General features: G+C 43.1%; 13 protein-coding genes, 3 long non-coding RNA genes and 1 pseudogene across 94 annotated transcripts in view; 11 read left to right on the top strand and 6 right to left on the bottom strand.

Moving 5' to 3' along the window:
* Nucleotides 1-196214, top strand: part of ERC1 (ELKS/RAB6-interacting/CAST family member 1) — a 302166-nt gene extending 105952 nt beyond the window's left edge. For 6 of the 15 annotated variants that reach the window (XM_068661239.1, XM_068661249.1, XM_068661232.1 and 3 more), the window contains 12 exons: nt 8177-8314; nt 9638-9778; nt 10898-11038; nt 24269-24462; nt 35129-35140; nt 52714-52849; nt 71916-72047; nt 86269-86429; nt 132879-133023; nt 160483-160584; nt 177115-177303; nt 189173-196214. In XM_068661239.1, coding sequence (XP_068517340.1) covers nt 8177-8314; nt 9638-9778; nt 10898-11038; nt 24269-24462; nt 35129-35140; nt 52714-52849; nt 71916-72047; nt 86269-86429; nt 132879-133023; nt 160483-160584; nt 177115-177303; nt 189173-189310 — 1629 coding nt within the window. In that variant the 3' untranslated portion in view covers nt 189311-196214. Of the gene's footprint in view, nt 1-8176; nt 8315-9637; nt 9779-10897; nt 11039-24268; nt 24463-35128; nt 35141-52713; nt 52850-71915; nt 72048-86268; nt 86430-117065; nt 117210-132878; nt 133024-160482; nt 160585-162219; nt 162287-177114; nt 177304-180177; nt 180331-189172 lie in introns of those variants that run through there. The other 9 variants (XM_068661291.1, XM_068661283.1, XM_068661266.1 and 6 more) reach the window with 6 other exon arrangements.
* A 3932-nt stretch (nt 196215-200146) lies between these two features.
* Nucleotides 200147-205485, top strand: LOC137844640 (uncharacterized). Its single transcript, XR_011089979.1, has 2 exons — nt 200147-200522; nt 202122-205485. It is a non-coding gene; the product is annotated as an uncharacterized lncRNA (long non-coding RNA).
* A 4400-nt stretch (nt 205486-209885) lies between these two features.
* WNT5B (Wnt family member 5B) lies at nt 209886-277581 on the top strand. Of its 3 annotated transcripts, none has more exons than XM_068661106.1 (5): nt 209886-210133; nt 262098-262246; nt 262898-263145; nt 268922-269214; nt 277011-277581. In XM_068661106.1, the coding sequence occupies exons 2-5, from the start codon at nt 262167-262169 to the stop codon at nt 277467-277469; spliced, it is 1080 nt and encodes a 359-aa protein (XP_068517207.1). In that variant the 5' UTR covers nt 209886-210133; nt 262098-262166; the 3' UTR covers nt 277470-277581. The 3 variants fall into 3 exon arrangements, with proteins under 3 accessions (XP_068517207.1, XP_068517199.1, XP_068517192.1); XM_068661098.1 differs by having other exon boundaries at nt 209994-210206; XM_068661091.1 differs by lacking the exon at nt 209886-210133 and adding an exon at nt 244293-245111.
* On the bottom strand, nt 242459-244336 carry FBXL14 (F-box and leucine rich repeat protein 14). The gene has a single exon (XM_068661117.1). It carries the CDS (start codon nt 244334-244336, stop codon nt 243134-243136), a length of 1203 nt encoding a protein of 400 aa, XP_068517218.1. The 3' UTR covers nt 242459-243133.
* An 8368-nt stretch (nt 277582-285949) lies between the features above and the next one.
* ADIPOR2 (adiponectin receptor 2) lies at nt 285950-330197 on the top strand. Of its 3 annotated transcripts, none has more exons than XM_068661080.1 (8): nt 285950-286131; nt 307461-307696; nt 320352-320471; nt 322334-322505; nt 323145-323331; nt 324413-324600; nt 325811-326004; nt 327456-330197. In XM_068661080.1, exons 2-8 carry the CDS (start codon nt 307529-307531, stop codon nt 327585-327587), a joined length of 1161 nt encoding a protein of 386 aa, XP_068517181.1. In that variant the 5' UTR covers nt 285950-286131; nt 307461-307528; the 3' UTR covers nt 327588-330197. The 3 variants fall into 3 exon arrangements, with proteins under 3 accessions (XP_068517181.1, XP_068517171.1, XP_068517177.1); XM_068661070.1 differs by lacking the exon at nt 285950-286131 and adding an exon at nt 296250-296322; XM_068661076.1 differs by lacking the exon at nt 285950-286131 and adding an exon at nt 303713-303869.
* A 4421-nt stretch (nt 330198-334618) lies between these two features.
* CACNA2D4 (calcium voltage-gated channel auxiliary subunit alpha2delta 4) lies at nt 334619-440319 on the bottom strand (the record flags this gene model as incomplete). The annotated part of the gene is made up of 37 exons (XM_068697036.1): nt 440145-440319; nt 439775-439856; nt 433474-433590; nt 431910-431969; nt 430109-430271; nt 427816-427947; nt 427279-427339; nt 426524-426674; nt 424937-425011; nt 423719-423808; nt 414967-415080; nt 413861-413939; nt 411863-411996; nt 409161-409238; nt 407991-408071; nt 405795-405869; nt 404308-404394; nt 400901-400972; nt 397174-397235; nt 396620-396687; nt 396436-396481; nt 394872-394969; nt 393204-393297; nt 392223-392318; nt 390638-390765; nt 387604-387684; nt 351197-351258; nt 350109-350123; nt 348782-348826; nt 347864-347926; nt 344837-344907; nt 344033-344108; nt 342491-342543; nt 341470-341525; nt 340212-340232; nt 336465-336582; nt 334619-334751 (listed from the first exon to the last, which is right to left on the bottom strand). Coding segments are annotated over exons 3-37 (2877 nt in total), but the record flags the coding sequence as incomplete, so codon positions are not given.
* On the top strand, nt 337638-339746 carry LOC137850032 (uncharacterized; annotated as a pseudogene).
* On the top strand, nt 353785-371544 carry LRTM2 (leucine rich repeats and transmembrane domains 2). Of its 5 annotated transcripts, none has more exons than XM_068661041.1 (5): nt 353785-354627; nt 363603-363733; nt 365099-365261; nt 368880-369473; nt 370843-371544. In XM_068661041.1, exons 3-5 carry the CDS (start codon nt 365195-365197, stop codon nt 371295-371297), a joined length of 1116 nt encoding a protein of 371 aa, XP_068517142.1. In that variant the 5' UTR covers nt 353785-354627; nt 363603-363733; nt 365099-365194; the 3' UTR covers nt 371298-371544. The 5 variants fall into 5 exon arrangements, with proteins under 5 accessions (XP_068517142.1, XP_068517150.1, XP_068517134.1 ...); XM_068661033.1 differs by lacking the exon at nt 353785-354627 and adding an exon at nt 362482-363113; XM_068661049.1 differs by lacking the exon at nt 363603-363733.
* A 19601-nt stretch (nt 440320-459920) lies between the features above and the next one.
* On the bottom strand, nt 459921-504033 carry DCP1B (decapping mRNA 1B). Its single transcript, XM_068661011.1, has 9 exons — nt 503804-504033; nt 503165-503205; nt 500710-500837; nt 480886-480952; nt 478483-478618; nt 471042-471170; nt 469452-470291; nt 462715-462957; nt 459921-460879 (listed from the first exon to the last, which is right to left on the bottom strand). Exons 1-9 carry the CDS (start codon nt 503954-503956, stop codon nt 460799-460801), a joined length of 1818 nt encoding a protein of 605 aa, XP_068517112.1. The 5' UTR covers nt 503957-504033; the 3' UTR covers nt 459921-460798.
* On the top strand, nt 489888-965852 carry CACNA1C (calcium voltage-gated channel subunit alpha1 C). Of its 49 annotated transcripts, XM_068660900.1 has the most exons (50): nt 489888-490418; nt 560482-560804; nt 564236-564340; nt 763434-763573; nt 771592-771731; nt 791151-791312; nt 793887-794083; nt 815887-815990; nt 822657-822829; nt 844582-844656; nt 846653-846743; nt 855159-855185; nt 857282-857442; nt 858244-858469; nt 864635-864842; nt 865654-865774; nt 867744-867858; nt 868961-869081; nt 869199-869268; nt 876339-876471; nt 877799-877928; nt 881619-881678; nt 885489-885595; nt 886622-886709; nt 887154-887261; nt 887947-887999; nt 888107-888253; nt 889033-889234; nt 889693-889851; nt 892042-892152; nt 909696-909779; nt 929631-929663; nt 932591-932719; nt 936288-936353; nt 939839-939930; nt 940744-940909; nt 941786-941913; nt 943609-943705; nt 944989-945091; nt 946845-946946; nt 948338-948465; nt 949562-949711; nt 950722-951074; nt 951967-951993; nt 953376-953504; nt 953980-954089; nt 955907-956010; nt 958463-958786; nt 958984-959116; nt 959346-965852. In XM_068660900.1, the coding sequence occupies exons 1-50, from the start codon at nt 490289-490291 to the stop codon at nt 959375-959377; spliced, it is 6477 nt and encodes a 2158-aa protein (XP_068517001.1). In that variant the 5' UTR covers nt 489888-490288; the 3' UTR covers nt 959378-965852. The 49 variants fall into 49 exon arrangements, with proteins under 49 accessions (XP_068517001.1, XP_068517053.1, XP_068516707.1 ...); XM_068660952.1 differs by lacking the exons at nt 815887-815990; nt 844582-844656; nt 951967-951993 and adding exons at nt 816349-816452; nt 881815-881874; nt 908988-909071 and having other exon boundaries at nt 949577-949711; nt 958984-965852; XM_068660606.1 differs by lacking the exons at nt 815887-815990; nt 881619-881678 and adding exons at nt 816349-816452; nt 881815-881874 and having other exon boundaries at nt 958984-965852.
* Nucleotides 965853-966143: 291 nt separating this feature from the next.
* On the top strand, nt 966144-985432 carry IL17RA (interleukin 17 receptor A). Of its 2 annotated transcripts, XM_068660999.1 has the most exons (13): nt 966258-966405; nt 970112-970166; nt 970674-970698; nt 972880-973026; nt 974257-974381; nt 975492-975618; nt 977489-977536; nt 977628-977785; nt 978888-978965; nt 979402-979487; nt 980437-980543; nt 981619-981660; nt 982213-985432. In XM_068660999.1, exons 2-13 carry the CDS (start codon nt 970134-970136, stop codon nt 983721-983723), a joined length of 2487 nt encoding a protein of 828 aa, XP_068517100.1. In that variant the 5' UTR covers nt 966258-966405; nt 970112-970133; the 3' UTR covers nt 983724-985432. The 2 variants fall into 2 exon arrangements, with proteins under 2 accessions (XP_068517092.1, XP_068517100.1); XM_068660991.1 differs by lacking the exon at nt 970112-970166 and having other exon boundaries at nt 966144-966405.
* Nucleotides 985433-989041: 3609 nt separating this feature from the next.
* On the bottom strand, nt 989042-990868 carry TMEM121B (transmembrane protein 121B). The gene has a single exon (XM_068661021.1). The coding sequence runs from the start codon at nt 990738-990740 to the stop codon at nt 989187-989189; it is 1554 nt and encodes a 517-aa protein (XP_068517122.1). The 5' UTR covers nt 990741-990868; the 3' UTR covers nt 989042-989186.
* Nucleotides 990869-996813: 5945 nt separating this feature from the next.
* On the bottom strand, nt 996814-1005569 carry HDHD5 (haloacid dehalogenase like hydrolase domain containing 5). 2 transcript variants are annotated; one of them, XM_068660549.1, is made up of 8 exons: nt 1005349-1005569; nt 1005035-1005238; nt 1004841-1004953; nt 1003298-1003427; nt 1002813-1002846; nt 1002252-1002426; nt 1001744-1001932; nt 996814-1001173 (listed from the first exon to the last, which is right to left on the bottom strand). In XM_068660549.1, exons 1-8 carry the CDS (start codon nt 1005433-1005435, stop codon nt 1000828-1000830), a joined length of 1278 nt encoding a protein of 425 aa, XP_068516650.1. In that variant the 5' UTR covers nt 1005436-1005569; the 3' UTR covers nt 996814-1000827. The 2 variants fall into 2 exon arrangements, with proteins under 2 accessions (XP_068516650.1, XP_068516658.1); XM_068660557.1 differs by having other exon boundaries at nt 1003334-1003427.
* A 288-nt stretch (nt 1005570-1005857) lies between these two features.
* Nucleotides 1005858-1008872, top strand: LOC137844320 (uncharacterized). Its single transcript, XR_011089878.1, has 2 exons — nt 1005858-1006370; nt 1007309-1008872. It is a non-coding gene; the product is annotated as an uncharacterized lncRNA (long non-coding RNA).
* A 2942-nt stretch (nt 1008873-1011814) lies between these two features.
* Nucleotides 1011815-1029647, bottom strand: ADA2 (adenosine deaminase 2). 3 transcript variants are annotated; one of them, XM_068660516.1, is made up of 10 exons: nt 1029466-1029646; nt 1028426-1028751; nt 1025451-1025676; nt 1019223-1019433; nt 1017577-1017704; nt 1016404-1016494; nt 1015965-1016073; nt 1015050-1015207; nt 1013978-1014180; nt 1011815-1013084 (listed from the first exon to the last, which is right to left on the bottom strand). In XM_068660516.1, exons 2-10 carry the CDS (start codon nt 1028736-1028738, stop codon nt 1012976-1012978), a joined length of 1548 nt encoding a protein of 515 aa, XP_068516617.1. In that variant the 5' UTR covers nt 1028739-1028751; nt 1029466-1029646; the 3' UTR covers nt 1011815-1012975. The 3 variants fall into 3 exon arrangements, with proteins under 3 accessions (XP_068516617.1, XP_068516609.1, XP_068516626.1); XM_068660508.1 differs by having other exon boundaries at nt 1029470-1029643; XM_068660525.1 differs by lacking the exon at nt 1011815-1013084 and adding an exon at nt 1013204-1013337 and having other exon boundaries at nt 1029470-1029647.
* Nucleotides 1013269-1034419, top strand: LOC137844298 (uncharacterized). 3 transcript variants are annotated; one of them, XR_011089867.1, is made up of 9 exons: nt 1013269-1013398; nt 1016930-1017025; nt 1024728-1025488; nt 1026328-1026405; nt 1027526-1027636; nt 1028276-1028389; nt 1030467-1030595; nt 1030648-1030817; nt 1031159-1034419. It is a non-coding gene; the product is annotated as an uncharacterized lncRNA (long non-coding RNA). The 3 variants fall into 3 exon arrangements; XR_011089868.1 differs by lacking the exons at nt 1028276-1028389; nt 1030467-1030595; nt 1030648-1030817; nt 1031159-1034419 and having other exon boundaries at nt 1024728-1025250; nt 1025354-1025488; nt 1027526-1028264; XR_011089864.1 differs by lacking the exons at nt 1028276-1028389; nt 1030467-1030595; nt 1030648-1030817; nt 1031159-1034419 and having other exon boundaries at nt 1027526-1028264.
* A 12023-nt stretch (nt 1034420-1046442) lies between these two features.
* Nucleotides 1046443-1146659, top strand: CECR2 (CECR2 histone acetyl-lysine reader). 3 transcript variants are annotated; one of them, XM_068660477.1, is made up of 19 exons: nt 1046443-1047032; nt 1094136-1094230; nt 1114321-1114504; nt 1115251-1115390; nt 1115866-1115970; nt 1116638-1116687; nt 1119062-1119231; nt 1119969-1120046; nt 1124834-1124990; nt 1128936-1129065; nt 1129352-1129389; nt 1129489-1129580; nt 1129850-1129976; nt 1131415-1131848; nt 1133067-1133195; nt 1133368-1134178; nt 1136286-1137669; nt 1138573-1138678; nt 1138949-1146659. In XM_068660477.1, exons 1-19 carry the CDS (start codon nt 1046808-1046810, stop codon nt 1138952-1138954), a joined length of 4461 nt encoding a protein of 1486 aa, XP_068516578.1. In that variant the 5' UTR covers nt 1046443-1046807; the 3' UTR covers nt 1138955-1146659. The 3 variants fall into 3 exon arrangements, with proteins under 3 accessions (XP_068516578.1, XP_068516587.1, XP_068516596.1); XM_068660486.1 differs by lacking the exon at nt 1119969-1120046 and having other exon boundaries at nt 1046444-1047032; XM_068660495.1 differs by lacking the exon at nt 1094136-1094230 and having other exon boundaries at nt 1046899-1047032.
* Nucleotides 1146660-1153433: the final 6774 nt, after the last annotated feature.

Genomic DNA, 1153433 nt, shown 5'->3' with positions numbered 1-1153433 from the left:
TTATTTAATTTGCATTTTCAATATTGTCCGTTCATATTAAAACTTGTATGCTTTGCAATATAACCAATATCTGTGGGTTAGAAAGAGTGCCTCCTCCTGCATCCCTCTCTTCAAAAACCTCTCTTGTATTGGCCAACACACCGTGGAAGGATTTTTACAGTACAAAGACCGTTTCTGACTAGATTGGGCTATTGATATTATTAAACCTCCTCAGAATGAAGTAATTTCTTAAGTAAATTTAACTGTTTTACTGCTGTCTAAGGACGTGACTCATTGCTAATGTGTAATTTTTTCTAAGCAAATACTTTGGAACCGAGACAATGTTTAAGAATGTGTAAATTAGCTCCCTTGAAAATGTGAATTTCAGGTTATTTGCCAACTTGCGAGTCAGCCTACAGTCTGTAGGCCTTCATTCCTTCTATTGTTTTTTTGTTTTTGTTTTTGTTTTCTGACTTGAACTCTGCAAGATTCTCCTTAGAAGCTTGTAAGGAAAATGCTTCTCAGCGTAAGTTTTCAGAAACTGAAAAATTTGGTAATAAGATTGTGTTGGAAGGTTCGAAGGAAATTCAATCTATTTACTAGCAGGACAGAAAGACTACAAAGACAATAGTTACATTCTGAGAGTATGATCTGAAACATCTGGTTTAAATGCTGCTTGATATAGGGAATACAATAGCGCAGGAAAAATTCTCTTCTATTCAGATGATGCTATAATTGTAACTCAGCTTATGGCGACAGTTCGTTAGTTCTATTTTGCAGGGATCTGTCAGCAAACCGGTGCTACCAGAGGGTGATTAAGTATGCAAGGGAAAGGAGGACAAGAGAAAACAAAGGGATGGAAATGTCCTCAGAGATTATTTCTGTAAACATAGATGAACTGTTTTTCTGGTAGATATAAATATACTAGCACAGCACCTTTGTGTGGAAAAAAAAAAACAAAAACAAAACAAACAAACAAAAAAACACTGAAAAGAGAATAGTCATTTGGATCAGTGTCAATTGTTTGTGACCCCTTCATCACAGGTACAAAATAATTAACTGTCTATACAAGTTATTAAGTCAGGCTTTGTTGTAGCAGCTCTTCTTTCTCCATACCATTCTTTTCTCAAGTCAGTATTATTGCATAAATGTGAATACAAAGTCAGGTCAAGAATAAAACATTGATTCGATTAGCAGTTCCCTGATTTCTTTTTAAGCATTGTTTTCACTTTGTAACCGTTTCTTCCTTTAGAAGCAGAAGCAACATGCCTGTTTGTGGCCCATAGATTTATTTGATGTTGTTTGTTTGTTTAAACAGAAACCACAATAATAAGTTCTTTGTGCTTTCTAAGCTGCATAGCTACAAATTTTTTTGTGTGTAAAACTAAATACTGTAAGATCATCATGCTGATTTCTAAGGATTTTCATCAGATGAGAGTAAAAATGACAAAAAGATTTAATCTTTTGCAAAAGCAAGCAATTGTTTTTGTTTTGTTTTGTTTTGTTTTTACTCCACCCATGGAAGTTATTCTGAATTATAACTGGACCTGGGTAGAAGTCAATAAGAACGTACCCCTGAAGTAGAAGTGCCCTGAAGGTAGAAGTCAACGTGATGTACCCCTGTGCTGGAGTTTCCCAATCTCAAATTCTTTTTCAGTTGTGTCCTCCTCCATGCTCTCCCCATCCCTTTTATCCTGTTTCTCTTTCTTACGCCAATACAGATCAAGGTGTTAAGGAATCCCATTGTACATCCCAGAATCTCAGTATACTAGTTTCAGCAACATCAGGGCATTTTGAATTGATATTCTGATATCAAAGAGAGCGATGTTCCAGGTAAGCACTGAAGTAGGAGAGTGGTAAAAAGAAAAAAAAAAAAAACACCTTACCCGTGAGGCAAAATAAAAAGTAGTCATGTCTTCAATGAGTAGCAAGAGGAACGTAAATTGAACAAACAGATTTAGCACTTAACTGAACATTCACCATCTCTACATTTTAGTGTTAACTGGTACTCCAGAATTTGATCTTCAGAGAAAACGAAAGAGAGAGAGACCACCACTGGTTTCTTGCATTTTTAGAGTGTCTTTAATTGACTTAATGCTTCACGGATTTTATGAAATTAACTGATATACAAAGTATTCCGGAATCAGTTTTAGCTTCTTCATATTTATTCTTGTTCAGGAACAAGAGCATTACTTTACAATAGTTTAACTGCATTTATATCCATTGCTTAAATCATAAAGTAAAAAGAGCATATTGAATGCGGATGAACTTTGGAAGAAACTCTCACTTGTGTTTGCCAAAACATTAGTGAAAAAAAGAAAAATTTCTTTGATCTACACTAAACTTCAAAACAGGTTAAAAATCTCACCCTTGGAACAAGACATGGTATGCCTGAAACCTCAGCGTAGCACATTGTTGCTAGTCTTCAAAATTTAACCATAAAAATTAATAGCAAGAATATTACTTTCAGTCTAAATGATACAACTCGGTGATACAACTGATATTCGCAAATGACATACATTATTTCATTCTGGATTTGAATAGCAACACCTTATATTGGAGGTTGAAACAGAGCCAATACACGTACAAAAGATCAAATTTTGTCTCCATCCACAATACAAAGACAATCATAATGATGAGGTTTTTAGTATGACATCTATAAAACTAGAGCTTAATCTTATAAAACTGACCATTAATCTTTGCTTATGTGCTGTCATTTTGGTCTCCGAAAGTTACTTTAAAAGCATAGTAATATTTATAAAACTCATAGTATATTTTTCTTTAACAGTCTCTTGGGACTTGAGGTGACCAACACGTTTTAGGAACAAAATTTTATGAGTTCAGTTCCCTCTCAATTTTTTGGTATAAATGCCTTACCCCTTCTGAAGCAACATTTTTTTGCATATGTCAGACACAGTGATGTGATCTTGTCTGTTTTAACAGTTCTGTTCTCATCTTGATTCTGATGCAACCCCACCTTTCTCAGCTTCTCAGATATCATGAGATTATAGTAAAATAAAATACAACTACAGACTATCAACTTTTTGCAATGGATGAGTATTCTTACGTTGCCATTGAAGGGAGCGACATCTCTTCAACCAGAAAGAATTGGAGCTGTTTTATCATCACATGCTTGCTAAGCTGCCAACTCTGTCTCCCACACTATTTTTTTCTCCTCCATGTTGTTATTCCTGACACGGACAGACTCACCTCTGCCTGTACTTGGTGAGATTCCATCTTATTCTAGTCAATGACCCTGAAGCTGACCTGGCCAATAGTGCTGTTATAAAACTATGGAAGAATTGTTCAGAAAACTCACAACTTATATGAAGTTTTCATTTGTTTGTGCAGCTCTGACATAGGAATAGAAGAGAAAACTTCTCGTCCCACCTCGTTATTTAGGTCCTCTTTACAGTACCGCTTGCACTGCATGAAACCTGGGATCAAAAAAGTGGGAGGCTTAGCAGCCCCCTGAGATTCTCATGTACATCTGCTCTTGTAATACAATCAAGGAATATTACCCTATATTACAGTGATTGTCTTTTATATATTCAGTGTACACTAAGATGAAGATGAAATATTACTGATGAAAGCAATCTTGTTGCTGAGCTGTGTTGGGGAAGTGCAGAACATCAGCATTTTCCCCTATTTATTCAAAAAAGTATGGTGAAAGATTTGTCTGTAGGTAAGTGATATAGCTAGTTATTTGATATCAGAGTTACAAACAGAATACGCAATGAAATGTCTCAAGATTGAAAAGGACCTTGAATATGCAAAAGAATGATCTAACTTAACTGGCTCTTAAAACTTTTTTTTTTCATCACTTTGTTCCTTTTAGAAGACAAACAAAATAGCAAAGAGAAAATTAAAAGTTGGAAGTGAAACATAAATACTGTTAAATCATGTTTCAGTCAATGAAAGAAGCTGTAGAAGCTATTGATCTTTGAATAAAAACAAACATTTTGAAGGAGGAAAAAAATATTTTCCAGTAACAGGAAGCAAGAGAAAAAGAAATTGAATTACCAATTCACAAACCCGCTGTATTTATTCTGATTCAGAAGTCACTGGCACAGTAGAATTCAGCTTCTCAAAGTGTTGTATTTATCCACACCTCAGGGTTTATGGGGGTTCTACAAAAGTTTTTCTTGGCTGAAGCATAGTACAAAGGATCTACTAATAACCTGTAACTAGAGGAATTAGGGAATGTAATGGTCTGTATGAGTCTTAAACTAGATATGTCTAATTTAATTCCCTGAGCTGTTGTTTGTTCTTTGCGCTTGTATGGGGGTTTCAGTAGGACTGCTATTTGCAAAAAGTTGAAGCTTCCTTGCCTTTGGATAAGCATGCCAGAGGCAACTTCTCTTGCCTCTACTCGTGTGCTTCAGGGCCGGAAAGTGAAATAATTGGTTTCACAAAACTCGGGAGTAAATCATCCAGGTTGAAACAAAATAGTGCCTGACACCAGGTAAAATTGGAGAAAGATTTCAGTAAATCATTATTGATAAAGAAATTGCTATGCAGATCAGATCATTCCAGTGTATGTATGTATACAGTAAGCTTAGTGTTTTTAAACTTCTAGAAGATCCCTGTCTCTACCCTTCAAAATAAGTATGTATATGAAGAGTAAATATTATTAATAATCTAATGATATTATATATATATTTCCTATTTTAAAAATTTTGTACATAAATATGTATATTTCCTAGGTTTCTAGAACATTTCAGGGAAAATTTGTCACTTTGTGGTTGTTTCAAGACTAAACAATGCTCCTTCAGTTCTTGTCCCTTTCTGTATTCCAGAGGGCTTGGAGATTCCATTGCATTTTATTTCATCTTTCTTTGGGGAAAAAGACCCTATTTTGGTCATCTGCTTTATTTCTATCAGAATTTGCTTGGTGTTACTTTTTCATTTTTTCTGTTGTATAGGAAAAGAGGATGGTAAAACAAATATGAGGTACATCATATATTCTTTTCAATGAGGGATCTCAGACTACTTGCAAAGTTATAATAGCAAAGTCACTTATATAAACTGACTACAAAGGCTAAGCGTAGAATATTAGTTGCTTTTTTCTTCTGATTATATAATTTTGGATAACCTGTAGTTTAGCTATTATTTGTTTCAGTGGTGCAGGTTTGGGAGAAAAATGGAATAAAGAAATTCAGTTATTGTTCATTGTGAGGAGCTGGGCTTGTTCAGCCTAGAGAAGAGGAGGCTCAGGGGTGACCTTATTGCTCTGTATAAGTACATTAAAGGAGGCTGTAGCGAGGTGGGGGTTGGCCTGTTCTCCCATGTGCCTTGCGACAGGACGAGGGGGAATGGGCTGAAGTTACGCCAGGGGAGTTTTAGGTTAGATGTTAGGAAGAATTTCTTTACTGAAAGGGTTGTTAGGCACTGGAACGGGCTGCCCAGGGAGGTGGTGGAGTCACCATCCCTGGAAGTCTTCAAAAGACGTTTAGATGTAGAGCTTAGGGATATGGTTTAGTGGGGACTGTTAGTGTTAGGTCAGAGGTTGGACTCGATGATCTTGAGGTCTCTTCCAACCTAGAAATTCTGTGTGTGATTCTGTGTGTGATTTTGTAAAGGAAATTTTGCATCTGGTGTTGTGTAAGTGTTTAAATTTGGACTCATGAGTTGAGCCAGGTTTCTGTAGTTGAAAGGCACATCCTTGTTGGGAGCCATTAGTTATCCCATGCTGCAAAAGGCACATTTGTAGGTAGCTTTTTTTTTTTTTTTTTTTTTTTGTGTGTGTGTGTTTGTTTTATTTTTTTGTTTGTTTGTTTTTCTTGATAATGCCTAGGTATTAGTGTGACTTGGAACAGTTTATTGTACCTGCTGTTCCCTGAAGGATAGAGCAAGAAAACATCCACTACTTCAGACGGCAAAGCATGTATGTAGACAGAAAGGATAGATAAGTTCATCCTCTTTGCATATAACCTTTTTAAAAATATATATGTACATGTATATATGACAGGGTGCGGTTGTAATGGGAAGATGCTTCAGTCATATACAGTACTATTACATAGCTGTCATTTTACTCTCATCAGAGTAACTAGTGTTTGTCACACGTGTAAATGCATGTTGTGCTTGTGCAAATGGTTGTGCTCCCTAGGCAAGCATGTAACGTAGCTGGGTGTGAATTATTTAGCTGTCTCTTGTGTGCAGTTTGCTCACAGCAGAAAGTCACTCTGCACTCTCCCCTCTCCAGCCACTTGGAGCCTTTGCTGGAGTGTTTCGCCTCCAGAAGTAAACACAAGTCTAAGAATAGCTCACGCTTCTTTGTAGTATATTTTCATGGCTGGCTGTCTAAACAGCCAGTCTGTCTAGACAGCTGACGACACTGCAAGCTCCGAAGGTCGAAAGCAGCCACGTAGGCTCCTCTCAGGGATGTTACCTAGTTGGTAACTGCATGTGTGGGCACCGTGAGGGCTTCCATTCACAACTGCTGGAGTTCTCTCAGGCTCCGTGTGCTACATGCGTATGCTATTAGGGCATTAAATAATAGATAGGAGTGCATTAAAAAGTTGGAATTTTCAGTAATTTCCAAGTCACATGAGATATTACTAAGTTATGCTTCTTTGGTGCTCTTCAAAATTTATGAAGTCATTTCTGTTGTGCTCAATTTAAAATTTTAAGCATAGTTTGGAGGCCTAATACTTTTCCTCTAAGATAAAATGATGAGGAAGATAAACTGAAAACAATTTTAGTACATTCCTTAAAAACTGGGTGGAAAAACAAAACAAAACATGTATGTCATTCCACTGCTATCAGTAATATATAAATTGTGTATAAAGCTGGATCATAGATTTACATGTGCTTACATAAGAAAAATTAAAAAACCCAACCCAGTATGGAGAATCTTATACCAGGAGATTTCTTCAGTGGCTCTGAATAACAGAAGACCATTAGCAAGGGTTTCCCCAAATTAGGTGGTTCTTCCTTTCTTCCTCCTAGCTTCCACATATAATAAATTCCCATTTTTGTGACTAAATGTTCAGCCTCTTGCAGAATCTTTTAAATATATCATTACTGATCTAGACTGTTTCACAAAACAGTTGTCCAGAGGTGATTTTAACAGAGAACAAAGTAGTAGCTGATGGCTTTAAATACCTGTTTGCTCTTAGATCACGATGTCTCAGTTCTTCCAGGGTAGAGCAGCTAAAAGTGGGGATATCTGATGTGTTTCCCGTAACTGAAGAGCTTCTAACTGCTGTTAGACAGGTGAAGCAAAAAGGCTAGTAATGCTTTCAAAAAGTTTACTAAATAATGGACTAGATAGTCCTTGGGGTTTTCTTGTTGTATAAATTGATTTCAAATAATATCCTGCTACAATTGTTTTGAAGACAAGCACCTTACTTGCCACATGTCATTCTCCAGTGTATGATTTATGTTTGCTGATGCAAGAAGAACCTGTCAGCAATAACAAAAGAAAGAAAAATCTATACCCACTTTAATCCTTTGCTGATAAATCTGTTTTCGACAGGCAATGATAATGTGCTAATGTGTCTGTTCTTTGTGATGCGTGTGTGTGTATAATATGAGCTTACCTTTGGGTCTTCTTGGTCTGTCAAAAGATATATTCAGATCTCATAAATCAATTGAATTCTATTCCTGGAGAAAACAAGGATGATATATTTTCTACCCAGAGAATGATGCCTGGTGTTAGTATACCATATAGCGAAACACTTTAAGATGAAAAAGCAGCATACCAGTATTGTGGAGAATGCAGTGTCAAAGGAAATACTTAGGAGAATACTTAACAGATTCGTAATGATTAAGAACCTTTTTGTTTGTTTGTTTATATCTGCAATAATGCTTTTCTCAGCTTTTATCCTTTCATATTGTTATTACATCAACAGCTTTTCCTTAATATCAAACCTAATTGTTTCCTTCAATCATACTGTGCCCAACGTCCTCAGAAATTAGGTATAATACCATTTCTTCATTTCAGTTTATTTTCCTTGATGAATATTTAGACTTTCTTGCCCTGAGTTCTATCCCAGCTTCCAAAAAAATTGCTGATTCTTTCTTAATATTTGATGGTTTTGATTACATTGCTTGATGTTTCCACGTAAGATTATAAAAATGATGCCCTCACCTACTTCCTTTGTTTTAAGAGCATTTTTTACAATGTAATATTTTTGGATGATTTGAATGGTTTTGATCACTATTTTCTTAAAATGTAATTTTCTTCTTTAAGATTGAAAATCTTCAAGAACAGTTAAGAGACAAGGAAAAGCAAATGAGCAGCTTAAAGGATCGAGTGAAATCTTTGCAGGCGGACACCACAAATACTGATACTGCCTTGACCACGCTGGAAGAAGCACTTGCAGAAAAAGTGAGTTTGACGCCTAAGCCCCTGAGTGAATAAAGGTCCTTCTACTAATAACCTCTCTATAGGCAGTTTTACTATGTGTTTGTTGGGCTCTGCATAAAAGAAGCCTTTTGTGCAATACCAACTCTTCTGTCGGTGACAGCGGAGGCATCAGGAGTGATGTTTCTGCTGAGGTGCATCTCTCACTAGAGGGCACTGTAGGATATTCTGAGTGGCAGCCTGGGCTGCCGTCCTGTACAGCATCCCACAGTGCGATCGTAGTACTCCGAGTAAGGCTTGAGGACAGAGCTGAGCCACAAGCTATTTCTCCAGTCATTAGCTACTTACCATATTTTTTTCTTTTTTGTGAAAGAAAAATGTGTTCTTTATATCATCTTATATGCTTGGGTCCTGCTCATGCTGTCCTCTGTTTGCATGCTCTTGTGGGATGCGCTACATTGCAGCTGTGCATTCATCTGCTTTTTTCCTTCTTTCTTTATAAAGTCTGGCCAATATCTAATTTCATTTTATGTTCGTTCCTCAGATATTTTAATAATAACTTTAAAAATAAAGTTTAGCTATATGAAATTAGTTCCAAGTATTGAATCAAAATGCATAGTTATCCTGATGTAGCTGTATTTCAGTCTCACTTCATTTGCAGCTTTTTTATTCTCATTGTATTTTTGTATGCTTGCCCAGTTCTCAGGAGATAGCTGACTGAGGGAACAACCTTGTCTATTCTGTTTTGGTGGGGTGGTTCGTAGAATTACTGTATATTTTTTCTTGATCCCTGGAGAACCAGGGCTACAGCACCTGTCAGATTCTATAAATGTTAAAGCTATGGTAAAGCTTTGACTGAGCTTGGGGAATTCACTTGCACCTCTTCAGCTTCCAGGATAGCCAAGGCTCTGTTGGTATCTGGTATATAGAAAAGTTGTTTTACTGCCTTTCTTACCATACATTGATCCTGATGTCACATAGGCACTCCACCCTTTCTATCTGAAGGGCCACAGGCTTAACTGTATGCTTCAAAAATAAGACTTAAATAAATAAAGAAGCAATACATAACATGTTCTAGTCTAGGGTAATTTTATTTATCATAAGCAGATAAATTGTGTTACGCTGTAGCAGTAATGTGAACTTTTAGGTACAAAAAGCCTGATTTTTTTTAGCAATGAATCCATAGATTTTTCAAGACAAATTTTCTCCTTCTTGAGGATGTGTTATACAAAATAAAAATAAATTGCAGTATCCTACACTCATCATTATGTAAAGTGTTGTGATAAGAAGCCTCAGAATTTGAATGACTAAGAGGGATTTTCCTCACAGAGTACTTTCTTTTGTCAGGAGAGGACCATTGAGCGCCTAAAGGAGCAACGTGACCGAGATGAACGGGAAAAACAGGAAGAGATTGACAACTACAAAAAAGACATTAAGGACCTGAAAGAGAAAGTTGGCATTTTGCAAGGAGATCTCACAGAGAAAGAGGTTAACCAGTGAAATGAATCTGTTGTATTCGAGTTGTTTGTTCTATATGTATATGTTGTATCTTAGATGAAGAAAACTGTTCCTTTATAGTAAAGGTCCTTCAATAATCTTCAATAGTAAAAATGCATCGTTAGAGAATTTTTCAAATCATAAACATTTCAGAACGATCTTTTTATGGATAGCACACAGTCCCATTATTAGCAGCAGTTAATTATACCGGTGAATATCCAGTGGTCAATGATAGCATTTACTGGAGCAGTGCTTATAGAAGACTGAGAACAAGCTTGTTCCTAGCTAAATACAGAAGGGGAAGGACAGAGGTAGATCAAAGCTGTGGGCACAGAAAGCATACAGATAGTAGATAGTGTTTATGCCTTTTTGCCAAAAATATAAGTAGTTCTTTTGACTCACAAGAGCCTGGTTTTGGTAACTAGGTTAGTTGTTGTTAATGAACCAACTGGCTAGAAAAGATAGCCTGACTATATCAGAGATACGTCTAAGTATTCTGTTCCTTTCTTGGAATAATAACATTCAAGTCTACTTAATATTATTTCAAAACTATCAAATTAAAATGATACAAAAAAAATGCATCTACAAATGCTACAGGGAAGTCAACATTTACAGGAAAACAAAATAATCAAAAAATAGTTCAGAAAGCAAGAAGTTGAGATTTCTTCTGGGCACAGGTGGCTTAAATCAGTTTCATCCATAGCAGCTCTATGGAAAAAAAGCTTTGAAAGTTTTAGATACATGACCAAATCTGCTAAACACATATGACTTTTGAATATGGTTTTATTTAAAAGCTTTTTATCTTACATATGACTATCACTGAAGAGCTAGTTCTAGTTTGCAAAATCTTTGCAAAATCTTCCATCTTTAAAAATGATTTTGGAACAAATTTAGACAATGTTTCATTTTGATCCTGAGAACCTGAATTAAATCAAGCTGTCTTAAGTCAGCTCTGTGAACATCCAGTGAACATCCCAACAAAATACATAGTTCTAAGTTGGATCCTGAGCATCATGTGAAGGGATAGGAAGAAAATGAAGACAAAAAAGAAACTAGCTGTTACACATAGAAAGTATTTACTTGATAGCTATTTTGCATCTTTTATTTTAGACATCGTTACTGGATCTGAAGGAACATGCTTCATCCTTAGCTTCATCGGGACTGAAGAAAGACTCAAGGCTCAAGACACTGGAAATTGCATTGGAACAGAAAAAGGAAGAATGTTTGAAGATGGAAACTCAACTGAAGAAGGTAATCTTACTTCATATTTATGTATGCAAAATAAACATCAAGTGTTAGACAAATTGTCCATGCCTACACAGAAGACTTTGGGTTTGTGAGTTGCTTTTCAGCAAGTACTCTGGAGCTGTGTCCATGCAAACCATATTGCAAGTTAAGCCTATCAGAAAGTAACTTTCAGACTGGTCCTAATTTTGGACTTCATTTTCATGCAACAACAGTGCTATTGACTGTGTATATTTTAACAGGTACTAGAAGTTAGACACATAGTTTGCTTCAGTACAGTTCCCAGTAGTAATTGTACCATTAAACTGGTGTAACAGCTAACATTTTAACGTTTCACTTATAAATTATCAGCACATGTAGGTGTTAATGTGATAAATACAGGTGCATGATTGGCACATGGGAATGTGTAAAAATAAATGAAAAGAATGTCACCAGTGAAGTGTCTAATCTTTTGTTTTAATCTCATTGCCAGTCTCAGTAGATAAGCAGGAATATGCAGCTTAGCAGAGTAGTACACCATTACAGGCAAGCTAATTTATTTGAACAGAATCTTGCGAGCATTCTTTAGTTTAGATGTGAGTAGCCCATATACTATATTTTTAAGAGAAATATTAATTTGATTTTAACTTAGAAGAGTAGGTAATAAAAAAAACACAAAACAGTAAGTGAATTAGTGATAATGGTTTTATTCATAAAATTAGAACAAGACAAACATTTATATTTGTATATTAATACAACACTTGAAAGAAATTTAAGTTTTAGATTATGGAGTCCTAGTTACTTCTTTATACCTATCCAGGAAAATGAGGTGTGCGTGTGCTCTCTCTAGTCTGGAACTCTGTCCTAATTTTTCAGATTAATATGAGATTAAATGTTGAGGCAACAATTAAGAGCTGTTTAGCAGTACTTTTGTGTGAGTGCAAGGTGACGCAACAGTAATGCACATAAGAATTCTGTGAGTGAAACTCCATATATACATATCTAGACTCATGTTTTCACAGAAATCACAGAATCACAGAATTTCTAGGTTGGAAGAGACCTCAAGATCATCGAGTCCAACCTCTGACCTAACACTAACAAGTCCTCCACTAAACCATATCACTAAGCTCAACATCTAAACGTCTTTTAAAGACCTCCAGGGATGGTGACTCCACCACTTCCCTGGGCGAGTGGAAAAAGAAGTTTTCCCTTCTTTTTAATTCTATTATCATCAAGAAACAGTTCTATTGTTCAGAAATGTACATTAGCGAGAATAAATAGTTGTTGTGCACATTTGATCATTCTTACAGGTTGTTTTCAATGTACTGCAGAATGGGTGAGTGCTTCAAAAGTCCTGAAGGACCCTTTCATTTGAATTGCAGTTTCATGCCTTGTCAGTGTGTTACTGATAACGAGTTGAGGAATGTATTATTGTACCTAAGATTAGCCAGATGTTCTTATAGTATCTGGATAATAGTAATAGTTTGTAGATACACAAATGCAGTGGAGAATGTTGTTACAATTACTTAAACAATAAATATAGTATGAACTGGAAGAGTACATAACAAAGTTAGATAATGAAGAAACAGTTGTGGAAATTCAATTATTTAGGGAATGTGGTTTTATATTGAGCATTTTTAAATGTACTGCTTTTCATTGCTTCTCCAGAGATCACTTTATCACTATATGCACTAAGTATCTCTATAGTATAAGCAAGCACCTGTGAAGGGTGAGCAAAATCTGGTGAAGCACTGCTATCTAGAAGATGAATGTGCACTTACTTTGCACTGCAGTGACAGCTCTACATTATAATACTTTCAGGCCTACCTCTGCTCATTCTATTTTAGAGAAGATTGTGCTTAATAACTGGTGTCCAGTAATGTTGCATGAGGACACTGAGCCAGTTCATAAGACCCTATCTTTTTATAATCTATTCTCTTTGTTTCAGGAAATAATTAGGAGAATGAATTATTCTCCTTTATCCTAAGGATGAAAATAGGAAAATAGTTCAAATGTAAAGATCACTCTTAACTATGCAACACAGCTGTGGTACAAATAACTGTATTCTTTATTTGGTTCTGAGAAAAATGGTATACATTCGTTATATTGTCAACGTAGGTATATTCTTATCCTCATGTCCAAAGAAAAGATATGCAATCTCAGTTAGTCAGGATAGTTTCAGTTGTACAAGCAAGAAAATACATAACATACTACTACCTAAATACAGTATAAAGCCCTTCTGTAATACTCGGGATATCTCCTCTGCTTCAGGCATTACTGATCACTGGGACATTCAGGCAATTATTTCCAGAGTGCCTAAAATGCTCTCTGAAGTCCTGCTGAGACAAAAGTATCAATATCTTGTTCAGTTTTAAAAATATTCTGTCATCCTTCTGATTCAACAGCTGCATCTTTCTGATTCAAGTGAAAATTCAAAGGAAAGATTTTTTGGTGATAATGTCACTCTAGTCTGGCTCCTTAGAAAGGAATTACAGCTACAGGACCCCATTGTGCTTTCATGTAATTAACTATCTCCTGCTTTCCTCATGTTGGATGAAAGAGCCCACTTCTACCACTGATCCTCCTTGCTTTCTAGAATCAAGTTACTCTTTCTCTTTGTTACAGCAGAAAATATAGTTAACAACCACTTGAATATGTTTTATAGTTATGAGTAAGTTTAGGTATTTCTTTAATAATCTTTTCCCAGCTGTTTTTAATTTGCCAATGGTTTTTGTCATTTGCAGAAAAGTAGAAAATATTTTTAAAGGGTTTCTCTCTTTAAGTGCATTAGCTATTCAGGCAGTTTGACGTTTTCAAGGTGGATTAGTTTCTTGTCATCCTTGAAACAATTATATGATAGATAATCCAGCTCCAATTTAAAACTTTTATAAAAACCCAGTTTTACACATCTGCGTTGTTAACCATTGCAGATGACTGTCACCTTTCTACTAGTGTCTACACAAGAGATTCAGTTTAAAACTGAATTAAAAATGATCAGAAGAATTTTATTATGTTAAGTTTTATTGCAATAACATAGTGCCTTTTTTTTTTTTTTTGCATAAGACACATGAATGAAGGACACATGTGTAGCTCTTAACGGTAAATGGCAAGAGGCTTTTCCTTCTAAGTTCTTTCCCTTACAGTATGAATAGAGATATGTCTAATAGCATTGTTGGTTCCATTGTCTCTTATTTCTAGTGAACAATTTGAGTACTTTCAGTTAACTTTATTAGTCTCAGAAGTTCAAAAGAGATTGAACTGGAGCACTGTTAAACCATGAGGTAAATAAGATTTGGGCAGTCATTGGGAAAAAATTCTCGCTAATCTCTAAAAAGTGAGCCTTTAAGAAATCATGAGAAGTACAAGCTTCCACCTTGTCTGTAAAAGATATTTAACATTATACTAAAGTGAAATATTACTAACCAAGTGCAGCACAGGGATGCTGAAAAGTCGCTGATATTATTTTTCTTCCCATGTAGGCAGTATCCAATTTCTGATTCTAGCTGTCTAGTTCTTACCGTTACTCTTCTTTTTCTTACTAATGACTATTTTGTAGCAAATAGAACTTGAGTGTTTTTCATATTGTTTGGAGGGGTTGCTGTGGTGTAATAACATCATGTTTATGCAAATCTCTGTGCTAAATGTTCTTACTATTCTACTGCCATTGCCTCTGCGTTCAACCTACCACCAGGAGATACTATAGGATATTCTGCATGCTGAAAGCTAGCTATAAATCCCTGTTGACTTTACATGGTTTGATGTCATACATTAAATAGTCTCCTTTTATGCTGAGATGGAGTTATTAGAGGGAAACCGAACATAAGGGGGTTCTCTCCAAGCGTTTCTTTCTAAGATGTTTTTTTTTTTTTTTGGAAGTGTGTTGGTAATATTTTTTAGTGACAAAGTTTTCTTCTAGTTGTGTTGTCTTCAGGATGTCGTCTTTTCCTAGCCTTTTCTTTCTCATCTTTCACAGACAATATGCTTTGTTTCATTTTGTTTTTCTAATCTGGGAGAGACCTACTAATATTACAATTTGTTCCAGCAAAGATGAGCAGGTCTTTGTTGCCAGTGCATAGTTTCTCTCCCTCTAGATATTTTGCTCATTTGAAAGGGATCAAGAGTAGAGAAAAGAAAGAGTCCCAAACCATATGTTAACAAACTTCCTCTTGGTGCTGTTCTGGGGACTTTTCATAAGAGAAATGTTAACAGTGATTCCCTGCCAGGAAAATACCTCAAGATTCAACAGGCTCGCTTGTAGGATTTTTTCCTGCTGTGGTGTTCTTCCTTCAAGTTAAAGAGGGTAATATCTTTCAAAAGACAGGAAAAACAGACTAAATGAGGTATTGACCCAAATTGTATTTTTCCCAAGATTTGGTTTGGTTAGTCTTATATAGGCTCTGATGCTGTTTGTCATTTGTCATCAAACACTGGACTACATTAAAGATTTGAGGACTGAAGAAAGCTCTTACAGTAAGAAATCATGATTGAATTTAGAATTTGCACAAGGGTACCTTTCCATATTCTCCTTATTACAAAAGCTGTTTAGTAATGGCTGTAAGGCCACTGTCAATTCCATTTAAGTTTTTGTGTGTTGGACGTGTATTCACCTGTGCTTTCATATTTGGGCTACCACAGTATATATCGGTGAATTACTTAGTGCTGTGGGTATGGGTAATGTAGTGGGATACAAACAAATGCAATGGTACATCTGACTAGTCAGGCTCAGGAAAGTCTTCTAAGATGCTTTTACTTTTTGGCTGTGTTAGTAAATTCATTTTGCTTGGACAACTTAATGTTGTGCCAATGTTTTTGTTTCCCTTTGCTGCCAGTGATGTCCTGTAGCTTTTCTTTCATCTCCATTGCCTGTGCATTTTCAGACCAAGAAAGAAGAGGAATTTCCATGCAAATTAAGCTTATTGTGTGAAAGTATTCTGAAACACCATGTACAGAAGCACATTAGAAATAATAATTAAGACAGAGCAAGTAAAAGATTCCATAAAAAAAATAAATCATTAATAAGCTCACTGGTATTATGTCAGTTTATTTTTGGATTGTATTACCAACTTTCTGGTTGATGTCAAAGAGCACTCCTTTCAAGGAGTGTTTGTATAATAATATCTTGGTGCTGCAGATTATGTAATCCAAGGTGTTTTTCATCAGAGGTTTCTTTTGTGAATGCATGCATAAAACATCATGTTACGAAACTTTCTGAAGGCTGAAGGCTGTTACTTTTGACAGTGTTCAGGGAAAATGTAGCTGTCTATCCTGACAATAATTATTGGAAGGTTAGAAAATTCCCAGTGCTTTTTCAGTGCTTTTTTTTTTTTTTCCCCAGTTTTTCTGGCATTCTGTATTAAAAATTGTTTTAGTAAAAGGGACATTAGTATGCCTTTATGTGACTAGATTTAGAAAAAGAGTTGAGTGTGCAACAGGGTAAAGTAGTTGCTAGAAGTATCAGAAATAACAACAAAGTGTCAACTAGAGCATAAAAATACTATGCTGCATTTTGAAATTTTTATTACGCATAAAAAAGAGTCATTAATAAGTATTCTAAGGTATTTGATGCATACAGATTAGAGTAACGTCCTTAAATGATATATGATTAGTGTATATGGCTTTTACATTATTTAGCATTTCATGACAGAGAGTTTTTTTTTTTCCCAAAGGTATTGTGCATTCAGGTATGAAAAACAGGCACTCAGGAATTTTCTGTTAAATTAATACATTTATTCACTTTCAAGGAATTTGCCATCCTCTTCTGTTATAGCTTAGGCTATAGGTACAATCTATTACTAAATGTGTTTAATGCATCCTATTAAATTGATTCTATAATTAATTATGATTTTGTAAAAGCTGTCATTTGAAATTGATGTTGTTTGATTCAATGTGAGACTTTGTCTGATATTGTGTCTTCTTGAAAGAATCTCTCAGCCATAACAGTTGAGTGTTTTCAAGAACAAAATATATAATAGATTGGTTTTTAATCTTTCTTTTTTTTTAGACCAGTATTTTTTTCTTATGGAAGGATATGGTCCTTATACCAGGCATGTATTAGGCCCCTGTTTAAATCTACCTAAACTGGCTAACAGTTAATTGCGTTGCCTATTTGCACGTGCTCAGTAGAGATACAGATTTAGCAATTGAACTTCCCAGAGGTTATATCTGCATTGATTATGCCCTGGCGTGGAGTGAGAGGAAGAGCTTATTGTTTTCTCTCTTCATTGCCATAATGCCTTCTATGTCTGGTCATTTGAGCGAGCAGCAGTAAATGCTAAGTAGACTCTTCAATAAGTAACTTGCTGGTTCCAAGCAACTGCTTGATACAAATACAGCAGAAGCAAGAAGCAGCATCTCATTGTGCAGAACAGGTCAGGACAAATAATCTGCTAGGATTGGAAGCCAGTACTGGAATTTAGCCCCTGGGAAGAGAAAAACAGATTGGATTTTGCTGAGGGAATGAGTAGATAACATTACCAGGAAAATTGTATTGAACCTGGGACTCAGGGAGCACGTGGTGTGAGGACGGGGTTGTGTCCCCAAACCTGAAGAAAGTGGAAAGGAGAAAGATGGGGACACCTGGCAGATCAGTGGAATCTGCCTGGGTAGGAGAAGAGGAATTTGAACCTGGCCAAATAACATTGACAAAAGGTTGGAGAAATGAATTATAGCACGAAAGGATTGTACTTAGTGCAAATAGGCAGGAGAATCTGTGCCCAGGAGAGCATATTCTTTGTGAAATCTTTAATAAAATGCAAGATTTCTGAATATTTCCATTACTCTAAAGTCAGAAAATACAAAATGTTTGAACAAACTATGTGTTATATTCCCGCCTATGATATAACCAATAAAGAAGCTCAGGTACAAGTGATGCATTCCCTTTAGAGAACTGGCAGAAGCTATGGGGTGTTTTTTAAAGTACAAGCCTTGTTGATGGATGATGATATTATCAACATCATCTTAAATAATATTAGGGAGGTGTTTTTCCCCATGTGTGATTTTATCGTACCTAAAAAATTAAACTTACCAACTCTATCTCCCCTTCCAAAAGTCTTGTGAATATAACATTAATTTTTAAAAATTAGACATCCAAAAACTAAGAAATGGCCATTGCAACACTGTGTGGCCTTCCTAATTTTTGATTATGAGGTGCTTGCTTTAGTATTTCATAACTAAAATGTTGTCTACCAGCCTCTTGCAATCTTCAGTATTGTGTGAAAAATATCATGAGAATGAGCCAGAGGTATATAAGGAAGAAGATTGCCATTTAGAAAAAAAAAATATATATGTATATGTATATATATATTTCTAATAGTAGGAAAGTATTAGGTGAATATCAGGATTCGCATGATAGAAAACTGGGAAAATACATTCTTTTGGAGTGTGGCTTGTATACTTCAGAGTAAATAAGGCATAGAGCCACACACTGAATATCAACCCTCCCAGCCCCCCAAATCCTCACAAATACTGAGTATCTGCTGATTATTTGAGTAAATCTCTTCTGTGCGTGAAGAGAGAGAATGAAGCACTGTTTCTTAAAATATGAGGTTTTGGTCATGTCACTAAAGCCTGATTCAGAAGAGGAATGCATAAGGATGTCAAAGTATGCTTGCAAAGACAACCATAGTTTGGACATTTCCTTTCTTTCCTTGTATACTTTTTGTGTTGGTGGAATTTCCAAAGAGAGCAAATTGATAATGTTTGGTATCAACTATGGGAATTCGTGTCTTTCTAATCTCTTCATAAAAATGCAAGTTCCCATAGTTGTTTTCTTTTTTAGAGTAATGGGTTCTCTTGAGACATCTTCCTCTCATTTAGACCTTCAGTCTTCTTTATAAAATTATTCCAACCAAATGCTTGCTTTTCAAGTGTCAAAATTTTACATTCACATTAATAAAGATCATAAAGTTCCTGGAGGGGATTTAAAAGACTTTGTTAAAAATAAGATAAAAAACCAACTTCTTGTGACAGACTAAAGTTTTTTTCTGGTACTAAGTATATCAGAGAGTTCACTAAGCCTTTTACTTCCAGCACAACCCTTTTGAAAAACCATCACAGTATGTTGTTTAGAGCATTGAAGCTAAAGGATTGCTTTCAAATATATAATTTTGTTGAAACGAATAAAGGCATGGTGGAAGTCAGTGCAAATTTTTCATCATTTAAATTGCTGCCATCACAATAGGAAAAAAATCATTATATGTGCTTGTCTTTTTCAATAAATAGTAATGATATTTTTTTCATATTTTTGTATGCATTTACTGTTTTCAGGAGATGTGATGCACACTTGGAGGTATGAGGGTGAATTAAAAAGGGATTTCATATTCTTGGGAACTTCTACTTTGTGGCCAAAAGTTCTTGGCAACATTTGTATGTGAAATGTTAAACTGAATTTACTGTCTCTATTCATAGGTAAAAGTAGAAAGTGCTGTGAATTATTTGCTGTTTGATTTAGCTAACCTTTTAGGAATATTGATTTGGAATCTTAGTCATAATGTTTGGAATTTTTACTTATATTTTAGGACTTTAGAATTAGATCTGTGCTATTGTTTTCTTCCTTGCCTCTGACATACATTAAGCTGTGTAAGATCACCTTTCCTCTTAGTAAAGAGTTTTTTGGCATGAGAAATACAAGCTTACAAAATTCTTTTCAATGTGTTTCGCCTTCTTCTCCTCCCCATCTGCAAATAGTGGTTATTTCTGTGAAAAATTGTTCGTCTTTGCTCTAGATGCAGAAATTGGCTTTATACAATGATTTTCTGTGGAAGCAATAGAAGCTATAGTACATTTATTTGAGGAACAATCACTCTTTCTTTTATTCTGTAGGTACCCGAAGTGCTCACCCCATCACTTACCACATTCCAGATGGGAAATGGCTAGGAGCAGAAAAGCAGAAAGCTGTTAAACCACCTCTTAGTTTATACTCACTCTTAAGAACTTTGAGAGCAAATCCAGAGTGTTAAGATCAACTATTCTCAGTCCCGAACCACTTTGAATTTGGAATTAAATTTACACTGAAAGGGATGAAAACTGCTCAGATGAGCTTTGTTAATCATAGTTTAGCATAGTTTAAGAAGGTGCTGCATTTTGGCTAAAATTTGTGTGTGTGTTTCTCATACAGATTAATGTAGAATGAAACATACAAGCTTAAAACACTCTTGAAAGTAGGTTGAAATCACCTGTTGGACTCCATGCTGAATCAGATGAGAAGAGCTAATGACAGGGCCAACAGTAATAGTAACAGTGGCTTAAAGTAGCTTGTAATCAGGTGAACTCAATAGCCTGTGTAGACACACCTTCACTCATGTACCTCGTTTGTCAGAGAAAAGTACAGTGTTTCCTTCACCCTAAGCAAGTTGTTTTTTCAATTTATTTTTTAATCATATATTTATACATTTTCGTACTTGCTTGTAACTATATTAAGAGGCTGCAGATTTACAAGCAAGCCTCAGTCAGAGCTGGAAGCAGACCTATCAATATGTACTTTTTATGGTCTCTTAATACAGCAGAAACTGTCTTAGTTCATTTGGCACTTTACATATCTATTCTGTTTTGAAAATGGTATTTGGAATTTTTGTACCTTTGGTGGGCACGGGAAGTTTTTTGTGTATGATTTTAGATTTTTTTTTTCCCACTATGAATATAGGAATTCATTGGTTCTGTTCAACTTTTTTTTTTTAATATACTGCTGAATTATTTCACACAATGTTACACTGGGAAGGCAGCCAATTTCATCTGTTTCAGATCTTGATGCGAGTTTGTGGGAAACCTCCAAATGCATTGGTTTTCTCTCCTATACAATAAATGAATCCAGTAGGATTGTAGATATGGTCGTGTAACACGTATTTTGTACATAAGCCACAAAATGGACCAAAGTCACTCAGTCAGTAATTCACAGCTCAGGAAGTGGTCTCCAGTTTACACCATATCACATAACATTCTCTTTGTGTTAGGTGAAAGTATCCATACTTATGTGCATTATATACAAATAACATGTGTTACGTGTCTTAACTAATAATTTATGTCGTGTAAATAGCTCTTTCGTTCTATAAGAACCAGACACACTGAGTTGTTGGCTAATTTTCTATAAAATAAAATTGATTTCCTCTTCTCAGTAGTGTCTCTTGGGTTGTTGTGGAGATGCTTTTATTAGCAAGGAGTAATATAAATCAGAACTGTCTTGACTGTAGAATTGCATTAGGTCTTATAACTTCTTTGGAACTAGAGAACTCTGTAATCCATGCTAACAGCCTAGCTTTGCTTTTTTATTAAAAACACACACACACACACACAAAAACAACACCGTTCTTGACTGTCTGAGTATGTATTTTGGATGACTTTAAAGAACCTGGAGGAGTATTTGTTAAAACAAACAATTTGAGATGTTGGGAACATACCCAAATCCAGTATAGAAGAATTCAGGCTGTGCCTCTGGTGAAAAACTAGACTTAACTCTATACACAGTGTCTCTTAGGAAAAAATAGATGCCTTCAATAGATTCATAGACACCCCTCAAAAACAGTATTCCCAGTTCCTGCAAACCAGCAAGCAGGAGAGAATGATGGAGTTTTTGTCTGAAATGTAGGTATAATTGAAAAGGAAATGAGATCAAACATTTCAGATTTCTTGCATTTTCTTCTGATAAAGCATTTCAGGAACACTCAACGATACTCTTTCAAAAACGAAGTACATTCCCTGATGCCTGTGGCTGTTCAGTGGAACTGATGCACTTGTCTGTCTCATTGCTGCAAAGTCTTCCCAGCCTCAACATTGTGTTGGCAACACGTTATTTAGACTTCCACTTGCCTCATAAACCCTTGGAAAGTGCGCTCTAATTCATACTGCTTATTTGGCGGTAAGGAATGTGGAAACGTAGGCAGCCCTAACTCCAAAAGGTTTCACAAAGTTCTCAGGCTCACCAGGGACGCTCTTGGACCTGGAGCTGGCTCAGCAGCTCAGAAGCAGGATTTTCAGACTTGCAGCTCAGTGACAGAGGAGTGGGGAGGTTTGACATGGAAGTCTCTCAGAAATGGGGAGCCTAAACACGGCCTCCAGAAAGGGCTCTGTTCTTCCAGGATCGGTGGTTGTTGGGCAGTCCTGCCCCAGAGACCTAGTAGTTGTCAGGCATTTTGTTCTAGGATAAAATACTGTGCAGGTTATCCAGTTATCTGGAACTCCTGCTTCAAATAAAACAAAGCCCAAACTGTTTAGCATAGGCCCTCAGGCAGGCTGCTGCATGGCCAAGGCTCTGCAACATGAAGTGCTCTGGCACTCCTCAGCTCTGGTGAGGCCGCACCTTGAGTACTGTGTTCAGTTTTGGGCCCCTCAGTACAGTAAAGACATGGAGATGCTGGAGTGTGCCCTTTCCAAAGAAGGGCAACGAAGCTGGTGAGGGGTCTGGAGAACAAGTCCTATGAGGAGCAGCTGAGGGAGCTGGGGTTGCTTAGTCTGGAGAAGAGGCGGCTCAGGAGTGACCTTATGGCTCTCTATAGGTATCATAAAGGAGGCTGTAGCGAGGTGGAGGTTGGTCTACACTGAAGTTGCATCAGAGGAGGTTTAGGTTGGATATTAGGAAGAACTTCTTTACCAAAAGGGTTGTTTGGCATTGGAATGGGCTGCCCAGGGAAGTGGTTCAGTCGTCATCGCTGGAGGTCTTTAAAAGACATTTATATGTAGAGCTTAGTGATATGGTTTAGTGGAGGACTTGTTAGTGTTAGGTCAGAGGTTGGACTTGGTGATCTTGGAGGTCTCTTCCAACCTAGGTGATTCTGTGATTCTGTGTTCCAGTATTCAGGCAACCCAGATCCTTCTCACAGTCCCAGTAAAGAGCGGCATTGAGGCATGCTTCTGTCCTGGACCACTCTGCTCTGAGATTCAGCAGAATTTCACTAGAACAGGGTGTGGGCTTTAACAGTTTTAATTAAAAACAGGAGATTCCAAGGTTAAAATGCTGAGGCCAGTGAATAGGTATTTTCCTTCAGTCTCATTTTGCTGAATAACTAAACTGCTTTCTCCAAGTGTGTCTTTGCTGTTGGTTGGTTCTATGGAAGCAGCAGCTTAAACCCAGACGTTTATGTTGCTGCAGTTCTGTCCAGTTGCCTTTAAAAGTAACAGAGTCCTATCCTGTTGGATCTAGTCTTACTGTGCTTTGGAGCAGAACATTTGCAGCTTGTAAAATAAATTTCCAAGCTACACAACAGGGGGAAAGGTCAATAGTTTTATGTTCTGTTGTAGGTTTGTTCCAGGGAAAAGCAAGGCCTTAAGTTCACAGGCAGTCTTGGTTGGCGGAATAGCTCCGCCAAACCTGCTATTCACTGAAGCAAATTTGAGCAGTTCTGAAGGAGCTTTGATTAATATCATATAGCAGTTCAAGATCCACAGGCATAGGGGGAGGGAGGGAATGTCTTACAAAGGTATGGTTTGCCCAGCTCTCCTGATGCAAGCTGACAACTACCCTTAGGACCCTGAAAAGATAGTCCTCAGTTTGCTGGTTTAAACTCAAGCATAAATACTGCCTTTTCTTTTCCTTTGCTATGTGTGGGAACCATTGAATTCATTTTCCTAATAAATTAGTCATTTTTACAACAAATCAGGCCACTTAAAATAATTAAATTAATTAATTAAAAGAGTCTTAGCTGGAGCCATTTTATCCTCAGTCCTCTGATGCTTCTTGTGCTCATAGCCTGATTTTAAAACATGCTTCCTAAACAACTAGTCAAAGATAATTTCATTATGTAGCCATATTCATATTAATCTATATTTCTGAGATAACTAACAAGGACATCAGTTCAAGAGCACTGTCTGTGCAAATCTATCTGAAATTTCACATACAGATTTAGTAATTGGAAGCTATTAACCTGTGATTTGTTTTTCTAGATTATCCAGTTTAAAAAATATCTCAGATATCTAATTCTATGTTTATATCACTGTTATAGAAGTGTATTTTAGGAATTTTCTTTTTCCTTCCTTTCAAAGAGATTTAATGTTTTTCATGTGTTTACTTTTTTTTTTTTTTTTGTCAGCTCTGTTTCAGTTAAAAATCTCTTAAAATTTTTGAACTCTCTCTATATTTTTTTAAACATTTCTGAACTTTTCTCTTCCTGGAAAATATTTCCCATACTTAAAGTGGTATATGCACACTATGCTCATTTCTCTTTAATAATTAATCTTCTCATTTTGAAGTAGATATTGTTTTGCAGTCATTGTAATATCTGTAAAATATGTGTGTGAGTAAATTGTTTTTCCTGACTCTTTTTCTCACAGGCTCATGAGGCAACTCTTGAGGCAAGGGCCAGTCCAGAGCTGAGTGATCGTATGCAGCAGCTGGAACGGGAGGTAACACGGTATCGGGAAGAATCTGGCAAGGCTCAGGCTGAAGTGGATCGTCTTCTGGAAATCTTGAAAGAGATGGAAAATGAGAAGAATGATAAGGATAAGAAGATTGCAGAACTGGAGAGGTGAGAACGGTATAAAGTTACTACAGTCACAAAAGAGCTGCCTAAAGTTAGAGATAACGTGTTCCGTTTTTCTTGTCTTAGAAACCTTGGAGTGTCTATTTTGGGACAGTCTCATTAGTATTTTTCTGCTTCAGTACTTAATTTTAGTAGTGAAAAAGCTTCTTACTGGGTGCTCTTTTTAACTAGTTCCTCAAAAGCAGAGCTGATACAGATAGAACTAGAGGGGTAGATAGAACTGTCAGGGCGTGGAGTTGGTAGGAAAAGTTGCCAACACTGTAGTGTATTTGAAGAACAATTTATTCATTTTGTTTAATAAATTCCTCGGGTATGGTTCTCCCACACACACAAAAAAAATCAAACAGGAAAAATGACTTTTACGAACTCATGATGGTTACCTTCTTCTGACAGATGGCATTGAAACTCTTTGTTATGGTAGAGACGCAGGTAAAGTTTGGCTAATGTAAAGCCGAATTAATAGGTTTGGTTTTGTCCAAACCAAATGTAATAAACATTTTCGATCTTTGTGTTGGAGACAGGATATTGAGATATTTTTTCTACTCTTGAGTGTCCCAAACAAAAATGGTAGTGTATTATGATTCCATGACATTTGCATCACAATCCAGTAGATCTTGGGAATGACCTGAAACAGATTATCTTCTCTGTTATTTTCTTACCTTCTAATGGTTCAAGAGAGATTTTCTAAGCAGAAATACCTGTTTGTTTTTTTTGTTTGTTTGTTTTTGTTTTGTTTTGTTTTTTTACTCAACCATTCATGATAAAGAATCACTTACTTAGAAGAGAAAAATGGAAATTTGATTATTCCCCTTTGCATTTCCCTTGTGCCAGAATAGTGTCCGAGAAGTGAGAGAAATTAAAGAGAAGATATTTCAGGTACTTCATGAGGGCGATAGTGATTTTCACTGAGTTGATGATAGTCAAATAATGGGCTCCTCTGAATGATTTGAAAAATTCTGTTCTAAGAAGCTCTGCTAATAGAAAGGCCACCCTAGGGATCTGAGATTGTTTTCACAGTATTCAGAGAAAGCATTAACAGGAAGGTGAGATTTTAACTTCCGCAGCATCTGCTGTGTGCCTTCATTTTTCTTCCTTCATCTTGTGTAAGAAAATCTCAGTGATAAATCCTGTGGGGAGAAGATCCTCTGAGTCCACTAACTTCTAATAATTTGCTCATACTGCAGTGAAACTACTGGACTGAATGGCTTTACTCAGCTGTATCTTTCACTGTAGGATGTATTCTTATTTTCTTGAAAGTTATAGAGGAGTTTAGCTTGTCAGCTAGGTTTCTTCTCTCTTTGTGGTTGTACGATCATCTTGTTTTGTTACTTCTTACACCTGTGGTATAAGTTCAAACACTCAAAAATGAACATAATGAACTTCCTAGCCATCTTCCCTTTTTTCTGAATGATTTAACTTGCAGCCCATTCCATATATCATGTATTCAGAAGAGCATTTGGGCAATAGATTGGTAGAGAAGGTGCATTAAGTATAGCTAAAGAAAGCTAAATAGTAGTTCCAAGTCATGTTTTCCTGCAGGATTTTTCAGTCCCTTACAGGTGTCTATCTCAGGCATTGAATTCCCGATGTAAGTATTACGAGTTGATGAAGGGGGTCAGGAACAACAAACATCAAAAAGAACTAAGGTAGGGGGAAGAAATCTGTTCTTAGTGATTTAATTCTTTATGTATGCAGAAGGCATTACTGACCAGGAAAAGTGAGTTGGAAATATTAATCATTCCTTACAATCTGATTCCTAGAGGAGAATGGAATGGCAGGAAGAGAATTTTCTTATGCATGGTTTTAATATGTCTGACTGTTTATTTTTTTTTTTAATTATGTTAGCATTCTGAAATTCCAGTCCAGATTGGGACTTTCAGTGTCAAAAACTGAATGAATACATATAAGTGGCCTATAATCAAAATAGCTTAAAAGATAAAAGATAAAAAGATAGCAAAGAAGAGAAACAAAGCCAGACCTTTTTCTCTTTTATAGATAAAAGCACTGGCACCCAATCATTAAGGAGTTATAAAGGCCCTTTTTCTTTGAAAAGATGAAATTCCAGAGATCAGCAAAGCAGTTACTAAGTTTTCTGTGCTACAGTGGTTGTTTGTTGCTGCTTACCAGTCACAAAACAAAGTTATGCTATGTCAATGAAAGCATAAAACCCCAAAATGACTGGATATCATTCCATAACAACTTTGAGGAATACTGTGACTATTCAGTGCTATCCATTCCTTCTTACCAACTGATCTCTGCTATTATTAAAAAATATATAGTGAGTGCCCTCTTCACTTCTTAGCTTGTTTTCTTTTCTGCCAGTACTGAGATAGAATATTTCTTTTCTTTTGCTTCTAGTAATTTTAACATGTATTTCAGCTATGTCAAAGAGGAGACTGCTTTTGTTATCATGTGATTTACTGCAGCCATGTAAATCAAGGAAAAAAAAATCTGAGAATATCCATGTTCTTTAACCACTGTAAGTGGGAATGGAAAGGGTCCTCAAGATCTGGAGACCCAAGGTACATATTGGTAGTGTGGTGAATTAGCAAAATAACAATGATTTTTCAGGTGGAACTGCAATATAATCACTTTATTTATGAATATCATTTATACTACAAAGTATCATTTCAGATACTACATGACTACAAAGTGAGTACATTCTCATCTGAATAATTGCTGAGCTTTCTATTTTGCCTTAGTTCTTTTCAATTCCCCCCCCATCTCTGTTTTCTGAACGCTTGCTTTCTACTTGTGAGTTTTTACATAAAGCAGAGATTTTAACATGCCTATTAAATATATAGTGTTTTTTTTAAATATATATAGATACAATATAGGTGTTTACCATGCTTGTTTGTAAATTATTCTTTCATGCTAAACGGATATATCTAGGCATGTTATGAGGAAGTTCTAGGCCTACAGTCTTGGTTTCTAGGCAAGAATTGATAATGTTGCCTTGTAAGAGTCCTTCCTAAACCAGTCCATGCAGAGTAAGCTAGAAATCATGACTTCTAATGCCTCTACAGCTGTTCAAACTCTTCTGTGTAAATAAGAACTTTGATGCTTGCAGAAGCATTTGTCAGCAAACAGGAGTGAATATAGCTGTGTCTGTTAGGAACTGTTATTTTACCATGTAGGGCAACATGAGAAGAAATAAGTCGCATTCAGAGAGTAACTGTAGTAATGAAAATGGGATTTTTCAAAAGAGACAGTCTCTCCCTGGAGTTTTTCCTTATGCTAGTTATATGTGACAACTGGACTAGGAGGAGAAGAGAAATAATAACATGGTTTTGTCCGTAGAAGAGAAGAAATGAAACACCTGTTAGAGAGGTATGTACAGTGAAGCAGAAGGAGAAAAGGTAGGAGGAGAGGAAGATGAAGTGGAAAGCAGAAGGCTGTCATTATAAACCTTTTCAATGATTGCAAAACTGCCTTTAGTTCAGATTAAAAAAAATAATAATAAAAAAAATAGGGAAATGCTTCCACTCTTTAGTAACTGTTGCAATTACTGGGTGGGGGACTTTGTTTTTCACTTGTGAATGGGAGGGAAGATTTCCAAAAATAATGTATTAAATGTGGTGCATGCTATGCAAACTTTTGAAAAACACTTTGGAATCAACATCAGATTTGGAGCACAAACTCACTAATTTATAGTCTCTGTGGGCAGGATTTTGCTTTTTTTGTATGGGGAGGTGGGCCATAAATTTCCATTTCTTTTGTGGGTGAACAGCCCGAAAAGTTTTGGTTTTGTCCCAGTTGTGGTGGTGTAGAGGTTTTGTAGCTGTCTGGTTATTCACTTTTTTTCTAATGAACTGTTTGCTTTTTGTATTGCCATTCCATAACCTCCTGTCTCTCTGTAACTTTTCATTTTGTGTCTTGTTTCCTTCCTCACTTTTTCTTTCCATTTATATTGTCACGTCCTGGTTCCACGAGTTGTTTTGTTTTGTACGTGTGGGGGTTTTTTGACTATGCCTTTTCTCAGAAAGCACGCCTCCCGCAAATTGCACCCTCCCTACCAGGTGTCGGTCCCTGCACCACAACACGTAGGGGGGTTTGTGTGGGACTTCCTGGGAAAGTGAGTGCTCTGTAAGGCTACTGTTCCGTACGGGGTGGAATGTCACTGCTGGCTGCTGCTGCTGCTGCTGCTGTTTGGGGCTGCTGCAATTACGCTTGTTTTCTTAGATTAAACAGGAACTAGTTATGCCAAATACAAGCTCTAACAGTCTCTGCGTTCAAGTCCTGCCATGGTGGTTATGACCACAGTCCAAAGCAGGGTTGCTGCTATTCTTGATTTAAACTCTGTAGAAACTGGTACTTTTTAGTCTAATTTTCTGCTGTGTTTTACCTTTGGTTCTAATCTCCGATATAAGTTCTGCTAACCATCTAAAACACAAGTGCTCTAAAATGTGCCATTGATAGAGGTCAGTATTGCCTCATTCTTAAGTTTTATTGTGGTTACTGTCCTGTACAGAGAAAAGAAAAAAAAAAGAGGAGAAAACAAAAAGTATGTACTTAAGAGGCAGTAGTAAATACATATGTAGATGTTGTTTCAGAAGTAAGCACTGTATGTATGGAAGTCATGATAGCAGTTACAGACTTCAACCTGATTTTAACTTGGTATGCTCACTGTATTGGATAGGTAGTCCTGGTAAGCACATAGGGCACTACCACTTTTTTTCTGAAGGAAACTTGACTTTGACTGGGGACCAAAAGAAGACAGTGCCCACCTTTGGAGTACCAGCAGTCCCATTAAGAACAGCTGGAGATGATGACTTTTAAGGGAGAGATTTTGGTGAGTTTTTCTAGAAAGAATTTAAGGATGCCTTGTTCAAGAAGAAACCTTCAATCTTTTGATATGTACAGCTTTTTTGAAGCTAAAAGATACTCCTCATCTTAAAAATTTCTTCTCAAGAAAGAATAAAAGATTCAAAAATGTAGGGCGATACAGAAGGAATGCTGAAAAACACGGACAGTAGGAGGAAATATCTTACTCTGTCTATAAGATGGCAATATGTTTGCATCTGTGGATGGTAGAGGAGGAGAGAAATTAACTGCATGTTCCATCAGATTTGTGGTTTTCTAGACTAGTATGAAGAAAACTATAGTAGTAAATTGTGCCCTAAGCTTATCTTAAGTCAACAATTTGAAGTTGAAATACATATTTTCAAACTACTGCTTATATCTTGCAATAATTGTCCAGGGCTTTCAAGTTGCTTCTGTGCATTTTAAAAGATTTTTAAAAGAGAATTTCTAAACAAGAACCGCATCAGGGCATATAAGGAATTTAAAATGAAAGGGATGATATCAAATCAAAGAACAAGAAGGTGTTGATAAAGTCATAATCATCACAGTTAAATTTAACCTTAAGAGATGGTATATCTATAATTCTATGTTATAATATGGGAAGGCTCATTAAAGTAATCCAAAAATAATGTGAACTCTCATTCAGGCACAGGAAAAAATGAAATAATTAAGTATCAATTTAAAACAATTAATGCATTTGGGTACCTTAAATCACAAAGGCAAATTGAGTATTTTTATGTCATGGTTGAATGGTGTGAATACAAAGCCGAATTCTCTGTTGTTAATTATGCTTTCAGATGCATGCATGTGCATACTAGTGGTGGTTTTTTTTTTAACTCTTTTTCTTCACCTCCTTCAAAATTTAAAGATTTTCATCTGCTTCCCATCAAAAATCACTAGATTAAGTGAATATTAAATTTCTTAGTTTAATCACTCAAAATTTCCGACATTCCAAAATGAAGATTGCCATATAACATTAATTCACCTCCTTTGTGAGCTTATATATCACAGTGAAGTGACACAGTCTTCAACCACATGAACACATTTTTCCATAAGAATGTTGCCTTTGGTGTGTAAAGGGCACATCTGTAATTGTCCCCCAGAAAACAGGGTGAGACTGACACCTGTCATGGACAATTTCAGCAGAATTTGTTAATACCTGAGAAGAAATTGAGAACAAGGTCTTGTAAAGAAAGAAGTAGTTAGGCCCATAATTAGTACAGCTCCATCAATGACCACACAAATCTGTTGAAAGTAAAGATTTTCATGATTTCCAAGTTTGGGAATGAAGAAATCCTTTCTTTTCAGTCTTGTTTCGTCATCATACAAAATGAACATTAGGCCTGAAGTCCCACATGGAGTTTCACAAGGGATAAAATAATAGATTTTATAACACCATAACTGCTGTAAACAGATAAGGATACAAGACACAAACAGTTTTACTCATAGGTACTTAAATTCAGACATTTGAAATTATTCTGATTTTCAGAAAGCAAGTGTCTGCCTTCAGAAAGTCAACCTTTGTTAAGATGCCTTAAGATCAACACTGAAATCACTTTTGAAACCTACTTCTATGAAAGGATGAGAGAGAGAGAGAGATTGCCAGTAACTGTAGAGAGGATCAGATAAAGAAGCCCTCACAATGATTTTATAGTGACTCCTCAATCCATCCTCACCTTTTTCTTATAATAGTATAAACTTTTCTCATTTGTTATTTATTTAGCTGTCCTTTATTTCCCATTCTCTCCCTTTTCCTTTCGTTTGTGGGAAACCGAAACTTCGTGTTACTGCAGAAGCAGCTGCTTAAAAATACACAGCCACAGAACCCAGAATAGTCCAGCCCTTGGCACATCAGGAAGTCAGAGCTGATGCAGGCTATGGCTGAATGAGCTTGCCTATGGTACCCCATCACTGAACCTCCTAATCCAGTGTTCAAGCATGAAATTCCATGTTCAGGCAGGCAGGAATGATACTCTTCAACTGAGCGATTTGTCTCTACAGAGCTATGTGCAGACTGTATCCTCGATTACATTCAGCAATGGCCTAAAAGCATTAGTTAATCTGGTCTTCCCAGACTAAGCATCTTATCTTGTGCCCTCCAAGGAGGACCTTATGCTAAAGCAATATTTATAAGGAGGGAGAAGCATCCATTGTGAGCTTTTTAGAAAGCTTCTACAGCTTTACTGTAGCATTAAAGTTCTGATTGTTTTTATCATTAAATCAGGGTTGTTATTAAGCATTCCCTCTCCTGCCCAAATCTATTCACTGTAATGAATATAGGAGCTGTCATCAGATGATGCCTGCATTATACCAGTGATGGGTTTTATTTAGCAAATACCTCCCAACACAACTGGTAGATCAGTGGAGTGTAAGAACTGTGATATAATTAAAATAATTATAAAATCAGAGGAGAAAGAAAATTATGTAAATAATGAATCTAGTGTGGGTATCAGTGTTTCATTGTTACCTGCCTTGGCTACACCTTTTAAAAAGCTGTATTGCATTGTTTAAGTCAACATCTTTAAGCAATCTGAGGGTAGCCGTACTCACAATGCTAGTATGTAAAGAGTAAAAAAAATATTCCTTTTTGTACAACCGACACAGTAAGGATAAAAGTGAGAAATCCTCACATTGTCTTGGAACACAGTAAAGGCAAAAAGAAAACCCGGTAATAACCATTATGCCAGTGAAATAATGTTAGTTCTCCTAGGGACACCCAAGCTCACATTTGTGCTCATGTGTGTGCAAAAAAACCTCTTTCCCTCTCTTCTCCATCCCTCTAAATATGAGATAAAAAGAAAGGAAAAGACCAACCATCATTCTTTTTTACCAAGAAAAGGATTCAGAAGTGGTAAAGCATAAATTGCCTTTCTACGTCCAAACCGACACAAGGAAAATCAAGTGTGTATTCTTGAAAATCTGTCAGATTACTTTGAAGGAAATACGAAGTAGTAAATGTACACAATCACTCACTGCCAAGTAGAATTCAAAGGTTGACTAGAAATCATTACACAAATGTCTCCCTAAGTACATCTGAAATTAACAAGGCAGAGCTATTCCACACTTAATAACACACAAGCTCAAGGAAAAAATTATAGCTGGGATGATAAACAGCTTTTCAAATATATACATTAATTAAAATACTGAATATTCACACTTCACGACCTTTTGGTCTGTACCCAGAAATCATATTTATATTGGCTAGATCTTTAAGATTAATCAGTTAGCATCTTTAAAGAAAATGGATTTCTCTGAGACTACCAGTTGATGTATTGTGTCCCTGTATGACGATTGCATCAGGGTACGCAATTAATGGGGCTGGGCTGAAGAGCTGCTGCTGGATCTTGTAAGGAATGCTGCAAATGTGTGTTCCTGTTCAGAGTGAAATAGTGCCAACCAAAAAGTACTTCTTCACCGTGTCATGAGTGTGTTTCACCCTGCATTGGGTCTGCTTGCTTGGGCTGCTTCTGTGGGGCAGGTGCTTTCTGTGCTGTGCTGATCAATTTCACTGATGTGGCCCCTGCACTGGGGGCTCCCCTGGTCTGCTGCAGATCGCCCTTCACTGTCCTAATATATTGCTGGCGACTGTAGCTGTCTGCCTCATTGTTAGTTTGAGTGCCAGCACTGTTCCAGATTTATTTCTAATTGTAATGTGCTTTCAAAGGCATCTGACACATTCCTCATTTCTGTTTGGATAAATATTGCGATTATCCTGAAATCCTATTTCATATATTTTTTTAATATTCTGAACCCTTATAAAAGCATGAATAAGGGACTAGTGATTACACAAAATGTGTTTTTCTTACTAAGAAATAATTTATTCCATAGCAAAATGAAGATGTAGCAATAATTACTCTCCATTTAAATACCGTGCAGCTGGCTAAATAATATTTCTGTACTGTAGAGAAAATTGCAAGTGACCTCAGCACAGCTTTTCAGATACTGTTTTGCCTTCATCTTATGCCAACAAAAGACACTACCTTCTAATGCCAGTTGCAAGAACGTTGTGGTTAATTCACATACTGCAGAACTATCCTGAATTTTATCCTATAGTTTTTTTCCGCTGTTATTTTGAAGAAACAATATCATAATATTATCGTAATGGAAACAGTAACTACAAAGTGTCCCTGTAACACAAATGAGAATTCTTAAGCTTTCATAATCTGGATTCAGTAACAGCTATAAAAAGAGACAAACTTTTTTTTTCCCTTTCTTATTTAGTCCCACATCTAGCCAAGCCATTGTTTTCACTTTTCTGTTCCCTTTTGATAAATTTAATTGACCAGACATGGTTCTATAGTTCATCCTAGAGAGCATAATCTTGGATTTCAGTCAGAATTACAGTTGCACCATTTTCTATATAAATTAACTGAGGCTCTTGGAACATTATGACTTAGTTGGAGATCAAACACTGAGTATGTAGTATTTGGCATTTTCCAAGTCTCATCTTTCCTGAAGTCCCCAAATAACACAGCCTTTAAAACAGCAATCCTGGAAGACCTCATTTGAAGAATATGAATTTAAAGGCCTAAGAAATACATCTTTACACTAGTTTATACGTTATGGAACAACAATACACTTTGAAACTCACTTTGAAACTGCTGCTTGTACAAATTCGACATCCAACATAGCTGGTTGTAAAATTTATGCCAGAGGTAAGGACTTTAAAGTCCATTTATGTAGTTCCTTATAGCCAGAGTAATAAGGCATACAGCAACTAGACTATTCTATAGAAATATTTTCTCCAGACAATAGCCTATCTTTAGGCCTTTATAAAGAGAAATCTGTCCATCGGTAAAGCACAACATGTGCTGTAGAAGGCAAATTGATGTATTGGGCAGCAGGACGTTTACTTTTTTTCTCTTCTGGTGATTGAAAAAGAACAAAATTTAAAATCAGATTAAAATAATATGTGTTTATGGCTCTTTGTTGACTTACATTGCTGTTATCAGTGAAATTGACAGCAGATGCCTATGAAAAGATATTGAAGATATATGAAAAGAAGCAATAATGAACCTATGGGGTCTCATGTTTTACAGAGAACTCCAGCATTTTGGTTTGTCCAATCCTGCTATTGAACAATGTTGGAGAGAACTGTCAAAGATATGCCTGTTCGGTCATTATTGTTTTTAGATTGCACCGTGCATGGGAGAGTTGAGACAGAACGTTGTAGGAAGAGGCAGATGCTTCCTTTTTTTGCCATTGGAAAGGTGACTTCAGTGTCAACATTAAGAAAGATGAACTTTTAGCTTTGACAGGTCTTCAGGACTTGAAGACTTCATGTATTTTTTACCTTCTGTTCCCTTTTGACAAGTCTGGGTCATCAGCAGGAAAAATAAAAAAAAATGTTTCTTGATTACAGAGACAAAATAAGCCCCTGGAAGAAAATGGCATTAAGGAACATCTTAGGGCTCATCTCAGACAGTCACCTTTGATGTTTTTGAAAAGTTAGCAAGAATTCTGGAAGAAGGATACTTGCTAGTGATGTGATGTAAATCCAAAGTTTTCTACAGTTGTTTTTTTTTCCCTTTTTCCAAGAATTGATATGTGTATTATAGACTTATAGACTATTTTGTCTACAGAAAATTTCCTTTGAGTGAAATGGTGTAATCTAAGTGTCCTTTTCTTCTTTTTTCTTTCTTTCTTTTTTTTTATTTTTTTATTAGATGTCTATAAAACATGCAGCTCTTTGTGTTTGTGAAGGATTGTATGTCTTTGTGTCATTGCCTTATGTAGATCTGCTTGTTTAGTCCTGAATTCTTGAACTGCCTTATCTCTGGACACTGTTTTCACAAACTCTAACTCTTTTTCTTTCGCATCTCCTTCCTGGATTTGCTGCTTCCTTCAGTCTCACGTCAAGGTCAGTATTGATTTTTAATAATGGTGTTTATAACACTATTGTCTATTAAGCTAAATTTGAGATCTCACAGAAGATTGCACATTAATTTGCATGATCCACAAAATAAAAAATCAGAGATTTGGTCAAGTCCATGTAGGAGGATGGGTTGGATAGGGCAGATGTTCAGAAGAAATCTGTTCTTGAAGGAAAAAAATGTATTAATGCCACTGTATATCAATGTTGTAGTACACAGGGAAGAAGTGGGAGAAGATTGTAAAACAATTTAAATATCTGTGGTTTTATCTGTCATGTCAAGAAGAAAAAAGCTTGAATATCACCATATTCTCGGCCATGGTATGTGCTGTTGACTGCAAAACTAGTTGCTTTAAAATACTATTCGGTGTGCTTTCTTAACTGTTGAATTTTTACCATTGTATCTGTGTCTGAAATCTTGTAGTGTTGTTGTAGAGCTAGTTTTGGTGCAGTTTCAGAACAGAAACTGAAATTTTAGAAACTTTGATACTATAATTATTGCATATTCAGTGTGTTATCAGAATGAAATTAAAGATGATACATAAATTAGCAAGAAGATTACTTTGTGCCTTCAAAAAATTGATAAGCTACAAAAAAAAAAAGAAAAGACAATCAAGAGACAATGTTTTGAAATCTTGTGGCCATGAATGAGATTTTTGCGTCTTTTTTTTTTTTTAAGCAGTCATTGAACATAGATTCAGAATTTCAATAGAGGTGCAGCTAAGGAACAAACTTCTATGATCTATTTAATACAATAAGCCAGAGTGCATGACCTTATAACCCCTAGTTACTTTTAAAACAATCAAAAATACCATTTTGGATTCTTGACTTTGCTGATTAAGTTTGTTTGGTAGAAAGCATCCATGACTCTTGATGAGAGAATGACTAGAATTGTTTCAGGCACTGTCTTTGCCCAGCAAGCCTCTGTTTTAAAGCCTAAAGTTCCAAGTTACTGACCGATGTCAGGCTTTTCTATTCCTGATTAGCACTGTGAAAAATGCAGTGGTTAATGGAATCCCACGATGGCGTGATGCTGCTGACGCCTTTAAACTGTGTCAGTGTTTTGACCTTGGTTTGGCACAGATGGTGCACTTGTGGCCTTGGCTGCATATTTTCCTTCCTCCCACAAACTGGAAAAAGATTGGAAGTTCATCATGCTGTTGTCCATCAATACCTTCTGTATTTAGTGTGTTGTACTGGCATACGTGTTATTTCTGTTGAGAGGAGAACCATCCTTGAATGACCCTCTTTTTTCAGTTTCTTGAGAACAGAACTGCCAGGAAGCTTTTCTGCCCTGTGAGCATTCTCATCATGAAATGCATACCATGTTTTTTCTTGCATGAGTAGTAGTAGTAGGGTAGTGTGAGTTTTCTGGTTACCCCTGAAGATGGAGTTTGATGAGCTTTGTTTGGCTGATGGAGTCCTAAATTTTATAAAAGCCATCTGTCAAAGATATTTCGGCTTCAGTACTATAGGCTTGTATCGAATCTGCACGTATACTGGACTTTGTGGTAAGGAGGGGTTTAGGGTGTTCAGGTGATTTTTTCTTTCTGATTCAGAACATACTGTAAAATATATCCAGAGAAGATATGACTGCAGTTTGAGGTGGCCAAGCATTAGGATCTTTGGAGAGATGGAAAGTTTTCTGACTGATGTTGAAGAGATTCTCCATTCAGTCCACATAGTTTCTTAGTGGTTTTACTATTGATACATATTTTTAATTGATTGCTATGATGGCTAGTTGCTGAGGTTTTCCTGTATTTGTTAAAATAAATGTGGAGTGTAAGGGAATATGTGGAGTGACTGCTCTTGGAACAACAAAATCCCTGCTGGCCAGAAACACAATGAAAAGATTCTTCTAAGGACAACAGGAAAATTACAGGGGTTGCAGAACTTTTTCTTTCCTATGCATTTAATTGTTTGCCTAATTACTGTTAGCTGCAAGATATGAAGACATAGTTTACTTATGATTCTAAGATTCTATTCCATGAAGTTCCATTCTATACTGAAAGCTACTCTGGGAGCCATAACTTCATTTTCCTCCTAATGGTGTAACAGCCCTTATTTTTTCAGACATTAAAGCAGATGTGTCTTCCTGAAAAAGAACTGAATATGTGCAAAAATACAAAAAAAAAAAATTAGGTATATGTGCTTTCTAGAAACAGGAAGAAATACTTTGAATGAAGAATGAAGAAGAACAGCTTTGCTTACTGTAACCAGTGCAAAGCCTCTGAATTGTCTGATCTATTAAGCTCTCCTGTTGATAAACTCATTGCATGAGAACAGTAGTTTAATCTACATCATCATTGCTGTTGTGACACGTATTTACTGTTTAAAATTCTGAGGGTCTAGAGTGGATTTCATAATGGTTCATAGTAAATAAAATAGACTTAGAAGGCATGGGTGTTAACTCAGTTTTCTGTAAGGATTTTTTTGCTAAGCGTCTGTTGATGAGAGTTTTACTTGAAGAACTATCTAATGCTGAGTTCCAGAGAAAAAAAAAACAATAAAACTATTCTGGTGTCATCAGCCCCGGTAGTGGAAAAATTAGAAAAACACCATGAAGTCATATGCTACAGTACTTTCAAGCAGTCCTTATGGATACATGTCACAAAAGTTGAGATGGTATTACTATAAAATAGAAAAAGATAGCAAAATATAGAAATCCAGACATTTTCTGGATTCTTTGCTATACCAAAGAGAATTCGATGCAATAGGAAGTAATAAAAACTACTGTAAACCTTATTTCCACACAGCGGAGTGGTTTGGCGATTAGATAAGTGCAGGCTTGTGGCATGGATCCAGATAGAAGCCTGTTATGAGTGTCCATGTAAAATTAAATGTCTGCGTAGCAACTCAAGGATATTATAGCCTTATAAAATTAAAGTAAAAACAAAGTACTAAATCCAAAGAAATGTTTCAGTCCTTTTTCCAGAGTCCTAAATTTCTGCTACATATCTAACCACCAAAGCGTAGCATCCTTCTATAACAAAATGATAGATAATATTTCATAGAAAGTTATGCAAATTCGGAAAATTCAGGATACTACTCAATAATTGTAAAATAATACGAAAATGCTGAGTAGTTGATTACAGGCATACAAATTAATAGTCTAAGGTGCTAAAGGTTTTTCATTCTTATGGAAATAACCTTTATAAACTGTGTCATATACCGTATCTCTAGGAAGCTGTGTTTCTGTGTTCTGAGAAAGTGCCAGGGCAAACTGGACCAATTTCACTGGAAGTTTGGCTGGCTCTTTAATTTCTTACCTTCAGGAGACTCTGGTCTTATTCTGCCATATACCTGGTCTGCTGGTCATATACCGCAGCAGGAAGCGATAAAAATGTCAAGCATGTAGAATCAGCAGTGGTTAGTTTTAGGTCAGCAGAGTTTTGTTTTCAAAGGAGTTTCCATTTAAATTTCCTTGGTTGTCTTTAAAATGTAATGACCTCTAATAGTTGCTTTCAATTTAACATATTTTTCCTTTAATTCTACTGAAATCAGTAATGGCTTTCTGGAATTCTTTATGTAGAAAAATACTCTTTACTTGTAGACGTTCTCCATTCCTTTTGAGTGAGGAAAAGAAGTACAGCATCCACAAGATGATAGTGGGAAACGAAAAAATGAAGGAGTCAGACTTGTTGGCTGTTAAGGTTGGGTAGTAATGTGTAGAGCACAAAATGGAACTATGTTTTTTGTTAAAACAGTTCACTGGCATAGTCTTTAGCATTTGCTTTAGGAATAATGGTTATCAGAATTTTCGTCATCCATTTGAAGAGGAATCTTGCTTTTCTGACAAGGGCCTTTTTTCTTGCCTCATTTCATCGCATCTTAACAAAGCACAATTATCCACAGCTGTTCATCATCTCAGAATTCTCCCTTTTCTGCAGTCTTGTATGATCTGATTTCTTTCCTATTACCTGCTGAAATCAATTTAATTAATTAGCCAATGAGTTGTTTTTCTTCTGTGTTATTACTGTTTTCAGTACGTGTATTCCCAAAGCATGCAGCTTTCCTGTGGGAATTAGAACTGAAGGAGCACAGAAAGACATGTGGCTGCATATGGCACTGGCGGGATGTTCGTATGGCAACAGTAGGCTGTGAATTCTGAGGAGCTCTGAGTCAAATGCAGTTAGAGCAGCCCCTCATAATTTTATTTATATATATATATATATATATATAACAGAAAAGATAGCTTCCTACCGTACTATTTGAAAAATCAAAATGTGACATAATTTAGAATACATTTTAAAACATGTCTTTATGTTAACTGTAAAGTTAATAGATTGTCTAGCATGTCATCATCAGAAGATTAGCTGAAATTATCATTCAAACTTCATGCAACATTAAACATTTTGACTAACCCATATGTGTCACATCACATTTAGTCAAAGGAATAAAATCTGAATGTTATTTTTCTTCTTTAATGGCTTACTTCTGTGCAAAAAAAATATCCTTGAAAATGGCTATATTTTTATTTCTGCCATAACTCTGAAAGGTAGGTAGGTATATGGACAGATAGTGACTCTGTGTTTTAGATTAGTCTTGGTACAAATGTTTGCATTGCTGACTACCAAAAGCTTTAGCAGATCCTAAAACACAATAACAACAAGAAAACACAAAGGTACAGAGAACTCAGTTGGGCAGATCTTCTTAAAATGTTACTGAAGAAGATGAGAAGTTTAGTAACTTTTCATCAATTTTTACTGATAATCACTGATTTCAGGTCTTCCAAGTCCCTGAGCCTAGAGGCAGGATCTGCAGGAGTAAAGCATTACTCACAGAAGTGGAAGACCAAGTTACAGACTATTTAAGCAAATTAGGAATATGCAGGCTGATGGAATCAGATCAGATACATACAAGGCTGCTGAAGGAGCCAGCTGATGTCATTGCAAGGACTCTTTCTATCATCTTCAGAAGCTCATGGCTGTCAGGGAATGTTCCTAATGTCTGGGAAACATCATACCTATTTTCAGAAAGGATGAGAAGGAGGGTCCAGAGAATTACAGGAATTACAGGTTAGCCAGTGTCACTTTAGACATTGTGAAGTTTTTGGAGCAGATCCTCCTGAAAGCTGTGTTCAAGCAGCTGAAGGACAAGAAGGTGATAGGGAGCTGGCAGTATGGTTTTACAAGCGTAAATCATGCCTGACCAACCTGATTGCCTTCAATGATGAGATTACTGGCTCAGAGGGGAATCAGCACTGTTTAATGTTTTTTTAATGATGTGGATGATGAGACTCTGTGTCCTCAAAAATTTCAAGGATGATAGCAAATGGCGGGGAGTGGTTACAGGGAATATATGCTGCTGGAGGGCAGGACTTGCTTTATAGGGTGACCTTGACAGGCTGGAGAAATGGGCTGGCAGAAACCTCATGAAGTTCAATAAAGGTGAGTGCAAAGTTTTGCATCTGGGGTTGAGTAAAACCTACATCTGTACATGCTGAGGACCAGCTGGCGAGAAGGCTGGTTTGAAAGGAGGGACTGAGGTGTGGTTGAGGACAAGTTGAACAAGTCAACAGTATCACGTTGGTATGAGGAAGGCCAAATGCATACTCAGCTGTATTACCGTGAGCATAGCCAACAGGTCAAAAGAAGTGAGTGTTTCCTTCTACCTTGTACTTGTGAGGCTGCACCTGGAAGACTTTTTGGGCTTCTGAGTAGAAGAAAGATGTTGGGATAGTGGAGTGAGTCCAACTGGCAGGCCAGCCACGGTTGACCATGTGCTGGAGCATGTGACATATGAGACGAGGCAGAGGAAACTGGCAATATTCAAGCCTTGTGGGACATCGTGCTGTGGTCTGTTGGCTATCTAATGGGAAGGTACAGAGGAGACAGCCAGACTCTTTTCATGTTGCTCAGTAATATGACAAGAGCCAACAGACACAAATTTCAAAACTATTCCGAAAAACATAATAAACCAAAAGCCTTAGTTCCTTTAGTATGCAGTGTTTAAAAAAGAAAAAGTATGCCTGTTTAATCTGAATTTTCAGCTGGTGGTATTCTTGGTTATGCTGGATGTACTTGAATTCCTCAGCTAATCATACCAAATAAATACCAGCAGTAATGTTGTTAATAGCTTTTTCTTGTAACCGAATACTACGTAGATATAGACCCTCACTTTACTTTTCAGTGTGTATTCTGTAACTTTACATTGATATTACTGGCAGAACATGGTGGCAATGTCATATAGAGATCTGAATAAACAGCTAAGAAATATTTGCAGTACTAACTCTTTGTAGCAATATATATAAAGAATATAAAAGCAAATATTTCTTCATTATTTCACATAATATATTTTAAAGGATGATAATATCATTAATTAGGATAAGGTGGTTTTTGTTTTTCCTTTTAGCATTGCTTGCTGTCTGTTCTCCAGCAGTTTGCATAGATCTTTTTAGATCATAGAAGATGCAAGTAATTGTTGTTTTTTACTCTTAGTTTAAGATATTCCTTCTTCCCTTTCTCATATCTCTTGCTTTCAGCACGAATTTCACATTTAATATGGAATATGCAAGTGCTCAAAGGGATGGGTCAAAGCACTCAGTAATTGATTGTTTGTTTCCTTTGCCTGCTTCCATGATTTTTATGGGTATACTTGGATCACATGAACAAATGACAGCTGAAATGTATCTGAAGGAGTCTAATTTGTATTATTTAATGCTTAAAGCTTCAAAAATTATTGTAACTTGGGCAAAAACCTTATAGGGTAAACAAAATCCTAATATTTAGAGGATTGTTTTAAAGTATTATTCTGTTGGTTAAAGTTTAATAGGATGAATAAATATGTGCTATGCCCAATTTATTCTAATTTTTCTCCTAAGTTATGATGTGATGCTTCTGATAGCAGTCTATTTTGGTTACATTTCCCATGCTACATTTGAAGAACTGTTTTAGAAGCAAGGCCTTGCAACTTACTTTCAATTTGTCAGGAGTGCTTGATTTGGATGCCAACACCTGAAATACATATTTCAGTAGACACATTATTGTTAATATCATTAAACATAGAGGATCCCTCAATGAATTGTCTTAGAACTGCTTGGAAAAGTCCTGTCCAAGGAAATGAGATGCAGCAGCACTTTCTCTCCTAGGGTTCCTAGTGTAGTCATTCTCTTCTGATGGGATATAGGTAGTGATTTATGTTCTGCAATGTGAAGTACAGCATTGCTCCATCCTTCACTATCCATGTCTTCTCCAGTGCAAAAAGCTCAAAGAAAGAACATCCTTCTCTTGTCCAGAAACAAGGCAGTTGTTGTTTGTCCAGTTATTTCTTTGTTATTCATAGCACTGGTAAAGATGCGGTTGATAAGCTGAAGTTACTTCCAGGCGACTTTGGGTGATGGCAGATGCTATTGAAAACAAACAAATATATAAAAACAATAATTGTCATTTCATTCCAGAAATTAATTCACATATTCAGGACCTAATAGTGTTTTACACAGTGCCTAGAACACCAGTTCACATTTTATAATTCTACTGCTTGCTTAACAAATTAGAAAACTGTTACACTTTTGGGTACCTCAGACTTTTATTGAATGCAATTTTTTTTATTTGCTTCCTTTCCATGTCTCTGAAGAAACTGCAGATCCCCAAACTCAGAACCATTTCTGCTATCAAGCTGAAGTTTGTTTTCCTCAGAATAAACACCTGCTGAGGAAAAAAATAAAAATGGCCTCACTGAAAATTAGCTGCAGTTGAGATCCCGTCAGCATGGCAAATCAGCATGTTTGCCTTATTTCCTTTGACGGATGTGAAATAGTTTCAGGAGTGCTTATGAACTGCTAATAATTTTCAGTTATAGATATAATCTTCCCTATATATATATATATATTTCAGTTGGACAAAAATACATCTCTTACTATTTTGAAAATATCAGCAGGGAAAATCTAGCCCTAATCCAAGAGATAGTGATTTTCTGATTAAAGTGTCACGTCTTTTTAATTTAATTAGGTTAAAAGGAGTGTCCACTAATACATTCATATTTATGCTTATTTATACCTACCTGCACATGCTGAAAGCTATCAACAACAAAAAAAAACACCAAAACCTTTTAAGGAATTGTAGTTGGTTTCTTGAATTGTCTAGAGGTGAAGGACCATATTTTCTTCTGCATCTTAGAATAGTGGAGGATGCTTTTTGAATAACAGATAAAGAAATTCTTAATATTATTTTGAAGTAGAAAGGTTATTGAACGCTTCTGTTGTCTTTCTGTATCCCATTTTGACCATAGCCTTGATAATTTTTTGTCAAATTTTCAACACTGGTTATAGTCTCAACCTGCACCATATAACTTCATATACAGAGACACTTAATTTACAGAAAACACATGAGATTCCTATTAGGAATATTCCTTTTGACAGTAAAGGCTTTTCGTTGATCTTTCCTAAGATTATAAGTGTTTCCTGATTACTTGGAAAATTAATTCATTGAAGGAGTCATAAATGATTCATACCTGCTTGTAACTCAGTGACAGGCTGCATCAAGGCAGTTGTCTTAGTAAAGTGATCAAATGCAATCAATTCAAATCTTCATTTTGTCTCATTTGTCTCAAGGTCACGGAATAAAAAATAGTTCACTGGAGTAATATAATTTTCTAGATAAAGAATTGATCTTCCTCAGTAGAAACTCTAAACCAGAGATAACTTAATTAACAAATTTCATGATCATTAAGGATATCAGTGACGATATGCTTTGGAATCTGGAGCATGGCATGTCTTGTGCCTGTGGACTCACTTCAGCAGATTTTTTTCCGTGCTCATGCAGATAATGTCCAAATGAATGTATTTATTCAAAATGCTCATGGACGTACTTGTTCTGCAGAAGATCCACTTTTGAAGTGGTAGAAGTCCTGAAATGCACAGCCAGTAACATTGCGCACACACATTACCAAGACGAGAAACCTCTGATGAAGAGATGCTCTCAAGTGTTGCTTGCAACACAGGTTCTGTACTCACTAAGTTCTCCACAAACTTCATGGCATTCACTTGGCTCGTGAAGTTCTCCTATCTGAACTCCAGAGACCTAGAGTTACAGACTGAGAAGACAGTATTACAGCTATATCAGAGGAACAAGAACTAAGCCATATGCACTATTTAGATAGGCAATTGAGCCCTGTATGTGGTGTATCTGTTACAAATAATGCTGCTGTTCCCCATTTTCTAAGCAATCAAAAGTCTGTAACAAATGATCTCTGTGGGCACTCTTCATATTAACCTGATGTGAGCTGTCAAAGCCAGTGCTACAGAATGTATTTCATATGAGGAGTTACCTCTTAATAATAAATCTCTTTGTTAAGCACCAGAAGGAAATATGCCAAACATGCAGTCCTGAGACATTGTAGTCTGCATTGCATACCAGCAATCAGTCTCACCCACTGGATACCAAAATAGAGCTATATATTCCCCATCTCAGATTCTGATGTTAATGAAGACCCTGTAGCAAAATACAATTTGATGGCCATGATGCCATTGCTTTGCAATCAACCGTATCATTTTTGCATACTTTTCCCAGTATGGTCTCTGAGCATGGCTGAGTTTGATCTTGTCAGAAGCGTCAGATTTGGTGCTGCTTCTTTGTAGCCAGCAGGATAAACACCTATCCATTTACATCTATAGTGAGAGTCTGCTTGGAAGATTCTTCTTGAAAACGATTTTGTCTTTAATGAGAACAGATGAAGAATGTTATCTTTATTTGGGCATCCCAGTACAGTAAAAATCAGCAGGCTTTTAGCCCTGAAGCAAACCGTTTTGTATTTTTTTCAGAATGGTCCTGCTAGCATCTCTGTTCTCACATCATTTCCATGGAGCTATTATTAACTTTTTTCTTCTCTACACAGTCAAGATTCTGAATGTTCTCATGCTTATTTTTCTTTGATATCAGAAATCCTTTTCCACTGAATTGGTACATTCCTTTTGCTTTATTTTTTGTCCTTAACAACTGCTTGTTTTAATATCTTTCATTGTAAACTGTGTTTTCAATAGCTGTCAGCTTTAAACTATAGGACGTATTTTGATTCTTTAATGTGACCTATTTCAAAATAACAGGATAATATACAACCCTTATCCCACATTTATGAAAGCTTTTAGAAGAGGACTTTTCTTTATTGATAGCTTGTTCAATATATGCTGTAAAATAAACACAAGCTACTCTAGCGTAGTTTTTTAATGCTTTGCTTTTAGAATTTTATTCCCCCTACATTATATTTAATTCTTGTTTTTGTTTCAATGACTGATTTTTACATTCCATTTTTTTATTTTTATTGTACTTATCAGGTATTATTCTAGTAGGAATGAAAAGATTGCATGCTCTTATGAGAGAAAACAACTGCTCTGTTTTGATTTGTTTTCTTTTCTGGCTAGTGGGACTGCAGTTAAAAGAGATGTGTGTGATCTTAGATCACAAAAATACCCTCTGAAACCTCAATAAAATGCCATTCATAAGGAAGATTTTATTGCTGTTTAGAAAATACTTTTTTCAGCCAAATCGTGCAGGTCTCTTGAGCAGAGAGTGACTGGCTGTGTGTGATCTGTTCACAGGGTGGTTGGCTCATGATTTGGAGTTGAAGGTAAAAAGAACAGCACTTTTGGGAGTTCTTCCTACACTGCTAGGGCCAAATTCAACTAACTCAGCATGTAGCAGGGAGAAGGAATCCACACTGAGGCCTCATCAACCATTTTACAAATGTCATTTTTGGCTTTGCATCTGTTTGCTCAATTAACAAAAGCAGAAGAAAAAATACAACAAAACAAACTTATTTGTTGAACTACTGAATACTGTTATTAAGGTCATAACAGGTCATAAGGTCTTAAAGCATTAGTATTTTTCTTAACAAAGGTGTACCCCTATCATTATTTTACAGCTCTGTTTTAGGGTTTGCTCTGAGTTTGTACTTTTTAAGCTCTTAACTTCAATAAAAATTAAAGCATGCAAGGTTTAAGGTTAAGGGTAATTATAGAACTTGATGTTGAATTAATATGACATTTAATCTCTGAAACCTGATTTCAAATTTATCATCAGTTATGAAATTATGGTATGTGTTTATTATTTTCATCACAAAACTTACTTCCTACTAAGTAGATTTTGAGAGTTTAAATAGTTGGGAAGCTGCACTTTAGTTTTAAAAGAGTGGTGTGATTACGTGTTGCAGATTATATCTACAACGATGATAGAATAATAGATGATAGAGATGAATGAAAACATGCAGTGCAATAGATACTTAGCTGAAGCTTTTTGATTCAGTCTTCTCTTTAGCATGTTGTACCTGGCCCTGTCTAAAAGTGAACATTTGTGTTTTTTTTTAATTCATTATGGACTTGTTGAACTAAAATGAAGGATCTCCTGTTAATCTCTGCTGTTTATCCCTCGATTATAGCCAGTTCATTAAAGCATATTTTTCTTTTCTTCCAATTGTTTTGAGAATACTAAGACAACACTTCACTACTGTTTGTGTGTAATTGGGCTGCTACCTCCTGACTGGAGAATAGCCTGCTTTATTCTATGTTTTTGTTCAGTCAAGAGATTGAAAGGAAAAAATCTATTTTCTCTGAAATGGAATAGCTTGATAGTGCTTAGAGTATGCAGTGGAGACACATGTGCTTCTCATCTTTAGTAAAATCTCTATTTGTTCTTGTATTTATTACATACCTTTCTTTAAATTCACTGGCTGTTGATGCTGCATCATTTCATGAGGAAAATTATTTCCATGTTTCTATAAATGTGTGTTCCCTAGAGATCACTGAGAAATAACATTTCACAGTGGAAGCACCTGTAACATTCAGATTTAGTGTGTGTAGTTTTGATTACATTTTTTAGTTTTCTGCTAGAATGAGTCAGAGAGCTTAGAACAACAAGATGAAAAGCAAACTTTAATACATAATATATATTGTATTATTTTATTAATATGTATTATGTATTAATGCATATCATAATTATGCATTGTATGGAGAAATACAGAAGGTTGGTTGTGTTTGACAGTTGATGCATTTGCCTCAGAGAAGCTTGGACCTGAGTTTGAAGGCCTTTCGTTACTCAGAGAAATAGTGTTCCAAGGTAGCATGTTGGTGCTGTTATCTCTGCTGCAGGCTGATAGAGTGATCTGGTTAGGACTTGCTTACATCTTCCCATGAAACATACCATATACCATTAATAACTTGTGCTATCTCACTTTTTAGAATGTGTTATCTATAAGCTTTGTGTATTGCTTGCGTGTCAGGTAGTGGGTTTCTGTTAGAGGTGGTTTTAAACAATATAAGGGTTTTAGACTGTGTTTCTGATTATACAGAGTTTCTCCAACTTTTGCCTGATCTATATGCCATGTGCTTCGCTTTCCCTATCTTCCCATCAGCTGTTTCTGGAGAAAAAAAAAAATTGCTCTCTTTTTTTTTTTTTTTTTTTTTTTAAGCTAGAGACAGAGGTGAGATGACTAGCTTGCTGAGCACCAGAAAGCATCCATTGATACCATGTATATGATTCATAACTTTGAGGAAGGAAGACAACCCGTGTAGAGTTGAGATCTTCATCTAGTATTTGACTTCCCTACCTATTGTTTCAGACACTGTTAGGCCCCTGTTCTGAAAATTTGGGGTAAGGTGGTTTCCCATAGCCTTCCTGGTGTTCTTGCCCCCTCCAGTGCTGATCTGAACACTCACTTTGTTTTAAAAACCCAAATTTCCTAGCTTCAGGAAATGAAGTCCACCCTCTCCATCTCTTAAAGCCACCATGGGACTTCTTGACTCACATACAGCAGACCAGTTAAATTCACAGGGTCTGTTAATATTTTCATTGGCATGTGTTAGCTTGTCATATAAATGTCACAGAACAGCAAGAAACAGTGCAACAAAATGATGAGAGGTTGTTGAAGGAGACTCACAAGCAGAAGTCATTGAATGCTGGAGTTAGCCCAGCTCTGCATCTGAACAAAAGCAGCTCATTGAAAGTATGTTGACTGGACTTTTATCTCAGACACAAACTGGAATAGAGTTAATAACATTAGACCAAGCTGTCTGAAAACTGTAATCAAATTATTGTTTCCTTTACTTCATAAGTTAATGCACCTCTTTTTTAACAGTAGTAGAACTACTCTAGAAGCTGGGATTGTTGATACTGCCCTACAAAGCAAAGGACCAGCCACAGATAATGCTTAGGCTCTAAAGAAAAAGTCCAGATGTACTAGCTTTCATATAGATCTTCGGCAGTATGTTACTTCCCTGATCCTAATTTTTCAATAAGTAAGATAGGGAGCTTTGTTTGAGCTTTGGCAGCTTTGCTTTGACTGTCAATCAGACATGCAGCTGTGGTGATGAGACTATGTGATGTGGTCAGTCCTGTTTCCTACATCGCTTATTTAGCTTTCATTTATCATTTTCTTTTTCTTGAGGTTAAGCAATTAACCTTTCCAAATGCTGCCATTTTTCTCTGTGGTTAGGTGATCTTGTAAGGTAAAGTGAGTTTTAAGCAACTAAAAGCTAAAGCAACACCTTTGAAAAAATTTTTTCTTATATTCTGTTTTAAGTAGCATTTTTGGGAATAGTTCCTCCTTTCCTTCTATTATACTTTCCAAAATGTAAACATTTTTATTTGTGCACCAAAACTGTACACACAAAAAAATCAAATAAAAAATCCCACACCTCAGCTATATCACTGTGCTTATGATCTTCATTCATTGCATACAGGCATTTTACATTTTTTGTAATGTTGATTTTATACATATACATATATATATATATATATATATATATATATATATATATATATATATATATCACCGATTTGAGATATATATATATATATATATATATATATAGCACCGATTTGATTACGCTGAGAAGCAGTGTGCTTTAAAGCCAGTGAAGTTCCTCTGTCCATCAGGATTAGTAGCTGCAGCAACTGTGGACTGTCCTGTGGGTGGTGGTAATGCTACATCAATGAAGGCTCTAGCTAAACACGGTATTTCTGACATGGCTGACTGACAGTATGTCTACTTTTTAATGTAGAAATATTTTCCAAGAACCAAAGCAATATGAATAAAACAGGCAATATCTTTAGATGTGCATGAAATCAGTGCATTTTTTCTTAATACTTGCATTCATTATTCAGAATACAGTATGTATGTGCATTTTATTTTGAAGATAAGCTTCTGTAGTGGTTGTAATGCATTGTAAATGTATACTTACACTTGGATTAGTACAAAAGCAGTTGTGGTTTAGGTATATAACTGAAGGACAACATTAAAACTTAATTAGAAAATTCAAAATTAGCTTCTGCATACTTTCAGTTAAGATTTTGTCACCTTCTGTTTCACAAGAAGAACATCTGAAATTACCTCAGAAAAGACAGCCAGATGAGGATAACAACTTACGGTACATTAACATGTAGCATGAAAAATCCATATGAGGAAAGAATTAACAGCTATATATGCTGGTGTGCATAACAGTAAAAGATGATGAGATTAGTATTAAAATGCAAAAATATTCAATTTAGCATGGAATAAATTCATTTCATTAAAACCTTAATAAATAATAGGGCCTGTAAAGCAATTAATCTTACCGGAATTGAATCTTAAAGGAATGAAAAATATTCCAAAGCACTTGCAGGTAGTAAAGTGAATTAGATCAGTCTTCTTTCCACTTTTCAGGAATACTTGATTCTCCATTGGTTTTCCATTGCTTAAATTATTCTCCCCATGTAAAAAGTTTTTGAAAATGTGGAATCTTCTCATTTGAAAATTTTTATGGTTTATTTTGAATATTTTAATTCACTTCCCATGGTGTTTAGGATAACAGCAATTCCTCATTGCTAGAAATTCAAAAATTTCACAAAGAAAAAGCATGGATTTTTGTTTGTTTGTGATACAGCTTTATCCTTCACTTAAGAAAATTAAATAGAAATAAATAGTTATTTTCATTGTCCAGTTTCAGAAATTTTACTTTTTTTTTTTTTTTTTTTTTTTTTTTTCCCAGCAGGACTATCACTTAAATTAGGCACCTAGAATAAAAGGTTGTAAAATTATTAATTCTGAAAATCTTGGCCCATCTTTAGTTGAAAGACTGCGGGTTGTGGTTGTTTTTTTTGTTTTGTTTTTTGTGTTTGTTTTTTTTGGTTGTTTTTGTTTGATTGTTTTTTATATTAGAAGCCTGATTTTGATTCTACTTTGTTTTCTCCGATAGATCCATTCTACCAGTGCTTGGCAAGACATATTGCAAAAATGGAGAAAGATTCTAAGCACTGGAAAAGATTTTTTTCTTTTGAGTGCAGAATATTTTTAGGAGCCATACCTCAAAAAATGTTGTTATCCAAAATTTTGGTCTAGCAATGCCACGACTACCCGGCAGTGAGATAAAGCTGTAGATACGTGTATCATTTGAAAGGTTCATTCTCCAACTTTTTGTTGCTTTTTGAAAAAGGAACAGAGTGATGGTTGTATCCTGAATATAAATTCAAGTTTCCAAAGAATATGGCAATTACAAACATTACTATGAGTATTATAAGCACTAGGTAATTTCAAGACTACATCTTTTAAACTGCTTTAGGAAAGCTTGAATTTGTCTCAGAATATCTACCTAATTGTTAGGAAGACATTAATTTTGGTTCAGACATGAGAAGGTATACATAATAGCACAGATCCTTATAATTACTCCTTTCTTTGAAGTGCATATTTTGTTTGAAGACATTTTTGGACTGTGCAGGAGATGATCTTCCCTATATGTGTTTTGATCAGGGTTATAGCTTTATTAATATTGTTTTCTCTTATCTAACCAGTAGATTACAGTAACAAATACGATATTTGCAGCAGATGAATCACATTTTGCAAGTATATCAAAAATACTTACTTCCCTTACTTTTAATTTAGATGTTGAATAAAAATCCTTATGTGGAGCTGAATGTGTCAGGCTTGCATATTTTCATTTTCTGTGTTAACTTAGCTGTACTTTCTCTGTTTATTTTATAGGACAGCTAGAGCCGTGTATTGTACAAGCTGAGCTGGTGCCAACATAATATTTCCAATAAGTTGTTTAATCACTGAGCAAGTCTGCTTTCAAACTGGGCAGTGTGCCCATTACCAGTGTGTAGCACTGGGTTAGAGCAACTTAACAATTACACTAGTAGTGTTTAAAAAGCATTCTGACTCGAATCAGCTGTAACTGTTGGAAAAGGTAGTTAAGTATGCCAATAATTTTTTAACATCATCAGAAAAGGAGTTTCCTTTTTTCTTAGTCTCTGGAGGATGTCAGCACTTTTTCTCACTAATAGAAGTTTTTTTTAGCACCAAGGAAAATTTGCTATCTTTGCAATTTTTCCAGCTCCGGTTGCCCTACATTGCAAAAAGCAGAGCTCAGTGTTGAAACTACATTTCTGCAAGAATTTAAAGCACTGAGTAGCCATATGCCACATAATTTGAATATATATATATATATATATATATATAGTGGAGATATGTTCTTGATGATACTGTTGTTACGAGTTCTGGAGAAAATATTAAAGCAAAGTTGTTTGTGATCTGTTCTAAAAGTATTCTGAAATACAGAAGAAACATTCTTCCTTCTCTGTGTGGATAACATACCAGATAGGAAGCTAGTATATCATTCTGCTTTCTAAACAGTAAATTAAAGAGCTGTCTCTACTACTTGTATGATGTTTTGGGGAAATCTTGCAACCAAAGAATCTGTCTTTTATTCCAAAATCCAAACTCCAGATATAATTATGGAGAAAAGGGCTGAGGAAGCAAAGCTAGCCTGTTTTGTTTTGATTGGACTAAAAGTTTAAACTTAAGTTCCCTGTGGTCAGGAGGCTGAGATTAAAGGGCCTGTAATTAGATTCAATACTCCATGTGTCTTAATGCCCAGAAAGGCCAAACCCTGTCTGCAGGCAATGGTAGTTGCCAGGATCATCAAAAATAATTCATAGATGCAAGTGAAAAGGAAATTATCGTGCATTCTGAAATAGTTTGCTCTTACTTGCTCTTTCTTGGACCTTTTTGTAAAAAATAATAATAATAATAATAAAATTCCTCAAAATATTTAGTAAACAAGTAGAACTTGAGCTTGAAAAGAAATAAATAGCTTTAGTTCTGGAAACAAACTGCCTAGGTCTTGTAGGTACTCTTCTATGTTTAAATCATGTTGCAGTAGTTTTTCCTTTCAATCCTCCTATTATCCTTACATTAGATACAGTGGTAGCCAAAGCAAAACAGACTATTAGATGTGTGCATTTTTTTTATATGCACATGTGTATGAACAGAGAAAATATTTCTGTGTAACCCATACCACATAGTCATAAGAGGACAAATGTGTCTTTTGATTAATAGGTTATATACTATATAATCATTTTAAGGTTCTTTTTGCAAAATTTCCACATTTAAGTTAATAGTAGTGAGTAAATTGAAGCGTTCTTTAGGTTGACTTAACAGTTGAGGTTAACACTTGAGGATAAACTTGGTTTTTACAATGCGTGCAAACAAAGTCACCACATTTGAGGGTACCACTTCTCATCAGTACAACTCAAAAGCACCAGGCCTGACTGGAAGTGTACGCTGGACTGCATTCTGAGTATTCTTCTCTTTTACAGGCAAGTTAAAGATCAAAATAAGAAGGTAGCAAATCTGAAGCACAAAGAGCAAGTAGAGAAGAAGAAGAGTGCACAGATGCTGGAGGAGGCCAGGAGACGGGAGGATAATCTTAACGACAGCTCCCAACAGCTTCAGGTAACATAAGAATTGAATAAAAGTAGTATGGACAATCAGCCATAGCTACATCACTCCCATATCTATTTTCGTAGCTGTTACATACGAGTTTGTTATTCATTATTTAAAAGGACACATCTATCCCACAGCACTTCAAAGAAAGAAGCCTCCCCATTTTCTTCATAGCTTATTCCATCTTCAGAAAAAGAAGAAAGGTTTCTGCCAACTCGGTTATGAAGTGTATCATTGAAATAGTTTGATCATTTTGACATTGAGTTTGGTGTGATGTTTCTTCCTTCACTGCTCTTCTAATAGCATTTTTCTTTAGCTATTTTGTGTGTTTTCCAAGCTGATATTGCCTTATATTGGTGCCTCTTCTTCAGCAAATGAAAGATAACCAAGTAAGTATTTTTATAGTAAATTGAAATTGTTGTGGGGTAATTGAAGGACCTTGTTTTCTGTGTTTACTCAGCCTTGCTTGACAATGAAACCCTACTCCATGAATTCTCAGTATGCTTACTAGACAGTTTGCATTATTTTTGAAATCATAACATGCTCCTGCCCCTCAGAACTAACTGGTTATCTCAAATATATCTAGGCATATGAAAGTCACCACTATGAAACCAAGTGAAATATTTTTCAGTCTCCTCTATGTTGATGTCAGCTCTAGATGGTTTATCAAGCAGTTAAGTTTTCAAGTGTTCTCAGAGAAATGTTAAACTATTACCATGAAATAAAACAAAGATCCCATGATGCCAAGAGATAATAAATATTTCGCCTGTGATTTCTTGAATTTACAAAAATAATTTTCCTATTGGTAAGTGAAAATAAACATGGAAATCATAATCTACCTTTAAGATCTTTTAAAATTGTTTTCTAAATCCTTAGAGAGCAAGCCTTCTCATAGATATTTTCTTTGTTATCCTACATTAAATCCTGGTTCTTGTTACCAGCTATGTTTCTTACTACATCTACGCTAAGGACGTAGAATAAATCCTAAGAGCTCACTAGCAGAGGCAAATCCCCTCCTTAATTTAAACAGATACTTCTTTACTCTGTTCTGTGGAATTCCGGTGGGGTGGTTTCAACTCTTCAAGAACTTCTGAAAGAACCGCAGAAACATGTGTCCATGTGGAATGCTCTCAGATGCAACATTTTGTGGTTTTCCCCCTCAGTTCAAGTCCTACATGTGCAGTGCACTGAAATAGTTAACTTCCAAGTGTATGAAAATGATTTCATAACTACAGACTTTTATAAAAGGCTGGGATGTGGGTTTTCTACATCTGCTAATGGGTTTTGTGGCTGTAATGCTATGGCAATCCACAAGGCTCTTGTTATGTGACAGCTTCAATTGAAATAACACAATCCTCCTTGTATTAGCAAAATATCTTAAAATTTCTAAAAATAATCTAACATTTGTTTAGATTTCTAATCTGTATTGTATAAATCTATATTTTAAGTTTGAAAAGGAAAGTAGTACTTGACATCTGTCTTTCAGCTCTATGCATGTTGTATTTATCAGGTGATACTATTCCACAAGATCTTTTTTTTTTGATGTAGTACTTCCAGTTTCTAAAATGCAAGGCTTTCTGTTACACAAATGGAATGCATTGAAAAAATAGCCTGAAATTTGTTCTCTCACAGCTCCTGTTAGCATATTAAAATTGCCCTTCTTTAGAACAATAAGTTATGTGTAGTTGTACAAACACTTTACATAGAAATGGACAGACAATGATATTCGGGTTACTGAACTTTAAGTCCTGTTAAAATTAGTTAAGTTTTAAGACATGTTTCTGATACTTCAATGAGATTTTATAGCTTTGGTGACAGCAGTGAGACAGCTTTTACTCGGAAATTGTCACGTTAATGAACGGCACTGCTTTGTATCAGAGTTGTTTAAGAATGTACACTTGTCCTTTGAATGTACTATCCAATTCTTTACTTGCAAAGTGTTTTAGCAGTAGAGATATCATAGATATAAAACCAGGAGTAGCATAGATAGCATAAACTTGCTGTAAATATTTCCTCTTTTTAATATCAATGTCAGAATAACCATATTAAATCTAGAAACTAGACACATAACAGTTGTCTCTTTTGAGGAAGCCAAGTTTGATTTTTTTTTCTTTTTCTCTAGTGTTATTTTGTTGTAGGTTGGAGGTCTAAAAGGGAAGGTAAAGTTGAGAACAAATATGTCAAAGTGTGTAATTTCATTATCTTTACCCTTTTACATTCAGGTTTTTCCAATCAGATATTTCTATACAGCAATATGCATTTTTTCCACTTTGCTTAGGCTGTGTTTTATTCTGCACTGGTGTCTTCAGTAGTTCTGCTGCTTTCTCTATAATCATATGTAAGTATTTCTGAGATAAAAATAGATGTTAACAAATGCAAATAAGAACTTAAGATTGAAGAAACATGTGATACTACAAATTAAAATGAATAAGTTATCATGGTGTTAATATTACTTGACCTTTGCTGGTTCCTTTTCTGCTTTTGTGAACCTAATTGTCCCATTTGGGTGGGCTCAATTTTAAAGAGTCTTTCCCCATATTCAACATAAGGCTGAAGGGAATGCTTTCATTCACGGATGAAAAAGGTCTGTATGCTCTAATGAAAATATCAGGCTATGGTAAAATATGGAGTGTTTAATGACAAGTGACAGGTTCAATAAAAACTCCTTCCTTTAGAAGAGCCCTCTGCTTATAGCCTCCCTCTCTCAAGGATTTCAACATTTTGGTTTCCTGGAAGTAAAATTTACCCAGGACCACATTTCAATTTGTTAGTTATGGAGACCTGTCTTCTCTAAAGACTCTAAAGGGCACTGCTTTCTAATTGATTACAAAAAATTAAACCTGAGAGGAACATAGATTTTTTTTTATGCAACCATTGTTGGCTTTGGGGTCAGGACACACAAGCACCAATTTCAGATAATTTTGGTCTTGGTGGTTTTGGCTGGAATTAATAATAAGACATTATGAAATGCTTAAAAATATATGATCTGCATGTTCTTTGGTTGACCGTCTGCAATCCAGTCAAATAAACACGCTCCCAAGCACATATTCCACTCCTCCTCTCTCTGTCCCTAACAGGCATGTGGTTTCTTTCTTCCTGAGTCCAGTAACAAAATGTTCGTTTATTCAGAAAGCTCTGATGATGGAAATTTGGTATTTTGGGGAGTGGGGGAAGAATGAAAACCATAATGTCTCAATTCTAGTGAGCAGGATAAATGGGTTTCCAAATTTGTCTTTTCCTCCTGGGTTCCCTTAAACCTCAATTCTCCAGGGATCTGAGAGGTTAACGAGTGTCTGGTCTATAAACAGGATAAAAAAAGAGGCTCTTGGGCTGGTGTAGAAAATTTTTGCTTCAAGAAACTAAAGCTTGGCTATTGTGAAAAGGAAGTGATATGCTATCTTTTTGTAGAGAGGTAACATTTACTGAATTTTCAAGATACTTGAATGGGAACTTGAAACTAATATTTGGAAGGTAGTATGTGTATTTTCGTGTGCTATCCCTCCAGCATCTTCCAGAGTTTTCAGGAGGAATTTTCAAAATATTTTGTGGCTGGAGTTGTCTACTGTTGTATCTATATTTCAGCAACTATCCAGCAATCAAGCAAATTGCTGCTGATGAACTGCATATCCATAAGCTGTGTAAAATATATTTGGATGCTTTAATACACAACTGTAACACTACATAAATTTAGTAATTGTTTTTTTTACACACCTACATTTGGATAATTTAATATGTAGTTCATAATCCACAATTTATATGCAAAGAGGCAAATATATGCTTTTTTTTTTCTTGTGATTATATAATTCCTTCATGTATTGAGTATTCAATAAGAAGAAATATACTTATTGTGAAAAGAACTGAATTACAGACTAAACAGATTTGGAGTTTTGGGGGGGAACCTTTTATTCAGTTATGATTTTACCTTTATAAAATGGAATAGTAATCAAATTACCTTCTCACCAAATGAACCTTCTGAATTTTTTACATATCAGGAACTGTTTGTAATGAGGCACCATAGCATGTACATACAGTTGGTATAGAATTCAAAACTCTGGAAAGCCAAGTGAAGCCCAATGCATTTGGTCTTAAATTACTGGTGAACTTCATCCTCACATGCTGTGATTGAATTTTGAGGGTAGGTAGCTGAAGTGTTTTAGTCTGATCTGTTGATGGTAACATGGCATGATGGAGAAGATGGTTTGTCTTCTTTCAGTTGTTAGTAAAGAGAGATCATGCTTCCCTAATTAATCAATTAACTTGCTTTTGGACAGTATATATAAAGCTACTGAAGAAACAATTTAAACAGATTTAAAGAAAAGCTCTCCAAACTTGAAGTTCAAGATTTCCTCCATAACTTAGTAGGTATCATCAGCTTTGAAGCAAATTGGTTATGCTAGGTAAAATGGTGTTACATGTTTTTCTAGGATAAGTGAATTTCAAGTGCTGAGTTCCTGGCTAATTTCTCTTCCATATAGACCGCTGACATATCGAATTCCAACCTAGCCTGCCAGCTAAGTGGAGTGTACTTTCTTTATCCGTTGGATAGTACAGCTCAACATGTTAAGGCCCATGAAACTGTCAGATACTCAATTTCAGCCTGGTAGAAACCCATTTTTCATGCCATCTTGCATCTACAGGTTTTATTACAAAAAACAATCTGACCTATCAGACGTATTTTCTCACTGAGCTCAGGCCCACCTTTGTGAATTACTCAGATCAAAATGTTCTTTCTCTTTCTCTTCCTCTCCCAGTACTTTTCAGGTGCCTCCTCAGAAAGAAGTCTGGGCCTTAGTGGATCCACTGTTAGTGGATAGTTCTCAGTGTTGCCCAGCTTTGAAGGTGTCATTCTTGCCTGGGTCTGACTAGACGTCATTATCACATACTCAGGTGTCTCAAATCTCATTAAATGGTATATTCAATTCTAGGTTATCCTTCTGTCCTCTAGAACAGAACCCCAAGCACATAAAGCATTGAGAGAATGTGAAGTCCCTTTGCAATTCAGTTTTTAAAAAATTCATTGGCATTTTTGAAGGGCTAACTTTTCTTGTTAGTCACTGTATCATTCCACAGCTTACCACAAAGGATGGAACTTAACATTGTTTTGAGTTCTTTATAATAAAGCAAAACCATGATTCTAAGTTCACACATAGTCTGAATAGGATTTGTACTGTCTGGCTTCCAGTATTACACAGAACTTTTGTTAATGAAAACACAGCAGATATGAACAAATACTTAATCTACAGGACAATCGTGCTTCATAAAAATCTTAATGGATGACTGTATGCAAATTATTTCTCCTTTTAGATTTGGGCTATGCAATGGTAGCCAGTAAGTAGCTTGGGGATCAATTGACTCTCCATCCCTTTTTCTGACACATTCTGTGACAGCTGGCTATGCATTAGAAAACCAACTATGCATATGCAGTAGCCACTTTAATATGCATCATGCTTTGTTAGTGATGTAACATTCCAGTAGTAATTTTAATTTCCGTCAGCTTTTACAATATGTTACAGAAAATACAACATTCCACAAACATTGATTATTTGTAGGGTTTTAATTTTCAGCACACTGTACAGTTGTTGTAGACACAAGCAAACATTTAATCCTGGCAGATGCCTGGAGAAAAACTAGGTCTTGTTCTTATCATGTCATAACTCTCTCTGTCAAGAGAGCTTTTCCTAACTTTCCTAGATGTCTGGGAGAGGTTCCAAAAATGATGACCTTTTAGCAAAGCTTGTCATGACTTAATGTGAGGGGAAGTTTCTATTTGGGGATTACTTTGAATTTTAGCCTTTTTTCATGAATTAAAAATTCATAATTAGGCATGCCTGGATTCCAGTTGCATCAAAACAGTAGTACACATAAAAATGAGCTTCTAGCTAAATGGGAAAATTCTATTTTCTCTTTTGAAGTCGTGAAGCACAACTTTATTTCAAGGAAGATCATGAAGACTTGCTAACATTGTCAGAAGATAAACAGGAGAAGGTAGCAAAAACATCTTGATAAACAAAAAGGAGTGAAGTCAAGTTCTGCAGCATCTGCTCAGATGAGGTCCCATTATTAGGAGCATTAGTACTATTCAACTCTTGGACTTTTACACACAGATCTGAAGGACTTTGTAAGACAGTGGGTCTTCATTTCCTAAAAGGAAGCTCATCAAGACAACCTGTAATGCTCATTAAGCCTCAAGAGTATTTATCTGTGTCTGTTTATAATACTAGTTCTCCCGGTTTTCTACACAAAAGTCTGATATCTGTATTTCCAAATCACTGCATACAGACAGAGTATATGGTAGTGTGAGTGACCATTAAAAAGTGTAAATTTATCGTTTTTATATTTAACATTTTTTTCTGATGAATATTTACAAGGTCTGAATAACCTTATTGTTGCTCTTGTGTGCAGTATTGCATGTTGAAGCAACAAAAGAAATAATATACTTTTGAACAGAAAAATGATTGTCTCAGGAATGTATTTCTCTGTTGCAATACAAATTGTTTGTGTTAAGGAGGGAGATGTATGTTTTTCTTCCCACTGAAATTGATTATACATTTTTGAATATTGGAATACATATATGGCCTTATTCTTAGATTTGCTATGACAGTTTTTATAGAGATAGAATCTGTCATTTCTCTATAATTGACGTTTATGCCATTAAAGAATTGTTAAGGAATTGCCTTCTTCTGTATTTGACCAGATGAGAGCACTCCTTGCAGAGTACTTGTTACTGTAAAGTTTACAGAAACTAAGCCCGAGAACAGACTTGACATTTAGAATGGATCAGTGTCTCCCTGGACAGACACTCCACCATCTGCTCTGTTTGTTTTCACTTTACAGCTTAGTTTACCATACATTTATTATGTTCAGGCTAGATGTAACACACTGCCTTCATTTTTTTAAAAAAGATGAACCATGTTACTCTGTCTTCTTATATAATGTAAAAATGCTCTGCAGTTTTGAACAGACAGCTGGAAAAAAGTCCTGAAAGTCACTACTTACAACTTGAATTAGGCAGTCTCCCAATTATTCCAATGTTTCCTTAACTGCAAATTGAGATTTGTAGTGAGAGAAAGCTATTATAAGGCTTGAGAGTTTTTCATAGAGGAAAGAGGACTCCCTCCATCCTTACGTTTCTCTGTGATCCATCAGGAATATTATTCTCCAGACACACTTTCACCCAGTCCTTACTGCAGAAACATTAGGTGTCAGTGGAAGAAGAAACCTGTTATTTGTACTCTTGTTGCCTGTTTGGCAAAGAGCAGCATTGGTACCCATTATAATATGCCAGAAACTAAGTACTGTGAAGACTGGACTGCTGAGTGTGTGCCAGCAACCTTAACCACTAGATGTTTTTTGCAAGTTTTTTTTTTTTTTTTTTCCAAGATTAGTATCTGAGTTCAAACTCCTTTCCTAAAAACTGTCAGAGAGATTAATGTAACTGTTGACAACATGGTGTGGTTCCTGTGAGGAGGTCTCTCCTGAGAGCAGAAAACACTGAGGGCCAGATTTAAGCCAAACAATAGGAGTACATTCAAGGGGAAAAACAGCTCTCTTTTCACTTTGGTGTTTTATTTCATGAGCCTGAGAAATGGCAATAAATTTGCATTTTCCCTTTTCTTTCTTTCTTTTTTTTTTTCTTCATTCTTTCTCTGTTAGGCTTTTTTTTTACTTGCTGTGTTGAAAATTGTTTCTAACTCATCTCTGCCTGGGAATAAAAAATGTTCAATTGCTGCCACTCATTTCATAGTCTGGTTGCTGAGTAAAGCTGCAATTCTGCCTATTACTTGGCTTGACCAACAGAAAAGAAGTGGGGATAGGGTGATGCTGGGAACCTAAACCAAATGTTCATAATTTATTTTAAAATCATAATGATATACATGGATTATTTTTTAATAGGGTCTGTACCTGTGGCAACAAATGCTTCGGCATTTCCTCTGATGGATTTCACATAGTAATAAACCTGATTCATTTCATCCTAATTCAGTATTATTCCTTAATCTTGCTTAGCAAGGTGCCCAAATTGCTGTCGTTCTTAAAATACTCTTTGTTCTCCTGTAGAAATAACCCTATTCTGCCTTTAATGAGCACTTTCCCTATTGAATTTTACTCTTTAGTGAAGTTTTACACACTCTACATACATATATGAAAAACTACTCTTACTGTGATGTGCAAATATTATCTGGCATTGAAGCTTAGGCTGCAAGTCATGTACTTGTAATTGACAGAAGGCTGTGAAATACTTAGCATCAGTCCTTTCGGCTATTGAATTTTGAGATACAGAGGGATCTGAATACAGGTGGTGGGAAAAAAAAAAACACATCTCTGTATCACGTAGTCTTTTACTGATGATTAAAGCATTATCTTCTTAACATTCTAGAAAATGTCTGTTCAGTTAAAATTTGCCAGCAAATTCAGTTGAGGATGTTGTGTTTTTTTCCCCACAGAATCATTTCATAAGATCATTTAGGTTGGATAAGACCTATCAATTCTAACCCTCAGCCTAACACTACAAAGTCCACCACCTCAGCATGCCTCTAAGCTCCACATCCACACATCTCTTAAATACTTCCAGGGATGGGGACTCCACCACTTCTCTGTGCAGCTTTTTCTGTTGCCTAACAACCCTTCCTGTGAAAAAGTTCTTCCTGATATTCAACCAAAACCTCCCCTGACACAACCTGACATCACTTGTCAGCTGAAAAAGGAGACTAACACCCACTTCACTACAGCCTTCTTTCAGGTATTTGTAGAAAGTGATGAGGTCTCCCCTCAGCCTCCTCTTCTCCAGACTGACCAACCCCAGTTCCCTCAGCCACTCCTGAGTCTTGTTTTCTGGTCCCTTCAACAGCTTCAGTGCTCTTCTCTGAATGAATTCCAGCAACTCAGTTTCTTTTATTGCTGATGCTTTAATTCTTAAGTCTTGGTGTCCTTGAGGTCAGATAGTTTTCCAAAGCCAGGCATGAAGAGAGGTAGTAAAAGCTAACGGAATTTGGTGTCCCAACAACCCTCATCCGTGCCCTTCTTGTGCAGAGCTTTCTTTTCTATGCCAATCACCATGGTTGGACCTCTCTCTTCCTCCTTTTGAAGAACCATTGAATGTCCTTAAACTGTAAATAATTGTTGCATTATAAGTTCATATGTCTTAATGTCCTAGATCTATATGGTACAGTTCTTGCTTTATGTTGAGGTAATGTACCTGGTCAAAATGGCCAATGTAACATTTTCTGTAAATGAGGCTAAATTTCTGAGTTACATTAATTAATTCTCAATACTTACATAAAAGATAAACTGTATAGTTCCACAAGTATCTCATAACTATAAGTCATCAATAAATTGGCAAGTGAAATTCAGTTTGAGAACGTATTAATATGTCAGGAGAAACAATCTTAAGTATAGGTGTGCAATGGCAGGTTCTGATCTAGCTGTGTTAATACTTGACAACAATCTTGTAATTAGAATAAAAATTTTCATGAAAATATTGGTTACCAAAATTATTAAAATAAAAAACACACAACAATGTTGAGAAGTTCTAAAGGACAAAACAAAAAATATCAGTATGCCAGTAAGTACATCAGCAGTGCATTCACCTCTTGAATAATGGGTAATGATGTGTGCTGTCCACCTCAGAAGGCACATAGTGAATGTAGAAAAGTTAAAGAAAAGGAGAAAAGTTACCAACATAAGAACAAGCTTCCATTCAAACAGATATTAAATAAATTTAAACACTTGAATGTGGAAAAGAAATGAGTGAAGTCAGGAGCCAGGGAGTTTTTTTGCAACGTTGCAGGCTGAGAACAACAGATAATTTTGGAATATTTAGGACTAAAGAAAAATAATAACTATTTTTCTCCTTCCTCTGATCTACTTCAGGCATTTATAGAAACAGTAAAAATGTCTTACAAAAATGAAGAGTATCTCAGAATGTGAAGAATTTACACTTTCTCATCCTTTTGGTTTTTATACCACTGAATTGCTGTGGCAATTTTTCTGCATGCTGTGGTGCTGTTGCCTGTTCAAATCATACTATGAGTGTAGCAGTGAAAATATACCAACAAGAAGCTTTTCAAATGCTTCAATTTCAGTATTTTCAACTCATGATTTTCTGATTATGTTAATACCTAAAATTCCAGTTTTCATCTTTTTCAGTATTGTGTTTTTATCTGCGGTATCTAACTGGTTTAGTGTTCCATACTTGCATATGAATTGACTATTGCCACGCAGCTAAGTAGTCATTTAGTTCTTCAGTCTTTCTTGCCTATTCTTTTTTTAAAGATTCTGTTACTGTATCCAAGTCAGAAAGATGTACCAGTGAGCAAGAAACATCTTGGAATTCCACATCAAGATGAGGTCATACCTAACTTTGTCATGAAGATTATAGGCTGAAAATCATTCTTTAAAGGGTTTCTGGTTAGTAGCATAATTCACATTGACTTAGATGACCTTTGACCAGGATTCAGACAGAACAAAACTTAACTAAAAGTCATCATTTTCTGTTTTCTCAGAAAAGAACATAAGAAATTCATTTTTTAAATGAGCTGTTATGTTTTTCTCTTTTCTTTACCTAGTCATTTTAAAGTTGAAAAACTGTTTATTTTGGGACAGTATTAATCATTATTGTTGAGTTGCTAGCTATGTGTAAAACTGCCTGTGTAATAAACAATAGGTTAAAGTACATGACAGATTCGTTTTTTAAATACATAAACATGTTCATTTCCTGTTTTCAAATGTATCCTTAGATTTTCATGTGTGATAAAGCTGATCTGTGCAGTTATTGGTAAAGAAGAAGAGAGAAGAAAAATAAGTTTTTAATATTTTAAGCAAATATTTCCCTAAATCAGTATATATGTTTGGTTAGCAGCTGAATTCAGCATGTACTGAGACAGATCTTTTCCTTGAAATTAACTTCATTTGGTGCATCTGGCATCCAGAGGGATTGCGGGTAGGCTGGGGTGTTGCGTTCCCAGATGGTGTGAGACCCACTGATGATTTAATTCTGACATGTGAAATGGTATTGATCATCTCTTGTTTGAAGCTGGGGAGGTAGGAGAAGGCCTGCATGGGGTGAAAGTAATTACAGCTTTTTTACATTAAGTAAAATGAATAGTGGTTAGCATTTGCATCTCACTAGACTGTTAGTCCTATCCAGGAACTGATGGCTGCTTTAAAGGAAACAGTTCTGCAGTCAGAGCACAAATACAATAGCTATTCTACTCTGATGAAAATCAAGGAACGGGTATCAGAGACTAAAATGAATGTGCGAGACAGGAGGTAACTTGCAAGAATTCCCTTCTAACTTAAGAAAAACAAGAGAGTTTCAGTGGAATCAACTGCTGGGTAAACGTTTCTTCAGTGGTGGTGTGTTACTAGCATTTTTTGTCAAATGTTCAGCTATGTAAAAGAGAAAAGAGAAGCGTGCTCTTGTGGCTGGCTGTCCAAGCATGCTGCTTCCGCTGCTTTTTTCTGCTGAATAATTGAAAATGAGCAAAGAAAGGCAGGTTTTACAGCTACTGTGATATATTAGTACAATTATGATGACAGGACTGATGTTGTGAAGGAGAGTTCAGAGGAATAGAGGTATATCAAGGGAATAACTTACGGGTTCAAGCTTCATATTAATAGTGCGGTTAGTTAAAACTGTCGCTGTTTTTTGCTGTAATCTCATATGTATTTAGGTGCCTTGAGTCATAATATTGATTTGTGTATGAAGAAGAAATCTTTTTGTAGTAGCATTTCCCCAATTAGCCTCTCACAGAAAAATAAAAGAGAAACGTATTGCTTTTGCTCACTTCAAAACACTTTCACAGTAGTATTGTCAGCCTCAGGTCTCATTCCAATAGTCAGTGCAGTGACCCACCATGGTTTTAAAGAAGCATAGACTCTGTAGGTTTTAAAAAATACAAATGTGGTAATTTGCAACAGCTGAAGTAAATGTTAAAGCTGTTGGCACCCTACATGAGCTGCTAAATGGTAAACCTGGTTGTTAATATTGGCGAGGTTCTTTAGTCTGTCTAGGTTGTTACTAATGAAAAGTACATATACAAAATCAACATACCTGTCTGATTACTGCGTTTGGCATGCCAGACTTGGAGTAGTAACAGGAAAGAAGTGTCAAAAGCGTGGTAGCTATCAGTAAGAGAAGTTGCCGGTTTCTCATAGATTTAATCTCTTATGCCTTTCCCTTTTAGGCCTCTCTGTGTAATGCTGTCTGTTGGGCCTTTTCTTCTCCTTCCTCTCCATCCTCCTTCAAGTAGTATATAAATAATCTAGATTGCAGTGGAATTCCACTTCGGTTTCAGAGAGAGAGATTGGAAGTACAGAGCTTTAAGGTGGACATAAATAAACTAATATTGATTTATTAGATAATAAACTAATATTGATAAGATCCTTTGTTACTGTAACCCACAAGCTCTATGTATTTCGGATTGCTGTTGATGTTGAACAAAACTGCTGTATATATACTGGAAACACTTTTTGAAAATAACACAGCTGTGAGTGGGAGCACATAAAATATGTTGGAAGAAAAAAAAACTGAATGGCTGGCACCATTCACACATTTTGTGTACATGTATAGTGCTCAGAAACATTTCTAGCCCCTTTCAGGAAATAATGATAGGTACGAGTTTTACTAAGCACTTCATATGTGTTCAAGAAACAGACAATGTGAGAAGTTTCTCTTAACTAAGTTTTTTTCCTTGCGAAGCTTTCTTTTGATTAACTTTTTTTCCTACCTTTTGTTTCCCATTCATTTAAAGTGGATCCATTAATAGCAATATGTATCTGGGTATTATCTGTTGCAATGTGTCTTTACCATTGATATTTTTCTTGGCTTTTTTTTCTTCTTCCACGTGAATGTGTTGTAGGGAACAATGTGTGCTTGTTTTGCCCTTACAATTGTACATGTGTTACATACAGAACACTATTTACATCTTGATATACTTCAAAATTGTTGCTTTCAATATCTTTTAGTGTTAGTACCATTGTATAGCATTCTCACTTCTGTATTTGTTTTACTGATTCTTTGTGACATAAATATTTAAGAACAGAAATAAGTGCACATAACTTCCAATAGATTAATTAGTTCCGTATTCATTTTCTTAACGTGGAGAGAAGAGCATGGTGTGTTTCTTTTCTTACAGATGCCTAACACACCAGTCAGCTTCTACGTAAGTAATCTTAACACCCAATATGCTTTCCATCATAAACTTGTCATGATGTCTTACAGACATATTTTACTATCTACATATTTTTATTTTTTCATTAGTAGCCATGAGGACTTCCTTAAGAGCTGTGAAGTAGACATTCATGAGGACTTTGTGCAGGGTGGAACAGACGTATGGCTGTTTTCATTATCATGCATTTTATAAAATATGCTCAAGCACAGAAGTTAGTGATTTTCTTTCAAGTGATTGTCCGTACATGTAACACTTAAATTGTGCGATCATCCCATGTACAAGAGCAGATATTGTCAGCAGCATCTTTTATAGCTCTGCATCACTCTTCTGTGTCCTCCCACTCTGCAGCAGTGATACCCAAAGGTCAACGCTGTCCAAATACCACTCCAGTTTTCTACTACCTTTCTCTTTCAAAACAAAAAAATCACAGGCCATTTCTCATAAACTGTTGATTTCCTTTCACAGTGAATTTTAGTGCACTAATTCAATTATACTTATCATTTGTGTGTTGGAAATAATTTTTCATCAATATTCTCTTTCTGCTAGAAAAATACTTTTTGTTCTTTCTGCAACTGATGATCCGCAAGTGTACCTGTGCTCTAGATGTACGTGTCTTCTCTTTTTTTTGTTATGGTACTCTCAAGAGAATGTGTTCAACCCCTTCTGCTGTCCCTCATGTTTGTAAAGCTGTGGCTAGCTTCATCACACTTCCCTCTCAACCCCTAGTGGAATTAAATTCTTCTACTGCAATTTTTCTTCTTTTGTCTCCTGAAGTTATTTTTTCTGCATTTATGCAACTTGTCAGGCTTGATTTCTAATCCACATGTCTTATTTGGCAGACATAATTTTTCAGTTGTCAACATATGTTGTCCTAATGAATCGGTCATTCTTCATCTCAGTCCCTGATCTCACCAGTGATACGGAAACATTGGTTGAGGATCTCCTACTTGGCAGTTCTCTTCAGCTCTCAGACTTCTCCTTTCATTCAGAAACTCACGGTAACTATACATGTATATGCTGTTGGTATACTTCCAAATAAATCTTTTTTGGCTCACTTTGTGAGAGACAGGGACTTGGGAGGCAGCTATATGCAACACTGATACTAGCATTAGAAATTCTAGTTCCCATTCTGTCAAATCCACTGTTTGCTCGTGTCCAGCAATATATAAAGTACCAGCATCTCTGCTACTATGTTTTCAGAATCTTTAATATCAGGTCTGTGTTTATTTGTGGTTCATGAACATCCTTGAACAAAGCTATAAACTACCCTAGACATGCTTCCCTCATTTGGAATTTACAAAGTCTTCTTTTATTCCACTCTTCAAGACAGCATGTTTTTTTCTTTTATTGCCATATTCTTCAGCAAATGATAATGAATACAGAGAGAAACAATTCACCACGGGCATCTCCTGCTTTGGATGAGTTGCACAAGGACCCCAAGTGCTCTTTTTGAACTGTATTCTATGATAACTACCATTCAGATAATGTACTATGGTGTTCTGTCCTTCAACATTTACCCAATATGTATATGCTTGAAAACCTACTAAGTCAAAATATTTTTAAATCAGTGTAACAGAGATTTTTCCGTTTGTGAGCAACATTTTTTTTTTACATGCTTTTCTTGTTCAGATACTTCTAAAAGTAGTTTCTCAACATGTGGAACCAAAAGAAGGAAATTCACCATGTACTTTTGAGCTTTAAAGTAACTATGATTATTTGCTTCTGAAATCAAATGAGACTGTAATACCATCTTTTGGTACTACAGCATTGTATGTTCACTTCAAGGTTCAGGTCCTTCTTGAAAAGGCCTGCAGGTTTTTACAAATATTTTTTTCAAAGAAAAAAACAGTAAAGATTCATTAACAAATTGATTATCAATTGCAAAATTCTGAAGTTCAGCCTTCTGATTTTGTCATAGCATCTTTCCTTCTGGGTTTGGCAGTGCGGTAGTGCAATCAGCGCTGCAGTATTGTGTTCTTCATTTCTCATCTATGAAAGCACAAAAGGCAAAATCTGAATGATTACACATATTATGGGTTTATATGAGAATGGTCTTGCCCTGACTAGGTGATTGGCTAGTCCTAGAAATATTTTTAAGAGTCAAAAGAAGCAGTTCACTGCTTTCACAAACTGTTAACTTATCTTTCCCAAGAGCTAACTGCAGAAATCCGTTTTAATTTCAATTCAAAGAGTGAAATTAAGCAATAAAGACTTCTGTGAATCTAGTTCAAGACACGATTACGAAGAAGTTTGCCAGGATACCTCAGACTTCATTGAAGCTAAATGCTTTGGTGAAAACTTCCATCCTATTTCATGCATTTTCACAAAGCTTCATGTCAGATTACACATTACATGAATGCAGAAAAGATTAAATTGATACATTCTTTTAATATGCATCACTTGGACATCCTACCACTTCCTTCCTGAAGTGAAAGAAAAAGCCCAGAAATGTGTGTCAGTCACACCTCCTTTTCCTTTCAGGCCTTAAGACGGACACGTATTGGAATGGGTTTTGCTTACAAATCAGCTACGGGATCATAGTAATTTGTAGCAAAAATGTGTACTGGAGCTGAACTCTTGGCAATCCCACAGTGTCAACTGGGTTTTTTATTTTCGTTGTGGTGTTACCAATGAGCATAAAGGCAGAGCTATCTCCCCTGTCCTGGTTTAATTCCCTCTCTGCCATGGCCTCTCACACTTACGGAACTTGGGAACAGAGCTAAGGGAGAGTCACTGAGATGTAGGGTAGGTAATACATCTTGAAGAATCCAGGTAGTCTACAGGTAAGTAACGCTTTTTTACTTTCTTTGTAGTCACACGTGTAAGCTTCATGAAAGGAGATTGCTATGATCTATCATTCTGCAATTTTATTAAAATAAACTTGCCCTCTTTGTCATGGCTATTGTATATATGAAGCAACACAAGTTGTACTCTAATCCTCTACTTCAGAGGATCAATCCATTTTACCATTGGGGTTACCTACTTCAGCAGCATATGAAAAATCATGACATGACAGTTATCTTTTTTCTGCATTTACAACCTTTATTATCACAACCTCATCATCTGGATAGGGCGTATTTGCATCCTGTTCACGTTGAAAGACTTCTGATCTCTGTTCCATTCTAAAACTGTTATTTTGTTCCTATTTGGTAGGGTGGGGTGTTTTTCTGTCTGTTTCATTTTGTTTTGTTTTTGAGTTTGCCAGAACTATTTGTAGAATCAAAAATGAAAATCTTCTATTTCCATAGAAAACTCACGATGTAACTTAGTAGGTAATGGTCATTACGATTAGCCATATTCTTTCTCCAAATGCTTGTAACAATAAGGATAAAATATTTAATGTAATTAAAAAGAGGAAAGCAGCAGCACAGGTTGAAGGTTAACATGAGCCTATCATGTTTTAGAGTTTAGAGCCAAACAGTTGGGAAAATATTGCTGGTATATTAAAAGGCAAATGCTCTTATTTACTTTTTCTCTATTTGGTTTGAAACAGCAGCTTGTATTAAAAATAAAAATATCAAATACTGATTGCATGAAAAAAAAAAAAGAGTTGGAAACAAATTAATTATTTAAAAGTCTCCTGAAATTATTCTGCACGTTGGAGTCCTTCTGGTGTCTGGCTAAGCAGCAGTCTTATGCTCCACCCAGACATGGATGTCATTTTGTAAGGTGGATAGACCTATTGTGGCACCAAAAACGTAAGCTCTCAGAGCTCTTTTTTTTTTTTTTTTTTTTTAACTTGCAAATCTTGAGCCTATATGTACAATCACATTTAATTTATTATATATGACTACTGATTTTTCAGGTGCAGGTAGTGCAGTACTGTCTTGAACAGTTTTGGTACCATCAATTACTCTTCCCCCTGTCCCTAAAGGATTTGTCTGTCTGAACAGAGCACTCTACTGTGTCAAATTATCCTCTTAAATTTTTGCCTGTAATGAGGAAAAGTGGGCACACAGTACACGTTATAATGTTTTATTCTGCAATGTTATTTTAAAAGTTTCCATTTTACATGCAGCTGTTCAAATGAACCATTCCCATTTCAGTTGTTTGAAATGGAGAGATGCACTTTCACACTTCCTTGTCTGTCCATGAATAATACATCAAGAAGTACAGCTGATATTTCTCATGGAATGCAGATTGGCAAGTAAATAGTTTTCATGTCTGGCACCGTTAGTATTCTGTTCTGGGTGTTTTGTAAACTTTTTTGAATCTTCAGTTAGGCTAATCGTAACCATGAAGTGGTTCTGGAAGACTTAAGCAGTGTTTCAGAAGGATTCAGAAAGTATGAAAACATGTTCTGCAACTCTGATTTTTTGAAATGAAAGTCTCTCCATTTGTTTCTTTAGAAATCAGCAATTACTTGCCCTGTGATCCACTTTGGAAAGTAACCAACAGCGGAAAGCTGGTCCATCTGCAAAGTGTAACAAATTTCTTCTGCCTTTGCTAGTGGTTGAATGCTAGCCTTCATCTACATAAGGGCAGGGGTGCCAGGGGTCTTGCGTTAGTCTGATACAAAGCTTTGCATCTCAGCTGAAAGGCTGTCTTCAGAAGTGATAGTCATGAGACTGCCAGAAATGATGTTCATATGACAGTATCCCTGGTATCCAGAGTTCTAGGAAGCAGCAATTAAGGTATAAGGTTCATTCTTTAAACTCCAGTGACTGATTTTAGTGTTACGAAGGTTGCAAAGTTAACTTCTTCCAAGCTAGATGTCTTTTTTCCTTATTCTTTATATGGTGTGAAACATGGAGAGAGTGGAAACTTTCTGTAAGGACAGAAAACTAAGGGGTAAATCTGGCAAAAAGTGAAATGCAAAAACCAAAGAGAAAAATATTTCATTCCTCCACTGTTGCTGAGATGGCTAAAAAAATCTTTGTGTTAACTTAAACATGCGTTAATATCTGATCTGAACCATATGATCTAAACTGATCTGCAAGATGAGAAATGCAGAAATCTTCTGTCAAGCTGCTCCTTTCTGATGGATTTGTTAAGCAGCCATGCTCCAAGACGTTCACATATATCTGTCAGGGTAGCCTGTTCTGCAATCTTTTGTCCAAGCCACTACAGCAGAGGCAGGAGACAGACATTTATTTCCTTAGCAATGTTAATAAGGAGGGTCTTCTAGACAAATAAGAATGCCGTTTAGTTTGTATATAATTTTTCGAACTTATTTTGCGTGTATAAACCAATTGAACGCTATATTTTCTGAGGAGAGTTACAGTTTTCATCACTGGTCTTCGTACATGGGTTGGACTTCCGAACCTGCAACTGTGAAGATGCTCTTAACTGAAGGATGTATTTTAAGACTATCTTGATACTTGGATGTCTGAGGTTCAAACTTCCCAGATGAACCCTTCATACTTCCTTATTAATGAAAAACTTCCTTAAAGACTTATGTGAACAATGGAAAACTCCGTTGGGTTAATGTTTACTTTTCTCCCACTTAACCTGGAAATGGCAAATTGCAAGACTGCAGTGCTCTGTTTCCCTTTGTACCGTGCCTGCTGCTGAATGTGTGAGCAAATGGGCAATTCTGCGTGCCTGCTGCCTTCCCACCAATTCTGGCTACTCTCCTTCTTTGGAACTCCATACTAATCTTTATTTACAAACAAACCTTGCTTAGCTACGCTGTGCTGCGTGATCTGACAAGACTGGTATGTCTGATGCAGAGGGCAAACACTCTTGCATTGAGGACCTGCTTTGCTAGCTTTTTTCCTTCTCTTTACTGTGATCTTCCTCCTATTCTTGCATTCCTTCATCTTTCTTTCCCTTGTGTGAAGATAATTTGCCTGCAGTTGCGCCTTGGTAGGGAGGAGCACATTTTGCTTGGCATAAAACTTGGTTGATTAAACGGCTGTCATTCCAAACAAGTCTTCTTCACCTAGTCTCCCGTCATTTTCCAGGACAATCTACGTAAAAAGGATGATCGGATTGAAGAATTGGAAGAGGCACTCAGAGAAAGTGTTCAGATAACTGCAGAGCGGGAAATGGTGCTAGCACAAGAGGAGTCAGCCAGGATCAATGCTGAGAAACAGGTCTGCAATCTCATAAAGTCAACGGTAGTTCTCTTAGGAAACTAACCAGACAGTAAAGTACTGTTTCCCTTGCTTTACTGTGAAACACAGATGGTTTTCTTTGATGATCAGCTATCTCTGTTCAAATACAGCATAACTGAACCCATAAAGTTTGCAAAGCATTCATGATGATTTGTTTTTTGTAAGTACTATTTTCTGGAAAATAGAAATATAAGGTATCCTGTGCTTTAAGATATTATTTTCTGTAATAATTCTTCTGACCAGTCTCGCCCATCATGTCTATCTTCCTACGTGTAAAGATATTTACGCTCACTGTCTTGTTCATTGCACATATTTGAAGAAGCTTATTTTTATTAGCATGGCCATATGTGTGGACCGCAGCCTCATGTCATTTACAGTTGCACAGCTACTGGATAGAGAGACAATTCTCTTGATTTAAGGCAAGAATACACAGAGAAAACACAGACACGTGTGTTGAAGCCGCAGGTGTAAATTTCTATGCATTAATTTATTCTGTGCCACAGACTGGATAAAAGTATCATGTTTGTGTCAGATTTTTAACCTCCATAAGTAGTCATTAAGAAACCACAACATATGTAGTGAATAAAATTTCTGTGAGCTTTTGATAAAGCTTTTGAGTAGAATAAGCTGAACCTGGCATTCTTACTGTGTGTTTTGTGAACCTCTTCAGTGTTTTTCCACAGTTACACTGTTCCTCACTTGACCATAATTAGCAAACAAGGAGCATTTGGTCAGTTACATTGCAATGACTTTTTCTGTTTGTTATTTAAATGAAAAAGATCAGACTAACCGCACTTTAAAACCTTTTTTTTTTTTTTCAACATGTATTCTTATATCACGTGCTTTCCAAATTTATTTGTATTTTAGTTAATATCCAAGTTTTCAGGAAGGAAGCAACTCTTTCACTTCAGGCTAGAATTAAGCTCAACTGTTTGCTGGTAGAAATATTGAGGATAATTCTGTTTTCTATATCCTAAGATTCTGGATAACCTTATGGAGTTCACTTTAAAGACTGCCATCTTTCTAAACTTTTTTTTTAAGTTGTTATAGAAATGTTACCTTGGTAGTGAATAGGACATCAAAGAATAGATCTCCTTGTAAGAAAAATATGTATCTCACTAAGGAGCAAGTTCTATGCTGAGATGCCAATTAACCAAAATAGCATGCAATTTGTTACCTAGGGTGTCATAATGTTTTAATTTCTTTGTTAGAGGACATTGACGATTGTACTTTTGGGCACACAGAAGCCATGTAGAATTCAACCTTTTGAGATGGCTATGCTATAGACGCAAAACAAGATGCATCTAAGGTTTAGTGAGTTTATGAGAGAGAGTTCTGAAGAAGGTTGTAGGCTGATTTTGTAGGTATTAGAAGTATCTGAAGTTAGGGAAATAATTACAAAGGTAAATGTAACTTGTAAATTTACACAAATATAATTATGGTGTTGGCTTGTATTAGTGGCTGATTGATTACAGGTCATCTCAGTATTTAAAGTGAAGGGTGGGTGAAGTACAGTTTGTAGATGATGAGTAACTTATATTTGATTCCCTAGCAAAGAAGCATGCTACTAAGATTAACGCAGTAAAAGCTACAGACAAGTTTACTGCACAAATTGCCTCAATCTGCACAAGACTTTGCAGACTCAGAAACAAAAGAAACCCAGACAAAGAATTATAGCAATATAGTGCAATTGGAAAACGGGTATTAGAGATATTCCATAAAATAAATTCTGCAAGTTTTTCAAAATAACCTTTGTACAAGGATGTTTGAGTCAAAGATATCAAGATTAACAAAAATGTGAAATCTGTTCTGTCCTAGATGAAAAGAGATGAAATAATGAGGAACGTTTCAGTCACGGGATGGAAAGGAGGGACAGGAGGGACTCATTTTTAGCCTGTTAGCATGAGCTCCTTATGGATGTCTGTCCACTGTGAGCTGTTAGCAGCAGGTTTATTGTGGAGAAGAGATAAGTCTGGGTTAGTAAAACAGGAAACTGTTATAGAAGTGAAATTTTATTTATACTTGAGACATCCTAAAACTAAAATATAGAAAGAAATTAGTGCTTAGGGAATATCCACAAATTTCAGTTTTGTCAGCAAGGAAACTTTTCAAACAATTCACCAGCAAAAGCCTGATGCGAGGCAAACAATGAGGTCAGATGGTCAGAGCTTGGAGAAAATGGGGGACAACTGGTAAATAGATTGAATGGGTCTACAATGTGAAAGATGAGGCAAGGCAGGGAACTGTGCAGTCTGAGGGTCGATAAGTCATGAGGACCACTGAGAGGCTGTGAGGACAGGAAGGGAGCCAAAAGGAGTAAGATGTGTGGGAAAAGATTGGTGGAATATGGTGGCCAATAGCATCGTAAACAGGAAGGAAATGTAGTAGTTAGGATGGAAGTGAAGAGGAGGAAGAAGGGTGGCTTGAAAGTAGTGGGATCAGAAGAGGAAAAACTCTAGTCCCTACCAACGCTGATTATGACAACTGTGTCTTACTCCAGCAGAAGAACTAAACCACCAGCTGTGACACATTGTACTTTATAGAATATGCCCAACAATGCAGCACAAAGGAAAAGTAACCAGTGTTCAGTCAGCATCAGGAGAGCTAATGGGCAAAATGGGGTACGATAGGATTTTTGTTTGGTTTTGATTAGTCAAGTAACAGATTGATAGTAAGTGTCTGTTTTACACCTCAAAAGCGAGGAAGGAACTTTCCTTCAAATATTTTTCATTTCTTCAATAACTTAAGAGAATGCTTGCTTTATGTTCTGGTGAGGTGGTTTTTTGTTTGTTTTGCTTTGTTTTTTTTTAGAATCGTGAAACACTCTTAGCTTTACAGTTTTACAAAGGCAAGGCTTTGTTTTGTGTAGGATATTAATCTTTTGATCTCTTCAAGTGATAATAATAGGTTAGAAACATTCTTAGACCAAATATGAATGGTGTGTGTTTGAAATTTTAATATTGTCCAAAATGATTATAATTTGCTTTTAATTGCATGCTTTTTCTTTCCTCTCTTCTGTTTATCTTGTTTTCTACCATTCTGCCACTTCACTGCCTGTCTGAAGCTGTTTAATGAATCAGTGCATGAGGTCAACCATTTTGGCTTTAAGTGGTTCAAGGTATGAGGACATCTCATCTGTGTGTACCTCTACCCCAATATTTAATGTTGTTCTTGTAGTCCTGTGTTGTGTAATCCTACCCTCCTTCATCTTATGATATGTGGTTTCCTGCCACTTTACAGGCTTCAGATTTGAAATACACTGCATGTGAAGCTACTCAGGATTTCATGGTCCTCAGATACCCATTTCAGACTAAAACCTTGCTCTTTTTAATCCAGTGTTTGAGAATATCCTGGCCATGTGTGTGAAGGGTTAGGGTTAAGTGTGTTAACACACAGTTTATATTTGGCCAGATTTCTCCAGCTGACAAAAGCTTCATGGATACGAAGGTTTGAAAGTTCTTCAACAACTTCTTTATTTCCAGTATATTCAGCTGGTTTTGTTGTTTCACATGTTGAATCCTATATGTAAATATTACTGTAAATTACTTATAGCTATAGACTGTGCCTGATCCCATTAGTTCAACCCATTAGACTGAAATCTGAAAGTATATGGGTATATGGACACCTCTTTTTTTTTCTTTTTTTTAATAGTCTCCATAAGATTGCAGTAGGAGGCAGAAATTTATTGTATATATCGTCTTAATCATAATCAGCACCATTCCCAGAACAATGCTTGGAATGTGTTTCTTCATGAAAAAAATAAGGCTTTTTTGTGCAATAAAGTGAAACAGAAGTTCAGATTTTATAATTCAGTGGCAATAATAGGTAGTGTCAGGTCCTTGGCTCATGGAACACAGTATTACAATTACTTGCATTTTGATCCCTAATTACTGGAGAGCATAGTTCACAAATAGAGGAAATTAGCAATTGTACTAATCTAAGGTGCTTGTGCCCTCCCTCTCTTTGTTCACTTTTATCCCCTTGCTTCAGTGACCATCTCTTTCGTTTTACCAGCCTGAGTCCTGCTGGTGCCTTGTTGTGAAATGGAGGAATGACCTAATTCATTAGTAATTATCTTATATTTTGGAATGAGTTTTTTCACAGGGACCTATTTGCTAATCTCATTCATGGATCCCCACACACAACAGAAGCACACCTGAGGAGGCATTGAATTGTGGGAGCAGGACACAGAAATGGAACCAGGAATTGCTTAGTATTGTTTTTACCAAAATTGCATTAGTATTATTGCCAAAAATGTTTTTACCAAAAGCCGTTATTGTGGCTTTTACAGTAGGCTGATATTTCTAAGAGTGTGATGGTGTACTGCCTGACCATCACATTTTATCACCTGTCCTATTTTATTTCCTTCAAATTTGAAAAGCAATAGTTTCAGAGCTTTCAGTAGTATCACTGCTGATAATATTGTAACTCTGTTCTCTCATGAATATCAAATCCTGCTTAAGTGCTATCTCACTCTATACAGTGTCAGCTAACACCCAACTCCGTACCCTAAAAGGTTATGGCAAATAAACACATGAAAGATTAGCCATTGCTTATTCTCTGCTTTCTTCCTTAAGTAGTTCCTTAAATTGAAATTGCTGAGTTAGCAGTCTGATTTTGACACCTTCCATCAACGTTTTTTGAAGTTACAGTTCTCAGTGGGAAATTTTAACTTAGGTTAAGTATATAAACTTATAGCTATAAATAGCTTTATCTGTGGTCATACCCTGTTTCTTTATCCTGCACATGGCAGGTTTCTCTGCCTAGCCTTTTGAGAAGAAACAAAACACTGAATATTGTAATAGTAATGTATTGTTTAAATGTACATTCTTACACTAATTTGTTCCTCCTAATGTCTTTATAAGCTATTTCAGCAGGTTTTAATCTTCAGTCATGCAAATATGATGTGTAAAATATGTTGATAACAAAACTATTGAAATCCTCTGTCATATGTGCCCACTTTGACTTTGCATCTGTTTATTAGGAAAATATGGAATTGGTTAATAAGTCAGTCAGCTAGAACTTCCTTCCCAGTTCTTTCATTTTTCCCCACCTCCTGTTCATCAGGATTTCCCTATTGTAAGTACAGGGTCTGCAGAGGTTTGAATATACAGTTCAGCCTCCAAGAGCCTTTTCTGTTGTATCCGTAAGGTTCTATACAAAAAGTCTACCAAAGTTTTGGATGATCCCCCTCATCTGCACTTGCCATCAGACCACCGTTCTGATCCTGTTTAAACTTCCTAACATATACTGCTTTAACTATTTTTCTTGTAAGAATAGAAAAAACATTTACAACATAATTATTATGTATTGGACCCTAACATTCAGCACTGACTATAATCAAGTATCTTCTAAAAATGCGAAATAAATTTAAACATATCTCCTTTTTGCTGTGCTATTCTGTTACTGGAACAGATCTAAAATATTTTCTAAAATATGTCTAATGTAGTAGTTATTTCACAGCCCAAATTCTTGCACATAGTTACTTCCTATAGGTCTCTGTAAGTGGAAAATATAAAGTGGAATTTCTCACGAGCTACTTACCTACAGCTGTTTTCTGAGCACAGTAGAAATGTCAGAATCTTGTCTCCTCTATAACAGATGCTGGATGGTTTGCTTTTAACTAATGTTTTCATCTGTTCTTCTCTATCTCTTATTGAGAAGTTTGGTAAACCAAGTGATTGAAGATCAAGGCAGTTATCCAAGCTATGGTTTGGGGGTGAAGCTGCTGGAGCCTGTTTGCTTCTCATCGATTTGTCTAAGCAGTCTACACTCTATTTGGCTGAACTCTTGAATATTTTCTGCAAAACTCCTTTCTATAACAGTCTGCCAAACTCAATCTATTTTGTGAGAGTATGTATATACATACACATACAAAGTCGTATGTGTATTTAATTCATATTAAGTTAAAATATGTACTAAAAAGTTAGGTTTAAATTTCCTGTACTGATATAAATGGTTTTTAGAACTTTTTAACAAAATGATTAGCCTGAAGTCTTGCAATTGTTTTTAAAGATCTAGAATGTTTTCATTCTTTTGTCTGATTCTTTTTGTTTGGTTAGAGGAAGTATTTTGGATACGTGAGGTGCACTGTGTCCATGGTAAAAATGGACACAGTGCATGGTAAAAATGTCCATGGTAAAAATGACTGCCACCAGTGACAGTCATTTTTAGACATGAAGCTTCTCCCTAAATTTACTTTGTCCTCCCAGAGTAATTTAATGGATTGTGTAGCCCCTTTACAAATATCCAGATTGGTATGAAGTCACACTGCATACATGGGAGGGGTGATTCAGTATGTCAGGGAAATTCTAGAATTCCTTCTGATTTCAGTAATGTACTTTTTAGGAGGTGTTACAGAGTACAGTTTTTATTCTTGTCATAGGTGTGTTCAGCTGTACCTATTTGGGGGTCTTTACGGATTTTTTTTCTTCAATGAATAATTAACAGAAAATAATATCAAATAGAATATCATAACCAAAGACTTTGGGACAGAAATCTTTTTCTAACATTATAGGGGAAAAAACAACCCCAAATCTTTTAATTTTGTTAAACTTGTTGCCCAGTTGCAAAGTGAGCAAAATTTGATGACTTGAGGATACTGAAATTATAGCTAAATTTGATGAATTGGGGACACTGAAATTATAGCTAGCTTCTGTTCAAAATATACATTGAGCATTTCTCCATTTAAATCAGTATTTCGTTTTAATGAAATGAGAAATATTGATGGAAACTGTTTCATGGAAATTTGGTGCAAAGAGGAATCTTACCAATGGTTTTGTCTGGATTTTTATTCCTTTTAAATTTTTAATAGACAAGTATTGATCTCAAATTATCTCCTTTAATATAGTCAAGCATACTAGAGAAAACTCCATCTTGCCACCACTCTACCTGATAAAGTATTTTCTCAAGTGCCTAATTCTACATAATATTGTATTTGCTCTGGCTCAAGAAAAAAGTCTTTTGTTGCCTTTAAGTCTGCTTTGAAAGAGAAAGTCATGCAGATTTTTACAGTAAAGCTCACTTGGAATTGTAAGGACTGGAGCAAATACTTGCTTTAATACTTGCTTAAAGCTAGGGCTGTAACTTTTCCAATTGGAATTTCTTTTCCATGTTCCAGTTGTGATCTTACACTTGCATCTAAGGTTGCAATTTAATACAATAATATGTAGATTAAAGCATTAGAAAAAATCATAAGACTTGTATATTAAATTTATAAATTAGAAAAACACACACTTTTTCGTGACAACTGATTTTTCACCAAAATACATTAAATGCAAGAAAAGAAATTGTATTCATTTCTGGACCATTCTCCTATACAAAAAAAAACACAAAAGAGTGACAGAGAGAGATTTGAGGTTAATTTAATTGAGGATTCTTTCTGAAACATTTCCTATTGACGCAAAAGCTTCCAGACGTTGCTGTACTGCTGTTTATCATCAGATTCCTTCAAAGCCTTCAATGAATTGTAGCCTTAGTTCAGTTGGCTCAGAACAGTGGGATTACTTTTTAGTTGCTGTGGCTAGATTCTGATCTTTGTTTTCTATTAACTACAATGCTAAAGATTTGCTTCCTCAAGTTAGCAGAGGTGGAAACTTTCCTGAGCTTGCCAATGAGACTGTACTTCTTCAGTTAAACTTTAGCCATATGTTCAACCTTCATGTAAATGCATGTGCTTTCACATAGTAACTGTTCATGATCCTTAACATCTTCTGGGAAGAGTGTTGAAGCTGAATGGTGAATTAGCATACCATTTTTCACTACATGTAGTGAGTTAATACATCATCCCAGAATTTTTCTCTTTGGAGAATCAATCTGCAACTATATAAATTGACAATCTGTGCTGTGTAGCACAGCATTAAATATTTACTTTGAATATTATTAGGGTATGTCTAAATTTAAGTCTGCCATGGTGACATACCCCAGTTAACATGAAACTATCTAAAATGCAACGAAAGGAAAGCCGGTGTGGTTTGCAGACTCCTTGTGAGCTTAGATCCTTTGGTAATAAGTCTGAGCTGAAAGGCTTCCTTTGGCCCAGTTACTACTACTACTACCACCTTAGCAGCAATCACAGATGTACCCTAAGAAAGGTCAAGCTATTTTGAAGATGTCTTTGTTTAGAGCTGTGCTTGCAGTATCATGAATTAGCCACTTTTCTGAAGGGGTTGTTTGGATTAACAAATAGTGCTAAATTTGTATGTGCAAAATTCTGCAGAAAGTGCTAAGTGTGCTAAATTCTACTTTGTCTACCTCTGTAGTGATTTTTAAATGGTACTAACGTAGTAATTTTTAAATCCAGTTTTTAAATCCAACTTTTGTCAAGATTGTTTGTTATCTTTCGAAGTAGTCATTGCTGCTCTGTTCTCAAGGGACTGGAGAACTTCATTGTTAGTCATGAAGATGAACACAAGACATATGACTATATGACTGTAGATCCACATAAAATAAAATTGGTCAGCTTCCTTTGGTATGGTTGCAAGGGTTAAAAAGCATAGTGAATATACTTCATCAACTGAAGGTTCTAGCTCAGTAAAATGTAAAAATACAATTTTAACCTATTATAGTCTTCAGATGATGGAGACTGCAACAGGCTTCTGTCCTTAACAGAAATCTGAATTCAGTCTTTCGCTTTTTTTTCCTAATGTGACTCATTTAGTGTGTGTGTGTTAAGCAGAGAGGATTATTGCTTCCTTCTCAAGAGCTCTTGTCCCAGCAGCCGGCCATTGCTTATTTATATGGCTTATAGCCCTCATTTAGGAGATACAACTGTCAAAGCTACCTCCAAACATCCGAACAGGACACAGCTGTGACTTCCTCAGTCCTAACGTCTAAGCTCAGGAGACATTTCTCTTTCCTAAACATATGTGAGCTTTGATTCCTTCTCCTTCATACCAAGAACACAAGGCTCTCAGAATATGAGCAAAAATCACTCCCGATGGTACTCAAGTACTCCTGTGTTTCTGTGGGTACTACAGGAGTGACTTTGTAATGTCAGATATCCTCTGGTCAGTCTGACTATTAGTCTTCATTGCTTAGAGTCATCAGTGACTCAAAGACTTAAGAAGGATACACATTAATGTAAAGAAACACGCAGTTCATCTCTAAAAGTCTTGTTGTATATAGAGTTTATCACTAAAATTATTGCTGTATATTACAGATAATCAGAAACCTTGCCTTGTCTCAGAACTGATAATCCACCAGCCAGTTTCTCAGTTTTGACACCAACTCCCCTCTTTATTGTGAAAAAAACAAAACTGTTCTTCTCAGTACATGCAGTCTGCCACAGCCCTGTAATACTAGACACAGTTGACTTTGGCAAAAGGGGTGCTGCAAATCTGACATCCTCTGGGATGGAGGAAAATGTGATATACAGAAACACTGTAACCGTTGCACAACATTCTGCTATGTTTATTTCCCAGTTTCTTTAGGCAGGATCTCAGCTAAGGAATTCCAACATTCAAAAAAATTTTTTTTCACTTGTCTGTGTAGGATCTCATGGTAGTGTTCATTAACAATGACCATGTGGAGCATGTACAGTGTAGGGAAGAGCATTCTCTTTACGTGATGAACATCTGCTCACCTTAGGATATCCTTACAGTATCCTTACATTTACAGAATAAAAGCAGAGGTAAAGCATCTTAACCTCACATACGTGCTTCAAAAGGATTAGTGACAATGTGACAGCATTGTCGTGACAGAGAGGCCAGTAGCTGTGCCCACTTTCTCTGTACGCCTTCCAGAATATGCATGTTCTTGCAGTGGTAGTGAGTAAGAGGGGCTTGATGCAGAGCCAGAGCTGTGCATGTGGTAGGGGCATTCTGCTCTGCTGCCAGTGTGGCAGAGCTTTCAACAGGTCTTCCAGTTGATGGCTGTCGTTAATATACAAACCAGAAATAACATTCTAATTTTACTGAAAACTAAGATTTCTCCTTTTACTGCTTACTTATTTCTCTCATTCTCCCCTGATATTTTAGCTCTCAAAAAGCTATACCCATCAGCTGTCCCAATAGCTATAAGAATGTGAAAGTTGTTCCCTCGATTCAGAATAGCCAAGAATTTAGTTAAGTGTCTTGGTTATGGTCTTTAGGAGTACCTAAAGCCACCCTACTGCTTTAACAAAAATGGGGCTGTGATGAAACCATAATTCATTTCCTTCTATTTTGTGTAAAGGTTTATTAGCTCGTGATTTAAGCAAACCATCTGGTCCTGCTGGCAATCCAGGTTATGTCAGACTCAATGCATTCTCCCTGTAATATGTTACTTGAGGCAGTTAAATTACATACTTAAGTCCCAAGTCTGGCCTGTGCTTTTTCCATGTCTTAACATCTGTTCTGGGAAAATTTTCTGGTATCCAAACAAGTTTACATGGAGCCAGAACTCTTGTCTTTGTCTTTCTTTGCATGTCTGTTTCTTTCTTTTCTCTCTGTCCTGCAGTCTAATCAGTTCAGCTCAGTAAAAGATAATGCAGAAATTTGCAGTCCCTTTATCATTTCATTAATGTACACAGTGAAATGAAAAATAGCTTAAAAACTCAGGATCTGAAAAAAAGTTGGAGAGGGTCCTCTGAGACACTGAGTAGAACTTCATGAGAAATGTTAATTATTTTTTTCAGGACTTGTAGTATTCTTACTACTGACTTGCAATTTCAAGACCTTTTGTTTTGGTGGCCTAATTCATTTTGGACAGAAGTACAGATTTCTAGTACATTTTGTCTTGTAATGCTAATCTGTTGTTTATCCAAGACAGGCCTATGTTCAGAAAGCCAATAATTTTAAATATGTAAGTTAGCTTCCTGAGGTGGTTTTGAAAACAAGATCTTTAGTGATTGATTTATGAAATGCTCATTGAAAATAAATTGTTCCTAGTGGTCCTTGTATCTTTGTTTTCTAAAATTCCATCTTTTTGTATTCTGCCTGGAGCTTTTGAGATACATTAATGAACATAAACAACTATGTCATAACCCACCTGTATTTATACTGGAAGAAATACAATTTTTTTCCCTAAGTCAGAAAAATGAAAACGTATCTATTTTTTTTTCAGTAGTTAGACATTAAACTGTAAGTTTCCCATGTATCACTGCATCTGAGGTACCATATCTCCAGTTTAGGAGTATGCATGGTTCTTAGTCTAATAGTCAAGTCCCTTTGTCATGCCCTTTGAGACCTTTCATTAAAAGTCTTCTTCACTTGATCATAAAAGTATTCAAATACTTGACCAGAAGGAGAAAAAAAAAAAAAAAAAGAATAAGGAAAGAAATATAACAAGAATAACAGCTTGGACCATCTGCATGATTGAAACCCCATATACATTTGAACTATGGATTCTTTCATGTCATTATACTATCATTTCAGCACAGAGAGAAGAGGAGTGAGAGTATGCTCTTTACACATTCTGAAATAGGAGCTTTCTAGGCATTGGACACAAGCTTACCTTGAGTTAAATTAAAAATGTCAACAGCATGTCTCAGAAATCTCTGGTTATTGGCAAACACTTTCTTTGTTATTTAATTAGATGCTCTCAGGGGAAAAAAAATCAAGGGTGGATTTAAAGTTTCATGTATAGGCTAAATTAGACATCTATTGCAAGGAAGTTGCTTCCAGTGATTATTTCTGTATCATTTCTCACAGGACTGCTTACAGGGACATATAAACAGATCTGCACTAAGATTCATAACTTGCCACATAAAAAGTTTTTCTTTTCTATAAGTTTAATGGAAATGCTGCCATGGAATATCTATAGCTTGATGAATTCAAACAATGAAGTCTTTATTGTAAATACAGACATTACTACTTCAGTGAATTTTGTCCTTAGTAAGTAGCATGACAAATGATGGGTTCTAGACAGAATGGAAGGTAGTGACAGTTCAGTAAGCAAAGTTGTTGGTGCCACGTGAAATCTACTCGCATTTTGTCTGTTCCCAATATATGATTAGATCAATTTTATGTTAACATTCACAAACATAGAATAAAACCTCAGAATGAAAAAATTACCAAATGGAGTGATTAGAAAAAGAATATAATACCCACAGAAGTCAGTACTCCAATTAATATAAGCCTTTGCTGAAGGGTTTGATCTTGCCACCCAGCAGTGACTGCCTTGCCCTAGCTATTGGCCTCCAGCCTCATTGTGTGTTAGTAGCACAGAGCTGTTATGCTACAGATCTGCATCAAGCAAACGGATCCTTTGGTGTTAATATCACAAATTTGGATGACTGGGAATGGAATGACAGATGGCAGAAATCTTTCAAACTTCATTATGGAAAAGTTGTTGCTTCAAAGATTGTTTTATCTTGGCAACTGACAGATTGACACAAACCTTTTAGATTGTTGCAGTTGGCTGGGGACTTGTTTATTTGAGGTTGCTTTTTGTTAAAAGCGGAGGATTTTATAGATGCCATGCCTCTTCTCTCCTTGATTTAAAGGAAAATGTTTATGTAGATAATTCTGATCCAGCCATAGGAAGTAGAAGTTGATATACTAGTACACCTTCACTTGCCCAGCATGTTACTATTTTTCTCTTTCTAGGTATCAGTTTTCTTCCCAGAAGTACTTTTGCTATTCATTGTTTCTGCAGTTTTTCTTTATGTTCTTTTCTAACTTTTCCCCATTTCTTTCTACAGGGCTTTCTCTTTGTTTATTTTAAAAATTGACAGAGGTTCTGGTCTTGTTTTGCACAGGAACAAGACAGGAAAACTTGGTTATTTTATGCATGCTAGCCAGTTTTGACTATGCATCACTGAAATTCCCCTTCAGTCTGCTGATTGTTGGATGAAGTATTGGCTGTACATTTTGAATAGTTTTTGACAATGACATTTCTTAAATTTTTCTTAATTTGCTGGGCACAAGAATTTCTATTATCAGCTGCAGTTTAGTGTAAGTAGATAGGCATTTTGTCTTAAGCAGTGTATGTCTATGTTAGATTTTATGAATATTCCAATTCTAAATTACAGTTTTGCTTTATAAATGATTGAGGATGATTATCAATGTTTGTCCTGAGCCAATAGCTCTGCCTTTTGGAGTGTTTGATTTATTACAGCAAGCAGTGGTATATTCCACACCTTACATCCTCTAGTACCTGTATAGTGAGTAATGCTCCCAACTCATTGTAAAACCATGTAAATAGAAATTGAGCTTAATATAATTTCAGTAATTCACTTCTAGGTTGAAGCACAAGTTGATTGTTGTCTGGGGATATGCAATACAATGCTGTAATGTCATACTAAATTTATATGAATGTTTGATCGTGTGCAATAGTAACATCTGAGTTTCTCACATTTGAAACACATTATAAAATTATTTATGAGTGATTGGTTATGATAGATAAAATCTATAAGGATGATGTTGGTGAAAGAAATCTCTGTGACATCTAACATTACTATAAAATTATTGTTAAAATACCCAATTTTTTTTATACTACATATAGCTATGCTTCAGCATTTATTGTGATTTTGCATGTTAAAGTGATGAACTGCAGCTGTGACAAAACCTGCTCGTAGTACAGAACAAAATACAACTAGATTCATCTGTGCGGCATCTATTCTAGAACCTACAATTATGATAATTGTGAACCTTTCCCATCTTGTAATAACCTGGAGATAAGAGCGTTGTTCTTTACCTGTGTGCTATCAGCAACTCTTTGAAGGTAATTTATGTTGCTAAATCACAAAATGTGGTTATAAGCATTGTTCAACATTTATTTTGAGGAAAGTATCCTTACTTACATCTGCATGGTATCCCAGTCCTCTCCCTACTTCAGAAACATTGTTAACTTCATTCTTAAAGTACATACGTAGCTTCTTTTTAGAAGTTACTTACAGTAACATTTTCAGAATATTATCCATGTGTTCTGTTTAATACCTAGCAATTTTCTGAGCTAATTTAATTCATATAGATCATCTATTTATCCTTGTGGTACATTTTCTAAAATAGAAATATTGAAGAGTTGAAGATGTGTAATACGGTATCATAACGGTAATGTTCCAGTCAGCAGAGCATATTAAGCCACATAATATAATGCTGCTTCCGTCAAGTGTAGATGTAGTTTCCACAGTGCTAGATGATGCTTCTTCTGGTCTACAGTATTATGCAGTGTACATGCATTGGTAACCTCAGACTCTGATTTAGTTGTGACCTTTAAGTTCCAGGTGATCACATCGTACTTTTTTTCTCTCTTCCTGCCTTCCTCAAAAATGTTTTAGGTAGAGGAGCTGATGATGGCCATGGAGAAGGTTAAGCAGGAGCTGGAGTCTATGAAAGCAAAATTGTCCTCTACTCAACAGTCTTTGGCTGAGAAGGAAACCCATTTGACCAACCTACGAGCAGAAAGAAGAAAACATTTGGAGGAAGTCCTGGAGATGAAGTAAGTGTTTCTTACCATTTTTTGTAAGCATGTTTTATTGATATTTTTGAATTCTTCTCTGATCCCCAGTGACGTAAAGACAACCATTGTACGAGTATGCCTCTGTAGGCAGCTATCTATATAATCAGTCAAGTCTTCAGAAGTGACTTCTGACTAGGGATTATCTACATTACTTTCATACTTCTGTTGGGGCTCAAAAACACATCTTCCTTCTGAACATTTGCAGTAGAAAGCTATTATCTGCACAATGGCATCTTCAATGTTCCTAAACAACTGTTGTGACCCAATTATTTTAAGTCTTATGAATGTGCCATCTTGTCTAGAGTGGCCTATGATCTACTTAAAGGGAAGACACAAGTCAATGTAACAAATGATAAAAAGGAAGGAGGGATGAGACAAACATATTGTCAGATAGTTGCAATGCTGAAATGATACAGCAGATGTCTAGTCTGCTAAAGTGGTTTTCAGACTCATGTGGATGATTCATTAGTACTTGAACTGAGACTGAATTTCTCTATCAGACTTCTCTTGTCATCTTTACATAAGGAGACCTGAATAAAACCAAGCTTTGAGATGGGGAAAAGCGAGGAATTAGACTTCTAAGGCTTAAATACTTCCTAATTTCTGACTGTGCATTATAGATGAATAGTTATCCTTAGTTTAGGGAGACATGAATCCATTTAGTGCAATGATGGATAGTGCTGCCAGCAGTTCATTAGAAACACTTTCAGTTGTTTAGCCAGCCCTGAAGAGAAGGAACATTTTTATTGGCAGGACCAGCAGTGGTTCCTCCACTGTGGTTTTTGTGAGCCATTATTTATTTATTTAGCTTTTCTATACTAGCCTCTTTCCTTTTCTTTTTTCTTTTCTTTTTTCTGTTTTCATTCCTTTTTTTTTTCTTTATTTTATTTTTTCCTTTTTTTTTCATTTTTCCTTTTTTCTTTCATTTTTCCTTTTTATCTTTCATTTTCCTTTCTTTTTTTTCTTTCCTTTTTTTCTTTTCCCCTTTCCCCTCCTTTTCTTTTCTTGGATAGAAAAACAGCTGTTACAAAATGGAAAGAGAGGTGGCTTAGATCTTGAAACTCTAACTTAGGAGTGCTCTGCAAAGTGGGCCAAGCTTCTTCAGCATCATATTCAACTACTACAGTCTGATCTAGACCTGGCATAGGGACATTGGAAGACTGCAGTACTTGAAAGCCACACTTCTTATTTTTAATAAAAAAGTTTTATTGAGCTATAAATTTGACTGGCTTGAGAGTTGGTGTACTGGGGGATGGGAAGAATAGCTCTTAAGGTGATGTGGGAATCCAAAGCAACTGGAGATATATCCCATATCCAATCACTTGGCAGTACTTTCTTCTGCCAAACTGCTCTGCCAAACCTTCTCATTAAAATATAAATGTATTGTATAGTATATCCTGAAATGTATTTCAAATTGTGTAGCTCCAGCGCTTTCAATATAACTACTCACTTCTTTTAAATGATGACCTCTCTTAGCTAAGTAAGTTATTGTTGGAAAGCTATTGTACTGAAATTTAGTATTGGGAACTGCATAAACTGGTAGATCCATTGTACCTCAGAAGGAAGAAGAAGAACACTGGAGAGAATGGTAATGCTGTCAGCACATGGACGGAAAGATGGAAAAAACATTACATTTGTATAGTTAACTAGCTAAACATGTTTTAGACATAGCTGATCTGTCTTAAAGTTCTATAAAGCTGCCAAACGCATCCAAACTTCAAAAACTCATGCTCACTGAGAGGCTCTGTTGCAAACAAGTCTCTAGTGAGGACTCCCAGTCAATTAAATATCTTATATTTATATACAGGAACCTCAGTATATTCTTTGTTGCCACATTTTCCCAGTCCATGCCTCTTTTAAAAAGTACTCTTCTCAGCTGTTTTCCAGTTTTGCAGAAGTTTCTAATGTTGACAAAATGTTTTCTACTGTCTCAATTAAAAAATAACAGCAACTGAATGATTAGTCAGTTTTGTGAAGCATTTGAACAGATTTTGATATCCTTAACAGAAAACAGTAATTGCTGTACATCTACTTTTCATGATTACCATAAAGCAATATTGTTGCCCAAGTTTTAGGGCACACTTCAGTGGAAGAGTTTCAGATACTTAAATGCAGCTCTGATTAAATTTGCAATTTGTTAGAGGTGTAAGTTTAACAGCCTGGGCCCTACAGTCAACTAATGAGGTAGGGGAGAATGAGAGGAATATACAAGAAGAATAGCTTAGATTATGTTGCTTTAGGAGATTCTAGATGTGGACTGAAAGAAAATTAAAGCAGCAAGATTACTCCAGAAAGCTACCTTGGGGTTGTACTAGGAAGTTGTTAGGTATTATGTTAGTGATAATATACATTTAAAATAGCATTTCTTAGAGTACAACTTGTGTTTACTACTGACTCTGTAACTCTGAGAAGATCATTTCACACTCTTTAGGGACTACTGTGGCATTGGAACAGCAGAAATATGAAGTATTCCAAGGAAGAAATTTCACTCCTTAAAGAAGTACTATGTATTTTGAACACCTCTGTCTTTAAGTCTAATATTTTTATTTTCTTTAAAAAAAATAATCTTTGTTATAAATAATTATGAAGCAGCTAGATAATGGTCTCTCTATTGATATCAACAAACATGATCTACTGTAAAAAAAAAAAACATTAGTGAACTGCTAGGATTTTTGTTTTGTTATGTTTTCTTTAAGTTCTAATGTTTCCATCATTCACAGCAAATCTTTTAAATTAGGCAGGAATAAAGTGCTGTCTACAGAGAAATCTCTGTTCTTTGTCCCATAAAAACCTGCTTAGGCTGAGCTGAGTTATAAACTGTTGAAAATCACCAGTTTTCCTTTCCCTTTTTTTCTCCTGGTGTTGTCAGCAAATTTTGGCAGTGTGTGAAAATAACCGAGCACAAACATTCTAATCTGGGGCCGAGTTCATGCAATTGCCAAAACTGTAGCAGTGGACTCTCTACTTATAGGGAAGGAGAACAGACACTGTGTCTGCATGTAGAGAAGAGACTTTTTTATTTTATTTTATTTTTTTTGTCTAGGCAGGCCTTTTGTTTTGGTCAGAAGGACCAGAAGATTCTCCCAAGTCATGTGCTTCAAGGTCAATAAATCCCAGTTGGAGCATTTCTCAATCTGTTCCTTTAGAAAATTGTCCAACAGCCCTTTCCTGAATTATGCCCTTTCTTGCTAATTGAAGTCTTTGCTAGCTCTATAATTCAAGTGATGCAGACTTATATAATGTAGTTGGTGTGTCAGAGTTGAATCCTTGATCCTGCTGGCGCACATCACAAAGTGTATTACTTATCCAAGAATAATTTACTATTATCTTTTCTTTTTCTTTAAAAACAATCAAGGATATTACAAAGGAATTGTTACAATGGAACATAATTTGTTTCAAAATCAAGCTCTCATAAATGTGTTAATTTATTTGAGTGGTCTTTTGAATATTTACCACGGTACTATTTGATTACATGAATGCATTCCATTTTTTAGCCAGATAGTGTTTAACTTGGTACAGAGGGTAGGTGGTGATCAGAAATGAACCAGGGCCGTGTAGCTTAATTAAGCTGTCTATTACGTTTGTTTTTTATTTTATCCATGAGTTGGAAGGCCTGCTGAGAGCTACTGTTAAAAACAAGATGCCAGCCTAGGCAGTGTTATGTTCATCCTTCTCTCTGCTACAGTTTTCCTGTATGTCGTGCAAGTCTGCTTAAAATATTTGGTAGATGGTTGATAAGTCCACACGTTCATTTTCTGGCTGTCAGATAAGAAAAAGAAGTCAGCAAAAGCCATGATTGTTTATCTTCGAAAAAGTTCATCCTCTCAGCAATAAAGCAGTATTGTCTGGAGGTATGAGTAGGAGTTTGAAATTGAAAGTGGTCCAAAAGCAACTGATTAATTGGCACAGAGTTTATTTGCCAGAAAAGTAATTTTTGCTGGTTCAAAATGATGTGTGAAGTAATTCAAACACAGCAAACAGACTCAACAAACAAAATTTTTTCATGCTATATATATCCATGATGAGCAAAACTTGAAAAAAAAAAGTATCAATGTCCATCCAATAGCTTGTCAGCGCACTGGAAAATGTGCTCTTGGAAATTAAAGACGTGTTTGAGTCACTGTAGAGTCGTATTTTATGCCTCTGGTCTTATGACAGTTCTCCAGAGGAGAAGAGTGATTCCTAGTTGCAAAGGAAGAAAGGAAGTATGTGTATGTTCTACGTATATAAATGGTTGTCTCTGTAGTTTGAAGTGAGTTCACATTTGTCCTGTGTGCTACAAATTAGTAATATATTAACCTCGCATTTGCAAGGTATGGCTTTCTAGGGCAAGCTCAAAGTCTTCATCATGTTGAACTAGACTGCAAGGTCTATGAGCCACTTGGTATATCAGGCCAATGGGCAATCACAGCAATGGTGCCAGCGCTCCTCCTGTAATTACTGTTGCAATTTTAAGTAATCTCCAGTCCCACAGGGGGCACTCCATGTCCATAGGATTTACTGTCTGGGGCAAAGCTGAACAAGTGCATGGCAGCAGCCTCTTCTTTCCTCTCCAAGCTTAGATTTTTTTTTTTATTTTTTTTTCAATAAAATGCCTATTTCAGAGGAGGACACAAAGTAAAAATGAACATAAAAAATATCCCATTCCCATCATTTTATCCTTTTTAATTCCTGAGCATAAAAATATATGTTTATTTTATTTTGATATACTTATCCAGTAAGATTTTGACTTTTAAGCTGTAAAAAGTTCAGTTGCAGTAGTCAGAAATGTGAAAAAATGCCCATTTCTAATTACTGGAAAATAGAGACATTAAGATTGAATGACTGGAAATAAAATGAACTTGGAACTGCTGTTAATCTCAAAATGAGTCCCACAGAAGCCAGCAGGAAAGCTGAAACGCTACGTGTAGATATGTTGTATGTCTTGTAAGGATAAAGGTTACTGAAGGGCCAGAAAATGTATTTTCATTTTTTTTTGGCTTCATAATTCTCCTCACTATAGTGAACCATTAAGCTCTTCATAAACATGACAGTAGATCTCGGTTACCTTGACATTTGGTGGGTTCTGCTGTAATTATTTCATTCAGCTGAAAGCTTGATAGAAAACAATCTCTTATGCACTTTCCCTCTTTTGGCAAGTAAGGTTTTGATGTCTATTATCCTTTCTGTCCTGCTGCACTGTCAGGGAGCCTTCAAGCAGCCTTAGATATCAGTAGGGTGGTAATATCAGAGGCAGCCTGCCACTTGGTTTTCAGTGAAACCGACTGTAGAATGTCTTGAATCATGGAAAGAAGCAGAAAAGCTCAACCCATTTATGGGCACCAGTACAAAGCTCTTTGGTCATATGATTCACGTGGGTGAGAGAACTATTAAATGTAAATCTTAAGGTTTAGCAGAAAGGATAAACTGCAAAGTAGAAAAAGAAGTGAGACCTTTAGTGAAGCCTGTGTAAACAAGGTGCCCCATATGAGCAGAGACAGAATTGGATTGTTGTGGTTTCCTCTGTTTCTTTAACTATCAGGAAGTTATGTATGTCTTTTGTAACTGGTTTGTTTTCACTCTTCACCTTCCTTGAAAAATTTTTTCTTCTGTGGTTTTCTCAGATACTAAAATCTTGGCACTATATGCCCCAGTCCCATTCTGTCTTATGATAAAACCTCCATATCTCATTTTATCTTGAATTCTATGGTCCCCCAGAACAGTTTTATATAGAGAAAGTACTGTACTATCTTAATGAGGCATGACAGGCCTGGAAGCAGGACCAACTGCTGAAAAGTACACCAGGTGGTGTTAAAGGGGTTTGTTCCATTCAGTAATTCCTATGGCTATTAATGTTATAGGGAGGAGTTGGGGAAAGAAGGTCCAGTCATTTACTTCCTGAAAAGTAAGTTACACTGTGCTGTTGTTTCCATGCCTTTCCACGGGAGGTGTTTTTTCTACTGGATGTTTTCCGGGGTCTGGGTTGAGTCTAAGTGATCCCTTGAGTAGTTCTGGGAACCCAATTTCTAGATGGTGCAATGAAATTACACCTCTTTCAAGACAGAATGCAAAAACCATAGCATATAACCCCAGTGTTAACAATACACAGGTTTCATTATTTTTTTCTTTTCTACTTAGAGATTACAGTATTCTTATAGAAATTAGGATGAAAAATCTCATCAGTAGAGATCTTTGGCATACGCAGAGAGTACTAAAATGTGTAACATTTTAGGCTAACACAGTTCTAGCATTAGCAAATGAACACCCTTCCTGTCTTTTCTCAGTTTTCTAATTCATTATTGCAAACCTAGAGCAGGTGCAGCACAAGACAGTGTCTTGGAAGTCATAGAATCATAGAATCATAGAATATCCTGAGTTGGAAGGGACCCTTAAGGATCATCAAGTCCAACTCTTGACATTAGTACCCTGTGTTCTTCATTGTCCAACGGACTTTACTTTGGGGAAAGTTTGTGTTTACCATAACCTGCGTATTGTATAGATCATCTTATCTAAAAGAATAAAAATAATAATCCCTTTTTCTAGATATAATCACTCAGCTTAACTAATGTTAAATTGGCAGAAGAATGGAGTCAGTGACAGATTTGTTTTGACTAATGTATAAAGCAGATTGCTTGTAAAATAGCTCTGAGGGCACCAACATACCACCTTCTGCTAGATAATTCAGCTTTCCTTTTCAGTAAAAAAGCACTGTTCCCCTTGCTATATTCTAAAATACACTTTCTGTAATGAAAGACAATCAGAAGTTCTCTTAGAAGTAAAGGTTTATCTGTTCAGGAGAATCTATGTAATTTTCCCTTGGGTGTATGAATGCTCCACTCCAATTATTTCTAGAACGGCACAAACAGAAATGGACTTCCTGGTTTTCAGCAGGTTTTTTTATTGTTTCTGTATACTTGATATATACATATACAACAAACATAAATATGACTGTGGTCTTTGTTTTAAAAATAAAATATGTATGAGTGTTTTTTTGGCACAGGTTTGGTAGCAATAGTACATTTCCTATGCTAGCTGTTTCAGTTGCATCAGTGATTCCTGTCGCCATTCCTAATCCAGCTATAAGATTCTGGGGCTTCTAGGGGTGTTACTGAGCTAAACCAAATCAGGCGCTTTTTACTTTCTGTTAAAGTCGAAAGAACCATGAGCTCCTTAGGGTGCTTTTTACTCTTTTATAAACGCGCACTGTAAATAGTGATGCATATAAATCAACTCTGTGAGCACTACATATTTCATTAAATACAGTCAAGTTGTGGGTTAATAGAAGTTCCAAGTGAAAATATTATGGTATCTCATTGCATATATTGTAGATTTAATGTAGTGTGAACAATAGTAGCTTTGAGCCATTGTAAATCCCATCCGGACATCGTCAACATAGTTCAAAATACAAGGAGGGAAATCTCAAAGGTTAGATGTGCTCATATGGCCACTGTGCATATGTAAGTCATTCTTTTATTGTTTTTGAAATAGCAGTGAAGCTTTGCGGGATGTAGGTAAGGCAAAGCCTACTAACTTCATGTTATTTTCTGTAGTCGACCAGAAATTCCTTTTTCAAGAGAAGTCAGGTCAATTTACTTTAATTACAGAAATAACCTCTAAAGCAAATAATTGGTTCCCTACAGTCCTGGAGGACAAACTGAGAAGAAATGGGAGTCATATAAGAAACATGGGGAAATGACCCAAATTGTTGGCAGCCCCTATAATCTTTGAAATTGCTCTGAATGTGAATATTCACTATGTAATATTCAGTATATCTTTTTGTTTTCCTCCCTTCTCAAACAGTATATTTGAAATCTTTAAGCAAAATAAAAAACATCATTTGCAAGTCTAAAGAAGTTCTGAGAAAATCCCATAGTGAGAGGGTTTGAGGGCTTGTTGGTTTGTTTGGCGGTGTCTTGTGTGCAGCACAAGGGACTATCATAAGAGGAGTTAAAAACAGGAAAATTGACCAGAACTGTTTGCTTGGAAATCCTAAGAGAAAACAATAAATACCCTAAAAGCATCTTTTTTAAGATGTGCTGTTGTCATTGTTTTATTCAGGTCTCTCAGTCCAATATATTGCATTATAGTTCATGTAGATTACAGGAGAGAGAGAGCCATCTTTCTTAGTACTGGGAACTAGGACATACAGAATTGTAGGAAAGACTGAAACATTCAACAAAATGTTGTATTTGGTGTTCCCTAGATCCCTTTTATAGCCCCTGCTCAAGCACAAAACAGATAATGCTATAGCTTTCCATAAACCCTTATTTCTTTTTCAGTCTGCTGGCACTTTACAGCTTTTTTTTCTCTTTAAAACTTACGTCAAGAAAGCATTGGAAACCAAAAGATCATACTAGTTTATATCCACTTTGTAATCTAGGGATCAACCTTTTTTATGATCTTAGAGGTCTTTTCCAACCTTAATGATTCTGTGATTCTAAGTTGAACTAAATGATAAGGTAGTATTTGCTAAATAACCTAGAAAACAAGTTTGAACATTTAGTTTAATCTCATAAATAAAGCTCTGAGGCCAACAATACTGCTATGAAACTGCAGGTAGCTTTAAGCAACCAAAGGATTTCATTAGTCTACCTTCAGTTCCTAGCTATATGTCGGAGTAAATAAGAAATATTATTTGTAAATACTCAGAAAACAGAAAAGTGTTAAGTAACAGGTAACCTGAATTTGTGAAGATTAAATCATGACAAATCAACAAGGTGTCTCCAATATGCCATTGGTAATACAGTAGATGTGATATGTTTTGACCTCAGGAGGATTTCTGTCATTATCTCTCAGAACTGTCTCATCAGCAAAGTAGGGATTATGTTCCTGATTAACTACTATAAAGTGAATAAGCAGGTAGCTGGAAAAGAACAATTAGTTCATTGTCAAAATGGAAACCTGTATTACCTGATTTTCTTAAAGGTCTCCTCCAAGTCTCCTACTGTTCAAAACGTGCATTAATGATGTGTCTGACAAGCCAAAAGACATATTGCCAAAATGCCAATGTGGGTATTAAGGCACTTTGGAGAACAAGACGAGAATTCAAAATGATCTCACTAAACCGAAGAACAGGGTGTGGGTAGGGTGTAGAATATTGTTCCCTGAAGGTTTCTACACACAAATAACACCAACCTATCACAAATAGCTTAGGTATGGTTGAGCATGCTTTCATGAAGATGAAACAGAATAGAGAGGGTGTTGTCTTGCAGATTCTTTAGCACAGATCATATACTTCCCTGAGTTGATGTCTATAAGAACCAAAATTGTCTCTTGAAAAATATATAGATTATATATTTGAACTTGTTTTACATATCACGCTGAGGGCTCAGTTCTCTCTATTAATACCAGCTTAGGTTTGCAGATTCAACTTCTAAAGAGAAATTTTGTCCTAGCATGTAATCCATTTTGAATATTCCTCATGTAAGGGAAACTACTTTTTTTTTTAGATCATTCACTTTGTTGGTTAAAGATAGCTAAAAATTCTTTTTCACTGTCAAGCCCTCAGTAGGCTGGAGATGTGAAAGGGTTAAGCCTGGTTAGCTTATAAAGAATGCCAGGGATATCTTCTGGTATTTGGAGAAAGTCGTTATGACTTCTGCTAGCCATATTATCTTCTAAAAATATCAATAATGCTAGTTTTAATAATAATACTGTGAAGTTTAGTTCTTTTCACTGAAGGATCTTGCTTATCAAAGTCTTATTTTTCATAAAAACAGAGAAATTTTGTTGTTGTTTCTCAAAGAAGTAAACTGAAGCCAGAAACACGATGTGATTCCTTCACACATGAAGGAATCATGTGGCCGCAGAATTCCAGTGATGTTAGAAATCAAAATCTTATTAGGTTTCTATGTTTTTAAATAACTTGAGACAAATGATTAATAGAAAAAGCTGTGCAAGTATGATATATAAATCCTCCTTTATTTCTCTCTTCTAGTATGTTCTCATGCAAATCCTTTCTACATCCTTTTTTTTTTTTCTTTATTGTATGCCTGTACCTAAAATTGAGTATGCTTATCTTACCACTTTAGTGCTGTAATTGCAGAGAAGCAAGCTGTTCTCTTTTGATAAGCTGATCTTCAGACTTGTCTTGCTTGCTATATTCTCATTGTTAGTGAGGCTTTGGTCTTGAGTTTGAAAAACCAGATGAATGTAGCATGGAGATGTTAATTTAAAACAAAAACAAATAACATTTTTGCCTCACCTTGAAAAATATGAAGCTGGCTTTGGACTACAATTTCATAGGTTTTGTGACAAATGAGGCATGAAACAAATTGGCAAACCTGCAATGTCCGAAGTACAGTGGTACAGTGTGCTCTCTAATTCCCAGCCCTAAAGATCTCAGCAAAGGTCGCAAATTAAACAAAGTCAAAATTAATCAAGTCTACAATCAAAATATGATCATTAAGGCTTTCGTTTACTACAAAGAGGCATTTGTGAAAGAGGCACTGGACCAAGTTCTTTTGTGCAATAAGGGAAAATCAACGGCAAGGTGTCAAACAGAAAAATGAAACCCTGCAGGTGAAGCTGTCTTTGGAGCCAAAAGAAACCAGCACGCAGAAATGCAAGTAAACTGTTGAAGAATGGAAAGGGTGTTTGGTGCTGAGCTGCAGAGTGTGTCAGCATTGCATTTGGCCCAAACAGAAGGAGCCTGTGGGCTAGAGTCAATGTTAATCAAACAGCTATGGAGCCACGCAAAATCACTTCAGGCAACCTCTTACCAAGGCTTCACTCCAGTGGTCTTAACTGCTGGACCTTTTGCCTCCTTTACAACATGGAGCACTGGAGTTTCACTTCCTCGGTGTGGGAAGCTGAAAAGTACAAAAGATGCCTAGAGAAACCCTAGTGGACAACACATTTCTTTATACTCTTTTTGCCCAAATTTGGGGAAAACTGTGCTCCAGATGGCTTTGTGATGTGTATGTTTATATCTCCATTACCTCAAGTGTATTATTTATACAAATGCTACATTTCTTATTCCATTTTATGGGCAAATATGCTCTCAGTGTAACTTAAATATAACAAAGTGTAAGAAATTCTTATTTTGTTACCTATTTCTGAACCAGAACTTGCAGACCTTTATTAAAGGTACAGTTTTAGGGGGACAGAAATTACTCTGGGCAATGATCTGGTTTTTGTCTCAGTGATATGAATAACAAAAAGCTTTATTCCCATACATGGGAGGTGCATTATCTTTTAATAGATCTCCATTCTGATTTCTTTTTTTTTGTTTGTTTTACTGTCTAATAAAAAATAGCAATAGGGAATGAATATGTAAAAAGTAGAGCAAGTTATGCTTTATTCATACCAATAAGTCCTAATAATGAAATGCATTTTCATTAGAGTGCACAGAGCTTAGCCTGATTGCTGTTGTACTTTTTCTTTGTGCAGAAACTCAAGCATGTGTCACGCATAGCTTGTGTTCTGTTTGACCTGTGTAGAGTATGTCATTTTTATTTTAGAAATGAGTACAGTTAATTTGCTGAGATTCTGATAATTTTGCTAGAATGCTTTAATGATTATTTAACATGTTTGCAGCATAGAAATACCCATTTAATTACTGTCAGATTATAGAATGAGGCATGGAATAAAACCCTGTACTGTTCTTTCAGAGTTACTTTACTCCTTGTTCCCACTGTCAAGTCATTCATAATTTGAAGCCGTTGTACCTTAATAAGCAGAACTTTTGCCTCATAAGTTTGTCAAGAGATGCCTGCTTGGAAAAGATGGAGAATTTGGCTTCTCATGACCAACTGCTACAGATTTTTGGTTAAAATTTGATCTCCATTATATATACTGATATATCTGGAACATGTATTGTGAAGGACAAAATCTAACTTTTTTTTTGTTGCTCTTTTCCCAAGGAAATCCTACAAGTCTCTGAAAAAGTCTTTTAAAAATATTAACTGAAGGAACAACAACAACAAAAAAAATCACATTCCTCTTAGCAATTCATGCACTGAATTGACACATTTCTCTAGTTTATGTCTTAACTGTATGTTTTGCTTTGAGGTATGAGTTAGGATAGTCTAGTGCAAGTATTTCATTACCTAACTTCTCAGTTCTTCCAGTTGATCTTGGTGGCAGCCTCATGGGACTTGGAAATACACACCTAAACTTTTAATGAACAAGAGTTTGGTGATCAAAAGAGAATAGTAAATCTTCTCTCCTTGTGACCTTAAAATACCTCTAGGAATAGATTTTTATATATATATATATATATATATATATATATGCAACCTTCTATAATTTTAATTTATGCTATGACATTCAGTTCTTAACCATGCTACTTTACATTACAGAGCAATTTCCATCTGAAAATCTTAAAAGTGCCATGTTAATTCTCAAAATGCTCCTCTGTAAAAAAATGCAGTATTGTTTATCTTATTTATGGATAAGGAAAACTCAGCATGGAAAAATTAAATGGCATGAAAAACCATTTGGGTTGCTTTAGCAGAGTGACCTCCAGACCGCACTGAAGACATTTTACTATGTTCCAAAAGGCAATTTGCACTCCAATATAAAATTTTATTTACTAGGAAGTGAGGGTTTTCTGCCATAAATATGGTTTATATTCCATTGCAGGTGAATAAAGTAAAGTTATTAAAGTGTGTAGAAAGGGTAATATTAATGATAAAAGGTTTTTTTGATTAGGACAGACACCAAAAGATGCACACCTGTGTTGTTCCCTGTGGTCTTCTGCCTACCAGTGACTGTCCTAAGTGTGCCTGCTCTTGAAGAATTAATTTCTCAAGACTTCCACCACTGTACATACAAGATAGAAATGAGCTCCTTTCTCACCCAATTTATATCTCTGGGGTACCTATTGATAACTTGGTTACTGGTTTTAAGGAGAACAGTACTGCAGATCCATTGTCTGAACCTTGGTGTCTGTTGCCATTTCAGGTGCACTAGAATATCCCACTGGACCTCTAAGTGCCACTCCAGAATGGCATAGATCTTCCAGATATTGTGTGTCACACTATCAGCCTCTTGTGAATGTCTCACATATCCTGGGACAGCTAACATGGCATTAGATACCATTATTTGGGTAACTGAATCCCAAAGCACACACCAGGAATGACTGAATTATCACCATCCCTACTGACATCAGTTAAGGGACAAGATTACAGTCTGGTCAGACAACTTCTCAGCACCAAAAGAGGTTATCTTGGAGTGATAACCAAATGTCTTAATATCTCCAAACTTGACATCTTTTTCTGTAGTTACTATACTTTGTAGTTTTCCTAAAGGTAGTCTGGAATTGTGTTCTAATTTAATTGTCCAATTGCTGAAACAACCTTTCTCCTGCTCACACAAAGCTGACTGTTCGATTTTTCCAGAAGAACCTTCTAATCCCGGAACTTTGGGTGAACATTATTGAAGGCTTTTAAAGGCAGGGAGCAAAATTACGAATTTTATCAAATGATGCATAGAAAGCCACTATTGGAATGAAATTTTGCACTAAACACATTGTGTTAGTGAATAAATGGACTGTTGTGATTTACATTCCCCATTTGACAACTTTTAATGTTGTGATTATATAAATAAATTTCAAACCTTATGGTGATGTAGCCTAGAATTTGTAAGTGCATGACTTAAAATTGAAAATTCAAAATTGTAAGAGAAGGGATACAATTTTCTTATCAAAGATATAGGGGTAGGATGGTCTTTATACTCTTTAATCAAGAATATTTCTAGAAATAATGATGGTACCCAACACTCACAAAATTCCACTGTATAATTCAGCATACTAACTTGGCAAAAAATGTTCCAATTTTTGTGAAGTTGTTTTTCTTCTGGCTTAGTGCATTGAAATGGCAATCCGTGTTCAGAAAAGTCTGAGATGACACAAGTCAAGGTAGTTCTTGTGTCTTGTGTACTGGGGAAAGACTGACAGCAAGCTGTTAAGTTGCTTGAAGTGCAACTTGTTACAAAATAAGAAATGGCCCTTGCATTGAGTGAATGTTTCCTGGTCTTCATTCATTCATGGTTTCTTGTGATGAGATCTTAGTTTTTAATAATCTTTTCATTTTTCACAATCCCATACTTTCTGGTTTCCTCTCTTCTCTAGAAGGTCTATGCTACTCTTGACCCAGTTGGACTTGTGCCTTTCTCCAGCTTCCTCCTGTATCAGTAGTGTATTGGAGATAGAGCTGTGCTTTCTGTGCTGGAGCTGAGCTGCAACAAGTTGATCCCTCCATCATTGTGCATCTGCCAGTCAATCTTTGTTCTGAGTTGAGCAGGTTGATTAGACTGATTAAAGTAGGTGTCTGGATTGAGAGGGGTTAAAGAGCATCCATCTGTTCTGGATTTACTACTGCTTCAGTGGAGGCAGGAAGGCCAGGAATTAGTGAGTGGCTTAGTCTTTTCTCACTGTTGGCAGCTGACAGGAACACTGATGAGGTGATAATGAACTAAAAAGTCTGCCCTGTTGGCTGGGTGGGAAAGGGACCCAGACAGTGGGCAAGTCTCACTCCAGTTCTTGCCAAGATTTTCACGTTTTAATAGAATCCATCTAAAGTAAAATTAACAGGTATACTTTCCTGGACGAATTTCAGTAATGTAACTTATCACCAGCGGATACTAAAGAAATATATATCGTGTTATGTGCAGCATGGCAGCTCTGTAGGGTTCAGGCACCAGACAGCCCAATCAAATGGAAGCAATGGTGGAAACAGGGCTGGAATGTTTATCAAATGCAAAATAAAATGTAGCTTCCTTTAAAATACTGTATGAAGTTCTTCAGGAGATAATTCTTCCAGTTTAGTTTGGACTTCTTGTGGTGCTTTATTAGAAATTTCTTGACCTTAATTTTTAAAATATTCAGATCAGGATTTGCAGATGCATTCCTCAGGCACTGTTTTGCATTTTCACTCACTGTTTTATGTGCTAAAACATGTTACTTCTCTGACTTATTCTTTAAATTTGTCTTCCATCAGATCATATTCCAATTTACCTGTAACCTCACAATATTTCATTTTTGATACAAGTCCAGCTGATGGCAAGCATGAGCATTCATTATAAGTATACATTAATAAATGTGGATATATTAGCATATCAAGTTGTAAGAAGCACTTTCAGATAACTGAGGAATACAGCATATGCACTCAGTGGACTTTGTAACATACAGTGTTCTCAACTTGTTGCTGGCAGACTTAATAAAGGTTCGAGATTGTACAGACCTTTAATTTGTAGAGTCCACAGACAGTGAATATGAAATCTCTTAGTATGGGGTTTGCATTTTTCTTAGAAAACAATGCTAAGAGTTTCGCAATCAGAGTTAGAAACTGTTTATTCCATAGTCAAAGTGTTTGGAAGGCAAATTCATGCTTAGAGGGTAAACCTCTCTGACCTTTATGCAGAACACTGAGGGGGTTGCATACAGGGAAGATCATGACCCCAGGGTCTCCAGTGGCTGTTGATTGAAACCTTGTGTTTCAAGAAATAAATGTTTAAGAACATTTCCTTATAAGACCTGGGCTGCATACACAGACTTTTTTTATAGCATTTTAACTCTTTTGGTAAAAGGTGGTGTTTTGTTTTTTTTTCCCTACTCCCCTTCTGGCCCTAACAAAACAGGCTAACTCAGCACAATCATTTGTACAATCCTTAGACTGAATTCAATTTTGTTATTATAAATATGACTTGTATTAGTATATATATATAGCTGCTTTTCCTAATTCCGTAGACCCAAATTGTCTCTGTATGTCTATACGACTATGACAATATTTACACTTATCAGACTGTATGTCAGTTACTTTGGTATGTTTTGTAGGTACCCAAATTCCAATGTTGAGAAAAGTTAACTCTAGTGGATGGGATTGGAGTGTGAGGGGTGTTGGGAGTGGAGGGAAATATGTAAAGACCTTATAAGAAACTCACTTGCTTTATTGTTAGCAATTAAATTGAGGACTATTTTCATACAATTTATTTGATTCCTGTGTATGCCCCTCCACAGGAAGAAATTCAGGAATTCCAGAAATTCTTACTTTATCAGCCTTGTTCACATAGACATTTACCAATTTTAGCAAAAATGGGGAAGCAAATAGCCCTGCTTATGCCATCTAAGCAGCAAATCACTTTCAGATTAGATTTGTCCTTTCTTAAATGGTGAAGTATATAGCTTTGTTACCTATACCACTGCATCTCATATGGTGTACAGTCAGTGTTCTAACAACTCATCAGTACTGAAGGAATAACTCTTTTCATGATGCCTCCTTTGTAACATGAATGTTGTGATTCAGAAGAGGAAGGAATTATTTTTAACCCAAGAAATTTGGAAGAAGTAGCAGGGTTAGCATTTACAAACAAGTTAATATACAAGTGAGTATATCTGTTTTCTCATTCTTTTGATTTTTAGGGAATTTATTTGTTCAATAGCTACCCTATTTAGCTTTTAAATGGCCACTGATGAATCCCTAAAATTAGTCTGACCTCTTGCAACTATTTCTCAAGAGCCTCGCTCAAATAGAGCCAGCAGTTGTATTGGGTAGAGTTGCTAATAAACTCTGGCCATGTTATTTCTTTAAATCTTTTTTTTTTTTCTTCTAACAGAATGAAGGGCTGTCAAACGGCATTCTTGAATCTGTCACAGAAAAGAGTTGGTTGGTTTTTTTTTGTTTGTTTGTTTGGTTTTGGTTTTGATCAGGTCAGTATTGTGAAAATTTCCCCCAAAATAAGTTGGAGCAGTGGGTTCAAATATTCTTGTCTGAACAGAATTAAAATTTTCTCATTCATTCTGGAATTACATAGCATGGAGACAAAATACTAAATAGAAATGTTTGCCATAGACCAGCCATTTGTGCACACTTCAGAATGACTCTGATGTCCTGTTGGTCCATTTATCTGCGTGAGTCTTAACTTCTTCACCTTCCTCTATGCAAGGTCTGGGGCAGGGGAGGAAACACACTCTGGAAACTGGAGACATTGCATAAAAAGTAAAAATTCATCTCCAGGTTTCTTCTAGGCAGTATTCAGGCATAAGGGAGATCAGCTTTGTCTCCTATCTAATCTCCCTTTCAGTTTTCACTGTATTGTGGGGTTTTAGCCTACAGGTAATGTCTTCTAACTCTCAGGAGAATTAGGATAACAATATATTTTAACAAAAAATTAAGTAGAAAAGCAGACATGCCTTGATTAAAAGCACTTCTTAGTGCTTTAGGAAGGAGCTTATATTGATGAATATCGCCAAACTTTCACAGTCCATTCATATTTAGCTTTCTATATTTTTTCTCTCAAGGAAACCAGAGCACACTGTTTTTAAACTTGATTATGGGTTAGAAAATACCAAGTAATTATCTGCCCAGAAATCATTTTTCATTCACTCCCCCCCCTTTTTTTTTCTTCTTTTTCTTTCTCATTTTCTGTTAAGCGTACTCAGGAGTAAGGGTGTGTCAGAGTTGCTGGTCCTGCCCAGTAACCATTCTCTTCTGCTATAGTTTCTCACTGTTGCTTAGTGAATGCCTCTTTCCTTCTGGAAGATTGTCCTCAGAAAACAAGGTGGTTGCTCATCCACAGAAAGCATCTGGATAGCATGAGGTTATGTTTCATGAAACTGTGTACAGCTACAGAGAAGCAATTTAGTCTAGGGAACATTTCCTTTTGAGTAAGTTTGTACAGAAACTTCTTTGGCTTCTTCCAGGACTTTATTGACATTGCTGTCATCGTGATTAAGTTTCTTGGTATCACTGATTATATTAATGACATAGAGCCAAAATCACTGTTACTTTTGGCTGACTAAAAAAAATGTATTTGGGGGAAAAAAAGAAAAAAAGAGTACTGCTGAGACTGGAAAGTTGATTGTTGTATCTTTGGTGTCATATTAGAAATGAAGCTTTTTTGTGTTTTTTTTTTTTTTTTTTACACTACAATTCTTAGTATATTTCATGGCAGAGCTGAAAATACGAAAAATAGGATGAGAAAGCTCATGGGTTGAGATGAAGATGGAGATTGTTTAACAATTACTGTCAGGGGCTAAACAGTCTTGACTTGGTTTGACTCTCTCACTCCAGACTCCTCTACCCACCTCTCTGAGTAGTGCAGGGAGAGACGTGATGGGCATCCTCAGCAGAGCTGCTCCCTGCCCCTTCATCCCTCTCACTCTTTTACCACCCTGCTCCACCATGAATTCTCCTCAAGGGGCAGCATTTCTTCTTGAAAAAAAAAAAAAATCTGCTCCAGCATGGGTTCTCCACAGGCTGCAGTAGGTATCTGCTTTTGCAACTGGAGCACCTCTTCCTCCTTTTTCTCTGACCTTGGTGTTCACACTGCTGTTTCTCACTCTTTCTGGTATGTATCTTTCTGCCTTTCCTCTGCCTGTCTGGCATTCCTTGCCCTTTTATAGAGATGCCATCAACTTGTGTGATGGGCTTAGCTGTGTCCTGTGGTGGATCCATTGCAGAGCAGGCAGGAGCTGGCAGTGTCTGGCACAGAGGCAACCCGTGGCCTCTTCTCACAGAGGTTCCCCCTGCAGCCTCCCCACTGCCAACACCTTACCATGGACACCCAATAGAGCAAGAAACTATTTTTTGAGTTTGTATTTATAGGGGAAGTTAGGGCAGTATAACAATGCTTAACTAATGTAGTACTGTGCCGCTTTCTGAGTGAAGAAGGATGTGCTTTTAACAGGAAGAGCGTATTCGTCACCTTGGACTCTGATTCTTCTTGCACAGATGTTGACAAGAGGACACAGATGTTTTATAGGAGGACAGGGCTACTTGTGTGGAGGCTGCACTTCTCTGATAAGTGGAGGACTGAGATGAAGATGAGCATTTTCTATTTTCAGCTCAGATGATCTTTCCTGTGGGCTGACCCTGCATTTCATGCTGTATTTTGCATTGTTAAGTTGCATGACGTGGCTAAAAAGGATCAGACTCCACATTAAGAGTTTAGTAGAACGTTGCCAGTAGAAAGAGCTACTCTGTCTTCACATTTTCCTATGGTGTTTTAAACATCAGATTCTACAGCTGATGGTTTTGTTCGGTCAAGCATATAGCTGTTAAAAGTTATAGGAACTGTGTGTGTGTCTCTTCTCAAGCACTTCAGCCATTTCTATGCTGTGTATTTGCAATGATAATTTTAATCCTAATTGTTAAGATTCCTTCTTTTTTGGGAGGATTATCTTATGTGTCCTTTATGAATGAGTGATGACTGTAATGTTTGTTGTGTTGTATTTATGTAATAGATACATTTTGCATAGATGTATAGCCAAGATTGCATAGATCTCACAGTGATATTACAGGGTAAATGATGTAATTTCCTTCAGGAGATTAGCAGTAAGAAGAAAGGGCTTTTTTCCAGCTATTTCTCTTTCCAGAAGCTACAGAAATCTGTTCTCTTAGTGGGAATTGAGATATGGCATTGCTTTCTTTCAGCAAAGCAATTAAAATTGCCTGAAGTATTTTCCAAATATTAATCAAGTTACTGCAGTTAGGAAGGTATGTATTATCCCTATATTGTTTGTAGGCAAATCGAGGATAAACAAAATTAATTTCAATGATTTGACCAGTGTGTCACAGGTGTATAGCTGATCTGCAAGCTGAATATCAACGACCTGCTCTGAAAAGAAGAATATAGCTTCCATACTGTGAGGCAAAGTTATCAAGAACAAGACAATGATATCATTTTGCTGCTTCGTTTTCAGTGACTTCATTTTCAGTATTGTGACACTGCTGGTTTTCACATCTAGGCGAGGATGCAATGCATTAGAGAAGGTATAGAGAGGGCAGATAAAATAATGAAGGGAATGGAGAAGTTGCATTAAGAGGAGAGACTAAAAAGGCTGTTTTTTCAATTTTGAGACAAAGTAAGTTTTGAGTAAGATCATGGAGATGCCACCAACTTGCCTGATGGGCATAGCTGTGTCCTGTGGTGGATCCATTGCAGAGCAGGCAGGAGCTCATGAAAGCTTACCTGCAGATAAGCTTAGTGCAAGACTGTTGTAAACCAAAATTTGCAATAGAATTGGGCTTTACTCAGTGAAACTAAAGTTTGGTTTAAAACCCATCAAGGCACCTCTTTATGCAGCAGATAGTGAAGTTTTGTGTTACAGAACACTGTAGAGGAAGTGTCAGCAGGTTCAAACATGGTTTAGACAGCTTCATGGACAATAGGTCCGTAAGTGGATACTAGAATGAGATTAGACAGGGATGTCCCCTATAATATCCTTAATACTATAATCCTCAATGTTGACAGAATATGAGGTGAATAGACCACAGAAAATGATTAGTGCTCTCCCTAAACGGCATCTCAGTTGCTGCTTTCAAATACAAAATACTGTAGTAGATGGATCATTCATCTGCCCCATTATGTCATTTCTCATGTTCGTACATTCTCATAAGCAGTAACATTTTATTAACTTGTACCACTAGAATCCAGACTTACATCACTGAATATATTAGGAATAAAAATGTAATTCAAATGCCAGAAATTCAAAATGAGATCTTTCAATTGCTAGTAACAGCAATACTAATGGCAAATGTCTGTTACTGTGCTAATGAAGATGAAAGCTGAGATAAAGCTTTGGAACGAAGTTGCACAAGTAGATGTATGTATACATGCTATGCTACATTATAGATTGCTTGAGAATGGAAAAAATAATACAACCAAGAAAAAAAAGCACAATGGTGATTGTCACCATAATCTGAGAGGTGGCAATTATAAAAATATTAGAGAACATTGAGGAATTTTAAAGATCGTATAAAAAAATCATTGTAAAACATTGTGTTTCCCTTTTTGGCACCCAGATTGGCTAATGTCAATATAAAGAATGCCAAAAAGATTTAAAGAGGAATATAACAAATGGAAAGAGAAATGAAGATACAGGCAATAAGGGAAGATTAGTCTGTTTAAGAAGCAGGAACTGAATACTAGTCAGAGTTATAGTATTACACATTGAAAGAAAAGTTCTTGCTAGATAATATGAAATAGAGAACTAGAAAAAGATCAAAATCATAGGAAAGCTGGAATAGATCTGTGGAAGTATTGAAATTAAGGAAACAGCTTTGAGCCAAGTGGACTTGGAATCAGTGGCATAATTCAAGGAAGATGCTAAGGAAATCATATTTTTCTACATGAAAAGACAAGCAGCAGAATTCTATTTCTTCTGTAGGTAGGTATGGGATAACATTAAAAATCTGCAGATCTTTTTTGTCACATGGCTTTAATCCAGCTTCTCTTAAGAATGCCTCATTATTCTATACAGTGCTTCTGTATATTATCAAGTGTCAAAGTGGATCAGATCTAAGTTTTTAGTTGGATTTGAGATTGCTTCAATTACCCTGTCAATTAATTTAAAAAAAAAAAAAAAAAAGGAAGAAATTAAAAGAAAAAAAAGGCAAGAATTGATTGGAGGAAGCAGATTTGGTGCTTCTTCAGAAGTGCCTCCAAATAGTTTTCAAGCAACTTGATCACACAGTGGTTCTTTTCATACGAAAAGTGATACTTGCTTTAGGTTTCCCTACAGTGGAAATATCTGATTCCCTTTTGCTACGACTGCAATCACTGATTGCATTCCTCCTTATTGTAACTTTATCTTACTTTACCTCAGATTTTTCCATTAATTTCAGGAAATAAGAGCCTGACATGGTAATGCTTGTGAGTGAAGTCTGGTCCTTGGCATCCTGGTGTTTGAACTTTATGGATTAAAATTGTTGACTCCCAGCAATCAAGTGCACTCTTGTTGTGTCTGACAGGGAATAAGAGGGGACTAAGCCAAAACCAGAGCCCCCAGAGTAAGCGCATTAGTCCTGTCTTTTCCAAACTGAATGGTTTCCCTTCTAAACAGACTCTGGAAAAAAGCTTAGTAATTCCTTAGGGAGGCAAGTTATAAAACTTGAGATGCAGATATTTAAATCCTATGAGCAAGCCAGCAGTAGTGGAATTGGCCGTCAGAACTTGTAAAAATCTCAACCAATCTCTTTTATTGTCCTGTGGCTGAAGCAATGAGACATCTCAGTTTTTGCAGGGTGAACTTTCCCCACTGTATCCTGTTTGCTACTGTTTATATGTATGCAAAAAGCAATGTGAGTTATATTTTTGTAAAGTCTCTTTAGAGTGGAAAAGGTTATCGCAGAGGTCGTTTCATCTGCTGAAGTGTAAGAACATGAGAATTTACATCCATGATACTAGAATGGCTACAGAATTGACTGGAGCCCAATCCTGGATCTATACAATTTTAGTACTTAAAATAAGTGGTGCTGCAGGCTGTATTTCAGCTTCTTGCATACAGTATTTTGAGCTGTGTAATTTTCACTGTAACTTGTTGAGCATATGGAGGACTTCCATATACATGCCAGCTGAGAGTTCTAAAAGTATTTCTCTTTCTACTGGCATACTAATCTAGATTATTCAGGGAACTTCATAAGAAAAAATCTCCTTCCTGCTGTTCCTCTTTTTATATATGACGCTACCACAACTTGCAGTGTAACGTGACTTTGGCTAGAAACATCCTTTCTAATCACAAACCGTGGAGTAATCCTGAACTGTAAACCTCTCCATCTTTTACATCAAGCCTAAGAAAATCTCATGCTAAAGCCATGGGCCCCATTCTAGTTCTACTTGGAATTCTGATGACAGTTCTTGAAGTCTTCAGATAGATGCAGTGAACTGAGGAGAAAATTAAACTGCATTTTAAAGTGATTATATGGTATGGTTGTCTGTAATGGCAATGCATTGAACTTGGTGAACTTACTAAAATAGAAATACACAGAAAAATTGAAGTGAGTGGCAGCCATTTAGTTGATAAGACATTAATTTGATCATTCATGTGATCCTCCTTTTTATGCAATAACCTGTGATTTAGACAAAGGATGCTAATAGAGAACCACAAGAATTGTCTATTGTTTGTTTTTTGTTTGTTTGTTTTGTTGTTGTTGTTGTTGTTGCTTTGTTTTTTGAGAGAGAAACATTCACAAAAATCATTATTACTGTAACTTCTTAGCATGTCTTATAAGGTCTTGATCTGATCAGCATACAATCTGCATTAAATGAATGTACTTCATGGTGGGACAGTGCTGTTAAAGTAGTCCTAAGGTCCTTTGCCAGCTCAGATATCAGTTGTAGACTTTAAATTTCAGATATGTTGGTATTGTCATTGATTATCCAACTGCAAATGAGGCTCCTCTCCCTCCCCCTTTTGGTTGATTTTGGAATCTTATAGAAAAAAGAGTCAGAAGTGTTTCATTTTCATTGATGTGGTCATCAGTGTCATTGATGTGGTCATTCCTTGATTCAAAAGGAGAAATATTTGTGTGCAAGTTTGGAAAGAAAGGAGAAGAAGGAAAACAAATTCTAGAATGGAAATCAGCATGTAAGACTGTTGCTCTTAAAAACCTGCTAGAATCTGTCTAATACAATTCTGTATTTGTAACTGCATCCATTTTTTTATATTAATATACAGATTCATACATTTCATAGTTGAATGTTGCAAAAATGCCCTTTGGCATTTATGAGGTCCACTGCACTGGCTAAGAATTTGACTACTACTCTTCAGGTCTTTCATCTTTTTACTGGCATTGGCTCTAACTTTTATTGGTTTCCTTATATCTGATACAGTTGTTTTCAGAGTGCAGGGGCCTAGCGTTCAAACTCCACCTTTGGCTGGATGTGCAAACTAGGCTTTGGAGGTTTTCTGCAGAGTCCACATGTTCTTTTACTGTTCTTTAATACAAACCTGTCTTCTACATGTTTTTAAGAGGGCATTCTGTTTACCTGGTACAAGCTTGTTTAAGAGCTTAAAAATCATAAATGCACAACCAAAACAATAAAAAACCTGACATACCATTTGTAATAGCTTAACGTGAAATGAGGAATTTTGTTGAGTATTGTCAGTAAAGATTACAGTTTTGTATTTCCTTCTGCATAAAAAGGTCACATCCTAGAATACTGATAGCCTGGTTACTCCAGCAGCTGTCTTTCAGTGTGGGTTTGAGCTTTCTGAGACTGAGGAGGGACCATAACTGAATTTCACAGTTCCTGGGCAGTGTTATAAAACGGATTGCTGTAGACAGCCACTGTAGTGGTCACTGCCATGTCCTTCCTCTGTCATCATTCAGTTCTCACATATATGCTGTAAAAGAAGTTGATTTAGGCGGTTGCGCACAAATGCCTGTCTCAAATGTGTATCCTCAGGAGCACTTGAGGGCTGTGAATCTGTCTTTTACAGTTAGATCCTCTCATGACAATAATTTTAATTCCTAAAACAGGAATGAAACAAGTTCTAGATCTCTCTCCTGTTGATTAAGGTGTTTACCAGTTTGTTACATGTCATTAATCCCATCATGAGGTGCATGACATTCCTCTTTAGCTGCCAGGGGAACCTGTACACTTAATTTGGGGCAGTGAATTCTACTCATGGAGCAAGATCTCCATGAGTAGCTCCTCCAAGATTTGAGGCATTGCAATGCCGAGAGCGATAACAAGAAAATGCCTTTTTAAGTGGGCCAGAGAGCTTTCTGAAGACCTTTGGCATGATGTCTGCTTCACAGGTGCATTCCCAGAGTGCTGGGAATGACCATGAGCTTGAAAAGGTCCAGTAATAATATTAGTCTAGTTTTTCACATGGTGTTGTTAGAAATCATTAAATTAGTTAATCAGTATTAAATCTCATTTTTTTTTTCTAATCAGTCCGTTGCATTATTTATTAATTACTAAAATTACTGCTATGCTTAAGCGTTGTTACCCTTTCAATATTTTTTTTCTAAATACTCATAAAATGTTACTACTTGTTCCCTATACTGTTTAGGCTACTCTTCTAATTACCCATTCTCACGCCCTCTATAGTTATTAGACATATCAACTGTTGCTAAAACAAGATGCACGCTGGTAGGAACATATGCTGAACTGGATTTAACAAGATGTTTGTTTTTAATTAAAACTTTCAATGTACATGTTGAGGCTTACATTTAACATTTGTCAAATATAATAATAATAATAATAATTTAAGACATATCTAGTTTGAGAAAAACAAAAATATCTTAAATGTTTGCAGAGACTTTTTTGTAAAAAGAAATAAATTAAAAAAAAAATGTATGAAACTGCCTGGGAAATGAGGAGGGGCTGAGCCCTAATTTGCCACGTTTCAGTCTGAAGTGAATTTTTATGGCAAAATTCCAAACCCTGAAAACCATGGGACTTCAAGTAAGCGTTGACATTGATGTAACCTGAGCAGTACAAATGAAGTTGCTTTAATACTGTGGATGTTCAGGAGCAATGGTTTCTGATGGAAAATACAGAAGTGCAGATAATGTACAGGAAGAGCGATTATGAACTTGCTTCACCAAGTCCTTCCTAAAGAAGTTTGCAAGAGGGTACTATGGTTGTTGGTGACTGCCATCTGTGTTGCCTTTCTTAAGCATGCTGTCCAGGTAGGAAGTTGTAAGTCACAGCCTAAAGGCACAAGTAATGCCTTCTGCCACTTTAAGGGCCTGTAAAGAGTTTCTTTAATTGCAAAAGATGCCTGAAGTCTCACTCCGTTATATGCTCCTCATTTCCTTCCTTTTCCCCTAGTGCCAACTCCGCCTACTATCCCCCCTCTCCCACCCCGAACATTTCTGCGTGAGGCTTCGTGCAAGAAGTGTTTTTTTATAGAGTTCACATACTCAGGTGTCTGGAACCTGCACAGGCTCAGCCTGTTTAAAAATCCTGTAGATGATCTCATTATGTGGTTTGAATAGGCTCTGTGTGGTCAGCATTGCTGCCAGCACCTGAGGGAGCCAGATCTGTCTCTCCCCATTACAAACACATAACAGGCTGGATTCAAAATAGGCTTAGTGTGAAGATGGAGCCTCTCAAAGCTGTTGTGTGCAAGAAAAGTCTGAAATTCCCCAAGAAGGAGCTTTATTTGTGCTCAACGCAGGGTGTACTGAAAGGGAATCATCTCTGTGGCCGGGGAATGGTTTCACTGTATGAACGCTATGCTCAGGGGGCAGCTGAGCCATTTTCATTACTGATAGCACCTCAATCTGTTTGGCTCTTGAACTGATTCATGTTTCTTACATTGGATGTTATTGGCAATAATTCCTTCTCGCTGCCTGCTTTCCTTCCCTTCAAAGGGCAGGAATTCTCTTTTAACTGAGAAATTAAACACTCTCTGGAGTGTTTTAATGAAATCAAAGTTTTGTCTCCGAGTCATCAGTTTTACTCTGTCTCTCAATCATCATCCTTATACTCCTCCCCAGAAAACCCCAAACTAATCAACTTAGCATTGGGCATTCTGAAATGTTTGCTGAGAAAACAGCTCTGTTTTGACAGACAGCAATTATAGCACCTGGGCTATAGGCAGACTTTACAGCTCTTCTGGGGATCTCTTATGAATAGTCACCATGAGGCCAGCACAGCCTTGTGCAAACAAGCTTTGTAACCAAATTGCACTGAAAAACCCCCTTCTTCTCTACCCACACCCTCCCCTCCTAAAATTGCTGAGTAGCCTGGACATTCCTCCTTTACCTATTCTGATTCTGGAAAAGTTCTCAGACTTTCTAAGAAAACGCTATTTAGAGTTATGGAGAGTTACCATGTCATTTAGGTGTATTTATTCAACGTCCCATACACATATGGGTGGGTATCATACACACACAGTATTTGGATCCACTCATTTTATGTTGTTGGATTTTGATTTTTTTTACGACTGTGCAAACTCCACAGAACCTACGAGAGCTTTTAGCGATACAATTGCATGGAAAATTAAAAAGAGAGGTTGTCAATGAATATAAACACAGCTTTTGACTGCCACCTTTGGGGATGCAAATTGTCTGATCTTGTTTCTCATGGTTGAATTGCTCATTGGACATAAACAGCATTTTGTTTGAGAGAGGAAGAAATGCACTGTCTGAGGTCAGGCAGACCTCTGCCACCCATTCTCATTGTTCTCAGAGAACATGGGATTTCTTCTCAACTCTATTTTTCTTCCTCCACTGCTTTGGTTTATGGCTCCAGCACTCCTCATTCTGGAGGGCTTAATAAGAACTATGAATTCTCCCATAGGTAGCATTCTTTTGCTCTTTTCAGTAGTCTTTGCTATTGGAAAAGGAAAAGAAAATGTCTACAATTAGGTAGCTAACTCAGGACATCAAAAGATTGTGAAATGCTAATTTAAACAAAATAATATTGACTAGCCATATTAATGAAAAACTGCCATTAACTTTAATGTTGTAAAGCTGCTACAGCATGATAGCCTTCTTGTTCTAAAACATGCCTTTTCCCAGTGAGTTTTTTGGGCCATTACTCAAAGCAGTATTTTCTAGTAGTGTGGAATAGGTTATATTTAGAGTGTGTATTTTATTTCTGCTTCAAGAGCAGGCTCCTTGCTCTATTTTTAAGTGAACTACTTCAAAATCTTTTGCAGTGAGGTGTACAAGACTGAAAGCGTGAATGACTGACTTTTCAGTGAAGAAGGTGTCTGTTCCAGCCAGGTTGTTTTTGCTTTTCTCCCCTCGGTGTGACCTCTGCTATGAACATGCAGTGGCCTCTGTCAATGTCCTGATGGGGAAGAGAGTCTTTCATAGACCCCTGAGCACACAGTTCTCTTTGCAGTGAGACGAAAAGGCGCTGATCTCTCCAAGGAGCACAGTGACGGCTCTGGAGCCACATGAAAGCTAGTCGTGTTAATCCCCTTGCTATGGCTTGTGGTGAACTTTGGTTACCAAGCTACACCACGGGTAAAGCTTTCATAGGACACACTCATCTAGAGAAAAAAAAGAGTCCATTTGGTATTTGCTATAACCTAAAAAATACCGCCAACCTAAAAAATACCAGGAAAACTGTGGTAAATTTGGCATGTTTCTGAGCATTTCACAGTATTGCTGATGTGCACGCTATTGTTGCACAACTGAGCTCTCAGATCTAAACACCAAAAACAACTGTCTTGATAGAAACAGATGTGATATTAGTTACATTTGAATAGAAAGTTATATGAGTGCTGCCGTAAAATGGAGAGAACGGAAGAGAGATTCCTCACTTGTACAATTTATTCTACGTAATTACCATAATCTTAGTTACCGTTACTTTGTCTTTACCGTATCAGTAAGCAAAAAAGCAAGGCATGAGAGGAAAGAAAAAGTATAGATTATATTTCCTTTTGCTTCTTGACTTTGTTATGGTTTGAACTTATGTTGATAATAGAATATTACTGGGGAGAGCTTTCAGAAGTAGGATTATACCTTTCTAGATAAAACCTAAAAATAAAAACTTGCTTTTTCACTCAGCCTTGGAGGCCATTCTGTTTGTCACAGTTAAAACTTTGCTGCAAATGATTAGCTAGAAAATTCTTAGAAGTATGCCAGTGCTACTTTCTGTTTCATCTGATTTTGTTAAGCAGTTTAAGGTGCTCTCCTGCCAGTCGCTGAATATATTGCTGTTACGATAAATAAACTTGTTGAGATGGAATGACATATAGACTCTTTGGTCAAACCTATATATGTTCATTTAATAAAAGACAAATAGAATGCATAAAGCATAGCTACAAGTAGTGTTATGATTACATTTCTTAACTTCTGCAAGTTTCACTTTGCAACTTTTTTTTTTCTGGTTTTATGTGTATTTTTAAGTAGATAGCTGAAATGGTGGAAATTTTTCAGTAGTATTTAGTGATTTTGAAAGCCATTTAGAAGGCAGAGAGAATTATTTCTCTTAATACAGCCCTTACTAAATTAAGTCGATGGAAATCACAGAATGAAAGAATGGTTGAGGTTGGAAGGGACCTCTGGAGGTCTTCTGGTCCAACCCCCCTGCCAAGCAGGATCACCTAGAGCATGTTGCACAGGATCATGTCCAGGTGGGTTTTGAGTATCTCCAGAGAAGGAGACTCCACAACTTCTCAGGGCAACCTGTTCCAGAGCTCTGTCACCCCCACATTAAAGAAGCTTTTCCTCATATTCAGACAGAACTTCCTCTGCTTCGGTTTGTGCCCATTGCCTCTCATCCTGTTGCTGGGCATCACTGAAAAGATTCTGGCACCAACCTCTTGACTCTTCAGATACTTGTGTATGTTGATCAGATTCCCTCTCAGTCTTCTCCAAGCTAATCAGACCCAGCTCTCTCAGCCTCTCCTCGTATGAGAGATGCTCCCTAATCATCTTCATAGCTCTCTGCTGGACTTGTTGCTGGAGCTCCATGTCCCTCTTTTAGTGGGGAGCCCAGAGCTGGACACAGTACTCCAGGTGAAGCCTCACCAGGGCTGAGTAGAAGGGCAGGATCATCTCCCTTGTCCTGCTGGCAACACTTTTCCTAATGCACCCCACTTGCAAGAGGAGTATTGTCTTTGGTTTCAGAAAGAACATCATTCATATATGCTGTGGTGAAGAAATGATGGACTTTTTTTTTTTTTATGCCAGCATTCAAATTAAAAAGCTTTTTAATTATAAAACTTTGCTGGGTTTGGTTAAGTAAAAATAAAGTAGTCAGCTTAATTAAGATTACTGGAAAAGCAAAGTTAATTTGTTCCATTTTTTCTTCAGTTCAATTAAGCCCTTTTGGGTATTTGTAGTATGACTAAATTACTATTTCACTTGTTTAGACATCTTTTCATATTTCTTTGGATCACATGTGAATTGAACAGAAATGTTTTGCCTTTCTTCTTAGAAAAGCACTGTGGCATTCCATATCTCTCCATTTACAACATAAGAAACTGCTGAAGATGTTATGTGTGTGTTAGGGGTGGTACGCCAAGATTTTTGGTATCTAAGAACACTTAAAGGAATTGGCTAAAGGGAATTTTGGCTTCTTGAAAGTTTAATAAATATTGGAATTCTGGTGAAATTCTAGAAGTTAAGGAAATGCTAAAGTTGTGGAAGTGTTGCAGAATAGGAGGCAGGATGACTAACTAGCTGTAAGTTGATTAACTGGATTAACTGTTACAATTTATGAGCAAAATAATGAATAATCTGATAAAGAATTCTTATAGTGTAAAGAAATAATTAGATAATTAATATCAGTCAACTTGGTTTGTGTAAAATATGTCATGCCAAAAACACATAATGTTCCTTTATTATATCCAAAGTTTGCCTAAAAGAAAACAAACCATTTGTTCAATACAACTAATTCTTGCCTTACATTTGAGTTCTCTAAATGACCAATTCTACCATCATATTATTAGTTTTGAATAGACAATATTCTTAAAGTGAGTGTTATCAGTATTTACCATTTACAATTAAAATTAAGTAGAGCTATATATGTTTGAGCTTCCTTAATATTGGTACTAGTCTTGATGCTAATAATCATTTTATTAGTGAGCTGTAAATAAGTGTAAAATAACAGTCAGTAGAAACTGCAGATGATAAATAAAACATAACATTACCTAACGTTAAAAAGTCATGTATAACAATTTAAATTGCTTCTTTTAATGTGAATGCATTTACACAAAGTGCGTCTGAATACTAGGGATATGAATTGGAATAATATGGAGATATTATACACTGTTTTAAGAGGAATGGCTTGGAAAAGATATTGGGATGTTATAGAAAAATGCAGTGTGATATTGGCTGCAAAAGAAATTTGGCTATATAAAAGTAGGATTAATGACTAGGAATAGAATATGAATTTTACTTTTATGGTAAGTTCTTGGTTATCATGATATTCTGTAGAGTTCTAATGTCTAGAAAGGAAATAATAATGACATTAAAACAATGTTTATTCCAGCAAACAGTCAAAACAAGGATCAGTATCTAGCAAATGAAGCCAGAAAAAATAGGATTAGCAAGAGACCTGACTTTTTGACACTGGCAACGACTAACCACTGGGACAAACTCAGAGGAATAACAGTTAATTCTTCATGGCTTTCTGTCGCAAGTGGTTGTCTTTCTGAGGTTTTCTTATCCTCCAGAGCAAGTCACTGGGTTCAGTGGGAGTAACTGAATACGATGTAAGTATTTGTTCTGTACAGGAAATCGTATAGGATAAAATCTATGAATAAGCCTTGATTCTGCTTGCTGTAAGCTCTGAAACAATCTACAACAGTGAAGGATATCCTTTAAGTACAATAAAAGAAAATAAGCAGGTGGTGGAAGTAGTTTTCTACATAACTGTTTTCACTTGTAGGAAAAGTAATCATGAAGCAAATAGCTTCGTGAGGGTTCCATCCTGGACAAATCTGATGAGTTTAGTATTACTTACATCTGCTTTACCGATCCTTCTCTTTTCTTATCTAGATTGTTTTTTCTACTTTGACCATTTCAATAGCATTCTTTACTTCCTGTGTTTGAATTCTCCCCTAAATTTCCCTAAAACTCTCTCTCCTCTATCACTTTCTCTTACAGTCTCATTCTCTGCAAGTCATCAAGTCTTTTAGGTGTGTTTCGGTATATGTAAGCTTTATGTTCCTGGCTGTTTTTTATGAGGCAGCTTCTCAGGAAATGTTACCTTGTTATGTTTACAATTTTAAGATTTGAAAGAAACTTGACGGGTGAAAATAATCAGGATCTCTTCCACTATTTGCAGAGTGATTCTACAGAACGGCCATAGCCATGAAATGCTTGGAAGGAAGCTTCCTTCTCTTTTCTTATTCACATTCCTCATTGAATGATGTGTGCTGAACAAGTATACCTGTGTGAAACTTTCTTTCATATGATCCATTATGGATTTGAAGGAGCAAAGCCGATTTTCTTCTGTCCAACTTTAGTAGCCACAATTTGTGTGGACATGGGAAGCCTCCATTTGCAATTTTTCATGTTGTTTCTAAGGAGAACAGCAAAAATACATCCAGCATGTGCCTAACCAAGGCACGACAAGTCCAAGGGACTCTAAGAATATAAGTCAGGTCAGTGACAGCTTGCTCTTCTGCAGCCAACAGGTCTATGGGATTTCAGTGTTAAGAAAGAGGGCTCCTCAGGATAATTAGAGCAGAAAATACCCAGTGCTTTGTTTCTTGGCTTAAAGTGAGTTTTCTGTTATTCTTTCTCCTGAAAACGTAACTTGTGGCATAGGAGGCAACATTACTCTTAGGTGAAACTGTGAGTTTTCAGAAGCCTAACAATACCATAATCTGTCACCACTTGGGTTGCTTTCTAGGTGCCAAAACCAAAAGTCAGATCAGTGCCCTAGACTGCAAGGAGAACATCCGTGTTGTAACTGAAATTGCACAGCAGGTTCTTCTGCTTGCAAATAAGTAATACTGTAGGTGAAGGATCTGCTCACTAGTAGAGAAACAAGTGAATTACCTTTCAAGTTTATTTGCTGTCTTAACGTTTTGGGTCAAATTCTGACAGCACAGAAGAGAACTAAAAGCTCAAGTGGAAAGAGAAGTAACAGCTGGAGAACGTGTATTTCTTGGGTGAGGAAGCTATGGCTGAAGAACAGGATTGTATCAGAAGGTTTACTCCACAGTCTCATCCCCCGTGATGTGTTGCGGAAGGAGGTTGTTCCTCGAGGCAGTATTTAGTGTCGAACGCAACAGGCCTGGGGCGAGCGCAGGCCAGCGTGAGGCAGCGGTGGGGCTGAGGCCTATTGTTTCTTTAAGTGGTTGCAGGGCTGTCCAGGTGTCCTGATTTAAAGGCTGCTCCTTGAGACAGGAAATTGTATCTTGTTCTGAGGTTTACTGTAATAAAGTACATAGTCCTAGGGGAATGTGCTGCTGGGTCCATGAATCACTTTATGGGCTGGCTGTTCTGACCTCAGCCCTGTGATTTATTCATGCCATACCGCAGCAGGAATGGCAAAAATGTAACCAGCACATGGTCGTCCCGGCCCCCCCGTCCAACCCAGATGGGCTTTAACTAGAGGCTGCCATAAATCCATAAAGTGAGTTTGCTCGGAGCGGGCAGTTTCACTTGTCTTGCCTGAGAGCTCTGTGCTGTGTGTCTGCGAGGGGTTTGGCGATAGGGGGATCCTCTTACTCCTTGGGCGTTTCTTCACTGCTTCGGTGTTGTGACCTTGTGTAGTGCTTTCAGCCTCTTCTGTGAAGAAGTGAAAATCATGGTGCTCTTATTAAAAAACAAGGCAGCTTTAGGTGTGCAAGATTTTGGTAATCCCCTTTTTCCTTAAAGCTAACAATAAATAAATAAGAGAGAGAGAAAAATAAAAAAACAACACCTGACTCTTCAGCTCAGGATGTCACTGTACTGTGTATTTACAGAGGCGGTTAGATGATGTGCTCTTTGTCAGACCACCAGTGATAGGCATGAAGAATAGATCTTAACTCTCCGCTCCATTTCTGTTTTAAATACTTAGTCATGTTTCTATTTCAATTGACTATGCTTGTTTATGTGTTCTGCAGTTAGCAGTTGTTAGCTTTAAAAATCTCACACCTGTGTTAGATGTGTTGGTGGTCTTTCCATCTCAGTTTTTAAAAGATTTCTTCTACATAAAGCATCTTTATACTTTTTAATACATTCATTGATCCATATACCTCAGAAAATGCTCAGATTTTTTTCCCCGGTGTTATGCAAAATACTCATTACTTAAGGATAGTCTCAGGATCAAAAGTTGTCCATATTACCCTGCCTCAATTATTTTCTGCCATTGTTCCCTGTGAATCTCTATACAACTGAGTGTAAATCTCCATTGTGTATTCTTGTAACAAATTTGTCTGTCTTAATTTTATCATTTAAAATAGTTTAGACATTATAAGGAACCAATAGAAGTCTAATATTTTGTAAATAATACTATTAGAATGAAGAAGCTGTAACCTAGAAAGCAGTCCTCTTCTTTGCAACATGCTCAAATGTCTGCCTTAACCTTCTCATCCTGAGATCAGCCTTGGAAAATATGTTTAATTCTTCTGTAAAGCAGACAGAAGTTAAACAACTCGGAATTTAGCAAGAATTTTTATTGCAAGAAATTAACCTAGCCACAAATCTTACACCTAAGCAGATGCCAAATTATACTTCTTAGCAATTGTACAACCAATTAAAGGGCATCTTTATCAAAACAAGCAAGAATTTATTTAAATGGAAACTCCCATGCCTTCTGTTATCTATATGCAGACAAGATTTCTGGAGAGATGGACTCTGTGATAGCAAGCAGGTTTAAGTTTGTTTTAAGGTAATCATGTTCTTTTCTATTTCATATGCTTGAAATCTGAGTTTTTTACTTTTTCTAAGATACTAGAGGTCCATTTACATGTGATAATGTTTCTTCAATGAAGTGATTTTCATGGGTGCTTCATGTAGTTTTAAAGTAAAGGATAAACAGAACTTCAAATCTGCTCAATAGAAAAGGTGTTGTGAGCTGGAATATGTGCTAAAATGGTGGTGGTTTGCTTGTTTGTTCTTCAAATTCCCTCACACATGAATGACTTACTGTCACTTTCAACATGTTGCTTAATTTTTATGCACTTGTTTCTCATTATAAAACATAGACAATAACAGCTTATTTTGAGATTATTGACCTTCATTAATTTGTTTATAAAACCTTAAATCTGTACATGAAAAAGAAAGCTTTGTACAACATCATATATCATGATGAACAGGGATCTGATAATAAAGGGTTGTCAGGAGTCTATTTTCAAGGTTTAGATCAGGCTTAACAGCACTTATTCTGGAGCAGAACATGCATACTCAGTCTCTTAAACTGTTTTACAGCATATAGCTTCAGTTTCTTCTCATTCTTCCCCAGAACTGGGACTGGATAGAGATAAAAACAGAAGAAGACGGTGGGATGCTTCCTACATACTGTTGAATGCCAGCTGCTTTAGTGTAAGCATCTGGAAAATTGTTTATCTTCAGAACTCATCAGAATATATTGTAATGCCAATTCAAACAAATCTTCTGCACTGAGCGTCTGCAAGTAGCTGCACCTACCTTGGTCTGGAAAAAGAAAGGAAATGAAACTTCTCAGGCCTCTTCTGTTGCAATTACAGAACTAAGCATATCCAAATTTTATCCATAACCACTGACAACTGCTCCATTCCTGTCCTTGAACCTTTCAACAACTTCTGTTTGCTTAGAAACACTTTTTTTTTTTTTTTTTTTTTTTTTTTTTAGCACTAATACAGCAGTCATTGAAGCTACCACGAGCAGAAAGCAAAGTGATGCCTCAGTGTTGAATGATCCATCATCGTTTTTTGTCTGATGCTGCTATCCCTAGCCATATCCAGGCACTTGACAGTTTTTATACTCCCTTTTCAATCCATCCCCTGGGCAGCAGCAGCAACAAGAAAAGCCTGAAGTACAGGTAGTAAGTGTTAGGATTAGGATGGAACAGATGTCAGCATTAGTGCTGCCGTAGTTACTATCACCAAATGCTAAGACACCCTTTGCAGAGGTAATGTAAACAATCCCATAAGCTGTGTTTGACCTGAGAGGAAATATATCTTTTAGAGATGAAACAAAGTGGTTCTGGAAGAAAGGCTTGCACAAGCATACAAAAGAACCCTCAAAGAAGGAGGAGGAATTTAGGAGAGATGTATCCAGGTTGGTCATCAAATAGTCAGCAAGTAATGAAAGCAGTTTGTAACTCTAGAGAGAAAATTTGTTGAAGAGCAGAGGAAAATTAAGTTGTTTGTGAAAGAACAACAAAAAGAAGTAGCTCTACACATCTGGTATGTAAAATGAAACCAGATGTCACCAGGATAATGGCAATTAATGGATAATAGGATAATATGCGCAGCTAGAATGTGTGTAGAAGTTGTTCAGGAAAGCTAGAAATGGTAGGCATACATTAAAGATACAGGAGATTCTGAGGAAATTTAAAAGAAAAAAAAAAAGTGACAGTATGAGGACTTAATAACTTAAGGACCATAAAAGGAGTGGATGATAGCCTGGTATTGACTTTAGGCATAGACGTGTGGTAGAGGTAAATAGCAATGGAGAAACATGTTTTTCTCAGACATTTAATTACTGGATACAAATCAGAGAAATTGCTGCACTTCTTGACAAAATATTTACTTGATCATCAAAAAGTAACATTGTTAAAGACTTCAGGATGGTAATTAGTGTTGATGATGCTAGAGAGGAAATCATCACCAAAACCAACTTCAGCTGGAGTGACCATGAATTGAGTATACATATATTTAAATTTTTAAAAGCTGTACAAAATACTTGAAAAAATAAGAGTATTTGCAAGTAAATTGAACAGAGGAACTCAAGGATTTGAGTGTAAAGGAAGCAGGGAATTTATAAATGAAATGTCCAACAAAACTTTGAGGTCTCAGTATCCCAAACAAAGAGAAGAAAGTGTAAGGAAGAGTTACAAACCTAATTGACTCTTATCTGCATCCAAACAAAATTAGGAGTGTGCAGCAGTATGCACATCACCTTAAAAAATAACCAAGAAAGAGAGCTGTTTTTTGGAGGCAGACATTATAGGAATAAAGTGAGAATTGTCATAACTGATGTTGTATTATATTATCCAAAGGAAATTAAATAATAAGACATTTTATATGTATGAAATAAAAAGATCAGGAAAAGAAGTGGAACTCACAATGCAGTGGGGACAGGGCTGGGATTAACAGCAGTATGCATATCATACTGAAAGTAAATGAATGCCTTCACCTTAGTTTCCAGTGAGCAGGCTGATAAAACATAAAGAAAAGAAGGCATGATGACATATTGGAATGAGTATATCAATTATGGAAACAAGACAGATGCAAAAGTAAGTGATAATTACACCAACCAGAAATAACAGTCATGATAGTCATTTAGCAAGGAGGTCAATTCTCCATCAGTTAAAATCTTTGATTCAAGTCTGTAGGTTGGATAGTTTCTTCATCCAACTATGTTGTAAGTCATGTCTTGATCTTTTCACAGGATCAAAGACCACACCAAGACCGCAGTATTGCAATCATTGTTGACTGACACAGCTGAAATTTCTTTCTACCAGCTTTCACCTGGAGGGTGATTCACACAGACATAATTAATTAAAGAACAATTGTTTTCACTTTAGCACTTCTGGTTGTTTGATGTGTTATAATCAATGTGAATACCATGATTCACTTTTATTCTTAAGCTTGGACTGTACTAGTCTTGACGCTGTAGCAGTGTCTTGAGCTTCAGTTCCTTTAGGGATAAGGAACCTGTGGACAGATTTTGGTTTCTCCTATTTAGCCAGGGTGAAGTTATAACTGGATCAACAGGTTTCAGGGATACACAGTCAGTAGTGCTGACACCAGGGAGGGAGCAGGAACCTGAAAATGGGAGGACAAAACCATCTTCTTCAACAAGAGCCCTGTCTTATGTCAGCTTAAGCTGATTGTGAAACCACACGCTAAGCCAAAGCTCAACCTGTACTTTACTGTGTCACAGGAAAGAAACAAGAGCTGCCTTTCTTATAACGTAATTTTTCAAAATCTGTTGTACATATTCTGGTGGACTGTATTGCCTGGATAGAAATTATACCTTAATTTATGCTCTATTTGGACTGCTGTTGAACTATAGAAGAAGGCAGACAGTGCAAGGAATTCCCTCTCAGAAAAGTCAGCTCTGTGGAACTCAGAAGCCTTGTGCTTCCTCTCTGGTTTCTACATCAAAGGCTGGTCAAACAAGGATAGTTACTACCCTTTATATGGACAAATCACTTATAATATCAAATGTCAGGATTCTAAAATGTGCCATCTTCAGAATCCACCGCTCTTCAGAGGCAAGTAGGTAAGGCTCATACTCAGTCAGTCTAGCAGCTGTGTGTAGCAGCCCCTTTCTCACTGGAGGAATTAATAAAAATAGTTTAGTAAACTAGGAGTTGACTGGAAAATCCCTTTGCAAAATCCTTTGATTTTCTTCTGGAACCATTGGCAGGCACAGACAAGACCTGTACTGAAATTCTGAGTACTCAGAGCTCAGACGTGAGCCTGACTATGATGCTTCTACGATTCTAAGCATTTAGTATGTTAGAGAAAAGTTGCATAGAAAAGTCCAAATATGATATTAGCAACTTTTTTTTTTTTAACAAGTGCGGCACAAGTGATAATGCTACCTATGTCTAAAGGCAACATTTGCTATTATCACGCTATTCGTGCAATAGAAAATTAAAGGAGCATCTCTTGTGACCCCACAACTCTATTCAGAAAGAATGTATATGTTTATCTCTTGTTTTCTAGTTGTGTTCACTTGTATGTGATGACATTGAAGAGAACAGTGAAAAGGTGTAAATTCAGGAGGCTTCAGTTTGCTAATGGCAAATGACTTCTGATTTTTTTTTCTCAGTTTATCTGAATTCTTTCTTACAAAAGACAGTTCTTACTATCATTGTAATTTGCTATTTTATATCACAGATACTTTAAATGACATTTTACATTTGAATCTATCACATTTTAAATGTCTCTGATAGAAAAGCAGTAAAATCTTGATCAGTGTTTTCTGTAGGATTTGAGTAAGTATGGCAGCTGTGAAAATCTAGATCATGGGGTTGAGAGACTGTTGAAATGCTGTCCACACAAGACAAAGGTAACTTCTTGATTCAGAAAGGAAATACAAGAATGAAAGAAATAATATTATCCCTTTGATTGAGGGTGTATGTTTGTGTTTGAAAAAATAATTTCCCAAATTAATTGCATTTTTTTTTTTTGCCATTTCCAAAGTAATTTCCCAAATTACTTTCAGCCTGAGGTTTGAATACTGCCAGCTGTAATTAAAAGAACAGGTAGTATATTGCATTTTTCCCACCTTATTGCAGCAAGGTGTTGCTACTGTTTCTTTTAGGTAAGTATTTCACTCACTAAGGGTTTGTACTCCTTCTTTGTGTTTTTTGTATGGCAGCATCTTAAATACTGATGAAATTATAGCTGGTGCAGCATTTGGCAGCTGTTTTCAAGTAAAGTTCCGGTCTGTTAGTATATTAAAATGGTGTTCCCTGATCTTGCTGTCTGTATTTGTCCATGTTGTTTAAGAACCTAATTTTAGTATCTAGAACTTTGTGTGAGCTGCCTCCTACCTTAAGAGGTACTGCAGGTGCAGTAAACAGAGTTGCAGGATGCTGGGTTCCACTTGCCAGGGGCTCAGAGTGTCATAATCTGGAATTCTCTCTGTGTGGTCCAGAGCAGTCTAAGTTTCTTCATTTTCTGAAGATATTCTGTAGCCAGACAAAAAAGTGGGAAAAAAAACAACGCTGAGTTTAGAACTATCATTGTAGATGCATTGACACAGTTTATTATGAAAAATATGGCATTAACGCTAGGATAACCATCCCATTGGGTCAGATGTTTTGTGTATTATATTGGTAATTACTTGTTGATAGTTTATCAAATGTCACTCAGCCAAACAGTATTGTTCTACTAAACTTATGAAATTACTACATACTGTGTCCTAACACTTCTATGTTCTAAGCTGCTGCCTAAATGTCTGTCTGTCATAAAACTGGAAATTTTATCAGAATCTCTTTGTCTGATAATTTATGTTGTTGTTACTTTGAAGGGAGAGGTTTTTTAATTCATATGATATTAATATAGTTCTTATTTTAATGGTGATTTGCCGTTTTAAGTCTTAAAAATATCTGTGATAGAAAAACATTAGAAATTCGATCAGCATTTTCAGTAGGCTTTGAGTAAATGCTGTGAACTAAAATCACACAACTGAAGCAAGTACTGCCCAACTAGTAGCTCTTTCTTTCTGTGGAGACTGATGGCAGAACAGCTGGAGACTAAACAGTTTATAAAATAGCAGAACCTTTCTACATCTAAACCTTGCATACTAAAGGCATACCAAGCATAATTACAGTTTATCCTAGTATACCAACTTGAGAACCCTGGCAGGTCAGTCATTCCTCACAGAAGAGCAACAGTCTCCGTTGAAGGAGCTGACTGGATTGCTGTGAGCTTGTAGAGCTTGTACCTGCCTGAGTGGGTTTAATGAAATCAGGTTTCATATAATTAACCCAAGTCCTCAGTGGCATTAAGATCAATGCTGCTGCTGATCTCAATACTGCTTTTAAGTTATTTCATTTGCACTTTCAGAAATATTCTATATAGGAATGAATCTCATAATTTGGAATTATATAGATAATATGTTTGTAACATTTATATATGGAATTTGTGTTCTTCCTGAATTATGAAACAATATTTTAATGAATATTTAAAATATTTATGCTTTGAAGCATCATTAAGTGTTGATTGCAGCCTGTTACTCCTCTTAATTATATAGCTAATAATTATTCCTATGTTAACATCCTCAGAACTGTGCTGTATAGTTTAAAACCTCTTTGTAAAGTTTATTTTCTGACAGTTTTTACCAAAAGGATTCCTCTCCTTTACTAGGAAAGAGCTGTGAAGGACTGCATGGTCTCCCGAAACCAAGTGCTATAGGGAACCATTTAAAGACATCTTGATGTGATTATTATTTGTATGCCAAAGAACAAGCATGGCTACTCTGGTAGTTAAAACACTTAAAATGTTGCTGATGAACCTTTTTTAATCTTCTTTGGCTCATCCTGCTACAACTCCTTATCTAGGAATCCAGCATATTAGTCCTGCTGTGCTGAGGGTTACTGAGTAGTTAGAAAGTCTCACGTCCCTGTTTGCAAAAGTATGCTGTGGTTCTTGGTAACTAAATCTGTATGAGCTGCAGTTTGCTATTTTCCAGGCTCATTCAAACACCTGGTCACTCAAGCTGCAGATCTCTTATTTATCCTCACCCAGACCCATATGAGAAATCTCATCTCAGCTGTGTTTGTCTTTTTCTAGGGCCTCTGTAAACAGGTATATGAGATGCTAGCACCTGCCATTTTTACTAAAGTCACTGCAGCTGAAGCGTTCTTTAAAAATAATACTCTTCAGCATCTGAATTTAAATGTTGTATAACTTTAAGCCCTGTCTGCTGTGCTGCAGAGAGGTTTAGAAAATACTGATTTGCTTAATGCCTTCTAGTTCTACAGTCTTAGTGATATGTAAGTGTATAATAGTACATTGTTCTCTTTTTTAGCTTTCATCCAAAAAAAAAAATGTTTTCTGTGGCTGAGGGACATTCGTAAAGCTTTACCTTGAATCAAGACCTGTAGTGAAAACCAAGATGAAATTTAAACTGTTGCCATCTTGTCCTGTTATTTTCCCAAAGACAGACATTCACATTCAAGAGATGTGTCTTTGCATACTGTTCTTTGTTGTGTTTTGACAAAAGTACATGTATTAGGATAGCCAGCAGATGCTATGGGACTACCTCATCAGGAATGCTTTATAGGCTTAGAATATTTCTCATTGGAAGAATTCAATCATGGCAATTTTCAATGACTTCTCATCTCTGCAGTCTTCACTACCTTCCATAAAATATTTAAATCCTCTGAATCTATCTATATCTTAGAGTTGGAGTCATTCATTATCACCATGTCTTTGGTATCAGCTGTGAGAACTCTCAGACCCAGCTGAAATGCTGAGAAAAGGGAGACTTTTTGGGTGGGTGAATCAGAAGTATGCCAGAGGACAGCTATATTGCCATATCAAGCTTCAGAATATATCCACCACTGTCTCTTAAGAATTGAATTTACCTGTCTTGGTCCAACTCCAGTCTGTAGCAGTCATAATTCCCATTCAGTGAAAAGGCTTCAGCCTAATTCTATTTTCACTAGATTTTCTTGTTCTCATAATACTATGTTAGGCCACTTTAAAGCCTCCTTACTGCTTATGAGTGGCAGTAAAGCCTTGGCACAGGCTACAGCACCTGCCCAAATGGGGGGATAAATAGAATCATGCGCTCATTTAGGTTGGAAAAGACCCATAAGATCACCAAGTCCAACCATTCACCTAACACTACCAAGTCCACCACTAAACCAAGTCCCTAAGCACCATGTCCACGCAACTCTTAGAATACCTCCAGGGATGGGAACTCCACCACTTTGCTGGGCAGCCCCTTCCAGTGCCTGACAGCACCCTCTCTGTTAAGAAATTCTTCCTCATATCCATCCTAAACCTCCCCTGCTGTGACTTGAGGCCATTTCCTTGCATCCTATAGGCAGTGTTCCCCCTGCTGAGTTACAGTTGCTACAGAAATACCCGACCTAACCTACGTTATTTTAAAAGATCAACCATCTTGGGTTTTGCAGCAAGTACATGCTTTGCCTACCTCTTAGGACATTTGCAGTGTTGTAAACTAGAGATACACTTTGCAGACCAAGCAAAGGCTATACCACTGGCTGCTACCTAAGCTGAAGTTGAGCCTATACTACTGACTCCAGCACTTCTGACCTAGGTTTGTTCTTGTGCTACTACACCCTTCTCACAGCAGCCCATTTTTCTTCTTCTTACAACCTCACCTTCTCTTACCGTAAGTTCTTCTGGCCTGTGTGGGGATAGCAGCACTTGAGAAGGGAAACTACTAGAAATTAATATCGCTCTTCAGACACAAAAAAATTATTTTACTTGGTGATATTTGTTCTTTCCTGGCTTCTGGAAGCATTGTAGCAATTCCAAGTTCTGCTGAACATCATTAGCAGTGCACCATTACAGACATGTCTCCTTTTCAGCAGAGGTGACAGTGAAATTTATACTTCTCCCTTATTAAAGATTATCCAATTAGCTTGTAGAATTAAAAAGTACAGCTAGTATGCATGTATCACATCAGAGGATATTTTTCTTATTTTGGTTCAAACTTCATCTTGCATCAGTTCCAGAAAAGATTCAGAAAGACACAACTCCTTTCTCCCCACTTCTTGACCAACAACCCCATTTCACATAGTAGGATGCTTGTTTTCTAAGCCATTGTGATTAGTATTATGCAGCAATGAATTGATAACAGATCGCTTCTCATATCTCATTGTCCTGGTCCTGGAGTTTTCATTTAAGTAGAGATGAGCAACAAAGGATCTGATTGCAGAAGGTATGCATTATATGCTATTTGAGGCACCTCAAATTTCCATGCCAGAGTAATGGCTACATAGATACTGTTACAGAGATATTCTTGGCTCTGGTCCTGAATCATCAGCAAGGATTGTGGATTTACTATTAAAAGAATAAGTGTTTCTTTAGAATCAAAACAGATTACTCTAAAGAAAGTGAAAATTACCAGAACTCCGAACCAGTCTGTCTTTCCCAGGACACTGATAGCCAGAAAAAGCAGAGGTCGTGTATCATGTTCTGTCACTTCATTCTATTGATATTTTTCATGTTTCAGGCAGACATCCAAAGCTGGATACTTTTCCATACAGCAAAAGCAACAGAAACAAAGTTGCAGTAATAGTGCAACCATTATCAATTGTTCCCACACCTCTAATCTTGACACTGCAACTGGGATTCTGAGGTGCACCTTTTCCTTTCTTCTTCTCCTCATTTCTGTTAGATCACCAGAATATCTGTATTTCTCCATATAATAAATGTATATATCTTTCAAATATTCTGAAACATCTAAAAATGCCTGACTTTGTGGTATCATGTCATGAAGTACAAGGAATAATTTAAGGTGCTGTGTTTTCTACATACAGTCTAGGCAATATCCAGGTACCCTCTAAACAGGATCTGTCAAGTTTCTGATGTGTTGGTAGTCCACCTAAGGCAAGCTTGCTCTGTTAGTATGTACAAGAAATGCTTGTATAAATCCAGAGATGAATTCCAGACATTGAAAGTCCATCCTGTATGTCCATTCTGCTGTCAGATAGTGAAAAATTTTGTCTGTTGAAATACACACTTTTTCTTCTTGAAATGCATGGGGTTTTTGTTGTTGTTTTTACTTTTACATACATATATACTGGATATATAGCTTTAATTGAGATCCTTAAAAGAGCAAGTATCTGTATATGGGTAACTTCAGCAAAACTGGTAATCACTGGACCAACAGAAGGGACAAAGATCAAATCTTAGCAGTGGTTTGATTTTTTTGTTGTTGTTTGTTTGTTTGTTTTAATGCTCTGCCTGTGCAGAGGTCTTCAGCTTTAACTGGCATAAATATTTGTAAGAGCAAGGTCACAGACTGGGATCAGAAGGAAGCCAGGTCATACATCATCATCCTCTTCTCACTTAATCTGTAATCCATAAGAAAAAAGTTCTTCTTCCATTCCCAACTATCATTGATGTGAAAGCAGCAGTGAACTTTCTCATCAACGAATCTCATCTATTCACCTATTGTCTTAGCAAAACTCCACACCTTTCAAGTGAGAGATGTGTATTTAGTTTTTTTCACCTGTAAAAATAACAGGAGTTTTTTTCAAAAGGGATATCTCATTCCTACAACTCCTTAAGAGAAGCTGCTTCAGAAACTAGTGGCTTCTGCTCTGGTGCTGTGGAGTGCACACGCCGTTCACATAACTCTTCTTTATCTGTGGTCCAAAGTGGTGTGCTGGCTACTGCTGCACTCGGTTAAAGGGTTGCAACCCTGAGTTTCTCAGAGGCTACTGTCTTCTCAGATCTGTCAGCATAACTGCATGTGTAGATGTTGCTTGGTCCCATTCTATTAAAATGATGTGTTGAGGGTGTTTAAAGAGGAAAAACTATTGTTCGGACTTTTTAAAAGGGCAAGGTCAAGAAGCAAATATATGTGCTGTTATTCTTACAGTTTGGAGGGGGGATTAGCATTTATCCAGGACAGTAAATTCTTCATCAAACTCAGCTGCAGCCAATGCAAACTATCTGATTACATCCTACTTATTTAGGTATGCATCTCCCTATATCCTTGATTTAAGCCCTGAACTCCCTGATGGAACTATTTCACTCCCCATTCTCAGGCACACTGCAGTAATAGATGCATCTTTTCATGCAAGGTCATAAAAAATGAGAAGCTTTCAGCATCTAACATAAAATTTTCTGTATTCCAGTAGTACCAATTGTTTCTCTTTCTAAGCCATCAGTTTCAAAGTCCTGTGGATATATATATTGGATATATATGTTTAAGACATCAATATTAAATGGTAGCAGCGTCCATTTGTCCCATTCTTTTCAAATTTGCTCAGTCATCTCTTCACTCACAGGGAGCCTGATGAGTACTTGTTGCAGCAAGTATTTTTGTTTTGTCACAATTAAAAATTCCTAACTAAGATTAAAATTAAGTTAAGATGTTTGGAAAGAAGATGCAGAAAGGAAATGAGAAAGCTGACTTAGTCTCCTTAAGGATTGATAATAGATGAATTAGAAAAAGCAAATTAAGTGTCAATACTACCCTCAACCGTGTGCCATTGTTACCCGAAGTCACCAGATTGTGATGGTGACGCTTGATTAAAAAAAGATCTTGACAACAGAAGGATGTAATGGTATAATTAACATCAATCTTAATTGTTTACACTAAGCTTCTTTAACATTCACTATATCTTTAATAAACAACTGTTTATGCAATAGCATTAGCATAATAATTTCTGTTGACATGATTAGCAGAATAATTTTAGCACCTTTGGTTATTCTTTAAAAAGTTTCTCAAATTATCAACATTAATATGCTATTTTTTATACATAATGAGGTCAAAATTTGGATTATTTGGGAATTTGGGATCTTTACAACTTTAACTCCATTTGCAATTAAAGTTTTAAAGAAAAGGTAGATATGAAAGGTGTAAGTTCCAAGTTCCTCTTTCTTCGTATACTCCTGCCTGATGCCATATTTCAAATGGCCACAAAAGGTTAGAAAGGATTTCTATTCTATCCCTTCTTCGCAAGGTGAATACTTCTGTTATGAGAGGGGGGACAAGCCACCCCTGTTGGAGAATAAGGTCAATTTTTTCCTTTATGTCCTGTTGCACATCTTTACTTAACCACAGCACCTAAAGGTGAGAATTAAGGTCAAAGGGCAGAAATAGTTGGTTTTCCTAACATACAGAAATCCTTTGAGTTCATTTGAGAACTGCTCTTTTATTGACAGGGTTATTATCTGTATCTCCCCTCTTTCCAGTATCTACAAAACGTTTCCGAACTGCAAGGGTATTTGTGAGAGGTTTTTTTGCAATTGGGTAGGAGTGTGATGAGTTATTTCTAGATCAAGTTCTTATATTACTAAGGATTTTTTTTGCTTACAGCATTTTTGCAAAGCTGAAAAAGGTTTGTGATGAGAGCAGGCCTACCTTTCCCTTCCGACATGCATCTGAAGAGCTCATCACTAAGTTAGTTGCTCACAAAAAAGTCAAAGAATAGATCAAGCATCCTTGAGGGCATCTATTTCAACATCTGTCATGTAGCACAAAAGTGTCTGTGTTGTTGTATGCTTCTGGGAATACACGGTGTTGCTCAAGTGATTTCAATAAACTCGTCACATGCCACCTTCCTTCTAAAATAGCTACATGAGTAGACAGCATAACCTAACAATAATTTAGCACGGAAGTCTTACGATTAGTCAAGTATTTCTGTGTGCATTCTTAAAATCCATTCTGGATATGTTTAGAACATTATAAAGAATGAAAATGTTATCTGAAGAAGCAATAAATGGTTGTTATTAAAAAAATTAGGAACTGAATGCAGAATTATAACTTTATTATATGTTTTTCTTATCCTATAAGCACTATCATCTTGGGGCAGGCATCTGGGTCTGACTTCCAGCTCCACCAATGGACATAACCAGGACAACCACATTTATATCTGCCCAGCAGAGTTGCACGCTCTTACAATGTCTATGGTATATGGTATGTCTATGGTTCTTTGTTAAGTGCTCCTACTTTTGCAGGATAATCATGTATCTGTGTTTTTCAGACAGGAAGCCCTTCTTGCTGCCATCAGTGAAAAAGATGCCAATATTGCTCTGCTAGAACTTTCATCCTCCAAGAAGAAGACCCAAGACGAAGTGGCTGCACTCAAGCGAGAGAAAGACCGCCTCGTACAACAGCTCAAGCAGCAGGTGGGTAGAGGAGGGATAGGAGAGAAACCAGTTGGTAATTTGGTGTGACATTATTATTTTGGTTGATGGAAATAATAATGCATAATCCCTTTGTCTGTTGGGACAAAAAGTACATGAATAACAATTTCAAACTAGCTACTGAGCATGAAGACTTTAAAACATGGTGGGAATTAAACAGCCACCATAATCAGAGAGGTTTCCTTATATCACTGCTTTTGTCGTACACGTGCTACACTATGTAGGAAACTGTGAATGAAAAAGACATTTATTCTTAACTTCCGTAGACTCAGGGAAATTGAGTGATACTTCTTTTGGTGTTCTATATTTGCCTTGTCAGGGAGGAAGCATAAATGGATGAAATTTGTCCTTGCCATAAAGGTCAAATTGAACCATATTACACCACACGGTCTCTGTTGTGGTTTCTAATCTGTGACAGAAGCTCATAAAGGAATGCTGGTTACTTGAGTGGAATCTGGGAGGCCACGTGAGTGGGGAGATCAGTCCATTTCTATTTCTGTCCTTCTCCTGTTCCTATGACCTCTCTGTGTTAGTACAACAATCAGAAAAACTATGTTTCCATTCAAGCCCATAAAATGTTGTTTCAGTATTAAATGCAAAGTGAAAAATATATTACTGATAAAACACTGTGGAAGCAGAAGGCAACGCTGACAGTAAGAGATCCAGGATCTGGGTAGATTTTAAACTTCAGCACTTTTGTTGGATTCTTCTGTGTTAGCGCCATGCCACATTCCCTGTAAGAACATGTAATACTGATCTTGTCAGCCCAGTATCAACTGTTTCAGTACCATTGATTCCATCTTCAAGAAGTTTTATCATGCACAGCATTTCATCTGTCAAACAGATGATTTCTGTTGAGGTCAAGAACACTAAGACAAAACCAGGTCTCTGCAGTAATAAGGGATTTCTCTGTGTAGGACTTGTTCTCCAGGCCCCTCACCAGCTTGGTCGCCCTTCTCTGGACCCGCTCAAGCACCTCGATGTCCTTCTTGTAGCGAGGGGCCCAAAACTGAACACAGTACTCGAGGTGCGGCCTCACCGGAGCCGAGTACAGGGGGACGATCACCTCCCTAGCCCTGCTGGTCACACTGTTTCTGATACAAGCCAGGATGCTGTTGGCCTTCTTGGCCCCCTGAGCACACTGCTGGCTCATATTCAGACGACTGTCCACCATCACTCCCAGGTCCTTCTCTGCCTGGGGAGTTGGGCTTGTTCAGCCTGGAGAAAAGGAGGCTCAGGGGTGACCTTATTGCTCTTTACAGATACCTTAAAGGAAGCTGTAGTGAGGTGGGGGTTGGTCTGTTCTCCCACATGCCTGGTGACAGGACAAGGGGGAATGGGCTTAAGTTGCGCCAGGGGAGTTTTAGGTTGGATCTTAGGAAGAACTTCTTTACTGAAAGGGTTGTTAGGCACTGGAACGGGCTGCCCAGGGAAGTGGTGGAGTCACCATCCCTGGAGGTCTTTAAAAGACGTTTAGATGTAGAGCTTAGGGATATGGTTTAGTGGGGACTTAGTGTTAGGTCAGAGGTTGGACTCGATGATCTTGAGGTCTCTTCCAACCTAGAAATTCTGTGATTCTGTGATTCTGTGTGCTTCTGCTTTAGGAAACACAGGTAGGTTACTGGCTGTGTATTTTTAAGATGGCAATTATTTAAATTTTAATTTTACAACAGTAATTGTATAGTTTCACAACAGCTTTAAAATGAGTGGGAGATACAGTGTACTTATTTACTTTTGAGCAACAGTTGTAATTACTTTCACTTGTCATCCAGATGACTTTCTACTAGAATGGGATTCAGAAGTGTTCGCAGCAATGTAAAGCACGTATTTTCTTCTTTTAATTGTTGGTAGACGTAACAGCCTTAGTATATGTTAATACTTGTTCTAAGAGAAATTGGAAATTTTTATTAGCAGTTCTTGTCCTGAGTTTAAATGCTAGCTACTTCGTGCAACTTGTCCTTCTGAGTTTCCTTCTGATTATCCTTGGCTGGTAGACAGAATGATCTTTAGGGATTTTTTTTCTACCAAAGATTGTGTGTATGCAATTTATTTATTAATGTTGTGGTTATCTGTAGTGACTTAGGTTTCACTTAGTTGATTTTTAGTATTGCTGTAGTTCACATCATTATTTTTCAGTGATGGTAAGTCCCATAATATATATGGTTCCTAAAAAGACATTTCCCTTAAGGATGCCCATTTTAAGTGCTTTTGTGCATAGGCGTGGGATAATTCATTTCCAAAATAAACTTCAAATGCACAAGAGATTAACCTGAATTTGTCCTTGCTATGAAGTGAGACCAATTCTGGGCTGACATGCTCTGTTTTGAAACAGTAGCACTTCTTCAAAAAATCTGTTGGAATATCCAAATGCCTTTGAAGCTTCTTGTTCCAGAACTGCCATCAGCTGTAGAGACTTGTCATTGTTCCTTCTCTTAAAAAGAACTGTGAAGAAAGCAAATTGTAAATCGTAATCTCCTCAAAACATGCCTGATATGAGTATTACATATAAGGAGTATAAGAACAAATACAAAACCACATATAAAAGCACTGCAAGGTACTGTCCAGTCCATCCCCAGTCCCTAAGGCAGAATATATGTTTATATAGAAATAATCTGTGCTGTATTTAAACTCTACCTGAGAGATATTTATTTGACCTAACAGAGACCTGACATACACTCCCTAAAATCTATCCTACATCTTAAGGTTGTAAGTATCATCTTTTATCCTTTTTGTGTGTATGCCACCTTCAATACTATTGAAAGAAAAGCTTTTCAAAGTTACTTATCATGGAACAGTAATTAAACCAACAGACAACTCACCAAGTTATAGGGGATGACATCTCATTTATTTGTTCAATACCTGCAGCTTTGGTATGTACTTTTTCTGCACTGAGATCACCAACTCAAATCGTACAGAATTTAACAGCTCCGGAAGTAGAAGGTGGTGCAGCAGAGAGGCTATTAAATTTTCCATGATCCTCTTTACAGATATAGTCAAAGGGAATTTCATTTTTCCACATTTTGCAAGTTATCAGTGCACTTGGCCCTTGTGGCCCTCTTCGGTTAGTGCGGGTCAGACAGGTAAACAGCCTTGTATTTTGCTGTGCTTCTTCATCAGTAGAAATTCCTAAATTTCCAGTAGAAATTGTGAATGAAAAGTCGTTTAAATTTACAGATGTATTAAACACAGCTGTTCAAGAAAGGCAAGTGATCCTAGTTAATCAGGATCTTCTGGAAGACTTTGAAAATCAATTCTGGATCTTAATACATTCATCCCTTCAGATTCAGATCTGGAATTCTGACCTTGCTAATTCCTTCCTTGTGTTTTTAATACTATTTCAGAACTGTTGACCTCCCTGATAATCATGTTATATTTCAGTCCATCCCATTTCTAGGAAACGCTTACAGTTTGTTGTGGGAAAGCAGCTCTTTCAGTTGGCTGGTAGGCACAGTTGACTAAGAGGTTCCCGTTTCCATGTATGTAGGACGCAAACAGAAGTGCTGAGCAATATCGGAAGTGGGTGGTTTGTGTGAAGAGTTACACATACTGTGGTACATACCATAGACCTTATTTCTGAACCCAACTGCAAACTGGTAAAAAGCCTTTGAGAGAGATAATATTTTAGAAAAGTGTTTTTTCTGACTACCCTGCAATAACGAATGTGAATGGATCAAGTTGCCTATGCATGGGGTTCAGATTATACCTTTTCATTGCTTGTGCTGATAATCATTGTGTGGCTACAATAGCTTCTGCTGTTAGTAGACTGACTCACTGTTAATTTACCTTTCTTAGGGTGTATAAATATGCAATTCTTTCCTAAAACATGAACCGTCTATTGATAAGCCTCAATTTACATCTTAAAAAATAATATCCAAGTTCTTCAGCCCCACAATTTCAAGTGATTTTAACTCACTTAAAACTGTAGGTGAAGATGCACAGATTAATCAAGAAAAGGTTATACCAACTCTGGAAGATTCCATAGTTGTTCTTTGCTTTAATTCTCCTTTGTCCCTTCCCAACATTGTCACTTTCCAAGCCACTTGTGCAGGAAGGGTATTACTGTGAAAGAGAAGGAAGGAGTACTGCCAAAGACATTTTGGGTCTTTAATTTCTTTAAGTATGTATGTTAAAGTTTGGATGAAGAGAGGCATTTCAGAAAGAGGATATGGCATCAATGTTGTTTTAATTTAGAGTTTCTAGGCTCTGAATTGCAGGAATGTGGCTCAATATAGAGACCGTTTCCTAATGAGGCACTCAGCATTGACCAGGCTTTCCAGTAAATGGAGCTGCCTGTTTCATATTGGTTGTCAGTTTGTATGAGGGATTTCCTCTATCATCGGAAAGGGAGGCCAATTGCAGGGCGAGGGTCACCAGCTAATGTGGTCCCAATTTACTTCCTCCCAAAGTACTTTGTCTCCTTGACTAGCTCATACTGAAAGAGTGGTTGGGAGGCTGCTTCACATGAGGGGGCCAGAGCTGATGCAAGAAAACAGAGCTGAAGGTTACCTAACAAAGTCCAGATGTAGTGTGGCGAGCGCCAGCCAGTGTGCTCAGATTATATGCCATACAGAAGTCCCTGCAATGTGTGTCATGCTGGAATTGAAAGAGTCCCAACAAGCTTTGGCCTCTTTTGTGGCAGCACATCTACCACTAATCTGTTAGAAAAGAACCTATTTGCCATTTATTCATCTTCTAGTCAGGCTAAGTTTTAAAAATCAAGATATATTTGTTATACCAGTGTGAAGTCCTACTCTTGTAGATTTGAGTTTTATGTGGAAGGCATATATGAATGGGCTGAGGTTTTCCTGTCTGTGGGCTTTGAGTCTCAAAAGTTTGGGGTTTTCTACAAAGAGTTATTTGGAGCAAAGATTGTCATTTTCTGTGTTTGTGCAGTGTCTAGTACAGTGTCTAGCACAGTGGGGGCCCAGCTTCACCGACATCTCAAGGCACTACCATGCCATAAATGTTAAATAATAGTGTTGAAATTGTTAGGAGGTTTTGAATTGTTTCAGTGTCTGTTTTCTGAGCTTGAAGTGTTATTCACTTGAATTGTTTTTAAATAACTTTTTAGGTCCCTTCCAACCTAAACGATCTGATTCTGTGATTCTATTATATATATTTCACAATTATTCCCAATTCTTTTTTAATATACTGTTGCAGAAATTATCAGAAACTAGCTTGATTCAGTTTTATTGATGATGGAATCTCAAAATTTTCATTCTAAGTGGTGTGACTCCAGATTACAGTGCATACTGGATTCCTGGGTACATTTGTATTATACTTCCTTTTTTTAACATAATTTTCAGATCATAGAATCATTCCGGTAGGAAAAGACCTCTAAGATCATCTAGTCCAACCTTTAACCTAGTACTGAAGTCCACCACTAAGCCATGCTACTAAGTTCTAAATCTACGTGTTTCTTGAAGACCTACAGGGATGGTGGCTCAACCACTTCCCTGGGCAGCCTGTTCCAATGCCACACAACTCTTTCAGTAAAGAAAATTCTCCTGATATCCAACCTAAACCTCCCCTGGTGCAACTTGAGGCCATTTCCCCTCATCATCACTTGGTGCTTGGGAGAAGAGCCTGATCCCCACCTTACTACAACCTCCTTTAAGGTAATTGTAAAATACAATAAGGTCTCCCCTGAGCCTTCTTTTCTCCAAGCTAAACAACCCCAGCTCCCTTAGCCACTCCTCATAAGACTTGTTCTCTAGACCTTTCACCAGCTTTGTTGCCCTTCTTTGGAAATGCTCCAGCACCTTGATGGCTTCCTTGTAGTGAGGGAACCAAAACTGAACACAGCATTCAAGGTATGGCCTTACCAGAGCCCAGTACAGAGGGACAATCATTTCCCTAGTCTTGCTGGCCCCACTATTTCTGATACAAGCTTTCTTGTATCAGCAAGAGATGCTGTTGGCTTTCTTGTCCACCTGAGCGCACTGCTGGCTTATATTCAGAAGGCTGTTGACCAATACCCTCAGGTCCCTTTCCACCAGACGGCTTTTCAGCCACTCTTCTCCCAGCCTGTAGCATTGCATGGAGTTGTTGTGCCCCACGCCTTTATGCTTATTGAACTTCATACATTTGGCCCATTGGTCCAGTCTATCCAGATCCCTCTGCAGAGCTCTCCTACCCTCGAGCAGATCAACACTTGTGCACGTGGTGTCATCTGCAAACTTGCCAAGTGTGTACTCGATCCCCTCATCCAGATCATTGAAGAGAACTCACCCCAATACTGAGCCCCAGGGGACACCACTAGTGACCAACCGCCAGCTGGATTTAACTCTACTCACCACAACTCTCTGAGCCTGTCCACCCAGCCAGTTTTTAATCCAACAAAGCATACACCCATCTAAACCTTGAGCAGCCAGCTTCTTTAGGAGAATGCTGTGGGAAACATTGTCAAAAGCCTTACTGAAGTCTATTTAGACCACATCCACAGCCTCTTCCTCATCCACTGAGTGCATCACCTTGTTGTAGAAGGGAGATCAGGTTCGTCAAGCAGGACCTGTCTTTGATAAACCTATGCTGACTGGGCCTGATCCCCTGGTGGTCCTGTAAGTGTTGTGTGATCACGTTCATGATAATCTGCTCCATGAGCTTCCCCAGCACCAAGGTCAGACTGACAGGCCTGTCATTTCTGGGATCCTCCTTCTGGCCCTTCTTGCAGATGGGCATCACATTTGCTAGCCACCAGTTGACTGGGACCTCCCATGATAGCCAGAACTGCTGATAAATGGTGGAAAGCAGCTCGGTGAGCAGTTCTGCCAGCTTTCTCAGTACCCGTTCCATTTGGACCCATAAACTTTTGTACATCTAAGTGGAGTAGCAGGTCGCTAAACATTTCTTCTTTGATTATGAGGGCATCATTCTGCTCCCTATCCCTACCTACCATCTCAGAGGACAGAGTTCTTGGAGAACAACCGATCTTGATGCTAAAGACTGAGGCAAAAAAGTCATTAAGTACCTCAGCCTTTTCCTCATCTCTTGTCAATGTGTTTCCCCCCACATCCAGTAAAGGATGGAGATTCTCCTTAGTCCTCCTTTTCTTGTTTACGTGTTTATAAAAACATGTTTTTAATTGTCTTTAACAGCAGTAGCAAGATTGAATTCAATTTGGGCTTTGGCCCTTCTAATTTTGTCCCTGCACAGCCTCATGACATTTTTGTAGTCCTCCTGAGTGGCCTGCCCCTTCTTCCCAAGGTCATAAACCCTCTTTTTCTTCCTGAGCTGTAGCCACAGCTCTTTGTTCAGCCAGGCCAGTCTTCTTCCATGCTGGCTCATTTTTCAGCATGTAGGAATGGCCTGCTCCTGTGTCTTTAGGATTTCTTTCTAGAGAGGGTCCACCTTTCCTGGATACCTCTGCCCTTCAGGACTGCCTCCCTAGGGACTCTGGCAACCAGTCTACGTAACAGGCTAAAGTCTGCCCTCCAGAAGTCCAGGGTGGCAGTTTTGCTAACCCCCCTCCTTACTTTTCCAAGAATCAAAAACTCTGTTAATTCATGATCACTGTGCCTAAGTTGGTCTTCAACCTTCACATCATCCACAAGTTCCTCTCTACTAATGAGCAAGAGGTCCAGCGGGGCACCATCCGTATTTGGCTCACTCACCAGCTGTGTCAGGAAGTTATCTTCCACGTGCTCTAGAAACCTCCTAGACTCTGCTGTGTTGAATTTCCAGCAGACATCTGGTAAGTTGAAATCCCCCACGAGAACAAGCGCTAGCAATTGCAAGACTTCTCCCAGCTGTTTGTAGAATATTTCATCTGCCTCTTTGGCCTGGTTAGGCACTTTATGACAGATGCCCACCAGGACATCTGCCACATTGGCCTTTAGTGCTTTCAGCTGGGTGGAGAGAGGATAGGGAAACACCTCTATTGAGTATCCCTTCTGCCTGCAATGAGTTCCACAGCCTTTTAAGCACATTTTGAGTTTTGGTTCTGTACTTTAGCATGCTTGCAAAATCACTTACCTAAGCTTCTTCCTTCATATTTCATAAACATAGTTTCTTCTATCACACAGGTTGTTAATGAAAAAATACTGAATAGTACTGTGCTCAGGACAGAGTTTCATGTAACACACTTGATTTATTCATCCATTTTGTTAGTGAACAGTTGATAAGTACTTTGGGGTATAATTTCCTAAACAGTTTAGTGCCCACGCTTTTATATTTTAATCATAGAAATTCATCTCACCTTAAAGCAGAACCAATTATGCCAGTAATCTGTTCTTAAATACTCTTAGTGGAGACTTTCAATCTTGAGAAATCTTTTCTATGGCTCATCTGTCTTTATCATTATAATGTCATTGTGCATCTGTAATTTTCCTTACTGCAGTTTAAGCACATTACTACTTTTTTTTTTTTTTTTCTATCTGGTATGAGCATAGAAAGAAATAAAAAAAAAGACTTGTTTCATAGCTATTTTTAGCAGCCCTTTTGGTTTATTGATGGTATCTCCTCTGTGTTTTTCTTTAAATTGGGCAGTCTCAGTTCTTCCAGTTTTCATATGTCTTGTTTTCTAGATACCTGATCCCTCCTGTTGTGCTTTCTCAGATTTCATTTAATTTGTCTATTTCTTTCTCCAAGTGTGGTATCCAAAATTGGACGAAACTCAAAATGAGGCTTTTCCTTAGCCTGAAGTTGTTAGTGAGTGTGTCATGTGAGACAGTGTCAGAGACCTTAACAGAGTCTTCCAAAACCCCACCATTCCCCACAGGTTCCCCAAAATAACCATTAATGGCTTTCATTATAGTAGATTATACTATCGTAGGAAAGAGCTTATCAGGATTAGTAAATTTGAAGACATCTGATTTTTCTGAGTACCATCCTGTTTGTTCTTTTCTGACCTAAAATGATATTATCTGGGTATTGAAATTAATTTTGTTAGTCAACTGAGTACAGTCTTTAGAGAAGAAAGACAGAGAAAAGGCATGAGCATTCTGATCTTCTTGGCTTTACTTTTGATAGCTTTCACTTTTGTCAGAGTGGAAGATAAACCATTGTCTTTGGCTTCTTTTTCGTTCTAATCTACATCAGTAATGTCTACTTTTTACCCCTCAGTGCTTCCATTTCATCTGGCACCTCACCTTTCCTGTTTTACCCATATACACTCTTGTTGTTCAGTTACTCTCAACTTTGTGAAAAAGTTCCTTTCTATCTTAGCAAAGGGAGATAAGAAACCTCGTGCTATTGTAAGTATGGGTTATGTGCTAAGTCTGCTTGCCATACAGAGGAATCTTTGATATGTGTTGTTCCGTTCTGCTTCTGTCTCCTTATCATAATCACTCCTTCCTCTGGAGGCGAACATGACTTGAGGGGCTTTACTTACCATTCCTGTAAACTGAGAGAAATTATTTGGTCATGACTAGTAACATTCAGCATTTATGCAATATTTAATACATATTTAATCTAGACTTTCAAGTCCCAAATATGTTTTTTCTGTACTACTTTGTGCTTCTTTCCTGCAAAGATTTTGGCTGACTTTCCTTATGAGGCCAAGGTACTGTAAAGATTCGTTTCTCAAGTAAATGTGGTTCGTGGGATCATGAGGAAAAGGAAAGAATTTTAGATTCCAGAATAGCTTCTCCCCCCTGAAAATACTCGTTTTCCACTGTTGCTTGTTTCCCTGGAAACCCAGCACACTGACACTTGACACTTCTCTGCTGTGAACTTTTCCAAATTGAAGTTCCACTGGTTAGCGTGATTTCTCTTTGTAACAGGAGAATGTAAAATGGGTCAGAGGCAGCTGACAGGCAAGCTTTTTTCTCTCCCTGCCATGGAGTTGTATCAGAACTACCACACTTCTGTAGGTTTTTATTACCACCCTGCTGATGAAATAATACAGATTCTGCAAGTTATGCAGTTAGTCTTTGCTTTGCCTTAGCTGCACTGATTTGAAACCATGTCAGATTATCCTAGCAGCAAAAGAATTTCATCTTCAGGTGATATGGATACAATCCCAGAAGATAACTGCTAAATGTAGCTGTTTCTGTGACAGAACTGCCATTGTTCTCCAAGAGCATCTGAGAGTTCTTGGTGGTGCCATATTGCTCACCTCGTTTAATGAGTGGAGGTACCTCTCAAATCATGACACTGTCAGAAGGGGACTTAGGAAGTATAGAGGAAGACGTATTTAAGTTATTTTGAGTGTGGTAGTGGTGACTTCTTCGTAGCCAAGAAAACAAGGTAAAATTAAATGTTTGAAATAAGTGATGAGATCAGGGAACTTGGATCCATCTTCCTTTATTGATCTTTTTGCCACAGTATCTGCATGCTTGCACTAACAAGAGTGGAAATAGATGAAAAAATGGGGAAATAAAACCTATGTGATAAGAAAGGTAAGAACAGGCAGAAGGGTTTGAAGGGAACTTTCACATCAAAAGTTCCTGCAAGTATTGGGCAGAACAGAAGGTATTCTTTGAATGCTAATATTCTCCAAGTGTTGTGTTAACCTGCTTGAAACAGCAAAGGACAGATACTTTGCTAGAAAATTTGTAAGTAGTGAAGCATTTTGTGAAATATTGCCACTTGTAGTGGAATTATTACCTTAATAGTGCAGTTACAGCTTCAATTACACAGTCAAGGACATGTAGAGTCATGGTAAAGTGACTTTTTTCATGGTCTTCTACCACCTCAATCTGAAGAGTCAAATGCAGCTTTAAAAAATTTGAATCTACTGTCTTTAATATACACAGATGCTGAAATATGTAGTTTTTATAGTATGGTTTTAGCAGTTACGATGGTGTAGCTGGCATATATGTGAGCAGACAGAAGTGAGGGAAAGCATTCTGTGCACTTCCTATTCAGGAAGCTATTGGACTAGAAACAGAAGAGACTTCTGGCTGAAGTGAATGTATATCCACTAATTGGCTCTCATCAAACATTGCCAGCTGTCAAAGTTAAGCATCATGGCTTTTGTCGAAGGCCTGTAATCCACCCAGATTATCAATCACGGCACTGCTTGCTTTGCCAGTCATTGCTCCTCGGTAATTGTTTCTGTCAAGCAGGGACTTCTGCCAGGAACAGACCCGAGCAACCTGACAACAGCCGAGCAGGCACAGAAAGTGAGGCTCTATCATGCCCTTGAACACAGCCTTGAAGTACAACATAAAGAAACTACCTTCTCCTTGCCATGTGTTCCAGACTTTTTTCCCATCATTTTTAATCATCAGTTACCACAGTAACAGCATTCAGTGCAGTGTCAGCAGTCTTCTGTGACAGCATTTCATCTTCCTGTGGTATTACATATACACTCATTCCCCTCTCCTTCCTCCTTTTACCTTTACCCTCTACCTCTTGTATTACTAAATAATGATGTATGTTCGAGCAAGTTCCTTGCTGTAGCTGGCCTCATGGTGCCAGAGAAATAAACTGCCTGTTGGCCCTGCTGTAAACAGCCATGCCTGTTCTCTGCTTGTGCCTTGACTAGGACTTCAGTCAGCAGTTTTTAGGGCATTGCAATGGTGGCTCTGTAGGTTTGCTTGGAGGCCAAGGTTCATTTCCTCACTGAAAGACTGAGGTTTATAAAATTGCTTTGGAACTCAGATGACAAAGCAGCGCTTGCTACCCATTCTTTCCAGACATTTGTAACATTACAGAAATACTCTATGGACTGATATTTTTCCCAAGTTTGATATCAATTTTCAAAAAAAAACTCTTTCAGTCTATTAGAAATATTCCTCCATTTTATTGAATGCGTTAAGATTTTCATATTATAGTTTTACAGCTTTTTAATTCACTAAAGCTTTGCACAAATTAATATACATTAATAGGATAATTTTTGACAGCATCCACAGCCACATTTACAGTCTCTCTCATTCAAGGATTAAAAAGTCCCATCCTAAGTTATTGAAGCATCGCTGTCCCTGGCTAGAAAATCAGGATTGCTGAACAAATCTAGATTAACAGTTGAGAGACCCTACATCCCATTTATGTGCCTTCTCCATGAACTGACGACCAGCCTGATGGTTCTTGTCATCAGTTATACTTGTCAAGCCCGCACTGGGAAGAACTGGCTTGTGAGTTGTAATAATGAGTTAAGAACAATGGATGAGCTCAGTGGCTCCAGAAGACTCTACTAGGAAATCTAGTTTGGGACCTAAAAATAGTAATTCCTTAGTCTGTGAATACTATTTCTGGACACTAGTGCAATATAGATATAGTCATTGTCATTTCACATTGGAATTGTACTACATGGTGATTTTCTGTAGTTATCGTGGCACAAACCACTAATCAGACAGGCATTTTTTTGTGGTTAAACAAAGAGAAGATATTGGAACAGATCATGTGTTTATTAATTTTTGTAAGACTTCTGTGCTGTAAATTTTATGTTGAAAGCAGTTACCCTCAGTTTCTGACAGTCTTTCTGTTAGCTGAGGAATTCATGAGATAGATACAAAAGCTTAGAACCAGCAGTTTAGAAGCGCTCGAGATTGCCAATAGTCCTCAATTCAAGGAATAAAATTATGGGTGCATCTTCTTTTGCTTGACTGTTACAGCTTGTGCGGTAGTTGGGAAGGGTCCATACACAATGACTTCCTGTTTGCTGTCCAGTGGCAGGATGTGCCTCAGGGATAAAATATTTGAGACTTTCCAACAACTGGTTCTTGTGGCTGGGCTGGTTTGGCATCACAGTTTCGGTATTTGGATTGATGATGTTTGAACGCTGACCGGAAAAACAGAGAGTTTATGATTACATTTAAGTCTTGTCATTTAGACACATTGTTTACTGAACTCCGAAGTTTTGATGACAAAGAGGATGAGATCAGATCTCATCCTGATAAAAACAAACCCAGGAATATATTGTGTGTGAATAAAAAGGGATTTAACGCTAAAATTTCAGTTCTAACAAAGGAAAATTTAGAATGACTTGTAATGCAGTAAAAATACAGTGATTTTCCAAGATGAGCATGTGATCATCCCTAATATTTAATTGATTTGATGTGTCTTTTTCTATAATAATAATTCTTATTAGTTTAAGCTGTTTTACCTGGCATCAGCAATTGTCTAGAAGACACACGTCTTGTTAACTTCATCTCCAGTCAAAATGTGCCAACTTGGTACGTTATGATTATCTGTTCCTACATTTACTGGTATTATTCCACAGGGAAGACACAACACGTTGAACAGTTTCATACTTATGCTGTAAAGCAAGACTTTACTTGTGGTTACTTCTGTTTGGATGAAAAGTCTAGTGAACGTGTCACTTCAGTGTTCTCTCTTAAATAAATAGCAATTCGCCTTTCAACTGTCTGAAACCCACTTCAGTGGGTTTACTGATGCCTTTCTGTCAGTTTAGAGTTTCAGAATCTTTGCTACAGGCACAGCTCGCATAACAAGTTTTTACAAAATTTAGTTCATTTTTACAGTTTTTTTCTAGCAGAGTATTGTAAAATTGTATTCTGGAAACTTGTCTTAATCATTACTAAGTAAGGTAAAACATCATTAGTTTACAAACTGTGAGGAGGTAAGCTGAAAGGAAAAAAATAGCAACTTTCTGTCTGTAGCATTAAATGATTAAGGATCAGGCTGCAGGAAAAGTGATGGAAGTCCCCACTTCTTCAAATATGTTTAAAGAATTGACAAATAATCAAAAATGACTTTGAAGAGCAGCCTTGCATTGAGTTTCCAGAGGATATTCCTTACCAAGGGGTTCTGAATCTATTAATTGTGAAAGATGCCATTGAACAGCTGATATCAAATTCACATATTGATAGTTGGTAGAAAGGTAGAGGCAGAAAGCCAAAACTGTTTTACCAGCTTTAGTACTGGTTTTAATTCATATAAGAACTGTAACTGGTGAGGTGATAGATAATGCAACATGTGTTCCAAAAAATTTAAGGAGAATGTGAAAGTCAGAGATTCGTGTTGACTGCTTGTCTCATAGAGATGAACAAAAGAAGTAGAAGATTTCAAGTAGATTGCAGATTAGCAGTTGTACAAATTAATATGCAAGTAATTGTGTTCTTTTCTTGAAGGAAGGAAGACTGGTGGAAAGAATTGTGCGCCTAGAAATATGCAATGAAAAATAATGATCTATAAGATAGCATATGTTGCATATTTGGGGTTTTAGCTGGGGAATAACATAATAAATCAGTGAGTTTTTTGCTTGCAAAAGGAAAAATACATAGCCGGCAATAGAGAATTGTAATCCCCATCATCAAATTAAATCAAAATTAAGTCTTAACTCTACAGAATGTACTTCAGCTTCAGTAAATAGTGAGCTGTTGATGAACAGCGGTCTTGGATGTTTTTCAGCTTATGCCCTGCAATATCTCTGTCTACAGGTTTTTCATCATATACTGTATTAAGCTCCATGAAATTCTGAAAATAATTCCCCTTTCTGAATCAATCCAATTGAACCTAGTCCAGTACACTGTATCTTGGGCTAGTGAATAGATAGTGCAGAATAAAATAGAAGTTTCATATTTCAGTTGGAAAACTGAGATATATGCTGGCAATTAGATCTAGTTTCTTGATTCTAACCCTTCACTAATTTGCATACTAAATTGGTAGAATAGCATATCAGGTTTATCAAAACCAGTCACAGAATTATGAAATTAGGTATCAGTTACTTATGATAGAATCTGCAAATGGACGGGTGCTGATGGCTGCAGACTCCCCTCAGTTCTGTTAAATTCATGCTATTATGTTCTGAAGAATCAACGTCTTAAAAAACCAACTTTATTCAGGTTTTGGTGCTCAGTAAATCCATGACTCTTATTCCTTGATATGTACAGTATGTTCTCTATGCCCTGCTCTCTGAGATGAAAAAATATTCATGACCAAAGAAAAGGCATGCATTTTTTCCCTAGCTATCATGGTTTTTCCACTTGACATTTATAAATGTGTGTAAGGAGAGGATGGAGATTTTTTTGCTCCTTTCTGACTTGGGAAGCTGTGAGGATTCTGTTAACAGCTGCCAACTCTGAAAGATAAGGATGAGAAAGTTGATACTGATGGAAATCCCGCTTCCCGTTCCTCCCGTGAATGCATGTCTGTGGACAATGCTGTCAAATACGAGGTAGTGATTTTGACAGATTGTGTTAGGGCATTTGTGTTCTGCTGTCTCTGAGTGGACTTTTATTGAACACAAAGTAAACGAATGGCTTCTGTCCTGCCCTTTCTTTGCGTTAAAACATGATACCAAAAGTTTGAGTCTTTTCAGTACCAAGAAGTGCTTTTAAAGATTGTGAGTAAAGGCAAATAAGTCTCAAATTCAGATAACAGAAAATTACTATCTGAATTTACATGGTGAAATCACACATTTATCATATGGAGATAAGATCAATGAGGTCCTAAAGCACCTTCAGTTTCATATATGAGTAAGTTTACCTTTGCAGTAACATGTCACACAATTTTAGGTTATCAATAAGTGAATATTGGTCTCCCAACTTCCATAATGCTTTTGTCTCCAAATGAATATTAAGTCTGATCTTAAGTATCAGTACTGGTGCCTGGGGGAAGTAATGGTCTTTTATCTTCAATACAGCCCTGGTTAAGGGATGGCTGCTTTATTAGGGGTATTGTTCTCTTTGTTTGATCACAACTTTACAATCACAGAACTCAGTCTTTTGTTCCCTTTCAATTAACCACCGATTCCTGTCTTTCCTAGAGTGAATACAAATATTTCCTGTAGTTGAATAAACAAAAAATAAATGGAGCTCTCACAGCTGACCCTTGCCAAGTTCTTCATAGGATTTGAACAACCTGGGCATCTCTTGTTTTTACAGCGGAATTTTTACTAAGGAGGGAACTTTAATTTTTTAAACACTCGGTTTCACTGTTACACCATACTTGATCCTTTTAATGGTTTAAGAAATGAATCTTCCCACTTGTTTCGCATTAAGCTGAAACTTAACTGTAATTTCTGACACCACGCCAGTATGCCCTCCATCTCCAAAACACTATTAGATAAAACCTTGGCCTCACCTCCTTTGTTTCAGCTCGCAACCCAAACTGCTGCCAACTGCTGACATTAATGTTGTTGGGAAAAAAAAGAATAGTGAAAGCAATATAGAGATCCTTAAGAAAACATGCATACATAAGTTGTTTAAACTTGGAAGACTGCATGGGTTTATTTGCTCTGTGGAAGTAATAAGTACTGTACCTTCTTGTTCTATATTTTTCTTCTCTTTGTCAGGAAAATATTTATATGCACAAATTTTCATTTTGTATCTCTTCTGTATCTCACAAAGAGACAGGCACGATATCAGTGGGTGCTCCCGGACTGGAAAAAGAAGGATCCACAGACTGGGGGATATCGGGGAGCACAAGCTAAGGGTAGTTCCTCATTATGCATCTCTATCCTTTTCATTGCTATCAGATAATGAAAAGATTTCTCTTTCTCTTCTCGTATCTGCTTTCCCATCACCTCTCTAAATTTAATGACTTTGCACTAAAATGATAATTTGGGAAAAAACAGCAAAGGTATGATCTGCCTAGTTTTTCATCTTGTTCCACAGACCTTTTCCTTTTGCTGGTTCTGTTGGAGAGATAGAATTTTCTAAGATTTTTCTAAGCTTTAGAGTGTGCTTTATGGTGCCCAGTGGGTGAGCCTCTACTGCTGTCTCATGGCATAATATAATATAAATCAGAGAAAGACAACAGGTTAGAAATAGAGAAGGCAGTGGCAGGAATAATGTATGAAATGTATACACCTTAGAGAAACTTATCTGACCAAACTGGCGTATTTGTGCCATGAATTTATTTTTCCTTAATAAGAATAATTTTGGCACAAATGCAGTAGAAAATCTGATTGTTTCTCAGGTTTTCCAGCTAGTACTATTAACTAAGCATTGATGCAGACTTAAAAACCAACCTCTGCAGGGGAAAAAAGAAAAAAAGTTTTAATTTATTGTGATTCCCCTTGCTTCTATAGTGCATGCAATAGCAGGGCAGATGGACAGGAATCATCTGTGCAACCTTGTATTGCACATGTGCTGCTGTGTGCTTGGGCAGGAATTCTGCCTCTGTGGACCAAACACAGGGACAGTGTAGATGGACAGGAATTCTGTGTCTGCAGACCACACGCACAGATGGTGCGGACAGACAGGAATGTAATGTCTGTGTGTTTGTATGAATCTTATGAGACAGGGCTGTTCTACGTGGATGTCAGCCCTAATAATTGGCCATACAAAGAAAATTCTTAGCATTAATTTAGATCGGGGCAGCAAAGCCCTGTTGGCTGTCAAAGGAAATGCCCTTTCAACTCTTCCCTCCATGATATGGGGAATTTTGCCTAGGTTGAAAGATGAAAGTGAGGCCAAAAAAATAATAGCATTGTTTTTCTTCTTCTATCTTTCACACAAAACAGCTTTTTAAATTAATTTCAGAACATGCAAAATGGCCTTAAAGGTTTGTAAATTATTTTTTTTCCATAAATGTTGCTATCAACACTGTTTATATCATGTAGACACAGACACATTCATGTATACACCCAGAGCTAGGTTCTGGGCTGTTACAGACAGTCTGTGTTGAGATGATACTGAGCAGCTCACATCGCTTTAGAATCTAGGAATTTGTATCTGTACATAACTATTTTTTTGCCAAGAACAGCATGCATAGAGGGGGTTTGCTATTAACAACTCTTTGAAGCTGCAGGCAAATGCAATTGAAGTGGTGAGTCAAATAACAGTGAAAATATGTAAGGCTGAAAGAACTGTGGTTAAAACACTAGTATATACCTTCAAAAAAGAAAAACACCTGGAAAAGAGAATACTTTTACTATATTTACTGTAAAAACACAGTCACAACAAACAATGATTTGAAAACTTTCAAATTATATCAGCTAAGAAAGGTATAAGTACTTGAGCAGATGGCCTACAAATGATTTTGTCAAAGCAGGTGATAATGACTTAGGTTTTAAGATTTTACAGTAGGATGCATCTTCCATATAAAGTCCTAGGTGGGACTTTGCCAATCAGTTTTCATAAGTACCACTGGACTGAGAAAGATTCTGAATGAAATTTGTTGAAAGACTATGACACAGAAGCAGAGTGAGTAAGTCATTTGGAATTATACAGGCAGCTGTGTTAAGTTGAGCATAAGCAAGTGGGTTTCCTTTGGAAAGGAGAGCCAAATAGAAAAAATAATGAAGGAAAGAGGGATGAAGTTATATGGAAGAGAATAAAATGACCAGGGTGTGGAGATAAGCTGAAGTGAAAAGGGAAGGAGAAATTTCAAGTTATAATAAAACAAAAAGCCCCATTATCTATGTAAAACAAAACAAACAAAAAAAAACTTTCTCAGTTTTCAATAGAAATATTTGTTCTGTGCGATACTATGTAGGTAATTTAGAGTTTTTGCCTTCAGATATTTATAGATTTTGTAAGACAAACCTATCTCTGGTGCTTAATCTTGTTACTTAAATTGCCCAAGTTTAAAGTAATCACTTTTTTAAAATCTTGGAATTAATTAGCATAATGAGACTATTTTTGATTTTTTTCCTTTGTAAAATACATGTATCACCAACAGTTGTTAGCAATGCTTATGCTCTATGTATAAGCAAACTGTGCTTCACCTTATTTTTCCCACAGATGATAAAATGGAAAATGGGATTTTTAGCTTGGGCCCACAAACACACTATGAGAGGGGGGGAAATGAGCAGGAGAAGTACAATCAGGAGTTCTCAGCAGTTTCAGTAATGAGGACCATGACAAAGAACGGTATTTCCTTTCACATTACTATAGAAGTAGCATTTCATTTTTTTCTTGAAGTCAGTTGTCTTTAGTGGTGTGCATCAAAGTAAGTTAAAGAGACTGAATAAACTGTATACATTAAACATTCAGGAGACACATGAGTTAAACATGAGTCTCACTGCTCTTCATTTGAGAATTTGTAGCAATTTGGCCTCCCAGAGTCTTAAAGAAAAGGCATGGAGAGTAGTATCAGAAAACTACAGAACATGGAGAGTACATACAAACTATTACAACTTGAGCAAAACATACTAGCTTGGACCAGCTTTTATCCTAATGTCCTCCAAAGCAGAGTTTAAATGACAGCACTATCCATTTGTTTATCCAATCTGTAGTCCCCACCAAGTAGCTTTTGAATTTATCGACCATTCCAACCAAATTTGATGGAAGGAAAGAAGTCTCAAAGATCGTGAAACTTACAGGAAATTAATTAACATCCACAGCTGGGTAGAAGAGAAAAAAGTCTAAAGAAGTGCTCCCACACAGGGAAAGGCAAGAAGAACTGCGCCGTGATGTATTTTGTTTGGCTATAGCATATGCATATGCCTGGGCATTCAGAACATACATACTTTCACACTGGTCCCAGTTGACTCTTGCCTGGAGACACCATGGGGGAGGAGGACTGGAGAAAGAGATTATTATAGGGCTGAAGGCCATGCTTAGAAGACGTAGAATACAAATCCAAAGCACGCAGATTTCATTAGCTAGCATAAAATGAGTAATAAAGTGGACTCCTATGCTCTTCAAGAGTAGCCATGCTGTCTGCAAAAGAAATCAGTTCTTAACTGATGAAAGAAGTAATGAGGACTACACAATAGATGAAGAATGGATGTAGCAGCGTGATTTAGCAACAACCAGTTGATGTTAAGCTGATCTAAATAAATGAGTCGATTTTTGCTTTCAGGGCATGTGGCAGCAGAGGCAACAGCTCATACTTTCTCTGGCAGGAAAGGCACAGTAAGGACCTTCTTCTCTGCTCTGGCATGGAGCTGAGATCAGACTTGCCCTGATAGACAGGGCAGGCTCGTAAAAAATACCTGCTTACTTTAAACCTAGAATGTAGAGGTTGTATATGCTCACTGCTGGAAGATATATAGAACCAGTTCTCTGATTTTGTCCTAAGAATTAAAACAGCAGTTCATTTGGTTTGCTTGCTGTCTTCAGATCAATTTCAATAAATAATTTTGGGGGGCTGTGTAGTATGAGGGATCCAGTGTTCTTTGGGGATATTGTCACAGGATGGCATTTGGCCTTTAGATCCTGCTTTAAAGTCACCTAGTCTGTATAAATTAGGTTTACAATATGATGGTCTTAGACTTCAGTCCTTGTTGACATGTCTTTAAGGTATAGCAAAACACACCTTACTGATCTTTCTGCCAAAGACCCTTATATGTAATGAAAAGATGCCAAAGAACAAAAATACGTTTTACTCCTAAGCAGTTAGCCATGAGATGGGAAGGGTTTTTTTATTATTATTATTTTATTCTTCAAGTTTTTTTATCTTTTAAATCTGGGTCTGGTAGATTCCAGGCCTTGTGAAACAAAGCCTGGAGAAAAAGAGGCTCAGGGGCGACCTTATTGCTCTCTACAGGTACCTTAAAGGAGGCTGTAGCGAGGTGGGGGTTGGTCTGTTCTCCCACGTGCCTGGTGACAGGACGAGGGGGAGTGGGCTAAAGTTGAGCCAGGGGAGTTTTAGGTTGGATGTTAGGAAGAACTTCTTTACTGAAAGGGTTGTTAGGCACTGGAACAGGCTGCCCAGGGAAGTGGTGGAGTCACCATCCCTGGAGGTCTTTAAAAGACGTTTAGATGTAGAGCTTAGGGATATGGTTTAGTGGGGACTGTTAGTGTTAGGTCAGAGGTTGGACTCGATGATCTTGAGGTCTCTTCCAACCTAGAAATTCTGTGACTCTGTGTGATTCTGTGAAATACAAGAGAAGCAGTTATATTACCACTGTTCAGTCAGACCTAAACACAGCTTGATGTGTCTCTTATAGAGAGTACAAGAGGGCTAAAAGAACAGATGGAATAATGATCGTGTGGATATAACACAATAATGCATCCTAAGCACAAGGTCTGATTTGTGTTGTCAGTCGTACCACTGGTTTTCTCTGTACCAGAGAGGATCCAGAGCAATAGGCTTCAGTGAACTTTGTCAGCAGGCAAACCTGTAGCTGGTTATTTGTTCATCTCCTAGGGAACTATTTAAGCTCCAAGAAACACATTCCTGTACAAGGAAGGTTTCAGTTCAAAGATTGTTTTTTAAATCCGTCCACATATATCTGCATATGTCAAGCCTCAGAGAGGACTTCCTATCCAAATGGTCTCCATTAGTTTAGTTCAAAGTGTGAATATGAAGTTGAATATGAATTCTCCAGAACGAAGTTGCTCTGTAATTATTGCAGGTGGGGAGATGAACAGAAAAATGAAATAACTAAATAGAGAAATTAACTGAGCTGATAAAGTCGTTCACTTTATAATGTAACATTGCTGTAACATTGCCAATAGTTGATGGAGAAGCCTTTATCGCGGGTAGAATCTGTGTTAAATCCTGTGGGCTTTGAAAAACTCCCATCAGCTGCATGGAGCACTTGCTCTTTGTCGCCATCGCTAAAACAAAGATTCCGGGATGTACAGAATTTCAGTAATGAAAAGGTTTTTCATTTGCATTTAGATGAACATTGTGTTTGTTTGCTGCTAATACTGCAATTTCAGTTGCAAATATGAAACATAGCCAAAAGGAAAGACAAACCTTATTAATGATGTGTCTTTTAAACATTATAAATAAAAATGGCAATTCAGCATGTACCGTATCTTCACAGACCTGAAAAATGTCTCCTGGACCATTAAATATTATGAATGTAAAGGGCACATTCAATAAAATACTTGATGCAGTCTCTCGGAGACCCCATGCTCAAGGTGGATATTATGCCCAAGGTAGTTATGCACAACATCACGTTGTAATGACAGGTGAAGAGGGTTTGTTCTCATTGTTTCTGGCAGCCAGATTCCAGCAGGGAGATGGTTGGGTATTTGCAGGGAGTATGTCTCAGTGCGTGTTCTCAGAAAGGAAAAAAGGACTATCTGAAAGTCTCTGCAGGAGCATGATTTCCAGTTACTGGATTTTGCTAATGATCTAGAAAAATATATATATATTGCTACATTATTAATAGAGAAAAAGTTTTCAGACTGTTGCAGTTCTGTGTGTTTGCTCCCAGTGAAACATCCAGCTCTCAGAGCTGAATCATGATTCTATGAAAGAAATGGGATGACTCCTTTAACTCACTGACATACTCTCTCTACCGCATATCCATTTGTCACAAGTACAGTCATTATATTAATGTTTACTTAATGTGGGGCTTTTTTAAGCTCCACATTAAAGGATTAATAAGGCTTGTTTAGACTGGTTAGCAAAGCCAGAATTACATTACTCAAGTATTTTACAAAAAATGAGGAAGCAGTCACTGATGTCATGGTTTCCACGGTGTCCCATGGTGGAGAAGCAGATTTGACAAGAACTCTTTGAGTAAGTTAATGCAATGTGAGTATGAAGCTGCCTAAATTAATATAGGGAATGCATAGCTTATGAGCTAGTATCTGATGTTTATTAGAGGTCTTGTCCAGAGATACAGGAGTATGCTGTTCGTTCAAATAAAATTTGGTTTCAAAAACTTGCCAGTGTCGTGGTTACCAGAACACTAGCTATCCCACTGAAATGCTTAAGAAAGCTTTGTATTCTCATTGCAATGTACAATGTAGTACAAGCTTTCAAATAAAACTATTCTCTAAAATATAAACAATGTCTGAAAATAAAATTGTAGTTTTCAAATTTATGTGTGGAATTCCACTATAGAGAGCTTGTCAGTCCTGGGCAGCACTCCTCTAGGTTTTACCAGCAGGATATGTATCTGACTTTCCTACGTTGTGGATCAGTTTGAGGTCTATTTTTTTCTCTTATAGTAATTTAGCTGTGATAAAATCTATTAATTTGGTCTTCAGGACACAGGTGCACAAACATGCTACTGGTGTAGCCTGCAATGAACATGAAATAGCTTACTCTTAGGAACCTGCAGGTGAGTTTGTCTGGAAGCAGTACATCCATGAAGTAGGAACATAATAATACTTAAACAAAATTCACCATGGCTACAGTTTTGGCAGCTAAAATATTATACAAGTGCTGTTTGGAATGAAAGCTTTCAGGTGTTGGCTGCATTAGAACTGCTCTACTCCATGGTATTTTCCTTGTTTACCCAAACATTTATTGAATATAATGCACAGGCAGAAACAAACTGTATGATAACCAGAAAAAGTATGGGGAATATACAGTTAACAATAAGTGTGTAGTGCAGAACCACGAAAAAACAGAAGAAAAGAGCATGTTTAAAAGCAGTGCTAATGCTGAGCATTCACATTTACGATTAAAAACAAGTTTATCTCATTTTTTCTCAGGTGCTTTTTCTTTTAAAATAACCACCTGTTATAGCAAGGAATAGGGCAAGGGCTGAGGTTAAATAATGACTAGAAGCAGGAAGGGCATTAAGGATATGTGTATCAGAGAGGTGAAAAAAGGACAGCAGAAGTTCTGGGAAAAAAAAAAAAAAAGTGTGAGGGGGTGGCAGGCATGATCTGACTGTTTTCAGCATAGTCGTATATAGTTAGAGAAAGCTTTTGTCATATGTTATGCCCTAGACCTGCAGTTCACTGTATGTGGCCCTCAGATCTCTTATGGCAAACTATCTGGATTTCAGTTAGGAGCCTGAAATTGCATGTTGGTTCTTCAGTAATTTTGAGGATTGACGCTAGTCTAAAGGGTTGTGGGACTATTATTTTGTGCAGTGATTACTGGGAGACTGAAGAGTGATTTCTAAGGCTTTGACGGGGAGTGTTTCTTGTGTGTGTGTGTGTATTGTGTGTGCTTGTTGTTGTTTGGGGTTTTGGTGCTTTTTTCTTTTTGTTTGTTTGTTTTGTGACTGGAGGGGAAAGAATAAGTTTAGGAAATCCACTCTGTCAAAACAGAAAGAAACCTTCTGGAAGAAAGCAAGAAACCTACTGAGTTTTGTGGGGTTTTGTCTCTTATTTTCAGTCTAGTGTTTCATCTTCACATGCATGAAGAAGGTACCTATAATGGCAAATGATACTTTTTAAGCAAAATTTGGATCTGGCGTCCAGTTCTTATCATCACTAGTTCTGATTACAAGCTCTGTAGGTTTTAGACAAACGTTCTCCTGACACAACTGATTTGTCTGCATTGCTCATTTATTTTCTCACAGGACGCAGTGGTTAAACCACTTTGTTGTTCACATTTTTTACAGTGATGTAGAAATGTTTGCCCTAGGATCTGAGCCATAACCTCATAAGGTGGGAGAGGATTGTATAATAGCACAATGACACGCAGTTTAGGACTGCAGGATGTTGGAGTGGTTCCCCACAGTAAAGTAAATGGTTTGTTTTTAAATCATTACAACAGCCATATGCCAGTACTCTAGAAATTTCCATCCTTGTGAACATTTTTTTTTCTTTCTGGAGAGAAGCAATAGGAGAAAATTCAGTTCATGTATTTCCAGTTATTTTGAAATCTCCCAATTAGAAGTTCTCCCAATTAGAAGTTAGAAGTTCTTAGCATTCAAGTCTAAAGCAGAAACTTTTTATTTCCATGTTTGACATAGAGAGAATTAGAAAATTGTTATGTTATATTAGAAATATGTCTGCAACACTGCTTAGAACTTTAATGGTGGAAAATAACTTGTAGTATACACCAGGAAATAAACTTTTTTTCTTTCATTTCTGAATTTTTGCCTCATTCCAAGGATATATATGTGTCAATTAGTTCCTGTGGAGAAATCACAGTGCTGAATTTGTTGTTTTCTTGCCAAGATATTTGTATCAGACACATGCTCTCTTAGAATAACAGCAGAAACAGTGGAAGCTTAAGTTGGATTAAAGGAGCAACGTAGAAAACTTCCTTCTAGGTGAACTGATTCTGTATGTTTGTCATCGGGGTGCTGGAAACGTTGGTGGCTTAAATATTTAAAGGGCTGTAATGGAGCTAAGCAGCTAAATATTTGTGGAAAGAGGAAGTATTTTGGAAGTGAGCTTTTTCCACTTTTGAAAACTTCAGCCTTGATAACTATAAAATTATTTGAAAATGAAAAGTCCAAGTACTAAGAATTACAGCATAATTTAGATTTTGCATACCGTCTAGTCCAACCACCTGCTCAAAGCATGTCTGATCAGAGCAGACTGCTCAAGACCTTGTCCGGTTGAGTTTTGAGAATCTGCAAGGATGGAGATGCCTGTTCTAGTGCTGGATAATCCTTGTTATGAAAAGGGTTTTCCTGATCTCTAACTAGAACCTTCTGTTTTCTAATTTGTATACAGTCTCTTGTCCTGTCCCCTCCAGGAAGAATGTAGCTTTCCTCCTATCAAAATACTTAAGGAAGCCTCCTCTTTCTCAGGCTAAACCTGTCCAATTCTCTCAGCGTCATGTCATGCTTTCTGCTAAATATTAACAGTAGGATATTCTACTTGAAGTTAAATGTCAGGGGTATGCAACCTCTTAAATTCCACTTCAGAATTTTCTGTGAGCAATGTTGTGCTTCAGATGATTAGATCTGTATATTCTTTCATTCCTATATTGGCACTAAGACAGGTTTTTTTTACGTGCAAAAGCATAAAGCATGCTGCCTCTGTCTGGGAGTAGCTATTTTCTTTTGTCACAAAAGTTAATGTTTTGTACCAGTCTTCTGGTAAACTTCTGCTTCTTAACAGATCCATTCATATACACATTGAAAGTCATGTGGAAAGTTATTATCAAAATGAAAAAATTCCAAAGAAAGGCAAAATCATTTAAAATCATTAGGTCTCCTTGCAGAGAAGAATTTATTAAATATCCAGTCTTAAATGTAATAAAATAATAAATATAGGGAATGTACCTTGACAATAAACTGGTTGTATTAATGTAGAACACTTCAAGTAATGATTTATGAATGATGAGTCAGACTTGGAATTCAAAACTTGTTTGACAAAACAGAGCAAACAATATAAAGATTTTGTGTGATTAAATTGCTTATTGCTTAAGCTCAGTTTGTTATTAGTTTTTGTTAAATTAATCCAAAATAAAATCAAATCCAGATTCAAGCCCTGGACCTTCTTTATAATGATCTGAATACAGTCAATTAGAATCTACGTTCTCTAGCTTTGAGGCTCATTAAAATTATACTTTTCCATGAGAAATTCATTCAGTTATGAAGAGATTGAATCAACAACTGGCATTTTACAGTGAGCTTTGAGCTTTCATTTAAGACATTTAATTTTAGTAAATCTTTGATGATTTTAATATGTCTAGCTATACATAATTTACTATGTATCATATCTAACACAGGTCTGGCTAGCCTTTCTGGCTTTTTGTAATACAGGAATTTTACAAAGCTCAAAGTGGGGCTTCATCTACGTTATAAACTAGGAAATGCCATCTTTCCATTTGAGGTCTGCTCCAGATGTGAGAGCCCAGTGACAGTGGCAGCCAGACAACCTCAGCTGAAGCAGCTGACACGAAGGCAGCAGTTCATATTGCAAGACCCAAGATCCAGCTGTCTTTTGAAATCTACTTGCAGAGTGTTATTTCTGTCTGAATGGTCCTTGTAAGCAATGTGTGTGTGTTTGTAGGTACCTGGGGACCTCCTTTCAGGATAGTTGTATACTAACAGGGCTTCGTGTCGCTAACTTTTTCCTTTGCAGACACAACTATGTAGTGTATTTTCATGTTCATTGAAATTGCTTAACTAGAGTGGTAATGTTAAGGTAGTATTCAATTTATTTTACCTGTGTTTTTTTAAACAATATATTGCCTAGAAATAAGGAGAACAGGAGAACCTTGTACTCAGTCAGTTGTCCTTGTGCAAGGTGAAAGTGCCCCTTGAATTTTCATTTGTGTTTAAACTCATACAAAATGTATCTTCCATATATATAGTAGTCAATAATTCCATATGTATTTTATATTTTGTGATTAATATATATGTATATCTTCTGAATCTTGACATTTCCTGTGAAGTTGAAAAAAAATCTAAGAAAACTAAAGAATCTCATTTCAAATTTTGTTAATTCTTTGCTTGACTACATGCAGTTTGTAATTTTATACATCTTTATTACATCACCTCTTCTTCCCAAAGACTAATTTATTAACTTTCTAACTTCCTCACAGGAAAGCTTTTTTATTGTTCAGATTTTTCTGAGTAATCTCAGGATTTTTGTACTGTCTGGTATATCAACTGAAAATGGTTTTGCATATTTAGATTAAATGTTTTTTTCAGTAAATAGTCAATATTCAACTTTCCTACTATTATCACCTTGTTTACCTTTTTTTTAAGCTGACTTCTTTTGTAAATTACTTAAGTACATCCAACTGATGTTTTAATTTTTTTTTTTTCTCCAAGTTGGTGTTTCAATCTTAATCCCAAGATTCTTTAACAAGTAATTGGTTTTTTTCTACACACATCTGCAGCACCAGTTTTATTAGGTGAAGGTCAGATGAGCCAGTTAATTGCAAAACTAACTTTGCCTCGCAATGAACTAGTTTGAATGTGTTTCCTGTTCGTGTAGAAATAATTACTAATGTTTTGTGTGTATATTTGAATTTTTTTTTTTTTTACACGTATGGATTTTGGATATACAGGATAGCCTAAATAGCTTATGGTCCCTTTAGTCTCTATGACCACGTTAGGCTGAAACTCTTCTGTTTCTTGCATAGACTCAGAACCGTATGAAGCTGATGGCTGACAACTATGAGGATGACCACCTCAAATCCTCATCCCATTCCAACCAAACCAACCACAAGCCCTCCCCAGACCAGGTAAAGTGTCTCTCTTTTTCTCTTGTCAAGTAATTTTACTATGGTGGCTGATTATTTTGAGTTATATGTAATTTTCCCCAACATGCTTGCAGTATCTTGGAACAAAAATAGCATTCCACAGTGCAGTTATAAAGCAGAAACTGATGTTGCTGTTGTGCCGGCTTCCTTGAAAACTCCCAAAATGTGAACAAACAGTTCCTGGTACCAAGCTGTTATTAAGTGGGTGGAGAAGAGGGGGCAGACAATGAAAGAGAAGAAAGAAATGCTACTGTCTTAAAATGCAAGACTGGAGTCCTGTGTAGCATATTCAGATTTTAGTAACCCGGGTTTGCTGCTTGAATGTGTGGAGTGTCCAGGACTGTTTCTTGTCTTCAGTAGCAGGAAATCATGCTCCAGGATCAGCTTTCTGATCTATGCATTGCATATGAGCAGTTCCCTTCATTTCCCATGAGGAAATCCTGGCCTCTGTGCCAAATGAGCACAGACTACTCCCTCACAAACTCAATGGGCCATGAACTGAAGGAAAATCAATTTACCATCTCCAAGGCAGTGAGGAGCCTCTTGTGTCATTTACGAAGCACAGCCGTGTGTTTGATAACTATCAGAAAGATTACCTATCCCTTGGGTAGCACAGAGAATGCCAACGTAATTGCATATCCCATGTTGTAATCTCATCCATTCCAATTTAATTAAAATATTAGCGATCATTAATCACTGCCTTGACAAAATGAAGGAATGTTTGGCACTCCTCTTTACCCTCTGGCTGAGCTAGAAATTGTTGAGAACTGAGGGAAGGCATCTCATTCTAGACCTTTAAGCACCAACCTTGTGAAATACAGAAATTGAGTAAGGTACTCAGTTATGAGGAAAATGGAGGGGTGAAATATATATATATACATATTTTTTTATTATTATTATTATTTTTTTCAAGGTGAAAAAAAACCACAAATAATTAATATTTCTCTTTATGTCTGTATCAGAAAATAGTAAGGGATGCAAAGGAAAGCAGAAAAATTCTCTTTTTCAAAGCAACTTCCTTCTGCATCTTGTTTTAATACCTTCCTCTAAATGATAAAGAAAGAACTACAAATTGAACATCTTTAACTTTCCTGAAATGTTTTTGGAAAATGTTGGGTTTAGCTCCTTCAGGAAAGTGCAATTGTTAAGGCTACAAATTAAATTGCTTTCCTAACTTTGTTTGAGATGAAATATTAGAATATCTGTTGTTTCTGAATTGCAAGTGTGGAGTGAAATGAAGCCATTTCCACGGTGTGACTGTAGTACATGCTTGCAAGTGAAGGCAGTGTAGCATTAACAGATTAAATGAAAAGATTAAATATTTAAGGAAGTTCTTGCAAAGGCCTCAAAGACAGGGCAGCTGGAAGGAGAGGGCAGGAGGAGGGTCCAACTGTACTTTCCCTTTTGCATAGGGGCATTTTAAAGGTTAGCAAAGCCTACAAGAAAGCAAAGCAAGCTGTACCTCAAAGTGTACCTTTGAATATTGCATAAGGAATTAAGACCACACTTTTTACTACTATTTGTACTTACATATGTGCTTTAAATACTAACCAACTCTTTATTTCATTCCCACGCTGCTCTGGGGCTTTTCTCCCAATGTCACCTCTGCACCACTAGGATGAGGAGGAGGGTATTTGGGCATAACCAGTCAGATGCTCTTAGCTCAGCCATTTTGTTCAGAACGGTGAGAATCAACTTCTCTTGCCATTAGAAAAGTTTCCAACAGTCACTCTGCCATCTTGCTGCTGCGTGCATTGTGAAACCGGGGCGTACCCCTTCTCCCTTGCTTGCATAGTCTCTGCATGTGGGTGTTTCTTGTGTGTTTATTTGTCATTTGCGATTTTCTTCTTCTAATAATCATGTCATTGTTTCATGATGTTGTGGGGAAAACTTTCCCGGGCATGTAATTGAGTTTATATGCAAAGCAAACTCTTAGTACATATGAGAGAACAGGAAATGTCTCTCATAATTTATCATTAACTTCATGGAGGAAATGTTTTCAGTAAGATTCTTTTTCAAAGTAGTTTGCACTGTAGCCAAATCTATGTATGCTTTTTCGATTCTGGTTGGTAAAAAATTTGCTCAGAGATAATGTTCCTCCTGCAGATAATGTTCCTCCTAAAGGTTTTAAGCATGTTGAGATCTGCTGCTGAGATTGCTGCCATGCAGGCTGACCTAAATACTCACAAATATTTATCAGCTCAGAACAGATGATTCTTGATACTGACTCAGAATATAAATTGTCTGTAAATTTGAAGGCAAAGAGTAACATCCCCTTAAGCTTCCCCTCTTCCTCCCATATCTTCCATTCTTTCAAAAAAAAATGGGGAAGAAATTGGTAGCTCTTTGTCATTTAAACTGCGTTTTGTTTCCCTATATCTGCCCCCATACTTTTATCTTTTCTGCTGTCAAATTGTCTCTGCAAAAAAAAAACAACACACATTTCCGGAATAGAAGTCAGTGCACAGGACAGAGACATTTTCTAGCAAAGAAGAAAACATGCTTTCCTGTCCAGGAGCCTTGATTCAGAGCTGCAAAGATCAAATATGGATTATAAGGCTACAGTGCATAGAATTAATTTAAGCCTTGTAGTATCAATTTTAAAGCAAAATAAATTTATTTAAGTACTTAAAGTATTCTAAAGGATTGAGAAGTGATGATATTAGTTTAAAAATTATATGGAACTTTTTCATGTATCCTTAAGAAAAAATATTCCACATGAGTTTCTTTGTAGCTTTTCTCAGAATTTGTTTTTTCCATATCAATTATTTGTAAGAAAATTCTTCTGAAAAACTCTGTGGAAATTATTACTTTAAATCAGATTTGTAAAAAATAAAAAGAAAAAAGAAAGAAAGAACAAGTTACTCTCATCTCTTCACACTTGCTCAATTAACTGCAGGGTTATATGTCTGTCTGACTATAGATCAGATATGTCTTTTCAAGTCAACCATCTGAAAATTTAATCCAACTGTGGCATTGTCAAACTTGAATTTCATGCCTTGGGGTTTGAAGTGAGAAAATCTCTTAGTGAAAAAAACTATGCTTCATTAATTTAGACTCATTGTTGATTTTGCATTCTTTTTGAATCACTGCTCTTGTAATGGTTACGTGCTAGTATATGATGCTAAAGGTTTTAGAGAGAATGCTTGTAAAGTTTTGCTGAAGCATGGCAATTAAACAGGAATGATCAGGTAAGAAAACGATGAAAAGAAAGAAGACACTTGCAATCAAGGTAGGGATTATTCTGATTTTCATTCCAGAGCAAAATTGAAGATTATATAACAAACACTGATAGAAAGATCTTTATCTTTTTTTCTCCCATCTACTGATTCATCTATGAATGTACCTGTGCTAAGAGAATGACTTCTTAGTTTACTGAATTAATAGGTGCTCCTCATACCAATTAAATATGGTATATGCTTTTGCTTTGTACTTGAGGCATTTTCCTTAGCTTCCACACTATGACAGCAGAGCAAGGAAAGAGTGTTACAGAATATCCTAGTGAAAATAATGAGGCAGCCAGCATCCTCACCTAACAGGCATCCCATCTGAGAAACACGTCAGTCTCAAGTCTGTCTTGCATACATCAACAGAGAAAAGCATAAAGCCGATTGATGCCTCCCAAGCCTGTTATTCCTAACAAAGTACATGTTTTTATCATGATATTCCACGTACATTCAAAGAAAAAACTTCTCCTTCCCTTTGTAAAGAGAAGATTTTAAGCCATGAAGTACTTAAATCTGCATGTGTTAAATGGAATGTGTATGTTACAATGACTTTCAAATGGTGCCTAATACTGTAAGACTTGGAGATAATTTTATTTTTGCAAGATTCCTTTAGGTCTGAAGATGCAATCTTCTCTGGTCAATGCTGAAGATAATGGAATCCACCAAAATATGTACAGTAACACACTACATTATTTATATATATATATATATATATATATATGTGTGTGTATATATATATATATTACAAAAGGCCTTTTCCCTTCTAAATTCTGGAATTGACTGAAAATGTTAATGCTAAAAATGACAGCACTATCAGATACAGCTCCACTGAAATGCAGTATTACTTCTAAACATATGTGCCCTACCTGTAGTTTCATAGAATGGTAATTTACAGTTCAGTGTAAATACCAGCCTTTTTCTGTAGGACCGATTCTCTCATTTCCTTTCTGTCTGAATTTCTCATGACTCCTTTTATTCCCCAGATGGAGCTCTATGCTTCTCTATATCCAAGCATATTCGAATGTGCTTTCTCATGAGGGTACCCCTTTGTCTTTCTCAAATACTAAAATGGTCTGGCCAATGGCTTAATCAGTTATTACTTTTATCAAAATTAAAAGGGATTTAAACTTTACGATATCAAATACATATTAACGATATGTATGTATGCATGTGTATATTCCTGTAAACATGTGCCGTGCATATGCTATATTTGGGAAAGAAGCAGCAGAGCTTCTATACATAAATTTCTCAAGCTGCTCTACTCATCTAGCTTTCTTGCTAAGTACAGCCATGCTATCTACTATGTGAGAAAGTGTGAGCATGGTTCAGAAATCTGCTTGTGTTAACTCTGCACATCAAAAAGGAGAACTGATTTTGTTGGATGGCTGTTGTGGGTATAGGATAACATAAAAGCTGTCAGAAGAGTGAAAGGCAATCAGAATGAAGGACACGTGGAAAAGCAAGGATAAGTTAAAAGTGCTAAGAGTAAGAATACAGAAAGAGCAAAAGTGAAACTCTGAGAACTGAGACATTTATTCCAGTTTATAATTTATACATACTATGTCTGTGTTTTTGAGCGTGCATGCCGTTATATAGCATTCCTCTTCCCATATTCCATGGCTCTGGCTTGCAGTAGAAGTTGGAACCTAAGAGATGCCATCACCATACAATTTTGGAACTCATTCTGTGTAAGCGTTTTCTAATAATGATTGCCAAAAAAATCTGAAGTCACGGATATGCCTGCTAAGGAGCAAAACATTTGGCTTTGCTGTGCTTGAATTCCAGGAACAAAATCTGAAAATTAATTTCATGCTTATTAAAGTAACAGCGTAATAGCCAAAGAGCTAGCATTAAACTAGAGCACATAAAATTTTCTTTTTCAAGATGATGAAAATATTAGAACATTACTATTACTGTAAGAGAAAAAGAAAAAGAAAAAAAACTTTGCAAGACAAAAGACCTCTTTTTGTGACATTTTTCTAATACTTGAGTTTCACAAATTTTAACACAGAAACAATAAGTACTGTGAGTCGACTCCTGAAGACATTAGCATAATTTAACACATCTTTTTAAGATTTCAGAGTTAATGTCTGTGGTGGAAAGAGGCGGGTGACAGAACAGGAAAATATTTAAATTGTTTTTGAGAACTAAAAACCAGTCAACTCAAGTAAATTTTATAGATTTCTTTTCAAAAAGTGTAAATTATAATGGTGACATCAACAGATTACGTATGTATTGCATAGCAAAGGCTATATTTTTAATTTTGTAATTGGCTTTGCTTAAGGTTTCCCTGTAGACAAGAGTCATCCAAACTTAAGAACTGGGAAAAAAAAAAAAAGTCATCAATATGTTTAATGGGCTCCTCAGTAGAAGAGGGACATGGAACTACTGGAGCAAGTCCAGAGGAGGGCTACTAAGATGGTTAGAGGACTGGAGCACCTGTTGTACAAGGACAGGCTGAGAGAACTGGGCCTGTTCAGCCTGGAAAAGAGAAGACTGAGGGGAGACCTCACCAATGTGTATAAATATCTGAGGGGAATGTGTCAAGAGGATGGAGCCAGTCTCTTCGGTTGTGCCCAGCAACAGGACGAGAGGCAACGGGCACAAACTGAAGTACAGGAGGTTCCAGCTGAATATGAGAGGGCAATTCTTTACTGTGAGAGTGACAGCTCTGGAACAGGTTGCCCAGAGAGGTTGTGGAGTCTCCTTCTGTGGAGATACTCAAAACCAATCTGGATGCCATCCTGCGCAATGTGCTCTAGGTGATCCTGCTCAGCAGGGGGTTTGGACTAGATGATCTTCAGAGGTCCCTTCCAACCTTGGCCATTCTGCCATTCTGTGAAACGAATTGTTTGCTTTTTTTTAAGGTATAGTTTCTCATCATTAGATTATAATATTCTAAAGGACATCTCTTGTGAATAAATTGTTTCCAAAAACAGTATTATACTAAATAGACATTTGTGACTATTCAAGGGTAATGTAGCTTGAATGACCTTTCTGTGTTCCTTCTGTTAGGATAAAGGTATTAAAAAGTCTTGAAGTAAAAACAATGGAAAGAGTTATGCTCCCAGAGAAGTTGATACAAGCAGATGAAGACAAAAAAAACAATTGAATGCTCAAGCTTGTAAGCCATGTTTCTGGTGTCTGCAGACCAATTTTCTCTCACCCTCAGGAATGCCCCAAATGAACATTTATGACTTCCTTTTTCTTTCTTTTGAGGGGGGTATTTATTTATTTCCATCTGACAGCTGAAAGGAAATGCATAAGCATGGGCACCTAGTCAGTCAGCACACCTAGGTATTCAAACAGATTTAGAGGATGATGGCAGAAGTAGGAGACAGATGACAGTAGTCTGAAGAGCTGTGGCTAGTATGATGGTAGAGTAAGAGGGACAGAAGTAATGATATTGAGGGAGATTGGATAGGACATCTCAGGACTTAAAGCAACCCTTACCACAGTTGCTAACCCCCATGAACTTATTGAGAACACTGCAGAAGAAAAAGTGCCTGTACTTTGAGAAGCTTGAGAGGAATACTCATTTTTTTCATGCACTCTGGTGCTTGAATAAATATACTGATTTTCTTCAGCAAAGGATATATCTTATTCATGATGAGATCCATTGTCAGATGATTACATGGACATTCATTCACTGCATAAATGTGATCTTTCTCTCAACATGAGGCACGTTTCATGCTTGCAGCATGTAGAGGGCTGCTCATCCTACTGTCACAATTCTTTTAGGTTCTCAGTCTTGTCACTTACTACACTGTGACCTAATAAGCTTCTCTGCAGATGCTTTTTAAATAAATTTATTTTCAGTATAGTCTTTTTAATTCTTAGATCAAAAAAATCAAGCTTTCATGCCTGACTCATATTACAACATACTTCACTGGACACGGTACTAGACCACGATTCAGAAGATAAATTCTTTCCTGGCATTGTCTCCTACCACTCGCTTCTTTTCTTTCTCTCTGTCTCAAATTCTGTAATCGTAAAATGAGCTGAAGTTTTTGTGAAGTGTAAGTTCTGCTTGGGAAAAGTGCTACATAAGTGCTAGGTAATATTATTACACAATGTCCTAAAACTGTTGTTACAGTGGTATAGTGGTGATTCTGATACCTCATTTTGAATTTGTTCCCAAAATTGTGTTAGATTTGTGTTCAACTTGATTTATTAATAATTTTATTTTTCTTTCCAAGATCCTATTCCTTCACAAAAAATGTATAATAACCCATTAACCCATGTGTTAAATATTTGAAGGAGCTCCGATTATAGCATACTGAACAAAGCTCTTTAGACAGCTCTCTCCCTTTTCATTGTCATCTTTTGTTTTCCAAAGGGTTATTTCTTCCTCCATAAAAATCTACAAATTAATTGTGTGGTGTATCTGTATTATATCTGTTATAGTTCTTTCATATGTGTAAAATCACTGTGAAAGAATGTGCCTTGCCTTAGAGACATTCACTGTGCAAAATTTGAAGGCGGCTACATGAAATAATCTTACTTTATTTAAACATTATCGCTTGGCCTGACTGAGAGATAAGATGCCAGATTTGTTTTGTCATACTGTAACAGTCAGGACTCCTCACTCCCACTTTCCAGATGGGCTAAACTTGTAGCAGTAAGAACCCTGGTGCGATGCACTCCAATAAGATGATGTAACTAATTAATCCTTACAAGGGTAGCACTTTGAATACAGTTGTCCTGGTTAATCACAGGACCTGCCTTCCATCCCTGCTTTTCTGGAGTCCTGTTTATGTGGGCGTCATTGTTAATTATGAAACTGAAAGACTTCTCTGCCATGAAGCTCAGGCAAGGAGGGTAACAAGGAGGGTGCATAAACTGACAGCTGTTCACTCAAGAAGTACAGTTCAAAATCAAAATGTTTGGTTTACCTATCAAACAGTTATCTATTCTTTTCAAGACTTTTCAAGCATTTTGACTGTAATGACTGAATAATGAAAAGCCTTTTGCAGTGACTTTCTCATTTCAGTGTAAGTAACGATCCCATCTCCAATTTAAGTGACCAATTTAAGAGATAGTGATATCAACCTTAGTATTTTGTTATATGATTAATGTTCTGTCATCCCAGTTTGGAAACCATTCCTTTCCACCTTCTCTCTTATTCTGTTCCTGTACTGGCATGCAATCTTTTAGCCAGTAAATAGAGTATTGTTAGACTGGGATGGGCCAGCCTGAGAAGAATGCTATCCTTAAAAAGGCATTAAGTTCTGCTCCCAGTCCTTTCCCTGGGAACAGTTCTTTTGTTAGCTTGGTTTTTTAACTATACTATTTTGCTATCTTAATAACTATTTTATATTGGAAGAATATATTCTCTGTCCAAGAATGTTTTATCTACCAGCACAAAAGAATTGATCTTGATACACTGTTAGTCTTCTTTCTGATCCCAGAAAGATAAGACTAAGATTTCCAGATGGAATTTTGTAATCTGCAGTTCTGGGATGAATTAAGCACTCACAACAGAGGTGTAACTGGATTGTATCACTGTCTTCCTATTATTCTTACAGATCAAAGTAGAACACAAATAGATACTTATATTCTAAAACATTCAAAACAGATGGCTGGTTTCTTTTTGTAGAGATTTGAGCTTTTCAGCAAAACAATTGCAAAGAGGCTATCATTCATATCTACCAAATCAGATTATTCCAGGTCTGTGTCTTATTTTCTTTTCTGATTTACAGCTCAATATGTTCTTCTACTCACAGCTTGTTCTTTGTAGCAAGTAAGAATTCTATACTCAAACATTTTTATTTGTTTCTGGCCGCTTCCAGGAGAGCGTTGTCACTTGCAGACTTTTTTGATAGTCTGTACTATCTCCCAATTACTTAGTCATTTAGATTTCTTATAGCCTTCATCCACATGCCAGTGTGCAACCATGGAGGAAGCTTCTTCTCACTGTGAGTATGCTGTTGGTAGCATAAAGGAGAGTGAAGTTGAGCTCTGGCACTCATAGACAGGATAGAGACAGGAGTGGAGTAGCTGCAGCCAGCAGGGGTGTGCCAGTGCAGTTTGGAGAAAAGAAATGAGGGAGGATGAACAGCATTAGAGTAGAGAAAGAATCAAGCCCAAACCTGCTCTCCAATTTATTAACTATGAAAACAAGCTTGAGAGAAATATGACTAAAATAAAAACTGATAAGGGCAAGTAGCCAATCTAGACGCTGTATTTTCCTGGCTGGTGAAGTTTGTAATTACTGACAGAGATGCCAGGTTCCAACTCATAGTAGTCTCACCACAGGCAATCCAACTACATCTGTTAGTTTAATGCAACTTATAGAGAAGAATTTATATAGATATTTATGTGTGTATATTCATATTTATTGATGGAAATTTGCATTTGAATGGAGAGCAAAGAATTCCACAAGGGAATCTTGACGACAGACAAACCAGGCAGACTGTGGCTTCATGTGGCTTTGCTTTGAAAGTGTCATGTAGCAGGTAGAGAGCTGAAACAACTGAATGAAGACTCAGTGTTAGAGAGGGACGAGACAAAGATTCGTATCGCCCATGAACAGGGAGGTTATAGTTCATCTGAACAGGAAGAGCACTGATTGTGTTCTCTGGTAGACTACTTAAGAAATGCCTTCTGTTTTCCATTAACAATGTATCAGACAGCAGGGAGACGAAAGAATGCAGTCCCTGATACATAAGCATTCACATGGACAGATTCTCCTAGTATATGTGATAAAATTTTCGGCTTTCAAACAAAAGCATTTTAGCTGCTGTTTCCTTTTATCTCTTGTAATAGGAAGAAGTAATAGACAAACTACAGCATATCAAGGAATATATGTGCTTTCTTGTTCACTCTTAATAAGAGAATGAGTGATAGAAAATTTTAACAGATTAAAAATACAAGCAGGTTGATCTTACATATTCTCAAGTTGCAATATTCTTGTGATGAAGGAATCTGAATAAAATGTGGTCTGTGAAATCAAAACTTTCACTTCCTTAATTGCATCTTCAGAAGTTTGATCAAGAGGATGCTTGTTAAGTCCACGGTCTCATTGTACAAGCTGTGAGCACATTGCTTGTTGAACCATTTTCATTTGCTACAGGAATACTTTTTTTTTTCTTGATGATATCCTAATTTTCGGTATCCCAAGTTTGACTACCCAGTTTCACAGCTTTCTGTAATCAATTTTATTATTGAAAATTTTCACCTGGTAACTATCAAAACTTACAGGAATGACACTCTCAAATTAAGTGGATATTGACATATTAAAAAGCATTGGAAGATGTTAGATTCTCTGTAGACCTTACTCTGCTTTGTTCCACCTGTTTTTGGGTTGAGTTAAGTTGCTGGGTTGATAGATTCCCAAGAGATTTTGAAAACAAAAGAAAACTTAGACAAATAAATAGAACATTTGAGTTTGCATGTTCTGATCTCATCTTGCAATTAAGTCACAAATTTCTCTCCTTTGACTCAACTAGGAAAGAGACATATGGGCCGTTACAGAAGAAAGAGATGCCATGTGTGCATAGAGCAGTTAGTTATATTTAGTGGGTGAGGATTTCGGTGAATGCTCTTGCTTTTGAAAGCAAGGGACTGGTGAAACAGGTAAAATTCAAGCTGGAGTCGCCGTATGTAGAGAAACCCTTCAGCTCTGCTGAAGTACCCCCTTGCTGAACTTTAGTACTTCCCAATGTGCCAATTATAAGCTTCACACAGTCCTGCCAGTGTATTTCAGTTCTGATCTGTAGTAGTCCCTGCTATTCCGCACATGGTTCCCCACAAAATTTTGCTTCACAGCCCATGTAAGCAAAAGTTGCCAGTGTTATGAAAAAGCACTTCTGGATTTGTTATGTAGAAAAATATTTTCGAAATATTTTTTCAGTGCTTTAGGAATCCTACCAACCCACTGCAATTATTTGATTCACCTACATTATGGCAAAAAGATTTTACTTAAATGAGAGAACAAAAAACTACTTTCCCTGTTTTGTGCTTTTTCTATTCTTCTGGTCTGGATTTTTCCCAAGATGAAGAGGGTGAACTCTGGAAATCATTAATCCATGGGATTTGTTCATGGTGTATAAAAATTTCAGAAAGAATTTGCTTTATAAAAATGACTTCCTAATTGATTCTGTCAGAAATGAACTGAGTAAGACAGCTCTGTCAAAATAGCCAGAATCTCTTTCACCTCCTCACGCATGTTGTTTTGTTTTGTTTTATGAGGAGAAAATGATGAAGGTTAGATTTAAATCCATTTTTGTCTCTAAAACAAATCTAAAGAAAACTGAGCCTGTCCTTGAGCCTTTGTATTGTGGTCTCTTGAAGAAACCAAGTATCTCTGTACAGCAGTGAACTGAGCTGAACTGAACTGAGGTCAGGCAGAGTCTTTTTGAGAACTTTCTTCTGTTTCCATTTAAAATAATGAAGGGAAGACATCAGTGATAAATTGTTCTGAATTTGGGAAAGCTTTGCACTTTCTGAGCCAAATTCATGCCTCATAAAACTCCACTGCATTCAATGGTTGCACGATGATCATAGTTGAACCCTTGCATTTGTTGCCAAACAAACACAAATGGTTTGAGCAGGGAAAAGGCATAATTCAATTTGCCATGCAAATACTTCCAGACTGTATCATTCTGTTTCTTAGTTTATTTCCATATCTTACAATACGAGAAATTTTGCTATATTGGCAAAATTTTCTTTTATGATGATATCTGTAACAAAACCCAGATACAGGAGACTTTTTTTCTTTAGGCATCTGAGGGCCCACTATGATCTGTTCCATCTTTTGTTGGCTTTTTCAGGTCCTCCTTGGAATAATTTCTTTCTAACAAATCATGTGTCTATTTACTGAGACTTCAAGCCCATCTTCTGTGTAACGGTAGTTTGAGAAGTACATGTAAGTTTTGTTGGGCAGTGTCTGTAAGCAACGAAGGCTAAAAACTGGAGCTGAAAATAATTTGCTGTGCTTGCATGATAAATGTGCTAGATAAGAGATAAAGGGCTGATTTAACTTGATTCTTTTCAAAGCCTATTTGCTATATCCAGTCTGAAGTTTTTAAGGTGTCATCATTGTCATTGGTTTTGTGCCTTTGCAGAATCTACAAAGCACAGTCAAGGTCCAGAGACCAGGCTAGCACGCTAGAGCATTTCTCAAAACAGTTAATTCCTTGGAAACTTCCTGATTCCTTCCATGCACACTTATTTCAAACACTTTTGCAAATCTAGTTATATTTTGACCTCACTTTATTTACTTTGACCCTGAGATTATTTATCAGTTCCATTTTCTTTTCTTCATTTTCTTCTTGGTATAGCTGTTCTTCAGAGATTCTCTCAAATATTTATGGGTAAGTGGAGAAAAGTTTACTGAATTATTTGGTTGCAAAATGAAGACCACATATCTATATTACTCTGCCTTGTTGCATTCTGTAGTGAATTCAAATGCATGCAACATTATGTTGCAAGCAGCATAGGCAAGCTAGTGACATCAGTCGTGCCAGTGCCAAGTGTATGCATGGTACTCTGTATTAGCACTGCTGTGTCAAGATGTTACTTTCTTCTTTTTGTTTGCCCAGAGGATTCAGAGGTATGTTTCTGTAAGAAAAAGGATTACGGCTGTTGATCCATATGCATGATTCTGAGGGGTGAGGAGATTCTGTAAGCAACTAACTTTTTTCTAGATCAACTGATGCAAATGGAAAAACAGACTGGACACATAAAAGACTTCCTTCCACTCCAAATGGGGAGCTGCAGATTTATTGCAAAGTAGAAATTTAAAACATATTCTCTGAAATTAACTAACTAAAGTTAATTAGTTAGTTCTGGCAAAGAAAAGTGGTTGCTTCCTTTGGAGAAGAAGGGAATTCTAGCAGGGAGAAAGGTGACTGGGTCATTAGTCCTTTTGCCTGGAGAACCAGTAATTTAAAGCTGGTGGTTGTGGTGACTGAGTCCTATTACATGTTGATTAAAACCATACTTTACTCTGCAGACATTTACGGATAGTCAATATCGCATTTGTCTCAGTTCGACACTGCTGCACTTATACCACCCATTCACTGGCTTTCTTTCTCATATAACTACCTACGTGTTTTTGCATATTTACATTAGACACTGTTCAGACAAACTTTTAGACACAACAGTCTCTGTATCGAAGGTGTATTCATCTTTCACAATAAGCGTGACTAAACATTTAGATAAGTATTTCCAGCCAGATTCGGTTACTAGTACCTTTTCTTATCTATGCAGCGCATATATGAATTTAAATGCAGACTTTTATCATAAAATCTTTTAAACACAGTTGCCTATATTTAAGCTGACCATTGTACAGCAACAGCAGAACTACAGTTGAAGAAGCAGTATTAATTTTATTTAAAGTATTAATTTTATTTAAAGTGTATTTTTGTCATGATGGCTTGCAGAGCTACAAATAGACTCCCATTTGTCATGCTCAAAGGTTTTTGTGTGTGTGTGAAATCTCAGAAAAGACTGGGCATGTTGTTTCCAAGTTGGATTTGTTTGGAAACACCTTCCCAAATGTCTGTTTCTGTTGGTAGAAGAGATGCTTTGGTTTTGTATCAGAGATTTGTTAAGGCATTTTGTGTCTCCACTTCAGCATTGTAGTGACTGCTTTTTTTAGTGAAATGAACTTTCACACATAGCTGGCTATTTGCAATATTCAGAACTAGGTGGTACATTAAGCAGACTTCATTCCATGCTTTGATGAGGATGGTCCAAAAGTATCAGTGCGCCTAATGAAGATTGGCTGCTTCAGAAGAGATTCCTGGGCTTGGTCTGTCTACCCGTTGTTTTCTTAGAAAGCTCTACAGCTCTGAGCTGAACATGGGAGCATGATGTGGTTTATGTGTCCAGTACTGCCCTGCCTTTCCACTTAGCAAGTGCTCTTACACCCTCTTGAGATAAGACAGTGGCAGCTCTGCTGCGTGGGAAGCACGGTGCCTTTTGCTAAGTGTCTAGTTCAAAGTAGATACGGCAGGAACGCAAATAGAAGGGCATTTCCTACTTGACTGGCAGGGTTTAATGGATCCCAAGTGAGAGAAATGATTGCTCTGTGAACAGCTTTGGGAGCGCTGCTAGTTAAGAACTTTCACACGCCTCATTTGGCCTATCTCCAGAAAGGGAGGAACGTGCTGCTTAAGGTAAGGGGGAAGGGTACAGAAAGAACATCCCCAAGCAATCAAATTCAACTCTTATATTAAAGTCTTCCATCACTGCTTGCCAGATAGCTCTGCTTTCTCTTTATCACAAAGAACAGTCAGGAAGGTTGGCAAGTCCAGGTCTTTACAGAGTGGAATTTGCACATTGGATGGATATTTGATAGAATGTGTTATCTGTAGGAGAATACAAGGCACCTACTGTGTTGATTGGTCAGCTTTATTAGACATTGACGACTTATTTTCCACATTTTAATGAAACAGTATTTTTTCAGGGTATGATCTTCCATCATTCTCCCCCCTGTGGAGAAACCGTATAGTAAGGAAAGACATCAGTCAAATTAGAAATGTCACAGGGTTTTTTTTTACACCTGTATAGGCAGTGCGCGTTCAGATCATAATCCATGTGATCCACATTATAAGAAACTGAGTGTAAATTCACCAAGCAACCAAAGCTGATGGGTGCAATTGGTTAAAGACCATTGTACTTGGTGATGGAAGTGAAGTGTGACTGTGCTGATGTTGCTAAAATATCCCTTCCTACTGCCCTATACAAGAGAGCAGTATTCTGCCCTGCTGCAGTTTGCAATCTTGATACACCAAACCATATTTTTATACGTGTACATATCTGTAAACAGATGTTGCCCCGAGGCCACACATAGTGGTAAGGTTTATAACAGGGCATGCGAGCTTACTCTCTCTGCAGGTTTCTTGTCTGTCCCTTCAGCCTGGCTGCTGCTGGCTTGTCTTCGCTGCTGCCACCCTGATGTTCTGCTGTTGGCTGTCGAGCGCAGCTGGCTCTCTGCGGGACAAGGAGTTTGACATTAGTTAGCTGCTTAGCCACCGCTCTCAGATCCTCTCACTCTACAGAAATTAATCCATGTAGAACAGTGTTAGAAACAAAATAAGTGAGCCCTGACAGCCTTATTAAAAGGGCTCGAAGCCAGGGTCTTTGTTGAAAGTGGTGCCAGCACCCTGTTTCTGTTGACTCAGAGATTATCTCACTCCTTATTCATTAGCGGGGTCAGAGGTGTCCTACTGAAAAGATATCCCCAGCCTGTTAGCAGAGAGCAGGTGCAGCCCCTGCCTGGGAACACAAAGACAAGTTGCCAGCACTGTAGTAAGGCTTTCCAGCTCTTGTAGCTGGTGCGCATCAGTGCTTATAGCTTCAACACCTCATTTTATGGAGTGGAGGCACAGTGCCTGGTTCTTCTTTAATTTTTGATCAGCTGCAAACCTTAGAGCCAAAGCTTTGTATACTGCACTTTTGAATATATGCCCATGAATACCTAGAACAATATGAAATCGTTTGGGTGGGGATATAGTGAGGGTTTCCACATATGTATTTATCCATTTGAACTCTATTTTTTAGTAAAGCAAATGAAAAATGGCTCTTCTGATAATTTTTGTGGGAACTGGATGATGCCAGGGCTTGCAATGAGCAACTAAGTTTAGATTCAGATTAGGTAATATATAATGAAATAAAATAGTACTTATTAGAGTTCTTTGATTTTATGTTTTTAGTCTGTTGTATAGAATCTGGCTTGCAATAGTAATTGAAAGTCATCACCTTTTCAAAACTAATAGAAGACTTTCTGGTTAAGATACATCTCTCCATTTTCTACCATAGAGAGATGTTTATCTTAGAAACCAGCAACTTGACATCATTGGAAATTTCACTCTTTGGAACATGTTTAATGCATACTTATGTAACAGTGAAATGGTTGTTTTTAAAATGAGGGAGAATCTAAATTGCACTGGCTTTTACTGTTGACAGGCACCTTTTATCCAAAAAAATATATTTTCTTTAAAGAAGGGAGTGGAAATAGCTGACTGAGTGCTGCTGGATAATCAATAGACTTAATCCATTTAATTCATACTGTTTCATTTTTCACCCCGTATCATCATTATTTCATATATCAATAAGATGGCTGTCATCTTTCTCTGCTCCTGATGTCCTTCATTTCTTTCTGCCTCAGTGCTGGATGGTTATGCAACTATATGATAGGAATACTGTGGGGAGGGAGAGTGTTCAGGTTTCTTTAAGTATAAAGTTGAACAAGTATGTAACCTTGTCCTTGATCTTTTCCTTCATCATTGCTTGTGTCTCAGACAGTTCTTGACTACTTCTGTTCTTATTTCAGACAATTCAGCCCCTCTTAGAACTCGATCAGAATCGCAGCAAGTTGAAGTTATACATTGGACATCTGACAGCCCTCTGCCATGACCGTGACCCCCTGATTCTGCGTGGACTCACCCCACCTGCTTCCTACCACCTGGATGATGACCGGACAGCTTGGGAGAAAGAGCTGCAGAATATGTCCCAGGAGCAGGTGAGTTTGTCATCTGAAGATCTGAACAAAAGCCTGCAATGTTGGTGTAGGTCTTAGTGATGCACCACATCAAAACGTGAAATCATTCCTTAAGTCATGAAAACAGGTAGCAAAGACCCACTGTTCAGTTGGAGGAAGGAGCCAATGCTTTTTGAAATTGCCTTTAATATTTATTGTGGAATTTTATTTGCCTTTTTTGCCTCTTTGAGGACATATATTTACACACAAGGGAAATCTAACCCCCTAAAACAAGATACCACTTTTGCCACGTTTTACCTGTTAACAGATTTTAGCTGTACTTTATAACTTAACATAGCGATAGGGATCTTAAATCTTTTTTAGAGGACATTAATCATTTATATTTGAATTGGCACATTTTTATGAGTCACACACTTTACGTAAATATAACCAGTGTTACCATCTGCAATAGTATGTTCTGTCAATACTTTTCTGTATTACCACCTTGCCCAGATACCTGAATTGAGATTTGGACCCACTGTGCTAAGTGCAACACACCCATGCACATGTGAACACACACACATACATACACACAGAGTGATTTCAGAAATCCAACACTGTATTTCCAGAAGTTTTGGAATACAGAACTGAAAGGGTTTAATAACAGCTTCTCTGATGAAGTCTCTGCAGAGACTGTCAATCTAGCTATAATTCAGCTGCAGAAATAATCTTCCTTTCTCCCAACTCTAGTGATGTCTTGCCTTCCTTAATCCCTTCACTGGCAGTTTTTATCTCTTGTTTTCATACTATAATCCATCATTCTCCACAACCCTTTTTTCTCATTCCTTCCTGTTTCAACACTTTAATTTTTGATCTTACTCCTATACTACAAACATATTAGTTAAATTAATATAAGAAGTTTGTACCAGAAATAGATGTGACTAATTCTATACTATTGACTCTGACTTTGGATTATAATGCCAATTCTTTTACTAAATTATTCACTTCCATGTATATGTATGTGTGTATATATATATACATACACCACACCCAGTATGTAGATGAAATAGTGCAAGGCCAATGTAATTAAAAGGGGATTTGCAGGTCAGTGAACACTATCTTGAGTCTAACCTGAATACTTCAGCTCTGGTTTTCTTCTTCTGTGATGTTTAGTGTTTCCTTCAATTCAAGGCTGTATTTTTATTCAAAAGTTTGAGACAGCAGCTCGGAAACTAAATTACAGGAAGCCAACAGGAGCACATCTAACAGTTCAGAAAGAAGAGCAGACCTCTAGAGATAAATATGCCTGTAACAGGACCTAGATGGTACAAGACAGTTGGTCTCTGTCTTTCTACCTGTCTTCATACATTTCCTTGATTCAACATGTGCTGTGTGCCTCACTCAATATCTACATTTGTCTCTATAGGCTTGGCACATTCCTTTTTCCAACGGACCCTGCTATCCCCTGTGCACCAAGTCAGCATTTTTTTGTCTCTGGGATTTTGTACTCACTGATCCAGGATTAAAAGGTTTTCAGTATAATGCATGCCATCATCATATATTAAAGAGGTACAGCTTCTACATTATAGATCAAAACATGAGGCACATGATTTTGAATCATCATGTCTTTCATACTGAGATGAATCAATGAATGTAAAACCGGTATGGGAGGCCATCTCTGACAACAAAAAATAAAGGCTGTATGTGGGCAAAGTTTGGATACACCTGAAATTGGCTAGTCTGCTATCTGTTACAGTCTTTGAATATAAGACCTGTGTGGCTAGGTGCTGTCTTCTATTAGGTCTGTTTGGAATTAGACTCAATGATCCTTGTGGGTCCCTTCTAACTTGGGACATTCTATGATTCTATAATCAAGAGGCATAGGTGAAGAAAATGGAAAAGGTTTTCTTTGGCAAGTCCTTCTGAATAAACAGTCTACCCAAAACAGTTATCTGTTTTTTTCCAGTTCTGTGTACTGGTCTAATAAAAGGTTATTTGAACTGTGCCAGTCTACTAGCAACATTTATGGGTTAACCAGTGAAGAAAGCATTCAAATGTAAATTGTGAGAAAAGAAATTATCTAAGTTGTCTTTAGATTTTTCTGTCCTCTCCCATTATTGCCTTAATTCTGCATTACTATTCCCCCAGTTGTTTAAAGTTACTATTCCATTTGTGATTGCCATACATCATTAATATTTGCTAAAATAAAATGTAGCAGTCTCTTCTGCTTTCCCATGCTCACTTAGATTGCATTTAACAAGCTTCAGTTGGAAAATACAAACTAATGATACATTTCAATTTACAAAACACATTTTTCATTTATCTTCTGTGGAGCCTTTCTGTTTCTAACTGCATAATTTCCTTTGTGTTTAAAGTATTCCCATGGGAGGGAGGGGTAATTTCTCCAGATTTGCAGAAGCCCAAGACAGAATACCCATTTTGCATCTTTGGAATTTTAATGAGTTTTGTAAATGACTTCAAATCCAGTGCATTAAATTCTCTCCTGTCCCTTCTAATATGATCTGTAGATAATGCTTCACAAGCTTCAGTGGGAAAAAATTAATCCTCTTGAACATTAAGAAGTGTTACCATAGTTAGGGAGGATACATTTAACTGAAAACCAATGACACTTAAGAGTGATGCCAATGTATCCACTTCTCACCAATTAGATTATATAGTAGTTTTGTTTTTTTCTTTTTTAACAAATAGCTGAGAATTCATTTTCATGCTGTTGCTTTTAGAGCTGTGATCTCCCACTCCAGCAACTATTATTGGTGAAGGTTGGTCCTGCTGTGTTTCAATAGTCAATACTCTTTAGATTGATGAGTTTCGTAGTCAATACTGTTTAGATTTTTCATACCTGCTGGGCAGACCTGGGTACAAATAGTAGGAGTTTTCTGTGGCTTCTTTTGGTAGGTAAAACCAGTGTATGAAGTAGATGGAAGATTTTCACTCTTCTAGCACATATGCTGTGACCCACGGAAACTAATGTACAAGTCATTGTTGGAAAAGCATCTGCCAGCGTCAACACCGTAGTTCAAAGGGGATTACGTTGCCACATAAATAATTTTGTGGATTCTCAAAGTTTGATTGATAATTGGTACCTTTCATGTATAATAGTTTCTTTATGATACCATTGAGTTCAACTGTATTCCTTAGTGACTTCAATTGATTTTAATCAAAATCTGGGACCAGAATGCTATATAATTGTTTGAATTAACTTTGTTGGCATTTTTTCAAAGACATTTTCTAAAGCTGCATTACTGTAGTAAAATTTTGGTGCACTTTTAATGAAGTCCTGAAGGCAGTATTTTATGAGTATATGGTATCTCAAAAACTAATCTAAACTGGGTATACGAGACTAAGTTGTGGGCAGTAGGGAATCTACGGTGCTTCGAACCATGTCGTTAAGTTATTCATGTGGTGGAAAATATTACTCTGAGTCAGTTCTGACCCAATATACCCAAACATTTTAGCCAGCACTGTTGCTGGAACTGTCCTCCTTCGACTAGTTCATGTCCTGTTCAACTTTTCTTATTAAAAAATTGGAGTTACCAGAAAGAAGGATGAATGTTCCAAATCTTGACACTGAGAAATAAAAATTCCATTCATTCATTATAAATAATTGCATTATCCTAGCAATTTCTATTAAATATAATATTTTCTTTCACTTTGCCCTAAACATATCATTATGTTAATATTCTTGGGCTCTGTAGAACTTCGACTACGTTTCACATTTCAGTGGGTTGCCTTGAAGTGAGGGATTTTGTTCCTATATGAAAGGAAATGACATTAAGAACGTAATGATATGTTCCACATTTTTATTTATAGTTCAGTTTTTGTTTTTTTTCTTATCTTTACAAAAGGGGAGAATGGAAAAGAAACAGGAACTTGCTGAAAACCATCATTTAAATATGTTGGGGCTGTGCTGCACTGTGGCTGGAAGGCAGCAGTGTGAGAAACTTAAAAGACAAATTAATACAGCAACCAGATAGACAACAGTATTTATTCCGTCAGTAGCTTGACCAATATAAAAAATGTTTCTCATCACTTCAAATCCATCTGAAGGTCATTATGAGGGGGAAAAAAAAATATATATATCAGAAAAGGACTTGTCTGATTCAAATAATTTTCTTAGCCCTGCAAGTAGCAGGGGGTGGCATTTGCTCCCTAGCTCCCTGCCATCAGTGGCTCTTCCCAGCCATGTCCGACATACCCAGGCTTCATCCTGGCTATTCCTGCCCACCCTCAGGCACCACTTTTTCTGTACAATAGACCTCTTCCTGTTTCCCCAGAGGTGTTTCCAGCACCATTTGTATTGTCACCTGGGCATCATCAGCAGCCTGTAGGAGCTGGGCAGGCTTACTTCCATGAGATACTCTCTCAGGGGACACCTGCAATGGAAGGCAGTCTCACACCACTACTGGTCCAGTGTTGTACCATAGCTTCGGCCATGAGCTGAGAGAGGGAAGCACTTTTGAAAAACTTCATTGTCATAGAAGAGCCCTTGTAGTAAAGCAACATTATCTCCTCTCCCCATGTACGAGCTTCAGCCAAAGCACAGACTGTCTAGGGATTCCTGGTTACTAATCCTCTCCTGAGAAACTGGGAATTTCTCTTCTTGGCTGCTCAAAATAGAGGAAGGAAAAAGGTAATAATGTGACTTCACTGTATCAGTGAAAACCTGCTGCATCAGCTAACTAGTCATGGCTTAGTTCCAAGGAGCAGCATAATTTACATCGTACGTGACTCATATTTCGCTCTCATCAGAGTTAATGTTAAGCTTTTTGTACAGAAGGACACCAGACTGCATATACGTGGCTTTAAAAATCAGTTTTAAAATGGCATATATGCCTGCTGAATTTTTCAAGTATTAAACACACATTTTGTTATACAAACAATATCGTAAGTGGGATAAACTTAACTCTGTATTACAAACAGCTATTCTATAAACTTCCTGTATACTTCTTTGTTCAGAGTCGTCTCGTGTTCCTACTTCTGTATCATCTATGAGAAATTACTTACTTAGTTTCTGTAAAGAAATTACTCTGTGGTTTTGCATTGAGTAATTCCAAGTTACTACATTACTTCAGAGTTTATCCTGTGTTCCTTCTTGGACTGCTCTTCCATTAGCTTGTTATCTCCCCCACCTGATTTATGTCATTTATTTTTAATTTGTAATCCTATGGGAATGCATAATGTATGTTAAAGTTAAACAGCCCACTTCTGGTCTCTGTTAGAAATTAGAAGTAATAATTGCAACAATTTATACGCTGCTTTAAGTGCAAATGCATTTGCTGAGGTTAGCTGGGAAAATAATGGATACGGGAACTCTCTAAAATTATTACATTATGTAGCATCGTGAGCCTTTATATTAAATTAATGTTTTGGGTGAGGATAAGAACTTGGAATCAGTGTCATAATTCTTAAATACTAATCGAAGTTACAAACACTATCCATAAGTTGATTCTGATATAACAGTGTCCGTTTTTATTTGTGCATGGAATCAGTATAATTAATGTTAATTGAGATATATACTGTCAGTCAATAACTCTAATTATTCATACATTGGAAAGAGATCTAAAGAGAAAAGCATTGCTTTCAGGATAAGGTCAAGTGTTCGGTGGGACAAGTGCCTAAAATGTTGTGTGGTCTCACTTCAAGCAGTTCCTGCAAGCAGATGGAGTGACAACCTCTGAGCTATTACCACATTTGTTTAAGGACAACTCACCTCTCCATGTGTTTTGTTATTAGTAACAGGTTCCGCTACTCCGTGCCTCTCTCAGATGCTGTGGTCCTCAAGGAGTTTTTCTGCAGCCTCCACTGGCATGAGACATCGCTAGGGGGTTGTGGTTTGCTTGCGTAGAGGGACAGCTGGGGAGGTCTGCGGGGTGTCCTTCATGCGTGAAGGTAACCACACGCAGGAGCAGCTGCGTCCTTGTGTTGCTTGTTGGCCTCACTGGGTTGAACAAAAACAAAATATTCCACAGAATTTTCTTTCTTGGAATATCTGTCAGAAATTTCCGAGCTAACAGGATTCTCCATCACTTCTTAATAAACAAAAGTCCTGAACTTCCTCTTAAAGAGAAATACGTAATGTGAAACAAGTAGGAAGAGTTCAAGCTCTGATTCTAAAATAAATGGATTCATGTAACTTAATTTCATTTAACAACCTGCTGCTTTGTCCTCTCCTCTGTTTTTAGCACTCGGGAGGTACAAAGCAAAAAAAAACAACAACAACAAAAACTGGACCCTAAGCCTTCTAAGCTTTTTAAAGCAGTAAGCAAGGACTTAAAAGAGTTTTCTTTCAGATTTGTCTTGTAGATAGGTGAGTTTCCCTGTCATGTGATTGCTGCTATCAGTCACTGCCTTGAATAAACCCACAGAGTCTCCGTGGAGCCCTGCAGCCCCATTCACCAGCAGAGGAGGGAAGGGGCGAGGTGTAGGTACAGAATGAAGCGGGGATTACAGACTAATTGCAGTGCCTAGTCATCTTGCTGCACAAGAGCAAGCTGACATATAAGGTAATGTTTAACAACCGAAACCAGGGGAAGTTGCTCCCTAACTGCTTTTCACCATCCCAGTAAGATGCCAAACTGTGAGTGGCTATAGATGAAGGCAGAGGGGTTCACCTGTACCAGGTACGTGCAGTACAGCGGCGCCTTGCCCTCACCACTAGCCCTGTGACACAGGCAAGCATTACTCTTTGTTACCTGCAAGGACAGGATTCACAGGCAAACTTCTCCAGCCAAATGCAAAGTATAACTTACAAATACTTATTTCATTCCTTCTTCCCATTTATTTCTTTTGAAATTTCCTAACCTACCAAAGAAATAATATTTCTGCTATTTGCAAAGCTTGGAAATGCTCAGAAATGCAGGATAAATCACATGTACAGTTTTTCAAATATATGCCTCAGTATCCCTCAACAAATTCTTAAGGGTGTTTTTTTCTCAAAACAGGTGGTGAAATCTATTCAAATGTGTTTAGATATATTTAAAGCATATTTTTAAAGTTTACATGTTACTCTAAAAAGGCAAGCCAGAATGTTTGCCTCGAAATCTCATTTTAATTTTTAAATGAATATTTTTTAAATATTTTGATAAAAGATAAAAGAAAACATTTCCAGATAGAGAAAAAAAATAAACAGAAACTTTTTGATATAGTTCTGAAAAAAAATGCTTAGCAGACTGGGATTTCTGTATTCCTAACCCATTCTTTGGGCCATTTTATAAGTCTAGCAAAGTTGAGAAATAAAGGGTAGTATATACACGTAATTGGCTCTCATTACTCCAAACATTCGTATTTAGACTGATGTGTCTGGGAAGATGCAAAGGCTGTTGACGTTTGCCCCAGGTACACTGTAGTTTAACTTATTTTCAGACAAAGTGAAGGCTAAGATAAATCAGTTGAGTTTCTTTTTGTTGCTTACTTCTGTTACTTTAAGGTCTAACACTATTCTTCAGAGTAGCCATAGTCTGATACAAAGTCTGATGAACTTTGGGGAAAATGTGATTACAGATCCCAACATTGTAGCCTTATAGAAGCCCTGCACTTAATTTGCCTTTGTGCTTCTCTCTACAAACAATTCCTTTCCTACTTTCAGCTTTACTGCCCATAGCCACAACTCATCCACATGAGATCCACATTTTTTTATTTGCCTTTTTTTCATCAGTGTTTGTGCAGAATTATTGGGAGGGAAATAATGCGTTGCAGAGGGAATGTCCTCCGTATAAATAAATATAGCAGGGTCTTAGCTTAATGTTGCCTTGCATACATAATAGGGTAAGCAAAGGCCACTGGAGCTCTGCAGAGCAGCACCGTGGTTCACCTAGTACACGGGTAAAACCATGGCATCGTATTTCTTAACTATGAACTTATTTTCCCTCTGAATGACAATTAATCTTTAAATAACTTCCGGAGAAGTACAAATGCCAGGTAATTTCATGGTGAATGTATTTATTTATTTATTTTCACTAATGGAGTTTAACTATAAATGGCAAAGTGTTCCTATCATGACTTGCTCTAAACCCAGGAAGGCAGCAGTGGTGAAAAGTGTCTGAATCTGTTGCAGGCTATCTGCAAGCTTACATTCCCCTGAGACACAGAAGGTCCCTTCTGTTCTTCTGTCCCCAGATAAAGCATAAATGCTATGAAGCACTTTGGGAGTCCTTGCTATCCCCTTCTTTCCAAGTTGCCTATTTTTACTTGTCATCAACTAGGAAAGTATATCTGACTTTCTCTTTTTATGTCATTTCTATGAGGCAGGTGTATGAGTCTTATCATATCCTGAGCTGAAAATACCAACTGAAAAAGACTGTTAACACTTCTTTATTTTCATAGAAAAATGGCATGGCACTCTTTATGTTTGCATTCACAACAAGAAAACCTAGGTAACCAGGAGAAGAGCTGATAGTAATAATTTTAAAGAAATTCTCTAAATTTTGGACTGCCAAACATCTAGGTGAATCAAGTTATACCACGGATGTTCCCCATTAAGAAGCTTGTCTGAATGAGGAGTGACGTATGCTGGTCACAGCTGTTTCTGAGAGGAATGATGTAAACAGAGATGACATAGATGATACAGAAATGCTGTACCAGCCACACAGTCAATTAAGATGACTTTGTTTAAGTAGAAATCTCATTATTAAACCTAGATGTTCTGAAGCTAGCAAACTTGATGCAAGGCTATCATTGCTATTTATTTCAAAGATGTTGCATCACAGACATCTGCGAGACAGCTGCACAGACTTTCTGTCTATGCTGATTTACAGAGTATTATTGCTTGCCTTCAGCATTCAGAGCAGTCTCCTCTTGATGGCCCACAACTTACTTTTTGAGAAAGTTTTCTTCATCTATTTTCTTCATCTGGTTAAGTTTGCTACTTTTGTTTGATTGCATTTGATTTATTTCAGCCTTGGTGGGGGCTTATGCTGTTGGCCTTCTCTTGATTTTGTAAGAAATATTCGTATTATACATACATCCACATAAATGAATTATGCAGCAAGAAACTGAGAAGTCACTGACTTTGCTGTGCTGCTTGGCTGAGGACAACAGCCAACAGGACTCCCCCTTGCCCACCAACCTCCTTTCACTTCTGCAGGTTAATCCCACCGAGGTACTTTTAAGTTCTGTTGATGTTGTACATTTTTTTGTCCTTTCTTGGGGTTTCACGTGGAAGATTTGGCTGGCGTACCTGGAGGACAGATCTCTGCTCAGAAGGTGGTGGTGGAGCATGGCCCATGGGGAGCCCGGGCTGTGCTTTCCCTGCTAACACTGCCCTCTCCTGGTCCTCTTCTGGTGACTTGAGAGCCCAGAACAGGCTCCTGCAAGGGGACGGATAAAGAAAAGGAGAATGACATCATTTGCTTCTTCTCCCATTGCCTTCTGTCTCCCCTGTCCTCCACGACCTTCCACCCTTCCGATGAATGGCACTGAAATCTTCACTTTGGCCCCAGAAGCCAAGGAAGCCGTGCCTCAGAGTCCTGTACTGAAACCAGCCCCATGAATTTCCCAGCAGTAGGTGGTTTGCAGGCTGCTGTTTCTGGGCCCACGTGAGCTGCTGGCGTTTCACTAGGCTGAGCAACCAGAAACTCGGGACGTAGCTCCTCAGACCGCATCTCCTGGCTTCTTACGTGCAGTGCCAGCTCTTTCAATCCTGCTTGCTGAGTGGACCTCTCCTAGGCTTAGCCACCCATTGCAGGTTTCCGACTAACAGCTCTGCCAGGCTGCTGGAACCAGGCTAATCGCAGAACCGCAGTGTGCCATTCCCGAGCCGTGCTGGGTTCCTGCTGGATTCCCTCCCCGCTCCCCCGAGAGCCCTCACGGAGCCCCGCGTGCTCCCCTCCCGCTCGTTTCCCCCCTTCCCCGGCTCATGTCATTCTGTGGAGCAGGATCGGGTTGCTCTTGCATTGTGATTCTTGGCATCAGCCCCTCTCAGATTCATATAGCTGTGCCGTGAGTACGGCAGCCAGTAGGAACAAGGCACATAAGAGCACATTAAACTAACATTCAGCACGCAAAGCCCAAATAATTTACTATATGCTACCCTGCCTAGTAAAGGGAGTAGTAGAGCTGGCCTGCCCTTTTAATTTCCTTTCTCTCACTTTTGTCTATAGAAGTGTATGCCATAGCTTCCCTAAAAAGCATTTGTATTTATTCTGTAGTCATTCTTAGGCTGTTTGGTTATACGCAGTATTTCTTGCAGGAACAGCGTAGCAATCTTACGCTTTCCTTGATACCACCTCTAAGCAGAGACATGCTGTCCTATCTGAACAGAATTTTAGCTCTAGAAATAAAACCTTTCCCCCTGCATTGTGCTCTTACTGAGGTAAACTGATCTGTTGTCCTACCATCTGACCATTGTTCCTCATTAAAAGCCCCAGCAATCAGTGTTACAGAAGTACAAAATATGCTGGTGAGCAGGTATCGCTTCACAGATGAGAAATTCCAGTGTGACATTCTTTCCGTGTCACATACGAACACCGTAGAGTTCCAATAAAAATATTAATAACTTAAGAATAAGAAGTGTTACGGGGCTGAAGGGTGGTAATATAAACTCAAAAATATTTAAAGGAAGGTTCAAAACCAGATAAGGTAATCACTACAGCTGCTGAAAACAACAAAGACGTTTAAATGCAACAGCTTGCAATGAACTTCAGAACCCAATCTAAATATAGGTTACCTGCTACAAATATACTTGTCTTATGTTTAAGGAGAATGAATTAGAAGAAATAAATAAATAATAAATAATAAATAATAATAAATCAGAGCAGGTTTTTTGCTGTATGGTATATGACAAAGCTGTATGCTTGAAAGCTTATCCAATCTATTTAATGATATCGTCTGGGCTAGTAAGAGATGCTGCGTCTCCTTGCTCTGTTAGACCCTCAGACCATTGTGACTACAGTAATCCCTTAATGCTTGCACAAATTACAGCCTTACTTGGGATTCTTCTGCACAGTTCACAGGCCAGCATGGGCTTTATCAATTGCTGGTCAGATAAACAGGTTACTGAAGGCAGATGTTTCCTGCTCTTTGCTAAGGCTGCAGGCCCCTAATTCTGGCAGGGCCGTTAGATTCAGAGCTAAAAACTATGTTCACATAAACTCCAGCGCGTTGCATGGTGTGGTTTGTAACGCCATTTGTTGGACAAACAGTTTGTAGATGATACAAAAAGCGAATAAGACGAAGTTTTGAAGTTTCATGTCTCATTCTGAGCCAACGACTCTGAACAAAGAATAATCCAACAGGAAGTTTATAGTCAGTAAACAACAAATGTGTATGCTCCACCACAGTTCGGTATGGTACTCTTATGACTGAGTGAGGAAGCACCATATCTGAAAGTGATTATTTCCACAGACAAATTAGAATTCTGGTTGTCGCTGAGTGCACTTCGTACAGTTATGTAACATTTCAGTTGATGTCATATAGGAAGTAATTCCTAAGTAATTGCATCCTGTTATTCATGAATAAAAGTCAAACTATTTAATATACTAGCAAAATACTATATTTTTTTTTCTGGAATACAGTTGCTTTCAGGAAAAAAAAAAAAAAAAAAAAAACATTCTACAGAGGAAGGTTTTCTAATATTTATCATAAAACAATCTACTTGGGAGTAGTTAAGCCACTTAGTTTTCCCGTGTTGACATGGCCTGTACTGGGAAGGTCACAAATCTGACCCGCAGACTGGAAAAAGTGACATCAAGAGAGGGGAACTTGCCCAGTGTCTGCAGGCTGATGAGGGAGTCACCAAGGAAAGGCGTCAATCCTGGAAGTGCCCAGCATGGAGCACTCTGCTAGCTGCCTTTCTGAAGCTGGTGTTTTGGCTTAGAGCTGCTGGGCAGGACCTGTTACACAGTGAACGTGTTTAATAGCAGAGAATGATTGTGCCTCTGTGTGTTTCTTGCAGCTTCGTGACGAGTTAGAAAAGGGCGAGAAGGAAAGCGCAGAGCTGCAGGAGTTTGCCAATGCCATCTTACAGCAGATAGCGGATCACTGCCCTGACATCCTGGAGCAAGTCGTCAATGCACTTGAGGAGTCATCATGACCTTGGCCGCTGGCCCCGCTGGAGCAGCACACCAGTGGCCAAGCCCAGTCAGTCCAAGGAGCCATGAGAGGAGGGTGAAAGACAGAAAATGGAATAGAAACTTCTGGTGCACCTTTTACAAGGAAAACAAAAGAAAAAGAAAAAAACAAAAACACAAACAAACAACAAACTCTAAAAACTACATGCTCTCTAGGTTCTTCCAGTCTGTGATTAATCAATCATGCTTGTGTTCAGCTTCTCACTGCCTTTCTACTTTAGCATCCAATTCCCCACTGACTTTGTTGATGGTATTGTGACTTTTGGATGCAGCTAAGCAGAGCTCTTCCAAGTCTCCTGAGCGAAGAAGAGGGGATCCACTGAATGCAAGCAGCTCTAGTTCTCCATAAGGTTGCAGAAGGGTAGCCTTTGCCTTTCATTCATTTATTGCTTTTTTTTTTTTTCATAAAAGCTGAAAGCCTCAATTTCATAGTGCTAAAACCTAAACCTGAGTGTGCTCTGGTTATGGCTCACAACTGGCCAGTATCAGCTAGCTAGCTCAGGTCTCACTGCCTGTCTCAATATTTCTTATGTTCTTAAATAACAGAGAGAGGAGAGGAAAGGAAAGTTTCCCAATTTGGCCCTGTTAGTCACTTCGTCTGGCAGCTGGGAAACAAGGTAGGCATACTGGTACTTTCTGTTTACTTAACTCTGATTTTTATTGTTCACTGATTTGACTCTGAAATGCTGAGTGGGGCATATTTTCATATAACTGTTTTCATCCGTTGGCTTCTCGGGTTTTTGTTTGTTTTTGAGCTGAAGTTTCTCATCATAGGTCTGTACCTCCTAAGTTCTTATTTTATAGAGAGCTCTCTCCATTCAAGCAGGTGTGGTCAATAGGTCAGCTCCCAGGATCGACTTGTATAGTTTGTCCATTGCTATTTTTTCAGGCCACAGGTTTGTGAACACTAGCTGCCATGAGAATAGTTTCAGGCATTTTGTACATGAGCAGATTGCATCACTTAGCTTAGAAGTATAATTTTAAAACTAATTTAGGTAAATTGGTAACATAGTTCTTACTATAATTATAATTTAATTTATTTTGGTTTAGCTTAGGTTGACAAGGAATGAGTTTGAATTCAGAGCAATAACCCCTTCTTATAAAGAGGAGCATCTCTACTGGGGTTGGCACCCCTCTGAGTAGATAGGTATAAAATCACAGCTTTAGTTAAACCAGTGCAATTCTTATATGTATATGAGAGGCCTTACTCTTGCTCCCAGCCATCTTTGACACTCATTAAAGCCCCTGCTGATAGGTAATATGACCTGAAATAGCAGGTCAATTTGTCATTGTGGTAGCAAATCAGAATCCTATTTTATGAAAAGGACTTTCACATTCATTCTTGGACTCTGCGTTAAAGGGGAGGCACGTTTTTTCTCCTGGTTGCCAATGGTTATGTGTTTCTGAGGGCATCTGCAGGACAGAACCCTTTAACATGTCCCCGTGTGCTCCTTAAAGAAGGTATTCTCCTTGGGCTTTCTCATATTACTTAAGAGAACAAGGGGAGGGGGAAAGGAGACCAAATATCAACACAGCAGTGGATGAAATCTTGGCTTTCTAGTCACCAGCTAATTATAAACCCTGTGACTCCTGCAGCCATTGCCGTAACTCTAACAGATTTTACAAGTTTTAGAAACATCAGCTGATTATAGCATTCAGAATCTCTCTCAGTAAACCTCCCATTCAGAGCCCTCAGTTTAATTCCATAACTTACTTTATTTTGAGCTTAAGCACTAAACTGCTATGCTAAGTAAGATGTTTCAAACCCTTTCAGAAAAACTGCATTTCTTATGTCTTTCAAATCCATGGCACAGCTCCCCTGTAGGTCCTTCACGCCGTAGTTTTATACTTAGAAGTGACTGATTGATTGCTTCTAATAGAAAGGAGACCAGCAAAAGTTTGAATAAGTGAAGCTGTACCCTGCCTTCTCTTCAACCACTGAAAATTGGGCAAAACTGAAAACTTATATACCCATAGATTATATTGAAAACTAACTGATTGAAAATAAATCACACCCAAATTCATTCAGCTGTAATGATTCCAAAGAAGCAACCATGGAAGCATCCATAACCATGTCTGCTGGGAAGAAATATCTAAGTCTCCAAAGAAGAGGTGGTTCACACCTTTTCTGTGTTTTGAACTGCCAGCGCTTTGCAAATCGGGACACGTAGCTTTAGTCCTCGGTGTAGTAATAGCCTGTGTCCCAAAGCTTTTTTTTTTTCTCATGGAACAGGAGAGTAATGGGAACCTGAATGTTTGCAAGGGGGAAATACCGGAAGGTATGTAGACAGTGACTGTACATACCACTGAGCCATGCCTCATACCAGAACCACCCCTTTGGTCCTATTATTTGAGTCAGCACGTTTTGATAGGAGCAGTTGTTTTGAAATCTTTCCTCTTGCTTTTTCTTCATCACCCCTAATTACTCACTCCAGGAATTTAATGCTGCCTGTAAAACCATCAGGGCCATCAGCCTAACATCATCACACCACCACCACCACTCCTGACTATCTCATTAACTTATATGGTCAAATCTCCAGCTGCCCTGGTTCCCTGCTGTAAAACAATCCTTCCTCTGTGAGAAGCTGTGGAATTTCCCTTATCGATGGTTCAAATGACTCCTGCTTGTAAACCTCTTACTGAGATGTTCCTTGATAGCGTTTCTGCTGCAGGGGAAGGGGGAGGGGATGGGAGCAAGGGGTGGTCATTTCTGGCTGTTATTTCAATTGCATTTGTTTGCTGCGTTGCCCGTACATCACAGGAAAGCTCCCAGTTTCAGTGCTGGTTCTCGTGCATCCTTAACTCAGCTGCCAGCCTGAGGCTCTGTTTCTAGGTTGGAGAGTGCCTCAGCAAAAGGCATGTTGCTGTCGTGACAGCATGTTTAGGACCCATGCATCTGAAACCAGGTGAATCTCACTGTTTACACATCTCCCAGCTCCATCCCTGAAAGGATTTGTCAAGCCTGGCTAGTTTTCACACTGGCCATTTGGTCTTTATCTGCAAGCCACACACCTGCTGTTCTTCCCATCTGGATTATTGGGCCTTTGTAAGTTTTCTCGTTAACTACTGTTATCTTCTGGGGCTTCTAGACTTACCATCTTAAACATTGATCTTAGACCTCAGTAAAGTGCTTTCAGGGAGAGAGCAGATCTCATTTGGGAACAGACTTGATCCGACTTGATCTCCATTGAACTATTTCAGATAATCTCCCTGATCCTGTGTAGATAGAGATCTTGTCACAGTGAATAGCTTGGGGAACTGTGGGATTTGGGAGATGCTGCTGGTCACTGCTGAGCATGGCCAGTGAAAGCTTTTCCTTTTGCTTGTATGGAGTGAGTGCCACACCGCTGGCCTTAGGGTAATTAATGGATTTGGTTATTGTAATCCATCAAGAAACTACATATCAGAAGGGCCATATGTGTGCGTATACCATGACACTCATCCAGTTGCCTAACCCTCCCCAGCTCCTTTAAAATCTTTTTATCCAGGTGTCAGCAGCCAGGGAGATGCAGACAGTTTCCTAACACAACAGTCCTACACTGCAGCACTTCTGGGAAATTCGGGGCCCTTCCTGCTTCATGGGCCCCCATCCTGTTCCCAGTGTGCCTGGGGAAACTTGCTTGTTCTTCTCCTCTTTTGTGAACTTCCATTTGCTCTGGGAGTTGTGAAAGTCTTGATTGCTTTGATTTTTTTTTTCTTACAAGCTGTCATTTATAAAGAAACAGGGATTTAAGGACTTGAGAAGCTGTCTGTAGAAAATTAAATAGGTAATTTTAGCTGTGTTTGGGCTAAAAAATAACTCAAGCCTGAAGCCCATGTACAGTGTAAAAGCTGACACCCCAACCATGATGTTGATGATATCCATGAGCCCAAGTACATATTTTCCTCTGAATCAAGCCTCATTTAAAACACTAAAAGGACATTATAACACTAGAGTTGCAGTGTGAGAACATTAGCACTATTTGTGATTGGAAGAATTGACTGGAGTGCTCCCAAGCGAAACGCTAAGCTTCTGGTATTCTCTCTCATTTTGACTGCCTTTAACCAGCTATCCCTCTAGAAAATGCCAAACTCTCTCTGGAGTATCCGATTTTTGCCAAGTCCAGGGGATGGAAGGCGAAGGTCATGCGATGCACAAGGCTGTTTGTTGCAGTTTCCAGTTGCACTGCTGGAATACACCTTCTCTATCAGATTTGCTGGTACTTTGTGGCTCTCAGTATTTTGCACAAGGGAGCATTAATGTCATAAGCTTGTACACGTAACCCTGTTTTTTGAACCAAAGGGGCACCTATTTTCATTTGCCCTCTAATTCCACCCATTCTGCTGCTAATGCTCAATTTGTTGGGAAATTTCTGCAACTGATAAAAGGTTAACAGGGTTGAGTCCCCACTCCTGTACTAATTGCCAATCAATGCCACTGAAGGGCTCTTTACAAAGAATGTGAAGAGCTGTGTGCTGATACCATTGTAAGGCAAAAAAATTCACTACGTAAAGTAACGCATGCATTTCTCAGTGACACTGATGAAATAAAAAGGGAAAGAGTACAATCAAGGCATCTGACATTAAAAGAAGCCTCTGCTCAGCTCAACGTCTGCACTGAAACGGGGAATCGGGGAGGAAGCAGAAGGCAATGGATAACTAACACTGCCCCAGTGAAGCTGGTGGGGTGGAAGGGTCAGGCGAAGGGCGGCCTGGGCGGCCACCGCTGGCGAGAGCAGCCCCGCCAATCAGTCTTGTCAGCGCGGTGAGGAAAACGAGTGTCTGGGGGGATTTTTAAGCAAAATGATGTTTTTAATTGTTTTTTTCCACATACACGGGAGGAACCTTACACATCAGCAAATCCTTCTGAACAAAATGGCTGTGTCCACTGACTATTTAAAAAAAAAAAAAAAAAAAAGAAAGAAAGAAAAACTGTTTTGAAACTTTTTAGTGTCAAAAGCATAAACACAGAAATCCTGACTTTTTCCAGTGTGTGTGGTGAGTGCTGTAACCCTGTCATCAGTATCTCTCCTGACTTTTTCAGGGGCGTTTTTTCCTGTTTTGTTTTCTGCTTGTCGATATTGTCTGTGTGGTCCTAAGGCTGGGGCAGTTACCAACAATGTGTGTCTGTTGTCGGATTAAAAAAGATAGTAGTAGAACCGAAAAAGATGTGTTTTAAAAATATATAAAAAAATAAGTTTCATCAAAAGGAATTCAAGTACAGAAGCAACAAAGCCTTGACTCCTCCTCTCAGGATTGTACAGAAAAGGATTTGTGGGCTCAAAATTATAACCAGTGGCCTTTTACAGGCTTTTGAGGTCCAGGAGAGCTTGGCCTCTTCAGAAATGTTACGAACCCTGTATTGTAAATTCCCTCTTTCCCAGTTTTATACTGTACGCGCTACGTGTGTAATACAGAAATGGGCAGAATGAAGGAGTATTTTGGAAATCAGTCTTTTCTAGTAACAGTTGCCTACATTGGGTGTCCCTTAAAATATGAACCATTGATGTAAATGGACCAGACACTTTGGCCAAATTTTCACAGTCTTCTGGACTGCACCTGTAAATGCCAGGGACACATGCAAGATTGGCTGGAATAGTTAGGAGTGGAGTGTAGGCCCATTTTCAGATTTTTATCTCCTTGTGTCCAGTAATGGTCACATATCCACAACAGTTTATGTTACCTTAAAGGACTAGCAGCTGCCTTCTGCTGTGGTTACCTCAGAGCTAGAAGGAGCAATGTAAGGATAAACTAGCATGTAATGTAAACAGACATAAAAAACAAATTGCTTTGCCTATGATATAGGTAAAGTACTTCATTAAATTAATTTATTTTTTCTTTCAAATTTAATTATATGCCACTTGTCGTCATTTTGCACTTCCAGTTTGGATCTTGAAAGTCAAGTAAATTGATTTTGCTTTTAAGTAGATTCTTCTGCCTTGGGTTCTTGATGCTCGTCTGGTTTTATTGCTCAAAACATTATTTTTTCCGCTGGGACTGACCAAAAAATTGATCTCTTCATCAGTCGTGTGTAGTCTCTTTTATTATGAAATGTGGGTATCATCTAAAATCCAAATTTGAAGCCAGATTTTACAAGTCAGCCTCATTCCTTTAATCTCCCTCACCTTGCCAGCTCTATGTGGACACGGCCAAGCCTCAGTCCTCATGAAGTATGGCCACCCCTTGCACTTCATTTGGCAGCACATGGGACGTGCCCTGTCTTCTGTGCCTGCTCAAGGGCAGCTGGCTGCACCTGGCCCTTTCTGAGACGCTTGTTACAGTATATCTGGGGAGGTTTGGGTGGCGAATGCCTTTATCTGTTCAGAATCTGAAGGAGGATGAATCAAATGGGACCATGAATGGGGGAATAACTTCTGTGCTAGTCTAACGTGCTGCTCCAAGCCCACTACAAGAGTACATTGCTGTTTCCCTCCAAGACGGTAAATGATGAGGGCCACACAGCGGGTTCTGGTTCGCAAAGTGTGTGTTTGGGGGGAGGCAATCTGGAGGATTGCCCCAAGGATTGAAAAAGCTGTGGGATGCTCCATCCAGTCTGCAGATGTGGGTCCCTCGTTTGCTTTGGAAGAGACATGTTGCACTTTAGTGGAGGGGGAGACAGGCTTTGGGTATGGGATCTAGTGTACTTGAATTCCTTTTTGAAATAACAGCAGCGGGAGACATTGATGTCCGTGATGCAAGTGTGCACGCTGCCTTCAACTTGTATGTGTTTTATCGCTGGAGTCATGTTACTGACAGGATAATGAAACTGCAAAGAAAATGTGTTATATTCAACTTTGCCTTGATAATATAAACACTTTGTTCATTTTTTCTTCTTTTTTTATTCACAGACTAAGTTCATCAGGAAATTATAAAATTATTTAAAAATTCTGTGCCATGTCTTCATTTCAGTGACTCTCGGTGCATCTTGCTCGGTACCCTCCCTGCATGGCAAGGATCACTGGGCATGCAGGAGGTCTGGGCGACTGCGTGGCTGTTCCTCGAGAGCAGGCTTGGGGTCGGATCTGCTGACCCAGATCTGGGGCAACCCTGCTGGGGGGCTCAGCTCCACCCTGCACCTGGCGGTGTGGGTGGGCATAGAGGGGCTGCTACAAGGTAAATGTGAGCAAGCATCAACGTAGGGGTGTCCCAGATACTCTGGGACCTCATGGGCCAGGTAAGTGGAGATAAAGCAACCATGTTTATGGTGAGCTCTTCCCTTTGTCTCTTGCTTGTTTTCCAAATAAATGTGACTTCAACGTTGCTAATGAGTGACTGAATCCCAGATGTACATCGAGCGTTGAGCCAATTTCAGGATCACGTCGTATGGAGTAATGTGCTTGGAAAGACTTGCTGTGCAAAGGCCAGCAAGGCTGCCTTAGGCAGCAGCATGCTTCACAAGAAACCTGAAGGTGGGTCCTGTCCCTGCGGCACCAGCCACCACTGGAGAGTTGCAGCTTTGTCACCTGAGGTGGCCCGTGCCCCCCTGGAGGAAACAAATTCAACTGCACTGGAGGAAACAAATTCAACCCAGTGTCCAGCTTCCAGCTGCATTTTGAGGACACAGGAGATTGCCTGAGTAATGTCACTGTACAATCTCATTTTTCTGGCATTTCTTAACTGTTCTAAAGAGAATAGCATTGCAACACCAGGTCCCAGTGGTAGAACAATGTCCATTTTAAACGCACTCCACCAGATTCTCTGCAGCTATCCCAAAGCCCAGGGAGACAAGACTTCCCCACGTCAGGACACTTTCCAATTAATTTCTCTTTTAAAGTCTCTCCGTTCCTTCCCCCTTTTGTCTATCCGTGCAGCAGATTGTTTGCTGAGATTTTCTGCTGGCCTTGTCCCTTCTGCTCACACTAGATTTATCATTTTAAGGGGCTCTTAAGGTCCCAGCTTGCTCTTTCCATCAGAGTGACCTCGCACGTGACAGGAAAAGGCGCCCTGGTCCCAGCACCCGCAGGGTCCCTTCCCGCCACTAATTGGATCTCAATCACTTGGTCTTCAATCAAACGCCCAAAGCTGCGTGTGGAAAAAGGATACACGGGGATTAAGGGTCTCAGGAGCTTTGAAAGGAAGAGTCCATCGGCCTTTCGGTGCCTAGTCTGCTTAATGTTCACTTAAGTGTCTGGCTGGGAAGGGGGTTCGCGATTCCAGTCAGGCCAGGGTGTGCCTGGCTTTTGCAGCAGAGCCCAGATCAGCTGAACGAAACCACATGCCACATAAATTTAACCGATTGCTGTACAGTGGGAGAGCTGGCAAGCCTGCAAGCGCTCCTGGTGCCGTTTCTGAGGGGCTCATCCCCTCTAGCAGGACAAGGGAAAGGTGAGGGTGGTGCCGCCAGCAGCAGAGAGCAGGCCCGAGGCAGGACGCGCAGGGCCCGGGCTGCTCCGTGGGCTGCAGCACCACATCCCCACAGGCTGACTCATATCTTGGATGGCCCGTAACAATAACATTGTTCACGCTACAAAGCGAAGATGCCAAATCCCTTTTGTGCGTTATCAGGTTACATTTCATGTATTCTGCAGTAAAACGCAACGAGGCATCTGAATAAAATTGTCCGTGTTGACTGCTGTCACTGTGACAAAAAACAGGCAAGGCTGCAGTGAAGACGGAAAATGGTCGGCCCTGTGATCAAACACACACCAGTGTGCAATGTTTTCCTCTCTTGCTTGGTGGGCACTGCAAAGGTGGGTTACGGGGAAGGAAGGGCTCCCCTCCTCGCTGACCAGCCTCTCGTATCCCCACCCATGCACCTTCCTGGCGAGTGTGACACTTGCCCCATCTCATTTCTAAATCACACCGGTCAGGGAAACAGCTGAAGCCACAGCAGCGAGCAGCAGGGAAGAGCAATGTATTTAGGATCTCCTGTTTTCCTGTTTCCAGCAGGGTCAGCTGCAGTTGTGCTGTGTAGATGCTTTTTGCTGCTGCAGATTGATGCTGTAGGGACGCATCAGCCGGACTGCGCGTGTACAGGATTACCCAAAACAGTAATTGCAAACTAATTGCCTGCGCTAATGAGGTGATCTGCATATGGCAAGTGACCTTTAGAGCAGGATTTTGAGATATCAAGTAGCTGCTCTTTTCACTGGGCTTCAGGGTGTTTGGAAATCATGGGCAAATGGCCAAAATCCTCCTGCAACTGTCTCTAAAGGCCTGAAGAAAGGGAGCATGCTCCAGAAAAACAGATACATTGTAGCTGCATATAATAAACATAATTGTGAACAACAACAGTTCCTTGTCAAGCAAGCAGAGCCAAATATCTTCTGTTGGTAGACTCCATTCCGGAATGTTCTGCTGATCTGTCATGTCCGTGTGGGCCAGCCAGGACCAGCAAGGGTGTAGCAGTAGGGTTATAGCAAGTGATTCTGTGGGTGTGGGCCTTAAATCCATGTGTTTTTAAATCCCTGACCAGCCACATTTACCAAAGGGTTACAATTGCAAACATTGGGACTGTTCTGGATGAGTCACACAGAAGTTAAATATTTAGGCCCAGGATCCGCAGCCCCTTTGCGTGTTGCTCTCTTCATGGGAATTCAGCTCCTGGAACATCTACGAACGCAAACCTTGTGACAAGGCGAGTTAAGTCACTCGGTTTCTTTCTGCGTTGGGAAAAAGGAAGGGTTGCTGCCCTAGCCCAGAGCCCCTCCTAAAAGGATTTTTGTTCAGCTTGAGTAAACCCTTCATTTTCTGTAACGGCGCACCATTTGGAGAACCACAAGTCTTGGAATGTATATGAACGCACTTAAACTCAGTTATATAACACATAGAAACTGTTTTTAGCTTTAAACAGCGTGTCATCTGTAGCTCAGTGCATTGACGTGCATGTGTGCATGTATCTCTGCGTATCTGTCTACATCTGTGTGATAGTATATAAACGGATATATATACAGCTGCATACAGACAAACGTGTTCAGAACGCTAAGCTTGCAATGCCAAAGGTCTGGAAATTAAAACGTCTACATGACTCCATGCCTGATGGGTCCATGATGCAATTTTCAGTGATGTATTTACACAAGTGTTTTCTTGCTGAACCTTTCCTTCATTAAGTGTGCAGGATGCACTGACTTCTTCAATTCAGTAATCACATAAGCCCTAGCATTGCTGTCATCTGTGCTTTTTCCAAGGCCACCGGTTCTGCGTTGCAAGCCTCTCACTGCTTTGATTCAGTAAATTGTCCCTCACATCAGTGACCTCCCAGACACCAAGTAGGCTGTTCCTATAACGAAGGAATTGCCTCGGAGCCGTTCCACACTTTTCAGGAGACATGAACTCAATCTGCTCTGACTTGACTCTAAAATGAACCAGATCCTGACATTTGGGAAGACCCAGACTTCAAATTCCACAGCTCACAAGTGCCTGGAACAGGGGATTTACTCTGGCACAGCTAGCATATATATATCATCCAGATCCAGAGCTAAATTTGGGAACATCTCTTCTCTCTGTGCTTGTGTTCCTTTGTTCAGGCCAATGAGAAAAATCTTTTTATTTGGGAGATATGTGTATCAAGTACTTATTTGGGTGTTTGTCTCAGCTTAGTTTTGCAGGTATAAAAATGCAATCTAATTCCCTTCAGCCATACCCCTGGATGTACCCAAGCCTTCACTGTGTTTCAGTGAAAGTTTCATCTCTTCCTCTTGGCAGAGGTGTCCAACCCCTCTCCACCAAACACCTAGCAGGGATGTGCAAGGCTGCAAAGCCCTCCACAACTCAGCAGTGCTTGTGAGCAGCCCTGATCCTGCCTCCACACGTGGGCACCTCCACACCTGGTGGGTCTTTGAGAGTGAATTGCCTCCACCTGTTCCCAATGGGTCTGGCAACTGAAATCCTCCTCTAGCAGCTCAGCTGTTTGAGTCTTGTAAGGGAGGTGAAGAGTTAGAGGGAGAGTTGGCTTGATGTTAGTGTGGTGGTAGTGATGTGCTTTTTCTGTTTTTTCCTTGCTGGCTCCAAAATCCATTGTCTTTCTCAGCCAGGCTATTCCAGGTTACTCCATCCTCCTACAGAGCCTTGCATAATACATATGAGGCTCTGCCTACTGGAGTGACCACTGTCCCACAGAGGGAGCAAACTTTTGCATCTGCTTCTACACTGCTGTTGGTAGGAGCAGTGGTATGCTCTGTCAGGTGTTTAATGACTTGAAGGACATGTGAAATACACTCATGTGACTTAAAGACTGAGTGTGGAGTGCAGAAGGAGGTAAGTGATTTCAGCATCTTAATTTTTGGTCCTTGTTGGACTTCAGTCTGCATTTCATGCTGCTGTGGTTTAGATTGATAGAAATTATTAATGGTAAATTAGTATTTTGGTGGTGATAATCATTGAAGTTGGAGCAAGCAAAGTGTGGCTACCAAGGTTCCCTTGATTTATTGCCATGTTGAAATCAGGAGTATGTTGTGCTGATACCCTGGGCTGCTGTAAAGTAGCATGCTTCAGCTTCAGGGTTGTTTTCCCAGCCTGAGCAGTAGCTGCATGAGGCTGTTTTCACAGGCACTGGGGCTCAGCAGCACCCATCCGTGGCACCCACTGGAGCCAAGGGACGCTTGGCTGTTCACAGGGAAGGTGCTTTGTGCATCGCTTACTGCGGATAAGATCAAATGTGAAAGCACAATAAAACTGTCACTCCACCTGGAGCAGGCAGCCTGCAACCTGAGCGTTATCAGCACTTGCTTGATATTTAATAGTAAACACTCCAAGACACTTCCAGCCGCAGCAGAAAACACCATAATTTTTACCAGAAACTGTAAAAATCATTCCTCTTTTCTCCTTTTAGGAAACATAGCTTTGTGTTGGGTTATTGTGGATGGGGATGGATGCAAAGCCCTGGCCAGAGAGTGCAGTTTGTGGCTGGTTTTGCCTGTCCTGGGCAGAGCACACCCGGAGAAGACTGGCTTCATTGAAGGTCAGTGCTCAGTAAAAGACGGGGATCTTTATTGAAGACGGGAGTGAGATTTCTTGGCCCTCCTTTAGCTTCTTCTTTTGTGTTAAGTGAGGTGATTTTTCTTGGTTTTGTTTTCTTAAACACTTTGCTACCACCTCAGCTACATTATGCTACAGAGATATTAATGGGCTTGGCTCTGTTCCCAAGATGTCCTATTTACTGTGCTTGGCGTGACCGGCGAGTACTGGTGTTTTTGCAGAGTCTCAGGGCTCCCAGAGATGTAAAATGACCCGGGATAAGCGGGAAGTCATGCTGTTACCTTGATTCGCTGCATACGAGTAGGTCCTACAACAGAGGATTGTATGGACAAACAAGAATCTCCACTGAGAATGATATATGACCGTGGCAAGGTCTTCCTGCTACTCAGCAAGCGAGGAGAGGACAATGGTAGCTGGCAGCTACTGTTCAGGCTGACGTACTTGCCTTAGATTAGCACTGGGGTAAGAGCATGCATTCTGCCAATTGCTACAGCTCAGCTAACTTGCAGCAGTTTGTGAAGGGGCAGTAACTCAATCACTTGCATTGTCTGCTCGGATGACAGGCTAGCAAAATGCTCTAAGGCGGTGGCTTCCAACTCTTCAGTACTGTCAGCTTTTGGTGTGTCTCAGAAAACAACATTTATTTTTTTTTATCTTAAGTTTAACAGTTTTGAATTTTAAAGTGGAGGGGTTTGCCGGTTACTTCTGAAGTTATCGGATGGGCATAACAGATGGAGGAGCTGCTGCCCCGGAGCAAATGGTGCTGCTGGTGGCTGAAGTGAAAACAGGAACCAAACTGCTCAGTCCTCTCTGGTTTCTGCAAACTCTTTTGTGAGCTCTTCCAGTTACAGAGTGCTGTAAGGCCCCTGTTTTTTCCAGTGATTTTAGAGATGCGAGGAAAGGCAGAGGAGCGCCGTGGCAGGACAAAGTGTTTTGCCACAAAGTCGATGTCAGACGCAGAGCTCCTGGTGCCACATCAGCCCCTGCAACCTTCCCCGGCCTGCGAGTGACCCAAGTGGGGCGTAATGACTTCAAGGTGGCAGTGAAAGGCTGATCTGCGCCCTTCTGGTTGGAGGCTTTAATTTGATCCCATTGTGCATGAAGTGATGACTCCTGAAAACAACAGCGGCGGCACAATTATTTATGTTCATCTGTCAGAAGAGCAGATCAAAGCGATCTATAGAGCTGCAGACAAATATCACCACGGATGACCCAGAGGCTCCCTTTGTGTGAGGTGACAGACTGGAGTGTGACTTCATTGGGAAATCAGTCTTAGACTCACACAGCAAAGTCACCCCAGCTAACGCTGACCCAGAGCTTTTCTTTGCACTCGCTCACAGCTGAGTAGCGACAGGGGTTAGAGACGATGACGCCAACTTTCCCTGTTTTTGTTTTTCGGGGAAGAGACCTTGTTCAGCACAACAATATCGCTTGTGCTCATCATTACGTGTGCAATCTTAAGATGATATCTCGGCAAGTTCAGACGCGATGGAGACCTTTTGAGCTGCGTGGCTGCGGGGTGTGTTGCAGCCTGGCACTGTGCAGCGAGGCTGTAAGGGATCATCTGGGAACCTCTGACCGTGCAAAGAGTCAGGGGAGCAGCAATTGCTTCGTGCCCTGCTCAGAGCCACCAGATTCCTGCCTCTCAGGTCTCTCAAAGCACATCCTCACTGAAGTGCTGATACCATTAACTGCTGGCATCGCCTCAGCAAGGAAGAGCCAAGGGAATTGAAGGTGATAGAGGTCAAATCAGCAAAAGAAGTATTTGAAGGTCACTTTCCCCTCTTTGTCTTTGCTAGGGTTCTGTCCACACATACCTTTTCACTGCCTGACTTGCAGATGGTGACTGATGCTTGGAGTATCTCTTCCATGTGCTTGGAAATGTTCCTACAACTCTGGCAATGAGTGATGCAGTTGCCCCTACAGCCCAATTTTATAGACTCATTAAGTATCAACAGAGAGAGATCTGGGCCCTCTGCACCACCCAAAAGCCCATTCATTCCCTACAGGGCTTTGTGCACAGGTTATTCATGCTTCTATAGAATAGATGATAAACCAGCCACAACTTGGAAGTGTTGAACATGATGTGATGATCTTTCATGATGCTTGTCTCTTCAAAACACAGCCCCAGTGTCCTGCAAGGGAAAGAAAGTCCCCAACTGCATGTACCCAAAAAAAAACCAAAAAAAAAATCCAGCTCTCATTGCTGGAGAGAGGCAAAGAAAAATGGAGGTTCAGTGAACTTGAAAGCCTCAAACAAGAATCAAATCCACCAAACAAATAGCCTCCCAAGTGAAAACAAGATCTGGTGCGTGTGAGCTAGCATCATGTTTTGGGGCATGAATCACAAGGTTTTCTTTTTTTTCCTCTTTGGCAGGTGTATATAATTACAGTCCCAGGATCTGTTGAAGTATTTAGTGATTTTGGCTCAACTTCAGATGCCGTGGCTGGTGTTAGCCAGTAGGTGTTCTGTGCATCCTGGAAGATCAGTGCCTCGAGCTGCAAATTCATTCATGACTTTCTTGAGGAAGTTGACCAGAGAAAAGAAGGAACACAAAAACAATTTAACTTAAACTACATGGGACAACTCTGGCTTTAATTTTACCCTTACAGGGATAAATGACTGCAATCTAAGCTGGAACTTGTTTTAAGTCTTTAGCTCGTTGCATGCACAAATACACGCTGTGGGCACAATTTTCCTGACTGAGCCCTTGAAATGTGCAGGGGGAGCACCAGTATCTGTGTGCAACCCTTTTGTCTAGTGCCTGGGCTCTTAGACACAGTCAACACCACATCTGAGTGCCTATGAAGAGAACCATATTCTGCCACGTGGTTTCTTCTCCTCGTGTCTTGTGGCTGCAGTGGTGCTTCAGTTGTCATAGCACACAAAATAGGCAGATGAGGAAACTTTAATGCTGATGTTTGTGTAAGCCCAATACTACCACTGCTATGCATACTTGTTTAAAAACCACTGTGTCTAAGAATTGTTTTTATGTTCCCCTTGGGCTGAGCTGTGAAGGTGAGGCTATTAACCAAAGGCATTTGTCATCAAAGGGCACTCTGGAGCCAACACAACGCAATGATTTTCACACAAAGGCTTGATTGTCATTTGTTTGGTTTGCAGGCAGCCAAACCAGCAGCTACGGAGATCACCCCAAGCCTTGCTTACGCTCTTCAGCTCATCTCAGGGCTTTGTGGGACCCAGAAATAAAAGCAGGCAGCGTGCTGTGGTTTTGCTGGCTCTAAATAGTGCTTGTCCTGGGGCTGTGTGAGCTCTACCCAGGGGCAGTTGTGTGCCCAGCAGACGAGCATCACGTCCCTCCTGGCCACCCCCTGCATCGCCACCCTGTGCCACCCTCCCCATCTGCACGGCGACACATCCTGCCCACCCTGCACTGCCCAGTTCCCAAACACCCTGGTGGCACCAGTCACACCCTCCTGGTTTGATGCCATCAGCACATTCCCGGCTGCCTGCCCAGCCAGGATGCCTGCCCCAAAAGGCAGCTTGCATCACCCTGTGCCAACAGTGGCGTGGAGAGGCTCTCAGCAGGGTGAAGGGGAGGATGAGGATGCCCACCAACCTTGTACACACGCAGCTGAAGCAACGGGGAAGTCCCTGTGGAAAGGAAACCTCCATGGGGCATCAGGCCTAGGGATAGGGCTGGGTACAGCTGCTGTGGGCTGTGACACGGGGCCTGGGGCCCGGGCAGGGAGAAGAGGCTGCCCTGTTAGCCCCAACCTCTGCCACTACCCACTGATGTGAGCCCCTCCGCTGTCTCTGATGGAGCCCTGGTGGCCTTTCCCCCAAACCAACAGCGAATGCTCAGCTGTTTGGGGACATCTTGCCAGGTTCATGGGACATCAGCATCACGGCACTGATCTGGATGGAGGGTTTGATGGAGTGGCTGCTTCCTGGGGTTGGTCCTGTTGTGGCAAGGCAGTGCTTGCTCCCCCTGCATGCCCCAGTCTGTACACACGTGTGCACACCCGGGTGCATGGACACGTGTGTACATACACACGCATGCGCTGCTGCCCCTGCTGAAGCCATTGGCGTGGTTGCTGTCCCAGACCAGGTTTAATTATGCTGCGGAGCTCGTTACCACAGGAAGCAGCCGAGGCCAAGAATTAAGTAAGGCTTGAGGAAGGGATTGGCCATTCGGACAGACAACAAGAATATCCAGAGTTGTCATAATTCATGCCGATAAAAATTTTGGAAAGGATGCACAACTCCTCGCCTCGGGGTCTAAGCCAAGCAGAAGAGGCCGAGAGGCTTGGTCCGAGAGGAGGGGGCTGGGGGCAGATTACCTCACCGTCTGGCTATGGCCGTGGCCGTGGCCTCACGCCTCCGCTAACCACGGAGCCCCGGACCCCCAGCATGGGCTCGGTGCCCCGTGCTGGCCCTGGGGACACCTGCCAGCCCCCGTGTGCCATCCCTGCCTGAGCCAGCAGGCCCTGTGTGGGGAGCTGGAGCCCGCGGTCAGGCGAGCCGGGGCTCCTGGCCGGGGGCTGCCGAGGGGGGCAGTTACACTTTAACCCGCCGAGCCCACGGAGCCCGCTGTGGGGAGCGCCTGTCTAATGATTAAAGCGCTAAACGAGGAGGCATGAACTCTGCGTGCTCCCCCCGGCCTTGCTGCCGGGTTACGTGGAGCCAGGCGAGTCAGGCCTGCGCCGCAGCCGCCGGGTCCGGCTGGTTACGACCGCATCCTTTAAATCCTGGTGTTTGGCAGAGGGTGTCTCACTGTTTGATTTCTAGGTATTTAAGACCTAATAAACGTCTCAGTTCGCCCTTTCGTCCAGGGATCAGGGGAAGAAGAGAAAGGAGCCAAAAGGAGAAGGGCTGCAGCTGGAGGAGGGAGCGCTGATGCCCTGGCTTCTCCTCCAGCCCGTGGAGCTCAGTGTTGAGAAGCGCAGCTCCGGGTGCTCAGACCTCTTGTGGACACCTGAGGAGCTCCCCGGGACCCCACCATCACACCGCCAAGGTGAGGAAAGGCAAACGTGCATCAAGCAGTTGCTGCGTTACCCTTTGTGCCCTGTGCTGGTGGAGGGGAAGAGCAGGCTGAGCGTCCACCTCCGAAGGCAGCAGCTGCTGTCCATCCTGCAGAGCCCCCGTTCGGCTCCCACCTCTTCTCAGCCGCGTGTCCCTGAGTCCAGGATGGATTTTACTCGGTGATGTCAGGCCAGATGAATCCCGGTTTAATTGACCGTGGGTGAAATCGTGCTTTGATGGTTAATGTTATACTCGAGGCTGGGAAAACTACTGCAGGATCATAGCAATTAGAGCTGGAAATGATTCAAGTCATCTAATTTATTTCCTCTCCCCCCCTCAATTGTCTCTCCTGGGGACGGGGGCAGTAACGTTCCCAACAATGTGTCCCCCCCATGCCTTGTCCGGTCCTGTCTCACTGACTCAAGGAGCCTCTGGAGCATCCACGTGTCCCCGGGGGATAACTCCGCAGCTTGAAAGACGTCAACACGAGGAAATGTTTCAGAAGTTTAGCCTATATTTCCTTTTGTGGAGCGCCACAAATTCTCAGGTCGTGAGCTTTATGCCTTCGGGAAACTGGCTGCTTCCCATGAGGGCAGTGGCTGGGAATAAGGTGGTGGTTTTCTTTGGGGTTTGCAGGGGCAGGTAGGGAACATGGGGTGGGTCAATGAAGGTTTTCACACCTGCGAGGCAGGTCAGATCAGGTAACTCATCTGGAATAAGCCCTCCTTTGGCAGGAGCTGCAGATACTTTTTTTTTTTTTTTTTTTTTTTCCGTTTCCAGATTTTTATTCCATGAATTCCACCTTGACTCATAAAAATCTCACTGTGGGAAACTTGTTCAGCTCCTCTGAACAAATTCACCTCCTTTGACTTGCTCCTACTGCTTCCACTGATGCTGCCACAGGAGAGTGGAGCGAATGTTAATTAAAGGGCAGGAAGTGTCCAGTCCATCCCGACGAAAGAAGCGTGGCAAGGAGAAGTAGATACTCCTTGAAAGGTGTCACAGGACAGGCATCAGCTCGGTCTCCACTGCTCACCAACAGCAGAGGTCAGCCAGGTGAGACACGACACCCACTGCTGTAGGAGAGGATAAAGGGTGACCTGAGGGTGACCTGAGCCGTAGTGGTGCTTGCGATGTCCAAGGAGCTGCGTGGGTTAAGGTACTTTTCGCAAGCACTCGGATGTGAGAGCTTCCCTGGGCGTGCTGTGACACCGTCTCCCACCAATATTAGTCACATCTGAGGCTCTGGTCGTAAAGTCCAAACCGCAACCAGCTCCAGTTGTGGACACGGCTCATTATTAAATCAGTGAGGCTTAATCATATCAGGACATCTTGCAGAGAACATCTGGACGACATCTCCAGCACCGGAGGCTAGACAGGGGCCCCTCCTACCGGCAGCTATTGCCCCCGGTACCTCGCGAGGATCAGATCTGGCCAGGAACAAGTGCCTCTTTCCTCTTCCATCCTCCTAGGATAAACTACGATAAGATATTCGAGGCCTGGTGTTTTGCTGGAGGATAACGCAGACTTTTGGGGAAAAACAGATGAAAAGTAGACAACTAACTGCTCTCCTGGAAATAAAATTAGCAGAGTGATTTCAGCAGAAAGGACAGCATGAGGCAAAGCAGTAAGTGGCCTGCTGTCCTCACCCAGCCCCATGGGGAGCTGTGACCAACTCATCCATGATTTTTGCCCTTAGCCCTGGCAGGGAGGGGTACCAGGTGCCCTCCCTTGTGAGCACCCCCAGATGTGGTGCTCATTACATACCTCATTACTGCTGGCTGGGGACCTCTTTCCTCTCTTCCAGCCCTTCACGTGGCCAGCCAGGGGCCTGCTCCCACCCAGTTTTTGAGGTGCACGCCCCCAGCTGTCCCTCCTGCCCTTCCTGGCACCCAGCACTGCCACATGCCTACGTGCCTTCCTGCTCTTCTTGTCCCACCAAAGCAGCTGTGGAGATGGTGAGGAAGGAGTAAAACTGCGAGAAGTCCCATCCTCCTCATGGACTGCACTGAAGCCAGCACGATCTTGCAATAAGCCAAGATCTTTCTGAATAACCCACGTAGCTCCTAGCTGCAGGTTTCAAGGAGCAAATCTATCCAGTCCTGGCTGTCTGCCTCTGCCGCTGGTCCTGCAGCAGCTCTGCCTTCCTCCTCTGCCACCTGTAACCCTGAGGCATCTCAGGGTGTGAAGCAGTGCCAGCCCCGGGATTCCTGTGACAGAAGGCGCCAGTGAGGATCTCAGGCCTGCTAACCCGCTGTGGCCAGCTGTCCCTTGTAATGCTAAAACTGCAAAAGCACATCACTCAACAGTGTCACCAAGCCCCGGGTCATGATGCTCCCCCTCGCACCTTCAGGTGCCCAAAAGAGGCCCCTGGTGTTTGCTGGTTCCCCTCAGGAGCACCCTGCACCTGCTCTGCAAAGCTTGAACGTGCAGGCTAAATGCTTGGCAGACAAGCATCACAAAGCAGCTTTACCTCAGAGGGAGAAAAGCTGGCACCTAAAATTTCCTGCAGCCAGCTGCAATTTCGGGACAGCGTTTCCCCTCTAATTAGTTGGTATTTGCTCTACCAACTATTATCTTCCTGGTTACGTCGTGCTGGGGACAATGGTTCCTTATTTCCTACCACAAACACCAGGTTGCTATTTACCTCCAGCTGTACCTCCTCTCTCCCCTGCTCACATTAAAGGGAAGCATCGCTAATGACTACCGTGATGGGAAACACTGCAATAGCAGGTTGTAAATTAAGACACCGAGAGCCTTCAATTAGCCGCACCGTGCATCCTGGAGTCAAACCCTCACCTGCTCCTCTAAACACGCTCACGCAGTGTTTCCACTCCGGACACCAAGGGATGCTCAGAGCTGGCTGCAAGGAGATGCTCGTGTATGGGTACGTGCTGTCGAGCTGTGCCGGCTGGGGCAGCCTGGCCCAAATTAGAGGAGCTCCAGCGGGCCAGCTGCCTCCCAGATGTACCCCCGACACCCACCCAGCCCTCCGTGCGCCCGCGGGGGGAGCAGCGAGGCGGGGGCTGGCAGCTCCTCGCACTGTGCGCCAGGCTCCGCAGCCCCAGACCTCGGCTTGCTGCGGGGACCAGAGGTGGGGACCCCAACGCAACAAGTGCAACTCGTGGCTTTGCTCACGGCTGCGGAGCTGCCACCCAGCTCGTGTAATCCCTGCCCCTGTGTGTGTGTGTGTGTGTGTGTGTGCTGCTCCCCAGGCCGTCCCGAGGGCTGGGCACCGCTCTGCCCCACCAGTGCCAGCGCGCACCCATCCTGCCCGTGCCCCCGCGGCTTCTCCCCGCTGCTTTCCGCCAGGAGCAGCGGGGGCAGGAGCCGGCTGTGAACCCACCGAGGTTTTACGGGCTCAGGGGGAGGCAGAGCCCGCTGGTGCGACCCGCTGGTGGGGAGCCAGCCCCACCGAGACCCCCGAAATCCGCCTCCAGCCCCTCTCCACCCGCACCGACCCTCGGGGAGCCACCACCAGCAGCAGCAGCGGGCCGCCTCCCCCGGTCCCCTCGCATTTTGGCGACCCCCTCCCTCCAGTGAGCCCCCCCGGGAGCCCCCCGACGGCAGCAGCCCCCCGGGCCGGCCCCGGCGAGCCCCCTCCCGGCGGCGGGGCGGGCGCAGGGCGCGGGGGGCGGGCGCGGGGCGGGGGGAGGCGGAGCGGAGGCGGCCGGAGCCCCCGGGATCCGCCGGCACCTCCCGGGCCCGGCACTCGCCGCCGCCGCCAACTTCGGCCGGGAGGCGCCCTCGGAGCCGCGGCAGCCCAGCGCCGGGAGCCTGCCCTTCCCCAAAACACCTCCAGCTCCCGCTCGCCTTCCTGCCTGCCTGCCTTCCTTCCCCGCTCCCCTCCCGCAGCCGCCGGCGGGGGGCTCAGCGCGGCGCGGGGCCGCGGCCCCCGGGGCAGGTGCGTCCCCTCGCGGTGTCCGGGGGGCTCCCAGCCCCGTGCCCACCTGCCGCCGCCGCCCGGGGACATGCAGGTAGGGAAGGGGCGGCCCCGGCAGGCTTGGGGCGGCGGGGGGCTCCGAGGGGGGCCCGGCACGGTGGTCCCCGAGCCCCCCGCCGCGGGGGCGCAGCGCACGGAGAAGGGGACGGGGCCATCGGGGGGCGCCGAGGGGAGAGCGGGGAGCGGGTCGGGGACGTCGGCGGGGCTCCGGGAGCCCCTGGGCTCGGCTTGGAGGGTCGGGGGAAGGTGCCCCCGGGGCTCGGCGGGGTTGCCGTGGTGGGACGGGGGCGGTGCGGCGGGGGGGAGAGCTCCGGGCCTCGCCTTGGCACGAGGGAGGCTGGTGGGGCGTGAGGGATGCTCCTCGGCGTGGCAGCCGCGGCCGTGCTGAGGCAGATGGTGCTCTGACGTGAGAGGAGAGGCGCTGGCAAAGCAGATGCTGCCCCGGTAAGACGGACCTTGCTGGAGGGTGGGGGTCTGCTCCCTCCCCGGGGTGGGCACCGGCTGCCCCCGAGCCCCCTGCCCGCGCCGTCGGTCTCGCCCCGAACCTGCTGCGTGGCACCCGCACGGGCACTGGCGCAGCAGGAGGGGTGCTCGTGCACCCCGAGAAGCAGGCGAGCAGCGACGGCCTGCCTGGTCCCAAGGTACCAGGGCGTGAGCATCCCAGCTGTACCCGTAACAAACATCGTGTTTCGTGAGACTTGTTTGCTTTTTTTTTTATATATATATTCTGGGAATTATGGTGCAATACTTCCCTTAGCGGTACAGGCAGAAGAACTTCCCCAAACGTCTTGTCGTGTGCTGTGACATGCTTTGTTGCCCCATGTTTTTCGTATTTTCCCTCTGCCACCAGTTGAGCATCCCTGTCGGACTCTGTCCAACTTTTCCCTTCCTCTCAATGCTTTCCTGCACGTACTCTGCAGCTCATGTTCATCACCACTCTTGCTCTGCTCTCTGCATCCTCGTACTCACCTGTTCATCCTTTTTTCATGACAGTGCTGTTGCTCACCCGTGTGCCAGCATCTGTGTTTTTGCTTCATTTTCTTCATAGCCAGAAACTCTGGTGCACACACATCACATTCCTGGTTTGCACATTTCTCATAATCTGCTCTACCACACGTGGGGACTGCCTTTTGCACCAATGCCTCCTCTGCTGACTACACATCAAGCACTCTTTCCCCGTGCTCTTTATTTGGGCTCAGGTATCTCCTTCCTTTACACTCGTCTTCTCTGCATCTTGCTGTTCTGTGCCTTTACCCCATCTGGTACGTGCATGTTACGAGGTCTTCCCCATCCTTTTCCCCAGGCCTCTGGTCTGCAGGGGGGCACCAGCACTCGCTCCCGAGCCTCGCGTTGCCTTTCCTTCCCATTCTGTCCTTCCTTCCCACGTTCACCACGGTGCATTAGCGCGCGGTCTGAAGCAAGCCCTTTTTCCCGTGGTGGCAGTTTTAACGCTCAGGTGCGCTCCTGTCTTGTGTTGTGTGCACTGTGTTTTAAAAGCAGAACAAAGTTTGGTATATGCTCTTCTCGGGAGAGAAAGAAGAGGATCCTCTTCTTCACACGAGAGACAGACTCCTCTTAAACCGATGTCCCATCCAGAGGCACACGGGTTTGTAGGTGAAGCTTGGGCGCTGAAGGAGTTCAGGTGGAATTTTTTTACTCCTAGTGCACGCCGTATGGAATAAGTTACCACGTGTGGCAGCAAAGCCAGCCCAAGCACTCTTTTTTTCCTTCTTCTCGAAAGAAATTAGCCAAGTATATGAAGGGAAAAGCATGAGGCTCAACTGCCAGCTGAGGGTAGGAGGCAGAGTTGGACAGGCGAGCTGGCCGCGGCCCAGCCGTGGATTTCCTGTGCTCCGAGGCTCCATCCCTCACTTGCGTTTCTGTGCCCAGGAGTGTCGGCGAGAGATTCCTCCTTTTTGGAAGCGAGTCCCTCCCTAGCTCATTCGGTGACTTGGGGAATGTTTCACCTCTCCTCCTGGTAGCTTTAAGCAGCCCCTTTGTCCTTTCCTCCAGCTCTATTGTACGTAAAACCAACACACCTCTGTTCGGGGCATGCTGAAGCTGAAATCGTTGCTGCGGGATCCCAGCACCAAGAAGTCATCTTTCTCAGCCCCTTCCCTCCCAGCCGGCGAGAACTCAGGAGAGCAGCTGAAAAAAACTTGAAGTCTTGAAAGAGCTGGGTCTGAAAAGTTGGGTTTTCTTGATTTATTGCTTTTAGGGAGTAAGGTATGCCCCTTTTCAAGAGGACATACATCTCTTGAAAAGGCTTTTCAAGACTTTTTCTGCAAAGGCCAGAAACATAACTTTTTAAGAAAAAAATTCAAGTTCTTGTGTACTGAAGTTTCTAGGTGCTTGGGCTCTTAGCGAGCAACCAAACGTTGTGAAATTTACACAACAAATAAATCAGCGCAGTCACCTTTAATGCTATTTGTTCTTTCCTCTAGCCCAGTGGGCCTCTGTGTTTCTGGACTGCTTCAGACCTCGAGCCTTTTGTCCTGAAGTTGTTGGGCTTGGGTTTCAAGGCGCGCAGGGAAGCCAGTCTTTTCTGAAGACTGCATGATTGCTCATCTAAATGAATATAAATTGTTTCTATTCATAAGATCTTTTTCCTAATGGCTGATCAAAGTTCAAGTGAAAAGCATTTCATCATTTCAAAATTAATTGGACACACACACAATGAGCGTTTCAGAGAGACTTTTAAGCACAGTACTTTTAAAATCAGGATGCGGATAGCCAAGGCGTGTTGTCATGTAGGACCGCGCAGTCCATGACTTGCTTCCATTTTTACAGAGGAAGGGGTGGTAGCTTGGTGAAAAGAGGAACACGGGTCCATTAGAGCTGAAGGCAGTGCAGACGGGAGTCAGGGGAATTGTTCCCGGGCAGGAAACAATCCTTTCTAATGGCAGGCCTCAGGAATGTGGGCCTAGGAAGCGTTTCAGAAAGAGAGCCGAGCGGTGGCTCGGTGCGGTACCTGCGTGCTCTCGGTGGTGGGAAGTGGCTGGTACTTGGAGAGCTCTTCCAGTTCAAGAAGAGAACTGCACAAAGCAGCGTGTTGCTGGTGTTTAAGCAGTATGCATTCACATTAGCAATAGGCAACATCTTTAACAGCGAGGTGATCACCCATTGGAACAAACTACCGAAGGAAGCGTTAGCTTCTCCAGCTCTTAAAACCCTCGGATAAGGACCGACCGCCTCTTTGGAAAACACGCTTCACTCGCCCGTGAGTTATGGGGCTGTGGAGATAACTGGATGAAACACGCATACAGAGCCATGGGCAGCACCGGGCCCTGCGATCCCCTGCCCCTTCCAAGCCTTGGCTTGCAAATCGACGAGGCTTACGCAAATCTTCCTCTGCCGTGAGGGAGGCAGAGCAACAGGGTCGCTGAAAGCAGATTGCCGCGTTGCAGCACAGCTGCTTCACAAAGTAGGGATGCTCCCGAGTCCCTTGTAATTACGCAGCCTTTCCTCGCAGAAGCACTTTGCAAGCTGAGGCCGTTGTACGGCGCAGCCTGCCCTTCTGTGGGGATCCTTCACTTGTCCTTGGATGCTGTAAAACACGCCATGAAGCCTGTTGGCTCGCAGCGAGGCTGCAGACAGCCTGGAGAAGGCAGTGCTGTGTATCCCCTCGAGCCCTCCGGGCCGGGAAGACTCAAGTTAAAATTTGGCTGAGTTTGCAAGACTTTAACTCCTTCTTCTTTCATTAAGTGTCACAAGCAATTGCTAAGCCTCTTCCGTCATGCCTTTTTCCCTCAGAAAGGTAGCTCGGCAGGGCTCTGGCACCTGGACGGCTACACCAGCCCTGTGGCCTCCTGGCTTCTCCTTGGGTGTTCTCTGGTGCCTTCCCCACGTGCGCAGCCCCAGCTCCTCTCCATCGGTACCCAGCTCGTGGGGCTGTGGCTCCACGGCTCAGGCTGCGGTCTTGCACACCTCTTGGTGCAGATGCCTGGCTTCCCTGGGGAAGCAGTGTCCGTGCCAGCAGCTCTCCCACACCTGCCCATCCAGACAGCCCACGTGGAGGAGCCCCTGTCTATGGTTGCAGCCCCCCGGCAGGGTTATTGGGGTGTCCTCCCTGGGGCCAGGCAAAGACGGGCAGTAGGAGCTGTGTGAACCCTGCCTCTTCCCCTCGGTCTGTTTACCTGTCTAAATTTAACTCCCCAGCCGGCTGCATCCCTCCTAAGCCGACCTGTTCTCTTGTGGCTGAGCTGTGGGTCTGGCTCGTGCTGCAGCGTTTCCTGGCGGCCTCGGGCTGGCGGTTTGCTGCTCAGTCCCTCTCTCCAGCAGACGCTGGTTCTCTCGAGGTCCTGGGCAAGCCAATCCTCCTGCTCCTGGCTTTATTTTTAATTCTGTCTGTGCAGAAAGCACCTCAGAGCCCTCAGGGCTGGAGGGTCTCTTGCTCTGTCATCTCCAGGTGCTCTTTCCTGCTCTGTTGATGCTGCAGCGGGCTTTGGGAAATCTTCCCTTGTCCCATTGCAGCCCTCAGACATTTTCATTCTGGCTGTGGTTGTTCCCAAATGGAGACCCAGCATGCTGAAGGGCTTCGTGGCCATCTCTAGAGGGACAGTGCCTCTTTTGGCCCCCGTCGGGACCGAGGCGGGTGGTCGGTCAGTCCTTCCTGGTGGATGCATCTCCCTTATTTTGCTTGGTACAGACCTAGGCTTCCCTGGGCTGGCTTTGGTCCCAGTTTGTTTGGGAACCTACTGATGTGCACCTCTGCTTCAAAGGAGCTGGCGAGAGGGCAAAGCCGAGGAGAGGAAGCGTTCCTATTTCTGTCAGGCTGGGCAGAATTAACTTTCTGTAGTGTTTCAGAGTCTGGTACAGTAAATATGGCCTGACCTGGCAGCCTTATTCATCTAAATGAAAACGGCAGGATCAGACCATTAGTGTCCTGCATAACCCTGCAAGAGACCCCTAATTGATCTCTGCTTTTCCGGGCATGCCTGGTTGTCGTGCAGTTAATGCTGTGGTCTACCACATGAGAGAGATGGTTTGAATCCTGGCCTCCTCTGTCACTCTTTGAGCTAACCCGGTGGCCTTCTGTTTAATGCTCTTGTATTCAGAGGAAAGGTATTGAAGGCCAAGCTTTCCAGCAGTGACTAGTGATTTGGGGTATCCGACTTGAAACGCCGTCCAAGGTCCCGATTTTTTCCGAGGCTCAGCTATTTCTGATGCTTGGGCATGCTTAAGTAGCCTGGGATTGATTGCTCAAAGTGACGGGTCAGTTTTGCAAAGCTTTGTCTCAGGTTCTGGAGTGGCATTAAGAAAAAAAATTAGATAAAATAATGCACTCTTTAGGTGATACTAGCAGGGATACTCAGGTGGGGGACATCATCCCAGAGTGAGAGTTGTCCATGACCAAGGAGCTCATGGCACTGTTGCATGCAGAGACTTGAAAAAAGTTCTGGCTGTAATCTTTGGCTTTCAGTAGGTCATACAAAGGGTTTGATAGTTTTTCTTTTAGGGAAAGAAAAGGAGAGCAGCATTGTATCTTTGTGTGTATATATATATGTATATGTATAAAATATATAAAATACATATACAGTTTAAGTTTTAATTTGTTGGAAGGATTTGGGGAAAATATAATGTGCTTGCTCTAAACTCTCCCATCTCAATTGGACGTGGAGATTGAAGTGGTTGGGTGGAGCATGTGTTTGGGGTTTATTTTAGTCATTAAGGGCAGAGGGTTAACAAAAGTCATACCAATACTGGTATTTCAGTGGTCTCCCTAAATTTATCTTCCAATTGTTCTCTTTTCAGTTTCTTGGCTGTTTCAGCATCATTGTTTCACTGAGTCCCGAAGCACTGTAGCACCTCTATTATGTGCGAGTCAGTTTGAAAGCAAATGAACTGAGAATATCCCTCGCTTAGCTGTTAAAACCTCTCTGAGCTTTGTTACACACCAAAGAATGGCGAGAAAAACATGGGAGCCCAAATATGTCTTCATTAAGAGAATGTTTTTGGAAAATATTGTTGTGTGGCTGTCAGGTTCATTAGTCTCTGAGGTGTTCCAAAGTACTCCAGAGCTGGCTGTAGCCAGAAAAAATGTTACTGTGCAAAAGAAAACGAAGGTGTTAAGGTGGTTTTGTTTTGTTTTGTTTTGTTTGTACAGATTGAGCAGTGTGGAAGCTCCCTGATTATATTCTGTGGTCCAGATTTGCTATAATTATTGTAAATATCACTGCTGGCAGAATGCCAGGGTTTTGTTTGGCAAATAAGTTGCCATTATCATTCATTTCTGTGTCGCAGTTGGGAGGGTTTGAGTATCCCGTGACCATCATCACTGTTGATTCTGCCCATCTTTGGGTGCTAAAAAACGAGCTGGAGTCCTACCATCGTGCATGGAGGCGATGTTCGTGGGGTAGCCCCATCACCCTGCAAGCTGTAGTGGAGGCTTCAGGGTTTGAACCAGAGTGTTGCTGCTTGTTCAAGCACAGGGTGTGTACAGAGCAGGTTTCTCCCTGACATCTGCAGCCCTGTGTGACTGCAGCTGTGGTTCCACCTGCGGAGACCTCGCCGCCCGCCGCGCAGGTAGCGCCACGTTAGTGCTTGCGGGAATTATGACCAATTGCCTGTCATGACTTCTCCTCTCTTTTCCTAACTATTCCCCATTTCCACCCATTCTTAACAAGCTGTTCGGGAGTTTTGCCAAAGGACAAAATGAACTTCTAATAATTCTTTATTAATGGCAAGAAAGTTTTCAGCTGGGTGAACTCGGTGAGCGCAGCGCTGTTTATGTGCAGTTTTTACTGGAGCTGCTCGGGCTCTTTCAGCATCTCTGCTGCTTTCCAAGGAGTCTGCACAATCCTGAAAGGCTCGAGAGCTGGCTGTCTTCTCCACAGCACGCTGAGATGATCTACGAGTCTGCATTTCTGCATAACTACAGTTGTACTCCAACAGCATAAGAACCCACTGCACATAATAGCCTTTTTTTTTTCTTTTAACTACAAGACATGTACAACTTCTGTATTTTCTAAGAAAATGGCACCATTTTAGGTCAGACTTGCCTAGATGGAACAATTGACTCTGATCAGCCTCTGTCTGAATTTGACTGCTTTTGTTAGGTCCCGTCCATGGCAGAGCATGGCTCTGGTGAATTGGGAGAAACAACACCTCCTGCTGTGGCCTTGCTGGGATCTCTGTCAGCATAACGGTGTTAACCGGGGTGTTCAAAGGCATGGGACTGTTTTTTTCTTCTTCCTTCATGACCTAATGAAGTTTTATGGGGTAAACTTGATAGTCTGGATCAGGCCATAATATAGATGCTAGGTGACATCTCAAGTCGAGCATAAAACCAAGCTATGAGCAGTAAGAAAAGTGGTTATGTATGTTTAGACAAAGTTAGTTTGTTAGTTAAACCTAACTTTGGCTTATGGACAAGGCCAAAGTAGGAAATGTATTTTAAATATGTTAGAGATAAGGCTCTGTCAGTTCCTTCCCACTTTTGGTAAACCTTCTTGAGATCTGGGCTGGTGAACCTTATGGTTCGTGCAGTCCTTCCTGAGATGAATAAATTGAAGGTGCCGCTCACCATCACAGGATGGAGGGGTAAGAAGCTTTGCCTGGCACCTGTACAAGCTCCTGCACCTCCCTGACGGAACAGGGAAGTTGGTCCTCTTATTTCCCAGCTGGTCCAGTAACTCATTATCCCGCCTGATAAAAGGTGGTGATTTTCAGTGGGCCCCGACCCCTGCTCAGGTTATCCATTGAGCCTGTGTGCAAGAGGACATTTGTATGCCAGCCTTCAGGGCATGCCAGAGCTGGACCAGGGATGGAGGAGTCTTAGGAGGAGGATATGTTCCTGTGGGATTGCAAGAGCTCAGAACCAGTGCCTGTTCCCAAGGCATGGATTGTCATCCAGAAGGTCTATCAACGTAGCAGATGCTGGTCTGATGCTGAAAGCCACGGAGTCACTTCACAAAATCCATTCCCTGCTTCGTTTCAGGCAGATGCTGCTGCCCTGCTGAGCACTGTTGGTATTGAAATCTCCTCCTAACTGAGCCTTGCTTATCCCATCAGCTCTGCTGCCCAAGCGGGCAGGAGCCTTTGGCTTTTACTGCCAACGGTGTTAAATTCATCACTTGGTCCTCCCACTCTTTTCTTGGTAGTGCTTTCTCTCAATACACCTCAGCATCATTCTAGCTGCTTTTTCAGACTGTCTTGTTCACTTGTAACTTGAGGCCTTGTGTCTGTGACTGGTTGCTGAGAACTGACTCAATGTGCGGCTTTTGTGCCGTGCAGACTTGGTGTTCGTGCCCATCACCCCACTTGTCAGAAGCAGCAGACATTTGTGGTGTGGGTGCCTTTTTGGTCAAACTTCACAACCCTTTGTTGGTGGTATACTGCTTTCTCTTACTGTCCCCGTTTCTGCAGGAAAAACTGGTTGGTTATTTCTGCATGGGGCAGAAATTGCTGTTGGTTGTGTGTATGCTTAGAGATGTCTTCAGACAGAATGAACACATCAGCAGTGTTCTGGATGTTTAGAGCTTTGCCTTGTGTTTGTATTCAAAGACAATATTAAATAAGTAACAAATGATTAGAGGTAATTTCTGGAGTCCCATTTGCCTTTTCCTTTCCAAAGTTTCGCAGGACAGACCATTGGAAAGTGGTCTGTAATCCAGTGTGCTGAATAAGAGGTGGATCTCTGCAGGGCATCTAGGAGTATCCTCAGACCCTACCCATCATCTGCGTGTAGAAGTGGGTTTCTGCTTGTCCAGTGCTCATCTGACACCACAGACCCTTTTCTTGAAACCAAAATCTGGAGATTGTTCTGTAATATTTTGGACTCTAATGTTCCTAAACAAGTCTGGGTGAAGGTGTGCCAGTTCCTGAGCTTCTGTGAGGTACCTCTGGTGAATCTGCCCACTGGGACCTCCATATGCTTGGAGCAAATGCCCAGTCCTCACGCAGCATCACAAACAAATATGGAGCAGGCAAAGTAAAGAAGCTTTCATTAGAAAACATGCTTCGGTATAAAACAAAATTTTCAGAAGAGAAACATATTTTTCCATAGTGATGTTTCAAAACTTAATGATTTCTGTTTCCAATTGACGTTCAGACTTAAAATGATATTTAAGTTGAAACCTGAAACAAGAGTTTAAATTTCAGGTCAACACACTGAAATCTTTTGTTTCGGATCAACATTTCTTGTTGAATGCTTTGTTTCTATTTTCCCTCGCATTTTCAATTCAAAAGCGTTTGGAATTGTTCATGGCATGAAATATTATAATATTTTGACCTTTCATCTTTTTTTGGGATGAAGGCAAATGTTGAAATCCCAGACCTTCTTGGGGAACAGAGATTCCATTCTCTGACCAGATCCACAAAAGTATATTTCCACTGGTTTTGCTGGCTGGCTACTTCAATACTTTGTGTGTGATGACTTGTAATTCACTGCAGATTGAATCTGCAGTGCGTCCACATGGCTGGTCTGGAGAGGCTGAGGGCAGTTAATCTTTCTTGCTCTGTTTTGTGCTTTCAAATTAATATCCAGATTTCTTGCCCAAGATAAATTTTCCTTTCTAACCAGTGTTTGGTAGGTCAGTGCAGTTTCCTGATACACAATCCATGCACAAAGTAGGACTCCGATGCTCTCTCAGTGCAGCTACGAGCTCTATGAAATCAGGATGCTTTCAAATTTGAGACAGCTTCTTGGTTGTCTATTGTTTGCAATCTTGCAAGCTGCCATATATCTTTCTGCTCAGAAGTTACTTTTTCCCCTTCCCACCATTGTGGGGAATGTTTTCCTGCCGGGCTCTGCGCGTTGTGTCTCTGAAGCAGTTTTATGGTGTTCCTCAGAAGCATGCTTTTGTAAAGTTGCCTCAAAGCATAATCCAGAGAGAGCCTCTGACCCAAGAAATGTTTTTTTTCTGTTTGGCTTTGAGGTGTTATCTCCACTCTTCCAAAATGCAATTGGCTCCATCTACATCCCTAAGCTGTTTTGTTTGGAGCAAAGAGAGCTCAGAAAATCAGGGGAGGCCACACACATAAACAACTGTGTGTGAAATCAATTAGTCTAAACGAGCAGGAGATGTATTCCTGAAGGAGAAAAGAGCGGTTCTCACAGCAGCTTCCCCTGTGTATTGCCTTGGCGGGCCTGCTACAAACATTACATCACTGGAACAACGATGAGCTAGGTGAACGTTTTAAACTTTTCTTGTGATCTTGGCCAGTATTTACAGGGGTGTTTGATTGTGTTTGAAGACTCTTCCATGCCCTTTGAGAATATTTTAACGAAGGAATTTAATAATGGAAATGCTCGTAGATACCATGTTAACATGCTAAAGCAAACGTTACTGAAGGGACCTAACTCTTGATATCTTCAAATATTTGCATCTGAAATTTGATTCTAGGAATGGCACTCATCCATTCTGGGATAGGAATCCGTGTCTGTTTTTCTGGTGTATTCAGTTATCAGAAAGCTTCAGCAGTGTGCACACAAGCAATCTATGGGAAAAAATTGCTTGCAAGAGTTCTCATAAACAATTATTTATCTCAAGTTAGAGGAAAAAAAAACTTGTACTGCTTCTTAAAAATCTGAGAAGAAAAAGAAGTTTCCTCAAGTTGTGTGTTTCAAACTACTATTCCTCTCTTTGGTTGCACGGCTGTGAAACAGGACACCGATGTGGAAGGATTTCTAAACCTGGTTAACTCTTGGATCGTTGTCATGTATAGTGCGAGTGCCCAACTTTCCCTGCCAGAGGAGAGTTATTCATGTCTCAGCATATTGTGGTCCTTTGCTCTAGGATACCCGAGGGTCAGTGGTTAAGATCGCATCCCAGTTCTTCTCTGCACCTCTTTAAATAATAGCCTTCTTTCTCTGCAGGCTGGCCTGGGGCAGAGATAACGTGTCCTAGGAGCAAAAAGCTATGTTCAGCCCTTGTTGACTGAAGGAAGGCTGTGGAAAGGAGACCCTGAGAGAGCACTATTTAGGGGAAAGGAAAGAAAGATTGGGAAATCTAGGAGACAGCTACTCCACTCAACTTCTTAAGTTGTCACAGGAGAGGCTGAAGCAGTTCAACTCTGAAAAATCTTTTTGTCTTTGTGCTTGTGGTGCAATTCAGACATTTAAGACTTTTCATGGCCATGAACGTTCCCTGGCCCTATCCACCTCCCATCCGGGGCTGAAGAAAATCTGAGAAATTGCTTTGTGTTTTGCACTGAGTTCTCCCTAATGAATCATGCTCTGCTTAGTCCAACCCTGAACTGCAAGTCCCTCTTTAAACAAAAAAGGTTCCCAAAGGCTTACAGAAAAACCGCCCACGTTAGGGAAAGCTGCAGGGTAAGGGTCTTGACTGGGTTCTCCTGTTCATGCAAGCTTGGGGTGAAGTTTTGGCCTGATTTCTTTTTTAATTTCTAATATGTAATAATAGATTATTGTCCTGATTTGAAAAGAAAGTCCTTCACAACTAAAGTTTTGGTGTCTGATTTTGTCGTTTGAGCTCAAGAGATTTACCAGCGTGGAAGTGAAGAAGTCTCCATGGGTTACTGCACTGCAGCTGGGAGCCCTTCTTGAGAGGGCTCAAGATGTGTTTTAAAATGTGTTTTATTGGCTATCTGATTTGCCTGAGGAGATCACCTCTTGGGGCCCTCAGGGCAAATGTGGACTTCCTAGAGCTAAGCTGTCTTTGTGACCACAGAAGGAAAGACTACCACGGCCCTGTGGTCACCCCCAGAAGCATCTCTCCAGTGAGGTGTCTGCTCAAATGCAAAGTCACTTGCAAGTTAACCAGCTATACACCACTGAAATCCATTTTCCTCAGGCACTTCTACAGATTCCCAAAGCAACCAGTGTGCTACTTCAGGCACCTAAATATCGCTGTTAAGGTGGCTAATTGTCCCTTGGTTTCACACCTATGAAAGGGGAGTCCCAGCATGCTGCTTCTGTGATGCTCATGTGGTCCTTGCTCCCTTTTCTCTTGCAGCAAGCTTGGGAAGCAAGTGGAGATGGTGGTCTTGTCCCGTCTTCTCTCTTCTTGTGGGAAACACAAAGAACGCTCAACCGCACAAATAAATTCAACTGCTAATTTCCAGGGCCTAATTACACTTCTTGGGTTTGCTGCCTGACCTGAAAATAAAACGCCTCTTCCAGAGTTGTTTTATTTTGTTTTGTTTTAGCAAAGCAAATAAACAAAAGTCACACTACCAAGTGCAGAGGATGGCCTGCGCGGTTCGTTTTCCTTTCTTCCTGCCTGGGTTCTGCTCGGCCAGTTGTGCCCCAAGCTGCGCTTTGGGAGGGGCGTCCCACGCTAAATATATCCGCGCTGCCTGTGAAATGCAGTATGGGGCACTGCGTCATTTGGTGGAGTTTACTTGGAAACTAAGGTGGGAAGCCAGCTTTTATTTTCAGCCTTGGGTCAGATGCATTGGTCAGTTGTCTCACCCAGAATTTTAGTCTCGATCAGGAGCTTGTCCTTGAAAAAGAGACATGGGACCTGCTCTCTAAATAAAAAAACAAGCTAATCGCAGCAACAAAATAACATTGGAGCAACCCTATTTTTCTTGTTCAGCAACCAGATTTAAGATCCAAGAGCTTCTTTGGATAGGTCTCATTAAAACAACCAAAAAAATCATGGCTCAAATATCATAGTTTATTGAGTAGAGGAGTTGGTGTAATGCTGAATGCTCTAAATATATCAGCAAGGACTCCAGCTCTGGCAGCACACCGACAACTGAAGTCCTGAGCTTTTGATGATGTTGGGTCAGAAATGCGTACCTCCAAGAAAATACATGATGAACAGATGCAACTTGGCATCTGAAGAGGGTTCAGATTTGCAGTTTCTAGTTCTGACTTATAGCTTGTCTTTCTTCCATGCTTCCAGACTGTGGGAACACCGAGGTGCGGGTCCAGCACCTGAGCTAGCTTTGGTGCATTTGACCTCAGCAGGGTCAAACTGGTGACACAAGTCTGCTGGGGACTCTTGGGGACTTGCCCAGGCGAATAGGAAGGTGGAAACCCTCACTGTCCAAAGCTAGCCAGGAGCTCCTGCCCGCGTGTCTAACACATGGCAATCAATCTCTGGCTGACGTATATATTTTTCTCTCTCTTGCCTGTGCTATTATAAATGAGAGGAACGTCAGTGCCTGTATACGGCTGTCTTACTAAAATAGGAGATGAGTAGACCGTTCAGTATAAGGCTTTATATTTATCCAGCGGGATAATGATGAAGTAACTCCTGTCTTGTGCTTTATAGTGCTTGGCACGCTGGGGCCTCTGGATGTTCCTACAGTGTGAGCTGAGCTTTGAAGCCCAAGGCCATTCAGCTCTACCTGCATAGGGCACTGGGCACACGGAGATCCTGACCTGCAGCAAGGGATCCCTTGGCTCCCTGATGTGCATTTCATGCCAATGACAATAAAATCTTCCCAATTTGTCTGGGAGGATTCAGTTGTGAGGATGAGAGCTGGGATTTCTGGGGTTTATCCCTGGCTCTGTGGCTTCTGCTAAGATGGAGCGCCTCTTTTCCTTCGTGGGCTCCACCTGGCACTAATGGCTGTGAGCAGAAGGGAGGGCAGAGGATTCCCACTACCACCTGAGCCTGCCCAGCTGTAGTTTATTGTCTCTGTAACAGAGGGGTGCTGGGAGAACAGCTGAGAAATACTTCTCTTCAGCTTTTGTTGTGGGCTCTGTGTCTGTCCTGTTTTCCTGGCTGCCCAACACGCCCTAGGAAAAAGGTAGGTAAGTGAACAGTCCTAGCGGGTATTATGGTAGATATCTGACAGTTTTCTGTCTCTTCATATCTCCTGTGCTTTGTTCAAATCTGTATGGCTTCTGGGGCCTGTATCAGGGGGATGGCAGGGCTGGGGGAAGTGGGTTTGCTGGTGGAGGTGGGCAGAAGCCACGAGCAGCCGTCCCGTGGCCGTGTGCTCCACCTGCTGCACCGTGGGCTGTGGTGTGGGCTGAATACCCATGGGTTTTGTTCAATGGTTATGTGGAAAGTAAGCCTGTCTGTGCGGCGTGTCAGAAAGGTACCTTTATTTGGCGAGGAGGTACCGGTTGGATGGTGTCGGCGTCTCTCTAGTCCACCTCAGGTTATTAACTAAGCCATAATAACGTGTAATTAACCCTTCAAAAATAAGCACTGCTCATGTATGGAGCTTGCTCCCTTCCCTTTTTTCCCCTTAAGCCCTTCTCCCTACCCTCATAGCCCTTCAGGATGACAAGTGGCTGTGTGCCCCCGCTATCTAGCAGCGGTGGGCAGGCCTCGGCCTCGGGTTTGTGAAGAGGCAGCCATGGCTTTGCCCTGAATCCCAGCTGTGGACAGTGACATTGGCTGAATCCGCTGGTATGCCCGTGTGGAGGGCAGGGTGTGTGAGCACACCGAGAGATAACGCCGTGCTCCGAGGGCAGGGTGTTGTGTCCTGACAGAAAATCTGCTGATGCTCCAGCGGGAGCGACTGAGAGTGGCTCTTGGAGCACTGGAGGGGTTTGGTTGGTGCTTTGGCACAGCAGTGCTGCCACAGGGGCAAGAAACATCCTGCGAAGGGCAGCCAGTCTGGAGGTTTTGAGTTCCCAAACTCAGGATCCCAGTGTGCCAGAGGATGTGGTGGGCAGGAGAAACTCACATCTGCTCCTCTCCGCCAGTTCCACTGCCCATTGTGAGTGTGAATGTCAAACAGCAGGGTGGATGCTGGCAGCCCGGCTCTCCCTTTGCCTGCTGCACGGCTCTCGTGTTTCCGTGCCTTTGAAAGAACAGCTGACAAGTCGGGGTTGCAGTTTTTGGGAGCGGTCTGGCTTTAAAGCAGCAATTCATTCAGCTGTGCCAGTGGGAGTAACCATGAGCTTCTCCTCAGCTTGCAGACATTTAGTGCCAGGGGATGAGGAGGGGGGTGAAGGAAGGATAAAGCAGTCTTGGGCTGGAAAGAGCAGGGACAGAGGAGGAAATGATCAGGGAGAGGGGAGGTGGTAACCCAGCTGGGATGTGGCACATGGGAAGGGTGCAGGTTTGGTTATCCATCTCCCTGTACCTACACCACACTGGCAGGCTGTGGTGCTGACCCCAGTGTGAAGTCCCACGTAACCAACAGGCAGTGCTTGTATGGGGAATGAGATAAGACAGATGGTTAACCCCACCGCTGTGAGCTCTTCTCAGTTGTCACCTACCTCCTGCTCTGTATTTTCTCACCCATACTTACCTGAGGGCTGTCATCTCGTTAACTAAAACAGGGCTTTGCTCATATTCTGTGTACTAAAACTGCAAAGAAACCCTACAGCTGCAGAAGGCAGAGCAGGAGATATTTTATATTTCCTTCATCAGTACTGAACCAGTGTTCCAGGAAAATGGAAAAAATAAAAAATAAATGGGTGTTTTGTCATGGGAGAAAGTCTTATTTAGGGGATATAAAACTTTGTGTGTGACCAGTGAAGGTCTCCTGGCACTCCTGCTAATCCTGCCCAGGTCTTGCTGTGGCGCACGTAATGCAAAACATATAATAATTCCTTCTGTAGTTTCGGTCAATTTTTTTTTTGTGTTTCCTGAACTGGTGTGCTGTGTTCATCTGTCCTGCTAAGCCACTGCTGTGTCCTGCTCCAGCAGTCCTACCTTAACGGCTTGACTGGTTTGCTGGGTGGTTTGGAGCCTTTTGATGGAAGGCGCTATTTAATTATCAGCGGTGTTATGTTCCCAGAGTTCACTACATGAAAGGAAAATACCGGCAGTCTGTAATTAATCTAAGCTAATGTGCCACTGTTTACACTCCATCTCCCAAACCAGACAGATGTAAGAAGACACCCAGCCTTCATCTGGGATCCTCCCAGGTTATTTCTGAGCTATCTTTGGAGAACTGCCGTGAACATATCTGCCCACCCCGCAAGTCCCTCAGAAATGAGTACCTTTAACTTTTTTGAAGGAATGAGTGGGAGACTTTGTTCTCTGGCGGGGAATGGGGTTTAATGCCTTTTCGTTTGCATTACCACAGCTGACATTGGCTGGCATGGCGCTGGAGTACAGAACCTCTCCAGCAGTCGTGAATTTTGCAGTGTGAAAGGGTCTGATGTAATAGGCGTCGCTTCCTCCATTGCTCCCCTGGCTCTAGGTGACTGGAAGGCTGCTGGGCGTGGGGACGTGCTGGCTGGCCGTGGGTGCAAGACGCTTGATTCTCTGCTGGCCCGGCCTTTGGTTTGAAAATAAAATATCCTGTGTTCCTTTCCGGTCACTCTGCTACAAGTATTTAGCAGAAAAAGGTGATGAAAATGCTTAGAGCTGTGGAGAGACTGAAAAGATTATGCATCTGTAGTTAGAGTGAAGGGTAATAAAAAGCAACGTGACAGAGGTATATAAACTTAGAAGTACAGAGAAGTAAACCAGGCATTCCTGTGTGTACTTTTACGCAGTACAAGGTTTTCAATTGAAACAAAACATCTGACATAGGTAAAACTTACTTTTTTCTTGCAGCACATAAATAATTGAGAGCAAGAATTTAGTAGAATTCAGAAAGCATTGGACATTTATATGGATGAAACTCTTACAGTTTATGAATTTTACTCTAGCTGTTTCAGAAGGTATCAGGCCTCCTGTTCCTGGACAGTCTTCCAGCTGCAGTTGGTTTAACTGGCCCCATCACGTGTTGTACCTTCCTTTGTCTGACAGTGGACGCTAGTTCAGAGCCTTGCATTCCCGAGCATCTCTGCATCAAACGGGCACAATAAATGTGGCTGGAATCAGAGGTGACCACGAGTTTCTAATCACCTGAAGGCTGATACGCAGCACACAAGGACGTTGTTTTTCCCAGACCATAGATTTGAGATGATAATTATCCACCATGTCCAACCACCAACTCACTTGGCTCCGCTACCTCTTTGCCCGTCATCCATCCCAGTGCTGCAGGGGATAGGTGACCTCTGCAGGTCTGAGGCACAGCAGAAAACCTGATGACAGCAGGACCTATACGTTCCCCTCCTCTTGGGGAATGATGCATTTCAGGTGTTACATCAGCACCTTTTGTCAGCAAGCTGTTTCATTCAGACTGAAACGAGCTGTAAGCAACTTAATCATGTAGCAAAGGCACTCCTCGGGTTTATATTTTGTTGTTATGTCTTTGGGCTCTGTGTCTGATGCACAGTGACTTATATCTGCAGATATACCACTGCAGGGTAGTCTCTGCAGTGCTGCTGCACGGGGCACTGTGTGCAGGGGGATACTCGGGGTAGGCTCCTGCCTCCATGCCCCAACCTTTTGCTGATTTAGCCAAAGTAGCCTGCTGGCATCACTGGCCTGGAGGGAAGAAAGCTTTGTAATATCCAGCAGAGGGTGCTGATAAACAGCCTGAGCAATCGGGTACTTCTGCATGTTGGTTCTCCTGCATCTGAGCACCAGTTTTGGGTGGGTGCCTCCAGGCTAGCAGGTGGAGTGAGCCAGTGGGAGCAGGGCTGCGGAGTGAAATGGTTGGTGCCAAAGACCTGGCATCTGCACAGCAGCACAGTGAGGTGAGGGGCTCCTGTTTTGGGCTGGCTTCCTTCTGGTCCCATGGGCATGGTGGAGGTGTGTGAGGTGTCCTCCTTGAGCATGTTCGCTGGTTCGGTTTGATCCAAAGGGAATCCAGTTCAAAGGCTGCTCCAAGTTGCAGATCACACATGGGTAGTGGGAATGACGGAGGACTTGCTTAGGAAGTGAATCCTGGTTTGAACTAGGCTACTGGCATGCTTGTGGCTCTCTCTGTTGGTAGAGGTCAGGTCTACTATGGAGTCCCACCCTCTTTGAGATGCAGGTGACTGCAGATACTCCATCTGCTCTCCATTCAGCAGTGCAGTCTGCAGCCCCTGAGTTCTTGAACCAAGTTTATGCCTGAACTGAACTCAAACTCTCCAAGTGCATCTCAGTCAAACCTTCCAAGTTTGATCAGATCTTGCTGTTCAAGCCACAAAGTACTACGCTAAACTATAACTTGGTCCCAGCTGTGCTCAGAGGGGTCACAAACCTTTCAGTGAACCTGGGCTGCATTTGTGCCAAATCCCCAAACCAGGTGTATTTTTCATGTGCTTTTAGGACTGTGTGTTGTAAATGTCACGTGGCTCTGAAATTTAGTCCACAGAGCAAATGTAGTATGTGATCGGGGCACTGGGATTAGGGAAGAAGAGGAGGAATTTTTCTTCAGGTAATTATAGGCAGCTGAGTTGCCTGTGGACAAAAATGCTGCTAATGCTCAGCACCTTTAGAGTACTTACTTGCCTTGTAGCACAGGCATCCCTGCAGTCCTGTACATCAAAGGGTGTAATACCAGTCTGGTCTGTAATCCAGCACACTCTTGCATTATACAAAGATCATAGGTCACAATTATATCAAATGCAGAAAACTTCCCTGCTGTCTTTAGAAATCTCTCTTATTTTCCCTAACGCCTTTTCTCCTGGAAAAAAAAATAATCCCAGAATACTTAATAAGCGTACCTAATTAACAGTACCATCTTGCATAATTCATCCTTAATCTCTCTTACATGGGGTTTTCCATCAGCAGCTCTCAAAGCACTTTACAGAAGAGATTCTTCTCACGATGCCTGTTTTGTAAGTGGGGAAACCAAGGTAGAAGGGCAAGGTAGAAGGGATGTGTTCAAGGTTATGTGGCCAACCGAAGGTGGGGTCTGCAATAAAATTTCAGGTTCTTAGTTCTGTGCTCGGTTGGAACTGCTTCTCCAACCGCTGAAGTGCCTTTGGGTCTGGGTGAAACACAGCAGCCATTGAAACAATTTGGGACAGAAAGTGGAGGGAGGCAGAAATGCAATTACGCGCGTAGGAGCGGTCACGTAGCCAAATGCCAATGTTTGTGTAAAGCGACGTGTTGTCTTTAATAACCGCAAGTGTGGTCAGGCACCCATTTATTTCCTCTGAAAGACAACACGGCGAGCAGGTCAGCACCCTCTGGCATCATGCTGAAACACTGGGGCAGTGTTGACTCAGAGGAAAGAGTTACACTGACTAAGTCACCCTGCATTGCTTCCTGAGGGACCCTGGGTTTTCCTGGGAGTATCGGCGAGACCCAGCACTGCCGTCCTGGTGAGATCAGATGAGCTCGTGACCTGAAGTGGTCTGGCTGCAGCTAAATGGAATGAGATGCTGAAAAAAAGCACAGCTCGTTTTAAGGGCTAGAAGGGTGTCAGTGTCGTCCCCCCTCCCCTTTTTTTGGGTAAGATCTGTAATTCAAGATGAAATCATTTGAAGACAAAAAAAAAAAAAGCCTTCTCTAACTAACTTGGTAATAATAGTATGGTTTTAAAAGTACTTGTTTAGCCAGTGCTGACTATATGCTTACACAGCTACCTCTGGCCTGGGAAAGATGAAAACCACAATGGCTAAGTATAGAGGCCTCTAAAATATCTTCATGTATACAGTGCCTGAATACACAAACAGAACTGTTCTCTTCTGTCCACGGGAGCAATATTTTCCATAGGGTCTGTATTGACAGAGGTTTCCCCCAGAATTATGCTTATTTATTAAAACAAAAATCCTGTAGAACTACTGAGCCCCATTTCACAACCACCTTCAATCTGATACAAGAAATGTAATCTCTTCCTGAATAAAAGCAAGCACTTTTTTTTTTTTTTTCATTTTGTGGTGGAAGCAGGCTCCTGACTAGGAATTGGGTTTTGTTTTTTCTTCTTTTGTTTTTAACAAGAGCGGGGAACTATTGCCTGGATTTCAGCCTTGGCTCCTGAGAACAGCTGGTGCATGCAGGAGAGGAATTCTCTCATCCTTGAAGCATGGTGGGATCCACGTACTGAGCAACCAGGGCTGCAGTGGATGCTGAATGCATGGAGATGATGCATTTGCCTTTGCAAAGAAAGCATGTCTGTACGCAGTGTGAAGCTTGCCGCTGGGATAAATTCCTGCTTGCATTTAGTATTTTGCAGCCTGTTTTCTGGAGTACAAATCTGTGCCTCTTGTGGAGGCTGATCCCTCGCTGCTGCGTGCCTCCCTTCAGGTCTTTGACTTAAACTGCCACGGTTGCTTTTGGGCAGCTGCGGGCAACGCAGCTCTCTGTTCCTCCTCTGCGAGTGTTATACCTCAAATATGTTCCTGCTGATTCCCAGCTGTGGGCGAGTTTCATACTGACACGACATATTCTTGTGTAAACGACAGATTTCCCTGAGCTGGGCTTAGCGCCCCTCGCTTTGCACGTAGCTGTAGGCAGTGCGTGACATTGTTCTGGTGGGAGCGACATCCCGTCTGAGGCAGGAGGTGGTAGGAGTGGCACACTGAATGCATGCCCAAATTATGTGCTCCAGGGAGCAACACCTGGTTTGTGAGACATGTGCAGATGTTGCGTAGGTGGTCCTCAGATGCCTGGAAGATTGTCCTATCATTTCTACCGTGATTATCTATTCTGGCTCCGGATCGCTTGCTGGCATACCAGCAACGCTGGAAGCCCCCCAGCTTTCATAATAATAAGAACTTGTCCTTCCTTTTTGGGTAAAGCAGCTTCTTCAAATGTTTGTAACAATACGCAGCTGAATATATAGACAGTTCTTTCAACACAGAAGCCCCGTCTGACACAACTTGTCTGTAGTTACAGCACTCAAGCTGTGTTTTGAAATACTTATTTCTACAAGGACCATTCTTTGGGGAAATGGTGTGGAAGGGGAACAGAAATGAACATGCCCCAGGACCTCCTCCAGGGTTGTTGGGAGGTTCTGACGACTTCCCGAAGTTGTGCCCTGGGCATGGGGATATCGGTGATTATATTTGAGTTGTCTCTGGTGGCTTCCTTGCAGAGATCTGAAGTATTTTTTTTGAACTTCCATAGATTAGCTTTTCAGTTCTCGTAGATACATGGTGGGACTCTCAATCTGTGCACGAAGCAGCTGAGATGCAGCCAGGTGGCAGGACTTCCCTGCAGTCAGGCAGTGAGCTTGGAGCAGAATCCACACTCTTATTTTATCTCAGAGGTGCAAGTCACCAGAAAATAGTGGTGGTAGTGCAAGCAGCACAAGTGCATCCATCTTTTAACCACTAGTGGTCCCTGGGCAGGGGCAACTAATACTGTCTCTGGTGATTCCTGTGGAGACTGCCACAGATTAGTGGGGCCACAGTATGATAGATCACCAAAAAGAAAGATAAAGGAGCAAGGCTTACAGGAGTCTGTAAGAAAAGGTAGTGGGTGTGCTGTGTTGGAGGGGGAATACTGAGTTACCAACGTGTAGTAGGAATTGTTAATAATTTGCAATGGCAAATTGTAACAACATCTTTATATAATAATATTGTAATATAAGAGATCTTCACAACATCCCTGTGAGGAAGTCGCTTCACATTGTTGGGATTCTGGATTCAAACCTTGCAGGCCACAAACATTTGGGAAGACTCAAATAGTTTCCAGACATGTTTTATCATATATCTAAAAATTTACCTGTGTGATGTAAGACACTAATTAGGCTCTTCACAAGACAAACCCAGCACCGGGGTGAAGCATGTTGCATTGGAAGTGCATCAGCAGACAGGTGAGAAGGAAAGGGAGTAGTGTGCAAGACCATAAGAGGTTGTCCTAAACAGAAGAAGAGAGGTAAAGTCTTCTCTGCTGTCAGTTGTGGAAAACATTTTAAAATAAATAAATAAAGCTTAATCTGCAGGGAAAATGAAAGACTTCACATGGGTTTGGAGAAGAATTAGAAGGAAACTGGAAGTGGTTAGGTGGGGGGCTGCAGGCTGTGCCTCGACAGCAGAGTTTTAGGAACAGGTGAGATAAACTTTGTTAGGAATGATCCTAGTATACTTGATCCTGCCTCTGTGCAGGATGTTGGACAGTGATCTCTGGAAGTCCCCTGTGTTTCAGTGACACTCTAAGAAGGGCTTTTCAAGGTTAACCATGGACAACGGGCTATGTATAAATAGACTGGGAACTCCAGGAGGGAGGCTTGCCTGTGGCGCTTAGAGCAGCAGGCTGGGTGAAAGATTCACTTTTTAGGGAGCAGTAGAAGGTGGCTGTCTTGTGCCTGGTGTTCAGTTCATTGGGGTAAGAAGCTGGAACCAGAGCTGACTCCTCACCTGACCTTACTTTTCTTGTAACCCTAGTGAATCATACGGGTCGCATACTGTACTAATAGCTACTGGTGATTCTGGATTCCTTATCTTTGGGTGCTGAAGCTGTCAAGCTGTCTTGGAGAGTGGACTCATCCGTCTTCTGAAAGTTAGACACATACAGAGTATCTTGAAGCACATCAGCCTTAATGAGCAATTTTGAAAATGCAAGGCCATTAGCCTCTTTCTTTATCGTACCATCTTAAAGCTCTTCACAAAAACAGTATCTGTGTGGACAGACAGAACGAGAGGGAGGTGAGAGACCTCATCCAAGAAAAAAAAATAAAAAGGCAAAACAAATGACATTTAGGCAGTATTCAAAATTGCAAAATCAAAATCCCCAGCTTAGGCACCACCTAGCTCCTGGGGGCATCTAAATTCCACAAATGCCTCATTTGCCTTTTCCTCTGTGTTTGTTTGTCTGTCTGTTTTTTATTTTAACGCCCCTCGGGTGCTGAGAGTGTTGTACTTACATGCCTGCCCAAAACTGCTTGGGTCTGATCACGATCCAGGAGGAGAACACTGTGGCCCCTCAGCCTCCCCAGGCGTTTGCAGAGCACACCTAGCACACGTGGACGTGATAAGATCGGAGACGGTGGCGGCTGCAGCTTTGTTCTGAAACATCTTATGTACCAACCAAATGGTTGGAAGGCTCGGGGATCAGAACCTGCTTCTGTTTCACTCAACAGCTGCCTTACGCAACACCCAGAGAGGTTTCCACAAGGACAGACTGAGAGTAAATGCTCGTGGTCTGCAGCCATTCCTTTCCTTGTGTACTCTTCTCCTTGCCACGAATCCCAGATGACCATCTGTACCACAACGTGGCTTAGAGGGGAAAGATAAAGACTGGCCCTTTCTCCTGGCCCTCGCCTGAGGGCCAGTGCTTAGTACCTTCTTGGTGAGGTGTAGGTTTGGAGTGCCACAGACGGAGGAAGGAATTAAAGCAGGTCTCCTGCTTCTTTAGGCTATTGTTTAAAAGCAGGGCATGCCGCTGCTTCCTCGGGGTTTGTTTTGTTTGTTTGTACACAGGTGTGAGCGCAGCAATTTGACAGTAGAGGAGAAGCACCTAATTGCATGGGTTTGGATCGTGTGTGAGTGAAGGCACTCGCTCAGAGCTGCCGGGAAGGTACATTGCTCCTCAGGCAGGAGAGCCGGCAGCGCTTCTCCTCCGGCTGCCCCTTGCTGAGTGTGCTGACAAGTGGCTCGGTGCCCAGCAAGAAGTTGTTTTGGAGCCTCTGAAGCGTCTGACTTGTGTGTCAGCTGTGAAAGCACCAAGGACCCTAACCCTGGGTCCCACCCTTGGAGCAAGGCTCTGGAAAGCTGGGTGTTGCACTGCACGCGCCTTCAGTGCCAAGTCATTTTTGGAACTTGTCGTAAGGAACTTGTGCAAGACCTCCTGCATAATGGGTTTGCAGAGCCAAAGCCTAGCCTTTACAGCCTGTCCGGAGGACCATATCACTGCCTGCTCTTTTTTTTCCTTTTTTCCAGTTCAGCAAGGCTCTCAGGACTGGAATCAGTTGCTTTTTCTTGAGTTATTATTAAAAAAATAACAACAAATTTTTAGTGTGCAGCGTTGCTTCTGGGAGAAAGAATTTCTGTTAGGTGCACGGTGCAGAGTAGGACTCTGAGCCTGGGGTCTGGCTGTAGGACTGGGAGGAGGCTTGCTGCTGAGATGAGCGGTGGTGGTTTCTCTGGATCCAGCTGCAGTGGTTTGGTTTCTGGCTGAGTCTGTCTGAAAGCGGCACAGACCAAAACACAAAGAGAGGGAGGGTCGTAAGTCCCCCCATTCTCTCTTGATAATCCCTTAAAAAATAATTGCAGGCCTAAACCTCTGGCCTCCAGCAAATTTTCCACTCGATTAGAGGCTTTTGTGAAGCTGGGGAAAGGGACACGCAGACTTGCACATTGTGCCGCTGCCCGAAACTTCCAGCTGGGATTTTTTCCATCAAAAGGGGATTTTAGTAAAACCATTATAAGGGGCTTAGTCACAGAAAAGCAGTTGAGCTGAGACAGGGGTAGATTAGCTTTAACATGCTTGTTTTTGGCACTAGGGACAGGGTGGAAGTTACACCCAGCCGCTCACATGCAGCCTCCCCCTGTCTGTCGGAGCTCCTGGCAGGTGTGTGAGGGAGATGTCATCCTGGCACGCCGCGTCCAGGCGGACGGAGACGAGGGGAAGGGAGCCAACAGCCCAAACGCAAGTTCTCGTGCAGTGTGGTCTCTGAACCAAAAGCTGCTGCCATTTGATCGGCCTTTGGTGTGGTCTGTGCGAGTGTGCTAATGGACAGGTGCCCCTAGGGATGGAAAATCGTGATGGGCAATACCATTTGCAGCCTTAAGGACCATGTCCTGCCTGCGCCTTTGATCCGCATGGGTGGTCCCTCTGAGTCACTGCAGAGACAGTTGTGGTGAAGATGTAGATAGAGCAGCTGGTACCGCTGCAATCTGAGCTGTACCTGTTGTTGTGACTAGACGTCTGCCTTCAGGACTGTCAAGGCACCGCTTCTTGTCAGCTCTCTTTGTTTTGTGAGCTGAGCTGTTGCCTGAAATAAAAGCTGCGATGGCTGGAGAATCTGAAGAGAGGGCTGTTTGGTTGGAGTAGTTCCTGTTGCTGGGAGCTCTTCTGCAACCTACGTTTGTGCATCAGCACTTCTGGGGCTCTGGGTGGCAGACCCTGCTACGAGAACATTAGAAAAATGCCATGTGCTCTTCATGTGTTTCCGTCATCTTCCTTCTCCAGGGCTACATTAGGCTGGAAAGCTCATGTCAGGCTTTGCTGCTCCAAGTGCTAGGAGCCAGCAGAACTGGAGGCAGAGAGTGGATACCAGACATTGCTTGGCCACTTGCTGATTTGGGACATTACCTTAGTCAAGTTGCTTCCACCCCGCCTTCACCATTAGTGACTATACTTCCTTTTCCGATGTCTGTGCACGGCATGAGCCATGCAGAAGCTAATTACTAATTCTAGTAAATTATTGGCTACAGCTGTTTCTGTAAAAGACACCATAACTCTATCTGTAGCAGCAGCGTTAGAAGTGGGAGGGGGGAAAAAAAAAAGCAGTTTAGGTGCTAAAAAGGTCATGTGCGTACAGCCCTTGATACTTTAATCACTAAGGAGGTAAGCCACTGAGCAGCTGCCAACAACATAACCAAGCCCTCCACTGAACTAACATAATCCAACCATTATTTTGATCCTGATCTGTTTGTATTCCCATACTTGCATGCTTTATAAAAATAATCATAATTTTCTAAGTGTGAAGCTATAGAGATGCAGAGTGGCCTGGGTGGTGTTGGAGACGGTGCTACTGGACCTGGAGCCTGTGAGGAGGCTCGCTGGTGGCTTGTGCTGAGGCAGAACCTCCTTGGATGGGGCGAGGTGGTGCTGGTCCTGAACCAGGTGGGGCTTTTGCTGTGGAAATGAGTTTGTTTCCAGCTGCAGCCAACCTCGGCCTGGACACACAGGACTCAAACAGGGGCAAGGTGTGCTGGTGGTGACCTGGCGGCTGTCTCTACAGGAGAGATAGCTCTGTCTGTGTGGCTTCACATTTGGTTTAAGGTGTAAACCCACAGCAGCAGCATCTGCTGGAGGCACACACCGCAGCTCTCGCTGGAATGAACCACAGGGAAATCGGGCTGGTGACAACGATGCCAAACTCTGTTTCGTGGCAGAGCGGTGCCATCTCAGAGTGGTGCCCTGATGGCGGCCATCTCACCCACGGCACTGGTGGTGCCCACACAGCCACCGGGCACCCTCAGGAGCCGCAGGTGGCTCCCTGCTGGCACGGGTGCCCTCAGAGGGGACGAGGCGTCCCCGACACCCTCAGCCTTCCACGGTCACACGCTTGGCACCCCACCCGCGCTGGGGAGCGGCTTCGCCAGCGTGTGCTAGTTAGTTAGTTAGTTAGTTAGTTAGCTAATGAAGCGGCGAGGCGCGGGGGCGTCGCCTGAGGGGCCGCGGGCCGCGGAGGGCGGCACTCGGCGGGCAATGCTGCCGCCTGGCGGGGCGGCGCCGCGCCTGCAGCCCCCGGCGGCCGCGGGGTGGCCGTGAGGCGGCGGCGTGCAGGGGAGCCGAGCCGGGGCCCTGCCGCCACCCTCGGCCGAGCCGCAGCTCCCTCGGACGCCGCCGGGGGAGAGGAGGAAGCCGGCTCCCCGGTGGCACGAGCAGCCTTAGGGGACCTCCCTTTGACATGTGGCGGATGGGGGGGGTTATAGCGCCGAAGGGTGCGTGCGCTTCGCTCTGAAGCTGGGGCGCCGGGAGTGCAGCTGTAGCTGTCATGAAAGGAGATAATGGCAGGGTTTTATTGCTGCTGAGTGCTTGGCGTTTTAGTTCACTGAGCAAGAAGAGAGGCCGCTGGCTACATGGCTGCGAGCGGCGTGGCCTCGCAGCGCTGTCCCTATGCCTGTGGTGCCAACCCGCTGGACTCACCTGGGGGTTGTAAAGTTTGGGCACTTGGGGAAAAGGGGAGGAAGAGGCTGAACCCCAGATAAATAAAATCTTTCAATAGGGTTTTATTGTTTGTTTTGTTGTTGTTGTTGTTTGTTTATTTATTTTTTCAGCTTGGAGGGGGCAGGGGGAGTTGTTTCATCTTCAAATCCTGGAGACACAAGAATCACGGGGAGGAAAATGACAAGGAATTGCCATTTCTAGGTCTGACCGCCTTAGTTTCTGTGGCAGAACAAGAGCTTGGTTTATGTCTCAGGAACACTCTTACGGAAATACGTGCTTGGAGCACGTGTCCCTGATACTAAACTTCTGACACCCCTTCCCAAACACACCCAAGATTTGAGGAAGTCTTTTAGGAAAATCCCTTTTCCGTTCATCGTTCTGTCGCAAGGACAAATCGGACTCAGACCTTTTGAAATCCTTGCAGTGCTGTTTCAGGTTGGGCTGGCGTTTAGCTAATGCATTCGGTAGATTTAATTAAAGAGGGGGAGAAGCACTTGTATCACTGCCAAACGTGGCTGGAATCTAAGTTCTGGCATAGGAGCCCGGCAAACCCTCTCCAGCTCTTTATTTCGTGCAGCTTAGGGCTGGGGAATTCAGTGGGACGGCCTTTCTGGCTGGCCGCAGCAGGGAGCATTATGCAACCCGACCAGCAGCTCTGGCATGGTGCCTTGCTCATGTCCTTAGGGGTCCTCAAACACAGCCAGAGCCACCCAGTTGGGTTTATCGATTATCTGTTCTCCACAGAAGGCGCTGTTAAATCGCTGCTGGCTGAAATACTGGGATTTAAGGTAGAGGATCAAGAGAGAGAAGACAAAGAGTGTGCTTTGCTGGAAGCAACCCGTGCACATATGTAGTGATGCTGCCAGACTCAGGGGACGCTTACCTTGGAGCTGTTAATGGCAGCCTCTTTGAACTTCTAGCTTTGGTTCCAAAAACTTTGGGTGTCTCGGTCACCCAGCTCTCAGTTTAACTCTTGGCTGGCAGGCCAAGGGCAGGTTCAGTAGCTATATTTGCATGGAGACAACCTCTTGTCCCAGCACGGACCCCAGGCAGTTTACGTTACACCTGTCCCCGGTCCCCCATGATTTATTAACGGGAAAACAAAGGACCCCAGAATCACCGCAACAAATGGATTCAGCCGAAACTGTAGCATGGGGCTGGAGGGCGTGCAACGTATAAATCTTCCACGCATAGGCCTCCCATATGCTAGTCCAAGGGCAGTAGGACCCAGGTGGAGCCTCCTTTTTTTTTTCTCCCCATCTCCCCCTCCCCACATGCGGCCTTGGAGGATGGACAGGAGAGGAGCCAGCCACAGGCTGTGGCCAGGGGCGCAGCTGCGGCAGCAAGCAGGGACCCCACGCACAGCAGCGCTTCGCTGCAGCTCAGGAGCCCGCATCCTCTGCCACCAGCCTGTGCCCATCTCCCCTCCGTGTCACGCCTGCTTTGCTTTCTGCCACCACCTCACGCTTTCGCTGGGCTCAGCACAGTGTCAGGGGCTGAAGGGCTGGGGCAGGCAGGGCAAAGCCGGTGGGGCTCTGAGGAGCGCGGGGGCACTGTGAGCACGGCGACACAGACGGGAGATTTCCAGCTGGCTTCCAAATAGTGTTTTTTTTTTATTGCTTTCTACCTCGGTTGCCAACTGAGTCATGTTCAAAAATTCGAGAGTGGCTGCAGAGTGAGAATTAAGTTTCCCTGTTACCCTGAGGAGTCATATGGTAATTGGTCTATGGTTGTTGGCAATGGGTTATTTATTTTAAGAAACCCTTCTCTTTACTAGTAAACACATGCGTTCTCCCAGCTCTGGCCTCGCCAGACAGTAAGGCCTGCATCTGTGCCCGAGGAAGTGTCATTCCCGGGCACCAGAGCACGGCAGGCCGTGAGGAGCGCTCGCTCCTTCTGCGGGAACAGCCCGCGGTGCCTCAGCGCTGGGCCTCAGGGAGGCTTCGGTTTCAGCAGTGTCCTTAGGCTTGGCTTCCGTTTAAATAGCACACTGAGCCATGTGGGCAATGTTTTGGGTTGTGTTTTTCTTCTTTTATTTTTATTATTTTTTTTTAAGTGGGGAAAGGAAGTTTGGCTGTTTCTTGTTTGTTTTGTTTTTAGGGAAGGACAAAAAACTATCCTATTTCTGATTACAGAACTCAAGAGCACATGCATTATAGGCATTTTTGACCCAGATATCCAACCCATCTGAACGTGGTCCTTAATAGATAGCATTTCCAGTCAAACCCAGCAGAAACAAACCATATAGGGGATCTGTCCTGAGAGCTCTGTCATGCTCCGTCCCTCGATAGAACTGCTGCCTACCCCTATTGGAATTTAAATTTCAGAGGTAGTGGGAACCTGATCTTGAATTCCTGTTGTTTACAGTGCTCGTACATCCTCTTTTTCAGTCAAGAAGTTACTGTAGACTTTTTTTTTCCTTAACTCAGGAAAGAAAGACCCCACACCTCCCTGCAAGTAAAGGAAGATGGATATAGTGTCAGGCTCAATTAGATCCAATTGTGGTGGCTTTCCCTACAGCGAACAATGCAGCTTTTGTGATGAACTCCCAGCAGAAAGCTTGGAAGTTGGGGTGGGGGGAACAACAACAACACCCCCCCCCCCCCCAAAGCCCAAATCTGGAGATAGCCTAGGTGCCGGCCCTTCTCCTCAGGGTGGGGAGGAGACAGCGCGCAGCTGTGGCCCCCGTAGAAAGAAATTATTTTCCCCTTTGAAATGAGGCACCGGCACACGAGGGGAGAGAGAGGTGGCTAGAGCTGGAGACAAAGAAGTGCAGATAGTCCAGCCTCAGCCCAAAGTGTCTGCGGACGAGGAGGTTGGCGTGGAGGCCAGGCCGGCCCTGCAGGCGCAGGGGACCTCCTCTGGTGGGGCGGCCGACCCACCTGGAGCAGCACCCGATGCGATGCGCCGGGGCGAGCGGCATAGCGCAGGGGGAACAAAGTGGCCTGCTCAGTGCTGGAAGTGCTTAAAATGCAAATGTACAGGAACTTCAGACCATCCCCCTCCCTCCTCGGCATAGAGGAAAGCAGCTTAAATACAGCCAGGCCTGGAGAGGAATGTTAAAAAGAGGGGAAGAATCACCCTCCTCCTTTCCATAGGGACCCTCACACGGCAAGATTCAGTATGCATGACTGAACAAGCAAGCAAGGACAGCTCCTCTTTTAACTTTCCTGAACAATGGCTCCAGCTTCTTCCACCATTTCGCATTCTGTCTACCCCAACTCCTCCTTTAAGAAAGGAAGGGGGCAGCGGGGGAGAGAAAGCCCTGCTGCAGGACTTAGAGGGAGAAAAGCTTTGTTTCGTGCCCTATAAACACCGCTTAAGCTCCATCTCAAACAACAATAAAAAACCCACATCGTGGAAGTCTAAAAGGGACCCTGTCAGGTTAAAAGTCATACATTAAAGAGAAAGATTATGGTATAGTACAAAGGATACCTTCGATTTTTTTTTTCTCTGTTAACATCCCCACTTTACTTTCTCTTTACTTTCATCTTTGCTTGGGCAGTGGAAACCAACCGAGCCATTTCAGATTTCCCAGGTTCTGATGCGCTTGCAAGAGCACAGTTTTAGGTGATTGTCATAGCTGGGAAGCATTTTTATTTAACGGGTCTTCCACAGGGGATGGTGAGGGTAGGCCTCAATTTAGGTACAGAAAACCTCTGCCATCTTCCTGGAGCTTTAAAGAATTAACAAACCCAGTCCTTCTGCTCCCCCTTCCAAACGTCAGGTTTCCCCTACCACGAAATATTTAATTTGCTTGACAGCAAACTTCAGCACTTGCAGCTTGTCTGACCTCAGACGGAGCAGCTGCCTTCATACCGAGCAGTCCTACTCGGCTTCTCTCTAGATGCTGAACGCTCCCGCAGCCAGCGCTGGTCCTACCAAAACCCTTCCCTACAAACTTTTAATTATGATGTTACTCAACATCCTGCACAGGAGGGACCAGACTCTCCACTTCCTTTCCCTCAGCGGTCACTCCTTGAAGCGAGAGCAGCCCCAACCCCTCTGCACAAGCTGCACAGCACGCTTACCGAAACCCAGGCAGGTCGATACCTCTTCAAAAAGCACAGACAACACAGATACGGCATTTTTTTTTTTTTCAAAAACATACTTCATATTTCCTCTTTTATTATATAAATATCAGTTTAACCTTTTACTGTAAGAATATAAAATGTTTTAAGAGGATCTTTGTTATTTTTATACAAATTCACAAACAGTACAATTAATCCATAGGGGTCTCTGGGTTTGCGTTAACTCCATGGTCTGGCCTGTTACTGTGGAGGATTTGAGATTTTGAACACACAAGAAAAAAAAAAAGCCAAGATATTGTTCTTAAAAAAAAAATAAAACCAAAAAAAAAAGAAAAAAAACAACTTACTCTTCCTCTTTAAAATAATAATAATAATAAAAAAAAATCTAAAGAACCAGCTCCATTTTATTGACAGAACAGAGATAAGACAGATGAACTTCAGTCTCCTCCCCTTCACATTACAGCCTCGGGGCCTGCAGGCCTGCTCTGCTCCTCTCTCCACTCACAAACAGGAAGCCTCACATAGTGACCTTTTGTAGGTGATTTGGGAGGGGAGGGGGAAATATTTGCATATATCTCTATATATAATTATTTTTTTTAAAACCAACTTGCATTTTTACACATTTCTGTTAACAGTAGCCCAATCCTCAGCATGGATTCTCATGTTGCATGTTTGTGCTAGAAGAGTAAAAAATGCAGAAGCACAGTTTGGGTCCCCGGTCCCCAGTGAAGAGGGACGGAGAGGCACAACCAGAATGTGAGGGTGGGACACAGCAGGGTAAGCTTAAAAGCAAACAACAAATTAAAAAAAAGGGGGGGGGGGGGAAGAAAAAGAAGAACAAACCCAAGGGGCGTTATTCCAGTCTAGGCACAAAAATGTTTCAGTCTCAAAATCTCTTTCCTGTAAGAATTCCAGGGTTTTTGAGGAGAAAAAAAAAAAAAAAGTAACAAATTAAAACGAGGTAGCCAGACATCATATATATATTTATATATATAGAATATATTCAGCAGAAAAAAAATGTACTTAAAAATCCACAAGAACAGCAACTTCAAATGTCTTTAAAAATAAAACCATGTGAGAAAACGAATACTGTAAAGAGGAGAATGAATGAGGAAAAGTGGGATCAGTTACAGGATATAAGCAAGGGATAGATGGGAGAGTAAGAGGCTGTTTTTGTAGCAGTAATTTTTTTTATGCATTTCAAAATAAAAACAGGTCACAGTATCTCAAATGAAGCAGAAATGAAGCTGGAGATTCTTCCTTAAGCCCCCTGGGCCGAGGGCAGCTAGCCACCCCTTCCACCCGCTCGCCCCCAATCCAAAAAGAGGAATGGATATGTAGCTGGATATGTCTATCCCTGTTGCCAAGAAGAAGGAGGGGAGAAAGAGAGAGAGAATGATGAAAGGGAAGACGAGTCTCTCGGTAACTCTCAGTGTCCCCCAGTAGATGGGAAGGTTTAAGAGACCGGGGTCTGTGTCCAGTCCCTACAGAAACAGGCGTAGGAGGAAATGGCATCTTCATCTCCAGTATAGAGAGATGGGAGAAAGAACAGAGTGCCTAGGCTTCTCCCTTCACCATAGTGCAGGATGACATGGAAACAGACTGACAAAAGGAGAGGTTGTAGCTATCCCTGTTCTCAGTGCAGTGGAGAACTGGAGTAGTGGGAAACTGTATCCACCCACAGCAGAGAATAACAACATGGAACTGGAGATTGAAAACAGACCAAAAAAAAAAAAAATCAATGTACCTAGGGAGCAGTATTTCTGTCACAATTCCCAGTTGATGGGGGAGGGGCAAGCGCAGAGGTGGAATGGTTGTTTGTTGTTTTTTTTGGGGGGGGGGATTTTAGCTTTTTTTTTTTCTTTTTTTAAAAAAAAACAAAAGCTGTGTCTGTGCCCAGTGCAGGATGACTGGGTGGCCAGGTACTTTAGTGTAGCTAGGAAGCCTTTTCTGCTGTTGTTTGTTCCCATCTCCATTCCCACTCTCCTTGACATAAACCAAAAATAAGCTACTCTCAATACATGGCAGAACAAGGGTCTCGATCTTTATCCATCCTTAGTGCACGAGGGGATGGAAGCAGGGAGTGGGGATAAAGAGGGGTGTCTCTAGCCCCAGTGCATAAGTGTGGGCTTCTACCTCTTCTGTAGGAGAGGATGCTGGGGGGTGGGTGTGGGGGAGCTCCGTTTCCCCACTGTGGAGCTGGAGGCACGACCTGGGAAAAGGAGAGGTGCTCTCTCTCTTTCCTCCTGCCCCCCCCCTTCCTCCTCCTCCAGAGCAAGGGTCGTTAGGCAGCAGAGAAGAAGGGTCAAGGATATATATACTCTTTCTCCGTGTTCCTCCCTCCAGTGCCAGGGTGCGTGGGTAGCATGGCTCTGTGCGTGCCCCTCTCTCTCTTTCTCTCCTCCGTTGCAGCAGTCAGTCAGTCAGTCAGTCTGTCTGTCCGTGAGTCCCTCCAGAGGAGACGGAGGTCTCGGGGCACCCCCCTCCTCTCACCTGACCTTCTCGCTCTCAGTCATTTCCCAAAGTCCCAGGTTGAGCACCTTGAGGCAGGGCAGCTGGGTGATGCGCTCCAAGCCCCGCTTGGTGATGCGGGTGCAGCCGTAGAGATCGATGCCCGTGAGCTGGCTGAGGTGTTCGGCGATGAGCTCCAGGCCCTTGTCGGTGATGCGGACGCACTGGCCGATGTTGAGGGTGCGGAGCCCGTGCATCTGCCGCACCATGCGGTTGATGCCCTCGTCGCTGATGTGGCAGGAGCAGAGGGAGAGGGAGCGCAGGCCGTCCAGGCCCTGTGCGATGTAGGCCAGGCTCTGGTCCCCCACCTTGTCGCAGAAGGAGACGTCGAGGCCGGACAGCCGCAGGCTGCCCATGGCCAGGTGCATGATGCCCGTGTCGCTGATGTTGTCGCAGGAGCGCAGGTTGAGGCTGCGCAGGCTGCTCATGTGCGACAGGTGCAGCAGCCCCGCGTCCGAGATGCCGCCGCAGAAGCTGAGGTTGAGCTGGCGCAGGCGGCCCAGCCCGCGGGCCAGGTGCTTGAGCGAGAGGTCGCTGAGCTTCTGGCAGTCCTGCAGCGTGAGCTGCTCCAGGCCCAGGCAGCCCTCGGCCGCGCTGCGCGTCATGCCCGCCAGGTGCCCGATGCCCACGTCGGAGAGGTGCCGGCAGGAGCGCAGGTTGAGGCTCTTGAGGCGCTGCAGCCCCCAGGCGATGAGCAGCAGCCCGGTGTTGGTGATGTTGCTGCAGCCGCCCAGCTCCAGCACCTCCAGCCCCTTCAGGTACTGGGCGATGCGGCCCAGGCTGCTGTCCGTGATCTGCTTGCACAGGCTGAGGTTGAGCGAGCGCAGGGAGCTGATCTCGGCCACGAAGGCGTGGCCCAGCCCGTTGTCGGTGAGGTTGTAGCAGCCGCTCAGGTTCAGGCTCTCGATGTCGGCCATGCCCTGGATCACGTAGCTCAGGCTGCGGCGCAGCGACAGGATCTGCACCCGCCGGATGCCCCGCGCCGCCAGGCTGGGGAAGAGCGACGGGTTGGCGCGGCGCAGGTGCAGCTTGGCCTCCACGCCCCGCCACACCGAGCGGTGGTAGGCGGCGTCCCGCCAGGCCGTGCACACCTGCGCCGCGCGGCCCTTGTCGCGCACCTCCAGGTAGCCGAAGATCATGGCCAGCAGCTCGGGGAACAGGCACGAGATGTGCGTTTCCATCGCCCGCACGGCCGCGGCCGCCCCCGCCGGCGCCGCGCTCCGCCGCCGGGCCCGGCCCGCTTCCGCTCGGGGCCCGCCCGCCTTCCGCTGCGCCGCTCTCCTCCTCCTCCTCCTCCTCCTCCTCCTCCTCCTCCTCCTCGCCGCCGCCGCCCTCACATCGCCGGCCCGGGCGGCGCGGCCCGGCCCGCGGGAGACGCTGCTGCGCGGCGCGGCCCGGCCCTGCGCCCGCCTCTACCGCCGCGCCGCGCTGCTACCGCTGCTGCTGCCGCTACCGCTGCCGCTGCTGCTGCTGCTGGTGGTGGTGGTGGTGGTGGTGCCGCCGCGCTGCTGCTGCTGCTGCCGCGGCGCCGCGCCGTGCCGCATCGTGCCGCCTCCCGGCGGGCCGCCCCCCGCGCTCCGGCCCCGGCGCCGGCCGCCGAGCCCCGCCGCCTCCCTTTGTCTCCGCGCCGCCGCCGCTCACAGCCCGCGGCCCCGGGCCGCCCGCATCCCGCGGAGGAGGCGGCGAGGCGGGGAGAGGAGGAGGAGGAGGAGGAGGAGGAGGAGGGAGGGCAGGAGGCAGGCAGGAGGGAGGCAGCGGCACGGCCACGGCCCCGCCCCGCCGCTCCGGTACCGGCTCCGCCGCTCCGGGCCCGGCCCCGCCGCCGCCTGCTGCTCCGCTGCGCCGCTCGCTGCTGGGCCCCGGCGCCGCGCTCCGGCCGGGAGGGAGGGAGCGGGAGGAGGAGGAGGAGGAGGAGGAGGAGGAGGAGCCGGCGCTCCCCGCGCCCCTTGCGCAATGGTACGGCCCGGAACACTCCGAGCCGTCGCCCCGGCAACAGCGCGGCCCGGCCGCTGCTCCCCCCCCCCCTCCCCGCCCCGCTTTTAACCCTCGCGGCGCCGCCCGGCGCACAAAATGGAGGCGCCCCCCCCCCAACGGGGGTGTGTGGCTGTGGGGGGCTGGGGGGGGTGTGAGGGGCTCCGAGGGAATCGGGGAGCTCGAGGGAATCGGGGAGCTCGAGGGAATGGCTGCCCCGTTGGGGGCTCCTGCGGCTGAGGGGCTCGCAGCGGTGTCCGGGGAAGCGCCTGGGGCTGTGGGCTCGGGTGGTGGCAGCCCCCGGTGCCCCGGGCACCTGTAACACCAGTGCCAGGTGCTGCTGCACGCCGGGCAGGGCTCTGCAGGATGGTGTCAGGAGGAGCGGGGCTGTGCCGAAGAACTTCCGTGCCAAAGGGCTGTAAAGGAAAAAAAAATAAATAAAAATAAAGTTTGTATTTGTTCAATACAGCAGGTCACATCTTTAGTAGTGCTTGGATTGCCACAATGCTCAGGTCAGCCTAGCTACCGACACGCTTTCTTGAACTCAACACGTTAGGCTCTGTGACTAACCTGAAGGAACACGCGCCTCATCCGAGTCTGTCTGCCACAGGAACACCTGCGGCTGCGGCTCCACGCAGATTGCACATCGGTAGGCTCTTGTTGACCACCCGGAGGTTAACTGCTTTGTTTTCGCTCTGCCTTCTTTCCTTTCTGCTTTAAGTTGGAGGCCACAAGAGCTGAAGGACGGCTAGGCCGTGATCCGGCAGCGCGATCCCGGTGCGTACAAGCATCGCCGCCGACATTAGGCTGTGGTTTGGCAGCGCACGCAGTCCAGCGGCAGCGCTCCGAGCGTTGGCTCAAAGACACTCCGGCCGCACGATGCGAAGTGCTGACCTGGTGCTCATTCACTCTGCCTGCTCCAGTCAGCTCGCAAAGTTTTTGACAGGTTAACATTTTACTAGCAGACTTTATGCCGGATCAGGTATCGCTGTATGCAGCTCCAGCCAGATCAGGTATCGTCTGCACCCCTGCAGCTGGCATAAAGCCAGCGCAAAATTGGCGCTGGCTCCGTATCGTGTGCTCTGGCTCGTTCAGCAGAAGTGTGATCATGTGCCTTGGCCTGATCCCGATCAAATTTGTGCTCCTGGGTGATCCAGCGAAGTGTAGGTCTGGTTTTAATGATCACAGAGACACGGCTCCACGCAGACACTGCACCAGGTATTGCCTGATAGGAATTTATCTTTGTGGTGTTTTTTATGTATTTTTGTGCTGTCAAGGGTGGTGGTTAACCACCGGGTTAGCGTGAAGATGATTAGGTGAGTATTGCTGAGCAGCAGGACTGTAAATCTCAAACACTACAACCAAAAGGGAAAATTTAGGTGAAGTGAGGAGCAGGCGAAAGGCGCGCGTGTGCTGCGCCTCGCGGGCTGCGTGGGGCTGACACGGGGGGAGTCGTTCAGCTGAAGACAGGGATCGCTCACAAGAAGGATGAGTCCCGTGGAGATCAGGCAACACGTGAAAAGAAAGCAGCGCAAAGGTGGTGTTGGTATCTCTCGGTGATTGGTGCATTACTCATAACTGGCAAAGCTACAAGCAAGTTATACAAGTCATTCCGAGAGAGTGCTAATGAAGTCTTTTACCGTATTATCCCGAATTTGGTGGCAGAACCTTACCATGGAAGTCACGCTGTATTTCCCATCTCTTAACCTTTTACTTTGAAACCACATTTGGGGGAATCAGGGAAGGGCATACTGTAAGGCATGAAAGTTAACACAAAATACTTTTTACTTTATATCTGACCGTGTTGTGTCTTTAAGCGCCTGTTGTGGGTAACCAGCAAGAGTCAGAAAGAGATGATGCATTTTTTGGAGACCCTGAAGTTCCCTTTCTCACATGGTGTATTTCAAGTGCCTGTGCCTCCTTGTGAGCAGTTAAGATTTACGTGTTAAATGGAATTGCCCTGGAATTTGGATTCCTAATCCTAATCTACATTTTCTTTTTGTGGAGAGTAAAGACAGAAAATATTCTTCTAGTAGACTTTTGTTTGCTTTCTCTAAGTGACAGATGTTTGGAAATAGAGGCATAGAAAGAAAAGTAAAAGTACATGAAAAGGGGCAATTTATCACATGGCTGTTCGGTTGGTTTTGCGTTTCCAGGAGTAAAGAAATAAGTGCCATGTTTATCATGATCTCATGGTACAAATAGGAGGTGGTAATCACCATGTGATAAACTGCATTTTATTAAAAATCTCTGCCTGCCTCATACGCGCTCTGACAGCTAATCTGTCCCGCTGGAACCATGTCTGACATTCCAGCCCCTTGAGCAGCTCCCAACAGCCGCTTTCTCTTTTTGAAAGCACTTGCCAGATAAATGTTTCATTCTTTTTTTCCCCAATTACACCGGTGTTCAGTGGAGGCTGGACAGTTTTCCTTGGCGTTGGTTCAGGAGGATCTGCATAACTCGCTTGTGGCTTCAGTGACTGGGAGCAATCGGTGCCGATAAAGCTGCACCATCGCCTGTCCCGTATCTCTGATTGCATGGTTGGGCATAACGACCACCAGGTCTTTCTGCAGTTCCCATCTCAGTGTCTTTCTGCTTGTTTCTTTTGCTTTTCAGTTCGCAGGATGGCTTTTTTTTTTTTTTCCTGTTCCTCACCTAGCTCAAATTGGTCATTTAAGAGACAACAAATACATATTCCTTCTGTCTCCTTTTTCTTCTGCCACCCCATTCCACATGCTTTGTGCATTTTTACAACTTCATCCACAGAATGGAAAACTTGTGAATTTATTCACAGGAATCTCTTGGCATTTGGCTTTTCCTTACCAATCGGTGGTGGCCACTGGGATTGCAGGAAAGAAATGACACAAAACTGCTTAAACAGTAAGGCCTGGGGTCTGCTAGCCCTTCTCCAGGGCTAGCAGGTAGGAGCCCCAAGGTGATCCAAGGCAGGTAGGAGCCCCGAGGTGTCCTTTATTCATGCCAGAGGCTTAGGAGACCTAGGCTGTCATTTAAAACGGCGGTGCTTTACTTCCCACCCTTGAAAAAAAACAAGGCATGGATGGCCTCAGCCTCTATCGTTTTGTTGCAGAAGTTGCCGGCTTGTGCTGTGTGGGGTGTAGCCTGATAAAATCCGTTAGCTAATTTCCTGTGACTGGCAGGCGCTGGGTTTTTCAGTCTTTTTGTCCAGCCCACCGCTACATTACTTCTCAGTTTGAAGTGTTTCTCCACAGCCCAAGCTGCAGTGGGGAAATTTCTCCTTTCCAAAAAAATTGTAACTGGCTTAACAAGCAGTTCAGCTGACGCTGGTTTGGGACCGGTTCAAGCTCTAATGTCACCGGTTCGCTGTCAAACATCCAGGTGGCTGCAGTTGTTGGAAATCAACTTCACAAGTTGGTTTCCAAAACTTTGTCAGATTTGAAGTGTGTCCACAAAACTCAGCTAAGCCTGGGACAGCCCGGTGTCTGAAACTGGGTTAAAGCTGATCTAGTGGATCTGCTTAAGAGGTAACTTGGGAAGTGGCTTTGTTACAAGGATAAGATCAAGCCCATCCTTGTGCACTGCTGATAGCTAAGCCACGATACTCTGGCTCAGCAAAATGAGGGTGCCAGCAACCTGTGGCAGAACATGCTGCCGTCAGGGTTACGCGCCGAGTCAGGCTGGGTGCTGCTACAGAGCTTTTCTGCGCTTAGCAAAGTGTCAGAGGAGTAGGTGGGGTGACTTAGAGGCTCCTTTCCTTCCTTGAACGTGAAGCAAAACCGATCCCCTGGAACTCTTCTGTGATATAACCAGTAATTACGTGACAAAGATCTCTATTAAGGCTTGCACATTTAAATGTAGGCAGAACAAGTGCAATGTGCACATTTGAGATATATAAGTATATATACATATATTCTGTACTCATACACACGTTTATAAATCAGGACAGGGCTGTTAGTGAACGGATTCCCTTTGGGATAAAGAAAATGTAACTAGTTAAAGGGTTATGCAGAACTTGTAGCTTTAGGATCCGCTTGCATTGCAGGGCTTTTTCATGAAGCTTGTGTCATAATGAAGCTTTCCTTAAAAATAATTTTAAAACAATGTGTTTACTGTACAATTATCATGTCTCTGATATGGTGAGGTGCTGCTACATGAGTCTGCACTTTAGGATTACGCGGTTTCTCCTGCACAGGGTAACTCTGCTCTGCCATGTATTTTCTGGTGTCACGGATGGCGTTGCCAAAATACAGTGTGCTGTGAATATGTGGTTAGGTGCCAGGGCAAAATTCAGAGTTGTCTTAGTGCAAACAGCAGCTCTGACTTTGAGCCTGTGGAATTAGCTGGTTTTTAATTTAGGTTTTGATTTTACTTGTCAGCCAGTAGCCGACAGGAATACAACTATGCTCTTCTGGGGAGGAATGCTCAGAGGATGTAAAGCATGGGATTTCTGGGTTCTACTCCCAGTTCTTCATTAAAGTATAAATGAAAGGATTGCTTGAAGAAGCAAAATAATTATGGTCCAGGCAGTTGCACTCGAATGCCGGGTACCTGCTGTGCACGCCTCATCTGCCCTTGTGCGCCAGGACTGCCTGGTGGCTGGGGGAAGCCACTCATGTCACACCCTGTGTAGCTGCCACGCACCTTGGTACACAGTGGTTAAATCATCAAAGGGAAAGTGCTCTGGCAGGGCAGGATGTCAGATCTCAAACCTCAACGCTTCCAGTTCCTTGCACTAGCTGCTGTTGCAAGTGCTGGGCTTTGCCGTTCCTGTATTAGCAGTACCAAAGACGATCAAGATGGCAGAAAGTATCCGATGTGATCGTTATTATTAAAAGCAGCGGCAGAAAAACAAAGAGGCCTTTCAGGTAGTACTTGCTTTCGTAAGCCATTCCTGGGGATTGAACTCTGAGACCTCTACAACTGGAGCTAAGCCGGCAGCCCCTGCAGCCGCAGCACAGACGTGCACGTCCGATGCACTGCGCAGTACCTGCTACAGCAGCGCGCTTCCCAAGCCTCCCCCTGGCAGCCCTTCTGTCCAAAATCCAGCAGAGAAGGCAGAGAAACGCTCAGGGTGCTGGCAGAGATGGGAGAAAAGTGGGTGCAACCCAACAGGTCCACACACAGCCAGGGTAAAGGTAGCAGAAGTAGCCGGCTCGTAAGCAAGGGTTATGTGGCCATCGGGGGGGCTGGGAGCTGGTTCCCCCCACCAAAAGCTCCAAGGAAGAGAAGGCATCGATACCTGGGCTGGTCCCTCTCCAGGGGCACCTGGGAGCAAGGTCCAGGGCAGGGTAATGTATGTTCTTAGATGTAACCTCACAAGAAGGTAAGCTCGGCCCGGGGAAGGTACGGTTGTAGCTGTACGGTTCTTAAAACACGATATTTCTGTACCCAGGGATTACTGCAGTGTTGGGTTTAACTGTTAACTCCTCCCTCTCTGGACTGCGGCCACCAGCACATTTGCAGGTAGTAAATAGCCTTCTAAAATTGGCAGTTCACTAGAATTGGACAAGGTTATGTCACCTGCCCTACAAGCATTGGCTCCGAAGTAAGGTTTGGGAGGAAAACTGAAAAGTAGGGTAGTAGTGTTTTGGAAAAATGCAGTGAAAATCAGAGTCGCAATTTCAGCCCCGCATAGAACAGAAGCTGCAGGTGAGAGTTACAAAATGCAATTTCACGTGGAGTGCAGGAGAAAGGTGCAAAATAATGTTTTATACAGAACGAAGGATTCGTAGTAGTCCTGGCCAAAGGAAAGTTACTTTAATATCATGTTCCTAGAAGTAACAGTGCAGAAACTGTCGGTGCTAAATTTGCCTGATTTTCTGAAAGTCTTTTTTTACTTTTTTTTTTCTTGCAACCCCAGTAGATACATAGAGAAGTGGTAGCAAAAGGAGGTGCCTTTCAGAACCTGCATTCACTCCGGCTTCCACTCCTGGGTACATGCAGACACTCTAAAACCTCACTCAAGCCGCCAGAATTACCAAAACGCGTTATCTAGCAGTGCATGACAAAAAATCTTGGAAATTGTCTCTGAAAAAGCATGGAGGTGAAATTAAGGGGAGACATGAGCAGGCTGGGGTGAGCGAATGGAGTTCATGGTGTTGGAGGTGGAAAATCAATGGGTAAAACAAGGTCTGTTGTTTTTTACCTGCTCTCCCAACTTGTTTCTGTACCGTTCAGAAAAACACCAGAATCCTTGGCCTACCATATATTTCTTTGTTAATTAACCTTCTATGTAGCCAGACTCTGTCATATACAATGAGAACACAACTTTCCTTAATCCAGATGGTTCCCCATTAAAAACAAACAAACAAACAAACCAACAAACGTGCGTGCACAGGAGAACACAAGTTAGAAATATTGCTTTTAGTCCTTTTTTTTTTTTTTTTCCAGCATACAAGCGGACTGAATTATGTGGAAAAGCAGCTTACTTTCCACTATTTCACCCCTGAGATCTACTATTTTCCTAGTCTTGTTGGTGTTGTTGTTCCATGCTTTTTGCCAGCAGACCCAGGCTGTATTCTTTACGTTCCTCTTGGAACAGGGAATCTTTTCGTCTGAAGATTATTCCTTAATGCCCCGAAGCAGGAAACATAAACAACAAAAAATCTTTAGATATATTGAAACCTGTGAAAATATTTATAGAATGGCGATGGTTGCCAGGACGTGGGAAGCGGCAGGTAACTAAATAATACTCCTTTGCATATCCACAGTGCCTTTCGTTTGGCAGGCTCGGAGCTCTATGTAAGCGCTTAATACCTTGAGTTTCGTCCTGTTCCTGGCTGCTCTGAGCCGGTTTTAGCCCCGTTGCATCTGCGGCGAAACGGAGGCCCCGAAGGTATCTCCACGTGGATGGGAGGTACGTCCCTGCCTGCCTGGGTGCCGGGTGCTTGGGCTCGCGCTGCCTGGCGTTGGGTGCCCAGAATTACAGGCACGAGATCAGGTTTTGGAAATCCAGGCCCCAGCTTCGTGTGCTGAGCTCCTCGCGGGACTGGGGCTCCAGCCCAGATCTGCTGGCTGCCGACCCAGCGCCGAGCTGTAGGGCTGGTCCTTTGCTGGGTTTCGGTGGATCCTAGAGAGCGCTGGCATTTTAGCAAGTCAGCTGGCAGCCTCGCCGTGTTTTGTTTCGAATGGTTCACATTCTTCCATCTAATTCCCACACTGAAAATTTCCAGCTTCCTATTTTCCCCTAGCTGTCCCAGCAAGACGTATTGAATATGCAGATGTGATGGCACACACTCACACACGTGCTTTTCCTGAAGCAACCCCTCAAAGTTTGTTCTGCATGTTTGTTTTACTCCAGTTCCTCTAATCCCCAAAGTGACATTAAACAGATTTTTTTGTTTAACCTTTGTATGAAATGCTCGCTCTCCCTTTATTTGCAAGGATATGCGGGTTTAGTTACATTTTGTTCTATTCCCCTGTGCGTGGAGGAGACCCTGCGTAAATGAAAACATATTATAATTGCTATGCACCGCACACAAATTTCTCTTCAAACTTCTCCCATGCATGCTTTCTCTTGAACATATTTATGAATGTGCACATCGCTATATTTTCAGGCACATTCACATGCTAACTAACTCTGCTTTCTCTGTATAAGTGTTCAGCAGTGTAAGTGCCGCTCACCCAAAGCCATTGAAACGCATTTCAAAGGCCGGGAGCTCTTTGGAGAAGCAGGGCCGGTGGCAGAGGAGCTGGGGATGCTGGTAGCCCATCTGATAGTGATGAATCTCCCCGTACAAACACGGCGCTGGGCTTGACCGAAGAACTGCACCCTGTCAGCACGAGCGAAGTGAAGACAATCAGAAAGCTGGCTTCTGCTGGAAGTGAGGAAGTTATTTTGCTGCAACAGCATAAATCCTTAATAGGATTTCTTGCTTTCCCTGCAATATAGAGACTCAGGCAATTCCTCCTCTCCTCCTACAGCCTGCCCACCGCAGGGGTGGGTGCGTATGTCCTCATTCACCAGCTTTCTGTGCCCCACGCCTGCCAGCGAGCATACAGGACAGCACACACATCACATCACCCTCCTGTGCAAGGCAGCGTGCTCACCTCACCTGCAGGACAAGCAGCCCTTACCTTCCCTGCAAATACCCTGTTTTTTTGCAGAACGCACTGCAAGGACGTCGTATTTGTCCAACAAAAGCAAGATTGCATTCCTGATGAAAGCCGTTCCACCTACAGTCCTGTGAATGTCCTTTTGTGTGGTGGGATAAAAGAGGTGGTTTTAGTTTTCTCTGTTTGAGTGGCAATTGGAAGGCCTAAGCCCACTTAATTTCACCTGTTGCATGATTTCCTTTTAGCTTGAAGGGTGGAGCAAGCACATTTCTTTCTTTGGAAAAAGCTGTCACCTGTAGACTGTTCTCTTGCATATGGAAAGTTCTGCCTGGGTGTCTCTGTGAATATGGAGTTAATGATAACTGTGCTTACACGGTGTCGCTGAAGGATCTTTACAGGTATTAGAGCCTGTAGTGGATCACAGCATGCACAAGCAGTATCACGATAGTGGTCTGAAATATATCTACCTTTCCTTGGTCAATAATGAGACCTCATTTCGGATTTGCAGTTAGAATTAAAATGGGGTGGCCGAGCAGGTCAGCAGCAGAGCTGGGAGGACAAGGTCCCGACCTGTCCCCGTGCTGTAGGCACCAGACTCAGGGGCTGATCCCCACCTCTCCAGCCCAGCTGAGCTCCAGACAGAGCCACCACGTCGAGGGCTGCTCGTGCCAAAGCATGGGCTCTGTACGTGCTCCCAGCTGGAAATGCTGCTGCTTTCCAGTTCAGTGCCGCACATTAGGCGGTCACAAGCACCATTAGCGTACGGGTGTGATGCAGCCTCAGCGTGACCGGGAGGGGAGGCAGGCTGTCCCCATGGGACCCGACCTAATGGCCATAGGAGAGGACTAGATGCTCGTGGATGCTTAGCGCAGCCTGGGGTCAAATTCCCCGGGGTACATCCTGCACGGCACTTTCTGAGTAGATGCGGTGTGAGATAAGCACCCGCGTTTTCCAGAGGATTTAACCCTTGGAGTTTTGATTCTGGTGGTTTATGGCATTTTTTTGGTGTGTCAAAAGCAGGAAAGGGAAGGCTCAGTTTTCCACAGGCACTTCTGAAATCAGATTCCTCGTTTTGAAGCTGAGCTCCTGGGAGGATAAAGCCCCCAGCAGTGGAGTTCAGGATGTGCGAAGGGTAGCGCTGCGCTCAGAAACACTCGGGATGGGTGGAGAGCCAGCCTGGTGGCAACTCGTGCTGGCCTCTTTGTTGATACAAAGCAAGTTTTTGCTTTTGATAGCCCTGCTGGGCTGGCAGAGCTGTGGGAGGAGAAGACCGGTTCTGCTCTAGTGTCTGTACCAGCAGCGAAAACGTCACAGTGCAGTTCATGCTGAGGAGAGAAACAGAAAGAAAAAAAAAAACACATAGCTTTTTTTGGAAAGCTTTTGGATAGCTTTGGCAGTTAAAGTATCTATATAATATGCTTTGAAAACTGAGTCAAATTCAAAGTCATTGAAAAGGAATAAATTCGAGTAAAGTGCACCAGTGGCTTGGGTTACTTTTCCAGTTCTGTTCTCTTTCTTGCTCAGGAAAGGATTTACAAAGCAGCAAACGCTCGTTGCTACACTGGAAACCTCCTCTCTTCCAAGTAGGTGATTTTACAGCAGTGCCTTCCAATTGAATGCTTTGTTACTATTCTTTTTTTTTAAGATTTATATTTAATTACTTTTGTTGTTGTTGTTTACTACCATATTCTTGCACGTCAGGCGTTGGACTGATTCCCCAAGGGCTTTGGTAGCAATATTGGGCTAAGTATCTCCTGTCCGAGATGCTGGTGCTCACCCTCTCTGCTGTGCCCTTTCCAAAGGCACTCGGTTGTGCCTCATCCTCATCACAGCCTCATCACAGCTGCATGCTGTGAAATTGGTCAGGGATTGGAGCCACAATCCCCGAGCCTCCAAGGCATGGAGCTGTCCTTGCAGTGCCAGCGTGGCTCCGTGCGAGTTCACGTCGGGCGACAGTGGCACTGTCTCAGTTCAGACCCCCAGCCACACATTCCTGCCGCGCTCTGTCAACCAGCCAAGGCAATTATATTAAGTAAAACCTGGTCTTTTCTTTCTGTAAGTTCAGTTCTGAACCTTTTTAATGCCCTGCCCTCGCTCACTGTGGGGCAGATGGAAATCAGTACCGGTACAGGACCAGGGGCAGGCAGACGGGAGCCTGGGACTAGTGCCGATGTAGATCTGCGTATATCACTGCAGAGCTGCTTCTATCTGCTTATGCCATCTCCTTGCAAGAGCAGTGTCCTGCGGCACAGGGCTGGGATGAACTCCCGGAGGTGGGAGAGAGGTATTTATTGCCCCGGTAATGCCGCCAGCAGGACCATATTGTCAGGCTGCAGCCTCAGTCTTGGCGTACCGAGCTTGAAGGGACGAGCTGGCGCACGAACAAATGGGTGTGAGCTGACCGTGAGTGCATTCAGGCTGGAAATTGGAGAAGGAGTCACAGCTTTTTCACATGGCGAGATTGCAGACAGCGACCCCGCATAAAACAAGCAGCTTTCAGGATGCTCAAAAAGTTTGCGTTATGGGATCGTATAATGTGTTCCCAAAAAGAGGCACAGCCCCTTGTTCCTAATATCCACTTAAAGTGGAAAAAAGATTAAGAAAAGTTTTTAAAAAGTAGTGATTTATCTGAACAGTTTAATTAAATCAGTGCAGATCTTACTTTTGAAGGCTTTGCTTTTGGTTTAAAGGGTAACTAACCTATACAATGCTGGTGTACTGGTACAACTCTTTCAGATTAAGTTTGCATGAAGGCACGTTTTGCTGAGCATTTATATCTGCAAACTCTTCCTTTAAGAAGGTAATGATATTAAAATAGCATTTTAGAAACAATCTTAAGTACACTTTTTTTTTCTGCAGTTGAATTGTACATATGTGACTGGTGCTAAAATAGGGGTGAGATATAAAACAATCTTTTCCATACAAATGTATACGCCGCCTAGTCTATTGCTGAGACAGTTTGAGCAGGTTTAGCTTAAATCTGTTGCATCCAGAATTAACAAGACATTCCTACCCTGGATGGAAACGTCATGTGAAGAAGATAGATACGTTCTGAAATTGGTTAAATCGGTGTAATCTTCTGATATAGATAGTGCTTTATATATAGTTTCAGCATTTTCTGCCTTTTTTTTTTAATACTCAAGCTTAATAAGCATGCTTGGAAAATGTTTTTTTTCTTTGTTTTGGAAACAGCGATAACTATGTAGATGATTCAGTTCACTGGGACATTATTCCCAAAATGTTTTGTTTATTACTTGTGGCTTTGAATGCACTGCACTTGAGCAGGAACGATGTTTAATTGAGGGCAGAAGTATCTGGTGGTCTGAGGAAAAAAAAAAAAAAAAAAAGTATATTTTAATGTTGCCCCTGATTCAGCAGAAGGGGTAAGTGTGTGCTCACCTCTAAGCGCCTGGTTTAAAGCTGTGCTGAATGGAGATACGTCAGCACCAGGTAGACTGGTTTGAACCTCTTAGCCAGCCCCTCCCGTACCTCTTTTGCCCCTCGTATAAGCTAAGGGAAAAAAATGTTTCTGCTAGTGCTGTGGAGTCTAATGTGTGGTGCTTGGCAGTTCTAGAGCGGAGGAAGAGCCGATCATTGATGTTATTCTCATTAGACTGGACTTTGTAAGAACGTCTTTGAAGATGAATAGGAAGGAGAGCGAAATTAAATCTGATTAGAATTTATTCCATGGCTTACTGTTTCCCTTGGAAAGGCGTGTATCGAGCTTTGCTGGGAATGATTTAATAAAAGGAGCTGACAGGAGGCTGTTGATCCAAGTCGGATGGATCCGGTCCTTCTGACCTATGTTGAGGTTCTGTGTTTCCCCCTGGCCTTTCACTCCCAGGCGGCTAAGAACCACAGCAGCAGCAGCTGATCTGTGTTTTAAATCCTCAACTGCCTTTGCCAGTTAATGTAATTATTCCAGAGCGTGGGACACGCTGAAAAGGAAAATACACTCGGAGCAAAAATGAGGTCCAGACCTGTGGGATGCAGAGACATAGATCCTTTTGGGAGGGACTGGGGGAGCCACACAGCGCCTTGGGGAGGATGAAGGGTGCTCTGTGCTTCACAAGGTCAGGGTGAGGAGGGAAATGCTTAAAGTCACCCAGCTGTTGCCTTCCCCTGGCCTGTTCTGAAACCTCTGCAGAGAGGTGGCTTTGACTTGTCTTGCCATTCATTGCTATGTTGCTTGTGCTGTCGGAGAACTTTGTTCTGTTGTCCTGCCTGACTTTCAAGGAGGACCAACGTACCTGGTTGTAGGCACCATAAGCTGAGCCCTGGCCTCCTGGGTCTGCTCCGGGGAGCCTGGGGAGCTCTGAGGGAGAAATTGGGTGAATCAAGGAGCTGAGATGGGGTGTCTATCTGGCAAGTAGACCGTGACATTGCGTGCATGGTAAATAAGCCACGGAACAGCCATCAGATGATACTTACTCCTTTATTTAAAGACATGCATTTGTAAGATTATGGCTACGTGTAGTGGAGCTTGTCTAATTTCATGCAGGCTTGTCCGTGTAAATAAATGACAGTAGGAAGGTTTTGGTTTGACATCAAAGGGTATTTGATGCAGCCCTATACACTCTGGGATTCTGAAAGTTGTGGGAACAAAAAGGGCAAAATTTGGGCCAAATCGTGTCTCAGCCACGAGGCATTGCAGCAGTCTGAAGCTGATCTTGCTTCAGCACAGGCAGCTGCTGCGGGTGCTCCACAGGTTGCGGCTGAGTCTCCTGCACCTTCCTGTGGACCACCGGGTACAGGTCTCCAGCAGCCAGGCTGGCTTAATGAGAAGCTGTTTTTACATCTTCTGGTTTCAAATGGTAGAAAGATTTGACACCTGGCCTCTTTTGTTGTTTTTGATACTTCTGCTTTTCTTGCTGCCTTCCTCCCTTCTTGCTCTCCTTGGTCCGGCCCTTCAGGGAGACGGCTGTCGCCGGGGCTGTGAGCCTGGCAGGTATATCTTGGCATTTGTGCCCTACACGGCGTGGTGACCCTCAGACCGAATGTCATTGGCCCGGGGAGGCATGGAAAAATGAAAGAGCAAGGTAGCGGTGAAAGGAAATCTGGATCTGTCAGCAGGGGTGGCAGGTGATGAGATGCAGAAGAAGGTAGCACATGAGCACATTGGAAGATAAAACCGAGCTCGTAAGTACCGAAAGAAACCAGTGGGGCATAGACAGGAATAATGTGCCCTTCCAGCAGAGACAGACGGTGTGCAACAAGTCAATGTCAAGACAAAGAGGCAGGCCTGAAGGACTGATGTGCTGGGGTGCTCTGAGGAGGTTTTATCACACCATCTGTAACGCCCCAGCTGGGCCTGGGCCTGCGGAGGTGACTCTAGCTGCTGGTTTAAGTAATAATTGTGATACAAATGAAGTAGCACATTTAGGTCAGGAAATGTGGGAAAAACCAGCATGGTGGCACAGTGCTAAGGGTCAGCAGCAGGGGAGCAGAACAGATCCCAGACAAGCGTGGGGAGGGGGATAAAAGATGGTGTGGGATTCTGGGTGAAAGCTGCAATTTAGCTGCAAGGGATTTCTTACAAAAAAAAATCTACACTCCCTCTAAAACTGGTTGAGCTGAATGGGCAGGTGTGTGACTTTAATGAGATTCCTGAAGTCTTAGTAAGACCTGTGGTTAAAACCAAGCCTGGCTGCCAGAAGCAGACGTGTGGCAGGGCAGTGCGGTGCATCTCTTGGTGCTGTCAACACACGAGTCCCCGGCGCAGAAACGGAGGGCAGGGACTGACACATGTAAACCCTCCTTCCTGGGAATGGTTCCCTACACATCTCTACTGGCTCCTCGAGTAGACGAGACTCTACTTAAGTGAATATTTTTCCCATCTCGAGTAAGTGCCTTATGTCAGCCTAGAGGGAGAGAGCAGTGAATGTTTCTGGATGCACTGGATGTTGCAAGGCATGAGAAACAGGCATTGAACCACAGTCAAGTTGCAAAAATAAACAGGAACTTGAAAGAGGCTCTTGATCATAACAGGAAGAATGCATGTCCAGTTCTCCCCAGTCTGAGAGAAACTGGGCCAGATGCAGAAATGGTGAGCATTTGCATTGCATGGAAAGAGACGTACATTTTCCTTCAGCTCTCCGTATGGCACTCGGTAAAGGTCTGTGTGGCACTTGGGGACATCCCAAACTTTAAAAAAAACACTAAGTATAGCACAAGGAGTTTGCGTGAATAACTCTCCGTTTCCAATTTATCGGGGCTGTCTTCCAGGGTTCAACTTTTTCACAGTCTGCCAAATCTTTGGGAATGATCTCATGGACGCGACCTCCCATTCTTTCCTGGAGCCTTGCAGCTTCACTCGGGCGCACGCGGCACGAACCGCGTTGGGAAAGTGGCGGTCGTTCTCCAGCCGCGTCAGCGTGGCTTTCAAAACTCAATGCACAAGCTTCACACATGGCTGTCGCCTCTGAAAATTGAACAAACAGGGACATTAATTTTAGGCAGCACGGGAGACAGTTGCCTAGGGCAGCAGGGGCTTGAATGCAGCGGGGTGCCAAGGCTTTGGAGGATCACCTCCCTCTCCTGCCCAGCACCTCGCTGGCCCTCTCCATCTCAGCGCCCCAGCACCCTCCTGCCCCTCAGCCCTCTTCTGTGCCAAATTTCGCCGATGTCTCCCACCCAGCCTTGCTTTGGCAAATACCTTTGCCAAAGCTGTTAGAATCAGCCCTGCGTTGGGGCTTGAAAAGTAACTCAGGCCTTTTATTTATAAAACCGAAATCTCATTTTAAAGACTTGCAGGGCGGGTAGAAACAGAAAGCAGCGAGGTAGGGGGATCAATGGCATTCTTCAGACCGCCAGCCGAATACTTCGCAGCTTTTGGTTTTGGTTTGGAAGCTGCTGGCTGAGGCAAAACGCCTGCAACAACACCTCACCTGCTATTACCACTTTATCTGGAGTCATAAACACGGTCAGTGAAGAAATTATTTCCAGGACCTTGAAGACGACTCACTTCCGTAACCCACAGCCACTCTCGCCAGCGGCAGACTCGAGCAGGAATTCAGTTTCAGACATTTTCCACTGAAGCATCTCCTTCAGTTGCCGCCTTTGACAGGATATTAGCTTGGCTGGATAAGTGATCTTATCCCGTACAGCAATTTTTGAGTCTTGTGTTTCAAGATAAGACGGAAACATGCCTTGCTTGTGCTTGTTGGTGGTCAGGGCACTGCTAGTAGTATTCGCAGCGCTTTGCTGTCGTTAATCATCAGCTGCCTTTGAATATTAATAACTGAGATATTTATTTAGTGCCGCGTGTTTCTAGACCAGGCTCCCTGTGAGCATCTCACGGGCTTTACTGAAGGGTTTCCAGTCTGCCCATGGCAGCTGGTGGTACATCCACGTTGTGCTCCGTGAGGATCGGGAAGCACATGGGCAGGTGCCATGTGGCGTTCCTGCCCGGCAGGGACACGGGACGCCTCGCTGCTCCTCGCTCCTTTCTCAGTACCCATGAGGAGAGGTGGTGAGGGCGAAGCTCAGAGGTACACCTCTCCCGTCGTGTCTTTTATTTACATCGTGCATCTTGTGTCTGTGCGTGAGACAGCGAGGGCTTTGTCTCTGTGTTTTGTTTTGTTTTTCGCCCTAATCCTTCCTTCTGGCTGTGTTGGAATGGAAAGGTGGCACGCGCTCTTCTCCGCCAGCAAAAAGATTTTCTGTATCCGAGGCTGGCTTGGAAATTCTTTAGGTGACATCACGCCGTGTCTGTGCAGACTCATTGTTTGTCATGGAAAAGCCATTCATCCATACACAACTTCCTTCCTCCCCAGACTCCCAGAGATAAACTTTCCATTCTGCCTGTTCCCTATAGAAACAGACCCCAAACACGTATGCCTGGCTACGCACACAGACACCTCGCCATCCCTCCGCCACGCTGGGGGCTGCGGGAGGAGGGAGAGGGAGGCTACCCAAGATGGGAATAAAGTCACCCTGTTTTCCTCGGCCGTGGATCCTGCTGTGCCCGAGCGGCAAAGCTCCCCTCCCGCGGAGGCAGCGGGTCACACAAGGCTTTTTTTGTCCCGCTGCTCATTCTGGCGCCGGCGGCCGCACATCTGCCTGCCAGGTGAGGCGGCCACCAGCTGCAGGTACAGCACATCTGGACGGGGCAGGCAGCAGCGGGTTGTGCCGCCAACAAACGCCGCGATTCCACCGTGGCGGGCGCGAGGAATTCGATAGAAAATATACTTGGGCAGCCCGAGCTGCCCAGCCTGGTGATTCACGTCTCGGGCGGCGTTGGTGGGGAGAAATGAAAGAAAGGGCTGGGTGCTGCTCGCGGCTCTCAGGCCATGCAGGAGGGGACCCCCGGGGACCCCCGCATCCAGCTGGGGTCACCGCGGCGGGGGGGAGGCTGCCTGGGGATGGTGTGGGTGCAGTCGTGTCCCTCCAGGTCCCCAGTGGGATGAGCAGAGAGGGGACCAGGGGCAAAAGGAGCCTTTGAAGCCTTCCTCTCGCCCACCTCCCCTTGTCCCTAAGGCCATCAGGCGGAGCTGCTGGCCCCCGGCCCCTCACCCTGCCCGGGGGGCGCAGGGCTGGGGGTGCCGTGTGTGTGTCTGTGTGTAGGGGGGCGACATTTCCGAGCCGCCCCCTGCATTACAAAGGCGGCGGGGCCGCTTTGATGCTCCCCGACGGCTCCCCGCACACCTGCCGCCGAGGGGCACCGGCGGGGAAGGGAGGAGGCGGGGGGGGGGGCACATCAAAGCCGGCCACCACCCCCATCCCAAAAACCCCAAATCCCCCCCCAAATCCCACACATCTCCCCCCCTTGAGCGGCCCCGGCTCCTCGGGGGCTGCCGTCGGGGGGGCGCGGCCGGGGGAGGGGGCGGCGGGGCGGGCCGGGGGGCGGCCGCCGGCGGCAGGGGGCCGTGCTCGCCGCGCCCCCGCCGCACGCAGGCCCCGCTGCAGGGCTTCTCCTCCGCTCCTCTCCCTCCGCAGGGCGCCCCGTCCCGGCGGCAGGCTCCGCGGGGGCTGCCCCAGAGCCGCCGGAGCCCCCCGCAGCCCACCATGACGGGGCCGAGGCTGGCGCTCGCCGCCGCGCTCCTCTGCAGCTGCACCTCGCCGGTGGCCGACGCCAGCTCCTGGTGGTGAGTTTTTTTTTTGGGGGGGGGGAGGCAGCCCCAAAATGCTTTTGTCCCCGGGCTGGGGGGCCGGGGGTGGGAATCGTCCCAGGGAGGGGGGCTTGGTGGGGAAGTTGGCTGCTGGCTCCGTCTCGGGTTGCTCTCGCTGCTGCTCGCTTCTTGCGAGGTCCCCCCCCTCCCTCTCCAGCCCCTTCCCTGGGTTTTGGGGAGGTGGGACGCGGCCCCTCTCCCGCAGGAGTTTCAAGGGGGGCTTTGTGCGGGGCTCTGGGCGAGGGGGGGAGGCGTAAGGAGGGGCTGGGTAAGGTTTCCGAGCCGCTGCCAAAAAGCAGCCGCGGAGCCCCTTCCCCGAAGCAGCGGGAACCTCCCCGGGCTGGAGGCATCGCCCAGCGGCGGTCCCGCACGGAGCGGCAGCCCGCTTTCCCCTCCTGCGGAGAAAAGAGCCGAGCTTTCCCTCTTGCTCCCCTTCCCCATCCCAGGTGGTTCAATTCGGGTTTGGAAGGAGCCCGTGCTTCCCTCCTGAGCAGGGCTCCTGCCTGGCACAGCACGGAGGGAGGCAGCTGACAGCCGAAACGCGGCCGGCCTTCGGCAGCTTGGCTGGGGAAAGGTGCTGGGGCCTCCCCCGGCAGCCCCCCGTTGGACGCCCTTCTCTCCCCGCAGGTCTTTGGCCATGAACCCCATCCAGAGGCCCGAGATGTACATCATCGGCGCCCAGCCCGTCTGCAGCCAGCTGCCGGGGCTGTCCCCCGGGCAGCGCAAGCTGTGCCAGCTCTACCAGGAGCACATGGTGTTCATCGGCGAGGGGGCCCGCAGCGCCATCAAGGAGTGCCAGTACCAGTTTCGGCAGCGCAGGTGGAACTGCAGCACGGTGGACAACACCTCCGTCTTCGGCCGGGTCATGAAGATAGGTAGGAGCGCCCCGCGTTTGGGCCACGGCGGTGGGGGCACGCTGGGTGTCCCCCTGCAGCTTTCTCCCTTCCTTTGAAATTGTGTTTGGGAGCCAAGCCCCGTTAGCGCTGCTCCTAAAGCTCCCTTTAAGGAGCTTTTCCATGCCCTGGTGCTGCCCGCACCTGAGCGGAGGCAGCAGCACACCTGAGCCGCAGCTGGGGCAGGGGGCATCTCCCCTGGGGGGGGCGTGGGGAGGTGAGGACGAGGGGGCTGCTTTTGTTCCCTGTGCTTGCTGAGAGGTAGGGAGGGAAGAAGCTGGAGCCAGGAACAATGGACCCACCTTATCGTCCCCAGCATCTGGAGTGCCCTTGGACGGGGAATGCAGCCCTGAGATGCGGGAAATATGGACTCCCCGGCTTGGGATCGCCCCCCTCCTCCCTTTTCTGCTGTTTTCTGTGTAAACCGAAGGGATTTTTATAATTCCTGCCCTGCTGGCCGAAAGAGGCGCATTGACAGGCCATTGCTGCACTTGAATTGAGGTGTGACCTAGCTGCATTGTCCCGGCTCCTTTTGAAATGCAATCATCTGATGGCAAGAAACTGAGAAATCCGGGCTCGGTTTGATGTGTCCGACAGCCAGGACAATAAAGAAAAGGTGTTAAAACAGCCGCTTACACACACACGCACACGCACCAGCCTTTGTGTGAGGGGGTTTTGTTTCCCACCCACAAAGCTCTCAATGAAGAATCCAGGGCCAGCGCTATTCCTCACTTGTAAAGTCGGGGAAAACACTTAATAGGGGATGGAAAAAAAGACCTCCTGCGGCCCCAGCTGCCCCCAGCGTTGCTTGCACCTTTTTGGCCTCACTCTCAAAAAGCAGCACGGGGAGCAGAACACCCGGAGATGCATCTTTAATGCCTCTGGGGCATCAGGGCAATAGGGCACTGGGGCAACCGAGTCCTGTGATCGCTTCCATTCGCTCCTGAAATGATGTGGCATCATCCTGGAGAATTTCAGGGGCTTTCCCACACGTGCTGCTCTGTCTCTCAGAATCCCTAATCCAGCCCGTCGGAGCCGTTCAATTCCTCCCCTCCTGCCCATCTGTCCAGCTCACACCCCAACAAATCCCTGCTTCTCTGGGATGCTCCCCTGGGAAGCGCTGTTTCCTGACACATACTTTCAGCTGCTGACACACATCCAAGGCATCTGCGCATCCTTGATCTCTTGCTGCCTGATACCAAGGGTGGTGGCCAGATGAGGCTCTGTGCGATCCCAGGCTGTTAAAACTTGTGCTTCAGGGCACAAACACTGAAATTTCAGCCATCAGAGGAAAAGGACAGCAAATACCCCTCCATCTCTCCCTTCTGGTGTCCCTCCCTCCCATGTAACTTAAAATCCCAAAAAACAGGGCACAGTTCAGATTCCCAAAGAGATCCTAGTGACCCCACAAGGATGCATGAAAAGAGCAAACCTCATCCTCTTCCTCAGTACCTTCCTGCAGCCCCAGCTAGGTCCGATGGATAAGTTCAACCCTGAAAAACAGAAAGAGAAAAAAAAAAAAAAAAGGAAGTAAGTGTGATCCGAAGGGAAAATAAAGATCAGAGCTGGAGGATGAAAAGCAGTCAGGAAGGATCAGCGGGTGTATGAGAAGAAGAGAAGAGCATGGATATTAGAAGACAGATGATAGTTCCTTTTTAAAATGGATTTGATGCCATTAGCTTAAATTGAGAGTAGATTTGGGGTTTGGTGAGGAAGGAGGCGTTGTGGTTATGTGGTGGCTGTGTCCAGTAGTCCTGCTGTTTGGTTTGTGCGTGTGTACGCCTGTTTGCTAGGAGGACTGTTGGACCTCTGGCAGGGATCTGCTGATGGTGGGGTCTGTGAGGCGATGGCCTGTGGTTGCCCCTGTTCCAAAACCTATCCTAGCAAGGAGTTTTGAACCTGGCTCCTCTAGACCCCCTACTTTGATCAGTCAGAGTGTGTTCAGAAGGTGATGTTTGTTCCCCAGTGCAAGAAAATTGTCACCAAAGGAGGCCTGGAGTGCTAGAGGGCTTATGAAGGTTCACCACTGTTGTCTAAGTCGGCAGTAAGTTGCTGCAGAGGGGGATGCTGCCTCTGGTTTTACGTTTTCTGAGTTTGTAATGGAGCATCGCTCGTCATTTCAGCAGGTCCATTTTCCGCACTAGCGAAGAAAAACCCTCTCAGTCTCTCAGGTCACGTCAGCTATAAAGTCATTCTTCGCCGGGTTCATTCACACCGTGTGCCTGTCTCTTGTTTTCAACCCCTAAGCCCTAGTCCTGGACCAGAGCCCTCTTGCTGTACGCTGTGCCAGCAGCACGAGAAGGGGCTGGAGACCAGAATATCTGCGAGAGTGCAAAGGCATGCCAGAGAGACATGGAGGGGGGGGGAAGGAGATAAGGACCCAGAAGGTGTGCAGTGTGCCAACAACCTTAGGCTGCCCACCCACTGATGCAGGCATGGCATATGTTATGTGATTTCTTGAGCTGCTCTCGGTTGTGGGAGGGGAGGGGAGGAGAACCTGCCCTGGCCAAGTCCAAAGCCTGGGAGAAATTCGGGAGAGCGTTCGCTCAGAAACCTGGAAGATTGGTTTCCTTTCCACCTCACAGAGCTTGGCTCAGCTCGGAAACGGGAGACCTGCTCGGTCTGTGTTTAATCATTACACCTTCATTTTGTGCATTTTATAGAGGCGAGGCAGGCCAATGATAGAAAAAATTTTCAGGGGCATCTGTAGCACAGAAGTCAGCTGCTTTCTAACACTGATATTTCCTCGTGTTTGTGTTATCGTGAGAATTGCCCTTAGCTTTTGGATGTGCCCTCTGCCTTGTTCAATGACAATACACTCTGATGTACAAAAATTATCCTTCTGAAGTTGCTTCGTGTCCTGTCCGTACAGATTTTAGACTGCATATGTGTGTATATACGCACCTATAAGTTACATACAGATACAGTCCTTAATTCTATGTTTATATGGGAGAAGACAGAGCATCCAAAAAGGTAGTGTTAGTATTTTCTTGGGGGAGAAGAGAATATACAGACTGTAATCTCCTTCAGCACAATCCTAAGTGCAAGACTGGGGTTTCCAGGTTAGTCCAGTCCTTTTTGGAGCCAAAGATTTTTATCTCTTCTGCCTTTTCAAATGCAAAAAGGAGAAAAGGAGTCATAAAAGACCAGAACAAAGAAATACTTTTCCTCGAGACAGGAGAACTTTAGGGAATTAAAAAAAAAAAATCATTTGAAACTGCATTTTTTCCATAAAAAAAAAAAAAAAAAAAAAGAGTAACACATTTTTATCTCTTTCACTTCAGTCGCCCCTCTGGGGTCAGTCCTCCTCCCTTCTTCCAGCTCTGGAAGGTCGGGTGGCAGGCGGAGGAGGGCAGCAGAGCCCCGTGCTCAGCCCGGCCACCAGCCTCCCTCACCTGGCAGCACCAGGGCTGCAGCCCCCCCAGGGCACCCACTGTGCAGGAGACCTTCACTGTGACCGCAAGGTTAGGGTAAAACACAGCACAGAGATGACAGCGGGGTGAGTTTCGAGAAGATGAGCTGACATCCCGATGCTTTTTCAAGGCTGGGTGTGTGGCAGGAGAGCAGAGACAACACAGTGAGGGATCCAGCCAAAAGCTAGGATTTATCAGCCCCCAGTTGCCAGCTACCAATTTTCTTTGTATTAGCAGGGGATGCCATACACGCATCCAATCCTGCCTCCCAAATCAAAAGGACATCAGCTGAGCACCGTGGTTTGTTCCTCCTTGAGTGCAGCAAGGAGGGAAAACCACTGCTGCCAGCCTCCACGTCTGGGCTGGAATCACAAGCAAGCCGTGAGGATCCTAAGCACCTGGAGTCACACAGTCTCTTTGAATAAAGCGCAACCCTGGGAGCTCCTCTGTGTGATGCAGGTTGTCAGTATGAAGGCTGGTATGGCCACAGGGCTCCCACCACATGGGCACAGGCTGGTAGTGATTAAGTGCACGTTGGGTGTTACCTTAACACTGCCCATAATGTGCGAAAATCGACACTGGTTGCTGCAGAAGGACCACGCGGCCCCTCTGAGCTGGATTATCTCGACCAGGAGTCACTCCTCTTCGCTTCTTGGACCAGGAAGGTGCTGGGGGCATAGTCCTCTTCCTTATGACCTGCTAGTGAGGTCCTCCCTTCAGTGCTGTGTGTCCCCTCACGTTTAATCAGTCCTGGTGCACGTGGCAGAAGCCCTAAGCATACAGCCCTCATTTAGGGAAAAATAAATAAATCCCAAGGTGTTCTGCAAGGTGAGTGCCGTTCACAGCCTCACCTTTGTCTTGGGTCATTACCGCTAAGCTGGTGATAAGCTGCTAATAATTGCAGATTGTCCGCACATGCAAATTGGAGCAGGAGCATACCAAAAGCATCAGCTGGGTCCTCCTGCTGGGGGAGCTGGCATTGAGCGCAGGTGACAAACTGTTCTCGGGGCATCTGCCCTCTAAGTCATCCTAATTTGCTCGAGAGCATCCAAAGGTCACCTCTTGCTGGGATTTGGTGTAGGTAGCTCTTCAGGATGGGGTTGCTTATTCCAATGAAGCTTTGGCAGTTGTTCCCTTTATCACCTGGAAGCGTGGTGACGCACGCGATGACTCTGGAGGTGTTGGTTTAGGTATTTATTGCAGCGTGTGGTGATAGTGCAGGTGTGGATTGCCTCCCCCCTCTCCGACCGGGGCACTGTGCTGCACGCTTGGCCTCGTGCCGTGTTCTTGGCTAAGCCGGTGCCCCGGGCAGGCTGGGGCTGAACCAGGAATGGAGCAGGAGACCTGCTCCAGCTGCTCGGCTTGGCCTCTGAGCAGCACTGAGATGCACTCCAAGCAGGGCAGCCTCCCGTACACGTGCAAGCGGAAAGTCTTTTCATTTATTATTGGCTACATGGGAAAGTTTTACTCCTTCCAGCACTGCGGTTCTCTAGGTGTTGGGAGAGCCTCTGCCTTGGCGTTTCAGTGTAAAAATGGTTTCCTTCAGTTTATCTTGAATCAAGTCTCAGCTGGCCGTATTTAACCAACGTGAAACTAGATGAAGGTGAGGTGCCCATAAAAAGACCTTGTCCTGGTTGGATTGAAGCAGTTAGAGAGAGGTATCTGGCTGGTGGGGAGCACTCCCCTTGCACCGCTCCAACCTCACCAGTTGTTCTCAATGATTTTTGGCAGGTTCAGTGGCAGCAGTTGCATTTTCAGCAAATGAATAACCCTCTTGTTGCTTGAGAGGTTCCTCCGGGTTAAAATTGGAGCATGCTGAAGGGTTGACCTGAGGCAGAAGGGGGAAGGAGGCTGAGCAGTCCCTGCCAGTGGTGGTGCTGTTTCTTTTGGGCAAGGCTTGGGACTTCCACGGCTATTATATGGACAAACATAAAATAATAAAGATAATAATCTTTGAGGAGCAGCACCTAAAAATTCACGGAGAACATGCTCTTCCCAAGGACACTTCTCCAGGCCGTATCAGGAATCTCAGCCCTTTCCCTGGTGTGTCCCAGAGTTGGTTTTGGTTTTGATCCTGGTCACACACAAACTGCCAGCACTGGGCAGGCAATCGCCTGGGGCTGCTATTGTGGAATGAAAACAAAAGAGGGATGTGTTATGGCAGCTCCCCCTCTACCAGAGCAGGGTGGTTCTCCTATGCTTGGCCACCCAGCTCGTTTTAATGCACTTCCTCATGGTTCAGCACTTCCCACTGTCCTGAGCCTATTTGGTTGCATCCTGATGTGCGTTTTGTTTGCTAGAAGGGATTTGCCTGTTGTTAATTTCCTCCTCGTGTCCTCCTGCAGGTAGCCGAGAGACTGCTTTCACCTACGCCGTCAGCGCCGCCGGGGTGGTGAACGCCATCAGCCGGGCTTGCCGCGAGGGAGAGCTCTCCAGCTGTGGCTGCAGCCGGACTGCCCGGCCCAAGGACTTGCCCCGAGACTGGCTGTGGGGAGGCTGCGGGGATAACGTGGAGTACGGGTACCGCTTCGCCAAGGAGTTTGTGGATGCCAAGGAGCGGGAGAAGAACTACGTGAGGGGCTCGGAGGAGCAGGCGCGCATGCTGATGAACTTGCAGAACAACGAGGCTGGTCGCAGGGTAAGACTGACGCTTCCCTGTTTCGGAGGGGCAGAAGCAGAGGTTGTGGGGTAGCTGGATGCCACGTTCCTTGGAGGTTTGGTGAGGGACAGGCCAGCCATGAACTCCCTTGAAACAGTGTATGGTCTCTTTTCCTCTATTTCTACAAATAGCATGGACAATGCACAATATGATGTTCCAGCTCTAAAGGCTGGCTTCCATTGACAGCTAAAGCCAGTGAGTTTGGGGTCTTTTGAGATACTGGATGGCACGTGTGCAGGCATGTAAGCCCTTACTAAATAAACCAGGTGCTCTCACTGCCCACTTTCCAGGTCTAAGTTTCAGAAATGTGCTTCCCAGAGCAGGGTGGTCCTTCCAAAAGGACAGGGTGATGATAAAGAGGACAGTCTGTTGGCATGTGGAGTTTTTTTCTACTGCCATCATTAAGATTTTGGGATACATAAGGCCAGAAGCAAACATTGAATCAGGCTGCCTGGCTGTCTCTTAAACTTACACCTTGCTCAGACTCCTTGATATTGGCAAAATAAATAATTTGCACCGAGGCAACAGACCTTTTCTGAGAAGATGCACAGTTTTGATCTGCAGACCTCTAGAGATGGAGAATCCATCACCTCCTTTTGTAGCATGCTACTGTCATTAATCACCCTTGCTCTTTCAACACTGTACATCATTGCAATTTAAATTTATCCAGCATCAGCTTCCAGTCAGTTCTTTCTCTGACTTGTACAGATAGATTGAAAAACCCCTTGGTAAACAGAATCTCCTCTCCATAGAAATATTTATCTGCTGCGGTTTATTCACCACTCTTTGTTTTGACAAACTAAGTTGAGAACTTAAGTGTTTCTCGCTTGCAGATGTTTTCAACAGTCATCAAATTATTTTTCCATCACTTCAGTGTACCCTTTCCAGTTCCCACATCCTTTAAAATTTGGATACCAAAATCACCTGTCGAGTTCTCGTATTGGTCTCAGTGATGCCGTAAACATAGGTGAAGTCGTCCCCTTGTAATGCATTCAGTGTCTGTGCATCTGCTTTTCATGCAATTCCTCCTTCTGTGATTAATAGCCTGCAAGGTGTAGCATCATTCATATGCAGTACAACTCTGTAATCCTGCTTCTTTCCAAATGTAGGACAGAAATGCCTGAATGTTTTTGCTTTCTCCACAGAATGTTTAAGAATTTTATCATTCCTCTCTAGTAGCAAGCTGTTCTAGAGTTAATTTTGTTTCTAATCCATGTTAAAAAATCCTATTAGATGTACTTAGCCTTGCTCTTTTACACATTCTTAACTAATATCCTTAGTTTCCTTAGCAATTTTATGCCATTTCTAACTTCTAATTGTTACTGAATTATCTTCCCCTTTCCCATTCATGTGTTGCTTCTCTGCATATAATTTCAGCTTCCTTTTGCCACCTAAGATGTTTGCTCTGGTTTTTGATTGTGGAATTGATGTGTCAGGTTGAGGCTCTGCACATACTCTATACTCCTTTTGCAAAATCAAGCTGAGGTAAACATGCAGGAGGTGGAACATGGTGGACTTGAAAGCTCTGGAACTCAGTGGTTTTTGGTTAGGGTATTTATGTATTTATTTTTTATTTATTTAGGCTTGGGAGGGCAGAGGGTCAGCATTTGCTTAGAAAGGATGACCATCCCTCCATGGAATAGTAGCCTAAATGGGATGTTCTTTGCTGCATTACGTACTTTGAACATCTTGTATGTCTGGAGTCATGAACTTGGATTACTACAAAAAAATGTCCCGTGTAAAATAGTTTGAGGGATGGCTAAACTGTTAGTAATGCCTTACTCAGAAGATCACGTTAGAAGATACTTGCTCTGCAGCATGGCTGAAACTTCACCATGTCTTGTTATTCTTGTTATACGAGGAAGAAACTGAGCTGTGATTTCTAACTATGGCATGGTTTTAGATAGAAGAAAGCTTTGTCCTTTTTTAGGGATGCAGCTAAATCCAGTTCTGTCCCGCCTTTACTACAGTGCAGAAAGTTGAATAAGCTGTGCTTGGGGTGCTACAGTGCACATGCTTCTCTGGGCTCTGCAGACAAGACCCTCAAGGTGATTTCTTTGTCTCCAGTTAGTGCAGGACCGGGACAAAAGCTTTCCTAAGGGCCCAGCAGAAGACAATGTTATTTCAAGGTTGGTTTTGGTAGACGCTGAGAACAGATGCCCATCGAAAATAACCTTAGATTAGACGAACAGAAGTCATTTTAGATTAAATTGAATGGAACTATAAACCGGTGTGTAATTAAGCTGGTGGATTAACAAACTCTGATAAACTAAGGGAGCCGGTTAGTAAACTCAGCTGAGGAGCTGAATGTGGAGGAGGTCTGGAACTTTTTCAAGTCAAAGATGCTAAAGCCATTACAATTGTGCATGCCAAGCAAGAGGAAAAAGCTTGTAGGAAGAATATCCAGACCTCACTGAATGAATAACTACCACAGAGAAGCTGTTAGGAATAGACTGAGAGCTTACTGAGAATGGGGGGAAAAAAAAAGAACCGATAGCAAATAAATAACAAAACGCTCTGTCTTAGAGGTCAAGAAGCGTAAAGATGAAGTGAGAACAGTAAAAAGCAAGCTGAGTCAGACCTTGCAAAGGGTAGTAACAGAAATAGCAAAAGGGTTTTTTAGCTTAGTAAATTGGAAAAGATGGGAAGAGAAAAGACTGCTGTTCAGCGAGAATGGGGCTGAGTTTAAAGACAGAGTAGTTTTGGTCCCTGCAGTAAAGGAGTGCTTTACCTGGGGCTTCAAGTCAGAATGGGGCATTGCTCGTGCCCTGTGTCTGCTGCACAGCGGAGATGTCTTTTTCTGTCCTCAGCACTCCTGCCTCAGGGAGTCAGAGGAAGGCATGAGGAGGCAGCTGTTGTGTTCAGACAGGTAGCACAGGTGGAGCTGAGCAGCAAGTACTGAAGTTTGGGGCCAGCAGACCTGGGATGGGTGGGATTGTGCAGAGGGCTGCTGACAGAGAGGCATTTGGGTTTTGATTGAATGATTCAGGTGGGAGTCAACCGGTAGCAGCAAAGGGTTGGAAGAATGGAGGGCTCTGGAATAAGTGGGACTAAGATGTTGGGGTGGATTGAGTGGATCAAGATTTTGGGGGTAGGGAGGAATGGAGATGCTGGCATCAGGAAAGGAGATGAATATGAATTGATCTGGCCTGAGGCAGCTCCGAGATGGCATTGCTACAGGTTCCAGGGCTGTCTGGTCAAGATCATAATTTGGCCAGTACAGGGCAGCCTTCGCTCTTGTCTCTTAGAAATATGTTGACATGGCAGTGAAGGGAAATTGAAATTATTGTCACCAAGATGGAAACAAAAATCAGGAAGCTTGAAGCCCTCAAGTCACAGGGAGTGCCCATTTTTTTGTCTGGCACTCTGAAAGGGCTGGGACCTGGCAGCATGGGCAGTGTGACCTTGGCAGCATTTACACAAGGGTGCAGGGGAAAGGATAGTTCAGAAGAAAAGGCAAAAAGGGAAACAATTTGACAAGAATTTCTCAAAGATTGATCACTTGGTCATTTAGAACATCAGTGATTTCCTGAAGGCAAACCAGATCCAATAGGTCTTGTTTAGATGATTTTCTGTGAGACAATTTATGTGTTTCCCATGTGGAAACGTGGTTAAGTTGGAAAAGATAAGGAAAAATACAGCAACTGTGGGATGAATGAGAAACTGGTTCAAGGGAAGATGTCAGTAAGTTGTGTGAAAAGATGCATATTGATCTTGACAGAGCTTAATTAGCAGAATTCTTCAAGGACTTGCTTGAAGGCCAACGCTTAATATTTTTGTTTCTTGGCCTTGACACAAGAGATCGAATGGGACGATGAAATTTGCTGACAATGCAGAGGTGGAAGGTATTATGCATATAGAGGAGAATCTGAATTTTGTACAGCAACTAGTGACATCCAATAAAACAACATTAAAACCGTCATTTCAAGGTCTTGTGTGAAAAACTTTTTTAGTCATTAGGAAATAAGTAGAAAAGAGTTGGATGCAGCAGTCAGCTGCAGATGTAATGTGGCTCGTAAGGTGGCAAATATCCTAGAATGTACTAGGGAAAGTCTTTTTGAAAGACACAGGGGAATGTTAATGCCATTGTACTAAGATCTTGTAAGGCCCCAAAATATTGTATGCTCTCATATTCCCAAGTAAAATGACCTCAGACTAGAAAAGGGTTGTTATGGTTGACCCAAGGGATAGGAATCTTTTCTTAAGAAAGCAGGCTGGAATAGCTTGCCATGTTTAGCCTAGCGAAGTGAAAGCTGAGAGAGGATATGACTGATGTCTGTGTTAGTGGGAGAACTAATAGGGAAGGAAAAGTACTTTTTAAGCAAAAGGCCAATTTGGCACAATGGCAAATGGGCATAAAGTGAATACATTTAGGCTGGGAATTAGAAAAAGATACTTTATCATTGAAACAGTGATCAGAATAATGGTGCCTGAAAACCAAATTGCTTTTAAAAGGGCACTCAGTACTTTTAAGGAAAATGTTAGTTGAAGTGGTGCCTACAATAGCAAGAGATCGTACTTAGTAACCAAGAAGGCCCCGTCTAGTCCTACATTCCAAAATGTTAAGTTTTCACTTCTGAGATTCTGGTTTTGGGAGTAGGAAGATGCATCTGTAACTCCACGTTCCTGAAAACGGTGCTGCAAGAAAGGGGTGAAGGAAGGAGACACAGCAGTGAGCATTTGCTAAGTGACCACCAGCTGCCGTCCCTCGTGCAGCCTTTTCCTGACTTCCCGGCCAACATTTGAGTTGATGATGCCTTCTGATTTTTGGCAGGTGCCCTCACTTGGTTTCATCTAGGTGAGAGGGTTCTCCTTGAACCCTGAGGAGCTCTGATGGCAGGAGAGAAGATTGTCCCTGCTCTCAGTGCTTCTTGGAAGGAGCCGACAGGGCTGGGAAGGAAGACGAGCCGTTGTAGCTTTCAGGCACTCCTGACCCCGTCACCCTTTCACTCCGCATCGCGGTCCTTGTGGTAGTGCTCCTGGCTTTAGTGCCCTTGTTTATTTGCCTTGGCTGTTATCTCAATACGCTCTTTCCTTCCATCTGTCTCTTTTTTTTTCCAGTTGGGCTCCATTACCCTCTCTTCTTTCCCCCCCGTTCCTTATCTGTCGCCCTTGTCTGGCGGGCTGTGGCGGTCAGTCCTTCCGCGCTATTTACCCAGCCAGCATATGGCAGGCCTCAGTCATCAGTCACTCAGCCCCGTGCCAGAAGAGCCTGGAAGGGGGTCTGGCTAATTGACCACATAGGAATTCCCCCCATTAATTCTCTTCCCGTTCCCATTCTAGCGAGGAAAGAATTGGAAGAGAACTTGGGCTGATGGGAAGGGGCTTTAAGCCTTTCCATTAGAGGCATTTTCAACCTGCTTAAGTGGCACGGCCATCGATCAGGCCCTGCCTTCAGAACTACACGTGGGGTCTGTTATTCTTTACCTTGACCCTCGCCCAGTCAGAAAGGAGCTCTCTGATTTCCTCCGCTTTCTCCCCATCCAGGCAGCCGAGGGGGAGAGCCATTTGGAGGGTAAAGCTGCGGTTACCTCGGCGGGACGCTGATAGTGGGAGCTGTGGGGGGCTGAGCGGCGCCGTGCTTACCTGTGATAGCTGGTAGGGCTGGCGTTCCCCCGCACAGCTATTACCCACATGGGCCAGATGTTTTGAACATCAGTTGCTTAAAGCCAAGCCAGAGTGAACTCAGTCCCATGACATTAGCTGAGAGGGATCGAGTTGCAGTGTTTTTCTAAAGGAACAAAGCCCAGGATTAGGAAGAACCATAATACTTTATAAAAACATATGCAAGGGCAAGGGAGGCATGAGTGGCCTGGGATTTGACAGAACCATAACCAAAAAGTGCTAACATAAGCTTATAACGAGCAGGCTGGCAGTGCAGCGAGGATATAGTAAGTGTCTGGGCCTCGGGAAATTCAGCTGTAGCTCTGTCTGGTGGTAGTACAGCAGGAGTCCTTAAGTGACGGCGTGGTTGGTCCTCAGCAACTACAGCGTAGTCCAAGGCGAGCGCTGAACTCCCAGCCCGTAGCTGTTGCGCTGTGCTGTGAGGCATTGCCTCAGTAAATTGAGCTCCGAGGAGCAGAACTAAAGCTTCTCTGTTTTAAGGACTCAGCCCATTGACTTCCTTGGGAGCTGGGTTGGCCTCCATGTGATTTAGCCATTAAGCCCAATTGAATCTTCGCTAGCTGTCAAAAGCACTAGGTGTTTGTTAGACCGGGAGCAACCGGTTGTGTCAGGAGAACTCTGACCTCTCCCTGCTGGTCCAGAACGCAGTCATACGCAGAAGGTTTTGTTTGTGGGATCGCCTTAATCACCTACTCCTTGGCAAGGGAATGCGGAGAGCTGGGAAACTTTCTTCGGCGTCAATGGGTGAGACAGAAAGGGAGCCTCAGTCTTGGGCTGCTTTTTTCAGCAGAAAGCCTGCTAGAAGACGTATTGCCATCTCCTTCAAAACATTCTCATTTTTCTCACGTTCCTTGATCACCCCACCCCAGATACAGCTGGCGGTAGTTTTGCAGCCGATGCCAAATAACGCTGTTTGGCATGCGGGATCTGGCAGAGGCGCTGCCCTGCAGACATGCAAGAGGCAGGATGGCCATGGGAGAGCAGATGTGAGCCTCATACGCAAAGCGTGAAGAGCTCGGGAAGTCAAATGCTGTAACACTTGGTAGCTCTGACTGAACGTGCATGCCAGCTCTTCACTCTGTAAACTCTGTAAGTTCCTGTTGGTGCTGACAGGATCTCACATATCTGAAATTAATGGAAAGAACAAACCTGACCTGCGCTTCAGTTTGTTTTCGTAGGTTTTGAGCTTTGTTATTCTAAAATGTTTTCTTATTTTCTCTCTCTCCTCCCAGCTAGTGCGGGAGGAAGGACTGTTTTCCTTTACATCGCATGCTTGCTCTACTGAGGGTTTAATGCTCATTGGCCTAAATTCTTAAGACTCTGTTAATTTTAGTTTTCTGCCTTGCTGCACAAGATGCTGCCTTTTCAGGGGTAGGATGCATCTAAAACTCCCATAGACCTCTGAAAACGGAGCTTAAAGTATCTCAGAGAAGACAGCAGTGAGAGGTTGTGCCTGCTTTTTGGACTGCGTGTCCTGCGCAGCGCTGGTGGTTGTAGTGCAGTGGAGTATTTGGACACGAGATGGCGCAGATCTGCAGCCAGGCCTCGCTCCTCGAGCAGAGGGGCTGAGGAGATGTGAAGGCATTCATCTCTCGCACATCCACTACCATCTCTGCTCCTTGCTCTTCGAAAAACAAGGACTCCTCTGGGAACCGCGGGAGCAAAGATCCCCGGCAGAGAGAGGGGATTTGTTTCTGAAGGATGCAGATGTATTTCTAGAGCAATAGCATCAGTTCCTGTTTTAGCCGACAGGAAATGAACAGGTTCCCAGGTGTTAGTATCAGCTATGAGGGGAAAAACATGAAGTGTGGTGGTCCATGAGATGCGGGGAATTCGCAGAAACACAAGTGTAGGGCTTTCCTGTTCCTGGCTGTGCCATCAAGCCAGCAATCTGCCGGAGGAAAAGGTGGGGTGGGGGAGTTCTGGTTAGAGGCAAAGTGACCAGACACAGAAATACTTAGCGAACAGGATTGCAGCGGGAGGAAGAGGAGACTTTTGTCTGTTCTGAAGGGCGAAACAACAGGAACGGGGGGGGAGGGATAATCAAAGCAGTTATGAAAATGCACTGATGAATTCATGATAATGAATGCCAGCTGCCGGTGTAGCACGAATGAATGCAGCGTTGCCTGACCGCGCTCCTTTCCCCGCAGGCCGTGTACAAGCTGGCGGACGTGGCCTGCAAGTGCCACGGCGTGTCAGGCTCCTGCAGCCTCAAGACCTGCTGGCTGCAGCTGGCCGACTTCCGCAAGGTGGGCGACCTGCTGAAGGAGAAGTACGACAGCGCCGCCGCCATGCGGATCAGCCGCAAGGGCAAGCTGGAGCTGGTGAACAACCGCTTCAACATGCCTACGCAGGAGGACCTGGTCTACGTCGACCCCAGCCCGGACTATTGCCTGCGCAACGAGACCACCGGCTCGCTGGGCACTCAGGGCCGCCTGTGCAACAAGACCTCGGAGGGCATGGATGGGTGCGAGCTGATGTGCTGCGGACGGGGCTACGACCAGTTCAAGAGCGTCCAGGTGGAGCGCTGCCACTGCAAGTTCCATTGGTGCTGTTACGTCAAGTGTAAAAAGTGCACAGAGATCGTTGACCAGTACGTCTGTAAATGAAAAGAGCCACCAAAGCGACAAATCTATATTATATAAATCTATATAAATATATTTTATATTTGTATAAATAAACAGATGATGATAATAATTAAAGAAGCTTATTTAAGAGACATTTTGGTTTTGAAGTTTCCCCCCTCAGGCCGGCAGGTTTGCCAGCCCTCACGTTCTGCTGGGGAGCTTGTCTCTGAGTACATCTCCCCTTGGGGGCTTCAGGTGGGGCAAAGAGGCTCTGGAGGTGCCGACAAACCGAACTCCCTCTGCACACACGTGTGCACACACACACGTACACATACCACCACCATTTCATTACAGACATAAAATCAACAGGAAGGAGAAGGGTGGGTGCTCTCTGCTGTCTAGGCATTACAGATATTTTACAGATACAATATTTTGCATTGTTACTGGATATCTGAGATTACAGGCAGGTCCGCCATAGACCTGGTAAGCTGAGTTTCAAGCCCTGCTGCCCCACTAAACCCACTGGGGATTTCGGAAACAATTCTTGATCCCTCTAAAGGGCTTTGTCACATGAGAGGGAAAGTTAGCCAAGACTCATGCTCAAGAATACAGCTTAAAATCCAGAGTCCTGTAAACCATTCCTGGATGCTGGACAGCCGGCAATGTGGTGGTGGAAGGTTTGCATGCTCTTGTGAGGAAGGACGGTGTTATCTGTGGCTGGCCGGCACACAGCCTGGGAGTCCACCTGAAGCCATCCCCTAGCTCCTTGGTGCCGCCTGGACAAAGGGGAGATCTGTCCAGCTCAGTCTACATGGCTATATACAAGAGGGAGAACATTTTTTCCTTTAATCCCATGCTGAAACTTAACTTTTCATTGTAGAGGAGAAGCTGCCAGTGCCCAGGGACATTTGTGAAGGAAATATACTTCGTATTTTTTCAGTGGTCAGAAGTTTTGCACGCGCATGACCGCTTAAGCACTCCTGGTGCTGCTGCCGTCCTTCCTCTCTGAAGTGGATGCGGTGCTCACCTTGTTCAGCTCTGTTAAACCCTCCTCACCACCCTCCCAGATGTACAGTTTTTCTTTAACATTAAACACACCTCGATGAGATTTCTTTCCTTCTGTTGCTTGCGTATATGTGTATTTTTGTTTAATTCTTTTGGGGAGTCTTTTATTTTGCTGCTTTGTATTTCAGAGTCTGGAGGCCATGCTCTTCCCCGGTACAAACTATCCACAGTTAAGTATGTTCCCAGAACGTGGGCATATGGCCACCAATGGAAGTCTTTTCTGTGCTTTTTGCTGGTAGTATGAGAGCATAATAAAATCGTAGTAGGGCAGAAGCCACCACCAAAGCCTGCTAATCAGTGTTACCACTTTGGAATTTCAGCAGAATCCAATTCATAAAGCAGGGAACAAATGCTGTTCCTAGCACAAGACGTTTCCTGTGCCTCTCAGCATCTGCAGAGTTCATTTGCAGTCAGAGAACAATCAAGAGAAGCCAGTCCCAAAAATACAACGGTTTGCTAATGTACACCCTCTTTCTTACTGACATTCCAAGGTGTTTTTTTTTAACTGTAAATTTTAAAATGCAGAAAATATGCCAATAAGCAAAGAGGCAGTCATGAAGATTATTATTTTTATATTAAACCTCTGTTTCTTATAAAGCATTGCAGTTTTACAGATTCCACCATTTCAACCACCAGAGAAGAATTTATATGTACCTTTCATACTTCAAATATTTGAGGACTCCAGAAAAGCACAAGGAAGAAAAATTATGTTTAATAATTAGGAGCTGTTGTTTTTTTAAACCAATGTGTCCAGTTTTTATTTTATTTTTTTTACTCCAACAGGCAATATATTTGCTGGCATCCCAGAATGCAGTTTCTTGGAATATAAACAGTGGCTTAGATTTATTTTATTATATAAAATCCAAAGCCAGTGGTATTGTAATTCAAAGTAACGGAAATAGTTTTCCATGCATGGAAAAAATGTGAGTGCAATGGCCTGATCCAACTCCCATTAAACTTCAGTGGGAGCTGGACTGAGCCCAAGATCAGATCAAATGTGTGAGCTATTCACTCCTGGGATACTATACATTTCTAGCCCAGTAATAAAACTTGCTCTACCTTGGATACATCTAAAAAGACCTTTCCTCCCACCACCCTCACCTCATGTTCTTGTCCATCCTCATTGCATCAGTCCTTAAAGGTGTCAGCTATTTGTATATGGCACCCTTAGGCATTGTTAATGTGTCTAATAATTCAAAATGATTTCATTTGGCCTTCCCAATAAAGACCACACGTTTAAGGGAGTCCCAAATCTCCTCGCAGTTTGGCACCACAATTAATTTTGTGGGTGTAAACAACTTAGGGAGCGGAAAAGTTGGCATTGTTAAGGCTGCTATTCATCTGGGTGTCCCTGGACATGTCCTTCTTTTTCCACCTAAAATTTTGTCTGGATAGAAAAAGGATGATTTTGGCTATTTGTCCCAGAACTCTGGATCTCTTGTAGCCTGCCTGGAGCCAGTAGCTCCTACTGGACAGGGGCTGTATATCAATACAGGAGAAGTGACCATCAATTCCTCCTCCCACACACACTTTTTTTTTTTTTTACAAGATCTAGGTTTCAGTCGTCTCAACTTTCTGTCTGTTTTGTATCAAAAAAAAAAATTTGATTGCACTACGCAATTAAACCTTGATTTATATGGCACCCAGACATCAGAGAACCTCCTTAGGGTGGCAGTAAGTATAAAGTAAATCAGAGCACGGCCAGTTGGGTTTGATGCAAAGCCAAAGAAAGTCAAAGAGAAGACTCTGGCAAAGCTGCTGCTTTACCATGAAAGTTAAAAAGTGGTGGGTTTGAAGCTGTGTATTGTTAGATACACAAAGCAGTAGGGGGATGTGGGGATGGGGAGCTAAGCTTGATTGTGAGCTCTGCCAATTGCCTGCTCTGTAATCTTCAACAAGTTAATTTATGTGCATTTTAGTCTCCAGCCTCCTCCTATATAAAACCGGGAGCGGAACACCTCCTTTTTCTGTAAAGCTCTTTGAGAAATACTGATGAATAAAGGTAATTGAAGGCCTACTCCATACACTCCCTAACTCTGGCAGTCAGTACGTCCCCATGGTGCAGTGATATGGACAAAGAGGCTCAGCGGCACCCAGAGGGTCGATGTCCAGAGGTGACAGCTGGGGGGCTTGGTGGGACCCTCAGAGAAGTGAAAAAAATCAGAACTTATTTATTTACAGCTGTTGAATGTCCTGTAGTAAGACTAAGGCTCAGAGAACGTAGCCTGGTTTCTGAATCAAATACCTGTCTACTTAAATTGTATTTGCAGTTTCATATGGATAAGATATTCCCACAATATGCTATTTTATAGCGTGTGCTGGTTACTGACTGCCACATTCCAACCCTGAAGTCGCTGCACTTCAAGGCTGATAGAAATGACCACCCGTAAGTCATGTAAAACTAAAATATTTTGGAGTTAAAGGCACTATGCAAATACACGGTTATTGCAAGTCAGTGCACATCAGCTCCTAAACGGAGCAGAACAGGATGCAAATCTGTCATCATTTTCCAACTGGTTAGTAATATATAAGTTATAAAGTGAATGAATGAGGCCTCAGTATACTCTGCTGCAAGGTAAGCTAAGCAATAGCTGACCCCAGAACAAACGGAAACTTTCATTTGATAGTAATTACGGCAAAAAGGTAGTGGCAGGGTTGTGAGAAAATTTCAATGCACCTTTTAACACCACTAGGGTCGAGGTTGTTTGCGTTGTTTGGAAGTTCCTATTCTTTGTCTCCAAGATGTCGAACGGAGAGACTGCTGCCTTTGCAGCTCAGCAAACAGCAATGTTGAACCCAGACGTGTTGTTTAAGTGTACCTCACGCTGCCTATATGGACCCGAGTTTTATAGCCCTGGCAAAGCACAAATGAAGCAAATCTTGGTCACTCACACAATCAGACATGCAAGGGTTTCTCTCTGCTCACTTGATGCTGTCTGGGGAGAAGCCTAGTAGGTTTGAATTACGCTGTGGGAGCAGTTCCTAATCACCTGTGGCTACAGAAATACAGACAGTATTTTCATCAGCTGACACATACACAGAACATCCCAAGGAGACCTTGGGAAATACCTTCCAGCAGCTAAAGGGCATTTCTCAAGTGTCTGTCACAAGGTTGTCCAGAACCAGCCGCTTATATGGACATTCATTGTTGTTTATTTAGCTTTTGTTTAACTACATTAACTACATTTAGCTTAAATAGTTTCTAGAAGGTATTCTAGGAAATAAAGTTCACCAAATGGCAGGCTCTGCAGGACCTGTCGTGTAACAGACGGGGCAGATGTGAACATCAGACTGTTCCCACCAAAGGGAAGACTTCTCATCAAAGATAGACTCCAGCTGTATCAGGACTACGGGTCCCAGAGGTGCAAGCACCTCCTTGGTCCAGACGTGTACCCTGGCCATGCCCTCCTTGCCAGGGCCGTGTGGGCACCTCTACCTCATGCACAAAGACTGATGGATGCACAGAGCGTGTAGCCTGTCCCAGCTCCAGCACGGATAGCTGGTGGCTTAGGGACAGGGCCATTTCATGAGCATACCAGCTCTGAAGTGTAAATATAACCAACCTGAAAGATAAGCAAAGCAGATTTCTGTGGCCAACAGGACACAAACCAGAAAGGGACAAAAGGAATCATGATCGGCCGTTGTAAATCCCAAAATAACAATAATAAAAACCCACGGTGTAATACAATGATCACAGTATGCTCCTGCCTTCCTGCCGAATTCCCCATTGTCAGTCTTCTGCAGGGCCTGAAGCTGTTACTATTCCCTCTTCTTTCTTAGCTCTGTTTAAATGACAGTTGAAACCTATTTTTGCATGAGGATACAAAAGGGCACGACCTACTCATAGAATTTCCTCAAAGACAGAACAAGGGAACAAACAGTGGGGTCAGGAGTTCTCCTGCCTCTGTGAGCCGGGAGAAGCTGTTTCTCTGTTTTTTCCCCATACTGGTGGGCAGCCATGAAATGGAGTAGTAAGTAGATCCTGCCCTGTGCTAGGGTAAACCAGGGTAAACCAGCTCTCTCCAGGGCATTTGAGCTTTCCGTAAGACCTACAGATTTAAAGGATCTATTTGTCTATTTGGACTTTGCCACCTGTCCTCTATAAAGAGTCAGCATTTCCTTGCAAAATGGAAAGCCAAAGTAATTTTTTAAGCCTTTTATTTTATTTTATTTTATTTTATTTCCAAGCAGATGTAACACTGCAGCCGTGTCTCTCCATCATGAGCATCCCTAGAAGAAATGCTCTCCAGTGAAGTACTGAGCTCTGAGCACTGCCTCAGCCTCCAGGAGCGCAGTGAGAGAGTGCCTGCAGCCCTCTTTTGATGTGATGTGACATGATGGGAGGCCAAATTGTCACAGATGCAGTTCCAACTGGTGATGCCAGAGTCATTTGGACTCAGGTCTCTCATACGGCCAGTGAGGCAGGGCCATCCATCTGCCCTGGACACCTTGGGCACCCTGAAGGTTGACCTGAAGGTCCTCCTGGGGCTAGCGATGCCAGCAGTTCTGTCCTGAGCCAGCAGAGAGCAGGGCTACCTACTGGCACACCTACACCAAGGCATCCCCATAGCACTAATAAGAATGTTACGAAAACATTTTTTTCCTTGATTTATTTCCGTTGTTTTATAACATCAGAACACCAAAGATAGGCTTATCTTAAGGAGCTTGCTCTTTACATTTAAGAGAGAGTCCCACTTTAATTTTCCTTCCCAGTAGACAGTACATGTTGGGAGGTCTCAACAGCGCTTAGGAAGGCACTGGGAAGTCACCTCTAAGACATCAGAGAGTTTTCTTTCTCTGCATTTCGTTTTTAAAATTATTCTCCTTGCATGGGTTGGGAATGGTGGGCTGGATTTGGGCCATGCTCAGACAGCAGGCTACCCTACCTGCGATGGCCCAGTGGTGATTCAGGGGCCCTGTTAATCTGGAGGGAGAAGCGTGGCACTCAGGTTGGCCACAGAAATGTCACAGCTACCTCTCCACGCTGTGTGCCCAAAGGTATCCAGGTCTGATGGCCCTGTGGTGCTGCCAACAGCCGTCCCGCTGGCTGTTTTGAGCTTGGCTCCTGCAGCAAGCACCACCCTTCGGCACAGTGCCACAGCATGCAGTGAGCATGCCCTCGTGCTTTGAGAGGGGAAGATCTGATAGCTAGTTAATTGTTGTAAGGAAATGCAAAGAGAATGAGCAGGCACAGCTTCACTGGGGGACGGGGAGATTGGGACCCCCACCCCAGGCCTTGTTGTCCCCACAAGCACTGCCCCACGCTGGTGTCACATGGATGCAGCCCGCCCGGGGAATTCAGACAGCAGCCTCTCAAATATGTTTGCCAACAGATGAAGCAGTTTAAAGGCTTGCAGAAATAAGGCATATCCTGTAAAAAAAAAAAAAAAAAATGTACAGGCTCTTCCGCACCCTAGGGCAGTTTTATTCTGAATCACGATTTGTCTTCGGCTGTTCCTAGAGTGCCACACGGTTGTGTCAGTGTCCTGCATGACTGCCAGAGCATCGTGATCAGGGCAGGAAGAGCAGGGTGGGGCATCACCATGCAAGGGCCCACTGCAATTACGCCTTTCAGGGGAAAACAGAAGCCAAACCAAACCAAACCAACAGGGGTGGGGTGGACCCAGCGTCACTTACTGAATATCACAGGCACCGTGCTAGAGCTGACTGTATCCCCAGCCTGGCTTACAGTCTGTAGGAGCTGCACTAATAGCCGGTATCTTTCTCTGGCTGAGGAAACACCTCGGTGAGGGTTTTAGAGTGTCAGCCGCACTGCAATTCACTGTGGTTATTCCGGACAGTCTGAGTTTCATTTACCACAGGCAAATTTGTTCCCTCTTGCTCAAGAACAGTAACAGAGTTAACTAATGACCTGCCAACTTTCACAAAGTGCAGGACTGTGTAGTGAGGACTAAAACATTCAGAGGAGGAATTAAGGTGGTGAACATTTTATATTAATGCTGTGAGCACTAGGAATTATCTTTAAATGCCCAAGAAGTGCATAACTCATTTTTTAAAAATGTGTCTTTCTGAACGAGTAGTTTGCCCTGTATGGCAGAGCACAGCTTTGCTTTTTGATTTACAGGCTTTTGAACCAGAATAAACCACTTTAATTCAGTTTATTTAATATTTAATGAAACAGCGTTCCTATCTCAATTTCCCTCTTAACCGGCTGAGTACGCATTGAGCTATGCTGACAGGAAATGACAGATGAAAATGACATGCAGTTTTTACATGCATTTTTAGTCGCTGGAGCTCGCAATATTTTAAAATCATTAGCGCCATTTTACAGATGAAATACTGAAACACGGGGCAGGAAATGCTTCATCTGACAGGCAGGGGTGGAGCCAGGAGCAGGCTCTGCAGCTGCTGCTCGCTGCCGTGCAGCCCTAGGGCTGTCAAAATACATTCAGATTGATGATAGGAGCCGTAAATACATGCAATAGTGCCATTGTGGTGCTCAGTGACTGCCCAGGTGCCATACAGACCCTCAAGATCGTAATGAATGTGTGAGTTGGGACGTATTTTAAAGGAGGCAATAGGGAATCATGTTTTTGTAAACAAGGTCTTAAGGAATGGGCGATATTTATTTTATGTATTTGGGGCCAAAGTGTTTGAAACGTTAATTTATGGGGATAATTTTGCTTCCATTAACTGTCTTGTTTACGCTCGATTGTTTGCCATTAAATTTCTGGGTGTGGATCCAAGTTTGTAGGCGCGCGCCTCCGAGGAGCACTGAAGCGAGCGGAGCCACAGAAATTTCAGCTAGACGAGTCCTGCCAGATCATCCAATTGTTCTCTTCAACAACACAAGATCATCCTCTGGCAGGCCGTTTCCCTTGTGTTTTGACCCGTTTGGCTGTACAGCATCCAGGCTGAAGGTTTCCACTATTTCCCCCAAGGAAGCGGTTTCAGAAGGCGTTATCTTAACAGGGCTTTTCCTGCCATTCTGCTTATGCTTCCCACTGCCTAACAAAGACACCTCGTGTCAGGCATGCCAGATGCATCACAAGAGCCGGGCTTTCCAGAAACCAGCATCGGGTTTAGGGATATGTGTGCGGGGGGTGTTAAAATGGCTGTGGGTGCACGCAGCGTTGTGGTGGCACTTCTTAAACACTGCATTATAGCCCGGATCCCTTCAGCCCAATGGAAGAAGGTGCCCTCAGCGCCTGGTGTGACCCATGGCGGGCCCCTTTCCGCCCCACCAGCGCCAAACCCCCGAGGGAGCCATGACGGGCGGCAGCCATGACGAGCGGCAGCCCCTCCCTCCCCGCGCCCCGCCGCACCCTCCCTGCCATAGCAACGGCGCTGAGCGGCGAACACCCCCCTCCCCGCTCCGCCAATCAGAGCCGCCTCGCCGCGGCCGAGCGCCTACATTTCCCAGCACGCCCCGCGGCCGCGCTAAGCCCCGCCCCCTCTCCCCTCACACCCCAGCCCCGCCCCTCCCCGCTCCTTCCGGCGCGCGGGGCGCGTCCCCTCCCTCCCCTCTGTCCCCTCCCGCCCCGTCCCCTCCCGTCCCGTCCCGCCCCGTCCCGCATTGGCGGCGGCCTCGCGCGCTGCTCACGCCCGAGGGCCGGGAGGAGGCGGCGGGGCCGGGGCCGGGGCCGGGCCGGGGCCGGGGGGCAGCGGCCGTTGCCAGGTGAGCGCCCGGGGGGGGGGCGGGCGCGGGACGGGCCCGGCGGGCGGCGGCTGGGCCACGGTGCCCCCCTCGCGGTGTCCAGGCCGGGGCCGGCCGGTGAGGCGGTGGGGGGGGTGTGGGGGGGTGTGGGAGGCCTCTGGAGGTGGGAAAGCCGCTGCCACAGCGAGCGGTGCGGGCGGTGTGCTGGGTGCTTGTTGTATCTGTTTTAACCCTAATTAGAACCTCAGGCAGCTAATTGAGTGCGTTTAGAGAATGGCTGTGCTGGTGTATTCGTGAGAAACCCCTTAATGGTAAACTTCAGCTGCACCGCCTGTAAGCCAGAGCGACTCAAGGTAAGGCACCGCGCACCTGTCACGCAGCAGAAAAGCTTCCAGGTCTTATCCCTTACCTAAAGGGACTTCTCAGCCCTAGTGCTGCCTGGAAGCTCCTCAGGTGGCTGAGCTGTCTCACACACCATAAATTCGCAGTTTACTCCTTAAAACAGGCCTGGTTCCATGAAGGCCCTCTGGGCGTGTGTGCTGGGCACAGTCTGGTCTCCCAGAGTTGAGGTCCCAGCGTGTAATTTAAACTCCTGCCAGCCCTCCCCTGCTGTAGCTGGTGTTAAATTCCAGGCTGTGTGCTGCCCCTGCTCCTCGCCGCTCCTGGAGGTCGCAGAGCTGCGCCATGCAGCCACCCCCCTCTTCTGGAGCTCTGCTGTGAGATCCGTCGGCTTCTAGGGGCTGTTTTGTGGCATTTCAGAAGTGAGACGCTTTCTTCACAAGAATACTTCACGTTTGGGTGGTAGCTGCTGCAGCAGAGGAAAATATCTTTATGACTATCAGAGCGAGATGTTGTGTCACGGAACGGGTGCAGCGCGGTCGTGAAACGCAGCCTGTTTTCTTTTCTTATCTGCAGCTCAGAACTGTTATTCTTTAGGCAGAAAGGGAAGTGATCGTGTTTTGGGTTTGTTTTTGTCTCTTCCTGTAGGGGTGCCAGGCAATTCCAGTTATGATGATGTTAGGCTGTGGTTTGTGCTTCATAAAGAAACCTGTTATGTATGCAAACTTCAGCTGTACCGTGACACCTCGTCCTATGTGAGGACTGCGAGTGGGGGTTAGCAGGCAACTTGAGAAGAAGTTTGTTGTTGTCTTGGAAGCATAATGTTTGTTGATCATCCGGAAGCGACTCCCTTAACAAAATGTTGTTAAAGAGCCTGTGGATAAGGCTGTTGGCAGCTTCATGGTGAAAACCTGTGAGAACAGTCACTAATGCAGAAACTGAGTTGGAGTTGGTGATGGCAGAGTTAAAAGCTGCATCCAGACTCTACCCGAGTTTTCCAAATCAAGCTTTCTGTGTACACATCAGATACGAAAACATAATCCAGCGTGAAGGAAGAGAGTGTATTTTGGCATAGTTCTTAACAAAGGCTTTCAAGGCGAATATTCCTTCAACAGATTTTTGTTTATGATGCACATGTTCTCAATGACAAATGTAAAGTGTGATGAGCATAGGAGCTTATACAGGATCGGGTCCTGAACTGAGCCAAACAAAGGGCTCTCCCCGCCCGTCTTTGCACCGATGGAGTGCGGTTGGTGCCATGGAACTGGTGGCCTCACTGCAAGTCTGCCCAAGTGCCTTGTGAGCCGTGGTTTGGGCAGTTGTGGGTGAGATTCAGACTTGCAGCCTGACTCCTGGCTGCAGGATGGGAAGGCTGGGCTCTGAAAAGCCTGCGCTGGCTCTAGGCGAGCGGTTCTGTAGATTTGTCACGAAGGAAAATTAATGGGAATTGGCAGGGCATGTAATGCCAGTGATTTTAATGCTTGGACCTCTGTTGCCATCTTATGCTTCCAGTTGAACGTCCCAGGAGCTGTGTCGAGCTTCCCCGTACAAAGATGCTCAATGTGAGGCAGTCGAAATTTTGCAAGTTTTACAGGTTTCTGGTTGTGTAACTGCGTTGTCCGAGATGCTGCGCAAAGAAAGCAGGCTTGCTTTCGTCAGTGGAGATGTTGTCTGTACATGAGGAAAATCTTGATAAGGAAACTTCAGGCGGTTGTTGGATTATTATGCTGTTATGCCATCATCAATTCAAACGCTTAAATAGCAGTAGTTCTGAAATGGAAATAGCAATTCCGAGTATTTATGGTCTGAAAGTGTCTGTGTCTGAGTCATTCAGTGAATTTTCTGGCAGACAGTGTTGGTAGATTTTAAAAGACGCTCTTACACAAGATAATGGTAGTGATTGCAAAGAAGTATTTAGGACAGAGTTTACAGAGAAGGCGATTACTTCGAATTGTATCATCCTCTGATAAATCTTGTTTTAAATGAGTGCCCATCCTTTCTGCAAGGCGTTGTGTTTCCCTGGTTGCACCTAGCATAGTGACTGGCTGCCTTTGCTTTTTAAAGTGATACGTTTGTCAAGGAAAAGTCCAATAAAGAAATTGGTTTGTAAAAAAGCAAGAATACGGTGATAAACTTAGTGCTAGTTTTGCTTCTGCAGCAAACAGGCTTCTGAAAACATTTTTAACTTCTGCTTGTTTGAGTATGTTCCGACTACCAGAACACTTTTATTCTTAGAAGTAGGATGCTGCAGGTCAAGATGTAAAATAATAAAAAGCAGAAGTTATCTCCACGTAGTTCCTGTTGCAGTACTTTGAAAAAAAATAACCTTCTGTGTGTGGCAGTAGTTTGGTGTATAAGCCTCAGACTTTTATCATTAGGTAATCGTGAACCTGAGCTGCACTTCATCCTGCCCAGTGAGTACACACACTTTCTGGGAAGTTTGATTGTTTTGATGTCAAAATGCTTGTCTTGATCCAGTTTAAAGGCAAACATCAATGTTTCCTTTCAGGGCTCAGTGTCAGTCTCTGTGAATGCAAGCAGCTGCTGTCCCCTTCGCGGGGTGGCGGTAAGCAGGCAGCCTCTCCTGGGGAAGGAGGTGCCACAGCTTACACCGCTGCTTTGTTGGAGAAGTAGCAAATAACTCAAAGCAAGGAGGTGTGGGCAAAATTACTGTGTTTGCAATTTGGAAGAGGAAATATATGTTTAATACCAGCTTGTCATCTGGTTTAATGATTCCAGTTATGACTTCTTTTGAATTTTCACCCCCGTATGGAACTGCCTGTCCCTCGCTGTTTTTTTGTTAAGTGGCATCTGTTTGAGCCCTGATGTGGTCAGGGTAGGAAGTATTTTGAAGCCTTTTCAGTGTGTGTGCATATTAACGATCCCTTGAGCAGATGAAATATGTTGTAGGGGTGACAGGTAGAAATTAAGCTAATATTTGATTTGTTGCATGTAGTCACGATTGCTCTTGTGTTCCAGTGTCACAGACCTCTGCTGCCCCGTTAGTGGAGGAGGGGATCTCTCTTCCTGGCCTCAGCTCTCTTTGGCCTTATGTGAAATGTACTCCTGCCACACTGCTTCAGGACTTCATCGCTGCAGACTTGCTTGCAGAAAGGTGTCTTCAAAGGTGTAGGTAGGAATAGGGTTCACAGGATACATAATTGTCAGCGTAGGGAACTTGCAGCACGGTTCAGCTGGATTTCATTAGCTGGGAAAATGCAGTGGAGTCTGCTGGGGTGTGCCAGCTGCTGTTGCTCTGAACAGGACTAATTAAGCTCTTGTGAGAACAGAAAATAGGCTCTATTAACAGAAAGAAAGTGTTGGAATAGGCAGTGCTGTAATCACCAGCTCTCAGATACCTTTAGATAGCAGTAAGCAAGACAGCAGACAATTTGCTCCCAGAGTGGGCTGGAAGTCCAGTCTGAATACCTAAAATGGGTGTTGCAGTGTTTGGGGGCCGGATCTAAGCACCCTGTGAGCCTCTTTGGGGTGCTGCTGTGGGGAAGGCTGCTTCCTTTTTTTCCCTTCCTTACTCTATCCTTCCTGGCAGGGTTTTATCTCAGCAGTTAGTGCTCATGTTGCTCCATGTGATGCTGAAAGCTGAACGCACGCTCCATACAGGTGTTGTAATGTTGCAGCATTGTCTACTGTTGTTGTCTCTGCAACGTGAATTGTTGTTTTGCTGAATGCAGTCATGATCATTTGCATATAGTCAAAGGCACGGTTAGATCGACTTACAAGTATGTGAAAGCTGTTTTTCATAGGTTTTCACTCCGTTCCCCTCTCTCTCTCTTCTTAACCAAATTAAGTGTTATTTTCCCCAGCCTGTCCAGTTCCATTTGATTAGGGGATTGCAGAGACTGCTGCTCCTTGTTTGAAGGCAAGGTCAGTTGTGCTGCCCTGGTTAGGTCTAGAGGATGGCAGCTTTTATTCAGTTACATCACGGAATGCATTGAGCAGGTCTCCTGCGGTTTTTAGTTAAGGCTCCTTTTGCTGCTGGGAATCCTTTGCGGATTTCTCTCTGTTTCAGTGATAGCATTCTGGCGAGGTTGCTGCTCTAGCTCCTTACTTGTGGATATGCTCGGTGCTTGATGAGTAAAATTTCCTCAAAATGTCTCTGTGTGGGATTTAGTAAATGGGACGTTTATGGATATTTGAATAAACAGGCATCCTTCTGGAGGGAAAGTGCCACATACCTTCGTGCTGCGTGGAACTTTTTCTTGATGTGGTTGTGCAAACTTTGATTTCCTGTACAAACTACTCAGTGGGTGATGCTGTAACAGGGGCCTCAAGCCAACATGTCTATGTGCTGTTCCTGAGTTTTTGAAAAATGGAGAACTTGTGATGAGAATGCTTTTACTGCCTGCGTTTCATTATTCCAGTCTTCTGAGGGCGAATGCACCTCTGGTTTCTTAGATTTAATGAGTGATAAAACTCCTCCCTCACTAGATGCACTGATACCTGCCTCCCATGTAGACGAGTGCTAGAGCTGTGGGGTAAGGTGGTGGTGGTGGAGCCCGGAGATGTGACAGAACAGCGTGTTTTGCAAGCAGTGCTTTTATTTGCTTTCGTTGAAGTGGTTGTTTGTCTCCTTACGTATTCCGGAGAACAGCATTAATAGCCTTGCAAGGTCGATAACAGCAATATTGTGCTGTTCTCGGTATTAATCTTTCAGGCAATTTTTAATGGAATGTGACTGTAGAAATAAAAAGAAGGGCCTATTCATAATTATCCTTAAAGTAGCTGCGTGATAAAGTGCCAGCTGTTGGCTTTCTGCCTGCTGTACCTCCAGTGGGGAACAAAATGGATTGTTTTCCGAGGTGGATGTGCTGAGAGTTGAGGAAAAACATAACAAAGTCAACAAAAGCTTTACGTAGTGGCTTTCTGACCTTTATGTGGTCTGAGCGAAGAGGAGAATGCTGAAAAAGGCTCGTGTCCTCATGCACTTAAGCATGGACATGAAGATTAACAGCTCCCTGACTTCCTGCTCTGTGACCTTTTTAATAAATGGCAACCATATTAATTCTGCAGCGTTATAGGAATAGTTCAATAATGAATGGGTTGTAAAAATCTGTTCCTTTTTGTGGACTTCACTAATGCAGCGAAGGAAATTGCTAGGTTGCTTAGATTTGATTTGTAAGATATTTATTAGGATTTTTTTTTCATAGCTGCCTTGGCGTTCTTGTATCAACTGGGACCATAAAGAGGGCAGATCGATAATTAAATGTTAGATTTTTGTAACCAGGAGGGTGTAATGGTTGATTCAGTAAGCAAAGATGTAGTGCTAAAATAACTGAGAGGAAAAAAAAAAGATAAACACCTCTCTTCTAATTTGGACTTGGCCCTATAAGTTTAAAGGCAGGGTGCTCCCTGTGCCCTGCCATAAAGGCAAACTCAGAATTTCAGATTGAGCTGATCCTTGATGGAGAGCAAGAGAGGCCGGCCAAGTTTCACAGCACTTGCAGAAATGTTTCTGTCCAGAATACCCAGGCAGCGCGTGATGCTGTTGGAAATGCCAGTTATGTCAACTGATTTGGAAGGACTCCAGTGTGCAGGTCAGCGGGGGGGAAAGGAGGGGACACAGGACCGTCTGAGGTGATACGGGAAAACAAACCTAAAAAAACTCAGGTAAGGTCAGGGCTGATGTACCAGCACTGTCCCACGTGGCTGTCAGTAACCGGCTCTGCTTGGATTTTGAGAGCCGAGCCTTGAAGTGCTGTGGGACGGGTGGTACAAGATGCTCTCAGAAGGACGCTGCTCTCTCATTCTTCAGTGTAAGCCCTCTCCAGCTGACTTTTTCTGCACTGGTTAAGCGGTTCAAAGCAGCCCCTTGTTACACATCACAGTAAAGTCATTGTGAAAAACAAAGCATGATCACAGAACTCATGACTGTTTTCCTCTGAAAACTAATGTCTTGGCTCAGTTTCAATAGTTCATTATTATGGAAGTGCCTGAGGGCTTGTGTGCCTGCAAGACTCACATGAATGTTTCGCGCAGGCTAAGGTCATCCTTGAAAAGGTACAATTCCGCATTCCTCTACCTTTAGCAGTCCGGGCTGGCTGTGCAGTAGTGAGATTTCAGGTGGCACCGAAAGAGCTACCTTTTTGGTAGGTTTTATTCTGTGGAGAGATTGAAACTCCCTTCAGATTTGGTGCTGCCTTCTTGTAGGTGCTGGCCTGAGCTAACAGGATGTTTTGAACGCTTTCTCATTTCAAGCCAAAGGGACTCGTGAATGAGGTAGTAATTTAAGCTATGTCTTTGTTATAAATGAACACTTAAGCACATTGTTATAGTCACAGGTGACAGTGGTGGTATTTGGGGTTGACCGAAGCATAGCTGCATAATTCCCGTTGTAGAATGACATTTAGTCACACCAGTGATGGCGTAATTGCAAATTGCTGGCACTTAAGATGAATTTCTAGGCAGCCATAAAAAGGAAAGGTGCAGAAGATGTGCATTACTGCTGCTTCTTCAGGGGATGTGACAGGTCACAGGGGAGCCGTGTCAGCACGTGGCGTGGCTGAGGCTAAGCTGACATGCAGGATGTGTTCACTACAGCTGCCTCTCCTCAGCGACTGCCCAGCGCTCTCTGCCTCTGAACTTCTCCTTGGATTGTGCTGAAGACCTTGGGTCATCTCGTAAGTGGTCTAGAGAGTTGATTGCACTGGGAAGCAAGTGGTAGGGAAACCAATTCTGCTTTCCATGTGAAATAGTGAAGGAAGCCATGCGACGTGAAGGCTTCAAACAGGCTGCTGGGGATTAAACTTTGTGCAGGCGTAGGACCAGCACTGCCTGACCATACTGTAAGAAGTGCAACGTTTGAGCCAGCTTTTCTCTTCGGTGTACGATGTGAAGTATGGCTGAAGTGGGTTGGATTAACTCGTAAACATTCCCTCCTCCGCTGGAGTGCAATGAATGTCAGTTTGAAGCTGGCTTGGGAGCGCTTTGTGCTTTACAACTCCAGCGACGCGAGATGCTAAGATAAACTCAGGCTTCATTTAGTGATGTTTTTAGGCTTTAAAATGCCATCAGACAAAGCAGAGAAGAATGGAAGGGAATTGCAGGAAAAGCCTTGTGCATTCCTCGCTGTTCTCATGCTGCAATATTTGTCACAGATCTCTCCCAAGCTATGATTTCAAACTCCCATGCGGGCTAAAAGCAGTGTTGTCTATGGTTTGGTGAAACTCCTTTGTCTCATTTTGCGACCTGAAACAGACTGACGTGTGGTTTAATCTAATTGACAGTAATAAATCAGTTTTAACAAGTACTAGTTTAGCCAAGACTTTGGATAAAATGATAGTTCCACCGAACATTTTATGAGGAATGAGATGGTGAAAAAATCCCTGCTTTGCTCAGTTTTGTGCTGATACGTGTGCACACTTATTTAGCTGTGACTGTAGACAATGTTATTTAAGTCGAAGTTGTTATCGTGGTTGGCAAGCCTACAAAAAAGAAAGGGTTTTAATGTAAACAGAATGCATGCATTTCATTACCCAGTGTACACATTTGATAGCTGCTCTGCAGCACACAACCTAGGGATTTTTTCCTTTCTGTGTAAACTTATTTAGGTTTAAGCTAACTTGGAGAGACAGCCTCCAAGTTGCTTTCGCATCCTTCTTGTAGGAATTTTGGACTATAACCCCCCAAACTTGAATACAGAGGCCGAGAACCAGTGACAAATCTGAAGTGAGAGAACTGATCTTGCTCCCTCACAGGTAGCACAGCTGTTTGTCAGACAGCAGCAGCAAATTTGAGCTTAGGAGTACTGGGTGCTATGCTTGTGCTTTTAGGAAATTCTGTTTTAGCTGTTGAAATAAGTTCTGTGTGTTACTCCATAACAAAGGTTTCAGATCTTTTTGTTTCAGTGCTTTAAGTTGTGTTTCTCAGGACTGGGGCTTGCAAGAAATGTGTGCATGCTCTGAAATGAGGTGACTTTTAGTAGGACAAGCTTGGCTTCTGGCGTGGAGTTGATAGCTGAGGTGGATGCTAGGTATGTGTGTGAGAGTGTAAACCAGTCAGAGAGGGCTTGAATTAGCCACTCTTTTCCATTTCAGGAGGAAAACTGCAGCGATGTGTCAGGTACTTGGTGGGATGCTGAGTTTTTGTATTCTTGTTTTCTTTTACCTTAAGACTTTGCTCTGCCTTGGAGCAGCAATAGAAATAGGTGAAATCAAATTACTGAGTGACAGTGTGCACACTATTCATTGAAGAATGTAAAAATCACAATTGGCTGTCTGATCTGCATAAAAGAATCAAAATAGGGGCACGTTGGGTGTTTTGATTCAAGTCTCTGGAAAAAGGTGAGTCATTCCAACAAAACTTGGAATTCGGGAGTAACTATAATGTAAGCCAGGCTGGGTCAAACCAGAAATCCCTCTGCCTTAGCCTCAGGATCCTACCTCGCTTGTGGAGCTGCTGCTGAAGCTTCTCAGCTGTGAGCCTCTAACCCGTGCTGCAGAAATATCTGCAAACTCATGCTCTGCTTGCTCAGTTTTCTTGTACTCGTGTCCCACCCATGCACAAAGTGACAAGACTTCCTGCTTGCAGCGGGGAGACAAGAAACTTTGGGCTGGTTTGTGCACAGCAGGTTTTCACCTTTCCTGGAGATGAGTGGGTGGTAGAGTGCGGGTGTGTTTGTGGTAGGGTTCCCTTGGTGCACCTCCCTGCTGCAGGAAGGAGTCCTGGCAAGCCTGCCTCGTACTGAGGTTTGACTGTGCTTTGTCCCTAACCTTTTCATTTATGCCTTTGGTGTCTGAAGCCCAGCCAAGTTGTAGGATCGCCTCCTGGCCCCAGCCAAGCTGGTTGCTTAGGGGTGAACTTGGCAAATGAGATTCTGGCAGCTGTAGGGTTTTTCTTTTCCCTTGGCCAGAGCACCATAGGATGGTGCCTGCTGGTTCTTGGGTGTCTTTGGGGAGCTATTGGTATTGGTAGGATGCTCTGCCTGCTGCCCCTGAGAAGTTTCCTGTTTGACCCTCATCCTTTTGTCCGTGGGGTTTTTAATTTCCTGTTTTGTAATCATTTGATTTCTTCCTGTTTTGTTGTTGTGTGCGGTGGTGGTTTTGTTATTGTTGTTTGGTTTATGTTTTAAATTAGGCTCCTTCCTGTTGTTTCGCTGGGGGAACTCTAAGGTTTGAGTAAGCATGCCCATTCCCAGAGAAAGCAAATAGCTTCCAAACATGGATATAAAAACAGCGTACAGAAAACATGCACTGACATCGAGGGGCTTCTGGAGCTAGTGCTGACTTCACGTGCCTAACACCCCTTGATGGATTTGACCAGTCTCCTGATGAATCCTCATTCTGGAGCAAGGATTCACAGGGTTTCCCCATTTGCTGCACTGAGAACAGCTTTCTGTGTTTGAGGTTGCCGTCTGCTGACTCTGGGACCTTTGCTTGTCTACATCCAAAACACCAAGTATTTTCTGGTGTTGTAGACGTGAAGATTGAGAAAGCTTGCGCTGTGTTGCAATCTTACCGTGCTTTTCAGTGGTCAGCACTGGTTTTAAAATAAAACTTCCCGTGCTATTGCGAAGCAAGTCCTCTCCCAGAGTGTTTACCAAATGTGTAAAATGTGATGCAGAAACACTTGAACTATTGCCGGTTAGCTAGGACGTGATAAAAATAGATCTCAGATTTTGTATTTCTTACGTGCAAGGCTTGTGTCACTTCTTACTCCTGTTTCCCTAGCTACAACTGCTTGTCTACGTGGGTCAGAGCTTGGCTGTTTATCAGGGCGGGTCGGTTGTCATCCAGGACTGTGCTTCTGTTCTGATATGACTAAATTTGCAGCGTGGTTTGCTGACTCTCAGGATTTGCATGTCTCTCAGTGCCTACTTTTTCCCCAGAAAGCATCCTTACAGCTACTGTCAATACGGTAAGAACCCTTCATACCTTTCCTAACAGTATCCCTCGAGCCCTTAGAAGTGGATGAGGCAGCATTTATCCTCTTTTTCACACCTGACCCCCCTGTATAGAATTCTTGGCTGGGTTTCCACGTATGTCCCTGGCACACTGAGTAGCGTCTGGATGCTCTGTGTAGGGCTCAGCCTCTGGTGAGAAGCTTGGCCTGCGTCCTCTGGGTATTGATGCTGGCTGGCTGTATTGCCTTTCAGTCACAGCTGTGGATGCTGTAGCTTGCCTTTGCACCAGAACTATATTAAATGGCTTGTCTCTCTTTTGGAAAGATACCAAGCTTATACAGGAATGGGATCCCTCTGTTAGGTGTTGTCAGTATCCAGTATTTTCACCCCTTTCCAAAACAGTTTATCCGAGCAGTTCCACGTGTATTAACACCCCAAACAGATGCAGTTGGGCTAGAGTAAGAATACCTCCAGTGGCGATTGGAAAACTAGGACAAATAACTATTCAGTAGTTTGCTGACCCAGTTCTTGCTCTCTGCATGTGTTCCTCCTTTCTGGGCCCTTGTCCAGAAAATCAACCCAAATTCCTACCCTTCCTATTCTGAAGAGTTTGATTGCTTATCAACTTGGCCACGCTTCCTTCCTTTTCATAGGGCTTCTTAAAGGAATTGGGTGTCTGCTGTGTTGTCTAGGACTTCTTTCTGAAATTAGAAAGTGCAGATAGTCAGTGACTGCTTAGCTCATGGCTTTTTGTGTTTAGATGTTGTCATTGGAATACAGCAGCAATCCCGAGAGCAAACACTTCTCCACCCTGCCAGGTACAACTCTCCTCCCAGCATGTGTGGGTTTCCATCTCCACGAACTGAACGAGACCCTTTACAACTCCAGCAAACACTCTAACGCCTGGAGCAGCTGTACAAAACCCAACACTACCGCCTTGCTCATGTTTTTTTTTGTGGTTTCATTTCTGTCATTGGAATATTTACAAACTCGTGGAAGGACCTTTGGGACAAAACAGCATTGCCTGGGTCACTCTGCTCCAAGGATTTCCCTCTGGGGGCAGGGTACTACCGTTTCAGAGGGCCCACTTGGGTGCTTGTCCTGGGGCTCTTTCGAACTTTGTTATTGTGTTGGGAGTTCTCCTGTAGTGCTTTAAAGGCAGCTAATGCTCTGCAGGATTGCAAAATAAGAGAAGGGATGGAGGGCTCCACCCTCATTGGTACATCCGTGTTTATGGGCAAAGAGGAAGCTGTGTGTGTGTAAGGAAAGCCAAGGACTTGTTAGTAGGTTGATGGCAATAATCTTAACAGCCTGACTCAAGGTTCATTGGGCTAGATAGATTTCGTAAAGAAGGAAGAAGAGTGAAGTTAGAAGACTTAGCTACAGGAAAAAGTTGTCAGATGTGGCAACGTGCTTATGTTTTTTTTCCTTTCTCTGTTATGCTCACCCTTGCACTACTGCCCCAAGCCTTAACGCCCGCAGCTCTGGGCTGCTGCAGAGGGCACCACCAAGTCAGCAGCTTCTGGAGTGCCACACTGGGAGGGCTGTGACGGTGCCTGTTTCTGTTTCCTGCCTCTGAGAGGAAGCAGAGGTAATTTTGTGAGCTGCAATTACAGTCATGCCATGTTCTGTCCGCAGCAAGGACAGCCTGGGTGTCTTAACTTGAAGCTCTCTGTTCCATGAGAAAATTGTTTCATTTTTATTTTAAAGTAATACATTTTTATTACTGTGAATACTAGCTGCTTCATTTGTTTTTTTGTTTTTTTTTTCTTAACCTCACAACAGAAGATACAGGTTCAGTGAGGACAGGGAGGTGTCTGCTGCAGGTAGATTTGCCGGAACAAAATTTTCTTTATTTTGCTTTAATGGTGCTGACTGCCATCCATGCAGTGTTTCTGCCAGTCCTTATTTTACTAAACAAGTAGTGGAGCTCTGTGAAAGGATAGCTTTGCAATTACCTACTCTGATGTGTGGAGTGTGTATTTTTCAGTATATAGGTATGAAGGCTCCCTATCACCGCAGCTCACCGGCAGCACTTTTTCTTTTGTGAGTTGAGACTTGGGTCTCTGTCCTGCCCTACAGTTATACCAGCTAAAATTCTTATGCCAAGATGGTAAAACAAACTACAGCAAGATGAATTTGTGTAAGTGTGCTTCAGTTTAGATCCTGACAATGTGTTTTGAGTTCAAGCTCCATCTCTACTTCAAGGCCTTGCACATACTCAAATAATAATTTAGATTCTTAGAGTTTTAGCAGTAATCTCATGGAGTGTCATAAGTTATCCGTGGTCTTTTGCTCTCTCTCCTTAGTTATAGGACAGTAGAAAGTAATAAATGATTAACTTAACCTTTCTGCTTTTGAATTACATCAGTGGTGTGTTGGGATATCAGTGTCCCTGGTCTTGTTGCGAAATTTGAGATGATGGCCTGCATTTCTTTCCTGGTAATTGTGTTCATCTGAAAAAGTGCTACTGGATAATAGGGTGTCCTGAAGGTTCACTTAAGCTTATTTCTTAACTCTCAGAAAACAGGCTGCCTTCTCTGTCTGTTGCATTAAGTACATTAAGGTACATAATTAATGAGTAACTTCACCTGGTCTTAGCTAGAACTTTGCCTGTTTGACTAAGTCTGCTTCTAATTGATGCAAATTAGGTGCAGTCTAGCTTCAGTGGATCTATTTTTTTTTCCTTGTGTTCCTGGATGTTAAGAAAGTGTCTTCAAAAAATGCTGTGCTGCTTTTTTGATCTTAGACTGATACAATTCTGTGGGTAAGGAGGTTGGTTATTCCTACAGTGTTCTAACTTTTTTGCTGTGGAGAAGCAGCAGATTTTTAGCATTGTCTTACTTGTTGCAAAACTACATCGTATTTCTAAAGGGTGATGAGTATGTGCTGTTTTCAGCTGAGAAAATGCCATTGTTGAGCATCAGCAAACAAATAAGGTTTTTCATAATGTTTTTTAAATCCAGGGATGTGAATATGTTTTGCAGACCAAACCAGCCAGCTTCAAAACAAAACGCGGATGAGCAAGCTCATAACACTGTGACAAAGCCTATCGAGATGGTCAGCAAAACTGGAGAGCAGCTGCTCCCAAAGACTGGGAAGAGTGGTGGTCAGCATTTTGCGAGCCAGCCTCTGAGGTCCTGACCAATATATGGAAGTGGGTAGTCTTGGTCGAGTGTCGGGTTTGCTGTGCCATGTGTGGTCTGCAGCTGGTTGACAGGTCGTAGTAAAGACTGTGGTGGACACATATATGACAACTAAATGGTTTGGTCAACAGGCAGCATTTTCCTCATCTGCTACAGGCTGACAGCTGCCTGTAAAACACCGAGGTTTTACATCCTTGGTGCCTGGTCTTACATGCATCCTGCTGGGAGTGTACAGCCTGAAACGTGTATTCCCCTTGCCTTGGGTCTGCCCTCAGACCCATGTGGGTCTTCACAAGGCAAGAGATGACAAAAAAGAGAGGCTGCCTCCATGAGCCCTCACCAGGGGGCCATGTGGCCATGCAGCTTGGCCCAAACCCGACCTGGCCTGCCTCACAGCTTCGTCTTACTTGGTGTAGCTGGGACAGCAAGTTCACTAACTAAGGCTAGTACATGCTCCTTTTGCTCATCTGTGTGTGAAAAGAAAACAGTTTTTAACAGATTGCAGTAACAAGCAGCTACTCTCTGCAGAGTTATTTACACGGCCATAAATACAGGATGAGCAGGACAGCAGAGGCCGCGAGCAGGACAGACAGGACACGGTGTAGAGGAATAGAGGCACAGGATAAGAGAGAAGGCACGGGCTTGCCACCGAAGACCCCTGGCTATAAACATCTCTCTAAAGGTCAGTTGAAAAAGGCAGGCCTGAAGCGGCACAAAACTGGCTTTAGGGGCTACAAACCCAGGAACTAACATACGGAAAGGGCACCATATGCAGTAAGTTTAGGTGCAACCGAGAGCCACAGACCAGTGAAGAGAAATGTGTAAAACCGCGCTAGCAAACATGCAGAAAATAACCTGCAGTGGATCTCAGAGGCAGGAAACAGAAACAGGTACCGTCACAGCCCTCCCAGTGTGGCACTCCAGAAGCTGCTGACTTGGTGGTGCCCTCTGCAGCAGCCCAGAGCTGAGGGCATGAAGGCTTGGGGCAGTAGTGCAAGGGTGAGCGTAACAGAGAAAGGAAAAAAAAACATAGCCACATTGCCACATCTGACAGCTTTTTCCTTTAACTAAGTCTTCTAGCTTCACCATTCTTCCTTCTTTACGAAATCTATCTAGCCCAATGAACCTTGAGTCAGGCTGTTAAGATTATTGCCATCAACCTACTAACATGTCCTTGGCTTTCCTTACACACACACAGCTTCCTCTTTGCCCATAAACACGGATGTACCAGTGAGGGTGGAGCCCTCCATCCCTTCTCTTATTTTGCAATCCTGCAGAGCATTAGCTGCCCTTAAAGCACTACAGGAGAACTCCAACACAATAACAAAGTCCAAAAGAGCCCCAGGACAAGCACCCAAGCGGGCCCTCTGAAACGGTAATACCCTGCCCCCAGAGGGAAATCCTTGGAGCAGAGTGACCCAGGCAATGCTGTTTTGTCCCAAAGGTCCTTCCACGAGTTTGTAAATATTCCAATGACAGAAATGAAACCACAAAAAACCATGAGCTAAGCAGCAAGGCGGTAGTGTTGGGTTTTGTACAGCTGCTCCAGGCGTTAGAGTGTTTGCTGGAGTTGTAAAGGGTCTCGTTCAGTTTGTGGAAATGGAAACCCACACATGCTGGGAGGAGAGTTGTACCTGGCAGTGTTTGCTCTCAGGATTGCTGCTGCTCATCTGCTGCCGCTTACATTCTTGTACAACATCTTCTCTATAGAGGGGAGAAATGAATGGCACTTAGCTTACAACGAGCAGAGCTGTGGATTTTCGTGCTCCAAAGACACTTTTTTTTTCCTAGTCACCCAACAGCTTTTCTGTGAATTGGGTGTCCTTGATGCAGGAGTTCAAAGTCTAGTTCTTTGAAGATGAAAAGTTGTCTGATTTCAGTCTTCCACCTGTAGACAGCCTGCGATCCCAAGTGTTACTAACGAAAACCAAGTGCATCTCTTTACCGTGGGCAACTGTGAAGCAAGTTGGTGTGTGCTTGTAAGATGCCTTCAGAATAAAATCATAAAAGGGCACAAAGACTGAACGTTTTTTCCCTTGGAGAAGCTAAAACATTTAACAGAAAATGAACCAAAAGCAGTTTTTCCAGGCCTGGGCTGTGGCTCTTTGTGGAATGTGATGTGAAAAGAACTTGAACTTCTGTTCCTCATTTTATGGAGCTTTGGTGACAATTTTCTTGGCTTTGGTTTATTGAGGAGTCCAACTAATTTACAGCAGCCATCCCGTCTGTGAGAGCTGGGCCCTGTGCGCTGGGGGTGGGCCAACCTCTGACATAACACTTTAACCCAGTTACAAAACCGGGGCCCAATTGGCAGTACAAATTGGGCAAACCTTGTAACGTTGTAATAGGATCCCCTGAAATGGATGCGTTTAGTTAATGCAGGCAGGCTCTTGGCTTGTTCCCTTTCTTTGGATCCAAACGCATCAGAATGTGCTCGATTGTTTGCCTCTGCAGCCTGCTGTGAAATAGCTTAGGCTGCAGTGTCCAGTGACAGTTTACAAGTCACAAAGATGGCTTTTTGGCCACTGACCCCCGGCGGGAGTCTAATCTTTGTCTTGTAGATGCCCCTTTATCTAGGGGAGTTGCATCCAAGAGAAGAGGAGCTGAATTGCCTCCTCATTGTTCCTCGCTTTTGAAGATGACCCCCAAAGAACTTTTACAGCCTGATTCTTACATTTCTGTCAGGGTACATTAAGAAAACAAGGTTTCCTGTGATTTTTCTTCATTCCCCTCATTCATATGCGCCTTTATTTGGTTTATTTTAAACCTTGTATTTCAGGAGAATATTTGGAAGGCTGCAGATCTGTACTCCTTAATTGAAACAGATATGGCTCATCATCAAAAGGCTTTTTGTTTTCTTAAAGGGAGGGATGGGAATTAAAAAAAAAAAAAGCTTTATTTCAAGTTATACTCTTGGATCTTTCAATATTACTGCTTGTAAACTTTCTAGCTGTGGTCTTCCAAGGGACAATTCACAAATCTGCTTAAAATGTATGGAATTTGTATCTCTTCTGCTTTGCTCTATCCATGATGAAGAAAGCAGCCAAGCAGTGGATACCCCGTACCCATTAAGTGACCTTGTGTGGGTTTGCTAGGCCACACATATGGGGGAAGCTCAACAACACTGTAATTCATGTGGCGCAGATCTTTTTTGGAGTTCCTCTCCCTCTTTGCTAGATTGTGTGCTTTCACCTCCACCAAAAGAAAAACCCATGCGCAACCAACCAAAAATCCTACAGCCCCAAACAACCAACATGCCAGCAGTTCGCTGATAAACCCAGTTAAATGCTGGTGCTGGGAAGTGAGGGAACCTGCTGTATGAGTTGGGTGACAGGATGATGCCAGTGTCACCCGAGAGTCATTTAAGCCATTGTGTGATGCTACCGAGTGCTGTTGGAGTTGCTGTATCATTTGGGAGGGGCTACTCATGTCAGAACCTCTCTAGCAGATTACAGCTTTCATGACACATTGCATGTAGACTGATCTAATTAGTGTACAACATCGCAGTTAAAATAGCCAGAATCAGCTAGATTATATGCAGAAATCCCCTCCGTTACCCCGTTCTTAGCACAGTCTGCCCATAGGTTGTTGAAATAGCAACTTGTAGGAGACCTCTCATGCACTTAAGCCCTTCTTTAAAAATTAATTGGTGTTGTGAGACATGGTGTAGCCTGAGATTTCATGGTGACCTTTCGTTCTTGCAATAACGAAGCTCTGTTGGGGATGATGAACTAATATTATGAAGATTAGTCCTGTGATGCCCATTAAACATTGCTCATGCTGGTCTAAGGGTTGGCTGGAAGAGGATGAGCAAGGAAAGGACATACAGAGTGGATGTCACTACCTTCCCAAACAGGAAGGCTTCTATCAGGCTATTGATCAATGAGACAGGAATGGAGAGAGATGACATTTTCCTTCTTTCAAATACTCCAGCTATAGACAGAATGAAATGGCTCGTAAGGGATTTCCGTGGTGTTCATGGGAGGAACACGCTGGAAGGAGCTGGATGTTGGAGAGGTTGCTTTGCCTAGCCAGCGGGAGGCAATGTGACCACCTGGGGACTGTTTAGGAGATCTGTAACTCCTTGTGATAATGTTTAACTACAAAACAGCCCTTGGAGTGCTTTGTTTGCTTGCTACTGTGTGGTGGTGTTTAGCTTGGGTAAAAAGCCAGTCCTTGTGGCAGGCAGTTTGGGAGCTTACAAGGGCTGTATGACTTACCTTGGGGAAGGTTAGTAAGCTGGCACAGGCTTTTCTCTTGAGAATATCCAGGAAGGATTTACGAAGAAACATCATCATCCTGTGGCACTCAGGCTTGTGTAACTACTTTTCCCCTGTCATCTTGAGGAGTAAAGCAGTGTCCCGAATATGCTCTGTGACTCTGGATGTTGACGACTCTGCCATTGCACAACTGCGGTGAGCTGCTGCAATAGATTTGCCTTCTGAATTTCTTTCCAGCAAGATGACAAGTTTCTGTCTCCAGCCTGAAACTGCTGCTGGCTGTTGTTGCTGTGGGGCTGACCTTTTTAGAGCTGGGGAGGAGTGAGCAGCTGGGGGTGCTAACCACTTGGGCTATTAGAGCTTGGTGGCAGCAGCAGCATATTGGGGCAACGGACTGGTGGAGTGCTGCGTTTTGCTTTAGAGCTTGGGGTAGTATTAAAGTCGTGAGTCCTTTCTGAAAGCTGACTTAGCCTTTAGAAGTTCTGTATATTTTAAAAGAAGTAATATATATACACACCAACCTCTGTAGATGCTTTCCTCAGCTGATCTGAAGCGCAGCAGGAACTCAGTAGTTGATCTAGATGCTGATATTATGCTTACTATATATGCAGTCATTAAGTAGTTTTAATTGTACCTGGCAACTTCCTTTTTAAATAGGAGCTAATTTGAATGGATATTTTTAAGTTGTTGCACGCTGCAAAAAAGTTAAAGGCCTTATATTTGAGATTTAAAATCTCAAAACAACCTCTTCCAACACTTTGAGTGTTTTGTCGTTTTTTTTTTGTTTTTTTTTTTTTTATTTTCTTTCTGTGAACTGCCCAGTCTGAGGGGCAGAATGGAGCAATGCGCCGCCTTCATTCATTCACAGCGCTCTGCCTGTCATCCTCTGGCTGGGTGCTGCTGACCCCACTCAGACTTCATGCTTAGACTTCCTGTTTTCGTAGGGAAAAAGTCTTTCCAGGCATTCAAGCCCTTCACTGAACCATGGAGTCACAGAAACCAACAGTAATTAAAGACCATCTTGATTTTCTTGCTCGTAATCTCAGCTTGCTTTCCTTCACCTGTGAACCAATAGTTTTTGGTTGTTAGCACTCTTCTCTTTGCAATTCATGTTGCACTCAGGTATGTGTTTTTGGTTTTTGTACTACAAGTTCTGAAGGCACTAAGTTTGGTTTTGGACTATTTGGGTAGCTTGCCCTGCATACTCAGTAAGGATATCCAGCACTGAAATAATCCTGCATCAAGGGCAGCATGGAAGCAGCTTAACTGAACTGAGTGAGTCCACTGTGATGCCAAGACACGATGACTTCTACTCACGTGAAGCTAGAGTTCATCCCTCCTGCTGAGGGCAAATCTCCCTGGCAGGAGGTGAAACGCGTCTTTTATTTTTAACCCTAGTGATCGCTTGGCAGCAAGTGCTGGTTCAGTAAGTCTTCAAGGCCTGAGTTAAGCAGTCTCTTGGCATTCGTGCACCTTCTCGTATTAGGAGAGCCTTTCATAAGTCCGTTGGCCAAGCGTGGCTAAGCCTGCTGCCTTGATGCTGTGTCTCTGCCTTTGAGCGTTGCTCCCGCAATGCCATAGAGGTGTAGGCGAAGTAAGGCCGTGCTCTTAGGCAACGTAGCAGGTAATGCAGCGCGCTGCTGGCTCTGTTGCTTGAAGCTGGCAGAAGGAAAAACTAGTATAACTCGCTGGTGAAATGGCTAATGCAAACTGAGCAGTTTGCAACCTGCTGTGGCCAACCTGTTTGAGGTGCTGTGGAACTTGGGCAGGGGTGTTTGCTGCGCCTGTTTGTTTGCAGATGGCCATTTGCTTTTGCAGACTTTTTTGCTTTGTGGTACAGCGCACTGTACTGAAATTAACCTCTATTAAGTTACCTTTTAAATGTAGTTACCCAGTAAATTTCATTTTTAAAACATAGCTCTTATTGCATGCTCTTCCTTCTTCCCCTCGATCAGTTTTGGCAAGCTGCAGTGTGGCAGTGTCCCCGTGTTTCTTGCATAAAAACAGAATTGTGAATTGGCCGCTTGAAGCATCACGAAAGATTTCAGTTGTTCTGTAGCCGGCTAAATATTTGCTCTTAAAATCCACGTGCTCAAATTCTTCATCGGGCTTTCTGTGTAACGCTGTTAAAACCATGGCTTAATTCTTGTGGGGTGAGAAGTCCCATGGCTCTCAGGTTTAGCAAGCAAGCAGATGTGACCATTTCAGGTGTTAGCTCTCCGGGGGAGGTCACAGACCCCGTGGCGGAGCTAGCAGCGAGGTGGGCACGCCATCTGCTCTGCTGGCACCCGGTGAGCTCCCCGTGCTGGGTGCTGGGGTGTGCCGGGGCTCTGCAGGCTGTCACCTGCTCATTAGCAGCTCTCTGCCCTGGGGACTGCCAGGCAGCTGCAGGGATGTCACGTTACAAAGTGCTACAGCAAAATTAACGATAGCACATCTGACAGAGCTGAGAATTACCTTGCCATGGTCGTATGTAAAAGAGATTAATCCCTTAGAGGAAGGGGGTACTTGCTTTATTGGCTTTTGGAAGTGACATTTTACTACAATACCGCCAGTATCAACCCCCCAGCTTATCTTTTTAATTGGTTCTCCATTCTGACGAAGTTCAGCATCTATTAAACGCTAAAATTCCAGTCTAATTATGCGCTCTGGCAAGTTCAAGCTTGTTAGATGGGTTATCTTCATGTTACGTTCGTCACATCGAAGCACTTAAATGCTCCAACAATAGAATGATACCAAGTGAGTATTAGTACAAAACGAAGAGCTTCTGATTCAAAGTGACTCTGCAGTCTGTCTCTGCCGAGCACTAACTCATCCTGCTGGTTTCTGGCATTCTGATTGAAAAGTGCCCTGGCTGCTGTGCCTCCCAAGGCAGCTTCTGGCTGGCTGCTGCAGTGAGTGCCACGCAGTGATGTACCAGATAAAGAGGTAACCACTAAGCCTCTTAGACAAGGGCTCAGATTAACAGGCTGGCAGCAGGTAATTTTCTGCAATTTTAATTAATCTTTGGCACCTTAAGTTAAACGTATCCCATATTCTTTTTGCGGTTTTATAAGTGTAAAATATAGTTAATTTTCTGGGTAGATAGTATGGCTTATGGTTTTCTGGGGAATTTATCGATTCCCAACAGATGGGATGGGATGAACGGTGTCTACAGCTTTCTGGCGTAATTCCTTGTACAGGTAAAGGTACAGACCCACTCCCAGCAGTAACTGTGAACATGTTAGTTCGAGCAGTGGGAACAACATGATGTCCGTGTACTTTTGCCCTCCTTTAAGTCTGGCTAAAGCTAGTTGTTCTTGAGCTCTGCTTGCTACCAACCACACAGCTATACCAGTACTTAATGCCCTGGTTTTAGTGAAACCTAGCCCAGACGATTTGAAATGAGTCTCATAGCCACAAAAAGCTGATGGCTCTAGAATGCCTGTGACAAGTAACTTATTTATAAATACTACCAACAGTCCAGTGTTTGCAAGTTAGTGAAAAATAAAAATAGTTTGTAAAAACACTGTTGTGCTTCTGTGAATGTACTGTGAATCTCTGGAGCTCGCTTTCTGTCATCTTTCAACTTAATTTCAGTTAGGATACTGAAGTGTTAGCACTCGCAAGATGAGAATTCACTTTACAGCAGCGTAGAAGTCTATACAGATGGTTTTGTGGGGATTTGGGCACGTGTAAAGGCACTCGTCACAGCTGTCTATCAGCTTTTCGGCATGCTCTTTTTCCAGCCAGTTTGTGATCTCCATCGTAACTTCAGTTTAGTTATATGAACTGTTTGTCTTTCAGAGTCAACGCATCATCAGCCAAACCGAATCAAGAGGAGGCAGGATATTTGGGACGGCTCCCAGCATCTCATGAATGAACTAACGGAACTCGATAATGCTGGTTCTCCAGAGCCGGTCCTACGGCTCAGAAAGGGACACATGTCTGGCTCAACAACAACCCAGGCAGCCTCGGAAGATGACAGCTCTGAGCAGAGGCTTCTTCTAGTGGAGCCACCTTTGTCTTCTGACCAGGAAAATGTAAGTTCTGCGACTGTTAAGTTTGCTGGGATAAATGAGTTTTGATGCAAGTGCTTCACTGCTTTAAGTTACAGGACTGCAAACAGAGAGTTCACAACCACTTTATGCCTGTTAAATAATTGTAGCAAAACCAGAAGGATGCCAGAAATACTCAGCTGAACGCATGAGAATTTAGGTGACAAGCCTGGGCATAAGTGTAAGTGTAGCAGCTTTGTGTTGCATATTCGTGCCTCGAAAAATGGAGGTCATACTAGTTTGCTCTCTGCTGAGACGCAGCTTGTGTCAACAGATTTCTGTTCTGCAATTGCCAGTTAATTGCAAGTGAAAGGCGAAGATAATATTGACTCTAGCTGAATATAATCTGAACCTTGGCTAATTGCTATCCTCTTGGGGATTAGGGCAGAAAAATCTGCTTGCAAGCAATCTTGTTGGAGGAGTGACTGTACTGGATTAGACCAAAACTCCCCAGTGCTTACTATCTTGTCTCTGATGGTAGCCAGTAACAGACTTCTAAGGAGAGGACAAGGATGGGGAAGCATGCTGTGTTGCTCCCCAAGGACGCTCTCCCAGCTTTTAGCAGTAGGATGTTCACAGATTTTCTGAGCCAGTGGCAATGTTTTTGAATTTTTGGTGTGCGAGCCTTTGGAGAACTTAGGAGGCACAGCATCCTGTGGCAAGGCATTCCGCAGCTTAATTAAATGTTGTCGGGAGGTAATGTCCGAGTGCTGGACAGAAGTACCTTCTGGTTAGAGTTTCAGAACTGTAATTAGTGCTTCTCCCAGGGTATATACAGATGAATATCGGGTCAGTTAAGTAGAAGAAGCATTCATCTTAGGCTTACTATTAAATTTATCGTGGTTTAATGAGCTGACAGTATCGGTTTAGTTACAGCAACTGTTATTTAGCCAGCAGCAAAAACATGGTGATGCGATGTAACAGTCTTCAAGGCAAAAGAGTTGGGCTGTTGCTGTAATTGCATTTGCCACGGATTTGGGTTGTGTGCATGGACTGCAGTCATGGTTTACTTGACATGGTAAGTCTGTGTTAGGCTGTCTTAACCTTATTAGTCTGAGAGCCCTTACTGAATTGAGTGTAAGGTGTCTGTGTAATGAGAGTCAGGTATTCATGGCCAGGAAGCTGAGCCAATGGGTGTACAGTGCAATAACTTCTACAGACCATTCTCAGTATTGTGATAAAAGGAAATAAACAGTCTTTTTATTTGTATTAAGTGGAAAGTCATAAAATGTCTAATATGCAAAGTGTTAGTCAATAGTTGAATTCGCTAAGGTTAGAAAGGAGAAGAGTTGTGCTAGCAGGTATCTTGAACAGATGTGCATTTCTCTGATAAAGTGTTTGGTATCATCCTTTGTGAAGTCTGTTTTCATTCTTATCTCTGACATTCCTGGTTGAATAATATGAGTTACCTGGAGATTGAATAGACAAAAGTAAAAGTGCAGTCTGCAATTCATTCTATACATTTGCTTAGCTAAATAGACATTATTTCACTGAGTAAGTATTCATTTTTTAGAATTTGAAGTAAAATGGTTAAAGTACTTTCATTCTCTCCTCTGCTTTTTCAGGCATTCTTAGCATGATTTTGTCCTTATGACAGAAGTATATGCTGCTTTTATTTTAGTTCACTAGGAATATTTAGCTCTTTTGTTTGCTGTCTTCCCTCTTTTCCAGTCTCTTAAAATGCTGCCACAGAAATCTGTTTTTGCCTCTTAGACGTGGCTATTCTGTCTTGAACTGCAACACTTTCTCTGCCCTGTATGGCCTAAATTTTATTTATATATACATATATATATATTTTTTTTTTTCAGCTTAAAGCTGTATTCCTGTTCTTTGTGACTTCTTGATTTTTAGAACTGTGGTATCTTTTAGACATTTTTTCCTTTTAAAAAACTGTATTCTTGATGCTTCAGATAGAGCATCCCAAAACTCTTTGCTGTCAAATGTACCAATGTTAGCTTGCCAAATGGCCTTTATTATGTGGCATACTGCAGTGTTCTAAATAATCTGGAAAATGCATTGTGCTATGTATCTTCCTCTGTCTTCAAAAGCTGTTGTTCAACACAGCTGTTACTCAGAAGCATTGATATACAAGCTAGGATTTACTTTTTCCACTCTACCGTACATTTTGGCAATGTGAAACTCTTTTAGAGAGGACTTCAAAAAGATGATTTTGTTCTGGTTTTAAAGAGGCTCCTGTTTAGAGAGCAGAACTGTAAGGTTACTGCTCGGCTGTAGATGGAACAGTGACCCATGAGGGTTACAGGCACATAAGCTAAGTACAGCCTTATAAAGGGACTCAAGTGGTGCCCAATATATTAGTATTTTAATTGCCAAATACTTTCTGCTTCGATGTGGTTGCAGCAATCTAGGAACTCCTATGCTGGTGAAGGAGAGTGGATGAGAGCTATATAGTGTATCTATCAGAACATCCATTGTATTTTACTAGGCTTTTAAATGTGTCTGCTTAAGACAAGCTAATGATATTGGCTTTCTTTAATATTGCCTTGCAGGTGTATATTAATCGTTATGGTATTTCCTTAAAATTTACTGTGCATAAAGCTTGAGGCACTAATGTAAAATACTTGTATTTTTGTCCTGTGATAAAATTGTTTCCTTTTCCTGTTGCTTGCGTGCTAACTGTTGATCCTATTAGCCTATTTATTTCACTGCAGCTCTGTTATTTATATTAAATCCGCCACAAACTCTCCTACAGGATTCCATTTCTTCTGCCTACTTGCAAATTCACTTTGTACTCCGCTCGTAGGAGGAAGCTATCTGAGCTCATAAGAGGTGGTAATTGCTTTTAATGAATTATTTTAGTAGTCTTTCCTTAGAAAAGGAGGTTTATGGATGCGTGTCGTGTATTTTGTGCAGAATTACTTCTCTACCTCCTCCACGGCTTGCAGTATCTGTCTCTCTGTAATTTTGATGGTCCAAAATATTGGTCCTCTTCAGAATGAAGCATCTTTATGGAAAAAAAATATAGGCGGGCTTGAGAATTCTGATGGAGTCCTAAAAGCTAAAAGCTGTTGAGGCCTTGGTGTACCAGCAGATGTACCTGGGTGGCTGCATGGCTGTGAACTAAAATAGTACTAAAGATTCTTCCTGTAAATTGTGGCATTCACTGAGAGCATGTAGCAGAGATTTATCACAGTACTGAGCATGCCTACCCAAAATAATAGTAAAACAGCTGCATCCATTTACCAGTGCTGTTAATCTGCCAGTTTTACAGTGATGCTTACAAGAAGATATGGATCATATAAAATTAATATTCTTTACACAAGAACCTCTTAGTCTCCTTCATCCATGGTTCTGTTCCCTCCTAGAGTGCTTATACATTCATGGATTATCTATTCTTTGAAACAGATACTCGAAGGTGGGGTAAACTTCTCACGAACTTGTTTAAACATGCAATTAAGTGTGGTGCAGGCGAGTGGTGTATGCTCTGTACCTTTGAGAAAATGCGACTGTGTATCTGGATGTGAAGGATTTGGTGGTGAGAAGAGGATCAGGCAAGCTGCAGTAAGTCTTCTCTGCCTTTCAGCAACGCAAATTTGTTGCATATATCGTGTATGTGCGCAACTAAAGCGTTTTTCAGCAGGTGCTTCCCTCCTGTCACATGCTGGATTGCTTAGCCTGCCTGACGGCATCTTTTCGCCTTTCCTAGTGTGTCTCAACTGCCTGCATAATTCCAGCAGTGATAGTTCCCAAAGAAATCCCTCTTACCGTGGCTTTGTTACGCTGATGTAATCAAATATGGGTGACTTTTATAACCTGATGAATAGGCTCTTTATGCAGCCCTAGAAACCTGTGCTTGACTTTCTCCTTTTCTACTATAATCTGTCAGTGACAGGAGGTGAACAGAAGAACCATTTTCTCTGCCTTGATTCCATCCGTCAGGCTTTCACGTTCCTGAACGTTGCTCCCTTTCAGGCACTTGGGGCTGTGTTGTGCTGCTGTGCAGCACAGAAACGTGCCCTTGAAGTTGGGACAGAACGCCCTGGAGTGTTTGATAACAAACAGTAAGGGTTTGGGAGGAGGTACACACAGCTCTCAAGTCATCTAAAGGGGCAGAAGAAACTTGGGCAAATACTCGTCTGGATTGCTTCTCAGGGAGCATGGGTTTTGACTTCAAGTGGGAATTACTTGACCCCTGACAAATTCATGGTACCAGCGTGTGGCTACGAGAGCCTTTCCAGGGGGTGAAGACCAAAGTGATGTGAAGGAGGAACACAGAAGGATATACCAGGTTTTCCAGGTATAAAAGAAAAGGTTTAGAATAATTGGAAGGTGAGCAAGTAACTTGGGGTTTTAACTTGAATTGCAGAACGTAGAGCCTTTTCTGTTACAGAAGTATATTATCTACAAAAATAGTTTCGGTTAGTGACAAAGCCATGCTTGCATATTCATGGCATTGTTAACTTGTCGTTATGATGGATGCTAGCTGAGTGAAAATGATTCAGATAGTCTTGAAGGCCAAAGCTAGTCTTAAGAATAGTCTTTCTGGAACTTACATTCATAAATTTTGACTGTCTTAAGGTTTTTTTTTTTTTCCTTTATAGACCTGCTTGCAAGCTTGCTCAGTTTGAAACCACTTTACTTTCCGTCTAGCATTTACTGTTGTTACTTGGAGTTACGATTAAAAACTCGGCTGCTGCTTCTGCCCTTGCTTTCTTCCTGCATTGTGTTGCAGGTTTTGTTGTTAGAGATCGTATTTTGAGTGTGTATGGGAGGGGCCTGGCGTAACAGAACTCGAGGTCCTACCAAAATGTGTTTCTTTCAAAGCAGATCATACTCAAAATTGCTCATTCTGCAGATTTCTTTGACTTCTCGTGTATGTCCATTTTCGCAGCTCTTGGGAAGGAATGCTGCTATTTGAAAGCACGTGAATTGGCATTTTATTTCAGGTCAAAAGATCTTAACGTCTGAATTCTCCTTCAGTTGCTGTTCTGAGCGCTGGAAGTAATGCATATTTTGCTCAGACCGCTAGTCACTGGAGCAAGTACTTGAATCTTGTATCTGTCCCTACCAATATGCCCTTTTTTGTACAGCAAAACACTTCTGCATGTGCAGAGCGGAGTATCTCCGGGTATTCCTGTTGGAACAGTACGAAGACGTGGTGCATCTATGGAGATGGTTTCCAGGCACCACAGGCTTGAATTGGTTGGATGCTGATGTATCCTTCACTGGGAGTTACTAATGGGCCTGGTTTATTAACGGGCTTTTAGAGCTTGAATGTCAGCAGGGGAAAAAAAATAGAAATGTTGACTTGGTCAACCCTGAGTGGACAGGTTTCTGCCCAGAAGGCTGGTAACATGGGATACAGCCGTGACCGTGTGCCTGCCCTGTCTCCCAAAAAGCTCTCCTGAGTTGTCGAGAAGGCTGCGGTAGGTTATGCTAGCTGGGTTCAGCTGTCTCCTCCTAGTCTGGGGAGCCTTAGCTCTTTGAGAGGGGGAGTACTGGTGCTCTGCTGAGTTTGCTGCCTGTCAGCTGGGATTGGAACCATTGCTTGCTGTGTCCTGTGTTGAAAGTAGGAGAGGGAGGGAGTGGTTTTATTTATAATTCACTGGTACAGCTGCTTTCCTGGACAAAGGTTAGATTCCACAGTTTTTCCCTTTGTTCTCGGGGAGATCGTATCTGCCTGATTTGGGCAGTAATGGGGGAAGTGGCAGCCCTTCAGAGCAATAGAAGAGAAAACAGTATTGTACTGGTGGCTTAAAACCTGCATCTTAAAACCTGACAACTGTTTTAAATTGCTTGACTTTACTTTAATGTTAAGTTCAGCAATACACTTTCAGATATTTTTTTTCCTGTGTTTTTTCCCCCCATAAATCCAGCACACTTGTTTTCTTTTTTCCTCCTGTCAGGATTAACGTGATAAAGGAGCAGAAAATGGCACAGGAGAATCCTCTGCAGTAGATACAATTTTTTGCAGGCTTTTCTGTGAAGCGTAGTGATGAGGACATGTGGACACTGAGGTCTTTGGTCCATGTCAAGTACTGAGCATCGCTATAAAATCAATAGTTGCTAGAGCTTATACATTCAACAAATCCTATTCATCTGGGGATATTTAATGAGGGAGCTAGTTCGAATAAGGGTGTGCTTGCTGAAGCCAGTGTGACTTTGTCCTGTTTGCTAAACAAGTGTTAAACCTTGGTGCTTGTTTTTAATAGGTGCCAGCAAGCAGTCACCCGTGACCAGTTGTATAAAACTGTTTCCAAGTGCTATATTAAATGGAGTGTAGCTTTTATAGGAAGGTGACCCACAAAGGAAAAATACCAAGCTACAGGAACCTCCAACTTAATGTTTTGACCAGTAGTCTGCAAGGGTCTTTGGCACCGAGCTAATGAATGACTTTTTTTTTTGGTATGGTGACAGCAAAAACAGCTTAGAGGGTGATGGTGGTTAGCCTTTTGGACACTTTGGTGTGTGGATGTTTACAACCCTGCCAGATGAGGAGAGGATGTAAACTCTAAGTGACAAAGCTGTTTTAAAATAACCCGGTAGGTACAAAAGGTAAGGGGAGTCAGGGAAAAGTGCTGTGCTTTTCCAGTTAATTACTTATAATCCAAAGAACATAAGCTGACAAAACTCTGGGAAAATGTGCAGCAGCTTTTTTTAGGAGAAATTGTGTGGCACCGCCTATCACTGCTTTCCCCTTTCAAAAGGCCAGTTGGTAAAAGGTCAGCTGATGGGATGGGCACACAGGAGAGTTGCTGAAGAAAGCAATCTGGATAACTGGGGGAAAAAAAAAATAGCCTTTTTTATTATAGCCTTCAACATATCTTGGCCATTATGCTCAATGCTCTCGAGTTACTGAATCTGGCACGTTGCCCCAAGAAACATTAAATGACTTGAATGTCATGTTAAACACTATTAATCATTCATCCGATGAGATCAAGATAAACAAGAGCAAGATCTCCAAGTTCATGTCTAGACTTTGTGACTTCAGTTTAATATAGGAGATAACAGTGGTGTTGTAAATGAGGCAATGTATGTTTTCTAACTTTATTTTAAGAAGAGAATTGTATACAAGTACTGTGTTGTATAATGTCCCATGACTGAGTGTTACTCAAGACGTTTGCTTTATTTTTTTTAATTGTCTTGCTCATGAGACAATGGTGTGTTCATACTAAGGCAGGATTCTGGCTGGACACAGATCAAGAGGAGAGCAGGGGAGCATCTGTCAGCTGCTGAACGAAGCAACAAGAACTTTAAAACAGATTCAGACAGCATCGTGCCTTGGAAACTCCTGTGATAGTGGTTTTAGGGCCCCAGTGACATCTCGATAATGAACTGGCATCACAAACAATTGAGCTTTGAGACATGGGGTTTCATTAGTTCCAGACCTCAATACCTGCACATTGAGAGGTATGTGTGCAGCCCTCAAGTAACTGAGGGGTGACTTTGAAGAGGAACCTGTCACAGCACAGTTCTGCCCTTTCCAGGGTCTTGGCGACTTGTATTGCAATTATTAGTATTGCAGCTTAATAAACAAACAAAAAAAAAACCACAAAGCTACCAAAGTTCTCAAGGTGCAGTTGTAAAAGCTGCTGGAAGTTTTGGGAATATAACAGCCTGTGGAAGTGGGTATTAGCATAACTTTCTGTAATCCACGCTTGCCTAGGTTATAATGCTTCTTTCTAACTGGTTAACAGTACAGGAGGGAGTGGAAATCATCTGGCATCCAACTAGTAAGCATTGAACTGAAATGTGGCCATGAATATGATCAACAGTAAGCATTCTGTAGTGGATCAATATAAAATGTTGCTGCTGCACTAGCTCGAACTCCTTAAATCTCTTGGCTATCTGGACCATCTTAATTATTTAAGGAGAAGCTCACCTAGCAGAAATGTGAGCCATTTCTGCCAGATTAATATTGGGTCAGCAAATCACCCCAAGGGTCGAAGGAGTGCCAGAAGCAGTGCAATGGAAGATGGAGATGAGGGGGATCATCACTTTTGATAGAATAGGCTTTTTCGGTTGCTTTGTCTGACTTGCTTCAGTTTGCACGCTCTAATGAACAGATGGAGGTTTTGCTAGCAAAATTGCAGTCTAAAGTGGTGAACGAAAGAGCTTGCTTGTCACTTGTGCAAGGTAGTAGATGTGCAGATTCTCAAACTTTCAGTAAATCTTTAAACTGATGTTAAGAAACTACAGGACTCGGTAAGCTGTACTTTTACCACTTGAAGTCTGGAGAGCACAACTTTCTCAAAAGTAGGTAAAGGGTTTCTGAAATCTTTCGCCACTGCAGCTTGACTCCTGACAGGCTTTCCTGTAGCGAGTGTATTAATAAACAGAGTATCTGCTAACAGTTAGGAAGGGGATAGTACAGAAAATGTTAATCTGTGTGAGAAGGGTAAGCTGTTGTAGTAGACAAGAAGTGTATTGATTTTACCAGAGCAGGTTTTACTGTGTTTCTCTGTCTGTAACAAGATCTTTGGCTATGTGAACTGCCTTTTGGAAGGTGTTCAGGCAACAGATTCTTGTCCTTAATGTAAACTTCTGTTACAACACAAACAAACAACTTTGTGCTAGTGCTACAGAAGAATAAGATTTCAATATTAAAATAAACTTACCTCAGGATAGGCGCTGTGCAGCTGAGCTCTTAGTGAGGTTTCTTGCTCTTGCTTGCTTCACTGCTCTAAGTCTTGTTTTTGGCATTAAGCCTTTTCCACCCCTAGCAAAGGACTTTGAAATTCTTGTTTAGAAGATGATCTGTCCCTGGAAGTGTGCTGCCTCGGCTTCTGGACAAAGCAGTATAATCAAATCTAATTTCCACCTCTTTCTTTTGCCTTCTTGTCCATCACTGCTATCACACAAAGAATCTGGAGAGCTTCCCAAAATAAAGTGCATATGGATCAGTAAATCAGTAAAACCTTTTTCTTCCAACCATTGTCACTCATCCTTCAGTTTTACTTTATTTTCTGGTTCAGTTTATTCAGCTCAGGCTGCATTTATGCTTCTGGTACGTAATTGATGTATCATTAGGTATCTGTACTATGCTGGTAGGTTGATCACTATGAATTTGCAAAGGTGGTCAGTTTAAAATTAGAAGGATTGCTTAGTATTTCCATAGAAGTGTCTGGACCCTCTCAAGTATACAGAAGCCATGATTTCTGGTTTGTGTGGAAGACTGATTCCGGGCATTGCTATGCATGTGTGGCAGAAGAATGACAGCTGACAATTACTCATTCCAAGAGATTGAGGGGTTTTGTTTCAAAATCAAATGTTTCCAAATGCTCTAAAGACTTGCTTCTTTTAAGAGCATTCTCAACTTCTGATTAAGTTAGACAGTGCAAAAAAGCATCTGAAATGTTACCCAACTAGAAATCCTCCTAAGCAACAACGTGGAAGGTACAAAGGCAAAAAGGATTCCACAAGTACTTGCTTCAGGTTCTACCCTACTGCATTAAAAAAGTGTTGTTCTGGGTTCCAGTTTAATGTAAGTTGTCAGGCAAGTGGGATTATTTACCCATTGTTTTCTCCAGTTTTAAAATACTGATTCGGTGGCCAGAATTTAGAAATAGTTGAAAAGAGGTCCTAAAGCATATGCTTGCTTATGTTATATTCCAGAAGTATTTTTGCATTTCTGATACAGTCAGCCAAAGGAGAGAAAACATGGAAATCATAAGATACAAAGGAGCTCGTCCCATTGGAAACCTTGCAACGATAAGCCCTCTGAACAGAGAAGTGGTATCGTTTTCTTCAGTTGTTGTCTGAAGAATCAAAGGTCAATAGACTCCTTCAGACTTCCAGATGAAAACTGGCGTTGGTGTTGCACTCCAGCTATGTTTCCAGCTTTCCAAAAAGTGCAGTTTGCTGTTCTTTCTAATGGCACATGGGGGGAAGGAGTTGAGAGAGGACAGATGTTCCAGAACAGACCTCATTTTTCTTCCTTACCAAGAAAAGGACTAAGAAGCTGAGCTTTAGCTTTTTCCTTGAATGCTAATTTTGCAGCTTAATGGCAGGAAGGAGATAGTAAAATCAATTCCATTTTCTGGCAGTAATCTGGACTGTATATATATGATATGAATTCTTTTTATCACTAAAAAGCTCACTAATGATTTGTTTGTAGGCACGTTGCCAAAATGCAAAGATTTTGGACTAGTTCATAAATAGCTGTGCTCTTCGAGCTTTACAGTCTGTTCAAATTAAACCTTCCCATCATTCTAGAAATGTGAGTATGTGGAGAGGGGGAAATGAACATTTTTTTGGCTTTGAGTCACTGGACAGACTGCAATGAATACAGGCTTTGATTCAGTAAGGGAATGGACCTTTTTTCCTTTAGTCCACCCGGATTACCAACTTGATTGCTCCGTTCCAGCTGGTCATTGTGTGGTGCTGGGGCAGAGACTATTAGGGCAGCTGAAGCCATAGCAGTGCTTCTTGTAGCAAGTGCATTGGGACGTGGATACCAGCCTTGCTTTTCTATAAGGGATTTTCTTGGAACCTGAAGATTTCTTTGATTTGTAAGATTACACAGGTTATCATAATGAACATCTAATCCAGACCTTGAGTAAATGATTTATGATATTGAAACTGAGAACCCTAACAGAAAAGATCCATCAGCAGAGAAGGCCAGTAAAACTGGTGGTGTGGGAAATACATCTTAGAGTCAGAATGAAACCAAATTTGTTTTTTAATAATATGCTATCTAGCCCAACAGGACTTGTGCCTATTTTAGAAGGGTATTAAATATAATTGCATCCGTATTGCCTGATGGCTTTCTCACTAGAATTAATGGGATAAGCTAGGCAGTGGGAGTGTACCTACTGCTGCTTTATACTGCTCTAGGATTTGCCTAAAGCTGATCAATCTTTATATCAATCTTTTGGTATAAGCTAAGAATCGTATGATATAAAGTTGCCCAGACTTGCTTAGAGGTGGGATTGGCTGCAATGATAAATGAAGGTAAGTAGATAGTAAAAGTAATGTGGTTCTATGTGCAAAGATTCACTCAGTCAGTTGAGTTGCTCTAATGTGGACAAATGGAGAGTCATACACAGCATACAAAGGACGTATACTATGTATTGTATAGTAGAGATCCGTGTTCTGGATAAGCAAAACTGCGTCAAGAATGATGTGGTTGGGGGACCTCTTTGAAAGATGAAGCTTCAGTGGCTGCTGCATTGCTCGTGACCCTGTGCTGGTGGGGATATGAGCAAGTAATAGCATGTTATTCCTCCCTCTGGGGGTGGGGGAGAAATAAAATTGAAGACTCTCCATAGCTTTCTGTAGGTTTAAAGAAGTCTTCTTTCATTTATTAAAAATTTTTTAAGAGGCTTATTCAGTTTGCTTGTTGGTGGAAATAGAAGACGTTACTCTAAGGAGAGTCTTACTCTAAGTGTAACGTGTGACAAATGCACAGCAAGATCTTCTCTTCACTCGAAACTCAGGGTGCTGACTTCAATATTACTAGTAATAATTAATGAATTGGTTATGTGAGGTTATATGCTTGATTTCCAGTCACTTTAGACTGCATTATTGATAACGAAATGTTAATCTTGATAAGGGACCAGGAGGGAAAATGAGTGTTTACCTTGTGGTATAGGGGAAGCCAGTCTCCATAAGGGTTGTGGGGCTTTTTTGGCTTGATCATAAGATGTGGCGGCTTTCTACGTCAAGCCTGAAGTGTACAAAAGGCTCATTCTCTCTTTTCTGGCTTCCCTTGTTTACCTTGGAAGCTGGAGCCTTGAATGGAATCTTTGATGGGCTGTGAGCATTGATGAGCAAACAAGAGCGTAGGACTATTCCGTCCCCACCCAAAAAAAAGAAAACTATAGTGCATCTGATGTTGTGGCAAGGCAACATAGGGTAGAAAATTACTATACTAAATAACTCTTTCCTGTATAGTTATTAGTAATGTGGATCAACTGACTTGGTGGCTTTGTTTTCACAATTCTCTTGATATGATCTCCAGAAGCCCCTTCCTTCAACCTCAACTGTTCTGTGATAATGGATGTTGGGTATTTCTCTTTAATTTTGCTTAAAACTTGGATGTCTGTTCGCAGTAAACTGCATTTACTTGATAACTTGCCTTTACCTAGCTGGCAGAAGTAGCTTAGTAGTTTCTAGAATAGCTTGAATTTCAGACAAATGAGTGAATGTCCATTGCTGGATTACGAGCTGAGCAGAAGTTTCAGTTAAACACAATAGATCTTCAGATTCAAACTAAAAATTGAAGTAAAAGCATTTATAGCAAGGTAAATGGATTTCTTGCCTTGCCTTGCTTTTATTATCTTAAAATGCCAGATATGTTATAGTGGTATTAAGTCAGATGTAGCGGCATTGAAACATAAAATAGGTAGTAAGCCTTCCCTAGGGGTGGGTTAGACGGCAAGCCTCAGGCTCCATATCTGGGCTTCAATGAAGCATAACTTAGAGGAACATATACTTTCACCAGGTTTGGAAGAAAGCAGTATAAAATGGATCAGGCATGTGAGTTGTTCTCAGATATATGAAAATGCAATCTTGTTTTTTTGGCTGGTTATTTTGAATTCCTTCCTCAATGGAGGACAAGGAAACAAAACTTCTTTATTTGCCAACACCTTTAGCAATCATAGTTTTGTATGGAAAACAACATCTTTCTCTGTTCGTTTTCCTAAAAGCATTTTCTTTTTTTTTTTTTTCTCCCCAGAGTTCTGAGGATAATAACCACAATGATGAGTCACCTCAAGAAGAAGAAGGATTTATGGGTATGTCACCTCTTCTACAAGCCCATCATGCTATGGAGAGAATGGAAGAATTCGTGTGTAAGGTAAGGGCCTGTGGAAACTGCCAAGGTAACTTCCTTGTTCAGGAACTTCCAGTGGACAACAGACTGTGTGCAAAAACAGTGCTGCTAATGTGAGAGAGAGCAGGTACACACCATCCCTGAATGGGCATCTCTCGTTATAACTAGTAACATTGCAACTTCCCTTGATCTCAGTCTATCATAAATGAATAAATTGGAAAGCATGGAACAATAGGGGTTATAAAAGAGACTCTAAAGCTGATCGTGCAACTGAGGAGCCTCTCTTGAGAAACACCTGTGAGTGCAAAGCAGAATAAAAGCCTTCTGCTTCCAGTGTTTCTGGTTCAAGGCACTTTCATTTACAAGGTCATTTTTTTCCAGGCTTCTTTAGACTTGCAAATATTTTGCTTTCCTGGCACCATTTGCATCCATTGTAGAATAAGCTTTGTCCCTGACTCGAATAGAAAATGAGGATGTATTAAAACTATATATGTCAATCCATTGTAGATTTTGTAATTACTGACCTTGGCTCAAGTTTTGTTACTTTTTAAAGCTACGGGGTGTGTTCTATATCAGTCCCTGGACCTCCTTTCTTGGTAAAGGAGGTGCTATCCCTTTATATGCTTATTCCTACTGGTTTTATGAACTACTTTAATATTTTTACAGAGGGAACCAAGTTACTTGTGGTGTGTTTTTTGTCTGCTATGCATCTTTTTTCCTTTTTAGATGCTTTGTAGGGTGGATTGTGTAAAAATAATTTTCTCCTGTTGTTCCTACCTCAATTGAAATCCTTGTTTCATGAAGTAAACCAGTTATTTTTTTCTTGCTGAACGTATTTAAGCACCTAGTCTGTAACTGGGATGGTTATTCTAAGTATTTTAGTCTTGATTTTGCGAAGGAGTGAACAGAATGGACTTAAAAACTCTAGGCTCTTGATGTTGAAACTGAAATAAGAATGTAGTTTTTTCAAACTTAGTGTTGCAGGATTCTTCAGGCTCGTTCCTGTATTACTAGCCAGACGCCAAAACCAACGAACACTGCAGAAACAACCCCGGTACATAAAGCACTTCCCCGCTACCCCTCTGCTTGGTGGTGCTGCTTCTGAAGCCAAACTGAAGACTACATGTATCTTAAGCCACTGAAGCAGCGCTAACAGCCATGCACACTTTGTTCATTTGGAACCAGCTACAAGAATAGATGTGTGCATTTACATGATCTCTTCCTTTAAAGAAGAAATCTGATGGAATTGAGTCATGGATCTGTTGCCCTAACTGACCTGTCACTGTTTGTTCTGGGAGTGTGGGAGAACTTTTTTTCCAACTTGGACAGGGGTTTGGACACTTCTTGCTGGGCTCTTGCCACTTTATGTGTTCTGCCCTATATTAGTGTTGACGGGTAGCCTTTTTACTAGACTGCCCCCAAATGCCAGCAGATACACAGTCAGGTTGTCTTATGGTTCACAGGACAGGTTTTCACTTGTATTTATTTTTTGGAGAGAGCTACGTGTAGGCTTCTTCAATTAAACGGAGAGGTTGATATGTGAAAATCTGCTTCATAACAGAACATGGAAATAAATTAAATGCTTTCCCTTCATTAGCAGTAAAAAAAAAAAAAAAAAAGCCCAATAGATTTCTCTTCTGAAGTACTGCAGTGCTTCTCTTTCTGGTGGTGCAGCTCAACTTCATGGTACTGTTTTGAATAGGGAAGTGTGACTGAACAGTTACGTTTCAAGAGTAAAGCCTCTTCCCCAGAGACATCCCATCAGACCCTTTTCAGTTTATTGCACTCCTACATTAACTCTAACACTTCTACTAATATGGGTTTTCTGACTTTTGCCTTATTTGAACTCAGTTTCCTGTATTTAATCAAAACCTTCACTCCTCTAGGTATGGGAGGGCCGATGGAGAGTCATTCCCCATGATGTTCTACCTGACTGGCTGAAGGACAACGACTACCTGTTGCATGGACACAGACCACCCATGCCTTCCTTCCGGGCTTGTTTCAAGAGTATCTTCAGAATACATACAGAGACTGGTAACATCTGGACACATCTTCTAGGTACTGTCGATTTGCCTTCTTGCTTTGAGAGCAAGATAGAAGGGGGTGTGGGGTGGTCAGCATTATCATTCCATTAGGAACCTGTTAAACTAGCTTGGTGTCCCTCTCCTTATTTTCTTCCACCAAGGCTGGATGGGGTTTGTTAATGCATTCATTTGTATTGAATGCCATATATAAGGAATTTCCTGATCACTAAAAGATTACCAGTAGATGCTCTTTATTTCCAGGTGTGTAAGTGTTAACTGAGATCCTTCTTGCCACGAGAAAACACTTGCATTGCCGCTTGTATGAGTGGTTTTCAGCTTGCAAGGAGCCTTGAAGGGAAAGGATTTCTTCAAACTATACCATTCTCATTATGCAGCAGACTTTTTTTGTTGTTTGAGAATGCACAGCCAGTTGTCAGGCATCTTGCAAAACGAGTGAAAATACAGAGTCCATGCAAGTCTATATGGCTTCAGTTTGAGACAGATGTGGTTGGAATACGTAACTGAAGTATGGAGGAACTTTATTCTACATGTATGCTACTGGTTGTCATGTAGTTCCCCTGCTTTGCACTCCTGTATGTTAAAGTCATGATTTTTGAAAGAAAAGCTCTCAGTATGCACGAACTTGACACCTTTCTGCCGTATGTTTTTTCAGGATGTGTGTTCTTCCTGTGTCTGGGAATATTCTACATGTTCCGGCCAAACATGTCCTTTGTAGCACCTGTGCAGGAGAAAGTGGTTGTTGGATTGTTCTTCTTGGGAGCCATACTCTGCCTCTCCTTCTCATGGCTCTTCCACACAGTTTATTGCCACTCAGAAGGTGTTTCCCGGCTCTTCTCCAAGTAAGTGCCTAGAGGACAGAGCGAGCCAAATAGGAAACAGTTGGGAAAACAGGGCTGGAATTTATGCCTGGCTCCCCAGTGTAGGAGTGGTTCACTGCATGACTGCTCTGAAAATTTTGGAACAGAATTGAGCAGAGATTCACTGCAGTTTCTTCTAATCATTCTTTGTTTCAGCATGGGTTTTTTTATGCTGTTTCTTTAGTCTTAAAACTGTTTCCTTTTCTACTGTTCAGCAGGTGTGCACATGCATCTTGCTGCTGTAAGTAATACACCCAGAGCTTAGTTGTAGGACTTCGAGTTTTTGATGCAACTGTCACTGCTTGTCCCTTCAATTATTCTGGGTACCTCTGAATCTTAAACTTTCTTCTGTAAGACAGCTCTGATAAGTATCGAGGTATCTTGGTCTTTTGGTTTTACTCCACATTCTTCTGTTGGATGGCTGCTAAGGATCTCTTATTTCTTAAGATTACTCAACATGGGATTATGTAATCTGCAGGACCACCTGTAAAGTAACCCGGCAATTAAAATCCCATACTACAGAATTAACCCAATTTTCTCTTCTATGAGCATTTTATCGGGGTTTGGTAATAAGCAGTGGCTGTGGGAATTCCTTTCTTCATTGGTCCCTAGAAAAGCAGCTTGTTTGAGAAATTGTGACATTATTCCCCAGTGGTCACTTAAGCTGATGCCTAACAAACCCTCACTTGTCAGATTCTAAAGAGTTTGTGTTGGCTGTGCTCTCACAAAGTACTGTGCCCTTCTTTGTGTTCAGAGCATTTTGTGCTGCTTTTTTTCCTCACCCAAAGCTTAAATTTTGAGTTTCCTTCAAAAGGCCTTGATCTAAGACCTGCTGTATGTATTTCTGATGACTGTTCAAAACTGACCTTACGTGCTCTCGAGATGATACATTGCTGTAGGAGGGCACTGGTGGAGGAGCTGCAGTTAGGAAGTTAGTTTGCAGTAGTGAGAAAAACTTGCTTTCGTGGTGAGTAGCAGTCTGTTGGTCTGCTAGAAAGAGTGTTAGTATGGGAACTTCGAAAGGCTTACATTTCCTGTCAAACTGATTTTTGTTTCCTTCTAGGCTGGACTACTCTGGCATTGCACTTCTCATAATGGGCAGCTTTGTACCATGGCTGTATTACTCCTTCTACTGCAACCCGCAGCCTTGCTTCATCTACTTGATTGTGATTTGTGTCCTGGGCATCGCAGCCATAATTGTCTCACAATGGGACATGTTTGCAACCCCTCAATACCGGGGTGTAAGGGCAGGTAAGACCTGAAGTTAATTGTTTTGCTTCTAGTCTGCCTTCTTTCCTTGCTTTCTACTTGTCACTGGAAAAAAAAATTCACTAGGACTTAGAGCTTGGTTTTAGAGACAGATAATATTCTCTGATTGGGAACTTGATGGGTTTTCTCAGTGTTGCTTATAGCCAGGTGGATGCACAGATAAGGGCTGGTGCGAGTCCTGGAAGTGCATTCCTGAAATGGACAGTAACACGCAGTGAGGAAGGGAGTACGAAGCATTTCTAGCAACTTTGCTCTCAAAAAATGGTTGACTGCTTGGTGTGTGTATGTGTATATGCCTTCTGCTATTTGTTTTGTAACACCAAGCTCTGACACTAGTAAATCATTCAATGATTTCTATTAATCTGAATAATTTGCCTAGATAAAATAATTATTTAGGACCAAAAGCCTAGTTTTTCTTGTCATGGGATAGAAGGAATGAAAACAAATTTGTTTTCATGTTCTGGGGTAGAGAGTAAGAGAAAGCTGCCATGGGCAGTTACGGAATATGAATACAGCTGGTTTGAATAGAAATAGTTCTTGTTGCTTAATCTGAGTGTCAGTAAATCCAGTTTTCTTGGACAAGCTATTGGTGTACCTTCAGCGAGTTCAGCCTTCTATACTTCAAATAATCAGTGGGTGATGGGTCATGATTATTTTCCTCCCTATTCCCCTTCCCAACCTTTTTTCACCAAGATTTCTGTACTTGCTGATGAAATCTGAGTAAACAACATTCTCCTATATGGCAGGCGAGGCTCATGTGATGTTTTTCTGTTTACTGGGATCGTTTGCACAGAATATGATAAATAATGTCTTTGTTTCTCCTTGTTGTCCTGCTCTTGATTTGCTGAAGTGTGACATAATTCATGTAGTCTCAGTGCCCTCTACAGTCCCAGCTGTGTAACTGGTGTAATATATGTTAAAGCTGGCAGACACGATCATTAAATGAAAAATTTTAATATCTGCTGGAACACTTAATTAAGTAGCTTCTGGTATATGAAGGAAATCTGTGCATTCTTTAACTTCCCTCTGTTAAAACTACCTCAGGGACCTCCAGCTTCAAGAGTTGTCACCTTTCTTCTGCTTTGGCCAATACTGAGTTTTCCTTCCACTGCTTTTTTTTTTTTTTTTTTTTGTCTCCCTTCACTGCCAGTGTGTTCAAAGCTGACTCTCCCACATTTTCTTTACCTCCCAGGAGTATTTCTAGGTCTGGGTCTTAGTGGGGTTATTCCCACCCTGCACTTTGTCATCTCTGAGGGGCTCCTGAAAGCAGCCACTATGGGGCAGATAGGCTGGCTGGCACTCATGGCATGCCTGTACATCACTGGTGCTGCACTCTATGCTGCCCGCATCCCGGAGAGATTCTTCCCTGGCAAGTGTGACATCTGGGTGAGTCTACGGAATGACTGGATGAGGAGACCAATGTGAAAGCTGGTTCCCCTTGAGGCTGGAGGATGTTGTATCAATGGTGTTTTTTTATTAATTCAAGTACTAAACCACTGCACCAGGCACACAGATCTTAAGGGGCCAAACAACTGCGGGCTCTCTGAGCCCAGCCTACCTAGTGCCTCTCATGTGGAGTTATCACAGCTCTGAGTTAACTGATGCCATACAAGTTCAGCCCAGCACATGTGCTAGATAGCTTTAATAGATGGGTGAGACACTTCGCAAGCCTTTTTGTTTCTTTCATATCTTCACCATGTCTGGCTTCTCATTTTGTGAGGCCAGGGGAAACACTGGATAGAACCGATAAAATTTTGGAGGGATCTCTGGCCCAGAAGAAAGAAAGGTGGTGTGGGTAGGGAGGAAAAGCTGGGAGGAGGGCTAGGGTCATGAAGACTGTGTCATAGAGATCTGTGGGAAAGATGCAAAGAAAAAAATTGAATGGAGCATGAATAGAGATTAGAGGGAGGCAGACCTATGGGGAGAGATGTCAGGCAACTGTGCTTCCATTAAAATAGTTTAAGGCCCTTAAAGATGATCAGAAGTGAGAGTAAGGCCTGGGTTGTTAGTAACTTCTGCATGGCCCCAGTTCACTAGGTGTAAACATCGGTGATGTATAATATAAATGGCCAAACTAAACCTTCTTACAATAGTAAGATATGATCCAGGAGCACTGGTGTACCACCAGCTCTTTTCCAAGCTTCCCATGGAGCCTACAAATACACATTTATGGAAATTTTTGGAGCATTACCCATATTGGTATAGCTTCCCTAGAACAAGGCTGTGCTTTGTCAAGTAGCCCCTTCATGGTTTTCATTCTGCTCTATTATAATCAGTAGCATCCTGGGCATTCATTGAGAACATCTGGTTGTTTCTATGTTTTCACATAATACCATTTTTTTTTCTGCTCTGTTTCTTCGTGGCAGAGAAGTAAAATAATGTTCTGAAAATCTAGATGGTAGAACTTATACCTGTGACCAGAGCAGAGTTTGTATGCGTTAGCTGTATGAGGTAGCCCTGTTATCAACAATGAGTCAGTGTTGTTGAGGAACTAATTAACATGTTATTTTTAAGACTTTTGCCCAAAGCCTTGAAGTTATTCCTGTCCCTTAATAAAGATATGCTGTAGCCTTTATGTAGTGTACGTGCTGATTGATCAGCTGATTCAGATGACTGAAGGAAAAGGGCGTGGGGATGTGCGTGTGGAGAACTTGATCCTTCCTCTAATGGTAGGAGAGGGCTGGGCTTAACACACACCTTACTTCTGCAGCTTGTGGTTTGAGGTACTGCTACGTGTTACTGTGTACTTCAGCTGAATGTATGGCTTTTTTGGAGATGGGATAGCCCCCAGTTACTCAAAGTCCCCTGGCTGATCACAAGTGTTTTGTCTTCCGCAGTTCCACTCCCATCAGCTGTTCCACGTCTTTGTAGTGGCTGGCGCCTTTGTGCATTTCCACGGGGTGTCGAACCTCCAGGAGTTCCGTTTCACGGTGGGAGGAGGCTGCACAGAAGAGGAGGGGATGCAGTAACACCAGGCTTCAGCCCAAGGTCGTAACCAAAACAGCACCGCACGCGCGGTTGAAGCATACAGGCTAGTGAAATGAATACCTAAGAAGAATCCAAGTTTCAGCTGATGGAGCACAGAGCTTCATGGGGATTCTGACTAATCAAGATAAATTCTATACCTCAAGCAATGGAATGAATCAATTTGAAGACCAGGAAATTCTGAAACCCTAATTTATTCTTGGGATCTACAGATTGAGCTACAGAGGACCCTTTCCAAATCGGCTTCTGTTCAATGCCATATTTATTTGTAGAAGTGGGGAGGGATAGCTTAGCAGTTTCCTTTTTTTTTTTTTTTAAAAAAAAAAAAATCGAGGTTAAATTTATATCCTCTTGGAGGGTTTGGGAGTTGATTTTAGATGCTCTTTTGGGAGAAAAGCAAATTGTAAATAAGATTTCTAACTTTCTGTTTAAATAAATTTATATAAATGTTTTAAACAATGGGTGGGGGGAAAAGGGTTTTTGTAAAGAATGCAACATGCAAGTACCACACACTGTTTCAATTTTGCACAAAATGAATGATTGCAGGAGGACCAGGTAAAATTCCCAGGAGTGAAGCATGTTGGCCCTGCGTTTTTGCCTGGTGGCCAGCGTGCCCTGGGCATGCCCCTGGGCAGCATGGGGTCCTGGCCAGCACTTGGAGTAGGCTCAGTACACGTACACGAGGGTTGTGAAGGCTGGATCAGTCATGTTGTCGTTTGGGTCACAGCGTTAGCCAGTTCTACTTGAGTAACTTGAAAGATCCATCTGTGCTCTGCTTAACTGTGTGGGACAACTGCCTTCCAAGCTTGCTCGGCCAATATAGTTTTGGATCTTACAGTAAGCTGTTTTGGTTCTCATCATCCGAATCGCAGCGTGATGGGATAACTGCACGTGGGACGGCGAAAGGTCCGACTCCATCAGTGCCTGCCTATTCCCAAAGGCCCCTGCTGAGTAGATGGCTGCTGTCTGAGTGAGTCCTGCCCTGTTTTGTCTGAACAACCGATGGTAACGCACTTGTCAAAAGATAGTTGAGCATGTGAGGGGAAACAGAGATGGGGTTAAGATTGACTGGAAAGAGGAAGCTGTGCGCTCCAAGGCTTGGAGTGAACAGTTACTGCAGACCTCAAGCACATTACCTTCTCATGTGTCAGGCTCCATATGCCAAGGAAGTTTTTGCAGGTTTTTCTTCTTAGGAGGAAAAATCCACAATCGGCCCAATGCAGTTCCATTTTTTTCCTTAGGTCTGCTTCCCATCTGCACCTTAGCAATGGGACTGCTGGTATTTCTTAAACCCGAAACGAAGAGTTCAGTTGGATTGCTGTGGAGCAGACACACCTCCTCTATAAGGGGAGGTGTATGCCCTGCTCTTGCTTAATTGATGTAGCTTGATCTTTGGAGCCTAGTCAGAAGCCGGGCTGAAGGAGAATCTTTGGAGTTGTAAGATGAAACTTGAACGTTTTGTTTGTTATGGCACAGGTATTGCTTGGAGCGTTTAGTTGGAAATTCGGAGCAATTACCTCTTGTGATGAGTTAAACAGCTCATAAAATGCTGTAGTTCACAAAGAAGGGAGGTAAAAGGGTGTTTTTTTTTTTTTTTAAATAAAATGCAAATTTGAGTTTTTTTGTCTTTCAAGGGGAAAAATGTAGATTGCAAAGATCTTTTAGTATGCTGGGTGTTACTGAGTGTTTCGGGGAGTTACTCTGCCTAATGGAGTCAAGTAGAAGCAGAATGCCTTCGTGAAGTTGACTGGTGGATATTAAGGCTTCACCCCTCGACTGGAGTCTTTGTAAAGCCTCTGAGAGCAAGGTCGGCTGCAGGAAGAGCTGCTGCAGCAGTCTGAGCTTAGAGGGACGTGTTCTCAGTAGGATCGCTACGCTGGATGCCAGTAGGGCCAGAAGCAGCTTATCACAGGTCGGTGTGGTACAAAGGTGAACTAAAGAGCAGTATTAGCTGGATGTAAGGGCTAGCAGCACTGGCGTCCCTGACAAAGGCGTGGAGCTGCCTGGCAGGAAGCAGGCTGGTGCCTGAGGGAAGCAGGGTATGGAAGCATATCCGAATCAGAGCCGTCTGTACGGCTTTGGGATACCTCTGTAACAGTACCAGCAGAAGCGGCCGTCTCCATCCCGGCTCATCCCACGTTCACTCCCTGAAGGGTGATTGTAACCTGGTCCTACACAGCACAGAACTACTACAGAAACACAGTACTCCACCTGCTATTCTGAACCCAGTCAGTCTCTCCCTTCAAGAAGTTTGTGTGTTCCAATAAAAGCAACCTAGCTGTGCACTTTTCTGTAGCTCTTGCTGAGAACTCTTCCCAGGTTGGCACCTGAATGCCTTACTCTCAGCAGTCAGAGGCTTGCTTGCTCTGTGTGCAGGTTATTGCCATAGAATAGTTAGGACCTACAGCTTCTTTCCTTCCCCATTAAATAGTGGCCTTGTTCAGTATATTTCTTTTTAAAAATTGCTTACTGTTGAAAGCAATGAAGCACATTCTGGGGTTTTGATGGTTGGGGACTCCGGTGATGGTTCCATGTAAGATGGGATCTTATTACTTGCTGTATTCTTAACTTCGCTAATAAAAGAACCAAATGGAGCACTGTCTAGCTGGGGTTTTTCTTCGCTGTGTGTGAAGCTTGAAGGAGTTGTGCTGGCTTCCTTCCCTCCCGCTGTTCACAGGTAAAAGTCCAGAAACCAAACTGGTGCCTAAGGGCTTGTTCACATAGCGTTGAGCTGATGCTTGCTGTCTGACAAAGATGTCTGTGGGCCATGCTGCCTTTTAGTTGCAGTGCTAATTGGCAGAGAAGCAGGATTTTCGTCTAGTTTAGGCTCTCACTTCGTGCTCTCTGGAGTCACCAGCTCTAGTACAGTGCCGGCAGTGGCACGGGGGAGGGAGGTGTTACTGGGTGGGCCTGGTGCCACCATCTCATCAAGCTGCTCGGCGCTGTCAGATATCCCCTGGCACACAGCTCTTCTGAACTTCCCCAGGGAAATAGCCTGGGGCACCGTTTCTCATGTGAGCTCGTGAGGAGGAAAAGGGGGAGGGATGGAAGAACAAGAGCGGGGAGGGAGGAGGGCAGGTGCTGGTGACTTCAGCTGGGGTGGGCTTTTGGGTCAGCTGAGCTTGGGAAGAGCTCTCCTGGAAGGCTGGGCTGGAATTAGTGGTGCAGAGGGAATGTCTCCCAGGCTGTACCCACGTAAGGGACGGATCATCTGGCACGCAGCTGTGGGAAGGAGCTGTGTTTGGCTGGGGAGGGAGCGAGGCTGACCAACAGCCCTGTGCCTGGGGCAGAGCCTGGTGCTCCTCCTGGTGCTCCTGCATCTCCCTCAGCTGTCAGCAGCCATCTGTGAGCTGCCTCAACGAGATCCACCTGATCCTCCTCTTGGGTTGGCTCACACTGAGCCTGAGCATCCACAGCTGGGCTGTTTATCAGTCACTTGACACAAGATGGGTGTTTTGCAGAGCCTTGTGAGAGAGACAGCTCCAGTAACTAACCTGTGTCAGCTTGATGTCTCAGGATGGGTATTTTTTATAAATGCAAAGCAAGTTCGAGGAGCGTGGAGAGCTTCTGCACCAGATTACATGAGTTGCACTAAAAAAAGCTACCATGTTTGAAGATGAATTGGGTTTATTTTGTTTTCAAAAACTGGAATGATACTTACGAGTTGCACAGGCAGTCCTAAATTGTATGTCCTACTTCTTCTGCGTGTAGTTGTGGCCGTGTGTTGCCCTCTCCCTGGGATCATTTGCTTCATTCATTGCGAAGGGTGGGCTTGGCCTGAGCATGGACTGAAGCACTGCAATCGGTGTGAACATCTAAGGCCACTGCCCAACTTCTTAAAAGGAGCTGGAAGTAAGTTAAATGTGTGATCAGGACAAAGGAGCTGAGTTTGTTTTGGTTGAAGCTGTTGGAGGCTTCCCTGCAAAACCAAGTTGGTTTTTTTTTTTTTTTTTTTTTTTTTTTTCCTTTTTATTGTTTTATTCCCCTGCCTGCTGTGTGCCATCAAGCAATCTGTTCGAGCCAACCTCTCCCGCTGGTCAGTGCTTCTATATTTGTCTTCAGTGCTCAAGTCCCAATTCTCAAGGCTGATTTCCAGAAGTGCTGAGCGCCAGCTGATGTGCTTTGGATAAAGTTCCTTAAAAAAAAAAAAAAAAAAAAAGCTCATCTCCTTGGAGGAGATCCCTAGATCTGAATTGCTACAGCTGGAGGACTACCAGCCTGGATCTCAGGGCAGCACCACGTGTGAGCATCCCCGAGTATTTCAGCAGCGGGCAGCACCTGGGCAGCCTCGTGGGGCCGGTTCCTGGGTGTGGGCCATCCTGCTCACCCCAGGAGGGGAGGCTTTGGGGACGGGGGCTGTGTGTGGGTGAGCAGTTACCCGGTGTGCGGCCTTTGCCTGCTCAGCCCTCATTCTGGTGTTTCCAGAACGAGCTCAAATCTCCACATTTGCCTTTCTCTCCTCCTGTAGCACCGGTGTTTGAACACCAGAGCTGTTGCTGCTTCCGAGCCCGGAGGCGTTTGCCCCGGAGACTTGAGCTGATCTCATTTTTTAGCAGCTTCAGCGCTGGCACAGAACAACCGGGCACAGAGGCTCCTCACAGCTGGCGTGAAAACCGAACCGCTCCAGCTGTAAACGAGATGAGAAAAATCGTGTATGCCTGGCTGTGTTCCCGGAGCAGCGATGGGTTTCCCTGACAGAGGCAAATTATTAGAGGTGCCTTTTGTGTTTGGCTCCAGCCGTGCTGGACCTGGGCGCGTGGTTTGAGCTTGGCCTTGCAGCTGGTCGGAGCTGGGCTCCCCTGGAAAAAGCATCCTGGAAATTATCCTGGGGCGCTGGCCGAGGAGGTGTGTGTAAAACCCAGCGGGGCTGTCAGGTGGGTCCTTCGCCTGCCCTCCTGGCACATATTGTGCCCTCTCCCAGCTGCAAGCAGCTGGTGTAAAAGCTTTTCTGTGGCATGAAGTCACCTGTGTCTGGTCATACCTGAAGGGCCAGTCACCTCCTTCGCTCCGTCACGAGCTTGGTAGCGTGACTCGAGGTGGGGAGCGCGTGCTGATGCTCACAGCGTCTGATGCACCCAGCTGTGGTGGGGGGCACTCGATGGGACATTTCTCCCATCACCCAGCACCGCCTCAGGTTTGAGGTAGGGCACACAGGCAAACCTCCACCCTTAGTTATTAGTTTAGGAAATAATTGGGTTCTCACCTCTGCCCTGTTCCCTCCAGTGCACTGACTGTCTGGAGAACCTGAGCTGGGTGTGATTCACGCCTTGACTCTCCCAGCACAGCTCCGTTCACGGGACCACGTTTGCTGTGGATTAATGCACCTGAAATCAGCCATGGCAGGGCAATGTGTGCTGACACAAATTTGTTAAGCTGCGTGGAGCCGGGGCCGTTATCCCTTCTGACAGCGAGGTCACCCTCGCCAAGGGCAGCAGCACCGAGCCCTGGGGAGCTGCTCCTGCCAGCGGGGAGCTGAGCCCGAGCTCTGAACAACTCGGGCTTGACAGAGCCCCTTCTCCTCCTGCACTGTCTTCATCTTCCTCGGCTGCGTCTGACTCTGATAAGGTCACTGGAGCTGCAGGATGGAGACCAAACCCCCCTCCGGAGCCTGATTCACTCCCAGTACCGCAGTCACTCCTCTCCTCCAGCAGGGAGAGGAGTTCCCGGGAAGTAGGGCTGCGTTTAGCACCAACCGTGACGTGATGAAACTTCAACATCTATAGAAAATACACTTTTTTTTTTTTTTTAATGAGGTGGTACGGAGCAGTTCATACAAAAAGAGAAGAAAAATGGGTGCTCCCCACCCCTTGTTCGTAAAGCTCTGTGACAAACGGCCTGTGTCCCCTGGCTGGGAACACCGGGCTCAGGGCAGGGGCTGCTCACCCCGGACAACCACAGGCAGCCTCCCTGAGCAGGGCAGCGCTGCTCCGAGGGAACAGTGCCCGCACCCGAGCTGCTCCTGCCGTGACTCCAGCAGGCAGGGGGAACCTCCTGCTCCTTCGGCAGGTCACACACGGCCCCGTCCTCCAGGCAAGCCCACGCCTGGAGATGTTTCTGGATCAGATACGTGTCTGAGCCATGCCGGCCACCCCTGCTGTTCCTGGAGCCGCAGGGAGTCACACAGGGTGTCCCCAAAGGTGCCCCTGCCTCCCGTCCTGCCGCAGCCCCATCCCTCGCTGTGTCCCTGCCGCGGGCAGTGTCACCGCAGGAGCAGTGCCAGGGGCAGGAGGAGCAGTGTCAGAGAGGCGCAGAGCTCGGCAGCACCGCCGCAGTCCTGGGCGTTTTCCTGGGGGACAAGAGCAGACAAGGTATCAGCGTGCATGCTGCCAGGGTGGCATGGTGCGAGTGCTCCCCTCGCTTTCAGGAGGGAGAGCAGGGGCTGCAGAAGCCATGGAGCACAGCCAGGAGGAAGGCGTGCTGAGGGCTGGTCTGAGGAAACCCAAAAGCCCACCACCACCTGAGCTCAAGCCCTGCCCAGGTGTCACTACTGTGATGTCCTCCTGCGAGGAAGGGGGATCCACCAGGCTGCGTCTCTGGACGGGCACACCATAGACACGATGTGTGCGGGAACAGGGGATGTGTGTGCACAGCTGAGGTGCCCGGGGTGGAGGAAAGCCCAGCCCTGTGCTCTCCCACCTGCCGTACCTCGGGGTGAAACGCGTGGCACGTGTCCGGGCGCCGCCTCAGCTTCTGCGAGCGCATCCGGTCGCACTTCACCGAGGCGTTGTGTGCAGCGTGGTTAAGGACACGGGCAGGGAAGAAGGAAGGGGCACAGAGACAGGGCCCTGGGGCATTTCCCCTGGGACAGGGGAGGACCGGGGCCAGGCGGCCACCTCCCAGCTACAAATGGCAAAATAGCACAGCTGGGCTCCACAGCTGGACTGTTGCCTCCTCTCCCTCACATCAATTCCATTCCCCTGCCCGCCCTGGCTGGCCCACAAGCCGGGCCATGCCCTTCACCCCTTCCCCCGTGGGAATTACCACGCGTTTTTCCACCCCAGCCACCCCAGAGCCCCAGGGCCTGCAGAAGGATATATTTGACTTCTTTCGCATCCAGCAGCACGGGTGGGAAGATGCTGCAGTCGCAGGCGGCATCCGTGACGAGGAGCAGCAGGTTGCTGCTGGCGATCTGCTGTGCCACGAACATCCTGTGGGGAAAAGAGAGCACCAGAGAAATCGCAGCCCTGGCATCGCCTGGCCCTGCTCACCCTAGCAAAGAAGGCCAAAGGAAATGGAGAAGCTTGGCAGGGGAGTGTCAGCAGAAGGCAGGAGAGGAGCAGCGCACACCTTGCTGTCCTCGGGAAGCACCCACCTGGCTCAGTACAACTCCACCCAGCAGAAAAGCCAAAATCGGAACCAAAACCCAACCAAAAAAAAAAAAAAAAAAAAGCAAAACCCAGCAGGGGCCCTCCCCAGGCACACGGGAGTGGGGCAGCCTGTCTCAGAGGAGTGCCTGAGAAGGCCTGGCTTCACGGGGAGCTGTGCCAGCACCCAGCCAGCGTGCATGTACACATGTGGCTGCAGCACGTCAGGCTGTGTGTGCGCTGAGCTCCTCAGGGGGCAGAGTGCTGCTAAATTTCTCGTTATGTGAGTGATGACTGGAGGAGCTCAGTAACACCACGCATTACACCTGTGTGACGGGACTGGCCACCTGGTGCTTAGGCTCCCTGCACAGCTTCGGTTTGCAGCCACAAGGTTGTCAGTCCCTCCCCGTGAGAGCAGCAGAAAGGGCTGGTGATGGGCACGTGCAGGCGAGGATGTGCCTGGATGCAAGCCTTTGCCCGAGGGCATCCGTGTGAGGGCTTGCACGAGGGGCTGTGTGGGAGCTGGAGGGCTCCTGTGGGCAGGGCAGAAGGGCAGCCACGTGTTTCGGCCCCGTGTGTGGCTTTGTGCATGAGTGTGCACGCACGAGGGGTGAGTGGGCAGCTCAGGTGGGGCTCTGCACACAGGAGGCTGCTGTGCCCGTGGGTGCACTCGCCGGTGTCACCCCCTGCCTGAGGACTCGTCCGTGTCTCTCAAACCTGCCCTCTGCTCCCCGACGGCGCACAGCGAGGCCCATTTTTCATCCAGCTGCCGAGCACAGGCTGTTTTCCTGACCTTTAATTCTTTCCTGCAGTCTGTCCAAGACCCAAGGCAGGTAAGGCTTTTCTTTTCTTTACGAGGGATTCCAGCCAGATCTGTTTGGCCTGCTCTGTGCGGGTCTGTGTCACAGCCCGCTAGGAAAAGCCGGGCCAGTGGAAATTTCCTCCTCCTCTCCCCCTTCCACGCGCGATTCCTGACGGTGCTACGCAACTGCTGAGAACGGCCTCTTTTCACAATGACTTTTCTGTTATTTTTGACTGCTCGTTCTCTTAAAATGAAGACGGAAAGCAAAATAGGGTACCCACGTTTTGCTTGCTTTTGGTTTAACACTTTTTTTTTTTTCCCCTAATCCCTCCTTTTTTTTTTTTTTTTTTTTTTTTCTGTAGGAAAACAGAAAAGAGGGAAAATAAAAAGGGGAGAAAGGAAAGCTGAAAGCATTGCAAAAAGGAAAATGTTCGAAGGAGAAAACTTTTGCCAGAAACGTGAAAAAACAGAAAAAAAAAAAAAAAGCTCCTTTCTGAAATCTGTGGAATGGAAAAGAGACTTTTTTTTTTTCTAAACTCTCCCTCCCTCCTCCTGCAGCCACCTCTGCTTATTAGCAGATGGCTTTAACTCTTCCTTCTCTATCGAGAAGCCGTGACGGGGTCGCAGTCCCTCCGTGCTGCCCCCAGCCCAGGGCACAGCAGCGGGCGACTCGTCTCGGGCCGTGACCGTGCTGTGGCGGCGACGTGGCCTGGGGATGGTGTCCGAGTGCCACCAGGGCAGCCGTTTTTCCTTACTTTTGGCAATCCCCGCACTCGATCAGCCCGTTGGTCTCCTTGATGGCCGGCTCGTACACGAAGACGGGGTACTCCGTGTCGCAGGGCTGCAGCGTGTCGTGCTTCTTGTGCTTGTGAGCTGCGGCGGGGGCGAGAACAGGCAGGGTGAGAGAGCTGTAATGGGGACATCTGCCCTGGGACATGGGGGACTTCAGCTCTGGTGACAGGGGGGCCCAAGCCAGGCAGGTGCCCAGCAGGGCTCAGCGGAGTGAGGAGCAGCACCACGGGGCGCTGCAGCCAAGCCGGCTCCCACTAGGTGGTGTGGGAAACCCAGGCTGTGCGAGGGATGCTCCCGCTATTCCCCATCCTTTTTCCCCGCAGAAACTGGGGTGTGGGGCTGCTGGGGGGGTCCTACCACACCTGCTGCCTTCCGGAGACCCTCCTGAGTCCCTCCTGCCTGCCCCAGAGGGCTTTTTAAAGCGTCTTTAAATAGAAAACACTGCCAGCAGACGGGGCTGGCCTGCACCCACAGGGGAGCAGAAGGTGGCCGTGAAGGCCCGGCCGAGCCTCCCCAGTCACCCTCTGTGGGGCTCCCACGCTAATTTTGGGATGAGGCTGAGCTGAGCTGCCTGGCTGAGCCTCCCCGGAGAAGCAAGGGCATCATTTCTGGGTGCTCAGCGAAGTCCTTGCCTCACTCACTCGGGCCAGCCCAGCAATTACTGTCTGCAGCTGGAGGTAGCAAAGGCAGCTCCTGCCTCCGTGGCACACAGGGGAGCGTCTCTGATCGAAATGTGAGGCTGTGTGGATAGGGGAGAAGCGGCTGAGGCACAGACAAGAAGCACGAGGACCATTTCCACACCAGCTGCAGGGGCTGGGCACGGAGGCCTCGCCTCACGGCCCCCAGGCCCAGGGGCTGCAGCCCCCCTGACCTGGGGACCACCAGCTCGTCCCGAATATTGGTAGAAAAATGCAGCCACACAGAGGTTTGGGTCGGTCAGTGTGTGGTAAAAAGGCATTGGGAGGGCGTCCATGGTCCTGAGGGGTAATTTGCACCATGGTCAAGGCCTCACTGAGCTAAGGAAGCCTCTCACCATCTCCGTTCCTGCTTTGATGACAAAAGCTGCCAGTGCTTTCCGGCTCAGAGCAGCTACTGGCTGACCATAAACTGGCCAGTGAAGCTCCTGAAGGACTAAAGGTGGCTGAAGAACGGGGCAGGAGCTCTTTCCTTCAGCCTTAATTTGTTGTTCTAGTGGGAAAACAATGCTTTAACGCCATAACCTACAGCCAGACTGCCACAGGCACAGCCTGTCTTAGGGACATGCATGTGGCCAGACCCTGTGTCCATCCCTGAGCCACCAACTATCACGGTCCCGCTGTGTCAGCCTCTGGTTCGCATGGCAGTGCTGCCCAGGGCTGTCACAGCAGCAGACACCTTTTGGGGCAGGCTGTGGCATTTCTTGCTCAGAAGGACAGCTGTGACAACCACAAAGGTGACCTGAGATGGGGCCTTAATGAGAAGACAAGAGAAGAAGATGCCAAACCCACGGCCAGGGCACACCTGGAGCCTCGGCCAGCCCAGCCCCACTCACAGCCCCGGCCTGCACCAGCCCTGCTTCAGCTCCCGCATAAGACCAAGGCCATAAGTGATGAGAAATGCACCAGGGCTGGCCCCTGTAGGGGCTCTTCATCCCCTGGCAGCGTGGGCTGAGTCCCTAAGAGGAGGACTCACAGACGCCGGCAATTAGACTGGCTCTGGGTTAACCTCATCACCCGCACCACGCGGTTACATTGGCACACGGCCCCTGCACAGACCATCTTAAAGCAGTTTCTTGGCACAGGCTAAATGAAAATAAGCCACTTTCAAATCCCTGACTTCTGCACGGAGACAAGACCCGAGACAGAGATTATGCTTAAGCCCGCTGCCACTTAATTTGCCTGGAAGCAATGCAGCTGCAGCAGTATTGGGGAGCTCAGAGGAGCCCGGCAGCACGCACACCATCAGCAGCTCGCTGGGGCTGAGCTCTGTGCGCACAGGCTGGACATCAAAACCTTATCAGCAGCTCCGAGAGTCTGGTGGCCGGGGATTAGTAAACAGTCGGAGGAGCTGATAACAAATTGCAAACTTTATAGCAAAGCGTGAGTTAATTCCTGGCTGTCATTGCTACCATCTGCACTTCCAGAAAGACTTTGTTGGCAACCAGTCCTTCCGAGCAGCAAAGGCAGCCGCCGCTCCTTGCTGCACACAGTGCAGCCCAGATTGTGAACCCTTTCCCACTGCCATAAATCATCAATATCTGCACCGAGTCACTGGATTTACTCGGGTACGAAGGAGAAAAAATCTGCCGCTGACAAATACAAAATGCGGATTTCAGTTGATTATCCTCTGTGCGCTTTACCATGCAGTCAGAAAGAAACTTTTCTGAGCTCCAGAATTCTAGAAATATTCCTTGCTAGGCTGCGTGCCTTGGCTGGAAGTATTTTGGGCTTAATTAAAGGCCTGTGGTGATGTCCATAGAAGCAGAAGCCCTTACAAACACAGAGGGAAAAGAGATGCTGAGCAGTGAAAAAGCTGTGGCAGCAAACGTCTTCTCACCATCCCTGAGAAGCAGATTTGCATGAGGAGTGCAGTCTGAATCAATCGTGCCCATGCTCCAGCCTCGCCTTTCCAGAAAGCACGAGAATTTGGGAAGCAGAAATAGGAGCAGTGCTGCAGGGCCGGAGGTGCACACAGCAGGGGTGAACATTAGATCCCCGACTGTTAATTCCTCCGTACATAACCTCAAATAAACATACATGTATACTTAGTTTCTCTCCCAGAAAATGTCTCCTCGCCATACGTTTTGCATTCGCCAGCCTTGGCAGGCAGTCAAGAAAATGTTAACATCCCTGGCACAAATCTTCAGCCTGTTCTTAACAACACGTGCAGCCCGTTCCTTCCAGCCCCAATGGTTTCCTTCCACCCTGCCACTCCCTCCCCCACGCACGGACCCTTGGTTTTTCATCCCCAGCCACGCTCTCCTCCTCTTCCTCTCCTTCACACAGCAAGGCACATTCCAAGTGTCTATTTCTCTATCTCTGTCTCACACATACGTCTTGCCGGGCAGAGAGCAAACCAGCAAACACGAGCTAGATATGGAAGCAGCGAGATACAAACACAGCCGCAGTCTGGACTCTGTCTGGAGGGATTTCTAGCTTGCCTGCAAGAGTGGATTTATGAGCTACAGCACATACTTATCAGTTAAACTGCTTGAAAGTAATTCTGCGTTATCCTGGAGCTGGGCTGGTATTCATCAGAGGGGCTAAGCCACGGGGTGTGGAAAAGAGGACTTAAATTGCCTCTGAATATCTGAAGGCGACAAGACCCAAACAGATTTTTCTGCAGGAAGGCACAAGTTGCTTGTGGTTTTGGTGTAATGCCTGAAAAGATGGGGGCAGCCGGGAGCTGGAGTGAAGGCCAAACCTTGTTCCAGTGGCTAAGAGCCCACCTGTGCTGTGGCCACGAGGGATGGTCTTGTTTGTGCCTGCCAGAGGCTGCTGTGTCCCTTCTTGTGTTGACTCCTCAGTGAGAGACCTTTACCATCACCAGCTCAGCCAGCTAAACCAGCAACAGCATCTCCTCGTTCCTTGCAGTGTGGGGAAATGGAGCCAGGCACTGCCATGCAACCACAACACCCTACTCCAAGTTCCCCAAAAAGCATAAAATTGTCACTCCTAGCCAAAATTTCTAGCTAGATCCTCCTCTTCTGGCTACACGGTGGTTCTACTTACAGTGATGGAAGACAGCCTTGGCTGGAGGCGCAGCACACACACACACACACAGTGAAGATGGAGCCACGTGGCGGTTTCACACGATGGCAGCACAGAGAAGAGATGAATTGGCATGCAGCAGGCATGGAGGGGATGCAAGAATGATGAGGAAAGCACAAGAGGAAATGGTGATGAGTAGTGGAGCAGCAAGAACCCCCTCCCTTTCCCCTCACATCTCCTCTAGCAAAAATTAAATCCAATTGCAGCCATCCAGCATCTGTAACAGCTCTCTGCAGGGACACCATGTCTGCCCGTGTCCCTCCTGTGCTATTGGAAGCGCTGTACTTGCTCATCTCTCTCTTCCTCACTGATTTCTGCATGGGGACACTCCCTTCATCCTGATGCAAGTTAAAGCAGCAGCCAGGGCCACACAGAGGAGATGTGCAGCTCCTAGTGCCATGTCTGGAGAGCCTCTCTGGAGGAGCTAAGTAGGACAGACAGCACCCAGGCACTGCGCTGGCTCTCTGACTACAAGGACTGTCTGCTCTCTGAAAACAAGTGGTTCCCTGTTACACCAGGAGAACTCAACCCCCCTGTTAGCAGGGAAGGGTCCTCTGTGTCCACTCAAAGTGCCGTTAGTGCTGAATAATTAGCGAGGAAGAAATAATTACGTCTACATTGCTGTGTAGATGTGCAGTCTACACCTGTGCCTTAGGGTCACCTCTGGGCCACTGATGTCCCTTGCCTGTAGGAGCATGTGCCACCACCTTCTGTCTTCCAGAGAGGGTCCAGTGGGAAAGCAAAGACCCTCAGTGCGTTATTTGAGCCATCCAGCACAACCCAGTGGGATGGCTGAAGAAAAGGATGCAAGGAAGCTGTTCTCAGCTGAACCTTACAGGCTTTCTGGCTAGCTCCACGGAGCCTGCTGCTCCAGCCCTGCGCTGTCCTGTCCCTCGGGCCATCATCACGAAAGACTGGAAGTCCTTCCAAGTGAAGGGCTTTGCGGTGATGGACACACTTACAGGGTGAGGTGCTCAGGAAGAGCACGCCCTGAGCTGCACAGGCTTCCCCCCGATGGCTCTGCTGCTTGGGCAGCTTGAAATGGGGATGGGATGGAGATGGGTGTTGGGAGCTGGAAGCTGGCGTCCAGTGTCCACAGAGGGAGATGTGATGGGCTGGCAGCTTCTGCATGAGGTTCGGCTTCCCCACGCAGTTCCTGCTGCCACCAGCAGCTGTGACACTCGCGTGCTAAGGGGTGGCTGGACTCCCGCGTACTCACCGTCTGCCAGGTTGTCGGCGTGCCAGAAGCTGCTCATGTTAAACTCCAAAAGGAAGCTGTCAAAGGAGCAAGAACAGAGGATGCTTTTTCAGCAGCCAGGAAGGGTGCAGGTGGCAGGGAGATGGCTCTGTGGCCTGGCAAATACCAGCTCTAAAATGTTTATTGTGGATTTTCAGGCAGAGGAAGTCGGAGATCATTTTTTTCCAATTTTTGTTTGTTTGTTTTTTTTGATTTTGGTTGCTCAGCGTGACACAGCATGTCTCCGTATCATGGGATCTATTCTGTGGAATAACTGAGCGGGCTTTTTCACAACAGACACACCGTCTGGGTACCTCGCCAGAGAAGGGATGAACGTGGCAGCCCCGGAGGCTGAAGCTGGATCCAGTCGCTGTAGAGCCACCCGAGTGGGCACAGGCAGCTTGCAGGGAGCTGGCACTAGCTTCAAGGCTGAATTATGCTGTGCCAGTAAGCTCAAGGCCCAGGATCTGGGGCTTTTCAGCCTCTCAGGCTGAGATGCTCAGGGTCAGGCTTTCAGCCTGGGCCCAGCAAGCTGAGCAGCTTTGGTCCCAATTTGAGCTTGGTCCTAATTTGAGCTTTTACTCTCACTTCCCCCCACAGAGTTTGAGGTGAGCCTGAACCCAGGGCTCGATCCAAGGCATTCCCTCCCCTCCCCATCTTCTCCCTTGCCTGCCACTCAGATCTGAGCTTCCTGGCTCACAAATCGTGGGCGAATGAGACAGGGAGGAGGACTTAGCATCGAGGACCTGCATGGAGCCTCCAGAGACCCAAGTCCTATTTCTGACTCTGCCGCTTTGTACTGAGTGACTTCAGGTAAGTCCCAGACCTGCTCAGGGCCTCTGCGTGTGTGAAATGGGAATAGTAATAGCTTTCTGCCTCCCAGGAGAGAGGCACCGGGCTGACTGTCACAAAAAGGCTGACAGCAATGTCCTGCTCGTGGCCTTCTCAGCTCTCACCCCAGCTGGTCTGAGCCTCCCAAATACCCATATCTTTTTGTACTCACATGAGGAAATCACTTATCAGCCATTTCACTGCAGCTAGAAAGGCATAAATTGGCTGGAGAACGAAAGAAGAAATGAGGAAATGAGAAGAAACACCATAAACACCATAAGGACCTGGTCAGAAGGTTTATAACTGTTAGGCAGGACCCCACGTTTCAGACCAATTCCCTCCACTACTCAGAGCTCTCCTAAAGACAGGCTGGAAATTCAAGGTCTGGGCATCACTGGAAAATGCTCAAAATACATCAAAAAACAGCGGAGCTGCCTTGCTGCTAATAATATTTTCTCACCCCTCCCAGTCAGGGTCAGGGAGTTTATCACAAATGCGTGAAGGACTTTGAAGATGTAATTGCTCGATGAGTTCTCTCCAGTATGGATGACCTTGAGAGCTCAGAGCAGGAGAGAAATACGGCTAAATGGGACACCACCAGTGCAGGATGCTTTTATATTCCAATTGCAAGTGGTGTTTCTGGGACAAGCTACAGCATTGTCCAGGAGTTAGTGCTATCTGCTATTGATTGATTACACTGAACTGTGCTTTCATCCAGCTTTTCCTCGAGATGGCATGACTTCTATCATTTTTCTTCTTTTCAGCTACAAATTGGAAACCCAGCACAGTCCCAGGGCCAGTTGCTCAGCAGAGGATCCTGCTGGTTCTTCTCTTGGTAACCATGGCTAAGTTTCATCTCTCCCCCTCACAACTCACACCCATGCAGCCTCGAGCCCAAAACACAAGGCACAAGAGAATGTTCAATTGCTGCTAACTGGCTTATCTTCAACCAAAATAAGTCAGCAAATAGTAAAATGGTTGGGGATGTGACTGATTTTTCCTTTGAACATTGTATTTATAAAAATGGACTTCTTCCTTTTTGAAGATTTTGCTTAAGGTGAAGAGAGAGGTGAAGTTTGGAGGTTCACCCTTTTATTCTCTTCCCTGTTCACCTGGATTTGGTAGCCCATATTTTTTGACTTTTTTTTTTTTTTTTAGTAACCAAAATTCTCAAGGATATGATCAAGCAAGTATTTTAATTAATATCACATTGTTTTATCTATCCAGATTCAGTATAGCCATTGCCAAAACTGACATATTGTTAAAAAATGTGAAACATTATTAAAAAGGAATATTTTCTCAAAAATTCTTTTCCTAGAAAAAATGATGATGTCATGCCATAAGATGTGACTCTCCCTCTTGGGCTGCTGAGAAAAACTACACCCTGTGCAAGTATTTCTGCTGATTTCAGCTGCAACCTGGTGTCACAGCTTATAGTAGAAGAAGCCTGGCATAGTATGGTTCCTGTCCTCCTGGTCTTAATTTTCATTAAGATCCTACATGCCAATAAAGAGCCAAATTGGAAACCTCTGTCGGTGGCCACCACTGCCTCAGAAACCTGACTTGAATGAGTCTGGACTTTCCCAGCACTTGAAGATAAACAACTATGAAGTTTTTTGGGTGGATATGCTACACCATAGTGCTGGGGATGTCCTAAAAGAAAGCCTCCACAGACAGTCCCAGCAGGGAAGGCTGGGTGCAGAGAGATACGTACACTGAGCAGCGGCCGGGCACCGCTGTGGTGGTGGTAGGGTATCTTACACATCGCTTGATAGTCATACATCGTCACCCTAGAAGCAAAACAAAACAAGCAGGCAGTCAAAGGCAAGCAACACAACCACCTGTGGGGCAACACAATCACCTGTGGGGCAACACAACCACCTGTAGGGCGCCCACGCCAGCCTGCACTGCTTTTTCCTACTTGGGCCCGATCCTACAAAAAGGTTTCTGCGTGGAAGAACTAATGCAGTGGCCTGCTTAAATGTGTCTTGTCTGTTTAGCCAGGGCTGGACTGTGAAAAGCGAGAAATACAGGCCCTGGATTAATGCAACTGGGTCAGCACAGGAGGAAATATGTCCCTAATTACAGGTCAGGAGCAAAGCAGAGTCTGAAGTTGAAGAATTGTAATTGTATCTACCTCAAGTCCCTCTAGTTCCTAATTTCAAGCCATCAGAAATCTGAATTGTCTTTTGACATGCGCTGTGGGGATGCAGTGGGGTGACCAGAGGTATTTTAGGAGAGAGAGAAATGTTCTCAGCCAACTGAAATGCCAGCTCTGGAGGCCTCTCAGGCAGCCTCTCCTGGAAAGGCTTTGCAGGTGGGAAAAAAACAGGGTATGGGGTGATGATGGTCAAGCACATCAGGGAAGAGGGTGGGCATCTAAAGGAGCTCTGGAAGCAAATTAAGTGCCACATGTGTCCACTCGTGCATCCTGCCCTGCTTACAGGAGGAGCCTGACGCGCTCTGCCCCGCACACCAGCTGAGGAAGGAGGAGCACAGAGCAGGGACCCCCACTTACTTCTTGAACATGCCCATGTTCAGCAGCTGGGTCATTACTGAGCCATCCACTGCACCAAGAAATTTTCCAGTCTGCAAACACAAGAAAGGGAAAAAAAGAAAAAAAGCAAACAACAAAAAAGAAGCTGTTAGGCATACATTTTCCAATTTTAAAGTAAAATTTCTCTTCTGCTCCAGCTGATCCAGTCTGTCTAGAGGCCTAATACACACCCCAAATCTTACTTACATGCCTGCATTAGAAGTGGAGTTTGTGGCCCTCTGGACCCATTTATGTTTTGGGGTCAATAACCTCAAATACAGTCCCAACCCTACATCCAGGAACCACTGCTTTAGAGACTTCTTCAAACAGATGAGAGTTCTGGCTTTCCCGATTACTAAATCATGACAAATCCATTACAGAATTTCTCAGAATCTGCTAACTCCACTGCCTGGTTTACAAGCAAGTAAATAAAATACTCATAAATAATAAAAATTTAGATATGAGCTGCCGTGTCTCCTCCTGGTTCATGGGGCTTGTCACAGCAAACAGCTCCCATATGTGACAGAACTGTCCATGCAGTCCGTGGGGACATCTTACTGCTCCTCGGGTAGGTCCCCAGTCATTTAGCTTGCATTACCAGATGTCAGAGGACTTAATTTTTCAGGGTGGAGCATTTCCACTGGAAAAAACATACACACACACACAAAAAAAACTGGGAAGTTTACCTAAGGTCATATGGTAATCATCTACCAGTAGCCTGTCATGGTTATGAGCCTCTTCCCAACAGGCCTTAGAAGGTGTTTCACTGTATAAATCAGTACGTAACACCAACTCCCCTTCGAGCATTTGGATTTTAATCATCCCAGGCAGAACTGAAGGGGTCTGAGCAATCATTAACTTTTCTCACCCCTTTTCTCACCCCTTTTCTTACCCCATTTCCACAACCCCTACTCGGCTTGGTGGGATCTTGGTCTTCTAGCTGCCACACCACCCCTTGTCCCTGGAGTCCCACCAGAGCAGAGCTTGAAGAAAAGCCCTGTAAGATGCCCCAGGGAGAAGGCAGCAGTCCTGAAGCTTTTCGGGAGCCAGTCCCGCATCCCAACGGGTCCCCAGAGGGCAGGGAGTGGCAATTAGCCCCATGCAGCATCACTCAGCTTTCCAGGCTATGGAACACAGGCTTTATTTAATGCTGCTGCTGTCTTGAATTCCCTACAGGGGTTAAGAGTCTGGACACCAGTGGTGCCACTGGGAAATAAAATCAGTAATTGGATCAAGATAAAGAAGTCATTTGGGAAGAAAAGCAGTGGTGAACTCTCCAAGGTCAGGGGAGGTAACAGCTGGAGATGACAGCGCTGGTGCCTGCCCAAACGTCTGATCTCAGGGGCATGTGGATAATGTTTGTAACCCAAATCCACTATAATGCCACGTTTCTGCTAGTCAGATCTTTCAGAGATGAGCTTTTTGAAAAAAAAAAAAAAAAAAGAAAACATTTTTCATAAGATGCAGGAAAAATAGACAGAACCCAGGAGGGCGATGCTGAGGACGAGCAGTAGTCGTGGTACCTGTAGGGTGCAGTTGCCTTTATCTTTGGACACGTGATAGGGCTCAGTACAGCACCTTGAACGTGCCATGGAAGTCAGTGGACAAAACAGTGACTGCTGACCCATACTGAACACGCAGCAGGACCTGGCCTGCCAGAGTAGGGAGCCAATACGTATTTGCAGTATTTCTCTTCCTTACTCTTCAACTTTTATTTGCTTTTTTTTTTTTTTTTTTTTTTTTTTTTTTTGGCACAAGAAGTCATTGACCAGGCACCTTTACTGAAATATTCACTGTGCCAGGCAGGTCACCTTCCTGTCAGAAAAGAGACTGTTTTTTCCTTGCAATTTGCCCCCTTTATATGTCTGTACCCCCTGCTGGTACCATGGTGCAGATTCACTTTGCTTTGTGAGCCTCAGCAGCGCCCATTTTGGCCTCTCTGAACTTACTGTGTAGTGCCTGCAGGATTCACAGTCTCACTTGCTTCTTTTGCCATCCTGCTATGGGTATGCTCACCAAGACAAGTTCAGATGTGAGACTGTGGGACTCGCAGATTTTCATTCTAAAAACCCTGTTTTTAAAAACCTTTAAAAACCTCTTCTTTCTTTTCTGTCCCAGCTCCTTTGAGATCAATGACGCTACTTCATGTTCCACTCATAACTACAACCTCTTGAACAGCCTCTTGTGAGGGACCTTGCTACAGGTTTTTTGAAAAACTGAGATATGGTAGGCCATTCATTCTCTGTTACCATTTTTTGCCGACACTTTCAAAGAAGTACAGCTGATAAGACAGATTTTCTGCCTTTATAGAAGCTGCACTGCTTGTCCCAATCACATCCACCAGGTGTTTTATTATTTTATTTTTAATTACCATTACAACTTGTTTGTTTCACCCTGAAGTAGGTAATTTCTCACATCACGTGTACTGCCTTTTAGAAATACGCACACTGTATTTGTTAACTCCAGTGCTACACAATTTCACTGAAATTCACACTTCTGTTTGGACCAAAATGCTTCATTTTCCATTTGTTCTGTAAGCCCATTCTTGCCATTGACATACTGCTTTGTTGTTTATGAGGCTGTTCTCACACGCCACCTTTTGACATCCAAATCCATGGCATTTCATTGCTTTGAAATGCACAGGTTTGTGCTGCATTTACCAGGGAGCAGAACAGTACAGCTAAACCACGCAGTGACTGGTGGTGTTGATTTTACCCAAGGTGAACAGGGTGTCTCGTCACAAACTACACCCCTTGAGCACTACAGGACTGCTTGTGGAGGCACTGGCAGCAGGAAAAAAGGAGGCAATTTCCGTTGCTCATATTTTTATTAATATTCTGAGTAATTTTGCTTGCTCATTTTACCTCCACGAGTCCACTAAATGCCCCAATTCTTCATCGTACCCTGGCCACCTGTCACACCAGTGCACCTCACCGATTTTCACCAGCTCTGCTGTGTTCTTCAGGAACACGCAGAGCACCCTCCCCTCCTTCTCTTATGCTCTCTTACCTCTGCAGGTCTTTTGGAAATGAGTATAAAGCCATTATTATCAATGAGGAAGCAATTCAGAACCTGTGGAGATGAAAGAGAAGCCACATCAGAGATGGCACAGCGGTGGCTTCTGCTGCGCGCTTCTGTCTGCAGCCTCGGCCCTGGCACTGCCACGCCTCACCCCTTCCCTCAGCTAACACAGCCTTTGGGCCGTTGGTTTTTCCCTCTCTGTCTCCACTTTGTGGTATTTAGCTGTTTGCGACAGAGATGGTCTCTAGGAAATGCCAAAACACATTTAGGAAGACATCTTGCAGGGTATTTGGAGAGCACCTCTCTTTAATAATAAAGTATCAACTATTTTCCACCTTCAGATTTCAGAGTTTTGTAAACACTCATGAAATAAACATCTCTTCTGGTCTTATCATTTTTTATTTTGATTTTGTTTCTGGAGCAGGAAATGGAGGCACGGAATTTAGACGAAAACCTTCAGGCCTCACAAGGAAAAATCAGGACCCTAGATGAACACAGGAGGATAATTCTCTGGGGATCGCACCATCCAGGACATGGCATCTCATGTCCTGTCTATGCCCGAGACATGCGGGGCAGTGGCATAAATACAAAGAGGGTTGTCCAGCCACTCTTTTTGGCAGACCAGCACAGTGGTGGGCCAGCCTTAAAAGAGATGGTCTCTCCTTAGAGTCGCTGGCTGGAGTCCACACGTCCCTGCTGGGCTCAGCTGACATCTCACAGCTGACACTGCTTCTCGGGATAGACCTAAGCTGCAGGTTTGTCTCAAGAGCACGAGGTCCTACCCTAATAGTGCAATGTTTTGAGAGATGAGAGGCAACACCTGATGTCTGGGGAGACAAGGACCTCCAGCAAGCAGGTGGTCAGTCATCCCACCACAGGTATGGAGGAGACATCTGGGAACCTTACCTCATCCTGGCAGCTCAGTGGGCAGGCACCATCCAAGGCACTGCACTGGAAAGAAAAAGCAGAATTGAATCAGGGCGTGCTCCCATCTTACACACTCCCCTTTGGGGCTGCTCAGCCAAAGCGCCCCGTAAAGCCCTGCAAATTCGCTGGCATTTTGAGCAAGCCAAGAAGCAGCCCCAGGTCAGCCAGGCAGTGCCCGTGCACGGTGTCTGTGCTTGGGAAGGAAGGATGGGGGCAGCAGCCAGCTCTCCGGCTCTGCTAGCAGAAGTTACTGTGCTCTGGCAAGAAAACAGCGTGCATTTCAGCAGCTGCCAGTATCTGGTCTGAGTACATGGTCGTTTAGATCAGGATTACTCTCAGGCGGGGATTTTTTGCTGTTGTTGCTGCTGGTTTCTTTATTCTCCGGACAGCTAATGATAAAATAGGATGTGAGTGGTGCTTGTGCAGCCCCAGGCACCGTCCATTTGTTTCATTTAGGATTTGGGTACCGGATTTGACATCTGTTTCACAACACTGAACCGGGTGGGGACAGGAGGGGTTAAGTGGTGAGTAACACAGCCCTTCAGGTGCTCATTGATTTCCTAATTGTTCTGGGTTTGCGGTGGCTGCCCGTGTCTGTCTCTTTGTGTTATTTCCCAGTGCTATTTTCCCTGGCAGCTGAGGAAAGGAAGCTGACACACGATGTTGCCCGATGTTGCCGTTTCTGTACATGGGGTCCCCTTCCTGCCAGAGGTTTCCCAGGGTCAGGGGAGGATGCTGACGCGTGGCGCAGCCTGCCTGCTCTCCCCCACTCTCCTTTCTTCCTGCACAACCCTCACGCAGGAGTCCCAGCCCCCCTTCTGGAGGATTCTGAATGCAAAGAGGTGAATTTGCCATTTCAAACCACAACAGAGCCGTCACTCTGAGCCAGGCTTTGTTTCTCATTTTGAGTTTTGCAGACCAAACTCGATGTTTTCAGGTTTCCATCCCCCTGCTCGATTCCAAAGGAGGGTCAGTGATGGTCAAGCCTGTCTGCAGTACTGCTGGCACTCCAGCTTGATCTTTGAGGCTCGAGGGAGGATGTTAAAACACATCCCTCTGTCCACAGATGCAAGCACAGCCTCGCATAGCAGTGGCTCTGGACTTCATCCCCAGTGGGGTCCCTCCTTCGTCGAGCAAACACGGCCACAACGAGGCAGCATTCACTCCCTGGGGGTTCACACGTACAGCCTGCAACAGGCTTGGGCTGCCTCCAGTGAATGTAATCAAGGGACAGTGCCTGCCCCATGCTGGCACACAACCCCACAACCACAAAGCGATGCCCTTGTTCCATCTTGTGCCTACTTACATCGGTGTCATTGGGCTGGGGACAGGGGCGCAGCGTGGACGTCCAGAGCAGCACGGCACGGCACGTGTGGCAGTGGGAGAGAGGAAACAAAACCTGTTAGTCACCCCCCATAAGCCTGCAGCCACGTCCTAGGAAGCCAGGCAAGGCATTTTTTCATATGAGCACCTCTCAGGACCACGGCATGCAGGCACTTGGCACACCAGCCTCCTTTCTGCTCCTCTAATAAGCATCCCCTGTTTCAATTAACACCTGAAACAAGCCTGCGCGTGTGTTTGTGTGAGAGCTGCCTGGGCATGGCCCACGGGGGATTTTTATATTTAAGCTAAAAAGGAAGTCTTGTAGCTCAGGCGGTGTTTACGTGAGGTCCCTCTGCCTCCCTCCTGCCAGGCTGCCTCCTCCTGCCACCACGCTGGATGCTCTGCCCCTGGGAGCATCCTCCTGCCTCCCTGCCTGCACAGCCCCCATCTGTTGGCACTTCCCTCTCCTGATCACCGAGAGCTGCTTCTGCCCTGTGCTGCTCCACTCCTACCACACCCAGAAGCAAAACCTCTGCGGAAAGCCCCCGGGTGGTAACAGGACAGTGCTTCACCTTTCCTGCCTCTCGGACCAGGGGGCTGCTGTAATTATTCCACGTCTCGTGGTCCAGCAAGCATTCAAAATTAGCACAGCACTGAGAGTTTATCCCCGGAGCAAATCATTTTTATTTTGGCAAGCTAGCAGCATTTCGTTACCATTACCAAGATGATAAAAGAAGGCAGTAGATTTTTTTTTTCCCCCCATGTGCCCAAAATTTCAGATTTCCATGAGGTTTCTGGAAGGCTGAGCGAGCACAAACGTATTTCCACAATTAAATGCCTCTTATGCAGAGGAGCTAATGCCAGGCCAGGATGCTGACACCGTCGGCACAGCTTTTGTGGAGCAGGCTCCCAGCTCACGCAGCATTTGTGCCACCGAAGGATTAGGGAAACGTGTGACTTCCGACTAATCTACTTGGGAGATCTTTTAATATGAGTTTCACTGCAGCCCTCACCAAAATGGCACCGCATGTGATGTAACACAGCATCCACAGTGCCCGCTGGTGCTCCTACCTGTTGCATGGCCGCCCAAAACTTGCGTTGGAGTAACTCCAGCTTGATCTGCACACCCACCGCTACGGGAAATGAAAGGGGCAAGAGAGAGAGGGAAAGACAAACACGAGTTAGGAAAGGAGGGGCAAAGATTTGCTCGAAGTAATGGGAGGGAGCTGTGATTGCGACCTGCTTCCGAGTCAGCAGTGAGTCAGGCTGCCAGGTGAGAGTCAGAGGTTTGGCGAGGCGGGGGGGAAGCAGGCACCGACTGTACCCAGGTGCTGACACCTCCCTCCCACTGAGCACGACGGAGCTACAAACACATTAACAGCATCAGCAACACCCCCGCACCCTTCCCCCTCCTAAAAATCATCAAAAAAAAAAACAAAACAAACCCCAAAAAACACACAATGAAAGAGAGAGCATGAGAGCTTTCATCTTCATATTTTGTGGATTTGTCCAGCCAGAACTGACTTTATGGCTCATCCCAGGCTCATCCACACAACCCGGTGTCAATCAGACAAAAGTAGGGCAGAGTGAGGAAGGGGTTCAAAAACCCGCCTGTCTCAAGGGGAGACCGCAGTGGTTTAGGCTGCTCTAAAGCCACCCAAAAAGCACAAAAATATCAATGCCCCTTGATGGCTGGAGCCGCTCAGGCCCCCCATCCAGCCTCCTGCACGCTCCTCTACGAAAAAGTGCATGTGTTTCTTAATGAAGAGTGTCCTAATTTCTCGGCTTAATTTCTCTTCTATTCCCAGCATCGTGCTCTCGAGGCAAGGCACAGCTCCACACCAGCAGGAGCCGCGCAGGGTCTCCCTGGCCGAATAACACAGCTATTCCCTGGGTCGGCTGCCTGCAAGCACAGCTCATAACCAGGGCAGTCGTGCGCATCCCGGAGCGGTGATGGGGAACAACAGGGCTGCGTGTCAGCTAGGTGAATCAAAGAGCTTTGCAGGAATTACAGCCTCCAGCAGGACCTCGAAATAGCAAATGCAGTGGCAGTGAGGGAGAAGAGGAGGCACAGCAAGGAGAGGTTTGAGCCCGTTTTCACAGCCAGCAGTGCTTGGCGGATGAAGCGTCGCTGGTTTCTGCAGGTTTCCTGGCACCGGCCGGGATCGCAGCCATGGTGCAGCAGCCCTGCCTTAGGTACCGGTGTCGGTGTCCTTTCTGTCACGTTCCCATGGCTGGCATCTGATTTGGTACCTAGCTTTAAATAAATTCACCACGATCCTTTGCAACATCCATGCTCCTTGTGTCACTGCTCTCTCTGCAGGTCCTTGAAAGCAAAGCTGGGGGCTGTTCTGACGTGCAGTCGAGTTTGCCTGGACAGCACCCATCAGAGGGAACCGTGGCAGAAGGCTTGCCCCACGCTCCTTCTGGCACCACGGCTCCATGACATTATGAGCGGCCCCGTTGTGCCGCACGACAGCGGCCACAAAGAGGAGACCACAGCTGATCATTTTATTCCCACTACTGTACAAACGACCTGTGAGACCGTGGCTCCTCAGCGAGGAAAGGAAACACGAGGCCAAGCAGTGCTGCATGCCTTGCATACAGATCTGTCACTACATCACACAGACGAACTACCGGGACCTGTGCACGGCTTCCCAGCCAGTGCCACCCGCCGCACTGCCGCAGCCGCCTTCCTGCGGGGTTGCCCAGAGAGAACAGCCTCCCCTCCACCTGCTCGTGCCTCCAACGAGCACGTCTGCCTCATTAGCTCGTCCTGCGCTTGTCTCTCATCCTGCCTGCCTTCCCTGCCTCGTCTCTTTGATTATCCATACGCTGTCCTCACAAGGAGCGTTCCTCAGGATTGAATTCTCCGGCCTGCCGCATCGCACAGAGGCGTCACAAAGAGGTGCAAGATGACACCCTGCGGCCCGCTTATCAAGATGTGCCTTGCCATTCATAAACCTGGTTTTGTGGATGTTTAAATAAGAGCTGCGGCGCCAATGAAAGGACGTGCCAGAGCAGCAGCATGGCCCCGCCGGTGCTTGTCATTTGCATTCCCTGCTCCCCGTTTCTTAAATATTCCCATTTTCCTGCTCAAGTGGACAGTGGGCTGCCCCTCTCAGTCTCAGAAACCCAGGAAACATGTGCCTTAAAAAATAACTTCAAGACATTAAAAATAGCAAAAAGCTGAAATCCGAGGCAGCCTGCCTCTGCTACTAAGCCACACAGGAGAGGCAGCTGAAGTGGCTCGGCAAAGCAGTAATTCTTGCAAACGCTGGCTACCGAGGTCCTCAGCCAGCAGGAGAAAGGCAAGCGAGGGGTTTGAGTTCATCAGGGCAGGCTGCGGGATCCTGAAGGAGAGCGGGGACGCCTCACAGAGGCCGTGGCTTGCATTGGGGTCCCTCCTGCACCCCTTCACCAGCGGGCAGGGGATGCCCCTGCCACTGTGACACTGCGACGAGGCATTGTGGCTGAGCAGCACACCCAGGGGAGCGCAGCGCAGGTGTAAACGCTCCCCTCTCTCACCTGTTCCCCTCACTACCAATATTCCCTGCTCCCTGCCAGCATCCCTCAAGTTCTCCCTGAATCCCCAGGCCGGGATGTGCTCCATCCAAGCACGGAGGTGCTCCGGCAGCCGGGGCAGGGTGCCTGCAGCCCGCTGGGGTGAGGTCCCCGTGAGACGTGCCATGCCCATGAGGCAGGGATGGGAAGGGGGTCCCGCTCCAAACGCCCCACGCTTCCTCCCCTGCAGGGTTCCCCGTCCCTGTAGGACACGCGGCAGACACGGCGGCGCATCCCTTCGCCCGCCTTTCTCTCCGGGCTCATTGTGAGCAGCCATCACATCAGGAGGGAGGCGGGGAGGAGGCAGTCCGGCTCGGCTCGGCGGCTCCTCTCCAGCCTCAGCGCCTGGGAGCAATATCTGCCCGGCGAGGGGCTGGGGCAGCTCCCCCCTCCCCAGCACCTCCTCGCCCCCCTCGATCCCCTCGACCCCTCCGGTCAGCGGGAGAGGGAAGGGAGCAAGGGGGGGAGGAGGGAGATGGAGAGGCTGAAGGCAAGCGACCGCTGCTTCCCCAGGATGGGCTGAGGGAGATGAAGACCTCCCCGACCCCTTCCCCTGCCCGGTGGGGATCGGACCCTGCCCGCCTGGCGGGGTGATGCCTGGGCACCCTGGGTGCGCACCGCGGCTGTCACAGATGTCCCCCCAGCCACCGCTGCCCTGCGCTCAGCCGCTCCCGCCTCTCGCTCGCCTCCTCTCTCCCCCTATTTATTATTTACAGGGGATTACGGCCCCTGGCCCACGCCGCCCCCCGAGCACGCAGCTCCTGGGCCCCCTGCGTGGGCCGGCCGGCTGGCCAGCGAGCCAGCGGGCTCGTGCCAACTAGAGCCCTCCGAGAGCTCAGCTCGCCGGGGACTTGCTGCTGGATTTGGCTTTGGGATTGTACAGGGTTCGCTGGAAGAGCTGCCCGTCTCACAGGAGGCTCCGTCGCAGCCCGGGCACGGTAAGTAGCACCGTCTCCCCGCCGTGTTTCCACCCCAGTGAGAGCAGGGGGCTGCCCACTGGCAGTCAGCAGCCTCCCTGGGGAGGATTGCAAGGTCCTGAGTGCGAGGCCGAAGGGCAGTGGTCCTCCCGAGGCTGCCGGTACTGGTCCCAGTCCAGTTCCAGGGTGGGCAGCTGGAGGCAACTTCCCCCTGTTATGAATGGCACCGGCATCCCTCGCCGGGGCTCTGGCAGCTCGGGTGCAGCACACGCGATGTGCTGCGGTCAGCGGGTACCCGGCAGGTCCCTGTGAGCCCTGCTTTTTGTGTCCCCCCCCTTGGTGCTGTGGGTCCAGCACAGAGGGTGCTGCTCACCCGAACTGCGGTGGCTCGGCTGACTGTCATTTAGGTCTCAGCCGTCTCGGTAAGAGCAACCTGAAATGGAGAAGGGAATGGGGAGAAAACTGCACAGGTGACGGGTCCAGCGGTCAGAAAACAGGTGTTGGGGTGAGGGGGTGTGCATCCGTGTGCGTGTGCATGTGTGTGCATGTAGGTACAATTTCACAGCCCAGGCTCACAGACATCAGCACAGGACGCGAGGGGAAGGCTGCCCTATCACAAGCGGAGCCAAAAATAAGTCCCCACGCTGCTTCCAGAATCCCCGCAGGCTGAGCGTGTGATTTCTGAACTTTCGGGAGGAAGGGGGGGGAAATGCAGCACAGGGAAACTTCGCAGCCTTTCCCAGTGTTGCCACAGAGGGCAGATCTGCCTGGGAGAAAAGCGGGAGAGCTGCATCCATCCCAAAGGAGCTGACGTGGAGCCTCCTACAGATTTCGGCTGAGGCGGCGAGCATCTCCGCGAGCGTTAGGGTGTGTGTCTGTGCCTGCACACCACGCGTGCACGGACACGTGCACACATCCACCCCGCACGGGGCACCCTGCCCAGCTCATTGCTGCCACCGCATCTTGTCCCCCTGATCGAGGGGGACGTGTAAAATCAGCCCTGGGCCGGGCAGAGGGGATGCCTGGTGCTTGCTGCTCGCGGCTGAGGAGCCAGGCCCCAGGGCCACAAGGTGCAGCATCAGGTAGAGCCGAGGTGCCAAGCCCAGCGCATCCCTGCTGCATCGCTCTGTGTCCGTGCCTGATCCGCCAGTGAAGGATGGCGAGACACACGGAGACCTCGTTTTGACACGCTAGGAAGGGAGCACGGAGGGACTGGTCACGAAGCAGGGGCCGTTTCTAGCAGCGGTGAGGAGGGGGTGCCTTGCCGTGGTCACGCAGCGTTTCTCCTCTCAGCTTTGCCACTTGGGTCTGTTTCGGGGGGAGGCTCTTCCGCTGAGCGCTCGGGGCACACAACATTTGCAAGGGAATTTATTCCACATGAGCACAAGGCTGGAGGGAGTTGTCTCCCCGGCAGACAGCAGTGCTGCCTCTCTTGGTGCGGCTTGTCCTCTCGGAGGGATGATGGCAAACCTCGGCAGAGGGGCGGTTTGCAGGGAGGGAGGGGGGAAGCCCTCTTATGTAAGTCTTACACCGGATCAGAGCTTCACCCTTGCCTCCAGCCAAGCGAGTGCCACATGCTAGCAAGGTGTACTCACAGCTCGGGTGTCTCCATCCAGCTCCCTGCCCATCCTGTGGCTTTCCTAACCCTGACGCAGGGCTCTCGAAGCTCTCCAGAAGCAGAGCAGCCTGCTGGAGGCAGGAGTGCCACCCCAGCACGGCAAGGAGGGGAGATCCGGCAGCAGCACAGGGGCACGAAGGCAACTGGGTGGGTGCACCCAGAGAGAGGCAGAGGCCGGGTGTGAGCATGGGACAGCAGGGGAAAGGCTCGAGCCCACGGCAGGGTATTTCTGGGCAGGTCTTCGGAGCCTGTTGCGGATTTAAAAGAAGGCCCAAGCAGCTTCCCTCGCTTGCCATCTTTGGTTAGGAGCAGCTGCTCACAGTGCTTGACATCTGTCCCAGTGCCGGGTGGCTGGAGCAGGAATTCGGATGACCATACTGGGATGCTCCTGGCAGCACGACGCGAGGAGCTGGAGCCAGCACCCTGGGCTGCTTCTGTCCCTGCTGCAGGCTCTCCAGCACCAAAACACTTCGTGATGCATACCTGGGTCCTGCCGGGGCTTTGCTGGCTGACAAAAATGCTTTGTGTGGCTCCAATAGCAAGAAGCAGCATTTCTTTCCATATACCAGCTCAAACGCAGGCTGGATAGGCTGAAGGGCAAGTGGCTCCTTTTACCTGTGAAGTGTGGGTTTACATAAAATATGGGTTTATTCCCACTGCAAAAACCAGCACTTGAAAGTTAGGAAATGTCAGGATTCGGGGCAGGGCTGCAGCCCTGACTGGTTTGATCTCTCCTTCTTTTCACGGGGCTGATCATTCAGGGCCCGGCGGTGCTGGGGGGGTGCAGCAGGGGGGTGGTTATCTTTTTGGTGCCGAAGCGCGTGCCTCTTCTGTTTGTTTACCGCCTGTCATCCCAGCCCCGCGGGCAATACATCAGCGTGCAGCGTCTCGTGGTGCTCTGAAGACGCTTGCTGCTGTAGCTGCCTCCCAGATGATGGAGAATTTGTGCTGCTGCTGAGGCAAGAGGCTTGTTTGCCTCGCTGCGGAAGGGGAGAGAGGCTTCTCCCCTCGCCAGCCCGCGAAGGAGCAGCAGGTGCAGGACTCGAGCGCGGGGCCTCTTGGCTCTCCGTGCCACTAATTCCTTCAGAGCAGTACCAGTTTGCTGGCCGGGCTGCCAGCATTTTGGAAAGCAGCTGTGAGCACTCAGCAGTTCTGCAAAATGGCCCCTAGGGTCTCGTGCTGGGCACCCGCAAAATTAGGAATGTGCAGACCGTGGCCAGCTGCCAGCGCTGGGGTTCAGTATCTTGTGGTGACCATACAAAAATAGCCTTGTTTGTTACCACATCTTCATTGCTGGCCCTAGTATCACGCGTCGCTTGCTCTGAAGACATTGCCCAGGCTCAGCAGGCCCTGCAGCACGGGGCTGTGATGGGTGTGCTGGCCCAGCCGCGGCCGAGGATCCTGGCTGGGCTGTGAGAGCTGTCACCACATCTCGCCGAGCTGCGGGCAGTGTTCCCGGCTGGCGCACAGCCTAAGCGTGTCCCAGCGAGCCTCGGGCACCCCTGGAGCTGCGGGCAGCAAGCTGGATCCTGAGCAGATTGCAGGGACTTTGCAGGGATGCCCCTCGTGGGTGCTCAACTCACCTGGGGTGGCAGCAATCCTGCACCACCTTGGCTTCCCCACTGGGCACCATCTCAGCTCCCAGAGGGAAAAATAACAAGAGTCAAGCACCAGGAAGGGCAGTGCTCGGGGGCCTGACACATTTCGGCACAGAGTCTAGGAAAAAAGGCAAAAGCAGCACCTGAGTGACTGCAGACAGGAATGGCAGCAGGTCAATGGGCATGGGACACTTTGCATGCACGGTGGCTTGCAGAGCCTCACCTGACCGTAGGAACTGGGAAGCACGAGGAGAAAGGCCGATGTTTGGAGCACTTTGCTCCAAATAAGACTTAGCAGGTGTCTTGGCATCGATCTGGAAGACCTCTGATGTGGCACTTTGGCTGTACTGGGGGACAGATGCCTGTGTCTCCAAGGACACGGCTGTGAATGGAGAGCTACTTGCTAACGAAACTTGTATTTCCCTACCTGGCTGTTAAATTGACACACCTCCATTTGCTACTCAGAGCATGTAAATGCATCTCTCACCTCAGACAGGCTGATACCTTCCCTGTTATGGATCTGTTATGGACCCTTTGACCCTAATAAGAGATCCGAGGAGAGCTCTGGGTCATCTCGAGATTTCTGAACCCTTGGAGAACCCTTGGCAAACATGGGCCCATCCTTTCCTTCTTGAACACAAGCCAGAAAAAAAAAATCCATGCAAGAAAGAAATGAATTTTGGTTCCCGAGCACCACCCAACTGAGAAGTGTGAAAGGGATCTGCGTGTGGGGCGGGGAGGGAGATGAGCAGCTCCGAGCGGGGATTCTCCCACCGAGCCGCCTCCTCTCCTGCAGCCTGTCCCTGGGGCACGCCACCCACCCAGCACCCAGCCGCTGGGGAGGCTTGGCAGGAAGGGGGGGAGGCATTTTAAATGCCAGGGGGGTGAGGGATGCTCGTGGGGTGTAGGAGAGGGGCTGGGAGCCCAACTGTGCCTCCCTCTCATGTGCTGAGTCGGGAGTGGCCGCAGTCCTTCTGCCAAGGGCGGTGTGGAAGGATTAAGGGTCTGAGCTACCACTGGCCACGGGATTAACCCCTGTAGGAAATTAAAGTTGTAGAGAGGGCTCTTCGCAGCGCAGAGAAAAACTGGGATCTGGATTAGAACTGGCAGAGCTGGTGACAAGCCACCACCCACAGCCAACTGTTCCCGGCTGGATCAGAAAATGTTATCTCAGCCTTCATGCAGAACCCCCCCCCCCTCCACATCCCGCTTGGTTATCAATTTCTGCCAACAGCGTGAGAAGAACAAAAACATGGCTCTGTGGCAAAAAAAAAAAAAAAAAAAAAGAAAGAAAAAAGAAAGAAAAAAAAGAGGAGGAAACTGGGCAGCCAGCTCACGTGTCTCTCCTCTGAGCCCCCCTCCCACTCCCGCTTCCCTTCTCATCTGCCTCCGTGTTGCTGAAGGAAGCGGGCACGTGGTCTGTCGCATTCAGCAGTACTCAGAAGATGCTGGCACACACATGGCTGGATTTCTTCCTCTCAACTGCCCCCTCAGCTCTCCTCCTGCTGCTGCTCCGGGCCTCCTCCATATGCCGCGCTCTCGCTGTGCTGGGACTTTCCTGTCACTCTCGCCTTGGATCTCCCGGTCTCCCCACCTGCTTGCACAGCCTCCCAAGGAATCCCACTTCTCCGCAGCAGTCTGGGTCTTTCCCACCAGTGCTACCCCCTGGGATGCTCCCTGCTTGCTCAGAGGCTTCCAGGAGGATGGAAGCCCTTGGGATTTCCAGCCCCTCTGACCTTTCCCAGCCTTGTTATTGCACGTTGGCCAGGGAGACTTGGGATGCAAATAATGTTTCCAGGTTAAGGCATGGGATGAGGAATCAAGACACCTGGCTCCTCTCCCGATTTCGGTGCAGCCCAGACAGGCAGCTTTGGGGAAGCCCTGTCAAAACTCCTTTATTTTGTGTAGCTTTGCTAAGCCCGACACATTCCTGCAGGATAGGAGAGCATTCTCAGGCTCATGTGATTCCGTGCAGGCACCGCACTTGGCAGCTCAGAAAATCTCGAGCTGGGAACTGATGGGAGCCCACGATGAAGTATCAAGGGCTGGGCAGCTGATATTTCAGACAGCCAAATTCAGCAGTCATTTTTACTTCTAGCACAGTTTACCCCTACATGAAATGGGGATGAAGTTGACCTTTCTTGGCAGCATTTGGGGAGGGAGTGTTGTTGTTTTTTTTTTTAACACCAACCGCATTTGCATTTCAGAGGTGCCTACACATTGTCATTTCAAAGATCAGAAGCTTTTCGACCCCTTCACATCCCAGGGAATAGGGTGGGGTTTATTCACACCGAGTCAGGAATGCGGCAGCTTCCCTTGCAAGGCTGAGTGGGTTTTGCATGCTTTGTACTTACTTTACAGCTTTCTGTGTGAGGTGTTTTGCTTTGCTGTGATCGATCGCTGCAAGTCAGATGGCACCGTTTCTTGTGCAGCTGGGTTTCTGGTGCGAATTTACAATGTGCTTTCCATTGATTGTGACAGCGCAACGCTAATAAATCCCGAACACACGTGTTCGTAAATCAGCAAGCCTTGGAAGTGAAGCCCCCAGCTATTTAGCTTCCAGGCTCACTTGGGGCAGCGACACACGCTGGGCGTTTCTGCAGCGCTGCTGAGCCTGGTGCCACGTCTGGGTGCTTCTTTTGCAGTCCAGATAAACAACAAATGGGGAGCTGCTGCTGAGACAGGGAGGTTCAAGGTGAGCTCTCATGGTCAATAATTTGCTGGACTGACCTAGGTCTGTTGAGGGACCAAGAATGGGCACCTTGTCCACGCCATCTAAACCCTCGCGTGGTACTGCAGGAGAGTACAACTCCCCGCTAGGATTCATCAGCCAAGTTACAACTTCCAGTTGCTGTCATCAGATGACGTGGCTGATGCATCTCCCTGCCCTCTGTGTGCAGACTCTTGCCCTCCGAGCACTGATGGAAGAACAGACATACAACAACATGCTTTAAGCACTGGGCTCTGGGGTACCACCGTCCCCTTCCATGATGGGCGACGGCAATAAAACAGGAATCCTAAAAGCAACAAGAAAAGGGGGGAAAAAGGATAATCTTTAAATGTCCTCCATGCCCTCCCTTGCACTGGTGGTTTTCCGATAAAGGCTAGAGCAGTTCAGCACTGGAAAGGGACTTTACCAGCAGTCCTCAGGGAGAGCATGGGGGAGGGATGAACGTCTGCTTGTACTCGCTCATAATTTATCAGTGGCATCTGTTGCAGCCTGTTACCTACCCTTTCATAATATAGGTCACCCACATGCCCTGCCGGTGCTAGGCAGCCAGACTGTTAGAGTCTGATCCCCTAGCCGTGATCCAAGCGTTAGTGCACAGGACTGGGAGAGAGGATCAGGGCCAGAGGTTGCCGGCTGGCTGCTGACGGAGCCCTGCTTGTGGCTGCGGCTCATCCCAGGGACACGCTGGGACAGTCCAGCCATGGTAAAAGCCATTCGTAAAGCAGATGGAAAGCTTTGGATGGAAGGTGTCGCTGAATTTGGAAGCGTTACTAAAGCAGGATGTGGATGCAGGAAACAGAAACCCTCCCCACCCTCACAGCATGCTCCTTGGGACCCTACTTACAAAATATTAAAGCTTCAGAGTGATCCTGCAAACATTCCTGGAGTCTGGGCAGGGAGAAGGGACGAACACGGCGCTGATAGCTCCTGCTGTACCCTCCATGCCCTGGCAAGTGCTGTAGAGTCCTTACAACCTCCCCAGCATCCCCCCCAGTAAAGTTCCCTGCTTAAGCTAATTAGGGGAATCCTCGTTAGCGTCCTCTGGAAGTCTGACAGCAGGCCAAATGTCCAAGCGGCACTTCAGCTCAGTGTATTTTTGGCCACTGGAGCCAACGGCAAGAAATGGATGATTTCATTCTGCTGCTTTGAGCTGAGACTAAAAAAAGTTGTGTTTCACTCTCCTTTACCAAATGGCAAGAAGAAAAGGCCACCACCAGCCCCGCGGGGAACTCTGTTCATCTCTCCAGAATCAGGAAGAGAGAGTCAACTCCGAGCACGTGGAAGAAAGCTCTGGACTCCGTGTCCCACGGATCACAAGGCATTCAGCTGGGAAGTTGTTCCAGGGAGAAGAAACCACCCAGTAAGCCCAGAAGAAAGATTAACGCTGGGCTTGTAGAGCCCCGGGAGACTTCAGAGCATTTGGAGCTTCAGCCCTGTAGGTCAGCATTAAGCTCCAAACGCATCAGTCCCACACCAGTGCAGAACGGATGGTGTGGGGCCTCTCCTCTTGGGCTGGGGCACTCCTAGGTCTGGCAGAGCCCCCACTGCTGGCAATGTCCCCGGCTGTAAGGCTGAAAGCACCTGGAAAGCTTTGGGCCGTGGGCAGGTGCTGGCTGCCCAAGGACTGTGAGGTTCCCAGTGCTGCACTTGCATCTGGCTGGTGCTCTGCAGACCAGAAGGCATCTTCTGGACCACCTGACAACAGCTCATTAAGTCAGAATTCAAGACAAAGCAGAGAAAACCTTTACCAAAAAAATAAAAAAAAATAAAAAAATATATATATATATCAAAAATCCTCTCTGCCTCCTCACTCTCTCCTGGTTGCAGAATATTAACCACCAGGGGCACAGGTCCAACATGCTTATGGGCAATGCCTGCCTGACAGAAACTGGGCTCTTGGCAGTAACATTTCTATTTCAAGGTAAAAGTGCAGAAGCTCACCGGCCCTTTCAATTCAGCGTTCAGGAACCTCCACCTATTGCAGAGCTAGTGCCCTGCCTCCTGAGCATATGCTGTGCTTGGAGCAGCAGGCGGTTCTGTGCAAGACACGGATCTCCATAAATATGGGTCACAAAAGTCTGAAGTGTGTGCGCCAGCCCAACTCTGCGGCCGTGTTTGTGGCTGTAAGCTAGATTAGCGACTCTCTCTGCATATGCATCTGATGCTGCTTGCCTTTAAGCCTGAGCAACGTGTTCGAGTGCACAAAGGCGTGGATGCTATCTATGGGGCAGGGAGCGCTGTGTTTGTGCGACAGGCTTTTAAAATAATCCTGGGCTCATGGAGGCGCCTCCATCTTTGTGCATGTTGCAGCGCAGGAGCCGGCACGAAAGCCTGAACAGGTGTTAATCACTATGCACTGCAACAAATTCTAAACATAGGGAAAGGGCTTATTTATACACGGCTGTTCCTCCCACCCTGCACGCGGTGCTTGAGCCCTGCTTCGGAGGAAGAGGCGCAGGCGAGGTAGCGGGGATGAGCGCAGGAGCTGGACTCTGCCTGCCAGAGCAGAAGGGAGCAGGGGCACGAGCCCGGACTCCTTCAGCACCCTCCTCCTGCCTGGGTACGCGGGTGCTGCCCTCGGTCCCCCCGGGGCTGGCGTGGCAGAGCAGCAGCAAGCGGGGGGAAGACGCCAGCCCCAGGACCGAACGGGGGCCTGGGCTGAGTGAGGGGGGCTTGCAGAGGGAAGCGGTGTCACGAAGCACCCAAAGGAAGCTGTTTTTATATATTTATATATATATATATTTTTTTTTTCTCAAAAGCTTAGCCCCCCTGCTTGGAGCTCAGCCAGCTGATACAGATGGGGTGTTACAAAACAGAGCCAAAAGGCAAGAGCGCGAGGAACAGAGCTATCTATAACCCAGACAAAGTTAGATGGAGCGAAGGTGGGGACGAGGGAAAGACAGAGCGTGGCAGGCAGCCCCTGATGCTGAAAGCCAGGACGTGCTCGCTCGGCAGCAGGATTTGGAAGCGAGCGAGTCCCGCGCTCCAGCCGCCAGATAAAGGCTCTGTGGCTGTCAGCTTAACTCTGCCGTTTATTCCTGTGCTGTAGGGAGTTAAATAGAGCACACGGAAAGCCTGCTGCCGGCAGCCAAAGTCACGCAGGGAGAGGGGAGGAAGAGGCAGTAACCGTGCGCTGCCCGGGGAGCCGGGTGGAAGTGGCAGTGGGCAGAGCCCCTCCAGGTAAGTGCTCGCGGCTCCCCTTCGCCCTTGTTTTAGTAGCGGCAGCCGGAGAGAGGAGACTTCGGGTGGCGTTCAGGGCAGAGCCATCGGTACGGGGGAGGCTGGAAGCGAGCAGAAGCACTGGATGGGGACAGCTTTTTGTTGAGGTTTCTCCTTCAGCAGGGGCTGCAGGAAGGTGCCCGGCTCAGTTTGGGGAGCGGGGGGCTGCCGTGGGTGAGGGGTGGATTGATTTGGTGCCGCGAGAGGCATGCGTCTGTCTGGTGCACTGGCATTTGGGTAAAGGATCTAAGCAGCCTGGCAAGATGTCCTAGTCCAGGCGCCGAACCTGCTCATCTGTCTCACCGAGATGCTAATTTAAATACCTCCTGGTGGTTTACCAAATAAATCAGTCACAGGAGCCTGGGGGAGGGGAGCAGCTGGCACGTGTGTGGGGCGCGCATCCCGGTGGGAGTGCGGTGCCCATCTGAAATAATGGCTACGGATGCTGCCAGAGCCCCTCAGAGGGGATGGAGGATGGTTTGTCTCTGTGCCCTGGTTGAAACGTGTCCATGCAGCTGCTGCTGCGAGGGTGGGTGGCATGGCAGAGTGCCCGTGGGTCAGCAGGGTCTGTGGTGTTTCCCCTTTTCCTGCCCGCCTCTATCCAAAAGGGAAGCGGGAGGGTAGGAGGGACCTGTTGTCAGTCACTTATTGTCAGGGGAGAGTTTATGGTCTTTGGGTTTCTAATTAGACTGAGCATTTTTCCTTCTTCTAATTAAGCTGTGATTCCTCTCTTCTCAACACTCCCACTCAGTCTCCCCCGCCCCAGGTCCTCCCTTCTCCTCGGAGGCTCGCTCGCTCCTCAGCTCCCGCGGTTGCTGCAGCATGAGATCCCCCAGCTGAAGCTGTGCTCTGCTCAGCCCCGCTCTAGGCACCACATCCATTTCACCTTGAAATGGAGAGGAAGCGCTGGTGGGAGATGCTGGGGAGGAGGGAGGGGGAGAAGCGGCTTGGCAGCCACCAGCGACCAGACCTTGTGAGCCCGAGTGTGCGTCAGGGCACGGGGTGCACAGGTGGCAGCGAGCAGGGTCCCCTCAGCCATTCATCAGGCTGACCTTGAGCATCAGGCTGGCAGAGGCTGCTCAAGCACAGGCTTGTCTCTTCACGGATGAGAATGAGGCCTCATGTCTGTGCCGTGAGGGTAAAAGTGAATTCGTGTTGTGCCTTCATCGTGCTGCGCCTCCTCATCCCCCAGCTCTGCTCCCAAAGCGGGGTTAGGCCTCAAAGGCAAAGCTAGCTGGGGAGGGGAAAGGAGAGCGCCGAGCCCAGCCCTGGATCCTGTGGGCAGGGAGCTGAATCCCACCCCTTCTGCTCTGCTCTCCCCTCCAGGAGCAGGCAGGCAGGCTACGAGGTCGACTCCTCCGCTCCGTGGGGCCGTGCGCCAGGCTGGCTGGTGGATGTGAAGCCACGCTGGAGAAGACAACCATGCTGCCTGCGAGTGCCGGCCAGCGGTGGAGGAGCAGGTTCCTCATGAGGTGGCAGGAGGCTTGCCGTAAGTAACGTCTACTGGGGTGCTCAGTGCGACGATCCTCTTTGTCAGGGGAGTGGAGAGAAAATAGGTCGCGCCAGGGTTAAGAACAGGGGAGAGGGACAGCTAAGAATGGAGATGTTTGAACTAATTCCTGATTCCTTTAGAGGCCAGGCTAGCTGGGAGGGAGAGCGAGGCTTTAAAGCTGAAGATGGGCTTAAAGTGGGACAGTGAGTGATGATTGCTGCTGAATTCCAGTGGGCCTGACAGGTGAGAAACAGTGAGACAGATACCACCGCACACGGATCTACCCCGAGCGCTTCGCGGATCGGCATCGTGTGAGCTGCAGCCTCCTCTCCGTGCTGGGGCTGTGCACGTAGGCTGCTGAGCCAGGCTCCCAGCTCTCCGTGGCAGGAGAAGTCATGCCAGATTTCAGAAGGCAAATACGGGATGCAAATGCGGAATTCTCCTACTAGGCGCTGCCACTTGTCGTGAAAATCAAAGAGCAAATTAAGAAGAGACGCTTCAAATTAAATGGTAAACCCTCGGCCTCTGCAGCTTCCCAGTGGACCGGGGCATCTGCTACAGCATTCTGAGCGCAGAGCAGAACTGCTGGGGTGATGAGGGCCTTCGGGGGATGTACCGAGCTTCTGAGAAGCACCTGGGGACTACTGCAGAGGAAAGGGAGCACTTGGAGAGTGCACATCACTACTGCATGCCCAGGCAGCTGGGCAGGCCTGTGGTTTCTCCCTTTCCTGCAATCCCATCAAATTTGGGGCTGCCGCTGTAAGAAGCCAGGGGAATTATTTCCTTCTCCAGAAAACAGGCATTGCTGTAATCCATCCTCACAGCCTGGGCTGCTGTATGAATTATTTACAGCGAATGCTACTGAGTCCTGCCTTAATCTGATATTCCTGGATCAGCTTTCTGCCACCTACCAGAGTCACCAAACACCACACAAAGTAACTTCATCTTCTCCTAACACAAAAACAGACACTACTCATCCTTCTGCAGGGCTGGAAGAGAGCTTCAAGTTCTGCCTATTGCTTCCAAATCTCCCTTGGAAAGCTGAATCCTCACCGGTGTGATGAATTTCTTGGCCTCAGCTCACGTTCTAGAGGATGCATCTCTCACAGGGACCTAAAACAAAATCAAACTTTCCCCTCTCTGTGATTTCAGCACAATGTTTTCAAGAGCACAGCGCAGTATATGGGTAACGAGATGTTTTTGGCACATCCTCGATGGCTGCAGAAACTTGGCCTAAGTCCAGTTCCTGAAGATAACCACGGCCAGGTGCCTGAGACTTTGTTCCTGACCACCACTGGTGGCACCCCGCAGCCACGCAGCCGGGGGCCGGTGGCAGGCAGGTATTTTGAGAGATAAGCCCCGAACAGAACGCCACCTGGATCGCTTTACACAGCCTGCCCTTGCCTCTCTCAGTATACAAAGAAGCTCAGTGTTATCTCACCATCGCAGCTGTCAATCTATTATTAATGCTGTACTTTTGTTAAGCATCCAGGAAAAGATGGGGTCACTCGAGTGACTCATGTCTTTCCCTCCCCTCCCCACTCCAGCTCTCATTCTTTTCATTCTTTTCCTGCAACAAGAGAGCGCTGTGTGCTGAATGGGATGAAATATCGCCCAGCCAGCCAGTACCTGCACTGCACAGGCTATCAGCTGCTTTCATGGCAATCTTTGCTGCTAACCCCAACCTCTGCATGACAAGAAAGCACAGAGGTGCCCAGGATGGGGATCTCTCTTATATTGCACTATAAAGATCTATAATTATCATTAAAAGAGCAGATTGGCATGGCCTGGGCTGATGTACACCTGAGATCTCAATTGTAGGGCAGAAAAAAACTCTTGAAGGAACTGTGAAAGATGGATGAAAAGAGAAAAAAAAAGCAGAGACATTCTCTCTGAACACTTCTGCCTTGGCCCTTAATAAAGTCACATAGCTTAGGGTCCAAACCGTGTAGTTCTCCTTAGGCTACCAGTCCAAAAATCTGCCAATTCTCACAAGGATCACTGGGAACACAAAAGGAACTGACACGGGATGACAGGACTTGAGGCAGACTCAACTCCAGAGACAGTGGCATGAGGGAAGAGAGAAGAACCACGACTAACCCAGAGCTTTTCCACAGCACGGGTCTCCAGCAGCTCTCTCTCCTACAAGTCTTTTCAGAATTCTCCTTGGGTCAAGAAATGGCACACCTGTTTGCTGGTTATTGGGGAAAAAAAAGGCAGGAATGCAGCAGGGCAGAGGAATCTAATTTCCAGTCCAAGAAAGAACAGCAAGACAATAAATGCATTCATTTTAGCCACCGTTCTCCCCTAAAGATTACCAAGACCAAGTGCCTGCCTTCTCTGAAGAGGAGTGATGGGGCGTGAAGCAGAGACAAGCCTACTTCAGTTTTAGTCAAGTATTCAAACTCGTCATCTTCAAAAGCACAAGGGAGCTGAATTTGCTTCCCACATGGAAGCAATTAATCTCAATTCCACAAAAGGAATTAGGATGAAGGATGCAAATGTTTTACATCGTCTGCTTCAACAGAACTCCCACTCCTCTAATGACAGGAGGCACAGAGCTTGCTTTCTTCTTGCTGATGCTTCCTTGTCACAGAAAGGGAAGTTTTAAAAGCTGCTGGCTCCCAAGGAGGGTTGACAATTAGAGCCCTGACACTACTCACGGGACCCGAACCCATGTCTGGAACAGTGATCCAAAAACTGCTGTCTTGTGAAGTTCCAACCTTACGTTTGAGGCTTTGTAGGAGAAAGAGGACGCATGCTAACCCCTTTCCAAACACCCCTTTCCTCAACTACCAGCCTGCAATGTTTTCATCATTTCTCCCTCGCTATGGGTAATTTTGGGCAGGGGAGATGCTTGTGGGGCTCCTGCTGTGGGACTCAGAAACTACTTTGAGAGCAATGGCAAGTACGAAGTGTTTGGTGGCTTAGGGTCTCATGGTTACTTCCTAATAGCTTTCCTGGTCGTACCTTTGTAATGTAATCTAATTCATATAAAAGTCTTTTGCCACAAGACCCACATAAGATGTTGTGGATATGAAGAGCAAATGATTTAGCGGCTAACTTAGACTTGAGCTTGCCATCACAAAGATTGTGATCCAAACCACAGGATTAAAACTGAGGTGTTGGTTGCTTAATTTTGATTTTTCTTAAAAGTTTTTCATTCATGTTTATTCCTCAAAAAAAAGAGCTTCTTAAACACATCCTAGTGACTTGTCTCTCGACTCCGACTTTTTAGAAGTAGCTGTCCTTTATCAGAGGTGACATCTCCCACTGCTCTCTGCTCCATCCTCTCCTAACAGGATCCAGCGCTCCAGCTCTGGCAGCAAAGTCATCTGGGATGCGCTGTCCTTACCTCTGTGTGAAACTAGGAGGATATTTATTTACTTGCTCAAAAAAAAAGGCTCGCAGGAAACTCGTGCTGCCGGGGTGCAGGCCAGCCATAAAAGATCTGTCTGTGAGGAAGCTTATTTCCCTCGGGGCACTGTGGCGAGGAGTCCTGCTGGGGGGGTCATGCTGTAGCCCCAGCTGTGTGCAGAGAGGCGATGGGTGAGGATGGGGAAGCAGTGCTCTAACACGTGCGCTCTCTCTCCCTCTCCCCTGCTTTTCACCTAGCAGTGCTCGGCTGCTGGCTGTCGCTGTGTGCTGCAGAGTCCTTCTTTGCCTGCCCTTCCTCCTGCAAGTGCAACAGCGGCAACCTGGAAGTGGACTGTAGCGGCTTGGGCCTCTCCTCCATCCCCTCAGACATCCCCACGAACACCAGGACCTTCCTCTTTCTCAACAACAAACTCAGCATCCTGCCGGGCCCGGTGTTTTCCAACCTCTCTGCCCTGCAGAGGCTGGACCTATCCAACAACTTCTTGGACCAGCTCCCTCAGAACATCTTCAGCGACCTGGGGAACCTGACGGAGCTGCAGCTGAGGAACAACAGCATCCGGGCCTTGGACAAGGACCTGCTCCAGCACACGGCCCTGCTGCGCCAGCTGGATCTCTCCATCAATGGCCTGGCCCAGATACCCTCGGGCCTCTTCGACGAGCTGCCCGCTCTCCGCTCCCTCTCCCTCAGGTCCAACCGCCTGCAGAGCCTGGACAGGGTGACCTTCGAGCCGCTGACCAGCCTGCAGCAGCTCCAAGTCGGGGACAACCCCTGGGAGTGCGACTGCAACCTGCGAGACTTCAAGCACTGGATGGAGTGGTTCTCCTACCGAGGTAGGTGCTCGCGCAGCGGGAGATGCTCGCGGGAAGGGAAGAAGCACGGGCCGGCAGATCAGGCTGACCTGAACTGCAGATCCTAGCAGACTGGCTGTAAAATCCTTAAAACAAGCATATTTGGACAGGTTTGTGTTTCCAGCTTTCCCCCGAAGGCTAGGAGGGTACCCACCATCAGGAATCCTGCCGGACTGACACGGTTTCAGGAGCCGCGACTCCAAGCAAAGTGGCACAGTTTGCAGGAATGACGATCGAAGGCCTGACCGTCTGTCACTGCACCCATGAGTAGGGAAGGGTCTCAAATCATGTGGAGGGCAGCAGTCAGCTGTCACATCCCTGCTGATCACAGCCATGCTGAAAAGAGATTATCTGCGCCTATGGCTAGGCTGCAGTCTGAAATATGCATGTGTGAGAGCAGAAGCAAACAAGGATACGAGTGCCACTTTCCTCTTCTTTTTCTTTTTTTGACTCTCATATCACACAACCCATTAAAAACATAGAGTTAATTTTTTTTTTCCCTTTCAAAAGAAATTGCCCAAACTCACCCAAGCATTTGTTTCAACATCTGTCACTGTTTCCACTGGGGGAGGGTGGGTTAGTTGTTAGAAGATGGTGCTGTGTGTCCGCTGTTATTTTGAGAAGACGGAGCTCGGTCCTACCTTTTTGCTTTAATTTCTCCTTTTCTAAAATGATTCTGCTGACACTTATGTAATTCAGCAAACAGCATTAGGCTGACTTAATAGATGGTTTCAGAGAGATTTCATGTATTGGTCTGGAAGATGTCTACACAGGTATCGTGAGCCATGAGCCGTACTCTAAAGTCCCACCTAGGTAGATGCATCCCGGAAAGCTGCCATGGTTCAAGCCATTCCAGCAATGGAGTACTAAGGCATGCAAAATGTCTCTAAATGAGGCAAAACGATCATTTTAAAGGGTACCTCATGTGCTCTTTCTGTCTGGTGCATGGAGGTGCAGCCATTCCTCCCTCCCTCCACCTTTCACAAGCACTGTGGACCTGGCAACAGACGGAGGTCTGCAGCACTCCTTAACTTCAGCCTTAGCCCTGAACTCTAGAAACATCCTGTGCTAGGTCATGGCTGCCTTTTGGGGTAGGGAGGAGCTCTTTGACTACTCTTTTTGTGATGCATTCACACATCAGGCACTGGATTTATGGCTCCAAGGCTATAACAAAGCAGTTCCCCACTTGAGAATTGCAATGCTGCTGTGCCTGTCAGGCAAATCCCGGCCAGGTGCGAATGGAGTCAGAGGAACTTATCTCACCTGAGGCTCTAGCTCTGTTTGTTGGTTTTAAATGCTTTACTGCATCAGGATGAAGCTTGGTTCACTCCTGTTCTCTCTGTTGGGACAGGTGGGAAAATCGACCAGCTGGCATGTACCCTGCCCAAGGAGCTGAAAGGGAAGGATATGCGAATGGTGCCCATGGAGATGTTTAACTACTGCTCACAGCTGGATGACGAGAACAGCTCTACCGTGCTGGACAATACTGGCCCACCCTGCACAAAAGGCAGCCCGACTCCTTCCAAATCGAAATCGGGCCCAGAAGCAGAGGTGGAGCCCAGTGTGGGGTGCCCTCAGAAGCAGCGGTACAGGCCTGTGAGCGTGCGCCGGGCTATTGGCACTGTGATCATCGCAGGGGTGGTTTGCGGCATTGTTTGCATCATGATGGTGGTGGCGGCTGCTTACGGCTGCATCTACGCCTCCCTCATGGCCAAGTATCACCGGGAGCTGAAGAAGAGGCAGCCACTGATGGGTGACACAGAGGGGGAACACGAAGAGCAAAAACAAATCTCTTCCGTGGCGTGAAACTCTTCTAGGAAGGAAGGGACAGCGATGAACAAAGGTACCGGAGAGCAGTCGAGCATGGGGTCCTCCCAAAATACATCTTCCCAGACAAAAAGACAGACTGTGCTATTGCTCCACTCACCCAAGCAGTGCAACATGCTTCTGGGGGGTCAGGGCACCTGACTCTAATCTCTGTTCCTCTGCCCCAGGCCCATTTTGTGCCCTTTCACCCTTGGGCCCAGACAAATAAAGTAGAGTCAGACCTCGAGTGCTTGCTGTGCCTCATGCTCTCGCACAGAGCTTCCCTCACATGCCTGCTGTGGAGGCAGCTGGCACCTCCTGGGAACCTGTGTCATCCTCTCAGCTTCAGTCGTGAGCTGTCCTCTGTCCTGTCAAGAGCTGGCTGCAAACAGAGGGAGCAACTCTGTGAAAGCTTGCGTGAGGAGCAGGACACCCAAAGTGTCCGTGCCTCATCGTTTAGGGTAACTGCTGCTGTGTGATGGTAACTTGCTGCCCACAGTACGGCTAAGAGCGCATCAGAAGGGAGGGAAGGTCCCTTGGGGGTGATAACAGGCAGAGGGAGATTGTCCTTGGCTCTTTTAAAGGTGGAGATACCACTAACATGCTGCCGGAGAGCACAGTGTCCCTCTTGTTGCTCCTGGCCAACTCCAAATCTGCCAGCAGCCACATCATCCATTCCAGGTGCAGGGACACAGAGCCATCCTCCTGTACACGCTTCCTGACTCGTTCTGATCCTAATGCACACGCACAGCCTCAGCTCCACCTCATTTGTGCGTGCAGAGCCACATGTGCACACGCTGATCTGCCCCGTGCATGCAGCCACGAACACATTTAGCCACCGTACCTTACTCTTAGCATAACGCTGCGCAGGACCTTCTGCTTCGGATAAAACCCATGAACTCTGCCACTGAGGAGCTACCACAGAACATCTCACCATAGTGCAGAGCCAGTGGAAACGGGCAGGAGAGGACAGGGAGAGGCAGAGTTATTAAGGTCAGAGCATGAGTCAGTGGAAATGACTACACAGCATGAAAAAAAACGGCATTTTTGTTATCTTTTGTATGTTTTCTGCGATAAAAAGAGAAGGTAAAGATAGGAAGCCTCCATTCGGAAACGTTTGATAGGCACAGCAGATGTAGGCCATCAGGAAAGACACAGAGGAGAACGTGGCTCACCAGCCTAGCTGGTGAGAGCGCTGCTGAGGGGTCGTGTGGGCGCAGGGGGAGGTGGCAGGAGAAGAAGAAACGCAGCCTGAGAGCCAGCATTGCTGGTGACTTCATTGGGGTGACTTCTGTAGGGTCCTGAAGTGAAGGCTGAAACCTGGGCCACAGCGTGGCACTGGTGAGAGAGCCCACGATGGGGCTGAGGTGGCATGCAGCACAGCCCCCAGATGCTCACCTCACCACCGCCGTGCTCACCACCACCCACAGCTGCACGAGCGTGCCCATGCACACGCCTGTGCGTGCAGGGTGACTTTCCCCAACCCAGATCTTAAAGCCCGCAGACTGCAGTGCCTCCTATTAGTCTCAGCTCTTTTCAGCCTGACAGGAAAGGGGAAAAAAAAATAATAATAAAGAAGTGAGAGGGGGAAAAAATGAAAGGAACCCAACATAAGGACTCGTTCTGTAGCACTGGAAGTGGGATAAAATGCTGTCTCCAGGGGAGAGCGCACATTGCCATGGTAACCTGCTCTAACCCGTCACAGTGGGTATTCCTGGGCGAGGAAGATGACACCGGAGGTCGTGCATCCGCAGTGCCTGGGGATGGTGTGATGCTCGCCATCAGGAACCAGGCTGGCAGCGAGCCCAGCTTGGCAGGGGGCTTTTGCGAGGCACCTGTGCTCAGAGGGCAGCAGGCACTGCAGGTGGGCCCTGCCAGGGCACGGCAGCTCTTCCTCCTGCTCCAGCTGGATCCCCAAGCCTTCGGACACCTCCCAGCCCCCCTGCTCGCTGCTGCTGGACCCCTGTGGGAGCGATACCCACCGGCTCCTCACCCCTTCTCGTCCCGGACAGGTTGTTGTGCTGACCCATGGGCACGCCGTGCCAAACCTTTAATCAAAGCCTGGCGTGGCGAAATCCCTCCTGGCCTACCCAGGGCCAGCAGAAGCAAAGAGACTGGATGCTCTGGACTGTTTTAGCATCACTTCCCTTTGACACGGGGCTGCACAGGACAGAGGAGGATGCTCTGCAGGAAGCAGAAGCCCAGGCTGCCCTGGAAGAAGGCCTGGGAGAAGCAGTCCACCCACGAGCACTTGCACACAGCGCACCCCCCTCTCCCAGCACACCGCTCGTGGGGAAGAGGAGGAGGAGGAGGGGGGCTGGCGAGATGTGAGGAGGAAGGACTCTTCCCCCATGCACTGTACAGGCACTCAAACCATCCCATCTGCTGCAGCCCCAGCCCACTCTGAAGGGCAGAACTGGTGCACTGCAGCCTCCTTATGTGTGTTACTGCTGCTCCACATTCCCAGCAAGCTGGGACTAGACTGCCTGCTGGATCCAAATCCCCCCACCGCCTCCCTCTCAGGGGAACTTCTCCCTTTACCATCCTGGACTCCGCAATCATACTTGAAACGGGACTTGAGTCAGAGCGGTATATTTATAGATCTATATTTTACTTGCATCAAATAATGGTGAAACATTGCACAAAACCAATGGGATCTATGTGTGTGTGTGTGTGTGTGTGTGTGTGTGTGCGTGAGCAAGAGAGAGAGTGAGAGAGATTGTTTTTAAGGAGATAGACTAGAGGTGACATGAGTAGGAGGGAGGCAGGGGACAGTGCAGGGGCTGGGGAAGGGGGAAATCCTCCTGACTCTGCACCTTCCCAGTGACCACCTCCTGTCCCGACCAATTTTTCTTTGTTGCTAATAATATTTTCTATATCTTGTGTTGTGGGGCTGACGACGACCTCGCCCATCCTTTCCTATTTGTTTTCATTTCGAAGGCAGAAAGCCTGGATTCATCTCAACCCTAGGCGAGGGACTGCTATGTTTAGAAACCCACCCAGGAACGAAGAAGACAGGGAAGGGGAGAAAAGAGTTGCTGAGAAACACGAAGGCTGGATGCTACGGGGAGTCCCGCTGCAAAGCAAGTGGAAGGACAAGGAGCTGTCCTCTTCCACGCAGAGCAGAGTAACGGGGTTCCCTGGGAAATGCCCTCTTTGTACCACTGCTGGCAAACAGGCTCTTAATCTCTTTCCTAGCACCCCTGGGAAGCAGGGGCTCCCAGTGCCCCTGCAGGCACGGCTAAGCATGGGGCAACCCCCAGTAAAGCCACCCTTTGCCCCAGGCAGGGCCACCGATGCCAAGAGGAGGTACCTGCCCTCAGGAAAAGGTCTTGTGGAGCAGGCAGGTCCAACCAACAGGCCGGGGCCGTGTGTCCCTTAGGGGCTGGCAAGCCCACCAGAAACACCCCTTCTGCTCCCCGCCACCCCCTGGCCCCACACACCCACCTGTGGTACAGGCAGGCTCATTTCCTGCAGGGAACAGATGGCACGTGTAATTTCTTTTTCTTTTTGTTACTGTTTGAGGAAGAGCAACAAGATTTTCTAAAATGACTGAATGGAGGTTTCTTTGGCATGAGACAGATCATTTTTAAAGGTATATTATATTTCTGGCTTGTTGTTACAGAAGAATAATAAAGAATGTATTTTCCTATGCTCCTTCTTGTTTAAATGAGATCTCTGCGAGCTGCTTTCCCTCTCCCCTGCTCCCTGCTCAAGCAAACACCGCAGGGATACTGCCAGCTAAATGAAAAAACGCTGAATTTCCCCCCATGCTTGCCTGTGCATGGTGCCTGAACGTGGAGTGAACATGCAGATAACACTGACTGCGTTTGCATGTGTGCTTCAGTGCCAGGCAAGCATCTGCCCGCAGTCAGGGTGAGGCTGGAGGACTAAATATGCAGGCAGTCAAGGTGAGACCCTGGATCTAGAAACACACAGGCAGGGCTCCAGGGACACAGGCAGGCAAGGGCGATTGTGTAACAAGGATAAGATACTGTGGCAATCAGCTCATTACATAAAAGTAGAAAGGGCCAAATTAATCCCCAGTGTAAGAATGCGGAAGCCAATGGCGTTATATTCAGGTCAAATTTGATTCCAAAAGCTTTTTTTATTATTATTTTTTTAATTAGAGCGTAATGTTCAATAAAACCTGCTGTAACAAATAGTGAGCGATGGGTTCCCACCTCTCCAGATTTCTTACCCTCCTGAGCAAGGTTATTTTAAAATGAGTGGAAATCTCTGTCTAATCCCATTGCACCCCCAAGTACACAAGCTGTCACCCCTAGAGCTAAATGAGTCTCTCCACCAGCTGTTCACTAGCTAGGTTTATCACACGCAGCTAAGATGTTTAAATTCCCTCCTCATCCACTCCCGGAGTTATCCACACACAAACCATCACACACTACTCCTGCAAAAAACCTCGTCCTGAGGCACGTGTGCCACCATACTCAGGCTGATCTTCAGAGAGAAACTGGGAGCAGAACCCAGGTACTCCTCATCTGGTAGCAGCTGAGGCATCCCTCCTGCTGAGGAGGTATGTGCCGTGAGAGGATCACCGCTGCTGCTTAACAGTACGGGGTCTATGACGCATAGTTTAATCTAATTTTACTGTGCAGGTACAGGAGCACACACAGATACCACGAAGCAGCTCCTACAACGCCAGAAATGTAGAGCTGAAAAGGCAAAGCCAACATACTCATCTGATGACTCCAGGCTTTTCTGGTTCACAGATCATCCGGGAGCAGCCTATGATTTTCTGCAATTTGATTATCTTTCATTTGGCAAGTGTATTTGCCCCCTCTACATATCTACTCACACACACATATAATTTCATGTAGATAAACATGCAATTAGGTATATGCATGTATAAAATACATGGGAAATATATAAAATAGAATTCCTCCTCGGCATCTTGATCATTGGCAGCTTGATCTGGAGGCTTGCACAGCGCTTGCTAGCACTGATTGGGAGCACAGGTCAGAGGGTCAGTTGCTATCCACTGATTAGATAAGGGCAAGTCCTGGCATGGGATTTCTGAAGACTGCAAAGCCTTCCCTCGGAGAGCACTGTGTGTAATGCAGACAAAGGATAAGCATTCCCTGATGATTAGTTACAGAACACAGCTGAAGTAAATAAAAAATTTCCTGTGTCATTTTTGGGGAGCTTCCCACAACAGTAGCAGCCCTAGGAAGGCAGGGACAAGGCAGCATCCTCACGGCTTTTCTCCCGTTAGAAGGTGGGAGAGAAGGAATCAAAGGGATAGACAGACCTCTCCTTCCTACAGTGGCACAGTGCTGCTGCCAGGCAGAAACCAACTTGCAGGGCACCTGGAGCCAAGGAGAAAGCAAAGAGCGATGCTAAGAATAACAACCTGTCTTGCACGGAGCTTCTGAGCCAGGACAACGTGCAACTCCTTGCTCGGGGCGCTAGGTCGAGATCTAGCCCTTCAACATTTGCTTTTTCTGTGCTCTAACTTGGGAATAAACTTGTTTGCTAGAACATCTGCAGAGAGTCAACACATAAAGGGCACAGGAAGAGCGACAAATGTAGGTATTTCATTTGAGAAAAAATGCACAGACGCTACACTGAGATATTCACCCAGCTCTGCATAAAGCTCAAGGGAAATATCCAGAGTAACAACAATGCTTTGCATTTCTATAGTGCTTGCCTTTGGCAGCTCTCTGGGAGCTTGCAAACATTAATGAATTCACAGAGGCAGAGATTCAGAGAGTATAAAGGCCAGAAAGGACTTTAGATCATCCAGTCTGACCTTCTGTGTATTGCACGCTACTGGGAAAGTGTGCAGAAAAGAACCACAAACGTTATTCGAGGGTGGCAGAAAATGCCTTGCTGCGAAAGGCTTAAAGAGCTCAATCTGTTTAGCTTATGAAACAGAAAACAGAGAAGTTATCCTGTAGAAAGTCCAACAGGGTGTGTTTACATGCAGCTGAGTCGAATTTTCCAGAAAGGCATCTACATTTGATTTGAAAACATTCAAAAGATGAAAAAATAAAACTCTCTTCCTTTGGTACCTTACTACAGTAACTACTCATGCTCACTGTTAGCATTCATGCTGAATATCTCACTTGAATCTGCTTGGTTTCAGTTTCCTGTCACAGGTTTTTGTGATGCTTCTCTCTGGTAGATTAGAAAACATATGTTTAGTAACCAGCACCTCTCCCTGTGAAGGTACCTTATACACTAATCACATCACCTTCCAATCTTCTTTTTGGTAGGATAAGCAGATTTTCATTCAGTTCATTTTCACTATAAAGCACTTCCTCAGCTCTGGAACAATAACGTAGCCCTGTGCTGCACTGCTTCCAGTTTTTCCTCCTTTTAAAAGTACGCTCCTCACCCATCAAACTCTGTGACCTGTCTTGTAGGTAATACGTAGCTATTGCCACCCAATAGTAAATACCACCTTTCCCTACACCTACCCACCAGCCGTGTCTCACAACACACTTGCCAGGCTGTGTGAGCATTGTTCCTACTTTGAAGATGCCAGCAGAAGGAAAAGCTACTGCAAAACCCTGGCAGTCGTTTTGATGGAGCTGGTTAATTGTAAACTGGTTCTGATCCCACTCATAACCCCCTTTATTGTAGTATAGATTCACAAAACTCTCCAGATTTCTACGATTCTTGGCAAGAGGAAGACCTAGCGTTTTATCTAAACCGATGGTCCCCCTCCAGCAGTCCCCGCTTTCTCATTCACTCCTGGTCTCACATGGTACCTTTCAGCCCTCTCCCCCAGGCCATAAATGTCTTTGATCCCCCGGTTCCCCCTCCTCCCTCCCGCTGGTTTTCCCTCTCCTGTGACTGATCATCCCCGCTCAGCGGCTGCCTCTGACCAGCTGCTTTTCAGATTCGCCCTTCTCTGATCTCCTCTACTGTCACTTCTCAGCTGCCACACACGCACGCCAGCCCCCACGTCCCCATCTGCTTTTTAAAGGCTTGTTATCATAAGCTGGGGCTTCTCACTCCCTCCTCTTTACCCTGCAAAACCCAAATCAATCAGGGGAAACCATCACGCTGCCAGAGGCTGCGGGAGGGTTTTAGGTCAGCCCCGGCCAACCTGCGGCCTGCCTGGCGCTGAGGCCTCCAGCTGCATCAGCAGGAGTTATTTTTATTCCATTGTGACCAAAATCATGGAATACGTGAATTAGATGGCAAAAAGGCCCAGCCTGGCACCCAAAGGGAGGGCTGTGGTGAATGGGGAGTACCCTGAACGACTGCTCTGTGGCTTACGTGCTTACATGGGTCCGTATTGCTGAATGGTGAGACCAAGGACTTCAGCTGGTCTTCAGTGACAGAGGAGGGGCTGCAAGCTAACGCAGCCTCACCTCTCCATTATAAGCACCATCACCCTCTTACACACTTTCCAAGCTTCACATTGAACCCATGTGGCTTTTTACCTCAGATTCTGCCTGGAGAGTTTTTCTGAAGCTCAGTAACCCTAATGGCTAGAAACCCTCTTCAAGTTTTCCACCCTAAATATTTTCACGGCCTCCCCATACTACACTGTTTTCATACTAGCAGTGCCCTTCAGTTTAAATGTTTCCTTCAGGATGCATTATTACAGCAAGCCTGTCTGCTGAAGCCCTGGTTCCACTTGGTTAAGCAAGCCGGGCTGTCACAGGCTCCTCTCACAAAGCTTCCCTTTCCTCTCCTTCTGTCTGCACCTCTCTGAGGCCATACGCCTCTGGCCAAAACTGTAACATAAACCAGAGAGGTCTCACAGGGCTTTGGGCAATAGCACTACTACTTGAGTTATTGGAAATAACTCACCGGGTGCATTTTAGGATATCCTTTCCTTCTTCCACAACTGCGTCACACCACCACTTGCCATCATCCTCCCATCAGCTAATAAAGTTCTCAGCATTTTTCCTTTCAGCTTTCTCGTGACATATTTACCAACTCTTTCCTGAAGAGATTTTTAAATTTTTTTTTAAATCCTCAATTTGGAAGACAGATCCTCAGAACACGAACTTCTGAGAGCCAAAGGTTGGTGATGAACAGGGTGGGGAACAGCAGGACATTGTAAGCTGCTGGGAGCCACCAAGTCTGCCTGGCTGCCTTTTGGCAAGGATCTCAGATCTTCTTGTGGTAGGCAAAGGTTCCCTCATTTTTTTTTTTGGGCATCAGGGGGCAAACACAGCCTAAACTGAGGACTCTCACTGAGATTTTTCAAAATGGACCCAGCAGTTCCCAGAAAACAAGGGCTGCCTCTAGTCCTGCTCGCTGTGCTCTCTGCCAGCTCTTACAGAGTTCCCAGCTCACGGATTTCCAATATTAGTTCTCAAGCATATGACCTTGTGTGTCGTACTACTGAAATTCATTCTGTTCCTGGTACTCCTGCCAAGGTCAAATAAGGCTTGCTCTATGATATCCTGGTCCTTCCTTGTACTAGCAATGCCTTCTAGTGTTGAATCATTGGGACACTTCCTCACTACCTGCTCCTATTAGCGTCAGGGTCTCAGGTTAATGCTGGCGGGGAGTGCTGCAAGTGACCTTGTGCTAGATGGACAGGTGACCTTGCTGTTGCCATCATTCCAGACTCAATTCTACCTCTCTGTCCCTCACAGCTCCTCTGTCTTTCCTTATCTTCTCTAGTTTAACAAATTGTTTCTTATGGGGCACTGTATCAAGTGCCTTACTGATACACAAAGATCAGACCTTTGAAATTTCTTATGCCTTCCAGGAAAACAATCATCTGAAAGGAAGCTAATGGGTTAGCCTGGCATGAGCTAGCATTGTTGAACACATATTGCCTGACTCCCTTTTCCCTAACCACATGATAATAATTGCACTTTCCTTCCAGATTTCCTCTAAAGCACTACAAACATTACAGAGGTCACACGTAGAGGTCTGAGACTGACAAACTTATTTCTCCCCCTTCCTTCATCCTGACTGCTGAATTTTCACTTTTCCAGTCGACATGGAGACACAACTGTGGACAGAGCTGAAAAAAAAAAAAAACAACCACCCTTGCTATAAGCTTGTGTTTCCATGTGCCAGGGAGGGAGAGCATCCAGGCGCCAGCACTGAGAGCACTCATCAGCTTGGGCAGCTTGTTCCCAGCACTCAGACTGCTTCTTGCCCCAAGGACGACACTGCTGTCCTTATCAATAACTCGGGTGCAGAGCCCTCTTTTACTCTCACACCTTTCAGGCCTCCACACCCAATGCTGGGCCCGTACCCACTGCATTCAGCACCTCCACCACCCCCCATGAGCCCTTGTACAGGGCAAGCACAGGCAGAGAAAAAGAGACTTGCTGCTGGTAAAGCCTCTCTACAGCCCCAGAGTGCAGTGTAACTGCATTAGGGAGGAACGAGGAATATTTCTGGGAACATTATCGGGAATATTCCTGTGATGAAGCCCTCAGCAAATCGGTCTGGCCTCCTAGCTGACCCTGCTTTGAGCAGGAGGTTGACTAGAGCCCTCCTGAGGTGCCTTCCAGCCAAAGTATCCTATGATCCTCCGAATGGGACTTCTGTATCCCAGTGAGAGAAACGGAAAGAAAAGGTCTTATGAAGAGAAAGGCCTGGCAGCAGGAGCCTCATTACACAGCCTTGTGATGGGGAGATGTGTGCCTTAAGGGGATGGCGCAGCAGAAAAGCAACTTAGGAAGGAAATAGCGTGAGTTTGGTGGTAAAAGTCATACATCTTAGGAATAGACTGGAAATGCCTCAGACCTGCTAAGTTTCCATGTTTCTCAACCCACAATGCTTGTTTGCTTGTGCCTTGGCTGAAATTAAGCCAAATCACCTCACAAAGTATTTCCTATAACCTGCTGTACTATAATATTTCCTACCCTCATCCTCACAGTCACGGACTGCTTCTGTGACCCTTTTAGCATCTTCTCACATGACTTTACACCTACAGGCCCTAACACAGCCCATGACATCAAGTATATCCACGCCAAAGCTATGATCCTTGCATGGATAACACCACTTTAGATGTGCAGACACGGGTTGTTGTGGGGGGAAAGGGGTGAGTGAGGCAAAGCGCTGGCCTTGCTCTCACACAGAGCAGCCCTATATGCCCACCACAGGCAGCACGATATGGGAATCACTCCATGAAGATAAGCATCTGTGCCTGCTCATAGCTGTATGCGCAGACAGGTACCACAACCACACAGCACGCTGCAGAGAAACTGTTTGCATATGCAAAACCACACAGAGATGCACAAATGCCCTCGCACATTTAACATCTCCACGTATTCTATGTGTAAGATGCTCCTTCAGGCTCACGTGGCCCTGGGCGGAGATATAGGCCTCTGACCATCCTGGCTAGGTAGGAGTTAATGCAAGAGAGGATGGGGAAGAAATTAAAAGAAAAAAAAGAAGTTGAAACCCCAGCACATGATTCTTCTCCTATCACATCTGTGAATCCTGGAGCGCGAGAGTAATTGTCTGCAATGAGTCAGAGCAAAAGGCACAAGGAAATGGTTGCCGTGGCAACCCTCGCACTGCTCTAATTCGGCTCGGAATTAAAATGATATCAAATAATTTGCAAGCAAAGGGAACACGGCGAAGGCGCCGGGTGCCAATCTAAAAATCCAGCTATATGCAAGCCTCTCCTGAGTCAGTGTCAAGGGCTCTCTTCCCTTCAAGCATGACAACCATGGCAATCAGAGGAGCTACAGAGGCGGGGGTGATGGATAACCCTAGGCTAGAAGATTTCTTCTACGCACAGGCAAGAACAGGCTCCTGGGCGGGAGCCCCAGCCCGGAACAGGCTCCAAGGCTGGGGACATTTGAGGGCTGGATGTCCCAGGAGGGCTCATTCCCAAGGCAACAGGCAATGTCACACACACCGGGAGGCACTGAAGACCTCAAAGTCTACGCAGAGAGCATATGCAGCATAGAGGAAAAGGAAATTGCTGATGGATGCCCAGCCGGAGGAGGCAGAATGCTATGGAAAATGTCCCACATAACTATTTTTTGCATTCTTCTGAGGATAAAATAAACATATTTGGCCCCACTATCTGTAGGTACCGTTTACATACAGAGATGTGGAGTTTTGAAGGCGGATGCTTTCTTTCTGCCTGTTCACTGACCTGGCTGGAAGGTAACTAGCTCTGAGTAGGGAACTCTGTGGTCCCAGCTCCAATTCCAAACCCTGTCAAAAAGCTGACTTTGTAATAACAGTCCCTGTTGAAAACAAGGCAATTGCCTTACTTTTGTCTGGCTCATAGAGTAGCTGGGGTCTGCCCCAGAAACACTGAGGCCCCAGCCTTTTTGCTTGCAGATCTCTCTGCACAAAGGCTCAGTACATAGAGCAGGACACCAAGGATGGCAGGCAGGCAGAAGGGTGGATGAGGGATGCAGGAAAGCAGCGTGAATGGAGAGAGACTGGTTTTGGCACACCAAAATGGGCTGAAAATGAGCCAGGTCTTCCTTCTTTCTACCCATTCTACCCCTGGATGCAGGGGAGATCATGCCCTTCCATAAAGGCACCCAGGCGATGCTCTGGGAGCTTGCAGAAGTTTCTTGCAAAGTTCCTATGTTGGGAGGATGTTGGTACAACATCCAGCATTAAAAGAGGGACAGCGTGCCTGCTGTATATGGCAGCACACGCTCAGGAGATCAGCTGCTCTCAGACTTTGTATTGGCAATGTCACACTGGTTTTCAAGCCAGTGTAGTAAAATAATTTTAATTCTCTAGCTTGGATGCAACTATTCCAGTGTAAAAGGTGCTCACGTTATTGCAGCTTATTTCCACGCATTTTACATCGCTTTCACAGGTGCAACTGTCACTTTCTGGAGAGGAACTTAGAGGGGGTTGAAATGTTTTATCCACCCAACAACAAAACCGTAGGAATACAGAATTGTGTGTAGATGAGTTTGAAAAGATGCCACAGCAACAGAACTGCTGAAAAAGACACCTGCATCTCTCCTCTCTGCTCGATGGTAACAGACAGCAGGTAGCCAAAATTGGGGACCGAGGGAGAGGACGGAGAGACGTCAAGCTGGCCAGTAAACGGTTTTCAAATGAAGAGCTTCCGCCAGACTGGCAAAGGCTGGGTTTTAACCAGCAGTCTAATGGCAAAATTACTTTCCATTACCCATTTTCAGACTGGCTGATTTCAAATACTTCTGAGAAAAAAAATCTAAGCTTTTTTGAAAATCTACTCCTGCTGGGAGTACAGAGTTCTTTGGAAAATACTGTCCTTAATACTGTCCTTACTCAATGTCCCCAAGCCCTCTCTGTACAGTAGGAACGATATTTCTCTTCTTTCACCCTTCTTTGGGCTTGTCTGGGCTCTCCCCATACCCATCTGTATATACTGCTGTCATTACAGGGTAGTAATGATCACAGAAAGATCCCCCTACCTGTTCCTGCTCTGGCCAGCAGCCAGCCACTACGTAACTCCAACAGGCAGAAGGTCAGGCAATAAAAGAGACGTTGTACCCTGCCCAAAGTGACAGCTAACCTCCCGTGCAGATTCCAGCAGTTTCACTGGGGCTTTAAATCACTAAAAGCTTCTGTCAGCAGCTACATGTGATTTCTGCAGCGCACCCCCTGAGGACCATAGAGCCCCAGGCTACTGACTCAGTGGAGGGAGCAGATGACAGTGCTATCTGGGGCAGGACTTGGCTTGGGGAGAGTGCCATCGCAAGCCCTTATTTTTCATTTCCAGAGAAGTTAGCGCCAGAGCAAGGCACTGGACTGACATCCCAGGAGACTGGCTGCCTGCTAATTAATTATAATTAATCATCCAGGCATTACTTAATGTTTGCAGAGTGCTTTGAACTGCCAAAGCACAATAGAGCAGGTAGCTAACATTAACTCAAAGTTACAGCTACAGTGGTGGGTTTGCCTGCGTGGCTTCCCCAAAGCCCCAGCAGCTCTGAGAGCACCCAAATCAGCGAGCACAAGCAGCTCCGTGGTGTCCTCTGAGGGTCCCTCCAAGCCTCCAAAGGTCTGCAGGATGCCCTGGGTGCAGGGTTTTGGCTGGGCCATGCCAGGCAGACCCAGGAGGACGTAGGCCCCTGTGCCCCACTCCATCGCTGCCCTCAGCCCTGCTGGCTGGCTGCTCTCTAATCCCAGCTGACATCTCCCTTGCTCTCTGACAGAGCCCAGGCCTATCTCATCCTCCTGGCCGCTTGGTTTTTGGAGCTTGCCTTTCTCTGCCTCGGCCGGGGACTGCCATCCAGCTGCCAGCAGGAAAGGGGCCCTGTCACCGGCATCCTCCTGGCAGGGGGCACGGGGGGTGCCCCCAGCCCACAGGCAGAGCTGTAAGCCCTAGAGCTTAATTCTTCACTGCACGCATAGTGAACATTTCAGAGCGCTTACAAAGTCCCCCCAAGCACCATCGAATCAAGCAACTGCCAGTAACAATCAGTGGCAGAATGACAGGCCAGTTCAGACAGATTGCACTTTTATAGGGGCACTTAAAAAGCCTTCTGCTGTCCCCCCTCTACAGAACGGTGACAGCATTTATCCAGAAAGGATAAATACCCAGGTATTTGGCTTCCTGGGATCCTGTGCTGGGAATCAAGCTGACTTCTGGTAGTGTCCTGACTCTAAATGAATGTGATTATCATGCCCACTGAGGGCTGATGCCATCCAAATAACAATAATAACAATCTGCATCCCATTCTGCTCTGATTGCCTCTTGCCGTGTCTCCATTCGCTCCCCTTCCCTCACCTCTCCCCTGTACCCAGCATGGGGATAGGATGCTTTTGCAGCACTGCCCACCATCATTTGTGCTGCAGCCTCTACCGCTGGGTAAAGCCCCCCAGAACCAGGCCCGAGCTACTCACCATGATTATGTCAGTCTGAGGGGGCTGAAGAGAGCCCTTTATCCTTCCTCTCATAGTTGTTACCCTCAAGATCAAATAGTATTGCAATAGGTAGCATGAACACAATGTTTTTTTTTTAATGACTACTGCTATTATGTAAGATTCAGATGATGAACCTTGTCACAACTAAAAAAATGCAAATGGTAATATAGATACAGAACCACTTTGCTCCCAGATGCCCCAAAACCAAGTTGTAAATGTACGCAAACCCTTCCACTCCCACTGAAGTCAATGGGGGATACAGCTGGGGCCTGAAGGATTTTGGACCCTTTGGGGGAAATTACTTTCCTTGGTGCTGTCATGCAGCCCATGCTTTGGATGAAACATGAGTATTTTTCATCAACACATAAGGAACAGGGAATGAAGAACACCCAGCTGAATGCATCACGTGTGAAAATAAGCAGAAGATGCTTGTGGTCAGGTCACCTAGCATGATGACTTGCCACGGGGACCATGGTACCTCTAAGGAACTAAAGCAATTGAGAATTCATTTCTCTCAGCTTCTGTGGTTACGGGTGAGGAAACTGGTTTGTTCTATATAATTTCCACAAATGACAGAAACTTTACCTTAATACCACTGTTTTGACAGGACTTTTCCCTATCCTCTGCTGCTTTTCCCACCCTCATCTTCCTACAGCAGAGGACTCTGCCCCTTCACAGCATGTCCGCACAGAGTCTATTCCGCATTCAGCATAACTGAGAGGGTGGAAATCTCCACAGGGGTTTTGAAAAGTGCTGCTGACAGAAGAAAAATAGCTCCGTCAGGGGCAGCTCCTCCTGTCACTTGTTCTTGCTCCAGCTCTTCCACACAGACGTTTCCTTCCTTGTGTTTACGCTGAGTACTAAATCAACTGTTTGTGTGCCTCTGCTTTAACTCACAGCTCAGGAAAGGAAACAGAAAGAATCATGAAAAAGGATATTTAAAAACAATTTTTTTTTTCTCCTCCCAAATTGAAGCCCAGAAAAATGCCCCAGTGGTACATAGTCTCAATGATATCTAGTTCTTGTAACAGTGCCAGCTAGTAGCAGTTTTGGGGGCAGTTTCTATGACCCAAGCACCTACTTTAAATAAACTGTATTGAAACCTCCTCTATTTCACACGGGTCTCTGGACAGGCTTCACGTCACAATAAATTTGTTTGGATTTGAGACAGTGTTATAGCCGTTAACAGCACTATTTCATATCACCACTCCCTCAGTTTATAAGTACTCTCTCATTCCCCTGGTGATACTTAGCACCACTCTCAACTGCAACTTATTGAAAGCCCGGAAATTAAAGAATGGTTCATCAGATGAAGTTAAATTGCTGTAGTTTAACTGAGCAGTAGATTGAAGGCCTTCCATTGCGTCCTACCTAGCCTAGGTACAAGCAGCAGCTGACTCTGTGATCTGAAGTTATCTGCAATATGACCTTGTCTCTACTGGATATTTCTTTAGCAGTTGGCATAACCTCACGCTGAGATAAACGTTGCACAAATTTTCTTTAGAGAACATCTACTGTAATGCTACTCAGTATAGAAGAAAAGTCTGTTAAGAATGAAAAGACAGATTCCAACATAACTGGAAATTCAAAGTTGTTGTTCAGCATCTGCTCTGTGCAGTCATTTCTCCCACCAGACAGGACTCCATTAACACTAACCATTCCTTCACAGGTAGCTTTGCATCCCTGCATGTTTCTGCTAATAACTGCTCCATTATCTGTTCTGCCAACCTATTCCCTTACTGTTTCCACATCAAAAAAAAAAAAAATCCACTCAGATTTAGCTACAGTTTTGTTCACACCAATACTCTTACACAGCGAGTTTAGTTTGGGTCTGAAGCCAACACTATTGATTAAAGTTGTTTTGTTTTGTTAAGTGGGTACTCTGATTCACTTCTGAGTTTATTGTACTGTTGTAAAGCCTGAAGCAATTGCTACAGAAAATGGTAAAGTTTCAGAAGCTTTGAGGTTCTGAGAGAAATAATGTGCTCTGCAAGTACTCCAAAAGTAGATGCAGAGTATGGCGAAGGTCTGTTAAACAGGGTTCAAAGCTCAGGTGCAAAGCGAAGTTCAGAAATCTGTATGCATAAATTGGAAGTCCAGCAGCAAACCCATTTCACCAGAAAAAGTTATTTTTCGGTGGAGAAAACAATAGAGATGCAGGAATGTGCATCTCTACATCTTCCACAACCAAAAGTGTGTCCTGAAAGTGGCTCTAAACCTGCATTGACTTCTTAGCCAACTCATGCTCCAGGGAAATGCAGTCTCAATCCACAGAAATCACTGACGCTGAAGATGGAAAGCTTGCATTCAAACAGCCCATTTCCCTTGCAAAGGCATGTCAGCCATTTAGTACCTTTTCCAACATTCTCTGTTTTGCCTATTTTTCAACATGACAATCTATTGTGGCTCCCATCACCTCCTTTGAATGACAACCTAACAGCTCTCAACTCCCACTCTCAACATACGACGCTACCGTTTCATTCAAGATAAAAGAAAAACCAGGATTTCCTACCTGCAGCAATACCCATCTTCCCATCCACCGATACAGCCACTGCTGTGCTCACTGTCACCACTTTTGGAAGGCCTCCTCCCTCTGTCAAGACATGAAACCAGCAGGCTTGGTTAGCTTACATGCAGCAGGATTCACATCCAGATCAGTGCATACTTATGCCTCAGCCCTGAAGGATCCAAGAATCTGGAGGACTGCATCTTTCAAACCACATAAGCAACCTAAAAGGCTAATGACTTGACTTGTTTATCTCAGGAGAAAAGCAGCATCTTTGGCATAAAATGTAGAGGACTGGCCTCCTGCATTTTGGGCAGGCAGAACTCCTCGTAGCCTGGAAGATTGCTTTGCTTCACACACCAGCTAAACTCTGTAGGCAAAGGAGAAGCAGGACAGGGAATTCTGACATTGATCCTTGCACAGCAAAGGCCAGGCTTATGCCCCCAGCTCTGTTGCCCAAGTCAGGCTGGCACTACAAACTGGAGACAGACGTGATACTCATGGGTACTTCAGAGTGCACTCTGTTTTAAAAACAGTCTTTTGGGATAGATTCAGCTGCCTAAACTTTGTTATGCCCAAGGGCATCCCTTTTATCATTTAGCTGCTGCTTCAAGTGTCCCTGTAGGTCCTGTGTCACATCTGCCAGCCCCACGCGGATCTTTTGGATCCAACAAGGCATTTAAAATAGCACGAATGGAGAGATTTAAGCAACTGAACCCCACTTGCTGTCTTTGCTAGTGCAGTTGTTTCAGCCTGCAATTGCCCATGTTACATTAAATAATAATAATACAGAAATGGAAAGCGATTAGATTAGCTTCAGCTGGAGCACCTCTTCTGAAACTGCCAGGGGACAGTTTGAAGGTCAGCACAATCAATTTAGCCTACAACTGACTACTTGCTTGCATGCTGTATGGAAAACTCTTGCTCAGCCGGATGGATCAGGTGTTCTTTCCTCTCCCAGAGCTACAGCATTTGTTACTGTTTTCCATTTCTGCCGTCATCACTCTTTTTGGTACCCAGCATGTCCTGAGCATGAATCAGTGGCTACTGCAGTTTAGCCTCGAGTCTCTTTTTTTTTTGTTTGGACTGAAGCCAGATTAGCTTGCTCAAGGATGTCAGAACTAGTAAAGTCCTCATGAAACAAATACCCAGCCAACTTAAGCTCACATGCCTTGAGCCTGATCCTGCCTTTATGGTGAACCCCAAATTTCTTGCTCACCCTGAGGATGAGACAAATAAGCAACATGCTCATATTGTCCCTTAGAAAAACAAAGGAACAAACAAACCCAGCACACACACAAAAAAACTAACAAACATCACATGACACATCTGGACTGCATGAACAGTTTTATTTGACTTGCAGAGCTTTCCCTGCTGTCGTCTTCTCTCTGGGACTTCTGGACACTGGAGGGAGGTACCCTGGATAAATTTTTTGATGACCTGCAGCCATTCCCTGCTGCACTCCTCACCAGCATGGAGGTCTTTGGGCTCTTCCCTCTTATATGACAAGAAGAGTATTGGCAATGCACCCCCCTGTCACACCGTGGGCATATACCGGTCATGCGGAAAGCATGGAAGGGGTACTTTGGGATCTAATCAGCATGAATTTCTTAAGAAACTTGGTGGCCTGTTCTGATCAAAAGGTGAGGCACCTCTGCTTCTCAGGATGTCACATGAAGGGCTCAGAGTCTGCTCTGACAGTGAAGCACAGTGGCTCAGAGGAACTGAATATTATTTCCAGGCACTTCACAGCCATCTTGTATGATTTCATGAATCAGTCTAATCCCAGCTGCTCATGCCTAACGAGACCAATAATCTCCTGCACATTTTAGAGAATAAGGTCTTCAGGGGCAGGCATTACTTCTTATAAAGTGCCTGTAGGGTTTCCAGGCAAATGGGGTCCTGGACTTGATTGAAGTTCCTGACCAATAGCAATGTAATACAAAAAGGAGAGGCAGCTTTTATTCTGTCTTTATCCATGCAAAACTACCTGTGATGGCAAATAAAGCCACATCAAACCACAATCCCAATATTTAGCCAGCAGTAGTAGGGCCTGCTAGGGTCTAGATGATAGCTGTCCTAGGGAGTCCCACAGGGTGTTCCTGCCTGTTTTTCTAAACCACACTGTATTCCAAAGAGCAAATGCTGTTGCATGCAGGGGAGTAAAAGGTCTCTCCTGCCATGCTTTCTCCTCCTCCTTCTTTCTTCACTTGCAATTTGAGGGAGATGTAAGGGTGCTGTGCAGAGAGGGAGGCTTGGGTGGAAGGTTTCAAGTCCTTTCTCTTCCCATCCCTCCCTCTTTACATCCTGGTTCATCTCCAGCCTCCCAGTCTGGTTTTCTCGTTGCTGCTTGCTTTCCCACCCACCAGCCTCCCACCACCGTGCCACAAAAAGCTTTAACAGCTCAAGTGCTGAGCTCCCTGACAGAGACTGAGTGCTAGGGGCCAGGGAGGGCACAGAGGGGATTTCGCCTTTTGTGTAGGAGTCTCACAACAGGATTTTGTTTTGATTTTTTTTTCCTTTCCAGGCTCTTCTGCTCTCTTCCAGCCTTTGAGGAAGTCCTGGCTGGCTCTGCAAGCTCACAGGAACCAACACCCTAAGCAAGAGACGCTGTAAAGCCAATCTTTGCTTTTTCTCTTGTGTTTGAGCTCCTTTGCTAAGGAGGAGGTGCCATATTCTCGTAGCGCGATGGGAAGAACATAGGGCACCAACGAGACACCCTCACCAGGAGAAAACTATGGACAAGCACTCCTCCCTTGTCCCTAAAAAACCTGTCCTGTCCTGCCATGGAAAGCGGTGATGAAAAAAAAAAAGGCCACCCTCTAACGTCACTTCTTCCTGAGTCCCTGCTGACTCCTCATCAGTCCTGACTGTGACTCTGATGGTTCTGACTCTATGCCTCTATGCAGGGTATGCTGAATGCCTCAGTAATTCCTACTGTGCAAGAGTGGCAATAAAGGCTTTGGGCTAAGCGTGGCGTTGGAAGCTATACGTGAAAAACCTTTCTTCTTCTCTCCTCTCGTGTTCAGGCTGAGGTTACCTGCATCATCTTCCGAAACTATGCTGTAGATGAAGCTGCCGGGGGGATGCTCAGCTGCCCGGCGATACCACAGAGGGAAGTGGTCCATGGTGAAGATGCTCTCCTTGTCCTTCCGAGTCAGGAATTTCCTGCCAGCACAAACCAGAGAGCAGCTCTTCATACACTGCATCCCCCTGGGGCTGGCCACCCCCTGGAGCCACTCAGAGCACCTCAGCACCTGCGGGACACCCGCGGGCCCCATGTAACCCACAAAGGCAGGAGCCAAGCTCCGCGCTGGGAACCGCCGTGTCCCCTCAAGCTCCCCGGGGGCCATTCGTGGCCCTCCAGCCGCCATTTTCTGCCGGCAGCCCCGGGGCCATCGCGGCCGCCGCTCCGCCGCCGGCCGCCCGCCAGGTGCCGCTGTTGGCCCGGCCGAGGCCCTCGGCGCCGCCGCTCCGCCGCCGCCCCCGCGGCGAGGGCACGGGGCAGGGCTGGGGGTGAAGGAGACGCTAAGGGCGCTTTAGGCTGCCTGGCCGACGCGTCCCCGTGGTTTTCGGGCTCTCCTTTTGCTGTATGTTTTCTGACAGAGCGCTAATTGCTCATTTATGCAGTGCCTTCCCGTCAGGAGATTCCGAAAGTGCCTCTCCTGTGACAGACCCCTCATTGAGATGTAGTGACTGCGAGCGTTGGGAAGCACTGAACAACTGTGTGGGGTAGGGAGTCATCATGTTAGCTTCCTGTAGCAGGTGGTTTTTAATTCCTCGTCACCAGATCCTGACTACGCTGAGTTATCCTCAGAAACACGAGGACCGTGGCTGTCAGGGAGTGCACATCAGGCACAACGGAGCTCCCTGCCGTGAATATCCAATTCGTATTTGTAGAACTGGGAGACAGCGAAACACCTGGCATGAAGCTGAGGACCACCGCCATCCTGTTTTGTTCCATCTGCTGGTGGTGCCTCTGCAGCCTGGCCTTTTTTTTTACAGAAGTGTGGCCCAGCCTGCACATTCAAAACTCAACTAAAATGAAAACTGTGCCCTTTCCACGTCAAAAAACTCCTCTGAATATGTACTTTTGCCTTGAGGGAGAGGACAAGAGAATGAATCGTATATGACAGATGTCAGTCACATCACTTAATGCATCACTGGAAGGCACTGGGATGCTATGATGGGAGCAGTGTAAGAGTCAGAACAGAATAAAACTGGGAGAGAGGAACTGAGACAGAAAGATCAAACCCAGCCAAGCTGGAACATCACCAGGGCGCTGGAGTGCAGAGCCTTTACACTGCAAAATAGTCCTGGGGGTATAGAGTAATTGTGGACGTTTCCTTGCTTAGATGACTGAACTTGGGCCATAATCGAAGTTTTCCATTTTACAGTGAAATTAACGCACTTTGGGACAGTGTTTCAGGAAAAAAATCCAGAGGACCAGAGAAACATAAAGGGCCCTTACCCTGCCTGCATAAATCAGCACCCATCCCACCAGGGTCTTGCTCCTTTACTTTCTATTTCTGCGTCCCCAAATAAATTTCTAAGCCTGGTGTTAATTTCATGGTGCCCCTTCAGAGACGCTGAGAGAAATCCCTTAATGCAGAGTAGGGACTTACCTGTTGGAAAGTTTCTCAGAGCCCACATACAGAGCACTCCTCATGAGTCCAGCTCGAGTGCCCAGAAATGCCATCTCGACCCCTGCCTCAGTCTCCCTGTGGAAAAGAAATATACGAGCAGAAGCAAACAGTTCTCAGAAGAGCCATCTTTCTGCCTGAGTGATGACTTTAGGCTTAGACCTGTGCCTAGATTGACACCTTTGAAATGTGCTCATTGCATTCTTTTGAAAGGAGGATGTAAGCTGTTGTCTTCCTGCTAGCCCTGCTCTAGGCTGCCTGTACGTAGGTTGAAGCGAGGAAAAAGGACTGCAGAGAGAGAATATCTGTCTCAAAACAAGCACAGGATGGGCAGGGTAACAGACTGGCTCTGTAGATTGATTTGGATGTGTCTTGCTGGAATTATCAAGGGCACAGATGGGAGAGCTACATGGTAGAGAGCCTGCTGCAGTGTGGTGGTATGGCACAACCTTAAAGTAAGAGGTGTGTGTTGGTGTTGGCTGTGTAAGGGTGTGTGCACTGGTATTGGGGTATCCTAGCACAATTGCTCCTGGTTCAAGCTCCATCAGTAGCAGGGATACTGGTAACTGAAACAGGGACAAGAGTCCCATAGCCACACATCTGTGTAAGTTGCATGTTGTCTGCTGAAAGCAGATCTTTGTTCACTGAATCACTGCTGGCCTCCAGTGGAATTCAAACATGAACGGCATTAATATTCTGTTACCAAGAAAAACCCTCACCAAACTAAAGGCTTACGTGAGGAGGCCCAACCTGCTAGAGTCCACTTCTGAGAGATGCTTTTTGAGCTATTTGTAAAGCTATTGAGCTATTTCTAACAGCCCTTTAAGCTGTTTCTAAAGTTTCTTTTATACTTTGAAAGAATCTGTGACTCTTTCAGGCATAATGTAAGCCCATAGCATCTGGATATGCAGGTTCAATGAGGTTCAATGGTGTTTTACCCATATTTGCTTCTCATACACTTACAAGGACATATTGAGGGCTAGTGTTGTCCAGTAGGCTTCCATGGGTGCAGTGACCACGGCATCAAACAGCACTTCCTGGACCAACTCCTCATCACCTAAGGAGGAAGGGGAACAAGAATGAGGAGAGGAAGACATGTGCCCCTCTAGATGCCTTAGATATGGAGCATCTGCCTGGCCCAGGGCACTGGAGCTACATGGCACAAAAAGAGACCTCCCCTTGCAGCGCAGAGAACATGACCTGCCAGCCTGGATGGAGGAGAGCAGAGGAAGAGATGTAATTGCTAAGATCATAACAATGGTTCCCCTGCAAGCTCAGAGGAAGGATTTAGGTTTGAAAGTATCAGCAAATGAGAGGCTTTTGATTGAAGTTACTCATCAGACTTTTGCTCTGGCCTTCTCCTTGATTGAACAGTCTATCTGTAGCCATTGCCTCAGATCCCTGCCTTGACTTTTCTTCTGGGTGCCCCATAGTGAGGACATCAGCTACCCCATTCCACTCAAGGAGCTTTCTTCAAAGCCCCTCGTGACTTCTTGATGGCCTCTACTCTGTTTACCTTTCTCGAGATACCATCCCGTGCTAAACGGCATACTCAAAACTCCCACTTACTCAACCTGCTTCTTTTCTATACCACCCTGTTCACCAGCAGATCTTTCCTTCCTCAGGCCGTGTATGCCTAGGATGTGTCCTAATACTATTTCTTTTTTCCCCACAGAACTTAAAATCTGCAAGGTCCTCTACTCAGCTCTCCCAAAACTTCCTTTCTCCTTCCTGTCTTCTTCAACTGCTACATCTCTTTTCAGTCTTTTCAAAGCTCAGCCAGGAGGGGTCTGTTCACATGGTATAATAGAGAAGCAATTATCGGATTACATTTGTTTTTAGTTTTAAGAGATCCAAATCCTTGTGTCAGAGGTTTCTGAAGCATTATACACAAAATCTTGGTTCAGCACTTGGCACGGCTAAGAAGGCTGAAGCCATGGAGAGTGAGGTGAGCCGAAGGACATCCTAAGGCTAAATTCCTGCAGGGAGCTCCCATGCACAGCTGCCCACCTCTGCCCCTCAACAGAGGTCCCACTCAGCTGCTTGTGTGCCTACACTTCACCTGGAGAGCAGGACCTGCTACAAGGGGTGAGGATAATCATTCTGTAGCTTTTTTTTTTTTTTTTTTCCCAAAAAAAATCAATTACTGATCGTCTTTGGAAAACAGAATTAATAACCTTTTTCTGAAAGACTCCATCTGTCTACACGGTGCAGTGCAGCCCACGGAGGATGCTAGCTGGGGCCCTGGGGAGCAGAATAGTGACGGCAGCTTTCTGGCTCCTCCTGCCAGCCTCTAGCCCAGCTGGTCGATCTGTCTCAAGCATGGTGTGCAGCCCCCACCACACCCCACTCAAGCCTTTCGTCCGTCACTATTTCCTGTGCCGAGACCTTCAGTGAAGTTAAGTTATGTGACAGCTTTGAAATTAAAAAAAAAAATCCTCTGCTGGAGACAAGGAGGTGGATCCTCAGCTCATTTCCACCTGTGAATTCAGCTGGGCTAGAGTTCAGCCCTGCCTGTGGGAGCAGCTGCCAGGGGAGCTCAGTCTGACACCAATCAGTTTCTCACAGTCCCCGCTCGCCCGTGAGGTTACAGAAAACCCCAGCAGGGCCCTTCTGATGGCCAGGACTTACATTCCAGGTCAGGTTCCTCTCCTGTGAGGAAACGGATCACAGCCTCCAGCTGGCTGAGCTTACGGTGGTCGGGATCGATGTCCGTGATGCAGTAAATCCTGGTGGGGAGGGAGAAGAAGCCCCAAAGGGAAAAAAGAATCACAGTCAGATAAACGCTCCACGACAATAACAACTGCAAACAAAAATACAGTGAGAAAGCTTGGGCTGCAAAGATTTTGCTGTAGCTGCATGCCACGGCCACACAAAGCCTAACAATGTGGCTCTGAGTCAACCCTACCAATAAAACCAAACATTAATTAATGGGACTGCTGCACTTAGTAGGGCTGCTGGTGTGTCCTCCAGCTGAAGTTCACAATGCAGCGTGGTTAGCAGTCCCAAATCCTTCCTGCAAGGTCATTTATATTATACACCGAGTAGTGTGTGTACCTGTGTGTCTCTACACAGTAAAGTGATGGAGAGACCTGAAAAGCAGGGGGCTGCATGCAATGTGAGTAACATTGGTTTGGGAGTGGAAAAAAGGAGGCAGAGAAGCCATGTGAGATGAGGAATGAGCTTGCAGTGTGATACGGTGTCAGCAAAAGCTTTCCCAATGGTACACAGCTGTAGGACACGGTTCGGGGAGAAATGGGAGAATGTTTTTCAAGTGTGGGTCTCTGTATGATAAAATAAACCAGCCTTCTAATCCTGCTTCATTTTTGACTGCTTCACTGTCAGGACAAGGGAGAGGAAGGGGTTATGAGAGAGAATTACATCTCATTAATGGACTGAAAGGAATGATTTATGAGCAAGGCCGAAGAGTAATGAATATGTAAAATGTGGTAAGCTGACACCCCAAGCTAGGAGTAGAAGAAGGAGAAGTCACTGCATGTGTCTCAAATGCTCTGCCTATGAAACTTGACAGTGTAATGAGAGGTGTGAAGGGCTGTGGGGCTTCTAGAATATAGTTATTTTGGCTTTGGTACAGGCTGGGTTCATGTGCCTGAGTGTAACTGAATGTTGGGTTCATGAAAATCCCAAACCTCACAGCAATAAATGGAAAGTGCCATGCTTTACCCTGTTTCATGTCCAAACCAAGCAAAACCATAAATTATGCATGCTCTTGAAACAGCGGTCATAAATCACCCCCACGTTCACTAGAAATTAGGTCTAGGCTCAGTTCAGAGGAATGCCAACCAAAAATAAGCTCGGATTTTAAAACATGGTTCAGTGTCTCGCTAACCTTGCTGCAAAATGCACTGACAGGTCTGACATACTGTGGGTTTTGCAACACAAGGAAGAACAAAATGAGTTTGGGTACAGAAGACTGAGAATAAATCTCAGGAGATGTTTCCTGCTGGGGACATCCCAGGCCTTGGTGGGATCTCCCAAGGGAAGAGATGGAACTGAGTTCTGGAGGCACTGCTATCGTACCCTGAGGCCATCAGCTCTTTCTAGGTGCAGTCCCTGAACAGCACAGCTTTTCCTCTGGGCCACTGAGTGTGGTGAACTTGAGCAAAGCTGCTGGGAACTTTGCCAGAAGCTCATGACAAAGTCCAGCGTCTTTGACACGATTTCCTCCACTTACCATTCATTCGCTAAAGACAGGTCTGGCTGGAGCAGGTCGTGCAAACCTGAAATCAGATCATACGCTGAGTATTCAATTAGGTAGCAGACAGAGAGATACAGGCTGGGAGGGAGAAGGGAAGCAGTAAGTTTCAGAGCAGCTACCTTGTCCTTTGGGACAGCAGGGCTGTTCCAGAGCCACCTACCTTCCTCCACAGAAGTGTTCCCCAGCAGAATGTACTCCCCGTGCCCCCTGGATAGCACGACCCCCAGGCTGCGGGCAGGAGGAGAAACAGGGTTTGTCAGCAAGGCGGGGTGTAATCCCAAAACGTGACACTGCATTCCCTGCAGTGATGACCCCTAAAGGTGTTAATTCCCTCCACAGCTATTAAAGAAAAGAACAGCATCGAATGAGGATCAAGTGAGATCTGACTGCAGCCCAGGAGGCTGAGGAACCTGTCTGTAGGGCTGAGACGTTTTTGGTGACTACATTTTTGGCCAAAGATGTAAAGCTCAAATCAACAATAACATGTATCAAATCTATGACAATTTCAAAACATTTTGGATGTGGGAAAAAAAAAAAGTTTAGCTAGATTTTTTTTATCATTTTCAGTTTATGGGATTACGGGAACAAGGCAATCAGTTATTCACACTGCTCTACTCATGAGTCACGTTTTATGACCATTTTAAAGACCAGTCTCCCACCCCTGATGGCAGGCTTCTTGTGCATTGTATTGGTGACGTGTGAGCCCATGCTCACCTGAAGGGTGTGCCACTGATGTCCGTGAAGAAATAATCATTGGTGAGGAAGAGAACTCGCTTCTGGAATGAGAGAAAGAATGAGGGAGTGAGAGACCAGCTGACAGACCCAGGTAACAGTGGTGATGGTGACCTGGGATCCACATCCCCAGGGTTAAGCAGAAGCAGGTGATCATCACCAACACTTTGCACCCCTCTAGGACTGTCCAGAGGCAGGGATGAACATGTGATATTCAGCATATCCAGCAACTCGTGACTTTCAGGGTGCAGGCAGCCACCCTGTCTTTCCATCTAGGTCTCCAGTTCAACCTTTCTTTTCTCTAGAGGTGAGCTGGGAGGAGAGGCAGGATGGACACCCTACCCACTGCATCAGTGGGCAGCTGGGGACAGCTCTCGCCACTCCTGTGGGAAATGCTGAGATTCCTGACACTTCCCTCCATGCCAAACGGGGACAAAACATTAACATATTCCAATTTTGTTAAAAAAAAAAAAAAAACAAAAAAAACACCAGCAAAAGAAACAATTTACATTTTCGAATGAAACAAAAGTGCTGATTCAAATCCAAGACATTTTGATTCACACGAAAATATTTGTTTCAGACTGACATTTCAACTCGAGACATTTCAGATTTTTGAAAGCTGCTTCAGAACCTCAGCTGCTTGCCAGACTGGTCTTTTCCTGTAGGAAAGTGTTGATTTCAGTGGAACTCTTTTCCAAAGGAGAAAAGTTGTTGGAAAATTTTTATTCAACCCTTATGGCAGTATATGAACCCTAATATGTTTAAAATCCCAGCCCCAGCCTGAAAACGAGGTGAGAGGATGTGTGTGGGAGACAGGGAGTGAATACAGAAAGCTCACTGTTCCCCAGGGAAAGCTGCACCTCCTCGGGCCGTGCAGCTGCAGAAGAGGTGCGATGCACAAAGGGCAAAGCCAGCGCCAGCTCCGCAGCGTGCCCTGAGTTAGTGCACATGGCAGATGGGGAAAGGAGATGGGGTTATTTTTTGGTGAGGAGGTGGCAGGCAGCTCAGCCCCTTCTCTCCCTTCTTTCTCCCTGCATGGCAAGTGCGTACTGCAACACAACTGGAGCAGCGGGGGCTGAGGCTTGTGGGAGGCAGGCAGAGCTCTCTTTCTGCAGGATCGGGGAAAGCACAGCCTCCCCAGGACAGCTGTAGGCATCACCGCTCACCCATGGGAAAGGGGAGCAGCAGAGCACCCCGGAGCCAAGCAGGGCCGAGGACAGCCAGGCAGGACTGCGCCACGTGTAGGTCAAGTGCCCGCATTGTGGCTGTTTGAGGCAATCACTCCTGACTAGTGGCCTTATCACTGGTTTGCCACAGGCCTACCATTTGTCCCCTAGCAGAAAGCAAAAGCAGATTTTGCCACCAGATTTCTCCAACGACTGCCCTTTGTCTTTGGACCTTATTTTCCCTCCTGCATCTCACTCCGCTCTCAATACCTCCCCGAGATCAACCCGTGGAATTTCTTTTAAGTGGCTGACAGAATAATTCCTATCCGCTTCACTCAGCCCTTCTCTCTGCTGACTGCCTCATCCTCTCTGTTTGCAGGCTCTGTCAGCAATTTCTTTGTTTCGGCTGCTGCTCTGCTTCATCAGCTACCACAGCACTGGTGGGAATTGCTACGTTTTGCTTCATGTCCCTGCTCCGCGTGTATTCAGATAATAGTAAAATGGTGACTTGCTCAGCTTCAGTCTCCTATTATGCTTCATAAAGCTTGCAGACTAAAACAGGTAATATCTCTTACCAAGGCCACTTTTTGTAGTCTTCTTTTTTTTTTTTTTTTTTTTTCCCTGGGTAGGGGAACAGAAAGATATCCCTAAAATACTGAACTAAAAAGCCACCTTTGAATGACTCAGAAGGTATGTTATTGAGGGTACACAGAGAAAAGATGAGAGAAGAGGTTAAGTTAGAGCAATAAGCAATCTAGACTTACAAAGAATAGATCTTGCTGGAAAACCCTGATTGCTTTTCTGACAGCATAACAAAGATAATGGATGAAGGGAATAAGGGACATGCAATGTATTTGGGTTTATATAAAGCACTTGAAGCAGCTTTTCATGAAATTTTATTCTAAAGACTTAATTAATGTGGACTTAAATAAAATGTGAAGTGAACCAACTGCAGTACTGTAGCCAGAAAGAAGCAGTAAACAACAGTGCATCAGGAGAAAAAGATCTCTTGAGAGGAACAGACAGACTGTATCTTAGGAGCCATTATGTACAGTGATCTGTAAGATAAAATAAATCACTGTTTCTCTGTGTACTGAGAAAAAGTTCCAACAGCCCAAAATATTAGAAAGATGGGACAAAAAGAAGTGAGATTTGGGTTAAAAAAAAAAAAAAAAGAAAGAAGGAAAAAAAAGGAAAAAAGGCAACTGGAAAAAATAGCTAAAAAACATGGAAATTGGGGGGTTGGAACTAGGTGAAGGGGGATCAGAACCAGATATCTTTAAGATCCCTTCCAACCAAACCATTCTGTGATTCTGTGAACCAGAGGCAGTAATTCTGGGTCAACTGTGTGATGGAGAAAAGTTTGAAGGGAGAGCAGAAAAGAAGTTTGGGGCTTCCTGTTCAGAAATATCCTACTGCAGAGAAACGAAGCTCTCTACAGAGTAACAGGGAAACTGTGCTCAAATAATTCAGTGAAGCTCTGGTACTTGGGTAAAAGAAATGATACAAGAGACAAAGGGAATAGAAGTAATTGCTGAACTGATTGGACTGAAACGTGTGTAAGTATTTCAAATGCAGCTGTTGGGGAAGGGCGAATCCATTGACAGTTGATAGTTATAAACACCAAAAATAGAGACAGATAATTTAGTTATAAGGTCTAGCAATACAACCATCCAGGGGAAACAGAGGGGTGTCTTCACTGGGAAAGAGCATAATTTCAGCAATGGCTGAGTACTTGCTTTATTGGAATTGCATGGGAGCAGCTCAGCCAGCCTGATGGCTGAAAAAAAGCCTGTCTACAAAAGATGGAAAATTTTCCTCAAATTTGGAAGACTTCTGGGCAGTTAAACTTGCAGGACTCTGGAATACTTCCTAAGAGGAAATGATGGAAGCCAAATTCTTTGGGAGAATTAAATAAACCCGAATGAAAAAGTAGCAGTGAACCTAAATGTACAAGTCCATTTTGCACTGATTCCAAGGCAAGATGTATAACCCTACATTAGAGCTGGTAGGGAACCTTCAGAAGTCTCCATTTCACTAGGAGTTTTCAGAAGACGCTTGTAAATGTTTGCATAGAAATATAATATCGGACTTGGATAAAGAAAATCTCATTCTGACAGGGTGAAGAACAGTTTTCTTGAATGCATTTGGGTAAGGAAAGGGAGTCAAAAAAAAAGCCTCCAAACCTCTTTCTGTCTAGATCAGCTCAACATGTCTTCCCCTCCTCTAAACTCTTGAAGATCTCCGATTCATTTCACAGCCCTATAAACAATGTACAAGATGATTTTTCGGCTTTGCCTGGACAGAGCAGGGAGCTGTGAGGCGTTTCCAGCACCTTTGCACAGACGGAATGCCGGTAGGTATAAAGAGCACTTCTAACGACGTTCTATTTTATGCCTTTAGCACATGTGTTATATATGCGGTGAAACAATAAAATCCTCACACTCTGAAATGCTGAGCATTAAAACCACATCCTTCATGGTTCTTCAGCATCCATTTCCCCTCCCTTCCCTCCACGTGACCCGAGCCTGATAATTTCTTACCCCCTTATCCACAGGGACCTTCACATCCATAGAGAGGTAGCCCGTTTCCCCATTGATCATGGCAGTTCTCAGCTGCAGAGGTGAACGAGATCAACATTAGCATCTCTGGGCAGAGCAGGACAGGAATTAATAGAGCTGCTTGACATTAATATACAGGGGCTGTGATAGGAAAGAGTGACGGTCATTTTTTTTTTTTTTTCCTCTTCACAGCTTTCTTGCTTCTTTTAAACTGAAAACCTGTTCTCAGTGGTCAGGATCCTTGTTCAGTCAGTAACACGGAATAATAATGGCTTATGCTGAAAGCTTGTTGATATGTCTTTTGAGCTAAAGGAAGGGACCTGGAAGCTATGAAACTGACAGTCCACATTTCAGACTTCACCATTTGGCAGCCAGCAAGTCATTAGCACCGTGCTCCGAGAGCCTGAAAGAAGAGACACCTGAGAAACCCGCTGGCTCCCCCAGACCGAGTACAAAGCTCTTTGGCATCTTTTAAAACTGATTTATAAATTATAGGCTGCATTCAGCACCACTTCTGAGTTCAGCAAAGCAGCTGTTTAACACAGCAAAGCAAGGCTGTGTGATAGCCAGGGAGGCAGTGAGAAGACCACTTCATTCAATTCAGGTTCCAAAGGCAAAATGTAATTTTCACAGTGACTCCCAGCCTCTTGCAAGAATGAGCCAGGGAATTTTTCCATAAGTGCAGAGGGTTTGACTTCAGGTCCAGCCTGCCAGAGCATATCAGCCTATTGCTTCAGCCTGGATAGAAAAAAAGGTGGGAAGTAGCTTATTCATTCACACAAATTGCTTCCGTACTTCCAGAGACAAGCTTCCATTCAGGTGCTGGCCAGACTCAACTGCAGTTGCTTTACAAGGCCACAGCTCTATTTATTATGGCTGTTTGATGTGGGTTATTTACAGACCTAGAATATAAAGCCTGTGTTTTCCAAGGCCCATGTCTTGGAAATCAAAACACGGCCTGGTTCTGTAACTCCTTTCTTGCTAAGAGAGTTTGACCTCCTGCCAGAGCCACGGCATGCTCTGTTCTGGCCTGAACAGCCTGCGGCAATTTCTCTGGGTTCTGGGTTTAGTTCGGTTATTGCTGTTTCATCCAGATCTTCTCGAATGCCAGCCATCTTTCCTTGCCCCACGAGGCAGTGGAGAAGTAAACCAGTGGATATGAGATGTCCTTGGATCTCCTCAGCTCCAGCGCCAGGCCTGTGCCCAGTGCTGAGGTGACAGTGTCTGTAGGTCAGTGGCACAGCCCAAGCTTGCTGCTTCTTCCTCGACAGCTTCTCCTGCATGGAGAACTCAATCAGCCACAGTCCCGGTGTCTAGGAGTCCCTGTAATGCTCAGTCCTCATTACACAGGACACTCCTGGCAGCGGTCGGCCTTCACTTTGACAAATGTGTAGCCGAATTTGGATGGAGGGGTTGTTTGCTGCTGACTCCTTTCCCCTGTCTACTCATGTGGTTTCAAACCAGCACAGACATACGGTTTACCTGGGAGCTCTCATAACATCTAGGTGTTTGGCCACTCAGTCTCAACTTCTTTGCAGGCTAATTTCTTCTTCAGATGTTCTGTCAAGGCTGCAGAAACTTGTTTGGGTGGCAGCTTCCAGACTGCTGGGCAGGACCCCACAATCCCTGGTCCCTTCACGCTAAGAATAGCCCCGTGTAACTTTAAAAGCAACCCCAAACTTCCTTGCTGCCCAGCTGCAAATAGCACTGTTGTACATGAATTTCTGTTTTACAGACAGTGCCGTGTTCCCTCCCTTTTTTCTTTTCAGCAGCTGGCTGTATTACACATCATTAGCACTTGGGCATATTTTTCCAGTCTGATTTTGCTGCTTATCAGTGTTGCTGAGATTATACTGCAACTGATGTTGAGTCTGTCATTGATCTAATACCATAGCTGCAAATCTGAGTGTTGAAACGTTGGCATCTTTCTGCTGCAGTGGGTGTATCTTGAGAGACTCTCAACTTGCTGAAGTCACACTGCAGATATCAGTGACTGCAACCTTTCTTTCTTCTGGAAGATGCAGTACAGGAACACAAAGTGGCTTTGTTTTGTATGCCTCTTTTGATGTATAGTTTCACTCTGGATAATTTTATTCTGATTGCCTAAGGGCAGAAACCTTACACTGCATCATATCTGCATTCAGGTATCAATGCTTTTTTTTTTTTTTTTTTTAAATGTTGTAAAATAGCAAACTGTAGAGAGGAATATCTCTAAAAGCATCTTCAGTGGCAGAGCTGCTAGAAGACATTAGTAAACCCAGAAAAAGACATAGATAACCTGTCAAGATCACTGCATGTAAAATCTCTTATTTTTGTCTTACTTTCTGTGTCTCACACACAGTCCCGTTGTGTTTTCTTTCTCAGTCTGCCACCCTTCCACTTGCTGAATTCTGCCGGTGAGACCCTTTCTGCTTGCCCTGTGCTTGCAGCAGTAGCTGCTGTAATCCTCTTGCTGGACACTTCGCTTGTCCCACCTGTTTGTGTGATATGTATAGCATCAGATCCCTTTATCTCAGCAGTCTCCCCTGTAATCCAGAAACATGTCCCACAGCTAATTCTATCTTACTCCAAATTAATTTCTTACCATAGCATCTTAAGTAGCTATTCTCTCCTAATTCTTCTGAGTAAAAGAAAGCCAGCTACAGAGGAACCTCTCTGCCTTCTCGTTGTATCTGGGTACCCAGTTCTGAAACACTGCAACATGCAGCTGTTGGGGTGCACACTGTTTCTTGCTTACTACTTTTTAATAATTTTGCTTGAGAGAGTAAAAAAGGGATTTTCTAGCCATTTCCCTCTGTCTGCTATTGTTTTCACTGCTTCCAAAGATATGCAATAAGGTGTTTTCTGGAAAACTGTTTTTGTCAAGTGTTTATGTTCCTTATGCTTTTTGTCTATTACCAGAAGTGACCACAAAGCTTAGTCTCTTTTGGAACTGCACTTTCTTTCTTGCTGCAGATCTCATTAGTTGAGCGGTTTCAGCTCTATCTCACATACTACACAGATGGGCAACATCATGGGATGCCTCCATACTCCTGAGCTATTTTGGCTTTGTGTTAAGCTATGTGCAGAGGTGCAGCTGCCAGCACCGGCATGTGGGCCAGGTACAGACAGACCAGCTCCTTGGAGCATCCTCCGACTGCTTCTTTCCTCCTGCCAGCACTTTCTCTCCCTGTTCCATTGGAAGGAAAACTTGTACAGAGAAGGAAGGCAAGCACTTTGTAGGTGAGCATCAGTCTTGTCCTCTTGTAGACTACCAGTCTCTCTTAGTCAAGGGCCAGTTCTGCACAGAAAAAACAGGAGTGCCCTTTCCTTCCCCCTCATTCCATGCAGGCAACACAGTAACCGAAAGAAGGGGCTACAAAAGTCTAAATTCACTTCCTGATACTCACTATTTCATCCTGGTCTTCCCATTCCACTTCTGAGAGATCTACACTGTTGTAGTTTGGCTTAGGCTTCAGTTTCTTTCCTTCTTTATACTGGCATTTATTAAAAAAAAAAAAAAAAAGAGAGAGAGAGAAAGAGAGAAAATAGGGAAAAGAAAAACACCCCAGTAAATGGTAGATAACTTTTTAAACTAATCCTTTAAGAACTTAATATTAATTTATAATTTGAAAAATACGCATTTTTCAGTCTCATGTATTCTCTGACTGGGAAGCAGTGTTTGGGTGCAGGTACCTTCTCAATCCCATGCCACATATCTCTTTATGCAAACAGTGCAAAGCTGGGAGGGTTCAAGTGGGAAAGGTTGTTTCAGGAGCAAGGGACAAGCAGGAACATAGGTGAACTTGCAGGTAAAAGTTACAGCCTGGTTTGCGAGAATATTCAGCTAAATAGATCGGTACAATATGCTTGCCTCCAGGAAATATTTTTTTTTCCCCACAGCTAAGAGTGTAATCCCATTAACACTATAATACCAGCAGGAGATCTTTCCTGATGGGAATTAAGCTTTAGCTTCGCTGACAAAAAAGTAGGCTTTTCACCTCAGGTTAACTGATGGAAGAGAGCTATTTCCCTCTAATCTTACTGGTGAAGAAAAAGGTGTGAAGTAGACTAAGAGAGGCCAATTTCAGGTGGAGGATAAAGCAACGACCTTGCCTAGCTTTGCTTTGCCTCATCCTGGCAACATGATGTGAAAGTTCTCCTCACATAGTGAAGTAACTACCCAAGTCTGAGGTCTCTCTGTGCAAAGCTGCCTTTATGAAGACAGCTGGTGTGAAGCCCTTGTGGCGGCAATTCCTCTTGCCAGTAACCACATTAACACCTATAAGCTGTGCGCATGGAGATTTGTGCAGACAGGCACGTGTATGAAACAGAAAACGTATTGCATGCCCGGTAAGAAAGCCTGTAGTGTGTTTGCAGATATGTGCAGGCTGGAGTTCCAGGTGGCACCACGAAGGAGAAACGCCCTTGTGTCCACTCTGACCCTCAAGTATTTGCAGCACATTGGTCCCTAAATTGTTTCTGACATCCCATGTTACCAGGATTTGTGTTACTCCACCTTGCTAGCCTCAAATTCCCCAAATTTCCAACGCTACAGCTGCTGGGCAGCTTCTAGTGGGGAGATACCCATGCTGAACCTTCCTGTAGGAGATGTGCCTGAGTGAGGGGATTTGGTTCTCCAGTGGAGCCTTGCATGCATGTGCCCACAGTACAGCAAGTGCCCAGAAATACAGCACCCACATACAGAGAAGGCAGGCGGGGTACCTCCTGCTTCACACACGTGTATACATAATATGCACCTATGGGTGTGGCATTGATTTCTCTGGCCCTCATATTCCTAGGGCCCATATATCAATAAAACATGAGAAATCAGGATCGTCCCTGAAAGCTGGTGTTCCCGAGTCAGCAAGGATTCCCAATTTACTGTTACACGTACCAGAGGACGGAGGTCTGGGTGAGAAAGGATGTAGCCGTTGTTGGTGTTCAGAAAGGCGTAGCCGTGGACACCCAGCTGGAGGAAGAGAATAATTAGCTCTGCTTTAGCTAGAAGCACCGCTGTGTAGTGGCTGCTGCTGATACCCTGGCCCCATCAATATTCAACAGGATTTTCTTTTTAAAGATATCGACCAGCAGAAAACAGGCTCCATCCCAACCCTTTTATCCCTGCATTTCTGGCTGCTTGGAGAAGACTGGCTGTGCTCGGGTGCACACAGGGATGGGCAGGTAGCCCATCTTTGCACGCAGGCAGGGAAAGACACCCTCTTAGAGCCTGACCAGCCTCCTTAGCAAATACCACCAAGAGATTTCCATGAGAGCAATTATTCAGATCAAACCCATACATAATACAAATTCCAGCTAAAGCCTGAGTTGCTGAAAACCCATGGATAGTCCATGCTTGCCAAAATATGAGGTGTCTCAAGGAAAACAAGAATGGTGAAGTTTTCTATCTTCAAAAAAAGCGTAGCAACTTTATATTCCTATAGAAACAATCCTGGAGGGATAACAACAGGGAAGCAGGGAGGTAAGTCTTTCACAGTCCGCCTGCACTTTTTTGGAGGGAATGAATTACATATCACACATATGCCAGATCAAAACTCTGGACTTTATATGAAACATTTTTTTTTTTTTTTTTTTTCAATCACATATTGCTCAACTCAGTGTGGCAGAATGAATCCAAGGCGTTGGATCAGGACTATGGCAAACTTCCTTGTTGGCCTATTAAAGATGAAATTTCCCAGCCCAATAAGTGGGATCATAAATGTATGAGCTCTCAAGGGCTTTGGAACCAGTCCTTTGTAGCACATATGCCAAAGGATTCAAGCTGAGAATATGAGGTTTATGAACCGGTCTGGAACTGAAAGAGCTTCTGGGAAGTCATGTCCTGCCTCTGATGTAAATAAATCCTTCAAATAATTTTCTCTTCTTCCATGGCACTACTTGGAGGAAAGGACAGTGTCCCTTCTTGGCTCAGAATAAAACTTATTGTGACATATGTCTTTTGAGTGACACAGGGGAAGGAAGATGAAAAGGTATTACTAGTATTCTACAGAAAATAAACGTGTATAAGAATTGAAGCTCCTAGACAAGACTTCCCCAAGCCTAAACCAGCTAGCTTTTGCCTGCTGAGCACTTGCACCCTGATGCTCTCGGTTCCTGGGTTGCCTGAAGGGCCATTTTCAGCAGCTACATGCAAATAGTCTGCAAATCCTGAATCCAGATCTGGAAGCACAGCGCAGATGCATAGCTTCTGACAGCACTTGCAGTCCTGCAGGTCTCTAGTGATCAGGTTTTGGACAACTGCCTAACTGGTAGTTGTTGTCTAATAGTTATTTAAGAGAAACTGAAAACTTGAAATGATGGCTCAAACTGCCTGATAACTTTGGCAATCCTCAGATGTGCTTGGTCTCCTGGTATGGAGAAAGATCGAGCAAAAGGTCACTGCACACAATTAACAGCAGAAACCAAACTAAATAGTGCATCTCTGGGGTGTTTTCCTATGGAGGAACATGAACATACATGTATATATATTAAGATATATTGATTACAGAGCTACAAGTAACTGTTGGACTAAATTCTGGACAGCAAATACACTGTCTAGGTACAGCAACAATGAGTGAGAGCCAACCTCCTGTACACTGTCCTGCCAAGAATTCTTCATGCTGATGTGGAGAAAAAGACCTTCTGATACGGCAGAACAGTTCGGTCTCTGAAATGAATTCAGTACTGTTTTTCTGCCAAGAATATTGACAGTGAAACTTGTTTATTTTTTGCCAGCTGGTATGGCAGCTGTTGTCCACTGGGAACTGGCAATAAAACATTACTTCTTCTGAGACAGGCTATCAGATCCATATCATCTCTGAAGGATCCAAGCTGGTGACCACAACGGTGCAAAGACTCTGTGACCAGTGGTGAATCCACTGGATCATCCAGTCCTTGTGTTTCTGAAACAAGCTAAGCCTTTCTAGTGGTGAATGATTTCATATGTATTATATGCACCACCACATCCAACCGCTCCTGCTTTATGCTCATACTTCTTCCTACAGGAGGAGGAATGATTTTTCAGAATCATGCCCGTGGAAGAATGCCTAGTGACTTTGCTGTGTACAATAAAATTGCCTTATCTCAGTCTTACCTTATACCGTGGAGCAAGTTTTAACAACTCCCTCAGGGGCACGTCAGAGCCCACCACACCCAGCAGTATGCCGTGAGATCTCTTGAAAACAAAGGAAAACCCATTTTCAGAAGCAAAACTTCAGTAGTGTTCTGCCTGAACACACACTGTTGCCTTCCTACTGACCTTTCTTCTGTTCTCTCTAAGCTTACGCACATTCATTCAAAGCCAAATAACATACTGTTTGTGGAGAGAAGTATTTCTACTACCCAATACTAGTCTGCATTTTTGGTAATGATTCAGAAGTAATATAAAATGACTGGCAACAAGATTTGATGGCAAAAATCTGCATTCAGTGTGTGTAAATAACAAAAAGGACAAGGCAAGCATGCAAAGAAATTTAGCAAGCAATTGCTCACAGGACCTAGATGAAGACTTTATTCCTCATACAGCAATGGTGAGGTAGCAGATGCCATTTTAAAATGATGCTGAGAAGCTAGAAATGGTACAGAAAAGACTGTCTAAAGGGTTTCAAAATGCGCTTATCAAAGACACCAAATTTTTTCAACCTTTTTATCTTATCAAAAGAAAGACAGGGTTGACTGTATTGCAGTGTAGAAGATGCTTCCTAGGAGAAAATACCAAGGGCTATAGGGTTTTTAATCCATCAGAGAAAGTCATTATGATGGGAAAGTGAAGCCAGACAGACTCAAAGTGGAATTTGGACACCAGTTTTTAACAGGGAGTGAGAAACCACAATGGAGAGCTCAAGGCTGGATGCCTTTCTTCAATGACACTTTTGCCAAACACAGGTTATTGGGCTCATGAAGGACTGTCTATGTGAAATGTAGAGGTCTGCAATAAAATGTACAGACTAGACAAGGTAATGATCCCTTCCAGCCTGAAACTTTATGAGTCTGTGAATTAGGCTGGGTTTGAAAATGGAAGGGATAAAAAGAGGGAGAAGTGTCATATTTAAGAGGTATTTGGAAGAAATAGCATTCAGAGGAAATGGCAGGCTATCATTTCAACAGACAAGTTATCATCTGCACATCCTGTCCAAAGTCTGCCATGGTCCCTGAAGGCCAGGCGGTCTGTCAGAGGTGCACTGGCTCTAAAACCCAACAAAGGTCTGCAGCAGCCCTCCAGCTCTGCTGGCGGGAGGCAGAGCAAAGCCCACGTAGCACTCACCGTCTCGTTCTTCTTGCTGAAGACCGGCATAGCCACCGTTGTCATGAGCAACAGACTTTGAGCCTGAGATGCAAAGAGCTGCCACAGAACAAGGAGCCGTGTGTTAGCAGGTGCAATACGGCAGATAACCCGAATGAGAGGCGCTGGAATTCCCAGGGAGCCCAGATGTTGGGTACAAGCAGACACCTCCTCGCCTCCCACGCCCCTCCGAAAACAGATGGCAGCACTTTTCAGTACTCTGTATCCAAGAGGCTCGTGGGATGGATGCTTGCTCATGTGGGGTGATGCGGATGGGCTGAAAGCCAGCGAAATGTGTTGAGAACCTGTAGAAATGGTGGCACCACGTATACCCACCATGAGCAGGAGACATTAAAGAGCTGTTTTGAGGAGGAGTCAGTAATGGGTGTGTAGACATGGGTGCTTATGCAACAAGTGTAAAAACCACCAACACATGGAGCACAGAATGAAGAAAAACAACACAAATATGAGCAAAATCACAAACAGCATATTCTATATTGCAGACACATGAATAGCACGAATGAGAAACAGCACAGGCAAATATTTAAAGGGCACAAATACACACACAGCCTGCTTATATAAACTTGTCACTCAGGCATCTAAGCATAGGAAAGACGGAGGCAAAATCATGATACAAACAGGTACAACACAGTGAGCTGTCTCTACAGCAGACACAGGACATGCACATGCAGTGGGGTAGCAGAGGCTCCCAGTACTGCAGATGCTCTAAAAACACACAAGAAAGGAGGTAAAACAGGCAAGACACATGCACAGAAGTCTCCCAAATCTGCCTAGCACTAAAAAGGGTTTATTCCCTCAATGCCAGTGGCATCTCCCTTCCATTTCTCCTTTAGTCAAGTAAGCAGCAAGGCCAGAACTGGCCACTATCTCCATTCGTGTGCATGCTAGGAGCCATAAAGCAGCCTGCCAATGATCTGTGCAGTTGCCTGATGGAGATTTGAGCCTGGTATCTTGAGTTATCGGTCTGGATGCTTCTGAGTGGAAAATTCCCATTCACAGCAACACTCCTGCTAACACACACCAAGTAACTGTGTCCAGCACTTACCAGACACGTGGAAGAAGAAATCCAGTGAGCTAAGCTACTGCACAACACGGACACCCTTACTTTGGACCCACAGCACAGCTCTCCAGTACATCCAGCACTGCCTGTCCTCTTGCTGGTGTAAGAGGGCTCCTTGAGAGCTGCAGCCCCCCGCCCCCCGATGTACAGGCCAGCTGTGGCTGTGAGCGCTTGCACCAACACACCGACTGGCACAAGGGGAACGGCACGCTCACAAGACACAAGGGAGCAGTTACCTCCTCAGACTGTGGCAGCTAGTGAGAGACACGGATGAACAGACGAATGAGTACATGAATGGAGGAATGAATCAAAGATGGGGAGGTGGGAGCGGAGGAAGAGAATGGCACGCCAAGCCAAGAAGAAATGCAGCAAAAAAAGTGCAACAAACAAATCCCTGCTGCTGCCTTGGTAAATGTAGCACCCCACACCAGTGCCAGGGATGGCATGTTTACTACTGGAGTAAACTTGCTGGGGAGCTGGCAGCATTTCTGGAGGTTGTGCTTAGCACACTCAGTACCATTTTCCACCTCTTCCTTGGGACCACTCCTGCAGCAGAAGGCAACCCCACATCACCCTCACAGAGCCAGTGTGCCATGACTGCAGCCCCAATGGTCAGCCACAGCACAGAGGTTGGGGGCAGCCTCTTCACACCAGAGTCTCCTGAAAATATTTTTCCCCCCCCAGGAAAGCATACGAAGTGTCAAGGTTTGTTTCTGGAGTAGGGGAACCTGACTTCTGGTCAGCTCTGTCACAATTACATGGAAATCTGTCTGTGGCAAAGATGCCAGCATACATTTCTGCAGTGTAAAAAGGGATGGAGATGAAGATTGAGGAGCACCTTCTATCTGGGGAAGTGCAGGGGAAGGCACCTTCAGTGATGATCTCCTTTGTCCTTCCCATTGTTTCTTTGAATTTCAAAGCTGCCTTGGCAATAAAACACCACGATGGCACTAGTTTGTGGTCCCAAGGCCTGAAGTCTTCCCTTAGGCCAGGCAAGGGGCACTGGGAGCCCTGACTCCCTGGTCCCATTTCCCTCCCAGGAGGCAGCACATGCCCTTTACACAGGGGCTCTGCAGGGGTTGACCTTGCATCCTGCTAGCCCAAGGAATGAGGGAGTGACAAACTGAGACCTTATCTCTGACCGGCACTGTGCAGTTAGCTGCTGGGCTGAGGGAAATACATCTCTGTGACCCATATCCTGAGCCGTAAATAGTCCTTTGTGTGAATAATCCTTTAGAAGGTTAGCCACCTTTTGCAGGAGCACTGCTTAAGTCATGCTGTGTCTGTGTGATTAGCCCTGGGCTCCTGGGTCACTGCAGGTCCAGACCTGAATCTACGCATATCTCAACTCCAGGAGCAAGCAGAAAAGAAATATTGCCTGTCTCAGCACAGCCAGAGACCAGTAACTTCTATCAATCAACCAGCTCCTGGTTTTACGTAAATGTCAGGACTCCATTTAGGTTCTGACACACATAAGACATTGAGATGGGAAGCTGGAGCAAGTTATATGCCTGCTATACTAGCTGAATGCCTAACACCTTTGCCAGTTTGGCTCATAGGCCCTCCTGTTTGCTGACTACAGGCTTGTGCTGTGGGTTCTTACCGCACTGTCCATGTAGGCCTCGGTCCAAATAATGTCATGGTCATGGTTGATGACCATGGGACGGCTGAGCACGTGCAGGTACTCCATCACGTTCTCCTGGACGTCTGCCAGCGTGGAGATCTGAGTGTAGTAGCCTTCATGGAGAAACAGAGCTGTGAGTCCCTCTTCTGACATATCTCCCATATTTATAAATAAGTGTCTGCACAAAGTCAGAAAATGGGGTGCCAAAGCCTGCATCTGCCCAGACAGTTTAGTCTACTTTACAAAAAGTGCCCTGATATGCTTTGTATCCACACTTTTCTGTGGATACAACTTTCTGGGGAAGTCTAGAGTTTCAAAACACTGTCTCTGTTCTTCTCAGGACACTGGACCAATGCTCAAGACCAGAGTCACAATATAATCACAATCATGACACACAGGTGTAAAAGGCTGGTTTAGGTCTTAGGCAAAAATATCCACTAACCAGGCTGCCTATGGTCCCAAAATCCAAACATATGCAAAGTATTCTACCAGGCTGCCTGCTTTCCCTGTCCAACTTCTCTTCCAGAGTTAACAGTACAACAAGGAGTACAATGGAAGAATGTCTTCAAGTTATCAAAGGACTGTCAACAATAGCTGGTAAGAAATGTTAAAACAATGCAATATCCCAAGGACTCTTGTCCTGCTTCTCACCAGATGGATCTGATTGGTTGCACTTGTAGCACTGAGTATGCCAGATACATGGAAAAATGATGTTATCACTAGGAAATCACTGCCATGTGAAAAGACTCATGATTTGATAAGCCTTGTGATGTGGAAACATTTTGTGTGCTTGAAAATGAGGACTACAAGAGCTATAAAATGTGTTGAAACAGAAGAGCCAAAATCAGTGAGCCTTCCTTGGAGATCAAGTTTGCTAAGTGAGAATTCAAGTGCTAAGAGCATATTTTTTGTTCTCAAGGAGAATCCATTCTCACATTTTATGGTGAAACAACAGCACCATGAAATCCCTGTCTCTAATGTTATAGCTGCATGTGCTATCTGAAATCCAAGTATTTGTTTCATCTAATAAAAAATAAAAACGTTACATGTGATTCATAGCACTAACAGATGAACCTTGGACATCCCCAGCTCACGTACACACGGGCCAGCAATTCTTGTCTGTCGCATATTTTCAGTAGCAAATGTACCAATGCCTTTCATAGTCTACTGGAGACACTGCAGAGATGGAGAGACAATACTCCTAGCTAATCAGCCCCCAGCTTCTGTCTCCCTTTCCTTTCCCCGTTGAAGAAGGATACTGACGTAGGAAGCATTGCAGGTTGCTGTCCATCTACAGATACACCAAGGCCAAGTCATGCCCAGACAGGGAAGACTCTTTTCTCCCCCTCTTCTTTCACCTTTGTGGATTCTAATAGAGCTAACTGGACTTTCTAACTGGCCCCAAATGCATAAGGATGATTCACCTACTCTGAATGGACTTTCCTATTCATGCTGGCTACAGAGGATATTGGTTTGGGGGCAGGATTAACAAGCTGTCCTGGTACCTCGGTGAAACCACTGGCACAAAAAGAATTTGGCAGGGGTACAGGGGTTAACCCACAGACATTGTGAAAAATGCTGTAAAACCCTTAAAAAAGATGTTTGTTTTACATCTCAGCCAAAAGACATCAGGCTTGCTGACAGAGGTTTAGACAGCTTGTCAAAAGCCAGCAACCGGGACACAATAAGCACAGGGTCTTAGGTGGACCACAGCCAGCATGGATCTCAGTCACAGTGTCCCTTGGCACCAAGACAGGAAAATGTGGTGGCTCAGCACTAAGGACTTGTGTTAGTTGGACACAGGCACACTCCACGCAGACTAGCAGGGGCTGCTTTTTCCCTAAGACATCTTCCAGCTGAGGGAAGCTATGCAGAAACGGGCCCCAGCTATGGTGGGGAAGCCTTGGAGGGGCCCAGGGCCCCGTGGCTGAGGCCTACAAGTGACGTGAGTGACTGGGGCTGATGCCAATAGCGCACCTTTGTTGTTGCAGGCGATCCATTTCACGTTGGGGGCAAAAGTGACCTCCCGTCCGATGAGGTAAGTGAAAACCCGGACCTGGGAACAAGAATGCAAAGGTAGCCTCAGCAGGCCGCCACGTTTGACACCCTGCCATGCGCTGGTGGTGCAAGGCAAGAGCTCTGCCTTCACGCAGAGATGGAAGCTTCTTGCTCCATTTGTTTTGCATTTTCTGGGCTGGAGCTTCATTTCCAATTACAATAAGCTCGGAAAGCCAAGTAGCACCCGGGATCATCTGCATAATAAGCCAGGGCTGCAAATTCTGTTTGATTTTATGATAGCAGCTCTGCCAGGCACTCAGCAACCACATGCAGAGAGGTTTATAGCTCACAGGAATCCTTCACCCAGGGGAACAGCTGGCCACGTGAATCATTTAAAGCAAGTTTCACCGTTTCTCGTGTTTGACCAACAACAAAGGAGTGAATCCCGAAATAAACAGCTCCAACAGCCCTGTGCTCTGGTCTTTCAGCAGGCTGCTTCTCTCCCTTTGTGCATTGCTGTTAGCTAGGATGAAGTAAACAAATAAATCAGGAAGGCTTAGGATGAGCCTGGTCTATCCCACTTTCACAGTCTGCTCTGTAAATACAAGCCTGTAACCGCAGACCTCAAAGCAGATAGGGCTGGAAGGTACCTGGAGAGATTCTGTGGCATTCCCCTGCCCACCATAAGGACTGGTAATAGCCAAACCTTTCCCAGACAGGACCAATTACACACAGTCCTGGAGGGGATTAAAATTCTTTGCAGAAGTGTTTTGGTTTTGTTTTAAAATACTCAGTTCAGTCTTTATAATCTTATCAGAAGAACGCTTTGCTTGCCCACACCTGTGGCAAATGATGTGTATGAAAAACAACCTGCCCTGACCTACAGGTACCCATTTGTGATCCCAGCACCACTAAAATCACTGCAGCAGGCTCCTGCCTGGCTGCTTTTTATTGTGTTTACAGCAGGATGCACGCGGGTGCTGGATGCTCAGCTCTGCCAGCATCCTGGCTCACCCTCTTCTACTCCCAGCAAAGCAGGATAGCATCTTTCCTCGCCCTTTCTATTTGTCACTTCCCAGACAAACCTTCCGATCTGGCCAGTTGTACTTTTCAAACACAGCTTCATAATCCTCCACAGCTCCGTCTGTGATCAGCATGATGGCTTGGTTACACAAGCCTCCTTGACCGGCGTCTCTGAACTGCAAGCAGAGTGGAAGAGCATTAGTTATCTCAGCACAGGCCCCTTCTGTGTCACTGCAGCACATTTATTCATGATGGGCCGGATCCCGACTTCCTCTTGCAAATCTCATGCTGTGTTCAGAAAGATCTCTGCTTGAAAAAGGACAGTGTTTCGATGCTGCATATATTATTATTTTTTTATTATTATTTCTACAGCCTTTCCTAGCACATGTGGACACAGGAGGCTTTACAAAAATAAAATAAGAAAAAAGAGCTGTGGAGGAAGGGTTTGATTCCCTGCTGCTTCACAGCTTGTGCAGTCACATTCATTTATGCAAAATGGCTGTAGACTGACCATAAACACTGCCATTCTGATTTGACAGCAATAACTGTCATTTTTTATGGCAGAAAATGCGAGAGGAGGGGGGAATCAGACTCTATTTCAGGGTAAATCCATCAATCTGTCAAAAAGAGCAGAGAAAAGCAGGAAAACATGAAAAAAGAAGGCTGCTGCCATCAGCACCGAAGTAGGTTATGAATGTATCCGACAGAAAGACCACACGCTGTAATCAGAGAGGACGTTATCTCTGCATAAGTGGCATTTAAGGTAGAGGTATGCTAGGACTCTGGTGCAAACACCAGTGCTCTGTTTCCAGAGATGCAAGGGGAAGTTGAATGGGTGTGCTCTAAAGCGCAAGCCAGCAGCAGCCTCCTTAGCTGGGAAAAACAGCCTTTGGCTGCTGCTTATCTACAGCTCCCAAACGCAGAGCCTGTGCCTCTCGTGCCCTCGGGTACACTGGCTGCGGAGATCTGAGCTCCCCATGCAGCACCAGCAAAGGTGTTGAATTAGCAGCCACCAGAGGAGGTAGCAGAAGGCATCAAGGAACAGAAGCGAGGACTTTGCTGTGGCTCCTAGCTCTGTGTCAGCCTGCACTTCTTTCCCTTGCACAGAGCCTCACTGCTTCCGTGAGCAAGGAAATGGGATGGAGAGCATATGGGACACTAATTGAAGGGTGACCAGGTTTACATCAAACTGCCGCAATTTTATGGGGAGAGCATAGACATATCTTATAAATCAGGAAAAGGCTTCCAAGTGGCAAGACCAATTGCATAAAATGAAAGTGAGCACTGGACAGAACAGCATGCAGGGTGTGAGCTGGATATTGTTAGGTGTTTCAGGTTTCAATTCACAAATCTCTCCTGGTTTTGTAATGCTATTAGGACAGAAGGCAAGTGTGATTGCCAATATGGTTCACTGTGGTTCATCTGCAGATTAACATCATAACCATCGATACTGGGAAGCCTCCTGCAAGTCCAAATTTCCTCAGTCATTTCACCACTCCTTTCATTACCTCTGTGTTTATTCCTCTTTATAAAATACCAGGTTCAGTGTTAATGTCACCACAATGTCTCCATCCACTGCCATTTATGTCAGCAGTCCTGCCTTCTTCAACATTACACTTATCATCAGTGAAGTACTTGTTACTCTACTCCAATGATCGTGGATTCAACAGTTTCTGAACAACCAGTATTAGATCACAGGTATGATCCCATCCTTCCCTGTTGTATAATAATCCCATTATTTGTATTGCGTAGCAGAATTAGGACAGATGATCATGAGAGAGAAGAGTGATGCAATGTGGTCATATCCATGTCTTTCTGTATACAGCCCCCACAGTCTGATATTTCCAGTGGTATAGAAAGTTTCTACACCTTGTACCATGGAAAAAACAAAAACAAAAACAAAAACAAGTGCCAGCTACAGGGTAGCTGGAACCCCAGGAGGGCCAGAGCAGAAGTGTCCCCTGCTCAGCAAGGAGACCCAAGGCAGAGGCTGGGAGTATGGAACAGGAACAAGCACAGGACGTCCTTAGGTGCAAAGGAAAGGGGAAAAACTACTGACAGCCACGTGGGATTGTGTTAGAGACCACCAGATAGGAAGATGACAAGGAGTCTTGGGTGAGCTATTCCAGGGCACATATCAGCTGTGTCCAGATTAGCAGAGAGGACAGCCTAGCTAGCATGAGCTTCCATCACAGAGGCACAGAGTTATGGTGGTGCAGGAGGTGCTGTCAGAATGAGACTCAAATCAGATACGCAAACCCTGAAGTTACAAAACCAGCTGTTTTCATAACATGAACAACAGGCTGTTGCAATCTACAACATGCTTTGTTCAGGTGATTATTAGATTAACACTTAATTAAGGTCACCCACCATTTTATCAAACTACTTAAGACATCTCTTCACGTAGCTTGCTTTAGACCTCATAATACTGAGATACTGGAAATTAGATGCTGTATCAGAACCAGCAATCTCCTAATTACAGGAGTAGATGATATTTTCAACAGGGAAAATGAGATCATCAGTGTCATAGAAATAGAGATTAAAAAGACATTGAGAAAACAAATGAACAAGAGGTAATCCCTGATTTTTAGGTCCTTTTGTGGCTGACTGCAGCTGTAGCAAATGATCTGGCAGCACTCACATGAAGCTCTGAGCATAATTCTCTGCTCTGATTGAAGTCTCAGGAGCGTGAAAGAAGAGCACGGTGAGGAACAAGATGCCTACAGACCAGATGTCTGAAGAGGTGTGGGCTAGAGCTGCGGTTGGCGAAGGAGGCAGGGAGCTGCGTATTCCCCTGTATAGCTTCAGTCGTGTTGCCAGGAGTAACAGACATGATCTAATTCATTCAGGGTCACAGTCTCTTGTACTCCCTGTTTTGCTCATTGCCGTTTACATTGCAGCTTTAGCCTGGCAAAGGCAACGGTGGAGAGATACAAACATCAGCATAGCTCTGGTATATACGCACCCCGTATCTGTCAGAGTCCTGAGGGAACGGGCTGATGGAGTTGCCAAGCCTCTCTCCATCATATCTGAAAAGTCCTGGCTGTTGGGTGAAGTCTCTGATGACTGGAAAAAGGGAAACATCATTCCCATTTTTAAAAAGGATAGAAAGGAGGACCCGGGGAACTACAGACCAGTGAGCCTCACCTCTGTGCCTGGAAAGATCATGGAACAGATCGTCCTGGAAGCGATGTCAAAGCACACGCAAGACAAAGAGGTGATCCAAGACACCCATCACGGCTTCACCAAGGGCAAATCCTGCCTGACCAATCTGGTGGCCTTCTGTGATGGAGTGACAAGGGAAGACTGACCAATGTCATCCACCTGGACTTCTGAAAGGCCTTTGACACAGTCCCACATGACATCTTGATCTCCAAATTGGAGAGAGATGGATCTGAAGGGTGGACCATTCAGTAGATAAGGAATTGGCTTGAAGCACACACCCAGAGGGTGGTGGTCAATGTCTCTATGTCCAGGTGGAGGCTGGTGATGAGTGGTGTACCTCGGGTCTGTCCTGGGACTGGTACCGTTTAATATCTTTATCAACAACATTGATGGCTGCATCAACAGAGGGATGGCCAGCAGGGGAGGAAGGTGATTGTGCCCCTCTGCTCTGCCCTTGTGAGGCCCCACCTGGAGTGCTGCATCCAGGTTTGGGGTCCCCAGCACAAGAAGGATGTGGGGCTGTTGGAGTGGGTTTAGAGGAGGCCACGAAGATGATCAGAGGGCTGGAGCACCTCTCCTGTGAAGACAGGCTGAGGAGTTGGGGTTGTTCAGGCTGGAGAAGAGAAGGCTTTGGGGAGACCCCATTGCAGCTATTCAGTCCTTAAAGGATGCTAATAAAAAAGATGGAGAGCAACTTTTTGCTCAGGCAAATAATGACAGGACAAGGGGGAATGGTTTTAAACTAAAAGAGGGGAGATTTAGATTAGAGGTTAGGAGGAAATGCTTCACTCAGAGAGTAGAGAGGCACTGAAACATGTTCCCAGAGAAGCTGTGGATGCTTCATCTCTGGAGGTGTTCAGGGCCAGGTTGGACAAAGCCCTTGGGCAACCTGATCTAGTGGGTGGCATCCCTGCCCACAGCAGGGGGGGTAGAACTAGATGATCTTTAAAGTCCCAACCCAACCTTCCAACCCAACCAACCTCGTGAGAAAGTTAGCAGTAGAGAAAGAAATAGAAAACCATTGAAGAAGAAATTAGAAATTAAGCAAAAAGGCATGAGTTGATCTATAGGAAATTCTGCACTTTCCATATCCTGATAAATATGCTGCAGAATCCACGTCCAGAAAGATGTCAGTGGAATCAAGAAAAGACTTATAAATGCTCAGATAAAAAGCAATAAAGTGGGTAAAAAGAGCACATTGGCAGATAATAAAGAAGCACAGGGAAACTGCCAGGCAGAGATGCTTTATAGCCTCCATGCTTCCTCATCAAAAGGACAATATTGTAGTGGCTGGGTACAGCCTGAAATGATAAGAAACAAAGAAAAGAGAGGATTACATGAAGGATCACAAACTAGTAGGGTTAAAGAAAGTTAATTGAAAGCATTCAGATAATCTGTGCTCAGCAGGAAGGGAAAAGAATGGCAGGAGTTGCTGGACTACTTGTCTTGTGGGCTGAGACTTGACTGGGACTCTGTGAGATCCCAAAGGACAACAAGAAATCAACAGAAAGTACATTTTACAAAAAGGGAGTAAACTAGATGGGTAAACTCTCCTTGAGCATCTATGAATGAATCTAGAAGAATTAATCTAGAAGAATGACTGGGACTGTCACAGAAGGAATGTCCCACACAGGTTGGACATAAGAGGCTAAAAACTCCTATGATTTCTTACATTGGACAGGTTTATTCTTTCTATGACATCAGTTCTGCTCATGTTATGCAAATCCTTACATCTCACCAAAAGCCAGTTTATTAACAGTTTCACCTTTTTTTTTTTTTTTTTTTTTTTTTTTCCCACTTATAGCTATTTTGGATTGACCTAGTCATTACTAACCTCATAATTTATGTCAGGTCTGAGTGCAGCAACAAGTCAAAGTACCATTAAAACCACCTGGTGTTGAAAGCAGAAATCATTCCATGGTGGCTTAAGAGAGCAGAACCTGGGGTTTCTTTTCCTCCGTGGGGTCAGAAAAACATCATCCTTCAAATCACCTGCTTACTGAGTGCATCCTGAGGAAGGAGGACCCATGAGAGTCACAGATTCTCTACTGCCTTACCCTAAGTTCATATAAAATGAATATATACTTGTATATATGGCATGTCTATAAAAATATAGAAATATATTTACAATTTGTTTGCATTGGAAAAAATAATCTGAGGCTGAAATAAGGAAGAGGAGGGTGAGCACTGGCTGGAGAGGAATACCACAGAGGCGGATCAGCTGGACATGAATTAACAATGTGACAGTGTCTGAGGAGAGGTAACTGTTGTCTTCCGTTGTATTAAGAGGACTGTGGAGCGTTAGACAAGGAAAGTAATTATTCTGCTCCGCTTAGCACTTGATAGCTCTCAGCTGCAGCACTCAGTGCTGTTGGGAGCACAATGTTTGAGGGGAGGTGGAGCAGAGCAGTGGCCAGAACAAAGCGGTATAAATCCTGCCAGAAAAGAGGGAGAGGCCAAGACATGCCCAGCATGTGGGAACAAAGAAGAGAAGGCAGCAGCGAGATAGACTAAAACTTGATAAACTAAAAAGCTGGAGAGACTGCACTTGGCACTCGAGAATTTGGAAATGCTCTGCAAATGTGTGCTCAGCGCCATCGTTGCCCTGCGATGCATATTTCATCGAAACTACTCGGTGTGTGACTGAACTGAAACAGAGTGCCAGTGGCTCACGGAGCATGGCAGAGAGGCAGGGGAAGCTCTGGCTAGCTGTACTCCTGGAGCTGTCGTGCAGATTGCGTCAGAGATTAAAATACACCCTGCCTACCCCAGGGCATAATGGAGGAAAACAAAGACGGCGAGAGGTCGCACTCTTCGTCAGCCCCTCTCTGCTGCTCATCCCTCACTGAATAGGTCTCTGCTGGGCTATTAATTCTACGAGCAATTGGGCTAAGGAAAATTACCAGGAAAATTTTGCAGTCGCTTTCATTACAGATATTATTACTGGTTGTCTGTTGTAATCAGCAAAGCCTGTTTCATCAGTGTGATGTAGCAATTTCCATTCGCTTGCGTACGCTCCCCTGAACAGCAACAGGAGAGTCTGTGAGGAGCAGCTACGGCTACAGGCTGAGAACGTGAATTATGTCTGACGGGAGGGGGGTGGCTGATTCCTTCTTCCCCACTGCCCTCCGGCCCCACTGCTGTGGGCCTTACCTGCAGGGCTGCAGCAGGACCACGGGGTTGTTTCAGGACACACTGATGCAAACCCTTTTTCTCTCCTATTACTGATAGGGATCTAACAGGCTCTAGGGGAAGATTTCAGAGAGTCCTTAAAGCATGCATGCACTTGCAAAGGGTGCCCTTCTGCCTCAAAAAGGCCAGCTGTGGTGCTGGCAGAGCCTGGGGTGCCCCAGCCCTCTGTGATGAGCCCTTACTGGGACACCCACAGTATGTGAAGGATGCTGCAGGACAGCAGGGGAGCTTCTACCCTGGCATCCTCCATGCACACTGCCTCTGGGGCTGCCGTGTGTGCACTGAGACATGGTCTCTGCCTCTTCTGGATGTTATTAAGGGAGACAGAAATCCTGGGATGAAGCTGAAAGTGGCTGCAGGAGGTCCTGCAGACCTTCTGCTGCATGTGCAGCTCTTCCACAGCTGGTTGCAGATGAGGCTCCCAGCTGATGGCTTCTGTGGCTGTGGATTTAACCCTCTGTTTGCTTAAGAGGAGGCAACCAGAGTCCATGCTAGTGAATGAGCTCCCTTCTGTCACACTGAGAAAGCTGCAACCAGCGTTACTAGGAAAGGAAAGCTGGGCAGCGGAGATGCATAGCCCTCTTTCACACCTTTCTTTGACAACAAATTCAACAGAACCCCTATTTCATGGACATTCATGCTGCCACTGAATGGGCAACAGCATCCTTCTGCTTGCCAAGGAGCTTCTGCAGTCCTGCCTGCACGACAGTGCCAAATTCTTTAGTCACTTTAATTCCTGAGGTCATAATGAGAGGCAGCACCTCACCTTCTGAGTAAATGACATCAGATGATGTTTGTTTGTTTTTGTTTGTTTGTTTTTAATGGTTCTGTCTAAGAGAAATTTTGACCTCATTAACTGAGGAAGAATCGACAAGGATAAAGATAAGTGATGGCTACTTAAGCTGTTGAGTGCATTTTTGATGCTGAATAGAGAGGAAATTTTTCTCTACCTGCCAGCAAGTTTCTTGTCTGTTACCACCATGGATTTATGTTGATCCATGGAGCTGCACAGACACCATTCTCTCTGGAGTATTTTTGTGCCAGCTATGTCAAAAGAGGACTGTTTTTTCTCAGTCTCAGCTTTCCCTGCATGTACTTTCTACTTCCCAGGGGCACGCCTGGCTCAGATTGATCCAGGTTTTGTAATGGTTCTGCCTTCTGCAGGCTTGAGGATTGCCTGCTCTAGTGGGTGAGCCATGCAGGACAGGAAGGAGGTGTGAAGTCTCCTCATTACTGGGACCAGAGCAGTGCCTGTACCAGTTGCTATTTCAGCTGAGACAAGCAGCTTCCTTTGGGGCTATGCTCCATCCTTCTCCACTGAGATCTTCACAGCCGTGCTGGTTGAGAGAGCCAGCAGTAGAGCTGCATTAAGCTTCTTTAATCTGTTGTCACTCTACATAACCAGTGACATGTTAGACATTAAGGAACCAGTTTTCCTCTGGTGGAACAACTGTTTTAATATTCTTATACCACTCAGACCCACGTAGGCTCTTCATCTTTGGTTTCGAAGATAAAATTAATTGTGCCATAAAATGCAAGGATACATTTAGATTAATCTAGCAGAAATTCTGTGGTCATCTAAGCAATTATCTTCCCCAAAAGATGTCAAACCATTACTGCTATGCAAGCCAATACCCTATGAATGCAGTGACAATGCTACATTACTCTTCTCAGGTTGCCATTAAATCCATTATGCTTCTCTTACCACTGACAAGTCAGCTCAGCCACCACCACTGCTGGGTTCAACTCTGATCATGCTTGCACTAGCATAGATTTGGAACACCATCGCTATCATCAATTAAACTTATAGTCTGTACAATGAGTGAAAGTGGAGAAACTTTCCCAGGATGCCAAGTCCTCTATTACAGCCCCTCTAACACCATCCCAGTCATTACAGCCACTAGCATCGTACTACACACACATTTTTCCCAGCATCCAAGGCATGGACATCTATACACCTACACCACTACAGATGGGTCATTGAGGAGGTGGGGGCATCCAGCAGCTCTTGGACTTTTTTTTGTTATCATTCCTTCAGAAACAGAGTTATGTCACATATCTACCTCCTGGCAGAAGATGAAATTGTTCACATAAAGCAATTAATTATTTTCAAATCTTACCAGAGCCAAAATGCTCCCAGCCCATGACAAGGTGGCACATTACAGCAGTGATGGTGAAGAGGGGCTGATTGCTTGGTGCCACCACAGTGGCACCTATTGATGGGGTCCCCACACCCAGAAACGCTGCCATCCTGGGCAGGTTCAGCAGCTCCAGGGCATCACCCACAAGCCAACACCTCCTTGATGCCTGGTCGCTCTTACACACTGCTTGCCACAGCTTTGAGACCCATGAATACCACTCACGTCCCTCCTGTGGCTGCGCTAAGCCAGAAGGGGGAAAGCAGGGGTGGGCAGGGGCAGATGTGCCCAGTGTGAGTGTTGGCACCAAGCCTCTTACCTCTCTCAGGATTTTGAAGGACTCTGTCAAGGCCTTGTTCACCGTCCCCACTCCTTTTGCCTGTAGTTCGTCTACCAGCTGCTTGAAGTGCTGTAGTGAGAAGACAGAAAGGCAGCAGTGAGCTGCAGGCAGGGATTGTCCTTGGAGGGGGGAGAAAGGGTGACCTGAAGAGCCCGATATGTGGGCTGCCATCCTGCACTGCGATGGATCAAGGTGGGGAAAGGTCAAGTGGCTGCTCTCTAGGCAGTGCCATCGTGTTGCACACAGCCATGGGACTGCATTTCTCAGCCTGTGGGCAGTGAACCATTACTGGTCCATGAAATATGACGCAAAGGACAAAACTATTAGAAAACAGACTTTCCCTTTTACACCCCTTCAGGAAAAACAAACAAACAAATAAACAAACAAACAAAAAAACATTCTTGTGTATGTGAGAGCAACAGGATGGGGAAAGAGAAAATCAAGCACCCAAATTATAAGTGGCTTTGGTCTGGTTGCAAAACACATCATACTTCTCAAGAAGGACGGTGTCCAAAAGGTTTGGGGTTCCTTTGGGAAACACTGCAGGAGATGTCACCTCTGGAGTCATGCTCCATGGCCCAGAGCTAGGCTGGGAAAGAAATTTGGAGAAAAAGCTGGCTGTTGAAGATGTGGAGGGACGCATTATCTCTGTGGTATTAATACAAAGAGGACAATGAAGGAAGAAACAGTAGGAAGAGCTAAAAATACTGTTTGGCCCAGAGGGTGGTGGAGCAGTCAGATGCAGGCTGACCACCTCTGGGCTGCAGCTGCTGAACCCTGCTGGGCCAGAGCAGCAAAGCCCCCTAATCAGAGGCTGTTTGCTGGAAACATGCCCTGGAGAAGGGTCAGGCCAGGCTGAGAAGACGTTCACTGGGAGAGGGATGAGGATGCAGGGTTTCAAAGGTGGAGAGACTTTGCCCTCTGTGCACTGAGCGTGGTCCACTCATGCTCGACCAGCAGTGGCACAACACATAGCCACCAGCTAACCCTTGTGTCCTGGCAGCATTGTGTAACCAAAGATGAACCAAGGACCCAGCACATGACTGAACTGGTGCTTGTTTCTGAAAAACAGACCCACGTGCCTCTAGGAGACAGCTGTTTCTTGTCCCTAAGGTTTCATGTTGCAGCATCTTAAGCCCACATCCTTATCATGTTAAGGGAGCAGACTGGACACATCAGCAGGAGCCTGGTACTCACCTCTCTGTTATCTCTGTCTGCTTGCACCAGGATACCCTTAAAACAGGGTTCAATAAAATGAACGTAATCATTGTACTGCAAATACAAAATGAAAAGAAAGGTGTTGTAATGGGAGAAAATTCACAAAGTGGGTTCACGTCCTAGGTGGACATTAAGAACAGTATCAAGCATAATGATTTTTATAGATGTTTCCCGTTAGAATTGTTTGTAGTGATCATGGCAAATTATATTTTTGATAAATCCCATATTTGTTTAAGTATTGTGTTAATTATAACGTTTACTTCTGCAAATACAAAATTATTTTTTTCCATTCAGACACTCCATAAATCTCCACACTCTACAAGCTTGTGCCCCTAGCCCTGCTTCTTATACTGTTTGCACATATTTTTTTGACTTCTGGAGACTTTGAATCCCTGGTCATCAGCTGAACCTTGTAAATGGTTTTGTAGCCTGATATCTGATGCCTCTGGCACACAGCTGAATAATAACATATCGAGTTACCCCACATCCACTGAACTGTGATAATCAGTGGTGTGTATGCTTCCAGCCTGATATGTACCTGAGGTAAGAGATGTCATTGCAAACCTTTTCCTCTAAGGTTCAGAGGAACATGTTTTGCCACGGGCTAAGAGGGTACAGATGATTACCGAGGCTCAGCTGATCAATAGGAGCTTAGGTCGGGCTATAACCTGCCTAAGCCAGAAGGTTCTTGGTGTAACAACACAGTGTATATTTCTTGCCTGATCTTTCTGTGATTTTATTTTATTTTTTAAAACAGTTTTACAACTCCTTAATGACTTCACTTCCTTTCTCTGCCAACCCAGTTCACTCCTCCATCCACCCAGACATATGAAGCCAGAGCTTTCACCGCTAGAATTTCTGACCATCTCACACAATGGGAAGCTACGAAGGAAAAATAAGCTTTGTATCTTGGTGATTGTGCCCTGGCAAACTTATATGGAAGGGCCTGAGAAAGAGGTGGTGCAAGAATTCGTTTTAAGGAGGCCAGCATACACACTGGAAAGTTTTGCTTTCTCTGGTCAGTGGTGCTAGTTCTGCATGGGCAACCAACCCATCCTCATCCTGGCAGGGTTGTGAAAAGGGAGAGAGTAACACCAAGACCCTGACCCAAGAGCTTTGCGATCTGACTGAACTGAATTGCAGCGTTATAGGGTGCTGGGGCACAAAAAAGTCATATGGCAGTGATTTTCTAGCCTGGAAATATTATCCTGAGGATTGCTGGACCCAAGGATAGTGTTCTGGTATTCTCTGCTAGGTGAATTTATAAGCTCAGGTTCCTGTTAGCTCAGGTGTCTCTCTATAGCACTTCGTTATCTGCTGCAGTCACATGCCTAAGCAAGCCAAAAGGTGCAGCTGACACCTTCCACAGGGGGTGAGATGACTTGACAGTCACCCTGCTGACCACACAAAGCTGACTTCCAAGGGGTAATTGGTTTTAATCCCCCATCCAACATAGGTATTATGCATTGTCATGCCACCTTAATGTCTGCAGCTTGCTAAGTGGACTGAGGGATCGATACGAGGCACAAGGAAGACAGCTCTGCACTGGGAATAGGACATACTCACCGCAATAATGTTCACAAAATCGTTTTCCCCCAGAGTATCTAAAATGGTGACGATGGTGTGTTTGGCAATGGTCATCCGCAGGCCCTTCATGCTCCCACTGACGTCCACAATGATGACGATGTCCTTGGGAGAGGTGGCTGCTTGGATGTACCTTTATAAAAGAGGAATGCGAGGAAGCACGGTGAGTGTGTGAAGAGGAGGATCTCTGGGTGTACTGCTGTAACATGATGCAAGCCCCAGCATAACACATGCCGTGAGCACAGCTGTCCCACAGGGTCCAGCTGGGCACTCGATGGGGTCCTTCCCACCCACCTGCCTCTCCTGCTGGCCCCAGCCTCGCTCTTCCCACATGGACAAGAGCTGGGACAGCTGCAGACATGCTTCAAGGATCAGCCAAGAGTGACGATTGTTAACGCATCATTTAGCCATGCAGAACAGACTGAACAAAAGCTCTGAATTTCTGTTTCAACAGCCCCATCCCTCTGGCTGCAGAATTCAGGCGGATAGGGCAGGGGGAGGACGCACAGGTGGTGTTGTCCATGTGGCACATCAGACGCCTTATGGAAAGCTGGCACTGGCCAGTGGCAAGGCAGGTTTGCTAACTGGGCATCGCCTTTGCTTATGTACCCCTGTTCTGGCACAGGAGCAGCCTGGGGCAGTGACTGCTGGTTAGCAGCTTGCCAAGTGTCACCTTAGAGAAGAGGGAGAGGGGAAGACAGACGGGTGCTTTGGCCACGTCCCTCCAGTATGCTTACCAGCCACGATTCCTGCAGTCGAAGGAGATGACCCCGTTCTCATCTGGTAGCCACTTTATTCCTGAGGGGAGCAGCAAAGGGAGCAATCAGCACGTGCACAAGTAGGCATCAGCTCCCTGCTGATGTATTCAAAGCACAAGCAGAGCTGCATGGCTGTTGACAGTTCTCAGCAAGCTTTATTAAATTTCTGTTAAAGAATACACCTCAGTGCTGGCTGCTGTCTCAGTACAATCTGGTAGAGTTTGGGGAGCAGTTGAACTTGCTATAAATGTTCTGTAGTTCCCCCAGTTTTTTCTCTCCCTAAGGACATCTGAGAGCATAAGAAGGCCGATGCAGGGAGAGGGATGTGCCCTGTGTTCCCTTCCACAGCATGCAGCAGGTCACAGAGCTAGGGCCCTCAGCCATCTGACGGAGGGGCCACCAGGCCACACCAGGCCACACTGGAGGATCCCCAGGCTTCCCAGTTCGGGCTCTGGCACAGCTCAGCCCCTGTCCTGCTTGGCGCTGAAGGAGCGAGGTTGCTGGCTGCTCTCTTACCTGGGTAGAGCCTGAAGAAGCCCGTGGAGCTGCCGAAGTACTGCCAGGTCAGCGTGGGATCCCTTTCGAAGTTGTCCACGAAAATAGGGTTCAAGGCTTCTGACATATAAACGCCGTTCAGGATGTCGGGGTCTATGGGGGAAAAGGAGAGAAAATGGGAAAAAAAATGCAAAAGAGGGGAAGACACCCCCCAACCCCCTCTAGGATGTTGAGGGGAACGTGAACAAAGAAAGCCCAGGTAGGAGTACAGCCATCTGTGGAGGTGTTTCCTCCTGTCCTGCACAACAGTGCGTCCCTTCATCATAGTCCCTTCCTTCACAGTGACTCTGTCCTCTCGGCAGCAGCTTTCCAGAAGCTGTGGAGGGAACTGAATGCATGGCTCAAGTAGGCCTTGGAGGGCAGGTCACCCCTGGTGGCTACACGTGTTCCCAGCTTGGCCACACATCATTATGCCTGATACTCTTACATCCAGGTGGAAGAAGGCTCTGAGAGCCTCAGGATGACCAGCAAGCACCGAGTACAGCTGGTGCACCATGCAGGCAGGTCTGAGCTGCTGGAAGGCAGCTGCCTGACGCACCACTAAGTGGAACAGCCTTCGCATGGTGCTTAAATAAATGCTAGTCCCCATGATGCAATTACCAAAGACAGAGGAGCCCTAGGCTTCGCATGCTGTTTCTGTTTCTCCTCTTTTTCCTCATGTTTTTTCTCTGTCTGCCCTCTCCTTCACTAAGCTTGAGCTGTCCTTCCTTGCCCCTGGTCTCTTCCAAACCAATATACAGCTGCAGACTTGCATGAGCTTGTAGGAGGCAGTGTACATGCAGCGTCTGTGTTGACTCATTGCCTCAGGGGGCCAGGCAGAGCAGTGGCAATAGAGAAGGGAATTATAGGAAAGTGGTCATCACAGGATTAGCTGTATTAAAGTCAAACAGGATGGGGCTTTGACCCACCACTTCCTGCTTAGTCACTTCAGTAAATGCAGTTTTGGCCAAAGGAAGGGCAAAACTGAACTGTGGCTCCCCAGCAACGAGGCCAAAGTAATTCACACAGGAATGGAGCCAAAAGAGCTGCTGAGAGCAAGGTTTGCTGCGCCCATGGCCGTGAGCTGCCAGACCTGCTCCCAGGAGGAGCCCCGGCACATACGAAGCCTCTGCTGCTTCCTCCGTCTCCTGTTTGTCCTCCAGCCATAGCAAGAGCAGCTGGACGGTTTGTGTCTAGCCATACAGACAAGAAATCAGATAGCAGGGCACGGCGTCCCTGCTGTCTCTGACAGCAGCCATTTGGCCACCTTTCTGTGTGTCACTGCAGGCAGCAGCCTACCTCGTGTTCAGCCACAGCCAGCTCTGCTGCACGCAGGGTTTTAGTGTCTGGGGCTCTCAGACCAGATAAAATTAATCTAAAATCTGGCGAGAAATAATGCTCCCTCTATTGTCCCTCTAAATAATGTACCAGTTGTGAGATCAGTCAACAGCGCCTGCCTTGTCTGGTCCTGAGGCTTAAAAATGAGCTCCATCTACAAAAAGAAATAATAGAGCTTTTTTTTTTTTTTTTTTTTCTTCTTTCAGTAAAGAGCAGTAAATCTAGAACAGTTGTAACTGGTGCCTCAACCTGAAGTTTCTGCATTGCACCCACCAGCTGAAAGAGGGGCCAGTCTGTGGTACGTGGCTGCAGCACTGTGAATGTACAAGGGGGAGAGGAGGAGAGGACAGACTGTGCACAAGTGAGTGCCCCCCAGGCTCCTTCAGCTGCCAGAATGCCAAAGGCTTGTTGAGATAGGAAGATATCCCAGAACAGTCACGTCGCAGCAGCAGTTGTGAGCTGCGTCCCCTTGTGAATACAATCACTGGGAGCTCAGAGTATTCCCATGAGGTGTTAGGGCCTCAGAACACAAAGGTGAAATAAAATTTTCTCAGCTGAAATCAATTTTATCATTAACACCTAAAGACCTTGATAGATCTGACCCTTCGTACAGAATAGCAATTTCCAATAAATTTACATCACAGTTCATTTCACAGCTCCTTTGAGTAGATGGACCCTAACAGACTATGCTGCCTGCCTAAGACAGAGGACTGTGCATCATTAGAGGTCTCCCAAGAGCCAGTTATACCTAAGCCCTCTCACAGTGACAGGCTGAAACACAGACATGATCATGCCTTGGAACAATGCCTTTCCAGGCTTTTTTTTTCTTTTTTTTTTTCTTTTTTCCTTCCCATCCTTCATTTTGGTGTTATTACTCCCTGGTAGTTTCCACAGCAACATATTAGCAGCGTGAAAGTAAAGGCCAGTGGTCCATTACCTTTGTTGTAGACATTGGTGGGGAGCTGGATATCGCTGTATGTTGTGTTCACCAGCAGGTTATTGAAATGTTCATTTGGCTCCAGAATGAATTCATCTCCAAGCTCCACGTAATTGTCATTTTCATCCTTCTCATTAATCAGGAGGGAGTTGTAGTAATCAAACTGTTGATGAAGACAATGGAAAAGGGAAAGGCAATGAGAGAGAATGACATACATTTTTATCAATATTGCCTGGAAAAAAACAAAAACCAAAACACACTGACAACACAAAAAATGAAAGAACACTTTAAACAATAAAAATGGGACATCTGGAGAATCTGGGCTTCGAATAGGATCAAGATGAGCAACAAATGATAGCCATTACCAAACGAAAAGTGTAAAGCTGCCCAAATGATGGTTTCTGCCCAATTTCTTATTGTCAGGTACCCATGTTACTTGCAAGCATGGTCATAGCCAGCAGCCGAAGAGCCACCTAAGAGCAAAGGGACACAGTGACAGATTCCCATGGTCCCTCAGCACTATTTGAATTTCTAGCTGGAGAGGTGGAGTATGTCAGTGTATCTGGCTCCCAGGTTTACTCCAGGACATGCCTACGCTGATCCTAATTGTCCAGTCTCTACAGCTGTCGTCTACTGGATTTAACTCCTAATGCATGTCCAGCCAGGGTTATCCCCTCACTGTGACTCCAAGCAGCGGGAGCTCACCCAGAGCAAAGGACAGAGTGGAAAGTGCTTGAAGACAGCACCATTTTCCTCTGTGAAGTCCCAGTGGGGATTTAGCATCTACGGATGCATTAGTATCTCAAGGATAGTCTCCACCCTTGGATAACAGCTGATTTTATAGTGTTTTATTCATCTTACCTGAGGGAAATGATATTTAGGGATATTCAAGCATTACCAGTATTCAGGGGTGTGAATAGGGCCAAGAGCCTTGACTCACTGTGAAAGTAGATGACCTAAGTAGCATGACCATAAAGTGATTCTTAAACACAGAGGTAAAAGAGGCAAAACTGATAAGGTAGCTTGGTTTCAAGAAGGGTTTTCATTCCTTGCCTTTTCCAACATTTACAGTTGTACTTGCAGGGGTAGCTTGTACTTCTTCTACACACTGAGTGTTTGTAGTATGGATAATGGACTTCATTAATCAGAGTTTTCACTCCAATTTCCTTCACGAGCAATAATCCCTTAGCTTAGTTACAAACAGTTATTAAGAGAAAGCCAATTATCCTAATTGCATGGACAGAACTAAACTGTCATCCAATGGGAAGTCCTGATGCACGCATGTCTGCAGGGTAGAGAAAAGATGATTGGAACTGGTGAGAAATTCTTCTCACTTGGATTCATGGTTTGCTATGGGAATTTGTAACATTATGGCCTTTGCAACAACACCCTCCTCATTGCTCGTACACCCTTGATTTTTAGCTCATTCTCCAGGGAAGTAACTCAGGAAGCACCAGCTAATTTGCACTAACGTGTATAACAGAGTAATAACTCTGTTGTGCCATCAGGGTATTGCCAATAACATCGTGCAGCCCAGTGTCTTCCCAAATCCTTCCCATTCCTGGGCCAAAGGGACTAACCTCGTAGGTGTTGCTAGGCTTGGGATCTTCCAAGGGAGTTGTACTTGTTTCTAGACAAGCTGAATGTCCTGAAGACAAAGAAACTCTTAACCTGGCTGCTAGACAGATGTTAAGCATGCTATGCCAAGTGTTAAAGGTGAGAGGGTGCTGCTAGACCAGCCTTTGGGCTGGTCCCTCTGAGGATATGAGCCATATTTTGTCACTGATGGTGATAAACTTACCTCCAGCGAGGAGTTGTACTCATGGTTCAGATCTGCATCCTCTGCTGCTTCCACCAACCGCTAATGCAAACAGATAAAGAAAGAGGAGGGATGCTGCGGGAAGTCCCCAGAAACTTTTTTACCACTACCAGGAATTCACACAGTGAGAAGACGTGACCACTTCCCTTCACTACAACACAGTCACGGGGCTAAAACCCCTCTTCTCTACTTCCTTTCCTGCTGACCTGCCATGCTGTGCCACAGCTTTACAACTCGGAAGGTGTATTCACAACTATTTCTGGCTGAGTGTATTCACACCTGCTTACCCTGGAGTCCCTATTAGACCCCAAGCGATCTCAGGCATCACAGGGCACACTCACAGGACACACACACACACAAGCAGAAACATGTCCAATTAGACAACAGACATATCTCATTTTCCATGAGCCTTTCCAAAAAGCCGTGGGAAAAGCATCCCAGACCCAGCCTGATGTCAGTATCTTGTCAAAAGAAAACGTCTTATGGGAGTCTCAGCCTGCTTTTGTTACTGAAACACCATGACTTGATTTCATAGAGGGCTCAGCGAGGCTAGGGCCATTTATAAGCTTTTACCATCTATGGGTGCCAGTATAAGCACTAGTATTCTCCAGCAAGATGCTTCAGGGCACCAATTCTCACTTCGCACAGACTGGGGAGGAATCCAGCTAAACATGCACATGTTTTCAGAGTTACACAATTAGTGACAGTCTCAGCAAAGCTACTTTTTGTTCCTTCACAAAGGGTAAGGCAATCCAAACACTGGAAAAGGCTGGCTGTGAATTTAATGTTATGGGCCAAAGCCCTGGCTCAAACTATGCCCACATTTCACTTTGAGAGTTAAATGATGTGTTTCTGGATGGCTTTTCCACATTAGATGCCTTAAACAGTCAAGGCTCTGTGACTACAGAAATAGGCTTTTTATAGTGGGTAAATATAAGGGAATACGATAGACCCTTAGATGCAAGAAGTAAGAGGGGCTGTAACGATTACCTGCTCTGGCCTCCGACACAGCAACATCCTAAGTCCACTTGCCACCTTCTCCGTGTTTCCCCCTGTATGCAGCTGGAAATCCAAGCGCCTTCCTTGCAGCTCGTGTTCAGGGGCTGCAGGAATTTCCCCTGAGCCACACACACAGCCGAAACAAGCTACCAGTCTTCAATGGCTAGTGGGCATCGTGCAAGGACGAACTTTTTTCCCACTTGCAATAGGCTTTTTTCCCCTCTCGCTCTTTAAACAGCTACAGAATTAAACATCTTTCCTCCTCAGAGCGTTCGTTCCCTCATATTTATTCCTAGACTTTGTTTTTATCTTATTTCTTACTCTGGGCTGACGGAGAAGCCAGCATTCCCTTGTCTGAACGCCCACGCCCTCCCACCAGCGTCTACTTAAAGCTCAGCAGGAGCCAGCTGCACCAGCAGGCGCTCGCTTGGGCGAGGAAGTCCTCGTGCTACCTCTGCGCCCACGCGCTCCTGGTGCAGGCAGGAGGGGGGGACTGCCGTGGGGCCACCAGGAGGGGACTTCCTTCCTGCAGCCCCCCTGGTCGTACCTCAACGGCTTCGACCTTCCTGCGGAGCATGCTCTCCATCTGCTCCGAGAACTTCTTCACCAGCTCCAAGCCGTCCACCTCTTTGATCTTCAGAGTCGGCTCCACGTCTTTGTACTTCTGCCCAAGGGAAAGCAGAAAATGCTGCTGAGCAGGAGGCCCACAAGGAGAGGGTGAGACTATTATCGTCAGCTGGGTATTGCCGTGGGTAAAGAAAGGTGCCTTGAAGGGTCCAGACTGATTTACCACCTTCTCCTATCCTTGTATTTCCTCCCTTTATATGCTGTAATTTGGGAGTATGCAAATCATTGACCAGAACACAAAGCACTCTAATTCAAAGCAACCGATCCAATTATGAGCTTGTGGTTGTTGAAAAAAATGGTGTACCTAGGAATTGTGAGCATGGCTACTTCATGCTGTCTCCACTGGGAGAGACACCGTAAGGAAGAGGACCTGGATCTGACAGTTTCAGAGCTAAACAGTTTCTTCTGGCCATGTACATTGTAGGCATTAAAAACCTGAGAGTACTCCTAAACTGGATAATTGTAATTTACTTCTCTATGCCTGCCCTTTTGAGACTGCATACAATAGTCTTTATGTCTTCTTTTCAAAAAAGTCCTAACACTAACAGGGATAAGCAGAAAGAAGGGGGCAAAAGACCTACAATGGTCTTTTTATTATTTTTTGATTAACATTAATAATAATAATAATAAAAAAGACAGAGCCTTGTCTTCCTGGCAATGAAACTGTTCAGTGGAAGTGTAGAGGCAAATGAATGGATTTCCCTGCTCCCTCATCATCACTTCTCTCTGCGGTATGTACACATCCCCTCCATCTCCACGTTGCATTAGCAGCAATTTCAGGCAGGGCTGCGCTTCTTGTGCTGGTACAAAATGAGGAGATGAAAAGGGTGAGGGGATGGCAGGGGCTTTAGCAGCACTTTTCAATTTAGAAGTGAGGGGGAAAGACTTTGCATGTCTTAAGGATGAGCACGCAGAGCTCCTTTTGCTCAAGCAGCTCACTGACCATCAGGGAAGGCAGCTGAGAAGAAGCAGAGTGAAAAATGCCTTGAGGATGGGGCAGGCTGAGGATGTCAGACAGAAATAGCAGCAGCATCCCGCCTGCAGCATGCACGGCAGAGCTGCTAGCTCTGCCTGGTGTGATTAACAGCGAGGGTTTTACTGGATTAAAAATGCCAGGCCTCACATCCCCTCTGCTGCAGCCGGGTAGCTCGTACAGCAGGGGATGAGGAGGAAGAGGTCAGGATGAGCACAAAGGTTAGCCCAACCACGCCGCCGAAAGAGGGATGTGCAACGGCCCCCTGAGCCAGGGCCCTGGCTGATGACGAGACCGCAGCACACATCCCAGCTGGTGCCTGTCCCACTTAGCTCCGTGTCATGGTTTCATCGGGAGGGAGGTGATCCCTGCCACGCCACGCTTTAATCGGGCCCTCCTCGGGGGGAGGAGAATAATCTCTCCTGGGTGAGCTGGCGAAGGGGAGGCTGCACCAGCACACGCCTTACACAGCGACCTGCCGTTGTTTGCCTTGAATTAAAAGAAGCGAAGCTCTTGCCTCTCAATTATATTTAATGTGCTTTTGACACATTGACAAGTAGAGGTTAACAAAGAAAAAGCAATCACAAGCAAGCATGAGCAGCCTGCTAATATCATACACATCTCAGCCCTGGGAACTAGCCAGTGCTGGGAAGGTGTGGCAAAAGAAATGTTCCCTGCAAAATTTCAGTTGGCTATTGCGAGGGATAAACCTGGTTTGGGCTCAGATCCCCTTTGAGCTTTTTTCCTACAAAGGATCCAGCAAGCTATTTTATATCTATATTCCTGGTGCTAAAGTCTCCTGCTATTAATGAGTATTTATTGCAAGAGTTCCTAGAGGTAGGCAACAGGACACCTGTTATTTCAGTGCTATCACCAGATGCCATGGCAGAAAGATGGTGAGCATCAATGCTGGTGCTTGTAGACAACCAAACACAGCCCAAGTTTAGGGCTCTGGTTATCAGATCACTGTATTTTATGGCATGGGAATCAGCCACAGGCTAGGGAGAACTGACTGGAGAGATCTGATGTAAAGAAGGGACCAAACATGCAACTGAAATAACAGATCTTCTCACATACATCTAGCGCCTTACTCCCTTAAAAGAAGGAGGACAATTCATTACGCTTCTCCTTCCGTGGGGGTGGCAATTTAAAAGCGGAAGATCCAGAATTCAGAATCCAAAGTTTTATCTGTGAACTGAGATGTCACCAAATATATTTTCTCGTTCCCACCTCCATGAAATTAAGCCCATTGAAGTATGTAGTGTTGCATTACTCACTGCTAGTGAAACTATATTAAGAGTGTGAAAGACGTTCCTTTCATCTTTACCCAGAAAAATGTCTTGACTGTACTTATTTGTCTGTTCTTTGCCATGTAGTTGTTTGTAGTGCTTTCTAGTAATTACACAGCTGGAGCAGAGCCCTACTGTCCTCTCTCAGCCCTATCCACCAGGGAAAGCAATTGGCACTTCAGCCTCAGAAGCAGGCAGGAGTTAATTCTCAGAAACATTTATAATGCATCATTAACATTGCAGGGGGAGAATTAACTTTGGGGCCCGCTGAGGCCAATTGGTGTTTGTTTCACTCAGAGGCAAGCCAAGCCCTGGGGAAAAGAGGAGAACCACCTTGGGGACCTCTTTTCATGCCTGCAGTTGGTGGCCCCAGGCCTTTGGTGACTCTGGTAGCCAACAGCAGCAGCAGGACAGAGGTGAGCAGACCTAATAACCCACAGGTTCAGGCTCTGCTTCACTCCAGCTGTGCTTCCCTCTGCTGTCCTAGACCCCATCCAACATTTTGGCACACATCCATCATCAAGGCAGGCTGATGTGCCAGACAGGCATACAAACTTGTCTTGATCCCTGCTGCACAATGGTCAAGAGAATGCAACAAATGCTTCAGCCATCAAGTCAGAGCAACTCTTAGGCTTTTGCTACCTCTGTGAGGTTTAATTTGATCACATCTTGTCTGCTCAGGACTGAGAGCCACCTGGGGGCTTTCTCAAAGCTCCCTGGTCCAGGGTGAGAACCCACCCTCATGGATTCAAAGACAGCTGCTGGCTCACCAGGACTCTGTGAGCAATAAAAGCTGGCAGGAAACTGAGTGTTTGGGTTTGCAATGTGACATTTAGTTTATTCTGAAGGAAAAAAAAATAACACAGAACCCCCAGAGGAATCCAAACAAACTGTGTAAACCACAACAGGAAATTTATGCCAAATTAAGAGAAGGTTTACATGCAAAACATTCAGGTAACTGAGGAATTACGGCTCTCAGAACAATAAACCAGTTACACCATACCTATCAGGCACAAGGGAAACATAAAGTCAACTTTGAAAGGTACTGTTTGTTTGTGTTTTCTCAAAGAGAAAATACCCATTGATTTAAACAAGCCCCAAGGAAAGAGCTGTCTGGCGCTCTGCACTGCATTCCCCACCCTTGTGCTGGCCCGCACATACTAACCCACAAAGAAATATTTCATGTGAGCAAGAGGCAATGGCCCCAAAATGAGAAAGACATTTGGGGAGCACACACATTTGGATTTCCAGGGTGCATTCATCTCCCCCGGCTGGACTTCTCTGTAGTCTGTGCACCAGGGCAGTGATCCCCATAAAGCCATTTGGAGTCTGCAAAGGTTTATCTGTGAGAAGCATGAAGCATGGAAAAAGCTGCCTGTTAGTAAGAAGTTGGTCTGCAGAATTGTATCAGGGGCTCAGAGGGAGCCCTCCTGGGCAGTCTCTGGTTTGCGATACTGATTTGTGAGTTGTCCAACTCAGAGCTTGCTGAGGCTGATAGAAGGACTGAAGATGTGGGTGCTGGTTGTTCCTCCCCTCTTTTCCATTATCCCATGAAAACAGGGAGAAATGAAAGCTTAAGGAGGGGGACTTGAAGGGTGAAAGGTAAGCCTGACCTCTCTGAACTGCTTCGGCCAGGGTAGGGCAGGACGTGCATTTGGGAGATGACTCTTTGATGGAGTGTAGACAGAGGTAGGCTGGATCAAGCTCATCTTTCCCCCCCTGCTGGAAGTGGTGACAGTGACTCACTGGAGGACATTTTCTCTCTGAGTCATGGGTGACACTGTCCTGTTTTGTGCTTTGCACAGCCTCTGGACCCCACTGTCTGCCTGTGCTGCATCCAGGCCCCAGGATATGCTCTTGCATTTCAGACATCTTCAACTCTACGAGAAGGAACCTGGACTGGGGCAGGCACATGTCATTTTATAAGGCCAAAAGGTCTGTCAGGTCACCAGGAAAAAATAGCTTTGCTCAACTCCCCTCAAGACAAACGCTAGGTTGGATTTGGCTATATTCAGACTTCTTTTTTCATCAGTTTTCTTCTCTTTCAGTGAATTATACCAAAAGCTGATGGTTACGATTTTTTTTTTCCTCCTCCAAAATCCAGTTGCTGTGACTGTCACTCCTAGTGGTTCTGTACCAACCTCCACAGGTCTCCTGCAACCCCTACCTCCAAACAAGATCAAGATCCCAAGAGACAAAGCATGCAGTGTGGACAGAAGGAGGTAAAAGGACCCAGTGCATCATCTCCAGAGGACCAATGCAGCACAGCTATCTATCTCAACACCCGCCTCTTTGTGCCATGGCTGCCATCCTTCGCCTCCACCATTAAGTTTCAGTGATTAAATTTCAATTCATTTTCAAGCTACAACCTGTTCTCCATAGCCCCAGTGACTTCTGGACCTTAAAAAATGCAAACTCTCTCTTAATCTGCTAAGAACTGTACCCACAGAAATAGTGCAGGCTGGCTGTGTTCAAGCAGCAAGGAGAAGACAGGGACAGCAGTATTTCTTCAAAATATAAAGTAGCACCGTTGACACCTTCCAGAAAAAAAATCTGGTATCTGCAGTCTTTGCTGGACAGCAAATACCTATCCAGCATGAGGCACAGATATCTAACTATCAGATAACCCTAACTTGGGCGTCCTGCACACCAGAGGTGCCATAACATATCACTTTGCCTCTAGCACTACCACTTGGGAAACCTATGGTAGAAAAGGCACTGCATATACACCATCAAAACTGCTAAAACCCAAATGTTTGCTTGTGCCAATATCACAACCACATCTGCCTCATGATTAGGCCATTAGGTACCCATATCCAGGCTGACAAATTTTTGTGGTATGGTTGCGCATTCCTCTTACGGACTGGTAATCAGCATAGACCTTTGTGACAAATGCTGAAGGCCTTTCTCAGCTGAGGCTAGCAAAGATGATGCTGCAGAAGCCTCCCCCTTCCTACAGGGAGAAAGCAGCACCGTGAGGACAGGGGAACAGGGGGGTTCATCAGCAAGGCAACTCAAATAATAACCAGATTTTTATTTGCATATGTACTGGGATGTGGGTGGTATTAGGAAAAAAAAAAATAAATCAGATGCCCAAAAGGACTAAGAGGCAATGCATGGCTTGTGTTGGCCAGAGAAAGACAAAGGATCTGGAATTCCACATGGGGTGGAGAAACGTGTGCTCAGGTGTGTTCAGAAGCCACCAGGTCTCTGGAATAGCAATCATGGGGGCTGATTAATACAGCCTGCCGCAGCTTTGGGCAGAGGTCATTAAGATAGAAAGAGGAGCAGCCATTCACCTCCGACTTAAGGAATCAAAGGCTACAGGGCAAATTCTCTATGGGTGCAAACAGGAAAATTTAATTAAAGTCCCTGGAGCCACAACCTTCAGAACAGCGGTGTCTGTTTTTCAGGACGTGTCCCTCAGAGACCCTGTGCAAAGGGTAGTTTTAAAGACAATTCAAAGAGGGGAAAGTGCCTTGATGAGTCACTGGTGTGGGACAGAAGAGGAAGCAGGAATAAACAAGAGTATCTGCTGGAGAGCTGCAGGAGGGGACAGTGGGGTGGTGACGAGCAGATGAGTGATGAGCAGGCAGAGAGGGACTGATGGGAGGACTGAAAGGCCAGTATGAGAGGGAGTGAAGTGATCACAGGGAAAGCTTGACAAGTACTTTGAAGAGTTTTTTTTTTTTTTTTTTTAAACAATTGGACAATTTAGGTGGCATTTGGCCATAGCTGGTGAAGGCAGGAAAGGCATGAAGTAGATCACCCTCTCTGCAGTTCAGCATAGCTATGGGACATTTCTTATCATGGATATGAACCCACATAGTTTTAAAAGTTAGCTAGAGAACTGCATGCTTGCCTTCTTCCACCCCAGATTTTCTGTGGAGGGAAATAGGTTGGAAGTTTACATGGGGAGAAACAGCAAGGCCAGGGAAACCGTCACAGCTGTCGCCTACCTTCTGCAGCAGGAGAGAGCCTGAATACTTGGTCACAATGGAGTACAGCTCCCCACCAAAGGCATCCGCCCAAGACTTCACCCTAAAAAGAGGAAAATCAATATTAATAATGCAAAGGCAATAGGACTGCCTACTTCTTCAGACAGTAACAATTCCATCTTCCTAAGTATGAAGCTTCCTTTATTTCTCTGAACCTCTACAGTGAGAATGATAACACTTTTTCTCCAGCCTGCTTGTGAGACAAGCAGCAATAGAAACAAGAGATGGTGATCTTGAATATTCAGCCTCAAGACACTGGCCAGCAGGTAGCACCATGAAGTTCTACTTGTCTCGGCCACTGCCTGCTGACTCAGAGTGGAATCTGTCTCACCTAATTCTAGAGGTCCTAAAGTTGCATATTTGGTCTTAGATATCGTCTGGTTTCCTCTGTTTAAGTAAAGCAAAATAAATAGCTCTCTGGAGACACTTATCTTCTCTGATTACAGACAGAGCCTAGAATGAAGGGGCAGACACCAAACGTCAGGACAGCTGAACAGAAATAAGCATCAGCGCTGAAGGAAGTTCTCAGGACTCAGCCCTGAACTCAGTTGCTAGAGCTGCGTGGGGCAGAGGCTAACGAGGCAGATGAATCCACTGCTCTCAGAGGAGATACTACAGCTTCATAATGCCAGAGGAGATTATGCACCTCCTCATTGTAAAACGCTACTCGCATTTGTGCCATCCTGTAAATAACTGATGATAGCAATACCACATGGAGAACATAAGGATGCTGAAGAGCAGCCTGAACACTGAGCCATCCAAATGAAAATAGATGGCTCTCATAATTGACAGAGCACTTCATCAGAAATCTGTTACATGATTCACATTAGGCAGTTCCACCTACATGCAGTTCCTTCAGCAAGGATTCACTTAAGAGAGATTTATTTAATGGAATAAATGGTCTTCTCCGCTTACCAGAAAATACCACTTATTTATGGGCTGCAGAGTCTTACCTAAGGCTCTAAGTGGATGCCTCCTGGCACCCAGCAGGCTTTAACCCCAGGGCCTGATGGCCCAGCACATCACACCATTTTTATGGCAGAATAATATTCAGATATAAAGATGAGCTCCAGAGCAAAGCCAGTGCAGTAATAGCGGAATAATCCTTATCCTAGGGAAGTCTGCCTGCTCAGGGTCCTCAAGGGCAAGTGCAGACTGATGGCCAGCCACGGGTTGGGATTTAGAGCTGTCTCTGTAAGACTTCTGCTCTCAACAGCACCTCTCTTCGCTGTCTACAAAGGGACCACAATGCAAGGAGGTGCCCTTTGTAACCACTCCTTAATTGGCAACAAGGCGTTCATTTCTAGCTGCTAAGCCTAAACCAGCACCAGCTGAAACCAGTACAACTCCATTGTTTGGGCATCATGGGATGCGTCTTACTTTGACAGCCAGGGCTTTTATCTCTTCATTTCATTCTTAGAGCAAAAAGAATACAGGAATTTGGTAGGAGACCAGGATTTATTGCTGCTTATCAGACTTATTCTACCATACCCAGAAAAAAAGAAGAGGATAACACACAAAGACACCCCATGGGATGCTTTCCTGACTGTTGTAGTAACTGTCTTATTGCCTGAGGATCTATGAGCCAACATTAACTTGATGCCCCACCAGTAGCTGGTTTTACAGCTTTTATATATGAGATGTTTTGTGCTGATATTAACTAATATTCTCCAGATCCCTTCACCTTCTACTGCAGAAAGAGAGAACCTAAACATGAAGCTTGAGACAGTAATTTTATCAGGGAGATTTATTTTTACCTGTTTTCAAAATTAAGAATAAAATATCAGTGGTATGTGGTCATGCCTTTTTTTTTGTTTTGTACTGTGTCTGTGGCCATGCATGTGACCCTCTTCCTACCACCCCTAGTAATTTTTCTACTCCACATGGTGGAAGACTCAGGGATATTAGGTTCTGACTAGTGGGTGTAGTTGGGCAGCTTCAGCAGAACGATGCAGTTATTGAGGCAAAAGGTTTGCAATATGAGCTTAGCAATTAGTAATCAGTAGAGAAGCCAAGCACAAGGCACAGCTTCAGGGAAAACCAAGCCCCTCTGCTCAGGGAACTGCTTGGCTGTAACATCGTCAAATCCTGGTGCCATGCATTTAACATGGGATTCTCAGCTTTCATAAAAACAGGAAACGGGGGTTTGCGTTTTAGCCTTTGAGGCTATGTTAAAAGAAGCCTAAACACGTGAATGTTGAAACACGCGGCAAAAGCAGAATTCAAGGGAAAGAAAGAAAGAAAGAAAGAGTTCAGGATTGGCATAATGTCTAAGCCAGTCTCCAAAGTGTTAAGTGCTAGCTTGAGCATTCAACTCAGCAGTGACTCCTGTTTGTGACTTTTTTTTTTTTTTTTAACATAAATAAGTGAGAGAAAAGGTCAGTCTACAATTCCGCTGGCTCCATGAGCTCAGGAGCAAATGGATAGAGGTGGCTGGGGCAGCCTCGAGAGGCCGAACCACACTGATATTCACCTCTCCCACCAGCATTTCTTGATGTGCCCAGCACGAACAGGCTGAGCACCCAGCCCAAACCACTCTCACAACTGCAAGCAAGCCCATGCCACGGCCAATTTATAAACAAAGCGGTGTCTGGAAGACAAGAGGAGGTGATTCGTATGGCAAACTTGCACCCCTGAAGCATTGCTAGCAATTGACCCAGCAGAATTTTGCACCCCTGGAGTTAAAGCCAAGTGACCTTTGCAAAGACATAAATAAGCTGGTGATGAACCGAGTGCCGTGCCGCAAAGCCAGGCGTGACTTAGGAGCAGAAGAGGCTGAGTTAGCTTTGTGTCACTTCACAGTGATTAGATTCAGACGGTGCTTAAAAGCTTTTAGTTTTATGTCCTCAAAATGTCCTTGTGCAATCTATGAAGCAGGTCCATTTTCTGCTGATTTACTCCCTTTGCTCCTCTGGCCAACGTGCTCTTCTCCTGAAATTTTATTTGAAAAGGGCAACTTCTGTGTTGCAGTCAAATTCATGACTGGATTTGAAACACCAGGGATTAATTCAGCTGTTGGTCTGGTTTCGGTACCAGGAGAGAAAAGCTCTTTTTCCATTGTTTATTCTTTATTCTTGTACATGAGTAAGTTCCAAATTGTGCAAAGTGACGCAACTCTTTTCTCAGTAGTAAAGGGCTATCACATTATTACCAAACACATCAGAAAAGGATTTGGTCAGAGATTGCCTGCCTGTAATCCCTGCACTTGTATTCAGTGGCGAAAACAGCAGAAAGGACAGGCTGTCTTCTTAATGCCACAGATTTCAAGGCCAAAAGGTATTTCCATGCATTTACTCTGGGCACAGAAAATCTTTTTTATTTCCTCTTTTTTTTTTTTTTTTTTTTTTCTTTTCCCCCACAGTCTGAATTTAATTCTACATTGATTGAATTTTATTCTACAGTTGAGGTAGATTTCTAATTTTGTTCTACAATAGAGACAGGATCTTGTTCTATGGAACGAAGGGAGAGAGGAATATTTTTAGGGAGAAACTGCCTCTTTTGCTGGGAAGTTCCCTTCAGATGGATCCCAAAGTCCTGTCTCCAGGGCCTGTTGTACAGCACAGTGACACCGCTGCAGTTTGAAGGCCGTCATCCCCAGCTGCACAGAGAGGTGGAGGTGTGGGGTTGGGTTGGGCACCGCTCTGCACAACCTGGGCATCCCTTCTGTGAAACCCAAATGAGAAGCATTTTGCTGAGGCATTTTGGTAAGGGCAGCCAAAATGAAGGTGGTGGCAAAGTGTCCTGAGAGCCCCCTGGTGCAGCGCTTGGTAATCATGTGGGCCATACTGGTGAGCACACCTGCAAGGGTCTTGCTGGGACTTTTTGAACACAAAATGCTTTCTCAAAGTGCTGACTCTGGCTCCGGAGGACTTGGGTCAGTCTAGAGGACATAGCTCTTTCTGAAACTTGATGGCAGCAGTCTCCTCCCCGCACTAACCCTCTTCCCTGTGCAGACCAACCCATCCCAGCCATAGAGAAGATGCCCCCCAAGCACTTTTACCAACCACCTTGCTGACGTTTTTAATCCTTACAGGATTTAACTTGCCTAAATCAGCTTAACAAGGTGAGGTTTCCACAAGCTCAGCTTGCTGGGCCCTGCTAGCCTGCTGGCGGGCACCGAGGTGGAGCAGAGTGGCAAGACAAGGTGCTGTGGTCCCCGTCCTCTATTCAGCCTCCCTGCTAGCATTCATTGACATGAATTTGAACACATGAATAAATACGAGCGTGTATCACGCAGGCCGCATGTGTGCACCAGTGAATCCTTGCTTTTTTCAGCCCCCAGCACAGCAGGCTAGCACAGGGATCAGTACCAGTGATATATAACAGTAAGAACCGCAGACCTTGCTCTGCACAATCTGGCTCAAGCGTTCAGGAGAAGGCTCATCACCCTAACACGCCACACCTATGGGTCCCCAGGCCATATCCTGGCCAGCACGGTGTCCCCGCAAGCTGCCCATGAGAGCAGCCCTCAGCACAGGCTCTCAGGCTGCCTGTGTTTGCCTTCATGGCCAAATTACCTGGGCGAGGGGTTTGTGAACATGCCTGTACACTGCCTTTGCCTTCTACTGCCCAATGCAGCAAGTGGAGCATTAAAGGATGTCCAAGTGCTCATCTAAAGCAGATGGGTGTCACTGCCCAGCTTGGCGAGCAGAGAAAACGATGCTTCGGCATCAGCGCTGGAGCTGGGAACCGAATCCATGGCTCCGATGCCCGTGTCCTCTCCAGGGGTCATCACTGCCACCATTCACAACACCTCGAGGAAATGCCAGCCCCCTCCCACCCCACGCCGCAATGCGAGGGAAGTACTCACGTCTCCAGCGGTATCTTGGTCTGGGGCCGGGTGGAGGGCAGGAGGCAGAAGAGGCAGAGCAGCAGCGTTGGGACGGCCCCGCGCCCCATCCTCCATGCGCCGACCATCAGCGAGGGGACCAGCCAGCGGGACGTGGGGGGTCCCTGCTCTTCCTGCCACCCCAGGGGGGTCCCCGCGCGGCCCCCGCCATGCTGCAGGCCCGGCGCCCCGAGGAATGGCCGCACCGGGAGGCAGCTCCGTGCCTGGAGCCGCAACGGCTCCGTAATCCCCCGCCAGCCCCTTAATCCCCTGGCCGAGCAGCAGCAGCCGCAGATTTAGGGAAGTGGAGTGGGATAAAATCACCCGGGATTACTCTGATTCCTGAAGACGGGTCTCGGCTTCTCCAGCTGGAGGTCAGGGCGGCCTGGTTTAAAGGGGTCGCATCCATGGTCCTGAACTCCCCCCCCGACCTTTGATTTCTCCTTCCCGTGCCACAGGGTGCTGAGTGCCCTGCTTGGGCACCTTGGCAGTGTCCAACACACGCCCAAGACTGATTCATCATCTCACGGTGTCTGGAGGCCTCATTCGGGCCAGGGAAGGGGAGATGAATTGGGCAGCAAGGAAGGACTGTGCCCATTAATCACCTCCTAATGTGAGCGATTATTTATTAATAGCCACACCTCTCCATTTGGGCAACACTCAATTGAGATTGCCATCCCCTGATCTGTGTCTGGGGACCGATGAATTAAAGGAGGCCGACGGCTAAACTTGATGAAGAACAGAGAGCAGCAAAGTGCACGCTCAGATGAGGGGCACGCTTCAGAGGCTCATTATCATCACGGGGAGTATGAATTATAAATAACTGTAGATTCAGCAGTGGAAAGATTATAAATGATGAGAGAGATCTGTTGAACAGCCGGTGGCTATGTTTTCTTCCGTTTGTTAGAATATCTTCCAATCACCTTTTGCACCTTTAAAAATGGTTTGTTTTACATGAAATGCAAAGCCGTGATAGATTGTCAGGTTTCTCGTAGGAATGTGAATGGGTTAGCTGCCTGTCAAACTACTGAAGGAAAACCAAGACCCCAACTATAGATGTGCTACTGAGTGCAGCGTTGGTGCTACACATTAAATGGGACAACAGAAGTAGCAGAGAAAATACAGAGAAGGGAATAAAATGGTGATATGTGGAATCGAGGTTAAATTGTATGATGTAGAGGCTTGAAAGCCCAGGGTGAGCAATTAAATAATTACAAGGCTGACTCACCCCCGGATAGTATGTTTTCTGCATTTATTGCAATCTTTACTCCAGACTGAGTGTCTTTTAAGTTACAATCTTGTTCAAGCACATATTGTGGGCCCGAAGGGCTGAAATTTCCAGATGATGGTCTTAAATCTGTGCTGTGCAAAGGGTTACATGGAAAGGCTGAAATGGCTCTTCTAGACCTTAAAATCTACAAAAAATCAATTTCTACACACATAAACTCACACTCTACAGACAGTGCCCTCAGGGTACCATGTGGCTGTATAGCAAATGGCAACGTTAGCAGATGAAGGTAATAGACAGACAGGTCTGGATTTTACCAATGCATTCCTTGAATGTCCAAAATGTGCTGTGGGGGCCCTGCACTGAACAGGGGCCAGCACAGACATGGACTACCTCCCAGAGGATTCTGAAGATGAGGCCAGCATAGAGAAATATCTTCCTCCCGTAAATACTCACTGCGGACCAGGGCTGTGAGGTGTTGCCCGTGAGAATGGAAGGAGCTGGTTGCTCTTCCCTGGACTGTGATCATGCTGCTGGCATGGGGGACCACAGGGACAGGCTTCTCTGCCTCCTCCTCCTTTTTTTCCTCCTCCTTCTCTTCCTCCTCTTGAAAAGAAAAGGTTGTTCTAGGAGGGTCTATGAAGATCAACCCATCAAGGTCTCATTTCTCACTTACCAGGATTAAAAATGAGGGGTAGAGTCCAGGCCTATCAGGATATTTGTCTGGATACTTCAGGAAGGACATGATAAAAATTCACATGCTGGAGAAAAAAAAAAAGAAAAAAAAAAAAGAAAATAGAGAGAGAGATCTGAAGGTAGGAGCATTTTCTCTCCATTTTGCAAGGAGCCATAAGCAAATAGTTATTCTGAGTGATTTTTGCAGCATCTTTTTGCTAACCCTTCCAGTCATCTTGTGCTGTTTGCAGCTGGGACCCAGTTTAATCCAGATGGGTTCTGGCAGGAGCCCTGCTCTGTGTTTGGAAAACCAAGGAGATGCAGCAACACTCCGAACTGGGAGACCCAAATTCCTTTATTTGGATTGATCTCGTTTAATGGATATCACTTAATGGATGTATCTCACTTAACTCCTTAATGATCTAAAGTTGCAAGGGAATGGGATTTGAAGGTGAAATGAAAATAGCACGGAAAGCTGGAAGACACCAGGTGACCGGGAGCCCTTAATGGGATTAGTGTGTGTCGAGATGCTTCTGCAGAGCTCAGGCACTGCAGCATGAGCACAGCTGGAGCACAGGAAGGAGATCAGCAATGGCAGGGTCACACTGGGAAGGAAGAAAATGAATCCTGTGAGAAAGAATGAGAGCAAATATGTAACGAGGTGTGGGGATCTGAGGAAGGCTGCAAGAGATATGGGGTGAGACAGTAGAGAAAATTAGAGCTAAATTTGCAAAACCACAGGGCAATAAGAAGTGCCAGTGTGATTTTGTGCTGTATTCACAGGCACGGGGAAGATTTACCAGCTCTGTTCATTTCTGATTTGACTGAGCCCAGTTTGAATTATCTTGTTATGAGAAGGTGCTGGCAAATGTTAGGACCAGTGAAAGAACAAATACAGTCAAAACTCTGGTGTAAGCAGTGCACGAGGACAGTTTATTAAAGACACCAGGAACCCTCGTTTGTTTAATGCACTCATGTGATGACACTAAACTGGGAATGCCAGAGCAGATTGAAGTGCAGTCTTACTGCAGGATAAATATAAGGAGAATGGGGTAAAATGAAGAAAGGGAAACCACAACGAGTGCCAGAAAAAGCTGACCAGAAAAACCTGCCAGGCATGGCATTACCTCTTAATGCAATTTCTGTGCATGCAGTACAGTTTTCCAGGGCACATGTTGTATCACCAAGTGTCTCTGCTGGAAAGTCAGCTGCAATGGGGGACATGGCAGCAGCCCTGAACACAGCCAAGGGAAGAGTATGCAGCTTTGTGGAGGTGAAGAGCAGCTGGAGCAGTGCCTCAGCCTCCTAGGGCACGAAGCCCTTGTGCTGGTGCTTGTGTTGCCAGCTTTGTCTGACTGGAGCTGGTCACCAGACACTTCTTCCCCCTATGCACCTCCCAGCTGGCCCATGTGGTGAGGCAGGGATGAGCCCCCATCCTCTGGGCAGTCTGCAGCAGTCACTTGGGGCCCACAGGGAGCAAGCATCAGGGACCTCTTATAGATATTAGGACAGAGAGAAGGGTGTAGGATGTGTGTGCTGAGTTGATTTTCATTCTGGAGACACTGGAACTTTGCTGCGTGCTTGCCACCACCTCATGCCTCAAAGCAAGTCTTTGCTCCACCACCATCCTGAACATAAAGCAGCATCATTTCTTAATAATAATTGTTTGTTTTCATTTTCTATAACTTAAAACAAGCACTGATGAGAATAAACTATGTGATCTTACTCACAGCAGATGCGTTTATCTGAGATCATAACCTCGTCCCTCTGTCTCATGGCAGGACCCCTTAGCTAAGTATCTGTGTAAAAAAGCTCCTTTCTACCCTGCTCAAACATTGTGCTTGTGAAACTGCTCCCTCAGCTGTGCTGAAGCCTGCATCCTGTTTGTGAGATATGAGGACGATGTCTCTGGCCTGCCTGAGTGGGTTTAGCAGTTCCTTGGAGTGGTTTGGAAAGCAGCCGTGCGGTGTTTTGCCAGTAGCAGAGAATCTGATCTGCCTGTCCCAGCAGCAACCAGGAGGAGGGGGCCCTCGCCAGAGCCAGTGGAGGAAAAGCACTTTTATTTGTGGTTTTACTGGCTGGCTGTGCAAATCTCTTCTGATCAGGTTTCAGAGCTGTGGAGGGCTAGCACTTGTGAGCCAAGCTTGTGGAGGCGTGGATTCAGTGGGTGAAAAGGGCTGCAGATTTGTGGCAGGCCCCAGGCTGGGGGCTGGAGAAGCATCTCTGTCCCCGTCCCCGTCCCCATCCCCATCCCCTCTGTGTGCTGCCCTCCCTCCTGGCCAGACCACACCAGGGCCAGCTGAGCCCCGGGGAGGTCAGCGCAGTGGGGTGGTGGATGTGGGACTGTGGTGTCTGTAGGGCTGGTGGCCTACCTGGGCAGTTCGGGAGCTGGAGAGCTGGAAGCTGTGCAGCTCCAGGTGGTGCTGGCTGAGCCATCTTGCTGCGCGCCCTTTTCTCATCGCTCTTGATAGGAAAATGGCAACCCTCTCACTCCCGGGTGTGTTCTGGGTTAAACTAGCTGCAGGTGTCTGACACCTCGCTGAGCCCTTTGCAGAGCAGGACAGATTCACCCTGGTGTAGCTCCAGGGGGTACAGGCAGGTATTGTGCCTGACTTTCTGCATTTCATGGGGCAGAGGATAATGGATGAACATCAGGCCTAGAGAGCACCATCAGATGTCTGGCCAAAAACAGTCCTTTAGACCTCCATTCCACCCGGTTGCTCTGTAAATATCTGCCTGGAGATTGTTCAACAGCAGGCTGCATGCTCTCCCTGTTGTTTATAGGAGCAGCCATGTAGGTGTCATATTAATTAATGCCTTTGGCTGGTTACTTTGCCTTTTTTTTTTTTTTTTTTTTTTTTTTTTTTCCCCACAGCTCTTCTCTAAATTTAGACTTGTTTAAATACCCCAAGATGAAACTAGATTTAAAAAACAAAACAAAACAAAACACCTCTGTGCAGCCCCAGTGTTCAGAGCATCAGGATATTCAGGGCACACAGGGAGACACCAAGGGAGAGCAATCTGGTGAAAAGGAGCACTGATGCATCTGCCACCATCGCTGAAGGCAGAGCAAGGCAAGAAAAAATACGGAAGAAGAAGAAAGGAAAAGGGGAAAAAAAAAAAAAAAAGGAAGTATTAAGTGAAAGCAGATGCTCAGTTCAGCAGACAGCAGCTTTCCCGGGTCCTGTCACAAAGGTAGCCATAGTGATAGCCAACTTCATCCTTCTCCCTCTACTACCAAAGGCTTAAACTTAATCTTTTCCATTTCGAATCCACATGACCTGAAGGAACTTGATTAGGAGGAAGGGAAACCCCATTTTTAAAGGGATTAAAGCCTCTCCTGGTAAAGCGACTTCGCTAGCACAGCTTTTTCGAGGGAGGAGGCTTCGCTTCCCGGGGAGCCCCAGGAGCTGCGGTGCACCAAGTGACTAACCAAATGATGCCACTTAATCTGCTAAGCTCCACAGCCACGGAAACACTTGACTCAGTGCGTGTCTCACAGCATCCTTCCTGTTGCCAAATCCTTTGTATTAGACGCATGATGCAATGACCCTGCTCGGAGGACATGCCACAAATACCTCCTTCTCCCCACTCAGTGTGTCAACGAGGATTTGGGATTTCGCAAGGTTATCAGCACGGCGGTGTTTGGGCTAAATTAGGGTTGCTCCAGGCTGGTTGGGCTGGAAGGAAGGAGGGTCCCTCGTCTCCTTCCCTGTGTCCCTGTCAGGGTCAGCAGATGTTGGGGGCAGAGATGAGCTACCTGCCTTCGTGGTCTGATGTTACCACCTCACGTATGTTCTGAAATCCTGATGAGGATTTATGAGGTAATGGCGTGCTTGCTGCTTTGGGAGTGCAGGATGCACCATGTACTCTTGCAGAGCTGGGGGCTGCCTCCTCGCTCAGCAGGTGATCTGTGGGCACAGCCAGCAATCCACCGTGTTCCCACCCCTCCCTGATTTATTTGGCCCACGTTTTCAGCTGGAGCCCTGGGCAGTGGTGTCCCTGCTCCAGCAACAGCAGCAGGGTGGGCTTGGAGCAGCAAAGCTGGGTGCAGGGCTCTGCAGACCTCTCTGTAGCAATTTGGGCACCAGCACCAGCCTGTCTGGGAAGATGGCATCAATGCACGGGAGCTGGCTGTCCCCCGTGTGGCACGTAATGACGACGGGCTTTGTGGCTGTGGGTTTGCACAATAAATACAGCTTCCTTGCCTGATCCCCAGAGAGCTGCAGCATGCGACCATAGCACAAATAAGGGGCAATGACTGTGCAGAAAGTCTCCTTTAATTGTTTTTCAATCTGTTCAAGTTTTCTGGCAATTTTAATTTATTTTCTTTTGCTTCTGATACTGAGTGTCCAGACAGGAGCTATTGTAGAAATGTACATCAGCATGGCTGGAATGTTCAGAACTCAATTAAAAATCTTAAAAGCTTGATTACTTTTTTTTTTTTTTTTCCCTTTCATTTTGATTTCACAGAAGGGAGCAGCTTTGCCAAAATTCTAGGTCACAAATTAAAACATTTCATGCTTTTCCCCTTTGAAAACAGGACTTTTTTTTTTTTTTTCCCATAAAAATTAGAGGCGATCAAGTTTCGGTGTGATTAAAGATAAAAGCTGGGCTTTGGATACATTTTACCACACGCTGATGTAGGTGTAGATAAAAACAGTCCATTCTTTCATGAATATTAATGAAAACATGTTTGTGAGTTTAGGCAGCCATCAATTGTTATTAAAAATATCCTGAGAGTCTTGAGGAAGAGAAAGGCTGGGAGAAGCTTTCCGCATCGGATTAGCACCATTTCGAAGGAGCCTGCGTTTTGCTCCGCTGTTCCCCTGCGGCGAGTGGAAGGTGTTTCCCTGACTCACGACTGCTGACATGACCGGGGGGGGGGTGGCCTTCAGCCCGTGGGAAGGGGGCTCCAGTGAACCCCTGGTGACGACTCCAGTCACTTCCCGTCACCCTAAATTGCCTCCGAGCCCGTAATTAGCTCAGTCACCTGCCAGCTCTCGTAGCACACGCTCAGCCTTCCTTCCCTCCCTGCCTGACAGCGTCTCGCTCGGCAAGAGGCTTTCAAAGAGATTTCCCCCTCCACTCCAGAGGATTTAATGCTGCGAGTCTGCCCTGAGAGGATGGAGATACAAATCACGCTGAGCGCAGAAGAATCATTAAATGCCTCCCCTGATTTCCCTCAAGGAGCTCAAATTAGCTGAGGAAGCAACCCAGTGCACTCCTCGCTAGCAGTTTTTGTTGCTTTTTTAACCCCTTGGGTACCAGCTGGCAGCATGGGACTCCCAGTAAGGGTGAGGTCTCTGCCCACAGGGGTGCTGGGCAGGCAGGAAAATGTGTGCAAGAGGGAAGGGTGACTCGCCAGGACACAGGCACATATGTTACGGGAGCAAATCGCCTCTCTCCTCCTGTCAGAGCCTGTAACAGCATGCAAAATCTATGTCTGAAACAATCAATTTCTAGCAGCCTCACTTGTTCTGCTTCCTCCTGCTGTTGTTGGCATCTGGGCAGCACGTGTGACACGCGACAGAGAGAGCGGCGATGAGGCAAACCATTTAGTTGGGATGGGGACAGGGCAGCCTGCAGCTTGCTCGAGACGAGTTTGAGAAACGCATTCACCTCACTTGACAAAAAAATGGCTTTTAGGTTTACCAGAGCTATCGATAAATAGATAATGCATGCCTGGGTAACAAAAAAGAAAATCCCTCTTCCAAGCCTTGATGCCTATCTAAAGTCATCCGCTGTTTCCTAAAGATGCGCTCCAACCGCCTGCCTTCAGGTTAGCACAGCAGGAAGGCTGAAGCTAACATCTTTCTGAGCCAGAGGCTCCCAGGTTTCAGACCGAAGCCAGGCAGCCGTGCCCTGGGGATTCCTGCACGGGAAATCTGATGTGCAGCAAGTAGGCAGGCCCGGGCTGAAATCTCGTGAGCAATGGCTGCTTGCTGCAGCTCTGCCCCCTGCTTAATTTGTCCGAGTGATGACGGAGTTAATTGGCATTCCCGGTTTGGAGTGATTCCCTTTTCTAGCTGCAGTTTAAACTTCGGTCTGCTCTGCTTGCCAGGTCTATAAATCCACTGGAAAGAAGAAGCATTGCCTGTCTCCTCTCGTATTCCACTGTGCGGTACTACGCTCTGACAGCCACTGAGCTACTTCATGTCTGTAAGGGCCAAAATGTCACAGCAGGCAGCAGCGAAACACGTGTGATGCTGCAGCTTGCCACCGGTAATGGTGATGGAGCACTTCTGCTCTGAAGAGGTACAGAAACCACTAGACCGCAAGGTCTTTGCCCATTTTCAAAGCACAGCATTGCGAGGCACGAAGACCGCAGCCGTGATGGGATGGATGGAGCCAGCAGAGCCAGCCCGGGCAGACTGGTGAGTGCTGGTTGAAGGGGCAGGTCCCCAAGGAGGTTCTCACAGGGTATGTGAGAGCTGTGCTAGTTGCTGCACCTAACTGGGACCCCCGGGGCACCTCAACTCCTGCTCACCACATTCCCCTTACACAGCTGGCACCTCCAGCCTGCAAGCCCCAGGCGGTTCAGGAGCTGTGATGCTGAGGCTGGCAGTGGCTCTGTCAGCACCAAGGCTGGAGCCCTGGTGCCCCCCATCACCCCCTCGAGGTGGACACAGTGCCTGGGACTCAGCAAGTCCTCTGCTGGGGCACCTCCAAACCCTGCTACTTGCAAGTCCTCGGTTTCTGGTCAGCTTTGTCCTGTCTTTAAAGTGCCGTAAGCTCTCACTTGTCATCTAGAGGTTTTCCAGAGTTGTTCTGTTTTGATTTTTTTTTTTTTTTTCCATATGCTAATGTCTGGCTTCACATCTGCCAGCAGCTGCTTTCTCCCTGTTTGCCCAGGCAGCAACACAAAATGCAGAGGTTATTCGCTTCACTTCCAAAGCCTTCCCTCCGAGGATGTCTCCAGCAGCGAGATGGAAATAGAGGAAGTATTTTAGGTTGGTGCAACCTAGAAATTCCCTAGGATTAATTGTGTAGGACGGCGAGGAAAGCTGACAGGGTAGAGTAGCCGCAGAGCCCTTTCCCTGCTTTTTGGCAGGGACGACAGCGATCAGCTGGGTTTACTATGGTGCTGCACACGCTAACCGAGGAGAAAATTGTTATTAGCACTAGAAAATTGCAGGTTGTGCAGATGGCTGTTCAGGGCCAATAAGCTGTGGAAACGAACACAGACACTGTGCTGGGGAGCACGCAGCCAGGCCAGTCTCTGTGCTGCAGCTCTGCGCAGACAAGGTGAAGGGATGCTGCCTTCGGGAGCCAGGAGGATGTTTTGTGTCTCACTGGGGTTTTCAGCTCTGCTGACCAGTGCTGTATGGGGCTGCCAGGCTTCTCTGAAGGCTGTGCTGGCCAAGGAAAGGGTCAGCAACAGATCTTAACAGCCTGATAGTCCCACCTGTTCTGGCAAAGTTGTGTTTGTAGGGGAGCAGCTGACAGAGGGGATGCTTTTCCCTCATCCCCTCCCCCTGAAAATGGACTTTCCGTTAACCTGCTCTTTTCTGAAATGCCAGCAGCGATCGCTCACCTCTGGCAGGCCATCAAAAAGCCTTCAGGACTCCCACCGCGCTGCTGCAGCCACTTGGCAGAAGAAAAACATTTACAGGGAGGAAGCGCAGCAGCACCTCACAAATCACAGCGGAGGCTCCGAGACAAGAGCCGAGCGGGGAGCAGACGCCAGCGGGCCGGGAAGGACAACGGGAGCCCTGCTCTGGGTGGCCTCCGGCACAGGCTCTGCCATGCAGCTGGGAGAGAACATCTCGGAGCAGCGGTAATTCATTTTTTGATCGATGCAGGAACTGCATGTGGAAATGCCATCGCTGCTTGGTTCATTTCTGCTGCTTGCATCAGTTCTGTGCTACAGGAGGCCACCTCAGCAGCACAACCTGCCCAGCCTGAGGGATGCTGCAGGGAAGGGGAAGGGGAAAACGTAACACCAGAACCCCCACGTGCCTTGGGGCTCAGTTTTGGCCGCTGTGCTGCTGCCTCTCTCTGTTCCTTGCTGTTTCCAGCTTTCCCTGCCCACACAACCTGCTGATCCCTTATGAAGAGCTGCTGCTGGGAAAGAGAGGCGTTTGGGCTGGACCGAGACAAACAGCAATTATGGGATGCAGAAAGGAGCGAGCCCCCAGTGGTGCGCGGCTGAGTCGCTGGCTGTGCCTCTTGACTTCTTCTGCGACTGCCATAAACCCATCGTAACCACTCACCACCTCAATTTTAGGTGGAGGTAATGCTTCTTGCTCTCTTCTTTGCAAGGATAATTTGTATAAAAAGCACTTTGTGTCATCTGGCTATTTTTAGACGAGCACTCTTAGAGCAATGCTGAAGACAAACAAAACATACAGAAGAAACAAAAATCCTTTAAAATCATCCAAGAGCTCTCATCCCAAGATGTTTAAGTGGATAACGAAATCACTGCTATTGTCATCCTCCTGAAAATGAGCAGACAACTGTGGGTTGAATATTGACCACAACTTTTGTGTCCCTCCATCCTGTACCTGACCTTGCCAATCTTCCCCATCCCACCACCTCTATATTCAGACCTGCTCCCTCAGCACCAGCATAAAGAAAAAAGGTTATGGTGTGACAAGAAGAAATATCAACTTTTATCTTTCTATCACTTCCTAAATTGCTATTTTCTCTCCGAAATCTTCTCAATTTGGTATCTGATTTCTTCAGGGTATGCACAGCAGCACTTGCAAAGTGCCCTCCTTTGCAAAGCCTGCTTGCTTTGACCGCCTGCTGATGGCTCAGAAATAAGTGCTTACTGTCTTCAGCTCTGGTCAGCTGGCTGGTTCAGGGCACTTCACACTGAAGAACTTTCGATTGCTGGATTTAACAGCCCCCTGCAGTCAGGGATTAGCTTAGTGTCAGGTGTGGAAGCAGGAAGGGAAAAGGCTATGGTAAGAGGATGAGACAGTGGGTTGTGCATACAAACACAGCTCTGAAAAGAGGTGGCAATCACTACCTCTATTGCAAAACAGTAAGCACTAAGCATGGGACCCCAGGCTTAGGTTATACTACACCCTGACTGATGCTCTAATTGAAACTCCAGGCCACAGCTGGCTGCATCAGTGGGAGAGGCCAGGGAGTGCAGGATTTGCCTGGTAAGAACCCAAGGGGAGATCCTCAGGCATAACAAACAATAAAAATTCTAGAGGAATGAGGCCCACAGACACTTTTACTAAGTGGTAGGTCTGGGGCTACTGCTCTAAGTGGAAAGAAGGAGACCGTCAGCGAGCCAGACGGCTAAGCAGCAGTAAAAATGAAGGAAAGCAGAGCTTTTGTTCCCAGCCCGAGTGGCCCTACACCGGGAGTGCTGCCAAGAGGCTGCACGCTCCATCCTGCCGGCCTGCTACATGCCGTGCTTACAGGCAAGTGCTGGAGAAAAACACACCGGGTAGGTTTTGAAGTGACATAATAATAGCATCCGTCTCTATTTCAGTAGGTTTTGTAAGTAGATTTCAGGTACCAGGTGAAGAAATACGGCGCTGATAGCCATACCCAAAGCTATTTGCAGTGACAGACGTGCACACCAGCAGAGTTCAAGCCAAAGCACAGGAGCTCTGCACTCAGCTGATGGGCCTAAAATGCGGGGTGGCGATACCCAGGCAAGAAAAGAGTTAATTGTGTAGGATCTAGCCATGGGTTTAGCATCCAGCTGTGTACAGGGTAGCAGCTGCAGGACGTTGTCATCGTTTCCCCTAGTTCCCCCACGGCTTGAAAGCAGGCTGCTATCTTACTGATAGTAAGGGAAGCTGCAATAGTTTCAATTGCTTGACTTTTGGTTAGCTACCACACAATGCGAGGTGGTTTTTTTTTCCATATCTCTATTGAAAATATTGCTAGTGCACACATTGTCATGAGCTCAGAACTTGCTTTGATTTTTGTAGAATTTGTGCCCTAATATAAGAAGGATTTTAATCAATGAATAACCCAAATAGTTTCATTTATTTATTTTTGTTACATGTGATTGAGGTTGCTGCTCACAAAACACATGTAGTGACTTCCTATTGTGTATACAAGATGCTAGTGCTAAATTCATTCTTTGGAAGCCTTCATGGTGTTACTCAGCTTTAACAGCATGAATGTAGATAACTTACAACAAGAATTTCCATGAGCTAAAATGTAAAGGTGATCATATACAGGACACACTTTTTCTCAAAAATCTGTTCTTTAAAATGACCTAAAATAATTTTTTTTTCCCCCTCCCTCCCTGTATCTTACCACTGCTCATTTCCTGTTCATTTCAGTAGTTTTCTCAGCCATATACACAAAAACAATCTGTTTCTTGCATTTCTCATTCACCTCCATACCAGGAAGATTTGTATCTGAGCAGTCTTTTGAGGTTTGATGATAGTTTCCATTGAATTAAAAAAAAAAAAAAAAAGGGAAAATTCACCCAAAAAGCTGCTGTATTGTGAGGAGAAGTAGGGGCTGGCTCAGCTGTCAGTAGTTTCAGTACAAGACAGTGGCAGTGCTGTGAAAGGTGCTTGCAGAGGCTAACTTTAGCCCAGTCAATCTAATCTCCCTGGCTAAATTAGGTTTGTACTCAGGCTTGCCCTCAGGATCCTGTCCTTGCCCTGCCTCTGCACAGAGCCTAGAGAGCTTAGGCTCACAAACAATACCTGACCTTTGCAGAGGTATTTGCCAACGCATTCATGGACTTCCACGAGCAGCCAAGGTAGGGCACAACAATGAAGTCACGTTTTGATCTTTGTGGCATCTTCTGAGTACTACATGAAGAGGCAAACGGCATCCAGATCAGTTTCACAGAAATTCAAGTCAGTTTAAGGCAACAGAGCAGCTCAACCTTCCCACCTCACTTTCCTCTCTGCAGATTCCGCTCATTTACCACATGCCTCACACCCACATCCTCAGACCTGTGCAGGTGCCTGTGCTGCTGCCTGCTAAATCCATCTAGGTTTAAACCAACCTCTGAGCGCAGGGAGTCTTAACCTCAACCAATTCTGCTGCAACACATTGTACCATGTAGCTGCCTTAATCAAAACAAAAAAGGAGAAAAATAATGGGAGATGGAAGGAAAGACCAGTGTGGGAGCAGGAGTAAACAGCCAAGAGTGGGTGGCTGGGATGTGATGCCTCTTCAGCACCACAGCCAGCTTAAAGTGTTTATAAAACTACAGCCTTTGTTTCTTCAGTGTCTTGCAGGACTGCATTTTGCTCCTGTTTGCACATGCCAAGTCCCCTCCTGTACACCCAGCTCCACTCCACACAGATTCATGCCCAGAGGTCAGAACAAGCCTGTTGGAGATAGCCACAGCAGTTTGGAAAAGGCTGGCACTCACGAGTGTCTTAAAAGTCCTTAGTCAGGACTAGCAGTGAAGTTATATTTGTATGTTGACTGACAATTAATTTTTTAGTGCATTATTCACTTCAATGACTAGAATTTTGCCTTTTCTCTAGGTTTCAGAATTCCCTCTGGGTAAAGCTGCTGCCTTCTCGTAACATTTGCAACATTAGAGCCTCAAAAGCTTGCTGAAAAATCTCTTTTGTCTTTTCTGCAGCAAATTTCTCCAAGTTTGCTAAAATATTAAACTGTTGTTTTAATATCCTAGAGGGACAAAGATATCTAGAATACCCACTGCACTTGTGACTGAAATTCAAAGCTCAACACAACGTAAATAGGCCGTCAGAGGAGACGAAGCACCCTGCTTATTCAGCTGCATCCTGCTCCTGGAAAATTTTTATTTTGCTGTGCAGTTTTAATTATCCCCTTTGCAACAACAACAAGGAAGAGAAGAGAGGAGCAATAGAGAGCTAATGAATAAAAATCAAATTAAGGTTTTGATTTTTCTGTGAGAAGGGCCTGAGGAAAGATTTGGATGCTTTCACTGAACATTACGGATTTCCGTGATAAACACCAACAGAATTAGTTAGAGATTATGTTCCAGCATTTCATTGACTTTCTACTCCTCATCTTCTCTCTCTAGTTCAATAGGTATGGAATTCTGTAAGGAAGTGGGCAGTAGTTAAGTGGAAATACACTGAAAACCTTGATGCTGAGACTGGGACTAATGCATGAAGGTGATAAAGGTCACACTGGTATGAAACCAGTTCCCAAATGCCTCTGAAGAAGCACATTTGGCTATCTGAAATAAAAAGCTAGGTAACAAATTTGGCTTCAATTCAGCTCTTTCAATACTCTTCCTCTTTTGTTTGTTATCACAGAATTGAGAATATTTCTTTATGAGCCTGTTCTACATTCTTACCTCTGTTGCTCGTGGTAAGTATGCAAGTCAACTAAAATGGCACCTCCTTCATGTAGCAACTACCCTCATAAACCTCACAAAAGGCAAGTTTACACCACCTGAACAATCTCAGATACCTCTTAGAGCAGTGAGAATGTGAGAAAAACAGTTCCATCATTGTTATTCAGCGTAGCCATAACCAGAAGAGAGGGCAGCAAGCAGAAACCCTGAACTAACTTTATCCTTGTCTGCTTTAAGATATGCCTCAGCTTGTTCAGTGTGGTGCCGATACTGCTGTCATACACATCAAGAGTGAACAGGTATTTAAAAAAAATAATCCTGTCAGTTTTTTAAAATGACACCTTACTCTGAAAAGCAATAAATAAGGATGTTCTTAAAATTCATGCATCAAAATAGCTTTTTTTTTTTTTTGGTAAATAAAAGTGTTTCTCCCCTAAGTAGAAAACCAATCACAAACACAGTCAGAGATACTAAGGGATTATTTTTACCCACCATTTACAAGAAGTTCTACATGTCAAATGAGGTCTTACCTACGCATCCCCATCATCTCTAAATTGTACTGTCAAATAATCCATAATCACAGACATTATGCACGTATTTATGTATCTCAAAAAATCCTTTGTGCAGATTCCAATTTCTTTCACACCAGTTCATTCAGAAGTTATTCGAATTAGTTCAGTAGAATCACATAAATCATAATGGCTACAGGGCTTCCCATCTTTAAGGCCTACTCTTGCTGACACCCATGCAACATGTTCTTTTCACTGAATCTGAAAGAATTGTGAGCAATTTGGTAGCAAACAGAATCAGAATACATCTTGCTTTCTATGAGCTATTTCACATAGGAAAAGTCTAGCATTACTCATTTATGCATTACATGTCAGGCTCCCGGCACCCATAAAAGAAACATCTCAGCAACAACTTGGGGTTCCTAAACTGTAGTAAACTCACACTTCAGCAACAGATGTTAATAAGAACATAAAGAAATTCTTTCAGTCATTTATTCTAATTGATTTAAAATCTCATTAACGTCTCTTCTGCCAAGTGTAAAAACATTCCAGAGTCAAAGAAATACAAGTGATCCCAACAATTCTAAATAATATAGTCCATGGTACAATAAAATAAAATCACCACATTGGAGGGATTATCCATTTTATTTTCTTTAAAAATGGGTCAAAGAAATCACTGTGCTCCAGGAACGCGCTAAAAAATTAATAGGACTTTTACACCATGTAGTCTCCCCCTTAACAAAGTTGCACATTGCTTATAATAATACAGATTGGATCTAGAATAGTAGAAACATGAATCCAGTGCCCTCCCCAAGTTATGCTGATAGCAAGTACATTCACAAACAGAACCCTCCCCCCAATTCTTTAAAACACCTGCAGAGTCCCATTTCTATGGCTAGCTAAAAATACTCTTGTTAAAATAGAAAAAGATTTTTCTACAAAAATTTGGGGAAAAGTCATGACATTTCTTCTAAATTGCTCTGCAGACAACTAAGTACGATGACCTAACAGTTTACCTACGACTTTCAGTTCCAGAATTTCACCAGCATTTTCACTTCCCTAAAAATAGTCCAACATTGCCACCATGTGGTCAGAAACGGGCATAGTTCATTGTGAAAGTGGCGTACGACTTCTCGGAGAAAAATCATGTCAAATACCTTGTCAGTAAGTGACCACGCTGTAAGTAAAAAAAGGAAAGTGAATTCTGAGGACAGGGACTTTATGCAGGAAAACCAATCCTAACCATGGGACACTAGAAGAAAAATAATTTAAGATATTTTTTGATTAAGTCTTCAGCATTGCGACTCTCTCCTCCCTGAAGGCACAATCCGTTTCTGCCCACTTCTTTCTCAGTACAGCATGTACCTGCCAACAAGCAAAATCTATGTGTATGCAAAGTGCCTAAGACCACTCGTTTCTTTAAACATAGCATCACTCGAAAATTTTGAAACCTTTTTCCTGGGAGTCAGGAAATAATAGAAATTTAATTAAAAAAAATCATCTTTCACATAGACTTCTTCATTGCCGCCTTTCTCACACTGAAGAGGTATGCTTCATAAATAATATTTAAGAAGTTGTCATCGTTCTGAAAAACAAAACACAATTGTTACTGCAAGGCAGACATCCCCGAGTATAGTTTTTTTTTCCCCTCCAGTTTTATGTACAAAACGCCTTTCAACCTTGCTCTGTCTTAAGAAGTGAGCAATAGGAAGTCTATTTCCTTTACCAAAAATATATACCTACTATTTCCGAGACTTTGAGGAACTGCATGGGTATATAAATTCTGTCATGGCAAGCATGAATATCTCTATAGATATTCAGTAGTAACGAATACACAGAAAGCAGACATTCCGAACTCTCAGTGGATTTGAGTATACTATTCTTGCATGATATTGCAGTGATTATACAACACTCTCATTTCTTCTCTTTCTTTCATTTACCTAGGGATTTCCTTAAGTAGTTTCCCCCATTAGTTCAGTGATAATTCCAAGTACGTCTGAAGGAACAGTAAAACACCCTGAAATCCTACCCGAGCCAATCCTTGCACCTTGTTTAGCTCTTTTAGACTTAACACTCCTAACTGATGCTGCTCCTTTTGCTCTGATGCTTAACTTTTTCCTTCTGAAGATCATTTTGCAAGAACTGGTCAACTCACATTAAGAGAGAAAGTCTTATGTACCTTACATAAATATATGAAGATGATTAAAATCAAGATACCCCTTGAAGAAAATCATGAGCATCTGAGATTGTAGTTTTATATAACCAAGAATTACAGCTAAGCAACTGGCAATCAGCATCACAGTTTTAAACTTTAAGTAATTTCCAGGTAATGCAGTTAATCCTAACTATTACCAAGAACAGCAGGATCAAATATACATTTTGCAAATACAGTTTCAGAATGCAGAATCTAAGTTTTCTTGACTAATTTATTTTTTAACTTTATATATGGTTTTCCTACTATCCAGATATTTTTATTATGTAAAGACAGGATAACGTGATATTTTTGGTTTTTAATCGCAAACTAAAAACACAGGAGAAAATGAAAAAAACTTTAATTTTTTAAAGCTGCTATTTTCTTTCTGGGTCTGTAATTTAAACTGCATTTTAAGCGAGACAAATCAGAATTCCAGTAAAGACTTTTATGTTAATGCCAAGCCATATAGGCACAGCTTTGGCCTATAAGTTCGACCCTTAAACCTGTGTCTCTATTTATTATGTGTTATAGCCAGTTCTTTAGCTATACAGACTCTCCTCAACCTCTGCTCTTCAGGTATTCGTCTCAGAGCAAGTCACAGAAAAAAATAAACCATAATCATTCATACCATCTCAGAGCAGTAACAATTGTCTCCTATATGGTGACATGTTTTGTTGGATTTGAACCTGAATTAGTGCAGCAAGAGGAATTTCAGTGTTTGAAGTAGAAGATTATACTGAGTAGACTGAACTAGTATATTTTTAGGTTATCTAACCCATATTTTGAAGTTGCTCACACTTCCCATCTTAGTTTCTCTCACTGCTAAAATGCATCTCTGAAGTATCTGGAAGCTAGAATAATCACCCTTTATTTATCCTTAGCTAAAAATGTAACAGGTCTCTCTCTGGCTCATAGGCCAGCCTTATGAAGCTTTCAGTCACATTTATTCTTTTCCTTCAAATTTATTATCTTTCCTGATCCCCAAACTACATTCATTAATCAAAATGCAGTTAACCCAGCAGTGTGCAAAGAGAGGTTACTACCTCCCCTGTATATGTCATAGTGCTCCATTAATGCACAGCCCTAAGTGGCACAACTTCCAGCATATCTTTTAATTATCCATTTAGCCTCTAGACAGATGGATGCAACTGATTAGGTGTCCAGGTGCTTACAGCAAAATAGGAATAAGGATTTAAAGCAAAGCAGAAGAATTCTTGGCATTTTACCTGGATCAGGTGTAAAAGTGTTTCTTGCAGTTGTATCTTTGTCATTGAGTTGACCACAGCTGGCTCTGGGGTTTGCAGTGGCAGGAGAAGGCTGGCTGAGCTCGCAGCAGGTTCTTGGTTTGATGCTGCTAACCGCCCACTTTCATTTGCTTTTGCTGGAGTAGGTGTGGACTGAGTGAACACCATTGGGGACATCAACAAGGTAGGAGTCACAGTGGCAGGAATGCGTTGAGGTGAGATTACCTGTCCATATAAAAATCAAGTAATCAATTAACTTATCTAATTAATTTCAAAGGAATTAAGATGATTAAAACTGCAACAGGTACAGAAATTGCTGGAGATTGGTCCAGTTACATGAAACTCTTGTTCAGGACCCCTGTACGGTCCATTTCCCAATTAAAAGGTCTTCCATGCAACTCGCAGTAAAATGTAATAATGGATTCAAATATGATACAGTCTGATAAGGCAAATAATCTGTGTACAGGAGCAGACTGTGTACAGAAGTCAGACTATTAAATAATCATCATTCTTAGAAAATGCAGACGTAAAGTTTTCCACATAGGAACAGTAAGCCCTTAAGTTTGATCTTCGAGAATATGCTTGCCTACATACACATGCCAATATTAAAGACTAATCTTTGTAACCAGTATTGGAAAACATTTGCAAACTGTAATTTTCAGATTACTTTTTATATGTGGATACACACATATGTATGTACAGCACATGTATATACACACAAACACACACATCTCCTCCTTTTATATAAGGAGAGTGGAAAAAAAAACAGGTGAGTGATTTATAAGAGCTGCAGTGAGCCGGTGGCACTGTCAGAAACAAAACTGACTCCTAACCAACATTCAGCTCAGAAAGTCAAAAAGGCCCTAAAAGAGAAAGAAAACCCAGATGCTGCTGCAGTTCTGCAAGTTCTCTCTGCGTCATATCCATGCCAACCTGCAAATATAGGTGTCAAAGAATTTTTATGTTTAAATTCTGCAATACATCTTGCAACTCTAAAACCTGCAGGACTGATCAATAGTAGCAGATATAACATATGAGATAAAGTTTATTCACTAAGTTTGCAGATGTTGGATCTTTCTGCATGTAACTAGTAATAAATCCTAACCTAATCAGCCATCTCCTCAGTATTCAAGTACCAAATCTTTTTTTGTTTGTTTGTTTCTGTTCCAAAGAACAAAAGGTACAAAGAAATTCCACCATGCTTGGAATTGAAGCATGATTTATTGCTGCTCCATGAAGGTAAAAGCCTATAGAAGCACTCCACTTTGTGTCTGGGGTTCCAAACATTTCAAAAAAAAATTAAAAGTAAGGAAATAGATCTGAGGTTGATTTCCTAGGTAGGCAAAACAATGTAGTTCAATATTAAAAAACATTTTTTTGGGGGGTAGCTCTTCTTACCCCTAGTTGAATGCTCTACACGAGACATTTCTGAATAATATTAGTTTGGCTGCAATATAAAAGATATAGAATCAGTGAGAATCAATGAGATCTCATGTTCATTTATGCTAAATTAAAGGGAGAAAAAGACTAGGGGCCTGGAAAGACTCATGTATATAGAAAGCATACAATATGCACCTTATGCAAAAATCTTCAATACTCTTTTGAAGTAAGCATTTTTTCTCAAATGCACAGTACTACTTAGAAATGAAACTCTTTACCCACAGCTTTTTTTCTACCCCACGACATGCGATCACAAGCGAAATCAGCAAGTCTGCCTTTCAAGTTCCTGAATGAGTTCAGATACTCCTAACTTATTGCAGGTTTGCTTCCAAAACAGTAAGGTAGTATGCATGTTTGTGCACCTATGCTTCAAAACCAACGTTCATTTTAAAGGAAAACCATCACAAGTCCACAGGGACATGCTTCCACAGAGCAAGACCTTGAGGTTGTGCACACACGTTTTCCTGTAAAAGGACCCGTGGAAGACTGGCTGCTTCCAGACACCGCAACACTTCTGATCTACTCATCCGTGCCGCTCACGTAACTCCTCTTTAATTTACCTCAAGTGAAACTGGCAGGGTTAGCTTAAACCAGCTGATTTTTCCTAATGGGATTTAAAGAATGCATATACAGACTGCCCTGCAAGGGTAGGAACCTCCAGCAAAGGAGCGGTGCTGAGCAGCTGGAGGAGATAGGCTCTGTCGTATGCTAGTGAGACTGTTTAGGACAGACTATGTCAAAGACCTACATGACACGTCCTTTGAAATCAAAGGACACTTCCCTCTAGTTTGAGACAAATAAACAAAACTTGAGACAAACCACGTTCTTAGTACTAAATGGTTACTACTGTCAAACACACGTCTGTTAAACCACAACACATATCAAATATTATTTGCTTTTCCTGGATAAAAACAGCTTTTTGGTAGAACTTGCCAACCATATGGAAGCTATATGGAATAAGCAATATTGCCATCTACTGGTGACACAGCTGATGTCTACAGGTTACTGCAATATTCAGCGTTTGCCTCAGGAGACAAATAGAAAATACAGGCATTTTTTCAGTGCATACTATTTGGTTTTGTGTTCAAACATTAAAAGGTACTTTTTTTTTTTTTTTTCCTAAGAGATTGTGCTCAAAGCTTCTGCCATTTAACAAATTCTTACATAAACAGGATGGCTGTTTTTTAAAACGTAAGGGCAAAATTTCAGTTCAGATTCAGAGTTCAGATCACCTTCAGTCACTGGGCCAGCTGATGCCCATGAGGAAATGTGGGACGCTAGAGTGACACTACAAGTGTAATTCCTATAGCAGCAAGCTCTTGCTGCAAGCACTGCAAATGCTCTGTAGGGGTATTTCAATATCCCTTCAAACCAATCTTTCAGCTTTGAGGAATTTCCCACGAGACATAACAGCCCTTCCAAAACAGCACTGATCGCCTTCTTTCTCACAGAATTTAACCTGAGCTGCTTGTGGGCTGCAGCCTCCCTGGGTTGCTTCCAGCTTTATCAGGTCAATACTCGAATCCCTGAGTCACTAATAAGAGCGTAGCAGCCTGCCACCAGTCCTGCAGCAATGAAGTAAGAACAATGAAAACCGTGCAAGGTAATTGTTGCAGCACATAGTATACCTTCTCTGAAGCGCAAATGCTCACTAGGATCTGTTTGATACTCTTCATGGCTGCAGGATGGACAACATTAGAGCTGACAAATTCCCCTAACGCCATGACCTAAGAAATGCACGGATCTCCTGGAATGGAGACTGGGGCCTGGTGCTGCTTCCTACAGGTGCACAATGCCAGGTGTATCAGGCGCTCCTCTGGACCATCAGCACCCAGTGGATGCTGTGGGCCTTCGCTCGTTGTAGTGCCATCATTTAGAGCATTTAATCTAGGAATGGTTCAGGAACTTTACATAAAGCTGCCATTAAAATACAGCTGGGTATAATGCTAATGTTAACATTGCTTTATCTCTCCCAAGTATAATCCAGACAATTTTTATTGATGCTTAACTACAGAATCTTAAATTACTTTTCACGATAAGTTTAACACAGCTACTGTATTCCTCCCGAACACGTTTATAATCTCATGATGAAACAGCAGTTAAGATAATAGGTATCTTTGATGCGAGCATCATTAGCTACTATGTACCAGACACTTGTTCAGAGCATGTAAGATACTAAGTAGAAAACATATTTTTGATGGAAAACGCTCCAAGAAATGAGGTAAGTGGTAAGCAATGTAAGTGGTAAGCGATATAAGTGGCCTTGTGAAGAAAAGATAGATTTGTGTCAAGGTTATTGCAAGCATTTTTAAAACTGTAATTCCGATTAACATAAACTCTTAAGCATGCATATATCTATAATCAGGATAACTTATGCTTAATATTAAGCACATGTTTAAAAGCCTATTGCAGATTAATGCTTTTTTATTGCATCCTAAGCACACATTACTCATCATCTGCAGAAGGAATACTTCTCAGAATAGGACTGGCACCAGACTGAATGCTTCCGAGTATTATTCCTTAGTTTGCTTTTTTTGTTGTGTGGTTGTGGTTTTTATTTTTTTATTTTTTGTGACTGGTCTCTTCCTCTCCACGTGGGAGATCGCAGTTCTTATACCAGATGGAGATGCAGAAGCCAATTTAAAATTGGACTTGTAATGTGTCAATTGTGCAGAAGACTATTGCTTTAATTTTCTTAGCACTGCTGATGGATCTGGGATGTTCCTTTAATGTGATTTTTCCAAATAACAAAGACACAGTCCAGATACATTTCTATTCCTGTCAGACTTTTTAGAATTTGCTTATTCTGTATGCTAAATTACAGTAAAAGATGCAATACCAAAAGATAATTACAGAGAACAAACCTTTTGCTGCATTTGTCATCAGAATTTGCTTTGATCAATTTTGCATGAGCATGTGTGGATATATTTGTGCCAACTCAATTTCACTCAAATGTCTGTCTGCAGGCATGGCAGCACTTAAAGCCTTTGGTCTACAGCAAAGATGTAATTATAAAAAGATTAATGTTGGTTTTAAAAGTTTCAAATTTTTATCTTTTTTTTTTTTTTCTTTCTTATGGCTAATTCATTGCATTCTACAGAAATAAAGACTCATTCCTTCATTTCTAGGTTTTTGTTTTGCTTTGGGGGTGGGTGTATTCCTTCCAGATTGCAGAGCTTTAGGTGTCCTAAACAATGCTTAGTCACACGTTCATGATTTTTATTCTATGTGTTAGGTCTTACAAACAAAGCTAAATATGTCAAAAAAACCTGCAGCTAATACAGTTTTATAGCAGCTGTGTCTGTGTCTGTAAAGTCACTCCAAGGCAATGTCAATATTTTTGGTGAGCTCACAGCCTTGAAAAAGGGGGACTAAGAATCTCTTTAGTTTTATTTACTTGTTTGTTTGCTTTTTTTTTTTTCTCCTGCTTTGTTTGCATGTGTTAAAGCAAAATTGCAGCAATAATCCCAGTGGATGATGCTTCTTCCAGTGAAAATTATTTTCTTCTCTCAACCTATTGTTCTATTTATACTCAAGTAGTAAATCTATTGGAATTGCATTATCAGTCAGATCTCTAATTCCCTTTCCATACTGCAACTAATGCTGGAATCAGTTTTTTTTTCAAATATACACAAAGTCATTAACCTCATCAGCATCAGTATGGATTTTTCATTCAAAAGTACATCAAGATTTCTGCCACTTTTTATTCTGCATACTGGTTTATAGCCTGGCAATTGCCTCACTACACTTTTACCTCCTAAGTAGGAACGTCTTATTTCTCCATGTTATACATATTTATCAGTGAATCAGAAAATTCCTTTCACTTATAGCAGGTAAGCTCCTGCTATAAAACATGAAAACAGTAGATTACTGTGACTCTGGATCCTCTTTCTATCCATTAGCACTCCACTGGAAAGTCAGATTACCATCTGTGAGCAACCAATCCTGAATAATTTTAGTGACTAAACCACGAGATACTCTTTCACGCAGATTCAATATCATCAACTAGTTTAATTAAAAGAATAAAAACAGTGATAACTATTTGCTCTATCAAATTCATTTTTCCCTGACATCTCCCATGGAATTAGAAATCTTGACCTGTCAGTGTTTGTGCTCATGTGGCCCTTAATTGTTAAATGGCCATTTCAGCCTCCTCAGGTGTAGAATAACTTTCTAGAAGTAAGGAGGATATTTGGAGCAAGCTGACTGAAGCATTCTGTAGTTTTTCATTCCTCAGTAACAGCAGAAGCTTTTGAATTTTATGCTGAAAAGATGAATTTTTGAGTTGAAAAGATGAGTTTGTCATTCGGGTTAAGTAACTTAAAGACTGCTTTACAATGTCAGACTCCAACACAACATAATGCTTGTGGATAGTCTTCTGCAATAAAAGAACTTTAAAGGGGCTTGGATGTTCATCCCCCCAAAAGACATAGGAAGACATTCAACTGTGGAAGCTCCTACAAATAATGAAACGGTAAACAAAGATGTTAGTTGTCTAAGATGGAGGACTTTGTAATCGCATTTGAGGTTCTCCTGAAGAGTAGAAATACGTACTCATTTGAGACACAATCTCTGGACATATCCTGATTTTTCTGTGACACCAATCTTAGGATCACAATCAACAAAATCCAGGGTTTTGGGTGATTTTTTTTTCGGAAGACATTCAGATACAAGGCAACTTTTCAAAACAATATCAAGTGGAAAAACAAAACTACTGAATAACCTGGAGTAGTTGTTATGGTACAAGGTAATTCAGCAATATAAAAATACTTTCTAACAGCAGTTTTTTGAAGTTAAGTGTCCTTTTACCAACCGGCATACAAAGAAAAACATACCTGCACAGAAAAGTTTGACTAATTTTCTAAGAAAAAACATTCTTAAACCCAAAAACATTACACTCAATTACCAGCAGTTACAACAGCCTGAGACAAAGTATGGCAACTGAAAACTAAGCAACTTTTCTAAATATGTCTGGAAAAAAAGCACACACACACACACGAAAACAAACAAACAGCAAACAGGACTGCAGTATTTTCGATCATTAGTGATGTACAACAGACATACCCCTTGGTATTTGCAATAACTTACAATTAGTGAATCAGAACTTACTTGATGGTGTTCTTAAATTGTCACTTGCAAAATGCATGTAAGACAGCAAAATTTAGTAAGGCAGAAACATGAATATACTGGCCAAAAGAAACAGAGAATAGCCTTATAATGTTCAAGTTTACAAAATTGCCTTTTTTTTTTTTAATTTAAATCTGAACTTGCTAACTTACCTGGAAGAGAGAGTTCTGTTTTTCTGTAACTGGTGCCTTTTCTATCCAAGAATCCAGTGGTTTCAGTGTATTGGTGTTCTGAGTAACAACAGGAAACTTAGCTGCCAACGTTGGTCTGCTGGTTACATGCAACTGCTGTTCTTGTTGCACTATCTGGAGCTTTTTCAATAGCTCTTGAGGTGATATCACCCCAGAATTGGCTGACTGATTGCCAGAGAGAGAAATTGGCTGTCTAGGAAGTTTGGGCTGTTCTTTACCAAGTGTCTGAGACTCTAAAGTCTGACCTGGCAGGGTGCCATTGAAATATACCAAAGGTGGCTGGGTCATATTATTTATCTGTGCTGCTGGTGCTCCAACAGCAGCAGGAGTCCTGCTGAACACAGAAGCTGTTGAGTTCACAGATCCTGTTGCACTGGGATCCATTTTCGTCACTGAACCTGACTGACCCTGCAATTTCTGTAATAAACTCTGAGTACCAGCAGCATCCTGTACTACATGAGATGCTGCAATGCCACGAGAAGTCACAGGTTGGAAAAGTCCTGTGAAAGTCTCACCCACAGGGTGGATATTGCCATTTTCACAGAGTCGGTTCTCAGGAAACTCAGCAAGTGGGTGAAGGTCTGTCCCACGCACCATAAGCTTCTGAATGGCAGGGCAAAGCTGTTTCTCTGCACAGGGAGAATGTCTGCTAGGTTCTTCATAGGAGAGTGAACGTACCACACCCTGCCTGACAGGAAGGTTCTCTTGATGCTGTTTATTAAGAGGTTCTGAGACATCTGTTTTTTCTTGTTTTCCAAACAGCGCTGTCAAAGACAAGTGTTGTGGTTCAGGATCCACGTTCTGTGAGGGGACAAAGAAAAGAAGTAAACATAGTTGTCTCATGCATGAGAAGTCACATTAAGTGGTGACAATATTTAGCCAGCAGTACTCAAGGAAAAGCCAAGAAAACTGCTATGCTCTTTTCTCCCAAGAGAATTTTTAATAGTTCTGTCACATCATAAGGGCAAGAAAACAGTTGTCAAGCTGCTAATGTGGGAGAAAACCAGTGAATCTGAAAGATAGCAGTGGTTTCACTTTAAATACCATGAAAGAGCATCTTTCCTTTCAGTCATCCATACAATATTAATAAGAGACAAAAACCTCCCCTTGTGCAAAGTAGGGCCACTCTTAACACATCTCCCTCTCACAGTTGACTGAGTTCAGCTTTTAGAATTTTGCAACATGATGCAGTTTGAAGATAGATCAAAAGATTTTATTTAGATTACCTGAACTCCCTTGAAGGCAAAGAACACAGAAAATGTGGTTCAGCAATTGACCAGACCAGCTTGGGATCAAAGCAGCACCCCAGCATTGAAAGACTAGTGTTTTTTCCGTTGCATAAGGACAGTCGATCTGTAATTTAAGTGCTTCCACATCACATGGTGGGGATGGGAGCAGATTTATAAAGACAGATTTGGTTTGCATTAAAAAAAAATCCTTACTGTGGTTTCACCTCAAGTTCTTGCACTGACCTCCCAACCTAAGTAAGTATTCCTAGTTCACTACATGATTACAGCGACACTGGTCAGAAGACAACGCAAAACGCTTTACCTTGCTTTGCTGAGATGCTCGTTGATGCTGATTTTCACTAGGCTTCACAGGAATTGGTTTGATTAGGTTGGGGTTGTTACAGATTGCAGAGGAGCTGGTTATTTGTTTTGGCTCTGAACAGGTCTTGCACTGAAACAGAAAAGAAGGATTTTCTAGTTAAGTACGACAGTATTTTTTCCCTTAGTTTTCCACCATAGTAAAATCCAGACATAGTTAGATAGTCGCTAACCAAAAATAACAGTTGTAGCACTGACTATGAAGTGTTATGCTATTGAAATAACCACATCTACAAGCTAATTTTCTAAAACCACAAAGCATATGTAAAAATAAACACTTGATTCCAAGATTTTCTGAGTACGAGGCTTCCCTTTAATTTAAATCTCAGTTCTCATCTTTTGCTTTTCCTGCGCTTAACATAAAATCAATCTGACACCTCAGAAACCAAGCAACCAGGCATGTTTTTCCTGCATCAGTAGTCAGCTGGTCCTTCAACAGCCTTAAGTAGTTTAGCTACATAAAGTATTTATGTGCACTCGAAGAACGTTTAAAATGCTTTTTACTAAAAACTGAAATTCTAACTCAAACTCTTCTACATAAACATTCCACAATGCGGGAACTTGCATACCCACACAGAACAATAATTACAGAGTTAATTAAGTGGCCAAATTGGTATGTTACCTTATTATACATGACAGGATTAAAAACTGTATTTATCAAGTGATGGGCAGGCAGAGACAGATGACTAAAAGAAGTCAGGGACACGGAATGACTGCTGTATGAAGAGAGAAGGGCATAATTTAATTCAGAAAGAACGTGCACAAAACACTGTATGAAAGAGAAACGAAATAGGAAAAGATGACTAAATCCTATTTACACTGTAGCAAAATTAAGGATATAGTCAATGAAACTAGAAACCAATGGGTATACAAGGAGTGCTAAAGTCAGTAGAAGAGAAATATTATGCTGGAAATTGTTGCTGTTAGGTATGACCGAAACCAAGAAATGGAGAAGACCTCCTTTTTAAAAGAGTTACTTAACAAAAAGTTACTACTATTTAGCAAGAACATTCACTGTTAAGTAACTGAATTTGAAGGGCTCAAAATTTTATGCCTCGGGACTAATGACTGGATAAGGAATGAGCAGTTCCAGTTTCAGAGCCCTTCCAGCTAAAAGCCCCATCCTGTGCATCACTGAACTCTGCTACCATTTGGATACACAGCAGAGCCACTGCTGTCCGGATATAAAAACATAAGCGTCCTCTCCAGAACTTTCCGAGAAAAAATCCTTAAGATTCAAATATATTAGGAGAGAAAATAACTATTTCCTCTATCCCCCCAAACATATCAAACTTACTGTTAAATCCATTCCTAATACGTACCACAACAAAATACACGCTGGTTCCAGGACTGTTCGGTAAAACCAAAGCTGAGTCCTTGAAGGGACTCAAGGGGCACTGTCCTGACAGGGTCCTGTGGAGGTGCTCAATGCCTTTTTGCAATGTTTGTCCTCAGGAATCCCAGGCCCTTGAGACAGGTGGGAAATTTTGGAGTGATGAAGACTTACCCTCAGCACTGGAAGATCAGGTTAGGGAGCATGTGGAAAAAACAACAACAAAAAAAGGACACAAGTCCACAGAACTTGTAGGAATGCACCCTGAGAGCGGAGCTCATTGTGAGACTACTCTTGATTAGTTTTGAAAGGTAATGATAGCTGAGGGAGGTTCCCAGGACTGGAAGAAAGCAAGTAGCACTCCTGTCTTCAAGGAAGGGAAAGAAAAAGAATTTGGGGAACTTCAGGCCAGTTTTCCTCACCTGAATACCTGGGAAGTTGACGGAGCAAATCCTCCTGGTAGACATTTATAACAAACATGTTAAGGACAAGAAAGTGTTCGGCATTAGCCAGCATGGATTTAGAAAGGGGAGGTCATGTCTGATAAACCTGATAGCCTTCTACAGTGAGATGGACTGGCTCAGTGGATGATGGAAGAGCAGTGGATATTGTTTATCTTGACTTTGGCAAAGCCTTCAACGCTATCTCCCATAACGTACTCCAAGAAAAAATGATAAAATGCAGGTTAGTTAACTGGAAAGTGAGGTGGACTGAAAACTGTCTGGTCTACTGGACTCAAGATGTGTTTGACATGAAGCCCAACTGGAGACCAGTTGCTACCATGTATCCGAGAACTTGATCCTTGGGTCCATACTGTTTAACATCATTAATGACCGAAATGATGGAAGAGAGGAGGCTCGTAGAGGACGTAAAATGCGAACATGTAGTTGATAGACCAGATGGTTGTGCTACCATTCACAGGAACAACATGAATTTCAACAAAAGGAAACCAAGGAGGAATAACCGTATGCATCAGCACAGGATGGGCCTGACTGAAAAGCAATCTTTCAGGAATGTACCCAAGGCCCTTGCCAGAGAAGTCAAACACGAGCCAGCAAAAGAAAGCCAGCTGCATTCTGGGCTGCATTAAGCATGCCACCCTGAGAGAGTTGGGACTGCTTAGCATCCAGGTGAGAAGACTCAGGGTATATTACTGTGAACAAAATACCTGATGGGAGGTTGTAAAGACAGCCAAGCCAGGCACTTCTGTCCACTGAAGAGGCAATAGACAAACACAGAACATACAAAATTCTGTTTAAACTTAAGAAAAAAACTTTACTGTAAGGATGTTCAAATACTAGAACAGATGGCCCATAGAGGTTGTGAAGTCTCTGTCCATGGAGATACTCAACACCTGAATTACCATGGATCTGGGCAACCTGCTATAGCTGACACTGCTTTCATGCAATGGCGCTGTACAACACTGTCTCCACAAGTCCCTTCCAACCTCAGTGATTATGCCAGTCTCTGCCCAAAAATCATTTTGTGGGTGTTTGAACAGTCACAGACTTCTGCAATGAATTTAATTCAAATATTGCTTTTAGAAATAACTTTAACACATGCACCAGACAACCATGCCACAGGGTGGTCTGCTTTTCAATCTGAGTAAAAAACAAGCACCTGTGTCTTCTTGACAGCTGTACCCCTACCGCATAATGCAAGAAACAACCTCAAGCACTAGGTTGGAAAAAAAGAGTAAAAAGTTCTGGCTTTGCCAGCAATGCAAAACTGAATTTCAGTTAATACAAAATCGCGTATTAAGTGCTTCTTCATGGCTAATCTGAGTAGACCACATTCAACATGCAAATCTATTTAAACTCAGCTACATTTTTCTGCTCTCTGGAAAAAAAAAATCCAATAAAGTATTTTCTTAGGTTCTTGGTTCTTCAGAACTTTCATGTTGTTATCCTTGAATTGGAGGAACTTTTTTTCCCCTCCAACCTTTATTTCATCATTATTTTTAGGCAGTTCACAAGGACTTGCAACAATACGTTAGAATTGAGCTTTAAGCAACTCACCAACTTTTTATTTATTTATTTTTTAATACACTAGGACAAATGACTGAATTATCCTTAAATCACTTTCTTACCTCACTGTCTCAGTCAATTTCTGACTGGTGACTTTTGTTGTCTCTTATTGTTGTCACTTAATGACAGATAGGCATCTTACCTAGTTAATTATCAGATGAAAGTTTTTTCTTACTTCAAATTAAGTGCTTCCTGTTGCCACTATTTGACCTATATTAAAACAAGTGGAGATCATTTTCTTTTTTTTAGTTCACACACAGCCTAACTCATTATGTTGTTACATAGGACAAACACACACTTAGTAAGATTAAATCTTTTCTCTCCTGATTTGTTTTCTTTCTACAGGATGCTGCCTTTTCTTCAATATGCTTCCTTCTCGGTGATATTTTCCAGCATAGCTTTTTGGGGAAAATCATATAAAGATGTATTTAAACTTCTTCAACATGACAGATAACATACTCTTGTATATTTCATTATGAGTTCAGCAGAATTTAAATAAATGCGTTAGGACCTCATTTCTCTAGGGTATTTTAATAGGCTGAATTCTTCAGAAACCATGAGTACTTTAGATGCCACTGCCATACTTTACAGAATGTCAGACCTAAAGGAATACAACTGAGGAAATGAGTAGTAGAGTTCAACATTTATCACCATTAAGAACATTTTTTAGGATTAAATTCCTCAGCAAAATGAAAAAATACTAACTATACACAAAAATGTACAATGAAGGACTTGAACCTGACTTGGTATCATTCCCATGATTTGCTAACATGACTAACAGGCTGGCATCTGATATAGGGATGCATACTGAAGAACAGTACACACAAACACTCTGCTGATTTCAAAGGAACCTGTAGCTATTAGAGCTTAAAATATAAGGTCATTTTGGCACACTAGGAGCATGGCCTAGCTGATGAATAAATTAGGCAGCAAGACATTTTAGCCATTGTTGCATGGACAGGTAAGGAAAGGTATCATCTGCCATCATCATCAACAAACAGCAAAAAGCAGTATGGAAGAAATGTCAATATGTTCTTTAGTCCTAGAACCAGCAGAGTACTGATCAGCTAAAATACCTGGTGATTACTACATCTTGCTTCACAGTTCAGTCCTTCAGTCATGTACCTTGTTCAAAGCTATGCTTCTACAAAAGATGTGTAAGAAATTAAAAGGTTTTAAGATCATGTGAAGGAAAGGCTAAGCAGTATTTGAAAGACACATGTGAAGAACATTCATCAAAATGAACAAAACACCACTGAGGATGTTTTAGGCAAGTCTGGTATAGTCAGAGACATTTAAGGCAAACAACTGTTCTATGTTGTAAGATTTCATAGTCCACCGGCACAATATGCTCAAGCTGAACAGGATGTTGCCAAAAGGAAGGACAACGGACAAGCATGGGACCAGAGCAGCGCAGATTTCCTGACACAAATTCCACGTCATATCCTCATGTCATGCTCTGTAGGAGAAACCTGACTGAGAAACGCGAGTTGCAAAGACCTATCAGGTACAAAAAAAGAGGTGCTAGAAGCCCTGATATGAGAAAAGAAGGTTGGCCAATACATGATAGGACTTAGTAGAGCTTAATAGATGGATGGTTGTGTTGAAAGCAACACAGAGAACTTCAAAGCTGCTTGAATTCAAACATGGTTAAGCAGCCCTGGAAATGTGGGATTTCAATCTAGGCGATCTAAAGGAGCCACAAGAAAACACTATTGTGCCTTTTCATTTGTCTGTTCAAAGTGCTCTCAAAAACAGACACTGAAGAGGACAGCAACCACCTCAAAGCAAGCAGTAGCAGAAAGGATTTCCAGAGCCCTGCTTAAGTGAGACATCCAGACAAAATTCAGATTGTACAAGAACAGCAGCACACGGTCTGTGTCATCCAGCCAGAGTATGGCACAGTGCCCTCAAGAAAGAGCGTCCTCCTGGGGAGGTGATAAGGTACTATCCAGTCTTTCATACAGTTAACAAATCAAAACCTAAGAGACACCTGCCATCTTAGAAACTGTATTTCTGTTCAAGCAGGGCAGTACCACTGGGAACTTTTTGCTTGAAGACAGTGAAAAAGCAGTCAACAGAAATAAACGCCCAGAGGCCATGTGTGCCCTATCAGAAATGATGTTCATATCAAATGTCTGTGTGTCTTCAGTAATGAAGCAGGAAGCTTCAGTTACTCTGGTCTTATCAACGAGGCAAAGGATGTCCCCCTAATACAACCTCTAATAGATCAAAGGACAGTGCATTAAATGGATGATCATTAATGGACTTATCCTAGGACTTGCTAGTTGAGCAGAATCCCTTAGATGCTTCAAAGTTGATGTTCTTACTTTATGGTTCACAACACTTTAAAATATCTTATATTATGAAGCCACACAGAATTGGAAAAGGAGAACAACATAATTCATAACTGATTTCAACACGTTAGCAGTGTAAGTTGTAAGATGTGTGCTGGCAAGGAAATACTTGTTATAAAGCAGCCAAAAAGCACGATTGCTCTGAAACATATTGACATAAAATACAAAAATGGCTGTCATCGCCTTTATTTCTCGTGCCCTTCCTAGTCTTGTGTTACCAACCAAACAAGAAAAAACACAAATCCAGTTCTTAAGAAGTCAGATACTCCTAGCACACATCCTGGACGAGAATGAAGTTTTCCTGTTATTTCCTTCGCAATCACTCATATGCAGAAAGATTAAAGATGAGGTAAGAAGCAAATTTGCTAAAGATCTTATCTGCAGGAAAAAATAAAAAAACAGAAAACTATTAAACAACAGATATTCTAGAATCTTTTCCTCTGTCTTGATTTGCTATGTGTTCAGGTAGAAGTGGAAGGTAACTTTTAAAAAATGTACTACATCCATCTCCTAATATCTGAAGACAGCCTAATATTTTCCAGTTTTCCATTTACGGTATTTTAGGGGTATTTAATGAAATTATTTTATGAAATGCTTAAGCAATCGAATCACACTCTTATTTCAAGACTTCATACTCGTCCAGTTTTAAAACATGACAATATACCAGGATTTGGAAGTATTTGTTGATTATAGTACATTAAACCCATTGCATTATTACAGAAAATATGAAGGTCCTAGCTTTGAAAGAAGCTATACCAACATGAAAAAGGCATGCATTTCACCATAACTCAAATAGTTATTATCTTTCTGCGGATCTTATTAGTAGCCACATTTCAGAAAAACTAACATTTTCCTCTCTTTAGATTGCTTAAGACATACGTATTTCTCGCCGCAAAACACTTATGTAAGGAGCTTTATTACTGCATGACAACACATATGAAATACAGGAAACAGCAGTAGGAACCTGCAGGCTCTGAAACAATCTGCAGCATATATATGAACAGTTAAAATTATTAGACTTTTATTCCCTAAAGTAAAACATTTTTGATTGCTCAATAATACAGAACATTATTAGTCCATTAGTTACTTCTTTGTTTAGAAGCCTCAGAAGACCAAAGTAGCACGTGGGTTGAAATCACGCTAGGTTTCAACCTTTTAATTTCCTTCTAGTAGTGTCTGAAGTAGATAACAACCACAACAAAAATGGTAATTTCTAAGCTCGATGTTTTCCCTAAGGTAAATTATTCATGCAAACCACAGAAACTAGTAGCAGGTTTGAATACTACGCCCCAAAAGAGGACACAAGTTTCTGGTACCACTCAATAACCAATAAGCACAGGAGCCCTAAGAGTCAAAATGAAAGCCAATTTACACTTGTTCTTACCCCCTAGCCTCCAGCAAATAATCAATCACATACATGTTCTCCTTTCACAAGTTCTTATTGACAACATTCATATCTTTCGAATTTTTAGAAAATTCTGACAAAAAAAAAATAAACTTTTTATACCTACCGCTCCTTCACAAAATGACAATTATGCTGTCATTTTCACTTTGAGTAAAATTATTTTACAAAAAATCTTTTATGTTCCAAAACATGATGCTAATTTACTCAGGCTTTACAGTATCACCAAAAACAAATGCCCTCATTTTATAGATAGCAAATCTCACCTTGGTATACTCATCTTTGGCCTTGGTAAGCATCCTTAAGATATCCACTTCTTTGTTATTAGCAGAATTCATGATCATTGGGGACACTCCTGTTCCTGTGCCCTGCTGTGCTTTGAATTGTTCCTGCTGAGTTAGGCTGAAAGTAGGAGACAAGAGAAGAATATACAAGACAAAAAAAAAAAAACAAAAAAAAACATAAAAACAAACCATAAAATATAAAAAGTTTAACTACAGCTACTTTACAATGATTAAAAAAACACAACACATTTGCACCCCCCAACTGTATTAACAAATAATAAACAAAATCTATTTGATATCTATATCAAAGAATAATTTGACCAGGTGTGAGAAACATTTTGACCAATCTTGAATACTCCAGGTCATAGACTAAAATTTCCATTTCTCCATCACTATTTCTATTCCCAGAAGAAGCAGAGAATTTGTAATGTTATTCAGTTTGGCTGGTGGTGGAGGATGGCAAACATACACAAATCAGTCATTAACTACTAGCAAATGACCAATTTCCTGCCCCAGCTGTTTTATTATTATTGTAGAGTGCTGAGAATTTAAACACACGGCCAATTGGCTGAGCGACAGGTTCTGTGTGTTTTTTTCTTTAAATCTATATGCAACACTGCTATTATAAACCACTACGCATGGTTTACAATAGCATGAACCCTCTGAAAACTAGTTTTTATTGTAGTAAATTACCAGTTTGAGAGTAGCTAATCACCACCAACTGCAACTTGAGCTAGTTAACTAAAATTAGCTGTCAAAAAAACTGCATTTCCTAGGGTTCATTGCTTATTTCTGTAAATTCATCCCCATCAATTATTTCTTGGGTCACAACCGACTCATTTTAGAGCTGCAGAGCATACTGCATAAACAACAAAAAAAACCAAACAAAACCCCACCATTGTCACAGTCTCTGTTTAACAACGTTTTGTCACTGCAAAATGAAAAGCAGCAGGTAATTCTTTAAAAAGAGATAGAGAGGAAACACGACTAACTTTCCATCCAGTAGTTTGTAACAAATCCAACCTGGATCATACTGGTAGAAGAGTTAAAGCACTTTGCTATGAATCAAGATGTGCTAGGATGGCCTTGCCTGGACTTGGACTGCAGGACATGTAAATGGGCACTTGGTACTTTAGCAATCAGAATTGATGTCGCTTCCTCAGCACGCTTCTGGCTACAGAAACGTTTGCTAACCAGGCTATTTAGGCTGGTGCAGACGACCTGAAAAGGAGAGATTCACAGCTCTGACTGTGCCTTGCGCTGCACTCTGTTCGTACCTAATGCTGTTGGCTTGACAGCATCGGTCTCCCATGGCTTTTCTTGGGCTGGCAAAGACCTGGCCCGACATCATTGTTCCTCCTATCCCTTACAAGAATTGTGACACAATGGTTATGTCCAACCCTACATACCACAGAAAGCTAGTAAATCTAACGTGCCCATTCCTATCATGTCCCTTTACTATATCCTCCATATTATACCTCTGTAAAAATGTAGACTGTATATGTTGATAAAACCTGCAAGATTTCAGCTCCTTCCTCCTCCAAACATAAAAACCTGCAGAATGTAGTCATAAGAAAGGAATCATTGCAAACAAGTCAGTTGTTAGAGCAAGCAGAAGGTAAAGCGGAATGATGCGCCCTTGATCCTGGACACGTGGAGAAAGCAGTGGCAGCGAAAAAAATATCCATGATAATGTTCATTAAAAAATTATCCATGGTGCTGTTAGATTAAAATACAGCTGAGAATGCAGTTTTCTATGAAATGTTAATCTCTGATTTCATTGCAGAGTTAGAGCTGTACAACATATATAAAATATCCTTAATATATATAGAAGAGTCATAAATTCAAAGCTAATTGAAGTCTTGCTTTATACTCCGAAACCAAGTGAATTCTACATATATATTGCTAAAAAAGCAGGAAGCAGGAACTGAGCCATGGCGTAGAAAGAGGATAAAAAATACAAACTGTATTATTGCAGTATGCTTTTGTAATAGTCCATACTTACATTGATATGAGAAGAAAAAAATAACAGCTACATTGAAAATCCCCCCAAACTGAGAAACTCATTACCACCACCACCACCCTCCCCACCCCCCAAAGAATTCAGAGATCTGTTTTGTAGAATTGTATCATCAGGAAACAAATCAGATGAACTGTTAAATTATCATGTAGCTGGAAACCTGCGTGGCAAATTAGGGGAAGAAGTATTGCAATACAGTGACTTATTTCTGTATATATAAAATGCAGGTGTGTGACAATTTTACTTGCAACAAATTCTGTGTAAACAGGCTTAAAGTAGAAACCATCCTGGTAATATAATGTGCATGTATGTACAGAAATACATACATAAAAAAGCACAGAAAGTCTTGTTTACCCATCACTTACTTTTTCATGAGCTCTGCAATTCTTTGGCATTCTTCCTTATCATAAAACCAAATCCCATATATGGACACTGCAAATGCACATCAAACACAAACTATGAGAATCTTCTCAAACAGCAATTCTACCTGGTAGATATTTATAATTGACCTGTAAATTTTTTTATTTTATTTCTGTCTTATGCTTTCCCCTTCTATAAACACAACTCAAACCCTCCAGTAAAATCAAAAAAGATCAAGAGGTGTATGTATCTCTACTGACGTACGTCACCAGCTCTGAACCTTTGATACAGGCAAAGGTGTTTGATCCTTTTCTTCAAAACACTAAACCAAAAGTTTGTTTTCTGTGTGTTTTCTTCTTTAAAAACTTTACTTCTGTCAATTTTCCTGTTGTCCTATCATAACCACTGGACCCCAGTGGCTAGTGTACTACAGGCTGTGCTGCACGCAAACATAAGCAGGCAAGATTTGTTTAGTTTTCAACAACCATCAGGCCTATCTCATATATCATCAAAGTTGTTAGGGTAGTACAAACCAACCTTTTCCTCCTTGCAAATTTCCTGTAATGCTGTCCATTAGTTTCACCCCCAAAGAAGTAATGACCTGTAGCCAGGATAAGAAAATCTCCATCTAAATTCAGACTTCAGATTGTGTCCTTCCCAAAGATAAGTGCCTGCAGTTCTGCCCAGCAACACCAGATTTGAATCTACCAGTAGTCCAAAATTCTCAAACCTATGCACTGCTAGTGAAACCATCATGATGAGAATAGCCATAATGCAACTGTAACACAGATCTTCCCCTCTGCACCCTGCAACCCCTCTGCAACATTGTGCAACGTCCACGTTCCCCTTGTATGATCTGGTAGCAAATGGGTAGGCACCACGTTTCTCCCCTGCTTCCCCTCCTACAGCAGCAAGAGATTTCCCTTAATCTTCCTAAGATAAGGCAATTCCTAGCATGCCTTCTGACACAGGAGGGGCTGGATTCTATTTGAAAGTGGCGTAAATGGATGGAGTATCCGTTTTAAAATAATTGCAACACCGACCCTGATCGTGTAACATTTCCTTTTATCACAGGAGTCCAAGAACAATCACTTCTTCTTCACTTCCAAAGAACTGAAACTCCGACATACAAAGCACAAGCTGGTTTTCTTAACGTCTGAAAAGAAACTGAATGTGCAGCTGTTTGCAAGACGCAAGTGTAATATTTATCTCTATCCCCCTTCAGACTTTCAGCCACATGTTGTCTTCTATACAGCTAAAAATGGTTCAACTAACTACTTAATATAGCATCCTGGTGAAAAGCCTTTACTTTTTTTATTTTTATTTTTTCTCGTATCCCAACACATAAAAACCCAGGACCAGCAGAGAACATGAGATGATTACAAACTGCAACCATCAAGCTAGGAACCTGTCCTGCTCTCCACTAATCAAAAAGATAAATATACAAAGAATACAAATTTCACCACAAACTTTCTAGCGGCATCAATATGCCTTGTGTCTTATTGGTGTTAAACAGATTATTTTTTTCTTCACCCTCCATCCTTAGGCTGTGCGTGGCAAAAACAGAAATTCAGATCTAAGTGGTAATGGTAAACGTTTACACGTTAAAACTGAATGACTGAACAGCAGAGGTACAAAAAGAATTCTTCCACTGCAGCACAGAAGAAGAAATACTGTCTCACTTTTAGGCCCAGATTCAGCTATCAAGTTATCCAATGAGAGATTACTGTCAAAAACAGAGAAAGAACATATCAAAATCAAGTTATCTTCTGCTCCCCAAGTGAGCCAGCTACACGAGTAGCAGCTAACAAAACACCAGTAAGGAGAGTTTTATACTGACAAGAGGGCATACATCTAGTCATCCACATTCAGCAGTTCCCAACTCATTTCATTTATTAAAGGAAATGAGATTTAGTAACGGACTGATCACATTAAAGGGGAAAAAAGGCACAAAAAGTTATGATGCTGTTTGTAAGACTGAACAAAGTTATAAAGATATAATGCAGCAATCAAGTCAACAAGATGTAGTTAATATTGAACTGGAGTAAGCTACATAGGTTAAATCATCTAACTGCAATCACTTCATGTTAAAGAGCATCAATCTTTAGAATTTTTAGATTTTTAAACAGTTAGGCTGCTTCTTCTGGTACACATTAAAAAAATTGCAGCATCCATTCTATTGGACCTATGATGCTGGACCTACTGAGAAAAAGAAAGACCCAAAGAAAGTTATACCTACAATAGTATTTTTAACCTATGTCTTCCTAACTTAAAGCATGACTTGAAGCATGCCATATTAATTTTGTACCATTCTACTCTAATGCAAATGTGATCCCTTTGACCACAATGCAGTCTTTATAATTATGATGCAATCAAAGGATGTTCCTTCCACTTTACTCGGGTTCAAGTAGCTAAGGTGGCCTGTCTGTTCAAGTTTGACATCCTGCTCTGCAGGATAAAGCAAGACAGGCTTGCAACAAAGACAAAATCTGCAGTTAAGACAGCTGCACGCTATCTTAGAAAGACAAATACCATCTCTGACGCTGTCCCAGAGATATTATGCAATGATATGCGAGTTGTGAAATGTCATCTTAAGTGGCTGTCATTAAGTGTGTACATTTCATGTCCGGTTCTTGATTTGAGATCCCAGACCTGGGTGTAAGATTTGAGTGCATGACCTGGAAAAACACCAGCTACTTATAATCACAGCTGAAGTCTGTAGAAAGTGTTTTTGAACTTATGAATGATAAATATATTGGACAAGTTATGCTGGAGTAACTTGAAGTCAGACACTCTGCATGTAATGGATCTTTGTAATTGTAACCACTCTGCTCCAGGATCCCAATTTGTAAAGAGGGAAAAATAATACTTCTAATCTGAGCAAGGTACAACAGGTCAGCTTATTTATAAGTCACCAGCTATTACATCAATGAGCATCACAGAAAACAACAACGAAGAGTTCTGCCCCTACTGCAGAACTTCTGCAGTGCCTAAAAAGGCAACAGGTCCACATGTAAGTAATGAGGAAAAGCCAGAATCCCAGGTAGCCACTGTTTACCTGAATGTCATTCAGACTATTTGATGACTGAAGCAAGGACCATGCTGTAAAGAATTACAAACACATAATTAAAAATTCTCTGAGGAAAAAAGGAAAAGATTGCACAAGCAACCTTAACTTTGTTATTTGGTTGCTTAGGGGTGCTCGATTTTGCAGCCTTTTAAACACAACATTTTGCTTAGCTAAAACAAGATACTAAAAAAAACCACCTGCATTATTTTACTGCCATATTGATAGTGATGTGGTTCATCCACAGGACTGGAACCTTCAGGTCTCTTGTTTCTCTACATTGTAGAAAGCAGCACAATACAAAATACTCATATATAAATGTATGTATTTCTAAACAACAGAAATGCAGATTAGATATATCCTACTATTTCTGGAAGTTCTGAGAGAGGACTCAAAATTCTTATGATGTCCCAGGCACAAAAATGCCAGCGCAACCTAAAACAGTGCAAGAATCTTCCAACCAACCTAAAACTATATTTTGATATGATCTTAACTTTTCCTAAAAAGCTGGTGAAAAAAAACAAACCTATCAAAGCACCGAATACTTGCTCCTTCATTTACAGGTTGACAAAGCTTCTGATCCCGTTATTCAGGTATCTTTTAACACAGACAAGGAGAAGAATGGCTTGGTATTTACATTATTTCGTATGTTTAAAACTTCATATATGAAACAGGCAGGAAAAAAAACAACACAACAAACAGCTACTAAAAGGTAAAGCATCCTGCTCACAGACATCTTAATGCAAATAATCACATCTGGAGAGTGAAAAAAGCTTTTTAGCTTTATTGGTCAAATTCAAGCACGGAGGAACTGTTCAATTAACTTTCTCAAAATAGACAAAAAATAAAACAAAACAAAACAACAATCCACATCATGTAAAAGCCCGTGAAAACCCCTTTCCCCAAAAAGGGATGGTTAGAGAGTGGGCAGGGACTAGCTACACTACAAGTCAAGAATAGGTTCCTTACCACCATCTGTTTAATTGTACCTGGAACTATGCCTTAAACACGTGATTTATTTTTTTTTTTTTAATGGACCCTGAAATAACCTTGTGATCTTCCACAGTCATGAAAGTTGGCTGACCAATTCAGAGACTTCCAGACACAGAGCCAGCAAATATTTCTGATCTCATGAGGCAAAAAGGGACAACTCCGAGACGGCGGATTGTTTATAAAATCATGTCTGCAACTCCACGGTGACAGCCTGACTTCTGGCAGATTTCAAATCAAAACATATAGGAAATGCCTTAAAAAAAAATCAACTCTGTAGCAAACAAACAAAAAAGACACTATCTGAAAAGAATATCCCCTGAATAGCCTCAAAGCTAAAGTTACGATAGCCTTGCAGGAAACTTCAAGTCCCACTGATGCATTTATTTCCATAAAGTCTAACAGATGCAAGAGTCCATTGGCGGGTTACATTTTGGAAAATATCCCAAAGGCAAACACAATTTGCAAGATTTCCTTTAAAATTACATTCTGCTGATACAACAAGACATTTTTAGTCCCTATGCAGGAATAGTGTCTATGTAATGATCCATCTAAACTAGTGATTTTTTCCCCCCTCCACTGTTTTTCCAGTTGCATATCCTGCCATTGCATCATCAGTTCCAAATACTTTTTAAATCACGATGATGCATTTAAGACATTAAAAAAAATTAAGACAAGACAACCCCTACAGGGGCCAGGCTATCAGTTTTTAAATAACAAGCTGTTCTTAATAAATCCACTATTGTTGTTATAACTTGTTCATAAGTAAAAAGTGGTTCTTATTACTATTTCACAGTGGATTTCCAAAACATCCACATCAGACTGGACCTCCACTGCCTTTTACAATAGAAATGATTATACAGTCTCACTCAAGGAACCTAACAGCTAAGTGAAGAGAGAGTAAGATAAACAAATTGTGGGTGAAACTACCATTCATTCCATTTTTGATACAGAAAAGTGATAGATGCTGACTTTGAGAAGTGAGGAAGTCTTCAGCAAGGCTGAAAACGAAATCCAAATATCCTCAGCCAGCAAAAGTATCCTTCCTGTGAAAAAATGTCAGAGGGTGGCTCTGTGGAAAGGAAGAGTAACTCCTCAAACTCTGAAAATATTACCACTACTAGTTTACCTTATCATCTCTGCCAATTTCTACTACTAACCATTAAAAAGGCCTTCAATGCACACTGCAATGAAATCAGGCCCTCATACGAATGATCTGAACATAATACAAAAACGCCATCACACAAATATAGGCTAAATGTACATCCATAACTTCTCTCAGCAGAAAAGCTTACAGCAACATAACACTGCCACAAGTAAAAGAGGGCAAACTAGAAACCATGCTCTCTTCTTGATGCTGTGTACAAAATCGTACCTCGTTGCTAAAAGCAATGAGAACGCTCCTCAGTCAAGGAGGCGGCGACAATGCTCTCCCCATTCTGAAGGATGAAAAAAGCTGGCTTTTATTTTAAAGAATAAGAAGGAATTCCACCCTCACCTTCTCAGTGTCCAGCCTTTATATTTACATCCCGCTTTTCAAGGTTAAGGAGAGAGGCAGCTTCTCTATGTTTCTTGTCAAGTATCTGGGGTATACACATACAGACAACTTAAGACTTCCGTTGTTGCAGGTTAACAGCTAATTCCACATCTGTAAATACAGTTCTTTTACTTCCTATTTCCCTATTACTATCCCCATTATCTGGGGATAAAGCCTCCTCCATTGTAAATGGCATACATGATTGCGTGGTAGAGGACTCAACAGGGTTTGAATATTGCAGTTTTCATTTATAATTTAGTGAAATATAAGATTACGTTTCCAATGATTTTAAAGTGCATGCCTGATGTACCTGCCATGGGTTGAAGTACATCTTTAATACCAGAGCTACAGTAAAGTTCAAGGGCAAGTCGTTTTCCAAACTCTGCTGGTGTCATTTATGATGCATTTTTTTTCCTCCCAGTAAAAAAGAAAAAGAATGAAAAAAAGAAAAGAAAGGAAGAATATTTTAGCTTTAAAAAGGTGTTCAATAGCATGTAGTTTTTTTCCCCAACTCTGTATTTTTACTATAATCAGTCTGATGAGCTATTACTCCAAACAGTTTGATTCCAGCAAAAAAAAACAACCAAACAAACAAACAAACTTGAAAATAGGCTTCATGATGAAGATAAGCAACCTCAACTATAGATATCTGTAATTCTGACAATTGCAATCTCATCTCTTATTTCTCCACTGCATAGCTTCACATCCTAAGTGATGGAAATACATTTGCAGATCTGGAATAAGCTCTTAACCTGCAACAACAAAAATCTATGTTGTTTGAATGTACACTCACACTTGTTCCTGTAGTAAGTGACATCTAAAAATACTGTAATATTAACATAATTAAAATGTATTTTCCCATTTTTATAGTCTGTATGCTCTAACATTTTTGAGGCAGACAATTTCTTATTGTTTCCTGCACCATCTCTTTACTACTGCAATGGCCAGAAAAATAATCTAAAATAAGCAACTGTAAAGTCAACTACTCTTTCTGACATTTCAAACGTTTAGTTCATATTTACAGCAGCGCTTACGTATTTTCTCTTGTTGATTTTCCACAGTCTCGTAACACGTTATATTAAATACATTAAAAAAAAAATCTTCTCTTCTTCTGTTATAATCAGACGTTATGTTGACTTCATAACATCTGCTCACCTGTAGAGCGAGCTGGTGATGGAAACCAAGTACCTATGATTTTTAGGAATACAATACAATTCCATTGGAATAGAAGGGACATTTACTATTCTCGTTAATTGCAGGTGAACAGTATTAAGTCTATTCCAATTGTGGGTAGGTTCATGCTGTTAAGTTAGTTAACTTAGGTTCATGCAAGTTTCAGTGGATAGCTACACCTTGGACCCTTTATCATTTATTTATGACCACTGTATCTTTACATGCTTGAAAAATGAAGGATTGTTACATTTTATCCTTTAGATTTTATTAAAAATATTTAAAGCATATTTTATGACCTATTTTTTCTTGTGAAAGTTGCAACTTAGTAACTTATTTCATAATGATTCAAAAATCTTTGAACTACCTTACTTCTTCTTTTAGCATAATGATTTTTAAAGTATTCGTATATCTTTTAAAATTAATTTTAACTACTGAAGTTAGTGTTCTGATTACTGTAAAACTTAGCAGTTTACTGACTTTTCTTCCACCACACGGCATCCTGTATGTTTACTTGAACAGAGGGAGAAACAAAACGTACTTCTGAGATGAAGTGTGCCACCATGAAAATTAAATTTGCATGGTAAAAATCTCCTTATTTTAAAACTGTAATCCAACAGATGAAAGCATCAGAAAAACCTGTATTTATCAAATTAATTTTATATAAGCAGCTAGATTCTTCAAAATACTGAAACAGCACTGGGACATATCCTGCAATTTATGAATTGCTAACTATAGAGATACATTTCAATACATAGCAAAATTTGGAGTTGCGCGCTGTGCAATTTTCATTACAACAACTGCATTATTCTCAAGCAAAGTGGCTCGTTACATTGTGCTTCAGAAGTCTGCAGTATTTTACCATATGCACAATCCTTTAGGAATAAAACATTAATTATCATCTTTTGCTTCCCTATTCTCTCCCCTCCTTCTAACTCTCAGTGAAAATTTGAACCTCATTTTTTTTCTTTATGATAACAACATACAAAATATTGAGAGAAGACATAAAAAAAAAAACCAAAAAAAAAAACAGAAAAACAGAAGAGAGATGACAACTAAAAAAGAAGTGAAGTACTGCAAGTAGGTATGCGATAATTTACATAAAAATCCATTGTTGCTTCTCTAATTATGGAATTTCATGAATCTCTCCACTGAGAGATGCTATACGTTCCCGTGAAGAAGATTTAATGCTGTATGTTGTTATGCAAATAATCCTGAAATTTTACAGAAAGGCAGTTCATTTGACAGAGACAGAAGAATTGGTGTAACTCATCAAACTGAAAGTCCATATCCTGTGTAAGACAATGACCAGCACCAGATGATTCACAGGAAGAACCTTCCTAGTCCCTCTATTGTTGACTTCTGACCTGAAGCATGTGTCTTATATCACTTTTTTTTTTTCTTCTTGGCTACAGGATCTCTGGCTGGTTTTATTCATATAAATAATATCTCTGCTATGCAAAAGGATTACTGAAAGAGGCTCTAAAACACCTAGGAGTACATGTGTCCAAAACAACGAAGCTAGCAGGTACAAAACACATTTTTTGTGGAGAAAAATATATTTAAGAAATATATTATTTGTATATATTTCTCATATTAATGTACTTTAAGAGATATATTATTATATGAAGACTTTATATTTTATTAAATTTTATTACAGCAAGCTCTGCACTGCAAAACCAACAACTGGGCTGCAACCATAACCATTATTTGCAGAGCAGATACCAAATATTAAGCCCAACGCTGTTAGCAGTTTGTATGCCACTTAAGACAAAAAAGCAACACTGCATTTGCAGCCCTAGTGGAATTCCACTGGAACAGTTACACTGCCTTTCCGTATGTAACACATTCCTTGTCCTTTAAAGGGTATGCTATCTTATACTTCAGAAGGATTTCTTTCTTTTTGCCTCCTGTAATTGAAGAGTATTGTTTACCGCCGATTTAAGGCTTGTTTTGATGAAGACGGAGCTGATGAGGCACTCAAGAGCTTGTATTAAATCAATAATAGACAGAAGCGGGCAGCTTGTATATGCACTGTGGGATACACTTGTTCCATATTTATCTTTCATGTTTTGAGAGAAGGTTACAAATATTTTTATATATATACACACATACATAAAAGAGTGTGAGCGAGCAAGCGCACATTCCAAGAGAAGTTTTCTGCCTATGTCAGGGCCGAAGTCCACCCCTTGCTAGACAAACCTATTTTTTTCAAACACAAGAGGATATTATCAGAGGAGTCCGTGCTGATATACAGAAACCAGAGATCGTCATGGCTCGGTGAGGTGATGAGCTGACGGGTGGATGGCGCCCATTATCTCCACTTCTCAATCCAAGTTTTCCTGAAAAACCACAGGGGGAGGAGAAGGCTCCAACTGAGCATAAAGCACAGAGGACAAGAAAGGACCAGGAGTGAAGAGCAAGGAAAGGAAGGATAATGCATAAGATATTGCAAAGGTTTCAAAGAGCTGGAAAGTAGTTTCTAGATGAAAGGACCGAGTTGTCAGTACTTCTGGTTTCTGGTTTTAACTTCTGTACAAGGCTATTACATAAAGTAACTCTAAAGTAAGAAAGGAATTTACTTTCAGTATACATAGGAGATATACTCAAGTTCAGCGGTTTCAACGCTCCTGGGAATTTAAAAATGTTTCAAGCCTTTGTTCGGCAAGCATATCAACCACTATCCAGCCACCAGCAAGGGGAACCTGAAACGAAGTATAAGGGGAAGCTGGTGCATGAAACTCAGCTTAACTGCTTCTACATCAAACCTGGAGGTAAGACAGCATTATACATTAGTTTGCATGCAAACTCTACTGGTGTCTGTCTGCTGGGACAAGTGTTGCATTTTTATTTGAACAGAACAGTCTGTATAATGTATGAAATAACACCAGTAGCAAACTAATAGTTGGGGATAACGTACTGTGAAGCCCTGTATGTGTTATCACACTACTGCAGCATTCAGAGAGTTTTGCTAATTCTCAAATCTGTGGAGGTAAGCAAAAGGACAGCTTCTCTTGGTAACACAATGTCTTTTGAGCATATACTGAACATCGCTTTTGCACTTGGATTTTGACATTGGAGCAAAAAATAAAGGCACAGGAAGGCAAATAGGTAGGTATAAGAAACAAGAAAGAAAAGACAAAAAGAGGCTAAGAAGTTCAGAACATACAAAAGCTCAAAATATTAAATGCATACGTGTGTATGAAGGGATTAATTTAAAAAGGGGGTTGTGTGAGTGATTTCTAGAAAGAAACTAGTTTTGCAATATTTTCATTTGCAAAATAAGTATGTAGGCATGCACATATATATTGACCCTTGTCTGGAAACATCTAGTATTTTATGCTGTACAAGGGGGTGTGTATGAAGGAGAGGGTGTACAGGTAGTCACATGAAGATAACCCTCTTTAAAAATAAAAAATATGTTCCAACTTTAACTCCTGAGCTTTACCACATCATATGCCTATCTTATCTTGAAGAGATGTCCAGAATTGCCAGTGCTGGCAGTACACTCTCAGCAGTAAACGTCCAGACAAGCTAATACATTGCTTATGTGCCGACATCCATAAATGGGAAGCAAATCTGTGCTTAGCAGATATACACAGTATTATATTCCTTTAATTCTGCTCAGAAACCCCGACATAACTGCAGGTTGATTGAGAGATGCCTTTATTTTTTTCCATGTACTTTTCCTACCGATTCACTTGCCCAGGCTGGGATACGGTTCCACCATACTCAAAATAATCAGTAGCCACAAAAAAACTACATAGCTTTGTTCACTTAGCTCCTGAGGATGTTTTTTCCATCATTCCACATAGCTGAAAATTTGTTAGAAGTGCTGCATTTCTTTCCCTTGTGTTTTTTTTTTTACCACCTTCATCACAACTGAAACTCATCATTAGAGCAAAAAGATGGCTGCAGTCATCACAGTTAGAGTTACAAGATCTGCCACCCTTAGAAAAAAGGCTTCACAAACACGAAGCATTCTATGTCATTTGTGTTTCTCAAGATTTCCAGAACTGGAACCAAATTCTCAGGGTAGGAAGAAACAACAAAACTGTTCTTTAAGGCAAGTCTGCACTGAAACCTTACGTATCCATACTGAACTGCGCCGGGCGACAAGGGACATGGACTTACTCATCAAAACTGATGTCTTAAGATCAAGGCCTTTGATTTCCACTCAAAAACATAAATTTTAATTAAAGAATCTCATGAAGAATAAGACAGCTGGGAAAAATAAAAAGGATTACTTTAGAAATACTTAACAGTACAAAGAGTTTTGCTTCAAAACAAAAACAGAAAAAAAAACACATATTGGAATACTACAGTTCTTCCACTTTTTTGATCTGAATTCTAAAAACTTAAATCTAAAAATCACAGAACTACGCTTGCTCGTCACAGTAAGCACAAAAAAATCTCAAGTACCCTAAGGAAGATTAATACCTGATAATCCTAAAATTTCAATCAACGGTTTAGTTTGGCTGGGGCCTCCGCAGGTCAGCCGCTCCACCCTTCTGCTCAAAAAAGGGCTAACTTTAGTAAGATAAAGAGTTAGGAAAATAAAAGAAATTGTGATCACCTACAAGTTACCAAACAAAAGTATATCCTACTGCACTTTTCCATATTATTTATTTTTACAGTAATTTGCATATATACATACCTTGCTCTAAAAAAAGAAAAGATCCTGTCCCCTTCAGAAATCACATTGTGTTAAAAATCCAATCCTATTTCAAAAGAATCAAGCCGAGTTTAGATATAGATCTCAAAACCAAAAGCATCAGGTTGTATACTCTACAACATGCAAACTAACTAACCGCAAGACAAAAGATTGGGATTCCCAGTCTTAAAAACCTCCTGCCTTGAGCCAGCACTGCTGCATGTCCATCTACATGCAACTGCAAAATACTGTTTAATTACACCATAAAATTATCACATTATTTTTATACCTTTACAAGTGAACATTTAAGGATTTTTAGGTCTCCTTTAAAATGAGAATAAGAGACAGAAAGGCCGATATGTAATATACATGTATAAGCACATATATTTTGCACATATATTTTGCATATAAAAATGTAACACAATACCTGTGATATTGCTAAAGGGATGGGTTATTACTCTTCTTGATATTCTGAAGTAATTTTTGTTATCTTTCAAGTACATTGCATTCTTTGGTAGACAGAAACATGTACCAATGCTTTCATATGTGCTTTTATAAACCACTCTAAGAACACCTAATTTCTGCATATAGGTACGAAGAAGTCACCCAACAGAACACTAGACAGTATTTCACAGGAAAAAAAAAAAAAAAAAGTATAGCCACTATGCATCAGATAAGTAAATAACTAGAAGCAGGAAGAAATTTGCTTCAAGAAAATTTGCACATGACAAACTATAAATTATTTAAGCTGTACGCAACCTAAAACAGGTTTTGGAAAACATGCATGCAACCTGACAAAGTTAATTGTCAGTCAACTTTATTTTCTGATTTTAGAATCAAGTCTTACTACAACATTGATGTATTTTCAGTATTTATATTTTCCTTTTAAATTTAAAAAGGAAAAGTAATATCTGTTTTTGAGAGTATTAGGATTAAAATGTTGAAACCTCAAATTTGCTGAGAACTAGAGGTGAATAACATCCAGGGAAGACAACCCTGACCTCTGCTGCTCTTCCTGGCTAGCTGGAGGCACGATGAATTGTTATCAGGCTGATCAAAGGAGGCATGGTGGAAGGGGAAGAAGGAGGAGCTACTTGTTTATTTTTCTGAGACAAAAATGTCTCCCGAAGACAGCACCTCAGGTAAAACCTTATTTGTATTCTGAACAAATGGCAGCGGTTGGTGCAGACCAGCTTTTAGAAAAGCTTTAGCCAAATCTGGTCAGCAAGCAAACTAGCTGACAAGAACCTACCTCTAATGAGGGCAGGCCCCTCTGCCAAAATTGCTTTGAATTTGTATGGTTTGAGCTTTCACTTCTCAAACACTTTTGATCCAAACTGATAAATAGTTTTTCAAAGTTTTACACTACAAAAATATTTTCTTCAGCAAAACCGACAGATTCCAGCAGGCCAGAATAATAATTCTGTAACCAAGCTTAGTCTCAACAACATTGTTTTTAAGTTATTCAGCTGTGACAAAAAACACTGCATTTTGCTTACCGATGCAGTAACAGAAAGCCACAAACTTTTTTTTTTTTTTTTTTTTTTTTTTTTTTTTAAATCAACAGACCACTTGGTTTAGAGGAAACTAATACAAATTGAATGAAATCAAAAACCTTTTAATGGTATTTGTTTCAAAATGTTCAATGAGCATTTGGAGGATGATCAGCTGAATACGTATTTCAATTTACTGTGTTCAGCTTTCTTTTTTTCCCATGATTGAACCAGACACTGTATGTTGGCAGGTAGGAGGCTGGTAAATTAAGCTCTCTATTGCAAACTGACATTTTTACCAAAACCAAAAACCAAACAGAAACTGTATTACATCATAAAAAGAAAGCCCAAAATACCTGTTTTGCTCATCTCAATGAAAATAATTGAGCAAGTAGTTGTCTATTGATCGATATGCATAATGATGAATCTAAACTTGCACATTAAGTAAATTTAACAACCAAATGCTGGCTTCATTCTTAAAACACTTGAGAGAAAAGAGATTTTTAGATAGTGAATTATAGAATATATAATGTGGGATAGACCAAAAAACAGGTTTCAGGGTAAAAATAGACACTCTGGCATCTAAAATATCTTTTTCATGCCACGTTGTTTTTATACATTGCTCAAACTATCACTGCTGTCACCTTGTTTCTCTTGAAATGTAAACTTTTTCTAAGATGCTCCTTACAAGAGAAATGTTACTATTAGTGTACCTGCACAATCAATGGGTCTTCCAACATGCCTACAGAACTGCAGCATTATTCATTTAGTATATATTTATATCCTATAAATAAATTATTAGAAGGGTAAACGGAAATGAACCCCTATTAGTCTCCAAGAAGATGAGCTTTTCTATTTGCAAGTATTCTAGGATGCTGTAACACAGAATCTAGAAGTGAAAAAATAATAGTTTTAGAAAAATATACACCATTATCTTTTCCTAAACGTTTTACAATCGCCGCCAAACATATATTAGGAAAAAAAAATCATACATAAGTAATTATGGGAAAAAATAGGAAAAAAAATACACTCAAAAACCACGTAACAAACTTTAGGCTACTTCTTGGGACAACTGGGAAACTTTTCTTCCCCTCCAATCCCACCTACTGGAAGTCTCTGCAGTGTAGAAATCTGGGAAAACGATACTCTCTATTCAGGGTTCTGACGAACACAGGGTGGCAGGTTAAACTGGACAACTGAAATTAGGATGAGGTTTTACACGTACCATGTGTCTAGACAGCTTTACCAAAAGCAGGCACGCCTGGGCTGCTTGCGTAGCAACTCCTGAACTTCTGCAAAAGCTCATATTCAGTATGTGTCATATCTGGCTAGAAAGCTTCATTCGGTTTCAGTTTTAGGAGATGATGTGATCAAAGGTCTTGCTACACATGTGGCACAGAAATGAAAAACAAGATCTATGCACAAACAGGTATAGAGCCTGGTCAGATAAAGACTGTTTGTTGCGCTTTTACACAGTTTCTTTCTCCACTTCCTGTACCATAAAAGCACCCAATTAACCTGTATCAGGTTGCTGTGGTTTAACCCGGCTGGCAGCTAAGCACCACACAGCCGTTCGCTCACCCTCTCCGCTCCCTCTCTGGGATGGGGGAGAGAATTAGAAAGAAATGAAAGCCTGTGGGTTGAGACAAAGACAGTTTATTGGGTCAGAAAAGAAAGGAAAAAAATAATTATAATAGTACTAATAACGGGTACGAAACAAGTGATGTACAATGCCATTGCTCACCACCCGCTGACCAATGCCCAGCCTATGCCCGATTAGCTGCCCCCCCCCCCCATATTAATTGATCAGCATGACCCCATAGGGCATGGAATACCCCTTTGGCCAGTTTGGGTCACCTGTCCTGGGTCTGTCCCCTCCCAGCTCCTGCTGCACCCCCAGCCTGCCTGCTGGCAGGGCACAGCGAGAAGCTGAGAAGTCCTTGGCTTGGTGTAAGCACTGCTCTGCAACAATTAAAACATCAGGGTGGTATCAACATTCTTCTCATCCCAAATCCCAAACACAGCACCATACCAGCTACTGGGAGGACAATTAACTCTATCCTAGCAAAAGCAGGGCACAGATCATTGTGAGAATTAGCATTCTAGCTCCTTATAAGCTAGGACCTTGTATTTTTTTTTTCTGTCAGCTGAAATGCACAAGGTGTACTGAGCTCTAAGATACACAACTTAATTTTCCTCGAGCTCCCCACGTCCTATAAACATGAAAAACAGTATTTGGTGATGAAACGATAAATCAATCCATTCAAGAAAAAATTAACTGGCCCAGCACACATCCATATACATCTGGTGCAAATACACCGTTGGAAACAGTTGTGAGTAAATTATTATACAGTTGATCATTGCTAAAGGAGAAACTGAAGTTATTTTAACCAATGTTTTACAGTTATGCATTTCTTCTGAACTATTTCAAACTATTTCACATTAACCAGCATCAAGCTTTAAACAACAGGTTCCAAATGGTGCTTTTCACAATAAATAAAAGGGAATAAATATAAGGGAAAAAGTATTAATTATGTAGTTAAGATTGCTCAAATATAAACCCAGGAAATTTTTTGAATCTTTAAAATCACCAGATGATTAAAAAAAAAAAAAAAGCAGAAGTAGTCTTACTTGCTCACACAAAGAAAGTGACTAAAGCTGCAGTTAACTACAGAAGTTTATAGATCACGTTGGAAATCCTTATTTAACTGATAAGCCTTTTGTTTCTTGGTGTAATTAACCATGGATTTCTGCTGGCGTTAAGCACTCAGTAATTTGAGCTTCCCTCCTGGCTTTCACACAAATAACCCTAGTGCTGGCCAGACAAACACATTTTCTAAACTAAGCTTTTCTGTGAAATAGGGGATCAGTGCAAACGTTAACTGGCATGGAACCCAAATCTGGCCCCAGACTGCAGGGAACAGACTACGGGTATCTGCATAAACGGGTTTTAGGCATTATTTTGATTCTAGATTACTGAGATCATGTGGAACTATAGGAGAAATACGAAGAACAATAAAGGAAAAAGATCAAATATTCCTTTTATAAGTATTCATAAACTTTACTTTTCTTGTATATAGGTGAGGAAAGCTTTTCCTATTGGAATTATGTATTGGATGCAAAGCAATCTTTCCAAAATGATAACATATAACCTGAAAAGATGCTGGTGGACTTGTCCGGTACGCAAGTACCATCTTTTGCTGCTAAGAACATTTATTTTAGCTTGTGTAATGCAATCAGCCACACATATTCAGCTGTACTAAAACAAAGCTGGTTTCAGCAAACATTCAGAATATGAGAACAAACAAAACACTGGGCAGAATGTCTTTACTCCTCCAAATGCTCTTTTTTTTTTTTCTTTCCCTGAAATTTACACTACACAAAAAACAAATACAAGTCCTCTTATGTGAGAAAGCAACCATACCAGTTAGAAAAGCACGGAAAGTTCTGTTATACCTGACTAGTTGTACCTAATAATTATACCTAATAATTTGTACAAAAAATAGAGAAAGAAGTAACATCAAGCAAACAAAAAAAGGTAACTCCTTTCCAGATCTACATTAAGTATTACTGGCAACCTGTCAACTGTTTTGCCACATGAGCATTTATTACTGAATACTGGTTGTTAGTATCTAGAAGAGGAAAATAAAAGCAGTATTACAACATTAGTGCCTAAAAAAAAAAAAAAAAAGAAAAAAAAAGGGATGAAAACCCCAGAAAGAAGCCTAAAGGCTGAGTTTTGTAAGACTGATAAACAGAAATATAATAATGCATAACCCAATGAAAATACTCATATAGACATTCTAAGATAGATACTCAGCATCACGTTTGGATAAGACCCTAGTGGAAACAGATCCCTAACATTGAGGAAGTTATTTTATGTAGCAAAGGTTTTGAAATACAGGGTAAGGAAGAGTTATCTGTGTCTTGGTGGAGAAATCACCATGTAAATTATTTCAATGGGCCCAGTAAACCTGAAAAAGTCAAATGAAATGGCAAATAAATTTTCTTTTATGGGTTTCTAATCCAAGTTTGCTCTGAAAACAGAGATGTTTCCACAAAAATCTACGAAAACAACAGTTTTTCCTTTTAAGTACCAAGAGCTTCATTGGAGCTGTTATTGGAGAAATAACACTTAAGCATTTATAAGAATATTTCATGAAAATAAAATCCTTATTTAGGGGTAACACGGAACACATCTGATACTAACAAAAATCCTGAACCAGTAGATTTTTAATTTACTTATTTTTTTAGGAAAGCAGATATGAATCTTCTCTTACAAAATTAAATTATCCAATTAAATTGCAGGTATAGGTTTCTCCATGATTAGATGGCACAGCTAACATTGGAAAAAAACAGACATATAGGCTCAGCTGAAGACTTCTAAAACAAGAAGTACACTGGCTGAGGATCTTGTAACACCCTTTTTCATGCCTGCACTCAGGGTTATGACACAGCATAGAGTGCCACAAGGCCAAAAAGCTACTAGACCTTGTGGCTGAGAGATACTGAACTGAAAGAAAAATTCAGTTACTTTCACATTGCCACTAGCAAATTGTCAGTGTGGGTGGTGTGAGTTAGCTGCATGGTGCAAGCTGCCTGCTGGGGTTACTTGCTTGCTCCCCTCAGTGAGGCCAGGGAGAAAATTAGGAGGGCAATATTGAGAAAACTCATGGGTTGGGATGAAGAAAGGTTAATAGGTAAAACAAAGCTGTGCATACAAGCAAATTAACCCCATCTGGAGTCAGCTGTCCTGTCTGTGTCCCCCCCAGCACCTTGCTGGTGGGGCTGCACAAGAACAGAAGAGGCCTCGATGCTGAGAGCACTGCTCAGTGGTAGCTGGTGCATCCCTGTGTGATCAGCACTGCTGCGGTCACAAATCCAAAACGCAGCACCATATATGCTGCTAGGAGGAAAATTAACACTATTCTAGCCAGAACCAGCCCATTATCTTGGCTCCAAAGACCTCCCTGGCTCCCATCCTCCTGCTCCTAACTCCCCTAGTTCATTTGTTACACTTGCTGGGTTTGTTCTTTAATGCACAGTCCAAATTCTTTATGGTAGCGCCTCCTCGTACAGATCTGCAAAGTCTCTAGCAGAAGGGAGTATTATTTTTTCTAGGCGAAGGGGAACCTTTTGGTGTGTTTATGAACAAAGGAAGATGTGATAAAACTCTACTGCACAGAAATGCAAAGAGGCACCAACAAACCACCCTAAATTTCATAAAGACGGACAGGCAATTAATTTTTCAAGAAAATCCATCTGTGAGCTGCCAGATGGAAACCATACCCTAAAAGAACCTTTGTCTAGACAGAAGAACCCAGAAATGGTTCTTTTTGCATTTTGCTGTTGCACAATTGGCCCAAAAGCCCCAGACGTGTTACCTGAACGCAGACTTGCTGCTCAGAAGCACGTTAGTACCTGTATTTGAGACACTGCAAATCTAAATTCTGATGTCTCTTATTGAACAAACGGCTCACGTTCCCACCCCCAAACACCAGATTCCTCTCCCAAATAAATCAGTTTATGTAGTATTCAGACTAAAGACTGTCTTACTTCATGTCAAGTATAGTTATGACAGCTTCTAATTACTCTTTATACCAATTGTCTCAACAAAAATGAAAAATTAGTAGATCAGACTTCAAAAAGCAGGTATTAGTATATGCATAACTCCTAAAGGAATTTCAAAATGAGGTAAAAATAAATTACATATACATAGGAAAGACTCTTCAAAAAAAAAGACAAGTGAAATAAGTCTCAAGGTACTTAAAAATCCTAATGTCTGGTCTAGCCTAGGCTAGTTTGGACAGATCTGTATTTCTTTTCAGTTTCTTATGGATTTTCAAAGAAGGAATTTCAATTCTTTTTCAGCCTATCTAATACTCTCAAAAATAGAAGTTTCATTTAGATTATATAAAATGGTATCTCTATTGTTTCTACCACATAGTGTGTGAGCAACAGAATTCCCTCTTGATATAACTTTCCAACTCCAAATTAAGTTTATAAAATAAAAAGGACTAGCAGATTATTAAACTGTGCTGCTTTGTATGCCATGAATTTCCTCTGCTTTTACTTCTTCCAGAGGGAACACTTCTGCAACACGGTATACATAAAGAATTTTTGCAATCAACTTTTATGCATCAAGTACAAAGTACAGATCATACTAAAGCTCTACTTGATATAAAACTGCGTATTTATAAATGTTCATTCTTACATAATTGCACGTTGTAATGGTCTGTGTGCTTATCTGCATGAAAAGTACAGCTGTCATGTCTTCCACTCATGTCTGAGTTTGCCTGATGCATGCTAATTCTCAGATAGAGGACAAAGACAGAGCTCAAACTAGTATCTTCATCTCTCATCAGGGTTTAAATTAGGCTCAACACTATGGCGTTGGAGTTTCCCGTAATAGTTGAGAAGTTACACACCTTCCAGTCTGCTGTAAGGACAGCATACCAGAGCTGAAGAACAGAGCAGGGTTTGAATTAGCTGCATTTGTTTAACTTTATGCAGAACAAACACTGAGATCACAAGTATTATTCTACCCTTTGTTGGATTTGCTTTGTGACGAGACTTCCCAGCAGTGAGCAGGGTATATTCAGAACACGCAGTTATCTCCGAGCCTCTATACCCACCATGTATACACGGCCATAAAAGTCCACTATTAACCAGTTAAGTGATGAGATTACTGCTGAACGCATTCTAACACTTTCTTTTGAATAGTGATATTTCAGGTAGCATTGAACAACTCTTTTTCAGCATGTCAAAGAGGATGTATTCTTTCAATTGCAACTGTTTAAGCAGCTAGTTTCAGCCCTTGAAATCTGCAGTCTCATCATTTGTACTACTTTAACCATGAATAGACTCTGAAGAAGAGCTCACCTCTTTAGCATTTAGCCCAACATATCACACACTTACATCTGGCATTTCTGTAAAGTAGAAAAGGGTCCTGCAGCTGGAAATCAAGGTCTTTAGTAATTGGTTCTGTTCGATTTTCCATGCTCAGCCTGTTCATAATTGTGAAGCCATGCCTTGGAGAAGCTGATCTGAAAATTATCAAGTAGAAATCACATCAAGTCAAGGAAAAAAAAGAATACTTTTTTTTGTCGTTGCATAGTTCTCCAAAATTATTTTTCTTTTCTCAGAGATACTATAAAAATCTAATTCTGTTGCCAAGGAAAGTACTATTGAGCTTCATAGTCTTTCATACAATCCTTTTTATTTTTTTCAAAACCTTATATTCTACTTGAGAAACGACAGAAGCACCACTGGTCTCACAATAGCTGCAGAGAGCATGCAGCAACTGTGACACTACCATTTGAGGTGCAATACTTTAGTCATAGCATTAATCATATATGCCTGTCCAGTTTTTGTTTCAAGCTATAAGGCCTACAAAACTTCTGAACAGGCAAGATGTAACTAAGTGCCACTTAATTCCAGATCACTGGCACCACGTTTTCCAACCACCATCTACTTGATAGTTTCCTGCTAGAGTAGAAAACAGCAATTAGTAAGATTCGGTCACGGGCAAAGAGCACAGTATTTTATTACTTTTAATGTTCAGCTAACAATTGAGAACGGTATTGAAAATCCTGTTTGGGACTTACATAAGTATGCACATCATTATGCTTGTTCATGGGGGGTTACACTTCAAGACAGTTAGATGATTTTTATTAATGTGAGCTGTTAACCCTATCACCACCCAGACAGGAAACATTACTTTCAAACAATGTTATGGCAATAAAGAAAATGATGATAGTTAAAATTTTGGTAACGTTGCCATCTCTGCTAATTGCCTGTTGGTGGACATCTCTACAAAATCCAAAACACAGGGACCTACATTAGAGGGTAGGAGGCAACATGAAATTAAACACAAGTGGAACCCTTAACAAGAATCCTTGTCTGCAACACTCAGGACTTAAAAAAAAGAAAAAAACACCAGTCCATTTCCACTGGTATTAACTCAGTGGGAAGTCTGATTTTTGACTCTTCCTCAGAATTTGCAATTTGTGATAAAATCAACTCCAGTGAAAGGGCAGCATTACTTTACATTGTCGTAACAGTAATAAGAAGTGACAAAACCACCAGTAGACTCCAACCTGCAGTCTGTTAGCAATGTTTTTTTTCTCCACATGATTTTATGACATTGTTCAAAGCCACAGGACATAAAGTTAAAACTGATGGGGAGGGCCCTGTGTAATGTTGCTCACAGCTCACAACCTGTTCTGTAGTCGCCTACATGGCAGGAAGGGTAGCTATCTCTGCCTGTAAATGGAAACTTCCTCAACCAACAAGAATAACGATAAAAGATCGCAGATACTACAAGTGCCAGGTTACATGCTGTCACTTCTGGAGTTTTAAATCCAACATACCAGAGAAATACTACCTCTATTTTGCAGCACAGAACCAGCTACCTCTGCCTACTGCTAGCGCAGCCAGGGGCCAGTTCTTTAATTTTGTAGTGGTAATTATAACAGCATCTTATCTCACCTTTTCATTCTTTTCCGTTTACCTAAGGGAAGCTTAGAAAAGTTATTCATTATTATTTCAACTGCTGGCACAAAAGAGGTCAAAAATATTAAAACTGGCTTTCCTACTTCACACGAAGCTCACAGTCTCTTGGGCCTCCCTGTCCATTTGTCACTTCACTTCACACACGCCTCTTGGCCACTGCAAACAATCTTCTGCTTTCTCAGTTCTCCCACTGGATCCTCAAAAGCACGAACGTTGAAGGAGAAAATTTCTGCTTCAGTGTCCCATCCGAGCAGCTACTGCATGATCTGCTCATCAAGTCTTTTTCTGGTTTTAACTTCAGTGACACGGAAATGCTAGGGCACTACCTTGGCTGGGCACATACCCCAACGTAGGGCATGCTTTTCAACAGAGCTAAATGGCAGAGTAAATGATCAAATAAAAGCTCTGAAAAGATATAGCCAGACCTGATGCAAAAAGCGAGCATTGAAGAAAACTGCATGCTGGATGAAATACGCGCAAAAAAGTAGTAATGGGAGACAAGAAATGTGAACTCCTAACTATGGAGCACAATACTTCAGAAATTCTACTATTCTTTTACTTTAAGGAGTATCATTATTTATTTCACTCTTTGTTTTTTGTTTGGACTCCTTAAAACTGCAAATGTCGCGTTCTATTTAAGACAGCTGTGCAGATTCCTACGGTTCACCCATATCAAGATTTAGTCTTATCCACATAAATGGTGATGCCTACTTCCCTGTGTTTTCTTCCCTGCATTTGCCAGCATCAGTTTCTTTTCACCTTTGAGTATGAGCTGATTCAGAGCATTTTCCTTCACTCAGCCAGCTAGCTTTTCCACATCCACAGATCACTTTCAAATGTTAAAACACAGCGCTCTCACCTTGTGTAAACAAACAGCGTCCCCTCCACATCTGTCTTCTCCTGAACAAAAAGACATCAAAAGAAGTTGAAGACAGGGTTTGCCAAACCCAAGCAAGCCCCTTTTTTTCCTTTCTTTTACCAACTCTGAGAGCACCACACTTCCCAGCAAAGCCATGAAACAAGCCCCACAGCTCCATGGGATGGTGGCGAGCGAGCAGGGTTTGTGGGGCCAGTTTTGTGAGGAGTTGTGGACAGAACGATGTAGGAGGTGTGGATGGGATACAGGCTGGACGATGTATGATTGAACAGTGGGGCTGCTCTGCTGCCAGCCCCCAGGAGCAGCCAGCTGAGGGCACAGCACGTGTGTGGCAGCCAGCACCCAGCACCAACAGGTGCCAACCACCCCTGGAGGCACCCATGCAGACCCCCAGCACCATTCCCCATCAGCAGGGCTTTTAACACACACACACAGCCCCCTGGGGCACCCCGGGGTCCCTCACGGACCCCTCACACCCCAACATGGCGGCCACCCCCTCACCCCCCCATGGCTGCGAGAGGGGCGGGGCCTCCCCCATAGTGGGCGTGGCCTCCCCTCGCCCCGCCCCTCGCCCCCCGGGGTTTGGGGTCCGGGGGGGGGGGGGGCTGTCCCCCGACGTACCCACTCGTTGGCGCGGTGCCCGAAGGTGTAGAGCGCCACCTGGCTGGCCACGTCCACGATGCTGCTGATGTAGGGGTCGTGCTGCCGCAGCGCCGCCAGGCTGATGTCCAGCCCCTTGCCCAGCAGGGCGGCCCCGGACACCGCCGCCGCCATCTTAACCCCCTGACAACAACACAGGGTTGCTGGGAGGCGCAGCTAATCCAGCGCCGAGGGGAGGGAGCGGAGCGGAGCGGAGCTGCCTTCGCCCTCCTCCTCCTCCTCCTCCTCCTCTTCCTCCTCCTCCCGCCCCGCCCCGCCGCAATCGAGCGCCGAGCGCCTCGATTCGACGTGAGGGGCACAGCGTTAGCCTGTGGGGGGAACACCTTTTAATAAATATATGTATTTACACACATATACATGTAACACAAGCACAGGGAAGCGTAAACAAGTGTGCCCCGGCACGGAGCTGCACAAGCTGCAGAGGAACAGATGGACAAGACCACGGGTCTAGGCACCATATTTTCCTGTCACACGTACACATTTACCATCAGTCTATCGATGCCAAGAGTTTACAGCGGGTATATCAGCTTCGTGTGGCATGCAGATACACTTGATATGTACATTTATACATAAAGGACTTGCTTAAGAGTCCAGCCTGAACCCAGTGTGACAGCAAATACTATTTCACCACACGACCCATGTAGCACTTACGGAAGGAGTTACCACCAAGTGTATGTGGAAGCAGCAGGGCAACATATTTCCCTCAGAGATGGCATAGCCTGAAGTACTAAAGGCCACAGTAACGGATGCTGTTTTGCTTGTTTGCAGTATCCCCTACATAGCATTTTTAAAAGGGCACTTTTGCACTCCAGGCCAGATGGAGGTTGTGGGATACAGCAAGTGAGCCCCGGCATCAGCTCCAAGAGCAACTGGGCCAGCCCAGATGTAAACACATCCATAGTGTGAAACTGGGGACAGAAAATAACCGAGAGGCAGCAAGCTGGGCATTCACAGTACATAATGTAGGGACAGCGCGTCTCTTGAGTGGAGTCAGGAGTGGACATGTTCTCAGAGAGGACACAGAGAAAATGTTGTTCTCTGGGACCCAGGAGAGAATGCAGAGGTTTTGCTGCAGCCCAAAAGGCTGCTGAAAATTGTCTTCATAAGAAAAAGGACCTACAGCTCGCCCTACAAGTATATAGTGGAAGAAAACTCCTAACATACCCTCTTATAATAATTCTCACTCCTAGCTTGCCTTTTCTAAAGCCACGTTGTTTCAGCTGGGCCTCTAATGAAACACAGCTTTGGAGTTTGGAAGTTTTTAGGTGGGTTTGGTATACTTCTGGCAAGAAAAAGTCTCTCACAGTTCCATTGCAAAGCTCCAGCTGGCTTATCCTGTACAATGAAAATACATAGGCTTATGGTAGACAAGGGAAACTGTTGTCCTTGGTCTGGAAATGGACAGGGTAGGATGGCAAAAAGAGAAAAATACGTAAGTGGGGAAGATAATTCACATTGATCAAGTAGTGTACAGATGCAAATTTTTATTTTATTTTTTTTCTTATTAAATAGTCTTCTGTTACCAGTTTCCAGGCACTCATAACCACATTCCTCTTCATGTGAGCAAGAGAGCCTGACTGGGTCAAGTGCATCTCCTGTGCCCTTCTCTTGACATACAAAGATTGCAGATGGTTCTGTTTCCTTGATCTCTGGGGATAAAACAAAGCAAGACAAGCAAACACCTGTGAAGTTAAATATCTTGAAGTAAGCCTGACAAAAATTTTAGCTGTTTCCAGTATCCAGCTTGTGGCTTCTTTGGTACTGCCTTCCACCTGGATTACTTTCTGACATAGCTGGGCAGACAGCTCCCCAGCCCCGTGTTTTTAGTCAGCAAACCTGTCAAGCTTCTGATCATGCCTTTGTGTATTTTGTTGCACCGTGTGGTCCCTTCTACTGGTTCCAACTGCTTTACTGTGTAAATGAGCCATAATTGCTCCTTTTATTTTGCCTGAAGTAAAGGTAAATAATAAAACCATTAGTTCTGGCATGCGTTATGGTATCACTTGATAGGGGACTTAAACATGTTCAAATGAAACAAAATCTTGTTAAATAGAGAAAGATTGTGAATTCTCACTGCATCTAAAGCTAAGGACTTTTTAGCAAAAATGTCACAGGTTGAAAAGGTTGATTCTTTAAGCTGTAGTCATTTGCTTACAGTCAGTAATTCAGTAGTCCATAATAACTATCAAATCAAGTTAGAATGATTTTGCTGTAACTTGTTTATGAAACAAAGTCATTTTCTAGCTTTGAAAATGTCATAATTTCATGAAGTATATAATTAGAGTGTCACATTTTTGTTTCCCACCCACCTGGATAGTACTCAGTTAAAACAAACAAACAAAAAACTTTGATTTTGCCACGGTATAAAAGGGCTTTTGCGTAGGTAATATCCAAACAATTTTTAAGGCAAAATCCACACAGCATGCTGTTCTTAAGGTCTCTTTTAAGGATAAACATTAATATGTTTAGGTCAAACCTTTTTACAATGATTTTTCAAATAGACTTTAAGCCTTTGCTTAAGAATCTATGCAACTGTAAGCACTAAGGCTTGCTTCCTACAGCGAACTACCGACATTGAGGGTGTGATTTCCCACGACTATCTTTGGTGGCACTGCTGGGCATACACCACCCCTGTCCCAGGTCCCAGCCATTCATTCCTGCTATTCTGGCACCTCCGTGTGGTACTGGCTTGAGCGTGTTTGTGGCCACAGCGTGAACCAGTCAGACCGGGGAAGTGAACTGATTGAAAAACAAGCCTTCATGCTGCTGCTGTGATCACAGCCTCGACTGACCGCTTTCCTGTCTGATCACATTCAGGCCTTCCTCTGAGCAGCAATTTTTAAAATAAACAGCAGGACACACTTGAGAAAATGTACTGTTGAGCACCTCATTTGCTCCACTTCCTCATCTCTAGCCCCCTTGGATTTGTTATTGCACAGTAGTTGCCTTTTCCTTTTTATTCCTTCCCCAAGGCTGCTGTAATTTTTTCTCACTGTCTGGCAGCAACCCTGCTGCCCCCCTGCTGGTGAGAAGGGTGCTAGAGGCAGCGTTGGTAGGCTCCTCTTCAGCATCAAGGACCACCTGAGGATCTTCCAGTGGATCTTCTTCATAAGGTGCTTTACAGCATGCTGTTTTGCTGGGAAAAGCAGGTGGCTCTTGTGGACACAGGCTGATCCCACAGCGCTTGCTCACCCATGCTCCACATACTGCTGGGGACGTGCTCGCAGCTCTGCAGCCCAGTACCCCTCACACCTCGAAACCAGTGTCCCTGTGGTTCACGCTGGAGGCTGTCTGCACCTCTTCCCAGGCACAATAGAAAGGTACGGTCTTTTTACCCGGCATATATTACAGGTTCTCAGAAGCTAGCTCTTGAACGCTCCCCTCATGCTCAAGGGTTGAAATTTTTGGTTGTATTTTTAGACCACTTCTTAACTCCAAACCTAAATGGTTAAAGCAATTTGAGTCTTTTTGTTAGCAACATATTACTTCCTAAAAGTTCCTTAATGAGCATAGGGTGTGACTACGTAGTTTCATCTGGTGCAGTTATTCAAAAAATCCATCTCTAGATTAAAACTAAATCTGGTTACTTTCATTCAGATTCAAAACAACTCTCCCTCTGCCCCCAAATAAACCCCGGCACATGTAAGCTATTAGCATGCACATCTGTGTTTGTAAGATTGATCCCTGGTGAAGTTTATGAGACCATCTTGAAATTTTCTGCAAAATGTTAGTCTACAGAAAAATGGGATCATATTCTTTGGCATTGTTGGTTTTGAAGTTTTGATATTATACATACTGTGCATGAAATAATTACCTATCACTTACTACGATTTTCAGTAGAAGGTTGGCTTCTTTTTTCTATGAAACTATGTTTTTACCAAAAAGCCTGTTTATTTCTTTGACTACGTTATTATTTTGCTAAATTATTCTGTTATCTTATTGCTGTCCTGATAATCTGATTTGATCTATCAACTTCATTCTTTACACTGTTGATTGACCAAAATACCAATGAGGATAAAGCACACCTATTACACCCCATAGGTTAATAAGTTGTAACAGTATTTATATCTTACCTAAGAAAATACCTTTCCAACCACATCTTTGTGGTAATCACCATTTAGTTTGGCAGAATCAGACACCTGTAGCTCTAAAAGGGTTATTTTCCAACCAGCTACAGAGAAGATGGTGTCATTTAATTAATTCCTAATATGAAAAGTTCCATTAGGTAATTACATTAAGCCAAGACCTCATTTTTACACCTCACCTGGCATAGGAGCTCTTGCCATATTAAAGAAATGGAGGCAGCACAAGGATATGCTTGTGTTGCTGCTGTTAGGAAGCTGGTAGTAAGCCTGAAGGAGTACTGGGGCTGGTCAGCAAGTCTATGAGAAGGGGAATGTGTCCTTAATACCCAAGTATCTTTTTGTGAAAGTGTGCTGTGCATTCAAATCAGCTTTTTTGAGTTAACTGTTGAAAACAGAAGCTCTGAATTGCTATTACACGTTTATAGTAGTATAGTATATATGCTGCTACATACATATATATCTAGTAGCAACAACTGCTATACACGGAGCTGTTGCAGTATTACTTCATGGAGGGAAAATTATATTATTGTATTGTTGACTGGCAGAAATGTTTATATATTTTTCATGTTAATGAAGAATGTTGGTGCTTATTAAGAATTCCAATAAAGGATTTTGTTGCTTTTTTTTAGAAGTAGTATGGGTGAATGAAGATAGTCAGTATTATAACAAATCTGTTCTAGCTCTCTAGAAGCCAATACAAATGGTTTTATAATCATGGATCCTTAAAGCTAAAATATTGAGCAGTAAGATAAGTTTTCTGCTTTGAGTATCCCTCATAGATTTCTGTGGATTTGGTAGCTGCTTGTGGTACTGATGCTACTAAAGATCTGCTCCTGCAGGTGGTAAGAGATTGTAAATGTTCCCTAAATGTATTTTCTGTATTTAAAATTAGGCTTAATACCTATTGTACATGTTTCATAATATGAGATCACCTAACCTATAACAGTGTGATTTTTCTACTTTTGTCTAACCGTTTGGGTGATCACTTTTATTTGGCTTGCATACGTAAATGAGATGTTTTAAAGTAGGCTTCCTTTCAAATTGAAATTTTTTTTTTTCTTTCATTAGGCAAGATCTACAATTACCTCTATGCTTTAAATGCAGCTACTTGCCTCTTAAAGTTAAGAATGTTTCACTGTGGTTTTATTTTTTCATTTTGATTGTTATTTGTGTTGATCTGGGGTTGTGGATATGGGAAGAAAGGCCTGTGTAGAAAAAGGGATTCACATCTGTGTAACTATACCAGATAATAAAACCTGGTAACGTTTGAAGTGTTTCTCTTGGAAACAATGAATGCAATCTATCCAGTTTTTTAGGAGGGATGGATCTGGGTGAAGGTAGCTTCCAGCAGGCATCCAATAGAAGATTTAAGCACTTTGAATGAGATTTTTTGAAGTGGAAACTAAAGGTATTAGTGCCACAAAACTCCAGTGGGTATCTGAGTCTGGGCTTATTACACTTGTGTGAATTTGTTTCCCCTGGTGAATTCTGAGAGCTGTGAAGGTGTTTGGCAGTCCTTCTTCTACAATCTGGTTTTGTCATTTTCTAGTGACGCTGTGCTATGTCTTCTGTCAGATTGAATTTAGAGGCATATTACCTTGCGTGGCAGAAATGTGAACTAGAGATTTCTCAACAGAAAACTTCCATAGGAGTAGCAAGACCGGGTTTATTTCTTCCTCTTATTTTTTCCTGCTGGTTTGTGCAAATGTATTGATTTTATTATCATCCCAAATTAATCCTACAGCATTCAGTTGAATTTGCTTGGTGGTGTATACAGGAATTGCTGCATCACTTAAATTGTAGTAAACCTAATAAGTCCAAGAGAGACTGAGGACACCTTTGTTAGACTTCTCCTCTCTCCTAACTCTCAGCCTTGCATCGTAAGGGAGATTGTCCCGTGACCAGCTTTCAAGCTGGGCAACCCCCAGCACGTCCTGGTGCCTGGGGCTGTTCCTCCCCAGGGGCAGGGCTCTGCGCTTCTCCTCGTGGGACTCAATGAGCTTTTGTCGGCCCACTTCTCCAGCCTGTTGAGGTCCCTCTGGGTGGCAACAAGGCCTTCTTCTCCTCAGCTGCTCCTCACAATTTTGACATCTGGAGGTGCACTTTGCCCCATTATGCAGGTCATTAACAAAGATGTTAAACACCTGTTAGACCATTAGAAAACACATTTGGTCCTTGTTCTGATTAATAGGATTTTTCTTCCTCTTTTGATGGAAAAACCAGAACATTTGTTCCTGAGTCTGAAAGAATCTTAGTCCTCAGCACAAAATAAGAGGGGAAAGGAAAAATGAGGGGGTGGGAGGGAGGGGGAGGAAGCGTATGAGACAGATTAGCAAACTGGATTGTAAAGGAGAGAGCAGGATTAGAGGTAGAGCTGAGGTGGAGTGGACAGCAGGACTAGTGTGGGGGCAACAGTGCAGGAGGCTTGTGGCAGGGGGAGACAAATGAGGAAGGAAATGCAAAGAATGGAGTTGGTGAAGATGTTGGGTTAAAAATAATAAAAAAAAAAAGGTAGGTTTAACGCTGAGTAGAGTAAGAGGGTTTTGGGGTCTAGATGGAATGAAATGCTGAGCACAAGGATGGGTAAACAACGTGTTGGCACTGCTGGAAGCTGCCCTTCTGCCATGACCATTTTTTAGGTCACTTTAATCACTGCTTGTGATATGACCTAGTTGGAAGCTGTTGCTGTTACAGAACAGGATGTATGGAGAGTCTCCTCGCTCTGAGCTGAGCAACCAGGAGACAGCTATCGCATCACGTATGTTTCTGTCTCTTTGTCTCTGAGTAGTTTCTGAGGGATACAGAACAGGCATTTTCTCTGCTGGCTTGAGGAGGAGACATAATTGTAGGAGGAGTTGGATCATTGAGAGAAATGTTGTAGTGATGACTGGGGGAGCATGTCAAAGGATAAAACCTGCTAGAAGGCCTCTCTGTCCTTCCTGCTACTTGGCAACACTAGCCACAAGATGTAGAAGCCCCCTGCACGATGCCAGGAGACAGTTCTGCATTTTTCAAATGTCATAGGGTCATTAATTCCAACTGATAAATAGCAGTTCTATTATGTCCTAAAAGTAGCTGTGTATCAATTTAGACTGGAATTTGAAATGTGATTAAGGATGTAAAGGGAGAAAAAGGTGAAAGATGCTATGTTTAACATCATATCCTGGTTATTACTTTTTGCAAAAATATATAAACCAAGTTGTTTGTCTGAGTTTTAATTACTATAATTCCTGTTTTTAATCAAAAAAAGGCGTGGGGATAGGGGTGTTAATTTTACCTGTCCTTAAAGCACATCAAGTGATGATACAAAGATTTTCTCAAGTTTGGTTCCTTCTAGGACTTAAATATATTCATTAAGTCCACAAATGATGACTCCAACTTCATTTAATGTAACTATGTAAGATGGGTTGACTTATGGGTTTCTCTTTTCACGTTGCAAATCCTTCTTGCTATGTTAGAATTATAATTGCGTTAAGTTTGTGGTTTCATTGATTCTCAGGTGTCCTAAGGTGCTGAGGAGTATCATCTCTGTTCTGAGATGAACTGAGACAACTCTTCCGTTGTCTCTTAGAAAAGCTTCCCTGTGACCTGATGGCAACACTCATGCTAATATGGTCCAGGATATGGTTGGCCTTCTTCACAGCAAGGTCCTGCTGCTTGCCTACGTTCACCTTGTTGTCTACCAGGATCTTCTGGTCTTTTCCTGCAGAACTGCTTCCTGGGCTCTTGTTCCATCCCAGAGGCAGGATTTTGCATTTGCCACTGCTGAGCTGTGGCTCACGTGGTTCCTGTCAGCCGGTTTCTCCAGCCTGATGCAGTGCTTCTGAACAGCAGCTCTGCCTTCCAGCACAGACTGCTCCCCCAGTTTGGCATCCTCCACAACGTAGCTGACAGTGCACTCTCTGATAAACCTAATTCTTAATAAATGTGTTACACATTATTGGCCTCGATTTCAGTGCCTTAGGGAAATGTGCTACTAGTTTCCCTGCTGTGCTGAGCTGTAGGTCCATATTTTTATTAGTGCTCCTTTGGCCTCCACTTTGCTTATAGAAGTCTTCTTGCCCTTCACCTCTCCCACTGTTTCCAGCTGCCTTTAAGCATTGGCTTTCCTGACTTCATCCTTGAATTCTTGAGCAATGACCGTATATTCCTCTTGTACACCCTATTCCTGTGCCTCTACCTTCTGTGCTTCCATGCTTCTACTTTCTGCATGCTTCCTGTTTTTCCCCCTTCCTCATTTGAGCAGAGTCATGGTTCCCTTGTTCATCCATGCTAGCTTTCTGCCACACTTGCTCAATTTCTGCCTATGGTGTGTTCCTGTGCACTGAAGAGGTTGCCCATGAGCACCAAACACCTGGCCTGGGCCACTTTGCCTTACAAGACAGTTGCCTGCAGGATCCTGCCCATCAGATTGGTAAGCAAGCTGAAATTTCTTCTGAGATCCAGAGCTGTGATTCCACTGCGTCCCTTGCTTACTCATTGAGGATTTCAGACTGCGGAATATAATTTTTGCTGCAGCCCAGACTGTCCTCAACCTTCGTTCTTTCATGAGTATTCATTGTTTTTCATGAGGCTGAATGCTTGTCCTAGTCATCTCATTGATAATCTGCATCAGGAAATTGTCGTCAGGATCTTCATGTGATTATTCATGAGAAGGCTTTCATTTCATGAAATGTATAGCTCCAAATTACAGATTAAAGAAGTTTGAATAAGTCTGTGAAGCTACTGGGTAATTAGCCAGACCGAACTGTTTAAAGTTCTCCCACTCTTTATATTAATAGGAGCCACAATATTCCCATGCTGGCTATGAGGGGAAAAATCGATATCAGCAAATGTACATTCATATTGATTTATCTTCCCTTTTGGTTTTCTAATTTAGTAAAGGCTACTAATGCAGCATTACATAAAGATCCTCAGGAGAGTAAAAAGGCTAATAAGATCAGGTATTGCTGTTAGTTCTGTGGAAGTGAACTGACTTTACTGCTCATGTCAACGGCTGAGTTACCCAACGAAGAAGTAACTTAGCACCTGCTTTTGAGTCGTGTATCAGTGGGCATTATTCCAGGCAAGTGGCCTACAAGGAGCCATCCAAAAGGTGACTTTCTGGAGTGCAGGCCCAGCATCCCATTGAGGATATGGGCCTTAGAGAAGAGAGAAAGGCCCAAGGAATCAAACACTAAGATATTTTTTTTCATTCTAGCAAATGTTGTACAACTATATAAATATCCTATTATACACATCTGTTCAGAGTAGTTAGTAACCTTCTTTCAACTAGATTAGAAATGTTTCTCTGGCCATGTGCTAGTTCTTATGCAAATATTTGTGTGCTTTTCAAGATATTTTTTCATGCGTTGTATGAGGAAAAAGGAATGCATTATGAAAACGATCAGTTTGCTTTGCTTGTTCATTGTAAACAAAGCAAAGAAAAGCAAATGAAGAAGGGATTTGATATTTTGAGTTGAAAAATTAAGTTTGAGTCTCCCTGAACTCTAGAAAGTTGTTCTGTGGGGAAAAATGTCAACTATACACATATGTATTATATACTTACAGATAAAAATTAGGACATGCTATAGTGCAGACTAGCACATGTTTAAAAGTATGTAAAGCTTCAGGAAAAAAAGCTTCTTAAATTTACAAAGTGCATACTTAGCACAGTCATATCAATCTTGTAATGCTTTTTCTTGTGCTGAATACTAAATTTCCAGATATTCAACACTATAACTGAAATATACTCATTTTAATGTTAAAAACACTAAAAGTATATCAAGTTATAGAAGTAAAACAGTATTCACTGTATTACTACTGTACATCATCTATATACACATTCACAATTGGAAGTATTTCCATTTTTATTTTTTATCCCTCTTTGAAGATAGGACATTCATGAGGGTACTGTTGAAAAGTAGGACGTTTTCTTATCCTACCAAAGGACAAGGAAAACAGCAGATTACTGAAAAATATGACTGAATTAATTAGGTCATAAAGGCCTAGGCTCATAGAGATATTTAATGTCCCAGAAGAACAGCTGATAATCTGCAAATGACAAGTCACATTTTCAGGATGACTGTGTAAGTTGAGTTCTGTCTCCCAAACCCTGCATTCCAATTTTTTTCAATGTTTAATGAACTTGTCCATCATGATGCCATTCCAAAGTGAGAAACCTTCATCTGCTAGAAATATAAAGGCAAGAAAGGTCTTTGTCACACTAAGCTTGATGGAGAATTCACTGTTGTTACTCAGTTTCATTAGAGGATCACGAAGATCTTGGTTATGGAGAAGGATGACATTTTGATTTGCAGTATCAGAGGCTAGGGTGGCTATCTCCAAACAACCATGTCATAGTTAAAAATAATTGGATACAGACTGCTTTTGCCTGGTCATCCATCAACAGAGACTGTGATGTGATGCCTGCCTGGAGCTATACTAACACTACCTTGGTTCTGTGTGGAGATGCATCTTTTACGTACGGGCAGAGATTTTGCTGGAAATATGACCTTTTTGCTCAGTCCTTTGGTTCTAAAGGCAGAGAAGATAAATCAGTATCACAGAAGAAAGGGATTCCTCTGGCCCTGTCAGAAAGTAGTACTTGAACATAATTTAAATATTGTAAGACATAACTCCATGGAAACAGAATTACAAGGTTACTCAGCCAGGCTTAATTCTTGTTTCTTTCATAGAGTCTTTTGGATGTAATTTTCTTGGTATGCATCTCCTAAAACATGCATGCTTTCACCACCCCTAAATTAAAATGTATGGAAGGCTATTGAAGCATAGTTTATTAAAACAGCTGAAACACTTCTATTCATAGCACCTATTTTGCCATTTGGAAAACAGGAGTAACTGGTAATAAGTGTAGGTGATTACTCTGTTTTGTCAGTCCTAAAGAGAAAACAGGGATAGCACCTGTGCAGAATTTGAGTTATTCTCTTTTGAGCGGAGGAATGGTAGAGATCTGCTGCTGTTTTAGGCTAGCATCTTAGGTCAGTGACTCTTGGTCTAGGATGTATGCCCCATATATTGCTCTTCTTTCATCCTGAGCATACGGAAACAACGACTCTTGTCAAATTAAAATTATATTAAAAAATAAGTTGTATATATGACTGAAGGCCTTGAAATCTGGGCTATTCTGCTTGTTAGATTGGAAGTTCTAGCTCTGAAGCATATATTACCCATTCTTGCTGGGAGTTTCTAGTATATGAATTTTTGAACGTTGCAGGAAAAAGCACTTTTCAGCCTTCCCTTAGAAATGACTGATTTTTTTTTTCTACCCTAGAAACTTGCAGAATAAATTCAACCTGAGAAATTTAAATCCAGACGTTTAAAACTTTGCTATCAAAATCTAAAATGAGTGTCTTAAGGTAGTGTTGCCTTCTACTTTTGTTGTGTAGAATTGGCTTATTTTTGAATGAGAATCAAATTATAGGGAGACGCTTTTATGCACTCATCTAAGGTATTACCAAAGTACGAGTATGGATTTTAGTTCTTTTACTACAAGATCTAAAATAATTTCACAAAGATTCTCAGTGAGATGCAGAAATATTACATTCATTTTATTATTATTTTTTTTTTAAAGTAGGAAAAGAGACACAATTGGTCAATATGAGCGAAGAGGCAAGATAGCTTGGAGGTTGGAGATGAAACAATTTTCCCTTTCTTCCCTGTTAACCTGTGAACTTGCAGTGGTTCCTTCTCAAAGGATCTCCAGAAAAACTTGGTAGTTTACTATCTGTTTAGGGCTTCTGCATTAGCCACTGAAGTAAATGTGGCTTTGACTTCAGAAAGTTTTGAATTAGGCCTCTTACAGTTGCAATATCTTGCTTAGTGACAAGAACCTATGTTGTTTTTTTTTTTTTTTCTCCCTAATGTTCCTTTCTAGGTAGTGCTGTTTATGGCCTGCCCAGGAGCCTTGCCAGTGTATCTACAAGTAGTTTAGGATACTTAACTTCTAACATTTTGGCTGGTTAGTACAAGCCCATGAACACCTGTGATGCTTTTTTTTGGTCTGGAAAAGCATTTGTCAACACACAGTAACTTAAAAATAGTTCTGGGTGTTCCCTAATAGAGGATGCATATGGTGCTCTTTCTTTGATTGGAATCCAATGACTGTATGGTAAAGTTATCAGAGAAAAAACTGTATGGAGAGAATCTTTAATGTATTTTGGCCATAGACCTGCATCTTTTAGAAATATATTTTTTTTAGAAAACAAAACTTGATACTGTTTACCTTTTGCTTTTCTCTCTTATTACAATGATCAGTGCCATTATTCATTTATAATCACTTCCACCTTTTATTTCTTATGTGCTTCTTCATTCCTTGTAGCTTGGTGAAGTTCGTTAACCTCTCTGTAGACACGGATTTGCCTATGTTGGTGAAATACCTCCTAAGAGACTTAAAACATTATCTGTCTGGACATTTTTCTGCTGGTGTTAAATTAACAAGGAAAACTTCCAAGATATTTTCACGATTCAGAAAGGCAATATTTCACAGAAAAAATGAGCTTTATTGCAAGTATACAACTTCCCTCACTGAGATGTTAGTGAATTATTGGAATTTGTGGGGATGCTGTTTTTTCCAAATCATCCTTAGGTGTCTCCTAAGATTTTTAGGATGTATGTTACTTTGCTGAAAAATCTATTTTTCTGATCATTATTTTTCTAATCTGAGGAAGAGAGACCTACCTGCATGGAGCTTTCCCCTGTCACTGTTTATCCAAATAGCTGGGGTGAGGAATGCAGAGCACAGCAGAGAGAGAGAAGTTGACTTGGTTCAGTGTTACAAGAGGCTGAAAAGCTTGGGGGTGTACCTAGGCAGAGATGCAGTTAGAGAGGAGACATTGAGTGGTTCTTGTTCCCATTTCTGCACGTTTCAATATTAAAATTACCCTGCAGCGAGCAGTCTGTGTTTCCCAGCTTATCCCAGAGGATACCAACTTCCACTCTGCCTCACAGAGGGAGGAGAAAGGTGCAGAGGTGGTGGCCCAAACATCCTCAGTGCATCTGTGCGCTGGCTGGGGAGGAGAGGATGGAGGACATGGCAGTAGCTAAGTCAAGGTGTGTCTTGAAACCAATATTTAAGGAAGAAGTTGTCCTTTCTTCAGGGTCCTTTGAATGTGCTTTGAACCCAGAAAGCTAAGTAGAGGTAAAAATGAAAGCCTAAGAAGAAAGTATACAGAAGATGCAAACGTCATGGTACTTTAAATAGCGTCAAGTACTGAAGAAACACAAAAATAAAATCCATTGAACATTCTTTCTTCTTTTTGGAAAGAGGAGGGATGTGTAGTACATCTTTTATTCAAATGCAGTGACTATATTGTAAGATATACTCTGGCTTATCCTCTGGAACTTCAGCAGTTTCCATGTGTTTGGTAAGCTACAAAACAAGAGGAGGTGTCTGTAGTAATGAAGGTCTTAAGTAATTCAGAGGTCATTGATCTTTCTCTGATTACTTAGCGGTAGTTGTCACTTGGGTATTAAGGATGACCACGCTCCACTGCCTCGCTGCTCTGTTTTTAATCGAGTAAATGATTCAGGAGTACCTTCTCTGTACTACTTGTAAGGAACTTCCATGTGTTGGCGCTTCGTAGGCCAAGATTATACCGAGTAAATTTGTGAGTACCCAGTATTTCCCCCCAGCATTTCAGCTTTTAACTCATGGTTCAGTTTGCTTGGCATTGCTTTTTGTTTGTTGCTGTTGTTAATTTTTTTCCTGTTTGTTTGTTGTTGCTGTTTTTGTTTTTCTCCTTTCAGAGCTGAAGATGGCTTACTTAAGGGAACATGGAGTGTGTGTTTTTTTTTTTTATCCAGTATTCTGTGACACAGCTGTGCTGGAAGTGGTCCCCTCAGCCTATTCAGGAATCACATGTAACATTCAGAATAAAAAAATTATAACGTTCAAAATAATGTTCAGAATAAAAATAAATTTAGAATAAAAACTTAGTCCCACCCTTCTTACCTGTGTGATTTCCCGTGGGAGATGATAATTTGATTGGTGATGTGTTCATGATGTGAATTTTTATTTTTTCCATGTTCAGTTTTGCCAGCTGTGCAGACCATGACAGGCAAAACACAGTCTTTACTTTTGTCTGAAAGAAGCTGAATTAGTCTTTGGCACTAGTTCTAATTGTTTTAGGTTACAAAACAACTCTTTTCCCTTCTTTTAACCCTATACAAAGGATGGGGCTGCTAGTGTTGCAAAATAATTGAGTCAGAGCCTGTTGCAATCGAAAGATGATTAGTTTCTTGTGTTTATGTGTGCTCTGATGTGAATTAAACCAATCTATTATGTCTGCTTTGTGTTTTTAGGGATGCACGATTTTTATGTGAAACTTGCAAAAGCAGGCACAGTTCACTGATGTTTATTAGTGACCTTGTCTTGTCCTCTGAATTATGGACAGTCTGCTTTGAACAGAGGGAAATGCTACTAGCGGTCATTATGTGGATGTTCGTCTTTTTTGTAGATGTTTAACCTCTCAAAGGCTCTGCTGCAGTTATAGACCTCAAAAAAAAAAAAAAAAGAAACTGAGTTATGGGTGTTTAAAGCTGAAATATTTATAGAAGCAGTTTTTATTTAAAAATAGCGTTTGTGCCTGAGAAGATCAGATGTACCACTTCAGTATGAAAAACAAAACCAGATTTTCCTTGATATTATTAATAGAAATTGCATGAAATTTGATAATGTAATTTAGTTAAAAATATTTTCTTCTAGTCTAGGTTTTGGAGTGTTTTTGTTGCTAAAGGATATATATATATCCTTTATATATTTATATATATATATATATATATATATATATATATAAAAGTACAAAGATATGTGATTCTTTTTAATCGTTATAAAATCTGTATACATTTTTGATTGTGTTTTACAGTTACAGATTAAAAAGACAAATTGTTCAAATTGTTGACTTAGTGTTTACAAAAGAAGAAAATATGCAGAGTATCAGAACATATACCGTAGATATTAAATCTTTCAAATTAAAACATAGGGAAGTGATATTAGAAAAATAATATTGCTTACTATGGGCAGATGGCATTGCCATCTACCACCAATAAAGTGCTCTAAATTAAGAAGAAAATATGTCTTGGAAATAGATCAAAATTAAAAACTGTATTATTTAAGATCAAAAATTTCCTTGATTGCCTGTAGGAGTTGTTTACATGGGCTTTCAATATTAAGGATAGATTTTGAGAATGGAAAATAACACGAGAAATCCTGAAGTCGTCATAGATTTGAAGTCACTACTTAAGTTGATTAATGTTTTAAAAGAATAATTGCTAAGCACTGAGGGATTGGCCCAATCCATTTTAAGATAGAGCTCTAGGATCAAAAAGGTATCCAACTTTGGGTTGCTGTTCATGAGAGCCGATGTTCAGTAAGTGATGACAGGAACAAAGGTCCGAACCTTGGTATATTCTTCACATGCAGCAGATGTGATGAGCAAGGCTTATACTCCAACAGGAGTTTTTTCATTTTCCCACAATTATCCATTATTAGCGTAGTTCAATCCAGATGTGTTGAGGCTTTGTAGCTACCCATGATTAGTGTGCTGCAATCCAGATGTGTGTGAAGGCTTCATAGCATAAGGTGCTGCTGAGTCAGGGTATTAGAAATGCTTCCTGACTGAAGCAGTCAGATGCTGATGGGACTGAAAGAGTTGAAAAGAATCCGGTGTTTCTCTTTCAAGGATCAGGCGAAGAACGTAACATACTGTGGTTATTTCCAGTGCAATGAAAGAAACTCCTCATCCTTTGTGAAGTGTCAAATCGTGATGGGGAGTGAAGTAGATGACTTGTTGTGAGTTCTGCATTGGCTTTCCAAACACTGCCTTAGAGCGTATTTTGCAGTATAGAAGGGAAGAGCCCTTGGAGCAAAGACCCACAGCCCCGAATAAAAAATTTAAATTGGAATCTGTTTTGAAGAGGGTTTTTGCTCCGCTCTCTTCAGTATTTGAAAGTATTCCCAGTATTATGATAGCATGATCAGAAAAATTCTGAAGGAAAGAATGTTTCTAAAACTTCAGGTACCAAGGATGGACACCAAAGCCTATCTGAATACAGAGAAATTCCTGTGTCAGTTTTCCTTAGAATGACAGAGCTCCTTGGCTCTGCAGCCCTATCCTCAAAAAGAGTGAGGCGCAACGTTTTTGACTAGTCAAGAGAAGGCAGCATGCAACCATTAATATTATCTGATCACATCACACCATCTGGCCCCACCAGCTTGGAAATGATGGCCTGTATTCTTTAGTCACTGCTGACAGGAAACAGCAAATTAATTGGAATTACAACTGTGACTTACCTTTTACCCCTTACTCTTGAATCCCCGTGGTCTGCCATTCATTTTGTCTCTGAAAGACTTAATATTTCTAACAGGATTGTTTGATTAAGCGAGAAGAGAATATTTGTTGTATGCTGGAGCACTAAGTGTATAAAGAACAAAAATTAGTTAAATGCAGAATTTTTTTTTTTTAAAAAAAACACAAAACAAAAAAACAAACACCCAAGTGTTTGTCTCTTTTTAAACTACAGAATTGAAGAAATGAATGACCCTCTTCTGTGAGGGTCCATTTAACATTTATTCTCAGAGGTAACTTATGGACACAGAGAGAAATGTTAGCAGATGAGTAGGTGGCTGCCTAGCAGTACTCTTATCTGTTCATTTCCTAACACATAATTGAACTGGTACCCTGGCTTTCTTTGAAAACACGTTTGATCTTACCATCGTACTTATGGTCTTATTATAAGCAATTTTTCCATGATCCCTGCAATTTAGTCTGGTTGAATCTGAACATGAAGAACAAGGTCTTATTCACTGTCTTCATAGATGCTGTAAATTAATTAGCCAATGCCTTGCAATGCTTTAAGGAGTTAAAATACTATATAGGCATTATGATTTGGTTTTCCACTCTAGAGTGGTCCAGCTTTTTGTTTCTCTGCTTGCTGTATTACCTGGAATTGTACTCTTGGAAAATAAGCAGTTGAGACTTATTGATCAGGTAAGACTTTAAGTTGGATTTAGGGTGATACCAGGTGCAGTGAAGCTAGTGAGCAGGTTGCATTCTTCTCCTGGAATAAGTACTGAGCCAACAGACCTATATGCTTTGGTTTTCTCTGTGCTGCCTAATGTGCTACCTTTCAACTGTCCCATACATCTGATAGCTCAATTTATGGTCATCATAGATCTCACTGAACTTTTTAGTGAAGTTTAGAGGACCAGCCTGATTTCCTGTTTTCATAATTATATTCTGACTAAATTTTTGCAATAGCTAAAGAACTTCACAAGACATTTTCACTTCCAGTCTCAAAGTACCATGCGGTATTAATTCAAAAGGAAGCTTTAACTCAAGCGTCAGTTCTATCTTTATAACTAGTAAAATGATGCTAAACATCTTTTTTGCATGCTTTGAAGTTTTTTTGGATGCAAGGCATTGAGAATATTATTAGTGACTGTATGTGATGCTGCTGCAGTTGATGGGAATTTCATCTGCAAGAATGAGAAACCAACAACATGGGGAATCACGAGTATGTTCTTACTAGTGCCAGAACATCAGCTCAAGCTGATTGCTCCTTTGTGTCAGTCTTAGGGCAGAAGTGTGATTCATCACTTCCATTTTGCTGAATACTGAAGTGCAGATGCATCTTCATGGGTTAGATTTTGCTTCCATTGATGACTAAAAAGGATCCTGATCTCATTTATAATAAAGTAAGCTGGGAGTCACTTGGTAGAACTGATAGACCTACATCAGTGTCATTTTGTGTGAGCTCTTGTCACACTTGACAGCTTCCCTGGAAATAGGTTTGCTCTTGGCAAGCATTTATTTAGTTCCATTGAAAAGTACATGCATTTCCAAGGGGTTGGGGAACAAATGCGGATCCTGATTGTTATTTTGCAAATATTTTATTGGAGAATAAATTGAACATGTTTAAGCCAAGTGTTCTTCCTGCGTGAGAGTCCAGGCATGGTGTTGCTTTCAGTGAACAATCAGGCTTGACCACCAGCCCACTTCCATCGTTGGAAGTCTCTTGACGACTTCCTTGTTTTGATGTGTTAGGCCAGTTAAGCTGCAGAAATCTAGCTTAAAAATAGCGACATGGTTTAAAAGTGATTTTTGAAAACTAGAGTAGCACAGAAGAAAAAAATGTTTATGTATGGTTATAGACCTATTTCTGTAGAGCTATTTCTGGTAAACTGAAGTTATCTGATACCCTAGAGTAGCATAAAAGGGAAGATTGATGTAAGTAGACAGTCATTTCTGTCTGTGGTCAGGATGATCTTACTGCCATGTCTTTGGGTCACTAGGTCATACAGGGTTTTTTCTTTAGTACTCTTTTTCTATCCACCGATTTTGAGAGCAAAATTTCCTTTCTAGCTTCTTCCTTCTTCAACTAATTGGCGTCTTTCACTTCTAGACATCAGTCAGGCTGCAAAGCAGCAGTACAGTAATGTGCTGCTAAATACAGATGTACAAACTGTGAAATCTGTCAGTCCATCCCTTGGGCACCAGTCTACGCCTGCTCATGTTAGAACAACAGTCACATGTCTTATTAAATCAGGTACTCTTTGTGCATTCCGTGTACTGTGGATTTGCTCCGTTATAGACTGCGTAAGCTTCGCTGTTGTGCTCGTGCTGATAAGTGCTCCTTCCTCAGGCTGCAGGGAAAACCAGCAGCCCCTGTTGTGCGTGGCAGATATTGCCATAAGCACTACAGACTTGAATGGAAGACAAATGGAATCAAAGGGACGTAGCAGTCCCGTAGCATTTAACTACTCATTTTCTATGTCCTCAAACTGTACCAGCCTGGAACGTGCAGGCGATGCTTTTCCTTTGGGATGGACAGACAGCACTGACTCATAGAAAGTTCAGAGCACTGATAACTCCATCTTCCTCCAAAGTTCAAGCTGTGTTTCTGCAGGAGATGGCAGCAGATGATACAGTAATTGTACAAGAGACTCTCCTAGGAGACTGAAAAGGAAGGGAAAAAAGAAAACAAACCACCAAACACACCCTATTTGTGCCCAACAGATGCTCAGTTAAATAACAGAACGATCAAGACTTCTGCATTATGATACAGATGGAACAGAGATCTTGATGCTTTTGTTCCTTTGATGTAAGAGAAGCACCTTCCAGACTAAAGGAAGATAGTAAGGTCCGGCTGAGAGTGAATGAACCTTGTTTCACTTGTTCTTGTTTCAGAATCACAGCAAACCAATAGATGCTTTGTACTAATCATGATAAAATAGCAGTGTCTCCTTTTTAAAAAAAAAAAAAAGGCAGTTTTACCACCTTCACTAAATAAAAGGAGAACAGTTCATGTTGGAAGGGGCCTTGGGAGGTCACCTACTCCAAGCTCCCTTCCAAAGAACCAGCTTGCTCAGGGTTTTATCCAGTTGTCTTTGGAAAACTTTCAAGCATAGAGATGCTACAGCCCCTCTGAGAGTCCAGTGTCTGACAGTCCTCAGGGTGAAAAATAGTTTTCTTTCTGCTGGGTTGGACCATGTTGTGTCTTAGTTTATGACTGTTGTCGCTTGTGGCTAGTGTAAAGAGCCTGGCTCTGTGTTACTCTGGAAATCTAGAAAAATAAATTAAGGAAATGGATAGGGAGATTTCTTCAGGGCTTTTGTCATTCAGGAGTTAGGCCTGAAATTTTCATCTTGCTTTCACTTGGTTGTTCTCCTTCTGAAGTTGGAAGACTCAGACTGCCTCATAAAAGCACAAGTGCATGGGATATAAAGGACATATGGAAAGGAAGCAATAGGAGAACAAAAGGGGAATTTGACTTTTTTCCTGCTTTCTTCACAACTTACTCCATGTGCAACTTTAAGCCAGACATTCCACGCACACTCCCTCCCCCTCCAATTTGTAAGAATGCAATAGTAAACTATAGACTGTAGTGATGCTTATCAGGTTATTGGCTTAATGCTCAAAAATATAAATCAGGATCAAGGTCTGATTTTTATTTATTTATTTATTTATTTTTACAGAAATGTAAAAAAAAAAAAAAAAAAAATTTACACTGCTATTTCTTTTTGATTTAAAAAAAAATGTAGAAAGGGAAGGAGCATGGACTGGGAAGGAGAGATAAAGGCAAGGAATGAGGTAATGCATGTACAAGTGCATGCTATATATATGATTGGCACAATCTTTTCGTTCTCTTTTTCTATTTTTCTTATGAAAAAAGATATTTTTTTTCCCCAAGGTCTAAAAGAAGAAATTAAATAAGGACTGAAAAATTCTATGGTGCTCTGAAAAAGGTTTTGTTATGAGTAATAGCTCCAGCAGCCATAGCTGTTCACGTAGCCTAATCTGAACCCTGCCTATTTTGATACTTTGCAGAATACCATAGTCTTGATTAGCTGATGAGAAGGCAGTGGGTTTCACCCCATGTAAAACTCTGTTACTATTTAAGTTCCAGCAGAAAGTGGTCTTCCTCTACTCGTTGCTTACTCTCAAAAGGAAAGCACTGCTCTTAGATAAAACTGCCTTCTTTTGTGCGTGTGTGTTAGGAACCTGGCCATTCTTGGTCTCATGCAGCTCTTGAGAAGCAACTCAAACTAGTGTACACATCTGATGCCATTATAAAATAACTGAACTCTGAACTATTTATATTAAGGAAATATAAATATTTCCTTCAGACCATGTGGAATTAGTGAGTGAGTGAAGATTTTAGAGAAGAGTTGTTTATTTGTTTCACTTCGTTTGTCTACATGTTTTAGTGAAGATGGGAAGAAACGAAAGAGGAGACATAAATAAACTCTTCTGCTTGCATGCTGGAAGGATCGTTTAAATAATAGTAGAACATTTTTCTCAGCTTCTAAAGTTACAGACTTTTTTTTTTTTTTTTGAGAAACTGTAAACATAACAAACATCTCTTATGCTATGTTGATTCAAAACCTACCTAACTGTGTTATTCCCCAAATCAAATAATGCTCTCAACTTTGCTGCCTGGCAATCCACCTATTTTACTGCTTCTATTCCATTAGCGTTTCACCGGAGCTAGGGAAGCTTTGGAGGATATACATGTACATATATATTCAGGAGACCACCCATTACACATTACTACAAGCATTTGGAATATACTGCAGCAGTCATGGCGTTTATAAACAGTGATAGCCACACAATCGATGTAAAATTAAATCCATTTGAATAACTGTTCTGTGCAAGCCCAAATCCATGCTGTTGGGGAGGATTTAATTTATGCAGTGTTCAGGAACCTTTCCAGGATGTCTTTAATATCTCTCCAGCAAGATACACTTTAAAACACTTCGTTTTACACTTTCAGAACTTCTGTAATGCTTTAATAAAGTCCCACTAAATGAGCTTTTGGATGTCCTAGGAGAACAATTAGTTAAGATGAAACCATAATGAAATGTACAGTTATATAGCTGATGATTTAACCAATTCAATTAGGGTCTGTGTTGCATTTGCTTGTGGTGTTTTGATGATGATTTTTATGGAAATAAAGAGAGCTCTTCTGAGCAATCTATTGGAACTAATTTTGTTTTAAAGAATGGTTTGCAAAGAAAGGCTTTTGCTCACTTCAGTGCAAGGTTTAGGTAGTACTGAAATAACCCTGGACTGGCTATAGTCTCTAACCATACAATTCTGGAAAATGGGATTGAAATCTCACAGGGCTGCATATGGGAGATACCTTTAGCTTAGTGTACATTTGAATTGACCACCAAATTTTTATTCATCTAAGTGTGATTACTGATCATTTAAACAGGTTGCAGTAGGAGATACCTATTTTAGACCAGGTTCAAGATTACATGAGTTAAAGGTGTCGCAGTTGAAACAGACTGATTTCTGGGTGAGTTATGATTGTCTCCATTTTGGAAAGAAACAATCTTGAGGGGAAACAAAACAAAACAAGAAATAAACACAGAAGGATACCACAAAGACTGCTGTATAATTGCATTCACTTACAAATTCAGACCTTCAGTATAGAATAGAAAGACCCATTGTGCAAAATAAATTGCTTGACATTGTATGTAAGGTCAATATCACAGTAATTGACTATACTAATGGACTAATCTAATCATTTTCCTTGTAGCTGATACATAAGACCATGCACATCTCCTACATAGACTATTTCATCTCATTAGTGACTATTGAAGATCCTCCAGAATTTTTCAGAATTCCCAAGTCTTACCTTCTGCGAGTTTGTCAATGACTTTCTATGTTTGACAAAGAAGATTTAGGAGTTCCAAAAATTTACTTTTGATGCTAAAAAGAAGGAACATGGTGTTTTAGCCTGCACCTAAATCCCCCTTCCCTTCCCTCTCAGTTTATAACTCTTATACTTGGAATTGGTTGCACTGTCTAGATGCAATTTCTGCATTGCCTTCTTATTTTGACTTTGTGTGGTTTTCATTGTTTAATAATTAGATCCACAGCGATTTCAAAACACCAACATCCTGTAATCCTTCTAGTCACTGCGAAGTATTCCTCAACAGCTTGTGTAAATTTGCTCTTTGAATAATCCACCCCTTCAAAAAAAAAAAAAAGTCCTTTGTATTTGCGTAGATCTTAGTTTATGTGTGGTACTTGGTTACAAAATACAAGATACAAAATACCCAGGAATACATAGTTTGTAGAACTACATTAGAAAGTGAAGAAAATAGTAACATTCTAATCTTTGTTGTGTAAGCAATGACAATTATCTAAGATATCGTTCAAACTGTTGAGGGTAATTTTTTTTCTGGCCCAAGGGTAGGCTGATTGGATTAAAAGTACATCTCTTGTTTGTAGATACTGTTGTAGACATTATTAGGTCATTTCTTTTGTTTAACTGGTGAATTTAGGCTATTATTGATGGTAATTATTTTCCTTTATCTAATTTTTTATTTTTAATAGCTAATAATGAACTGCTGTGTTTAAATCTTACTATCTGTATATATCCCAATCTGGATAGACCCAGTGTTTCTCTTTTACGAAGCAGAAGCAGTACAACACTCTTTGTTAAATTCAAGCCTCTCCCTTAAGCTTTTATGGCACAGTTACTAACTGACCTTTTCCGTTTTTGAGGAGCAGGGATGACTTCTGTATCAAAATTCTGAGGAGCTGTTAGACCTGCCTTAGTCACTAATTAGTGCTATGGCCAGATGTCTGTGATGACCATGGCATAATGAATCTAACCTTACAGAGTCATGAAAACTGTCACAAATTCTCAAGTCTGAGAAACGCAATGCATGTACATTTTACTTGGGATAAATGTCTCCTGTTGTTTCAGTGTATTTAAGCATTTGTTTGCTGCTACACTTCAAATTGGTCCGTGAATTCATTAAATGCTACCCAGTAATCATTAAAGACTAATCACCTATTTACAATGATAAATGGCAACTTCTTTCATTCCTGCAATTGGAATTAAAAAATCACCACTGCCAAAACCTACTGAAATCATCTGTATGGGTTACAGCTGAAAACTAAGATAGCTCACATGATTTGAATAAAATCCTACTTTTAGATATCCCACTTATTTTCTAGAACCTTCTGCAGTCTAGAAAATCAAAACCTACCTAAAGATTCTCAATTTCTACTTATTTTCTACTTACCCCTCTTCTGTGTCTAATGAGAATTTATTCTAATTATTAGCAACTTTCCCATCCAGCTACCAGTGTTTTTATTCTTTCCTTTATTCCCCCTTAGGTTTAGTAGTTTCTGTTGTTTACCAATACTAGGTCTTAGACCATACCAATATGCTGATAAACTTTCCTTTAAACATTTTGTTGTTGCTTGTTGACATTTTAATGTACATATAAAAGCTAATGACTAAAACTTCAATATGAAAGATACAGTTAGGTTTTCCAAGTTGCCTTTGAAAATCAATGTTTCTGACTACAAAACATCAAAAAATCCTGTGCATATGGCCCTGTTCCAGACTTTAAGAAATGAAATCATCTACAAATCTTGATCATAAACCTTCCTTTTCTCTTCCATCCCCGTGTGTGTGTATATATATATATTATTATTATTTTTTTTTTTCTAGAGGAAATTCCCTGTTTTAGCTAGCTGGTAGTTTCAGAAGGTCTCCAGTTTCCTGATCGCACTTTGAAATACCCCTAGACAAGACTACCAATTGCTTGCATTCCAATTAAAATTAAGCCACTAAAACAAAATTGTCAGATAAATAATATTTTTAGAAATCCACACTCATAAACGTGAATGTGATTTTGAAAAAAGGAAGGTCAGTGTCTTTGGAAAGATTGCACTGAGTTCGTATTCCATCTATTTATACTGGTGATCAAAGAATCCCATCACTTTCAGTGCAAGAAAGTGCTGATTCTTCAGGGAAGCCATCTCTGTTAGATGTGCAAAACCTTAAACCTGTGTGTGTGTGTGTGGCGGGGGGGGGGATCATGTTCAGCAAGGTAGTGGAGATCTCTGGTACTGTTTCTCTGAGCTGGCCCTTCAGATGTGAAATACTCACATTTGTATTGTAAGCCTTAACACTATTTCTGGGGATAAATACACTTCTTTTCTACTCTTGAATCATTTACCTTCTTATTTTATAATAACAGGCACAACTGCCAAAATAGAGTGAACATATTGCAATTTTGGAGCCTGCATAACTTATGCAGGCCCAATGAAAACCCTAGATCATTTTAAAAGCACTGAGACTGCTGAAAAGAGCCTTTCAAATAATTTTGTAAGTTATAAAAGCAGCTCAATGCAGAGTTGTTATACGTTCTTGTTTGTATTCATCCCATTCATTCCATATTCATTCCATAAAGCTTCTAGCCCCAGCTTTAAATATGAGCAAGACAGGAGCTCTTCCTTTTCACTTCAAGATGTTTTTATCCACAACCTGTTTGGGCAATTCCTGTTCTGAAGATGGATGTGGCTTCTGATGCTGGATTTTGAAGAAGCTGTTGTGCCTAGTGTGCTCTATATATGGCTGGTTAAGAGGGAAGGAGTGCTGCATTGTACACAGAACAAAAAAAAATTCCTCATGTGTGGAATGGCCTGTTGCATGTGAACATCATGACTCTACAAATCATCTCTGACACTTTGTAACTTTAAATAGATATTTCTCAGAAATCTCTGTCTTGGTGCTTTATATGGCCCTTATTCTTATTGTTCTCAATTGCAGAACAATTCTCCTCCTAGCATTCTTGTGGGTCAGAGAACCAGTATCTCTGCTTCACAGCTGGCCTAAGGCCAAACGTGCATTGGATGGCTTCTCCAACCTAGGTGCAGGGGAAGTCCAAGAGCACAGATGCAGGCTGGTGTGAGATACCTTTGTGTCTGATCATTACTCTACCCATCCTACCTCTAAGTCTCTTGGTTGCCTTATCAGGCAAGGACTAAGATCATTCTCTTTGCATGTATACTGAAAGAAGTATTATTTCTTAATTTTTTAAGATCTCTCTCTCACGTGTATACCCGTCTTTGGGCTGGATGTGAGGGATGTGACTGATGAGGACTAAGCGTGCTTCCCCTTCAGAAGGCCTTAAACCCTTTTCAGAGCATCAGTCCTCCAAAAGCAATAGGAAAGCTGCTGACTTGCTTAGGCTGTGTGCTCTGCCTTTGGAGTCCTGGCCCCAAACACACCCAGTCAGAAAACTCGGGAATCAGAGGCCATGCTGGGGAGGGCTGTTGTCTTCTCTGAAGTCTCTGAGCTGTTGCTCTGGCATTTAATTAAATCCTTTCTGCACTATTTCTAGGAAAAAATGGAAAGAAACAAATTTTAGGCCAATTGACTTTTCCCATTTTCTGCAGAGGAAAAAGCCTTGGGTTATCTCCGGTGAGAATTATTATTAAATGTAAATTTCAGTAATATGTTAAGAAAAATCTTACAAGCACCTTTTATTTCAAATGCCTCCTCTTTACCAAACCTGTTTTCATGAACTACTTCTTAGTGTACTTTGACAGTACCAATGCTTTAGGGGAAGGTATGATGTTTGCTGTTATGTCACCTGATTCTCCTTCAGTAGCAGGATCCATCTTAATCCTGAAGTTTCGTTCTGCTTCTCCATATAGAAAATTATTTGCATCAGAAATGCTGAGTAAGGAAACCTCAGGTTGTAGTACAATTTTATTTATGCTGAAGAAATTAATGCTAGCTAATATTCTTGTTTCTTTTTCTATTTTTTTTCTGGATTTGATTTTTGGTAACTGGCCCAACTGTGTCCCATTGTGGGAGCTTGGCAGAGAGAGGGAGAAAGACTGGAGAAAAAGATTTGTAGGTGGCAGGGACAGCTTGTGTATGTGGCTGCATACGTATGTGAGCTGGCATAAGGCAAGGCTATGTGGATGTTAACTGTTTAACTAATGCAGTATATAAATCCTTAGCTAGCTGAGAATGTGACCTAAGGAGGGCAAAAATATATATGGATATATTTATATGTATTTACAAGTGCCCCACTGGTGTTTGATTTCTGTGCGAGAGTGATCAGCGTGAACTTGATTACTTCCCCAGAGATTATGTCCATGCAAGGGTGAATCATATAACTCTTGGTTGACTCATGGCTTGAAAAAAATGGAATTAGCACAATTCAAAATGGCAAGAATTCCTGTTCACAAGGAGAAAAATAAAATGTGTATTTACACAGCAAATTTAGATAGGGATGGATTTGCTGTCCTTCTGTAATGGTGAAGGGAGGACTCTTTTTTTTTTTTTTTTAACAAGAAAAAGGCAACCAGAATTGAAAATGAAATCCAATATATTGCTGTTCCACCTCTAGCTGCGATCTTGCCTGATCCTGTAAGTTAAATGGAGTAAGTGCATGTGACATTATGAGAGAAAAACTAGGCAATAGAGGGCAAAGTATTTTAATTGCTCGCAGGAACTCTTCCTCCTCCGTCAGAAACAAAGCCACGTCTCTACGTGCTGTCAATGGTAATGTGTTGTTGCCAAATTACCTTTTGGATACCATGTAAAGGAGAAGTTGTGATGGCCAGTGGTTATTAGGAACAGAAATGGCCTCTTTTTAGGACAAGTGCTTTGGCTGCATCCAGTTCTTGGTAAGTGCTTTCCACCTATTCCCGTTTCTCTTGTAGTTCCAAGTGGACGTGTGTTCTCGCCGCTTTGGCTAGCTGCGTTAGGCGTTGCTGTTTCCTATTTTATTTTGAGTTTCATCTGCGAGACCGCTACTTCGAAGTGATGGGGCAAAAAGCTTCACAAAGAGACGGATATTTGATAAATCCCACTGAAGTCCAGTCATAGGGAAGGTGCTAAGCTCGTTCTTAGGCAACTCTGTTGTAAAGGTATTGCCACCTATGCGACGCTTGGAGAGAAACGCTCTGTTTGTCATGTAGGTGGGAGAGGAGACCACGAGCAGGGGGAGAACCCCAGCGTCAAGCTGCAGACAGGGTCCTGGGTGCTCGAGGGCTCCGAGAGCTGCTCCCTTGACCCAGAAGGCGATAGCCTGGGCCCTGCAGGTGATGTGACACCCCGGGTGGTGACCCCTGGGGGACTTGGAGCGCACTTGGCTTTTTGGGCAGCGAGCCCTGCATCTCTCCTGAACGTGGCACCTCTGATCCCAGCCCCATTGCCCCAATGGGCTGAGAAGTCCTCTTGGCTCCCTGCGGGGGCTCCAGGCGCGGCGACAGGGATAACGAAGCTCGCTTGGGTGCTTCCAGCGCGGCTTGTGCAAATCCTCCCCTGCTTAATCTCCTCCAACATCTGCGCATCCTCTGGGCATCTCCCCGTGCCCTCCCGCTGCCGCCTGCCGGGGGTCGCGCCGTCCTCGCAGCGGCGCCCGGTAGCGGGGCCGGGGGGGGGGGGCGGTGTCGGTGTCGCCGCCGTGTCGCCGGGTGTCGCCGGGTGTCGCCGCGGCCCCGCTCCCCTCCGCTGTCCCCCGGCTCGCCCCGTGACGTCACGTCTGTGGCGGTGAGCGCGGGCTGCGCGCAATTTTGGGAAGGGGGTGGTGGTGTTTGGGGGGGGGGGCGGTGGTGGTGGCTGCCCGCAGCTGGAACATCTGGAAGCGTTCAGCGCGGCTGTCTGCCGGCGGGAGGCGGCGAGCAGGCAGCGGGGAGGGAGGGAGGGAGGGGAGGGGAGGGAGGCAGGCAGGGGGAGAGGGAGGGAGGGAGGGAGCGAGGGAGGGAGTAAGGGGCTGGGACTGTGCTCTCTTCCTCTGCAGAAACAGCTCCCTGCCAACACAACGCGCTCAGAATGGCTTTGAAGAGGAGGAGCAGCAGCGTTTGAACATCTCTCTTTTTTTTTTTTTTTTTTTTCTCCCCTCCTCCTTTTCTTACTCTGGTAGTTGGTGGATTTTAAAAAGACATTTAACCCTCAGAGGCTTGTCCTGGATGCTTTTGGGTTTTCTTTTCTTTCTTTCCCCCCCCCTCGCCCCCCCCCCTCTCTCCCGTTTCCCCCCTTCCTGTTCTTTTTTTATGGTTTAACAGCCAGAGGTGCTGTGCTAAATTCTTGGAAGGGGCCCGGATGTACTGAGGATGCATTGCAATTTCACTAAAGGAGGCAGTAGTGGAAAGGATCAGTTTTTGGTGTTTGATGCAATAATGGGAATCAGGTAATAATAAAAGGGGAAATTCTGCAGCTCCATTCTTCCTTGAATTTTACCAAGCCGATTTTCGGAGGGATTAATCTGGACTCGTTTTTAAATGGTCAATGAAAACAAGAGGATGTACATTCCCGAAGAAAACCATCAAGGTAAGCCCGAGATCCATCCACCTCGGAGGCTCCAGCCGCCCATCTCTCCCCTTACCCTTTGTCCGTGATCTTTTTCGCTTCGGCCCCGTTCCCCCCGCCGGCGGCAGGCGCGGGGCGGGCAGAGGACAGCCCTCGCCCCCCGTCCCCCCGCGGCCGGCCGCTTTGCGGGGGGACCCCCGCGGCCCCTCGGGGGGCGGCCGTGTCACCGGGCCGAAGAAAAGTTGCTTCCAGGCTCCGCCGTCGTCTCCGGGAGGAGAGGGGCGAGCAGGGGCGGCGGTGAGCCGGGGCCGGAGGCGAAGTGCAGCCGCGGAGCCCCTCGCCCCGCCGCGCCGGGGGAAGGCGAACTCGGGGCGCAGCCGTCGGGGTCCGGCTTCCCGAGGAGCCCTTCCCCGCTCTCACGCCGCGTCTAATCCCTGGCCCGAAAGGGGAGGGGAAGGGGGAATTATCTCCTCGGCCGCATCCACCCGCACGTAGCGGCAGGATGGGGATGGGAGTTGGGCTCTGCTCGCCCGGCTCCGCTCAGCGCCGCCCGCATCATGGACCCCGACCCGCGCCGCCGCTCCTCGGCACCGTCGCCGGCTATTCCCCGTAGTACAACTTTGTTTGTCCAAACTCCGGGAGCCTCCCCGCCACCCTCCTCCGCCCAACCTCGACCTGCTGTTCCTGAAGTTATTTTTATCCCGCTAGCTACCTGCGTGCCCTCGCCCCCTCCCCTCCCCGCCAGCCCTGCCCGCACACCCACGGCGGTGTTGCGGAGCCGCCAGAGCCACCTCCTCCCCTCCCTCCAGACGGAATGGGGCGCCGGGCCCCCACCCCATCCCATCGAGCCCCCCTCATCCCATAGGGACCCCCCCCCTCCGCGGCCAGCTGCCCCCTCGCCGCCCCCGGCCCTCCCCTCCCGGGCAGCCTCTCCCCGCCGCCGGGGCCACCTCGGCTGCCCGCAAACGAGACCGTGCCCCCCCCCCCCCAGTTAAATAGAGATTAAAACGAAAAACCCCATGCCCGGCACTCCCACCATAGCCGCTCTATGGCTAGGAGGTGGGAGGGGAAAGGAGGAAGCGGCCCCCGATGCAGAGTGCTCCTGCCAGGCGGGAGCAAGCCCGCAGCACATGCAGCCGCCACCGGGCTGCTCCTCCCGGACCGGAGCTGATAAAGTGGACGAAGAGCTCAGCCTCCATAGCGATATGCCAACGCTATGGCAACCCAAATTCTGCTCCCTCCTTATCAGCTGCAGTGATTATATAATTGGAGGAACAGTTTTGCATCTGTCTCTTGATGCGGATTGTCATTTCTGCCAGGTGAAAGGGCAACTTCCAAAGCAAACAAAATCAGCCAGGTGGAAGAAAGTTCTGTTTCCTGGTGGTGCTCAGGCTGCCATGTATTTACAAGCTATTTTTGTTTTGTGCAAACAGCGCTTGAAAGGTTAAATTGATCAGCAGTCAGGAAAACCTGGTGGCAAGGAGATCAGAGCAAGCCAATCAGGATGTGGAATGGAGTAATTAAAGCAGCCACAGATTTCCACTTGCAAGGTGGAGATCAAAAAGATGAGCAGAAGGCAAGCCTAGGTCTGTGGTGCTGGTCTGCTCCTCGTATATGAGGGGGAGGAGTGATTTAAGATTAGTGTCTCACTCGTGCATCCTTCTCAGTTGCTGGCAGCAGGATCAATGTTCCAGGTACTACTGATGCAAGACAATTTTGTGTCTGTTCTTCAACTGTGAGCGACATGGCTAGGCCTCCGCCAGCCATTGCTTTCTGCACATGCCTGTTTGTAGCTAACTGCTTATCAGGCTACCTGGGCAGCCTGATGCTCACGGGTCTGTACTGCAGGGGGGCAAGCCAACAGTGGCTTCCCTAAAATTAACAAGATATACTACAGACCATTAGTTAGAAGGTGAGGGCTGCAGGGAGGAGGCTTGAAAATGCTTTGTTGACTCCTCAACTGTTAATACGGGTAGGCTTGTCATATACTTGTTTCACACTTTTTTGGATGCCACTTAGTACACTGGAAATCTATTACACAAAAGTAAGATTTTTTTTTTTTTTTTTGCTAAAATATGAGTCTGCTGTGTTCTCAGTGCAGTATCATGTTACACAAAGAACAGGGAGCTTGCTAGTGTTATTTGTTGATGCTGAGATACTTTTCAACGTTTATTTTTGCTGCACAATGGAATATGTTTTGATAACGATTAATTATTCATTATTACCACAGAGTATGTGTTTATCTAGAAAATGTTAAAAACAAAACCCCCAAAAAATCCCACCCACCAATCCCAGAAAAAGCTTTCAAAACTAACTACATCACATTTAATGCACATGTGGGACTTGGTGTAATCCTAGATGGGCGTCTTTAATGCACTCCCTCATAATATTTTGAAAAACCTGCTCCCGCGATTGAAAATGGAAAATCGGTCTGCAAAATCACGTTTTCCAGCCCTCCCGAGGGAGGGAACAGCATGAGTCAACCTGGCCCTCGGTGGGGCGAGTTTGAACCTCAGCCGTCCAGCTCGTCCCCGGCACCTAGCTACAGCCCTCTGCTCTCTCTTCCAACCTTTCCTGGGGCGGGGGGAGGCCGGCCCTGCTTTCGGGATTTTAGGGGTGCGGGCCCCGGGGCTCTGCCTCCCCCAGGAGGTGGCGGTGCGGGGCCGCGGAGCCGGCCGGGAGCCCCGCGGCGGCTGCCCGGAGGCGCGGCGGGCTCCGGGGTGCCGGCTCCCGGCTGCCGGGCGGCGTTTTTTTGGCACGGGGCCCCGGAGCGATGGTGGTGGAGGGCTCGGCCGGTCCCTCCAGCCACCCTGCTCCCAGCCGAGCTACCCCTTCCTTCAGTTTCAGCGGATGCCTCGGGGCTTTGGCCTTATGGCGTATTTCGAACAGCTTGCTACCTGCTGCTTGGGAAAAGAGCCCCCCCGGGGGTTTCTCGGCCGTAATTAGGTCTTCTCGCAACCTCCTTTCCTAACCCGCACGTATTTTGTTCTTGAAGTCTTCCTCTGTAAGACGCTCTCTTTGCAGTCCTCGTATCTTCCTAATTTTACAGATACGGGGCTAATTAGCATTCCCTTTATTTGTCAGAAGCCTGTTGATAGCGAGAGGGTCAAGTCACAAGCGTAATTCCTAATGTGTTTTCTGACCTGAAGTGAGGGTCAAAACCATAAATATTCCCCTTAACTTTGCAGGTATAAATACACAGATGATTATGTACACTTCACTGCTGACTTCAGTTTAAGGGAAGAAATCTGTCTCATGCTGTGCTAGAAGACAAAACCCTTGTAGATGCAATTTATTGGATGTTTGCTGCAATTTTATACTTTATTTTCAGAATGCCAGTTCTATTTCCTGTATTTTTCTGGGGCAATTCTTGGACATGTAGGAGAAACCGTGCTCTTTCCACGGTGACAAAGTCACCAGGTTGGCAAACTGAGTCTTCAGTTCTGAGTATTTGTATTGTCCTCTCATTTTGCTGTAAAGATTTGTCACATTAGGCAGTAGTTGTGGGGCATAAAGTGTCCTGGGAATTGATTTGAAACAAGGAATTGGAAAACAAGGGTTTGTGGTGAGAAGAAAAACCCGGAATCACTCATTGGAAACAAAGCACTAAAATTCCAACCCCACTGATTTAACAATAAATGCTGGCATTTATGAAGTATGATCTTCTACCTCAAAGTACTTGGAACATTCTGTGTATTAAGTGCTTAATTCAATATGATATGAAATAACAAAATATATAAAAATATTAAATATAATACGTAATGTTAAATAATGGTACATAAGTGTTCTGCATACTACAGCACACTGCATTTACTTTGAAAGTTACTGGTAGAGCCTTCTGAAAAGTATTTAAGTGCTTTCAACCATTTCTATCCTTTAAAGAATAAGTATTTGTTAAAGACATGGAATTTGAAGTATATACTTTTGAAAGATTTTCTTTTAAATGCTCATCGGTCATAGGGGCTGATTTGGGTCAGGTCACTATCAAAGCACTGCTTTTGACTGGTTCTTCCTGAAGTTTGTGAGATTCTCCCATCACAAGCACCTACTTGTAAAGATCTCAGTGGAACTCTCTGTATCCTGTTCACCATCGTGAACACTCTCTTGGTTGCATAGCTGCTCTGCAATCTAATATGTTTTAGGGGTTACTTCTTTGCAATTCTTGTCAGCAGATGTGACATCCTCTTGCTGTGTGGAATTAGTTTATTCTACCAAGATATCTACTTTGAATTATTTATTGCTATCTATTTTTTCTTTTGCTTGTCTATGTTTATTCTTTTTTTCTTTTGCCTGTCTGTGTTTAGGTTTTCTCTTACTTTCTTTCAATTTTGTTGAACATGAGTCTGCATACATACTTAAAATAGTATTCATCTGAATGGTAATTGCTCTTGCATTTACTTCTTGTGGGCGTGTATGTGTGCGACTTGTCATCGTTTGTACAGGCCAGTTGAGAATACCAATTTGCCATTTGATTTGTTAGAAACTGTCTTGCTTAACCCCTTTTGGGAATTAACTCAAAGGACACAATCCGTGAAGTTCAGGAATAGCAAACTCAAGACTTCCTCAGTGCAAGTGACTCCTCTAAATTTACTGACGATCAACCAACATTAACAGATGCGACTATGTGCAGTAAAAGTCTCTCTTAAATTATTTAAAACAACAAATCAGATCAACACTGAAAAAAAGCTTTTACCAATGGCAGATATATGCTTTACAAAACATAATGTCATTAAATCATTCAAATGCCTGTCTTTTTAAAGCCTGTAGACCATCTCAGTATATTTTCATTTCTCTGAAACACTATATATTTTTTATTTAGGTAGTGGAAATAAGATAAATTTGAGAGAGAGTTTATTAATTAAAATGTTTATTATTGTTTCAGTATCATTAACTGTAAGAAAAGACAATTTTGAGCATGCAGACATGTTGATTACCCCTGAATTTTTCCTTTCAACAAAGTTTATCTACTACCTAACGTTTTTTTTTTCCTGTTGTAACTTTTTCAAATAGATGTTGACAAAATTGAGTATTTACCATTTTTAGATCATTTCAATTTTATTGGAGTAAATGAAACATTGCATGTTTATGCTATGTGAGGATTTCTTCCCCTTCCTTCTGTATGTTGGCTTTTGTTTGTTACTTTTTTTTTTTTATGGAAGAGGAAGACACAGTCAGCCTTCTGTGCAGAGGACGTGTGTGATGAGCATACGGTGCTTGTGCCTGAGAACAGGTGTTTTGCAGCTGTCAGCAAGAGTTTTAGGTAGTAAAGTGGTCCTGCTGGGAGCTCTGAAATACAATGATGATGTCTTATGGTTGTAAGAGTACCAATTATGACCTATCTTGTAAGGCTTTAATGGAATAAATGATGGTGAGGTCAATGGTATATATGAATCTTTGTCCAGAAGAATCCTTGAAATGTCATGCCCTTCTATGGGAACTGACAGAAAGCAGTGATAGCAATGTAAACCTTGTTAAGAACTTGAGGGGGATCATGGTAGCTCTCTTTCACCTAGAAGAGTGCTGTTGTCTCTGTGCTATGTATAGAGATTTCCAGAACAGAAGACCTAGTCGAGTTTCTCCCAGATAGCTAAATACACAATTAGTAGATTGTACTGTTTGGATTGTCAAATTTGATGTTCTGGTGGTGGTGGTGGTGAAAACACGAAGAAAAAATATGTAAGGTAAAAGGTAGCAGGAGACTTGGTAGAATCAAATTTTTGTCTTGGTTTTGTCATATCAGTGCTTGTCCAGATATATAGATGAATTATTGCAATCTACAATTAAGAGGTTATTAGCATGGTTCTTCCTCAAGAGAAGCTTAGATTTAGGGAAAGCTGCTGTTAATGGATTTGAAAACAATCTGCTCTGCACATCTCCTTTCCAGTTGTCTTTCCCAAAGAGGATAGATTTGAGACACTACCCTAACTGTTACATATTTCACTGCAAAGAATTGCATTTCTAAAGATTGAGGAATGAAATAAAATCATTATATAGGATGAAAGAGATCTCCAGAGGCCAGGTAGTTCAATCCCCTTCTCAAAACAGGTGTAATTATATGAGATTGCTCAGGACCACATCCAACCAAGTCCTGGACATCTCAAAGCTTCTACAAATGCTCTGGGCATCACGTTCCAGTATTTAGCTGCACTTATGGATTAAAAAATAAATAAATTAAAGATTAAGTCTGTATATTTGCATCTTTATATAAGACTGAGAGCTAACTTGCTTATATAAGCCAATAGCTAAACTGTAACCATGTTTTTGTGTTGAAATGGGAGACTTGAGGGGCTCTTGCCTCAACGTCTCTCACCAATTTCAGAGTAGATAGTGGGCTGTTTTTTGTTGTTGTTGTTGGGGCAGAAGTCTTACGTTATTAGAGTTTACAGATGAGGTGAGACAAGACTGGAGTTTTGATCATTGAATTTGTAAGTGGGTTGTTTTCCTGCACTGGCATGAAAGCCAAACTGTGGATAGACTGTGACCAGCACACGTATACTGATGAGGCAGTAGAAATCTATAAATAGTTCACTTTAATGTTCCAATACTTGTTAATGCATCCGGTCAATAGATGAATCCTGCTATAACTTACAAACATGCAGCTGAATCTAACTACGTACTCTTGGGATATATATATACACCAACACATAAAATCACTGTGGAAGTGATGACTGTAGGGCTTGGATTTAAAGAAAAAAAGGCAGTCCTAACTTCTAGTTAGGCTCCCTTTTAATTTTTTTCCCTGCTGACTAAAGGAAATTGAGATAACTGTTCATGGATGTTCTATGAGATGTTAGAAGCTTACACAGGATTCAAAGATTATGTATTTGTCAGATATTGGTAGATGACTTCTGCAGTTTTCCCTGTGTGTGTGTTTACTCCCAGATATTACATTCTAAATCTCAGTGGCTGACTGAACATAATGAGGGGGAATAAAAGTTTTTCATCCTCGTACCTGTAAGGAAAAACAGAAATCCATAGTATGCATCAGTCTTCTGAACTGGGCACTGACATGCTTAGCCAGCATAGCTGTGAGAGTGGGAAATTCTGCCACTTCAGTGGAAGACAAGATTAAAATAAAATCATTCTTAAGGGTGACTGGAGACTTAATGACTTTCAAACCAGACCCAGAAATGAGACTAAAAACCTGTCTAATCCTATGGGAAATTTCTTTGCATCTTGTACATAAATCTTAGCGTTAATTGTTTTAAGGAAAATATTATCTGAGTTCCATCCAACCTTAAAGGATGCTTTATCTCTAGATGGCATTGTTATTTATCTTAAATTTTTCAGGTTTTCAGCCCATGATGTGGATGGTTGCCTTTGGGTATTTTGGAAAAAAACAATTAAATATGACTGAACATGACATTATAATTACAAAGTAAATATGCTCTAATTGAGTAATTAACTCAACATTTCTTCCTACAGGCATTGTAGGAATGGATTCATGTTAGTGATCAGATTTAAAATCCTTTATTCCAAAGAAGGGAAAAAAGACTTCTATTGTTCAATATATCTGCATGGATGTAACACTTCTTAGTATTCCTCTACTTTTTAAATTTAATACGTATTTTTAATACATCAGATGTTTCTCTAACACTTTTTTTTTCAGATGAACTAAGATTTTAAATATACGGAGACTACCTGTGCCTCTTTTTTTGCAAGTCAGTCCAACTCTGTTGGGTACCAGCTATATTCCGTTTCATGCATTATTGACAACAATAGTTATTCTGAAATTGAAACTTGTCTTAAATAATATAGTTGTTAGCAGTAGAATTCATGAATTTTAGATGCAGGAACACTACAATGGCATGTGTGAGAGGCAGTGGAATCCGGGTGAATTCAGGAATGGAGAATGATGTTTGTTGAAGATGTTGGGGTGGGGGGAAAAAGGTTGCACTTAAATATACTGCATAGTATGTTGAACTTTGATACAGATTGTCAAATATCCTTAACTTTTAGCTTCCTGACATGCAATCTCAAACTTTACTGTGACTTTTATGTTGTACTTTTCATATAGTTTACAAAAGACCACAGTTTCCATGCAGGCATTGTATGTAAATATTAGAAGTTTGGATTTAGTTAATTCTTGAATGATCTGATTTCCTTGGGATGAATTTAACACGTTGACAGCTAAGTTAGCAAATTAAACTAGATAAACCTAACTGCTATAAAGAAAGCAGAGGAAATCTGTAACATTCATTATTTTCCTGATTGGTGAACAAACAGACTTGTGTGTAGAGAAGAAAACTTCACCTGTCTGTTGCTATTCCTATTTGATACTTAAATTGCCTATCTTTGAATTGTGTAGGTGAACAGGGTGTTTTCATTTTTAATTTACATTTGAGTTGATGTCTTCAGAGAAGTAAAATGCATTTGTTCATTGAAAATTAAAATTGATTGGTTTTAATTGTGATTTGAGTGGAACTGTTGTATGACTATCTGGGAGCAACAGGTACAAGTGAATTATGTGACACACACTTTCACATCCATTAAAAATTTAAGAGAAAAACCTGAGATTCATGGACATAACATGATTTTGCTGCAGGTGGAGTTGAAACTGAGTTAGTGAATTGGTGAGTGGCTTGAGTAATATAACTCTAAGGTCTTTTGTCTGTGAGATAGGATCTCACTGGCTTTGGCTCTATTGCACAAATCTTGTGAATGTGCAGCGTTAGTGTTGGTAGGTGTTTGGGATGTCCTAGTACTGCACAGGGCAGCACGCTGTCTGTTGAGCTCTCGTACACATTTCTTTGTGGTCTTCTTTGAAGAGAATTAATGGTTATCTGTTAAGTGGAATAGAGCTTATTGGTTAAATTGCATATGGGAGAATGCCAAATTCATGGGAAGTTCAGGAGGAACTACGTTGAAGCTTAATCCTCAGTCTGGTTTTTGGATTTGTATTGAGACTGAAAGAGTAAGTTTGATTTTAATTTTGTATTTGAAAGCAAATGAAATGGCATCATTGTGACAGGAATAAAGAGAGTATTTCTAGTTGATTTGGTCATTACAGCGAAAGTCAGAAATAAAAGTGGAGAGTGAAAGAATAAGATGAACAAGACTTGAAGGCTTTTATCTGCTTTAAGGCAAAGGGTGTCAAGGAATAAAATAAGAGATGAAAACTGGTGTCCTAATTCATATGCAGTGATAAAAGCTGTTATGATACCAGGAAGTCAGTCAGAAAATAACTAGAGATACTTGCTACTGGCGGTTCCAAAAAACAACTATTTAAATGTTTTAAAACAAAACAAGAAAAAATGGGTATCAGAAGAGTTAAACATCAAGCTCTACAGGTGCTTGGCAGCATGTCTAGGGAAGTGTCTTGGCATGTGATCAGACTGGAATCACTTTAAAAAGGATCAGATTTTAGAATGTGAGTTGTTCAACACCATACTTCAAAACCCTTTTACCAGTGATAATGCAATGTCCACCATTTCTTATGAAAGATTGTGCTTAGACATCGTAAGGGCTTTCAACTTGCAATGTGAGTTACACAACATAGAGTATTTTAATAAATATTTGACTGGAATATATATTCTGCTAACTTAATGCAAAGCTTGTATTGAAATAAGTGCAAAGTTTTCCTTCAGATTTGATGGTAGAGTTGGGCCCAGTTTTCTACCTTTTTTTTTTCCTTAGTACTTAGTGTTCTTGTTGAGAACTTCAGTCATCCTTGCTTTGTCTTGATTTTGCTCATATTTCACCAGAAAATCTTTGTGTTTTTATTTTGGGGCATGCATTTTTGAGGTTTTGTCTGCCGTCCTTTAAGGGGACTTATCATGGAGAATGTTAGTGCATGGCATACAGAGGTGGGTTTGACTGAAAGTTGCTAAGCATTTTGGCATGAATGCTGTGTAGTCAGTGGACGCATCCAAATATGTATGGGAAAATCCTATGTGGAGCCCATTCTACAAACATCAGAGGGCAGGAAACTTATAGCACATACTGGTGTTTTCATACTTCAGAAGGAGTGTGATGTAAGCTCATCCAGATGGCTTAATATATTGGTGAATTTTATTACTCATCGTCCTATGTCAGTGTTGAAATACAAGTTTAAAATATTTAAAGACAAAATTACCATAGAAGATGGAAAGCCCCACTTGTCATCTTGGGTTCTAAACCTCTAGTTTGCGTAGCCAGTTTTAATAACAGTGATAGAAACTATTTAGGCCTGACTCCACAGCTACAAAACACCAAAAAAGAGATTTGACAGATTGTCAGGTGCTATTTGGGAGATTAATGTAAAGACTAGAATATGGACATTTAAAGGATCAGACTGTATTTTAATTTATTTATATATTTGGTTGTAGACTTTCAGAAAGTCTATATTTTTTCCACAAAGGCTGTATTTCTTTCCTTTTAGAAGACTGGCGAAGAAATGTTTGCTTTGAAGTTGTCTATCTGTCTCCTTATATATTTACGTGGTCCTGATCCCTGTAGTACGAACATCTGTATTTTAAACATTAATCTTCCATACCTGCTAGGCCAATAGGCTTGGAAAACTTATTTTCTTTATAAGCTATGTTGTGAGTAGGTGCTTATGTGAAGATATTACTTTGGGAGTCACAGGTGAAGAAATTAATATGGATTTAATTTTAATGAGATGGATGATATGAAGCAGTGTGGTGTTACAGCTATCATCAGGCCTTGAGCAGGCATGGGCAGGGTGACCGCAGGACGCTCAATCCATCTGCCTGGGTGCAGACCACGGGGAGCACCCTGTGCTCCCGTCCTCCTGGCTGTACAAGCAGGTCTGGATCTCGTGCTGTGGTTAGAACAACGGGATGCCTGCTAGTTTGTTGCATGTCTCCAGCTGGGGTGGTCAAGTGCAGGGCTCCCAATGGGCACCCCATAATTTGCATTATCCCTTTTCAGTTCTGCTGACTCTCTTTTTCTTTGCCTTAGTAACTCTCTTCTCTGCTCAGTCTTCTCCAGAATGAACCACTCCCACACCCAGTTACTTTTTGTCCCCATTGGTCCCAGCTTTTCTACATCCATAACCAAGTTTGGTACGTCTTATACTGGTACCCAGTAACCCTGGCCTGATACAGCATTACTGACACATTTACCGAGGCACTGTTGGCCTTTCAGTATTACTCAGAAGCTCTCCAGTACTTTCCTTCAACTAAACATGAAATTTGGTCATCTCTGACTCCACTCCCCCTTACTTGTGCGTGGAAAATTTGGCTATTCCTTGCAATATCAGTGGAAACTTTCACCCACTTCTCACTCAGCTATTTGTCATGTCCAGAAGTTTCTTCTGTCCTATCCAGTAGTTTTATCCTTAGCCTCAGGCCAGGACCTAGGCCTGCAGCCTAATGACAAACATTCCGGGTAGTCTGAGCTTCAGCAAGTGAGTCTTGCATGTTAGTATAAAAAGAAGATTCTCTTCTGTGTACTTATCATCTTTTCCTGCTAAGCTTTATAGTTAAGAGACATAATGATCATGGAAGGACACCAGTATCTGAGGTAAATGGAAACAAATAATCAGGCAGGACTGGAATACGTGGTCAGGGAGCCTCGGATTTATGAGGAGTTAGTGCAGAGATGTCAGTGTGAGTTTTGAACTGGATACTCTGTTGTCAATGTGTGTGGTTTCACAGAGGGATGCAAGCTGCAGAGATCAAGTGTGCTTCTCTCAGGCATAGATGTCATGTAGTAAAACTGATAATTTGGCACAGGTTTCATCTTATTTCTTTGTAGGTGTTTAAATTGTCTAGTTGGACCTAATTGTCTAGAGTCCAAGAATGGTCAATGGAGAGGAAGGCAGTTAGGGCTACAAAACCTTAAAGATGTCTAAGATGGTTGGGGTGGATTGCTCTCTTGGGGTTCCTTGACCTGTATATATAGAGATTTTGTGGCTGCTAGAATAGATGCTAGATTCTAGATTGCTAGACCTAGTGAAATGAACTCCACTTTCTGCATGTGTGTTGATTTCTAATTTTGACAGTCAACAACAAAAGTATACTGTGGAGAAAAGAGTTATGTGCCTCCAGTTTGTTTTGCTGTCACCTGTCCCTCTGGTGACCTGTGTGAGTGCAAATACATTAAATGCATATTTCCTGCATGAATGCATGCCATTATATAAAATAGATGGTTAAAGCAATGGATGATGAGAAAAACAATAACTCAGGAAAGATTCCTCATAGAAATCCAGGGAAACTGTTTTTTGAGGAGTATCTCTGTCTCCATCTGGGGTGAGAACAACCAACTTTTCCTGAGACTGTGTAGGAGTGGAGAGTATTGTGAGCATGGATAGGTAGCCTCAGGAAGGAGACGGGACTTTCCAGGCAGTGTCAGTGAAGGATAACAAGCGTGCTAGAAGACACAACATCAGAGAAATTGTGCTGTAATCAGTTCAATCTGCTTCTCCTAGCTAGTAAGTGTGGTTAACTGGGCTGACTGGAACGTACAAAATTTACAAGGAAAGATTAGCAGTTAGGTAACAGTCATGTAGGGAGAGTTTAACTCTTTAGTTTGTGTGCTTTGTGCTTTTAGGTGAACAAATAGAGCATGCCTAGTTGTGAAAGTGCCCTTTTTGAGCCTTTGCAAACTTATACAGTAAAGAGAAGATAAATTGTGGTATAAAATTCATTTGGGCTTAATGCTAGCAAACACGCTTCTGCCTGGAGTACCAGGAGGAGTGTGCTGGGTTTCTGACCCAAATAAGAAGGAAAGCCTTCATCCCTATAGGATGCATCCAGAGGAGGAATGGGAAAGGACATTGTTCTGGTGACATAAGGAGAAAAGGTTAACTTGCCTTGACAGTGTGAGCTTTTCTCCATCACCCCTTCTGAAAGGTGGCACACCTACTTTTTTTTTTTTTTATGTAATACTTTTTTTTTTTTTATCTCAAAGACTATGCAACTTCTTCAAATTTTGTGCCCCCTCATTGCCACAAGCAGGGATATCACGTCTTTTATGTATCATCCTATTACCTCTTCAGAGCCTCTTTCCCAGAATGTTGACTCTCATTGCATTACCCTTTGCGCGGGCTGTGTAGTGATGGACTACCTGCCCTGTCCTAGGAGAAGTGGTGTGCTGTGACAACAACGACATGTGAGGCAACAGGCATGACTTCCTGAAAGGCATCAGCAGGACATTGTGCTCACAGAACTTGTCACCTGCAATGGAGTAGAGCAGTTCAATGTGATGCTTGCCTTTCTTCAAATAAGCTCTTCCTTGTGAGGTGCTCATAAAACAATTGCCTTTTTTTTTTTAGTTCAGGTTTGAAATCTGAATTTTGAAAATGAGAAGTGAGGGGAGTATAACAAATAATAACAAGCTAAAACTGTAGTATTTCCTGTCAGTGGCTTCCAGTTTGGACTTTCTATAGAAATCACAAACATATGCTGTGCCTCTATGGGAAGCTATTCTGTAATTTTGCACAGGATTGTCTACGATGTTTTCTGTCATCATTTCACCATTTGCTTTTGAATGCTCTTTTACTGCCAGTGCTTGGTAATGATACAATGACTCAAAACTTGAGACAAGAGAATGTCTCAGGAAATGCATAGATTTAAGTGGGAGCAATTTGCTTAAAATATCATAACTGTTTTTGTAACACTAGTTTTCTGATTAAGCCATTGTGCTGCAAATAACTTGAAATAAGGACAACAATGGGGATCCCCAGTCTATGTGTGAAAATGTTGAATTTATCCCACTACAGGCCTCAATATGTTGCACAAGACATCATTTTACAGAAAAATGTCCAAGTGATGTATTTTAAATATCATCATAATAGTATTGCGTTTCCTGCTGTCCTTGAGATGTCTGTAGGTAGTGGGTTTTAGGGGCAGAAGGGATATCTGCCAAACTAAAGAATCTCACCCAGTGGTTTCTAAATCCTTCTGTTTAAGCATCAACGTGGGTGTTGGAAATATACCCATGTCTGGCCTGGGAGACAAAGTGTATGTGACCCCTGATATTACCCAGTTTTCCTGTGTTAGGCTTCCTCGTTAGCAAAATATACCTTATTAGGCACCTGAGTTTGCTTAGTTACAGCTATCAAATATTTAAGCTGTAAGTGGTTGCTGTTTTTTTCCCCCTGTTAGGTGCAAAGGTTGTCTGGTGTCAAAAATCTTTCATGTGCTCATGGCTGGGAAATTATGATCAATTTTTAAAATCATCTCTTACATAAGACTCAGTGACTCATCTGTCTTTAATCTCTCATTGTAAGACATTGTCCCAGTCTAAACATTCTTGTATGTCTTTTTTTCTGAGTTCTTTAAATTACTGTATTCTTCTGTTTGAGGCATGGATACCAGAACTGGAGGCTGTACTGCCGTGTTCCACAGTAATGCTCTGGCTCTGTACAGTCCCATTACCTGGACTTTTAGGCTCTCACGTAGGTTGAAACTCAGTGGAGTCCATGTTGTCTGTGTGTTGGCTCTCTCTGATCATCACTTAGAGCCAATAAGCCAGCTCTCAGGCCAAAGCAGTCATGAAAGAGGAGTTTTGCAAAGGAAAGAGGAGAAAGAACTCGCATGCAAACTCTGTCTCTGAACAGGGAGGGCACAATACTGATGCCAAATTCCAGAGGTTATGAGAGATGCCTATCCCTTGGTAAACAGGCTGGATTTTTTATTTATTTATTTATTTTTTACTGATGAGTGGTAAAACTGAACAATCTCATAACCAGTGTTCAGATATTATCAGAGTGAATGGCTTGTGTGAAATTTCTTGCCTTTTTTGTGATGTTCCTACGACATGCGGAGTGCCCCAAGAAAGGGATGCAAAAGCTTTAGCTTTCATCCCGTTCAGCATGATCTGAGAACTGCCAGAAAGAGGGAGCTGGAGCAGTGATTGCAGCCCTACCTCTGTGGCAGTGCAGAAATATTGCCCGCTGACTTCTAAACGAGGGTTCTACCAACTCGGTGTACATCTGCTTTTGCCACCTTTGGTCTGGTACGTGTAAATTTAATAATGAACTGCTTTTATGTAAGTGGGATTCCTTATTTTTAGAAAGAATCTATGAAGCCAGTCTCAAACATTTGTCTGCATCTGTGGGAGGCAAGGTCGAAGAGAAGCTGGTTAACAATGTTTGTATAGACAGCCAGTGACATAAGAATTACTTCGGTGTTGCATCTTAATGTTAAACATAAGATGCAAGTCAGATGCTGTTTTTTTCTCATAAAGGTGCATATAAAGAGTGTCTTGCTGATTTTCCTTTTTTTCTTTTTTCTTTTTTTCTCCTCTCTGCAGTTGCAACTTTCTGATTTAGTGCCTTATTTAGCTTGGGAATGCTCTTGACTAGCCGAGCAAGTCGAGTGCTTGTTTTTGCATCTGGATATTGCACATGCTTAGTATTCAGACTTGGAACATTCTCTGAGAGGATACCAGTAAATAAAAAAGAATGGTAGAGGAATGTTTGTATGCTAGAGACGGAAAATGCTGCTTTAGATACCCAAACAATTCAATAAAATTATTTTCTAAGTGACTATAAAAATGTGGCTATAAATCTGTTAATGCTGAAATGCCTCTAGATCACAAACTCCTAGTTTGAATAAAAGTGTGTTTTTTCAAATCGCCTTTCACTGTCACCCTGAAATTGGAACAAGACATTGTTTTCCGTTGTTATATATCATAGTTTGTAATTGTGCAGTTAGTAATTTTCTGTAGACTTGTTGTAATGTAGGCTCCCAAGCGAAAGGGCTTTTTTTTTTTTTTCTTGCTTTGCCAAGTCCACTGCACATGGAGCATCCTCTTGAAATGCAGTGAAAGAAGGGAAATAGGATGATGTGACAGAGGCAGCATTTTTTCCTTCAGTTCACATTTTGTCTTTTTTTTTTCATGATCTCTTTCTAGCACCTTAGTACTGCCAATATAAAAAGCTCTCCTGTTGAAACACTCTTGTTTTTATAAAATTATTTTAAAATAATTTTGCATTAATTGGAGTGTTGAAATTGGGGGGAAAAAAGTGTCTATTTTCACTTGCTTAATATTGTGGATTTAGTAGAACTTTTTGTATGGTTGATTTCAAAACTTTCCTCTACAGTTGCTTTTTTCTGGTGTTTGGTCTTACTTTAAGCAGCAGGGAAAAAAGCACATTTTAAAAATAGAACAATGTGATAGAATGCTAAGATTAACAGATGAAATCAAAGTCAGTTTTGACACTTGAAATATCTTTTAACATATTTTCCTTTGTAACTGACTACATTTCAAGAAGTCAGTGCATCTTTAATTTCTTAGGATATTGCGTACATAGTCTAAAATTAGGTAAATGAAGCTTAAAATAAATTCTAAACTTTGCCTTTCCAAAGAGCAACAAATAGTTTTTAGGGGACTCTGTTTTGTGTGGGTGCTAATGATATAATTTACAGATGTCTCTGTTTCACAAAGTATAGTGTTGTAGGTACCTATGAAAATTAGTTATATACTGTTCTCTTAAGTTTTATGCCCAATACCAGAGACTTCTAAAATAATTTCTCAAAACTTAGACCAAACTTACTTTACCCAAGAGGAATGTATCTGAAAGTTTATTTGGTCTAAGAAGTTAATGATGCTTAGGATCCTTCCTTTCAAAGTTAATGCCATCAGCTTTATGGAGAAAGCAATCTGATTCAGTATCTACCAGAAGAGTAAGAGATGTTAAAGCTATGTATGTTTTGTGAGGAAATGTGGGTAGAATGAGAAGCTAGCCATATTCTCTGAGAGGACAACACATATGGCACTGAATAGAAAGTGAATTTGAAAACTGGGTAGCTGGATAAAACAGGAATACAAGAAGGATTGATCCTATCTTTTATTTTGGGAGAAAAATACTTTGACACAATTGTATGTACCATATTATCTTATGATAATTCATATTATGAGTCCTTCGTAAGTATTCATATTATGAATCTTTGCTCATTCATGTACCTTTGGTTCAGGTGGTTGCTGTGTTCTCAGCCCTTGCAACCCTTCTCACAGACTCAGAGACAGTACTAGTGCAATGTACGGTCATGGGTTGTCACAGGGGCCGACAAAATCTGCCCACTTCAGATGAGGGGGCAAAAAAAGAGGCAGGGCATGGACCAGATGGCCTTCAGAGGTCCCTTTTAGCCCAAGTTGTTGTATGATAATGTGGATGAATGGCTTCCTGATGTGGGTTTTACCACTGCGAGAGAGGGCTGGCAGGGAGTACTTCCCATGTGAAGGAAGGTCAGACATGTGCTCTTCTTTTACATACTTGCCAAGTCCTTTCCAATGAGCTCTGACTGCTGTTTGGTTTTACACATCTGAATTCTGACCCCATAAACAACAAGAGGAAGTAAAAATCTCAACCTGAAAAGCCAGAAGAATTTGCACTGTGTATGGTTTATCAGGGCTGATCTCCATTTAGTTCTGTATGTGAAAGTGTTTCTTTTATTTATTTATTTATTTAGGTCTTTATTGAAATTCATACTTCATAGCTTAGACATCTTTATATAGGCCTATTTTTTGTGGTTATATGTGTATTTTTTAGCACTCATCTACCTGATGCAACTGGGAAGAGACTGCTATTTTGGGACTGAGAATGGTATCAGTTTATAAAGAACTGAGATTGATTTTTCTAGGATGAAGAATCATTGAAACAGCAGGCTTTGAATTATTTAGATGTCACATATTTGTGTTTTCCAGACTCTGTTACATGTTTTGAGCCATAATAAAAACAACATTTAGCATACTCTTTTGCAGAAAAGCAACAATAGAGTTGCTCTGTACCTTATGCACAAGCACATGTGCATGCGTATAACTCCCCACACATGTGGGAGTCATTTCATCTCATTTTATCCACTTAAATTTGATGTGCAATTAAAATTATATTTTCAATTAGTTGTGTACAACATGAGAAGATTGGTACTTCCAGAGGCTGGTTTCACTTATACTTCAGACATCTGTCTTAAGGGTGGAAGGAATGGTCCTCTGCACTGACCCCAGAGGGAGCTTAGACAAGATCCCTTTTTTTCCAATGGTTTGGGTGGGGTGAGGCAAATCACGTTAACAGTTTTCTGTATTGATTGCTACCCCACTGTGTGTTCTCAGACAAAGAATTTGGATGCCATCTAATACAGTAAAAGCTATTTTAAACCTATGAGAACCTTCTTTCTTTTTAAAACAGTTATATTTAGATTACTTGCTAAGTGAAGAGTAATCATTATTCACCAATAAGAAAATGACGAGCAGTTAAGCTGACAAGTTTGTCAGAAGAATCCACTCTACTGAGTTACAGTTAATCTCCAGAGGAATTTTACTGATGTCAAGGAAATTTTTACTGAAGATGTACTTGATCTCAACATCTTTCATGGTGGTAGCTTTATTTTGGATGAATGGTGCAAAAAGAGGCATTTAAGCAAGAAAGCTCACTCTGATGCCCCTATTTGAGGAACTGTGCCTAAAGTTTGTCCAAATAGTATGCCATTCCAAGAAATTTACCATGACATTGTATGTATGTTTAGCACAGGTTTTGTGCTGATAGGTACTATATAATTGCTATAGGTGAAAAACATGGCTTTTAATTTATATTCCATCAGTGCCTTTGCATTTTGCATTCTGTGGGAGATTGCATTATCACAGCAGAACTCCAGTTTTGTGTAAAAGTTCTTGCTTGCCATTCCTTCAAACATGTAGCTAATTGGTTCGCTCAGACTTGTTTGAGATGAATATAAAACCGGTATTAGTCTAAAAGAAAAAAAAAAAAAAAGATTTTTATGTCACTGGTCTTCCATTGCTATTTTTTAGTTTCACGAGTGAACTACAGTTGAAGGAAAAGAAAATGTTCCCTGGATTGATTTCAAAGAACTTAATCTAGGTTCTACCAGAAGTGTGCATCAGGAAACTAAAAAGGATTATTTGTGGGTTTCTTTGCATTTTGTTTACTATAGCTTAAAAGCTACGAGAAAGTGTAAGTCCTTCAAAGAAAATTGACCTTCCCCAACCAATAAAATTATCTTCAATTAGAATTTTTTAACCAGTTGAATTATTCTGTGGACTTCTCTGTTTCTCTTGATATCTATATCAATTATCAGACTTCATATTAGACACTTGCCTTGGGGTAGAAGAAAGTAGTTTAACATTTAGTAAGCTCCTTGCTTTTTTTTCCCCTCTTCCTCCTCCTAAAAAAGGGCCCTTGCTTCTGATTCTTTTCATGCTCTTTGAATCCAGTCACAGAAGAGCAAAGAAGAAGCTAGATGGATTTGTATGAGTGCTAAAAGTTTTCAAACTTGTGGCTTTCTAAATTATTCTGAGCAAAATTTGACAAGGTGTCTCTTTAGTGAAGGAAGAAGAGACTGTTGCTTTGGTTTTCTTTCAGAACAGAAAGATAAAACTAGAGAATTAAAGGAAGGGACACTTGTGTGGTGAAATCAGATGATAGCTTGTTATTGTCCTGATAGTTAGCAGGGGGGATGAGGGGGATTCTATTATTTGTTATAGTTGACTGAGCTGTTAAAACAAATAAGCAAAAAAAAAAATATTTGTCAGTAAAAACCAACCAAACAAAATTTTTTACAACAAGTACAGGATCATGTCTCATTTCAGAAAAAAAAAAACACACACACACAAAAAAAGCAAGCAAACAAACAAAAAAGGGTTAAGTTGGACATTAGGAAGGATTTCTTCACAGAGAGGGTGGATGGTCAGGCAGGCATTGGAATGGGCTGCTCAAGGAAGTGGTGGGGTCCCCATCCCTGGAGGTACTTAAAGACATGTAGGTGTGGCACTAACGGATGTAGTTTAGTGATGGGATTTGATGGGTCAGGTTGATGGTTGGACTTGATAATCTTGAAGGTGTTTTCCAACATAATGATTGCTTTCTTTGAAGTAAGTAATGGAAGACTGGTGATGGTTCTGCCTACTTCATGTTTGAACATCCTACCATGGGGTTTTGAGCTCATGTGTATTAAAGGCTCACTTTTCAAATGAAGCATACTGACTGTGTGGGCCACTCCATCACGGAGGCTTGCTGAGGTCACAGTGGCTACCACTGCCCTGGGCCCTATAAAACAGGCCCTCCGCAGCCAGCCCACCATTCTCAGAGCATCTTGGCCCTCTGACTGCCAGCTTGTGTGGCAGGAAGGAGACTAGAAGAGCAAGGCGAGCTGCAGGCCTCCTTGGTGTGCAAGGACAGCCATGCAGTCCAGTGAAGCACCAAGAAGGAATGCACCTGACCAGAAGGAGAGGTGTCGTGGGTGGAGGGATAGCACCAGCGGCACAAGAGACACCAGTGCCCAAAGGACCTCTAGCGCCCAGCCCACAGGCAGATATAGGCGGTATCACTGGCACCGCAACAATGTGGGGAACAGGCCGGCCCCTCAAACACCCAGTGACAGGGGGACTGGGCCTTCCCATAGGAGCAACATAGGAGCATTTAGATATTAGAAAAAGCTTCTTTACTGAAAGGGTTGTTAGGCATTGGAATGGGCTGTCCAGGGAAGTGGTTGAATCACCATCCCTGGAGGTCTTCAGAAGATGTTTAGATGCAGAGCTTAGTGATATGGTTTAGTGGAGGACTCGTTAGTGTTAGGTCAGAGGTTGGACTTGGTGATCTTGGAGGTCTCTTCCAACCTAGGTGATTCTGTGACTGATAGACAATAAATATTATTTCAGGTCATTGTTCTGCTGAATAAAATACTGATTTTTATAGCAATAATTGTTCATTGTTTAATCATTAGGCATAGATTGCCTCTTTTAAATGTGGATAGAAGTTGTAATTAAAAACTAAAAATACATTGTTTTGTACTCGTGGAAAAAATACTATGGTTGTACTGGATCATGTCCTTTAATTAACACTATTCCTGTTTCTGTGTTTTCTCCATCCTTTTCTTATCGCAAGATGGCAAATTGTATCATACAGGGAAACGATACTGGAAGAGCCTTGCAAGTGTCTGATCAGTTTTACTAGACATATATTTATCTTATAAGGCTGAGCTTGGCTCTCAAAATACTTTCATTCAAATCTGTTAGATTTTGTTCAAGTCTGTCCAGCCTCTTTCAGAGTGGTGGGTATTGTCCAGATAGCACAACTAGCTGCATAAAGGCCTGATGATTACTGTGGTGTCAAAGAATACTGTGCTCTGGGCTCTCCTGGGCCTCACCTGAGTTAATTATTTCCTAGTGCAAACAAGCTGTATACCAGAAGGAACAGTTTGGTCATTGTGCACACACATCTGCATTAGAGTAATCTTGGAGCTCACAGTGCTTGGAGGGCAAATCACAGAAATCTCTGTTCCAGTGCCCAGATCTTTTGCATGTCTAAGAGAGTGCATATGGAGTAAAGATCTTATCAGGAGGGCAGAGGGTTTCCAATAAACTCTAGTGAAACGAGATATGTTCACATGGAAAGAATGTATATGGGGTGAACTTAGAGGGAAGAGTTGTCCTAAGATTAATCTGACATTGATAGAGTTATTATTGCTTATTCTCAACCTGGAAATCCATTGTGCTGGATGTTTTACCAATGTAGAATAAACGTCTGTCCCTTTCTTAGAAAATTCATAATCTAAATAAAGTTGGCAAAGCTATAAAAATTTACTGTGCAGAATCCCCAGTTAATTTTCCAAGTGTAAATATTTAACCTAGAAGCATTCATTACTTGACGTGAAAGAAGCTTGTGCACTTGCTCTCTTCATTGAGATGGACTTGTTTTTTCACACTGCTGGTAGCTCACAGCATCTTTTTTACATTAATGGTGTGCAGCAAAAAGAAAGCTCAGTTTGGAGGGGGGAGATAAAGGAAAACAAAGATCTAGTTGCAAATGAAGTATGGTTCTTGAATAAGATCTTTTGTTTAGATTTTAAAAAATGTTTAGTCTCAAATACAGTGAATGAACTGTCTTAAATCATGTATCCTTTGTGTGTGTTCTGAAACTCCAAAACAATTTACAGCAAAAATTCTTTAACTCTCTTATCTGGGCTAACTACTACACGCAGAATTTTAGTCTGACGTGATGTTTAAAAGTGTATGTATATATTATAAAGTCTGTTGTAGCAAGAGCCATAGTTAAAATTGCAATTCAGCTTTTACTGTATTTGCTATTGCTACTTCAAAATTACTTCCAAAGGTGTACTCTCTCTCTCCTTTTTTTTTTTTTTTTTTTTTTTTCCCCCCTCCAGTGGCAAAGAAGGCAAAATATCCAAATCATCCTGTAGGAGCATTGAATTTTATGTGTGTGTGTGTTTTCTTGCGTCAACCAGTTGAAATTTTGAAATTTTAAGGAAAGTCAATAGACAGTTTAATGATTTAATTTTCTGGAAAAGGCTATTTTTTTCATACAAATAAGTTGGGTTTCACTCCAGGATTTTAAGCTTTATGTATGGCTAGTTATTGTCCTGAGATGTTGAAAGAATTTTAGAAAAATATGTTTGCAGAGTGAGGTCTTAAAACCAAAGAAATGAAGTTCCAGGGTTCTACCTCTAAATTTCTGTGCAAAGGCCCTTCAGTCAAATTTGTGTAAGTCTAACAGGAGAAATGACTACTCACTACAAATCTTGACTCATGTATATGATGCCAGAGGAATGGCTGGCCTGGTTTAAAAGACCTAGAGTGTGGGAGGTACTACCAGCAATCCGGGAGATCAATACATAGATGGTATTGTTACTATTGTTAGTAATTTTTTTCCTAATCCTCATTTTTTTTTTCTCGTTGTAAAAGCCATTGCTTCTTAAGCAAGAAAACTCACTGTGAGTATAGTGATAGATTATTCCCCTTCTGTTTTTTTGAAACAACATATGTATGCTTTTAAAAGTATTTTCATACATATGTGTATTATATATAATATTTAACTTACCAGGTCCTCTTCTCCATCAGTCCAAGTTCTGGCATTCTCATTTCCGTCGCTTTGCCTTAGAGTTCATATTTTGGTTGTTCTTTGGTTGATCTCATTGCTCTCTTCTAGACAGCCTGAACTGAGTCACATCCTTCCTGAAGTGTAGAACCTGAAGCTGCCCACCAAATTTCAGCTGATGCCCTGCCAGTGCTGAGCACAGGAAGAGAAGGATCACTTGTGTTGCATAGATTGTATACCTGCTTATATGTACTACGCTGAGATGTTTGCATTTTGTGGCGAGAAAGCAGTATGACAGTATCAACTCCTGTTCTGTTGGGCAACCGCTATAACCCCCAAGGCCCTTCTGAAAGTAATTTGGGTAGATGATTCATTTCGCTTAAATGCACTAAGTTTTTCCCTGCTGAACTCTATGCTATTTTTAAGACTCTCCAATTCATGAAGCTTATTTTGAATTCAAACTCTGTCCTTCTGTGTATTTGCTGTACCTCCCAGCTTCACAGTTACATACACATTTAATAACACTATTCACTATTTCATCATCCAGATCATTAATGAAGACATTGAACAGGATTAGATCCAGGGCAGGCATTTGAGTATCTCCATATGACATCCTCCAAATTAGACTATGTACCATTGGTAACTGTTCTCAGGCACCCACTGTATGGTCATTGTACTTGTACTGTAGCATTTCTTTTTTTTTTTTTTTTTTTTTCTTATTCATATGTTCCTAGCATCCTTGTCAAATTGTTATACAAGAGCTTATGAAAGTATTAATAAAGTCATGAGATGTGGCAACTTCTGCTTCTGTCATGCCTGTGAATTCTGTTGCACTGTTGTGGAAGGAGTTAGTTTCCTTTTACGCAATGTGAAAATTAATGTGTATTCATGACAGATGCATGTCTGCTGCTGGTTTTTTTTTTCTTTTTTTTTTTCCTTGTCCTCCAGGCACTTGCTAACACTTTTTACTTATTCTGTATTATTTATTTCTGGATACCGAAGCTCAACTGAATATACATTTCTGCTCCTTCCCCACTTTTTTTCAAATGGGGTTGACGTTTACCATTTCTCAGATCTCTCCTGTACTCTGAGATGAAAACTGCAGATAACAGCTTTGAGATTATTTCAGAAATCTTCTTAAATATTTTAGGATGCTGTACCTAATGTACAGGCTTTCAGCTAGCATCCTACTTATCTAAGCACTTTCTAAACTTATTCTTTCCCTTTACAGGTGGAAATTATACCTGTTTCATTTTGAAAATTATTGTGCTAGTCACCAGCACTTGAGCAGTCTTTTTCTTTAGTGAAAATTGATGCAAAAAGGACATATAACACTTAAGCCTTATTGACATCATCTCTTGAATGCTCTCTGTCTCCACTGGTTAATGGATAAATGTTTTCCATGTTCTTTGAATTATTAACAGATGATAACATATGGTAGTTTTGTTTTTCATGTTCCTTGTTCAGCACCTCTTACCTCAGTCTCGTAAACATTTTCCCTGTGTGCTTGAGTTTACCTTACATGATCTTTGTAGTGCTACCATTTTCCTACATTGCGTATGATTGTTCTTGGTGTTCAGCTAAGGTATTGATTTAACCAATTTTTTATTTTACTGTACTCATTTTCCCTCTGCTTTGTGGAAAAACACAATTGTGCAACATCATTGTTTCGAGGTTTGCATTTTTAGGATTCTGCTGTTTCTAGCGATGGAGGGACAGGGGAAAAACAGCGAAGCCCCACACTGGCACTGCTGTATTTTCTTTTGAAGAATTAATCTAAGCACAAGTTTCTCTATAATAAATGTGTGGTTAAATAGATAAATTCAACAAATTTACAAGTTGCAATTCCATCATGCCGTTAACTTTACCACTTCTCATTCAGAATGGTCACTGCTTAGATTTTTTATTTCTTTAAATGCTGCTGTTAATTAATAGGTGGCATGACAGATGTACATTACTAGAATGCAAATGGCACTTAAAGGCTTTAATGGTCATCACTATGCACCCTTTTGATTATTTAGTTGTAGGCTTACAGTGTCAGGCATGTTGTGGAACATGGTTCATTTCTTGTTGTATGGCAACCTTATCTGTTGTTTTTCTGACTTAATTCTGATTTTGAATGCTGTATTTCTGTTACTTTGATATTTGAAATGGTTCTAAGTCTTTGCAGAAATTCAAGTCTATACCAAAGACCTTGGAATCTAATTTGTTCATTTATGTGGACTTTTCTGTTTAATTAATATTCAAACATTTAAATTAATGATCCATAACAGAAATACATGAGAGGGAAGAGTTTTGTGCACCAGCTGGACACAGTCAACAGCACAAATTCTTGCTAAAGGGTGCTAGGGATTAGCAGGGTGGTGATGTTGCATATCCCAGTGCTTAGTGAGTTACTCCATTTGGGTGGGGGCTGAATCTCCACTTCCCATTTCTGGTCAACTTCCAGCTTCATAACTGCATAAATAAATGTGATTAAAGTGATTTAGGTATACGGAAACTTTATTTGTTGTGGAGAAACAGAATGAAGTATTTTAACTGCTACATTGCAAAATGAAAATAGCAGTTCCAGTAAGTGCAGCTCTCAAGTTACAGCTGCACTACAGTTTTGTGGTGTTTTCTCCCTGCAAGTTTGGCTATGCTGTCCTTGAAAGTATTTTGCTCAGTTCTTCAATGTACTTTCTGTGGAGCTGTGTGAGCTTCACTCTTTTTAATTTAATCCATTTCTCTAAACTGCCTGTAGATCAAGTCATTTGTCACTGCCGTTAGTTATTTAGTACAGATAGTCTGTAGCCTCTGAGCTTCATAAAACAGACAGATCTTTATCAGTAATCAATATTTATAATATTTGTTGATATAAATCTGTCATTACTGGCTCATCTTTTGAAGTTAATTTGAGATAAAGCACTTTATTATGGGACTAGTGACTGTGGTAGAAGCAAAAGTAACGGAACCACCAGAAGCTGTATCCTTAACTTTGCTGGCACATCAAAGTCAAAATGCATAGACCTGTATCCTCATGTGAAACCTAACTAATAAGCAATAGTAATGGAGAAGCTTAACACGTTCCCAACTTGCAAAAACCTCTTCATTAAGATACAGCAGCTGTTTATTTTCAGGACCACATGGTCTAGTCAGCATGATAAGAACACAGTGACTATGGATCAGCAAGCTTACTTTTACTGGAAAATACAGGCATCTTTCTTATCTGCTCTAATGGGTTAGTATTAAAGAAGAGCCGGAGTTAGGAGAATAATTAGAGTAATTTTCCATTTATTTCTTCCCAGCCTGCCTCAGGCTAGGAAGGTCAAATGGATGCTAAAGAGGAAAACTGCATCTGGAACTAGTCTGGAAAAAAAATATGTATCCTAGGAGCAGTGCTCTGTACAATTTGCTTAGTCTTAGAAAACTAACTAAGTTTGTCTGCCAGTTGATTGCCTGCTTCATCTAAGAAATCTGCTTAGTCCGTGTGATTCTTAAAGCTATTTTTCTTCAGTTTCAAAATCTGAGAAATTTTGAATTAACTATTTCCCATTTCTTGCTTCTTTCAGCTTTCTCTTTCACATATCAGTCATATTATTCACCAGCTTCCTTTGGCTGGTTTGCAGCTAGGAGGCTTTTCGGTGACAGAGACAAGCTCTCGATTTTCCCGCTATGCAGTGAAACTTTGACAGCCTGCAAATCTCAAGGCAGTGCCTAACATAAAATAACATCTGACTCTATCATTTCCTTCCTTGCAATTCAGTGAGATGAACTTCAAGATCTTGCATGCTTTCTGGGTAGGGAAATCTCTTGTAGCACTGTGGTTGTCAATCTATTTATATTTATCTTACCTGCTTTAATTCATTTCTAATGCAGTCATTGCTGTGATTTCTTGGCATTGCACATCTGGCTATAAAATATTCTTCTTGGGTAATTATTTTATTTCAAGACCTTGAAGCATTGTGCTTGTTCCCCTGGTTTTGATCATCTTTCATCCAAGAGTTTAAGGAAAGCAGATAGTCATGTATTCATCTGTTTGCTTTGTCCAGTGGTCTATAGGAGCCCATCTGATCTATCTGATGGCACCATGTTTCTACGTTAATCTAAAGTCGAACACAGTCAATAGTAGACTTTGAATTACTTTGAAAGAAAAGGTGTCTAACTCCTTCCCTGGCTTTCTACTATTCATTCTGTCCATGTGCACTTTTCTGAAGTGTAGTCTCTTCTGATCAGAGGCAAGGGAAACATTCTCATTGAAGAGGCACAGGTGGCTTAATAACTGTCTTTACTGAAATAATGGAATAATTGCTGTAGCTTGAGAAGGTGCTTTTAATTTATTGTACTGTTAAGGCCTTTGACGTATCATACACATCAGCTGACATATATATTCTGTTATTAATATTGAGAGAAAGCATATGATTTTTCAGTTTCAGCCAAAAGAGGTGCAATACATGGGGCTGCCAGGTCACAGCGTAAGAATAACAAGAGTCAATACATGCTTTTGAAGTGAGTGTTATTCTATTGATTTTTCAATAGTCCAGCTATCTTAAAATCAGTTTTCAGGACAAGGAATTAGTTCCAGTCTTTAAACGTATGTTGGTTGGTCTAAGCTATATGTACAGCATCCTTTTAGGACATAGAAGCTGTGAACCCTGCCTTTGTGTTTCAGTTACTGCTTCAGTGTTCCTTCTAGTCAGGCTTATACATATGCACTGTTTGCAGAGACAATTTCATTGTTGAAATTTCACTTTATCTTAAAGTAATATTGAAAACATAACGTTTTTCATGATAGATTTGAGAGTATCATTTGGCTTCTTTGCCATGTATCAAATAGCAGAGTGCTCAATGCCTGCGTGGTAGTGATGAGAACTAGCCTCACCTTTTGAGCTTTCAAACAATCTAACTTGCAGAAAGTATGGTTAAAAAATGAAAAGAGAGACGATTTCTTTTCTGTTGAAGCTCTGGAGGGTGTATTGATTGGAGGCACTTGAACAGCAGTGCCCATTGGGTCTTGTTGGGAGACTTGCGAGATGAATGACTACACAGCTGTAGCTCTTTAAAATGGGGAGCTTGAATTGGAGGAGCGAGCTCCTAGTAAGTGGATAACCCACACTTATCCTTAACCTCAGAGTTTGATTTTACTGGTACTTATGATTTAAAAAACAAAACAAACAAAAAAAGCACCTTTATCTTTTCTGCAGTTTAAAAAAAAATCATCACAATTTTTTTCTCCTCTCCTTTCACAGGTTCCAACTATGGGAGTCCCCGTCCAGCTCATGCCAACATGAATGCCAATGCAGCTGCAGGGCTTGCCCCAGAGCATATCCCTACTCCAGGGGCAGCTCTGTCCTGGCAAGCTGCAATTGATGCTGCCAGGCAAGCCAAATTGATGGGTAGTGCTGGCAATGCAACAATATCCACAGCTAGCTCCACGCAGAGAAAACGGCAGCAGTACGGGAAACAGAAAAAACAGGGTACCACCACAGCTACACGTCCTCCCCGGGCACTGCTGTGTTTAACACTGAAAAATCCCATCCGGAGGGCATGCATCAGCATCGTCGAATGGAAATATCCTTTTTGATGTTCTTATTTGGAAAAACAGCAACTTGTTAGTGTGTGTCAGGTGCTACTCATAAGTATGAGGAAATCAATACATTAAGTGGAAAGGCACCACTGGGAATGTAAGGTATATGAGTAGTATCTGGTATTTTAACTGAGATTATTTATGCTGGGGAAAAAACATTTTGGACTGAAGCTGTAACCATACCCATGTGTATGAAACTGCCAGAAGCTTAAATGATAATGGTTAGGGGCTGAATTCTACTCTTCTAAAAACATGTACCTGTAGCTTAAATCAGTGGGAGATATGTGAGGTATCTGAAGCCAGTTAAACTAGGAAGTAGGGAAGTAGAAAGTAGTGAAAAAGAAAAATAGCTAAAGTAATCCTGCCACATGCTCAAATGCAGTATGAGGCCAGATCTAGTAGGCTGATCAAGAGACAGACTGTCACAGATGATGGATGATAACCACTGACACAGAACTGCAGAAGGCAAGGGTCAGTGCTGCTTTCCTGGAAAGTCAATGAGAGTTTGGCTGTTGGCTTCATTGTGTGGAAGGAGCAAAGTCTTTTTAGTCAGCCAAGGCTGATCAACAAAAGCTGGAATTTGTATTTCACAGAAAATTCACAAACTGAAATAAAAATATACCTCCCTTGCCTCCCCAAAGAGAAACCAAGACTGACCCTGAACCGTAATCATCAGTAAATCACAAGCTAATGGGGTTCTTCAGTAAATGGAAAAGTATTGTTAGGGGTAGATGACCACTTCAGGGAAAGGCTGTACAGAACTCAGCAGTAGTTAATATGTTAAAAAAAAATATATAAATACTAATTTAAAAAGCCATTTAAGACAATGTGATAATATTGTTCCTTTGGGGATCTGGTGGGACATTATAAAGATGTAAGCAGAATATGATCATATTAGGTCTCACTGACATCGATATCTTTTTTCAGAACAACTTGTTAAAAATACTCTTGTCAATTGTTAGACATCCTTAAAGTTCCCGTCTGCCTATTCCTTTCTTCTGATGCTAATTTTTAATCCCCTTGATTAAGGTTGCTACCGTTCATCCCTTTTGGCATAGCTCTCATACTTTAAGCATAAGATGATGGATGATGACTAACAGGATGAAGCTGAATATTGGTTTACTTGCCAGCACCCCAGTAACCATGTCTTTAGAGAAAGAGCGGAGTGACATTTGATAAATGAATAAGATCAGCAATGAACGATGGGAATGATGTGTTGTAAACCAGGATACAGCACTGCTGAGATCAAGAGGAGGGCCAAACAATGTGATTAAAGCAATCCAAAGATGCTGACGCTTGCATTTTTTTGTTTGTTTGGTTTTAGGTGAGTTGGTGGAAATATTTTTTCATCAGAACCTCTCATTGGATGTACAGTATTTATAAACATGAAGCACTTCAATGACAAATAAAAATATCAAAGAGCCGTGATAAGATTTAATTTTATTCTGTACACAGACTTTTCCTAATTGCTGAAAATTACTGAGAAAAACTTAGCTTAATTTTCTGAACCTCTGAAATCTAAGCACAGTAGATATTAAATATCAAATGGCACTTCTATGGTGTTTCATACCCAAACATTATAGTGTTAAGAGCCTGAAAGCACAATTGCATGTAAGAAAAAGTGAAATGAAGTAATTACACAGGTAAATCTTTGCAAAATATGTTTTTATTCTGCTGGATTTGCAGTGCACTTACAGTTTTTATATCACTGTATTTTTACAATGTATAAAGAGACTAGAAATGAAAAATAAACACAAATGCATAAAGAGTAATAAGCTTATGGATAATATTCCTGTAAGGAGAAAAAAAATGTAGGCAAAAGGCAATTAAGAAAAAGAAAGCCTATGGACATTGAAGTCTTTATGCAGTAAGTACTATGTATTGAACCTGAGGTACATGAGAAATCCCATTGATTTCACCTCTAATGTATCTACCCAGATCTGCAGATCTCTTAGGTTGCCTGGAATTTCCCAAGACTGTCTGTGTAGTTGTCACATTATCCTTTTATTTGTTCTGGCTTCTTATTTGACTACAGGCCATAATTGCCACAATGACATATTGAATTAATCTCCTTCTAGAAAGGATCCTACTTGTTGTCTTCCTCCTTGTTATCGTATATCTCATAGAATTCATAGGCTTAAGCAGGGTAGTTCAGTAGGTTTTGGAAGCCTTTGGCTCTTCCACTTGTGAAATACAGAATGTATCTGAGCAGAGGTCAGGTGCCTGGGGTTTGTCTGTATCTTGCAGTTCAGGCTGCTGGACATCCTGATCTCCGGTTCATTCTTGCTAAAACCTGCTGAGAATGGTAGTCTGCTGACCAGAAGCATGCATACTCTGTTGACATTTGGCAATGCTGCAAAACCAGTCCCGTGGTAGATAAACTCATGCTCAAACACACTCTGTGTCATGGAGTGCACTACCTGGCTTTCTCCTTGTCCTCTCCTGCTTTTCATTCCCCTCCAGAGTACTGGTGAGTTATCCCAGAGCTAGCCTACAGGATATTCTTGCAGGCAAGTAAATATAGACAGACTGTAAATTTGGTCTCTAGTCTGACTGGAGATACTTCACAGCTACTAAGGTTAAGAAGTCCACACACACACAAAAAAATAAAAAAATAAAAAAATACAGTGCCAGCAAACTGAAGTCAGTACAAAAACGTCCTTTGATTTTTCCATAGACAGTGGGACAGCAGAGGTTGTACAGGGTTGGTTTGTTGCATATCTCAAATATTGTTTTTGATTTTCAGGGGTTGTTGTTTTTTTTTTTTTTCCTCTCCTGAAGGAGGTTGATGACAGGATACAAACACAAGAAAAAGAAGTACTACCTCAAATAATTTAAGAAAAAAAAATAATAATATGTGGCTATGAACAATATAAGCACACTTTGGATAAAACCCATTTTATCCCCTTAAGTTTTATTATTTAAATATCTTCTAGCAGAATGTGTACATGTATTTTTGGGCCCTTGCATTTAACTTTGAGATATGAGAGAGTATGAAAAAAGTGTAAGCTTCTATTAAAAATTACTTCAAGGTTTGAAAACGCAGATGGAAAAGACACAGAGAAACTAATTGTAAGAGGACAGATGATGGTCCTTCCAGAACAGGCTTCTGTTATTAAAAATAGTACAGCCACACTTGAAGGAAAATAAGGAAAATGCTATCTAAATAAATAAAAGAAGAAAAAACTTTTAAGAAATCTGTGTTTACTCTGGCACGCGACTGGCCTACACTGCTTTTGACATATTAGGAAGATTCTTGGCTGGGAGCAACTAAAAGCACTTAAAAAGGCATATGTTTCTTTTCAGAATATAAGGGGCTTGGAATGTTTTCTTTAAACAGAATTCTTATGTCTTTTATTTTTTTTTTTTATTTGTGTGCACATTTCAGAACAATTTCCTTAACTCCGTTCCTCAGACCATTTGAAATAATTATTTTACTGACTATTTTTGCCAATTGTGTGGCCTTAGCTATCTATATCCCCTTTCCAGAAGATGATTCCAATGCCACCAATTCCAATCTGGTAAGTCCTTGATGGTGTCTAATCTCATTACTTTGAAAGTACTTTTTAGAAGTCACCAGAGAGACTGTTGAAGTTACAGAATGTAAATATATCCACCAAAGATGATAACATAATGAAGTAAAATTTGGTTTTGAGTGCTCAGTCTCCTCTATTCATGTGAGCACCTGTTTCAGTTGAGCTGGATTTAGAAAAGATTGTTCCAAAAACCGCGCGGGTGCTGTGCGTGATGTTTTGGCTAGCGAATTCCTGCATGTTGCAAAAGTGCTTGGTAAGTTAAAACTGCAGGTGTTTGTGGAAGAAATCCTTTAATTACGGATTATATCGTGTTTTTGTTTTACAAAGTGCTGTTGTGAAATTGATACGGTTCTCCTGTCAGGTGATGCAAGGGAGCACAGCCTGATGACTAATTTCTGGGAAGTGTGTTAATGCTGGCATTTCACACTGATACACGTCTTGTTGAATGTTTTTTTTTCTTCTTGTTGGGAAATATAGTTTTTCTTGTCACCACAGATGCTAATACTGGTACTTTAGGACAGAGCATAGTATATTTACCACAGATAAAGGGGAGAGAACGTTTGCTTTTGGCATAGTGTGAAGTCATAGCAAATAATTCTGTTCAGTAAGGGCACAATGCAAAACAGTTCTGAAATGCTATTCACTGAATTAGCAGAAGACATTTTTCTTCCCCCAAAACACGTGGACAAATCTCCTACTTGCGTGGTTGGATCATAATGAAAGCTTATTCCCAGGGTTTAAGAGTTGGGATGCTATTTCCTGATTGAAAATGTATCTAGGCATTAGAATTTTTAGAGCAACAGAGAAGGGAATAAGAGCCATACTTCCAATGTAGGGATAGTCGGGGTGGCTGACAGACATTATAATTGAAATGATCTATGCTGTTCTCTGTAAGAAAGTAATCTGATTATATATCTCTTGAACTTGCATAAAGGAAATTGCAAACTTCAGGACTTCTTTGGAACTTTTTTTTTTTTTTTTTTTTTTAAGTGTAGTGCTTTTCCACTGTAACTTTGTAAAGGTGTTTAAAAACAGTAGCAAGAGGAGATAAGAATTGTTAACTTTTTAAATATTCTCTATATTTACATTTAATTTCACACCCATACTATCTTTTTTATAAAGAGAATTTGTGGTTTGTTGTTTCTTTTTTGCTGCCATCTCTTTGCTAGTTTGACACTGTTTAACAATGATGAACCATGGTGTGTATGTTTAGAACACCTCAGCATGGCATCTCTCAGAAATTAGTATATTTTAATAAAAACACAGTTTCATTTGATCCTCTGGCTATACGAAGATAATATGTTGATTGTTGCACATTCTGTCATACAAGGTTGAAAGAGAAAAATGAAACCGAGTTGAAGTTTAGGGGAGCTCTAATTTGTCTTGAGTTTAATTGGGTGTGGGTATTACCTTATCTCAGTGACTGCTAACTAATACTAGGTTGGAAGTATGTTCAAATAACTTCATAATTGAATGAGTTATACTGAAACTTCTCTATTACTAGAAAATATATGCAATTTGTGAGCTGAGTTGCTACTCTGAATCTGTTTTCCAAGGCATCTTTTGCATCTTTTATGTCATTTGGTCAATCCATCAAAACATCCATGTTAGTTGTGAGTTAGATTTAAAAACAAACAAAACCAAAACAGCTAAATTTACAGTCTCAGGAGACTTTAGAAGTGTAATGGGTTTGAGGATGAGGAGGCATGGTTATCTTAGATATCTGTCTACCTGTTTCATAGAAGTAAGAGGATAAGAAAGTGAAATGGGGGCTCTCTTCAGCTGCATTTTGTTCTTTGGATCTCAATGAAAAAGTGATTAAAAATGGTAAATGGGGTACTTAATATCAACTGGCCTAGGAGGGGTTTGCACTAGTGGAATTAAGACTCTTTTCTACATTATAGATCTAACCCTAGAGATCTGACTGCCCACTAGCCTTTGGTCCTGTGATTTGAAAAAGGTGCAGATAACAAGATGGTTTGTCCAGGACATTGAATTATGCTTCATGTTCCACTGAAGTCAATTCAGCATTATCTCCTGTTAGTCCCAGCCCTTATTTTATTTGTTTTTTTCCTCAGGGTGTTATATGTATTGGCAGGTATATCCTGCTGTCAGGAAGTAAAGTTTTTGAGTATATCATTTACTGCATTACCAAACTGTTCACAGGATTGCATAGTGATCAGTGAGTAAAGTACTGAGCAATAAGGAGGGAAAGCGGAGGCAAGTGGATGTGATAAAGTTGTTGTTTTGTTGTTTCTTTTTTTTTATTATTATTAAAAAAAAGTCTTGCAATGAGATGAAAGAATAGATGAAACTCAGACTGAAAGGAAAGCTATTTTAGATGGCAAGAACTGCAGAAGAGAGAGGCCTTACTCTGATGTAGCCAAACTACACATGGAACAGACTAGAAGGAAGCTGGGGTTGGTGATAATTTCTTGAAAAAGTTGGTGCTTTTACAAAAGTTGCGTGACTATTTTTTTCTACCTGTGAGCATGTATTTTGCAATCAGATGTTTTTTGGTATTTTGTAGCCATGAAGTCTAGAGCTCTAAAGGCTTTAATCTGAAACAGAAATGGAGTGTGTCTGCAATGCATGCATTAGAGTTAATAGCGTGCGCATGTGTGTCTTGTGCAGAAACATGAGTTTGACAGAACATGTAGTGGCCCAGAAAAAACTTGCACTTGTGTAAGAAGTTGTTTCACTTCCATTTTACAATTTAATTCTTAAGCAATAAAGCCACCACAGAAATTCCCACATCCCTGGTTTCCTGAGCTATCCCTAACTTTCTAAGACACAGAGGAACCATCTACAGGAAGTATATGCTGGGTAGTAACTGTTTTACGAGATCTGAATGTGACAGAACAACACTTTTCCAATAAACTGACACTTTTCCCTTTTGAGCCCAAAAGTTCCTCTTCTAAGGGTTCATCATAACTTTTCAAACAATGTTTTCTTTCAGGTCTGAGGTTTAAAAAAAAAAAAAAAAAAAGTCATTTTGAATAAGCTCATTGAGTAAAGGGTGGTCAGAGAAGAGAGATTCTGAACTGAATGCTTTGTTTTCTTTGTGTAAAAGGAGAAAAATTATAACGAAGTAAAGTTTTGATGAATAACTATAATCTTTGTCAGTTTCATGGATGTTATCAGCCATTGGTTCAATGGGGCATACTTATTGCTGTATGTCTTCCATAGGAGTCTTGAAGAGACATATACCTCATTCATGTGTACAAAAAAAACAATAATATAGGTTCATAACTCCATTTGCATAAGCCTTGTCTTTAGATGCAAGACCTATTTGTTACTGTGCCATAGTAACTTACATAAGCATTGGAACTAAATACAGAAGTTTCCAATAAATAATCCCTTGTCTTTTGTGTTAGTGAGGAATTGTGATTAACTATAATGCATTAGAAGTTTAGGCCAAAAAACCATACACACACTGACTGTTCTTTTGCAATCTGACTTTCCATAAGAATTCCTATAAATTTTCAAGCTGCTTATATCAAGTTTAGGGCTGGTAGTTTAGACTCTCATTTTCAAGATGCGCATACGTATGCTAAAACCCAGATTTTGCATTTTTGTGCTTACTGGAGTTATTTCTGCCACTTGCTTTAAGAAATATGTTAGAATGATATCATGTAGTAATAACAAAAGCTTGAAATTGGCTTCAGCAGTTTTTGGTTTTACTTCTACAATGTGTTGTCTGGAAAACTATTAAACTTGCAGAAATGGAGGGGAGTTGTATTAGGTGCAATGTTGTTTTGGTATTACTGAACTCTGCTGAGGTTTTGCTTAAATTTGCAAGTAGCAAAAGCTCATGCATGACCCTGTGCAAAGAACAATTTTGTATTCTCTTGATGCAGTCAGAAAAATTGGAGCTAGTTGGAGGGGAATTGAAGCTAGCCTGCATGAGAGGCTGTAACAGATATGGAGGCTTTCTGCTTGTTATCCCTGCAATTATGCATTAGAACAGAGATAATGTACATTTAGGAATAAAACTATAGACTGCCTGAGATAGGAAGCTGAGAGGAAAATGCCTCTGTCACTTTACTGGCAATCGCAAATGGCACAAGCCTGGTCAATGTCACAGCATGGCGATAACATAATGAGGTTAAAACCAAGGTTTACAGCACGTTCCATGGAAGGCAATTCAGTCAGTTGTTTATACATTGGATAAATAACAGGAGAAAATTCCTTGTGTGGTTTTGATAGCTCTACTTTCCCTTATCCTTATTACAGGAAGGAAATCCTGTTGTACAATAGCTAAGTTTAAAAAAAGATCTGCATTTTTATGTCAGCTTATAATAGGATGTCACCTTCAGACTAATTTGTTAAACCCAAAATAGGACCTTGTGAAAGGGAAGATGGGATTTGTGCTTGTTTGTCAGCATTTGTGCCAGCAGGTGTTTGAGTGAATGCCTGCCTATGGAAGGGCACTTGCCTTCCAGGGAGCTGTGGCTGCTTTGGTGACTATGGTAGCATCCAGTTGAGTGGGCTATTCCTGTACAAAAATAAAAAAAAAAGTTTTTAAATCTTTTTGGATTTGAAACAGACTGGCACAGTAGATGTGCATGTGGCTCTTGTATTTGTAGTTAATATAACAAACATAATGGCATAACAAACTTCATCGTTTTCTGTATCGATGAGTTCTGAAGTCAGTATATGGAGCGGTTTGCTTGTAACCATTTCTCTTGTGCAAAATCAGAAAGTGTTAGACAGCAAAATGGAGGTGAGGGGTCAAGAAAAGAAGGGATGTTTTATCTGGATAAAGATAAGGAAGAATACTACTCAAAAGCTTTTGGTTCTCTTCTGTCATTGCTATAATCTTCCTCTGTGACAGTTCCCAACCAGTGAGTGATAGTAATATATAGTATAGTAATAGTATAGGACTGTAGAGTAATAAAAAGTATAGTACTGTACAGTTATGAGATACGTTCACATTAGAGGTGAGGTGCAGGATGGGTTAGACTGGCTACCAAGTTAATAAGCTCTGATAGGTTTATTAGCTTGGGCCCCATGCCAGTGCTACTACAGCTGGAGGATGCTATGTAATTTGAAAAGTGAGAAGCAAGCAACAGAAGCTGGAAGGGAGGACTTGAGGAGTGTGGAAAGGGACTGGAGTGAGGAGAAGATAAGAAATTCAAAAAATCATTGAGGACTTGCTCTCAAAAGATTGAGAATTGTTGTTGTGTATGATGCTAAGGAAGCTGAATACAAAGGAATTTAGGTTCAACATTGCGAAGAGTCCTCAGAATTCCTGCCTTTGGCAGGGGGAGGTCATCTCAGCTCAGCATCCCTAGCAGCAATGAACACGGTGTGGAAGAATAAGCACTGAATGTTGAGAGGAAGACATTCAAGCCCATCTGCTGGTTCTGGTATTAGCAAACTGTATGGCCTTGGGTAAATTGTGGTCTCAGCTTTCCCATCTGTAAAGTGAGTCGGTTACGGCTTCCACAGTGAATGTAATTAGTCAGTGCCTTACATCATCCAGACTGTTATGAGGAATGTTGTAGAAAGACTGTCAAGACAAGAATAAAATCTGTAGCAATCTGTTCTGAGCCCATGGCCTCTAATCAAAAAGGATGGGTGAAAGGTAGGACAGAACCCTCATTTCTTTTGCACTGGGTGCAGCAAATCTTAATTTCTATGAAGTGTGTAGGACTGCGTCATCACAATTTCATCTTGTGTGATGAATTATTTGAGGGGACCTCTTCTGAATGTTTAAATATACAGTCTTTTTATCATTCCTAACATGGTAGTGTAATTTCCTAGGCTTTGAGAGGAAGAATCTAGTAAAGCAGAGATTAACACCTCTATGTGTTATTAGCAGGGCTAAAATTGTTGGATTCCCTGGGAAGACCTCTGCCACTTGAGTGGTAATTGGCAGTAGTGAGAGGTTATTCGATGTGGACCAGGTGAAAAACTAATTGGGAAAACTTTTGCAGGATTCAGAGATGTTTGCACACAGCAGAGGAATGCCTGGTTCTATTCCAGGGTCTGGAAGGGACTGAAGGACTTCTGCATCTTTGTAAAAGGGGCTCTTTCTAGTGCTTTTTTTTTTTCAAAAAATGCTTCCTTCTGAACTTCTCCGCATCTCAGTCAAATCCCAGTCTTCTGCTTCTCTTTATACCAGTGGTCCCACTGTCCTCACCAACCCTGTGTTTTTGTTATTGTTTACCAGCTCTTGATCTGCTCTGAGGTCTTGCTCATCTTTGTGTCTGTTTTTTGGAGTTGTCCTTTTTAAGATTCATTACCTGTGCTTTGCCAAATTAGTTTCTTCATTCCAGCCAAACTTCCATTAGACCTGTCCCTTTTCCTATGTGCTATGGTCTCCCCTTCACAGTAGTTCCATATGTTTCCCATCTTCCCGTTTGATCTCAGTGCTGTCCTCGTCTTTGGACCCCTGACCATTTCTCTAATGAACATGGGTCTGATATTCTGTTCAGCACATTGTTCCCAGTCTGAATCTGCCCCTGATTTGGTCTTAGCCCTTCTGCTTTTGAAATCAGCTGTGTCCTTTCCAATGATGTCTGGAAGACAGCAGAAATATGCAGAGAGTGGGCCCAACTCACAGGTTGGTTGCTTTATTCCACCTTGGTTCAGACCAGTGTAGAACAGTTATTATGTGAGTCCTTGTATGCCTTTGTGTAGCCCTTGTTCAGCTCTGTGGGTGTGATGCATGCATTCAGGTCCGCAGAAGCTGTAAGATGCCAGATTAGTATTTGTAATGACAATTTAAGTGTTAAGTTTTAGCAAGTCTCTGTGAAGCCTGTGCAGATGGAGTTAAGAGCCCATCTGGCTAAACTTAAGTGGGTTGGCAAGGCAAAAGATGCAGCACTGACACAAAGGCCATTAATTTGCCAGTTCTTATGATGTTATTGCAAACTGTATGGTCACTAAAGAAAATAGGTGTTGAGTGTTTTTTTTTTTTTTTTTTTTTTTTTTTTTTTTTTTTTTGACTGGGTTAGAACAATGGATATTGTTAAGCTGTTTTGGCTGAAATAGTGCACAAATATTCAGCCTGAAGCAGAAACCAGCATAAAAAAACTGTTGCATTAACTCTTGAGAATATCACAATTAAAAGCAGCTGAAAAGAATATCTTAATAATGGAAAGAGTTGGTTAGCCTTAACAGAAGTAATGCTAGAGATTCACCTCCATTAGCATCTTCCCTATTAAAGTATAACAGTGCCTCACTGAATCAGTAAGATACCGAGAAGTGTCATAATAGACTTTCAGAATTAACTAATGGATTATATATAATGCTGTAACGATTCAAGTACATTTACATTATGCAGTATATAATGTAGTATGGAGAGGAGGTTTAAGAGATGCAGACCAAGGCAGAAAGTGGATTTCAGATAGGCATGTATTTATCTTTCAAATCCCCTGAGACAAAATTCAACTATTCAAAAAGGGTTGTTCTAGTTTAGAGGAGCTGCAGAGGGAGGACCTTTGTACAGACAGCTGCAAGACTGTTAGAAGAAACAGAGACTCCTATTCGCTTACAGTGGGACCAGGGAAGAGTTGTGGAAGAACATTTCTGTCACACAAACTGGTCTAAGTCCATTGAAATATACACTTGAAACGGGCTGTATGTTTTTATGTAAGATATTTTGAAATGTTAACTATGTTTTGGTTCTGATTGATGGCAAATTTATTGATTTAGTCCAAACAGTGATTTATCCTATTTCTCTAGACAGCCCTGATTACCAATTTTCCTTTCTTTGTGTAAGCTTTCTGAATCTGACTTATCAAGTGCATGTTCAATTTTTTTCTTTTCCAGGTAGTAATTATTCCTGTTTATCAAACCTCAAGTTCACTGTGGGATGCCTTTTTTGTTATGCTGTTCAGGAAAGATAGGAAAAATATGGAAGCAGGCCAAATAAGAGATTTTAAGTGCTGTTGTTTTCGCTGTAGTTTAATTCCTGTTCCTGCAAAAGTAACATAGTCTTTTAAAAACAGTGGAAATTTCCAAAATGGCAGGTACCACTTGTATTGTCTTTTTGGTACAACTATCATCATCCCTCTGCAAGCCTGTGGGGTGTTAGGCTTTTGTTCCTGAGTTCATCAGAATCCTATCAATGATATTAGGAAATAAGTATCTCTACCTAGAAATTCAATAGTTTTAGATTCCTTCATGTATAGTTAGTATTATACCATGGTTTGGAGTACCTCCCATTGACCTCACTGGAGTCTGCTTGACTAAGTAACCCACATCTATCCACTGATTTACTTTATGCTATTGACAAACATTTGTTGGAACCTCAGGCTTTGCTGACATGTGCAAAATCATTGACTTTATAGGTGATACTCCCTGCACTTGTGCAAACTAGACCCCCCCAGTAATTTTGCATAATTCCCTTGGAAATAAAAGAATGGATGTGCTGTTTGCCAAGAGGGCAGAATTGCCAGAAGGGAAGAAAAGGCTTTGTATGTCCATCAAAGTTTTGATTGTCTCTTCCTCTTAGGGACAATTCCTTCTTTTTCTCTGTCTTCTACTTCCTAAAATCTGAGGGTTCTTACGCCATGGCAACTCTTCAGTTCTGCTGGCTGAATGGCAGCTTGTAGTCCAAAGCAAGTTAAGACCATCCTTGAATTTCACTATTGATAAATGCTGGACAATTCTGGAAATGAGTCTGTTTACATCCACTGGAACAAACTTTATTTTCTACTCGGTATTCTAACCATGAAAAGCTCATGCTTATCAATAATACTTTTCTATGAAGAATATAATGTTGGACATTGTCCAGTTAGGGGAAGACATCCAGTAAGCCGTGAGAAATGTTCATTAACGTCTCTTCAGTATGTTGCATTTCTGGAAGATGCTGGAAAGCTGGCACGGCATGTTCTCCTTACGACATCCGTAGCAAGTTGTGTTGCACCTAAACCTAGGCAAGGGAGCTAGACCAGCTGGATTCACTTAGCTAAACCACTTGATTTATACCTGCGAACTTTTATACATGAATGGCATAAACTGATGTCTTGATCCTCACAGTGGGTTTATGCATGCAGATCTTGGTCTCTAATGCAGAATCCCCTGACCCAAGGCACAGACTTGTTACAGGGAAAACTGTTAGCCTCCTCTTGTTGCTGATAGTACTTACAACAGTCGCTTTTCAGTCTCTGTAACAGTGGTGTCAACACCTTTAGCCACATGAACTAAATTTGGTGATGGCAGGAGCAGATGCTCAACTCCCATATTATAAGCTTTCCAAAAGTGGCACGTATGTGGTTCCCTAGCTAGCTGTATTGGCAGCTGTGCAACTGTTTTTCAGGCTGTCCTTATACACTCACACTGATGGAGAGGCTGGGGTTTTAGAATTCTTCCTTTTATGCTGGCTTGCTATTGTCTGCTGCTTGTAAAATGTATTTGTTGGTAGCTTATATTAGAAACTGACACAATCGTGTTTTGCATATGATTATCCTCTTCTGGTATGTTGAAATGTTTTTCTAGTTAGTAACAGATTAAGCCAATTTATTACTATTTCTCCTTGATCTGAAGCTTGATGAATGCTTTTCACATGGACATTTAAAAATATTTTGTTTCTACTACATACGCTCACACAGAAGCGGAACTTGCATGTTATTTTATTATTATTTTTTATTCATTGACAGCCACTTATAGTAGTGTTATCCTTGTGTGGCCTTGTTGTTTGTCAGAGTAACTTTAAAACAAAAACTCCTGTTTAAATGAGATTACTCAGCTGAACATGTGGCCACAAAAAAAAAAAAAATTAAAGATCTGGTTTCATAATTGTTTCACAATCTAAACTTGTATTTAAAAACAAACAAACAGAAAGGTTCTCCTCATTATGGTCTTCAAGATAATGTCTGAATCTGAACAAAAGACACATCAATGCCCTTCAGGAGTGGTTGACTGAGATGAAAGACTGCAACATAAAATAGCTTCGAAGAGAATGAACAGTTCCTATTCGCCTTCTTTAGCTGCTAACACTGGATCATAACAATGACAAACTAAGATCTCAAACACACAATTTTTACCACTATATTGACAGATCTTGGGGCATTTAACTATTAAGGAGTGTTTTTCTGTAGAATAAGGAATTCAGCTACTTCTGTTCTTAAAAGTCCCTGCTGTCCTTGCAACAAAAAGAAGGAAAGAAAGGATTTCCAGCTTCCCACTCCTATCAAATGCCTCAGGTGCCTCCTGAGTCCTAGAAGCTAAATAAACATCTGTTTATGCAAATACTGAATAATCATCTGCAACTATACTAACTGACCAATACTGTGTTTTCACTTGGTGTTTTCTGTAAAACTGAGCACGCAAAGTAGGGAGAACAGTAGGTAATAGTTGGCATGTCCATCCCACCCAGGATATCCACATGCACAGCTGGTGTGCACCTGATGTTGCATTGACTTCTACCATCAAAAAATGGATACATCTCCTTAAAAAATGGATACATCTCCTTTAAAGCAAACAACTCGTGTCCTAGTTTTTATAAAACATTAACCATAATTTGTTTTTCACTTATCCAACCCAAAATCAAAATTTAGCTGTGAATCAAGTCACCGATGTCTTTTATAGCTCTAATCTTATTTAATATTTTCACTGTATTCTACTTCTCATTTGACAATTATATAACTTCTATCAGCCTCGAGAGTGTGATGGCTTCATCCTGGCATAAATACATAGTTGTTTATAGCAGTCTGATCTTCAGCATTACCTTTTGTTTACTACAAGTAAGTGTGTAATACATTTTAAAACACTCTTTAAAACTACATTGCAGTTTCAGAATCATTTTTAATCTCGGATATAAATATTAACATCCAATCCATTTTGTCTCCATTTTCTATTTTTCCTATGATAAAAACCAGCACTGCTGCTACTTTATGTTCAGTCTGAAGCATCAGGCTGTTGTATGAAAGTATTTGACAGCCTACAGGGGAAAAAAGAAAAAGCAGATGAAGCAAAGTTGAGTGTTTTAGCCTTTCAGAGGCTATGAAATATGAGAATGTGTTTGAGTCATTCAGATGATCTTTCCATACTGAAATCCTACGGAGTGAATGAAAAAGAGGGGAAAAATTGCTGAAAAGTATTTGTAACTCTCAGAAGGTCTAGTTCTGCAAAGTTCTGAGTGTGTAGACAGTAGTCACCTTACAGACGATATGGCTACATGAGGGACGTAAGGTTTAAAGGTTTTAAGAGCAGGAGCCAATCTAGGGAAAATGTAATGCAGTGTCTGAGAGAATTAAGTGTTGATACTACTATGGAAATATTTCTGATAAATATCTCCTGAAATAAATTCAGTCATGGCTGACAGATCCTTTTGGAAGTGTTTACTTTTGCTTTCATATTGTGTGTTGAAAAAGGATACCACAGAGATATCCCCCTTTCAAAGGAAGAGAGATCACAGTTTGCATTCAAGCTGCTACTCGTGTGCTTCTCTGCTCTATTCATCTCAGTTACTTGAGTCATTTTCCATAGTAGGCAAGTAGCATTGTTGGGCTCTGGTATGAATTTGTAGGAGTGTGTTTAAAACAGTCAGTGTTTTTTATGGTTAATTCCCTCCCTCTGCTATCCAGGCCTGAACTGACATGGCTCCTAGCCTGTGTGCCTGCTGATGCTGTTCAATAGAATACAAAGAAAGGTTTCATTGGATGATAAAGTGTGTAAGTTGTTACAGCTTTCCTTTTCTTAAAAGAATAATAATTGCCAAAGAAGGGCTTCTGAATCACTCGCTCTTCAGTATGTCTTGGCTTTGTGTCAAAGCCTCTGTTGAACAAATACATTGAAATAGAAGAGCTTGGTTCTGCCCTTGACAGGCGTGCTGCATCCCACTTCTGAGATCTTCCTGGGGACCAGAGTTGTGGATGTTTCTGGGTGGTGTTGATGGCAACTCACATCACCGAGAAGCTGCATAATTGTCAGAGGTATGCCTTGTCCCTGTCATTCCACATCTATAACAAAAGCACACGTACTGACACAGGCGTTCTGGGTAGCAGGCACCCGTCTGGAGGCTTCTCCCTTGTCTCTGCATGCAGACAGAGCAGCAGCTGCGTGTGTAGGAGGGGTGCCTCTTCCTCTTCCTTGCACCTTCCCTTCTGTCTCGCTGGGATGGGTAGCAGGTCCCTCTGACAGCCTGTGCAGGAGACAAGGGCTGTTCAGCTTTTGAAATAGTGGCAGAGCAGGTAAGACTTTTCGCTGTTGTCCCATGGGTGACTGTTCTGAGCTTTGATTAGGAGTGTGTTGAAAATTGCCTGTAATCGATGCATATACGTAAGTGTATATAGTCACTGAGAATAGAGGGCTGAATGCAGTAAGCTACAACGATAACCACGTTGCACTCTGTGTGCCCCTGGCTACAGAAGCTGATGTGCCTTTACTGTTCCAGCCCAGAAGGGAAACTGGCCTCAGCAGAGCCTTTGGCCTTTTGGAAGCATGAAAATCCATAGGGAGCTTAACACAATGCCTCTTTCCATGATCTGCTTAAAACAAAGTGGCCCATGACCTCTTGAAAGTCTGTCTGACCCTGTGGGAGTAGGTAGAGACCAAATGAACTAAAGAATTGCAGGACCCAGAGGTGAGCACAAGCTCAAATTTGGAGCCAAACTCCAAACTCCATAGATCATAGAATCATTTAGGTTGGAAAAGAGCTCTCAGATCATATAGTCCAACCTTGATCAGGCCATATTGTAAAGGTGGTTGTTTAATCTTGATTTCCACTGATTTTATAATCTCACGTAGTGATTCCCTATCAAGAAAAGGAAAAATGTACAGCATATTTGTAAACATAACCTCAGCTCTAATTTAAAGCTGCTTAAGAATAATGTAACCTGGAGGGAAAAAAAAAAGGGGGGGGGGATCCTTTTAATCCCTCCGTACATTGTCCTACTACTACTACAAATTTGCATCACGAATGAAAACATTTCCTAACTCCATGTAAATTCTGACAGATTATGCTTGAGTCATAGTTTAATTGTCTTTATGATAAGGACCATAACCTTTTCTGTAGTTCCACTATTTTTTTCCTTATAATTCTTGTATTCTTTTTTTGGTTTTGGTTGTTGATTTTTGGTGTCATTGTTATTCTTCTCTGAAAAACAAATAAACACAAAACAAAACCAGGGAAGAATACTGAGGAATACTGATGAGTATCCTATCCATATTTGAAGGAAGGATGTTAGATCAAATTTTCAGTGCTTCTTTCACTAGCATGGCATAGAAAGTTGATAATGCTTTTCTGGTTCAGTGTTTTTTCTTGGACATCCTAGAATCTTACCAACCATCTTATCCAAAAGCTTTGCCCAGATGCTTGTGACCAGCTGACCTTGCACATGATCTGGAAACCACCCTGAAGACCTGCTGCTCTCATACGTAATGAGCGTTTGATGAGTTTGGCCTACATTCTTTGGTTCCAGACACGTGCCTTTGCTTCTGACTATATTGAAACATATATTGTTCAGTTGTTCTGAGTTCTGATAAATACTTTTAAGCTTGCATTGCTTTAGCAAAACCAGAAGCATTCAAATTGAGCTCAGTTGGTGAGTCTTATTTGAATGGCTTGCAAACAGTACGTTGTGTTTCTTCTGCTGTTTGGATACTTCTGTCATGTCTCTGCATCTTCTCTCTGCCTTACGTGCTGGAGCACCACTCTGTATAGAAGTAATTATCTAGTTATCCTGTTCTGTTATCAGCAAACACATTTTAATTGGACTAGAGAGCGAGAGACTGATTGTGGCATTAAATCTGTTATTTTTAATTGTCATATTAAAAATTGTTGTTTTAGATCCCCTGGTCTAAATCAGAAAAGCAAGAACTGAAAGCTTGTAAACAAATCCAGATCTGGCTTCCTAAGAAGCAGATGATAATGCATCCTCCCTCATCATGCATAGGTGAGAAAAATGGTGATTGCAAAGCAAACACCAAGGGAAAAACAGCCCACAGAATAATGTACAGGGGGGAAAAAAAAAAGTGAATTTTTAAAAAGCCCTCTTGTTATGGCTCACCAATAAGGACTGTACAAGAACTTGTTCAGGCATTTAATGCCAGAAAAAAAAATGTTTGTGCTTCAAGATATGTACCATCTTTGTTACAATAGTGAAACACTGCACACAGCCCTAAATGTTTTGGAATCTAATCTCATCATGTCCATCACGTGACCATGCTCGAGGTATTTATTGATGAGGCTGGATAAATCCTAGCTGAAGAGAATGCCACTTGTCATGGAGCGAGTGAAAACCTGGGCATGTAGCCAGACTCTCAGGGACAATTTTGCATTGATGGTATATAGTGATTTATACTTGTCTTTGCTTCCATCACTGAGCTCGAGAACAGGGAGAGGGAGGAAGGAGGAAAGTAAAAGCACTGTATCCTTATGGGGATATTATTTACTTAAAAATTAAAACCTTTTTTCTCACTATTTTCTGGAAAAAAATAGAATATATAACTGCAATTGAAGTTAAAGTCTGTGTTATATGTGGATTAGATATGATGGTTGTGATGACTCCTCAACCTAAATTAATTTTTTCATGCTAACGTACTCATAATCCTGTGACAACAGAAACTAGTTTGTCAAGTAAGCTTAGACTACAGTGCTGATAAGTAGACTTGAGTTCTTGGTGGAATTTTTCTTGCTTTTCAGTGATGTTTTGTTTTAGTGAACAAATGTTCATTTTTTTTCCATCCTGCTTTCAGTGAATCATAGAATAGTCTACGCTTTAAAGATGGAAAATGACCAACATAGCCTTTTCTGACTTTCAGTAAAGCTTTTTGTTTTGCTGGCTTATTAAAATTAGTTTTTGCATTTGGGATCTGACTGATTTGTGCAAGGAGCAGTAGTTTCCACCTTTTCCCTGTAGCCTTACAGAAAAATAGCATTCCCAGGCAAAATTGAGTCAGGAGAGAGAAATGACTCATTCTTTGTATCATTCCCCTCTGACATTTACTTCATGAACAACCAAGAGGTTTAGTATGAAGTATGACTGTTGTATAAGAATACAGAAAGTTTACATGAACTAAAGGGGAGAATGGAAGAAGAATTTGGATGAGAGGTCCATTGAGGTTAATAAATTGACACACTGCATCAGGCTCAAGAAACCCCCTAAACCAAAAATAACTGAAAGCTGGGAGAGTATTTAGGAGAACTGCATGCCTGTCCCGTAATTGGTCTTCCTTTGGCATTTGATTATATTCACTCTTGGAAGCATGATAGTGGGTTAAATGAAACCTTCTTCAGGGGTGGAAAGCAAAACCTGAAAGTCAGAACTTTGGAATTTAAAATCCAGAAAGACTAGACTTTTTTTGATGTTGTTTGTTTGGTTTATGGTTTTGTGGTCAGTCATCTGCTGGCTTAAAGGGGAAGGAAAGAAAGGAGATCAATTAATGTGTTGGGAATACCTGAGACTCGTAATGCTGAAACAGTTTTTTTTTTCAATGCTTTTTCTTGAAACTTTTTTTTTTTTTTTTTTTTTTTTTTTTTTTTTTTGTCAGTAGTCTTCTTCTTTTAGTGGATTTGATTTAAAAGAAAACAACTGAAGCTGAAGACTTACATCTCATTGTTGTAATTAAATTTAAGGAAAGTAGAAGGTTCAAGGTTTTCATCTGAGAAGTTCACCTTGAGACAGGAATGTAGGAACAACCAAACTCAGGTAGACATCTGAAAATGCATTTTTGCCTCAAATTGCCCATTTAGTTGGTAATAATATCTGGCTTCATACAGATTGCGTACTTCGATCTGTATGATTTTGGGAGACAAAATCTGAGTTTGATTGGGTAAAGTATTCATAGTGACTTCTTTCATAAAGGAGAACTCTCTTAAGAACATCACTTTAGTTCCCTTTTATGGGTTTGTTAATTAGGCTGGCCGTTAAAGTTGTGGCTTGTAAACCCAAAGTAATGGTGCTTACTGCTATGAAATAATGCTGTGCAGATACATTTAAGGTGCTATTTGCTATTGGCAAAATTAAATCCTGTGCTTTTCTGGACCTTTCAAGAAGCTGCCATGAATCTGGAGCCCTGGAGTCGAAAGTACCCCCCAGTAGTCGTCCTATTATAAAGAATCTTCATTGCTGAGAGCTCAGTAATTGTGAACGAGTGTTCAGAAAAAATTCTTCATCTCAGGGTGACAGAGAGCCAGAAGAGTGGTGCTAATCTGAGATGGCAATCCCGGCTAGAAGCTGTGTAGGGGAGAGAGGTAGAAAATATCAGCATGTTGGTTTACTGGTGATATAGCTCTTTATTCAAAGCATCTCTTTATCTCTTTTGAGGTTGAATTTTGTTTTAACAAAAAGCAAGAGAAATTGGAAATCTGTGAAATGGCACAATGAAACTTGCAGTAGAATCTTGGCAATGTAGTGTCACAAAGAAGCTGACACCTTGGCATCAGACTTGTTATACTTTTTCTATTCGTGATGTCCTTCAGTAGCTTTATTTCAAGGAGTTTTCAGGGGAGAGTCATATACAAGGACTACAAAGGAGATGGCAGGGCCCAAGACATTTCAGCCTCTCTCTGAGGAAAACAAACCTAGCAGCATGGTCTAGATACTGTCCCTATTTTCATCAATTCCCTAGCAAATTTGAGTCCAGATATAAGTGTCCCAGATATCAGAAAAATGGATCTCCATAAGGCCTCAGAAACCTTATCAGAGCAGAATCCTCACAGTCTTTCCAATAAAGTTCCTTGCTGGGAAACTTTCTTAGAAGACAGGTTACAGAAACAGGCTATGTTTATTACTTGGACACATTAACAACAAGTGCCACCTCTCATCACAAGCGGGGTTTCTACCCACTTTTAGAAAAGTATCTGCTTCCCTGTCAGCCTTTCTGCTTTCTGCAAAAAGGAAGCACAGCACCAGTTTGACACTTTCTAAGGTGGCTTAGCAATGTAAGGTTGTGCTGTTCCACTGCTGATGCTTCACTACTTGGAAGTTTTAGAGTGGTGCTAAATTTCAAGTGGCTGAAAAAAAAAATTTTTTTTTTTTTTTACATTTTTTTCCACTTTTTTTTTTCCCTAAGCCTCTTGAGTTGACTTTTCTAATGTGCTCCAAAAGATGGCTGGTGGTACCTGCAGATAAGTTAGGTAAAGCAGGTGCACGAATCATTTTTCCAACAGTACAGAGGAGATACTGTATCCCATGCAAACCAGGGTATGTAATAACCAGTGTGTGACTTTTGAGGTAACTGTGTTCAGTCTATGTCAGTAATGAAATGGAATTTCTTTGGGCCCAAGAGCTAGCATGGGATGAGCTCTGTGGCATCTAGGTCAGCCTCCAGTGTTGTGTGAATTAAAGGTCTGAATGCTGGCTCTTTATGTTGGAAAATATCCTACTGTGCTTTGCATTTGTTTTGGCATTTCTCAGATTCTCTAGGAAGACAGTTCAGCAAAATTACTCTGAAAGACAATAAAAAGAAGCTAAAAGTTTTTTTGTTTTGTTTTGTGCTTTTCTTAAGCACGCTAATACATCACCCAGGTGCCATTAGATTTCACACACGATGCTTTTGAAAATTGAGATCTCTTCTTTATATGCATGCTTCTGTTTTTCCGGAGTTTTATTGACTTTTGCTGTTAAATTTATCTTTTGTTGATAAGGTTTCTTTTATAGACCACTAGTGGTTGCTACTGATCTCCTGAGGGTGTTCAAGTAATTTAGTGAAACTTGGAATTGCAGTTTTGAATTTCTAAAGCCAGGCGAAGCAAAGCTGCTGTTTGTAATGTAGTCTGTGGTTGGATCCACTTGACATCTAATTTGTCATTGTTTTCTCTATATCAGCAGATGTGGAGGGTGACTAGTATGAACCTCTTTCCAGATCTGAACTCCTGTGAACTTTTGTTAAGTTCACCTTCTAAATAGGACATGAACGTGGAAATAAATAACATAGGATCAAGAGGATCCTATGGTGGCTTCAGGTCACCAGATCCTCTTCCTGGACTCTACCCTAGGTGCAATTCTTATGTGAAAATGTTGATGTTGCTTCTTTTTCTTTTTATTGCCTAGAAATATGACCTGAACCTTTCTTGTTATTTCATTGCTGTTTTCACAACTCTTCCTAAGTATAATACTGGCATTAAAACAACAACAAAAAAGTGATCCAGTCTCAGCTAATAAGAAAATGAGTGGTGTACTAACTTTTTTACCACACTTTCTTCCACTCCCAGCATTTGAGTTGGATACCTGAATTTAGGACAGATATCAGCTCCTGTATGACACTTACTGCTGCATGAGAACAATTTTAGCAATGTCAAGAGAAGGTCACAAAGCCCATAGAAGTACAATCTGTGAGGTATTATACTATTTTCCACTTGTAGATTTTAAGTGTATGTATCATGACAGTGTCTTTGTCATTTTAATAACAGTTAATATAGTGATTTGAAGCAGTTCAGTCCTAATAGGAACGCTAATTATACATTTTTAAGCAGACTTTGGTAGTACATAAAATAAAGGAGGTATAAAAGAAGGATAAAAATCTTTGAGTTGAAATTTTCTGCAAAGTGATTCAAACTGATAGTCCTAATTCAACCAGCACAAATAAATCCCGTAAAAATACCATCTAAATTACATGAATAATACTTATTATGTGAGAAGCATATTATGTAAGGAGCATTGCCAACCAATTTTTAAGACTCATTTAAGACTGTAGTAGAAAATGTTTTTGTTTTTCTCTGTAAACTATGTCCTTAGAGAAATAATTGTTAGCAAAGTAAATTTTCTATTCCTTGAAAGAATTTTATTGGATAAATTAAGGAAGCTGCATTTAATAATACTTATCTGAACTATTTTTAAGTGACACTGAACTATAAGAAATCAGATGAGCAAGATGTACAAATAATGATTTTTGAATTGTTACCACTGAATGTGAGCGAGTTTGTAGGTTTAAGTGATACCGATGCTTTCAGAGATGCTATGTCCCTTCCAACTGAACCACAAGCTTAGGTATCAGTTGTCAAGGTATCGGTTCTGATCATGCTTGCTGTTCAGGATAGTACGTCTGCATATGCATTAGGGAGGATGGAGGAGGGCCAGGGTCCATGGTCACTGTTGTCCAGTGTACTAGTGGTCTTCTGACGAAGGTTTCGGATTTGGATGGGAGAGAGAGGCTGAACTTCAATAGACTGGACTTGGTTCTAGAAGCATTTTGCGTATCTTTATGAAAATATCTTCCATACTGATCTAGGTAAAGCTGTCTTCTTGGGTTTGCTATCTTAAGTAGCACAGTCACATAGTTCAGTATCACTTGAGTGGCACACAGAATTTGCATTAGCAGCTCAGAGCAGTTGTCAGATTGATCTGTGCCATCTATGCCATTAGATTGCAGTAATGTTATTTAAAGAATTAAAGCTGCTAGGAGCCTTAGTGCTAGCTCAGTGCACATTGTGCTGGGCACTGCTAAGAATAAAAGATGGTCTTGTCCCTTGCTTGGAAGAAGCAATCCTGCTTAGCTGAATTTTCTCCAGATACTAGGTTCCTTTTCTGTAATGTGAGCAGAAAATGTATATATCATCACAAGCTGGTATCTGAGTATCAAGAGCTTTCTCAAAGCAAGTGGCATTTATCATAGGAAATTACTGTTTTACATGTCTGTACCCAAGAATGTGTGAGTTTACATAGCGTTTTGACTTTCTTTAACTGTGCAAAATTACCAGAACAGGAGATGTAGGGTTAGGATTCTTCTGTCACTGCACTAGATCTATCAGTGTAATATTGATTTTTAAGCTACTTTTTTCTTATATGGTACAATTGGAAGAAAAGTGTCTGGCGGTTCTTGCATTTTTAGAAGTGCAATAAAGTACCGTTGCCTTGAAACAAAATATGAGAATGTCACTGGAATTTTTTGAGCTTTATAAAGTTAGTTCTGAATCAAGATTTTCATGTATATCTAATAAATAACAAATGTTAGGGGAGGAATTTTTTTAACAGAAAATACACAACATTGCTCCAATAGTTTTAACTTGTTTCAAATGAGATAGCCTGTAGATAATGTCACTCTTTGTTTTGTGAAGAGAAGGTAACTGGTGCTAGTGTTATCTTTAGTCCATGCTTAATATTTTCTTCCTTTTTTTTTTCATAGAAAGATGAATCCTTATTAGTTGTAATACCTTGTATTCCAGAGTGAAAAATTTGTGCCTCTATTTGTCACCTCTACAGCATTTCACCTTTAAATGAAAGGCAGCAGGTTGAGATTTGAGGGAGGGCATTGCTTCAATGCACCGTTGGGCTTGTTGCTCCTGAGTTTCCAGCCAGTGGCATGTGCAGCTGCTCCCATCTTGTTGTAAATAAAGTTAGCTAGGGCTTTGAAGTTGCTGATATGTATTTGTGGGAACCTGCTCTCCTCTGTATTTACACATGCTTTCTCTGATGTTTAATTCTCCAATTATCAGCTGTTCTGAAAAGGTAGCATGATACTCATGGCCATTGCCATGAAGTAAGTTTTGGCAGAGATGAGGATATCTCCTTGCTTTCATCTCAGGATTTCCTTGAAGTACTCTGCAGATTTACTCAGCTTGTGTACAGATAGGACAATGTGGTAGGATTGCAGAAGAAAAAATCTTGTATTTAATTTTCTGAAGAGGGATAATGTATATTTAAAATATGTAAATAAAATATAAAAAACAAACTCCACTAAACTGGGGTTTTACCAATGCTTTTCTGACCCTATCCCTCTGCCTGAAGTAAATGTCATGAGATTGCACTCTGTCACATTGCTGGCAAGTGTGCAGAACCTCCCTTTTGTTTCTAGTCCTATCCTGTCTCACTGAGAAGGAAGGAGCATTCACACTATAATTGCCCAGTCTGCTGCCTTCAAAAATAAAAAATAAAAAAGCTTAAATTCCATATTAAGATAGCCCTTGTGCCCAAACCTCCTTAATTTTTGTGATTTAATGTTCAAGAACTAAGTCATAACTTGATCCACTTCAGCTCTAAGAATCATGGATATAGGCATGGTATTTTGAGATTAATTTGTGAGTGGTTGTCTTGAAACTATGGCCGTTCACTTACCAGAAGTTTCTAATTTCGTCATGCTGGAATTAAAATAAATTAATAAGGGAAGTGTTCTATTTGGAGAAAAGAAAAAGAAAAAAAAAAATGGACAAGAAGACAGCATCTCTCATTGCCTTCAGATAGTTTATAGTTGCATAATAATTCCAGATTGGAGGAAGCACAGTTTCTTGTGATCTATGGGTCAAAATAACTTTGTTCAAAACTAGTGAGAATTTCTGATGTTAAGAGAAACATTTGTAGCTAGCAAGTTGGAATTATGTCATTGAGACAAGTTCCACCTTCATAGTGTGGCCCTTGCAATTTTGCTTTCTCTTCCTTTTCTCACAACAGATATTTGTTTTAAATTCTGCATTCCATTCCTGAAAGAAAAAGCACTGAAGTATAAGATTCAGCGATATTTGTTATTACACATTTACGTGGTATAAAGTGTTGATGTAGGAACAGGACAGAGGATGAGAACTTTTTGCTAGATGCAAAGTTATTCAAATCAAGTATGTATTTAAAATAAGTAATAATGCAATTTCAGTCATTGTAGTGAGTCACTGTCCTGAAGACTTTATGTTCTGACACAGTAGTGGATTAAGGCAGAAAGTCTTCCATCTTTTCTTCATGCACGACAAGTCATTTGGAAGAACTGCGCAGCTGGCAGAGAAGAGGTGTGAGCATGTCTATCTCCTTGACAGGCTTGACACTCTTCCAGCTACATTAGGTAAAATTAGCAGACTGACTAGGGGCAACTTCTAGTTTGTGCCAGGATAAAGAAGAACACCTTGAGCATGATCTCTCTTATTTTTGTTTTCCACAGACTTCATAGTATATGGTTGTATCAAGGGTAAATATGATTGCTAACAACAGGTATTTTTGTTTGCTTTGTGTATGACAGTTTGCAGAAATTTGTGGAACATTTATAAGGATTTAAGTTAATCTGTAGGATTTGCTGATAAAACAGTGTGGTGGCTGGACTTCAATACAATAAAATAATGACTGTCACAGATTAGTTATGCCACATATTTTGACATTAGAGGGTTGCCTGTGGGTATCAATGAAGTTCCTCTACTTCCTCCGCTTTCCCACATGTTTACAGATTTCTACTGGCCGTGCATCAGATAGGGATTTGGTGCTTTCCTATGAAAGTTCAGAAACTGGCTTCTACCCAAATATAGGTTATTGGACTAGATTCGTGATTACTGTATTGGATATTACATGGGTATTAAGTTTGTCTTCTCTGACTTGCAACATATCGTCATGGTGGAGATTTCATACTGTGGTTGAGCTTGAAATTCAGTAGTCTGAATGTTGTTACCATTGGTGTGGAATGCCAGATCCGTATTCTTCATAAACTCCTGGATGATAAACATTGGTATTAAGTCCAAAAATGAAGAATACGGCTAATATTGTTCATGTGCTTATATTATGCAATCTAAGAGGGATTTGTGAACTAAAGAATGGGGAGGTAGGATTTTAAAAATGACCATAAAGTAGTGCTAAAAGTGAGTTTTAGGGTGCTTAATGAGAACATTGCAATTCCCATGTTACCAAAGACATACTGGCTTTCTTGTTTGCTATCCTTCCTTTGACAGAGGACTGTGTGGTGGTGTCTGAATAGAGGAGTTGAAGAGGAAAATACATAATGATGTGCAATCCTATCTGAGAAGGAAAATGCTCATACTAGGTTCGTATAGAACCTAAGCCAAGTGAGGTTCTAAAAGACATTTTATTTATGTGCATTCCTTTTAAGACTCACTGAAGTTCTGAACTTCCTCATTTCCTATGTCAATGAATTCCAGTATTGCTGTAAAAGCTTTTATTTATTCAGTCAGACTTTTCTGCTTCACCTGTCAAATTCTCTAGCTGTATAATGAAAATAAAAGCAGATAAACTATGAAAAGCCACTTTCTTAAAAAAAAAAAAAAAAAGAAGAAAAAAAAAGAAATACAAATTTCAGTGGCCTTTATCCTGAAAGTTAAAGTAGCAGCTGTATGCTCAGCACTTCTGAAAATCAAACTGCTGCTTTAGATGCCTAAATATAGACTTAGAACGCTAACTTCAAGCAGTTGCTTTTAGAGTTCTTGGCTTTGGTTACTAACATCAGTGAATACAGGTAATAGCAGAAGTGTAGCACATCATGCCAGAATCCATATAATGAAAAGACCTGTATGATAATACGCTAAAACCTATAATGTAATCATCAAGGAAATATTATGATGAATCCAATATCAAATCACTGAATGATACATGAGGGTATATTTTAAGGGAACTTTTTTTTTTTTTTTTTTTGGTATGTGTGTGAATAACAACTTAATAAATATTTGGCTTTGGAGCACATAAAGAAAGAAGGAAGACTCAGAACCTTTACTGGGAATAATGGAGGTAATTAGGGCATGACAGAAGCTACCAAATGGTAGCAAAATGTGCCATCCCTTGGCCACACCACCCCATTTGGGATGCGAGGGGGAGCTTACCTGCCTTGGGAATCACAACAGTGTACTGCACAGTGACATGTGGCTGCTGGCAGATGTTCTGCATGCTGTTGCCCAAGCCCTGGGGGCAGTTATCTGCAGTCATACCAAATGGAAGAGCAGCGGCTTTTACATTGGATGAATCCAGGTTTTTGCCAAATTCAACTGTCACCAGGTTTGCCTATGAAATCAAACCCTCTCCTTTCTCCCCACCTGGGACAGCAGTGAGCAGGATCCATTTGTCCTCAAGACCTCCAGCCCATGCAGATCCCAAGGGGATACCTGTCCTCAGCTACTCTAAACTGCACCATCACCTATTTCTCTTCCCTGTGCTAATACTGCTGCTATGTGGATCACAACCTAATTCAAGAACTGGCAGAAGAGCTGGAGATAGTAGGATGACAAGTATTTCCTATAATGATGGTAATTTTTACCAGCTCATAAAGGCAGAAATCTGTACACCAGTTCTCTTTACAGAGGGCTAAAAGTAATTTGGCTATTAAGTGAGGGAAGGTCTAATTTATTAGCAGAGGTGTTTCTATGGCAATTTACATGGTTCCATTATTGTGAGGCTTGAAGGAAAATAGTTAAAATGAGGTTGAAAGTTTTATGGAAAAGCAAGAGAAATCTTCAGCCATAAAATCATACTGGAGAAGGCTATTTAAATGCATTTTGCTACAAGAGTAAATTGAGTAACAAAATAGAGGTAATAAGTTTGACACAATAAATCACAGAAAAGAACTAATTCATTAGAGGAAAAAAAAAAAAGAAAAAAAAGAAAGAAATAAAAACCACACCAAACCGTTTAAATAATGGAATTTTTGTCCAAATATCATTAGAAGATAGAAATACAAGATTTAATACAATCTGAAAATAAGATTTATTAAAATACAGGAAGATAAATACAGACCATAAATGCTGTGATGATATGGTGCAAGATAACTAAAAGTATGAGCAGAGACTTCTGCCCTAGTAGCAGATAACCTGGTGAATTCTTTATATTGCAAAAAATATTGAGGCTCCTCAAGCATTTTTATAGAGAAATTTAGCATGGCCTCAGCTGAATATAAAACTGGAATAGAGCTCATGTCTTTCTATGTATCTGCATTTTGATCAGCTCTGTGACTGTATTGGGCTTGTCCAGAGTGTTTTGTGTTGGGGGTGATGGTGGTTTTCTGATTTTTAGTTATCTTTTAAGTACCAATAGTAATAAGAAGCACATGGGGGAGAGGGAATGAAAGCACTAGAATCAAATTATGTTCACAAAATTGTTTTAAGCAGATGGACAACTGGAAAGATTGTATTTCTATTCCAAAATCTGGGAAGATTTAGGATCTTATTTTATTTCCAACCAATGTCTAGATCTAAAGCATGAAAGGGAATGGCAGATTTGGGTGAGGAAATGTCGTGCATCCACAAAAACAACTGTGATCAAAGACTTGAACTTACCCCCACAGAAAATTCCCCCAAACTGTGTAGACTCTAAAGCTTAATCAATCTAAGGATAGAATTGCTTAAAGACCTGAAGTCTGCTTTGAGCCAAGAGCCTGTCTTTGAGTGGGAGGCTGGATCGGACGACCTCCAGAGGTCCCTTCCACCCTGGATTATTTTATGATTCTTTGATTCCCTCTAGTACGTTTTACAGAAGACACAGAGGTACATTGTACTCTGGACTTCTGCCAGATGAACTCAAAGGGATGGCAGCTCCCCTGGAAATGCCTTTTTGTAAGGTACAGTGTGCCACATGTAAGCCGCCTTCTCAGGTGCTCTTGGAGTAGTGGAGGTCTCTCAGAAGTGGGCCTGAACCCCACACAAGGTGGGAAGGGGCCCATCTTGGATGTATGGTCACAAGCCACAAAGATGTGCATATTTTCAGGAGTGAAACAAGGATGGGTGGGTTAGGATTTAGATTCCCATCTGTGACAGATGCTTTGCAAGTGAACCACTGAGCCTGTGCTCAGCAGGAGTCTTGAATGCCATTTAATCTTCCTTTATTTGGAAATTAAGTATGATGAGCTGTGTGTTTGCAATTGTCAGTGTGTTCACCTACATGGGCTTTGTATCTGTTTTTGAAGAGGAAGCTAAGATGAAATCATTTTCTTTTTTGAATAGTCTGGGCAAAATTGTTTAAAGCAACCCTTGCTTTTTAATGGCACTCCATGTTCATTAGGACAATATCTAAATCTGCTTGAAACTTGGCGTGTTGTAGGCCTCTCTGCATTGCTTGGTGCCTAGCAACCATCATCAGGGCCAGTATTTTCATCCACTCTCCCTTTGAAGTGTTTTCCAGTTTCTTCTAGCTAGTGTACGAAATAAAAACCTGAGAGACACTTACCTCTGTGCGTAATGGCAATGGCTGATTTATGTACTTCAGGGCCAGCTTGCTTGGGTAGGAAGCCCTCCAAATCATTCTTTATTATTCTAATATGACTTGGAATCCTTGAATTTAATCTCTTAGAACCCCTTCCCATGCATGTAAGAAGATGCAAGAATTTTTGTGCTCCATGTCACTTAGAAAATATCACGGGTCATCTGTGGGGAGGAGGAGAAAGTGAAAAATAGTTCAAAAGGTTTATTTTCCCAAAGTTGTTCTTCAAATGTGTTATCAAGTGAAAAAAAAAAATCCTTCACTGCTTTCTAAATAAGCAGACAGCTTGCAGATACAGTTTTTCATCTCCATGCTGTTCAGACAATAATCCTATTTTCTCAATATTAATAACTGCAGGGGCTTTAGGGGAAAATCTACTCTTGCAGCAGATGTCAAACCAAAACTGCATAGCCTGGACCTTGTGTGCAGAGTACGTGCTTTCTTTGCCAGGTTTCAGTTGGAAGGTATGTTGTTACGTATTGTCCTTTCCTTCGTCTCTTGGGAAGGCATTGTGCCTGTATTACTTGGGCAGCATTGAGAGACTTGTGTATGAATTTGCAAGTGCCATTTGTCTATTGCATAAGGCTGCTTTCCTCAGTAGTGGCTTAGCATTATTATTTCTTCTGGCAATAACGACTGTGTGTTGCCTTCCTTTTAATCAAGTAGCTTTAAAATTTGACCGTCTATATTTCTAGACATCACATTTAATTTCTTTATGGTACTGTATTCCAGCTAGTGTATTTTGGAACTTGTAGTTTGCATGGGTTTTGCAGAGGCAGGTCAGGCCACACCGCAGAGCTTGCAGTTTGTTTGGACAATGGCAATACTAGCTTTAATGAAAACACAATTAAGACCAGACCAGAGCCTCTGAATTCCTACTACAAGGTATTTGATTACAGTTCATGGAAAGCTAGTGAGATGAGATCCTTTCTGCCCATATGAGACTGTTATGATGATGAGCTATTTGTGAAGATGAAGTGGTTTACGATAAAAAAGAGTACCAGTCTTGGAGCTAGATCCTCAGCCTCTGCAAACTGGCATAATGTCACAGATTTTGATGGGACTAGGTTACAGCCATTTGAAAATATGGCTGTCATGTTAAACACAAACAACCGTGGTGAGGGCGGGGAACAACATCCCTATAAGCTCCTTTTCCCTGGGACTTGCCTTATTTTACTTCTTTTCTGTAGTCTCCCCACCTACGTAGTCGCCTTCTTTCTTAAACAGTCACACTAAGCAACAAAATCTATTTGCACAGTTACAATACATTTCAGGAGACTTTCCTCAGAGACTGGCTGATGCAGTACAAACACAAACTAAGGGCGTATTACCTGAGTCATATGAAGTGTGCTGTGTGAGTGAAAAGATCTTCTGCAAATATTCCTTCAGACAGTGACTGAACGTAGTAGCCAAGTGGAGAATTGACATTTGTTTGCTGATTATCTCCCTTTTCCAAAACATACTCTAAACTGGGCTGCAGTATTTTTTAAGCAAATTTAATGCTTGCATCTGTAAAATAAAATGCTTTGTATTAAAGTTTGCCTTATTCAATGGGAAATATGTGTACATTATCTATTAATGAACCTCTTTGATTTGCTTGCAAGCTTTGCTTTTGGGTTGGTTTATTGTCATGGTCTGGGCTGCAGGGCAGAAAGAATTAAGCAGTAGAGGGGTAGGTAGGAGGTAATTTCTTTTGGCAGCTCCATACGCCTTGTATTCCTCTCTGCATTAGGAACAAGGAGATTAATAACATGTTCAGTAGAGTATGTATGTTAAAATGATGAGTAGAAGGAAGTTTGGGGAATTCACCAGACACAGCATCATTGTAGTTGCTAGCCATTTGCCTGGGCCACCTAGATTCTTTCAACGTGTATAAACAAAGAGGGAGGAACCAAGGCAGGAAGTGAGAATTTTGTGTTGGAAACCTCGTTTTTGAGAGAGTGCCACCAGCAGCAGTGTCCTCTAACTCAGATCCACCCTGGAGAAACATGAGTTTCCAACGTACAGGTTGCATAAATGTCGGGCTGGAATTTTCTGACTAGAACAGGTGTCACAATGGGCACTTCGTATAGTAAAGTATGCTACCAGTTTCTGCAGGAAAAGCTTTTCAGGTTCAGGGTGGAATCTATGGATAAGATGAGAAAACATCTCACGCAGCAATACAATCTCACAAACACGAGCTGAAACAGTTGCTGAGGGCTCAGTGTCCAGGGCGCTCACTTGAGATATTTAGATTTAAGTCTTTATACAGGTCATCAGCTTAAGCAGAGACTCCCCTTCCCAACAAATGCCTCAAATACTAAATCACAGAATAATTCCTGACTTTTTGCCTGTCAGGGCTATTCTTCTTGGCAAACAAAGAGTGACAAAATGTGAGGGTGACTGAATCTGTGTTCACAGTTAGGACAGACAACTGGAGAGGTGTGAAAGAGATTCCAATCTGCACTGCAAAGAGTCCATTTACTCATTTACACGTGATAAGGCATCTCCAACAAGAAAGCCTGGGAGCACATAATTCTATAATCTGGTTGCTAAAACATTACTTTTAAAAATAAGGTTCACATCCCTAAGTAAGCAGAGTAAAGATCTGAACCAGGATTTCCCAAATCAAAGATGAATGCTGTAGTTAGCTGCAGAGCTAGTGGTTGTGCAGTGAGTGAGGGTGCTGTGTTTTTCTTGTAGACTGAAGAATGCCCTCATCTGTAACAGTAATTTGTTTCACTTAGTTTCTGAATGTGAAAGTTTGAAATTATTTCATGCTTAGAATCAGCCAATTGGGTCTTGATGATGCATTACATGATGGTGTTAAAGATAATAGGTGGCTCTACTCCATCTTATATCCATGTTCTTTTGTTGCTGTTGTTTCATTACGAACCTCTGGGCAAAGCATGTGTGTCTACATCCCAGACTTCTCGTAGCTGGCTTCTTCTTGCAGTTCTCCACATGAACAGTCAGAAAGAATGATGAAAGCCAGGAATAACAGCAATACTGTTCACATTATAAAACTGCCTTCATTGTTTCAAAATGCCTCAAATGTACAGCAACAGGAAAAGTTTTAGAAAAAGGCCTATGTATGTTTCACAAGGATATTTCAATTACTTTAAGCCTTATTTAATGAACTACACTAAACTAAGTGCTTAAAAGCCATATAAATAGTCACAAAGATTGTAAGCAGCCTTTTTGAACCTAAAGCAGGCTAATGAGAAACATTGATTTAAAGGAACTGAGTAACTTTGGCTCAAATTAGTAATGAGACAAGAGAACATTTTACTGCTTCAATAGCTTGTGTGAAATGAATTGGTGGCCCCTGTCCAGTTTCTAGTAAATGTTTCGCTGCTACAGTAATAGTCTCTCTATAAATCATCAGTAGTGCCCACATCAGAAAAGTCACCGCTAATATTTGACCATAATTGGCTGAGTGAACATGTTCATGTAGGATTGTCCTCAATGCCTTTCAAAGGAGGTTTTCCACTTTTTTTTTTTTTTCTTTCCCTCTAATGTTGAAAAGCTTTGGCAAGGAATTTGGGGGATTTTGGTAAGTATTGCTGCAGATGTTCTTTGGGTAAAACCTTGATTTCAATTTCTGCAGAAGTTTCATTTTTGTCCAAACTAAAATTCAGTGTAAATGAAGTAGAGGAACATAAAGAAAGGCATTGGAGTATACAGTCCTGGCTTCTTCCTGTTCTAGCAGCAGTTGTTTCAATCATTCTTTCACTGCTGTCTTATCAATGGTATAGATGGTGCTATCAGTAGTACTTCCATTTCTGGGTGTCCACAGAAAACATTCTGGAATTATGTACTTTGTGCCATCACTTGGCTGTGTTTTCCTTACATTTAATACAGTAAGACTTGTGCGTACTTTGTTCCGAGTTGGCTACTGCTTTAAGTTTTCCTTATGATATGTACTGTCTTGTCTGCTTTCCTATTGCTTGCTTTAGGGAATCTCCACAATATGTTCTCTTTAATGGGAGCTAGTAAGATATGTTTGGTCAAGCTGCCAGCTTGTCGTTGGGGGGGAGCTCTGCAGGATCTTAAAATCTGGTGTCTGAGTATCAGTGCGGGTATAAGATCCACAGGACTGTGTTAACAGAGCACTTAGGACAGGCTATTACAAATAGGCCAATCAGTCCAGATAAAATTAGAACTGACTCTGTTCTTTACCAAGTCCTTGAACTAAACCTAGATCAGACTACTCTTGAAGTAACTGTCAAATCTCTCACAGATTTTAATTGGAATCACTCATTCAGGACTCTGATCTTGCAGTTTTGTTAAGCTCTTCAAGTTAATCCTCTTCTTCTTTTTTTTTTTTTTTTTTTTTTTTTCTTTTTTCTTTTTTTCTTCTTCATTTTCATGCACTCTGCACTTCCTTGTTCTAGTGATGGACCTTTGTGCAAAATCTGTGTCATGGGAGGGTAGCTATTCCAGCCAGACCAGACTGTGGAGAGACCTAAAACTTTTCCACAGAAAAAATAAAATCAAACCAAGCAACAAAGCAGGAAGCATAAATTCCCATACTTGCACTTGAAAGGCTTCTGTCTGTGTTAAAAGACCAAAGAGGTTTGGTAAAGGTTTGGGTAATCATCCATTTGGTATACTTAACAGAACCTCGAGCCTCCAGTGGTTTGACCGTCACTGTTCAGAGTTAAAAAGACTTTCCTTGCTTGAGAGTACTATGTATATCCAGCAGCCAGACTCTTTTTTTAGTGTGCTTCAGACTCAGTAGCATGCTATTAGCATTAGCAGACAATTCTCTTAAAGGTCAGATGAAGTCAAAGAGAAGCATATTCCTTAGTGATAACAAAATAAAACCAAAGCTGACACTTCCACAGTGCCAAGGAAAGGGCACTTTCTTTCTTTCTTTCTTCCTTTCTTTTTTTTCTTTTTCCTTTGGTGAGCATGCATGCATGTGCATCTGGATCAGAAAGTCAGTCTCTGTATTATTATTTATTTTTTTTAGAACACTGTGACACCTTCATAAAGGCTAGGTTCCACAGAGGAACATAATATTGATTCTTGAAATGAGAATTGTTTGGTTCTCTTGAAACCCCAGTGAAGAAGCATCGGTGATTTACACATGCCTAGGAAACAGTGGCAGCAAAGCCCATGATGGTTACATTTGTATAATCTTTTTGTTTATGCTAGATTAAAAGAATAAAACAATTGGAGGAGGTATCTGAAGGCTAAGGCATTAGAAAGGAGTTGGTTGAAATCATAGTACTTTTTGTGTGGCCTCATGCTACTTTATTTCCATATGCTGTTCAAGATAATTAATGAGTAAGACTCAGAGTGGTGTGACAGACTTGATGCTATGAATGGTACTTTGATTAGGTTATTTCAGTATTTACTATATGAACATATTTAGTCTAATTGGGGCAGTCAGGTGAAAATCAGAACAAGGAGAAAAAAGGAATTGCACAAGGGCACCCACTCCACAGCAAATACTCAAGGGCTAGATTTTGGATGGTTGTTTTCTTGCTCGATACCACTGGTCATATGGGCTTAACTGGAGTAAACCACAGCAAGCTAACTCGGTCATGTCTACTCAGTTACATTATAGCCCATAATCCGGTTACAAGAGATTCCTGTGGTTTTAAATTTATAATGAATGTAGCTGAATGAAGCCTAGGAGCTGTGCAGAAATGAAGTGCACACCAGCTAGTTTCAAACAGGATTTTCTTACTTCGGCACCTACATGTCAGCATTTGAACCACAGCACAGACACGTCTGGTGCAGATGCAGTTGGCTGAATGCCTAGGAATTGGGAAGGAGAACAGGTTCAGTGCAAATTCTAGGAGAAGTTCATAAATCCTAAGGTGAACGATTAAAAATGAACTTTGGCATTAGTTCACCAGTTAGTTCAAAGTGGGGTGCTTTTTTTTGTTTTTTGTTTGTTTGTTTTGCTTTGTTTTGTTTTAGGACAGAAGCTCCCCCATCAGGGTCCTTCCACCTTCAGGACTCTGAGGGGTATGAGATGATGGGTGCTCATAGGAAAACCTAAAGGAGTTTGCATTATGTGGGAGACTGGATAATGACTGGCCAGGGAAGATGGTCTCACAATGTAAGATGTACTTTGAAAATAGGTCTTGTGAAAGAACAGTGGGCAAAACTCGAAGAAGAACCATTGTAGCAGGGTGGTAACTGCATCCTGTATTCACAAGATCATAAGATACTACTGTTCTTAACCTTAAAAGCTTGACCATGAAAATAGAATTGCAGAATAAATTAGGTTGGTAGGGGCTTCCTTACGGTTATCTGGTCTAAGCCTCTACTCAGTCAGAAACAACTTTGAGGTTAGGCTGAATTTCCCACTTACATCAGATTGCTCAGGGCCATGTCCAGGGAGTTTTGATCATTTCCGAGGATGGAGATTCTACAACCTGTCAGGGCAAAGTGCTCCAATTTGACCACATTTGTGACATGGTTTTCTTCTATTTTTTTTTTTTTTTTTTTTCCCCTGCTAATATCAGGGTGGTTATGATGAGGTTTTCTATGTATGTAAAATCTGGTCAGAGTTGCATCCTGCTATAACAGAAAGGATATATATGCAGTCTGAAACTGTTTACAATTTATTGTAATGTCTGAATATTTCAGGACTAATTTCTTTTCATCACATTCCAGTTTTTCTGGCAAACTGTATTTACAAAAGTAGTGGAAATACTTACATTCTAAATAGTTTTTACACACATGACAGTCAAGAGAGAAAGCAAACGATGTGTTTGAACTCTTCAGAAATACCTAGCTTTTTCTTTTGCTCTTAGTCCCCAACATCTATTTGTTTCTTTGGGATACTGAGACAGAAGGTATTATTTCTTACAGAAAAACTTGGTTCTTTTTCATTAGCACCAGTTTTTAATGAACATATGATGTCCCATGATCCCAAAATTGCACTAAAAAGATGAAAAGCATCCAATGCACTTAGAATACTTAATATTTCTATGTTAATATATACCTGAAAATCACACTGTTCTCTGCAGCAACAAAGTCTAGGTAGAGAGTAAATCATCTAAATGACTTTTCAATGGGCCAGAAATGACATATCTGCATGTTTAACTCTTTCATGTAGGTGGTAAGGAGCTAGAAATTAAATTTGCAATTTTTGTTTCAGATTATTCCTATTTAATGTTTTTAAACCAAAGGTTTATAATCACAGGTAAGAAATTCTAGGGGAAAAAAAACAAACAAACAACAACAACAACAACAAAACACACACACAACATTTATTTTATGGTTTGGATGGCTTATAACAGTGTTTCATGGTATTTGCCAGTTTCTGTGGAATGAGGAATGGAGATATGTGTCTTCTGTATTTTAGTTATGTTAGTAAGACTCTTCTAGCCAAACAACTTTCCCTCCCTTTAGACATCTTTTGGACCCGCTTTTTGATTTGACCTTGGTTTACTTGCAGTGCTGCTTGAGTTAATTTAGACGAGATCTCTCTGCTTACTCGGGTCACAACTGTAGTGAGCTCATCTAGTAGATGCTGTAGGTCTATAGGTTTCCACAAAAAAGGAAAAATTTGAATGTGTTCTCCAGTATCCTCTTTGCTAGTAGTGATAGCATCTCTGAGACATTAATATCTTGAGGTCACTTTGAAGTTTTACTAGGTTTTCTGGGTCCTTTCATTTTGTGAACAAATAAGGCCAGGGTTAAAGGAGCACTAAAAGAAATCTAAACTTAGCAAAGCGATAAGAAATGCTTGCTTTTTAGACTCTTGTTTCTCATAAGGGTCTGCAAATCCCTTAAAAAGAATTGCACAAGTACCATGAATAGCTCTGGTTGGGTTTCTCTCTTTTTTTTTTTTTTTTTTTTTTTAATCTGTCTGAAATTGTGCAAAAGATTTGACACTGTCCCCTATGATATCCTTGTCTCTAAACAGGAGAGACTTGGATTTGATGGATGGAGCACCCGGTCGGTAAGGAATTGGCTGGATGGTCATACTCGAAGAGTTGTAGTCAATGACACAATGTGCAGGTGGAGTGACAAATGGTGTTCCTCAGGGGTCAGTATTGGGACCAGACCTGTTTAACATTTTGTTGATGAAGCAGACAGTGAAATTGAGTGCACCCTCGGCAAGTTTGCTGATGACACCAAGCTGTGTGGTGCAGTTGACATGCGAGAGGAAAGGGGTGCCATCCAGAGGGACCTGGAAAGGAGCAGCTGTGGATAAGTCCTCAGCTGAGTTTAGACTATGTAGGATTAAAAATGTCTTGGTTGTGAGTAGAGTTTTCAGTTCTCACTTTCTACATGTCAGAGGCATTCTCTGCCCAGTACATAGGAGGGTCTTCCTGCCCTACAATTCTTGTAGCCATACAATTCTTTTTAAATGAAAAATTTGATCTTTTGCATTTTTAAAGACAATTTTAAAAATATTAAAAAGTATACACAGCAGGAAAGACTTGTCAAAATAAAATAAAATAAAATAAAAATGTCATTCTCTACAGGTGAAGTGTTGCGTGTTGAAAGAAGAATATTTCACCCGAGTCAGAAAATATTCCACAGATAGTCTGCAGGGACCATTAGTGGCCTGTAGGATATAGTTTGCAAGTTACTGCTTTTAGTACTGGATGTTGTAGAATTTCTATTGGTGCTACACCTGGAGATTCAACAAGGACAGAGAGGAAGACTAGCCAGAAAAGTTATGTGCCTGGAGTAACAGAAACTGAGAGTAATCCTATTACAAGTGCAGTTAAAATAATAAACTTTAGGAACTATCTAGCCATTAAACATGAGGTATTTACCCCCAGAAATAAATCAGATAAAATGAAACTAGGAGAGCATTCATTTTTTTCATCTGTTGCTGTTCATTCTGTTTGTATTTGATGGACATACAATAGAAATTTATATTATGGACTGTTTTGCAAGGAAGGATATGAAATCTTGGGACTTTTTTGTGTGACACTGTTGAAGACTGTGAGGTGTAGTGTGTTCAATCCAAAGAGACGGTGCTGCATGTTCAATCTGTTGAAACTGGAGTACAAGCCACTTTGGAAGTAAGAGGGAGAACTATTTTTAAAGGGTTGCAGGAAGATTTGGGAGAGAAAATGACCAACATTCTTGATTGTTTATTAATTTTATACTGAATCATTAATTTAAGTGCTTAAAAGTAGTAATTAATAGAAACAAAACACCTGAGCACATCCAATCCAAAAGGTGCAGCAGCATTTTAATTGTTTCAAAAGATTCCACCACCCCTATAATATCTTTTCAGCACATTTATCCTGATTTTTCCAGTACACTGTTACAGTTACCTTTGTTTTATAAAGGTGAAATTCATGTCCTCTTAGAAGAACCAATGCAGGGCTACACCTTGTTTTTTCCAGTGCTTAAAAGAAGAAAATTGATGATTTTTAGTATAAGAGAAAAAGGAGAAGAAAAGGGGAAAGGAGGCTGAATAGGGAAATACAAACTCTAATCGCACCTGAGTCAGTAGTGTATTGTATGACCTTGCACAAAACACCTTTCAATTTCTTGTAACTCTGTATGAAGTTCTAGCTGATTTGGTCAGGAAAAAAAAAAGTATGATATGGCAAGAAAAGTTGTACTGAATCTGAGATGAGTTTCGTGGCAGAAGAAAGAATAACACCATGAATGACAGCTCTTTGAACTTTTTTGTTTTTTATTATTTTGCATAGGTTCTTCAAGAAAAAAGCAAAAGTGCTTTCTGTCAGTCTTCTGCTAAGTTTTGAGTTCATTGGCAAATCTTAATCAAAATTAGAATGGACACAGAGGTCTCAAAGATGTTAAGTTCCTAAAACACTTCTGAAAAAGGGGAGCTGATTAAAGGAGATGAACCCCATGAATAGACCCACTGAGAGAACAACAAAGACAATTCTGTTATTGTCCATAGAGTTTGGCAACAGCCAGCTGGCAGTCAGTCAGCACAAGTGTACAAGCACATGTGCAGTACATCAGTAAAGAGCACGTATGACTTCAGGTAAGCTCATGCTATGCCTTGCCCAAACCAAGAAAGTCCAAGGAGGGTTGGAGCAAACAAGGAATGCTAGAGGGAGGTGAGGTAAAGGAACATTGAGAGCAACATGGAGAAACAATGAGAATACAGGGATTTCTGCGTGAGGGTGCTCATCCCAAAGACAGACTTGAGTTGTACCGCTTTTATTTTAAAAATTATGCATGTTTGCAGACTGTGTTATTGACATAGAAGAAATTTGGCCGTGTTTTTCTTCTGACACTCAAATTTTCTTTGAAGATCATAAATTAAAGAATTATGCTATGTCAGAGACCTATGAAAAGAGTCATAAATATCCATAATCCATGTCCCATATGTCCTCCAGATGCAGATCAACACCTTTTTTTTCTTTGCCCCTCTTCTTAGTTGAAGTCAAAAGATGCATCAAGCTACCCTTCTTTTACTTTCTTTCCTTTTTAAATCTTTGGGGCCATACTTGGAAGGCCATGTTAAATTTATCGGTGGGGGTTTATTCCCTACTTAAAGTCATAACTAAAGCTGGTTAAATCTCTTACCTTCTCCCCCCAGAAGTAAGACTTTTTTGGTTTTGATGCCAATTACATCACATCTTGGATAGAATTTCAGCAAAACAGGTACAGATTAGTGTAAATTAGTGCATACGCAAGGCGTGGGAGATTTATGATCAAGTCCTTCTTCTGCAGATCAAAGGAGAAACAAAAGAAATCAAAACTTCAAATGTTCTCAATATGTAAATCTGTTGTTTTCCAGCCAGCCTTACCCATATTCCTTACAGATAATAGAGTCTGTTTTTTGAAGGTGATGAGCTTGTTTCAATGAGTCTTGAATAATTAAAAAATAGAACAAACTCTAGAAAGTATAGATCTGTGTGATCTTAGTCTTTCAAAATGGTGTAGTTGGTTTTTAAAGTGCATTCTTCTCTATGTTATTGTAGCACACTATATATATACTTAGAAGGAAAAAAAGACTGTGTAGCACTGGGGGTCTCAGAAAGAAATTAGATTGAAGCCATAGGATGGAGAGACAAGAGGGAGGCTGGCTAGAGGCTGGTGGGTCTCCTGGCCTCTCTTGCATAGCTCTTGGAAGGAAATGGATGCAGAACTACAACTGATCAACAGGCTGATTTCCAGCCCATCTTAGAAAGCTTCCCAGAAGGTGGGATGCATAGATTGCTGTTGAAGGACAGCTATGTTGAGTTCTCTTTCTGAGAAAGCCACACTTCTGAAGGGCATCTAAAATGTTCTATTTGTTTATTTAACATGAATTAAATATTTCTTCTGGAGCCTTGCATGTTCATTATGCTCACTTTCTGCTTTCATAACTGACTCAGACCTCAAAACTTGAAAGGCTCTTTAAATTGCAGTTCTTCTCAAAAATGTGACTTTGTTTAAAAAGAAAAAAGATGTGATAGGTTGTCATGTTTCTCTCTATATAACTTCAGATCAAATATATTTAGATTACAGATATTTTTGCTGTCAGCCTTGCAGACTTGGTGAAGAAAGACAAACCTGATTCTTTCCTCCTTGTGCATCATCACCGGTAATATTCTGCAGCAAAATTTGACTCTCAATGAAACTTATACAAGTCCATTGTCTCAGTGTAGTTTTACAGGTGTTAGGAACTGCCAGTTCTGGCACCTCAATTGAAACTTCTAAATTGATATAGAAGCCAAAATAGAACCTGTCTGACTTTGATGGACAGATTTCTTCCTCATTGATAGAAAGAAGAAAAGAAATTTAAAGCAACACCTAAGGCAATTCATTATAACAGGGTTATATAGATGGTGTTCATGTTGATAGAATTATTTTTATGGATTACTTTGTAGAGGAGAAAGCATAAAGAGATTTGTGAATCTTTCAAATATATTTGAGTCGGTTACAAGTTCTTAGTGAAAATTAGCTGCAATTCTGGGGTTCTGGGTAGGATTTTACTGTAAGTTCTAGGTTTTATTAAAGTTCAACTGGCATAAAATGCATTCACATCTAAATATACACAGTTTTATAGAATAAATTATTTAGATGTGTACTTTTTGGTCAGAAATTCTGATCTTCTTATCCAGTCAAGGGACAAGAGAATCTTATAACTTACTGAATTAGTTACAACTGAGCAAAAATATAGAAAAGTAAAGAAAAATGTGAAATGTGTTCTCATGGGAAGCTATTCTGAATTACCTATTGTATTTTAAATTGGCACTTTGTTCAAATTCTGTGCATAGGCAAATGGTGATGTTTTAAAGACGTCACCATTTTGGCCTTCTAGTGACTATACGCTCCTTTCTTCCTAACTAATGGCGTAGAGTTGGTTACGTTACTTAATTACTCAAAACAAAAATAGTGATTTGGAAGGCAATTCCAGCGTAATTACAGCAACAAAAAAATGAAACTTCTACTGTGTGTTTAAGGTGAAGTTTCTCAAACCAATCAGAGCTCAGGTACGATCTGAGATGTGATCAGTGCATCCTCCTTCTTGAGCTGCACAAGAATGTGATGCATGTTCTGTTTTTGTTACAGGACTCCTCAGCAGTTCTTCCTCTGGTGCACAACCTCCAAATTTCTGAATAGTAGAGGGATGTTGTGTTTTGTGTGCTTGCTTGTGTTAACTCCAGCCACGTGCTCCACAACAGCTTCCCCCATTTGGTAGCTGAACGCAAAGCTTCCATTTCTCTCTTGTGGTGGAGTAGGTAAATGTTAATATTACGGCAACTCTTTTTCAAATATTTTTTGGGGTAGCTGTTGTTTCAACCATAAAATATAGAGCAGATTAAAAAGATAATAACAATATGAAGAAAAATGTTTAAAACACTTTGAGGCTAAAACAACACATGCAGAAATCCTTGAATTTAAATGGCATTTTAATGCCTTTATTTTGGAGGTAAATTAATGATTTTTTTTTTTTTTTTGAGTGTATTCCATCTGGCTAACATTCCTGGATTGCTACTGTGTTCCCCAAAAGATTCATATGAATGTATGAATGTCTGATGCTTGTTTGTTACTGAAGTACCAGTTTTCTTCTGTATAAAATTCCAAAATTTGAATAGAAAATAATTTGAAGTTGGAATATATATCCAACATTTTGAATGAATCAAACTATAGCAATTATTTCATTGTGTCAAAACATTTAAATTTATTTCCCCTCTTGTACTGTATTTTCTCTCTAATATGTATTATTTTTACATATATGATTACAATTAACAGTTTAATATGAGCAGGAGTAGGTTAATTGCTATGTTCAACACCTGAAACAGAAAGTTTTGACAATTTTCTGTCAAAAACTTCAGTCGATACCAACAACACATCTGTAAAACATTTTGATTTTGATAAAATTATATTTATTCAAAAGAGAACTTTCCTGGTTTTTTGTTTGTTTGTTTCTCTTTTTTTTTTTTTTAGCTTTAAAATATACTGAAAGAAAGGTTTAGTATAGGTAGCAGAAGTAGTACAGCAGAAAAGAAATAAGACACAATGAGAGCACTTGCTGTTGGCTTTGTCCTGTGCCCTTATTTGCCATGAGTTTTGTACATGCAATAAGAGATGACCTCTCCCTTCAGTCCCCGACCCTCACAGCCACCTCCATAATACCAAAAGAGGGGCCTCTGCCCCAGTGTAACTATCATTTGTTGCTGGCACTGCTCCCTGTACCTAAGGCAGTGTTCAGGCTCTCTGCTTGGGTGCTGCTAAGGAATTTGCCATGGAAAACTCATTGGGGGAAGCATTTCCAACTAGTTAAGCCTAATGGAGACAGATGGGGTCTTGCACGTGTCACAGAGAACAGAATGCCTTTATAAAGTCATGCCACTTAGCGCTTCTCTTCAGGGGAGCTGCTAACTGGCACCTCCATATATGCAGGAAGTTGGCTGGGGCCAGAGAATCCCTAATTAGATTTTAGAAACAAAACTAAGTAACTCAGAGTTCAAAATAACTCTCTTGAACTTCAGAAAACATTGTATCTCTGGAAACCCTGCCTGGATGGATACTTGTGTTTCCCAAGGGGCAACAAGAGGCAAAAAGCAAGCCAGCATTTTTGGTATTTGAATTTGTCTTCTCTAAAGGTTATCATCATGTAGGAAATTGCTTTGATTTTTTTTTTATTTTTTTTTTTTTCTGTTCTTGTTTTCATCTCTCTAGAGCTGAAGCCCATTCGGACAAAAATCAAATTCTGGGCTGAAATCAGCAGAATTAAGATACAGTTATTTTAAGTGTCCTGTGTGTCTGGTTGTGTTTGTACAAATTAATCTTATCTGATACTCAGCAAGTCAAAATACATGAAATTCAGTGATGTGTGCCAGAACAAAGGGAAGAGGATAAGAATGATTCTTCTAACTAAAGGAGACATTTCAATTTTAAGTCCTTTCTGAAAACAAACAGTCACAAGAAAGAAATCCAGCTCTCATTATTTTAGCTTTCTCTCTCCTTTTTTAAAAAGTAATTTTCCACTCAAATTTGGCCTATTTTTATTTAGTGCCTTTTCAGGGTGTCTAAAATATATTTTTAGAATATTGTCAGTAAATCCACTGCTTCTTTATGTCACTGTTTGAAAGGTCCTTATGCACAAGGATGTTCTTCCAGTTTCTCACATCCACCATACCACTATTAAGTGTTTATTATGACATTTTCTATTTGCCGTTGCTGCCTATTATACTCTGAAGAGGATATGTTCTTTATTGAAATATGGAGGAAAAGGGGAAAATGAGAGAACCATTTTCATCATATTACAACTGATAGGAACTGATGTGCTAAGTGTTATGTTGTTCTAATCACTGGGTCACATACAGCGTGGAGTTTAGGGGGAAAATGTTGTCTGGTCTGGGTACTCAGAGTAGAAGAGGACAGTAATTTGATCAGGTGTTTTGCTTTTACTGGATCATGCAGATCTTGCGTCATCAAGATGATTTACAAAATCATTTTATGTTGCCAAGTTATTTATTTGCAAAGAAAAAGCAACAACATTCAAAAAACACCATATTTTTTTCTTTATCATTTTAGGCATTGAAAGTTTGTTATTTTAATCTGACATTACCTCCTATTTTGCAATTCCGCTTAGTTTTGTCATCACATTTCGTTTTCAGTTAAATAAAAAGAAGAGAAAAAAATATCATTCCTAGTAGAAAAAAAATAATGTTTCTTCAGACTTTCCATACTTAAAAATGGTGGGAGGGATCCTTTTTCAGTTAACTCAAAAGAATTGTTTATTTTGTATGTAAAAATGGATTCAGACTCAATATTTCATTCTCTGTCTTGCTTTCCCTGTGAAGGGAGTCAGCTGGATAAGCAGCTTGGCCCAAGCCATCTGTGTTTCTGCCACTGACCTCTCCCTTGAAACCTCTGAGGAACAATTCCTCAGAATTTGGTAGCACAAAACCACCCAGGTCTTGGAATCTAACAGCGAAACATTACTGGTTAGGATGAGGTTTGATTTTGATACTTCAGTTTTACAGGAACTCATACAGTTTTCTCTCCTTTAAAATACTTGCTCCTTGTAAGAAAGGTGCTGCAGATTTGTTTTTCTATGTTACATTGGGGTGGGTTGTTGTAGTTTGTTTTACTTTTTTTTGTCAAGCCTTCACATGGTAACCAGGAAGTAGTAGTGAGGGCCACCTTTTGCTTTCATAGTTGTTGCTTTGACTTATGTTGATTTTTTTTTCTCTTTGACCACCTTCACTTCCTTGCTGATGAGGCTTTATAACATTTCCTTTCCTAAACTCTGTTCCAGTTACAGTGTGGCCCACACTGCATTCCCATAATCATTGACCTGAGAATGTCAATGTCCTTGAGGTATTCATTTGAACAGTATTCTTGGTTGCATTTTCTTTTATTTTGTGGGGTCCATATGAACTGGGATTGTTTAGGTGTGGAAATGAGATCCACCTCTCCCTGTCTCTTAACTACAGGATGCTTTTGAACGAGATGGAATAAACCAGTAGAGCTGCCATGCTTTCCAACTCTGATTAGAAGGTTTTTAATCTTTTATCTGTCAGCTTCTTAGAATATTCAGGACAATATTTCTCCTTTTCTACTTTCATTGATTTGGACTGTCTTTCCACTGTCATGATTTGGTTGTTATTGCTGCTGAGAAAAACGTGCTAATTTCAAAAGGTGACTGAAGTCTGTGGAATATAAGCACCCCATAACTGTGGAGAACATGAGGGTGCCTCGTTATTATTTTGCCCGCTGCACACGAACATCTAGGAAAACCCCGACATCTTTATTTTTAGGCCTTGCAGCCTTCTCATCATTGCTGGCTACCTGGCAACAATCGCCATGGCAACACGGGCCTGGTGGCTGGAGCTCAGCCTGTTCAGGTTTATCCTCCTGGTAGATGCAAGGCCGCAGGGCCCGCGGCCACCCCACGGCACAGCACGTCTTGCTCGCTTTGGACACCTCATGTTTGCTGTAGAGCTGGAAGGAGCAGGAAGGGAGGAGCTCATTGCCTGGGGTTCATATTTTTTGTTGGGGAATAGCGAGCTGTTCCTGCAGAGTTCACCCCGTTTGGAGTCGTTTTCCAGGTGCTCAATGAGTGCATTTACTGTGCTCATTTCACAACCGGTGCCTGTTTGTGTTCCTTACCGTGCTTATTGAAAAAATATATTCTTTTTCTTTTACTGTCTCTGAATATTTCTTTCAGCCAGAGACACCCATTCTGCAAGGCCAGAACCTGTCCTGATTATGTACAGATGGTCCAGGCCTGGCATTGTACCTTCTGCGAGACACTGGTGGTAGTTTTATCATTGACCATCATTTTGACCATTTAATGTAAGGAGGTTGGACTAGCACAACAGGAAAAAGCTATTCATCCTTCTGTAAATTAATATACTAGTTCAGAGAGGTTAGATTTATTTCTTATTGTGAGTGTTTATCTCACTCAACACTCAAAACACAAAAATTGCCATTTTTTTGGTTTCTGGGACATTCGGCAAGACAACATGCTAGATAAAGCTTCTAGTGAAAGCCTGCTCTCTCCCCTGGACATTGGGACATATTGCTAGCATTGCTACCAGCCTTGGATTGCTCCAACTTCCATATCTTGGTTTTAACTCAGTGAAAAGGCTATGACTCAGGCCTGGCTGTTCTTCTTTCCAAGGTTAATGAAAATTAGAAATGATTGGACTCTTTGCATTAGAAAAATGTGTTTTTATTGCAAACCTCTTCCATGTGGCTTGAGGAGGAGGGGGGTGGATCCTGAAGGTAAATGGCTGTTTGCACAACTAGTGTCAACAGCAGAGATTCTGTTTTATGACCACAGGATCTTCCTTGAGTATTGAGGACTTCTAGGAAGAGGATCCAGCTGACCAAGTGGGTCAAAAACATTTTTGCCAACTGACTGGCCAACCAGATGACAACTTTAAACTAAAAACCATAGGGAATGGGGCTGATGACTGACAATTAAGTGAAGTCAAGGGGTGGGCTGAGTTTGTAAGCAAAGAGTGCAGGGTTTTCCAGATAGGAGAGAGCTCTTAATCCACAAAAGTAAAGGGGACCACCTCAAGTGTGTGTTTAAGGAAGTGCCTATAGGAAAGTGTTATAGGGAAAGTTTTCATGCCTTCTCTGTGAAATCAACATGACTGCCCATCTGAAGTGTCTGTCTGCTAATGCATACAGCATGGGGAACAGACAATGAAGGGTTAGGGGTCTGTGTGCAATTGCAGGGCTACAATCTCATCTGCATCACAGACGTGTTGGCATAGCTCACACAACCACGGTGCTTCAGTGGGTGCATTCAGACTTTTTAGGATGGATGAGCAGTAAGGAGGGTAGTTGCTCTTCATGTGAGGGAGCAGTGGGAATGAATGGAGCTTAGACTAGGAATATATGATGAAACAACTGTGATCTTATGGTTTGGGCTATAGGGAAACCCAATGTGGGCATCCTTTCAATAGGTGTCTGCTGCAGACAGTCTGATCAGAACAAAGAGGTACCCGAGGTCTTCTTCAAACAACTGAAAAAACTCTCATGTTTACAGGCCCTGGTCCTCAATGGGGAGTTAAACCACCCCAACATCTGCAGCAAGGGTAAAAAATGAGACCACAAACCATGAAATTTCTGGAGTGCGTTGGCAATAACTTATTGCCAGAAGTGATAGAGGTGCATATGGGGGCAGGAGTCTTGGATGTACCTCATGCTTGCAGAGCAGGAAGAACTGGTCAGGGATGTTAAAACTGGGAGCTTTGTTGGCTGCAATGGCCATAAAGTGGTGGAGTTCAGGATTGTGAGAGGAGAGAATGAAGCAAATATCAGGATCCGCAACCCTTGGTTTCAGGAGAGAACAGACTTGGGCCTGGTCAGGGATCTGCTTGGAAGAATCCCATGGAAGACAGTTCTGGGGAGCACGGGGTCCAGGAGAGCTGGTTATTTTTCCCAGGAAGCACCTCCTTGAATCTCAAGAGCAATTTATCCCAATGTGCAGGATACAGAAGGTGGCAAGAGGACCATATAGATGAACAAGGAGCTCCTGACAAAACACAGATTTTAAAAAGAAAGCATACAAAAGGTAGAAGCAGGGTCAAGAGTTCCAGGAGGACACTGTCCAAGCATGGAGAGGTGGGGTCAGGAAAACCAAAGTCCACCTGGAGTTGAATCTGGAGAGGGATGTGAAAGGCAACAAGTACTCCTACAGGTGTATCAGCTGCAAAAGGAAGAAGAGAATAAAGTTGGGTCCACTGCTGAATATGGTGGGTGACCTGGTTACGAAGTACAGGAAAAGGCAAAGGCACTAAATTCTCTCTGTGCCTCAGTCTTTACTGGTGAGACCACCTTCAAGACTCCCAGGCTCATGAGATTGGTGGGAAGGTCTGGAGTGGTAAAGACTTATCATTAGAGAAGAATTGCGTTAGGGAGTTTTTAAAAAGGAGACAAGTCCATGGGACCTGACGGGATGCACTCATGAGCTGAGGGATCTGACACTGTCACCGTGAGAACAATCGATTATCCTCAAAAGGTAGTGGCAACGGGGGAGGTTCCTGAGGACTAGAACATGCAATGCTTTGTCTTCTGTAGTGTGGAAATGGAGAGGCATAATTAGCATAACCATAGAGAAAAAGTAAGTTCAGGAATGCTTTCAAACTGGTGAGAAGTTGATTTTATTTTATTTTTTTTTCTGAAAAACCAAACCTAAGTACTCTATGTCCAAACTGAACCAATGCTACCTACAGAAAATCAGACTTTTTTTTTTTTTTTTTCTCTTTTCTTTCCTGGAAAGCTTGCTGGATTCAAAACTTGATTTTCCTCACATAAGTTTCCATGGGGACCAAGTGACTACTCTAAACAGTCCTCATTTAAATACAATACATGCTGGTTTGCCATTCCTTGGGCTGATGTCAGCGTAATCAAATCAATCAAAAAATGTATCATGACATTCTTTGGTGGTGATGTCACCACATTTTTGAGTGTGTAAGTGAGCTGTGATGTGTCCTTAGAGCAATGGAGCAGCCTGTGGCACGTGTTCTAATAGTCAAACGCAGCAGGTTAGAAGTGGCACGGGGTGGGATCAGCACACATATACCCTCCAAAAACATTTTTGGGGGTGAAAGCCTCTGCAGTCCTGCTTTCAGAACTCAGTGGGAGGCTTTGCCTTGTACTCATGAACTGAGTAATAGCAGTGTTTCTCAGGTCCTGCTGATTTTCCACCAGCGTATTTCAACATCTTACCTGGGAAAGAAACGTGCCATTTAATATGCTATTCTTAGCTGGTAGGTCACGGATGTTTGCCTTGAAATGTCTCATCATGAGTCTAGATTGGTAGGTTCTTTATAGCTTTCCATTTTCATCTCTTAGATTTCCTAAATGTTACTATTTGTTATGTTTTAATAATACCACTCAGAGGGTTTTGATCATGTAGAAGTGCAAAATTTTTCATTTTTACCTAACTATACCAAAATATATGCTATTAAAACCCAGATAGGCTTCCAGTCATGTCACTTTGAAGCCTGTAGTCCATAAGAGAATCACAGAATCATAGAATATCCCGAGTTGGAAGGGACCCACAAGGATCTTTGAGTCCAACTCCTGGCTCCACACAGGTCTACCCGAAAATTCAGGCCATATGACTGAGAGCATAAAAACAAACAAACAAACAAAAAACCACCCCATTGTATGATTATTTTCCATATCTGTTAATATAATAGAATATTCTGTGGCTGGTCTGGTACTGTAGTAACTGTCATCTTATAATACCTCTATTAGCAGTAGTAAAATACTTAATGCTCAATTCAGTACTTGAACGTGACTGAAATTCCTGGATTGGTGCTAAGGAGTAATGGATTGGTAGAGTACATTTCCTTATTTAGATAATTTTGGGGATATCTCATTTTAACATCTGAAAGGGATTTTGAATGTGCATACATATACATTAAAGAAATTGAGATCTAATATTGTACCATTTGATTTCCGTTTTCATCATTCATAATTCATGGATGAAATGTTGTTTTATGTTATATGTGAGATATATTGATTATATGTGTCCTCACATCTGCAGTTACTAGCTTTATTTATTTATTTATTAAAACTAAAGATTGATATAAAACTACTGACAATGTTGATTGATACTCACTGGTTGTGAGTATAGTGTTTGGCATCAGTGAGAGTAAAACCAGTTTCTCGTTCTTGGTGGGCTCTGTGTTGCTGAACCCAGTGAGTTGAAAGTATTACCTAAAGTAAAATAGTGGCTTACTTATGAGAGGTTACTTTTTAAACAAAACCTGTGAATACATGGAGTTATTTTAATTTTTTTTGGCTATGTCATATAGCAATCATTACACTCTCATTCCATCAGAAATTTACTCTGAGTCTAGATTTTGCTGGTAGCTTGCTGAGGTTCTCATGTAAGGGTTTGTGGAAGCCATAATAGCCAGAAAGATTAAAACAGTTTAATTAGTACAATAGTTTTTAAAAGGCTGAATCAAATATTTATAAAGAGATTCCTTTCCTCTTTGATCCAAAAAAATAAAAAATAAAAAAATTACATTAGAACTTGAAGCTACTGGGTGGTCTTTGCAAAGCTCAGTAATAATTTTACTGTTTGTTGATCCTATTCAGTTCACTGGAAATGTTGAAGGTTGCCGTATGTTAAATACGTATTTCATTCCTTAGATACTACCAAGAGTATTTCCATTTCAAGACCTAATAGATGGGGTTATGGTTTTTGTTGCCTCTATTTCAGTTTCAGGGCTCCAGAAGTCAACCTAAGGCCTTGTTAACACAAGGTTTGGGAATTTTAGGAGCTTTTTGATATCTGTAGAAGCTGTCACTGGAGGCCACAGATAAACTTTCTGGTGGAAAAAATACATCTCTCTCTAAATATTTAAGAGCAAGGGAGCTATTGGAAATAATACATAAACAAAAGATGTACAAAAGAAAAACCTCTATCACTAAAATGCTCTTCCAGGGTAAGAAGTTGGCAGTACTGGGCTACATTGTGTTTGTAGCGATAAGAGGATGATGATTGACACCTTCAGAAGATAGGGAGGAAAAGATAGGTTGCTGTGAGCTTTGGAAGAGAAACTTTTTAAATTATTAACTATTTTAAAGTTGAGATTATTCATACAGTCATAATTCCTTATTTTTGCACATAAATCAGTTTTGGGGGATACATTTTATGACATCTTTTTTTTTTTTTTTTTTTTTTTCTGGATATAATTACCCTGATGCCATAGTAAACCCTTTTATTCTCTCAATAACATAATCTGTCCAGCAAGCTGTTGGCAGGAAGGAAGACGCTTCAGAATACATTCAAGATACACCTCTTGTTGCAGTCATAATATTGTTGGAGGTGGCTCCTTGTAGTTCATCGGTCCTTTGAGAACAAAAGTCTTAAGAATTTATAGAAAAAATTATAATTAATACAGCTCTTACAAACAGGACTTTGGTGCTGAGAGAAAGGCCAGCTGTCCAGGTAGGCTTTTAGAAATATATTCAGTATTGTAACTGTGGGTGAGCCACAGTGTTTTCTCTCTCAGCACCCTGGTTCCTGAAACTGGATGCTTGAAAAATAGGAAATGCTGCTTCTGTCTCATTTCTACAGACCTTTCTGCTAGGCGTTTGCTCTGCCAGCTACGTGCAGCTTTCTACCATTTCTTTTTGAATTCCATTTGGCCCACTCTACCTCTCACATCCTGAAACCTCTCACCATAGCTGGGAGTTAAATACAGCTTACAAATGTACAGTGCTTTGAAACTGTGGGGGAGGTCTTGGGAGAAGAGAAGGGTAAAGGACGTTTTTGGGCAGAAACAGAAGGTGAGGTGCATTCCGGCAGTAACTGTGAGGGGTGTACCTACAGGTTGGTTTTTAACCTCCTTTCAGTTGTTTGTATGCAACAAAAGAAGAAAATAAGGATACATTGGGACTGCTCTTTCTAATTCCTAATCCATTAAAGTCACTGTGTGTGTAATTTGCCTAAAGAGAGAGCCAGTGGGCTTTTAATATTCCAAGTACCAAAAAGAGGAATTAATACTGAAATTGTTTAGGACAACATGTCCATGCTATTCTTCATTGTAAATTACAATTACAGAAGAGAGCCTGAATCCTTTTATTTTTAACGGTGAAGGGTTGGCAGTATGTTATGTAACTTCAAAATATTGCCCTTGTGCTTTCCTTGAACATCTTCCTTAAAATCCAGGGACAAAAGCATATTTAAAAAAAAAAAAAAAAAAAAAAAAGGAAAAGTGCTTTGCTGTGTGTGTTCTAAGTATCATCAAGCTGGACTGAATATACAATGCTGTATACTTTTGCTATCACAGATGCATTTTTACGATCAAAAATTTCCCCTTTCACAAGATGAAAAGATATTTTCTTAATGTTCATTACAGTGTATTAAGACATTAGTGCTCAGATCCTTTCAGTGCATTAGGCACAGCATTGTCATTCTTTTTTTTCTCGTCAGATGAAATAATCAGTTATCTGAAATTGCATTACCTTCAAATAAAACAGGGAAGAATATGGGCTCAAGCTCTGACAATCAAGGCTTGCTTTAGATAATACAGTTAACCACTTGAAATCGCAGAGTGAGACATCTGAGCCAGTGCCACGTAGCAAACCAGCAGAAGACCGGGCGATGCGTTTGACTTGTTCTGCAGCACTCCATGCCTATTTTAAGACAAATCCTAAGGCAAAGGTCAGGCTGCTTGTGATAAACTTTCATGTTGGCTTTGGTGCGTTAACAGGTGAGCGAGAGATGATGAGAAGCTGTTAAGAAAAAACAAGAAGATTGTATTTTTATGAGTTTGTAGATTTTGTACAGAGCCACAGCTGTTTGTAGCACTCTACAGACAAATAAAACAACAGGTCCTGACACTGAGGAGTTAAGACTACAGTGAAATGTTACACAGTAAGGGTTGACAGTATTCTCAGGGAGATTAGAAGAAAATGTTTTCACAGGAGTGAAGTGTCTTGAAATGTGTTTATTACACACATTTTGATGCGTATCTAATAAAATGTCAAAGAGAAGCTATATTGGATACTGTAAGATCACAACTGGTGTCCCAGAATGGGGATTGTCTGGAAAATTTGGAGCCATCAGAGGTCTGAAGATGGAGAGATGAAAAGCTAGATCTGGGAGAAAATTGCAAGCACTGGGGAGGGCACAGGAGGAAAAAGACCATTGTCTGCTAATCAGCAGCAAGTAAACCCAGACCAGCCACGTCGCTGAGAATTTATTGCTGGCTGCTGTCCCAACCTGAGAAAGTGCATCTGTATCTCAGTGCCTAGTCCAAGGCTACTAGAAGACCCCGTTCACTTCCCGCCTCCTATGAAGGCCTGTTTTCTCTCCCACCGTCTGTAAGCACTGGGGTAGGCTTAGGCAGGGTAGGAGAAGCGACCAAGCAGTCAGCAATGGTCTGCACTCAAGCAATGGATAGAGGGAGCAGGGACCGTTCAGACCGTTTAGGCTGCATGGAAAGAAGCAAATGAAACAAAATGGGAGAATTTCCTAGTAACTGCCTACTAATCAAATTGCACTCCCCTCAGAAAGTGCTTGGTTGGTGGAAATATCTGTTTTCCTTCAGTCCACTTCTAACAGGGCCTTTCTTTCTATGCTATAACATGCAGAATTTGGCTGGAGCCTTCCGTGAGTTTTGACTTTTGACCATTTGAGCCTTCTGTGAGTTTTATGACTAAAATGAACTTGCTACCTTTTCTTGTGAAGCAAGAGGACAGATTATTTTCCAAGAAAGTTTGGATTTTTACCTACTATCCAGGAGCAGACGTAAACTCTGTTCATAGAAAATAATCTTTTGCAGAAAGAAAATCTGCAGTTGCTTCCTATTTGCTAACTGCAGCACTGAATGTCTTAATGTTTTGGAAGAAGCTTCGAAGCTTCTTGGTGATGATTAGTTTGCTTTTTTTTTTAAATTAATTAATTAATTTATTTATTAATCTGAATGCATGAAGATCAAAGATTGAATTCAAGGCATTTCTGCATGGCTGCTAGAGTATGTGAAATTAGACAAGAAAGTGAGTAGATTATCACTTGGTAGAACTTTATGTACCAGGGAATTGTTAGTGTTTGTCATCTGCTTAACAGCTCCTCAGTACTGAAATGAGGGATGGGAAATGGAGTAATGATTGTATATTGCAAATAAAATTCTGAATTCCAGTGAACTTTGAAAGGCACTGGGGACTGGCTATCAAATCTAGTTTAGTCAAAATAGAGACATTCATCAGCTTTAGGGGGCTGTGGTTAAGATGCTTTGTTTTCAGGTGGGAGTGCCAGACTGAAACAAAATAAAAACATTATAATGGATGTGCTTCTGTGCTTTTCCTGAAGCATTTTCAACTCAGATCTTATAATCTTGAGTATTTTTTATCAATCTGTCCAGAGAAGCCTCCCAAAGATCTGAAGAATAAAAACATTTTTGCTTCTGTGATAAACTCAATTTTCTGAGTTAATCATTTTCACTTTTTAAAACCTATTTGAATATATTTGATATGTTAGATGACAGCTGGAATGCATATTGTGTGCTGCATAGAAGTGTATATTTCTTGACTAAGAATAATCAAAATTACCAAATCCATTTTATTGAATGGTAACTAAAATGATTTCTTAAGAAGGCCAGTCCTTTCCTCCTTCCTCTCCAGATGCACAGGAAAATGCTTCCTCCTGTCTCAATCCTGATGTCCTTAAGCAGCTTTGACTTGGTAGTTATTTAAACAGAGATCTCACTAACTTCATTTTGACCGAAGAAGGAATGGGTAAAAACATTGGGGCTTGCCCCTTGAGGCTTCTTCATGATAAATTCACAGAATGAAAGTGGTTTAGAATTAGAGAATTCTATTGGAAGATGTTTGATGTATTTTTCATATGAAGAAGTACAGTTAGCTGTCACAGAGTCATTCCCAATAATAGTTTGCATAATAATACACAGTTTACACTTCTATAGGTCTGGTCAAGAATCACGGAGTGCTTTATGAAAAAGGCCACATACTATTATCCACGTTTTGCAGATGGGAAATTGAATTAAATAGTATTTGAAGTGCAGGTCTAAGGTCTCAAATGAAGCTGGCGCATCTAAGTTCACAAATATACTTTCTTTTTCCAGTTAAACCACAAGACCATCTTGCCAATCCTTATGACACTTCTTTTTAGCACACAAACTTTAGCAGATTGCAGTGAGATTTTTCTACACTGACAGCCATTTGGGCTTTGTGGTGGCTGTTCTTAATTATGCAAATGTGCAATCATTGCACAAACTGAGATTTAGGACTAGTTGGCAATTATATCTTCTCAAAATGCTGTTGGGCAGACATCAATGCTTTCAGATGACTGAACAGATTCACACTTGGGTGATTTCTTGACCTCTGTATATGGGCTTTATTTTTTTCCTTCACTGTCCTGATGGATCCTAGGTTTACTTATGAGTTTTTCAATGCATCTTTTATGAGTTTAGTATCTCCAAATACTATTGAATTTAGTAAAATATTTGTCACTAATTTTCACAGAAGAAAAGTTGCATAAATTTACCTAAGAGTGGCTGAAGCTGAATCTGTCAAGAAAAGTGAAATGCTTGCTACACGCTTCCACTGTCCTGCTAAGCAATTGCACAGCACTGCTGTGCAAAAACAGAGGTTTTCAAATTCAAGTTCAGTGCAATATGGAAGATCTAACTCTTCAAAGAAGCAAAAAGTTAGGAGCCAAAATCTATGTCTAAACTTCCAGATATAGCCGTTATTGAAGCCAATGGGAATGCATGAGAGCAGGTTGGACTTCCCTTCCTGCCCTTAGATGCATTCTTCAGCTCAGTTCTCTTCTTTCACCTGAAAACATATTATATTTCTTTTCTTTGTTTACATTTTTCCAGCTCTCTTTCTTTTGGTGGTTACTTACTGCTTTATTGCCTTCAGTTCTTTTGCATTTGTCTTCCTTGTCCATTTAACATCATAATATCTTTGAAGCAGGGATAGTCTCACCTGATGTAGAAATATGATCTCTGAAGAGATGGAAATTGAACTTCCATAGGCACTCTCAGTGGTAAAAAGATAAAGCTTCAGGGAAAGTAATAATTCCTGCACCTTAGGTGATATGGAAAAATAGTATGCAGAGTGAAACTTCTGAAAAATCTACTCAGGAAAGACTTAAACACTTTAGGCCTGCTGCACAGGCCTAAAGTTAATCACACTCTTAAGCAATCTTCTGCATCCAGAACATGAATTATATTTGGTTGCTGCGTGATTGGTTTTTCAAATGAAAACATGCATTAAAACAGAAGTTTTCATCACTATTATCCTTTGTTATTTGGCAAATTGCATAGAGAAGTCACTGGAGAAATAAAAGCCAAAAGGACAGGTAAAGCGGCATAATTGACAAACACCCAGAGAGCCCCACAGAGACTAAATCTCATTAACATTCTTGTAGAACTGAACTGGCTAATCTCTGTCCTGATTTCCATTTTGCACAGAGAGAGAGCTGTCATGTACATTGGTAACAGAGAAGAATCTCGGCCATGCAGTTTCAGTATTTTCTTTATTAACCTTTGGGAAGGTCTGTTTATGCCCTGTATTGTTCACTTGTACCCAGTAAAGTAACAGTGAGGAAATTGCTTCTTAAAAACAACAAACTTCAAGCAAGAATCAGTCCACAGTCCTGTGGATGTGTTTGAAGCTGGGCAAGAACTTTGTTCTGAAGCCAAACTGAACTATGTTTGAGCTATGCATCAGTAATGGCTGTTTGATATTACCTTTGCTTTTAGTCTGTTATTTTTATTGACTTCAGAAATAGAATTATTTTACTGTATAATTTACTATAATAACTATACGGTACTATGTGTGGGCTATAGGCTCAAACAACTTGATACGACCATGGTCTAATCTGGGTTAGCTAATCTGTTGGGTGACATACTTTACAATGATATGATTGTAGTCAGTCATCTGTTTCACCATCCAGCTCAGTGCTGCCCCTTGAACGAGGTCACAGGGCTTTGAGGCGTTAAAACAAACTAGATCAGTATGTAAAAGATCAGTGATAAACTGTATATCCAGATGATATTCAGATGTATCACAGATTTCAATTCTGTATATTTTACACCCAAATTTATAAAATATGTATGAGGTATCCTTCCAGTCTTGTAAACACGTATCACTTTGTCATTAGATAAGCATTAGCAGTCTGTATTCAACTCGGAGAACAACCTGATCTCGCGTAAGATTGGGTTATTCTTAGTGAGCTGATAGCATCTGGGGTTAGGCATTCTTTTTCATTCGTGGAAAACTGAAAAGAAACACTCTTTCATCATCAGAGAGGATGGCTTCTGTGGAGCTGTATTATTACATAAACCTACCAGAAATTAATTCACAGAGGATGCCTGCAGATGACTGCCACAGGAAATGAGGTCCAATGAGACCTTCTGCAGGATTCTGTCATGCTAGGGGTGCCAGGAATCAAAACCACACACAGATCTGCTTGTTGTAATGGGTACAAATAGAAAATCTGCTGAACAGACCTTTAGGTTTTAATATGATATCTCTAGCTTTTGTTTATCGGTTGCTCTCCAGTCTACAGGTAGTGTGTTGAAATCACTGCTATGGCAACTTAGGAACTAAAGCCAACAGCATTTGTTCTATTTTTAAGATTTCCTTTTGCCATTACCATTCTCTTCATACTATTACCAGAGTCATATTCTGGAATTATATTAACAAATAACTACGAATAAATTAAAATTGAGCGTTTCAAGTGAAAACTAACTAATCTAAGAAGTCTAAGAAACTTGACAATTTGTTTAAGAAACAGCTTGGCAAGCTAGTCCAGACAAAGAAGCTGAGGTACAGAAATGCTCGCTACATGTCTCCCACGATGTACTGTTGTGACTTATTGGGAAATAATTCAAACAAAACAGTTTCAGGAGTCTATAGCAAGAGGACGACACAGAGACTCATATTTGTGGAACACGGGGATGTCAATAGGAACTGTATGACACGTGCCAAATGGCAGAGTTTACAGGATTGATTTGGACTGACCTTTGTTAACACAATAAGCTTAAAAAAAGCTATGTCAGTGTCTCCCTGTTTGGTACCCTCTCCTAGGAAAATAAGTAAGCATAGTTCAGAAAGTTCTTTACAAAATCTTTTCAATTCCAAAAAAAAGAAAAGATATATTTGATAAAATTAAAAAATAAGATAAAATTATAATTTAGTGTAGGAGATGGAAGAACTTCTGACTCTTTATTCTAACTTAACTCATCCACAAATAAAACAAGTTAAAAATATGATGACTCTCTACAAGTTGATCAAAAGAAGAGATGAATAAAACAGGAGTTAAAATGTAAACAATTTTGCTAAATACATAACCTAAACGATTATATTTTAGGAGAAAACTGATCAGGAAGAGTACTTTTAAGTGTATTTATTACTTTATAACTTAAAAATAGATGCCGATAAATTTAAACCTGCAATTTTGAGTACTGTATGCTCACATTAGCATGAAATTAAATCAGCCTTTTTCCTGCCTCTATTCTGTCTGTATGCACTACAACTAGATTCTCTTAGTCAGAAATAATCCCTACCTCATAATACTTTCCTTGCTGTTGTACAAATCCTACCCCACTTCACAGTAAGGTAGAATTTGCTTTAATTCTGATCTGGTGCCAGGACACTTGCTGGAGGAAGTACGCCAATTTTATTTTACAACCCCTCCCCCTTATTTATTTATTTTTTAATAAGCTTTCTAAAATATATCTGTAAGTTTCATATCAAGACAACTCTTCTCCAATCATGCCAGCTTCATTTATTTTTGTAGATACTATATATATTTAATAACTTACAGTTTTTGGTATTATGTATGTCTGTAATATATTTATATCTTTATGGAGATTATTTGATCTGAACTTCAGAAACAATTAGTAGAACTGGGCAGAAAGAGCTGTTTCACATCCTGTGAGATGTTGAAACATGTTAGATAGTGACCCATTCTATAGTTGGACAGGTTTTTCAAAGCGAAAAAGGTGCTCCTGCTTGAGCAGCAGACAACATGCTTGCTTTCCATATAGAGGTCTGTGCTTGCAGGGAATAAAGACTTAAACCTTTCTCTCTTGTGTTCTCATTGTAGAGTCCCATTTATTTCGTATTTATCTAGATTTCTCTTACTGCCAAACTGAGCTTAGGTGAGCCTTTCTGTTTTTCTGGGTCAGAGAACCCATCTTTTTTTGATTCAGGCATGGATGTTTGTTTGAAGTTTTGACTTCAATTTACTAATGTCTTCTGGAAGAAAAGAAAAGAAAGAAAAAAAAAAAAAAAGCAAATCCTTCTTTAGAAAATTTTTAGCCAGCTTTCAAAGGTACTATGGTTGAAATGGCTTCTCTCTGATGACTGGAGTCAGAATTTGGACAGGATTCTTTATGTCTCAGAAGATGTTTTCTTTGTGTAATGGAGATCTTAACACCTGCCTGCCTCATAGAGAAGTTGTGAGGGTGAATGAATTTATGTTCATGACTTGCTAGGCATTCTTCCTACAGCTAAATGCTGCCTGAGAATGAGAGTCCTGACCTTGAAATTGGATGTAGTTCTGTTAGAGGCAAAACTCACCACAGAGCAAATGTGCCAACCCTCTATTTATCACTTACCCAGCTGTTTTGCTAAATTGCAGCTCCTTTAAAATTACACTGTAATTCATCAATAATTCAGCAGTGAAGTCGTACGATGAAAACACTAGATGCCATTTTGAATAGCTCCACTATCAAATGATAAGCTATTGAGAGAAGAGAGTGGGAATACTGCTGAGATACTGTAGCCCTGTTACCAAGGGAAATTCAGTTAGCATTAGGAAAAGCTACAACACAACAGGGCTCAGGAGATTGTTTCACAACAGACCTTTGGTAGACACATAACAGAACGATGGGAAGGGAGAGGGGAGCCTGTGGGGTAAATATATCGATGTGATCTTCTTGCAGCTTTGCGGGCTTATCTGGATATTTAAAGCCCACACAAGACAAGCAGATCAATGTATGAAACAGCGAATTGCGCATGAGCGCAGGGGCTGGCGTCCGGCCAAGCTCTGCCAACACTGCAATTAGTCAGTGTGTGCTAAACAGATGTGTGTGGCATCCCTTAAAATCAATGCTGGGCTTAACTCCTTCGGGACAGCATGTGCTGCACACAGCTTGAGCACGGGGTACTGGCTGTCCGTATTTTACTTGCATGTCTCTTACCTACTCAGTGTGTCCCCTCACCATGCCATGTGCTGTAGAGGGTGGGTGCAGCTCTACATTTACTTTCTAAGTTGATGTGGTAGAGTTGTTTCAGCAGGATTTATTGCTATCTTGGATGTCTGTCCTCTCTCCTGCTCTCTTTTTCCTATGCGTTTTACTATGCAATGAAACATTTGTATTTATGTATGTGGCTACAGGCACAGATAGGGTATATGTATGCACTGATGCTGTAGTAACACCTAATGGCTAAATCAAATGCATTATATCATTGCAAATGTTTTAGCTTGTACCATAATTCATCTGCCTTCATTTTGGCTTGCACTGTAGAACTGAAGAGCTTTTAGGCATAAGAATATTTCTGAAAAAACATCTCAATACATTGTAAATTTTCTCTTAATGGAAACATGCTTGTGAGATTATGAGAGGGCTTTGGTCAAAAGTACCGTACGTTCAGAGCTCCAGCCTTTTGTGTGGCAGGAGATGAAGGATCCTTCTCGCAAAGCAGCTGTCATGCAAAATATCTGCACCCAGCAACCTGCTCTCAGTTAACTCCCTGCAGTGCTGCAGAATTAGGCCGAAGGCAAAGCCTGTGCAGCCTGTGGTCTGCAAAGACCTGGGTACTTCATCCAGAATTTGGGGTCTCACAGAAGACAAAGGTGGCTTCTTCAGTTGCTTTTTCAGTCCTGGCTGTGCTTGCTCATCCACTCAATCTTGGTGGCAGCGGTCTCTTGTCAGATGTATTTCTCTCCATGCCTTCCCTTGAAGTCCCTGAATTTTTAAAATTCGTCTACCTAGGCTTCCCACTGGTTTTGCTGCCTTTTTTTTTTTTTTTTTTTCTCTTTTCTCTTCTCTAAGAACAGAACTGCTCTTAGAGCCCCTGGTTTGGGTAACAGCTGCATTTCTTTTTCAGGACCACCTTGTAGCTCTGAAAGGAGCCACTCGGCGCAGGTGTTATTTAGCTCTTGATGGCAAAACACTCAGCTTTGCCTCAGAGCCTTGGGGCCACTACCAGCATTAGATGTGGTTATTTATATACGGTAACACTGAAGACAAGCAGCCCTGTCCTGCCTAGACTATCTCTATGATGCCAGCAGAATTAGAATCATGCTCTTATTTATAAAGCACTCTCCTTTTCTTGTTTTATTCTGTTTATTTAAACAATGAATTGTTCATTTAAACATAAAAATTCAGTAACACTAAATAAATAACGTAGTATTAAAATGCAAACAGATTGAAAGCAAAGGCAGCATCCTGCTATCCCTGTCTCCTACACATGCACAGGCTCAGGAGGGAGGCTGGGAAACACACAGCATTAATAAACATAAGGCCAGCAGCAATCATTAAATAAATATCATTAAATAAATCCCCTTGATATTTCAAAAATGCTGGAGGCTTTTGTTTAATAAAAAATGGGTAGGAATCTAGGATAAAACGGGTGCGGTAGAGTAGTGAATTCCGCTGTCAAGAAGTCAGCCGTGACAAAGTGCAGAGACCCACCGCTTCCACAGCCAGCAGCAGGGGCCCTGGCACAAGCACGGAGTCCAGGCAGCACAAAGGTTTCTCTGTTACACAGGGTTTTAGCACTTAATGAGATCACCTTCAAGTCAAAATACCACTCTGGGCAGCCCCTGGGAAGCACTCAGGGCAGGCTAAATCTGATGGCTCTTTGCTGAACAGAAGAGCAGACGGGCTAATCCGGTCCGAACAAGCTGCACGCTTCGGAGCTGCTCTGCAAACAGAATTACAGCACCTCCAGCCACGTGGTGACCGAGGCACATGTTGCTGATGTGAGGTTGCCATGGGATAAGTAAGGGCACAGCACGGGCAAACTATGCGACAGAATAAACATTTTCAATCATGTATTCACATCTCTTTCCAGAAAGAGTCAAAATTGACGTCAGGATTCAGCTCACTCACTTCCAGCCTCTGTGAGATGAGATGTTGGAGGATTACAAAAGAGAGAGTCAGGAAGGGAAGTGGTAAAGCTTACTAAATTGTCTAGCTCCACACTGAAGTGCTGGCCTGATCTGTTCAAATCAGCAGCAGCTTTAAAAAAAAAAGAATACCTGCTTCTGCACTTGCTGAGGGCTGTAAAGGGGGAAGTATTTTCCAAATATGCACATGTGAAGGCTCTCAGGTGTTATAAATGACTCAGAAAGCAGCCTATTTAATCTAAATAGCTGACAGATCTCTGGACAATGATATATATAATAGCAGCTTGTGTAATTGCAGCGAAGCCAGCTTTCAAACTAAATAGCTTGGCTAGCAACAGCTCTTTAACCACAGCAGCACAGAGTTCAGCTCAAGCTAACTGCCCGAGTGTTTGCTGAGCTTCTAAGGAAATCTTTACAGCTTGTTCTGTGTCCTGGGATTCCCCGGCTGTGCTGGTAGCAGAACAGCTGTAACCTGTGCTCAGTCATAACTCTGTGCATGTGGCTATGAGTATATCTGCGTGCATGGAAGCTACTAAAGAGATGTGTTTATCTAATTCTGAAAATGCAGTTCACATATTTAGCACCATTTAAGAGTGGTATTTCTATGTATGCTTTCATTCTCTACTGCAAAAACAAAGCAGTTTATCTTGTCCATTTCTCCTCTGTAAAATAGTTTGTAATAATCTGCAGTTACCGTGAGCTGATGTGTAGTGGAAACTCAAAGTTCTTCCAAGCAAATGTGTTGGTGGTGTTCCTGGCATTGTATTGACAATATTTGGTGACGAAGAACACTTTTTGCTTGTAGATGGTGTGAATCCAGACCATCCATTTATTCTACACCTTTTACATCTAATTGACTTTTATTGTATCTGTGAAATGGAAATGCATTAAGGAACATCTCCTTCTTACTTATAAGACTGATAGCCAATTTTCTATTTTATGTCTTTTGAGGTTTCTTAATTGTCTTTTATAATTAGGATTTGAGAATGTAAACAGTGACATGAGATTATGGGAATCCTCTTCTCTTCTCTTCTCTTCTCTTCTCTTCTCTTCTCTTCTCTTCTCTTCTCTTCTCTTCTCTTCTCTTCTCTTCTCTTCTCTTCTCTTCTCTTCTCTTCTCTTCTCTTCTCTTCTCTTCTCTTCTCTTCTCTTCTCTTCTCTTCTCTTCTCTTCTCTTCTCTTCTCTTCTCTTCTCTTCTCTTCTCTTCTCTTCTCTTCTCTTCTCTTCTCTTCTCTTCTCTTCTCTTCTCTTCTCTCCCTTGCTGCAGTAGTTTCCTGTTTTTCCTTTTACATTGAATTTCTTTTATAATTCCTACTTTTTGTGCAGTTCTGAATCATTTCTTAAAAAGTAAAATATTAAAATATTAAAAGTAAAAAGTAAAATATAACAAATGTAACAGATTCTTATGCCTGCAAATTATGTGGTCCCCGCAGTTTTCAATGAGTCAGTAGCCATCAGGACACTACAAACATGAATCACAGTTTTTAAAGTAGAATAGTTAGTCTTCTGTAACATCTGGAGGCATCACAACCCAATTTTCCTGACTTTCCACACAAAAATTCTACTGGCAAGATCACATTGATGTTTTGTAAAAAAAAAAAAAAAAAAAAAAAACAAAAAACTCACTTACCTGCAAGTCAAGGAACTTTTTTTTTCTTTTTTTTTTTCTTTACTTTATGGAGCAAAATCAGGTAAAAACAGAACTATCCCAAGGTATTATTATTATTTATTTATTTTTGCAATGCAGATTTAATTCTATTCAGTCTCTTGGGATGCATGCAACATTTGAATTCCATGGTGGTTTGCCTTGAGCATTTCATGTGGAACAACAGTGGCTATCATTTCTCTCCCTTAGTTTTCTGAAACCCATTACACAACTGGTGGGAAACATGTCCAACCTCGCACATACTCCTAAAGCAGCAGTTGAATAAATAATTCTCATGCAGCCTGAACAATAGATGAATTATCTACTGCAAGACTTGGATACAGGTCTTATAGTCACTCTTACCCATCTCTGCTGCTTTTGAAGGACTAGCAGTCCATCATGCTATCCTGTCTCTCCCAGTGAATAGATCATCCATGATCTGGAGCTGTAAAAAAGTGACTCAATTAGATCAGATAATATTTGGACAGCCACATGATGTCACCTTGGTCTGAAGGAAATACTCAGCTGCAGGCAGGAATGAATTTGTTCAAATAAACTTTGAATTGGACTTGATGGGCCATAGAGACTGATTTTTGTCCCATGGTACTTCACATTGTTGCTGTTGCTTTATAAGGTATGCGGAAGCATGCTTCATTGTGAAACTTGCCCTTCTCCCTGTGCATACAGCTGATTTGCATTGTAGTTATTTGAGCGTGAGCAGGGAAGAGTTTGCATCCCGTAATGGATGGGCCGATGCAACGTGCAAAGCACATGCTATATATCACACTTTCTCTCCTTTGCTTTTTCCCCAAAGTTCATTGCTGTTCTAACAGCTTGGCTGTGTCTCACTGCCCTCAATAACATGCTTTAAATACAGCAGGCACTGCTTGCATCAGTAATAAGACTTTTTATTTTATTTTATTTTTTTTTAAAAAAAGGGCCATTTTAATATTAGCAAGTGGCTGCTCCTGTGATGTTTTCAATATGTTGCTAATCTGTAAGTACCTGCTCCTGTCAGTAACTGAGGGCCTCCTGCGTCGTGCATAGTGTGCTCGGCTTCCATTGATTTCAGTGGAGGCTGAGGGTAATCAGTACCCTGCAGGACAGGCCATAAGTGAAGGCTACAGGCAACTGGAGTGCAGAAGGGTAATCACTGTGCTAATGAAAGCCATAGGTGGCTGTCTGTGAAATACAGGTTTTCGTGTTGAGTTTGTCTTGAGAGACTGAAAAAAAATTTTATTTGAATACAGTATTTATATACAAAAAATAATAATAATAAAAAAGCAGGAGAGGTTGTTCAAATGTAAAGTTTCAGTTCTCAAACAGCTGTGCTAGGGCTGCTCAAAGGAAAAGTCACTGGAGTTTTAGGCACTGAAAAAGAATATTTTCTCATTGGCCAACAGCATAATTATTTCAACTGAAATTTAAAAAGAAGTTCCCACAAACTCAGCTTGAGGCAGGATGAAAAATTTCTACCAAGACAGTTATATTTCAGTAATAAGCAGTGGAAAAAAAATCTAATAAGAAGCACTTAACAGCCTTAAAATAGATATTGCTGAAAAGGATATTGCCACCTCTGATAGCTTGTTTGTCCTACAGTAGAGGAAGAGTGGGAACACACTATAAAGATATAAATCTAACACCAGAGAGAACATTTTTAGGGTGGAACTAGAGGGTTAAATAGAGATAATGACAGGAAATTATAACAGAGTAATTTTAGACCTGAGGGGAATAGGTTGTGGAACAGAGAAATGGTGGGAACCCTATTGTTGACACATTTAAATATAGACTGGACAAAATGTTAATAAATGTACAATAGGGAACAATTTGACATTGTGCTCAAGGAGACAGAGAGGATGCAGTAATGAGTCTTTTAAAAAGGTCTGCCAGGCTCTCTTATATACTTTACTGTGAACCTTATTTCACTTTAAACATATTTATACATAACATAAATACAGCCAAATTTGTCCTATTTATCAAAGGAAGTTTTACACTTTTTTTTGTTGTTGTTGTTGTTTTTTTAATTCAAACATTACACTTTTGAGTTCGGCCCACTGTCCTTGCTTGTCTTGTAGGGCATAGGAGTCTCTGCTGACTTGCACCTAGTGAATGCAGAGACAGTAGTAATTTATCTTTTTGTACCTTAAAGGCTCTAACCTGCTTGATTTCAGTAAATCACTCAACAAGTAGCTGCAGACAAGGGAATGGTATTCAGATATTTATTCCTCTGTATTTAAAAATCCAATGGAAGTGTAGAAAGGATGAATGCTTCTATGGAAGCAATCAAAAGGATCCATTAGATATCAGTCTTGGTGTTTTCTGAACCTCCTCTCAGTGTCCCACAGTCAAGAGCCACCAGTGCTAAGCTGTTGAAAACAATCAGCACTATTGAAAAGGTCATTTTTAATTTGCAGGTAAGACACAGCTCCACCACTCTTACGCAGCCATCTCGGGAAAAGATACATTCAAACAAATATGTTTTTTAAATGATTGAGTTGTACTAATTTAGTTTATCCTTCAAACTCAAGCAAATCTTCAGAAAATTGTGTTTGCTTTCATATAACACATTGAAAGATAATTAATGGTTCTTGACATTGATGTTGTAGGTCAAGTGTAAAATCTTAGTGTAAATTTACAGAAAAGTACCTTTTAAATGGCATACAAAAATAATTTACGTTGTCGATGTTTTTTATCCTGAAGAATGTCCAGATATTTTGCAGCTACCATATATGTGACTAGGTCTCCACTTCGCACTAATAGTTATGCATTGTTCCTAAATTGTCGGCATACAAAATGCCCTCAATATCCTATAGATAAAAGAGAAGTCAGTCATCATCCAGAGAGTTTGTCTGCTAATAACAAGAATGCAGCAAGAGAGACTTATGCTAAAACAAGGTTGATCCAATGAGGTTGACAAGTCTGAAAAAATATTTCACTCTAATGTATTTGCCGCAGCTCACTAAAATTGTTTTAACCGGGGGTTTTCCTTCTTACTAGCTCTTGCTGCTCACTTTCACATCTCTGTCTTAGCACATCCTTCCAGCTCTTCCCCCGCCTCCTGCTGCCACCAAGCTGGCGTCTTCCTCTGGGAGGCTGCTGCATGCCTTGTTGAGTGTGGAACATTACAGATCATAGGTGGACTCCACAAGTTCAAAAGAGATTATAAGGTATCAAAATTACTTTAATATTAACCAGAGTAGTGCCACCTTTCTGAAAATATGTGGCTTGGCTTTACAGTCGTATGAGTTCTTGAGAGTAAATTATAGAGGATATTTGAGAACTTTGTAGCAAATCAAAGGGAATCGCCTTTTTGTGATATTGTATGTTTCAAGATTTGTAGTCACAGTGCTAAAGAGGAAAAAGTGTTCTCCTGTTTGTATATAACTTTCATTATCTCTAAATTATATACAGCAAAAATGTGTTCCATATATCTTTTCTCTTTCTTAAAATATTTGACTAGATTACATGGTAGGAAACCTGCTTGAAAGAAACAAGAAAAGACAAAGTATTTATCAGACATGTGATAGTATGATTTTAATCCAAGATGAAAAACAAAGAAACATAATATGTCTCTGAGCTTATTTTTGAAGAAACCAAGCACTGAAAATGTTCAGTGTTACAGTTCTGCTAATAGACAATCCACTGGAAGCATACCTGTGGAAACCTAACACTCTGTTTCTTATTCCATTTTCTCCTTTACAATGCTCTTTACCTATCTCGTGGTCATACCTTTCCATGAGGGAATTTCAGATGAGATCCTATGATTAAAAATAATGGTATTGAATAGTTTTTCTTTCTTTTAAACTGAGTTGAGCATTAATGCAGGAGTTGCTAATCCTACATGAAAAACAGTGAATATTAAGCTTTTCTCACTTCTTATGAAGTGAGCATCCCATGCCTCGATTCCAATGCAAAAGGAACATTTTTTTGTGTTGGAAGGGCTTTGGCTCTGTAAACATTTATTCTACGGTCTTTTAAACAGTCGGGGTTGCAGCTGAAGTCTGTTTAAGATAATGGCTCTTCTGGATCTGTTTTCACTTGGGACGTTTCAGCATTGAGGGCTGGAGGAAGATCTGCCCCACTGCTGTCATGCCTGTATGTGATGCATGGAAGTGCATGTTACCACTGCAGCAGTAAAGGATCTTTTGTGGGTTTGTATGGGGATTTCTGCCTTGGCAAGCATGGATGGAGAGGTTACAAGGTGTGCAGTTTCACACTCAGCACAGCAAGTGTCAGGGAATCTGAGAGCACGTACTGCAATGCTTTTGATTCTTTTCTAGCTTTACAGAAAGAGAGGAGAAAGGCTTGAGGATGCCTCACAGCTCAGGAGCAGTGACTGACTGCCAAGTATGAAAGTTGCGCAGGCGCGAGGAGACCTGGAGGTGAGGAGCAGTTCTGCTCTGTGGAGGCATCAGGTAGAATGAGGGGAAATGTTTGGGACAGGTGAATGTTGGCAGCTGTAGTGAAGGACGTGCAGGAAACTGGGGACATCCTGAGATCACAGGGCACTGTATTGAACACGGCAAGACAAAACAGTGAACAAGGCTGTTCATTGCCAGATAGTGATTTCTGTAGCAGGGACAGAAACAAGTTAAGGAAAAAGCAGGAAAAAAAAATTACTAAATTAAAATTCTGTACTTTACATGAATTTTAAAAATGTGTGGAAGCAACTGTATAGCAGCCTATTCTTTGTGTCACCTCCTGCTCCTAGCATAATGGCCTGCTCTAGAAATGTTTTTATTAAATGACCTAGATATATTAATAATATCAATTAAAAGTAAAGGAGGGGGAATGTGACCCTATGTGTGAATTCCTTAGCTAACAGGAGGAGAGGGACAAACAAACCTACAATGGATACTCAGTTTTGCTTTCCTTTTTGATAGTGTAATTGCCATTTGTACATTCTTGTTTGAAAGAACTGCTGCTGCTCTTGAGAGCCTGGTGATAACAGGCTTTTTGTAGCACAGCACTTAGACAGATCTTTGTTGCATTCATGTTTGCATGCTGGTCGACATTCAGTTGAGGAGACAACCTCAGTTTCTCCGAGCAAAACCACCATATCGCCCTCTCATTTGCATTCCGCATGCCATGTTTCATTTTTCCATCATTAAATAATAATTTGTAGCTATGTAGAATCTTGTATTAGGGATCTCAGAAAGCTTTATGAATTTTGTATGAATGAATGGAGCCTTGCAACATGCCTGTGAAGTGCAACTGGGTAAGAGTCATTATCTCTGGGTTATGCTGGGGCAAGATAGGACATTAGAGCGTAGGCAGATTTAAGGCTCTAGATTTTGCCCCCACATCATGAAAACCCAATCTCACAGCATAGCAGTCAACTTTTGAATATGTGTATTTGCAAAAGGCTGATACATATACATGCAGGTAACTTGAGTGTAGTTTCAAACCTGTTTTCTTCAAGGTCACATAAAGATTTTAATTGGAACAAGGAAAAGAACTGATGTCTGAAGTCTCCCTGTACTGTGTTTTAAACATAGAGCTATTCATCCTCTTTGAAAGACTGAAATTAACAGGGAAGCTGATACATCCCAGTGAGGATTAATCCTACTCAGAGCTTTGTGTAGGTTTCTCTGATTTGTTTTCAGTGTTTGTTGGATTTTTTTCTCACATTGTCTTTTCAGTTGGATTGTTCCCTATAGAGTTAAAAATAAGTGTCAAACAATATGACTTAAAGAAAAATCCGTGTGTTTCAGAACTGTCTGCTTTCCCCAGGAAATTCTAACCAATTAATAGAACAGGATGAGGGATTTTGCCTAGGGAGCCATCATGAAACAAGAAGTGTGTATAAATACGTGCACAAAGAGATACATACAAACCCATTAAGACAATTTCATTTGGACAGGATCTACTTATCAGTGTGGAAATTTATGAGGCACTGTAGAGTGTAGACAAACACAAATTATGGAGAGGATGCTATTTTGAAAGGCTGATGGAGTTTTCCTTGTGATATATTTATTTATTTACTTATTGCTACTGCGTCGGGAAGCCCATTTGACCACGGAACTGTCACTGGTTCAGTGTGTGCCACAGAAGTTGTGAAGCAGTCATTATTCCCCAAAACCCTTATGAGGATGTTCTAATTAATTTATATACTATGATTTCCATAATAGAAGAACTTTCCCTGTGCCATACAGCTTGAATATATCTCTCTGACAACCTCCAGTGCTAGTTTTACCTTTCTCTTTGGGGATCTGTTCTAACACCTGATTACACATCATATTAAGGCATTTTCTTATAACTAATGAGACTTCTGGCTGAGATTCAAAAACAGATTTTATGTATTGACTTTGTATGTGTTAGCCATATTGTTTCTGTGTGATCTGTAACTCTTAAATGCACTGCACATTCATCTTCAAATTACCCATCCTTGCCTTAATCTCTTCCACCGAAAGGCTGGTAAGTATTCTGCGAGGCAGCTATAGCAGCCAGGTCAGGTGAGGAGAAAGGCTTCTTAAAAGAAAGAGTCACCATTACAAATGCCAAACTGTTAAAGGGAATATCCCACCTTCTGAAATCTTAGGGATTACTAGTGGCAAAGGCAATAAAAATCTTCTTTAAAGCGATTTGTGAATTATTAAATAAATTTCTTTCAAACTGCGTTATTACTCATAGGAATAGTATCAATCAACAGTGAGAGCTAAATTACTAGATCAGTCAGAAAATATTGTTGCAGCTGAAGAATCAATGCTAATTGAATCATTAAGGCATTATTACATGAAACACAAATAGCTCAGGATGATAACTCTTTGCTCTGCTTGATCTATAGTCTACAAAGAAGACATAATACCAACAATTGTAATGCTTGATTGTTCTACTCCTAAGCATCATATTTTCTCAATGCTGAATTTTTCTTTATTGCTGTCATTTCAGTTGCAAATCTCCTACTAGTGAATTTAAAAATCCTAATCTGACTTTAGGCTAATGCCATACACAGTTTCTCTGTAGGTCAGGCTATCTACAGCCGGCCTGCTGATGACTGCAGGGAAGTTCAGAGCTGGGGACATTTTTTCTTGAACTGTTTTTGCACTTTCAAAGAGCCTTGTCAGTGCTGCCCTTACTACATTGGTTGAAGTAAGGTTGGATCTGGAGGGAGATCTTCGGACAGTCTGTAGTAACACTGACTTTGATGAAGGGAACTCAGTGCTTTGTGCCTCCTCTGCATGAGTTTTGCCCTGGTTCACTCTTCACTGACAGACAGGAAAGTTGGCTCTTAGTGCAGAAGATGAAGAGTGTGGGTGTTGCCAGTGTCCTTGGTCCCATGGTCCCACCGGATGAGCAAGGATGGAGTAGTATCTTCTGTTTCCTGCGCCTGCTCTCTAACACATAAACAACTACAGTCAATTTGCTGCATCGCTGCATGAGTTTCTCTGTCCTTTAGCTGCTGTAAAATCATTGCATCATGGCTAAGGCACAGTGACAGTTACACCGACAGCCCATGGATTACACGTGTGTATGTGGGTGAGAAAGAGAGTATATGTGTGTGTTGATGCATATATGTTGTAGTGGCGGTGAGGATAGTATTTAGGTGGGTAGACGGAGACTTGCTGGAGTAGATGGGAATAAGAGCATCTATGTGAGAAAGTGCATGAATATGTAGGTTACAGTAGGTTTGAGATATGGTATTTGTTTTGATCTCCCTATTCTGACTTTTTTTTTTTTTTTAAACCATGAAAAAACAACTTGAATTTAACATATGTGCTTGCAGCGATAGCAGGATGTTGATATATGGGGTATGCTTTTTTCTGTCTTGTCCCAACAGCTGAACCCGCACCTTATGTGCCAAAGAGTCTTAGGGTATTCCCAGCCTCTTAATTTCTCATTTGTCTGGATCAGGAGCATCATTTTGGTGCATGGGATCTTTTTTTTTTTTTTTGGCAAATTGACCTCTTCCTCATTCACCAAAGGTTTGAAGAAGTGTACGTATGTATGTATGGGCCTATACGTACTGATCAGATGACGTGCTGTGTGGTGCTGGAAAAAGTAAGTCAAGGAATGAGAGAACCCAGCGCATATTCTTTGATTCTAAAGTTCATTGGCTACATTAAGAAGATTAATGAATAAAAGAGCTTGGTGCCAGCAAGGTCCTGAAGTGCACATTTTGTATCTGTGTTAATGTAACTTAATGGATAGAACAACACAGCTGTGTCACTTTTCTTTTTTCTTTTTTTTTTTTCTTTTCTTTCCTTTCTTTTGAAGTAAACATTCTCTTTCGTATTCATGCTGATGGCTCTGCCACAACCCTTCCAGGCAGTTTGCCTGCCCATCCAGTGTATTAGATAGGAAATCTATAAAGTGCTTTTTTCTTTCTCTACCTTTCCCACATTTCTTCTATTCATCAGTGCTCCAATGAGTGGTCACCAAGTTCTGTAATCACAGGAGTACAGATGCTCATCATCTCAGACTGGTGTAATATGGAGCAAGATGCAGTGGGGAGACAGCAAAACATCATGCAATCACTTTCATTCAAGCCTAAAGATATCCACAAATTCTGTCTTTTCTGCCTTTTCTGTCCTTTCAGTGCCCCAACTTGGATAATCCAAGGCAGTATAGGGTGATGAGCACACCTTCACATTTCACCCAACGAAGTTCTTAGGTTATTTACTGTTAGTAGAAATTGGGCTTCTTGGTTAAACACAAATATTCAGGTGAAGTCACCTGTGTGACAGTGACATTGTTTTAAAGTACTTACAGGTATAGAATAATTTTAAAGGAGACATTTCTGGCCATATCGGATAGTTCAGAAGTAGTCACAGAATCACAGAATTTCTAGGTTGGAAGAGACCTCAAGATCATCAAGTCCAACCTCTAACCTAACACAAACAGTCCCCACTAAACCATATCCCTAAGTTCTACATAGTCCCTTAGGCTGAAATTAAGCTACAGTACCAGCCAACAAAAGCACTTAATGAATATATAGGACTCGTTAGGACAGATTTGATATAAATTCTGCTGGTGCTACTGAAGTGATCTCTACCTGCAACACGAGATGCTTCAAAAGTAGACCAATTCTAGTACTAAAATGTGAACAATTCTTGCAGCACTTTATTATTATTATTATTTTCTTTCTGGCTGGCCTCCATTCACTAGTGACCTATTCCCACTTCATTGAGCTAACACAGTGAGAACAATATGACTGAACTGGAAGATCCACAGCCATTGGGGTATGCAACAGTGATTTGCTAGCTCATCTCTCTTGTGCGTTACTGTTTTGGCTATCCAGTGAAGACCTGTCACCAGTTTCTTCATACCTCTGAAACTTGTTTCATGGGGTTTGTGGCTAATCCTACTGACATTACTGAGTTTAATTCACTTCAGTAGGTACAGGATTTGATCCAAAAAGGGATTTTTTTAAAGTAAAAGTGTACCAAGATCTCTGTCAGCTTGGTTTACAGGTGAAAAGCTCTGATATATTCAAAAATGAGTCCAAGAATAAAATGTCTAGGTGGTCATGCTCATGGATGCTGAGGAGTCCAAGAATACCATGGCCAGCCTCTAAAGATCAAAATGCACAAATGAACAACATTTTTTCCATCATGGTTGGCTGTGACAGACCTCAAATCCCAAATTGCTGTTACAAGCAGAATTAATAATTTTCCTAGTTCTAAAGTTTAATTTCCCTTGCTTAAAGAAAAATATTTCACAGTTGATTTTAAGAGGTTCCCTCCCCCCCCACCCCCCAGTGCTCCATGTTTGAATAGCATGGCTCTTAAATATTTTCCTCGTTTGTATATGAAAAAGGAAAATCAAAACAAAACAGGAACAATCTAATAAGAAGACTGAGATGTGCTTATCAAGAACAATGAAACTAAGTCCTGTTTTGGAGCTACATCTTCAGAACGTACATTTCAAATGTGACATTTAGGCCTTTCTTAATACCATTCATATGAGAGCTGCCGGGATGATTCAATCTTAACAGTTGGGTAATGCTAGAGATGGTCTCGCCTTCTGATGAAGTCTGACTTTGTGAACTTTAAACTATTCCATTCTCCTTGCTGCCTATCTTCTGTTCAAAAGATATATTGTCTGATGATGCCAGCCTCTAGAGGTGTATGGCCTAATAGAATTGGGTTTGACACATATCTGGGTGATGGCTAACAGAGGGTGTATGAATCCAAGAAATGTTCAGAACAAGAAAAAAGTCTCCTATTTCTTTATTTCTGTTTTTACCCTGATTTCCTGAGTTTTTAATTCTGTCTCTCGCTTCTCTTCCAAAAATGAATCTGGACATTTCTTCAGCTTCTGAAATGCCTTAATTTTATAGGCATCTTCCAGCAAGTAAAGTTAACTCCCTGTCATGAATCCTGGACAAATTCTCAAAGAATGGAGGTTATTAAACTTCAGTTTCAGATTCTCAGAATCTCCTAGACTGCAAACAGATCATCTAGGCTATCTAAACCAAATCTGTCCTGAAGCCAATCTGAGTTTCTAGGTAGGCTGAAAACAGTTGTTGAATTCTCCCACCACTTCTATGTGGGCGGGCAGCTTCTGGTCAGCTGTTCCATATGACCTTGCATATTGTTCTTCCCAGAAAAATTTCTCCTACTGTTAAAAAAGCTGTTGGCTGGGATCAATGGCAGCAGCAGACTTTCTGCTCCATCTAGTACTGGTAATCAGCTGTGTTGGGGGCTGACAAAGCCAACTTGAACCCAACGAGTTCCCTCTGGAAAGCAGCCTTTGGATCAACAGTGTGACACGTGTTGACGATGGTTTGAGAGGAGTGTTTTGAATGGATCATGAATGGGAAATAAATTTATTGAACTGGAACGAATGATTTGGTAGTGAAAAATCCAGATCAGCTCCACTATTACAGGGAGATATTAGGAAGAGCTGACTGCCTGTTTGTTTCCCATGAGTGCCCCATTCTGCATGCAGGGGATACTGTAAGCTGTGAGCGAGCTGTGCAGCTTTGTGCCTTCCTAGCTGCAGCTGTCAAAGACAGCTCTGCTTGGTTTAGTCAGACCAAATGCTAAAAACACAACCCATCCGCAAACTGCATCCTAAGTGCCCGACCTGCTGCTGCTGCTGCCCCTGCCTGCAGAGGTCTGCCCAAGGGCTCAGGTGAGTAGGGAACTCCTCTGTCCTCTATACTTCAAACCCATCACTCGGGGTGTGTTTGCTTCCTCTCTCTCCCCCTCCTGGCTCCTGCCTCCTTCTCTCAGAGTGGATGATGATGAAGTGATATGCTCTATGCCACTGAATCTTGGTGGTGGTCTTGATAGAGGGTGTAGCAACTTTGGGGCTGCTCTAACTTGCTTCTGCTAGCTCTGGCTCATAGGGGCTCGCACCCTGTCTGGCACACAAAGTGTCACAATGATTTCCTTCCCCCTGCTTGCTGCAGCTTGGCCCCCCTCAGCTGCGGGATAGCTGGTGGACACCAGCCAGGGCAATTCTCTGCCTGCTGTGGCTTCCTCGTTTGAAGACTGTTCTCAGCAGAAGAGTGGTTTGGCGGTAGAGAATCTGTCCCAAAGCATTTTCTGTTAGCTTTCCAAATCAGTTCTTTTAATGCCCACCGGGGATTGGTTAGATTCTGCTTTTTTACAGGAAGGTATGACAGCGCGTCATATTGATGTTGGGGCATTGAGATGCTTCATTATGCAGAGCTGCACTTGCTGTCTTTTTCGCTGAGTGAATATATAGTTGGCTGATGGTCACAGACCTCAAGCATTGCAATAGTTTCTGCTTTGCTTGAAAATGGATCCTATGATAGTATTAATTAAAACTTACAGGTTTCAATAATTTAGGTACAGAATCTGCCTTCAGCTATCTGTGTACTTCTCACAAACAAGTAAGAGCTCTGTGTTTATTTTAGATCCATCTGTCCTCATCTTCCTTTGATTTTTCAGAAAGGCAACTGCTATTGAAATTCAGTGCAAAAATAAGGAAGAGAAAAATATAGAAACCTTCTTTAAAATTCAGCTCTGGATAAGGCCCTGAGTTCTCCCCTTCTCAGATTTTACCAGGGCATCCCTTACTCACAGAGGCTTAGCTCCTACAATCCTGTCTCAGGAAAGATTCAGATTTAGACTTTAACACTCCTGAGCTATTTTGAAATCCAAAAGTACCTAAAATGGCTCAGGCAGAGTCTCCATTTCAGGATAATCATCCACGCATTTTGCATTCCTCCTCAGATTGTTTATGCTGAGCATGCTCTTAATCTCACTCTCTGTAGTGCCATCTTCTTTGTAAGAAATAATAAATCAGGCTCAAGGCGTTCTCTCCTCTGTCCCCACCTTTAGTCCAAAGCTCGTGCAAGGGTGAGCAGACCCAGCCATGCTGGTGCTGGAATGCCTGGAATCCCTCTGATCTCTTTCCAAGGAACATTTCCCCATGGGATGGCGGAGCAGGAAAACTTTCCTTGCCTTTGTAACAAAGCCGAAGCCCTTCCTCCACTCACGCTCCTCAATATATTTAGCTCCTAGCTGCAAGCAGAAAGTTGGGTCCTTGGTACCATAGAAACTGACAGGTGATATATGTTGCTAGTTGGCATCCTACAGAGGAAATAGATCATAACAGAAAGGTGGTGGCACTGTCTGATGAATGAGACGTGTTTTCCTTTACCGCACAGATTCTGCTGTCCACATACAGGGCATACTCTGCCTGATGAGAGTTACCAGAAACACCCAGGCTGTGCTTTTGGTCTCTGAACATTCACAAAAGGGGAGCTTGGGGCAAGGAGTCATGGCAGGTGGCACATCTTGCCCACCGCACTGAAGTCTGAAAGCAACACTGTGCTTACGCACAGAGGAAAGGCTAACTGGTTTTAGGATGTCCACCTGTTCTTCTGTGCTTAGTGAAATATTTGAGATGCTCAGGTGATGGAAAACTCAACTGATACAATTAGAAGAAAATCTAGGTCTGTTTCAGTAAAATTCAAGCATGATGAAAATTAGGCTTCTACATCTTTCAGCATCTAGGACAGGGAGCTACTGAGATACTTTTAAAACCAGGCTGCCTTTCTGAATATTTAAATATGACTTTAAAGCTTATTTTCTGAAACCTGGTGATTGAAGTGCATAAGGCAGTGATGCAAACTTCTGTTTTATTTCCCCTTTCAACAAAGATGGCACTACTTTGCAGCTTCTTCAGGTTATCTATGATGCCCAGCAGTTTGACTTCAAAACAAATGTCCTCAACTACTTCAACGTCTTTAATATGTCAAACCTTATCATGTCCTTGTTAGACAAGATAATAATATTACTTCTGTTTTAAGAACAATTAATAAAATGATTAGGCTGATTTGCCAAAACTGCCAAAAAAGTCTGTGTCAATGTTTCAAACATCAAGAAGAAATCTAGGCTTGCAATTGTTTTTAAGTTTTTGGTTTTCTCTTGCTTTAGAGTATTCTAAAGGGTAATTATATATATATATAGTAGTATTTGTTTTATTTGGAAGACTTACAAGTGAAATTACTTTATTCCTTTGTTTTAAATTAAAATTTTTATTGTGCTTAGAAGTATAAAGGACAGGACTATTTTAGGGTTTTCTCCCTTTCTTTGCTAGCTACCTACTCCTCTTTTCAACCAAGAAACAGAGAAAATGAAAGGAAGTAGAAAGTGAAGGTTAGGATTCATTACTAAGGGATGGGAAACTCTTATATTTCTTCCATTTTTTTCCTTATATTAAACCTTTTTTTTCCTTATAGGGAAGCTAATTGATACAAAAATAACTTAACACACAGTAAAAAGACATTTAAATTCTCCAATCTTTGCAAAAGTGAAAAATACAATTGTAAAGAAAATGTTTTTCAAAACAAAAAAAATAGATTTTCAACCTTCAGCCTTTTTTTTTTTTTTTTTCTTAGCTGAAATCTGAGGCCTCTGTTTAAATCAAGTCAGGAAATTTAATTTTGAATTGGTGACTTTTGTTTCAGAGAGCTAATTTTTTTTTATGAAAAATTACCTTTCTATCAACCTTTTATATAATATTGCTTATACATATGGTAAGGTCTTAGTTTTGGTGGATAACAGTTCATGCAAAGAAAGCGTGGTAAATGTAAAGGTTTAGTTTTAAAGCTTTAATTTAGCTGCACTGAAAGTGGTGTCATATCCACAGATTTACTTTTGTAATGTATCTTTTAAACCAAGCGGTGTTCAGGGCAGTGAAGGACCATACAATTATATATAGGGAATTAGTCAAGAGTCTTTACACTATATCCACAGACATATACCTGCTACAAGTGTGAGTCATAGTCTTGAGTTTGTAAGGTCACCAGAGGAAACAGTAAATGAAATAAATGATTGAAATTTTGGTCAGTATTAGCCTACAAAAAGCTAGATTTGAACCACTCCAAAATCTAATTACATTTGTGCTGAATTCAGTAAATTGATTCAACTTTAAGAACTACAAAAAAAAATCATAATCTTTTCAAAAGAGGTTGTATGTGTTTTGATACACAAAATGATGGAAAACTTTTCACTCAACATGAAATAAGGTTTCAGCTTTTAATTTAGGTGGGGAAAAGAAGTTGTTTCTTATCAAGCTGAAAAAAAAAATTACTTACAGCTAATGTCCAAACCAAAAAAAAAAAAAAAAAAGCCCAAATATTTGTTTAGCTCTAAGGAAGAGTCTGATTTATTTATGAAAAGTGAAAATGAAAATACATGAATTAGGATACACGACCAACAGTGTAACATCTGGGTCTCCAGAAACCTTTCTTCTCTGACTATTTTCTTGTTTATATTTCTTTCCTTGTTCTGGATTCCTGTGTAACTCTACATAGTTATACACGTAACCAGCAGGGTACTCACTGGTGAAGAACCTGAAGGCATTCAGACAGGTTTTTAATCACGCTGGGGCCTCACCATCTTAATTTTGTTGCCTGTCATGGCCCATCAGAATTTCATGGCACCAGCAAAGAATACATGTATCTTGTAGTGCCAACAGCACAGAGACCACACGTGTTAAATGAGATTCTCTGTCTCTTATTGGTGGAAGTGGAAGGGCTATTGCACACACATAAAAAATGTGGGTTCTATTCAGCAGAAAGCATTGGCATAACATACACATTAAGAGCCAATTAATGACAGTGTCATTATAAGCAATTTTCTTGTTGGATATCTAACACTGCTCTGTGACAGTCTTATCCTCCTAGATTATGTTGAAAAACTGATTATTCTGCTGCCAAAGGACAAAATGCTGTGGAATTTAGACCATTTTATCTTCTGTCTCAAGTGCCAGCGCCTGGCTGCCACCTCTGCTGTGATATTTGGTGCTCTGCCTGTAAGGAGTGTTTCAAAACCAACAGCATGCCCCTCTCAGCAAGCAACAAAATAGTTCCTTGGGCCTGAGGTTGCTGAGAGGTAAACTGTGTGCTATTCCAGCTTTAAGGGTTTAAGTTTACGCACTAAAAATAATGTTAAATAAGAGTCTATTACATGGAGCATGCTGAATCATTTCCCAGAATCTTTATGCCTGGTCATGCATTTATATAGCCACCTGAGCAGTAACTTGTCTTCTCCCATGGTGCTTAGGTGCAAAAACAAAAGTTGAGGTGGGGAATGTAGGATCCATCCTCATTTACAATTTTATTGGAGAATGTTTCTGATGGTTTCTCAGACTGATGAAGAAACTACAGATTGAGGTTCCATCTCTCTCTGATGAAGCCTATGTATTCAAACCTGGGTGTCTCCTGTGCGAGTGAGTGGTATCCAACAATCCAACAATTACTGCAGGTAAGAGCCGTGTTATGTTCTGATCTGGGACAAATAGGGAGAAATATCAGAAGTTTCCATGACATGGAAACCAGCTCTCCTGGTTAGAAGATAGATGAGAACGCCTCATGATATTAGAAAGAGCTTAGTTATATTTAAGCAAGACATAGAAATGGTCTAGAAAAATCACAAATAATACATTGTTTAAACACCGTGTACTCTAGCTAGTTTTGTTGCTCCAAAACATGGAAATTGCTACGAACTTTCAAATACTTTTTGAGTTCAATAAGAAAACTTCAATGTTTCTCTTAGGAGAAAGGAAAACGTTTGGTCAGAAAACTAAGGATGGATATGGAATAGTACCCCTTTCAAGAGTCGAAAATTAAACATTTCTGTTCACTCTGCTCTCAGAAGGCATGTGCTCACAAACTAACAAACACTCCTTTGGGAGAGTTAGCAAATGAGGATATTTTTGTGCCAAGATATTTTTTTTTGGCCCAGTTTCTACTTTGGCGCCTGTTTGACCTGGCAACTTAAGCTTCTTTCTGAAAAATGGTACTTGTTAACTGTATTGGAAATTGGCATCTCAGTGGGAATTTGTTATCCTAGCCACTTGTAAACAGCCGTTGTCCTTCTTATATGTCCTAACCTTTGTAGAACTTAAGATGTAAAGAAGCCTTCTAGCTATCAAAGAATCACAAAATTCTTTGGGTTGAACTGGACCTTAAAGACCATCTGGTTCCACCCCCCTGCCATGGGCAGGGACACCTCCCCCAGCCCATGCTGCCCAAGGCCCCATCCAGCCTGGCCTTGAGCACCTCCAGGGATGGGGCAGCCACAGCTTCTCTGGGCAGCCTGTGCCACGGCCTCACTGCCCTCTGAGTGAAGCATTTCTTCCTCACACCTAATCTACCTCCACCCTCTTTTAGTTTAAAGCCACCCCCCCTTGTCTTACCACTGCACCCCCTGACCAAGAGTCCCTCCCCAGCTCTCCTGCAGGCCCCTTTAGGCACTGGCAGGCCGCTGTAAGCTCTCCCCGCAGCCTTCCCTTCTCCAGGCTGAACACCCCCAGCTCCCTCAGCCTGTCCCCAGAGGAGAGGTGCTCCAGCCCTCTGATCAGCCTCGTGGCCTCCTCTGGGCCCACTCCCACAGGTCCCTGTCCTGGTGCTGGGGGCCCCAGGGCTGGACGCAGGGCTCCAGGTGGGGCCTCGCAGAGCAGAGCAGAGGGGCAGAATCCCCTCCCTGCCCTGCTGGCCTCACTGCTTTGATACCGCCCAGGGTACGGTCGGCTTTCTGGGCTGCAAACGTACATTGATGGCTCATGGTGAGCTTTTCATATACCAGCACCCCCAGGTCCTTCTCCTCAGGGCTGCTCTCAGTCCATTCTCTGCCCAGCCTGTATTTGTACTTGGGATTGCCCTGGTGCAGATGCAGGACCTTGCACTTGGCCTGGCTGAACTTCATGAAGCTCACACAGGCACACCTCTCAAACCTGTTAAGGTCCCTCTGGAAAATGACTCATGCCCTTTCTCTGACTTTTCTTCTCTCACTACAAATAACAATAAAAGCAGTGAGATGAAAGCTGCAACAAACTGCTGCTTTGGCCAAACAGTTTGGAAGTACTTTACCCATAGCTAATATGCACCTGGTGCACTCTCAGTTAAACATCCCAAGCAGGGACCATAATAATAAATATGCCCAAATACATAATGAATGCCACATAAGAATGCCACAAATTATCTTTGACCTTTATTGGATCCTGGCTATGCTGTATGTGTATTCCCCACATCTGGAATCTGTTGGATGTTGGTCACATTGCTTTGAACCTCATCTTCCCCAGGAATTTACTGCCCCCAAAAAAGACTTGAAGCTCTGGGAAAGGTAGAGAAGTGAAGGGATAATTGTGTCTAGATGAACAGATGATGACAGAATTCAGCACCAGTGATCTGGATCTCATGTCTCCCTTAGTTTTTAAGTTTCTTTGTAAGAATTAGGAGCTATTTCTGAAGAACACAGAAGGTTATGGTTGGTTGCTGGTTCCTCTAATCTAAGACCTTTACTTGAGAGTGGCCATCATTTTGATTTATCAGAGGAACATTAAAATATATATATATTCAGTGGTTGTGGTGGTCTTTCAGGGGTGAGGAATGGAACTCCTGTTCCCCCAAAAGCTGTATTTTGGATGCTGATATTAGCTTGCATTTTTTCAGAAGTTACTAATAACATATAATAATATGCAGTCTCTACTGCATATCCTTTGGCCTCCTCTTGTGATGAATTAATTTCTCAGTTTTAATATAGAAAGAGTAAGAGATAATACATTGAAGTTTCTTTTGATTTTACTGACTTTTAATTTTAAGATGGTGTTAGGAGTCACATGTCTGCAGTGAGTAATACCTGCCATTGCATTGTCTACTTCAAAGTCCAATGACTTGAACTGTAGATCTTGATCAGGTCAGACCAGAACTTTGAGCAAGTAGGCTTTCTTCCCTATAAACCTGCATACTTTGTTCCATGCTTCTGTTTTGAGTGTTGCTCTTGATTGCCCTAAATTATCATTAAATCTCTGTATTTCAATTTCTAACTCTTTTTTACGTACTAAATTGATTATCTAATGTCTAGAGACCTCTAAGCTCTTGTAGATTTCTATTTGCATTTGGTATAGCCCAAACAACTAAGATTGATTACACCTCAGCTGGAACCAAAGTATAGCATAACCTTTTACAGCTCTGTACTCTGTTACTTCACCTCTCTTTCCTCCTTCTTGGAAGGCTATTATGGTGTTAACTGCAAATTTCAATACAGTGTTTCTATCACAATGGTTTTCAAGATGTTATATTTTCCATATTGTCCTGTCCTTAGTGATTTGGTTGCCCTATAAACTGAGAATGACTCAAATATGTTGTATTATGTATGTATATGTATGTTGTATTATTTTAAAACTGTCAAACTGAGAAGAACCTCAGTCATTTCTGAAAATATTTTTGAGACCTCTGCAGGTCATTTGAAGATCTAAACAGAAATTGTTATCTGACTTCCATAATCTCCTCAGCCAGTGCTCAGAGTCAACCTAGGACCTGCACATCACATCCACTACGCTTATAATGCTTATAGAAGAGCCCCAAAAGTGCAAGGGCTCAAGCTTTATGCTGCGTTTCCACAAAGGGAATTTATCTTATTGTCCTACTCAAAATGAATCTTTCTTGCATTAGTATTTTCAGTACCATCGTTAATGACATTACTGCATATGAGCTGATTTTAAAAGATTTTAAAGCTCTAATTTTCAGCTGAAGTGCTTGTGTCTGTGGAAGGATGTGTTAGGCACTGTATTTTATGAATTATGATTTCTACATCCTGCAAAACCACTGTCAATCTTTTGAGAATATAAGAATACCATTTACATAAGCATTTACATAAGTCCATTCATAAACTCTGATAACCGTACTCTTGACTAACATTAAAATATACAAATAAAGCATCAGCTTGACCTCAGATTAACAAAAAAATTTCATGTTGTCTTTGTTGATCTACAAATGATCTTAAAAGAAATAATTTCATGTGTTTAATGGCAAAGAGACTTTTTTTTCCTAGATAAGAATAGTTTTGATAGATACTCCCCCCCCCCTTTTTTTTTTGGTAGAGACAACTCTTTTAAAATATTTTGGCAGTTAGTTACTCCCAGGACCACAAATCACTTCCGAAACTCAGCCAAATAATTTAGCTCTTACATACTGCAATGTCTTAGCCCATCAGGGTTGAATGCCCTTAGCAAATATTACGGCTTTGGTGGATTGAAAAAATAAACAAGTTGGAAAACCAACAGGATTGAAAACTGCTGGATCCCAGGCTGGGAAAATAATATTCCCATTAGCATATTCATGGGACTATAACAGTTGGTCAGACTTTCAGGTCATAAAAGCTTTTCTTTCTTGGTTATAAAATGATGCAGGAGATATATTTGTGAAATTTTGTATGCATCTCCTAGATAGTACTTTTTCAGATGAAGAAATAGAACAAACAATCTGAGTTTAGTGTGTACATTGTAACAGAAAAAATGAGCGAACCGTAACTTAAATTAGGTGATTGGCCACAGGTTTCCCATGTGATATGAGTAAATCTATGCAATTGTTACAGTGTTCAGGTGTAAGTCCATCTTTTCACAGCTATATGACTTTTTATTCATTCAAATTATTATCCAATCCAGTCTTATCCCCATTCTGCAACCATGTGTTGTTGTATTTTTTTTTTCAATCCTATTAGTTTCCTTTTAATTGTTCCATTGTTCCATTTAATTGTTCCATAATTGTGACAGCCAAAAGAAAATGTGGCCCTATATTAGCATTTTGATTCAGAGAAGTGGTGTGGTTTTGAAGTCCTCTGGTTGTCCCCACTTCCCTCTAACTGGTACGTTTGTATGGTTTTGGTTCATGCCAAACAGATTCTTCTCAGAAGAAATGCAACCAAAAGCTCCAATCCACGTATCAAGAGGAATTCAACTCCCAATGAAAGCGTGGGAGTCTGAACCAAGAATCAGTTTGATAGAGACCTTCACACCACATACACAGTAGAGAAGGATCTTTATTTATTGATTTATTTTGATCCAGGAAAAACAGATTAAATGTAATCTGAAGTAACTCAAGAACTACATATATTGGAGGTGTAGGGACCGCAGTAGCAACTGCTCTGCCCTACTGATCTTCTGTTGAGGTAGAAAACTTTATCGTGTAGACACAGCCATCAATCCCCTCCTCTTTTCTACCTCAGCCTGATAGGATATTGTACTGCATTCTAGAGCTGCACTTGATGGTTCAAAGTAAAGTATGCCGTAGAAGATCAAAATGGGAAATATTTTCATAGGACAATAGTCTTTCATCCTTCCAACTCTGCAGGCAAAGAACAGTTATCAGCTACCACTATGAAATGAAATTAAATGACATATAAAATGCTAACCTGTCTTCCTAGTGGGAGTGCTCATAGTGGTAACAAGTAATTGCTACTACTCCTGCTCTGGAAGGTCATTCAGGATTAAAATACAGATGCTCCCATCTTGTCCTTGGTGCGAGTACAGTTGCAGCATGAAGAAAAGGTAGCCTGGTTTAATGGGAGCCTGCTGCTACTGAACACCTCCTAAAGGAAATTCAGGATAATATGTTTCTGAGTGTTCTGCTACCGTGAAAAGAAGATTAAAGGATAAGTGGCTTATACTGTTACATTGACTTGAGCCTACAAAACAAGTGGCAGAAATTTTTTTCTGTGGCAGTTTTGATATGTTGTTTATTGGTAGTGTGTGGCTTCCATTTTGAGAATTAAAGAAATAGATGGGAAAAGGTATTTTTCCCTATTGGGAGCAATGTATTCCAGTGTGAGAAGTGTGAAAAACACAGAAATTGGGATTCCACCTAACTTGCTCCATAACTTCAGGTAAATCATACTTTCCAGAATTTTCAAATAAAGGTGCCTGAAATAAGATAATTAAAATATTGAAGCCTGGCTAACTAAAGGAAAGGAATTAAGAAAGTTCAAAGCCATGCACACAGACAGAACATTTTCTGGCTGACAACTTCAGTTATGGGGAATCCACACTACTGGGGAGTGCTGCTTTCAGAATTTGCTGCTTTCAGAAAAATCAGTGGTTTTATGCTGTTGTCTGCTAATGGAGGCCTTCTGAATCAGCTCTTTGAAAATCCTATTATAAAAATGCAGCATACTTCCTATGTAAGGGAGATGTGCAGAAATACCAGCTTCCTAAATTCAGTTCTGTCACATAAAATTAATAGGGCTCCTATCAGCCAGGGAATGGAGGCACACCTATTTGCCCCAAATCAGCGAGGATTTACTACATAGGTAAAGGGCAATATACACAAACGACCTGTAAATGACATTGCAAAAAAGCACTTTTATGATGTGCACCATCAGCTTCCTTTTGCTAGGATACAGGCATTTGATTTCTGTTTCTGTCTGCCTAGTTCTGCTCTGCTGGAATCCACTCATAAATCCTTTTTTTTTTTTTTTTTTTTTTGGGGGGGGGCGGATTTCAGAAATTATATTTAATTAAGGTAGTTCAAACATCTACAACTTAAAAATCTGGAGGAAGGAAAGTTTTTGCTTTTAGTGGGAATTTTGCAGGACGAATTTGCAGATTAATATCATGTTAAATGGACTGGCATTTTAATATTCTAAAAATGAGTGTTTGAACTGTTCTGGAGTTGAGTCCATGTAAAATGTAAGAGGCAATGTTTGATTTAGAAGGTCTGCTTCTGATGTTTACTTCTTTGAGTCTGAGCCTGTATGCTGCTTCTCTTTGCACAGTGTAAGATGTCCCCTTCAAAATGGTGTATATTGTTTTCATTCCTTATTGAACCCTGAATCATTTTTAAAGAACTTTGCCTACCAGGTACAGAGACAGTAATGAAAAATCATTTATGCTACTGGGAATTTCACTTTCAAGGATATGTTGCGAGAAATGAGTAAGGGCTACAAAGGCGTCCCTATAGAGATTCACTGGATCTTTGAGGAGATCCATCAAACACGTATGTGGCCTGAAATTTCAAGAGTTGGAAGCACAGACAAAAATAATCTCTGTGTGCTTATTGAAACATCTTTACCTGTTGCTATGAAAGATATTAATATTTTTATTAAACTCTTTAGAATTTAATAAGTGTATTTTAAAGAGTAAAATGTATAATTTATTAACACAAAATGCTTTTTTGTCTTATTGATTCGTTAATTTAAATTGTGCTGTTGAAGCTTAGATTAATAATAGCAGCACACACTGTTGTAGCACATTTCCAGACTCGTGTCAAGGTACTGAGATTGGATGTTATGAGACAAGTCTGTCAGGCAGTTCGTGGCATGTGAGTTAGTGGTTTCTGTCCAGTACCAACTTTACAATAAGTCACCAGCATTATTGGCACAAGGAGGTATTCTTCTTGGCAGCCTCAGAAGGGAAGGAAGAGATTTCATAAGTAATCCCTAGATGCATCTCCCATGAGTTGCAGAAGAAACCAATTGAAAGTTGCACGAGCTTTTTGTTCAATACCTGCTCTTCACTGTTCTCCAGAACTGTTGAGCTTTTTCTGTTTGCTAGTTAAACTTGACTTCAACATGTAAGTAAGTAGATGAATTTCATTTATTCTGGCTTTACTAGTGTCTTGTACATCTACTAAAAGAGCGAGTACGCTGCTGTGTATGTGTGTGTGCACATTCTTCCTTGCTGTCCTGGTGGGTTCTTGGCCAATGTGCTAGAGGCTAGCAAGAAGTTTACTCCCTAGGGTAAGGACGGCACATAATTAAATGCTCATGCGCTGTCAAAATCCTGACAGTTACAAAATGCTCCAGCCAGTAACTTGTTGGAGAGCAAGCAATCAGCAAAGTGACTTCAACACACAAAAGAAATTTAGATGCCCCGAGGGAATGCTAATCCAGAGAGATAGTAACAGGGATTACGACTTGATTTATAACGTGTCTTGAAACTAGACCAAACCTGTTGCCTGTGTGTGCATGTAGGTATACAGTCAAATTCAAAAGAAGAAGACATTAACTGTACACCATTCATTAATGTGAACTTGTCCTCTTCCAACTTTTTCTGCCCAAAGTGCAGTTGAATTCTTTTCTGTCTCAGGTTAAACAGTTTCTCTATGGCTTCATTTGTTCCTCTCATCATTTCCACCTCGTACCCTTTCTGCTTAATCTGAAAACTTCTTGAGTTAATCATTTGCAGCTGTTGTCCCAGGTGCCTCCTCCTCTCCGATAATATGTAAAACGCACTTGAGTCTTTTTTTCTTTATATATATATATATATATATATATATATATTATATATAAATATATATATAATATAAAATCTTCTCTATTCTGTAGAGAGTGCTCTCATGACACTGTAGAAAAGTTTCTTTTCAGATAATCCTCCTGTCCTCTTTGCCACCCTGAGCTTTTTTGCTTGGATGTATCTTCCATAAATAAATGTCTCTATTCTCCTTTCCATTCTATCCTTTACATCTTCCAGTTACTGTGGAGTTCCTATGGGCCCACTTAACCTCCAGTTTGGAAAAGGAAATTGTACTTTGGCATATCAGCCTTTGAAATACTGATGATCCCTCTTTTAATTTGGTTGTCTGACATGCTCCATGCTCATCCCTCTGCTCTTTTGCTTTGCAATGTTTCTTCTGCCACATTTTACAGAAAAGAGTCAGGAGAGGGAAGGATAATCTGTGAGTCACTTGTGCAACGATGACTTGCAGATTTCCTTCTTTCCATCCTCATTTTTTTCATCCTGCCAATCTTTTTTTCTGTTTTCTCTTTAAAAAGTAGACAATTCATTTGTAAAGTACTTTGAGTCCTACAGCTTTTATTGCAAAGCATTTTTAAAATATGATCAATATTTAGAGCAAAACTTCTCAACTTTCATCTGCAGGGCATATCTAAAGGGTTTTTTCTTTTTGTCAGAAAACATAATCTTATCACAGAGATTTTAGAGCTCATGAAAACTCAAGGAGATTACATACCCTTTGAACTCAGTCTCTTCTTGGATGCCAATTGGAACTTTTTGCTTGTGTGCTTGTGCTTTTTTTTTCTGTGTTGTTGAAAGTTTGTTAGACCACGCTAGTACCGTAATGTGATGATTAAGGATACTGAAAAATATTAGATTTGTTATTTGGGACCTGGGATGTCTTATAGTGCCAGTGGGTGGCTGAGTGTGGAGGTATGATTTAGTATTGCTCTGGACACTTTTGTACTGAAATGACTAAGTATTCTGGAAGTCAGGCTGGGGTACACTGTACACTGTGTATATATCAGTGACTGTCTAGTGGAGAAGAGAAACTCACAAAAGAGGAATGAGAGAGAATATGATATAATTTTATTTTAATATATTTGCTGCTAGCTTCTGATAGCTTTGTTTGGAATATATCTTTTGTTTTGATTTATTTTGATCTGCCTATGAATTAGTTATTGCCATATGGTCTATAAGTAGAATTGGTGTTGCTGTTCAACAGTCATCATTTGACTATAAGACTTAACAACACTTTCAGTTTTTCCTCCTTGACATTTTTGGGGTAAATATGTTTTTGCAATGGCTTGGGTTATTATGTAGTCAAAGCTGCTGTCAGATAGAGCTGCTCAGGCAGCTCATCCATGGCTCATGACAACTCATTGCTGCAGGCCTGCGACCTTCACCCAGCTCTGTGACCATCTCTCACGTTCAGATTTCAACCTTTCTCCTTGCTGTTACTCCAGATATGTGCACGACCTCTACCATACGTAATCTGCAAAATCCTTCTCTGTTCCTTTTAGAGTTTCTCATATTGTGTCCCAAATGCTTTTCACTTCTGACCTGTGTAATAGCTTTGCTATTTGAATCTCAGGCCTTTCTTGAACAGACATAGTCACATGTGTCAAGTCTTGCCAAAGCTGATAACAGTCCACAGTTATAAAGCATGCAGCCCAAGCTACAGTTCCCTAGCAGAGCAATTCATGTCGTGAACCTGGATTTCAGGCCATCGCTAAAACACTGAATTTGTAAAATTAATAAATGGAAGATAAGATGATACCATCCTAGTCTGTCCCTTTGAAATACCCATGCGAGGTCTCCAAAGGGAAAATAACTTTTCTGGTCTTGTGATGGTTAAGCAGAAGAACAGATAAAAATCCTTTATTATTCCAATCCATCTTTTAAAACACTGAGCGTACACTATATGCCTTTTCTAGTTTCCTTCGATGGGTGTAATAGTTACATGTTATGCAGGTTCTGAGTTCTCTTAAGAAATATAGGAGTAGATCTACAAGTCTGCAGATAACTGAAAACTGTAATTAAAAGCACAAAAAGGTCAAGAAATTAATGTAGTTATTAAAATAAATGGGATTATTTGTGGATAATCTCAAAATTTAACATGTAAATGATCCTGTTTTAATATATATATATATATATATATATAAAGGAAAGATCTTAGTAATATGGATTGGGAATTTAAGATTGTTAAATGACTGATCTACTGACATTTTCTCTCTCTTTAAGAGAATATTGGAGCTTTAATAACTCATAGAGCATAAATCTGAAAGGCTGCATAAGTCTAATATTTCTTTAAGAAAGCAAGCTACGAATAATATAGGACACATTCAACCTCCTATTTTGATTTATTTCTGAAATGTAATATATTTTATGAAATTCCATAATACGTATTGCAGTTGGAGTGAGTTACTTCTTTTTTATTTTATTTTTCTACAGATGAGGAGTATTCATCACTATTACAAAAATGAAATGTGTAACTGCTAGCTAAAGAAGCTTAGCATGTTTATGTTGCTAGTAACATGTGTTTGCATAGAAAAAGTTGTAGAAAGCTGACCCCATACTGGGAAAATTGCTAATCTCCAAACAGAGTCCTAAACAGCTTTAAATAAACAAAAAAGCAAGCTGATGAAAAATTTCACTGCATGCTTTTTTAAGGTCATCCCACATGTTCTAAGGTAGTATTTCCTTGAACATTGGCAATGTAAATGAGCTTTAGCCTCCAAAAAGCTGCTCACACCATGCAAAGGAATCTTCATATCCCTCCAGCTTGCCATGTTTGCCCCATATAATATTTTCCCAAATTAAACAGTTCAATGCCAGCGTTGCTTTTTAGATATCTCTGTTGATTTATTCACTGATCATTCTACAAAGATATTTTTTCAGCTATCATTTACTTGGTGAAATCTGCTTTTAGTGCAGTATCAAAAGGTTTCCTACACTTAGAATTGTTTACTATAATCAAGTTATAACTTTGTCATTTTAATATACGCTTCAATGTGTTATACACATATATATGTGCGTGCACTTTCAGAGGTACTGAACTACTCCTTGTATCTCCCTGTTGCATTAGAATGACTTTTGAGCTCTGCAGCTCCACAAAATTATTAGAAAGATGCCCATTTGAAATATTCCACGTTAAAAAACAGCAATAGCCAGATGGGGAATACTCCTCTGGGACGGATTTGATGCAGGTGGGTGCCCCTCAAGCAGGAGCCCAACTCCAGGGAGAGGTTTCTTGCAGAGCAAAGAGAACCAAAACCGACGTGTCAGCAAGCCAATGGCACTGAGAGGCCTCTAGCTTAGAAACAAAACAAAGCACTGTTTGTTGTCTTCAGTAATATGATTATCCCAAAGTCATGCTGGTTTGCAACTCATCATTATGTCTTTGGGAAAAATGTGCCTGAGTTCATCCACAAGAACAGATCTGATTATTGTAAAAAGACCCTTCTAGCCTTATAGTACAGAGTGAAACCCTAGCTTTGATTGAAATTGGTGGCAGGGCTGCTACTGAGTTCAGCAGCCATGGCTCCTTCATCTGAGTCTATTGTCTTTATTTACCTGCATTTATACTTTAACTCCTATAAAAACAATAATGATTCCTTATGTCACAAAGGTGGAATGGCTCAATTTGTCCTCTTTAAATATTTGATCAGTTTTCACTTTATATATGTGAGACATTAATACTTAAATACATATTTTATTATTAAAACATGTCCCCATTCCTTTTTTACATACCTAAGTCTTTGTAATGATAAAACCTCCTTACATCCGTGGTGAACCTTCATTTATATCTTCCCTTTCCCACTTGTTTTTAGGTATTTGCAAACTGTAATTTTTTAATAAGAAACTGTATTCTGGGATGTGTTGGAAGCCTTTCCTTGTGAAGTTCTGAACCCAAGTGAGACCTCTGTGTGCTACTGTAATGTTAACAGTAATGTTAATGGTAATTAACAATACCAATTTTACCAATTATTTGTTTAATTCTATACTATAGATGTTTAATATTCAGGTTATATCACTGACACTATTTCTATAAAATAGGTTAGACAAAGACTTGAAACTATTAGAGTGTCCAAAGTAGAGCTACAAAGTTGATGAAGGGTCTAGAGGACAAGATGCCTTGATGAGCAGCTGAGGTTCCTTGGTTTGTTCAGCCCCGAGCAGAGCAGGCTGAGGGGAGGCCTCATGGCACCTGCAGCTCCCTCACGAGGGGAGCGGAGGGGCAGGCGCTGAGCTCTGCTCTCTGGGGACAGCGACAGGACCCGAGGGGACAGCATGGATCTGGGACAGGGGAGGGTCAGGCTGGGGGTTAGGGAAAGGGTCTGCACCCAGAGAGTGGTGGGGCACTGGGACAGGCTCCCCAGGGCAGTGGTCATGGCACCGAACCCAAGTACAAGAAGCGTTTAGATAATGCTCTCAGATACAGGGTCTGTTTCTTGGGTGGTCCCGTGCAAAACCAGGAGTTGGACTTGGTGATCCTTGTGGGCCCCTTCCAACTCAGGGTATTCTGTGATTCTTAGCTCTTTAGCATAAATAGAGACACTGAGTCAGAGAAATAGAAAGATGTGTTTGGTGATAGCCTTAGTTATAGAGATGGATTTTCAAATCCTATTCCTGCTTCCAGGGCTATGCTTATTCCCCTGGGCAGGCTGCAGTAGGAACCATACACTGAGAGCTTTCCTTTTAAATGGGAAGCACTCACTTTAGAAAATGATTGTCTACTGGCCTGATGGTCTGCATCTGGTTATTAAGCTAATTAGGTTTGCTCATCCAGCATTTAGGTTACAGTAGGTCTGGAGTTTGCTCTGTGGCTTTATCACCTCTCTCGTTAGTGCATTAAGACTGTCTTTAGATTTCTCACGTTTTAATTGTACTCAAAGAGGGCTGTTTATTTGAAGCCCCCAAATGGATTTGTTTCCCAGTACTTTTCCTTTGTTGCATATTAACGTTTAATTAGTAAAAAGATCCTATTACCTCAGCACTTAAAGTGAGAATAGCTAAGGGACCTTCTAAATATAAAATTAGATGCACTGTCAACCTTTAATCTGACCATAATGCTGTTACCTAAATATTATTATAACTCCTATCATAAACTATGATTTGATTGATTTTGAAATGTTTATACCCAGAGTGTCTGGCACAAATTGTTTTTGTGAGTATGCTAAAGTCAAAATGTCTGAACCAAAGAGACAGCTCCTCCTAACAAGCTTTATTTGGGGTTTTCTTCTGTTCAAGTAGTTGGTCTGTAATGTCCTTCCTTCAGAAAGCGAACAGAGCTGGAATCCAAGTTGAAGCTAAACCAAGAAAAACAATTCTCTTAGCATACTTTAATCAGCCTTAAATGTTCTCATGGTTCTGAGGACATCTTTCAGTGGAATCTGCTTCTGAAGGAATAGAAGGCTTTTTGCGTATGGTTCTGGAAATTGTGGGTGCATAACAAAAAAGGTGGATGTAACACATAAATATATAGGAAAATATATCACTTTGTTCAGTATTTGATTTTGGGTAAGAGGCTTAAGTCAAAGTTTACATGAAAGTTTTCACAATGGCATACATAAGGAATGGCAAAGGAAAGGGTTCCTGTTAGGTCTGTCCTTCTGTGGCTTTAAGGAGAGCTTTGCTATTTATTACAACTATTACCGCAGCAGTTTAAAAGGTTTTTGGTAACATGCCCTCTTTTTTCCACTTAGTTTTTGTTGCTAAGTTCTGTTTCTATACATGACATCTTTGTGTTTTGTTTTGTAGTATGATGTCTCAGCAGCAATATTTCATCAGGGACATTTGTTTGGATAGTCACATATTAATATAGCAGTGAACATCTCACACATTCCTTTATTTCAAATTTGGGCCTGCTTTTAAAAAGCGTGATTTGAGGACACATAGTAAAGCTGGGATGCTATGTGATAAGACATATATCTGAAATTTTCTGACAGCATATAAAATATGTTTGACCCAGCCTAGAAAAGAGGAAAAATTGAGATACTGTTTAACTAAAATTTTGACTACACTGCCCTTACAGCTTCCAATTTGGAATAACTCTTTGTTATTCTGGTTTGAACTTGGAAGCTAAAATACTTTGAAAATGACACAAGTGATTTGTTTTCATCATTTAGGAACAGGATATCTCCTGAGCGGATTAGGTCTTGCAAGCAGTTGCAAATGAAAGAGGATTTCTTTGTTTCGTATCTATTTATTACAACATTTCCTGCAAATATCATTTTAAGAAGAAACTTGCTTTTTGAAAAACTTTTATTTTCCTTGAGAATTTTTTTTACCTATACTTTATTTATTTTTATTGGAAGTAAAAGTAAACAAAATATTTTATTTTGAGTCTGGTTAACCTGAAACAAAGTATTTCATTGTTTTGAATTTAACAGGAACATCTTCCTATTAAGTCGGTTTGCTGTTAAGTTTCTTGAGATGGTTTAATGCCTCATGAGAGAGGTATCTGAGATAACTCCTGCCTCTCTGCTACTGTAGGGACCAGCCTTAGTCTACAGCATGCCTCCCAGCCTTTTCTCTGGTTGTGTACTGAACATCCATCATGGGAGAGGTAATCCCTAGGTACAGCCTATCATGTGTTACTGACATGAGATAACAGAAATCTATCTAGGAAGCATCTGACAAGTTGCAAGGGTTCACACTAACACTGAATGAAACTCGAAGCATTTTCATTTCATTGGAAATGTGATAAACTGAGATAGTTCAATAGTTCCAAAGAGTTTTTAAGATCTTCCAAGTTATTTGAAACAGTTGCTGGAAAATTGAAGTCTTGCAGTCTAATGCTTCACCATGTCTTATATGCTAGATTACCTGAGAGGTGGGCTTTGGTTGTCATTCTGAGTGGACAAGAATGAAAAAACAAACAAACAAACAAAAAAAAACACAAGAGGAACCACATTGCTTGGTATGAAATACTATAATACAGACTAGAACATCTATTGGAAGACTATAAACATAATTCAAATTCCTTTGACCACCCTGTCTTGGCAGGTAGGCTGCAATTTCTGAAGCACACAATTGCTATTAGTGTATTGATTTTTGTGGTTAGTTCAATAACTAGCTGCTCTTGGGACTTTCCTCTTTCCTCGGATATTTGCCAACATTATTTTTGTTGTATATTAATTAAGTTCTCCTGTTTATTCAACTCTTCAATGATGTTTCTGGAACAGATCTAGCTTTACAACTAGGCACCAAAAAAGAAAGATGAATGAAACTGAGAATAAATATTTTCTGCCTTTTGAGAGTCACTTTGGGTTTTAGCCCAAAGTTAAAACCGGTACTAAAGACAAGAAGTACATTCAGGGTCAGGTTTAGGGTGAAACAGTTGATATTCAAGGGTGAAAACACTGAGCATGGCTTGCCATGCATTTGGCTGTCATATGCACTAACAACTACCTCACTGTTCGTGACCCAGGTAACTCCACGTTATCCATCTGTCGTTGTCATGCCATAGCACCACTGATGCTAGTCATAGGAGATGTCCTGTGGTCCTCTGTAAAAAGGCCAAACACACCTGCTGCAAGGACAGATGGGATTACTAGGTAACCTTCTTTAGACCCAGGGAGGCAGATTTAAGGAGAATGCTTGACAGCTTCCAGCTGATCTTAAGGCCAACCGGCTCAGGTACAGATATGCATAGCCTTCACTTTAAAACATCAATGGTTGCAGCTAGGGTGGTTCCTTTTCTAAAGTATATGAGCCAGATTAAATGTCTTTAGTTTATTGCAACATTCCTGAGCTGGTTATATACTTGTCAAGTTTTCTCATCTTCCTTCAGTCTTCAACAGCCTTCAGTACTGTTTTAAAATTTACCCTGTCTGGGTCAGCTGCCTTGACTCCTGTCAGCACAAAGTGCATCCTGTATATTAGTTTTGATTCTGTTTTAGTAGACGTGGAAAGTGATTCTCTGCTTTTCAGTTTAATTTTCCAGATCTCTTGCATGAGCTGTTATAAAACAGTTTTCACCATCACAGTGACATGATTCTACCTTAGTGAACAAGGATGGTTTGCAAAAGTAGAATTTGGAGACTGTATTTCTTTCCCAGTAGGTTAAGTTTGGAAAACTACAACTTTTCCTGCTTCCCTAAAGATTTAAGAAAAAAGGAACCGACTGAGAAGCTCCTGACAAGATCCACTGACAAGAAATCTGTTTGGTTTATATGTTATATAAGGATCAGACCTCATTCAGGAGTTTGGAATGAGAATGTCCTCCTTCAGAGTAGTTTAGAAACAACGTCCTCTTTGATATTGCTGCTCTCCAAATGTTCAACTTGAGCAGAAACACCTGGGAGTGGACTCCAGCTTTTCAGTTGCTTTAACTGGGCAAAAGAAGCCAAGTTTTTAGCCCTCTTTATGAATGAGACAAATGAAATAGCTGCTAAAGTAAACAAAGGAGATAGCAAGGTGGAGATTTTCGAAGTTGTCAGAGGGATTTGGAGTTCCAGAGCAGTTGTTTTTGAAAATCCTATGTTAAAAGCTGTCCAAAACAAAAGAAAAAAAAAAAAAAAAAAAAAGGGAGGGGGAAGAGGAAAAATAATTGTGTGAGAAACCTAATCCTTCAGGCTTCACCTGCCTTAAGAGATCTTTTTCTTTCCTTCCTGCCTTAAGAGATCCTTCCTCCATTCAGATCACTGCTGTGGCAGGACAGTTGGCTTTGGAGACAAAGTGGGATCAAGGAGTTCTCCTTCTGTCCCCTCTCTCTGTGGGATCTCTTCTGGTTCATCCTCTCCTGCTGCAGCGTCTCCTGGCTGGGACCTGAGCTGTTGCCTTGCAGGAGCTCCCTCCCCATTCTATTACTAATTTGTGTGTGGAGCCCTAATTACAATTTACCAAAATGTTTTTCCATTTTGTATCTATCATGTTCTAAGTCTATAAAAGAGTGGGTGAGAAGACTTGTCAGTAAGTCACACCTCTTCCATTTTTTAAGCTATATTTTTAGTTGACTGACTCAGATGGACTTTTGCTGTCAGAAAATCAAAAAAGCCTTACCCAGTGTGTGTATCTTTCCATGATCAGTCATTTTGAATTTGAGATTTGAGTTCATGAAGGGATGTATCTGTATCCTCAGCTTACTGATTATTTTCACCTTATGTGTTGCTTCAGTCTCCCAAAGACTGAGGGTAGAATTCACAAAGATGTGAACATAACATACCACAGCCTTACTAGTTGCTTCTTCTAATAAATAGTTTCGGTAGGAGGCATTTGCAGTATGTGGTCTGACAGCTGTTGATTGGTAACCTGAAATGTAGCTCTATATTGCATGTACTGATGGGTCTGTGGTCCCTGCAGTGAGACTGAAGTATTCATTCATTGAATCATTTATTTAGGGGTTAAAAGAACCTGCATGAGTGATAGGGCATGGAACAGAGATCAGTTTCTTCTCTTGTTTAATTGCTCTCATTATTCCTCCATGTCTAGCACTTTTCATAACTCTACTGTGTTTTCTTTTGTAGGATTATGTTGTGTTCTTCAATAATGCTCTATGTTATTGACAAACATCTGTAAATTATTTTCTCTGGCAACAATAGCTTTTTTCTTATCTCTTTTACTTGCCTGCCTGCCTATACCCAGAGTCACCCATGCATTCTTACACCCACCTGCGTACCGCAAACGCACCTGCATGAGCACACAGACAATTCTTTTTGTGGATGAAGCTGCTAGAAAGTCTTCCTTATCTTCACATGCCAATCATTCTGCATAATGGCGTACCAGCTTTTTCAAAGATGCATCCTGAGGAGTTGCTTGAAGTGAAAGTCCAGATCTGAATACCTTGAAGCTGGAAAAAGCAAGTATTTGATCTGAAGCTTGGCAGCTAACATGGTCTTCAAATGGAGAGGCTCAGGGTGAGGCTCTCGTCTAAGGAAGTGTTGCTTTCCAAAGTGTATGTCAGTCTTAATTTAAGCCATTTCCATTATGGTCAGAGCATCTTAAATGTTTCATGCTGTAAACATCCCTAACAGGAAACATTTCATTCCTCATTGATCTTTTCTGGCAGTTTGCTTCCTCCCTCCAGTGAAGCGGAGAAATGCACCTTTGGGTTCGCCCACCATATAGCTGACTATTTCAAAGCCAGTATTGACATTACTTCATGATGCCTATCTACCTAGGATGAATTAAGGCCTGAGTGTCTGATGTTTCCTAAGAAGTTGTCCTAGAGAGGAAAAAAATGCTGACTGGGTGATTGCAGACAGGCCTGCCCCAGCTGTCCCAGACAAGGTAGCATGAACTATATAATGTCACTACTGGGTTTGGTTCTTTGATCTAATCTCATCACAAAATCTTGGGGATTTCAGTGAAATTCCCCTGTTGTTGTTGTTTGTTTGTTGTTGATCTTTCTTTGGTACCAGAGTCATAGCCCTGCTGTGTGTTGCTTTTTCTTGTTGTCATACCTGCTAAGACATGCCAGTTACCAGAGCCTTTGTGGCTGTCTTCATTTCATAAGGATTTTACAGGCACATCACAAGCTTTGATGTCTGGTAAAATAGGAAAGTCCGCTTGTTGCCCTCTGTGGCATAGTATTGGGAGTAACAAAAAGACTGAAAAACGAGGGCAAAGAAACACTTCCATCTTCATTTCTGCAGTTCTAGGAATCACAGGAGGTCACTGGGGTGACCTTCAGAGGGCTGCATTCCCTGCAAACACTGACTCATTTCTAAGTTGAAACGAGCACAGGTGTGTGTGATGATTTGGCCAACACAGGTTTCTCTAAGGAGAGCAAATCCACAGTGAGGAGAGGGCTCCTGCTGCAGCCTAGACTGTGGCAGAGGTACTGCAGGCTTGTGCTGAGGACCAGGGGCTGCAGAGGTGATCTCTGTTCCTGCTAGAGGTATGTGAGAGCTGCTTCTCCCTGGGGCAGTGGGGGATATAAGGGCAGGCAGCCTCCTCCTTTTCTCTGGGGACATTTCCCCTGTGAGAAGCTATGTGCTGAGTGGCAGCTCCCAGCACTCCCTGGCCCCTGTGCAGGAGCTCTGTGTGAGCTGAGCACAGCACCTGGCTGGTGATCAGTGAGCTAGGATGCTTTCTGCAGCTTGTGCTCTTCCTGTTGAGGCTGCTGATGTTTTACCTGCTAGCTGGCTTGGATTGTTATCTGTTACATGTATTTCTGGTGCAGATTTAGCTTATGGAAAGCCTGTATGTTTTGTGTGCTCTGTTCCATCTACAAGTATTCCTTTGTACAGGCTGCACAGTGAATGTTAACAGCACAGCTGCTTGTGTATGCAACAAATGGGTCAGGGAGAAGATGCTGTACATACTAATGAAAGTGCTGCTTGATTTGCTGCTATCTAGTGGCTTTCATAGCATTTGTTGAGCAATATTTAGTGTACTTGGGTGGAAGAACTGTAGCTGTCAAAAGGTAGTGCTAATAGGTACATCTGACCTGAAAATTATACTATAAACTGTTGGGCAGCGTATATAGCATAGACAATTTTAATTAAACTCTGTTCAAAAGCTATGTAGCTCATTAAAATGAAGGGAAGCCAAGTTGTCAACTTGCCAGTCAAACTAAAAGGGTTTCCATCTAACAAAGTGGGCCTATCTGAAAAGTAATGTTTATTGAAATTCAGCACCTTTGAATATTTATGTGCTAAATGTCTGCCCTGTGAAGAAACACCACCATGAATGGACTTGAAGCTCCCCAGGTAATAAAAACAATGTAAGGCGAGTACAGGCTGTGTGTTAGGAGGGCCTGAGGGCAAGGGGCAGGAGGGTTGATGCACAATGAAATAGGCTGGATGTGCAAGGTCACCACTGTGTGACCTGCCAATTTAAAGAGTTCTTTCGGACTCCAAACTTTGAGATTTCTCATGGGCATCTGGGGCTTAGTGCAGGTGTGGTGGGGCTGCATACAGATATGGCTACATCATGTTGTTGTATTTGGGTCCCTTACAAAGTCGCTTCCTGGAGTGTGACAGTACTGTAGATTTAAAGTAATTCCAGGGGAGCATCTGTGGCAGATGAATTTTAATGGTGGTATGGAAGTGCAAATCTAACCCATTACAAGTTATTTTCAGCTTGCTCTTTGGGTTCTGTGCAAAATAACATCAAGTCTGATTTACAAAGAAGTCTAAGGAAATCAACAGCATCACTTCTGGACTTAATTATTTAGCCCATCAGTAACTGAAAATACTTTTTTTTCTGTCTTAACTTTACAAACTCAAGGTTATTAATAGGTCTGATGTTAACAGTGGTATCAAACTGTGATGGTTTTGATATGTTTTCTCTTTACTAAACAGCTCCGAGGAAGAGTATTATTGTGTGTTCTGATCTTCTTAAGAGGACAGGGCTCTAGAAAACTGTTGTGTTAGCAATAACTTGGAAGAAAATTGAAAGAGCAAAACGCCTGTTGTACTGCAGTAACAGTTCTTGCTGTGGATGTTTCAAATGAAGGATATTCTCAGGTTTGCACGTTTCCACTGTCCATTTTATAAACAGCAGGAAACCAAATGATCAGAGCTGCACAGAAAGGCTCTGGTTTAGTAGCCAAGTCTGTCTTCGGTGTCCTTGGTTTCTGGCCAGTACTCTGACTGCTGGACCTTCCTTTCTCTCCAGCAGTACAAATACCAACCCACTTTCAGGGCTTTGGTCTGAAAATGCTGGGGCAATTTCAGGCTATCAGGAACATCTGAAAGATTGGCCTGCTCAGCATGTGCTTGCTAGAGCTGTTACAGCTGTGAGGAATGAAGTGTGAATGTGCTCCACCTGTGTTGGAGCTGTTGTGCTCCTACTAGTGTCAAATAAAGCTGCATCCATTATTTTTTTTTCTATTTAAAAAGTTTTCTACCAGTATTTTTATTATAAAAAATGGAACTGTTGGGAACACTGAAGGAAGTTGTTCAGATTTATTTTCCACCACTTCATCACATAATATTGTACTTACATGCAAAGTCAGCTTCTCCTATGAGTTAATGCCATAACTTATGTCTATAAGGAAGGTGATTCTTCTGCTTCCCCTGGCATTGGAGAAATCACTGCCATCTCTGAGAAGGGCCCACAAGTGGCCACGTAGGTGTACAACAGCTGGGAAATGTGAAGCAGAGATCAAGATGCTGTTTTCTCATGTAGGAAGTGCTATTGAGATCGCTATGTTGTGAACTTGAAGAAAGGTTGAACGAAACAGAGAAAGGAAAACAAAACAAAAAAAAGAACTCAGAACATTGAGGGCTAATGGACAGGTTGAAAGCTGTGGAAGAACTTTTTTTTTTTTTGTATGTGAAAGACACACCAATGAAAGCAAAATTGTGGTTCCATGGTAATTGGTGGTCCTCACCAAGAAGGAAGGCCTGCTCTTTTCTTGCCTCTCTCTTTCTGCTATATGTCTCTGTGCCAGAACTTACTGCTTTTGCAGCTCTGTGATGAGTCAGAGCAGGGTGAAAGCTAAGCTTGCAGGAGAGCCAGGGCTGGTTTTCAGCAGAGTGGATCCCTGTTCAGGTGAATGGGGAGAGTCTGGGGATGTGTGACTGGGGACCAGGAGCTAAGAGGGCAGGACTGCCCCTTTGGTTATCAGCTTGGGCTTAAATATTGGCGATAAGCTTCATGGACAAAAGCTTGAAAGCTACAGCATTTGGCCTGTTTACAGTCAAGAACTGTGCATCTCTGCAAGATGTGGAATGCTAACCACTGTGACTTCACTACGTGCATTCCTCGTCCCAAAATTACTATTCTGTCTGGATACAATAAGCTTTGCATCTCATCTTCTAGTGTTCTTACAAATACTCTCTTCTCTGAATTCAGGTGGGGAGGGCTTCAGTAATGAGTGAAATAATGATTTTTGTCTCTCATCTCTGTCTCAGGGGTGTTGTGATGCTGATGATTCAAGGATGCTCGGAAACTGGTGAATCTAAAGTAATGTAGACATCCAGAGTGCTCTTACAAGATGCAAGGAACCTCACTAATGCTCCTTTCGCTAATGTACGTGCAGGAAAATGCCCATTTCCCTGCCACTTTTAGCAAAGATGTAAGAGCAAAATGCTGCAGTGAGGCTGTGGGTTTTTTATTTGTTTTCATTACCAAAGACTTCGTTGCTTTTAGAAATATGCCAAAGGACACTACTACATTATGAAATCTTATAAATAACGCTATCAATGATAATTGCAAAGTAAATGAACAATGCTCGTCATGTGACACATTAGGCTCATGTTTGTGCTAGTATTGTTTGTTTACTTAATACCCAAGAAAATTCAGGAATTTTCCATGTGTTTCTTAAAGATTTGCAAAATGACAATTTAAGGTATAAATTTTGAGACTGAAGACTACAGTTTGACCTCACGGGCAGGTAGCTCCAATGACCTCTGTGATGAAATAGTTTCGTGTAGGGGTAATAAATAGGTGTGAAAGAAGAAGAAAAACTTATTTTGGGCTTCCTCCAGTAATAGAAACTTTATAATAAAATACTTTGTTTTGTAGGCCTGACTTTTTTTTTTTTTTTTGAGATTTTTTAGAAGTTAATGAGAAGATGAAATGTTTGTGTGCAAAATAGAATATTTTGACATAATTTTCTTTCAGCTGTTGAGGTGATGTGGCTTTTGTGCTGTGTGGCTCTTTTTTTTTTTCTTTTTTTTTTTTTGTCCAATCATTTGCCGAGTGTTTTTGCCACAAAACTGATTCTGTCTAACTTTTGTCTTCTTCTAGTTCGGTTTGTCTTCTGTCTAGTTCTTCTAATGTTTTAGCAAGCTAGAAATCAAATTTTACAGTATCGCTTATGCGTCCGTCAAATTCCTGTTCACTTTAAGGAAATAGCAGTAGAAATTTGGAAGTGGAATAGCAGTTTGCTGGAATACAAGCATGCATCCATGCAGGCTAATGTTATAAGGCACTTTTGAAAATACTGGAGAAATTTTTAAAAGAAATGAACCCATTTCAAAGGAAAGTAATAATTTTAAAATATTGAATATAAGTATAGTTCAAAAATCTGTTGTTGGCGGAGTATTGGGTTTTGGTTCTTTTAATGGGACTTTTTTTTTCTTAATTTAGAAGTACTTACGCCAGTTATGTAGATAACAAGAAAATGCTAGCACCATCTATTGGATGAGAAATACTTCCTAAATCTATATCCTTCCCGTTAATTTTTGTACAAAAGGAGTACATGTATTTGAAGCTGAAATATATCTAAACAGACAGCATTCAACAGGACATTTCATTTTGTCTGTCTTCCAATAAATAGTGATTTAATAATTAGTTGCCAGAACTGAGAAAGATGAGGGTTTCACTGCTGCAGCATGAGAGCTTTCTTCTGCTAGGAATAAACCCAATGCTGCTGATCATTTAGAAAATCCTTGGGCTGTGCACACTAGTACTATAGCTATCACTTGGGGGGAGGATGTGAGGCAATACTCAGAGCTTAGTGCATCTGTTATTTTTGACAAAATGTGCTTGTTTTTTAAATTGTTTGTGCTCATCCTTTCCTAAATAAACGGCATTTGGGGGGAAGCCTGCCTGAGCTGATTTCTTTGAAAAACCTTTGTGCTGAGCTAGAGCTCTAGCTCTTCAGTAACTATTTTTAAAATAGAGCTCTGCTTTTCACTTTTTTTTAAATAGGTTATTTATCCTTCCATATACACGAACACAATTGACACGAAAGGCATAAAGAATAGTTATTTATTTCCACTCCTACTCTCTTGCTTCTTCCCTATTAACACTATCTCCTTGGTAACACATCCCATGAATTGTCTGTGATATGCCAGTTACTGCAGTTGGTTTAGTGTCTTGCTGCTTAAATATATTTGAATTCTGTCTGTGATGTCCCACCCTAAATGGTGAACTCTTTAAAATGGATTTTCCTTCCCTGCCTCCCAGCCCACCCCATCTTTTGTGTTTTTTTTTTTTTCCTGTTTTTGATCTTCATTGATGCCAGGTGTAACATGACCCCTGTACCTGAAATGAATGACATTGGAGAAATTCTGTCTCAATTAATTTCAAAGATCTTTTTATCTTTTAATCCTTATGGTGTACCTAAAAATGTTCAGGTACATCTTTTTAGTATCTCTTAAGTTTATGTACAAGCATATATTCAGATGAGGTATCACTTAATATACTAAAAAAAGGGCCATGTGCCACCCCTTTTTCTTCTACAGAACTCTTGTGAAAGAGCCCCCTGACCCTAGCTTTAAATTTCTGATAATGTATAATCAGAATCCACCTGGCTCTCAAAAACTACCATTTTTAATAGTAACTATGGCTGAGAAGGTTTTTTCCTCTTCCTGGGGCTGATTGTGCATGTTTATATGTGGTCCTTAGAAAACTACAGATGTCTGCTATATTACTATAATATTTAGATTCTGAATAGAGGTGCTCACAACTCATGGAAAACTATTAGGCTGTTTGGGGTGGGATGTTATTAATCTCTGAATTTCTAGTGGACTTTGATACTGGCTACTTGAAGTTATTAGTTTCATTACCAAAGAGAGAACCCTTCTAATTTCCTTGCCATAAGCAAATTGACTTGCACCCTGGAGATCCTTCTCTTTCATCTATTCACAAGTTATGAATGGCTTCCTGAATAAACACGAGGACATAGAAATTACATCCAGGCCCTCAAAAATGTACATTTGGAACCAGTCTTCTATGAATAACTTCTGGCTTCATTGATACAGAATTTTCTAGCAATGAGAACCGCTACATTGGCTATAGATAAAGATGTGCCTCGTTAGCTCTGCTAAATCTATTGGTGGCCCTCTTCCTTTTATAATGAACATAAACAGAGAAGGGGAGACGTTTTAGTTCTGTTGTCTGTGGCAGATTCCTCCTTTCAGTGTACCCCGTCCAGTTGTGCAAACTGGAGTTCTCAGAAGGGTCTTGCAGGTCTGGGTACCTCTGCAATCCAGCACTAAGGAGCTTGCAAAATTACTGCTCCTTATTAGTAGTGCTGTCTTTACTGCCATTATTTCTATATTATAATACACATATTAATCTTAGTATAATACATTACTATTAATATTTGCAGAGTGACTCTCTAGCTGGTACAGGTTTTGAGATGCAAGGTGCTGGTCAAAAATATTCAATAGCTGGAGATGTTGCAGAGGACAACTTCCATTATTTAATGTCGAGCTAATCCTAGTGAGATAACTAAATACTGGCTGTGCTAGGGGAAAGAAAGCTCGGCATGAATTACCCTCTAAGAGGACCTGTCTGTCTCAGGTGCTAAAAGCAGCTTAACTGCCTCTTCCCTGGGACTGTGTGTGGCTGTGTGTGCACAGACAGCTGTCACCAGGACATAAGCATTCGTGTAAGCATCTCAAATACAAATGAATAGGCAAACTCCTTTTTTCTTGTCAAGAAGATTCGATTATGTCAAGCTACTCCATTTGTCTCACCTGATTTATTCATTGGTGATGATACTGGCACTTGCCTATATGTTAAGCATCCAAGAAACCGCAATAGCTTCTTGGCAAATAGATGAGGAAACCGCTCCAACTCCAGTGCTAAAAGGTTGGGAGTAGTGTTGTCAGTGTTGGGTGCCTGAGAGGGTAGGTACTGATCTGTGTAGATGTAAAAATGTTGTATAAGCCTTCAATGTGTAGAAATTTTCAGTATGCTTGCTTGCTTTGTCGTTGTAAATCCTCCCTATGCCAGGTGGTGGTAAAATCCCTTCTTCCAGTAATATGTATGCTGAATCCCACGGAGGTTTTTCACTAAGAAATCCTTATTCTCCTGCTGAAATAAGGGTTTGTTTTGGAGTTAATATAAACATTTGCCCCAAACATGGATGCCTCAGTATGCAAAGATAAATTATCCTTACCCTTTGTGACCAGCATGGTAGTCTATAAATGTGGGAAGCATGGTGTGGAGAGAGCAGGATTAACAAAAAGTAGGTTTTAGGTCTGGTGATCATTGTTCTGCAACACAGCTTAGAGAATATGAATAAACAAATCTGAAGAAAGGTATCTAAGTAAGCTAGCAACCAGTGAGTCTGCCCTGCTAAATAGCTAGCGAGCATTAAGGCTCTTGCTGCAGCAACGCTTGGAAGATGGATGTAAGATTCTTTTCTTTTTAGAATACTTTTGAGATGCATAAACCAGAATCATGCAACTTGGCTGCTCTGAACGTAGAGGAAGGAGCCTGAGTCGGGAATGATTCAATGAGTGCCCCAAAACCTGTGCTAATGCTTCCCTGGGATGACTTCTAGATGGCGTGTTGATCCCCTAGCTAAGAAAGGAATGGGAGTGGAAAGAGACATGTTAGTTGCTGGGAGAACAAACGTTGATAATGTAGTGTAAGCAAGTTGAATTTTGATTGTATTTGCAAATTTTCTGAGCTCACTTATTTCCTCTCAGTTGACATGTCTAAATTCTTAATGTCAATTACCCACAGTGATGAGGAAGGCGAGAAGGGGAAATTACCCGAGCTGTCAGCACAATGAGCTGTGCTATTGACAAGGAGCATTTACCAGGCGTGTTTAAAGGTTGTTTGCTTTATCAGCCACATTGGCTGTGTTATAAAAGAGATACAGTAATCTTTCACACAAGCTAAAACTGACAAATACAAAGCCTTTGACGGAAACAGACACTGTTATTAGGTTACACATTCGTAGCGGGATTTTCTTATTATGATATCACCTATTTCAAAAGAATAAAGACTGCCCAGGCTGCAGACTTAGATTACAGGCTTTATCCTTGCCAGGGCAGGAAGGTGGTGTGCAGAACAAGCCCGGAGTCATTGGGGCCTGGCAAAAGAGGAGGAGTGCTGCTGTAATGGACTCTTTCAGCATGCCTTCTGGGTCTGAAAGAAATCTGACCCTGTGCATCAGTGGGAGTCCTTATCATGGTCACTCTCTCTCAGAATAAATTGTCCTCAAGGTTCAGGAGACCCTTTTGGTCCATGCTACAATTTTGGTTTTCCACAGTTAGTTGCAAGGGAAGTTATGAGTCCAGCCTGCTCATACTTCATGCGCACAAGAGACTCAAGGTGTACTAGGCTGTGATATTTCTAAAAGTCTCACCACACTTCATTTCGTATTGGGCTTAATTTCAAACCTCAGCACAACTGTTCAAGTTGAGCTGTCAGGTATTGTATCTGAGACCATAAGCTTGGCCTATCCTAAAATTTTCAGAATCCAGTAGGAAATTTCCTATGGACTTGGGTGTCATGGCTTGGGCAAACAGCATTAAATCTTTACCTCAAGGATGTAGCCTGCAAAAACACCAAAAATCAGCAAATTCTGTATGTTATCCATGCATGTGGATCTCGCATATGTTTTTATACTATTCTGAGGTGTTAGGATGAGTGAAAAGGATTTACCAAGAAGCCTGAGAGGATGAGCTTACAGGGATACCGTAAGATTATACTTTGCATGAGTGGCAAGTGAAAGGGCTCATCCAGGTGTCGGGGAGGATTAAAAGACCATTAATGGCAGTGTAGAAATTGGGTCAGACAATCTGCAGCCCAGGCAACAAGGACACGGCTTCTTACTGCCTTTCAGCGCCAGGAACTGTCCCTGAAGGTAGTGCCTTTGGAACCAGGGGTGTAATGCAGTGGGTACGGCTACTGGGGTTCTCCAAGTCCCATCAGTGTGTGCATGTGCTAATGCATTTCCTGGTAGAAGCTGCACTGATGCTGTGCAAGGAAGTGCTTAACAAAGGGCAATGATGACAGCTTTGGAGGACGCTACTTTATAAGACTAGTTAGGGGGAAATTAGAGTCAAGTCTGAAGTTGTTTCAATAAAATATAAGGAAGAAATACTACTGTAAGACATTAACATGAACCAGAACATTTCCTCTCTTTTTTTTTTTTTTAAAAAAAAAAAAAAAAAGGAAAAAAAAGATATTTCAAGCCATATAGAGTAAAGCAGTCCTAACTGCTGTTCTGTTCAACTTTCTGTTTAGAGGAATTCCTCTGTTACACAGCTATGGCTGAACAGAAGAAATTGTTTAGTCCCTTATCCTTGGTGGCCTAAAATAAGTGCTTTTTATAAAAATAAATAAATATAAGCAGAAAGTGCACTTTGGCTTATAAATTGTCCTTAGATTAACACTGGGACATGTCAGATAAATGACAGTTCATAAGTTTGCCATGAATAGTTAAGGCACATCATAAGGTAGCCAAAGCAGAGCAGCATTGGCCTGTGCAATGCAGGGAATGCAGGCAGATGATCAGAGCTCTTAAATAGGATCAGAAATGAAATAAACTGATTTTATTTTGCTAGTCCTAATGGAAAAAAAAAAAATGGAAATATCACACTATTTAGCTCTCAGTGCATTGGCTACAGCTGTGTCAGTGACAGCGTTTTTGTTAGCTTTAAGTTACTACCAAACCATGGTCCCTGTGGTGCTTGTGGGCATCCCAAGTTGTCAGAGACCTGATAGGATGTAGAGATGAGTTTCTGGCAATTAGCAACTCCTCGGAGCTGCTCACAAGGGTAGATGTGTGTGCATGTGTTTTCTAATTTGGGAAGTTAAATTCCCCTGCTTGACTCGTGGTGGAGCTGCAGCAGGGCATTGTATTTGCCCCCATGCCTGTGGGGTGGTGGCAGCTTAGGTCAGGCCCTCTCTCTTCTGGCTGTGTGCCCTGCCTGGGAAGGACCCTCTGTCTCCCAGAGCCCTTCTAGTAAGGAACCTGGTGGTTCCCCTCCTCCAAGCTTTTACTTGCTTCTTTTCCTGAGTTTGACCCTTCTATTCCCACTGCTTGCAACATTTTCCTAAAACAAAGGCTTCTTACCAAGTGTGTGTGGGGGAGATGAGAATTCAGTGTAAGAGGGAAATGTTTTTAATAACTTAAGATGTTCCAGCACGCTGAACTTTCCCGTACTTCTTAAAAACTCCTTAACCTTAGAAAGAGCACATTTCTTGAGAATTGTAGTGAAATGTCTGGGGACATTGGCATGTTACCTATGAATGTGTCCTGGAAACTGCTCTTTCCACAGATCAAGTGTTTTGCCTTAAAACCATGCTGTTGTCTCCTCCTATGCCTTTTGGGAGCAGAGTAGTATATCGGTTAGCTCCATACAGGGTTAAACCATGATCACAGCCTTTGCAGCATCTCAGGTGTTTTTGGAGATTATGTTAATGAGGTTATTGACCTCCTTCCTGCCTCTGTGCAGCTCAGTCTGTCTTGAACCAGCTCCTCATGTATGTGCACTTAATCCTCTGTGCTACAGTCACTTTGCACCCCTGGGGTGTACGTATTTCAAGGAAGAATACAATGACTTCTGGAAGCATGTCTTGTAAAGTAATCTAAGATCTTTGAAAGTAAAAGCTGCTGTTTACTGTACAGCAAGTGTTACTAAGGTAATAAGGTATTAGAAAATATTCTTTCATCTCGTTCAAAAACCACTGGTAACTCTTCTGTCTGTTCACATCGCACCAGTTTTCTAGGGGAATGAGAATCCTCATTATTATTATTATTTTTACTTCTGGTTATGCTGTGAATCAATTCCATATGAGTAGTACTTCTCTGAAAGTATGCAAGATCTTCTGAGGATATCTATAAATCCTCCTCTTCCCAGCATTGCTAGTGGGGCTAGAAATAGAAACTGAGAAGGTGAAGACTGTGGTCTACTAATATTTTTGTCACTTTGAGAACAGTCTGCTTTGACCTCTAGGTGAGGCTACATTGTGAAACTGAGGATTGCAGTGATTTGTAGGCAGGCAGGTTTTTTGTTGTTTCATTAGTGAACATATTAGCCCTGTCCTTCTCAATCTGAACTCCCTTGTTTGTTTTGAAATGTGTTTCTCTGGTTATGTTTTTAACCTTCTCTAGTCTGAGTCTACAGTCTAAAAACATCCCCTCTTCATAAGATTTTGCTAGCGAGGCAATATGTGCAGGTCTGCCACAGGTGCTCAGAGCTCTGGTAGCTGTGAGAGGGAATATTAGTCCATCATACTTATATTAATGGGTAGCTAGATTAAGATCAATTGAGAATACTTGCTCTGACCTCCTGAATTACGTGGGCCACAATTTCACTGAGGGATTTCCTCTATCAAGGCAACCTTAAACTAGAACATACCTTCTAGAAAAGGTGTCCAGGCTTGATGTATGAAGCCAAGGGACAAAGGCTATGTTATACCTCTCAGTAGTTTGCTTAAGTATTTGACTTTCCTTTTTCTTTTTAAGCATTTTTTAAAAGCTTACTGTGGTCTGACTTCTGTCATCTGCTTCTGGCCTTTAAGTGCCTTTTAGATGCAAGAATGTCAGAAATATTCCTTTGCTTATGTTCTTTTTATATCTTCTTGAAACTCTCATAAAAAGGCAGGCTTTCTCTTTCTACATCTCTGGAGCTTCTTTTTTTTTTTTTTTTTTTTTTTTTAGGGTGGGGGGATCCTTTATGATTTTTCTGTGTCCTTTTCAAAGTGTAGGCATCACAACTGAATGTGCTACTCTGTTAATGATCTAATTAACATTAATCTCACAGCAGTAAAACCTCCTTCTGGCTTCTCAACGTACTCTTTCCTATGTATCTGAATTTAATACTCACTTCATCACTGGACTGCCTTGGGAGTTCATGTCCTGCTAGCCATCCAGCTGTGACCCTGGTCCTGGGTGTATGACTGGGGTTTTTGCTATAAGCCAGCTCAAGCTGCTCCTTGGTTATTCAACTTGTGGCACCAGGATTTGGGAAAATACTGGAAAGGGTGTCCAGGACACTGGTTGAATGTTATATTGAAATTGGTATCAATCTGAAATGATCGTTGCTTCTTCCAGTTTCTGATTACTATTCAGTTTTTCATCTAAATGAGAAGGGCTGAGGAGCTGGTGAAGGGCCTGGAGCACAAGTCCCGTGAGGAGTGGCTGAGGGCACTGGGGTTGTTCAGTCTGGAGAAGAGGAGGCTAAAGGGAGACCTTATTGCTCTCTACGACAACCTGAAAGGAAGCTGTGGGGAGCTGGAGGTTGGCCTCTTCTTGCAGATAACTAGTGATAGGACTAGAGGGAATGGCCTCAAGTTGCACCAGGGGAGGTTCAGGCTGGAAATGAGGAGACATTTCTTCTCAGAAAGAGCAGTCGGGCAGCGAGATGGGTTGCCCAGGGAGGTGGTGGAGTCACTGTCCCTGGCGGTGTTCAAGGAAAGGTTGGACATGGTGTTTGGGGACATGGTCAGTGGGTGACATTGGTGGTAGGGGGATGGATGGACCTGACGATCTTGGAAGTTTTTTCCAACCTTCATGGTTCTAAACGACATCCATGCCTGCCAGAATGCTGGTGACCTAATTCCTTTTTCTAACTAGTAGTAATGTAACTAGAAACAATACCTCCAACTACACTGACTGTTACATCAAATTATGTCATTTGGATGGATTTTTGGCAGCTTTTTTTTTTTTTTTTTTACTTATGATGTTGCTTCTTTTTTTTTTTTTTGGCTTTGTATGGTAACACCTATTTCCTTGAGCAAGAAACATGTCCAACGGTCTCCTTTTAATCTAGCTTGTTTCATTTGTGTGATCCATTAATTTGCTCAAGTAATACATTAATAAGAGAATAAGTAGAAGTTCCTGTATATCTTTTCTTTTCCCTAAATTCGAAATGCCTCCTTAGGGGACTTAGTGAACTTTAAGTAAATTGAAATAATCCTATTATTGTCAGGGTGGTAGATCAGACACTGAAAAGTAGACCTCTACCCAGCATCCTGCTTAAATCCTTCAAAATATGTTTTCAAGACTGTTAGGAGCCAAAAAGAATGATAGGAAATAGGCAAAGTATGCAAAGCTTTTAATGAGTTAAAGTAAAACTTCAAAGAAATATTGTGAATTTGCTCACCAAAATTTTTAGACCTATTTTTAGTTGTTTGAACATGTTGACTCTTACATAAGATTCATTCAGAATATATAAACTATTCGGTAAATATTCCCAAATGCGAGAGTCATATTTTCATCCATTTTGTTTCTGTCTTTCACATTCTAAAATAGGCCATGGGAGCATTTTGGATATATTTCTGTAATAGTTGCATGAAGTTCTAGCACTGATTCATAAGCCTACATCATGTATTAATAACATTGCAGGGAAGTCAGGACTTGGGCAAAGCGAGATGTATACCATTTGTGTGTGAGTGCATATATATGGGTTCTGTCTCTTGATTAAATAAGTATGTTGCTCTTTTTGTCTTGTCTGCTACAGTACAGCTACTTGATCGCCATCTTACTCTGTGATATACTTAACTGTGAATGCATCTGTGTTGCTACTGGATGCTCAGGTTCACAGACCCAAGCTGATTTTTATCCTACTGGCCGTGTTTCTCATGAACACAGCCTTGCACTCCTGAGGTTCTCTGCCAGTAGAGAGAAAAGCAGAGCCTAATTAAACACCTAAGGGACTGTGGTCTCAAGTGCAAGGTTGAGCCTTCTGGTAACGTAATGCAACCATGTTATCTCACTATTGCTAAAAGATGTAGGGGTGCAGTAACAGTGCTTGACTTTGCACAAGTATAGCTACTGCTTATGTGGACACAGTTGCAGTTTCCAAAAAAGGAACGTCTTTCCATGACCACTGAAAAAACAATGAACACTTAAATGGGTATGATATATCTTAATTGGTTTGCTACTTCTCAGATCCTACTAATTTTAGGTATAACTGTAGTGTGATCATATATACTGTTGAAGATTAAGACCCAAAGAGAATGGGGGGTGTTCTGAGGAGATATGATGTTGGGACAATGGATTTAATTCTAATTGTGTTATGAAACACTGCAGTGACATTAAAATCAGCCTAGTCTATTTAGTTCTTAAAAATGTCTTTTTGCTATAAGTTGTCCTTCATATGCGGCACTCTAGAGCATATGGAAAAAGATGGATCTCTCCCTCTTGTTTACAAAAATAAAGAAATTCTCAGCGTCTATTTGCTAACAGCTCTGAATAATGACAAAAAAAGTCATGGGCTCTGAAGTCCATAACTTCAGTTGGTCCTTTCCTACACGGTTAGGGCAGAGGCCCTGTGAGCGAGGTCTTGTTGCTGCAGGCTGCACAGAGGGCTGTGCCAGGGGTGCTCCAGCTGGAAATGCCACTGGGATGACAGCACCCTCAGAAATGGGGAGGAGGGAGCACTGCACAACCAGACTGCCGGTGTGTGGCTGTCAGCAGTGGTAAGGACCAGACCAAGTGTTGAGGTAACTCTGCCAGACACTGTTTTAGCTGCAGGCAGTGGCTGGCTAAAGCTTGACTGGTTTTGGAAATTTGAAAACAATTAGTGCAGTGAGGGGCTGTCTCCAGGTGTGTAGGGAAGGTGAAACTGCTGTCCCTGATCTGCAGCGCTGAGCAATTCACTGCTGTCTCCAGAAAGAGAAGAGGAGGTCTCAGATGCTCTGCTACTTGCCTCATGTGCTGCTTCCTCCAGGCAGAATTAAAAGCCAGCCTTGCATAAGTGTTTCCGAGCGTTCACAGAATAAATAATAGGGAAGGGGAAGCGTTGGAGAGATTTAAAACAAAGAAAGCCTTCCCATCCTTGCCAAACTAAATAATTTTATATAGTTTTCCTTTCAAGAAACAGGCAAAGACTGGCACCACAAATGAACAAGTGCCTCATGAATATTAATCCCTGTTCCTATTTTCCTCGATCTGGGAGAGGGGAATTGCTTCTGCTGCTCCCCCTGCCCACCTAGTCTTCACGTGGCTGCAGCTCAATGCATATATCCTGTTCGTTGGCATCTGCGTGCTTCCTGACCCGATTCCGCAAGGTACTGCAGAATATGGGAGAACGAAAAATTATTTTCTCTCTCTGCTAAAGGAAATTGCTTTCTCTAACAGGAAATGTCCTTGGCTAGGTTCATAACACCTCCTATATGTTGCCAGTAGCGGTCAGTGGGGCTTCAATGCTCCTAAATGTTCCTGTGCCATAACCCTACTTGGGTTTGCACGTGCCTGACTTGGTGAGGTGCAGTGTGATCATTACAGGATTTAATTACTGTCACCATCGCTAGGCCTGTAAACCTGCAATTAATTGTTTAGATTAATACCAAGCAAGTTAAATCAACTGTTATAAAAATAAACGCTATGGAGTGGCTTTGTTCCTCTACCTGCAAGGGGCAAGTAAATTGATGTGCTGTGGTAGGTCTTAACAAAAAAACCCCAAACCTCATATTCTTTCCCTGTTACCATGACCATTCTGACTGCCTCGCTGCAGATGGAGTGCTGAGTGTGGAAATCTGAAGCATTTCCCTTCTTTTATGGAATGGAGAGATGCTCAGGCTGTGGGCTGATGTGATCTGAGGTTACTTAAGGGGGTCCAACTGGGTAAAACCCGCTAAAGCTACTTCTACCTTAACACCAGAGAGAGAAGGCTCGCAGCCTCCCGTTACATTTCTTAAAGATGAAAGAACCTACCTGGGGACCCGCACAAACCCAGCAAGCAGCGTGTTGCGCAGAGGAAGCAGAACGCAGCGTTTCCACAGAAAACAAGCACAGCAAGTCTTCCAGGGAAAGAAAAAGGTTAAAAATCTTAAGACACAGGATCAAATAACATCTAGTGAAAACAATGGAAAACAAATGTTGACAAAAAACAGGGCTTAGCACTAATTAGCGAACATCAGCCTGCTTCTGAAAGTCTACGTGAGGAAACATAAGCTGCTGTGTGACTCACAATATGCATCAGATGAAGCAAATTCCAAACCCATTTTGCTGGTGCCTGGAGATAAACCGTTTCAAAGACAACAGTTTTGGCAGCAGCAGCTTTAGGCACAAGCCCTCTATAAGGAAGGTGCTCCAGACAGCAAGCACCTTTTGGGAGGGTGCCGTGCCCAGAGCAGCGGCTGTGGTGCGGGTCAAAGGCTGCCCGGTGCTGCTGCTGCCAGGATTTCTGCGGGGTGCCTCCAGGGGCAGAGGAGAAAGCAACAGCCCCTTGATGCCTCTGCTGGTCCCTCCTGTGCTACCTACTTCTGTGGCAGTCAGGAAACGATTGTGCTCTGTAGATTTTAGAGAAAATGATAGAAGGGAAGAGATGAAGGAAAAAAATGCTAGATATTGTGTGTGTTTTATAATATGCGTGTAAATACATATACATGCTGCTTTTTCCTAGGTGTTACCAATTTTTTAGGAACATGTTTTCTTATGGGGGAGAGGGGAACTACAATTGTATCAATATGTGTTTTCATTTTGTAATCCAAAAACGTTTCAATTGATCAATTTGAGCTACTGAACCAATGTAATTTGGGTCAATTTGATGTTAATTTCTATTTACCTGAATTTGTCTTATTCCTTGCAAGCGTTCTAATTTGGGTGGCTTCTCTCCCTCTTTTCCTGCTGGGCTGGGCCTTTCCTTGGTGTTCTCTCTGTTGTGATAGCCTTTGTTTGACCACTGCAATATGTTATGAGAGTCATATTCCACATCTAAAAGAAAAAAATCTTATTCAAAGTGTAGCTTTGAGTTTCAATATGACACTAATGTCTAGATGAAAAATACTGGCATTTCCAGTTGAAATTTTCGGGAACTTCATGTTCTACAAAATATGCATGATGTTTTGGCTTTGACTGAGCTTTGGCACAAATCTTAGATGAAAAGCGATGCTGAAATATCAGATGACAGTACTGAACTTCCCATTCCTGAATAGTTCTAGCCTTTGTTTACACTATCCCAGCCTTAGTGTACTCATGGCTCTCTGTAATGCTGGAGAGCAGACTTTCCTAATCAACTCCATCAAGACTTCAGTATGTGCAGGAACTTATACATACCTCCTACCACAACAGAGGGAAATCTGTATTGCCCAAGTAGTAGAAAGTAAATAGTAGCAGATAGCAAGCACTGCTAGTAGTGGCATCCTCAGTTCAGTGTTACATCAGTAGCACGCCCCTGTAAGTGACTTAGACATAGGTGGTTTCTTTCTTCAGAAGAGAAGATTTCATAGATACCTGTTCAAATAACTGTTCATTTTTTTCTCTCATCTCTTAAACCAAACTGCTTTTGCTTTACTTTTTTTTTTTTTCTTCTTCTTTTTCTTCTCTCATTTGGTAGAAATTGCATCACGTTTCCTTAATGTCTATCACTGGATGCATGTTAGTGTTCCAAAGGGCCACAGGCAAGCCTTCCACACTGGAGTTGTACACCTTCCTGACTGTATTTTCCTGAATGTTTACATGTTGCCAAGTATTTCAGCCAAGGTCACTAATCTTTGCTTTAATTGCCACAATTCATTTTAAGAAATAAGTTCTGATCAGGTGGTGCTATTTTCTGTGGCCAGTACATTTTCTACCTTCCTAATTAGACTTGTAGTAGGAAAACAACATACAGCTTCTAGGTCCCATGCGAAATACCTACAAGGTGCAGCTGCAGTGAAATGTGAGATGCATATGTTGTGTTCTCAGTTTGTATTGCATTTTCTTACGTACTGATAGTCTGATTACAGTGCTCTCGTAACACTGAGATCTGCTCCTGTGGTTGTAATGCTGTGCTGTGTACAATGGTCAATTAATTGTATAGTGTAGCAACTCTAAGGAGACTTAATTGAAAATATAACTTTTCCTCAAAATCCTGCCTGTCTTCTGATGTTCACAACTCAGTTGACCTATCTGAAATATAATGGAATCAGTTTTTTAAAAAAAAAAAAAAAAAAAAACTTTTTCAAGGCTTTTATTCCTGGTTTTCTAGAAAAATATCCTTATTTAGAACAGTTGTCCAATAATCCAAGATACATTCAGCTATTCCCCTTGCCCCCTTATTTTTTTTTTCCCCTGAATGATTACTGCCATCCTAATCTCTTGCCTTATCTAAACAAGCAGCAGAGCTGAGCACAGATGCCTCTCTAACCACACATACGTGTGGACTTCTGTGGTTGCCTCCTGCAGAGCAGGATTCAGCTGACCGTGTCTAAAATGAGAATCACCTACTTGAAAGTAGATGTCCCAAATGACTGGGTGAATCACGGGAGTGATTTTTACTTGCCACTAACTTAAAAATAAATTTATATATATATATAGTTGACTATCTCAGATGCTGACCTGTAATAAAGGTGAATCCTATCCATTCTCTGCTAAAAAGCTGAGAATCTCATAGTACGTTTATACATTTTAGTATAAATCTCTTACAAACACTGGAAGAATACTCTTTCCTGGAATAAAATAACTGGTTGCTTATGCCAGCAGGCCTGATCGCTGGTTGAAAACACTTCCATTCAGCCTATTAAATCCCCCTCAATGGGGACAGGGCAGAGCCCTTTGAGCAGAATATGTTATGTAGCACTTCAATTCCTGCCTGCCTGCCTGAGCATGCTGTCTGCTACTGCTGTTGCCATTTCTGCTGCAGCTTGGAGAGAGACTAAAAAAGAGAGGGCAGATGCTACTAGGGGAAATGGCACACACAACATCACCAAGCATTCCCTGTATTTCCCATGTCCCCAGAAGTGGCAGAGCTTTGTGACATTGCAGGAGATATGTTTGGTAGCTGACCATGCTTGACATAGATGGAAATAGGCTTGGACAGGATGCCTTACGTGCTATAGGAGGGAGTATGGATGGGGAAAGGGAGGGTCCTCAGATCTGCACTTGTGGCTGAAAGAACCTACTGTACCCTGTGAAGTCCCTCATTTTGACAGTCACATGGTGGTCGTTGACTGTCCTTCTTCTCCACGTAAAAGAAACAACACTTTTGAGAAAAGAGGTGGCTGGATGATTGCAAATAGCCTAAGTAAGAGCTTAACTCTCCATTAAGTGAAATACAGAAAACACGGACTTCCTACAGATTGCTTCTGCCTGTTTCTGTGCTGCTGCAGGCTCGTGTTAGGCAGAGCAGGATGGCTTCCATTCAAATGACCTTTGACTAGTGACTCAGTTTGCAGCCATATGGATCGCTACAGCAATCAGGCTGCTTGATGAAATTCTCTTCTTCAGCTGCTGTTAAAAGTAATGGACAAAAGCTTTTGTCTCCATTTAAGCATCATTTCCCTTAAGCTGGTCATGGAGTTCTGACTTGTTTAGCAGTTTGTACTGTAGCTTCTAAAAGCATACTCATCCATTTTTAGTTCTGAGGGTTTTCTAGAAATAGTTAAGGGGCATTGTTCAGCTACAGGAGTATATAAAGCCACAAAAAGTCTTTGCAGGTGATGAAACAACAAAAAGAAATTGAGATCACGTAGCCATGAACAGTGTTTCTACTGTATGCCAAGACTAAAAACAGCCAACACAGCAAAGAATGAAAGAATTCTCAGAAAGAAAAAATTCTAACACTGCAAATTTTGTGCAGCTAGTTATATAGATTTTTCAATTGGTTTCACAATAGTGATTATAGTTCTTGAATATTATTTTCCCTGCAACCCTATTTTTTATCTCTTTATAAGAACTCTGATCTATAACAGAACTTCCTTAAGGACAGGCAGAATCGTAACAAGACAAGACCATATGGACCCAATCTTGGATGATAATTGTCTCTTGGAAGAAAATGACTACTCTGAGATCTTGGATGCTCGTAGTCTAATTCCACTTTGACTGAAGTCAACTGGCTGTGTGTTGTTTTTTTTTTTGTTTGTTTGTTTTTTACCCCCCCCCCCCCCAAAAAAAAAAAAAAAAAGCAAAACAAACACACACACAGAGAATTCTGTTCAAGAGGAATCAGGCTCTAGATAAATGACTCTGAGGATGGAGATTAGAGGGAGTGGTTTTCCTTGGTGGGACTTCCTGAGGTTCTTCTTTGCTCATCTTGCAGTGTTGTGGGGGCTTCAGCAAAACTAAACTCAGTCTGCTGCCTAACATAGTGTTACATGCTTTTTAAAAAGTGCATCGGAGCAATATATTCTCTTATAGTGACATTTAATATCTGACAGCATGGGTCTTTTTTCTTTCTTTGAAGTGTAGGCTAATTTTTCTAAAAAGGCGTAAATAGTAAACAAAATAATAAACATTCTAACAGTATAGTTTTGAAATTCATTTTTTATTAGAAGTAATGGGCATTTATGGAGACTGGGTAAAAATTAAGGTTTTTGTATTATTATTTTTTCCCTTTTCTCTTGAAGTAGTTAGGAGGTGAAATATTTAAAGTTGATTAGTGCTTAGTGTATGAGTAGCTTTATGTTGCTCATATAATTAGCATATACTGTACCATTTATCTGTACTGTCAGTGTTATGCTAATTATAAGCATAAAAAAAATTACTAATTCTTTTAGCACCTTCTTTTTGCCTACTGCAAGTGAGAGAAATGCAGATGTGTGTAGGTATAATCAAAAAGTTTTGGAATAAAAAGGCGTTTTGGATTAGTGTGCTAGAAGTGCATTCAGTTTTAAAAATAACACTGTTAAAAGGTATATTTGCTCATGTTCTTTAAAGTCAGTAAATAGTGAAACTTGTAACCCTTCCTTCTTATGGTAGTAATAGGATATAAGAAAGCTGCTTGCGTGCTATTTAAACATAGCCACCGGACTGAGGTGAAAAGGGAGATGAATATGAAAGCTGCACTACAACAAAAAGCAATGCTACCAAGAGTTTGGGATGAGAGGTAAGGCTGAATGCCATTTACAGTCGAAACTTCAGTGAGGATTTCAAAAGGCACTCTCTAATCAAGTGAGTGGGAACAGAGACCATGCTGCCACGTACAGAAAACAGTTGCCTCCTAAATCACCGGTGCTAAATGTTCTCTGGAGGGCTTCCATTAGGCAGCTGACCTAATATGACTTTCTTCAGCTCGTGGAACCTCGTGATACAGCGGTGTCAGGTGGGATGTCTGTAGGCTGCCGGTGGTATGCTGAGATACTGGAGTCCCTGTAAGAGAGGAGGTGCAGATCAGCTCTGCAATTAAAAATCCTTTGCTGTAGGATGGTGTAGGAGAGGTTGCCAGGGCCCGTGCACATGTCAGAGAGGGGCAAAAGATAAGGAGCCCTTGGTCAAGAGAACAGCGTGCATGTTGCCACTGAGCCTGTTCTGCTTGTAGCCTTCATAATTTGGTATTGTTTTTGCAGTTCATACCCACACAATCAAAAGTAGTTTCTTTAGTGCTGCAGAACATAATTATAGGCCTGACAGGCTCTGACAAGTTGGTAGAGACGTTTATTCTTGCAGCCGGCAGATGCTTAAATGATTTTGTATTGGAAAATGCTGCCTGTGAAATGTTCTGTCTTAGTCTCTGTTACTAAACCCAGATTCATAATGAAGTCTAGCATCAAATATTTATGTAAAATTACTTTAATCTGTAAATAGTTTTATCTATAAAAGATAAAAACAGCTGAGAAAAATTAGTCAGGGGGGGGTTCAGAAGTTTGTGTTACAAAACAATGATGTTTCCTTTTTGGTTTCTTCAATTTGTTACCCAGCTGGCACTCCACAGACAGAAGTCCACAATACCCATTGCTATACGAAAGATGTTCATGTTCCAAAGTATTAATAGCATTGTAACCTATCCCTGTTAGGGTCACTATGTATTATTAAAATCCTCTCACAAGACCATTTGGAAAAGCAGAAGGCTTTATATAATAACCATGAATCAGTCATAAATAAAACACTTTCCCACAGAGTTGTCCCCAGACCAGATTGGTTCTCATCAGGAAAAGTCGAAGCTGTGCATGCTGCCTGGTACCTATATAGTCCTCTCTACCTCCTGGTCAAAGCCATGTTAACCTTTTCAGAACAAAAAGAAACGAGCAAACCATCATTTGCCATGAACAGCTTCAAATACTTGGAAAGCCACAAGGAAGAAAGAGATGGGTGTCTTCAGCTATTTGAGCTCTTACTCAGAGGTTTTGACAGTGACTGAGCTTCTTTTAATGAGTTGAGTCATTATTTGGAAGCTTTGGTAGCTGGCGGTTCATCTGCAGCGTGGTTGAGTCTGAAAGTGACTGCAGCTTGGTCCTATGGAATTGCGTATTCCCTAAACCTTTTATTAATGGCAAATCTCCTTGGCTCCCCTCTTTCTAGCTTACACACTCTCCGGTGAAGGGCACTGTGGAGGCCCTGCTTATCCCTACCATGAGGGACGCATAAGTCTCAACCACTGGCTCTGCTTACAACTCTGTTTTTCATAAGGTTTCTAAAAGTAATCCCTTCCTAGCCACTAATCTGACCTAGTTACTATAAACTGATTTCTCTAGGATGAAAGGGCCAGTCTTTCCTCTGGGACTACTGTGGTGGGATCTACTGTGCAGATTACTTGGGTTTTATGCTCTCATCTACTGCAGTACAATTTGGAGACTGTCCACCTGAGCATTTGTCTAGCCTATATGACCATCACATCTGAATAACTACAAAATGTTTAAAAATTAGTACTGTCAATTCCTTTCCAGTTTGAATAAGGGAACTGCTTGTTTCAGTCATAGGATTTTGTTGTTGTTTGCTCATTCGTTTGTGGTTGTGGGTGGGTAGAGATTTGCCAAGGGAGAGCCCAACGGGGGAAAAAATTGCTTCAGAAACTAATGAGATTCATGATCAGTCTTCTCTCTTGTAAGTGTAATCTTACAAAATAGACTTAGCTGCTCTGGAAGCTGTGACATCATTAGTTGGTGCTTAACTGTGTCAGGGAAAAGTAGATGTTGTGGGAAGGCTTGGACAAAGGGAGAAGAGCACCTCTAAGGTGGCCTAAGGAATAACTCCAAGAAGATTTGCCTTTCTGAACAGGGATGGATCTTCACCTTTATATCCAGCATTGGGATAGGAAGCAGAGTATTGCAGGGAAGTGTCAGTGTTGTGATTTGTGTTGCCAGTTGCTGCAGAAAGCTCCGAGAAAAGCCTGGCAGTATTTACAGACATTTAGGTGATATTCTCCTGTCTGAAGGGCTGAAGGTCTTATCTTTCTCTCTAGATACGTACAAAGGTGGATTTTTTTTTTTTTATATATATATATATATTTTGGTTCAGTGGCTATTTGGGTGATAGTCCAGATGAGACTAAAACCCAGTTGGTAAATCTGAGGACAAATCTCTTCAAAAGGAGAAAGAGAAAAAGCTGTTTCTTACCAATGTTACTCAGTCTTGTGTAGGTTGTTCAGCTGTAGGTAGCTACCATGCCTCCACATGCTGTTTTCATAGAGGCACTGAGAAAGCTGAGGGTTGGTGCTGTTTACATGTGATAAAAAGGAGTTTTAGAGCTGTGGGTTGGCTCACAGACTGCCAGCACGACAGTGTTTGTTATCTTACCAGCTCTCCCAGCAGCTTCATACAGACAGTGGGTAATGTGGAGGAGAGATCTGATTCTTGAGGTCTCCTCTGATGAGGACTCTAAAAGTGAAAGAGCAATTTCGAAGACCTCTTGCTCAAATGAAGCAAACCAATATTGCTATTGATCATTGCTAGTTCTCTCTGGCAATGGTTGTAGAGTAAGTATGAGATATAGACCTAGTAAATTCTGGAAGGATTAAAGCCATCAGGCTCTTTGCTGATGAATGCACTAGAGGGAAGTTTAAAACTTTCTTCCACAATAGTAATTATTTCAGTTTGAGATCCTCTGTTTGTGCTTATTATTCATACAGGTCTCAAAGCTTTTGGTAGAAAAGAAATTTTGTCCCAGACCCACTTCAAGAAATCAATGCTAACATTTTCCTGCATGCTGAAAGCTATCAGTAAATAGGAAATAGTGCCTTGGATTGTACAGAAGAAGGCTTTCTTTTTGCAGAAATCAAAAAATAGCGGAGAATTACAGATCATTACTTCTTGCAGGCAGGATGAAAGTGTGTAGCTGCCAGATTTGCTCTGGATTACATGCACATTACAGAAAGGTGTTTATTCTTGTGCTTTTTATTGCTATATCTATTGGTTATCTTGGAGTTGTTATATCTCTGTAGGCGCTTCCAAGTTATCTCAGAAGGAGCATTTTTCATGCATTTGCCCTTAATATCTATGAAATTTTGCTCAGAAGAACAGGACTAGGTGACTCATGAAGGAATTGAGGAATTATTGTCACATTTGCTTATGAAAACAGTTAAGATTCCCATCATTATTTACAGTATGCACATGCTCTTGATCCTTGTGCACTATACGCTAACCTCCCATGAGAATGTTTACTTACATCTGTTTGCTTACTGTGCAGCTCCTTATTTCCTTTCAGAAACTTAAAAAAAAAAAAAAGAAAAAAAAAAAGTGGCCATTTTACTGAATGTGTGCTGTATGAAAATTATTCTAGAGTCTGACAGCAGCCATCCCAAAGGCTTGCTTGGGGCTGTTGAAATGTTTCCATTTCTGATGGGAGCTGCAGCTAAACCTCTTAATGTGATAAGAGGCATTAAGAATATAAAAAGGCTCCAGCAGGTATTTAAAGCATTGGAAGGGCTGATTTTATAGCCTGTAATCACATATTTACAGTGCTTCATTACTCTAAATTAAAGGTGTGATAAGCAAAGCAACAGCTACTTTCCACAGAAGTCAAGAGAGGGCTGCCTTCCTTGGCTGAGCAAGTGGCTATATTGTTCAGAACAACAAGCCAGAGAAGACTTATTTGTTCCACCTTCTGGGAAAAAAAAAAATCAAAATAAAGAAAAGAATTGAGGAGAGATGAAAACAGGGCAGGGAGCAAGGAAGGGAAAAGGAGGAGAATGTTTATATCTTGCCAATACTCATGTTAAGATTCCATAATTGAATCCAGCAGGTGAGGAAACATTGAAGTTGTTTTCTATTATAACATCAAGCTCCCTGCACAGCACTGACTATATCCTATCTTGTACATTTCACTGTGCTACCAGTCTTCCACAACAAAATGTGTAGTATGGTCAAATTACCTTAACACAGTTAATATCTGTATGTTTGAGCAAAGGAACATTTAATAATAAAAGAATAAGATTATAAAATCCTAGATTTCTGCATTTAACTTCCCAAAAGCAAATTTGAAAGAATCCAATGTAAAGAATGATTTAAGGACACTCACGGGTTTAGTACTGGGAAGTGACACAATCATTATTTGGCAATTTGTAGCCTGTAAGTGCCTGTAGGTTTAGGAAGAATCCAACCAGCCCAGCCTGGAGCTGTACAGCTTACCATTTTATTTTCCTTGCACCTAGGGAAATGCAGTGGGGAGTAATGTACCTGGAAACATGTCCATGTTTTTTGCTGTTGATATGGGCTACCAGGATTAGTTCCTCCACTGCATTTTAGGCTGTTTTTCTTCAGAGCTCTTGGAGGGCATAGTCCTCCAGCTCTGGTGGAAGCTGGGAACTATTCTAGTTCCCATTGTAAAGAGCTCACACCAGGAGTAAATTATATCCCTGATGGCCGAGGACCCAAATGGGTATTTTGGCATCCAGAAATTGTTGAGGCAAAGGAAAAGCAAGGAAGTCAGTAGCAGAAAACCAGTGCAGTGCTATAATAAGAGCCCATCATGCTGTTGTAAAGGGAGTAGATGGCATCTTGGGATGCAAGATCAGGACAACAGCCTGCAGTAGAAAGCAGAACCCTTCAGTTTTACCAGGCATTGGTAAGACTTCAGCTTAAATGCTGAGGCTAATGCTACTTAGTACATGTTAAGAAAGGTGTGAACCAACTGAGGAGGAAGAATGATCAAAGCATAACCTGCAGTTCAGGAATGTTTAGTCTAGGAAGTGCAGACTAGATATTAGGAAAGAAATTCTAACAATAAAGACGGTGAAGCTCTGAAATACATTGCCAAAGAAGGCTGTGGAGTGTCTTTTCATAGGAAGGTTTCCAAAATAGACTAAGCAAACATCTGTTAAGAATGATATAAGTATATTCAATTCTCCCTTGGAACATAGGGAAGGAGTAAATTATGCTTAAAGAGATGAAATAAACTAGTGATTTTCAAACTCTAGGTCATGCTACTTTTAAATTGAAAGGAGCCATAAAGTGTTAGTAGTGGCTATATCTAATAGTATTTGACCTTGAAATTTCTGCCCCCTATTCACATAATTGTTGTGACAGGACATGTAACCCAAAAGGGAGTTGTGCTTTTCAAAGGGTGAAAATCACTGTAATAAATGGCTTTCGAAGGTTTTTCTTGGCTTTCTGATTCTGTGATCCCATAGAACTGCCACTAGAGCAACACAAAGCAAAGTGGGCAGAGCAGAGCTGAAATACAGATTTCAATTTAGGTTAATCTCTAGCAATCATTTTTAATGGATAAAAATACATAATGGTCACTGCTGTCAAAATTTAAGCTAAGTGGCCATTGGTGTTTAAAGTCGGACTCATTTTTCTATTGCTAGTCAAAATGTTTCTCCAGAAAGATGTGCAAAAATATTGTATTTTTCTCCCTACGTAATTTTTAAAACATCAAGAAGCATTAATTCACTGCTGTAGACAAAGAACAATAATTAAATGTTCTACCTTAGAGAATTCTTTAAAAAGGCATTTGTGTAAGACAACAGCATGGCTAAATGTAGGAAGTTTAGAAAAGCTACCATGAGCAAATCTCCTTTTCATCTCAATAGCAGAGGTGGAGTTCACCAGACAGGACGGTCTTTCTCCTTAGAAGGAATAATAAAAGCTGGCTAGTTCTGAAACTTGGATGCAAATGAAAGCATCTCTAGAGTGCATGAGTGAGCCAAAATTAGTCAGTTCGTTCAGTAGAACAATGCCTGTGTGAGAACTTTATCTGATCACTGCACATACCTTAGGAAAATACCATGGATTTATTTAGACCATTTAAATCTGGATTTTGTAGTAATGGCTTATCTCCATTAGTATTACTAGCTTTTAACGTATGACCCACAGAAGAAAATCCTGTGGAAGTGTGTGCATGTGTGTGGGGATCACTTTAACCAGAGTTTTTCTTGTAATTCTGTTTCCATTGTCTCTTGTCCTGTTGTGTATCTTCAAGCAAAGCTTGGCTTTGCTGTCTGTCCCCGCTCCCATTGAGTGCTTGCAGATGAAGGGAGTAGGTAGATCTCATTGCAATTCCCCACCTTTAGCTTTCTGTGGGCTGAGCAAGCCCAGTTCTCTCAGCCTCACCTTGTACATCATCTGCCCCAGCCCCCTGAGCATCGTACTAACACCCTGCTGGAATGCTTTGGTTTGTCAGCGCCTCTCTTGAATCTTTGAGAGGGAGCCTGAAGCTGGGCGCTGTGTTCCAAATGTAGTCCCACAAGCCCTGAAAAGGGAGAAATGACTACTTCCCTCCTAATTTTTTAGCATGATTCCTCCAAAAGAGACATCTAGATCACTTTGGTTTTGGTGTAGTGATTCCTAACTGCTAGTAAATCACCTGCTGTGCCTGGCTGTGTGTCTAGGTAAGTAGCAGAAGGCTTTTAATTCTCTGAGGTTTTCAAGGTAACTGAGCAGTGGTCAGGGCTTCTTGTCAAGAGTTGCTAGTTTTTGACACTAGACCTTAATGTCTAGTCATTTCACCACAGGAAAAAGGAAAAAAAAAAAAAAAGAAAAAAGAAAAAACACCACTGAAATTCAGAATCTGCTTGTGTTCTGCTTTCATCCTTAACGATGTACCACTACGTTTTACATAAGGTACATGGCTTCAACTTCTGGTGTAGTCAGAGATACGGACTTCAAAAAGGGTGTACTAACAAGTGTCTTTTTTTTTTTTTAAACAAACAACAACAACAAAAAGTTGTTTGAAACACACAAAAGCTAATGAGAGTTGGCAAAAAAAAAAAAAAAAAAAAGAAACCCACACCAAATTAAATGCTATATTTAAGTGCTAAAAAACTTCGATGCAAATGAAGACAACAGGAGCTGTTTCATAATCTTGGGATGTGGGAAAGTCTGAACCACTGAATGTGGAAGACCTGGCCTGAGGGCTATGCACTGATTATGTTTGATATAGAACCTAGTTATAGCTATCAATATGTGAACCCCTTTAGCTGCTTTTCATTCTTGTTCAGAAGAGATTCATAATTTCATAGCTACATTTGAATTGTTATTACTAAAGGTGTGCTTAATGTAATTGTCTGTTTTAATTCTTTTGCAAAGATGTTCTCTGGAAAATCTAGTCTTCTCAACGGTGTGTTTTGTGAATATTTTGCTCTATAGTCTTAAATAGTGGTAACTACAAAGAAGACTTCATTCTAAACTTTTTTTTTTTTCTTTAAGATTTCTTAAAGATTAAAATGTTTGAAATGTATATTTTGACATTGGCTTAGTAGAAGTGATTGACATGAGTTTTTCATGCTGAACATGTGCTTTAATAAGAAGAAGGGTCCAGGACTAGCATGTAGTAGTGCAAACTGCCTCGATATAAATCACACAGAAGGTATCATTACTGGCCTAGGACATCTGTCTCTCGCTAAGATTGCCAGGAAGAAGGCCACTTGGCAATAACGATGACTGTGATGTATGGATAAAGTCTGGTAGGAACTGAAACGAAACCAAGAATTCAACTTATTTGTTTATAGTAATACATCTTTAGACAAGCCCTTTGTAACAGAAGCCTTCGATATACAGCCCAGGCATAGAAGATGATAGGAAATAGCCCAAGCTTCTTATAAGTATGGTGTAAGTTGTGTTGGCAGAATGATAGTACTTCTTGCTGTTTCCAGCCATCAGTTTTTCTGTGAATAACTAATGAATGATTTTCTGTGGACCTCTGCACCCGTCTCTTTTCTATCATCTTCTCACTTTATTTGACTAATGTAAAATGGACAAATTTGATCAATAGTACTATCTAGTAATTTGTAGAGGTACCTCCTATTGTTTTCTTGGCTGTAATCTCCAAATTTTCTCAGCAAAAACTGTGTCTGCGTGTTGGGGGTGGGGTAGGGAGGTGTATCTGAATGTCGTTTGGAACCCCTGGAAGTTTCAAAACATGAGAGCACATGCTCAAGTGCTAACAAAGACTATGCCAGAATGAGCAAGATTTAATTCCCGGATTTTAATTCCTTGAGTCTCTTTGATAAAATTCTGAGTTAATTCAGCAGGATTATAGTTTCAACCTAAATTCCATATAAAGATGATGGCAAGCTGATGTTGTAATCAACTATGAACACTCTTCATGAAGGTGACGTTCTTGTCTGGGGTAGATCAGCACTCCAAAAAGGAGCATCTCATTTTTTTGTTACTTGTGACATAAATACAATAACTGATGCTGTTGCCAAAGGTTCTATGTCCAAATAGCTGTCTACTTACATCTCTCAAGAGCCAGTTCAGTGGTGCACTGAATAGAAGTGATTTCAGCCTGTTAGTCAATCTCTGATAATTTTTGGCAGTTTTCGGCACTCTTTTACATCGCATTGTTGCCTAGACTTGACAGGAGTTGAGAAAGCAGTCAAAGATTGGACTATTTGGGTTGCAGAACTCTTTTCTGGCATTGAATCACCTTAATCCCTGCCAATCTTATTTCATTTTTCAGAATTCTATGGATTTTATTCCACCTTTTCTTTAATATCTATTTTCCAGCTTGCTGGCCATGCATGATCACATTTTTTCTCTTACTCTCTAGCCTAGCCTCCTTTAAAGCACTACTCCAGGGACCAGCAAAAATGGGTTGCCAGATAGAGCGTTATTTCTAATTACAGCCAAAAAATAGACTCTTCAAAACAATGCGGAATTATTTTTTATAAAAGAAAGGCTTGCCCAACTGAGGCAGTCATGAGTATGAACAGTTACATTAGATAAAATAAGGAAAAGTTAAAATGATTGAAGAGTTTTTCTGCTCAGTTTTTTTTTTTTTTTTCCCTGTTGTTTCTTAAGGCTACAGCTTAAAACATGATTAAAGAACTGCTGCCTGTTGAATTTTGACAGCTTTTGAAATCTCTTTTAATGCCAAAAATTTTGGTTCCCGGGACTGGCAATCTGATTGGATTCTTTGGAAGTGACTTAAATTCTTCTGTGTAATTATTCTTTCATGATTTGAAGTCATTCTCCAGCCTTCTCATCCATGAATTTGATTGCTTAGATAGTGTTTGGCATTGGTAATAGTAATTTCTAAGTCAGTCATGGGGGGTGTTTTTTTACAAGATAGAAGCATGTTAGCAGCTTCAGTATTCTTGAAACTAGTATGAGGAAGAAAAAAAAATGATGCAGGAGATCAGAAGGTAGAGATTTAAGGGTTCCTGCTGATCATGCACCCAAACTCTGGTCAGAATTCTTTCATGATATCACTTCAGAGGCAATTGCAGTTTCAGTTCTGTAAAATTTCTGTCATACAGGTGGGTCACTTTTATTTTGTTGATTAAAGTGAGAGTACTAGAAATACTAATACAAAATTACCGTGCTGAAGGACAGGTTAGTTAACTATCAGTTTTGGCATGAACATCAGATTCAGGACAAAAGGTAGTCTGAATTGTCTTTTTGCCTTTCACGATGAACTTTTCTGGAAATTTTGCAGGACTGTTTTCCAGGTCATGATGCTTAATTTGCTTTTGTACTTTATATCATAATGATCATATCACTTAAAAACATTAGCAGCGAGATACACAAACTGATAGACAGATGTTCTTCAGTGTGTTTTTCTGAAGACTTAAGTAAAGAGACTTTTTATATGTTTGAGCATTGGAACATGTATTCTGAAAGACCTGTAAAAGGTACTAAGGATTTAGTGGTAGGGTAAGGTATCCCTGCATTGTCAGTCCAGGTATTCTTTCTTAAACATAACCAAGTTACTTCCAGGTGTACAGGTCAAAAAGACACATAGTCATTGCTTCTTGAGATGTCTCTTCTACTGATGTTTTGAAACAATTGCAGAGGCAGTTTGAGATCTATCCTGTTTTCTAACAAAATTAATGAAATACGAGGAAAGAAGCATAAAGCTCACAGTTTTGCTCATGTTTCACTGATTGCACATATTCAGAAGAAATGTGTTTATTTCTGTCTATGTTCAGTCCAGAGTCTACAGTTCCTATTTTTAGCAGCCACGCACTATTGTTAATCTGAGATTTTTGACTATCCAATGAGTCAGAAGGTCTGAGTGCCCAGAGATACATGAGTCAGACAGGCAGGAATAGTCTGTTCTTCTTCAAGACACCAGGAGACATAGATTTTAAAAGGAGGTTTCATACTTAGTGAACAATACAAATGGAAACATAATGTATAAATAGAAATCCTTTTACCCTTCACATTGGATTCTTTTCCCAGGAAACTCTTGTCCCAAAATTGCTACTTACTACACTATCTATTTGTATATGAGAAGGGCTAGATTGTCACCCTTCTTATTCTTTTCATATCCTTTCTCTATTGGTTAGTTAATGTATTTCTAGGACACACAATCCTCTCACTGTGACATAACTATTCCCACAGTAAAAGAAGGGACACGTAAGAAGATTAGAGAAAGGAGTGTGGGTCAGGGAGGAGAATTTCATAATCGCTTAAATTTATCTTCTGAAAAACGGCTCTTTGGGAAGGGCAAACTCTGTTAAAGCAGCAAAGACAAAAGGGTATATGTGGTCCTCACATTTCCTTCTGCAATGTATTTCAGGTCAGCCCCAGCCTCTTTAGAGAGTTTACCTGAGGATGGCAGGAATGTTCAACCAGCTAGAAAATTTGGTGGATTCTGAGCTGAAGATCAAGTTTAATAAGTAAATGCAAGATACAAATCCACACTAGAATGCTTAGAGATGGAGTATCAATTCTTTGGCAGTTCAGCAGTTCTGGAATGAAACAAGTATACCATTACTCACAGGTCATTGGTTTAAAGCCACATAAATCACAAAGGTCTAGAATTCATAGAGGTGTCACGTTTGTTCAAAGGACAACTGATTTTACATTACCAATTTTAGGTCTCATTAGACCAATGTGGAACTCAAAAAGCATCACCTGGTTGCCTCTTGGTCAACTTTAGCAGAAGCCATAGGATAAAAATAAGTTGCCCGCTCTTTGGATGAAGAAAGCAGATGAATCTCTAGGATTCAATATTCACCCCCCTCGCCTTCCCCCCCCCCCCCAGCAGGTTACTAAGGGTTGCAAAAGAAAAGCATCTTCTAATATCTGTATATTTATAGAGAAGTTCTGAAAACCTCCACATCCTCTCCACCATCCACTCCACGCTGAGTGAGAGTTCAGTATGCTCAGAGTCCTCTTTGGATGTGGTTCAAGACAAGGCTCATGAAGTGATTTGTACAGCTAACTCATGGAGCTATTACCTTGCTCTATTTAGAGAAATAGTGGCCTGTAAATGAAGCAGAACTGAATTAACTTGTGGTAAAATAGTCCAATTGTCTTTGAAAAATAAAAGCAATTGGTCTTTAATTTAGCTTTTAGTTTGATGCCTGTAATGCCCATATTACCTGTTAAGCTCTCTTAGGACTTGTGGGATATCGTTTATTTTCAGTCAAATATTTTCCGTGTGACAAGGAGATTACTAGCAAGAAAACCTGTCCCAACTGCCTACATTTCTGGAGCTGTCTGTTCTTAATGTGTTCTTTGGGAGCCATTCCTTTTCTGTCCTGTGGTCACTTGGGTGTTATTTCCAACAGTACAGTGAGCTCTGCAATTGGTAATGCAGGAATGTCCAAACTGAAAGACTGAGATAAAGAGATTGCTCTTAACAACGCAGTTGGTACATCCAAGTTTTTCACTGCTGGAGGCATCAAGATGTATGACAAAATTCATCCCAGTTTAGTATTTTCCCACATATATAACAATAGGGAACACAGATCCAGACTTCACTGGATAAGCCTCAGCTAAATTTCAATTGTCTTCCCCCTCAACAAAAAATCTAGAAAGCATTGCCTTTGTAAAGAAGACTAATCAGAGCCAGCATTTTCAGAAAGATCTTGCTGAGTGTGCAAGTCCAACAGAAGGGTCTATACAACAGTCACTGATGCATGTCTGTATTGTTCCCATAAATGGAACTTTTGTGCTTTGTATACACACTTTGGCACATACATGCTGTAATATGGCACGTCTCATGAAGTGTCTTTAAAGATGGTACTCATTTCAACTTTGAGCCAATGGATGCCCATTTCTGATGACTTGTCAACATATGCTATAAAGAGATTAATGAAAGGAAATGAGCTCTGTATAAATGCATGGTCATTTCTTCAAGGAGTGGTTGATCAGTCTATCATCTCATCACAAATGTGTCATCTGACTTCACATTCCAACACAATGAAATTAATACAAGTAATATTAGAAGTTCCCCTGGGCTTTTACACTGGGACCAGTCACATTTTTGTTTTGCTTGACACTTAATCCTCTGGTGAATTTCAAAATTATTGCCCTCATGTGTCTACCTGTTTATGTTCTCCTATTGATCCATCGGTCATTCTCAAGCCAATGGTATTAAAATTGTAACAATGCCCATGCTAAAGACAGACATAAGCAAAGACAAAAGCTGGGAAAGCAATAAGAAATATTCTTTACAAGTTCTTTTGCAGAGTCTGTATTTCATTGGATCATCTTTATCCCTAAACTGTACATCTTCATAGGTGCATTAAATAAAGCTAGTAACTCTTTTAATAGTGAAATTTTATTTATGAGGATATTTGGGGGAAAAAAAGGAAAAGAAACTAATCTTGGATTCAGAGCAAAAATTAATTTTAAATGTGATAATTTCAGGTGGAAGCAGGAAGAGAAAAAATATTAATTTACCATTGGGTAACTAGTTTATAATATTAATATTCCAGGTTATCTTGGAATAGAAACAACACAAGGTGGTTGATATTAGATGTGTGGATAATAAGTAATCCATGGATTTGAAATACACTGAACAGTTGAGAAAAGTGTGAATGTTGTCATCTTTGTGAGATACAATTCAGAACAACTGCTCAATTTGTTGAAGGAATTGTCTGTAATAATCCTGAGCAGTAATGCAGACTTGCAAAAGCAGTCAAATTGGAAACACTTTTCCAGTGAATGAGTGATCCTAAACTTACCTGTTCAAAAGAGCTATGTACTTTTGTCAGCCTAGTACTGAACAAGGGCTGAGGAAGTAGTGATAGTGAGCTCAGGACTGTTGTACTTTGGAAAAACAGTATGAATGCACAGGTTTAGGTGCGGAAGGGTTCTTGTTTCTATACCTGAACAAACTTTAATATTGGATATTGATGTGGTATAGGAAAAAATGGTAGAGGAACGCTTTTCAGGAGGCTAGAAGATCTTGCATGTTGTAAGTTTTTCAGAGAGAAAAGCTTATGGAAATGAGCCATCACTAGTTTGTATTGCATTCCCGTCAAGACAATGACATGGACCCTTAGCTTTCATAGCCAAATGTGAATTTAAAAAAGGCAGGGGGAGAAGTATGGGGTTGGCACAATTTAGGAGAAATTAAAAAAATAAAAATAAATAAAATATTAAGAACACGTCTGGAGGAAAACAAACAAACAAAAAAAAAACAACCTCCAACTGGACTCCATGGACTCCAACTTCTGCCGTAGAGGCAGGACCTCAGGCTAGGGCTTGTTCTCTCCTCTTCTTCCTATGGGAAGACCCTATTGGTTGGGTCCTTTGGTCTGTCGTCTATTGCATGTGTGCTGCCTTCTGCTTCAGTAGCAACCAGCCTGGATCTGTTCCAACACCCACAAATTCCCTGGACAAACTATTCTCTGTCTAAAAGGAAGAGATTGGAATAGTAATGATAGGAACCAATATAACTGCTTAAAGGAAGGATGACCTAATAGATTATTTTCAAATATTAGACAAGTAGAGGATTCCTTGCTATTAAATATTATCACTTATGTCTCTTCTCTTCTGTCCATCAAGCGTTACTTTGTGACAAACTGTAGCTCAGAGATAATTGTTAAGTTTTATTCAAATTACATTACTAACCCTGTAACTCATACTGTGTGTAATCTTAACTATCTAAAATGATTCTGTAGGAGGGATGGTTTTCCATTTAAGCCAACGTTTCCCCCCCCTCCGTTGTGCAAGATTTAGCACCAAGTCCTAACAGACACATCAATAATTTGAGATAATCAAAATTCTTGCTTAAAAAAAAAATAAAATAAAATCATACTTTTCTTCTTGAATATGTTGTGCTAGTACTCTTTAGATCTGGGAAAAGTATCTTCTGGAAGTTTCATTATCACTTGATTGATGTCAATTCAGTCTTCACATGGAAAAGTATCTACTTTCCATAGTTTTATCATGTAATATAACTACTTTTCCGTGGTGAAAGAGATGAAAGATTTTAGAATTTACAGTTACAACCATTAATACTGTTTTCTTTTACTGGAGCTGCAGTTTGTTACATGAGAAAAAGAAGTTGTTGCTAAATTTCCTTCACTATTTACTTGCCAAAAAATCAATAGTTTTCAGCTGGAGTTACTCCAGGTTTTCACTAATATAGATAGAATTAGAGAAAAGTGAAAATGTTTTAAGATGGAAGGTCTTAAAACTTGAAATGTAAGGTCCTGATTTTTTTCTATAATGATGATGATTAAAAACACCCTTACTAAAAACTAGTAGAATGAACACTAGTGAAAAGTTGATGAAAATGAGATTAGAATCAGGTGGGATGGAAATGATTCTTTCCTGTCAGATCCAAAATCTAGCTCAGGCTTAATTTATTCCTAGGTAGGAGACAAGAAGATCTTTGTCATGAATGTGCAAGCATTGGTTGTGAGTTAGGGAAAGTAGGGGAGTGTGGATTGTTTTGGACTCTTTGGCAGCAGCTACCTTGACCATGAGAGTTGTTGGTTTGATTTCATTTCATAAATTTATCTAGATAGGACATATGCATCAATGAATGAAATTATTATTATTCATTTGCTAATGTGGAGAGAACAAAATGGAAGCTGCAGGCAACAAGAAGAGATATGAACAAAGTACATTCATCATTCAACACTCGCAGAGAGGTAATAAACTGAATCAACAAATGTATAAGATGTGTGTCAGAAAAAAGTGGGATGAAAGCTTTCAGATGTCAAAACTGGATCGACTCTTGTAACTGTGGTTGGCTTTACCACTGATTTTGTAAAAATGGGTGGACTATATAGTGCATTTCTTTCCACTCCCAATATGCATAGGTAAATCATAGCATTGATTTAAAAGTGAAATTTTCTTGTAAGCCTTCTTAAATACCAGCATGAAACCTTGTCTAGAGCACTAAAATGATTTTTAGCAAAACCATTTGGGATGATTTGATAAGGTGCTCTGACTCCAGAAGAGTAAAAGTCCTCTCTGCGTTGATTCTTAGCAGAGCTTGAATAAAAATCCTAGAAAAAGTACAAGCCTGGGGAAGAATGCGTATGGGATCTACTTATCTACCATGCTTTATTTCAGAATCCACTTCAGCGGTCTGACAGCCTGCACACATTGTTCATAAATCCTGATAGCCACATGGTCTGTATTTGTGGAGTGATTGGTACCATATGGAGAAGATTTAAAAGGATGTGCTAAATGCATAATCTCATACAGTATTTCATAACAAAAAATGTGAAGCTTTTCCAGGTAGGGAAGGAAAAGCACTACATGAAGGTCTCGAGAATCACTGGTTTTACTGCCCTCAGCATATGAGTGTAACTTTGATAGAATTTCGTTTTATTTGGACGTTTCAGACAAATTACTGTTGAAGGAAAAAATTAGTTAGAATGCTTTAGGATTCAACTTAGTTTTGCTTATCCTTTTCCTTATGAATGAGTAACTTTATCAAATATCTAATTTTACTTAATAGATTTTTGCTCCTGCTTCCATATCTGATATTTGTGAACTGATGTCCCAAATATTTGATTGTAGTGAATGCCAATATAAGAAATGGAGCTCCTAAAGAAGAACATGATTGTTTTTTCTGCAGAGGAGCTAGATACAGATCTCTTAACTTAAAGTGATTTTTAGGTGTCCAAAAGCTTTATGTAAAGATGTATATTTAAAATTGTATTAAAACTGGGAAAGCCTAGTTGCCAGTTATATAATTAATCCACTAGATCATGCCGCCACTTAGCTCTGCTATTAAGAAATGTGTGTCTTTGTAGCCTCTCTGAAATGGGACCTCCTGATGAGATAATGTATTAGGGAACAATGATGGGTTGTTATATAATGAAACCAAACTCCCTATAATCTATGGCTGTGCTGGTTAAACAGAAAAAAAATGCTGTTCAGTCTATTATTTCCGAAGGTATTATTCTGTGCTTAGTTCCTCCTTTAAAACACACCAAAAAATAGCTTTCCAGGATCCCTTTTCCAAGGTCAACAATCTACTGCATTTGTTGCAAAAACCTAGGTGTAAGCACAAGTAGGCAACAAGTAGATAAAAGGTTGAATTGTCAGAGAACAGAGACCAGACTACCAAACCATACATATCTGAAAATGCAGATATGCACCTAATGACATTTTCTAAAGTGCCTAAGGAGGCTAGGGCCTGGGAGATGATGTATGCCTTACTTGGTTAGTTGTGTCTGAAAATCTCACTTGGCACTATTAGCTCTTTGAGTCTTCTCAATAGCTTTAAAAATTTGGCTCAGGGAGCTGAAAATCTGTTTTCTCTGTTCTAGAAACCTGGCAAGTCCCACATGCCCTGTGTATTGGGGAAGTTCCAGTGATTTCTAACAGGCAGATTTGGTTATCTGTCCTCTTGGTTTATAGGCGTGTTTTCCAGTGCAGGCCATTATGATAGCCAAGAATTCCCTCTTTTTTGTGTTTTTATAGTATCTGCTTGATGTAGTAAACCATTTTGTGAGGTACATATGCTCTCATATGAACCAATTTGCAGGCATAAGAAAATAGGATATGCTATTGGTTCTGGAAAACTGAGTTAGCAAGCATGATAAGTACATAAACTTGCTTTCACTTGATCTGCACCTCAGCAATTCACAAGGAAACTAAAACCTGGACCTTCCCAAGCTGTTCTTGACTTGGCTCCCGGTTGATCCAGGGAGCAGTCAAAGGCAGTCTGATGTTTCCATTTGTATTCTCCAATTCTGACTTTGGTACCTGGTTTAATTTAATTGGGGGAGGGAAGGGAGAAGGGGAGAGGTTCCCCTTATTTGTAAATCATGGATTCAATTCAGTCTTCCATTCTTAGTGTGGACTTTGTCAACGTTTGCTTAGAACTGAAGGAAGCTGCCTGATTATTTTCTTTATTCATTAATAAGGTCAGGCAATGCATGCTCCTGGCCCAGGAGCACTGGTCATGGATATCTCTTTATAAAAGGGAATTATATGGATGACATGAATGCTTAATCACTAGAAGTAAAAGCCACAAATACTAAGGGCTAAATAATGAATGAAAAGTCAAGGATAGAAAATTATGTATTTTGGCCTTCCCATGAGTCTGTGGGTCAGTAGAAGTAATGTCATAATCACAGAGGTGATGAGATAAGCCTTCAAAACCCTTCATTGTGCTATGTTTCTATAATACTGAGTTATGCTTTTTCAATAAAATGTTACTGATCAAAGGAGGCAAAGGAAAAGAGACAAAGTAATCCCAAGCCAACCATACATAGAGTCCCCCTGCTACATATAGGATTTTCTAGCTGGTTGGATTCATAGTAATGAGGACTAAAGAAAGAAAGAAAGAAGAAGAAGAAACTACTACTAAGAAAATAGCAATTATTTTTAAAACAGAGTTGGGGGTTGGAGGTGTGTGTGGAGGCTATCACAGCAATAACACCATAAAATTCAAACCTAAAAGCAAACACCAAACCTAGAAAAAGGCACTTGATTTGTGAGGCATGAATGTAATTATAAAAACTTCTGATCAACTCTAATTCTGAGATGGCGATTGCATTACCCTGGATACTGTGGCCTCAAGCAAGAAGGTAGCAAGAAGAATATCTTTTTTTTTTTTTTTTTTTTTTTATCCCTATTATTAAAATCAAAACGTGTGCTTAAATGGGTCTTTGGGTTGTTTATAATTAAATTTTCCTGAACAATGCAGTTTGCCGTTTCTCAACTGTCTGTGGCATCTGTTTTTGCATACTTCAAATACAATAAAGATTGTTGTTTTTCTTTTTTGGATTTCCTGTACAACAAATGTAGGGATGGATGTGGTTTTACGATTGAATATGCTTTTTGGATACAGACAGCTGGAGTAAAAACTGCCTGAACCAAACTTTGCCCTTAGTTGTTCTTAGATAATCTCATTGACACTTGCAGAATTTAAGCTCAAGAAGTAACAAAACTATTCTTAATTGTCCCACGTGGTGCAGCTGTGTCTTTGAAGGGAACACTGGTTTAGCAATTTGTAGTCAAAATAACCTGTGCTTAGAACTTTCTCTCAATCTGTCTTGCTATCAAGATCTCAGCAGTTTGTCACAGAGTTAGTTGGTGTCAAAATATTTGATTTGCGTGTTTTTCAGCCCTCTTCTGGAACTTGAATTTTTGAACTTTTCAATAAACTGCAAGTTGCTTTAGTAACGTGAAAAAACAGCCACAAAGTTGGGACACAGGACCGTTAACTGCTCGAGGAGCTAAAAGCTCTTAAACGTTTGTTACGCACAAACTCACGCTGGCTTGCTGTCATAGACTGTGTTTTTTTCCTGCTGTTTTTCATAAACTTCTCCCGGTGCTTGGAAGCAAAGCCTGGTCATTCTTTTCTCAGCAAAGGCATTTAGTATCAAGATGTTTATCTTCATTTTGCTAGTCCAATAGGGCAGGGTGTGTTGTCCATTTTGCAATAACTTCACTTGAGTTTCTCATGTTAAATCAGCATGAGGAAAAACTGCACCATTGTATTTTAAGCAGTTCAGCAATATTGCAGCCTACTTCTTCTCTTTCTGATTTTACACAAGTCTGTAGTGAGTGTGTTTTTTTTAATTTATCATGTGATTCAGAGAGGGGGAAAAAAACACCAACATTTTGAATGAAGCATCATTGTCATTGTTTGAGGAAAAATGCCTAACAGCAGCAAGATGCTACCACACATTTGTTGTTTTTGTTGTGTGTTTTTTTTTGTTTTTTTTTTTTGTTTTTTTTTTTTTTTTTTTAATATTTTGCTGCTTATCAGAAACAGTACTGTGACAGTGAAGGCAAATAATTTCTTCAAAGATACTTTTTTTTTTTTTTTTTACATTGGTTTTGCTGTTTTCTGTAACATCTCTTCCTAATTTGTGCCATTATCTGGAGTATAGCTTCCTAAATTAAATATTATATCCTAAAGAGAAAAGTTTTGACTTATTTCATGATGGTTATAAACTGTGAGGATGTGGAATGGGTTTCAGTATGTACCTGCAACACTTCACTCAGTACAGGCAAGCTTATTGATAGAACTACACAGAAGATAAAGTCTGTATTTCAGATGTGTGGTTTTTTTTTTCATTGCTCTTCTGACCATTCCATGTAAAATCATCATATTAGGCAGTGTCTAGGTAAAGAATCATTTAAAATGTTTTGGCTTTTCCCAAAAAAAGCAGGAGATCCCTGCTCAAAAAGATTATTTTCAGGTAAGTTTAACAAATCCTTTGCAAGAAGTAAATGGAGGGTGCAGAGATACCAAACTAGGTGAGCAAGTATATTTAGTACAAGGAGTTAAATATCATGTAAATTTTGTGTGTGTGTGGCTCAGAATACTGTCAGTCTCTCTTCCTCTGTGAATTCTTTGAGGGAATGTCTTTAGAAACCCAGTAATGCAATCAGAAAAACTTGTTTTTGCTTGTTTTCAGCAAAACATTTTTTGTTTCCATTGTACAGAACAAGAAATAGAACTTTTTTTTTTTTATGACAAACTTTCTTAAGAAAAGATTGGCCTGCAGTGATAGCTCTTTTCTCTTTCCTTTTATTCCTTATTCCTTTTTTACTATTTGTCTCTGCATTTTCCCTGATTTTAAACTCCTCTTCATAATACAGGTTTCTCTTACGAGCATACATATTAACATTTCTGTCTAGGAGACTGGCCCATTAGGGTTAGAGTCACCCCCTCACCCCACTTCCCATCACTTCAGCATTGCTCTGAACCTCCAGTTGTCCCGTCATTTCACATAATGTTTTAGTTCATTTCTCAGATCCATGAGCGCTGCTACAGTTTCTATAAACCATGGAAAAAATGTGCCCGTGTTGTATGTTTCTATGAAGCCTCTTTTGCTTGAGTAATGTTTTGAATATAGTCCAGTGGGTGAAGTTTAGTATGTGGATGGTGTAATAAGAACAGTTATTATTATATTCACTTTTGTGTCTCTGTGCACTGAGCTGTAGGCTGTAGAAGTCTGACTATTTCTCCTTTTTCTTATAATCAGATGCACACAGCAGTGATCCTTTCTTTTGATTTACTGCTATAAGACTTATTTCACTATATTTTTATTCCCAAGTTAAAAAGAAAAAAGCACTGATTTTTTGTGAACACTTTTTTCCCCCACCTTTTTCTTAACTCAGTGATATTTCTCTGCCAATGCACGCACAAATGGGCATTTATTTTTTGTTTTTCTGTATTAAAAAATGGTACTTCAGTGTTTTGAGAGATCGGGTTAGAATCTGATTAGGGTAGTGTATGTTGCTTAAAGATTTATAAGAGCTCCAAACTGCCCTGCTATGAAAGTGCTTTAGGATATATAAGCCGGTCTAGATAAAAGAAGAGCTAGCTGCAGTCCTCCCACAAAACTCAGATGGAACTCTTTTTGTCATCCAGAAACGTTCAACCACTTTTTTGCCTTAATGCTTCATATTTTTCATATCTCTGTGCAGAAGCATCAAGAAACCACAATAAAGACCATTCTGCCGACTCAAGAGATTATGATAAGTATCAGACATTGTGAATGCCTGTCTGAACCTTCAAGGTATTTGTGGTTTGCCCATGACTAATTTCCGGCTGGCTCTGAAGGGAGCAGCTCAGGATGACAATTTTTCTGTGGTAATGTACCTGGAGGTGGTACTTTTTTTTTTTTTTTAATTTTATTTATTTTTTTTAACCAACAGAACTGCAAGAAAATTTCCTTCCCCTTTCTGGGATGTCAGTTTGCAGCGCATTCCTTTGTTTTTTTTCTATCCAAGATGAGGAGAAGTCTGTCATTTCTGTTACCTGATGCTGCTCATTTGCTTGCTTAAAATGATGATAGGGATTGCTGATGCATAATACAAGGGTCTGCTAGCTGCCCTTTTACTGTTGATACAGCTCTTAACATGTATTTAATGTAAACAGGTAAAATGTCAGAGTAACTGAAAAGGAAAGAGCAGTAAAATCAGTAATTTTGATGGAAAAACTACAAGGGAAATTCTACTCTTATTCATGCCTGACTGAGCACCCAGGTGTTAGGGAGATTTCAGGTGTAAAGGGAGACAGACTGTACCTGGACATATTTTGTCCAAAAAAAAAAATAAAAATAAAAATAAAAAGGCAGGAATAGGGTCCTCTCAGAGGAGAGTTTGGTTGGCTGCTTCTGCCACTGATTTTCATATGGTTGAGATCCCAAGGAACAAACTTACCTGTAATAACTTGGGAAATTGCCTCCTTCTAAGGAGACTAGAGTGTTTTGACAGTAGTATCTTTGAGGAATATAAAGGTATGTTGAAGATGAATAAAGAAGCATAGAAACTCTCAAATGGCATAAATGTGGGGTTCTTGACTGGTGAAAAAACAGCTGTAGAAGTTTTGAGATTGCCTTAGGGTAAAAGAAAGGTGCAGGTAGTGGGCTTTTTTGTTTATGACATCGTTTGCCAATGCCAAAATCACAGTACTCTAAAATAAACTTTCTGTCTTCAAAGTCTATCATCCAGCTTTTTCTGACCAGCAATTAGCATTGCATTTAGTAAGGAGAGGAGGAAATGGAGATATGATTTTTTTGTTGTTGTTGTTATTAATCTCTTTTTGGTCATTCATCATACATCTGGAAAGTTTCCACTTCGAGAACATTCATAGTACACAAAGAACTTGCAGGCAATTCCCCACATAGCTACAGCAATTCAGGACACAGGATATTTTCAGAAGAGTATGTTTGACTTTATAATATGATAAAGAAGAATGGGTAGCTATTTTCAGGGACAGGCATATTTCATCTATCTCCGTCTGTTATTTAATTCTAAATCTCAAGAAATATTATCTACAGTACAAAATAAGACTTGATTTTTGTAGGTTCATTAGTAAAGCACAGATCCGTCCTCCCAGACAATATTTCAACCTGTACTTCAGTCTGACGTGCTTAAATCTCTTATTAATCATTTGGGTTAGCAATTTGATTAAAGACAAACTTCACTAGCATCCTAGACAGATAAAAGGAAAGCCACCCAGAATGAAAATTCATTCTTTTCATAGAACTAGGAATGCGCTTCACTGAGGATAACCACCAAAACTTGCCCTGGAGTTGCACTGTACAGGTTGGTGAGATAAGACTACATTTAAGTGTATTTAGGCCTTGTGGTTAAACCCTGTATTTAGAACACTTGTCTCTGTCCTGTGGAACCTCTTTACAGAATCTGTTCTAACATCAAAAGGCTATTCTACAGTTCTACTTTCAGTGAAGTATTTAAAAAAATACCCTTGCTAAATAAATTATGCACTGAATATAATGCAGGACAGAGCATGAGCTGGAGATGGGGATGCATTCTCACTTCGTTCGCTTTCTCTTCTCTGTGCTTCTTCTTTATAAGCTGCCTCTAGCATGTTGGGATTTTTCCTCTTTTGTTCTTGCTTCTCCTTGACTAGCTGGCTGGTTTGGCATCTTATACTTGTGAGTATTTTTAGCATCTCTTGAAAAACTCTGAAATGGATTCCTGCTGCTGATCAGCCAATGCTGCGTTTGCCAGTAGTTGCCATCAAAATATCTTCTATCTGTTTCCTTGGCACTCTTTACCCACCTATTTTTTTTCCTGTTTGATGGTCCATAATGTTTATCTCATAGCAAGCCTTCACTCTATTTTTGGGGAAGGAGACCTATGAATTCTAGCCTGTACTCTTGGATGCCTTTTGCCCAGACTCTTGCTGTTTAAATACCTGTCAAAAACTTTAGGAGTGTGTTTCCATGGTGATTGCAACATGTTTACTGTAGTATCTGGCTTGTATTTTTTCTTGTGTAAGAGGTCCCTTTCTCTTCTGTGTGGCTTCTTGTGATACCGCAGGAATGTATCCTAAATTAATTCTGTTGAAATAACCTTTCTCTGCATTTAATGCAATGGGATTTTTTTTTTTTTCAGAATAACTAAAAGTACTAGAGAAATTGTGAACAAAGATAGGCTCTAGGTTGGGTTTCTTTTTTTTTTTTTAAAAAAAAAAAAAAAAAAAAAAAAGCCTACCCAGTGCATCTTCTCCTGATGCAGTAGCTACCTTATATAGAAAGCCGAGTTTGCTATCTTTAAACTCCGAGAAGATGTTCTTAGTTGTTACAGGCTGTTTATTAGCAATGACGGTTTTCATATTTATTAAAACTTTCAGGATCGGTAACCTGCCTGGCCCCTCTCATGAAACTTGCTGGCAGGCTGGCTCTTGCGTCCCAGAAACATTTCTTGCTGAAGCTATTGCTAGGGTAAAAATGAGCTTGAAGCATAAGCAAGCAAGAAAAAGGCAAACCTCCAAGTGCCACAAGATCGGGCTCGCGCTCTCCTTATGTGGAGTGCTGTGGGACTGCTGCTGCGCCTGCCCAGCTTTCAGTCCACAGCACAAATGACCAGGTATCCATTTACAACTGGGTCAAACGAGGACAGTCTTTTACATGATTTCAGTAGGAGAGCTCTGCCACCTACATCCCCAAACGAACATGTTCTTTATTTCTTCACAACTCTTCTGAATTCCAAAGGCCAGATTTCCGACCCCCAAAATACAAGAATTGGATTTAAAACAAATTTCTGATTTAGCAGACTTCTCCGGGAAGCACTCTGCCACCCAGGGGAACAAGGCTCGTTAGGTGAGCTCTGTTCACCTCAGGTTTTTGAGACAGCATCGCAAACGCTGTGTGTGGCTGTGGTAGGAGTTCCCCAGGCATTGCTGAGCTTTCTCAGCATTGCCCCGGAGGATGTATGACTGTCATGTTAGAACTTCACCTGTGCCTGCTCCCTTTCACTATCTTCTGTTCATGTGGTAAAGATTTAGCTGTGTTATGTTCCTTGCTCACTAACCTGAAGAAACAGCACCTTCGCTCCACGTGTGTGTGAGCTCCGGGTTTGGCAGTAGAAGCCTCATGTTCAGAGAGCTCCACGTTAAGGAGCGTATGTTTGTGATGCATGTGCTCAAAATCAAAAGAAGAAAATTGAAATACCTGGTATCTTGAAGTTTTCAGTCCCCTGATATCAGTGTGCTGTGGAGAGGGGGAACAGCCACTGTCTACTAACGCTGGAGAAACCGAGGCACAGAGCAGTCAAAGGGCTGACTGAGGATTCCCATTTTCACTCACCTGGGTATGTGTGCAGCTGATGCCTGCTGTATCATTTCCAGCTGCTGTTACAGATTTCTGAAGTTTATTTTAAAAGCTTCAGTGAAACACTTTTTTTCTCCTTTTGAAGCCTATTTCTTGTCCATTCAAAACTTCCAGTGATGTCAGAGCCTTGGAAATGCAAGGGACAGAGCCTCAAGGGATGCTGTTTTAGAGCTGCTCAACCCCTATAATTCAGTATAAATATATAAAAATTGATTTTCTTATGTGAAAAGATAAGGCTTTTGGCTTTTCAAAAACAATCAAACGGACCTCAGTAATATCCCTCTAGGGTTTTGTTTTCTTCTGTTTTGCTAAGCACAAGATACCAACAAATGTATCTTCCATTTTGACAGCGCCTTTCTTTAAACAGAAACTAATTTAACTGAACTCTCAGTTAATTGGTTTAAAAATACGAAAACGCTCAACTAGGGTGTGCAGCGAGCTTTTCATAGCACATCCTGGAGTCAGTTACCATGGCACTGGGAAAGATTTCGGTCTCCATGGCAACCTCAGGTCGGCTTGTCGCACCTTTTATCTTATGCAGACTGAAAGTAGCAGCTTGTGTGATCTGGAGTTAATATGTCAGGGAGGAGGCAGATATGTTACCGGAGGGGTGGTTGGTGCTTGTGTTGGGTTGTTGGTTTTTTTCCCTCACGCTTTTAATTGTGGCTAATCGGGCAGCTGGCAGGAGCTGGCGGCGCTGCCTGCTGGGCACGCAGGAGGCTGGGTGCTCCAGGGGCAGGGGGCGATCTCCCGGTGCCTCTCTGGGCTGCCCTTACCCTCCTGGGGAGCAGTGGGCAGAGCTGGAAGGCATGGCTCCGCGTGATTTTTGTGAGCCATTGGCAGCCGATTGCTCCAGCAGCTCATTTCTCACCCTGTGGTATTAATGCTCCTTTGGGAGCACTTTGGGACACTCCCATTGGGCAGTGTCCCTGTGTGTGGCCTTGTCCCTTGGCCTTCGTCTCCCTCGTGGCTTCAGCCCCCGCCACCACTCCGAGGCAGTGTTGGTGGGCGTTTGCTACCTCGGTGTGGTGAGGGGAGGGTTGGGGTGGCCCTGGCACCAAGGCTGAGATGAGAGATCGCTGGGGAACCCCTTGGTTTTCTGGCCCAGCTGTGCAGGCTGCGTTGTGCTTCTACAGGACCTTGTCCTTGCTTATCCCCACAGAAGCTGAGCAGGACACACCTGTAGGCACAGCTGTTCCAGTTGAACCTCTGTAGCCGTGAAATCCAGGGCCAGAGGGAGAATCTGGCCCTTGCCTTTGTGGTCCAAGGGCTGCCTTGCCACCTGAGCAAGCCTACCACCACTGCATGCACCAGCCTCTCCGTGGGAGGCTGCCGTGCCCAGGGGATGGTTATTGCAAAAGGCAGGGGGATGGAGGAAGGCCCTGGGCAGTCTGCCTCTGTTGAGGCCTTGGGTTGGTCTGGCAAAATCTGACTGGTGACATTCAGGTCCCGTTCCTGGGAAGCTCAAAAGAGTTATGGGGTGAAAACAAGCCGAGCAGCTCTGACAATCTAGTGCTTAGAGCTTCTTCAGGTGAGCTTCCGTAGCTTTGCTCCTTGTTCACCTTAGAATTGTACCAGCTGTGAGAGCAGGCTGGTGAGAAAGACTGGCAACAGAGCCAGGATTTAAGGGAATGTTTTCCAATTCCAGAACAGACCAAAAACTCATCGTGATCTTCTCAGGGCTTTTGTGTGCCCTCAGAGCAGAATGGCACAGGCAACCAGAAGTTGTTTAACAGCAGTAATAGGTAGTGTGAGGTGAAGCCACTCTACTCACACTGTTGACTAAAAAAGGCCAATGCTTAACCCACATTAACAGTCACTTCTGAATGGTTTATCTTACCAGGAACTTCCTTCTTCATAGTCTAATTGTGAGCTTAACTGCCTGGCTTTGAAGCAGAAGGTACTATAAACTGCAGAAGCAAATAAGTTTTGGTTTGATCAGTAGACTTCTTGAGCCTTCCTATGAAACTGCCAGCTCTGGAAATTTTGGGTAGCTGATAGACAAATGAGTGTTACAATACATTTAAATACACCTCCATTTTTTATGTGTATTGACTTGGATTTATGCAGCCGCCTTTTGAGATGCATTTATTCTTCCCCTCTGAGTGGGTGATTAAAAAAAAAAAAAAAAAAAAAAAAACTCAAGAGGTCCGTTGATTTATTCAGTAGACTCTTGTTAAATCTCATGTGGGCTATGGAGTTTTCTGCTCCCTTAATGGTGAAAGGAAAAACTTTCCCCCCAGAATAAAATCTCTTCTACAATTTTGCTTCTAGTTCAAGACCAATAGGATGAAAATGAGGGCATATGGAATATTTTCAGGCCTCAGAATAGATTTATATTTCATATGGACATGGGCTTTAGCTGAGTCTTATTTTATCATCTGTTCTTAACCTAATGATGAGGCCAAGGAGCAAAGTTTGGATCCAGTTTTGGAGGGGGAAAGTATGTGTTGCGATGAAGGCTGTATTTGTGATGGTGTTAAGCTTTCTGGCTAAATTTAGAAAGTCTGCTTTAAGATTCAGAAATGACATTTTTGTACAAAGCATTGATACATAAATCTGTATGCTTTCTGAATATATGGATTTCATTTAGAGATTTGACAGCCAGAATTGAAAACACTTAGCTATGACAGAATATTACCCTGTTAAATATCAGGGAGAAAAGAGAAGAATTAGCAAAGATGGGAACCAGATGCAAGAGCATGCTTTGGACTGATCCCAGCGTTGGGGGGGGAGTGCTTCCTCTCTCGCCCCTGCGCTGGCCCTTCTGCACCAGCACTCAGCAGCTTTCCTGCGGCTTTCCCTGCAGACGGCTGCCCTAACAGCATCGTGGCCCTGCTGCCTGGGGAAGGAGAGCCGTGAGGATCAAGGTCTTGCTTACATTTCAAACATCGCTCTGCCCAGTGTGTTGGAAGAGAAATATCTACATGTGTAAAAATCCAACAGCTTTTCAAGTTGGTCCTAATGTTGAAAGCTTCCTTGTCTGTTTTCCCATAGTACTTGCCTCTGAGAGAGATGTCTTCCTGCTGTAAGGGGCAATTACTTGCTCTGACTGAGATGGTTTTCGGTGCTTAAAACAATGCTTAACAAGTGCCTAACAGCTCTGTGCGGTGTTTTCAGGAATCGCTCTGTAGCGACAGGGGGAAGGAACAAGCAAAGGCAGAGCATGCTCTGCTTTCTGCCTGACTTGAGATAAATGACAGTAATCACAGAGACAGTAATCTGGCCTTCTCTGCTCTGCCCACCTGCTGCTGCTGTTGCCATGCTCTGCACTCTGCTGCCATCCTCCGTGACAGCGGTGCCTCCAGCTCAGCGCTGCCAGGGATAAGTCGGGGTGGCAAAACCCACGGCCCTGCAGTGCCAGAGGGGCCAAGAGCTGGGCTGGGGCCAACACTTGATGTAGCAGGCGGTGCTTTAACTGCAGGGGTAGCTGAGGGTGTGGAAGGGAAGATTTTCTACCTGGAACTCTGACCCTTCGATGGGGAGAGGAAAGGGCATCACTGCAAGTCCAGAAATAGTGAAAAGTAGATTACCATAACAACCTGTCTGTTTTATTCTTATTAATAACAACTGCTAATGGAGAATTCAAGAATATGACTCCTGCTGGATGTAACAGATTGCAAACATGGAGGGGATGTGGAGACCAGGATAACGAGAGGGCAGGGTAAAGAGCTGCAAGTTGTAGGATGTGCAGGTCTCCTATAGCTCTGAGTTCATGAGTTGAATGTTCATGTAGTGTTAGGGCTAGGCAGTGGATTTTAACTATGCAGAGCTCTGGGGATGAGGCAGAAGCTGTTCCTGGAGATCTGGGATGTCCCTGTCAATGGGAAGTGTGAGCCCTTGTACCAGAGTGCAGCGTGTGTGGCCACTATTTTCTCTCATCCAGCTATTTTAGGCTGACCATCAGTATTTCAACAGAAATAAGGAGGGTTATAAGAAATATAAACACACAAGGCTTATTCCGAGGAAGTACCAACCTATGTTGTTTTGTGTGTCTGTATATACACATGCATATTTATATAAAATGTAGCGTAAAATTGTATGCTGCCAAAATAGCGTCTAATCATTTTGGGCTTATTGACTCAAACACGTGTCACGCAAAAGATTAATTTCCCCCTGTAGATAAGCTAGAATTGACCTTAAAATGCAAAATAAAAGCAATGGTTTTTCCTACTTTTGTATCTTTAATTTATTGTAAGAATGAATTTATTACTATTTGGAGACTTTGTGACGTGGAACGTGCTTACAATCTGCCATGACTGCCCATGCCTTTGGTAGGCCTCTGTAAATGGTGGTTTTTAGTCTTCCCATAGTTTCCATTGCTCTCTTTGGATTTTCTTTAATCAGACCCAATGTGGAATCCACAAATGGGCAAACAGCCACATCAGTAGAATGGAAGGGTAATTTTGCAGGCTATCTTTATTATACATCTCAATACACAGTGTTTTTCACCAACAGTGCAATATTGATATGTAATCTCTAAAACTGTGTTCCTACCAGTTTTATACCTATTTGCATTGAAGTTTTGCTTCCCTAGTTTTCTACATTTATGGCACATAAAAGCACAGTGTTTGCATTACACAAGTGAAGTTGTACAACATCTAATGTCTTTCCTCTCTCCACAGTGCCTGTTACCATGTCCTAAAAAGAAATTAGATTGGTGTGACATTATTTTTTTCACAACCAATGCCTACTGGATGTTAGTAATTACCTCCCATATAGTTACAAATGTTTCATAATTTGTTCCAGGAATTGAAGTTAAACTGGCTGTTTCTAATTCCCTTTCTTCTCCTTCCATGTATTTTTAAAAAGTAAAAGATTAGAGACTAGTAAATGTGATGTCTAATACCTTATCTGTTCTCAAGTAGTTCTCAAAACAGCTGGTAAAAGCTCTAGATCTCATCAGCCAAACCTTTAGGTTAGACTGGGATGAAGCTCATTAGGTCTGAGCAATTTAGGGGAAAAAACAAACAAACAAAAAACCTAATACTTGTTAATCTTTTGTTTGTTTGTTTTTGGTGTGTGGTGTATTTTTTTTGGGGGGGGGGGGGAGGGTGAGGGTGAGGGGTGGGGAGAGGGTAGGTTTGTTTTCTCTGTTCAAAGGGTCTTGTTCTTTTGTCACTGGAATTAGAGATGATAGCCATCTCATGAAAGCTCATCTTTTGTGAAGATCAACACACAAAGCATTAAATGATTTGACCTTTTTGACATCACCCATCAATATCTTTCACTCTCAGTGTCACGGCAGACTAGTCTTGAGCCTACCTTTATTGTTAATGTCTGTATTGGATGATTTCTTGACGTGTCTTGCTGGTTACATGCAACTTTGCACCCTGGACACTTTTAGTGGATAACGCTCTGTAATACTATGTAATCTTGTTGGGTTTTTGTACTTTTGCTTGGAAATCTGACTTGGTTTTCACTGCTGGCTTGCTTCCTTTTCATGTTTCAGATCAGTGAAGAGCTCACAGTCTAGTCAAGGTTACTGTGTGACTCGTCTTTCCTCCACAGTGAAGCAGCTGGCACTTGGGGCCATAAAAATTATTTCATTAAAGAGCTTCCAACTCTCTTTAGTGTCTTCTTTCCTTAGACACCCCCCCCCCCCCCCCACACACACACACACACACACCGAAGACTTTTCTGACAATCCTCTGGGATTACAGATGTCCAGTGCCTTGAGATCTGCTCCTTTTACTTTCCTGTTATTCTTCCTTCCCACCCTAAGCTGCTAAGAGTGGAAAAATGAAGAGCTCTGAATACGTACAGCTTTTCTCTTCGAGCACTACCACTGCATTTTTCCCTGTTCCTGCATGTTTATATAAGCTCCGTGCAGGTGTCCCAGACATGATGCACAAGCGGGTGGTTGATCACATCCCCTGTCTTTACCCACTGCCTTACTTTGGTGCCGAAGCTCCTCTCCATGGGCTCCCTGGCTATTGGATGGAAAGAGGTGAGCTGTGCAAGCATGCACACGTGTATGACAAGAGCAGGGGGCACAGACCACCTCAAATGTGGCCCTGAGTTGCTCTCTAGCCAGGGCCCCTCTGTTCTCCACAAGATGCAAGGGGAGGCTGAATCCCAGTCCTCAAATTTGGGCACTCTTCTGTGTGATTGTTGCCTTCCCTTTCTCTCCCAAAATGCATTTTAGCCTAATGCTGTGTGGCACTGTCTCTTTAAGGCAGAAATGGAGGACCTGCAGAGGAGAAATGTGATCTGGAAAGTCACTATGCACTCTACAATTTTCTGCACTCTGACTGATAAATTATTGTGTCTTCAGCGTGCTCTGGCATGCAGTGCAATTTGTCCGTGGAGCAGTGATGATAGGCTGTCCCGAGCTAATAATCAAGACCCCTTTGTTTGGATTCCTCAGCCTTTTAGGGAAGTCTTAAAAAAGAGTTCTTATCTCTTCGTCAGTTTTTATTCACATTTTATCATAAATGGAGCAAGCTTTTAGCCTTGAGAGTTTCACTGTGATCATGTTAAGAGGCAATCTAAGAAAAGAAAAATAATCAGTGCTGTTTGCAGCGACAGATTGTCTTTGTGCATCGCAAGAGACTACGGCTAATTGAATGTCGCATAATGCTCCGAAAAGGAAGGCTGCCTTTCCTCTCCTACGTCTGAGACCGATCTTTGTGCCACCGGAGAGCAACAGTCTGGCTTTGCCCTGGATGGAGCTCTCTCAGCCTTTCAGCAACGGCACACGTCTTCACGCTGTATGTTCATGTGCTGTACCTTGTCATTGTCCCTGAACCCTGTGGTCAGTGCCATCCGGAGCAGTGTCCCAGTGCCTGCTCCGCAGCCTGCTGTCCCATCTCCTGCCCCGCCACTTCCTTGCCGCACAAGTTGAAGGGCTCATTTCAAATGAAAAATTGGCTGACAGGGTCACAGGGGCCATGCAACTAACTTGCAGGAAAAAAAAAAAAAAGAGAATTAACTCAGCTCTTCAGTTTAAGCCTGCATTATCAGCTACTTAAATTCAGTTGTTCCTACCCAAATTATTAATGGGCAGTCTTGAGGGACCAGTGCGAGAGAGACAAGAGGTGGGTTGTCTCCTCTGGAGTGCTTCTAATAGCAGAATGCTTTCCCTCAGTACGATCTGAAGAATGCTTTCCCTCAGTACGATCTGATGCTTAACTGTGTCATCCCTCATTGCAAAATTTAAGGCTCCCTTACTGATGCTTTAATTCTGTTTTTGAGCAATCTTTTTTTTTTTTTCCTAGACTTTAATAGTAGAAATACTTGGGCTTTAGCTTTCCTCTGGTCTTGCTTTGTGGATTTTCTTGGTCATTTTAGTACAATTTAATGGCTATATTTCTAGGTAACTTATTTAAGTACCTAAATTAATATATAAATCAAGCTTCTCACCTACCTAGCAGTTTTAAAAAGTTTCTTAGATGATTTCAACGAAAACAGGTCTTCAGTTTATTGGCAAAGGCCAAATTAGCAAAAACATTTTCATTTTCCAATACCTTAATCTTTTTTTTCCCCCCTAAGTCGACAAAACACAGGCCACCTAGACTGATGGCTTCAGCCTTGAGACATTACAGCATGTACTATACTAATGACACCATGGAGCTAGTCATTCATATTTCCATAAAATTGGTATTTTTCAGATAAAGTGGATTCATAAAAACTGAACCAGTTCATAGGTACAAGTTATTTTTGAATAAGTTTTCAAGGCAAATATTTTTGGGGAGAGGAAAGCTTCAAAACTTCCAATACATCTATTCTGACCTTTTTTAGATTTAAAAAAACAGTGCTTTTTCATTTCAAAATGACCTTTCCTTTGGAAAGTTAAACCAACTATTGTTAAAAACTTTACAAAACTAAAAACTTCAGAATTTGATCTCTTAAGCAACTTGAACTATTTTTTTTTTATATCCTCCCAGTTGTCCTGGGACAGAAAATTACATTTCTGTGTTGCCTGGTCACTCACCAGCATGGAAGCTAGAAGCTTGCATTGAAGGACATATATTTTGATGAGGGATATCACAGAGAGAAGCCTACAGTCTTTTTCTACTCGCTTATGTAACCTCGGGGGGAGACTCATTGCACAAGATAACTACAGTGGCCTTTTTATAGTTACACAAACACAGCTAGCAACTTCTTCTGAAACATTCCCAACCTTAAGTCAGGAATTATGCTTGCCATAACTGCAGCACACACATTCAAGAACAATTTTCTTCTTCTCCCACGCTTTCTCATGAGATTTCATGTGTGTTCAGGGAGTGCTTATTAAGCCGTGGGCTGAGACGGTGCACAAGTGTATTAACGTTTTGAAAAATTCCTATGGGATATCCAAAGGAAGAGCTCAGTCTACAGAGTAAATAAGTATCAGAAAGATATGCAAATGTTTGTTGCAGGAAGCTTTTCTAGATGAACTCAGTTACCTTACAGCAAACAAGCAGCTATTTTTGATATGCTTTCCAAAACCATGTACTGATCCAGCAACATCTGCCAGAATGAATACTAACACAGGTTCTCCAACGCTCTGTGTCTAGAAGACATGAAACTTCTTTTGCACATCAAGCCGTGTTTATTCAGTCTTGTATTTTCTCACCTGTGTATGATACCCACTTTTTGTTTGAGGCTTCAGATAGCCCTGGTAGAGCTCCCTCATATGAATGCTTACCAAGCTGCTGTGTGTTGATCCTAGCACCTAAAGCCTCCTTGCTCATGTGCTCTTACGTTCCCTAACAAAAAGATACTGTTGAAGTCCCAGCACCCTGCATGGAGTCTGGAGGAAACTCCTTTCAGCCGTTCCACCAAGAAAAGCATAGATTTAACGAGCGCCCATTTTCCTTGGCCTGGGAGGCACACAACAATATAGCTGACTCTCAGTATGTCTGCGCCTTCCATGTGTCACAAATGACAGAATTAATAAGCTGTACATGGATAGATATCTTAAATGTTCACAAGGTCTCAAGTCTGAAAGAGCCAAGATTGCTAATTATGTACCTAAAGGCTGAAGTCTGGGTCCTGGAGTCATTGCCAGGATCCTGGAATTAGGATGAGGAGTGAAAAGAAAGGCTGGAACAGTTTAAAAAAGAAAAATAAAAATTGGTGGGACAGGGAGGAAGAAGGCAGTTAACTGTTGTGAAGCCCAGCTTTCAAAAGCATAGTTGGAAATCATGGCTATAGATTCTAGCTTCTTGCTCACTCATCCTTGCCAAATAAGTTTGATTTATGGAATTTGGTCTGCCTTTTCCTATCTGCTTTTGTATATTTTCACTGATCATATGAAATTAAGACAAAATTGCAGCATCAATGGCAAGTAACAGCAGGACACACGAAGCTCCTAAGGCAGTGCTTTCTGAACTGCATTTTTTTCATGTGGTATGATGTGGAGGTTCATACTGTTCTGCCAGCTACTCTTTATCTTCACAGAGCTACTCTTTATTTCCACAGTGTAGTGCCTTCAGTGCTAACCTTGATGTACTGTGTCTTTTATGTAAGAAAACTGAAACCATGTATAATATTTTCTTTTCCTGTCAAATCCATGCTGGTTGTTTTGTTTAGCTCTTCATTCAGATTCTTCTTTCTGCTTCTGCGTGAGATGCTCTGTATGTTGTGAATCTTTGTGATGGGGCAGGGACAACAGCAGATAAAGCTTTAAGCCTTCATAAAGTTAAGGGAGCTATGGAGGTGGGTGGGTGGGTATGGATGTTGGGGAGAGCTGAAGGCATGGTAAGATGAAGGTCAAAGAGTAATATATGTAAAAGCAAGGACATGGAAGAACCCACTAGAAATGTTTTTTATCTGATTGGGGAAGATGCTTGTTCTGAAGGCATGTGACAGGACACTTAGAGGATCTGCTGCAGTTTTTCACCTTAATATGCAATAGCACATCTATCAACAGTGCCACTTGTAACAGGTTCCTGTCCTGCTGAGGGGATTGCCCAACTCAGTGTGGCAAAAATGATTTTGTCACAGCACTTCGATTTCCAAGAGACGTAAGATTAACTTGGAGGCAAGAATCTAGTACCAAAAAAAACAGGGCCCACATTCACAGTTGTTCGGCCTTGTCTACCAGGAGAAGACATCTAACTTCCCAGAGCCTGTGTTTAACTATCCATAAATGAGAATAATTCTTACTCATCTTCCAGGCTGCTGAAATGTTTAATTAGCATTTCAAAAAATGTTCTGGACAATGCAGATATGAGACACAGTGAAGTGCTGCTATTATTTCTTAACACTACATACATACCTTCCTTATTTCTATTTTTTTGTAACTATTAAAAAAAAATAAAAATCTTCTGCAAGCTACTGAAGCCACATGCTGTTTTAGTCTGTCATCTTATACGAACCTTCCAGCCAGAAAAAAGAACTGAGCCAGACACTGAAACGTTTGCAGACACTTTTCGGTAATCGCTGCAGTTAATAGAAACTCCAGTTGCTTGAAGAGAAGTCTCAGTTTATGGCTGCGCTTGAATTTAACGTGCCATGAAACCATTGTGACATGCACAGAGCCTGGAGCTTTTGCTGCTCAAACCTTTTCCATGAAGCTGAGAATCCTAATGAGAAATGAAGGCCCCGAGCAAAGGATCTCACAACAGGCTGTTACTGTAAACAGAGCAGAAAATGCACCCCAAGGTGAGAAATCCTCTTTAAAAGATTACTCTGCTGTGGCGGTGGAGAAGTGCCAGAGCTTCCTCTAATGACCAAATCATTCAGAGCCAGGTAGATGTCTTGGCAGCTGCTATTTGATGATGATGAAGGAAAACCCCACAGCACCTTGGATTGTTTCTGCAGCAGCGCTCTGAGGCTGCTGCGAGAGCTCCAAAGAAAAGCCCTTCCTCTCCCAGAGCTTCCCTTTCCTCACAGTTTGTTTAATCCTCCTGCTCGCCAACTCTTTTCCCCCCTGAAGTCCAGAGTATGCGTCAACTCATCAGTCGCTGTGTGCTAGCTAACCTATCCAGAAGTGAGCTGCGTTGGTATTAACCAGAGGGTATTTCTGATACCAGTGTGTGTTTGGGATTAAGCTATGGTATGGAGGGCAGCGTGCAGCCCCACAGTGGTCTCCTTCCTCTCTCTGCCTTCTGAGCGGGCAGGTGAATCCCACCGCCTGCCTCGGAGTCAGAGCAACCCAGTGGCACCTGGACAAAGTCAGTTTCTGGCATTTGGGTTGTTTACAAAGAGCTTCAGTGCAACGCAGCGAAGCTTGCCTCAGTTCTTGGTTTAGGTTTCTTCACAGAGCTGGCTCTGGGCCATGGTAGGCCCCTTTTAGCAGGACAACTGCTGCCAACCGAGTGTGTTGGTGGGGTAATGAGGTACCTACCTCACCCCTGGCCACTTCGCATTTTTCAGGAGGATTAGTGTGAGGTCTGCAGTCAGATTAAGGCTGAGAGGGTTAGATGCAAATGGCTATTTTATATTGTGCAACGTAACAGATTATTATAATCTTCAAATAGATCTGTGTAGTAGTATTGTGAAAGCTGAAATTCTCATGTAGTTACAACACGTTTCTTCTCAACATAAAAGCAACAACTGTGCACCGTGGATACTGTAGGGCTGGTGAAGGTGCAGACCTGCTAACTTACCCCGAGTGCTTGCTGCTTCAAGTCAGAAATGCTGTGGATGACTCTACCTTTGCTAAATGAAAAGACTGAACAAACTGGGATCTACATAAAAATATATGTATGTTTACACACAAATATATAAACTAAAGTGTGCTAAATACACATCTCTCTGTAGAGAGAGTTATCTCTTATTTTTGTTGTTGCCAAAACCAAGCGAGCACAGTACATTTGACAATACTCTGATCATTGTTGTAATCAAATCGAGTGTAAATATTTTGGCAGAGATTCTGATTTCTGTCAACAATTATTAGTAAGAAAAAAATTTATTTGCTCTTTGACTGAAAAGCAGTTTTAATTTCTGTCACCAACTGTAGCTACTTCAGGGCCTATTTTCTGTGCTAGGTGTGTTTGTGCATTATAATAGAAGTGAAACTCCCAGTTCTCTGCCCATACTGCTTGGCTGCTCAATGTGGAAATGGCTTTCTTGTTCAGAACCACAGAGGCACAACTGTTCTGTAATTGGTGTCATGTTTTCCCTGGTAGGGCAAGATTTGGGAGAGAAGAGAGCCAGACATATTTGTGTCTGTCCAGAAGAGAGAAGGTGATCTGTTGTGATCACTTGATGTGATTTGACCTATATGCTCATGTGCTGATTACTTTGAATACAAATGGTAAAAGTAAAACTAAAGCTACTTGCTGACATTTCAGATGATAAAAATCACATTATCAGTGGTCACCTGCAGCCAGAGATGTGTCTCTATGCTCTGGGTCTTGATCTTCCCTTTTTCCACACTGTCTCTTCCAGAGCTGCTTCTCTATGCTCTGTATGCAGAAATCTGGCCTTGACTGCTTTCAGTATTTAGATGACACAATCACTTCTTACATCCTCCTTCCTCGGTCTCTCGGTTGCTTGGAGAGCAAAATTGCTCTTCAAAGACGTTTGAATTACTGTTGCCTGCTATAGGTGGCTTATTGCAAGCAGAAAACAACATTCCCTCAAAATAGGAAGTCTGCAGGTTTGTTATTTTGTTTGTTTGTTTGTTTGAAAAATACAGTCTTGAAACAGACCCAAATGAATTAAAATCCCTTTACTTTAGTAGGTTATTTCTAACCCACAGAACACAATCTGCAGTCACGCAATCAGTTTTACCCGAGGCTGTGGGGTCTTCAGCAACACCTTTGTCTTCCTGAGCTTCCAGCAACGCATTTAGAAAATCAGATTATCTATTGGGTGGATGCAGGAACAGTTTTAGACATTGCTCTTCTGAGGTTTTCTCTGCTAAAGGGAGAATGGTTTGGGAGGTAGCTCTGAATACCTAGTTTAAATAAAAAAAAGAAAAAAAAAAAAAGAGAGAGAGTCATGAATCCTGTCGTCATTGCTCCTGAGCAGGGTGGTTTGGGTGATTCAGGCATGTAGCTTGGCTGTCAGAAACAACATTCTCTTGTCAGGGCCGTTCTAGCAGCTAGGCTTTCTTCTGTTTTTAGCAACACCGAGTGACAACTTGCAACAGAGTCCCTGTAATGCAGGAGGTCCTTTTAGCTTGGCTGCAAGATATGATAGGAGCTGTAGGAGTCCCTTAGGAGGTTCTTTGAGCTCATGCACAACACGGTTTCAGAGTCTTGGGTGTGTGTTGGGGGGAATGGTCTGCTAAAGAGCCTTAACCCAAATGGCACGGGAACCAAAAGGGAATGAGAAAACCCTTTTTCTGTTCAGCGATATGAGAGTTCCTTAGCAGACACGACAGGGCAGTACTGTGATTGAAGCTTGAAAACTACAGCAGATTTACAGGCAGAGCATTTCTTTTTTTGCCAGTTTCTGTAACGGGAACAACCAACAGCCTGTAGATGCAGAATTGAAGTGGTAAATGATATTGCTGAATCACGTGGTAGGATATCTCTAACAGAAAATGTACCAAATAATCAGATAGTCTATCACTTATCAGTGGAAACACAAGAACGGTGCTGATTTGGAAATCTGCGTGGCGAAACCTCTGAGTTCTGGTAGCCCATCGGCTTTGTTAGCAGCAAGCACACAGCAGATGCCACGTTGTTTGTTATTGGTGACACCTTTGGAAAGCAGAGAATAGCTAACAGATTTTTTCTGTACTAGTGGGACTCAAAATCAGCCTCTTGCAAGGTTTGTGATAGCAAAGTGTGTATCTGGCACATATGTAAAGACGAGGGAGCGCTCTTTGTGTGCTGTCACTGCTACCTCATTGAGAAACGCTGACAGGCTTGGGGTGGAGGCTGCGGGGTGAGTGGAAATGGAGGAGAGCACGAGAGCCTGAGGTGAATGAAGGAAGTAATTGAGTAATGGGAAGGCAACCTCAGGAAAGGGGGCTTCTGGCTAAAATCTCTAGGAGAAGGAGGCAGAGAGGACGAGCAGCTAGGGGTGACTGGAAAATGTCCAGGGGGATAGGAAGGTTGGGGCATTCTTAGTTATTTGTAAGGCAGACTAGAGGCTTCATTAGTGATTTTGCTGCTTATTGTATTTCTTGGAGAGAGGTTAACACGCATCATTTTTTAAAACAATGAAGTGCTGGATGAATCATGTAATCAAGTGTCCTGCACAGATGCATGTTGCACAGAGCTGGCCCACATCTGCCAGCATTCTGCTTCTCTTACAGAAATTATGCAATCGGCTGTGTGAGACTTATTTCCCAGAGTATCCTGAAAAGGGTGAGCAGTGGGGGGTTGGGTTGAATTCCTTTAGGGTTTGATTAAGCTGAGCTCGTTTTCTGGGCCCCAAAACCCAGGCTGGCTCTCCATGGCATGTGGCATCACACAGCAGCACCATCGCTGCCAGCCGCAAATAAAAAAAATATCTTGGTTTGATGTCAGAGAGGCTTGAGCGTGGATGTCCTGGCTTAGAAGAAAGGAAGCAAATTTAACACAGTAAAGCAAGATGCTTTTCTGTGCAACATGCAATCTGACTTGTGTTACAAATAGGCAAATGGGTTAGTAAGGTAGAGAGGATTGGACTTGCATTTGAATAAAAACCGTGATTAATCTGGTTTGGGTAAGATTACACGCAGGTCAGCTCTCCGTGTTTTAAGGAACTTTCAGCTGGCATTAGAAAGAAATCATGCATGTATGCAGCTGGTTTACAGTACTGCAATAGTCAAGGCTTTGTGGAGGTCAAGTAATTAGATGTGGATTTTCCAAAGCTCTTATTGCATTTGCACACAGGGTAGCTGACCTTGTTTTTGGAGAGTTTCTGTCTGGGTAGGTTTAATTGCTGTTCTTGCGAAAGAAAGACTGAAAGCAAACTTTGGGAATGTCTCAAACCTTCCTGAGCACTGAATCCAAGTCTCCTTATGCTGCAGGCAAGCCGTGTAATAATTCCTTTTATAAAGTGATCCAGCTCCATGTTAAAATAGTTTTCTCTTGACAACACTTACTTTAGAGGCTGTCCTAGAACCTCACTTCAGTTCTGGTTCGAAAAAGAAATCTTTTTCGAACACCTGCTTGAAACACACACACATGCTGTTGCTTGAGCCACAGCGTCCTTTTCGCCTAAGTCTCCTCTTTCCCTAATATTTCCTGTGATTTGTGTATAGGCAGCAAAGCAAAATATTATTACTGGCTAGCCTCAGGTGAAGAGGTTACATACCAAGCTCACCCTGGCATTAGTGGAAATGCAATCCCTTAAAAGAGAAAACAACGTAGCCCTGTAATTTGGAACTGTTCGTTAAAGGACTTGAAGTGGTAAAACTTCCCATGTTGATAAAAGTGGTGTTTATTTCATTCCTCTAATCAGATGTGATGAGTCACCCTCCTGTGCCAACCCAGTCCTGGGGCCTGTCAGCAGCTTCTGGGAGAGAATCGGTTTTGAAGAAATATTGTTCACTTCCGTGGTGCTGCTCATCTCACGGAGTCCTAGAGCAGCTTGCAAAATGATGCTCAGACCAGACGTGAGGATTGTTTGTCCACTCCTGAAATGAAGCCCTGGCTCTGGGGTGGAATGCAGCATTTTGTTTCCACCCTGAGAACATAAGGCAAAGATCGAATTTACCTGAAACAGCAGGGTAGACTTAGGTGTTTTGGAGGAGATGCTGGCACAGCTGGTGTACCTGCTTCTGCATTAAAGCCTGCAAGTTTTCCGCCTCCTTTTGTCATCACTGTTAACTTCGCAGCTCCCTCAGTCATGTCTGTCATCCCTGGTGGAGCAGGAAATAGCATTAATGGTGGTGCTGGGTCTGCTTTCCTTTCCTTTTGATTAATTTAGGCTTTTGGGTTAAGTGACAGCTTTTATCACTTTCAGCAGTCACTCTTTGACAAGTTAATTTATAGATGCATTGGCATTATATGATTAGGGACAAGCACAGTAAATAAAAAATGAGAGTGGTGTATTTGGAAATTTAAACAACTCCTCCCCCCAAATTCAGTGCTCATGCTGTTTTCATATTCAGGAATGTATTTTATTTGTTTGCTGAGCAATCTAATACTCATTGTACCTTTCAAGGATAACTGCTGCCATGCAAAGATGAACACAAAAGATAAGATATTAAATATCACTGTGAAATTCATTCTAAATTTCTGCAAAATCTCAGCTTACTAAATAGAAAAAAAAAAAAAGTTGGAGATCAAACAGCTTTATTTGGAGTTTCCATCTTGAACCAAGTCAGCTGATAATTAAATGTTGTGCTCTGGTTAATCAACAGTAGTTAATCTCAAGCAACCAATATAGCTATCTGAAACTCGTGGCTTTCAGACTCTCACTGGGTATCTTTACCCAGCTGTGCCGAGACACAAGTACTAGTGATTGACACAGCTGCTAGAAATGGTTGGACATTTTCTGGAAAAGCTTCCCTTTTATAAAGGTAATTTCAGCAAACTTGAAATGCTTCAAAGATGTGTGTTAGATCAGACAAAATAACTAAAGTGCAGAAAGAACAGAGGCGGACCATTCCAGAATTTTATTTCCAGATTTTTGGAACAGAATATTTTGATTTTTTTTTTCCATTTTGAAATGTTTATTTTGTTTTTAACAGCTATATTGATGTTAACCAATACAAAATACAAAATGCCAAAATTCAAATGAATGGTTTTGTTTGCTATGAAAAAAAAATGTTTTATGTGGGGAGATTCAAGGTTTTTGGGGTTCCTTGCTGCTGGTGAAGATGCAAGGGACTGGGAAGTCTTCAAGAGCTGCAGGTAGCACTAGCAGAAGCTGCTGTGTACATGTGCACAGCCCAATGGGGACAAACTGAAGGAAGCACAAGATCTACAAGGCAGTTTCTGGGGTTATATGGTGTTAGAGTCATTTACAAATTCACATTTGGATGTGATACCTGCTCTGGAGAGGCAGTGATGTGAAGTACATGGGTCCCAAAGTGGGACATCTTGATAGGTATATTCTAAATTAAATGCTGAGGAGAAGGAAGAGCAAAGGCAGGCACTTCAGTTGTAGGTGTTGTAGGTGCACAGGGCATGATCAGTGAATCAGCAGGTACTGGTGCCTGACAGTGGACTACTTGTGGCTCTTCAAACTCTCCAACAGCTGCTGCTCCAGCTCTGTGACTTCCAGCCCAGGACAAGAATTAAAGATCCAGAAACTCATGAAGTTCTCAGGACTGAAACCAAAACATGCTCACATAGCTTATTACCTTTTTTGGTAATATTCTGACTGCATGCTGTACCTGTCCTTTCTGAAGTGACTCCCTCAAACATCTGATTTCTTAGTACTCTAATATTCCTTTTGCTCTTCTGGAGGCAAATACCAGAGCAGTGTGTGGCTCTCATGGAGGGGGTCTGTTATGAGAACAAAGCTTGGGTTTTCTTGTGGTTCATGAGACTCCTGGAGGTGTTTCATTTCTGTCCTCACTTTTGTTTTATATGCCATGCTAATTGCCTTCAGTTTGAAAAAATCTCGGGCCTTTAAGCCTGAGATAATCAGCTAGGTTTCCTTATTTAATTTGATAAATGGGTATGAATTTGAATGGGGGCTTGAGCAGGATAAACAAAACAAAGTAAAACAAAAAAAAAAATAGTGCAAGACTACTACTTTTCCAAAAATTTGAGGCTAATGAGCTGAGACTGGTATTTCAAAACAAAATATCAAGAAAGGGCTGGCTAGGACACCATACCTAAATGGCTGTACGTGCTTGTCTGCAGACAACTCCAAAGGTCATTCGGGCAGCCATACATGTATCCAGGGTTCTGCTATTCCAACATATTTATGCTGAATCATAAATTATCTGAATTACTATGTGAAACTCCTTGATGATCCCTGCCAATCATAGATTCTTTTAAAAAGCATTTTTTGCTAATAGATAGCTCCAGCTGATGCAAGGCTATCTCTGAGACTGAGTAACATGGTATTTTAGACCTCAGAATATCTGTAGACCTCCCCTATTCAGTCTTGTTAAATAATCTGCCCCTGACTTGTAGTCACAGGACTAGGCAGCAGAATCGATCTTCTTGTTGCAGGGAAGTGCATGGTGCAGCCAGGAATTACTTAACTGGATACATATAATTTTTATTGATTGAGAAATAGCATTTTCTATGCACGCAGGTGGGAAGTCATGGTATGTCAGGCTACAGCTCACCATGGCATTTAACTCTGAGATTGACTGAAGCTGAAGAGAGAGAAGGAATTTTGCCAAGTTAAGAAGCCCCCTGTTAGAGAAGAGGTAAATAGGATTGATGGATAAATAACCAAAACCATAGATGTCAGGATTCAATAAGGCTGTTAAAGATGAAATACCAGGAACGTTGGTAGCTGGCCTTCCCAAGCAGAGCCTAAATGCAAGGGATGGCGTTGAAACTGGTCCCTCTATTCTGACTCGCTTTTTCTTTATGCAGATCTTTTTAATCATACAGTGTAAATTCCAGCCCAAAGCTCCCTGCCAGACTTGGTGACTTCTAGGGAACATCTGTGCAGAGACTTCCCCACGGTACATAGGGAAGGGATGAGCCCACCCGCTGCGGGGAGTCAGCGATGCCCTGCAGCGCTCTTGCAACTTCTGTCTCAGCAGCTCCGCAAGATCATCCATCCTTCCACCCCGCTGGTGGGAGGCTGTGCCTCGGCTCACAGCTGCGGCTGTGCAGGAGCTCAGCGAGGCTGTGTATCCCCAGGAATGCTTTTTCCTCTAGCACACACTTCACTGAACAGCTCTGTGTGCTAGATGCTTTGTGGTCCCAATACATCATCCCTCAGGTTAGCCAGAAGCCGCGTGAGCCCTCCACTTCATCCTGGTGCACTGCAGCCCTTTCTAAGAGTTGGCTTAGCCCTCCTGCTTGGGAGATGTTGACCCCTCTAGGTTAAGCATATATTTATTCAAATTCTCAGGCACTGGTGAGTTTCAGGATGCATTTTGCTCTTGGATTTTGTCTGCATATCTCCAGGTTTTTGCTTCTATGCTGTTGCTGTGTGTGTTGGTTAGAGACACTCAGACACTGGGACATCCACGTTCGAGAGGAGAGCGTGGGTATATTGACAGAAGTACCGGGAGGTACTATATATGCTAAAGCCCAAGGGGCTGGAATTAAAACAAAATTGCCCCCATGAGAACAGACAAGTTGGAATGGGTGTGCTTTCTAGAAGGGTGTGCTGCATACAGAACAGGCTTAAGGATTTCTTAACTATTTTCGCATTTCTTGTTCCAATGTTCCATTTTTCTTTGTGAAGAGAGGGATTAGCTACAATTATTAATATTAAGTTTATAGCAGGCATAAATTGCAATCAAATTTGTGGTCCTACAAATATGTGAACTTGTGGAATTTTGGATACATTTTTAGCTGTTAATTCTTTTTCCTATAACATATAACCATCCCCCAAATTTAGACGAGCCAGGACATAAAGTAAGGACATATGTTAATGTAGACCTTTCAGTCCAAGTTCATTTTTTGCTTTTGGCACTGACTTTTTAAAGTCAAATGTGCAGGTAGTTGCCAAAACTGTGCAGAATGTCAGTAGATGAGCACGCTTGCAGTGCACGTTTGCACATGAGGAGGCCCTGGCTGTCTCTCCAGATACTAGGCAGGTGTAAACAAGGGACAGTTGCTGCACACGTGAGCTGAAAGCATCTCCAGATACTGGGAAAAGTAGTGTGGTTTTTTTTTGAGGCTACTAGGAAATGTGATCTCAAATACCTAGCTAAGATGACAGCATTGGTAACTGAAGCTCACATCTGTTGTCTATGAAAGTTCAGAAAGAACATACTCTAGACTACTGGATCACTTTGCCTCTGCTTCAGAGGTTGTACTGAAAATCTCTCTCCCCTGTTATTCTCTGTATTAACTTTCCTTGAGTAATGCAGCGTCAGCCACAGCAAGCAGGCCCCTGGCCTCCCCAGCTCCCAGGGAGAAGCAAGTCCCAGAGCAGGCATGTGCACGTGAGAACAGAGCAGAGGCAAAATGCCCCTTGGCTGCCCGAGGAGAGGGCTGATCCAAGAACAAAAATGAGTCCTGGCTCTTAGTTTCGGCTCCTCCTTCACTAATCAATAATTCTATGCACCTCATTTTCCCTCCCATTGACTAGATTTAAGAGGTACTGTAATTTAAGAAAAGAGCCTGCGTTCTTGGGGAGCTTCTTTCTATTTCTAGGTCTGCTGCAGACTTCCTAGGGCAGGTGGCTGTTGAAATCCTAAAGGGGAAACTGAAGGGATTCAAACTATATTGTGAGCTTAGCATTGCTGCTTTCTTCCAGCATAGTTCTTGTATACATCTAGTTTCTTCAGTTTGAGAACTGACTTGGGCCTGAAACATGGCAGTAGCAATTTCTCTGAAGTCATTAGGAATTAATTATTGGTTCCCAGTCATATTCAGTCCCTGTTCTGCTGATGCCTTGTACTATATTTTAAAGAGGAACAGCATTGTGTTGTATTTGGGTATAAAATGAAAAGGATTCAAAGGCGTATTATGTGGGCTCTATAGTGCCCCTCCTCAGGATCACATCTTCTGATTTGTAAGTGGAGAAATGTGTTTCTTTGTTTCTGACATAACAGCCAGTTCTGAAAGTGGGATCTGAGTGCCAAGCTGGGCTCTTTTTGGTTCAGGCAGAATGTATTGTTCTGAGGCACAATTAGACCTTGATTAACAGTTTTATTGCTAGTGCTCAAACTACAAAGGAATGCAGTTTCTTCTCAGGATGCAAACTAATGTCCTTCTCAGTTGTATTTTAACAAAAAATATTTCATTCAGACTCATTCCAGATATATTTATACTCACACATCGCACACATATTTCTGACCACATATCACTTTTAGGCAGCTGTTTTCCAAAATATTTTGCTTCTCCAGCTAGTCTGAGGTGTATGAAACAAGTCTCTGCAAACATCTGCCGCTACTGAAGACTTGATCACCTATAGCTTTCTTAATGTCAAACGAGATTTGAAAGTGCTTAGGGCCTTGTAATCAGGTCAGGAATATTTCTTTTTCCATTTTCTACCTGAACCTGTAGGTATACTTGAACGAGCTCTCTGTTGTGGTCCTTAATTAGGCAGATTTCCTACCGGGGCTAGAAGTGGTCTAACCACCAAAGCCACAGGACCTGCGGCTCAGTTTTAGGACACAGCTGCAGTTTGCAACCTCAGTTCCTATATAAGGAGCCTCCTTCTCTCGCTTAGCAGCAACGTGTTCCCACAAGAAAATGTTTTCCTCGGTTGTTGAGCCAGCTCATGTCCACAGCCATGGCCTGGCTCTTTATCTCGGTGCAAAAGGAGGTAAGCAGTAATTTGCGTAGCCAGCAGCACTCAGCCACAGCTGAACTGTGTTTCTGAGGGTTATGCTGCATAAACTGCCATGAGATTTCATAGATTCTGCAGTGGAAACTGAGTGGAAAATTGGTTTTGTTTGTTTTTAATATGTCTAGGTAAGTTTGGCTCTGTGGATTGGCACACTTAAACACAGCACATAGCAGTTTATCACTCATCAGGAAATGAACAGGTGCTACTTACATTGATACAAGCATCCAGGGAGGGCTCTGACACGGCTTAAAAATAAGATCTAATGCTGCTGTAAGTTGAGCTGGTGGAATATATAGGAATAAACATTGTCCAAGAGAGCTGTGTAGGAAGCCTGCCTTAGAATGGGAAGACTCCTTCACATATTTATACTAACACGTCATGTGTTGGAGGTTCATTTTTTCTCTTGTCCTCGCTATTTCAAACCAGAAATATTTTGAGCGAGCAGACCTAAGTGCAGATGGGACATATAGGACTATAACAATAATGTCTATGGAACAAAGTGAGCTATTCTAGACCCAAACAAATGAACAAAACAGATTCAAAGGGGAGCAGCTGCATGGCAAGCGGCTTCACTTATACCTTCAACAAAGATGTTTGGTATTTCATATCGGTGTTTACCAGGTCAGCAGCTTTACAGAATAGATGTTTCTTGACTTCTGTGCAGTCAAAATCTAAACTTCATGCTCACATGGGTTTTGATGGGTAATGATTTCAAAAGCTCTTTCACAGCATGTTTGATGTTTGTGTGTTTGTGTACATTACTAGTAGTAGCTGACTAAAGATAAAGCAGTGTCTTCCGCGGAAGCTTGTCCCTTATGCACATCCATATTTGTGCATGCATTAACAATATCCTTTTTGTCTTAATTTTATAACTCCTAGGCTATTTATGTTGCTGCGTGATCACACCTAGCCTTGGTCTAAAAGCATTAAAAATTAACTCCTACTATATTTCTCAAGACTTTGCATTCATGAATGTAGGTATTGAACAATACTTTTGATGGATCTATTTTTAAAGCGATTTTAGAATCGTGAATTTCTCTTCTTTGTAATGAAAAAAAAAAAAAAAATCAAGTTATCTAATCCCAACAAAATCCAGACTCAGTTACCAAATCAGTGGCTGCAACTTCAACTCCAGTATGCTGCATGCAGTTTGTCTCAATAAGAGATTGTTTTGCAGATGGAAATGATTAGCAATAAAATGTATTGTAATTTGGGAGCATGCTAAGGTTATGTAAGTTCAAAAATACACAGTAAAAACAGACTGTCATTTGCCTCCTCATACAGCTGACCTAATTCCAAATGCGAGCTGTTCTGCATCACGTGAGCAGCTGTCCTGCCCCTTCTCTCCACTTCATCCTTTTCCTCAGACTCCTTCTACTTCTTTTTCTTCCTTTCCTTTGATCTATCGGTTCTGTCCTGTTCTCTTTCCATAGGAAACACTGTATTCCTGCTCCTGCGGTGGGATGTGCAAAAAAAAACAAATGCCTGCTCTGATTCACCCCAAAGTTCAATCCATTCCGACTAAGGGAGCAGTGGTGCTGTGCAGAGCTGAGTGCACGTGTATGTTGGTGTGGTGGCAGGAATGAAGGTTGCCTTTCACATTTCTTCCAGGAGTGCCCAGAAAGCTACTGAATCTGTGCAGTGAGCAGGCTCAGTCGATGATAAGTCATACTTTTCCCCTCCCACCCAAGTTGTAGGAAAATGGCAGATGCTGATGCTAGAACTGAGGAAAATCTCTTTTGCCTGGCTGTGCTGGTAGCAGCTCTTCCCGTAACCTCTGGTCAGGATAGATTCTGGGGACAAGAGTATGCATCTACTACAGGCAGAGTATGGCATTATAGCATGTCCAAAACAAACAACAAAAAAAAAACACCTTTTGAATTGTGTAACATTAGCAAAGGACATAGAAGTCTGTGTAAAGCTGCTCAGTGAAGTTTATAGTTAATAGAAAGGATCGGTCCACTGAAAAGGGGGAAGGTGTAAGGAAATATATTTACATTGCCTTCCCGCAGTTTGCTTCATCAAACATGATTTTCTGATTGCCCTCTATGTTGACTTGTTAATGATGTACAATATCAACTGTACAGAAGGAAAAGATAAAGTGGCGTTCTCATTCAGGAAAGTATGTGTGATAAACACCAGACCTTCTCCGTGTAACTGCTCTGCTTGGTCTTTAAAATCAGGAGTGGCACCAGAAAGGGATATAAGGAATAACTGTTCACTAGCTCTTCCTGTGCATAAATTGGGAAAGATGAAGGATTGTGCGAAACAAGTTCAAAGCAGTCAAAAAGAGAGTTGGCTTTTAATGTGCCCTGGGATTTATCTGTCGAGCTCCTTCACACAGGATGTTGTGGATACTGGGAGGCCACCAAAGGCCATTAGATGCAAACATTTATTACTTGTGGCTCAAAAAGTCCCTAAGCTAAGACTGCGGCGCTACAAGCTGCACTCTGCAGAGCACATCTGTGGAGGCATGCCTTTATCTTAGCTGGGCAGCAGCTGTTGGTGACCATGAGAGCTAGACAGCTCTTTCACTGATTTGCAAGCTAGGGCGCTTGCTGTATTTGTATTTTGCTTTCTCTTTCCCAAGCCCTCAATGCTGTCAAGTGTTACTCCTATTATAAACAATATGAACCTGTTTGTAAAATGTGATGGCTGCCCCTGATTCAAGCCAACATTTTCATAACACACCCAACCACATCTGGTATCTAATTGATTCAAGTGTTTGTGTGCTCTTCCCTTGTTTTCAGCTACTGTGATCTTTCTGATCCACCCTTTCGGGGGTCGCCCACCTTTGTGCAGCAGTAGCTGGTGGCTTCCATGTAGCTTAGGTGTTTTTCTTACAAGATTGTTGGTGAATGATCGTGTTTGTCTGCCCTTGGTCCACACAGTCCTGGTTCTCTCCTTTCCTCAGTGTGTATCTGGCTCTACCTTCTGGTCTTTGACATTCAGCCTGCAGTTCATCTGCGTAGGCTCGGGCGTGTTGTGCTATTTTAGGTGCCCACTGTATCCTGCCTGGCCTCCAGGAGAGCTTGGCTCTTCCATAACTTCCGTGTCGTATCTGCCAGCCCAGCATGGGTGACTCAGAAAATAAAGTTTTTCATAATGTCCTTGTTCAGACAACTGAATCCCACCCTTAAAACTTTTGTTTTTCTTTAGCAGTTTTTATTTTTTTTTCTACATACCTCCCTTACTAGTTTCTCCTTCATTCTTTTTTTCTGAATTTCTCTTCTTCTCGCTTCTTACCAATCACTCTCTGTTTCTTATTCACACTTCTTCCATCCCCTCCCCTCCCCTGATGCTGGTAATGTGGCTGTCCTCCCTTCTTCTAGGCGTGCTGTCGGCTTTCTATCAGGAAAGCATCTGGAATACCAGAGGTACCTACAGTTTGTGTGCTGAAGTCAGCAGGCAAAATGTACAGTGAGCTCTGTGTGCACGTGTGCGGCCAGACGCTGTTGGGAGACTGGCAGCACCGAGGAGCTAAATTGCAGAATAAAGCAAATTGCTTCAGCTTTACCCGATTACTTTGGACTTCTCATATGCCCACTAGCTAAGCTGCAATTGGGATAATTCATTAATGAAATCATCTTCCAATAATAGTTGTTTGTATTGAATCAAGCTCATCTCTGTGCCTCCTCATTCTGCCTGCCTTGTGTTTAGAGGATAACGCAGATGCTGTACGCTGGGGTCTACGAGCCTACAGCCCCTGTCACAGGGTGCGTGAGGTGGCTGTGGCCATTGTGCTCTCTGCTCAGCCCTGCTGCCACGTAGGTCAGGGCAGCCAAGCTGTCCAGCAGAAGCCTGAAGCTTCCCATGAGCATCCCCAGCAGCTGCCCCTTCCTTGCTCGCTTCCCTCCCTGGCCTCCTCACTGGGAAGCCGAGCAGCTTCAAATCCCCATCACCCAGGAAAGAGTTAAAACGTTGAGCTGAGAGCTGGTGTGTGTGTGTGTGTAATCCCTGCACAGCCACCTACTGCCCGAACCCCAAGGGGAAGCCTCGGGTCTCTCTCCTTATATGGGGATCTTTTTTTTGGAAGAAAGCGGGCAGAAGCTGCACGGTGTCTGCGCTCAGTCTCCCTGCGAGTGCAGGGCTGTCACCTTCTGCACTAGGGCTCTCCCCAGCGCTGTGCGTGTGGCACAGGGAGCTCACACCAAGGCAGCTCATGTGCTGCTGCTCCAAGTGGGGACGCAGTTACACAGAAACCCGGTGGGGACGATGAGCTTCACTTCTGCACATTTCTCCAAGACTCATCGATGACATTCCTGTGTGAATAGGGCGGTAACACGGGCTCACGGCCCTGGCATTGCTGCACCAGCATTACCCTTGTGTTCTTCCCTGATTCCTTTTCCCCTTTTTATTATTTTCCCGTGTGTGTGTGCGCAGAGCCAGGCGTGTCTGCGGTGAGCTCGGGGGGCTCCGTAGTGCGGGGGGCTGGCAGGATGGCTCGGATTGCCTTATAAGGGGATCTTCGGGAGGGAGCCTGCTGCTGATTCATGCCTTGGCCAACGCTTGGCCTTCAGCCTTTTACAGCCTTTTCGTTAAAAAGACTGCTGCATTTGGCTGCTGCCACTGTCTAAATCGGGCGACAGGTCGCGTTTTGCCCCTGCTGCCCGCCCCGACCATGTTGCACCAGTGGGGAGGGACAGAAGAGGGGCGAGGTGGGACACAGGGGTGGCTGATGGCTGCCAGCAGCCCTGCAGGCCAAAGACCCGCTCAGTCACTTCCCAGCGCCCTTCCACGGGGTTGACAGAGGCAGCAGCCGCCACCTTCCTGGCCCGTCAGTCAGCCCCCAGCTTCCTGACAGATTTCACTGCCAGGCCTAGAGGCTCACAGGCTGATCCCAGAGCTCACCCTCAGCTCGCTCCCCCATCACGCCGCTCCCCTTCCTGCCGCACAGAGCGGCCACTGGCCTCATCCTGATGGGCAGCCATGGGCTGGGCTGGAGCTGGGCTTCCCCTGGCAAGTCTGTGCTGGAGGGAGGCTCCCGTGGCTGCACATCGTCAGGAGGAGCTGTGAGGAATAAAAGCAGCCTGGGTTGGCTTGCCCCACAGGCTCAGCGTGGCAGTCCTCTGACCCCATGGCATCACAGACACATGAGCACAAGGGATGTGGAGGGGAAACCTAGGATGAGCACAGGGTAAGAAGGAAGCAAAGAGGAGCTGGCACACTGTGTGGTATCCCCATTGCCAGCGCTGGGCTCTGGTGTGTTAATGAGACCCCAACAGCTCAGATGCTTCCTTTTCTGTTTGTTTTACACAACAGATGTTAGTGCTGCTCCTTTCACCCTCCTATCCATTCAACTTCCCTGTAAAAAGCACTAAATTAAAGGAAAAGGCAAATTTTATAGACACGAGAAAGCCTTTAATTTCAAGGCCTTGAACTTCTTTCCCTGGGAGATTGAGCTTCCTTTAAGCTGCCATAGCTTCATAGCATCCAGCAGTGGTACTTGCACAGCATCACCCTGGAGGCTTAAACACTGCGTCAGAGCTGCAGGCCTAGAAAGGGATCCAGTGGGATCCAGCTGCTGCACCTCTTTTCAATCATTGAGCGCTGACTTCCAACTGATGCTTTCTGTTTCTGTTGGTGATGCAATTGCTTCATCCCTTCTGAGGGACTTGAATTAATTTCTGAGGGATTGGGCTCTTCTCATCAGCCTGTCTGTGACCCCTGACAATACTAATACTGCGAAAGCAGGCCTGATTAATCATTAGGCTTTTAAAGAAGATTTCCAAGTCCAGCTGCCTGGATTATCTGCAGCCATTGCTGACACTGTCAGGAGAAACTTTAGCAGAACGTGATGTGGTTGACATTCAGCTGCACTTGCAAACATACTGTCTCTTCTCTATAAGAATGAGAGATTTGGGAAGTGCTCTTTAGCTGCACTGAGTTTGTTTTTGCTGGTACAATGCACAAATTACCTAATTTAAGGTCAGAAAGGTGTCTGTTCCATTCCCCAGCAGATATAAAAATTCTCCAGGTATTTTAATATCTGAATGACAATGTGCTTCATATCTCCAACCTTGGCCACGTACAGCAGGTACAAGTCTTTCATTTTTACCCTTCAGGCTATAAAGCTTCCATTCATTTGAAAGGTTCTGTTAATTGCTTTTAATATAAAAATGTGTGTACTTTGGTTATTGCATTACATCAGTGCAGCTCAATGTGTCCATTCTGCCAATTGACTGGTTCAGAGCTGAACACGTCTCTCATTTTCTGATTTCTCACATGCTTCTTAGTACCAGCTATAGCTTAGAACTACCCAAAGTACCTTTTGTTTAGAGTGAATGAGCTTTAGTTGTGACACAAGCAGATGTATGTCCCATTGATTTAAGAAGGGAATCCAGAGTGCCCAGCTTCTTGAGAGACACTTGACTTTGATTCTCGGCCTCACCGTTGTCTAGTTCTGCACTCAGAGGAAATCATTTAAGCTGCCACTGCCTGGGTTCATTTGCCTCTGGCTCCTTGCATTTTATGTCCTTCAGATATTTGTCATCTGTTGAGTTTTCCTCCTTTGGTGTCCCTCTGCCAAGGTCTGTATAGTTAGTTCTTACTTGGTCTTTCCTTTTATATCAGTAACATAGAGATTATATACAATGATGTCAACAATATTCAATAAACAGTGTATAATACTTTTATAATTTGTAGGACTTCTTTAGCAGAACAAGACAAATTAACTTTCACCATCTTTGTGCACTAGAAAAATCGCATTGTAATGTTTTATTTCAAAATACAGATTCAGAGAAGTCACAGTAAGAAAAAAACTTACTAAATCATGCAAGTTTTCTGGCTCTTAGTACAGAATATTTTCCCTAAAGAGTACTTTCAAGTATTTGTCCAAAATCCTCTTAAATACCCAAAGCAATGGATCTTCTGAACTCTCTGTTAGAAGAATGCTTGATAGCATACTAGAACTACTTGTAAAGACAAATTGATGTTTCAATGCAAGTTTATCTTTTTTTTAAATTAATGTCATTACTTGTAGGTTTACTACTTCTTGCACAACCCCAAGTTCCTCTCCTTTCTTGGTGTTTATAGCCTTCAAGTATTTGTCATTTCTCGTTATATTCTCCTTCATTGTCTCCGAGCCAAGGTCTGTGTATTTCATTTTCTTAGCGTCTCCTTTTAAATCAGCCCCCGGATGTTCTTGTTTCTCCTCTACTTCTACGTTAGATTTTTGTTTAAGTTAATGAGATGTCTCAAAGTGAATGAAATATTCCTGAGTGTTCTAGAAATAGGGACTAAGTCTCCGTGTTCTCTGGTGTGCTGGCCTCAAGTACAAACCATCTTAATGCATGGGCTTGAAAGAAGGTCACAAGATCCCTGAACCAATGTGGGTTTTCCCAGAGATCCTATTAGAGAATTTCCCATACATATGAAATACATTGTGTAAAAAGACTCGATATCATTTTACCTTTGTTTCTGGGGAAGCCAGCACTTATGGTTTGCAAAGGTTGCTAATGTACCTGTGCAAATAAATTATGCATGCAGAGCAAATCTGGCATGCTGAATTTACCGTGGAGGCTCATCTGAGCCTTGTGTCACATGCTGTGTGAACACAGTCAGCCTTTCTGTCTGTATGCATCTGTCTGGAGTTGTGGAGGTGTTTAATCACAGTTGTGTCATGGGCCACCAAGACCCGTAAGAAAGCTGTACCCCAGTCCTTCAGCTGTGCTGGGGTTACTTTGCCTGTCTTGAGCCCTGAAGCAGTTTTTCAAGGTTACAGGAGGGGCAGCAATATTCATGCAGGATAGGCAGAAGAGAGCCTGGCAGTGATATCCCACACTCTTGCAGTCCACGCCACCAGATACGGTTCTTGCAGCCAGTCTGTGTCAGTGGCTAATGCCTTGGTATAGAGCTCATTTCAGTCTCCTATTTTCCATTTGTGGCTCCAGCCTTTAAAGCTACCTTTCTTCTCTTTTTCTGCTTTCTGACCTGACTAATTTTTTCAACCATTTTTTAGTTTATAACCATGTCATTCTTATTAATAGACATTTTATTTTTTTTCTGGAACAATGATGAAGATGTTAGGTAAAGAGTGGGCTAACATATTTCCCTGTAATTTCCTAGTAAGCTGCGTGTGCAAACTTGATCTAGTGCCAACAACTGGATTTTGTTTGCTGCCAGTCTGTTTTCACTCTGAATGATTTTGTTCCTATCGAGACTGAAGTGAATTAATTCTGTGAGTAATATTTCCTGAGATGCTCTGTCAAATGTTTGTAATTGAGATACATCATGTATACCATATTCCCTACAGCCACTAACTTTATAGTTCTGTAAAAGATGCTCAGTTTTTTTTTCAGGCAGTCTTTATCCTTTAGAAACCAGTGCAGCTGAAAGAGAAGTTCTATTATTCTGTAGATTAGAGCTGACTGACTATGGTCTGCTAGCCAAGTTTTGTGTTTCATGTGGTCGGCAAAGAATTGTCTGGTCACAAAGTGCAGTCTCTTCCCCTAGACACTAATTTTTTTACAGGAAGTTAGAGTACATTAAACACATTTCTTAATGTTAGTCATATGCATAACCTGTTCTATTTGCTACAGGACTGTGATCACCAATAAAAGGGAAAGTAATCTGTATAATAGCAAAAGGAAAGGGTGTTGCATCTTAATTAGTTTGCATTAAACTGTTGACCTCCCTGCAGAATGGAATATACATTCTGATAATAACTCAACATCACTTTGGCTTTGAAGATGTACATGGAGAGCTACAAAGGAGTTTTCCACACTTTTTATAACCACTGCTTTTGCTGGGAGTTGTTGCAATTCCCCTTCCCTGTTATGCATGGAGAGTTCTTCCTTTGTGCACTGTGAGGCTTGCATATTTTTCTTCGGGTGCTGGAGAGCAGAGCAAACAATAACAAAGACCACTGTACTGGCCTCCTGCTAGCTGGTATACAGATACCTCCATCCTTGAGTTCTTCTTGCTGCCTGGGTGAGATGCTGTCCTTCTCTTTGTGATCGTTGCTTCCTACTTTTTTTTTTTTTTTAACACTTCCTCCTTTTATCTGAGGGGTATGTTGGCATACAGAACAAAACAGAGTAACTGGCAATGCAGCTACATAGCTTGTGCTTTATAGCTGTGTAAGTGCAGTGCATGCTGAAAGGCTTTCTTGCATTCTTCTGTTTTCCTGCCATGCTGAGCAACCTGTGTGATTTTTTCCATCTCTTCAGTCCTGTGACTTGCCCATCTCTTCATTTCTCTTCTGCTGCAGGCTCGCTGCACCTTCCTGTACCCTTTCTTCCTGTGACTGTAGTTTTGCATCCTTGGTGTCCCTGAGAAGCCAGCTTGTTTCTTGGATTTGTGTGCGCCAGGGGTTGCAGACGCTCCTTCCTTCAGTGCAGGGGCCCACAGCTCCATTTCTTCCTTTCTTGTGCCCTCCATTTTTCAGCACAGAGAAGGTCATTCATACTCTCAAGTACTGACTGGCCTTGTCCCATCTTCCTCAACTTTTACCTTGATCCATTCCTATCATGGAGGCAAGTAAAGCCTTGCAGAAAGCCAGTGCTATGATGCCCGTAAGGAAGACATGGTAAAGGGAAGGAAACGTTGGCTCTGGTGGTTTTGTGTTTTTCTGATCTGGAGACAGTTGCTGAGGCAGTAAGATGCAGGCTGTAGGTATATTTCACTGCACATTTTTGGTTTTGACTCTTTCTTCGTATTTTTTTTTTCCAGAACAATACATTTTTTTCCTAAAATGCTTCCTGAAACTCTGAAATTGTGTTGTGAACTCAATCAAAAGTTCCCTTACTGAGTCAGGGCAGCTTGAATATGAGATTTCTTCATCCATTTTTGTCCTTCTTTCTCCCTTTTCCAGAAATTGATACAAGATTTTTCAAACACTGGAAGCTTTGCTTTCTCATCTCTTTCTGTACGTCTGCTTTTTTTTTTTTTTGATGTGTTTTGTTTGTTTGTTTGAAATTTTCACCTGAAAGTTGTTCTTCAGAATCTCACACTGCAGAACACAGATATACCTTCCTCTCCCAGGTTCATGCTTACAGTAGATATTTTATTCCATTTCACCCAAGTAGGACAGGGTATTTTTGCAAGGTCTATCTACTGAAAATGATTACCCTAAGTTTTATCTGACTTTGTAATCCCTCGTTTTCTTCATTATATATCCTCCAAGAACAGTCAGTGAAATTCACTCTTAACTTCAGTTCTTTAAATCCCGTTTTAGGATAAATATCAGTAAACTATTGACCTAGAACTAGTGCTGTAAAAATAAATTAGATAAGCAACAAAAAATCTTACGCCATCATAATAAATTTTGAGACGTGGAGAAAACTATTTCTTAGCATATCTTTGTCTTCCATTAAAACAAATAATGCACAAATTCTTTCACAAGTGAGGGCAGATAAGATAGCCCCATAAAGAATATCTTTATATGGCTCTGACCCAGTTAGCTGTCCTCAGCTGGGAACCAGTGTGTCTTTATTTTTTACCACCCTGTGTTTTTCTGAGTAAATTTTTCACCTGCTGGCATCTCTAATTTTATATTATTACTCCTGTTACTGAAATCCTAAGAGATTTATTTAGTGCACGTTGGCATCCTTTCCTGGTGAACTTTTCACTCCTGCTGAGTTCCCATTGATGGAAAGAGGCGTACTTCCCCAGGTTGTATTCAGCTAGCGGCTTCCCCGTTTGCTTAAGCTCCATGATAGAAAGTGTCATTGTCTGCTGTTTCTGCAACAGCAAGCCAGTTTCCCTGGTTACTTGTTTATACACCATTCTCCCACCTTCCCCAATTTTCAGGGTCTCATGCACATGTTTCACTATGTTGTGACTTGCAACTAGTCAGTAAAGCAGGGAGATAGTGGGTAGCTCTTCCAGCTAGCTAAGTTTGCAGTGAACAGTCTTGAAATGATGGCTGATATTATAGGAAGGATGGAAAGGGGGCCTTTTCAAGACAAGACAAAGCAAAAGCAGACCAGGAAGGTGACCTCAAAGCTGTAGTTGAAAAAGGACCTTGGTTTTGCTTACGTGCTGTCTCATAAGATGGTTGCACCCCTGTCCCAACTGGTTTCCCACCAAGTATGTGAGTCAGCATCTGGGGAGCAGGTGATAAGTCGTACTCTAAAGTGCACATACCTCTGTTTGAGCCTTGTCTCTGCTGTCTAAAGGCTGATCTGTAACCTTCCGAACATCTGACGTGGCTGGATCGTCTTGGATTAATTGAGAAAAAGGTCACCTGCTGGCCTCGGGTTGGGCAAGCAGGAGTTAAGTAACTTGGCTTGTGGAATGTCCTAGATCTGTTTGAACTGTCCTGAGAAATTTCCCTCTGTTACAAGACTGACTGCGTTCACCCAGCCACCTTGGGACAGCAAAAGGAGAACAGCGTGCCAGCATGTTCTGCCAGTGCAGCTGCTGGGTCTGGTATCTCTTGTCATGAGGCTTGGCCTGGAGCATTCCCAGAATTAAATTGCTGGCACTTGCTGCATTAGCAATGAGCCAAAGGAAAGTCCAGGTTGTCTCTGCTTTGTGATGCTTTGGTTAGATCACCTGAGCTCCCTCCCTCCAGGCTGCACTTTGGGTCTAAAGCTCTGCATCTTGCGTTTTGCTGTCCTTGCACTTGGTTGTTTTGTCCTTCCTCATGCTGACGTAGGTAAAGATCGTGGATGAACATGCTATTCTCCACGTGGGCTGCTTTATGTCAGCAGGAGCCGTGATGATAAACCAAGTTATTAGAAATAATCTGCCCGCCTGGCAGCTGCCTATTAAGAAAATGTCGGTGTGAGTATGCATGCATGTAAGTGTAGAGAGAACAGACACGGATTTGTAGCCAGGCCACTTGGGAAGTGAGCTCACCAGCTATGACAGCCCCAGAGAGTCAGTCCAGAGACTCCAGATCCCCCAACACGCAGTTTTTGCCAACAAGTGCTGCCTAACCACCCACTGAAGCTGGTGAGCCAGCTAACATGGATGCCTACTTGCACGGAAGATGTTGCAGAAAATGTGACCGCAGAGCAGGAGGCCAGCCATTTCCAGCCTCCCTGGAAGTCCGTAGGTTAAGCGGGACCTCACATGTGGGACTCCACAGAGTCTCTTCTTTTAACCTTGAAAAACCACGAGCAGTGTTTCAGCCGAAAACAAAGTAAACTTTAACCCCAAGGCAAAAAACATTTTCAGGCTTGTGCGATGCCTCAGCTTGTCATGGGAAACTGCACTCCTTTGACAAATTCACCAGATTTCATGTCACTGCGAGCATCCCCCCCTCCATAGTATGCAAATGACACACAGTAATCTTCTCTGGTTCATTTCTATCCCCATCTGGAAGCCATAACAACTTTAAATCCAGCTTCTTGCTTCCTTTGATGACTGAGTGTCCAGAACACACTGGCTTGGAGAGGCTAAAGACAAATTAAAGAAACAAGCCCTGCCCCTTTTTAAGCTTCTTCCAGTCCAGTAGTAAGGTCACAATTAGTTTGGATTTGATTTTTATTTAAAAGCGAATTTTGAAAAACCTTTGTATCACTAAATCATAACTGCAGTGTCTGTGCAGACTTAACCATGCCAAAAAAATCAACTTGAAATGAAGGATGCTGGACCAGTTTGTTTGTAGGACTAGTAATGGGGTAAGGACTTTGAAGTTTTAACACTTTGAGGTTGCTGCCTCCCATCCAGACAAGGTTAGTTGGCCTGAGGCCACCAAAGAGCTGCCTAGTGTCCCCATATAGTGATGTGCTGCTGTATGCAACACAGCATTGCTTCATGACAGGCTTTGCAGAGACTGAAGGACTGTAAAGCTGCAGTCCCCAAAGCACTATGCTTAGTTGTGCAACCTTTTCCAACCCCCCAGTCTTCAGGTCCCAAGTGAAATGGATTCAAGATGAATCTATGACAGGCGACTGCATGGAAAAGACTTCTTTTATGTGTCTTTTTTTTTTGGTACAGGCTCTGAGGTGTGCATATCTGAGACTGATTAAAATTTTGAAATGCTTATATTGCCCACATCAGAGAATGTCATTTGGCTCTTCCAGACCCAGGTTCCTGCTGTCTTTGAAGAGGCAGGCTTTAGCTTCAGACGGAAGAGGTTGATGCACTTATCTATTAACTCCTGTTTTCATCTCTATGTTAAAATACTTGCACATTGCATGTAGCTTCATCTGCAGCTTCGTGTATCTTCCACTTAGTAATAACCCCAAATAACAAGTTCATAGCCTGTAAAGGTACAGAGAAATACTTTTGAGGATAACCATTGATCCAGACTGCATGAAAAGCCTTGATCCAAGGGACTCTTGTTCTTCTGGGAATGGGAGGGAGAGGAGAAGTGCACTGGGCTGAATCCCAGTCCTCAGGGCATTGCTCAATGTGCATCTGTCCTTGTGTTCACTCCAGCTATAAACAAACGGCGAGATCCAAGTGTGCTTTGCACTGCCTGGGTCTAAATGTATTCCCTGGCTGCTCCCAAACCCTGTGCCTGGAGGCATGTGGTCCTTGCCTGGGAAGGAAATCCAGGCTCAGGGACTGAGCTTTTGGCATGCTCTGATGTGGACAACACGGGACCAGAAGAACGAGGCATGCTATGTAGGGCATAGTGGTTTACTTATAGCCCAGGGATGGTTGAGCCTTCTGTGCTGGATCCATCCTGCCCCGGTTGCAGCTCCACATTTGGAGGGTGCTAAGCTTCCTCTAGCTGCAGCAGCAAAACCACTTGTGTGTTTTGGCTCTTGCTTACCCTCTCACCAATTTTGTCCTTACACCAGCTGATGAACCTTGAGCCAAGAAGCACTCCTACAGCCCATTGCTGGGGCAGAACTGATCTTTTCCCTTGGCATGGTATTTCCTCTCCTCCCTGAGAGGTGAGTTGCCTCTGAGCAGCCTGGGCTCAGCTGCAGCTCACTGCAAGCTATCCGCTGGGCTGGCCCATGTGGCTCCTGATGCTATGTGGCCTGCATGTATGGACACTTTGGGGGGATGTTAGTACATCTGATGTGATATACACCTCTGGATTTATTTGGCAGGGAAGTATGCTGTGTTAATAAGGGAACGACAACTTCTGGTTAGACAGCACAGGGCCCCAGCTCTAATGCTACTGCTTTATGTCTGTTGGATCAAGGTGACTTTATTGGAGCCTAATTCGCTTTTCAATCTCATTTCTGTTTTGCATACTCAGGGGATGCATCTGTCCTCCCTTTCCCGCCCTGGTTTAAAAAATCTCTTATCCTATTTTGGTAGACTTCTTTTTTGCTACTAAGTGTTGAATAAAAAAAAGGACTGGTTTCTGAGTGCAGAAAAAATACACTTCTGAAGCATTTGGGTAGGGAGTTTTTTCCCAAAAAACTAAAAGGATAGAACTCTTTGGGTTTGGAAACTCATTTAGAGGAAGCAAATAGAGTAAAAACTAGCATTATTTAACAAATAAAATGATGACTCAAGTATTAGGAAACAGCCTAACTGTGAGGCCTCCTGGCTTGTAGAAGAGATTTGAAAGAGAAATAGTAGAAGCTCCATCTGTATAATATAACCGTAATAGAAATAGACTGGACATTGCTGGGGAAAATATGCTTTAGAGCTCAGTCCTGTTCCTGCATCTGTAACTGTTAAGTTTTTTCTGACTTTCCTTTCCATGCTGTTAGTAGCTTGACTTCTGCCAAGATAAGAAGTGCATGTCTGTGTGTGGTGTTCTCTGTCAAAGGAGAAAAATGGGGTTCCTTTGGGGCTAAGGATGAAAAACTGGGAAATATCTCCTTTCTTTCATATGTTCGTCTCTGAAGGCATCCCACCTCCTCTTGTTCTCTCGTTCTCCCCTACTCTTTGTCAACAATAGGAACAGAAATGGAAGTTTTATATATAGCATTTGTGGGGCCTCTGTGCTCGGCAGCACATTCTCTGCGGTTTTGAGGCTGGAAAACAATGGTTAATGGGGCATTGTAGAAATTTCTCTGTCCTTGGCTGCTAGTATTAATATCTGTGAGAGATCAGACGAGAGAAATCTACAAGTCTCAAGTTGTAATGGCTGTAATGCCCAGGGTGAAACATAAGGGACACCGTGGCTATATTGATTAGACCGAATGAGAAACATTCTTAATGAGGTTGAATCTTTAAAAAGTTTACATCATCAATTTTATCTCTTCCTGACTCCTGTTCACATACATCTGTTTTTGAGGGAGTAGTTACAGAATTGCTCTTCCTGTTCTAAAATCATTTTTTCAAATATACAAGTAGTGCTACTGCTGTGAAGTGTGGTGATCCCACAGAAATGGGGGGGATCCGCACAAGGAAACTATATCATTATTTGATTCCAAGTAATTCTGAATTTTGGAGGGGTTTGCCCCAACATTGAATGAAACTCCAGCTGTAAGATTACAGTTTATAGTTGTGGCTGGGCAATTCTGGCCAGGCCCTCGATATCTCAAAGCTACTAGATGTATGCTTATGTGGTTTGCATACTTTAGCAGCTGTCACTGCTGTAGATCTCGATGATATATGGCCTCAAGATGTTTGATCAAGTATTAGCTTTTAATATTCATTAGTCAGTTCAGACGTTCATATGACTGGGAATACCAATAACTGATCATTAGATTACAAAAATGTTACATAAACTAGGTTTTAAAAGAGCTTAGGTAGTAAACGGCCAAGATGTTAATTAACCATGAGATGCTGGAACGGGCTCTGCTCTCAGTTTGTTACTTCACTGAAGTAAAAAAAAAAATAAATTAAAATTCATACTTGTGAGAAAGTGGTGTAGGGGCACAGAGTCTTGAGGCTCATACATCCAAGTTCACAGCACATGTGTCATTAATAAACTGTGAGGCTGTGAATTGCACTGGCACGAATACCTGAGAGCAACTTTCTGTTCGCATGATACCAAAGCACTTGTAATTCACTGGAATGCTTTGATAATAGCCTCAAGGTTAAGGCAGGATGAAGCTGATGGCAGGTTATATTTAGCCTGGGTCCTTGGCTCTGGGACTCACTGCCCTGGTGGTGCAGCTGGGCCCATCCCTAATGACCTTCAGTTGGCATTGCACAATGGATTCGTTTGGGGGACCTTTCAGAAACAGGAATTTGGGTAGGGGTGAATTCTGGTGGGCTAGGATGGACTTCTCTTGCAGGCTTATTCTAATCTGCATATCTAGTCATATCTCACAATTTTACCTTGGGTTTTACAGTAGTTGATTATTTTATGATAGTCCAGTCTTGTGAAGTTGTCTTTCGCTTTGGTCTGAAATACTAAAGCCTAAGAAACTATAAATCAAAGAAAAAGAAAAAAAAAAGAAAAAAAAAAACCAACAACTAAAAGCCCATTACTATTGTTATTAATAGGGCCTTTTATGGCAAATTCAGGGCTTGTGCACTTGTTTGTTTGTAGTATATACTAGTTTGAAATAGATACAGAGTTTTTAGAAAAATAAATCTGCAAAGAGCACTGAGCAGCATAGAAGTAAGCACAAAATGGAGTGTGGTAGAGCTGGCGCACCTCCTCTAAGTTACCTTGAAAAGGAGCAAAGTGGGGAAAGTTGTGTTAGTATGTGTCTGTGGGGGCATACAAATGTTGTTTGTTTGCTTACTTTTAATGAAATGACCCCTTTTTATCCATCAATGAAGCTGGAAGCAGTGCTACTGGAAACTGTAAAGCTGTGCTGGTTTTCTGCCCACTGGGAAGAGAAGGCAGCCTTTGGGAGGGAACTCAGCTGTGGGCATCCTACAGACATCTCTTCTTATATGCTCTCTTATAAAGCACCCTGGCAAGACTGTGTGTTGTTTCTCTTGCTCTGTGTGTGTGCACTAAATGTTTTGCTCCTTGTTTTTGCATTATTGAAGTTAATATCTCTCCTGTTGCTGTTTCCTAAGCGCTTTCATGGTCTAAGCTATGGAGTAGGGATGATAGAAGGGGCTTCATCTGTGACTGAAGCCTTGCTCTGCTCTCCCTGAAGATGGCAGAGGTCTAAACAGCATGTTCAATTAAGTAGGAGTGACTGAGTAATGTGCTTCTCCACTGGAGAGGCTGAGGAGGCCAGAGCCTTCATGCTGTATCATTTCTGCACCATTTGTCTCATTATGTGCTGTCACCTCATGGAAAGAAAGGACGAGTGCCCCACGTGGGACCTGGGAAGTTAATAGCAATATTCAGAGGCACATCATGAGCAACCTCATGTGTTGTTTTTGGTTGTTTGCTTGTTAAGTTCTGCTTTATAGTCTGTGCATTTAAAAATCTGTTGGCTTGCCATTCGTGGCAGAGCAGAATTGCAGTGGGCTCGCTGCTGCCTCTCTCGGGAAGGTGCCAAAAGGTGAGGGCTGTGAGCAGCTGTGTCTCAGCCTTCACAGCTCTCACCCATCCCTTCCACTCAGGCCTGCTGCTGCTTTGTGGCAACCTGTCTTGTTTGTTAGTGTCAAGAGAATCAAGCAGAGCCTTCCTGTACGCAGAGCTTCTCCTGGGCGCGCAAGATGAATGTTGACTTCCCAAGCGCAGTTGCTGCATACAGATCACGGGGACCGTGGAGGACCTGTTTGGATGCTGGCTTGTGCCTATACCCTTGAAGAAGGGGGAGGAAGGAGTTGGAAGCTGTTTGTGTGGGCGTTGATGGCAGACAGGTGAATTGAGTATTCTGCAAAGCCTTCAAAATGCAGCGAGGCTTTCTGTCTGTAACTGGTGTCCCTTTCTCAGCTGCTCTTTCTACATCCTAATAAGTATATCCAGATCAGTTATACTAATGATAATCCACCAGAAGCTGAAAGCCTACAGTCATGGAAATTTACTTCCCCCTTCAGGGTACCATGATATAAGCAAATAATTATGTTTTTAATATTTTGGTACTGCCACCCAGAAAAATAATACTCATAAATTTCCCAACACTGAAATCAGATGCAACCCACTTAATTACTAGCAAGTAAACAATGATTCTTCCTCCTTAAAATACCCAAACACGTTCATAATTAGCTAATTAAACTACCATATAAATGATTATTCAATATAAAAGAGTGATCAAGAGGCGGGCAGAGGAGGAAAAGCGGTGAAATCATTACCCACAGACACACTTCTTTCTCCAAGTAAGCTAGTGAATCGTTACAGGAGAGATGATGGGTGGAAAATAATAAGAACAGCAGCAATAATTAACTTGACAGCAATAATTAACTTGACAATATCTGCAGTTTAAAGCCAACCAGTATGTTTGTTTTGCTGATAGAAGGCCACATGTGAGAAGATGTTTACCTCCTCCTCAGCACTTCTGCAGCGCAAGCTGCAGATGGTCCTGGCAGAAGAGGGGACTGGCAGGGGTCTTCTGGATTGTGCCCTCTGATAGCCTCAGTTCATCGTGTACTCTTTGGGTAAATCACACAGGCCAGAGTTTTTATAGTTTAATGCCCATTTTTAAGCAACAATTTCCACGTTTATGTGAAGCTTCTGAGTGGGCCTGGAGAACTGCAGAAAAGCTGCTCACAAAATCAGCCTTGCAGTGCTATTTTCTGTTGTAGAGTAGCTGCCCTAATTTGGTGCTGCCGTGGGTTGAGTGGCCCATTTAAAACATCAATGTGGCCGATGAGCCTTTGCTCATCTGTAGCTTCGGACAGAAGAAATCCCCAGCACTCTCCCCTCTTCCCCCCGCTTTTTGTAATATAAGTTGAGAAAACTCTGAGGGTATGAAAGATCTTAACATTCTGGTTAATGTGGCCATTAGAGTTGAACTACAGTTTGGTGCATCTTCTGCAAATTGGTAAAAACTATTTTTGTTGGTTGGTTAGTTTGGTTTGGTTTTTGTTGTTGTTGTTTTGTTTTTTAATAAAAAAGTCATCTTTCCCTGGTGACTGCATGTCAACACTGAGTTTTCAATGACAGCTTCTAAAGTCCAGGCAAAACACCAAACTTCTGCTGGAATTTAATCTCATATAGACAAATTAGTTTATCTGAGAACTCTTGGCATACCTAAGGAACAAGTGTTTTGTTGTAAGAAGGTCCACTAGCTTCAAAACATTATGTACGCTTGATTTCTGTTACCACAGGCATACCTAAGGTAAATGACATGCCTTAATTTCTGCATCCTCTCTGTGTTTCCAGAGTCCTTTCCACACTTGTATCTGAACATTGCCTCTCAGCTTCAAGACAGCAGTGTTTCTCTCCTTGTAGGAACCAGGGATTTCAGTGTCTTCCCTCCATCACCCACCTTATATAGCAAATATCCTACACAGGCGTTCTGATTATTTCATATTTCTTTTTTAGCCAAATAACTGCTAAAAAGCAACAAGACTAAAATGGCTTCTTGCTAACAAGGCAAAGAAATAAAAAATTGGAAATCCTGTTCAACAGGATGAAAAATGCAGATGCCTACTGGGTTATGGAGACAAATGTCCTTCAGTAATTGTATGAGTCAGATTAATTCTTTTCCAATGTTGTAAACCACTCTGCTTTACTCTTTTTCCTTTAGCAGTTTGGCAGAGGACGCAGATATCGGTTGTCTTTCCTCCCCTAAATCTAATTAATTTTTATAACACTCTTCTGTATTTTGGTATTGGGGATGCTGCTGTTTTTACAATCTCTTGTGATGCACTAAAGTGGTAACATCTCTGGACAAGTGTTGCAGAGATGAGGTATGAATTTTGTGCCCTTCAGATCCTGTTTTATGAGAGAACTGCATGGGGTGTGTGGGCCTTGGTAGCTTGAATCAGAAAATAAATTGAAGTGATATCGTAATTACTGTGTGTTTTAGCTTTTCTGCCATGTCACTGAAATGTTTGTAATGTAGGAAAGGGAAAATGCATTTTGTTTAGAGACTGCTTAATGAGAAAACTGCTTGGTGGCTAAAGTTAAAAAAAAAAAAAAAAAAAAAAAAAGAGAAAAAAATTGAAATGAAAATGGAAAACAGCCCCCCCCTCCCCCCCCCTTTTTTTTTTCTCTCCTACTGAAGCCTCCTACTGAAGACAGTGAGAGCTACTAAATAGTTCAGAATATGCTGGTAGTTGCTTTGGTACAAACAAAGAAGTTAAGATTTCGGACAGGTGTTTTTAAAAACATTTCTTCCAATTCACTGTTGTGCCCATAGCAGCAGTAGTAATAGCATGGGAAAATGTGGCTGTGGGACTTCGGGGTCATCGCCTTTTCTGGCAATTGTTAGGCAGTCATTTGGCCATAATACAGGTTACAAGTTCAGCAGTGCTTGCATCCAAAGGTCCAGACCAGCAGTTGGGAATACTTTGCTGTCTGAGTACCCTCTGCTGAAATTCTTTGCTGACGAGTAACATGATTTCATTACAGCATTTCTCTGCAAGTCGGGGAAAGAAGGTTAAAAATGAGCCGTGGGGCCAGGACCAGCAGTCCACGAGTGCTATTAAAGATGAGCCAGAGCACCACTGATTCTCAGACCACTTGTTTTTCTTCAGGCAGGTTTTTGTACCTTATGTTTTCCTGGTACTGTACTGTTTGGATTTTTTTTTCCTCCTTGTCAGCTTGTGATGACTCCTAAGGAATATATTTTTCCTGTAGGCCTTCATTAAACAAAACAGTCTAGGGATTACAGCGTTACCATAGGTGCTTGTAGTGGTTTATCAGTGGTTTAGGAATACTAACAGCATGTGAGAGAAGCCAAAACAATGGCATTTAAGTAGGTGGTGATAAAGTGGGATGAAAATGAGAGAAGTCACAGGAAAGAGAACAGTATAGCCAAGGACCATCAAACATGAGAAGCAAAAACAAAGAAGAGCTGAAGTAACACAGAATTAATTTGTAAAACAGTATCCAAGTTAGGCTCTGCTTCTAGGACCTCTCCTGCTACAGTCCTCCATGTTGTCTTGTATCCACATCAAGCGTCTCTGGAGACAGCAAAGTCTCCTTAAAGTAGGTGTCTACTCTCCGTGTGTTGCAGAACGCCATCCTTTCTGATGCAAAGCTTCCTTGACTCAGTCCCTACAGTAAACTGCCTTCAGGTCTTTTGAAACCACATTTAGCTGTCAAGTGCTTCCAGGAGAAGTTGGTCAAATAGCATTTTTTTTTTGCTTTCATGTATTCTTCACCTTTCTTAAGTATCCTGAACTCTAATACCCTTGCATATACTAAGCACACCTTGTTTTTCTCTTCTTCCATCTTATCTATATAACTTTGTGATTCCTGGATATGTTTCACAACCAAGCAATCTTATTTAGATTTTTTCTTTCCCCATGAAAAAGCTCGTAATTCTATAGAGTAGAACCCCTCAGGCTAAATTGTGTTTTCATCTACATTCATGCACCAGCACTGAGTACAATGCGATCATCTGCTTCACCTTGAGACAGCTTGGCTTCCTTCTGCGTGCTCTTACGAAAGCTGTGTCTGCTGTGCTGACTGAAAGCTAACTGCTGGAATGGGAGTGAAGAGAGGAAAACATATATATATTCATATAGGATGTCCCTTTCCTTATGCAATTAAAGGCCAATGCCAACACTTTTCGTAACAGGCAGCAGCAGTTATGATGTGCACAGATTTGGTGCACTCAAGTAGTTGTAGGGACATTTGAAAGCTAGGTGTTTTTGAGGAGAGTTTGAGGCGTAGAAAGGTTGGCTACTCCAGGGTAAATTAGAAGTGCACCATGAGATGGAAGTCACTCTGAGCTTACATTGGTATAGCTGAGAAGAGACCTCCAAGTGTCCCAGCAGAAAACTCTGAACATGAAGTCTGTTTTTCATTGTGCTTTGTTTTAGCTTTCCTTTCTTCCTCCTCATTTGTCTGTATCATTTTTGTTTATCATTCTCCGGCCCTTTCTAGCATTAACATCCCAAATTAATATAGTGCAATGTAAATATCATGCACATCTCTATTACTTAATAAACAAGTGTACATGTTAAATATGAGAACATGATTAAGCAACTCTGAATACATCCTGTGTCCTAGATCCTGCATGACTCATATGTCATGGCAGTTAATAACCAATCAGCCATAATTGAGGAAAGCAGAAAAAAAGGGATAATACTGAAAAAGAGGGGACTTGGGTCTTTTTTTTTTTTTTTTTTTTTACAGTACAGGGATTCTTTAACACAAAAGCAAAAATAGAAAAAATTGACTTTTGCATTGCATCCATGTAAAGGCCTGGGAATGCTCTGTGTTCCTGACAGGAAGATGGGGAGCATACAGAGGGATTAAGCAGCTCTCTGCTGGCATGCGAGCACGCTGGGCAGGCAGATGCAGCTTTTAAAGGAGGCAAAGCCACTGAATTACTTGGGGTCCAAAGGGAAGAAAGCCTTTCCAGTCAAAAATGCAGGGCCCAGGCATTTTTCTGATACAGGTAGGCAGTATTTATCTAGCAGGAGTCAGTCAAAACAGCATGTGCAATACTTCCAGCCGATGAGGGAGAAGCTGTTCATATCACATCTTATTAAACTGCTCTGAAAAGAAAGTTTCTGAGGGAGGCCTGGGGCTTCAGCTTACAGAGCAGTGCCAAGGGTGTTGTATGTTCTTAGGCATTGCTCAGAGGTGAAAAGCTGTAAGAGGAAATAAAAAGTATCCATTAAAATATATTGATGTGGATAGATTTGTATGTGTGACAGCACATACCTTTTTTTTTCCTCCTTCCTAGCTGAGCTGAATTTCAAAGACAGTGAAAGTCAGAAATTGATAGTACCTGTTACTCACAGGCTCTTTTTCCTGAACACAAGCATATTCTTAAACAGTTAAGATCTGCTATGACTGCAGCATTCCTCTCAGAAATTACTGCCCTGTAAAGCGCAGCCCCATAAAGATTATTTTCGGAGGCTGTAAAGCTCCCTTGGGCGAGCAGGGAGCAGGGGCTGGGTGAGGGCAGGCTGCCATTTCCCCCTACTCGGGCACCACCACCGGGTGCCAGGCCCTGATGCCCCCCTGGTGCAGTCCTGCCTCACTTGCATGGCTGTGTCGTGCAGTGCCAGCCCCACGAGGCTCACCAGGACGTGTCTCTAAGAGGTCTGGTGAGTTTGCAGTAGGGAAGGAAGCTTGAAGTCAACAGAAAGTCAACAGTAGCCCCTTGCATTTGGGACATGCACGGAGCTTGATCTCTGGTTCCCCTTCTCCTTAATTCGCCCACAGTGCGAGTTCTTCTGATTGCTTTTAAAGAGAAGAGCCATGGCCTTAGCAGAGGGAGCTGTATTGTGCCTCCTTCTCAGCTGAGACCCAGGGATGTGAGCTTTCTTTTTATTTAATTGGTTTTTGTTCTGCTTTTTGAAGAGCAAAGGCCTACCACATCACTGTAGCAATACTTGACAGTGCATCCCATCAGATACTGTTGTAGTCAAACTGAATCGTAACTTTGCAAGGGAGATTTTGGTCTCTCAGCAAAAATCCCACACAGCCACAGGCAGGAGGAGCAGCAGACTAACACAGAGGGTCTGGCTCTGAACTGCACTGTGATCCCTGCAGCCCATCCGAGACAGGGTTTGTAAATGGAGCTGCATTATCTCTGCTGGGCCAACAAGTGCTACAGCTCCCTCCCTGGCAAGGAAGGGTAAATGGGGTTTATCTACACCGTCTGCACCAAAGCCAGTATTCAATTGTGGACCAAAGAGCAGTAAGTTTTTAGCAAATGAAACTACATACCAGCTACAATATGATAAAATCATTATGCTGTCACATATCATTGTCATATATTCCCCATTTTTAACCAGCAACCAGAATGGCAATGGAAGGCTGCTAGACTGGTTTTGACAAAATAGTCAATTATTTTATTGGTCATGTATAATTTGCTGTTTGAGAAGAAGTGCTGGTGCTTCTCATCTCTATCAGCACTGTAGTTGCACTTACAATGTCTTGGTATCCTTTGTTGTAACAATGCAAGTGTCACTAAACATGTATTGGTATTGCACTATAGATTGGAATAGCTTAGAGAAGTGACCCAGAAAAAAAAAAAAACTTTTCAGATAATGAAGTTTCTTTTACACCTCACAAACATACCCTGGTATGTAGACTTAATCTTCAGTGTGGAATAACAGCGTATTCCCCCAGGATCCCATCCACCCCACTTGTGATTTTGTCACAAGGACGGTAATCAGGAAGGTTCAGTTTCCAAATTTGTCGTTCCATTTTGGACAGCTTGCATTTGGGACACCCAGATGCCTGCAGTTTCAGCTGAACCTCTGAAAATGCTTGTATATGAGGAAAAGTGGAATACAAAACAAAAACAACAACAAAAGATAAAAGGAGAGAAAGATGGCAGAAACAAGAGGTAAAATGTATGGTGGTAGCAACTGAGGGGGACAAAGAGGGGCAAAGACAGCAACATCATAATTTTCATCCACCAGGAGTTAATCAAAGATTTCCAAACATTTAGACAGTTGTTTTTTAATGCTTGTCAGAAGTTCATCTTCTCTAAATTGTTATTAGCTCATTAGCTGGTTAAGTCAGCCAAGCCAGTGTTCCAAGTTCCTATCCCTGGAGGCATCTTCACTCCAATTAGTCAACAAAGCACTTGGTGTCTCTGAAAAACTAAAATAAATAAATAATCAGCCTGTCCCATAATGGAATTTGAAGACCTCAAATCTTCAGATACCTTTATCTTGTGTATTGCTCAATTTTCCCAGTTATGAACTGGAGGCAGTTTCTTTCTTGCCCATGTGGTATGATTTATATTTTAATTCATTCATTACTGTCTGTGAAGTTTAGCACAATCATTGGATGAAGGAAACTGTGTTTATGCAAGCCAGTACTATGCTGCTTTGAAGGCTTCTCAGATCTACGGAAATCAGTAGATTCAGTGTCCTAAGCCAGATTCTCAACAACTGCTGATTCTTTCTCTGCTGTTTGTAACAGGGAAACTCCAGCATTGCTCCAGAGACATAAGGAGCTCGGCAAACCACTAATCCTCAAATTTCTCTAAGTCCAAGATTAATTAAAAATATACTCAGCAAAGCTCCTATATTTCTGCTACAGGGGCTCTGTGGACCCAAAGCAGAAGAGATCAAAAGACGACTAAACATTCACAAGGTCATGTTTCCAAAAGTCCTTCAGAGGCAGATCCACTAAGGAAGTGAAATTTCTACCATGAATATCAGCAATCCAGATGAGAATCAGTCAGAACAATAATACTGGAGCATCTTCTCAGAGAGGGAAAATCCCTCTGGTTAAATTGGCTTCTGCAATGTAATCTTAGAAAATTATGAAACTAAACCATAAGAACAGAAAAGCATACTCCATTCCAGGGTGATGGCAATGGCATTTCTAAACTGATCAGCCCTGGGGAGAAGCCTGAATTCTGTTTCCCCCAAGAGAGCTATTGAGCTACTTTTTCAAATGATGACATACGGAGGCATTCCTTGAAATCCCAAATGACTAACAGATTTCTTGCATAGATCTGCTTAGTTGTAAGAGTGTCAAAGTCATTTTTGAAAGGCTATTTACTCATGAATACAGAAGGATTGTCCCCTGGTGTCTTTATGTCCAAAACCAATAGACAGCTGCCTCCCTGATGAGACAAATCTGGCTGGGTTGTGGCCTATTAGATCCTCAGGACTGCAATATTTAAGGCTAGAAGATACTTTGAGAGGCCATTTAGTCCATTTTCTGGCACCAAAAGATTTAACCTCCAGCAATTTAAACTCCGTGCATTTCCAGGCCATTGTACTCTGGCACAGCCCTATTACGAGTACTGGCATCTCAAAGAAAGGCTTCCTCATTGTCCATTCTGAAGTTCCCTTATCCCATTGTAAAGCCATTACTTTCTGCCCTGTGCAAAGTCAATGAAGGGAAAAGGGTTATTTGCTGCATCTCTGCTGCAGTCTGTAGCCTTGTCTTGTCTTCTCTATGCAGATCAGCCTCAAAACAATCTTTCAGATCACTTTTCTATGCTTCACAAGGTCCTCATTGCTCTCCCCTGCACCCTCTCCAGTCCATCCCTGTATCCCTTCATTCACAGACTTTCAGCAGAACTTTCACCTCTGACTATAGCAGAAGGATTTGTTCTTGCGTCTTGTGGTTTGTACGTTTGTTTATGCATCCCAGCATGATGTGTGCTTTTATTTGTTTTGCAATAGCATGACTTTGAGTCATAGTCTCTAATCAACTGTAGCCTCTAGAGCCTTTTCTGAAGGTCTAAAGCACTACTAAGGTGATGAGACAAACTTATTCCTGGTGATCCCATCATTTCAATCAGTTCTGGAAGACGTGTGGGATATTTTAGCCCTACTAGTCTCACATATGTCAAGTTATACAACAGATTTCATTGTCAGTCCTCATGTCTGTCATTAAAATTAAAAAATTCTCTCTAGTTATTTCATGTCCCCTTTGCCAAAGACCAGTGAATTCCTAGTCATACATGCTTCTTTTGTTTCATTTCCTTGTGAAAATGAGTAGTTTGCTGTCTCACTTTGCTGGATTTCATGGGAAAGTGAAAGAAAGTACATGCAAGTGACAGATAGTGTGCCTAGAAGATGAGCTGTGGAATGTAGCTAGTGGAGTCAAGCTCAGGGGCATGGGACAAGTCCTTGTGCCGTGTTATCCTACTAATGCTTTTCTTCATCTTTGTGAAGCCTGATTATCCTATAATGAGGGAACAGTTATAAGGGAGAGAAATAGTTTTGGAAATTTTCACTTTAGACTGTTTGATTAAAATGAAAAGATTTCAACAAAACAAAAATCATTGTAAAACTTAATCACAAAGTCTTTTTCCATCAATAAAATATTCTATATATATTAAAAAAAAAGGAAAGAAGTTGCTGAGTTTGTTCCTACAGCCTTTGAAAGGATCACAAGAAACTTTAAACTTGGCAATGCTTATTATCTGTACAACTTGTTCTCTTTTCATCGGTGCATTACTATGGGTACCACAGAGTTTTAGTTAACACAGAATGAAATTTATATTTTTTTTTTCACCGTTTCTGTGTCTGTTCCTTTTCTGAACCTTTATGTTGTTCTGTAAATAATAACTTATTCCATCTAATTTTAGTTTTTAGGCAGTTTCACCATTGCATTCTCAAACATTAGCGCAATGCTGCCTTAGCACAGTTTGTAGATGATTATAAGAAAACATTAAAATCCTCAAAACTATGTATTTCTATTTAATGTCTCTATAGGAGAACATTTCTGGTGTTAGTAAACCAAAGCCTACTGTACTTACTCAATTCCTGATCATGCAGACCTGCTAGAAGTTGGTGAAAATTTTGTCCACATAATTAATTTTTAAATTGTTCCATGACGGATTTCTTAAGCGTTTGCAAAATCTGTATTTTTACACCCACTTTTTTTTTTTTTTTTTAAAGTGATGTTAAGCTTATTATGCATCTTAAAAGCTTTGACATACCTTGCTATGCCACATCATACCATTCCTTTAAGGTATTATTTTTTCCAATATTAAATGTATAGTTTGATTTGATGTTTTTGAATTTAAAATGTAAGTCTTTGTTTAAACACAGTGATCATTGTGTGTTTGACTGGGCGATAATGGTATGATAAGAGAATAATTGTCTTAAAACAACATCCAGGAGTTCATCCAGCTCCTGTCACTTTTGTGCTGGCAGCAATGAGACCAACTTTAATATGCATGACCTAAAATGTACAAAGAGCAGAGTGGGGGAAGGGAGGGATAAAAAGCCAAAAAATGTCATAGGATGAGACTGTGCAGTGTCTGCAAGGCTATGAAGAGTATGTACTGAGCACAAGAGAACACTTATGCCCCACCAAAATGAGTTCCAGTGCAGGCATCGGCTGTCTTTTATTGCAGCGGTGTGAGTTGGGATTTGGCCAGCAGCAAGGTAAAAGTGATGGTTTTAGTGTATTATAGATCAGTCAGAACAACTAGTAAGGATGAAAAACTTGGGAGACATCCAGTACAGCAGCCTATAACATTAATAGCATTAAAAATAATTTTCAGGCAGATCAATATGAATCCTGTTTGCTTAGAGCCTGAGGGTGATTGAAGAGAGAGGGAGCCTTGGGAAAAGAGTAAGTGAAAACACAAAGTGTGTAACATCTTATTTTCATCAAGTGAACACAAAATCTTTGAAATCCAAGTCCATTTGGCAAAATGTTTGCCAGCCCGGAGCGGTAGTCTGTCTGACGTAGAGGAAATCTGGCTGAGTTCTTCGAGATCATTTCACCGGGAGTGACCTCCTCAGCAATGGGCTTAATAAAGATTTGCCTGTAACTGAAGAAAGGGAATTCTGGTTAGGGGTGGGATTTTAGGTTTTTCAGACAGGCCAGCTGAAACCTACTTTTCCCATTAGACAGAGAGCCTGCAGCCTGCGTTACTTGCAGGGGATAAAGCCACCCCTGAAGCCAGGGAATGTAGGAAGAGCATGCCTGTTTGCAAACTAGCCAGAAGCTAATCAAGCTGAGTTTAATTAAACAGCGTTATAGGATATTAATAACATTCCTGACCTTTCCTTGTCCAGAGTGCAATATTTTTCTCAATTTTAATTTTAAGTTTATCTACATGAGAATAAATATTGTTGTAAGGGTTTATCATAGCAAGAGAAAACACAAGTACATTGCTTGCCTCTCCTCGGAGCAGCATGAAAATTAGTAGCTCACTGCAGTTCTTTTCAGACTTTTCGCTTGCAAAAGACGGTGCCAGTGCAGTGTTCATTCCTTATTAATGCCTGAACTTCATTAAAATCCTTTTTCCTTATTTTTAACGAACTAAATGTATTAGCATGCACTAACCCATTTCAGAGATGTTTCTTTTCTTTCCATTTTCCGTCTTGCTTTTTGCTGTTTTTCTCAGGCTGGTGGAAATCTGCATTCTCTGGGAAATTCTGATATTTCAAAATTTGGTTTTGCTGAATACGTGAATGAAAAGTTAAAGTGTTCTGTGTGTGATATTGCCCTCTTGCCCACCCTTAAAGGGAAGTTCTTAGTTTTAGTGCAGAAATAACAGTGCATTACATTTAAATATTTTTATTGAACAAAAACGTTTTAACATTCCTTATCCGTGTGTTTGGGTTTGCTGAAACAAATCCAAATATTTCGTTATGACACGACCCTGCATTAATCTGCACCCACCCAAGAAGTGCTGCAGGCTTTGTGAGGGTATCCCAGTGTCCTGCCTCTGCCACGGGCTGAGGTTGCACCTCGTTGCCACCTAGTCCCAGCCTAACTGGATGGAAGGCGGTATTGCTTGGCAAAAGTATTACTTGTCCCCTTTACACCTGCAATACACACACGTGTGAGGATGAAATATATGGTTGTCTTACAAGAAATGAAAATACGTGCCTCAGTCTGACAGGAGGGATGAGGAATCTGAATTCTGGTGCCCAGCTTCCAGGCCCTGGGCCTGTCTTGACACCCGCAGCCACTGCCTTGAGGGTGGGCATAGTGGTTGGTGGCAGTCAAACCAAGGAACAGGAGAACTGGAAAATAGTATTGGTTGCTTGGGCTTTTTGGTAAGTGTAAATTAGCAAAACCTGAAGGAAACTGAAGCATTTCTTTCACTTCTGGACCAGAAGAAATCTTGCTACTATGCAGAGCTGTATAGCCTTGTGAGCTTTATCTGTTTAAAATGAAGTTCGTTTCTGTTCTCTGGGTACTGCACAGGTCACAGTCATGTTTTTAATTACCAATTAGACTTCCATTAAGGAAATAAAATGAGTTTTATGTGCTGGTTGTCAAAGGTCCTTATAGCTGCCTCATTTTATGTGCCCTGTCCATTCAAGCGGCAAGCAAACGAAGAGAAACTTACTCAGGGGTGGTAAACAAAACCTCGAATCCTTTGCCCCACAGAAAGAAAGATAGAGGCTGAGATAGAGAAGCTGCAAGGACTTTTCATTTTTCATTCCCTTCAGTTGTGTTTTTCCTGTCTGCCATGAGCAGTGTGAACAGAATGTTAAATATGCCCTTAAGTTACTCATGGAAAGAAAAGGTCACACACATACACGTTCAATCTCTCTCTTTTTTTTCCTCTCTCTCTCTATTGTGTATCTATTGTGTGTTCATATGAATGTGCACACAGAGACCCCAACCCCAGAGCACGAAAAATTGAACTGTGGGACCCATCTATTTGCTTAGAAATTTCAAGAGGGAGAGGTTATAAATAGTCATAAATTCAATTTATTTATAAAGCATTCTCTGTCAGGCGTCACTGCACTGCACAAACAATTATAAAAGAATTGTAGTAGATTAAAAACACAAATTAGAGAATCATAAAATGCCCAAGAGTGATTGGATTAAAATGCATTTGACAGAAATCTTTTAAAAGTGGGATTTGAGGAGATCTTCTGGGTGGTCAGTCAGAGAAAAGTCTGTGCTCAGTGGTGCGTTCCAGCAGAGGCTCAGGGCAGGATTTCTGCAGGGGGTCCCTCGTGTCTCTGCAGTTCCTAGTCTGGGCCTACAGTAGTTGGGGGTAGCTCAGAGGTCTAATTGTGCTGGATGTGGCCGTGGTTTCACATTTGCTGACATCTGTCCTCATCCTTCCTCTGCTAGCCTTGTCCTTGCCTTAAAGCACGCCCTGTGGCAAGGGCCCGTGCCAGAGGTGCATGGTGCAGAGTGTTGCTGGGCTGCCCCTGCAAGGCCATTTTGGGAAGGTTTCCCAAAGTTAGAGAAATGAGAAATTCATCCTGCAGACAATTACCAACTCACCTTGTAAGAGGACAATATTTTCCATGTTAAAATCAGTAGCAAAATTCTGCCTGGTTTAGTCTATATTTTAGTCTAAACTGGCATGCACTGGGATTACTCAAAACCTTGTAGGTCCATGTCATTTTTAAAAAGAACAAAAAAAAAAAAAAAAAAAAGCTTTCTAAGAGAACAGATACTTCATTAAATTAATATGGAACACAACTCCACACCCCTTGTCCACGAGGGGATTATAAAAACCCTTGGCACAAGGGAAGTATTATTTATAGGCACATTTCCAAAGGAATTCACTGTTCACATGTTGAGTTCTGTTGGAAATTCAGTCCTTTGTTCTGCAGCCCAATTTTTAGCGGGCTCTTAGAAAAGTTGACTAGTTACAAACCTGAAGGTTCCTCGGTGTACCACTGCACATGAGAGCAGCTTAAAGTTACAAGGTAGACAAACTGTAGTTGTGATAATGTTGGTTCCAGGCAGTTAAAACAGCATCAGTCTGGCCCTGAAATCATGTGATTGACTTAAAATTAATAAATCTCTTGGGGACAGGGATTCGCCTTTATTAAGCATTTTGACTACCGCAATAAAGTTTAGAAACTCATTGAGAAATAATGTGCTGAAAGCACTGATCGTATAGTCATGATCAGATTATGAATATAGGATGAGGAGAACTCCACACCTATAACTTTAGGGTGTATGTGGAACAAAGCAATAAGATCATTAGAATAGTCATTGCTAAGATCATGTATCCTATTTTCAAAAGCAAGCATGCTCATGTATCTTTTGCTGAAAGGCCTTTTAGAAACAGTCCTAATGAACCAGTGTTGTTTAAGTGGATTTTTTTTTTTTTAATTCCCCCTGAAGTGGGATCTATGCTTACTGTTCTGCCTGCCAACAAAGTATTCAATATTTAACACTAACATGGTTTTGAGCACAGCAAGGTTAGGCTAGAGGGAGCTGTGTTTTTTAAATATTAATAATAATTTTTTAAAGTTAATAAAATGGGCACTGAAATGTTTTATGGCTGATAGACTTGTATATTTTATTGCACGCATGAGCAAATGCAAACACCTGAGCGTGTTGAATAGTCAGTGTCTAACTTATTTGAGCCATTTTAGGAGCTGAATGAGACATGATATGCCTTGTGATGATCTATTAGATGTAGCTGTCATGCTGAAGCTGCTCTGATTTAAATGGATGCTTCTGGTACCCTGTCCTTAATCAGTGGTTGGTAGATGGACAATTGACTGTGGTGTTTCAAATGGCTGTTTTAACCTTGGGAAAAGGTACCAGACTGCCTCTGAAACTGCATAAGGGAAACTAGTAAAAAGCTTTCTTCTAGGGGTGAATTTTGTTCCTAGGCACGGTAACAGCACAACACCTAGCCAGCTTTTAATTCCTATCCAGAGATCCTAAATGAGGCTCTCACAAAAAAATGAGTCATAAACCTTATGCTACCTTCCCTAATGTTGCTTCCCCCTGGAAGGGTAATCTCTTACTGGTCTGATCAGAATATAAAGTGACAGTTCATTTGAATTTAATCAGAGCAGTGGACCAAAACAAAAGGAACTAGGACATGACTTATTTTTGACTCTTCAGAGCCTTTCAGATTTGAATGTTTGTACATAGGTTGTTTGGATGGCTTCAATTCTTTGTTGCACCAAAATAAAACTGAGCCCATAAGGAGCATATTCTCTGGCTTGGCTTTCAATCACATATAGGTAGAATGTTATTGTTCTCTTTCAGTACAAAAAAGAAAAAATCTAGAGCAAGAATACCCAAGAGATTTCTGCTATTGCTAGCCAAAGACCATAAAGGAAGATCTTCTATTGTTTAGACATCATTTAATCAGCACCAGAGTCCAAATTTGAAGTCCAATTGGATGCATAATCCTTTACATGAATCTAGAAAGGCACATGTCTGACCATCTCGATGATAGAGAATGAGGCATTCAGCTGGAAAGCGCTGATGTGTGGTTGGAAAAGAAATAGCTGTTTTGTTAGGTTGTTTTGAGGACTACTGATCCATTTAGAATGATAAAATACGCATATAGATTCTTAGAAAAATGTAGGTTGAAAGAGACTTTGGAGGCCTGTCTAGTCCGAATTCCTGCTCAAAGCAGAGCTGTCTTCAAAAGTTGATCAGAATCTTCTCCAGCATTTATGGCTTCAAATTCATGGCTTCTCCAGGATTTAGACTTCAAAATCTCTCTCCTATTGCAGTCCAAATAATCTTGGCATGTGAACACCTTCAGAAATGTAGGATTCCCAATAAATACGTTATTCTGTATAGCCAGAGCCTGTTTCTCCACTTCTATTAGTAAAATTGTAGGTGAAATGTTGATAAATAGAATAGTAATGGCATTTATCATCTGTATTTTGTTTTACGTTTATAAGGAACGTGTGGCTCACTGAAAGAGGAAGTGTATTTGTTACAAGTTACCTAGCAGAGGGTAGTGACCCCCTTGTACCTTGGCTTTGTATTACAATTGGATTCTGACACAAAACGTAGTTCTGCTGAATCCATATATAACTTCCATTTGATTCTAGCCAGAATTTTGTGTAAAAAAAAAAAAAAAAAAAAAAAAAGAGAGAGAGTGAGAGGGGAAAAAAAAAAGAGCTTTGACTAGATCCTGAAAGAGGGCTGCGTACACATGAAGTATTTGTTGACTTGCCAAGGAACAGTTGGATATAGTGCATGTGGATCAGGTCTGTGATCATTCAAAACTATTAATATCCTCGCTTCTGTTGAATTCCATGGAAGTTCTTTAAGTGGATCATGGGCGTGTTGTAAATTATCAAATACTGAAGGATGGCTTGCACTACATACCTGTTTTATAATTGCTCATTTCAGATTAGCAGGAATTCTGCACTCATCTGGTTTATTCTTCTAATGTCGTGCATCTTTAAAGTGGCAGCAGATGACAGTATCTCCCATTTACGGCTGTTAGTTGAAGGTGGTATTTCTGCAGCACTCGGTATGTGTTTAACTTTGCTCGCAGAAAAGCCTGTCGTATAGGCACTGCCTTTGGTTGGAATGGACCGAAGGCAGTGCTGATCATATTTGGAAATCTAGCCTTTCAGAAGCTGTTCTGACTTCTGTTCAGCAGCACAAGGGGTTATGTTTAGCAGAGTGATAGCCACCAGCTTCCTTCTGCAGGCTTCTGTTGTCCTAGTCAGGTAAAATTAGATAGTGTTCTTTTGCTTGATTTTTTGGAGAGCAGGGATGCTGTGTTTCAGGAACCACAGTATAACAGCAAAATAAGTTATGTTCAGCTATATGCTATCTTACCAGTCCTTTCTTTTTATCAAATGAATTGGAAATGACCAGTGCTTTCTGCAGTGACAGTAGTTCTCAGGAGTTAAAAAAGTCCAAACATGTTCGTTCTTTTAAGTTTTATTCCTTCACATGTTTGTGTACTATTTTCATGCATCCTTAGCTGAAAATGTCTCCTGAGTAACCGGACACACTCAGAAGTAACTTGGTGTCAACAAACCTGTCTCAACATCTCGTTTGTTGAATTGATCCTTTAAGTGCACATATGTGGCTCTTCCACACCAAAGGTCAGTTATTAATGCTAACGGCATCCTTCAGGTCAGCATATTCACACAGCCAGGGTCTCCGTATCTCAGATGTGATGGTAATTTGTAATACAAAAACAAGGCATCTTTTGTGCAAAGCCTCTGGACCATCTTTCCCAGCTCCACAGCTCAGTCGCCCTACTTCCAATCAGCAAAAGATTGTTTTCCCTACTAGGAAAACGTCTGAGTGCTCTCAGAGCCTATTTATACAATTAATGCCAAAACATCCTATATGACAGAGGCTGTTAAAATACTGTTGTTTTCCTTGGATAACTGAGTATTTGCATTACTGAAGAAATGTATTCCGTTATGTTAGGGAAGCACTGGGGAATAATAATGCAGACACTGACGTAACTTGGTCTAAGGTCAAACAGGCAGCTTTGTAAAGGTCTTAGCTGTGCAGGGCTTGCGGTGCATTGCTTCAAATATATGAGATATGTTTTTTTAAACATAGTTTGTAACAAGCAGAGCTGAGTGCTAGCAGAGAGACAGCGATGTATGAGAAAACCTGTAGTGACTGAATTTCAGGTTGCCACCCCTCTGGACTGGGGTGTATGAAATGTGAGGTCCTGACTGATTGAAGCCCTGAGTGACTCTTGCAAAGAAAATGTTATGACCTAGCAGTGCTGCTGTGTGGTTGGGGTTTGGAGAGCCAAGGATCAAGATACAGTGAACGATTCTGGAGACTGTTTTTCCAGAAACAGCACTGGTCTACTCAACCCTGTCATGACGGGAGGAAAACCTCATGGCACCCTTCAGTACTTTGCTGGGATTTCCTGTTTTCAGACTCCTATGAACCCAAGATGTTATTAGGTACAGTTTAAAAATTAAAAACAAAAACAAACCAATGACGTCTTCAGAAAGCACATGGGATTAGGGAGGCTTCGTACTTAATACAGTAATCCTCTTTCGGAAATATGTCTTAGAGGCTCAACAGTAAGTTACTGTTTGTTTCTCTGTTAAGAGTAAGATGATGTACAATTTGTTTCTTGGCAGCGTTAGTGCTGGCTAGTCTATCAGCTAGGGTAGCTGATGCTCATGTCCTGTATCTCTAATGAAAAACAAAAAGGAACGGTGGCGGAGCCAGCCCCCAAACATCTGTGTATGCTCCAGAGACAGGCCAATTTTAGAAAACTTTCATCCCTCCTCTTCTTCCACTCATAGTTTGCTTTTCTTTTTTTTTTTCTCTCTCTCTCCTTTTTGAAACATTTTCATCACTGCTGTCCAAGAAGAAAGCTCCTGCTTTGTAATTCTGCAACCTGCAATAATTTTCATGTGTCCCAGCCACATTAACACTGTTCCCTTTTCAAACACAATTGAAAAAATATTGTACCCTCTTTTGTAGAGCTCCAAAATGTTTGCTCTCCTTTGATGCTGTGGTTTGGGTACAAGCTTTAAGGGGCAGAGCTGCTGGTATCTCCTTTCCTGCCCAGAAGCTAGGAGGCAGCCCTGATATTTCTGTAGCCTCATTTCTTTTGAAATGGTGCCAAGCTGGTTTTTTAGAGGAGTTGGGATCACTGACACTTTGTGATGCTGTGGGGACATGAAGGGAGCCTGAAATACCGAGGCCCAGTCTGCCTAATCTGTGGGAGCAGAGCTCTGGATGAGCAGCCAGAAGTGAAGAATCCCATTTGGCAGAGACAGGTCCATGGTTTTGAGGCTGCCAAGTGCTTCAGGTATGCCTCTCATGTCTAACCTGAGGCAGGGAGCGGTAAGTCACATCTGTACGTTCAGCAGGCAAGGTGGAACCAGAATTGGGATGCGCCCAAGGTTCTGCAAGCCCATTGATGTTGCCTCGCCATGGAGCTACAGCTCTTGAGTTGTACAGCATTCGGAAGAAAGGGAACGCAGATTAATTGGCAGGCTCTTCAAATTCTTCTCAAATCCAAGCAGGAGTAGCTTCCTGAAATGGTCTTGGAGCAGCTGCACTGTTTAAGTTGGGCAGTATTTCTCCTTCAATTTTAGATCCTGAAATCATAATTTAAGTGCAGAAGATCATAAAATTTCTCTCCTCTGCTCAGCATTCTGTGTCTTATGTTCATTTCAGAGGCTTTTATAGAATGGTATTTTCATGGATCTTTCCACCTTAACCAGAGCATTGTAAAGACTTTATTCAAACAGTTCATAGTTGTGTATGGATATATGCATATAGCTGCGTACAGATATGCATACGCATGTGTGTGTAAGATTTTGGCATATTATAACCTCAATAACATGGTTCAACAAACAGTGTTATTGCAATAGCAAAACAGGAGCCTATCATCCCACAGGCATCTTCAGGGACAGAAAGGTATGAGGCTCCTAAACCCAACCAAATGGAACCTGTTAGGTGTTGAAATACTGGCTGCTGTGTGCAATATTAAATAATAATAATAAAAAAGATTTTTTCTTCCAGAATTTTCCCAAGTATTTGCTTCCTTGGTCTTTTGATTGTATTACTATAGGAATTTCAATGAAATTCATGGAGTGGAAAGGCTCTTCTGGCCGGGCAGACCAGCACAGCAGAACGCTGCAGCCACAGAAGATGCAGAAACCAGAGCAGAGCCGGCGGCAGCATTGCCCCAGAGGCACCACAGGCTGCCTGCCTGCCTGCCCCACGGGTCGAAGCCTGGCCCCGTGTTCTGCCACACTGATAGAGGCATGCGGCAGCACAAAGATGCTGCACCAAGGCTTCCCATCACACAATGATGTGGTCTGATTTTTTTTAGAGCTCTCCTGACAGCTTGGCTTACTTTAGAATTTGTGCATCAAGATTGATTGGTGGTGTTTGTTTTACTACGAGTAGTACATCACTTAGTACATGTTCAGTTGTCAGGGACAGTGGAGGAAGTAGGGGCTGCCAGATTGGTCCCTTCTAGGAGTATGAAACCTCTTTTCTGCAGCCAAGCCTATGGCTGAACTGCAGGATGTTAGCACTTAGATGCCGATTCCTTGGCTAAATACACCAATGCACTTACTATAAGCAGAGCTGGGGATGTAATAGTCATTAGTATTGTATGCTGTTATTTCCTTCTCTGATTTCAATGGAGAAAAATCCTTAGTGTCCTGATCTATCTCTGTGTGGGACAATGATGAGCAAATTCTGTATTGTGGGCATGTTCAAAAGTTTTATGACTGGATCAGATAACTACAGAACAATACTTGTTCTTCTTTAGGTATTCCCCATAGCAAACGCTGGGGAATACTGCAACCATTGTGATAGCACTATGTCAGGGAAGACAGCAATATTTTAAAGTGCAAACACGTGTCTGCTACGATCAGGTGGAATTTCTCAGGCATGTAAAATAACATGTTAATGTAAACATGCCCATTAACTGGGTATTACAGCTTTTGATTAATGAGTTGTTAGTGCGATCCTATTCATTACCTGGAGCTGAGTGGAAGAGGTTTAAATGGACAACTCAGTCAAATGATGAAATGATTTTTCATAAACCTGCACATTTGGTATTACTGTGTCATATGAAAAGTGGCGTGCATGCATTTAGCAACATTTCTGGACAGAGGTAAATGGCAACTGCAATTTGGAGCTTAAAAAAAAAAAAAAAAAGTGAGCTGCCTGATTGTCTTGCTGGATATCTTACAAGATATGGCTAAGAATGCCTCCTAGGCTGTTTAAATTTGTATTTATTTCGGACTTTTGTTTCTTGAATGGGAACTTCTAATAACTTCTAATAACCTCAGTTTAACCTTGGAGGGACCTAGTCTCCTTTAGCAGTCATCTTGTTGTCACATACTTATTTCCCACTCAGCTTTCCACACAGCACTTTTGTAGTGATTAGCTAATGCTGCAGTTCCCTCCTACTTGGATGGAGGTCCCTACCACTTCTGCAGTGCTGCTATTCTCACTCCACACTGGGGCTAAAAACCCAGAGATGAGAGACAGCGAGCCTGTGTACAGACTCCAAAGGGCTGCATGCTTGTCCTGAATCAGACTGCTCTGTCACTGGAAGTGACTTTGTTCTGATGTGCTTAATTGCAGCCCACATTTCAGGGGGACATGTACACTTCTGATGGCGTGACTAAATGCCTCTTGTGTTAGTCAGCCTGATCTGTAAACCGTTTGTCACCAATAGTCAGCCTACCTATTCCCAGCAAGAGAAAAGGGAATCCCAAAGAAGGCAAAGTTTGACACATCCATCAGTCTCGTATATGCCTCTCTCTATTTCTCCCTTCTCCTCTTTGCCACATTACATCCAGCAGCGTTTCCTCTCCAGAGGTAGAAGAGGACTGGATACGGTTCATTTGCAGGGGTGGCAGCGGTTGGCACTGCTCTCTGCAGAGTTCTGAGCACTGCAACATGCCTGCAGGGCCTCTGCCCTCCTCCTTTTCACACACTTGTGTCATGGCCACTCTATGCCAGGGCAAGGGCAGCAAATTTCAGAGTGAAACCAAAATTTGCTGCCACTGTCCTGTCAAACGTGCTGCTGAATATGCAAGTTTGAGGAGGGAAGACCTCTGGCAAGTCATGCATGTTAGATGTACCCAAGTGATAAGTCAGTGGGTTGGAGTGGAGGCTGCATGGGTGGAAGGTGAGAGAAGAGAACATCCTTGTCCAGTTTTTGTAACTCATGCTAACCATTGTCTTTCTTGTTCTCTTCTCTCCAGGAACGAGTGGAATATCTCTTTCTCATAATTTTTACAGTGGAAGCATTTTTAAAAGTAATAGCATATGGACTTCTCTTTCACCCCAACGCTTACCTCCGCAATGGCTGGAATTTACTAGATTTTATAATCGTGGTCGTAGGGTGAGTACCAGCATTTTGCCTTTGAATGCACTCCACACATGGGGACACCAGGAACCTGTGGGAGCACAAGGGTGGATGAGGGTTGGGACATTACTTATGGGTGATGTTAGGGGTTGCTGTTCATCGCGACCACCACTGCTTGTCCCTGCCATGTTAACCCCCCTACAGGCTTCATGCCTTCTACCAAGTGTAACTGTCCAATCTAAAAACACAGGTAACTCCCACTGGTTTTCTGCAGGTATAACTTGATTCATAAGGATTGACATTCAGTTGATGTACATTTTCTCTCTGGCATCCCTCGCTACTTTTCCAAGTCTTTTAGTGATTTGCGAAACATGGAAATTAAACTGCTCTTTGGTAACAGGAATAAAAACAGGAGTAGCGCAAAACTACTGGGTAAAGTAAAGTATTGAAACATGGCTGTGAAAGAAAATCCCTCCCTTTTTTTTTTTTGCGTGTCTGCGAATATTAAGAATATCTAGGTGCAATTCTTTAATTAAGTTTAGCGTTGAATGAGAAATAAATTCTGCCATCTTGCAAACTTTTCACAAAGAAGGATGAAAAATTTAAATCTCAAGTTTTCATACTCATACAGAAATAAATTCTCTTGTTCAATCACACTGTTCTGGTGGTGATCTCAACACTTTTGATTTTGGCCCTTTGGATGCTTTAACCTTTTTAAAGACTAATTGTACTATTGTGGATCAAATTGCCCCTTTAAGATGCAACTTTCTGATCCCCTTATTCTTCTCTGTGTTTTTCATGCTTGGCATTTAATTTATTTGAATAAAAACAAAATAAATCACCTTCTACTTTTTCTAGCTGAGAAACAAGGGTTTTGAATAGTGGTTGTTGAAGGGAAGGAATGAAGAATAAACTGCCCCTGAATACAGAGAGAACATGTTTTTCTTCTCCCAAGTAATTTGCTCCATCCTTCCACCACTCCATTGTTAAAAAGTTTCATTGCCTACAAAAGCTTTCAGTCTTTTCGCCTTTTCCATAAGGAAATCCTACATCAGGTCCTAGGAAAAGCATTAAATGGGACAGTCCCAGTGATCAACGTTCCTCATAATCCCTGCCCCCAATCAAAGTCCATCTCGACTAGTTTAATGATGGTCCCAAATAATTATGTCAGCAAACTTTTCTTTGTGCTACCTGTTCCCTACTGCTTTTCAGTGTCTTGGGGAAAAGTGGACAGAAGGAGAGTTTCCAGTGAGGGGAAGAGAGGACAAGTCATCTCCTAGTCAGGCATAACTTCTCTGCCTGCAGCAGTATATGGTTGCCTTTGCCTTTCATTCCTACCCACAGTCAGAGGATCCCACAGCAAAGTAGTCATTAGAAATTGTCAAATCCCCAACCTCTCCCCTTTCATTGTCCAGTTCCGTAGCTGGTTCTGCCTTTGAAAGCCCTCAGACATGTCACCTGCTTGGGGATTGTTTCTAAAGGTGAAGAAAGACTGGAGAAGAGAAGTCCTATGAATATGATTTTTCCCTTTTAATTTCAATGAGAAAGACCTTTTAAAGAGCAGGCATGTGTTACGTCTTCCACTTCCATTGGAATGCAGGAGAGCAAGGCTCCAGAAATCACAGGGCGGCATTACATCTAGTTTAAGTGCAGTCCTCTTCAATTTTCCTACTAGGGCAGTTAATCAGCAAGATGATATGCAGGCTGAAATTAATTCCCCTGCCAATGATAGAAGCTGCATCTCTCAGCTTTTCTAACTGCTCTTGCCTCCAGCAGCTCTCAGTCTCTAGATGGGGAGCAAAAAATGTAACTGGGGAGGGATTACACAAGTATAATAAACATGGCCAAGACCCCAAGGTCTCTGTTAAATAGTAACAATCTCAAGTGACAGATTCCACTTCAAGGCCAGATGGGTTCCTTTGATGTTTATCTGTTTAAATTCACTCATACACTACTGCAGACTAGCCTTGTGCACTGCTTTTTCTCTCCGCAACCCCTCTGCAAAATCTATGTGGCAATACCATCTGTTCCTGTTCTGCCCTGTCGTCTTTTCCCAGGGGCTGTCAGAAGCCCCTCAGTGACATCATATTTAAATTTCAGCATGTTTGAATATTTTGTAAGGGAGGAAGCCCCATAGAAAAGAAAAGAAGAAGAAAAAAAAAAGATAAAGAAAGGTGGAAGAAAAGTGCAGAAATACAGGCTCATAACATTTTGTTGTGGCACCTTTTTCTGACCATTGATGGTCAGCTGCTGAAGAAAGCTGAGTGATTTGGACGCAGCTGTAGCACTGGGCAGAGAGGGTTATTTGGTCTGGGAGGGAAGGAACGATGTGGAACTAATACTGGAAGCATCAAAAATGACTGTGGTAATTGCCATTCATGCTTGTTCTGCCTTAGGCAGCACCTTCATTTTCAGTGATTGTTCTTGCTACAAAAAACAAAAAGGCTACGAGTGAAATACTTCTTTAAGTATTTTGGGAAGTTAAGGGAGGAAAAAAAAATAAAAAGACAGGTTTTATATACTTGTTTGTCTCTCAATCCACCTAGTACACACTGCTAGTATACCTAGCATACCGTGTATGATGGTTTCTCTGTTCTCGGCACTGGTGCGACCACAGTTTGGGTAACATGTATTCAGTTTTGGGCTCCTCACTGCAAGAAAGATACTGAGTTGCTGGAACATGACCAGAAAAGAGCAAAAAAGCTGGTGAAAGGGCCAGAAAACAAGGTGTATGAGGAGTATCTGAGATAGATGGGGCTGTTTTGTCTGGAGCAAAGGATGCTGAGGGGAGAACTTATTGCTCTCTACAGCCACCCCAAAAGAGATTGTAGAGAGGTGGGGGTCAGTCTCTTCTCAGGTGGTAAATGATAGGACATAAGAAAATAGCTTCAAGTTGTACCAGGGAAGGTTTAGATTGAATATTAGGAAGAATTTTATCACAGACAAGGTGGCGTAGGGAAGTGGTGGAGTCCCCATCCATGGAAGTATTTGGTACATGTAGATGTGATGCTTAGGGATGTGGAGTTGGTAATGTTAGGTAGATGGTTGGACTTGATGATCTTACAGATCTTTTCCAACCTAAATGATTCTCTGTTTAGGTCAGTTTAATCAGTTTAATATGCCTCGAAGAAATAATACAGCATAACTTGCTTCCTTCTATGTTTTAACATAAAGTGAGTAGAGTAAGAGGAACATAGTCATGTATAGGGCCAAGTGTAAATTCTAGGGGAAACTGAAGACAACCGCTACATTTTCTGGAGAAAGGATGCACTTTAGACCCGCAGGCTTGTAACAGCTTATCATCCTTGCAGTGTGGGAGATCTGCTTATTCATCAGCTAAGTCTTTTAAAGCTTGATTCTAACTTATCTTTAAATAGCCTATGACCCTGCTATAGCGGTACCATTAAATGCTGCTTTGAAGAAAAATGTCTGTGTGTGGGTATCAATCAGAGGCTCTGTGGATAAGAACATTATTAGTTAAGAGTAGAGATCACACCCATAAGCTGCCTAATGAGGCACAACCCACAAGCACTGACTATTAGTCAAATTGTTTCCTGCTTCTTTCAGTTTTACTGTTCCTCTTTTGGAAAACATAAAACTTTCAGATGAAACAGTGATGTCCTTTAACATTAGGCTGTTGAAGGAAATTTCTCGTGAGAGAAGACTAACTTGACAACGTTGCTCTAGAAGACTATATGTCTTTCCTGTCAGTGCTGTGGTTTGTCTGCCAGGCACAGTCATCCTCCAAGGACCCATAGCTTCTGCCAGAAAAAAAGGTGTCATAATTTGAAAGGCATTCTTACTTGGGAAGGTAAGCAGTGAAGGTATTTAGAAAGGATCTGAAATTCAGAACATATTGGAAAATGTGTTCAGAGTATATATCTTTCCAAAGGCCTGTGGGGAGTTTGTAAAGGGTGGACCCAAACACTTCCATGTCCACAAATCACAGGTGAACTGTAAAGCCAGTGGAAAAAAAAAACAAAAAACATTGTACTTTACTATTTATTTATACCTATGAGGATTCATTCAGCTGTGTTTTTCTGCTGATTTTTGGCCTTAGAAATACCAAGCACTCTGTTTCGTTTTTATTTTTGGGAGGCCCTTGACAAGTTCTTTTTAATGCTATAAAAATCAGCATACCTTCCCCACAGTGGAAATGAAGAGCTGTAGAACAGGTTACAGCCCTGCCATGTTGCTGTTGGAATTATCTAGCAAAGAGAAAGCCTTTTAGATGTTTCAGATGTCAAAAAGGAAACAGAAAAGTAAGAGCAAGAAAAACAGTGAGGCTGGCTTCATATGTCACAAGTAAATCTGAAGCAAACAAACAAAACTGGACTGTGCCCATACATGCGTTGAGTGTGACAGAAATTTATTTTCTGCTTTATAGCTTATGCCTGTCAAATGAATTTATTTCAGGTGTAGTCATGTCATGGATGAAATTCAGAAATCAAAATGTTGTTAATTGTGCTTCTTCAGGGGAAAGTACTATATCCAAATGAAAATGGGGCATGAATTTCGGCTGGCAGGATGTAGGTAGCTGGAAAGAAATGAGATTGATTTCTGTGTTCTTTAAAAAAAAAAAAAAAAAAAAAAAGTGAGATATTTCAGTGGCCACAAGAGATTAGCCCCCTTGCATTTTTATACCATCCAAACTTTGATTTCTGTGCGAGCACAGAATTCTCTCACACCTTGCTTGAAGCATGCATTTCAGCTAACTCACCTACTTGAGAAAAGAAAGAACAGCATTTTTCTCCACCATACCTTTTCCCAGAGGTTTTCATCAAAGAGCAGACTTTGCCATATAAATACAAAGTAGAAGGACTCTGGCCTTGTATTTTATATCAGTACCTTAACATCCATCCATCTCTTTTAGGACTGTAGAACAATTAGCTGACAATCTAGGAAGATTTTATAGAGCTTTTAGAAAGTACCAATTTTATGTGGTTGTGGGTTTTTCTCCTGAAAGAAGGTGATGGAAGAGACAGTCAGAAGCCTTACCTTTCTTCTGTGTCTCATCATTTGTAGTATTTAGGAAGAGGACTTATTTTTTCCTCTGGGTCATAATGAAGTTCCTGCCAAAAAAATATGTTGTAGATATAACCTATGAGTCATAGATCTGCCCATGCCCTAACCCAGGAGGCAGTATGGACAACAATGTATGATAGGCAGAACGTACTGTAAATTTGAAGAGTGGCATAGAGATCCAGTAGGTCAGATTGGACACAGTGCAGACCCCAATATCAAAGGGAAAGACATGAAATACTACATAAGAGAAACATGAAGTGGTACTGAAATAGTAAAAAAGCAGAATTAGTATAGAGGGAGATATTAACCACGGGCTAAATGCATTAAAGCAGGATTAGCAGGAGTAATGCAATTCAAGTTTAAATGTGGGTTTTTAAATGAGGAGATGCAGGAATTGATGCAAATTATTCCTGAAGGAGTAGGCAGATGACTGTGGATACCTCAAGATAGCACGTTTAGCAGATTGGTACTGGAGCACACAAACAGGGCTAACTGGCCTGCAGCAGAACTGCATTAGTCTCAGAAAGCAGTTTCCAGCTCCACTGGAGTCATTGGCCTTTCTGGTTGTGTTTCTGTTTCTCTGGAGTTAATTTAGGATATGCATAGCTTTTCCTCGGATGCAGAATTCCAGAGCAGCCCATGATTTACTTGTTGCACAAGTAGCAGGAGAAATGCCCTTGGTGCAGGGGCAAGAGCTGCTTTTTGGTAAAACCAGGAGTCCAGTGATACTGGGGAGCAGGAGACCAGACCCTCAGTTATGCGCAAGCGCTGACTCAGTTCTTTGAGATTTTTTTTTTTTGTTTTCAGCATTGCAAGAGAGCTGAAAAACAGCATAGGAAACCTTTTGCAGTGAATTCTTTTTCCTCCAGCAGATCCCAGGAGACTGGGACTGTTGTATGGGAATGTCACTCATCATCTACTACGGGAATTGTGTTGACTAGGAAGATAGAAATGTTTGAATAAGAAATAAAGCACATTGCTAGAGCTTAATCACTAGCTTTCTGGAAATATATTAGGCCAAATTTGACCTACAGTGTTTCTATTATGAAGACCAACAGAAAATTGTGACTCTGTATAATTTGTATACATAGCTCAAGGAATACATACGTTCCAATAATTCATGTTCCTTGCATCAGCCCTTGTTTATCTCTCTGTGATGTCTGTAGTCAACTCAGTATTTCTCATAGGCTCTGTTTTTGTCTTCTCTGCATCCTGCTTCTCTGTCTGCAACACCTACAAACTCAGCATCCAACCTCCCCACACACAGTTTTTCCCACGCTTGTTACCTAGTTGTTAAATCTTTCTGCAGTGCTTGAAGTTGAGGCTTTGAATAGATTCAGATAGGAGTTCCTCAGTCACAGATGACAAGTTTTATAAGACTCTCTATAAGAAATTAAAAAAAAATAAATACCACCTGCTTAAGAAACTAATTTCACATTTGCACTCTACTAATCCATGTTTTTGTGTGGATTTAGTGCTGGGGAAATGTGCTGGCTTAGAAGCCTCAGTAAATGAATCCTTTTTCTATCCAGGGCAAGCTCCCTATACTTGTGGCCCTATCAGTAGGTTTCAAGCACAGACTGCAGGGGTTGGAGACCCTTGCAAAGCAATCAGGCAGCTCAGTCTCTGCTTTATATGCAGTCTGGGGGCTCTTGTGGAGTCTGCCAGTTAGGGAACGTGGATGATGAGATCCTGAGAGAGGCACTGCAGACTGCAGCATCTGAGAGAAATCAGCCAGTGCTGAATCCAGGGCGCTCCAACCAGGCTGTTCCTTGCATCCCAGACAGCTTCTTCAAAGTTACATCTGGTACTTCCATGACGTGCTACGGGCCACAGGGATTCTGCCACTCGCAGGCAAGGTTTTCTACAGAGCCCCAAACATCCATTTAGGCTGGAAGAGCTTTTAACCTCTACTGAATTTGGCTGGGTTCAAGCTGATGACTCCAAGGCTGAAAGCAATGTCATTAGCAAATTCATGAGGAATCCGTTCTTCCCCAAAGGTACTAATGTTTTACCAGAAAAATGGAAGCTGCTTCCTGAAAGCTAATTTATTAAATCAAGTTCTTACTAACACATAGGGTGAGCCTTCAGCTCTTTCACAGAAGAACATTGTCTTTCCTGCTTTGCTCTGCCTTTTCAAACATGTTCTGACTGAGACATCTTCTCCTTAAAGCAGCTACTCCTACTAGCAAGATAAAACATTAAGACTGGTATAATAAGATATTCTAATAATAATACTCCTACAGTTTTGTGCTTTCCATAGCCACTGCATCAAGGGATTTACAAATGGATACACAAGAACATAATGTGAGCATGCTCCCTTATCTAAACATTTGCACCTTGAAGAATCCCTGAGTTTGAAACCCAGTTCTACCTGCAGTGACCTTGGTGAATCTTAATTCCTTATAAAATGGGTGACAGATAATTAACGACTGGGTTAATGATGAATGATGATTTTTTTCCCCAAGGCGGATGGCTGGTTAATAAAGATAGCAAAGTATTAGCAGCAGAAGGGGCAAACCCTACAATTTCTGGTTTCTTGCCTTTCCACTCAACTCCCACTGAGTATGAACTGACTATGTGGTAAGGGCACCTTGGAGGCTACCTTCAGAACCTGACCCACATGCTCTGTAGTTGGTGAGCCTTCAAATTCGTCATGAGGCATGGCCAGAATGGCCATCTCAAAGCACCCAGGGTGGGGAGCACACCTTCATCTGCCACCAGGCAGGCTGGCTGCTGGGGCAGTCTGTAGCTGGCTGCAAGGAGCCACTGGGCTGAAGGAGGAGCATGCTGTGTTTATGTCTGCTCCAGAAACAAGTGTTCTGCAAATGGTATAGACATCACCATTAGGCTATTGCATATGGGAAGAGTCTGTCTCTCCTCCACCATATGCGAATGTCGAGTGAGATGTGTGACATTCTTCACAGGTCTGTGAGATAGTTTGTGTGATATGATGATGATGATCTCTGTTCCTGTTTAGCCCAAGCCTTGCTGTCTGCCTACAGCTTGTTTCCTCTTTCTTTTTACAGGCTTTTTAGTGCAATTTTAGAACAAGCAACCAAAGCAGATGGGGGGAATTCAATAGGAGGAAAAGGTGCCGGATTTGATGTTAAAGCACTGCGGGCTTTCCGAGTACTGCGTCCGTTACGGCTGGTGTCTGGAGTTCCTAGTAAGTAACATCACTGATTTTCTTATATGCATGTCCGTGGCACGGCACGGAGCAGGAGTAATTCATGTAACAATTTTGAAGATGGCACGTGATGCAAATTGGTTTTGGTGTGTGGAGGAGGCCTTTTTTCAAATGAATGTAGCTTCATGGTAAATATGGTATTAATCAAAGGATGACCAACCCAGAGCCGAAGGGGAATGGAAGTTTTGTGCGTGTCAGATGCGATTGTGCAACCTTAGTAAACAGTGGAAGTGGGAAATCCAAGACTTTCAAGATTTCAAGCGGAAGATCCTTTAAACAATTGTGAAGTCATGGTGCATTGTTGGTATTATAAATATTTGACCTTGATGGAAATACTGTATGATCATTTGTGTTGATTTGGGAAGGAGAGGAGCTGTTTCATTAAAATTGTGTCTTCTTCTTTGCACGTGATGTTCTCATCAAGAGTGCTGGGAACAATTTAGAATCAACAGGGCATCAGGCAATGACACAGTCATGTTCCCCGTTAGTCTTATTTTCTTAAATTATTTGTAATGCCTCAAAGAAAGCCCTTGAGCAGCTTTTGATAGTCTAATATCCGTTTTCTTATTTACAGTAAAGGTATGAGTAACTGGAAGTCTGGTAATTCTATTGTGGAAGTGGAATATGGCCATCACAGTGCAGGATGATGATGATGTTTTGGCTTGAGAGTTCTACATGGGGTCTATTGGCCTTCCAGAGAGATGGTTAGTTGAAAGCTGTCATCGCTTTCCGTGTTCATAGCAATGAGAGATGCAGTTAGCAGGAAAGGAGTTAATCTCCAGAGTAGTTGTGGAGAGAGCTTTGTTTATTTTCACCTGGGGAGCCCACTAGTTTGATATCTTAAAGTACTTCTAACCTCAGTCATTCAAAAACCTGAAGTCAGGCTACCATACCCTCTGTGATGTTAACTTAAAAATGATGACGTATTTGATTTAGAAAGAATTGTGAAGTTCTTTGGCTTGTTTTCTGACCCAATGGATTATATCAGAGACATGTTTTCAGGCTTTTCTCCCCAACCACAAAGAGTAGAAACTTTTTAAATGGAAGGTGGGAATCTCTGTGGAGGAGCTGAACATTAACAGGAACAATTAACAGCACTATTAATTGGTCTCACAAAAGAGCCATGCTTGGTAACCTGGTGGAAGGCCTTAGCTTGTGTCCACCTGGGGTTGCTTTGGGCATGTAGCAAGTAAAAAAAAAAAAACTTTTATTTTCTTTTTTTTAAAAAAAAAGCAATCCTTACCATCCGATACAGAGCCACCATGATCCACACTATCCATGCCACCTGTGTTAGGGATTACTGCAGTGTTGTTTGATGCAGACAGTCATGTACCATGCAATACTTGCAGGCAGTGCAGAACGCAGCTCTCCTTGTGGCAGGATTTGTCTCATGAAGTTTAGTCTGCACTGGCACTGACTTAATTCCTGGCTGTAAAACGAGGTTTCATTGTTCTTTCTAGTCTTTCTCCAATCCAAGCCTTTTGGTATTTACAAGTTGTGTGCCCACCTAATGGTAAGGGGAAGATGCTGTGGTTTAAAAGTCTGTGAACTGGGGCGCTCTCAGTGAGATGCTGCTAATGGTGGGAAGTGCTCTGAGAGTTGTTCTGGTATGGGCTGAGCTTAACTGCCCTTAAACTTCTTGTTCTCCTGGGGACAACATTCTTTCTTCAAGACAAAGGCTTTTGTTACTTCTCTTGAAGTCTTGGGGAGGGAGCCAAATCTCACATAATTCATATCCGTATTGCTTATATGACCTCAGTCCTAGCATAAACTATCTAATGGTCCATTTGTGGCTTTTCTCATCAAGAGAAGTATTTAGTTTGCACCAAAACAGAGCCAGGGAGCCTGGTGCATGCTAACAAATACTTGCTCTAGACAACGAGATGGCAGTCCAGCGTGAAACAGGGAAACCATCAACAGTTACTGACAGACATTTTCTATTATAGTCTTTATGTTTCTGATCAGGGACATGTTTATTGAACCAGACTTCTTTGGGGCTGATGTGGCTTTTAGAAAGCCTGCTGAGGTCTGTAGCTAACACGGCCTCACTGTGAGCTTTTGAATTGTAAAAATGCCTGTTGATTAGCCTAGATAGATGCTATCAAATCCATATGTATTAGAGCATAACTTTTCTTATGAGGTCTTTAGATACTACTGGCTGAGCCAACCATAAATAGTACATTGCAGGGTTACATTATTATATAACAAGTTAGCACAGAGGTTTTGGAAGCCAGATCTCTAGGTCCCATTCAAGTGCTGTCCCTGAGACATTGTCAGCATCAGTCAGAGTTATAAGCATTGTACTTGCTCTGTTTTGCCATCCATAAAAAATTGTCTTTTCCTTCATTTGTCTCACAAAATAAAGCAGACTTTTTCACTGTGAGGAGACTACCTGCACAGATTTCTTCTAAAATTACACGAATGTAGCATGCACTGCAGTTTCTTATCACTTAAACTCTGTATGTGTGTGGCAACAGCATGATTAATAAGAGGGGATCCTCTGGGTCATTGGCAGCCTTCTTCTGCATGGAAAGCCCAACATCTGCTGTTTGGATTGAGGTCCAAGTCGAATTACAACTGTGTGGGGAGGGTGGAGGGGAAATTCTGAAGCACAATGATTCTTTTAAAATAAAATTATGAAGCACATGATGAATTTTTGCATGCAAATCTTAAGTTCATCTATATTGGGGATAGAAAATGGGTTGTCTGAGGTGGAGTGGGGAGATTGGATTGTGGCATGGCAGCAGAGAGGATGGAGTAATTTTTTTCTAAGTCAAGAAGATTTTCTGTGTGATTTGTTTTTTATTTTTTGTTTGTTTGTTTTTCTTCTGGCTCAGTCCATAAGAAATAACCAAGCTTAGGAGGGACATCTTTTGTATTCAGATTGAAGCATTCAGTGACCTCTTTGAGAATAAAGAGAGTTTCTACGTAAGTGTTGTCAGAAGTTGCGGAAACAACATATGAATTGGCTCTGAAGTAAATTACTAATGTCCATGCTTTGCAGTTGGAGAAACTGAAGCAGAAGTTCAAAGTTTAACACTTTAAGAAGTGTCTTCTAACTCTATATGCCTCATAGTGGCTGCCAGTGCTAGACACCTGGGTTGACATAGGTATCTGAGGGCTCTGGATAGGTGGGTAAAGGACATTAGCACCAGAGCTAAGAATCCCTTTTCTCTAAGTCCCATCTATGGGCTGGGACTCAGCTGCTTCCTGCCGGAAAACACTCTTAGCTGCATAGCAGAAAATTCAGGGACTGTCATGCACAGGAAGTGGTTCATTTGCAAGCAGACAAGTCACTTCACCCACAGGCAGACAGGTAACAGTGCCATTGACAATCTTTAAGCTCAAATTATTCCAGGTGCCAAATTAATTTAGTGCCTCCTCAAATCAAACGGGTTTGAGGTCATGAATTCAGCAAAGCCTGAAGTCTGTGTCAGGATGACTGTTGTGGGGACATAAATATTCCATAATCTTCAAGAGAACAGATGACATTTTTATTCTTCTTGGTTATATGGACATTCACAAGACCACTTGTCATAAGGAAAGAGATGGACGGTTGTTTAAAACATGAGATAGACATTTTGTACCCAGGTCACAAAAACTTTTGTAGCATCATGGGAGAAGCCTGCAAGGGCACTGAATTTAATGCCTTTGGGTTCACATTACAACTTTTAAAATTGCTGTTAAGTATCTATACATTTCCAAGAAGTGCAGTAGGGATTGATTTGTTGTTGTTTTTGTTGTTTTTATTTTTTAAATAGGGATTTTGAGTTCCTTCCTTGAAAAGATATTTCAGACTGAGAAGTACAGGTTTTGTTGTGACTGTGTCAGGTGTAAGGCAGGGCGGTAGGTTAGGTACTTCTTCCCACAGTTCTCATCCAAGTGCTTGCAGTTGCTTTGTGAACAAAATAAAAATAAAAAGGGATCACTGAGCAACCTTTTTTTTTTAAAAAAAAACTTTTTTAAAGTCATAATGCTTCTAGAAATATAATCCACATCCAGTCTGTTTAGCCTGGAATTAACATTTAAATTAATTGTGCATATTTTCAAAAGCACATGGAAGATTTAGATGTCAAAGTGGTAAGTTATGTCCAAAAATTAGACATAAGCACTTTAGATCTTTAATGCACAGACCAGACTGCGCTGTTCAACTATTCTGTTACAGTCATACTAATAACATTTCTGTAGTAAGTACTTTATTTCAGCATACCACCTGTTGTACCAACACAGCCTTCTTGTTTAAAAACAAAACAAACAAAAAAAAACACTTCACATGTGCATTGGAGCATCCATCTTAATGTGGCAGTAAGATCAATATATTGGTTTGAGAAAGGAGAGGGAAGGAAAACAATTCCTTTGATGGACATAAGTAGACAAGTGCAAAATCAGCGTGTATACCAAAACTTAATCACTTAAGTGTCTTGGAAGCTGTTACCCATTATCTCCTTTGGCACAAGCAAACCATTGCAAGGCTTTCGAGGGACAGAATCAAGTCAGCCCTTTGTGGCAGGAGTTTTCTGTCGATTACTATTCTATATCCATTTTACATTATTAAGTATTTTAAAACTTATTTTAAACATTTTGTTCTAGAGGAGGGCAAAAAGAAGCATCCAATTTGGCAGTGAAGAAGCATGATCCAATTAAAAAAGAAAATCACTCCTGACTATTGGAAAGGGCAATCAGTTACTCCTACACATGCTAACTCACACCCATTTAACTTATTAAATTCCATTTCTATCCCCTTTATTCATGCTGCTCAATTATATCACCTCATACATTCTGTTCATCCTCTTTATCTTGTACTTCATCTTCATGTAACTGCATTGTTGCCACTAGTTATTGCCTATCCGATATCTGCCAAACTTAATTTATAAGCTCTTCTACCTAAGTTGAAAGCCATATAATTTGATCAGTAAGTGTTGTGCTCCATACTTGTATTTTCAATGAGATCCTCTGCTGACCCCACCCCAATTTATGTGGGCAGAAGAACATGATATCCTTTCCAGGGCTAGAGAGGAAACTTGTTTGTTCCACTAGAACAAAAACTTCCAACTGTTCAATCATTTATTGTATTTAATTTTCTTATAGAAAGCTAAGCCTGTGAGTTACTCAAAGGCAGCATAGGTATGTCTTTATCACCACTACTGACATGACCTGTAGTACTTACAGCATAGCTGCAGTGATTGCAAACTGGGAAACAGAATATGAGTAGAAGAACCTAACCCAGACCTTCCTCACCCCTCTCATGACAGTGCAATATCTTTCTGTCTAGGAGACAACAGCATGTAACTGGCTTGAGTATATTTTTTAGTTAAAATGAAATAAGACCAGAATTTTCATTCATGAGTGCCTAGAGATGGCTACTATTTACATGCATTTAAATCACTAATTTTGGATTGGCAAAGTCATCCAGCTGTGCTTGTTGTTAATTTGCCATATTGCTACAGGTAAGTGAAGTAAGGAAACCCTGGAGTGACAGCACTGGATTTTTTTCTGTCTAGTTTTTTGTCTGTGTGGGACAGTGCACTGAGTACATTGTGCATACTAAAATTACAGTCCATTTTGGGGGGAAAAATAAGAGAAAAAAAGGCTTGCATATGCTGATAAGGTGTTTAGGCTATAGTCCACCTTGTCCAATGAATACTATTCTTAACTCTAAAACTGAAATTATTTATTTTTCTTCTTTTTTGAGGAGTATGATCTAAAAATTTCAAATCATAAGTGAAATTTGTCTGTGTGGTCTCATAATTCAGAGATCCCCCTGTCTGACAGAAAAATGTGAGCGTACTTGTGGCAAAATGTAACTTACAGAGCTTAAGACAATAAGGACAAGTCAAACCACCATGGCAGTCCTCCTAATGTAAGACAAAGCAAATCCTCTGTCTCATGTTTGATCTGCACCCAGGAAGCTGAATTTGCTCTTGAACAATTAATAAAAAAGGAGTTTTGTTACTTGTTGTGTATGAGAAGACCCCTTAGTGCCATGAGCTAGAAACTGGTTCTGTACTGAAGGCTTAGTCTTCAGCTACACCTGGTTTGGAGGTTGTATACCTAAAAAACGGGAGAACAGGCATCATATTTCCTCTCTGCTACAATCTTTGTAAAGATGAATCTGTTTACAGACCAAATTGAGCTCAAGAGTAATTGAAGCAGCCTCAAAGCCATGCCAGCTGATGCGTAGAGAAGGCAATGCAAGTAAATAAGGATCAAGCATCATGCAGAGAGCACAGTTCCAGCTGTAGACACGCTGCTCCTGAACCCCCATGATCTGCCTCTCCTGTATAAAACAGGGGGAATGGTGATTTTTAATAATCATCAAATTCCTCCTTTCCTAAAGGAAATTAATTCCTCCTATTGATAGCATTGTGTCAATTTGGATGTGCCAACCCTCTTTTCAGGAAGGTGAGGATGGGGCATACAGCAGCTCTACATGTTCTTAGTTCTTTCCGTATCTCAGCATTCAGCTTGTGACATTTGTCTTATTCCATGCCCTGCACCTGCCTTTCTTACCTGTGATTGCTCTTCTGCCTGAGCCTTTGATTCCCTACCCAGCCACTGAGACATCACAGCTGAATCTATTGCAATGGCTATTTTGCAGTCATTGAAATAAACACACCCAGTGCAGTTATTCGGCTTGCATTTGGTTTTTATTTGTTTATTTTTTTCAATACATAATCCAAATTTTCAACTGTACTTTCTCATTGTTTTCCAGACAGCCCAAGAAAATTAACACCACTTTATATAGTTGAAGAAATAATGTAATTGAGGTAATAAACACAGAATTCAAAAAAATCCCAAATGACATCTCTTTTGAGATGGCAGACGTTTTTGCAATATGGCAAAGAAATATAAGCCATTGCCTATTTCTATATGTTGAATTGTACATATTAAGTCTTAAATTTATGGAAATACTAAGTAGCAGTCAGAAAGATTTTTTTAATTTTTTTTTTTTTTTCAAAATGTATATTCTTCTGGCAAAGTAAGTTGACAGTCATCTGTTCTGCATTTATACAGTGTCACTGGTGGAGGTAGGGGCTTAAGTTCATCCTCCTGGTGCATATAAGTTTATGGTATAAATACCACATGAATGGAGAATTCTGTTTTGCCTTCAGTAAAGGGGATACAAGGTATGATCAAAGCTTCCAACACATGAAAGGTTTGTGCGTAGATGCAATGGAGTAGAGTAAGCTGGAGGAGACAGTATCCTTAGCAGTTTATTTCCACCAAAGCCAAGGTTATGATAAAGGAAACTGCTGCAAATACCTTCAGGCAAAATTTGGTTTCCAAATCTTAATTCTGTCTTAAACTTTGTTGTTGTTGCATTTAATTATGTCATCTATTGCCAAGTCCAGTTCCTTTCTTTTCTCTTGGGCTCTAAAAGCTTTAGGAAACGTGCTGTCGTGCAGATTTCTTACATGCTCCTCCACTCTTGAACAAGGCTTCTCAACCATCTGTACCATCTCTTCAGCACATACAGCACTGCGTGAGGACGAGTTGCACCACCTTTCCCATGTCATTGCCTAGCTGTTTTTAATCTCAAGTGGCCAATTTGTTGTGCTTTCATTATAAATGGGAAGGGTGTGGAGAAAAAAGGAGAGAACAGTCTGAACCAAATGTCCTCATTAAGCTTATTTCTTCACATTTAACTTAAAACTCTAGGCAGGCTTGCAAGTCCTTTATTTACTTAGGTCACCATTACTCAAGGGAGTAATCTAATTCCAGCACAGCATCTTTTATAGGTAAAGATCATTCCTGTGAGTAGGGCTTACATAATCAGGACCTAAAGTATGTTTCTTTGAGTGATAGAACCTGCAGACTGATGTAATTTTGTTATTCTGGACAGAAGAGGTTAACTCAATGTAGGAAAAAAGGGGGTTGTCTTAGAAAAGATTACTCACAGAGGTACAGACGTCTTGTGATACAGATTTCTCTCATATTTAAGGAATGCCAATGAAAACAAGGAAATATTTATTATTTGATCTTTGCTATGTAGCTCTTTTAAAAATAGCACTGACTACGAGTGTACCCAATAACTGTTAGCCTTTATCCTACCCATTACCATGTGTGCTGGCATGATTATTCAGCATGTCTTCAAAACAAAAAATCCCAGTACCATCAATGTGGGACCACTACATCAGAGTGTAGGCAGTCCATTCCAACCAAAGAAAATAAACCCCACACTGACACCAAAGACAAGGAGATAGTCAAAGAATCCTAGCTTGGCTTAGCAGGAGGTTTGTCAGAAGTGCTCTGGGTGGATCAGGCTCTCTTTCTAGCAACACTTCTTCCTTCTTCAGGTAGTGCCCAGAGGTCTCATTCAGAATAATGGGAGTAGGGCACGTCTGTATAAGAGTCCATGCCATCAGGATGCTTGTTCTAAAGCATCTGAAAATCTAAGAATGCCATTTGTCACCTCCCAAGAACAATTTTTTATTGTTTTTAAGATATGCTGCTGTCTGGATCATAAAGAAGCAGAAATATATGTACAGGTTGTAGCTAACAGTATCTGCAGGAGTGTTGGGTTCCCAGTTGCTCACTTGTATTTTCTGGCTGTTACTGTCTCCTTGATGGCTGAGGGAAGATATTGCTGTTCCAGATCAAAATAGTAAGGATATTATCTAGCTTTTTTTCTTCTTACATTCTCTCTTTGTTGACATCTCCACTAGATGTGATGTCATCCCAAGCTTACATCAAGTGTCGTTTTATATTTTGATTCTAATTGGCTAAATTTTAAATTTCTTATTCATTTAAGAACTTGTAAGGAATGATTTGAAGTCCTTTGTTCATTTTCTCTAAAATCAGTGTACATCTGTTAACTTGTAAATGAAGTTTTGGGACTTTTTAATAGACCCAAAGCCTTCTCATCCTCTCTGGAAAAAATGACTAACCCACCCAGAGTAGCATTTGTCTCAGAATTGGGGTACAAGAGTGTGCAGAAAGGTTTTTTTCTCAGGACGCAAGGAGGTATATGGATGTTCCAGTGACTCTGGCATCATTTGGTTTAATTCTGTTTATCCCAGCAGTTAGATGCCTGTGGTCATTGTTGTGGTTTTCACAAAGCATTATCAACAAAGCACAGAGCAGCAGACCAAATAATCGTCTCAACTAGTGAATGCATTTTAAGTCTCTGTTTAGCCAAGGTATTTTTTTTCAGTGTTGTTCTAGATTTGTATCAATATTACCCCTTGTATGAGTGCTATCAGAGGAAAAATGTGAAAGTACACAGAACTGAGAGGAGGCAAATTTGAGGAAATACATTAAGGATTTGAATGACTACCAGAGACCTTCCCTCTTCTCCAAAATCAGCTACTGTCTTCTGAGTTATATCTGCTTGATATTACTGTGCTTGTTGAGTACACAGGAGTATTGGCTGTTATGAACAACTAATGAACTTTTCTGTGTTTAACATGTTCACTGATAGAACAGGTAATTTCTTGTTCTGAAGAAAGCGATGGGGAAGTAAGTGTTGGCCAAAGATGAACAACAGCCCACCTAGCCTGCCTAGTTTCTTAACATTCTATCAAAGCTTGGTTTCTACTGCGTAAAAGGAAAAGAGATCAGATGTCTGTCTTAATCTCCCTTTTTCCCAGAAGCAAATCCAATTCCTGTTTAACACATGTAACAATAACCTATCCCATATGTGTTTTACCCTTTGTTGCAATTATTTTTTCTGAGTTGTCTGAGTAGCTATGTCTCTTATTTTTTCAGTTTTAGATTATGTTCTCCTGGTTTGTCCTGCCACATCAATCACAATTCAGAAAACATCTGCTAGCCCTCTGCAAATAATCTTTTTTTCAACTTTAGTAAGGCTAAAGCTGTTCAACATTTTTCCAGCAGAAGCATTTTTTGACAGGAAGTAGCTCATGGAATAAAGAAATAGAAGAAATTATCAAAGTTATATTCATGACACTTTTTCATAAAGAAAACAAAATTTAGTAAGCCTTAGGAATGGAAATCTCTTTAGAAATTCGACATCATAATCAAATTACGAAACATTCTCTGTACATTTTCTTCAAGCTTCTTCTCTTTCAATCAGATACTTGCAGAGGGTGCCCCTTCTTGAAGGCAGTAGTACACTTGGAACTGGGACATAGCAAGCTATATATCTTAAAATTATTATGTGTTGTTCTGTTTTCTATTACTGTTAACACATTACATAGGCAGTGTGGTTGATATTTCTATCTTGTTTTGCATTGGGTGCTGGGTTTCATGATTTTTCTCTGATAACTGCCATTCCTTGCTGTTCAGCATATTTCTGCAACTGATATTTTCTCATAGGTTGTTACCATACACTGGTCTTTAATGTGTATTGGAAGTTGCCAAAAAGGTAAATTTCCTTTTAATCAAGTTTGATATGTTGGTCAGAATTCAAACCAACGTGGCCATGTATCCACATAAATAAGATTTATGAAGGCCTGTTTTGTACCTAGCAGTTCAGCTGTGTGCTACAAACAGCACCCAATGAAACAGCTTAGGGTTGAGTCTCACCATTGTCTTCACAATGGAGGTGAAAATAAATCTTTAGATTTTAGCCCATCTTTTGCTTTAACATTCTAGTGTTGAGATCTTAATTGCACTTAAAATCTTTACTTCAGAGGAGGCCAAATGCCATCCAGATTTATGTTTGCAGATGTCTGTATCTATAAAGAATTTAATTTAGTCTTTTAGTTTTCACTACTCTTGCAGCAGGAGAGCTTTATGAATCCCTCTTGACAGCTTATTATATGTAAAATGAAATTCAAAATAAATAAACGTTTAGTATCAATGCATTCCAAGAATACATACACAGCTTGCACAGGAATATTTTGAATTGTGCAAGCCATAATGAAAGTTACAAAGGAAGTAAATATCAATAAAGAACCACTCTTTTTTTCTGACAAATATGTCTTTGCAAAAACTACAACCGTTAATTTTTCTGTCCAAACATACCGGAGCTACCTAGAGAGCTGAAGGAAGTTTTGCTTGTTATATCAGAAGACATTTTTTCCGAAAGGGCATTTTTATTATCTGATGCCTTCAAGCAGAATTTTAAGTCTAATCAGATTTATAAAAATCAAAAGCAGCAGTCTTTCTAGTGTAGGAAAGGGAAAAAAAGCTAGATTTCTAGGTATTCTGAGATGGGACTACTCAACAACTCAATAAATAAGTCCCTAAATCCAAACTCTCTTCTGAAAATTAAGAGGCAAATTTGTTTAGATTTGTCTGGCCATATTTTTCCAAGGATGTTATCATTGTACCATGCATTTTCATTGACAGCATTTTCAGTGGTTAAAAAAGTGAAAATGAGTCCTGTAAGTGCATGAAGACAGTAACACAGCAGCAGTCCTACTTTGTGTGGTTTGAATAATTTTTTCATTACCTAATCAAGTAACTTTCTATTTTTTATGTTCTTCAAATACTCCTGAATACCCCATATCACAGTGTTTTTGAAAATGTCATGCTATGTCTATCTATCTAGACCTTAGTCCCAGTGATGCTCATTAAACATTATCTCAAGTTAAGAGATGGAGTGAGTTTTCTTCTCCTGAGCTATACATCCTGATTTTTGCATAGATGATGCTGCACTTCTACACAGACAGCCATCTAAAGACAACGCTTTAGGGTTTATTCAGCATTTTGATGGAATTTTTCTTTCATGAGAAGGTAAAACTTAGTGTAGCTCATGGTATGCCAGTTATGATAGGCTTGGAACATTGAGCTCTCATAGGAACCCAGGAAGATCTATTTTTGTCATCAATATATTTTTCTCCAAGAAAGAGAAAAAAAAGAAAGTTATCATCCCTGGCTACACTTGCACTTGCAGGATCGCTGTTAACATTTGTTACCTCGCTAGCTTTTACCTTTTATAAACCTTTTTGCAAAGTTAGGAGAAGCTCAGACAGTTAAAAGAATCCTTATTATTTAGAAGACAGAAAGGATTGTTGGACAAAAGTGGATAATGTCCACTTACCTGGGGAGCTATTAGGATAAGCAGGTAAAAATAACACCCTTCATGGCCATGAGAATTTGCCAACTTTAGAAAGGTAATTGTAACCTAGATTCATTAGTCCTCCACTTAAATGCTGATGTATTTACAGTTCAGGACGAAGGGTTTCTGTTACCACAATGCTTTAGCAGTTACAGGTGTCCGTAGTTCCTTGGTTCAAATATTACGTCCTTTAGGACACAGTAATTTGGGTAGCTGCTACCCAGAGCTGTGCTCAAACAGCAATTGGCATGATGAAGCAAAACTTTCTCATCATTGCCTCAGATCAGAGATTTCTTAACTATTGGTGGTGTGGTTTTTTTTGTTGTTGTTTTGTTTTGTTTTATGTACACGAGAACAGACTTAGGCAGCACAGCTTTTTGATGCATTCATATATAAAAGTTTTCCCATTGAATCCAGTGGCACAGCACTGGACCAGAATTTGCTCCTCTGCTGGAGTTTGAAAGGCTGATCTTCATCACAGCTGTGCTTGAGCAGGAAGAAATTTAAAAAGTGTAAGTGTGATGGATCATTTCACTCAGAACTAGTACAATCTTCTGTCCAGACTGTCTTTGATTTTGCATAGCTGTGCAGAGAGAGGGGTGAATAAAAGTTCTCCCTATTGCGATAAAATCTTCACAATGAGCACACAGTTTTCTTGGAGAGTCCATTATCATCCAGTCAGCAGAAAGTCAAAGGTAGTTATTGGTAAAAGGTGATAGATGATTCTTGCTGGCCTGGGGACTGCCTTTCACCTGCCTTGTTTTCAGCTTGTTTTGGCGAGTTCAAGGTAGCCTCAAAATTAACTCACAACACTTCATTTGTGTTTTGACCAACATGGTCTTTCTTTTGTGATATGCAATTTTCAGTAAGCAGTTAGTTGCTGCTTTTCTCCCCATACTCCTTCTGTGTACACTGGTAACTGCATGGGAGCGACACTACATTTTTATTGTCTTTTTTAATCTTGAAGCTAACTACTATTATTGGGGCTGGAAAGATGAGCAAGGTCTTTTGTTCAGTAAGCAACTTTATAAGAAAGTGAATACTTAGATGGTTTGAACAACAAGCTATTAAAAGTGTTAAAGCCCATGCCAGGAGGGAATAGGGATGCTTCCATGAGTGGAAGTCAAGGCTTCTTTCAGCAGAGAGGCAAAGAGCCTAAGGCAGAGTATGCATTTATCCAGTCATCTTCCTCAGGCCGCCAAAAGCTGGGGCTGAGGGAAAGCTGTATTGTTTGGCTAGGTTAGGTCACTCTGACAAGCTTGGGATACTGGAGATGAATTGCTTCCCAGGAGAAAAGGGTCCAGAAGGAAGAGATGGGGTTTGTTGTGGCTTTTGTTTTTGTTCTGCTATCCCTTTCTTGCCTCAAAGGACGAGGCGAGGGTAGTATTGCAAGACTTCACAAATATGAAACAATTGTGTTCACACACGCCCATTTGTATGAATTCCCTTTTGTGTGTGTGTGGATTTCAATTTGAAAAGTCAATGAAAACAGTTTGAAAACAGAGCAAAGAGAACATTAGGAGCAGATGCCAAAACTTTCTTTTTCTATTAATTCCAGCACATGGTTGTGAATTATATGTTAGTATATGTTTAAATAGCATATATGTTTAAATAGCATAACCTACTCCAAAACAGTCACTCTTCCAGCTTGAAAAGTGTCTTTCCTAGGTTTTCTTTGCTACCAGCACTTTAGCTAGTGTCATGTCTTTCCTTCCTATTCCAAGCCCTTCTTTATTATTCTTGAAATAGAAACAATGTCTGCAGCCCCAAGAACACTACACTACACCCACAGAGTTTGCCTTATCCAGCAATCTGCCACTAATATTTTGAGACTCCAGAAAGACAGGAAAGGATACCTCCTTGAATTGTTACTGTACAGTTGTCCTTAACTGAACTGTGCCATCTGAGTTCCCTTTGCAACACTAGTGAAGAAAGTCTCAATGTTTTCCCTCGTGAATCATTTCAGATGCAATTATCTCAGATATCTTGCCATGACTGTGGACCGTTTTGTGACAAAATGTCTGTCGTTTTCCAGGCTGCCTTTAAAATTGGTATAAAACCTTTCATATTTATGAATATTTAATGTTTTTCAATTTTCCTAGCCAATGCCCATGTTTATTAAATGGTAAACATCCACTTTGGGGAGTACTGCTGGTTGTTACAGCTTGTGCTGTGGAAATGGAGATAACCGTGGTGGCCGTCTCCTGGCGCACCATCGGGTGAAGCCGCGCCTTGTGGGTAGGCTCGGCTGGCGGCAGGGAGCAGTGCATCAACCCTGCCTCGAGAGTGGTTCCCAGAAGTGGTCTGACTCAGGCACTGTGCTGAGTCACAAATCCTCCCCTGCTTCCTCCTTGCTCTCAGAAAGTAGTAGTTTTCTTCTGAACTATATTAGCAGAGAAATAATTACCTCCCACACCCTTGGCACTGGCTTAAGTACAGAAATTTGAGTGTGTGTCTCAGGACGGAGGGGAGGGATGGATAGAGTTGAAAGTCCTCTCCTTTCCCTTTTATTCCTGCTCATTCCCAGAAGGTCATGTGTATGAGACTCTGCTCATACTCCTTGGTCAAGCAACATTATAGTGTTGACAAAATATAACCCCTCAAAACCAAAGAAGGAGCAGACTCAGAATATGCTTTCTCTGAAGATCTGAACTGCTAATATGACTAGAAGAAGAAACCACCCTCTCCAGCAAACCAAGTTTCATCCAAAATTAAAGGCACGTGAAAATGCAAGATAGAGCTGTGCTTGGAAAGGCCCAATTGTTTTTTCTGAGACCAGCCTACCATTAGTTTCCTTGGATATGTTCCACAGCGCAACAATGCCAAGTACATTTTAGCAGCTGGGTCCAGTGCACTTTTTTGTGCCATCTTGCTGAGCATTGGTCAAAATCCAAAAAAGCTTGTAAGTACACAACGGGGTATGTAGGCAATCCCATTGCTTTAGGTGCAAACAGCTACGTGCTAACAGATAAGTGCATTCTTCAATAACTGCCTGAATTGACAAGACACCAACCAGCCTCTCACGATTGTCTTTCTGAGAGAAAAATACAGCACCATACAATAGTTCTAAACCCCCTGCAACATCCCTACCAGTGTATTTCCCATAGCTCTGAGAAAGATCTATGTTGCTTGGTACAAGTTCATTTCCTTCGCTCTTCCCCATCCTCCCTATTCCCTAGCTGTGCTCTAAACTTTTGGGTTGACACAGCCCTTGAGAGGCTGAAAAGGGCTTGACCTGGCATAAAAAGCAATGCCGTTCCTATGTAATAAATATTTAAAACATTTTATCAGGGTAAATAAATGCTAAATTCTGTGAGCCCAGGGAATGGCATTAACATGTTTGGCTTACTGAAACATTTATGGAGTCAATGTCAGCCAACAGATTGCAGCCAAGAAGGCTTTTTTTTTTTTAAGGTAAACTAAAGTGCTTTTAAAATAAATACTAAGAGCTGTTTCAGATCTTCAATTATTAACAGAAGAAAAGCGTGGGCTGAAAAACGACAAGCAATCCCTTTTGTGGTGCTTTCCCTAACCCCTGCTCAGTTATCTCTTTGTCCAGCCCAGAGTGAGCTTCCCAAGGCAGATCCTGTGCCTTCTCAGATGTCTGGAAAGTGTCTAGCACATGGAGAGAGCTTCCACAAATGAATAAGTACATTCAGAATGCCAAATATTTGAAAAACATTTCTTTCTATATTTACTTGCCAGGACATAAGTTCAGGGCTCTGTGTTTATGACTGGCCAGCGACAGCGCTGCCAGCCTTTGTGAAGCAGTGTGGAAACATAGCCCTTCGCTCTGCTGTGGGAAGGTGGCTATTGGCATCATCTACTTGAAATCCAGAGGGCAGGTTTTGGGTCTGAGCAGGTCACCAGGCATTCTGATTTAATTATGATTATAAGCTGCACAGCTCATTCCTAGGAATGCCAGCATTACCTCCACAAGGGATAAAGTGCAGAAGGTGTGTCATTGTTTATTACGGAGAGCATCAGGCCATGGGAACTGTGTTGCCACGATCACCAATGTTGGTTGCAATCTATGTGTTGCAGTGTGCAAAGACTAAGAGCATGCATGGGTTGGAACAGAGAATTAATTTCTTAGTAAGTTCAGCTGTCTTTTCTTCCTCCGCAAAGGGAAAGAGCATATAGATGTGTGCAGAAGTTCTCATCATTGTTTAGAAAAGGCTTTGTGACTCCGTGTAAGAGGATGATTCACCTTGATTTACCCTGATCAGAAATGCGTCTGATCAGCCACATATCTGCAGCTCAGTTCAGACACTGATCTGCACCTCTCAGTTTCCAGAACACAGTTTTGTTGTGTTTTGAAGTGTGTGTTTTTTATTAAAAAAAAAAAAAAGTTTTTCTGTTCTGCCTGCCTATGGCTCTTTCCCCGGTGCTTTCATCCTCCTTCATCTGCTCTCCCTGTTGTCCCCCCTTGCCACTACACAGAGTTTTCTGGTTGTCCAGGCCCGGTTCCTTGTGCCATTCTCTGCAACAGCTATTCATGTTGCAAGTGGCTGCCTGAACTGAGAGTTACAAAGCACCTTACTTGCAGCAACTACATTGCAGCAACTACACTGACAACAATGCAGCAAGCAAGGTCATGCGCATCTATCCATTGTCCTTCTACAAGTAGAATTTGGTACATCTGAGAGGTCATTCTATGGTTTCCAAAGCTGCTACACAGCTAGTGGTTTTAAGTTAATGAAACTCTCTGAATGCTTTAACGGTAATATATGTGTGCTTGCTAATTACTGGAATTATCTGGATTTGAAGCCATAGTACCTGAATCGGGTGCTGCACAGCACACACATCAATTCATGCTAACAGTGTTCAGTAGCTCATCTCTTCTACAAGGTTGATTTATTTTCCTCAAGAAGCTTTTCTTTAATTAGTCTAGCTGAAGCACCTGTAAATCTTCTGGTGGTGCATGTTCCCTTGGCTGTATGAACTCCTTGTCTTCTCATGCTTTTGGTGCAAGCCTTTGATTTCACAGGCACTGCTGTGTTAACAGAAAGGGCATTGGTTTGTACAGATATTATCTTCTCTGGACATCTGTAGTACGATGAAGCACTTTCATGGCATGAGCAATAATGAAGCTATATTTAAAATGAGAGAGGTTTTTGTTCATCATTGTATCTGTCCTCACTACCCTCCCAGGAGCCCTGGGTATATCCTATAATGAATATTAAGTCAATTAAGTAAAATAATTAAGAGTAAATTACATAAGACCTGGTATTAGGACTCTTGACCTTGCAATCTTGGCTATGTTTTAGATTAGCAAGGTTCCTAAAATCACTAAAAATGAAGGCCTTTCTGTGCTTTTGTGTAGATTTATTTGAAGACACAAATATTTTAATCTTCAGAGTTTGGTTGTTGTTCTTTGCAGGTTCATAGTCATCTGCATTATTTTAACTTCTTTGTATTGTTTTTCATTGTCTGGGGGGAAGGTGGGATGTTGCTTTAGCTTTCTGGTGAACATCACATTTTCTACTAATGTAAAGTATTGAAGAAATGTTGACGTGCACTGCAGTTCATTTTCTGTATATATTTAGAATTAATAGGCTGAATGAGGTGAGCAGCTAGGGGAAAAGGTTGACTGCTTCATGTAATCACAGCAATATTTTTTCCTAGTGATATTACCTATTCAAAGTAAGTTCCCTGAGGTAACTGAGCAAGCAGAGCATCCTTTTCTCATATAGGATGAGTTTTGATCCTGTCAGTATTGTACTTCATGTAAGGATCTCTTTGTGAAATCCAGAATATTTCATGTAGAGTATTGCTCCCCTTGGATGGTAGCAAGACCCGTTAACAGGTAGATGTACTGACTGCAGACACCTGAAAAAACGTTCTGACTGGAGGAAGCTAGTAGCCCACTTTGGATTACTAGCAGGCAGTGAATGATCTTGCTTGCCTGGGAGCTGACACCACCCTTGATTGCTTCTGTTGAGTTCCATCATGGCTGGGGACCAAACACAAAGACTCAGCCTTAGCTGTGAGCTGACGAGCGGATTGACTGTGAGTAAACGTGCTTGTCAAGAGACGTGTCGTTCTTATTAGAAAATATTAAAAGTATTTGTAAAAAAAAAAAAAAAAAAAAAAAGAGAGAGAGAGAGACGGAATCTAAGATCTTAGATGATAGATTTTAAAAGTTAATTGTTATCACATACTCTCTTGGCAGATGTATAACAGACATTTCCAACTCATGAATCACATTTTTCAAAAATCATAGCTAATATCAACTTCTCTGAGGAGATGACAGCATTTGCAGGAGACGTTAATGGCTTCTGGCTCTCAGTCATTGCAAAATCATGATCTTGTAATTGTTCTGATCTGGCTATTTGTAGACTATGGAGTTCTAGAGGTCTCTCGATATTTCCAACATTAATAATTTGCCAATGACAGTGGTTGCCATCACTGCCGCCAGCAATGATAACTTTAAGGCAATGGAAATGCAAATCCTTACTAAAAGCTTCTGAGGCTGGCTTTGTTATTCTGGTTGTACAAACGAGAAAAAGGAGGCAGAGAGGCACATGACTCTGCAGCTTGTGTCAACTGCATCTGAGAGTGCAGCTGCTTAGCACTTTATCAAAGCAGGCTACGAGTCACCTTGCTTGCATGTCACGAGGCCATGCTGCAAATGTTTGGCTTGATTGTGAATAGTACTTATGTGTTAATGATATCTGTATAACAACATTTTGTTCATACCCCTTGCTGGGGACCTGGACCACCTTTGTTACAGAGTGATACCTAAATCCTGGGGCAAAAGCAGCACTGCTGGTTCTGACTCTCCCTTCATTCAGACTGAAGTAAGATGAGGTGGATTTGAAGTGTAGGGAGGTCCCACGATGGCCACAAACTCTCAGTCAGTATGGATTTGGTGGTGTTTCAGCAGCTTAGACTCTGCCTGAGACTGGCTTCACTTCTGGAAGAACCTAGAATCAGAGCAGGGACATGACTTCGGTTTCCCATCTCTTCCCATCCTCTGCGGCAGGGCTCTGTGACAATCCACCATTTGCCCTCTTGCATGTCTCACTGTTCTTGTCCTGCTTCAGTCCTGGTTGTTCTTTTTTTTTTTTTTTCCCCCATGCTTTAACTCTCCCGAATACCATCTGGGAAACACCTTAGGTCAAGAACAGGCAAAACAGCTAAGATGTTCCCTTTCCAGAGTGGTGGAATTACAGTGGCAGGGAAAGTAATTCAAGTTTTACTTTAGTCTGTGATTCAGACTTCAGGGATAAATTTGTGAAGTGTTGGGAATCTTCTGGAGGGAAGATGCTCTGTAAATGTACATCTTTGAATCATCAAGAAAATGAGTTCGGGTGAGGAGGAACAAGTTAGAAATGACATTATTGTGCAACTTATATTCTCTTTTAGGTACTTCCTCTGAATTTAGTTCTCTTGCTAATAAGTGCTTCTTTCTGTTCTCTCTGCAGGTCTCCAGGTGGTTTTAAACTCAATTATCAAGGCCATGGTCCCTTTGTTGCATATTGCCCTGCTGGTGCTGTTTGTCATTATTATCTATGCTATCATTGGACTGGAGTTATTCATGGGAAAGATGCATAAGACCTGCTACCACGTGCAAGGGGGGCTGATAGGTAAGGGGAATTCTCTGTGATATGGAGCCCTGTTCCTTTGCTTTCTATCTTTCAAGTGAAGACTTTCAGCAGTACAAAGCAAGTTTCTCGTGTTGATGTTCTGACAGGTGGGAAGGTTCATGCAGCCATTTGACAGTCTGTATGTCCTAGTGCAAATGGCAGCCAAGTATGAAACAAACACTTAATAGTATCCTTAAGTGCAGGGAGTGGGAGAAAAAGTATTTTGGTGCTGCTGGTCTACCTGCTGCAGTAAAATGAAATCTCCAGGATGAATGGAAATGTCCTTTCTCACAAGACTAGCTCCTTCATTGCTTGAATACTTGATTCGTTGTCTTTAATCTCAGTTCTTCTCCCAAACTTCATCCCTCTCAGTGAAAGAAAAACCATTTGAACAGCTTTCTTGGCTCACATCTGTAGTGTAGAAACAGAAGACACTGAGGCATTATGCAGACACTCTGCTGGAGACATCGTTGTCATTTACTCATGCCAGTGTGCAGAGAGTGATGCACTGCAGCAGCAATGGCAGAAACTGGAGGTGCTCTGCTCAAAGGCAGACAAAAACAGATGAAGACCCCTCAGGTCCAGATTTTTAAAAACGTGATGAAGCAGCAAGATCATAGATGCCCTTTGCTTAGGTGTATAGGTGAAAAGGAATGTTGGCAACATATGAAGATTTTATGAGGGAGACTCCAGGCACAACAGAGCATTTGTGCTAGCAGAGAAGATGGGTGGCTGTTGCTCCCTGCTGGGTACCTGTTCAGGGTTTCACAGTAGTGGTTTTTCTGCTCTGCTCCTTGGATGTGAATCACCTTTGATGTAGAGAGACTGTCTGTAACGGTGAGAGTTCAGCTTGCTCATCCTGAGCACTCGGCTTTTGGCTGGTCTGTCAAGGCTACAAGAAAAACTATCAGTTCCTGCTGAGCACAGTAGTGGTTTCTTTAATGTGGCCCTTTGCCACTAAAAGCCAGCCTCAGTCTCAAGCAACAATAACATTACAATGATTTCACCACTAGCAGACTGAGCTGGAAATGAGATGGCATCATGGAAATGATCAATGCTTATATTTTATTACTAATCCTGTGCCCAAACACATCTCTGTTTTAAACCAGCATCATTATGAAGGAACATCTACTTGAGGACCTGTACCCATCTTTTTAAAGCAGTCTGTGACTGTCCTGAGGAGTGTTGCTAATAAGAAAACAAAAGTATATTAATAGAAAGAAACTTTTTTTCATCAATCTATCTGGAAAGAGCTTTGAAATTATTCACAGAAATGATAATTCAAATTTCAAAGTAGTTAATTTGTATTGTCACTCACTCATCTAACCATCTGCTTTTTTTTCATTTGATTTATTCAAATTGAGCAGCAATGATTCCCTGTGTGGTGGTGGGCACCAACATTAGGACCTGGTTGTGCTCATAATCAAGACAATATTGTACAACAGGAAATTGCTTCAGAAGTTCTCTATTTTCTGCTTTTCTAATGTTGGCAAATTTCATTTTCTAGAAATGTGACAACTGTAAGGAATTGTCAGTCTTGTTATACATCCTTAAAGTGTATACATCTTTCTCCATGATGTCAATATTACACAACAGCATCTAATTCTAATACGGCTATTGCTGACATGCTTTGGTGATCAGAACTTTTGAAAACTTCTTTTTTTTTTTTTTTTGCCGTATAGAATAAGAAAAAAAATGTAATTATTTGCTCCTCCACACATAGATACCTGCTTCTGTTATAGATGTAGCATGAGACTCTGAAGTCTGTATTTAAAAAAAAAAAAAAAAAAATGAAAATAAAAGTAAAAAATCTTGCAGGAGCTTTTATGCTTACAAGAATTTTATTTTATTTATTTTATTTTATTTTTGTAGCATTTTTCCTATACCAAGGCATTTAGGCAGGCTTGTTGGACAGGTTCTGAGATCTCTGGCAACACCTGTACAGAATAAAGAGTGGATAATCGAGCATTAGAGTCTTATAAAGCTTCTGAGTGCCATTGGGCTATTGATAAAATGCCACATAGCTTCTGAACTCCAAAAGAGCAGAGCTCCAGAGACTCCATGCTGTAATTTAGCAGTGCCCAGCACCATATCATCCTATCTCCAGAGCACTGAAGCCTGTCTGCTGCAGGGGTTCAGACTTCTTCAACAAAATGCCAGTCAGTGCTGCGGTTCTTTTCTGAGATTAACCCAGAGGCCAGGTGACTGCAATATGAAAACACTGGTCATAACATGCAGCCTAAAGAAATGTAATAGATTTGACCTAATGTTCCCTCTCATGTTGAAAGGCATTATTTCTTCCTCCTAGGAGGATGTGTTTAAAAAATACACATTTCAGGTTTGACTGTAAAATTTGACAACATGGCCATTTTTTCTTTTCTTTACGAAAAGAAAAGCACAACAAAACATCCCTATGCCCATTAAAATTAATAGTTCTATGTGTATTTCAAGAGAAAGCTGTCAAATTCACTGAAAAATACATTTGTTAAAATCAGATATCCTTCACTTGCTTATCAGTGTGTCAAAACGCAATTAATTCTCTTCATCTCCTTTTTCTCCCTCCTCTCCTTTAAGATACACCCGCAGAAGATGATCCATCTCCCTGTGCCCCCCAGTCTGCACATGGGCGGCAGTGTCAGAATGGCACCGAATGCAAAGCAGGCTGGGAGGGACCCAAGCACGGCATTACGAACTTTGACAATTTCGCTTTTGCCATGCTGACCGTGTTTCAGTGCATCACGATGGAGGGCTGGACAGATGTACTCTACTGGGTACGTATCCGAAAATGATAAGCTGAAAGGCATGCTCATGTGCTCCATCTGTGTTGAAACTCTGGGGCTTTAGCTTGATCTTTTTTCATGCTTGTTCTAGACAGTGAAGGCATGGTTGCTAGCATGGAGCTTTAATTAACTCAGCATATTAGTGAGTGAAATGGGAGGGTTTATATGGTGCAGTTAAATGTAAACATTGACTTTCCATTGAATTATAATGTTGAAAGATGGCACATGGCTTACTAGTTGGCACATGGCTTATTGTTTTGAAGATATGCAATGTACCTTTGTTGACCAGAATGCCATATGAAGACCCTCTCTGCAAGGGTGAACTATTCCTTATGTCTCTGGATTACTGATGTTGAAGTATTTCTAAAAGGCAACTGGGTGCTTTACCCATGGCATTACTGTAACAAAGGCACTATGCTGATCAGCTCACAGGTCTCACAAACCCCTCTTCATGCCAGCACTACTCCTGATGACTTTTATCCTAACACTAATTCTTAACTCTCTCCTTACTCTGGTATTAGTATAAATCTTTGTTACATCTTTAGCCAAAAGATTGCATTCTTTAATCTAAATGCAGATTTTTAAATTAAATCTCATCTTGTCCTTTATACTAAAACTGGAAATTTCAATGGCTTTTGTTTCTCCTTTGTAATCCCTGACCTGTTAGGGGAATTCAGTGGCAATACAATTATACTATAGGAGTAAAAATCAGATTTGGCCTTTACCTGTAAACCAGATATAAACACTCCTGAATTCAGCTCTTGCCATCAGCTTTTGCAGCAATATGTTATGGTCCAGGCATTTAATCCACATACAGCTGAGTCTTGACTGCATAGGGGTAACCCTGGACTATGACTGCATCTGACAACTGTCATGTTATGGCACCTGGTTCTCCAAGATGATAGGAATTCCAGTGTAAATAGGACTTGTGCTACAATGCATGATGAAGTTCAGCTGAAGACCCAAAATACGTGAAAGGGTAATCTGGACTAAAGCAGGCTTGCATTGTTAATCAACATCAGCTTCTCTCTTAAACATGAGCCTGAAGCTGTATTCTACCCACCAGTGGGTTAGGGTTTACAAGATTTTCCTTTGAAGATTTAGCTTATCTGCAATAGATATTCTCTGTGTGGAACAGCTAACAGTTGTCTCTTTATCCTCTTAAATTTAGATTAGATCTGTGATTCTAGTTTCCTTCTAATGCCTGAGATAAAGGGCAGAGATCAAACCACAAGGAAAGTCTGAGTCTCAGAACATAAAAATTAGCTTTACTTAAAGAAAGGGTATAAATTAATAAAATAATGGAGAAGAATAGAAATTAGGTCAGATTAGGAACTGGGCAAAACTACTCTACTGCTCTACTATGGCTATATATAATATACCTGTCTTTTTGTCACGTTTAGCTCACATTCCTCCAATCTCCTGGCACCATCTGTCTTTGTGTGATTGAGAGGATTTATGGGTAGTTCAGAGGAAATGGGAGAAGAGTAAAAGATATCAGAAATAAACATGAAAATAGCTTTGGCAGAGTATGTCATTTAGTATTGTGAAAGCTATCCACAAGTTATCATAATTTTCTCCAAGGGCACGTTTTACAAAAGACCCTGCCAATCCCTGTACTTTTGGGTCCATACGTCATTTACATGACTGGATGTGAATCATTCAGAACTCAGTTATCAGTTATCTAATAAGAGAAGCCAAAAGCATATACTCACTGCTAAATGATTTTCCACCATGACTGCTGCAGATGGTCTGATTTTTTATGGTGTCCCTGCAGCAACCTGGATTTTAGCTGTTGGATTTTGTTTGATATTTAGCCAGCTTTTTTCACTAATTTCCTGAGCGGTTCTTTTTCCTTAAGAAATGATATGGTAAACTGAGACCTGAAATTAATACAAATTGATGGTCATTATTTTTTAAGGGCAACCATATTGTTAGACTTTTAGGATATGACTTTGACAAAACACTTGCCATGGAAACAAAAATATTTGCTATCCTCAGTTCCCAGATATTCCTAGACAACACTACAAAAGCTAGAATTAATGCTGCAGACACAATTTCAGTAACAGGAGTACATTCAGTTTGTGTTTTCTAAAATATATATATGTGTATATATCACCTGTGTTTAAAAGCTGTGAAATACCAAGTTTGAGTAAATGCTTGAACACCTAAAATGACAGACATACTTAAACTGCTGTAAACAATCCTAAGAACCTATTGTCCCATATCACTTTTTGCCTCTTTGTTTCATGTATTGACAAAGTGGATAGAAGTTAGCACTGATCAGCGTTTGCCATACAGTAGAGTAGGTATCTGAGATGTGATAAGTATTTCCTTCTGCAAAGAGGTTTGTGCTACTCTGGGGGCAAATGTTGATTGGAAAGTTACTACAGGGCATGCCTATGAGAAGCACTGTGGTTTTAATATTCATATGTATAAACCATCTCTAAGCATTCACATGGCAATTTCATATGTGGATTTCTCAAACCATTTCTGATACGTTTTATACAGTAAGTTTTATAGTCCATGAAAAGGGCATTCCTGCTTAAGCTAGCCAGATCAACAGAAATAATACTTCTGGATGGTAAAAAATAAAAAATATGCAGCATTTCAATTTCTGAGAGTGAATGAAAAGTTTTAGTAATTGGGGTAGGATATAGATATGCATTTTAAACTTTGTGTGAGCCACCATTTACTTAGTGGAGCCTGATTCACTCATAGGTCTACTCCCCATCCTTTACCTTTTAAGCCCGTAAGAGTGGACTCATGGTAAAAACCAACGGGGGGCTGTGTCTCCACAAGAGAACAGAGATAGGAAACTATTCTATTCTCAGGTCAACAACAATTCGAAAGATCTCCTGCATCCACAGCAAGGTCATGGAAATTAAAATTTGCTTTATAAGGAGATACATCTGCACAATTAATTAAATTAAAAATCTAGACTTACATATCTCCTCTCTCCAACTGTGTCCTGAGATAGAGAGTTGGTATAAGAAAGGGTTGTCTGTAATTCAGACAATTTTGGGGCTGAATTTTTTGGGTGGTGATTTTAAGTAGTCATTCCTTAAACTTAATGATGTAAACTACTGGATTAATATTAAAAATGCTAAGCATACAAATTTTGAGCTGACTGTTAGGTTTTTAGCTCTTCTGAAATTCAATTTAGGCACCAAGTTTTGGGTCTGATACTGCTGAGCATCAAATTTCCAGCTTCAAAAAGTCAGGACCTCACCTTCTATCTACAATGTAAAATCTTTATTATGCTGTCTAGATGTTCTGCATGCAGTCATATGTACAACATGAGGACTTATAGATGGCTGTTTGGGACCTTTGTATCTGTTTTGATGGTTTTCCAAGATCATTGAATGCAGGAAGTTTTCTTTGCACCCTCCTTAAATCTGAAAATAAGATCCTGACCTAAAACTCAATAGAACCATAGAGAAGGTTCTGGGCTGAATTACTTGGCTGGAAATGTTTAGCCAATAGAGCATTTCCATTGTTTTGAACTTTTCTGTAAGTGCTTTCCAATTATATCTTCCTATTTCCTGAAATACAGCTTTTGCAAGGTACCTAGATTCCTCTCAGTGGGAATGGAGGCACCTTCACATATTTCAGCATGTTACCCTGAAAAATAAACAAGTAAAGTCATGAAATTCATGCCTGTTTTATGCCACCCTTTTCAAGGTTAATCCTGCATGTTTAAAAGTTAGAAAGCTGTATGACCTTCCACAAACCCTGGACTCTTAATCCACTGAAGTAGCATTTCAAATTTTACCTTCAGTTTCCAGCTTCCTTCTTCACGCTTCCCCTCATGTCTCCTTCAGCTTTTCACATCTGTAGTGTCTCTTTCATGGAGTACTGCTTCCCAGCCTGTGATCCACATGCTAACAAAAAGATAATCAGAGACAGGAAAGCAATAAACTTTTATTCCCTAGAAGGACTTGACATCAATAAGATCGATACACTTTCCAATCTCCTCTCTCACTCAACAGATAAGATTTGTGAATAGATTGGCTTCTTTTGAAATGCAAAAGAGAAATGTTAGGAAAAACAGTTTGACACTTCTATAGTGTCAGGTAAGATAATTGCTTATAAGGAGGCAATTTTTAAACGTAAAATAACCATATTGGACAAGATGAAAATCTTTGCTAAGCAACCTCATTTACTTTATGCTGAAGAAATGATCTTTGTTGAAGGAAGTGTTAAGTGTAGGAGCACATTTACTACACTGCCTCAACCTTTCAAGGCTTATTTTGTCCCAGTAAAACTGCTGGGTGGCAGTCGCACATGCAGTCAGATCATAAAATCATCTGATCTGACAAGGACATCTACACATCATGATTTTTTCTTATGCATTGTAGAAAGATTGAATATTTTATTCTCGAGACCCTTCCTAAAGTGTGATCAGCCAGCCTCAACAGTTCGCTCCTTTGTGCAGGCACCAAGGCCCATTTTTGAGGACCCCTCAGTCTTGGGAGCTCTCAGCAGCAGGTGTAAAGCCAAATGTTACAAATTGAGTCATTTGGTGTTTAGTAATCAGTCTCTGCTGCAGTCCGTTATTTCTTATTGTCCTGTTGACTCAGGAGGAAAACAAATCCCCGTGCAGTTTCTAACAACCTATTTAAGTATTTGTAGGCATTTGTTGTGTTTCCTTAATCTTTTTCTAATCTGAGTAGATTCGGTTCTTTCAACCTTCCCTAATGGCGCTTCCTTTTAATTATTTTTAATCAATTTGTTACTGTCCTTCAGGGAAGTTTCACTTCTGAGTTAAAAACAACTTGGACTGTGCCCTGTCTCTAGAAAGGCTTTTATCTTTGTGTGAAATCTGCTTTCTGCAGCTGGAGCCCTGTGACACTGCATGCAAGACTGTCTACTGCCGCCTCAGTTCTAAGTGCCTGGTCTCTCCATTCCCCTGCAATTAAGCAATCATACACATAAATGAAAACAGAGTACAGAGCAAATGCAAAATGCAACAGAACATGGTTGCATTGGGCTGTTCATACTGCTGGGTAATGGAGAACCTTGACCTGGGATGTTTTGCATACAGCTTGGCCATTGCACCTTGAATTCTAGGATTGAATAATTCTACTTTATCTACTCAATGATTATTAAATATTAATAATGAGCAGTCGCAAGCCTGCCATCATTTCTGGAATATTGGCTTTGTCCCATGTTGTTTGGGCAGTGCATCAGAATGCTTGGTTGAGTCCCTGAAAATAACATCCAGTGCCTCCAGGGACAGTTTACCTCAAGGCTCTGACTGTAAACTGAAGACTGTGGTATTATTATAGATGGACTAGAGCCAGCTCTGGATCAGATCCAGAGCACTAACCTGTCTCTGGAATAAATGCCTGAACTGGCACGTAGTAGATTGACTCCCTCAAATTTAACTGAACAATCCTTGGTAGGCTTGCCCAGTCCGTAGACAAGAAAACATTTTAGTAATCTAAGATAGGACAGCAGAGCTGCCACAGTGGAGTCTGACTGAATCAGTCAAAGCTTTCAGAAGCATCACATCCCCAAAGACAGCATGTACTAGATGCAGTGTGTTAGACAGGCTGTGCTGGAAGACCCTTCTATCTCTGACTCTGAGAGATCGTACCTCCAAGAGTCACAAAATCGAGCTTGAAACTGGAGCTCATGGTCACCTTTACAATACCTGAGATTAAATTAAAATAGGAAACAAACTGAACAACAGGTATAATTTACTTTGCTGACAGCATTGAAATATCCTGAGCTTTTCTCATCCCTCCACAGCTTGTTGCAGCCAATGAGGAAGATGTGAGGAATACAGTGATATTGCCACAAAGTGGAAGGTGTTAAATGCAGAGCTGCAACCCCCAATTTTTCCCAGCTGTGTTTTTCATTCTAACCATTTATTCTTGCAGTGCTTAGTCTTGATTTAGTAAGGCTTTCCACACAAGAGAATGATCTGATTCTAAGAATATATCTGTCTACATGTTTCCATGGCGTTTATTCCCCATCCACCCCCATCCCTCCAAGGAAGTGCTCGGCTTTTATTGTTGTGGGGTTGAGGTTTTTTAATCATCTTTTTGACAGGGTTTGGCATGGATGTGAAAAATTAACAAAGACAAGCACGCAAGTATGAGCAACCCATCTCTGGGATTGCAGAGGTTATTTCTTCTGCTGCTGTAACAGTGGTGGGTAAGGGAAGAGGGACCACAGTTCAGAGCACTGAAGGGCCACAGCATTAATGCAATAAGAAAAAAAGCAGTGTCCATACTTATTTTGCATAAATGCTGACCTGAATTTGTTTCCTTTTTCTCACGAACAACTGCACATGCAACTGTCATGGTTGCCTATACTGCTGCCTTGAACATAACAGCAGTGACTTGCTGTTTGCCACCTGTCACAAAAATCTGCTGCTGAACATTTGCTTTATGCAAAAGGGACATTTATTTTGTGAAATGAAGTTTTCATGAGCCCTTCAGGCCTCAACTTTGGGCCTCTCAGCCCTCTTCCTCTGTATGAAAAGAAGCTATCTATTAAAAATAAGCTTCTTCGTGGGATGGTTAAAGGGGTGTTAGTGGAGACCTCTGCCCAGTGCTCCTGCGTGGGAAGGACCTCTTTAATTGCTCTGTCTTTCTGTTGCCATTTCTCTATTCTTTCTTCTTTTGTTCTTCCTTAGGCTCTTTCCTAATTACTGCTATCTAATCACCACAGAGACCTTTCTTGTCTTTATTCTTTAATCTTTTATCCCAGAGCTATAAAATTAAGAGCAAAGCTACTGGGACACTTCTAAGTGTCTTAGGATTTTGAGTGCCTCTGTTTGTGGGTGCGCAGTTTGGGCCATACTACCAGTTTTTCAAGAACTGATGATCACTGCCTTCTGAAGTAATCGTCTTCAGAGGTGTTAAGTTTGGACCCAGATCTACTAGGCAGTTTCACAAATAACAGGCTTTGGTTCATTATCTAGTCCATGGGAAAGAACAAGGGTGGGGGATATGCCTAAGGTCAAAACACAAGTGGTGGCTCGAGTACTGACGATTTATAATCCTTGAGTTTAATTTTGTTTCAACATCTTCTTTTCAAGATGTAAGGCAATGCAACTAGTCCTTTGCCAATCTCAGTGTGAAAAAATAAGTCTTTTCCTCTCTGTGCAGAGAATTGGTCAACCAATACTGTCTTTTTTCATTGATTTCAGTGGGATTTCTGCGTAAGTGGTACTTGCAGGCTCTCTGATAGGTGGTCATGATGTCATAGCATATAGTTTAGCTGCTCTCATGGCATCCTCTACAGCTGTTGTCTTCAAAATTCAGTCCTATGAACTGTGTTCAAATTGGAGGGCTAAAAATGCTGGATATGTTTCCCTAAATCTGCAAAGTGACCAGAATTACTAAATGAAGGGTTTGGGGCTCAGACAGGGTACTTGATACCACAGAACATCCCTAGTGTGGATTTTTAAAGCATATCTAGAAGTCAGTCCTGGACATTGTGCTCATTTTGTCTACATGGTGTTTCTGATAAGATCCACAAGAAAAAGAAAAGGGGCAGCCTTGTTGGCTAATACACAGTTGCAAGTCGTTCAGATTCTTTGATAGTTATTTCTTCAGCATACCTCTAGTATGTAAGTGGGTAGCGTGCCTATCAGATGAAGACTTATTAGCGGTGTGCTATGAGATCTAAATATCAGGCATTTTATCTGAGATTTTTGTGTGTGATTTCACAACTGAAAGCTGGATTCATCCTCTAAAATATAGACTGGATTTCTAGCGATATCATAAATTGGGGAACTGGCTACAAAGGCAAGTGGGATACACCGATCAAGTGCAAAAAAAAAGAATCAATAGTGCTGCCTCCCCTTAGTAAAGAAGGTAGTGATTATCTACAGCTTACAGTACTGTTTTTCATTATCTTTATTTTTAAGGACTTAATTGACTATGTAAATCAATGAACAGTATGTGCTCGTGTATTCCCGTGCATACAGCAATCAGTGCTGGTCTGATATACTTGTGGTAGAATTTGCTACCAGACTGCACTGAGATAAATAGAAGCCTTTCTAAAATAGCAGTACAATAAAACAGGCAGAAAATCCTTTCTGGATAATCAGCCATGCAAATGTAAATAGAAAATAAACAGAGACAGGAAGGGAAAGCCCAGAATTCTAAGATGAAATGAAATCTTTAGATTTGGAAACCCACCATCCTAGGGGATATTTCCATGCTTGAAATCAGCATTTTATTCTTTTGGAGTGAATTTCCAAAGCCTTTAAAAGATGAAAAGGTTTTTAAATAACTAAGCAGCAGTAAGAGATGGAACTGCTGCAGTAAAGAAAGAACTGTGAGCCCTTTGGCTAAATAGCCTTTGGGCTTTTGGATGACTTTTTCAAAGATCAACCTTTTCCTTTTCAAGGGGAAAAAAAAGCTGTATGCACTTAACGTAGGAACAAGGCAACACATGCAAAGCTCTGTTACTTTTGCCTCAGGAGGCCTAAATTCAAATCCTGATTAAGTCTCACGAGTCAAAATAATTTTTGGAGGTCACTACATGGCATTTCTGCAACTTGTAAATTCACCCAACAAGCTAACCCAGTCGTGTAATCAGCCTCATGAGAGCATAGGGAGCCTTAACGGGTGATGGTTTCTGTACAGGGATCTGACTTCAGCAGAACACTGGAGACAGTTCAATAACATGACTCTCCTCTAAGTAGATCTACTGCTCAGGAGGCAAAAAGAGTAGTTCAGTAAGAAGGCAAAGGTAATGCCACTATTGATGTTAGCAGTTCAGTAGGGACAATAAGGAAAAATGGTCTGTCAGCTACCTGTATCAATGAGCGAAATGGATCAAGAGCCGGGGGCATGGCATACTAGACTCCAAGCTATGTTTGTGGAAAGTCATGGAGACCTGCCCAGTCTGGGCGTTTTATCTGCCAAAGTTCTGCCTGGGTCAGTGCATCGTCTGTTCTTTTGCAGCTGGTCTGTATGGCCCAGTCAGTCTCAATGCAGACAGAGGGTGACCTGAAACACCTTATAAAATAAAATAAAATAAAATAAAATAAAATAAAATAAAATAAAATAAAATAAAATAAAATAAAATAAAATAAAATAAAATAAAATAAAATAAAATAAAGCCAGCAAACAAACAAAAAACACACTTTTGTTTAGAGGTAATTATTTTCATCCTCAAAATGCAACAGATCCAGTGCACTACAGAATAAGAGTTGCTTCATAACTTGGCAATAAATGAATATCAAGATTTGTCTTTGGGTAAAAACAGACCAAAGAAAAATTTAAAACTAAAATGCATGTATGCAAATATATGGCTGAGACCTTGCTATATAGAAGGATTTTGATTTGCAGTTACTTGTCCATTTGAATTTCTGTTTTGGAAGTTTGCATTGGGGGTTTTGGAAGTTGGGTTCCAAAGAATTATTGTTAGGCTGCTATCACTGCTAGAACAGTAATTCAGAAGGGGTGAGTACTCTGAAATCAGTGGGTCGCTTTGTTCAAACTCCTACTTTGTTCTAGAAGCACTGGAATCAGCCCATGGCTGACTCATTTTAAATGCTTTTCATTCATCTCTCTCCAGTGTTACCCTCAAGGATGTCAGTGTGCTCTGTACACTGAAGGATGAGTTCTGATCTTCCACTGGCGCAGTTTCAGTTCTCTGCCTTCAGTGAAGTTAATCTAGAATTAACACTTTGGCAAAAGAGGTCTACACATCCAAGCACAGAAACCAAGGGCTGCAAAGACAGTTGTGATACGGAACACCATGAATCTGCCTGTGCTTTCTATGCAGTGCTATAGGTTTTATTGGAAACAGTTCGTGTAGCTGAAACTGGAGAGGGAACTGACATGAACTGGCCAGGCCACAAACATTGATGGCCTCTTTGATAGCAAAATCCTTCTCAGGCCTGCTTTTCTGAGACTGATTCCCCTCTAGCTTACTTTGTTTCTGGAATGTCAGGGTATCTGGACTGGCAGTGACCACACATGAGTGACTTTTCTATACTACTTTTCCAAAATGAACTTTGAAGAAGAAACAGTTATAATTGTTCTTTCCTAGCTACCTAGGAACAGAAGCAACCATGAGTAATCAATTATGATACCAATAGTTCTTCCTTAAGTCTCAGTGGAAGACATGCTCTGATTGATTCTAAAGTGCATGGACAAGTGTTCTATGCTAAACTGAATTGAAATATATTGAAAAAAAGGATTGTTTGTTTTTGTGGTTTTCTGATTTCAGTTGTTTGGTTTTTATTTTGCCTTTTTTTTTTCCCTCTTTTACATATTAAACCTCGAGAAAGAGGGTGAGGTGGCAAAGCAAGAGGCTTGTTGGAGCTCTGAATTAAATTGCCTTTGATGTAAGAAATTCTAGCTGTGTAAATAATGTTTGCAGTAGGAGTTCAGAATCCCTGTATTGCCAAACACTCTGCAGAGGTACATAGTTCCCTACATTAAATAATAATAATAATAATAATAATAATAATAATAATAATAATAATAATAATAATAATAATCACACGTGGTATGTGTATTATTCCACTATTATTTTTGTTTTCCCACCCTTAGTATAATTGACTACAGGAATTTCCCAGTGATACTTGCACTAACAATTCAATATACTTAGGTTATGTCGGCAAAATCCACTTTTCAGGTAGTTGACTTGCCATGGTAACCTGTGCCCCTTTGGGACATTACTGATACTAATAGATTTTGCAACTTGGTGAAATCAAATCTAAGTAACACTGTTGTTTTCTTCAAATCAAAAGAGAGCCTAACGTTATCTGTTTTGAAATGGTAAGTGTGGTCAAATGCCAGCAACCTTTAGCAGTAGAAGGAAGGACAGTAGACTTGTGTGAAGGCCACTTAAAATTATGCATTTAATTAAGACAGTAGTAAACAGACCCATGTCAATATTCCCCCTACCTCTTCTGCAAGCACAAACTACCGTGCCATAGAAATATGGGATCAGTGAGCATTTTCAAAACAAATAGCTTGCAGTGGAAAAAGTTCAGCTCAATCATTGTGTACCACAGACATTTTGACCTGCTGGTATTTGAATGCAAATTTTAATTCTCTTCCCACTCTCAGACAGAGACCTCATATTTCCCATAATAGCTCAGCCTTTTAAAGAACAACCAACTGCAAAAAACAATGGGCACCCAGACCAAGAACAGATCAAATATGAATATAGAAAGTTACCAAAGAATGAAAGGGTATTGTGGAGTCCAGTGGCTATACAGTGGAGGGTAAAAAATGCAGTGGAAGGATTCATTGTCAACATTATGTTATCAGCAATCTGGGGCTAGATGATTGAAAATTGTTACTTTTTTTATGTCTCAGACCTTATACAGCCTTTCCCAGCTGCAGAAGGGGGCATATCCATAGAAAGGTGGGGCCATATTTAATGAGTGATGAAAATATAGCTCAGTGCTGCTATAAAGAAATAAGCTTGGTGTATTCTATCAGTAGCAATGCACTTCCTGCATACTATGTGCAACAAAAATAAAATACCATTTGCTTCATATCTTTTATGTTTTCTTCATTGGAGGGAGTTCATATAAAGACAAAATGCCATTCCACTGTGATTGTATACTTGCAGAGAAGTTCAAGCAGCAATTCTACATGTTTTCAGTTTGTCTGCCATCAAGCAGCTGACAGTTAGAAGGTTGTGCTTCAGGATCTCTACAGTAGCCTTGTTCTTCCACAGATTGCCATAGCCTGGTAGGGCCCTTCTGCAGGATTCCCACTTTTATACTGACCAAGAATTTCAAGCCAGTCAAGGCGTACTATTTTCAGGAGTGTGTGCTCTTGTGACTCTGAAATTGAGCCTGGCACTGCTTTCAATTGTCTTCTTCATGGAGTGGGAAGCTTAGTCAGTTCTGGATACTTCAATGTCTTATCAAGAAAATTGGGCAGTATAGCAGTGAATTATAGCTATACCCAAAGTGTTTTTTTATAAAATGAACCATGAATTAATGTTCTTCTGGATCAGAGAAGGTGTCCTTCAGTGAGGACATCTAGACCAGATAAAACATAGTCTTTCCTAACAGGATTGAAGAGGCAACCTCTGCAGACTCCATCTTTTCGTATGCCTGCTTGTTTCCCCTTCTCTGTTGTGTACTCATCTTGCATTGTTTCCCTTGATGCTTCTGTTGTCTTTATCAAGGCAGTCCTTTCTCAGTAAATGTGTCCATTCAGCTCCTGCGGAGAGTTCAGAACAAATTGCTAATATTTCTGGCTCAGGTGGAATTTCAATTTGCTCTTTCTGTCACTACACAACACATAGAACAATCGGGGAACCAAGGTACATGTAGGAATTTTAGAACACTGCAGATTATTCTTCCTACATTATTTACTTTCATCTACACTGACCATATAGCAGAAAAACCTGTCTGGAGCATTTTTTGCTCTGTTTTACGATCCCTGTGCACTTGTCTTCACCCAGCTCTGTCTTGTCTGTGTCCTGAAGACACTCTGAAAAAGGATTCTAGCTGTCTATTTGCACATTCAATTCCATAATTGAGGTTAGACAGTAAGAAGAGACTTATAAATGCTTGGAGATGACAGCTGAGCTTAAAACTTGCCTTCCCCTTAAGAACTTCAAAATAAAGCAAATATGATTGTCAAAACAAATAATTTTTAGCACGAGCAACTAATCAAGTTCTGCTCCTTCCTTTGAGTGTTATCAGACTGAGCCTGGGGTGGACACTCCAGTCTCTTCTTTGCATCCATCTGATAGTGTCAGCTACAGAATACGGAATGTTTCATAATGGTTGTAAGGAGCACCTGTGGCTTACAGTCCTTTTAAGACCATTAGAATGTCAATGCTTAGAAAGAAATTCTCCCCAGAATAAGAGCAAAGGCATCTGGAGTCCTTTGCTTATATTTTATACCATTCGTAAGAAATTTTATTCTATTGTTTCCAAACCCATAAAAGTAAGTCTAGTTCCTTTTTTTTTTATTCCTTTTTAATATATATTTTTGCTTATTTGGGGAGGTTGTATTTTTTTCACCCCCTTCTTTCTCCTTTACCTTGAGTCAGCTCTGAGACCTTCAATTCCCACTCCTTATCACCTGTCTTTAAGACTCAGGAAGGCTTAAAGTGTTTCAAGTTGACAAGATAAATGATAATATTTCTCATGATGCACTAGAATGTCTAGACTGAAATGCTTAAATCTTTTGCTTGAACCAATGATTTTGTAATTTCTTAGTCACTGTGTACACAAAACTTCTAATTTTATGGAGCTTTTTTCCCCTGGGAATTTCAGAAAATGAGCTCTTTATCATATATTTCTCCCAGTCCTGTGCCTCATCCAGTTCAAGCAGAGCACTTACGCATATCAGTTCAATTCTGCTGGTAACAATAATATTGACCATTGGCTTTAATGGAATTACTCATATGCTGTAAATTATGCACATACATGAGTACTGGATTAAAAACCAACCAAGCGAAGACAACTAATTAGATTTCAAATATTGAAGGATCTGCAAGGTGGAATTTTCATCCTTAGGATAATAATGCAGTAAGTCTAAATCCATCTTTAAAGACATATGGTGGGTAATAAATATGCGCCTTTTCTTGGTCTTTCTGTGAATGGTGAAGTCAGACAGACACAAACTGTATATAGACTTACTTGTGGTGTATGTAGAGACCAAGCAGGGATTTCTAAAGCAAGAATGTGCTTTTTTCATGTTGTTATTGACAAGGTGTGTATGAGCCTTAAAGCATTCAGGTTCCAAGCACAATAGCAGATTCGGAATCTGTAGGATTTCAGTGCTATATAATCAATCTCACAGTTTGTCCCACAAGTTAGAAGTGCTTATGGAACTTGACATATATAGAAAGCCAATTTTTGTACTGTGTCTCTTTATAATCCCTCATTCAAATCTTCTTCGGGCCTCTTTTTAGCATTAATAGTTTTGTGAAAAAGTTAGGAATTGTGAATAACAATGAGTAACTTCCTTGTTAAAAGTAATTTCAGATTAGTGTAATTTATAATAAATTGCAAAATGTATAATTAATATATTTAGCACATTACATGGAAGAAGCAGTATAACATACACAGGACCTGGCAACCTGACCTAGTGGGTGGCATCCCTGTCCATGGCAGGGGGGTTGGAACTATGTGATCTTCAAGCTCCCTTCCAACGCAAGCTGTTCTGTGGTTCTATAGCTGTTTGGAGGTCAAAGAAGAATACAGCATGCAGGACTTGTTACCAGATCTAACCAGCAATGCTAAATTCCTGAAAATGCAGAGGTTGGTTTGTTTGCATCACAGTCTGAATAGTCAAAGACCAATTAACTAGAATAACATGCTCAGAAGAGCATGACCACTAAAGACCAGTTGTCAGATGCCTTAGATCTCTAAGGAGATGTTGAGAGAAAGGAAGGAATCAGACCTTTCACATCACAAGTCCTCAGAGTGCTCTGTCTACTAGGAAGAGCTCTTAAAGTAAAGAGAACGAGGCCGTCAGAGCCAAGGTTTTCCTAAGTCTGAATCTGCTTTGCAGTTGAAAAGTTAACCAGAAATGAAGGACTTATTGAACAAATTGTTTCTTTTTTGTTTGCTGAGCAGCCTCAAAAATCACGCTATCACCATTTACAGTTGTTAGTTGGATGTTTTTAGGAGCTGCTAGCTCCCTTTTGTTCATTTGGGATGAGTATTTTTTTCCACAGATATTTCTGCAGATGTGATATCTCTAGAATGAGGAAAGTATCAAAAAGTATCTTTCAGTTTTGCTTCTTCACTGTATTGATTTATCTGGACACTTTCTAGCAAATCATCCTGCCTTAATTACTTCTGAAGGATTGCATCAATTTTATCATACCATTTTAGTTCACTGACTGGATGAATGCAAAGTATTTTAGTCAGTCAATGTCAAGTTTAAAAAAAAAAAAGTTTAAAAAGTTAAAAAAAAAAGTAAACCTTTAACAATTGTGAAGCAGTATGAAGTATAATGGAAGAAGAAGAAATAACAGAAGAACCTAGGGTTTACTGACTGCGTATAATGTAGATTCTTCTTGAATATGCTCAACACAGCTGTATCTGTAAAGGGTGAGGCTCCATCCTTGGTTTATTTTAATTGTTTTTGTGCTTGAATTATGACTAAAGAAGTTTGGGGGAAACATGTTTCCCTCACAATGCAAGGCAATGCATTATCCAATAAAAAAAAGTTTCTAATGCTGTTTGAGCAGAGTTTAAAGTTGTAGTTCCATAAGCATATGAGAATAAATTACATTTACCTGAATATTCATGGGAAGAGAAGGAAAGAGGGGGTGAAAAGGAAAAAAAATAATACAAAGCTTTCCATTTTGTAATTGAACAGTGATAAATATCTAGGTCTCATATTAATATGTATATACATGGTCATTTATGTATCACCTGTAAGTAGGGTACCATTTGACCTATAATCAAAGCTAAGGAAACAACTTCTACAAATCCTTAAAGTTCTGAAAGTGCTTAAGTACTTTTCCCAAAACAGAGGGTTTTAAAAAATGAAGGCTTCGAGCAGGAAGCTATGTTCAGAGACAGTTAAGTGTTGCTTGTGCCTCCTCTTCTTTCTGCTGTCTCCTTCTACACATATTCTCCAATTTTATTTCCCTGTGTGATTACAAGCAAGATTTAGTTTCAACTAGAGATGTTGCTATTGGCCATAACCATTGCGTATGGCTAGATAATTTCCTGAGGCAGTGAATTCCACAGATTGGATTTAGCCTACAAAAAAATAGCATTTCTTCTCAAAATTTCCAAATTTACTGCCCTTTCATTTTATTGAATACTCTACTCTTCTTGATTAATGCCACTTTGTGAAAGGTTATACACTTCATTATATAATACTTGAAGCACTTGACTTATATATTAAAAAAAGGCTATCATAACATTCTATAGTCATTAAAAATCAATTAGCAATTTATTCAAGAAATAGAAGGCTAACCCTGGTGTCCCAGCTAACTTGCTAAGCCGTTGCTCTCCAGTATTGTGCACTGAACAAGACAGACTTCTGATTTTTTCTTCAACTGTCCATTTAGTATGAATGTCTTGCTGCTTTCCAGTGACAGCTGCCCTTCTATGATGGATTAAACTTCTGCTGTAACTTGAGCTTGTCAGTTGTTTATGAAAGACATTTGGCACAAAGAGTCAGGGTGTGGGTATGTGAATTACCAAGTCAGCAGAATTTAGTGAATTGTGCCTTCCCCTCCTATTATCTGGATGAAAGATGTCCACTGTGTGCTTGGTGATGTTGAACCATTATATTAATAGAAAATATGCCTCTCACATTATGTTTGAACTATGATGCTAGTGTAATGAATGAGAAACTTGAAAAATGTGCCAGGCTATTGTCCCTGAGGGGAAAAAAAAAAAAAAAAAAAATCTCTAAACAACCAGAGCATCCATGTCTCGTGTAGCTCCAATAATATGTCTTCACATAGTTCTGAAGAATCACAAGATATAGGCATAAAAATGTATTTATAAAGACAAATCAACTTTTAATTCCTTGGCCCGTACTGTAACTGCTGGTTGCAATTGTGATTAACAAACAACAGAATTAAAAATTCTGGTGCTATTGCTAGGTGATTATCTGTGTAATTGAGAAAAAAAGCCTTCAACTGAAGGTTGCAATGCTAAGGTCATAGCAATTAAGGATGCTTGGAAAAGAAGAGGTCTCCCACAATACACAATGCTCATCAGACTTCTTGAGATATGATGAAATGCCTTCTCTCCATCTTGATGTTGAGCAGTTTCTTTGACTTGCAAGAAAAATAAATAAATAAATAAAAGTATCAGGATCCAATTCCTTTGATTTGTGTGTAGTGAAGTTGTTTGTGTTTGGTGAAATTGTTTGTAGTGAAATTATTTGCTTTGTCCAGAGAGGAAAAATTGACTCCAAGCTTGTTTATAACAAAGGATATGTGTTGCAACCAATGAGATGGGAGACATGGGTTTTCCCAGAAAGATAGTTTAGCAAAACACACCAAAACAAAGACCACGTCATGTGGCAGTTAAGTGTGTAGTGGGTATCCGACATATGACAGGCTACTTCTCAAGCTCTGACAAAAGAATAGATTGTGTATGTCCATTACAACTTGGTTCACAGTACTTAAAGCTACTATAGTTCCTCCTACAGGAGCAATCATTGCTTCTTATGAGTATTTATTGACTGGCCTCAAGGCAAAAGAATGACACAGATCCAGAAACGCTTGAAGAGAATGCCAGGTGTGTTTCTTTAATCACAGTATTTCCAAGCATAACAAGCAGGACTCTAATTACATAGCCCTGCTCAAAATACAATGTTGTAAAGATCTCTTTAATTCTGATTATGTAACTTGTTCAGAAAACAGGACGCAGTCTTGTATGTCAGGGAATGCAAATCTCTGTCCTCTTATTGTAGGCTTTTAGGATGACCAGGCAGTAACTCCATTCATTAAGGGTGAGAAGTGGTGCAGAGTGTTACTGACTGTAATGGTCCCTTCTGTCACCACAAAACTGAGAAACTATCCAAAACAATGTTGATGTTTGAGAGGAAACTTAGAAACCCTTCAGAGAAAAATCCCATCCTGTTCCTTTCCGCCCAAGTGAATAGGTAAACTACAGTATAAACAGGCATTTACAAAGTGCAGTAATTTGGTCCTAGTCCCAATCCCATCCACATGAGCCCAGAGCATAGTTAGAGCGTTGCTATATGAGAGGCTAAGCTGGATTCTCCAGAGGCCATTTGGTCACTAAGGAATCTCTTGAGCAAACTTTTTCCTAGAGGGGACAGAGGTTCAGCCTAATTCAGCTTCAGTGATCTTGAATCTGTACCTGAATACTGAGACAAGATGGTGACATTTTGTTGTACAGTACCCAGTGAAGCAAGGCAGTATTTCACTTTGTAGATTGGAAGACTAAAGCATAGTGAGCCAAAATGATGTCCCACAGTGCTAGAGAAGGTATGTAGCTAATCAAGAGAAGGAATCTAAGACCCTAATCTCTGAGATGCCCCTAAGAGGTGACACATCAACAGCGTTCAGAATTGTACCAACTTTCTCACTGTTGACAGTAGTGAGATGTAAGCGTGGAGAAGCGAGCTATAAAAGGTCAGGCAGTTTGACTCAGAAAGCAGAATTATTTCTATAAATGACCATCTGTAGATCTATACCAATGCTATGCTTCCAGCTGACCTAGCCATCATCCCACACATACTTAAATTGACACCAAGTTGAATCACCTTGACTGCTGTAACTGGAATATTGTCATTCAAATCTACACTGGCTGATAGTCTTTGTTCAGATCTGTAAAGGATCTTCCTTTTCTGTTGAGATTCATATGGTTAATAATAAACACCCCAGGGAGAAATAAACAGAGAAAAAGTGCACTCAGCAACCAGGGAGCTAAACTGGCTATCGGCAGTTGTACTGTCTACCCTAGTGATGTAACTTATAAGAGATCCCATTTGTGTTCACTGTAGGCAACGCTATAAAAAATATTCTACAGACCTAATTTTCTACACTCAGTAATGTGTAAATGGTAAATCTCCTCCTGATTGTCATGACCCTGTGCAGCTTCTCTATTTCAGTAGCACAATTAGGAAAAATCATCTGTACCACCTAAGTTATGTCTGCAGTGAAAGCCTCCAGCTGCAGTCAACAGGACATGTGTATGCATGCACATGTGATTAATAGCTCCTTATTTGCAGAATAATGACGTTTCCAGGAAGCGTTTTCAATGAAAGACAGATGCAAGGTTTTTAATGATAACTGTATGGGAGCATTGTTCAGTTGTGGGTACTCTATCCTGGACTTCTAGGATACTTCCATTTTAGAGGAAGCGTTTCCAGATATTTGGAAGGATAAAATCTTAGCCAAGAATTTAACATTTCTTAAATGTTGATATGTTACTGTTACTGTTTTGAGTAAGTGTTACTTCTTTTTTCCCCAAACCTCTGCCAAGCAGCCTACATCTCTGCATTTCTCTTGAAAATATTTTTCAGGATCAAATAGTAAACTCACAGTGTGCTGTCTCCATACCAAAGTTTTTTGTTTGTGTTTTTACATAGTTTACCAAATACCTAATGTTATATCAACGTATAACATACATTCCTAGCACCTGTGGGTCAATTTCACAATATTTGGAATGATTTCACCTTCTGCTAAAGAAAACAAGATGTGACAGTATCCCACATATGGAGTCCAGCAAGAAAGAGAGAGAGTAAATACTCAGCTATCTGCCAAGTACTGATGGTTTCTCTGCTCTTGAGAAGATACCACAGTCTGCTTCTCAGCTTACCCATTACATATATGGCTGAGCAGTAAAAAGGAGGTGAAAAACGGACCTCACAAATGTTCAGTCTGAGAATTCCCAAATGCTCTGCTATACCAGGAAGCAGGTCTGTTTTTGAGGACCAAGTTGTGCTGATGCTAGCTGATATAATCATTATGCAATTGTGCAGGCACTGGGACTAGCCAGAGTACACTGTATTCTAGTTATATACCTTACCAGACCACAGAGGAAGCTTCTTGTCATCTGGAAATTTCTTCATGCCAGAGTAGTACGAAGTTTTCTACCAGAAATTTTGGCATTTGTTATTTAAGATTCACTCATACCACAACTTATAAAAGTTCTACTTTTCCAGCTGACTTTCCCAGATGAAGAAAAATACTGCCAATAGATAAGTGCCACATAGCTGAGACTTTTTTTATCACCATCCATCATAATTAAAAGGAAGTCAAGTTATCATTGTGCCTGCATAAATTCTTATGGCAGTTTCTCAGTCATTCTAAATCATTGTGTGGATTATTTTTTATAGATAGTTGCATTCTTTGTAGAACAGAGAGGATGTTAGGTCCAATTTCTTGACCTAATTCTGGCTTAGGTAGTTATGCTTTGCCTGCCTGATTTATCTGCTGTGATTGTGGGTGAATATTTGCTTCCATCTTGTATCATAGTGTTTTGTTTTATTTAATGCATTGCTGTGTTTCACAGCAGAGGTGTCTGTGGGATGGTCATGTCATGTGGGATGCAATGTGTCTTGAAAACATAAAGAATAATTAGTGATATTCCCATAATAACTGAGCAATTCTACAACAGTATTCAAAGGGAAACTGGGTAATATACTTAGGGAGTGTTAGAGAAACTCCTGGATTTCTGAAGAGAGGTGTTTCAGGTACTCTGCTCTGACTACAAAATCAATCAGTCCTGTGAGGAAGCAGCTGATGAACTGTTTTCACAGAGTTAGATTTTGAACTTCCTTTTTAATGAGTCCCTTTCAGTTAAGTTGCAGCCGAAAGAGCCCAGAGATAGAATTCGGTATTGGCCCATTGACTGTGGACTGTTGCCAGACACAGACCTTAGTGACTGTACTTTCAAAGTAAAATGGATGATGTACTCCCATCCACAAAGAACTGATTATATTAGTGTTACTCTCCTGCCTTGTCTTGCTGAAGGTCTGAAATTCCTTTCCTGAGTTGTTATGAATCTTGAGTCAGATCGCCTCCCCTAAAGTGTGTCTCAGTGCCCATGTATGGAAGAATATTTCTTCTGTGATCACAACAAATGCTTAGGTTGCAAAGGAGAGAGCATTTTCCTAGAAGGAGAGAACAACATATGATAAAATTTTACAAGTGTGGAAAACAAAGGAACCTAAGTTGCTTTATGCGTTTTAGGTACTTTCAAGTCTGCAATTTAAGTCCATAAATCATTTTAGTGCTCCTGAATATGTTAACCACCATCTGTTTCTTTAATGATGCTGTGTCTGGCTCAGGAGATAAGTGTTTATGAAAAGTAATGAAGAAGGGGTTTTGGTATTTTGATACCATCATGAAAATGAGATATTGAGGTATCCAGCAACTTTCCAAAATTTTGAACTTCAGAGGACACTTCAAGATAAAATGGTGTTTATATGCTACGTGCTTTTAGAATATGTAAAATATGTGCTAGTGTTGCTGAACACATAATACAGGTTCTGGTGCTAAAATAATAGTCTGCCGGCTTCATTTGCAGATGTTTGTAGTAGTGTTAAGGACAGTTCTATGTTCATGCCATTCAGTTTATAGTCTCAAATTCTTTGAGTATTCACTTGTGTAGGAGTCACATTTTGAAAGAGAGATTCATCCTTCAAGGAGAGAAAGGAAGTTTTTGATAAAGCTTTAGAAAAAACTTGACCAGATCAGGACATGGTCACACAATCATTCAGATTGGAAAAGGCCTCTAAGATCATCTAGTCCAACCTATAGATTGTCTAGTCCAAACTTTAATTCCTGAAAGGACTTTTCTCAAAAGCATACAGGTACTGCCCTGACTCTGGAAAACTAAAGATTACCAGAGCATTACCAGGGAAAGATATATCCCCAGTTACCACACACTTTTCTCTGAAGTGTGTGTACCTGTGCTGCAAATGGGAAATAAATATAATCTGACAACACACTGAGGCAATGCTTAGCAAAAAGTTGCTTAGCAAAAGTTGCTTAGCAAAACCTAGCAACTTTTTCACAAGCAGAAAGCGTATGCACAGAGATTAGGACAGAACTTTAGAAGTCAGTGGATGGACCCTTGTGGTGCTGTGGGTAAACTCCAGGAAGTGATAGTCTGCAACTTTGAGCATTCAAAGAAGTGCCAGTACAGCACATAGTTGTATTCTCAGTCTGTATTAATCACTGTTTGTAAAGAAACAGCTAGAGGAAAAAAAGCAATCAAAGCAGAGGTCACACCAGAAAGAACATACAGAAACACTTGCTATGATTATGTGTAAACCAACCACAGGCTCTGTTTACAAACCTTTCCATCTGTTCCTTTGCCTAATCATTTCTGCTTTCCCTCTCTGTCTTCTAACTTTCCTTCGTCTTTCCAGATGCAGGACGCTATGGGCTATGAGTTACCATGGGTGTATTTTGTCAGTCTGGTCATCTTTGGATCCTTTTTCGTTCTAAATCTGGTTCTTGGTGTGTTGAGCGGGTAAGCTGACAGTTTTGGTGTCCTTTTTCCAATGCTACAGGGCAAGACTCCATAATAAGGGTTCTTCCCTGTCACCAGGATTCTTTTGGAGGAATTAAAAACCCGAATCAAGGAAGCTTTCACAAAATCTTGACAAATATTCAAACTTGGCAAATAACAATGCAGGTAACAGAAGAGGTGTGCTGACAAAGAAATTTAATGTCTGTGCATCCAAAATTGCTAATGTCAACCTTCCATAAACTTCCAGAAAAATGATTATTGAAAATTTTATTGCTGGTGACTTGGGATCTCTTTGGCTGGAGCCTTGCAATGCTCAGAAACTGAGCTTGTCTCACTAATTATCATTCCACTCTTCCAGGTCAATGATGCCATAGGAAGGGACTGGCCCTGGATCTATTTTGTTACACTAATCATCATAGGGTCATTTTTTGTACTTAACTTGGTTCTCGGTGTACTTAGCGGGTAAGCAGTACCAGGAAAATGTTTTATTATTGTTTATTTTTTAAAATTTGTATTTCTATTCCTACTCTGTTGTTACCAAAACAACGGGCAATGGTGGGTTGATCTCAGGAATCTTTATAGAAGACCTGAGCTATTGCTGTGCAAATAGCAAAACATGGCATTCCTAATGGCATTGAAAGATTCTTTTGATTAAATCAAGGGGAAAAAAATAAAATAAATAAATAAATAAATAAGACAACTATGCCCGTAGCTTTCCTCTACCTAAAACCTCTACCTATTCTCCGTGGGAGGAGGACAATAATGTGTTCCACTGTTTAACTGCCTGTGGGTGAAGTATACCATTCACCACAGAAGGGGATTACAGTAAAATCTCTAGAAGAGTCATTGGGACTGAAGGAGGAATGAGAGCACGAGACAAATCCTTTCACAGTTGTGGGATGAGATTCCTGCCAAATTATGTCTTCTCACATGAGAAATTTTCACATTGCTTAATATCTCTAAAGCACAGCCTAATGGGAGACTGTTTTCCCTGGAGAGTGTCTTGGACATGTGTCTTCTTCAATAAGCACATCTTCTCTGTTGTGCGGATTACAAGCCTAAAATTATGCAGGGAGGAAAGATCATTTCTCTCTGACCTTTCCTAAGGATGAACAGAGAAGCAGGATAATTTCTTCTAGTGTTTAAGCATCCCTAAGTCATCTAGACATCTAGCTGTATTTCAGTTCTGCTGTATAACCCTCACTGTGAAGCATTATTTTGGTGGATTTGATTAAAAACAATTGATATTGTCCCCTGTAGTTAAAAACTTACTGCCCCTAGGGAGCCAGATAATTAGAGGAATAAAGCCAGCCAACATTCCTCACACAATTATTTTTTTTACAGATCTCCTAGAATTAGGCTTCTAATTCCGTATTTGGGCATGACTGCGTTCCTATAGCCATTCCATGTAGATGGATAAATATGGTGTGAGGGCTTTTATGCATCCTCTTTTTCTTTGTTTCCAACATTGTGCCTCTCTCAATGAGCTCTAAATGAATTTGTTCAGAGTCTGTACTTGTTGCCTGAGTGGGCAACTCTTAAATCTACTGTCTTTTGATCATAAGAGGAGGAATATCATCTCTGAGCAGGAGGGAAGCCTTGATGCTTCACAAAAGTTGTGTCCTCAGTGTTTGTGCCAACAACATAGGAAAGGCAGTAGTAGGACTAGAGAAGAAAATCCTCCATTGATCATCCTGTGAAGAGAAAGATAATAGCAGATCTACAGAAGGTGTTGCTATTGTCTTCGTTACTTGATTGAAGGAGACATGCAGCTAAGAAAGCTGCTGCAAAGAGAGGAGTTTCCAAGCAGTAAATGGAGAAGGAGAAAATCCCCAGAAATGAAGTGTCAGGCAATAGTCTGTGTTTGGCTTTCTGGAGAGTGATACTCTGGGTACAATTTTAAAATGTAAGCTCCTCATTTCTCCATGCGGATGCTCAGATCAGCAGGTAAGGATGTCAGCAGTAGAGGAGGAGGATGACCAGCTCACAGCGGGTAAGCAGTCTGTTGTATCAGAAATGCAGTCAAGGAGCATGTAAGACGGTGGTTGAAGATTCTTTAATATCTGATTTGATAAAACAGTGCCTGTGAGCCCAGCCTTGAGGAGTGCATATTGTTGAAGCATTGCTGATTCAATTTACCGACACTTGGATTTGTGTCTGTACATAGTGGAAATATGCATTTCCTCTCTCTTTTGTTTTTTAACCTAAGAAAGTGTTTTGGGGCCTAGATACTCCATCTCCTGAGATACTGCAGCCAGAGCACCACAGCTAGTGGTGAGAGACGGAAACTGTAGGGTGAACTGAAATCAAAGATGAAGTTCACCTTGCTTAATCTGTGAGTCACTATTTCTGGCTGTGTTCACACTATTATGACAGCTGCACGGTTTCTGCAGTTTTTCTCCCAACTGGAGAAAAGTAAAAAGAAACTTAAGAATTTGCATCCATGAAAAAAAAAAATAGAAATGATGGCAGAAATGTTCTAAATTTTCTTTGGGCTAAATAAGCAGTTCTTAAACAATTAACTTTCTAAAGCAATTCTAAATTCTGCTGAGTTGCAAAGCGTCTTCACTTTGCAGATTCAGCTTTTTTTTTTTTTAATAAACTTGCTATTAGTCTGTTTTGTGTAGATGATCCACCTGTCTGTTCTATGTAGTACACAAAGCAATATTCCTGGGCATCTTTGTAGATCCATTCTGGGCATCTCTGATTTCTCCCCATTTATTTCAGGAACGTCAACAAGCATGTTGTGTAGGTAGACTTCGTCAATGACAGATTAGCTTAGGTTTTTTAATCACTTCTGAATACGTAAGTGTAATTAATTGTACTCACAAAGACACTTTGATTGCACCTGCAAAATCAAATGCCGAGTTCTGCTTTGCCTGAAGATCTCATCTGTAATTTGTCTTTCCTCAGGTATTTCACCCATTCATGGTTCTTCTGGTGAATTTTCTAGTCACGTGCTAAGCTAAATAGTATGACAGAGCGTTAGTGTGTAGAGCTATAATCCTTTTCCTATTTTGACTAAGCACACTATAAAATCAATGTATTCCAAAGGAAAAACCTAGTCAGCAGACCACACAGTGGACCTTCTCAAGTCTAGGTAAAAGGAGTCCACGTCACTGCTGTTAAGTAGTGAAGCCACCGTTAGAGGTCTTCTGAGACCAGTAATGTTCACATCTGCTACCTGTTTCAGTTAATTAGTGAGGGGGAAAAATGGCAATGTGTGTTTAACTTTCAGACCTGTATGATGAAGCATATAGATTCAGATTTATTTTACATTTTGCCAATCAGTGATCCAAATTCCAGGATATAGGCCAAACAAGCAATTTCATAGGGCAAATGGAGGGCCAGAGAACAGCCATTTCTTCTTATATGAGACGATCCTGGAAACCCAGTTGGCTGCTTCTGATACTGTTACTGCCAAGGAAGAGATCAGAGTGAATAGGAGGCTGTCTGTGGTTGTAGCTCCTCCTGAGGACAGCTGAAGTAGTTTTCCTGATATTTCAGGACTTTTCTGTCCCCTCTTCCAACCCTTTGCATTCTTTGCTGTACCTGTCAGGGTGGATGAGGTTTGAAGCCTCGTGCTGCACTAAACAAGAGCTTTGAACTGCTGGAATTCTGCCATTTTCCTCACTTTCCAACACTCCTCTGAATGTGAGAATTCATACTGAGATCAGATATAGACATGAATTATCTATATTTCACCACCAGGATTGGTATTTCCTTTGGCAAATGTCTTACAGTTTCCTGGGAAAGTGAAGGAAAGTGAAGCAAACTGAGTTAGGGGAAAAACAATGAGATTCGCCAACTCATGAACAGATGTTATCTTGTTCACTGAAAAGAGACAGATTGCTTGGTAGTTCTGCAAGCCTCTGTTGACCTTATCCTCACATGATATTGCAATTTTTTATTTATTTATTTATTTATTTTGAGAAGGCCACCTCCAGACACAAGATGGCACTTCTATCAGAAAACTTATTTGGTCCTTGGCCTCCCTGCTGAAACTGCAAACAATGAACATTTACTTTCAACTGTGATGGTGGCAGAGGTAATGTGCACACCTGCCTGCAGTAGGAACTGGACCGAGGTCACCAACTCATTTCACATGGGACAGTAAATGACATGGATAGTAATTCTTGACTGTGAACTACATTTGCCTGCATACAGGCTAGTATTCCACATGGGAAGTGGTTGGAATTGTATTAGCAATTTCCTGAGCCACCTGTTCTCAATAGTTGAATGCTCATAGAGCATAGAAATTATGATAATTTAAATAAGTTGTTTTCTTTGGAGAGTCATCCAAGATTTGGAAACCCATACATTGTACAAAGGAAAGAGACAGGCGAATGCATATCATTTAGACTGGGGGATCACAATATTTTCAGCTGTGCCATGAAAAAGCCAGGTAACAAGTTAACTTCCATGCAGACAGCAGAATGATATGCTGCTAAAAGCTCATTTCAGTTTAGTCAGCTCTTCATCCAGCCTGAGTCACATTTGAGAGGGACAGTACATCGGGCTGACAAGACCCAAGCAGGCATTCAGCTTAGATAGACCTAATATAAATGATCCAGTTCAGTACACAGTAGCAATTCTACTTTCTGTAAGCTGGATCATTTCGTTTTCCACACTTTGGTTTCTAAAACTGCCCCTTGCAAGTTATAGCGATGCAAATATCTAGTTCTCACTTGAAGTTGAGATCCTTTTCCCTTTTAAAAATGGACCTATTTGTTGAAGATTCTAAAACACCAATTTACAAGCCAACTATTGAAATATTAGGATTTGATTTTTCAAACAGCCTTAATAGTGCATAGCTTCATTTGGTGATTTTCCTGGAGTTCATTCATTAGTTTGGATAAGGTGCTATGTAAGACCCAGAGGAAAGATGTTATTGAAGCTATAAACAAAAACAATTGGAATTGATTGGATTTTCTTAAAAATCTTTTGTGCAGTCGTTGTTGTCGTTAGGGTCATTCTTGCCATCCTTGCAGTAGCTCTTTCTCTGCCTTGTGGCTGTTTGGTCCCAGGGTTGACTGTGATCTAACTCCAGGCCTGAAAACCAGTGATTCTCTTCATCATTTGCACCTTCATTATCACTGTCCCATAGGACAGCCTGAAACCTCAGGAATGTGACGGGGTGAGGATCGCACACACATCCTTTGTCACACAGTTTGGCTTGAAATGAAGTTATCTTCCTACTTTCATTCTGCTGCTGTGCTGGTGTCATGCACAGTTCATAACATAAAAAGCCTGATCAAAAGACTGAAGTCAATGGATATCTTTCAGAAGGTTTTGACCAGACAGAAGTACTTCACTATTGGAAACTCATCTCTGTCTCAGTTGCTTGAGAGCACTTCATGTGGCACTCATTGATATTTTGATTAGGATTTTCATACTCCTGATATTATCCCACCAAAGTTAGTGGAAGGCTTCCCATTTGTTTTTGGAGGAGCAAAACAAAGACTAATATTAAGCTTCTCGTTTGTTTGTTTTTAATTTCACTCATTGCTGACAATCATCAGTGAGTCTAATGGATGTTGTATTTGAGAGAATGACTTTTCCTCTCATATCTAGACATAGTGGGTCGTGTTATCTGCTGTGTGCACCTTGTGTAGTGATCTGCTTCAACAGATATAAGGCTTAAGTACTCTTAGTCCAGTGTTTTTCACAATCATTAAACTTACTTTTAAAAATACAAGCATTAAAACCTGATTTAGAACCTCAGGAGAGTCGCTAAATGGAGGTAGATTGGCATTTCTAGAAAAAAAATAGTGCAGGATAGATGTCTGACAGATAGGAAGAAATGGAATCACAGTCAAAAAGAAGGCAAAGCAGACACCCTGGATCAGAACTAAGCAACATTAAATTCTTGTTCCTATGCCCTCTCTTTTAAGCCCATATTCCCAATAGCGGTTTTTCATCACACAATCAAACACCTACCCTGTTTCACTTTCTGGCAGAATCTATTATTGCTCATGTTTGTCTGCCCAACTGGAGACTAGAAAAAAAATAAGTTTTGTGTCAGATAACAGGCCTGAATACTGAAAGCCTGCAATAAAACGTTGAGGTCTACATTTTCAAGTAGTATGAAGTTCAAGTTCAGTACTGTGGGTGAAATTGCCCGTAATTATCTGTGTACAGAATTGTGAGTATCATTACTTACACTTACAATTAGTACAACTTAGTTGTGATTATACCTATAATCTTAAAGACAGATTGAGACCTGACTAAAAATTAGAGCCACCATCTCACTCTCCAGATGTCAGATTATTGTCAAACAGTTCATCATTGTCTCGAATTAACCACTATCCATATAGGTATTTATGGATAGCTTTTGGAGAATATCAAGTGGTAAAGAACGTTAGAAAGTGCGTGGTATTGTACATAAACATATAAGAGTTTTATTTTAATTATTAATCAAATGTTGAGAATGAAAGGATGAAAAAGGTAATTATGTTCTCCTAAGCACTGGTAAAAATGTGGACACTCCAGCTGTTTTACAAGTGCAAGGATACTCCTTTCACGTGTCTGCCCTGACAGAACAGAGAAAGCTGGGTGTGCTACAGAGGATATGGAGACTTTCTAGTGGAAATCAATCTAACCCATTGTTTTTCAATCTCTTCCTCTCCCTCCACCCACGTCCCGTTCCTCCCTCCCTCTTGCTAGGGAGTTTTCCAAAGAAAGAGAGAAGGCTAAAGCTCGTGGTGATTTCCAGAAGTTACGGGAAAAGCAACAGCTGGAAGAGGATTTGAAGGGATATTTAGACTGGATAACTCAAGCTGAAGACATTGACCCAGAAAATGAAGATGAAGGCATGGATGAGGAGAAGCCTCGAAACAGTAAGCAATTTTCTTCTGTCTGTCTGTCTTTCTCTTCTTGTACTAAGGGAGCCCGTGCCCACCTGCTCTAATGCTGAGATTGCCTATAAGGCAGAACAGGTTCTTTCTGAGACTCTCACTCTGCTTATACGTGATCCAAGTTTAATGCTTTTTTGGAGCTGTGGGAGGGAGAAATATGTGTAAAATAATGGATATTGTTTTACAGATCCTTAGTTTCTTGTCTATAATACTGACATTAGAACCTGATATTAAACAGGAAAAAAAGATCAATACTTGCCGTTAGAAGATCGCTACTGAGATAAGTTTTAAAATATACATCTGTCTCCTATTCATTTATTTAATTGTAGTTCAGTGTTACAGGCTATTGACACATGGTTAATTACTTTGAAAGCAAAGGTTTCTAGGCAAAGCAATGCTACAGTATGGGAGAAGGGCCAAATCAACCCTGTTGTACATTAAGTGTGCCATCTGTAACTCCATTGAAATCAACGGAATTGCATTTGCTTTTGCCAGGCTGAAATTAAGCTTTCAGGCGTTTCTTGTAAGAGAAGTACCTCTTTTTCTTCTGTTCTGGAGTTGAGAAGATGTTTATGCAAAGTGAGAATTCACTTTCTCTTCTGATTACAAATCCTGAAGAATGTCAGGTTTGAAGAAAGCAGAGATTCCTTGCATATCATTATTTTCATTGAATCTTCTCACTCCACCTCATCTTTTCCCAGTATAGGCTCTGTATCACTTCAGAAACACCTAGTAGGTATCATTACAGGTCATGTATTTGGGAAATGTCAGAGCTGGAGGCTTTAGACAGCTATGTAGTTAATGGACACCTATACTACTCAGCTTTCATTGCTAAAATGTGCATTATCCCAGTTTGATTTTGGAAGAGAAGACATGAAGCATTTCCCTAGAGATCACCCTTCCTACCAAATAAGCAAAATCTATGGGGTGATCTGATCAGAACCATATATTCTAGCAACAGGAAGACCAGACACTGAAAAATTATTCCTGCAGAAAAAAAGCAAGATTTCCATCAGATGCTTATGATATTTTGGAGAAGTAAGCACTACTCTCTGCAGCTGCCAGAACACTTAAGTTCTTTCAGAAAAAAAAATAATAAAATAAATAAATAAATAAATAAATAAATAGAACAACCACTTGTGGGGTCATGACTATCAAGTCATAACCCTGATAACTACATACTTGGATTTGAAGGAGTCATTGGGGGGACTTGCTCAGACCTCCCCAGATCAGGTTACTTTTCTTTTTATGTTGGTGCCTTCAAGTGCTTATAGCTGACTTTCATAATTTAACCTCAGTAATCGCTCAGTAATAAATTTATTCATAGACAAAATTTGCTGCTGTGTGGCGTACAATAAATGGATGATCGTGTCTGGTGATCCCATTTCCTTTCTTTATAGGCAGAATTTCCTATTATGGAAAAAAAAAGAAAAAAAAAAACTGTAATGGGCTCCGGTATCCTTATATGACATCTAAGTGGGGAGGCCAGTTGTCACACCACTCTGCTGAAGTCACCAGGAGGCTTTCCCTTGACTTCGTCGGGAAGTTCCTCCTAGAGACATGCCTGTTAACGAAAAGTGTAGCCACATTGCTGAGATAGTATGAAGAGAACCTACCAAAGCTACTCGCTAATTTGAACGTTTTCCTTTTTAATTAACATGAAAATAATTCTGCTTTGGTAAAAGTGTTTTGAAATAGGTCAGATGTAGTTTCATTGTATTCATTGCAACAGGATGGGATCAGTCCAAATTTGAGCTAACAAGCTCCTTTTCTGACTGGTGATACTAAGAACTGAAAGATAACATATCTTCAGCTTACAGTGCTTCTTCAAATTAATAAAGTGAGTTTGGTAAGACAGGGTTTATAAAATCCATAATATTGCATCTGACAAGTTCTCAAGAGTTTCTCCCAGTCGGCTATTAATGGCAAACTAACTTTTTACCCATTTCTCCTCCAAACTGTTTATGAATGCAGTGTCTTCAGTGCTGTTGGTTCCAAGAGACAGGTCTAAGGACAGTGGTTGTTAACCAGTCCCAAACACACAGCATCTGTGGTGGTGTTGTGGGACACTTAATCAGTTCCTGTTACATGACAGACCAGGCTTGGGAACAGACGTCTGCAGTGCCTAGTGGTATACAGCAGAATCACACCTTTGTTGAGAGGAATGGCTCAGCATGTGAAGAAAGGCTGTGGACTGATGTTGACCACGTACAAGGGACGAAAGTCATGCTAACAAAAGTCTCTGAACAAGAGAATAGCAGAGACCAAGCAAACAGGTCACTCTATGAAGTGAAGCCTATTCCTCTAAAAGTTTTTTTGTTTGGTTGGTTTGGTTGTGTTTGTTTTTTGTTTGTTTGTTTGTTCATTCGTTGTTTTTGTTTGTTTGTTTGTTTTCCATTTAGAACAGGCTGTTGATAGCAATAATCTTGTCTGCAGCTTCGGGCTCTACAATATAAAAAGGATGTTAAAGTTCTTGAAATGGTCCAGATGAGGGCACCGAAGCAGGTGAAAGGGCTGGAAGGCATGTCCTGTGAGGACACTGGGCTGTCCCATGCTCCCTGAGGAGGGGAGGCGCAGAGGGAGGCTCCAGTCTCTGCTCCCTGGGACCGAGCATAGGGCGCACAGGAATGGCACAGAGCTGCCAGGGGACCGTCAGACAGGGCATTAGGAGAAATGTCTTTACCTTGAGGGTGGTCAGACACTGAGAGAGGCTTCCTGCAGGGGTGGTTGATGCCCCAAGCCCCTCAGCGTTCAAGAGGCAATTGGGCAGTGTCCTCAATAATTTGCTTTAACTTTCGGTCAGCCCTGAGGTGGTCAGGCAGGTGGACTTGAGAAACTTTGTAGGTCCCTTCCAACTATTCTATAGTGTTCCACACTCTCCAGTGCTGTACCTTGACCTCCTTCTTGCCAAATGCTTTTTTCAGCTATGGAAGTAATGGGTCTTTGTGCTTCCTTCCTCTGTTGGGGAAGCAAATAGCCTCAAGACACGGATGGTAAAGAGCAACACACCCTTTCCCACCCCAGGTCCAGCCCCCCAGCCAACAAAAATACCTGGATCCATGCCCCCACCCAGTTGAGGAGTTTGCATTCTGGCCTTTTGTATTTTATAAACCACATTAATTTTTCTTTCCTAGTAGGCTGTTGTATTTACTTTTGCCAAATTATGGGTACCATATTGTTTAAGCTCTGTTGTATTTCTCAACAAAGCAAAATAGTTTACAGACATCCTCTCCGAAGATGTCATGTTCACTTCATTTGTTGACATGCTTATCTCACATGTATACCACACAGGAAGAAACTCACGGTATATTTACCGTAACTACCTATGTGGTTACACGTCTTATATGTCCTATTGCATACAAACATACCTAATGCAGAACCATCTCAACCCACTCCGATGCTGGAGACCAATATCTGCCTGGGATACACTGGTGGAGAGCAGCACTGAAAAAGCCTATCTGCCCTCCTGAAGCTTAATTGCATTCAAGCTGTGCTACTTTTGGGGGTTGATGGATCTGCTAGCAAATAAGGTGAAGGAGCACTGTGTAACAAATCAAATAGAAACAGAGGTCTTTTCCTTAATGGCTTCCATTTAAGATAATGCCATAGAAAAAGTACCATAAGTGATAAGGTATTGTTTTTATTTGTGTGTGTGTGTTTTCTACTGTGTTGAATGTTTTGGCATTCATGCCAGCCGTCAGTCAGGGGTTATACTGCAGGATTGGTATTAATTCTCTTCCAACCACCATCTACAGAACATGCTCCAACTATAAAGGACAGATGGCACAGCATTTCAGACATGGTTGTAAATGCACTCAGGAATCTATCTAGCTTGATTGCCCTCAGCCCATCTGAATCACACCTACTAAACATGCTAAGCTTCTTGGTTTTGCATTGCTGAGGCTCCAATATCTTCCTTGTCTTCTTGTGTTTAGCTCTTGCTGAAGGAGCTCAGATGCCTCCCATACAGCTTCAGTGTGGTTCTCTCTTGAGTTTTCTTCAAAACTCACTGTTTTCTCTTTCTGGTACAATGTCCTGAGGTCTACAGCAGAGTGCTTCTGCCCCTTTCCAACACACTTTGTTCAGTGATGAATTAATTAACAGTGTTGACTTTTAAGGTATCAGCCCTGAACATTTCAAATAACATTTCACTGAAGTACATAGGGCAGTTTGGTACTCCTAAAGCGGTTTATTTTAACATACTTGAAAGGTTTGCTTCAGTTATATCACACTGATGCTCAGCAGATCTGGGTTCCAGCCAGTGAATTACACCATTACTTTAAAGAAGTCATGTTAATTTTCACTTCCTCGATTTCCCCTCGGAAGCTGTATGCAGGTTTTGGTTGTTGTTTTTTCATAAATAATATTGTAAGAGTTCAGCATTTTAATATATACTTATTAAACTAGAGTCTCAGCTAATGTAAATCTGCAACTCTGAGACTCAGCAGTTTACACCATCTGGGCTCTGGCCCAGGTAGGCTACCTAAACTGAATCATCCCAGACACAGAGAACATATGTTTCCAGTCTCTTCTCTGCCCTTGGCTGCAGAGGCAGATTTCACTGTCTTCTTTCTCTGTAAAGAAGACTGACTGACTGCCTGTCAGCATAGCAACTGCCTCCAGTAAGACAGAGAACATGAGGCAGAAGGGAAGAGAATTGTACTTGCATTCCCTTTGGTTTGACTGCCTGTGTCAGTCTTTTGGGCATCATCAGTTGTATATTGTATATTCCACTGCTTTCCTAAAGTGGTCAAACCTTACCCCAAGTCTCATTGAGTGTTCAAAGCCCTTAATGAAATGGTCAACAAGCCCAAGTACTACAGCAGCAAGAGCCCTGGTGGAAGAAAGGATGAGAAAGGAAGATAAATGTAGCCAGAGCTGGACAACCTGTGCAGCCTTTAGCTGATGTTCTCCATAGCAGCTGTATTAGCATTCTTCTGAGGCATTCGTTGAGAAGCATTCACAGTTCAGTCTGAATTCATCCTCTGTGTTTTGGGAAGCACATGTTTATGGCAGTTTTTTCTTGTTGTTTGAAAACATGATTTTTCCATTTTGGAAGATATGAGGTGGGAAATGTCAAAAGGCATCTAGGGGTTGTTTGTGTTGATGGTTTTCTTCTATGCTCTTTCCCTGATGGGCCTTCTGTAAGGGAAGAAAACATTAATTTGATGGAGGAGAGAAACACATGTCATGGCACAAAGCAGATCCTGAATTTCAAAATTACATGATAGTGAAGAGAATCACCCCTTCTGTTGTCACAGTAACTGGGAATTTGCCCTTTTTTATTCTTCCTAAGAGTGGTCTGGAATGCATCTGTGTTGTTGTGGGCAGAAACAGGAAACCTCAATCCAACCCAGATTTTCCTCCTATTGAAGTTAATTGGCAAAATTCCCATTGACTGCGTCAGGGTCAGTAAAAAGCTGTGAATGGGCAGGGAGAAGTAATTTGATGTTTCTGACTGCTCAGATTTTGCACTCCCTTTGTTTTCCTGTGCTTCAGTCCTATTTGGTGCTGCTGCCTGCAATGTGAGCGTGTCCATATTAACATCAAGAGAGTCTGTAGTAGTAACAGAGCTCACTGCCCGGCCTTGGGTCTGATAACAAAGCCATTCTGTGACTCAAGACAACTCATTCTTCTAGTTAAATCATATCCAAGGTAGTACTGCAAATTTAAGGGCTGATTTGCAAGTAGCTTACCCTACAACAATTCAAAGTCTAATCATACTCTAGGGCTCTATTTCAATGGGACTGATGGCTGTAGATAATCAGGTTTTCATGTAACACAGCAGTAAAAACAGTGCAAGGCGGTATGTTGCCTATCAAAACATATAGCAATACTTGATATAGTACATTAAATAATGAAAGGTATAGGGGAGGGAGGCTTGACTGCACATTCAGATTTATGCCTCAGCTAAAGTGGAAATAGAAAATATACAATGGAAGGGGAAAAAAAAAAAGTACAGAAATACAGACAGGTTTTAAAATATGTAAAAAGTAGTCTGTTAAAAAAGAAATAATATCAGTTTTCACTTTCAGAGCAGTTATTGCAACGTCTTGGTGACCTTTGGAAATATTTGTTAACATCTGAGTTCACTGCCTCTAAGGAATCATCTGCAGCCTAATTTTTAGGTGAACCATAGATTTTGTCTTACGCCTGCAATCACTGTTTCTTGTGAACAGCATTATGTTGTCATGAATAGGCAGAATTTAATCTCAAACTTGTAAAAGTCTTCCCTACGTGAAAGTGATTTTGAAACAGGGACAAAGTTTTCAGCTGCAAAGGAAAATATTTTGGAAAAAAAAAAAAAATGGGAGCTTATGGACCATTAGAACTTTTGGAAAATCTGTGTGTTTCACGGAAAGACTTTGTGCTTCTGAACTTTGGGCCAGAAATACAGAGAACAGGAGAGCTGGAGGTTCAAACAGAAAAAAAAAAAAAAAAAAAAAAAAAAAAAAAAAAAAAAAAGAACAATTTAAGAACTCTAGAAATAGCAGCCTCAATAATTTCAGTGCAAACAAGGTCTTATTCCCAAGAGCTCCAATAGTAGTTTGACTCTATTGCATAACAGGGATAAAAGTATGAACACCTTTCTCTAAAAGTTCAGGCTGTTTAGGATTTATCTCTCCCATTCCTGTTGACTTGACTTCCTTTTACAAAGTCAACTTTTAATCTATAAGGGAACTCTACTGATTTCAGTGAGGCTATGTACTAAATAAGTCCCATTGAGTTCAGTGAAAGTTCTCACTAAATCCTATACAACCCTTTGGAAAATATTGTGGCTTGAAGCTGTTGGCTAGGGAGAGTTTTGTCTACAGATCTGATCAGGATACCAAGATAAAAGAACACCAAGTTGTTCAAATTTCACATTTAGTAATTTCATATGTCAGCTTGCTCTGTGGGTTTTGAATCTTGTGCTTAGTGTACTGACAAGGAAGTGGCTTATTACTTTCAGCCTGAAAAATAGCATGGTACTGTGGGATAGTGTCTGAGGCAGAAAGCACATAACAGGATTTTCAGAGACCTGGTTACAGGGTAAAATTTCAGGGTGGCCTAAAAAATTCTTAGTCTGTTTTCTATGGTGAAATTTAATGGGGAATTGCACAGTTAGGGAATTAACATGGGAGATTCAGAGTGGAAAATGAAGGAGTATATTTACAAGATATTTATTTTAAATTCAGTCTTGATCATTGTTGCCCTTTAGACTCATGTCTTCTTACTCTACAAGCAAAAAGGTGGTGTGCTGAGTTAATTTTTATGTCTTGTTTAACTAGTATACACTTGAAACACTTGAAGTTGTCTGTTAACAGTCATTCAGCTCACCCTAATTTATTCTAGTTTCACCTACAGAATTTGTCCCAGTGTATCTCACATACACATGGAAGGACATGGGCAACCACACCTTAACAGGCATGTACAGCTTGATATTTGAGAGTATTTTTTGCCTGTTGTCAACAAGTAGTTAAAAAAAAAAAAAAAAAAAACACAGGGCGCTCACTTGGGATTTAAGATTACCTAAGCAAAAGCTGTAAGAGGCACAGGTAAAAGTGAAACCTTTATCAGTTTTGTTCCTCCTAAACCAGTCGGTGATTTGAGCTGTGTCATACAACCTGGTTGCATTTTGCTTTCCATGCATAAATGCAAGGAAATAAAAGTCAATGTTGTAAAATGATTTATTATCTGTCAAAACCTCATCTAAAGAGGCAGAAAGCACAGTGTCATCTTTTTTTTATCATTGTCCACTCATGTGGAAAATAATCATCTGGTAACTAGGAAAAGATTAGCTAAAGTGCCAGCAATTGTGGGTTTTTCACAAGGGCACCTGATAAATGTTTCACAAGGAGTTTAGCATCTGTGATAGATTTATTCTTTTTCACCTAGAGACAGGGGGACAAAAGAAGTGTTTTCTGGTGTTTGCACATACTTGATTCTCCTAGGGGGAAAGAAAAAAAAAAAAAAAGAAAAAAAAAAAAAGCCCCATGTACTCAGCTGCAGAGGTCCTCCAAAATTATGATTTGCTTGGGTACAAGTGACAGCAGCTCCCAGCTGTGTGTTGTGCTCTGTAGAAAACAGTCCAAGTGGTATTTTTGTACCTCGCCATCTTTTAGAGTAGCTCAAACATTGCTCTTAATGCAAATACTACTACAGCTTGCACACACTTGCTAAAAGGCCTTGGTAAATGATGTCGGCTTTGTATTTGTTGTGTGGAAAGTGAAGCTCAGGTTGCAAAATGATGCATGGGTTTGTGCTTCAGATGTCAAGCTGTAGTCTATAATTAGCATGCTGCCTAGAAAAAGTTTCTGGGACATTAGTTCTCACACGAGGCTGAATCACTCCTGTGGTCCTTAGGCAAAAATCCTACTGGAGTTCCTAGGGATTTTGCCTGGGTAAGGCAAAAAGGACTTGGGTCCTAACCTGTTTTATCTGAGGTCAGTAACAAAACAGGAAAGTGTCAACATTAGAGAATGTTGCCTAATATCAGGTCTTGATGTACCAGAGGCTTGTTTGTGCTCACACATCTTTACTATTTCTTAACTGTCATCCACTGAAGGGAGAGCATGAGATTCTTCAAATCTGAAATCACTTAGAAGACTTGATAGTCCAGATAGTACTGTTTGCCCAGTGCACGATTCCACTGGCTAAAACTCCTTTGTATCTGTCATGAATTTGACGCACTGTCATTACTAGTATTTTGATTCCATAGCTGTGAATATGGAAATATGGAATCGCACCCAGTTACCCACTTTTATATCCTGAAATGGAGAAATGACAGATATCACAAAAGAATGAGAAGATATTGTGAGACTCCATAGTGACTCTCCAGGAATTGTGGTAGCTACCTATTCAGCCCTTTAAATGACAGAAAGTAATGTTGCCATTTAAAAGTGATATATACATGTATATATATGTATATATAATTTAGGGTGACTTAACTTTCACTTTTGCCCCATATTCCATCAGTGTCACCAAAACTAAGATGTCAATATTTGACTTATTCCCCATTGGGAAAAATAATAATAATAATAATAATGAAAAAAAAAAAAAAAAAAAAAGATGTCTGGGAGTAGATTTCCCTACTGACTGTCTTCACGTGTTGCTTGCTCTTTCCTTTCCTTTCCTTTCCTTTCCTTTCCTTTCCTTTCCTTTCCTTTCCTTTCCTTTCCTTTCCTTTCCTTTCCTTTCCTTTCCTTTCCTTTCCTTTCCTTTCCTTTCCTTTCCTTTCCTTTCCTTTCCTTTCCTTTCCGTTTCTTTTCTTTCCAGTGACAAGGCAAGGAAGCTGTTGGGCCTTTATCCTTAATTGTTTTGTCTTCCTCACCATTTCCAAAAGGAGAAAGGAGAAACTTAAAAAGAACAAGATTCATTTGCTGAACAAAGTGAAATTAAAACTTTGCTTTTAAGCTCTGTCTAGAAATGTTTCATCTAGTAGATTGATTCTTTAAAATATGCGTGCAGGTTTGGAGAGAAGAAAAACGTTCTGGCCTGCTTCATCTTGTTAAGAGAAAAGGCACAGAAAGGCTAAATGATGTTCTGAAGGTCAGCCACCCTCTCAGTGCCAGTATCAGTCTCTCATAGCACTTCTCAGCCCTTTATACCAGAATTTTGACCTTGTATCATATCATATAAGGCATTTACAGATTTGTTCAGGGTGGTTTTGAACTATTTCCCTTCTTTGGGAAATCACTGTAATCATATTAATCACTTTAGTAGACACAATTTTATTGTTTCTCTGAAAGTATGGATTGTTCACTCTGTGAATAAGTTAATCAACAGGTTTGTTTTTAATTAGTAGTACAATTTAACAACCCAGCTTTTATCAAAAAGCAACATTTAGGTTCATAGTTCTGTAGATTTTGCAACTTCCCAGTTTCTCTTTCTCCTTTTCTGGCTGAAAGAAAGCTTTGATCATAAAACAAAAAGCAAGCAACTGTTTGAAATTCTTCTTCCCCTTCCTTCTCTGCTGATAGTTACTGCTGAGGGTAGGTAAATCCCATCTAACCAAATGCAATGTAGAAGCAGTTTAGCTCAAGCCTGCATTTTATGTCAAAGCACAGTATGGAGAAGACAAATTGTTGCCTTTGAATGGAGAGCAAAAGAAGAAAGAGCCGCTGGTATTTAGGAAGCCTCAGGAGAAAGCTATGGCCAGCATTACTGTCTATAATTCAGAAGTAATTTGTTCCAACATAATATCAGAAGGCCTGGTATTGTTTGGCAAAGCAGGAAAAGCGTTTCCAGAAAGTAGAGTGGAGTAACTCTTCAGTGTGGGAGAGCTGGGGCAAATTCAGGTACACAGCTGACCCCAGCAGCCAGCTCCTTGAGTGAAATCTAACCCAAGGAGCAGCCAACAAATCTGTGTTGCTGCTGCCACTGTTATGTGGAATAAGGAAGGGCAATGTGGAGAGCAATGTCCAAAACTGTGCAAATTCCTGCCTGTAAGCTCAATTTTTCTTATTATTCCCTTACAGTATCTAAAGTTACATAAACTAGATAAGCTGCCAGGCTGCTGTAGTTCATGCCTGGGATAAAGCTCTTCCTGTTAGATCCTCCGTGACTGAAAAAGTTTTGTGGTGATATCCATGTGCTCTGCTGTCCTGCAACTGAAGATCTGGCTAATGTTGTTCAACTTCAGTTTATCTAGCTTCTCCCTTCCCTGATTCTTGTAACCTGGAGCACAAACAATGTTACGCTGAGTATTGCTAGAGCAGTGATGTGTGACCAGCTACAGCATATAGAGGCAGGCATTAATGTTGATAGAGCATTAAGTTTATCTACTATAAAAGCTATTTCCCTAGCAAAGACTGTCTGGTGAGATAACACCTCTGTTTTGCCTGCTGGAAGAAAGAGTTACGTTGATGTAGGAATCCTCTTTAGTACTAATGTGTTACAGAGAAATATCTCTTTAAAGGTATGGGTTTAGAGGGAATCCATTTTTTATATAGCCGGGAAAGACACCTTTGTGCAAATAAATTAATCTCCATCTGCCCTGTTAGGAAGCATTTCTGGAAGCTGTCAAGATTCATCCACTGACACTGGGATTCCAGTTCTCATGAAGGGACATTAGAGGAAACAGTCTATGAGAAAACTGCCATCACCACCTTGTGACAGATTGTATGTGCTTTATATCCCATGGTTAGAGAGAGGTAGAAGGCATTCAGTGCCAGGATCTCTACAGAAAATTTTAAGAAGAACTATCACAACCCCCCCAAACTGCACATATGTAGAGCAAGGCCAATTTTTTTAAGTAGAGGCCTAAAACTTGCTCTTAAATTTTTATAAGGACACTTAAAGAATGGTTTTCCAAACTGTGGAGTATTCAGCATTTCCTGCTGAAGACAGTGAGAAAGACCAGTGATGAACATTTGAAAAAAATGTTATCATCACAGATGTAGCCTTCTTCACTGAGAAGAAAGCATTAGTGAGCAGGACTGATAGCAGCTGAAACCCCAAGGACTCTAATGTGATATAACAAACTGTCAGGAGAGAGGCTGTGGCATTTAGTAATGATGGCTGAGGGACAGGAAGCATGTGTTTGGAGTTAGGAACAACTGTCGGGGATGAGAATTAGTTGTCATCAGTGCCAGATGACATCAGAGCTACAGTGCACCTGACACCTTATATACACAAATAAAACTTAGGTGTATGTACACAAATCAAAGACAGCTTTGTCTCCAAGTGCTTACAGTCTGAACAGGCAAAAGGTGGTATTATAATTCATATATATATATATATATATATATATTTTAAACAGGAAAGCAAAGCTAGTACAGAAGGGAATGCCACTTTAGGCACTTCATGGTACCCAAGCCTTTCACAGTAGAACAGCAGATAAAATATGGAATATATGAGGTGGGACATAAAAAACACCATCCAGTGCCTGACAAGCACCTAGTGTGGTTTGTCCAATGATATATGTGAACAAACTTAGTACCGTTAGAAACTTCAGCTTCTTGTAAGCTCAATATCTTAAAAGTGTTTTTGGTAGAGAGAAGAATGTGGTAGGACCAACTGTAGCAGAAGCTGTTCTGCTGTGAGCTTTTTTCCTCAGGGTCAAAGTTTATATTCATTGGAACCTATCTACCTGTCTTTTTCTTTCCTTTTGAGTTTTGTATTATAGGTTGAAGATTTATGTACAGGAAGATAATTACTGAGGTCCAGACCTTGTGTTCCTTGGCCCAGACCAAGAGCTGTGTGGGGTGGAACTGGGAAACCTCTGAGATGCCAGGACAGGTGGAGAGAGGCAGGAGGGGCGTTGTTAGAAGAGCTCTCACGGGGAAACTGTTGTATCCTCCACCTTCCCTGCCCTGACTGCAAGATAGCTTGAGCAGTCCATTGCTTCCTTAAGTGGACCCACAAAAATGGCAAAATTAGTATTATTTGGCTTTAAATGTGAGTAGGGTTTGAAAGCTGACCCTGCTGTTGTGATGGCAGAGCAGCGGAGCAGCACGATGAGCTGCTGCTGACAGGCAGTCTGTGGTGCTGTGATCCTCCTGCAGCAGAGCAGGGAGACAAGGAGCCCGGGTGACATTACACAGCTGAGCTAGCATGTACGTTGCCCAGCTGATAGCCAGTGCTGGCACAGCTGAGGATTGACAGCTGTGAGTGGCACCTAGCACTTCTCAGTGCTTTGGTGGCAGGCCTGGAAAGCTTGCAGCAGGACCCCGGCACAGGCACAGCTCTGACAGAGGAGCAGTCACACTCTGTGTGACCGCTCACTCCTACTTATTGGGTGAGAAACTTCCCATCCGCTCCAGTACAGTCTGCTAATAGGGTAAAAATCACCGGCTGTACTTGCTCCTGGGAAGAAAAGCTGGTCTCTCCATTCCAGTTATCTCATAAACAACATCAAGCCTGGAGAGGTGGCGGGGGAAGGAAAACGTTTCCAACTGGGGAACTGAACTGAAAATAGCTGTGGCACTGAGTCTGCCTGCTGATTACAGCAGCTCTTCAGTTAGCAGGATTGTGGAGATAAGTCAACAGATCAGACAACTGGCCTTTCAAATCTTGAGGCCTACATTCAAATTCAGCTTCAGGGCCCATGGGTGTTTGTAGTGCTGCTCACATCCTTGTTTCCATTCACACAGTTCACAAGCCACAGCATGATGCATGCTCCTCCTCGTCTGCTTGAGGAAGGGCTGCAGTAAGACATGTCCCTCTAAGTGCAAACTATGGGGGTCTGCAGGGGGCCCAAGGCTAGGTATACATATACAGGGGTCACCAGAGATCAGAAGGGTGACGTTATCAGCTGCATTAAAACCCAGAGGCTGAAGTAGCAAAAGGGTTAAACAGCAGAGAAAGGCTGCAGCGGCAGAGCTGCATGGATCCTCACAGATGTGCTGATCAAAATGTAAGTGTATTATCTAGCTGTTTGAAGAACCACAAGCAGAATAACAGGGCTATGCCAGGTCACGAATGACTTGTTTTAACACAGCTGTGTGAGGGAAGCTTGCATAACACCTGCCCACACTAAGCTTAACTCAAGCTGTTGTTATCCGTCCCTCACTCTCCTGCATGCTAGAAGTATTTGCAAACTAAGAATCTATTATTTCAAGGCCACTATAAACTGCCTGCTTCTTTGAATTGGGGTAATTGACCTATTCTCAGTGCCCTACTCAAGAGGTGTAAAAGCTTTAATTACAGGTTTGACAAGCTGATTTTAAGGGCAAAACTCTTTAACTTGAATTTTTTGCTTTTCTCCTGGCTGCACAGTAACACACAGCCTGCCCAGCTAGCATGTCTCATGCTTCTGACTCATGATATTGTGATAATAGAGTCTAGTATCAGACTAGTCATTATGTTAGCAAAAGTGTCTGAAAGAACACCACATGCAGGAGAAGCACACAAAATCACAAGCATTTTATTTACTAGGCACAGAAGACAGAAGAAATGTAACAGACTGGGGGTTAAAAACAGAATTTTATGTGCATTTCATAATAGAAGAGGTGATTTCCATTTCAGAACGTGGAGCTGAATGGAATCTGTCCAGCATGATCCATGAGAACAATTTCAAGGGTCCAGGGCTTTCACACAGCCCGGGCTTGAACGTGGCCTATACCTAACGTGTGTGTTACCACACCTGTCGATCGGCAAACTGGATTGCTTGATCATTTACCATCAGGAATGCATCACCCAGGAGCCTTCTTACACATCCCACGTGAATACTGCTATTAGAAAATGCCTGCACTTGCTGAGAATTAATCTGTCTCAGGCATTACATGTGCAATGGGACTGCTCAGATGGATGGGGCCTTGCTGTTCTCTAAATTTGGTAATATTAATGCTCAAATATTTTAAGTAAGTCACTCCTAAATTATGCCTTCCATCATGCCATAAGCATACGCTACTCTTCCAGCTCACGGAGCGGTATTTCAGATGAAATATTCAGTCACTGTTGTTCTTTCCCACAGCTTTTTCACCTATGACCCAGCCTCTGCCCAGTTGCCCTGCCTGTCCTTTGAAATAATACAATTTGCCCCCCACGTTCACTTTTCCTTTTGATTTTTTTTTGATATTCTGCCAACAACGGCCAGCCTCCAGGAGCGTAGTTTCCTCCTTCTGCAGGAGGCAGTCCTCAGACACCTACCTCCCCCTTGGCTCAGCCCAGGCACAATCCCTGCCTAAGCTTCCTGCCTGCAGGGTGTGGGGAGCTCCCTGGGGAAAGATTTGCGTTTTGAGCCCCTGACCCGCTGCACCATCCAAACACAAATACGGTCGCTGCCATCCTGACACATCCTCTTATGTGCTCTGGCTCACAAAGCGCAGGCCACTTGCTGAGTCTTCTGGTGTCACCCACCTTGAAATGGCTGGTGCCAGACAGGGATGTCATAAAACAGCTAGAGCTGCATCTCAGCCACTTTGAAGCTTAGCAATCGAGGTGGTGAGCAGCACTCCCCGGAGAGTTCTGATGACCTAAGCAGATCAGGTTAGAACTGGCTTCTGTAATTTTTTTGCTTCTCCCTGACTCTGCAGGGAAGACAGGGCTGTGAACTGAAAGAACAAAGATGCTTTTGCTGAAGTAGAGATCCTCATCAAAGTTACTGATTCACCACCCAGGTGTATGTTTGTGTGGGTGGACAGATGCAGAAGTTCCCCCATGCACAGGAATTTAAGGAAACACATGACCTGCCTTAAAACCACGTTTGTGCTTGAAGCTTATGTGCTGATAATTTTCCTTTATAGCAATGCTAGTGAGCAAAATATAAGTAGCAGTGTGATTATTAGATTATTAGAAAAGTGTTCAAAGGGGGAGAGATTTTATTTGTTCTGTTGATTATACTGTCTTGAGAGCACTTTCTTTGTGGCTAATTATTTTATTTGTTCTGTTTCATCAGTCTTTGTATCACTTTCCAACACCTAGTGTGATAGTAGCTCTCATGTACCCATTTCTTAGACGACTGACAGATCAGACTGCAATACTAGAATCATTCTGATTTTCAAGTGAGATGCTCCTACTTCTTGTCTCCTTGTATCATTTATGGCGTAGATTCAAGAACATTTGATGGTGCTGCTGCTTGTCCCATCTTCTTCTGTAAAAAATGTTAAAGAATGAGAGAGATCTTGCAGAACCATTCAGAATGTGCTGTTGTAATTTGTTCACCATCAAAAAATACCATTGAAAGAGTTACATATCCTTAGTTGTCTCAGTTCCTTGTTTCTTCTCTCTCCCTCTCTTTTTCTTTTCTTTTCTTTTTCTTTTTTTTAATTATTTTTTTTTTAATGAATGACTCCAGAAGTCTATAGGGAACTAGAGTATTGGACTGACACCAGAAACTTAGGCTATAAACCATATCCTGGCAAGTAAATGCCTTGCACTTTGGCACATTAGGTGTTGTTCCTAGTGAGACAAACAACACGAAGACATTTATCAAAAAAGAAAACAAGTTTAGGATGTCATTGGAGCACCCAGATTTAGGAGAGAGACATCTTTCAAGATCTGTTCTGGTAGCAGCTCTGTCACCCTGTGACCCGGCCCATCTGTCCTTCCTCAGCCGCAGGGATTAAGCAGGTTACTTCCATAGCCCTTGCAGGCAGAAACTCTGCAGAGCCGTGAATGGGCTCCTAATGCAGACTCAGATGTTAGCTCAGCAGAACAAGCTGTTACCCAGGGAAACTGCTCATTTTGCCCTTTTTAACCGAGAGTTAGACTGCTTTCTGAAAGGTCCTACATCCTGTGCTTCTGAGACATTTGAGATACCACAGTTATGCAAAAATAACCCCTGCCCTCCATGCAGGGAAGACCAAAGAGGATTTTAAGTTCTTCCTTTCAAATACAGAACAGAGCATGTCAGAGGCTTGCAAGGCCACCTCTCGTCAGGGCCAGAAGTTCACTTGTGCTCATTATGTGTCTTATGCATAATGTGTATTCCACTCGATGGCTGAAGTGAACAAATATTTGTGGAGAGCTGTGTATTACTGTCAATATTACTGTAAAAAAGTAGGAAGAAATGGCAGCTGTTTAAGGAAGCTGGGGTGTTTGTTGTACTAAAATAGGTCTCAGGAAAATTGAGTAGCGGCAAGGTAATGCATTCATAGGTGCGCAGTAATCTGCATGTGGTAATGACAGATCTGTTAATCACGTGCCTGCACAGCTGATACAGATCTCTCTCTATCTCTCTCCTGTTCCTCTTTGTGTATGGTATAAATTCACTTAGCCCATGACTGCATCCTCTCAACATCATGGGATGTATATGTGTCTGTGGTGACACTCCAGGAGAGGAGAACATGAGAAAACAAGTCTCTTTATGTGAAAGGTATATATTGCAATTTATTAGTGAAATGTTGGACATACAATACTCCATCTCAGTATTGGCAATGTTCCTACTTCTGCTCCAGTCGGTAACCTGTGCTGCACTGCATCAGTCCTCTCAGCACTGCTTTTATGCCTGTAATGACAAGCCCTGTTACTACACACTAGCTGCTCCACCTTTGCTGTTGGTTTGCTGGTGTAAAGGTCTTTTTACCAAAAGCCTCTCTGTTTCTGATTGAAGCAGATGCAACTGACAGACACTCTATGGCTCTTTGTTGCTATCCTCAATTCGACCTTGAGTGAAACTGCAACTCAAGCTCTCTCCTTCTAATTGCAGTCGTTTGTATGTAACCCAAAATTAGGTTATTGAAAGTGTATGTATCGCATATATTTAATGTAGTACTGTGTGCATAATACCGTCTGTATGGGCGTTGACCTCTGAGCCCTCCATAAGGATTTTGAAAGTATTTTCACAATTTTTCTGGATTTTTTTTTAATTTTTTTTTGGTGCTAGATTCATTGATTCATTCTGTCTGTCTTTGGGAGGTGTGTAACCACCAAGTTCCTACAGATAGTTTAAGTTCTTTTTCCTCTTCTCTTGTAGAAACCTTCCTATTGCAGAGCTTCTTTTCAAAACAGAAAACCCCAAAATGTTCCCAAGTCAAAAAATCAGGAAGAGATCTAGAGAAAATTATTCATTTGCCTCTGCACAGTTTATTCTCTGCATGCTGCTTCCATTTAAGAACATACTCACGGATTGTTCCCAAGACACTGTATGCATGTATCAGAATAAATGCTGTATCTTATTTAAATTAATAAATATGATGAATGAGTATAGCATTTCCAAACAGGCAATGAGAAGAGGAAAGCTAGGCAATATTCACATATTAATTAAAATGAGAACTCTCCACAAAAAAAAAAAAAAAAAAAGAAAAAAAAAAAGTCAATTGATATTCTGACAGCTGCCCATAAACTCATTCATGAAATGATGGGCATGAGAGGCACCACAGGAAGCAAGGTTCTTACTGGAGACAAAGTCATTCACTTGATGCGAATTCTGTTAAAGGAAGCAGCCTGCATATTGCAATTTATTCTTGTTGTGCTTGATAGAAAAGAGAAATCTTAAACCTCAGCTGGAGAATTCACAGGACTTCTTTGCTCTTTAGATTTGCTTTATAGTTTTGCAGAGTCCCACTTGGGAGACATAAGCATCAGTAATAACTATAGTACTTAGCACCTATTGTAATGTGTTTCATCTGCAGATCTCAGAGAGGTTTGCAAGGTGAGAGCAGAATTATAATCCCCATTTCAGAGAAACTGAGCAGATATGTAGAAAGGCTTGATCACATGAGCAAGGTGACACAAAAAAAGTAGCATCAGGTCCATCTGACTTCAAATAGCAACATAGGCAAAAGGGGCAATTTAGGTTGATATTTCACAATGTCATTCAATACAAGCAGAAATTAGAGAGTTGAGGAAATTGTAGTCCAGGTGAACATATCAGAATACACAATCAAGTATATTGTTCCTTCTCTTAATCCAAAAACCCACGGCAAGTCTTTTTGAATATGGATGAACACACTGTTGAGTAGTCACACTGTTTTGGTCAGGTACCCAGCTAAGGGCCTACTGTAAATGCCCAGCCTGTCCATGTGGTTGAGGGAGCCATAAGCTCCCATAAGCAAAATGAGCCTTTCAGAAAACCTGTGATAGGAACCTCTCTGCCTCTGGAGCTTAAATCAGACAGCTAAATCAGAGACGTGAAATCAGGCAAAGTGAATAGCCTCTAACATATCCAGTTCTAAAACCAATGACCAAGTCTGCAGAGTCATTTAGTAGTGTGTCCCATTAAAACCTGAGAAAAGTATATGCTTCATCTATGTTTGTGGAATGTGGCACCTTTTGCCCAGGCTTCATCTTCTCTGGGTCTTAAGTTCTCACAGTGAGGTTCATTAAAGTCAGATTCAGCAACAAGCAAGTGTGGCGACATTATAATCCATGGAGATAAATCTGAATATTAAAATTACTTCCACTGGCAAGATAACAAAAGTGCCATAAAAGCAAGATGCATCAGTGGTAGTGATATTCCCAAACTGGGATCATATATTATTCTCTAAGTGTGTAAAGTAAAAAAAAAATTCAGGGCTACACAGAAGGGTACTTGCTTGTGCTAGCTTTCTGCTTGAGTGGTTGTCTGTCTCTTGGCAACCTGCCATCTAATAATTTATTGCATGTCCACAGGGCATTGGTTGGAGGAGGGACATATGTTAGTGCAAGTGGAGAGCTGGTATCAAAGCTTGATGCCAGTGACATGGAACAGAGGCTCTCAAAGGGTCTTGCACATCTGTCTATCTAGCCAGTCGCAGACTGCAGACTCTTTGTCCTTACTTCTGTCTGCTGGGTCTCAGAGCTAGAATTAACACAACATGAAGCATATCTCAGATTTATTTTTAAGGAAGCAGCTAGATAGCCTTTGCTACTTCAGTTGCTGCAGGAACGCTATGTAAGTCAAATGAAATCAGAGTTTAGGCAGTCCAGGAGGAAAATTCTGTATTCAGAGATGAGCCACACTGTGGAGAGATGTAAGAAGTGCAAACATTTCAGAAGCGACTGTAAAGTATAAAACATACTGGTCCTTAAGGTTTTCATTCTACTGAAACCATGAAATACTTTGATGCCTTTAAAAGGTTGTTTCACTTCCCTTTAAAAATAAATTGCTATACAGTTTTGAGAATGTGCAATTAATAGGAGATTTCATCAACCAGAGAGAATTATGATTGTGATGACTAAGGATAAGTCCAAAAAAAGATTGCCACGTAAGCAAAGCTGCTGTGTTTTGCCCCAAGGAAGTGTATAATATCTTCTATGGGACCTGTCCCTGTGCTGTTGGTAGCAGTTCACTGTACTGGTTTGGTTGGAGCAGGCTGCCCGCAATTTGTGCTCACTGCCCTGTTAGCTGCACTGCTACTCCTGGTGCAGCCAGGCAAAAGCAAACTACCCAGTGGAAATGCCTTCTCACTCCTTTAGCAACCTGCTATCCCTTGTGCCAAGGAGTCGCCTATGTACAACGTAGGCATTTAGATGTTAACCTAATACCCTCAGGTTTTAGGTGGACCATTGAATCATATGCACAGGGATAGTGTCTGTGCTGCAGTTTGGACACCAAAGTGCCTACAATGCAAAGCATGTGCTAGATGGAAGATCTGTTGGCCTGCTTGAAGGCCAGAGAGGTGGGGGGCCCACACAGAGACAATATGCCCTCTGCATCTGGTAGAACCCAGCCCTACGGGACCTCTGATCTGGGTACAAGCAATAGGATTTTTGAAGCTGACAGGGAACCACTCCTGTCAGAGTGAATACTTCACTAATCACACATGGGAAAGGAGGAAAGACACCAGGATTTCTCCCCCTGAGTCATTTGTGCCCAGGTAGAAGGAAATACGCATTTGTCTCCCTCTTGCTTTTGTCTCAGCTTCCAAAATTACAAGGAGGAAGTGGCCGTTGAGATGGCATAGTCTGTATAGTATGAGCCTGAACATAACTCTGGTCTGGACTAGAGCCCACCATTTAGAAAAACATCTCTTCCTGATTAAAACATTCCTGTGGTAGATTCACCACCAGCATTCTTGGTACATGGTTGCAGTAATTAATTACCCTGACTGCAAAAAATGCCTGCCTTGTTTCTGTTCTGGAGCTGGGGTGCAGGCAGAAGGTCTGTGTCCCTGAGAACTGAATCAGGTAAGAAAGCCATATAGGCAGTATTTGGTTTACTTCATCTCATATTCAGCCCCAGTTTATACACACGTCTTCTGCAGCATCTTTTGTTTCTAGGATTTGTTAACTGGCCTGAATGACCCTCACAGCAGCTCTGCACATGATTATCCCCTGATTTTGAAGGTGAAGTGAGGTGCCACAGAAAATTAGTGATTGCCCTGCTGAGAGCATATCACATTTGAGAATACGGTCCTAGTCTACTGTCTATCATGACCTCTAACTTCTAGGCCATCATTCTTCTTATACGTGACACCATCTTAATACTTTTTATTGTCCTTAACATTTTCCATCAGTGCAGTGTAGGAAGTGCCTGGGAGTTAATGCTAGTGAGCTAGCCCAAACCACAGGAGGTGGCTCTTCAGCCTGTGTGTCACGGCACCTGTATCCCTCACTTTAATTTGGCCTTCCACAGCAGCAGGATTAGGGAAGTGCAAAGTACGCTTTGTGACACCTTTGCACATACATCTCTGATATGTGTGGGCTGAGGACCTCCATGCATACATAATAAGCAGAGGATCAACACTAAGTAATGCCATGAAAAGCCACGCAGCAGAAGAACATCAGAGGGTAAATACCAAATGTAAACTCAAATGGATATCATGAGGCATAGCTAAGTGTGTCTTAGTTTGAGTAAGGCAGGATAAATCTGAGTGCTTGAAGGTTGTTAATCTCTACAAATGGGAAAAGACAGAGAAATGTGATTATCCCAACTACTTTCCTTTAGCAGCTCCATCAGTTTTGCAAGAGTTTCTTGATATTGAAAAAGTTTAGGAAAAAAAAAAACACAAGACATCATTCAAAAATAGGCTAGTCTAGTAAGGATCGGGGGATAACTTTGGGACAAATTGTGATTGCCTTAGTCTCACTGATTTCTGTAGGTCATGCAGTCAAACAAGAAGAGTTTTGCCATTGATATCACTGGAAAAAGGATTTGACCCATAAACTTAAATTCTGCCACTTCATGGTCTCGGAAGACAAATATAAAAAAAGAGCAGAAAGCAAGGAAACATTATCCTCCAGTGATCTGTTGTAATATTTTTTACTTCCGTATACTTTCGTTTTTGGTTTTGTACTTTTAATTCACATGATGAAGTTTTCAGACAGAACTGGATGTCGTGTGCAAGCTGAGTTCCTTGTTTTTTTCTTTTGCCTGTCACTGGCTGCATGTTCTCTATTGATGTCTTGTTCCTGGTACTTGACACTGATCATCTTGTCTGTGAAAGGAAGCACTCCGTCTGGCTTGCCTGATAAGAAGAAAGGAAAGTTTGCTTGGTTTAGTCACTCCACAGAAACCCATGGTAATGTTCGACTGCAATTTGTGTCCACACTGCGTATATTTGTCTGTGTGTGTGTCTATATGTCTCTATGCAGACTGACACATGATGTATCTTTGTATACTTCTGCATGCGCGTGCCTTGCTTTTTCTATTGCTTGTGCAGTGTCCTCTTCATGCACTCAAGATAATAAGCTGTTCTGCAAATCAATCTCTTGCTAATGTCTTCAAGATTGTTTTCCATTTGCAAATAAGCTCAAATAATGTCTTGAAAGTGCTTTACCTCAGCTTCAAAGATGACTTGCCAAATACCGGTGTTTGTTTTTTTTTTCCTCTGAAGGGCTTAATCTGGACTGAAAATTTGAATTATGAATGTCATTTTTTCTTACAATTTACTTGACTCTTCCATGTGCATCAAAATATTAATTCAGTTGATTTCTTAATTCATCTTTCTGAACAGACAAGGTTATTAAAACATCTAGTCTTTGCAAAGAAATGAGCACCATTAGAGTACAGTATTTAATGGTTTTGTCAAGAGTGGTAGAGAGACTATTATTTCCTATGGGCTGTGTTCCTACAGAAAACAGTAGAAGAGCTTTAGATGTCCAAAGATACACATCGGAAGCACTTGCATCATTGGGATGGGGTGAAGGAAATATTTTGAGGGGCATTTCTACCACAGTTCTTTCAAAGCAGAAACCCAGGTATTTCTTAGACCTTTGGAAGAACCTTCTGATATCCTTCTAGTTTCTGAAAGAAGACCTGTACCCATGGCTCATTAAACATCTGTCCAATTGGAACGCAGAGCATATTTATTCTGTTTTGTCTCTTTTTGCACCATTGACCCCCAAATAGATATTTTCTTATTAACGAGTAACCTGTTTTGACAAGCTATTAAAAGCCTCTCTAACAGCTAATAGTGCATGCTGTCAGATCTCATCTGAGATATACATCCAGTGCAGGTCATGTTTTGCTGTCCTGTTGGGCATCTGAGAGACCTAAGTCCTCCATTACTCAGTTTGAAGCAATATTTTCTGTATATTTTTGTATTTTTTTTAATTTTTTTATTAAAAAGAGGGAAGGGAAGAGGACACATTGTACTATCCTTTCTTTTCTTCTACCTTAAGTTGAACGTTTGTGTATGAAAGAAGTTATTAAAGCCCATATAGGAGCTGGGAGCAATTCATGGAATGGAAACCATGAACCTTTGTGATCAACAGAAGCAAATAAAATATTAAGTTTTCATAAGAGAAGATAACACCTCCTTGAATTCAGATGAAGTAGGTTTGCACCTAAGGTTGCTTTCATTTAATGGCTATTCCATGACATTTCTGCAAAAGTGGGGGAAATTCTTTCCAGATCTTGGTTGATGGGTGTCAAGATTAAATCTCTGCCACAGTCCGTATTAATTAGTTCCTTTGCTGATACTGTCTGAAAGAGTCAGAGTCTGAATTTCCCTCTTATCCCTATAGGCCCAGTTTCTAAGTACAGGGCTAAAACGCATCAATGGTAGTATATGACAGATGAGCCATCAGTATTATTTGTGGTACTTGCTATCAGGCTAACAGAAGTCTTTTGAACACCTATCAGTCTGGTACTTTTTATTTGCACTCCTCTCCACAAGAGATTGGGGAGGGCATTTAGGTGGCTGGGCTGGTTGCAAGTAAGGGGGAATCATCTTAAGCATTCACTGAATCAAGCAAAAGCCTCTTTCTTGGTTTTGAAGGTTCTCTAATTTTCAGTGGTTCTCATTCATAACATTGCCAGAAGCCAACTCAGAAAGAAAATGAGCAGCTGGCTCTTCCCCTTCCCTTAGCTTTCAAGTAACCTATGTATGTTCCTAAAGTCTACCTGCCCATCCTGGCCTATGCAGGGAGGCAGCAGACTTGATCAACTAATCCTCCGGAGCTGCAGCTGAGGGTCTTTTCATTACACCAGTTCCTTCACTGATGTGATTCATTAATAGATGTGTCAGGTTCTAATGGCCAACCCTCTCTTTTTCTTCCCTTTGACTCTTACAGTGAGCATGCCCACCAGTGAGACCGAGTCCGTGAACACAGACAACGTCCCTGGAGCAGATATTGAAGGCGAAAACTGCGGTGCTAGGCTAGCGTGAGTACATATACGCAGTTATATGTATGTAGGTGCTGGATTGAGCTTTGTGGGTTTAAAGCCAAGGCAAATGTCAGCCTTTTTAAGGGGGAGTACACCACAGTATGGGTGAAAGGAGAGGATGGAGACGATCTGTTGATCCCACTTCTTATCTTAATTGCAATGTAAACTCACTCTGGACGTTAGTGGAGAGCCTCTGGGATTACATAAATACAAATAAATCATAGAATTCCCAAAATAAGATGAGCTGGTTTTGCGTAGTAGCTAAAACAAGAACTGATGGATAAATGTTCTTAATTTAAAATTTATCTTTAGTGATGGATAATGAAATCCAGCATATACAGACCAAGCAGTGAAATTGACTGGTATATTTTAATTTCACTAATGATTCCTCTACACTTTATGGTATCTTGTAATAGAAATACACATATGGTAGCTCTCATCCTTCAGCTGAATTACACCCTTTAAGTGCTGAACACAACATCATAGTGACAAAGAAATGCATCAATAGGGAAGGAATAATGCCTCCTCAAAATCACACCATTGTTGTTAATAGACATGCTCAAGAACATGAGATAGCAGTTATAGAAGACATTTATATTTTATTGTGCACTTTTTAACACCACAGAGAGCAAGAACAGACAACAGGAATGTTTTCTTGCTTTTTGCAAGCTGACTCAAACAGGAATGGACCTTATGCTGCAGGCAAATACGTTAATCTCACCAAATTTCCTTGAAAAATGGACAAAGCACTCTGCTGGAGTATTCTGGGACTCTGTCCTGTCCTTGGGTGTACTTTGAACCCTTCAGTGTTGATTAATTGGTGAACATAAGTACATAAGAAATACTGATGCCAAAATACTATTTTGGCAGACCTGTGGTCCAACGTTCAGGTCTTGACAGTGACAGGAGGGCAAGTGTGCAAGCCTGATCATTTCCTGCCTTTCATTCAGCTTTTACTGCTCCTGAATTCATGCTTATCATATTAGAGATCTTAGAGGGCACACTTCTTTTTGCCTTTAGCAGCGATCTATGGACCTGTCAGCCATGGATTTATCTGAAACTGCTAATGCTGCCTGCCCTCACAATCTCCTGTGGCAACAAGTTTCCAGAAGCTCACTACCTGCTGTGTAGACAAGTACTTCAGTGTATCTGTTTTAAGCTGATCTACCGCCACTTTCAGTCAATGCCCTCTCCTTCTTATACTGTGAGATCTGGTGATCAACAGTTCTGCATTCAGCTTATCTATCACTTTCATGACTTCATAAACCTTGATTGTGTCTCCCACACACACCCCTGGCCTTCTCCTCTACAAACTGAAGAGGAGGGGATCTTATCTGCATTACACGATGTGATATGTGAAATATGTTATAAATTCAGTCCGCTTTCCTGGAAGTGTCAGCCAGTGACTTACAAACCCCAGAAGAAATTGTGACAGCTTTCCTTCACCTGCCTGCCATTGTGTACCTGCTGAGTCTGGCATTATAGTTTAGATTAGGAACTTTTTTTCTGAAGGAGCCAGGATAGGTCTATTCATAGCACTAAGGCAGTTGTAACTCTCCCTTTAGCACCCCACTGAGATGCCTGTGCTCCTGTCACTCTGTAGAAAGCAGTAGCTGGATATGTGACCACTTCTTCCAGCTGGATCTAATTTGGAGAACCATCTCTATTCTGCAGTTACGGTTCCTAACACAATGGGTCCCCTGGTGCTACACAGTGCCAACAACAATGTCAACTGTTACTATAAAGTTGCATATATTTTTAATATTACAGTTTGCATTCATTTAATGCCCTTAATCCCAAAGGATCCTAAAACACTTTATGAGCCGTACATGCAAGGATTATGTTAGAGTTCAGCCACCTTCAGGGTAAAATGTGACAGGTGTTTAAAAGCTTAAGGAGAAAAGACATGAGTGTACAAGGAGATGTGGAAGGGTAGCTTGTTTTGCACTGGAACTGTATGGGGATTTTTGGCATGCAGAACTTAATTACCTTAGCTGGAATATGGCCAAGAGAGCTGAAGTTTAACACAACTCTACATGTAATCATGATTTAGAATGTAGTTTACTTAAAACAGTCTAACATGTCCACAGGAAAAAAACAGTACTGTGGTCTGGCGCAGTGATCACCATGCCCACAGTATTAGGAGAAGGGATAGCTATGTCTGATACATTTGGAGGAAGAGGACATAGAAAGACAACAGGAAAACAGAACTTCATTTCTTCTTCCTGTGTTGTAAATCTTAAAACAGCGCCCTAAGTTTCACCAGAGCAGGACGTGTAAGATTCAGGGAGATAAACAGTTTCCTTGCCACTTTCCACTTCCATTGAAAATGGGTGGTGCACAGTAGGGAAATTGAAGTCTGTTATTGAGAAAGGTGAGGTTTTTGTTGTTGTTGTTATTGTTGGTTTTTTACTCCTTACCCAAGGACCTTCAAGATCCTCAAGGCCTTACTGAGATTGCTTTTCATCTCTCAGAGATGGATGGGAGCCTTCAACCAGGAAAACGAATGACAATCATTATATTTGAAAGTCCGGAATTAAATACAAATTTCATCAATGCTTTCTGATTTTGTAAACCTGTGGAGCTCCAGATTCTGCAGTTGTGGGTATATTCAGATGTGCCTAGCACTCTAAGGCTTGGACTCCTCTCTGTCTTACTTGTTTACTGTATCACACAGTCAGGTGGACAGAGAAATCAGCTTTCCTGGTTTCAAGAACTATTATGTCCTCCTCTTCTCACTGAGCCTTCATTTAAACCTCTCACAGGTCAATATTCTGCTGGAACATATAAAATGTAAGCAAGGATTTCAGAATTGGTTTGAATAGTATGTAACTTCAATGGGACCTGACTCAGAGCATTAGAATTTGGCCCAGTGTTTCCAATAATTCTTCAGTGTCACTTAATGATAAGAATAGTTCATGCAGAAGTCAGCTGAATTTTTCAAATAAGTTCCTCATGTAGTACTAGTGACTTTCAGTAAGTGTTAATAATTATGGTCATGCCATCCTGATTTACTCTAGCTGAAGTCTAGCCCTGGACTTTTGAGCAGTCATCTGCCCTCTGGAATTTGTTTTTACAGGTGAAATGGCCAGACAAGTTTCTTGTTCAGTTGTTTCAGAGTTTCATGTATTGCAGACGAGTCTTCATTTTTACCAGCCTGCTAAAAACATCTAGTGGCCATGAGTCCCCATTGTCTTGCTATAAACACATTTTTTCCTAGAGGGCAGAGACTGCACTGGGCAAGCTGCAACCAGACATGACTGAAGCAACAGGGAGATTTCAAGTCAAAGATAATACATTTATTTATTTAGTGGCATCAGGCTGGTAGGGCATTTAACCACCCCGGCACTGCCACCACCACCATGGTTACAGGCTGATCTCACCTTCGGAATGGGCTCATGGTAAAAAGTATCCAGGCAACTGAAGGAAAAAGCATTTTTAGTGAAGATAACGTAGAATTACTGGCTGTTCTTTTTGTTTGTATAAAAAACTGTAGAGCTTTGAAAGGCTTGGTCTGTGAATGACAGAAAGATCTGCTTGAGAAGCCAGGCTCAAGCATGCCTTTTGGAAAAGGAGATCTTCCCTGACAGCCTTTCTCAGCTCCACAAAGACATATGCTATGTGAGATCAAGAGAGTACCTCTCAAACACACTCCTACTGATGAATTGTTTCAAAGAAGCTTTTATTTCTATAGTATCCATACTATAGAAACTGCCTTCATCAGCTGTGCTGTCTGGAGCAATGCCAGCCTTCAAACCAGCAGAAGGAGTTTCAGGAGGAATATAACATCTAATCTCTTTGCTTATTTTGTAAATCTGATTTCTTGAAACTAAAACAAAAACTTCATTCCTATTCATCCCTAGTTAAATTCTGCTGCCATCAGGTGAGATGTGGCCAAGAGTAGTTCCCTTCCTAAGGTGGGTGCTACCTTTATCAGGTATCTGAATTTGAAGAAGGTTTTGTAGGGTTCCACAGGACATTGAAAAACATCCAAGAATTTCCACAGTATATCATCTCTGTCATGATATTGCCTTGTACTGTGCTGACATCTGCCCTGTAGTAGAAACACAACAGCTTTTATCCTCAAGGCCAATGTTTAGAAGTAGAACTTATCTTAATTCTGATGTGTCACAGCTCTAATAGCCTGTTGCCTCCAGGTACAAGGAAAAGTGTTTCCTCTACAAGTATCAGTGAGATAAACGCAGAACTAGGAGCAATGGGTTTCTGTTTACAGGATGGCTTTATACCCAAGACTTTCCAATAGTGAGTAATTTCTCAAAACCTCTATGGTTACTGCTCAGCAGGTCTTAGATTCCTGTGGACAGGCTGTTGCTTATAATCAACAGTAATCTGTTCTGTGCAGGATGGCAGTGTATATAATCTTCTAATACAACCAGAATGCTAATTTTCTAATACAGTCATACAGATCTGGAGTGCCATAATAGAACTTGTTTTTACACATATGTACTAGCAAGACAAAAAAAAAAAAAAAAAAAAAACCTTTGTGAAAACAGTAGGAAACTGTTCCATGGAGCCACAGTAGAAAACTGAAGCACTTGAGCTCAAAGGGAAAGACAGCTTAAAATGATCTGCTTTCACTGAAACAATAAGCTGTTTGGCATTTTCACCTTGGCTGGGATTTCCCTACATTTGGGGGACAGTTTGATTGTTTTTTCCACCAAAGAGGGTTAAAACAATAAAAGATGATAAAACAAAATGAACAGCCTACGCTGGCTTTTTAACCGAAAACATTATCCTTAAAATATTATGAGCAATGAAAGCTTTCCCTGGCAGCTGAACCATCACTGATTTTTACTTGGTGTTTTCCTGGTAAAATAATTCCTATGCAGCTCTTGTCATAATCAACAGAAGAGCCAATGGTAAAGGGGAAAGAGACAGTTTACTTGCAGGTTCACTATAGTTACTGGTGTTTTTGAACAATTCTGAAGTGATGGCTTATTTTCCCAGTCTGTTTCCCAGCCCGAGAAGGCCTGATAAATATCAAACCAGCTCAATTTTAAGACAGATAGATCCACTTTTCTTCAGGATGTTCTGCAAATTCTTATTGCTGCTGGCTAACAACCACCTCTCTTAAAACCAGCATCACTTGTTCAGGTCAGCATGTTCTTCAGTGCTTGTGCAAGAAGGGCAAGCAGAAGGATCTCAGTCCACATCAGAGCTCAAGTTCTCCAGGGCCAGTCTTCTGTTCTATTTTGCTAGAGCTTTTAATAAATGGTCAAAAATTAGAAATGGTCATTGTATGTCCCTGAAGTATTAATTGCATTGTACAGAGGAGAGCAGGTGGAAGGATGGAGGCCCATTTTTTCAGTGTGAATAGCAAAGAAGTAGCTGAGGGTAGAACTTAACCCTAAGACTTTATTAGGGTGAGAGATTATTAGGTATGCAGTATGCATTCCTGAAAATAATTCCTTTGAATGAGAATGAATTGAGAATTCCTGATTCTATGTCACTATATGCTCTTGTCCTAGGAATGTGGGGGCAGGGGGGAAGGACCCCAGGGTGGGCATCCTCTCTTCAGGGATTCCAGCATCCTGGAATGAAATAACCTTCCATCAGCATGAAGACAGAAAGGGAAGATGGCTTTCCAAAGATCTGTTTTGTTGCTTTATCTCTCAGAATATGGGCTATCTCACTACATTTAAATTACGCTGATTATCCTGAGCTTATGCTTATAAAATCTTTAAATTTGACTGTCTTATCTGTATGTGGTATATAACCAGGTAAGATTAGCAGAGTTTTTTTAGAGAATTAAAGATATCTAGTCAAATGATAAAAATCTGATTTCTATGTTTGCCTTTCTAAAACATAATCTGAGTTACGTGGTCTCTATGACAAAAACACTCAGTAGTAGTGATCTGCAGTAATTTTCTCATAGACTCCAATACCATGATAAAAAAAAAAAAAAAAGAGAGAGAGACATTCCAGAGTAGGACACAAGTGGGGAAGCTCTCTTTCTCCCAAATATGTAGAGCATCCAGAATATCAGGGGTGCAAGAGATCCCTGTTTAAACCCATAGCAGAGAATCTGGTCCACCGAATCCCTGGCTAGTGCTAGTTTGGAGTGTCACGAAGCGGCCATGACAAGGCCCCAAATTCAGATTATTTGACTGTCTGAAAAATGCTCTAAGAACATGTTTGTGTACTATGTAGTTAATACTGGTTCTGAAAGACAAAGGCTTCTTGGATCACAGGGGTCACTTGAAAAATATGTTTCAGAGTAGGGCATAATGTTGTCAAAACCAGTTATTGTGCAATTCGTGTTTCCAGAATTCAATTTTGCTCTTGGATTCTGCCTCTAAATATAAATCTCTTCCTCCTCCCTTGTTCTGTTCTATATATACAGCACACCCACATGTGATAGAGCCTTCTGCTGTAGCAGTAAGGCACTGGGGGGGAGGGCAGTGGTTTGTAGCTAACCTGTTGGAGCACTGAATGCACTTGGCTGCTGCTTGTAATGCTCCAAAGATAATTGTCACATGCGTGATGAGTACTACACCTGCCACATCTCTTTTTGCCTAAATAAATAAAAGATTCCTTTAATGCAACAGAGCAGAGCTCCCTTACTGGGAAACCATCAGTCAGAGAGGTCATCAGAGGACTTCATACTCCCTGTCCTTCCTTCACCTTACACTGAGCAAATCCCCCATGACATCTCTCTTGCTCTCTTTTCCTCCCCCCCAACTTCTTCCTGTGAAAGTCCTCGCCATCTCATTTTCAGTGTCAAGCTTTCTCTGTGATTGCATTTTTTTTTCTTTTTCTTTCTCCTAGCCTTGTCTGATCCTTCTTTCCTGTTCCTTGTAAATCTGATCCATTACAGTCAGTAGGTAGGGCTTAGTAAGCAAGACTTCTCAGTGTGATGTTCAGATAGTATTAACATTAAGGATATGCTCTGTGGATAACTAGTGAAGCACCTTTAATAAATTTCCATCGCCTCTGCAGTATAATTTAGCATTCTGTGCAGTCAGTGCATTTCTTCTTCTGTTTTGAAAGAGTTCTTGCATATGTCTGTAACCATGCTGCTGCCTATGTGTGGCCCAGACAAGCTGCCTTTGACACAGCAATTCAGTGCAAAGGTTTTGTTGTTGTTTTTGTGTTTTGTTTGTTGTTTTTTTTTTTTTTTTTGTCTTCCACATAAGGAAACTGGCCCATCACAGACTACATATCAGTGACCGATGTCCTCAAAGAGGGACATGGCCAGTTTTAAGACTGCTAGAGAAAGTAGTGTTGGATGCTTTGAGCATTACTTTCTCCTGTGTCAGCTAACAGTGAATCCATTTTTAAGCCAGTACAGGAAGATCTTTGCTGACCGTTGTCAACAATTAATCACTTTCTTATCATAGAGGGAACTTTAAGAAATGCTTTCACTCAGCAGAAATATCTTATTCATAGTCACTCTCCAGATTTTCATTTCTTTTGTTATTGGTAGTGGATTTTGAAGCTTCTTAAATCAACTCTGAGTAATGTCGTTGCATACACATACCTTTATTTCTCTCTGTGCACCAATGTGTACATACTACAAGACAGTTGAGGGACTTACAGGACAAGTGTTAAGCAGAGCAAGACACATGCTTGGGAATTGGGATCTGTCCCTAGTTTTTCCTTTGACTTCTTGTGTAAGGCTAATGAGATTATTTAGGTGAATGAACCTGAGTGAATGGAATTAAATATTTAAACACATGTTTAGTGGGAACATGCCCCAATTTTCAGGAATGCTTGTTACCCCTAATTTCATTGATAGCAATAGAATTGCTGATTGTTCAGTCCTATTTAATTTTAAGACACTTTACATAGATAATAAAGACCAATAAATATGATCATTGGTATGTAAACATGAAAATGTCCACCATATACTGTTTTTCTCTCAATTGCTGGGGAAAAAAAAAAAAAAAAAGGAAAGAAAAGAAAAGAAAGCATTATTTTCCCCATGGTTTCATAATGTGCTTATATATCCTGAAGTGACAGGTGATGTGTGAAAGCAACAAGTCTGTTTGTATAAAGTCATACATATTTTAATATAAGAAAAAAAAAACTGTGGTGAAAAGGAAAAAAAGAGAGTTACTCTTGAAAAATAAATTTGGTAGCAGATGTACAACACTCCTAGCATTAGGCCATCTTTTTACTCAAGAGAAAGGCTATTTCACTAATATCTGTAAGTAGCAGAATTGCATGACTCCTTCTTCATGACTCCCACCAAACAACAAGATTTAGATATCAGAGAATCCTAGCCCCACCCAGTGCCTATATTGCCTCACAGGGGATTCAAAAGGAAAACAGCATGCATTTAAAAAAAAGAATTGAGCTTAACTTTGCTTCTTTCTGTCACTATTCTCAAAAAAGTCTAGGAGGTACGGGACAGCTTCAGAAACTTTAATGGCAATTTTTATCTTTCAGGCATCGGATCTCCAAATCTAAGTTTAGGTAAGTAAAACTGATTTTTTTTTGTTTTCTTCCTTTCCACTGGTTTTGCTCCTTACCTTGTGAAGTGTTTATTCCTGCATTTGTTGGACACAATCTTGATTCTAGAACATGCTGCCAAACTTGGTAGATATTAGTCAATCGTCTACCAAACATCAACATGCTTCACAGTGAACTAAGATGCAGGGACTAGTGAGAATATTTTCACTCAGAAGTACCTATCTGATTGCTATCTACACATTTTGAACCATAAAATATAAAAGCAGAAGGAAAAAAAGTTCAACCACATAATTATACTACACCCATCAACATAAACCCTGGCAGCTCAAGGTTCTGTTTTCTACACTTTGTTCCAGTACTCTAGTCTGCTTGATTGTAAATCTTTCAACTGATCAAGTTTGCATCTTCAGGTTATTTTTGAAGGCTCTTTTATCATGAGGCACAATCTTGCGATGGTGATATTTCCTTCTCTGTTGACTTAGTTCTTAACAATGTGAAGTAGTCCTCAGGTAGTCATTTGTGGGTTTCCATTGGAAGGGTTGACTGAATACATGTAACTTTATTATTAATGTCCAGTCCACTTCTACATCTTCAGTAGGAGCAGCTGCCCTCCACACTCTGAATTCAGAGTCAATTTTATATATGTATATATTAAAAAAAAAAAAAAAAAAAAAAAAAACTTTCACAGTAACTGGGACAAGAATATAACTCTGTCCTTCAGCTTAATTAAGTGATAAACAGTAAGGTCAATTCAGGAATCCACATACGTGTACATATTGCCCGTATGCATCCCTGTGCAGAGCATTACATACATGATCACATTTGTACAATCCATGGTTTTAAAGTATTATGTGTAAGCACAAGAAAACACTTGTATCACCACGTGGTGATGTGCATGCACACTAGTGCACAAGTACACACAAGTGTGAGGGATTGCTGACGGTTTAAGGGCAATGTATATGCATATGTGTTGTGACTTTTGAAAGCTGGAAGATCATTTCTTGTTTCCAATCCACTGCAAAACGCACAACCTTGATTAAATGATTGAGCTACATAAACTAGATGCCCTTACAAATTACATAGCTAAAACAGTTTAGATTTGATTACCTGTTAAAATGTTGCAAAGCTCTTGGCCAGTGTGCAACGTTCATGTCGCCTGGCTTTAGTCTATCTAGATGATGAACCCTGACGTGAAGCATGGCCACAGCTTATCTCTGGAAATGATGTGTAAGAGAAGACTAGCCAAGAAAAGTTCTCTCCTCCTTTATCCTGTAATGTTGTGTATGTGTGCATCTCCATAGAGCACGCACACACACACCCCTATGTATATACCATCTATATAAAAACTATTAGATTTATTATACAGTGGCAAATGTTGCCTGGAAACTGGTTGCTATGCAAGTTAAATTCTGAAGAGTAGGAGGTGTGTAATTAGCTTTAAATATCTTCTGTGGTTAGTAATTACCCTCAGAAATCAGTGACATAAGAGGATGTGTTCATGGAAGGCAAACTTTAAAAGGTTTGTTGATTAACAAATGGTATCCTTAGTTCCAGGCATGAAGGTGAGATGTTGAGGTCCCCTAAGTTTTTCTGATCAGAGTTAGCTCTGGGATTAGGCTAGGTCCTGAACCTTGCAGAGTGTAGGAAACCTTCCACAGAACTTATTTGATCCCACCTCTCCAAGGGCTTTATCCAGAGGTCCATGCTATATAGTGGACATCTTTTCATCGACTATTCTGAGTTCAGGCCACAAGCATTAGGTACAGAAAGAATAAAGATTTCCATGGGAACTGGGCTAAAAGACCTCAGGATAGCTGTGATGGATGTCTTAATCAGATTAAGAGATTGCTTGAAGAGGTTTCTTCATCATTAAATGTTGCAAATTGGCTTAGGACTAACTTTACTCCTAGAGCTAAAGAAAGCATGATCACTACTGTTGACTCAGATGATAAGGAGAGAACATTTCTCAGGGTGAAATCCAGAGTTATCCTCTACCAGTTTTGGACAATGAATCAAGACTAGAGTCTCCCTTGACAGAGCTTTGCAGTAGCCTAAGGTTCCCCATCTGAAAAACACTCTTTCTTTTCTAATTTTTCAAGTCGCTACTGGCGCCGGTGGAATCGATTCTGCAGAAGAAAGTGCCGTGCCGCTGTCAAGTCCAATGTTTTCTACTGGTTGGTGATCTTCCTCGTGTTTCTTAACACCCTTACTATTGCCTCTGAACACTACAACCAGCCTGACTGGCTCACTGAGGTCCAAGGTGAGGAGAGTCTGATGGTGCTATTTATTATGGTCAGTGTCAGGAAAGGGGGCTGAGGGAGGAGCTGGTGTGTTGAGCAACACAGTGTAAAAGGCGCATACACAGCTGCAGATAGTCCTTTTTCTGAGGAGGACATTAACCAATACAAGAAAATATCTGCCCACATTAGGAGAGGTTTCAGGGAAAACATAAATTTCTGGTTTCTAGCCAAAGCAGTTTTCTGTTGGGTGTAGATGAAATCAGGGGGTTATGCTGAATATATATCTGCAGCAACTGGATTTCCAATTTATGGATGGCTACTGGGAGCCACAAGTTCTCCAAGGTCTTCCCTGAAATGGTTTTTATGATAAATTCTAGCTACCAGGGAGGTGTGGAAGGAAGAGAGATTTGTAAAGTTCTTCAGTCTGCAGAGCAGTTGAAACCTCACTGGAGGCGAGAGCAGCTGAAAGGCCTAATTAAGCAACAGCAGGTAGCACAACAGCTCTTCTATTCCCGCTCCCATCTGCAGATGACAACTATGACGGGAGGTTGAGCATGGGAAGGCATATCCCTGCCATGGAGGTTGTGTAACACATCACAGCTGTGTGTGCAATACATAAGAATTGCTGTAACCATCCTTGTAAAACATTTCTATGAATGAACTGCCCACACTTTTGAAGTCCATTCTTTGACCCAAGCTTAGATAAGGTTGCTCTTTCAGGCTGATCCCAGAAGGGAGTTCTTATAGGCAAGGGTCAATAGTTATCTCTGATGATCCTTTAACTAAGTTTCTTCATTCTGTTTCTGTTTGTTTTTCATGAGACACTGCCAATAAGGTGCTGCTAGCTCTTTTCACGGCAGAGATGCTGCTGAAGATGTACAGCCTTGGTCTGCAGGCCTATTTTGTGTCCCTCTTCAACCGCTTTGACTGTTTCATCGTGTGTGGAGGAATCCTGGAAACGATTCTGGTTGAGACAAAGATCATGTCACCACTGGGCATTTCAGTGTTGAGATGTGTTCGGCTATTAAGAATATTTAAAATCACAAGGTACTTCTGTGCTTGTTTTGGAATTTAAGAGGGCTGCACACCATATATAGTTTAAAGTCAATCACATTGTAGCTTTTTCTTTTCTTTACTATTTTTTTTTTTTAACATTAATTGGGTAGTGAGAGTGATAGGTTGCTAGTTGTCATCTGAAGACCAGGGCAGGATGGGGAAGGCTGAACAGACTTGGTGTCCATGATATGAGTGGTAAGGACTTGGGGGTAGTTTGGTATAGGGTTCTGGAGACACTTGATACCATGCAGATTAACTAGAATCTGGGACAATAACATGAGCTCAGTTTGTGCTCTTAAGTTCAGTGCGAAAGACAAAGTGAAAACAAACCAGCAGATAGCCTTGTGACCTTTTTTGTTGCTTTTTGGTGACACTGAGGAGTCCATGCCAGCTCCAGCAGACACAACAGTGGCCTAAGTGGGAGATAGCATCAACACCAACAGCAATAGGCAAAAAATGTTGCCAACCCATTTCCTTCAGAGAAGTCCAGCAAGCAGCAGCAGCTCTACAAAGAAGACAGACTTTTCCACACTCCAGACTCCCTTGTTTTACCTTTACCTTCCTTCTCTCCCTCTACGAGAAGGCACAGTGGTACCTATTAAATAGTCCCTTCTTCCTTCCTCCAAAACACCAGTTTGGTATCACAGGAGTTTTTCAGCTTGAAGGGAGGTCATAAGAAAGGTCGGCTCCTGACTTACCCAGATCGGAGCTCTTGGAACAAATCTGCCCATGTGGTCACTCAAAGCAGCCCAGGGCCTGCCTTTTCCCATGTGGGCACCAGTCAGCACCTTACGAAAAGCTAAACTGAGGTGGTGAAAGAGTGAGTTTTCTGCAGGCTCAGCTATGAAAAAGTCACTAGAATTGCTATAAACTCCCTCAAAGGAAATCTCTGACAAACTTGAGATAGAAAACACAGAGCATGAGAAAAAAACAAGACCAGAACTGGAAAACAGTCAAGATGGCAGAGCTGTGAGGCAGAAATAACAACAGACTTGGACTCTTGCGTTGTACATTTGCCTTTAAAGCTTCTCTGAGCCTTCAGTCTCTGGCAGGGTGGATTGTTTTCAGGGTCAGATGGCAGAGACAGAAAATCAGTTTACAATCTCAGAGAAAGTGGCCAAAGCAAGCTTGCAACTACTAAAAGAGGGGAAGGAAAAAAAAAAAAAAGGCCTATTTAGACATGTAGTAATAGGTGAGCAAAAATGTTCCAGCTAATAAGAGTTTCCAGCAAAAGAAGCATCTTTGCCCTTTCAGAAATAGTGGGGATCTCTGGTCCAGGGACTGTTTTTCCTGGATCTTTGGGTCTAAAAGCTATCGTCACCAAGTCCCAGGCCTGGTTTCTGAGGGAACTAGTAGCTGTTTCAGGCATTGGGTAATCAGATACACCCAGGGCAACATACCAATAGCTATAAAAGCATAAGCTTCAACATAGCATCCTGGAGAGGTCATTGTTTTTTCAAGACATTTCTCCACTCCTACACAAAATATATAATCTTGCTAGGAGAATTAGCTAGAAGAAAGGCAAATGCTGAGAGAATATCATTAATACTTTAGGAAGCTTGATCTATTGGAATACTCAAATATTGCTAAAGCTTCTGGCAGAGATGTAATGTAGGAAACAGCCAGCAATAGGAGTAGTAATGCTTACCTTCACTCCATAGCAGATCTGAAATCCAGTTTTGCATGGAAGAAAATGTTACCTGGAATATGTCTTGTAATTTGTACAGGGGCCTATGTGTAAAGCACAGTCAGAGATGAGGAATAACTTGCAATGAATAATGTATTAATTGGATTTTTTCTTCTTTCCTGTTCCTAAAATATTGGCAAGTAGGTTGCAGTAGTCTCAAATTTATGTTTTTTAATTATTCATAATTTTCTCCATGATTTTTTGCCTCCGTGGGTGAAGTTCACACTCATGTGGAAGGCCTTAGCAGAAGCCTCCAAAGCAGTACTTCAGGCCCACTCATGTCTGACTGCAGGAGATAATATTCTGACATTACAGTAAAACTTACACTTTTGATGTTCTCCCGTAAATTATAATATTTTCTGTTATTCATTTAGCTTTAAACACAATGGCAATTTAGTGACATTGACATCATCAATACTAGTGGAAAATGCCACATGAGTGGAATGATAATACAGAAGGATACAGCCCTGGAAAGGTGGGAAGAACAGGAGGGATGTTTTGTGTGTATTCAGGAGCAGTGACGTGGACATACAGTGGAGATGGAAGTAGTGATCAGCACCTGTGTTAAAAAGGCACAAAGCAGGGAAACTGGTGAAAGTATGTCAGTAGGTAGCCTAATCTTCTTATATTTGTGCGGATTTTCCATGGTAAACACCAAGCGCAAACAAATTCTGGGTGCTTTCAGATGATACACTTCTAGGAAAAGCCCAAATACAACTCCCTAATATAAAAGAAACAAAGACACCATCAGATGAATAAAACATAATTTTAGAAACCACATTTAGAATTTCAAGAGCAAACATTTTTTCCAAGATTATAAATACTCTTTGAACCATTGTCTTGTACATTAGAGAGGCAGTCAATATAATCTATGTTTTGTTCTCCCTAATTTGTACAGTGCTGTGTGGAAAAAATTTCCTTTACTGAGAGAACACAAATAATTTTCTCTTTATACACAGTACTTTACTGCATTATAAATCCTTGTATTTAGTCCTTTATACTTTGAAGTCAACTTGTTTGCAACAGTATACTGAAAATTGATATTTTAAACCTAAATCCTGTCACTAGATATGTCACTGTTAACTGTAGGGAGGAGAGATGGGGCGCCTTTTTATGTACCTGCTTTCAAAATGGTTTTATATTGGATGAACAGTGTGGGAAGCTTTCCCACAATGAGGCTGCCAGCTGTTGCTACTGTTTTAAGCTCTGCATCTGTGATTGCCAGTATCATAAAGCCACAGTGGAAAGCAATGAAGAGGAGAGGGAAGAGAATTAAACACAGCATTAAGGTCTAACCCAGTTCTGCAATTGATTTCTATGTGAGATGTTGAACAATCCATTTAATATTTCTGCATCTTATTTCTCCCTTTTGAAACAGGGATCATAATCATGTCCTGCTCACTGGGGTTTTGCAGTGCCTCATTCACTGGCATCTTGGGAGATGCTAGGAAACACATTCATTTCCCTATAGGTCTGGGCAAGCATCAGTGCTTTTTTTTTTTTTACCTCCTATTGTATGCTGCCTGGTCCAAATTCTCCAATTCCACCCTGCAGTGCCATGAGATTTATTTTAAGTGTTTTTTTGTGGTTGTTTTTGTTTGTTTGTTTTGTTTGTTTAGTTTGTTTTGTTTCTTCTTTGTAGTATATTAACCAAAGACAACGGAGTGGTCAGAGACTTTTTCTTTGTCTGGACTTCTACTGTTCCTGACCTAAAGCCTTGTGTTTCATTGAATAACCCCAGATCTCACTTTGAGGGGGTGTTCAAGTTAGCTCTGCAACCGCATGATGTTGCACGTGGTAACCTCAGTTCAGGCTTCAAGAATGCTGAGATAAGACCATCCTTATTTCCACATCCTAGTCAAGTCAAGCCTTCCTTATCTTCTCCTTTTTTCTTTTCCTCTCTCTCTTTTTTTCTTCCCCTTATTGGTTTGTTTACTTTTCTAATGGTGCTGTATTTCTAGGTAGCACTCAGAGCACAGATAAAGCAGCACTAATCTTATCACCAGGTCATCTCAGTTAATTGCTTTAAAGTTTGAGAGTTACATAAGAAACTGAATCTCAGGTATTGAGCCATTTGTAAGAAATGCAGAGCTGATAAAAGTCTGTACAGTTGTGCTCTGAGATAGCAAGGCATTTAAGCTTTAAGTGAGTCATTGAGACTATTCAGATGTGTAACAGCTTTACTGTATGCCTCTTAAGGACACTGCTAGAAAGATCTAGAAAAATGTGTGTCCTGGCTGACATTGGAGGGCTTGAAGATATTCTGGTCCCCATCCATTTCTGGTTTAAGGATGCTAAATTCAGTCCAGTTTCATCAGAATTTGTTTTTCCCTTTTTCTGTGTTATTTTCCCTTCTTCCCCAAGTGTGAAGCTGTAAGCATAAACACAAACACAGTGAGCTGTTACATTGCACATTTAATACAGGCCTTTGGTGGCACTGAGCCCACAGCTTCCATGCCCGTACCTTTGCTCTGTAGTTTTACGTTGCTCATCTCTTTAACTGCAGCTGAACTTTAAAGCGCTCTTGTTTTCTCTGAAGTGCTGAACCTGGGCTGGAGGGAAACATCACGGTTCTCTCCGAAGTTCAGCTGTAGGAGATGAACTGGTTGCTGAACTTCAGAGGACATGGCAGTATCCCCTCTGCAGGTCAGATTGCTAACCTTTACAAAGTATTTGGGCCACTCAAACATTCCTGCAAGGGGACAAGGAAAACCTTCTTGCACTAACATTGTAAAAACACTATTTTAAGGGGGATTTTAAGAGACTTTGTCTCTACTGACTAAACTGTCCTCAGAAAAGACAGATCTGTATGTAAGAACTATCAGGCTTCCTCCAAGGAGTGGGAGAGCTAGATATGTCTGCCATCCTTCTTAAGTAGAGCTTATTTCTCTAAGGAAAATATGTCTAAAAAGTCAGTCTTTTAAGGACAGAAAGGTTCATTGTTGTGGGCTTTCGGAGAAGGGAGTGGAGGATATTGACCATGATAGGATCTCAAATCATGGTGGTCATAAGAGACAATGCTGGAAGGAAGACTTAGGGATCACAGGGAAGCATTACTGGCTTGTTGACCTTGTGCAAGCCACCAAAGCTTGCGAGTAATGTGCATTCAAAATCAGGTGACTGGAAGATGACACCTGATCTTAAACCTAGTCTGAAAGCTCTGTCATACTCAAAGCTCCCTATAATAAAAATGTTCTTGACATACTAAGCTGTAGGGTAAGAGTGGTTGAGCAGATGCAGGACTGAAGTGGAAGTTGCTCCATGGGTGATGTGTTGATTCTTCAGAAAAATTCCAGCATTTCTCCAACACATGGCTTCTGTGCTGCCTGGAGAAGAAAGCAAGCAAACAGAAATGTTGAAGTGGAGCATGCTACCAGTGTCTCTTTGAACCCTTAAGTGGGACCACAAGGGCAAGAAGATCATTTTCCTGTAGCATACATCAGCCTGGTCTGGGCACAAGCCTGAATAAACTGTGGGAGAGCAGGTCTTAGCCATATTCTTCTCTTTAATTGCAGCTGTTCCAAAGGCAGAAGTGTCAATTGTCTGTCATTTGTGTTAGGTCAAAGATCATTTTTTCCTTTTCTCAGGAGCTGGTCTAAGTGGGCTTCACCTTAGTCATATCCAATAAATTAATGCTAGTCCCAGAGAACAGAAGAAATATCTCTTGGTTTTGGTCATTGTGATCAGCTGGTACCTTGGTGTCCTGGGGATCCTGGAAATGTCTTGGCCAGCTGTCTTTGAATCTAGCTCTAAGCCCTTCCAAAATGTTCTGCAGCCTGCCTGAGAAAGTGTAAAGAGTTTGGTACCCAAAAAGCAGTGATGGTGTGCTCTTCCAACAGCAAAAGAAACTAAGGTCCTTAGGGATGTGGAGTCTTCCTTTAAGAGTCCATGTAAAACAAGCATTGCAGGATGTGAAGGACCTTTAGTATCTTCCTCATTCTTCTCAGTCCCGGAAAGCGTAGCAACCTCTATTTGTGAGTGAGTCCAAGTGCATACTCACACCAGATTTTGGACACGTTTGTATTTGCATCCAAACTGTTTCCCCATCTGCTCCTGCTAGTTATTACAGGCCATTCTCTGGAGTGAGGTATTCTGGCAAGCCATAACATCTGTGAGTGTTGTAATGAGGTTGGTTAGAATGTAACTCACTGAAGCAGCAAGAACTAATCACTGTATATTGATATAAGATTTGCAGAGACATAGATGGAGAGTGCTGCAATAATCTTCTGGGTGTGCGTATGGGGTGGGGGTGGAGGGAATTGTGCATGTACATGTGTGGTAGTAAAATTACTCATTAGCTGTGGTAGGTCTCATTATCTTAGGGAAGCACATCAATGATTCACTGCTTAACAGGGTGTTTGGAAATGCCTGCTTATACACAGAAGGCAGCCTGAACCAATATCCTGTGCAGGCCATGAGCACCTGTCTTGGAGTCAAGAATTTTTAACTGCCTCTATTTTCTCTACCAGGTATTGGAACTCCCTGAGCAACCTTGTGGCTTCACTCCTGAATTCAGTTCGCTCCATTGCTTCCCTGTTGCTGCTCCTCTTCCTCTTCATTATCATCTTCTCCCTCCTGGGGATGCAGCTCTTTGGGGGCAAGTTTAACTTTGACGAAATGCAGACCAGGAGGAGTACATTTGACAACTTCCCCCAGTCCCTCCTCACTGTATTTCAGGTAAGAGCATAAGTAGCGCAGATGGAACCAAGACACTGTGATTACACGGAGAGACACAGACCAGGTCCTGCACCATTCCTCTGCCACCTGGCAGTCCCTGAGACTGTACACCATGCTAATAGCTCTGGGAGCATGGCACCACTCTGTGTTGCCAAGACAGGGATATTCCCTCCCAAAGTGGGGAAATAAGCTAAAGCCCTTGAGTAACAAGGCCACCAGGGCTTATCAGGGTCATACAAGAGAATGGCCATTGCCATGTTCCAGGACATTGCCAGCATGCCAAATCCCAACCCTTCATCTCCCACAGTTCTGGGCAACAAATATCTGCTCACTGCACCAGAGAAAAAATCAAACAGCAGTTAAACTGACTGTAGTTTTAAGAGTGATCAGCCAAGAGCATCAGGTTCACGATTTCACGTTCAAGGTGAAAGGAAGTGTCAGGCTGTGCTGTGTGCTGTCCTCAAAGCTGTAGGTTGCACAGCTTGTCCAAAACAACAGACACGTGGGAGGGAAGTGCCTGGGAGAGGTGGGAAGACTTAAACAAAGATGTCTTGGAGAGCCATTTGGCTTCAACCATCAGTCTTCAAGGGAGCATCTCTGCTTTTTTTTTTTTTTTTAAAACACTTTGGGTGCCCTTTATACATTCTCTCTTTTTGTTTTTAATTTGTGGAATGGATACAGCCAGAGCCTCCAAACATCTTGGGGGAGGGGGTGATCTCTAGGATAGTAGATATCTTTGTGTTAATGGGGTTTTCAAATTCTCTGTGTGGTCTAACACTGTGTCCCTTATTGGTGGGAATGTGTCATTTAGATCCTGACTGGGGAGGACTGGAATTCGGTGATGTATGATGGGATCATGGCTTATGGCGGCCCCTCTTTTCCAGGAATGTTGGTCTGTATTTACTTCATCATCCTCTTCATCTGTGGAAACTGTATCCTTTGATGCTACTCTTTTCTCCAAGTGGGGCTGAATTTAAAGTCACCCTTTACTATTTTGTTGTATTAGAAAATAATGAATTTCATGCCTTACATCTTTACCTTTTCCCTAGCTCTGGATTTTGGCTTTGCACTACGAAATGTTAAACAAGTTTGTTTAATTTTAGCTAGTGCTAAGTCTTCAGGCATATAAACAGTTGTAAGAGCCAACTACGTGCCAGTTCTGTACACCAGCTTTTATTTAGTATCTTTACGTGTTTAGTGCTTTTATTTTTTATTCCCCTTAATTCACTTGTAGGTCTTTCTTTCCTGCCTTCCTCATAAACTAATCTCTCTGTCTACCTGCAGTTCTTACTATGTATTTTTGCTTTAATTGCCATTTCAATAACATATTCCATGTGCTTTTACCCAAGCCGTTTGTGGAATAAAAATATGTATAATCTACAATATGCTATATACAAATGCTGTAATAGGAGTAACATATGTTTGACATAATAGATTTATGTGAGATCATATATTAACTCATGTATAAACGAACAGGAACCATGTTCCATTTCACTTACCACAATCTGTGTGTTCTTCAAACAGAAAATCGTGTACTCTTTTGTCTACCAGCCTGAAATGATATTAAGTAACTTCAGTTCTCTCTGGCTTCAAGGTGAAGTGAGGGCACTGTACATAACCCAGAGGTACAAAGCACATTGCATGATTAGACTATGAGTTTCCTTTCATAGGAATTTGCGTATAACATAGTGCTATGGTTCTGTTCCATATCTGTTTGCTCCAAATTTGTTCACGGTTAGATTCTGTTTCCCGAACAAATAGCCCTCCTGTGTCAGAGGTGACATCTCTTTTTATACCAAGTCTTCTATAAAGCCAGCTTGTAGTCTCAGCCCAGCTCTTCTGGCCTCTGCTCATAATTCAGATCTCTCAAACCCCGTTATGTGACATTTTGGTTGACCTGCATGCCCTCTCTTCAAAGTGAGATGGTGCAATTCCACTTATCTGAAGGTCAAGGGAGGCAGTCTGCCTGACAGCTTAAAAAAGCTATAATTTGGATCACCTTATGAACTACAGGGGAAAATGTGAGCCAGCTTCACATGCTGGCTGGCTTTGTAGCCATTAGACCTTGGAGCTCAGTGAGGGCAGTGGCTATAATTCCAAGCTAAGCCTTAAACTGGAGGTTACTTAGAAGTTATCATGGTGTAATAAGACCCACTCTGAAGAAATGTATAAAAGAATCTGGTGTTCAGATTTGTAACATGAGATCTGAACAATGACTGGCATGTCAAGAAAGCAGTTGATTGCTTACCCTTCAGCTTCATGTGCTTGGCTGGTTTATAATGGGGCTCCCATACATGGGCTCTCTGCTAGGAGATGACAGATTTGTCAGCTCAACACTTTGCTACTCAACTCAAATGAATTTCTTTTGATCCCCTCAGAAACGCTATCCTTACCGTTCTTGAAGCCTACCAATGTCTGTGGGAAAGGCTCTAATGAGGTTGTTCAACTCAAATATGTAGTCCAAAATTGGAAAACCCAGGTGTCTAATGGTATGAGGCTCTTGAATGTGCATGCTTTAATAAAAAAAAAAAAAACTCAGCCTTCAAAGATGGAAAGCATCTAGAGCTCCCCTTATCCTCAGTGGGATTGGTTGCACAAAGCAGGGCTCTTTGGGGAAACCGAAAACTGAAATGTAAGTGCTTAAGTCTGGATCTTGGATCTTTTCTATCAGTCATTCTGTTGTAAAATTTTGGAAACCCCACATAGTGTGTTAGACATTTGGTTGGAAGGTGTAGGTTTGTGCATGCTCAATATGTGCGCTCTGAACATTTGTGTGAATTGAAAGTTTGGAAAAGCGAAGAGCTCTGATGACAAGTTGCTAAAAAAAAATCAATTAAGACACCTTTGGTATAATGTTGTTCTGCAGTTTTTCAAAGCCTGTTTTCTTTAAGTAGCACACAGATATCCTGCTGAATGTATTTTTGGCTATTGCTGTGGACAACCTTGCTGATGCCGAGAGTTTAACATCTGCACAGAAAGAGGAGGAAGAAGAAAAAGAAAGGAAAAAATTAGCTAGGTAAATCCATATGCATACATCTATCTACATTCATATACATGCATTTGTACATGTGTATATATATACACACATATTATGCACATATATATGTGCAAGTATCTACATATATGTAATATGTATAACCTTTCTGTGAGTGTATATAGATTATATATATATATGATTAATATAACTATGTATAGAATTATGTTGTGTTTTTTTTTTTTAAGTAAAAGAATTCAAACTAAAAGACAAGATGTTGTCAGCAATTGGGAATCTCCACAGTTGCAAAGATGTGAGCAGAGAAAAGAAAGGCTGGGTGACTGATGAGATTTCAGGGCATCAGTGGATAATGAGTGTGAAGTGGTTTCAGTGTGACAATCCCATTTGAATCTTCTTCTTGCCTTTTGATTGCTCAGAACCACAAGGCGTATTTTCAGATTCCCATGACACAGGATTCAGAGGCTTCCTTCTCTTTTGATGCCACAGGCTAGCAAAGGACTCTGGCCAGTTCTATTAGTGTTTCTGCACTCTTAGGAGACATGAGCTTGGTGTAGATCTTCTCTGTCATTCTCTGTTCTCCACAGTGGGGGAGCTTCTCCTTACTGGTTATTTCTCCTCACTTTCTTCCAGGCTGCTTGGAGGGGTTCTCTTGTGCAGATCTTTCTTCTCTGTCCTGCACACCAGTCAGGAAGGTTTTCTTCCCTCTGGAAATGCAGTGACGGGCAAAACTTTGCAGGCAACCTAGTGGAAGTCCACAAGAGAGGGCTTGAAAATGTTTCATGCCATTGTTCCTGGATGAAAGAAGAAGATACCTAGTCATAGACCTAGAGTGTGCATATACACAAACACACAGGCACTTACTTCCACAGATGCATGCACGCACGTACACACACGTATACACACACCATCAAGAAAGTTATAAAATAAATGAAATTAGAGCAGTCTCTGCCTTTGCCTACAGATGAGGACAAGGTGGGGCCACTAATATATAAGCTGGACTCAGAATGGAGGTGCCAGCCAGCTGATCATTTTCATGGTGTGTGCTGTACTACATGAAGTTCCTGAAAGGGAAACAGCTTTTCACCTTTGTAACTGTTTGCTTTTTATCTTGTCAAATTGTTAGGACTGCTAGTCCTGAAAAGAAACAGGAGATAGAAAAAACAGCTGTGGAGGAGGAGACAAAGGAGGAGAAAATTGAGCTGAAATCAATCACTGCTGATGGAGAATCCCCGCCTGCTACTAAGGTCTGCTGCCAGCCACCACTCTTTATGCAGCGATGGCATGAACAGCTTGGGTTTCTGAGGGAATGAAAACTCTGCCTTGTCTGATAAAGGCTTTTTCTCTTCTTCTGTTTCTGTTAGATCAACATGGATGATTATCAGCCCAATGAAAATGAAGAAAAGAGCCCATATCCCACAACAGAAGCACCAGGTATCTCTCAGTTTTCTCTTATTCTCGATTCAAAGAATTGAAGCTCCAGTTGCTAGTGCTTATATAACCTAACTGTGGTAACAAGCACGCTGAACATGCAATGCCTTCATGATGGGAGAAGATGATGCACTTGGAATCATAGAAAGGTTTGGGTGGAAGGGACCTTTAAAGACAGACTATCTAATTCCATCCCCACCACCATGGGCAGGGACACCTCCCACTAGACCAGGTTGCCCACAGCCCACCCTACCTGGCTGTGTATACTTCCATGGAGGGTATATCAACAACTTCTCTATGCAACCTGTTCCAGTGCCTCACCACCCTCTGAGTGAAGAATTTCTTGTGAATAACTAATCTTAATCTACCCTCTTTTAGTCTAAAACCATTCCCCCTTGCCCTATCACTACACTCTCTGACAAAGTCCCTCCCCAGCTTTCCTGCTGGCCCCCTTTAGGTAATAGAAGGCTGCTGTAAGGTCTCCCTGGAGCCTTCTCTTCTGCAGGCTGAATAACCCCAACCCCCTCAGCCTGTGTTAATAGGAGAGGTGCTTCAGCCTTCTGATCATCCTTACGGCCCTCCTCTGAACCTGCACCAACAGGTCCGTGTCCTTCTAGTGCTGGGGGTCCTAGACCTCAATGCAGTACTCCAGGTAGGGTCTCATAAGAGTAGAGTAGAGGGGGAGAATTGCCTCCCTCACCCTGCTAGCTACACTTCACTTGCCCACATTTCCTTCAGAATCCCTGTAGTGATTAGTTGTACTTGATTCGATTCTCTGTTCATCACACATTACACGACTACAACTGTATTTTCAGTCTACTTTTTCATTACTCTGAGGTCAGGGAAGACCCACAACAGATGCTTATGAAGGGAAAAGTGCTGATTGCCTTTTTGCACTTTTTTAATTAAAAAGGACAGTGTGGCTATTAATATAATTCAAAGGCATAAGCTCTTAGCCTAAAGTTGGAAAAAAATGAGCTAGAGCATTAGACTAGTTTTCAATTCAGTTGGACCTAATTAACTTTGTTCTCAAATGCTTTTAAAAAATGATTGAAGCAATCTCAGAACATGGAACAGTTTTTCTCTGAGAATTTTTGAAGTCTGTGTCTTTAAAATAGTGGGTAGGGGTGGAGCAGAGGAATTACAAACTAGTTAGTTCAACTTCCATCCTTGGAAAAGTGTTGGAACAAATGATTAAACAAGCTATAAGACTGCAAGATAAGAAGAGTAGCAGGAACATGGATTTGCCAAGAACAAATCACATCAAACCACTTTCTTCTGTGAGGGGCTGAAAAAACTTGAAGACAGGAGAGAAGTAGATATCATATGCTTTAACTTTGCTAAGGCTTCTGACTGTCTTCTGTAACATTTTCATAAACCAGCAAGGAAAGCATGACTTAGGTGATTGAGAGAGAAATTGGTCAAACCCTTTATGTGGAGATTAGTGATGGCACAAGAGAGGTACTATGGCTCAAAGGCCTGCCCTGAGTTCAGTTCAGTTCAATGTTAATGACCTGAGTGATTGAAGAGGAAATATGCCTATTGCATTTGCAGATGACATGAAGCTAGGAGGGATAGGAAGCATGCTGGAGGACAGCATTAGAATTCAAAGAGCTGCTGAGGAACTGGATAAATGGTCTAAATAAAATGAAAGCACTAGGATCTACGTAGGCCGGAATAAATAATTCAAAAATAAAGGATCTTAGGTGATATTAGTAAGGTAACAGTGCTTGAGAAGAATCTAAATCCTGTGATCACAAGCTCAACAGGAGTCAAGAACATTTTGCTGCCTTTCAAAAGGCAAACAAGTATTGAGATTATAAGCAGTGAAAACAAGACTCTTTACTCCGTTTATGGATTTCTTCTAACAGGCCAATGAAAGCTAACCAGAGCAAAACAATTCTTTTTCTGTTAGCAATTGGTAAGATCTCAACTGAGATTCTGTGTTTTATTTTGGGTGCTCTACCTAAGAGAATCATAGAATGGCTCAGGTTGGAAGGGACCTTAAAGATCATCTAGTTCCAACTCCCCTGCTATAGTCAGGGACACCACCCACTAGATTAGTTTGCTCAGGGCCTCATCTAACCTGGTCTTGAACACCTCCAGGGACAGAGCATCCACAGCCTCTCTGGGCAACCTGTTCCAGTGCCTCACCACCCTCTGAGTGAAGAATTTCCTCTTAAAGAGAAGTGGGGCTGGATTGGAAAGAGTCTAACAGGTCATGGTGAATGCAATGCAGGAAGGAAACAGGAACTAAGATTGAAAGAACTGTGCTTGTTTGAGTTATGAAAGACAAGAGTAACATTTTCAAATGCATAAAAGGTTGTTAGAGGCAGGAGGGAATTTATCTCCATCTCCATTGTGAATAAGAGAAGTAACAGATTCACACCTGGCAAGGATTTTCTAATAGTGAAGACTAGAAAAGATTGTGAAGAAGGTTGTGGAAACCCTGCATGTTAAGAACAGGTCAGAAAAGTCAAAAAATCTGCCAGAAAAGGCTTGAATATAATAGTAAGTTGATCCTAGCTTGGAAGAAGCATGAACTGGAGAGCCTTTTGTTGTCCTTTCCTGCTCTGCCCTTCTTCATTTCTATGATAATGTAACAGGCTGTAATAGGTAATAAATCACATTCTCTTCTATTGTGTGATTCCTAATAAATGTCTGTTAATAGGTCGATGTGACAGAGTAAAAAAAAAGACACAATAGTTCACTTTAAATAGATGGACAAGAGTTTCAGGAAGGCAAAAAGGAAAACTTCATTGAATTTGATTTTCAGTACAAAAGATCTGTGCATTTGCTATACTTGTATTGATCCATATTTGTAGCCTATTAATCAGTAACAGACTGTTTCCAATACCATGCAGTACAGTTTTAGCAGTTCCTGAAGCAGATCACTTTGTTTTTAATCTTCCAAGCACCTCTGTAGGCACAGGGCACTTACTGCACACCCATCCGCAGTTGCTCATGTGTTCTGGGGAGTCTTTAGTCACAAGCATAAATTAAAACAGGCAGAGGTAGTTCTGTTTCTGTTTTTCAGCTAGCTTGGATTTGCAGACCGTTATATTTTTTCTAGTGAAGATACACCCACCTGTATAGCAAATTTAAGCCTACTGATAATAGAATTATGTTTTAGTTACCTTCTGTAGACAGCTTAGAAATAGCCTAGCATGACAAAAGCTGTATCTACATTTTTGTCTATTTGACAAAAGCTATATCTACAATTCATGTCATGGATGTTTTATCTGCAGCCATGTGTAGGATTAGAAGGCAGAAAATTAAGTAAAGACATTTTAAAACTCCTGCCTTGGAGTACCAATCCTTGGACTGGCATATTTTTGAACAGAACCTGACATTTGAATGGATGCTCCTGTCTCCTAAAGCATTATCAATGCAAAGGGACAGCATCTTGGTAGTTTGCCTTTTTGTAATGCCATTTCTAAACAGGCCCCCATGGTTGTTCCCAGAATTGTTTTTCTACTCTTTGTGAAGAGTGAAGTTACTTTTTCTCTTTTCCAAGCTGGAAAGAGAACTCTGAAACCCCCTTTTTTTTTTTTTTTTCACTGAAAAGAGTCTCTACTGGCTCACACAATTGTCTGACCACTTCTTTCAGAGTTCACGGAAGTTACCACAAGGCTCAGATGGAGTAAAGTTTTGTAAATCACTTGTTAGAAACTATTTAGAATAGTCATCTACTCCATTCTGCAGTATGAAGCTCAGAAACACCAAGGCCCTCTCAGAGCTGGTATGGCACGTCACATCTGTCTTGCATAGTCAGTTCTGGGGAACCAAGCTCTAAGGGTTTCCCTGGCATTAGCAAGCAAGAATTTCCCAATCCCCAATGTCCCTTCATCAGCTCCCTTGTGGCTGCAGACCAGCCCAGAATCCTTCTGCTGATTGCTGTGCAGCCACATGCAGCCCACCTGAAAAACCTGTTTTTTCTAGGGAAAACCTGTTTTCTGCCCGTTTCCCACATGTGGATCCATTTCAACTGTTGTTGGAGGGAAACATCTCATTGCTTCTTAGATGCAGTCAGCAGGTTCTACCCATTTTCAGAATATGATTTAACCTTCCCATGGCTGTGTATTATTCCATCCTCTGAAAACATCCTTCAAGCTAACCCAATGTACAGAAACAACTAAAAAGGTTGATTTATTTGTTTTCCCTTTATTCTCAGAATCTACCCCCCTCTGTTTCTGATTAGTTTCTATTGCCTCAACCAGAGTTTTCTCAATAACCCCTTCTGACTGTATTTGCTGCATGGTGTAGCTCTTAACCCCCAGAATACACTGTGTACTTGCAGCTCATCTGTTCACCTAGCCACTTTGCTGGAGGGAGGGACTAGTTCTTCCAGAGATTTGTGTACACTAGAAGGATTATTATGATGACATGTTTATTATAAGAAGACAGGGAGCAAGTCTTGCAGTCTGGTACAGAAACAGACAAAGAATTCAGAATGTCAGATGAAGGTAAAAGCTTGGGATGATTCATGGAAGCTTGAAGCAAAGCAATGTCCTTGCCCAAGAGTTCTGGTCTTTGTATAGTAAAATGAAAAAAAATCCTCACCATTGAATATATCACTGATGCTACACTATAGCTTGTTTGTTCTTCACAACCAAAGGATGTAACTGTTCTAATGAAGTATAACTCAAGATGACAGACCCAGATTTAAATTTCCTTGAACTTCAGGAGAGTTCAAAACTAGAACTGAACTTGGCAGCTCTCAGTCATGTTTCTTCATGATTCCATGGGAGGCTTGAATAGAAAAGTCAAATTTAAACACTAATATACCTTAGGTATAGAAAAAAGAGAAAAATGTAAGATTGCAGATAATGAGTTCCCCAGCCAACATGGGAATACTGTGTTGACCTTTGCTTGTATGAATGCCGGCAACTGTGCAGCATGCTGTTTCTTTATACTGGTAGATAGTTTAGGCAGTGACCTGAGCTGAAACTGTAATCATGTTATCCTTTCTGTATTTGACCCTTAGTTTTTCCTTTTTTATGTGCCCTAGACCCTACTTTATATGAAAAACATTTAGAACATTATTCTTGCTCCAAAGCTGAGGAACTGAATGTGTTTTCCAGTCTGAAGCTAGGTGGCTGTTATAATCATTAATATATTTCTTGCACTGTGACAGACATTAGAAAAAGGGGAGAGAAGCAATGTTCCTTATGGTCTTCACCATGCTGATCCTTCTGCTAAGAGTCCATTTTCCTGACATGTTGTTTCATACCCATTTGAAAGTGTTTAAAAAGAACAACACTATGAGAAAAAACCTTCTTTGAGAAAGAGTGATCTTATAATGAAGGACAGAACTGGGACTCAGAACACTAGTCTTTTAAGTGAAAGCTCTCAAACGTCCTACATGGTCATGAACATAAGTATTCCAGACTGTTAAAGGAAAAGAATGTGCTTACCTCAGTCCTTGTCAGACCACTTCGAAATCTATAGATAAGAGGTGCAAATGCAAAGTGCTGTAATATTATATATAAATGTAAGCATTAACACCATTTTTTCAAGTACTATGCACAAAAGTACTTCTGAAAGAATGAAGTCTGTAGGGGTATTATGAAGTGTTTTACAACATGAAATGGAGCTGTTAAAAAATAGACCTGCTTAGAAAGTCCAAACTTGATGTGCCAGATCAAACATTTGTTCAAAGATCTATCAAGTGAATTTGAGCTGAGCTTTTGGTACTAGAAGTGTAAAGAAAGAATCCTATTTGCATGCAATAATGACATGCATTGAAAAGGCCACTTTTCTCCTGTCTCTGACATCTAGATTGGGATCTGTGTTGATAGGCGAATCAGTATCTTTCTGATGCATCCATTACCAGATCCAGTACCATATCCAATCCTAAAGGAATAGGTTCTTCATGCAATTTATCTCACTTCATGGAGTTAAGATAAACCTTTTTAACTAGTGTTTCCGCCTTTGCTTTGGCTGGAAGATGAATCAGTTATATCTTACCTGTCAGGCAACCTTCTTAAAATATTTCTTCCTGTCTTGCTAATTAAGTGAGAGGATTGTGAACTTCAAAATATCAAAATCCTACCATATCATTTACAAAACAGCATCTGATTTCAGCAGGTGGAAGAAATCCTCAAAGGTGGAAGGTTCTCTTTCACAGACCACTCAGCTTCCATCTCTACATTTTCTTCCTTGAGGGTACTCAGTGATGTGGCAATGGCTTCGTGAAGAGCTCTTACACAGAGGAGAAAGATAGGTCCTGATAAGCTGGAGAAAAGGTCTGAAGAAAATAAGATGCAGTTCAATAAGGATGAGGTCAAAGTGCCACTCTTGGGAATAGTCAGCAGCACAAATGCAGGGGGGAGTAGCAGGCTAGGCAACCATTCTGTGGTACAGAATCTGTGGTTCGTGCAAATCAAAAACTGATGGCAAATTAATACAAGAGTGTGAAGAAAAGAAGTGTGCATGAAAAGCATTTAAACATGAAAATAATATTATAAGAAGTAATTAACTCTCCTTTGCACCGGTAGGACCTCAACTGCAGGTTAATCCTACAGACAATACAAAGGAAAGTAGAGACAATGATCAGAGATCTAGAGAACAAAGCACCTCAGGAAAGATTTGTTTTTGTCTAGGAACGGGAATGCCTGGCAGAAACATAGTAATGGTCCTCAAATATGTAAAAGCCTTCTGCAAGAGGAAGGGAATTATCTCTTTTTCTGTGTCCATGGAAAATAATACAACAGATAATGGATTTAGACTACAGCAAGAAAGATTAAAGTTAGTCATTAGGGGAAGCTATTTTTGCAGAAGGGACAGTGAAGCATCTGAGGATATTGTGGATTTATCAGCATTGATGGTTTTGCAAACAGACTGGATCTATATTTGCCAGGATGGACGCTGGCAAATGGGCAGTGGATGGTGCCTTGGAGAAGGGAAGTGGACAAGGAACCACAGGCTTTCATTATCTTATTTTGGTGATTCTAAGTTTCTAGCTCTAGTTCCAACAGAAACAAATGCCACAGTACTCCATAAGGGGTAGTATTATGCATAAATTTAAAAAAAAAAAAGTATGAAATAAAAAATAAAAATGTTTCTTGCAGCAGAGGAAGATGAGGAAGAACCTGAGATGCCTGTTGGCCCTCGACCTCGCCCAATGTCTGAACTGCACCTCAAGGAAAAAGCTGTGCCCATGCCAGATGCCAGCGCTTTCTTCATCTTCAGTCCTAACAACAGGTATTTAAGAGGCTGCTCAGCTGCAAAAAGGAGGAGAAGAGCAGGTCCCCCTTTCACAGTGGTCCCCAGAGGTTGTATTGTGCAAAGCTCCCTTCCAACAGTTAATACCAGAGACCACCTTTGACCACTCTGTCTTTCACCCTGGCATAAAATCTCCACATAAGCACAAATGTAGGAAGCACTCTGACAGCATTAAGTGGGGGAGTACAGGGCACCTGCAATCTGATTGAAGACACAAATCTTCAAAACTTTGGAAATAACAAACTCAGAGGCAAGTCAGTAATTGGAACTACCCAACAAATTCAGGTCCAAACTGCAAGCAAGCCATCATGCAGTCAGTCAAGCATGAAGTTGGAGCTTCTTGTCCTAACATCCTCTAAAAAAATACTCCCAGTAAGGAGTTCCTGTCTTTCTGCTTATTCCCACTGACCAAGAACAAGCATGCAAGAAAAGGAATGAGGAGGATAAGAGCCCATAGCTCTGAGGGGAGGCTGAGGAGAATTATTTTTCTCTCAAACTCTTCCCTCAGGCTCCCCCATGCAGTGTGGCTTCACATTACCCCACCTCTCTTTCCAATACCAGTGTGTGAGACCAGTACCATGAGTGGAGGGTGAGCAGGACCCACAAGGGAATATATCTTTCTAAGGGTTCAGAAATTATCTCACTGCTCAGTGGTCTGTAGAGCGTTATGTATCCCAGTGTCTCCCTTGGGGACTTTGCCTCCAAAGAGTCTCAAAGTAAGGCAGAGCCGTAAAAGCACAACAGAATTCAGAGCCTGTCTTCCCACAGCAGGGTTTGTGCCACTCCTCCTTGGTATGTGCAACCGGGAGAGCCTGATGATGACTGGGACTCATGGACTCTAATGTCAGCTTTGCCACCCACCCACTGTTGCTTGTTGGAAAAGTAAATTAACCTCTGCAATCATCTGTAAAATTGCTATAATAGGGGCTTGGAGGCTTAACAGCCAAAAGTAGAGCTAAATGGATTAATGAAGTGCCTCTAGAATTATGTAGGTTATGAAGTTTAACTCCTCGTATCCTGCTATCATTTATGGAAGGCACATATCAAAACCACGCACCAAGCGTGAGTCCTATGGGCAGCCCTGGTGCATCACAGCATGGCACAGCGAGCCAAGGCTGCCCAGCACCTAGCAGGGCAAAGCAGAGCTGCCTGGGCCATTGCTCTCCCAGCCTATGGGGCAGAGAGAAGCTGCTCTGCAGAGCAATCCTCCAGGGCCAGCCTTGTCAGCAAAAGAGGAAGAGGGGGATGTTTCCCAGGTTTTGCTGTTCTCTGAGAGATAAAGTTATGCCTCTCCTCTCTCTTTCAGGTTTCGTGTCCACTGCCATCGAATCGTTAATGATAACATTTTCACCAACCTGATCCTATTTTTCATCTTGCTCAGCAGCATCTCCCTGGCAGCTGAGGACCCCGTCCGACACCTCTCCTTTAGGAACCAAGTATGCTTACCATACTCCTTCCCTCACTGTGTATTAGAGGTGTGGTACAAGCAGATCATGAGTCGTAGCCAGGAAAGGCAGAAAATACCACATCAGAGTCTTTGGGAGTGATTCTCTGCCCTGATTTGTACCTTTTGTACACTGTGTGTAAAATCATTGGTTTTTGCAGGGAACATGAATCAGCACAGAATTTGGCCTCTAGTTCATTTCAGAAGTGTCTCTTAGGGGTAGAAGGACAGAACTGAAGCAAAATTATTGCTCCCTGGAATTTAAGGCATTAAAAATGGGCTGTAGAAACATTGATTGGGGTTCAGATAATTCAAATTCGGGGGATTTGCAAGTTCCCTTTGGAATGTTTGCTCTCCTGCCACTTTTTTGCTTGTCTGTTTTCTTATTATTTTTTTCTTTCTTTTGAGTTAAAAAGCCCAAGGCCTGATTTTCTCTTTGTTCACCCTGGTTGTGAATCAGGAGTACAATTCTTGAGTTTGATGCAGTCCCTTTGGGGGAAATTTGTGTTGTCAAGTTTAGAATCAGGCTGCTTGAGTGCAACCTGCAAAGCTATCACTGAGTTTGAGATAATCCTCAGAAAATATGCTGTGCTCCTCTCCTTGCCAGGCTGCAGGAAGAAGAGGAAGGCATTCAGCACAGAGATACATTCTCACCTTCTTTCCTGACCATTCGTATTAGCCTTTTGAAATGTTCAGTACTTAACTTTGCCAGAGGTGGTTTCCATTTATCTGGGGTCATACAGAAATCAGAACTGTCAGCAGTCATGTATGAGACTTCTGACCTCTGCTGTCTGCAGTGGCATTTTGGTGCCTTTAAGCTGGAGGAGCTTTCTAGACATAAACAGTGGGCCATTTATTTAGTTATTAATATTAAAACTTTAATTTAATGCTCATTTTTCCACCTAACAGAAGAATTCCGGCCTGAGCATTCATTTAAATGCACATGTGCATGCAGAGAAGGTGTTAATGGAAGCTGATTCCTGAACATATCTCAGTGTTGCTTTGCATTTTGTCCTGAAGAAGGGTGCTAAGTAATAGTCAAACGTGTGTCTAATGATCCACTTGTGCATGGCTGACTGTGCCCATCATGTAGGGCTAAATGTATGTCAATATGTATTAGCCCTGCAGAATGATGTCAGCTGGCATATGGGCTTCTGCCATTCCACAGATTCTGCTGCACAATCTATAGCAGAGATATTTAAATGAGAAAAAAAAAATAGTAGTGAAAGATATTTGTCCTGGATAAAAGAGCTGAAGGTTTGGTGCAAAGTGTTGTGTCGTGTATTTGAACCCACTGATGTTGCATGAAAATCTGTGTTTAATTTTTGCAGGTACAGGTGTTTAAAATGTATCATGCAAGGGGACACTGACAAGATGTTTGTGTTGTAAATGTTGTCTGCCTTTACACTTTAACAGTAGAACAGTAAGATTGTGTCCTGCTCTGTGCCTGGGAGGGAAAGAAAGCAAACTGAAGGCAAACACAGTGCCTCACCCTCACGCTGGGATAACATAATTAGGCGTTCACCTTTTGCAGACCTGTACTGCTGTTGATGCAAACTGTCCCAGAGCAGGAAGACAGGAATGGAGAGAACCTCCTCCAGCAAGGGCTAGCAAAGAGGCTTGGATACTGCATCTGTCCTGGGGTGGGCTGGTGGCTGCATCTTTCCCGTGTCACACAGGGCTCAGGCAGCAAGTCTGTGGAAGTGCCTCTCCAGTCTGATCAAACAGCCTTCAAATCCCAAGCAAGGCATAAAACTTTATGGGCCCGCAATATTCTCCTGTTTGCATCCTGGCAAGGTGCTCTTTCATTTTAATATATTCTGGATTAAATATATATTTAGGTAATAATAAGTATGCCTGCTGGTAAATGGTACCACCTGCACAGGTGAGAAGTGATCATTGCCATTAGGCGTGATTTCATCTATATGGAATGTCTTTACTAGCTGCAGCTTTGGGGCCAGATTCACCAATATGCCCTAGCTGCTTTGCAGTGCTCTGGTGATGTAAAGCAGCTGCAGGCCCAGCTTAATCATCCACTTTAATCAAGTTTATGGCTGCTTTATGTCAGTGGAGTCATGCAAAGCAGCCTTAGAGTACCCATGAATTTGGCACATACATTATAAAATTATTCCATTGATATAATAACCAAATGTCAGGACCTAGAAGGCAGCAATGCAAGGGGATATTTCCAGCTATAATGTGTGGGAATTAATATAGAATGCAACTGAGGTCTGTCCATCCTTGAAATGGCCCTTTTTTAATCTGCAAAAAATTACAGACCCTAAGCCGTCCTCGAAGAAGAGAAAACAACTTCTGTGTAAGTCTTGGGGTCAAAAATCCAGCAGTAACCTGAGGGGTTTTAGGTTACACAGCAGCAGTAAATGATATATGTCCCCATTTGACCTTCAGTGTCAGCAAATCACTCTAGGTTGGGGTCATGCTTAAATGGTGCAATCTAAAATAACCCTGTAGTTTGCAATAGCTACCGATTGCCCACAGCATACCAAGCTGTAAGAATCTAGCCACCTTTGGGTTTGTATTAGAGCAAGACCATATAGATACAATAAGAGATGTGGGATGGGAAGGATAGTTCTGTATGTTTATCAGTATTTTAGCACTGAAGGTTTTAATTTGAAAATTATCATGTTTCTTCTGCTTCCATATATTGGCCTTCAGGTTTAGAACTTGATTAAGCTAAAACAACAGTAATCCAAGGGCACAATACTTTTGATTTTTACCATTTGCAGTGTAGATAACATCAAAATGGTTCGCAATATTGGAATATATTGGAAACAAATGGAGTCCAGTTCTGGTCCCATTAGTACGTTAAAAAGTTCCCATTTACTTTTGTAAGCTGTAGGTCAATGGGCAGTGAAAGACATCTCCATCCTTGATGCTGTTACTTTGAAAAATCTCTTAAAAAATCTCTTAACCCTTCCAGACTTGCTGTTGCCTTCTGTGACACTTTAGGGCCGCTTCTTGTGGTCTGCTCTGCATGCCACGGGTATGCCCACCACTGGGTCTAAGTTCATTGGAACAAGGGGTGTTTCAGCTTGCCTGTTATACACAATGCAAATGGAAAGATGCAAGATGTAAGTCAGGCACCTTTAGTGCATGATCAAATTATGGTCACTGTGATTCTGTTCAACTGACAGAGTATTTGTTATTCATCCTGATCCAGGGCAAGTCAGGGTATAGAAAAAAATGAGCTAGAGCATCAATTTGCAGTCTGTTTTTCTTCCTTCACAAGAGACACAAAACAAGCCTGAATGGCAGCTAGTGAGAAAAAATCTCATGTTTTCCACTGAGAGACCAGATATCCTTGTATTATCAGTTTGGAAATCTGTTTGTGAAAAAAAAACTTGAATTGTCTGTGCTTTATCACAATAAGAAAAAAAAAATAGAAAAAAAAAAACCTACAACAACAACCAAAAGCTTGTTTTCCCTCCACAGCCCTTATGGGATTGTAACTCAGAAAAGATTTCATGTAATATGCTGCTTGTCCTATGTGCCAGGACCTTCACTGCACTCAACAGGACGTCATTACAAAACCATTTCCTATATAACCCTCCTTGTTCCCTTGTTAGGAGACTTGTGCATTTGATTTTGAACTGTGATTTCCCATTCTGGTGGCCAGTCACTGATCTACCCTCCCCACTCCTATTCCCTTTTGTTTTTACAGATTCTCTTTTATTTTGATATAGTTTTTACTGTCATTTTCACCATTGAAATTGCTCTGAAGGTAAAGTGCCCATCTTCTCTACCATTATCTGTTCACAAGCTTACTAGTTTTCTGCCACTATCTGTTGCTAACACACACGCCTGTTTGTTCCTGGGTCACGCTCAGTACAACTAACCCGATTGTGCTTATTTTTCAGATCCTAGGCAATGCAGACTATGTCTTCACTAGTATCTTTACATTAGAAATTATTCTTAAGGTAACCAATCTGAGCAATAAACTCATTTTCTGCTTCTTTTTCTTTCTCTCTTTCTTTCTCTTTTTCTTTCTTTCTTTCTTTGTCTCTTTCTTTGTCTCTTTCTTTCTCTTTCTTTCTTTCTTTGTCTCTTGCCTTGTCTCACTCTCTCTTTTATTTTTATTTTTATTTTAACTCCAGTATTATCTCTACACAAAAGATTGCTTATCTTTTGGTTTTATGCTTTTGGTAGTTGCTTAAAAAGAACTCTTATATGAAGTTTTGATATTCAGACTTGTAAAATAAGGCCAATATCAACACAATGCTTTTTTAGGGGAAATGCAATGACAGGATAACAAGTAAGAGGACCAAGAAAAAGGCCTTCTCTCCAGAAACTGTTCTCACTACCACGGCCAGTCTTTCCAAAACAGGACTTATTTGCTGTACAAAGAATCCCGAGCTCATGCTCCTCTTATACATGCTACTACTCAGAGAGAAGGTCTCAGTTCTGCACAAGTCATGAGGCTGGGCCAAAGAGCATCCAATGCCTTATGGAAGGTTACAGGGTGCACAGCCAAATAGGAGCCAAGCAGTGATTCTACCATGGAGCACAGTGCAAAAGCTCATGTCTGAGGAGCAGAGAGTTAACCAAGAGTAAAGATCACCATAACATGAGGGACGGTGGCTACAAATGAAAATTGCTGTACCGCCTGTTTAAAACCCAGCTTCATATTTCCCAGGAACCATGCTCTATACCAAAGGAAATGTGCAGGAGAGTGTTTTAGCTCAGAATAAAATAAAAATAGGCTGCCTCGTTCTTAACTCTAATTTTCCCAAATCTGTAGGCTAATAATTTAAATAACAGTAATTGGGCAAAGTTCTGGCTTTCTAAATGCTAGGTTCGTTTGGCAGCTTGTTTATTTTTCTCAGCAGGCTAGTTCTGAGTGCTGGCAGGCAGCACCTTAGAGTTGCTCAGATCTTGCAACTCAAGACCCTAATAACAGTATCCATACTGGAGGCTGGCAAGTAGGGTGGCCCCTACATATTTTTGTAGAGAGGAATGCTTTTTGACATGACTTTAAATCAGCAAAGCCATAATATTCTCCAAAGAGGTGTGCATATTATGCTGCTGTGCAGTGTGCATCTGTGTTTACACAATAAATCTGAACGTGCACACACCAAATGGCCTATCAAAAAGGCTTGTCAAAAAAAGGAAAGCATCTTAACAGCAACACTTAAAATCAAAATTGTAGTTCAAGTCTTAAATTTCTATACCAGAGCACCTTCCCACCTGTTCAGACTTACAGTAGCAATTCTGCTCCCATTGAAGCAAATGGTAACACTCCTCATGACTTCAGGGGAATCAAAACATAACATAACTCACTGGTGTATTGCCCTGTTTTCCTCAGGGAAGTGTGCTGCGTAGTACCTGTTTCTGAGCTTCCTGACGCCCTCCCATTAACTTCAATGGATTTAGGTCACCACCCTTGGATTTTATCCAAGTACAAGTAGGAGAAGAGTGCAAAGAACACCAATATTTAAGAAATTCTTCTGTTATTACCCCATCAGTTCCTGCCTCACAAGTTCCTGGGTTTCTCCAGGCCAGTTTCTCTGCTGCCTTGTATTAAGCACAATCTTTTGCACAACAGAAAAGTTGATGTACATAGTAAGAAGCAAAAGAACAAATAACTATATGATTATCAAAACTGTAGAGAAACAAACTTCATCTGCCCCCATGTTGCTGACAACACCTACAAGCACACACTGCCATGGTGGAGTCTTATGAAGGTTAGCAAGGTGACCAACTTTGCAATGTTTTGAACATGCCATTGAAGATAGTTATGGCTTGGTTTTAAATGGCACCCGAAGAGTTTTTGTTCAGCATACCAGGTGGGAGGCAGACACAGGTTATATACTGACACAGGTTTGAGAGTCTCTTCTTAAATAAAAAATCTCCCAACCACAGTTTGTATAGAACTTAAACTCAACAGAGCTTCCCCTCCTGATTTCAATGGTGTCTCCTTTTTTTCAAGTTTGCCATACAAAATATAATCAGTAAAGGGCATCTTTACCACCTTTGTTATGGCAAGAACCCCCCCCCCTTCCCGAATCAAATGTGTCTATAAGTATAAATTCTAAACCAAGACGAGTTTATACTTCCTCCCCTTCTCAGTTCTGTCTGACCGATTGATAGTTGGCTCCCTGATGTCATGGATGTTTGGTGAAAAAATTATCTGATATACCATTTGCCCTTCTACCATCCTCTGGCTACCTGGTTGTCACAGGTAGGCATGGCTGGAAACCACTAGTAGCTATGCCATCCTGAGCTACTAGCCAGAAAACTCCCGTTTTAATTTCTAGTTCATACTTCTCAGCTGGAAGAGTCTGGTCATTGAGGAACAGTCTAATGACGTCTGCTTCAGGTTACTTTAGACATCTAACTTAGATGAGATTCAGAGGACTGAATTTACAAGCCTGTGTTCCTAACCCAGGTAATGAAATGAGATTAGCAGCTCGGGGAATGGGGTTTCTGCAAAGCAGCTATGTTAGATTACTCACTGATGCTAAGGTAGGTGGTAAAAATACGATTATCGCTTCTCCCTCTTTCGCCATGCCAGACTCATCTAGTCGCATTCTGAAACTGAGCTCATTCTAAAATTCAGAGTCAGGACCTTTGCTCTCCAGAACTCAGAAGGGTTTAGGTCTGACATTGTGGCTGAGACCCATTTCTGTTTATACTGGCTCTTAATCCACCTCTGGAGCTGTGACATCCTCCTTAGCACCAGCAAGTATTCAATAACCCTTCATATACAGAAGGGGCTGAGCCTCCCCTGTAAAATATGTAAAATCTTTCCCTTCCTCATCTGGGTGATATTCGTAATGACTACGTCCACAAAGAGGCTTCTTGGTCTCAAGGAACTATAGAGAACCCTTGGGTTCTGTTAAGAAAACAAAGTAGAAAATGGAACTGCTTCTAGAATAAAAAGGGAGGAAACTGGGTAGAGGTAGGAAAAAGCATACAGAAGTAGCAAACTGAAGAGAACAGGAATTCTGCCTGATGCTTCAGTGCAGCTCTAAAGCATGAAATCCTGGAGGGATTCTGTTCTTTCTTCACCGAAGAAAGAGAGCTCAACTGTCCACTGCAGCTGGTATAACCACTGAAAAACATCACAAAAGAGCCCTTTTTGTTTTGTGTATTTTATTCAATTTAACTAAAGAGGCCTTTATAAAATACTAGTATCATACTCACAAGTGTCCTCTGCCATTGGAAAAATAAAATAAATAAATAAATAAAATAAATGCATAGGATTGCAATGAGTAGTTTTTGCAAACACTCTTTTCGCTGCTTTACTGATTCAGTATGTTATATACTCTGCACTCTAAGTGCGTATTTTTCTCACTGCACCTAGTGTTGGCTTTCCATAGTTAGGTCTTTCATAGTTACCTTACTGTCTTCTTCACTCTCTCTTCTTTCCATGGGGACTCAACTTCTCCTTTGGGGCCTGAGGGTAGATTGTCTTGTCTATGTTAGAAATACCACCCCTACCCAAATATATACTCTGAGCACAACCAGATGGGTTTGGTTTCTGAACAGATGCTAACAGCAAAGTGTGTTTGTGTCGTGTGCCTTCCTGCAGATGACCGCATACGGAGCTTTCCTCCATAAGGGCTCCTTCTGCAGAAACTATTTCAACATCTTAGACCTGCTGGTGGTCAGCGTTTCTCTCATCTCCTTTGGGATCCAGTGAGTGAGCTGTTTTCAATTGGTTGTTTTTTTGGGATAGTAGGGCTGGGCTGGGAGATGATACCTCAATCTCATTCTCTTATCTGGGTAAGATTTTTCTCATGAGCCTGGAGGTATTTTTCTCAGATGATTCAAGAGGCATTAGAATTCATTCTCATGAGGGGATGTGATAATTGGGAAATGCTATACTAATGACCTGGAGGGAACATCTTCCAGAAAGAGCAAATGAGAACAAGAAATTTGATCCATTGGGAATCATAACACTCAGCTTTGTTCCAAGATTTCTGAGTCACTTTATCAGTTCAGGACAGTTAAGTGACTTACTGTTCCTTCCCAGAGCTCTCATTACCTCTTTATAAAATGGGATGATAGTGATTTGCTACTTCCTAATATACTATGAGTCTTGGTCAATGGAAGATCATCAAGTGCTTCAAAAGCTATGTAAGAATCTGCAGAGCACTGGTGGCAGCATCAGTTGAGCCTGCTTCTGTCACTCCATTTTGTATTAGTTGATTTGCTAATTTGCTTAATAAGTTATAGGACCTACCTGGACAGTATACCTGTAATGACTGAGTCACCCAGACTGTCCATTCTTCTGTGAATATTTCAGCAGAGAACTTCTATGAGCCCTATCTGAAAATATCTTGTGATGCATACATATTGGCACAATTTCCATTAGAAAGCTACAGAATATTTGGCAACTTGCCTTGCTTATAAGAATAAATAAATACAAATCCCTGCCCATGTTGCATTCCCTTCAGTAATACAACAGAGACTGTCAAAGCCAGGAGAACATATACTAGTGCTGCACAGATCAGGAAACAAGACCTACGAAGGTAGCACCAGGGAGTGATTTCCTTATTCCGGAGGTGCCAGAGCAAGTAGAAATTAATTTACTCTCTAGTTATCGTAAGCATCCTAAGGTTATGTAGGACTTCAGATGAGAAAGTGGGTGAAATCCATCTCTGCTTGCAGTCCACCCCCTATATTTCTGTCTGTCTCAAGCTTTATAATACTTTCTTCCAGGTCCAGTGCCATCAATGTGGTGAAGATCCTACGTGTTCTGCGAGTACTTAGACCACTGAGGGCCATCAACAGAGCCAAAGGGCTAAAGGTTAGAAGAGTCTCAAAGCATTCTGTAAAGTATAAATCTGAGTTATTTCAGGTTGCAAGGATTTTTGTGACAGTTCAAGTAGTGTTCAAGCCTTATCACAAAAATTAAATGATGTCATTTTCTAGGGTTTTTTATGGGTTCGCAAGCCTTGCAGTATTAGTTAAATTCCTTCCTGTGGGCCTTGTGGGTGCCCAATTATGTAAGGCTCTGCTACTGGACCATTCAGAGAGCTAAGCTCTGGAATTTTCCTACCACTCTCTGCCTGCTTCCAAGAGTACAAGGATGAAAGTAACAAGCTGATTTTCTCTCCCCTTTCCTGACACTTAATGGGTAATAGTTGAATTAAATATTTGTATTTGTCATTGTAGCCTTGGGCTTCACTCCTAGCCAGAGCAACTCAGGACAGTCCTGCAAGTTATTTTTGTTCCTATCTTCCATTTGCAGCATGTGGTCCAGTGCGTGTTTGTCGCCATCCGAACCATCGGAAACATTGTGATTGTCACAACTTTGCTGCAGTTCATGTTTGCCTGCATTGGAGTTCAGTTGTTCAAGGTAAAACCATTGGACCCGTTCATCCAACCATTACACTGAGCTGTTTTCTTGGGTGGGAAGAAAAATATCATGAAAAACTCTGAGGAGGGGAGATGAAATCTTCCATGTGAAAGACATTGTGGGACACTGTCATAGTTACCTGGGCTTCTTCTACCAGGCATTTCCCAAAACTGGATCAGGTATTTTCAGAACTGCTGTGCTTCACCTGTAACTGTAAGAAATCACCAGTAACATGAGTAACCCTATTTTCTAAATTGCTTGTGGCATGACAAGTGAAGGGGGCTGTTCTAAAGGATTGGTAATTGCAGGCTGTCTACCTTCCATTTTGTAGAAGATGGGGTATGCCAGCTAATTACTGGAGGTTACTCATTCACTTCCTTACATCTGCTTTTATTTCTGTGCCCTTCACCACCCTTTGGACAATTAGTGTTTGGCAGCGCTCAGGGTACATGCACCTCAGGACACACACAGAAAAGCACTGTGCAAGCAGATGAAAGCCTGTGCTCTTGAACTACCTAGATGCAGGCAACTCTTGATAGAGTTTGTTCACATCTGCCTGCAACAGAGCACGTAAACATACCCATAGGAGTTACACAAGTAGTAAGTGCAGCCTTCAGTACATGACCTGCCCTAACTGTTGCACTGTCAAGAAAGGAAGCTTCATTCTTCTCTCTTCCTCTTCAAGGGCAAACTCTACAGCTGCACTGATAGCTCCAAGCAGACAGCAGCAGAGTGCAGGTGAGTCTGACCTTTCCCGCTCAGCCCATTTCCCTGGCCACACGCTCTCAGGGCCTGGCACTAGAAGTGCAGTTCTGTCACATTCTCTCTCTCCTCTCCACCCACAGAGGGTACTACATTACATACAAGGATGGTGAGGTCAACCAGCCGATGATCCAGCCCCGGAGCTGGGAGAACAGCAAGTTTGACTTTGACAACGTCTTGACTGCCATGATGGCCCTCTTCACTGTCTCGACCTTTGAGGGCTGGCCAGAGTGAGTGCTTCTTGAGATGATGCAACACTAGTAATGTCCTCATTCATTTCAAAAGAGGAAACTCAGAGAACAGACTTTCCCATTCTAAGTATTTAAAAAGTCTAAAACATTATATGTAGCAATAATAGCAGCAGTCATTGTAGTACTGGGTACGCAGTAAATTCCTCAGGACCTGTAGGAATTGTGGTTCCTATACTTGTAAGCAGTGTATAGCACTGTCTCTGGTTCTCAATAAATGTTTGTCAGTAGCAGCATTAATAACAATATTGATACAAATATTATGTACATAAAGGGATATAAAGCACCTGTCAGGCACTTACCAGTATTGCTATGTGCTGCAGGTTTCCCCGTGGAGCCAGTGGTCCACTTTGAAATACAGCACTGCTAACTGTGCAATATGGGTAGACATAGGATATCTCACCAGGCTGTCCTCTCTTTGTCACAGGGGCTGAGGACTCCCACAGTTCCACTCAGTCAGAGTGACATGGGCATGCAAGGTTATCGTGGGGTTGCCCCTGAAATGGGTCGCAAGGTGATGCCAACAGCAGTGTTAACAAATGTTAAAAGTGCTGAACAGGTTCAAACATATAAAGTCAATAAAAGCTGTATTCTCTCTTTTGCAAGAGTTTATACTCAGATCAGTGCAAGTCAGTGCATCTGTGAGTGAGGTAATTTTGATACAATCTAAGAAAATCACAAAACTGAATTCTATAACATCACCTATAAGGCCTCATGACAGCTGCAGATTTTCTCTGCATTGGGCTCCTGTTTGCTTTCAGGTTGCTGTATAGGTCCATTGATTCCCACATGGAGGATGTGGGACCCATCTATAATCACAGGGTTGAGATCTCCATCTTCTTTATTATCTACATCATCATCATTGCTTTCTTCATGATGAACATCTTCGTTGGTTTCGTCATCGTCACATTTCAGGAACAAGGAGAACAAGAATACAAGAACTGTGAGCTGGACAAGAACCAGGTAATTTACAATAACTTACTGCCACTAAGGATAGAAAATATGTTGAGAATAAGCATTTAAGAGAGAAATATAACCATAGAGGGACATGTGAAAGTGCCAACAAGATATAAGCTGGCTTCACTACCATCTTTAAGAAATCTGGCTTAAAAAATAAAAATAAAAAATCTTGCTGTAAGATTTGTACAAAGGACAGTATTTACTTTAAAATGTGTGCTGTGCCATTTGATTCACTGAGATTAGATGAAACTGACAGCACTCTGTGGTTAAAGTAAATACATATGGATCTCTACAACAGGTAGAATATATGCATTCAGATTAGAAAGATTAGAAAATCTTCTTCCAGGCATTGTCATTTCAGAAAATAACTTGAAACACATTGTGCTTTTTTATATCTGGGAGTAGCTGATCAATCCCGTATTGTGTTTTTGATTTTTAAACTTACCCTGCCTCTTTCACAGCGCCAGTGTGTAGAATACGCCCTGAAGGCCCGGCCTCTGCGGAGATACATCCCTAAAAACCAGTATCAGTACAAAGTTTGGTATGTGGTCAACTCCACCTATTTTGAATACCTGATGTTCGTTTTGATCCTGCTGAACACCATCTGCCTGGCCATGCAAGTAAGTAAGCAAGCAGAAAACCTCACAGGTGGTGAATTATTAGACCTTATTGAGGGAAATGTAGAAATAACAGAGGCTGAAACCTAATTTCACCTTCACACCATATGTTGAGGGAGAGGAACATGATAAAAGGCATTGTACTGTGTTCACTCATGATGATATTTAGTTAGAATTAGGAACCTACCTCTCCTCTTTGTGCTAATATGTGATGCTTCCAACAATCCTGTTTATCTTGTTTTAAAACAAATTTTTAAAAAAGTTATATCACTTGTCAATTCAGTGGCCTCTGTAGTAACACGTGACTTCTCAATTCTGACTTGTCTCCTATGAAATGCAAGAATAAGCCTTGAACTGTCACTCATCTAAGATCTGAATTTCAAGTTTTAGCCTTTTCTATGTTAAAAACTAGGGAGCAAATAAGCTGGCAAACAAGGCAATCAAGGAAAGTGGGAATTGAGGGTCCCTATTATCTCTGTTGTTCTACATTAAGAATCATATAAATTTGTTGAGAAAGAACCTCTAGAAGCTGTGTTTTCTACTCCATCACCACAAAGTAAGATCAACTCCACCTAAAGCATTTCTTGATAGTTGTTTGCCTAACTTGCTTCACTGGTGATGCTACTGATTGCTCTACTACCCACTACACTGCATTCATTTTCCTTAATGTGTGAGGGTTTTCCAAACATCTAGTGGGAATCCACCAAAGAAAAATCTGCAGCTGGATCTACAAGAATAGCAAATAAAGGTAGTAGATTAACATGTGCAGGTGGAAGAGCAATAAAGGGCAATAAGACATAACCTTTACGAAGTGGTCAGTTAACAAAAAGGAAGTTCTATGTTCTTTTCAGACAGGGAATGAGCCTGTGTAAACACAAACAGTTCTGTACATTTACCCAAGTCTGCCCTTTTCTGGCTTGTTCCTTCCACTCTGCCTTTGCCCTTGGTCTCTATCGCCTTCCTTTTTGTTCTGAGTCAGTCCCACTCTTCTCTCAACTGAAGCATCTACTGCTATACTGTCATGAAGCAGCAGAGGGGAGCTGTTAAGTTCACTTGGGAGCTTTGGAGCATGCTCAGCTGCTGTGACATTGGGGCATGCACAGGGCAGATAGATCTAGAAGCTGGTGAGATGTTTGTGAGCCCACAGGCAGGACAGCATCTTCGGAGATTCTAAGTCTATATCCATCCCGAGAAAAGCACGGTTTTTGAAAAACTTACGCTTTGGTTCAAACTTAGAAAAGCCACATTCCAGTAGAATTCCAAGTTTTTAACCAAAGACCTGCAGGTACTGAAGTCTTTCAAGGAAAATGTCACGAGCAACTTTGAAAATTCCTCAACAAATCCCAGCCTGTCCTTCATCTGTATCTGAATTGTTTTAACTAAATCTCCTTTGAATAAACCACCCTGATCCAATGCAGAATAGGAAAATTCAGTCCAGGTGGTTAAAAATGTCAAAATTAAGCAACTACAAACAAGGTATTGTAATACGAACTGAAAAACAACTTTGAAATAAGGTAATGGGTCCCAAGTATAAAGATTTTGAAATAAGGATATGAAAAATGAGGTGGCAAAATCTGCAGAAGATATTATTTGAATTAACAGATGACAGAGCGTAACTTCATAAGATCTTAATAAAGTTAAGTGAATGGTAGCATGATTGCAAATTTAATTCAGAGTTGGCAAACGCGAGATAATGCATATTAGAAAGATACGATTTGAGCTGTTCATGTACTTTGCAGAATCCTGAATCAAGTGCAATTATTCGGGGAATGTCCTGATATCATTATGAACAGCTCAGTGAAACCCCCTGTTCACTGCACAGTAGCAATCAAACAAAAAAAAGTAACCCAGGTATTAGGGAAGGGTAAGATAACAAACACAATTTGAAAGTGTCTTGTACCATTATGCAGATTTATAACCCTCAACTGGAACGATAAGTGTGATTTTGGTAGCCCCCAATCAAAAAGATTTTTTTAAAAAGAGATGAGATCCAGAGTCAGATTATAAAAATGGCTAGAGGTATAGAAATGCTTATGTTTGAAGGGAGATGGGAATTCTAAATTGAAAAAACGGAGCATGCTGGGGTTTCCTTTAGATAACCTTGATGTGGAGGGAGATTAGCAGTAGTCCTGTGGATAACCAACTAGCTGGCATGTCCATTCCTCACACTGCTCTCGGGACACTGTTTTTCAGCACTACGGTCAGAGCTGCATGTTCAAGGAAGCCATGAACATCCTCAACATGCTTTTCACTGGCCTCTTCACTGTCGAGATGGTCCTGAAATTAATCGCCTTCAAACCTAAGGTAGGTGCTTTAGGTGTAGAGTTTCCCAGCCTCTGTGTGTGTGTGCATGTGTGCGGGGCAGCTGTGAGGAGAAGGAGGAGGTGAAACTCTCTGATCTATCACCCCACCGATAAATGAGCTGGACAGTTGCTCTCTGGATTGGAGTCTCATGTGTATTTAATAACATTTTGACTGGAGAGTAGACATGCTAAATAAATAAATACGGAAAAACAGCGACACCTGCTACTAGAGAAGGTTCCTAGTTCTCTGTTTTCATTGAGTTATAATAGTGACACTATGTTAAGGCTATAACATGTTTTCCACGCTAAACATTATTCTGATGTTCTCTCTGACTTTCTTAAAATGAAATAGAAATATCATCCTATGATTAGTCTCCTGGCCTAAGTGATGCTAATCAAGCATGACTCATTTTGGGTTATGAGCCTTTGAAAAAAAATGTTTCTTCTGGGAGGACTATGGCTTAATGCTAATTTGAATGACTTCAGTTTTGAATTCAAGACTTCATTGATAATACTCAGCACCCCAGAAGGTCCTGTCTGAAAGTATTGTCCTGTCCATTGGGCCATGGCATTCTGTATCTTGAAGGATACCTTGAAATGTTAAGATTGGCAAATATTGTCTGAAACGTCAGTTGTGACTAAGATGTCTTTCTCATTAAACATGTAGAGGTTCACTGAAGTTAAGAGCTCCCAGCTCTAAACTAATATTTTTTTCATCCTCAACTCAGAAACATTGCTCTCCCATTCTACTGAACTCAGTCTTTCTCGTTATTTCTATGTTGACTTTACTGCTACCTGGCCTCTCACCTTCTTCCACAGCATCTAGGAATTCTTCTAGTAGAGTCACAATTTTGTATTTTTTCCTGAACCCGGTATCACTCTCCTTTCTGAAATGTAGTTCTCTTGAAGGTTAGAAACATCTCATGCTGTCCTTGTGAAGGACTGACGTTTTTGTGAGATCTCAAACACTACATTGGGAAATTTAGACGTATCATCATCTGTTTCAGACGGGATTTCAATATTCAGGAGGGATCTACTTTTCACTTTTGACATTTTGCATGGTCTATTAGTGAGCAAATCTTCTGGCAGAGAAAAATATTATCTGCACATTGTATACCCACAATTGTATCTCACAGGCTTTGCAATTCTCTTCTGATTTCATGGTTCTACTTTACAAGAGATTCTTAACCTTAAGAAAGATGAGTTTCTCTGGCAGAATTTATTTTGACCATTTAGGGATAGAGTCCAACCACTTCAAATATTGAGCTCTGTACATATGCAGGAAAAGCTTTACCTGACATGGTTGCCTCTAGCAGTAAGGAGCTGGACTTGATGATATAGGAGGTCCCCTCTACTTCCCACGCCTTACTTTCCCATGTTCAATCTCCTTTTCAAGTTTTGCTGCACCACAAAGAGTTAAGCAAAATCAGCTGAAGGCTGATGAGGGTGTATCCTCCAAATAGAAAAACACTGGAACAGATTGCCTAAAGATATTGTGGAATCTCTATCATTTGAGGTTTTAAGATTAAGTTAGCCGAACTTTTCCTTAGAATCAGTTTAGGAATGTATAATCTGCCTTGGGACAGGGGGATGGACTAGATTATGTCAAAAGATTCCTCTCAGCCCAATTTTCCATGATTTTGTAATTTCCAATTTGTATCTCCAGCTACTACAGTATAGTAAAAGTGAGTATATAAAAGAAGTTTTCCTTGTGACCAGAATAGTGGATTATTAATAAAGTCTTCTCAACTAAGTATGAGACACCAAGCTCAGATTGGGCCCTGCCCATCCTGAAAGAACAGCCACATAAAATAATAAATCTGTTTAAAACCACAGTCTGGACTGTATGCCAAAAGTAGTTCAAATCTATTTAATTAAACTGTCTTAAACTGATAGCTTAATTAAATACCTTTGGGAAAATAAACAATTTTTAAAAATGGGACCACAGGTTTTACAGGGAAGAAAAACAGGAATGAGCTTGTGAAAACAACTAGTACAGCAAAAAGTAGTGTCACCAGTATTGTATTCACACTGGATTGTGTTGAGTACCAGTGCTTTGTGTAACTTGCCATTCAGTACAAGGTTTTGGCCTGCAGCCTTCATTCCCTGCTCCTTATTGGCCTTACCTGCTCTCCAAAGAAAACCACCTGTCTCAGAAAACTATTTGGACCAATGTGGACCAACACTGGGGGGCACAGTGTGCTCATATTTAGGCTTCCCCTTTTGGACTGAACTTGAACCTGCCTAGAATATGTTCTGATGTGAGAATCCCTCAGCATGGAGAAAACTGTTAGCACAGCCCTCTGCTTGGCCTAACCTTGTGTCCTCCTATCACACAAGATATAAAATAACCTACCTATATTTGCAGACGGAGGTTGTCCCTAGGAATAATGGCTGAAAACGTCCAGAAAGATTTCACTGTGTCACCTGGGTGAACATCACTTTGGCAGTCACCATCCCCTACCCTCTAACCAACCTAGTTCACCAAACAAAGAAACGAGATGCAAAATGGTATTTTAGTGTTTCCCAGGTACCAAACGGCAATTTCAGAATGCTGAATGCAGAAATGCAGAATTGTCTGCTATTTCCAGAGCAGTAAAACACAAACCAGACTTTAAGCTCTTTTGTTCAATTTGATTTTGTGCTCCAACATCACTTTTTTTCTGTCTGAAGAGTACCTAAAGGGAAGAAGCTGTAAGCTTGTTGTCAGTAAAACTGACAAGAAAGCAGAAAACTTAGGTAGCTGAAGGTGTTGTGTTCTTGCCTTAGTGGCAATACCCAGGAGAAAGTGGCAGAACAGAACTGAGCACAGAACTGAAGGTGGTCAACTCCACTCTATTTTCTATGATTTTGCAGTGCTTAGCCCAGCAGTGGATGCAGCAGCTAACCCTCCACTACAGCAAGCAGCACACTAACTGACTTGTAACTCTGAAGCAGCTGCCACAGAGCTTTTCTTTGCACAGTCACTTCCTAAAGGCACCTTGGAATGAATGGTCTGCAGCAACAATACGGGATCACATTTTTTTCCATCTGTGCAAATTAGAACAAGCTGCTGTTTATTCATACCTTTGCCACAGAGAATTGCTAAGGGAACTGGGAAAGATCTCTGGGATGCTAAGAGCAGCTACAACCCTAGCTCCTTACAGAAGTCACCATGGGGACTTGCCTCATGGAGGGAGGTTCCCAATATGCAGAATTCCTGCTGCAGGCAGTGGTGTGGTGCTCAGTATTATATAAAGTAATAGCAGTTTATTGCCACTACAATACTACTTACTGCTTGTGTAATAATGGAAGAGTTGGCAGTCTCTGAGTGCACAGATTTTTTAATGCACACAGTTTTTATTTCTTTGCTCATATTCTGTGAAGAGATGTGTCCTGCTTATTTGCTGCTCCTGATAGTGAAGGTGAAAAAAAGCAAATATACAGTCAGATGCACAGACGTTAAGTAGGAGCACATATCTGCCTGACTGCAAAGATTCGATTGGGATAATCCAGCCCTGCAACTAGTCCTTATGGTAAGAGCAGAGATATACTTATTGAAAAGCCAGCTGTAGGAATAAGGAGCCACATCTGAGACAGGGCTCATCTTCTAACACTTAGAGAAAATATGTGAAGGAGGTGGAAAGGCAAGGGTTCTCCTAACTAAACATACTGTTATTTTGGGGGATGGTTGCTCTAGTCAGCTTTTTATTGGCCATCTTCTGTGAAGTGTTTTGGTTTGTTTAGTCTCCAGGGAGGCTGTAGAGAAGAGGGGTATGTTAGCTGTAGTAGCTATCTGTGGGTACAGGTAGCACATGCTGGGCAGGGGCAAGGCCAGCCTCTGAGAGCCCTCGTGTTTCTGTGTGATGCATTTTGTGGAGGAGAGGATCAGTTCTCCCAGGTTTCTTGCAAGATAAATATAAGCACAGTATAAGACAGCTCATCTGTGTCTGATGCAGTCTTGGCAGGAGGGTGTGCTAACAATGCGCAAGAGAGATTTGGGTTGATTAAGGCTGCTGATACAGAAAACATCTACTACATGCCCTCCATCTCCTTACAGAGTATTAATGTGCTGCTCTGAAGCAAAACTCCCAAATGGACCTGAGTGTTTGTCTTGGCTAAAGCGCATAAACTAATTCAAAAGTAGTTACTTCAAAGAGACAGTCTAGAAGTAATGCTGTTGAGCCAAGGCCTTTTGCTGCTTTGTTTTTCTAATTTTATAAATTCTCCAGCCCAGCTGGTGAGCTGTTTTCCAGTTCCTGCATGGAGAAAGCTGCTGCTACTTCGTGCATTTTCCAAAGAAAACTACTGAAGGGAATGAGAGGTGCTCTGCTGTCTGGTGTGCTCACAGTTACTACTGTCCTAGCTTCTTAACAATGTCACCGCAAGGAGCGGTCTACAAAGGACCAGCTGCTCTACAAAATCTGCCTGGAATTTATCTTTTCAACTTACAAAAAATGACTTAAAATTCCTATTCATATGAAGCTGCACCATCTGTCAACATAAGTGCTAATATGGGGATGGATTCTCCTGCAGGAATTTCAGATCTTTTCAGCTCCCTGGAATGGGTTGTTTTACTGATGAAACGTATCTAATTTTATTTCGGGAAATATTTCATACATCCTCCTATTAGCAAGGGCAGGACTAGTAATCTGAGAGTTTTGGATTTTCTACCACTGTCTCTGTCATCTCAAAGCATAGAAGATATACCAGTGGAACTACTCCCATGCATAAAGTAAAGCACACGGTCATATATTTTGTCAAATCCAGGTCTGTGTGTGGAAAGGGAATCTTGGGGATTTCCTCTGTGGAATTATGACTATCAGAGGGACTACAGATCACAAGTCTATTCCCCTTGCCAGACACTGTCAGCACCTTTCTTCCCTGGGTGTTTATGGATGTTACTTGTAAAGCAGCCTGTAACGACGCCATCTGTCCTTCCTCAGATAGTTAGCTCAGTCCTTCATTTATCACTGCTACTTTCCTCTGAATTCTTGCCATTCCTTAATGTCATTTTCCTGTAGCAGAGTTCAGAGTTCTGTGCACTGTTTCAAACAAGTTTCACATTCAGTACAAGGCACATAATCCAATGTGATCCCAGGAAGGGCTATGACCCTCCGAGCTGTGGAAGTCATGAATATCAGCCATGGTTATTTCTTAGTCTCTGCTTACTGATGGATCTACCTGTCCTTAGTGTTTCTTTCTCTCCTGATGTATTTGCCCTTCTTTATTCCTCTTTAAGCACCTCTCACTCAGCATCTATCATGCATTTGATGTACTGTTACCTCTTCTCAAACCTGCACAATGACTCATCTGTTTTTGTTCCCTTTTTACTACTCCATTTCTAGTACATTTATGCCTATAAACAGATCTCTGAGCAGTCTCTCCTGAAGTCACACTGGCTGCCTCATACTACTTACATTCTTCTTTCTCACTAAGATCATAATCAGTCATTCCTTGATCAGGATAGAGGCTCCAAACAACTGAGATTTATATTCAATCTATTTACTGCACCACTGAAACAAGGTGGGTTAATTTTGGAAATCTAATGCTTTGTGTAGTTCTCCATTCTAGCATGTTCAGAAATACCCAAACAGCTCAGGATGCTGCCCCAGCACCATTCATCACAATGTTTTATTTCTCCAGCTTATATGGAGAAAACAAAGACATTCTGCACTGATATAAAAATATCAGGAAACATGGTTACAATTATGTGGACTTTTGCCCACTGCTGAAAGCACTGCAGTTCCATCCAACAGACATAGGAATCATATTTGGTTAAAAATCACATGGTCTAGGATGAAGTATAGTGGTATAAATTAGTAGTGTAGGTTGTGTAAATGTGTAGGTAGTATAAACAAGCCTTAATTTTTGTTGGGTTATCCACAGGCTCAGAAAAAGAGCCATGCAGAGCCCACGGTGCAGATAGCTGCCTCCCTCTCATGGGCTTCAGATACTCAATTCTGGTTGTCAAAGGTCTCTTTGTAGATTTTGTCTGTTTCTTTTGGCAGGTTCAAAACCTAGGTAATTGGTTTCTAATTGTTTCATCTCTTCAGCTTCAGTGTTACCCTTTCTGTTTCGGGCAGTCAGCATCTAGACATAGAGCATTTGCTGATTGATTGTCTACTCGGCGCAACAGGAAGGGCAGTCTCTAACTCTGCTTCTGTTAGAGTATTAAATGGCAAAGGAAGGGGTAAGAAAGCTTATATATTTCATGATCTGTGGGTGGGAAAAATATACCTCATTCAACAAATAGGAAGAGTGAGCTCAGTTTGATGATGATGGTAAGAAGCAGAAGAGGGAAACCAAATCTGGATGGGAAGAAAAGCCATACACAGATTATGGAAAGTGGGAAAGGACAGAATATTCCTTAAGGTAGAAAGAAACAGAAAGAAGAAAAAAAAAAAAAAAAAAAAGGAGAAAAACAAATGAAAACAAACAAACAAACAAAAAAGACTCAGACAGAGGAAGATATTAATAAAATGGAGAAATAAATGATTGGACAAAACAAATGGAAGAAAAAGAAGAACAGGAAAAAGGAACAACTTTTCCACAAGGAAAAGTGGACATGGAAAGAGTTTTTTTAAAAAAATGAAAAAGAGAATTAAAATCCATAGCTTTTAAGCTAATGAACATCTTTTTGTGTTTCAACATTTTATTGAAGTTTTCTGGCAGACATCCCAGGTCTCCATGTTCAAACACATCAGTATCTCAACCACAGAACCTTCCTGCATACTGTTTCATCAAAATAATTTGCAATAAAAATCAGGTGCAGTGTATTTCCCCGCTTCTCTGGAATAATCTCAGCTCTGTTGCAAAAACTTAACAACAGCATGAGTCCCCATAAATGTCTTTCTTTTTTACCCCTTTTTTTTTTTTCTGGGTGAGGTCTAAATACATTTAATATTCCTCTGCATCTTTTATATAGCCAGTAGCCCAGCTGGAATTACTGCCAGCTGCTTCAACAAACCCTGCAGCTAGATGACCAGAAGTCCCTGGCATTTCTGAAATGCATGTCCAGACACTGCACAGTATGTATGCAGTCAGTGTGGGCTCCCAAAGAACTGCTCATTCAGGCCCAAGATTTTCGGAAATACACTAGAAAAGGGAAAAATCTTAATTCCTCATTACTTAGACGTCTGCTTTCTCTTTATTGTGATTACTTGTCTGCCAGGAGTTTCATGCATCTTGCATGGCATATATGTCATGTGGAGAGCAGACCATATAGCCTTTTGTTTCTGTAGGTTTGGGAGGAAAAATGAGCCTCTTTTCCAAGTGATACTGAAAATACATGTACTGTATGTCAGAGCAGCATGTTTAGGTGACTTTGATGTAAAGTCAAGAAATAATCATAATAATGATTGTGGACATAGATGATAAAGTTATCTCAATCCTTTATACACGTTTGTGGGTTGGAACAGGGGGTCATCAGGTAGACTTTCTTTTTGATTCTGTTTGCTTGATGGAATTTCTACCTGCATTTTGTCCAAAAGAAAGAAAAGAGAGACTAAGAAAGGAAGTGGGTCTTTTGCAGCACAGTCTGTGCCACTGCCCTCTTGAAGCAGCCTGGCTTTGAGACTACTGCAGAACATGGAAGGGCATCCCACTAGCCCACGGCCACAACACTGCTGTTATTCCAGGCCTTAAACTGAAACCATTCAGGAGTCTGTTATGGAGACATCTGACACAGAAGTGACAATGAAAAGAAAAAGGAACCACATCCTGGTGTGTTACTGTGCCGACCCGTTAAGTTAAACAGTGTACCTGATGTAACTGTAGAGCTTTAAACAACAAATTCTCCAGTTTAGTGCAGAAAAAGAAATTTGCATCAGAACGCTCAGGGATTAGGTTGTTTTAGTAACAATTTCCACAAATGAGGAGTCACTAAGCAAATAACTGTGAAAGTACAGCAAATCCTCATTGATACTTCCAGATTTCACTGAGTCCCTCACCAGTTCCTGAGTGTGTGTGGGAGGGGAAGTCTGGCCATTCCCAACACTTCAAAGAAAAGGAAAGTAGTGCCAGACTAAAGTTTTTCTATTGTGCATATGCTTATATTCTGAGATGGCATAGGCGTGACTCCACCTAAACAAGTCATGCAGTGTGAAAACAGTTGGTAGGTGAATGTAACAGAAGAAACTAGACTGATGATGAGAAGTGAAATTTTGCAGTAAATCCTAGCTCATACCTCTTCTGGAATCTGGGTCAGGAAGCATCAAAGTCTTCCTTCTGAAGGCTGGTTGGCATCCTGAATGAAGTATGCTGGTCTTTCCAATTTCCTCCTGGAAAACCTACATCACAGAAGGGCTACATCCCAGTTGGCTTCTTTGTTGTCACTCCCAAAGAAGAGGCCAAGAATGAAATAAGTGTACAGAACAAATTTCCCTCTTTGTGCAAAAAAGTGGTCCTTTCACATCATGGTAGAAACAATTGATGAGGGGCAAAAAGGCTATTTGATCTGCTGCTTCCCATGTTGCATTGTTTAACTGCAGGATGTTCTCTTTTTGGAGGAAGAAGCCAACAATTCTCTGCACGCAAATAGATCCTTTAAATATTGTTTTATAGGATGTGTGACATTTCTAACACTCATCAGCTAGAGCTGTGTGATCCTCCAGCTTTCTGGAGGATCAGTGGAGAATTCAGCAGGCAGAAAAAAATGTTAAAGAAACCTCGTAAGAGCTTCAATGAGAGAGGACCATTTCCTTCACAGCAAATGTACCCAGAGAATTTGCATATTACTGCAACATTGTGACAGATTTATTTTCAGTCTGGCACTTGAGGGTTTTAATGTCATTATAAATGATCAAAAATAATGATATGACTGCACAATGCAACAGTGTGGGAAGTGCTGTATTAGCTATTACACTTAATTATTTAATATAGAAAATTATTCACACAGTGTTAAAAGCCCAGTGGGATGGTGCACTGGGGTCTCATTCACAACAGCACAGACAGCGTCTGCAGCAGCATGTAAGGGAACAGATCCAGGGAAAAGCAACTTGCTCTCACTCACAGAAGAAAAATCCCAACCTTCTGTCACTTCATGTAAGGTTATTTTAAGGGGTCAAATGTTCTCATGGATGTGAATCTTCTTTTCAAGAATGGTACCAGATAACAGACTGTGGTGCAGCCCCTGTTAAGAACTGTTCACTGGTTTAGGAAACGACATTTCCACTGCCGAGTGGTCACTGGAATGAAGTCAAAGAGAGATGACTTCTCTTCTCTGCCATCCGTCTGGCATTTGTAGGATTTGGGAGACTTTAGTTTTCTATATTCCTGCTTCCCTGAGTGTAAATGAGAGTAACCACACTCTTTCTGAAAGTTGCGATTGATGGACTACATGAAAGTAGGCGTTGTTTTGCTAACTGCTCTAATCCATATAGAATCAGGCCATTCTGAAAATGGAGATAACTTAACCTCCATTAAATTTACCTTTAAAAAAAAAATAGATAGATACCAGCCATATCTACTAGCCCGTTTCTGGGAGGCCGTGCCTTTCTTCCAGTGAGTACCCACTATCCATGCAGCAACCATGGCAGAGTGGTCCTAGCCTTTTCCCATGGTGCATACAGAAACAAGAGAAACTAAGTCCAGCCCTCTATTTGGAGTGCCTCTTCAGCCATTTCCTGACACTGTCTCATCTTCCCACACAGTAAGTGGCTCTTCAGACTGAAAGATTGAAAGATTATGTTCTTACAGGTTTTGTTTTACTTCTTTTGAATCATTCTTCCCTAAGCTGGGATGTCAGTCCTAATTTAGAAGACAGACTGTCTTAGGTAGCAAAGCCTAGCCTTTTGCTCTTTTCATGACACTTTTTCGTGTTGGTGGTTTGGTTTATTGCCTTCATAATTTATTTTTTCATTCTCATTGAGACCTACTTTTTATAGACTTTGCAAAGTCTTTGAGTATTTACAACTCTTTCCTAATGGAATTTGACAGCCAAATTTTCACAGAATCCATTTTGTGATAAATGATCTGTTCAGATATAGCAAGCCATCACATTCACTTTTCAGTCTTTCCAGTAAGACTGGTATTGATTTTGTTTCCTTTTGCTGAGAGCAAGTCTGGTTTTGATTGTGGGACAATGATTGCTAAACGATTGGTGTAATTATTCCTCCTAAGGAAAAGGGCCCAACTCCTCATAGGGTATCACTGTGCTACAACAAACCTGTAGGAAAGCTAAGAAAGTTTATTTCCCTTTTTCTAGGTGGCCAGCAGCATTGATAAGAGTGCTTTCTGTTATTTTGGCTTAATTTTCATGCATTTATGCCAAGGAGGCCTTAGGCATTACTGTTCTGAGGCACAGCTCACCCCTTCTTCAAAGGCAGCTGAGCGCAGTCCAGGCCCTTAGCTCTGACATCAGGGTCAGCTAGTTGAATCATCCAGTTTCAGCGTGTTTTGCTGTTTTCATGTCCTTAGGCCTACCCAGCTTGTTGCCTTGAAATATAATCATTCCCAACAGTAAGAGACGCTTCCATAGTACATGCTTCCATATTGCCTTCGTGCTGTTTCTGCCCCAGTCTTTGGAGGACCTGTGACCATAACATCGCACTTTAAACCTCCCATGTGGTTGAGTGCAGCGTACTACTAGCCATTTTAGAGGAGATTAAATATGGAGAGGTGTGAGATAACTGTACCACCACACAGGTGGGAATGGTGGGGCTCAGGAGAACATCTAGAAAATACAGTTCTGGTGGAACAATCTGGGTTGCAAGATCTGGAAATGGGAATTCACAGTTCCTAGAACTGGGTATGATGAAGACTTCTCTAAGCATGTCTCCACAATGTTATTGATTATGTGTAGGTGTAGAGAGCATAAAAAACGTTCTAACACAAGAGATTATGTACTTCCAGCCTCTGTAAATGTGTAAGCTTATAAAACAGGAGTTAGGAATCTCTGTTCAGGCAATGGTGGTTTTTTATTCTTTTAGTTCTTTTTTTGTTCCTGTGTGGTTGAGATATTTGTCCACTAGAAGTTGTGAGACCAGTAACTCACTTTAGGATCTACAGGCCCTCACACAATAATCAGAAGGTGGTCACTTTTAAGCAGTAACAAGCTATCTTAGATTTGTGACCTTGAAATAAACATCTGGGATCTTTATCCAGATCACAGAACCGTTCAAGTCCTACAGCTCCTTTTGTTTCTGTCAGCGTCCAGTATGTCCAGACAGGCTTTCAGGCACCAAGGGACACCTGTCTGCTTTCACTGACATCTTTATGTGGGAGTTGTGAGAGAGAGCATGAAACAGAGTGAGAGAGGATAAAGTTAAATATCAACGTTATTGAGCACCTATCTTGTTCTACAAGTTGGTCTTATTTGCTTATGGAATAAGCAAAGAGAGGCAGGAGACCTCTTCAGAATGAAGCACACCTTTGGAACTGTCTGGGGAGCTGAAAAGCTCCTCTCCTTGCCCCCTGTCTGCAGAAAGATTTGATGGAGTACAGGGGGGACTTGTGCAATTCTCTCAGCAGTGACTCATTACAGTGACTGGTAGGTGAACTGCAGGGAGCCTGTGTCTCAGAATTAATCCGTCAATGGATGAGAGCTGATAGATAGTATGCAAATAGATGCTGTTTTCCCGCAGCCTGTCAGGAGCTTCAAGCAGCTGCATCCTCCACTTTATTCCTTCTCTATTAGCTTCTGCTAATTTCTCTGATTGCTGTTACGGCTAAATGGTATCTCAGCATAACAGAACTTGCATTATCTCCATTTGGTAGCAGCTATTGTAGCTTTGTAAGATTTCTCAGGTTATATGCGAATCTCTCCAAGATGCTGTGAGAAGGTATGCCGAAAGTCACAGTACTGTGTAAATGTCAGTTGATTTTATTCTGTTTTCCAGTGAAACTGTCCCTTGCAAAAATTCTTTCCAGGAAATCCTCTTTTAATGGAGCCTGAAAACTGACTCTCACAACTCCAAATAGAGTGCTGCATTTTCAGAAAAGAATTCACATATTAAGCATCAGCCAAACTGTGGCAGTTCATCCCACTTTTCAAGTCACCAGCAAAGTCTGCTTTGGTGCCCTTTACGATCAGCAGGATATTTTTGATAAGGAATCACACTGAATATCAATCAAGCCCTTTCTCTCCTTCCTATATACTCTTACTCATTGAGATTAATGTTACTTTTTGCATTTGAGTATGTTGGTTCACTTCAGATAAGTGGTAGCAAGGTTCTTCTGTCAGTTTGATTCCCTTTTAGGCCCTGTAGTTATCTATATGTCTCATTTTCTCAGCCTTGATACTTCCTTTCTGTATTCATACATGCATACATGCATGCAAGCATGCATATCTTTCCCTGGTATCCTAGAACACTGCGGCACCTTCTTCCACTGGAGAGTATCTGACCCTTTCAGATGCTCTCCAGTGCATTCAGATCCCACCCAGTGAACACCCTTGGCCCTTGCTGTGCTCTTCACCCTTAGACTCTTTTCTCTCAGTTTGGTTTGTTTGTTTGTTTATTTAATTTTTGCAAAGCACTTCATATGAGACAGAAATTAAAACCTGGGACTTAGCAGACCAATAACTCCATGTTAATTAATACAGAAGTGACCCTGCAGCTCCCACAGGCCTGGATGCTTGTAACCCAGCTGGTACCAAGACTCAAACAACACCCTTCCACTGATGATTTCTGTGCTTCAGCATAGCTGTATGGCTCTCCAGCCCCCTCCTGTTCTTATTATGGTTCCCAGGTGACTCTGAGCTCAGACCTTCAGACAGGCTCCAGTGGGTGATTTCCCTATTGTTAATGAGGCTTCTTAGATACTGTGTTTAGGATCTCATATTCACAGAAAGTAAAGGAAATGGTCTCCAGAGATTTCAGTGGTTCCATTAGTACCAAAACAAACCCCAGCTTCTTTGATAGCTAATCTCAGTGACTAGGAAACCTAAAAATGATTGGCATACTCATTCTGAAATGCTACAATGTCTGCTCCCCTCGCACAAATGAGATTCCATTCCAGTCAGCTACTGCATATTTATGCTCAGCCTTTCATTAACATATGGATCATGTGATGATTCACTATTCTTTGCTACCTTTGGGGAAATAAAAAATGGAAAAGAAAAAAAAAAGTGCTCTAACGGTGGGGTTATTTCATGCTTTCTGAATATTCAATCCAATCCTCCTGGTCTCTTTCTGTCCTCCTTTCTCCCTGAAAGCTTCATAGACCTCCAGAGAACTCCCACAAGAGAGGGTGACTACCCTTCCCCAGCACGCCCCTTGGGCTGCCATAATGTGACATGAAATTATACAGCTAAATCAGGGTGAAGTGTCTCCCTTTAAGGGTAAAATATGGTATTGCACTCTAAATTCCTGTACTGCAAAAACAAACAGTGCCATCAATTCATTTCCAGTCAGACCTCCTTCCCCTTGGGAAAAGTACACAGAACTTTCTGGTGGGAAAAATCATTTGGAAATACAACCTCTTTACTAGAGGGAAAGCTCTCCCTTCATTCAGCTTGTCTGTCATTAGCCACCCTGGTATGCTCCAGTGAGGTACTTTGAGGTCACAATAAGCAAGTCCCCGGGGCAGGGGTGTAATTCACTCTTAATATGTGCTCATAACTCCTGACAAGATTATGAGGTCTGAATCAAACCTGAGTAATGGCCATTCGTAGGTGAATGTCTCCAAAGAGGGTAGCTCTTTAGGAAGGATTCCACTACCTTGCACACAAATGAAGCATCTATGTTCTCTGTTTTCTAAGCTCTCTTACTGTGAATAATATCTTCCTGTTTTTCACCCTTCTGTTTGAAACAGAGGGAGCAGGTGAGGAGGAAAGGAAGGTTTTAAAATTCATGTGTTTCTTTAATTCAACACTAGCATATTGGATGTGGGGTTGAGTAAAACCGCATTCATATCCGTGGTTCCTCTTGATCATTCAGCTAAGAGGTACAGGAGGAAGAGGAGAGCTCTCTGAGTCCACCTCACAGCCACACAGTAACATGCAATGGTGCTGGTCTTTCTGTGACCCCAGAGCAGGCCAGCCCATGACTTTCAAGTGAGGAGCTGGCTGATGAGACTCAGCAGAGCATCCCAGGGGAAAGAGCTCACAGTGTAAATCTGGAGAAACTCCACAGAATTTAGCAGTGACTCCAGATACGCTGTGGTCTCACAAAACTCCAAAGCAGCTATTTGTGATAGCAATGAAAAAGGGACATTTTCTTTCCAGGCCTGAATCTCTCCTGAGATGTGCCAACTATGTTAATGCAATGTCATTGCTTCTGGTGAGGTTACATTACTGCAACTGGGAGCAATGCTGAATTCACTGGTTGCAGTGGTCATCTGAGGACAGGATTCTCTGCTGCTTGTTGCCTGGGTTTTGCACCAGCAGCAAATGCTGGTTTAACAGCTGCAATGGCTGTTGGGCTTTATGTCCAAAGTTTCTCTGTAAAAAGAAACTGTGAATTTGGTTACCCCCAAATTATTTTTTACAGTATGATGCCAATTATTATAAAAATAGTAAAAATAACCATGTATCCATCACCACAAATTTTAAAGTAGAGTCATCATTTTCATGGGAAACGCATGACCAACGTGTCTTGGATCCCCACCCTTGCAGCTGCCCAAAAGCAAACTCTATTTTTTTGGAGTTGTTTGGGAAATCCTTAGTAGTTCCCAAACTGTTCAATTTGAGAAGGAAAGGGAGATAGCCATGCTATTCAATGCCTGTATTAATTTGGCATGTAAGCCGTGCCATTGCCTTCAGCAGGAATGCACACACGAATGGGGCAGGAGGATTGGGTCTGTTTTCTACTCCATTCTCTTTGATCCTCCGAGTGTCTTCTCTGCCAAGGTCGCATCAGGCTGCAAAGGCACTTTTTGCAACTCTGTATGATCTGTGTCTGTCCCTTATTTATTCAAAATGCGTTTGCCTCTACAATTTAATCTGCTGTTCTCTCCCTCCCCTTCCTCTTGGTGAAGTCTAATTACAGTTTTATTCCAGGTCCATCTGGTTGCTAACGATGCTGGACATCACTGCTGAATTCATTCTAATATTTGTTGTGTATTTTCTAGGCTGGACGCTGAATAATAATATTCTCTGAATTTGCTTTTGCTCCTGTTTCCTTCTTCCCTGTTGTAACTAATTGTGTAGTAATGAGTAGTCATGGGATGATTATTCCTCCCAGTGTAGATCTGCTAAGATTTGCCGATTTCAGATTGCAGGCTAAAGATTTTTTTTTTTTCCTGGTATTGAGAAGACTTCAAAGTCCTTTCTGTCAGCTCCCTTTACTGCTGTGGAATCATGTGGGCAGTGGCTTTCTCTGCCTTTTTTTTTTTTTTTTTTATTCCCAGCCCCACTCAAATAACTGTGAGCCTCAGAGCATCCTGCTAGGCAGTGTTTCAGAGTTTAGAAAGACACTTTTTGCCATTGCCTGCTCCGTGTGATGGTTGAGCCTGGAGTATTTTAAGGTTCCCAAGCCTGGCTTATGCAGTGCCAGTACTGGGATTCTTTTTCTTTTCTCCTTTTTGCTTTCTACACACTGCCTGGGAACACAGACTCGCACTTTACCCATGACCTGACTCTCTGGCTAAGAATAGCAGGAGCAGTGCAACTTGGGTTCAGTCTCACTGGAGACATGCTGCAGCTGGGAAACAGAGAGGTCAGAGTAGCCTGTGCTCACAAAACCAAAACACAAAAGGAGCACAGAGGATTTTGTATTCTTACCTCCTTTTAGGATTGCAGAACAAGGGGAGAGCTTGGCACAGGTGTTCAGTGGGCTAAGACACATTTTCTTTGCTCATGACATTAAGTTGGACAGGAAGTTTATGTATAGAAACTCACCTTCTAGGCTGAACAGGACCTTTCCTCAAAAGGTCCTGCATCCTTATGAATCATCCAGCCAAAAATCATGCAGGCTGGGGAAGACAAGCAGTGCTGATTAGCTTAGGATGATGAGATGTTTGAGGTAGCCCTCAAAGTAATTTTGCACGGTAATGTGAAGGTATGAGTTTAGCATGTGCTAGCAGACCTGCCATAGCTCATCCTATACAGCTAATGTCACAGTGATGCTGTGGCACTGTTTTTAGAGTGAGCGAGCAACGGGTCTCACTCAGAGCACATGTTAAAACCGACTTTGCTCCCATCCTTACCCTTTCCTAGTGGTATGCACCATCACGGGCTACATTCACACTTTCATTTTGTGGTGCAGATGTGCTTTCAGAGTAACACACATACCAGTCCTGCTCTGTAGTTTTATGACAAAAAAATGCATTAGTAATAGAAGACCATTAGTAAACCATTAAGCTAATGGCTGTCGTAATACTTCTTGTGGCTGGGTAAAGATAAAGGTGACAACCTGTAAGGTTTCAACAGCACTTCCCCAGCTTGATTGTGCCCTCTGCTCTGTCATGCCACAGCACCTGCCTGTTCTCAGCACCGGCACAGGGCAGTGTATCTGGAATACAGACTGGTGAATTAATATTCACCCTGGCAGAAGGGGAGTCTTTTTTTGAGAAAACAGTATGACACCATCCCTGCCCTCTTCCCTCAGCCAAATCTGAATGAGATGTGGAAGGGAGCTGTGTTGCTAGGAATCAGAGATGTCTGGAGGATCTGGACCTGCAACCCCTACTCCTGAGAGAAGCCATGCTCAAAGTCATCTACATGGCTTCCCCTTTTCCCCTATCTCAGAATCAGAGTAGAGGGGTATCTGGCCTGGGATCACGTTGGCTGGATAAGGGCTGCTCACACAAGTCAGGGATGCCAGGACTGGGCTACAGCTTAAGAAGCAGCAAATAGACTTAAGAGGAAAACCCCTTGAGGTATCAGGGCAGTAATTCTAATGGTAATTTTGAACTGTTTTTGTCTGTCTAACATTCCTTTTTAATCCCCATCCTGCCTGCCCCTTCCTTATGTAGGGTTACTTTAGTGATCCTTGGAATGTTTTTGACTTCCTCATCGTAATTGGCAGCATTATAGACGTCATTCTCAGTGAAACTAATGTGAGTATTACTCTACCCTCCCCAGGATACCACCACCTCCTCCTCCTCTGCTGTTCCTTCTCTCTTTCTTTCTTTCTTTCTCTTTTTTTTTCTGATTTTTTTTCCCTCTAGTCATGCTTTTATTGAACTTGCCGTCGTCCTTCTCCTTCTCCCAGGGAAAAAAAAAGGAGGGGGGGAAACGCCTCCTTCTTTTTCACTTGTCATAGCTCGCCCCAAGGCTGTGACTGGTGAAAGCGCACAGAGTTTGGGGTGTGTGTGCTTTTTTTCCCTCCAAAAGGTAGACATGCTTGAGAGTAACTTTCTGACTAACCAGGCTTTTGTTGATACCCTCCATCATGTGAAACGTTACAGAGGTTTGAGCAACCAATACTGTAGAGTGGTAAGAGACTATTTAATATGCCCACGTAACCTCTTTCTTTTCTTATTTTTTTCCTCTTCTCTCCCTCTTTCATGCTTTGTTTTGTTTTGTTTTGGTTTTTTATTTTAATTTATTTTACTTTTTCCTTTTTTTCCCTCTTTTCTCCCTCTCCCTTTCTCTCTCTCCCTCTCTCTCTTTCTCTCTCATTCTTTCTCTCTCTTCCTTTCTCTCTCTTTCTCTTTCCTTGGCTTCTCTGCCACATGCAGCACTATTTCTGTGATGCATGGAATACATTTGACGCCTTGATTGTTGTGGGTAGCATTGTTGATATAGCAATCACCGAGGTGAACGTAAGTAGCTGGCGTCTGTCCATGATCGTGCCTGCTCTAACATTCATTTGTCTTTCCCGGGTTCTTTATTTTTCCTCCCCCTTCCTCCTTTCTTTTGAGTTTGTTTTCAGAGGTTTTTTTGTTTAGTTTTGAAGCTCTCTCTTTTTATTTAGTTTTGTTTTGTTTTTATTCTCTTTTAATTTTTGGAACGACTTAAAGGACTTTTTGACTGTTGCATCATTCTCTTCCCTTCATAATCCGCCTGGCATGAATTAAACTGTATAGCAGGAAAAGTGATGGGAAATGTGGAGCGTAAGTGAAAAAGCTATTTTTGCCATGGGAAGCTTCCAGAAAAGTCCCAGGCCAGCACTTTGGTCTACCCAGTGTTATGCTTTGCTTCCCATGGCAGTTCAATACTCTCCACCCCATAGAGATCTAAAGGTCAGTTCTTTCGAGGTGGAACTGCGGGAACCAAACCAACAATCCTCCTGGTGCCTCCTCACCCAGGCTTCCTCCAAAAGAAATATAGACCAAATCACCTCTGTTTAGAGGATCCTGCTCATAATGTTTAGTTTCTAATTTGGAAAAAAATAATTAAAAACAGAACAGAAAGCCCAAAGAAAAACAAAGTACCAGAGTTTCAGCCCAGTTTGGTTTGCTCCATCTCACGAACTCCACCAGAACAACTGACACTGATTGGCCCCAGAGGTGCCCATCTCAGCAGACAGGTGAAGGATTGAATGAGCCATGGAGACTGAAACGAACAGCTGGTGTTCAAGGGAATAAATCACATCTTTTTCCTCTTTCTTTGGAGGTGGATGGGTATAGAATTACTGAATAAATAGACAAAGGACAGGCAGGACGTACAAAGATTCCCAAAAGAAAGACTACAAAGGACCCGCTGACATTATGAGCACAGGCAAAAAATATTTTACAAAATCCAGCTTAGTAAAGACAGGAAAGTAGCAAGATCGAAAGAAAATTGCTCTAAAGATGTTAATGAAGAGCAAATCAATCATCAATTTGCAGAATGATGTTAGTGTTGAATAAATATTCCAGCTTGGAATTGTTGTGTACTGTAGAGGCAATCCATCACAAGCAGAAAAGTGACAGCAGTTTTCACTCAGTGCTGTCTTTAGGAGAAAATGTAGACAACAATTTGGAAAAGTCAAAATGCCTTGCTTTGATCTTCTCAAACAAAATGTTTTCATATTTTGGTTCTATTTTAACTTCTGTTCAACTTTCTTGTTTTTTTGTTTTTAATTCTTAAAGAAATTAAATGAAATATTGAATGAATTAAATATTTGACAGATTTTTCTTGTCTTTTGAGAGAATAGAAGATAGTTTCTAACTGCAACATTTAATTTTTTTAATATTTTTTTTTGCATCTCTTAAGTGTCCTACTTTCTGTTCTAATTTCACCCAGAATGTTGGAAACAGTATTGGTAACCCTTTTACTAGAGAGAGATTAGGATTGGGCCAAGTTTGTAGAGGTAAATTAACAATGATCAGCAGGTCTAAGCTGTTGATTTAATAGAATAGCATAAAAGTCTTTTTATGCCACGCTTGGAACAAGAAAACTAAACAGGGAACCTGCTAGTAGCCTTCAGACTGTGGAAATGCTCAGTTGTCATCCACACAGGCAGAACTGTGCATGGTAGGTGAGGAAATAACTACAGCTAATAGGAGATGAATTACCCTAAACATCAGCAAGATTTTCCCAAGTCTCCTTGTATTTGAGTCCATAGAAAAGACTTCCAAGTAGAAAGGAGAGAAATACTTTCCTTTTTCCAAATTAACGGGGGCCTATCATAGAATCGTGAATTGGCTTGGGTTGGAAGGGACCTTAAAGATCATCTGACTCCAAGCCCTCTACTGTAGGCAGGGATGCCACCCACTAGATCAGGTTGGCCAAGGCCCCAACCAGCCTGGCCTTGAACACCTCCAGGGATAGGGCATCCACAACTTCTCTTGGCAACCTGATGGCAGGAAAATCTAATGGATTCTTTTGAATAAATTCACAGTTATTTTGTATAAATTAAAGAACTTCCTATATCATGGTTTAAATCACTTTGATATACATCCCGTTAAAATTCAGTCAGCTGAGAGGATGACTGTCACCCAGGCTTCCTTCTGCAGTTTGTGGAGAGAAACACCTTCCCAGGCCAACTGATTCCTCTCCACCTATGACAGGGGAAATGAATTGCTTTCTGGAGGTGCCCATCCAGTGACTCGAGATTGTCTAGGTTTGTCAGGTTTGTCTAGACGCCCAGCTCTCAGACATTAAAGTGAAGCAAGATAAGTCACACTCAAGCTTGGCATTTTGTCAAGAAGGTCGCATTGCTGCTAATTGTGCTATGTTCAGATCTTCAGTCTCCAGGGCTATCCATGCTAGTGTGTTTAATTTCCACTGGCAAGACTCCCTCGCTTTTCCATTCCCTGTCTAAATTCAAGTTCATGTCAACCAAAGCCCAGAATCCAGTGTCTGGTTACAGATGTCTGGGAAGAATGAGGGTGTGCCTCTGTCTAAACTCCCAATGCCTGTCTTAGCTGAGGAGGCATCAGGAGAGGCCCTGACTCTTTTAATAGGGTTTATGAACAGAATTTCATAATGGTCCCTGTGTTTCCTCTAAAGAATCCTTTCCTTCTATACAGTTTTTACAGATTTCTGCACACGTCTTTTTGTTACCTGGCATGTTTAAATCTTCTCTTTTTATCTAGGCAAATCCTTTGCTACTAGTTTCTAACGTTTGTTACTAAAAAATTGCACAATCTTTTGATGCACTGATAAATAAGCAGCAGCTATGGATGGAGTTTGTTCTGAAATGTTTTGAAAACCCTTTGCACTTATAACCCTTATTGAATAAGAGAATGTATTGTATGTTGGTTTGTCCTGTCAGATTCCCTTCCTGCTAGCAGCACTTGATATGTTACATCTGTGGCAGATGGGCTTTGGAAGTAGCAGCCCATCTTGGATGGACAGTTGTCATCTTCCCAAGCAGTGTGAGGCAGTTTATCAGATACACTTCTCCCCTTCTCCTCAGGAGCTTGTTGCTTTCTTGCTGTTTGTGGGTTTGAGCAAACCCTGCACTGTGTTTCTGTACACTGTCTTGTCTTGTTCCAGTAGACCTGGAGTCTGGAAAAAAAAAAAAAATGCCAACAAACTCCACTAATTGGAGATGTTTAGCCTGGTCAGGTGCAGGTAAGATGTTCTGCCCGATGCATTAGAAGCTGACAGACGTTTGTGGTAGTGTTCTGGAAGGTGCTGCTCTTGGAGCTAAGGGACAGCTTTCTTTGAGGTCAGTCAGCAAAGACAGAGACACCTGGCACAGGTTAGTCTGACAGGAATCTCTATGAGGTTCATCAGACATCTGCACTGAGAGCAAGCATGCCCAGCTGGTGCTGAGCTGCCACAGCTGTAGTTGTGATGGGAACCCTGACTGACAGGCACTGCAGTGTGTGTGTAGGTACGCGTTTGCATCTATTTTGCAGTTCCCCTTTATTCCTTTTGACAATTATTTCTGTTTCTTGAAAAGGAATTTCCCAGACCAAAACCTTCATTAAGATATATGTGAGTGTGCATGTGTGGGTCTTTGTGTGTGTACTCTGTTGGTTGTAGTACATGTTCCTGAATGTGTCTGGATGCCTGTGTATGGGCTACAAATCCATAGGAGAGTGTACAGACATGAACATGTTTGTATGTGAAAGAGTGTGTGTATGCAAGCACATGTATATATGTTGTGAACGGTTGCTGGTGGAAACACGAGTTGTTTTGTATATAACTGAGTGTATGAACATGTTTTCTGAGCCATTGTGGCTGTCCTAATGTGCAAATCTGATTTGTTCATGGGTGGGTGTTTATATCTGAAAGTCTTCTGTATGCAGGCATGCTCATCTGCATGCCTGTGGGTGAGTGTAGACTTGCATGTCAAACTCAGCATATGTTTGTTAGCATGGCTGTGCATTTACACAGAGTGAGAAGGCATGTACTGATCAGGCAGGTCCCCAGGTTGTCTTCAGCACTTCTCAGTCCTTTGGGAGCCCTCACTTTTAACACTTTGAATGGTAAGTCCAATTGCATCACATTAGGCCCACTTGGTTACAGCAACTTGGGAACACCTCCCAGGTCCCTCCAGCCAGCCCCACAGACACACAGAGATGCATCTCACACCACTGATAATGTGAAAAACACGGGTTAAGATCTGGCAGATATGAAAATTTCAGTGAGTGATGCAGTTTCTGCCTAAGTCACTTGTAAATTGCTTTATTTTCAATCTTGCTCCACAATTACATTTTCAGAACTTTGCTTCTCAGTAAGCACTGTGCATCTAACTTCCTAGCCACAAAATGAAGAGTTCTGAGAATTTTCTGTAAATTAAGGAAAGGGTGTTAATCTGCTATTAAAAAAAAAAAAAAAAAAAGGCCCATTACCATGCTTCAACTCTCTCTAAGTGCTAAGACCAAGCATGATGTTTGGGTAATAAATTTAATGATGATGTAATATATGGGGCCTGGGAGGTAGAACCTGTGGGTCTGTGGGTTGCATTCCTTGGGCTCTGCCTAGATCCCTATGCCTCAGTCTCCCTATCAGTAAATTGGAGATTGTTATTATTCCCTCAGTTAAGAAAAGATTGCCATTAGTGTTTCCAAAATACTTTAAGTTCCTCAGAGGAAAACATTATGGTGATAAAAAATGATTACTATCTATTATAACAATAATAGGAGTGAAAATGTTACAGGAGTTGAATAGAAGACAGCAAGTTTGGAATATATCATCCCAGAAGTAGCCCCAAGCACAGGCTTGCATTTCCTTCCTTTCCACATCAGCAGACACAGCCCAGAGTTCAGTGCTGTGAAGCTGACTGACAGCCTGCTGTCCCCTCCTCCAGGCAAAGAAAGTTTCTCATTCCAATTTGTTGTGCTGTGTCAGAGGGGGAATCAAGTTTGATTTGTGCTCTGCACTACTGTGCCCGAAGTGATGAGAGAAAAATGTCCAGACCCTGAGCCACTGAGAAAGCTGCTAATGCAGTGTCCTTCCTCTCAGCTGGAGAGAGGAGCCAACGCCTTTCTGGTCAGTAGGGTCCGTTTTCCTTCATCCTTTCTCCTGCCAGTGTCAGACCAAAGACTCGCTGTGGCTGAATCTTTGTTTGCCACCAAAGCAATGCTCACAGAAGCGCCTGCTGAGTTGGATGGGTTCCTGTGGCCAGCTGAGTCTGCAGCAGGCAGCTCCTGTGCAGATGTGTGAGTTACAGAGGCATGGTCGGGTGAGAGCATGCGTGTCTCCAGAGCACCAGCGTGGATGCCAGTGACTGTGGGGATGTCGTGTGTTTGATTCTGTCTGTCTGTCTTGAAAGGATGTTGGGGAGGGAGGGATTGTGCCTACCTGTGAGCCTGCTGCTGAGGGGTTCTGCCAGTGCTTCTGAGTGTGTCTGCATGTACGGGTACCTCTGTGTATGTCAGCTGTGTATGTCTGGGAATGTATGAGGATGACTGAGCCAAAACATCGGACTGGTATACATCCCACCTGTGCTACTCAGTGGCCATAAAAGTACTCATGTGTTTTGAGTGTGTCTGTGGATGCTGGAGGATGTACAGAGGAAGAAGTATGCATGACAGGTACCCAGTGTGATACAGCAGATGTGACAAGAGCCAGGGGTGAGCACGGGTGCAAGATTAGCACTACCAGGGATAGGGAATTGCTGACTTGTGGCTTGTGTGAAATAATGGAGTATTTCCCTGGGTACGTTGCCCTCTTGTTGAAGCAGTACGTGTTTTCTGGAGAGCATTGTGTCAGGTCCCAGGGTCAATAGAAATAGTTTTTTGGGTTTTTTTGTTTGTTTATTTGGTTGGTTGTTTTTTTTAATGAGGTTTTAGGAGGAGAAAACACGAAGGTACTACATTGTGTGTGACCTGATCCATGGTGGCATCTGGGAGATTTAGTACCTAGGGGTTTCAGGAAATTGCAGCCCTATGAAGAAGGTTAGAGAGGTCCAAAACCCTTCTTGCTGTATTCCTTCCCTTGGAAAATGCTGGTCAGGTCTGTTGTGCCCAGGCCTAGTGGTTTGTGCATCAGGTTCATGAGGGCTGAATACTTTATATATCGCATTTCTGAAGAAGTTTCCAAATTGCTGGTAGGAGGTCATCCGAGGGCTGCAGTTTTGTTGATTCCTGACTACTGGTGAAGTAAGGCCAGGAAGGGCGTTCAGATCCCAAGGATACTTGGAGACCTGTACATTGATTTTCCCGTTAGTCTCTTTTATTTCTGAAGTAAAATAGCTCTGGCTTAAACCAGACGCATGAGGCCTTTCCTTACAGTCATCCTGCTTTTGGTGTCAAGAGGCTTCATATGATTTGTCATGGGCTCCTGCTCCCATTCTTTGGAATATCTGACAGCCTATATTTAAGTCTCCTTATCACCTTCTCCTGCACTCTTCCCTTTTAACCCGCCCCCCTCCTTTCTTCCTTTTCTCCCTTGCTTTCCTCTCCCTCGTCTCCAGCCACACTAAACCTCACGAGTTCATTTTCACCCTCAATCAATGTGTCTGAAGGCAGAGAACCAGTGGCTCTAACCCTGCAGTCCTTATCCAGGCAGAACTGCCGCAGGGCGTTCGGCCTGCGCAAGGCCTGGAGCAGGCAGCCCCAGTGACACGGTCCTGTACACACACACACCCCGCAATGGGAGCAAGGATCGGTGGAAGGACGACATACATCTAGCCTGCACCTCAGTTGGGACTGGCATTCATCTCTGTCGCTGCGTCTGTCTGTCTGTCTTTCTGTCTCTGCCTGTCTGGTTCTCTTCGCTTCCACGCCCTTTGCTGCTCAGATTTTGGCCGTCAGCTGCCACCAGACACAAAATAGTTTCTAGAACCTGCAAGTTCATTTGCCTTTTGGAAAAGGCAGAAAAGATCGCCTTCCCTCTCTCCTTCCCTCCCTCTTTCCCAAATGCCATCTGGGTAGCAGAGGCCTCCAAATTACGTAGCAAAGGGCTGGAGAAGCACAGCGGCTTCTTTTGACATCCGTGTTGTCATACCCTTACTGCTGCCATCCTAGAAGTTGTATGTAGTCCTGAGCTATCCCTGTGTGCGTGTATATGTATGTATATATGACCTGTTTTGTTTTGGGGAAAACTACTGATGGAATGGATTGGGGGTGGGGGGAGCGGGTTTGCCTTTTTTAATGTCTGGTGGTGTTCTTTATCACTAGAGTAATGCAGGTAACGCACCACCGTGGCCCCAGCTTCTCTGTGAAGGAAGCCAGGTTTAAGCATGGTTGTGAGCTGTAGCAGTGGCAAACGCTGGTGCACAGTGCTTTGTTTTGCCTCTGGTGAGCATCAGGAAAGGTGCCCTCAGCTCTTCCCTAAATTACACTTACGTCAATTAAAATTTGACCACCTTCCATGTCTAGCCAACAATTCCAGTGCCTGTTTTTCACCCTGTGTCGGTGAGAAAGAAGCATCATGAGACTGTCTGACCACAACCATGTTTGAACAAGGTCATTTTGTTTTTATTTATGTATTTTTTCATGAAGATGGGGCCTTTTTTTTTTCCTTTGTATTAAAAAATGTTGGTTTTCTGAGTGCATTTCCAGAGTTTATAATATGATTTGCCCCTTCAAAAGACTGCTTTTGGTAACTGTGTAACTCCTGTTTAAAAAAAAAAAAAATCAATATGAAAGATGGGCAAAAAGATAAAAATGTGTGTTTTTTGCAGAAAAGGGAGTAGTGAATGCCAATGGCTCCTTCCTCAGTTTACCTGAGTATTCAAGCTGTTACTAGTGACTACCAATCTTAGCAATGCACAGCAAGAATAAAGCATGTAGTTCCCGCTTTGAAAGACTCTCCTTATGATCCAGTTTTGAGGAAATACCTCAATACTGTGATTTCCACAAAACTTCTAGTTATACTTGCTTTAAACATTATTCCAGGTGGATGGAATAATCAGGACATATTTTAACGCTGCTTATAAGAGTAGCATAAAATTAAGTTTGCCTTGCTGTGTAAATATAACCACACACAAGCTAGTTAATTAAAATATGAGAAACAGAAGATACAGAACATGGGAGGACAAATCCTTGTAATATAAATGTAAAAGCAGTAAAAGGAAAGTTAGATAGCCCTATAGTTGTGAGGCCTGATGCACAATCCTGTCTGGAATCTTTCTGAGTGAAAATGTTCACTTGAAAACGGTGGGGCACCATGTCTCATTGGCTGCACTGGGGACTGGGTCGTGCTTTTAATTACTGCAGGCTTTCACATATCCAAAACATTTGTGGGTTTTAAAGCTTTTAGGGAAGGAGTCCTGATTTCATATTTGACTGCAAGTTAGTGTTACAATAGCGATAAGAGCTAATGGTGGAACACAAAGTACTAGAGGCCTTGTCCTCTGTTGGCTCAATGGTGACGTAAGTGTGTGGCAGATGTATTTAAGTGTAAAGAGCTCTTCAAAATGATATATCCAGATTTTCTGACAAATATTTATCTTTTCTTGTAATTTTTCTATCACATCACTTTAAAAAAAAATACAATATTCTGGTATCAGCATATGCAATATGATATGCTTATATTTCATTTTCCTTTTAATGCCAATATGCTTTTCTACAAAGCTAGTTAAAATGCTCAAAAGAAAAAAATAGTAAATAACATTAGAACTACCCCAAACTCATTATATTTTCCATTGGTTTGCTAGCCAGGATAAATCATTCCTTTTGCGTATAAGAAGTTTCTTTTAACTTTGCCTGAACTCTCATAGAGATTGTATCTTTCAATGAAACCACAGAAAATCTCTGACTCCTTAGATCATCTCTTAGTATACTCATGTCATAAGCACCATAAGCTAGATGTTCAAAAAGGTGCTTGGCTGAGTTCAGATCCAGCTAGTTTTCTCATCTAAGGCAATTTCTTGAAGCAGTGAAAGATGCTTTCTGGCATTTTATTCTCCTTCTTCTAAAAGCTACTTTGCTTAGAACACCCAAGGAATTTTCCAGCATTGCTGATCTGCATATACAGATTGCAGTACTAAAGGCTGCACAATCCCCTGTATCTTACTCATTCAGTTTTGCTGTAAAAGCTTCTGGTTTTCATCCAATTTACAAGAGCTTTTAACATCAGTTCTCCAAGACCTCATTGCGTGCACTATCTCTTACTATTATGCATAGCTAGAGATCTGCTAACTGGTTCCAGATTGCACTGCCAGTTGCAATGAAAGCAGCGAAGGTGATGGGAGAAGAAAAAAAAAAAAGAAAAAAAAAAGAACCAAGCTCTTTATGTGTTTATGTGTTCCTTAATCTTTTAACCTGCTACTTTCCCCAGATTTAGGTAAAATGTTGGGTAGCAGAGGTCATGTTTCCCATTCTCAGGAGCACTGGGATTAGTTTTCATTAAGGCAGTAATTAGTTCCCTTCTGCCTACAGTATCAGTGATTTTCCCTGTTTTTCTTCAGCCAAGATACCATCAGTCCAGAGGAGAGGCTGTTGCCCCTTGTGAGAGTTTTTGTGCCAGGCACGCGGCAGCAGTTCAGCATGGTGATGGGTACCATTCTGCACACCCAAATGCCCAGATCAACAGGAATTTTTGAGGTTCCCATTATATAAAGCTGTCACTGGTTTTTGGCTGGTAGGCAAGAGAATGTGACCTCCCAGCCAGATTTGTAATCGAGGGTAAACATACCTAAACTAGTTTTACTCTTTCTAATGTAGACAATATAACACCCTTTTAGCTCCCACACCCCTCCTTGCACGCTCATATGTACCAACCAGACAAACATAAGGGTGGTGTTGGTTTTTTTATTTCTCACTAGACAACTGTTTTTAAAATAGCTGTGCTCTTACCTTCCCTCACTGGTCTGCTCTTCATGGGGACTGTCTGGCACAACGTGCCAACAAAATGACTTCTGCTTTATATATCTTCCTAGACATCTGCTAAATGGGACCCATTCCCAGCTGCATCCAGATGACCTCGCTGTTTACGCTGGGTTGCTGCTTATGGTCAGGAGACTGATAGCCAAAAATGTCTGTCTGGCTCTAATTACTAGTAAACCTGACCATGTCGCAGAGCAGTGGGACATCCCAGCTGGTCCCATCCCAGTCTTTTGTCTCAAGATCCATTTTTAACCTGGGAGATGCCAGTCATTGGTGCTATCTGCTGAGCCTTGTCTGAGTGACTAGGAGAAAATCTGCTTCACCCACAGCCAGTTCAAGTGTTTTCTTTTCCTAAGCTGAACTGACATGACAGCAAAGATGCCTCAGCAATAAAGAAGCACTTGTTAATACAAAGACACTGAAACAAATTGATATTTGGAGCTTGGGATTTTGAGTCTCATCTGTTTGCTCAGACTTGAACATAGTAAATCACATACAGTGAGCACTGCATTTCATCCAAACCATCCCTTTTTTTTTTTTTTTAACTGACAAATTCATAAAATCAATAATCATCTGTTCTTGGAAAGAGGTGCAGAACAAAAAATGTTTCTCAGTAGTTTTGTAACAGCTAGCTGCAATCTCCATATGACCACCTGTAAAATGCTCTGGTAATGCCTGTGATTGGCATTTCCAATCCCAGAATGGTTCACAGGCTCTATTGTACCACACATTAACATACAGGGATCTAGTATGCCTCTGAAAGCACCACATTTCTAGGAAATTGCATGTTCTGCATCAACATTAAATAACTTTCTAATTGAAAAGGCAATGAAAAGGTGCAGCCTGTGAATTAAATACTAACTGCTACAAATCTCAGATGAAAATGGTCCATAACAAACTCTGTCTTTGGGCTGCTGGTGTCTCTGGCCAGCATCCCTTGAGCAGAGATTCATTACTCAGACGTAACAGGGGCTGCCCTTTCACCTGTATCCACTGGCTCTTGCAGTTCACAGTCCTGTTGCATTTGAACAAAGGTGAATTGGGTTTTCTCCTGGTGTCAATGGGATGTGCAGTTTCTTTCAGCACCTTCATCAGAGCATAACTTGGTCTTTCATCTTCACCCTGTCCGAGAGCCTTTGGGCTTGCCAAAGGAAGGATCCTGGCAACAATGAGTCTTGGAGCTGGTAGACTGTCTCCCTTCCTCCTCAGGAAAACCTACACGTGATCTAGTCTGCATCTGTCTCTGTTAGTGCACAGAAGAGTTACCATTTGAAGGAACTGGAGATTTTGCTGCAAACCACGGGTCTGCTTCTGGCCTTAACACCACTGGTGTAATTTTCCATTGGTTGCACAGGAGTTTTAAAGATGCAGCTGACTGGATTCATGCATTCCTGCCAAGCACACCTCAGTAAACCAACCCTTCATACTGAGCTTCCAGCAAACCTTTTCACAGATGGAGACCGTGAAGGTCTCCTCCTTTCTCACATATGCAGTTGAGGCTGCTCAGAGAAACCCCCATGACACCATTGTGCAGAGAGCATCAAGTTTCAATCTGTTCTTCATCATTTCTTCTTCCTAATCCTCTTCCCACACCATGCAATCCTATCAGCTAATAAATAAATAATTAACAAAGAGCAGTAGAAGTGGCTCAAATGCTGAGCGCACAGAAGACAAGCACAGCTGTGACAGAAGATGGACTTGCTTCTAGGAATTTGCTTAATTCATCAGATCATCATTGCCTGAGGAATATGAAGCCAGTAGATGATACACATGTTTTCCGTGCTGTGGAGTATTGCAAGGTGTTGGAGACAAGGAAAGCTCCTCAGGAAATTCATCTCAGAGAAGAACTCTGCTGCTATTACCCTCTCCAAGGCAAGGCGTATGAGGAATGGAAAAGGCCACATCTTTTACAGTACACAACAGCATCTCTTTGAAGTAACTAAGACTGATACGAATGCTTTGAACAGTCTTTTATTTTTCAGTTCAAGATCAAAATCAGTGGCATGGTCTTACCAGACCCTTGGCAGACGAGCCATGTCAGAAGTCCTCACTCTACTTGCAGTACCCCAGAGCAGCAGTGCTTTCACAGCACTGCTACAAATAAGATGAGGTGATGGATTTATCTGGGTGTTTGGGATGGGAGAACCTGGAGATAAAATGAACTGTCCTTAGGAACGAGCCAAAACCAGAACCAGGCTGTGCTCCGTTTGGAATACCAGCATCACAGATTTTCCTTCCTCTCTCCCAGACAATGAAAAAGAAAAAGAAAGAGAAAAAGGATCCATGTAAGAGAGAACATAAATCTTCCTAAAGGGGTGGAGGAAAAGAAGACTGTCCTTTCCGTCAGAGTGATGAATTTGGTGTTTAAAAGCCATGTTAGTTTTGCCATAGGAAAGATAGTGGGACCCACTGGACTACTTAGAAACAGCAATGAGGAAACCATTGGCATTGATGGTAATAGAGCAGAGGAAAGCTGGAGGCCTGTGTACTCTGTGTTTTCACACTTGCAGTCTCCGTCTTGCTCAGTGGTCTGGTCTGCTCCCAAGGTCATCCCTTCAGTCTGCTTTGGGCTGGGGCAGCCTCACTGCCATCCGTGGAAACCCTGCATACAGCTGGCCTTTCAACATTTATTCGCATGGCTCACTACCTTCAGAGCCTTCATTATCTGTATGTTCTAGGCCTTTCTTTGACTCCCCGTCCCACAAAATGCAAATAATAATACACAGGCAAGCCGCACCTGCCTCTCCGAGTCAGACCAGTCCTTGTGCCAGGAGATGAGCATTGCATCTCTGATAGCGTTTAATATCTACTTGTTTCTCAGGAACAACCCCCTAGGCCTAATTACCATAAGACTTGAACTCATCATTTACCCAGAGCTAATGAGAAGGATTATTAAAACATCCTGAAAATTAAGAATAATTTGCATAGACATACTTTACCAATTGTTCTGCTTTTCCTCTGAAAGTCATGAAAAAAATAGGGCTTTCAGCTGTATAAAAAGGGACTCTTTCATTAACGGTCCAGTAATTGTCAATCTAAGGCAATTTGCATAACCAAATTAATGCAATTGACTTCCCTTATATTTACCTTAAGCACTTGAAACCATAAGATTACTGTCTCACAATTTCATGGATATATATATATGAAATTAATTAATAAGCTATTCAAATTGGTATGATTTGCATATTTGAAGCTAATTAGAAAAGCAAGCTCTAGAATTTCAAAATCTTAGAATACATAGGAAATGAAGGAAAAAAAAAACACACACACACAATAGCTGCAAGACTCGCTTGCAGTAAAAGTTACCTTGAACTTATTAACTATTTTTGGAATAGGCTTTTGTTCACTTGGAGATGCTAATATCTTCCCCAGGATCTGAGGTTTTGTGGAAACTATAATATATAGTTGCATTTGCATGAGCTAGCCCTGTATGAGTGTTGACCCACATGGTTTAGTGCCAGCAGAAATGTAACGATAACCTTCATTGCAGGTGTCATATTTTTCCTAATTCCCCACATTATACCAAAGAAAAATTTAATCCCCTAGCGCAAGAGATCTTAGTCTCTTCTGCAGAGCTGTCTGAAGCCTGTTACATTGCTTTTCCCAGGGAAATCTGCAAGGTGTTCACCATTTGCCCCAGCAAAGGCAGTGTCATACATGATGATTCCCTGTTTTCCTGTAAGATGGTGCCCTTTTCCAATAGATGTTAAATACAAAGCTCGACATATGAAAATTATACAAAAACCCTCTGTTGCTTCACCCAAATTAGAGCTATGAGGAGGCTTGATTTTTTTCCTTTGTTTCACAAAATCTTGTAATTCCAATATGCTTTTCAATTTTAAAATAGAATACAAATGGAAAATTACACGATTTCCAGTAAAAGAACGTTCTAGCAGAAGTAGATGGGGAAAATCAAAACATTTGTTTCAGTAAAGTAAAAACACTTCAGTCCAGGATTGATTATTTTCATAGTTATATAACATTTCTAATTGAAATGAAAACTCAAATTGAAAACTGCGGGGATAAAATGTGAGCTGCAGTCTTACTAACATTTCTGAAATGTGTTTTTTTTTTTCAAAATTGACATGTTTCTACAGAACATTTCAATTTCAGCATCAGCATTCTTCTAACAGAAAATATTTTTGTAGCAAAGAAAATAATTCTGTCTAGTTTTATTCAAAATATTCCCAGAAATTCTCAAAGAAATGCACACTTAATGGAAGAGTGCAGCATTTGAACAGCTTGCCTTGCTTTTTTTTTTTCCAGCTAATAATTTGGTTTCACTGTAAGGTTATGGGAATTGAGAATTATGCCATCTGCAGTCCAATAGTATTCCTTGTCAGAGAAATACCAGACACATTTCTGCCTGGCCTTATAATAACTTCACAGAGTTTGGTGACAGGTAGATTATCTCTAGAGTGTTTGTTAATAAAACCACGCACAACAGTGGCAGACAGATGACTCTGGGGGGGTTGTGGTAACTCCACGGTGTACTGCCAGCAGCCAGCTTGTTTTGAAACCCTAACTTTTTCTCTCTCTCCACAAAGAGTTGTGTTACTCAGCCTCCTGAGTTGCTTCAGCCTTTTGACACTACAAACACAAGAGGAAGTCTAGTGGCTTGTCTTTAATCACATCTCTGTGGCACTGATAAATTCTAAATCTCTCCTTCTCCTGTAGCCTAGTAAATTCTTGTTCTCCTTGAAGCTCATGTCCTTGCAGATCCTGTCTCTGCTTGTAAGTGACCACCATGAGTCAAATAAAAATCCCCAGAACAGCAGTGCTGTTGGCTTGCAGTTGTCCTATTTGTGGCCTCTACACCCAGTCAAGATAAAAGTGGCCAACCATCTGAAACAATCCTTCAGTTCTTTCTAACTCCCTGCAGCAACAAAATCAACATGCTGTTGCCTACCAGCTATCCCTAATGAAACTGCTTTTAATTCCCCTCAAAATCTTATCCATGTTTGTATGATGTGGTCATCTTCTCTCTGTGTCCAAGAATGTCCCAGCTGCAGTATGGCTATGGTAGGCAGCAGCCTTGGAGGACTTCAAAATACAAAAAATTTGAGTGCGAAAAGACTGATATCCTAGAACAGCGAATGAGTTACATAGCACTGCAGCCTGCTCACGTGAACTCTACAGTGCAGATTCTCAGAGGCATCCTTCCTGCAAGAAGTAGAAAAAAGCAAGAGGTAATCACCTATCACCCCCTTCCTCACTGAAGAACCAGTGGACAAGCTTCCAACAGATACGGCATCTTCATGGGTAGCTTTTCATTCTCCAATTCTCAACACCAATCAAGGGAACAGGAGACATCTGTCACCAACAACCAACTACTGCAAGTGATCTCTAAAGAGTTTCATCCGCAAGCTATGTTGTCCTCAGTGGAGAAATCCCATTAGCAGTTGTTGGTCACAAAAGGCAACATAAGCATCTGAACAACTTGTTTTCTTGAGACATATGAAGATGCTCTATCATATCATGGTGCTAAAGTACTGAACAGACTTCCTCTCATTTCTTCAAATCTAAGACTACCAGGCAACATCAGAATGTGGCCATTATAGCACTGTGTTGAGTGAGACAACTGGCAAGCAAAGCAATATTAACTCTGTGCATTCAAGTTGCTTATAGGTCCCCTAGATCAAGCCAGGCCTAACGTTGGATTTTGCCTTACAGGGGATTACAAAAAGAGATTCCTTCCCACAAATAGAATGAGTCTTACTAGAAAATTTTACTCCTTAAAGCTGGGGGAAAATTCATCATGAACTTCCTAGCACATACTGAAGCTGTGCTCAATATCTTCAGTGTGTCCAGTGGTGTAAAAAATCAATACCATCAACAGTGCTGGTAACAGGAATGCCACCTGCCTGTCATCCCAATGATAGTCACACTCCTACAAGTACTGAAACATACTTGCTGAGTAGTTAAGGAGCCTCCATGGATTTATTAATTACCAACCTAGTGGAGGTCCCCTGTTTCTAGGTGCTATTTCTTTGAAAAGACCTATAGTTGTCAGCAAACCAGCCCAAAACAAAACAACAACAACAAAAAAAAGGGAGCTCAAACCTCTCAAAGCATTCCTCCATCTCTAGTGTTCCACAGGGACAAGGAGGGATTTATGCCTCTTCTCAGGATTTTTCTACTGAAACTTTCATTTGAAATTATTAACTCACCTTATTATTATCTTCCAAATCTTGATCTATCCAGAAGATATTCAAAGTCATGTCTATTTCAAGGGGCTTCAATACCACCATGATGGTACAGCTTTTAGTCTTTTTGCTCATGTTTTTGCTTCTGTCTTTATGGCTCTGAATGCAAGTTATCCCTTCTCAAAAAAAAAAAAAAAAAAAATCAGAATTTTTTCTGGATTACAGAACAGCATTTTGTAGTACAATATTGACTGTCATACAGCACCCTTAAAACATTGAAATTGGATCTCCTGGAGTGCAAATGTTATCCACTCCTATGTTTCAAAGCATTTGTGTTATATTCAGCATCTGGAAAGCCCCTAAACACAGCAATCCTCTTACCTAAGTTAAGCAATATTTCCTTGACCTGGTGGCATGATCAGATATGACTCATATGTGAGTCAGTGTAGATGTTCAGGAGACTGATGCTCCCTGTACCAATTGGAGGTGGTATGTTCTTTGGGAGTAGCCATCAGTAAGACTCAATCCCACCTACCTAGGTGGAGCACTCTTTATTGGTTAACCAGAGAGCAAGACTGGCAGGAAGACAAAACAGTTACCTTATTCTGAACTGTGTCCTCTGAGGTTTTAAGTATGTCTCTTGAATAAGCATGTCTTCTTTCCTGGAAACTTCCTTACCTGGGATCCTGAATTCATGATGGGCATAAGCTGTACCTTTCATTTTTGTGCCTGCAGGAGCTTTAACAATGTGAACAGGTGAGCAGCAGCTCAAGCAGTGTGTCCATGTGTGCTCTGACACACACTGGGCATAGTTAAAATGAGGTACCTGTGGGCAACAATAATCTGAGGAGCTTTCCAGACGTGCTTCAGGGATCCCTCAGACTTCATCCTACTCAATCTTTACTTTGGCTTTTAGTACCTGCTTCTCTGTTTCTTGACCTCTTCTGCTCCTTAACAACTGTTACCTTTTTAATATGGTAACATAAAAATAAAAAAAATCATCCTGCCTCAGATATTTCTCCTCTTACCCCTCTTAACCTGCAAGTAAGACTATATCAGTCTTACTATGTCCCTGGATGTGTTTGTGACATCTAATTCTGGTCCCTTTCCTCTATGATAGAAATTGCTCAGAGCATCATCTCTTGGCTGATCTCACTGTTGTTGTTGTTGCTCTCTTAATTCAGTTATGTGCATGCTACTTGTGCCCCAAATGACAAGAACAGGGTAGAATAGATGAATTTCTGTGGCAGATTGAACCACATGCAGAGGAAGAGGTGGTTGCAAGTAAAACAGTACAGCCAAAGCCACCTTCTGTTAAGTGGTGTTACTTCTATAAAACCTCCTTCAAATATAATAAACAGATGAGGATTTGCTTTTGTACATTGTTCTGAGATTTGTAGAAATGAAATCCTGTCCACTTCAGTTGGGCAATAGACATATAGGCTTCATATCCAAGTACCTATCACCATGTCTCTATCCCTGTGAACAAATGTGACCTACTAAGTTCTCAGGTGCCCGTCTTTGTCCTAAAATTAGCATACCCTCATCATTTGCAATGTTACAGATTCCCAGAAAATCTAGCAATAGCTCTCTGTATTATTATTAGGAATGGCCACACTTTAAAGTCCCAGTAAGAAGTTCTCAGATAACTGTGCTCAGGTCTGTATGGTGACTCTTTGGCACTCATAGAAAATGGAAGGATTTGGCTCCTCTCTCAAATTACTGTGGACATCAGAAAATGTATTCAGCAACCCACACAACTGGGGATTAATTCCTCTCACCCCCATATAATCATGCACAAACTACTGTATGAGTACAAGCGTATTAAGAACCTTTAAGAACCTCTGCCCATTTTGCTTGAGTTTGTACAACTATCACCTGTCAGCATTAGCAGAAACTTTCCTGCACTGCTTTTGAGCCTTTATTGTAGGTAGTGATATAATATGCTTCATATCTGACCGCATCTTGTAATACAGGCCAGTTAATTAAGGGAATGAGAGTGGAGTAAGTCTACCTCTACTTCCCTTTCTTAGCAATGCCAAAGATTAACAGTGGCTCCTAGTTTTTCAACATGTTGACAACTCCTCCAAGTTGAGCATCTCATATCAACAGTGCATTTTAGCTCATTACATAGCCATATTGTTTTATACAGATTTTTTTTACTGTTACATTCCTATTATCCTCCCTTTCTGATGAAATACTAAGAATATCAAAGTGACAATTAAGGTATAGTATTCCACAATAACTTATAAGGCTTCTTCAGACAACCAGTCACAGATGCACTGACACTGTTAGCCAGGAAAGATGCTGGATCCTGAAAGGTGCTGAAAAATATTTGACTTCCTTCAGTCAGCTTGAAGGAGCTTTGTACCTAGTACCAGGAAAGCAGCAACCAGCAGAATAAGGATCCTCCTACTGTTAGAAAAGATGATTGGCAAAACTCATAGAAAGAGGAAGGGAGATGGGGCAGAGAAATGCACTGGTGGAAAAGAGAGGTTTGCCCAGCAACACAAAATCAAAATCTGTAAGAAACATCCCTATGGACACTGCTCCCTTACTTGGTATTCAGGCCAACATTTGCCTGAAAGTTTCTTCTGAAAAGAAAACATAAGAGCAAGCACATGAAAGAGAAGGATAAAAGCAATGAAAGCTGACAATACCAACCAATGAGTTAACCCAAACAAATATTGCATGGTTAGGAATACCATGGGTTTTTAATTGGTCTCATTTGCCTATATGACCAAATAGGCTGACCATCCAACATACAGTTTTTATTTAGGTAATATTGTGCCAGCTTATTTTGTACAGTGTCCTTGGAGAGCAGAAGCACACTGTGGGAGTCCTACATGGCACTAGAGGTGATTTTTGCTGTTGGCAGAAGAAGTGCATCAGGTTCGGCGTTGGTAGTGTAGTCACAATAAGTAATGTCAGACCAGTTTGGCATATGAAAGAGGTTTAAGCCTGAAGGATTACACTACCATTGAACTGAAGGACTCCTGATAACATTGCCTTTATTTAATTTTCAGTTCTGCTTTTTAAACTTAAAGGTATTTGCTGCCTTGGGTGTTTTTGAGAATTGCTTTCAGTAGTGGAAGTGACCCCAGATGTTATTCTGGGAGTGTCAGGCAGAGTGTTTGCAGCAACTAAACCCTTCCAGGGATGACTGGGGCTCAGTTCAGCTCTGCTTGGCCTCAAAGGATGTATCCGATGGGTCCCTGGAGATTTGGTGTGAGGTGGGTGAAGGTAGAGCACGCTAACCAGCTTTAACAACACACTTACCACAGCCAGTGGTGGGTATTGAAGGGTTGCCAAGAGCTAATTACACTGTCCCAGCCCATTTTCTTAGTAACAACAATGTAATCACACAGAACTATATGTAGAGGAATAGGGGTATATAGATAGAAAGTGTTGCTTTAGCACCAGGATATTATGGGTTTACAGATCAGATTGATGCACTAGAAGCTGGCTGCTCCCTATGCAGGCATTGCCTGGATCTGAGCTGAGGAGCTAAATCAGCCCCCCGTACTGAACTTGGTAGTAGTGACACAAGAAACATTTTAACAGTATCAGTGCCTCCACTGCCTGGATTCAGGATATTTAGCACTCAGAAGATACTGGGTCAAATTCGTGTGTGGTATTAGCAGATACAGCTCACATCATTGAATTCAGTGCGAGTTGTACCTACTAATGCCACGGCCAGCTTTGATCCTGGACATCCCAGGGAATGAGCCCAGCCTCTTGTGCATTTCTTTCACACTCCCTTTTGCCCTCTTCTGCCATTTTGTTGCTCCTGTGTTAGCCAAGACCTAGTTTACTAGGGCTCTTGATTGGAGACTTATTACAGCTTATTTCTGTCTGCCTTTCTTTAAAGCCAGCTGAACATACCCAATGCTCTTCCTCTATGGTAAGACCAAAAATACAGACCACCCTCCCAGCTTCTGTGACACTCTTTCTAACACACTCCTTTATTCTCTTCCCCGATCACGAGTTCTCTCTCCAAGCCCAGCCTAGTTATTTGTGCATGAAGCTGCCATGTTGTGTATTGGTGTGAGTCTGGTGTTCACATGAGCTGTGAATATGCTGCACATGTGTACTTCTTGTGCATCCTGAGCTTTCCTTTGGTCAAGTTAACTGTCGTTCTGCCTTCTAATGAATCACCAAGAGAGAATCAGACCTGGTAAGATTTCTTGTTAGCAACACACTACATCACAACCAATGTGATGCTGAATGTGATTTCACATCCAGGCTTACAGACTAGAAAGGACTGGAGCTCCAAAGCTCCTTTTCAATGAGATGTTGTCAGTGTAACATTTGAGTTCATACTTTGCACAAATAAGAATAAGCAGTGCAGTGGCACACACAGATTATGCTGCTTTGGTGTACAAGGCTGTTCCTAAGCTACACCAACAGCAGTAACTCCATTCTCTGATTGAGAACTTCCCTCCTCTGGCAAAGATGTGCCTTCAAAAAGCAGAGGAGAAAGTGAGCTACCGGGACAGTGGTTAATGTGTAGCCACCTAGTTTTAAAATGACTGTAATCTCCTGAGGCATCACTGAATATTTTTGGCTATGTGTTTTGATGCCAGCGAGTTGCAGAGATGTGTGTCAGGGAGAAATTTGTTTCACTTTGTCCACTGTGTAGATTTTGTCTATCACAGGACATTTGGAGGGCATGAGAAGTTTACTGCTTACATCTCCTGCCTCCTCTCAGCAAGGAAAGACAAAGCAATACTAAAACATCTGTCCAGACTCATGCCCCAACTGGCTGCCATCCAAAGGGTCAAGCCCACAAGGAGAAGCAGCAGGTAGAATAAGAAAACACTTCTTTTTTTTTTGTCACAACCATAGCAGTAGTGACACCCACACAATTTTTAAATTTCAACCTCAATTCTCTTTTAGGTAGTATTGGAATTTATCTCCTTAGGAAAAGTCAAAAGGTGGCCATAAAACTTCTGTAGGCTAGGGAGAGACCTTACAGCCAGCCCTATAGGATGGTAGTTCTTAGGGTATTAATTGCCAAGAGTTTTGATTTTTTGGTAGCCACATTCCCTCCTTTACCTCAGAACCATTCTCTCCAGTTCACTGAAGCCGTCAGACTGTTGTCCAAGTCAGAAAATAAGAATGATGTGAGATTTAGGGAACACTCAGGCTTTTCCGTGACACAGCCTGTTCCCCTAATCTTTTTCGCCCCGCTACTGCGTGGGCAGCTAGCGTCAGCCTTTGCTGCAGACTGGAGGAAGCTACCCAAAATATCCACCGGTGATTCACATGGATAGACAGACAAACTGCAGCTGTAGCGCAGTCCTGAAGTATTACAGGCACACACATCAGCAGGCAGGGCTGAGATGCAGCCGGGGCGGATGGAGCCGAACACAAACCTGCACGTCCCAGGTGGGAAATGGGAGCATGCTCACAGCACAGGTACACGTCCTGCACAGCTGGAGTTTTAATCCCAGAAACGTACATCTGGGCAGTTCCTGTGCCTCAGATTTTATCAGAAATACAGAGGCAGATGCGGCTTTTGCCGCCCTGTGGCAGGAAATCCCAAGGGTCTGTTCTCTCTTGGTTTACACAGTGGTGAGTAGTTAACAGCAGGGGGTGATCTGCACTGTTTCTTCCTCCGAAATGTTGCTCTTTTGGTGTTTAGACTCCAACTCTGGTCTTTGCAGCCTGGGTGGGGACAGAAGGAGGCCTCTGGGCACTCCGTTGCTCCACAGGCAGGTCAAGTGGCAGGGTGACAGTGTTATCTCCCCACATGACAGGAGGTTACGTTCCCACAGTGCTCCTAGCAGAAACCCCCAGCTCCACAGGCTTTGCACAGCATTTTAGGGGGTTAGTGAACTGGGAAGCATCGCATTTTCTGTGCCTTGCCTCCCGTCAAGCTAGAGAGCGAGTCCTCTGCAGAGGCCCAGGTACATGGGCTGGCAGCTCAGCGCTCGGGAGGAGGCTGCCTTCACACGTGTGCAGGCTGAGGAACATCAGGGCCGGCTGCAGGCCCAAGGGAAAATGCTTAGGGACAAAGCAGATGCTGTGAGGAAAAATAAAAAAAAGATAAAATAAAATAAAAAACAGGCCAGAAAAAAAAAAGAGTATTTAAAAATACCGCACGCTTGAACAGTAGCAGTGAAGCCAAAAGAAAATGCTTGTGTTTTTTCTGTAGAAAAAAAAAAAAAAAGGCAGTGTACAGACTGTGGGAAGTACAAAGGGGTCATGAGAAAAGTGAAAGGCCCAGAAGCAGAGCAGCAGGAGCTGGTGACCACAGCTCAGCCCCCAGCGGCACAGCCGCAGTGGCACAGGGACAGCAGGGCTGTGGGGCCAGGGGCAGCACATGGCCAGCCCCAGGGGGGTTTCGCACCCCGCAGCAGGCCTGGGACCTGCTACTGCTTCCCAGAGCAAGCAGCACGTGGCTGGTGCTCACAGCAGGTTCAGCAGCTGGATCAGGGGCCTGCTGGGGTAAAATATCCGAGGCAGGTCTAAAAAGAAAGTGTCTCTCTCCTCCAGTAAAATATCAAGGAGAATTAAATCTTTCCCATGTTAGGGAGAATGCAGAGGAGGGAGCACAATCAACCCCTGATCCCTAGAAGTCCAGGCAAGCTGAAGGGAGAGGCCGATGGCCTTGGTAGCCCCCATAGGTAGCCTCAGCACCGTGGGAGAGAAGGCAGGACAGAGCGGCCTCGACCATCCCTGGCGTGCCGGGGCAGTGCAAGGCCAGGGAGCGTTACCAGGACAAGGAACAGTGCAGTGAGCTCTCGGCATAGCGTCCTCTGTGGCCCAGGGCCCTTGTTCCTCCCGTGCTGTTGTAACTCCTGCCTCTGTGCCAATGGCTTCCAGAACGCAGAGGAAAACTCTCGCATCTCAATCACCTTCTTCCGACTCTTCCGCGTGATGCGTCTCGTGAAGCTCCTGAGCCGAGGGGAGGGCATCCGGACGCTGCTTTGGACCTTCATCAAGTCCTTCCAGGTATTCCTTCACTTGTTTCGCAGTAGGATGTAACCCTTTCGTTTTTTCCCGTCGGTTGACCCTCGGGGAGGGTTTTCACCCACATGGCCGCTGCCCGAGCTGAAAGGATGCTCATCAGAACTGCACGTGGTATGAGTGAGCCTCGAGTAAACAGGGCTCAGGGTGGATGTGTTTCATCTTTAAAGCATGAGTAATTGCTTGAGACCTTCCTGAACTGCCTTGATAGTTCTGTTCAGGTCAATTACTGTCTGACTGTAACCATTCAATCTTTTTTTTTCTTTTTTTTTTCATTTGAGCAGTATTTTATATCTGTTGATTTAAGTGAAATTCACAGCTATGGGGAAGGCAAGGGCCTCAATTAAATTTCCATTAAGCCTTGTTTTGAGGCTTTCCAATCAATATTATAGGTGTGTAGCCCCCGTGTTTTCATCGATGAAGAATTTCACCTTCTTGGCCCTAAACCTTTGGCCTTGGTAACAAAGACAATTATTAAATTGCTGCTGCTTTTACCCTGGCAGCAGGTGCATTTCAGTGCTAGGTGAAGTACCAGAGTAGATAGCAGAAGGCAAAGGAGGCCAGACAAGATAAAAATCATCACCTCTGGAGATTAAACTAACACCAAGAGATAGCTAATTTCTAGGAAAAAAAAAAAATGCTTCCAAACTAGCCACTAACCCACAGAAAAATGCTGTGCAGAGATGAATGCATTTTCCACTTGACCAGACTCAGTAGGCCAGCAAAACCTGGCCAAGAGCCAGGGCAGATCTGGAGGAAGCATCAGGGAAGGATGGCAAAGTAATACAAATGGTGATCTAAACATGAGGAAAGATGTGGGGACACACTACTGGACAAAAGCATGAAAGAGTGACTTGCACAACACAGCAATCTTGAAACAGCTACCACATATCCCTCAGATTCAGGCTTTAAATGGTTGATTGCATTTTTATTGACTCAAATGAGAAAGCAACTGACCAACTCTTTAAAACTGGAACCTCACCAGCTATGACACAAGCTGAGACCAAAGCCTGCGGTGCTGTGGATCACCCTGACTTCTGTCTCTGTTAGCAGGAGTAGCACATGTTTACACCAAGGATCAAATCTGGACCTTTTCTAGTGCAGTTCTCAGGTGTAGCTGTAGCATCAGGCTTGTGCAAATGATTCTCATTTTGCTCAGTCCTTGACTGCCAAAGGATCTGATATGGCACAGCAGTTTTCTGACACAGCTGTACCATGGGGCCGTTTTCCCATTGCTGTGATGGTTGCTAAATTTCAGGTTGTTATTTGGGCAGCTCCAGTGGGAACCATTTTGTCTGCATGCATAGGACTGAGATTCCCGTGGCACAGCTCAGCATCCCCGATGCAGGGGACAGAGTCACACTTTCCAGTTCCTGCTTCCCCTCCCCATGCCCCCTGCGCTCCTCCAGCCTCCTAGCAATAGCTCGCCCTTATCCTGAGCTCAGCTTGCCAGGGCTCTTGGCTGGAGAGGATGAGATGGATGGGAAAGGGAGTGCCTGGTACTTCCCTCCAGTGACCTCCAGACCTCTTTGATTGGAGAGTCAGTTTTAGGCAGGGTTGAAAGGTGGTGGGAGAAAGTATCAAGGGAGGTATCTTCCACAGCAGGGGGAATTAAAAAAAAAAAAAAAAAACTGCAAGCGTCTTTTCCCTTTAAAGCCTTTCGCTGTTTATAACATGGTATTCTCTGCTTAGAGCTCCTCCTCTTGCAAATTCTGGGAGGTTGCTTTAGGAGCTAAGAATAGCCCCAGCACTGAGCTCCCAACTCAGCCACTCTCACCATGAAAATCTGGGATCCCTGCAGACTTTGTCTGGCACAAGCTCTGCTCCGTGTCCCCACATGCTTCCAGGAAGTGTTGTCGTTCACACAGGGCAGCCTCATAGGCAATGGACTCATGGAGGAGTTCAGATCCCATTGTAACCATGATGTGCTCTGTGCACCTAACACCCTATATGTAGCTTGGAGCACTGCTCAGAGGAGCATGTGGTGGGAAAATGCTCGGCAGGGTTTCCTCCGGCAAAGAGCAGGCTGGCAAGCGGGAGGAGTAGGAAGTGAGAGGGGTGCTGAGGGCAAGGCAAGGCCGTGGGAATCAAAAGGACAGAGTGGTAAAGCTAGGGAAAGATGGGGCTGGAGGAGGACACAGACGGGAGAGTGGAATGTGGGAGATGGGGAGCTGAAGGAGCCATGGGGAATAAGGAGCAGACATGAGTGGGAAGGTGCATCAATAGGCTGAGCAGAAAAACATGGAAAGAAAATGGAGAGCAGGAGGGAAGACACTCTTCCAAGCCCTGTGTGAAAGACAGAACTGGTAAGGTTATGTCCTTGAGGTCCTGTCTGGACACTACCTTGGGAGCTCTACTGAGGTTCTCTGTGAATCAAGTCCCAACTAGATCATCACAAAATGTGTGGAGCCCAGTTCTGAGCTAGTGCATCTCCACTGGCATTGTGGGGTAGCCAGGTAGATTCATCTGACCCTATAAAACACAGAGGAATCTCCCTCTGGGTCTTGAGATGATTATTACAGACACTGATTAAAGGTTTAAATTATGGCCATTTTGATATTCAGATGTCTTTGAGATGATTTCTGCATGTTTTAGTCAAATCCCCATGGTGGTCGGTGAAAATTGTCAATTTAGACATAAACTGGAAATGTACAAATAACATCACATTTTAAAATAATAATGATGTTGTAGGCTTTTTATACTCCATGAAATGGGATGTTCAAAATCCAGCCCAGGGGCTCTACTGGCATTCTCAAGATGAATACATCCGCCCATTGCCTCTGAAGTAAGGTCTGGAAATCCCTGGCCTGAGCACTATATTTCAAAAGCAACAGAGTAGAAAATTCCTTCTCAAAGACCCAAGACAGCGAGGCCCTGAGCTGTGTGCCCTTGATTCCTGCTAGTGGTGGAGGAAACCGATAGCACTCAACACTTTGCTGATTGCACTGGCCTCTCCCTCCCGAGGCAGCTCTGCAAATCAGGGTTCTGCATTTCCTCTTCAACAGCTGATCACAGACACTTAGAGAGCTGCAGACACCATCACAGACACCTAACACTGAGCAGAAGACAAAGCTGATGCCTATTTAGAGACTTAGGATGGCACCAGCCCTTGTAGGAGCCTTGAATTTGGATCTGGGCAGCTGTTGCATTTTCAGTTTCACCAGAATGGATCCAAGAAAAACACAGTCAAAGGACATTGCCATTTGGGACAGAATCAAACCGGTTACAGTAGTTTTCTCCTCATGGTAAGCAGCTGTGGACGCTGTTTCTGGCCTGGCTTTCCTCACTGCCAAGGGCAGGAGCGACTTGCAAGAGGCAGAGCCACAGCACCGCGAGTGGGAGCCTGGCAGAGCTGGGTGGCAGCAGGGTGGTGGCGCGGAGGGCGAGCAAATATGGTCCTGTAGAGGCATCTAGTGGCCAGCTGGATGAATTACAGACTCCACGTTTCGGTCAGTCTCTGCCCAGTTTCCCCAGAGCCAGGAAGGAGCAATAACCCGGCTCGGTAATGCCAGGCTTGGTGGAGACACGGTGCTCTCTTTTTTTTCGTTTCTAGGCTCTCCCCTATGTGGCTCTTTTAATAGTGATGCTATTCTTCATCTACGCTGTGATCGGGATGCAGGTAAGTGGTACTAAAGGTTCAACTGTTTCTTTCTCCTCCTGTTAGAGTTTTGGGGGCTGATCTATAATGTCACTAGATCAATGTGTGGTTATAAAGGTTTACAAGAACATTTTCTCCAAGCAAGGTAAGAAGGCAGCTGCTTGGTTGGAACACGTTGTCTGCCTATGCACTGCCAAAAGGATCACAACACGCTCCAACAAAACCAAAAAAAATCAATCCATTTAATGGCAAAATACAATATGCAAACAATAAAAGGAATGTGCCAGCACTCCACACTCCAAAGGAACACCCATCAGCTCTGGCAAAGGTGAATTAGTGCCTTGCTCATTGGCTTAGAAGAGTTGTTTCAGTGGGCTCGTGGCCATGCTGCAATGAACAAACCCCATTTTTCTCTTGCATCACTTTCACACTGGCCTAACTCCATTGGGTTGTAAAGAGCACCATTTGATTTACACCCGTGAAGGCAAATATGGGATCAGAACCAATGTACCGACCCTGTGTTTGTGCCAGTTCTTCAGGAAGCTGCATCAATACAATATCCTATTCAGTTTGCAAAATGAACTTGGAACCAGCCCGAGCATTCATCTGTGCAAGGAACTGATGTTGCATACAGACCATTGAAGACAGCATGCGATGCAGGCATGGTCTGTGACAGTCCCAGCCTCATTTGCTGTGCTTTTCAAACTAAGCTTCAGTTTCCACTTCTGTGTTAATCAAAGATCTCAGACAAGTCAGCCATCTGGGACGAGAGACCAAACTATAGAAAGGCAAGGCATAATTACTTCCAGAGGCCTTTAAACATGACGGGCTTCTTAGTTTCACAATTCAGAAAGAATTTCTAACAAAATTAATCTCACCTCTGTGACCTTATTTTAATTTGTTTCCTGTTTTTATAATCACATCTTTTCACAGACTCCATCCACCCTCCCCCAGTCTGAAAAATAAAACTAATCATTTCTTGAATTATCATAGGTTATCTCAATTGCCCCTAGTAATTACAGCTGTCATTTAATCTGCTGGGCTCATTCTTTAAACTTGCTGCTTTGCCTTTAATACCTAACTTGTTCAAGTGGACAAGATCTTTACAGGATTACCTATGCTATACAGAAAATCACTTGAGATTATTACGCTAGTGTTACATAGCTACATAAAGCATTAAAAATGATTTCCCAGCACCTACCCAGATGGGGGTTACGATGATCATGGCAGTGCCAGGGTTAGATAGATTATTCTGCAATTCTATTCCCTTTTCTATCAGCAAATTCTGAGTTGGAAATCTAATCCTTAGCAAATGCTCAAAACTCTGGTTTAACCATCTCATCAGCCTGAAGATCATACATTTCTCCTTCACATGGATCTAGGTCACTAGAGTGCTTTCTGACCTCCTGCCTTCCAACAAAAAAAACAGCTCTTCTCATCTCCTCTCTTTGTTCATAGCCCTGTTACTTCAATTTTTTGTCAAAATGGCGTTTCAACGTTTTGTGTGCTGCTCTCTTGAACCTGCAGACAGGTAGACTTCCCTCACACATAGGGACACGTAGGAAGGAAACTTCCCCACTCCATTGAGCAGCTTCCATGAAAGCTGAGAGGTACCAGATCTGACAGAATTGTAAGAATTACCCACGTGAATGAGACCTTCCATTTTATCTCAGCTGCTCCCCTGACTTGGAGCCTAACAACATTTGAGCCTTGCTATCCAATGTGCCCAAGGGGAAAAATCCAAAGTGATGTTGACAGATGGAGCCACTAACATAATGGCTTAGGAGGCACAGGCTGAAGAGGCCATGAGAGAGGAACCTCTACTTGCAGCTCGTTGCAGCTGACTAATGCAAAGCATCCGTGGAAGCTGTTGCTGGTGCATCATGTGTGAGGGAAGCCGCAGGGAAGAAAGGAAAAATCAGACTTCCAGCATGGGAAGTTCCCATGCCTACGCCTGCCTGAAGTGAAAAATATGGGCTGCCTCAGCTCGAGCTGCCTCTGAGCATTTAAGCTGTCCTCCTGCTCCTCCTCAGTGCAGCTGGGGCTGTCACTGCTACCCACGGCGTGGGGGCGGTCGGGGCTGGGGAAGGCCCACATGTCCACGAGGAACCCCTGCAGAAAGCCTGCCACGTTCAGATCCTCCCTCCGTGCTGGCACGGCCTTCCTCTCCACGTCACCGTTTGTCTTGGGGTGTTAATTATCAGTGACATTTGCTTGAAAAGAGGCTCCATGTTCTCTCGGAGCTGCTCTGTTCCTGCTGCTCATTTTGGCTACGAGATAACAGCACTCAGTCCTTGAGATCTGTGCCACATTGTTGTCGATGGGCAATAAATAGTCCTGACCAACTGTGCTGGGCAGAGACCTTTCTGCCGGGCAAGGTTTGTTAAGCTCTTAGCCCCAGTGCCCACAAGTGCAAAAGCAAAATAAGATTTTTTCAAAGGAGCCTGAAACTCTGCTGCACCGGGGGCTTCACATCTGAGGGCAGACCCTAAAAGGTCTGGCCAATGTTTCAGGCTTTGTGCTGCGGATGGATGAGTTGGTGCAGCAGTGGTTGGCTGAGCTTGGGAGGGAGCTGTAGGCCATTTTTGTGGCTTTAAGGAAAAGTCTGTCAGATCACCATTATAATATGGAGCAGCTCAGGCATGGTGCAGGGAGAGCCCCAAGCAGACTGAAATAGCCAGCAGAGTTTTATTCTCATGCAGTGACTAAAATTGTTACCATCACTTTTGTACCTAAGACCAAGTTCCCCACAAGGGCTGTAAACCCTCGAGTTACCTTCTCTGCAAAAGCCTCACTTCCACAGCACACAAGCCACCAGTCTGCTTCACTTCCACCAGGGAGAGCCACTTATTTCAGCCAGAATATGAGGCTTTTAAACTAGATCTCTATCATGCACCTCTCGTGATTACTTCTCATCTGTTGCTCACTTCCAATGCTCTGTTCCCTTTTTCTCTGGACAACTCTAGTCATCAACTTCACATTGCTGCCTTCTGAGTGGCCCTGAGACACCTCCTGGTGACAAGCGTGGTTATTAGAAGGGCAGGCATTTCGATAATTTCCAGAGCCAAGGCAACATACTTTACGTTGTTTTGGGAAGATGCAAGGCATCGCGCAGACCTCAAGGCTTTGCAGCTGTTGGTCTTCTGCTTATCATTTCCTCCTGGTGCAAACAGATAAGCGAAGAGGGAAGGAGACTTTCCTTCTGTGTCCGTAGCTTCTTTCAGCTGGACCCCCTCCCCTTGTGAGTGCCTGTTAACGTAAGACCCCATATCACTTATTCACAATATATGAAATAAAGAAAGGGGCTTCCTGTTAAATATTAGTGCTTTTCTGGTGATAAAGCAGAAGCAAGGGAAGGAACGGTAAATATGAAAGACAGTTTAAGAGAAGAGCAGTTTCTGTTAAATGTCAGGTCTCCAAAGTCAGGGTGAGGCCAAGAGCTACAGGTAACGAGGGGTTTGGGGACTTTGCAAAGCTAACCTGAAAAGACCTCTGCTTTCTGCCAGGTGTTTGGTAAAATTGCGCTGAATGATACCACGGAAATCAACCGCAACAACAACTTCCAGACCTTCCCCCAAGCAGTGCTGCTGCTTTTCAGGTGGGTGTCTGACAGCTCTGCATTGTGTCAGCCCAGGAGCGTGATTCCTTGCTCTTGGGCACAGATAATCTCCTTCTACCGTGTTGTGCTCGCGAGGTGAGTGGAACGTGTTGTCCCTTAGTGGGAGAGCCTAGGAGCCACGCCAGGTGGAACAAATAGTCCAGTAAGCCTCCAAAAAGTCCAGAGCCAGTAAGCCTTGTGCCCTGCCACCTGATGCTGGCCAGCCCTCAGTGCCCCAGGTCACCTCTCAAAAGAGAGGTGGCCAGTTGTTCGGTGCTCTCAAATGCTGATACCACAAACTCCTCCTTTCTTTCACATCAAGGCAGGATGACTTCCAGCTAATTTTAGCAGGGAGGGGAGTATGAGCTCCCACTCATGCTTTGGCCTAGCTCAGTTTGCACATCATCCTGCTCCAGCTGTGGCCAGGTGTGCCAGGGCCAAGGAGAGGTGCTGAAGGTGGGGAGAGGATGGCAGGGAGTTGGCGTGAATGCAGCAGTCTATGCTCCTTCTTTCCATGGAAGTTTTTATTGTAATCCGTAGCCGTGTCACACACATCTCAGTGACAATGACTGGCCAGACCATGACAACCCCATACCAAGACTAGGCACAGTCAGTCAGGAACAACATACCAATAATGGCAACAGAGCTAATGAAGAGGAGCAAGACATGCCAGTGAATGTCAGAGCCCGACCGTCAGCCTGACGGGTTTGTAATCAACCTCAGTGGAGCAGGAGCAGGTTGCTAGTGTGCCAGTCCCTTCCCATCCTATATCAAAGGTCACTGCTGTCTTCCCTCGCCCTCTGCTGTGCCCAGGTGTGCCACTGGCGAGGCCTGGCAGGAAATCATGCTGGCATGTCTCCCAGACAAGAAGTGCGACCCCGAGTCCGAGCCAGCCAACTCCACTGAAGCCGACCACTCCTGCGGCAGCAGCTTCGCCGTCTTCTACTTCATCAGCTTCTACATGCTCTGTGCCTTCCTGGTGAGTCCACCCCAGCACCCAAAACCTGCCCCCAGCTCACACTGCCCCCCTGCCTCAGCACTGCACAGCAGACGGGTGGCTTCAAAGGTGGGAAATCTCCCCGTGGGGCTTTCCCCAGTAGCCCCCTCTCTGTGACTACAGCCCCTCGGTCTCTGCAGCTCCTGCCTCTCCCCGCGGCTCTGGGGGATGCTCTGCTCCCAATCCCAGTCCTCTGAGCACAGCAAAGGAGTGCTCTTCCCTCCTCCCCCTGAATGAGAAAACCAAATTAGCGTGTTGTGGGCTGTGCTGAGGCTAGCAACGCCTCAGCCACACTTCCCACCTTCCCTCCTACCTTCCTTCTGGCTGCTGAGCAGGTTTTTCCTCCCCTGCCAGCAGCAATGACTGTGAGAATACACATATCCCACTTGCATCTGCTCCGTGCTGGCAATGCGGCATTGCTCAGAGCAACAGCACATGCTCTGCAGCTGGCATCAGTGCCCAGAACTATCCCAGTGAACAGCAGCAAAATTCTAAAAGTTTTGGTCTTGGGCCAGAATAAAGGACTTCCATCCCAGCCCCACTACCCACAAAGGATAAATCCTAGGTTCTCCCACTGCTATACCGTCCTGGTGGGCAAAGACAGGTAAATAAAAAGCCATCCTGCAGCAAACCTGGGCCTCATCCATCTAGCTGCAAGGAGAAAAATATGACCAGCTGAGGACATCCTGCCTCTGGGATCTTCCCATTTAAACTGTGGGGCTGACATGGGGGAACAGAGAAACCACCTCCCATGACTTCCTAGTTTTATGAGTCCAAATCCAGACTTTGAACTGAGAACACTGTAAAGTCTTCTGCTACGTGCCTCATCCACCAAGTCATCTTTATGCTTGTTTGCAGATCATCAATCTTTTTGTAGCTGTTATAATGGATAACTTTGATTACCTGACGCGGGACTGGTCCATTTTAGGACCACACCACCTGGATGAGTTTAAAAGGATCTGGGCAGAGTATGACCCTGAAGCCAAGTAAGTAACCCAGCCTGGACAGCAGAGCCTCTCAGGAGAACAGGCCTGTTATTTTCTGTTCTCTAGACCCAGTGCAGTAAGTGCCATATTCCTCCTGTATTTTATGGAAATATCTCACAATAGATGCCTCCACAAGGTATTACTGGTGAATCCAGAGGCCAGCAATGCAAGGATACACACAAAAATCTCAGCATCTGGGCTGCGCTGTTACCTGGCTGGATATTGCTTCACTTTCAGTCAAGGGGAGATACAGACTGCTTAGGGAGGGGACAGGAGAAAATTTAGAGAGGGAGGTTAGCAGCTTGTTTTATTGTTGCATGTCTTTGGGATATTGAATCCAATCTGACTCTTCTCTTTAGCTTTCTACTCACAGAAGAGCTGCTGTGCTGAGATCTCCATTTTGTCGTGTGTCATATAGACCCATCACAACCTGCAGCTTCACACGACTGCTTTACATGCTCTGCAAGGTTATTCACATCAGCAGACTTGCAGGGATTTAAAGTTACACAAGAACAACTCACACAAGAGCTTAACTGACATCCAGTATTATATGCTCTGCTTGACACATGCTTTGGCTTAAAGTGCATTTAGATCCCTCTGGCATTACAGTCTAGTTGACGATTGTAATTGCAAAGCTCCCTTCATAATGCAAAAACTGTGGAAAGAGACCTTAGCATGAATGAAAAGCAGTTAGTTCTAGTTAGTCTCTTCAGTTAGTCTCTTTAGTCCTGGATCTGGAAACAGTGTCAAGGTTAAGCTGGGCTCAGGCTCTGCAGAATGTGAGGCCATGTCACTGTTTCAGAATGATACTTAAATCAAAACCCTTCTTCCCATCCAGGGTGACTGTCCAGAGAGACTTTCAATATAGATAGGGAGCAAGCACAGCATTCTAATAAATACACTGTTAAATAACAAAACAGATGCTACTATTTGTGTTGGTTTGAAGGCAAGACTGCAGTGGCTGAAACCATATCATAGATAACCCCTCTCTCCAGATGACATTCTGTTACTTCCCATCTATAAATGTGCTCCTTTTTTCTCTTCCCCACCAGTGTCCCATGGTTGAACCCCCTCCTCCCTCCATGAGAGAATTCTTCTTTTGAGATAACATTTACAAAATTTAAAAGAAATCCAACTGCTGCTGTCTCAGCTGAGAAGCTTCAGGACTTTATTTTGTACTGGCTCCAGTGACAGCCCAAAACATAAACAAGTATCAGAAGACAGTGGCTCAGGGCTATGTGTATGGGAGAGAAATTGCCAGGACCAAAAAAAAAAAAAAAAAAAAAAAAGACCCCTTGTACCTCTGTAACTGCCATAGCCCTGTGGCCAACAGGCAAACAAGCATAGATTTTTAGAATGTCAGTGGTGGGGGGACAACGCCAAAGTGTCCATTTGTGCAGAGGGAACTGCACAAATGCATTCAAAACTCCAATGTCAATTCTTGCATGTATTGACTTGTGAATCACAGACAGCTGTGATTTCTGTACTGAGCTAGTGAGTTATGTGAGTATAGGGCAAATCCTGAGGAATGCACCAAGCATAAGAGTTCTGAAATGCCCTCTCAGCTATGTCCAGGTTACAGGGAGTGGCAGGCCTGGGAAGATCTAAGTGAGACTTCTAGCACTGCATTCTGCAGAGGGATCAACAGGTCGCCCGGCAGTAAGGATGCAACACTCACTGTGCTTTCTTCCTTAGGGGACGGATCAAGCACTTGGACGTGGTGACACTGCTCCGGCGCATTCAGCCCCCCCTGGGCTTTGGGAAGCTCTGCCCCCACCGAGTGGCTTGCAAAGTAAGGCACGCTGCGGCTCGGGGAAGGCTGGGAGTCACAAGCAGTTGTGGTTTGGTCTCAAACATACACACCAAGACAAAGCAGGGTGGACAGAAATAACAGGGCAAGCAAATATATCTCTAAGATTTTCTTTTGACTAAATAGTGCACACAAAAAAATCCTAGTGTGAGCACAATATTAAAATACAGGAAGAACAAGTACACATTTTCCGTGAAAACGTCTCGCTTATGTCTTCTGTTGTGAGACTCCAGCTTTGAAAAAGACTCTCTAGTGAATAATGATATGCTTATAACCTTTACACTTCCTTGCTTTGAAGTTCTTTCTTCACCTCCTCACAAGTCCCAGAGTTTGTATGTGACTCATGTAGTTGTTTTATCAAACTCAGAGCAAAACACAAAGGCCGGGGTGTATACACAGAAGTATGTGACTTTTGTGGCCTACTGCCCATGCCTTTCAGTCTGCTGTCTGGCAATTGTCTGTTGTCTCAGCCTGGTTCAAACCCCACAGTCTATGAAAGCAATGATAGTGATGGGGGATGACATCCTTTCCCCACTTTAGTACTGAACCAGGCCCATTGCGTGAAAGTGGCATTAGACAGAGCTCAGGCAAAATCAGCCCCATAATGCATAAAAGCGCAAACCAAGTCCCTGGTGTCTCTCACCTCCTGAGACAGAAGTAAGGATGTAAGATCTGGTAATGACTACACCTTGCCTCAGGTGTATGTCCTTGGTCTCAATGAAGTTCACCCTGCAGTTGCAACACTACTGAGCACCCACTCTCTGTCCTATGTGGCTTTACAGAATTACTGCAAGGTGGACACAGCCCTATATTAAAAGGGAGAGGGGAAATAGTTGGATAAAGCATAACAGCCAATCTCCTTTGTTCAAGGCTACCCCCTTTTTCAGTGAAAGATTCTGACTCTATATATATTTGCAGCAGTCACATATTTAGTGCAAATGAGCCTGCAGGTGCCTTGTGAGGTATGAAAAATCAGTTTGGTCAAGTGCCTACTGGTAACAAGGAAAACAAAGGCTAGAAAGTGATAGGCACATTGAGGGAAAGAGTATATACCAGTAGGAGAGAGACCCCAGGGCAATCTCTCACCGTAGCTGGGACAAATTATGGATATGAGAAGTACTCTTAAAGTTGTGTAACCAAACCCACAGGTCACAAATGCTGAAGTGAAAGGGGTGGCAGGTCTGGAGAACGTCATGAGTTAAGGAAGAACAAAATTGAGTCCTTGATGAAGTGTGATTGTTGTCTTTCTCCTCCTTACTCCACAGCGCCTTGTCTCCATGAATATGCCACTGAACAGTGATGGGACTGTGATGTTCAATGCCACTCTCTTTGCGTTGGTCAGAACAGCACTGAGGATCAAGACAGAAGGTAACAAGCTTGTTGAGTGCACGGGTAGCTGAGTGATGTTCACACCAAAGTGTGTTGAGCTGGAATGCAACAATAAGGACATTTTGTGTAAAATGATACCAGTTATTAACATGCAGCACATGGTACAAAAAACAATGTAAAGATGTTTGGAGGAATAATATATTCTAGGAAGAGAACAGTGTTTCTAGCTGGGTATTATCTAGAAAGCTGATGTTTCTCATGGTATCATCTCAGATTATTAATCATGTTCTTTATGATGATCTTCAAGTTAAATGTTTTAGACCAACATTCTTTGAAATGGCAATCACGGGAAGTAAGAGGGGCAAAGAAGCTTCCCCCTGTGCAAATTGGTTCCAGAGTTGGGTGGATTTTTTGCCACTGTCACCACCGATCTTCCAGTTCCTGGAAGGCAAAAGAGCTTAGACTAGAAGGCCACACCTCACTAAAATTCTTTTTCAGAGCCAAAGAGGCTCTCCTGGGAAAGAAAGCCCACTGCAACCCCTGTAGAACATCTTGTGTCCTATGAAACAGAGACCCAAAAAAGACTAGATTTTCTTGTTTGTCTTAGCCTCAAATTCTCAAAGTCATTGCCAGTGAACTTCTGGGAAATCATCAACCTTCCTGGGAAGCCTCAAACTGCTTGCTTTCTTTCCTCTGCAGGATCTTGTAAGTGGTTAGGGCAGGAGTTTGGAATGCACCCTCCTGAGTCATATTTCTGCCTCTGATGCTTTCCAGCTGTTTCATTCTCAGCAAGTTATTTAATGTCACTGTCTTCACTGCATCATATTAAGAGAGCTACTGTCATGCAGAGCTCTGTGCAACATATTTAGGAGCCTTAGTGCTTGGGGAGCAATAAGAAAAGTTGGAGGAACAGCACCTTTGGAGGGAGAAGATAATGGTGTAGTACACCCAGAGAGAAGAGAGCTTCAAGTATAAGGGGTTTGCATGTACATAAATCAATAAATCAAAGGTGACTAGTTTGAGAAGAAATGTACCTAGAAAGAAAGAATATAAACTGAATCTGTTTCAGTCATTCGCTCTCAAAGGGAGTGGCTTAATTAATAAATAACTCAATAACTTAGAGCCCCACAGAAGAACACGTAATGTCTAAGTTCAGATGGTTATGTGTAAGGCTTGTTATAGCCTATGCTGTTCTTGAGAGACTAAACATAAATGTCCTGGGACAGCCCTCCGTGTAAGAGGGTGAAAGCTCTGCACGTGCCTGGCATGTCTTCTCAGAGCACTGTGCAGACTTTCTCCAAGGAAGTCTCTTGGTACCCTGTGAAGAGGTTGATGTATGCTGGGATGCAGGGATTGCAACAGGTAATTCCCAGGTCTTTAGATTTCTAGCTGCATCTTTGCCAACAATTATTTCTGTTCCCCAAGCAGTATTTTTCCATTAACTGACCTCTGTTCTCATCATATTTAACCTTCGCTGGATCTCAATTAGAAAGCGTAAGTACTGAAAGAGACTTTCATTTTTCAGGACAAAGGAGCATTGTAGTTGCCTAGTTTCTGGCTTCTGGAGACAAACAGTAACACAGTCGCCTTCCTACTCTGAGATGACTGTGCATATTTAGTCACTGTCTTTATGAGGGGACTTCAGCAATGGTCTGAGTGCCTGTTTGCCCAAAACTTTCCACTACTGCAAAAGCCCTGGTATTTCCTCCTGAGATTGCCATGCTAGACATGCGAAATTGCTCCTCTACAGGCTCTGGCTTAATTCCTGTCTCTGATGATTTTCACCCTGCAGGTAACCTGGAGCAAGCCAATGAAGAGCTTAGAGCAATAATTAAGAAAATCTGGAAGCGCACCAGCATGAAGCTGCTGGACCAGGTGGTGCCCCCCGCAGGTGGTGAGTGCAGGATCCTGTCCCAGTCTGTGAATGTCTGTCTTTTCCCCACCTGACATGTCCTACTGCACCTCGTGAACATCAAATGGAGTACAGGGGACAGGCTTTCTTCCACAAGCTGTTACTACCTGTTTGCCTGTCTGGACGTTTCATCAGGCTGAGATCTGGTTTTGCCTGTACAAACATGTATATCGTGTTCTTACTGCTGAAAAATCAGGGGAGGAAGAAAAGGTGTTTAAATAGGAGTGAGAGATCTTCATTCCTAGATCTCACCCCACTTCAGCTGTAGGATTTGTTCCCTTGGACACTACCTAGTGCCTTGTTGGGCATATATGGCATATAACTCCTTTTTTACTCACATAACTGCCTTCTACTTGTCGAAGTAGAAATTTTGTAAGATACTGTCTGGCAACTAGTTACACCAGTTCAGACTGGCTGAGGGTTGTCCCTTGTCTGATTGTAGTAGATTTCTACGCAGTGTCCCTGGTGGGCTGTAATTACCAGGCCTGCAGGCTCCTTCTCTGCTAGGCTGCTTAGAAGCCCAGATGCATGGGCATCTAGTGGGACCTTCACTGACCTTCCAGGTGGCTCCAGGGACTGTTGCATGAAACAGCACTTGGCAGCTAGTTAACAGCCGCAGCCAGATCTTGAAACCTTGCTCAGCCTCCTCTGAAGTCAGAGGACAATATCTAATACAATTTACAGCGGGTTTGGAGGAGTGAGGAGAGTTACCTGTATAAAAGCTGAGTGCACATTTTGGCTCATCAACAGTTTGTATTGAGTGAGAATATAGCAAGGACTGAGCAATAACTGCACTTCTGGGGAGAGGTGATCACTGTGGTCCTCTCACACCCATGCTAGACACAACCAGACAGAATTTCAGTGCAGAGAAGGGCCAGATCAGGTCTGGGATGGATGGTCAGTCAGGTGCTGATAGTGAGATCAGATTAGGAGTATGCATTACCTGAGGCTGTCACAAGAGAATGCAGCATGCATTGACCCAGACTGGGAGGCTACTGCTAGAGCAAGACCACAGGAGCAAACCAGCACCAGAGGCTGCAAAGCTTAGAGGCATGGAGGCACTTTGCCAAAACCAAAGCGCATCCAGAGGTGCATAGCTATAGGTGTTCTCTGCCAGCAGAGCCAGTCTATCCAAATGCCAGGTGGACCTCACCTCCTGACTACTTACAGCAAGCTCTGGCCGTGGAGCAATCCCTTCCTTTATTCAGCCCTGCGTACTGAAGCCATAAAAAGCAGAGAAGTACTGTGGTGCCTAGGGTTTCTGCCTTGAGTTGCAAGTCTCACATTAGCAAACACACTGCTTAAAACCCTTTGCTTATTAGTTTTGTTGTGTGATGGTTTTGTTTTGTTTTGTTTTTGTTACCCCTTTCCAGACGACGAGGTGACCGTCGGGAAGTTCTACGCTACTTTCCTGATTCAAGAATATTTCAGGAAGTTCAAGAAACGCAAAGAACAGGGCCTGGTGGGCAAGCCCTCCCAGCGCAACGCCCTCTCCTTACAGGTGACAGATGGGCACAGGATGGGCAGGGGTGGTACGGTTGAGGCATTTGACCCCACTTCCCTCTCAGCCATTCTGGGGGCTGCCATGGGCTACCCTCACTAGAAAGGAGCTTGTAGACTCTTTAAATTACCATATCAGTCCTTTTGGATAGGTGTTTATCTACCACGGGCCTCATCCCGTAGCTCTGTAGGTGGAAGGCACACGTGAGGTGTAGTCGCTGTTTATCAGTCCACTGGTGCTGTTTGAAATTTGGCTTTCTTTTGGAGGGCTGCTATGAAGTGTCCAGCAGACATTTTTTTTTATTACTACATTCATTTGACCCTTTCTGAAGGAGTCATTATAACAGGACCAGAGAGAGCATGTTGCCAGGAGGCAAAATCAGTTACAAAGCAAGAAGCATACCTGGATGCCAAGGCCATCCAGTGCCTGGGATATGTTCATCACTGGGCTACAGGTTCACTGGTGGACTGCCAGGCTGTGTGAAAGAATAAGAAATCCCCCCTGGCTGTAGGACTGTGCCATTTCTGTCCTTCAGCTGTAGAGTAAGGAAGAAGGGTGACTCTGGACTTGCAGCAAGCCAAGAAGTGTTGTGACACAGGCCTAAATACAGGCTGAGGTCTCCACATACCCACAGAATACCTCCCTGGAGTGGATTCCAGTCAGTGAGGGGTTTGAGGACTGTCCAGATCCAGATGCCAGAAGTTTAGCTATGAAATATGTATTTAAGATGCTGATTAAAAAGAACATATTTTTTAGAGGTGCTGAGTACATTGTTCAGCGGGAACTGTGGCTGCTCTAGGGCTTCTGGTAGTGGATCTGAGAACCCAAAGTCCAAAGCATGCAGACTTGCACGGTCAGGCCCGTGGATTTATGGCTGTGACCTGCTTTGAAGAAGCCGAGGGACTAGCAGTGAGCATTCCTGGGTTGGATTACTAAGAGTTTCTCCCTCTCTAAGCTGGAGATGAAAGAGCAGAATTTGTTAGTATTTTTCTAGGAGCTGGGGATGCTATATTAAGTAGAAAGGCCCCACTGTTCTTAGCAGATTAACATCGCTTTTGTTTCTCACATAACCACTCGGAGATATGAAGCTCTACAGTTTGCTGTTTTGCAGGCTGGTTTGCGCACACTTCACGACATCGGCCCAGAGATCCGAAGGGCGATCTCAGGAGACCTGACAGCTGAAGAAGAGCTAGACAAGGCCATGAAAGAAGCTGTTTCTGCTGCCTCTGAAGATGATATTTTCCGGGTAGGTGCGGAACAAATTTACAAACTGAGGCTAGATTGGTATCTTAGCTCAAAGAGTGCTGTGTTTTTTGTATGCACTCTGCATTTCAGCTGGCTGCTCCTTTTTTTTGTAGACCCTACTGGGAAACAGACTGGTGGAGTCAGGGTGCCAGATCCTGAGAAATTACTTTTATCCCATTTTCTTCTCAATGGATGTTTGCCCTGTATTAAACCTAAACAAAATCATAATGACAACGGCCAAAGGGTCAGAAGAACTGCACAGTTAAGCCATCTTCCAGTCCACAGAGCATCAGCCAGGCAGACTTCAGTTTTTTATTGAGTTCTTCTTTCAGTGGCACAAGTAGTGTCCTTTCAAAATGTACCCCAGAGCCCAATAGAGACCCTGTGGTCCTGGAGGAAATTTCCAGGGCAATTGCCTAAATCTTCCCTTTCTTATTTCATTCCTGTTCCTTCTAATTGTATCCTCTGGTAATATTTCTTCTCCTTTGGCATTTCTCTCCTTCAAATCATTTACAGAAAGATGCTGTCTGTCCCTCTCATAACTCATCATCCAAAAACTAGATAACTGGCTCATTAAATCTTTCTTCATTTGTTCCTCCAGGTGATTAATAGTTTCTGGTGCCCTTCTCAAATTCCTTCTTATGTCAAGATATTGTTTTGCAACTGCACTGTGAATACCAGAGAGCAGTAACCTAGTTCTTGCCACCTTACCCAGTCATACCCTCCCAGGACTGGTGGTATTTGGACATCTTTGTCTCACCTATCCACTTGTTCATTTCTTTAAGGCCAGTCCTTTGAAATGTCTTAGAAAGATGAAGCTTTCACAGCCTGCCTGTACCCGGTCTCTCTGACAGAGAAGTCTATGCACTGCATTTTCTGGCAGAGAGAGCACCAGTCCGTAGTGCACACTTTTGTTTCTCACATTTTCTTTCCCTCAACAGTCTCGACAGGGAACACCACACATACCTTTTTACTGACAAAGGGAAAAAATTGTTTGTGTTTCTCTGACAGAGAGCTGGAGGCCTGTTTGGAAACCATGTCAGCTACTACCAAAGTGATGGCAGGAGTGCATTCCCCCAGACATTCACCACCCAGCGACCTCTGCACATCAATAAGTCCGGCAACAACCAGGGAGACACCGAGTCTCCATCTCACGAGAAGCTGGTGGACTCCGCCTTCACTCCCAGCAGCTACTCATCTTCAGGCTCCAATGCCAACATCAACAATGCCAACAACACTGCCCTGTGCCGCTTCCCCAGCCCGCCCAGCTACCCCAGCACCATCAGCACAGTGGAAGGCCATGGGGCCCCATTGTCACCCACCATCCGTGTGCAGGAAGCTCCTTGGAAACTACCTTCCAAAAGGTAAGCTGCACAGCAGGGCGTGGGCTGAGGGACCAGGGAGGGGAACGTGCATGCAAACACCGAAGCACTGCTGCCTAGCTAAAGTCACCCACCAGATATTGCCCTGCCTGCAGCCTGGACCGAGCCTTTTGGTTCTCCACTTGTGCCAAAGCCCACGGTGTGGCAGATATGCCTCCACTGCAAAGAAGCAGCACCCTCACAGACCAGCATACATGATTTCTTTGGGCTTTGTCATTAAGAAACCTTTATAAGGGCTAAAGGGAGCTTTATTTACCCTCTCTTAACCACGGGTTTTATCAACTGGAACGGGAAACTGAAAGGGAAAGCAACTGCATTTCATCTCTTAAGAGCCCAGCTGAGAGTTCTGTGGAAGTCAGCGTTTTTCAGTTAGTGCGTCACATCCATAAGGAGGTCACATAAGGCTTTCTGGGAGAAGGGGGGCAAGGCTTTCAGACATGCAATACCACGTAAAGCAAAGAAAATCCCCTTCTCTTGGCATCCTTCAGGCTGTCTGCACATAGGTGACTAATACAAGAGGAATATCTCTTTTATCAGTGCGATGTTTTCTAACACTTTCAGTAAAAGCAGGATTGAGCTGGAAATTTATTTTCAATGGAGACAGTGAGCAATGTGAAAAGGTGGAGAAATGCTGCTCCAGGATAGGATAGAATATGGCAGTTAGACGGAGGAAATTCAGTGGGTGCAGTACATATTACCCAGTAAACAAACCAATAGCTTTTTTATTTCCTGCCATCCTTAGGGAGGCCACAGGAATTGCTGATAACACACTGTGTTATCATCTGTCCCCCACATGCTGATTCGTGCTGTTGTGACACTGTTAACATGGTGTTCTTTTCTCTCCTTGCTTCCTTGGGCACCTTCCTCGAATTAGGACGCATTACTACGAAACACTGGGACGGTATGTGTTCTCTCTCCTGCTCTAACACTCTCTGGGTGTAAACCCATTGTTCGTCCCATTGAAAGACCAAGTCCTGATTTATGCTGAAGATAAGCTCTTCTTTTTGGTGTCAGTAAGCTGGAAAAGAGTTTTAATGATTGCCGTGACATCTCCAGGACATGCTCCCAAATTAGGGCTTTTCTGCCCATTGGCAGATAGCAATGCACAGACTGTTTCTAGCTGGTTTCTTGATTTGTGGAGGTTTTTTTAGAGTTCCTATCTGGGCTCACACATCTAGGCACTCTCTGGTCACAGTGCAGAGCAGTATACCCTGGCATGCTTACAAAAAAAAAATGTTTTGGCTAAACGCAGATTGTTGAAAAGGGGGAGCTGCCATGTAGTGAGTTCTCCACCTTGCAGCTTAGCAGTTTCACTGGTCTCCCATCTCAGCAGGAAGGTCACTCCAGCACTGTCCTTCAGATTGTTTTGTACTATGCATATACACACTTCTCCTGGTGCTTTATGCCTGAAACAAATGAGAAAATAATGTTTCCTATCAAGTCCCTGAAAGATTTAAAAACATTAAAAAAATCTCTGTCACACTGCTTTCTTCTGTGAATGCAAGTAGCAAACTGACTCTAATATCTCTATGTCAGTATTTCAAAGATTCATGCTACCTTCAGTTTTTACTTTACTTCTCAGAAAACAGACTCAGAATGAAGTGAATTCTGAGGGCTGAGACTTGAACCAGAAGGACAAGGAGAAGGCAAGCAGGGAAATAAGGGCTGTCACGCCTAAGAGCTTGAACAGATCCTGCTGCATGAAGCAGAAGCACCCTTCAGTTATTGATGAGAAAAAAGGGACCAAAGGTGGAAAGTACAGAAAGGAATGAACAGGAATGAGAGCATGAACAGGAAACAGAAGGGAAAGATGATGCAAAATAAAGGATTTGGGAGGCAGAGGCCGTGCTACACAGAGCTGAGAGGGTACTATCAGTGTCGTGGAAGCTTCTCTTTGAAATCTGTAACCAAGGCTTTTGCAACAAGAAAAAACAGATGCATTTCTAAGAACCCATCTTAGATTTTACCTCAAGTTCACAACTTTGGGAAAGTTGGCACTGTGATGTGTGCATTTATAGAGTCCATATAGTCACAAATGACAGTAATACATGTATGTTTCCAGTATTTTTCAACATTGTTAAGAAACTTCCTTTGAAAGAGGGCGCAGACAGTGGTTGTTGCTTTTGTATTTGTGAACTCTGCAGTTTTGTTCAGTCATTGATTTTTCTATGATAGCTCTTCAACATTATAATAAACCAAGACAGATGGAGCCTGTCATTCTTGTCTCTATAACAGATTTTCTTTACCATCTCTGTATTTTGACTTGTCTTTTTTGCTCATTAGCTCCAGTTCCAGAGACAGCCAGCTGGCAATTGTTTGCCAAGAGGAAGTGTCTCAGGATGAGACTTATGATGAAAATTTGAATGAAGACATTGAGTACTGTAGTGAACCAAGTCTGCTCTCTACTGAAATGTGAGCTTTGCAGCTTTAGTCAAGGTGTTTGGGTGGTTCTTGAGTTAAGGGGGGGAGGTGGGAAGAGGTGACATTTCTCTACAAAAATTTCAATTTACGGGATAAGGCCAGAAGATTTTAGTCAGACAACTCAAATATCAGATGATAATGGGAAAAATAAATAAATAAATAAATAAATAAAGCAGCAGTTCAGCCCTAAGGGGAAAAAAAAATGAAAGGGAGATCTTTTGCCTAGGATTTTGCTTCTCTGAATGATGCATCTGGATGTGCAGCCCCCACCCCACATTCACTTCCACTGCCTAATGTTCCCAGATCTCCTGTCTCATGGTCTCAGTTGCTTCTCCTGGACCCCTTAGCAAGCTCAGTAGCTGCATCTGTTTGATAGCATGATCTTCCTGGCTTTCCTGCTGGAAGAGGGGTTATTCTGTCTGACACGAGCTGCTTTTCTAGAATCCCTGTGTTCTCTCCTTTGCAGGCTTTCATACCAAGACGATGAAAACAGACAACTTACTCCACCAGAAAACAACAAAGCAGAGGACACCCGACACTCTCCAAAGAAAGGGTTTCTGTGCTCCTCAGCACTAGGTAATGTCCCAGTGTGACATGTGGGCTGTGCTTTCCTCTGCCTTGACTGAGTTCTCACATCCTGCTGGAGAAATCCCAGTGTGTGTGGGCCTGGGTGTTGGTGCTTTCTGCATTTAGCTCACGAAACCAGGAATCCCATGGTGTACATGCAACCCTGATCAGGCAGGTGACTCTACTGACTTTATGCTCAGTCAGTAGATGAATCTGTGGCTGTTTGGATAATCCCTGGTTGTTTGGATAGTCCGTGAGATCTGTTTGATTAAGGCTGCATGTTGATTAGAGGAGTTTATTAGAGCGCTGTAGGCTCTCCAAACAATCACCAGGGAGTCACTGTATTGACTAGCCTTGGGTATATGGTGTTCTGTTCTGTGTGTGTTCAGCGGGGAAAAAGGAGAGGTTGTTTCTTTTGTCTGCTACAAGGAAAACAGTGAATTTCAGATTAAGCTAACACAATGCAAATTTGCTTTCTGCTCTGATCGTACCTGGAGATTTTCAAGTGTTTCAAGAGAGCAAGTATGCTCAGGTGGAAACCATGAATTATGAGATTTTACAAAGGTATCAGGATAAACGTTTCATCCTTTTTCCCGTGGGGAAAAAAAAAAAAAAGAGAGAGACATTTGGAGGAAAAGCTAAAAAGAATCCTGTAAGGAAAGAATCCTACAGAAAAAAAGCTAAAAAGGATCCTGTAAGGATTCTTTTAAGAAAAAGCATCCTATAAAGTGTTGATTTTTACAAAATAAACAGCGACAGTCTATGTAGTGTATTGTTTAAAGTGAGACTTGACTTAAAACCTCTTAAATCCTCTTCAAAATGCTTATACAATTGAGTATGTAGGCTCTTATACAACTGAGTATATATGCTCTGTAGCAGATACTTTCTCCATTCCCTGAGAGGCCCTATTCTCAACAAATCAATAATATAGCTACTATTTTCAAAATTTGAATTTTCTTTCTTACTTTACAAAAATGTCAATGGGGTCAAGAAGTAGAAAAAAATATTTTAGTGTGCCATGCAGCTCTATCTTTAATAATGTGTTTATTTGCCATTCTTCAGAAGAAAAGCCTGTGCAATTTTTCATAAATATACTTTGCAGTCCTTTTAAATTCCTTTATAAAGAGTACACTTCTCATAATTACAGAAGTTTAATTTCATACCAAGCAAACAATGTGGATATTTCAATAGCTCCTCCCAATTATTATTTTTTTTAAATTACTTTTCTGCTTCCATTTCCAAAGTTCTAAAAGCACCACATCTGTACATACTCAAGCCTCCATTCACCAATGAATAATTCACTTCCACCTGATCCTGGTATAGACCACAGCCTGTGGTACGTCTGGCAGTTAAGGGCCCAGAACAAATGCAGGTGGGAGGCTAAAGTCACCTGAGCAACCCAATATCTCCTCCTGCATGTTGGGCACAGCCAGGCACAGTGACAGAACCTCGGTTGCCCTATCAGCCCTACCGAGGGATTTACCTGAACCAGAAAGGTTTGAGAACACTTTCACTGCTTAGGAGGGAAGTCAGCTGCACAGTACCTGCTAGATCCATTTTTTAAGGGAGGAAAACAAAAATCATCACCCAGAGCTTTATCTTGCAGCTTGCTTGGAGGATAGTGTCGGTTAGTCCATGATGCTCTCATTTGTTTTGCAAATACAAGTACTTTGGAAGAGGCAAGGTGTCAAGGGGAAGCAGACAGCGCTTAAAATGTGGGCATCTTTGCTGTCTCTCCAGCAGGACTGCACCAAATGAAATTGAACTCAGATTACCTGTAGTGTAGTGTAAGTGATGGACACAGTTGTTTGTGTTTGGTGTTTCAGGTCGAAGAGCATCTTTTCACTTAGAGTGTCTGAAAAGACAGAAAAACCAGGGTGTAGACGTCTCGCAGAAGACAGTTCTGCCTTTACATCTGGTACATCATCAGGTAAGCATTGACAACATCAAAGGGCCCAGCAACACAACTGAGAATCTACTGTCTGCCCTCCCATTCCATCCCAGACAACCTTGAGACGCCATCTGAGATAGCTTCTCACCCATATCAAAGGTCCAATTTTTAGGAACTGTATTTGCCATCACACTCACTCCTGATTTCAGGATTTTTATTGTTCCCAGAAGAATGCTACAGGGACATGTCCTTTGGAGTTATCATTACCTGATGTCCATGAAAGAGCAAAATAAAAAACTATCTATAGGATAAAAATAACCACTCAAATTGCACTCCAAAGTGCAATTACACTGGCTTTGATGGTAGTACACATATAAATAAAATGTGCAGGGTCTACTTTTATATTAATTGGAGGTAGCCTGTAATGGCAATTAATCATTTAAAAAATAGCTGATTGCATGTAATTAATCAGCCTCTTAAGCCCTTTATAACTGCATCTAGCAGCCTACCAAATGTGTGCTTTGGCACCTATCTAGATGATTAACCAGCTGTCATAGTCCAAAGTACATTTATGTCTTTTATTTGGATGGCACCACTGTCACCATAAAAGAAACGGGTGCTGTGGCAGCACCAGTCCTGCAGCATGGGGCATCCTGCTCCGTGCAGTTCCCCAGGGCAGGGCAGGACAGGGGCACAGGGGCAGAAAGTGCCACAGGAGTGGTAGGAGTGAGAAGTCATAGCAGCTGGAGGAGTGAGAGATGAGCATGCCTGAGACTCTCTGCATTTTCTCACCTCCATTCCCAGCAGCAGCAGCCAGTTATGCTGTAAGGACCAAGCTCCAGAAAGCAGTGATCCACAGGGAGCTACAGCTGTGGCAGGGACAAGCAGTGAATGTATTGGGGCACAGGGGCTGTGAACAGCTTCCCACCCTCCCCATAGCACTAATGGCCCTCCAGAGACCTCCTGCCCTCCCACAGCAGTGCAGATAGAGGGGACACATGTCTCCTACCCTCTCAGCCCACCCAGCTGGCAGACTCACCTTCTTCCAACCTGTACAAAGAGGATGGAGCTGCTTCACCCTTCCTCATCCCACTGTGCAGCCCCAAACCTAGTTATGGGGCCCTACCCACCCCAGCATCACTAAGCTGGACTGCAGGGTTACCCTGAAGTAGGCACCTGGCCTCTGGTCGGCAACACCCAGCAGTGTCAGTCCATTTATAAAATCATCAGCCTACAACACTGCTTCAAATGAGGACACGAAGCAGAAAGGTTGCCTCTGCTAAGCACAGTGGATTCAGTTGCTCAGGAGAGCTTGAAGGGGTATACTCATGAAATACTCATACATAATGATATGTAAATATATGCAGCTGAAGCTTGAAGCAATATCTACGAGCTTCTTTCAGCCTCCTCAGTACTTTACATTTGGGATAAACACCTTGTATGTATTTCTCCCAACAAGCTGAAAAACTGGTTCAGTTGTCCTACCTGACAGATCTAAGGCTCTCCTTGAAGTCCCAGCAGTTCAAGGGATGTGCTGAGGCCATCATAGCCTGCAGGGTGTGACTTATATAGATGAATTTTTAAGGGCTTTCTTCATCATTGAAATTTGGTAGGAGTCTGACACCTAATTCCTGAGAAAATGTTTGTGAACCCTGTTGGTGACCAACAGCTGATTCTTTTGTTCACCTGCCGCTGAAATTATTAGCACAGCATGCTGATAGCAGTTGTCCAGAATTTCAGTGGCAGATGGACTGAGCTTCACTGGACTTCAGGTATCTAAAAGTTAGCTGCCTAGTTCAACTGGTCAGCTCAGTCCCACTGTGGTCAGCAGGGAAACAGCATCTCCAAAAGGCAAGTGTGAGTCTTGTCTAAGTCTTATCCTCCAGAGAGCATTTTCAAGTATCTGAAAGAGGCCAGAGGCTTGCTGGTATCCCTCTGCACAGTTAGCTGAGACTAAACACAGAGCTTGTAGATAGCTGAAGCTGGGGGAGACAACCAAACCCAAACAAGATGATTCTCTGCAACACATCCACATACTTTTGTGTTTTCTGTGCCTTTATTTCTTTGCTCATATCAGACAGTCGTGAGCTCTGTGAGATGAGCTCCCAACTCTGATGGCTTTGCTTACAGAATGAGGCAGCAGTTGCCATGAATGAGGCATCCGATCAGCCCTGTGCAGTAAGGGGCATCTTGAGAAATTCATGTTATCAAAGGAGGCTGGATGACTCAGAGGCTGTGTGCATGATTTTGGGAAGGAGTGGATGGCTTAAAGCATAGTCATCAGATATTGATCCTCCCACCAACAGCAGATGCCTTAAAATCCAGTGGTGGATTTGCAGTTATCAGCAACTGCAGACATCTAAAATTCACATCTGGTGTCCATTCAGGTTCTACAGCAGATACTTTCTGGGGTAGCAGACCCTTTCTGGGGTCATTTCTCCATCACCTTGCCATTCCGTCCCTCACTCACCTCACTCCCCTGTGTCCGCAGGCGCTAGCAGTGGCCGGCCTGAGCCCCCTCCTGCAGCGAAGCCATTCCCCCACCACGTTCTCCCGGCTGTGCGCAACGCCGCCCGCTACGCCCTGCAGCCGCGGCTGGCCGCAGCAGGCCATCCCCACGCTGCGTCTCGAGGGGGCAGAGTCCAGCGAGAAGCTCAACAGCAGCTTCCCGTCCGTGCACTGCAGCTCCGGCTTCCCCGACAGCACCGGCTGCAGCAGCCCGAGGAGAGCCAGGCCGGTCTCCCTCACCGTCCCCAGCCAGAGCGCAGGGAGCAGCAGGCAGTTTCACGGCAGCGCCGGCAGCCTGGTGGAAGCGGTAAGGCCACGGCGGCAGGAGGGATGTGGGCAGCGTGGGGGGAAGCCCCCTCAGTGCAGGGGTCTGCAGGGTGGCTGGGAGGAGGAGGAGAACCACCAGGGATAACACGGAGGGGCGCACGCGATGGGGGCGCGAAGGGGCTGGTGGTGCATGGTGCTAACACATCTTTGTCTCTGGTTCCCCGCCTCCTTTTGAAGGTCTTGATTTCGGAAGGACTGATGCAGTTTGCTCAAGATCCAAAGTTCATTGAGGTCACAACCCAGGAGCTCGCAGACGCCTGCGACATGACGATAGAAGAGATGGAAAATGCAGCAGACAACATTCTCAATGGTAACAGCAAGCAGAGCCCCAATGGCAACCTCTTGCCTTTTGTTAACTGCAGGGACGCAGGGCAGGACAGTGCAGGCGAGGAAGAGGAAGAGGTGCAGAGCCCGGATTGTAGAAAAAGTCAGGAGGAGCTCAAGGACAGCAGGATTTATATCAGCAGCCTGTAGTTGCCAGGGCTGGAAGCGATGCTGGTTTTTTATTTGTTTCAATGTTCCTAATGGGTTTGTTTCAGAAGTGCCTCACTGTTCTCGTGACCTGGAGTAACCGGAACAGCGTTCTTCATTCATTTCTGTTGGGACGAGTCGCGGAGTTGGGTGGTGTCAGAGAGCTTTGCAGGAGCGGATATATCCCCGGCACGTGGCCGTGAAGGAAGAGCCAGGAGGAGGAGGAGGAGGAGGAGGAGAGGCAGCTCCCCTTTTCCCAGTCCCTGCCGCAGGACCGCCGCCTGCCCACAGGCTGGCAGGACGCCGCCCCACGCCTGTACAGCTCCTTCGCACGCCCCGCGCCCGCCCCGCGCACGGACTCCCAAGCCGCGCCCTCCGCCGGCTTGTGTTATTTAAACCGGGTTGGGTTGGGTTTGGTTTGGTTTTTCTTTCTCCATTGGCATTCGGTAGAAGTATAAGGATAGCTGCGTTTTACCAACCATTATGTACACCGGGAGTTTGTAACTTGATTTGCTCGCGAGCGGCAGCTCCTTTTTTTGTTGTTGTTTTGTAATTTAACGGCAGTAGGCAATGCACTTGATGTAGTCTTGCACATCCGAGTGGTCGGTTTGGGTTCCTCTGAGTGCCACACGTAGTGGCTGCGAGCGTGGGAGCGGTGCCGAGCGAGCGTGCACACGCGTGTGTAAGGTCGGGCCGTTCTCCGCATCCCAGCCTGGGCCGTGGGACATCCCTACCCGGGGCCATCCGGATGCAAAAACGAGCCCACTGTCTGTGCTTTGAAAGGGGAATCAGTAACTCTTTGCATTTTCTGTTCCACAAGATATGCAAAAACAATGCAATAATGTTAATTTTAAAAATACAATTGTAAGTCGTGTTGGCATTAAAACTGTATAGACAAAAAAATTACGGGGGCGGGGGGGACAAAAAAAAAAAAAAACAGAAGGCGTTACGCTTCGATATATTCCGTGTGATGTTTTATTGCATTGATAATGTTTCTGTTGAAGAAACCGTTATACTTGAATTCAGGTCAGTTTCAGTATTTTTCAAATATTTTTTTAAAATGAATTGCAATTGTGCCAAGCAAATATAATGAATCGAATTAAGTTTGTTTAAAAAGACAACGAAAACCAGAATCACTTCTTGTATATTTTGCTGCATGTCAAGTGAATCATTTCGTATTTGGAATGTGCCAAGCTTTACCTTTGAACTTTTAAGTGCTTTTCTACGTGTGGTTGGGGAAAAGGGGTACTATTTTTTTTTTCCTTTTTTAATTTGTACAATGAACAAAGTGTACCTGGTGTAAGTAACTATTCTGCAATCCACTGACAGGTTGAACGTTACTGATTTTGCATATCTTGTGTTCATTATCCTTCCTCCTCACCCCCTTTAAACATGCACGATGACTTTACTGGTAGAGAATCTTTCTTCCCGAGACCGGGACATTTTATTCAGGCTTTGTCCTCTTTCCTATTGCTCAGTCTCTCTAAAGGTCTCTTCCCACTAGAGGGTGGCAAGATCCCCAAGCCCGTTTGGCAGATCCATCCTGCACGTTCAGCTGGCACCAGCAATTCAGGGAGCGGGGAAAAATGCCTGCTTTCAAATTGCTGTTATTAAATAGCTCATCCTGATGGACTAGAACAGGATCCTGGGATAAGCAAAGGCAAAAAGCAGAACCGTTAGCAAAATAAAATTACCTAATTCTGGACTGAAAGCCCAGGGAAAGTGAGGGAGGGAGCTCTGGATTGTTGCTTAGGAAAATGGCCGACCTCAGGTCAAGACGCAGATGTGAAATGACTTTTTTGTGGTCCCATTCCCTCTTCCCAGGCCCTAGCCCACAGGCCAGGCTCCAAGTCACAAAACATCTGATGGCACGGCGTGTCCCAGACGTATTTCCCCCCCACTAAGCGTGAACCTCTGCTGATTTTCCTCACGCTGGTGCATGGCCCTAACCAGTGGCAGAGGCTGAAAAACAGGGAGCTATTATTAGATTTTATGCGGCTGATTTCTGTCTAGACTACTGCTGTTTTTTCTCCCTTTTCAGGTTGTTTCACAAACTTGCAGATCAATGCTGAGTTAGGAGGTGTGATCTGACTCAGAGCTAAACTTTCGTTCCAATCTTGAGCTTCACAGATGTGTGAGAACATCATTTGTTACATATGCTGATTACTTTATTTTTGTAATGCCCTTGGGTTTATTTCTTGATTCCGTTGGGGTCATAAAGCAGAAATAGTGAAACGTATTTTTGACAGTGTGCTTTTTTCTGTGTTACTTTGATCTGGCCAGTAGCAGCTCAAGATACCTCGCAAACAAATCCTTGTAAACTAAGGAAAGATGAATCCGTTTAAACAATGCGGCATCAAAGTCCTAATCCAAGACTTCCCTGGAGAAAGCAACCACCTGATGTCAGTCTGTCTCTTTTCTTTTCCATCCCTCTGACTGTTGGTAGTGCTGCAGTGCTCCAAAGCTAGCATGGCAGGAAATAACGCTGTGCTTGGCTGTGCCTGAAAAAGGAAGCAGTGTAAGGGCTCCTTTCTCATTTTCTTCCACTATAAAGCCCCCCGGACCCTTCCAGGAGGAGGCAGAGGTGCTCTTCCACCTGATGAACAAAGTACAGATCTAGATTAGCGAAGGCAGTGGGTGTTCTGGGTGTTTGATGGTGCGTGTCACCTTTGAGGATTTTTCCTTAAAAAAAGGAAGGAAAAGGGTGGAAAGGATCACACCCCGCACATTCCCCATGAAAGCTGTAACTCCCTCAGGGATGAGAGCCAGCGGTGGCTGGGGACAATCCCCGCTCCACTGGAGGATCACTTGGGCCCTGCAGTGGGGAAAACTGGGCTAGCTGAGCGTGCCGACGCCTTGTGGGTCTGAGGGACGGGTGTTAAATTCAGCAATTGCTGGTGCCAGCCGTGCAAATTCCTCTTTCCAGGAGGGTGGCTTTTGTTTGCTTGTTTGTTTTTGTTTTCCGTTTGAGGTACTTCCAACGTGCACGTTGTGACAGGCCTGAGCAAAGAGCTACTGCCTCCTGTAGGTGAGGTGGAGTCTGGGGACGGTGGGAAGGCCGGGGGGCAGGTGCAGCTCCTGGAGTGTCCTTCCTTTCCCCGTGCCTGGGAGCCGACGGTGGGTTCGATCACTGTACTGTGGAGGAACCGGTGGCCGAGGAGCGGCATGGAAGGAAAGGAAAGAACGGGGAAAATGATCTGCTGTTTGTCACTGAGCATCTCTGACTTGCAAGAGTACGCTGCAGACTAAAGACGTTTCTTACAAAACAACAAACCTCCTCCCTTTATCACTCCTGCTCATTATTCCAGGCAGTACTGGGCCAGCCACACCGGGTGCATTTCTTTTTTCTTCCTTATTCTGTGTGGCTGATGCGATGGAGAAGGAAGTGGAACTCACGGTCCGGAGCTGGAGTTTCGTTATCCACAGACCTTTTCTGCATCATCTGCCTCTTTCAGCTGGACACACGAATGACGATGGTTTCAATGCTGCTGCTGCTGCTACTGCAGGGGTCCAACTTGGTTTTTCACCCTGCCCACCACACCCCAGCACGGAGGGACAGCCAGAGAGGCGCCATGTACAGAATCGCATCTATTTCTGCTTTGTTTTCTGACTCAGAACCCTGCCCCCGATGACTATGACAACGATGACGAAAACAACAACAACAAAAAAAGGGCAAATGCATTTTTTACATTTCTTGATAATTTCCAAAGCAATGTATCATTGCTTTCTTTAGACTGACGCCAATATAACAGTTGTATGGGTCTCAGCCAGGCTCCTGTGTCTTTTCTGCCTGATAGTTTCAGATCGCTGTATGAAATGTATGCACGTTTGCACACAGACACAACCGCACGAGGTGGCAGCACCACGAGCCCATGGGGTTGTTGCCCTGTGCCATAGATGAAGTTGGAGGCCTTGCTTCGTACGTCTAGATGAGAAACCCCAACCGGCGAGCTGAAGTGAGGCAGCCCCCCCGGGACAGAACTGAGCATCCTGAGATACACGCACGGTCCCGTTGGGACTGTCTTGGTGGCAGGGGCAGGGGGGGGGAGAGGAAACACAGGATGGGAAAGCTGGAGCTCAACAAAGTTGTTGAAATAAGCAGAATCCAGTCGGGGGCTTCTGGTAGCGGTGAGATTTTGTTAGTTCTGACAATGAAATTTGTAGTGCGTGTGAGGAAAATACGCCTGGTCATCAGAAGCCCCAGTTCCCACCTTGCTAACACAAGGATAGAGTGCACTAGTGGCCAGGGAAGTTTTGTCAGTGTAAAGAATGTGGAAAACAGAACTAGGCCCAGAAAAAAAGAAAAAAAGAAAAAAAAAAAAAAGATTATATTTTTCTTGCATTTATTTTCTTCTCCAAAGAAGACTAAGAAATATAAATTTAAATAGCTGCACAGGGTTTATTTTCTCTTCTTTTGAATGTTGCAAAGTTCTTAAAGTGTTATTCTGGGTTAGCAAGCCCAGGGCCCAAGAGGCTTCCGATGGGTTCTCAGTCTGCTCTCTGTTGAGCTTTGCTCTCTGTTGCTACTTTGCTTCTGGACAGCTGAAACCACTGTGGCCTCACTGCTACAGCACCTGAGATGGGGTGGGTGAGGGCAGAAGCACAGCAGAGGGAGATGTCCTGTACTGAAAACACACTGGGCTCCAATTGCTTTAGGAGGAGTAGCATCACACTGGAATGGGGAACAAAATAAAAAATAAAAATAAATAAATATATATATATATATTAAAAAGCTCTTCTGAGATAGAATTTAGTGTTCTAGTTCAATCCTCCATTCTTCCCCTACCCCCTACGGGGAACTTGACTTAACTGTTAACACTTGAGCATAAAAAACAGGCCTTCTTTAGGGGCATGGGGCTCGATTCGGTTGCCTAACTGTGCATCTCCTGCCATTTGAGGTACCCTACAGTGTTCTGCCCGGCCTGCAGCTGCAGGTCCAGAAGGATGCAGCTCTTCCCCGGGGCTGGTGTCTCGTCTACCAGCCCCACACGGGTGGCACAGACCTCAGGCAGCAGGGGACAATTAGACAACTCAACCAAGTCCCTTTCCAAAGGGCTAATTGAGAGGAGCAGCACCGATGGCTGAAGTAATAAGGGAATCTTCTCTAGCATTACCAAGGGCTTAGCGAGGCGTGATCAGGAGCCCACCCCCACACCCCCATGCCGCTGTTCTCCTGCACCACGTCGTGTGGGTAACCTCTGCAGCCTGGCCCTTGCGTCCAGGGGCTGGGGCCTGCACCCTGAGCCCCGCGGGGCCGTGGTGAGCCCAGGCGTGGTTAAACCCCACCACAGATTTTTTTTTTTTTTTTCTGCCAGTGTTCACACAGCCCCTTTCCAAAGCATTTTCCTGTTCAAGACAGACCCACAAGCTCAGACACCGTTCATTAGCCTCATTGTTCAGGTGGCGAAATGCCTGCGTTTTTCCGTTCCGTTTTGCATTTTGTCCAGTCAGGCAAAAAGCGAGTTCTTCCCCAGACGGGCTGTAATGCTTGTAATATTTTAAGCATCCTAGGCCGGTCCGCTCCCATCTCAAGCAGGTAGACTGGCAGCCAATACTACCTAAACATCATCAGCTTCACGATCGCTCACAGGAGTGATTGGTTCAGGATTCTTCAGTCTTGACAGTTTGAATGTGGGAAGCTTTCAGAGGAGGAGGAGGAGTGGGATTGTAAATATCTCTGACAAACATTGCTGCATCACACACAAAAAGAGGGGGGAGATACTTTTAAAACTGCCTTAAAAATCAATTCCGAATGATGGAGTCTCCCTCCAAACGATTGCCAACCGGTAGATCAAGGGATAAGGCGCTTTGGGTGAATTCTGGCAAGAAGTGGTTGGAATCTGGTCCAAGTTTGGAAGTGAAAATGTAATTTAGGAGCTGATCTCTCGCTCAGTCTGACTTCACATCCGCACCAACGACTGAGCACTGCAGGATCAAAGCTGTTTAAGGCATGGGGGGTGCTGTGTCCGGCCTTTATCTGTACGGCACGGGTCTGGCCCAGCAAGGTACTGCACACCTGCGTTTCCCAGAGACTTCAGGGAAGATGGGGTTCCTCAGCACCTCTTCAGTTCAGGCCCTGGAGCATCATTTCCTGCTCTGATCATCAGCTATAACTGTTGATAAATATAAGTGTTTTGCCTTCATTTGAATTGCCCAGAGCTGTAAAATGACCTCTCTCAAGTATAAAGCAGTCCAGATATAAACCTCCTCTCCCACTCTTCCCTACGCCCCCTGCCCGCCCCAGCCCTCCCTTGCACCTCCACCCGAGCCCCTTCCTCTCTCAAGTCTTTACCTCCTTCCACAGTTTTATATCTAGTTTTCATGAACCCACAGAAATGCTTTTGTAAATAATGCTGTACAGTTTGTAACCGTCATGTAAGCCTGTCATCAGTGCCAGAGTCCGTCTTGCCCTCTCGCACGTTTTAAAGTCAACAGAGGAGAAAGTTGGAGCGCATGGCCCGCGAGCGAGCTATGGGGGTCATCTCTGTGCGGGACAAATGTATATTCCTGTAAGATTGCATTTTTATCTAAGGAATGATGTTATTTTAAAATTGCTAATAAATTTCTAAACAATGCCCAGGTTCGTTTAATATTGTAAGCGGTGTCCGAGCTCCTTTGGCGGTGCCCTGCAGCCCCTCCTTTGCCAGCAGCCGACCCCTCGCAGCTCTGGGGGTCTCTCCTGTGTTGGAGGGGCTGCGGAGCAGCCTCGGGCAGCCGCAGGCTGTGCTGTCGGACAGTAACGAGGCAAACCCAGTCCCTCTGTGCTGTGCTGTGCTGTGCTGCCTCCTGCCAGAGCAGTGTAAGGCAGCGAGCTCCCGGCCCAGGTGCTCGGCCCGGGCCGCGGAGCAGAAGGAGCAGCAGGAGCAGCCGGGGCCGAGCTCCCCGCAGCCCCACGGAGCTCCCGGGCTCCGCCCCGCCGCCGCGGCCCCTCCTCAGGTGAGGGCCGGTCCCGCCCCGGCCCCGCGCCCAGGTCGGAGCCCGGAAGCCCCGAGGCCGCTCGGCGGGGCCATGGCGGCTGCGGGGCCGCTGCTGCTCCTCGGCCTCCTCCTCCCCCTTCTCCTCCCCGCCGCCGCCGCGCTGCGCCTGCTGCTGGGCTCCGCCGCGCCGCCCTTCAGCTGCTCCCAGCCGGTAAGCGCCGGGGGAACGGGGCACGGCCGGGGGGAACCCGGGGAGAGGAGCAGGGACGGGGCGGGAGGGGAGCTGGGGTGCCCGTGAGGAGTGCAGGGGCTGAGGGCTGCCTGTGCCTTTGGGCAGAGGGAAGAGCCCGGGGTGCGGTGGGTGGGCAGCGCGCCGGGGAGCTGCCTGCCCTCCCGGGGAGCGCTGCCCCACGGGGTGTCCTGTGCCTTCCCCCCTCCCCTCCCAACCTGTGACACTCTCCTTCTACAGCCTTTTCCTGTCCGCGTTTCCTATCCTTTGTCCGCTCTGTCCGCTCGCCCAAAGTTTGGCTGTATATTTATGCTGCTTTTTTTTACCCGACCTCCCCGCTGCTGCTTTCGCTCCTATTTAAAAACGCCTGGAGAAAGCGCTCCGCTCCTGCTGCTCGACTTCAGGCCGGCTGTTGTGAAATCACCGGGCGCAAGATCTTAGCGAAGGGGAAGGAGGATATTACAAAATTGCTTAGGCGTCTAACACAACAGTGGGTATCCCAAACGCCGCTCGTCACGGGGAGCCCGTCAGTCGCACACATCGTGGAGCTCCTGCGGGTCCCCGGTGCTTGGGCTCTGGCGCTGAGAGATGTGAGTGGGCTCAGCAGCCAGCCCTCCTGCAGCCTCTGCGAAAGGACCAGCTGCAGGCACGCGTCCCAAGGAGCGCGATGGGCCCACGTTGCGCCAGGCGGGAGCTGTTTCCCTTCCCTTTCCGACGGTTGCGCTGGGCCCCTCGGGGTGGCCGCGGTGGGACCGCTTCCTCCTGCTCCCGCCGCCTCGGGTAGGGCAGGGCAGGGCGAGCAGCGGCGGTTTTCAGGCCAAGCCCTGATGTGGCTGAGGCTGTTTGGGAGCTGAGGAGTGAAAGTGCTGTGTGGGTATCAGTAGACACCTGTAACTGTAACTAAAAGTAAAACGAAGCGTTCAAGTGTTCGTTAGCAGGAGCTCATCTTATTAAAACGCCAGCAAGGACCTTAATGGGCCTTATTCACCGCTGCTCCAATGAACCTGCCCGGCTGTAAGGCTGAATAACACGGCTGTGAACCCGGCTCTTTCCAGTAACTGTTACTTGGATGTGTCATCTCCAGGCAGGAGGGGCTGGACTTTCTTGCTAGGCACAGGGAAGATCAACCCACACTCAAATACCCATCTGGTTGTTCACTGTGAAGTGTTTAATCACGGTGCTCAGCCACTGGGCTTAACCGCTTCCTGATGGGGCATGCCTCACGTCCCAGGGGGATGCTGTTTGTAACAGCCCTGCCAGCTTTAAGGGTTTGGCGAGGTGTGTTTTGCTTTGGTCTTGGAAGTGATGGGTATTCGCTACAAGTCTGGAGAAGAATGGATGCAGCATCTTTCATGGAGATAAGTGGTGGTGATACATGTGTGGAAGACTTTCCTGGTCCGTTTTTGCAAACTTCCAAATATTTCTGGACATCTTGGCATAAAAAAAAAGATTAGTGATCAAAGTTACCAAGACATGATAAAGAAAACACTATTTTTTTTTTTTTTTTTTGCAAAGAAACTTCAACTTCTGAGTTTGTTTTTTATTTTGCTGAGAGTTAGTACAAGAGAGCATTTTTCTCCATGGCTTCTAAACTAAACAACAACAAAGCAAACAAACAAAAAAGCCACAAACCATTGCTGTAGAAGATGACTGTTTCCTAAAACAAACCATTTTTCAGTAAGTATTCATAAAACATGTTCACGTCCTATTGATCTCTGCTTCTTTGAACCGATGAATCCGGACAGGGGAACTTCAGTAAACCTCAAATCAGCCAAGCCTCAGGAGATATACAGAGTGGCTCCTAGGTGAGAGGCAGATTTTGGGAAGCTGGAGCCCTTCCCATTCAGCAGTTGCTCTTTAAAGGAAAACTGGATGCCTGCCCAGCTTGCTTCAGTTTCTTGCTAGTTACCACAGCATCCTGCCGGGAAATCTCGGCCTCCAATTAATTTAATTGAATTGTTATGACATGGTGCTGTTAATCGGTTTCTCTTTTTTTTTTTCTTTTTCCACATTCGTATGATCTCTACGACATATGGTCTGTTCTTCTCTGCTGTCAAAAAGAAAAAAAAAAAGGCTTCAAAAAGTAAACAAAACAGTTGCTTAGCTTTCTGTGGAAACGGGACAAGAAACCGAGAGGAGCTGACTGTGCCTGTCCTTTTCTACCAGTAAGAGTTTCAGCCTCGCAACCTTCTTGCTCTCGTATTTATGTCCATAGCTTGGCTTGTCGGGCCTGAAAGGCAATAAGAAAATAGTGAGAAGAGAACATCTCGCTTCAGGCCTCTTCTGTAACAATGTGCCCAGCAAGCAGGCTGCATGACTGCGGGCTTTATCTTCAGCTTTTATGCGGAGCTCTGCATTTGTTGTTCCCTTTCTTCCCATCAGCAGCTCGCCCGTCTGCTGCGTGCGGCCTGGCACGCGTCTCGACTCTGTCAACGCTTCTGACTTGCTTCCACGTCTACGTGGGCGAGCAGAAAATCACCACTGCAACTTAATTTCTGTTGTATCATCTAAACTTGTTTGCTCAAGGAGGGAAACTAGGTTAATTGTTTCTGCTGACCACGGCTTTGTTAGTGCAGCCTGAATGAGCTGGTGCGTCAGATAGTGCGTCAGGTGGACCTTTACAAGGGAAAGCCAGCAATATTCCCCCCAGTGCAAATCTAGAGATAACTGGCTTATTTTACTGCAAAACTGGCTTGTCTTTGTCTTCAGTTCCTTCCTGTTTTCTGGCTGCCATTCTCTGGAGTTATATTTTCTGGTGTAAAGCTGTGTCTGCGCTGTCACTTCATCATCTTCTGTTAGCTCAGCCTCCTTATGCCTACAGCGAGGACCTCCTGGCTGGATTAATTATTCTTCTGGGCATTTGGAGCCATTGGGTCGCCCCTGTGAGGATTTGGGGATAGGGAAGGGAGTGGGCTAACAGCGGAACTGGTGCAAGCTGCCCTGTGGAGGGAGGATCCTTTCCCCCTTCTGCTGGCAATGTGGCCAGAAAGGAAGGAGTCTCACCTACATGTATGCTGGGAACACTGCAAGCACCCCACCTGGAACAATACAGCTGGAGGCAGAGAGAATCCACTGGTGTGCTGTGCTGGTTCAGTATTCACACTGATAATGAAACAAAAAGCAGGAATCGCAACTGTTGCTCGGTTAATTGTCTCGTCTGCTACCAAACAGAAACACCAGCACGCAGGTGAAAGCAGGTACTGCTGCCCTCCAGGCAAATAAAGCCTCATCATTTATATAAGGGCCCTAGCGGGGTGCAGTTTACAATAACTGCTGATAACTGGAACAGCAGAAGGACAAAATGACTGAATATTAATTGTCACATTTTAACAGCGGTCGTTAAGTTGCAAACATAAAGACATGGCTAGTAGCCCATTATTTTCGTTGCCTGTCGTGGGCTCGCCCTGGGTAGCTGCTAAGCCCCACAGCTGCTCCCTGCAGCGGGGTGGGGGAGAGTCGGAGGGTTACAGCAAGAAAAATCCCGGGCTGAGATAAAGACAGATTAACTGGTGAATCAAAGCAAGCAAAGCAAAATAAGGACTTTGTTCACAAGTTCTCTATCCCCGGCAGGCAGATGTTCATCCCTTGCCAGGAAAGCACGGCCTCGTCACGTGTGACAGCTGCTTGGGAAGGCAGAGGCTGCGACTCTTAATTTGTGTTAAATATACGTATAACCTGTGTTTTTCAGTGCTACAGGATATAAATGCTCGATGGAGGATTTCTCCGCAATGTGGGGAGTAATTGTAAGAGTACAGTTCAGACCAGCCTGCTACCTGATGTTCAAACTACCAGTTTGGCGGTGGCTGCTGTGACATTTTGAGCATGACAAAACCAGCTAAGCTCCCCCTGTGTTTCTCACAGGTCTACAACAAGCACACAGACACGCTCTGCTCTTGGCTACGCTGCAGCTCCTCCACCCAGCGCAGGGCACGGTTGCAGGGCTCTCTGTGCTCCTTGTCCCAAGGCTCCCAGCCCAGCGGTGAGGCTGGGGGGTCCCAGGAGAAGCTGGGGGGCTCTGCGTGGGAGTTGCTGACTCCTGGGGAGCAGGGGGAGTTGGCTGGTTGGATGGCACGCTTGTTTTATAAGCACCAGGACCTTAATGCCACATCTGCCAGCTTTTGCTCAAGGTTTGAGAGGGAGCGTTGCCATTAAATTGTTTCTGCCACCAAACAGAAGCAAATCACTGTCAACCCAGTTTCTTTTCCCTCAGTTCATTAACAATATTCCTGTTTGTTTCTTTTTCCCAACAGGATTTAAACTGCCTCGTAGAAAATAGTAAGTTACTTTTTTTTCTTTATTGATGTCTTCTTATCAGATCATGCTTTTTTGTGTCTTTCACCCGGGTTCATACAGCAAGCTCTTTCTGCTGAAGTTGGGGAGATGTAAAGCGACTCTGTTGCTGTTTTGCAACAGCACTGCTGTCATGCCAGGCTTTGGGAGTTTTCAGTTTTAACTGGAGCTGATCAAGGATCAAAGAAGAATAGGAACTTAAGTCTCCTTCCCAGGGTATGGTTGGGGTGTGTGGAAAACATACAACCTAACTCATTTAGTTTGTATTTAAAAGAAGGACGGTCAATTTGTAAAGAAATGGGAATTTTAAGACAAATTTGTCCGTATGTGTTCATTACAAACTACTACATGTATGGTAGTACTTGATGGAAAATTAATGTATGAACTTGGAAGAAGAGGGGGCATAAAGGGGTGCAGCTGAGAGCAAGGAGTAAATCATCAGGCGTGAAGCACAGTGCATTGGGAAAGGAAAGGAGGTATTGTAGGTCCTCCTGAACACAGGTGTGAGCGGACATAGCAGACATAATGGGTCAAGTCTTACCAATAACACAGACCTGATACACTTCACTGTAATTTTTTGTTAATGCTTAAAAAAAAAAAAGCCTGTTCAGCATTCCTCTGTTTGGTACGTGGAGGCATCTGGGGGTGTGGCAGAACTCCTTAGTGTGCAGGTGTTGGCACACGTATTTCTGCAGCCATGCTTGGCATGCCAAACCAAGGAGCTGACTGCTGAAAATAACCAGATTTTAATGTTTTAGGCAGGAGAGAGGTTGGGTGGGATCGGGTTGGGTCATATTTCCCATTGGCAGCCAGATGCAGGAATACAGCTTGGCAGCAGAGCTAAGCCCAGCTGCAGCTCCACCATTAAAATGCTGCCTTATTTGAGGATTTAGTTTGAATTCTGCCTCTTCTCTCATATTATGTTTTTCTCCTGTAGGGAAAAGATTTGTTAGTACTTAACGTACTTCTCTGTAAGGTACTTCAATTCTACCAGGTTTTCTCCAGATCTTAGGTAAAATGAGCGTGTGAGGATTTCCGTAGCCTAAAGCCAGGCTGTCAGGAGCAGGTTTAGTGTTTGTGTGGATGCACCAAACAGCTGAAGAATTACATACTGAGCTCTGCAAAGCCTCTGTAATCATTTCACCTCTTATCCTTTTTCGTTTTTGATATATTCCGAGATGACACTTGCCTGTTGGTGTGATTCATAGATTGCGTGGCACAGCTCATGCTCAGTAGCTCTTCTGCTGGTCTTTCAGCAGTGCTGTTATAAATAAATCCTGTTATAAATTCTTGTTAGGTAGATGTGGCCTACCCAACGTGTGCTCAGATGTGCACCAAAAAGTGTTTTGTCTGAATGGTCCTGCACACCAAATGGCACAGATACTGTTTATATTGGCAGTTCTGCCCCTCTCCCCAGCCCGACAGTTATCAGATACGCTATTATTAGGTATTTTCTATTTATTTCTGGATTTATTTTTTTATCTTTTTTAGAAAAATGCATACCATTGGGCCTACGCTCGCCCCCACAGAGCTATTTAAGACATCCCAGCAGTAATGGTTTCCCACTTGCAGCTCCTCCTTGGTTTGTCAGCCTGGTTCTTCCCGTGCTTGTGCTCCGCTGATACTCAGCAGAGCTATTTTTAACGTGCTCTGGTAATAAGTCAAATGTCTGACAAAAGCCTAAGTAGATCGTGTCTGTCTAATGCCTGTCATACCTGATTGCATTTTCTGATGAGATTACAGGACCTGCTTTCCCTAGTACTGTACAGACGGACATAAATCATTTTTTCTGTCCAGCGGGCTCATTAGTTTAGGCAAGGTGTAACGAGCAGTCACTGGAAGGTTCTAAAAGTTAATTACGCTGCTTTAAAAACTGCCTGGGCATCTGACATTATCACTGGAAGGCTTGAAATTAGCGCTGGTCTTCTAACACAGATGTGTTTTAGCAACGAGATAGTGACTTGCTGCAGGAGACACTGAGTTCAGAACATTACAGGTAATTTATAAAGTATTTGCATGCCGAAAACTGCTTTTTTTGAGCAGTGAAGCAGCCTGTCATGCAGATTTACCCTCCGTGTTGCCCTCACCAAAAGGGCAGACAATAACTGCAAGTAGGCAGGCTTCCCTCTGCCCTGCTCTGAATAACAGCTTTCGCTTGCTGGACAGGTACCTGCATAGAGAGAAGCTGGCTGCAGAATCAGACGTGGACACCTTCTGCCCCCAGCAGTCTTCACGTCTCCTCTGAAGTTTTCCGTCAGACAGATGGAGAGCTGCTCCCCGTGCTTCGGATAGAGTGGAAGGTGGCCACCGATGGTAAGAGGTGGTTGTGGGATGTGGAGCAGAGCAATGAGGTGCAGTCTAGTAAGGACAGGGAGGAGAACTGTGATGTGAAAACTTTCACTGGCCTAGTTGTGGAAGGACAGCTTTGAAATTTGGGTGTTTGGCTGCTTTGCTTTGTTTTGGTTTCATTTAAGGAGTGGTTTTGTTTTTGGTTGTGTTTTTTTTTTTGAAGACTGAATCTGAGCTTTGAGTATGCTGGGTATTCAAGAATTGAAAATGTTCCCATGCATGTGGGATAGTGACATTTAAAATGGGAAGGGCTGATAAAAACGAAATGAAGAACAGTATGTACGTTTCCCACAGTAGTAAGGGGAAAAAGGAGGTTTGCAGTGCAAGCTGTGCCCTTTCAAGGCAATAATAGTGACTGTGGCATTCTCATGCAGTTGAATTACATCTACGAACTGAACAAATTACAATTAATTTGAGAGCATGCATATAGTAGTTTATGTGCTGTTAACCCAGTGCAAGTGCCTCCCATTTAGGACAATCCAGTCTTTGTAACTCTGAATTTCCTGTATGCGTGTGTGTCTTGGTAAAGGAATAGTTGTCCTACTGGAGCGCTAACAAGTACCAGTTGGTCAAGTCTTCTTATTTGGAGAGTAAATTTGATGCTTTTTTGTTTTCGGTGTTGTGCTTGTGTGCACTCATCCATAATTTTTTCACTGATTCAAGACAGGGTTAAGCACATTTGTTTCCTGCTTCTGCAGGACCTGTGTCTGAGGGTGGTATAGAGTTGTTATCTCAGTGCAGCTGCAGTAGCATAGAAGCAGGAATGACTCAGGTAAGACTATCATTTGAAGAAGCCATAGTTCTGGATTTTCTCATTGTTTTACTTGGTACAAACAATCCCAATATTTGCTCCGGTGCCAAAACTGTGTAAAGCAGTACTGAGAGGCAGAGCTAAACAGGGCACCAAACCTATGAACTGCCAGAGCGTCTGGAAGATGCAGTTGCCTTCTGCTCTGCCCCTTTGTTTGCAGAGCTGGAGCTCTTGCTGTGCAGGACAACCTGCAGTGGTGTCAGTCAGCCCTGCACACTCACTGTTTTCATGGCCAGTTATCTCTGTATTGGGGTTCCCAGCACTTCAAAAGGAGTCAGACCGTGACAAGAGCAAGCACGGCGGTGATTTCTGGGGGGGCTGCAACCTGTACAAGCGCAGCTGACATGAAAAGGAAAACTTCTCTCTCTGCCCTGTGCCTGCAGCTAGCATCCGGTACCTCCGAGGGGCAGAGCTGGCTGTGATGCAAGTGAGCAGCAACCAACAGGTCTGCGCCCAGTTTGAGTTTCAGAACAAATTGCCGCTTCAGGTCCGTCCGGACGGAGGCCGGGTAAGTGCCAAGGACCCCAAACTACTTATTCTAGTCCAGGGGTTTGGTTCCACTTTCCCTATTTTATAGCGAGGCTACCTTTTGCTTTTTCCATTACGTACCCGCTGGTTAGTCAGAGGAGCTGACGTAACGATCAGGATATTGACCCTGAGACCTGGTTTCATTTCCAGTTTGGTTTATGCTTGCATGTAACAATGTACAATGCCTGCTTACCTTGGTTTCTCTTTCACTTTTACCATTCTCAGGGTTTAAGTACTGTTCCTCTCGGTGCCTAGCATGTGTCACTGTTCTAGGTGCTGTTTAAAGCAAACAACTGTGGCAGTTTTTGCATTCTGCTTAATCATCATGACACTTAACAGCCTCTGTAACTTGGTCTTTCATTTACCAACCTCTCTCTCACGTACTCTCTTGCTGTGGAATAAAGTGCCAACCTGGTCCTTCCAGTCTATGCTCTCTTTCGGGAGCTCATCAGGAAAGAGCTGAGCATCCACAGCTCCTCTTATGAACAAGAGGAATTTGGAGCTTGGTCTTTAGCACCCAGAAGTGGATGAAGGTTGGCTTACCCACTGGAGCCATTGCCTCTCTCAGAATTTGCACAACATTGCTGATACATGGGAAAACAATATAAATTTAATGATATATTATCTTTGGAAAGGCCAAGTACAGAATGATGCACATGCAGTGCAATTCTAAATGCTTAGCACTTGCACAGCACAGCAAGATTTATACAGGACTAAACTTTCAGTCTCAAAGCTGCATATTCTAGCCTAATCTCCTTACGTAAATTCAGAATGTAGTTCAGTGGGAACTGCACAAAGTTATTTGGCATGAGACCTTGTATCAGCTCAGGGATCCCAAGAGAGAGCTGTTTGCTTTTTTTTTTTTTTTTTTCTTCTCCTCATTCCAAATACAAGAATTGGAGACAGACCAGAGGACTGGTACATTTAATGAATGAGTTCCTTTTTTTTTTTTTTTCTTACAATCAAGCTTTAGAAAAAAGATCATATAAGATGAGGCAACACAATGGGACCGTACCCCTCAGCTGTTAATTTCAGTGTCTTGATAGCACAGCAGTCTCAATTTATGCCCTCAAATGTGTTTTGTTTTCAGTGGAATTTCACTTTTAACCGTTTTGAGGTGGAACCTGGCCAAACTTATCAAGTGACTGTCTACCACCTGCCCAAATTGAGCGTAGATGGAGACTACAATTGCAAGTCCGCGTCTCTCACAATGCCTGGTAAGAGAAGCTCTAGTTTCCCTAGGCCTTGAGCTCAGGGCTTTGTTTGATAGTTTATGGACCTGTTTTTTTCCAGACCAAGCCTGTGAACTGTGAGCAAGTTGGTGATAAGGTGATAATGTTATAAGAACTTGTCCTTTCTGAATACTGCTGTTTTGAATGTCTATGGTGTTAATATTTTACAATACTCCTTTGTTTTATATCCAAAGTGCATATATCATTTTGGGCTACAAGTCACAGTCCCTTTTTTTTCTGGGATCCTGTGTCCAGCAGTTTGTCAAATCTCTACTTGGAATAAGGTGCACGTGGAGGGACAATACTGTGAAGAAAAGACACTTTGATTCTGTTTGACAGTAGTTCCTGCATGGAAGATACTGCTATAAAAATGTGTTAAGCTCTATAAAAAGCTAGACAAAGCCATGGACTTGGGGCTCTGAGTTGAGGCATTGCATTTGTAGCTCATTAAGGATTCTGCTACAGCTATTTCTAAACAGAAAGTGATAAGTAAACCTGAAAACTAGTGCAAGTGCCACATTGAAGGGCTCACTGAAGATGGGTTACATCTGAATTTTGTTACTGAAAAGGTACAAAGATATTTCAGCTACATGAGTAGGGCTGTAGACTAGTCTCTCGTGCTCTCTGCAGACTATCATTGCTGCTTGTGTTTAATTTTAAATCTTTCATACTTGCCCCTTTTTGTGGAAACTGGAACTACAGACCAAAATGTCCAAATCAGAACAAGTTAAATTTGGCTCCTAATACCAAATTTTAGGCATGTGAATTTTGATTTCAAAGACAGAATTGGGCATGACTTTCTGAGAAACTTGGTAGAGCTGACTGCCTGACCCTTTCTTGTGTATATGCAAATTTTCTTATAACTAAAGATCTTGTTTTCCCTGAAGATGCTGAGCATCTGCAGTGCCCTCTGGCTGCACTGACTACATTATCAATACATTCAATATACAGCTTTAAAAATGTTTAATGATTTTCTTCTTGCTTATAGTTGGCAACATGACTTCATTATAAAATGGCAATGTATGTCGTGTGTTTTCAGCCATCCTACATTTTATCATACATGGTAATACTGAGCTTTCTGGTTTTGTCCTGCGCTGCTCCCCAGAAACCTAATACATTGCGTCAAGGTCAGCAGCGGCAGGAAGCTTTGCTGGCTAGAGCTTACCTGTGAATTACAGGGGCATGAACTTGAAAGTTGGAAACTAAGATCTGTAATGTTTTCTTTCAACTGTTTAAGCAAGCCATTGCAGGGAGTTCTTTCTTTTCTTTTGTGTCCAAGCCCTGGAGGAGAGACGCAGTTTAAGCTGAGACTTGTAAATCCCACATTGCTAAGTGTTGAATGTGTGACTCCAGATTTGAATCTGAAAAAGGTCCCAAAGAGCAGGGCCAATCTGCTAAATTAAGCTCAGAGAACTGTAAATGTGGAAAACTATTTTGGGATCGAGAAAGACTCCAACTTCATAGTTTTCCTGAGGCAGAATGCTTTTTAGAGGAAACTATGGCTGCAGCGCTCAGGGTCCAGAGCTCAGTATGAAGTTTTCATTCCACTGTGACTTTCTCTGTACAAGTCTTCTATCAGCAGGGCTTGTCAAATATTACTGTCTTAATAAATACTGTATGTTTTTAGACTTTTCTTATCAATATCTCTATTCAGGAAAAAAAAATCAGTGAAGGGGCTAGTTTATACATTGGAAACTGATACTATTCTGCTGTAGAATTTTTCTGTTGCTTTGAAACAAAGGTCTACTCATCAAGGAAGACTCAGTTAGGTGTCTGGCTTCTGATAAGAAAATGTGTGTTTTTCCTAAATGGCAGTACAATGTTTCTGACTGGTGACTGGTCGTCTGTCTTGCAGACTGCAATGACTCTCTGATGAAAAGAACCACCCCGTGTATAAAGACAGGTAAGAATCTGTCTGAGTCATGTAGTCATGAGCGCCCTGCTGCAATACTTCTGACAGTTAAGAAACATGGGAATATCTGCACCACTTCCAGGCAGCCTATGGGAGCCCAGGATCCAAGCTAAAAGTCTAGATGATATGACTCTGCTCGTAAGCTTTAACCCGTGGACGGAGTCAACGCGGTACCAAATTCATGTGACCAGTTTCCTGAATGAGAAGAAATGTAAAATGATCACGCGTGAAGTCACAGAGGTAATATCAGTTATATCTTCCATGGAAATCTAAACATTTCCGTTAGAGTTGCTAAACAAGGAGTTGGAGCCAAGGTCTACTGAATGCACTTGAACTGCAGTATTCAAGGTGTTCTTCTCTGATTATTATCTTGCCTTTGGAAAAGGGAAATTTCTTTCCATTTGGTGGATAAAAGATCTTTGAGAGCCTCTTTTTGATATGTTTTCTAATGCATGGAGCAGTCTGTAAGCAGTGAGGTTGGATGAAGAATGAGCATTTGTAACAGGTGCTTCACTTAAACTGACAATCAATTCCTGCAGGTTTTACTGCCTGTGTTGCTGAGAAGTTCCAAGTAGATGCGGTTTTCTGACATAAAACTCCCTTTTCAAGCATCTGAGGGAGGAGGGATACTGAATATTTGTTATGAGTCCCCACCCTTCCTTGGGGGAGGGCAAATAAAATGGCATGCAGCTTGCTTAATCTTTCCATTCCTTCCATATTTAAGCTTTTGTATTCCATGTACTGATAGGCTTTTATTATTGACACGAGCAGGTACTGCTGTGTGCACATTTCCCTGGCAGAGAGTAATATACTTCATTTTTGAGTATCTCTACTAAGAACTGTAAAGAATATATTTACATTATGATTTTATTATTTTGCTATTTTTCAGGTAACAAGGACAAGTTGTCCTCTGTTCAAGTGTCCAGAGGCATCAGTGTTGATGGCTTTTTTAATTAAACACATGAGGAATTTTTTTAATCATACATTTACACATTTAAAAACTTAAGACGTTAACATTAAGAAACTGTAAACTTAACATATTTGAAGTTATGCAGGGTATAAACTTAATTATGTTTCCTCTTACCTGTGCAGCCTTAGCCTGCTCTCTCACTTGCGTAACTATTATCAGTCGTATGTGACACCTGCAGTGATGGTGGCCAGACCATTTATCTGCTTCATTTTTGTGGGTCTATTGTTGCCTTTTTTTCTAAATATAAAAAAAAAAAGGAAAGAAATTTATGCTTCTTTGTTACACTTCATATTCTCATCTCAACTTCTTTTCTTTTCCTGCTTTCATTCCATTTTCTTCTTCCATCTGTTAACTCACATCTGATTTCTGCAGGGTGAACTACCCTCACAAGCAAATGTCACAATCAAAATGGAGAAGAACTTAAGAGCTTGCTGCAAGTACGAAGTACAGGTAGGGTCTTACTGTTGTCCCTATGTCCCTCCTTCCTCAGCAGGGCAGTGTTCAGTTTAGGAATGTTACGGTTTTGCCCAGTGTTTTGTTCTGAGATTTGGAGGTTAGCCATTGTCTACATCATGAAAATAATGATTATAGCAGAAATATTTTTTTTTAGTATATATATAAAAGTGTTCTCTGTAGACAGTGGCTTTTCTTAGCGCACGATTGCCAAATCAGGGAATGGCAGGTGTGCCACCCCAGGAGCTCACTGCCTTGTTAATGTATAGTGAATAACATAAGTATTCCTGATTAATCTTGTTTTTGAAGTGGAAATGGGAATTCTGTGTACCTGTGCTAAAACACAGGGATTGCAGAGGCAAGGGGAAAGTCAAGTTATAACAGAATTGCTTTTAAGAATAGCTTCTGTGTTCTGAATTTATTTTGACTGCAGATTCAGCCATTCTTTGCAAACTGTGGCACAGACTGCCTGAGACACTCTACTTTCATCCCATGTTCACCAGCTCCAAGTGAGTACTCCTTTTCTCTAAATTAGATTCTAATTGTTTTACAGATGAGGGCTGAATTTTTAATGAAACTCTCATCTTTTTGCAGGTACAGACCCATCAGGTAAGAAGCTCCTCCAGTACCCTGAAACTTCTCTTGCTTCTCTTTTACTGTCATATAGAGTAACAACTGATCCTCCCTGACCCAATGAGCAGGAAATGTCCCTTTGTACCACTGAGTTCAGAATGAATTGTATTAGAGTTACTTCACCATGCTTGAAGGCAAGTATTTGTATGCAGCATGATTTTTTTTATGCAACATGAATCTTAGAGAGCAATTTTTTTCAGAGATACTTCACTTGCATAAAATTCTTTGAGAAACACTTTTGACAAGAAGAGTCTTAATTTGAAACACTATCTGTCACTTTGCCTAGTGTTAAAAATTTTGCATAATATAAAGCAGCTCTTGGAGAGAATAGCTTGCATATATTCATTTTTATGAATGTCAAGATAAATCATGTGCATAATGATTTAACATCTTTTTTTTTGGCTGCACCAAGACCTGTAAGGTGCTGGTTTTGCTAGAGAAGTAAAAAGGAAAAAACACCTGAGTTTGAAAAAATGCTTCACCTAAAATCATAAAAAAAACTTTTGAAGATGTATTACGTGAAACAGGCAGGACATGGGCAGCATGCCTGTCAAAGCCGGATAAGCACTGATTGCTGTGTACAAAGGAAAGTTATTGGTCTGTGTTTTCAATGTGTTGCACATACGGTTCTTTGTGGAGCAAGTCTGTGGTGCAGAGCATCATTGTGAAAACAGGATGTCATACCGCCTGCGGTATGTTGTAAGGGTGAAGTACTGGATCACCCATCATTTTGGGCAAAGCCACAGTCCTTCTCCCTTGGTCCCTGCTGTTCAAGAAGCTTCCTGAGTGAAATTCATTATTTGTATAAAGCAATGTCTGAGTGCTCTTTTTGTACCACAGATGATATGATTATATGGCTCTACTGGTGTATCACTGGGATCTGTGTATTACTGGTGGGATCAGTCATAGCAGCTGTCATTTGTATGACCAAAAAGCGAGCAGGTAAGACTCATACCACCTAGAAACAAAAGACTCAGTGCTAAAAATATTTTTCCTACTTCTGTAATTACTCCTCTTACTATTTTCTTCCTTGCCATTCTGATGTACTGCCACTAAAATAATGCCTATGTAAACACTTTATTATTTTCTACATTGTGGAACTTGTAGCAGCCTAATACCATCCACCTAGTTAAGTAAAGCTGCCAGTGAATTATGCTGTCTGATGCTCCGTTTTCATAAAGCTTAAGAGCTCATAAGGGGAAAAATAAACTCCATCGTTCAGCCCTTTGTTTCCTGCAGATTGCTACAGATCTCCTCTCCATTTATTTTTCTTCTGCATTTTGTAAGAGTTTTGCAAGGCAGAAGCTTCCTGTTTGTCCAGAACATGCTCTTTCCCCTCTCCCCCAAAGTCTGCAAAATTCATTTTCGTACTATTTTGAGTTTAAGTAATGTTTTTCAGTGAATGTGGAAGAAGAATAGGACACAAAGATGTGCTTTGTGCAGGCTGGAAAACTGAGTGATTAAGAACTAACTCCTAGTCTTTTTTGCTGTATCTGTGGGACAGTTATTGTAGGGAAACTGTGCAACTCATAACTGTGCTTTTACCTGAGAGGAGAAATTGGAAATATTTTGGAAAAATTCTTAGTATAAAATTTAACTGTAACATTTAGCTTGGGACATTCTTTAGAGAAGCCTCTTAAGAAATAACTCTCTCTAAAAAAAGATAAATAAATAAATAAATAAATAAAGTTTTCTCTTTAACAAGAAGTAGGAGAATGTTTGGAGGTTCTGTACTTTTTGAGAGGCTGTCCAGATCTGAGAAAGATGGAGAAAACAGGTTGTGTGTGCATTCCTTCTCCTCTCCAACACAAAACGTAGTGAAGTAAAATTGGCTGTAGAAGAGTCTTTGTTCATTTAGTATACTTCTTATTAGGCTTCTCCCTCCCCACGTCTTCTTTATCCCCATGCTGTTGAAGAGTTTGGGTTTTGAATGTAGCCATTGGAAGGGGTTGTCATGTGAAGGGGCTAATTTTATTTCTTGTTTTCAGAACTGACAGTGACTTTCTCTCTCTTCCAGCACTCCAACAAAGGAAATGCAGCCATAATGATTTGCAAACTGGTAAGATGTCCTGCTTGTGTGCCATCACACACGTAATATATTCTGGAAGTCTTGGGTAGTTGTCTAAAAAGGGGGTTCTCCTGTGCTCAGTAGCATTGGACAGAGGATATGGAAGTTGGAATACTGTCTTTGGCAGACTGGAGATAATTATTTTGTAAAGTGGTGGGGTTTTTTGATACATCTAAGGCTGTACTGGCAAAAGAACCCTTGATAATCATTTAAGCAATAGGAAGAGGAGATTGTTTTGGGGTTCACTCAGCTCTCCAGCAGGGAACGTATATTTTCAAGCCTCTTGAAGGCAATGTGTTTTACTTTTGTGTGGTGAAATTCCATGAACCACCCAAGCATTATTATAAATCATAGCTCCACTATCTGGGCTTTAATACAAAACTTCCGCAGTAAGGTGTTGCCTGCATATGTTACTAAAATAGCTTCAAAACTGGGAGTTGCTAGAACCTTTTGTTAATATCCTCCTGTGCGGATTGCCACTGGTTTGCATCATTACAATTTCAAGAATGTGGCTGGGATTGATATTTTTCTGTCTCTCACCAGTACCATCTACCGACCTTCCTCTGCCACCCTTAAAGCCCCGAAAGGTTTGGATTGTGTACTCCGCCGATCACCTGCTGTACGTGGATGTGGTGCTGAAGTTTGCCGAGTTCCTGATGACTGTCTGTGGCACTGCTGTCGCCTTAGACCTGCTAGAAGATCATCAGATCTCAGAGTTGGGGCCATTACCCTGGCTTACTCGGCAGAAGAAGGAAATGGAAGACCTGTCTTCAAAGATCATCATCTTATGCTCACGAGGCACCCAGGCCAAATGGCAGGCCATGCTTGGGAGTGTGCCTGTTTGTCTCAAGCAAGATCAGCAAAAGCCAATGGGAGATCTGTTCACCCCTGCCTTGAATTTGATCTTGCCAGATTTCAAGAAGCCAGCCTGTTTTGGAATGTATATAGTCTGCTATTTCGATGGGATAAGTAGTGAGAAGGATATACCTGATCTATTCAACGTCACATCCAGGTACCAACTGATGGACAAGTTTGAGGATGTTTATTTTCGGATTCAGGACTTGGAGAAGTTTGAACCTGGGCGTATCCATCGAATCCAGGAAATCACAGCTGAAAACTACATTGATACCCCTAGTGGGAGGAAATTGAAAGAAGCAGTACAAAAATTCAGGAGCTGGCAGATGGAGCACCCAAACTGGTTTGAGGCTGAAAGCATCTGCCTGGATAATGAAGAAGAGTCACAGTCGCTGAGCAGAGAGAGCCAGGTGGATTCATTGCTAAGCGAACCAGGTGGGATTGTGAAACAGCAGCTGCACCTCCGGGAGCCTGACCCTAACTGCTGTTATGTTGTCAACCTCCACATGCACGAAGGCGAGAGCACGGGCTGTAAACTACAGCCTCAGCTTAATCTGTGTGGAGATCCAGCTTCTCAGGTGACGGTCATTCCTATGGACGAGGCCCCTCAAGTTCAGGTAGTGGAGCCTGTCCCTTCCATGGAAGATAAAAATATACTTGGTCATCATGTGCTGAGTAATGAGGACTGCATGGAAGGAGTTCCTCTTCTGGAGGCAAGTTTTCCGATGAGGAATAACGTCATCCTCCATGGTGACTGTGAAGTTCCAGCAGAAGATGACCAGAGTCATGCAAACCTTTCAGGTGATCTGAGGCCCCATCTGAATGGGCTCATGTACTCTTTTTATCAGCAGAACGTCATTCCTTCAGATCCATCTTTCTGCCAAGAGGAGTCTGACAAGCAGCACCAGTTGGTCTTCGATGAGCAGTGCAAAGACCAAAGACAGTCAGTCCAGTCAGACCAGGGCTACATCTCCAGATGTTCTCCTTTGCCTCCCGATGACCTTGTGGAGGAGGAGGACGAGGAGGAGGAAGAGGAAGATCAGGAAAACCAGGTGACCTTTCATGAACTCTCTTCAGATGTCTTGAACAATCTAAAGAGCCTCCAGCAGCAGCTTTTATTCCAGGACATTCAGCGGAGCTCTGAGTGGGGGTATCCAGCTGAGCTGATAGACATGAGCCAGTCTTCAGAGGGCTGTTAGGCTCTATCTGGGATCTGCTCCGTTTGAAATACACAGATGGAAGGTAGCACACACAATGCTGAAACTGCATTTCCAGCACCATTCTTGTCCTGGTGTTGCAACGGACTGGGTGGTGGGCTCTTCCTGTCTGCTGCCAGGAGGCAGGATGGCCTGGCAGGTGGGCAACAATTGCTGCTTCTAACCTCTGTATGGAGAGAGGCATCAGATACTAGCCATCACTGGGAGAGAAGAGGCAGTTTACATGGAGAAATGTGTTGTATTGAATCCTCACTGACTGACTGCAGAAAAATTATCGTGGTTCGTCCACTTGTGCCTTCAGAACTGCCTACAACTGTGCGGGTTTTATTGTACTTGGACGGAAATCAAGGCCAGGAGTTGAAGAGTAGATTTTCATAGGATGGCAAACTTTGCATTGCCAACTTAATACATATTTTAAATCTTTTGTTGTAAATACTGTGTTGAAGATCTGTGCCTTAAATTTCAGCTAGATTGGGGCTGTCTCTAAAGAATCACAGAATGCCTTAGGTTGGAAGGGACCTCTGGAGGTCTTCTGGTCCAACACCTCTGCTCAAGCAGGGCAACCTAGTGCAGGTTGCACAGGTCCGTGTTGAGACAGATTTTGAATATCTCCAAGGAGAGAGACTCCACAGCCTCTGGGCAACCTGTGCCAGTGCTCAGTCACCTGCACAATAAAGAAGTGTTTCCTGGTGTTCAGAAGGAACCTCCTGTTTCCGTGTGTGCCCACTATCTTTTGTCCTGTCAGTGGGCACCAATCAAAAGAGCCTGGTTCTGTCCTCTCTGTACCCTTCTTTCAGGTATTTATGTATATTGATAAGATCCCTCCCCAAGCTGAACAGTCCCAGCTCTCTGCCTTTCATCATAAGGGAGATGCTACGGGCCCTTGACCATCTTTGTGACACTTCATTGGAATCTCTCCAATATGTCCACATCTCTCCTGTACTGAGGAGGCCGGCACTGGATAAGTGCTCAAAAATGCTGAGTAGAGGGAAGCTTGACCTGTTGGCAGGGCTTTGCCTAATGCATCCCAGGATGCCAGTAGCCTTCTTTGCAGCAAGGGCACATTGCTGGCTCATGTCCAGTCGGTGCCCCCTGGGACCCCCAGGCCCTTTTCTGCCAAGCTGCTTTCCAGCTGGGCAGCCCCCAGCACGTCCTGGTGCCTGGGGCTGTTCCTCCCTAGGGGCAGGGCTCTGCGCTTCTCCTGGGACTCCATGAGCTTCTGTCAGCGCACTTCTCCAGCCTCTTGAGGTCCCTCTGGGTGGCAACAAGACCTTCTGGTGTATCAGGTACTCCTCACGGTTTTGTGTCATCTGTAAACTTGCCAAGGGTAAACTTTGCCTTATCTGTAGCATCATGGCCCCTGTAGCATAGACGGGGCTAGTCAAGAATGGCATTTACCTTACTTGTTACCACAGTTTCTGCAGTCCAGCCTGCTGGATAATGGTTTGAACACAAAGCCTTTCTGCTCTGCGTTCAGACAAGCTTGTCATCTCATCTTGTCTATGTTTACTTGTCAAATCTCGTGAGCTTTTTTTTATTTCAGCTTTTTAAAAGTCTGATCTCAGAAAATAATCCGCTCTTTTGACTTGCAACCAATATTGTACTATGCATATTTTGTAATTGTATTTGTTTATAACTTGTGTTTTGTTTCTTAAATTCAAACAAGAATACTTTTTGATATATTTACTTAACTACTCTCATGTCCTCAATTCTACCTAATTCCTTAGGTTAGCGTTTCGTCTAGAAATTTGAGACAAACCTGAGGCAGAACCAGAACTGAACAAGCTGACAAACACCAAACTGTGCCTGCAAGGTGCTTACGAATACAGCTGGAGACCTTCTTGTGGGAGGGGAGTGCGTGTCCCTGCAAAATGGGTGGTACAGAAGTGGAATGCTTGTAATTTCTGTGCAGGGCTGGTCAGCGAGGCAGGGCTGTTAAGAGAGCTGCCTTTCTCTGCAGCTAAATGCCTAGAAAAACAGAGAGAGGGGCAGCCTCTGCACACACCCAAACTTCAGGCTCGCTGCCACCATCATTTCTTCTCTGCACTAGACCTAATCCAGCAGGAGCTCAGCAAGTGGTAACCGTGAGCTCAGTGTTTCTCCAGTGGGAACCCATTTCTCGGATTATGTGAATAATTGTCATCTTGCTGATCCCCGTTCTTGAAATTTCTTTTATTTTACAGCAATTAGCATTTAAATATGATTTTTTTTTCCCATGAGCCCTTTTCAAGTGGTATTCACTTCTGTAAATCATTTAAGTAGGAAGCTCAGAAGTGTCATCTGGATTTTTTTTGCTTTTGTCGTTCCCTTCTCATGTAGTCCCCTCGGTGTTGCAGCTTTTAGGATTCGGTTTCACTTGCAAGAAGTTTGTTTGACAGAAAAATCCAGCCATTATTTTAGCAATCCAATGTGAGGAAAACAAGTAACTAACGCATCTGTTGGTCCCTGAACATAAAACTGAAAAGCTCAGCAAGACTCAAAGGAGGGAATAAAAGCGCAAAATCAGTCACAAGTTTCTAATTTTATTTTAACAATCTTGCTTTTTAAAAAATACAAGTTCTGATTAATGCCAGGGGATGCCAAATGTGCACTGGCCACAGGCTTCATCTTTCATTTCATTTTTTCCTTCTGGGAGTAGCCATCTCTTTTGCCAGGATAGCAAACAGCAACAAAATGCTGAAGAGCTGAGCTCTGCTACAGGCCTTATAACAGGACTCCAAGGGCTGTGTGTCTTTGTGTGGCACAACCTTAGCGAAGTGTTACTGACCTGGAGCAGTAATTAAGGTTGGGCAGAACCTACAGCAGGTGTGCAAGGTGCGTTGGGGGAGGTATTGCTTGCACTTGGATGGTACCGCTCTGTGTTTCTTCTACAGATGGATCTGTTTTGTGGCAGAAGGGTGTGAATGGAAGTGAGAGCTCAACTACCAAAGGGAAGGGAATTCAAAAGGTGGAGCAGGCTTATAAACAGGACGTTGCAGAGCTTTAAATGTTTCCCTGGAGTAAGTAATTGAAGTAGCAGCAGCACTACCCTTTTAATTGTGGGGGGGGCTTCGGTACAGCAAGCTGCTACGAGAGCTTTATGCTTTCCAAACAACACATTTACTAATGAGCTAGAAACCATGGGGCTATAGAGAACTACGTCTACAGAGGAATTTGGCACAACAGAAGCATCATTTTGTAGTGTCATCTGTCCCAGGCAATTTTTGTAGCTGGGGACAAATTTGAACTCTAATTTCAATGTAGTCAAAGGTCTGAAGATGCCATGGCTACGTAAGTTTCTGATACACCATTTTCTCACTAATGTCTTAAATTTAAAAAAAAAAAAAAAAAAAAAAAAAAAGGCACTCGCTGTTGAAACGGCAGCTTGTGTGCTATAAAGGGGCACGAAGTAAGACTTGTAATTCTGCTGGGATTCTTCTGGTGTCTCAGCTACGCTTATGCTTCAGTGTATGAGGGATGTTGCACTCACTTCTGGTGCTATCACAAACCACACCATCGGAACAGCAAAACATAGCTGGGGGTGAATAGCTTTTTTTGTTTCACCTTATTTTGGGCACATATTTTTATCATTATCATTCAGCTGTTTGACTGAAGCAGGGAGTGCTCCTAGGTGCAGGCATCATCTCACTCTCTCTTGACTAAGACTGTAGCTCTGAGGTTTTGGTACCTGCCTAACACTGAGAAAGGAAAGTGTGAGGAAACGCGTATCTGTACAGATGTAACAGACCTATGACTACACCCCCCTCGGCCAGGAAATTAGCATCCCCTAGACACGGCTCACATCACATAGGAAAAATTTACAGTACTCAGTTTTACAATCACAGTCACTCACAGCACCAAGATTGTCCGGACAAAAAGAAGTTACAGAAGAGATGGCCACTGGCCAAAATTCACACAACTGCCCACCCGAGGGCTCAGGTTAAAAATAAAGCACTGGTGGGAAAGTGAAGCCCAGTCTCTGCCGGCTCTCCGTGTGGCAGGGGGAGAGCAGCGAGCTGCCCCTCCTGGGTGCAGCTCTGAGCAGGGCAGCGCCGTCACCCCATTTTGTCCAGCCCCCAGGGCTGGGGGAAGAGGCCGGAGGCAGCTGTGGTTGTGCCCATGGGAGCTGGGAGCTGGGAAGGCTGTAAACAGGTGGTGGTGGTGGTGGTCCTGCTCCGGGGAAGGGGGTGGGATGGGGGCTCTGTCCTGCTGAAGCCGGAGCACAGAGCTCCGGGCAAGGCCTGCTGAGGGCCCTGCGCAGGGCCTGGTGGTGCTCATGGTCCCCTCGTCACCAGGACAGCTTGAAAAAAAAAGGCTCTGGACAGGAAACTGTGCTGTATTTCGATGCAAGCAGCCTTGCCCGGATAACAAAATAAAAGCCTGTGAGGGGCAAAGTCCTTCCTCCAAGCGTGGCCTCTGTGCTCCTGCTTCCACGCAGGACTTCAGGAGCCAGGCGGAAGAGCAGGCCTTCACCCGCACCAAACATCCATGGAGCTTAAACCAAAGATAACTGTGTTTCTACGAGAGGTTGCCTACGATTAACTGTCCTCTCCCCCCATGGCCATGCACACAGAGGACAGGATGCTGGTGCGGGGGCTTTCGCCAAGGCTCGTGAGCCCCTCGGAGACTCCTGTAGCGCTTTGCTCTCCGTGCTGCGAGGTGCATCGAGCGCAGGGCCACCCCCAGCAGCACCCGGCCCCTGGTTTCAGAGCGGGGTGGCCTGTAGGCTCAGCGTGCACTCAGACGTGGGAAGAGGGGGCAGAGGAAATCTTCCCAGCCTTCCCGGCCTACGTGGAATGAAGCCCTACGCTCTGCATAAAAGAAAACCGACACTGATCCCGTAAACATGCATATTCACAGAGAAATGAGAGCCCCAGCAAGTGGGTGCTGCTGTCTGAAATAAGCAGTAGGCTGCAGTAAAACCCTGTTCTCACCAGAAAGAAATGTCTCGGGGGTAGTGAAATGGGGTGTGAGCCCCTGGACCTGGTCCGTAGCATGTGAAGTCAACGCATGACGCGACAGGTTGGAGCACAGAGGTAGACTTTTCGGCTAGGAGGAAGGGGCTCCTAGGCTTGAAACGAGAAGGTTGCTTCCAGAGGCTCCCCGGCTGCTGCTCCCCGACCCCCTCGGGCTCCGCAGGGAAGCAGAGGTGGCGGCATTGGGAGACCTGCTGCAACCAGGGCATGCATCTCTCACCCTGTGCACACCCCGAAGGTGCGAGGCTGTCGTTCAGGCCCCGTTTGCATCCCATCACCGCAGTCAGCAGGAGTTCCCAGACGAGGGGGAAAATATCCACCAGTCCCTGCCGTGGAGGGGAGGAAAGGGAAACCGGACCCCGATGGTCATGCAGCAACCTGGTGTCTTGGCGGGGGAAAGGGTGGGCTCCTCCGAGCGTCGCGGAGGGGCAGGAGGCCTGGAAGAAGCCTGGCGGTGCGGGGCGGTAGCGTTGTTGGCGGCGGTGGGGTCTCAGCCCTGGGCGGTGACCGCCAAGGCGTTGACGTACCCGTGGGGACCCACGTCGGCGTCCGACAGCCCGTGGGCCAGCGGGGCGGCGGCGGCGGGGGGCATGGCGGGGGCCCCGTACTTGGCGGGCGTTGGGGCGGCGGCGGGGCGCAGGAGGCAGCAGGTCTCCAGCGCCTCGAGGCCGCGGCAGGCGAGGAAGAAGAGGTTCTTGAGCATGAAGAGGGAGAGCGGCTGCTGGTAGCGCAGGAGCAGGAGGCAGCGCAGGGCCAGCAGCGGGGCGTCCAGCAGCCCGGCGGGCAGCAGCAGGTGCAGGGCCAGGCGGGCGGCTCCGGGCGGCCGGGCGGCGCTGAGCTCGTAGAGCCACAGCACCGGCGAGGCCAGGCAGAGGAAATAGACGGCGATGAGGAGGTAGCGCAGCGGGGCGGGCAGCGGCGCCGGGCGGCCGGGCTGCAGCACCAGCTCGAGCAGCGAGAAGCTGTCGAGGAGGTCGAGGCAGGTGGCGAGGAAGGCGGCGGCGGCGCGGTGCTGCGGCGGAGGCTGCGGGGGCAGCAGCAGCTGCCCGGAGCCCTCGGTGCCGATGGCCCGCAGCAGGCAGTAGAGCAGCGGGGCGGAGAGCGCCAGGGTGATGCGGAAGCCGGTGGTGCCCAGCGGCAGGCGCAGCTCGATCAGCTCCAGGATGGAGGTGCCCAGGATCAGCGCCGCCTTGGGCGTGAAGGCGATGGAGTAGATGAGCCAGGCCAGGTGCGCGTAGGCGAAGTCTCCGCCGCGGGGGGGGCCCCCGGCCCCGCGCCCCCCGGCCCCGCGGCCGCCGGGGGGGCCGTGCAGCAGCAGCGGGTGCGGCGGCGGCGGCCCGGGGGGGGGCGGCGGCGGGGGCCGCTCCCGGCGGCGGGCCCGGCTGTTGCGGCAGAAGAAGATGCCCCAGCCGGCCGCCAGCACCAGGTCGGTGGCGATCCAGCTGCACCAGTACAGGTCGGTGACGGCGATCAGGTAGAGGTCCAGCAGCGCGCCCTGCCCCAGCAGCAGCACCAGGGACAGCGCCTGGAAGCCCCAGCGCCGCCCGCCCCCCGCCCCGCCGGGCCCCAGCAGCGCCCCCGCCGCCGCCCCGCCGCCCCCCGCCCCGCCGCCCGCCGCCGCCGCCCCGTACAGCTCCGCCGCCGTCATGCCCGGGCTGCCGCTGCTGCTGCTGCTGCTGCCGCTGCTGCCGCCGCTGCTGCTGCTGCTGCTGGGGAGCGGCGAGGCGGCGGCGGGCGGCGGGGCGGCGGGCGGCGGCACCAGGGGCTTGCTGATGCTGATGCTGTCCTCCTCCTCCTCTTCCTCCTCCTCCTCCTCCTCCTCCTCCTCCTCCTCGCCGGGGCTGCTGCGGGGGCTGCGGGGGCGGCGGGCCCGCGCCGAGCCCGAGCTCGACCCCGAGCCCCGCCGGCTGCCGCCGCTGCTGGAGCCCCCCGGGAAGAGGGGCTGCCGGTCGGCGGCGTGCGGCGGCGGCGGCGGCGGCGGCGGCGGCTGGAAGGAGCCCGAGGAGGAGGAGACCGAGCGCTGGTTGGAGGCAGCGCGGTGCATGGTCCGAGCCGGCCCCCGAGCCGGCGCGCCGGGACCGACGGCCGAGCCCGCGGCCCCCGGCCCGCCCCCGGCCCGCCCCCGGCACCGGCCCCGGCCCCGGCCCCGGCGGCGGCGGCACCGAGAGCCCGGGAGGCGGCGGGGGGGGCCGGGGGCGGCGCCGAGCCGCAACCGCAGCAGCAGCCGGAGCGGGCGTCTCCGCTGGCGGCGGGGGTGGGCTGGGGCTGGGGCTGGGGCTGGGGGGGGCGAGGGGAGAGCGGCTGTGCGCAGGGGGGGCAGCAGGGGAGGGGAGGAGTGCGAAGAGGAGGGGGGAGGCTCCCCCTCCCCGCCTGGTCTCAGGGTGCCTGCCCCAAGACCCCCGCCAGCGGAGCCGCCTGGGAAAGCCACACGCCACAGCCCCCCGAAAATTGGAGGCACTGGGTGCTCGCTTTCAGTCTGCCGTGAGTAATTGAGCTTCAAAGTAAGTGGCTTTTACCGCACGGATTTCCTGACTTCGAGCCAAGCCAAGTACTGAGGGCTCTGCCCAACTTGCCTTGATGGGGATGTTGTCTTAAATTGATGTGAATAGCCCTCAAGTTCCTACTTTATTGAAAGCACCTCTCGGGGCCTTGACTGAACCGCTAGCAGTGTCCTCGAAACCAGCTAGGTTGGTGGGTCTGCCACAGCACCAGCACTGATGGCTCGGCACACCACGTCCCACCGTGGGCTGGTGCTCAGCACCATCAGCCCCTCACTCCTCCCCATGCCATCATCTGTCAGCCCTGCAAAGCTTCCTGAATAAGCTCTACCCACAAACGTTGTATTAACTAGGATTTCTGACAAAGAGCTGAAGTGGCTTGACTTTTGCAGGTGAATGCTAATCAACACGTGGGGCTGAGCAAGACCTCAGTGCTCAGTATTGGGATTGGGCAGCCAGGACAGAAGTGACAGACATCTAAAACGCTCTGGTGCAGGCTCCCTGGGGAGATCTGCCCCAGCAAATACCAGTGGGTGCTCTTGACAACAAATTGAAACCAGTCTGAGCTTCTGGGAGTATTGACACTGGAAAATAATAATATTAATAATTGAGAAAGGGTGAATTTGGGGTGGGATGACAGGAAAATTTCTTTAGACAGATAATAATCAAGAGAAAAAGCAGGGAAAGAAGAAGAAGAATCATGGCAGAAGTCTTACTGTCAATGGAGACCAGAACAAAGGGGCACAGATAAATTTGTTTTCTAAAAGCATGGTCAAGACAGCAAGAAAGAAAACCAGCTAAGATAACTGGAGGCCATGCAGGCTTTAGTCTAGTTGCATGGGCAGCACAGTACAGAGTTGGTACAACCTCTAAACTGAGCCAGCAACGCCCAGGTGTTCCCATGGTCTCCCCCAGTGTTTGCTGTCCTGCTTTAATGCCCATGCTGCTGCACCTCTGCGGCCCTTACCTGCATGGCTGGGTCACCTGTTTTCACTTGTTTTCTGCTGTGCTCACACCGTGTTCTCAGTGCTCAGGTACACTTGCCAGGATTCATCATTGCAGCTGTGCTACTTGTGTCCCATGCATTCCTCTAACTCACCTTGTCACGGTGCATAGTGTGAGTTGAGACGGAGTGTGCATGCACTCGGGTGCTATTTACAAGCCCTTTCTCTCAAATTCCACATTTCTACCAGCAAATAGAAAGTACTCATGCTAAGGTCAGTAACTGTAGCATATTGTGTGAGATAGGAGTGTTCAAAGTAGCAGTCCAGCCTGGAGTGTGTGAGTAGGACACTATGCATGTATGACGGTGCCGGGATGGAGGACGTGAGGCCTGATCCCAGCGCAGCACAGGCACGACACCCGTGCTGCTGCTCGCAGAGGGCCCGGGTGCAGCAGGAGGCACCCCTGGCCTTGTAACTGTCACAAGTGTCACTGGCATTCACAGTGAGTCCGGGGAGGGCTGTCACCATTCGTTTTCCAGCAGGCGATGACCGCGTGGCCCTCTGAGCCTGAGGGCTGTCAGAGCAGGCCCCAGACAGCCCTGGGCATCACTGCACATATCTAGGCCAGGCAGCCGGTGGCCCCAGCAGGAAAACTGCTCGCTTTTAAGTGGCAGAAATAATGCAGTGCTGCTTTCAGCCGAGCAGCTTAGTCTGAGGGCTTTCGACGTGCAAGAAGGCAGTGAGCAGAGAGCCGCCTCTCCTTCCCGTGCCAGATGCACTCCCGCCATGTTTGTGCTCCGGCCCTTCAAGGTGTGCGACTTTGGAGCTGAAAGCATCACAGCTGGGCTCCAACGCCAGGCACTGAGTGTTTCACCTGCAAGGCTTGCTCTCTTTGAGAGACTCGCCTGCCAAAGAAGAAAATGACGTCCAAATGATTTCTCTGATTGCAATTTTTGTACAAGTGCACAAACACCTTGCTTGGGGCTCCATGGCTATCCTGTGGGATACAGAGCATGAATCCGGAGACCAAGGGCAAAGGGAAGGTTTTGCTGACCATGCTGCTGTTCCTGGCTGAGGTAGGGACAAGTGCTGCACCTCTGTGAGCGGTGCCTCGAGATCCTCCACTGTGGCCATGGCTCTCAGTTTAATTTGACTCAGCCTCAGTGAGGCCATGAGGGCTTGGCAATGTCACTGGCTGTGCCTCGTCATTTTGGTTTACACACTAGGTTCAGTGGCAGCGTAAGGCTGTGTGATCAAAGGCAGAGAGTGAAGTCACACTCTGACGTACTGAATCCTGGGCCTTATCTAAGGTGGGTACACTCACCTGGCCCTTCTCAGGGTAAGCCAACATTTGAGTCACCGGCATGATTAACGTGACAGAGACTGGTCAGTCCTGAAGATTAGTGTATCAGTCTTGCTTCTAACACACCCACTATTCCACCACAAGAAAGATTTTCAACCTCCCCAGCAGGACATGGAATGAAAATCAAGTTTCATCTGGGCAGGGAGTGGGGCCGCGGGGTGCTAAGTGGGCCCACCTGGCTGAGCACCTGCCTGGTGGAGGGGCCTGCACCATGTCCTCCCTGTGAGCTTGGCTCTGATGGGCCTGGGGTTGTGTGAGCAGGGCAAGGGGAGCCTTTGGGAACAGATCTCTGGGGACTGAGGGATTCCTGCTGGATTTGAAAGGCCCCGGCATCGAAGGTAGGCAGGTGGGAAGGGGGACCTGCAATGAGCAGGGATGGGGGGTGCTGGCAAGGAGGGTGGGAGCTCAAGGGCTTCCTTAGGCTGAGTATGGCTTTGGTAGGGCAAACAAAACCCAAACAAACAGAATTAAAAACAACAATAACAAAAAAGGAGCTTATTTGTGTGGAAAGAAGCAGAAATTGTGCCTGTACCTTAAAATGGGAGTAAAGGGAGAAATGTCTTCTACTTGAGAAAGCACTGAAGAGCTTTTTGTAGCACACTGTAGGCTGAGATATGACAAGCTGATGCTTCCCGTGTGATCCAGTTATTTAATGCAATGTGCAGCCCTTGGAAGTGTTAGCGCTTAACCATTACTGTTAAAACATTAAAAAGCTACACTATAAATAGCTTCTACTCTTCAGCTCCAAAGCTATGTATCTGGCTTCTTTATACATTTATGTAAATACACAGAGTGTGTGTGTATGTATACGTTTAAAGGCAAGCAGCAGACAACAGTTTTGTAAAATAGTTGTAGTAAATATCTAATATGCTGCTGGTTCTAGTTTATACTACTAGCAGAAATGAGTAGTGTGCCCTCAAAAATACCCCTGCTGGGGGAAAGACAAAAACTTCTTGAGGGCAGAACTCAAGAGTAAACAAAATAATGACTCAATTGCTTGGTAAGAGAAAAAAAAAAAAAAAAAAAGAAAGGTGGGGGGGACAAATATATGCCTGAAAGAAAGACTAGAAGCTAAAACCTTAATTATACCCTGCAGTAAGCTGTCAGAAACTGGCAGCAGTGGGAGGGAGGGAAAGAGGCAAAGCTGATTTCAGTGAGTTTGAGCATAATCTTCTGTAACCGTGGTTAAAACGCCTTTTGTGTGGGAAAGGAAGGTTCTGGGATTCTCCAACACAGGCTTTGTACTGCACTTACTTAATCTATTCAGATGTTCAGGGTTGAAGTTACAGTAAGTGTAGGGCAGTTTCACCTGGCCAGCACCAAAATTCAAAGACTCCTCAGCTTCTCCACCTCCAGACGCTGAGTCTTAGTAAACTGCTGATCCAGATCTATGATTTGAGGAATACAGATATTCTTCAAAAAGGGATAAAGGTATAACCATCTGTTACTGGTAATTACATTTCAGTTCAAAGAGCTTTTGATACCAGCATAAAATGTAGAGACTTTTTTTTTTTTCATGCTTATTGTAGCAGGTTAGGGGCTTAGGGTGTGAAGAGAATTTGGGCGTCCTTCTCAGTATTTTCTGCTTATTTAGTCTTAGCATACAGTGTGTATTGGAACTGACCTTGAGGAGAAAGTGAAAGATCTTTGTAGTTGAACTGGTTTATTACACTGAATCACTGAAAAAGCCATTACTTGATGGAGGCAGCTTGGTTCTGAGAGGGTGTGTAGCTGTCTTGCTGGTGTGGGGTTTTAAAGCGTTGCAGACCGGGTCCATAAATGTCTTTACGTTGTTTGTGTGGCTGCATAATTTGTCCACGTGGACTTGTGTTTTTATAAACAAAGTTAGATTCAGTGGACAAAGGGTGTGGGCATGCCCCTGAAAGGCCAAGGTCTGTGAGGAGGTAATTGCTTAGCCTGTGCTCACAGCCCACCAAAATATACAGACTAAACATTTCTCAGGGTTTACTCTGGTGTTTCCCACAGCATCCACCTGGGAGGCAACTCCAACTTGAACAGTGCATTCAGTCCTTCCTGTTTGAGTTGTTCCTTCTTCAGTGTTTCCTAACACCAATGTTTAACTGTGCTCTTTATGTTGGTTAAGGGTGTCTGTGGGACCCTAGCTGGCAGCTAAGCCGTCTCCTTCAAGAAGGGACACCTTCGCTCTGATCTGCCCCTTTGTTTTAACAATAATGCAACGATTAATAGCATGCATTTTGAGAGGTTTGGATTTCCTAACCTTGGTCTGCCCTATGTTTGGTGAGTGCTTCAACTACTAGAGTAGTGGATAAAATGAGGGGACTAGTCCATGTTTTTTATTATTATTTATTTATTTGAAGTCCAAGCCATAGGTCGTTTCTCCAGGATGTGGACTACAACTCTATTCCTTCCCTGCTGAGAATGGGAATCCTTGTCCTGTCCCTCCACAACTGCTTTTACTGCAAGGAACCAATTGTTCCTTTCAACATTAAGTTCTCAGGGCTGTGAGTCGTGCGTGTTTTGTGGTCTAATGTGCCTCCTGTGAGCAGTGAGCTTTGTTGGTAGAAAACCTCCTGGTGGAAAATCTCACAAATGAACTGTTGCACTTTTGTAGTTTCTAGGCCATTAAAGCTGATGGTTTTCACCTAGTAGGATCTTTTGTTTTCCATCTGCTGAAGTCAGTGGAACCTTTAGGCTCTGATGTGACTTTCTCTCAGTTAGTATCTGTCTCATCTTCGCTCACTTCCTTCAAAAGGTACCAGAGCACAGCTCTTGTCAAACAGAGGGGGTTCTTAGGTGGTGACAAATGGTTTAACACAGTGCCAAGGAAGCTTTTAATGGCAAGGATGGCTTTAATATGCCCTCAGGCTTTTTCATCATCTGCAGTAGCAGACAAAGTTGGTGGTATCTAGCTTGTTGCTTCCCCACCAAGTAGAAGTTATCATTACAAACAACTGGTTAGGTCAGATCACGACTAAGTGCCTACTCTGAAAGCTCCTCATGCAGGTGGCATACCAAAATTGACTGCAGAGAGTCAATCAGGCCATCACACAATGTGATGGGTCCTTTTCCCCCTCCCCCCTACAGAGTGGGAATGGTCAGACTCATGCTCATCTCATCTGAGTATGGCAGACGTACAGCTTACAGGGAATTACAGCTCGGTCCATCAAAAGCATTGCTGGAGGGTTATCTTTCAGGGTGCTTCCCTCCAGACAATCTGATATTGCCTTGATAAACAGAACAAAAGACAATTTGGTGCTGATAATCTTCTACGGCAAAGGCATGAAAGAAGCCAGGACAACATTCACGAAATGCACACACCCCACGCTAGAATTTATTTTAAAGAAAACCTCTTTTATTAATTTTATATGTGCTAGTTAAAAGGAGCAGCTCTGAAACTGGGTTAAACTTAACTTGAAAGATAAAACAATCACAGCTTGTGATTTCTCTGTACCATGCATAATCACCCTGCTACAGTGCACATGACATAATCTGAAACATTATCCATTCATGGGGAGTAGGGGGAGGGAAGGGCAGAAACACACACCAGGATTAAGATTAGAAGGAAGGGGACAGTAGTGTTATATGATTCCCTGAATGCCAGGCTAACAGTTGCATGTGCCCTGTCGAATAAAGGAATTGTTGTCTTTGGCCACCACATTATTACATGATGTAAAAGCTCTGCTTCAGATCCAAGATGATGCCTGTCCCTCCTTCAGTTCCTCCCTGCTATTCTCAGTTGCCTCATCTCTCCATGTATCCCCTTTAAGCTTGACTAAAACTAATCCATCTGTGGAAGATGGAGTTGTTAGGATCAGGACTTCACCAAGTTCACTGCATAGGGTAGTGCACCATATAAATTAAATATTAAGGAATCAGAACAAGTGAAGTCCCCTCTCTTGCTTGGTCCAAAAATCTGCACAGAAGTATGCTTATTCCAAACCATAGAAATGCAGCATCTGAAACGCCACATCTGTGCAATACATGAGCAAAACGAAAGGATGTGTTCCAGCCAAACTCGAAGCTAATTCCAGGAAACTGCATTTCCAAGGAAAAAGGATTTCACTGAATTCTAGCACTAGCATGTCCTGCAGATGAACTGCAGATAAGCTAGGAGCCTGCGCACTACCCCAACACTGATGGAACAGAGCTCTAGCAAGCATTTTCCTCAACAGAAGTAACCACGTCGTTATCAGGCAGCAGCAGGAGAACCCAGATTTCCTACTCCATCCATTGTGCCCATACAATTCCTGGGAAATGACTTTGACAAAGTGCAGTTTCAAGGGGCTGAGCAGGGGAAGAAGGGCAAGGTCTCTTGCTCAGACCAAGGGTAGCCTATCTGATTAGTGCACAGACCAACAAGCAGAGCCTTTAGATGCAGCCTTGCTTGATAAGAATTGGAGAAAGGCTAAAAGATTTTTCTAGATTTCTTCTCCTCCCCTCCGCCCAGTTACAACTTGCAAGAAGTATTGCTTGAATTCCCTATCACTGAATTTCCTCCTACACGTTTTAAAGACTCCCAGAGCACTGCTTCAACACTAACATAGTTTAAAAAAAAAAAATCTGAAGCTAATCCAAAGCAGATTCACATCAGTCAGTTCTCCATCGCCACTGTGCTAAAGATGGAGGTGCCTTCTCACTCCCTGTGCAAATGCAAACCTGTTCCCCAGGGCCCTACCTCCTTCCTCCTGATACCTACCCCACTTCTGGCTAGGTGCCACGCATGTCAAAAGGAAACTACAAACTGCCTGTGATACCTCAAAATCCCTCTGCATGTTCCTTCCGCAAAGCTACCACTGGCAGCAGCTGCCACCAGCGTACCAGAGTCCATTTGGGACAGCGATTTTGGTAGCACTACAGCCCTCGGAGAACATTGCTTCAGCAGCACCTGGTCTTAACGAATAACAAAAAAGAGCTCTAGTAAAGGCACACAGATGGACAGACATCAGCATTTCTGCAGAGAAGTACCTACCAATTGGAGGGCATCACCAGGAGCTATCACCAGCCATCAGCTCTCTGAGGTCTACCTAATTATGGCCTAGAAGACGGTTCCTGACTAATCCTATGAAAGTTATCACCCAATTTTGCAAATATTGCAAGGAAAAGGAGCATTCTTCTTCCTGCACTGGATATCATCTGTGAAAAGTGCAGCTGAGGGACGCAACAGTTAGTTTATGAATAAATGGGACTTGGGTCATCAGTATTGCACAATGGGTCCACAGCACATTTGTGACTCTGGAGACGCTCTGAAATCTAAAAGATGTCCCTAAATTATATGCCAAGTCCTTCCCTGTATTTACACTTCTGGGAACTGTAGACAAGCCTTTGTTTTGTACAAGATGATGAAATTATTTTTTCCTCTCCAGTGAAAGGCAAAGGATTCAGATCTAAATTTGTTTCACACATTACAGCTGCTCTTAGAAGCAGCCAAGCGATTCTTGTCCTGATAAGACAAAGGAGAAGAATCTCAGCTAGTGAAGAGGCTCTTTCCTGTTATGATTTCACAAGAGGTAAATTCACCCCAAGAGGTATTTTTCTGCTCCTATTCGGAAAATGAAGCCTGGAGAAATAAACCACGTAAAAGGGCCTCTTTGCCTGGGTTGCTGAGTGCAACCAGTCGCCTTCAGACACAGAGCCTGCCACAACGTAAGAGAAGAGCCTGCTCTGCAGCGTGACCTTCCCTAGGAAGACACATCAGTATCAAGAGGATGGAAAGCTGCTGAAGCAGATGGATGCAGGGATTTTAAGATCCACACAGCTCTTCTGCACAGAACATTTTGCTTGTGCCGTGTGCTCGGAGCTGCCTGGTTAAGTAGGAAGGAGGGAAGTGAGGGCAGAGCAGGCCTATTTCTGATCTCTGTGTGGTGTGAGCTGGATATAACTAGGAACACTGACTCATTTGTGCTGGCTCCAAAGGCTTCCTACTGCATATGCAAACTGACATGTTTCTAAAATCATGGTGCTCCTCTGGCATGAAGACACTCCTTGCTAATCCCATTTTTCACATGGAATTTCCCACGCAATACTTGCTTAACTTCTTTGCATCGTCTAAAGAAGCACAGGGCTTGATCTTCCTCTGGATAGCCTGAGCTTGGAAAACAGAGGCAGTAGAAGGTGCATGCCATTAGGGATATGGAAATGGTCCTGAGCAGGGAAGCCCCAGTTGCTGATTCTTGTTAGGGGGACTCTACCTGCATGCTACAGGAAGAGGAGGGAACAGGGATCAGACCACATGGGGTATTCCAGAGTTGCAAACCACACGAGGGAAGAAAGGAAAAAAGAAAGTGAAGGACAGATACATTTGTACTATCAGAGATGAAGAATGGGGATTTGGAGTTCAGGTACTGCCCTGGCTTGATGATCTCCTACCTCAATCCTTGCATGCAGAGAAGGAACAAGGCTGGGCTGTGACTTGTGCTGGCTGGCCCTTGCTCTCAGGGGCCCCTCTTTGGAAGCTGTGTCAGCTGGAGCAGGGGGACGTGCCCTGCACCAGCTGGGGTCAGGGTGGGCGCCACAACACCCTCTTTCTTCAACACCGAGTACTGGGCAAAGACACCTCTGGAAACTCAGTCTCTGCAGTGGTTTCCTCTGCTCTTGAGAACAGGCTAATGGCTCCCTGAGCAGGAGGCAACAAAGCAGAAATGTTCACAGAATGCCAAAGAGGGGGTGGGAATAATATGACTTCCCACATGGCCCTGCAGCAAGCTGCTCTGGCTGCTGCTGCTTCAAGGGGCCCAGCCCCTCCGTAGCTGCTGGAGGACTGCAAAATGGGACCTTGTTTCAGACCGACAGGGACGCAGCGGCAAATCCCCAAGCAAGACGAATTTGTTGAAGTCCATAGGCACTTAATTCTTTACAGGGAGAATGCTGAGACTTAAAGCCTTCCCTTGGCAGAGTGCCACCACAACACAGCTCCTGGCTGGACAAATGGCACGTGGTATGAATGGCACATCGACCGATGGTGGCTCCCTGCACGGGGAAGAGCTTCATCCCCAAACAGATTGCAAGGACGAGGGTGGGCTTGCCTGAGCCTCACAGACAAAGGGGGGAAAAAGAAAGAACTCTGGTGGCTGAACAGCACTGGGATTGCTGGGACAAGAGTCCTCCTTGTATCCTGTTTCCATTATGGCTCAATTTGTGATTACAGCAATTTAAGTTCACAGTTAAAAGCCTGCTGGCAAGATTGCAGAAGAGTATCAATAAAAGTGAGGGGCTTTTAGTGCTGAAATGGAGAGTTCTCTTTCATGTTGGCTAGGTTCAAAGATCACCCCAGGCCTCTCCCCATTCCTCCCCTCTCCACTATATCTAATTCCTGACAGTAGATCTTTAGGCACACCTGTCTCAACCCTAGCTCCAGTTTTCCTTCTGGAAAGCAAGCTGCACGGCTTCATTCACATCCTGCACAATGTACGATGCCTCCACCAGGCTGGGGTCGAAGCTGAAATCCCGATGGCCATGGAACACAGTCTCTGTGTTGTGCTTCTCTGGCTTACTGGGAGCTTCTGCGCTGTGGCGGTAGACCCCAGTGCAGACCAGAATTGACTTGCAGCTCTCCACCGCAAGGTGGTCCTCGCTTTGGGGACCGGCTGCCTGTGGGCTCCTCTTCACCCCAGCCTGGGCCTGGTTCCGCTGAGCTGACTTGAGGTAGTTGTTGTAGAGGTTTGCCCCATAGATGTCAGACATAGGGTTGTCCCTGGATAAGGTCACAGCACGAAACAGAAATGAGAAACCAACCCACACATCAATTTCTGGCTCTGGTAGTCTGGGAGGAAGGCAGCACTGAGGGAGGAAGGGGTACGAGGTGTTTGCTAACATCAAGAGAGCCACCCAGACTGGGCAGGCAGTCCAGACTTACTGGTGCGTCCCGTTCGGCTGTGGTGAAGGCCACATGCTTCACAAATGTCTTCTTTCAAAGAGAAAAGGTCATGTCCAAAGCAATTTTAGCCATTACTGTCATGTATTCCCTATAATCCCAAGTGTTTGGCCTTACTGGGCTAACGGTACTACATTCAAGTCTTTTACCTTTATCTTTACACCAGCCATGCTACGTGTACACAGCACCCTCAGTAACAGCTTTGCTAGGCTGGCAGTGCCCTTCAAATTACAAGCGCAGGGTACAAAAAGATAACATCCCCTTTCTAAGCTGTGAGGCTGCAGTTACCGCGGGGACTTCAGTATTTGTTGTAGATACCTCCATTAAATAAAACCACTTAAATCAGTTTGCAACCCCCTAAGCAAACCAGAAGGAAACTCAGTCTCTTACCCAATTGCATAGAGGCGTCGGATGGGAGAGTTCCAGCCCTGCTTTTTGGCTTGCTCGTGGATCAGGTATTCAGCATAGCGGTAGGTGACTGTGCTGGGTTTGCCAATCAGGGCCTCGTACTTCAGCTCCCGGCCTGTCACCTTCTTGTAGATGTTCTCCAAGCAGAGAAGGAAAGTGCCATGGCCGAACCTGCTCCAGAAAGGTCATCAGTGTCCCCAGTCACCCCACTCGCACCGCAAACACTCCTCAGGGAGGAGGACAACCCATCTGCTGTAACCAGGGTACTGCACAGTTTGGACGTGGCATCTGCCCACAGACTCCTACACAGGCAGCGATCTGTTTTTTTGCTTCTTTAAAGTTAGTCTTAGTTTCTCATGCAATTTTTTGTGTTTCTGCTTCTAATTATGTCACACAGGCAGACAAGCACTAAAAAATACACTGTGTCAAAAAAGGCCATCTGCAGGAGAGCCGTATGAAGCACCCTAAAATTTATAAACATGCTTTTTACCTGGGCATCTTGGCTTCAGCCATCCACAGGAGATCCATGTTGCAGGCAAGGACGGGCAGGTGGGGGTATGGTATTTCTTCCAGCTCTGCCCCGGGGTTCCCATTGCTCAGGAGCACGTCAATAATAAGTTGCAGGCTTGTCTCCCACCTCACTGGCTCACCAAACAGAATCACCCCTGGAAGATGTCAAGAGATGCTTGGAAACTTAGTGTCCATGTACGCGACCTACTACCAAAAGCTTCTCACTACAACCCCTCTGCTGGGATGCCCCAGCTCATACAGCTACCATTAAAACACGGCCCCAGTGTGCGTGGCACCATACCACATTCACCACTGCTTCCAGATGCTGGAGCACGGCACGCATAAAAGCTGGCTTTGCTCTTACCAGCTCGTGCTTCACGTTGCATGAGGGCAGCCTGGCTGCCACCTGGCTGTACCCTCTGAATAAGCTGCCCGCAGATATCCACGAGCTGCCAGCACGTCATTAGCTCCCATCCCAGCTGGCTTGCCTTACTGTTTTTTCTGCTTGCTGTTTCGTATGTAAACACAGGCCACTGCTTACCTTCTATAGTGGGGAAGCCAGTGGTTGGAGGAGGCTGCCAAAAAAAAAAAAAGGAATAGGTTAGTAATGCAAAAGCTAATGCAGTCTCCAAAACAAAACTAAAAATGCTTCCTCTGAAACTGCCAAGGCAGTCCCATAAAGGGTCAGGACAAGGCCACCTTGAATCCCAAGAAAGATTTCCCCCACGCTCCCATCCCAGATTGGATTTCGCAGATCTTGTGTTCCTGTCTCTCAGACCTGGAGGTGTCAACCAAGGCATTTTACCAGTCACTGCAAGGAACAGCAGTGAAACATGGGCATGGTGTTAGTAAGCAGGGGGGAAACAGACTGCCCTTCCAGCAGGAGACAACACAGGGAGCAGCAGGGAGATGCTGGCTGCACAGCACCAACCCCAGGCTCTCTCTGAAGGTCACGAGCAGCCAAAGTCTGCTCTGCGACTTTGCAGCTTCTCCACCCCGTGCTGTATCCTGTAAGCAACACCACACTGGACCACTCGTTCCACCGACGTGTCGAGAGATTACCAACTCCTTCGGCCTCCGGCTCTGATCCACCATGTCTAATAGGGGATACGCCTTCCTCAGTGCCTCGATGGTGACCACATTCTTGAACCCCAGGCTATTTCAGTTCATCAAGGAATCATGAGGACTGCTTTTTGTTCAGTTGCTTTTTTTGAGTTACTAGCAAAGGCATCTATAGGATTAAGAAATGCCAGTCCTAGTAGCAGAGCAGTTACAGAAACCCAGTAACACGTTAACTTCAGGGCTTTCAATCGAACTGTTGGTTATGTTTCAACCTAAACGTGGCCTTAAGGTTTACCAAAAAAAAAAAAAAAAAAAGGCACAGACTGGAGTGATTTACTTTGTAATCAGGAACACCTGCAAGTAGGAAGAGCACAGAGGTGGCTCCAAGACAGCATGGATGTGCTTCAGGAGACCTTTAAGGCCAGCGCTCTAGTGTTGGAGCACTGCAGGTCAGGCCTCTTGGCTGGAAGCAGAATCAGTGAAGCTCTGGCCAGCTGGTGAAAAGACAACGGTGTGTGCTGGTAAAAAGACAGAAGGCAAGGCTAAGTTGCATTAGCTTGCAGAAAACCTTGCCATTAACTCATCCTGCTTGTCTTGGGGAAACACAGCAAAGCCACAGTTTTGTACAAAATGCAAAGATTAAGTACAAGGAGTGATTGCACACATGCATGCAGAAGGTGAGGGTCTGTTCTGTGTGTTCCCTGTTCCAGTTCATTTTGTTCTCTGTGGGACCCATTAAGCTAACTCAAAGAAGCCTTTAAAGCCCTCAGTTAGAGAGAGAACTATGATCCAAATCTGTCCCTTCAGAGAAGCTGAGCAGGAGCAGGTTAGGATGAGGTTCACCTTCCAGAGCTAACCCTGGCATTGAAGGCAACATGCCTTCAAAGGAACGGGGCTGTGCAAACGAGGCGAAGCTGCCCAAAGCACTTCAGTGATGAAGCTGATGGGCTGAAATGGTGAGCAGGCACATGGTCCAAGATGCCATAGATGTTGCAGGCAGTTCTTACCTCCTTGCAGATACGAGCTATGTCAAACCCTTACCTTGGGAGGGCTGTATGCGTGTGGGATTGTTTTTTAAACCATGTCTCTGCTGTACCACGATGCTCTGGCTCTAATGATGTTTGAGACTCTTCAATTGCTATTAGATTGCTGGGGAAAATCTCAGTTGTGGAAGTGCTGGGAGTGACCTACAATGCATTTTGTCATGAAAAAAGTGGAAGGAGTATAACTTTCAAAAAGTGAGTCCTCCTGATGACATCTTGCTAGCAAGAAGCGAACACAGCTCAGAGGAGGGGTAATCAGCATGAGAGGCGAAACACTGACCAAGGAAAGCCAAGAAGGGCTGAGATGGAGATCGGCAGTAAGTGCCTACAGCTGAGCCTCTTCCCATAACACAGCAGAGGTCTTTCTGTCTCCTTGTGCCCCTACAAGCTGACCGGGCAGGTGTTACGTGCAGGGGCAGAGCAGGAATGGCAGCAAGAAGCAGTCTGCGCACAGCAAAGGATACTTGTGGGCGTTCTCCTCCACAGGCCCCTGCCCGGCCACCAGCATGCACCTGCTGTGGAACTGGCTGAAGAGCCGCAGCGGGCTGTGGGACAGGATCACCTGCTCCGGAGACACCTGCGGGGACAGCAGAGGCGAGCCCAGGCTGCCGGGGGGGGCCGGCAGCGCCGTGCTGGGGCTCCCCGGGGCTCCCCTCACCTGCAGCCCCAGCGCCTGGGCCAGCTCCCGGGCCTTGGCGGCCCGCAGGCAGTTGCCGGCGTTGGTGAGGAAGACGACGGGCACCCGCAGCCGCCCGCCGGCGCCCGCCAGCCTGCGGAAAGCCTCCCGCGCGGCGGGCAGCACCTGGCTGCCCCGCACCAGCACGCCGTCGATGTCGAAGAGGAAGCCGAAGGCCGGCGGCGGCTGCAAGGCGAGCGGAGGAGCCCGTGGTCAGCGCCCGGCCGCCATTTCCCCAGCCCCAGCGGCCGCCCCCCGAGCCCAGCGCGGGCCCCGCCGCCGCCGCCGCTCCTCACCCGGCCCCCGGCGCTGCACCCCCGGCCGGGCGGCCCCGCAGCGCGCAGCGCCCCGCGCCCGGCCCGCAGGCAGCCCCGCAGCGCCATGCCGGGCCCTGCCTCCTGCTGCCTGGCCCCGCACGGCTCGGCCCGGCTGGGCTCGGGGCAGGGCACGCCGGGGCTCGTAGTTCCCGGACTACAGCTCCCGGCGGGCGCGGGGCTGGGGGGCGGCGCTGAGGGCGGTGGCTTGGCACGCCTGGGAGAGCCGCTGCCCTGCCGCCGCTCGGTTTTTTCCACAGAAACACACGTCTCCTGGGCTCCTGCCTGCAGATTGTACAATGTTCTGAAGCCCCCAGCCTGTTCCTGGCTCTGCTGGTGTGTCCCAGCGGCTCCCTCTTTCTTCCAGCAATGTTTGCTTGCTTTCTGGATAGGCTTAAGGTCTCCCGACTCTCACAACTTCAAGCATCAATTACACAAAGTCCAGAATTATTTGTTTCCCTCACCGTGAACATCGCTGTTAAATAGCTTTGGACCCACCTTCACACCCTTTCTGCAGCGCTGTTAAAGCACTGCCCCCGCAGAGTTACGCATTTTTACAGCTGGTGACACCTCCTCAAGCGCCTTTCCCTTGACTGAATTACCTACGGCTTCTTTCACAGCGTTTCCACAACCTGCCCAGCACCCCTACGCTTCCCTACAAGCGCCTGCAGCTCCTCCTGGCCCTGGCAAAGCTTATGCCGGCCCTGGAGGCATGACGGAAAGCTCAGCCCCCCTGCAGCACGGGGTTAAAGCCTCTTGCTGAGCACAGCTCCGTGGGGACGCCCCCATCGCCCGCAGAGGCCGGCAGGGGTCCCCGCTGCTCCACGGGCCCGCGGCTGCCACAGGGCTCTCGGCACGGGGGGAGCAGGGGGCCCCGCTGGAGGGAGGGCTTGTTCCGCCCTAAAGGGAAAAAAAAATGGGTTTAGGGAGGATAGCGGGGAAAAGCAGTGAGCTTTTGGAGGTCCGGTGCATGGGAGAGTTGGTTTCCCACTCCCTGGCTGGGGGTGAGCTGCTGCCCCTGCTGCTGTTTGGTTTGCGGGCTCTGTTTTCTTCCTGTGAACCAGCAGAAAATGTGGCTGGGGCTGGGGTCAGCGGGGGGATTTGGCACCCACCCGGCCTCCGAGCTCCCCGCGTGGGGTGACTCGTGTGGCGGAGGCCAGGCGGGTGAAGAGGTGCCCCCAGAGAGCGCGTGTGTGCCCCAGCTCCCGGGGGGCTGGCAGAGATGCCGTATTTATTTTTGCAAGGAAGGCCGCCCAACAGGCCCAAGTGTTTATTTTTAAACCGCTGCGGAGGGAGTTTGCCAGCGGTCGGGCACAGGCTGAGCCTGGCACGCGTGGCAGGGGCTGAGGGCGGCCAAGCACCGCACCCCGCAGCGCCTGCCTGGGCTGCCGAGCCCAGCACTGCCAGCACCAGCAGGCAGCCTTTACCCCGCTTGTCCCTGCACTGAACACCCAGCCATGTAATTTTCCTTCAAGAAAGGAACATTTCATCGGTGACGCTACTAGGTTTTGCATGTTACATGTGGGCCTTTTGATTTCTTCTACGGGTGCATCTGGAAAGATCTGTGTCCCCTAACAGCCCCAGTGCCCCAGGGACTGGCTGTCTGCCCTTCTCACACCAGTCCACGGGGGACTTTCTTCTTCCTCTCTCTACCCCGACCTCAGAGTTTCCCCCACCCCCTTTCAAAGCTGGCTTTAAAGACAAGCAAAACAGCCAGTTGCCCGCAGCCTTCTCCTGTGGGTTCCTGTGTAAACTTTGCAGCTCTGTTTTCCCTGGACTCTTAGCCCTGTCATCACCCCCCCTCTCCCACCCACCCCCTTCTTGACCTTCTAACATCCCCCTCGAAAGCAGCCCTACCTTCAGTCTCTTTTCTTACTGCAGAGGCTCTGGTGGCCTGAGCCAACCCTCCCCCCAGTTTATCTCTTTTCTTTCCCTGCTGCAGCCTGCTGCTGGAATGATGGACAACCTAAAGGTTGAGAAAATACAGTAAAATGCCTTTCTTATCCTGTAATGACCAAGGGGGAGGACACGGCCTGATAAAAATGACAAGCCAGAAGAATTGCGAGCCAGACCCTTCACCTGCCTCTTCCTCAGCAGACAGAAAATGCTTGATCCACTTGCCACGATTGCAACTGCTGCAAGCCCGTAAAGAAAGGAATTAAGTACTTAGCCGATTAAAGCTACAAGTTTCTGGCCAAGGAAATGTCCTTCTGCTACCTGTAAGAAGACTATTTCAGAGACCTGCAGGAGAAGAACCTAAAGCAGGCTGCTTCTCCAGCCTGGTGTTTTGTGGCCAGATAGAGGGCTTTGCACCTGGCCTCTGCCTGGTCCCACTGCGGTGACGGAGGCTCACATGACGTATAGCCGCAGCGGCTCGCTTAGGTATACCTCTGTTTTCAACCAACTATTTTACTTCTCTGTTTTTGTTGGCGTGATTTTTGACGGCAACCCCTAGTGCTGGATCAGCCGTTTCCTGCCAGCGAATGAGCAGGAGGTAAACATTTCATTTACTGGAGTGCCCCAAAGGTGGTCTGAGCTGCTGTGGAACAAAACAGCGACGGATTTGTGACAGGGTGTGCTGCTAACAAAGCTCTGTCCACCTCCCCTTTACACAAATCAAACCTGAAGAGGCCACAGGGAGTGACTGATGGGGGAGGGAGCAGGCATAAGGCTTGGTATGTTCCTTTGACCACTTGAAGTAAGCAGTATGGGAAGTTATGGGGATTTTCTGCTCTCCTTCCTTGCTCCTGAGCCCAGATGGACACAGAAGGGGTGGGCTCTGTCTGACCCTTTAGCTCTTTCTCTAAGAGCTTGCTCAGTGCAGCCTCCCACCGCCCTCTTCCCTCCTCCAGACCTGTTCATCCCAATGCCTCCCTCATCTCAGTGTTTATCAGGTTCTCTGGCTGGCCCTTTCTTCCCATGCCCACCACTAGGACTTGGGCAACAGAGCCCCAGGCTGTACCACGTAGTTAGCAGGCATTTGTCAGCTTTGAAAAGAGTGGGATGGTCGCACAGTATTTACTCTTCTCCTTGTTTTAATCTGTTAAAATCATGCTAAGAGCAAGTAAAATGACCTGCAGTGATTCCTTTTAGCTGCTCATGCTGTGGCTACCACAAATATGGTACAAAGCCATAACAGGAGGAGGTGGCACAGGCAGATCACATCCATCTGGTGATCTCTGTATGAAACTGTGGCCCAGAGCTGAGTGCAGCTACCTTGTGGAGTGGGGAAGGGTTTTTGGGAGGTCTGTGTCACATCTCTGCCAGGTGGCTGAGGCTTAGCTCCACAGTGTGTTAGCCCTGTGGGTCAAATTGCCCTTTGCACCACGCCACAGGCTCCCTTATAATCATACTGCACTGGGTGATGTGAAACATCTCCCCTTCACTGCACATTCCAGAATAAAAACTTAACATGAAGTACTGGTATTCCCAGCACTTCTTGCCACAAAAAAAAAAAAAAAAAAAAAAAAAAAAAAAAAAGAAGGAGAAAAGGAGAGAGAGAATAATGGAACTCAATAATGGAAACAGGCTTAAGGATTTCAATAAATCCTATGTTCTGAAGGAAATGGGGAAGAGAGCATTATATATGATGTATTTGCACAATAAATGTGATCAGGGAACTGAGGAACTAAAGTACTGAGAGTAAGGAAATGGACTGGCAGCAACTGTAAGCTTCCTTACAATGTTGCTGCAAATTGTAAAAACTGAGTCTCAGCCAAGTCCCACAGCCAAGTTTGCCCTAAGCTTTGAGGTTATCTGAATGGATTCATCTTTCTTAACTGCAGCAGTCCAGCCTAAGTCCCGCCTTTTTTGCACACCTAGAGTTGAAGAGGTGAGGATGCAGTCTGGGTTTTGCTGTTATCACCTTCCTCTGAAATATGTCACAGCCCTAAGAAGAGTTGATCCCTAGCTGTAAAACAGGCCAGCCTTTCCTCCTGTCTGACTCTCTACGGCGCTAAAAGTGGTTACAGCTCATCTTCCAAAAGGACTCCAGGGAAGCCTCATGCCCTGTTCAGGAAGAGAAGTGAGGAAGGCTATACCAGAGGAGTCAGAGACCTTCATTCACTTTAGGTTCACATTTAAACATAATTGATCAGGATGGGAAAGTTTCTTCCATCTTGCTAACCCTCATATACCTTCAGCAGAATCAGGGTCACAAATCTGAGCGTAGGCCTGTAGGGTCAGGTTCCACCTTTCTAAGGGCTTCATCCAGAGGGACCTGGACAGGCTTGAGAGGTGTGCCTGTGTGAGCTTCATGAAGTTCAGCCAGGCCAAGTGCAAGGTCCTGCATCCAGGGCAACTCCAAGCACAAATACAGGCTGGGCAGAGAATGGACTGAGAGCATCCCTGAGGAGAAGGACCTGGGGGTGCTGGTGTATGAAAAGCTCACCATGAGCTGTCAATGTACCCTTGCAGCCCAGAAAGCCGACCGTACCCTGGGCTGCATCAAAGCAGCGAGGCCAGCAGGGCAGGGAGGGGATTCTGCCCCTCTGCTCTGCTCTGCGAGGCCCCACCTGGAGCCCTGCGTCCAGCCCTGGGGCCCCCAGCACCAGGACAGGGACCTGTGGGAGTGGGCCCAGAGGAGGCCACGAGGCTGATCAGAGGGCTGGAGCACCTCTCCTCTGGGGACAGGCTGAGGGAGCTGGGGGTGTTCAGCCTGGAGAAGGGAAGGCTCCAGGGAGACCTTACAGCGGCCTGCCAGTGCCTGCAGGAGAGCTGGGGCCTGCAGGAGCTGGGGAGAGAGGGGCCTGCAGGAGAGCTGGGGAGGGACTCTTGGTCAGGGGGTGCAGTGGTAGGACAGGGGGAATGGCTTTAAACTAAAAGAGGGTGGAGGTAGATTAGGTATAATGAAGAAATGCTTCACTCAGAGGGCGGTGAGGCACTGGCACAGGCTGCCCAGAGAAGCTGTGGCTGCCCCATCCCTGGAGGTGCTCAAGGCCAGGTTGATGGGGCCTTGGCCAACCTGGTGAGAGGTGCCCCTGCCTATGACAAGGGGCTGGAACTAGATGATCCTTTATGGTCCCTTCCAACCCAAACCATTCTATGACTCTTCTGCAGAGCTCTTCAGACCTGTACAATCTGAAACCCCCAGTGACTTCTGTGCTGTAATCCCAAACATCACCCACTGGCGGTTCCAGATTTTGGGCCATCTCACGTCACAGCTGCTGATGCCAAGTAGGCGAATGACCTAATGCACGACAGGCACTTTCTAGGAAATTAATACTGGTTCCAATAAGTGTTTGGCAAACAGAGGAGCTATCCTTGCTGCTAACATTTGCAGGTAATGAGGGAGAACTACAGGTAAACAATAGGCCACCAGTGCTTCAAGCCATCAAGAGACTGTATGCAGGATCAGCTGAAATGTCTCTGATGTGGAAGAAAAGGAAGAGGCACAGGTCAGCCTGTGCTAGGGAACTCAGCTCCTCCCACACCAACTCTCTAATGATTAGCTTCACCTTGGCAGCATAAAGGCTTGACTAAGGGAGAAGCAACACATGGTAAATACAAGATCTTCTTCTGATCATATACAGCACAACTGAACTATTGGGAGGGGACACACTCAGAGGGACTTGCCTTTAGGTCACTGGTTAGCAGCCATCCATCCAACCTGTTTGCAGTAGCTTTCCTCAGCAGGATTACACGTACAGCATTTAGTCAGTCAATGGTTATTATGGGGCTGCAAGGAATGCCCACATCAGGGACTGAGCTCTGCGTACTTGAGGAGGGAAGGTGAGGTGCTTTTACACTGGCTCCTCCTCCAGTATAAAGCTCATCCCACTACCAAATCTGCATCAAGGCCCAGGGAAGGCTTGCCAGCAAAGAGCAGCTGCTGGCAGATCAGAGGAAGGTGTGGGTCGTGTGGGCAGGGAGCTGGAGTGAAGGCAGCTGTGGCTGGAAGGAGCAAGCAGCGCATGGCACTGAGTCCGAGGTGTGTGGCTGCCTTCTCACTTCTGCTTCCTTTGTGTTGCTGGCTTCTGCAATCCATACACCTTCAATTTGCTGTGTCTTTTTGTTGTTTCTGCCTGGGATAACCAGACACAGGCTTACAGGCTGTGAAATGTGGGCAATTTAAAGTTGGGCACACAAGGGATGCGCCGACTGTGCAGCTTGATCCACTTCTATTGTGTGTACATTTGTCTCCTGCTAAGGTGTTTTAACTGAGGTTAGTGGAAATAAGCACTGTGACCAGGCAGCTTGGGAAAATTAGCAGGAAACATCAAGAGACCCAATTTGCTTAAGATGGTCAGATCAGGAAATGACAGCCCACATTAAGTTTTAGGCTCTGAGGAAGGGACATCTTTTGGCATGAACTTCTGCAAGTTCTCCCTTAGCAGATGCAAACCAGGGCAATTGCACTGAAGTCAGACAGATGCTGGTCAATCCTGGCTGTGTGCTTGAGCTATGTGTGCTGATGGATTTTGTTGAATTTATTTAGACCCTGATTAAGATTTATTTATTTATTTATAATCTCCCTGAAATTAGATTTCTTCCCTGATGTTTTTGAGCTTGTTAAGCAAGGGAATCTGCTTGTCTAGGCACTATTTATCATGCAGCTGCTGCAATACCTTTTTGTGAAAGAACTAGTAACTACAAAGGTCTGAGTGGATATATTGGATATCCATAGTGTGAGAGTAGTTCTCCGCCAAGGTGAGCATCTGTCTGATGTGCTGAATAAGGGCACGTTTGAGTGCTGATCTAGGCAAAAAAAGCTGGTAGTGGAACCCCCTAGAATCAAAAGGTGCTTCCTATAAACAGAGAGGCTTGTGTTAACACATCCCAGGGCAGGATGAGAGCTTAATTAAGCTGGATCTGGGAAGCCAGGGAGGTTTTTTCTCAGCTGAAAAGTGTTTTAGTTTCCCTGTGACCAGAGGACAGGAAAGGATTCAGCACAGGGAAAGAAAAAAAAAAAAAAAAAAAAGAAAAGAAAGAAAAGAAACAACTGTCATAGAATAAGGCACCTCTTTTTGGCTTTGTGATCTCTGTGTGACCAAGCTTAGACAATCTGGGAACATTTGTACAGGTCCATCTGCCTGTTTCCAGCCGTAGTGGGTCCTGAAATAGCAGACATCAGACCTATGACTGGTTCTTCGACCCAGCAGTGCTATTTTGGCAGCAGGCCCAGGGTTAAACATAACAAGAGTCATTTTCAGTCCTTGCTCTCCTGAAGGTCAGTGGCCCAAATGGCTGGATGTTTGTCTTAGCTGTTTCCGGACAAGGTCTGCATTTTGTAATGATAAGGCGAAATTCAGAGATCCTCATGTTGGCAGTCTCCCACTAAGTCTAATTAGAAGGCATGTTTTTCCTGAGTAAGGATGTCAGGATTTGGTCATTGGCAATTTTTAATTGTTTTGACTATTTTGAGCAGTGTATTCTGCTGTTGTTGTTACAAAGGCTCTCTGCTTCATTTCACCTCCAGTCCCAGACCTTCACAGGGTAGTGCAGCTCATTCCTAGCTTTAAGCCTATCTTACCTGAGTCACCCATGGCCAGAAGAGACTTAGGGGTTTGTTCATCTGCTCAAGTCACATGGAAAAAACAGGCTCCCTCTCAGCAATAAGCCTGGCTCACTCTGGCTTGCCAAATGCCTTCTGAGAGGGGTCTCCTCCCTCCTAAAGCTCCCTCAAAAAGCTATCAGAGAGCTCAGCCACAAATTGGTCCCATTTTTTCTGCCAGACCTCTTTGGCCTTGGCTTTCTCATCCGGTAGCATGGCACTGTATCTGTGAGGAGGAGAAAAGCCTGTATCAGCCAGGAGACCAGGGGGCAGCTATTTCAAGATCAGTGACCACAATGAAAAGGCAGGAAGCAGCAACAGATTAACTCTTTCAGGACATACCTAGGCTGCCCAGAGCACCACCATAATACAAAGAGCCTTGAGCATCCCAAAGTACCAACAGCTACTGAGTCCTGCACCAGGAGGACAAAACAGCTCAGCCTCCTTAAGCTGGGGGCTCGCAGAGGAGCACCAAGTCCCTAGTATAGAAGAAAAGTCTCTGCTGTTGTTTGAGGCACCCCATGGCCTTGGTCCAAATAGGTAAGAAATAAGAGTTTTTGTTGTCTCCCTGGCCATGCAGGGATTTGGGATTGTCATGGGATTTAGCAGACAGAACTCTAGGAATGTGGAGAGAAACCCTGGGCACCACAGCCAAATTATTTGGGGTCATTCATAGATGTCTGGGTAAACAGAAAAAGTGGTTAAAGGTACCTGAACTACGTGCTGGTAAATTGTTTTCCTGTGTTTCCCCAGTGGGCCATGGAAACACCAGGAAATGTCAAATTTGGGCAGAAATAGGCAAATGGTATGAGGACATAATACTTCTCCCCTGTGCAGAATCAGACACTGGAGGCAACTTTGCAAGGGATGAAGAAGGGGGAGAAAACTGAGACACCTGGTTAGAAAGAGGTGCTCAAGGGCATGGACACAAGAAGAATCTGGGGTCCCCGTGTCCTGCTCTTGGAGGAGACACACATAGAGGAGCCTTTGGGTAAACAGAAGCTCAGTTCATATGGCAGAGGAGACTCTGCCAAAACACAAATAAGGTGGATTTTTGGAGAGCATCCTCATGTTCCCCTTAGCATTGCTATGGCTAGATGAGAGAGATGAGGGACTTACTTTATGGAGTTAAGCGCAAGTTGTTTTAAGGTCCTCAGGTCAGCATCCATTCCTCCGATGCCCATGAACACCTCATAGAAGTCATAAGAGACGCCCTTCGCCCCAAAGACAGAGGGATCATCGGGGCTGATCACAATGGGGTGCCCTTCAGCCATCAGGCTGGCTGCGGGGTGGCTCCTCAGGTCAGATACCAACAGCAGGACCTCGGTGGGGAAGGGCAGGAGACAACGTCATGTCAGGTTATTGCTGTAGCCACGTTTGCATTAGAGCACCCATCACACCTTATGCCTGCTATAGCTGCCTGGGCCAGCAGGTAGTCATTTATGGGGGGAAAGAGTCAGCAGAGGGCTGTTGGAAGCATATTAGGGCATAATGCCCTGAACTGCTGCAGGAGGAGCCTATTTTTCTCCCCTGACTATACAAGGAGATTGGTTTCTTAAATTAATCACCTAAATCAAGGCCAGTGGGACAAATAACATCTGCTTATCTATAATAATTTAACCGAGCATTTCAGTAGTGGTCTCCTGTTTCCATCTCTGTCCTGACACAGCCCAGGGTGCCTGGAGCTGGTATCAGGGTTTGTTCCCTCAAGGCCCACCCCAGTGCTTCTCTGCCCCACAGCATCCATCCTGCTGTGCCCAGGGGACAATGTGCACCACGCTAATGTGCTGCAAAAGAGTTCCTCCTGGCTATGAGTTCTACAAAACCAGAAGGACTCTCATTTGCTATCCCAGCTTCCCAGCCTCCAGCCCTCCTGGTTTTAAAGTGTTTTCATTATGTCTCTTCAGGCACCTCCCTGGCTCTGGGCCTCATGTTCACTGGGGAGGACTGCCTTCCCAGGTTTCCCTGGATAAGGGAAATCATTTAAATGATTTTGAGCTAACTGGTGTTACAAGCCTTATACACGTGCAGTGTGCATCTCAGTAGCAGACTGCAGCGTAACGTGGGGCAAGGGAAACTGAGCCAGCTGGGGTGCAACAAAACATCTGGCTGCCCCCCAGCTCCCTGCTGCTCCTCACTGCTGAGGCAGATCCCATTCCAATGTCCTATCCCAAAGCTTTTACCAACATACCTGGTTGGAGACGGGACAGACTTCTACAGGAATATCCCTCTTCAGAGACAAATTTTTTGCTATCGGGTGTTTAATGAGGGCAAGTCCATGGCCAATCCGACTGGTATTCAGCAGCAGAGCATCCAGCACGTTTTTGTCTACAGAGGTGCCCTGCCAGTCTGAGCAAAGACAGACGAGAATCACTGCAGTGCTGTAGGGAAACACATCTTCTCAAACTGCTAAATGGTTTTGTTAATATGTGTCTTAGTTGCAAGGTGAGAGGATTGCTCGTGTTCTGAGTTCACTTTTTCAGTGAAATGGGAATCCTGATCTGCCCAGGACATTGCTCAGCATGGAGATAGCCACTCACTCACCTAGCTGTAGGTGTCTGCAGTGTTGCTCTTGCAACTAAGATAACCTTGCTGGTCTCTGCTCACAGTCAAGGGAGAGAAGTAATAATTTCTGAGGAATGGCTTGTGCATTAGATGGAAGTGCAGCATACCTGAGAAGTGCCTGTTACTCAGCATGGCTGTAAAGGGAGCCCAGGGTAACTAGCTCAGATTTAGACATTTTCTCTGTAGATGTCAAAATTTAGGAAGCATAACGTGCTAGTCAGACATAGTTAGGAAAAATCCCACCCGTATGGACTGAACTATGTATTGGGACCCACAGCAGCAAGAGGTCTTGTAGCATGGCTCCATATTACACATGGGGCAAAGGTGCTGACCAACACGAAGCTTACACTCAGGAGCAGGGAGCAAGTAGGGGAGGTGCCATGCAGGAATGCTGCAGCAAGAAGATGATGCGGGGAGCACAGGGAAAACAGACCATGCACCCCCATTGTCTTGATATGGCCAGGCTCGCTGCTTCTGTGCTCTGCAAGGGTTCACCTCCTACCTCTGTAAGCAATAACAGAGCTTGAGTCCTCATGCTTACCAGTCTCTCCAGCATGGAAAAAGTATGTCAGGTTGAACCCCAGGGAAGACGGGATGGTCAGGGCATCCTTCAGCTCCCACAAAGAATGACCTTCATCCTCATTGCCGACCTGGGGAGGAGATAGAGTATTTTTGAACATGCTCTGGAATATAGTGGGTCTTAATGTGAGAAATCACTACAGAGTGCCAACTGCATTGAAAGTACAAAGTTTTGGGTGTCGGATAAGGGGGTGATTATTTGAGGATGGGGTAGTGGGTTTTATTTGATTTTTGGCTAATTACTGCCAGCAAAATCCTTAGCTAGAGGATTTTTGATTTGTCCACACTGATCTCAGGACAGCAGCAGCAGATCTGTCTCTGGTATAACACATGCCATGTATGCATGTAGTTATATTTCACCTCTAGGGGTTAACTCAAAGCCACAGAAGAAATCCAGTTACCAGGTCGAAGCCTGCCAGGGTGTCTGGGAAGCGGGCTCTGAGTGCCATGGCAGTGACGATGGCTTCTTTAATCTGGGAAACATTCAGCATCCTAAAGAGCAAGAGAGAGAAAGCAGTGCAGAGGCTCGCATCCCCAGGCCTGCCTTCTTTGGGTTTGTTTGAATTGCGAACAGGGGCCCTCAGGGGTATTTCCAAAATGCAAGTTGCTCCTGAATCTGACAGCCAGCTTCAGGTCTCCAGAGTAACGGCAGCCGAAAATTGATATTATGAAAGGAAACCCCTGAATGACCAGGAAATGCCTGGCTAGACAATTCAGTCACTCGAGGTGAGGCATGCTTGTCTAAGACTCGCTGGCTTTCCCATACACCAAGCAGGGAATGCAACAGCATGGAGAGAAAAAGTTTCAATATTTTTTTCCTCTCTACCATTATGCCGAGGGGTGGGACAGCCGCTGCATTTCAACAGTGTGTTAAATTTAGCTTTCCCCCAGCTCTGTTGGACTTGAACATCACAGTGCATTTTGCAGGCAGGCTCTGTCCATACCCAAGCCGGCCAGAGGCAAGCCAGCTCTGAACTGGAAACCACGCTGTGCCGAGCCAGAGTGAGCAAGTCCTGCTGAGAGGTATGTTATATTTGCTCAGGATCACCTCACATGACTTTGTGGCATCTGGCTGACTTGGAGAGCAGCCTTGTGCCTGCCCGTGAGCAGCAGCACGCACATACCGTACAAAGGCTGCCGGGGGAACGGCGTTTGCAGGGCCCCCCGAGGATCTCTGCAGTGCTCGGTGCCCACGCTCGGGCACTGCTGTCACTGCCTCAGCCCCCACCAGGAGGGCGAGTGTGTCCGGGTACAGGAGCTGGGGCAATCAAAAGCCTTCCCCTTGCTCGTTCCTGCACTCAGGGGCTCGCCGTGGATGTTCATCTCCTGGGCACATGCCATGAGCTGACCCCGGTCGTTTCACACGTACGCAGACGTATATAGATGATTTCTCACCCCCAGCCTTTACCACGTGCCAGGGAAATGCTTTAGGAGTCAAAACCCCAGGTGTGACAACATGCACAGGCATGGCTAAGCAATGGTAGCACTTCCAGCCCACCCCTCAGGAAACTCTGCTTCTCCTGGCACTGCCTGGACACCTTTCCCACCACCACACAGCCGTGCTCAGCCTCTACCTGTGCACCGTGAATATGATCTTTGCCCCGAGAAAGTCGGGGTGCTCCTCCACAAAGCGCCGGGCCACCTCCCGATATGTCGCCACCGACCAAGACTTATTGTGCCGAGTGCCATCCAGTTCATACACCTGTAGGATGAAAAGCACGTGGCAAGCAGGAGTTTTGTTAGCAGGTGGGAGAAGGGAACTGAAGAAAAACCTCAGAGAAGCAGTGCTCTGCAGTCCTTGCAACGGGGCAGTAAAAAGCAGTTAAAGCTGTTCAGGACGTGTTCTTCTTGAAGCATTTACTGGCTGGCGAGAAGCAAGGAGCAGTTTTCCTGCCTAGAAACACTGCAAGAAACAAGTTTCCCCATGCTCAGACACGGCAAGCAAGTGCCCTTGAGTATCCCAAGGAGACTGCAGCCTCTGCCCCGTGTCCATATCAGATGCTGCACGTTGCCCAGCCGCCTGGCTGCTCACACACGCTCCACACCATGCAGGAGGAGAAGAGCAACCCCCGGCTGTGCGAGGGCTGAGCTTCAGCTCCAGGCCAGGGCTTTCTGTCGGTCACTTAGTCTTGCCACAGTTTCCCATTTCTCTGGCTGCAAACTGGGGAAAATAATCATTTTTTTAAGCTCTGTCTCATCAGCTTGCTTTGTGAGTTCCTCACTGGCAGGGCTACACGCAGAGTTTTGCCTGCAGGGTTCAGACCCTACATGCCCCAGCTGATACTAACCCACGTAGGCCCTGCCTGGATCCATCACGGAGGCTGAAATCACTCCATCCCTCTCCCTTTGTCTTTCTCTCCTTTCTTTCCCCTTTCACCCTCCCCCTGCACCCTTCAGCGGTCTCAGCCCACCTTCCTGCTGCCCCTGGGTGCTGCTGCCTCGCACTGCCCCTGGCCAAGCCCCTGTGCCCCGTCACCTCCTGGTGTCCCCTTGCCAGCGCCCAGGGCCACAGGGCAGCTGCAGATGATCACAGGGATGTTTCCACCCCTGCCGCTCGTGGGAACCCGGGGCTTTGCACAGCTGAACTTGCAAACACAGCTGGGGCCAGGGGGCTTTTCAGCAATGTTTGCTGTTTTGCGCTAAATCCCAGCTTTCGTTTACTTTGGTGACTGCTTCTGGCGGGCGTTGCTGCAAGGCAAGCTTTTGCAGCACTGGTGCTGTTGTTCCAGCCTCGCAGAGCCCCCGTGGCCACGCTCCCTGGCTTGGAGCAGTTAGTATAGCATCCTGGTCAGAGAAATCACCCCGAAATAAGCTGTAGATTTAAAACAATGCATCTGTTCCAGGCTCAGTCTCTGCTCCAGCTGGGAGCTTGCTCCCAAGCAGGTACAGCACAACAGGTGGTTCTGGCGCAGACGAGGCTGAGGTGCATCTTCCCAACCAGCAAGATTAGGCACGGCTCCCAGCCAGGTGGTCCAAGGCAGTTTGTACTGGTGCCACAGCCGGTATCTTCCCTAGCCGTGAAGAACAAAGTGTCTCTCACTTTCGAGCCCTTGAGCATGCAAATCCCCAGCAGAGACCTTTGAATACGATCAAGCTTTTCCAGCGTCCTTACAAGGCAAGGTATGCAAACATCCAAAAACTGAATTCAAGCTAGGGCTTGAGAAAAGTTTGGGAGAAATAAGGATTTAAAGGAATACTAGAGAAGCCAAAAAATACATACCGGAGGCAGGATAGCTCTTATCTCCGCATACTGTACGTTATCCTCATAGAGCTCCAGCAGCCCCTGGTAGAAGTAGGCCTTGAACACAGGTGCATAGCAGATAAGTCCAGAGGCGATGAGAAAGACTTCTTCAAACCTTTTCCAGATGAAAGTCTGGGAAGGGTAGGCCAGCTCAGGGGCATCCGTCACCAGAGTCAAGTTCCTCATCAAGCTGCAGAAAAGGGTAAAAGGAAGAGGAAGAATAAGGAGAGCAAAGTTAACTGGTTTTCAGCATGCAAAAAGGCACCAGCTGGCAGCGTGGTGTTTGGTACAGAAGGAAGTGGGATTCCTCAAGGTCGCTGTGAGTTTTGCTCTTGGAGGCCAAGCTTGGCAGATGTGACACTCTCCCATCTGCATGCTGTGGGGTGAGGTGGGGCAGCAGAGCCCAGCTGTGCTCAGGAGGGACGTGTTCTCAGGAAGCACTCAGGTAATTTTTTTGCCACCTATATTTACTTCTCATATGGCTGGCACAGAGAACACCTCTATCTCTGACAGGTCAAAAGCCATAGACTACATGTTGAGCTACAAGGCAGGTAAGACTTGATGTTCAAAGTGCCCACCATTTTGAGGACAAAATCTTGAGAAGTAATGAGACTTAGAAAAGCAAGCAGGATGTTTTTATATCGTAAGAATTGCACTCTGCTACCCAGCCGTATTCTTAATCCACAAGCAGGCTAATACATCACTCCTGCAGACAATATATTCTCCCAAACATTTTAAATACATCTAAGAGATTTTGACACCCATCCCTCTGCTCACCACTAGAGAGTCTCCAGGAGATGCTAGGGCCACCACCAACATGATTACTAACCTGTAACTCTCCCTGGTATCTTCATCTTGTCAAAAAGTGTCATCTAACATGGGCAGAGGGGAAATGACTGAGAATCAGAAGTATTTTCCCCCTCTCCAGTGAAACAAACCTGGCATCCTGCCTGCCTTGCTGGTAACTTCCTCAGGTTCATCTGCTGGGAAACAGCAGGTAGGAATCACGGGTCCTGGCTTTCTCTCACTGGGATGGAAATATATGTGGGTCCTTCACCGAATCTGCTGGTCTGTAAGCCTCTTTAAGAAACCCAGAGAGGCAACAGGTCATTTTATCAAGCCGAGTTTCAGGCAGGCAGCAACTGCGAGACCAAATGGTTGCGGGTGCCGCTGTGGTGACAGCTTGTGTTCAGGACAGGGCAACCACACGGCTGTCTGCTGACCAGCTTCTAGCTTGTGTCCCATGCAAAGCATTGCCTCTGGCAGCAGCTCTCCACCACTGGCCACCCAGAGAAGGGTTTGTAATAAGTTTCTCAGGCTGGGGGGCAACATCTGAGTGGCAGAGCAGGGGGTGATGAAATTCATTCCTGGGTGGACAGCCTGAAGCCACCACAGCGAGGTGTGGAGCTGGATGCTGGCAGGTGGGTGGGCCTGCAGGTCTGACCAGGCCTGATGTTTATCTAGGCTCGAAGGCTAAGCCTGTTCAGATAGAAATGCCTTTGGCCACACTTCGTCTTTCGTCCAAGTCTGTTGTTTCCCTTGATAAAGCTACTGATCTTTAATAATGTTTGGTGTTTGAAGTCTTGCCCCCCCGTCCTGGTGCCGTGCTTCCTCCTGCTATACAGGAGATGTGGGTTTGATTTGAGCTCTTATTATCTTGTTCCAGGAGGCTTCTGTGGATGGGATTAAAAACCTCTCTCCCACAGACTCAAAATGTGACCTGGTCCAGACCCGTAAACTAAGACGTGCCGGGCAGGGGCATCCCTTTTGCGTCCCTCCATCCTGACCAGCTCCCCCAGCACCTGCCTGCGGGCTGCTGCTCCCCTCCCTGCGGGCCCTCTTCCAGCAGCTGTAGTTTCATTTCTTCTTCACTCAGCTAATTTCTGTGCTGGGAACAATTTCAGAAACAAAACTGAACATAAGCAAAGATATTTGTACCACATTAAGGATGAGCTATTAAATGCTAGCCAGTGAGGAAATGCAGAGTTTGGGTTCCCACAGCACCTTCAGCTCTGCCCGTCTGCGCATTACAAAGGGGCCTCTCCTGCAGTATCACACGAGGCTGGGAACCCCCAGATACTGTCTGGCAAATGATGCAACCCAATGGAGAAGCTCAGCTGTGTCCAGGGAGGCACAGGGTCAGTGCTCCATGCCACTGTGGCATGCGGCATCTCAGCTGCATCGTCACATAGGGAGGGACACTGGAGCGTCACCCCAGAAACCAGGAATGCGAGAACCAGGGGCACCTCTGAGGAGCTTATCTGCCAGTAGCTTCCAGCAAGAGGGTGTGCTGGGGGAGATCTGGCGTGGGAAGAGTCAGGCTCCGCGGCAAGCCCCTAGGAAAACAGATGCAGCAGTGCCACCTGAGCCAACCATCCCGCTCCGCTCGCCCCAGCCCTGGCCGAAGGGGAGCTCCCCGCCGCTGCTCGCCCCAGCCCGCAGCACCGCGGGAGAAACCTCCCTGCAGGTCGGATCAAAAGGCCACACAAGCCCGTGCTCGCTGCCACACACAGCTTTGCCTCGGATAAGGAACGGCATCCAGCGGGGATCCCAGTGCTTTTCTCCCCATATCCTCCAACAAGGAGCACGCACGCTGCTCCGCGCCCTGTTTTAAACTCGAGCCGCATGAACACGAGGTTGTTTACCTAGCCCATGCTCTTGGGCTAGATACAGCAATAAATCCCCGCACCACCCTGCTCCTAAAAGCACATAAATCAAACAACATTTTTTTATAATCCCCTTTCCTTTAAGACCGATTATTGATCCCTATAACTGTTGGAGATTTATTGTGTAGTGGTGATCCAGCCTTGATAACCTGATAATCTCCTAAGGGCTCAGGCTGGTAATTTCTTTGCCACGAGGAGGTCATGCAGATGAAGCAAAGCTTCATAAAGGCATTTCTGCTTATTTTCTGGAATGGGCCCTAGCCAGTGATCAGGTGCAGACTACAAATAGCCTCCCATGTCATGTCATATATGCAGTGAACAATGCTATTGCAATGCGTATGCCCAAAGGGGCACAACGAAAACGACCAGCTAAGGGTTATTTATTTTCAACCATGCTTTTGCTTTTCTCTTTTCCTGCTTTCTTTTCTCTTCTGCTTTCGTGCACAATATAATGCAAAAGTGAACGGTTTCTTGTCTTGTTTTTACGGAGTATCTTTTTCCTGCTTCTTTTCCTATCCTCTATGGGTAATTATACCCTGCTCCTCGCCATAGTATCTGAATGTCTTCCAGTGGTGCATTAAATAGTGTGACTAACATCTGTCACATGTGGTTCATTCGCTTCCCCTCTCTCTCTCTTCCCCTATTCTTCTCCCCAAGGGGAGACTTGTAGAGGGAGCGGAGTGCTTTGTCTCTGTGATGGGGTTTTTAATATATTTTGCGCACTGTGCCTACTGCCCTATTTTCCCGTTAGATAAGGCAGACAGAGGACACGGAGGGGAAGGTGGTGGAGGTCCACTGGTGCCTGGGGACTCGGCCAGCCGCAGTGTCAGCTCGCTCGCAGATGACTTCATCCTTGCGACAGGGAGCGCTGCCACCGCGGGAGCTGTGCTGCAGGGCACGGCCTCCATCCCCGGGTGATCGGGGCAGGGGTGGTTTTACAAATATCTGGAGTGTCAGCACTGCTTCCCTTAAATATCGGGGGTCACGCTTATTGGGAGCCCTCGCTTTAGAGGCTGTGGCAATTATGTTGCTCCTTGAGGAAAAAAACGGCGTTCTCCTGGATCATAATTGGTGGCCAAGTAAATAAGTGAGAATTTATTATTTTTTTTAACTCTCAGAGCAAAGTTTCCTGCCTTTCTCTGTCTCCTAACCCGTGGTCTCTTGACTCTCTTAATAGCATCCTTTTGGAAGCTTACCAGTAAGAGGATACTCCAGGGCCTTGGCCCATAGGATTTATGTTTTGGATATGAATGATAAAACCTTCTTTTGAGGCGAACAAACACAAAGACTTACTTCCAACACACGCACTCACATATACATATAAATGTGTGTGTTTATGTGTGTATATATATATAAATATACAAACAGCAAAAACGTGATGTGGTTATCTCCTTCCCTCTTGCCTTCCCAGTCAGGAACACGGTACGGTAAGAGAGGTGCAGCCCCTGGGAAACATTTTCATTGTTCTCTTCGTGTTTGCTGATCCACGCTATCCTGTTTGAGAACCCTTCCCTGCTGCCATACTCCCTCGATACTTCCTTGAAACCACCCAACTATCCATCCGTTCCTCCCTCTGACATCTGCTTTCTCTCAGCTTGTCAGTGCTCAAGGGCAAAGAGGAGTGCAGGAAAAGAGGTAGCCTGGGATGCACATGTTCAAGAGACTGGGAGAGTTTCCAGAAACTGAGAAGCAGAACAGATTGGGGCCGATTCCTGGCTAGAGACCTATTTCCAGGCAGCCAAAAAACATTCCTAACCCTTAGACTAGTACCCAGGGATTAGATGAAAATAGGAGGGGAAGAGCCTCAACGTGGCTGGTGTTCCTGTGTTTGCACATTATGTGCAATGACTCCTTTGCGATTCTGTTGTGAGCACAAAAGGGCAAGAAATGAAGGACAACATAAGTAGGTAAGTCTGAGAGCCCAGGATGTAAGAGATCCAGGTTTGTACATTGCTCTGGAACTCATTTGCTGAGGAAAATCCGTTCATTGTCCTTTGCCTCAGTTTCCCCTCCAGCCCTTTGTAAGATCTTTGAAGCTGTGTCTGTGTCTGTGTTGTGTCTCAGAAGTCGTGCTCTGACCTGTGGTATCATCAGATAAATAGTACAAAAGAAGAGGAATGGGATAACACTGCTTCTGTGAAGAAGTCACGTTCCCAAATAGGACTATTGGGAACAAAGCCATGCACAGCCCCACCCTCACAGGAGTACAAGTTGCCATGGCCTCTAGCCTCGGCCAGGAGGAGATGTCACACTACATAAATACAACCAAAACCAAACACAGCGATGGGTTGCTCCTGACAAGGGCCTCAAATGCCCAGTGCAATTGCTTGTGTTTTAAGAAAGCGAAGCTGTTTCAACATCTAATCTCTTGCACATTATTTATGGGTCTCTTGGTGGGGCTGAAGAGTGCTGGTGCCATGGTCTTTCCTCATCGCTCCCAGTAGGAATGGAAGGGAGATAATGGGCAACCGGTTTTCTCTTTGAAAGAAGTGACTTCTCGCTGGATCTTATTTCTTCCATCCCATGTCACAGCAGTAGTCCTCAGCTTCCCAGCCCGACCTCCTTCCTAGACCTGCAGGGCACGGAGTCCAGACCGCTTCTACGCACAGGCGGGACCAGAGATAAGAGGTCTCAATTTAGAAGCACACATGCACGTGCTCTCACTGCACAGCACCACAGCCCAAACATGAAGTTTCTCTTAGGAAATGCCACAATTAGGGTCACCCTCATCACCTTCATCTCGCCTTCTCTGTGTGTGTCAGCATCACGACACTGATTTAACTACCTTACACCGCACGCTATTTTTTTTTTTCCACAGGACCCCAGCCCCCCGGAGCTCGGCAGACAGCGGTGCTCTCTGAACAGATCACAACTCAATATTTTTCTTTGTCCTCATCACTCAGTGTCTGACTTCATGCATTATTTAGTGCATGCTATCAAGCCCCCGAACGCAGCGCAGAACCACACGCTTCCCCCTGGCCTTTCAGCAGGGCTTTGTCACGGGATGAATGGCCCCTGGACGGGGAGATAGGGCTTGGTCTTCCTGTCACCACCGTCTGGAGGGGGAGCCAGGCTTTTCCCACCCACCTGCAAGTAATTAAATGCCGGGTGGCTGCTGGGCAGCCAGCTAACACCTGGTCCTGATAAAAGGCTGCCAGCAATTGGGGTAGGAGCTGCCTGCAGGGAGGGAGCTCCTGTAAGATGGAGGGTGGTGCCTTGGGGAGCGGTCTGGGGTGTGAGCTCCTAGGTGGCTCTGGGAGGTCTGCTCCCACTTAAACCACTGTCTTTAACGTGTCTGGGCAATGGACCACAGCGAGAATGCACAGAAAACCTAAATGCTGGCAGCCTCGAATTCTGGTGTCCTTAATGCTCCAGCCTTCAAGTTCTCATGCTGTTATTTGCTTGCTCTGTGTGCACGACTTTAATGGGGCTCCCTGCTTCCAGAGCAGCAAGCAAACGGGGGAGTTGGACCAGAACAACCCTGCTGGCCTGGCAGTGGTACCACAGAGTGCTGCCAGGCTCGCACCTCGTGCTCGCTCACCTGTTATCAAACTCAGTCACGTTGTGCAGCTGTTTTCGGTAGGTCTCCAGCAAAACCCACTCGGAGCACTGGGCTGGCACTGGGTGAGGAGGGTGAGGCCTGGAAAACCGAAAGCGAACGGTGCCCGTGTGGGTGAAGCACACGTAGCAGTCCGGGAGGTAGGTGGCATTGTGCACCAGCCAGTCCACGCTCAGCATGGCAAAGTCGTGCAGGTGTAAGACAGCACCTGGGGAGAGGAGAAGCAATCCTATTGAGACAAGGCAGTTGGATTAGAAGAAAGGAGGCGTAATGTGATGAGAGCTTGAGTTTGCCCAGCCAGGGGCATCTGGAGATGCTTCCAGATGGCTGTGACTGACCTTTCCCAGCAGAGATTGCCAGGGCAGGCAGAGCATGATGGCTCCCTAGGAGCAAAAGCGGGATCAATAGGGAGCTCTGCTTCCTGCTGGGATGGAAAATGCTCGTTCAGACTGGTGTTGCTGAGAGTTGGCTCCTCTGTTTTAAAGAGGTGCTCTCACAGTGAGCACCAGCCTACAAGGTGGGCCTGGGGCAAGCCTCTGCATCTTAGCTGGCTTGCTCCCAGCCTCAACTCTTGCATCTGGTCTGTGTCTTCCTTCCTCTCTGAAACTGTGGCATGCACCAAAATCACAGACCATGCCACAGTGGGGAACTGCAGTCAGATAGAGAAGTAGCACCCACCTCTCTCTCTTACCAAATGCATGTTTACTTAAATTTTGCAACTGTTGCTGGCCAGCACTGTGGGCTTTTGGGATGCTCTGTTACTGTGTGGTGTGTTGGCCAGTCTTCCTGGCATAGGAAGCTTCTGCATACTCACCTTCCCCAGCCCATCCTTTCATTTTGGTGATTTTTTTTTTTTCAGAGACTTTTTTATGCTATTGGTGCTTGAACTAAATTTCTCCCTTGTAAAGGAAAGAAGTTGAGAATTCAAGCCTCACAGGTATGTGCTTTATTAGTCTAAGGGACATGTCATAATCTAAATAACTTTAATGCCCTTAGGAGTAAAGGGAGAATATGACTTAACAGGAACACTAAGTGCTGATTTGCATATGACGAGACTCTAATCTACAGGAGACTAATTTATAGTGTCTATAATCTCTCACTATAGAGGGTCTGACAGCTAAGATGCTGAGCAACTGTAAATGCTGCTCTGACCAGAGCAGGAGGGACAGGACAGGCATGCCACAGTTGTCTGGATCCTCCTGCCACTTGCAATACGGCCCTTTTCCCTTTGTGAGGAGCAATAGAAATGGCAATAGTGCTTGAAACCAACAGTAATCACTAGGAGCTGCGATCAAGACTGAGGTCCTACTCAAGCAATTATAAGGATGTGATCTTGGCCCTAGAAGCCTACAGTGCTTGCAAAGATTCTGAGAACTATTTTACTGCATTCTGGGTTGAAAGGTGTTAAATTCTTGCTTTGATTCCTCATTAGTATCAAAGATATCCCCTTTGAAGCAAAGAGGGGACTACTTTTCAATTCCTTACTCAACAACAAAGGGATTCAGACAACTCTGATATCCTAATCACATATGGTAACTGCTCAGGATGCTGCAGGTCAGGGAGCCTCATCCCACACTGGAAACTGGGAGGGAAAAGCTGGGTGGTAAGCAGGACAGCTCTTATGTGCTGGTGTCACAGCCTGGCAAATGGAAAGATCTGGCAGTCAGTTTCACCATGCAAGGGTTTTTCAAGTGAGTCACCAACCTGTTCCCAGGCAGCCATGTGGGCAAGGTCATGGGACTCGGCATCTAGAAAGGGACCAACTGGAAAGGTGGATATGTTGTTCAGCCTTATGGAGGTACGGACAGCTTTCACTGCAAATGTCTCTTATGTTCAGTTAGAAGCATTGAACAAGGTGCCTTCTTTGTCTGAACCAGAGACGCAGAGGGAGAAAGCAGCCAGCCAGGAGTCAATGACTTTCTCCAGCAATTACCTCAACCTCTCCACTGAACTGCCAGCAGCTCAGACATGGAGACATTGGGCTTGCTGCTGCAACCCAGTTTAGGTGGTTTGGATTTGCACTTGCCTAAAACATCCTCTCCTCTCTCCCTTTCCAGTGCAACCCAGAGAAGTGAGCCTTTGAATGCTGCTGTATCCCAGGCTGCCTGTCAGAGGATGCACAGTACAGCGTGTTGAAGGCACTGGACAATCTCATGCTGTTATCGAAGGTAAATGGTTCCAAAATGTGTTTAAAACTAGTGTGTGCTGCAGAGTATAAAGACTCTTCTGGTATAAGGCATGGCAGCCCATCATCGCAGAGCATGCTGAGCAACGAGGGAGAGGCAAGGTCTCAAAACTAAAGACAGAAGGACTAATATCTGCCTTTATAAGCAGAAGTCTCCTGCAAGTGCACAGAGCAGAGCCTGGTTAAGAAAGCTATTGTATTCTCATAGTTTTTTGTGTTGTATTCTGTGGGTCACATCACACAGACTCTGACTTGCATTCAACAAGGAAAAATCGTGCAGTATTAGGGGCAGCACCTTCCTCCTCTAGTGCCTGCAGTCTTTCGGGTGTGTGCAGAACCACCTGTGGAAAAACATGTTGGGGTATATGGCACTGCCAGCTGAGGTGTGGGATAAGCTAAGGTTGGTAGCATGGCTGTGGTGTGTGTGGATGAAGGAAAGGCCCTGGCTAAAACATGCTGAACAAATAGGGATCTCTGTGGTGTCTTGTCTTCACCTCCTCTGCCCTTGCCTCACTTTTCAAAGGCTGAAAGATGCACTTTGCAAGTCACACTAAACGTACAATTGCTGGAAATGTGTATTCATCCAGCCCACAGCCCTCTTCCTCTCTCCCCCTGCCCCCAGCTGAGAGGCAGGGCTCTTCCTGCGACCCAGCCGGCACTACTCCCAGTCCGTGGGCTTGCCTGCAGAGGTCTGCTGCATCTTGCTCTGGTGTAGGAAGCAGAAGGCAAGAGGAGGGTGAGTAAGATGAGCAACTGTTAAGGCAACGCCTACCTTTTGGCATGTGCTTCAAGATGCTGAACACCGCGCTCTGGTCAATGAGGCTCTTTGCCCGAAAGAAGTGCATGCTCGGTGGGAACTGCCCCGTGTTCATGGCTGCTGCAACCTCCTTCTTCTTGAGGCTGACGAGCTTTGTGCTGAGCTGCTGCTCCTCTTTACTCAGCACCAAGTTGCCGCCTGTCTGGTGGGCTTTCTCCTCCTCCAGCAGGGAGTCTCGGTTCTCCCTGAGCGGGGTTGGAAGGCAGAGGGAAGCCAAATTCAGGAGAAGGCATGCCAGCCTTATGCTCTGCCCAGATGGAGGCTTCATCTTGGAGCTGCACCTGGTGTGTGGGGAGGGAAATCAGTGTGTTAGCATAAGCCAGGAGGTGACATCTTCCCAGTGACCCGCTGGCACACAAAACTTCTGGCCCAGCCTGCAGAAGTGGGTTAACTGGGTGCTCGGTGGGGGGAGCATCTGGTGGTGATGTCCCCAGTACACAGGGTCTGTGTTCACACCCCAGTGATGGTCTGCGTGGAGCAAGGCTGTGGGCAGGGTGAGAAGATGCAGCACGTCACGCAGAGCTGCGGGGTGGGGAAGGTCCAGCCCTGGGAACATCTAGCCAGCTATCAGAGGGGTCAATCTGCAGGCAGAAAGCCCCAGTGCAGCCACAGAGGCATGTCCCTTCCTTGCCGTCCCGGAAGAAAGGGAGAATATGGGAGCAGTAAGGGATCACAGGAGGCAGGCACATGTGAACTTGGAGAGCTCTGCGCTTCCCAAAAAAGCACAGCTGCAACATAATCCTTCAATGCCAGGCTTCAGTGACCCTCCACGCCCATCCCTCCAGACCAAAGCGGGCTGGAAAAAGACTGACTGTTTTGGAGCTTTTCTGCATGTATCCCACATCATCTCCCCGCTTACACGCATGCCCCCAGCTCCCAGCCTCTCCCGCTGGGATGCCTCCGTCCCGGGGGAGAAATCTGCCAGGCCTGGCTCTGAACCCAGAGCAACAGCCACCCCGAAAGGCGTTATCTTGTCCCTGAGCAGGCTGACTCACTCACAGACAGCTCTCCTGCTCCTCGCATCCAGCGTGCAGGCAGCAGGGCAGGGTTATCGTCTCTCCGGCCAGCCGGCGCGGCCGCGATAAGCAGCAGGCTGCGTCCCGGCGAGGCAGCGCGCGGAAAGTTCCTCTTCCTGTGCTGCAGTTTCAGCTTGCTCAGCTTTTATTTACCCGCGCCCCACCCGCCGTCTCCCTGCTGCTTCATGAATATATAAAGAGGGGGGAGGCCGTGGGGAGGCCAGCAGAAAGCGGGGCGCAGGCGTGCGGCAGGCCAAGGCAGTGGGGTTGCCCACCAAGCTGCTGCAGCAGTGGGCTCATTAACCCCTCCCTGCCAAGAAAGCGGGGCTGGCCTGGGCAGACCCTCTGCACACTATGAAATGCCTCCATGGCTTTTAAATATCCTTCCAGAAACTCTTGGACACCTGTTCCCAACACAGGGATATCCACCACGCTGCCCCAGCTTGGCTCCTCTGACCTAACGCAGAGCACCACGTGTGTAGTGCCAACAGCACTGCAAGCTGTACTCAATGCTTTTTTTACCTGAAAAAAATATATATATAATTATCTGCAAAGGTAGTTGTAAGTGATTTTGCCTGCTCTCTGCCAGCTGTGCGAAGCAGGCTGGCCTCAGCCCAACCAGACTCACCAGGGCTGCATTTGTCATGCGGGCTGGGGGGTGACATCAGGTGTGGGGGAATGTATGCACTGATTTTTCTGAAAAATCCCACCAAATATTGTGATTTCACCATTTTATTTCGCGCAGTTGAGTGGACTGAGCTTTAAAGTTATTTGAAACAGATGTTACATAAACAGCTTCCAGTGGAGAACAAAGTCCAGTTGGTTTAATTTAATCCAAATTCTACCTATTTTATTTTTTTAATAATAAGAGAAAGACCTTGTAAGTCAAGAGCTATTGAAAACAACCTGCAGCAATCAGAGATGCTGGTTCCAAGGCACAGAAAGCCGAATCCGGTCAGTAACACGTGCTGTTCCATCAGCTGGCACCGCTGCAACAGATCCAGTCACAGGGTGCACAGGTCCCCCAGCACCCCAGTGGGATGCCCACGATCTCTTCCTGCCTCTTCCGATCTGCTCACCCTTTGCTGTCATCAACATCATCCCTGATGGTAAATAAAATAATAATAATAATAATATGATTGTCTGTTTCTGTCCATGCAGTCAGAGTTTCGGCATGTCCAGAGGGTGGCTGTGAGGTGCCCCCTCCAGCAGGACAGGGTTTTTCTGGAGCCTGGAGGTGCTGCTGCTCTCCACGGGAGATGAGGAGCAGCAGGACAGCCCAGCCACGCGATGCTGTGCAGCCACCACCAGCTGATTTAAACAACCCAAGGGTGAGAGGTTTGGGGCAAAGGACGGGGAGTGGGAAGGGATGGTTTGGCAGAGACAAGTGTTCTGCCTGTAAATGCCTTAGAGGAACAATATAAAGGAAGGAAGGGAATTGCTCGAATTATCTCAGAGCAGTAAAGCCTGGAGCTGGGGCCATAAAACTAAATTCAGGCGAGGCAGTTGGAAAGCTGTCTGTGGTGAGAAAGCGGGCACTGGAGACAGGTTGCAGGGGAAGAGCATGGAGAAGGGTTAAAATGCCGTGCGAAGGGCCGTAAGCAGCAGTTGATAGCTGGGCGGCAGTCTTAGAAATGCCTGCCAGGGCCTCAGACATTTGCCTGTTTTGCAGCAGAGGCTCATCCTGTCAAAGCGAGTTGGAGAAACAAAGCTGAGGTCCAGTGCTAGAACACTTCTTTAATGGGGCTTAGCCACGTAAGCAGCCGCAGCCACTGCCAGGAGCGTGCTGCACAGATGTTGGAGCACTGCGCCGAGGAACAAGAAGGTGCTTGGGATGCTTCGCTCAGCCTCCCCGGGGACTGAGGTGTGGTGGGGGAGGGCTTGTCCCATGTCAAGCTGGGTTCAAAAGCCCCTCTCAAAGCTTCTGTGGGTACAGCAGTGTGAGATGCTCCTTAATGCCCAGCTGCACATCAGGTGCATGCGGGGCTTTAAATAGCCGGGGGCCACCGCGCAGCGCTCACAGTGAGTTCTCCCTGCTGCAGTTTCAGTTCTGTACACCAACCAGTTTCTTTTAAACCTTCTGAGTGTCTTTGATGCTCTCCTCCTCCGTGTCTCCCCACACTCCCTCCTGCACCCTCACAGCCATTTGCGCATCTGGCTGCTTGCTCCCACCCTTCAGACCCTGGGGTGCAGGCAGAGGGGAAGGACCACAGGCAGCAGCAGCACTGAGCTCGTGGACATGTGCTTCTTGCTCCATCTTCCAGCTCAGCACATCACACGGTGCTTTGCAGCATCCTACAAAGTCCAACCTTCTGCTTGCTGTGTGCCACTGCAGTTACCTTCCCCAAATTAAGGTCCTACAGCACATTTAGGTGTTTGCAAAAGCTACAGTATGACAAATCCAGCCAAGGAGCGGACCAGGGGCAGCACAGACACAGCTGTTTCCTGTGTGGGCAACGTGTTTTGCACAAGCCAGATCCAAACCAGAGAGTATGTCTGATAGCCCGGAGGGTCGGGGTACCTCACAGCTCCTTAGCCTTCCTGCGTGTGCTGACATCAAAGTTGTGTGATGGAAATATCACAGTAAGGTCAGGGAGAGGAGGTCGGCACTGGGAGATGTGCTCCCAACTCTCCGGTTAGATATCTTTTCTGTGCCAGCTGCCTCGTTTGTAAAACGGGAGCAGTCACCTCCCTAGCTACCCTGCTTGATCACAGCACTGATTACTTACCCTATCTGCTGGTGAAACCGCTGCACTCCTGCAGCCTGTGGCCAGATGACCGCAGTTTTAAAGCCAGTAGGCGCGATGGTCTGCCTGTAATTCTGAATGAAAACTCTGCAGTGGGACGAGGAGGTGGAAGATGGCTGTGTGCGAGCAGACGGTGCTGAACAGGGGTAGCCTGCAGAGAGCCTGCTGTTGGCACCCCATCCTCCCTGCTAGAGCTGGGAGAGCCCCCGGGACAGTCCCTGCTCCCAGCACACGGTCTCCAGCCCCCAGCTGATGCCTGTGAATGCTCGTGACATGCAAAAGTGCTAAGTGCTATAAATTGTTATTAAGAATAGACCAGCCCAGATTGTTTGGGATGATTAAAATCTCCCCACTGGCCTGCTAAATAACCTCAGCTTTGGTCTGGCTGGGCACATGTTGGTATTTGGTTTTTATTTGCCTTTTTTTTCCCCTTTGTGCCCAGCCAGGCAAAAATATGGGCCATTTACCAGCCAAGCGAGGAGGTCAGTTGGAGACCAGCAGCAGAGAGGAAGCCGGGCTGCTGTGGGTCATGCTGGCAGCATTGCTCCCCAGCCTACAGCCAAACCCAGCTCACCCACAAGGTGCCCCATCCGCATTCAGGAACTTGCCTTCCCCTTAGCTGCTCAGCCATGCCTCTGTCCATCTGTCCTTCCTTTCTCCTCGGCTACATCTGCAGCTCTCTGATGATTTAAAATGAGTAAGACTCTCAAGATGCCCCAAGAGCTGGGTCCAGTAATGGGGAGAGCCAGGGAAAGATCTCAGCTCCCAGGTTACCGATGAACCACGTGAGGAGTGGAGTCATTGATTTGTAATCACTGCCTGCCTCCCAAACAGAATAGCCGTGAATTCCTCTGACCAGCCACTGAGACGAGCAGCTCTGGGCTATTCCCAGCACAGGCACAAGAATTCAGCTCTTGCTCACAAGAGCAGGTCGCACAGCTCTGGCAGCCCCATGGCTTTATTGATGCTAGCAAGTGGTGCCGGCAGCACTCACCTGCATGCAGGCCAGCCCAGCACTGCGCTGCTGAGCTGGGCTCTCCAATAAATTGAGTCTCTTATTTAGATTCTCTCCCTCTTCTGTCTATTAGGAGCAAAAATGAGTGCAGACCAGGCAATGGAAACATCCTGGGTTACCAAGGGTACACCAGCTCTCCTGCCTGCCTTGGGGTGTCTGTCCATCACTAGGCTGCGTTGCCTCCCACAGATCAGCTTGGTTTTGAGGGGCCTGGTCCTAGAATAACACACAGGGCAAATTTTTCTTCCTAAAAGCCATAGTCCATCTAAACATCCCCTCACTCCCTGCCTCCTACTCTATCCACCTGGCTTTCAAACCAGGGCCTGCTCTCTTCTCTGCCTCCCCATCTCATCAACCACCCGAAGCAAACCACACCTCTGCCCAGACTCCTCATCCTGCCCTGTGCCACAGGGGTCCTTCACGCCACAGTGCAGACAGCTGAATTTGTCCCTGGTCATTCTGCAGCTGTGTCACCTCAGCCAGGACACCCAGTGTCTCCACAGCCTCAACCATCCCCTCGTCTCACTGTCTCTCAATTTCTCTGCATCCATATCACCTGTGTTGCTCCACCATCAAGTGGACTCCAAGCCTGATCAGGAAGAAACACAAGGCCTTGGCCATGGCACTCCCTTGGTTTCTTTTCCTCCTGCGCATGAGGCAAGCAAGGCCACATCTAGAGCAGGTGTATATTGTAAAATTAACAGCAGTGAGGAGCTCCTGAGATAGTCTGAGTGCTCTCCCCAAAGTGTCTGTCTTGTAGCCAAGCTTTGTCCTGCCTAGGCAATTCTCCAGACTTTATTAAAGCCTCGAAATGTCAAAACAAGGCTTCTTCCTCATTCCCTTTGGAAGTAGCTCCACAGACCCTCACAGCAAATGCAGACGCTGGCCTCAAGCCAGCTAGCGCTAGCAGCACTGGCGTAAAACATCAGCCCCCGGGGCATTTACCCAGGGCAGCAGCACACAGCGATCCATATTGCTGTCTCGAGCAGCAGCACCTGAGCACCACGGCTCAAAGCAAGGCAAGGGGCGCTCACCACAGCAGCCGTCGCTTGTGTAGGGCACATGCCGGCCCAGCTGCTTGGGATCAGTACAGAAAAAGCTCAGGGCATTTCCTGAATGCCTCTACTTGTTCGTCCTGTTCTTCAGAGGGCTTGTGGCCCAGCTCGTAGCACTTTGCTTCTTATCCCCTGGCACCTCCCAGCCCTGTCTTGCAGGTGCAATTCTCCTAAACTGCTACGTCACCTTGCCATATGGTGTTTCACTGAGGCACCATAGCACTGCCTGCACCACCACAGCGAGCAGGAAAGTCCTCCATGCTCCCATCCCGACGAAGGCAAAAAGAAAGGCACGAAGCCCACAGTCACTTCTGGAAGCCCCTTAGCTTAGATGCAACATGACCTCACAAAATGAGGCACAGACTTGGAGGTTATGTCATGCTGGGTCTTCAAACAGCTCATGCCTTTGGGTAGGCAGGTCTTTTGGGTAGGTCTGGTGACCACAGCCACCCCCAGTCACGGGTGCTGCCAGCGCCAGGCAAGCCCCTGATGACAAGATGGATCCCAGCTCGGGTCAGGGGTTCATGCCCACAGGCCGAGCTCTGCATAAGGGTCCATGGCACGGGCATGGCTGCAGCACGGCTGGGACATAACCCAGGTGGGGACCAAGCTGAGACCTTCAGCTTGAGAGAGAGCAGCAGGACAGGCCCCCGGCAGGGCTTCTGAAGAGAGCTTAAGGAAGACCAGACACCTACACCATTACCTAGGCCAGCCCTGAGCCCAGGGGCCCTGCTGCTCACTGCCACACTGTGCCAGATATAGATGCCAGGGGTTCGTGCATCTGCTGACAGTCTCCAGACCCAAGCACCACAGCACCACAAACGCCCACGAGAGCAGCAATGGGCAGTTTTAACAAAATGCCCCAGCAGCAGCCGGCTGGGATGGGGCCGTGCTGTAACCAGGCTGTGCACAGCACCCTCCTCTTCGGTTCTGCCTTCCTGAACAGCACCGGACCCTGCTGTAACACAACCTGAGGCAAGCCACACAGCAAAAACTGGGGATGTTGGTTTCACCAAGCCTTGCTTCTGAATTTTTATCCTCTTGTTTTTGATCTGGGAGTAGCCATTTAAAGCTGGCTGTCATTTCTTTTCCGTGTCTGTGGGCTTTCAGCAGCTTAGAGTGCTGGTTGCCTGCCCCTTTGTGCAAGGCAGAGATAAAGGCCGGGTAACACTGATGCTGCCTCCCTATCTCCTCCTGAAGGCAGAGGGCAGTGGAGGGAGGGGTGGGTTGTAGCCTTGCAACAAGCACTGGGTCCTCACTAAGAACGGCACCTTCTGCTGCTCTAAAGATCTTCCTAGAATGGAAAGTTGCTGCAGAAAAAGGCAGTGAGTAGAGAAGTTGAAAACGGCATAAAAAATATCCAAGTTTTAGCAAAGTTTTGAAGCAGTGCAAGGGACAGAAAGCAGCGTAGTGCATAGGAATGAGCTGTGCTTTACATATGCACTCATGCACCTCCTTATGCTAAAAGTGTTCCTCATTTCACTGTAAACCAAGCTGAACTTCTACCTGACTCCAGTGCTTCTGACAGTTTCTGTTTATTCTTCCTATTGTGAGCTGGACCAGAACCGGGTCCTCTCTGCACCTCTCTCAGATACTTAAAGTCCACATTAGGAGGCAGGAAGGTTAAACAGAATTCATTTCATTCTCAGGCATTCTCTGAGTAGAAGAGGTGCAAGCAGCCACCAGCGGCCTTTTTGGACTCTTCTGTAGGACTGAGGTGAAGATGTATCAAGGCAGGGACGTAGGAGGGACAGCAGTGTGAGAAGTTCAAAGATCTGAGCTCCAGTTGCCAGAACAGGGACTGGGGCCAACGGGGATACACTGGGGACCACTGGGCTCTCCAGCTGTGCCACCTCCTAGGTCCATGATGGAAATTAGTCAGTGAAGCTCAAGGCGGCACACCTGAAGCAAAAACCCTGCTGCCTATGCTGAGGAGGCAGGACAAGTCCAGTGTAGAGATTACATTGTAATTAAAACTTAATAACAAGTGGCATTTATCGATGAGTTGTATTAACCTTGTCTAAAGCCATTTGGAAAAATTAAAGCTCCGTGAGGTATTTCCCTGCCACATGAAAAGCAGCAAGGCACAAAACAGATCAATATCACTGGCCACCCTTTCAGGGTGCGACTTCACCTGCATCCTCCTTCCCAGTGCCTTCAGTCCCTACAGCTACCACAGGGCTGGCCGGGTGGTTGGAGGGGGGACAAGTGGGCACCTTGAAAGGAAAGCTCAGGGTGGACAAGGGCGATGCGGACTAAGAACAGTAGAAGCAGACGAACTTTGGGTTTTGGGTTGGATCACATCGACTCTTCCTCTCCTCCAGCACTTTGTTTTTGCCAGAGGTCAGCATGGCAGTCAGGGACAGAAAAGCTTCCCGCAAGTAGGAGCAAGGAAGCACGCCAGCTGAAGAAAAACTGCCCCAAATCCACAGCTTTGATAAGCAGGGCTTGCATCACTAGAAGCTTTTGTTGCTTTAATTATAGCTTTTAATATGGTCTGTAAAAGTGTTTTCTGAATCCCACTAAGACTCTCAGTCTCCATCGCACACGGGAGAGGCAAGATCCATGGGCAAAATGGGAGCGGTGTGAAAGAATATTGCCTTTTATTGTTCTGCTACTATTTCTAACATCATTGAGCATCTCTGGATTTCACGCAATGAAAGAGGGAGATGAGTTTTCAATGATTTTTTTCAAGCTGCTCATTCTTTTACGGAGTTTGATCAAATTGCAGCCACAGAGGAGGGACTTTGATGCAGCTATGGCTGGGGAGGAAAATGCCTTTGTTTTTGCTGCATGGTTATACTTCCTATTTGTATTCAGAGTCACAAATACTCTGTCTCAGGACAAAAGTAAGTTCCTGATGCTTTCCCCTTCCCACACCTCAGTTTTGCCTGGTCTCCCTCGCAAAAGCAACACCAGTGTAAGAGGTTAATTATGAAGGGTGTCTAGCAAAATCTGCCACGCTGATAAAGGCACATGAAGCGGAAAACCCCACTAAAGTCTCAGGCCTCTCGTTTATTTTGCAGGGTTGCAAAACACAAGAATTGAGGAAATGTGGTCCAGAGTAACTGAGAGGCAGATGTGGAACCCCGGGATGCCAGTGCTACAGACTCGCTTTTCAGGCGAGAACAATACTTTAAAATGAAAAATTCATTACCCAGATCTGTGAAAAGCAAATGAAGCTCAGCCTTTCCTAACCTTGACATTTTCCAGACTGCTGGCCAAATCCACGGGTAGGACACAGGCACGCCCCCCGCCCCCACCCTTCAAAGGGATAGCCGGTGACAGGGAATGGCTTTCAGATGTGACTTAACTTCTCTGAACCGGTCGTGACACCACCGCGTCCCAGCACACAGAGCGCTGTGCATCCGCACCTCTAATTGCCAGACCTGGAGGTAAAGCTTTGCTGCTCCGAGCACGCGTTCCCCGGAGACAGAGAGCAGAAAAGGAGTGGGTGAAAGCAGAGGGCAGCCACAGTGAGTGCATTCGGCAGAAGGCCATTTGCATGTCGCCAGTTGCCACCCCACGTAGCCACCCGGAGCTGTTTTTGCAGCCAGGTTCTGCTCGCTGCCTCGGGGGTGTTCTTCAGCCCTGTCCCCCCAGCTCTGCGTGCAACCTGAAGGTTTCTGCCAAAGGACCTTGGCGTGCGGGTCGCCTTTCAAATGCTCGCTTCCCTGCTGGGTAGAGGCTCTGCAGATGGTGAGGACGGAGGCTGTGAGCCTCTCGGCTCCAAAGCGCTCCAGTGAGTGGTATTCCCCGAGCCCCGCTGATGAAAGGCACAGATGTGCCTGCAGAGGAGCGGCTCTCCGTGCGCGCCGCGGTCCCCAGAGCCCTCTTCAGCTGGTTTGATGTCTAAGTGGAAGGGAAGAAAATAAGCTGACAGTGGGGTTACCACCCGGATGATTTGCCGAATTGATTAGCTGCTTCTTTCCAGGGCTCGCACCCAGACAAGCAGCAGCCTCGCTGGGGCTCGCCTGCCAAGTAATGACCTGGGCGAGGAGCGCTCTGGAGAAGGACCGGCCGTAATGATGTGCTGCTTCCCTGGGCAAGAAACAAAGGAAAAGCCCGGGGAAAACAACGCACAGGGAAATAAACACCAGCGAGAACGAGGCAAGGGAAATGCAGCTTGTGCGAGACAGAGCCAAAACAAGCACCCTCCAGCAGCAGCTGGTTTGGACACCAGTTTGTGTGCAAGGGGCTGGGCAGGCAAGGGAGGAGAGCCCAGCTGCAGGTGTATGCACACCCCGTCCCTCTGTCTGTCTGTCTTTCTGTCTGGGGTGTGCAAATGGGATTGAGACAGGGCAGGGGTGCCGACCCCAGCAGCCGTATCAGGGCTTGCTGGGTATCACCCTCTGTTTTTGGGGGGCAGGCTCTGCTTTCACGGGTAGGAAGCATCCTGCTATGGCCAGCGGGTAGCTGCACCACAGGCAGGTGGGTGGGTGAAGCTCCTCCTGGCCTGCCTGCTCTTGGGACCTGAAAGTGCCCTAAGCAAAGCTTGAGCTTGAGGTGCCTCTGGGCACAGAGGGGGTGGCCACCAGCTGCCCGAGGTGACAGCGGGGTGGCTCAGCTAGGCACCGCAGAGGTGATAAAAGGGAGAGTTTGGGGAGCAGGGAGACATAGGAGAGACTCCAAAGGATTGCCCTCATTTAGATCAGATACTGAGCATCTAATGTGTAAGGGGAGCAAATGGCCCAGCCTTCCTAATCTTGTGCTCCTGCCTCCTCCTGAAACCCCAGAACAATGCGGATTAAGAGAGGGAGGGAGAGAAGGGTGCCGTGGAGCCTCATCTCATTGCTCTTTCCCATCTGTGCTGTGCTACTCCTGCCAGAGGTTTTTATTTGACCAAAGAAAAAAAAAAAGGCAAAAAAAAAAAAAAAAAAAGCTGGAAATAAAACCCACACACTATATTCCCTCTGCAAGCACCCCGCGCCTAGAAGTGCAGTCTGCTGCTCTCAGCGCCTCTAATTAGCTAAGCAAGGCAAGTGCTCATTAGCCCCACCTGGGTCACTGTGCAACGGGGAACGCAGAGCATTAACCCCCACACGGCTGCCGAATAAAGAGGCGGGGGGCATGGCTGTGCTGGCAGCCTGGCCCTGGAGATGGGTGCCTTTGGCAGCGGCTGTGCTGGGAGGGCTGTGGGCACGGTGAACATATTTTCCCTGGGTAGTGTCACGGGCTGGGGGGAAGATTTGGGAGGGGAGAGATGTGTTGCAGCAGTGCTAAGCACAGCACTGTGATTTCAGCATCCCAGAGTGTTTCTGCATGCGAACAGAGGGAGGCCCTGGCACGGTGGGGACAGCCACGGCAGCAAACTTCAGTTTGGCACTGATCGGATGCTTTGTAGCTCTGACTTCAGGGAGCCAGCTGCTGGCTTAATAATAATCATAAAACCTTCGATACGTTTTTGTTAATGTTGGGTCACAAGGGGTAAGTGAGCACCAGAACTACCCCCTGTGCTATCACACAAGCGTTTCTCTCCGCCTGTGTCACAGCTCCTCTTGGATGAGGCGCTTCCAGCTGAGCCCAGGGAGCGGGGTGCTGCACATATGTGCAAGACGAATCAATCACTGCCTCCGACAGCTCGTAGCCTTTAAGTAAAGGCATTTGTACGTGAGGTTTACCCTGCCTGCCCATTCCGAGTCAGTAGGAGAGCAGAAATCAGCCTATGGTTCCTCATCCAGCAAAGGTCATTATTGTTTTTAGGAAATTGGTGCTAAACCACAGAAGGTATCTGTCTGGGAAAGGACAGGAGAGGAACGGGAGCAACTCCTGTGGCTGCAGACCAGAGGTGGTGATGCGTGCTGAATGGCAGCGAGTGCTGAAAACATCGCTGCTCTCCCTGGTACAAAGAAACAGCATGGGGCATGGCAGCTGCAGCAGATGAGGATGCAGGGATAGGGTGGAGAGGGCTTAAAATCCCTCATGAGGGATGAGAGAAGCTCTGCCTGCCTCTGTGCCCACCAGCCTGCAGGCAGGAGGAGGACAGGGAAAGGTAGTGATAGAGTCTGGCATGAGAGACCCAACCCGGGACTGGTAATTATACTGGGAATACCAACTATATGCTGTTTTGTCTCCCCTTCAACATTTGCAATGGGTGCTGTGGAGCCCGGGGGATGCCCCTGAGTTCCCCAGGGTGGGATCCACAACTGGCAAGGAACCAGCAATGAGGCAGCGACATCCCAAAGCACGGCTTTTGGCGGTGTACATCCACAGCACACAGCAAAGCAATTCTGGCAGTGAACAGTGTCGTGTCTGGCCGTTTGTCCCAGCACGTGCTGCCTCGCTCTGTAGTCTGCCTGCAGCAGCTAAGGGTGTTTAACACAGACCTGTTAATAAAACTGCAGGTAGCTGTAACTTATGTTAGTGTCTTCATTTCACAGACAGTGGTCTTGGGGCACACAGAGCACTTGTATTAGCGGTTTGGACTACATAACCTGACAGGATTAAAAAAGGGTTTAGCACTTACACTCTTGTCTTTTTTCCTCAGCTGGATCAAAGGAATTAATCTGGCTGGTTCTGTTTTATTTCAAGCCATCCTTCCCTTTCTCTCTGCTGGTTAGTCTTCCCTAGCATGGTCTTCAAAGTCTGGGTTGGGAAGGCTGCAGGGGAATTCTGGCTGTCACTTTGGTTTATATGTAATATTGCTGTTGTAATGGTATCTGAATGTTTTGCTAAATGGATTCTTGCTTGGTTTTGCTTTTAACCTGACTGCTGTAATGCTGCTTCACAACAACAGTGCCTGCCTCTCGTGGGGAAAGAAAAATTAGTTGAGAAAAGCGCTTGCTCTGGAAAGGTGTGGGTAGAGTTGTGATGGGCATTTAGAAACCCTATTTACATCAGAAAGAGAGGGGAGGGCAAGGAAAGCAAAAGTGAAATCTGCCTCTCTAACCAAAGAGGCTCCTCAGGAAAGCTTGGGCCAACCTTACCGGTGGCCCAAGTACCCCAGATTCAGCATCAGCTGGTAGGTGCACGTACAAAGCAGTGTGCTGAGAGGAAGGGTGAACCAGGGGACCTGGGGAGCCAGCAGCACCCCACTTGGCCTTTGGCACCGCTCAGCACACCCCATCCCCTGCAGCACGTGTGATGGGAGCAGCCCCACTGCCCCGCACCCCCAGGCGTGCCCCACCCTCACCAGACACAGGTGCTCCAGTTTCAGCTGTGTTTATGCTGGGTGAGTTTAATTGCACGTCCTGGATTCAGCAAACCGGTAAAAGTGCAGCCTAAACTGGTTCAAGAGCATCTACTTCAGGGATCTGGAAATAACTCAATTTTGCTGTATGCCAGGGAAAGTTTTCTCCAGGTGGGACGGGCTTCAAACCAATGGCATTGCTGGGAACGTCAGCACCCTGTATTTACAGAGAAATGGGACTGAGTTTCCCCATCCTACCTAGAATAATAATGTTTAGTGTATAAATAGCATTTTATAATTTCAAAGCAATAAACACTGAGATGCCATGGTAATGAGAGCTGACAAGGCACTACCATTAACTAATTAAGCCTCGCAACTTCCCTGCGGTGGCTAAATGTGATGGTTCCCATTTTATAGACAAAGAAAATCTATCTGAATTGATTTACTCCAAGGCACAGAGCAATCCAGAGAAAGAGCTGGAATCACAGCTCAGCACCGCCGATGCCTGGATGCTGGCTCTGTCCTCCGCGAGGCTCTGCCTTGGTTCCAGGCCGTGTAACCTCGCATCCCCTTCTTAGCAGGATTTAGAAATGAGGTGTTTTTAATTTTTGTTGACTGCTATGGAAGGAGGGGGGCATCCCTGCCTCCCTAGCCAAATTCGGTAGCAACAAGCAGAGGTAGCGGTCAGGTTAGGGATGGATGCAGGCGAAGTTGCAGCAATTTGGCATCCAGGAGCTGCGCTCACCGCACAAGTGGTGAGGCAGGAAAAGCAGCTGATGGGTGGGCACCAAACACAGAGCTGCCTTGGCCTAAGCCATCCCGTGTCCCACCTTTCCAGCCCCCACAAGGGCTGCAGCAATTGCTTCTCAGGTGCCCGCCCCCCGTGCAGTTTGCACAGCCTTAGCAGTTTGTATAGCACTGGGCCTGGCCCAGAAACCTCCGTGGGAAGCAGCATGTCTGCAGCACTGGGGCTGAACGGGAGCCCTCTCGCTTTGCACAGGTAGGTGCTGAACAACACTTTTGGTAGCTCTGCAATTAGCTGGTGTAGATAAGAAATCGAGTTTTCCTTCATATCATCTCTTTAGGTCCCGATGGGAGAAGACTGGCCGTGACAAAGGACATTTCAGCGGCACCGCCAGAGCTGCTTCAATAACTCAGCCCCCATCCAAGAAGGTGTTGAGACAGAACCCAGCGGTTACAGGTTGCAAGGAAATCATTCCCTTAATGCCCCTAAAGACGCACAGACTTTTTCTCCTGCAGTGAGTGATGAGGAGCTCTTACTGGCAGGGCACTGCCCTGCTGCGAAGCACCCTCTGCACCTCATCCTGGGGTTTCTTTTCGTGCCCCTGGCTGGGTGTTCAGAGCACAGCTTTAGGGACCAGCACCAGAGCACACGGCACTTGTACCAGTGCCATTGCTGATCACGATTACTGTACCCGTTTGTGCTGTAGCACCACTGCCTGCCAAATAGCTGCGGACTGCAGGAGTGGAGACAGCAGGACTGGAGGGCCACAAAAGCACTTGGGTTCGTGTACCCCTGCACTGCCTGCTCCCCGTCCCGCTCTGTGGCCGCAGGAGCAGCCAGCACCCAGCTTTACCCCGTGCCAGATATCTGCATGGGTGCCCTGCAGCATCTGTGCACCCAGCTGACCCCAAATAAACACGGCTGGAGCCCCCAGCGCTACTCCTGGGGGAAGATCTGGAGAGGTCCAGGTTCCCCAGCTTTAAATCCATTGCCACAGATTATCCTGCTCCTGTCGATTGCTCTCCAGGGGACAAAACATCAAGTTACAACCTGTGGTTTTCAGCCCCAATGGATTAAGAGCAGAAAATGTGTTGAGACCTAAGGCTGAGATCTCCTGGTTTGATATGCAGCTCAGCAAAGCATACAGGGGAGCAGCCTCGGTGGAAGATGCTTTGCCACAGCAGTGCTGGCCAAATTCCCAGCAAGCAGATGCTTTTCAACTACCTAAGAGAGACATCGTAAGCCGAAAGTGGCACAATGCTGCTAATTTTCTGCCTAAACCTCCGGTGCTGTGTGACTGCTGTGACGCTCAGGGAAAGGGTGGCTGCTTGTCAGTAGCAAGTGGTGTTGCCCACACTTTCCAGCAGTTTGCTTAGCCCAAAGTACTGCTGGTGTGTCCTGAGGTAATTGTCTGGGACACTGCAAGGAGCACCGATGGCAGTAAGTGTAAGTGCTGCCTCCGAACCGGGCAGCAGGCACAGAGATCCCTTCCCACGTGGCACCTCCCGCAGCATTCGCTGCTGCTCCCCTTCCCCTGGCTGCCGTGCATCTTGTCTCAGCCTCCCGTGGGCCTCCGCTGGCCTTACCCATAAAATCGCAAGCAGAGGCTTAAAATAAGCAAGAAATCAGAACCCCGGCATGGTTTTCTTCTCTCTTTTCTCCTGCCTTACTTACAGGAGGCAAAATTTCTCATCTGCTTTCGCACCTTTCCTGCGTTCCTCCAGCTGCCTCCATGACCCCAGCCCCACCAGGACCCAGGAAAACCCCTGCCCTCATTGTCACTGTGCATGCCTGGCTCAGGTCGAGGGATAAAAGCCAGCCCCCTGCTGCTAAGCACTCCCCTTCAGCTGCAGTCTTTGCTCTGCTCAGGGAGGCTTTGCAAGTGCTACCCAAACCACGACATCCCTCGGCTCAGGAGGCCTTCAAAAGGGAGAGAGGAACTTCAAAATGGGTTAAATGGGAAGAATCCTAACAGGTAGAAGCCGCTTGGGGTGAAGGTAGGAGACTAAATCAGTACTTAACGCAGAGAGCGGACAGAAGTCATGGTGCTAGGCTACTGAGGGAGCAAGCAAGCAAGGGAGCTCTAAAATTCAGAGGTGCTACAGAAGGGAGCTGAAGCAGCTCTCACAGAGAAGCACAGGACTCCTGTTTTGAAGGAATGTTTGGTGTGATGTATTCCCTATCATTTCCCCTGAATTATGAACTCCTGAAGCTTCTGGGAACACGCTCCCAGTGAGGTGAAGTGGAGAGCAATCCCCCCTTCTTTTTGCTTCCAGGTGACAGGTTTTGGCCAACAGGAATGGGGACATTGGGTCCCTGCATCTCCTGCAACGTTTTTATTTGGTTTTGGAACTCGGAATCCGGCATCTTTTCTTAAAGAAATGAGCTCAGAAGCACAGAGATGATCTCAGACAGCAAAAACAGGAGGCTTTGATTTGGACCATCAGCCTCACAGAATGGCTGTGTGGTGCGAGCACTCAGCTTACAGCCTGGCTGGGAGCAAAGGAAGAGAAGAGACAAGGGGAGGAGAGCATGTGTGGAGGGAAGTGAGCAACCAGGACTGGATATTGAGCTGAATAATCAGTAAGTGGGTGACGTCTCACCAGTAGCCTAGAAAAATAATGGTTGAGAGGAAGAATATAGCATACTGGGAATGGGTGGTGTTTAGAGCATGCTGTTTTGTTTGGTTACGAACGGGAAGCTCAGCCAGAAGTGGCATGGAAGAGGAGAAGCACACAGATTTGTGAATGGAGATATTTATTAAGGAGGAGGAAAAGCTGTATTGTACTCACCAGGTCTTTGCCATCTGTTGAATAGCAGTCAGAGAGCAAAGATTGTAGTGTTTGAATAATAAATTCAGGGAAGTGCTTTAAAACCAGTGTGAGAAGCTGGCAATGTTAAGCTACTTTAAGTGATCTTGGGCAGCTCCCAGCATCCTTGCATAAAAAGCACAGTATCAGAGAAAGCACAGCCTGACAGAAGTAATAGGGACGATAGAGGGAGCCAAATTAATTCAAAAAAAAATAATAATAAAATAGGACTGTAGCCTTTCGGATGCAACGAGAGATTAGGAGACTTCATTAAGGCTCACAAAACTCTTAACGGGCTAGAGCGTGGGGACACTACAAAGCCGCTTGACCCAGTGTCAAGAACAAGCAGCGATGCAGCAGTAAGATAAGCCCCGGCCGGGCGCTGCAGGAATTCGGGGAGGAATGTCAGGGAGCGAGCAAACGCAACACAAACTCCCCTTACATGGCCATGGGACAAAAACGCCTGCTCCGTGGGAGAACGGGGCACTTATGCACACAGCAAGCACTGCTGCCGGCCCGGAGGGAGCTGTGCCACGAGGATTTGCCACTCGGAGAGCTCTGGCATTTTGCAGGGGTCCTCCTACGTGGTGGAGGAGCGCTGTAGGACAGCCCATGTGCCGCTCCTCCGTGGTGTAACAGCCGGAGCTGCTGCAGGGCGTGGGGGATCGGACACTGCCTCGCTCAGCAGCGGGTCTGGGAGTCAGCGTGCCTCCCGGGTCAGGCTTTGGGTAGGACATGGGGTGTCCCGCATGGGGTGAGCTGCTCCACCGGGAGTTGGGGTGGCTCAGGGGCAGCGGGCGCAGACGTTGTGTTTTGGTGAATAACGCACGGGCGTCCCGCTTGGCGTGACGATGCCGTTAAATAACGCACGGCTGTCCCGTGTCACATGCCTGCGGTGCTCCCGGTGCCACACCCGCACCTACTCCATCCCCGAGCGCCGCCGGTCCCCCAGCCTCAATGAAGCCTCGCGCTAACGAACGCCCGTGCTAATTACCCCCAACACCCCCTGCTAATTACCCACACTCCAACCCCTTCCTTGCCGCACCTCAGCCGCGCTCCCCCACATCCCCGGGGGCGCCCCTCACCCCTCCATACCCCGCTGTGGGGCTGCGCGGCCCCTCGTTAATTGCCCCTCTCATTAATTAGCCCTTCCCGCCAGCCCCGCCGCCACGTGCTGCCGGCACCGCCGAGGCCACGCCCACCCCGGGATAGCCCCGCCCACCCCGCGCCTGGCCACGCCCCCTCCCCATTAGCCCCGCCCCCTGTGGGCGTGGCCGTGCGGGCGCGGGTGCCCCGTTGTTGTGATCGGCGCCGGCCCCGCCCCCTCCTCGTGCGCTGCCCCCCCGCTGGCCACGCCCCCGCCCCTCCGCGCCCTCCTGGCCACGCCCCCCGGGCCGGCAGCGCCCTTCCCATTGGCTCAGCCGGCGCCAGGCCCCGCCCCCGCCCCGCGCCCAGCTGCTCCCGGTGGCGCGCCGGCTGCGGGCAGGGCGCGGGCGGGCGGCGGCGGAGGGATGGGACCGCGGAGTGGCGGCCGCCCGCGGCACGGGCAGCAGCAGCACCGGTACCGGCACCAGCAGCAGCAGCAGCAGTGCCCGCAGTGCTCGCAGCGCCCGCAGCAGCAGCGCCCCCGCCGGCCCTAGCGCCCCCGCCCCGCTCTCGGGCGGCAGCGAGGGGGCAGCGCGGTGCCGCCGGGGGGCGGCCGCTGAGCGGCGTGGCGCCGGGGGGCGGGCGGAGCGCGGCGCAGCTCAGCGCAGCCCAGCTCAGCTCCAGCGCGGCGCCCAGCCGCCCAGCCAGGCAGCGGCAGGCAGCGGCCGGCGGAGATGTGCCCCGAGGAGGACGGCGGCTGCGGCGGAGGAAGAGGAGGAGGAGGAGGAGGAGGGGGGGGAGGAGGAGGAGGAGGAGGAGGAGGCGGTGTGGCCGGTACCGGCGGCTCGGAGGCGGCGGTGGCGCTGGACGAGCTCCGCTCGTGGTGGGAAGTGCCGGCCATCGCGCACTTCTGCTCGCTCTTCCGCACCGCCTTCCGCCTGCCCGACTTCGAGATCGAGGTGAGACCCCGCGGCCCGGCCCCGCGCCGCAACTCCCAAAACTTTCCCCGAGCACCCCCCCCACCCCCCTCCCCTCCTCCTTCCCCCGGTGCCGGTGCCGGCGGGGCCGCATTGTTCCGCCGGGCACCCGGCCGCACAAAGCTATGGAGGGGTCCCCGTGCCGTGGGGGGGGTCCCGGTGCCCGGCCCCAAATGCTGGAGGCGGGAGGAGGGCACGGCTCGGGCCCCCCCCCCCAGCCCCAACCTCCCCGGGGTCCCCCCGGTGCGCGGGGGCCGTGCCCTTTGTTGGGGCCGGGGTCCCCGCCTGGCTGCGCTTTGTGCCGGGGGCTCGGGCACCTCGCTCGCCCTCCGCCCCGGCGGGACCGGCGCCTTTTGGGGCGCTTTTGCGCGTTTTTCTTCCCCAACTTTCCTCCGGGTGCGTGGTTTTGTTCGGTTCGGGCTGGGGGCTGCGGGTTTCTGCGCGGGGGGCTGAGCGCGCCGCCGGTGTGCCCTGCTCCGGCCGCGAGGGTTACCCACAAAGTGCGTCCCGGCAGTGGGAAAGCTTTTGTGCTGGCTGTGAAAAGCTATTCTTGCCGGCACATCGGCAATAAACCGGGTGAATAACGCGGTGGCGTGTGTTTTTTAAGACAGTAATTGCCCCCCTGAATGCGAATTCCAAAGATGCTTAAAAGTTCAATAGGATGTGCGAAGCCCTAAAGAGCAAAACTCCTTGAGCAGGATGTGAATTTCTGAAGAGGGGGAATCCCTTATGCGGTGCGAAATCTTGAAAGGGGATAAGGTCTCTCAATGATGCAACTTCTTGCGAAAGGGAACTCCCCTCCCCCTCCTATTGATGCAAACCCATTAAAGGGGGAGGCTCTCCGGGCCCAGCAGCGCAAAGTCTTGAAGGAACCTGAATTTACAATGATAAAAGGGCCGAGGCACTAGCCTTTCACCTTTGGAGGCAATTAGCATCTGGCTTGCTTCACAGGCGAAGTAAATGTGGGCTCCCCTTTGGTTCCTGGAGCACGCTTGGGACGGGGGAGTTGCCGTCGCTTGGGACAAATTGCCCCTGCTTTTTGGGGGACGAGGAGCGGGCACAGGATGCAGAGCGAGGACTGGCCCACCAACAACGTCGCCAGAACCCGCGCCTGTGGTGGTTTGCACAAATGGGCTTTAAAGCTTTACAGGATGGGATTTTTGCGAGGGACGGTGGAAACCACGGTTAAAGTCAGGATATGCCGTGAGAGGAGAGATTCAGCTGTCGGAAGCTGGCGTCTAAAGGCACGGGGAGTGAATCTTCCTCCTCCCCGCATGCCGCCAGCAGCACAGGGACTTGCTCTTCCTTGAAGTTCACCATCTTGGTGCCTCTTCCAGTCCCATCCGTGGCTTCAGGGATACGGGAGCAGCACGCTGCACAGAGCGCGTACACCAACAGTTCATGGCGTGAAACTGGTGGCCAGCAAGGGGACTTAAAATGCTTCTTGTTTGTTTGTTTGTTTGCTTTTCTCTGAGAGCACTGCTGTGGGAGACTTTTGGTTTGTACTTTACTCAGCTGCGGGAAGGAGGCTCCCCACTTGTTTTCAGAGCTGGCGTTCTGGTGTCCGAGATGGGCTTCGCATTGTGGGGTGCCCCAATGAAACGGAGGTGGTCGTTCTGGGCTTTTAGGGAACGCTACAACTTGAGGCAGTGCTGGAGGACAAGATAGCCAGCCAACAGGCTTCAAGCTGTGCACAGAGTTTTCTTGGTTTGGCTTTGGTTCTTGAGGGGACCGCTTGTGGCTGAAGGGAAGTGGTTCGAGATGTTGCTGCCCCTTCCCTCAAAAGATACCATCCACCAAGGGCAACCGAGGGGTGCAAGCCCTGCTCTGCTTTAATGCCAAGTAAAACAGGTGGCTTGAGCAAGCATTTTCTGTGTCGAACTGGAAATGGAGAGCTCACGCAGCTGGGGGTTTCATCTGAAGGGTGCTGATGCTCAGACTGCTGGAGGTTCATGGCAAATGCTTGTCCGACTGTGTCCCTCATCTCTGATGTCGACTCTTGCTGATGGTGGGAGGGCTGAGCTCTCCTCTCTAGTTAAAACCTGCCTGGTGGATCTGTTTTTTGCTGATATTACGTATCTCAGGTGGCTTTGGTTCTGAACTCTTAGAACATTATTGCAAAGGCAAAAGTTTTAAACAAACCCTGATTTGTTTGTAACAAGTATCCTCTGCCCTCCCGGTTACGCTGATGTTAGCACGCTGTGAGAGTGTCTCCGCCGCAATCACGGCAGTCCCCAGAGCAGACAAAACCTGATCTTCCATATGTTTAAAAAAAATAAAAATAAAAAGAAGCTGTAGCTAATTTTTCTTCTTTCTTCCCTCTCTCTGATTTCTCTCCTGGTAGGTCTGCCCGTATTTTGTTGCAAGGCTCGGTAATGATAGGCCATCTGGACCCATCCCTCTCATACCAAGCAGATTTGCCTGTGGTATTTGAGAAGTTTGGGGACTTTAGTACAGCGAGGCAGCGCAGAGCTCTTTCTTTCTTTTTTTTTTTTTTTTTCCTTTTTAAACGCAGCCCTTTTGCCCTACACTTATTGGTCCGAAAGAAAGTGAAGCTTCCAGATGCGGGCTGCCATCCGCAGCTGCACGCGGCAGAAACCTGGGAAGCAGATGTTTTGTTTTTCTTCTCCCCTGGACCAGCGAGCGGCCGGGAAAGGGGTGTCCAAAACCGGAATAAAGGAGCGCATCCATCAGGCCGGGCGCTGGGCATTGTTCTGGGGAAGGGGTGGGCGCAGGCGGCCCCCATGCTGGCTCCGGCAGATGCAGGCGCCTGGCGAGGAGGCGCGGGGCTCCTGCGCTTTTCAAACCCCGGCCGCAGCGGTGGGCTGGGGAGGGGGCAGCCGCCACCGGGTCAAAAGTTCAGTGGGACAGCCGCGAGCACACGCGTGTGTGCCAGGACGTGGCCGGGTCCACCCGTGGGGCTGCACCCGAGGGCGCTGCTGTCAGCGGACTCGTTTTTTTTTTTAGTTTGCCCCCACCGCCGCCCCCTCAAATGGCCGCCGTGTCAGCCATCTGCCGTGCAAAACTTCCACGCTGCTTCCAAAGTGGGCTTTTCGCCCTGCTGCTTTGCTTGTGGCTTCCTGCTCAGTGCCTTGGGAAACCTGCGTGGGGCGGGTTTGTCCTCACCTGCTCCAACAGCGCTCCGGTTGGGAGAGGGGCTGTTCGTACCGGGCACTTTTAAAAATAAGTGTTTATTTCATGTGGCCTGCCCTGCTGGACGGAAAGGATGCTTTCCACAGTCAGGTCGGTGCATGTGATGATAGGAAGCGTTTTGTTTTCCTCTGCGAGACCGGGCTGTAATGCGGGACACCTCTCGTGACAAAGCGTCTCCTGGACGCGTGCCCTTCCCTCTGTGACAGACGTATCATCCTGGCGGCTGCGGGGATTGTTTGGGTAGAAAAGTATTAGGAGAAAATTTAATGTTTTCAACCATGTTTCAGCACAACTTAAAGAAGAAGGGAACTGGAGAGCAGCCAGCGTGGCGCGGCCACCCAGCTCTCTGGCATGTGCTCCTGGGAGCTCTGGGCTAAAACATTTGGGAACTTCTGCCTGGGTAGGTCGAGGGGAGGTGACTTTTGAGAACGTGCTTGAAAATAGTCAAAACATTGTTGTTAACTTAGTTTATTTGGAAAAGGGGAAAAGCCACATTACGTAGGGAAAACATAAATCTTTTCCTGTGGTTTTTAAAAGCGCCTTTGGGCAAATTGCCTCTGCTGCTAACTTCACTGTGGCTCTAAGATGCTTTTCCTCTTTTCCTCTCCCTCCCTTACGCTTCAGGCTCTAGCTCTACCTTTAGCTACTCTCCTGCTGCCCGAAGACTGGGCACTGCTGCTATTGCGCACCTTCCTCTTCCTACAGCACAGTATCCACCATACCAGCCCATGAACAGGCTCTTTCTGTCAGGGAATATGATGTGGCTGTTACAAACCAGTGGCTACTACTGCTCCCGTGGGTCCCCAGGGGGAGGAGGAAGAGTGTGGAGAGAAGGGGGATCTGTGCTGCTGCCTGCAGGCTGTGGCTGTGTGAAGGATTGAGCACAGAACAGGGGATTTCTTCTACCCCTGCAAACCAGGTAGAGCTTGGGAAGCCAAAACCTTTTAACTCGCTAACCTTTAGGTGCGCTCAAATTTTAGTACTTTGGAAAATGTGCCGTTTTTTCCTGGTGAGGAGAGGATGGCCAAATGCGCTTTGACCTCTGCTGTCCTGTTTTGCTAGGTCCTACTGAAACTTCTCTGGAGCCCCTTGCTTTCTGTCCTCTGGCTGGGTCCCTTGAGATCCACGGCACCAACTGCATGGCCTTCCTCTTCTGTCAGTGGTGTGTCTGGAGTTAACTGTGTATGCACTGTGCTACTGAAACTGAGTGCTAAGCCTTCCCTCCTCAGTGGCTATTCTGGCCCAGTACTGCATTGTTCTTTGTGTTACAGTAGCATCTACGGCACCTACTGATCCCCTATGTCATATGAGGGCCGAGAAGGCCAGGTAGTTTCTGACTGGAAACACTTAGGGTCTAATTAAGATAAATGTGACAAGTAGGTGTAACAAGCTAACTAAAATGTAAGTCAATTTGTGTAGGTCAGCTCTACTTGTACAAGGTAAGTCTGAGCTAGTTCAAGCGCCTTTTCTGTAGAGTATTTCAGGCATCAGAATGTGCCTCTTGCCATCTGCCCATCAGTGGTAGACATCTTAGAAATTTGAATATCAAGTGGAAAAAAAGAATGAAATGTACAGTGGGTACTGTTTTCATTGTTCTTCCTACCTGTCCCATTGATGTTTGGTTTTGATGACACTGCAACATCTCATCCCTCTTACCGCATCTCTTCCAGCCGCAGCTCTTACGTTGCTGGTCTTGGCTTTTGCTGCCTTACTTATTCTGTTCATAATAGAATCATTAGCACTCTGAATGTCAGTATTGGGCTCTAGAGTTCATTGAGATTAATGGAGGGGGAGGCAGAGAGATACTTCTCAGAGCTGTTGTTTCAAGTGGTCTGCAAATTGGAAAGCATTATATCAGTTTACATTTCAAATGCAAGTCACATTTTTCACAACTGTAGATCTTGAACTTTTTAACAAGTGTTTACATTTTGTATAATGAGACTCTACTATAATTGGATACCAAAAAAAAAAAAGGAATAGGTGGTTTAGGAGGCTGATACGTGAGTTAAAACATTATCTTAAGCCCCTGAAAAGAAATGAGAAGTGACTGCGCGCAGAAAAAAGGGTGTCTGAACAATGGGTAAGGAAGGTTATTTTGACAGCAACGTTTTGAATGGATCTGACATAGGTGACAGGGAAGTCAGAGAACGACTGTAGCAGTCGAAGGCAGAAAGAGGAAGTGAGTATAAATTTCAGAGATTTGGATAAGAGTACATAGAGTGTTATAATCACAGATTTTCTACGGTGTTGTTGGTTGGAGGCAACTAACTAACTACCTCTTCCAACAACACCGCTGACTGAAAACTGTATCTGTTGGCTGAAATGTTTGTGTGCCCACAAGCTAAATGGTTTAAGCTGAATTTGTTTTAAAACCAATTTAAGATAATCTGGTGTAAATCTTTCCCTGCTAGGAAAAAAAATATGCTGTGTGTAGTAACTTAAATCCGACTTAGCGGTTTGCTTTGTTTACAGAGTCTTGACTACCACAAACCTGTACCAATTTAATGAAGCTGATGTAAACTTCTGCATAGCGCATCTAAATTAGGCCTCGAGTTTGTTCTTTTTGGAATTTGCTCCAACTAAACCAGCTAAAAGTAACACCTTAAAAGTGTTGCAGCTTTATGTGTAGACCTGCTTAACTGTGGTCTTTCTCTCCCTACAAATAATACCGCAGAGCTGTGCCATTCTGCCCCTGGCATCTGTTAAGTGCCTGCATGAAGGGTGAAGAATTAACTTTTGTAATGGCAATGGATGCTTTCATAGACTTCTTTCAGGCAAAATCTCTGCAAGAAAAGGGCTGGGGAGAAACAACAACAGCCAGGGAGTTAAAAGTTCCTGAATTAAAAGTTTATAGTTTAAGTCTTATTGTAGGTATTTATGAAAATTATTTTTCCCCCTCGTTACCAGCAGAAACAGCATCTGCTGTGATGGCGAGAACAATGCAGCCCAGTGATTCCTCCTTCCTTACAGTAGAGAATCCTGTTAAACACACAACACTGTGCCTTAGAGTGTATCCTTTCAGCAGGCTTGTTCCTTTTAATGGGTGCCCATTCCTGGGGTCTCCATTGTTTCACCAACAATGGCACTGGGGGCAGCTGATTTGGTTGACAGAAAATGTGTTAATTTAACAGATCTATTCCCTTTAGCAAGTCTCCTTCCTATTGTGTCCCAGTTCTCCCCAGTTCCTTGGAAGGAGGGCCGGGCTAGCAGGCTTTGCGAGGTGGAGTATTCCTGCAATTAGGAGGGGTTTGCAGCCTTTTGTGTGAGGAGGAGAAAACAGCTGAGAGGGAAAAGTGATTTTAGTGCATTTTGCTTGTTTCCAGAACATGCGTTTTTACTGTGTTTCCATGCAATTTGTGTACGTCTGTGCTTTTAAGTTGGCCTTTATGGGGGACAGGGGAGTTGTTCGACGCTACAGGCCCTACTGCAGCCCAGGTCTCTGCTCTGCGAGCGCTGCTCAGAGGTGGCCCAACAGCCACACGCGGCAGGCAACTCCTTTACAAACTCTTTACATTTTGTAAATGCCTAGCTGAAATGCCAGCTTTCCCCTGAATAAAAAACAATGCTGCTAGTATACTCCATGGTAGCGAATACCAAAAGATGTGAACCACAAGGGGCATGCTTTAGACCACCTCTGTTGTGGGACCAGCCACCAGTTTAACACCATCCTAAGGGTGGTTTGAACAGCACAAGCTCTTCATGCTAGGTGTACTTAAACTGGTTCAGCTCTTAACTATGTTGAAGTGGTAACTTAGTGACAGGGTGGTGGGGCTTTGTTTTGTAGCTGCTGTGGTCCAGCTGGTGCGCTAGGCCCTGCGGGAAGGATGGCACGGGCACCTCTAAGGCAGTTGTGGGACCTGAAGCTTTGGTGCCATGGGCTCCTGCTGCCAGGAGGGAGTCCCTGCTGTGTTTCAAGCTCTTGCCCTAGCACTGCTTCTGGTGCTGTGGCTCTCGGGTGCTGTGGAATGATGCTGGGACACAGCAGTGGCAAGTGGGACCTCGTGGTTTCGGAGGCCATCAGCTGCCAAGCTGGATCCACCACAATTCGTAGCTTGGTTTGGTCCTGGGGCTGGTGATGTGGAAGGAGAGTTCAAGGGTCTTTTTCCTCCACTTTGGTAAAGCCATTAGTTCTCTGGCTCTTTCCAGTGAAGCCTGCTCTAAAGGAGGTAGAGCTTTGTGCAGCCAAAGGACTGGAAGGCAAAGCTGGCTTCTTCATTTCTGGTGAACCCTGTACTCAGCAAGTTGTGGCAGCAAAAAAATATTTATATATCGATAACACAAAGCAAAGAGCTTTTTCTTTCTTGCTTGGGTTTTCTGTTTGTTTGTTTTAGGAGGCAAAGGGTAAGAGTTCAATTTAAGAGCTTGACTCTTAATAGAGCTTGTCATTGTTGCTAATATAAAACAAATGATGAACATGGGAGAGGAGTGAAAGGCTCCCTCTTCTGGTGTGCTGTGAAGGTTCAAACACAAAAAAATAAGGAAGAAAGCCCAGTAAGCAAGACCCCTGCCATGTTTTCTGTGGTATTTTAAGACCTCGCTTGGACCTAACCCTTGCTGAATTAGGCCCACTATATAGCTTGCATCAAGACACCCAAATAAGTAATATGGGCACTGTAAAAGGGAAAGACAAATGACATTGCACTTAAAAGTAAAATCTGTCATGATTTCATACAGGTTCCCAGTCTGGACAGCCTCATATGTCCCCACAACTAACTTATTCCAATGCTTTTCTTTGCTTTTCCTCTCTTCCCTTGTTTTCCTGTAAAGCTCATTACTCATCCCATGCAACTCACTGCTAGCCAAGCCCTGAGCAGCCAAGCGGGCTTGTACATGTGTTTGGGGTGATTGTGCAGGAGGTAGATATGGTGAGCAACCTGTATAGAAACTGTGTTCAAGACCTCTGCACTCCCATCACTCATAGCTGAGTCAGACGAATTCAGAAGTTATTAATGGCAGATGGATGGAGAAATGTGCACAAGCAGTAATACTTCGGGATTTTTAAACAGCTTTCGGAGAATCTTGACATAAAGGTACTCAAGACTAGACTTTGAAATTTGAAGGATTTCAGGGGGTTAGAGAACTGATTTAGTATTGTTTTTCTAATTTTGTGTTGTTCAGTGGATGGCCATTTTTGCTGTTTTGTTAGTGTGGGCTCACACTTGGTGTCTGTTAAAAGCTGATGATGTGAATTCTCAAGCATTTGTCCTGTATTCTTCACTGATGGTGGTAAAATGGCTCACTAGGGTTAAAAATAAATATATATATATATTATTTTATTTTATTTTTGAGTTATGCTTAACTGGGGCCAGCTCCCCAAGGTGGTTTGGTGCATAGCCCTGCAAAGGGCTGCACCAGCAGGGCTGAAGCAGTGGCACAGGAATGGAAACAGGCAGCGGGGAGGGGAAGGGCTTTTTATAGCTGACCCTTCTGCTGAAAGCAATGCTTATCACCCTGCAGTCGGGGGTAGCAGGTGGAGCGAAACTGCACAGGTAGCAAGAGGTCACACAGCAAGGGGGGCACCTGGGGAAGAGCCCTGACAAGCCTCTGTGAAAGGTTCTGGGGGTTGGTTTTTGGCACTAAATGAAAGCTTGCTGTATTTCTTTTCTAACCAGAATGATAACTTAAACTTTTTTTTCTTGAAGCTAAATGTTGATGGTAGTTTTTTGCTCCTTCTGAAGTCAGACCTGACCATGCAGTTGAAATCAGTTGATTTAATCTCAGTGTAGTTGACTGTACCTCACAAAAGTTTGTCTGATAGTCTTTCTTAGAAGTTCAGGTTTTTCTTTTTTTTTTCTTTTTTTTTTTTTTTTTTTTTTTTTTTTCAAAAAAAGAAACACAAAGCACACTTCATTTTCTCCCTCCACCCCCCAAAGTTTCTCTTAGGCACTGGTCATCCAGCATATGCAGGCATCTCTCCATCGGGATTTGTTTGCCCATGCTGAAGGAGCCTGATTGTAGGACAGGGCAGCCGTGTAGAATAAACACGGAATAGCAGTCTCAGTTTCTTTTCTTTCAGCCTGATACAAGGTGCCGAGGCACAGAAGACTATTTTGCCCTTAAGATAATTGTGTGTTGGAGAGGATCAAAGGGCTTGAGGGGGTTTTTTGGTTGAAAGGGGATTTTCTCCATGGACAGCTGCAGTAGTGCATTAGTACCGCAATGGATTATCTTTCCATGATCTGTAGGATCTCAACCAGCTATTGGGGGCCCCGCTGAAGGCTGTTGCTTGGGGGAGGCAGAGTGAAAGTCTCCTGTAACAGGGAGACCTGCAGTGCCGGGGAGCTCGGAGCACTCGACTCCCCCTGCCCCGGCAGGGTGGTGCTGGATATTCTTAGACCGCAGATAGTGTTGTGGAGCATGGAGAAAGGGAGCACAGTGCTTGGTTATGATTAACTGCAGCTGATGCCCTACATCCACCCTGCTCTCCGATGGAAGTGCTTATTAAGGAATGTGAGAAGGGAGCCGATTCCAGCTGCTGCGGTGTCCTGTAAAGGGCAATGTGTAATTTGGGAGGGTGTTACGAGTCCCTCGGCGGAACAAACCACTCGCTGTAGTAAGCGCCTGACCTGCCAAACGCCCGGACTTTCTCATTTTGGGGAGTTTTGGATGGCGGCTGATCCGTAAATAGCCATGGCGTTGCAAGGGAGTCCCTTCACGCGTGTGGCTGGGTATCTGCACCCTGCTCTTTGTAGCCTGGCCGTGGCAAGGGTGGCGGCGAGAGGGGCTGGGACAAGGGCTCAGTGCTATCGGAGGTGGAGATCAGGTCATGCTGCGCCTCCCCGCCCTGCTGCAGTGCCGGGGGACCGGGCTGGAATGTGCCCTGCCACCGGCTGCCGGGGAACGCTGGTCCCCAGGTGGCTGCTGCAGTTGCTTGTGCTTCAGTCGGGCTCGAATTGCATCTGCGTGCTGGTTAATAAGTGGTGAAGCGGGACCGCCTCGGCAGGCCCTGCCGTGTGTGTTTCCTGAGGTAGCAGGACCTCAGGAATACGAGGGCAACGGTGGTATCTTCCTAGCCAACAAACTCCCCCCTCAGCATCTTCAGAAATGTTGGCTAACGTTAATGACACAAGTTTTATCTCTTTGTAGCTAGCAAAGCATGAGCCAGGAGGATCCAGGCTTTGGATTTTGGGGCTGAGTTGTGTTTTTTCTTTTTTTTTTTCTTTTTTCAGAATGGGTATTTAGGAGAACTTGTCTTTTTGCAAGCGGGACTGGTTTCAGAATTAAAGGATCGCCATATGATGTTGTTGTTTTTCCTCAGAGAAGTAACTACAATTTATAATCACTGCCTAGTCTGTAGCCAGTTGGCAGGAAGGCTGTTGTGAAGGGATTGATTATTAGTGGATGCTTCATTGTGCTGTCCAAGCCTGAATTTCTTGATCTAACCAGTTTCCTTCACTTGGAATGGCCGCAGTCAGCAGAGAGAAGAGAGGGAGATGCGTCTTCCCATTTGGCAGTCCTTTTTCTTGTTTCTGGGATATGCTCAGGAAAAAAGGGTCAACAAAAAGTGTCAACACTTCAGCGTTCTCATAGAAAGCCAGCTGTCTAGCTGGCTGTCTGGAGACTGCTTGCAATTTTTCTGCTCCCTCTTGGGATTCTCTCTGTAAGCGCGTTCATTTTCGGTGCGGTGGCTTAGCAAAACTATTGCTGCGTGGTGTGAGCGTCCTGGAGGCTGTGTTTCTTTTCCTGGGAAACGTGCCGGGAGAGGGCAAGTGTCACCGGGAAGGTGATCTTGCTCTCAGAAATGAGGATGCTTGCCCTACAAAGCAAAGGCGCGCTGGCAGCTGTGACAATATTAGCTGAGTTAGCATTTAAACTGGCAGCAGAGGACATGCAGAAGAACACTCGCAGCAGCGTAGGCTTGAGCTTGGACAGCATCGTCTGCTGGGCTCCGCGGGTAAATACTCGGGTGGCGTGGTCGTGCTGAACCACATCCTGCTGCAGCTACTGTGATAAACCTGGGCTGTCTAATTAAAAGTTAGCATGGGCGTAGCTGTGCTGCTCCAGCCCAGGAGAGCAGAAGGGGTCTGAGCAGGAGCCTGGAGCGCAAGGAGCCATTCCAGAAAGTGTTGTGGTGGGTTTGGGCTGCTCACCACGGCTCAGTGCTGTAGCTGGGCTGCTGGCACTGGGGAGAGGCTGAGCCGCAGCAGTTGGGAGAGGACAGCTGAGCTAATACGTGAGAAGCGGAGGGGTCGGAGACTCCATGCCAGGTCTTGGGAGTACGAGCCTAACCCTCTGCTTCTCCTCCTGTCCTCCCCCACCGCCAAACCCCCTCTCGGGCTGTGTGGAAGTGTCCCAGTTCTTGCAGCTGTGTTAATTGTAATGGGTCATTTAGTCCTGAAATCCCTGTTTAAAAGGGGCAAGTCCTTGCCTCGTGTGACAGCTGCCGCCTTGCACTTTTCCCCAGGCTGGAAATAACTGCATATGACACAGGAGCAGAGAGCGGCGTGGGGGAGGGAGGGAGGAGGCTTTCTGGCTTCCTCTTAGTGCTATAATGGCTTTGCTGTGTGACTCTTTTCCCATGTGGACCATAGCAGAGTCATGCCCCACATATTTAGCAGATCTCTCGGTTGGCAGTGCCTAGGCGCTGCGTGAACGGCCTCGCGCTCTCCGGGCTCTTGGTTCCCGACCAACTGGGGTATTCTTGGGCATGGGGGAGCGCGAGGGAAGGGGCGCGTGGTGGTGATGCTGGACGCTTGCCTGGAGCATCAGGGAGCCTCTCCGGAGCAAATGTGCTCGCCCGTCTGGAAGGGAGAGCTGTGCTATATTCCTTGCGAAAGCAGAGGCGAGAGAGGGAAGGCGGAAAGGTTTTCCATCTCCCTGCTCCCATCCCCTCCCCAAAATCCAAAAGCCTTGGAGCCCATGGAAACCTGGCCAGCTTTTCCTTCTAGCTGAAGGGCTGCCTCCTGATTGGAATGACAGCTTTGAACTGGAAGACATTATTTCATTAGCGTGCTAATCAGATACAGAGATTACCTGATTGGCTACTTAATAATTAAATGAAGTTGCCTGTAATTCTTTGAGCACACAGAGAACTAATTAAATTAACCCTTCACTGCCCTGCATGCCTGGGGTGCACTTGTGTGAAATGGAGAGGGCAGCTTCTCCAATGGGGGGACTGTGAGCAGAAGGGGGTGATGGCTGTGGTACAGTCAGTGCTGGACAGCCAAGGTGATCCTTTCTTATCAGTAGCCTTGCAAAGAGAAGATGATAGGCAGCTTTACCCTCCAGTTCAGTTGGGGTTTGGTCTATTGGGTCAGTGATCCATTTGTGTGTATGGCGGTGTTCTTCTGGAAGGTCTTCGCCCCAAACAGCCCAAAGAATGTGCTGGGTTTATGGAGGTTGGTGCCCAAGTATGCATTGTAAACCAGCCACAGCTTTGTCTCACCTGACGAAGAGCAAAGGATCAGTGACAAATGATGCACTTCTCAGTCCCTTAGGAGAAACAGTCAAGTAGAGATCAGAAGATGGTCTCCTGCACCTCCAAAGTGGTCTTCCCCCTCCCCACTGACGTGCAGCCCCAAGCAAGCCAGGTATCTCATGCATTTGACAGGATTCCACTAATTAAACATGTTGGTCAACTATTTTTCTCTACCTCTTCAGTGGATGCTTGAAGAACTGTGCTTTGCTCAAGTTTACAGGAATAAAAGGAAGCGAATCTCCTAGTGTTTGAGGAGGACACAGTCATAGTAGTGCCACAATTTTATTAAAGATTTAAAAATGAATGTGCAAAGAGTAGTAAAGAGTTTCCCTGTGTTTTCCAACCCCAGTGCAGTACCTGAGCTCTCAGCTTCTGTAATGCCAAAGGTGTGGCACGGCTTGAAATTTATAGTGAAATGCTAATGTTTTATAACTCTGCCTGCACTTGTAAGAATACTGCTATACCATTGAACACTGGTTGTTTTATCACTAGGGTGAATAGTGAACACCAATAATAATTTTCTGTTCCTAGCCCTGAATGCTAGGTTGATGCAGCAGGAAAGCAGCCACCTTATAGCAATGCAGTGCTGCTCCCTTGCTGCTGTCGCCTTCTAGACTCTGCCCGTACATGTTAAAATGAAACTGTCAAATTAAGCACATTTCACTGTCATCCAAGACTTAACTTGGCAGTAAAAAGCCCTTGGACCTTCTGGCCCAAGTTAACCATGGCTGGCTTCAACTACCTCAGCAAAGAATCACTGCTCTTCCATTTGGGGCATGTAGGATGGCTTTTCCCTTACCTACAGTCCCCATTGCTGGATCTGTACTCTTCCTCTCCCCTGAAGACAGTGGTGCCCTCAGTTGTCCAATTCTTGGTGGAAGGATAAATATCTGAGGCACTGCTTTGTCCTTAAAACCTGGCTTCCACATGACAGGCAGCCTGAAATGTCTGTGAAAGCAGGGCAGGAGGCAGAAGAAAACAGGGGTGGTGCAAAACAAAAGGACAGCTTTGGGGGTAATTAGATGGTTGCGATGACCTGTCCAGTCGGGAGCATTTGTTTGTGAGAAATGATCCTCCCCACGTTGACTATCTGCAGGCTTGGGTATGCTGACATGGTTTGAAAGAAGATCAGAGTAAGCCCAAAGAAGGGCTATAGAGCCTGGAGATAGCACGTCCCTATTATCAGATCCCTGATACTCCCCTTTCACAGGCTGTCAGACCTGCCTGCCTCTCGGGCTGACCTCTCCTGCCCTTTCCATGCACCCCACACCATCCAGAGGAGACCCCAAGCCCCAGTATCCACCTTACTCTTTACCTGGGTCCCTGGGAAGTTGTGGGCAGGCGTCGGAAGGAAAAGTGTGCGTTTTGGGGGAGGTGGAGAAAGAATGTGTTAGCACACTGTAGGGTCAGACTTCAGCCCAGCTGCAGAAACCGTTTAGGTTTTAGTGTTATTAATATTTGATGTCATTCTGTTGGGAAAGAGCAGTGAGTAAGGCTAGCAGGTCTGTGCCTGGCCTGTTGTTGCAAAAAACATATTTTATTTTTTTTTCAGAGAAGACCTTCTGAAACAAAGAGTATTCTGCTGTGTGGTAGAAGTGGCCATTTAAATGCATCTAACCATAAAGATATTATTGCCTGCCAGCACTTTTGATACCAGTCCTTGAGGCATGCTCACATGGGGAAAATCCTGCTCTACCGGGCAGAGCCTGAATGCCAGCGATTTGGCTTGAGGATGGAGCTCAGGGAGGCTTTTTCCCTCTTCTGTCCTCCTCTTTGTTTTTTGTTTATGGGTTTACGAAGTTGGATTAGCATTTCAATGTTGTACCTCTGAGGCAAAAGCCCTTGGGGTGTGGTGGAAGGCTGGGGAGCTGAGCTGGTTTGGGATTACCGGTCTGTCCTAGCAGAGGTACTTCCCTGGGTCTGGTGAGGAGCAGAGCCCGAGGCCTTGTCTGTGTTGGGAATGTGCCCAAATTGCAGCCATCAATCCAGCTGCACTGATGCAGAAGTCTTAGGGTAGATGGGCAATGTCGCCCTGGACTGTAATTAGCAAGGATAACTTTTAAAAGGTAGAACAAGTTTTGGGGGAAACGCAAGAAAAAAGCTCTAGTCCAGAATCTGCTGATTTAATAGAAGATATTACCTCTCCACAGACTTGCCTTTGCTTTAATCCTAGAAATCCCCCCTCCACAATCCTCTTACTTTAATAAAACAAGATATTGAGTAAAATATTGTCCCTTTCTGCTCTTTGTGAGGCATGATGCTGCACAGTGGTGCAAATCTGGAGTAAGTCCAATGGTTTCAAGCTGATGTACTCCAGATTCATGCTGTAATTGCGGAAAACAGCCTCTCATCTGAAGCTGAATTTTATCTTTGTGATATCCCATTTGCTAACTAGAGATGACTTCTGCTTGATGTGGTACCCAATCTGTACACTGAATATGGAGTGCTGTGGAAGCGGTACAGTATGGCCCTGTAATGCAAGGCAGTTGCATGTGGTTGAACTTGCAAATACAAGTTTACATAAGAAGCTTAAAGAAGATGACTTACAGGCAAGTAATTTCTTATGCTTATTGCTTCTTTATTCATCAGAAGAAAATTTAAATCTCCCCATTTGTTTGATTAGATTGGTCATGTGTTTTTTTTTCTTTTTCACCTCTTTGAAGGGTGGCACTGTGTTCTTTGAGTCCATCTCAAAACTTCTTAGCTTGTAGCTATTAGCAAAAAAAATTGAGCAAAGGGTGCTGCCTCTCTCTTAGTGGTAGGGCACTGGGTACACCTTGATTCCTCTCTTCCCTCCACATTGCTGTTTGTCTGCTGTCTGGGAGAGAAGTCGTTGAGGGTGCCAATATGTTAAGCTCCTGAGAGAATGGGGCGAGCTGCGATGGAGGTATTGTTCTGCTGGGAGGTGTTAATTGGCGCTATCAGCCACTTGTTTGATTTCTAGACAATTGCAGCAGTGCTTGAAGCTGTGCCTGGGCTAAGCAAATGGCAGGGGCTGTGCAAGTTCCCCCATCTTCTCTTGAGCGTGCTACTCCCCACTGCCACCCTGCAATAAAAATTAAAAAAAAAAAAAAAATAGCAGCGCTGTACACGGTTGAGCCAGGAGGATAAACCTGGATGTTGAAGAACTGGCCGCACAATAGTTATTGCTTTGCTTGTGAACCCTGGCCTGCCTAGCCTGGTGGCTTGCCAAGGGCAGGGTGAGGAGCACAGGATGGCTAGGGGATGCTGAACTGCCTGGGGATGTTTCTGGCTTCCTTAGAAGCAGAGGAGCAAATGGACTGGGGTGATGTTTCCTTCTGTGACGTTTCCTGGCTAATGGACAGATGCTTGACATTATCTAGGGCAGAGCCCTTCTGTGGGAGAAATACCCAGCTGCCAAATACAACCTCTTATTTGTACTCTGGGACTCCTGCCCAGAGCGAGGGCCAGCGAGAGTCTCTGTGCGCCCTGCAGGAAGGGTGTACAGGCCTGACGTGCGTCCCTGCAAGAGCGGCTTGCTCTTCCTCCACTGAAGAGGAGGAATCCTGTCCCCTGCTGGCCTTTCTGTCAGACATAGCTGGGACCACCCTGATCTTCCAGATGTATTTCTTCTACTTTCCGGATCCAAAACAAACAGGAGAGGGAGTACCATGTGCTGTAGCTTGTGTCTGTTTCAGCCTGGGTACCTTTGTGCCTCCATCAAAGGTCCAAGGTGTGTTGGACATTACTGAGCCATACTTTTGTCTGGACCTCCTAGCATTCGTATAGACACGTGCATCCAACCCCAAATGCTTGTTCATCACACTCATTTGGTCGTGCTGGAGTGTAGTATTGTCCTACCCTGGGTGTAATGGCTGTGCTTGTCGCTTGGCCTTAACCCTTCATGGTGTGCCTCTGGCTTTGTGCTGTGTGACACGTGGAGCAGAGAGAACAGAGAGGAGGCAGCTGAGCAAGGAAGGGGTGATGCCAAATGGAGACTGAGATGTTGAAGGTGTAAATCATCTGTGAAGAGCATTATGACTAGAAAGCCTGTCAAGATGACTTCAGGAAAGACTGATAAGGGGACTCCAATGTAGAATCATGAAAAATACATAGAAAGGATATCCAGAAGTCTCTAGTGTAACCTGCTTGGATCAGGATAGTTGCCAACAGTAGATGAGGTTAACCATGGCCTGGAGGATGCGTAATGCTTTTCTCTGTTCTTTTCCCTTCTCCCACCTCTCCACAAAGAGAGCAGAATTGTCATAACAAATGTTTTAAAAGAACATTTAGCAAGGCATGGTCTAGAACTAGCTAAACAATGCTAAAGTTGAGGTTGGGCTGGGGAGGAGGTGGGAAACAAGGATGTTTAGTTCTGAGGTGGCGGCACACCTTTGACTGGTGATTCTTGAACCTTGTCTCAGACTGGAACTGATAATAAGGGGCAGTTGGAAACTGCCAGTTCCCTTTCTCATTCTGTAGCGAATGGCTTGTTTTTGAGGGATGGTTGTTGCCTGTGCATTGATACCTCACTTCAGGAGTCGTCATGCAAGCATTCGAAATGGGACCTGTGGGTAAGGAGCACATGAAACAGCAGCTGTCGCCTTGCTAGGAACAACTTAGACTAGGCAGGAAGATTATTTTTTTTAATTGAGAACAGATAGCCCAGGAGTTCTGGCTGTTGATTTTTAGTCCTTGCATCCCTAGTGAGACTTCTTAGGTGTGCACAAATATTTGTGGGGCCACACTCAGATGAGTCAGGGAGCTGATTTGGCTGGTGGATTTCTTTTAAAAAATAAATAAATCCACTCAACTTCCCTTGCCTCCAGTTTATTTTTTATCTGGGTTAGTTTTATGAGCTGGGTTATAGAGTGGCCCAGCAAACAGTTTTGCCAGCCATGGCATGGTGTAGGATTTGGACTAAGTGGTGGGGATGAGAAAATGAGCAAGAATAACTTAGTGTTGAAAGTGGACTGTCATGTCAGACTGATTGTGCAGGGTTTCGTCATTGTCAGTGGAGAGAAATTGATCTTTGAGAGATGAGAGGAGTCTATTTTAGACTAGAATGAATCACTCTGAAGGTGTTTCTGCGTGGATGATGGAGAGGAACTGAGTGAGCCAGCTCACACAAGACACCAAACTTAAACCTCGCTTTCTGACTCTGTTTTAAAAATGAAAATATCAGCATGCCTAATTAATGTCCATAATGCTTCTCCTTCGCTGCTGCTGCAAGTATAGAAAATGTCACCAGCTAGAAACAGCATCCCAAACTTCTAACAGGGCAGGTGCAAGCAATATTGAAACCATGAAAATCCAACTGCTAACTACAACGTGATGCACTAACTGTTAGCTCTGGGGGGGGGAAAAAAATCTCTTAACTACTTGCCTTTGGGTAGGCTGCCCATAAAATGGAGCTGTTCCTGCATGCTTTTCAGTGCTTGTGTCCTGTAGTGAGTGCTTCAAAGAGCAATATTCTCTGCTTGCCTGCTAATATAATTTGTACTTGAGCTCAAGTGGTAGCCGTGGCAGAGAAGGTGTCTGTTTCAGAACGCTGCTGCGACACTATAGTGAGGGTTTTATTGTGCATTATTGTTTTCTGTGTTGAATCTGATGCTAAACGATTACAAATTCAATTACTTGACAGGAAACTATAGATTTACAGTTGCCTGTGCAACCTTTAATCCATCGCCTTGTACCTGCAGATGATGATCGTTTTTAATTACAGGGTCACATGCTTTTTCCATGGGAGAATGGCAGCGCTCACTTTGTAGGACAGATGGTGCTGAGAGTATAAATCAAGGCTGAGCACTGAATGAAGCTGTTAGCTATATGGTTCTCACCTCATTTACTGAAGAAGTTTGAAGGTGGGCAGGAAATGAGAGACTGGGGCTGCTACAGGAAAAGAAAGGGCTGTCTTTTGGTTAAGTGCACGTGTAGTGCCATGGCATGCTCTCCAGTGGCAAAGCAGCTTTGAGGTCCTTGGCTCTCCCCTCTTTTACTCTTGCTCCTCACCTAAGAGATTGCAGTCCCTTTTTGTCCACTAGTTTTACTTTGTGGGGCTATGCTTATGAAGTGGGGAAAAAAAATAATTCAGGTTTCAAGCTAAATTCCTGTTTGTTTTTTTAACTGGAATATTTCTGGTGGTCTGTTTTAGTCTTACAATGGAACCCTCAAAGGAATGGATGAGGCATAAAGGAATAGGGGAGGGTTTTGCTGACAGAAGCATACTGATGTTCAGTCTCAGCACTCATCTCTGTTGCAGGGACCCAGACTGACTTCAGAGTCTGGCTTTGTGCCCAGTTTTCTGACAAGAAACCTTCATTCGCCCTACTTCACACTCTTGAAGGTGGATTCCCACTACATGTATTTGGTGGCAGTGCTCTCTGAAGCAGCTCTGGATGTGTGCTTCCACCCCAGCTTTGGTAACACTGCTGTTTACCAAAATCTTGTGAGAGCTGGGGGAGAACAGGGGATGCCCAGAGAGGCTGGCAAGGGGTCCCAGGTGGCATCACGGATGTGCCCTACAGGTTACAGCATCAACTGAAGATAGGACAAAGACTCCTCCACCCCCAGCTGTGCTGCAGAAGATTGGGGCTGTGCTTCCCTCCGCACGGGGCATGGCTTTTGTTTGCTGAATTAGCCAGTGTTTATGCCCACTGAAGAACAACAGTGGGTACTGCCAGTACAAAGCTGAACTGGTGAGACCTGTTAATTTAAAATGGCAGTGAGGTTATGCCAGGTAGTGCTTGGTGGCATTTAAGGTTCGGTGTTAAACTCTCTGAAGCTGTATTAATGATGTTGTAGCTTTAGAAAGCACTGAGGTCTTGCTGCTGAAGTTGGTAACAAGAGACCGATGCCACAAGAAAGAGCCTGCCTGTGGTGCAGGTCCTCCTGGCAGCTTTGGTCAGGGTGCCTTTCTCTTCCTTGCTTTCCCTGTTTCTGGGTACGTTGCTACCTTCCCACTCTCTCACAGTCCTGGGAAGAACAACAGTTTAAAGTCTGTGCTGTTCTAAATCCTGCCATCAAACCCCCAAGCATGGGGTTTTAGGGACTCTGTGGGGTTGAAGGAATAAGGACCAATCCCAAATTGAGGTGCAGCTGATGGATGTTTAAGTCGAGCGGTGAATTTTGCAAGCAATTGGTCATTATCTTTTTTGATTTCTCATCCGTCAAATCAGGTTAAAAATCATTAACTTGTAAATAGGTTGAGAAAAGAGTTCATGCTCATTTGATTGAGATGCTATGTGGAGGAACACCACAGGAAAAGGTCTATGAAGCGATTAATAGCTTATTTGGTGGCAGGGCTTGTAGTAAATTAGACATAGGGATACATAAAGAATGAGAAAGATAAAAATCAATATTGAACAGCTGTCTCTCCTTCCTAGTCACAGTCTCCCATGTACTGAATGAAATGTAATGGAGAAGTATGTGATTACTCATTTAATAGCTATTATAAAGGGTATAAATAATGGGGCAGACCTCAGGTTGTTTCTGCAGTCCTAAATGTAGGATTTGCTTCACACACTGTCACCTGAACTGCTATGGAGGGGCAAAAACCTGCAGGGACGAAGTAAAAGTAGTAGTAGTGAGTGAGGCTGTATGGCAATGTAAAAACAAAAAATACTCCAGTTAACAATGAGTTAATAGTGAAATGCAGCTTAGGGTGTGCTCATTTAGGTGAGGAAAGGAGGGAACAGGGGGAAAATAATCATTAAAGCTACTGGAATTGGTAGAGAATGAGAATGGAGGGAATTACTCCGCATATCACTGATCAAGACATCATACTGATTATAGATCTGAACTGTCCTGCTTTCTGATCGTGTGCTAACCAAAAGACTCAGACTTCTAAAATCCGCAGCACTGATTCAGAAGACAGATGGCTTTATTTTTCTGATGGGCATACTTCAGACCTAAGTTTTTCTCTTTAATAACCGTTGTAGTCTTAACAGGTCTGTGGTTTGGAAAAATGCAAATTTCCGTATGCCTGATGAGGTAGGCTGTGTGGAGTGGATGTTCTCAACAAGCTGGTTGGTGCTGGAGCTGCTCCGTCTCCTTGGAATAATAGAATCTGGGAACAATTAAGAGGCAGCGTAATCAGTTCCTGGGGGCAGGAGCATACCCTCTTGCTTTTCAGCATTCCCTTGGCTGACTCATGAACTCTGTTGATTGACTTGGGAAGCAAATGAATCCAGCTCTCCTCCGCAAGAAAGAGTTATGGAGGCAAGGTGGTGAGAGGAATACATCAGATCTTGGGCAGCTCCTGCCCTCTCTTCTGTGAAATGTGTGGAATTTACAATGGCCACTTAGCTGGCTTAAAAGGAAGTAAGATTATTTTTTTTGGCCTTGAAGATTTTGTCAAGTCTTTAAATTAAGGACAACAGCAAGCTATAGCTGGGAGATACTCATGCTCGAGCACAGAGGGCAGTTTTGGCAGTTTGCTAGAAAACAAACTGTAACTAACAACCACAGTTTTCCAAAAATAAATGCAGCCATAAGGTTTGCGAGCACTTTGCATGCATTTTGGTGTAAGGACAGGAATGGTTTGTTTGGATTCATGCCTTTTTGGGCACCTCTCTCCTTATTCATCTGTTTGCAGGCAGGTAATGATGAGCTCTGTTTCGGGATACAGGTAGATGTCCCTGGTTTAATGCATTTGTCTTTCCATGTTTCCTTCCTCCCAGGAATGCTGTGGGCGTTGGTGGCTGGTTAATGAGTGCAGGCAGGGTCTGGGAGCTGGGCAGGGCTCTCTTTTGGCAGGTGAGGTGTGGTGCTGTGCCGAGGGGTTATGTGACCCCTGCCGCAGGCTTCCTGTGTGACCTTGGGCAGTTCGCAATGCAAACCAGATCATCTGCCTTCCAGTCCTACATGTGTAAAACACAAGAACATTTACAGCACGAGAACGCTTGAAGCATCATTTTTTTCCTTTAGTGTTACTTAGTTCTTTTGCCAGAAGTCTCTTCTTTTTTTCTTTAAAAAAAAAAAAAGTATTTTGATGATACTGTTGAGAAAGCTGCTCATCTCTCAGGCACATGGGGGGGAGAGAGGGGATAAAAGCCTGCGGTAGTCCTAAGCGCACTCAAGGAAGAGATGAGGTGCATGGGCAGGACTTGCCTGTAACCAAATTTGGCTTATGATATCTTACATTCAGGGATGAGAAAAGGGCCAGTGGTAAATCTTAACTCCCAGAGCCTGAGCGGGCTGGTGACAGGAGAGACTGCGGGTCTGGGAGGGGGGCGAAGAGACAAGCACATGGAAAATAAACTCCTGCTCCCTTGAAAACATGCATGCAGAATGATAGCAGGGCGGGCGTGGGGGCGTGCAAGCAAGTAACATCCCAGAAGCTGGAAGAATAAAATGAAAAGGCAGCAGGATCAGCACGCAGATGAAAGGCAGCCCCTTTAACATTTGCTCCTGGACTCCGGCAACTCTCAGCAGTTGGCTGGAGACTAAGCTGGACGGTCCTGTGGAGCTTCAACAAAGGGACGAAACAAACCCCCGTCCCCCGGGGCCCCCCTCCCCGACAACGCGTGAAACAACTTGATAAATGATTGCTCTGTCAAGGGACGAGGGGATGGAGACGTCTGGGAGCGCAGGGGGAATGCGTCCAATTCAGGCGCGCGGGGAGCTCGGGCTGGGAGAGGGGAGAAGAAAGAGGGGCGGCGGGATCGGGGACGGTGTGCTGCTGTCTCGGGGACAGCGGCATCGATAAGTATGCAGGGGCTGGTGGCCCTCGGAGGGTTCTTGTCCCCAGCAGAGTGAGGGGCTGCGGGAGGGCTCCAGCCCCCTCTGCCTCCTGTAATGGGGGTGGCAGGAAGCGCAGCCCCCCCCCGGCCTGGCTGATAGCATTGAAAGCTAGAGAAACAGGAGCCCAGGGCCTGGCGCTATTCAAGGGAACATTAATTACCCTAAAACAAAACCAAGAGGAGCTCGCAGCTGGGGCCCAACACTTCACATTCCCCTCCCTCCCCTGCTGCTCCTCCGGGGTACATGAGCGCCAGCCATCAGCACAGCCTCCTTGCTCGGGCCTGCAGCACCCTCAGCGCCCAGCCCAGGGGGATTTTGGAGGTGTGGATGCCTCCCAAGAAAGAAGCTGAGTGCCACTACCACAAAAAGAGACAGTGGCCCACCGAGGGTTTGATTTACTACGCCGTAGTTCTGTGGGAAATCGTGGCAGCTGGAGCCCAAGCATGGTCCAGGGGCTGCCGCAGGGAAGCCAGGCTCGGGTGGCTTGTCCCAACAAGGAGCGAGCTGAGGGGACACGTCAGCGAGCCCTGCTGGATGCCAGCAGGCATTCAGCAGCAGTGGCCGTGGTGTTTTGTCCCTCCCTGCTGTGGGACTGGAGCAGAGGACTTAATTTAGAGCGGTCCCGAGCTGCTGGGTAGCAAGCGCTTGATCCAGGAGGCAGCTGCTGCTACCACTTGCAAGGTGACCCGGAGCTCCCCGCTCCAGCCTGTCCCAGGCCACCGGCCGCGAGCACCAGTTGCCAGGAATAGAGAACACAGCCACGCTTATAAATAAAATGGGTTTGGGGCGTACTTCTGCCTCCAGCTGATGGAGGGGAAGGGCCTGGGTTCCTGAGAACTGAAGGCTGAGTCTTGTTCTTGTTCCGGCTATCGAGTTACTGTCACCCATCCAAGCAGAAGCTGGCCCCACGTCTCGCTCTTGCGGCAAGTTGGCAGTGCGTGTTATCAAAAGGAACTAAAATGCGGAGGCTCCTTGTGAGGAGGGTTTTTGGAAAAAGGCTCACTCACGGTGGAAGCATTGCGTTCATTTAGGCTGCTCACCCTCTGACTTGGCAGTAAGAGTAGAGGCTAAAGAACTTGAGTGTTCAAAGCCTCCCAGCACCTCCCCATATTCGTTTTGTGTCCACAGAAAATTAACAAATTCTCCCTCAGGTTATAGGGAAATGATTTTGGCACGTATGGCACAAGATCTGTGAGAGGTGCCCCTGTAAGAATCCAGCAATTTGTGTGTAACCTTGCAGGGTAGCCACTTGCTCATTTTGGGTTAAGTGAAGTAATGTTCAGCTGATATAACTAAGGACCTATTTATAGCATTGAGTGAACTGGTTCCTGGTGCAAGCACTGTTGCGGATTGGGAAGATAGATGATAGGGAATTAGTCAACCCTTTTAATGCTCTACCTAGCAGAAAGGAGGAACTGCTGATGACCGTGTCTCGTCTTGGTCCTGCAAAGACCATCATCACTTTGGTTTGTTACAGAGATGATCATCAGCCCTGGTAGCATCCTTGGACTTCACTTTTGGAAAGAGGGTACAGTTTGCCAAACTTCTGTTGTATTAGGAAAAAAACAGTGTTTAGAAAGACTGCTCTGTTTGAGTTGTTACTGGGAAAGGAGGGGTAAATAGGAAGAGGTTTCATATAATGTCTCTATGTTCTTTCTCTATACTTCAGTTTATTTCTTGTGGGCCTGAAACATTGGTAATTAATAAGGGGGGAACACAACAGCGAATAACAGTACAAGCAAGGCAGAGAGCAATGTTCTTCATGATCATTTATATCGCATTGCAGCACCTGAGTTATAAAAGTGTAACACCAGAAGCTCTTTAGAATGTAGACCTGTTCTTGCTATACAGCAAGGAACAAATCTAGGATTTTTCAAGTGCATTCAACAGAATATAGGCAACCTACCTGTTTTTTCATTGACTGCAGGTTCCCAGTTCATATAGGGCTCTACTATTGCCATGTGGCATTTCACCTTTTCCACCAGCAGCTTTGTCTAATATTCAGGCAGTAACCTTCTACAGAGGGCCAGAGAGGACAGCTGAATGCAGTGATTTCTTTTCAAGCCCCGGCAATATTTTACCAGAAGTTGTAGACTTACTTAGTGGTAGGGTTTTTTTTTGTTTTGTTTTGTTTTTAAGGAAGTAATTTCCTACACAAAAGGGAAGTATTTTTTCATGCAAGACATGATTAAACTGGAATTCATTGCCACAGGATGTTGTGGATGCCAGAAGTCTAGATAGGTTCAAAAAGCAATTAAACAAATTCATGGAAGAGAAGTTCATCGAGGGCAATTAAACACAAAGATAGAATCTCTGGCACAGGAAGTCTTAAGCCACAGCTTGCTGGAAGCTGGTGGGGGGGGAGCCTTATGGTATGCTTGTACCATTCTTACGCACCCTCCAAATATTTGCTGCTAGTCACTGTCTAAGACAGGATATTGGGCTACATGGACCTCTGGTCTGGCTCTGGCAGTAGTATCTGCTAGATGAATCTGTAGATGAGTCATGCAGTGCCACGTTTTCACTAAGGAAACGCTAACAACTTGTAGGGATTCACGTGTCCCCCTGGAGTCTTCCAGCAACCAAGATCAGGGCAAGGTCTTCTGGTGGCAGAGCTGCCCTCACAAAGGAGGGAGGCAGAGAGCAAGATGAGCAGTGGGAAGGGAAGTAAAATAAAATGGGCTGCTCAACCCCTGTCCTGCTGCCACATCACGTGCTGCACAAAGTGAGCATGGTATGGTGTTTGTGGACGGGCTGCAGACACTTCGTGTGCTTCCAGAAAATGTGTGTCTGCGTGAGGCCCGTCTTCCAGTAACCTGCCCTCAGCTGCCAGCTGCTTTCTCTGGTACGTTCGAAGCACAAGCAGTGCCTTTTATAATGGACTTAAAATGAGACTTAATGTTGGTTAATAGTATGTAGATAGATAAAGTAATTCTTCAGATGGAAAATAACTTGGCTTGTAGCCTTTCCTTTAGTTTTATGCTTCGTGCAGTTTCCTTTGGTTCAGAAATGTAAGTAAAGCAGCGTTAATATGACATTGTATTTAGTGCTGTCATTTAAGGTAGATAATGCATGCTACTTTGTTACTGGAAAACATTTGTTTTGTCTCAATGTTGCCTAATTTATATTGAACTGAAAAAGCAATGACCAAAAAACCTCAGGTCCTCCTTCCCTACCCTGGGCAAACCTGTAATAGTAACCAAGCTGCACTGCGAGAGGATGTACATCAGGGTGCCACAGGGATGACAATTAGTTTTTCTTAAATTCACTAATGATTCAGAGAAGGAAACTGGCAGTGTATTAATCAAATCCACAGATGTTTAAAATGCTGAAGGAGTATTGCTCAGAAGTGTAAGAGCTTAGAAATTAAAAGTTAGATAAAGAAATTCAAGTTGGAAAGTCCATACTGCTTGGATATAAATAATCTAAACCAGAGCTAGTTGGTGGAGATACTCAAGATGTGAGAACAAATGTGCCATGTCCTGTGACTTTTGACCAAAATCTCTCAGTACTTACTCTTGTGCTTGAAATTTCAGTTCTTGAAGATGCTTTGAAAATATGATTTAAATCTATCTCTGGGTTATTTTGATTCCCTACACTAGTGTTTATCATTAAAAAATAAAATCTTGTGAATCTAATAGGTCATGTTTGTTGTGGGCCTGACATTTTATTTTGAATGTTTTAGAGCAGTAAAGCAGACCAGCAGTTCAAGATAGGCTCTAACAGCATGATATGTTGCGTAATGTTTTAATCTTAAATATTCATTAATACAAAGGAAAGGAAAGGCTGCATATAAAGGAATATTATACCATAAAATTTATTGAGACTGGCAGTAACCCCTCTCCTTTTCTGTGACTACACCTGTGTGTGTGATGTGCATGTTTCTGAATGTTAACACCAAAAATTAAAAAGCTCACTGGAAATCATAGGGTATTAAAAGTAATAATAATAGAAAAATGATACTATTGTAGAGAAAGATGGTAAGCACTGAGTATATCAGGGCCTTACATGTATGTAAAGGACACATCAAGGGAGCCAAGGAAATCGGGTGATAGAAATCATCGGCTGAGCTGAAAGTGGGGGAAAAGTGATTCTGAACACAAGGAAGTGCTCCTAAGCAGATACAGGAAGCTTGAGGCATGTGTACTAGGTAAATAGTTAGAAAAGTAACAGAGGATATCCCCCAAATGGTCCAGGATTAGAAATGGGATCTCATATGCCCTCTGTCTCTCTGAATTTTATGCTTAATAAAGTGAATTGGAAAGCAGGGGATGGTTGATTAGTGTTAGGAATCAGCAGCGTGTTCATCTCAGCAGCCATCAGGATTATTTGACAAAGCAGAAGAGCAGGCATGCAATGTTTTGGCAGAATTGGACTAAGTACTAAACAAGTGACTTGGGATTTACTGGAAGGGGTGAGAAGGAATTAGATGGCAAATGCATAGTGATCTTCCTATCTGAGATGGTCCTTAGTGTTTGTTGTGAAGGATGCAGGCTAGCTTTCTCCTTGCCTAAACTCGTGTGATGTGGGCCACGTTAGTGACCTGTGGGGCAGAAATATAGCCCTCCCTGCTGCCCTAGGCAGCCTGTCACCCTTTTAGCACTGTGACAATGTCCGCTCCAAATTTTGTCTGTGCATGATGCAGTTCAACAACAGCTGCTTCAAAGTCCTCTCGTTGATCTGAATGAATATGCAGGCATAGGCAAGACCTGGGCAAAAAAAGCCTCCTACTTGGCTTGGATGGAAGTGTGGGTGACAGCAGAAAGAGTTAATATCACCTCCTACGAGTCTAGAGAAGGCTGAGGAAGGTTTTGGACATGAAATGCTCCATTTCTCAGCATTTTTTCAGCTATTCTTTTGGTGACTTAGACCATCTTTTCCTTGAATGCTGCTCACACAATGAAGTTAAAATCACGTCTTCGGCGTTTCCTTCCTCTTTCACGTTGAGGTACTTTCATGTCCAGGATTTGTCTGCCTCCTCGCATTGAACCTTCTGAGCAGGTTCTGGAAGAGACTGCTGGCCCAGCTTGTTCTCGTTTCCTGTCCTGAATAATGCCTAATATTAGATACCTTGTCTTTGTGGGATTTTATCTTTCTTCCAAGTGGGAAAACTACAGAATTCTCTACTCCAATTGCTGGCATTGTTGATGTTTTGTGGTTTTTGATCTTTCTGAGGTTATTGCTTCAGTAAGTACCTTGCAGAGAAGAGTTCTGTCTGTATGGGTGCAGCAGTGTTTTCTTCTATTGCTTTTAAATCTATTGTCTCTTATTTAGTTGGACAACTGCTTGCTCCTGTCTTATTGGAAGAAAAAAGGGGTGGGAATGGAGAATAAGTGCATCCAGATGGCTTTCTTTGCCTGCTTTATGTATCGTATGCTTGGATCCTTTCACCTCTTACTTATCACCCTTGAACATAGCCCAGAAATTTGAAAATCATTAGGGTTCTTGTTCAGTAATCTTCTTCTATGGATTGTAGGCCATCCAATACACTAGAGTCCAGCGGGTCTGTTTTGTAATGTATGTGTTTTGTAAATAAATCCTTAGACAAGCTCCTTTCTGGAGCTCTAATTTTTGTCAGCTCTTTCTGCAATTTTGATATTTAGTTTCATTACGAAGACAAAGGGGTCGAATGTAACGTTTGAGACTGAAATTGTTTTCCATATTATTCTTTATTTCTCTCTAATATGGAACTACACATCTGGTTTGTGGTTTTGACAATGGCTGGACACTAAGCAGATGTTTTCCCTGTGTTGTCCACAAGAGCACTTAGATCTTTCTCCAAATGGTTGCAATTAATGTAGAACCCATCCGTGCCTACAATTAGCTCAAACTCTTCTTGCCAATTTGCATAACCTTGCACTTGTATATACTAAAATTTATTTGCCCTAACTTGGGTCGGTCCTTCAGCTTCTCTTTCACAATTCTCTCCGCTTTTAACTAGCGTAGAGCAGTATTGTCAACAATTTTTTTCCCTGTTTCATATTGTGCCCCTTTCCAGATCATTTAATATATTAAATGTTGATCATAGTATCCGCCCCTGGGACTTCCCCCATTAACCCTCTTGAAAACTGGCCATTTATTCATGCTGTTCGTTTTTTCTAAATTAGCTTTAATCTATTGACAGATGTTTACCTCTCACCCCATGACTAGTTTCCTTAATAGGCTGTGGTGATTAATATTACCAAAGGCTTTTTGAAAAATTCAAATTAATTATATCTACCGCTTTCCCCCTAACTGGTCTTGATACTCCCTACAGAAAATATGGAGGTACCTATTTTTCTTATGTAAATACCATGCTAATCTGGGCCTCCTGTATCGCATTAATATAACTGTCATAACTACCCAGTTGAGCCGTTTTACCAGGTGCTAAAGTAGGGTTTATAAGTGTCCATAATTCCCAAGCCCACTGTTGCTTTTTATTCGTGAACGCGTAGCAGTGCCGTGCCCTGCAGCTTTGCCACCTCCTATTTAATTTTAACGATCGGGCTGCCAGCGAAATATGTAATACGCCGCTTCACTCTCGTGTTGCTTGAAAGCCAGGCGAGTGCTACCTGGGCCAGTTTGTTTCCAATTTAAATTAATTTTATGTGACTCCAGGCAGCGGAGGCAGGCTGCCCCGTGTGCTTACAGCGCCTGCTCTACAAACCCTGGCTGCAGACCTGTGGGGCTCCTTTCTCCAAAGGTTTTTTCTCTGGATGCGCTCTAAAAAGGTGCTCTGAATATCCTTATATTATAACCCATTAACATCTTCAAGCTTTTGGGAAGCATAAGCAGCTTTGTTAAAATCATAGGTTTTTTTTTCTAATTTAAACAAGCAAGCAGTAAATCTTCATTTAAATATGATTTTAATGCTTTTAATCATTTTTGTTAGTCAAAGGTCCATTATCTCCAGATCTTGCTAAGAACTGCAGATTTATAGCCAAATTCAGGCTTTATATAAAACTCAATTTTTTTTCTCTATACATGTTTAAGCAATTTATGGCTTTAATGTACAGTTACTTGGATTCATTTTAATAGCTTAAGTTACAAAATCAGAACCATTTCTTCATATTTACAGCATCAACCATTTGTTTGTGATCTGTATAGAAGTGCTGTTGGGTAAAATTGGAATGGAAAGGATGGCACTGGAGTTAGCCAGCTGACCTGCTTGCTTGTGGATCCTCTGAACCTTCAGGTGTGTAGGAAGCCAACATCTCAGCTTCTCATGTAAAGTTTTTACTCGAGAATTGGAAAAAAGCAGTAAGTTTCTTAAGCTCATAGCTCGGTTCTCTCCTGTGCATTTGGTGTGGTGCCTTGGTTGGAGTTAGCACTGGTGCCACCTGGCACCTGCTCCCATACACTGTGCTGGTTTGCCACTATTAACCACAAGTTGGGTGGAGAAAGGCTGATCCATTTGTGAAGGAGCACAGCCAAGAAAACTCAAACAGCTGATGAGTTTTAGGATCAAAGAAATGGCCGATCTGCTGTGTTGCACCAAGCTATGGGGAGGAGCTGCTGCAGAGCTGCCAACAAGCCAAAAGCCAACACCGGCAGGGTAGGTGGCACCAACCTGGCAGTGTTGTCATCAAATTACATGTGAAACTTCATCCGTGGTGAGGGGAATCAGCAGAAATGAAACATGTACTCTGTGCTGCTCGCAGATGGGATCCATGCGTGTCAAGGCTCAGTTTGCATCCAACTGGGAAGATCTGGTCTGGGGGCTTCTCCTGTGTTCCCTGCCAGCCTGGGAGTCCTTTTGTGCCTTTTGGCAAATATTTGTTGTTTTGTTTTGTTTTGCTTTTTAAATATAATCTGAGACTTTCCCCAGCTTTACCAATCATCTAGTTTTTACTGTTAATAGTCATTTCAAGTTTTGTTTTAGATAACAATGATTTTAAAGATATTACTGTATCTTTTGTGTAGTGCTTCAACAGATTAAAAGACTATTGTTGATTTTTATAACCTTACACCAGTGTTGCTATCCTAAGTCAGAGTCTATTTATATTTCCTTTAATGATATGGTTAATATTCAAATGATTTAAAGTTTATATTCTAGATTGTAGGGGGTGAGGAGGAATAACCAGAAAGCTTTGAAAATGTTAGGCAGAGCGTTGATTCTTTATTGCTAAATACTCAAGGGCATCTTGAGTGTAGACTTGGATGTTACAGTACTTGTCACGTTATACCCAATCATCCTGTTCATCTCCCACTCTTGTGCTGTCACACTGGCTCCTTCCCATTGTTTGCAGTGTTGTTTTTCAGAAGCATTGCGAACTTTTCTGTTCCGTAAACAGGCTTTCAATGTCTTATAGTTCAACTGGATTCAGTATCCCATCCCCTCACACCTCACGAGGTATAATTTCCCTGAGCTGACATCCTGATATGCCCTTATTTCCCCTGTCCCTCCGGTCCTTGTGGTTGCATCCCATGCTGCACACGGTCCCTGTAGCTGGTGAGACAAGGTCCTGGGAATGTGAGTGCTCAGCATTTGCTATCCCAGCTATGCTCCTTCAGACACTACAGTGCATCTCAGATGTTTAAAGAATTCAGCCTCGCAGCTTTCCTCAGCATTAAGAAAATATTTTCTTAGTTTTATGGAACAACAAAGTGAAATGCCCAACATCATGAAGGAAGTCTGTGGTGCAGCTGGGAAATGAACTCTGATCTCTCTGTGCCTGTCCAGTACCTTAATTACATGATCATCTCCACTGCCTCATCTGAAATTCGTCTCTTGGAAGTTGAACAAGCGTGTCAAACTGCATTTTTCATCTTTCTCTCGTCTCTGCTTATAGCTCGAGGCATTGGAGAAGAGTGGAGTTTTTACATGTTGGGAGTCTTCTTCAATACTGTTCTTTTATCCCCTCTTTTTTTCCCTCTACCTGCTTACATCCCAAGTCATGTGAAATCATATCTCTATTCCCTTATACACCTGAAATTGATTTTTCTGTGTTCATATATATACTTGCCATGAAAAGTTTCGTCCCTATTAAAACTGTATTCCTACAGTTTTAATGCCATAACAAGATTTTTTTAGGACCTTTGTGTTTTTCCCTCTTCTGTGACATTCAACTCTAGGCAGCCAGCATTTTCTGCATTTGCCATTTAAATCACATTTTTTCCTGTTCGAACTTTGCTATGCTCAGCCCGATTCTGCATGAAATGTAAACCCTTTTCTGCCTTGTGCACAAGAATGGATGCGCAGGGTTAGATCAAAGGTCTGTCTAGCCCAGCATCCTGTCTCCTGTTGTACAGCGGATACCCAGAGAAGAGTGTCAGAGTAGGGCAATTGAGCAATGATACTTCCCTAGGCTGTGCTCTCAGCCTCTGGCTCATATTTGCAGCTCAACAACTGCCTTTTCTATTTAACAGTCCTTGATGGATTTTTTTTTTTTTTTTAATTCTGATAATTTTCCTGTTTCTTCTGTGAAAGCAAATGCGCTTTTAGCACCCATAATATTCCATGGCAAAGAGACAGATAGATGGTTTATTGCTTGTGCAAAGTGTCTCTTTTTTACATGGTAATTTCATCTGGTGTCTGTCCGTTCCCTTTTTCAGAAGGGACTACAAGCATTCATTCTCAATGCCATTTCTGGTTTTATAATCTTTCATTGTTTTGTGAAATTGTTTTTCCTGCAGAAGCTTTCATGCCTTTGATCATTGCTGGTGCTCAGCTCTAGCTTTTCCAGTTCTTTTTTTTTTTTTTCCAAATGTGGGGACAAGAACTGCGTGTAGTGTTCAAGGTGTAGGATACGCTCTGTTTAGAGGTATAACACTATTTTACAAGCCTTTCCTAGGCTTGCCTATTATTACTAATTCACTTTTGACAGCTTCCATTCTATTGCCCCTTTCAGAGTTGTGCACACTGTTGCCCAAGCTGCATCTCTGCTGAGCGTTTCTCATGCACTTTTGCCTATGATCTGGGCTCTGAGTTACTCTTGCTTCACCAGAATTTCCTTTTTCCTCTTGCTTCTCCCTTTTTTATGCTTCTGCTGTTATCTGAAAGCTTCCTTCCTCCATTGCTTCTACCTACCTTGATCTCTAAATTCCTGCCAGATTCATACTACTACAAAGCCATTCAAAAGCATCTGCTCTCTTTTTTCCCCTTATCTAGTGTACCAGCACTGTCAGGCAACTTTCTATTATGCTGGAAATAAAAAATGCCTCCAAGACTTGTGCCAAGCTCACAGAATGAAAATCCACATATGTATATCCAATCCACTCTTCTTTCTCCTTTTCCTCTTCACCATCTGTCTTCTAATCTGGTTTCTGTGTGCATTAAGGTATAATTTTACACCAGTGCAGATAATTTCATGTTTAGCTCCAGTTTGTGCTGTTTAAGTGTCTTATATTAACAGAACTTAATCTGATCACAGTGTGAGTAGCATCCCAAGGAAGGCAACGCTGCAGGTTTTTCAGAAACAGTCCAGGGAAGTCTGGGGCCTCCTGTGTCCCTGTCTGGGAGTTTTTGGATAGAAATCACTCAGATGATCTGTGTAACTTATGCATAATAAGTCTGTTTCTTGTCTGTGTCGGACCCGCCATGCAGATGTACGGCGTGTTTGCCTTCCAGACGCGCTTGATTGTACGTAGGCTCCGCGAGCGGCGAACACACACGCGGTGCTGGAGAGGCACCAAGTGCATCATGTTTGCTGCCTACGTTGTACGTTTTGTCAGCTCAGAAGTGGTTGTCCGGGGTTGTCTTGGAGGAGTGGTGCTGGCTGGGTTTGTTGTAAAGGAGTCTGCTATCGGGTGCCTTTCTGCACTAGTCCTGTATTGCCACGTCTTTTAAACACAAGCAAGGAATTGCAGGGGGGCTCTGCTCACAGCAGTATAACCTGCGGTTGCTGTATCCCCGTTACAATGGCAAAACTACTCTGATTCCTTCCCTCTGTCCTCTAAAAGTGTAGTATCCCATACGGTTTTGACAGAAAGGGTTTTCTATGGCCTCCAAGTGCTTCAAAAGTTGGGTTTTGTGTTGAGGTGCTCCCTTGTGGACTCTGGACTTTGGCCAGAACTGGCAGCATGCATTCTGCAGGTGCAGTGAGGCGGGCTCAGTGTCCTCCTCCCCTGTCCTCCTCGACCAGTGAGCTCGGCTTCGGTGAGCTGAGTTTGGCAGGTCAGCAGTATTTCAGGTGCCCTGGTTGTGGGTGATGACTGCCTGAAAGGCTGCATCGTTACAGTTATGTTTAGAGATGTGATTCATAGACAAGTCCAAATCGGATGTCTTCCTCTAATGTATAGCTTCATACTATGCCACAGTCCACTGGAATAAATGTTAGCTGAGCTAAATGAAACTGAATTAGAAGTGGATTAACGCTGCAGTGGTCAGAAGCCTGGTCTGAGAGCTGTCAGACACAGTTTTACAGCTCTGCGTTGGGCTTCCTGTGCGATCTTGGGCACGACACTCATCTGTGAGAAGCGCACGTGGTGGTTGTGAGCTTACATACCGTAAAGATGCATGAAGTCCTCTTGTACGTGTGTTACTGGGCTTATATGGAGGTTGAAGACAAAGTTAACAAATTCAGCCCTTTGTCAGCTTTTCTGTGTCCCAAATAATCTTTATAGTTGGGGCCAAATAAATAAATAAATGAAATCCTATTTAACCATATCTCACTAAAACACTTGCATTTGTTGTACCTGAGTATCTGATATTGTGCTTAAAGCATGATCTGTTGAATCTAATGTTTATGATTATCTTGGTGGAGTGATCTGCCTCTAGTGCATGTGGTGCGGAGCCATTCTGATGTTAAGAAAGGGACAGAAACAATTGGCAAACCCTGCTGCCAGGCAAGGGAAGTGTGAGAGGGGCGGGGGTGGAGAAAAGCTTAATCTTTCTCTCTCTGTTTTTCCAAGGGTCTGAGCTAATCGGTGTTAACTAATGCTGAAACACCTAAATCATAAATCTATTCCAATACGTTGTGACTCCCAGCAAACAGCCTGCGAACTGTGCCTCAGCTATGCTTTTCCAGGCTGTTCCACGCACAGCATTTATTTCACATATAATCCCCTTTCGTGGTCTTTGCGGGTTTAACAGAACTCCCATAACACTCTTAAATCTGAGTCGTTGGGGCACCCTTTTCCTGGATAGCTCCCTTTTAAGATAGCTTTAAGATACAAAATCACAGCAAGGAAGTCCGAAGACTGCTGATGCAGTCGACATGCTCATCGTTCCCCGTGACCCCTCCCCAGGAGCTGGGACTCCTGCTTTCTGCTGTTGTGAGAATTAATCCTTCAGTGTTCCTCACTGCTTTACCTTCCACATCGCCAGCAAGCACACAGGGGCTGCAGGTTGGGTGTGTGTTCAAAAAGAAAGAATAGCACCGCATCTGCTTTAGCTCTTCTGCAAGTGCTGCTAGGAGGGGAAAAAAAAGTTTGCTTTTGATTATAAAACAGTTATGATACCTCAGTTTACACAAAAATTAGTTTGACTTTGGGGGGATTTTAATTTCTTAGGTCTACGGGCTGGGAGAAACAAATTCTTTGCATCCGAGATAGGGATCAGTACGGAAACAGTTCTGGATGCTGTTCCTTGACTGCTGGCTGTGGATATGCTCCTGTGTTGATTAAGGCTGCCCACAGTAAATGCATGGGAGGGATTTTTATTTACAAAACTTATTTCAGAGGAATGGGAAGTGCAAATCTTTTGGTCTGTGGAGTATAATGTGATTTTTTTTCTTTGCTTTTTCTTTTGTTTCCATTGGGTGGAAGTGGCATGGGGGTTATAGAGTTAAAATGGCTTCCTGAGACTTCTGTATCTTTCTGAAGGAAAAAGAGGTAGGAGCAGTCATTGGAGCTAAAGGTTTACTAGTGAGGCTGGTTCACAAGCGATGTGAAGCCCGTCAACAGCAGGATTGGATTCACCCATCACCACACAGGGATTTGGTCCTCTGGGGCTGACCAGGTCACAGTCACCTGTGCCCATGGGCAAGTAGATGTTTTGAATGCTAGCAGCATACAAGTGCATTGATCAAAATGTTAGTGTGTGCAGAAAACAGCTGTAGTCAGTCTTGAGAGATGTGAGTCCTCCAGATGTTGTGGTTCGTAGCACAGGGAAGGCTCTGTGTGCACTCAGGTAAGGAGTTTTTAAGGAGTTTTTTTTTTTTTAAGGAAATCATGGGGTTCCTTTATACCCAAATGTTCGCTAGGCACTCAGTCATATTTCAATCAATCCCAGCTCCTGCAGCATACAGTCTAATTTTAAATAAGCAAGGTAGTATGACAAAGCTACAATATTTATGTGGACCGCTTTTATGAATGACTTAGACTCCATTGTTTTATTTAAGAGTTGAAATGACGCACATGTATCAAAGTCACGATACAAAGAGTATGTGACTAGGGAAGTTTGGGGGTGAACGTTATGTGCTTTCTGCAAGAATATCCTAAACCAGTATTGACATTCATAGTGGACGTGTCTGGGATGAATTTATTCTCCAAAACAAAGTAGTGGCTGGCATTTCTTGTGCTGAATGCTCTGCTTCATCATGCACTTGATATTTTTCTGTATGTTTCTTTTGAAACAATTGATTTTAAAAAATATATATATGAATTAATTTTGTTGTCTTCTTAAGCTGTATGTAATGTGCTCACAGTGAAATCAGGTCCTGTAGAGGAAGGCTGTTCTCTGAGAGTTGCTGGGCCAGCATGGCTTTCTCCCAACTAGGATCTTTTGTTCCCCAGTTTTGTTCCTTTTGGGTACCTCCTTTGGATGGAAGTGTGTCAGATCGCTGAAAGATTTTAATGTTTCAATGCTGAAATTTGGGATTCTTGAGTGTATGAGCTGCCTGGTGCAGCTGTCCTTGCTGTTATCTGTGGGACTTGCTGTTTGGAGAGTTTAAAGCAAGCCTGTATAAAAGAGAGTCTGCCATCCTCTCTTGCATAGGGAGATCTGTGAACAGTTAAGCTGGTTCTCGTTGTTTTACAAATATTAAGCCTCATGGGAGACTTAGGTATTTGTCCCTATTTTGAGTGCATTGAGGTACAGCAGAGAATAGTCAAGTGGGTTGCCTGCAGTCACCCAGCCTGACAAAGATGGGAATAGGTTTCCTGGCTCCCGGTACTGTACTTTAAACCCCAAGATTAGTCTTTTTTGAAAAGGATAATCTGTACGTTCAAAGAAGGCTTTATAAAGCTCCCATTAACCCTGGTGCTGTACCTAGTGAAGACTCTAATTTATGTTCTGGCAAATGAAAGCAGTTCCGAAGACCTTAGTGCTGCAGGTCACTGTCAGACCTTCAAGGTCTGTTGCCACTAGTTTAATTTTTCTCCTGCTTGGATATGCCTCTGTCTATCGTTTCTGAGAAAGGAGGAAGAAGCTGTACTCATGGGGAAAGATTTCCAGAGATGTCCAGTTGCAGATAACCGAGAACAAGGTCCACATGTGTGGTTTTTTTTGTTTTTTTTTTTTTTTTTTTTTTGCTTTTCCTAGTTAATATACAGAATGGCTGATGATTCCATTGCTTCCTCAAAAGGAAGAGACAGAAAGAAAGAGAGAGATACCTACCAGCAAAGCTCTTTTTATTGTATTTTATCACTCAGTCGAGATCTGAAGATCTGAATTCCAGTAGCCAATGACTGGAAATGTCCTTTCAAACCAAAATGTTGAACTTCAGGATTTACCCCCGAGTCCTAGAGCTACTTTATCTGAACACACTGCAGAGAGGAAAAAAAATCCAGTATTATTCTGTTATCTCCATTGAACACAGCGTATTTGAGAAGTAGCAGTGCGTTAATCTCAACATTGCTTTTACTCAAAGATTGCGAGTGTTTTACAGGGCTGGGTAAAGATTATCTGGCTTTTTGGTTGAGGGGGAGGAGAGAGACAGACAGACAGACAAGTTTAGCTCTCATCACTGAATGCATGAAGTGAGAATAAAGGCCAGGGCTTTCCTGATCCCATCCTCTACTAATAACACTTCCACAAGCTGGTTATGTAATTATCTGTTACCGTTGTTTTTCCCTGCTTCAGGCAGATCAGCTATTTCATCCAGCCCAAGCGTTCTGCGTGGATCTCTGGATAATCCAGTGTCATCGCTGAATTTCAGGGACAAAGCTGGCTGTTAGGTGTAAGAGATGTAACAGACCTTTGTTTCATTTCTAAAAATGTGATGGAAGAAGTCTGCATTTTTCTTCTTACTCTGAATGTGAAGGAAGAATTTGGGAGAGGAGAAATGTACTGTGAAGTACAGCCTGTAGGATAAGTGTTACAGCAATAGACATAGTTTCTTGTGCATCTGGGCAATAGTTTACTGTCCTCTCAAATTATGACACTATTTGGCACTGTTTATAACATGTGTTTTAATAGTGTAGTTAGCGTTAATGTTTATAAACATAATTATTACTAACATTAGCAACAACTTGCCATTTCTGGCTAGTAACAATTACTACGTAAATAGCCAAGTGTTTGTAACAGTCTGTAAATTTATTGGCTGTAAATGCAGCATCGAGTTGAGCTAGAGGAATTTCTGTATGGCGTGTACGTTGAAGACGATATTCATCCCGTGTGCTGGAAAGGCAGAGCTACAAACACTCCATCACCTCTTTATAGAGCAGCAGTGCCAGATGTGGAGTAAAACACGGAGCGTCCGTCCCCCGAAGGCACGATGGGCTCTGTTTCGTTGCCCTTGGCAAACACGAACCTGAGCTGGGCTCCTTCCAGACCTGGTAGTTCATTGCCACCTCCGGCCAAGGGCCGATGGTCAGGGTGGTTGCGCTTCTCCCATCTGTACTAGCGTCAAGTTATTCCGAGTATGTTGCAAGAAGCGGCTGTTCAGACTTTCCGCCTAAAACCCCTGCACACTCCTAGCTTTTGGCTTTGTTTTTCCAAGCAGGCCCTTCTCCCTCCTGCCTCTCCCCCGGCTGTGCGAGTGGGATGTGAATTCCTGTGGGTCCGTGGCTCTCGTCTCATCTGCTCCCGGCAGCCGCCCTGGTCACTAGGCAACGCTGCTGGGTCCCCCTGGGTTTTTCACCAGCATCCTCTGGAAGATGAGGGCTCAGTGGAGCAGGGCAGGTCTGTGTGCCGAGCAGGAGTGCCCGGGGAGCGTGGGATTCCCATCAGAGCTGGGCAGCCAGCTGCGAGCGAATGCTGGATGGGGGCTAGGTAGCCGATGCTGGGGAGGGATGCTTTGAGCTTTAAAAGCTCTGGGGGTGCTTTTCCTCGTGCCTGATGGAATACAGATTTTGGACGGGACTGAAGTTTATGAGGACTGAAAGAGCTCACTTCTTGTATTTATGTTGATACTGGGTTCTGCGGCGCCATGCGCCACAAAGATGGCAAAGAGAGCGCTGCGTGAGGAGCTGTGACTCACACTGCCATATTCAGTGGGCTTGGAACACCATTTCCTGTGACAAGCCTATCCCCGGGAGTATGCAGCTCTCATTCAGACAGTAGCATCTGTGTTCCTTACAATAATAATAATAAAAAATTGTATAAAAGCCATTAATTTTTATTGAAGCATGTCTGGGCTGTGCAAGCTTGGAAGAAACTCCTGGATTCTGACAGACAAGCAAGGTGCTGCTTTTGGCTATCCGGAGCAGTGGAGGCTGTTATCTGAGAGTACAAAAGTGGACTGTTTGTTACATTTCCACAGACTGATAAGCCATGGAATAGATGTGTATTTTTAAAGCTTATTCTTAGACTTGAGACTAGGCCTGTTGCAAACAGGCAGTTTATACATCTGGGTGGCTGGCTGACCACATCATCAGGATGGGTACCAGTAGGCAGCTACTTTGTGCTTTTGCAATTTTTTCTTTGCTTGATGAATATCAAAATGCTGGAACTTGGATTTCAGCATCCCAACACTGCGAGATTCATCCCTCGGCCACGTGTGCTGGTAGAGATCCACAAAGTACCTGTGCGTCGCTACAGGCTCTCTCCAGCTTTTCTTTTGTTTGACCCGGAGCGAGGAGGAAGAATTTTTCGTGCCGATAGCACTTTAAGGCCAATCTCCCTGCTGAGCCACAAGCCAGGGTTTGTTTGCGATGGGTACTCTGTGGACTGCACTCAGCGCAGCAGCTGAAGGGGAGTCAGAAGAATGGCTGGCTGGGGAGATCAGATTAAAGAGAAAAGCAAGGCTTTACAGCCTTTTTTTTTTTAATCTTAATGCATTTCACCGTTTCATCCCGCTTTTTCAGGCAAGGGTGAGCAGGAACCTTTTCCCCGTTCAAAAGCCAGGCTGTCGTTTTCACCAAAGGGGTGAAAGGGTTTGTAGGGAATCACCTGAATTCTTAGAGGATGATCTGTGCTTTTTGCTTGTTTCAGCACACAAGAAAATAGTGTTGTTTTTTTTTGTTTGTTTGTTTGTTTTTTTTAAATGATGTGCTTATCTAGCAGCAGCTAATAGCATCCTGGTGGGTGGGGGAGCCCTGTGAGCGCCGGAGCGTTGCTCTTCACTGTTACAGGAAAACTTTGATGGCGCGAGTGCAAAACAGCTGCATAGCTTGAATGCCATGCATTAGCAGTACGTGGTGGCAGAGAGCAAATTGTCCGGGAGTTTTGGGTGGTTGTGCACTAGAAAAGTGGAGGTTGGCCTTAAATGCCTCAGTCTGGAGGTATGGAGAGTGGCAAAAATTCCCTTTAAAAAGTTATTTTCCCAGTCAGTCTTGAGATCTTTGCAGAAACTTTCACCAAGCAATCCATTCCAGATTTTGGCGTTCATCCTTTCTCTTCCCCGTGCTCATGCTGAGCAGATGAGCGCAATGGCCAGACCTAAAATGAAGAGCATCTACAGTCTGATCTCATCCTCCCTTGTTGCCTTTGGCTGGAGAGGAGGAGGAGCTTTGAAATCGGATTATTACTTCGAGCCTCTTGGCTTTGGAGCTACAGACTGTTCACCACGTTGCCAATGGGCTTAAAAGCTTAGCAGAACTCCCACTAGGTGCCCAGGAAGCCTCTTACCCTAGGAGACGGTGACATCGCAGGATCAGCTGTTCTTTATTTATCGTGCAGCCGAATCGTCCGGGGAGGTGCCATAGGCAGCCTGGCGATGTTGTTTCCAGAAACAATGTCAAGAGCAGGTAGCTGTGCTGGCACTGTTCCTGCCTACCTGATTTCGCTCAGCCAAGGCACGGTGTCAAACAGTTACTAAAATTTTTAGTCTTCAGCCACTGGTAGTACTTAGTAAATGGGGACACTAAATCCAGCGTTTATGGAGAGAGGGGGTCAGGGGTGTCTAAAACATCCCATTTGAGGGAATTCTAAGCAAAAACCAGTAAAGTCTACAAGTAAGTTAACAATCTGAATGCGTGTGTTGTTCTGTACCTGTGCAGCTACCAGGAGAGAGCCTTTAGGCAGTAACAAATGGTGCCTTTCTTACAGAGAGGCAAACAGGATGCAATTTGAGTGGACTCGGTTTCCTCTCATGCTGTTGTATCTGGAGGTTATTTTCAGCTAGAGGAGTTGAACTTGTGGCTTGGGCAGTAGTGGTCAGCTACGATGTGGGAGCGTTTTGTGTTCTGTGGGGTTTGCTTGGTGGTTGTTTTTGTTTTGTTTCGTTTGAGGGCATGACCCCAGTACTGTTCCCGTAAAGGCACAGATCTCTGATTAGAAATTTAAGCATGCTGGTGTTGAGCTTGCTTTTCTTAATTGCCCTCTATGGGCCTCTTGGAAGTCTTCTGTAGGGTCTGCAAACCACAGGCTGGTGACCATTTGTTCTACTGGGGCTGAAATCTGTCTCTTCACAATGCTGAAGCCAGTTTGGTGCCCTGTGTGATGCTTGCCCCTCAGCCAGCGTAACTGGCTTATAGTAAATTATGTAGATTATCTGCTCTGAAGGAAGAGGGGATTATTTTGAAAAGGAGAAATGATCCTGTGGAGGAAAATAGCACAATCTCCAAATGCGTTGGCTGCTAATAAAACTGATCAAAAAGAAAGATGGCAGTGGCATTGAGTGTCAGACCTTATGGGCTCTCTCTTAGCTTCGCTGCTGAATGAAATGTGTCCCTGGTAAGGACGCTGGGCTTTGTGTTAGTTTCTCCATCTGTAAAATTGCTCTGTACGTGGGTGTGTGCCTCCCTTTCCTTCACAGGTGCTGTAAAGCTTTATTAAATGTTTTTAAAATGCTTTGATGCTCTAGGATGAAAGCTCCTCTGGAGGCATAAAGTACTAATGTGTAACTATTAAGCAGAAACTAATCACTTGTTACTCCAGACCTTCAGATGTACCCTGTCCATCTGAAAAGGTACTTTGTAGGGGGAAGAAACCAAATGAGCAGCAGTTGTACATCATAGAAGCGCTGACAGTGCATAAAACTCACAACGAATGTAGTTCTTGTCCCAAATCAGTTACCCTGCAGGCAAGGTGAGCTATAAGGAGAGGAAAGTGTTATTATTAACAGTAGGCTGCTGGGCTGTGAGGGAGACCAGACTGATCGTTCTGAAATGTCTTTTCAGTACTGTTTAGCCACCCAGTGTGAGCTGCTCATATTTGTTTGTATTGTGTGGCAGTGAAAAATCCCAGTTGCAGAGCAAGCTGCAGTGCCCTGTGCAAACAGGGGGGAGGGTCCCAGTCCCCAAGGGGGATCAGAGGCAGCAGGTTGGCACGGAGTACGAGATGACACCACCATTCTGGGGCTGCGGGATAGATGATAGCTCAGTAGTGGTCTCGGGTCACCAGCACTCTAGTGCTCATCCCAGATTTTTAAGCATCCTGATAGAAAGGCTAAAGGACAAAACCAGGGTATGTCTGAAAACCAAACCTAGAAAGCTGTAGCCTGACCAGAAATGCTCATGGAAATTGGAAAGGGTTTGTATTTTGAAACCTACTTGGGCTGAAGTGAGGAGAATACAGTGTTTGTGCAGCCCTGTCCTTAGCTGAAGGGAGCTGCTAGGGGAAAAGGAAGATTACGGCTACCTACTGCCCTGCCAGCACCCTGGGGTTTGGTCTTTGCAAGGAGCCATAATGTGGAGGCAATACAAGAAATTCTCCCTGGCTTTCTGTTTATAACCATCTCCCTAGAATAAAGCTGTCATCTCACACCTCTGCTTGGCCCTGGCGTAACATTATGCTCCTATTTACAAGGGGCTTGAAATAGCCTTCAAAGCCTGCTTACAGAAAGGCGAGGGAGGAACGTAGTGAGGTCTCTGAAGGCACTGGCAGACAGTAAGGACTGACCTAAGAAAGAGGAAAACCTCTGCTGCTCCTGCCTTACCCTCCCTAAAGTATAGTCCCTTTCTAGCAGGGCATTTCTTCTCAATCAGGTGTGTGCTTTTCACCATGATGTCTCAGATAAGAGGCTGCTTGCAGTGCCAAGTATCATTGAATCCCCTCACCTTGCACCCCTGAAGCTACCATAGAAGACCAGCTTGGCTTGTGGTCCCCTGGGGACAAGCAGAAGACGATGTTTCCCTGAGGGGAGCTGCCAACCCTCTCCCCAAGATACAAATACAGACTGGAGGAGCCAGGGGCACTTTTTGCTCAGGAATCCGTACAGCCCTGGGGCATTGCACAGAGAGGGAGCCATGCAAGTTTCTGCAGCATCTTTGTCCCCGGGACTGGTGAGGCTGGGAGTGTAATCTCCTCTCAAATATTTGGATAATGGATGGTGCCTCCAGCCAGCTGCTGAAATTAAGATAATGTGGCTGGGAGACTCCATCAGGACCAGAAACCGTAGCTGCTTTACTGCAGCCATCTAAACCCATTGCTGTGTGCACTCCTGAGTGCAACACCCTCTCTGTCACCCCAGGTTGGCAGCCTCAATGGGGTCCATATTTTGAGCACTATTTCCATACAACGGCAGCAATCGCATCCGAGGACTGCATGGTACTGGGCTGCAGAAGAGGATCTGGCTGCGGAGGGGGGATTTGTAAGCAAGCTCAGTACAGTGCAGGGACCAAGCACCATGGATAGACCAACAGGATTGCTATGGGGCAGACACAGCAAGCAGCCTGTGGTGTAGCTGAAGCCTGTCACCTCAGCCTTGGGACAGCATCCTGGTTGTCATTGCATTCACCTCTTGCTGACATTTCAGGCAGATCAGTTGGGTGCCCATCACACCAAAAGGAGGGCATCGTGCTCTTCTTTTCGGGATGCCTTGAGGAGGGACAGTGGGTCCCTCCCAGAGCCCCTGCATCCTGCATATTGAGCCACTGCTTCTTCAGGGACAGCAGGGACACATGGTGCTTGTTGGAAGCGCTTCAGACCTGCAGCTGACTTCTCCCCTCCTTGCACCATCTAGGTGACTGTACCCTTCTTCTTTTCACACTTTCCGAAAGCCGTGAATTTGCCAGACTCTTGCCTGGGTACCTGCCCTCGTTAATTATCTGTGAGGGGACAGGACGTCCTGGCTTCGTTTAGCAGCAATGCAGAAATTTCAGCACACGAGTTGGGGCTGGCTCAGCTCGGCCCACGCGGGTGGCTTTCGGTGATCTGCTAAACCCCTCAGCAAAAGCCTGTTGAGTCACTTGGGAGCATTGCCGTGGAAAGCTGATAACGGCAGCCGTATAGAAATAGAGCTGAGGGGATTGGGCTTTTAAACTGGTGGCTAACTTGGACGAGGCTTAGCCATGCTTAAACTGTTTATGTCCACCAGATCCAGCCATGGATGATTCAGCTCCAGCGCGGAGCTGAAACCCGTGGCCCTGCACCTCCGCGCCCAGCCGTGCCGCGACACGTGCCGGACCTCCCTGCGATTTTGGAGCCCGTCTTCCGAAACCGGGAGCTCGGTGAGGCCATCCCTCCCCAGCAGCGTGCTGGGAGCTGGAGCCCACCCTGCTGGCTCCTTTCCCAGGGAGCAGAGGGCCGGGTTCGTGGCCTCTCGCTCGGCCCCGCTCACCCCGCTGCGGGCCAGCGCGCCTCCCGGGCGAGGTGGTCACCCTTGCTCCTGCGGCCGCCTTTTCCCAACAGCCACTGCATGACTCAGAGGGGATTTAGTCGGGGCTGGGGGAGGGAAAGACGTTAAACAGGCTTTTCCCTAATGAGGTGTGACGCCAGCTGGAGAGGGGGAGAATCCTGCTTTTCTCCTGTCTGTTGCTCTCTCTCCAGCTACGGGAGGAGGAGGAGATGTGTGTGTCCCCCCCCCTCCCTTCCTCCGCTGATTTGCTGCCTCTTCTGTTTCCTTTCTGTTCTGTCCCCAAAGCGTTTTGGCAAGGTTCAGATTTCTGCGCTCACAGCTCAGTGCTCAAAGAGAAAGGGGAAAAACAAAAGGGTTGCAGGCGCCGGGGGGAGGGATGGTGGCGGGGAGGAAGCCCAGGCGCTCGCCCTGGCCCGGCCGGAGCACGGGGACTGGTGCCCAGGGGCAGGCCTTGCCCTCAGGACCCAGGGCTTGGTGGCCTCTTTCTCCTGGGAGTCCTTTGCCCACCTCTGCTCCGTGCCACTCTGCTGGCTGCTGTTGGAGGGAGGACTGGAAAAGCAAGGTTTCTTCCTCCTCCTCCACAGTCTGGGCTGGGAACCCAAGAGGATCCAAACTCTTTGTTCGTGGTCCTGAGATGTAGAGATCTGCATCGTGTCGTGCTCTTTGGCATTCCCATAGTACCCTGGGCATGTGGGAAAAATTCAGCATTTAGACCTTTTTTGGGGTAGAAAGCCAGAGAAATGCGTGTGGATAGAAAATGGCAGCACTGATTTGAATGGGACCACAGGACCCATCGCTGGGAAATGAACGCACCTCTCTGCTCCTGTCCTGTCACAAGTAGCACCCCAAGAGAAGTAGACCAAAGCTGGACAGGGCAGTGTGTCAGCACCATTTTCTAAGACAATTAACCACCCCCAGCCAAATAATGACCCAGAGGTGGCCGAGGGGAGGCAGCTGAGGCCGCTCCACCCTGTGTCCATCCTCGCCCAGCGCCTGAGGCATGTCCCCTATCTCCCCCAGCGACCTGCGGGCTCCCAAAATGTAAAGGTCACCGCCGGGCCTGGAAAACAATCATTGGTGATACAGGGCTATCTGAGGGGATTGTGGCTGCTGTTTAATGAGTGCTAGTCAAACAGCAGGCTGAAAGGGCTCACGGGAAGCAATTTAAATATCCCTTCGTACAAAAGGCTGTCACATCTTGGCAAAGGCAGGCTGGTGACTGACGGCTTTAGTGCACAAATGTACTGTGGGTGAGGGAAAGGGGGAGGGATATCCTGAACTGGAGGCTCACTGTTTTCCCCTTTATTCTCTTTCCTTGTGTGTCATTTTTCACAAGTTCATTGTGATAACTTATTTGAACATAACCGGGGATGCTTTAGCACATCATATATGTTTTTCCCCCCTCTGTCGGGTGTGTTTTGTTAGAGTGCAGATGACCACCAAAGTCCTTTACAAACAAAAGAAGTCAATGCCTCCAAAATACTATCTGCTTACCGAGTGAATTCACTTGGTAATTATTATTTACATAGCATGATTGCTGTTTATATAGCAATAACATCACTCTACCTAAGCGATGGCAAGCAGTAACTGTAGTTTTTGCATTAACTTCTCGTTAGGCAGGGTAGTCCTCTAAAGGCCAGGACCGAGATTTTTGGGACTTTCCCTACCTCTGTGGCAGAGATGCTGTGTCAGGGTTGGGCTGCCCCTTGTCCTTTCTCTGCCTTAAGTTTTCCCATATAATAGATGTGTTTAATACATGCTTCACAGGGCAGGTGCCAGGCTTCTGGTTATGAATTGCTCTGGGTACTATGCGAGAGGTAAATAAGAGTGGTGTTGATAATGAATATGTGCCATTAATATGTTTCCAATAAAAAAAAACTACAAGCAGCATTTAATCTGCAATCTATTATCAATAATTTTATTACCGCAGTTACTGCGGTCTAATAAAAAAGCACTTTCCCTTCTTTATTGGGTAAGTGCCAAAACGTTTATCCTTTATTCTCTGGCCATTAACCTTTATTCTGTAGCCATTAGCTTAGCCGTTTGTGTAACAGTCTGTGGAGTAACATTCAAGTAGGAATTTGTATTCAATCCATTATTTACTCTGAATCTCAAAAAGAATAGCTTCTTATGGCTATGTTGTTTATCCATATTAAATCTTATTATGAAGGTAACTGCTGATGATCACACTTATAGGAAGTGGATTTTCTTACCATGAGTGATTCTTCTGGAATATGAATAAAACTGTAGCTAATCTATGAGCATTATGAAAAATGAAAAGCTTGAAATTGCTAACTGAAAAACACAAACTTTGCATAACTTTAAACAACTGCATTTCAGAAGTTTATCCTTTTTATTGGCGAGTTTCTGCATCACACCTATATACAAACTCTATTGTGCTGAAATAAGCTGTAATACTCTCCATTGCTCTGTGAAGGGTTGAGGCTTTGGGGCCAGGTCATGAGGTCTGACATCCCTCCACCCTTTCTCTCTCCGTTATTGAAAAAAAAATGAAGAGAAATAAGTTAAAAGCAGGCATTTTGATTATTTCCTTGAGGCACTTGCTTGCTAGCTTTCACCCATTTCTGCATACCCATCTAAATTTGTGCTTCTCCGTGTGAGTGGCTTTTTGGGACTCACTTTCTGAGCAAATCTTTTAAATGAACTCAGTAGTTGCCATAAGTGGGAAAACAAAGGAGAATGAAACTGTTGGTTCCTGCCTGTCAGCTGAACACAGCAGAAATCATGGGTCTCTTATTAGGCTGTAGTATCTTAACCTCACTGAACCATATTTTTCTGTTTACAGACAAAAGCTGGAGAGTGTTATTGAGTAAAAGCTTTTCAAGGTCTCCCCATAAACTCTTGTGGTGAGGAGGCAATAGCAGTATTTTTAACGATGGGGAAGGTCGGCTTACCCAGCGTATGCCCTGCTGCTGTGCGCGTACTTTAGGCTGCTTGGCTCTTTTTGGTCCTAATAAACTAACAGCGTGTTCTAAGGAATTAGTTTGATGGGTGGCATTTTTTTCTCTCCTTTCTGCTCATTAGGAACTGGAAGCTGCTCTTCACAGGGATGATGTGGAGTTTATCAGCGACCTGATCGCCTGCCTTCTTCAAGGTTGCTATCAGCGCAGGGACATCACGTGAGTAACCTCGCTCTGTGGCTTAAGCGCTTTGCAAGGGGAGCTAATTAACACAGTCGCGGGGATGTTTCACAGCTTTGGAGTGATGACATAGCAGTGATCGGCAGTCACCAGCAATCAGGCCAGATTCTTTACTAAGTGGAAGGGAATTCCAGCTCTTCCAAGGCTGAGTTGCAGGTTTTCAATTTTACAGACGCGTTGATAAGCAAACTTCTTCGAGAGGGAAAAAAAAATAAAAATATTGTATCTCATGCAAACCTGTTTGATGCTCTGATGTAGCACTAATGCACACTCACAACTGCTCTTATGCTCTGAACTCTACTTGGTCGATTTAGTGATGCCACAGTAAGAGTTCAAATTACCACATCTTCAACATTTTATGTATGTTGTGTAGACACTTGCTGCTGTGCAGCCACCTCACTTGTGTGGAAGTTCTCTCTGCTTTACAGAGAGACAACTGTAATTTTTTTTGGAAATAAGAGGAGCATTGAAAACAGTTCAGTTGCAGGACACTGTAAAGTGCTTTAACATGTTCTCTTGATGTTTCAGCATCCAGAGACACTTTGTTAGTGTCCACCTAAGTAGCTTCCCAAAATGAGACCTTTGTAAACATCATTCTTTAGAGGGTCACTGCTCACACAGTGCAACGTGCTTCCAGTGATAACAAAGGCCTGTTGCGGTGCTTTTTATTTGTTCTTCTCCTGTGAATCATGTTAATAGCAAAGCATAACTGGGGAGATGAAGACAGCTTGGCAACAGTTGCTGTTGCTTAGAAGAGGTGTTAAACAATTCTGCTGTGTAACATTCCCCTGTTGTGCTGGTACGTAGATGTAACCATAGGTGCTTGCACTGAGAATGCTATTTGGAATTAACTGATGATATTGAACCAAAAAAGATATCTGCCAATTAGGTAGTTTCTCTTGCACTGATGTGTTGACAGTCATCCTGAGTGTATATCGGGGCCTGAACCAGGCAGCTGCACTGCACTTAGTGTCTGTGAATGAAATTGATGTGATGAGAAGCTTGACTGTAAAGTGATGTATCATGATATATACAATCATGTATATGCCTTCTTCATTGAGATAGCCACAGAGCAATACAAACCTGCTTATAAACATGCTGAGTTTGTTTCTTCACACTGGAAACCCCAGAAAGGTAGTGGTTTAACTGTTTTCCCAGCCTTAACCAGCCAGCTCACCCTTGTAGAAGTGGAGGACGATTTGTATTCGAGTTTGATAAATTCGGCATTCTGAGATTCTCCTTAACTCTTGAGATTTAGGACTGTCCACTTAGCAGTTGCACTGTTTAATTGCCTTCCCTTTCTCAGCTGTTTTAATTAAGAAAAATCAGGCATGAATCATGAGTGAGTTGTTAGGCATTGGCAAGTTGTTTGTCTTTTGGGGAAGTTTGCACACATACGTGTGTATGTGCTCATGCACAGCAACATGACTCACCCAGCAGCTCCAGCAGCGTGTTGTTATTCAATATTGTGTGTAGGTCCCGGTTTGCGTGTGTAAATACAGCCTTGGTTAGCAATGAGGTGCAAAAGATACAAGGAGATAATGTCACTGCAGAAGGAAGAGGCAGTAACCCAAGCATGTTTCTGCAGCCTAGGCAGTGTGCGTGCAATGGAGCTAGGTACCCACAGAGCTGTTGCTGTGTGAAGGTACAGAGAACTTAAGCCTTACCCAAAATGTTGTGCTACGGAAGGCATGAGGGTCCCTGAAGGCCAAACTAGCAAAAGCCTTACAAAACCTCCTGCAGAAGGGGACAAACCCATGGCTGGGGGAGTAATGAGAAGAGTGTTTTCCCCAGAGGAGATGGGAACAGAGCAGGAGCAGTGTGGTAGGAATGGCTGAAGGGATGTATTAAGGAAACTGTCTGAAGCTACTGGGACTTTGGGGAGGTGGGTTTGGAAGCCCTGCGATGGAAGCAATAGGAGGGGTACCTGGAAACAGAAGGAAAGGTATCATATGCAGAGGGATGGTATGAAAGAAGTAGTATTAAGATTTGGTCTGAATCTTAATCCTAGCCTAGTTAGTCTAAGCTTAGACTAATTGTTAGTCAGAAATCTGTAGATAAATGAAAGTGAAAATGGTGGCGTGGTTATGCTTCTCAGAAACATACTTATCCAGCTGTTTGTTTCATGCTTACACAACCAACTATGGAGTATTTATCCAAAAAGTGCACTCTTGAAGCCTAAAATTCTCACTGTTCCTTACACATTTATTTCTAACACCTTTGTTCCCTCTATGCTGGGCTCAAGAGCCTTGGCTCATGTACAGCTTTCCCACTCTTAAAATTTTCCTCCTTTAATGGCAAGCAGTTGAACCTCTAATTGAGCTTCGAGTGAGTGCTCAGTGGACAAGGATGTGCAAATGTAAGAGGCAGAATTTGTGTGGAAGATGTGTTTAAATCTGGCTTTTTTTTTTTAAATGGGCCAGGACCCAATGTATTTTTCTGTTGCAAACAGTAGGTATTTGTCTTGCATGGGAAAAATCAGCAATCACAGTCCATCACAGTGGCGTTACAAGAGCAATTTCTACAGTCATTTGTGCTCTGTATCCTTATGCTGAGGCTGTGAGCTGTTAATCTCTAGGCTGTAAACTTTGTTCCTTGTTGCACCTAGGAGGGGAAGGTAGGAGCTTGTTCTCATTCTTGGTTTCAGGCTGGGGCACTGAGGCTTAAGCACAAGATGCTTAACATAACTTCCATATAAAATACAGTTTAGCTACTTCTCAGAGGGTTTTTGAGTTTTAATTAATTTTGTGTAGCGTCTTACCTCTTTGATGGCCAAAATGTTATCTGTCTATGTTTTCTCACAGTCTGTCTGAGGGTAGATTGCAGTTCTTGTCACATCTGTTTTGACGGCATGCAGAACTTACGGCTGAGCTGGGTTGCCTGGCTTTAATCATGCATCATAAAGGGGTATAAAACTGTCACATACCTTTGCTAATTATAATGTGCTCTCAAGTAATTTTGGAAGTGGAACCTAGCTGTGAGAGCCCTTCTAATACACAATTTAACATACTTTAATTTGATTTGCTTATTACTTGGGAAAAAAAATATTAATAATTCTATAGGGTTCTGTGATTCTTGGTTTTGAAGTAGAGCAGTATAGTTTGCAGCTTTGCCTTGATTTTGATATTCTTTGACAGACTTATTTAAAAGGAATTATGTACAGGAGAGGCACTTTTTTACCTTGCTTGATGGTTAAGGAGTCCTGACTGTCTGCTTAGAACTTTATTTGAGTTATGGATATCTTCTTTTAACTACTGAGATTCCTTAATGAGATGCCACACGTTATTTTCCAAATTGTTACCTATCATAATGACAGCAGCTAGGAGCACCCTTTGTTGACCTGATTCTTGGTGTGTTAAGCACTGTAGAAGTATAGAACCAAAAGATGGTAGTCTGCATTTCTGGTTTCCCCCATCTTTAACAATGACCCAGTGGCTGTTCTTGTCTGGCACTGGGTGGTTAGAAGACTTGGCCAGAACAATTTCCCTTTTGCTCTCTTCATTCCGATCAAAATAATTTTGTGCCATGATCTGCAGCTTTTGTTGTTTGTTTGTTTGTTTAAAAAAAAAAAAAAACCAAAAAATTAACATTAAAAAAACATGTCCTTTGTAGTATTCATATACCATCCCTATCATCTAACTACTAACCACATAATAACTAATACCCTTGAAGCTTTTTCTACAATCTCTCTGCTAAGTTTTATGCTATAGGCACAATTTGGTTTGATGTCAGTGAGTTTACCCATACATTTTCCAACCTCTAGCTCTTAAGCACAGACTTGGAAGCGTGTGTTTTCTTTTAATTGTTTCAAAATGCAGCTGCCTGGAAAGTGGGGAGTGACAAGGGAGAGAAGTCTCCATAGAATTTTGGGTTTATACACAAATTTTTTAAGCAGTTTGAAAAAACGCTCACGCTTGCTTCAGAATCTCTCTGATATAAATTGGGCAGCTGCATAGTCCCTAGGGGCTGCCACTTTAATTCCAGCAGGAAATGCGACTTGATGACTTGTATCAAGACAGGAAGATCAGAGCTTCAGCTAACGGCAAAGGCCACAGCAGGAGCCTTCTGCAGCTGTTTTTAAGTAAGAAGTGATGGTGTGACATGGATGTGTACACTCCACTAAAATAATCCAGAAAAGCTCCTGCTGTTCAGCATGTCTTTGGGTGAAACTCATTCTTCACCGCTCTGTTATTGTATTTTTGCTATTTTTTAATGTGATGGCATAAAAAGTTTCAGTGGCTTTATCATACTTCTCATTGGGAAATGTTTTGTATGCTGCTATTGTCTCTTGAAAAAACATTAATTACTTTTTTTATAACATGTTTCACTTTTTATTTTTTCAACATAGACAAAGGTGTCAGAAAGTGAGGAACAAAACAATCTCTCTTCTCTTGCCTATGCCCCATGAGACTTTGCTTCTTTTATCTCAGGAGATTGGCCCATCGCTGGAGCTGAAAGCCATCTAATTGACTTTCATGGCATCACAGAAGGCATTTGCTTACTTGGGAACCTCAATTATTTTTTTTCTTGTCATTTCTTCCCTGGGATGTTTTCTTCCCAAGTGGACCATCTCTTTTGTGCCTACCTTAGGCTCTTTCTGGATCCGTAAACTAACCTTGCAGTCTTTGGCCTGTAGTTTGTGCTTGTTTTGCTCTAATGTAAATACCAAGAGGACATTCCTTAACTCCTTCCCCACCCCCATTTGACTTAATTATTTCTCTCCTATCCTTAGTTCTGGTGTTGAGAAATATTCCCAGTGTGACCCCTGAAGAACCTATTCCCTATCTGTTGAATTGCCAATCCAGAACACTGCCTCTGTTCTGCTTGCTTTCTAATGCTTGTTCTCTAATCACTTATTTGAGTGATCATTAGAAAGAGAGAAGGGATAATCTGAAATCTGCCAACCCGTCCAGGCAGAATGCCTGTTTTTGAGGACTGCATTTAAAGCTCTGACTATTTCGCTTCCTGCTTCTACTTTGTCCCTTTTGCCCATGGCTGGGGAACAGTACCTTTTGGGACGAGTTTTAAGATCCAATGCCTGTGTTTGTGCCAGTGACCTTGATTATAACTGTTTCAGTGGCCCAGTCACAAACCACCTCACTAACTCAGAATCATATTCATGAATGCTAAGTGAATATCAACAAGATCAGCATTATTTACAGTCTGACTTTTAACAAGTGCTGCCTTGCATACATCATGGAGATTGGTGGATGGCCTCTCGAATCGACCCAGTATCATCAGTGCAGGAGATATCTTGAGGGGGCGAGGGAGATGGAGTGGCTGCATTGCTCATCTTGAATCTAATATTAATATTTATTATAATAATAGCCAAGCCATGCAAGGTGAGCCTTTTAAAGGGTAAAAAGTGAAAATGAGGCAGCTGGCAGGTGTTGGGAAAGGAAGGATGAGATTACAGCAGTAAAATAACACGGTCATTCAGAGATTAATGAGTAGCACAGTGGAATAAAATTATAGAGTTCAAGTATAAATAAAGCTAAGTAAATGTCTTTGATTCTCAGATGGATAGAATGAATCTTTAAAGAAGAATTTGAAGAAAAGTTGGTGGCATGTTCTGGAAGTGCTATTCCATGGGTGTGGGGGGAGAATAAAGAATGAAAATGGAATAAAAGACAGTGTGTGTGTGAAAGCTCTCTGTGATTGTCAGGGCCGATGGATGAGAGACAAATAGATTGGATAGCTGGGGAGAGGGAGTTATGCAGAACATGGACGGGAAGGAATATGTGGCTAAACTTAAAAGGACGAATGAAGAACAGTCAGTGAAGGGTCTTGGAGCCTGCAGTGATGTCGTCATGCTGCTGTCATTGTGCAAATATGAAACGGACAGCTGTATGTTTAAGTTCTTGATGCTGCAAACTAAATACCCTTGACAAGAGGAAGAAAGCAACGACAAAAGGAAATTGAGAAAGCATGTGAAAACATCTGCTGCTTAGGCAGAAGGGAAAAGACAAAAACGATGATGGAAAAAGGGACAAGATGTGGAAGTCTTCTCCACATGAAACTTTTGCCCTCGCTTTGTGCACAGGTGTTTTTGCAGACCACCTCCCAGTGCCTCAGCCAGGTTCTGAAAACAGTCTTTAGCCCAAAGTTGAATATTGGAGGAGCTCTGCGATTATTTTCTTGGAGGCTTTTAACCTCAGTGAGCTTGATGAGCAGCTGGGGTGGGTGTTGCCTCGCTGTGAAGCTGCTACAGTGATTTGATGTGTCACATCAAGTCTCTGTTCCAAGTCATCTATGCTTTTAGTTTTATCTTATTTTATCTTCCATCCTTACTCAGTTCTCTTCTGGCTCAAGCAGTGTAGTAGCTGAAACTTTGGAGACAAGAAGAGGAAAAACCCATTCTGAAACAAATCCTGAATGGGTTTTCTTGAGGACCCACTTGTTTATCTGTAAAAGCTTGTTGTTACTCATTGTCCCCCAAAATACTTAATCTGTTTGGCTGATTCTAGGAAATGGATTTAAGCTTGTTTGCTACAAGGCAACCCCATGCTGTAGGAAATTTTGCCTCCAAAGAGTCTCTATTCTCCTACAATAAGCATATTTTTCTATGAGCAGCAAGGCAAATAATGATTTTTTTTTTCATATGGATTTGTGCCATAACACACGCATGTCTTATTTTCCAATCATCATCATCACAACAACTCCAGCTTCTTCCCCACAGTGCTCCATCATTGCTGTAACACCCTAAATTCCCCTCTACAACCCCTAAACAATCCGAAGAGCTTATGGTGCAGCAGTACTGCTGTGTTTCCTTATGGCTATGAATTGGGAGCATGCTTTCTGTTGATGGGCACTAAGAATAAACAATGCAGCATTAAGCTGGCTTCACTTGTTCTTCGAGGATCCAGGAATGAATAGTAAGTAATGATCCTCTTACAGTCTGAATGTGGAGCACAGTGAGCCTTATTCTTAATTGCTCTTTCAGAATATAGGAGATGTATTTGGGTTGGTCTTAAGGTAATCAGCTCCAGCTCCAAGGAGTTGATCTGCATTTCTTTGGAAAGAGTGTCACCATCAAGTAACAGTTGTAGAAAGAAAGAAGTATAGAGATAAAAAAGTAGCAAGCACAAACTGAAACATGGTTGGGTGCAGGTGAAGGTAACTGGTAGGAGAAGAGAAATCACAAATGGACCAAAGCCATTGCTGCGATATCAAGTCAGCAGGTGAAAGTCAGGTTTTAGGTATGTTCTTTTATCCTGGACCATCCAGAAGGCTGTGTTCATCCCTCCTGAGACAGAAACTACTATGGCTTTGTTTCATTTCATAACCTCTGGAGTGGCTTGTTGTTGGGTATACACGGTGTTGTCAAGATCAAACACAGTAAGACGCAAAAAGGAGGAAATAGCTTGATGTCTTAAGAGTCAAAGCATGCACGTAGAAGCAGTGTAGTAAGAGCAGGCTGTAACAGCAATTCTCACATGTAATTGTGTCTGTGTGTCAGCAGAGATCCTTTCCTTAAGGACTGAGCATCTCTTCCAGGTCAGATCGGTGTGCTCTGGCTATAACTCAGGATATGTGAGTCAAAGCCTGCCTTAGCAGGACCCTTCATAGCAGTAGCTGTCAGCCTGCATCTTACCAGGCCTCCCATTCCACCCTGGCATTATCCGTCACCCCAGCACTGATGGACAGAGCTAGCTTTCTCCAAGGTACTTGTTTGCCTTTTGAGCACCCAGATCTTTCTCTCTTCCTTTTTATTGTATCTAATAACCTGTAAATAATTTTTGGGTTGATTAATAAATTATTATAACACTGGTTCTTTTTTTTCTTTTTGATCCCTCAAGGGACTGTTTTGTTATTCAAAGCCCAAGGTGCTTGACAGAAGCAATGCAGAACCCCCCCGGCATCAAACACTGTCCTGGTGGTGGCATCGCTTATGTCCATAAGTGATTCCCATCCTCGGCGTCTGATAAGCTGCACAGAGAAGAATGCAGCATTCTGAATTCCTGAGGGGTGCTGGGAGGCATCCATCCGTGCTGAGACTGGAGGAGTTTCCCTCTCACCTGGTGCTTCAGGGACTTTCAGGATCAGCACTTCACTCTGCTTAGGGACCTTTCTGCCTTTGACTCCCTTTAAAAAAAAATAAATCTGGCCTGGTATGTGCCAAAGGAAGGTACCTTCCTTTGTTACTTTGCGCTCAAAAATGTCCAGGTCAGACAGTTTTGTTTCAAAGCCTAGGAATTGCTCCTTAAGCTCTAAGACTGGCGCTGGGAATTGCTGTGTCTCAGATTTATTGCTTCGTGTGTGTGCGCTCTGAGGAGAACCTAGGTTCTTTTGCTTTTCAGTTGCATCCAAAAGTGACATAATTTACTGATACCATTAAGTCTGTCAGTGTCATCAAGCCTACTGCCTGCTGATGCGCCTGTAAAGTCTCCAATTTGGCATCAGTATTGCTTAATCTTCTCTTGGTGATCTAATGTTTCACCAGGAGCCCAGCTGTGCCCTACGGATTAGTGCATTCTCCCTTCAGCTCGCTCTCCTGCTCTGTACCTCTGCCTTGTGCACCAGTGTCACTAACCTCAGCTCTGGTCGTCGAGATACCGCAGCGCTGTTAACCTTCCTGTCTGCTGGTACCAGTATATGCACCAGTGCCTCCAGTACACAGCCTGGTGCTGATGCTGTGCCTCTGGACATCTCGTCTTCCTCCTGCCATTCTGCTACTCATTTTCTGATTTTGAGCCTGGCAGAAAACTCTGCACTTTAGGGTCTCAGGAGATTCTTGCTACTTTATCTTACCACACTGTCAGGGAAAAATTATGTTCCTAGTCTAGCTGTAGTGATGGATCTGTTCAGGTGGGGAAGCTCTGGGTTCTGGCTCTCTTCATCTCTCCAACCCTATTTGCTAGCATACCAGGGAATTAATTGCTTAATGAAAGCCATTTTCCCGGGCCCTTTCCCAGCCAAGATCAATGTCATCACATAGTAAGAGATGACACACACTTAGCCATCTCCCTTGGGGTATTCCTCAGTATTACATGCCACCTGAACGCCAAACTTCCTTCAGGCACAATACGAAGAAATTTTCAATTCTGTCATTAACTTGCTATAGGCTTGGGCCGAGACAACTTCTTTCCTCGGTCAGGGGATGGTAACCCTCTGTTCTAGTATCAGCTCTGCCTCCCTTTCTGGGTAAAGCTTCAGTAACTGATATTGCCTCTTTCTTGGGCTCCCTTGGCTGAACAGATTGATTCTTTAAGGCTGGTAAAGTGCGTCAGACACTGTTGGCGACGTGCATCTTGTCGTCTTCTCTGTGACTGATGGACTGTCCATCAAAGTGAGCATCCCATGTTATTCAATGCCTGGTATCCTGCCTCTATCAATCACTAGATATTTTTTTTTGGCAGCTGTTGTTTTATAATATCCAGTGCTCATTTCCAGGAATGATCTTTGCTCTTAGTGCAAACCCTGATAAAGAAGCAGAAACCTTTCATTGCTTGGCAGACGCTCAAGTTGTCTTCCCTCTCAGACAGGCAGGATATCTGACAGACCATCTTGCCGGGAGTTTTCTGAAGGTTCCTAGGACTTTCCAGATGCACATTATTTTAGAATTTCAGCCATATCTCAAGGAAATGAGATCTGTATTTTTGGATGGTAGGGAAATGCATATTAGTGGCTGATTACAGAGTTGATTTCCTTTTTGGAGTTCAAACCTCGTTGCTCCTCTCATGGGTTGTACATGATCATGCTTCAACGCAACTGACTTGTTATTGCACCTTTTGACTAATAGTTTCAAGGTAGTATCTTAAGGGTAAACTTCAATCAACTGCAAAGCACAGAATATATGTGAGGTTAGTGTGCTAGCAAAGCTGGGCAGGTGAGTTTAGACATGCCTTTGGGTTGAACATACATGTAGTCATCCTGAATCAAACCCAGCAATACCTGTAGAAAATAGCACAATCACACTTGACCAGTTGTTACAATTAAGGAAAAATAATATTTTTAAAACTGTCTCAAATTGTCTCTTTGTATTTGGTTATGGTCAATAATATTTCCTGTCCATAACTCTAAACCAAAATCCTTCATAAGTTGAGAGCCCGAATTTTCCCTTTGTGGAGACTGCGCAGACTCGCTGAGTCTGAGTGAAGGGTTGAACTGGCAGTGAAAAGCAGTCATTATGTTTTAAGTTCTGTTTTCTTATTAACATTCTCTTACTCTGTCTGGGCAGTGTACACACCTTCCTGCGCATCCCTGTTGCCCTCAGGACTTTCTCTTTCTTTGCCACCATATGCTTTTAGTTGTTGCTTGGGGTGTTCCTGGTTGCTTTGGTTTTGTTGCCGTTCATATTTGTATTTCTTCCCTTCCCTTACCAAACAACAAAAACGTGCAAGCAACCCTTGCTCATACTTAAAAACTCAAATGCAGTCCCCCACAGCCAGTGTGCATCTAGTTAGCCATACGTGTCTTCCTCATCCTCCAAATGCCGTGTAATCCACTGGATTGGCAAATCCACCCCATCTGTCCTTCAGTGTTTCACATCTTCAAACCAATTGCTTTCTTTCTGTGGCTTACTTGACCAAATAGGCTGCTGTACTGAGGCAGGGAAATGGATGCTGGGCATCTAGTCATTTCTTCCTGATGCTTTGGTGGGGAGAGGGTGAGCAACAAGGATACAGATAAAGGGCAGTGAGGAGCAGCTTGGCATAAGTGGAAGAAGGGTTGTCAATGCCCTTGTGTTTCCATCCTTGTTTGATTGTGTTTCCTTCCCTAAAAATCACTTTCGCCTTCTCACACGGAAGGAGCTGGGGTGGAGATATAGCATACCTCTTTGTTGCCTCCCTTGTACCTTGAGATGTTAGAGGAAGGACAACTACACATAATGCTTGTGGCCCCTCCTGCTGCTGCTGGGGTTGGCAATGAAAATAGAGCAGCCCTGGCTCACAGGAGGGTGCTTGGAGCCGCTGCAAGCAGGGAGACGGAAAATGGCAGGACAGTTCAAAGTAACAGGTATGTGTGATTTCTCCTGCCGGTGCTGCCTTTCTCTCTCTCAGCCCAATTAACAGGGGTCACAGAGCACTGATTAGCTGCCTGGCGGTTTGTGAACATAAAGCAGTGAGAAATCCAGGGTGAATGGGGGAGAGAAGATCAAATAGACACTTATCTCAGAAACTCCTGCCTGTCCCAGCATTTGCCAGCCGAAGGGAAGGGCCATTTCAGAGCTTGCTGATATGGGACAGCATTGTATCAGCTCCAGTATCTCTGCTGCTTTTCTGTCTCCTCTCAGCAAAACAACAAGCAAGTCACTTTTGGCGATGGTGGCTGCTAGATAAAGGCAGAATCACAGGAAAAGCATGGGCTGTGGACAGCTGAGGAGCATGTCCTATTGCTGCATTGGCTTGTGAGATGAGTTCAGTTCTTAGATCTGGCTTCTTTTTTGAGGGATGGACCTACTGCCTCATGGTCCTCACATGAGGGGAAAATGGGTCTGTACGATATGGAAGGCAGCACACCTTGTCTCACAGCGGGTAAAGGGCATCTCCATCTAATCCACGTGTTGGTGAGCGTGGTGCTAAAGAGGCCAAGCTGGAAATTTCCCTGGTTGCCCAGTTTCCCTGTTGTGGCCATAAGAAGCCTGTACATGCAGACCTGGAACCTCCCTGAAGGGTGGACAGCTGGGGTGACCTTGTGGCTTCTCCTTCTTTCTTTGTGCTCCCCTTTTTGAGGGGGTAGCAAAGCAACGCTCCCACTTCTGCTGTCATATCCAGGTTAAGTGGCTGCACTTGCTTCTGTCAAGCCAGCACATGCTCCCGTGGTGTGATCCCTTATTAGACTAGACAGCCCACATCAGCTCTCCATTCTCTCAGCCTCCCTGGAGACACTGCCTCGCTCCATAGCTGTTCCTATTCTGCTTCTCTGTGGGATACGGCATGTCTGCCAGCTCCCCTTCCCGCTTCCCCAGCGTTTATTCTATGGAAGATTGCTCCGAGTAAGATGGAGGAAGATGAGGAACAGGATTAGAGTACTCATAACTGCTGACAGCCTTTTTTTTATTATTATTCTGAGCATATTCTCTCTCCTGAATACGAATAGCTTAGGAGTTCACCTGGGAAGGTGGTGGATTCCGTGGCACCCAACAACGTCAATCAGATATCCTGAGTAAGATCAAGCAGCCCTTCTGCTGGAGAACCTCCCGTCCTAGCTTTGTGTTGTCACGTTGGAGGAAAGGTCCTAAATTGCACCAGAACCCTGATGTCTCCTCTAAGCATTTCTTCAGCCTGTTTGTGGTGGTCTCAGTGCCACATTTGAGCAGGTTATGCGATGTGCAGGTGAGTGGCAGGGAACGGGAATTGATGAGGTACTGAGTTTACTCTGCTGTCCTCTACTTCTGTGGCAGATTTAGCTGTATCTTTTGGGAACTTGAAAACCTCCAACCACTCATGTTTCAGACTGCCCAATACAGGGTTAAACCAGACTACTTTAGAGAAGAGCTGCTGCTACATAGTGTAGACTAACAAGCTATTTCTTTGTCATTGTGGTTTGAGACTAAATCGTGGTTTTAATGTAGAAAGAATGTCTTCCTGTGTTCAGCAAAGGTGAGGACAGAGACCACTGTGCGTAGAGCTCAGTGCAATCCATATTCTGATTCTTTGATCTTTTTTCTCCTCTTCCTTCACTGCCAACGCTCCTGAATGGTCACCCAGGTAAGCCGCAGTATTGCTTGAGGTCTGGGCAGTGTCTGCATTCAGAAAACTAGTTCGAGCTGAAAGTAAGCAGAGGAGGCAAGCCTATACGTGCCTTGTGATGGCCTCGTACTCCAGCAATCTCTGTTTTCTTTTTGACTGTGGGAGAAGAAACTTCAGTGTGGAGGTTTGATCAGTCCAGTTTGATTTATTTTTTTCTATTTTGTAGTCTTATTTGGGGCCCATTAACGTAAACTGTCCTCCTTCTGTTCGCAACCCCCTGTAGGTCAGCTGGTTTTCTCAAGGCATGACTCAAGAGGACACTGAAAAAAGCGGGGCGAGGTTGGGTGTTTGTTTCCTCCATCCCAGGGGTTCTGCCAGGCTCAGACCTTGCTGAGGGCTCCCACAGGTTTGGCGGGGCCACGAGTTACTCCTGCCCTGGCTGGAATTCATGAGGTCTGTCCCCACCAGCAATTCAGAAAGCCACTGGTTGGATTGGAAATGAAGCATGGATGTTAAAGCTTGAGGTCATGGTTTCTGGATCTCCATCTCCTCGGTCACTTTGCTCTGCTGCGGTGAGGCATTTTGAGGAGAGGCCTTTCAGGGTGCTTATTGCCCTTGAGCCTCTGCCAGTCTGATTGCCCTGATGACAAGTTGGCCCATGGACTGAGCAGTACGTGCCTTATGTTGGCTTGCACGCCTTCCAAGTGAGCTGCACGCAGAGGGCTTGGAAGGAAATAGGGAATATACCTTAGCTGACCCTTTTTTTCCTACCAAAAGGATGAGATAGTATCTTTTTTCCCCCCTGCCTCATGCCTGACTTAGTTTCTGAGTAAGGTAAATGGTTTGAAGGTAAAGTACAAACTGGTCCATAAGCCTTCCTCCCCCACCTCAGATAAGAAAGCTCATTAATACAGTAAAAAAAAGTCTCCATTGTTACATGAGAGCTCAAGGTCAGGCTGGTAGTAGTAACTCATATTGCTTCTGAGGTCAGCCTAAGCTTTCTCTTTCTGACAAGCCAGGATAGATTGATCTTGGGGGCCCTTACATTATTTTTTCTTCTGAAATAGGCTTTGCTTCTCCTGACCCTGTTAATGATGTTTGACTGAGGTCATCCCAGCAAACCCTGAATCCTTCCCATTACCTTCTAGTGGGCTTGCCTTTGTGCTGAAGCATTGTATGCTTGTTAAGAATTAAGCTTTCCTGGTCTCTGCTGTAGCAAAGAAACTGTCTTCAGTGGAGAGGGGGGAATATCTTGAATGCCATCTGTCAGTTAGTGCTCTCATTAACACCTGAGTGACTCCCAACACCAAGCTGGTGCCTTCTTGCCAATTCAGAACTTAAAAGGTGCCAGCCCATAAGGTGAAATATCTTCAGTCCGTAAAATTAATTCTGTGATAAAACGGCTGTTCTGATGAGACCCTGATTTTTCTGTTTCTTTCAACTAGAGAGATCGCAGAGGCAAAAACAGTTCTCTCGTGCAGCGTGAATTAGATACCAATAAGTCTTCTTTCACTTATTACTGAAACCCTTGTAAGCATCGGTTATGCTGGGTGGCTGAGGGAATCCAAGCCTTTTTCAGCTTTTAAAGCTTTTATAGGATAAATGTATCACCTCTATTATTTTCTTTTACTGGTGAACTCCGTAAAGGGAACTACGAGAGTAATTCTATTCCCGTTCAAATAAATGGTCTTTCAGAGAAAGGTTGAGCTCTCCCAGTCTTGTTTTCCATTTCCCTCCCACATACTACTTTGAAAATATCTTAGGTAGAAGGTGGAGGTGGCCTGTTATTGTTCCTGCTCTCTCTCCTCTGGCTTGGTCAGGGTTCTTGGTTTTAATCTCAGTGCAGAACAATGCGCTGTCTGGGAAAAGACATAGGTCAGGCTTGCCATTTTCCCAGCAGTTTTAGCTCAAGAGCATTCCAGTATTTACTCTTCCGTTGCATTTTGTAAATTAAATGAAACGAAACTTAAAACACTGTCAACATGATAGATATTCCAGCTAGTGGGTCCAGGCAATTATTTGGCATCTGAACTTTCGGAAGGCTTATCTGTGTGTGCCAGCAGTATCTGAGCATCACTGAGAGATTTTTGTCTCCAGTGTTTCCAGCTCCTTATCCTAATGTTTCTTTTTATCCAGTATTTGCTCTCAGAGTCAGGGATTTTGTGGGGTTTTCTTTTTGGTTTGCTTCTGTTTTGTTGTTTTCTTTTTTTGTTTTGTTTTTTAATTGGAGTGGTGCGGGGGGAGCTTGTAACAAAATTGGCAGCAGTAGACCGCGTAGGGAAGTATGCTGTGACAGTAATTCCATACTTGGGCCGTGGCACCCTGCCTGCGGGAAGTGCAGATTGACACGGGGACTCTCTTACTGAATCAGTGTTTGTTTTTGCTTTTGTTTTTTGGCTTGATTTTGTTTACAGTTTCCCAGCCAAGATTTGATGTACTTTGGAGACTTTAAAACTAAAAGCACAAGTGACTCTGCTTCCTTTCAGCATGAGGATTGAAAAAAAAAATAAAGCAACAAACAAACAAGTGTGCGTGCGTGTATGTGCGTAGCTGTGGCCCTACTGGCTTCACTCAGGAGGAATTTCACTTTGTGTTTGCCCTACAGAGCATCTGTGGGGCTGGAGTCCCTGCGAGCAGCTGTCCTCTCCCAACAGAGCTCACCAGAAGCTCTGAACAATTTTTTTCTGATGTATCTCGTCAACCCCGTGGGGTTTTCACTCTCTTTCAGCGGCCTCCAAAGGAGGCTCTTGGGGAGGCGTGTAAGCACCAGGTCGGGGGCTTGCTCCATGCACTGGCCTCGCTTTTCACAGCACGGCCCAGTACGGCAAAACCCTGTGGAGTGAGAAGGGTGCCTCTGAGAGCAGGGCAAGCCACAGAGACAGGCTGCTGAACTGGGATGGCCGGGGGGGAGGAGTCCCCAGCTCCCCTTCCCCGGAGCGCGCAGAAACCTCCCTCTTCGGGGAGGCAGCCGGTCGGCAGATGGTCGGGCTGCGGCGCTGGGCTCTCGGGGGGTGTATAATTTCTCCGACTGTTCTGGACGCTGATACCCATGTTGGGGAGGAGCCCCTCCTTAGCCTTGCTCCTGCCGTCTTTATGCCCTGATTTTTTTGCAGCTGCTGCTAAAGATCACAGGGAACTTGAGCTGCAGCCTCGCCGGTACCCTTGTGGGTTGCCTGCAGTTATTCCTCCCCTTTGACACTGATGTGCTAGGTCGTGTCTTTCCCTGTGTCCCAGATTTCCTTTTATATGTGTAGAGGTCCACCGCGTATGATAAAAACTTTAAACTAAAGGTGCAATTCAGCCTGAGCCCCTTGAAAACCATTGCAAAAAAGGTAGGGACCCATGACAGCAGCCCAGTGGTTTCACAGTCAGGGATGAAAATTATGTCGGGTTCATGCGAGAAATCAGCTGCATCCACTCAGGATGTATTGCACAGATACATATTTACCATCCCACCACTTCTCACTGCAGTTATCCAAATTGTTTTTTGGGTAATGTTGGGTGGCAACTGCAAAGTAGGGGATGCAGTGACGAGTGAGGTTAACCTTGCCTTGTTTTCTGAAATGTTGAAGGTGCAGAGAGAGGCTAATGAAGTTGGGATGGGGAGAATACCTCTCGGGGGGAAGGAAGAAATTTCGGTTGCAGAGTGTTCTGAAGTAACTCTTCTGACCTCTTGTAGGTGATTTCTCTAATAGTTTTCCTTTGCTAATGAGCTGTGTGGCAGATTGTTATTGCTGTGTGGCAAAGGGAGAGAAAAGGGTGGGAAACAGTGACAGTCATGGTGGGCCATGGTCTCTCAAATAGGTCCTAGGAACTCCAATTTACTTCAAGGGAGAGTTCATTTTCCTCTGGATATGTGTCCTGAGACAGAATGTGTGCATGCACCAACCTATTTCTCCATGTGATTTGAAGAGAAAGGAACAAATATTGCTCACTTAACGTTGCTTTTTATGGTTGAATTTTGTTAAAAGTCTCAGTGACGCTGAGAACATCGGGAGAAGAGATACCTCTCTCTCATCTCAGCGATCTCCTCCCTGCCTTCTTGTTGCCTATCAAAAGGTTTTTAGAGGTTCTCAACTGCAGTACAGACTGTGGGACTTGCCAAATATGCAGGTGTGTCACTGTCTTATTTGAGAGCTTGAAAAAAGAGTGTTTGACAGCCTGCGTCCACGTCATTCCACTCCAGGACCCTGTCTGTCTGGTTCTTGGTTTTAGATTTTATGGCTAATGCTGAACAATTAGTTGCAAGCATTTCTGCTTTGTATGGGGAAGAACCCCAAGGGCAGAGTTCTCACAGATTGCTATGCTTCCTGTAGATTTTCTCCTCCAAACCAGGGGGTCTGTTTCAGAAACCCTTTTCAAAGGGAAATTTAATAGAGACCGGCCAAGTGAGACTAACCGTAGGTGTGGCAGCGAGGTTGAAGACGAGCACCCCGCATTTGTCTGGGGAAAAGAAGCCAGCCCCCATGAAGAGTGAAAATATAAATTGGGTAAGATTGAGAGTGATTGGGAATGCCTTGAGACATCTGGTTCCCATCTCTGGTTCTCATTTCTATCCTTATTCAAAGCGACAAATGCACAGTAGCCGTCTTTGAAAATTGATGGGGGTAGGAACTCAAAGCACTCTTGAGAACAGAGCTTGTAATGTATCGGACACTGGGTGGATGGCGGAAATTTCTAGTGTTAGCCACTTATGTGAAAGTCAAACTCAAACCAAATTGGTTAAGTCAACAGAGCCTGTCCCCAGGGGAAATGAGAGTTACATAGGCAAAGATTTCAGATGATCTTCTGGAATTGAGGGGCTTCCTGGATCAGTTTTCTTTGAGTGTAGTTGAAATGGTAGAGTAAGATCAGTGAACTCATGCCAGTGGTAAGAGTATCTGTCTGATGCATACCTTTCCCTGTTTTTTGTGGAAAAAGACTTAGAAGGCTAACAGGTCAAAGCCCCGTTCCCTTTGTTGCTTCTTCCTGGCATCCCATGTCACCACTAGTTTTGCAGGATCCTAGGAAAACTGTTTTTGCAGCCTGTTTTACTGGAAATACACGGACTCTGTATCAGATCTGGTAAAATGAGCTCAGGGTGCTGGAACTCAGATACTGTTAGAGAACTTACATCCCTTTTCCACAGTGGGCTAAGCATCTGAATACGGGTGTTGGACTTGTTTCAGGAAAGGATATTCTGGTCACTGTTTCTGTTCTGAAACCTTGAGTTGAATGTGTCTTTACATATGCATGTTTATATGTATAGGATGGCTTCAGTAAATATCGTGTATTTCAGCTCTCTGTGATCAAGTAGCACTCCCAAAGAGAAAAAGATTATACAGAGAATCTGGTATCACACTTTTTGCCACGTTGAAGTCATTGGAAGTTGGATTAGGTCTTGAGCTACAACGAGGAAGTCACTGTGGAAATACACAGTGACTTAAGGTAGATGTGTTGTGCATTGAATATTTACTTCGAAAAAGTATGGTTTCGGTAGTTTTTTCCCTAAAATTATTACTTGAGACAGCACAGAAATCATTTCACGGAGCAGTCCTCTTTATTGTGCTGACTGAATATTGTGAATTGTTTCAAATTGTTTGATTGCTGGCGTTAGTGGGGCAAAACGATGACACTTGGAAATACCAACAGTCTGCTCGTGTCATGCAGAAAAGAACAAACTCCGGGCTGCAAGAGGCACGAGATCCAGGTACATTTGAGCATCTGTTGTTAAATACAACCAGGGGGTGATACAACTCATCCGGTGAGAGGAGTTAGCTCTGGGAGGTGAGCTTCCATTTGACGTCAGAAAGAAGCAGGTTGGTGGGGAGCAATCTGCGGGGTGGTAACATCGACTCCTCTCCATCTGAGGAGGAAGGGAAGCGCTGCCAGGTGGACGTGGCTTGAGGAATCATGTGGCATCTGTTCCCTCATTCTTGCAGTCTCGCTGTCCAGTCGTGGTCCTTGTAAAGGAAGTCCACTCTTTACCAAACGTGTGAGCCCCCCGTCTAATAGCTAACTTCATATTGACTTTGACGATCTTCTTCCAGTTGGATCGTGCTCCCCTCTCTCTTTGTTTAAAAATAATAGCTTTTGTAGTAGTTAGCAATTTCTCAGGCAAATGCAATTCTGTAGTGCTGGCACAGTTCCATTAATCATATAGAGTAATCAGTTTGTGCCAAAAACCTATCAAGTTGAGCTGCCTTTTTGAGAGCTGGTGGGAATGTGTACCCAGTGGTGTTCTTGCCGGCATATGGACTTCCCGTGTGTGCAGGAATGGCTGGGGTGTGGGGGGGTCCCCTCCTCTGTGCTCAGGGCACAGTGCTAGCAGGCTAAAAGAGACTGGAAAGTCTCAGGTGTCAAAGTCATACAGACAGATCTTGGTATAAAATTTTATGTTTAGGGACACATTTTATGTTTAGGGATGCATATCCCCAGGCCTTTTTCATACCCTCCCCTGAAACTTTCAGCAGTCAGAATAAGCTCTCCATAAAATATAGGCAGGAGCTCTTTTAGCCTTAAGCTCCACCAGCAATTTGATATATGTCAGATAGGAGCATTTATCCTCAACGTCAGATGAGAGTAAGAAATATGTGTTTCTTTGGGTTATGTGGTGAACTGCTGGCAAAGAAAAGAGGATTTAATGTGGCCCAGCTGGCAAATGAGAGAGACCATTTTAGTGGTAGTGCTGAAGAGCTCAAATGTTCGATTTGATAACCTGGGAGACTTGAGAGAAGTCTTCCTCAGGGCTGAACTCGTGTTGGAAGCAAGCCTCGTTGTGTAGCAGGGCCCAAGCCAAGTGCACTAACTGTGCAGTTGTCCTGCCAGAGCCACTGGTGGAGGAATGGGCAGAAAGTGTCAGCACCTTTGGGACCGAGGGAGAAGGGAACAGGAGCCACCACAGGAGTGTGGGAAGCATATGGTGATGGAGCAGGGAGGAGGAAGTGGTGGTGGTAGAGAAGCTCAGCTACACAAAGTTTCAAACCACTGAACCAGTGCGTAGAAAAGCATTGAAGAGGGGGAGAGAGGAGCAAGGCTTAGCAATGGCAGATGTGAGGAGCAAATGGAAAGGTGAAGATGAGGGTATCTGCATGAGATGGAGAGAGGCAGAAGGGGATCAGACTCGTGCTTTGTTGTGTCCTGGTTTAGCGAAGGGTCAGTGTTGGTGCTAGCACAAGGCAGTGCCCGCAGGGATGGAGTGGGATCATGTTTAGCTTGTTCCTTCAGCTTGGAAAGAAATAAGTCATCGAGTCCTGCAAGCTAAGCTGTGTATAATGTGAAATGCCGTGGTGTTGCAACTAGATCTCTGTCCTGAAAACCTGAGTTACAGAGCTGCAGTTAGCTGTAACCATCGCAGGGCACGCTTCTCCTTCAAGGGCTGCCTGTCTCTGTGTTGCCTGTGTTCGAGTTGCTCCAGGCAAACTTCAACAAGTGTGCATTTGTTTCCTTGGTCAGATCCCAGACGTTTCACAGCTACCTGGAGGACATCATCAACTACCGCTGGGAGCTGGAGGAAGGGAAACCCAACCCGCTGCGGGAGTCCACCTTCCAGGAGCTGCCCCTGCGCACCCGCGTCGAGATCCTGCACCGCCTCTGCGACTACCGGCTCGATGCAGATGATGTCTTCGACCTCCTCAAGGTGTGTTGGGCAGCTGGAGCAGGGAAGGAGGAAAAGGTGGGGCTGTAGGAGCTGGGCCAGATTAGGGAATCTCTTTGAGAAGGGAGAGGATGCTGCTATTAGGTGAATTTTTAGGCCAGGTACTTGGTGGTGCTGTAGGGCAGTGGTTCCCCATCTCGATCCCCAACCCTTACCTTGCAGGTGAACTAAGGCAAACAGGCAGGACTGCTCCCAGGCCTCTTGTTCTACAGGGATGTGTTTGTAACACAAAAGTAAATTGGCTTTGTTGGCTACTCTTCCTGAGAAGACTGAATTTTGGAGATGCTCCAACTGCGATGGCAGGGCTGGGCGAGCTGGGGCTGTGCCGCCGAGGGATGGTGTGAGATGAAAGGATGGGGCTGAAGAGCACCGGGGGCTGGGGGAAGGGTGGTGGGGAGGGGGAGGGAGCTTCTCAGGGCTGTGCGTGACTGTCGCCAGCGCTAATTAGACCTTCGCTGTCAGGAGCACCAGAGATGAAATGTTAAAACGAGGGAGGCCATTCAAATTAGAGATGCCAATCTCAATCCCTCCTTGGACGGGGAGCGAACGTCGCCTTCCCCCTGGAGTAACATTTTCCCAGATCGGCCCGGAGGAGCAGCTGTACTGCTGTTGTGGCATGGTGGGAGGGGAGGGAGGTGTTTGCGGAGGGGGTGTCATCGTGTTTTGTGTGACAATGTGGCCGCTTTTCAACTTGTCACCGTCTGGCGGGGGGCTCCCCGTGGGCACAGGGCTTGGACGCCGACAGCCTCCGCGTGGAGCCGCTGGGCGAGGACAGCAGCGGTGCCCTGTACTGGTACTTCTACGGCACGCGGATGTACAAGGAGGACCCCGTGCAGGCGAAAACCAACGGAGAGCTGGCTCCAGACAGGTAACAGCCCCTCAAATGCCCCCGTGCCCAAGCCAGGGGCATGGCAGGAGGGGGGCGGAGGGGACTCCGCCTGACTGCTGTTGTCCCGGGGGGGGGGCGGCTGGGAACAGGGGGCCGCGGCCGTGCGGGGCGAGAGCGAAGTTGCCAAGCAGACTGCGAGCTGCCCCGCGCGGCGCATTGTGCCGGAGCCAGCCTGCAGCCTTTGTGGCACCAGGAGAGCCTGCTGCCGAGCGATGCTGCCTGCCCCACCGCATTCCTCCCTGTCTGCCCCGCACCGCGCCGGCGGCTCCCAGAGCAGGCTCCCAGCAAGGGGGAAGCCCTCGTCTTCTCCCCTCCCTCCCTCCCCTTTCTGATGTAATCCCTCCCTTCGGTTTGGTTCCTAGCAGCTGTTCCCATTTCCCTGCCCTTCTCCCTCCCTGCCAGCCGTGGTTCCCGGGCTCAGCAGATATTTCATGGTGGTTTTGCTGTTTCGCAGGGGGTGTGGGGGGCAGGCGAACACCCCAAACGTTCCTGGGAAAACAGGCAAGAGACGAGGGCGACCCCCAAAGCGGAAAAAACTACTGGAGGAAAATTTGCTGAGGTATGGAAAGGTTGTTCCGCAAGAGACATTGGATGCGTGTGTTCCCAGAGGGAAGTCTCTCTGATATTTCTCGCAATTAATAATATAATGTGCTTCTGGGGTTCCCCCAGTAAGTATGTATATATCATGCAGCCATAATTTCAATGCATCTGTGAAGTGAAGCAGGCTCGGGCTTGGTGGGTGCTTTGATCACTCTCCAAAGAAAATTCTGACTGAGATGGATGCCAAGCTCGGTGAAACACTGGGTATCACTCTTCCAACGGCCTCGCTTCTGATGCAGCTCCTCTGTGCAGTGCTAGGGGATACGCTCCTGATAAAAGAGTGCTTTCACTCTGCTGCGCTTGAAGCCAAAATCTTGGCCACTTGAGTCAGTATAGATTTTGGGATACTTCCCGTGAGAATTGAAATACTGCCTCTGCCAAATTCTAGCCTGCATTCTTCACTCCTTAACATTTCGTGAAGCTATGACAAGTATGTGTGTTTGTGTATATGACAAGTATGTGTGTGTATATACATGCACATACACACACATTATAGAAGGAATGGGGTGTTTTGCATGTTTTTTGTGTGCAGTGATTGCTGTATCCCCATTCTTCTCAGAAGTGTCTTGTTTTCAGTGATGTGAAGTAATGTATTTATTGTGTCACTTCTCTTTCTTTTTTGGTAGGGAGAAGGCAGAAGAGAACATGCTAATCCGTGAGACTCAGATAAGAAATGGTAAAGAGATTTTGTGGGGTCAGGGTTGATGTGATCAGCTAACACAACTCCTAAATTATCAAAGCTTGGGGAGTTGCCTCTCAGGAAAGGGAGAGTCCGTCTGTCAGTGGTCCAGCTGAGTCTGGAAGGAGGGGTTAGTGTTACAGGCTGCCCTGCAGCTGGGAGCCTGGGCACCTGCCTGCTTCCTATCTTATCCTGGATTAGTTTGGGATGAACAAACGCAACATATTGGGTTACGCGAGGCCTTAGGGGCCCACCTACTCCCTAAAGTTGATAGAAATGGGTTGTGAATGGCCCTCACTTCTCTGAGGGGGAGTTGAACACAAGCCCCTGTTTGTAGCAGGCACACTTTTTCTTTCACGCCACATGCACGGGCTGGGAAGAGAGCTGGGTCAGTGATGCCAAGATAGGGAAGGACCTTTCTGATTCTCCTCACCTCTCCCTCCAGCTGGTGGCTGTGCTTGGTGCTGTGTCAATGACGACTTGGGGATACCCACCTAAGGGTTAATGAGGCAAGCAGGGAAAGAGAGTTGGCAACATAATGTGCAACGGAGTCCGAGGGGGCCAGGGCTCATTTGTCATACATGTGAATCCCTTGGCTTCCACATAACTCACGGGCTCAGCTTGCCCGTTCCTCCACAATAAAAGGCAACTGTGGCATTGTCTTTCCCTTGCCTTGTTCCCTTCTGCCTTTGTGCTCAGATTTCCTGGCTGATGCTCTGGAGTTGGGAGGCAGAGCTGCAGCTCCGCGCGTGAGACGCTGGGTTTTATCAGATCATTGTTTTCTAGCAAATTGTGCCGCTTCAGCTGGGGAGTAATCTTCTGGTGGCACAAAGCAGTGCATTAGTCCTGGCTGCTTTTGAAGCCAGTCAGCCACAGGCAGCTGGCAGGGGAAGGGAAAAAGAGGGGGCAGGCTTCAGGGCAGCGTGCAGGTGAGCTCCCTGCTGCAGTAGCTTGAGGTGTCACAGCCCCTAGCCATCCACTGCCTCCTTCGGCCAAAGGAGAGAGCATCACAGAGCCAGGGCGACAGAAGCTACAGCACACGGTTGCTGCTTTGCCCTCCCCAGTTCCTGGTATGTTAACACGAGCTGCAACTGATGGCAGGTTAAGCTGTCTGCTGGCCTGTGACCTGCTGCTACCATGGCACTGAGGTTCCTGACCAAGGGCAGGTGGCCGGAGGGAGGCTGCAGCTCTCTGTCCTTCCTGGGGCAACCTGATAGCTTGTGTGCAGGAGCCACTGGCAGCTCAAATCCACAGAGGGCCTGGGGTCGTGTTCAGAGAGAGAGGGGCTCTGTTTTTTTTTTTGCTTGTTTTTATTTTTCATTGTTAATTTGCTTGAAAATGCGGTGAGAAGCTGCATGTTATTTGCAGGTGGTGGGGATGTGGCCATTCCTTTTTTTTTTTTCCAGTAGACAGTGGTTGGCCTGATTTTTCTTGAGGCAGCTGAGAACCTCTCAACCCAGAAGGGTTTGAGCCAACATCTTCCCCTCTCCAAAAGTGAGCCACGAGCTCTCTGCTTAGAGAGCATCCTGGGGCAAAAGCATGCAAGTTGCAACTGATGAGGCTTCTCCGCTCTGTGTAAACATTTGTGCAGCAGGAACCGCATTCCCGCTTTCCAGGTGGGTGTTCCAACCACCATGCGAGAGAGCCTTTCCTTCACCATTAGTATTCAAATGTTTCACGCAAAGCGGAACAGCCCTGAATGTCTTGGTAGTTAGGACATGCTTCAGAGTGGTGGGAGATCTGCTTCAGATCCAGCTCTGGATCAAGCAGGGGATGGGATGTGAACTTTTGCAACTTCCCCAGCATCTGGCAGCCCGATGAACCCCATCCTTCACTTCCTCTTCAGTTCTTTCAAGTGCCTGCAAACAAAATGTTTCATTTGGGTAGAATGGAAGGTTTTATTCACCGCAGCAAAGGTTTGCAGTACTAAAAAAATGGCTTTTTTCAAATAACGTTAATTTTCATTGTTTTTATTCTGCTGCCAGACTAAATCAGGCATTTGCATTGCCCTATGTCCTGCTCTGGCTGACAGCCTCCATTACAAGAAGCAAATTAAATCCTTTCCTCTGGTACATCGTAACTGGAGTGGAGGGTTACTGCAGGGATGTCACACCACCTTACTTCTTCACCTTTGCAATTCCTCTGTCTTGGCATCACTGTCAGTGTTGCTAGGGGAAGTAACCACACTTGTAGTAGCTTGAGAGTAGTTTTTAGGCACACTGACTTCCCCTCCTAGAGCATGTTTCCCATAACAGTGACCATGGGCAGTATCTTTTCCTCTTCCCAAGCCCTGAGGGCAGGAGAAGAGAAGGGATAAAGAAAAGTTTAGTCATAACTGCTGTGGAGATAACATCCTTTCATGTTGTTGAAGGGTCCCAAGGGCCAGGCCGTGGGACATGGTGGCTGCTGTGTCAGACGGAAGAGGAGTGGAGGCAGGTCACAGAGAGCTTCAGAGAGAGGACTTCCCTTAGAGAGCGGCAGCTCTACAAACTCTTGAGTGAAGACTTCCTGCCGGAGATCTGCAACATGATTGCACAGAAGGTGAGGAGACATGACATCCTGTTTACCTCTGTTCGACTGCTTCCAAGAGCATGGACGTTTGCTGATTGAAGGAGAGCAAAATCCCAGCAGCTGTCACCCCGTCCTGCTCCCCTCTCCGGCCTGCACATGCCCTGGATGCAGGGGCTGTCTGTGTCTAGCTCACACATGGGGAGAAAGATTCTCCCCGTGGAGTGGTAGGGCTAGAGATCTGGTCGGTGATTGCATGGTAGCATGGGTAGGATGGCTGAAGGGGTTCCTGTCTTCAGCCATGTTGCGCGTCCCTTTTCTGCTAGCAGGGAAACTCTGTCTGCTTCTGAACTTCTGCGATTTACTGCCTGGCTTTTCTCTGCAAGCTGCCTCTGATTTTCCTTTTACTGCAGTTTCTCAGCTGGCTCTGCTGAAGGGGCAGTTGCTGCTGCTTTAGCTGTCCCAGCTAAGTCTGCTTGAGATGGTATGGCAGAGCCCTTAGACTCCAAAGGGTGCTGCCCATCAAAGGAACGTTTTCAGGTGGGACAGCAGGAACAGGATCCTTCGTCTGGATGGCTTTGCAAAATGGGCTCTGCAGTCAGCGTGATATTCTTGGACTGAGTTCAGTGTGTTTGTTTGCTGCCCGTGTAAAGCTAATAGGGATTTCATGGTCACTTCTAGCCCCCAGAGTTTCTCCTGCCAGTATCACCGATGTGCCCTAATTTCCTCCACTCTCTTTTTCCTTCCCTCAATTCTCAACCCTGTTTCAGGAGAAGCGTCTGCAGCGGCCAGAGTTTTCTCCCAGGTGGATGTCTGACCATCAGCCCATCAAACCAATCAAGCAGGAGGTGAGGGGGGGTGCGAGGGGGAGGACAACAGAGGGAGGTGAGAGCAGATGCCTCCTGGGGGAAAAAATAAACCGCAGCATCGCTATTCAGTGGGAAGGAGTCGTTTGAAAGTGCTCGTGCTGAAAGGGAGATGGGTGGTAATGCCCGTCAAACGCAGGCTGACACTCGGGGTTTCTATGGCGAGCAGGGAGGTGCTGCCCTCTGGATCGCAGAGGTAAGCGGCCTTGCCGCAGACGCTGGTGCAGCTGCATATGGAAATCTGTACTCAGCCTGGGGAATTCCACTTCAATGAAAGTGCTGGCACATTCGAGGCAGTTCAAAGAAAAAGTTGAAGAAGGATGAGAGGGCTAGAAGAACTGGCTTACAAAGGGAAATGACAGAAATTCAGCCAAGGGGAAAACGTGAGGCTGCAAACACATGAGGGTGTAGATAGTGCGGGGAGAGAGAAGAATGACTTGATGGAGTACAGAGCTGGGCTAGGAGGGGTCAGATGGAAATAGAAGTCACAATTTAGGCATTTTCTTAAAGAAATGCTCATCAAACTACAATATTGTCTGCTAAAATGGCCCCTCCGTGCCTCCTCACCCTCATCTTCTCTCTACCCCGTCGGTGTAAAAGCGCTGCTGCTTGCGGGTCTGTGCAGTGAACCAGACCCAGAAAAATGGCTGGAGTTAAATATAACCCTTTTCTTTGGTTGGTTATTTTTAACATAGATCAGCTTTCCGATCCAGTTCACCACACAGCCCCCAACAGTCACGTTGGCACAGCCAGGGGCATGGTGCGGTGGAGATGGGGGTTCTTTCAACTGGCAACTGCTACCCAAAGAAAGTGGTCAGGCAACACAGGATTAGCTCTAGAGGAAAAAAGTGGCTTGATTCTATCAGGCCGTGGCATGATCCCTCACTGCAGACGTAATGAAAACATAGTTACCTGTTGTTTTGTCCCAGAATGCTGTCAAACCCTGGGAAATGGAGCTGCAGGGAATATCCCACGTGAGCCAGGGGTTCCTGCGAAACAAAGGAGAAAGTAGCGTTCCCCGCAATAAACACAATGGCTTAAAATACATGGAGGAAGGAAGAGCCTCTCATCGTGCTGCAGATAAAAGCCTGCGGAGAGGAAAATGAGACCCTGGCGATGGTCAGTTGGGGGCCAGCGCTGCCCTCTGCAGAGCCCACCGTCCAGGAAGCACAGGGCCACGTGTTTGTTCGCAGGCAGCAGAAATCCCAGAGGAGGAGGGGAGTGGGAAACACATGGAGCCTGAACGATGCTAATCAGTACCGCAGGTGCTCCAGGTCTGCGGCGGCAGAGGGCTGTTAATTGCTGCCTGTGGGCCAGTGAAACGTTTTCCAGTGAGCGGGGGGCCCTCCTGGCTCCTGCCGCAGTGGGGAGCGGGGACTCAGCCAGCACGAGGATGGGGAATCTCTGGGCGGGTGTGCTGCCTGCCCAGCGGGATACAGCACGCAGGGGAGCCAGCGATGGTGCCAGGCATCTGATGGCTTGTTGGCTGAGCGAGGGGTGGGCAGCAGGCAAGCCTCGGGGAGAAAACTGCCTCCTGTGCAGGGGTGACCCCTGCCTCCCGGCTCCGCTAGATGGATGCTGCCTCGGTCCGAGATGCAACTGCTCCGTAGGCTCCTAATCCTGCGGGGGATTTCTCAACAGGTGGTTCAGATTAGCTCCTCATTAAAGAGCCGCCTGAGCAGCACCCTCATTAGGGCAGTGCTGCGGAAACCGGAGCAGGGAAGGTTTGGAGGGCGAGGGGCCAGGGCGCCCGCGCCTCCTGCTCCTGAAGTCTGATACCCGCTGTCTGAGAGCAAAGTAAAAGGCAGAAATTTGGCCCTTTTGGGGTCCGGGGGGAGGCAGCAATGTTGTGTCCTGGAGTGCTCTCTGGCGGAGGGAAGGAGGTGGTGGTCACAGAAGCGAGAGTTGGTTTGCTTGTTGTTGGCTTTTTTCATGCAAGTGGGAATGAAGCTGGAGAAATGTTCTCTTTGCTGCTGCTTCATTCAAGAAGGAAGTTTAACTTGTGTTGGTTTCTTGCTTTCGTCATGCCAATGGGTGTCTGCTTCCATCATGTCTAGTAGGAGTTTGAAACTTGCTATCTATCTTTTGTTTGTGTTTGCTTGCTTATTTTTTAACCCTGAGATGAACACCCTCATCTCCAATGGGTTTTAACTGGGACAGCAGCAGCAGGCAGTAGGTCCCTCTGAAATTCAGGCTGTTTCTGTGTCTGAAGTGTCGTGAGGAATCCACCCAGCATTGCCACTGCCCTGCAAGCACCACAGTGAGCAAATGCAGTTGTTAGGGGCATCTGCTGCAGTCTGTGGTTCCTGCTTTTCTCTTTTCCTTCTGTTCCTAGATTTGCCAGGTTGACGTTTTCCCCTTTGCTACAATTGTCGCATTGCCTTGTCAGCATGATATTTGTGAAGGGTTGATCCAGAACGTGCTATGGATTCTGTCTTGTGCCATTACCGTATATATGGGGTGCTCGATGCACCCAGTAGGCTTGGAGAGGTCCTGCTGTGACCACTGCGACTTGGGTGTTGTGTTTATGTAGGTCGTGAATGGTGGATGCTGCATGGATTTAAGGGAAGGGGAGGGCTTACCTGTGCCCCGACATTTGCTCAAATTAGTGTGGCATGACAGGCTGGCTTAGATCTACTGGCTGGAGAGTCCAAAGGCTGATGGTCACATCCTCAATTAAATCTCTGGTGTGCTGCTGACTTCTGAGGGCTGGTTCCTGCTCACCTCTTTCTCTTCCTAATGATGGTTTTCTTTGGTTTCTATTGCAATTTATAGGTCAGACAAGGAGGTTGGGAGGAAAGCTGTTTAAAGACTGTCAGGATCGGGCCTGAAAAGAAGTTGTTTGTAGTGCGTGAGTAGAAAATAAGATAGGAAAGGGATTTGAAAAAGAATAAAAAGCGAAAATGTAGAACCAATTCTGCAAGTTCTTATCTTCTACTTGACATACCAGTGTCAGTCCTGGGCATGCTGGTGCTTAGATATTGATCAGTTGGAGGAAATATCTGAGAAAGACAACTGGAATGATTAAGGAGCTGGAAGGGTTGCTTTATAAAGAAACATTTAACCTAATTACAGAAACAGAAGATTTGTGCAAGTGTCTGAGGAAGCTCATAAACACTGGAATGTGACTGAAGGAGAGGGGAATTTATGCTGGACTAGAAAAGAGTAACTAGGAATAATTGGATGGAATGAGGGGATGAAAAATTAACTTCAGGCTGAATGCGAGGAGATGCTGGCTAACCTAAAGGAGTGTGGACTTGCAGAATGGTTTCCTTTGGAAAGCAGTGGAAGCATTAGGTACTAATAGTTGGCAAAGAACTAAGAAGGAAAAGAACATAGGCTGAGTTCCCTTGTGGTGAGATCATGCTGTGGCTTTCACCTAAAAAGATAGCACAGAATAGGTGCTTGTGCTGTCCAGTCTGTCTCTAAAGGCAGGATATGGACCTGATGTTGTGAAAAATCCTGTAGCGCTCCCTTGGACACTTTTCTGTAGCTGCTGGTGGTTGAAGTGTATTTCTCTTAATGTATTTTTGCTGCTGAGGACAGGACAATAATGTGGTGCTTGTCCATGGAGAGCTGCAGGGGGAGATTGTAGGGCAGCATTGTGTAGGGGAAGGGGAAGGAAAGGCAGAGAGGGAATGAATGTACAGTAAAACCAGACAACATTTCTAGGCGTTTATCAAAACACCCCGAGGTTCCCCTTCTAGGCAACAAAACAAGGACAAAATAGTAATCATAGTGCCAGATTTTTTCTGGGGATTAATAGTAGGCCGAGGGAAGTTGATGGTCTGAGCAGCAGCCAGGGGACCCCAGCTGATTGCTAATCCTCAGGAAATACCTTCTGCTTAAGTGGTGGTTGCTGGTTAGTCCCTGAAATGAAGGTGGACAAAACCGTATGTGCGTTGTTCTTTTCTGGTCAGTATTCCCTGCTGATAAGGCACACATACCTTGATCTTGCAGAAGTCAAAGAGGTGGGAGTAGATGGCTGATTCATTTGATTTATAATTAAATTAAGCCAATAAAGGTAATTCCACACTGCCACATACATAGCTCGCACTTTATTGGAGAAACAGGAGCAGGCAATTCCTGGTCTGAGAAGCGTGCAGTCTAAGTGGGATCAAACACAGCCTTACAGCCTGCTGGGCGTGGGGAGGTGAGGAAGTGGGGCCATAAAGAGCCAGGCATACTTGAATGAGAAAGCTGGCCAGGGGACCCAGCAGGAAACAAACAAATGACTGAGGGCTGGTTCGTGGGAGATTAGCTCATAGAAGTATGGTGGGCCTTAGTCTGAATGGGAAAGAAAAACACTCCAAATGATACCTTGACGTAAGGCTGTACTGGTCTCCTTTTCTATCCGAAGTACTGCATGTTTTATGGCAGAGCCAGGTGCAGCAGAGTAGTTCTTTCTGCTCACACTTGTAACTCGGGACTCGGCTAGCTGGAAGGGGTGTAGGTGTTGCACAGGGGTGACAACAGCCAGATTCCTTTGCCCAGAAGGGAAGTCCATGTGGCACATCCCTGGTGGAGCAGCAGTTTGCCAAACCAATCGCTTCTCCTTCCTTTGCCTTTCAATCAATAGGGTTTCATTGCTTGACAATTACCTTTCCATGTTGCTTTTTATCTGAGAATTCATATGTACATCTCTCTTTTTATTGTTCCAGCCATTCACTGTAGGTATGCCTTAATACTTGCACAAGTAAACCTGCCTCTGCTCAGACTTGAATAAGCCAGTGCTGCATTACATTTTTCTGTGCACTGTTTTGTCACAGGTAAACCCGAATGTGCTCAGTTCGATGGAGAAGCAGAGGCGCAGGGAGGAAGAGGAGGAGCGCCAGATCCTTATAGCAGTGCAGAAGAGGGAGCAGGAGCAGCTGCTAAAGGAGGAGAGAAAAAGAGAGATGGAGGAGAAGGTCAAAGCAGTGGAAGGTACGTGCAGCCAGTGCGAAGCAGAGGTGGGAGATTTCAAAGCTGAGTCTGAGATCTTGAACTAAGATCTATTTGCATCCCTCCCCTGCCAGGCAAGCTGATGGGAATAACTCTTCTTGGACTTGGCTTAGATAAATTGGCCTGACTGTACTTTCTTTTTGCCTTGTCCACCCCTCTTGTGTTGATGGCTGTTCTCTAGTGTTCTCTTCAGTTCTGTCTTCTTCAAGTCATACTCATTTTTTCCTTGTCATAGCTGTATTTTTCTCCTGCTATCCATATTGTTCCTCAGTTTCCTTCTTTTGTGTCCCCACTGGGCTTCTTATAGATCTCCCTCCATTCAGGCTTAGCTGGCTTAACTCTTACTGAATAGTATTTGGTCCTTTTGGCCTTCTGCATGATGAGAGGAGGATTCCTTTCGGGGAGAAAAGGAAGGGGACAACATGGGAATAGTGAGGGTATTATTTTTATATTGCTCCTGACCTCATCAGCTGGAGTACTAAAGGTGAAGGAACCAGGCTAAACAGAGCACTGGCAGGTGGCAAATTCAGGTTTTGGTCTTGTTTTCTCATGTTTTTAAGTAACATAAATATAGGCTGTTCTGCAAGAAACAGTGGTCTTGCATTTCATACATCAGTCTGAGACACAGACTGGAGACATTCAGCCAGTACATGTAGGTACTGGTATCTAAGAGCAGGCTCATATCTGAGCACCACCTCTCTTAGCCTCCTTTACAGGGATTTCTTTATTTGCTGCTTTTGCCAGTGGCTGGCTGGGCTGTTGCAGCTCCAGGGAAACACTGAATATTGTCAGAAAATATGTTCTCACAATGCATGGCAGTATCACTATTGTGAATCCTTAGGTGGAGAAAGAACCAGAAAAGGAGGGGGGGGGGGGGGAAAGGGTTCATGCAAACCCTGTAAACTTTCCAAGATGAAACAAGTCTGCTACCAGATGTCTGGTAGCAGACCAGATGTTATCTAAGAATAGTTCCTTTTACCTGCTTACTTTCTAACCTTTCGAAAATCCAATTACTTGCTTGGCCTTTGGATATTTCTGGTTGCTGGTCTTGGCTAATCTGGTACTTTAAACTCAGAATCATCCAGCTTCCAGATCTGCTACAGGTATCTGTTTCACCTTGGCAAATTGCATATTCCCTGTGCTTTGACTCTCCATCTGTATAGACAAAATTAATCTTCAAGATCCAGAGGAGTTGCAAATTTAAATCTAGTATTCAGAGTTGGTCAGGTATTGTTTTGATAAAAGCCTTGTGAATTTGGGGGTAAATACAATAACTATGTCATCTGATACAAACTCACCAGAGCCACTCAAAAAACTGGCATGGGGTTGGGCAGTAAGCTGTTTTAAGCCATTTCGCATACATTAGTGCTTTTCTTGGCAGGCATGCTTTTATTTTGGTTTGAGCAGTTTCTTTCAATTTACTTCAAACTTGTTCCCAGTCAGTTTAGGCTAAGGCAAGAGAAGTCTGCTTTTAAACTGGTGCAAAAGCTGTTTGGAAAGGTTGTTTAAATGGATGATGTGTTCTGTTAAATCAGTGCTATATTTTTCATCCATAGAAACAGCAGCTATCTGGGTAAGACTTTGGCTTCGTAACCATCTTTCCTTATTGCTCACTGGTTCTATGACTGTCAAGTTCACCCTCCAACACCCTCTGTTAACGCTTACTGTGATAGTTCTTATGATGGACAGAAAGTGATTTGAAAATGAAGTCATTTGTTTTGTTTGGTTCAGACTTGTTAAAGCTGGACATCCGCTGACAGATATTTTTAGGGTAACAAAGACTTTCCTGTATTTTGCCTTCTGCTTAGGATTTAACAATTCTGTAAATTGTTAAGAGGGATGATATGAAACACAGGGTGGAATATCTGTGCTCTTTGTGACTTCATCAGCACTTCACCTGCATCTTGGGTTTGGACTGTATGCCTGTCTTTAGGTCGCATTCTTCTTTCCAGTGTGGGATTTCACTTCCCTCCACTCCAACGCGCACCCCAGTTAGGGACCCTCCTGCTGGGCCCATCTGGATTTTCCTGAATTTAGGAGTTAAAGCAGCTTTCTAGATTTCTTCCAGAACAGCAGGTTAGAATCTTCCAGTTCTCTTCAGATGCCATTGTAACATTACCTCTCACACACATGACTTTCTATCTGTTTGAGGTGCTTTTTAGGGCATTGGTCAGCTTTTGATATTTGGTGGCCTCTCAGTCCAGGCCAACAGCATGGCAGCAAACTCTACCTTTAACAAAGCCATGTTAATTCCTCCCTGTGGTACTGGGACCTGTCACAGAACTGACTGAGCTCCAGCCTGGTAACACGGTAGCGCTCCGCAATCCCTGTCAGTTTACCATGTCAGATGCTTGGCAGGCATTGATGGATTTCTAATATCTACGTGACCTTACCTCTTGGTTGCTGTTGGCATGAGACTTTCCTTTTGCTGCCCCAGTCATTACTATATGTTTTTCTCAGCTTTTTCACTTAGGCATCCATAACAATGTCATCTAAGCGAGGTTAATTTTACTAAAGAAGCATGCAAGACTGAACTGTGCTTGGACTGACTGATAATCTCTGCTAACTGTAGTTTGATGTTAGACCTCACCTTACTAAATGGTGTAACAGATGCTGATAGATTCTGTAGGACATCTTAAATGAAAGTCCTGTCTTCCCAACTTCAGTGCTGCCCAGAGTCTTAGAAGAGAAATCCATCACTCTTTTTTTGACTGGGCATGAGGTGTGGCTGTCAATTCCTCTTCAGGGAAGGAGTACCTACATTTTCCTCAGTAGCTGCAGGAGAAGCATGGGAGGTTTTATTTAGCAGCAGAATGTCTGTTTGAGTGGTGATTCTCTTGTAAGAGTAAAGACTAAATGCACACAGATAGGGTTATCCTGGAGACACTCATTCCTAGTTCTCTTGTGCTCCTACTCCTCATCACAGGCTTTCTTTTGACTGGCAGAGTAGGACAGCATATTAATACTGTTCTACCAGCATGTGCTTCTCAAGTCTGCGTCATTGTCCAGAGATGGAGCCTCTGTTAGAGGATTTTGGCCAGGTCTCCAATCTTTCTTTCACTTGGGTGTTTCCCTGGTGTGGCCCTGTGGCCAATTTCCTGGGGTGTTGCAGCTATGACATCTCTCCTTGAGCTGCATTTTCACAGAATTCTGCTTCAACAGAAAGTTGGTACAGGTGTTTAGCAAGTCAAATGAATTCAGGTGTCCTATAACAAAAAGGAAATGAGGTTCATAAGAGTCCATAAACTTTCTATTATGAAGCAATCTGTTAGCCAGCTGTCTGGTTGCAAACCACAGGTTATATTACTAACGTTGCTTCTTCCTGTCTCTCACCTCTTAAACCAAAGCTGTCCCAGTGGCCCTCCTGTGTGGTAGCTTGCTCTCTCTGGCTGCTGGCCGTGAAGGCCTACCTGAACAATCTTCCCAAAGCTGGCTGTGGGGATGGAGGATATTATTGACTCAGCTACTCGTTGCCACCCAGGTGGTAGAACTTCACCCTTCTTTCAGCACTGTTCTTCATCAGCCTCAGTGCAAAACCAGCTGCTGTGAGTTCACCTGGCTGAGGAGTTATTGTGCTTTTTTGACAGCATGGGGACTGGTGACAAGCAGATAAAGGATGGTAATTTACTAAGTCATCTCTTTCTGTTTAACTGATCTATGCCTTGGTCTGTGCTTTGAACTCTTTGTACCACACTGTGGTCAGGAATTTGTCTGGAAGGTGGCATGTAGAGCATCTGCATCGCAGTAGTGCTCCAAAATCACTGATGGACTAGTCAAGGGATTTGTGGTGTACGGTGTTCTCAGCTCCTCTGCTTCTTTGCAGAGAGTTCTTGAGAACTGCAGGAGCTGCCTGAGTTTTCTCTGCGAGATGTTGTTGACAAGGAGCACTGAATGGCTTTTTCTGCTTGTCTCCCCTTCCCGCTGCAGAGCGAGCCAGGAGGAGGAAGCTTCGTGAAGAGCGGGCCTGGCTGCTGGCACAGGGGAAGGAGCTGCCCCCCGAGCTTTCCCACTTGGATCCCAGTTCCCCTACCAGGGAAGAGCGAAGGACCAAGGATCTGTGAGTATGCAGCTGGGCTTGCACACACCCGTGCAGTGAAGCCTTAGTAGGGAGGGGAGGAGAGGAGTGTGGTCATTCACAGGAATGAGGAGGGATAAGTGAGGTTGGAGAGCAGCAAGGAGTAAGCTGAGAAACACCTGGATTTGGTCCATGCGAGACAAGTGTTAGTGATGAGGCCTGTTTAACCTCATGGCACTGCATGTGGCATGGAAGGGAGGATGAGGTAAGAGGGAATGCCTTATATGTGCTAAGTCTCTGTTATTCACTGTTGTTCTTCCAATTACAGCTTTGAACTGGATGATGAGTTCACAGCCATGTACAAAGGTTAGTCCACCTGTCCCGATTTTCCTCTTTGCATGACTTCTTCAAAGCGACACAGTCCCCCAGGCATGTGTGTAACCGTCTGTCTTTTGTTGCTACCAGTTCTAGATGTGGTAAAGGCTCACAAGGACTCTTGGCCCTTCTTGGAACCTGTTGATGAGTCGTATGCTCCTAACTACTACCAGATCATTAAGGTAGGGAAAGCAGCGCAGCGTGCTTGACTGATGCTCTTTGTTGACTGGGGTGCAATTACTTGTAAGTGTTTTGAAGTTCTGTGAGCTGTGTTATCCTCACAGTCAAGCTGCAGTAATCCCTTTGGGTGTAGGAAATGCAAGAGGAGAGGCTGCCCTCAGGAGAGCAGCCTCTGCTCTGCATGCCCTCTGTGAGGAAGCTAGTAATTTATGTACCTTTGTAAGTCCCATTGCTCTTGCTGTAACTCAAGGAAAGTTTTGCTGAATTTCAGGCCCCCATGGACATCTCTAGCATGGAGAAGAAGTTGAATGGAGGTCAGTACTGCACCAAGGAAGAATTTGTGGGCGATATGAAGACCATGTTCAGGAACTGTCTTAAGTACAATGGTGAAGGCAGTGGTAAGAGCAGTAAGATGCTAAGTTCATCTATTTCCAGTGCTGAGTTAAAGCAGGCACTGATCCCTACCTACTCACCAGAACTTGATTTGTGCTTACTCTCTTTCAGGATATTTTTGAGAGGCTGGAGGAAAGCTCCTGAGTAGTAAGGCCTGGGGATTTAGCCAGGTTTTTAGCACAGTTGTCATGCTGATACACGTGGCCTGTCATACTAAGGGGCTCCCATGTTGATAGGTGGTGAAGGCAGAACATACAAAGAGAAGAAAGTCTGTTTCTTTACGAGCTCATTCCTTTGTGTGCTTGCATGTGTCTGTGTTCCTTTGTCTCATGATATCTAATACATTTTGAAGAACATAACGAGTCTGGTCAGCCCCCAGTGTTTGTTGAGTATCCCCCCCCAAAAAAAAGTGAAAAGTGAGCCACATCTGTAGCCTTTTGCATGGAAAACATATATTTTTAGGTTCTTTGGCTATTGAATGAATAGCATAAGCCCACAAATGGGAAACCCTGGGTTTAATTGCCACGCCGATTAAAATTCTACACGTTGCTTAGGTAAGAAGTCACTCCCCATATGGTGGGTCATCGCTGCAGACCATGTCTCAACAGCACCGCTTTGAAAGTGAAAACAGAGCTTCTCAGCTTGTCACTGTGGGCCCTAAGTAAAAGCATTTCTGCACTGCCAGTGGGGGAACTCTGCCGTCCAAGGAACTTTTTAGTTCAGTGGAAACAACTGGAAAGTCATTTGCTTCAAGACTTTGTGATCGACACCTCTCACCTGTATTTTCCTTCTTACCCACTCCAGTGAAAAGTAGGAGCCCCTCAGAGCAGAACTGTCCTGTGGGAATTGCACAATAGTGACCGTGGTATTTGCAATAGCTTTTGTGTCATGGTCAGCAAGTGCTTTAAAAACTGTACATGGATAAATGATCTTTGCTGATTTTTTTCCTTTGTCTTGTAGCATACAGCAGAGATTTGAACCAGTCCAGCAAAAGCCTCTTGAGCAGAATCAAGTAGCATTGCTGGAATTTAACGTTTCTCTTCTCAGCACTGCTGGCTAGCAGTGCAGGTCACACATCTCTGCAAGCAGAGGTGGTGTTTGCCGTAATGTAATTCTTGGTACTATTCTGGGATGTTAGGTTAATGCTGACTGTGCAAGCCATGCTGCTAATGGTACTTTGTCATGCCTGTGTGCCTGTCCTCTGGTGGGGTTACTGAACAAATCTGATGCTGCATTGCTTATTGAGTTTAAGAATATAGACCGGTCAACTAGGTAGAAACAAAAGTCTTCCTCAAAAAAAAAAAACAAACAACAAACAAACAAACAAACAAAAAAACTGCGGAGAGGGGTGATTTTTCTGGGGAAATGAGGAAAGTCTGATGTTGCTTAACTGTTTCTCTCTGTAAGGCTCTGTCCTTGATGTTGCTGGGTTTCTTTTGGCAGAATATACCAAGATGGCTTACAACTTGGAGAGGTGTTTCCACCGAGCAATGATGAAGCACTTCCCTGGGGAAGATGGAGACACAGATGAGGAGTTTTGGATCAGAGAAGACGGGAGGCGGGAGAAGAGGAGCCGGCGGGCTGGCCGCTCCAGCGCTGGCAATGTTTGGACTCGGTCACGAGACCCGGAGGGACCAGGCAAGAGGCAGCAGCGCCTGGAAAATGGAGGGAAACCTCCACCATATCGAGCTGCTTCGAGGGCTCCCGCCTCCTCCTCCTCTTCCTCCTCCTCCTCCTTCTCCTCGTCCTCTGCAGAGGATCCAAGTGGCAACCCCATGCAGCCTCCTCGAGAAGTGGGCCCTTCCAATGGGCGAGGTTTCCCCCGCTCGCTGCAGTACGGCGGCATGCCCAGCCCCGTGCCACATCCCGGCCAGATGGTAAGGAGTAGTTTCTGCTGTTCTTCATCGATCCTGCCTGCGGAGGGAGGTGGGGAGGGAAAAGGGAATTGAACTCTCCCCTGTGGAATCCCTACTTTGTGGCAAGGATCTCCTCCCAGAGATTGAGGGTCAGAGCTGTGGTTTCTCAGACTGAAACTTTTCAGCCCTTAAATTTAAACCGATACAGTTCGGCCTTACCGGGTCTTTGTGTAGTTGGCTGAGGAGATAGGACTGGAAATAACACGCTCTGTTAAGAGTAGCTGGAGCTAGAAGAGTAGCTACTTCTGTAACTGGAGGCTGAACTAGATCGCTACCACACTAACTAGGAAAGGTCTAACAACATTTTTTGCAGGCAAGTACCCATGTGTGCTTGGGCAGCCCTGGCTCCCCCAGTTTTCTCTCTCTCCCTGGAGAGGTACCCCGTTGTGCATGTAAAGCAGTCACGTTTCCTCTTTCAACCTCCAGTTTATGATGCTGAACAAGCCAGCCTTCTTTTGTCTCAATTGTTTACAGATGCGTGGTAACTTTGTGCCATCTGCATACTACTGCATTCTGTGCCTTGATATTTATAAAAGCAGTAAACAAAACCACACACAAGGCCACCCTGGGCTGTAGCAGTGACCTCCCTTTAGCCTGATGTTTCCTCTCCGAGGGCCACCTGTTCTGCCTCTTCTATGGGCTGTTCCTCACCCATCCTTTACTGTCTTTTCCTTTTTAACCCATGTTGTCTTGTGGTGTAGTGTGACAGCTGCTTTTCTGAGATCCAGGCTATTCCTCACTTTTTTAGCTGGAAATAAAACGTTTTAGAGTGATTCTTGTGACGCAGATAGCAGAAGCCAGTAGGAGAGCTGGAGCCAGCAAGTATTTTGAAAGCAATCCAGCATGGTCCCCTTTGTTCTGCTCATGTGCTCTTGTGGTTTGCTCCAAGGACAGGAATAAACCACCGTTCCCTCCAGTTGTCTTACTTGCTTCCGAATAGCTGGGTGGTAGGTGAGTGTATCACAACCTGAGCTCAGGGATATATGATACTCTTTGGCAGGAGAGCTGTGTCATTTCATAGAAAAGCCTACAGGTTTTTCATGGCATCTCCAAAAAGCCTGTCTGTTCTGTGTGGTTCTTTTGGTCTTGGCTTACCCCCTGCTTGAAGCAGCTCTGCTGCTTTTTTGCATCTCACAAATGTGTTTATTTCTCCTTCCTGCACCCTTCCCCGTCCCCCAGAGACCAGCTGTGCCAGGAACGTTCGGTCCCCTGCGCGGATCAGATCCAACAAAACTGTATGGCTCACCGCGAGTGCCAGAGCCCCATCCTGGAGACCCGGTTCAGCAGCACCAGCACTTTGCCATGCAGGTAAATTGTTTCATAACAATAAATCATGGCACCCTGCAGGTCCCCTCTGGTGTGTGGGGGACTCCCTGATGGCCCCTGCGGTGGCATTGCCTCTCAGATCAACCTGCTGGCATACCAGCATCAGTCTTTTCCCACCTCCCTCTCACTGACACCCCTCTTTCTGCCTCCCCAGCCGGCCGTGGGACTGAGCGAGCACCGTGGGCACAGGCTGGCTGCCCCTGAGAAGCAGGTGTGTGCGGGGCCGACCCACGTCACCGGCCTCGGACCCCGTCCTGGCACCCTGCAGCTGGGGCGTGTCAGCGGCCCCCCTCCGGACGCCGTCTACCCGCCAGCCCAGTTCCAGCAGGGCTTCCTCCCTCCAAGGCACAACGGGCCTCCGGTGAGGCCGCCAGAAGGCTCGGAGATGCCCCCTGGACATATGTACCGGCCCTACAAGTACCTGAACCGCGGGCACCCGGCCCTGTGGAATGGCAGCCACAGCGCCACCAGCCAGGGTGCCGTGGGGCCGGAGGAGAAGGCACCCATGGGGCCAGCGCCCTCGCTGCAGCCCCGCGCCATCGGCCACATGATGGAGCCCCGGGCCTTACGGCCTCCTCTGCCTCCCAGCCAGTGGACTGAGCAATCAAACTTCCTACCTCACGGGGTGCCTCCCTCAGGGTACATCAGACCACCCGGGAAAGCTGCTGGCCAGAGGATGCCGCAGCCGCCGGCCGCTCTGTTCGGGGGACCGGCTCAGGTTCAGAGAGGGTGCCAGGGTGGGGACTCGATGATGGACAGCCCAGAGATGATCGCCATGCAGCAGCTGTCCTCCCGCGTGTGCCCGCCGGGCGTGCCTTACCACCCTCGCCAGCCACCCCCGCCGCACCTCCCTGGACCCTTTCCCCAGCTGGCTCACGCCGCCTCTGCTGGTGTGCCACCCCCAAAGCCGGTCATGGGCAACGGGAGCTCGCAGGATCAGACCATGGAGCCGGAGAGCAACCAAGGTAACTCCCCGTGGCACTGACCAGAAGCCACCCAGAGGCTTCTCCCCAGTTCTTGCTGCTGCTGGACCTCAGCAGAGGATGCAGCCCTGTGGATCCTTGTGCCTGTCTGCACACACCAAGGGTGCGCAAGCAGCCACAGGGAGCGAGGAGCTATGCCCTGCGTTTGTGAGTTCACACGCAGTGGGTGGGTGCTTGTGAGGAGCTGGGGAACACCCCATAGTTTAGCTTTGCTGCTCCAGACTCTTGGGGTCCTGAGCTTAACTGTGTTGCAGATGCACAAAGCCTGCATCTGCAGATGTGGCTTTATTTGGATTTGCACCGCTAGAGAAGTGTGAAAGATGCTCTGACTTTCAGGCTCACTGGGGGCCATTTTAAACACTGGCTGAAGATCAGCAACAAAAGCAGGTTCTATTCTAGAAAAGGATTAATTTTTTGTTTAAATAGTTGTGGGACACATAGTTTATACACGTCTTTTTTTTTCTTCAAATTCTAAATCAGAATATATTTTCTGCTCCAGCCATCACTTAGATTTTTCTAAGATTTTTCATTTCACTGTAACCTGCCAGAGGTCCCCTCCATCCCAGTTATACCTGCAAGTTATCAGTTTGCCTTTGGGTGCACGGTCTGTAAGTCTGTAATGCTTCTAGTACTCACTTGGATTTAATATAAAAATTGAATCTGCAAAGAGTTAGGTAAGGAGAGAAGACATTATGCGAAGAAATGGTTTGAATACACTTCCTTGAATATATGTCAGTATGGCTTCTCCTCTGAAATGCACATGTGCCTTCTGAGCTTAGCATCTCAAAATCTTCACAGAACAGGACTGCCAGAAAGGCACTGAAAAGTCATGTCAGTTCAGATGAGATGGCAACGTGTCATGTATGCCACCACAAGTTTCTTTCTAGTTGAATTTCATTCATTCTAGCTGGTAAACTAGAGATCAAAAAAAAAAAACTTAAAACAAACCTAAAGTAGAGATCAAAAAAACCTAGAGATCAAAAACAATTTTTTTCATTAATTTTAGCTGGTAAACTAGAGATCAAAAACCTTGTATCTTTTATCGATCCCTTGTGTGCCTTGGACTACGGAAACTCTTTCCTTGTGTGGCATTGCTTAAAACTCATTATCATTTAACTGTGCTGGATATAGAACAGAGACTGCAAGAGGACGTTGAGTGATTACAGGGCAGAGCGGCCGCATCTCCAAATCACAGTTGATTAAAATATGGCTGTGATCAGCCTCACAGTACCTTGCTATGTGGTAGTGCTTTTGCCCAGCTGTGGGCAAACAAGCTTTGTGGACCAGAAGGGGCAACACAGTGTAAAATCAAAAAAGCCCTGGCTCTTAGCTTGCTCTCATGTGGCTTCTGCAGTATTTCCCAAAGCTGCTTCTCCATGGGGCAGCCTCTGTACACACGTGTCAGAGCAAACCTACATGTGCCATGTTTTTCTGGTGGAGGTGGTTTGCAAACTGCAGTTGGAGCTGTATCTTACGGAAATCTTAAGGCTTCAGTTCACATGCCTTGTCTTTACGAGAGAGGTGTGCTACACTAGGAGTAACTTAAAAGAGTTCTTTTAAAAAAATCAGCCAACTTTGCAAAGTTTGGAATTGCTATGGGTCTCTGAAAGAATGGTATTGGCTGTAGGAGGGGGACTACAGCCCCACAAAGCCCGCAGTTAGCATGATGCTGTGCTCCAGCCATCTTGTGAAGACGTCTGAGTAGAGGATGGGATGTTGTAGGCTTTGAGGTACTTACTTCAAGGTCTTTGATGGAAACATCTGCTCAGCTTATAAAGTCACTCCTCTTCCATTTTAATAGTTCATCAAGATAGGGTACTTTCTCCATCCAAACGTTGGAGATTTGGATGGCCCTCAGGTTTTCGCTTGGGCTTTGTGTCAGCAGCCAAAGAGGAGGGAGGCCCAGCATGACCGAGGCTGCTGTTCATGCTGTCAAAAGTAGATGGTAGGAGGTTGTTTTGGCACATCTGGCTGAGCTGGCAGGAATTCCTCTTTGGCAAATTTGCCTTGGGTGAGTGTGCCTGTGAGGTGGGGAGGGCTGACGTGCAAAACAAGACCAGCACCTGACGCTTCCCCTTTCTCTTTCCAGTGGAGCCACCGGCGGGCGTGGAGGAAAAGGCTCAGTGCATCGGCATTCCCGACGGGGCCTACGGCAAACTCCTACCTCATCCCAAGCCCCCCCTGCCCATGGAGTGCACCCGACGCGCCTTGCCCCCAGAGGAGGGGGACGGCTCCGGCCTGAAGAGCGACCTGAAGGCAGGGCAGAGCAAGGGCGCCTGGCCGGCCGAGAGCGGCTACGCTGGCCCACAGGGCTGCGTGAGGGACCTGGCGCCCACCTCCGAGCGAGGAGGGCCCGTGCCCGAGAACGGGGCAGCGGGCGAGGGGCCGGTGGAGGGGAAGGGGCTGGCCGCCAGCCTGATGGAGAAGCCCCTCTGCGGCGGGGGGAAGGCTCTGCCCGAAGCGGCCGTGCCTTGCCTGGGGCAGGGCACCGGCCTCCCTGCCATGGACGCCAGCACCGTGGGGGCTGCCCCCAACCAGTTCCACCCTCTCTACATGCCTGGTCTGGAGTACCCCAATTCGGCCGCCCGGTACCACATCAACCCGGGGCTGCAAGGCTTCAGCCCGGTGATGGGCGGCAAGCCTCCCCCCGTGTCCCACCCGCAGCATTTCCCTTCGCGGGGCTTCCAGCCGAGCAACGCCCACCCCGGGGTCTTCCCTCGCTATCGGCCCCACCAGGGCATGCCCTATCCCTACCAGCCCCAGCCTCAACCTTCCTACCACCACTACCAGCGGCCGCCCTACTACGCCTGTCCGCAGGGCTACTCGGACTGGCAGAGGCCTCTGCACCCCCAGGCCAGCCCCAGTGGCCACCCGCCCCTGGCCAGACCCCCCTTCTCCGAGCGGGGGAACATGAGCGGCTTGCAGGGCTGCGAGGCGCTGAGCGCTGCCCTGGCTTCTCCCAACCGCATGGACGTAGCGAGTGCCAAAGAGGTTTCTCCGAGCGACGGGCAGGATCTGGGGCCTGAAGATGAGAAGTCCGAGGAATCGCAGGAGCGGCCGGAGAGTCCCAAAGAGTTCCTTGATTTGGACAACCACAACGCGGCCACGAAGAGGCAAAGCTCAGTGGCAGCAGGAGAGTTCCTCTACGGAGCTCCCCCGCCCCACCTGGGTTCGGGAATGGGATTTGGGCCATCGGCTTTCCCTCCCCACGGGGTGATGCTACAGACTGGCTCTCCCTATGCATCCCGGCATCCCGCCAGCCATTTCCAACCCAGGACATACGGATCGCCCATGAATGCCCACCTGTCTCATCATCATCCAGCCTCTGGCCAGGCCAACGGCCTCTCTCAGGAGGGACCCCTGTACCGCTGCCGGGAGGAGAACATAGGTCACTTTCAGGCCTTGCTGATGGAGCAGAGAGGCAGTGGAGGTGGCATGGGGGGGCCACCCCAGGACTTGTATAGATCATCGGGGTAAGAGCGTGTTTTCTGTGAGAAGGAGAGGTGGGAGGGGGCGATGCCTGGGTAACCATGTGTGTTGGGTATTCTTGAAACGCCCAGGCTGAAGTCGGAGGAGCTGGCAGGTAATGTGAAAGGCTAATGGGTTACTCAGACTCTTGAAGTAAGAGGTCCCTTAGACCGTTCTGGGAAACGAAAAGAGTCTTGCTGCAGCTTTTTAAAACGCATAATTTTAGGCATCGTGGAAACCTGTTAGCCTCTCCTGTCCGTCTCCACACTGGTGCTTTGTTTTATCTGAGAGTATTTTGTTAAAACGTTGTCCAGTGTTGTGCATCTCTTAATCAAAGGGTCTTGTACCAATTTCTTTGCAAGAATTTCATTTCGTCTTTCTCATAGTGCAACAGAGTGCCTAACTGAAGTGGAAGTTAGCCTCTTGTTACGAACTCCTCTACTTTAATGTCACCCTCTTCTTTCTTTTTTGCCCTTCCTCTCTGTCTCATATTTCCCTTAAAGAAAAATCAAGTCTCATTGAGATTTTGCATATTAAGTTTTATTCCCAAGTGGAAAATTTTGCTACTCCAAAAATTCCCTGTTCAGACTTCGTAAATGTGCTTCAGCTGTTACCATTTTGCGATAGTTCCAGCATGACTTGAGCAGTAAATCTTGTAAGGCAGATGTGGAGAAAAAGGACCCAAAGGACTTTTCTTCTCCTAGTGTTGAGGGGTTACAACTGTGTCATTGGGGGAGGGGGACAGGAGTCAAAGTTTGTGTTTGCGGAGGGGGGGAAGCCTTAAAAAAGAAGACATGCAAAATACGTACTTGTATGTGAAAGTTGTGTGTGTATGCATTCGGTCAAGTAGATGGGGTTTGCTCTTGATGTTCATGTGCTAAAACTCTCTCCATTCAACCTGGCTCCAGAATGCAAATGCATCAGGCTCAAGTTCCCTTCCCGAAGATGCCTACAGCAACCATGTCCCGGGAAGATTTGACGCCACAAAAACCATCAGCGTTGCCTCTGGATCAAGTAAGGGTCACCCAAGAGAGCAGAGCTCAGATGAGAGCCTCTTTTCTTAGTGACAATTAAAGGACAGAAATGTTTGCCAAGAGTGGGAAGCATTGGAGGAAGCTGGGAAGTGAGCTCACTGTTAGGTAGAGGAACCGGGGATGTCTCTGTCTATAACACACAACCTGGGCTGACGTAGTGCTAGATTTGAAGTAATTGCATGAAATTGTGAGGCTGTTCCTTCCTACAGCTGGCTGTTAAAGTCTCCAACTCTTCTTCTTCCTCTTCCAGAGCTAGTCCAAGGAAGGAAGGACCTCATGAAGACGAAAGCCACACGTGATTTGGACAAGGGGGAGGAGGGGCAGGCCTTCCTCCCACCCTCCCCTCACCCAAGCAGCACGTAGCTTCCCGGGTCGGTGGAGCATGGTGCCACGGCGGCTTTTGTGTTGGAAACCCGGAGCGGTGCAGGGCCCCAGCCGGCCGAGCAGCTGGCTCGCCACCACAGGGCGAGCATCGCCAAACCTAGTGGCTTTCCGTGACTGGAGACTGCGTCTCGTTCAGGGTTTGAGGGATTTTTGGGGTGGGGAGGGCGGGGGTGGGGGCTGAAACTTTCATTGACTGCTAAACTCAGGTATATTTTTCAGGGTGGAAGAGGACGATGATGGAATTTTACTTGTAGTATTAACGTGTGTGTTTTGGAGCTGGATCCAGTTTACAGAATTTAACCTGTTGCCTTTTTAAATAAATTTCTGTTGTTGGTGAATGTATTGTACATAATGGGGGAGGGGGTGGGCCCAGCTTGTAGTGGGCTTAGCACTGGAGGAATCCTTAACTGTTTACAATCATATCACACTGAAATCTTTCAGGATAGGGTGAGGGTTTCGTGGGAGTGGGGAGAGGTGAGGGAACATGCAATGGATGACTTGCTGTCCTCTGCAACTGAGACACCAACTTGTAGTTGTTTTACTGAATAGCAGGGATTGCTCAGGGGCATAACGTGTCCTCCTCTTTCTCTTCTCCTCTTCCTCCTTCCCCTCTCGCCCCTGCCTCCACCCCTCTGGATCCAGGGCCTGAGTGCACTTCCAGCTCCCTGTCATCGTGGGGGAACAAGGAAACCAGGACCAGGAATTGAAACCAGGACAGGACACTCATAGCATTGTCCCTTCTGCTAGCGTAGTACCCTCCTCCCTGCCTTTTTCGTAAGATTAAGTTAAGCTCTAGAAAACAGAAAATGGCACAAATGGTCATCTTAGACTTCTTTCTGTGAAACCAGTGCATCTGGGTGTGGAGCAGCACCTGTCCAGCAGAACAAATGTGCAGGTCTGTACCCCTCCCTGCCTGAGGAGGGGAACCATGTCCCTCCTTTCTTTCTCTTTCCTTGCCTATTTTCACCTCTTAGCAGCAGCAAAGCAGAAACCACACCAGGATTCCTGACCGCTCTCAGTTGCCTGTGAAAGCAGGAGTATAAGGCTGTTTTGGGGGAATGGTTTGTTTGCTAGCGTGAGCTGTTTGTTGGCCAGCAGAGTTGGGCTTGGTGTTTACAAGAAGCCGGTGATTCAGAAAGCATTGATTTGAAATCAGATGTTGAGGTGGAATGGCTTGGGCAGTGGGCGATGAGAGAGCCGTGTGCTTGAGCTGAGTCAGTTTACCTCCGTTGTTTTTGATGTTGTAGCAGCAAGTACAGTGGCAGCTACCCTCAAGGGCAATACTCGGTCTGCAGGCACTTCTCACAGCAGCAGCACTGCACGGGGAGCCCCTCGTTGACACATCAGTTCAGTAGGCATCTCTTCTGCAGCTGCTTATCCATACCTTGAAACTAGCACAGCTGAATATTCTCGGGGGAGTCGGGGTAAGGCAAGGTGGAGTTGCTGTGCTGTAAGACTGGGCAGCAAGGTCTGTTGGACCAGAGCCCTAGTGCAGGCTGGCTCTGGCAGGACAGCGGTGTGTGTGTATTTATATATAGTTAAGAAGGACGTGCCAATGTGCTGGCCAAAAAATTGTGCTTGCGGGAGCACAAGTGGCAGCAGAAGTGAGCACGTGAGGACAGAGCAGCGTGCCCTTTGGTCAGCAGTACCAGCCAGGGGAAGGTTTTATTCTCCAAGCTCCTGGAGAATTTTTGACTGCTTTGTCACCTTGGATGGTGCTGTCACCCCTGTTAGCTGGATTGCACTAGCGTTCACGGCCACACTGCCTGTGTCCTGCTGTGTGTATTGACCATGTGCTCGCGCAGTTGTTTGAGCAAATGGCAGGTAGCATCTGACTGAGCCATTACTCCTTCTGTCCTCAGCTTCTGGAAACACAAAGGGCCTAGAAGACGAGAAGTGATCTTTCTTCAAAAAGAAAGAGGAAAGACTGGTATATCAGTGCCACTCTTACAAATCAGCTTCAGTCCTTGTTGCTGCAGTTTTGCCTCTGACGAGCTGTGTAGAGCCAAGGCATCTTCCAAGCCTAAGAGGAGTTAAATTTCTTCATGCGAGCCCCACAAGTGTGTTTATAAATTCACTTCTCCTTACTCACTGCTGCAGCTAGCCTTTGAACCACAGCTGCTCTCTGTTCGGTCCAGTGAGTTGCCTGGCTTAGCAGGCTCCTCCCCAAAGGAGGACTTCAGCTTAATGTCAACTACTTTACTAAAACGAGATTTTTTTTTCCCCTGTTTGTGTTCATCAGTCAGGGAACAGCTGTCACTGGTGGATTGGTCTAAACTGGAATAGATAATCCTGAAGGTTGTCCTTGGAGTGAGAAGCTGGTTACTGCGCTACCCGGCCAAGAACTATGCGGTGGCTGATCTGAGTTTGTCCCAGATCTGAGGGTCTACTGCTGGCTTATCAGCTGGCACTGGGTTTTCAGAGGGGCCCCAGCTGCTGGGAAATGCAAGTCTGGATTTAGCTTTTCTTTCACTGAAGCAGTAATAAGTATTTTTGAAAAGGCATGCAAGTATAACTGCTCTTCAGGACAAAAAAAAAAAAAAAAACACAAACGGGACAAATGAGAAAACCATTGCATCTCTTTTTAAGGCAATCTTTACTTCATTTAGTTCATTTTCATTAAAAATGGAGGAACTGTGAAATATAGCAAATGTAGCAAAGTATTCGAAATTCTGGAAATGTGAACGTAGATTCTGCAAACAACCCTTGCCATACTTCAGCCTGTGTCTCCTGTATCATGGACAGCTATTCAAGTATTTGAAGTGCCTTTCAGCTCAATGTGAACTTTGTGGAACAGGAGGTTTTGAAGCTGTACAAAATGAACAAGCCAAAGCACTCTTGGTCTTCAGCTGGAACCAGCACTGAAAACACGCTTCTAGTGGTCATGGCATTTGGATGAGTACCAACCCTAGATCAAATCAGGAGGAATAAGAAAGGCAGAAATTGCTTATGGCCTGTGCAGAGAGGGTAATGGAGCGTTAGGGAGTGATAGATAAATACTGTGAGGATCCTACGTGGAGTGTGAGACGTGAAGGTACAGTCCCTTACCTGACCTAATGGGAAACCAGGGAGGAGGTGACTTGCAGAGGGTAGGTGAAACAGCAGTGAAACTGGCTCCCTCCCCTTGGGAGGTTTTCTAGGTAAAAGGCTTTTGATGTAGTTGGTAATTCTTGTTAAAGCGACTAACGAGCTGCTTCTGGGAGGACACATGGTTTGTATTAGAAAAGCACTAACGTAGCATAGGGAAAACTATGGCTGGGCAGCAGGGACATCCTGGGGACGGGGCATGCTCAGATCAAGAGCTGCTTGTGGAACCTTAGCTCGGAGTTTCCAGACTTTCAAATGCTTTGTTTGTAAATGTTTTGTGGGTTTGGTTGTGTTTGTTTGTTTTTAGTTGGTTTTGTTTGCTTGTGATTTTGTGATGACATTGAGGCATCCCCCCAAAAATGAGAGCTCTGTCTCGCTAGGTACAATCTGAACAAACCACCCCTCAGGAAATTTGCACCCCTCAGAGCCCCCAGGGACTGGGAGCAGATAGCTAAGGTAGAACAAAAGCGAAAGTACATGGAGAGAAGCAGAAAACATGAATGTCATTGTTTATGGTTTCCTAACCTGTGCTGTGCAGGCCGATTTGTAGACATTGTGAAAGAGACAGGTTTAAGGAGAGATTTAGAAGAGAGGAATGGCAGCCCTTTAGGGACAGGATGGTACCTCTTTCCCCATGAGTCGGTGTTACAGTGCAGGAGAAAGGTAGCTGCCTTTTAAAATATCCTTGCTTTTGACTGTTGTATTTGCATCACTCTCTCATATAACATTTTAACAGAATATAGAGAGTTTCTGGACTGATTGGAACCCCTCTTTTTCATCCTCCAGCGTTGTTGTAATATAATATATTACCAGTTGGACCCTTTTCAGAAAGCATGTTGAGCTAGGGACTTTGCAAAGTTCCCTTACTTTTCCCATATGGAGGACGTGTTTTGCTGTAATTATGGATATCCATGTTAAACAAGGCTGTATAATAGGAAGAACGAAGCAAGCCAGAAGTTCCCAATATTCCCAGAGCAGTTTTGTTCTTGTCTTCTGGCTTTTCAGCCTCTCGCTCTCCTCACCACCTCCGCCTTTGCGAGTGGTGTGTGGTGTTCACAGGCTCCCTGGATGCTCGATTGCCATTATAAATGCCATTGTATAAGCCTCCCCTGGGACTCTGGTGGCTTTTGACATCTTAAGCACTACAGGCCCTGGCAGTTCAACTAAGTATTTTAAGCAGGTCAGTAGCTCAGGCCTCACAGTGATTTTTAGCTGCGTCCAGCAGAAGCTTGCAGTTTATGAATTCCATGGTGTGACCCACCAAACCACTTGGTAGCAGTCCAAGACACCAGTCTGCAATGAGGAGGACAAAAGAGGAAAGTAAATTTGAAGTTTCAAGGCCCAACTGGCTTGATTTGTGACTCTAAAGTACATGAAGACACTTTTCTTGGAAGAGTTTCTAATTCTTTCTTGTCTGCCAAATGCCTTTCCCGTGCAGGCTTTCTGAAGCAAATCTCCTGTGTATATTTTTGTAAGTGTGGTTTCTCAGGGTCTTGGAGAGCTATCAGCTTGATGTCTTATCTGAAAGCTAGTCACAGAGGCTGTCTTTCATTCTGCTGACTGAGGCAGTTTCCCTGCAGCTCCTCTCTCTTTACACCCCAACACTTCTCCATGTAAAATGAAAGTATAATTAGACGACAACCCGCATCTCTCTCTTCTGCCGATCCCTGTCAGTCTTCTGCATCTCTGCGTTGAGCCAGAGTTATTGCTTTGCTCTCTGTGGCTTTGCTCGGGGTTGGTTTCCCAAGGAGACGCCTCGGCGTTGCGCTGTGCGCCGTGGAGTTTCGGGGAAGGTGCCGCAGGAGGTGAGGGGAAGCAGAGGAGTCAGCTCTGGCAGAATTCCTGTTTCGCTTTAAGGCCGGTGCCGGTGGTTGAACAGCAGGTGTGTGAGTGCCGTATCCTTCCTGAGATTGAGATAGCAGGCTATGAAAGTGGTGGTGCAGCTGCGGGCCATGTGACAAGCTTTAAGAGCGTGTGCTTATTGTAACCAAGAAAGCATCTCAAACGGTGACCTTCCAGCCTTTCCCCATCTGTACCTGTTTAACATACAGATGGGGGGAGAGCACACTCCGGCTTGGCAGGACCCCTGCCGCCCATGCGGAAGGAAAACGCTTTTAACCAGCACATAATGAACCGAGCGTTGTGGTGTTTGCTCTGCTGCCCACCTCCCTCCAGCACGCCGCTCTGAAAAGGCGCTGGGGGGACTTTCGGGTAGGAGCTGCTGGGATGGAGGCAGCAAAGCTCAGTCTGCCCATAGGGAAGAGAATTCAGGGCAGGGTGTATGTATCTGAAGCTAGGAGGTAACATCCAAACGTTTCCTCAATGTGCAGTGTGATGCTGTGCCCTTCCTGGCTGCTGTCCCGCCTTTGCTCACATGCGGTATCTGAAAGACCATGGAGCGCTGTGTGGTTTCACTGCAGCTGGCCTTGTGTCCACTTGTTTTTTTTCTCCTCATTCTGCAACAGTGGCCTAGATTTCTTTTGGAAAAGGTCTTCCTCTTTCTGAAGAGTAGGATATCAGAGGATAGTGCATCCAGGAGCCAGAGAGAGCTACATCCAGCAGTGGAAGAGGGGACGAAGGACTAATTAGGGCTAAGGAATAATTGGGATTGTCACCAGTTGTAGCAGGTTCCTCTGTCCTTTGCCTTTTTAATTTGGAAACACATGGTTCACCAGCAGAAGGGTAGGAATTGGAAAAACTGAAGTAGAAGTGACACTTAGTGACACTTCTACTTAGCGTGTGGGCAGATGTCACTGTGGTGGATGAATTTGGGCCAGGTGGCCGTGACGGGCTCCTTCAGCCTTCAGCGTGAGCAGACGCCTCGCGCATCAAGCGCTGCCGGGCACGTCAGAGGAGCCTCCTCCCCTTCCCAACCCAGTCAGGCAGGACAGGAGCTTGGCCCTCCACTTGTACTCTGGAAAGTCCTCTGGTCGCCCTTTGTGTCACGCACCGACATTTCCCCTCCCCTCGCTTTCTCCCCCTCTGCTCTCTTCGCCGCTGTCAGCCGCGGAGCTGAGAGCTCGCTGCGCAGGGCAGGGCAGGCGGCCGGGCTTGCCAGCTGTCTCTGCATATGCATGTAGGAAGCAGGCGGGGAGCAAGCATTGCCCTCCTTGTGACGGGAGTGAAGGTGTCCTCGTGGCTAAGCAGCGTTCCCCCGCGTGCCCCCAGGGTTCACCACCCTGGCACGGCGACGTCTGTCCCCCTGCCAGCACAAGGCCCCTCTTGGGACCCTGCCGTGTCTACCTCCAAGGTGGCTTTGGTTAAAAATACACACTGTGTGCAGCCCTGAAACCTGTTACCTCTCTTCCTTGCTAGCTCAACTGCTGCCTGATTTTCCTGAGCAATAATAATGTGCAGCAGTGCAGCTTCGACCTTCCCCTGCTGTGTCAAGCAGAGAACGGCCATAAAATGCGCTGTGGGGCTCCCGACTTCGCTGGGGGAGCAAGGGGCTTCCTGCTGCCTTCCCAGCCGCTGTCATGTTGATTTAGGTGGCCAGGAGAGAGCCGGTCACTCTTCTGAGGGTGGGAAGGGAGCAAGCTGGAGCTGAGCCTCATCCGTAGCCTGGGTTCAGAGCAGGGAGGAGAGGGGTGGGCGCACCCCGGAGTGACCCACGGCTGGAGGCAGCGGGCGCCTGTGCCTCTACATCTGTCCTTCTGCAGCTGGGTGGTGTGGGGTGGCTGGGTTTGTTGTTTTTGTTTTGTATTATTGTAAGTTTGTAAAGAATGTAATCTGTCTGTCGGGGGCATGAGGAGGAAATGGGAGCCTTCCTCCTTCGGGGTGAGACTGTTCTTGCATCGCTGCGGGTTTTGTTGCTGGCGGGGAGGGGGCCCAGCAGCCACGGGGGCAAACTCCTGACCCCAGCCACCACTCGCAGCTATCCCAGGGCACCGGGAGGTGGGGGCACTGCAGCAGAGACCTCCCCCCAGGCTGTGAAAGCCACCCCTGCCTGCATCCTTCGGCGGGGGGATCTGCACCGGGGTCTTCTGCTGGCTGGTGGGGCGTCACACCAAGGGCTGGTGCTGCTCTTCTACGGCTCAAGCAGACCCCGAGCTGGCCGGCTGCCCGTGCTGCTGAGCCAGGGAAGGCCGGGCTGGGAGGCGCACACCTCCGTGCAAGAACAAATTTGGGCTGGAGCCGCTGCCCCTGCTGTCACCCCGCTCCCAGCTCGCCCCCGCCTCCCTCCCCGTCCCGTAGAGCACAGTGTCAGGGATCCTCTTCTCTCTCCTGCTGCTGCTGCAAAGTTGTGTGAACTTTCCTGGTCAATACTGGAAAGGGGAATGCTATTTATTTTTATATTGTGTATATTTTGTCTTGGTCTGCTGATTACCTTTGTTCCCCAAGAGCGACAGTTACCTCAATAGTTAGTTTAATACTGTGTGTTGGGTAATTTTTTTAAAGAACTTTTTTAAAAGCTTGATCCTTGGAGGTCTGTAGATTTTATTTCCATATGAATTGGTTATTTTGTATAAAGTACATTCTTAAAATAGCAATCACCCTTGCTGTGCGTGTGTTTTCTTGTCTCTGGGATGTCCTCCCTCTTCCTTTGCAGGGGGGTCGGAGAGGGGCGGGAGGGGATCACAGAGGTCTTTTTAGAGATACAAAGCCCTGGGCTGTGGTCAGAGGTAGTGGGACCACCTGAAAACCATTTACAGGAGAGCACCTGGGAAGCTAATTGGGATCGTTTCCCCTCCTGAAGCACAGCTGTCTGCCTACCAGCAGCCCGGCTGTGGGAACGAGGTGGTGTCACCGGTTTCCCACAGGTGCCCTGTGCTCACCCCCAGCCTCTCTGCGCTTTAATAAGGGCGGCTGCCCTGGGGTGAAGCCCACGGTGTCACGCTGCTGTGAAGGACGAACCGACCGAGCCGGTGTGGTTCCCTTTGTGCCGTTTCGCTGCCAGGCAGGGTAGGGGGTGAAGGCCCCCGGGGGCTGTCAGAGGAGCAGGAAGCTGCCTGAGCCCAGGGGCAGCTCCGCAGCCCTATGGAGACCATTTGCTGTTTAATAAACCTCCCGTGTGAAATGTGGCAGCGGCCACAGCCCTCTGAGCAGAGGGGTGCTGAGAGCCAACGCAGCCCTTTCTCACAGGGGTTTGGGCACCGAAACCGGGAACGGGCCTGGCGGCTGCTGGAGGTACACGGGGGTGACTGCGCTTGGCCCCTGCTCAGCTGCTCCCTGAATAAGCAGCTCCGTTTTGCTGATCCAGCAGCTTTTCATCAGGGCAAAATTAATGTGATTTCTTTCAAAGTTGGTGCCAGCAAACGTGGAGCAGGGGATGGATGGCAGAAGGCGGGGGCAGGGGGGCTCCCGGCGGCACGCTGCGTGCCCCCCCTGCCCTCCCGGGCTGTGGCTGGTGAAAGCTCCCTCTGTCTCCTCCCGGGCTGGTAACAGATGCTGTTGCTCACATCTTCCTCTGCTGCCAAAACAGCTTTGCAGGGTAGCCAGCTTGCGCCACGGGGCCCATCTGCACCTCCTGCGCCCGGCTCTTGGGGCGCCTGGGCTGCCTCTGCAAAGGGATGCTCACAAAAGATGTGTGCAATGGGGGACCCCACGCTCACTGGCCAAACCGAGGGCCTCGTCCTGTTCCTGCAGCTCCTCTTTTCCCCTGTGTGCCCTAAGTCAGCCTGCCAGCATTTTACGAGGAGAGGAGAAAGCCCAAATAAAGGGCCTGCTCAGGAGCTGATGGCATCCCCGCTCCTGGGGTGGGTCGGGGAGTGCCAGGGCTGGGCTTTGGCTGTTCCCCCAGTCCCAGGAAATGTTGTGTGAGTCGGGGGGGCTGGCAGCAAGGTGAGATTTCTAATCAGGAGCGCAGCCGGCACTGACACTAATTGGAACCAGTCCCAGGGGCTGGGAAGCTGCTGCGCTCACGGCGCCCTCGCAGCTATGGTCCGGACAAAGCTTATCTGTGCTGGAGGAAATGCCACGTCCCGGCCTCGACAAGATGCTATCGGCGGCCTGGGAGGCAGCATCAGGCCAGCCCACGTCTCCCCCTCATTCTTCACCTTTTTTCCTATCTGCAAACAACCTCAGCTCCCGCAAAGAGCTCAGCACTGAGCTTCTATCCACAGGGTGGGACGGCTTTGCTGGAGCTAAGGGGCCTTTGGGGTGCCCGATGGAGGAGGAAGATGTTTCGGGGAGGAGATGGAGAAAGCCCTGCTGGAAAGGAGGCGGTGGGCAGGGGCCAGGCCTGCCACGGTGCTTCCTGCCCGTGGGTGAGGCTGCTCCTCCTCTGTCAGCACCAGGCGGCCACATGTTCCCTGCCCAGCGCCTGCTGTGGTTTCTAAATTCCTTTCCCTTCGAGACTGCCAGCATGGAGGGATCGTAAAAAGTTCACCCCCCCCTGTCACGCCTGCACTGATCCTTCCGGGGCCAGTGGGCAAAAGTTGTTTGCAATTTCCTCGGGCCGTGACCTTTGTTTTGGCCGTGGCGGAGGAGAATTGCAATCCATCACCCTGCTGCGGGATGGGGGCAGGGGCAGGGGCAGGGGCAGGGCTCCTTCCCACATGGCCTCAGAGGGGTACAGCGGCGTTTTTTGGCACGACGGCTGGGGCACGATGTGCTCCTGCCCAGGGGATTTGCCAGGGTTTGCTGAAGCTGCCCTTCCTGAGCAGGCTGCAGGGCGGTGGCGTGCTGGCTGGGCAGAGCAATAGGAGATGTCCTGCGGGGGTTGTGCCTGCAGCCAGCAGCAGCACGGGCAACATGGGAGACGCCAGCAGCTTTACAGCCTCTATGGCCCTGCTTGCCAACGGTCCCCGAGGTTTCCAGGCTGCGTGGGCTTTTGGAAGATCCCGCGCCACTACATTTCCGTAGGAAAATAAGCGGCAACCCAGCTCCATGCCCCGGGATGCAGCTCCCGTGGGCGCCTGCCTCTCCGCTCAGGTTCCCAAGGGTAAATCACCCCGGCAGCACGCAGGGTGTCCCCTTTGAAGACATACCTGCATATGAAACAGCTCTCCCCGAGGACACAGCCTGCGCATACCAGTCCGCCCTGCTTCCCTTGGCCGCCCGCCTGTGATCTCGGCTTCCCGAGGGAAAGGCGCCCCGCCGCGCTTCCCTGCCTCCCAACACACGTTCCCTTGGGAAGCGCCTCTCTCACAGCGCCTCTTGGTCGGGAGGCACTGGGTTGTGAGGCCCGCGGGTGTGGGACGGGTTGAGGTGGGCCTGACACCCGACTGGTGATGATAAGCACCACCGCCAGGGCTGGAAGCCCCTCAGCGCCTCAGGCCTGTCCCGGCGGCCATTTCACGCCATCTCCCTCAGCCCAGCACCCCGGTGGCTCCTCGATGTGTCTGCTCGGAGCCCTGGCAGCCGTGGCACCGCTTTGTGCCCACCAGCGCTGGCGTTTTCTCTGGGGCTGATGCCTCCTGCCTGCTTTGAAGGAGCATGGGAAGCAGCCACGCTCGCGCTGTGGGTTTTCAGCCCCTTGTCCCAGTCACGCACGGCCCTGGGCCTGCCCTGTAGGCAGCTGTACGGCGGTGCCCACATGCCAGATGTCCTGGGAGATCAAAGTTACTGCTCGCTGCAGCCTCTGTTCACACACACAGCCCCTCAGACTCACAGCTCACACTCTCTATCTCCTCTCCAAGACATTTCCCCTCGCTCCTTTTGTTTGCTTTCCAAGCCCTGCTCCCTTTGCCCCGGCTGGCAGCACTCAGGGGGCGCCTTGGGGGCTTCCCTCCTGCATCCATTTGGGATTTGCCCCTCCCTGGGCTGGGAGGTGAAGGGACCATCAGCTCTGAGGCCTCCCTGCGCCTCCCACCCTGCACAGTGACCGGGACGCCCCCAACCTCCACCTCTGCTAATTTCTCCTCCTGGGTAGTGCCCTGGCCGTGGCGGAAAACGGGACCCAGCCCAGTGCCAGCCCTTGCTCCCTGCCGCCGTGCATAGCCGGCACTTAATGGGAAAGGGAAACACAGGATGAAAAAGGAACAATTAGCAAGGAGCGATAAAAGCGATCAGATGCAGGCAGATATGTTAGCAATATATTAAATAAGGAACAGGACCGAGCCAGATGGTTGCGCCAATTTACTTTACAGCTCCAGATGACTTAGCAAGAGGTCACTTAGTGGAGCTGAAAGACAAATGGTTCGGGCTGGATGAAAGCAAACGCTCCGTGCCTTCCCACCTCATGCGTACGAGGCTGCGGGATGTCCTGCTGCAGGATGGCATTGACAAAGCCGGAGTAATAATGATTTTAATTGGCTTTAATAGGTTTGCACCTTCAGTTGCATTGCAGTGGTACTTGCAGCTGTTCTGGGATGAAAAAAGCAGAAGTGTGAGGGTTTTATACCATGAGTGATGATGGCACTCTCACTGAAGAAGGAATCCTGCCGGACACAGCAGGGCAGAGCTGCCTCCACCTGGTTTATTGCTGCAGAGGCCGTGGGTGTCCTCTGGCAGTAACCAGCTCTCTGTGCCCACCCCTAACCTCCAGCGGGGCTGCAGGACCCGGGTTGCCCGCCCTGCTCTGCTGGTGTTTGTTCTCCTGAGAAGAATGAGATTGCACAATTCTTTCTTTCTTTATTTATTTTTGTGCCATAGCGAGTATATGCAACAATCCATTCAGCCAGGTGGCCAGCTGCACAGGTGAGTTTGTGGGGTGTGTAGGGATCTTGGGGCGTGTGTAGGGATCTTAGGTTGTCTCCTGCTTTGTGGCCCCAACAGTATCACATGCAGTGTCTGTCATTGCAGCACACCTGTGAAGTCATTTTATTTGTTTTTGTTTGAACGAGGAAATACTTCTGTATTTCTGACTGCTACAAACCCTCGCAGAGCTACCTTGAGCACCATGGCTGATCATCAGAGCTGAAGTCAGGAGGGAATTCCTTTCTGTGATGCCAAATCTCAGGACCACTTGGAGGCTTTGGTTTTTGTTTTGTTTGTGTGCCTTTAGCCAAGAAATGATGCTGCTGGGCAGCCCCAGTTGGTGTGCATGGGTGAGTGAGCGTGCTTTGGGAATAGGGAACTGGGGAGCAGGGCTGGGACTGGGAACACTGGTTGGGCAGTGGTGTCTTTGCAGCTGTCACGTACCATAGAGCACCGTGTGCTGTGTGTGTTCGTGCATGGGGTGTGCTCTACAGACAGGTGAGATGGGAGTGCCTGGGAGAGGAGTCAGACCTTGATGCCCTGCAGTTGTTTGTCCCCTGAAGACGCTGGAAATTCAGCATTCAGGCTCCTGGAGGGTGCGGTGACAGCTGCTTTGGAGTGTGGGGTTGTGGGGGGTTGTGTGCAGAGACTTGCATGCGGTCACTTGGTGCTGGCACAGATCCTGCTGGTGCAGGGGAGCCTCCCCACTCCCCTCCCAGTACTGGCCAGTGATGCTGCTGCTTGCCCTCCCAGTGTGTGGAGCTGAGGGCAGATGCACAGACCACCCTGAACAGTTTCGTTATGCAGACGGAGCCCCTCACAAGACATCAGCTTTCAACTACTTAAAGCAATGTTGGTAGCCTTGACTTCCGCAGCTTTTTATTTCTGTAGTGTAACATGGGTTGGGAAATTACATTTTTGGCACAGTTTCAGCACGTTTTTTAACCCAGGAATGCTCATTTACAGATGTTTTTCCTACTTTCCTACTTTCTCTAACAAAGCCAAAGCAGCAGCGTGGGATGCTGTGAAAGATGCCTAGGAAGACAGATTTTGGCTTTCCCAGCCGGCTCTACCTTGGCTGAAACCAGCAGGATCTTCCCCACTCCGGAAGGGCCATCTCGTCACAGCCTGTTCCCGCTAACATGTTTGGGGCCCCGCTCATCTCTCCTGCACCCAAGCTGCCTATGTCAATGAGCAGACATGGCCAAGCACTGCTGCAGCCTGCCTGGCCTCTAGCTCAGGGCCGAACACCTTTTGCCAAGTTGCCTTAGGCTCTGTGTTTCCCCCCCAAAAAATAGCAGCTCAGAGTCCACTTAACCAAGGAAAACATTTTGCTTTGATTTTTCCTCTGGGGTAGTTCTCTTTTATTTCCATGTTTCTGTCCTCATTTACTGCAGTGTCTTTGGAATTATATTGAGATAATTTTCTCATAATCTCCCAGACTGCTTTAGGAGCAGACTCTGGGACCACAGAGATGCTCCAGCCTCACCGTACTGCTTGCACTACTGGTCTGTGTAAAGCTTTACCCAACACCGAGCTATTTCCCTGCAGGGATGTGCATTCCCAGCCCAGGGCAGGGGCACAGGGCACCCTTCTGCCAGCCCGTCCGGCAGTGCACAGAGATGTGCGACCCCTGGGGACAGCGAGCACCCCAAGGGCTGCAGCCAGGCTGTCACTGCAGGACTCACCCAAAAGCTGGATTCTCAATGTCAGCTTTTAGACAAGGCTTGTTACGGAAAACACGTCTGTGCTTTCCTCCAAGATGGCCTCTCCGAAGGGTGCTGGGCACTCAGCCTCCCTACAGCACACTTTCCATTACACTGCCCATTTTCTGGTTGGCAGCACTCACCTGGACAGCCAGCTCGGAGCTTCCTTCCAAAAGCTGTAGCTCTATCACCTCTTACTGCCTTAATAAAGGCACCGAGGCTTCTGTCCTCAGATACTTTCTGGTTGTTTTCTTCCAGTCTTTCTCTCACCTTGACACTTGTGCACACCTCTGGGGACCATTCATCCAGCATCTCTCTTGCTGATTAACATTGATATCTCTCAGTGTGAAAACTACATACTAAAAAAGGGTGGTGACTCAGATGTGCAGTAACGTTTTAAGTCCTCTGCTGATCACTTAGCATCTAACCTGCTCTTAAATTTTCCATTGCCAGCTGTGCAGAACACGTGCAGCATTACCTGCTTCCCTAACTCCTTTTCCAACACTAGACAGAGCAGTTCTGCACTCTTCATTGATTTGCAGTGCTTGCTTCTCCCATCACTACTTATTCTTTTACCTATGCTCTGATTTAACTCCTCCTTCGTTCCCTGTATTTGCCCAGTCTCATAATGTGCTGATGCAGCTTGTTTACTGTACACAACTGGATTACTTTGCATGCTTATACACAGATGGATAAAGATCAATATTCTCATTGATTTGACCAAGGTCAGCTGGTAAATCACCACCAACAACAAAAATTGTACATCCTAATTTGTTTAAATCAGTAGCACAGTTCAAATATTAAAATAGTGCTGCGGGGACACTCCAGCAGGAGCTCTGAAATCCACTTGAAATGCAGCTTTTGTTTTACTTTTTATTTCTAAAAAACAGCATCCAAACACTGAAGAGAGGCTTGGACGAAGACCTAACAGGATTGCAAACTATGCTAGGTAAGCCTGGCTGGATATTCCCCCTTTTC

The sequence above is a fragment of the Anas acuta genome, chromosome 1 (genome assembly GCF_963932015.1).
Source record: "Anas acuta chromosome 1, bAnaAcu1.1, whole genome shotgun sequence".
Taxonomy (NCBI): domain Eukaryota; kingdom Metazoa; phylum Chordata; class Aves; order Anseriformes; family Anatidae; genus Anas; species Anas acuta.
This window is presented reverse-complemented; position numbering and strand designations above follow the sequence as displayed.

Bases quoted from the DNA above. Each gene is read 5' to 3' on its own strand.
- WNT5B (XM_068661091.1), top strand. From the start codon at position 244,293: ATGGCCAGCAGCTCGGGGAACAGGCACGAGATGTGCGTTTCCATCGCC. The intron at 245,112-262,097 runs GTACGGCCCGGA...CTCCCTCCGCAG, and splicing joins CCCGCGCCCCTTGCGCAATG to GGCGCCCCGTCCCGGCGGCA. The intron at 269,215-277,010 runs GTAAGACTGACG...CTTTCCCCGCAG, and splicing joins ACAACGAGGCTGGTCGCAGG to GCCGTGTACAAGCTGGCGGA.
- FBXL14 (XM_068661117.1), bottom strand. From the start codon at position 244,336: ATGGAAACGCACATCTCGTGCCTGTTCCCCGAGCTGCTGGCCATGATC.
- ADIPOR2 (XM_068661070.1), top strand. From the start codon at position 296,265: ATGTCTCTCAGTGCCTACTTTTTCCCCAGAAAGCATCCTTACAGCTAC. The intron at 323,332-324,412 runs GTAAGTGCCTAG...GTTTCCTTCTAG, and splicing joins GTTTCCCGGCTCTTCTCCAA to GCTGGACTACTCTGGCATTG. The intron at 326,005-327,455 runs GTGAGTCTACGG...TGTCTTCCGCAG, and splicing joins CTGGCAAGTGTGACATCTGG to TTCCACTCCCATCAGCTGTT.
- LRTM2 (XM_068661049.1), top strand. From the start codon at position 365,195: ATGCTGCCTGCGAGTGCCGGCCAGCGGTGGAGGAGCAGGTTCCTCATG. The intron at 365,262-368,879 runs GTAAGTAACGTC...CTTTTCACCTAG, and splicing joins GAGGTGGCAGGAGGCTTGCC to CAGTGCTCGGCTGCTGGCTG. The intron at 369,474-370,842 runs GTAGGTGCTCGC...CTGTTGGGACAG, and splicing joins GGAGTGGTTCTCCTACCGAG to GTGGGAAAATCGACCAGCTG.
- CACNA1C (XM_068660952.1), top strand. From the start codon at position 490,289: ATGTTTCAAGCCTTTGTTCGGCAAGCATATCAACCACTATCCAGCCAC. The intron at 888,254-889,032 runs GTGAGTGCTTCT...GTTTGCTTTCAG, and splicing joins ACCTTTGAGGGCTGGCCAGA to GTTGCTGTATAGGTCCATTG. The intron at 958,787-958,983 runs GTAAGGCCACGG...CTCCTTTTGAAG, and splicing joins CCGGCAGCCTGGTGGAAGCG to GTCTTGATTTCGGAAGGACT.
- DCP1B (XM_068661011.1), bottom strand. From the start codon at position 503,956: ATGGCGGCGGCGGTGTCCGGGGCCGCCCTGCTGGGCAAGGGGCTGGAC. The intron at 500,838-503,164 runs GTGAGAGCGCTG...GATAATTTTCAG, and splicing joins ACGCTGTTTGTTTACACAAG to ATCAGCTTCTCCAAGGCATG. The intron at 470,292-471,041 runs GTAAAGCGTTTT...GTCCCCTCACAG, and splicing joins GAGCATCTCAGCAAAGCAAG to AACGTGGATCCTGAACCACA.
- IL17RA (XM_068660991.1), top strand. From the start codon at position 966,286: ATGGCGGCTGCGGGGCCGCTGCTGCTCCTCGGCCTCCTCCTCCCCCTT. The intron at 970,699-972,879 runs GTAAGTTACTTT...CTTGCTGGACAG, and splicing joins AAACTGCCTCGTAGAAAATA to GTACCTGCATAGAGAGAAGC. The intron at 974,382-975,491 runs GTAAGTGCCAAG...TTTTGTTTTCAG, and splicing joins TCCGTCCGGACGGAGGCCGG to TGGAATTTCACTTTTAACCG.
- TMEM121B (XM_068661021.1), bottom strand. From the start codon at position 990,740: ATGCACCGCGCTGCCTCCAACCAGCGCTCGGTCTCCTCCTCCTCGGGC.
- HDHD5 (XM_068660549.1), bottom strand. From the start codon at position 1,005,435: ATGGCGCTGCGGGGCTGCCTGCGGGCCGGGCGCGGGGCGCTGCGCGCT. The intron at 1,005,239-1,005,348 runs GTGAGGAGCGGC...CTCGCCTTGCAG, and splicing joins GGTGCAGCGCCGGGGGCCGG to CCGCCGCCGGCCTTCGGCTT. The intron at 1,001,174-1,001,743 runs GTAAGAGACTGA...GACCTTATCCAG, and splicing joins CGACGCCTCTATGCAATTGG to GGACAACCCTATGTCTGACA.
- ADA2 (XM_068660516.1), bottom strand. From the start codon at position 1,028,738: ATGAAGCCTCCATCTGGGCAGAGCATAAGGCTGGCATGCCTTCTCCTG. The intron at 1,017,705-1,019,222 runs GTATGTATTTTT...TTCATCCTACAG, and splicing joins TAAGAGCTATCCTGCCTCCG to GTGTATGAACTGGATGGCAC. The intron at 1,016,495-1,017,576 runs GTAGAGGCTGAG...CTTGCTCTTTAG, and splicing joins ATCATATTCACGGTGCACAG to GATGCTGAATGTTTCCCAGA.
- CECR2 (XM_068660477.1), top strand. From the start codon at position 1,046,808: ATGTGCCCCGAGGAGGACGGCGGCTGCGGCGGAGGAAGAGGAGGAGGA. The intron at 1,115,391-1,115,865 runs GTAACAGCCCCT...GCTGTTTCGCAG, and splicing joins GGAGAGCTGGCTCCAGACAG to GGGGTGTGGGGGGCAGGCGA. The intron at 1,137,670-1,138,572 runs GTAAGAGCGTGT...ACCTGGCTCCAG, and splicing joins GACTTGTATAGATCATCGGG to AATGCAAATGCATCAGGCTC.